Source organism: Pseudophryne corroboree, chromosome 2 (genome assembly GCF_028390025.1).
Source record: "Pseudophryne corroboree isolate aPseCor3 chromosome 2, aPseCor3.hap2, whole genome shotgun sequence".
In the NCBI taxonomy this organism is placed as follows: domain Eukaryota; kingdom Metazoa; phylum Chordata; class Amphibia; order Anura; family Myobatrachidae; genus Pseudophryne; species Pseudophryne corroboree.
The window spans coordinates 196912323-198051831 of record NC_086445.1 but is presented as its reverse complement, the minus strand read 5'-3'; the positions used below and the strand labels follow the sequence as shown (position 1 = coordinate 198051831).

Sequence of the window (1139509 nt, the reverse complement as noted above, 5' to 3'; positions counted from 1 at the left end):
GAGGCTGTCCCCCCCCATCCAATGGGCTGCGGATGGGGGGGCTGATAGCCTTTGTTGTAAATGAAAAGATATTGTTTTTTCCAGTAGTACTACAAGTCCCAGCAAGCCTCCCCCGCAAGCTGGTACTTGGAGAACCACAAGTACCAGCATGCGGGAGAAAAACGGGCCCGCTGGTACCTGTAGTTCTAATGGAAAAAAATACCCAAATAAAAACAGGACACAGACACCGTCAACAGTAAAACTTTATTACACACTGCCGACACACACATACTTACCTATGTTCACACGCCGACATCGGTCCTCTTCTCCATGTAGAATCCAGGGGTACCTGAAAATAAAAGATCAATATACTCACCTCAACCAGGCTCCAGAGATAAATCCACGTACTTGGAGAAAAAAACAAACCGGACAACCGACCACACGGACTGAAAGGGGTCCCATGCTGACACATGAGACCCCTATCCCCGAATGAGACCTGTCAGTGACAGCTGTCACAGAAAGGTCTCTTAAGCCAATCAGGAAGCGCTACTTCCGTGGCGCTCACCTGATTGGCTGTGCGCTGTCTGTGCTGTGACAGCGCATCGCACAGTTTCGTCCATTATATTCAATGGTGGGAACTTTGCGGCTAGCGGTGGGGTCACCCGCCGGTCAGCGGCTGACCGGCGGGTGACCCCACCGCTAGCCGCAAAGTTCCCACCATTGAAAGTAATGGAGCGGCTTTGCGATGCGCTGTCTGACAGCTCAGACAGTGCACAGCCAATCAGGTGAGCGCCACGGAAGTAGCGCTTCCTGATTGGCTGAAGGGACTTCAGTGACAGGAGTCACGTGATGTCCCGGCATTCGGGGAGAGGGGTCTCATGTGTCAGCATGGGACCCCTTTCGGTCCGCAGGTCCGGGTGTTCGTTTTCTTTTTTTGCCAAGTCCGTGGATTTATCTCTGGACCATGGCTGAGGTGAGTATATTGAACTTTTATTTTCAGGTACCCCTGGATTCTACATGAAGAAGAGGACCGATGTCGGCGTGTGAACATAGGTAAGTATGTGTGTGTCGGCAGTGTGTAATAAAGTTTTACTGTCGACGGTGTCTGTGTCCTGTTTTTATTTGGGTATTTTTTTTCCATTAGAACTACAGGTACCAGCGGGCCCGTTTTTCTCCCGCATGCTGGTACTTGTGGTTCTCCAAGTACCAGCTTGCGGGGGAGGCTTGCTGGGACTTGTAGTACTACTGGAAAAAACAATATCTTTTCATTTACAACAAAGGCTATCAGCCCCCCCATCCGCAGCCCATTGGATGGGGGGGGACAGCCTCGGGCTTCACCCCTGGCCCTTGGGTGGCTGGGGGGGGGGACCCCTTGATTGAAGGGGTCCCCACTCCCCCAGGGTACCCCGGCCAGGGGTGACTAGTTGGATATTTAATGCCACGGCCGCAGGGCACGGCATAAAAGTGACCCCCGGCTGTGGCATTATCTGTCCAGCTAGTGGAGCCCGATGCTGGTGTGAAAAATACGGGGGACCCCTACTCGTTTTGTCCCCCGTATTTTTTGCACCAGCACCAGGCGCAGAGCCCGGTGCTGGTTTTAAAAATACGGGGGATCCCCTGTCAATTTTTCCCCCGCATTTTTAGAACCAGGACCAGCTCGAAGAGCCCGAGGCTGGTTATGCTTTGGAGGGGGGACCCCACGCCATTTTTTTCCTGTATTTAACCATTCCATCTAAAAAAAATAATAATAATTTTAAAAAATATATATAAATAATACTTGTGCCTCCAAAAAAGACAAACCAAGTACCTAATCCCATCTAATAAAAATAGATATGCTTCAAGCTGCTGGGTTCCATCGTACGACTATCCAAATTATTAATAATGAATTCATTAGTGATTAATAATAATGTGTGGGCCAGAAAAGTCCATTTATAATGACAACCACTGTTTTCTATGGGTGAAACGGGTTCAGTGTGAAAGGTACCAAAACGGGAATGAAATGGTAATTTACTGGTTACAACATGAGATGTGAAAGGGGTTTAACTGCTCAGACCCGTTTTAATAACCGTTTCAAATACCATTTCAAAAGCAGGTTTTGCGATGTGAAAGCAGCATTGGAGAACTCTCCCTGTGCACCTGCTGGGTGACCTGGAACATGTGACCTGCTAGGTGGTGTGGAAACTGTGACAGTTATTTGCAGCCATCCACTAAGCAGGGTTTTGCCAAAATTTGACTCCTAAAGGGATGAAAATGGGTAAAATGTTCCACCCAGCAAACCTTTGCTCGGTTGCAACCTGGGCACATCAGCTAGATTTTCCTAAATTCAACTGATCTTTTTTTTTTTTTTTTTTTTCAAAACAAAACATCGGTGGCATAACTATACAAATACAGTAGCAGCATACTTGACTACTGTCTGGGAACATCAGGGAGGCTCACGAATCTCTGGTGGAGCCCCACACGCCCAGAAGAGTGGGTATGTCTCTTGGAGGCCACCCGCCAGCCGCATACTTCCCAGAGTCCTGCACCGACGTCACCGGCGCTGTTAAAACTCAGCGAAAATGGCGCAGTGGCCATTTTCATGGAGTTCTGTGCATTTGCAGTAGAAAAATCACTGGGAAAATGGCCGCCGCTCCATTTTCCTGGAGATCTGCGCATGCGTAATAGAGTCTGAGCCCTCTAGTGCTCAGACTCTACAGCGCACCTGCAGAGAGGAGGGAGCCCGTATGGAAGAGGAAGCACACGAGCCTCCTCCTCTCTTAAAGCACCCCTGGGTTAGAGGTTTAATAAGAATGCTTTATATTGTTGAGTTTATCTCAGGTAAATGTACCCACTTTGTTAAACTGAACTAATTATGCCTTCCTTTATTTCTCAATAACAAGACCATCTGTTTTCACCACTTTTATATTCAAGTATGCTTGAATGGTTGGTAGGCATGTAGTAATCTTATTCTGTCCAATTTCTATTTCCCACTGTAATGATCTCAATACCTATAAAAGGAAGTGCTTTGTCAGATGTGCACCGACATAGGTGGCTCGCCCAGCATTCACACACAATGGTCAGGATTCTGCTCCTTACAACTGACTAATGATGGTGACAGTATTAGTAGGAGGGTTAATTGGAGCAGCTGTTCTACAGTATTAGTCAGTCTCTTGTTCTTTAAAGACTTCATTGAGATAGTTTCAGAGTCAGCTTAAATGAAAGGAATTTTTGTCTTATTTTGCTTCACATGGTTGTATGAGGGCAGAAATCAATGATCAGATCAATGTTTACTTTAAAATGTTCATTTACTGCTCTTCCCTGTTATCTTTTATAGTTTCTCTCCCACCTCATTCTCTTCTCGCTCCCAAATGGGTTCTTTAGCTCAGCCCTATAACACATTTGATTGAGCACTGCCGCACAAATCAATCTTTCTATCTATCTATCTATCTATCTATCTATCTATCTATCTATCTATCTATCTATCTATCTATCTATCTATCTATTATTTTTATTATTATCCATTAATTAAATGGCACCGCAGTGTGTTCGCAGCACATGTAGGCAGTGAGGATGAGATGATGATATAAATGAGGCAATAAAAAAGTGTGTGTGTGTGTGTGTGTGTTTACAGATAAATATATAGATACAAAACACAACTTTCTGTGTCATAGCTTATCATAATTATAAGATGTATAATAGTTCTAAGAAATGTTATAGCAGCCACTCCTGGATGATCCAAGCTAGCCAAAAGATTTATAGGAAGACCCAAAAGCAGATGTTCTCAAATACGGTCCTCAAGGCACCCCAATGGTTCAGGTTTTAGGTATATCCATGGATCAGGACAAATGGTTAAATTAAATTGACTGAGGTGCTAATTAAGTCACCTGTGGCCAAGCATGGATATATTTAAAACCTGGACCGTTAGGGTGCCTTGAGGACCGCGTTTGAGAACCTCTGCCCAAAAGACAACAGACCAGGAAAGCACATATAGGGGGGGATGTAATAGAGTGTGAGAATCAGAAAGTGAGAGATTTTGGGAGATTTCTCCTGGTTTTTTTAAAGTGACAATCATTTAGATGGCAAAACCAGGTTGATTTTACCATGTAAATGATTGCCACTTTAAAAAAACCCAGGAGAAATCTCCTAAAGCAGAGGTTCTCAAACTCGGTCCTCGGGGGCCCACACAGTGCATGTTTTGCAGGTAACCCAGCAGGTGCACAGGTGTATTAATTACTCACTGACACATTTTAAAAGGTCCACAGGTGGAGCTAATTATTTCACTTGCGATTCTGTGAGGAGACCTGCAAAACATGCACTGCGTGGGCCCCCGAGGACCGAGTTTGAGAACCTCTGTCCTAAAGTCTCTCACTTTCTGATTCTCATTCTCTATTACATTCCCCCCATAGTGTAGTATCTTATCAAAGGGATCTGCTGCAATCCCTCCATTTTCATTCAGAAAAGCAGCCTCCATAGGGGGGAACTATGAAAAGCTACACTTTCATGGCATCAGCCATTGCGTATTTTTTTGAGGGGGATCTGAAGGCTAATATTACTACTAATCAAAACAATGATATGGAAACAAATGCAGGGCGGGAGTTACGAAGCATCGTTCCCGCAATGCTGTACATCTCGCCACTTACCGCGTCTATACTAATCGCATATATAATTACATGTGCAAATATCGCAAAGGACAGCTCCATGTATAAGAGCTGCCCCTTGCTATGTTGGGCTTTTGGCCCCGCGGCTGTGGAGGATGCTAGGAGGGATCCCATTAGATCCCTGTCAGGAGAAAATGCGGAAAGAAGCCCATAGGCTTCTATTGGGTAACGCCAGCAAAAGCTGGCGTTGCCCACTGCATCCAAGCCCCAGAATGCATCAAATTCCGGTGCTTAGTACATACGGGAAATGCAGGCAATGTCCAAAAACAGCAGTTTTGGGGGGTTTGATTGCATTTTCCCTTTAGTACATCCCACCCACATTGCTTTGTATAGTTCAAAATTGCTGAAAAGCCACAATCTGACTTTTTTGCAGTATAAGAACAGAGATAATCTAGGCATTCAGTAAAATCCCAAATAAATTATTATTAATTAATGATACATCTGATAAATTTCAAGAAAGTAATAGAATCTTCAATTAGTAATGAGACCTACTCAGTTAATCTTTGGCTGATGAGAGTAATAAATTGGTATTTTCAGAATCTCATATTAAAAAGTACATTAGAAAATGACATAGTGAATATTAGGAATCATCTGTAATTTGGACATGAAGCCATTAATCAGCTACTCAGTAGGATGGATTTCTCAGATAATATCAGGACAGAAAAAATCTTATATGTTTGTAAACGTCATTAGTATAGAAATGGGTGGTTTTGATAGAATAAACCATTATTGAAAGATCACTTCACAGAGTTTATACTTCTTAGTTTGTACAATAAGGGACTGTGGGGGTTATTCAGAGATGAACGCAGATCTTGCTACCGCAGCAAGATCTGCATCCATCTCCTCACATCACATGCTGGGGGCCGCCCAGCACCAGGGCGAGTATGCACAGCATGTGTATGGTGCCACCCCACGATGCGATTTGAGGTCGACCCCTGCCTGTGCAGCCTGGCTGCGCTGGCAGGTGGTCCGGCACCATTTTGTTTCTCGGAGCGGCTGCATGTGACTCACACAGCCTCCTGGGAAACAGTCCAGACATGCCTGCATTGTCCAGACCACGGCCATGAAACGCTGCATCGACGATTCACCCGGCCCCCCTCCCCCCAGCCCCGGTCTACAGACACCGATGTCCATCACCTTGCATTCTTCGGAGATGCGACCGCACGGTGAAGGGTCACACACGCGCACTATGGCCAGTGTGCATTCGCAGACTCAATGGGTGTGGCCACTGCACGCAATCGCATCGGCTGAATAACCCTCCGAGTCCATTACCTGTGTACTTTCCCCGTCATATACTAGGTTCAACAGATATGCTGGGATCTTAATGTAATGTAGGTGAGCGTGTGGGCTAAAATTAAATTGTAAGGTGAGGGTGGGGATTACTCATTTAATGGTGGAGAAGTCATTTGTGGGTGGGATTATTTATTTCATGATGGGTTATTTAATAGGGAAGTAATTTCTTTCCAATAAATATGAATACTGTAAATTTAAGATTGGGGAGGTTTGAGGGAGTGAGGATGAATCGGTCTATTTATTAAATTGCATGTGCCTTTTTTCCAAACAAGGCCCCAACATTTCCGGATCCATACAAACAGCAACTGGGTTTAAGGCATGAGTAGCAACAGGTAGTCAAAGCTGCAAGGTAGGAGGTAGGACAACCTGCCAAATGTCCTGATTCTGGTGGGGCCGTCACTATTATGGTAGACTGTCCAGCTTAAGGGCCCTACACACTTAAAGATTATCTGTCCAATCTGCCTGATTGGAAAGAAAATCTGGAAATGTCTGGGAGCAAATGACAATTGACTATTTGCTCTCAAACCCTGGAAAACAGACAAAAATGGACTTACAGACAAATTGGTTAAGTTTGTTTCATTAAACAGATTTATCAGAACAACCATTTGTCCATTTTCTTGATTTTGGGAGTAAATGGTTGATTGTCATTTGCTCCCAGACATTGCCAGATTTTCTTTCCAATCAGCCAGATTGGACAGATAATCTTTAAGTGTGTAGGGCCCTTTAGTCAGGACTTTGGGCCCGACTCAGCATGGATCGCTATTGTGATGAAACCCCTATTTGACAGGACATGGCATGCGGGGCGGACTTGCCCTGTGCTGGGCGTCCCCCCGCATGTTAGTGTAAAGAGTTGTACTTGTGCAATTTTTCGCACACCTACAACTCATGATGAATTATGCCGTTTGTCCAGACTGCAGGACCGGTCAGAGGTATAGCCTGCTCCATACTGCCCTGCTTGTGAAGGGTGATCTGTGTGTACCTAAGAATGGCCTATTACTGACTTATATTGTAACCATGCCTCTTGCATGATGGCATGAACACTTTGGTGGTGTTTCCAGGACATTCTCCCCAAGAAATCCCACATTTTGTCCCAGAAGTGGGTCCTAGACTTAGAAAATACTTAAAATACTTATATCTCTAGGTACCCCTCTGTCTGGCCACAATTACATTCAGCTGCTACTGATCATATAATAAATGCATGGCACTAACGAAATGTGTTCATTGTTCTTCCTATCTTGTTGGATAACTATAAATCCTAATCACTGCATATTGCAGCAATTAGAAATTAATTATACAGGGAATGCATTAAGGTCCATACACACGGAGCGATATAGCTGAGCGATTTTGACTATGTGGTCAAAATCGCTCAGAAAGTTAGTGCATATCGCTCTGTGTGTACACAGCCAGCAATGCGCGTCCCCGCCAGATCGCTATCGCTGCTAAAAATAGACTGTGCAGGCAAGTCAATTTTGGCTAGGTCGCTGGAAAAGAAAAAGCATTTCCTTGCTTAAATGAGTTAGCCAAAATCACCCATAGCCAAAATCGCTTGCACACTTATGCAAAATTGCTGGAAAAGTTAGTCAAAATCTGCTACTGCCAGTTCAAGGGAAAACGCTCAGTCAAAATCTCTCTCAGTTAAAATCTCTCCATGTGTATGGACCTTAAGTTGCACATCCAGGTGATCGCCAGGTGACTAAAAGTGATTGCTAGTGCATGCGCCCATTAATGGGCTTAATCACCCATTAAAGTGAACACTAGTGCATACGCCCATAAAGTGATCGCTAGTACAGTACATATGCCCATAAAGTGATTGCTAGTGCATGTGCCAAAAAAGTGATCACTAGTGCTTGTGCACATAAAGTGATCACTAGTGCATGCACCCATAAAGTGATCACTAGTGCAGTACATATGCCATAAAGTGATTTCTAGTGCATGCGCCCATAAAGTGATCCCAGGTGCATGTGCCCATAAAGTGATCACTAGTGCATGCGCCCATAAAGTGATCGCTAGTGCAGTACATATGCCCATAAAGTGATCGCTAGTGCATGTGCCCATAAAGTGATCGCTAGTGTATGTGCCAATAAAGTGATCACTAGTGCATGTGCCCATAAAGTGATCGCTAGTGCAGTACATATGCCCATAAAGTGATTGCTAGTGCATGTGCCAAAAAAGTGATCACTAGTGCATGTGCACATAAAGTGATCACTAGTGCATGCGCCCATAAAGTGATCGCTAGTGCAGTACATATGCCATAAAGTGATTTCTAGTGCATGCGCCCATAAAGTGATCCCAGGTGCATGTGCCCATAAAGTGATCACTAGTGCATGCACCCATAAAGTGATCGCTAGTGCAGTACATATGCCCATAAAGTGATCACTAGTGCATGTGCCCATAAAGTGATCGCTAGTGCATGTGCCAATAAAGTGATCACTAGTGCATGCGCCCATAAAGTGATCGCAGGTGCATACGCCCATAAAGTGATCGCTAGTGCATGCGCCCATGAAGTGATCGCAGGTGCATGCGCCAATACAGTGATCGCAGGTGCATGCACCCATAAAGTGATCGCAGGTGCATGCGCCCATAAAGTGATCGCAGGTGCATGCACCCATAAAGTGATCGCAGGTGCATGCGCACATAAAGTGATCGCAGCTGCATGCGCCCATAAAGTGATCACAGGTGCATGCGCCTATAAAGTGATGGCAGGTGCATGCGCCCATAAAGTGATGGCAGGTGCATGCGCCCATAAAGTGATGGCAGGTCCATGAACCCATAAAGTGATGGCAGGTGCATGCGCCCATAAAGTGATGGCAGGTGCATGCACCCATAAAGTGATGGCAGGTGCATGCACCCATAAAGTGATGGCAGGTGCATGCACCTATAAAGTGATGGCAGGTGCATGCGCCCATAAAGTGAACGCCGGTGCATGCACCCATAAAGTGATCGCAGGTGCATGTGCCCATAAAGCGATCGCAGGTGCATGCACCCATAAAGTGATCACAGGTGCATGCACCCATAAAGTGATCACAGGTGCATGCGCCCATAAAGTGATCACAGGTGCATGCACCCATAAAGTGATCGCAGGTGCATGCGCCCATAAAGTCATCACAGGTGCATGCGCCCATAAAGTAATCGCAGGTGCATGCGCCCATAAAGTGATCGCAGGTGCATGCACCCATAAAGTGATCGCAGGTGCATGCGCCCATAAAGTGATCGCAGGTGCATGCGCCCATAAAGTGATCGCAGGTGCATGCGCCCATAAAGTGATCGCAGGTGCATGCGCCCATAAAGTGATCGCAGGTGCATGCACCCATAAAGTGATCGCAGGTGCATGCACCCATAAAGTGATCGCAGGTGCATGCGCCCATAAAGTGATCGCAGGTGCATGCACCCATAAAGTGATCGCAGGTGCATGCGCCCATAAAGTGATCACAGGTGCATGCACCCATAAAGTGATGGCAGGTGCATGCGCCCATAAAGTCACCGCAGGTGCATGCACCCATAAAGTGATCGCAGGTGCAGGCGTCCATAAAGTGATCGCAGGTGCATGCGCCCATAAAGTGATCGCAGGTGCATGCGCCCATAAAGTGATCGCAGGTGCATGTACCCATAAAGTGATCGCAGGTGCATGCGCCCATAAAGTGATCGCAGGTGCATGCGCCCATAAAGTGATCGCAGGTGCATGCGCCCATAAAGTGATCTCAGGTGCATGCGCCATAAAGTGATCGCAGGTGCATGCGCCCATAAAGTCACCGCATGTGCATGCGCCCATAAAGTGATCGCAGGTGCATGCGCCCATAAAGTGATCTCAGGTGCATGCGCCCATAAAGTGAACGCAGGTGCATGCGCCCATAAAGTGAACACAGGTGCATGCGCCCATAAAGTGATCGCAGGTGCATGCGCCCATAAAGTGATCGCAGGTGCATGCGCCCATAAAGTGATCCCAGGTGCATGCGCCCATAAAGTGATCCCAGGTGCATGCGCCCATAAAGTGATGGCAGGTGCATGCGCCCATAAAGTGATGGCAGGTGCATGAACTCATAAAGTGATGGCAGGTGCATGCGCCCATAAAGTGATGGCAGGTGCATGCGCCCATAAAGTGATGGCAGGTGCATGCGCCCATAAAGTGATGGCAGGTGCATGCACCCATAAAGTGATCGCAGGTGCATGCGCCCTTAAAGTGATAACCGGTGCATGCACCCATAAAGTGATCGCAGGTGCATGCACCCATAAAGTGATCGCAGGTGCATGTGCCCATAAAGTGATCGCAGGTGCATGCGCCCATAAAGTGATCGCAGGTGCATGCGCCCATAAAGTCATCACAGGTGCATGCACCCATAAAGTGATGGCAGGTGCATGCGCCCATAAAGTCATCACAGGTGCATGCGCCCATAAAGTGATCGCAGGTGCATGCACCCATAAAGTGATCACAGGTGCATGCGCCCATAAAGTGATCGCAGGTGCATGCACACATAAAGTGATCGCAGGTGCATGCGCCCATAAAGTGATCGCAGGTGCATGCGCCCATAAAGTGATCGCAGGTGCATGCGCCCATAAAGTGATCGCAGGTGCATGCACCCATAAAGTGATCGCAGGTGCATGCGCCCATAAAGTGATCGCAGGTGCATGCGCCCATAAAGTGATCGCAGGTGCATGCGCCCATAAAGTGATATCAGGTGCATGCGCCCATAAAGTGAACGCAGGTGCATGCGCACATAAAAGTGAACGCAAGAGCATGCGCCCATAAAGTGATCCCAGGTGCATGCGCCCATAAAGTGATCCCAGGTGCATGCACCCATAAAGTGATGGCAGGTGCATGCGCCCATAAAGTGATCACAGGTGCATGTGCCCATGAAGTAATCACAGGTGCATGCGCCCATAAAGTGATCACAGGTGCATGCACCCATAAAGTGATGGCAGGTGCATGCGCCCATAAAGTGATCGCAGGTGTATGCACCCATAAAGTGATTGCTAGTGCATGCGCCCATAAAGTGATGGCAGGTGCATGCGCCCATAAAGTGATCGCAGGTGCATGCACCCATAAAGTGATCGCAGGTGCATGCGCCCATAAAGTGATCGCAGGTGCATGCGCCCATAAAGTGATCGCAGGTGCATGCGCCCATAAAGTGATCTCAGGTGCATGCGCCCATAAAGTGAACGCAGGTGCATGCGCCCATAAAGTGAACGCAGGTGCATGCACCCATAAAGTGATCGCAGGTGCATGCGCCCATAAAGTGATCCCAGGTGCATGCGCCCATAAAGTGATCCCAGGTGCATGCACCCATAAAGTGATGGCAGGTGCATGCGCCCATAAAGTGATCACAGGTGCATGTGCCCATGAAGTAATCACAGGTGCATGCGCCCATAAAGTGATCACAGGTGCATGCACCCATAAAGTGATGGCAGGTGCATGCGCCCATAAAGTGATCGCAGGTGTATGCACCCATAAAGTGATTGCTAGTGCATGCGCCCATAAAGTGATGGCAGGTGCATGCGCCCATAAAGTGATCGCAGGTGCATGCACCCATAAAGTGATTGCTAGTGCATGCGCCCATAAAGTGATCCCAGGTGCATGCACCCATAAAGTGATGGCAGGTGCATGCGCCCATAAAGTCATCACAGGTGCATGCTCCCATAAAGTCATCGCAGGTGCATGCGCCCATAAAGTGATCACAGGTGCATGCGCCCTTAAAGTGATCGCAGGTACATGCGCCCATAAAGTGATCGCTGGTGCATGCGCCCATAAAGTCATCACAGGTGCATGCGCCCATAAAGTAATCGCAGGTGCATGCGCCCATAAAGTGATCGCAGGTGCATGCACCCATAAAGTGATGGCAGGTGCATGCGCCCATAAAGTGATCGCAGGTGCATGCACCCATAAAGTGATTGCTAGTGCATGCGCCCATAAAGTGATCGCAGGTGCATGCGCCAATAAAGTGATTGCAGGTGCATGCACCCATAAAGTGATTGCTAGTGCATGCACATTAACGGTCAAAAGTACAAAGCCTGAAATCAAATGCTTTGTGAAGATGTTGAGAATAACTATGATTAGCTAAATGTTCAACATGCCTGTTGGATAAATTCCTCTTTTATTTCCAGTTTTCGGTCAGACAATAGATCCGTTTATACTCATTAATCATGCTGTTATACTGGCTACAGTTGTCTCTTTATAAAAAAAAAAAGCTTCTTATACACTTTCCTCCCATTATGGATTTTCAAATATAATCTCCAGATCAAGGACTCTCGTTCCGTTTCTCACTCATAATGAAGAAATTGCATAATACCATTTATATCGTAATTAGAGGTTCTCAGGTCTCGCTAACAGCATACATTTTCATTAGGTTTTCTTTACATGAGAAATTGTGAAACAACCATTAGATGACTATGGGCTAGATGCGTCATCGCTTGGAAAATGATAAAATGAAGAGTAAAAAAGTGCCAGCCAATCAGCTCCTAATTGCCATGTTACAGGCTGTGTTTGAAAAATGACAGTTAGGAGCTGATTGGCTGATGCTTTTTCACTCTTCATTTTATCACTCTCCATGCGATGATGCATCTGGCCCTCCATATGTGATTACAGTTGTAAAGCCAGGTACACACTGTGCAACGTCAGCTAGTTAGCAATCAGCACTATATCGCTGATTGCTAATTAGGGGAGATCGCCAGTGCATACACACTGAACGATATCGATGTACGATATCGTTCAGTGACGTCATCCCCGCACTCCCCGAACATGCAGCTGAAAGATATTGTTAACATTGAACTGCACGTTTGGTAGATGATGGATGAACAAGAACTACTCGCGGGTGCGCGCATCGTTTATCGTTCATCCACACACCCTGGCCGATATGAATGATATATCGATCACATAGTATCATTGTCGTTTATATTGTTAGTTCATATCGGCCAGTGTGTATGCGGCTTAATTCTTTGCGGATCAGGACTTATTTAGCAAGTTGATGGTTAGCCTAATTGCTGTATGTTGTCAGAATTCCCATATAGCTACATGTACAGGAAATAGACCACAAGCCTTGTACTTGTAGAAAGGTTATTCCAGTCTGCTTGGGCAGTGCAGAGGTTACACACAATTACAGACCAACTGACAGGGCTACACATGGCAGAGCATAGACATGCAACAAGAACAACCTTGCATGCCCTGTATTGTCTCTCTCCCTTTCTCTGGCGTCTCTGCAGTGTGGATTTACTAGGATACTTTATAGCAATTTCTGCAAACTTAAATTAAATCTTAATTATACAGTAGGAAAAGCAGCATGAGAGTAACATGTTATCCGGCTACAGTTCCAGCTTATACTTACTCCTTTTTTCCTGCATCAGAGAAACATACTCGCCTAAAAAAAAATGAAAGCATATGGGAATTGACCTGACAGTATACAATATTGTCAAAAATACATGTGAGATCCTTAGGGATGATCACCTTGCACCTGTAACTCTGGTATCCATTAACAAATGGAGCAGGATTTTTATTGAGATTTAATGATCATGACTAATTGCTGTGGCTAATTACAGGAAGTGAGACAATCAAACCAGGCTGTCATCTTTGCCGCACCTGGCCTGTCCGTAGAAGCAGGCAGGCATTCCCGTTCACAAGCTCTTAAGAGGCAAAGTAATCCTGTTACTAATGTCGCCTATGTTTTAATAAAGAACTTTTTTTTCCTTGCTGGACTCACATACAGTAGATTTACACATATTCTGTATAGATGGGATGGAGATAAAAAATACTTAATTTATAATGATATCAAAATAGCTTAATCACAACCACTGGTTAAGATTCCGCAGTTCCTCTAGTCTAGAGGTTTGGTATGCGTGTCCTGACCGCTGTTCAATCCCGGCTAGCAGATGGCCGTGGGGGGGTGCGAGCAGAATGAAGCCCCTTTGCGAGCACGCTTCGCTCGCCACGCTGTCGTGAACACCCATGAGTGGGAATAGTCCCTGTTAGTCGGCATGCTGACTGTCGGGACTGTAAGGGGGGCGGGATTCCGGCGTCAGTATTGTGAGCGGCGGTCTCCTGACTGCCTCCCTCCTCTAGATACACTTTAGGTCATAGGGGTTCAGAGTCATTTTTAGTTCTAGTACTGGTGAGTACTGGCTATGTTTTTCAGAGTACTGGTACCCTTTTTCTTAGAAAACAATTACCGAGTATAACAAAGTAACACAAAGGAAAACATATTTTGTTTCAAACAAATGTTCATGGAACCCTGTTTGCCATTGTTATTTGCTTGTACACCTCTAGAGACAGCACCTTATGGTACAGCTGCCAACATGGTAAAATAATTCTCCTAGCGCTCTGCAATGAACCAGCAAAAGAGATTTACGTCCTACATGATAATAAAAATGCAGAGATCTTAGTTACAGTTTATCAGGGCTGTAACAGGGCAGTCCTGGAGGTGCTTTGCACATAGCGCATATACTGTGCGGGCAAATAACCTCCAGCAGCACCCGCAGGGCCGCGCCACACTATTGTCCACCTGCCATCGCCGCTAGCTAGCTGCAATGGGGAGCACCCAGCTCTTTCTCTCACTGCTAATGCATGCAAATAGCTTGGCAGCGCTGCAGCTGCTCACCAGCACGCTCTGCCCCCTATATGGCCTTGAGTGCCATCTGAGTCCCGCGATTCGCAGGTTAATGGAGAGGGAGCGGGACCAACATGACAGGATCCATTAGAAAAACGTTATTTTGTCCCCTGCAGCGTCTGTGAATTAAGTCACAGACACTGCAGGAAGGTGTCAAAAAGATGTGGTCCCAGCCTGGGTAATAACAGGACACACATGGGAGCGCCTAGGTAGTTCAACCCACCAGTTTCATCCCCAGCGCGGTGTGGTTTCCTTGGGTGTCTCTAGTTTCTTGAGAGGCTAGGTGCATCTGTTTACCGGGAGATGCCATGGACACCTAACTGTGTCAACACAGGTGAGTCTTGTTACCAATTTGTGTTGATTGTTGGGTATTATAGGCTTGCTATAATACCCACATGGAATACATGGAAACACCCTCCACCTCCTCTTCCCCTCTAAAAATCCTGCGCTTGTCCCTGATAGTGGCCTGCGCCGCAAGGATTTGCAATGTTTGGGTGAGAGGGAGAGTAGAGAACTGCCCTGGAAATGGACAAGTCCAGCAGGCAGCAGCCAGCAGGTGCATGTGCACCTGACATACAGAGATTGTGACTGCCATACAGAGATTGGGGGACAGGGGCTCTACCTTTCCTAGTTTGTATAAGGGGCTCTGCCTGCTTAATGTGTGTAAGGGTCTCTACCTAGTGTAATGTGTGTAAGGGGCTCTACCGTGGTGTAATGTGTGTAAGTGGCTCTACTGTGGGGTAACGTGTGTAAGGGTTACTGCTGTGCAGTGTGGTGTGAATAATGGACACTTCTGTGTGGTGTAATGGGAATAACAGACACTACTGTGTGGTGTAATGTGGATTGGTACTATCACAGGTGAATGCAAGGGAGGGGTTAGTCCATACAAGAGATAAACAAAACAAATTCCCCAGCACACTGCAAATAGACCAGCAAAATACATATACATCCTACATAATAATAAATATGCAAATATCTCAGTTACATAAATTTGCAAACATATCATAAGTCACTAGACACGCCTTTGCTTCACTGCTTCGGTGGTCCTACAATACAGAATAGTAGTTTTTTCTTTTCTAGATTAACCCCTCCCTTACATGCACCTGTAATAGTACAATAAATTGAGCAACTACCATTCCGTGTATCACTGGTAAAATAATTTTCTAGAAACTTGCAGTATGTGACCTGGCATTGTGTATCTAAGAACCAGGGTGGTAATTTTTGGGATTAGTGTGGATAGTTTATCATCAAGGATCATCATTTGTTGAAACGCGTCCCCTTGTCCGGGCACGGTGTCTCGCTTCGCTCGCCACAAGGTTATTAAAGGTTATGATTTGTGACATGGATTGTCAACGATGGAAAAAGTCCAAAAACATGGATAAAGCCCCAAAAACATGTTTACCACATGTGTGTCAACCATTGTCATGTTGACCATATGATGCTGTCGACATTTTGAATGTGTCGACCATTTCTAGTGTTGGCCTTTAGTCCATGTCGACTTTTTGTCACTGTCAACCTTTTGTCTGTCGACCATACGGGATCAACCTAATGCACCCATTGTTGACCCATAGTCCGGATTCCGCCCAGTTGTAGAGGACTGCTGTGGTACCCAGTGTTGTAGTTATTCAAAATAAAGTCCGTAAGCATTTTCTATTGGAAACAGTGCATTGTAAATGTTCCTCCTCTGTTCCTTCCATTCCTATGCAATGGTTTAGATAGGAAGAGTATAAGGAAGGGGTAGCAATCAATTTGCCGACTTTCGGGATCCCGGCGGTCAGAATACCGATGCCGAAATCCCGACAGCCGATCATACCAACAGCCTGAAATACCAGCACACAGGGGATATTCCCACTCGTTGGTGTGTATGACACCCAAACAGTGGGAATAGAAAGTGTGGCAAGTGCAGCGAGCCACTGAGCCCTCAAGACAGTATCGGTCTTTTGATGCATGGCATTCTGGCGCCCGGGATGTTGCTGTCGGGATACTGACAGCCGGCATCCCGTCTGCCGGGATTATATATGTATTCATAAGGAAGAGCAGAGGCATTCCACTATCTATAGTATTTTTGTTGATTTTACTGTTCTGTTCGCCTCAGTCTGACTCTGTATATAATTTATTTATTTATTTATTTATTTATTAACAGTTTTTTTATATAGCGCAGCATATTCTGTTGCGCTTTACAATTAGAACAACAGTAATAGAACAAAACTGGGTAAAAACAGACAGACATAGAGGTTGGAAGGCCCTGCTCGCAAGCTTACAATCTATAGGGAAATAGGCATAGATACACAAGGATAGATGCTATCTATTGCATAATGGTTCACCAGATTGCTAGGTTCTTAATGGGTTGTATGATGATACCCCGCAATGTTGGCCAAGTGTCAGGAGGGTGTGAGACTAAAGAAAGACAAGATATGTGAGGTTATATGTACTGTACAGAGAGGATGTAATTAGATAGGGAAGCATTGAAGGTTATGTGTGTGGGTCTGGAATTTGATAGGCTTGTCTGAAGAGGTGAGTTTTCAGGGAACATTTAAAGGTTTGGAGACTAGAGGCGAGTTTTACTGTGCATGGGAGGGCTTTCCACAGAGTGGGTGAAGCCCTGATAAAGTCCTGTAATTTTGAGTGTGAACAAGTAATGCGTGTGGATGAGAGACGTAGATCTTGTGCAGAGCGGAGAGGTCGGGTAGGGAGATATTTTGAGATGAGTGAAGAGATGTATGTTGGTGCAGTTTGGTTAATAATTGACTAGCACTAGGCCTTACTATTGTTTATTTTCTTATGTACAGTATGCTTCACGTGTGTAATGCTTAGTTGTGCTTTGTCCATCTATCAATGTCATTTACCTGCTTTCCCTTCTTTCCCCGTTTATTTTCTGTTGTCCCTATTTGTTTGTGTTAAACTTCAATAAAAATATTGTTAAAAAAAAAAAAAAAGAATGATAGTCTACAGTTATCGCTAATGAAAATTAGGAACATTTTCATGACAAATTCTTTAAACGCTGTTCATAAGCATTATGCTGCTTTCACATCGCAAATGCCGGATCCTACCCGGTAAGAGAAACGTGTACTTACCGGGTGGGATCCGGCATTTGCGCTCCGTTGCTGGCTTTCCGACCCGGCAATATACCAGGTCGGTTGCCATAGCAGCGGAGGGCGCAGCAGCAGCAGGGGCGGGGCTGGAGGCGTCGTCGAGAGATGAGCTCATCTCCTGCGCCGCCTCTGCCTATACTGTGAATGGGAGCCGTGTCGCATCGGAACGGCTCCCATTCACACTGCGCCTGACCCGGTAATCAACCCGGTAATAACCCTTCTTTTTTACCGGGTTGAATTACCGGGTCAGACGACCCGCTAATTCACCAAAGGACCTTTCACATCGCACACGGACCCGTTTCGACACGGCAATATGCCGTGTCGATACCGGGTTTTTAGTGCGATGTGAAAGGGGTATTAGGGTCTTTGGCAACTATGGAGTATATTAACTAAAGAGCGATTTCAATAATTTTTTCAAAATAGATTTTCATTTGAAATAGATAAAAATCGATCTAGATCGATGTAGTGTTTCAGGGGCTATATAGACAATTTTTATATTGATTTTTAAATCTTAGTAAATGTGTGTTTCAGCCCCTGAAACACAACATCGATTTAGAATTTTCTTTTTTTTTTTAACTAGTTTCAAATTGCAAAAAATCTACAAAATTTACCCTTAGTAAATATAACCCTACGGGCCTGATTCACAGTTGTATACTTTTCCGATGATATGACGACTGCACATATGTCTAATGGGATCAGTATGAGATCCTGGTGGTCAGGAGACCGACGCCGGGATCCCGGTGGCGAGCGCAGCATGTCCTCTCGCAGGCTCACTGCGCTTGCCACGCTTCGGGCCCGGTAGGGTTCTATTCTCCCTCGGGTGGTGGTGTGGACCACCGGTATTTCAGCTGGTGTCCAGATTCTGGCGTCGGTATTCTGACCGGTGGGATCCCGACCGGCGGTTAATTGTCTGCTTCCCTTTCTAATAGGCCTTACACACTGGACGGTTAGTGCGATTTGAACGATGACCGATATGAATGATGATCGATATTGTCCAAATTGGCATGCACTGAAAAACGATGAAAAACCAAAGATGAATGACCGTGGGGACGCGCATCGTTCATCGTTGGTGCCTCCACACTAAACGATAAGAACGATATATCATTAATTTCTGAACGATATCATTCATATCGGTCTTAGATATTCTCCAGTGTGTAGGGCCCATTAGTCACACTGAACACACATCAAAGTCTGTTACCATTGTCACTGGCAGTGAGGCTCATTCCCAAAGTAAAGTGATTGACAAGGAAGAGACCATTTGGGGATATCAACCAGGAGTGGTGGCAAAAATGCCAGGTGTGATCCGGCCGTTTTTGGTGTGTGTCGCTGCTCGAATCTGTGATCCAGTATGTGTCAAATATGGCTCTTGTGCCTCAGTACACACGGCCATTCTGTATGACCATAGGTTAATCAGAGGGCCATTTATTGAAGTATCTGCGACCATGCTGCGTCCTGCCAGCTGAGACATTCGCATATTGTTGCGCAGTATCTGAGTAGGCGATGACAATGCTAAATTCCTTTGTCGTATAAACAACCCTTTATGAAGCTAAGAACACTGTACGCTGTTTACTTAAGAAGTACCGTAATGGTACGCTAGTTGCGTAACGATCGCTCAGCCGTAGGCGAGACGCTCAAGCGTCACGTTCGCTCACGGCCCAGGGATCACAGGACACGTTATTGGTTATGTCTAGGGTAATGATTCGCTATGGCGTAGCTTACGCTCGAGACCACGAGGAGGTCACCAGCGATGCAGACGCTCACAACACTATACCTTTATGATAAAACCTTATACCAATGAAATACACTGAATACCTTAATGTGAGTACAGGGTGTAAGTGCAACCTTGTGTAACCTGACTAACTACAAAGCTGCTTGAGCGTCACCGACGCTCAAGTGAACACTTAACACTATAGAAAATACACAGATACTGGTTTAGGTTCCAAGGCCTATTAACTGTATTATATCTAATATACTTGTAAAAGGGGATAACAGTACAAATGATACACTACAATATAACAGAGACTTCCTAACCACAGAACTAAACAATAAATACAAAAAGACAATACTACACTGACCTAAATGCAATACAATACAATACTATCTAATACAATACAATACTAGCCTAGTCTAGGGGAGATATGAGAGAACAGAACAGAGAGAGAGAGAGAGAGATGAGATGAGAGAAATTGGCTCACAGAAAGACAATGATAACGGAGAGAAACTTACGCACAAAGGGTATGATCGCCTGCGCCTCGATATCCAGCTCCCGGCTATCAGCAGATAACCGTTGATGAGAGAGTGAGAGCTGGATGTGGTCGGCCTGCCTATTTATGCCCCACACACAATGTAATCTCCTGGTCCTACAATCCCATTGTCCATTGGCCGAAGGAATTCGGCCCTGCATCATAACAAAAGGTCATAGGGTGATTCATACAGGTGGGCTGTGACGATTTCCAACAGCTCAGGTGGGTGGGAAACTGGGTTTCCCGCCGCATACCTGAGTATGTGTAAATAATAGAAATGGACATAAACTTCTTATGTCCATAACTATTCGCACGAGCGATTAATACGCTCCAAACCAACACCGGAATATTGCTAATTAAATACTCTTCCGATGGGTACCAAACACTGCTGTAGGATTCCTGTTAGACCCTTTGTACGATATAAAGAGGGATTCCTCAGCTCTGGGACATTGTATTTTAACCAAACTTTCAGAATCTATCAAAGGGACCATGATCTATAAACTACATTAATTGTGAACATTTGTAACGAATGAGTCGCACGCTACGACTACATAAACTCTACCGTAAATACGCATACCGCGCCTGCGAGTGCACGTTATTGCGGGTATGCGAATCCACGGGAGAGCGCATGCACGCGCAGCGCGGACCAGTGTGCGGTGCAAATATGGCAACGTGCATTGAGACATTTTTCTGACTTTGACAGTCCACCCTTTGGCAGTCAATAATAACTGCCACAAAACATTTAAGGAGAAAAATGTAAGTCAGGGGTTAATTGATTTCCATGGTTGGGTAGGGGAGGAGAGAGGAGAAGGTGTGAAGAGGGTATGACCTAGTGAGATAGCAGAAGCATGTGTGTATGAATCCATGTTTGGGGGGGGTCATGTATCATCGTGCCGTACGTGTTGTAAATCAAGCTTCGAGGTATTGCGAAGTATACATTTGAATTCCTTCTTATCCTGTGGTACAGGTCTGTGGATGGGCTGTCAAACTTTACCGAGCTCTTTTCGGCTGTGGTTGTAACAAAATGGGGATGCACATTTTAGTTGATGATACATGAATGGGGGAGGTATGTGGTTGCTGATATCTGTGCCTGTATTCCCTATCGTCTATGTGTGTCGTTACCTGAGGGTTGTAGAGATGAAGATAAAGAACACTTACGAAAAATGCAATGATATTCTATGTCAGGGAAATGTACATCTGTCGTCGAAGTTGTGTTCGGTATCTGTTGAGAGTCGTCTTCTTTGCGCTGTTTTGCTCCTTAGGCATGAGCAACAAGCTTTGTCAGTGCCATCAGATTTACAAAAATGTTGGGCTAGCGTGAGTTTAAAAATACTAGGGAAACTGGGGATCCATGGCAAAGTTCATCAAGTGTCCATATTTAAAGTTGTCAAATCTTCTTCTTTGGTCAATCCGTTGTCTGTATACATCTCGTCTCGTCAGCTTCCTCGTCCAAGGGGGTCTTTGTATCTTGGAGAAAAGCAGAAAAACAGGTGAAAGAAACGGACCGTATAATCGCATTTTCATCACATTCTGGTTTCTATCATTGGGTCATAAATCAAATCCAGGTTAATTACAGTTTCCTCACTCCTCAAGCTCATCACTTTTGTACTTTGTTTGCACCTCATTAAAGCCTGCCCGCATCTAAATATCAATCCAATCGATATAACGACACCCAAGATACATAGTAGAAACTTTCCAACATCCATTATGACTCCTTGAGCCCAGTCTCCTAAACCGGAGAACCAATTTCGCGGGTTCAACCATGACACCCAACCAGTCAGCTCATTACCTACAGCAGCAAGGGTGAGATTGTGTTTTCGACGAAATTCCCACTTCAATTGGAGAATATCGTCCATCTTTTGGTCTATGACCTCTACCGGATCCTCGGTGCTATTTGTGATATACGTGCAACACTTTATGCCGTACTGTGTTGCCAATGTAACACAATATCCGCCTGTTACTGCTGTAAGATAATTAAGAACCATCCTATGCTGAACTAGTTCTGTTTTGTAAGCTTGAAGTTCTCTTCCAGTGTATCTAAACGTGTCATCATACATTTCAGTGATATTATCTAACAAATTGGCGAGTGCGGAAATGTATCTATAATTCATCACTCCCCGAGCGGTACGAGTGAAATCTAACGCTACCAGAACCTGAATCCCGGTGGATTCATGGATAAGATCAGAGGCCGGATGCTCTAACCTTTCTGACAGTTGTCTTTTAACTCGGTGCTCGTAATGAGTGTGAGTATAAGGAGCTTGGGCACCACGGTGTATGTCCTTCATTTTGTCATGTGTAACAGTCATCACTTCAGGCAATACTTTTCCAATATAACACAATCCTTCAGAGTTTGGGGCAAGCCACTTGTACGCCTTTCTCCCGCATATGAAATATGCATCATCGGGGAGAACATATGGGACGGAGAAGGACATGACCATGTTACAAACCTTCCAGGTGAAATCTCCTGACCCTAATTCTTCCAACTGCTTAATGCACGTATCGGTTTGTACGATATGTGCACAGTATCCTGGTGATACCTCTCCAACTCTAGTAATCCTATTTCCTAAGGTATATCGATACCGGAAAGATTTTCCTCTACTGGCTATGTGGCGTACGAGCTCTGTATCTGTAGGCATTCTATCTGCTCTGTGTGAAAAGGTCATGGTAAGGTTGCTCCATGACACTTCCCAATTTCCCGGTTTTCTAGGATTGGAGATGTTAAAACATAAGAGGGACCTATCCACATGGTATTGGTGGAGCTTCAAACTAGGAGGGCTGGAGATGTTAAACCTCCGGTCCACCGGTCTCCCACCACTTAGCTCAAGTACCTCCCCTAACGTTAAAGGAAATGGTACTAGCCCTGATTTGCTGTGACCCTGAGGTACTTGAGAGCATACCCAACAATCTGTTTGGTTTAACACGTTACCCACTAAGGAGTGATAGTCACTCAATGGATGCCGGTCTATATGGATATTAAAACTAGATTGGCATTTCTTTATGCATCCATCTTCAACCAGATTATCACAGAGCCTACAGATACAATTTTCTTCAGCTAACAATCCATCACAATTTCTTCTATCGGATCGTTTTCTGATACTCGCCTTTGCTTGTTGGTTTGGTTGATCTTGGAAAACTACGCCTCCATCATCATAATCGGAACCCATTCCAGAACCTCTTTCGACCTCTATGGTACTCTCGCCGGAACAGACTGCTCTGGTCAACATCATGGTTAACATCAAAATCCGGATCACAGTCTCTTGGGGCAAGTCCATCTTTGAGGAGGAAATAGAGAAGAATGAGGAGGGGGAAAAAGAAATTTTAAGGGAGAGGGGCTGGGAAGTGGAGAAAAACAATAAAAGGGAGAAGGGAGTCGACAACTGCTTTCGGTCTTCAAGGCTCAGGTGCCGCCTCAATCCTCCTGGAACAGACACTCCAGTGATACAACCTCTACCGTCTGTTCCTTATCGCGGGACTTCTCTGGATCAGCAACCTTTTTGCAGTGGGATGAATGGACCCAAGTCTCTCTCTCAGCAACCTTCAATGCTGTGGTGCTAGTCAATAAGACCTGGTATGGTCCTTCCCATCTATCAATAAGACAACCTGAGCGTAGAAAATTTCGTATCATTACATAATCCCCAGGTTCAATGTCATGACAATTACTATCTGGTAAATCAGGAATCACCAACTTCAGATTATCATTTTGATTCCTCAACTGTTTACTCATGTTAATCAAGTACTTTACAGTTACTTCATTGTTACATTTCAAATCATCCTGAGGGTTAATCATGACATGCGGTTGTCGACCAAACAAGATTTCAAAAGGAGACAGATTAAGAGGGGACCTGGGAGTGGTTCTGATGCTATACAAAACAATGGGTAAAGCTTCTGGCCACGTCAATCCTGTCTCTGCCATTACTTTACTCAATTTATTTTTAATAGTGCTGTTCACTCTTTCGACCTTCGCACTCGCCTGTGGACGGTACGGAGTGTGCAGCTTGCTATCAATACCCATCAATTTACACATTCCTTGAAAGACATCACCTGTAAAATGGGTACCCCTATCACTTTCAATGATTCTAGGGATACCATATCTACATACAAATTCCTGCACAATTTTCTTAGCTGTAAACATAGCGGTATTTGTAGCTGCTGGAAAAGCCTCGACCCAATTCGAGAAAACATCTATACAGACAAGTACATATTTCAAATTTCGACATGGGGGTAATTGAATGAAGTCAATTTGTATTACCTGGAAAGGGCCGCCGGCAGGTGGGATATGGGATGGTTCTGTAGGTATTGCTTTTCCAATATTCTTTCTCAGACAGGTAAGGCATGACATTGCTCTTTTACTCGCATGAGAGGAGAATCCTGGGGCGCACCAGTATGCTCTTACCAATTTGCACATCCCCTCCTTGCCTAGATGAGTCAGCCCGTGAGCTGCTTCAGCCAGACATGGAAGGTATGCCCTGGGGGCCACTGGTTTACCATGTCCATCCGTCCAGAGCCCTGAGGACTCCTGGCCATATCCCTTTGCCTTCCAGACTGCTCTTTCCTGTGTGGAACACAGATTCTGCATCTCACACAACTTCTGTGTGTTGATGGTATTAAATATCATCAACTGTGTGGTGTCTGTCCGTGTGGGGGTAGCAGCTGCAAGCTTTGCGGCTTCGTCTGCTCGGCTGTTACCAAGGGATACTGGGTCTTGGCTATATGTATGTGCTTTACATTTGATAACAGCCACTCTGTCGGGTTCCTGTATCGCTGTTAGAAGCCTTTTTATGTGAGCTGCATGCGCTATCGGTGTACCAGCTGCCGTCATGAAATTTCTGAGCCGCCATAGCGCTCCGAAATCATGGACTACCCCGAACGCGTATCTGGAATCGGTGTAGATATTGGCTGACTTACCCTTAGCCAATTCACATGCTCTGGTTAGGGCGACCAGTTCAGCAACCTGGGCTGAGTGAGGTGGGCCTAGCGGTTCCGCTTCTATGGTGTCTTGGTCATCTACGACTGCGTATCCAGTACACAAGTCTCCCGAGTCTGACTGTCTGTGACAACTACCATCCGTGTAGAACGTGAGTTCTGCATCTTCCAGTGGATTGTCATTGATGTCAGGCCTTGCGGTAAAATTTTGGGTCAAATATTCCATACAATCATGTGTATCTTCCTTTGCATTAAATCCTCCTTCCCCATCACTCTCACCTTCCACCCTTTGTGTCTGACCAGGCACACCTGGGAGAAATGTTGCAGGATTTAATGCGCTGCATCTCCTTATGGTGATGTTTACGGGGGCCATTAATGCCAATTCCCATCTTGTAAACCTTGCAGATGAGACGTGTCTGGTTTGGGCAGAATTCAATAAGGCAGATACCGCATGCGGTGTATGGATTGTGAGGTTGTGGCCTAGCACGACATCTTCGCTTTTTGTCACTAGCAATGCTATCGCCGCAACGCTACGCAAGCATGTGGGGAGGGATCGCGCTACCGTATCTAGCTGGGCGCTGTAGTATGCAATTGGCCTGCTGGCATCACCGTGTTTTTGTGTTAGTACACCTGCTGCGCACCCAGCACTTTCTGTTCCGTATAGTTCAAAGGGTTTCCCATAGTCTGGCATACCTAGTGCTGGTGCCTGCGTTAGGCACTGTTTGAGTCTCTCAAATGCTGTTTCAGATTCGTCTGTATGCGAAATCCGATCAGGTTTGTTTGAAGAGACCATTTCCTGCAAAGGTAGCACCAATATGGAAAACCCTGGGATCCAATTACGGCAATACCCACACATTCCTAAAAACGTCCTGATCTGTTGCTGGGTTTGTGGCAGTGTCATGTCTCTAATGGCTTGGATTCTATCAGCGGTCAGGTGTCTCAGTCCTTGTGTTAGACAGTGTCCCAAATATTTTACCTTAGCTTGGCATAATTGCAACTTGTCTTTGGAAACCTTGTGACCTGTGTCTGAAAGATGAAACAGGAGCTGTTTCGTATCCTTCAGAGATGCTTCCAGTGAATCTGAACACAGTAATAAATCGTCCACATACTGTATCAATACTGATCCACTGTCTGGTTGGAAAGACTGTAAACAATCATGCAAAGCCTGAGAAAATATACTTGGACTATCTATGAAACCTTGGGGTAACCGAGTCCACGTGTATTGGACTCCTCTGTATGTGAATGCAAACAAATATTGGCTGTCAGGGTGCAGAGGTACCGAAAAGAAAGCGGAGCAGAGGTCAATAACAGTGAAAAATTTTGCAGTGGGAGGAATTTGCATTAGGATGACAGCTGGATTAGGCACTACGGGGAACTGACTCTCAACTATTTTGTTAATCCCCCTTAGGGGTTACAGGCACTAGCCTGTAACCCCTCCCCCCACTCTTTTTAACAGGGAAGATGGGACTATTTGCGGTGCTGGACGTTCTTACTAGAATGCCCTGTTGTAGCAAGCGCTCTATTACGGGAAAAACTCCTAGCTCCACCTCTGGCTTCAGAGGATACTGTGGGATTTTTGGAGCTATCCTACCATCTTTTACTTGCACAACTACTGGAGCTACGTTTGCCATTAATCCAGTGTCCTGTCCATCTTTTGTCCAAAGTGACTCTGGTATCTGAGATATCATCTTTTCTACTTGGGATGGATTCCTATTTGTCATAATGGAATGTGACATTAATTTTGATGGGGAGTCTAACATGTCTCGTACTTCCTGAGCGTGATTCTCAGGGATGTCCAAGAATACACCTTCAGGAGTACAATAAATGACGCAACCCATTTTACATAGTAAGTCTCTTCCCAGGAGATTAGTTGGTGCAGATGCAGCCAGCAAAAAGGAATGCTTGGTATGCAAAGGCCCTATTGTAATCTCGGCTGGTTTGCTAACAGGGTAGTGCTGGACTACTCCTGTTACTCCCATGGCTGGAATTGTCCTACCAGTGGTTCTCATGCCCACTGTCGAATTTATCACTGACTTGGCCGCCCCTGTGTCTACAAGAAAGTTTAAAGTTTTACCAGCTACATTGATTGCAATTTCTGGTTCGCTTCCAAGACTGGCAATCAACTTAACTGGCTGCAGATTACAGGTATGGCCACACCCCTATTGGGTATGCTGACCTCCCAGAATCCCGCTGGCAGCAACTACTTGTGAGGGAGTTAGCTGGGAACTACCAGAGGCATGCCAATCTCTGTTCGGGGGATATCTTTTTGTTTCCCCTGTATGTGGCTCAAAACTCCGCCTCTGTGGACCCTGCTCCCAATGTCGTGTGTTGTGTTGTTGTCTAGGGGGTTTAAAAGATCTTTGTACATTCTTTGTTCTACATTCTCGTGCAAAGTGTCCCGGTCTGTTACAAGAAAAACATGTTATTACACTTGCCTTACCCACAGGATTCGGTGGTACATACGCAGGCTGCCTTGTGGTCAGCGCCTGTATACTTACGGACATCAACTTATCACTTTGCGACTCCCTGTGCCTAGTGATGTTTCTGTCATGATCAATAGCAGCCTCTCTCAAGCCGGACACTGACAGACCTCGCCAGCACGGTTGCGTGGTCTGAACCCTAGTCTTTAATGTTTCCTTTAAACCATCCATCAGTACAGATACTGCTACTTCCCGATGGTTTGGGTTGGTCTTAATGTCTTCTATACCAGTGTACTTTGCCATTTCTAATAGTGCCCGGTGAAAATATTCTGTTGCCGTTTCGGACTCCTTTTGCTTAATGGAAAATATTTTATTCCATTTAACAACGGCTGGGAAATACTCCTTTAGCTGTAAATTTATCCTCTTTACATTATCCTTGTTGTACACGTCTGTAAGCGGTACATCTTTATCCAATGCACAATCAGCTAAAAACTGAGTTGCATCAACATTGGAAGGTAAACAAGCTCTTAGCAGTATCTGCCAATCCTTGTTGTTGGGTTCTACAGTGTTACCTAGATCCCTGATGTATTTTTGGCTAGCAACTAAATCCTTCCTGGGGTCAGGAAATTCGGACACTATTGTTCTTAATTCCATTCTGGAAAATGGAGTGTACATGGCAATGTTCCTTATGGGAGTGGCTCCAGACACATCTGTTTTTCCATTGGGAACTGCTATTACCCTTACAGGAGCAATTCTAACAGCCTCTTCCTGTGTAGATTCTACAGCTTGTTGTGGTACAATTGTTTCAGTGTAGTGCATGGTGCCGTACTTACCCGTTGACACGACCTCACCTATCCCTCCGCTAGGGGCTTTCACTAATCTCGTGGGTGTCGCTGTGCCTACTGTGGTCTCTGCTATGGTGGCTGCAAGAGAGAGAGCTGAAATTGTTGCTGAATCGTCTTCTTGATCACACTCCTGAGGAAGGTTCAAAACAGGGTACATCTTGCACGGGTTAATACTTGCATGAGTTATTTGGTTAACATCATTAACATTTACAGGGTTACTAAGAGTTTGTGTTTTACAACCCAGTGCGTTTCTCTCCGCAATCAACTTCTCTCCTGCAATGTATGGTGGAGGAGGAGCTGTGGCAATCAACTTCCTGACTGCCCCAGATCCTGCCGCCAGAGCCAAACCTCTCTGTATCTCACCTTCCTGGTGCCATAACTGTAAACAATCATGATGTTGAATTCGTCTCTTTGTTGATTTTACGAGACATATCCTCCTCCTTAAATTTTGTAACACTTCTGGACTAAAGCTACCTATTCTTGGGAACTTGTCCCTGTCTTGTACAGTCATTCTCTCCCATTCATCACATAAAGATTCGGTGTGAATTCCATATTTTTCACACATTACATATCGTGCCGACCCAACTGGTCGGTTCACAGAATCAACCTGAACCAGGGTTGATCGCCCCCTACCTGAACAAATGGCCCCCATAATCTGCAGGCGTTGCTTATTCCTCCTTGAATATCAAGGCTTTCAGCGAACCCTTACAAACAAACCAAGATGTCCTTGGGCAGGCCGGCGGTGGTGGTTTATCAAGTACCCCACTTACTTCTCGCCCACGTTGGCCTGTGCTGCAATCACTGTAGCCAGAGCTGCTGGACCCAACCTAGGGCCCCTGTGAACCTTTAGTTTACTGGAACATATGAGGGTTACCCGCAGGACACTTACTCTTTCCAGTAAAGTTGGGGTTGTTAGATAGTTCCTGAGTGACCAGCGAACTTCCCTTCCAAAAATAAAAAATTACACAAATCACGTCAGAATGTACAGATAGCGTTTGTGACCACTTTACTCTAATGGTATTAGGTCAGATTACTAACCACTGCACACAATAACGTGCGGTCCAATCGTTCAGTATACGAGCACTACTTGTCATGTACTGAAAGATCAATGGAATCTATGTTTCCGGCTGCGATTCCTTCAGCCAGAGCTTGTATGGCCTATATGGGTTCTGCACCAACACCCCAGGCGTTGTGCCACTGGACTTTTATAGCGGACCTTTTACCTTACGACCTCCTGGTCTTGTTACCTTATGACCTCCTGGTCTTGTTACCTTATGACCTCCTGGTCTTGTTACCTTATGGTCCGCTATACTCTAATGCTCAAATATTATTTAACCAGGGATGCCTCCCTGGCCACCGTATATGTCACTTACACGTATGTCCCTTGACGAGTACCCGGCTTTCCTTTTGGTTCCACCTTAAAGTTATATAAACTTTTGTATACAAAACACACTCACTCAACACATGTACACTTTTGTTTCTATATCTATTTCTGCGCAGAAATTGTCTTTAGGCCAAAAGTGTTACCAATTAGGAGCAGGATCTGTTAAACTAAATTTCCGATTTTCCAAAAATAGATTTGCGTTATTTACCGCTTCGCGTTATCTACCGCTGTGCGTTACTTATCGCCTTGCGCTAATTATCGCTTTGCGCTAATTCAACTTTTTCGTGACTTGAGCTACGTGAGCGTAACCGGACGCTACGTTGCGTAATGAACGCTGCGTGCGTCTGCCTTTTGGATTGCGTACGCTAGTCTTTGTTAGCGACACGTGTACGCAATGCAAAGGATCCACCGTAACACAATATATTTTTATCAATGTAAATGATCCCTGATCATCTACCGCAATCCACACTGACTGCCTTGTATCTCAGACAAACCGTGTGTTGTTCTATACTTTAACTATTACCTCTACTATTAAATAACAGCAAATCTCCTTTTAGCACTTTCTATCAACTATAAAATTTGGCAAACAGGAATAGTGATATACGAAAAATGAAATACACAAGTGAAAAGAAATGCAGGTATGTATGCGTACGCAAGACAAAAGAAAAATAAACAGTTTTAAAAAGACACAAGCGTTTTGTTCTTACTTCCGGTTACCGGGTTCCTTCAGCACTCTTTATCTAAGCGAAGCAGACGCTTATCCCGTCAGCACTGTGAGACACTCCCACCCTTTGCTGGAGGGATAATGTCTGCTGATCTACCTAGTGCAGATATGAGAAGTATAGGACGAGCCCGCAATTGACAATGCTAAATTCCTTTGTCGTATAAACAACCCTTTATGAAGCTAAGAACACTGTACGCTGTTTACTTAAGAAGTACCGTAATGGTACGCTAGTTGCGTAACGATCGCTCAGCCGTAGGCGAGACGCTCAAGCGTCACGTTCGCTCACGGCCCAGGGATCACAGGACACGTTATTGGTTATGTCTAGGGTAATGATTCGCTATGGCGTAGCTTACGCTCGAGACCACGAGGAGGTCACCAGCGATGCAGACGCTCACAACACTATACCTTTATGATAAAACCTTATACCAATGAAATACACTGAATACCTTAATGTGAGTACAGGGTGTAAGTGCAACCTTGTGTAACCTGACTAACTACAAAGCTGCTTGAGCGTCACCGACGCTCAAGTGAACACTTAACACTATAGAAAATACACAGATACTGGTTTAGGTTCCAAGGCCTATTAACTGTATTATATCTAATATACTTGTAAAAGGGGATAACAGTACAAATGATACACTACAATATAACAGAGACTTCCTAACCACAGAACTAAACAATAAATACAAAAAGACAATACTACACTGACCTAAATGCAATACAATACAATACTATCTAATACAATACAATACTAGCCTAGTCTAGGGGAGATATGAGAGAACAGAACAGAGAGAGAGAGAGAGAGATGAGATGAGAGAAATTGGCTCACAGAAAGACAATGATAACGGAGAGAAACTTACGCACAAAGGGTATGATCGCCTGCGCCTCGATATCCAGCTCCCGGCTATCAGCAGATAACCGTTGATGAGAGAGTGAGAGCTGGATGTGGTCGGCCTGCCTATTTATGCCCCACACACAATGTAATCTCCTGGTCCTACAATCCCATTGTCCATTGGCCGAAGGAATTCGGCCCTGCATCATAACAAAAGGTCATAGGGTGATTCATACAGGTGGGCTGTGACGATTTCCAACAGCTCAGGTGGGTGGGAAACTGGGTTTCCCGCCGCATACCTGAGTATGTGTAAATAATAGAAATGGACATAAACTTCTTATGTCCATAACTATTCGCACGAGCGATTAATACGCTCCAAACCAACACCGGAATATTGCTAATTAAATACTCTTCCGATGGGTACCAAACACTGCTGTAGGATTCCTGTTAGACCCTTTGTACGATATAAAGAGGGATTCCTCAGCTCTGGGACATTGTATTTTAACCAAACTTTCAGAATCTATCAAAGGGACCATGATCTATAAACTACATTAATTGTGAACATTTGTAACGAATGAGTCGCACGCTACGACTACATAAACTCTACCGTAAATACGCATACCGCGCCTGCGAGTGCACGTTATTGCGGGTATGCGAATCCACGGGAGAGCGCATGCACGCGCAGCGCGGACCAGTGTGCGGTGCAAATATGGCAACGTGCATTGAGACATTTTTCTGACTTTGACAGCGATCATACAACTACAAATTTGAATCAGCCCTATTGTAAGGGCGAAGACTGGAATAGATTACTTTGGTTTTCCGTCAGTTTTGCAGAACTGCTGTTCTCTCCGATAGCCTGTCTCTAGGTTGACAGTGTCTAGGTCGACCACTATTGGTCGACAGTAACTAGGTTGACAGGGTCTCTAGGTTGACATTTTCTTGGTCATCAGGTCAAAAGGTCGAAATGAAAATTTTTTTTTTTTTTTCCTTTTTTTCCCCCTTTACCATACTTTACGATCCACGTGGACTACGATTGGGAACGGTAACCTGCCCGAAGCATGACGAGCCATGCGAGGGACACGGTGCACTAATTGGGGTTCCCGGTCACTGTATGGCGAAAACGACACCAAAAAGATTAAAAAACTCATGTTGACCTTTTGACCTGTGGACCTAGACCATGTCGACCTGGGGACCCTGTCGTCCTAGAATCCCTGTCGACCTAGTTACTGTCGACCAATAGTGGTCGACCTAGACACTGTCGACCTAAGTGTGGTCGACCTTCAATACCACACCCGTTCTCTCCCTATGGAGCCTTGACAAGCTAGTTTCTGACCCTTACATCATTAATTTGTTTGTGTCTGAAAATAAGTTTCTATCTTATGCCCTGTTTCTTTGATGACAAATATATATTTCATATTAGAATGTTGTCACTGTAGAATAATAATCACTCCTTGCTGTATAAAGGTAGCTGTAGTACATGTCCCCTGTAACCTGCACATCACTCTGATCCCTCTGACAGACTGATGTACCCCTCATTCTTGATGCCTGTGTTGTGATGGGCATGAGATACTTGGCATCTTACGATTACAGATGGAGCTTTGTATTCAGTGAACAGTGGGATTTCTCCTATAAAGGGATTAAACTAATCATGGTCTGAGATCCCTTAGATCAAGCTCACACCAACTGCTCCGGGACTGTTTGTCTTATTGTGGGAGATATTCCAGTACAATGGACTTCTCCCAGTATGCACAGCAATACTCCAATGAGGCATTATTCTAACCACATCTTAGGAATTATTTACAGCAGAGAAAACAAGATAAACAAAGTATTTTATTTCTGTCCTAATACAGCACAAAAAGTGGCAAGTAGATTTTTCTTCAAAATAGAGTAAATCTCATTTTGTAGTTGCGGACTGTGATAGGCATTTAAATATACTTATCAGCCAGTGGCGGCTCCAGAGCTGGGGCTGCAGCACAGTCCAAAATCCAAATAGGGAAACCACACCAACTGCCACCCTAAATGCTGTCAAACATCGGTGTCCAGGACTCACTGGTAGTTGGTGTGGCTCCCCTGTTTGGATTTTGGACTGCGCTGCAGCCTCACCTCTGCAGCTGCCACTGCTTTCAGCAGTCACCATTTTTGGGGAGAGTGTGCCACTTTGTTGTCACCATAAGGCACTGGAATTACATTTTTGATATGTACAGTACGTGCATATTAGTATGTATGTCCCAAATATCCAGATTTACAGTGCACAATCCCAATATGAGGTACAGTATCTATCCAGCCATCCTACCTGTGGCCATTTTATTCCTGCAGTGGAAAAGGTGATACATTTCTCCCGTTCACCACAATGTACATCAGTAGCATCAAAGAATGAATGTTTGCAAGAAATATGAGGTGGCTAAGTGGCAGCCAGGTACTTCACTGGCATACCTCCCAACTGCCCCGATTTTCGCGGGACAGGCCCCTTTGTTTAGGGACTGCCCCAACCGCGGGCCGCAGTTCCAGCGGTGGTGAGGGGGGGGGGCAGTTGGGAGGCTCCTGTCACTGCTGCTCTGCTCAGCGGTAAATAGACGCTGTGCAATAGAGGGAGAGGGGGCATACCAGCAGCTCACAGGGCAAAAGAGTGCGTAACTCACGATTGTGGCTCTGCCGCGAGGCCACCACCCTTTCACAGGCCACACCTCCTTTTTGAGCGGCCCCCGCGCGACAAGGTCCCGCTTTCTGCTCTTATGAAGTTGGGAGGTATGCACTGGTGCTAAACGCGTCATCGGGGATGGGGACGTGTCCATGCTTCCTGTCTTGTTTCCTGGATCTAGAATATTGTGGGGGTATATATTTGGCTGGTATGTATTGGGTGGGTGACAGCTGAATTCTTTAAATTAACTTTAAAAAAGACTTAATAAACCTGTACTGGCCTGGTTCACAGATCTCTCTTCCAAGAGATGAAGAGGGGGAGGTATGAAGAGAAGAGGTAGGAGTGGCTTAAAGATGCCACTTGCATATTAAGTGGATGATGTGACAAGGTGTACGATGCTAAATTCGTCATCACTGCCTTGTCCAATCAGATCAGTTGCATGTTTAGAGGCAGAAACATTTGCTCCCCAATTGTACATAGGAAGGGACATTGTTAAAGAAGAGTATTTATGTGCATATGATCATTTGGATGCATCTCAAGATTTTTCAAGCTTCAGAACAGTAGCATTTGCGGCAGGCACATTACAGGTGTACACATGTAAATACCTGTTGCCCAAGTTCACATAAAAAAGTGACTTGATAGTGTAAGGTTGGCCAACCGTCCCGTTGACCAATCTACTAATTTGGTAGGCTATGCACACTTACCAATTGGCCGCTCAATATCTCTGGCCAGACACCATAACTGGCCGGGCATTTAAATTTGCATGCCCAGTTGTGGTGTTATTGTCGGCGGATCGTGTGGCCAGCATAACGGGCCGGTCTCCCCAGGGCCAGTGCTAGGATTCTCTGCATCCTAGGCAAATCATTTGCATATTGCCCCAGCTCCCCCGGAAGGTCCAGGAGAGTAGGTAAATATTATTTGAATATGTAAATTTGTTGATTTGTATGTAGGGGAATAATGGGTACATGTAATTATATCTGCCCTTGTGTATACCCCCTGACTGGGGTTATTTGTACATTGGCATTATTCCAGCGTTCTTAGCATTCATATACTGTACATGTGCTCACTGTGAACACATTGAAGTGACTGGAGAACACTACTTCCCTGTCATAGGGGGAAAATAGAGCTCTCAAAACGCATTATGCCGGTGTGGAACGTTCCACCATTTACTAAATGGGGCTATGAATGAGGTGAAATGCTTCAATTCGCTCTTTCACCATATACTCACTAACTGGACATTTATTTTAAATTTTAAATTGCAATGATTTGTGCAAATTTATTTTACTTAATTACTTGTATTTATTTCACCAACAGAAATAGATGAAGAACGTATCCCAAATAATTTGCAAAAGGTATGTTTTTAAATGTAAGATAGTGTCAGTAGACTGTAGGGTGATATTAACCCCTGAGGTCTATTCCTCAGTCACATGATCTTCTGTCAGATGAAACACTGCATGCTGTAACACTCTGGAAGCCTGATATCTCTCTCTCCTGTGTAGAAGAGCATGTTACTTTACGACTGTGCCCTAGAGAAAAGAAAAGCCTGGAGGGATTCGTGGGCTGCACAGGATAAAATTACAGCTTACTGATTTACTTACTTCTCAGTTTTAGGATTTGACATTAGAGAAGTGCTCATAAGAATTAGTCTTCCTTAAGCTGGAAAAATATAAATATCTTGATATATCAGCATGTGCATGTCTTCCAGCAGTCTTCCAGTGGTCAAGAAATGAGTATAATTAACATGCTTCAGAAATAACAGTGGAGTGGAATAGATGTAACAATTTCTGTAGGTAATGAAGGGCAGATTCTGAGTTGCATGCAGAAGCGAACGCAGCAGCGTGTATTGATGCTCGTCCATCTGTGAGTTTATGCAAATAGCATGCGGCCAAATGTGCAAGGACTGAGATGCCCACTTTTAGTGTCAGTGCACACTATAACAGGGGCGGGCGGAGTGGGACAGCGGGTAAGTTTGTACCAAGCCAGTCCCATTCTCCTCCTCTGCCGGTCCGGCTTACCCTGCTTGCCGGGCCGGCCCACCCTGCCAACCAGTCCGAGCTGATTCTTGTGTCTGCCTTGCCGGCTGCTGCACTTGCGGGATTTCTGTTCCACACTGTGGAATGCATACTGGAAGTTGTCATTGGCTCCGGCTAGCGGGTAATTCCGGGTACCATTAGCTGGGAACAGCGGCATAGTGTTGGTGCTGCTACTCCCTTATTAATAGCACCATCCTTGCAATGCTTATATTGCCAATGCCTGAAAGCCAGTGTGCGGTTGGAGTGTTATACACTACCTTCCCCTCTGCCTCAGGGACATACACTCCCCACCCTACCTCCCGGCCCCCTAGATACAGTGCACCCCCAACCCAGAGACATATACTGTACTCTCTTTCACATCTCCCACCCAGAAGACAGGGACATACGCTGAATGCTCTACCCCACCAGCCCCAGGGAAATACATTGCCCGCTCAACCCACCCAGACCAAACCTGGAGACATACACTACCCTCACCACCACCCTCCCAATGTCCCCAGGGACGTACACTCCCTGCCCCCTAGACACAGTGCCCCCAGCCCAGGGATATACACTCCCCACTCTACCTCCTGCCCCCCCTGGAAAAAATTAGCCCCGCCAAACCAGGGACTTACATTATACACCCTACCATCACCACCCCCCTCCTCAGCCCCAGGGACGTACACTGCCTGTTCTAACCCCTCAACCCCAGAGAATCCACATACACTGACTGACCTAACCCACCTCCTGGCCGAAGGGACATACACTGCCTGCTTGACCCCTCAAACCCACCTTGCCCCCCAATCCTGACCCCAGTGACAAATACCCCATCCTACTCCCTAGACCCCGAGACATACAGTACACCCCCCGGCACATACATTAACCACACTGCCCCCCTGCCTCTGGTACATATACTACCCACCCGAAGGGGCATACACTACATGTTTCCCCAGCCCAAGGGAAATAAATCACCCACCTTGCCCCCCAACCCCCGGATGCTGCCTGCAAGTCAGTTGGGTCCAGCTAATTCTTCTTGCAGAGCCTGTGTTGGTACTGTTGCCATTCTGGTCACCTCAGTGATCACAATAAACTACAGTTTTCAACGGCTGTTGTGCCAGGAGCTAAACTGCCAAATACACATCACTTTTGGGGAAAGAGACAAGCATGTCAGCCATTACTGCCGAAACATCTTCTGTGAGGGACTGGGGCAATTATGTATGGTTAACTTTATTCCTGTGGGGGCCAATGTGTTTTATTTTATGTGGGAGCCAATGTGTTTTATTTTCTGTGGGGGTCATTGTGTTTGTTTGTTTTTTTGTGAGTGCAAATGTGTATGTTTTTTTCCTGTGGTAACCAATGTGTTTTAGATTTTTTCTTGTGAGGTCCAATGTGTTTTAGTTTTTTTCTTGTGAGGTCCAATATGTTTTAGTTTTTTCTTGTGGGGACAAATGTATTTTGTTTTTGTTTTTTACTGTGGGGGCCAATGTGTTCTTCTTTTTGTCAGTAGGGACCAATGATTTAGTTTTTTTTCCTGTGGGGGGCAATGTGTCTGTGTTTCATTTTCCTGTGGGGGCCATTGTGGATTTTTTTTCTTGTTGGGACCATTGTGTTTTATTTTTTCCTATCTGGGCTATTGTGTTTTACTTTTTTCCTGTTGGGAGGCCATTGTGCTTTATGTTCTTGCTATTGAGGCCAATGTATTTTATTTTTTCCTACTGATGCCATTGTGCTTTATTGTTTTCCTGTGGCCATGTTTTTTATTTTATTCTTGTGCTATGTTTCTCATTTGCGCTTGCGTCTAAGTTGCTTTGTGCATGCATTCCCAGTGGTGTTCGTACAGAGTTGCAGCACAGATTCAGATCCACGCACCAAGAACTGTATTAGAAATGTGTTGGGCAGTCACAGGGGGTTGGCTGATCAGACTCAGATGTAACGTAGTGTGGGCGTGTAGCTGAAAGTGTTTGCATATATAGATGCTGAATTGCTCACACTGGAAGCCATACTCAGATGACTGATCTGCACCTAGCACAGGGCTGGTGACATTTTCAATGGTGCAACTGATGGTGATGTGCAAAGATGCACAAAGCATGATTGCAGCGTCTGTAGGCACTGACCGTGGACAGATGTACACCAGGGAAGGGCATTGTAGCGGCATTAGCATAAAGTTGCAGTCACAACTGCAGCAAAAAAATGCAAGGAAGGCAGCAACAGCTTGTAACTCAGAATCAGGCCCTATGAGGAGGGATTCCGCCCCCCTCTACAGATCCTGCGTACGTTAGGGCTGCTTCCATAAATTTACTGGGCTGGTTTTCCATCTCAATCCTCTCCTGCACTGTAATGCAGATATATACATCCTTACTGTATATGCCACCATCAGTCACATCATTAAAAATTGTACTATCCCTATGGTAAGTATAATCTCTCCGTCTGACCACGGCCTCCTATGCTGCAGCTGTGTGCCTGGGAACTGATACGCCCATGACACTCACGCCCACTGCATGGACTATTTTTGCATATACTACTAACCACCTCCTAGTCACCGCTAAGGAACAACCATTACTTTTCCGCCATCTTTCTGATACCATCTGAATCGATTGCGACAGTACTGGTAAGGCCTGCACTATAGGGTTTTTTAGAATTCTTTGCATATGTGCAGTTGCAAATAATCGCTAAAACTGCGCAAATATCGGCATTGCGTGCAACTCAGAATCAGGCCTGGATCTCTTTATTTCCCAACGAACATGTTATTTTAGTCTGGTACAGATACTAGCGAATGGCACCCATTGTTTGTGCGGTAGTATGAGAAACAGCAGAGCTAACATTATTGTATAAATGTATGCCATACTATTGATAGATCTCCAGAGGTTTTAAGATGACTGTTGAGTTTATGAGGGCTCCAACCACAACCTCTATCCCAGTGGTTCTCAAACTCGGTCCTCAGGACCCCACACGGTTCATGTTTTCCATGTCACCCAGCAGACGCACTGTGTATCACCAACTGCCACATTTTAAAAATCTACAGGTGACCTGCAAAACATGAACCGTGTGGGGTCCTGAGGACCGAGTTTGAGAACCTGTGCCTATCCTGTATGTCATCACTGTGGATAGTTATGTGTTTATTTAGGCAACCTTTGAATTTCAAAATTCCTTGTTTATGGCATCCATTACTTTACCCAGGCGAATTGTTTAAGATCTGTTTTTGATGGTGTACTTGTATTTATGAACTGACAAATAGCTACGTTTACTTATTTTGGGTCATAGTTGAGCCTCTTAAAGTGTTTGTCATGTTTTGGGCAACGCACTCTCTAATTGTGTCCTCCACATACAAATGTAGCCATGTTCATCTTACCTGCGATGAGGCATATAGCATCACGGCATGCTAGGCTGCGACTGTTCGCAGTCGGCGATTGCTTCATTCATTCCTTTAGGAATGAATGAACCGATTGACGGCTGCGAATAGTCGCAGCTTGGCACGCCATGTAGCAAGACATGTTGCAGCATGCTGCATCGCAGTAAGACAAGCATGGCTACATCTGTAGTATCTGAGCCGTTAACTGATTGCAGATCTAGTCTTCTACTTTGCCTCCTCATCCTAGAAATCCTAGCCCCAGACAGGATCCACTGGATTTCAAGGGAAGCTACAGACTCTGTCAGTGTACCAGTCCGAGGTCATAATAGTCATTTTTTCATTGTTATAGTATAATGTATATTGAATATTCATATATACACGTAGGTTCCTCTAAATGTACCTACATTGCAAATGTTACTGTATTTTAGTTGAAAAAGTTTAAAATTAATAAAAAGACCAGTAGAAAACCGGAGAATTACAGAGCTAGAGATAACATCATCGTTAGTATAAGATAAGTTCCTATTGATTACATTGCTTGCTAATTACAACTGCTTCCGTTCTAAAAATGACTTAATGATTAATTCCTGCATCACATTTACTAAGAATGTTAAACTGATGTCTGATAGCGTGGTTACCTTTTTGTCTCTTACAGTCTACACTGTCTATGTCCCCACATCAAAGGAAAAAAGTAACTCGCACAACACCTACTATGAAAGGTACTAAGTTACTTACTGTCAGCTAAAGACTTCTGTATGCCGGCGTGTGTGTGTCTGTGTACGTGTCTGTGTGTGTGTCTGTGTGTGTATACATGTGTGTGTTTTTCATTTTTTTTGTGCTCATTATCGGAATGAAATTCCTATGGACACAACTGCATGAATCTATCTGTTGTACAATAACATTAATACGGTCTTCCATAGAAAAGGGTATTCGGATGACAGGAAGACAAGCAATAGGTCGACACCAAAGGCTAATCATGCATGTGGTCGACATGGTCAAAAAGTCAACAGGTTGAAATGGTCGACACTGCATATGGTCCACATGAGTTTTGAGAATTTTTTATCACTAGTTGGACTTTTTTTTATATTTTACCATCCACGTGGACTACAATTGTAACCTGTGCCAAGTGAGCGAGGCACCTTGCCCAAAACATGGCGAGCGATGCACTCTTTGGGGGACTATGTGCTGGAAGGGAAATTTTTACACAATTTAAAAAACTACAACCTCATGTCGACCATTTAAGCGTCAATCTGCCGACCTTTTGACCATGTCGTCCTTGTGCACGCCGACCATTTGGTGTCAACCTTCTGACTGTCGACCAGTTGATCCATAACCATAGAAAAGGCAGTTGTCAATCTTACAAACCAGAGAAACCTTCACTCTCTGTGAATGTCTCTGGAAATGTGAGCAATTATTTTCAATTGGAGACAAATAAAACATATTGTAAACCATGTAACTTAACCATCTCTATTTCTTTGTGATATGGGGTGGTTTATATAGAAAAAATGGTACTGTGATGTGAGAGATATAATGGAATATCAGCCAGTTACAGCTCAGACTGTCAGTCTATAGGATAGATTTCTCAAAGGGAGAAAAGCCCTTTCTCAAGCTAAACAGGTGTTGTTGCCGGATATAGGGCTTCTACTTATCTGTCACGGTTTTACTGCTCGCTATTCCTGGAGAGAGGATTTGTCTATTTAAAGGTTTATTTTGGTACAAGTATCACTGCAATTCTCTTGTTATTGATATTTTAGGATGGCTATAACAGGAAATAATAGATGGAAATATGATTTATTTAACTAAATATTCTGTTTACTCTTTTAGTTCAATTTGAATTTTTGTTTACTTTTTATTTTTTTACAAAAATGTTTCTACTAAGTGGTACTAGAAGCCCAAGTCTGAGGTTCTAATCGGTTCATGCATGTGCAGATGCCCTCATACTACCCTGATTAAGTGGTAAATTAATACTTACTGCTGCCATCCAATATTAATGAGGTAGGTAAGTTATACTGATAAATTAAAGTAAAAGGGATATTTCTACAATCAGTTATAGAAAACCTGTCCTACTGCTGAATATTAATAAATAGACACATGGGGGGAATTCGATTGTTATTGCCACCCGATCTCCCATCTAAAGTGACGTTGCACACTGTAGGCGCATTGCAAGCTGAAATGCAGGTGCGGGTAGCTGGTGACGGCTGACAGAAACAACACTTGAGTAGCTCCGTCGGGCCGCTGGAGAGACAGCTGCCGGCGCTAACAATTGCATTCCATCCATACTGTATATGTGTGTATTCTTATAGCATATGCTTTTTACTGAAAGAGAGAATTTAGCGTCAGATAGAAACCTATGTGCCCGTGTAGTCTGCCCCTTTTTCTTTTCTCCTTTTGGTAACTTCAATCTTATTTGTTCTAGATCTTTGTAAGCATATTTTTATGCCTATTCCAAGTGTGTTTAAATTGTTCTACTGTCTTAGCCTCTACCACCTCTGCTGGGAGGCTATTACACTTATCCACTACCCTTTCTATGAAGTCATTTTTCCTCATACTGTATTTCCCCTGAAAATACCTCCCTCAGCATGTCTCCGTGTTCTAATACTTCTCTACCATTGAAGAATATCTCCCTCTTGAACCTTGTTAAAAACATATACATATTAAGATCTCTTTGGCTTGCCAGGTAAGTTTTGTGCTATAGGTCATGCACCATTTTATTTGCCCTTCTTTGTACGGTCTCTAATGCACACCATTCTAGACGAGGCTGTATCAATGACCTACTGTATACCGTAGCATTATAACTTCTATCTTTCTGCTACTGATTCCTCTCCCTATGCAACCAAGCATCTGACTAGCCTTTCTCATTGCTTTGTTACATTGCACCTGCCTACAAGTCATCTGAAATGAAGACTCCTAAATCCCTTTCCTCCTCTGTAGTTTCCATTACAGTACCATTCATACTATATTCATACTTGCCTACTTTGCTGCCCCCTCCTCCGGGAGGTGGCAGCATGGTAGGCGCTTGGGGGCATGGCCGACGTCAAGGTGGGCTGTCCGGGTGCGTGGCTGGTGGAAAGATAGGCTGTGCAGGGCGTGGCTGGCATGGAGGTGGGCGGTCAGGGGGCGTAGCACCATCGTGACTCCGCCCCCACTCTGCAGTGCAGAGAAAACAGGCACTGTAGAGCAGTGGGTGGAGTTCAGTGCGAATCGTGTCATCAAATGCAGGCTATTCCCACTCAGTTGGTGGGTACACGCCACCAACCAAGTGGGAATAAAACAAGTGATGAGTGAAGCGAGCCACCGGACCAGATGCCTGGTAGCAGCGATCCTGCGAGTGGACTCGCTGCTTCGCCGCTGTGATTTTGGCAGACGGGATGCCACTGTCGTTATACTGACAGCCGGCATCCCGTCTACCGGTAAAACATACTGAACCCGTGTTTGACCCACACTTGGGTTATTGGGTTAGGTAAAGTGAAGATAAATCTGATTTATCAATCCACATTCCAGTAAATAACATAAGATTTTAACAACATACAACACGTGGTTAAGGGGTACATTTACTAAGCAGTGATAAGAATGGAGAAGTGAGCCAGTGGAGAAATTTCCCCATCAACCAATCAGCATCTCTGTATAATTTTATAGTATGCAAATTATAGATGTTACTTAAGTGCTGATTGTTTGCCATGGGCACTTCTCCAATGGCTCACTTCTCCGCTCTTATCACTGCTTAGTAAATGTCCCCCTTAGAGCAGTAAATGCCTGTTAGCGGTGTATGCTTTTTTAATTACAATATTATGTGCTGAGGTTAAATTGTGTAATATATCCAACAACGCGCCATTCAGAAGGCAGTATTGGTAAAATTGTTTCTAAGCAAGTTTGTAGGTTCTGAAGAGGCAACGGAGGGAGGAAAAACCATTCCTTACTCACTATGGTAAACAGTCTGAAAATAAGATCTGCAGAGTACACAGGGCTTGAAGCAATTTTGCAATTTTCAAATGCACATCTGACTTTTCAAGTCCATTAGACAGCGGATGAGTCACATCTTGTGCAATGGAAAGCAATCTCCATTGTATAAAGGCAAAATAGAATAATATATGACACCAGGTGCTGAGGGTAAGTCTCCGTAAGCAGAAGAGCTGTAACAGCTTAAAAAATAGATGATGGCTGTGCCCCTGCTGGCTAGAACATTGTACATCCTATACTTTATTGTGTCCGTGGTGGTTTTTAAGATATTCATAAAGATACCCACGGTGAGAGCTTTTCCATCAATACCCGATATATTTCTACACGTTTTCATAAGTAATTTTTTCTGTGTTTTTCTAATAAATGCATTTACAGATTCTCTGTAGTTTTACTGTCTAATGTATTTATTTCATATATTTCAATATTAATTACAACCACATTATCAATGACAAGAAATGGTTGAGTGCAATGAACCACGTTTATTAGGCAGCATTATACGGTTAAAGACCTGTCGGAGAAGCAGTTGAAAGGCGTTATGTATCCACTCCCACATAGGCGAGGTTAGAGACTAAAGTTTACACACGTGGCTAAAGTCCCCATAACACCAGAACTATTGCGCATGATATCGATATATCAGATCGTTATATCTTTAGTGAAAGTGCAAATCGTTTGTATTTCACTAACGATATGCGGTCCCGCGGGTCGTTTGATGTATCTTTAGATCTTCCCTGCTGCAGGGAAGATCTTGAGCTCTTGTTAGTGACAGCATGCTCCTGGATGTGGCCACTCCTCAGATCTTAAGATCTACCTTAAGCTCTACCTTTATGTGTATGCACACAGGGGAGCCGCCGGGAAGTTTAGGTAAATCTTAAAGACTTGCATCTTTTACAAATCTTTCTAGTGTGTGGACACCTTAACACTATTGTGTACCGTCTGTTTATTTTATTATGCCAGTATGGGGGTGAAGTTCCCCTTTTACAATAAAATTGCTCTGTTAGACGGTCCCTAAATTCAGAATGAGTGGGTAAATGCGCAGATGCTAACTAGGGCACAGACATCCCCACTGAGGACAAAGTAAAGGGTGTAGATTTCACCATAAGGGAAAGCTAACGTTACCATAAAACCATATCAGATAGTGGATATACCTGGAAGCAGTGACTCCACACATATAACTGCCTATTGACTCTCAGTGTATGTTTCAATTTGTCGTAGCATTTTGATAGCCGGGTAATATTATTTGATTGGTTATACTGGCAAGGGAAGGCATGGTGGCACAATACTTCATACCTGCTTCTTTGTGGGAGATAATGGAGGAGAGGTCCAGGGGACTCAGACCAGTCCGTGGCACTGCCTGGTCTGAGTCCCATTATTGCCAATGTATGAAGCACCACAAATATGATAAATATGGTGCCGCATGTCACACAGACCCTCCAACATTTTACACAGGATAATCGGTGCAAATTAGGAAAGGGGGCATGGCCACGGGTAAAGTGGATGTGGCCACACCCCTTTTCCTATACTTTCAATGGAAGTTTGAAGAGCCAAAAATCGGTACAGACCATAAAAAAAAGGTACTGTACCTGGTAAAAAGGTACAGTTGGAGGGTATGATGTCACAGTGTTGGATACATAGTGGGCAGCATTGGGCACGTGTGCACTGCATGCCCCGCCCATTATAGATACACTACTGACATACAGTTGTGCTCATAAGTTTACATACCCTAGCAGAATTTGTGATTTTCTGGCCATTTGTCAGAGAATATGAATGATAACTCACAAACTTTTCTTTCACTCATCGTTAGTTGTTGGGTGAAGGCATTTATTGTAAAACAACTGTGTTTACTCTTTTTAAATCATAATAACAACAGAAACTACCCAAATGACCCTGATCAAACGTTTACATACGCTGGAGATTTTGGCCTGATAACATGCACACAAGTTGACACAAACGGGTTTGAATGGCTACTAAAGGTAACCATCCTCACCTGTGATCTGTTTGCTTGTAATCAGTGTGTGTGTGTGTGTGTGTGTGTGTGTGTGTGTGTGTGTGTGTGTGTGTGTATAAAAGGTCAGTGAGTTTCTGGACTCCTGAAAGACCCTTGCATCTTTCATCCAGTGCTGCACTGACGTGTCTTGATTCTGAGTCATGGGGAAAGCAAAAGAATTGTCAAAGGATCTGCGGGAAAAGGTAATTGAACTGTATAAAACAGGAAAGGGATATAAAAAGATATCCAAGCTATTGAGAATGCCAATCAGCAGTGTTCAAACTCTAATTAAGAAGTGGAAAATGAGGGATTCTGTGGAAACCAAATTACGGTCAGGTAGACCAACAATAATTTCAGCCACAACTGCCAGATAAATTGTTCGGGATGCAAAGAAAAATCCACAAATAACTTCAGCTGAAATACAGGACTCTCTGAAAAAAAGTGGTGTGGTTGTTTCAAGATGCACAATAAGGAGGCATTTGAAGAAAAATGGGCTGCATGGTCGAGTCGCCAGAAGAAAGCCATTACTACACAAATGCCACAAAGCATCACGCTTACAATACTCAAAACAGCACAGAGACAAGCCTGAAAACTTCTGGAACAAAGTCATTTGGAGTGATGAGACCAAAATTGAACTTTTTGGCCATAACCATAAACGTTACATTTGGCTAGGAGTCAACAAGGCCTACCATTCCTACTGTGAAACACAGAGGTGGATCGCTGATGTTTTGGGGATGCGTGAGCTACAAAGGCACTGGAAACTTGGCCAAAATTGATGGCAAGATGAATGCAGCATGTTATCAGAAAATACTGGAGGAAAATTTGCACTCATCAGCCCGGAAGCTGCGCATTGGATGTACTTGGACGTTCCAACATGACAATGATCCAAAACACAAGGCCAAGTCGACCTGTCATTGGCTACAGCAGAATAAAGTAAAGGTTCTGGAGTGGCCATCTCAGTCTCCTGACCTCAATATCATTGATATAGATTGGTAAATGCTCAATTAGCTTAGTGATATCATTCAGGTGCTCGAAAGGAAGGGGTATTTCTGAGCAAGAAAAAAAGCAATTGTTTCCCCAGCACACTGAATGGATAACAGTAACCAGATATAAATCCCACATGATAATAGAATTCAGAGATCTTCGTTACACATATTTGCGCAAATGTGTGGTTAAGCCCCAAAGCCGCATCAAGGCCTCTCTGTATATTTGGGGTCCCTAGCGCTATATCTAGGTGCAGGGTGTGGCACCCCAAAACACCAGAATGAGCCAGAAAGCACAGCGTGACATACCAGTGTAAAAAACTATAGTGTTAATAAATTAGTATTTAGGAAGCCGAAGCTATAGAGGGGGTGATACAAACGTGAAATGTAATTAAAATAGAGAAATAGTGTTAGAAAATTAATAAGTGAAAAGTGTTAATAGAATGTAAAGGTATGCCACACTAAAGCCATCCAGCTCAGCCAGTCCAGAGGCACCACACCTCACACCTCCATTACCCCAATCTGGGTCTAATATTAACCAGCAAGGAGTCACATGATAATGGCTCCTTACTAAAATATGTCTAAGCTAAGAGCTACTTACCTTGGAGCAACCCCATAATGCTCCATGTGGCATGTCAGGGCCTGCACCTCCTCCTAATGCAGAAACCTCTCTGCCTCTCACAACATACATATAGATTGGTAAATGCTCAATTAGCTTAGTGATATCATTCAGGTGCTCGAAAGGAAGGGGTATTTCTGAGCAAGAAAAAAAGCAATTGTTTCCCCAGCACACTGAATGGATAACAGTAACCAGATATAAATCCCACATGATAATAGAATTCAGAGATCTTCGTTAGACATATTTGCGCAAATGTGTGGTTAAGCCCCAAAGCCGCATCAAGGCCTCTCTGTATATTTGGGGTCCCTAGCGCTATATCTAGGTGCAGGGTGTGGCACCCCAAAACACCAGAATGAGCCAGAAAGCACAGCGTGACATACCAGTGTAAAAAACTATAGTGTTAATAAATTAGTATTTAGGAAGCCGAAGCTATAGAGGGGGTGATACAAACGTGAAATGTAATTAAAATAGAGAAATAGTGTTAGAAAATTAATAAGTGAAAAGTGTTAATAGAATGTAAAGGTATGCCACACTAAAGCCATCCAGCTCAGCCAGTCCAGAGGCACCACACCTCACACCTCCATTACCCCAATCTGGGTCTAATATTAACCAGCAAGGAGTCACATGATAATGGCTCCTTACTAAAATATGTCTAAGCTAAGAGCTACTTACCTTGGAGCAACCCCATAATGCTCCATGTGGCATGTCAGGGCCTGCACCTCCTCCTAATGCAGAAACCTCTCTGCCTCTCACAACATACATATAGATTGGTAAATGCTCAATTAGCTTAGTGATATCATTCAGGTGCTCGAAAGGAAGGGGTATTTCTGAGCAAGAAAAAAAGCAATTGTTTCCCCAGCACACTGAATGGATAACAGTAACCAGAGAGGTTTCTGCATTAGGAGGAGGTGCAGGCCCTGACATGCCACATGGAGCATTATGGGGTTGCTCCAAGGTAAGTAGCTCTTAGCTTAGACATATTTTAGTAAGGAGCCATTATCATGTGACTCCTTGCTGGTTAATATTAGACCCAGATTGGGGTAATGGAGGTGTGAGGTGTGGTGCCTCTGGACTGGCTGAGCTGGATGGCTTTAGTGTGGCATACCTTTACATTCTATTAACACTTTTCACTTATTAATTTTCTAACACTATTTCTCTATTTTAATTACATTTCACGTTTGTATCACCCCCTCTATAGCTTCGGCTTCCTAAATACTAATTTATTAACACTATAGTTTTTTACACTGGTATGTCACGCTGTGCTTTCTGGCTCATTCTGGTGTTTTGGGGTGCCACACCCTGCACCTAGATATAGCGCTAGGGACCCCAAATATACAGAGAGGCCTTGATGCGGCTTTGGGGCTTAACCACACATTTGCGCAAATATGTGTAACGAAGATCTCTGAATTCTATTATCATGTGGGATTTATATCTGGTTACTGTTATCCATTCAGTGTGCTGGGGAAACAATTGCTTTTTTTCTTGCTCAGAAATACCCCTTCCTTTCGAGCACCTGAATGATATCACTAAGCTAATTGAGCATTTACCAATCTATATGTATGTTGTGAGAGGCAGAGAGGTTTCTGCATTAGGAGGAGGTGCAGGCCCTGACATGCCACATGGAGCATTATGGGGTTGCTCCAAGGTAAGTAGCTCTTAGCTTAGACATATTTTAGTAAGGAGCCATTATCATGTGACTCCTTGCTGGTTAATATTAGACCCAGATTGGGGTAATGGAGGTGTGAGGTGTGGTGCCTCTGGACTGGCTGAGCTGGATGGCTTTAGTGTGGCATACCTTTACATTCTATTAACACTTTTCACTTATTAATTTTCTAACACTATTTCTCTATTTTAATTACATTTCACGTTTGTATCACCCCCTCTATAGCTTCGGCTTCCTAAATACTAATTTATTAACACTATAGTTTTTTACACTGGTATGTCACGCTGTGCTTTCTGGCTCATTCTGGTGTTTTGGGGTGCCACACCCTGCACCTAGATATAGCGCTAGGGACCCCAAATATACAGAGAGGCCTTGATGCGGCTTTGGGGCTTAACCACACATTTGCGCAAATATGTGTAACGAAGATCTCTGAATTCTATTATCATGTGGGATTTATATCTGGTTACTGTTATCCATTCAGTGTGCTGGGGAAACAATTGCTTTTTTTCTTGCTCAGAAATACCCCTTCCTTTCGAGCACCTGAATGATATCACTAAGCTAATTGAGCATTTACCAATCTATATGTATGTTGTGAGAGGCAGAGAGGTTTCTGCATTAGGAGGAGGTGCAGGCCCTGACATGCCACATGGAGCATTATGGGGTTGCTCCAAGGTAAGTAGCTCTTAGCTTAGACATATTTTAGTAAGGAGCCATTATCATGTGACTCCTTGCTGGTTAATATTAGACCCAGATTGGGGTAATGGAGGTGTGAGGTGTGGTGCCTCTGGACTGGCTGAGCTGGATGGCTTTAGTGTGGCATACCTTTACATTCTATTAACACTTTTCACTTATTAATTTTCTAACACTATTTCTCTATTTTAATTACATTTCACGTTTGTATCACCCCCTCTATAGCTTCGGCTTCCTAAATACTAATTTATTAACACTATAGTTTTTTACACTGGTATGTCACGCTGTGCTTTCTGGCTCATTCTGGTGTTTTGGGGTGCCACACCCTGCACCTAGATATAGCGCTAGGGACCCCAAATATACAGAGAGGCCTTGATGCGGCTTTGGGGCTTAACCACACATTTGCGCAAATATGTGTAACGAAGATCTCTGAATTCTATTATCATGTGGGATTTATATCTGGTTACTGTTATCCATTCAGTGTGCTGGGGAAACAATTGCTTTTTTTCTTGCTCAGAAATACCCCTTCCTTTCGAGCACCTGAATGATATCACTAAGCTAATTGAGCATTTACCAATCTATATGTATGTTGTGAGAGGCAGAGAGGTTTCTGCATTAGGAGGAGGTGCAGGCCCTGACATGCCACATGGAGCATTATGGGGTTGCTCCAAGGTAAGTAGCTCTTAGCTTAGACATATTTTAGTAAGGAGCCATTATCATGTGACTCCTTGCTGGTTAATATTAGACCCAGATTGGGGTAATGGAGGTGTGAGGTGTGGTGCCTCTGGACTGGCTGAGCTGGATGGCTTTAGTGTGGCATACCTTTACATTCTATTAACACTTTTCACTTATTAATTTTCTAACACTATTTCTCTATTTTAATTACATTTCACGTTTGTATCACCCCCTCTATAGCTTCGGCTTCCTAAATACTAATTTATTAACACTATAGTTTTTACACTGGTATGTCACGCTGTGCTTTCTGGCTCATTCTGGTGTTTTGGGGTGCCACACCCTGCACCTAGATATAGCGCTAGGGACCCCAAATATACAGAGAGGCCTTGATGCGGCTTTGGGGCTTAACCACACATTTGCGCAAATATGTGTAACGAAGATCTCTGAATTCTATTATCATGTGGGATTTATATCTGGTTACTGTTATCCATTCAGTGTGCTGGGGAAACAATTGCTTTTTTTCTTGCTCAGAAATACCCCTTCCTTTCGAGCACCTGAATGATATCACTAAGCTAATTGAGCATTTACCAATCTATATGTATGTTGTGAGAGGCAGAGAGGTTTCTGCATTAGGAGGAGGTGCAGGCCCTGACATGCCACATGGAGCATTATGGGGTTGCTCCAAGGTAAGTAGCTCTTAGCTTAGACATATTTTAGTAAGGAGCCATTATCATGTGACTCCTTGCTGGTTAATATTAGACCCAGATTGGGGTAATGGAGGTGTGAGGTGTGGTGCCTCTGGACTGGCTGAGCTGGATGGCTTTAGTGTGGCATACCTTTACATTCTATTAACACTTTTCACTTATTAATTTTCTAACACTATTTCTCTATTTTAATTACATTTCACGTTTGTATCACCCCCTCTATAGCTTCGGCTTCCTAAATACTAATTTATTAACACTATAGTTTTTTACACTGGTATGTCACGCTGTGCTTTCTGGCTCATTCTGGTGTTTTGGGGTGCCACACCCTGCACCTAGATATAGCGCTAGGGACCCCAAATATACAGAGAGGCCTTGATGCGGCTTTGGGGCTTAACCACACATTTGCGCAAATATGTGTAACGAAGATCTCTGAATTCTATTATCATGTGGGATTTATATCTGGTTACTGTTATCCATTCAGTGTGCTGGGGAAACAATTGCTTTTTTTCTTGCTCAATATCATTGAGCCACTATGGGGAGATCTCAAACGTGCAGTTCATGCAAGACAGCCCAAGAATTTACAGGAACTGGAGGCTTTTTGCCAAGAAGAATGGGCAGCTTTACCATCTGAGAAAATAAAGAGCCCCATCCACAACTACCACAAAAGACTTCAAGCTGTCATTGATGTTAAAGGGGGCAATGGTGGTCATTCCGAGTTGTCCGCTCGGTAATTTTCTTCGCATCGCAGCGATTTTCTGCTAATTGCGCATGCGCAATGTTCGCACTGCGACTGCGCCAAGTACATTTGCTATGAAGATTGGTATTTTACTCACGGCATTACGAGGTTTTTTCTTCGTTCTGGAGATCGGAGTGTGATTGACAGGAAGTGGGTGTTTCTGTGCGGAAACTGGCCGTTTTATGGGAGTGATTGAAAAAACGCTACCGTTTCTGGGAAAAACGCGGGAGTGGCTGGAGAAACGGGGGAGTGTCTGGGCGAACGCTGGGTGTGTTTGTGACGTCAAACCAGGAACGACAAGCACTGAACTGATCGCACTGGAAGAGTAAGTCTCGAGCTACTCAGAAACTGCACAGAGAAGTCTTTTCGCAATATTGCGAATCTTTCATTCGCAATTTTGATAAGCTAAGATTCACTCCCAGTAGGCGGCGGCTTAGCGTGTGCAAAGCTGCTAAAAGCAGCTTGCGAGCGAACAACTCGGAATGACCACCAATACACGGTATTAAGAACTAGGGTATGTAAACTTTTGATCAGGATCATTTGGGTAGTTTCTGTTGTCATTATGATTTAAAAAGAGTAAACACAGTTGTTTTACAATAAATGCCTTCACCCAACCACTAACTATGAATGAAAGAAAAGTTTGTGAGTTATCATTCATATTCTCTGACAAATGGCCAGAAAATCACAAATTCTGCTAGGGTATGCAAACTTATGAGCACAACTGTACACTTTTCAATGCAATTGTCTCTCAGTATCTACCACAAACCTATGGGTCCTGCTAACCTGCATAGACTTCCCCAAACACAGGGTATTAAGCTGGGCACATCTAGCGTGCTGCATATATCTGGTCTGAGGCCTTTCAGAACCTCCCATCTCCTCATCAAGCCCCTGTCCAGCGAGTGGATACAGGATAGTGGACTACTCCTGTGGGACGCAGGGAGTGTATACGGGAGCCTTAAGCTGGATACACACCCGCAGATATATCTACAGATCAACTGATCTGCTGCTATATCTACAGATGGATAAGGGCATTGTGCTGTGCATACACACTGACCTATCCGTCTTGACTGATGTCACAAACAAGGCAGGCAGGTACTTGCGCTGTTAATCACCGTTGGCTGACCGCCCATACACACACACTGATGTAGAAATATATCTGTAGATATATCAGTCATCTTGTGTGCTGCAGGGCCAACGCGATATGTCTGTGAACGACGGCGTTCACAGACATATCGTTGGTACACACTGGCTGACGGACCAGAGATATATCGGCCAGTGTGTACCCAGCATTACACACATTCCAGTAGGCACGTATTGTTTAGGGACATCATCATGGGGGTAATTCTGAGTTGATCGCAGCAGGAAATTTGTTAGCAGTTGGGCAAAACCATGTGCACTGCAGGGGAGGCAGATTTAACATGTGCAGAGAGAGTTAGATTTGGGTGGGGTGTGTTCAATCTGCAATCTAAATTGCAGTGTAAAAATAAATCAGCCAGTATTTACCCTGCACAGAAACAAAATAACCCACCCAAATCTTACTCTCTCTGCACATGTTATATCTGTCTCCCCTGCAGTGCACATGGTTTTGCCCAACTGCTAACAAAGTTACTGCTGCGATCAACTCGGAATTACCTCCCATATCTGCAGATATTTAACAATGCTAGAAATGTAGCAATACATAGTAACATAGGGGGTAATTCCAAGTTGATCGCAGCAGGATTTTTGATAGCAACTGGGCAAAACCATGTGCACTGCAGGGGAGGCAGATATAACATGTGCAGAAAGGGTTAGATTTGGGTGGGTTATTTTATTTTTGTGCAGGGTAAATACTGACTGCTTTATTTTTACACTGCAAATTAGATTGCAGATTCACCACACCCAAATCTAACTCTCTCTGCACATATTATATCTGCCTCCCCTGCAGTGCACATCGTTTTGCACAGTTGCTATCAAAAATCCTGCTGCGATCAACTTGGAATTACCCCCATAGTAACATAGTATCTGAGGTTGAAAAAAGACAATTGTCCATCGAGTTCAACCTATTTGTGGTCTCCTATGCATGATGATTTGACTAAAATTTCTGACTGATGCTGCTGTCATCCGTTGCATTTTATCCCTATTTATAGTAACTATAATGCATGACTATGCACCATATCCCTGGATATCCTTATACATTAGGAATTTATCTAACCCATTCTTAAAGGTGTTGACAGATTCCGCCATTACAACTCCCTCAGGCAGGGAATTCCAAACACGTATTGTCCTTACCGTGAAAAAGCCTTTACGCCGTATTGTGCGGAATCTCTTCTCCTCTAACCTGAGCTAGTGTCCACGAGTCCTCTGTGTTGATCTATTTGGATTCTATTTGTGTGCAATACAGAGAAAGAGTAAGACAACATATTTAAGTGACACTAATAAAAGTATAATACACGTCAGAAGTATGTTAGTGTATCTATCTGCAATTGCAATACTGTTGCGGCTTTCTTGCATAACAGTGTATATTGAATGGGCTACCACCCAAATAACATCCAGCCAGTGACTGTTTTTTCAGTTTACCAGAGCAAAAAAAATTGTACTGTGTTGTGGGTGTGGTTTTGCAGACAATGGCCCCAACACTGTGTTCCATTGCTTCCAGAGGAAAACGCAAAGCCGACGCTGAAGTAGGTTAAAAAGTAGGGGGAAAGAGGAAGTAACTAAGAAGTAACTTTATAAGTAACTTATAAAGGTGTATAACAGCCTAAATGTACTTTGGGGGTCATTCCAACCTAATTGCATGCTACCTTTTTTCGCTGCGATCAGGTCTGAACAGCGCATGCGTATGCACCACAATGCGCAGGCGATTGGTATTGGTGCAAAGCGAATCGATGCTGAGCGATGGATTTTACGAAGAATACAGCCGATCGCAAGGAGATTGTCAAGAAGAAGGCGTTTGTGGGTGTCAACTGATCGTTTTCTGGGAGTGGTTGGAAAAACGCAGGCGTGTCCTAGCGTTTGCAGGGCGGGTGTCTGACGTCAATTCCAGGCAAGAACAGGCTGAAGTGATCGCAGCGGCTGATTAAGTTCTGAGCTACTCAGAAACTGCACAAAACTTTTTTGTACCGCTCGGCAGCACATGCGATCGCACACTTGCAAAGCTAAAATACACTCCCCTATAGGCGGCGACTATCTGTTCACAGCGCTGCAAAAAATAGCTAGCGAGCGATCAACTTGGACTGACCCCCTTTGTGTATGGGTATATGATTGCACTTATGGAGGAGTTGAAGACTGCATGGGAAGAGGGTAGGAGTTGGGTGGAGTGAAGTAATTTGCACTGAATTACTCTGCATCTTCCTCGATATCTAGCGTGTGTTCCCCCTGTTGTAGTGAAAGATTTCCCCAAGGTAATGCTGGCCTGGTTTCCTAGTGAGCTGGGATGAGATGGAATGAGCTACAGTAGTTGAAGTAATGTAGATATTATAAGGGAATTTACAATACTTATGGGATACATGAACCATCATTTCTGTGCTGCACTTTGAACACTTTGTTGAGCACTTTTCCCACCACATTTGCTGCCCCATAACTTTTGTATACTGTTATACTTGCTTGAAAAGCGGAAACTCCAAGTTTGGGCACTTTACTTGCCTTTAGTACTAGGAACTCCTGAAGACATTTAGTTCAGTGTAATAGAATGGCACATCTCGTCAGTCCACATTGCAGTTTTCCCACACACCCCATAGTGGTGCGCAGGGAAATTTGTAATGTTGAGCGCACTGTAACTGATTGATATATGCACAGCCGAGCATTGCAGCGATTCTCAGCGGCACATCACTAGTAATTGAAGTCTCCTCTAATAGTTTAATATTATATTTTAAAGGAATTGTCATTTATTTGTTATAAATTGTACAAAATTCACTATTCGGGGTCCATCATTCATTAGATAAGGGACAGGATTCTGGTACATCTAGCAGATGCAAGTCCAAATGCAGCCAATACCTCACCGTAGGGATGGCCATCGACCATTGATGATTCAAAATCATCGATGGTCTATGATCGTTGTCAAATACTTTAGCCATATGGTAGAAAACCAGATGGTTTCCTGCCATCGATGGTAAAGACCAACCAAATATTATTTTTTCCCCCCTTCACAATGTGTCTGGACACGGAGCATAGCTACGGCCCCTGACACCCGTGCAGCCCCACCCCCAGTCACCGATTGGCCCGCAGTCCACTTCATTTTAAAGCAGGGATAACCATCAATGGGTGAAACCATAGATTTCTTCCTAGCAGCTAGGTTTATACCATCGATGGTCACCCCTGCTTTCACAAAGCATCTTTGTCCCACAATGACAAAGATGGAAGGCGTGGCTTGCAACAGCAGCATTCCCGCAAAGCCATGCCCCCTTTTGAAGTGTCCATTCCCCCTTTTCAGGCAGGCATGCACGCGAGTACATGTTGTACTTTCTTGCAAAGTTTGTTCCCGCGATGCGCTATGCCGCGGGAGGTTGCAATCCATTTATTGTGCAGATTTCCCATATAAGCGAAAGGTTATGTATAGAGATGTGCGGGTTCGGTTTTACTCGGATTTACTCGGGGCTCGAAACGGCATCTTATTGGATCACGGATGTCATGCGTTTTGGATAGCCAATAAGCAAAACCCGAAATACCCAAGTAAATCCGAGTAAAACCGAACCCGCTCATCTCTAGTTATGTATGCTTTCATCCATGAATCTCAGGATCCGGCAGTGGCACTGCGTATACTACACAGATGTGTCCTGTAAGACTGTTACAGGACACATCTGTACATACAGATGGAGCTGCGCTCATCTGAGGCGGCTCCATAGCAAACGAGCACTCCCGGCGTGGCTAGGCGATCCGTATGCAGACGGACGGAGACGCTCTCCATACAAGTGAATGGGGCACGCCTCCATCACTGGCACGCGCGCCCAGGCGGGCGGGGACACTCTCTGCAATAGGCGATACAGATGGAGCCACGACTAACATGGCTCCATCTGTATGTATTACACATGAATGCTGGGGTCCATATTAGTACCATGGGGTATAGACAGGTCCACCAGGAGCCATGGGCACTTTAAGGCTTTGATAGTGTGGGTTGGCTCCTCCCTCTATGCCCCTCCTACCAAACTCAGTTTAGAAAATGTGCCCGGAGGAGCTGGTCACAGCTAGGAAAGCTCTTAGAGCTTTTCTGGGTTTATTGTTTTTTTTAAGATGTTAGGCACAGGGAGGCTGCTGGCAACAGCCTCCCTGCTTTGTGGGACTTTGGGGGAGAAGTAGTGTCCAACACTCAGAGGTTAATGACCACTATCTCAGCTGACAGGACATTAAGCTCCTGAGGGTGATGATCGTTAGCCCTCGAGGCGACCGCTCACTCCCGCAGCTTGCCGCCACCCCCTAACATAGCCAGAAGATTGCGGTGGTGAGTGTGTCCCCGGTGACCCGACAAGCGGAGAGCCGGGGTGAATGGCAGCATCAGGGTGGGAGCGCAGTACTGACACTGCGCTCAAGAGGCTCAGCGGTACATATGGTGCAGCGCTGTGAGGGGCGCCCTGGGCCAGCGCATATACCCTAAAAAAACTGGTCACTAAACATATCAGGCACGTTGTTCTGCTGCTAGTATAAATTACCTCAGGCCAGTATAATCCTGTAAGTGCGGTAAGCCGCGCCATGTTTTGGGGCGGAGCTTCTCCTCAGAGCGGACACAGCAGCTCACAGCGCCATTTTCTTCCTGCAGGTCATCACTGAGAGGCGCTGACAGGGAGCGCTGACCCTCCACACCACTCCAGCTATCCTGTGCGGTACCATGGGGTTGTAGAAGAAGGGGAGGCTGTAATTTCACTGTGCAATCTATTAAGGTACACAGTCAGCGCCAGGCAGTTACTCTGTCACTGCTTACTGGGGCACTGTGTGCGCTGGCTCCAATCTCTGTGTTTCTCTGAAGGTACTTGGGGGAAACTGTGTCTGACATTTTCTTGTGTGTGTGTATGCTGATTATCACATAGCCATGTCCAGGGACTCTTGTGTCTTGTGCAGCAGAATATGTATCTTCTCCAGAGGAATCCATTCCTTGTACCCGGGAATGTAATATTTTGTCTCAGCCTTCCGAATCCGATCCCCAGTGGGTGGCTTCTATTAAGGGAATGATATCCCAGATTTCTACAAAGATTGCACATACTGAGGCTGAATCACAGATTTTAAAATAATCTGTGGAGGTTTTGTCTGGTTCAGTCTTCACTACCTCAAAATCACCTGGTGTATCCAAGAAACGTGCGCTTGTATGGAGGTCGACACGGACACCGACTGACGCGGCAGAGGGTGATGCGGATTTGCGGGGGGGGGGGGGGGGGGAGTGAGGCTTCCCTGGCAAGAGGGGTGCAACTCATGATTGAGGCTATTAGGGATGTGTTACACCTTACTTACAAACCACCTGAACAGGTAGAGGAGGCTTACTTTACAGACAATAAGAAGGCCTCGCTGACCTTCCCTGCGTCTAAGGAATTAAACGCATTATTTGAAAAATCCTGGGAAAATCCTGAGAAAAAATTCCAAATCCCAAAGAGGGTTCTTGTGGCTTTTCCTTTCCCTGAGGATGATAGGAAAAAGTGGGAAAACCCACCTATAGTAGACACCTCTGTATCTAGACTGTCTAAAAAGGTGGTGTTACCTGTCCCGGGGTCTACTGCTTTGAAAGAACCGGCAGACCGCAAGATTGAAACTACGCTCAAATCCATATACACTGCTTCAGGAGCGGCGTTAAGGCCCACTATTGCCTGTGCATGGATTTCTAAAGCCATAGTAAAGTGGTCAGGCACATTACTAAAGGACTTAGATTCTATGGATTGAAGTGACATTGAATTGTTTTACGTAACATACAGGATTCTGCGGGTTTCATGGTGGAGGTTATGAAGGACCTGGGTAATCTGACTGCAAGGACGTCGTCCACGGCTGTCTCAGCACGCAGGGGACTCTGGCTACGCCAGTGGTCTGCAGACGCGGAAACCAGTAGATGTGTGGAGAACCTACCCTTCACAGGTAAGGCTCTATTTGGGGAAGCATTGGATGCAAGTATCTCCACGGCGACTGCTGGTAAGTCAACCTTTCTTCCCTCTGCCTCTCAGATGACGAAGAAACCCTTTTCTACGTCCTCGGTACAGTCCTTTTGGTCTGCAAAAGCTAAAAAGTATAAGACTCCTACCACTTTCTTCAGGGGTGGCCGAGCTAAATCCAAAAGACCAGCACCTGTAGGTTCCTAAGACCAGAAACCTGCCTCTGTGTCCTCAAAATCCTCAGCATGACGGTGGACCTACCTGTCTGGAGAACAGGGAGGCTCAGACGTTTCAGTCACATCTGGGTGTCGTCCGGCCTGGATCCCTGGGTACAGGATATTGTGTCCCAGGGGTACAAACTGGAGTTTCAAGAGCTCCCAGGTTCTTCAAATCAGGTCTGCCAGCTTTACAGTCAGACAGGGCTATCCTTCAGGAAGCCATTCACAAATTGGAAAGGGCAGATGTAATTGTTCCAGTTCCACCTCCTCTGGTAAACCAGGGTTACTATTCAAACCTGTTTGTGGTACCGAAACCGGATGGTTCGGTCAGGCCAATTTTGTACCTGAAGTCGCTAAACCCTTATTTAAGGAAATTCAAGTTCAAAATGGAGTCTCTGAGAGCGGTGATCTCAGTGCTGGCGGAGGGAGAGTTTCTGGTATCCTTGGACATCAAGGATGCATTCCTCCACATTCCGATTCAGCCACCACACCAGGCTTATCTCAGATTTGCACTGTTGGACTGACACTATCCGTTCCAGGCACTGCCGTTCGACCTCTCCACAGCACCAAGGGTGTTCACCAAGATAATGGCATAGAGGATGATCCTCCGCAGGCAGGGGGTGAATAAAACCCCTTTCTGGACGATCTGCTGATAAAGGCATCTTCCAGGGAGAGGTTGTTGCAGTCCATTGCTCTTACGACTCGACTGCTCAGGGACCATAGATTGATCCTGAATCTTCCAAAATCACATTTGGAGTCGACAAGGAGATTGTCTTTCCTGGGGATGATCCTTGACACAGAAGTGCAGAGGGTATTTCTACTGGTGGAAAAGACGTTGGTGATCCAAAGTATGGTCCGGGATGGGATGTCTTGAAACCTACCCGGGTACCGGTTCATCAATGCATTCGCCTTCTGGGGAAGATGGTTGCCTCCTACGAGGCTCTTCAGTACGGAAGATTTCATGCACGGTCCTTCCAACTGGACCTCCTGGACAAGTGGTCGGGATCTCATCTGCACATGCACCAGAGGATACGTCTGTCGCCGAAAGCCAGGATTTCACTCCTGTGGTGGCTACAATTGCCTCGCCTTCTAGAAGGCCGCAGGTTCGGGATTCAGGACTGGATACTTCTAACCACGGATGCAAGTCTCAGAGGTTTCGGCGCAGTCACCCAAGGGGAAACCTTCCAAGGAAGGTGGTCGGGTCTGGAATCCAGTCTTCCAATCAACATTCTGGAACTAAGGGCCGTATACAACGGTCTTCTACAAGCGCGCATCTTCTACAAGATCGGGCCATTCAAGTGCAGTCGGACAATGTAACGATGGTGGCCTACATAAACCGACAGGGCAGAACGAAGAGCAGAGCTGCAATGTCAGAGGTAACAAGAGTCATCCTCTGGGCAGAAAGGTACGTGATGGCGCTGTCAGCAATCTTCATTCCGGGAGTGGACAACTGGGAAGCGGACTTCCTCAGCAGACACGATCTCCATCCAGGAGAGTGGGGCCTCTATCCGGAGGTGTTCACAGAGGTGACAAATCTTTGGGTTGTACCCCAAATAGACATGATGGCCTACCGTCTCAACAAGAAACTTCGGAGGTACTGTTCTAGGTCAAGAGACCCACAAGCACCACTTCCACTCATTCCAAGGATTGTAAAGCTCATAAAGAGAACAAGAGTTCAGGCGATCCTCATTGCTCCGGACTGGCCAAGAAGGGCTTGGTACGCGGATCTTCTGGATGTACTGTTGGAAGATCCGAGGCTTCTTCCTCTTCGGGAGGACCTGCTGCAACAGGGGCCGTTCACTTATCAAGACTTACCGTGGCAGCATGGAGGTTGAACACCAGATCCTAGCTCGGAAGGGCATTCCGAACAAGGTTATTCCTACCCTGATACAGGCTAGGAAAGGAGTAACGACTAAACATTACCATCTCATTTGGAAAAAGTATGTATCTTGGTGTGAATCCAAGAAGTTTCCTACTGTGGAGTTTCAACTGGGATGGTTTCTCTTTTTGCAAGCAGGTGTGGATATGGACCTGAAGTTGGGATCCGTAAAGGTCCAGATTTCGGCTTTATCCATTTTCTTCCAGAAACAACTGGCTTCCCTCCCTGAAGTTCAGACTTTCTTGAAAGGGGTTCTGCACATCCAGCCTCCCTTTGGGCCTCCTACGGCACCCTGGGATCTTAACGTGGTGTTACAGTTCCTCCAATCGGATTGGTTCAAGCCTCTACAGGAGGTTGAGGTCAAGTTTCTCACGTGGAAGGCTGTCACTTTGTTGGCCTTAGCTTCTGCTAGACGTGTGTCGGAGTTGGGGGCTTTGTCTTGTAAAAGCCCCTACTTGATCTTCCATGAAGATAGAGCTGAGCTACGGACACGTCAGCAATTCCTTCCAAAGGTTGTGTCGGCTTTTCATATCAACCAACCTATTGTGGTGCAAGTTGCTACTGACTCCTCAATTCCGTTAAAGTCCTTGGATGTTGTAAGGGCTCTGAAAATCTATGTGAAGAGCACTGCTCGTCACAGGAAATCGGACTCTCTGTTTGTCCAGTATGATCCCAAGAAAATTGGGTGTCCTGTTTCTAAGCAGACGATCTCTCGCTGGATCAGGGTCACTATCCAGCATGCATATTCTACGGCAGGATTGCTGTGTCCAAAATCTGTTAAGGCCCACTCTACTTGTAGGGTGGGTTCTTCCTGGGCGGCTGCCTGGGGTGTCTCGGCTTTAAGGCTTTGCCGAGCAGCTACTTGGTTTGGGTCGAACACGTTTGCTAAGTTCTACAAGTTCGATACTTTTGCCACTGAGGACCTAAAGTTTGGTCAATCAGTTTTGCAGGAGCCTCCACGCTCTCCCTCCCGTTCTGGGAGCTTTGGTACATCCCCATGGTACTAATGGACCCCAGCATCCTCTAGGACGTAAGAGAAAATAGGATTTTAATTACCTACCGGTAAATCCTTTTCTCGTAGTCCGTAGAGGATGCTGGGCGCCCGCCTAACGCTTCATGATCCTGCAGTGGTTTCTTTGGCCCTCATTCCGAGTTGTTCGCTCGCTAGCCGCTTTTTGCAGCAGTGCACACGCTAAGCCGCCGCCCTCTGGGAGTGAATCTTAGCTTAGCTGAATTGCGAACGAAGTATTCGCAATATTGCGAAAAGACTTTTCTTTGCAGTTTCTGAGTAGCTCGAGACTTACTCTTCCAGTGCGATCAGTTCAGTGCTTGTCGTTCCTGGTTTGACGTCACAAACACACCCAGCGTTCGCACAGACACTCCCCCGTTTCTCCAGCCACTCCCGTGTTTTTCCCAGAAACGGCAGCGTTTTTTCACACACACCCATAAAACGGTCAGTTTCCGCCCAGAAACACCCACTTCCTGTCAATCACACTCCGATCACCAGAACGAAGAAAAAACCTCGTAATGCCGTGAGTAAAATACCAAACTTCTTAACAAATTTACTTGACGAAGCCGCAGTGCGAACATTGCGCATGCGCAGTTAGCGTAAAATCGCACCGATGCGAAGAAAAATAACGAGCGAACAACTCGGAATGAGGGCCCTATTTCAGTACTGCATTGTTCTTGGTTAAGTACTGTTTTTTCTTACTTGGTTAGGTAATATTGGCCCTCATTCCGAGTTGTTCGCTCGCTAGCCGCTTTTCGCAGCAGTGCACACGCTAAGCCGCCGCCCTCTGGGAGTGAATCTTAGCTTAGCTGAATTGCGAACGAAGTATTCACAATATTGCGAAAAAGACTTTTCTTTGCAGTTTCTGAGTAGCTCGAGACTTACTCTTCCAGTGCGATCAGTTCAGTGCTTGTCGTTCCTGGTTTGACGTCACAAACACACCCAGCGTTCGCCCAGACACTCCCCCGTTTCTCCAGCCACTCCCGTGTTTTTCCCAAAAACGGCAGCGTTTTTTCACACACACCCATAAAACGATCAGTTTCCGCCCAGGAACACCCACTTCCTGTCAATCACATTACGATCACCAGAACGAAGAAAAAACCTCGTAATGCCGTGAGTAAAATACCAAACTTCTTAGCAAATTTACTTGACGCAGCCGCAGTGCGAACATTGCGCATGCGCAGTTAGCGGAAAATCGCACCGATGCGAAGAAAAATAACGAGCGAACAACTCGGAATGAGGTCCATTGTTCAGCCGTTGCTGAGTTTTCAAGCTGGTTAGCTTGGTTTGCCTTTTATGTGTGAGCTGGTGTGAATCTCGCCACTATCTCTGTAAAATCCGGTAGGAGGGGCATAGAGGGAGGAGCCAGTCCATACTATCAAACTCTTAAAGTGCCCATGGCTCCTGGTGGACCCGTCTATACCCCATGGTACTAATATGGACCCCAGCATCCTCTACGGACTACGAGAAAAGGATTTACCGGTAGGTAATTAAAATCCTATTATTCCAGATGTTTCCACAGTAAATTTATATAGTTTCAATTTAAGTAAAAGAATTACTTTTTTTTAGGTTCTAACAGTCAAAATAGGTTATTTTAGGTTTTAACACCCAGATTAGGTCATTTTAGGTCCTGCAGAAATTAAATATGTTATTCTCTGGCACATAAAACATAAAAGGAAACTAAAATTGTCGGTGTAATGGGAAAGGATTAGAATAGGTTAGAACCTGAGAAACATGGGCTTAGAGATAACACATGGGATCGGGGACTTGAGTCCCATGAGTTTTCATGCGATCACGGGTATAATTTCAGCCAATCAAAACAGTCTCTAATTGGATACCACGATGATGACCATCGGTCATTAATTGCGATGTCCGCCTTTTTTGATCAGCCGAAGTGACATGGGGGCTAATAGGATACCGCCGTTTAAAATATTTTATTCCATACAGCGGGGGTCATTCCGAGTTGACCGCTCGCTGACGTTTTTTGCAGCGCAGCGAACAGGTTACTACTGTGCATGCGTATGCACCGCAGTGCACAGGCGCGTCGTACGGGTACAAAGCGGATCGTTGCTGGGCGATGGATTTAACGAAGAATCCATTCGCACAGCCGATCGCAAGGAGATTGACAGGAAGAGGGCGATTGTGGGTGTCAACTGACCGTTTTCAGGGAGTGTTTGGAAAAACGCAGGCGTGTCCAAGCGTTTGCAGGGTGGGTGTCTGACGTCAATTCCGGGACCAAAAAGACTGAAGTGATCGCAAGGGCTGAGTAAGTCCAGAGCTACTCAGAAACTGCAAAAAACGTTTTCGTCCCGCTCAGCTGCACACGCTCTCGCACACTCCCAAAGCGAAAATGTTCTCCCCCATGGGCGGCGACTATGCGTTTGCACGGCTGCTAGAAGTAGCTAGCGAGCGATCAACTCGGAATGACCCCCGATGTACATTTAAGTAGAGAGCAAACAAAACTGGCATTGATACGTTATTTATCAAGCACATTATTTTTCAGGTATACAAAAGTGTGCAAAAGATTAGTGTGCACATGTTTTCCCTGTTAGATATCTGTGACAGATATACAGTACATGCATGCATTGTTTTTTCCTAGTTAATTATATACAGCTGACAGAATGTGAGCCACATTACACCTATAGCTCCATACCACCACCCACTCAGAAACAAAACGTTGCTGTGTCTGATTTATGACACTACCACCCACAGAAAGGCATCAGGTCTACGCATTTACAGCAGCACAATTCTCACATCATGGAAGAACGTCACACGGCATCTTCGGCAGCAACTAGCTTAATGAGCCATTGCGATGCTAATGTATATCATAGTAATTATTTAGACAAAGCTGCTTTAAGTTAGGCCTTTCACCTACTATGCAATGCTTCGCTGATCACATTATATCGTAAAAATGCAATTAATTTACATAATCCTATTTATTATACGGTTTATTTATATAGAGTAGCACATGTGACATTCATTAAACTTCTATTTAATTCTGAATTTTATGCTAGCAATTTTACCCTCATGCTCACAAAGTCAATTATGGGTCTCAAAATTATGAAGGTTAAGGATTCCTGTACCTTAGGTTTGCGACCTCAGTTACATTTACTTATGTCTGATAAATACAGCTAACAATAACATGCTTAGTAATAAAACATATTACACTAATCAATAACTTCGGCATAGGGTTTGTAAAGATCTGAGGCCATTTTGCCTGCACATGGGAAAACGAGGGGTATATTTATTAAATGTGGGTTTTTAGAAGTGATGTTGACCATAGCAACCAGTCAGATTCTAGCTATTATCTTCTAGAAGGTGCTAGATAAATGATAAGTAGAATCTGATTGGAGTGCTATGGGCAACATCAACACTACTAAAACCTGCGCCTTAGTAAATTTGTGTATCCACTAGTTCAGTAGTCAAGCCTATTACTTGGATTGCAAGAAAGCTGTAAATGCATGCTGTGCATCATGGGAGATGATGTCATGCTGAGGTGACTCACTTCCAGTTTGTCTCCTGTTACTTCCACTTGGTGTCTGACTCATGCTGAGTAAAGACCTGTATTACACTGATGCTGCAAGTGTCGTCCTGATTTTGTTGTTACACATCTATATGGTGTCAGAACTGGGATGCCATGACACAAGGTCTGAGGAGAATAGATCCGCTGATATTTGATGAAAACATGGCTGGCAACTGGCTGAGGTTTAAAAGGGAATGGCATGTATACTCCATAGCAGGCCTTTCAGACAAATCAAAAAAAGTCCAGGCGTACACGCTGCTGAACCTCGCAGGCACCGATGCTGTGGACAAATCAGATGCTTTTGTATACGCTGACGGAGAAGACAGAGAGGATCCTGACATCCTAATTGCAAAGTTTGAAGAGATCTGCATGCCAGTAAAGAATGTAATTATGGACAGGCATGTTTTCAACAGCACAAACCAAAAGGGTGATGACACTATACAGTCCTACGTCTCCACGCTAAAGCTGCCTGCAAAGAAGTGCAATTTTGGTATCCTCACAGAGGAGCTCATCCGTGACAGAATCGTATGCGGCATATGCAGCGACAAGGTACGTTCACAGCTGCTGCGGGAGAAGGGCCTCACATCAGAAACTGCCATGAATATCTGTATGTTAAATGAGCAGTCTGAAAAGGGCACAAGGGAACTGAGAAAGGACTCTAAGGTGTGTGTCATGGCGGCCGTTCCGCACTGATCCTCCACGTGTGGGAACTGCGCGGCACAGCACCCTCCTGACAAACAAAGCTGCCACGCATATGATAAATGATGTAATGCATGTGGCAAATGGAATCATTTTGCAAGGTGCTGCCGCTCCAAAGATCAAGCTTCCATAAAGCGACAGTCTGAGTCGCGCTATAGCCGCTCACCCTGGCAGATTAACCAGGTTGAAATGGAGCCAGGGTGTGAATCGGTTCGTATGACAGTTTGTGATAGTGTAGACCACTTGGATGAAAAGGGCAAAATATTTATCAAACTGAGAACAAAGCATACAAACAAGGTGGCCATAGTCAAAATAGGCTCAGGAGCGAAGTGCAATGTCATATCCTACAAACAACTACGTGAAATAGATCCAACTGCACAGATAAACCCACGAGACAAGATCAACTTGATGGTTGCCAAATCATCACCACACTGGGTACCACAAAGCAAGTTTACCTGTGCTGATTTGCTATTCCACATTGTGGATCAAAAGGTTAAACCATTGCCAGGCCTCCCTGACAGTATGAAGCTAGGCCTTCTCAAATTGGGGCCTAAGGTACACGCAATACAGATGACCGTTCCAGAGATAAAAGACTTTCAGGATTTATTTGATTGCAGTACACTTGGCAAGCTTCCTGTTGTGTACCATATGAGGCTGGATGACTCCATTGTACCTACTGTCTGTGCCCCCCGGAGGGTTCCTATCGCAATGAAAGACAAAATCATTAAAGAGATCAACAGAATGACTCAATTGGGTGTCATTGCACTCATAGAGGAAGCAACACAGTGGGTGTCCGCCATGGTGGCCGCATCAAAAGAAGATGGGACTGTACGTCTTTGTATTGATCCAGTACACTTGAACAAAGCACTGCGGTGTCCATATCACCCTCTCCGCACCATCGAGCAAGTGATTGCTGACATGCCAGGTGCCACAGTTTTCAGGACCCTGGATGCAAAGTGCGAATTCTGGCAAATCCCTTTGGACAGAGCATCGTCCCTGCTCACCGCTTTCATGACCCCGATAGGGCGGTATGTCTTCCTTCGAATGCCCTATGGAATCACTACACGCAGTGAGGTCTTCCGGCATTGCATGGAGCAACTGTTTGCAGGCTATCCCTGGGAAATCATCGTCGATGACATCCTGGTGTGGGGCCGCACCAAGGAAGAATACGACCAGCAACTGCACCAGGTACTTGAACGGGCCCGTGCTTTGAACCTTAAGCTCAACCCAGACAAATGCAAGTTTAGAGTTACAGAAGTGGCATATGTGGGCCTGGTGCTCACTAGTCAAGGCGTCAAACCATATCCAAATAAAATCACTACCATACAGCAAATGCCGCTTCCAGCTGACCAACAGGCACTGCAGCGCTTCCTGGGGATGACAAACTACTTGTCTAAATTTGTTCCGCAATACAGTGAAACTACGGCACCTTTGCGGCAGCTACTCCACCAGGACTCAGAATGGTGCTGGCTAGACGCACACACAGCTGCTGTTGATCGATTGAAGACCATGCTGACAAATCCACCGGTCCTGCAATACTTCAATGTGCATGATCCGGTAGTCCTCTCTGCTGACGCTTCACTGAGTGGTCTAGGGGCCGTGTGCCTTGAACACCGCAGACCGGTGGCTTTTGCTTCCAGGGCTGTCACTGACACTGAAACAAGGTATGCACAAATTGAGAAAGAACTGTTGGCACTGGTGTTCGCCTGCAACCGTTTCCATGACTTCATCTATGGCCATCCTGTCACGGTGGAAACCAAACATCAGCCTCTCATCACCATACTGAAGAAGCCCATCCACTCTGCTTCTTCCCGTATTCAAGGCATTATGCTCAAGTTGCAGCGGTACAACCTTGATGTCATATATAAGCGAGGCAAAGAAATGTACGTTGCTGATACTCTGTCTCGAGCCTTCCTTTCGACTACTGACATGAACGCTGCTGAGGATGACTATGAGGTCATGGCTGTGGAGGTGCTCCCTACCAAGCGGCTGGAAGAGCTGCGTGCTGCTACACTTGTGGATGATCTTTGCCAGCGTCTCTCTGCTGTAATTCTCAATGGCTGGCCATCTTCTTCCAAGGAACTGCCGCACTGCCTTCACTCCTTCTACTGTATGAGAGATGAGCTCACCGTGTCTGATGGTGTCATCCTGCGGGGTCATCGCTTCGTGATTCCGGCTGCCCTTCAGACGTTCTACACCCAGCAGATGCACCAGGGCCATCCCGGCCTCGAGGCTACTAAGCGTAGGACCCGTGAAACCACGTTCTGGCCTTCCATGTACAGTGACATTGACCGTGCTGTCTCGTTTTGTGCACCCTGCAATGCCTTGCGTCCACATCTGCCACGGAAGCCCTTGCTGTTCCATGACATTCCTGATCTTCCGTGGTCCATTCTTGCGGCTGATCTATTAGAATGGAGGGGGAAGGAGTACCTGGTACTAGTTGACGCCTATTCAGGATGGTTCGAGATAAACTACTTGCCCAGCACCACAAGTCATTGCAAAGCTGAAGTGACACTTTGCAGCACATGGCACCCCACAGAAGCTTATCACTGATAATGCCATGCAATTCAAGAGTAGAGAGTTCAAGGACTTTGCAAATACATGGGAATTCCAGCACATCACTAGTAGTCCACACTACCCACAGTGAAATGGATTGACAGAGTGTGCAGTCCGCTCTGCAAAGCACCTAATGGAGAATTGTGCACAAGATGGATCGGACATATACTTGGCACTGTTAAACTTGAGAAACACGCCCCGAGATGGACTTCCAACCCCTGCACAGTGCCTATTAGCACGGCGCACCCGCACAGGCATCCCAATGGCAAAGCAGCTCCTGCAACCCAGAGTAGAACCAGAGGTACGGGAGAACATCAGCAAGCGCAGAATGGCTGCCAAAGCTTCTTATAACAGATCAGCATACCGCCTGCCACCACTGTCTCCAGGACAGACTGTCCGCATTAAAACTGAGCAAGGATTTGACAGAATGGCAGTGGTTCAGCATCCTGCAGGTCGTCCAAATAGCTAGGTGGTACAGTCTGATAATGCCCTCTATGAACGCAACCGCTGCCATCTGTTAAGTGTACCTGAAGAAAGCTCTACACAGCCTGACTCATCAGTTTCTACTACAGCAGCAACCAATGTCAGTGATGATTCGCATTGCATGGACAGTCCTTCCTCAGAGACCACTTCTGAAGTAATAGAGCCCTCTGGTGTCACAGCGGACATGCCTATAGGTTCCCAGTGTACCATTACCAGATCGGGTCGTGTGTCCAAACCTAACCCAAAGTTCCAAGACTTTATTGTATGTCTTTTCATTTGCTCACGCCTAACATTGTCACATTGTTGCATTTGTTTCATCTATGTTCTGCATCCTTCCAGTTTGAAAGGGGGTATGTGAATGCATGCTGTGCATCATGGTAGATGATGTCATGCCGAGGTGACTCACGTCCTGTTTGTCTCCTGTTACTTCGACTTGGTGTCTGGCTCATGCTGAGTAAAGACCTGTATTACACTGATGCTGCAAGTGTCGTCCTGATTTTGTTGTTAAACATCTACAAAAGCCTTGACTAATAACCTTGTAAACACATTGATCTTGGACTTGATCAATCAAACTCATAACAATGTAATTGGACAGTTTCTCTAATTGTTGGGTACACATTCCACATTAAAAATGCGCTTGTTTAGGCCTATAGGGGGTTTGCTAACAACCCTCTTGTCTATTGTATTATTCTTTGTTTGGCAGGAAGCTAATCTAGGATATGGGGCTGCTGAGCATTAGTAGTGTAGTTTTGAACGGGATGGGTTGAAATGTGATGTTGTGATCTTTGGCGGCGGACTGAGTGGCAGCCAGAAGTGCAGAGGGAGAGAGCAAGCAGAGCTTTATTGACAACGCCGTTGCACTGGTATAGTGGTCCATGACTGGCAGCCTGTATGTGTGTAAGTTCTGACTGTAGAAAATACTCCAGTCTGACTGCTGCACTTTCTGCTCAGTTTAATTGAAGTCAGGCACTCTGGACTTCAGTGTCCAGCTTTAACCCACTGTAGCCGGGGCACAGAGAATATTTTTTAAAAATAGGACATTCTTGAGGGTTTTTTAGGGGTTTTTTTTTTAGTGAATGCCAATTTAAAAAATTAGAACTTCCACCAATACCCATGAAGCACATTACACATTAAGGCTAAATGTAATAACCTGCGAGCTGCTGGAGGTGCCGGACTTTGTGCGAGTCTGCCCCTTTGCCCCTTTTTTTTTAAAGCAGCAATCCTTTACAAGGCAAAACTAACCTGGTTTTGCTTTGTTAATGATTGCTGCTTTAAAAAAAATATGGGCTGACTCACAGAAAGTCACGCACCCCCGGCAGCTCGCAGGATGTTACATTTAGCCCCACATCTTTAGCGGAAATGACACTATTTATTGTAGATGTCACCAGCAGTTCCGTAACTAGGCATTTTAGCACTGTGTGCAAGAAACGGCATTGGCGCCGCCCCCTGTGTAAAACATGGGCAGTGCGCGCCGCAGGCGTGTGCAATTTTTAGGGGCGTGGCTTCATAAGGAAGGGGTGTGGCCACAAAATAATACCAATTCATACTACGGTGCACAGTAGTCTCCATTATTAAAATTACGCTGCACAGTAGCGCCACTACACCAGGTAGAGCCCCTTTTACACATTATGGCAGACAGCGCCCTCTTTTTACACATTACGGCAGACAGCGTCCTCTTTTTACACATTACGGCAGACAGCTGGAGGTGAGGCCAACAATCAGCGTGTGCGTGGGGGGGGATGGGTGCCTGCCAGGACAGTGCTGCTGGAGGTGAGGCCAACACTGGCAGGCACACTGTCAGTGACGTCTTAGTGTGGTTACTGATTCATTCACTGATTCATTCACCATTCACCCCCCCTCCCCGCTACCTGGAAGGCACACACCACAGGGTCAGGCTCTGCCTGTTTGGATCGACGCCTCTCCTCTCTGTGTAGCCGCTGGGGAGCTGGCTGGAAGTGAAATCCAGTCCACACCACTATACGCGCTTAGCCTGTCCCGCAGCTGCGCAGCCCGCTCCGTCTCCCGGCCAGAGCCGGCCTTAGGCAAACTAGGCAAATGCCTAGGGCATTTGGTATGCTTAGGGGCACCAGCAGCTTCTGCTGATTAAAATGATATGCGGCATGCCTATATTCTGTGCGTGACTGCGGCTGTATCTGCATACGAAATGCTACGTTGCAGTGTATTCCTGGAAATCAGTGTAATGTAGCATTTTGTATGCAGATATAGCCGCAGTCGCACACAGAATATAAGCATGCTGCATATCATTTTAACCAGCAGAAGCTGCGTCTGTGTCCTAGCCCCATAGTAATGCAAATAAGATGCATTTTCATAAACAAAAGGCGCCCGACGTTGCTGCCAGCTGACTCATGTCTGGCATCTCCTGCAGAACTAGCGGCGGTGCTAGGGGGCACCAGCCAAAATCTTGCCTAGGGCATCATATTGGTTAGCGCCGGCTCTGCTCCCGGCCTCCGTGCGCTGCTGCCTGCTGGTCACATGCACACTGCAGGAGGAGGGAGGGGGGGCTACTCTAGGTGTGAGCAGGCTCTGGTCCCAGCGGCAGCTGTCAAATCAGCGTGCGCTGACAGCCTGCTGGGGCCGGGCCAGCACAAATTAAAAAATATATATATCCTCTGCCGCTAAGTGTGTGACACAGCGCACTATGCGCTCCCACCGCAAGTGCGCTGTGTGCAAGGCACACTTAGCACACACCAAGTTACGGCTCTGGTCACCAGTTCCCATACGTAGCAGAAACACACACTGTGGAATACATTTCTTTTAGTGTTAGCAAAGATGGAAGCAGGCGTACACTAGAAAAAGTTATAGACGGACAATTCTGCGCACTTGCACTTAACTATCAGCAGTTGAAACTAGCAGAAAATGTGTCTAAACCAGTGAAGATGTAACACTGAAATAAATTAAAATAATTAAACAAACTCATTAATAAAACATCATCCCATCAATTAGAACATTTCACCCTCAGTTGCTACTGGATTTCAGTCATGCATTGTCATTAATGTTTTGGTAGTCTCTGTTTTATTATTTTTTTGCTATATAAATCGTTAAAAATCACAGAGGAAAGATTTATTTCTCTATCGTCCTAAGTGGATGCTGGGGTTCCTGAAAGGATATTTTTACACAAGCAATAAGTCGAAATATTTGCAAGTAATTATGTCATTTGATAAGATTGCAACTAATTAACATTCACCATTAATTCCATCCAGAGTAATACTGATAAACATTTATTTGACGGACAACTACATAATTATAATTAAGAAATGTTTTACTGTATCATGCTGGTTCATTCTAGATAGGGATCATGATAGACTGCTGGTTATTAAAGTGAAAAGCTGTTTCCTGATTCAGGGTTTGTTTATGTGAATTAATGAAATTAATAAAACCACAATATTGCAGATTTATGGACACATGCTGTACTGTGGGAATACTGGGCTTGTTTCTCACCATTAAAATTGCTTAATTCAATTGAAAGAATGTCTTGTTATGGATCTTAAAATACACCTGCAAAAAAAAAAGATAAATTCGCCAAAAATGTAATATTCTAGGATGAGTGAATCTTGGACCTCAAAGGTTTCTTATTTGTAACTATCTGACGGGCTCCCCAACATTATGTGTACCCCTTAAGAATGCCAAATTGATTTCTCACAAATATTTAGAATGCCCGCTCTAATATATATTGTAAACGCCTGCACCTCTTATGACCATATCCCATGAATGTGCGCTATACATCGCAAAACACTGCATCCCATAAGAGAAAACAATACACCCACACATTATCTGAGTTCCAAAGCTCATTGATGTATATATTTGTTATTAAAAAGGATATGGATTCAATATATATTACAAAGTACAGTGTACCTATAGTTACATGATTACAACTCACACAGTAAGCAGATTTAACTTACAGTTACATACAGTTACTTGCCAGCGATACAATACCATTATCCTTAAGTTATATAAATTTGTCTTTCCATATCACTCTCTCTCTCTCTCTCTGTAATGTAATGCTGGGACTCCATCTTCCTCTGAGACCTTACAGCAACTCTGAGACCAAAACAGGAAATACCTTCCTGTGTGATCAGCAAAATGTGTTAACTAGTTTCTGGGGGAGGGGACTCTCTCTCATTCATGATGAGTCACTAGTTTCTTTGTATATGCTGAACAGGTTCAGCCTTGGGGACGTCCAAAGGGGCTGGCCTGAGTTTCCTGTTCATTGCCTGTTTGGAATATCTATTGTTCTAATAAAAGTGATTTTAGCTTATATACATTTAATCATAATTCCGTGTTGCAATGTCCTATAACTTAATAACAAGTATCAAATGAATCCACACATTAATCTGGTCGTTTCAATAGTAAACATGACAGGTCTATCTTGTTTCGTTCAAATAATACACATTCATGACATTAATTCATTAGATAATTTTAAATTATCATGATGTTTGGCGCTTGATATTATTATAATTATGTACTGTATGAGATAAGTGTCGAATCCATCTCTGTGGCATGTCCGTGTAAATGCGTGTGTTACCATATATTGCTGTGCTCGCTGCGCGTATTTGCAAGTATAGCGACTTATATGTGTGTAGAGTTTGTATGTTCTCTTTATGTAATATTTTTGACTTCGACAGTCCACCCTTTGGCAGTAAACAATAACTGCCATCAATTATTAACATAAGAAAAAATATTTCATACCATAATCGGTGACCTAGACACAAGTATGTATGCATTTCGCAAATAAGACACTTGACTATATTTGGGGAAGACAGGGAGGAGGAGGATGAGACATCCTCTATATGCACTCGGCGGTCACGGGACCACTGGTTGGGTGTGGGACAACATTCAACCTATAGAGTATGCTGGGACAGTGCTTTGGCCTATAATGTCTGATTTGCGACAAACATTTCACACATACATGTACCTACGTCCTTGTACACTGATGTTTGCATTCGATTGAGGTTCTGCTGGGTAGATGAAGAAGACACAAACAAATTGTGAAAGTGACATATAAAATGTTCATGATCTATATATTCCTATCATTTTCTGAACATTGTTTCCATTTCTGGAACGTATGCTAGGTTTGTTTAATCATTGAACAAGGGTTATAAGTAGTGTCTTTCCTAAATAACTTAAACCTTTGGAGTTCGGGGAGAGCCACTCATAAACCTTTCTTCCACATATATTAATGAGCTCTTTATCTGCAATGTGTGAATAGTCATTGTCTGATTGTTCCTGATTACCTCTGAACTCCATAACTACTAGAACTTTGATTTTTCTCTGACTTTAACAAACTGATCGGCTAATCCTGGGATCCTATAAGGAAATCACTCCTTCCTACAGAACCAGTTCCAGTCCCACACTCGACTCCTCATAAAAAAAACCTCGCAAAAATAGAATATCCTGAAAGAAAATGTTTGTCAGCGGGCAAGAGAGAAAAGAGAAATAGAACAAAACAACTCTTGTTCATAACAAATCAATTACAATGACTGGTCTTTCTGCAATCCTTTAGTACGCTCAGGTAGTGTTCAACAGTGTCGCCTCTCAGTCTTCACGGAACAGAGTCTCTGGTGATACGAGGTTCTCTTTGCCTTGCTCTTTGGACACACAGTTCACTTGGAACACACAGTTCACTTTGCTTTCTACCTTGCTCTTTGAACACACATTTCACTTGGAACACACAGTTCACTTTGCTCTCAACCTTGCTCTTTGAACACACAAACTCGATGAATGTGAGCAATAAACTACTTTGTCATGAGTTCTCTCCGGGTCAGCGACCTTCTTGCAGTGGGACGAGTGGACCCAAGTCTCTCTTTCGGCGACCTTTAGTGCTGTCAACAAATCTTGGTATGGTCCTTCCCACCTGTCTATTAGGCAACCTGAGCGTAAGAACAATCACACAGTCTCTTGGTTCACAATCAAGACAGTTAGCACTTGGTTGGCATACCAGCAATCAACAGTTTCAAGTTCTTTGTCAAGTTCTCATATGCTGGCTCATCTCAACAAGGTACTGTACTGTCACCTCATTGGTGTATTTCTGATCATTGTGCGGATCAATCATGACATGAGGTTGTCTTCCAAAAACAACCCAAAAAAACACAAATACCAAAACAAAAACAACAAATTTCGAAGAGGGTGATCGTCGAGTGAAGATCTAGGAGTGGTTCCGAAGCTACATAATACTAGTGGCAGTATCTATGATCACAATAGTACAATTTCAAGCTTTGCTCCTACTTCTAGGGGTACCATTATCTACACACAAATTTCTGCACAATTTTCCTTTGCAGTAAACACAGCAGCATCGGTGGCGGCAGGAAATGCCTCTACCCAGTTTGAGAAAACATCAGTGCACACCAATACATAACAATAATTCCTAAAGGGTGTTAACTGTACAAAGTCGATTTGTATTTCCTGAAAATATCCGTCTGCAGGAGGGATATGGGATGGCTTTGTTGGTATTGCTTTTCCAATATTCTTCCTCAAGCAAGTAAGACAGGTCATTGCTCTCTTACCTGCATGAGAATAGAATCCTGGCGCACACCAGTAGGCTCTCATCAGCCTGCACCTACCCTCTTTGCCTAGATGAGTCAGACCGTGTGCCACCTCAGCTAGACTTGGAAGGTATGCTCTGGGGGCTACTGGCTTACCGTGTCCACCTGCCCACAGTCCTGAGGACTCCTGGCCATACCCCTTTGTCCTCCAGACTGCCTTTTCCTGTAAGGGAACACAATTTTTTTGTATCTTAATTTTCTATCGTGTGTTTGCAATGTAGAGTACCATGAGCACAACTCAAAAAAAAAAAAGAAACATCTCTAGAGGAGAGAAAGAAGAAGAAAATGAAAAAGAAAATGTCAGGTTTGCCATTCACCAACAGGCATATCAGTGTCTATACAAAATTTCCCTTCACCAGTATTCCCATTCTCCACCCTTTGTGCATGACAAGGCACACTGCAGTAATACTGGTGTCATCGTGCTGTTGAGATATACTGGGTTCGGGCAGAACTCTGAAGGACCTAGGCATGTGGAGTTTGAACTGTACTTGGGTCCATGTATTGTACCACCCTGTGTGAACGCAAAAGATGAAGAGGAAAACTGTAGAGAAACAGAATAGAGGTTGGTGACAGATGAGTTTGTAGAGGTGGAGAAGATTTTATCAAAATTTTACAACTGGATTGGGCACTACGGGGAAGTGATTCTCTACTTGGTTTACTCCTTAAAAAAATTTCTGTGTGTCTTATCTCTAACTGGGACTATCCCAGCCATCAATCCAGTGTCCTGTCCATCCTAAGTTCATAGGGAACCCGGTATCTGTGAGATAATTTCCTCTACCTGTGATGGACATGCAGCTAGAACAGTGAAATGTAACATTAGTAAGTTGCATTTATTTTGTTCTTCCCATTAGCCGAATCTGTGTTTTCTATATGGCTTATGATTCCTTACTATATGTCCCTTGGTCCCGTCTATGTGTTTAATAATGTTGCTTGTGTTTTCTGTCTAGGGGATCTATATTGACTATGGGGGACATTTACTAAGCAGTGATAAGAGCGGAGAAGTGAGCCAGTGGAGAAGTTGCCCATGGCAACCAATCAGCACTAAAGTAACATCTATAAGTTGCATACTATAAAATTATACAGAGCTGCTGATTGGTTGATGGGGCAACTTCTCCACTGGCTCACTTCTCCGCTCTCATCACTGCTTAGTAAATGTTCCCCTATGTGTCTTACTACTCCTACAATCTCTGGCAAAATGCCCTTCCTTCCTACAAGTGTAACATATTATTGACCATTAGGGATCTGGGGTTTGGACTGATGGGTCTTTCCTGTATGTGCCAGTATACTTACCGTCCTCAACCTCTCCACCTGTTGTTCTCTGCGCCTAACACTATTCTTGTGATGTTTAATAGCACACTATCTAAGATTAGCTACTGTGACCTTTCCAATTTTGCAAGGAAGTCTGCACCCTGACACTCAATGCCTTATTGAGCCCATCCATTTGCACAGAGACAGCCACCTCCCATTTGCCGAATTAGTGTTTACCAGTGGTCTTATCCAGATGGAGAGTTTTCTATTACTGCAAGAGACAAAAACAAAAAAAAAAGTTTAACAAGCTACTAGGTCATGCGAAGTATTTCATTCAATCCTTCTCATCCCGTATTAAGGGTCTGTACATGGTCCAACAAACATTTCCAAGCTCATCTTTACTAGGGGCATTACTAGGAATGAATACTTCTTATATGGTAACTGAAAGAAATACCCTGGGGTTACCTTGTCTCTGCCCGCTTTCTTACTGGCAAATACTAAATGTGCAGACAGGTTTTGTTTTTTTTTTCATTTCTGACGTTACTTTCTTGATTTTTATTTTTTTTATTTTTGGGTTTTACTATATATGTACACGAATGATACCATACTTACCTGTTCCACTGGTCTCAGCCACTTCCCCCACAGGCTACTGCTCTTCTTTTACTGGTTGGATACTCCTCTGGGTGCATGAGAAATGGCTGAAAACGATCAGGTCACCTTCTCCTCCTAAATAAAACTTCAACATTCATTAGTACATATATAGGTTACAGTCATATTTTTCATATTTTTATTATTTTCTATAGTTTGTGTGCTGGCCGTAACTGCTTCCACATCTACATAAGGTGGTGTACTTGCTTTCTCTTTTTCTTTTTTTTTCTACTTATTGTTGCTACAAGTTCAGACAGTTCTTATATTTCCATTCTTGTCTTATATGACTTTGGTTAAACATACCACCTGCAATACCTTAGGATCAAACTCACCACCCCTCTTGCTGTCACAGGTTTAAACACTTTGTATGTCTGACCCTTTGTTTTCGGTATTTTATCAGACATATTCTTATCCTTAAGTTCTGCAATACCTCTGGTTCAAAGCTGCCCACTTTAGAGAATGGTACCCTATCTTTGTCAGTCATATGTACCCATTCAGACAAAAAGTCTTCCGTGTGTGAACCATATTTTCCACACATAACAAACCTCGCTGACCCCTTGGGCCGCGGCTCTTCAACCTGAACCCTGGTTACAAAACGTCCACCGCGTGTGCAATTGGATCCCATCAAAGACTTTCCTTTTACGCAATCCCCAATGCACAAAACGAATAGACGGTGAAAGTTCTCACAGCGCTTTCACCCACTCACGCCCACGTTGGCCAGTACTACCATACACTGTCGATAGCGAAGTCAATGTACCCAACCTAGGGCCCTATCTGACCTATATTTACTGGAAGTTTTTAGGAATAACTTACCCTTTCCAGTAAAGTATCGGTCGTTGGAGATTTTCTTGAGAGAGACCAGCGAAAACTCCCTATGCACTTTATTATACACAAATCACGCTTGCGTATGCTCTATATAGCGCTAATGATACCGCGATTTTACGCAAAAGCTCGTAAAAGGATATCATGTTGCGCTATGTATCGCACCCACAAACGCGCTGTCCTATCGCACAGCGTATAGGTACTTGTTACTTATCTGCCGTTCGACCACGGGTCGTTGTACAAACTGGGACCCTCAGTCCGGAGCGTAATACCAAAAAAAACCTTTTTACTTCAATACTTCGCAATACAATCCCAAACGACGGGATCCCGAATTCCGGGGTTCGAATTTCACTCACTCCTACGTTCGCTCACTCAGGTATACTTTGTATTTCTGTACAGAAAATTTTAATTCATTCAGATAAGCAGCTTTTCCCCCAGAGGCAATACAGTTTAAACAAAAAGTTTTATACTAATCTTTGGAAACCGAGCAGTTTTGTGCTATTGTAGTGTGGCTACTGTCCCACCTTTAAACTAAACGACACTATTGTGTGGTTTTATTATGCGCACACAACCCTACGCAAGCTTGCGCCACGTGCACGTTTTTGTACGCTGTCCTCACATTCCTTATCACGTGTACCAATGTGCGTACGCAATAAAACAACTCACACAACTTCGATAAATGTGAGCAATAAAAACTACTATTGCCCACTAAACACAACACACACTTGTTCCGTTTTAACCCTATTACGACTGGGTCAGAACTGCGTTTTGTGTCTTTATACTTACTTCCTTAAACATTTATTTTAGTTTTAACTATATAGCAACAAATGTATTCGGTTTCACAGATCTATAATGAATCTAGCAATAATCAATAATTTAAATGATATGATTCAGATTGGATAGCTATCTTGCAGAACATACACTGATATAAATATACACACAATTATTATAATAATATTATATATATGTACCATTCACTGGTCTCCTATGAGACTCATTTACCCATTCAGTGCTTCTAATTTGCATATCAACAGAGGTTCATATGCCTGTTCAAGAGGGTAGTGGGACAGGTTAATTAACATTTCAATGGCTATCCTAAACTAGCAAGCAGATTTTAGCTAAATCCTAGAGGTAAAAGAAAAAAAAACTTTTTTTTATCTGTGTGTAATTCTTACATCAAGTATTCATCTCTTAACTCTCACTAGGCCCAGGTGAAACTATTTGTAATTGACTATGGCATGGGTTAAATAAATGCATTGTTAACTCATAAATGGTGTTTGATGTGACCAATGAAAGCTGATTATTCTGAGCAGTGAAAAATCAGCCATTTAGAAAAATGACCTTCCCAAAATGGCTGCTGCTCCTCCCACTTCCACATCCATGAGGGTTACACAAAATGGTGGACAGGCCATGTGGTTAGTCCAAAATGGAGGACAGACCATGCGGCTTCCTTTGTCACAAAGAAATCACACATCATACAAGCACCAGAAGTTATTTTAGGCCTGAGTTAAAAATAAAAACTATATCAAGGCTATGCAGCAACTTTTAAATGTACTTTTAACCCTACTTAACAGATAAGCAATCCAATCTGAATCAAACACAATATGACTTATTTGAACTTTGTTTTGCAACAATAAAAATACATTTTAGCATCTTAAATATTATCAGAAACGCATTGTCCCTTGAATTTCATATCAGCGTCTTACTAATAACACAAAAATACACATGGATATGATTTTCTCAGCTTTTATGATGCGTCCATCACAAGCTGATCGACCACAGCGTCGCGTTTATAATGTACAGTGCATCATTAAGAACGTGATATCGCGGACCAGCCCCCATCTAAGAATGCCAAATTGATTTCTCACAAATATTTAAAATGCCCGCTCTAATATATATTGTAAATGCCTGCACCTCTTATTACCATATCCCATGAATGTGCGCTATACATCACAAAACACTGCATCCCATAAGAGAAAACAATACACCCACACATTATCTGAGTTCCAAACCTCATTGATGTATATATTTGTTATTAAAAAGGATATGGATTCAATATATATTACAAAGTACAGTATACCTATAGTTACATGATTACAACTCACACAGTAAGCAGATTTAATTTACAGTTATACAGTTACATACAGTTACATGCCAGCGATACAATACCATTATCCTTAAGTTATATAAATTCGTCTTTCCATATCACTCTCTCTCTCTGTAATGTAATGCTCGGACTCAATCTTCCTCTGAGACCTTACAGCAACTCTGAGACCAAAACAGGAAATACCTTCCTGTGTGATCAGCAAAATGTGTTAACTAGTTTCTGGGGGAGGGGACTCTCTCTCATTCATGATGAGTCACTAGTTTCTTTGTATATGCTGAACAGGTTCAGCCTTGGGGACGTCCAAAGGGGCTGGCATAAGTTTCCTGTTCATTACCTGTTTGGAATATCTATTGTTCTAATAAAAGTGATTTTAGCTTTTATACATTTAATCATAATTCCATGTTGCAATGTCTTACAACTTAATAACAAGTATCAAATGAATCCACACATTAATCTGGTCGTTTCAATAGTAAACATGACAGGTCTATCTTGTTTCGTTCAAATAATACACATTCATGACATTAATTCATTAGATAATTTTAAATTATCATGATGTCTGGCGCTTGATATTATTATAATTGTGTACTGTATGAGATAAGTGTCGAATCCATCTCTGTGGCATGTCCGTGTAAATGCGTGTGTTACCATATATTGCTGTGCTCGCTGCGCGTATTTGCAAGTATAGCGACTTATATGTGTATAGAGTTTGTATGTTCACTTTATGTAATATTTTTGACTTTCGACACCCTGCTCTATGCTTCCCAACTTGAAAAGCAATAGACTCCCTGACCTGGCGCGCCCGAGCCCAAAAAGGGATGGAACCTCTGATAAAGTGGTGGGGCTTTAAACAAAGAGGGCTGGGCCTTGCTTCACAACCTCCTGTTATCTCAGCTGGGGGCAGCCCCTGTCTCACCCTCCCCACACACACACTGTTAGATGCCAAGCATATGCGCACGGCATCTATTCAGTGATCACCGCTGCTTTGCGGAGCAGAACAGCGGGGATCACAGGCTCTCCCAACGTGATCCCCCGCCCGTGGGACACTGCGGACCCCGGGTGGGACAGCGGGACAGTGTTCGAATAGCGGGACTGTCCGGCTGGAATCAGGACAGTTGAGAGATTTGCTGCTCTGCTTAGTCCTGTTTGCTGTCACAAGACGTTATCTTCCCTGACTGATAAAGAGGAAGATTGATAAAGTGGAGAGATAAGGTCAATATACTAAGCCTTGGAGAGAGATAAAGTGGATGGAGATAAACAACCAACCAGCACCTGTAATTTTTCAAACCCAGCCTGTAACATGGCAGTTAGGAGCTGATTGGCTGGTACTTTATCTCTGTCCACTTTATCTCCATCCAAAGCTTATTAAATAGACCCCTATATTTCTATTTTCCTCACAACATGTTGCAAGTGTTAGACTTTTACACATATAGGGATATATTGTGAAAGATAGTGTAGGGACGTGTGGTGAGGTAAATGGCTGGTGAGGCACTGGCTAATACCAGAGCCAGATTTACACACAATATATGAGCCCAAGGGTTCATGTGGGCATTATACACAGGTGCAGCAGTATATACATGTAGGCATTATACACAGGTGCAGCAGTATGTACATGTAGGCATTATACACAGTTGCAGCAGTATATACATGTAGGTATTATACACAGGTGCATCAGTATATACATGTAGCCATTATAAACAGGTGCAGCTGTATACACATGTAGGCATTATACACATGTGTAGCAGTCAGAGGCGGATTGGCCATAGGGTCTACAGGGAAGAATCCCGGTGGGCCGGCGCACCCGCGGGGCCTGTTTTGTTTGAGGACATGTGGTCCTATTTATAGACATAATCAATAAGATGCCAAACAATTTGCATACTGTATATAATATATTGTTTGTATTTTTCATATACTTTATATAGTCAAAACTCTGGTGTATACATTAGTATGACAGGAACGGCTCTGCCTCACCCCACCCACATCACCTCTGGTCAGATATCCTCTGCTTGTCATAATTGGCCCTTGAACAGTTTCAGCACCTGGCCCATGTTGCTCTTAATCTAGCTGTAGCTGATGGCTCCCTGTGAGGAACCTGACAGCCTGACGTAAGTTTAGCAAATGCCTTTCTTTACTATTGAGCAGTTTAGTTTGGAAGTGTTCCTGTGAAGAAACGATAAATGACTCTCTCAGCATTCAACTATGGTAGTGCCTCCAATCCGCATAAAGCCACATCCCAATTCACCATGTACTGCTTATTCCCACAAGTCCTTGCACCTTTACTGAAAGTCACTTCCTTTTTCATGGTCGGGAATTAGTATTGCCTTAGTAGAATGATGACATTTTTCAGGTATTTATTTACTTGTGTGAATTTCCATTAGCATTTGTGCTTGCACTGTAATTAGAGTTAGTGCCTTCTTAATAATATGAAGGTACAGTGGTGCAACAGTATCTGCTGGGTCTTCTCTATCCCCATTTCTCTCTCTGTTACCACCAGTCACAGTTGCCAGCTTGCATCACAATCCGGCCCACAAATACTTTTTAAGTGGGTTGTAGGGAAGTCCTATTATATCCAGAAGCCAGGAGACGGTTTACAGAGTAGTTCACAGCTGTGAAGGACTTAATCCACCCAGTCATTTACAGGTGAATTCCTTACAGCACTGTTAAATTGGATCAGAAAGATTTTAGTAATCTACTTTGAGCCGCAATTTGCTGCAGTGAATATAAGTAAACTGCAGGGATCAGTTATGGACCAACCCTTATCAACCTAGGGGCAGATGTATTAAGCCTGGAGAAGTGATAAAGAAGTGATAAGTGGAAGGTGATAACGCTTCAGCCAATCGGCTCCTAACTGTCCTTTTTCAAACCTGTAATGATTGGCTGGTACATAATCACCTTCCACTTATCACTGGTTTATCACTTCTCCAGGCTTAATACATCTGCCCCATAGTCCCAGTGAAGATAATATAATTTTAGTGTGTCAGAAATGGTCACTGAGCTTATCAGACCTGTTGTAGCAGAAACTCAGTGCTGTATGCAGGATAATGTATTGCACTAATAATGACCTCCATTAGGCTAAGGTACAGTACGTGTGCACACATAGGGCCTGACTCATGTTTGTAAGAAAAGCAAGTAACTGGGCAAAACCATGTTTCACTGCAGGTGGAGCAGATGTAACATGTGCAGAGAGATTTAGATTTCGGTGGGTTATATTTTTTTTCTGTGCAGGGTAATTACTGGCTGATTTTACATGTAGGCCAAAAATACTAGACAGCTTTATTTTTACACTACAATTTAGATTTCAGCTTGAACCATACTTGCCTACTCTCCCGAAATGGCCGGGAGGCTCCCGAAAATCGGGTGGCGCTCCCGGCCCCGCGGAAGAGTGGGCAAGTTTCCCGGCCCACCACCCGCAAACCCCCCCCCCCCCCCCCCCCCCGCATCCCCTAGCAAACCCCCGGCGGCGCAGTTCAAAGTAGGCGGTCTGGGGGTCAGATGATGCAATTCGCGTCATCCTGGTCCCGCCCCCTGCCTTGCAATGCCAATATTATTGACATTGCTAGACAGGGGGTGGGGCCACGATGATGCGATCGTGCAGCCATGCCCCCAACCCTGCCCCTAAATGTCATCCTGCATCATCGTCACGCCCCTGCTGCTCCGACCTGGCTGCCTCCTCCCGGAGGGGGCAGCCAGATTGTCGGGAAGTATGGTTTGAACACACTCCACCCTAATCTAAATCTCTCTGCACATGTATTACATTTGCCCCAACTACAGTTGCTTTCTTTTGTGCTTGACTTACAAACATGAATCAGGCCACTGCAAATCCTGCCATATTGCTCTGCAAACACAAATACTTCATAGGCAACACTTGGAGGTTTCCAGTCGCTTAGAAACTCCCCACACTGACCCATCCAGCAGCTCAAATCCTGTCCATAATGGTAGTAGTATATAATATGACTTTACTGGAGGTGAGGCCACAACATGCAGTATAAGGGTCAGAAAGGAGATGCTGTGTAGGCCTAGCAGCAGCAGCAGCTTCTCCTATGAAGTCTGCTGTGTGTAGATCTGGGCACTCAGTGCGCTGGAAATAGAGAGACCAGAGAGCATGGTTGATTCTATTTCGGAGTGGGAGAAGGGACCTTCTGACGTATCTAGGGGAGGAGACACGTCACCAGGGGGAGGAGCTACGGGCGAACAGGGTACCCGAAAAGTACCCTCGCAGGCTTGCTTCGCTCGCCACGCTTCGGGCTCGGTGGCTCGCTCCACTCCGCTTCGCTCGCCACCTGATTACTAAAGGTAATAGTTGGTGGCGTGTATAGTATAGGGAACTATCCCGCTGGCCTTGCTCCTCCCCCTTGTGTTGTGACTCCTCCCCCAGACGGAAAAGGTCCCTTAGCCCACTTGATTCTAGCATCTACCCAGAGAGCATCTGCCAGCAAGAAGAGACAGGTGATCCGTTTTTTTTATTGATACACGTATACACTTATACCATTAGGTGCTACTTTACATACAACTTACTAATTACTATAACTGGTTACTAGTAAAAATATAGTTTCACAGTCCCAGCACCTGTTTATTCCCCTTTCTTTACACATCCCCCAATTTTATCCACACCTACCCAACCCAAGCCCACACAACCAGCAATTCTTTATATACAACCACACCAAATAAACCTCTTACCTCACCCCGACACCATACCCACCCAAATTTCACACTCCCAACATTTTATGACATATAACACCTCCCCCGTTCTCTTACTTATCCCTAGGACTACTGAATCTGGGGTGGCTACTGCTGCTGCAGTTGCCTACCAGCACGCTCAGAGCAGATGCTTTATGACACTGACCTAATGGAAGCCACTGGATGGATGACACTCTTGGCCAGTATGTGGCATCAGGCTGACAACAGCATTTTGATGCTGTTCGATGTAGTTAGTGGAGAGCAGGAAATCACTCCGCCTCTGCCAGATGCACCTTGTATTCACTCAGTGGAGCGGGGTGGTTTTGGGAGGGGGGTTAGAGAGCTGGAAATAAGTCTGTCCATCCCTTGCTCTGCTAATTGGCTGGAGTCTGCAGCATGTACTTTCACAGTACCCGGCTGCCATATAATGTGACAGTGGGCACTAATGAGGCGCATTCTGCGCAACACACTTGGCATTAACTCGTGACGCACTAATGTGTTGAGACACACACATTTCGAGAACTGCTGACCTCTAGTATAGACCAGTGTTTTCCAACACTCTGTGTACTAAGCCTTGGAGAGATATAAAATGAGCCGAGATAAAATACCAGCCAATTAGCTCCTACCTGTCATTTTTCAAGCACAGCCTGTAACATGCCAGTTAGGAGTTGATTGGCTGGTACGTTATCTCCATCCACTTTATCTCTGTTCAGGCTTAGTACATAGAAAGTGCATGCATGCTTTACAGATCTTGTCAGTGTCACAATTAGCTATTTTAAAATGTATCAGTCAGTAATGAATACACCCGTGCACCAGCTGGGAGATCTAGAAAACATGTAAGTTCTACCGTAGTACCCCCTGAGTACTCAGTTTGGGTATCACTGCTATAAATCATCTACAATGTTAATTGTTAATACTGTATTACGGGGGTCATTCCGAGTTGATCGCTAGCTGCCGTTGTTAGCAGCGCAGCAATCAGGCTAAAAATCGGCATTTCTGCGCATGCGTATGGGCCGCAGTGCGCACGCGCGACGTACTTTCACAAAAACTATGCAGTTTTACACAAGGCTGAGCGACTCTTTTCCGTCGCTCTGTTGATCGGTGAGTGATTGACAGGAAGTGGGTGTTTCTGGGTGGTAACTGACCGTTTTCCAGGAGTGTGCTAAAAAACGCAGGCGTGTCAGGTAAAAACGCAGGCGTGCCTGGGGAAACGGGGGAGTGGCTGGCCGAACGCAGGGCGTGTTTGTGACGTCAAAGCAGGAACTAAACAGACTGAAGTGATCGCAAGGAAGGAGTAGGTCTGCAGCTACTCTGAAACTGCTTGAAAAAATTTCACCACTATTCTGCTAACCTTTCGGTCCCACTTCTGCTAAGCTTAGATACACTCCCAGAGGGCGGCGGCTTAGCGTTTGCACTGCTGCTAAAAGCAGCAAGCGAGCGATCAACTCGGAATGAGGGCCTACATGTGTTATTTATATATGTTCAAGGCAAGTGCTAGTTTCTTCTGTCACTCACCAAGACTTGAGGGTGCAAATGTATCTATCCTTTGAGGGAGATAAAGTGAAGAGGCTGCTCATAGGAACCAATCAGCTACTGTAATTTCATATATTGTGCAAGATAAATAATAACTAGAATCTAATAGGTTGCTATGAGCAACTTCTTCACTTTATTTCTGTTGAAGGATGTTCCGCAGATCAGGGGAATTGGATTATGAAATGGTGCCCACATTGGCTTAGGTGGGCTGGCAGTACTGCCACGCCTAACGACTTACCATGATTGGTGGCCCTGTATACTGCCACATCTAACAGCTTACCATGATTGGTGGCCCTGTATACTGCCACATCTAACGGCTTACCATGATTGGTGGCCCTGTATACTGCCACATCTAACGGCTTACCATGATTGGTAGCCCTGTATACTGCCACATCTAACGATTTACTATGATTGGGGGCCCTGTATATGTCTGATGTATTATATACACTGCACCTAGTATGAGGTAGAGTAAAGCTTGTTATGAGCCTCCTACATGGGCTGCCCACACATGGTCTAAAAGCAAGCATTTGGAAACAGTCACCTCTAGATATTCCTTGTTTGCGACTGCACTTTGGTAGTGCACCTGAGCAAATGGAGAGACATCAAAGCCGTTTCCAGCTTTGTACAGTGTATAAAGCCCATTGTAGTCACAGGTAGTCATTTTTAAACTAAAAATTATAGTTGTGAGCAATATTTATAAGTAACAGTTTAAGTTACGTTGAAAAGGCACCTGGGTGGTTAAGTCTGGAAGTGATTCTTGCTCCTTATCTGTTTTTTTCCTTTTAAGATGTATCAATTTCATTATTTTATGAGCTTTGTATAAACTTGAGTGTGTCTTTCTATAGGAAACATTTGGCATTATCTCAGAAGACCAAGTATTGGTGATCATTCCGAGTTGATCGCTCGTTATTTTTTTTCCGCAACGGAGCGATTAGTCGCTAATGTGCATGCGAAATGTCCGCAGTGCGACTGCGCCAAGTAAATTTGCTATTAAGTTAGGTATTTTACTCACGGCATTACAAGGTGTTTTCTTCGTTCTGGTGATCGTAGTGTGATTGACAGGAAGTGGGTGTTTCTGGGCGGAAACTGGCCGTTTTATGGGTGTGTGCGAAAAAACGCTGCCGTTTCTGGGGAAAACGCGGGAGTGGCTGGAGAAACGGGGGAGTGTCTGGGTGAAGCTGGGTGTGTTTGTGACGTCAAACCAGGAACGAAACTGACTGAACTGATCGCAGTGGCAGAGTAAGTCTCGAGCTACTCAGAAACTGCTAAGAATTGTCTATTCGCAAATCTGCTAATCTTTCGTTCGCAAATCTACTATGCTAACATTCACTCCCAGTAGGCGGCGGCTTAGCGTGTGCAAAGCTGCTAAAAGCAGCTTGCGAGCGAACAACTCGGAATGACCACCATTGTTTTTATATTTGGGTCAACTGCATATTTAATGCTGTGTACTTGTAACACATAAGCATACTGACACCTAGTGGGCATGTGAAGACTGCATCAGGACATATTTCATACATGGGAGTTTTTACATTTTTGTCTGAATCTGACTTTTACTCTTTCTTGCAGAACTCCAGCTATTAGCAGAGCATCATTTCTGCAAACAGGGCTCAGAAGATGAAGGTACCCCACAGAGTCAGAACAGTGTGGATAACAGACCCGGCTTGGGATGCTGTTGCCATGGTAACACACCTCCAATTCAAGCCTCTCAGCAGATGAGCTCATGTAGCTGCTATACGCAGGACGGACAACAGGAGAATAACTCACTGGGGAGGAAACAAGATAGTCAGTTAGACTCTTCAGAAGGTACAGTCAGCAGGCTGATCTCACCAGTGCACGTTTTGCTGATGCTCACATACATCGTTGTCAGTTTATTATAAATATTAACCATGTATAGTTTTTACTTGGTTAAGGAGGCAGCACTGTAAACCATATGAAACAGAACTTCCCCAAAGACACAGCTAATTAACATGAATGTTTAGATCTCCATGCAGGTTGAAGGATGATGCTGTGCCTATTATGCCATACGTACAGTGATAAAGCCTCCTGTGCACTTAATTAGATTTATATTGTGTGCTGCAGCTCTTTATTTTATGTGTTTCCAATAATGGTCTGATTCTAGACAATACAATTACATGGTGATGATTTAGCAGTACGGGCTATAGTACTGCAATATGCAGCTACAGTCAGTGTATTGTGTATTGTAGACAGCCCAAGATGTAAGCTACAATTCACATCTATATCTGAATACTGATAATGTATATAGGTTGAGTATCCCATATCCAAATATCCCGAAATACGGAATATTCCGAAATACGGAATTTTTTGAGTAGGACTGAGATAGTCAAACCTTTGTTTTATGATGGCTCATTGTACACAATTTTTGTTTAAATACACAAAGTTATTAAAAATATTGTATTTAATGACCTTCAGGCTGTGTGTTTAAGGTGTATTTGAAACATAAATGAATTGTGTGTATGTACACAAACTTTGTTTAATACACAATGGCCCTCATTCCGAGTTGATCGGTCGCAAGGCGAATTTAGCAGAGTTACACACGCTAAGCCGCCGCCTACTGGGAGTGAATCTTAGCTTCTTAAAATTGCGACCGATGTATTCGCAATATTGCGATTACTAACTACTTAGCAGTTTCAGAGTAGCTTCAGACTTACTCTGCCTGTGCGATCAGTTCAGTGCTTGTCGTTCCTGTTTGACGTCACAAACACACCCAGCGTTCGCCCAGGCACTCCCACCGTTTCTCCGGCCACTCCTGCGTTTTTTCCGGAAACGGTAGCGTTTTCAGCCACACGCCCCTGAAACGCCGTGTTTCCGCCCAGTAACACCCATTTCCTGTCAATCACATTACGATCGCCGGAGCGATGAAAAAGCCGTGAGTAAAATTACTTTCTACATAGCAAAGTTACTTGGCGCAGTCGCAGTGCGAACATTGCGCATGCGTACTAAGCGGATTTTCATTGCGATGCGATGAAAAATACCGAGCGAACAACTCGGAATGAGGGCCAAAGTTATTAAAAATATTGGCTAAAATGACCTTCAGGCTGTGTGTATAAGGTGTATATGAGACATAAATGCATTCTGTACTTAGACTTGGGTCCCATCGCCATGATATCTCATTATGGTATGCAATTATTCCAAAATACGGAAAAATCCCATATCCAAAATACTTCTGGTCCCCAGCATTTTGGATATGGGATACTCAACCTGTATAAGGTAATTAGGTAGTCCACATCATGTAGCCCCTCAATGCAGATGCCTCGCATCACTCCTGGAGTTATCTTATGCACATAGTCCTTGTCCCTGGGCCCCTAATCCTTGGCACCTTAGATCTCCTAACTGTAGCGCCAGCTTCTCCTTAACTGCACCGTGACATAGATCAACTGTATAAACATGGAGTGTACACACCTGTTTCCAGCTTATCAGTCCAGTTGACAACTCCCAATCATGATATTATTATGCCACAAAAGTAGAGATGAGCGCCTGAAATTTTTCGGGTTTTGTGTTTTGGTTTTGGGTTCGGTTCCGCGGCCGTGTTTTGGGTTCGACCGCGTTTTGGCAAAACCTCACCGAATTTTTTTTGTCGGATTCGGGTGTGTTTTGGATTCGGGTGTTTTTTTTAAAAAACACTAAAAAACAGCTTAAATCATAGAATTTGGGGGTCATTTTGATCCCATATTATTATTAACCTCAAAAACCATAATTTCCACTCATTTTCAGTCTATTCTGAATACCTCACACCTCACAATATTATTTTTAGTCCTAAAATTTGCACCAAGGTCGCTGGATGACTAAGCTAAGCGACACTAGTGGCCGACACAAACACCTGGCCCATCTAGGAGTGGCACTGCAGTGTCACGCAGGATGTCCCTTCCAAAAAACCCTCCCCAATCAGCACATGACGCAAAGAAAAAAAGAGGCGCAATGAGGTAGCTGACTGTGTGAGTAAGATAAGCGACCCTAGTGGCCGACACAAACACCGGGCCCATTTAGGAGTGGCACTGCAGTGTCACGCAGGATGTCCCTTCCAAAAAACCCTCCCCAATCAGCACATGACGCAAAGAAAAAAAGAGGCGCAATGAGGTAGCTGACTGTGTGAGTAAGATTAGCGACCCTAGTGGCCGACACAAACACCGGGCCCATTTAGGAGTGGCACTGCAGTGTCACGCAGGATGTCCCTTCCAAAAAACCCTCCCCAATCAGCACATGACGCAAAGAAAAAAAGAGGCGCAATGAGGTAGCTGACTGTGTGAGTAAGATTAGCGACCCTAGTGGCCGACACAAACACCGGGCCCATTTAGGAGTGGCACTGCAGTGTCACGCAGGATGTCCCTTCCAAAAAACCCTCCCCAATCAGCACATGACGCAAAGAAAAAAAGAGGCGCAATGAGGTAGCTGACTGTGTGAGTAAGATTAGCGACCCTAGTGGCCGACACAAACACCGGGCCCATTTAGGAGTGGCACTGCAGTGTCACGCAGGATGTCCCTTCCAAAAAACCCTCCCCAATCAGCACATGACGCAAAGAAAAAAAGAGGCGCAATGAGGTAGCTGACTGTGTGAGTAAGATTAGCGACCCTAGTGGCCGACACAAACACCGGGCCCATTTAGGAGTGGCACTGCAGTGTCACGCAGGATGTCCCTTCCAAAAAACCCTCCCCAAACAGCACATGACGCAAAGAAAAATAAAAGAAAAAAGAGGTGCAAGATGGAATTGTCCTTGGGCCCTCCCACCCACCCTTATGTTGTATAAACAAAACAGGACATGCACACTTTAACCAACCCATCATTTCAGTGACAGGGTCTGCCACACGACTGTGACTGATATGACGGGTTGGTTTGGACCCCCCCCCAAAAAAGAAGCAATTAATCTCTCCTTGCACAAACTGGCTCTACAGAGGCAAGATGTCCACCTCATCATCACCCTCCGATATATCACCGTGTACATCCCCCTCCTCACAGATTATCAATTCGTCCCCACTGGAATCCACCATCTCAGCTCCCTGTGTACTTTGTGGAGGCAATTGCTGCTGGTCAATGTCTCCGCGGAGGAATTGATTATAATTCATTTTAATGAACATCATCTTCTCCACATTTTCTGGATGTAACCTCGTACGCCGATTGCTGACAAGGTGAGCGGCGGCACTAAACACTCTTTCGGAGTACACACTTGTGGGAGGGCAACTTAGGTAGACTAAAGCCAGTTTGTGCAATGGCCTCCAAATTGCCTCTTTTTCCTGCCAGTATAAGTATGGACTGTGTGACGTGCCTACTTGGATGCGGTCACTCATATAATCCTCCACCATTCTTTCAATGGTGAGAGAATCATATGCAGTGACAGTAGACGACATGTCCGTAATCGTTGTCAGGTCCTTCAGTCCGGACCAGATGTCAGCATCAGCAGTCGCTCCAGACTGCCCTGCATCACCGCCAGCGGGTGGGCTCGGAATTCTGAGCCTTTTCCTCGCACCCCCAGTTGCGGGAGAATGTGAAGGAGGAGATGTTGACAGGTCGCGTTCCGCTTGACTTGACAATTTTCTCACCAGCAGGTCTTTCAACCCCAGCAGACTTGTGTCTGCCGGAAAGAGAGATCCAAGGTAGGCTTTAAATCTAGGATCGAGCACGGTGGCCAAAATGTAGTGCTCTGATTTCAACAGATTGACCACCCGTGAATCCTTGTTAAGCGAATTAAGGGCTCCATCCACAAGTCCCACATGCCTAGCGGAATCGCTCCGTGTTAGCTCCTCCTTCAATGTCTCCAGCTTCTTCTGCAAAAGCCTGATGAGGGGAATGACCTGACTCAGGCTGGCAGTGTCTGAACTGACTTCACGTGTGGCAAGTTCAAAGGGCATCAGAACCTTGCACAACGTTGAAATCATTCTCCACTGCGCTTGAGACAGGTGCATTCCACCTCCTATATCGTGCTCAATTGTATAGGCTTGAATGGCCTTTTGCTGCTCCTCCAACCTCTGAAGCATATAGAGGGTTGAATTCCACCTCGTTACCACTTCTTGCTTCAGATGATGGCAGGGCAGGTTCAGTAGTTTTTGGTGGTGCTCCAGTCTTCTGTACGTGGTGCCTGTACGCCGAAAGTGTCCCGCAATTTTTCTGGCCACCGACAGCATCTCTTGCATGCCCCTGTCGTTTTTTAAATAATTCTGCACCACCAAATTCAAGGTATGTGCAAAACATGGGACGTGCTGGAATTTGCCCATATTTAATGCACACACAATATTGCTGGCGTTGTCCGATGCCACAAATCCACAGTAGAGTCCAATTGGGGTAAGCCATTCCGCGATGATCTTCCTCAGTTGCCGTAAGAGGTTTTCAGCTGTGTGCGTATTCTGGAAACCGGTGATACAAAGCGTAGCCTGCCTAGGAAAGAGTTGGCGTTTGCGAGATGCTGCTACTGGTGCCGCCGCTGCTGTTCTTGCGGCGGGAGTCCATACATCTACCCAGTGGGCTGTCACAGTCATATAGTCCTGACCCTGCCCTGCTCCACTTGTCCACATGTCCGTGGTTAAGTGGACATTGGGTACAGCTGCATTTTTTAGGACACTGGTGACTCTTTTTCTGAGGTCTGTGTAAATTTTCGGTATCGCCTGCCTAGAGAAATGGAACCTAGATGGTATTTGGTACCGGGGACACAGTACCTCCAACAAGTCTCTAGTTGGCTCTGCAGTAATGATGGATACCGGAACCACGGTTCTCACCACCCAGGATGCCAAGGCCTCAGTTATCCGCTTTGCAGTAGGATGACTGCTGTGATATTTCATCTTCCTCGCAAAGGACTGTTGGACAGTCAATTGCTTGGTGGAAGTAGTAAAAGTGGTCTTACGACTTCCCCTCTGGGATGACCATCGACTCCCAGCAGCAACAACAGCAGCGCCAGCAGCAGTAGGCGTTACACGCAAGGATGCATCGGAGGAATCCCAGGCAGGAGAGGAATCGTCAGAATTGCCAGTGACATGGCCTGCAGGACTATTGGCATTCCTGGGGAAGGAGGAAATTGACACTGAGGGAGTTGGTGGGGTGGTTTGCGTGAGCTTGGTTACAAGAGGAAGGGATTTACTGGTCAGTGGACTGCTTCCGCTGTCACCCAAAGTTTTTGAACTTGTCACTGTCTTATTATGAATGCGCTGCAGGTGACGTATAAGGGAGGATGTTCCGAGGTGGTTAACGTCCTTACCCCTACTTATTACAGCTTGACAAAGGGAACACACGGCTTGACACCTGTTGTCCGCATTTCTGTTGAAATACCTCCACACCGAAGAGCTGATTTTTTTGGTATTTTCACCTGGCATGTCAACGGCCATATTCCTCCCACCGACAACAGGTGTCTCCCCGGGTGCCTGACTTAAACAAACCACCTCACCATCAGAATCCTCCTGGTCAATTTCCTCCCCAGCGCCAGCAACACCCATATCCTCCTCATCCTGGTGTACTTCAACACTGACATCTTCAATCTGACTATCAGGAACTGGACTGCGGGTGCTCCTTCCAGCACTTGCAGGGGGCGTGCAAATGGTGGAAGGCGCATGCTCTTCACGTCCAGTGTTGGGAAGGTCAGGCATCGCAACCGACACAATTGGACTCTCCTTGTGGATTTGGGATTTCGAAGAATGCACAGTTCTTTGCGGTGCTTTTGCCAGCTTGAGTCTTTTCATTTTTCTAGCGAGAGGCTGAGTGCTTCCATCCTCATGTGAAGCTGAACCACTAGCCATGAACATAGGCCAGGGCCTCAGCCGTTCCTTGCCACTCCGTGTGGTAAATGGCATATTGGCAAGTTTACGCTTCTCCTCCGACAATTTTATTTTAGGTTTTGGAGTCCTTTTTTTACTGATATTTGGTGTTTTGGATTTGACATGCTCTGTACTATGACATTGGGCATCGGCCTTGGCAGACGACGTTGCTGGCATTTCATCGTCTCGGCCATGACTAGTGGCAGCAGCTTCAGCACGAGGTGGAAGTGGATCTTGATCTTTCCCTAATTTTGGAACCTCAACATTTTTGTTCTCCATATTTTAATAGGCACAACTAAAAGGCACCTCAGGTAAACAATGGAGATGGATGGATACTAGTATACAATTATGGACGGACTGCCGAGTGCCGACACAGAGGTAGCCACAGCCGTGAACTACCGTACTGTACTGTGTCTGCTGCTAATATAGACTGGTTGATAAAGAGATGTCGTAGTATGTATGTATGAAGAAGAAAGAAAAAAAAACCACGGGTAGGTGGTATACAATTATGGACGTACTGCCGAGTGCCGACACAGAGGTAGCCACAGCCGTGAACTACCGTACTGTACTGTGTCTGCTGCTAATATAGACTGGTTGATAAAGAGATGTCGTAGTATGTATGTATAAAGAAGAAAGAAAAAAAAACACGGTTAGGTGGTATACAATTATGGACGGACTGCCGAGTGCCGACACAGAGGTAGCCACAGCCGTGAACTACCGTACTGTACTGTGTCTGCTGCTAATATAGACTGGTTGATAAAGAGATGTAGTAGTATGTATGTATAAAGAAGAAAGGAAAAAAAACCACGGGTAGGTGGTATACAATTATGGACGGACTGCCGAGTGCCGACACAGAGGTAGCCACAGCCGTGAACTACCGTACTGTACTGTGTCTGCTGCTAATATAGACTGGTTGATAAAGAGATGTCGTAGTATGTATGTATAAAGAAGAAAGAAAAAAAAACCACGGTTAGGTGGTATACAATTATGGACGGACTGCCGAGTGCCGACACAGAGGTAGCCACAGCCGTGAACTACCGTACTGTACTGTGTCTGCTGCTAATATAGACTGGTTGATAAAGAGATGTCGTAGTATGTATGTATGAAGAAGAAAGAAAAAAAAACCACGGTTAGGTGGTATACAATTATGGACGGACTGCCGAGTGCCGACACAGAGGTAGCCACAGCCGTGAACTACCGTACTGTACTGTGTCTGCTGCTAATATAGACTGGTTGATAAAGAGATGTCGTAGTATGTATGTATAAAGAAGAAAGAAAAAAAAACCACGGTTAGGTGGTATACAATTATGGACGGACTGCCGAGTGCCGACACAGAGGTAGCCACAGCCGTGAACTACCGTACTGTACTGTGTCTGCTGCTAATATAGACTGGTTGATAAAGAGATGTAGTAGTATGTATGTATAAAGAAGAAAGAAAAAAAAACCACGGGTAGGTGGTATACAATTATGGATGGACTGCCGAGTGCCGACACAGAGGTAGCTACAGCCGTGAACTACCGTACTGTGTCTGCTGCGACTGGATGATAAATAATGATATAAAAAATATATATATATCACTACTGCAGCCGGACAGGTATATATATTATATAATGACGGACCTGCTGGACACTGTCTGTCAGCAGAATGAGTTTTTTATAGAATAAAAAAAAAAACACCACACAAGTGAAGTCACACGACGAGTGTTTAACTTTTTCAGGCAATCACAATATAGTATACTACTAACTATACTGGTGGTCAGTGTGGTCAGGTCACTGGTCAGTCACACTGGCAGTGGCACTCCTGCAGCAAAAGTGTGCACTGTTTAATTTTAATATAATATGTACTCCTGGCTCCTGCTATTACCTATAACTGGCACTGCAGTGCTCCCCAGTCTCCCCCACAATTATAAGCTGTGTGAGCTGAGCACAGTCAGATATATAATATATACATAGATGATGCAGCACACTGGGCTGAGCAGTGCACATAGATATGGTATGTGACTGTCTTGTACTCCTGGCTCCTGCTATAACCTATAACTGGCACTGCAGTGCTCCCCAGTCTCCCCCACAATTATAAGCTGTGTGAGCTGAGCACAGTCAGATATATAATATATACATAGATGATGCAGGCATGCAGCACACTGGGCTGAGCAGTGCACACAGATATGGTATGTGACTGAGTCACTGTGTGTACCGTTTTTTTCAGGCAGAGAACGGATATATTAAATAAAACAACTGCACTGCTGGTGGTCACTGTGGTCAGTCACTAAACTCTGCACTCTCTTCTACAGTATCAGCCTCAGGTCAATCTCTCTCTCTCTCCTAATCTAAATGGAGAGGACGCCAGCCACGTCCTCTCCCTATCAATCTCAATGCACGTGTGAAAATGGCGGCGACGCGCGGCTCCTTATATAGAATCCGAGTCTCGCGAGAATCCGACAGCATCATGATGACGTTCGGGCGCTCTCGGGTTAACCGAGCAAGGCGGGAAGATCCGAGTCGCTCGGACCCGTGAAAAAAAACATGAAGTTCGTGCGGGTTCGGATTCAGAGAAACCGAACCCGCTCATCTCTACACAAAAGACACATCTAGCATCTGGTAAAAAGTCTAGTATGTCCTATATCGGTTCTCCTACAGCTTCTAGATCACAGCTTGTTACATTAAGATGAGAGAGGCTGTACTCTTGATAAGAGCATACTTGCCTACTTATGAAACAGCATATCTGGGAGATAGTGAAAGCTACACCTACTGTATAAGTACAGACATGTACTGTACCTCTGAGAGGCGTTTCATAAGAATGACTTGCATCCAAATGTGAGTGAGCCCCAAAGCAGTGAGTAAGAGCTACTTGTTGATGAAAAGACACTGTTACTTTTAGGGCTTGTTCATATATTGTGTTTTACAAGTGGTTCATATGGGTTGGGTTCCGCTGACCAATGGACGGGATCGCAGCGGTCAGCTTACCGAAGCCAGGATCCCAGCCGCCAGATTGCTGGTGGGGGAAGGCGAGCGCAACGAAGCCCCTTGCACAGGGCCGGTGCAAGGTTTCTCGACCCTAGGCAAAACTTCAGCCTGCTGCCCCCCCATATCATTATTATTATTACATATTCTTTATATGGCGTTACAAGTGTTTTGCAACACCATACATACGGCACACCCCAGAACAATACAGGGTTCACAGAACTTAACATTACAGTAACTAAAAGGTAACAAATAGCACCACAATTCTCAGCACACAATATTATTTTCTCTAGTAACAGTTTCTTACATAGCGCAGTAAAATCCATTATTCTTTATAATTGGAAACAACACTAATAAAACAAAACTGATTAATAACAGAGGGGTAGGGAAGCCCTGCTTGCAAGCTTACAATCTACAGCTGCGATACCAGGAAGCAGGGGAGCAATCGGCGCACCACTACAGGCAGGCAGCCACTGGAAGAGATGAATGATGAACTGATGACACCACCACCACAAATCCATTCAGAGCCTCCCAAACTCTGCCATTACAGTCCAGGCCCACAGGATATCCATGCTTGAGTCCAGATAGCTAAATCAAAGTGAGGTACTAAGTCACCTGTGCTCAAGCATGGCCATCCCCAAACTCGGACTGGATGGCGGAGTATGCAAAATTCTGTCTCACATTAAAAAAACCTGATCCAAAAACAAAAAATACAATAAAAATGCCAGACCCATAAGCAAATTCAAAAAAGCCAGATCCACATAAATATACACGGAAAAAAAACAAATCCACATACTACATTGAAAAAAGCCAGATCCACTAAAAATACATAAAAAGCCAGATCCACGTAAAAATATATTGAAAATGACAGATTCACACTAACCACATTGAAACAAGCTAGATCCATATACAAATACATCTAAAAAAAATCCAGTTTTACATACATCAAAAATGTCTGATCCACATAAAGACATGTTGAAAAAAGCCAGATCCCCGAAGCCAGATCCACACAATAGACCAAAACAGTCAGATCTACCAAAAACACATAAAGCCAGATCCACAAAAATACACCGAAAAAATCAAAATCCACTGAAAATTCACAAACAAATAAAAAGAATCGCACAAAACCACACCAAAAATGCCTGTGGACAGATGGTGTGAGCGGGTGGCAGACTGTGCGAGGCGACAGCCCGTGAGCATGGGCAGGAGGTGTGTGGGTACAGGCTGCGACCGTGAGGCAGAAGTCCCAGGGAGATGGGCTGTGACCGAGGGACAGGGGCGTAGGGAGGGTGGTTCCGGTGGAGCTCGAGCTCCAGGTGCCCAAAACAGTACAGGGCGCCGCAGCTCGACTCCACCGGGACCTCCGCCTGGCCACACGGAGCTCGCAGCTGTCAGTCACTGACAGCTGCGAGCCTGAGCAGCTTCAGCTCTCTACCTCCCTCCCCTGCTCCGTGCTTCATGATGCACGGGCGGCTGACGTCATGACGTCAGACGCCAGACGGGTGGAGACGTGCCTCAGCCAGACTGGACAGGACTGCAGAGACGGAGCAGCAGCAATGTCAAGCAGGAGCTTGGCAGGTGAGTATTGTTTTTGTTGTTGTTTTTCTTTGTGTGTGTAAGCGGCGCTACCAGGGGGCACAACTACTGTGGGCAAATATACAGGGGGCACTACTACTGTGGGCAAATCTACAGGGAGCACAACTACTGGCAAATCTACAGGGGGCACAACTACTGGGGGCAAATCTACAGGGGGCACAGCTACAGGGGGCAAATCTACAGGGGCACAACTACTGGGGAAAATCTACAGGGGGCACAGCTACTGGGGGCACAACTACTGAGGGCACAACTACTGGGGGCACAGCTACAGGGGCACAACTACTGGGGCAAATCTACAAGGGGCACAAGTACGGGGGGCACATCTACAGGGGGCACAACTACTGAGGGCACTACTACAGGGGGCAAATCTACAGGGGGCACAAGTACGGGGGGCACAGCTACAGGGGGCACAACTACTGGGGGCAAATCTACAGGGGTCTCAGCTACAGGGGCACAACTACTGGGGGCAAATCTACAGGGGCACAGCTACAGGGGGAAAAACTACAGGTCGCAAATCTACTGAGGGCACAACTACAGGGGGCAAATCTACAGCTGGCACAGCTACAGGGGGCACAACTACTCCGGGCACAGCTACAGGGGGCACAATTACTGGATCTATAACTACAGGTGGCATAACTGTGGTGATGCCCCTTCCCTATGAAGCCATGCTCCTTTTTTTTGCCGCGCGCCTTCGCACTATGTTTCGCCTGCAGTTGTATGTGTGTGGGGAGGGGGCGCCAAAGGAAACTTTCACTCTGAGTGCCACAAGGTCTAGAAATGGCCCAGGTGGCCACGACCCCAATTCAGTACAGGGGAGGGGGGCACCGAAACATACCTTGCTCCAGGCACCATGACACCTTGCTATACCTCTGCCGAGGGACAGAGGTGAGCACATTCCTGATCACGGGTGTCGAGCAGGCTTTGGGCTGATGGGCCCTGACTGGGGAGGCAAAGGGTGTGGGGTGATGGACTGTGACTGGCTGTGACCAGGGGACAGAGGAACCGGTTGATACCGACTGGGAGACAGGGACATGGGACATGAGTAGGGAGAGCTAGGGCAGGAAAAAAAATACAACAAGAATGCCAATTTAACCCCTCCCACAGATCAAAAACACACTCATCCCTGCAGTGGGTACAGGGCGATACACACAGAGGCAGAGGGTGCACAGTGTCTCCCACAAGGAGGAGGGGTAGGGGGCATATGGCGCCATACACATAGAGGTGCAGGGGGTGCAAAGTGCGTCACAGATAGGGGGTGGCAGGAAAGGGTGTCAAACACACACAGGGGCAGGGGATGTACAGTGCGCCATACATGGGAGAGGGGGGCACAGTGTGTCACACACATAGGGGCAGAGGGCACACAGTGCGCCACATGAGGGGGCAGGGGAAAACAGCGGTAGGGGGCGCGTCCATGCAGCCCCATTGGGATGCAGCCGGAGGAGTCAAGGAACTGTGCCCGGTGGCTGCTGGAAGTGGGAGGTGCCAAGACCACTGGGGAGTAGGGTGGCTCAGAGCTCCGACACTGACCACCGTGACCAAGTGCAGCGCGGAGGAGGGGGGGGGGGGGGCATGTGCATGTTCAGCAGGCATGTTTGAGGGGGGTGCCGGTCGTTGGGGGGTGCCAGTACACATCAGCCCCCCCGTGCGCTCGCCTATGGCTGTGCAGAGCGCAGACTGCAGAGCAAGAGGGGGGGACTGAGGAAGGGGGCAGGGTGAGAGGACATCATGCATTGCCTGCAGGGGAGGACGGGACAGCGCGGCACCTGGCCAGTAGAAGCAGGGGGTGGAGATCCGGAGGGCAGATTACATACCCCTGTCGCCGGACCACTATATTTCTTTTTTTCACGCTAAGGGACAGAATGATCAAGTACAGTGAGGAGCAGGGGAGGGAAGTGGAGTAATTGTGCTGCCCCTACTCTTCTCCAACCAGACCGCCTCCTCCTTTTTCTTTAGGGCTCATGACCTATACTGTAATGAGTCAGTGTGACTTTAGTACTGCTGTAGGCAGCTGCCTAATGGAAGCGCCGGCCCTGCCCTTGTGGGCTCGGTGGCTCACTGCGCCCGCCACAGGTTCTATTCCCACTCTATGGGTGTCATGGACACCCACGAGTGTGAATAGTCCCTGTTAGTGGGCATGCTGACTCTCGGGATCTCCAGCATCAGTATCCTGATAATTACATCCCGTTCATGTAAATGGCCACAAGAAATAATCCCAATTGAATATTTATCTATATATTAATAGCAAAAAGATGACTTATGAGTGACATATTTCTATGATGCTGTTGTCTGAGCAGGGCACGTCATATAGCAAATTCATTTGTCGATTTCCGCACTTTGGGTCATGCGTGCACATTGTTGTGCGCATGTTCGAGGACTTAAATTGCGATTGCAATCTAAGCGCCGGTGGGGGGTGGTGACAAGATGTCGTTGCTGCGTTTTGTGGTCTTCGATGTAGTGTTGGGGGGTGCAGTCCTGACAACGGAGGCGTGTCCGGACCGTTTGCGGTTGTCACACGCAGCCACTCCAACCCAAAACATGGCGGCCCGGCGACTGCCTTCATAGCTAGGCGGCAAAATCAGGAGGCTACCCTAAAAATGCGAGCACTTCGCTGTTTAGCAAAGAGCTCACATTTTAGCAGGGGCAAGGAACCTAGCATGCGGGGTGGCCTTGTCTTGTGCTAGGAGGCCCTCCACATGCTAGCTGAAGAAGTTTGTGTTTTGCAAAATTTTCACAAAACTACAACTCATGCTGAATTAGGCCCTTGGCCCGCACATTTGCAGAAAAATATTGGCATTGTAATTGGTTGCTTTGTTTCAGAGTTATGTGGCAAAACGTCCGCCTGCCATTTACAATACATAACCATTGTGCTCTGGAAAATGTGACAGTTGGTGAACTCTCCCTGTGCACCTGCTGGGTGGTCTGGAACATGTGACCTGCTGGGTGGTCTGGAAACCGTGACAGTTATTTGCAGCCACCTACTAAGCAGGGATTTTTCGAAATTCGACTCCTAAGGGGGTGAAAGGAGGTCAAATGTTCTGCCCAGCAAATCTTTAGCTGGTTGAAACCGGGCACATCAGCTAGTACAGTATCTCTGATTTCTTTTTTTCGCCTATGTGTATAACAGCTAAATATTGTGAGTAAGGTGCAATCAGGGAGATCGCTAGACTCTTCAGTGAGTCAGGGAGATTGCTACTGACAATCAGGGAGAGTTGGCAAGTATGTGTTAGTGCATGTTTTCCATTTGTTTAAAAAATTAAGTTATACAGATTCCACTATGTTACAGAAAGTCACATCCACTCCTCCCCCTACCAGAAATCATATGAGTTAACTGGGAGACCAGAAATAATCTCATGATTGTGAAGTAAGTAAAGGCTTTTGGTCATTAACTGTGAAAGTTCTGTATTTCATGTACGCTTGATATACTTTTTCCACAATGAAACCGGTCCAGACGTTATACATTTTCATCCTCTTTATTGTAGGAATGTGTGATAGACAAACACACACAGACACCAAGGAGACAAAGGAAAAAGAACAGCACAGCAGCCACATACCAATTGCACAAGACAAATAGGTCTCCAAGCAACAAGTGAGTATTTCCTAGCACAAATAAATACTGATTGTTATGGCAAATGGGTTGTTCATCTCATTCCTCAAACTGCTGATCCCAATTTTTAACAGCAGCTGATTAGCTGCTATGAGCAACTTCTCCACTTTATCTCTCTCTCTATGGTTTGATACATATCCCAATTGGTCTGTAACATGCTTGAAAATGGGACTATGGCATTCCGGGCTGGAGAGGGCAACATTTGATTAATTGTCTGAGTAGTACCATAACGAGTGGGCCAGGAGCCCACGCAAAGTGAAGGACTTGACTAGCTAACATTTATACTCCGCTGCATTGCAACATCTTGGCGTTGCGTGCTGCAGTTTTGGGCCACAATATCATGAAGGCTGCATGACGGAGCCCAGAGTCAGGAGCCCTGACCAAAAGGAAAGGTTGGGATAGTTTGCACAGAGCCTTCCCTGACATAAGGTGTCAGTGGGCCTCCCTTGGGTTAATATTTGCTTGTGACTTAGCCAGGCAGGACCTTCCATCCGACTGTGCCCCTTGGTAAGTACCGTTCTGGCATACTGTTAATTATGTTCCTGATTCTGATAGCCCATCATTGATGGTCATAGATCGCAACCAGTCATTCTGTGCCCTCTCCAACCAAGAACCTCCTTAACCTTAAGCCACCATGTGGGAGATGTACAGTATGAAGCAGTGAAGAGGGGAGAAGTGAGCCAGTGGAGATGTGCCCATGGCAACCAATAAACTGCTATGTATAATTTTACAGAATGCACTTGATAAATGTTACTTCAAAGCTGATTGGTTGCCATAGGCAACTTCTCCACTGGCTCACTTCTCCACTCTTTTCACTGCTTCATACATCAAAAGCAGAAATGAGCAGTCAACGCAATGGAGCTATATAACCCATTAAATAAAGCTGTCAACTGTAATGAAATCTGAGTAAACATTGGCCAGGTATAGTAGCTCCAGAATAATGGTATCACAATGTCCATTGTTAGTGTTCATAGAAATGCATTGACTTCCTAATGTGTACAGGGTAAACCTCATGTAAAGGTAATCAATTATCAAATTATATGAAAATATTTTTATCCTTCATTGCTTTACAATAACGTTTTATGGTTTTTTTGTTTTATGCTTAGAAATTATTACATATTAAAGCATTTTTTTTGTTATTGGTTTGTGATAATTTACCTTGCAACATACTCTGTCCATCTCAAAGTGCTTAACCGATGGGTCGGAACCCCAAAATTGGTCACAGAGTGCTGGTCATGCCCCTCAATGATGGAAAATAGGGTGTGGCCTATAAAGGGGGCATGGCCTCGCGGCAGTGCCACACTCATGAGCCACACCCCCGTTTTCGGTAGTGTGTGTGAGTCCCGTTCTGCACTTTTTATATGCTGGGAGGTGTGCAATTGTTCTGGGAGTCAATAGTTATTGCGCTTTTCGATCCAAATTACACAGGGTTTAGCCACATATATCTGCTAAACCTATCTAAAGTCCTGGGGGCTAATTCAGACCTGATCGGTGCTGTGCGTTTTTGCACAGCAGCGATCAGGTCTGAACTGCGCATGCGCTAGTGCTGTCGTAGTCCAGCGATCGCCTCTGCCTGATTGACAGGCAGAGGCGGTCGCTGGGCGGGCCGCCGGCGTTTAGCCGCCATTAAGGGGGCGCGGTCCGGGCAACATAGGTGTGCCTGGACCTTTTGGGGGCGGGCCGCGTCAGCTGTGTGACGTCACACGCAGCCGCTGCGATCCGGGCAGCGACGAGTAGCTCCCTGCCAGCGCACAGGAGCTGTGCTGGCTGGGAGCTACTCCTGAAGTACAAAAGCATCGCTGCTGTGCGATGCTTTTGTACTTGTGCGACGGGGCAGGGATTGACATGCGGGGCGGCCATGCCCTGTGCTGGCCATCCCCGCACATGTCAGTGTGACTGACCGTAGATGTGCTAAATTTAGCACATCTACAATCAAGTCTGAATTAGCCCCCTAGTTAGGGCACGCAAACAGCCCTTGGGGTGGTCAAACCACAAACTTTATGCACATTTCTTCTCACCACTTCAGTAGGCTGCAAGAAGTGTGCCGCTGATGGAAAACAATTGAATGGCCCCTAACGAGTTAAGTATCAGGAGTGTCGGTATCCACTCAGTCAAGTGCAAGTTGTTTCCCATACTAACTGCAAGGTAATTGGCTTTTAGTGAGGGGGCAGTCCAATGGACTCTGCTTTGAGCATACATTTAATTATCCCCACTGAAATGAATGGGCAGTTAAAATGAATCTGGAAAAATACAGCACATCTGAGGCACATTTACAGTTCGCAGGAACATCTAGAGCAGTGGTTCTCAAACTCGGTCCTCAGGACCCCACACAGTGCATGTTTTGCAGGTAACCCAGCAAGTGCACAGGTGTATTCATTATTCACTGACACATTTTAAAAGGTCCTGCAAAACATGCACTGTGTGGGGTCCTGAGGACTGAGTTTGAGAACCTGTGATCTAGAGAGAATAAATAGTAGATGTGCACATTAAAATGCATTTTGCGGTGTATATTTGGTACATTTACCTCCCAATTAGTTATTGGTTTGTCATATTGTGAAGACTCCACTAGTCATAGATTAGCTTGCTCTTTTGCCTGCTGAAGTTTCACAGACTGTGTACTGCTAACCTAGTTTGCTTTTGTACATTTTTCAGTTCAACAAGTGTGTCTGGAGCCAGGAAAGGAAGTTACCCTCTTCAATGCGGGTGGAACTAGACATACAGGATCTGGAAAAGTCTTTTTTTTTTTTTTGGGGGGGGGGGGGAATAATACTTAATGATACATCTCTGCTGCTGGGAAGCCTGATTCTGCACTGAGGCTAGAGCAATAAGTTGGAGGCCACCTCAAAGCACAGAATACCCAGCATTATACCGGACACACATTACGTATGTCTGTCTTACTCCATTATGATTTTATGCATAGAAATTTGAAAATGGTGCTAGGCCAACAAATTGACGTTTGTATCTATTTTATAAAAACAAATCATCAATAAGTAAATATTTGGGCCTAAAGTTATTCTCTGTTTAGATTTGTCTAAGGATCTCATTGAATGTGCTCGATTGACATGTTAACCCAATGAAAAGGCGCAATATCAGAACACCTGCGGGTGATTAACTTCCACCTTCAGACAATTCTGTCAGATAATTTGTTTATATCTGTTACCCTTGGATACAACAGATAAGCTCAAGTCTGTGCAGTGGTACTGCACAATACATCTGTTGTCATAACTCGGAGAACAAAACTAAAAAAATACACAACTCTGCCTGGAGGGATAATTATTTGAAGATGGAGATCTCCATTAATCCCCTGGTAACAAAACACTAATGAATTCACAATGACACAATATTCTACGAATACAGCAGACATTCACTTATACACTTCATCTACTCTGCCTGCTGGGGATTTGTTGATGGGAGCACCTAGTTAGATTTTTCCTGTTTGTCATATAACAGTATACCATTAATGCCAATTTATTCATGGTGATAAAATAAAAAATGCTTCAACTGGTTTTAATTGATTGTCACGGAGTCTTTATTGTCACACAACCTTTTAATAAAATGAACAATGCACTGCATACAATACATTTACGGTGCCATGCGCCCTCTTGTGTTGTCAAGCTGGTAATGCAAGGATGTAGTAACTTAAGTAATAGGTATCATGGGTATCCGTTTGGATGGTCGACCATGTTATGGTCGACATTCATTAGGTCAACCACTATTAGTCGACACATGAAAGGTCGACACATGAAAAGGTCGACCTGCCTTTTTCACTTTTTTTTTTTTCTTTTGGGGAACTTTTCCATACTTTACGATCCACGTGGACTACGATTGGGAACGGTAATCTGTGCCAAGCGCAGCGGTATCATGTATGGGTAGCCACTTATTGTCATACTGGAACTTTGCATTTCCCCACATTTTAAAAGTGACCCCATTCATATAATTTTGTAGGAACTGAGTGACCCGCAAAAAATGAGTGGCTACATATTTCACAACCAGGAGTCACAACTGGAGCTCAACATTAGAAATGTCTGATTTAATATTATTTACAGTCTGTAGAGGTCACCTGCCAGTTATCATGAAGGACTACTTAACAGCAAAACTTAGTTTCAGATATGAACTATGAAGTTAAAATACAGACTGCAGCTCTGTTGAAAGGTACAATATTGGGGGCAATTCAGATCTGATCGTAGCAGCAAATCTGTTAGCAGTTGGGCAAAACCATGTGCACTGCAGGGGGGGCAGATATAACATGTGCAGAGAGAGTTAGATTTGGGTGGGTTATTTTGTGCAGGGTAAATACTGGCTGCTTTATTTTTACACTGCAATTTAGATTTCAGATTGAACACACCCCATCCAAATCTAACTCTCTCTCTCTGCACATGTTATATCTGCCACACCTGCAGTGCACATGGGGGGTAATTCCAAGTTGATCGCAGCAGGATTTTTGTTAGCAATTGGGCAAAACCATGTGCACTGCAGGAGAGGTAGATATAACATGTGCAGAGAGAGTTAGATTTGGGTGTGGTGAGTTCAATCTGCAATCTAATTTGCAGTGTAAAAATAAAGCAGCCAGTATTTACCCTGCACAGAAACAAAATAACCCACCAAAATCTAACTCTTTCTGCACATGTTATATCTGCCCCCCCTGCAGTGCACATGGTTTTGCCCAATTGCTATCAAAAATCCTGCTGCGATCAACTTGGAATTACCCCCCATGGTTTTGCCCAACTGCTAACACATTTGCTGCTGCGATCAGGTCTGAATTAGGCCCATTACAGACAGCTGAAGCTCCTCCATCTCCTGGGAAGGAATCTGATGCAGGTAAAGAAACTGAGAATGCATGTATTTGAGTTGTGGTGACATCACCCCACTCTGTATATAAAACAGTCAACCCATACAGTGCATAAACAGGTGCAGGACCTCCAATTTGTGCAGACATTTCACACATTTTTTACATTTGTGGTCCATAATAAGAATATCAGTGTCAGCAAAATAACAGTAGGGAAATGCCAAAGTTTTGCCCAATATTATTATTAGACAATCCCATTAATTAATGAATTTCTCTCCTAAATATTTGTCATTGGAGCCACATTCAGGACAGTTTATACATTGGAGCTGGGGTTTTTTTTTTTTCATGTATGCTCTTCCCAGTACAGAATATACATAGAGGAGACAAAAGCCATGCACAAACACATATCTAATGGTGGGGTAGTAGCAGTAACTAGAGATTTTGGCACCCTGTGCAAGAAAGTGCATTGATGCCTCCTACCTCCCAATATTTAAAAAAAGGACAGAGCCAGAAAAAGGGAGTGGTTTTGTGGGGAAAGGGCGTGGCCACACAATAGTAATTATCCTGTGTCAGTGATATAACATGATGTGAATGAATTGCTGTATGTGCAAAACACTAATATTAAAGTGAACTGACCGGACTGACTCCCAGCAGCAAACTCTGCTACTTTGGGGCTTGTTGTGCGTGTCCTCCTTCAGGGAGTGTCGTGTCCAGGGAGTGCATGTGACAGCTGTCACCAGGAAGATGGGGAGGGAGAGATTATAGCTTCCCTATATGGTCCAGACGGTTACGTTATTTTCCTCATCCCCGGATCACACAGGGAGGCTGTAATCTTTCCTTCCCCTTCTCCCTGCTGACAACTGTCACAGACACCCACCTCCCGGACGGGGACGCGCGATGCAAGCTCCAGAGTGGCAGAGGTTGTTGCATGTAGCTGGTCAAATTGAGCATTCTGGGGTCTGGACCGATCTTGTTTTTACCCAATCTGCCCGGCATATTCCAGCTACTGGTATTAATGCAGAGTCTGGGTGTGGGGAGCAGAATCCTGCAGTAGAGAACGTGTTAATGGGAGACATTTTGTAATATTTTTTATTACCAGTCCACAGACACGTTCTCCAGCTCCTCCCGCACTTTGATCGCCACTGTACATGGCTTGCAGATTGATATGCAGTGACCTACAGTGCATCCGGAAAGCATTCACAGCACTTCACTTTATTCACATTTCTCTAACGTCCTAGAGGATGCTGGGACTCCGTAAGGACCATGGGGATAGACGGGCTCCGCAGGAGACATGGGCACTTTAAGAAAGACTTTGACTCTGGGTGTGCACTGGCTCCTCCCTCTATGCCCCTCCTCCAGACCTCAGTTTGATACGGTGCCCAGTGGAGACTGGGTGCATTTCAGGAGCTCTCCTGAGTTTCCTGTAAGAAAGCATTTTTGAGGAGAGAGAAACAGACCCACTTCTCTGAGTTCAGGGCTCTGTTTCTTAGGCTACTGGACACCATTAGCTCCAGAGGGATCGGTACGCAGGTCTCACCCTCGCCGTCCGTCCCAGAGCCGCGCCGCCGTCCTCCTCGCAGAGCCGGAAGAAAGAAGCCGGGTGAGTATGTGAAGAAAAGACCCATCTGAGGCGGCAGAAGACACTTGGATCTTCACTGAGGTAACGCACAGCACTGCAGCTGTGCGCCATTGCTCCCCTTCACCTCACACACTCCGGTCACTGTAAGGGTGCAGGGCGCGGGGGGGGGCGCCCTGGGCAGCAATATAAACCTCTCTTATGGCACAGATGTATATATACATGTACAGCTGGGCACTGTACATGTATAAAAAGAGCCCCCGCCATGTATTGAAAAAATTGAGCGGGACAGAAGCCCGCCGCCGAGGGGGCGGGGCTTCTCCCTCCGCACTCACCAGCGCCATTTTTTCTCCACAGCACCGCTGAGAGGAAGCTCCCCGGACTCTCCCCTGCTTGACACACGGTGACAGAGGGTTTTAAAGTAGAGGGGGGCACATAATTGGCGCAGATACATAAAACAGCGCTGCTGGGTAAACATTAACTTACTGTGTTATTCCTGAGTCATATAGCGCTGGGGTGTGTGCTAGCATACTCTCTCTCTGTCTCTCCAAAGGGCCTGGTGGGGAACCTGTCTTCAGAAAAGAGCTTCCCTGTGTATGTGTGGTGTGTCGGTACGTGTGTGTCGACATGTCTGAGGCTGAGGGCTCACCTAAGGTGGAGGGGGAGTTTATGAATGTTAGGTCTCCGTCTGCGGTGCCGACGCCGGACTGGATGGATATGTGGAATGTTTTAAGTGCAAATGTTCATTTATTGCACAAAAGGCTAGACAAAACCGAAGCTGGGGCACAGTCAGGGAGTCAACCCATGCCTGTCCCTATGTCGCCGGGACCTTCGGGGTCTCAGAAGCGCCCACTATCCCAAATAGTTGACACAGATACCGACACGGATTCAGACTCCAGTGTCGATTACGATGATACAAAATTACAGCCAAAGGTGGCTAAAGGTATTCGATATATGATTATCGCAATAAAAGATGTTGCATATCACTGAGGAACCCCCTGTCCCTGACACGAGGGTACACATGTATAAAGGAAAGAAACCTGAGGTCTCCTTTCCCTCCTCACATGAGCTGAACGAAGTGTGGGAAAGAGCGTGGGAAACTCCAGACAAAAAACTGCAGATTCCCAAAAGGATCCTAACAGCGTATCCTTTCCCGTCGCAGGACAGGATACGGTGGGAATCCTCCCCTAGGGTGGACAAGGCCTTGACGCGCTTATCAAAAAAGATAGCGCTTCCATCCCAAGATACGGCTACCCTCAAGGATCCTGCTGACCGCAAGCAGGAGGTTACCCTGAAGTCCATTTACACACACTCTGGTACGTTACTCAGACCGGCTATTGCGTCGGCCTGGGTTTGTAGTGCTGTAGCAGCATGGACAGATTCCTTATCAACGGATATTGAGACTCTTAATAAGGATACTATTTTATTGACCCTAGGGCATATAAAAGATGCGATCTTGTATATGAGGGATGCTCAAAGAGACATTAGTTTACTGGGTTCCAGGATAAACGCTATGTCTATTTCTGCTAGGCATGTCTTATGGACCCAACAGTGGACTGGTGATGCCGACTCCCAAGAGACATATGGAGTTGTTGCCTTACAAGGGTGAGGAATTGTTTGGAGAGGGACTCTCGGACCTCGTCTCCACGGCTACGGCAGGTAAATCAAATTTTTTGCCATATATTCCCTCACAATCTAAGAAAGCGCCTCATTATCAAATGCAGTCCTTTCGTTCCAATAAAAGCAAGAGAGCACGTGGATCGTCCTTTCTTGCCAGAGGTAAGGGCAGAGGGAAAAAGCTGCATAACACAGCTAGTTCCCAGGAACAGAAGTCCTCCCCGGCCTCTGCAAAATCCACCGCATGACGCTGGGGCTCCCCTGAGGGAGTCAGCTCCTGTGGGGGCACGTCTTCGACTGTTCAGCCACGTCTGGGTCCACTCACAGGTGGATCCATGGGCAATAGAAATAGTTTCCCAGGGTTACAAGCTGGAATTCGAAGAAGTGCCTCCTCGCCGGTTTTTCAAATCGGCCCTACCGAAACAACCCCTGGAAAGGGAGATAGTGTTACATGTGATTCACAAATTGTGTCTTCAACAAGTGGTGGTAGAGGTTCCCCTGCTTCAAAGAGGGCAGGGGTACTACTCAACTCTTTGTGGTTCCGAAACCGGACGGTTCGGTCAGACTCATTTTAAATTTAAAATCCCTGAACCTTTACTTAAAATGGTTCAAGTTCAAAATGGAATCGCTCAGGGCGGTCATAGCCAGCCTAGAAGGGGGAGATTTTTTGGTATCTCTGGACATAAAGGATGCATACCTGCATGTCCCCATATATCCTCCTCATCAGGCGTACCTGAGATTTGCGGTACAGGATTGTCATTACCAATTTCAGACGTTGCCGTTTGGGCTTTCCACGGCCCCGAGAATTTTCACCAAGGTAATGGCGGAAATGATGGCGCTCCTGCGCAAGCAGGGTGTCACAATTATCCCGTACTTGGACGATCTCCTCATAAAAGCGAGATCACGAGAGAAGTTGCTGAACAGAGTATCACTTTCACTGAATGTGTTACAGCGACACGGCTGGATTCTCAATATTCCAAAGTCGCAGCTGAATCCTACAACTCGTCTGCTCTTCTTGGGCATGATTCTGGACACAGACCAGAAAAAGGTTTTTCTTCCGACGGAAAAAGCGCAGGAACTCATGACTCTAGTCATGAACCTGTTGAAACCAAAACAAGTGTCAGTACATCATTGCACTCAAGTTCTGGGAAAGATGGTGGCAACATACGAAGCCATTCCATACGGCAGATTCCATGCAAGGACTTTCCAATGGGGTGTATTGGACAAATGGTCCGGGTCGCATCTGCAATTGCATCAGCGGATCACCCTGTCCCCCAGGGCCAGAGTATCTCTCCTGTGGTGGCTAAACAGTGCACACCTTCTAGAGGGCCGCAGGTTCGGCATTCAGGACTGGATCCTGGTGACCACGGACGCGAGCCTCCGAGGTTGGGGAGCAGTCACACAGGGAAGAAATTTCCAAGGACTTTGGTCAAGTCAAGAGACTTGTCTTCACATCAACATCCTGGAACTAAGGGCCATATACAACGCCCTACGTCAAGCGGAGATCTTACTTCGCAATCGACCAGTTCTGATCCAGTCAGACAACATCACTGCAGTAGCTCATGTTAAGGAGCAGAGTGGCAATGGCGGAAGCCAACAGAATTCTTCGCTGGGCGGAGAATCATGTAAGCGCTCAGTCAGCAGTGTTCATTCCGGGAGTGGACAACTGGGAAGAGGACTTCCTCAGCAGACACGATCTGCATCCGGGAGAGTGGGGACTTCATCAGGAAGTCTTCGCGCAGATTGCAAGTCGGTGGGGACTACCCCAAATAGACATGATGGCATCCCGTCTCAACAAAAAACTACAAAGGTATTGCGCCAGGTCAAGAGACCCTCAGGCAGTAGCTGTGGACGCCCTAGTGACACCGTGGGTGTTCCAGTCGGTATATGTGTTTCCTCCTCTTCCTCTCATACCCAAGGTGCTGAGGATAATAAGAAAAAGAGGAGTGAGAACAATTCTCATTGTTCCAGATTGGCCACGAAGGACCTGGTATCCAGATCTGCAAGAAATGCTCGCAGAAGATCTGTGGCCTCTTCCTCTAAGGCAGGACCTGTTACTACAAGGTCCCTGTCTGTTCCAAGACTTACCGCGGCTGCGTTTGACGGCATGGCAGTTGAACGCCGGATCCTAGTGGAAAAAGGTATTCCGGATGAGGTCATTCCTACGCTAATAAAGGCTAGGAAGGACGTGACGTCTAAACATTATCACCGAATATGGCGAAAATATGTTTCTTGGTGTGAGGCCAGGAATGCTCCTACGGAAGAATTCCATCTAGGCCGTTTTTCTACACTTCCTACAAACTGGAGTGAATTTGGGCCTAAAATTAGGCTCCATTAAAGTTCAGATTTCGGCCTTATCCATTTTCTTTCAAAAGGAATTGGCCTCTTTACCTGAAGTACAGACTTTTGTGAAGGGAGTACTGCATATTCAGCCTCCTTTTGTACCTCTGGTGGCGCCTTGGGACCTTAATGTGGTGTTAAGTTTCCTTAAGTCACATTGGTTTGAACCACTTAAAACAGTGGAGTTGAAATATCTCACTTGGAAGGTGGTCATGTTAACAGAAATTTGGTTTGGTTCCGCACAGGAAAAATGTGGTAATGATGAACATAGATTAATACACAGATTGTAGAAAACTGTTCAGGGAATGACCAACGATACTAAGTTTAAATTTAAAGATTCTTAATGAAGACATCTAAATAATTATTTGAGTTGGTGGTGCTCCCAGAGTCAGTAATGGTTAAGCAAAGAGAAGAAAAAAGAAAGACTCTGTGTTGGGGCACGCTTAGAAATTTGAAATAAGTTTATTAAAACTTAACATTTAATTAATAACGAATAAAAGTAATGAGGAGTTTGATACAAAAAAATTGTTCAAGAACACAAAGTAAACATATATATTGACAGAAATCAGGATAAGCCTGATACAAAATTATGGGCACCTGTGGTGAAAAATATACTGAAAAACATAAAAAATTACAAAAAATTAATATTATTAAGGTGCCTGAGTTAATCAAAATTCAAAATTGGAGTAGAGGTAAATGATATGTACATATAATCACCGCAGTGATAATTGTAGGTAAGCACCTAGTCTAAAACCTCATGAGAATAGATGAGAGGCACAAAGGTTCATAATTGAAATGTCAAATGACTGAGGGTAATCACCTGGTAGAGATTCTGTTTGCTAAAAGGCTAGATCCTTATAGATAACAAAGCATTTAAGATAAAAGTATGATTATTAAAGATACAAAAGAGCATTGATAAATAAGCCTAAAGGCAAAGCCAATTGTAGATAAATAGAAGGTTTGTGGGAAAGTTGGATAAGGAATAGGTAAGTTTCAGAAGTTGCTCTAACACTTCTGCTGTTTGTGATCAGAGGTCACAATCTTACTGCACCTGATATTCCCAAGGGGTCACCCTACTAGGTACTGATCAGGCTTATCAGCGCTTAGCTTCCAAGGTCGGATGAGATTGAGCGTTGCTGCTGAAATATGGCAGTAATAAACACTAGGACACAAATGAGAGAGTGTAATGAGTAGTGAGCAACAAGGTACTTCTGCTGTCCAGTTTCTAGCGCAGATTCTCTGTTGCTGTGAGCATTGCAGAGAGTGGTCTCGCATCTGGATGAGAGGGTACTAAAAATAGAAGTGAGATATGCTCAGAATAGGGAGGAAACCCTGCCTTCTGCTGTCCACTGTCTTATATAGATATATAGCGGACAGTGGATGAGAGAGGTGGGTTAGGCTTACCTATTGAAAAAAAGGGTGGTGGGAAAATTAGAAGAAGGAGAAGAAATGGTAATGTGGTGAGATCACAAATTAACAAAAAATTAAGTAAATTATGAAATAAAACAATCATGAAATCAACGATTAATTGGAAAAAGGAAAGTAAACACAGGCTGCATGGTAAAGGCTTACCAAAATGGGTATAAGACCCTGTTTATGCAGAAAGGATTCTGCAAAAAAGTATTACATTTAAAAGGAAATACCAAAAAATGGTTTAGAACAATAATTAAGGATCAAAATTAGCAAACATGGAAAAAAAGGTGGTCATGTTGTTAGCCTTGGCTTCGGCTAGGCGAGTTTTGGAATTGGCGGCTTTATCACATAAAAGCCCCTATCTGGTTTTCCATATGGATAGAGCGGAGTTGCGGACCTGTGATGCCTCGCATCTGCCCCGGCCCCTCGTAACTACCACTGCAGCTGCTACCCGGTTGCTAGGCAACCAACAGGGTCCCAAATACTTGGAGGACACTAGGACCCAGGAGAAAAGAGTTTGGAGGCTCAAGAGGATTGGCAGCCCGAAGAGCGGGAGAATAGGAGGCGGGACTGGCGCCAAGCAGAGAGAAGAGAGGCGGACGAAGAGCAGGAGAGACGGTGTGCCCCACCGCTGAGCAGAGGAGACGGAGTGCGGCGCTGCTGCAAGAGACGGACGGGGAAGGACGAACGCGCTCGTGGCTGCCGCTGACCGCATCGAGGGAGAAGAGAGGAGTAGCCGAACACGCTGCCGCTGACCGCATCGAGGGAGAAGAGAGGAGTAGCCGAACACGCCGCCGCTGATCACCGCGGTCACGCTGGCAGGAGCGAGCGGGGAGAAGCCTACAGGGACGACGGGTCCGCGCCGTGTGCTACAGTCCCGGGGGAGAGTGCTAAACTTGTGACTATGTCTACTAGCTAAGCTTGGCTTGCCCTGTGTATGGAGCCCTATTCCCTCGTATTACTCCTGTACGCTACTTTGAAACAGCTATCCTTGCACTCCTGCTGAATAAGGGACACACTGCCTATACACAACCTTGCCGTGTACACTGCTTCACAATAAAGCCCAAGTGAACAATATTTCCCCGTCATTATAGGCGCAGTCACCAACGGAAGCTAGGAAAACCGCAAAACGGCAACAACCATATCTCTATATCCCTTGTGCATTGAACACTCACCAGACGTTGGGTTCCGTGCTATTGGCAAGGACACACACTGAACTTCCCTGGATTATATGTAGGGGTATTGGGCTAGGAACCCCCCTATTTATTGAGTTCATAGCGCCACCTGGTGGCATATTCAACGTACTGCCTCTGTTTTCAGAAACCTGTTTTGTTTGAATACCCTCTTGGAAATGTTGAAGTTCTGAGAAGCATTTGTGCCATATTGTATGCCATGTTTATGTGACTGTTGGGAACCATATGTGTGAAAAGTAATGATTCTAACTAAACATGTACCAGGTTTATTAATCCCAAGTCCGGTTTCCCTTTTTCAATAAATCTTTGCTACCGTGTCCCACCGTAGTGGTCCTTTCACATTTGGGGTGTTGTCCGTACTGGGGTATCTCCGTCCTTTCTGCCCAGGTGCCTCCCGCAGATTCCAACAGACTTGGCACAAGCAAGAACGGGACGATCGGACCCGCCGAGACGGGAGAGAGAAGTGAGATTCCAGGTACGCTTTATATAACCTTATCACATTTGGCGTCCGCGAACAGGATACGAACAAGATGACGGATCCACAGGTTCCTGCTGCTCCCATGCTACCACCGTCACCCGCACAGGGAAACACGACCACCATGGCGGCATCACCGTTGACTATGCCATACTATTTTGGAGCGCCATGGTTACCAACGTTTGCAGGAAAACAAGTGCCGGGTTCAAGTACGTTTAAAGAATTCAAAGATAAGATGTACTCCATGTTCCGCCTGTACTCGCTAACTGAGGAACAGAAAATAGAGATCGTGATGGGTCAATTGACGGATTCGGCGCTCCGGGAAGTGAAAGCATGGGAAGACAGCGAAAAGAAGACCGTCGAATGCATCTTCAAGAAGCTAGTCACCATATTCGACTGCCAGACCATAGCGGAATTAAAGAGCCGCCTTTATGCGAGGAAACAAAGACCCGATGAATCATTGCGCGATTTTGCGCTGGCCCTACAAGAAGCTGCAAAGACTATACGGGCTCTAGATGAACGAGAGGTTGAAGGGATAGACAAAACATTAACAGACCTGTTTGTGGAAGGGGCAAGAGGAGAGACGATTCGTTCCCAAATGCGCATGGAGAGACGACGACCAGGGCCGGATTAACAATGGGGCGGATGGAGCTGCAGCTCCAGGCCCCCCATCAAAATAGGCCCAAAGCATCGACTGTGTGTGCTGCTGCTGTAGACAGGTAAACATTTTTTCCTGCTACAGCAGCCTTCCACAGGGTGTCCGAGGACCCGCCCCCCGGCCGCGACCCCCCATCACCTCCTCCTGCGGCACTGGATTGGCGGCATAAATGCCTGTTCATAACGGCGGCGGCGCAATAAAGGGCTCACTTCTCTAGCCCTGGCCTCCCTGCAGTGCACCGCTAACACAGAGACAGTGATGTCAGCACATGTGACATCAGAGAAGCGCCGCCCCGGCACCGCCGCACACTTTAAACTGGAGGAATCCCTAGCCTACACTTTGAAGCAACAGCACAGTGTCGGGATCTACAGTAAGCAGGCTGCTCCGTGGAGGTGGCCTGATGATTCTCATGAGGTGAGGTGTGAGGTGCTGGATGGCTGCTACACTGTTGGTAGTATTACTATGACACTGGCTTTGCTATATGGATATATATATATATATATATATATATATATATATATATATATATATATATAAATATACACAATATATATATATATATATATATATATATATATATATATATATATATATATATATACATATTAGGGAAGAAGTCCAGCACTCCAGCTACTAATGGTAATTATGTCCAGTTGCCTTCTGCAACAGCAAACTTACAACACCATGAAATAACAGCGGCACTCAGGGTCTTTCAGTCTTTCAGAGTGGTAAAAATCTATTTGAAAAATTCACATATCAATCGGCAACGTTTTGGGGTTATTAGCCCCTTTGTCAAAGGGGCTAATAACCCCGAAACGTTGGCGATTGACATGTGACTTTTTCAAATAGTTATTTCATGGTGTTGTAAGTTTGCTGTTGCAGAAGGCAACTGGACATAATTACCATAACGTAGACACTGACTAATATATAGCGCTATATATATATATATACACACATACTGTAGATCTATATACAAATGTATATAAAAATATATATATATACTGTGCATATACGTATATATGTATACTACACACACATAGTATATATATATATATATATACACATGTAACATGTATATGTTTATACTGTATATATCTACATATGTGTATGTAGTGTATATACGTACTGTGTGTGTGTGTGTGTGTGTGTGTGTGTGTGTGTGTGTGTGTGTGTATATATATATATATATATATATATATATATATATATATATATATTAGAGATGAGCGCCTGAAATTTTTCGGGTTTTGTGTTTTGGTTTTGGGTTCGGTTCCGCGGCCGTGTTTTGGGTTCGAACGCGTTTTGGCAAAACCTCACCGAATTTTTTTTGTCGGATTCGGGTGTGTTTTGGATTCGGGTGTTTTTTTCAAAAAACACTAAAAAACAGCTTAAATCATAGAATTTGGGGGTCATTTTGATCCCAAAGTATTATTAACCTCAAAAACCATAATTTACACTCATTTTCAGTCTATTCTGAATACCTCACACCTCACAATATTATTTTTAGTCCTAAAATTTGCACCGAGGTCGCTGTGTGAGTAAGATAAGCGACCCTAGTGGCCGACACAAACACCGGGCCCATCTAGGAGTGGCACTGCAGTGTCACGCAGGATGTCCCTTCCAAAAAACCCTCCCCAAACAGCACATGACGCAAAGAAAAAAAGAGGCGCAATGAGGTAGCTGTGTGAGTAAGATTAGCGACCCTAGTGGCCGACACAAACACCGGGCCCATCTAGGAGTGGCACTGCAGTGTCACGCAGGATGGCCCTTCCAAAAAACCCTCCCCAAACAGCACATGACGCAAAGAAAAAAAGAGGCGCAATGAGGTAGCTGTGTGAGTAAGATTAGCGACCCTAGTGGCCGACACAAACACCGGGCCCATCTAGGAGTGGCACTGCAGTGTCACGCAGGATGTCCCTTCCAAAAAACCCTCCCCAAACAGCACATGACGCAAAGAAAAAAAGAGGCGCAATGAGGTAGCTGTGTGAGTAAGATTAGCGACCCTAGTGGCCGACACAAACACCGGGCCCATCTAGGAGTGGCACTGCAGTGTCACGCAGGATGTCCCTTCCAAAAAACCCTCCCCAAACAGCACATGACGCAAAGAAAAAAAGAGGCGCAATGAGGTAGCTGACTGTGTGAGTAAGATTAGCGACCCTAGTGGCCGACACAAACACCGGGCCCATTTAGGAGTGGCACTGCAGTGTCACGCAGGATGTCCCTTCCAAAAAACCCTCCCCAATCAGCACATGATGCAAAGAAAAAGAAAAGAAAAAAGAGGTGCAAGATGGAATTGTCCTTGGGCCCTCCCACCCACCCTTATGTTGTATAAACAAAACAGGACATGCACACTTTAACCAACCCATCATTTCAGTGACAGGGTCTGCCACACGACTGTGACTGATATGACGGGTTGGTTTGGACCCCCCCAAAAAAGAAGCAATTAATCTCTCCTTGCACAAACTGGCTCTACAGAGGCAAGATGTCCACCTCATCATCACCCTCCGATATATCACCGTGTACATCCCCCTCCTCACAGATTATCAATTCGTCCCCACTGGAATCCACCATCTCAGCTCCCTGTGTACTTTGTGGAGGCAATTGCTGCTGGTCAATGTCTCCGCGGAGGAATTGATTATAATTCATTTTAATGAACATCATCTTCTCCACATTTTCTGGATGTAACCTCGTACGCCGATTGCTGACAAGGTGAGCGGCGGCACTAAACACTCTTTCGAAGTACACACTTGTGGGAGGGCAACTTAGGTAGAATAAAGCCAGTTTGTGCAAGGGCCTCCAAATTGCCTCTTTTTCCTGCCAGTATAAGTACGGACTGTGTGACGTGCCTACTTGGATGCGGTCACTCATATAATCCTCCACCATTCTATCAATGTTGAGAGAATCATATGCAGTGACAGTAGACGACATGTCCGTAATCGTTGTCAGGTCCTTCAGTCCGGACCAGATGTCAGCATCAGCAGTCGCTCCAGACTGCCCTGCATCACCGCCAGCGGGTGGGCTCGGAATTCTGAGCCTTTTGCACCCCCAGTTGCGGGAGAATGTGAAGGAGGAGATGTTGACAGGTCGCGTTCCGCTTGACTTGACAATTTTGTCACCAGCAGGTCTTTCAACCCCAGCAGACTTGTGTCTGCCGGAAAGAGAGATCCAAGGTAGGCTTTAAATCTAGGATCGAGCACGGTGGCCAAAATGTAGTGCTCTGATTTCAACAGATTGACCACCCGTGAATCCTTGTTAAGCGAATTAAGGGCTCCATCCACAAGTCCCACATGCCTAGCGGAATCGCTCCGTGTTAGCTCCTCCTTCAATGTCTCCAGCTTCTTCTGCAAAAGCCTGATGAGGGGAATGACCTGACTCAGGCTGGCAGTGTCTGAACTGACTTCACGTGTGGCAAGTTCAAAGGGCATCAGAACCTTGCACAACGTTGAAATCATTCTCCACTGCGCTTGAGACAGGTGCATTCCACCTACTATATCGTGCTCAATTGTATAGGCTTGAATGGCCTTTTGCTGCTCCTCCAACCTCTGAAGCATATAGAGGGTTGAATTCCACCTCGTTACCACTTCTTGCTTCAGATGATGGCAGGGCAGGTTCAGTAGTTTTTGGTGGTGCTCCAGTCTTCTGTACGTGGTGCCTGTACGCCGAAAGTGTCCCGCAATTCTTCTGGCCACCGACAGCATCTCTTGCACGCCCCTGTCGTTTTTAAAAAAATTCTGCACCACCAAATTCAAGGTATGTGCAAAACATGGGACGTGCTGGAATTTGCCCATATTTAATGCACACACAATATTGCTGGCGTTGTCCGATGCCACAAATCCACAGGAGAGTCCAATTGGGGTAAGCCATTCCGCGATGATCTTCCTCAGTTGCCGTAAGAGGTTTTCAGCTGTGTGCGTATTCTGGAAAGCGGTGATACAAAGCGTAGCCTGCCTAGGAAAGAGTTGGCGTTTGCGAGATGCTGCTACTGGTGCCGCCGCTGCTGTTCTTGCGGCGGGAGTCCATACATCTACCCAGTGGGCTGTCACAGTCATATAGTCCTGACCCTGCCCTGCTCCACTTGTCCACATGTCCGTGGTTAAGTGGACATTGGGTACAACTGCATTTTTTAGGACACTGGTGAGTCTTTTTCTGACGTCCGTGTACATTCTCGGTATCGCCTGCCTAGAGAAGTGGAACCTAGATGGTATTTGGTAACGGGGGCACACTGCCTCAATAAATTGTCTAGTTCCCTGTGAACTAACGGCGGATGCGGACGCACGTCTAACACCAACATAGTTGTCAAGGCCTCAGTTATCCGCTTTGCAGTAGGATGACTGCTGTGATATTTCATCTTCCTCGCAAAGGACTGTTGAACAGTCAATTGCTTACTGGAAGTAGTACAAGTGGGCTTACGACTTCCCCTCTGGGATGACCATCGACTCCCAGCGGCAACAACAGCAGCGCCAGCAGCAGTAGGCGTTACACGCACGGATGCATCGGAGGAATCCCAGGCAGGAGAGGACTCGTCAGAATTGCCAGTGACATGGCCTGCAGGACTATTGGCATTCCTGGGGAAGGAGGAAATTGACACTGAGGGAGTTGGTGGGGTGGTTTGCGTGAGCTTGGTTACAAGAGGAAGGGATTTACTGGTCAGTGGACTGCTTCCGCTGTCACCCAAAGTTTTTGAACTTGTCACTGACTTATTATGAATGCGCTGCAGGTGACGTATAAGGGAGGATGTTCCGAGGTGGTTAACGTCCTTACCCCTACTTATTACAGCTTGACAAAGGGAACACACGGCTTGACACCTGTTGTCCGCATTTCTGGTGAAATACCTCCACACCGAAGAGCTGATTTTTTTGGTATTTTCACCTGGCATGTCAACGGCCATATTCCTCCCACGGACAACAGGTGTCTCCCCGGGTGCCTGACTTAAACAAACCACCTCACCATCAGAATCCTCCTGGTCAATTTCCTCCCCAGCGCCAGCAACACCCATATCCTCCTCATCCTGGTGTACTTTAACACTGACATCTTCAATCTGACTATCAGGAACTGGACTGCGGGTGCTCCTTCCAGCACTTGCAGGGGGCGTGCAAATGGTGGAAGGCGCATGCTCTTCACGTCCAGTGTTGGGAAGGTCAGGCATCGCAACCGACACAATTGGACTCTCCTTGTGGATTTGGGATTTCGAAGAATGCACAGTTCTTTGCTGTGCTGCTTTTGCCAGCTTGAGTCTTTTCATTTTTCTAGCGAGAGGCTGAGTGCTTCCATCCTCATGTGAAGCTGAACCACTAGCCATGAACATAGGCCAGGGCCTCAGCCGTTCCTTGCCACTCTGTGTCGTAAATGGCATATTGGCAAGTTTACGCTTCTCCTCCGACAATTTTATTTTAGGTTTTGGAGTCCTTTTTTTTTCTGATATTTGGTGTTTTGGATTTGACATGCTCTGTACTATGACATTGGGCATCGGCCTTGGCAGACGACGTTGCTGGCATTTCATCGTCTCGGCCATGACTAGTGGCAGCAGCTTCAGCACGAGGTGGAAGTGGATCTTGATCTTTCCCTAATTTTGGAACCTCAACATTTTTGTTCTCCATATTTTAATAGGCACAACTAAAAGGCACCTCAGGTAAACAATGGAGATGGATACTAGTATACAATTATGGACTGCCTGCCGAGTGCAGACACAGAGGTAGCCACAGCCGTGAACTACCGTACTGTACTGTGTCTGCTGCTAATATAGACTGGTTGATAAAGAGATAGTATACTCGTAACTAGTATGTATGTATGTATAAAGAAAGAAAGAAAAACCACGGTTAGGTGGTATATACAATTATGGACGGGCTGCCGAGTGCCGACACAGAGGTAGCCACAGCCGTGAACTACCGCACTGTACTGTGTCTGCTGCTAATATATAGACTGGTTGATAAAGAGATAGTATACTCGTAACTAGTATGTATGTATAAAGAAAGAAAGAAAAACCACGGTTAGGTGGTATATACAATTATGGACGGGCTGCCGAGTGCCGACACAGAGGTAGCCACAGCCGTGAACTACCGCACTGTACTGTGTCTGCTGCTAATATATAGACTGGTTGATAAAGAGATAGTATACTCGTAACTAGTATGTATGTATAAAGAAAGAAAAAAAAACCACGGTTAGGTGGTATATACAATTATGGACGGGCTGCCGAGTGCCGACACAGAGGTAGCCACAGCCGTGAACTACCGCACTGTACTGTGTCTGCTGCTAATATAGACTGGTTGATAAAGAGATAGTATACTCGTAACTAGTATGTATGTATAAAGAAAGAAAAAAAAACCACGGTTAGGTGGTATATACAATTATGGACGGGCTGCCGAGTGCCGACACAGAGGTAGCCACAGCCGTGAACTACCGCACTGTACTGTGTCTGCTGCTAATATATAGACTGGTTGATAAAGAGATAGTATACTCGTAACTAGTATGTATGTATAAAGAAAGAAAAAAAAACCACGGTTAGGTGGTATATACAATTATGGATGGGCTGCCGAGTGCCGACACAGAGGTAGCCACAGCCGTGAACTACCGCACTGTACTGTGTCTGCTGCTAATATATAGACTGGTTGATAAAGAGATAGTATACTCGTAACTAGTATGTATGTATAAAGAAAGAAAGAAAAACCACGGTTAGGTGGTATATACAATTATGGACGGGCTGCCGAGTGCCGACACAGAGGTAGCCACAGCCGTGAACTACCGTACTGTACTGTGTCTGCTGCTAATATAGACTGGTTGATAAAGAGATAGTATACTCGTAACTAGTATGTATGTATAAAGAAAGAAAGAAAAACCACGGTTAGGTGGTATATACAATTATGGACGGGCTGCCGAGTGCCGACACAGAGGTAGCCACAGCCGTGAACTACCGCACTGTACTGTGTCTGCTGCTAATATAGACTGGTTGATAAAGAGATAGTATACTCGTAACTAGTATGTATGTATAAAGAAAGAAAAAAAAACCACGGTTAGGTGGTATATACAATTATGGACGGGCTGCCGAGTGCCGACACAGAAGTAGCCACAGCCGTGAACTACCGCACTGTACTGTGTCTGCTGCTAATATAGACTGGTTGATAAAGAGATAGTATACTCGTAACTAGTATGACTATAAAGAAAGAAAAAAAAACCACGGTTAGGTGGTATATACAATTATGGACGGGCTGCCGAGTGCCGACACAGAGGTAGCCACAGCCGTGAACTACCGCACTGTACTGTGTCTGCTGCTAATATAGACTGGTTGATAAAGAGATAGTATACTACTAATATTATATATACTGGTGGTCAGGTCACTGGTCACTAGTCACACTGGCAGTGGCACTCCTGCAGCAAAAGTGTGCACTGTTTAATTTTAATATAATATTATGTACTCCTGGCTCCTGCTATAACCTATAACTGGCACTGCAGTGCTCCCCAGTCTCCCCCACAATTATAAGCTGTGTGAGCTGAGCACAGTCAGATATATATATACATTGATGCAGCACACTGGGCTGAGCAGTGCACACAGATATGGTATGTGACTGAGTCACTGTGTGTATCGTTTTTTTCAGGCAGAGAACGGATATATTAAATAAAACAAACAACTGCACTGTCTGGTGGTCACTGTGGTCGTCAGTCACTAAACTCTGCACTCTCTTCTACAGTATCACAGCCTCAGGTCAATCTCTCTCTCTCTCTCTCTCTCAACCCTAATCTAAATGGAGAGGACGCCAGCCACGTCCTCTCCCTATCAATCTCAATGCACGTGTGAAAATGGCGGCGACGCGCGGCTCCTTATATAGAATCCGAGTCTCGCGAGAATCCGACAGCGTCATGATGACGTTCGGGCGCGCTCGGGTTAACCGAGCAAGGCGGGAGGATCCGAGTCTGCTCGGACCCGTGAAAAAAACATGAAGTTCGTGCGGGTTCGGATTCAGAGAAACCGAACCCGCTCATCTCTAATATATATATTTCTCTGACGTCCTAAGTGGATGCTGGGACTCCGTAAGGACCATGGGGATTAGCGGCTCCGCAGGAGACTGGGCACAACTAAAGAAAGCTTTAGGACTACCTGGTGTGTACTGGCTCCTCCCACTAAGACCCTCCTCCAGACCTCAGTTAAATTCTTGTGCCCGGCTGAGCTGGATGCACACTAGGGGCTCTCCTGAGCTCCTAGAAAGAAAGTATATTTTAGGTTTTTTATTTTACAGTGAGATCTGCTGGCAACAGACTCACTGCAGCGAGAGACTAAGGGGAGAAGAAGCGAACCTACCTAACTGGTGGTAGCTTGGGCTTCTTAGGCTATTGGACACCATTAGCTCCAGAGGGATCGACCGCATGGAACCGGCCATTGATGTTCGGTCCCGGAGCCGCGCCGCCGGCCCCCTTACAGAGCCAGAAGTGTTCCGGAAAATCGGCGGCAGAAGACTTCAGTCTTCACCAAGGTAGCGCACAGCGCTGCAGCTGTGCGCCATTGCTCCTCATGCACACCTCACACTCCGGTCACTGATGGGTGCAGGGCGCTGGGGGGGGGGGGGGCGCCCTGAGCAGCAATATAAACACCTTGCCTGGCAAAATCATCACAATATATAGCCCCAGAGGCTATATATGTGATAAATACCCCTGCCAGAATCCATAAAAAAGCGGGAGAAAAGTCAGCGAAAAAGGGGCGGAGCTATCTCCCTCAGCACACTGGCGCCATTTTCTCTTCACAGTGCAGCTGGAAGACAGCTCCCCAGGCTCTCCCCTGTAGTTTTCAGGCTCAAAGGGTTAAAAAGAGAGGGGGGGGCACTAAATTTAGGCGCAATATTGTTTATACAAGCAGCTATTGGGGGGAAAAATCACTCAGTTATAGTGTTAATCCCTGCATTATATAGCGCTCTGGTGTGTGCTGGCATACTCTCTCTCTGTCTCCCCAAAGGACTTTGTGGGGTCCTGTCCTCAGTCAGAGCATTCCCTGTGTGTGTGCTGTGTGTCGGTACGGCTGTGTCGACATGTGGGATGAGGAAGGTTACGTGGAGGTGGAGCAGAGGCCGATAAATGGGATGTCGCTCCCTGTGGGGCCGACACCAGAGTGGATGGATAGGTGGAAGGTATTAACCGACAATGTCAACTCCTTACATAGAAGGCTGGATGACGTAAAACAGCTGTGGGATAGCCGGCTTCTCAGCCCGCGCCTGCCCAGGAGTCTCAAAGGCCATCAGGGGCTCAAAAAAGTGCCCGTTACCTCAGATGGCAGACACAGATGTCGACACGGAGTCTGACTCCAGTGTCGACGAGGTTGAGACATATACACAATCCACTAGGAACATCCGTTACATGATCTCGGCAATGAAAAATGTGTTACGCATTTCTGACATGAACCCAAGTACCACATAAAAGGGGTTTTATTTTTGGGGAGAAAAAGCAGCCAGTGTTTTGTTCCCCCATCAGATGAATGAATGAAGCGTGTAAAGTAGCGTGGGTTCCCCCGATAAGAAACTGGTAATTTCTAAAAAGTTACTGATGGCGTACCCTTTCCCGCCAGAGGATAGGTCACGTTAGGAGATATCCCTTAGGGTGGATAAGGCGCTCACACGTTTGTCAAAAAAGGTGGCACTGCCGTCTTAGGATACGGCCACCTTGAAGGAGCCTGCTGATAAAAAGCAGGAGGCTATCCTGAAGTCTGTATATACACACTCAGGTTATATACAGAGACCTGCAATTGCCTCAGCATAAATAGTGCTGCTGCAGCGTGGTCTGATACCCAGTCAGATAATATTAATACTCTAAGACAGGGATAATAGTTTGCTAACATAGAGCATATTAAAGACGTCGTCTTAGATATAAAGGATGCACAGAGGGATATTTGCCGGCTGGCATCCAGAATTAATGCAATGTCCATTCTGCCAGGAGGGTATTAGAAACCCGGCAGTGGACAGGTGATGCTGTCTATAAAAGGCACATGGAGATTCTGCCTTATAAGGGTGAGGAATTGTTTGGGGATGGTCTCTGGGACCTCGTATCCACAGCAACAGCTGGGAAGAAAAATTTTTACCTCAGGTTTCCTCACAGCCTAAGAAAGCACTGTATTTTCAGGTACAGTCCTTTCAACTTCAGAAAAGCAAGCGGGTCAAAGGCGGTTCCTTTCTGCACAGAGACAAGGGAAGAAGGAAAAAGCTGCACCAGCAGCCAGTTCCCAGGATCATAAATCGTCCCCCGCTTCCTCTGAGTCCACCGCATGACGTTGGGGCTCCACAGGTGGAGACAGGTGCGGTAGGGGCGCGTCTCGGGAACTTCAGGGACCAGTGGGCTTGCCCACAGGTGGATCCCTAGGTTCTGCAAATAGTATCACAGAGATACAGGCTGGAGTTCGAGGCGACTCCCCCTCGCCGTTACCTCACATCAGCCTTGCCTGCTGCCCTCGGAGAAAGGTAGTACTGGCGGCAATTCACAAGCTGTACTTCCAGCAGGTGAAATCAAGGTACCCCTCCTTCAACAAGGCCGGGGTTACTATTCCAAAATGTTGTGGTACCGAAACCAGACGGTTCGGTGAGACCCATTCTAAAATTGAAAGCCTTGAACACTTATATACGAAGGTTCAAGTTCAAAATGGAATCGCTCAGGGCGATTATTGCAAGCCTGGAGAATTTCATGGTATCACTGGACATCAAGGATGCTTACCTGCATGTCCCTATTTACCCTCTTCACCAGGAGTACCTCAAAATTGTGGTATAGGATTGTCATTACCAATTCCAGACGTTGCCGTTGGTCTGTCCCCGGCACCGAGGTATTTACCAAGGTAATGGCCGAAATAATTATCCCTTACTTGGACGATCTCCTTATAAAGGCGAGGTCCAGGGAGCAGTTGTTCGGCGGAGTAGCACTATCTCGGGAAGTGCTACAACAGCACGGCTGGATTCTGAATATTCCAAAGTCGCAGCTGGTTCCTACGACGCGTCTACTGTTCCTGGGTATGGTTCTGGACACAGAACAGGATAAAAAGGGTTTCTCCCGGAGGAGAAGTCCAAGGAGTTGTCGTCTCTAGACAGAGACCTCCTAATACGTATACAGGTGTCGGTGCATCAATGCACGCGAGCCCTGGGAAGGATGGTAGCTTCTTACGAAGAAATTCCATTCGCCAGGTCCCATGCAAGGATTTTCCAGTGGGATCTGTTGGACAAGTGGTCCGGGTCGCATCTTCAGATGCATCGGCGGATAACCCTGTCTCCAAGGGCCAGGGTGTCGCTGTTGTGGTGGCTGCAGAGTGCTCATCTTCTAGGGGGCCGCAGATTCGGCATACAGGACTGGGTCCTGGTGACCACGGATGCCAGCCTTCGAGGCTGGGGGGCAGTCACACAGGGAAGAAACTTCCAAGGCTATGGAAAAGTCAGGAAACTTCCCTACACATAAATATTCTGGAACTAAGGGCCATTTACAATGCCCTAAGTCAGGCTAGACCCCTGCTTCAACACCGGCCGGTGCTGATCCAGTCAGACAACATCACGGCGGTCGCTCATGTAAACCGACAGGGCGGCACAAGAAGCAGGATGGCGATGGCAGAAGCCACAAGAATTTTCCGATGGGCGGAAAATCATGTGCTAGCACTGTCAGCAGTGTTCATTCCCGGAGTGGACAACTGAGAAGCAGACTTTCTCAGAAGACACGACCTCCACCCGGGAGAGTGGGGACTTCATCCAGAAGTTTTCCAAATGATTGTACACCGTTGGGAAAGGCCACAGGTGGACATGATGGTGTCCCGCCTCAACAAAAAGCTACAAAGATATTGCGCCAGGTCAAGGGACCCTCAGGCGATAGCTGTGGACGCTCTGGTAACACCGTGGGTGTTTCAGTCGGTGTATGTGTTCCCTTCTCTGCCTCTCTTACCCAGGGTAATGAGAATAATAAGAAGGAGAGGAGTAAGAACTATACTCATTGTTCCGGGTTGGCCAAGAAGAGCTTGGTAACCAGAACTCCAAGAAATGATCTCAGAGGACCCATGGCCTCTGCCGCTCAGACAGGACCTGCTACAGCAGGGGGCCTGTCTGTTCCAAGACGTACCGAGCTTGCGTTTGACGGCATGGCGGTTGAACGCCGGATCCTGAAGGAAAAGGGCATTCCAGAGGAAGTTATCCCTACGCTATTTAAAGCTAGGAAAGAAATGAACGCAAACCATTATCACCGCATATGGTGGAAATATGTTGCGTGCTGTGAGGCCAGGAAGGCCCCAAAGGAGAAATTTCAGCTAGGTCGATTTCTGCACTTCCTACAGTCAGAGGTGACTATGGGCCTAAAATTGGGTTCCATGAAGGTCCAGATTTCGGCTCTATCAATTTTCTTCCAAAATAGAACTGGCTTCACTGCCTGAAGTTCGGACTTTTGTTAAGGGAGTGCTGCATAGTCAGCCCCCGTTTGTGCCTCAAGTGGCACCGTGGGATCTCAACGTGGTGTTGGATTTCCTGAAGTCGCATTGGGTTGAGCCACTTAAATCTGTGGAGCTACAATACCTCACGTGGAAAGTGGTCATGCTGTGGGCCGTGGCGTCGGCCAGGCGTGTATCAGAATTGGCGGCTTTGTCATACAAAAGCCCTTATCTGTATTTTATATGGATAAGGCGGAATTGAGGACTCGTTCCCAATTCCTTCCTAAGGTGGTATCAGTTTTTCATGTGAACCAACCTATTGTGGTGCCTGCGGCTACTTGGGACTTGGAGGATTCCAAGTTACTGGACGTAGTCAGGGCCCTGAAAAGTATATGTTTCCAGGACGGCTGGAGTCAGGAAAACTGACTCGCTATTTATTCTGTATGCACCCAACAAGCTGGGTGCTCCTGCTTCTAAGCAGACTATTGCTCGCTGGATCTGTAGCACGATTCAACTTGCACATGCTGCGGCTGGACTGCCGCACCCTAAATCTGTAAAAGCCCATTCCACGAGGAAAGTGGGCTCTTCTTGGGCGGCTGCCCGAGGGGTCTCGGCTTTACAACTTTGCCGAGCTGTTACTTGGTCGGGTTCAAACATTTTTGCAACAGTCTACAAGTTTGATACCCTGGCCGAGGAGGACCTAGAGTTTGCTCATTCGGTGCTGCAGAGTCATCCGCACTCTCCCGCCCGTTTGGGAGCTTTGGTATAATCCCCGTGGTCCTTACGGAGTCCCAGCATCCACTTAGGACGTCAGAGAAAATAAGATTTTACTCACCGGTAAATCTATTTCTCGTAGTCCGTAGTGGATGCTGGGCGCCCATCCCAAGTGCGGATTGTCTGCAATACTTGTTTATAGTTATTGCCTAACTAAAGGGTTATTGTTGAGCCATCTGTTGAGAGGCTCAGTTATATTTCATACTGTTAACTGGGTATAGTATCACGAGTTATACGGTGTGATTGGTGTGGCTGGTATGAGTCTTACCCAGGATTCAAAATCCTTCCTATTTGTGTCAGCTCTTCCGGGCACAGTATCCTAACTGAGGTCTGGAGGAGGGTCTTAGTGGGAGGAGCCAGTGCACACCAGGTAGTCCTAAAGCTTTCTTTAGTTGTGCCCAGTCTCCTGCGGAGCCGCTAATCCCCATGGTCCTTACGGAGTCCCAGCATCCACTACGGACTACGAGAAATAGATTTACCGGTGAGTAAAATCTTATTATACATACATATATTTTTATATATCTGTGTATAAATGGCAAATCTTGGCACCCAGGACAACAAGCACAGCTGAAGGATGCCTTCCTATTGCTCATTTTCCATGAATCCCCTGTGTAACCTTACAGCTCTACCGGAGAAAGAATAGGTGGCACTCCTGACGTTGTTTCAAGTGATATATTATTTAATCAAAATTCTATCGACTGTATTTATGGCTTTTGATTGAATAATATATCACCTGTTCGTTACACAGGGGATTTGTGGAATCTATCTATCTATCTATCTATCTATCTATCTATCTATCTATCTATCTATCTATCTATCTATCTAATATTATATACATTGAGTTTTCTAGCATTGTATGCCTAGGTACAGTATTATGTTCTCCCGTTGGAGCCATACTGACATGAAGTAAAGGGATGTTCAGAATTTTTCCTATAATTTAGCTAGTCGTTCAAAACGTTGGATCAGTGCTTATGATATGGTCCTTACTGGTCCTTGCATGTGCACTAGTGTTGCTGGGTAACTGGTAGCTGCATTAGAAGTTGTTTGCGTTCTGCGGACATCCAGTTTTGTGTACCAGTGTGAGACGCACAGTTCGGGCACATCAGTACCACATGGCGTTCACGTAGTAACCTGAGGTTACCGGCAGAGCGCTACAACTCTGCCAGACCAATTGCATAACTTATACCCCTTTCACATCGCACAAATAACCCGGTATCGACACGGCAAAAGCCAGCAAAGGAGCGCAAATGCCGGATCCCACCCGGTAAGGACACGTTTCTCTTACCGGCTGGGATCCGGCATTTGCGATCTGAAAGCAGCATTAAGTGTTCAACGGTGTAATGGTAATAAATATGTTTTTTGTTGTGCTTGGAACTTTGGGACCTTATGTTAAATTGGGCCTAATTCAGACCTGATCGCTGTTGTGCAAATTCGCAAGGCGTCTGAGTATCGATTGACAGCACATGTGTATGGATCGTAATGCGCAGGCGCGAGACCAAACTGCGAAAGAAATCAGCGTCTTTTTTGATCTCTAGGTGAACGCAGGTTGATTGACAGGAAGCGGGCGTTTGGGGATGGTAACTGCCCGTTTTCTGGGAATGTCAGGAAAAACTCAGGCGTTCCTAAGCGTTTTCAGGGAGGGTATGTGACGTCAGCTCCGGCCCCGATCAGCCTCTTCAATTCGCACTGTAGCAGTAGGTCCTAGACTACGCACAGACTGGAGAAATCATTAGCTGGTGAGTGAGTTGTGACTGGATATGCAGCTGGCCGGCATTTGCAAAGCTTTTTGCATGGCGTACGCAGACTTGCACGGGGCTGATTTTCACTCTTTCTGGGCGGCGATTATCCGATTGCAAACCTCTGTAAATTCGGAGAGAAGCGTTCAGGTCTGAATTAGGACCATTATTGCTACAGTATAGGAAGTGATATAACTTCCGGGGAGAACATGCATTCCAAGTTGGACCATATGTAGTTTGGAGCCTTTTTGCACATGGTTCTGGTGGTATAAATAGAAAGGCCTGTGAGACAGTGCTGTAATCTCTGCCTCATCTGCTGAACTTGTGCTTTGATGCTGTCCTATTTGCAAATGTTCTGAGGAACCAAAATGCAGATTCTGACTTTTTGGTATGAGTTTTGGTCAATAAACATTTGATAAAGTCCAGTGATCCCCATTTCCTCCATGTAATGGAATAAGGAGGAAATCGCTAAACGCTGGTACAGCGCATGTCTTACACTGTACACACAAAGGCGCTGTTGTAGTTGTGATGCATGGCATCAGAAATGTCTTGAAATGTGCTGAGTGAGTAGTGATTGGGAGTTTGCTATAAGTGCACACAAAAATGATCTGTCTTACGTGCTTGTTATGGGAGTGTCACGGGTGCCACGTGACACTAAAGTGTTTTCCTGCACAGACTCTTCATCATTCACATGGGAGGCAATACTCAGATGAACAATCTGCAACTGCCATAGGGCTTGTGGAGGTTTCCATGATGTGACAGATGGTGGCTGCTACAGCTGGGCATACATGTTACGATTATTTGTCCGATCAGCCCTACATTGGCAGATCGCCCAGATAATTGTAGCATGTATGCGACTGACCGATCCGAAAATATTGATCAGTCGGGCATGCCAGATTGTACAGCATGTCCGCCCAATACGATAAGTGTCAAGTTGGCTGCATCGGACAATGTATGCCCTACCGTGGCCAACCCATGGACATTTCCCTTGTTATTTCACATGGGAAGGAATGGGGGAATGTTTCCTCCCCACGGGCGGAGCGCCAATATCGTGTCTAATACACTGTGGCCCTCATTCCGAGTTGTTCGCTCGCTAGCTGCTTTTAGCGGCATTGCACACGCTAAGCTGCCGCCTACTGGGAGTGAATCTTAGCAAAATTGCGAACAAAAGATTCTCAAAATTGCGAATAGAAATTTCTAAGCAGTTTCTGAGTAGCTCGACACTTACTCTGCCACTGCGATCAGTTCAGTCAGTTTCGTTCCTGGTTTGACGTCACAAACACACCCAGCGTTCGCCCAGACACTCCCCCGTTTCTCCAGCCACTCCCGCGTTTTTCCCAGAAACGGCAGCGTTTTTTCACACACTCCCATAAAACGGCCAGTTTCCGCCCAGAAACACCCACTTCCTGTCAATCACACAACGATCACCAGAACGAAGAAAAAACCTTGTAATGCCGTGAGTAAAATACCAAACTTCTTAGCAAATTTACTTGGCGCAGTCGCAGTGCGAACATTGCGCATGCGCAGTTTGCGGAAAATCGCTGCGATGCGATGAAAAAGAACGAGCGAACAACTCGGAATGAGGGCCTGTGAGAGATCTCACAGTGCATGTCCCTGCTATCTGCAATGTCCGCAGCTGCCAGATAAAATACTTGTCGGTCTGATAGGCATTTATCAGTACATGTATGCCCAGCATTAGGACTGTGTGTATAGATGGTGAAAGTTGGCATGTCAGTCGTTGCACATTTGGACGCACCATTAGACACAAGGGAAGGGCTCTGTAACGGCATACTCTATGTATAAAGCCGCAGATGTGCGACTGCCAAAATACGCAGCCGTGACTACTGAATACACTTCCATGTGTGCTCTCCTGTTTGTTGTACCAGGGAGATAGATTTTCTGAGTAAGTTTTTGTTTGTTTCAGTAATTGATTTGTTGGAGATGATTGGGCATTTAAGTGCTGAGAGTTTTCTATTTTTCAAACACATGCAAACATACTGTACACACATACACACACACACACACACACACACACACACACACACACACACACACACACACACACACTATATATACATCACACTCCCACATCAGAGGCCACACACCCACTGGTCACACCCCCTGCAGTGGCACATAATAGGCCCTTCAGAAATTTCAGCTCCAGGCCCATGAGGACCTTAATCTGGCACTGACGACGACAACCAGAAAGCTCCTTCTCCGAATTCAAAGAGACGATGCTGCAGATCCTGGGGAAGAATCAGAGTAATAATGTAGAGAAAGACGCGTCTTTGGAGTGGAGTGAAGAGGATAGCTATAGGGAAACCACACCGCTTAGGAAATCTGACGGACCAACCCAAGGAGGAACGGTCCTCCAACAAGCACAAGCCTCACCAAGTCCAGATTCTATGGAAACGCTCAACCAAAAGCTGGCGGAGATGACGGCGACTCTCTCCCGAATGAACCGAAGGATGGACGAGTTCGACAGGGACCAAGAGAGGAATAGGCGCCAAGAATGGCGTCAAGAACGAAGTGGGCGGAGTCGTCCTCGCTGGGATGTGGTAAAGGAATATGGCCGAAGACCCACCGACCAGTTCGACTCGCAGGGGAGCCCGATATGCAGAAGGTGTCGACAAAGTGGCCATATCGAAAGGAACTGTCCTGTGGTTGCTTTAAACGAGGAACTCCCGAGGCAGCGGACCGACCTTCGGGAGAGGAACCAGTAAGTGGGCCACTGCCCCAAGAATGGTCCAGATACGTCGGGGAGTGCCCACACCTGAAGATCTGTATCGATGGAATTGAAATTCCAGCTCTGTTGGATACTGGGTCACAAGTCTCCACCATCCGGATCACCGAGTTCCTTCAGTACTGGGACGAAGTCGCCATTGTGTCCCCACCAACCACCTGGCTTCATCTGCTGGCCAGCAATGGACAACCCATAACGTATCAGGGTTACTGGGAAGCAGACACAAAAATTGGAAACGCGACGTTACCCCGGCAAGGGTATCTTATCACCACGGCTCCTAACACCCACCTACCTCCCGTCATCCTGGGGATGAACGTCTTGAAAAACTGCCCGGACGAGCTAGTAGAAGCCCTTCGACAAGAGATGCGGATAGCCGCCCCAGTGGAGCGGAGAGCCTTGCAGCAGACGGTGCACCTGCTGGAGAAGGAGAAGAAATTTGCCAACCATCAAGGGGAGGTGGGGAAGGCCAGAATCGCCGACCAACGGGCCACCCTCTTGAGGCCGAACTCTGAACATGTAGTTTGGTGTAGAGCAAGAATCGGTCCAGGAGGAAGAGACTATGAAGCCTTGGTGGAACCCTGTGACTCGGAGGGCCAACAACCCTTCGCGGTGGCAAGAACGCTAGCAAAGGTGAAACACGGAAGAGTGCCAGTACGCATATTGAACCCGCACCCCTATGCTATCAGACTACACAAGCGCTGCCTGGTGGCAAAAATAAGCTCAATCGACTTCCAAGACGTCGTAGGCCAAGAGATAATCACAGCGGCCCAAGAGACGGCGACCGAGGGGCCGTCAACGACTGGTCAAGAGCCCCCGTGGTGGGCGGATATTCAGATCGGCAACTCAGATACCCCCAATGAACAGAAAGCGGGAGTGTTACAAGTGGTGCGGCGGAATGCAGCAGCTTTTAGCCAACACCCTTCTGACTTCGGCAGAGCCGACAAGGTGTATCACCACATCTCCACAGGGACGACTCCTCCTATTAAAGAAAGACACCGACCCCTTCCTCCAGCCTTGTACCAGCCCGTGAGGAAAATGATAGCAGAAATGAAAGACGCAGGAGTTATCAAAGAAAGTCACAGTCCATGGGCAGCTCCGCTAGTGATCGTTAAGAAGAAGGACGGCAGCCTACGCTTCTGCGTTGATTACCGCAAGCTCAATGCGGTTACCCATTAGGACGCCTATCCGCTCCCCCGGATTGAAGAGTCCCTGACGGCCCTGAAGACTGCTGCCTACTTTTCAACCCTCGACCTCACCAGTGGATACTGGCAGATTCAGATGGCCCCGGAAGACATAGAAAAGACAGCCTTCACAACGCCAATGGGTCTGTTTGAATTCGAAAGGATGCCTTTTGGACTTTGTAACGCGCCCGCCACATTCCAGCGCGTCATGGAACACGGTCTTGGACAACACAACTTTGAGATGGCCTTGCTGTACCTCGATGACGTAATAATCTTCTCGAAAAGTTATGAAGACCACTTGCAGCATCTAGAAGAAGTGTTCCAACAACTGACAAAATGTGGTCTGAAACTTAAACCCACGAAATGCCACCTACTCAAACCCAAGGTTCAGCATTTAGGCCATGTCGTCAGCGCAGAAGGCGTGATGCCCGACCCCGAGAAGGTCCGAGTGGTTCAGGACTGGCCAGTGCCAAAGACCGTGAAAGATGTCCGAAGCTACCTCGGGTTCGTGGGCTACTACAGGCGTTTTGTGGAACACTTTGCCAAGGTGGCAGCTCCATTGCATGAACTGCTGAGAGGTCAGTCTGGCCGTGAAAGGAGGGGATCGTCACCAGTGCAGTGGGGCAAAGAACAACAGCAGGCCTTCCACCAGTTGAAGACTTCCTTGACGGAAGCCCCGCTATTGGCTTACCCCGATTACGAGCAGCCGTTCCAAGTCTGCACAGACGCCAGTCATCATGGATTAGGAGCCGTATTGTCTCAGGTGCAGAATGGGCGCGAGAGGGTCATCGCATATGCCAGTAGAGGATTACGCAAGACAGAACGGAATTGCGAAAATTACAGTGCTTTCAAGCTGGAACTGCTCGCCCTAGTCTGGGCTGTCACGGAAAAATTCAAACACTATCTCGCTGCGACGCCATTTGTCGTCATGACAGACAACAATCCCTTGGCGCACCTGTCCTCGGCCCGACTCGGCGCCCTTGAACAGCGATGGGTATCACGGCTCGCCAACTTCCAGTATACTGTGTCCTACAGGAGTGGGAAGTCCAACGGCAACGCCGACGCTCTGTCCCGGTTACCCACCACCGATGTAGCGGAAGAAGAAAGGGATGTTGCTGAAGAAATAGAAACCCCTGTCTTCAAAGCCTCGAAGAAAAGATGGACGGTCACCTCAGACCCATTAGCCGTCGCAGACCAACGACGGTCGGAATTGTCCGAAGCCCCTGCTGTGGATTGGGAATCGATCCAGCGACAGAACCCAGTACTGAAGGAACTTACAGCCCTCCTCAGAAGTAACCATCAACTGACCCGAGCACAACGTGCCGAAGCAGACCCGGAGCTGGTAAAGCTATTGCAACATCGGAGACAATTTCACCTGAAACAGGGCATCTTGGTATGCACCAGCATTGACCCCGGTACTCACCAGACAGTGAACCAAGTGGTCGTCCCCCGGAAACAGGCAAATATCCTACTTACCGCCTACCACGACAAGTCGGGGCATTTCGGTACACAAAAGACGGAAGCTATCTTACGTACCAGGTACTTTTGGATAGGTCTGCATGAAGACGTAGAACGATGGTGTCGAGACTGTATTCCCTGCAACCTGAAAAGATGCCCGGATGCACACCAGAAAGACTATTTGCACCCCATCAAGAGTCACCGTCCGCTGCAAATAGTCGCTCTCGATCACGTGAAACTAGAGCCCAGCACCAGTGGACACAACTATGCCTTAACAATGACCGACCACTATAGCAAACTCCTAGTGGCGGTCCCTGCGAAAGACCTGACTGCTAAGACTACAGCCGAACTATTCCTGAACCACTTCGCCAGACCCTACGGGTACCCCGAGTGCATACTAACCGACCAAGGGCCCGCCTTTGAGTCGCAGCTATTCTATGAACTGTGCTCCTATTATGGCTGCCAGAAAGCAAGAACGACAGCATACCACCCCCAGGGGAATGGTTTGTGCGAGAGAGCTAACCAGACCCTCATTGGAATGCTCAGAAGCCTACCAGCTGGAGACCGCGCCCGTTGGCCGACCTTGCTGCCCGAATTCGTCTATCTCTACAATAATGCGGAACATTCCTCCACCGGTTTTACACCATACTATCTTATGTTCGGTCGACAAGGTAAACTGCCTCAAGACCTGGAGCTTGCCCCCAGGTTAACATCGTCTGCCACTCCACAAACCGACTGGGTCCGTGAGCATCAGCGGAGAATGGAGGCAGCCAGAGAACTGGTGGAAATGCGGATGGGAACCGTCCGACACCGACAAGAGAAGAATTACAATGCAACCATCCGTCCTATGCCTCTGTATGTGGGCGACCTCGTCTGGAAGAAACGGAACCACCGCACCAGTAAGTTGGACACTATGTGGGAAAACGTACCCTATGTTGTCGCCAGCATCCCGGAGGGAGAACGGTTCACCTATAAGATCCGCCGAGGTCAAGATGGGCCCATCAGTGTTGTGTCCAGAGAGCAAGTCAAGCCTTACACCTCCGAAGTATCACCAGGAGTAGCAAACTCACCTGCGGCAGAAGGGCGGGGGTCCCCGGGCGACATACCCTTACTTGACCCCATGGAGCTCTTACTCTTTATGTGCGGTCCACCCGCATCGAGCTCAGCGACTCATGACACCCTCACCCCCGTGATTAATGAGCCCACGGAGGGTCAAAGTCATCCCAATCCCGTAACCACCCGTGGTGGAAACAGAGCCCCCAGTATAGAAATTAGGAGGTCGGACCGTAGCACAAAAGGCGTCCCACCCCCTAGGTACAGTGAATAAACTAATAGTTGACCTGTAAATATGTTGTTCAGAAATTTATAGGTGTGTTGGTACCCAACTTGATTGTATTCACCCATTTACTATTATTCGCATCTTGAAAGACTGGGACATCAACTTTTGGCATGTTGCTTGTTGCGTGAGGACACGCAATCTTCCAGAGGGGGAAAATGTGATGCCTCGCATCTGCCCCGGCCCCTCGTAACTACCACTGCAGCTGCTACCCGGTTGCTAGGCAACCAACAGGGTCCCAAATACTTGGAGGACACTAGGACCCAGGAGAAAAGAGTCTGGAGGCTCAAGGGGATTGGCAGCCCGAAGAGCGGGAGAATAGGAGGCGGGACTGGTGCCAAGCAGAGAGAAGAGAGGCGGACGAAGAGCAGGAGAGACGGTGTGCCCCACCGCTGAGCAGAGGAGACGGAGTGCGGCGCGGCTGCAAGAGACGGACGGGGAAGGACGAACGCGCTCGTGGCTGCCGCTGACCGCATCGAGGGAGAAGAGAGGAGTAGCCGAACACGCTGCCGTTGACCGCATCGAGGGAGAAGAGAGGAGTAGCCGAACACGCCGCCGCTGATCACCGCGGTCACGCTGGCAGGAGCGAGCGGGGAGAAGCCTACAGGGACGACAGGTCCGCGCCGTGTGCGGCTGCCAGTACCCCAGAAACCCCCACCGGAGCGGGAGCCGGCACTACTGGAGACAGGTACTCCCACAGACAGATAGACATTCCAGTCCGTGCCCTCAGACACAGACCCTCCCCAGAGTCCCTGACCTAAGTGAGGAAAGACTAGTGAGGGCAGAGAGCTCCCTACGTTCAATGCTACAGTCCTGGGGGAGAGTGCTAAACTTGTGTCTATGTCTACTAGCTAAGCTTGGCTTGCCCTGTGTATGGAGCCCTATTCCCTCGTATTACTCCTGTACGCTACTGGGAAACAGCTATCCTTGCACTCCTGCTGAATAAGGGACACACTGCCTATACACAACCTTGCCGTGTACACTGCTTCACAATAAAGCCCAAGTGAACAATATTTCCCCGTCATTATAGGCGCAGTCACCAACGGAAGCTAGGAAAACCGCAAAACGGCAACAACCATTTCTCTATATCCCTTGTGCATTGAACACTCACCAGACATTGGGTTCCGTGCTATTGGCAAGGACACACACTGAACTTCCCTGGATTATATGTAGGGGTATTGGGCCAGGAACCCCCCTATTTATTGAGTTCATAGCGCCACCTGGTGGCATATTCAACGTACTGCCTCAGTTTTCAGAAACCTGTTTTGTTTGAATACCCTCTTGGAAATGTTGAAGTTCTGAGAAGCATTTGTGCCATATTGTGTGCCATGTTTATGTGACTGTTGGGAACCATATGTGTGAAAAGTAATGATTCTAACCAAACATGTGCCAGATTTATTAATCCCAAGTCCGGTTTCCCTTTTTCAATAAATCTTTGCTACCGTGTCCCACCGTAGTGGTCCTTTCACATTTGGGGTGTTGTCCGTACTGGGGTATCTCCGTCCTTTCTGCCCAGGTGCCTCCCGCAGATTCCAACAGACTTGGCACAAGCAAGAACGGGACGATCGGACCCGCCGAGACGGGAGAGAGAAGTGAGATTCCAGGTACGCTTTATATGACCTTATCACAGACCCGTCCTCAATTCCTACCTAAGGTGGTCTCATCCTTTCATATGAACCAACCTATTGTCGTGCCTGTGGCTACACGTGACTTGGAGGATTCCGAGTCCCTTGATGTGGTCAGGGCTTTGAAAATTTACGTGGCCAGAATGGCTAGGATCAGAAAAAGAGAAGCACTGTTTGTCCTGTATGCAGCCAACAAGGTTGGCGGCCCTGCTTCAAAGCAGACTATTGCTCGCTGGATCTGTAACACGATTCAGCAGGCGCATTCTACGGCAGGATTGCCATTACCGAAATCGGTTAAGGCCCATTCCACTAGGAAGGTGGGCTCGTCTTGGGCGGCTGCCCGAGGGGTCTCGGCACTACAGCTGTGCCGAGCTGCTACTTGGTCGGGGTCAAACACCTTTGCAAAGTTCTATAAGTTTGATACCCTGGCTGAGGAGGACCTCCTGTTTGCTCAATCGGTGTTGCAGAGTCATCCGCACTCTCTCGCCCGTTTGGGAGCTTTGGTATAATCCCCATGGTCCTTACTGAGTCTCAGCATCCTCTAGGACGTTAGAGAAAATAAGATTTTAAACTTACCGGTAAATCTTTTTCTCGTAGTCCGTAGAGGATGCTGGGCGCCCGTCCCAAGTGCGGACTACTTCTGCAAGACTTGTATATAGTTATTGCTTACATAAGGGTTATGTTAAAGTTTCATCGGGTTTGGGCCGATGATATGTTGTTCTTCATACTGTTAACTAGATAGTTTATCACAAGTTATACGGTGTGATTGATGTGGCTGGTAAGAATCTTGCCCTTGGATTACAAAAATCCTTTCCTTGTACTGTCCGTCTCCTCTGGGCACAGTTTCTCTAACTGAGGTCTGGAGGAGGGGCATAGAGGGAGGAGCCAGTGCACACCCAGAGTCAAAGTTTTTCTTAAAGTGCCCATGTCTCCTGCGGAGCCCGTCTATTCCCATGGTCCTTACGGAGTCCCAGCATCCTCTACGGACTACGAGAAAAGATTTACCGGTAGGTTTAAAATCTTATTTTTGTTATGTTACAGCCTTATTCCAATATGGAATAAATTCATTTTTCCCTCAAAATTCTACACACAATACCCCGTAATGACAACGTGAAAAAAAAATATTTTTGTTTTGATTTTTGCTCATTTATTAAAAATAAAAAACTAAGAAATCACATGTACATAAGTATTCCCAGCCTTTGCCATGAAGCTCAAAATTGAGCTCAGGTGCATCCTGTTTCCACTGATCATCCTTGAGATGTTCCTACAGCTTAATTGGAGTCCACCTATGGTAAATTCAGTTGATTAGACATAATTTGGAAAGGCACACACCTGTCTATATAAGGTCCCACACTTGACAGTGCATGTCTGAGCACAAACCAAACATGAAGTCAAAGGAATTGTCTGTAGACCTCCAAGACAGGATTGTCTCGAGGCACAAATCTGGGGAAAAAACAGAAGACTGCTTCTACAGCGCCTCAATTGCAGGAGGCTAATAATCAAATTACCCTGATACATGCGCGGCTGAAAAACACTATGTGGGTGTTTGGTTGGAGAATATAGAAACAGACAAAATCAGCTGCGCAAAGTATCAGGGAAAGGACAGTACAATTTTAGGAGAACCGATGTATGTATATAAATTGATTTATTAATGAAAAAGCATAAAATAGCAGTAAAAGATGACATAAATTTGTTGGATATAAAAAGGCACACCTTGACTAAGTTTATCCGTTTAAACAGACACCAAATTGTGTCGGTTCTCTATATGGAAGTCCACAAAAGGAAATAAAGTCCAGCTGTTTGTTGGAAAGCAATAGATGGTAATAGCCGTAATGTTAATACTGGAAGTGAATGATCAGTGCAGTAGACATCCCATAATAATAAATTGGGGGAGTGATCCAGTGTTATTTATTGTTCAATTACCTCTCCTTAGGTGGGCTGGTCCAAAGCCGAGCGTCCTCGGCGATGTGTCCTGCAATGCCCACTGTGCGAATGCCGCAGGGGAGAGGGAGCCGTGGATTCACTGTAAAGTGTATGCCGTGTGCTGGTTTATCCGGCTGACGGGGAGCCGTATGTTGATACGGGCGGCTCGAGAATTCAGATCTGCGGCTATTCTGGGATCTCTGTGGAGATGAAGGATGGCTTGCGGGGAGAACAAACCCGCTAATGCTTTCAAATCGGATACCTCGGCAGGTGTGCAGACAGGTGTATGGTAAATTCAGTTGATTAGACATAATTTGGAAAGGCACACACCTGTCTATATAAGGTCCCACACTTGACAGTGCATGTCTGAGCACAAACCAAACATGAAGTCAAAGGAATTGTCTGTAGACCTCCAAGACAGGATTGTCTCGAGGCACAAATCTGGGGAAGGGTACAGAAAAATATCTGCTGCTTTGAAGATCCCAATAAGCACAGTGGCCACCATCATCCGTAAATGGAAGAAGTTCAGAACCACAAGGACTCTTCCTAGAGCTGACAGTCCGTCTAAACTGAGCGTTCGCGAAAGAAGAGCCCTAGTCAGGGAGGTGACCAAGAACCTGATGGTCACTCTATCAGAGCTACAGCATTCCTCTGTGGAGAGAGGAGAACCTTCCAGAAAGACAACCATCCCTGCAGCAATCCACCAATCAAGCCTGTATGGTAGAGTGGCCAGACGGAAGCCACTCCTTAGTGAAAAGAACATGGCAGCACCCCTGTAGTTTGACAAAATGCACCTGAAGGACTCTCAGACCATGAGAAACAAAATTCTCTGGTCTGATGAGTCAAAGATTGAACACTTTGGCGTGAATGCCAGGTGTCATGTTTGGAGGAAACCAGGCAAAGCTCATTACCAGGCCAATACCATCCCTACAGTGAAGCATGGTGGTGGCAGCATCATGCTATGGGGATGTTTACCAGTGGCAGGAACTGGGAGACTGACTAGTCAGGGTAGATGGAAAGATGAATGCAGCAATGTACAGAGATATCCTGGATGAAAACCTGCTCTAGAGCGCTCTTAACCTCTGACTGGGGCGATGGTTCATCTTTCAGTAGGACAACGACCCTAGGCACACAGCCAAAATATCACAGGAGTAGCTTCAGGACAACTCTATGAATGTCCTTGAGTGGCCCAGCCAGAGCCCAGACTTGAATCCGATTGAACATCTTTGGAGAGGTCTGAAAATGGCTGTGCTTGAGAGGTGCTGCAAAGAAGAATAGGCGAAACTGGCCAAAGATAGTAGTGCCAAGCTTGTGGCATCATATTCAAAAAGACTTGTGGCTGTAATTGCTGCCAAAGGTGCATCAACAAAGTATTGCGCAAAGGCTATGAATACTTATGTACATGTGATTTCTTTGTTTTTTTATTTTTAATAAATTTGCAAAAATCTCAAAAACACATTTTTCACATTGTCATTATGGGGTATTGTGCGTAGAATTTTGAGGGAAATTTTTTTTTAATTCCATTTTAGAATAAGGGTGTAACACAACAAAAAATGGAAAAAGTGAAGCGCTGTGAATACTGTTTGGATACACTGTATATCCCTGGGAGTCAGAACGTCACAACATACTGATGAGAGACAGCACAGCAGGCAAGTGCTGGAGCCGGCACCCAGCAGCTGTCAGCCTGCCGAGATTATTGAGCCAGCCCAGGGATCGGCCATTTTCAGCAGAGCTGCTGACTGTCCACACTGTGGGAGCAGATGTGGATCATCAAATCGACAGTGTCTAGGTCGACAATGTTTAGGTCGACAGTCACTAGGTCGACAGGGTTGGAAGGTCGACAGGGTTTCTAGGTCGACATGTGCTAGGTCGACATGATTTTTTGTTTTCTTTTTGGTGTAGTTTTCTGCGTACAGTGACCGGGAAGCCGAATTAGTGTACCGTGTCCCCTCGCATGGCTTCGCTCGCTTCGGGCATGCAGATTACCGTTCCAATCGTAGTCCACGTGGATCGTTATGTATGAAAAAGTTCTGAAAAACATTGTCGACCTAGACAGTGTCGATCTTCAGACCAATCCCGCGGGAGCTGGGGTAGGCTTGAGGGGGTGGAGCACATGGGTGGGCAGCTGCAGTAGTTCCCACTGTAATGTATGCTACATACATTACAGCGGGCAGCACTGCAGCTGCGTACGGCGGCATGTGGATGCGGACGGTTCTCTGCCCACAGGGCAGTGGTGGAAAAACCAGAGGCAATGGAGTCAGTTGCCGCCGGACGCCAGTTCTGAAGTGGACACCCAGCTAACTTCGTCTATTGCCTCTGGTGTGCTAGCCACTTATATGAAAAAAGCAGCACAGTGGCAGCGTGACTTGCCCTGCTCATGGAGGTCTGGTAAAGCGTGCGTGCCGGACTGTGCCCTGCTGTCAACATTGGCCGCAGCCACCAGTTTATTAAAACCAGCCACAGCCGCACTGTCAGTGAGGGCAGCCGGAGGATACCAGCCACAGCCGCACTGAGTGAGGGGCAGACAGCAGCTGCAGCCCAGATGAACTAATACACCCAGCACACCCAGAATCATCTACAGTGCTGCCAGGGTCAAGTATTAAAAGAACCACATGTATGAACCGCTTACCCCTCTCCCTGCACTCCCCTTCCCCTTGTCTTATGTAGTAACCCTGTCTCCGTCTCTACCCCCACACACCTCTGCCTGTCAATTAGGCAGAGGTGTTCGTATCCCTGCGATCCAATTGCAGGACCCATTCTGCACATGCTCAGTTTCCCATACATCAATTGCGATCCAACCTGAATTTGGCCCTATGTCCTATATGGAATTATTATTATTATTATTATTATTATTATTATTATTATGCTTTATTTATATGGCGCCACAAGGGATCTGCAGCGTCCAGTTACAGAATACATAAACAAAATAATCAAAACAGGGAAATAGTTACTTACCACAGGGTTAGGTGCCGTGGAAGAAAGTTTAAGTAAGAGAAGGATAAGCACATGAGGGCTGAGGGCCCTGCTCGTGAGGGCTTACATTCTAATGGGGAGGGGCAGGCAGACAGGGGTGACACAGATGGGATAGAATGGATGAATACTGAGCTGGATGAGAGAAGAATCAAGACAGTACTACTTCTAATATCTAAAGCACTTTGGAGTTTGGCAACATTGTAAAATGCATGTAAAAAATAAAAATTTTCACATCGCAATTTGGGACATAGAGCCTAATTCAGTAAGGATTGCAATTACAAAGCGCCAATGCAATCTTTTGCAATTCAAATACAGGAGTTGGTGCATACCACCTCCTTCCTGCATTTGCAATGCCATTGCATCTGTGATGATCATTTGCGACGTCAGGCTGAGTAAGCCTGAGCTTACGCGGACTTGCCATCTCAGTGCGAGTTGCGAGGCCAAGGAAACTGCGTATGTGACGCAGTTCTTGACCTTGCCACTCCTGGAAAATGGAGGCAACAGGCCTCCATTTTCCACAACGGCGTCTGCCGCCACCCCCATACTTCCCTCCTAATGACTCTGCCTGTCAACCTGGCAGAGGCGTTTGTATACCTGCGATGTGATCTCAGAACCCATTTTGCACATGTGCAGTTTTCCTGGCCATCGGAAAACTCCAGTATGGATGTCATAAGCGATCCTTACTGGATTAGGCCCAATGAGAGAACAGAAAGTAAGTTCATGAATTTAAACTGGAAAGCATAATTGACTTCTTAAGAGATATTTTTCTTTCTGGACATCATAAAAAATTGTTATACGTTTTGTCTATTATTATGAGCACTCAGAGTAAAAGAGGGGGTGAGATCAGGCAGAGAGTCACACGGTCCTTACATGGGTATTTCTCACATCTTCAGACAGCAGCTATGCTTAAAGCAGTGAGTTTAAAGAGTATCTGAGAAAGCATGTGTTACAGTAGCTGTGAGACTGCAAGGCCCAGGAGAACATGCTATGATGTATGTTAGCTGGTCTTGAATAGTCTACTATTTAAGAAGTGAGCAGGAGATAGTGAAAGAGAATAACTGTCCTGGGATCATTGTAACGCTTCTACTAATATTGGCCCTCATTCCGAGTTGATCGCAAAGTTTTTCGGACGCACAACATATTCGCAAAGTTGCGTTAATTTAGTAAATTTGCGAACCTCCGCCCTCAACGTATTTTTGCAAATTCGCACGCAGTATTACACAAAGTGGGCGTACGCCAAATGACATCGCAGTAATGCGAAACCATCGCAGCATTGCGAAATCATCGCAATAACACATACTTAATCGTAAAAATACTAAGTTTGAGTATATTTACAAAGTTTTGCGTAAAAATGCACACTTTTAAGGTAAAACGCACAAAAATGTTTTTTTGGCCTATTAAGTGCAATGACACCTTTCCTTTTAAAGACCACAAGCCCTTTTCAATTACGAACCCAATTAGTGTAATGATTGATAATGTTCCAAAACAATTAAGTCTGAGAATAAAAAAAAATTAACACTTTGTTGCCATAATTGGCCATCAACATGTCAAAGTGTAATTTTTTTTTTTTTTTATTTCACTTTTTTAATTTTTAAAGGTGTTGTTTGTGAATGAAGGTGTTTACATGTTTCTTAACACAATAATCTCCTTTTTTTTTTGGTAAAAATGTAACGTTAGATGTGTGTAATTTTTTGTACAAAACAAATTCTGCCTGCCAATCTGCTGATCCTTTTTTGCATTAATAAACACAACACCCGGTTAACTTTAATCAACTTTTTTATTTTTGTATTTGTTAATTTTTTTTTTTTTTTTTAAATCAAAGAATAAAAGTCATGCAAATTTTTGCAAATGGTCCACACAATCCATCATTCCTTGCAGGTGTTGGCGCATGGTGTAAAGTATCCCTGAAAAACTTGTGGGATCTCCAACTGCAACATCTGAAATTAAGATGCAACACAAACATTAATAACTTAATTACATTACTTATTAGCCAAGCAAGGCGCAAAGCACACTTAAATGCTGGCATGTCCAAACTGCTGGACTCCAGCTGTTGTGAAACTACATATACCAGCATGCCTTTACACAGTTTTGTGGTCAGGGAATGGCAAAGCTGTGTCAGGGCATGCTGGGATGTGTAGTTTCTCAACAGTTGGAGTGCCGCAGTTTGGACAGGCCTGCTTTAATGTCAAAGTTACTACATCCTGCCTGTTTTATGGTACAATCATTAGCAGAACACACAAGCCTGCTCAGCCTTTTAATCAGATTTTAAAGTGTTCCAGACCATGTGTTACATTTACTACTATGTGAGTTATATTTAAGATGGAACGTTGCCCATAGCAATCAAGCAAAAATATGATTATTATATTGTAGAAGTGGATCCCAATTTTTTAAGTATAATCTTATTGGTTGCTATGTCCGACATCCCATGTTAAAGATAACTACCATCTTCGTCAATGTGACACCATGTTGGCATTCATTCCCATTTGTTGTTTTATTTGTTTTTTATTTTTAGTGGGTTGGTCCTGCATCATCACACTGCATATCCACATCTTCAGAAGGCCAACATATCATAGCATTCCCACACTCCATGAAAGCTGCCCTTACTAAATAAGTGCAAACATGTTTGACTCGAACACTTATTAATTTTGAGAATGTAACTTTCACACAAAAAAACAGTGTGTCATTAGGCTGCATAACAAAGTGAAGCATGTGATTTTTAAGTGTAAATATTCAGACTACACAGGCCCAAGTGTAAAAGGCAAACATACTAAACTCCACTCAGGTCTAACTGTTTCCCAGAAAAAGTAACACATATAAACCCTGTTCTCCTGGCAACCCTGGCTACCTAATGAGTGTCAACCTAGAGTGGACACACAAAACATTGCACACATACACACTGTACATATAATGACACTCACAAATATGTAAAGGCAACATGTACACCATGATGAAATGTTAAAATATTTTTCCAGGGTCCAAGAATTCAAACAGTACAACACTGCATGTTTTGGCATTGTAAGTGTAAGTGGGTAATCTTATTGTATAAAATTTAAATAAACTTACTTTCCTCGGAAACATCCAGACTCCCGGAATGTTCTGCAGGGGCTTCCTCTGCCCATTCACTTGGTGGGGATGTTGCCTGGATGGGGGAAGGCGGCTGGATGGGGGAAGGATGAGGGATTGGGGAAGGAGGAGGGATTGGGGAAGGAGGAGGGATTGGGGCAGGAGGCTGGATGGGGGAAGGAGGCTGGATTAGTGCCGCAATTTCAGAGGGGGGGTCTGATTGAGAGGGCGAGGGGGGCGGAGAGAAATTTAAAGCAATAGAGGGTGAGGGGGGTTCAGATGGGGATGTCGAAGTGGAAGGAGAAGGGGTATGGGAAGGAGGAGAAGGGGTCCCAGAAAGAGATGGCGAGGTGTGGTGAGAAGGGGAATGGAAAGTGGAGTGGGCCAGGGAAGCTGAGGGGGACTGGGAAGCTGAGGGGGACTGTGAAGATGAGGGGGACTGGAAAGCTGAGGGGGAGTGTGAAGGGGAGGGGGAGTGAGAAGGGGAGGGGGAGTGAGAAGGGGAGGGGGAGTGAGAAGGGGAGGGGGAGTGGGAAGGGGAAGGGGGTGGGGAGTTGTGCCGTTGTTGTTGTCCTAGAATGAAAATATTGTCCACATTTTTTAATCATGCAAAATTACATAGTATTGATTTTTAAATATAAATGTTATGTTACATTTTTTTTTTTTTTTAATTTAAAATAGAAAATCAAACATGTTAAGATCCTCTTCATGTTGGCCATAGCAAACAAAATGAAGCCAAACTTTAACTTTGAAGCTCATTCCTTAATCTAGTCCATTGAGTCATAGTGATTTGTCTAGGCAACATCACCAGATTACTATTCAAGGGCCCTTATTATATAGCCAGCACTTATCAAGTATTTTGGACCAGTTTCCTGGCTGCTTCTTATTTCTTGGAAACATGCACTTGTTTCGTGTCACTTTACTACAGTCAGTACTGTTTCCCCTAACCACACACACTGACCTAATTTCCTAAAAAGGAGACTGAAGGTTGCAATTAGCCTACCACTTACTGTAAAATGTAGGTAATTCAAAGGGGATTACAGCTGGAATGTAGTTTGCAATTGTCCAAAAGCATGTGCTCTGCAGGGGTTGCATATATAACATGTGCAGAGAGAGTTAGATTTGGTGGACTTTTTCAATTATGGCCATGGAAAATACAGGCTGTTTAATTTTAACACAGCAAATTATTGAGATGCTTTAACACACCCCACCCAAATCTGACTCACTCTGCACATGTTACATATGCTTCCCCTGCAGTGCACATGGTTTTGCACAATGGTTTACAAAAAACCTTTTGCTAAAAATTGGGAAGATGAAGCATTATCACATTTTAAGCAAAAAATCTTATGTAATGTAACTTACTTCGGGTATGGAGAGCACGGATTTGCTGGCGGATCTCCGCCAACAAATCTGGAGTCCGCCTGCGGAGATCACTCCATCGCCTCTCGAGCTGGATGATTGTCCGCCTGCTGCGGACGCGAGTCCGCAGCAGGCGGCGGACCTCCGCGTAGGCCTCGCGCTTCACCCGATTGGGGATGAAGCGCCCAACGCGGCCTACGCGGCGGTCCATCACCGCTACCAGCACGCGGAGCTCCCGCCTGGAGAACGGTGCTGCACGCATCATGGCAATGGCGTTTTCCTTATTTGGGCATATATTTATAGTGTCTGTTAGCATGTGATTGGCCAAAAATATGTCATTTCTAATAACTTTATTGATCTTTGCAATGCTGTGAAGAGCAGAGTGTTATTTTGCACGAGCGGAAATTCGCATTAGCATAAGCAAAAATGTTTGTTAGAAACTATTAGAATAAACACACAGAGACACAGACTTTACTGAAAATTACTAAACATATCTGTGTACTCACCACAGGTCGTGTGATCATTCAGCTGGACAGTCACAAAGTGTCAAACATTGAGGATCATTTGTTTGTGTGTTTGTTTACATAATCAGTATTTGAGGATATAAAATAAATAAGGACACTATTTATTATCATTACAGTATTTAAATTATTACATAAACATTGTCAGCTTAACGTGTTTTTGTTTTTTGTGTTTAAAAAGAAAAAACCATTCAAACACAACAACAGCATTACCCAATCACTTTACAAGAACATACTAAATGCAATCATGTTTAAAAATACATAAGCATACTGGGTTGTATTATTTGTGCAAATATAAATGTTAAAAACACTATACCTGAAATGTTCTGCTACAATTCTTGCCCTCACTTGGCTCCCCCTCCGTGTCACACTCCCCCCACCGAAGCGTGGCACAACCCCTGGCTCCTCATCAGGCAATTCCTCTGCCTGAGGAAGCTCGACACTACTCCTTACCGCGATATTATGGAGTATTGCGCACAGGACCACTATTTTACTTGCCATCTCCGGCGAATACATGATGTCGCCACCCGTGCGGTGGAGCACACGAAAGCGCCCTTTCAGGACACCAATTGTGCGCTCCACCAGCTGCCTAGTGGCAGTAAGCGCGGAGTTAAATGCCATCTGTGGTCCTGGCCTGGGATTACGGTAAGGAGTCATGAGCCAGGGGGTGCAAGGATATCCACGGTCTCCTGTTGGAATAAAAGCAAAATTTTAGTTCACAATTTTCATATATTTTTGTAAGTTTGTAACTAAAATATTTGAGCAACAACTCACCCAATAACCACATGTCTGGTCGTTGACTTGATCTTAATCTCTGCCATATCCCTGATTGTCTAATGACATACGCATCATGGGAACTTCCTGTAAACTTTGCGTTCAGGGAAAGGATCTGGAGGGATGGCCCACAAACAACCATTACATTCAGAGAATGAAACAGTTTCCTGTTTCTATAAATTTCTTCATTATGTCTTGGTGGCTGAATAGCAACATGTGTGCCATCCACAACCCCAATAACATGTGGGAAGCGACTACCACCTTCCGCAAATTGCCGCTTCACCACATCTAGGGCACCAACATCCAAAGGCATAGCAATAAATTGCTTAACACGCTTGATGAAAGCCTGGCAGACACGTCGCAGGACCTTACTGAACTGGCCCTGCGACATGCCAACCAGGTCTCCAACAACATGCTGGAATGATCCTGTGGCCAAAAAATGTAACACTGCAAGGAATTGTGTCAATGGTGGTATTGCTGTAGGATACCGAATTTCAGACTCCAGATCACTCTCTATTATGGAGAGAGTGTCTAGGATTAGATGTGGTGGCAGCCGGTATCTACGCACCACCACATCATCTGGCATCCCAAAAAGTATGACACGGGTTCTGAAAATTGGTGGCCTAGCACGCCTCCGTTGCCTTGGTTGATGAGGAGCCGGCTGTGGTTGTGGGGCTGGCGGTTGGGGTGGGAGTGCTGGCGTGGGTTGGGGAGGTAGGGCTTCTGCCGCAATATGTATTGACATCACACACTTTTTGGAGAGAATGTTAAGAAATGTCAATTAAAAAAAAAACAAAGTTTTCCAAAATTTTACACAATAACTGTTTTTACAATTGTGGTGTCAACTTACTGCAGGAGCGTACATTTTTTCTGTGTTGAATTCATGTCAAAAATGCAAAAATAAAAAGCAAATAAAACTAAATTTAATATTTGGATATAAAAAACATATATTAATGCAAAAAATCTTTAGAAAAAAAATAAAAAAAAATAATAAGAAATTTAGTACCTAGTCCAGGAAAGACAAACACTACTTTGCAGATCAATCCTGGAAACCCCAAACACTTTGTTTAGCAAACTTTACACAAAAAATAAAAAAAATAAAAAAACACAAACAAGCACCAACACAGGCCAACGACACTTACCTGCTCCTAAAGAAATAAAGTCTTGTTTTTGTGGACCACACCCAAAAATAAAGACAAAATTGGTTTTTCTCACCAAAAAAAAAAAACCTACAAGAGAACACAAATGACAGTCAAAAACAGCATACAGACACTTCCAACAAACAAACTCCAACACAGGCCAACGACACTTACCTGCTCCTAAAGAAATAAAGTCTTGTTTTTGTGGACCACACCCAAAAATGAAGTCAAAATTGGTTTTGCTCACCAAAAAGTAGATTCCTACAAGAGAACACTAATGACAGTCAAAACAAAGAAGCACGGGAATATTTTCACAAATGGACTTGCAAAATATATATGTGTTATAAAAATTAAAACATTAAAATGTATTACAAAAACTTGCAAACACAAAAAATTTAAAAAAAAAACAGAATACTCACAAACGAAAATACACACAAAAAATGACTGTCTATATTCAAAACGCAAAGAAAAGGACAAAGGTATGCTTGACAATTACTCACTCTGCCAATTCCACTATCACCTTCCCGCACAAGCCAACAACTCAAACGCCAAACTACCAACACTTACAGCATGCACAGTAGGCCCTTAAATAAGCAGTGCAATCATTCAACAGAATAAGTGTACACCTGTGTGAATTAACGAGTCGCACGTAGGTATATAAGCGCACACACCTCGGCGTACACACGTCATCACAAACATGGCTTCTCGTGAGCAAATCGCAGCAGAGATAGACCGCATTGCAGAGCAGCAGATGGCATTGCAGAAACAACGGATAGAGTGTCAAAGGCGCTTGTTAGAATACGCCTCTGCGGAGGTTAATGCAGGACCTAGTACTCTGCAAATTTCTGCTTCTGAACCTCAAGAATTGAGTGTGGATACCCTGCCACACACACATAGTGAGCAAACTGAGGGAGAATTGACTTTAGCCACACAAACACAGCAGACAGAAGCTGCTAGTGAGGAGGAAGATGGAGATGACCAACCTGAAGAAACCTCACAGGCTACCTCCAGACGGAAAAAAAGACAGCCTGCATTCACTAAGAGGGAGTTGCGTGTCTTGGTCACGCAGGCCATGTCCAAAATACATAGGGGCCCCAAAAACATGGGGGCTGCTTCCAAAGAACGCATCTGGAGAGACATCACAAAATCTGTGAATGAAGTTGGCTCTGTCGTCAGAACATCACAGGAAGTGAGACGACGGTAAGTGCATCTTGACAATCCTTTTTCTGTGCTAAGTTGCCTAAAAAATGTAGTTACATGTCATGTTATGTCTAGCAAACACAAGCAGAACATGTGTGCTAGATATTTACTTTGAACAATAAGAAGACTCAACTTTTTCCCTCTTTCACAATATTTATGTAGGTGGGCCGACTTCAAATCCCGCCTGAAGGCAAAGAGGGCTGCGGAGTGGAATGCCTCAAGGGCAACAGGGGGGGGACCACCTGTCGCTGTGGAGTATACTGACTTGGAGGAGATGGCGATGGCCTGTGTGAGTTATGAGGAGGGCCAAGGGGTGTCTCATATGGACACGGACCTGCCTGAGATTGTGACGGGACATGACTTGGAAGGTAAGTTTACACATGTATTTGTCTGAAATTTGAACTGTATTAATAATCTTAAACTAATTTTGACTCCAACTTTTCCCCCACACATTCTTCTATTTGCTTGCCACAAAACACAGCACAGGGGGGTGAACAGTTTGAGTCACAGGCCGGTTATGTGGTTGAGGCTGAGGTGGAGGGACCTAGTGGGTCTGCCAGTGTGGGCCAACAAAACCCACCTATGCAGGTTCCTACTGGCCCCCCCACCCAACCCTCTGCTATCCCGGAGATCCTGCTTGAAATTGCTAGGTATGGTGAGAGCCTAAACACATTTCAAGACGGGGTCATCCGGGAGGTAAGCCAGATAACTGTCCGGCTCACTGAGATCCGAACCTGTGTTGAGCAAGGTGTTGCTCAACTCTGCCAAAGTCTGGCAGAGATCAGGCAGGCCCAAGAACAACTGGCCTCCTCAAACCAAAGCCTTGCAACTAACATCTTGCAAGGGCTCCAGGCCATCGCTGTCTCCCTTGCCCACAGTGGCAGAGAGCCAACCACATCGGCTCCCTCCCCTGCCCCTGCCCAGGAAGAACAGGACACTGGGCAGGCCCAACGAAGGTCACTCCGCAGACCAAGCAAAGAAGATCAGCCTCAGGCGGGGCCAAAAAGAAGAAAGTGATGTCTCTCCAGATGGGCAGCACCCATGTTTTTGTAGTTGCCTCTATGTTATTTTGGACTTGGCTTGTGTGGCCAGAATGGATCACTCCCTCTTAGTGAAATGTCTTTTTTTCTGTTTGGAGGAATTGTAGCCTGTGAGTTTCTTTTAAAAAACAACAGAGCCATCTTCCTCTCACTAGTGTGCTGTGTATTGTTGTGTTTGTGTGGTGGATACTAATTATTTCTCAGTTTGTGTCACATTTTTGTGTGGCAGGGTGTGAAATATGTTGAATTTATGAATTTATAAGATACTTTTGTCAGAAGCAGAAATTTGCAGAGTACTGAGTTCTGCAATATAATTTTTGTCAGTGCCATCTGCTTGGTGCTTGGTCTATCTCTGCCTGTGAGACTCATGTGGAGCCATGTTTAAATGTTGGATCATATTATTTCAGAAATAAAAAATATAATTTCAAAATGTGTGCAATTTCTTGAAGGTAATGCATTAGCAAAATCTTACTTACAAAAATATTATGTCAACATATAGACACTTGGTGACCAATCTGCTAATTCTCCTTCAAATTTTTTTTTAATAAAAAAAAAAGGTATGTTTTGCACCACACTTTAATGTCCATATTAATAAAACAGACACGACAACTTGATAAAATATCTTTGGACAACATGACATCATTGAAAACATTGACAGATGTTAAAAACCTATATTATTGTGACTTTGAAAAATAAATCATAGTGTATGCGGCATTATGTGGGTGTTGGTTAATTGATCAGAATGTTGCAGAATTATCTAACTTTAAATAAAAATGTAACTTGTTTGTATTTAGTAGTCTAACACACATTCAAACATTTCTGCACAATGCTTACACACCAAGTTAAACACAAATAACAACCTTATTTAACAGTGTGTGAGATTAATATGTGAGTAGAATAAACATGTAATGTGTGTTCAGTCAATTGCTGGTTGGTAACTTTCATGGGCTCAGTAATTAACAAGTAATTGAACATCAGATGAATGTGCTCTCCAATTAACTGCTAATTACTGCATACACACTTGTACCAGTACTTCGCAAATGTAGAGTAACTGCAGACCTACTCTGCTGCTGCGTGAATGTTGCTACGGTTTCCTATGTTAGTTTTAACAGCGACAAAGTTTATGTGCGAAAAACACGCCCATTGCAAGTTGCATACTCCCACACAGTACGCCCACTTTCACGCCCATGTCGGAGCATTGCGAAGTCTCGCCTCCGCCACGCCCACGCCACTCCTTGTTTTCGTTTGGCAGTTACGGCTTTTTTTGTCCAAAGTAATTTTGCACAGTTGTCGTACGTATGTCTTCGCGCATGCGTAATCACGCATTTGCGCATGCGCAGATACTTACATTTCGGACATTTGCGATGCGATGACTCTTAGCGATCAACTCGGAATGAGGGCCCTTGTGCTGGAGTCAGATAGTAGACTGTATTATGGCCATCATTCCGAGTTGTTCGCTCGCAAGCTGCTTTTAGCAGCTTTGCACACGCTAAGCCGCCGCCTACTGGGAGTGAATCTTAGCTTAGCAAAATTGCGAACGAAAGATTCGCAATATTGCGAAAAGACTGCTCTGTGCAGTTTCTGAGTAGCTCGAGACTTACTCTGCCAGTGCGATCAGTTCAGTGCTTGTCGTTCCTGGTTTGACGTCACAAACACACCCAGCGTTCGCCCAGACACTCCTCCGTTTCTCCAGCCACTCCCGCGTTTTTCCCAGAAACGGTAGCGTTTTTTCGCACACTCCCATAAAACGGCCAGTTTCCGTCCAGAAACACCCACTTCCTGTCAATCACATTACGATCACCAGAACGAAGAAAAAACCTCGTAATGCCGTGAGTAAAATACCTAACTGCATAGCAAATTTACTTGGCGCAGTCGCAGTGCGAACATTGCGCATGCGTAGTTAGCGGAAAATCGCTGCGATGCGAAGAAAATTACCGAGCGAACAACTCGGAATGACCACCTATATCAAGCTGTGTCAGTTAATCGCCATTGCTGACATTAAGCCACCGTACAGAAGGAACAAAGATAATGCACTGTTCTTTTTGTCACCACTACTAAGCTAAAGTGATGGGTGAAGTAGGAGTGTGTATAATAAAGTTCATTTGTTTTGAAAGAGAGATGGTCTTGTGTCCCAAGTCACATCTGTCGCATTGCACTACATACTGTATTTGCACCACAAGACCTGCACGATATCCCTCTGATTACATATTCCAACATCCAGGAGCTAGCCAGGGGAAATCAGACCATAAAGAAGCTGGTACATCACTGTCCTAAGGAACCCAATGGCACACAAGGTGACAGCTACAATGGAGTAAACCAATCATAATATTCATAGCAACTACTAATGCAATATTGTCTGGTTTTCTTCAGTTTGGGGTTTTTTTTAGCATGAAAAGGGTTTTGCTTTGCAGTATTCAGAGCTATAGCAAGGTACAAGGGTGCGCTGTATTGGCACCAGAGCAGCAGCGGAGGAGGAAGATTAACACTGGGAGAATACAAAACCAAATACATCAAAAAGACATTGGGGGTAATTCCAAGTTGATCGCAGCAGGAAATTTTTTAGCAGTTGGGCAAAACCATGTGCACTGCAGGGGGGGCTGATATAACATGTGCAGAGAGAGTTAGATTTGGGTGGGTTATTTTGTTTCTGTGCAGGGTAAACTGGCTGATTTATTTTTACACTGCAATTTAGATTGCAGATTGAACACACCACACCAGTGCCTCCCCTGTCATTAATGATTAAGATAATACAAAGAAGATGCATATGACATATATTCTGTGTCATATGTATCTTCTTAATATTATTCTTAGGATTGCTCCCCTCTGTATGTGTTTGGGAGGCACCGATCGTGGTGGGGAGCGGGGGGCGGGCACGGGCGGGGACTAGCCTTGGGCTGTAAAAGCCCATTGAAAATATATGGAAAAGCGGCACCATTAGTGGTGCCGCTTTCATACAGGGACGTGCTTTCAACCTATGAAAGCACGTCCCTGTCAGTGAGGCCACAATGATTGGCCAGCGGATCCGTCACTGGATCCGCTGTCAATCACTGTGTGGGCGACGCTGGCGGAGGAGGTGCGGGCGGCTGGATGCGGCGATGATGCGGCGGTGGTGCGGGCGGCGGCGGTGCGGGTTGCGGCGGCGGAAATGTACCTTTATCCAGCAGAGTTTGGCAGCGGAGCGGTTCCAGTTTCAAAAATGGCGCCTCAGCGTCATTTTTGAAATTCAAGATGGCCGTCGCGAGCCAATCACGGCTCGCCGCGTCATCGCCCCGCCCCCTCCGGCTGACTTATATAAGTCAGCGCAAGGCGGAGGAGAATCAGTCCGACGGCGGAGGAGGAGCTGTGAAGAGCTCCTGAAGAAAGAAGACGCCGCAAGTCCTGGCTGGGCGGCGGCTATGCAAAAGAGCTTAGCAGCCGCCGCCCACCAGGTGAAGACGCTGGAAGCCCTGGGGAGGTGGCGCCACCCCCAGGTGAAGACGCCGGAAGCCCTGGGAAGGCGGCGGCCACGCAAAAGAGCTTAAAGGCCGCCGCCCCCAGGTGAAGGTCCGGTTTAATAAAGCTTATTTTCAAGACGTGTGGTGTTTTTATTTTAATATTTTCTTTACAGGTGGACTACAGGTGCCAGCGGGCCCTTTATGTCCGGGCATGCTGGCACTTGTGGTTCTCCAAGTGCCAGCATGCTGGGACCTGTAGGCTACCTGTAAAGAACAATATTACTATTCTTTGCAGGTGGACTACAGGTGCCAGCAGGCCCTTTATGTCCGGGCATGCTGGCACTTGTGGTTCTCCAAGTGCCAGCATGCTGGGGCAGGCTTGCTGGGACCTGTAGGCCACCTGTAAAGAACAATATTAACACAATGAACCCCGCACCCACCGCCACCAGGGGTGCGGGGCATAGCACTGGGCTATCAGCCCAGTGCTGGTTATTGCTCGGGAGGGGGGACCCCATTTTTATTTTTTAGGGTTCCCACTTTCCGAGGAATTCCAACCCTGGGCTGACTGGCTGGGGGAGATGATTAATGTTATGGCAGGGGGACCCCACACTGAGTGTCTCCCCTGCTATGGCATTACTCCCCCTGGCTGGTTCTGCCTAGTGCTGGTTTTACTGATGTGTCGGGGGACCACACTTTTTTTTTTTTTTTTTTCGGGGGGGGGGGGGGGGGGGGCTTGTTAGCTGCCAGTGCCTCCCCAACCAGTGACCTCACCGCACGTCACTGCACCACACCCAAATCTAACTCTCTCTGCACATGTTATATCTGCCTCACCTGCACTGCACATGGTTTTGCCCAACTGCTAAAATATTTCCTGCTGCGATCAACTTGGAATTACCCCCATTATGTTTTGGGAAGCAGTCATGTTCACTCTTCTCCTCTGTATAGTTCTGCCTTGTATATAAAGGAAAATAGAAAAATTAGTATGAGCGCAGACGTGGGAGTGAATGATATCAAAATTGAATATAAAATATCTATAAAATTACAAAGACACCTTCTATGTTTTTCTATTGTCACATTGTTTTGACCCAACATCCCATTTTTTAACAGAGCAGTGTGGGACTGGTTTCTCTATTAGATTGCAAATAAGGGCATCATAATCACTTGCAAAAGGTGTCTGTAAGGGACATGGGCCAAATGTATTAAGTCTTAAAAAGTGATAAAGAGAGACAGATGACCAGCCAATCAGCTACAACAAACTGTCATTTTTTAAACATATCCTGAACATGGCGGTTAGGAAGCTGATTGGCTGGCACTTTGTCACTCTTATCCATCTCCACTTTATCACTTTTTAAAGCTTAATACATTTAGACCATGAATAGAAATGTGTGGGTATCAGAGAAAAGTTATGAAGTGGCCCATCCACTTCCTTTCCCTCACTATACCTGCTAGTTTGGCCACTGGCCTCGGTTCCCTTGACCTCTGAGCAGAATTTCATTTTAGAGTACTAGAATGCTGGCCTATGTGTACAGCAGTCGTGGATACACAGCCGGGAGATCATTAGGTTCTGCCATACTGTACTTGTCTACTCTCTGGAATTTCCTGGAGACTCCCACATTTTGGGGAGTTCTCTTGGACTCCCAGGAAAGAAGACAACCTTGCGGAGTCCTTCCCACTGCGCTAAGAATTATAAAATCATTGCCTTACCGCCTACAGCGATATTTTCCAATTAATAGCATTATGTCATGGGGGTTCATGGCACCACAGCCTCCACAGCTCCCACCTGGACCCAGAGATTTAGACTCATGGGACCCAGTGGCGTCACAAGGCGGGTGCAGGGGGTGCGGCCCGCGCTCGGGTGTGACGCCTAGAAGGGGTGACACCAATCTGTGGGCTCTTCCGCAGTGACAGGAGCCAGGTGCTGCAGTGTGAAATTCTGCTATAGCTCCCGGCTCCTGCCATAACAGAGGAGCCGACTGCGTTGCAGACAGTCTCTGGGGGCAGCCCAGCATCTCCAGGTGTCACCACACCCGATGACGCCTCTGATGGGGCCCTAAGCATTTTAGGGATGTGCGGTGAGCTAAATGGCTCAGGAGGCACTGGCTAGCACCAAATCCAGATTTACACGCAATATATGAGCCAAAGGGTACATCTGAGCATTATACACAGGTACAGAGGTATAAACTCCTGGAAATCTGGTGAGTTTTGACCAGAGATGTGCAGAAAAGATAGGCAGGGGCGGCACTGCCTCACCTGCCATAGTCTTTTTACGCCAGAGTTTTGCCTATAAAAATGACTAGAATATTGCAAAGAAGATATTTCAAACATATTCTTTGTATTTTTCATATACTTTATACAGTCAAAACTCTTGCACAAATGTTAGTATGAGAGGAAAGGCTCTGCCTCACCTGCCTCACCCCACTGCACGTCACTGACTGGTCGGTAAGCAAGACACCAATTGTGGGGCTCCCTACCTCAAACAATCCATAACACTATGGACTATATTCAAATGATTATCACTACGATCTCCCATTTAAAGTGACGGAAGATCGCGGGAGCTATATTCAATTATTTCTGGTTTTCGCCAGAAGTACCATTTGGGCACCCAAATGGGTCACTTTGGTGATTGCCCAGGGATTAATAAAATAATATATTTAAGTATAAAGACATGTGCGCACTTAAGGCGTGTGTCAAAAAAATAAAGGTGTGGCTTCATGTAGTGTCCTTTAGTCACATTACACTGCACAGTAGCGTCCATTACACATACACCGCACAGTAGCGTCCGTTAGTCTCATTTCACCGCACAGTAGCATCCATTATTCCCATTACACCGCACAGCAGTATCCATTAGTCACATTACACTGCACAATAGCCTCCATTAGTCACATTACACCGCACAAAAGCCTTCGTTAGTCACATTACACTGCAAACTAGCATTTGTTAGTCACATTACGCAGCACAAGAGCATCCGTTATTCCCATTACACAGCACAGTAGCGTCCGTTAGTCACATTACACCACACAATAGTGCACATTAGTCACATTACACTGCACACACAGCGTCCATTACACACATTAAACAGCACAGTAGCGTCCGTTAGTCACATTTCACCACACAGTAGCGCCCATTAGTCACATTACACAGCACAGTAGCATTCATTATTCACATTAAACCGCACAGTAGCGTCCGTTATTCCCATTACACAGCACAGTAGCGTCCATTATTCACATTATACCGCACAGTAGCGTCCGTTATTCACATTACACTGCACAATAGAATTCATTAGTCACATTACACCACACAGTAGCGTCCATTAGTCACATTACACAGCACAGTAGTGTTCATTATTCACATTACACAGCACAATAGCCTCCATTAGTCACATTACACAGCACAGTAGTGTCCGTTAGTCACATTACACCGCAAAATAGCATCTGTTAGTCACATTACACCGCACAGTAGCATCCGTTATTCACATTACACTGCACACTCCAGTTTAGTTTTTTTAAGTCTGGGAGAGTTGCATTGGTTCTCTACCTGCTTCTGTGAAATTACAGCTTAAATGTTGTTTTCGAGACACCCGCTGGTACGGATCTAGGGTGTTTTTAAATTATATAATGTACAGTACCAAGTGTGTTGAGCTGTTGTCTCTATTTCAGAGATTTTTCTCTTCTTTCCGTCTGGTCCCGAACCCTACAACTGATTCCATTGAGGATATTTAATCCTCTGCCTTTAATTTAGTTTATTACTCCCCCTTCTTTCTTATAGTGTTGTTTGTTGTCTTTTGTTTAATCAGTCTACTCATTAATTACCACATTATTTTATGATGTTATTAGTTCAAGATTACATGCATATATGCTTGTATGAATTCCATGGTTCTCTGGTGCTCTCCAATTTGTCTTTAAATCGAAATCCCCTAGCACATACAGTAGTAATTAGAATTGTAGAAGTCGGACAGTGGATGTGCAATGGATATGAGTCAACATGAATATGCACTCTGTACCCTGGCAGCACCCTGCCCTCCCCCCCCCCACCCAGGACAAAAGCAGAATTCATAAGGGAGTCGGCGCGGGGGGGGGGGGGGTAGGTTCCGTGTGTGTGTGTGTGTGTATATATATATATATATATATATATATATGTACACAGTATATATATATACATATACATGTGTGTGTGTGTGTGTGTGTGTGTGTGTGTGTATATATATATATATATATTTATTGGTGTTGTCCGCAACTCTAACGCTGTCAATAAAAAAATTGCCTGGTGCCTTTCTAAATTTTTAAATGTAGGTATACAGCAGTAGCGGCAGCACTCACGGACATTCAAACGGACATATTGAATTTTCTATGTTTCAGTTGTATTCACAAAACCATCGTCAGGAATACAAATGCTTAAAAAGTCTTACCTCAAATATAGATTTAAGGTAAGACTTTTTAAGCATTTGTATTCCTGAAGACGGTTTTGTGAATAAAACTGAAACATAGAAAATCCAATATGTCCATTTGCATGTCCGTGAGTGCTGCCGCTACTGCCGTGTGTGTGTGTGTGTGTGTGTATATATATATATAGATACACACAGCGCCGGCACTCGGACTGCCCCTCGGGCTAGCTTGCTCCGGTGCCCTCCTCTAGGGTGTCACCCCCATATCCAGAACGCAATGAAAGAGGCGGCACTCGGAGACTTTTAAATCCAAAAAGTGACTTTAGTGCATAAAGTGCTACATCAACGTTTCGGGGTACTGGACCCCTTCATCAGGATAGTGTACAATGCAAAAACAAACACAATATATAGAAGCACTCACCCCCTGTGTCTGAGTCCCACTGGCCACGCCGTGCCCGGCCCTGCCGTCCGGCCATCCGGAATGACCACTTCCGCCGGAAGTGACGTCGCGTGATGCCATCGCGGGATCCCGGTCACGGTTGCCATGGTGACCCTGTAAAAACAAACATAGAATTCATATGCATACCTGCCGCTGGTCCTGAATTAAAAAAACATACAAACCACATTTAATAGTGCAGCTGGTTAAAAACTTGATAGGAGAGCAATGCTCATGGTGTGTGGCGTTGAACAATAATAATACACAAGCAGTGCAAAAACCCTAAACCACAAATACCAGAGACCTCAGCGGCCACTGATCACTTTAACATGTGTGAAAAATACAAATTTAAAAATTTAAAAACATCCACTAATTCGTTGCTGTGTGTACTTATGCAGAGTACATGGTACATCTGCCATCCTAGACCATATCAGGGTGTATATCAATCACCTCTATGGAAACATCTAATCTGTGACCAGCGACATGTAATGCAGTAAACTGAACCCTATGTCTGTGCCTAAAAAACATCATATTTCTACAATACCGTATATACTCATAACCCCAAAACATGTACAGCCATACATGTCAATGACCCCTAAATCAACATGTGTAGTAAGACCCCCATACATAAACCAAATAAAGCATCTCTAGAGCACGTATAAACTCAACACAGATGAAATCAGCATAGAAAAGTATTATATACCACTGTACCCCAGTTATGCTATACATTAAAGTACTTTTTCTTAATGCAAACCCTCCGGTGTGGCTCCCTTTATGGCAGTTTCTAGAACATTGCAAACAATTACAGAAAATTGCTTAGACCCAGTGTTTCATTGAGCCCCTTTGGTCGTAGGGTGTCAAGCCTAAAAATCCAACGGGACTCAAGTTGAAGCAATTTAAGGGGTCTATTCCCCCCTCGAATCGTCTCTGGAACTTGATCGATAACACGATATTTCAAGGTCGCCATACTATGTTTAGAATTTAAAAAGTGGCGTGCCACTGGTTGATCGCTGGATCCAGTTTTAATGGCTGCTCTGTTGGCCTGTCTATGTTGTGCCATCCTTATTTTAAACTGACACTCTGTCTTGCCAATATAATAAAGTCCACATGGGCAGATAATGGCATAAATGACAAATTTAGAATGACAAGACAGAGGCCAGTTTATGGTGAATTTTTTGCCAAAATAAGGATGTGTAATTCCATCGCCAGGGGACATGTAGCTGCAAGTTGTGCAGCCAATGCACTTATAGCAGCCATTAGGTCGACTTAAGAAATGTTGGGGGGGCCTATTTTTTCAATTTGCTTAAATCTGTTTTGACCACTAGGTCTTTGATATTCTTCCCTCTTCTGTAACTCGGCATAATCCTAGTGTGTTTTAATGATTTCAGATCAGGATCAGAGGTGATCATAGACCATAATGATTTGGCCCTTTTTGTTTGTATGATGGCTATTGGTGTCAAACGTATTGACCCATGGGAGTCTGTCTTTGGACTTTTGTAAAGTTTCTCTTAACAGCAAACTACTTCTCTTTTGGGCAACTGCCTTGGCACGTGCCTGCTTTAACAAGGATCTTGGATAGCCTCTCTGCAGGAATTTGCCTTCCATTACATCAAGTTGTTTATCACGTTCAGAAACTGAACTGGAGATCCTGCATACACGTAAAAACTGGGAGTAAGGTAAACCTTGAACTGTGGGAACGGGATGGAAACTGTTATATTCGAGAATGGTGTTCCTATCTGTTGGTTTGGTGTATAAGTTAGTGCTGATCTTTCCTTCTTGAAGATTAATCGAAATATCCAAGAATTCTATCTGTGTGTAACTGCTCTTCAAGGTAAGTTTTATGGGACTGGAGGAATTATTCTGTGTCCTGATTAATTCACAGAGCATCTGTTCACTACCGGTCCAAAAGACCAGCAGATCATCGATGTATCTATAATATAGGAACACTTCCTTTGTGATGGCCCCACATGTAGGTGTTGGCAAACACCTACATGTGGGAGGTGGAGAAAGGCATGTTTTATGAGAATCCGGCCATCACGAAGGAAGTGTTCCTTTATTATAGATACATCGATGATCTGCTGGTCTTTTGGACCGGTAGTGAACAGATGCTCTGTGAATTAATCAGGACACAGAATAATTCCTCCAGTCCCATCAAACTTACCTTGAAGAGCAGTTACACACAGATAGAATTCTTGGATATTTCGATTAATCTTCAAGAAGGAAAGATCAGCACTAACTTATACACCAAACCAACAGATAGGAACACCATTCTCGAATATAACAGTTTCCATCCCGTTCCCACAGTTCAAGGTTTACCTTACTCCCAGTTTTTACGTGTATGCAGGATCTCCAGTTCAGTTTCTGAACGTGATAAACAACTTGATGTAATGGAAGGCAAATTCCTGCAGAGAGGCTATCCAAGATCCTTGTTAAAGCAGGCACGTGCCAAGGCAGTTGCTCAAAAGAGAAGTAGTTTGCTGTTAAGAGAAACTTTACAAAAGTCCAAAGACAGGCTCCCATGGGTCAATACGTTTGACACCAATAGCCATCATACAAACAAAAGGGCCAAATCATTATGGTCTATGATCACCTCTGATCCTGATCTGAAATCATTAAAACACACTAGGATTATGCCGAGTTACAGAAGAGGGAAGAATATCAAAGACCTAGTGGTCAAAACAGATTTAAGCAAATTCAAAAAACAGGCCCCCCAACATTTCTTAAGTCGACCTAATGGCTGCTATAAGTGCATTGGCTGCACAACTTGCAGCTACATGTCCCCTGGCGATGGAATTACACATCCTTATTCTGGCAAAAAAATTCACCATAAACTGGCCTCTGTCTTGTCATTCTAAATTTGTCATTTATGCCATTATCTGTCCATGTGGACTTTATTATATTGGCAAGACAGAGTGCCAGTTTAAAATAAGGATGGCACAACATAGACAGGCCATCAGAGCAGCCATTAAAACTGGATCCAGCGATCAACCAGTGGCACGCCACTTTTTAAATTCTAAACATAGTATGGCGACCTTGAAATATCGTGTTATCGATCAAGTTCCAGAGACGATTCGAGGGGGCAATAGACCCCTTAAATTGCTTCAACTTGAGTCCCGTTGGATTTTTAGGCTTGACACCCTACGACCAAAGGGGCTCAATGAAACGCTGGGTCTAAGCAATTTTCTGTAATTGTTTGTAATGTTCTATAAACTGCCAAAAAGGGAGCCACACCGGAGGGTTTGCATTAAGAAAAAGTACTTTAATGTATAGCATAACTGGGGTACAGTGGTATATAATATTTTTCTATGCTGATTTCATCTGTGTTGAGTTTATACGTGCTGTAGAGATGCTTTATTTGGTTTATGTATGGGGGTCTTACTACACATGTTGACTTAGGGGTCATTGACATGTATGGCTGTACATGTTTTGGGGTTATGAGTATATACGGTATTGTAGAAATATGATGTTTTTTAGGCACAGACATAGGGTTCAGTTTACTGCATTACATGTCGCTGGTCACAGATTAGATGTTTCCATAGAGGTGATTGATATACACCCTGATATGGTCTAGGATGGCAGATGTACCATGTACTCTGCATAAGTACACACAGCAACGAATTAGTGGATGTTTTTAAATTTGTATTTTTCACACATGTTAAAGTGATCAGTGGCCGCTGAGGTCTCTGGTATTTGTGGTTTAGGGTTTTTGCACTGCTTGTGTATTATTATTGTTCAACGCCACACACCATGAGCATTGCTCTCCTATCAAGTTTTTAACCAGTTGCACTATTAAATGTGGTTTGTATGTTTTTTTAATTCAGGACCAGCGGCAGGTATGCATATGAATTCTATGTTTGTTTTTACAGGGTCACCATGGCAACCGTGACCGGGATCCCGCGACGGCATCACGCGACGTCACTTCCGGCGGAAGTGGTCATTCCGGATGGCCGGACGGCGGACCGGGCACGGCGTGGCCAGTGGGACTCAGACACGGGGAGTGTTCAGGGGGTGAGTGCTTCTATATATTGTGTTTGTTTTTGCACTGTACACTATCCTGATGAAGGGGTCCAGTACCCCGAAACGTTGATGTAGCACTTTATGCACTAAAGTCACTTTTTGGATTTAAAAGTCTCAGAGTGCCGCCTCTTTCATTGCGTTCTATATATATATATATATATATATATATATACACTGCTCAAAAAAATAAAGGGAACACTAAAATAACACATCCTAGATCTGAATGAGTGAAATATTCTTATTAAATACTTTGTTCTTTACATAGTTGAATGTGCTGACAACAAAATCACACAAAAATTATCAATGGAAATCAAATTTATTAACCCATGGAGGTCTGGATTTGGAGTCACACTCAAAATTAAAGTGGAAAAACACACTACAGGCTCATCCAACTTTGATGTAATGTCCTTATAACAAGTCAAAATGAGGCTCAGTAGTGTGCGTGGCCTCCACGTGCCTGTATGACCTCCCTACAATGCCTGGGCACGATCCTGAAGAGGTGGCGAATGGTCTCCTGAGGGATCTCCTCCCAGACCTGGACTAAAGCATCCGCCAACTTCTGGACAGTCTGTGGTGCAACGTGGCATTGGTGGATGGAGCGAGACATGATGTCCCAGATGTGCTCAATTGGATTCAGATCTGGGGAACAGGCGGGCCAGTCCATAGCATCAATGCCTTCGTCTTGCAGGAACTGCTGACACACTCCAGCCACATGAGGTCTAGCATTGTCTTGCATTACGAGGAACCCAGGGCCAACCGCACCAGCATATGGTCTCACAAGGGGTCTGAGGATCTCATCTCGGTACCTAATTGCAGTCAGGCTACCTCTGGCGAGCACATGGAGGTCTGTGCGGCCCCCCAAAGAAATGCTACCCCACACCATTACTGACCCACTACCAAACCCGTCATGCTGGAGGATGTTGCAGGCAGCAGAACGTTCTCCTTGGCGTCTCCAGACTCTGTCACGTCTGTCACATGTGCTCAGTGAGAACCTGCTTTCATCTGTGAAGAGCACAGGGCGCCAGTGGCGAATTTGCCAATCTTGGTGTTCTCTGGCAAATGCTAAACGTCCTGCACGGTGTTGGGCTGTAAGCACAACCCCCACCTGTGGGCATCGGGCCCTCATACTACCCTCATGGAGTCTGTTTCTGACCATTTGAGTAGACACATGCACATTTGTAGCTTGCTGGAGGTCATTTTGCAGGGCTCTAGCAGTGCTCCTCCTTGCACAGAGGCGGAGGTAGCGGTCCTGCTGCTGGGTTGTTGGCCTCCTCCACGTCTCCTGATGTACTGGCCTGTCTCCTGGTGGCGCCTCCATGCTCTGGACACTACGCTGTCATCCTGGATGAGCTGCACTACCTGAGCCACTTGTGTGGGTTGTAGGGAGGTCATACAGGCACGTGGAGGCCACACACACTACTGAGCCTCATTTTGACTTGTCTTAAAGACATTACATCAAAGTTGGATCAGTCTGTAGTGTGTTTTTCCACTTTAATTTTGAGGGTGACTCCAAATCCAGACCTCCATGGGTTAATAAATTTGATTTCCATTGATAATTTTTGTGTGATTTTGTTGTCAGCACATTCAACTATGTAGAGAACAAAGTATTTAATAAGAATATTTCATTCATTCAGATCTAGGATGTGTTATTTTAGTGTTCCCTTTATTTTTTTGAGCAGTGTATATATATATATATATATATATATATATATATATAATATTATATTTGTATATTGAACAAGGGTTCGGCACTCCAACTTAACCAAAATATAGCTGCAGCTGGTGCCCTCACTAAGTAATAAAACAAAGGGACAAAGGGCTCAATATATATATGCACACATACACACACACACACACACACACACACACACACACACATCACGTATACATACAGGGCACATACACACATAAATATACAATTAGAACACATACGTACATATACGCACACAAGCACACATACATAGCCACAGAAACACTCACATAGAATATATACATACACCCAAACCCACATCCGGAACACATACACGCACATAGAACACATACATATACACACAGACCACACAAACACACAACACAGTTACAATTACTTACCCTTACTAGGAGCAGGAGGATGTTGATGTTGCAGGATCACACTTTTTTGTAAGGCCCCGCCCCCATAATGCCGCAATTCACGGGTCAGTGGGAGGAGCCAATATGATGTCTATGAGACTCACATCATATTGGCGCCACCCCTATCCACAGACCCACAAATTGCGGCATAGAGCCATGAGGGGGCGGTGCTACATCACGGGACGCAAAACAAAAACCATTTGGTTCATCAGGGGGTGTTTCTAAAAACCCCTCGTGTGCTACCACCCCCCCATTCCTTCCTCAGCCGACACCTCCCCCCCCCCCACCCCCCACCAATTATGGAGCGCTATTGCTCCTCACAGAGTCTATGATGGCTTCTTCGGCAGCACGTACTTCAGTCCTCTGGACTCCTCTCTCCCACGCTCCATGCTTGTTGTCACGTGCACTGTGTTAGTACCTAGAGTAAACTGTGGTCGTACAGTCCACCATGGCCGGTTTCCAGTGGCAGCTGTCCAATCATTGGGACAGATGTATTAACCTGGAGAAGGCATAAGGAAGTGATAAACCAGTGATAAATGCAAGGTGATAAACGCAGTAGCAAATCAGCTCAATATGTAAATTAACAGTTAGGATCTGATTGGATGGTGCGTTGTCACCTTGCATTTATCAAAGGTCTATCACTTCCTTATGTCGTCTGCAGGTTAATACATCTGCCCCAGTGTGCGTTGACAGCTGCTGCGGCTGTCTTTCTCACATGTATTTTGAAAAAGTCGGGCAGATGAATTAACCTGGAGAAGGCATAAGGAAGTGATAAACCAGTGATATGTGCAAGGTGATAACGCACCAGCCAATCAGATCCTAACTGTTAATTTACATATTGGAGCTGATTGGCTGGTGCCTTTATCACCTTGCACATATCACTGGTTTATCACTTCCTTATGCCTTCTTCAGGTTAATACATCTGCCTCAGTGTTTGGTGCAGCTCTGCTCCATCACCATCGGGGACTCGGTACCTGTGTCCGGACCGGGTCCCTGGGACACGCCGGGCCCTAAGCGCATGCCTACGTTGCCTAGTGGTAAATACTCCTCTGCCTGGACCTCCCTCTTCCCCTGATCTCCCAGAGGTTGTCTTAAAAAATTGGTAAGTTGGCCTTCTACTCTGAGGGAGTAATTCAGAGTTGATCGCAGCAGCAAATTTGTTAGCAGTTGGGCAAAACCATGTGCATTGCAGATGTGGCAGATATAACATTTGTAGAGAGAGTTAGATTTGGATGGGTTATTTTGTTTCTGTGCAGGGTAAATACTAGAGATGTGCGGCTGGCACTTTTCATGTTTTGGTTTTGGATCTGGATGATTTTTGAAAAAAACATAAAAACAGCTAAAATCACAGAATTTGGGGGTAATTTTGATCCTACGGTATTATTAAGTTCAATAACATTCATTTCCACTCATTTCCAGTCTATTCTGAACACCTTACAATAATGTTTTTAGGCCAAAGGGTTGCACCGAGGTGGCTGTATGACTAAGCTAAGTGACACAAGTGGGTGGCACAAACACCTGTCCCATCTAGGAGTGGCACTGCAGTGTCAGACAGGATGGCAGATTTAAAAAATAGGCCCCAAACAGCTCATGATGCAAAGAAGAAATAGAGGCGCAATGAGGTAGCTGTATGACTAAGCTAAGTGACACAAGTGTGCGGGACAAACACCTGTCCCATCTAGGAGTGGCACTGCAGTGTCAGACAGGATGGGAGAGGGTTGACAGGAAGAGGGGGAGAGGGTGACTGCAGTCGGTGGCAGCTGTGGGCAACGGGGAGAGGGTGACAAGGAGAGGTTGACGCCAGGTAGAGGGGGACAGTGAAAGGGTAGAGCAGTGTGTGCCAGCTGTGGGTAACGACAGGGAGAGGGTGACAGCAGTCAGTGCCAGCTGCGGGTGACGGGAAGAGAGTGACGCCAGGGTGAGGATGGCAGGGAGATAGTGACAGCAGTCGGGGCCAGCTGTGGCTGATGGGGAGAGGGTGACAGCAGTCAGTGCCAGCTGTGGGTGATGTCGAGAGGGTGAAGCCAGGGAGAGGGTGACAGTGAGAGGGTACCAGCAGTCGGTGCCAGCTGTGGGTTACAGCAGTCGGTGACAGTGAGAGGGTGACAGGAAGAGGGTGACGCCAGGGAGAGGGTGACAGTGAGAGGGTACCAGCAGTTGGTGCCAGCTGTGGGTTACAGCAGTCGGTGACAGTGAGAGGGTGACAGGAAGAGGGTGACGCCAGGGAGAGCACATTACTGTCCCATCTACCAGCAGTATAGAATACAACATAAGGAGTACAGCCCTGAGCCTTGGGTCCCTGATAAAGCATGGGTGAGCTCAGCCCATTACAAACTAAAGTACCCGTCACTCTCCCCCGCCACAGGCCCCGCTGCACATAGGCGTGCGCAGCACATTTTATTAGGGGGTGCACCGTCATAGAGGCGTGTCTAGTACCACCTACCTACTGGGCATGTCTAGCAACACCTATCGGGTGTGTCTAGCACCGCCTACTGGGTGTGTCTAGCACCACCTATTGGCATTCTTTTCTATTCAATATGCACCTTACCTGTATGGTGGTTTCTCATAACGGGGAACCTCTGAAGAAATGTATCCTTCCTGGGCAGACAGCGTCTTCAGTCGGTAATCACTATTCATGTAGGAGATCACATGATCCGGAAGATGCCTGTTTGTGTAGGAATATAAGCAATGTCATCATCATACAACAGAGGTTCAACCAGACTCGTGTCACCTCCTTCCCTCTGCATCTATCAGCCACACCATTACCCCTTCTCTGCATCTCTCAGCCACACCATCATCTTCGCCCTGCGTCGTCTCTCAGCCACACCATCATCTCCTCCCTGCGTCGTCTCTCAGCCACGCCATCATCTCCCATCTGAATCTCTCGCAATACCCCTCACTTTGTCTCTCATTCTCCCCACTTCACTCTGTGGCTCTGAGCCTCCCACCCTTCTGTCTGTGCCTCTCAGTTGCCCGCCCTTCACTGTCTCTCAGCCTCATCAGTGGAGTTGGTGGGCCCAGCAGGAGAACACAGGCAGGTGGGCGGCCGTTCGCGTGGTGTGACATCATCGGGTCACATCGCACAGTACATTGAGGTGGAGGAGTAGTGTGGGGCAGCGGGCAGGATGGGAGTAGTGGTGCATAGCAGGGGGGCAGGATGGGAGCAGTGGTGCATAGCAGGGGGATAGGATGGGAGTAGTGGTGTGGAGCAGGGGGGCAGGATAGGAGCATTGGTGCAGAGCGGGGGGCAGGATAGGAGCAGTGGTGCTGAGTTGGGGGGAGAGCAGGGGGAGTAGTGGTGCAGAGCAGGGGGGGCAGGATGGGAGTAGTGGTGCATAGCTGGGGGGCAGGATGGGAGTAGTGGTGCATAGCAGGGGGCAGGATGGGAGTAGTGGTGCAGAGTAGGGGGGTAGGATGGGAGTAGTGGTGCATAGCAGGGGGACAGGATGGGAGTAGTGGTGCAGAGCAAAGGGGCAGGATGGGAGTAGTGGTGCATAGCAGAGGGGCAGGATGGGAGTAGTGGTGCATAGCTGGGGGGCAGGATGGGAGTAGTGGTGCATAGCTGGGGGTAGGATGGGAGTAGTGGTGCATAGCTGGGGGGTAGGATGGGAGTAGTGGTGCATAGCTGGGGGGTAGGATGGGAGTAGTGGTGCATAGTGGGGGGGGCAGGATGGTAGTAGTGGTGAATAGCAGGGGGGTAGGATGGGAGTAGTGGTGCATAGCTGGGGGTAGGATGGGAGTAGTGGTGTGGAGCAGTAGGGGCAGGATGGGAGTAACGGTGCTGAGTTGGAGGGGGGGGGGGGGGGTTGGGCAGGATGGAAGCAGTTCTGGGAAGGAGCGGCCAGTTAAGCATGTCACCTCACCTGTAGCTCCCGGCCGCGATCTCTCCCTCCGTCCTATTTACAAGCTGCTCCCCTCTGCTCTGGCTGCCTCACACCAGGCAGACGAGGAGTCCGTGCGCCGGGCGGGCAGAGGAATCCGTGTGTCGGGAGGGCGGAGGAGTCCGTGCGCCGTGTGGTTGGGCGGCCGGGCGGAGGAGTCCGTGCGCTGGGCGGGCGGCCGCGGGAGTCCGTGCGCCGGGTGGGCGGGCAGGCAGGTAGGCCAGCGGACGGGCGAGGTATGTTCCAGTGTAAAGGGTATCGCGGCTCCTATCTCCCCTCTGCCTCTGGCTGGACTGCATTACCAGGGGGGGAGCTAATAGGCCGCCGCACATGTAGAAGACAAGTATTAATAAATACATGCTGTGTTTCGTCCCCCCCTCCATTCCCGCAACTGGCCAATGACATCAGTGTTAGTGACAGGAGGCGTGCTTTCATTTAGGCTGAAAGCACGCCTCCTGTCAAAGAGGCACTTATAGTAAGTGCCGATTCGGATGATTTTTTTAATGGGCTTTCACTGCCCAAAGCTTAGCCCCGCCCCCTGCTTTCGGCCATTTCCCATTGATAGCGGGAGGCACTGGCAGCAGTGCCTCCGAAACACACTGAAGACAGTTTTTACACAAGTAAAAAAGATTAAAATAATGTAAATGCTAAAGCAGATAGTTATGACACAGAATATGTGTCATAAGTATCTTCTTTACATTATTTTAATCATTAATGACAGGGGAGGCACTGCCTCCCCTCCCCTGCATCCTCCTCACAAAGTATTAATTCGTCCTCACTGGAATCCACCATCACAGGTCCCTATGTACTTTCTGGAGGCAATTGCTGGGAAAGGTATTCCCGGAGGAATTTATAATTCATTTTGATGAACATCATCTTCTCCACATTTAGTGGAAGTAACCTCTTACGCCGATCGCTGACAAGGTTACCGGCTGCACTAAACACTCTTTCGGAGTACACACTGGAGGGGGGGGCAACTTAGGTAAAATAAAGCTAGTTTGTGCAAAGGCCTCCAAATTGCCTCTATTTCCTGCCAGTACAGACTGTCTGACATGCCTACTTCAGGGCCGAAACTAGGTTTTACAGCACCCGGGGCAAGGCAGTAGCTTAGCCCCCCCACAGAAAAAATTAAAAATATAGATAAAAATAAATAAAAATTATAAAAATTATAATAAAATAAATAACTAAAAATACAGACTATGCCAAACGGTAGTGGACCCTTAATCACTTTACACTGCACAATAGTATCCCACATTAACATATCTATCTAGCTATCTATCTATCTAGTCCATCATACGAGGTGCGGCACTCAAGGGTTTTAAGTAGAATGCAGCAGGTTTTCCTGGCTTGTCAACGTTTCATTTATTCATATAAATGTCGTTGTATCCTGACTAAATTTATGTGAGTAAATGAAATGTTGACAAGCCAGGAAAACCTGCTGTATTCTGCTTGCATTAGAACCTGTGAGTGCCGCACCTTGTATGATGGACTATGGCCCTCATTCCGAGTTGTTCGCTCGCTAGCTGCTTTTAGCTGCATTGCACACGCTAAGCCGCCGCCCTCTGGGAGTGTATCTTAGCTTAGCAGAATTGCGAATGAAAAATTAGCAGAATTGCGAATAGAAATTTCTTAGCAGTTTCTGAGTAGCTCCAGACTTACTCCTACATTGCGATCAGTTCAGTCAGTTTCGTTCCTGGTTTGACGTCACAAACACACCCAGCGTTCGCCCAGACATTCCCCCGTTTCTTCAGACACTCCCACGTTTTTCCCAGAAACGCCAGCATTTTTTCGCACACTCCCAGAAAACGGCCAGTTTCCGCCCAGAAACACCCACTTCTGGTCAATCACACTACGATCACCAGATCGATGAAAAAGCTTTGTTATGCCGTGAGTAAAATACCTTACTTTTGTGTAAAATAACTAAGCGCATGCGCTCTGCGAACCTTGCGCATGCGCAGTAAGCGACTAATCGCAGTATAGCGAAAATCGGCAACGAGCGAACAACTCGGAATGACCCCCTATATGCACTATACTTGATGGCAACCGGGCACACTTCAAGTTTAACAACAGTGAGTGCCGGCTCTCCATGCACATTATATATGGAGGTTCTCAATGATAGAAAACATGCACTGCAGAGTTGTTTAGAAATGAATATTTTACTTCACGATAATTACAAAATTTTAGGATTGCACACCCAGTCTTCAGGAAGCATACATTCGTGCAATCCCAGAAACATCGTAATTAGCATGAAGTAAAATATTCCTTTCTAAACAGATCTGCAGTGCAGTGCATGTTTTCTATTATTGAGAACCTCCGGAGTATATTCACAGCTGCACTGACACTCAAGAGGTTAACTGCTAAGAGGAGAGTGCTGGACTTATTTGAAGATATATATATATATATATATATATATAAAACCGACCAAAATGCCCGGCTCTCCCAGTAATGCAGCCGAGTACCTCCATAAACGTAAACACATACTCTCCTGGGATGCGGCACTCCTGGCGGCTTCAAATAAGAAACTTCAAACAGGCATGCCTGTTTGAAGTTTCTTATTTGAAATCGCCAGGAGTACAGCATCCCAGGAGAGTATGTGCATATATATATATATATATATATATATGCAGATACATAATCCTGACGAAGGGGGAAACCCCGAAACGTTGACCTGCACCATTACACGTTTTGCTGCTGTATAAGACTCCGAGTGCCGCCTCATTATTCTTTTCTGGTTCTATGCAAAGGGTTTGTACCCCCGGAGGGAAGGCACCTGAGAAAGCCAGCCCCATAGCAGGGGCAGTGCCGAGTGCCGGAGCACAAATTGCGTATATATATATATATATATATATATGACAAACAATATCTGGCACTCCAATGAATCAACAAAGCACAATGCCGGGTGCCCTCCTCTTGTTAATGGGAAATATCTCAGAATTACAGGCGGCACTCACGGACTCACTCACGAAACGACTGGGAACCCCAAGTCTGCTTACAACGTTTCGGAATTTTATTTCCTTCGTCAGGTAACAATACATACAATATACAAAAAGCTTACCTTTATACCAAACAGTTAGCGTGCATGTGCAAGTGTGAGCGGTGCCCGGCTCCCCCCCTGTACTTCCGCTGACGTCATCACTGTCAGACGGCGCCAGGCGGAAGGCAGGGAAATGTGTAACACAGAGTCCGTCACCATGGAAACTATATACAAAGGACGTCACAGTAGTTAACATACCCAGAACATCAGGGATAAAAGACATTTTGTAATGTACAATGGCATGGTATCACAGCACATACAAAGCCATCATCATAAAAAACAATTCAAGGACAACATCTCATTCAGACCTTTAGGGGCAATCGTATCTAAGAGATGAATCCACCTTGCCTCACATTGCAAGAGCGCTCTGGCCCTATCACCACCTCTCCTGTCCTCGATGACATGATCAAGTATTTTATATCGCAAGGAAGATAGTGAGTGTCCCCTAGCCTTAAAGTGTTTAGCGACCGGCTGGTCAACATTCTTGCCCTCCAGAGATTGTTTGATGGCACTGCGGTGCTGCGCCATGCGTTCCTTAAACTGGATATTGTTTGTCATATATATGAGGTTGGACTGCCATACCCACACCATTATCAAGGCACCCTGAGGTTTTCATTGGAACAGTGTGTCAGTGTTTCGAATCTGCACTTTTTTTTTGCACTTCTTCACTTTATTTCACGGTTTTCCACAATGGAGTCTATTAGTGAGGACAACAGTGGTTGCAGACTCACAACACTACCAGAAGGGGAAATATTATCATTATCCGATGCTGATGCCAAACGTATTCTCATTACTGACAGGCTCGTTACTGCAGCAGGGCAGAACACCAATGATCAATATTTCACTGATCTCTTAAGACTGAAAAATAGAGAGACTGACTTTTATTTGCATGGTGTCTGTTTATCTGAGTACTATAGGGAGAAAAAAATCCCACGGGGCTTTCGTATCAAGAATTTACCCACGATTGGGCGGCATAATGCTGACTTTTGTCGCAAATGGGTGGCGGTCATTAACAAGGCTTCTTTTGACCTAATTCTTCTGGTCATAGAGGAGGCTACCCGTGAGCTCCAAGTCACCAGAGAGAAAATCAACATACTGGAACAAACTTGCATCAAGAGTCTGTCCATTGACACATCCACTGACTGGTTATCCAAACTCAAAGGTGAGATTGAGAAGTACAAAACCGAATTAATTAAATTTAAAACCAAGAAATTAGCGACAGTTACCAAAGATTATGCTGAAAATAGGGTTTACTTCTGGGTGAATCAGCAAGGTGGGGGACGGAGACCTTATAAGAAACGAAATAATAAGGTCAACATGAGAGGAGACCGCTCTGCTATGGATACAGAGACCTCTAGTGGGGCGTCTTGCAGTGAGACTGAGCCATCAAGCTCCAAATACCCTAAATCCAGGGGTCGCTCCCCTTTAGGGGTAATGACGAGGGCACGCATAGAAAGCCCAGGAGATCTAGAACCCGCAGAGGCCGACAGTGCGAAAGGCAAGGGAAAGCGAGCGGCAAAATCAAAGAAATGATTTTCAATCTGTCCTCCCGCACTCTGAAACAGGATGAAATCTCAGTGTTAAAGAGGGGGTTGAGTTTTATTCTTACAAATCCCCATAACTGTCTTAAAAGTAAGGTAGATCTACATCGGTTAAACCGACAGTTACGTCTGAAGGAATTCTTTGGAAAGAATCAAGATGTGGAACAGTTGAACAGACGGCTGATATGACATGCCCTTTTAGGGTGAGATCCAACTTTGAGCACATCTCAAGCAATATTTCAATTAAAACCTTCACCAGGACTGTGTCAAATTGCATTGAGTGTTGTGATAAAGAAAATAGGCTTGTCACCAAAAATGTATCCACCAATGAATGGAGAGCAGTGCGGGATCTGTCCAGTTATAGAGACATTACCATACGCCCTGCTGACAAGGATGGGGGAATTGTGGTGCAGGACGTGGAGGCGTATAAGTCTAAAGCTTATCGGCAACTACGGGATGAATCTGTCTACACGCTCTTAGAGAAGAACCCGACTGATGAGTTTTTCGTGGAATTAAGGGACACTTTACAACTGGCACTGGATGAGGGAACCATCACTGAATCAGTGATGAATGCCCTCTTGAAGGACTGTCCACGGGTTCCGATTTTTAATATGTTGCCCAAAATTCATAAAGATGCATGCAATCCGCCAGGGAGACCCATTGTCTCTGCAAGAGATTCCTTATTCTTTCAGGTCTCTAAATTTTTGGACTTTTATTTACAGCCTGTGGTGCAGAATAGATCCACGTATCTCAAGGACACTGCCATGTTTTTGCAGAAACTCAGGGATTTTGACTTGGTTCCTGACAATTGTTGGTTATGTACAGCCGATGTGGTGAGCTTATACACCAACATTCCCCATAACAGGGGCATAGAAGCGGTGCGGCAGCTCATAACCAACAATCCCTTGTACAAGGGCCCTGATATTGATTTCTTCTTGAAATTGCTTGGTTTGGTGCTTGAAAGAAATTATTTTATTTTTAATGATGAATTTTTCTTAGAGGCAAGGGTGTGCGATGGGTGCGTGTGTCGCACCGACGTACGCCAATGCATTTATGTTTACTGTGGAAGACAAATTGTTCTTTTACAAGAACTATGTTGATTTCATTCCCCTATATACCAGATTCATAGATGACGTTTTGTTTCTGTGGACAGGAACTCAGGATATGCTTCACAATATGATGAAGGGTATCAATTCCTCAGATCAAAATATTAAATTCACTTATGACATACAGAAAGAGGAAATACATTTTCTGGATGTAGAAGTGAGGATTAGGGATTCCAGATTTGTAACCACAATTTACCAGAAGCCTACTGATTGCAACAATTTATTGCAAGCAGCCAGTCATCACCCTGACTCTCTTAAGAGGGGGCTCCCCATATTCCCAGTACCTTCGGGTGCACCGCATTTGCAGTGATACTGCTGATGAGGCTGTGAAAATGGAAGCCATGACTAAAAAATTCTTAGAGAGGGGTTACCATAATAAAGACCTACAATTAGCTAGATCCAAAGCACTAGCGACCCCCAAATTTACCACTGATATGCGAACAACTGAGAACAAAATAGACACCTCAATTGTCTGGGTGAATAATTATACAGTTGCCACTAAAAAACTGGTTTCAACAGCTAAGGGAATTTGGCCGATTATCCAATCAGATCCTGACTTACCAGATCTATCTAGACGTAAGCTACTCCCTTGTTATACCAGAGGTAAGAATATTAGGGATTATGTGGTTCATGCTGATATATCAGATGGATCCAAGAAAGGCACTGAGCACTTTATGATGAGAAAACAAGGTAATTACAAGTGTCTAGGATGCACAACTTGCTCCTATCTGGAGACAGGGGACTATATTGTACACCCCCACACAGGCAGGAGAATCAAATTAAGACATGTACAGACCTGCTCCAGTAAATACGTTGTATACTGTATAAAATGCCCCTGCAGTTTATATTATGTAGGGAAGACGATTTGCCAGTTTAAGGACCGCATGGCGCAGCACCGCAGTGCCATCTAACAATCTCTGGAGGGCAAGAATGTTGACCAGCCGGTCGCTAAACACTTTAAGGCTAGGGGACACTCACTATCTTCCTTGCGATATAAAATACTTGATCATGTCATCGAGGACAGGAGAGGTGGTGATAGGGCCAGAGCGCTCTTGCAATGTGAGGCAAGGTGGATTCATCTCTTAGATACGATTGCCCCTAAAGGTCTGAATGAGATGTTGTCCTTGAATTGTTTTTTATGATGATGGCTTTGTATGTGCTGTGATGCCATGCCATTGTACATTACGAAATGTCTTTTATCCCTGATGTTCTGGGTATGTTAACTACTGTGACGTCCTTTGTATATAGTTTCCATGGTGACGGACTCTGTGTTACACATTTCCCTGCCTTCCGCCTGGCGCCGTCTGACAGTGATGACGTCAGCGGAAGTACAGGGGGGGATCCGGGCACCGCTCACACTTGCACATGCACGCTAACTGTTTGGTATAAAGGTAAGCTTTTTGTATATTGTATGTTTTGTTACCTGACGAAGGAAATAAAATTCCGAAACGTTGTAAGCAGACTTGGGGTTCCCAGTCGTTTCCTGAGTGAGTCCGTGAGTGCCGCCTGTAATTCTGAGATATATATATATATATAGACATATTGATATATAAAAAGAATAAATCACTACAGTATATATATATATATATATATATACACATATATATACCACACACACACATATATATATATATATATATATATAATCTCTCTCCACTCACCGCTGTAGATCAATCCTTAGCCGCGGTGCATTGAGTGAGGCCAGTGTCTGGGGCTTGCAGCAGGTGCCGGAGGTCAGAGGGGCGGCAGGTGACGGTGCGCGCACAGCCGTGTCTCCGTCCACCGGAAACAGCGGCCGCCAGGCGGTAAAGATGCGGGCAGGGGGGGGGCTTACAGGAGGCGCACTCGGTGGGCGGGCAGAGGGAAACTGGAGACGCAGCCGCGGTGGGTCCATGACGGCGCCATTCGCGGCTGCGGGTGACAATCGCGGGGGGTGAGGCAGCAGCTGTCAGGGAGCCAGGCAGAGTTCCCCGCGCCCCCTCGACTCCCGCGCCAGGGGCACGTGACCCCTTAGCCCCCCCCCCCTAGTTGCGGCTCTGCCTACTTGGATGCTGTCACTCATATAATCCTCCACCATTTTTTCAATGGTGACAGAATCATATGCAGTGACAGTAGATATGTCAGTAATCATTGGCAGGTCCTTCAGTCCGGACCAGATGTCAGCTTTCGCTCCTGACTGCCCTGCATCACCGCCAGTGGGTGGGCTGGGAAATCTTATCCTTTTCCTTGCAGCCCCAGTGGCGGGAGAAATTGAAGGACGAGCTGCTGATGGGTCACGTTCCGCTTGAATTGACAATTTACTCACCAGCAGGTCTTTGCACCTTTGCAGACTTGTGTCTGCCGGAAAGAGAGATACAACGTAGGCTTTAAACCTAGTATTGACTCGAGCACGGTGGCCAAAATGTAGTGCTCTGATTTCAACAAATTGACCACCCTTGAATCCTGGCAAAGCGAATGAAGGGCTCCATCCACAAGTCCCAAATACTTTGCGCAATCGCTCCAGCTTAGCTCCTCATTCAATTTCTCCAGCTGTTTCTGCAAAAGCCTGATGAGGGGAATGACCTGACTCAAGCTGGCAGTGTCTGAACTGACTTCATGTGTTTTTTCCACTATATTTGTGTATATATTGTACACTGGAAGGCAAGGCTTCCTTCCTCTGGATTGGCACTCCTCCCATTCACCCTCAGGTGTTTTAATTAGCTGGGTTCCTGCATTTCAGATCACACATTGATAAGGCCCTATTTAGAGGTAAGTCCTGTATAAATTTATAGAATGTGATAGTATTAGGGATGTTAGGGACCCATGTGATGAAGTCACCTGGCCGCGGTACATGGGCCCGCATATTTGCGCAAATGTGTGCTAAGAACTTCAATTATACTCCATGTTAATTGTGAGGGTTTATTTAAATTATTTTTATTATCAGTGTTCTTAGTGCTAAGAGTGTGCATCTGCATCTCTCTTCCCCCAGCATAGTATTAGAAGCCTCAGCATGATAGCACCTCTTGATATCTTTAGTAATAGGATGTGCAATCCAGGTTCTACCCTTTTTCCACTATATTTGTGTATATATTGTACACTGGAAGGCAAGGTTTCCTTCCTCTGGATTGGCACTCCTCCCATTCACCCTCAGGTGTTTTAATTAGCTGGGTTCCTGCATTTCAGATCACACATTGATAAGGCCCTATTTAGAGGTAAGTCCTGTATAAATTTATAGAATGTGATAGTATTAGGGATGTTAGGGACCCATGTGATGAAGTCACCTGGCCGCGGTACATGGGCCCGCATATTTGCGCAAATGTGTGCTAAGAACTTCAATTATACTCCATGTTAATTGTGAGGGTTTATTTAAATTATTTTTATTATCAGTGTTCTTAGTGCTAAGAGTGTGCATCTGCATCTCTCTTCCCCCAGCATAGTATTAGAAGCCTCAGCATGATAGCACCTCTTGATATCTTTAGTAATAGGATGTGCAATCCAGGTTCTACCCTTTTTCCACTATATTTGTGTATATATTGTACACTGGAAGGCAAGGCTTCCTTCCTCTGGATTGGCACTCCTCCCATTCACCCTCAGGTGTTTTAATTAGCTGGGTTCCTGCATTTCAGATCACACATTGATAAGGCCCTATTTAGAGGTAAGTCCTGTATAAATTTATAGAATGTGATAGTATTAGGGATGTTAGGGACCCATGTGATGAAGTCACCTGGCCGCGGTACATGGGCCCGCATATTTGCGCAAATGTGTGCTAAGAACTTCAATTATACTCCATGTTAATTGTGAGGGTTTATTTAAATTATTTTTATTATCAGTGTTCTTAGTGCTAAGAGTGTGCATCTGCATCTCTCTTCCCCTGACTTCATGTGTGGCAAGTTCGAAGGGTTGGAGAGCCTTGCACAAGACGGAAATCATTCTCCACTACGCTTGAGTCAGGTGCATTACCCCTCTTTTGCCTATATAGTAGGTGGATGTATAGGCTTGAATGGCCTTTTGCTGCTCCTCCAACCTCTGAAGCATATAGAGTATTGAATTCCACCTTGTTACCACCTCTTGCTTCAGCTGATGGCAGGGCAGGTTCAGGCGTGTTTGCTGGCGCTCCAGTTTTCGGCACGCGGTGGCTGAGTGCCGAAAGTGGCCCTGCAATTTTGCAGGCCACCGACAGCATCTCCTGCACACACCTGTCATTTTAAAAAAAAATTCTGCACCACCAAATTAATTGTATGTGCAAAACATGGGACGTGCTGGAATTTGCCCAGATGTAATTGCACGCACAATATTGGTGGCATTGTGCGATATCACAAATCCCCAGGAGAGTCCAATTGGGGTAAGCCATTCTGCAATGCTGTTCCTCAGTTTCCGAAAGAGGTTGTCAGCTGTGTGCCTCTTACGGAAAGCGGTGATACATAGCGTAGCCTGCCTAGGAAAGAGTTGGCGTTTGCGAGATGCTGCTACTGGTGCCGCTGCTGTTGTTGCTGCAGGAGGCAATACATCTAGCCAGTGGGCTGTTACAGTCATATAGTCCTTAGTCTGCCCTGTTCCACTTGTCCACATGTCCATGGATAAGTGGACACTGGATGCAAACGCATTTTGTAGGACAATGGTGACTCTTTTTCTGATGTCTGTGTACAGTCTCGGTATCGCCTGCCTAGAGAAGTGGAACCTAGATGGGATTTGATACCGGGGACACAGTACCTCAACAATTCTGTAAGTCCCACTGAACTAATGGCGGATACCGGACGCACGTCTAACACCAACATAGCTGTCAAGGTCCCAGTTATCCGCTTTGCAAAAGGATGACTGCTGTCATATTTCATCTTCCTCACAAAGGACTGTTGGACAGTCAATTGCTTACTGGAAGTAGTACAAGTGGTCTTCCGACTTCCCCTCTGGGATGATGATCGACTCCCAGCATCAACAACAGCAGGCGTACCACTCAAGGATCCACCGGAGGAATCCCGGTTATGAGAGGACTCGTCAGTCTTGACAGTGACATGGCCTGCAGGACTACTGACGTTCCTGACTGAGGAGGAAGTTGACGTTGAGGGAGTTGAAGGTGTGGCTTACAGGAGCTTGGGTACAGGAGGAAGAAGGGATTTAGGTGTCAGTGGACTGCTTACGCTCTTACCCAAAGTTTCACAACTTGACACTAACTTCTAATGAATGCGCAGCAGGTGACGTATAAGGAAGGATGTTCCTAGGTGGTTAACATCCTTACCCCTACTTATTACAGATTGACAGAGGCAACAAATGGCTTGACACCTGATGTCCGGATTTGTGGAGAAATAATTCCACACTGAAGAGGTGACTTTTTTGGTAGTTTGCCCAGGCATCACAATGGGCTTCTTCATCCCATGGACAACAGGTGTCTCCCCCGGTGCCTGACTTAAACAAACCACATCACAATCAGAATCCTCATCATCAACTTCCTCCTCAGCGCCAGCAACACCCATATCCTCATCCTGATGTACTTCAACAGTGACATCTTCAATTTCAATATCAGGAACTGGACTGTGGGTGCTCCTTTCAGCACTTGCAGGGGGTGTGCAAATGGTGGAAGGAGCCACCTCTTCCCGTCCAGTGTTCGGAAGGTCAGGCATCGTAACCGCCGACACACTTGGACTCTCCTTGGGGATTTGTGATACCATCTCAGAATGCACAGCTCTTTTCTGTGCTCTTTCCAGCTTAACTCTTTTAATTTTTCTAGCGGGAGGATGAGGGCTTTCATCGTCATTTGAAGCTGAACCACTAGTCATGAATATAGGCCAGGGCCTTAGCCGTTCCTTGCCACTCCGTGTCGTAAATGGCATATTGGTAAGTTTACGCTTCTCCTCAGACCATTTAAATTTCTTTTTTTGTGTCTTTTTACTGAACTTTGGCTTTTTGGATATTACATGCCCTCTACTATCACATTGGGCATCGGCCTTGGCAGACGACGTTGATGGCATTTCATCGTCTTTGTCATGGCTAGTAACAGCAGCTTCAGCACTAGGAGGAAGTGGTTCTTGATCTTTACCTATTTTATCCTCCAAATTTGATGCAACACAACAACACTGTAAGAGACTTGTGGTTTTTATAATTATTATAATATTGTACTTATAGCAGCAGCGTATACCACTGTGACTGCCTCGTCACTTGAATGACTGATGGACAGGAAACTACCACTAGTCTGATACAGCACAACACAACAACACTGTAAGGGACTTGGGGTTGTTGTTATAATTATTATACGGCAACAGTGGACATATAGAAGCAGCGTATATCGTCACTTGAATGACTGATGAACAGGACACTACCACTGGTCTGATGCAGCGCAACACAACAACACTGTAAGGGACTTGTGGTTGTTGTTATTATTATTATTATAATACTGTAGCAGTGGACATATAGCAGCAGCGTATATCGTCACTGGAATGACTGATGGACAGGACACTACCACTGGTCTGATGCAGCACAACACAGCACCACTTTATACAGCTACACTAGATATATGACAGCAGAGGACACCAACACTGTGACTGGCTGGACTGATGCAGCACAATATACTGACTACACTGGACAGCACAACACAGCACAAGACTCGCCACCCCACTTTCCCGCCCCCACAAAGACACTGAACACTGAGGACACCTCCTCTCAATACACTCTCCGATACTGGAGTGAAAATGGCCGCGACGCTCGGCTCCTTATATGGAATCCAAATCCCGCGAGAATCCGACAGTGGGCTGATGACGTTTTGCAGCATTTGGGTTTCCAAGTCAGGCGGGAAAACCCGAGCCGGGCTCGGAACTGAACTCGGAAGGCAAAGTCCGGTAGGGTTCGGTTCTCCGAGAACCGAACCCGCTCATCTCTAGTAAATACTGGCTGCTTTATTGTTGCACTGCAATTTAGATTGCAGTTTGAACTTTGAACACACCCCACCCAAATCTAACACTCCCTGCACGTTATATCTGCCACACCTGCAGTGCACATGGGCCCTCATTCCAAGTTAATCGCACGCTGCCGATTTTCGCAGCGATCGGGTTACTACTGCGCATGCGTATGCACTACGCATGCGCGTCGTATGGGTACAAACAGCATTGTTGCTGTGCAATGCTTCTAGCGACGATGCCATTCGCACAGCCGTTTGCAAGGAGATTGACAGAAAGAGGGCATTTATGGGTGTCAACTGACCGTTTTCTGGGAGTGGTTGGAAAAAACGCAGGCGTGTCCAGGCGTTTGCAGGACGGGTGTCTGACGTCAATTCCGGGACCGGACAGGCTGAAGTGATCGCAAGGGCTGAGTAAATTCAGACCTACTCAGAAACTGCAAAAAACATTTTCGTCACGCTCGGCTGCACACTTGCAAAATGAAAAAACACTCCCCCGTGGGCGGCGACTATTCGTTTGCACGGCTGCAAAAAGTAGCTAGTGAGCGATCAACTCGGAATGAGGGCCATGGTTTTGCCCAACTGCTAACAAATTTGCTGCTGCGAGCAACTCTGAATTAGGCCCTGAGATAAGAGATGTGAGCAGGACCTGAAGTAGCAGTAACTTTGTGACTGGGTGTTTTGGGGCATAGCCATTTGGTGTAGTAGGGTGGATCAGGGGCTTAGACATTTTTGTCCAGGTTTTTTTTTTTTTTTTAAATAGAATTCAATTGAATGTAAGCCATTTACTATTTTATCATTTCACATAATTTTATAATTTCACATTCCCCACCACGTCAGCTACACTAATGAACTGTGAACAGCATATCTCCCAACACTGGAGGGTAGCAGAACGGTTGGATGTGGTCACTGCACAGAAGCTGCCTATCTGCGTTACGGAGGAGGCAAGGTCTAGCACTGAAAATCTGCCTATTGTCTACCTCCAGTCCTCCTCATACCACTGTCTATCTGTCGCGTATACTTACCACGGCTATGTAGACCAATGTGTGGCTTTCCATGCTAGTGCAATTAGCCCTGCCTGTTCCTACAGTAGGTGCCACTTTAGTTGGGGGATCCTAGGCAGTTTGACCCCATTAATTGCCGCAGGCAGCCCAGGCTATGAGCGCTAGTGATACATGTATTAGGGGTGCAAGCTTCTTCTTTTATTACTTACAGAAAAATATTTATTTAAAGCTTTTTTAACAGTAAAATGTAACAGTAAAATGCCAATTTATCATCATCAAGATGATGAAGCGTAATGGTGTCTCCAGTATGCCACCACCGCCGCATGACGCGCTGTGAAAAGATTTCTAGTGGATGCATTTACATTTCACTTGTGATTTGCATGTATCATAAATGTATCTTAGTTCTGTTGGAAATTCTGAGTGGCCATAGGACTTCTCAAACGGTCAATAGTGCGACCGATGTGCATCCGATGGTGCTACTGAACCTCAGTACAAACCCCGGCGGCTGCTGCACATCTGCTGCAACGAAGATGTCATAGCATTGCGATTAGCATCAGGGCAGAAGAGAGCCTGGATAGGCCCAGGGCTGAGGAGAAGAGCAGCAGCTGCTGCTGCCAGGTAAGGGGGCTGGGCCAGGGTAATTTGTACCCTCCCCCCATCTCTCGGGACCACTGATTAGCATCCACCTGTGAATTAGGTTTACAGTGCAATGTGCTGCGTATTCTGGTCCTCATTGAAACTATAACACTGTGGGGGTCATTCCGAGTTGTTCGCTCAGTAATTTTTTTCGCATCGCAGCGATTTTCCGCTTAGTGTGCATGCGCTATGTCCGCAGTGCGACTGCGCCAAGTAAATTTGCTATGCAGGTAGGAATTTTACTCACGGCTTTTTCATCGTTCTGGTGATCGTAGTGTGATTGACAGGAAGTGGGTGTTACTGGGCGGAAACTGGCCGTTTTATGGGTGTGTGCGGAAAAACGCTACCGTTTCTGGGAAAAACGCGGGGGTGGCTGGAGAAACGGAGGAGTGTCTGGGCGAACGCTGGGTGTGTTTGTGACGTCAAACCAGGAACGACAAGCACTGAACTGATCGCAGATGCCGAGTAAGTCTGGAGCTACTCAGAAACTGCTACGAGGTGTGTAATCGCAATATTGCGAATACGTCGTTCGCAATTTTAAGAAGCTAAGATTCACTCCCAGTAGGCGGCGGCTTAGCGTGAGTAAATCTGCTAAAAGCAGCTTGCGAGCGAACAACTCGGAATGAGGGCCAGTATGCGGAATGCGTCATGTTGCAAAGCATGTAATATAGAAGCAATGTGTAATTATTTCTTTGTAATAAATCATGAAATCGCACCAAGCAGTATAAAGAAGAGACCACAGGCTATATTTGAGAGATGCTTTATTAATATTATTATTATCATAAGGAATTAAAGACAGATGTACATTCTAAGGAGCTATAGTCCCCTTTTGTTGTATTATTTTACATGCGCATAGTTTAAATCTGGCAATGTGTATTTGTGGGGGGGTTGCATCAGTAATAGCAGTGCAAAGGTTTTCAGCATGACAAGAAATAAACTGAACTTAGAAAACGTTGGAAAATCTGTGAAACAATTCATGCACACTTGACATTTTGGGTAACATGACCTGTTCTGCATTATCAGGCTCTGTTACGTTTGAGACAGCTGTATGACTCACCGCAGTCAGTGAAAGCACCAGCATCTCCTTTGATAATCAGATTGACAAACCAATATGAGCAATATGTGGCAACTTGCATGCAGTGACAGGTGGACAGGCATCCTAAGCAGGAACCCCAGCTAATGGTCATGCATTTAACTGTTAGAACAGGTTCTAATATCAGGGCCCCGATTCTGTTTTTCTTTCTAATGTCAAATAATACGATGCAAAATAGAAAAAAAGAGGTAGTTGTATGGTGCACTTACTGTATCAGTCATGGCAATCTAAAAGGTGCAGTGCATTTTTCACAGTTATATTGTATATAAGTATAGTAACTTGGGATACATATGATATACCGGCAGACTGGATGCCGGCTGTCACTATACCGACAGTGGCATCCTGTCTGCCGGAATCCTGGCAGTGAGTCCCCTCGCCACGCATCAGGGCAAGTTCCATTCCCACTCGGTTTGTGGCGTGGGCCCACCAACCAAGTGTGAATACCGTGTGTTTGTCAGGATTCTGGGCGTCCAGATTTCACCGGGTGTTGAGATTCTGGCGTTGGTCTCCTGACCATCGGAATCCTGACAGCAGGTATATTGACTGCATCCCCAATAACTTTAATCAATAGCAAAATATTTAAAAAAAAGAAAGAATAATTAAGAAAATAAGCAATAATTAAAATAAATATTTTGCTACCAATTGAAGTTAGTGTGCCTATATTTTATTTATAACTGTAAACAATTATGTATTACATTTCCATGACTGATAAGTGCATCATACAAGTGCTTCTTTTTTCTATTTTGAGTCATCTGAATATGTAAATATGTAGTTGGTGGCACCTCACCACTGGAATGTTAGCCTGTAAGGGGATCTTTGACTGGTTGCTAACCGTACAGTACCTATTCTACTGTCAAATAAGACAATGTCCACAATGGCTACTAAAATTTACCAAAGAATCCCCCAGTATGACAATCTGCACCATACAGTACATTTATAATCAGATACTGAGAAAGGACTTTTTACCCTCTGATATCGCATGGTCATTAAACCATTATCTACTTCTTGTATACTCCTATCTGGGGGATGCAGAGGTGAGGTGGGAGAACAGGAGGTGGGCAGGGCAATTCATATCAGCATGTGGGTGGGGAAAAATGTCACCAAGCCCCAACCCAGTAAAAACTGAACGGCAGCAGTTAGATGACTTCCATTGACTCTCAATGATTATTTCAATGGGCGGGGATTTGTGATGCAAGTAATGGCATGTCCTTAACCACTTACTCCCAATTTTGAGTCTCAGGGAGTAAGCCACTATGCACTAAACAAATAACCATATTATAGATTGATGATGTAATAATAGTAAAAATGATTATTACGGAAACATCACAAAACAAAGTATAATTTTACCGCAATATGTTTAGTATCTTAGCAAATTATATTGGAAAATTTAAAAAATGGTTGTTGGTGGAGTTCGATGCAATGTGTACTTTCCACAATCTGTCATACCTACTAGGGTCTCCTTGTGCTCTAAAGCTCCCAGGAGTGAAACAAGCTGAGTGGGTGTCAATGCCCCTCCCCCATGAGCTACCCATCCAGGTCTGTTCTCATCTTCTTAGTCAATGACACAGTTTTAGCAGGTGTTGATGTGCCCTCATCCCTTAAGGAGAAGGGAATTAAACTCATATTGGGGCAGATGTATTAACCTGGAGAAGGCATAAGGAAGTGATAAAACAGTGATATGCGCAAGGTGATAAACGCACCAACCAATCAATTCCTAACTGTTAATATACATATTGAAGCTGATTGGCTAGTGCGTTTATCAAACAGATTCAGCAGGAGAAATAGCGTTGGGTGCACTGTGAGCTAAATAACCATCCGTTGTTTATTTCATCTTAGAAAACCCTTATCCACAATAGTATCTAAAACCACACAATTTGACGATGATCACTAAGGGACAAAAATTCCTAAAGGTTTAAAGCAGAGATCTATGATCGTGATGGAAAAGAAAATTTCTGATTTTCGTCACAATTTTTCTAGTTGCTTAGAAAATGGAAGTAACCACCATTTGGGTAGGTCTCATGGGTTACAAGAAAAAGTCCTAGACACAAACATATCTTTATTAGACCAAAACTAAGACAAAAATAACAGAGAAATATATGTAGGATTTGTTCAATTTGACTTTTTTTTCACTTTAATAAAGCTAAATAAAATCTGTTAAATTTGATAAATAGACCCAAAATTTAATGCCAAATTATAGGGATCTGCATGAGATATTTACCATGAGGGTCAGGGACCGTGACTCTCCAAGAGCTTGATAATACACAAGACATATGGGGCCAGTTGTAGTGCGAGTACTACCACAGTTTGCATAGTATATGTTGCGTGAAATCTTACTCCACATGCCTAGAAAGTGGATGCACACATATGTTCGTATGTGATTCTGGCACTTATGCCGTTTGCTCCTGGAGAGGTAAAGGGCATTCTAGAGTAGAGGACAATATTTGCAAAGAGATGTAGGCAGGACATAGACCGAGAAGGGTGGTCAGGGGCAGGTGAAGATATCTGCTGATAACGATGACTGCACAAGTGAACTGCCTGTGATTGGCTGTGTGCGAATGTATTGTCATCTGATGCTATCTTAGTTGGCCGGCATATATTATTCATTTGTGTGTGTTATTTAGCAACATTTGTGGACTATCTGTTTTTGCTGTGTTAGAGAGATTTTCAAAGTTTTATCGGTGCCCAATAGTAATTGCTATTTATTAGACAAAATTTGGTTAAAAACATGAGGGTTACATGTCTGGGGTAAAACAGACTCATATACAGCCATTGACAACTGGAGGGCATCTTGAGTACATGGGCTGATATACACTATTTTTTCATGTTTTTTTTTTCCTTTTAATACGTTAGTACTACCATTTTGCATTAAACTCTGCATCCGCCCCAGAGTAACCACTAAAGTGGGGGCAAATCATTTTGGGCCCCATGCGATTGTTGTAATGCTTTCTTTACTGGTCAAACCAAATATACTTAACAATCGTCTTGATATTTGTTATTTACTTATAGTTTGTAATACATATATTATTTTGCAATGGTACATTTTCTAAGTGGACCTTTATTCTCCAACTCAACAACATTACATGGAACATCACTTAGGGGAAGAAATGTTATTACCCATAGCAACATGTCAGACATATCTAAATTGTATATGAAACTGGCAGCTAGATACTTGTTGGTTGCTATGTATCTATGTATGTGGTAGTTATGAGTCTTTTTGCTATAAGGGAAATATATCAAGCCTGTGTTAGATTAATGATAGCTAGATAAATAATTAGTTGCTTTGGGCAACGTCTCCACTTTATCTCTCTCCAAAGCTTGATACCTCTTTCCCTGCACAACATTTTATAAGTATAAAGGATACTTAGTATGGTCAATCTTAATCTACAGCAGTGTGGATTCTAAGCAAATATTTTTCTGGATGGCCCAGCCAACACAATCTGAATGTACCCTTACTGTAAGTAGAATATACAATATTTATACAATACAGAACACTCTAGATTGCAAGTCCCATTTCTGTGCAGATGTCAAGTAGCTGGTGCCAAGCAGACAGTCATTCTGTATTACTGTTCGGTTATCACAGCACTGAACGCTGAACTGCCTTTCACTGATATCATCATCTCTTTCTTGATGAAAATATTTGCACTGCCGATAAGCATAGCATATGAAGCATTACAAAATAAGATCTGAAATAAATACAAGAATGTACCACTGACGGGTACATCAGAAGCAAGATATTTACAAATCTACCTAGAAACTTTAACCCTCCTGTTGCTTGTAGGCCCTGTGGTATCCTGTTATTGAAATACATATTTACTAAAAGAATACCAAGTTCGGGGACCTATTAGACTTAATAAAAAAAAAAAAAAAGCAGAGGATGTTTCCATTGACAAAGCAATGTTAAAACGGTATTGTATTAATCAATTTCAAATATACAGAGTTTAAAAAATATAACAATTCTAAATGTTATAGATAGCTATAATTCATCTTCATTTTGTATAATCTGTACCTGTCCGCCATATCACAGCATCTTTATTGTATCTGGACTTAAGGGGTAAGTCAATCATGCACTTAGTAAAACCAAAGTAGTAGTTAAATACAAATAGTGTGTAAACTATAAATATTATTCCGATTGTTTCTGTAACAATAAAATAAGAAGTAATTAAACATAAGTTGAAAAAAGTAAATATGTTACAAACACCTAGGACCGATAGCCTTTTTCTCTTGTGTTGTCTACATATCCTATATATATGTACCGTCCGGGATGCGGTCAAGATGCCACTGTACCACGTTCACATTGTTGCTCAGGTGAGGTCACCTGGCACCTGATGGTAGAAAGATGTTTTTGTCCTTTAACTTCTAAATCCACATTTTAATCCAAAATTCACTACTCTCAAATAAACAAAAATAAAATAAAAAATTCTAATCAAAGATATCGCATGGTGTTTGTACTAGTCCACATTAAGAAAGTCTTTTACAAATCACCCCCTGCAGTTACTCATACCTAAACATTCCATAAACAGTGTATGGAATACATCATAATGTTATGCGCATAATGAAGAACATTTTCTGGATGAGTATTCCTCTCCCCACAATAAGTAGAAAGAAAGTTACACTAAGAGTATGATGAGTGGTCACAAGGAGAGAACAACAAATTGGAATGAAAATACGAAGGAAGACATAATTGTACTGTGCTGGCTGAGCATGTTATAGGGCAGTGGTACGTAACTAGTTTTAGTTAAGCTTCACTTACCATGTCTAGGGGAAGGTTTGCTCTCTGAGGACTCAGAGGTTATCCAGGAGCAGAGTGCACCCACATGTTCTCAGGCTGTTCTCGTACAATCCTACAAGTAAGATCCGAAGCGCAGAACTACATCTGGGCAGAGGTCTGCAGAGCAGCACAATTACAGCTTGGCTAGCTGTAGGTGTGCTTGGCACATTTTATTAGGGAGCATTCAAAGATTTTTTTAATTAAAGGTGATTACTCATCATCATTCAACCTCCATTATTCATCATTAACCCATCACTCTATAAGAATCATTAATCCCTTACTATATATAATTAACTCTCCATCGTTAGTCCCTCATCCTCCATCTTTGGCCTCCTTTCTTCATCATTCTTCATGAAACCCCTCCCATCATCCTCCTCCATTAATCCCCCATAATGTCATAACACTAAGGGGGATTAATGCTCATTGAGCTTGGTTAAATTTGGCATCTTTGAATGCCAGCCTGCAATGCCCTATATTCTATGGCATTCATTAAATGTCAACACAGAGAAGTCATTAAGGAACCCTCTGCTCCATAGATCCATAGATCAGTGGTGAGCCAGCAGAGGAGCAGGGAACAGACAGCTGATGGCAGTGGGTCTGGAATGCAACTGAACAGCACTTTTATAGGGTAAAGATGCAGAGAATCTGACACATTGAAGGGTCCACGTGTATTGTAAAGTGCTAAGTTAATAGCATATATTATGAATATATTATTTGAATATATATTATTCTCATTTTCTCAATAAAAATATAAATATACTTACCACAATTTTGATGTACCTAAACATCCGTAATACTAGGGTCCCATGTTATCCAGCTAGGTAGCACTCGCAGGGTACATACAAGGTTAGTATTACAAGAACGAAAGCTAGGACCACGGTCATTTCAGCTACTAGACACTAAACAGCAGGTCACATTTAATTTAACAGCAAACAGCGTTTCACTGTGGCAGCATCCAGCCCTTTCATTAGAGTATGAAACACATTTCGCACTGTTATGTTTCTATACAGCTGATGGCTACAATCCACCTACCCTAAAGCAAACACCAAGGTTATGCAATGGACAGAGTATTTGCTAAAGTTAATGTGTGTCAAAGTTCTAGTCCTACCAAACTTCAGTGACAGAACAGAGAGGTGGAAGATACATTTATCTGTGACTTTATATATGGTATGTATTATAAGAGCCTCTGTATATTAAATATTTTATCAATATGAGGTTCACTTTATATCTAGTTGGTATTTGCCGCCACTTGGGCTGGGTACACACCATGCGACGATGAGACCCAACGCTGTGATGTAACAAAACATATTGCATCCGCCGTACACTGTAAACAATCCGCTATGTGACGGTGGAATGCATCGTTTCATGATGCATGCAACAACACCGCATTGGCCGTGAAATTGTCCCATTGGATTATTAATCTTCCAATAGGATTATTCAACGAACAGTTGCCGGGAATGACAGGCAAACACTATATACTGTATATGATATATCACTCTGATCAGCGTCAGAACGATATATCGCATGATACATCTTACCGTGTATACCCAGCTTAACTGGTATGCATTGGTTACTGTATTGGTATCCGGTCTCTAGGTCGACCATACTTAGGTCGACAGTCATTAGGTTGACCGCTATTGGTCAACATGCATTAGGTCGACTTGGTTTCTAGGTCGACATGGACATTAGGTCAACGTGTACTAGGTCGACGTGAAAAAAGGTCGACATGAGTTTTTCACAATTTTTTCCATTTTTTTTTTACTTTTTCATACTTTACGATCCACGTGGACTACGTTTGGGAATGGTAACCTGTGCCGAGCGTAGTGGTAGCGGAGCGAGGCACCTTGCCCGAAGTGCAAGCCATGTGAGGTGACACGGTGCACTAATTGGGGTTCCCAGTCACTCTATGAAGAAAACTACACCATTTAAAAAACAAAATACTCATGTCTACCTTTTGTCATGTTGACCTAATGCTTGTGTTGACCTATTTTGGGTGTCGACTTAGTCACTGTCGACCAATAGTGGTCAACCTAGACGCTGTCGACCTAAGTGTAGTCACCCCTATGAACCACACCCACTGTATTATAGAACACTTTTAGACTGACAGCATGACAACAGTGGGTGGAGCTTATTTCTTGAGTGTATACAGGTAGATGGATTGGATGAATACAGTTTCCTCTAACCCAACACAAAACAGCAAAAGCAAAGCCGTAAAACAAAACATATTGAAATTCATGGGAGGTTGGGGGTTGCAGAAAACTATAGAGCATATTGAATTGGTTTCCTTCTAGTTTTGGTTTTCGTATAACATGTGCTTTTCTCCATATTCTCAGAACCTTTAGAGCAAAGACGTAATGCCTACCTGATTTACTTTTTTATTTGTTTAAATCATTCTCTATTGAAGAATGAATAAGTAATTTATTTCCACTTTCATCTAGTATCTCATATTGCTATCTGTTGTATCTCTGCAGCTCTCCACACACTGCAAAACAGATTCTGGTGTCAAGCCGGTCTAATGAAGATGTTGTGGGAATAATCTGATATTATTGATAAAACGGCACATTAGGGGCAGGAACGGATAATTATGTATCTGATAAATGACAGTAGCTAATATGTCTACTACTAACTACAGTATATACTATAATGAAAGTCACTTTCGATGCTATTGAGGCATGTAATGCTATGGTATCATGTTAATGGACATATCATAAAACTATACCATCAATCTGCCTTTAAGACAGCCATGCTGCATCTTGATGCAGCAAAGTCCGCAAAACATTTATTTGGGACTAGACTACCTGAAAATCTTTAACCTGAGATGTGATGATTAAACACAAACTCAAACTATTAGCCAAAAACATTTTGTCGTTAGGTAAGAGGGAAGGACATGCAATCACCAAGTAAGCAGGTGACTGAGCCACACCACATTCTATAAATGAATTGAAAGATTTCTATGTCCGTATATAGGAATCATGAAGGTTAATGAGTAGACAGTTGTTTCAGATAGAGTATGTACAACACACTACAAAACAATTCACAAAAACAGTACGTCCAACACAGACAGTCAGGACAGAACAGACCGGCGACAGGGAATGGAATACATACAATGGTCTACAGGTGCCTGGCATAGAAAATCATTCGAGGAAATCTTTAACAGTGCAATGCTCTGCAGGCTCTCAGAAGGACAGGGCGTGCACAGGATTGCCTGATTCTGGTGTCCTGCTCAGCGAATCTTAGAGGAAGAAACAGGATTTTGTTTTGCACGTCACACTTAGCTGGAAATAATATGAATACCAGTGTTTATCTAATACACTGAGCTGGGTATTATGTGTTAAGCAGCAATACGTAGTCAAAAAATCCAATACATAAGCATTCTTCTAATTAAGCTACAGTAAATAGTAACATGCTTTGGTCCCTTTGAATTACTAGATTACAATAAAGCGAAAGGGATGATTTTATGATTTGATTGTATCAACCAGGTCCATCATAAAACCTGTCAGACCCTGGTCATTTTGAGGGTGTGGATAAGGTGTGGTCACACCCAGTTGTAATCTTGGATTACAGGAGGGGGTATGGCCACACTACCATGGCAGTGCCTCCTTTGCAGGTCTCTCTCCCCGGACAGGCCTGGGCCCGAGTAGTTTGAGCCCGCTCCTCAGATTCTCAGTGCTCCTGGTATCAACCAGTTACTTTCCACACAACTAAACTCTATTTTTTCCACGTGCTCAATTCTCAGAACCAGTGACCCTCAAACCATCCACAGACTGGACGTTGTTTTCTTATTGGCCGATTTCCTTGTCAACATACTGGTGGCAACACATTTACTATAGCTTAATAGTTGTCCCTGGGGACTGGTTTGAGGACCACTGTTCTGAAAGAGTCCTGAGTACTATCTATATGTAACCTTTTGGTGGTTTGTTCATAGTTTCATAATATTGCATTTTATTACGTTACAAAATGTTATTTATTCCCAGGCCCTCTTCTTTGGACCTTCTTGAGATGAGATGAAGGGACATAGTTCCATACTTGTTTCTTCATGTCACTGTGCATATGTGAAGTGTTTTTTGCATCACTCTGGAAAAATAAGAACTAAATCATGCAGAGCCTTGAAAGATTTGTGAGAGGCAATATATATATATATATGTATAAAATGTAGGTGATTGTACATTGCTGACTGTGAGTACAGCAAAATAAAGTAGTGTTCCAATCTAAAAGACACACAAAAGAAAAATTCGGCTGTTTGACAGAGCAAAGGCAGTTCCGTATGGTAGTATCTAAACCATCCACAAAAAGAGAGATAGACCCACAAAGCAGAGACAGGTGGACAGAGAGAAAGAGCTGTGCAATGATCTGTGGGTCGCCAACACAGTGTCACAGACGGAGGGATTCCTGGGTTTGTCAAGTTCCCTGAATGCCAGATGTTCTGTGCGTGCCAAGTGAACTGCGGCTTCAGATCCATTCTCTTTATTCCCAGTGTCCTAGTCCTTCTGTACTGCCGGGAGGAGATCTGGACCTCTATGCGGATGGAGAAGTGCCTAATAAAGAAAAAGCTGCACATCAGATAGGTAACGGAGGTATGTAGCCATGTAAAGAGACAATGAAGCTGACACAGTGCAGTTTGCTTGTATAAGGAAACATATCTATGCCACACTGTCACCGACTATAGTTTTCTTCTATAAAAAAGGTGCTAATAACATTCACAAATACACTGCTCAAAAATATAAAGGGAACACTAAAATAACACATCCTAGATCTGAATGAATGAAATATTCTTATTAAATACTTTGTTCTTTACATAGTTGAATGTGCTGACAACAAAATCACACAAAAAATATCAATGGAAATCAAATTTATTAACCCATGGAGGTCTGGATTTGGAGTCACCCTCAAAATTAAAGTGGAAAAACACACTACAGGCTGATCCAACGTTGATGTAATGTCCTTAAAACAAGTCAAAATGAGGCTCAGTAGTGTGTGTGGCCTCCACGTGCCTTTATGACCTCCCTATAACCCACACAAGTGGCTCAAGTAGTGCAGCTCATCCAGGATGGCACATCAATGCGAGCTGTGGCAAGAAGGTTTGCTGTGTCTGTCAGCGTAGTGTTCAGAGCATGGAGGCACTACCAGGAGACAGGCCAGTACATAAGGAGACGTGGAGGAGGCCGTAGGAGGGCAACAACCCAGCAGCAGGACCGCTACCTCCGCCTTTGTGCAAGGAGGAACAGGAGGAGCACTGCCAGAGCCCTGCAAAATGACCTCCAGCAAGCCACAAATGTGCATGTGTCTACTCAAATGATCAGAAACAGACTCCATGAGGGTGGTATGAGGGCCAGACGTCCACAGGTGGGGGTTGTGCTTACAGCCCAACACCGTGCAGGACGTTTGGCATTTGCCAGAGAACACCAAGATTGGCAAATTCGCCACTGGCGCCCTGTGCTCTTCACAGATGAAAGCAGGTTCTCACTGAGCACATGTGACAGACGTGACAGAGTCTGGAGACGCCAAGGAGAATGTTCTGCTGCCTGCAACATCCTCCAGCATGACCGGTTTGGCAGTGGGTCAGTAATGGTGTGGGGTGGCATTTCTTTGGGGAGCAGCACAGCCCTCCATGTGCTCGCCAGAGGTAGCCTGACTGCCATTAGGTACCGAGATGAGATCCTCAGACCCCTTGTGAGACCATATGCTGGTGCAGTTGGCCCTGGGTTCCTCTTAATGCAAGACAATGCTAGACCTCATGTGGCTGGAGTGTGTCAGCAGTTCCTGCAAGACGAAGGCATTGATGCTATGGACTGGCCCACCTATTCCCCAGATCTGAATCCAATTGAGCACATCTGGGACATCATGTCTCGCTCCATCTACCAACGCTACGTTGCACCACAGACTGTCCAGGTCTGGGAGGAGATCCCTCAGGAGACCATCAGCCACCTCATCAGGAGCATGCCTAGGCATTGTAGGGAGGTCATTCAGGCACGTGGAGGCCACACACACTACTGAGACTCATTTTGACTTGTTTTAAGGACATTACATCAAAGTTGGATCAGCCTGTAGTGTGTTTTTCCACTTTAATTTTGAGGGTGACTCCAAATCCAGACCTCCATGGGTTTATAAATTTGATTTCCATTGATAATTTTTGTGTGATTTTGTTATCAGCACATTCAACTATGTAAAGAACAAATTATTTAATAAGTATATTTCATTCATTCAGATCTAGGATGTGTTATTTTAGTGTTCCCTTTATTTTTTTGATCAGTGTATATATGTAACAATTTCAGGAGCTGATAATATTGACAATGTTGTCCCTGTTCACAGCTAACTTCCCTCCTGTATATCTATTGCCTGAAACTGCAACACACATAAAATAAATTGCGTTAGACAATTTGCACACTATGCAAAGCTGCAGGTGTCTTAAGATGCCGGGCGGATTACACATTATTTAAATTGTGTATTTTACCAAATTCCTGGGGATTCCCCATGGCCTGACCTCATACTGTCGGAAATCCAGAGCATACATACTGTACAAGTGCCCCTTCATTGGGGCACTGTACATGAGGAGCAAATACTCCTTGTTTAATAACAGCCTTTCTGTTTTAACCCATGGATACCTGCATGAAACTAAGAGCTCCCCCAAGGATGCCAGCGATCACATCCTTGGGGGAGCTCTTAGTTCCATCGCTGGCATCCTTGGGGGAGCTCTTAGTTCCATGCAGGTATCCATGGGTTAAAGAAAGGCTGTTATTAAACAAGTGAGTAATAAAGTGGTGAACAAGGTTTTGGATGTGGTTGTTTCTTATTTAAAATATTGCTTTTAACTTTGGTGTGTATTTTTCAATTTCTTTAAGGCATACCACAGGTCCCAGCGGACCCAAATGCTCTGGCAGCCATGTTTATACTGAAGCTTCTAGTACTATAAGCGTAAGCATGCCCAGCTACTTAATGGCAGCCTGGACATGCTGGAACCAGTAGTGCACCAAAGAAAATGATTATTAAAACATTTAATGCAATGTATTGTCAGTAGTACAATCAACAGGCTGTAATCAATACACCAGCTGTTGGGATCCCATCGTTCAGGAGACCGATGCCAGAGTACCGTCACTCTGTGAAATCCCGATGCCCAGAATCCCAACAAATGTTCGGTATTCCCACTCGGTTGGGGGGTTCACGCCTCCAGCTGAGTGGGAATAGAACCTGTGGGGAGCGCAGCTGGCCATACACCTAAAGATTTATTGTCAGATCTGGCTGGTTGGAATGAAAATCTGGTAATGGATGAGAGAAAATGACAATTGAAAATTTGCTCCTAAACGCCGTAAAACTGACAAAAACAGTCGTTCAGACAAATTGGTTAAATCTAATGGATTTAACCAATTTGTCGGATTGAATCATTTTGCCTGTTTTCCAGTGTTTGGGAGCAAATGGTAATTGTCATTTTCTCTCATCCATTACCAGATTTTCATACAATAAATCTTTAGGTGTATGGCCAGCTGTACTCAAACATTTTAAAGATCAATATGCAAATATTTTTACAAATCAGGCCCCAGTTACAACATTATTACGTATGCTACGTATAGGACATTGGGTCTATATGTATACTAACACATTTATGTATGAATAGCATTTTGTTGTGCACAAATGTATGTCATATTAATAGGACAATGGGTCTTAACAGCTTTCTCATAGCCTGATTTATAGATGAATGGTATTGCCCAGCAGCAATGAAGCGACCATGCAGTACCGTACAACCAATATTGTAATGCAGCATGAGGCGCCTGGTGTAAATAGACGCCCGTGCCGGCTTCTGTAATCCACTGCTGCGTCCTCAGGTGCATCGCATAACTCTTTGTGAACATCGGTCATATGAGTAACCCTCAGGCAACCAGGATGACCAGGAAATTCCCACTGCTCAAGCCAGTGAAGCTGCATTCAAGGAGGCAGCCGCTGGCTTCAGCACGCCCAGAAAACAGGAATATCACGCCCCCTTTTTCTGGAATGTTGCACGCAACTGTTGCCAAGCACCGCCAGCGTGTCAGGTATGCTGTATGCTGTAGTGTTTGGGGTACTATGAGCGACATCACAGCAGCGGGTGCACATGCTCAGATATACAAACATCGGAGATGTACATACAGGTCTGCCATATACTGTATCTCTGAATTAGGCCCTTTCTACATATATTATGTATTTGTGAATGTTATTAATAGCTCCATAATGTAACAGCATGTTTAGTGGTCCTCTACAATTCTACAAAACGTATACTTTTTTTATACATATACCGAATAATTTTTCATCATGATAGCTGAGCATTGATTTAAATATGCTGCTTGTTTATTCCAGACGTGAGATCAGAGGCGTAACTTGGGTAGGGCGAGCAGGGCACGTGCCCTGGGCACCGTGACGGGCACAGCTAAGGGGGGCGCCCGCACCGCCGTCCAGGGCATTGCTCTCGCCCATGCACCCACAGCCGCCACCGCCTGACCGCCCGCAGCCGTTGCCTGCAGCTTCCGCCACTGCCAGCGCACCTGTACGCCGCCGAGCAAGAACCGCTGTGGTGCTCGGCGGCGTTACTGCTGCTGCCGGGAGCGTGACCGCGATGCCAGCGTCACGCTCCCTTAACTTCCACCTGCCGCTGAGTGCTGAGGAGGGACAGCCTGCTGTTGCGGGGACGGGGCGACGGGCCTGCTGTTGCCGGCGGCACCCACAGACGATGGCGGAGGAGAGGCCACTGCCGGGTGTGAGGAGGACAGCGATGAGGCGGAGGAGGCAGAAGACGCTGCAGAGGTCCCGGTGCGGCCGGTGATGGAGGCCCCTGGGGAGTCGGAGGAGGATGAAGGGGAAGAGGCCGAACTTCTGCCTGCCGCTGAGAGGTGAGGAGGGAGAAGGGGGGGTAACACTAGACAGCGACACACAAAGAGACTAACCCCCCCCTCTCCCCCTCTTCTATGCCTCTCTATGTTTATATTATTATAGTATACCCCTCTCCCCCATTCTATGCCTCTCTTTGTTTATAGTATACCCCCCCCCCCCTTTCCCCTATGCCTAAGAGAGGCATAGAATAGGGGTAGAGGGGTATACTATAATACTATAAACAAAGAGAGGCATGGAATAGGGGGAGAGGGGGGGGGGTTTACTATACACAAAGAGGCATAGAATAGGGGGGGGTATACTATACACGAAGAGAGGCATAGAATGGGGGGAGGTACACAGAAAGAGAAACATAGAATAGGGGGGGGGGGGTATACACAGAGCAGAGGCAAGTCGCCCCCGCTACTATTGTTGTAGTAAAACTGTATTTATATCCGAGTGCCGCCACAATTGTGAGTGTGTGTATATATATATATATATATATATATATATATATATATATAATATGTGAATTTTGGCTCATTCAGTGTGCTTTAATGTGAATTTCGGGTCATCCCGTGTGCTATAATGTGAATTTCGGGTCATCCTGTGTGCTACAATATGAATTTCTCTGACGTCCTAGTGGATTCTGGGAACTCCGTAAGGTCCATGGGGAATAGACGGGCTCCGCAGGAGACTGGGCACTCTAAAAGAAAGATTAGGTACTATCTGGTGTGCACTGGCTCCTCCCTCTATGCCCCTCCTCCAGACCTCAGTTAGAATCTGTGCCCGGCCAGAGCTGGGTGCTCCTAGTGGGCTCTCCTGAGCTTGCTAGAAGGAAAGTATTTGTTAGGTTTTTTATTTTCAGTGAGATCTGCTGGCAACAGACTCACTGCTACGTGGGACTGAGGGGAGAGAAGCAAACCTACCTGCGTGCAGCTAGCTTGTGCTTCTTAGGCTACTGGACACCATTAGCTCCAGAGGGTTCGAACACAGGGCCTGACCTCGATCGTCCGTTCCCGGAGCCGCGCCGCCGTCCCCCTTGCAGAGCCAGAAGACAGAAGAAGGAGATGAAATCGGCGGCAGAAGACTCCGGTCTTCATTAAGGTAGCGCACAGCACTGCAGCTGTGCGCCATTGCTCCCACTGCACACCACACACTCCAGTCACTGTAGGGTGCAGGGCGCTGGGGGGGGGGGGGGGCGCCCTGGGCAGCAATAAGACTACCTTTTGGCACTATATACACATAATACAGTCTGGAAAACTGTATATGTGTAAAAAACCCCGCCATTAAGCTATACAAAACGCGGGAGAAGCCCGCCGCTGAGGGGGCGGGGCCTTCTTCCTCAGCACACCAGCGCCATTTTCTCTTCACAGCTCCGCTGGAAGGATGCTCCCCAGGCTCTCCCCTGCAGTATCCTGTAATGGAAGGGTAAAAAAAGAGAGGGGGGGCACATAAATTTAGGCGCAAATTAGGATAATAAGCAGCTATTGGGAAAAATCACTCATTATAGTGTAAATCCCTGTGTTATATAGCGCTGTGGTGTGTGCTGGCATACTCTCTCTCTGTCTCCCCAAAGGACTTTGTGGGGTCCTGTCCTCAGTCAGAGCATTCCCTGTGTGTGTGCGGTGTGTCGGTACGGCTGTGTCGACATGTTTGATGAGGAGGGTTACGTGGAGGCGGAGCAAGGGCAGATAAGTGTGGTGTCGCCCCCGACGGGGCCGACACCGGATTGGATGGATATGTGGAAGGTCTTAACAGACAGTGTCAACTCCTTACATAAAAGGTTCAATGACGCAGCAGCCTTGGGACAGCCGGGATCTCAGCCCGCGCCTGCCCAGGCGTCTCAGAGGCCATCAGGGGCTCATAAACGCCCGCTAGCTCAGATGGTAGACACAGATGTCGACACGGAGTCTGACTCCAGTGTAGATGAGACAAATGCACAGTCTACAAAAGCCATCCGATGCATGATTACTGCAATGAAAAATGTATTGCACATTTCTGATGTTAACCCGGTTACTACCAAGAAGGGTATTATGTTTGGGGAGAAAAAGCAGCCAGTGACTTTTCCCCCATCTGATGAATTAAATGAATTGTGTGAGGAAGCGTGGAGTTCCCCCGATAAGAAACTAGTGATTTCTAAGAGGTTACTGATGGCGTACCCTTTCCCGCCAACGGACAGGTTACGTTGGGAAACATCCCCTAGGGTGGACAAGGCGCTCACACGCTTATCAAAAAGGGTGGCACTGCCGTCTCAGGATACGGCCGCCCTAAAGGAGCCTGCGGATAGAAAGCAGGAGGCTATCCTGAAGTCTGTGTATACGCACTCGGGTACTATACTGAGACCTGCTATTGCTTCAGCATGGAGGTGTAGTGCTGCAGCAGCATGGTCTGATACCCTGTCAGACAACATTGATTCCCTCGACAGGGATACTATTTTGCTAACCATAGAACATATAAAATACGTCGTCTTATATATGCGGGATGCACAGAGGGACATTTGCCTGCTGGCATCTAGAATTAATGCAATGTCCATTTCTGCCAGGAGAGTATTATGGACTCGGCAGTAGACAGGTGATGCTGATTCTAAAAGATACATGGAGGCTTTGCCTTATAAGGGTGAGGAATTGTTTGGGGACGGTCTCTCGGACCTCGTATCCACGGCAACAGCTGGGAAGTCAACTTTTTTACCTCAGGTTCCCTCACAGCCTAAGAAAGCACCGTATTATCATGTACAGTCCTTTCGGCCTCAGAAAGGCAAGCGGATCAGAGAAACCAGACGGTTCGGTGAGACCCATTCTGAATTTAAAATCCTTGAACACTTATATAAGGAAGTTCAAGTTCAAAATGGAATCGCTCAGGGCGGTTATTGCAAGCCTGGAAGAGGGGGATTTTATGGTGTCGCTGGACATCAAGGATGCTTACTTGCATGTCCCCATTTACCCACCTCACCAGGAGTACCTCAGGTTTGTGGTACAGGATTGTCATTACCAATTCCAGACGTTGCCGTTTGGTCTGTCCACGGCACCGAGAATATTTACCAAGGTAATGGCCGAAATAATGATACTCCTTCGGAAGAAGGGAGTTATAATTATCCCGTACTTGGACGATCTCCTTATAAAGGCGAGGTCCAGAGAGCAGTTGTTAGTCAGCGTAGCACTCTCTCGGGAAGTGTTGCAACAGCACGGCTGGATTCTGAATATCCCAAAGTCGCAGCTGATTCCTGCGACGCGTCTGCTTTTCCTGGGCATGATTCTGGACACAGAACAGAAGAAGGTGTTTCTCCCGGTGGAGAAGGCCCAGGAATTGTCATCTCTGGTCAGGGACCTCCTGAAACCAAAACAGGTGTCGGTGCATCACTGCACGCGAGTCCTGGGAAAGATGGTGGCTTCTTAGCGAAGCAATTCCCTTCGGCAGGTTCCATGCAAGGATCTTTCAGTGGGATCTGTTAGACAAATGGTCCGGATTGCATCTTCAGATGCATCGGTTGATCACCCTGTCCCCAAGGGCCAGGGTGTCTCTGCTGTGGTGGCTGCAGAGTGCTCATCTTCTCGAGGGCCGCAGATTCGGGATACAGGACTGGGTCCTGGTGACCACGGATGCAAGCCTCCGAGGATGGGGGGCAGTCACTCAGGGAAGGAACTTCCAAGAACAGTGGTCAAGTCAGGAGACTTCACTACACATAAATATACTGGAACTAAGGGCCATTTACAACGCCCTGAGTCAAGCAGAGCCCCTGCTTCAAAACCAACCAGTGCTGATTCAATCAGACAACATCACGGTGGTCGCCCATGTAAACCGCCAGGGCGGCACAAGAAGCAGGATGGCGATGGCAGAAGCCACAAGGATTCTCCGATGGGCTGAGAATCACGTGCTAGCGCTATCAGCAGTGTTCATTCCGGGAGTGGACAACTGGGAAGCAGATTTCCTCAGCAGGCACGACCTCCACCCGGGAGAGTGGGGACTTCATCCAGAAGTCTTCACGCAGATTGTAAACCGTTGGGAACGGCCACAGGTGGACATGATGGCGTCCCGCCTCAACAAAAATCTAAAAAAATATTGCGCCAGGTCAAGGGACCCTCAGGCGATAGCTGTGGACGCACTAGTGACACCGTGGGTGTACCAGTCGGTTTATGTGTTCCCTCCTCTTCCTCTCATACCCAAGGTACTGAGGATAGTAAGAAAGAGAGGAGTAAGAACTATACTCATCGTTCCGGATTGGCCAAGAAGAACTTGGTACCTAGAACTACAACAAATGATCTCAGAGGACCCATGGCCTCTGCCTCTCAGACAGGACCTGTTACAGCAGGGGCCCTGTCTGTTCCAAGACTTACCGCGGCTGCGTTTGACGGCATGGCGGTTGAACGCCGGATCCTAACGGAAAAGGGCATTCCAGATGAAGTGATTCCTACGCTGATAAAAGCTAGGAAGGATGTGACAGCAAATCATTATCACCGCATATAGCGGAAATATGTTGCCTGGTGTGAGGCCAGGAAGGCCCCAACAGAGGAATTCCAGCTGGGGCGATTTCTGCACTTCCTACAGTCAGGAGTGACTATGGGCCTAAAATTGGGGTCCATAAAGGTCCAGATTTCGGCCCTATCTATTTTCTTTCAAAAAGAACTGGCTTCACTGCCTGAAGTTCAGACGTTTGTTAAGGGAGTGCTGCATATTCAACCCCCTTTTGTGCCTCCAGTGGCACCTTGGGATCTTAACGTTGTGTTGGATTTCCTGAAATCCCACTGGTTTGAGCCACTTAAGACCGTGGAGCTAAAATATCTCACGTGGAAAGTGGTCAAGCTATTGGCCTTAGCTTCGGCTAGGCGTGTGTCAGAATTGGCGGCTTTGTCATGTAAAAGCCCTTATCTGATCTTCCATATGGACAGGGCAGAATTGAGGACTCGTCCCCAATTGCTCCCTAAGGTGGTATCAGCGTTTCATTTGAACCAACCTATTGTGGTGCCTGCGGCTACTCGGGACTTGGAGGATTCCAAGTTACTGGATGTAGTCAGGGCTTTGAAAATCTATGTAGCCAGGACAGCTGGAGTCAGGAAAACTGACTCGCTGTTTATCCTGCATGCACCCAACAAGCTGGGTGCTCCTGCTTCAAAGCAAACTATTGCGCGCTGGATCTGTAACACGATTCAGCAAGCTCATTCTGCGGCAGGGTTACCGCATCCTAAATCGGTAAAAGCCCATTCCACAAGGAAGGTGGGCTCTTCTTGGGCGGCTGCCCGAGGGGTCTCGGCTTTACAGCTTTGCCGAGCTGCTACTTGGTCGGGTTCAAACACATTTGCTAAGTTCTACAAGTTTGATACCCTGGCTGAGGAGGACCTTGCTTTTGCTCATTCGGTGCTGCAGAGTCATCCGCACTCTCCCGCCCGTTTGGGAGCTTTGGTATAATCCCCATGGTCCTTACGGAGTTCCCAGCATCCACTAGGACGTCAGAGAAAATAAGAATTTACTCACCGGTAATTCTATTTCTCGTAGTCCGTAGTGGATGCTGGGCGCCCGTCCCAAGTGCGGACTCTCTGCAATACATGTATATAGTTATTGCTTAACTAAAAGGTTATTGTTATGAGCCATCTGTTACTGAGGCTCAGTTGTTGTTCATACTGTTAACTGGGTATGGTTATCACAAGTTGTACAGTGTGATTGGTGTTGCTGGTATGAGTCTTACCCTGGATTCCAAATCCTTTCTTTGTTGTGTCAGCTCTTCCGGGCACAGTTTCCTTAACTGAGGTCTGGAGAAGGGGCATAGAGGGAGGAGCCAGTGCACACCAGATAGTACCTAATCTTTCTTTTAGAGTGCCCAGTCTCCTGCGGAGCCCGTCTATTCCCCATGGTCCTTACGGAGTTCCCAGCATCCACTACGGACTACGAGAAATAGAATTACCGGTGAGTAAATTCTTATTTTCGGCTCATCCTGTGTGCTATAATGTGAATTTCGGCTCATCCTGTGTGCTTTAATGAGAATTTCGGCTCATCCTGTGTGCTATAATGTGAATTTCGACTCATCCTGTGTGCTATCATGTGAATTTCGGCTCATTCAGTGTGCTTTAATGTGAATTTCGGGTCATCCTGTGTGCTATAATGTGAATTTCGGGTCATCCTGTGTGCTATAATATGAATTTCGGCTCATTCAGTGTGATTTAATGTTAATTTTCGGGTCATCCTGTGTGCTATAATGTGAATTTCGGCTCATCCTGTGTGCTATCATGTGAATTTCGGCTCATTCAGTGTGCTTTAATGTGAATTTCGGGTCATCCTGTGTGCTATAATGTGAATTTCGACTCATCCTGTGTGCTATCATGTGAATTTCGGCTCATTCAGTGTGCTTTAATGTGAATTTCGGGTCATCCTGTGTGCTATAATGTGAATTTCTGGTCATCCTGTGTGCTATAATGTGAATTTCGGGTCATCCTGTGTGCTTTAATGTGAATTTTGGGTCATTCACTGTGCTATAATGTGAATTTCGGGTCATCCTGTGTGCTATAATATGAATTTCGGCTCATCCTGTGTGCTATAATATGAATTTCGGCTCATTCAGTGTGCTTTAATGTTAATTTTCGGGTCATCCTGTGTGCTATCATGTGAATTTCGGCTCATCCTGTGTGCTATCATGTTAATTTCGGCTCATTCAGTGTGCTTTAATGTGAATTTCGGGTCATCCTGTGTGCTATAATGTGAATTTCGGGTCATCCTGTGTACTATAATGTGAATTTCGGGTCATCCTGTGTGCTTTAATGTGAATTTTGGGTCATTCAGTGTGCTATAATGTGAATTTCGGGTCATCCTGTGTGCTATAATATGAATTTCGGCTCATCCTGTGTGCTATAATATGAATTTCGGCTCATTCAGTGTGCTTTAATGTTAATTTTCGGGTCATCCTGTGTGCTATCATGTGAATTTCGGCTCATCCTGTGTGCTATCATGTTAATTTCGGCTCATTCAGTGTGCTTTAATGTGAATTTCAGGTCATCCTGTGTGTTATAATGTGAATTTCGGGTCATCCTGTGTTCTATAATGTGAATTTCGGCTCATTCAGTGTGCTATAATGTGAATTTCGGGTCATCCTGTGTGCTATAATGTGAAAGGTCTAGTATTAAATAGTATAAGAATAGTATAAGGTCTAGTACTAGTATAACCAGTACTAGATAGTATAAGGGCACACCCCCTTTTGAGTGGCCACGCCCCCTTTTCCGGAGAGTGCGCGCCAAAGGCGCGCGCATAATTACACCCTTCACTTTTCCATACCCTTACTTCAAAACTTCCAGTTCAACCACTGCACCTACATCTATACATACACATCCAGACATCTTTATACACAGTGACACCTATTTGTGTATGAGATGATGATGGTAAGGTTCATGTGGAATTATAAAGAATGTTCCCAGTATGACATGAAACAGCTGGCGTGTCATGTTGGCACATCCTATTTTCAGTGTCCACGCCCTCCTCATGGCCATTTTTTTCAGAGTGCGCCAGTGGCGTGCGCACATACTTTCCTTTTGTATTTTTTTTTTTTTTGGGGGGGGGGCGCCATTATTGATCTTGCCCTGGGCTCCAAAAACCCTAGTTACGCCTCTGCGTGAGATCCTTCTCTTAGCTGCTCGCTGTAATAAACCCATACTTTATTAGATTGTCATGTCCACTGAGCACAACACAGACTGCAATGTGCTTCTCTGCCAACTTACATTCTACATAAGATGATTACACTCCAGGATACTACAAGCTAATGACAAATGTAAAATCTCATTGTTTTTCCCAACAACATAGATCAAGGATATGCAACAATAAGCCTCAAGTGCCAGCAGCAGAACAAGGGCCTGTCATTGTGATGTATTAAGCAAGGATGTAGCTACCATAGGTGCAGGGAGTGTAGCTGCAATGGGCACTGTAATGTGGCACAATATGAAGTGGAGGCACTATAGTGTGGCATAATACAATCTGGGGCAGCACTGTAATGTGGCATAATATTAACTGGGGACACTGTATGTTATAATGTGAACTAGGGGTACTGTGTTGCATAATGTGCACTGGCAGCCCTACAATGTGACACAACGTGAACTAGGGCACTACTATGAGGCATAAAATAAACTAGGGCACTACTATGAGGCATAAAATAAACTAGGGCACTACTAAAGGCCATTACTCACTACTTATTCTTCTAGATCTATCTGCTGCATTTGACACTGTAGACCACTCTCTTCTCATACAAACACTACAATCCCTAGGTCTTAAAGACACAGCCCTTTCTTGGTTCCTATACTACCTATCTAATCGCTCCTTCAGTGTTCGCTTCTCTGAATCTACCTCCTCTTCGCTACCTCTTTCAGTTGGAGTACCACAAGGCTCGGTCTTGGGTCCTCTGCTTTTCTCTATCTATACCTCATCTCTTGGTAAACTAATCAGCTCTTTTGGTTTTCAGTATCATCTGTACGCAGATGATACTCAAATCTACCTATCCTCCCCTGACTTGTCCCTATCTGTACTGGACCGTGTCACTGAACGCCTTTCTGCCATTTCATCCTGGATGACATCTCGCCACCTCAAACTGAATATTTCAAAGACAGAGTTAATTATATTTCCACCGGCCAATAGTAGGTACCAACCTGATATCTCTATCACTGTTGAAAACTCGACTATCTACCCTACCCCACAAGTTCGCTGCCTTGGTGTCATCCTTGACTCTGATCTGTCCTTTGTTCCCCACATTCAATCTGTCTCAAGATCATGTTAAATGCATCTAAAAAACATATCCAAAATACGACCATACCTTACACAAGACACTGCTAAAACTCTAATCCACGCTCTCATTATCTCCCGCATTGATTATTGCAATAGTCTCCTAATTGGTCTTCCCAAAACGAGACTCTCACCACTACAATCCATTCTGAATGCAGCGGCAAGGCTTATCTTCCTTGCTAGACGTTCATCGTCTACAGATCCACTCTGTCAGTTCCTCCATTGGTTACCTGTACTCTACGGCATTCAATATAAAATACTTTTACTCACACACAAGGCCATTCACCAAACTACACCAACGTACATCACTTCGCTTATCTCAAAATATCTCCCAACCCGACCTCTTCGCTCTTCACAAGACCTGTGTCTCTCATCCACACTCATTACTCGCTCCCACTCACGATTGCAGGACTTTCATCGGGCTGCACCCACTCTGTGGAATGCCCTACCACGCACAATAATACTCTCCTCTAGTCTCCAAACCTTCAAGTGTTCCCTGAGGCAAGCATACCAAATTCCAGAACCGCCCACATAACTTTCATAAACCTTCCTATCAAATTGCATCCACTCTGTACAGTCCACACATATCCTCACATGTCTTCTCATTCTATGCAATAGATAGCACCTTTCCTTATGTACACATGCCTATTTCCCTATAGATTGTAAACTTGCGAGCAGGGCCTTCCTACCTCTATGACTGTTTGTTATCACCCATTTTGTTATTGTTATTTCAAATTGTAAAGCGCAACGGAATTTGCTGCGCTATATAAGAAATTGTTAATAAATAAATAAATAAATAAATAAAAATAATACTATGGGGCATAAAATGAACAATTGCTGCAGAGAGGTGTCTGCCTAGAAGCTATGGGCCATGGGCACCATAAAAATGTTGCTATAGGGCCCACAAAGTTCTGGCTACGCCCCTGGTCTTAAATATCAACTTATTTATTAATGGGGCTTTATTACTGGAGCTTTAATGTTCTGCTTTATTACTCAATTAGGAGGAGAATTTAGAATATAATCATTATACTAAAGCAAACTGCAAAAGTCAAAAGATATCCCATGCTGTAGACACACTCCTCCCCAAACACACACACCAAACACAACAGCTCAATTCCATAGACACATAATACCTGCCTAAGACTTGCTACTACTATGCTTTTCCTCAGTGCTATTGCCATGTCTCCCCACTATAGTGCTCACTCCTCATATCTCAACCCTTCCATTCCCTACTTTTACACACTGCCGCCAACTTACACCATGACTTGGTCTTACTTGCACTGGAGACTCACTCTACAGCCCAAATTGTACCTTGCTATAAATGTATATGGTATTTTATTGCTAATGTATGTTTGGGCCTATTTGTGGGGGTGTCGGGTATAACCAAGGTGTGAACTACACTGGCTGCAGGCCTCATGCATTAGAGGGGAGTTTGTTTTTTGAGACATTGGGCGGGATGTACTAAACATCCATGGTACATCCCGCCACACATGGCATTGTTACTTATTGCATATGTACTAACATATGAGATTATTACCGCAACGGACAGCTCTCCTGATAAGAGCTGTCCTTTGTGATCAACGCCGGTCACTGCATGCGCAGAGTGATGCGGGCGCTGCGGGAGGCGCTGGGAGGGATCCGATCGGATCCACCTCAGGAAGGTTGCGGAAAGAAGCCCATAGGCTTCAATAGGGTAATGCCTACAAGAGCTGGTGTCCGCATCGAAGACCCGGCATCCAGGGCTTAGTACATATGGAAATGGGGTTTTTACCGCATTTTGCCTTTAGTACATCCCATGCATTGGGAGAGATGTATCAAACCTGTGGGTGAGGAACAATACAAAAAGTGACTAGGCACTGTGCCAAAATGGAGCTGACAAGCTAAAGACTTCTATATGCCTGTTCAATAGACAGATCACATTTGCTACTTAAATACTATTGAACGCCTTGAATACTACTGGAGAGAAGTGCTATATAAATAAAATAATTATTCATTATTATTAAAATATATTGCTGATTTATTACTGACTATATACAGGGCAATCCTGCTACCAAGAGAATTCAGCCATAATAGTCATATTCTAATAGTCTGTGGACATCATTTACCAACATGCCATTGGTAATATGATTGATTATACATTGTGGACATTTTTTATGCTTACAGCGGCGGCATTACCATACTGAGGCCAGTGTAAGGCTGTGCACTCACATCTGCTCCTCTGTCTAAACTCTGTTGCATTTATACGGTAGAGGAATACTGTCTAAATATAATATTTTCTGAATGACCCCCTATTAGTATAATTGCAGGGGTGATACACATTGGCTATTCCAACTGCTTGCACTGGCAAACATTCAATGTCCTGAGTGCTTTCAAATCACTATCATTAAACTGTAAGCTTTCACCACTTTCCACTTCCCTTTCTATAGAGACATATGCCCTCACGTCCCACCGCTTATATGCCATGCACAATATCCTGCTGTATCCCAATCACAATATCCTGCTTTATCCCAATCACAATATCCTGCTTTATCCCAATCACAATAGCCTGCTTTATCCCTCATGCTTGTTTTTGGTTTGTCCTGTCAGCCAGTGTTCGTTGCTCTACCTCGCTTCACCTCCGTCATATCTGCACTCAGCCATGTAACTCGTTCTCTATTTCCCCTGTACTGTTGTATCATGTCATGTTTCCTTATACCCTATGTATGGACGTACTTCACAGGGAGTGTGCATAACGGCTTCAGGTATACTGAAACAGTACTTGGGCAGTAGAGTAAGCACCATGAACATAAGGCCTAAAGTTACTACCTAGCCTGGATCCCCTCTCTGTCTCTCTCTGCTTCCCTACCTGGTCTCCATGGAAACTGTGCACTAGTCCAGGTTACCATTTTCCTCTGTGCTATGTTCTTCCTCGCAGGGTGAAAGTTCATCCACAGACGTCTGGTTCGTGATTCCTGGAAACGGAAAAAACATATTTTATAACAAGGTCTTGCTCTCTGTAAATAACATTACTTTCCTCATAATCATTTGAAATGCTCGTTTTGTAATCATTATCCTATAAAATATTATTGTTGCATAGATAAAAGAGTACATTGTCATGCTATACTGTAAACTGAAGCTTTTAATTCTTATTTATGCATGAGTGTGCTCCAGCAGATACTTTGGGCCTGATTCTCATTCAGACGCAATCACAGCCTTCCTTACGTCTTGTGTCGCAGTTGCATCTTCTCTGGTGTACAGTCAAATGTGCTGAGATGCTCACTGTCAGTGTCCTTAGAGGCAATATAGTACTTGGTGCATTTTTACATGCACCATTGGTCGCACCATAGAAAACTAGCATCTGCTCACCGTCTGAGTATGGCCTCCTGTATGAGCATCTCTGTAAGCAACCACTTTCAGCGGCACTCCTTGCGACACTCCCAAAAGACACAGCATCTCTGTTTAGCTGCCCCCGTTAGCTCCCAGTCACTGCCCAGTAATCACCAATATATTCAGAGACTGTGCTTCCAAATCTATACTCCGTCTCTGTACGAACACCATCGGGACATATGCACAGTGCTATAGCCAGGGTACTCCATGCTCTTAGCATCCTTGGAATAATGGAAACCAGCTAAGGCTTTACAGTTTGCACCATAGTCAGGGAAGCCAGGCACATGGTCTCACTGTTACAGTGGCCATCAGCATGGCATACCTCCCAACATGACCCTCTCCAGGAGGGACAGAATGCTCTGTTCCTGGACTTCCCTCTTAATTTATGATTGCCCTCACCTGTGCTGAAACACCTTTCTTATCCATTAACCTGTTCAACACAGGTGCCAGCAATCATACTTTAAGAGAAAAGTCCAGGAGCAGAGCATTGTGTCCCTCCATGTTGGGAGGTATGGCATGGGAAGATTGGGCAAATGAGCGTACTGCCCATTTATATTTAACTGTAACACCTAGTAGAACATTTGTGGTTTGATTGGAGTAAACAAGCAATTATTTGCAATGCTCTGCAACTCGGGCTTGTGTGACTTTTCTGCAAGTGACTCATAAGACGACAGCTGCTCCTGATTCAATAATTACATTGTGGTGGTGAAACAAATACATTTATACATGCAACAGAGTGCACATGTGCCGAATAATTTTCCTTCCTATGACGTGCAGTACGGTCAGTGTTTTTATCTCTACATTTCATTTTTACTGGTCAAAATTCCCTGCCAAAATTTGCTCTTTGAATTCTGTGGTACATCAACAGTGCTGTATAACATGCAAGCTAGCAAAACTACAGTAAGTGCGAAAATCAGAAAAACTAAGGTGATTTAACCAATTTCAAAGGATTTTAAGGAGCAAAATTCCCTGTATCCATGAGAAAAAAAATGAACAAAGTGTAAACTATGGGGCAGATGTATTAAACCTGGAGAAGTGATAAAGCAGTGATAAGTGGAAGGTGATAACGCCAGAGCCAATCAGCTCCTAACTGTCATTTTTCAAAACTGTAATGAGTGGTGCGTTACCACTTTCCACGTATCACTCCAGGCTTAATACATCTGCACCATATTCCTAATCATAGTTAAATATCCTTGTAAACAGGAAATAACTTGTAAGTGGAAACACTGAGTACGGTGCTCTTGAAGACATCTAGTGGCAGAAAAATGTATTACAGGGAATACTAAACTGTTTTTCCATCCAGAGTCAGCATATGCGATATAAACAACATCACCCAGCATTAGATGACAACTTTACTCCTACTGCATCTAACCACAATTAGGATAGATTTCCCCATTAGTTTTAGACAGCAGATGAAAAACGTGGCAACACATACAGTACATACGGAGAGATGTACTAAGCAGTGATAAAAGTTTAGAAGTGAGCCTGTGGAGTGAGCCAGTAGAAGTGAGCCAGTTGCCCATGGCAGAACTTACGTAACATTTATAATTTCCATACTATAAAAGAATACAGAGCAGCTGATTGTTGCCATCGGCAACTTCTACACGGACTCTTCTCCACTTTTATCACTGCTTAGTACATCCTCCCAAGTCACAAGAAGTTAAAGGGGCCTTTTTTTTTTATCATTGGCGGTGAAGTGGAAGCATTAAGTATTGCTATATATGGTGTCACTCTATAACGCAGTTGTGTCTGAATTTATTATTTGAGGATGAAAGACGTTTTCTCCCCCTTTTCATCAACCTAATGGTGCCAGCAAAGGGCTCAAGTATAATGTGCTTTTGGAGAAAGAGCGCTATATAAAAGATATTATTATTATTATTATTATTATTATTTTTATTATTATGCATTCATTTGACCGAAAGGGGATCCAACAAAACTCTTTGGCTTTGTTCCCCATTGCCAGATATAGATATCGCCATCTCAAGGCAGCAATAGCTAGTGGCAGAAAGCAGTGATTTCTCTGCGGTATCCCTGCTGTTAAACAGAATCTGCCAAATAAAGGAATTATCATAGCTTGATACATAGACTCCCTAATTACATATGTACCTTGAAGTGGTTATGTAATAAGCTGTCTGGGATTCCTAATATAATACTGCTTTTATTTCACACATTTCTAGATTCCTCACCGCTTGCTGCTCTCTCTTTCCACTTCTGCTTGTTCTCCTGGATGTATTTGGTCCACGTTGTCCGAAAGCTGTTCAGGTCAGCATTGATGTCTCCGAGCTCAGCCTGTTCATCGATTGATGGCTGTCTCCACTGAGAGCTACAGAGAGCAAAATGCAAAGTTTTAAAGAACAATGGTGTAACCATTAGCAATTATATCTCCAAGCACAATTAGTGTCATTGTTAGCATTACTGCCTCACAGTACTGAGGTCTTGGGTTCCATACCCACTACAGCCTTAGGGCCTAATTCAGACCTGATCGCTCCTCTGTGAATTTACAGAGGTCTTTGACCGGATAGTTGCCACCCAGCCAGACTGAATAACTGCCCCGTGCAAGTCTGAGTACACCATGCGAAAAACTTTGTCAGCTGCAAATCCATTCGCAGCTCACTCACAATCGAATGATTTTTCCAGTCTGTGCTGTCTGTGCATAGCCCAGGACCTACTCCTACAACAGTGTGATAGAAACAGGCTGATCGGGGCTGGAGCTGACGTCACCCCCCCTTTCCTTGCCTGAAAACGCTTGGGAGAAAGCCTACGTTTTCTCCGACACCCCCAAACGCCCACTTCCTGTCAATCAGACAGCGTTTGTCTAGCGATCAAAACAGACATAGGGTTTGGCCTCGCGACTGCGCATTACGATCCGTAACTGCACTATGATGCTTGCTACAAGTCATAGGCTCATAGGCCCAAATGTATTAAGCTTTAACAACAGATAAAATGGAGACGGATAAAGAATGATAAATGATAAATGACCAGAAAATCAGCTTCCTAACTGCCATGTCACAGGCTCTGGGGCAGATGTATTAAGCCTGGAGAAGGCATAAAGAAGTGATAAAGCGGTGATAAGGGCAAGGTGATAACGCACCAGCCAATCATCTCCAATATGTAAATTGACAGTTATGAGCTGATTGGCTGGTGAGTTATCACCTTGCACTTATCACCGCTTTATCACTTCTTTATGCCCTCTCCAGGCTTAATACATCTGCCACTCTGTTTGAAAAATGACAGTTAACAGCTGGTTGGCTGGTCATTTATCATTCGTCCCCACTTTATCTCTTGTTGAAGCTTAATACATTTAGTCCATAAGCAGAAACTATGAAACAACCTGAAGCGCAGTTATGGTACTTTATATGAGACCTCCGGAGTGTATAAATGATGGAGACATTTAAATAATCCAACAAATACAATATTCTTGGTTCTTTCTACACAAGAATATATAAAGCTCTTATAATAGGTAACTCAAATCATATTAGGTACAATGTGAGCAGACCTAGACTGGTTGACAGCCGCAGCTTGTTTGGATTTGCTGCCCTCTTCTACTAATGGAAGTACAATCTTTTCAGCCACATCGGTTAGCACCGAGAATGTTGGATCAACAATAAACTCGATGAAGCCTGTGGACAGGAAATGACACATTATTACAGTACGACAGTGATAGGAGTTATACAGTAGGGCTTCCAATTACAGTCACAAAATCATTCCTGTGGTGGGGGGTTAATGTACCCGTTTTCAAGTGTGGAAAACCTGAGAAATGATGAATTACCTATCTGAGACTGAGCAACCAGTGTGGCCTTGCGGTCACATAGCGGAGAGAAAGGCAGCCCCAGTTCTGCTTCCTTGTCACCCTGCAGGAAACATAAAAAGATGACTGTGAAGTACGTACTGTACTATATGTACCAGTTATGCATGGTGTATTAAGGTAACGAGCTACAGGATCCATCATATTCACCTTAGTCTCTCAGATTTAGAGACTAAAAAAGTGTTCTTATACAGCAAACTATGAAATAAATGAAGAATTATTGCAGAAATTACATTCAATCGTGCATTTTTACAGGTATATTTACAGGTATTGGGGTATATTTACTAAGGTGTTAATTTTTTTAGAAGTGGAGATTTTGCCCATAGCAACCAATCAGATTCCACTTAACATTTATCTAGCTGCTTCTAGAAGATAATAGCTAGAATCTTATTGGTTGCTATGGGCAACATCTCCACTTCTACAAAAAAACCTCACACTATAGTAAATATAACCCAACATGCCTAAAAATAACACTGGCACCATGCACCTCTATACTGTGGGATTCTGTGGATACATGTATAATTGATAGGGCTAAATGTAATAGCCTCCGAGTTGCTAGAGGTGCCGGACTTTCTGCAAGTCTGCCCGTTTCTTTAAAGCAGCAATCCTTTACAAGGCAAAAATGACCTGGCTATTACATTTACATTACAACTAGAGATGAGCGCCTGAAATTTTTCGGGTTTTGTGTTTTGGTTTTGGGTTCGGTTCCGCGGCCGTGTTTTGGGTTCGAACGCGTTTTGGCAAAACCTCACCGAATTTTTTTTGTCGGATTCGGGTGTGTTTTGGATTCGGGTGTTTTTTCCAAAAACACTAAAAAACAGCTTAAATCATAGAATTTGGGGGTCATTTTGATCCCAAAGTATTATTAACCTCAAAAACCATAATTTACACTCATTTTCAGTCTATTCTGAATACCTCACACCTCACAATATTATTTTTAGTCCTAAAATTTGCACCGAGGTCGCTGTGTGAGTAAGATAAGCGACCCTAGTGGCCGACACAAACACCGGGCCCATCTAGGAGTGGCACTGCAGTGTCACGCAGGATGTCCCTTCCAAAAAACCCTCCCCAAACAGCACATGACGCAAAGAAAAAAAGAGGCGCAATGAGGTAGCTGTGTGAGTAAGATTAGCGACCCTAGTGGCCGACAAAAACACCGGGCCCATCTAGGAGTGGCACTGCAGTGTCACGCAGGATGGCCCTTCCAAAAAACCCTCCCCAAACAGCACATGACGCAAAGAAAAAAAGAGGCGCAATGAGGTAGCTGTGTGAGTAAGATTAGCGACCCTAGTGGCCGACACAAACACCGGGCACATCTAGGAGTGGCACTGCAGTGTCACGCAGGATGTCCCTTCCAAAAAACCCTCCCCAAACAGCACATGACGCAAAGAAAAAAAGAGGCGCAATGAGGTAGCTGACTGTGTGAGTAAGATTAGCGACCCTAGTGGCCGACACAAACACCGGGCCCATCTAGGAGTGGCACTGCAGTGTCACGCAGGATGTCCCTTCCAAAAAACCCTCCCCAAACAGCACATGACGCAAAGAAAAAAAGAGGCGCAATGAGGTAGCTGACTGTGTGAGTAAGATTAGCGACCCTAGTGGCCGACACAAACACCGGGCCCATCTAGGAGTGGCACTGCAGTGTCACGCAGGATGTCCCTTCCAAAAAACCCTCCCCAAACAGCACATGACGCAAAGAAAAAAAGAGGCGCAATGAGGTAGCTGACTGTGTGAGTAAGATTAGCGACCCTAGTGGCCGACACAAACACCGGGCCCATCTAGGAGTGGCACTGCAGTGTCACGCAGGATGTCCCTTCCAAAAAACCCTCCCCAATCAGCACATGATGCAAAGAAAAAGAAAAGAAAAAAGAGGTGCAAGATGGAATTGTCCTTGGGCCCTCCCACCCACCCTTATGTTGTATAAACAAAACAGGACATGCACACTTTAACCAACCCATCATTTCAGTGACAGGGTCTGCTACACGACTGTGACTGATATGACGGGTTGGTTTGGACCCCCCCCAAAAAAGAAGCAATTAATCTCTCCTTGCACAAACTGGCTCTACAGAGGCAAGATGTCCACCTCATCTTCACCCTCCGATATATCACCGTGTACATCCCCCTCCTCACAGATTATCAATTCGTCCCCACTGGAATCCACCATCTCAGCTCCCTGTGTACTTTGTGGAGGCAATTGCTGCTGGTCAATGTCTCCGCGGAGGAATTGATTATAATTCATTTTAATGAACATCATCTTCTCCACATTTTCTGGATGTAACCTCGTACGCCGATTGCTGACAAGGTGAGCGGCGGCACTAAACACTCTTTCGGAGTACACACTTGTGGGAGGGCAACTTAGGTAGAATAAAGCCAGTTTGTGCAAGGGCCTCCAAATTGCCTCTTTTTCCTGCCAGTATAAGTACGGACTGTGTGACGTGCCTACTTGGATGCGGTCACTCATATAATCCTCCACCATTCTATCAATGTTGAGAGAATCATATGCAGTGACAGTAGACGACATGTCCGTAATCGTTGTCAGGTCCTTCAGTCCGGACCAGATGTCAGCATCAGCAGTCGCTCCAGACTGCCCTGCATCACCGCCAGCGGGTGGGCTCGGAATTCTGAGCCTTTTCCTCGCACCCCCAGTTGCGGGAGAATGTGAAGGAGGAGATGTTGACAGGTCGCGTTCCGCTTGACTTGACAATTTTGTCACCAGCAGGTCTTTCAACCCCAGCAGACCTGTGTCTGCCGGAAAGAGAGATCCAAGGTAGGCTTTAAATCTAGGATCGAGCACGGTGGCCAAAATGTAGTGCTCTGATTTCAACAGATTGACCACCCGTGAATCCTTGTTAAGCGAATTAAGGGCTGCATCCACAAGTCCCACATGCCTAGCGGAATCGCTCCCTTTTAGCTCCTTCTTCAATGCCTCCAGCTTCTTCTGCAAAAGCCTGATGAGGGGAATGACCTGACTCAGGCTGGCAGTGTCTGAACTGACTTCACGTGTGGCAAGTTCAAAGGGCATCAGAACCTTGCACAACGTTGAAATCATTCTCCACTGCACTTGAGACAGGTGCATTCCACCTACTATATCGTGCTCAATTGTATAGGCTTGAATGGCCTTTTGCTGCTCCTCCAACCTCTGAAGCATATAGAGGGTTGAATTCCACCTCGTTACCACTTCTTGCTTCAGATGATGGCAGGGCAGGTTCAGTAGTTTTTGGTGGTGCTCCAGTCTTCTGTACGTGGTGCCTGTACGCCGAAAGTGTCCCGCAATTTTTCTGGCCACCGACAGCATCTCTTGCACGCCCCTGTCGTTTTTTAAAAAATTCTGCACCACCAAATTCAAGGTATGTGCAAAACATGGGACGTGCTGGAATTTGCCCATATTTAATGCACACACAATATTGCTGGCGTTGTCCGATGCCACAAATCCACAGGAGAGTCCAATTGGGGTAAGCCATTCCGCGATGATCTTCCTCAGTTGCCGTAAGAGGTTTTCAGCTGTGTGCGTATTCTGGAAAGCGGTGATACAAAGCGTAGCCTGCCTAGGAAAGAGTTGGCGTTTGCGAGATGCTGCTACTGGTGCCGCCGCTGCTGTTCTTGCGGCGGGAGTCCATACATCTACCCAGTGGGCTGTCACAGTCATATAGTCCTGACCCTGCCCTGCTCCACTTGTCCACATGTCCGTGGTTAAGTGGACATTGGGTACAGCTGCATTTTTTAGGACACTGGTGACTCTTTTTCTGAGGTCTGTGTACATTTTCGGTATCGCCTGCCTAGAGAAATGGAACCTAGATGGTATTTGGTACCGGGGACACAGTACCTCCAACAAGTCTCTAGTTGGCTCTGCAGTAATGATGGATACCGGAACCACGTTTCTCACCACCCAGGATGCCAAGGCCTCAGTTATCCGCTTTGCAGTAGGATGACTGCTGTGATATTTCATCTTCCTCGCAAAGGACTGTTGAACAGTCAATTGCTTACTGGAAGTAGTACAAGTGGGCTTACGACTTCCCCTCTGGGATGACCATCGACTCCCAGCGGCAACAACAGCAGCGCCAGCAGCAGTAGGCGTTACACGCAAGGATGCATCGGAGGAATCCCAGGCAGGAGAGGACTCGTCAGAATTGCCAGTGACATGGCCTGCAGGACTATTGGCATTCCTGGGGAAGGAGGAAATTGACACTGAGGGAGTTGGTGGGGTGGTTTGCGTGAGCTTGGTTACAAGAGGAAGGGATTTACTGGTCAGTGGACTGCTTCCGCTGTCACCCAAAGTTTTTGAACTTGTCACTGACTTATTATGAATGCGCTGCAGGTGACGTATAAGGGAGGATGTTCCGAGGTGGTTAACGTCCTTACCCCTACTTATTACAGCTTGACAAAGGGAACACACGGCTTGACACCTGTTGTCCGCATTTCTGGTGAAATACCTCCACACCGAAGAGCTGATTTTTTTGGTATTTTCACCTGGCATGTCAACGGCCATATTCCTCCCACGGACAACAGGTGTCTCCCCGGGTGCCTGACTTAAACAAACCACCTCACCATCAGAATCCTCCTGGTCAATTTCCTCCCCAGCGCCAGCAACACCCATATCCTCCTCATCCTGGTGTACTTCAACACTGACATCTTCAATCTGACTATCAGGAACTGGACTGCGGGTGCTCCTTCCAGCACTTGCAGGGGGCGTGCAAATGGTGGAAGGCGCATGCTCTTCACGTCCAGTGTTGGGAAGGTCAGGCATCGCAACCGACACAATTGGACTCTCCTTGTGGATTTGGGATTTCAAAGAACGCACAGTTCTTTGCGGTGCTTTTGCCAGCTTGAGTCTTTTCAGTTTTCTAGCGAGAGGCTGAGTGCTTCCATCCTCATGTGAAGCTGAACCACTAGCCATGAACATAGGCCAGGGCCTCAGCCGTTCCTTGCCACTCCGTGTGGTAAATGGCATATTGGCAAGTTTACGCTTCTCCTCCGACAATTTTATTTTAGGTTTTGGAGTCCTTTTTTTACTGATATTTGGTGTTTTGGTTTTGACATGCTCTGTACTATGCCATTGGGCATCGGCCTTGGCAGACGACGTTGCTGGCATTTCATCGTCTCGGCCATGACTAGTGGCAGCAGCTTCAGCACGAGGTGGAAGTGGATCTTGATCTTTCCCTAATTTTGGAACCTCAACATTTTTGTTCTCCATATTTTAATAGGCACAACTAAAAGGCACCTCAGGTAAACAATGGAGATGGATGGATTGGATACTAGTATACAATTATGGACGGGCTGCCGAGTGCCGACACAGAGGTAGCCACAGCCGTGAACTACCGCACTGTACTGTGTCTGCTGCTAATATATAGACTGGTTGATAAAGAGATAGTATACTCGTAACTAGTATGTATGTATAAAGAAAGAAAAAAAACCACGGTTAGGTGGTATATACAATTATGGACGGGCTGCCGAGTGCCGACACAGAGGTAGCCACAGCCGTGAACTACCGCACTGTACTGTGTCTGCTGCTAATATATAGACTGGTTGATAAAGAGATAGTATACTCGTAACTAGTATGTATGTATAAAGAAAGAAAAAAAAACCACGGTTAGGTGGTATATACAATTATGGACGGGCTGCCGAGTGCCGACACAGAGGTAGCCACAGCCGTGAACTACTGTACTGTGTCTGCTGCTAATATATAGACTGGTTGATAAAGAGATAGTATACTCGTAACTAGTATGTATGTATAAAGAAAGAAAAAAAAACCACGGTTAGGTGGTATATACAATTATGGACGGGCTGCCGAGTGCCGACACAGAGGTAGCCACATCCGTGAACTACCGCACTGTACTGTGTCTGCTGCTAATATATAGACTGGTTGATAAAGAGATAGTATACTCGTAACTAGTATGTATGTATAAAGAAAGAAAAAAAAACCACGGTTAGGTGGTATATACAATTATGGACGGGCTGCCGAGTGCCGACACAGAGGTAGCCACAGCCGTGAACTACCGCACTGTACTGTGTCTGCTGCTAATATATAGACTGGTTGATAAAGAGATAGTATACTCGTAACTAGTATGTATGTATAAAGAAAGAAAAAAAAACCACGGTTAGGTGGTATATACAATTATGGACGGGCTGCCGAGTGCCGACACAGAGGTAGCCACAGCCGTGAACTACTGTACTGTGTCTGCTGCTAATATATAGACTGGTTGATAAAGAGATAGTATACTCGTAACTAGTATGTATGTATAAAGAAAGAAAAAAAAACCACGGTTAGGTGGTATATACAATTATGGACGGGCTGCCGAGTGCCGACACAGAGGTAGCCACAGCCGTGAACTACCGCACTGTACTGTGTCTGCTGCTAATATATAGACTGGTTGATAAAGAGATAGTATACTCGTAACTAGTATGTATGTATAAAGAAAGAAAAAAAAACCACGGTTAGGTCACTGGTATATACAATTATGGACGGGCTGCCGAGTGCCGACACAGAGGTAGCCACAGCCGTGAACTACCGCACTGTACTGTGTCTGCTGCTAATATAGACTGGTTGATAAAGAGATAGTATACTACTAATATTATATACTGGTGGTCAGGTCACTGGTCACTAGTCACACTGGCAGTGGCACTCCTGCAGCAAAAGTGTGCACTGTTTAATTTTAATATAATATTATGTACTCCTGGCTCCTGCTATAACCTATAACTGGCACTGCAGTAGTGCTCCCCAGTCTCCCCCACAATTATAAGCTGTGTGAGCTGAGCAGTCAGACAGATATATAATATATATAGATGATGCAGCACACTGGCCTGAGCCTGAGCAGTGCACACAGATATGGTATGTGACTGACTGAGTCACTGTGTGTATCGCTTTTTTCAGGCAGAGAACGGATATATTAAATAAACTGCACTGTGTGTCTGGTGGTCACTCACTATATAATATATTATGTACTCCTGGCTCCTGCTATAACCTATAACTGGCACTGCAGTAGTGCTCCCCAGTCTCCCCCACAATTATAAGCTGTGTGAGCTGAGCAGTCAGACAGATATATATAATATTATATATAGATAATAGATGATGCAGCACACTGGCCTGAGCCTGAGCAGTGCACACAGATATGGTATGTGACTGAGTCACTGTGTGCTGTGTATCGCTTTTTTCAGGCAGAGAACGGATTATATTATGTACTCCTGGCTCCTGCTATAACCTATAACTGGCACTGCAGTAGTGCTCCCCAGTCTCCCCCACAATTATAAGCTGTGTGAGCTGAGCAGTCAGACAGATATATATAATATTATATATAGATAATAGATGATGCAGCACACTGGCCTGAGCCTGAGCAGTGCACACAGATATGGTATGTGACTGAGTCACTGTGTGCTGTGTATCGCTTTTTTCAGGCAGAGAACGGATTATAAATAAAAGTGGTGGTCACTGGTCACTATCAGCAAAACTCTGCACTGTACACTACTGAGTACTCCTAATGCTCCCCAAAATTAGTAAATCAAGTGTCTCTCTAATCTATTCTAATTCTAAACGGAGAGGACGCCAGCCACGTCCTCTCCCTATCAATCTCAATGCACGTGTGAAAATGGCGGCGACGCGCGGCTCCTTATATAGAATCCGAGTCTCGCGATAGAATCCGAGCCTCGCGAGAATCCGACAGCGTCATGATGACGTTCGGGCGCGCTCGGGTTAACCGAGCAAGGCGGGAAGATCCGAGTCGCTCGGACCCGTGAAAAAAAACATGAAGTTCTGGCGGGTTCGGATTCAGAGAAACCGAACCCGCTCATCTCTAATTACAACCAACGGGGGGCTATTACATTTAGCCAGTGGCGTAACTACTGCCCCCGCAGCCCTCGCTGTGGCTTGGGGGCGAGGGGCTGCGGGGGTGCCGCCACTGATTTAGCGCAGATTGACATGCGGTTGTGGTATGTGGTATGTGGTATAATGTCTCAGGGTCAATGCAGTGTGTGTCATAATGTGTCACAGGCATTGTATGTGCTATAATGTATCAGGGGCATTGCAGTGTGTGGCATAATGTATCACGGACATTGCGGTGTGTGTCATAATGTGTCACAGACATTGTATGTGCTATAATGTATCAGGGGCATTGCAGTGTGTAGCATAATGTATAACGGGCATTGCGATTCCTGTCATAATGTGTCACAGGCATTACGGTGTGTGGCATAATGTGTCGGGGGCATTACGGTGTGTATATATTGTGTCATGTGCTTTATTGTGTGTGGCATAATGTCTTAGGGCCATTGCAGTATGTGGCATAATGTATACTGGGCATTACTATAAGGAGGAAAAATGACAAATAATGTAAGGGGCATGAATCAGGATTATTTTTCTTTCCTGTGGTGGCTAACGTCTGGGCATGCAGGTTGCAAAACTGGGGTATAAGGTAGTCTTTTCCTGCAAGGTCACGCCCATTTATGCGAAGACACACCCATTTCAACGAAGCCACGCCCCCTTTTTGCGTCGCGCGCATGTTTGTCCCTTTAATAGTGCCAATTATGGGGGATGGCGGAGGGGGGGAGGCGCCGAAGAATTTTTTGGCTTGGGGGAGAAAAATTTCTAGTTACGCCACTGCATTTAGATCATTGTAATTTACTTGGCACAAATTCTGCAGTACCACTTGTGGCCACTAGTTGTAATAAGTATGACTTTCTCAGACCCTTTTAGTATAATGTTGTTTTAAATCAAAGATAATGTACTGTAAACTTTGTTAGAAATATGTGTGTACAGGTTTAATGACGTGGCAGAGTTTCTGTACACACCAGCAGATGCCCTGCGACAACAAAAAGCCCAGTTGTTTAACCAGTGGAGTGGTTTTATTGTAGGTAAAACAGGTACAGACGTACTCACTGTTGTACACACTGGCAGATGGAGCGGAGCTTGAGCAGAGCAGGGTGTCATACAGCTCATCAGCAGGTGAGTGTATGCGGAACCGGATAGCGGAGCAGGAATGTAGATAATCATGTATAAAGGTAATATATCTTGTAGGTCTCACTTTAGCCAAGTGGAAGATAGCCGTCTCCCACTGTGGCACTCTAACACAGAGACAACAGGGTGCCACGCATGCGCAATACTAAGCGGGCATATTTATACAGGGAATGCAGAATTCCTGGGGTCTGCGCAGTAGTGCTCTCCACCTTCAACAAACTATGGGGCAGAAGTATGAACCTGGAGAAGGCATAAGGAAGTGATAAACCAGTGATATGTGCAACTGCAAAGTGATAAATGCACCAGCCAATCAGCTCCTAACTGTTAATTTACATATTGGAGCTGATTGGCTGGTTCGTTTATCACCTTGCACATATCACTGGTTTATCACTTCCTTATGCCTTCTCCAGGTTAATACATCTGCCCCAAAATGTTTTGGTATTTATTTGTGCATTTATATCATTCTGTGCTGTGTGCTGAGAAATGTATTAATTGAGAGAAACACAGAAGCTGCTATTGGATTGTACATAGGAAACAGTATTGCTCCCTTCTGCCAGGTATAAGATAATAGTCAGTGTTATGACATTAGCTGTGCTACAACAGTGACACATTCCTTAGTTTGTTTTTTAATTGCTGCACTTTCAGATTTATATTTTTAATTTAAATGTAAAATTCTGGAACAAAAGTTTAATTTGTTTTCATAATCACAATGAGACTCACAATGTGTATATTATTAGACTCATAAAGTGAATTGATATGTTCTAATTATTCCTAAGGTTATACCATATAATAGAAACCTGTGGAGGGAATAACTAAGACAAAAAGCATAAAAGCTGCAAAACAGATTGGTATATAAAGCAACTTACAAATTAATTGCTGTTTGACAATAATCTCGTCTAGTAATTATATCATACAAAACACATTGGCCCTCATTCCGAGTTGTTCGCTCGCTAGCTACTTTTAGCAGCATTGCACACGCTAGGCCGCCGCCCTCTGGGAGTGTATCTTAGCATAGCAGAATTGCTAACGAAAATAAGATTTTAAACCTACCGGTACATCTATTTCTCCTAGTCAGTAGAGGATGCTGGGGACTCCGTAAGGACCATGGGGTATAGAAGGGCTCCGCAGGAGATAGGGCACCTAAAAATAACTTTTACTATGGGTGTGCACTGGCTCCTCCCTCTATGCCCCTCCTCCAGACCTCAGTTAGAGAACTGTGCCCAGAGGAGATGGACAATACAAGGCAGGATTTAGAAATCCAAGGGCAAGATTCATACCAGCCCACACCAATCATACCATGTAACCTGGATCATACATAACCAGTTAACCGTATGAACAATACCAGTAACGGTCCAAGACCGATTCCAACTGTAACAGAACACTTATGTAAGCAACAACTATATACAAGTCTTGCAGAGTTTCCGCACTGGGACGGGCGCCCAGCATCCTCTACGGACTAGGAGAAATAGATTTACCAGTAAGTTTAAAATCTTATTTTCTCTTACGTCCTAGAGGATGCTGGGGACTCCGTAAGGACCATGGGGTTTATACCAAAGCATCCAATCGGGCGGGAGAGTGCGTATGACTCTGCAGCACCGACTGAGCAAACGCTAGGTCCTCATCAGCCAGGGTATCAAACTTGTAGAATTTAGCAAAAGTGTTTGACCCCGACCAAGTCGCCACTCGGCAAAGCTGTAATGCCGAGACGCCTCGGGCAGCCGCCCAAGAAGAGCCCACCTTCCTAGTGGAATGGGCCTTAACCGAATTTGGTACCGGCAATCCAGCCATAGAATGAGCCTGCTGAATCGTATTACAGATCCAGCGAGCAATAGTCTGCTTCGAAGCAGGTGCGCCAATCTTATTAGCAGCATACAGGACAAACAGAGCCTCTGTTTTCCTAATTCTAGCCGTCCTGGCTAGATAAATCTTTAAAGGCCCTGACTACGTCCAGGGATCTGGAATCCTCCAGGTCACTTGTAGCCACAGGCACCACAATAGGTTGATTCATATGGAATGAAGAAACCACTTTAAGCAAAAATTGCGGACGTGTCCTTAATTCAGCTCGATCCACATGAAAAATCAAGTAGGGGCTCTTCTGTGACAAAGCCGTCAATTCTGACACTCGCCTTGCTGATGCTAAGGCCAACAACATGACCACCTTCCAGGTAAGAAATTTCAACTCAACCTTGTTAAGCGGTTCAAACCAGTGTGATTTTAGGAACTGCAACACCACGTTCAGGTCACCTGGTGCCATTGGAGGCACAAAAGGGGGCTGGATGTGCAACACTCCCTTTACAAACGTCTGGACTTCTGGAAGAGAAGCCAATTCCTTCTGAAAGAAAATCGAGAGGGCCAAAATCTGTACCTTAACAGAGCCTAATTTCAGGCCCATATCCACTCCTGTCTGTAGGAAGTGGAGAAAACGACCCAGATGAAAATCTTCCGTAGGTGCATTCTTGGTCTCACACCAAGACACATACTTTCGCCAGATACGGTGATAATGTTTTACCGTCACCTCTTTCCTAGCCTTTATTAAAGTAGGGATGACCTCTTCCGGAATCCCCTTTTCCGCTAGGATTCGGCGTTCAACCGCCATGCCGTCAAACGTAACCGCGGTAAGACTTAAAATACACAGGGCCCCTGTTGCAACAGGTCTTCCCTCAGAGGAAGAAGCCAGGGATCTCCTGTGAGCATCTCTTGTAGATCCGAGTACCAGGCCCTTCGAGGCCAGTCTGGGACAACGAGTATCGTCTGTACTCTTCTTCGTCTTATGATCCTCAACACTTTTGTGATGAGAGGAAGAGGAGGAAACACGTAGACCGATTTGAACACCCACGGTGTTACCAGAGCGTCTACTGCTACTGCCTGAGGGTCCCGAGACCTGGCACAATACCTCCGAAGCTTTTTGTTAAGGCGTGACGCCATCATGTCTATTTGAGGAGTTCCCCAAAGACGCGTTACGTCTGCAAAGACTTCTTGATGAAGTCCCCACTCTCCTGGATGGAGATCGTGTCTGCTGAGGAAGTCTGCTTCCCAGTTGTCCACTCCCGGAATGAAGACAGCCGACAGAGCGCTTACGTGATTTTCTGCCCAGCGAAGAATCCTGGTGGCTTCCGCCATCGCGACTCTGCTTCTTGTCCCGCCTTGGCGGTTCACATGAGCCACTGCTGTGACATTGTCTGATTGAATCAGAACTGGTAGGTTTCGAAGAAGACTCTCCGCTTGTCGAAGGCCGTTGTAAATGGCCCTGAGTTCCAACACATTGATGTGTAGACAGGACTCCTGGTCTGACCACAGTCCCTGAAAATTTCTTCCTTGTGTGACTGCTCCCCATCCTCGGAGGCTCGCGTCCGTGGTAACCAGGATCCAATCCTGAATTCCGAACCTGCGACCCTCCAGCAGGTGAGTACTTTGCAACCACCACAGGAGAGACACCCTGGCCCCTGGGGACAGAGTTATTTTCCGATGTAAGTGCAGATGGGACCCGGACCACTTGTCCAGAAGGTCCCATTGAAAAGTCCTTGCATGGAACCTTCCGAAGGGAATGGCCTCGTAGGCCGCCACCATTTTTCCCAGAACTCGACTGCATTGGTGAACTGACACCCTTTTCGTTTTTAGCAGGTCTCTGACCATGTTCTAGATGTCCTGGGCTTTCTCCAGTGGGAGAAAGACCCCTTCATTTGTTCCGTATCAAGTATCATACCTAGGAACGTTAGCCGAGTTGTCGGAATCAACTGGGACTTCGGTAGATTTAGAATCCAACCGTGTTGCTGGAGCACTCTCAGAGAGAGCGCCACGCTGCTCAGCAATTTCTCTCTGGATCTCGCTTTTATTAGGAGATCATCCAAGTATGGGATAATTGTGACTCCATGCTTGCGCAGGACCACCATCATTTCCGCCATTATCTTGGTGAAAATCCTCGGGGCCGTGGAAAGCCCAAACGGCAACGTCTGAAATTGGTAATGACAATCCTGTACAGCGAATCTCAGGTATTCCTGATGGGGGGAATATATGGGGACATGAAGGTACGCATCCTTTATGTCCAGAGACACCATAAACTCCCCCTCCTCCATATTGGCTATTATCGCTCTGAGTGATTCCATTTTGAATTTGAATCTTTTTATGTACAGGTTTAGGGACTTCAGATTCAAAATAGGTCTGACCGAACCGTCTGGTTTCAGGACCACAAATAGGGTTGAGTAGTAACCTCTTCCCTGCTGGTTCAGGGGAACCCTGATTATTACTTGCTGTAGACACAGCGTTTGAATTGCAGCTAAGACTACATCCCGTTCCGATGTGGAAGCTGGTAGGAACGATTTGAAAAATCGGCGCGGAGGCACCTCCTCGAATTCCAGTTTGTAACCCTGGGAAACTATTTCCAACACCCAAGGATTCAGGCCTGAGCTGACCCAAGCCTGGCTGAAAAGTTGAAGACGTGCCCCCACCGGTGCGGACTCCCTCAGGGGAGCCCCAGCGTCATGCTGTGGGCTTTGGAGTAGCCGGGAAGGACTTTTGTTCCTGGGCACCTGCCGAAGCAGGTGCTCTTTTGCCTCTGCCCTTACCTCTGGCGAGGAAGGAGGATCCCCGATCTCTTCTGGACTTGTGCGACCGAAAGGACTGCATCTGATAGGGTGGTACTTTCTTTTGCTGTTGGGGAATAAATGGTAAAAAGTTTGATTTACCTGCTGTAGCTGTGGAAACCAGGTCCATCAGCCCATCCCCAAACAATACATCTCCCTTATAGGGTAGAACTTCCATATGTTTTTTGGAATCTGCATCACCCGTCCATTGGCGAGTCCATAAGGATCTTCTCGCAGAGATAGACATGGCATTGGCCCTAGAAGCCAGCAAACCAATGTCCCTTTGAGCATCCCTCATAAATAAGACTGCGTCTTTAATATGGGCTAGAGTTAAGAATATAGTATCCTTATCCATCTTATCAAAATCAGCTGTCAGCTCATCTGTCCAAGCTGAAATCGTGCTACACACCCATGCCGACGCAATTGTCGGTCTAAGGACTGCTCCAGTATGAGAATAAATACACTTTAAGGTAGTCTCTTGCCTGCGATCTGCAGGGTCCCTAAGGGCAGCTGTGTCAGGAGACGGTAGCGCCACTTTCTTGGACAAGTGCGTCAGGGCCTTGTCCACAGTGGGAGGTGATTCCCAATGCTCCCTGTCCTGTTTAGGGAAGGGGTATGCCATATAAATTCTTTTGGGTATCTGCGGTCTCTTTTCCGGAGTCTCCCAAGCTTTTTCAAAGAAATCATTTAGTTCATGAGATGTGGGAAAATGTATAATCTGTTTCTTTCCCTTAAACATGTGCACCCTTGTGTCGGGGACCGAGGGTTCATCCGCAATATGCAACACATCCCTTATTGCCACAATCATACACTGAATGCTTTTTGTCACCCTAGGGTGCAATTTCACTACGTCATAGTCGACACTGGAATCACAGTCCGTGTCGGTAGTAGTGTCTTGTGTTAAGGGACGCTTTTGAGACCCCGACGGGCCCTGTGAGTCTGTCCAATCCGAGGATTGACCCCCTGATGTCCCCCCTAATTCAGCCTTATCAAGACTCTTATGTAAGGATGCCACACTTGCATTCAACATATGCCACATGTCCATCCATTCTTGAGTCGGCACAACCGACGGGGACACACCACTCATTTGCTCCACCTCCTCCTTGGAAAAGCCTTCCGCTTCAGACATGTCGACACCACGTACCGACACTCCACACACACAGGGATTAACCTATAAGGGGACAAAACCCCAAACAGGCCCTTGGGAGAGACAGAGAGAGTGTATGCCAGCACATACCCAGCGCTTAATAACACTGGAAAGATATGACCAGATAGCGCTTTTATATATATATAAAATGACCAGATTCCCACTCACTGCGCTCAAAATGCCCCCCTCCTCTTTTTTCCAGCCTGAATGTTCAGCAGGGGAGAGACCAGGGAGCCAGCGTTTTCCTCATGCAGCTTCTGTGGAGAAAATGGCGCTGGTTAGTGCTGGGGATCAAGCTCCGCCCACCCGACGGCAAGCTTCGGTCCCGGTGATTTTTTCATAGAAAATGGCGGGGGATCGTAGAACTACTGCCCAGCAGCCTAATCTACCTTGTCAGTGCCCAAATGTGAGGATTATTGCTGCCCAGGGCGCCCCCCCCCCTGCGCCCTGCACCCTTCATTGCTGCTCTGTGTGTGTGAATGGGAGCAATGGTACCTCATGAAGATCTGATGTCTTCTGCCGCCTATAATGTCTTCTGCCTTCTCATACTCACCCGGCTTCTATCTTCGGCATCTGTGAGGAGGACGGCGGCGCGGCTCCGGGACGAACCCCAGGTGAGACCTGTGTTCCGACTCCCTCTGGAGCTAATGGTGTCCAGTAGCCTTAGAAACAGAGCCCAACCGTTAAGCCAGCCCTGCTTCTCTCCCCTCAGTCGCACGATGCAGGGAGCCTGTTGCCAACAGGACTCCCTGAAAATAAAAAAACTAACAAAATTATTTTTCAACAGAAAACTCTGGAGAGCTCTCTGCAGTGCACCCATTCTCCTCTGGGCACAAGATCTAACTGAGGTCTGGAGGAGGGGCATAGAGGGAGGAGCCAGTGCACACCCATAGTAAAAGTTCTTTTTAGGTGCCCTATCTCCTGCGGAGCCCGTCTATACCCCATGGTCCTTACGGAGTCCCCAGCATCCTCTAGGACCTAAGAGAAAGATTAGCTATTCTGCTATTATTAGTAGAATTGCTAACGAAAGCAATTTCCTTGCAGTTTCTGAGTAGCTCCAGACCTTCTCCTAGATTGTGATCACCTCAGTCCGTTTAGTTCCTGGTTTGACGTCACAAACACGTCCTGCATTCGGCCAGCCACTCCTCCATTTCTCCAGCCACTCCTGCGTTTTTACCTGGCACGCCTGTGTTTTTTAGCACACTCCCTGAAAACGGCCAGTTTCCGCCCAGAAACACCCACTTCCTGTCAATCACACTACGATTAGCAGAGCGATTGAAAAGCTTTGTTCGCCCGTGAGTAAAATAGCATAGTTTTGTGTAAAATTGCTTAGCGCGTGCGCCCTGCTGTGCATACGCATGCGCAGAACTGCCAGATTTTAGCCTATTAGCAACTCTGCTAAAATTAGCAGCGAGCGAACAACTCGGAATGAGGGTCATTATAAAGAAAATATTGGGCAATATGTGACCCAGAGCCTTTTCTTCCTGTAGAGAACTTTGATGAGAACTCTCAATGGCCCTCATTCCGAGTTGTTCGCTCGCTATCTACTTTTAGCAGAAATGCAAACGCAAAGCCGCCGCCCTCTGGGAGTGTATCTTAGCATAGCAGAATTGCTAACGAAAGATTAGCAGTTCTGCTATTAAGTATTTCCTTGCAGTTTCTGAGTAGCTCCAGACCTACTCCTAGATTGCGATCACCTCAGTCCGTTTAGTTCCTGGTTTGACGTCACAAACACGCCCAGCGTCCGGCCAGCCACTCCCCCCGTTTCTCCAGACACTCCTGCGTTTTTACCTGGCACGCCTGCGTTTTTAGCATACCCCCTGAAAACGGCCAATTTCCGCCCAAAAACACCCACTTCCTGTCAATCACACTACGATCAGCAGAGCGATTGAAAAGCTTTGTTCGCCCGTGAGTAAAATAGCATCGTTTTGTGTAAAATTGCTTAGCGCGTGCGCCCTGCTGTGCATACGCATGCGCAGAATGGCCGGATTTTAGCCTATTAGCAATTCTGCTAAAAATAGCAGCGAGCGAACAACTCGGAATGACCACCAATGATCTGATAAATACTTCTATGTCCCATCCAATATAGGATTTCCATCAATGGCTAAAAAACACATTTTCCCCATATAACCCTTTTACACTGACGCAATAACCTGGGTTATTGCTGGGTCTACCCAGGTCATAACTTGGTGTAAAAGCGTCCTTAAAAAATAACACAGATTAATCACACCCCTTTCACACCGCACAAATAAGCCGGTATCGACCCGGCAACGACACGGGTCAGCGTGCGGTGTGAAAGCACCATGTTGGAAATCCTGGGTCGCCTGACCCGGCAATTCAACCCAGGAATAAAGCAGTGTTATACCCGGGTTTATTACCGGGTCAATGGCAGCGTAAACAGGCTCCCGGGTTGATGCGACCTGGGACCCGTTTACCACAACAGGGAGAGGCGGCGCGGAGATGATCTCATCTCCCAGCGCCGCCTCCGCCCCCGCTGCTATGGCAACCCGCCCACCATGTTGTCAGGTCGGGGAAGCCAGCAGCAGCGTCCAATGCCGGATCCCACCCGGGAAGGACCCATTTCCAATTCCCGGGTGGGATCCGGCATTGGCGGTGTGAAAGGGGTATCAGTGACCATGGAATCCGACCCTAGTAGTAACTAGGGTTGGTCCCAGGTAACAGTGCAGTGTAAACAGCTCGACCTGGGTTATCCAACCCAGGTTATGCTTAAAAGCTGCTGATTGGCTGTGTATTCAAGGTCTGCCTCAAGGGCGTGTCTGTGAGTGACATGCAGGGCAGACCCAGGTTCAGTGTTATACCCCTTTCTCATACGTCCTAGAGGATGCTGGGGTCCACTTCATGACCATGGGGTATAGACGGGATCCGCAGGAGACATGGGCACTCTAAAGACTTTTCATTGGGTGTGAACTGGCTCCTCCCTCTATGCCCCTCCTCCAGACCTCAGTTGTAGAAATGTGCCCAGGTCGACTGGATGCACTCTGAGGAGCTCTACTGAGTTTCTCTGAAAAGACTTATGTTAGGTTTTTTATTTTCAGGGAGATCTGCTGACATCAGACTCCCTGCTTCGTGGGACTGAGGAGGCAGAAGTAGGAACCAACTTCCTAAAGAGTTTCATGGCTCTGCTTCTGGCTGACAGGACACCATTAGCTCCTGAAGGGAACTGAATGCTAGCCGTGCCTAGATGCTCACTCCCACAGCACGCCGTCACCCCCCTCACAGAGCCAGAAGTCAGAAGACAGGTGAGTGTTAGAAGACAGATCTTCAATCAAGAAAGTGATGGCTAAAGGTACCGCGCGGCTGGCGGGAGCGCAGCACGCCATGTTGCCCACACATACACAGGCACTGCAGGGTGCAGGGCGCGGGGGGGCGCCCTGGGCAGCATGAAACCTATGGAAACTGGCATAAATAAGGGGCATAAGTTGCTGAGGCACAGTCCTACTCCCGCCAGTATATAAAAAATTACCTCATAAAAGCTGAGGAGAAACACACCATTGAAGAGTGGAGCTTCCTCCTCAGTCAGCCAGCACACTGCTCAGCGCCATTTTCTCTCTCTCCTCAGGCTACTGACAGGGGGGGCCACAGTGAATATAGTGCTATATAATTGTGTGATTAACATTACCACAAGGAGTGGGTTTACTTTAGTAAAGAAGTAATGTCATTTTCCCTCCACCTCAGGTCTGATTTAACCTGAAAAGAAATTTCAGATTCCCAAAAGGAATTCAGGCAGCTTACCTTTTTCCAAAAAAGGTGGGAGTCACCCCGCATTTTAGACAGGGCCCTGTCATAAAAGAGAAAAGGTGTTTCTCCCTGTGCCTGGAATGGCTTCACTTAAGGAGCCGACAGACCGCAAGTGAGTGAGGTGATTTATTGATGTGGCCAATGGGACACTACTCAGGCCTACCATTGTCTGTGAGTGGGTGAGTAGTGCTATTGAAAAGTGGTCAGAAAACTTGTCATTAGACATTGACACAATAGATGGAGACGAGATACTCCTAACGTTAGGTCATATCAAAGACGCTGCTGCGTACGTACTAGAATCCATGAAATATATTGGTTTCTTGGGATCAAGCAGTATTGGCTTGGAGGGCGTTGTGGATTCGCCAGTGGAATGCTGATGTAGATTCCAAAATAAAATATGGAGGCTCTCCCGTATAAAGGTGAGGCCTTTTTTGGTGATGGGCTGGATGCGTTAGTCTCGGCGGCTACCGCAGGTAAGTCGACATTCTTGCCCTATGCTCCTACACCGGCGAAAAAGACACATCACTCTCACATACAGTCCTTTCGGCCCAACAAATACAAAAAGGCCAAAGGTCTCCCCTTTTTTTGCAGGTAGGGGAAGGGGAAAAGGAAAGAAATCCGCAGCGTCTCCCGGAAAGCAGGAGCAGAAGTCCACCCCTGCTTCTGCCAAATCTGCAGCATAACGCTGGGGCTCCCTTGCGGGAGTCCACTCGGGTGGGAGCACGTCTGAAACTTTTCAGCCAAATCTGGATTCAATCTGGCCTGGACCAATGGGTCTTACAAATAGTGTCCGATGGGTACAAACTAGAGTTTCAAGATGTCCCCCCATGCCGATTTTTCAAATCGACCGTACCAGCTTCTCTTCCGGGAAGAGAGGCAGGAACAACGGCAATTCAAAAATTATCTCAGGATCAGGTCATTGTCCTGGTACCCTTGGCACAGTAAGGAGAAGGTTTTTTTATTCAAGCCTCTTCGTAGTTCCGAAGCCGGATGGCTAGGTCAGACCGATTTTAAACCTGAAAAATCTGAATCTCTATCTGAAAAGGTTCAAGTTCAAGATGGAATCCCTGTGGGTAGTGATTTCCAGTCTGGAAGAGGGGGACTTCATGGTGTCAGTAGACATAAAAGATGCTTACTTGCATGTTCCCATTTATCCTCCTCACCAAGCTTATCTGAGATTCGCAGTACAGGATTGCCATTACCAGTTTCAGACATTGCCGTTCGTACTCTCCACGGCACCAAGGATATTCACCAAGGTGATGGCGGAGATGATGGTCCTCCTTCGTTAAAAAAGGAGTCAATATAATTCCTTATCTGGACGATCTCCTGATAAAAGCGAGATCCAGGGAACAGTTGGTGCAGAACATCGCACTCTCCCTGTCAATACTCCAACAACACGGTTGGATCATGAATTTTCCAAAGTCGCAGTTGGAACCGACGACAAGATGGTCCTTTTTAGGGATGATTCTGGACACACAAGTACGGAGAGTATTTCTTCCAGTGGAAAAGGCTGTGGAAATCCAGAAAATTTGTCAAACAAATATTGAAATCAACAAGCGTGTCGATCCATCAAAGCATTCGGTTGTTGGGGAAAATGGTAGCGGCAGTTTGGCCGATTTCATGCCAGAGTATTCCAGTGGTACCTGTTGGACAAGTGGTCCGGATGCCACCTACACATACACCGGAAAATAATCCTGTCCCCCAAAGCCAGGATTTCGCTCCTGTGGTGGCTACACAGTTCTCACCTACTAGAGGGACGCAGGTTTGGGATTCACGACTGGGTCCTAATAACCACGGATGCAAGTCTCCGAGGCTGGAGAGCTGTCACACAGGGGGAAAGCTTCCAAGGAAAATGGTCAAGTCAGGAAGCCTACCGTCACATAAACGTTCTGGAATTGAGAGACATTTACAACGGCCTTCTACAAGCGGTACATCTTCTTCAAGATCCCATGCAGATCCAGTCGGACAATGTAACAGCAGTCGCGTACATAAGCAGGCTAGGTGGGATGAAAAGCAGAGCGGCAATGGCAGAGGTGACAAGGATTCTCCTCTGGGCAGAAAGACATGTTAGAGCTTTGTCAGCAATTTTCATTCCGGGAGTGGACAACTGGGAAGAAGACTTCCTCAGCAGACACGATCTCCATCCAGGAGAGTGGGGCCTCCACCAAGAAGTCTTTGCAGAGGTGACGAGTCTTTGGGGAGTTCCTCAAGTAGACATGATGGCATCTCGTCTAACCAAGAAGCTTTAGAGATATTGTTCCAGGTCGAGAGACCCTCATGCAATAGCAGTGGATACACTGGTACCCAGTGGGTGTTTCGGTCGGTATATGTTTTCCCTCCACTTCCACTGATTCCAAAAGTTCTCAAAATAATAATAAGAACAAGAGTTTGAGCTATCTTCATTGCCCCAGACTGGCCAAGGAGGGCATGGTATCCAGATCTTCAGGAGTTGCTCATAGAAGATCCTCGGCCTCTTCCTCCTCGAGAGGACCTACTACAGCAGGGGCCGTGTGTGTATCAAGACTTACCGCGGCTACGTTTGACGGCATGGCTGTTGAGCGTCGGATCCTAGCGCAAAAGGGTATTCCCAAGGAAGTCATCCCCACTCTTATTCAGGCCAGGAAAGAAGTAACGTCTAAACATTACCACCGTATTTGGAGAAAATATGTGTCTTGGTGTGAATCCAAGAAGGCTCCTACGGAAGAGTTTCAGTTGGGACGTTTTCTCCATTTTCTGCAGGCTGGTGTGGATGCGGGCCTTAGCTTGGGGTCAATCAAGGTCCAGATTTCGGCCTTATAAGTTTTCTTTCAAAAACAATAGGCCTCCTTTCCAGACGTTCAGACGTTCGTGAAAGGGGTTCTGCATATCCAGACTCCATTTGTGCCTCCAGTTGCACCATGGGACCTTAATGTGGTGTTGCAGTTCCTTCAATCGGGTTGGTTTGAGCCTCTACAAGAAATAGAGTTGAAGTTTCTCACTTGGAAAGTGGTGATGCTTTTGGCGTTGGCATCCGCAAGGCGGGTGTCGGAATTGGGGGCCTTGTCCCACAAGAGCCCTTACCTGATCTTCGTTGAAGATAGGGCAGAGTTGAGAACTCGTCAATATTTTCTTCCAAAGGTGGTTTCCTCTTTCCACATAAACCAACCTATTGTGGTGCCAGTTGCTACTGACACGTTCGCTGAGTCAAAGTCTCTAGATGTGGTTAGAGCTTTGAAGATTGATGTCGCTAGAACAGCTCGAATACGGAAAACAGAGGTTTTGTTTGTCCTGTATGCTCCCAACAAGATTGGGTGTCCTGCTTCCAAGCAGACTATTGCGCGCTGGATCAGAGGTACGATTCAGCAAGCTCATTCTACGGCTGGATTGCCGTTACCGATGTCGGTGAAGGCCCATTCTACTAGGAAGGTGGGCTCCTCCTGGGCGGCTGCCCGGGGGTTCCCGGCATTACAACTTTGCGGAGCAGCTACTTGGTCAGGGTCAAACACATTTGCAAAATTGTACAAGTTTGACACCTTGGCCGATGAGGACCTCAAGTTCGGTCAATCGGTGCTGCAGGGTCATCCGCACTCTCCCGCCCGTACTGGAGCTTTGGTATAAACTCCATGGTCATGAAGTGGACCCCAGCATCCTCTAGGACATATGAGAAAATAGGATTTTGATAACCTACCGGTAAATCCTTTTCTCCTAGTCCGTAGAGGATGCTGGGCGCCTGTCCCAGTGCGTACTTTACCTGCAGTTTAGTTATTACAGTTACACAAGCTGTGTTATCTTGGTTCAGCATGTTGCTGCAATTAGTTCATGCCTGTTGGCGTGTGTTATGTTGAATGCCATGTATGCGGCATGGTTGAGGGTGTGAGTTGGTAGATATCTCACCACTAGTTAAGTAATTCCTTTCCTCGAAATGTCAGTCTCCCTGGGCACAGTTCCTACAACTGAGGTCTGGAGGAGGGGCATAGAGGGAGGAGCCAGTTCACACCCAATGAAAAGTCTTTAGAGTGCCCATGTCTCCTGCGGATCCCGTCTATACCCCATGGTCATGAAGTGGACCCCAGCATCCTCTACGGACTAGGAGAAAAGGATTTACTGGTAGGTTATCAAAATCCTATTTTCACACTGCCAATGCCGGATCCCACCCGGGAATTGGAAACGGGAACTTCCCGGGTGGGATCCAGCATTGGCCGCTGCTGCAGGCTTTCACGACCCGGCAATATGCCGGGAGGGATGCCATAGCAGCGGGGGGTGGAGCTAGCGGTGGGGGCGGAGGCATCGCTAGGAGATGAGACCATCTCCGCGCCGCCTCTCCCTGCTGTAGTAAACGGGTCCCGGGACGCATCGACCCTGGAGCCCGTTTACGCAGCCACTGATTCAACACGGCTATAACACTGCTTTATTCCCGGGTTGAATTGCCGGGTTAGGCGACCCGCGATTTCGGCTATGCCCCTTTCACACCGCACGCCGACCAGTGTCGACCCGGCAAAATACCTGCCAATTAGCTCCTAATTGCTATTTTTTTTAAACACAGCCTGTAACATGGCAGATAGGAGCTGATTCGCTGGTGCTTTATCTCCATCGACTTTATCTCCATCCAAGACTTAGTAACTAGACCCCTATGTCCTGAAACCTGGGTCAGACCTGAGTTTTTGGTGTAAAAGTGGTATTACTCATCTTTCCCCTCGCCTACAATGAGGACAGATGGTGCAATGGTTAGCATTACTGCCTTACATACAGAACTGAGGTCTGGGGTTCGATTCTCACCATGGCCCTAACTGTGTAGAGTTTGTATATTCTCCCTGTGCTTGCGTGGGTTTCCTTTGGGTACTCCAGTTTCATCCAACATACCACAAAAATATATTGGTAGGTTAATTGGCTCCCAACAAAAAATTGTATAGATTGTAAACTCGACTGGGGCAGGGACTGATGTGAATGACCAAGTGATATTCTCTGTAAAATGCTGCGGAATGTGTGTGCACCATATAAATAACTGGTAATAAATAAATTATGATGGCAAAAATAATTGGATTGGTTTATTTCATTTAAGTTATAACAAACGTGACATAAAAGAGAAAATATCCTGGTCCACATGCTGGTGCAGCACAAAAAAAGTTGGTTATGCACTATAATTAGACTTGCCATAATATCTCTATTATCCGGAACACCAATGATTTACACAGGTTATATGGCTAACTACATTTAAGCCTACATTCTACCTGGTTTTAATCAGCCACAGAACCTTTCTAAATCATAGGTGTCCTGAATTATAGGGATAAATTGTCAAGACTAGCATACTGTACTGTAGCATATATAAAATACACTTACATATGGCATATATGCATCCTCCTCTAGTATAGTATGAAAGTACACTGTACAATAAACATGATTTGAATGGAAAGATCCTACCTAACAATTGCATAAATGGGCCAGGTGTTACTGTGTACTGCTAAATCACAGTGTTTCTAGCTAATTGCAGCAATCTGCATTTTTAACAAACTAGCTGAATACCCGTGCTTCGCTATGGAATTTCAAGATCAGCTGGCGGAAAGCGAGTAGCGGAGCGGAGGGAGTTTGTTAAACGTGTAGAGTCTGGACCGGGTGGATCTGTGTGGGAGTGTGTTGATGTGGGTAAGTGTGGAAGCAGCAGCAGCAGGGCTGCCCCATCCCCCACCCCCTGCATACACTGCCGACTGCTGTCATTGTTTTATCACCCGTGCCGGGTGTAGTCTATGCGGCAGCTGTTCCCCCAGGGATCACTGTGTAATAGGCTTCTGGGCTATATACTTGTCAGTTTGATGCTTATAGCGCCAGCATAATTTGACACTAATGTCGGTCATTTTGGACATTTTATGTTTCACCCCTTCTCACCCCCCATGCTGCTGGCGGCTGAACTTGGACTTAAACGGCATAGGGAGTGTCACTATTCATCTCAGCGACCCCGAAAACTATGGATTTTTACATGTCACCCTCATCCCACCCCCACCCCTAGGGGTGCTAGGGGTGTCTTACTTTTTTTTTCCAGATTGTAAGTCATATGTGTACCAAGTTTGGTGTAAATAACTAGAGTTATGCTGGAACATACACACATATACACATACATACATCCATTTTTATATATATAGATATGGTTAATTGTTGTGAGATCAGTAGCTTCATGAGATTTTTGCCTGATTCCTGTCTCATATTAAATCTCACTGTGACCCACATGCAGTTTACATAATAAGAGCCCATGAGGTTATGTGTTACCTGTCTGAAAAACTCCTCCATCAGAGCTTTGGTCCACCGTCCATGCACTTTCCACTGTTTGGTGGGGTGGCTGATGTCAGCGGCATGCAGTAGTAGAGACAGCGCCTTTGATTTGTCTATGCTGAAAGCACATGTAGGGGGAAATGAGCGCAATGGTTTTGTAGGTTTAGCATATTACAATGGTACATTAAAGCATTAAGTTGTCTTTGTTTGGCACATGCATTTATCATTTCTTAAACATTAACGAGGTCCAACAAAACAGTAAGCATTAGATCTTGAATTCAAAATGGATTAAAATGTCTAAAAAATTATTATTCATTTTTAAAGTAAAGTTCTCATGTTAATGAACACAGTACAAACAGAATAAACAGTTTTTTTTTCTTACAAAGAATATACTCAAATCTCACAAGTTGAGTGGAATGCCCTCCCACGCACAATAAGACTCACCTCTAGTCTCAAAACCTTCAAGTGTTCCCTGAAAACTCACCTCTTCAGGCAAGCTTATCAAATTCTGAACCCACCCACATAACCTTCAACGCCTCCCTATCTAATGACATTCTTTCTGTACAGTCCACACATAACCTCACATATTTTGTCTTTCTTCACTTTCACACTCTCCTGACCCTTTGCCAACATGGGTGACCATATCATACAGCCCATTAAGAACCTTTGCAATCTGGAAGCACCATTATGCAATAGGTAGTACCTATCCTTGTGTATCAATGCCTATTTCCCTATAGATTGTAAGCTTGTGAGCAGGGCCCTCCTACCTCTATGTCTGTCTGTTTTTACCCATCTTTGTTATATTACTGTTGTTCTAATTGTACAGTGCAACGGAATATGCTGCGCTATATAAGAAACTGTTAATAAATAATAAATAAAAAAATCACTGCATTCACGTATACAATAAATTATACCTTAATGACAGTCTAGGTTCCAGAGGATAAGGATAGTGCATATGGACAATATAGTTTGGACAGGTTAAGGGGCCAGCGTTACACTCTGAGATGTTCTCCAATATACTGTGCATGCACAATACAAAATCACATTTTGTGCTTCCATTTTGGTCATACATTGTACTCTACATGAGCAGTCAAAAGTGTCTTACGGATTAGTATTCTAATGAGTCATGGGGTTGATCAAATTTGGCAAGTTCAATGGCCTCAGGCCTGTAGTCAAACTTGTAATCATTACCATTGTGCGTTGGGTTCGCAGTGAAATGTGAAGTAAAAAGTTCATGTTTCAGTTTTACCTTTGAATTCACAGCTCGCAGTATATAAGGGTTCACTACGATATGCCGGCGGTCGGGCTCCCGGCGACCAGCATACCGGCGCCGGGAGCCCGACCGCCGGCTTACCGACAGTGTGGTGAGCGCAAATGAGCCCCTTGCGGGCTCGATGCGCTCGCCACGCTACGGGCACGGTGGCGCGCTAAGCGCGCCACGCTATTTTATTCTCCCTCCAAGGGGGTCATGGACCCACACGAGGGAGAATAAGTGTCGGTATGCCGGCTGTCGGGATCCCGGCGCCGGTATACTGTGCGCCGGGATCCCGTCAGTCGGCATACTGAAGACCACCCGTATATAAACACATTAAAATTAGAGATGTGCGGTTCCGGATTTACCTGGATCTCAAAACAGCCTATTATTGGCTCTCAGTCACATGTTTTGGATAGCCAATAAGAAATGTCCAGATAAATCTAAAGTCGTGTGAATTTTGGCATTAAGAACCGAGTAAATCCATAGAATGGGACCTGCGTATCCACATTGGCGCTGGCTAAAGTAAATTGTGGTCGCATCACGATAGCGATGAGACCTGAATGAAGCCCCCTATATTATTTTTTATTTCTCTTACGTCCTAGAGGATGCTGGGGACTCCGTAAGGACCATGGGGTATAGACGGGCTCCGCAGGAGATAGGGCACCTAAAAAGAACTTTGACTATGGGTGTGCACTGGCTCCTCCCTTTATGCCCCTCCTCCAGACCTCAGTTAGATCTTGTGCCCAGAGGAGAATGGGTGCACTGCAGAGAGCTCTCCAGAGTTTTCTGTTGAAGAAGAATTTTGTTAGGTTTTTTATTTTCAGGGAGTCCTGTTGGCAACAGGCTCCCTGCATCGTGGGACCAAGGAGAGAGAAGCAGAGCTGGCTTGTCAAGTTGGGCACTGCTTCTAAGGCTACTGGACACCTTTAGCTCCAGAGGGAGTCGGAACACAGGTCTCACCTGGGGTTCGTCCCGGAGCCGCGCCGCCGTCCTCCTCACAGATGCCGAAGATAGAAGCCGGATAGAGAAGGCACAAGACATCTTAGGCGGCAGAAGACATCAGATCTTCATGAGGTAAGGCGCGCAGCGGTAAGCTGCGCGCCATTGCTCCCAGTCACACACAGAGCAGCACTGAAGGGTGCAGGGCGCAGGGGGGTGCCCTGGGCAGCAATAAACCTCACATTTGGGCAAATACAGATTGATTAGGCTGCGGAGGCAGTAAATCAATGATCCCCCGCCATTTTTATTGAAAAATCACTGGGACCGAAGCCCGCCGTCGGGTGGGCGGGGCTTGATCCTCAGCACTAACCAGCGCCATTTTCTCCACAGAAGCTGCATGAGGAAAACGCTGGCTCCCTGGTCTCTCCCCTGCTGAACTTCACAGGCTGGAAAAAAGAGGAGGGGGGCACATTAGTGACGCAGTGAGTGGGAATTGGCATATTATATATAGAAAAGCGCTATCTGGACATAATTTTTCAAGTGTTTTTAAGCACTGGTTTGTGCTGGCATACTCCCTCTCTGTCTCTCCTTAGGGCCTGGTTGGGGTTTTGTCCCCTTATAGGTTAATCCCTGTGTGTGTGGGGTGTCGGTACGTGTGTGTCGACATGTCTGAGGCGGAAGGCTTCTCCAAGGAGGAGGTGGAGCAAATGAGTGGTGTGTCCCCGTTGGTTGTGCCGACTCCAGATTGGATGGACATGTGGCATATGTTGAATGCAAGTTTTACATAAAAGGCTTGATAAGGCTGATTTAGGGGGGACATCAGGGGGTCAATCCTCGGATTGGACCGACTCACAGGGCCCGTCGGGGTCTCAAAAGCGTCCCTTAACACAAGACACTACTACCAACACGGATTCTGATTCCAGTGTCGACTATGACGAAGTAAAATTGCACCCTAGGGTGACTAAAACCATTCAGTGTATGATTGTGGCAATAAGGGATGTATTGCATATTGTGGATGAACCCTCGGTCCCCGACACAAGGGTACACATGTTTAAGGAAAAGAAACAGATTATTAACTTTCCCACATCTCATGAATTGAATGATTTCTTTGGAAAAGCTTGGGAGACTCCGGATAAGAGACCGCAGATCCCCAAAAGAATTTATATGGCATACCCCTTCCCTAAGCAGGACAGGGAGATTTGGGAATCACCCCCTACTGTGGACAAGGCCCTGACGCGCTTGTCCAAGAAAGTGGCGCTACCGTCTCCTGACACAGCAGCCCTTAAGGACCCTGCAGATCGCAGGCAAGAAACTACCTTAAAGTGTATTTATTCTCATACGGGTGCTGTGCTAAGACGGACAATTGCGTCGGCATGGGTGTGTAGCGCAATTGCAGCTTGGACAGATGAGCTGACAGATCAATTTGATAATATGGATAAGGATACTATATTCCTAACTCTAGCCCATATTAAAGACGCAGTCTTATTTATGAGGGATGCTCAAAGGGACATTGGATTGCTAGCTTCTAGGGCCAATGCCATGTCTATCTCAGCGAGAAGATCCTTATGGACTCGCCAATGGACGGGTGATGCGGATTCCAAAAAACATATGGAAGTACTACCCTATAAGGGTGATGTATTGTTTGGGGATGGGCTGACGGACCTGGTTTCCACAGCTACAGCAGGTAAATCAAATTTTTTACCATATATTCCCCAACAGCAAAAGAAAGTAACACCTTATCAGATGCAGTCCTTTCGGTCGCACAAGTCCAAAAGAGGTCGGGGATCCTCTTTCCTCGCCAGAGGTAAGGGCAGAGGCAAGAGAGCACCTGCTTCGGCAGGTGCCCAGGAACAAAAGTCCTCCCCGGCTGCTCCAAAACCCACAGCATGACGCTGGGGCTCCCCTGAGGGAGTCTGCACTGGTGGGGGCACATCTTCGACTTTTCAGTCAGGCCTGGGTCAGTTCGGACCTGAATCCGTGGGTGTTGAAAATAGTTTCCCAGGGTTACAAATTGGAATTCGAGGAGGTGCCCCCGCGCCGATTTTTCAAATCGGCCCTACAAGCTTCCACATCGGTAAGGGATATAGTGTTAGCTGCAATTCAAACGCTGTGTATACAGCAAGTGATAATCAAGGTTCCACTGCACCAGCAGGGAAGAGTTTACTACTCAACCCTATTTGTGGTCCCGAAACCGGCGGTTCGGTCAGACCTATTTTGAATCTGAAATCCCTAAACCTGTACATAAAAAGATTCAAATTCAAAATGGAATCTCTCAGAGCGATAATAGCCAACATGGAGGAGGGGGAGTTTATGGTGTCTCTGGACATAAAGGATGCGTACCTTCATGTCCCCATATATGCCCCCCATCAGGAGTAGCTGAGATTCGCTGTACAGGATTGTCATTACCAATTTCAGACGTTGCCGTTTGGACTCTCCACGGCCCCGAGGATTTTCACCAAGATAATGGCGGAAATGATGGTGGTCCTGCGCAAGCATGGAGTCACAATTATTCCATACTTGGATGATCTCCTGAGCCTCCGAGGATGGGGAGCGGTCACACAGGGAAAAAAATTTCAGGGTCTTTGGTCAGACCAGGAGTCCTGTCTACACATCAATGTGTTGGAACTCAGGGCCATTTACAACGGCCTTCGACAAGCGGAGAGTTTTCTTCGAAACCTACCGGTTCTGATTCAATCAGACAATGTCACAGCAGTGGCTCATGTGAACCGCCAAGGCGGGACAAGAAGCAGAGTCGGGATGGCGGAAGCCACAAGGATCCTTCGCTGGGCGGAAAATCATGTAAGCGCTCTGTCGGCTGTCTTCATTCCGGGAGTGGACAACTGGGAAGCAGACTTCCTCAGCAGACACGATCTCCATCCAGGAGAGTGGGGACTTCATCAAGAAGTCTTTGCAGACGTAACACGTCTTTGGGGAACTCCTCAAATAGACATGATGGCGTCACGCCTCAACAAAAAACTTCGGAGGTATTGCGCCAGGTCTCGGGACCCTCAGGCAGTAGCAGTAGACGCTCTGGTAACACCGTGGGTGTTCAAATCGGTCTACGTGTTTCCTCCTCTTCCTCTCATCACAAAAGTGTTGAGGATCATAAGACGAAGAAGAGTACAGACGATACTCGTTGTCCCAGACTGGCCTCGAAGGGCCTGGTACTCGGATCTACAAGAGATGCTCACAGGAGATCCCTGGCCTCTTCCTCTGAGGGAAGACCTGTTGCAGCAGGGGCCCTGTGTATTTCAAGACTTACCGCGGTTACGTTTGACGGCATGGCGGTTGAACGCCGAATCCTAGCAAAAAAGGGGATTCCGGAAGAGGTCATCCCTACTCTAATAAAGGCTAGGAAGGAGGTGACGGTAAAACATTATCACCGTATCTGGCGAATGTATGTGTCTTGGTGTGAAACCAAGAATGCACCTACGGAAGATTTTCCTCTGGGTCGTCTTCTCCACTTCCTACAGACAGGAGTGGATATGGGCCTGAAATTAGGCTCTGTTAAGGTATAGATTTCGGCCCTCTCGATTTTCTTTCAGAAGGAATTGGCTTCTCTTCCAGAAGTCCAGACGTTTGTAAAGGGAGTGCTGCACATCCAGCCCCCTTTTGTGCCTCCAGTGGCACCGTGGGACCTGAACGTGGTGTTGCAGTTCCTAAAATCACACTGGTTTGAACCGCTTAACAAGGTTGAGTTGAAATTTCTTACCTGGAAGGTGGATATGTTGTTGGCCTTAGCATCAGCAAGGCGAATGTCAGAATTGGCGGCTTTGTCACACAAGAGCCCCTACTTGATTTTTTCATGTGGATCGAGCTGAATTGAGGACACGTCCGCAATTTTTGCCTAAAGTGGTTTCTTCGTTCCGGTTCCATATGAATCAACCTATTGTGGTGCCTGTGGCTACAAGTGACCTGGAGGATTCCAGATCCCTGGACGTAGTCAGGGCCTTAAAAATGTATGTAGCCAGGACGGCTAGAATTAGGAAAACAGAGGCTCTGTTTGTCCTGTATGCGGCCAATAAGATTGGCGCTCCTGCTTCGAAGCAGACTATTGCTCGCTGGATCTGTAATACGATTCAGCAGGCTCACTCTACGGCTGGATTGCTGGTACCAAATTCGATTAAGGCCCATTCCACTAGGAAGGTGGGCTCTTCTTGGGCGGCTGCCCGAGGCGTCTCGGCATTACAACTTTGCCGAGCGGCGACTTGGTCGGGGTCAAACACTTTTGCTAAATTCTACAAGTTTGATATCCTGGCTGATGAGGACCTAGCGTTTGCTCAGTCGGTGCTGCAGAGTCATACGCACTCTCCCGCCCGATTGGATGCTTTGGTATAAACCCCATGGTCCTTACGGAGTCCCCAGCATCCTCTAGGACGTAAGAGAAAATAAGATTTTAAACCTACCGGTAAATCTATTTCTCCTAGTCCGTAGAGGATGCTTGGCGCCCGTCCCAGTGCGGAAACTCTGCAAGACTTGTATATAGTTGTTGCTTACATAAGGGTTATGTTACAGTTGACATCGGTCTTGGACCGTTACTGTCGTTTGTTCATACTGTTAACTGGTTATGTATGTTCCAGGTTACATGGTATGATTGGTGTGGGCTGGTATGAATCTTGCCCTTGGATTGCTAAATCCTGCCTTGTATTGTCCATCTCCTCTGGGCACAGTTCTCTAACTGAGGTCTGGAGGAGGTGCATATAGGGAGGAGCCAGTGCACACCCATAGTCAAAGTTCTTTTTAGGTGCCCTATCTCCTGCGGAGCCCGTCTATACCCCATGGTCCTTACGGAGTCCCCAGCATCCTCTACGGACTAGGAGAAATAGATTTACCGGTAGGTTTAAAATCTTATTTTCGTTTGCACAGTTCAGTCAGGATCACCTTGCTTTTGTTAGGTAATTTTTTATTTATCTAGCTGCAGTTTTTTTAATTATATGAGATGAATTGGTTCCACAATCACTTTGAGCGTCTCTACACTGGATTACCAAGGTAAATGGCCAAATGACTTTGAAATGCCAGTAATTTGATCATTTACCATGGTACTTTTTCGGAAAGGAGGAAACCACAGCAAATGTACAAGGAAAGCACATCAGACACGGCATGGTAGATCAATTTTAAATAGTTAACTCTATCTGCTATGCAGATTACACAATATGAGATTGCAGAAGCATCAGGAAATACAAGAGCATGTAAATGCAATCCTAAACATTTCAGAACAGCTGAAAGTAATCAGAGAGGACTTCAAAGATAGTTTCACTCCTGTGCAGCCTTCATGAATCATATGGAGCTCTAATTAATGCCATTAAAGTTAGACCCAAGTCTGAGCTCCCTTTGGAGTTTGGCAAAGGAAAATTAATTGATGATGGCAACGGCAGGAAGTAAAATAAAAAGAAAGGAGATTGTGGTCGTGATTCACATTGGATATACAGTACGGTATACCCATTTTAATTTTTAACCATGTAAATACATGACTTGCGTAAAATGAATCACAACAACTAACCCTCAGATTTTTAGCTCAGTGCCCAATTTTTTTATAACTGCCCCCATTGCACTTAGAAAGTCTGGTCAGAGGAGCTCACATGTAAGTTCTGTACAGTAGGGACATGGGGTCTATTCATGAAGCAGTGAAAAGTGTGTAGAAGTGTGCCAGTGGAGAAGTTGCCCATGGCAACCAATCAGCATTGAAGTAACATTTATAATTTGCATATTATAAAATTGTACGGAGCAGCTGATTTGTTGCCATGGGCAACTTCTCCACAGGCTCACTTCTCCACTCTTTTCACTGCTTCATGAATAGACCACAGAGAGAGGCTAATTAGCTCTTTCCTTACAGATTACAATAGGTCTGGCTTGTGTCCGAGCTGAGGATGGTGATGGTGGCTGCATTTCACCACCAGGGACAGGATGCAATAAAGTGGTCTATTCATGAAGCAGTGAAAAGGGTGGAGAAGTGAGCCAGTAGAGAAGTTGCCCATGGCAACCAATCAGCATTAAAGTAATATTTATAATTTGCATACTATACAATAGAGATGAGCGCCTGAAATTTTTCGGGTTTTGTGTTTTGGTTTTGGGTTCGGTTCCGCGGCCGTGTTTTGGGTTCGAACGCGTTTTGGCAAAACCTCACCGAATTATTTTTGTCGGATTCGGGTGTGTTTTGGATTCGGGTGTTTTTTTCCAAAAACACTAAAAAACAGCTTAAATCATAGAATTTGGGGGTCATTTTGATCCCAAAGTATTATTAACCTCAAAAACCATAATTTACACTCATTTTCAGTCTATTCTGAATACCTCACACCTCACAATATTATTTTTAGTCCTAAAATTTGCACCGAGGTCGCTGTGTGAGTAAGATAAGCGACCCTAGTGGCCGACACAAACACCGGGCCCATCTAGGAGTGGCACTGCAGTGTCACGCAGGATGTCCCTTCCAAAAAACCCTCCCCAAACAGCACATGACGCAAAGAAAAAAAGAGGCGCAATGAGGTAGCTGTGTGAGTAAGATTAGCGACCCTAGTGGCCGACACAAACACCGGGCCCATCTAGGAGTGGCACTGCAGTGTCACGCAGGATGGCCCTTCCAAAAAACCCTCCCCAAACAGCACATGACGCAAAGAAAAAAAGAGGCGCAATGAGGTAGCTGACTGTGTGAGTAAGATTAGCGACCCTAGTGGCCGACACAAACACCGGGCACATCTAGGAGTGGCACTGCAGTGTCACGCAGGATGTCCCTTCCAAAAAACCCTCCCCAAACAGCACATGACGCAAAGAAAAAAAGAGGCGCAATGAGGTAGCTGTGTGAGTAAGATTAGCGACCCTAGTGGCCGACACAAACACCGGACCCATCTAGGAGTGGCACTGCAGTGTCACGCAGGATGTCCCTTCCAAAAAACCCTCCCCAATCAGCACATGATGCAAAGAAAAAGAAAAGAAAAAAGAGGTGCAAGATGGAATTATCCTTGGGCCCTCCCACCCACCCTTATGTTGTATAAACAAAACAGGACATGCACACTTTAACCAACCCATCATTTCAGTGACAGGGTCTGCCACACGACTGTGACTGATATGACGGGTTGGTTTGGACCCCCCCCAAAAAAGAAGCAATTAATCTCTCCTTGCACAAACTGGCTCTACAGAGGCAAGATGTCCACCTCATCTTCACCCTCCGATATATCACCGTGTACATCCCCCTCCTCACAGATTATCAATTCGTCCCCACTGGAATCCACCATCTCAGCTCCCTGTGTACTTTGTGGAGGCAATTGCTGCTGGTCAATGTCTCCGCGGAGGAATTGATTATAATTCATTTTAATGAACATCATCTTCTCCACATTTTCTGGATGTAACCTCGTACGCCGATTGCTGACAAGGTGAGCGGCGGCACTAAACACTCTTTCGGAGTACACACTTGTGGGAGGGCAACTTAGGTAGAATAAAGCCAGTTTGTGCAAGGGCCTCCAAATTGCCTCTTTTTCCTGCCAGTATAAGTACGGACTGTGTGACGTGCCTACTTGGATGCGGTCACTCATATAATCCTCCACCATTCTATCAATGTTGAGAGAATCATATGCAGTGACAGTAGACGACATGTCCGTAATCGTTGTCAGGTCCTTCAGTCCGGACCAGATGTCAGCATCAGCAGTCGCTCCAGACTGCCCTGCATCACCGCCAGCGGGTGGGCTCGGAATTCTGAGCCTTTTCCTCGCACCCCCAGTTGCGGGAGAATGTGAAGGAGGAGATGTTGACAGGTCGCGTTCCGCTTGACTTGACAATTTTGTCACCAGCAGGTCTTTCAACCCCAGCAGACCTGTGTCTGCCGGAAAGAGAGATCCAAGGTAGGCTTTAAATCTAGGATCGAGCACGGTGGCCAAAATGTAGTGCTCTGATTTCAACAGATTGACCACCCGTGAATCCTTGTTAAGCGAATTAAGGGCTGCATCCACAAGTCCCACATGCCTAGCGGAATCGCTCCGTGTTAGCTCCTCCTTCAATGCCTCCAGCTTCTTCTGCAAAAGCCTGATGAGGGGAATGACCTGACTCAGGCTGGCAGTGTCTGAACTGACTTCACGTGTGGCAAGTTCAAAGGGCATCAGAACCTTGCACAACGTTGAAATCATTCTCCACTGCACTTGAGACAGGTGCATTCCACCTACTATATCGTGCTCAATTGTATAGGCTTGAATGGCCTTTTGCTGCTCCTCCAACCTCTGAAGCATATAGAGGGTTGAATTCCACCTCGTTACCACTTCTTGCTTCAGATGATGGCAGGGCAGGTTCAGTAGTTTTTGGTGGTGCTCCAGTTTTCTGTACGTGGTGCCTGTACGCCGAAAGTGTCCCGCAATTCTTCTGGCCACCGACAGCATCTCTTGCACGCCCCTGTCGTTTTTTAAAAAATTCTGCACCACCAAATTCAAGGTATGTGCAAAACATGGGACGTGCTGGAATTGGCCCAGATTTAATGCACACACAATATTGCTGGCGTTGTCCGATGCCACAAATCCACAGGAGAGTCCAATTGGGGTAAGCCATTCCGCGATGATCTTCCTCAGTTGCCGTAAGAGGTTTTCAGCTGTGTGCGTATTCTGGAAAGCGGTGATACAAAGCGTAGCCTGCCTAGGAAAGAGTTGGCGTTTGCGAGATGCTGCTACTGGTGCCGCCGCTGCTGTTCTTGCGGCGGGAGTCCATACATCTACCCAGTGGGCTGTCACAGTCATATAGTCCTGACCCTGCCCTGCTCCACTTGTCCACATGTCCGTGGTTAAGTGGACATTGGGTACAGCTGCATTTTTTAGGACACTGGTGACTCTTTTTCTGAGGTCTGTGTACATTTTCGGTATCGCCTGCCTAGAGAAATGGAACCTAGATGGTATTTGGTACCGGGGACACAGTACCTCCAACAAGTCTCTAGTTGGCTCTGCAGTAATGATGGATACCGGAACCACGTTTCTCACCACCCAGGATGCCAAGGCCTCAGTTATCCGCTTTGCAGTAGGATGACTGCTGTGATATTTCATCTTCCTCGCAAAGGACTGTTGAACAGTCAATTGCTTACTGGAAGTAGTACAAGTGGGCTTACGACTTCCCCTCTGGGATGACCATCGACTCCCAGCGGCAACAACAGCAGCGCCAGCAGCAGTAGGCGTTACACGCAGGGATGCATCGGAGGAATCCCAGGCAGGAGAGGACTCGTCAGACTTGCCAGTGACATGGCCTGCAGGACTATTGGCATTCCTGGGGAAGGAGGAAATTGACACTGAGGGAGTTGGTGGGGTGGTTTGCGTGAGCTTGGTTACAAGAGGAAGGGATTTACTGGTCAGTGGACTGCTTCCGCTGTCACCCAAAGTTTTTGAACTTGTCACTGACTTATTATGAATGCGCTGCAGGTGACGTATAAGGGAGGATGTTCCGAGGTGGTTAACGTCCTTACCCCTACTTATTACAGCTTGACAAAGGGAACACACGGCTTGACACCTGTTGTCCGCATTTCTGGTGAAATACCTCCACACCGAAGAGCTGATTTTTTTGGTATTTTCACCTGGCATGTCAACGGCCATATTCCTCCCACGGACAACAGGTGTCTCCCCGGGTGCCTGACTTAAACAAACCACCTCACCATCAGAATCCTTCTGGTCAATTTCCTCCCCAGCGCCAGCAACACCCATATCCTCCTCATCCTGGTGTACTTCAACACTGACATCTTCAATCTGACTATCAGGAACTGGACTGCGGGTGCTCCTTCCAGCACTTGCAGGGGGCATGCAAATAGTGGAAGGCGCATGCTCTTCACGTCCAGTGTTGGGAAGGTCAGGCATCGCAAACGACACAATTGGACTCTCCTTGTGGATTTGGGATTTCAAAGAACGCACAGTTCTTTGCGGTGCTTTTGCCAGCTTGAGTCTTTTCAGTTTTCTAGCGAGAGGCTGAGTGCTTCCATCCTCATGTGAAGCTGAACCACTAGCCATGAACATAGGCCAGGGCCTCAGCCGTTCCTTGCCACTCTGTGTGGTAAATGGCATATTGGCAAGTTTACGCTTCTCCTCCGACAATTTTATTTTAGGTTTTGGAGTCCTTTTTTTTCTGATATTTGGTGTTTTGGATTTGACATGCTCTGTACTATGACATTGGGCATCGGCCTTGGCAGACGACGTTGCTGGCATTTCATCGTCTCGGCCATGACTAGTGGCAGCAGCTTCAGCACGAGGTGGAAGTGGATCTTGATCTTTCCCTAATTTTGGAACCTCAACTTTTTTGTTCTCCATATTTTATAGGCAGAACTAAAAGGCACCTCAGGTAAACAATGGAGATGGATGGATTGGATACTAGTATACAATTATGGACGGACTGCCACGGTTAGGTGGTATAAAAAAACCACGGTTAGGTGGTATATATTGTAATACAATTATGGATGGACGGACTGCCTGCCGAGTGCCGACACAGAGGTAGCCACAGCCGTGAACTACCGCACTGTACACTGGTTGATAAAGAGATAGTAGTATACTCGTAACAACTAGTATGACTGACTATGACGGTATAAAGAATGAAAAAAAAACCACGGTTAGGTGGTATATATTATAATACAATTATGGATGGACGGACTGCCTGCCGACTGCCGACACAGAGGTAGCCACAGCCGTGAACTACCGCACTGTACACTGGTTGATAAAGAGATAGTAGTATACTCGTAACAACTAGTATGACTGACTATGACGGTATAAAGAATGAAAAAAAAACCACGGTTAGGTGGTATATATTATAATAATACAATTATGGATGGACGGACTGCCTGCCGAGTTCCGACACAGAGGTAGCCACAGCCGTGAACTACCGCACTGTACACTGGTTGATAAAGAGATAGTAGTATACTCGTAACAACTAGTATGACTGACTATGACGGTATAAAGAATGAAAAAAAAACCACGGTTAGGTGGTATATATTGTAATACAATTATGGATGGACGGACTGCCTGCCGAGTTCCGACACAGAGGTAGCCACAGCCGTGAACTACCGCACTGTACACTGGTTGATAAAGAGATAGTAGTATACTCGTAACAACTAGTATGACTGACTATGACGGTATAAAGAATGAAAAAAAAACCACGGTTAGGTGGTATATATTATAATAAGAATTTACTTACCGATAATTCTATTTCTCGGAGTCCGTAGTGGATGCTGGGGTTCCTGAAAGGACCATGGGGAATAGCGGCTCCGCAGGAGACAGGGCACAAAAAAGTAAAGCTTTACTAGGTCAGGTGGTGTGCACTGGCTCCTCCCCCTATGACCCTCCTCCAGACTCCAGTTAGGTACTGTGCCCGGACGAGCATACACAATAAGGGAGGCATTTTGAATCCCGGGTAAGACTCATACCAGCCACACCAATCACACCGTACAACTTGTGATCTAAACCCAGTTAACAGTATGACAACAGAAAGGGCCTCTTAGAGATGGCTCCTTAACAATAACCCGAATTAGTTAACAATAACTATGTACAAGTATTGCAGATAATCCGCACTTGGGATGGGCGCCCAGCATCCACTACGGACTCCGAGAAATAGAATTATCGGTAAGTAAATTCTTATTTTCTCTATCGTCCTAAGTGGATGCTGGGGTTCCTGAAAGGACCATGGGGATTATACCAAAGCTCCCAAACGGGCGGGAGAGTGCGGATGACTCTGCAGCACCGAATGAGAGAACTCCAGGTCCTCCTTTGCCAGGGTATCAAATTTGTAAAATTTTACAAACGTGTTCTCCCCCGACCACGTAGCTGCTCGGCAGAGTTGTAATGCCGAGACCCCTCGGGCAGCCGCCCAAGATGAGCCCACCTTCCTTGTGGAGTGGGCTTTTACAGTTTTAGGCTGTGGCAGGCCTGCCACAGAATGTGCAAGTTGAATTGTGTTACAAATCCAACGAGCAATCGACTGCTTAGAAGCAGGTGCGCCCAACTTGTTGGGTGCATACAATATAAACAGCGAGTCAGATTTTCTGACTCCAGCCGTCCTTGCAATGTATATTTTTAAGGCTCTGACAACGTCCAACAACTTGGAGTCCTCCAAGTCGCTAGTGGCCGCAGGCACCACAATAGGTTGGTTCAGATGAAATGCTGATACCACTTTAGGGAGAAAATGCGGACGAGTCCGCAGTTCTGCCCTATCCGAATGGAAGATTAGATAAGGACTTTTATAAGATAAAGCCGCCAATTCAGATACTCTCCTGGCAGAGGCCAGGGCTAGTAACATAGTCACTTTCAATGTGAGATATTTCAAATCCACCTTTTTCAATGGTTCAAACCAATGGGATTTGAGGAAATCTAAAACTACATTTAGATCCCACGGTGCCACCGGAGGCACCACAGGAGGCTGTATATGCAGTACTCCCTTGACAAAAGTCTGGACCTCAGGGACAGAGGCCAATTCTTTTTGGAAGAATATTGACAGGGCCGAAATTTGAACCTTAATGGATCCCAATTTGAGACCCATAGATAATCCTGATTGCATGAAATGTAGGAAACGACCCAGTTGGAATTCCTCCGTCGGAACCCTCCGATCCTCGCACCACGCTACATATTTTCGCCAAATGCGGTGATAATGTTTCACGGTGACTTCCTTCCGTGCCTTAATCAAGGTAGGAATGACTTCTTCTGGAATGCCTTTCCCTTTTAGGATCTGGCGTTCAACCGCCATGCCGTCAAACGCAGCCGCGGTAAGTCTTGAAAAAGACAGGGACCCTGCTGTAGCAGGTCCCTTCTCAGAGGTAGAGGCCACGGTTCGTCCGTGAGCATCTCTTGAAGTTCCGGATACCAAGTCCTTCTCGGCCAATCCGGAACCACTAGTATTGTTCTTACTCTTCTTTGCCGTATGATCTTCAATACCTTTGGTATGAGCGGCAGAGGAGGAAACACATACACTGACTGGTACACCCAAGGAGTTACCAGTGCGTCCACAGCTATTGCCTGTGGATCTCTTGACCTGGCGCAATATTTGTCCAGTTTCTTGTTGAGGCGAGACGCCATCATGTCTACAATTGGTCTTTCCCAACGGTCTATTAACATGTTGAAGACTTCTGGATGTAGACCCCACTCTCCCGGATGAAGATCGTGTCTGCTGAGGAAGTCTGCTTCCCAGTTGTCCACGCCCGGGATGAACACTGCTGACAGTGCTATCACGTGATTCTCCGCCCAGCGAAGAATCTTGGCAGCTTCTGCCATTGCACTCCTGCTTCTTGTGCCGCCCTGCCTGTTTACATGGGCGACCGCCGTGATGTTGTCCGACTGAATCAACACCGGCTTTCCTTGCAGGAGAAGTTCCGCCTGGCTTAGAGCATTGTAGATTGCTCTTAGTTCCAGAATGTTTATGTGAAGAGACTTTTCCAGACTCGTCCATACTCCCTGGAAGTTTCTTCCTTGTGTGACTGCTCCCCAGCCTCTCAGGCTGGCGTCCGTGGTCACCAGGATCCAATCCTGAATGCCGAATCTGCGGCCTTCTAATAGGTGAGCCTTCTGCAACCACCACAGAAGTGACACCCTTGTCTTTGGTGACAGGGTTATTCGCAGGTGCATCTGCAGATGCGACCCTGACCATTTGTCCAACAGATCCCTTTGGAATATTCTTGCATGGAATCTGCCGAATGGAATTGCTTCGTAAGAAGCCACCATTTTTCCCAGGACTCTTGTGCATTGATGTACTGACACTTTTCCTGGTTTTAGGAGGTTCCTGACCAGATCGGATAACTCCTTGGCTTTTTCCTCTGGAAGGAAAACCTTTTTCTGAACCGTGTCCAGAATCATTCCTAGGAACAGCAGACGAGTTGTCGGGATTAAATGGGATTTTGGAATATTCAGAATCCACCCGTGTTGTCTTAGCACCTCTTGAGATAGTGCTAAAGCTGTCTCCAGCTGTTCTCTGGACCTTGCCCTTATTAGGAGATCGTCCAAGTATGGGATAACTAATACGCCTTTTCTTCGAAGAAGAATCATCATCTCGGCCATTACCTTGGTAAAGACCCGAGGCGCCGTGGACAATCCGAACGGCAGCGTCTGAAACTGATAGTGACAGTTTTGAACAATGAACCTGAGGTACCCCTGGTGTGCGGGGTAAATCGGAACGTGTAGATACGCATCCTTGATGTCCAAGGATACCATAAAGTCCCCTTCTTCCAGGTTCGCTATCACTGCTCTGAGTGACTCCATCTTGAACTTGAACTTTTTTATGTAGAGGTTCAAGGACTTCAGATTTAGAATAGGCCTTACCGAGCCATCCGGCTTCGGTACCACAAATAGAGTGGAATAATACCCCTTTCCTTGTTGTAATAGGGGTACTTTGACTATCACCTGCTGAGCGTACAGCTTGTGAATGGCTTCCAACACCCTCTCCCTTTCGGAAGAGACGGTTGGTAAGGCAGACTTCAGGAAACGATGAGGAGGATCCGTCTCTAATTCCAACCTGTACCCCTGAGATATTATCTGCAGGATCCAGGGGTCTACCTGCGAGTGAGCCCACTGCGCGCTGTAATTTTTGAGACGGCCCCCCACTGTCCCCGAGTCCGCTTGAGAGGCCCCAGCGTCATGCTGAGGTTTTTGCAGGAGCCGGGGAGGGCTTCTGTTCCTGGGAAGGAGCTGCCTGTTGGTGTCTCTTCCCTCTTCCTCTGCCTCGTGGCAGGTACGACAAGCCCTTTGCTCTCTTATTTTTGTAGGAGCGAAAAGGCTGCGGTTGAAAGGTCGGTGCCTTTCTCTGTTGGGGAGTGACTTGAGGTAAAAAAGTGGATTTCCCGGCAGTAGCCGTGGCCACCAAGTCTGATAGACCAACTCCAAATAACTCCTCCCCTTTATACGGCAAAACCTCCATGTGACGTTTTGAATCCGCATCGCCTGTCCACTGTCGTGTCCATAAGGCTCTTCTGGCTGAAATGGACATAGCACTCACCCGAGATGCCAGTGTGCAAATATCCCTCTGTGCATCACGCATATAGATAAATGCATCCTTTATTTGTTCTAACGACAGTAAAACATTGTCCCTATCTAGGGTATCAATATTTTCAATCAGGGATTCTGACCAAACTACTCCAGCACTGCACATCCAGGCAGTTGCTATAGCTGGTCGTAGTATAACACCTGCATGTGTGTATATATTCTTTTGAATAACTTCCATCTTTCTATCTGATGGATCCTTAAGTGCGGCCGTCTCAGGAGAGGGTAACGCCACTTGTTTGGATAAGCGTGTGAGCGCCTTGTCCACCTTAGGGGGTGTTTCCCAGCGCGCCCTAACCTCTGGCGGGAAAGGGTATAATGCCAATAACTTTTTTGAAATTATCAACTTTTTATCAGGAGCAACCCACGCTTCATCACACACGTCATTTAATTCTTCTGATTCAGGAAAAACTGTTTGTAGTTTTTTCACACCATACATAATACCCTGTTTTACGGTATCTGTAGTATCAGCTAAATGTAACGTCTCCTTCATTGCCAAAATCATATAACGTGTGGCCCTACTGGAAAATACGTTTGAATTTCTACCGTCGTCACTGGAATCAGTGCCCGTGTCTGGGTCTGTGTCGACCGACTGAGGCAAAGGGCGTTTTACAGCCCCTGACGGTGTTTGAGGCGCCTGGACAGGCATTAATTGATTGTCCGGCCGCCTCATGTCCTCAACTGACTGTTTAAGGGAAGATAAACCATCACGTAATTCCACAAATAAAGGCATCCATTCTGGTGTCGACCCCCTGGGGGGTGACATCTGCATATTTGGCAATTGCTCCGCCTCCACACCAATATCGTCCTCATACATGTCGACACCACGTACCGACACACACCGCAAACTCACAGGGAATGCTCTAATGAAGACAGGACCCACTAGCCCTTTTGGGGAGACAGAGGGAGAGTCTGCCAGCACACACCACAAAGCGCTATATATACAAGGGATATCCTTATATTAAGTGCTCCCTTATAGCTGCTTTAATATATATATATATAGCCATTAATGTGCCCCCCCTCTCTGTTTTACCCTGTTTCTGTAGTGCAGTGCAGGGGAGAGACCTGGGAGCCGTTCTGACCAGCGGAGCTGTGACAGAAAATGGCGCCGTGTGCTGAGGAGATAGGCCCCGCCCCTTTTTCGGCGGGTTCTTCTCCCGCTATTTTTCCAGTCAGGCAGGGGTTAAATATCTCCATATAGCCCCTATGGGCTATATGTGAGGTATTTTTAGCCTTGTATAAGGTTTATATTTGCCTCTCAGAGCGCCCCCCCCCAGCGCTCTGCACCCTCAGTGACTGCCCAGTGAAGTGTGCTGAGAGGAAAATGGCGCACAGCTGCAGTGCTGTGCGCTACCTTATGAAGACTGAGGAGTCTTCAGCCGCCGGTTTCCGGACCTCTTCACGCTTCAGCATCTGCAAGGGGGTCGGCGGCGCGGCTCCGGGACCGGACTCCACGGCTGGGCCTGTGTTCGATCCCTCTGGAGCTAATGGTGTCCAGTAGCCAAGCAGCAAATCCACTCTGCATGCAGGTGAGTTTACTACTTTCCCCCTAAGTCCCACGTTGCAGTGATCCTGTTGCCAGCAGGACTCACTGTAAAGAAAAAAAAAAAAAAAACCTAAACTAAACTTTCTCTAAGCAGCTCTTTAGGAGAGCCACCTAGATTGCACCCTTCTCGTTCGGGCACAAAATCTAACTGGAGTCTGGAGGAGGGTCATAGGGGGAGGAGCCAGTGCACACCACCTGACCTAGTAAAGCTTTACTTTTTTGTGCCCTGTCTCCTGCGGAGCCGCTATTCCCCATGGTCCTTTCAGGAACCCCAGCATCCACTTAGGACGATAGAGAAAATACAATTATGGATGGACGGACTGCCTGCCGACTGCCGACACAGAGGTAGCCACAGCCGTGAACTACCGCACTGTACACTGGTTGATAAAGAGATAGTAGTATACTCGTAACAACTAGTATGACACTATGACGGTATAAAGAATGAAAAAAAAACCACGGTTAGGTGGTATATATTATAATAATACAATTATGGATGGACGGACTGCCTGCCGAGTTCCGACACAGAGGTAGCCACAGCCGTGAACTACCGCACTGTACACTGGTTGATAAAGAGATAGTAGTATACTCGTAACAACTAGTATGACTGACTATGACGGTATAAAGAATGAAAAAAAAACCACGGTTAGGTGGTATATATTGTAATACAATTATGGATGGACGGACTGCCTGCCGAGTTCCGACACAGAGGTAGCCACAGCCGTGAACTACCGCACTGTACACTGGTTGATAAAGAGATAGTAGTATACTCGTAACAACTAGTATGACTGACTATGACGGTATAAAGAATGAAAAAAAAACCACGGTTAGGTGGTATATATTGTAATACAATTATGGATGGACGGACTGCCTGCCGAGTTCCGACGCAGAGGTAGCCACAGCCGTGAACTACCGCACTGTACACTGGTTGATAAAGAGATAGTAGTATACTCGTAACAACTAGTATGACTGACTATGACGGTATAAAGAATGAAAAAAAAACCACGGTTAGGTGGTATATATTATAATACAATTATGGATGGACGGACTGCCTGCCGACTGCCGACACAGAGGTAGCCACAGCCGTGAACTACCGCACTGTACACTGGTTGATAAAGAGATAGTAGTATACTCGTAACAACTAGTATGACACTATGACGGTATAAAGAATGAAAAAAAAACCACGGTTAGGTGGTATATATTATAATACAATTATGGATGGACGGACTGCCTGCCGACTGCCGACACAGAGGTAGCCACAGCCGTGAACTACCGCACTGTACACTGGTTGATAAAGAGATAGTAGTATACTCGTAACAACTAGTATGACACTATGACGGTATAAAGAATGAAAAAAAAACCACGGTTAGGTGGTATATATTATAATAATACAATTATGGATGGACGGACTGCCTGCCGACTGCCGACACAGAGGTAGCCACAGCCGTGAACTACCGCACTGTACACTGGTTGATAAAGAGATAGTAGTATACTCGTAACAACTAGTATGACTATGACGACGGTATAAAGAAAGAAAAAAAAATACCACGGTTAGGTGGTATATAATTATACAATTATGGATGGACGGACTGCCTGCCGAGTGCCGACTGCCGACACAGAGGTAGCCACAGCCGTGAACTACCGCACTGTACTGTGTCTGCTGCTAATATAGACTGGTTGATAAAGAGATAGTATACAACAATATACTACTATACTGGTGGTCAGGCACTGGTCACCACTAGTCACACTGGCAGTGGCACTCCTGCAGCAAAAGTGTGCACTGTTTAATTTTAAATTAATATAATATTATGTACTCCTGGCTCCTGCTATAACAACCTGCAGTGCTCCCCAGTCTCCCCCACAATTATTATAAGCTTTTATACATTGATGTGCAGCACACTGGGCTGAGCTGAGTGCACACAGACTGAGTCACACTGTGTGACTGCTGTGTATCGTTTTTTTCAGGCAGAGAACGGATATAGCAGAGAACGGATATATTAAATAAAAGTTAACTTAACAACAACTGCACTGGTCACTGTGGTAAACTCTGTCTGCACAATCTCTCTCTCTCTCTCTCTCTTCTAATCTATTCTAATGGAGAGGACGCCAGCCACGTCCTCTCCCTATCAATCTCAATGCACGTGTGAAAATGGCGGCGACGCGCGGCTCCTTATATAGAATCCGAGTCTCGCGAGAATCCGACAGCGTCATGATGACGTTCGGGCGCGCTCGGGTTAACCGAGCAAGGCGGGAAGATCCGAGTCGCTCGGACCCGTGAAAAAAAAAGTGAAGTTCGTGCGGGTTCGGATTCAAAGAAACCGAACCCGCTCATCTCTACTATACAATAGTACGGAGCAGCTGATTAGTTGCCATGGGCAACTTCTCCACTGGCTCACTTCTCCACTCTTTTCACTGCTTCATGAATAGAACCCAAAGTCAGAGTTCGGCGGCCGGAATGCTAGATTAAAATGAATGCCAGGTTAATAACAGGATGCCCCCACAAATCTGTTTAAAGTGCAGCTTTGCATTTTACAGTTTATGCAAGAGTCACAATTTTACATTTAACTCTGTGAGACAAACCAAAGATATTATGAGTTCAAAAGCAGAATGTAGAGTGTGTTTCCATTGGTAGAAAGCAGTTTAGATATTCAGTAGGATGCAATATTAAACTTATTCAAAAGAGAACAATCAAATAGGTCAACAGGGACAAATGTTTATTTGACAAAATTGAAAATGATTATTGGCTTTCTGAGCAAAGTCACAAATTCTGGACAAAATGCCCACATTCCTGTGAAAGATGCACTGTATGTTCCACATTTATCAGGGACACTACTCTCTGTGAGATGCTTAACCAATATGGGTTAATCATTTCAAAGTAAAAAGTATACAAAATTGGCCTTATTGGCCAATGGACACCAGTGTAATCGCAAAATGTGACCTAACCTAAATTGGGTATAAACTATACTTTCCTGGGCAAAGTGGGCAGGATTAGGAGATTATACTGAAAACCTAGGCACACTAAGAAGGGAGTGGGGCTAAGTGACGTAAAACTGAGCCATTTAGCCCAGCCCCCTGCCCATGGATCCACGAATCGGTGCATTTTGTCATGATGGGGCGGCACTTAGTGATGTGACTTCCCTGCCCTGGCCCCCAAGTGGCCAGCAGCGTCTCCTCTCCTGGCTTCTCCTGCAGAGGAAACCTTAAAAGTAGGAATGGCGTAAACGCAAGTTAGCAGCTGCAGCTCCCTTGCCTTGTATGTACCAAGATCAGATGCACCAGAAATGCTGCAGGAAGTGTGGCTTCACTCTGGGTACAAACAATGCTAAAACCCCCAGTTCACACTGCATACACAGTATAGTTAATGTCCATAAAGTGCATGTAGGAAGTACCCAAATTGCTTGGATAATGTGAAATGCTAACAGCACAAGGCGCAAATATAATTTATTTATTGTTAATGTCAACACACATAAATATGGGCATTTTCCCCTTTACAGAGTAGGAAGCATACATGATACTTTATTTATATAAAATGAGTATTCAAAGCAAGTGTATTTGACTTTTTAAACACAGTTGCAGCAGCTTAACCACTTGCCTGGCATGGTAGCATCAGATGCCTGCAAGTGTTTTATCTGACCTGTACGCACAGGATACGAGCAGTCAGATAAGCAGTGTTAGCAGCGGCAGGGAAGGGAAATTTCCGTCCGCTGCTGCTGTTAGAGGGACGCCTTCCAACACCCAGTCCCCAGTGTTACCGTGCTGCCGATCATTGCTGATCGGTCAGCACGGCAGGATCCCCCACCCTGAGCAGCTGCAGACAATAGCAGCCGCTGGTAAATGTAAATCATCGCCCCCAAGCAGGCAGATGAGAACATTAACCACATCTGGAAACAAGTATTTGGTGTCTTCCACAGAAAACTACTCTAGATACACGAAAACATCTAATTGGGATGCTGAGAACATAGCAGCACCAGGTAATCAGTTCCAGAGCAAGTCTGCAATAATATGATATGATAATGGAGCAGAGCGAATCAGTATATTTTAGATAGCAGGACAATAAATAGCAAACAGCGGCCTCTTACACTCCAAAGGGTAAGAATTATGCTGACAGTGCAAATCTTCCACAGTCTGGGGAGCAGAACTAACATCTGCACACGTGTCCATTTCTGCTAGGAGTCAGTAAGTTTTTGGACCGTGGATAGAAACCAGAGTGCACAGAAGAAACCCACGCAAACACATGGAATATACAAACTCCACACATACAGGGCCTGGTCGTATACAGTAACACTATCGCTATGAGGTGACAATGCAAACCACTAAGGTATGTGTGATCGGCGGACGGGATGCCGGCAGTCACAATACCGACGCCAGCATACCGATCTTTAAAATTGTGTGAGGTAAGTATGTTATTCCCTCTCACCTACCCCATAACCCTAACCTTCCCATCCCGCAGCCTAACCTCCCCCTTAGTGCCTAACTATAACCTCACCCGGTGGTGCCTAAGCCTAACACCCCCCCCCCCCCCTCCATGCATGCCTAACCAAAACCCTTCCCACCTTAGTGCCTAAACCTAACCATCCCCAGTGGTGCCTAACCCTAACCCCCCCTCCCCCCCAGCCTAAGCCTATCCCCCCCCTTCCCCCCTACAGCCTAACCCCAACCCCTTTGGATGGCGCCTAAACCTAACCACCCCCAGGCCCTAACATTAACTTGCCCGCTATAGTTACGGTCGGGATGCCGGATGTCAGGATTCCAGCGTCGGTCTCCTGACCCTATCGGGATTCTGGTGTCGGCATTCTGACTGGTGTCAGGGTTCTGGCGTCTGTATTCCGACTGCTGGGACCCCAACAGCTGAAATCTTAACCTGTAACTATTCGCCATCAAGGGTTATACGCATCTCCCAGGTGAAAAGAGCTTCAAATTAGGAGACCGTGAACCATAACCTGTAACTATTCGCCATCAAGGGTTATACGCATCTCCCAGGTGAAAAGAGCTTCAAATTAGGAGACCGTGAACCAGAAGGTGTTGGGCTAATATGCTGTGAAAAATGCTAAACAGTCTTCATCATGAAGATTTAGGATTCAGCAAAGGAATACAAGTATAACACCTTTCTGTAAGAACTGCATTTCTGTATTATGATACTGGTAACGATCAGTAGAGCAGCCAAGAACCACCAATTCAATGGAAAAATAAAAACAAAATTGAGGAATGAATTACATGTTCTGGAATGGAAGAGGCTAAGAGAAGGAATATCTCCCATGTGGACACTGTCACCATATAACCATCAACATTGAAAGGTCACTGGCAAATGTAGTGTTCATATCTACAGTAACAAGAAGTCATTGCTGTGGCAGTAGGAACACTGTACATAAAAGGGGATCCGGTCTGAAGATCGACACTGTCTAGGTCGACAATGTTTAGGTCGACCACTATAGGTCGACAGTCACTAGGTCGACAGGTCAAAAGATCGACAAGACTTTTTTTTTTAAATGAACTTTTTCATACTTAACGATCCACGTGGACTACGATTGGAATGGTAATCTGTGCCGAGCAAAGCGAGGCACCTTGCCCGAAGTATGGCGAGCGAAGCGAGCCATGCGAGGGGACACGGTGCACTAATTGGGGTTCCCGGTTACTCTACGAAGAAAACGACACAAAAAAACCCCTTATGTCGAGCTTTTGACCCGTCGACCTAGCACATGTCGACCTAGGAACCCTGTCGACTTTCCAACCCTGTCGACCTATAGTGGTCGACCTAGACACTGTCGATCTAATGATCCACACCCACATAAAAGTGTTATCTCCGTGTGACTGGAAGGCTGTAAAATGTGTCATAAAATATCTGTAATTACCTATCAATAAGAAATGAAATTACCAGCAACACTTGTGTCTGTCCACAGTAGATGCATGTAGACGCAGACTAGGTGGAAGACACAAAAGACACAAGAACAAGACTTTTCTATTAACTTGTGACTTTAGAATGGTAATATAAGCTGGAGAAAACAAACAACAGAAGCACTTTAATCAACAGAAGCCCAATGTATTGCTGCAGCTTGTTTGTCAAGAACAAATCTGGTTAGATCAAGCCCTGATGAGTTTAGAGACGGATATGCCCAAACCAATTCCCATCATGGAAGGTAATCAAGTATGCTAAAAGTTGTCACCAACAGAGAAAATAAGCCCACGTACTAAACACATTGATGTCTTGAGGGATTTACAAGGCGACGGCATTATTGAACTGAAATCCTGCCCAACTAGTGCTACAGATGCATTGCCACTGAGAGTGAACTGAAGATCACAGTGAGTCTTGTGATATAATCTTTATACTGTTGAGAGTGGAATATTAATGCTACACCAGACATATTATTACACATCAGCTGAAGTGTTAATAGTTACATATAACTGATCAATGTCAGGGGCACTGAGAGAGGGGGTTGTCGGGTGATAATTACCCTGACTCAAGCTTGTTGGAGGGGCACAGTGGAGGACCAGCCCTGGTCAGCTAATAAGGGGGACACTGTCCCTCTGTGAAGACGCCAGTGCCCCCTGTACAGCCCATACCCAGCCCTTGCAGTTCACATGGACCTGCTAACACTTATGGGGAGAGAAGTCCCCCGCTCTCACATCTCGTCATCTCACCATCCTGTGGGTGCAGCAGCTTGGTGAAGCATGGAGGCAGTGGAGAGCAAAGTGTGTGAGACAGAGGACTCCACCAGCGCAGCCAAACTGCGGTGCCCGACCTTCATCAAGCTGAGCATCCAGGGCTCATACTTCTGCTCACAGATACCTAGCATACTGAAGAACCCATACTCAGGGGTGCATAGAAGGGGGAATGGAGTGGGTACTACTACCTGGGTCAGCTGCTAAGGGGGATATTGTCCCCCTGTGCAGTGCCCCTGTTCAATTTCCGGTGCTCCCTGTACAGCATAAACATGCCCACTAAGTACCAGGGCCCATGGGAGCTCTCTAAGGCCCTGATTACTGAGGTGACAAAAAATGTCTGCTAAGCGGTATGAGTTTACATGTTAATTGTGATCCTGTGTTTACTCCTTCCTGTTTCCGCTTGTTCATTTATTTGACGGTGCTACTGACAAGTCCTGCTGATATCATGTACTATGTACACTTTACACAGCTGAGTTCTTGATTCTTAAGTGTGAACATTTCTCCTCATTATCAAAGATCCTGACGTTACAAAACAGTAATGTAACGTGAGTTTCAGATTTCCAGCATAACTAGCTAGGTACAGATGCGTCCTCACAACCTCTCCCCTTACCATCATGTGGTACAAGAAGTCTGGCACGGTTTCCACACTGTGTACATTATCCTACATTTTGCTACTTTTTCCTTCATTGTGCTACTTGTTCCTCAGTTTTGCATCTTATTTCCCAAATAGTGTTCTAGGTACTTAGGATCAGTGTTCTGGGGCAGCTAAGTACAGTAGATAAGACCAGGACATGATGAATGGGGCTGTCTGGCATCCGTTGAGTATAGGTACATGTGCAATAATCCGTCCAATCAGTCGATTCTCTTTGGTCAGTCCAATTACGGCACAGTGTGTACCCAAGACCCACGGGCTCATAAAAACCAGTCAAACAGTTTCCAATATCAGGAATTCTGTACAATGTTTTTAGTCCCAATGAGTTTATATAATGGGCCGAATGTAATAAGGCCCTAGATTGCTGGAAGTGCGAGATACCGTTTTTTTTTAAAGGGGCAATCACAGACAAGGCAAAACCATACCTGGTAAGTGATTGCCTCTTTAAAAAAACGTCCAAGATCAGCATCTCGGACCTCCAGGGATCTCGGGCATCATTACATCCGGCCCCATGTTGGGAATTTTGCGTGTAAAGAACATGATTGGGCTGACAAAATGCATTGACAGCACCTCAACGATCCGTGGGGACTTTAATTGTTCAGACAGGAATGATAATTGAGTATGTGCACTAGAAATCAGATGCTCTAGATATTATTTATCTTGTGGCGGGATGTACTGCAAAAGCTTAGTACATCCCGCCCATCGCATTGATACTAATTGCATATGTACTAACATATGCAATTAGAATAGCAAATTAAAGCTCTTCCGATAACAGCTGTTCTTTGTAATGCCGGGACTTCTGGGTTTTCGGCCCCGGGAGTTCCTCTGCGAATGTCCAGAGTGACGTGGCGGACGCAGGAGGTGCAGGGAGGGATCCGTCCATCTCCTCACATGCTGTGCTGCCTTGCCCTGCGCTGGGCACCCCCCAGCCTGTGAGGAGATGGACACAGATCTGGCTGCGTATGCAGCGAATTATGTCCATCTCTGAATCAGCCCCAAAGTCAGAAAACAGACTTTTGGCCAAATTTTCCGTTTGGTACATCCCGCTCTCGATATGAAGGTAAACAAGCATTGTAGTCACCCAGTAGGTGAGCCAGTATAATACTTGGTTGTATAGGAAGAGATATTGGTAGTAGGAGGTTTATACTGTATACTGTAGCCATTTTAGCGGTCATGGTAAGACGTCAAAAATGACATTAATAAAATTCAGCGAGGTGCCTCTAAAGTGGTGAAGACCTATCAGTTGTATAACAAGGCTTAAGCATTGAAGATATAGGAGAGAAGAGACAGAAGTGATAAAAATAAGTAGAAAGTGTTAACAGAGCTCAGAACGCCAATGAGATAGATCCTCTGCCACCAGTTGTGATGGAAAGCCATATACACACACTGTACTTTATAAAGCTATTTATACTTAGTGACACTCTGCTCATATAGAAGCTGCTCCCTCCTGACATACGTCTGCCTGGTACACATCTCTCTTACAGTATGAGCTCTTCAGACATTTATATTGTGCATGTGCGGAGTGTTTCTCTCCGGTATACTCACTTCTCCAGTGACTGCAGGGCAGATTTCATGGTTTTGACTTGCTGGAAGTGACAAGACATGTCTGTGGCCAGGACCATCTCGATGACAAGAGACCTTAATTCCCTGTATAATCAGAATAGAAAAGAGTTACTAGGGTTGTGGAGTATTAGGAGAAGCATGTTTATATGGACCACTATGTACTCTATTATAGAATATGAAGATATAAAAAGTCACTGACTATTTAAGGTCATGGAATTTCATCACCGCTCTCCTACATATCGTACTCTCTCTACTTTTATTTGCTTCTGGGATACCATACAATACGGGATGTAGTTATGTGACCGACGCTGGGATCCTGACCGATTGACAGCCCAACAGTCGGCATGCCAACTAAAAGGGACTATTCACACTCGAGGGTGTCCACGACACCCATAGAGTGGGAAAGCATATTATTATGCTATACAGGTTGAGTATCCCATATCCAAATGTTCCGAAATACGGAATATTCCGAAATACGGATTTTTTTGAGTGAGAGTGAGAGAGTGAAACCTTTATTTTTTGATGGCTCAATGTACACAAACTTTGTTTAATACACAAAGTTATTAAAAATATTGTATTAAATGACCTTCAGGTTGTGTGTATAAGGTGTATATGAAACATAAATGAATTGTGTGAATGTACACACACTTTGTTTAATGCACAAAGTTATAAAAAATATTGGCTAAAATGACCTTCAGGCTGTGTGTATAAGGTGTATAGGTAACATAAATGCATTATGTGCTTAGATTTAGGTCCCATTACCATGAAATCTCATTATGGTATGCAATTATTCCAAAATACGGAAAAATCTGATATCCAAAATACCTCTGGTCCCAAGCATTTTGGATAAGGGATACTCAACCTGTATAATGGTTTACTTTTGTTTGTTCTCTTTGATAGTGGTGTCTTTTAGGAAGAATGAAATATGCTATCACTATTAATAAGATATGTTGATAGTATACGCGATATTACCAAACACTGTATGTACCATGCTGCTGTATTTCCTCCCCCCTCCCATTTTTTATTCTGTACCCCCAATTTTCCTTCCCTTCCTACTATAACTGTTAAAATCTCAATAAAAATTTAATTTCTAAAAAAAAAAGATATGTTGATACGAGTAGAGTTTATATTCTGGTCCCACAAATGAGACAGCAGACAGGCATACAATATACATGGCTTTCCGTACACTGTGGTTGTTAGGGTGATCCCCTGTGACACACTCTTACTCTGGCACTGAGAACATTGTATATAATCAGTGTTGTTTTTCTATGTACATATGTATTATACAAGATTTGATCTTTTCCTGGGCTGCATTGTGTCAATATAATAGGGACTACATATGAGTAGTGTGCAAAATAAAAGTTAAAAGAAATGATTCCACAGAGCCAAAGTGGTTTCCTGACCACTAAGGTAACAAATAGTTTAATACTGTAGATTAAATAAAATGCATTTAGTCAAGTACACTATAAGGGGTTTATTTACTAGAGTGCGGGTTTATAGAAGTGGAGATGTTGCCCATAGCAACCAATTAGATTCTGCTTATCATTTATCTAACACCTTCTAGAACACTGGTTCTCAGGACCCCACACAGTTCATGTTTTCCAGGTCACCCGCAGGTATACTGAGAAACTACTGTCCCATTTTAAAAATCCACAGGTACCCTGGAAAAATAAGATTTTACTTACCGGTAAATCTATTTCTCGTAGTCCGTAGTGGATGCTGGGGACTCCGTAAGGACCATGGGGAATAGACGGGCTCCGCAGGAGACATGGGCACTTTAAGAAATAATTTGGATTCTGGTGTGCTCTGGCTCCTCCCTCTATGTCCCTCCTCCAGACCTCAGTTAAAGAAACTGTGCCCGGAAGAGCTAACAGTACAAGGAAAGGATTTTGGGAATCCAGGGTAAGACTCATACCAGCCACACCAATCACACCGTATAACTTGCGATAACTTTACCCAGTTAACAGTATGAACAATAACAGAGCATCAGATAAACCCTGATGCAACCATAACATAACCCTTATTTAAGCAATAACTATATACAAGTATTGCAGAAGAAGTCCGCACTTGGGATGGGCGCCCAGCATCCACTACGGACTACGAGAAATAGATTTACCGGTAAGTAAAATCTTATTTTCTCTAACGTCCTAGTGGATGCTGGGGACTACGTAAGGACCATGGGGATTATACCAAAGCTCCCAAACGGGCGGGAGAGTGCGGATGACTCTGCAGCACCGATTGAGCAAACGATAGGTCCTCCTCAGCCAGGGTATCAAATTTGTAGAACTTTGCAAACGTATTTGAACCTGACCAAGTAGCAGCTCGGCATAGCTGTAATGCCGAGACCCCTCGGGCAGCCGCCCAAGAAGAGCCCACCTTCCTAGTGGAATGGGCTTTCACTGACCTTGGCTGCGGCAATCCAGCCACAGAATGAGCCTGCTGGATCATGTTACAAATCCAGCGAGCAATAGTCTGCTTTGAAGCAGGAGCACCAAGCTTGTTGGATGCATACAGGATAAACAGTGACTCCGTTTTCCTGACTCTAGCCGTTCTGGCTACATAAACTTTTAAAGCCCTGACTACATCTAGTAACTCGGAATCCTCCAAGTCACGAGTAGCCACAGGCACCACAATAGGTTGGTTCATATGAAAGGATGAGACCACTTTTGGCAGAAATTGTGGACGTGTCCTCAATTCCGCTCTATCCATATGGAAAACCAGATATGGGCTTTTATGAGACAAAGCCGCTAATTCTGACACGCGTTTAGCCGAAGCCAAGGCTAATAGCATGACCACCTTCCACGTGAGATATTTCAACTCCACTGTTTTAAGTGGTTCAAACCAGTGTGATTTCAGGAAACTCAACACCACGTTAAGATCCCAAGGTGCCACTGGAGGCACAAAAGGAGGCTGTATATGCAGCACTCCTTTCACAAACGTCTGAACTTCTGGCAGAGAAGCCAACTCCTTTTGAAAGAAAATGGAAAGGGCCGAAATCTGGACCTTAATTGAGCCTAACTTCAGGCCCAAATCCACTCCTGACTGAAGGAAGTGAAGGAAACGGCCCAGCTGAAACTCCTCTGTAGGAGCATTGCTGGCCTCACACCAAGAAACATATTTTTGCCATATCCGGTGATAATGTTTAGCTGTTACGTCCTTCCTAGCCTTTATCAGCGTAGGAATGACCTCCTCTGGAATACCCTTTTCTGCTAGGATCCGGCGTTCAACCGCAATGCCGTCAAACGCAGCCGCGGTAAGTCTTGGAAGAGACAGGGTCCCTGTTGCTACAGGTCCTGTCTTACAGGAAGAGGCCATGGATCCTCTGTGAGCAATTCTTGCAGATCTGGATACCAAGTCCTTCGTGGCCAATCTGGAACAATGAGAATTGTTCTTACTCCTCTTTTTCTTATTATCCTCAGTACCTTGGGTATGAGAGGAAGAGGAGGAAATACATAGACCGACTGGAACACCCATGGTGTCACCAGGGCGTCTACAGCTACCGCCTGAGGGTCCCTTGACCTGGCGCAATAGTTCTGTAGCTTCTTTTGAGGCGTGACGCCATCATGTCTATCTGTGGTAGTTCCCACCGACTTGTAATCTGTGTGAAGACTTCTTGATGAAGTCCCCACTCTCTCGGGTGGAGGTCGTGCCTGCTGAGGAAGTCTGCTTCCCAGTTGTCCACTCCCGGGATGAACACTACTGACAGTGCGCTTACGTGATTCTCCGCCCAGCGAAGAATCCTGGTGGCTTCCGCCATCGCCACTCTGCTCCTTGTGCCGCCTTGGCGGTTTACATGAGCCACTGCGGTTATGTTGTCTGACTGAATCAGAACCGGTTGGTCGCGAAGTAGGGACTCCGCTTGACGTAGGGCGTTGTATATGGCCCTTATTTCCAGGATGTTGATGTGAAGGCAAGTCTCCTGACTTGACCACAGGCCTTGGAAATTTCTTCCCTGTGTGACTGCCCCCCACCTCCGGAGGCTGCATCCGTGGTCACCAGGACCCAGTCCTGAATGCCGAATCTGCGGCCCTCCAGAAGGTGAGCACTCTGCAGCCACCACAGGAGAGACACCCTGGCCCTGGGGGATAGGGTGAGTAACCGATGCATCTGAAGATGTGATCCGGACCATTTGTCCAGGAGATCCCATTGAAAGGTCCTCGCATGGAACCTGCCGAAGGGAATGGCCTCGTATGATGCCACCATCTTTCCCAGGACTCGTGTGCAGTGATGCACCGACACCTTTTTTGGTTTTAATAGGTCTCTGACCAGTGTCATGAGTTCCTGAGCCTTCTCCGTCGGGAGATAAACCCTCTTCTGGTCTGTGTCCAGAATCATGCCCAGGAAGGGCAGACGAGTCGTAGGAATCAACTGCGACTTTGGAATATTCAGAATCCAGCCGTGCTGTCCTAACACTTCCAGAGAGCGTGCAACGCTGATCAGTAACTGCTCTCTTGACCTCGCTTTTATGAGGAGATCGTCCAAGTATGGGATAATTGTGACCCCTTGCTTCCGCAGGAGTACCATCATTTCTGCCATAACCTTGGTAAATATTCTCGGTGCCGTGGAGAGACCAAACGGCAACGTCTGAAATTGGTAATGACAATCCTGTACCACAAATCTGAGGTACGCCTGATGAGGTGGATAAATGGGGACATGAAGGTATGCATCCTTTATGTCCAGAGACACCATAAACTCCCCCTCTTCCAGGCTTGCAACGACCGCTCTGAGCGATTCCATCTTGAACTTGAACCTTTTCAGGTATATGTTCAGAGATTTTAAATTCAATATGGGTCTGTCCGAACCGTCCGGTTTTGGTACCACAAACATGGTCGAATAATAACCCTTCCCTTGTTGAAGGAGGGGAACCTTGACCACCACCTGCTGAAGATACAATTTGTGAATTGCAGCTAACACTATTTCCCTCTCTAATGGGGAAGCTGGCAGGGCCGATTTGAGGTATCGGTGAGGGGGCATCTCTTCGAATTCCAGCATGTATCCCTGAGACACAATCTCTATTGCCCAGGGATCCACCTGGGAGTGAACCCACTTGTGGCTGAAATTTCGGAGACGCGCCCCCACCGGGCCTAGCTCCGCCTGTGGAGCCCCAGCGTCATGCGGTGGATTTAGTGGAAGCCGGGGAGGACTTCTGTTCCTGGGAACTAGCTGTGTTGTGCAGCTTCTTTCCTCTGCCCCTGCCTCTGGCAAGAAAGGACGCACCTCGGACTTTCTTGCCTTTTTGTGATCGAAAGGACTGCATTTGGTAATACGGTGCTTTCTTAGGTTGTGAGGGAACATATGGCAAAAAATTTGACTTTCCAGCAGTAGCTGTGGAGACCAGGTCCGAGAGACCCTCCCCAAACAATTCCTCACCCTTGTAAGGTAAAACCTCCATGTGCCTTTTTGAGTCGGCATCGCCTGTCCATTGCCGAGTCCACAGGACCCTTCTGGCAGAAATCGACATTGCATTTATTCTAGAGCCCAGTAGGCTAAATGTCTCTTTGAGCATCTCTCATATATAGGACAGCGTCTTTTATATGCCCCAGGGTCATTAATATAGTATCCTTGTCTAAGGTATCAAGTTCCTCAGATAAGGTATCCGTCCATGCTGCTACAGTACTACACACCCAGGCCGACGCAATTGCCGGCCTTAGTAAGGTACCTGAATGTGTATAAATGGACTTCAGGGTACCCTCTTGCTTTCTATCCGCAGCATCTTTTAGGGTGGCCGTATCCTGTGACGGCAGGGCTATCCTCTTAGATAAGCATGTTAGAGCTTTGTCCACCCTAGGGGAGGATTCCCAGCGTAACCTGTCCGTTGGCAGGAAGGGATAAGCCATAAGCATCCTCTTGGAAATCTGCAGTTTTTTATCTGGAGATTCCCAAGCCTTTTCACATAACTCATTTAGCTCATGTGAAGGGGGAAAGGTCACCTCCTGCCTTTTTTCCCCATACATATGAACCCTCTTGTCAGGGACTGGGGTTTCCTCTGTGATGTGCAACACATCCTTCATTGCTATAATCATATAACGGATGGCTTTAGCCAATTTAGGCTGTAACTTTGCATCATCATAATCGACACTGGAGTCAGAATCCATGTCGGTATCTGTGTCAACAATTTGGGATAGTGGGCGCTTCTGAGACGCTGACGGCCTCTGCGACATCGGATCAGGCATGGGCTGAGACCCTGACTGTCCTAAGGTTTCAGCTTTATCCAACATTTTATGCAAGGAATTAACATTATCATTTAAAACCTTCCACATATCCATCCAATCAGGTGTCGGCGCCGTCGGCGGAGACACCACATTCATTTGCTCCCGCTCTGCTTCCACATAGCCTTCCTCATCAAACATGTCGACACAGGCGTACCGACACACCCCACACACAGGGGATGCTCTTTTTTGAAGACAGTTCCCCCCACAAGGTCCTTTGGAAAGACAGAGAGAGAGTATGCCAGCACACACCCCAGCGCTATATGTCCCAGGAATCACACAGTAACTTAGTGTTAACCCAGTAGCTGCTGTATATTATGTTTTTGCGCCTAATTTATGTGCCCCCCCTCTCTTTTTACCCTCTTCTACCGTGAATCTGCAGGGGAGAGCCTGGGGAGCTTCCTCTCAGCGGAGCTGTGGAGAGAAAATGGCGCTGGTGAGTGCTGAGGAAGAAGCCCCGCCCCCTCAGCGGCGGGCTTCTGTCCCGCGTTTCTGTACACTATTATGGCGGGGGCTCATACATATATACAGTGCCCAACTGTATATATGTCTAACTTTTGCCAAGAGGTCCTAATTGCTGCCCAGGGCGCCCCCCCCCCCCCTGCTCCCTGCACCCTACAGTGACCGGAGTATGTGGGTGTAGTGTGGGAGCAATGGCACACAGCTGCAGTGCTGTGCGCTACCTCAGTGAAGACTGGAGTCTTCTGCCGCCGATTTCGAAGTCTTCTTGCTTCTTTCACCCGGCTTCTGTCTTCTGGCTCTGCGAGGGGGGCGGCGGCGCGGCTCCGGGATCGGACGACAAAGGGTGAGATCCTGTGTACGATCCCTCTGGAGCTAATGGTGTCCAGTAGCCTAAGAAGCAGGACCTATCTTCAGAGAGTAGGGCTGCTTCTCTCCCCTCAGTCCCACGATGCAGGGAGCCTGTTGCCAGCAGATCTCCCTGAAAATAAAAAACCTAACAAAATACTTTCTTATAGCAAGCTCAGGAGAGCTCACTAAGTAGCACCCAGCTCGTCCGGGCACAGATTCATACTGAGGTCTGGAGGAGGGACATAGAGGGAGGAGCCAGAGCACACCAGAATCCAAATTCTTTCTTAAAGTGCCCATGTCTCCTGCGGAGCCCGTCTATTCCCCATGGTCCTTACGGAGTCCCCAGCATCCACTAGGACATTAGAGAAACATAGACTGTGTTGGGTACTAAGGACTGAGTATGAGAACCTGTGTTCTAGAAAATAGCAGCTAAAATCTGATTGGTTGCTATGGACACCATCTCCACTTCTATAAACCTGCATTTTAGTAAATATACCCCTAAGGAACTGTGAATAGATAAGAATATATGAGGAGTTCTGTAACAACCATAGCATGATGGAACTCACAGGGTACCCTCAATAAGTATGACGGAATAAACATCAATGTACATGTAATGTATACGCACCTAGCTACATGCCCAATGGAAGGGTCAGCTGTGAATTTAGATATAGGTGGCCTGTGCCTTGCTAAGTCTATATCCTGAGTTCTGCTAGTTGAGGCTGTGTTTTCCAACTCTGCAGTTTAAACAGAAATGTGCTGTTAATGCTGCAGCAGATTAGTAATGGTGCAGACAACGCAACTTTGCATTATGTTCATCTTTATAAAACCCCATTATGGTGAGTCTTATGACCCTGCAATATGGGAGCTGGGATTGTGAGGCTGTGTCTACAAAATACTAAAAGTATTAGTGCAACCTGGATAAGAGACAGGTGTTCCAAATAAATACTGATCCCATACCTCCCAACTGTCCCGATTTTTGTGGGACAGTCCCATTTTTGTTGGGACTGTCTCACCTGTGGGTCGCAGTGTCCCGTGGTGGTGGCGGTGGTGGTGGTGGTGGTGGTGGGGGGTTTGGGGGTGCAGTTGGAGGACCCTGCTTAGTTGTGCGAGGGTGTCCCTAACAGCATTGTAAAAGATGTTGGGAGGTCTATGATCCAATGGCATCGACATTAAGTATAGATTATAACTTGTTAGGAAAAAAGTAAGCAAATAAATATGTTAATTAAATATGTTTATAGATATTATCTGAAATAATATAATTACAGGAGATTTTGTTTATTTTTTATTTTACTAGAGCATAATTATAGTCGCAGCATTTCATGAGACTATGGACCTGATTCAGATGTGGTTGGAGTTACTATCACTACTGCTTCCTTGGAAGCAGCAGTAATAGCTCTGTATGGTAATGTAGAAGGAGACGTCTATTACAAGCAGACGCCTACTGCTGCAGTTGTCATCCGACCTGTGTATTGGAACGCAGCAACAGATCACTCACTCACCATTGGACTGCTTGCGTCACCTATGGTGATATGCAAGCCGCTCATCGCAGAGGCCAAGAAATCTCTGTATAACAGCGGAGATCCCAGGTCTCTTCCTCCACCTAATTGGTGGCAATACGCCTCTGTTTGGAGAAACTGAGGCTGATGCCGCTTCTTCCCTGCCCCAAGCAGTATCAGACTGTCAATCACTGACACTCTGATGCCGGACTGTGTGCTACGCAAAGTACCGCTAAACCTAAATTGTGATGTACAGTGTACCTCCAACCACATCTGTATAACCCCCTACATGTGGATTGCAGCTCATGGTTCCCTCTCCCAGGAGAAAAATGTGCCTTAAAGTATCAGCGTAATATGATTTCATAACAAATGTGTCCATGCAGTTGTAGGATTTAACAACAAATGTGACATATCACTAGTGCAGTTAGTCCTCTACTGGGTATTGGCTAGGGATGGAGCAGACATCATAATGGGCCTATCATGTGACATAAAATGTTGCTACGGGACTCTGAAATTCCTAGTTACTCCCTTTGGTTCCTTACTATGTGGATGCGGATACCAGGAACAGTGGTCGCTTCCATCCTCCATCACAACCACTATCCCACTGGGTCTGTGGACCAGCCAGTAGAAAACTGAGAAAAAGGAAGTAATGCTGCAACATTGCCGAAGGGAAGTTGTCATGCTACACTATAGACAAATATAAGAACAACACAACAACAAGAGTTGCAAGACATATGGCTTATGTAAAGCAGAGTATATTTGTACTGTACATGCAGCTTTTTATGAGCAAAAGGCAGAAATACATGTTTGTGGGCGGGATGTACTAATGAAGAATTGTGGTAAACTCCCGTTTACTGGGTTTTTTACTGCATTTCCAAATGTACTAAGACCCAGCCGTCCGCTTTTCGATGCAGAGGGTATTGCCACCTTTTTATGATGATACCCTATAGAAGCCTATGGGCTTCTTACCGCATCCTGTCGCACCCACTGCCAGCGCCGCTAACGCCGCCCTCCCCCATGCGTGCATGAAGACAGCTCCCGTCGCAGTCCGGGATCCAAGTCTCCTCCTCCCCCAGGAACACAGCCATCTGTACTTCCGGCTGCAGGGAGGAGGAGCCCAGGACTGACAGCAGACGTCACCTCCCGGTGTTGGGAGGTGACGGAGACACCCGGAAGTCCCTGCACACGCTCTCCTCAGGACCACCAGGGATCGTAGGGGGCCCCTGGCATCGCATTGTGATACTAATCGTATATGTTAGTACATATGCGATTAGCATTATTGCGATGACCAGCGTTGGCCCGCGATCACTATTAGTACATCCCGCCTGTGTGTCTATAAGGCTGATATTGAGCCTCTCTACAGTATTGTCAAAGTGGACACAGCCTTAGGCTGGCATAAGGGACGATCAATGGGTCGGCCTAACACACACTACTGTATCTGCAAGATATATCGGCATTGGCTAAGCTGCAGGGCCAACTTGATACAGTATATATGTGAATGACGTCATTCAAAAAAATATTGGGTGTACACACCTGCTGATGAACTACTGATAAAATGTTGCGCTAACAAATAAATCTTTCAAATGCGTACTCAGCCTAAAGGATTGACTCAGGATTAATAGGTCCCAGCAAGGACTTGTCAGGCTTGGTAAGATAATCATCAATTATTTTTAAAGGGGCTAATATCTACTAGAGGTCATATAGTACAAAAACAGTATATATGCCACTTGTGTAATATAGATATATAAACAAAGACCAATAATCATATTTAACGCTGCTCAAACTCAGTATATGTAATGTCAGTAAATGGAGCTCATGGTACTGTATGTCAGGAACTTGAGATCTGTAAATAATAAAGTATAACAGAGGAATAAACCCGCCATCTGTGTAGTCTCCTCCAGAGCAGGCCATGGCAATTCATTAATATCAGAGATAATAAAATTATATAGCTATAAATTGCTAATTATTGTAATACTGTTGTGTCCCAATAAGAACTGTCATGAGAATTACTGATTTATGCTGGAAATTTGAGAGAAAGATTTAATAAAAATGGAGGAATGAAATAGAGAAATAAGGATCCTGAAACAGATCATGGATATACTATGTAACACATACATACTATATTTTTGTTGTTGTTTGTCCTTGTGTTTGAAATTATATTTCCTAATAGCCTATTCAATTAGGGGCGTATGTTCGCCTAGGCGAAAAAAAATGCACTTTTTGCTTTTTTTTTTATTTCATGCTGTTTATTTTCTGCTGTTTATTCAATAGAAGGGCAGTTTTTTTCGGCTAGGTGAAAAATTCAGCAATAGCGAAAAACATGTGGAACGGCGAATCCACGTGTTTTTGCACCTGCACCAGCGAAAATACGGGCCATCGCTGATTTTTTGCCTACCTTTTCACACACAAAAAAGAAGTGAAAAGGTATTGGCGAAAATGGCCCGCAATTGAATACGCAGAGGGGTGAATTTGATAGCTCTGATATTGCCAGAGCTAATTGAATACCTCCCTATGTCCCATGAGTATAGAAAATGACAGTTTCTTCCCACCAACGTTCTATTGTGACCTGGACAGAGATATTTTAAAATTTTATTTTCAAAGATATCTCTGATACTTCGGTGCAGATGCAACACAGGGGGCTGAAGAGCAGTCCAACTCTGTCAGAGGAAACCCCAGTAACGCTGATGGTACCTCCAAATGTTGCTTCATATAACCGGGAGTCTGTGGGAATGTAAGCTCACCAGGAGATCAGCTGGGTGCATATCACAGCCGCCGCCAGGACAGAGCATTCAGCCGCATCCCTGCTGTATCTGTGCCCCCTCCCTCCCCCAACTCATGTCCCACTGTTTCTAATTTTAAAATATTCTTTTGCGGTATGGTAAGGAGGAGAAAAAGGTTCACTACCCCTAGAATTTGGAGAGAAACCACTGATCACTGAAACAACTGTTAATACTGCATGGTGGACCCTTCCAGACATTAGATTGGCAAGAATGCACATGCTATCATCGTCCACTGCCCCTGTGCCACACTACCCAGAGCTCCATATGCCCACACCTTGGCAGAGAGAGCAGCCATCTTCACAAGAGAGCAGTTTACAGAACGACTTAGACGTTGCAGATACAGAGTTTACAACTGAGGACAGAAACCCATAATATCCAAACAAAAATGACCTCAACTACTTGATCAGAAATCTTGGTTTAACCAAGTTAAATACAGAGCTTTTGACATCAAGGTTGAAGCAGTGGAACTTGCTGGATGCAAATGCGCAAGTCACAAATCAGATGAAGTGTCACCAAGGTTTTTCCTGCTTTTTTGACCGTCAACTTGGCCTCCGTTTCTGCCACAATGTGATAGGTCTGTTCAATACAATCAGAATCGCCTAGCACCCAAGCAAGTGGCAACTCCTCACTGACAGCCTATCAAAGAGCCTCAAAGCTGCGCTGCTTCATAATGGTAACAAGTACCCTTCTCTTCCTCTGGCTCAATCGGTGCACTGCAAAGAGGATTATAGCAACTTCAAGACCTTGCTAGAAGCCTTGAAATATGAGTACGCCTGGGAGGTCATTGAAGACTTCAAAATGGTAGGATACCTAATGAGCCTCCAAGGTTGTTTTACCAAGTTTCCCTGCTTTCTTTATCGTTGGGACAGTAGGGACACCACTGATGGATTCCAGGTAGGTGATGATGCCTCCAATACACATCAAGTTGGGCCTTATGAAACTATTTGTTAGAGCTCTAGATCATGATGCGGCAGCCTTCAAGTCTTCTCCCCTAAACTGTATGAGGGTCAAAGGTCAAAGCCTGTGTATTTGTGCTACTACTGATTACAAAGATCCTGCAGTGCAAGAAATTCCCAAAGATGCTTGCTCGGAAGCTGCTTGTACCAGTGGTTCAGGGCTTTCTGGGCAATTACAAGGCAGAAAAACTGCGTGCAGTTGGTTGAGACTTTGGTGAAGAACACAATTCGGTGCAGGATGTCCCTCAAAGTCCATATTCTTGATGCTCATCAAGAAATTCAAGGAGAAGGGTGTTCGTTAATGCTATGCTCTCAACACATTTTCATATTACAAATGGAACCCGCCAGGTTTGTCCCCTATCCCCTCTGTTCTTCGCTCTCGCAATTGAACCCCTAGCAGAAAAAATTCGGACCTGTGATGGGATTAAGGGTCCGGAATTATATGGGAATGTATATAAGGTTTGCCTTGTTGTAGACGATGTATTGCTCACTCTAGTGGACCCGCAAACATCACAACACTATCTTCATTTGGTCTTGGATTACTTTTCTAAAGTATCATTCTATAAATTGAATAGTAATAAAACAGAAGCACTGCCTGTCAATGTCCCGAAGACTCTTGTGTATTCATTGAAAGAGCTCTATCTCTTTGACTGGAAGGATAGGAGCCTCAAATATTAAGGTGTCCAGATTACCCCTAAAGTGTCAGATTTAATTATTGCAAGTTATCTTCCTTTGCTACGAAAGATCACTCAACTCACTTCAGATTGGATGATGTATCACATGTCATGGTTTGGACGAATAGCGGCGTTGAAAATGACAGTCCTTTCTAAGCTTTTATATTTGTTCAGGACAGTTCCCATTGCTCTTCCCGGTTACTTATTAGCCAAATGTAATTCTGTCTTTACAAAGTATGTTTGGCAGCATAAGAAGCCAAGATTAGCAAAGAAGATGATGAGTCTTCCAAAATCTGAAGGAGGTTTAGCTGGGTATGGGTCGTTGGGTCGACAGTCATTAGGTTGACAGTCATTAGGTCGACCACTATTGGTCGACAAGCATTAGGTCAACAGGGTCATTAGGTCAACATGGTCATTAGGTCGACATGTACTAGGTCAACAGGTTAAGGGGTATATGCAATTGCGGTCGAATTCCCCGAAAATGTCGAAAAACGGGGCATTTTCGACACAAAAAAAAAAATCGACAATGCAATACAGTACTTTTCGACAAAAAAAATGACTTTTCAGATTCGACTTTTTGCAATTCGACATTTTGAAAATTCGACATGTCTGCAGTGGTAAAAATGCGGCATTCGACAAAAGTATATTCAATTGAAGAATGTCGATTCAACTTTAGTGCTTTTCTACAGTAATATCGTCAATTTCCTTCCGCCTCACTTTGCTGGCGGAATCTAATAAAAAAAACTTAAAACATGTTTTTTTTTGTTTGTTTTTTATTGCTAATAGCATATCTATTTATATTAGAAGGGATTATGTACTTGGTTTGTCTATTAGAGGGACACAAGTATTATTTATATATTTTTTAAAAGGATATTTTTTTTTAACTGACTAAAATAGAGAGAGCATGGTTTTTAGTGGGAAGGGGTGGGAATGGGTTAAAATCAAGAAAAAAAATGCGTGGGGTCCCCCCTCCTAAGCATAACCAGCCTCGGGCTCTTCGAGCTGGTCCTGGTTGTAAAAATACGGGGGGAAAACGGACAGGGGATCCCCCGTATTTTTAGAACCAGCACCGGGCTCTGCGTCCGGTCCTGGTGCAAAAAATACGGGGGACAAAAAGCGTAGGGGTCCCCCGTATTTTTTGTACCAGCACCGGGCTCCACTAGCTGGGGAGATAATGCCACAGCCGGGGGACACTTTTATACCGGTCCCTGCGGCCGTGGCATTAAAACCCCAACTAGTCACCCCTGGCCGGGGTACCCTGGAGGAGTGGGGACCCCTTAAAAAAAAACGCATACCCGATCCACACGAACTGAAAGGGGTCCCATGTTTACACATGGTACCCCTTTCCCCGAATGCTGTGACCCCCAGTGACTCCTGTCACTGAGGGTCCCTTCAGGCAATCACGGAGCGCTACATCGTGGCACTCTCCTGATTGCCTATGCGCGTCTGAGCTGGCAGACAGCGCATCGCACAGCCCCTCCATTATATTCAATGGTGGGAACTTTGCGGTCAGCGGTGAGGTTACCGCATGGCAAGCGAAAGTGCCTCGCTCCACTACCGCTGTGCTCGGCACAGGTTACCGTTCCCAGCTGTAGTCCACGTGGATCGTAAAGTATGAAAAAGTCCAAAAATTGGGAAAAAAAATTGAAAAACTCATGTCGACCTTTTGAACTGTCGACCTAGTACATGTTGACCTAATGACCATGTCGACCTATTGACCCTGTCGACCTAATGCATGTCGACCAATAGTGGTCAACCTAACTGGTGTCGACCTAATGACCGTATACCGTTTAGCCTGCCCGGATCTATATCTGTACCAAACTGCATGTATTCTAGCCAAATTAAGTGACTGGTTTGCTCCTGATAATGCTAAACTGTGGGTGTGCTTAGAAAGATGCATGGTTCATCTGCTCCCTTTAACCAACTTGTTCTGGCTGCCGATAAATGAAGGCAAATTATTTGCCAAAAACTCTTTTGTACAGGCTGCTCGTAAAATGTGGTTGGAGTTGGTTCATAAATCAGATTCTATGGGAGACATTTACTAAGCAGTGATAAGAGCGGAGAAGTGAGCCAGTGGAGAAGTTGCCCATGGCAACCAATCAGCACTCAAGTAACATCTATAATTTGCATACTATAAAATTATACAGAGCTGCTGATTGGTTGATGGGGCAACTTCTCCACTGGCTCACTTCTCCGCTCTTATCACTGCTTAGTAAATGTCCCCCTTAGTCCCTTCCCTCTACAGATTTATCTCCATTGGGCCTAATCTCTCTCATCCCTGACTTGAGGTATAGTGACACTCACCAAGGTCACAGAGACGGGCTTCCCTTTCCCTTTTAATAAAATTCAATCTCAATTTCTAATAGGGATTTTTTACAAATAAGACATTGGTGGATGCACCCCCACGTCATCTGAGACTGAGGAAGCCGCTGAGGGTGTGTTAAGGCGGAGAAACGCGTTTCCAGGGACCGTGTGAGAGACGATCACCTGCTTGACCGGTATTGTGCTGTGGATAGGATCCGTCCAGTGTGTATGCAATACGGGCTGATACCAGCAGAGGGAGCCTGAACACTGTGACAATACATCAGGACACTTGAAAGAAATCCACTCTACCTGTAAATATAGGTATACTATCAATAGAGGGAGCCTGATGATCAATATTAAGCACTTTAATACCTTGGAGGTGAAATGATTTCAACAATATGTGAAAATTATTAACTTTATATTTTAATTTCTCTTCTTCAAGAAAAATGTGTGCACACATATAAACTCAGCACTCTGAGTAGTTCGGGACTTTATTGTCATATTCAATGATCAAGCCTCTAGATACATAAATTACACACATTTTGGAAGCAGCCATATACGTGAGGATTAAGCTAATAGAACCCACAAAATCCAGCGAGAAAAATATATATATGTGGGATTGGACATTCCCGATGGATTAATGCTTATTTGAAAAGAAAAATATTGAGTATTGGGGAATTGAATTGTATGGAATATGTGATATTCATTTTATTGATATTTTTTAATATATGCTGCAGTATTTATTACATTTATATGTTTATGATAAAAATAAAAACAAGAAAGTGTTTTAAATTTTAAGAATCCAGTGTATAGTGTGATATATAAATTGTGTTCGGTAACTGATAGACACAGCGCTCCTGGTTTTTTGCAGGGGTTTTTCCCTTGCAAAGTGTTTTTTCTGGTAAATTAGGTAAGGAACGCAATTATCCTTACAACTAGGAGCAGCAGTGCCTATTGGTGTTCTAGTTAAGAATCTCCCTTCTTTCGGCACTTGCTGGCGCCCGATCGCATGCACGGGGGATTCCACGATATAATAAGTGGGATAACCTGTGGATGCAATTTGTATTATTCCCAAATACCCCTGAGAATTATTATCTAGAAAAGAAAGTAGAGAGGGTATTACCAGATGGTATAATTATTTGTCCACACCCCAAATCCAGCAGAAATTCCTGTTTCAGGTTAAATGGGAAGGAGCCCTCGGCTGTGCCATATCGGATGAAGACTGGACAGCTGTCTTACAATCTTGTTTCCAAATCTCAAGATGTGTTTCTCATATAGAAGCATTTTATAAACTTTTACACCGATTATATTTTACCCCAACTCGCCTTCATTCCATGAAACCTGAAGTGTCTAGTCACTGTTGGCGTGAATGTGGCAGTGTGGGAACCCTAATACATGTTTTCTGGATGTGCCCTGCTATTACGAACATTTGGATGTCTGTGTTTTCTCTCCTTTCTAAAGTCTTGGGATATTCTGCAACTCCCCACCCAAAATTGGCCCTATGTCATATATGTTGTGGAGATATGGCCTACAATGATAGGTATATCATGAATCATATTCTTATCTCCACAAAAATTTTAATAGCTCGTCATTGGCGCACGCCTAAACTCCCAACAATGGAGGCAATTGAAAATGTAGTACATTCTCATTACGAGTTCGAAACGGCAGGGGCTGCATATTATTCCTCAGCTTCCTGCCCTCATCTTCATTGGTTTTCCTGCAATAATTACAGATATCTTAATAGATCTACGGTCATTACCTCTTCTTGAATAATTGACACCTAGTATACTGTCTATCAGGTCTAGTTACTTTTACTACTTCAAGGCTCTTCATTCCCTTGTACCCATGTCAGTTATCTATGTGAAATACATCTCTCTGCAACTTAACTTGTCAAAGTGTTCTGCTGCGACCCACAATGTTGTACTTTGTATTATGGAATAATGTGTTTGTAATTTTAAGGGTATGTTTTAGGTGATTCCCGACAAATGGCCCCAAAACATAACTGTAGCATGTTAGTGACTTTATGTAGAAGACAAAAAGACAGGATCCACTCATAGCTCATACCCTGGCTGAGACATTGCAGAGTAATGACATTTTACAGGTTACATTTTCAGCTGAACTCGGTTGGGAATGGGTGGAGGTCAGGGGGAGCCACAAGGGAATGGGGTGGGAGGACAAAAGGGAACTGAGGGGGAAGAGGTGAGGAACATATGAAGTGGGAGGTGAGAAGGGCACAAGGCTGGTCCCAGAGGAGGGCCAGCCCACAATAACAAGCCATACACTGTAAGGATTGGAGCTGGATGCAAGGGGGAGTAGGGCCCTTGAAGCAAGCGGAGAAGGGCTGTGGGGAGGGCGGAGGTGGAGTAACCAGAAAGGGGACTATCTCCGTCCAGACACTGCCCGTAGTAACTGTAGGTGACGACTGGTATGCACCCCGCGACCCGGTACTTTGACTGGTGCCGCTCAAATATCAGGATGGGGGGGAACTAGCCACCCCCCTTGGTCCCTTGTTCCTGCGCCTATGTTTAATTCTCTAAATCAGTCATTCCCATAACAGAACAGACAAGATTATACTTCCAGCCAAGGCTAATTTTTTATGGATTTGCAAATGTAACCAATTCTCTCACCACCCCTCAGCACTGTGTGGTCCAAACTTAATAAATAAACAGTAAAAGTACAAAAACAAACTCACGAGAACTCATCCTTGGTGAGATTCACAAATATGTTCATTTCATCATCTTGCATGATCCGATAAACTGCGCTGACATGGTGGTTCTCCAGCACTGACCGGTCATTATAGAGGATAGCACAGTCTGATCTGTGGAGATAAGTGTGATAATGAGAGAAACATAAGCAATTTAGGCGTCACAGACATTCCAAAAGAACACTTTGCAGCGATACTTAACAAATGGTTCCAGATATAACTATCTGATACCTAAGTAACGCCATTTGGTGTACTGTAACTGTGACTCCATCAGTATGCACAAAATATCCAGGGTCGTTTTACTGAGACCCATTTGCAAAACATGAAAACAACTTGCAAGTGTATCCCAAATTTATATTAAATTACATTTTCTGAACAAATCAGTAACAAAATAATATTCTAGATTATGTTGGATAACGGTTATGTGCATTGGTAAAATTTTGGAGAGCAAAATCAGATTCCACTATTTATAAGAATCTCGGATACCAGAGGTCTAAGACAGAAACTTTTTTATGACCACTTTAATATAGATGGGCCCAGGAGCGTAGCCACAACTTTGTGGGTTCCATAGCAACATTTTAAATGGGCCGCTGTCCTAATACTTCTAGAGACACCTCTCTGCAGCAGCTGTTAATTTTATGCTCCATAATAGTGCCCGGCAGATTTGTCCTTATACAACCTTACTCTGGTAGGCTGCATATTATCAAGGCGTTGCTGCGATGCAGCCTCTTGCAGCTATACTGTAGCTTTCTTTTGTCCAGCTGCTGTTTGCGGAAGCGTGCACACACATGCTCAAGTGACCGCCACCAAGAAAAACTACTGCTTACTACAGATAGCGGGAGCCTAGCTCCCCTCTACTCGTTCTTACAAACTCCCGCCTGCTCTCCCTTGTTATTTGGAGCAGCGGGAGCATCATTTCCCCGCTACCTGCGGCTGCATACATTGTTTTCCCTTACTGTGTAGCGGAATACACAGCATGCGATGCGCAAAGACTTACGAGGACACATCTGTAGTTCATTTTCTGAACCATTGTTGTGCCTTAGTTTATGTTATGCCTCATAGTAGTGCTGTAGTTCATTTTCTGAGCCATAGTAGTGTACTTATTCACATTATGTCTCATTGTAGGGCTGCCAGTACACATTATGCATCACAGTACCGACACAGTGTCCCCAGTTTTTATTATGCCACATTACAGTGCCCCCAGTTCATATTATGCCACACCTTGTAGTGCACCATTTCATATTTTGCCACACCTCGTAGTGCACCACTGCATACTGTGCCTCCAGTTAATGTGTATAATGAGCAGGTCCCAGGGCATACCTAGATATATTGCAGGCCCTGAGGCAAAATTTTGTTAGAGCTTCCTATGTGCCACCCAATGGTGAAAAATGTATATGACGCATGTAACTGACAGCAGAGGTGGGCCCCTCTCAGCTCTGGGCCCCATAGTAGCTGCACTCTCTGCACCTATGGTAGCTATGCCCTTGGATGGGCCCTCAATCCTGTTGGGTTAAGGCAATTGCCTCCTTTGTCCATTCATTAAAATGGATCTAAATTGTAATTTCAAAAAGAAATACCCCATTAAGTACTGTGGAACAACAAATACACACTTTCACACCTATTATTAGACTATCCACCAACCTCCCTTACAACTATACTTGCCTACTCTCCCATAAATGCCGGAAGGCTCATGTTTTTTCGAGCAGTTCCCTGTACCCAAGAAAGAGTGGCCAGGTCTACTGCATCCCACCCGCTTCCTAGTGACACATGCAGAATGAGGAGATCATGCAGGGAATTACGGTTCCGTATGGAGGGTGCGGGGCTAAATTATGCAAATTCGCGTCACTGATGTTCAATCCGGTACCGCCCACTGCAATGGTAAGCAGCATCTCCACTCCGGGCTTGTAGGCAAGTATGTTTAAAACTCATCTGTTCATTTGGTCTCCTAAATTCCCCAGCCTTCCTTCTAAATCCCCTCCCACTGGCCCACCCTCCTTACAGCACAATCCTCACTCCATGTCAGCCCTATCATGAGCAGGGTCCTCCTTCCTCTTTCCATTCCGAAACATGCATCCTGGTTTTACCATGGTGTCCTCTTACATCTTTGCGACTCGGTATAACCAAGCGTCTTTTTTTGCGATTTTTTTTCTGGGAAATTGGGTCTTAGACACAATGTAATGCGATAGGATGCACATGCTTCTGCTGATTAAAATGATATGCAGCATGCCTATATTCTGTGTGTGACTACTACTGAATTTGCATACAAAATTTTTCCTGGAAAACACGAACATGGCATTTAGGATGCAGATACTGCCGCAATTACACACAAAATATAGGAGGTAATTCTGAGTTGATCGCAGCAGAAAGTTTGTTAGCAATTGGGCAAAACCATGTGCACTGCAGGGGGGGGGGGGGGCAGATATAACATTTGCAGAGAGAGTTAGATTTGGGTGGGTTAGTTTGTTTCTGTGCAGGGTAAATGCTGGCTGCTGTATTGTTACACTGCAATTTAGATTTCAGTTTGAATACACCCCACCCAAATCTAACTCTCTCTGCACATGTTATATCTGCCCCCCCTGCAGGGCACATGGGTTTGCTCAACTGCTAACAAAATTGCTGCTGCGATCAACTCAGAATTAGGCCCATAGGCATGATGCATATAAATTTAATCAGCAGAAGCAACTCATGCGTCCTATTGCACTACAATGACACAAATTACAGAAAAAAACACAAAAAGACGTTTGCAGCTACCGAGTCCCGCCACGTCATGGCGCAACTTGAAGGGCTCTTTAGCGTGACTGCAGCAAGGATGTAAGAGGGCACATTTGCACTCTTATTTTACCCCCAGATTTGTGCTGCCTTTTCCTGTCTTGACGCCAGTACTTCATTGTCCTTGATATGTAATATTTATTATGTGTTCTCCTCTCCCCATTGTATATAAATATACAATACTAATAATAGTGATGCAGAGAAGAACCGTATTGTGAGTTCTTTCTTAGGACTACTACAGAGAATATAATCAACACCATAATTATTATTAATGATTAACAGTCCTTGTTTCTGTATGCAGAATAGGCAGGTACGATAAGAGAGGCTGCTCTAAGCTCTGGGTCCTTTGTTTCTACCAATAAGTTGTTGTTTTTAAGAAATTAAAATAAAATACATATGTGGGATGTACTAACATACACCGCCGCCCATCGCCTATCATCGCAGTGATGCTAATCGCATATGTACTAACATATGCGATTAGCATCACAATGCGATGACAGAGGCCCCCTGGGATACCTGTGAGAGGGTTGGCAAGGGGTCTCTGTGTGGTCCGTCACCTCCCACCTGCACACAGGTGATGTGTGCAGGAAGTCCCTGGGCTCCTCCTCCTCCCAACAGCTGGAAGGTGAAATGTCTGCGTTGTGGGGGAGGAGGTGTTTGGGGGATCGTGGAGCCGAACCAAGAGGGGGGGGGGGGGGGGCGTGAGTGGTGTGGGGCGGCGGGATGCGGTAAGAAGCTCATAGGCTTCTATAGTGTATCACCTAAAAAGATGGAGTTACTCTACGCATCAATACGCAGGCGGCCGGAGGTTAGTACATTTGAAAATGCTGTAAAACTCCAGGGATTTTATTGCATTTTTCATTTAGTATATCCCGCTTTATGTGTCAATTGACCCAACACCCAGATTATCCTGTTGAAATGTCGCAGTGTTTTATTATTTGTCAGCCTTGTAACAGCTAAAACCGACCTTTCATATATTTTTTGGCTTCAAAAGAAGAATACTAAATACAGGATTTTGCTACATGCATTTTTCAAACATTCACATAAGTCTAACAAACAACTGGTGTAGCCATAGCAACCAAACAGACATACAGTATGCTTTCCCTGTATAATTGGAACTCGCTTAATCAAGTTAGTTACTGATTGGTTGCTAGGAGTTATTCGTGCCCACACAGGGCCTTAACTAGGTGTGTGCAGATGGTTCTTTGCCCACAATGCATTTTCCCTGTGGGTGCACCTGCCACAGACACCCGCTCTGCTGAAGGCCGCTCCTCCCACTCCCCTAGTATAATGCCTGCAGCACAGGCCCAAGCTCCCACTCTCTCAAGGCGGGAGCAGCAGCAGCCACTGCCCAATTAGATTAGAGTTTTTTAATTTTAAAGAATCCTGTAAGCTTTATTTTCGTTTAAGACCGACTTCCTCGGGTACTGAATCTCAGCGGGTCGGGATTATTATTTCTTTGCTCCAGGGGGATCCTCAGACCTGGGCATTTGGTTTAAGAGCAGAGGATCCGGCATTGTTGTCAGTTGACGCTTTTTTTGAGTCTTTAGGGCTCTTGTATGATGACCCTGATAGAGAGGCGTCCGCTGAAAGTCAGTTGCGCGCTCTCAGACAGGGTAGAAATCCTGCGGAGGTTTATTGTACGGAGTTTCGCCGTTGGTCGAACGACTGTGGCTGGAATGACCCAGCCCTGCGCAGTCAGTTTCGCCTCGGCTTATCAGAGTCTATAAAAGACAGTCTCCTTCAGTACCCCGCTCCTGAGACTCTCGATAAACTCATGGAGCTTTCTATTAAGATTGATCGTCGTCTCAGAGAGCGGAGGGCTGAAAAAGGAGCACCTGTAAGGTCAAGTCCGTGTGTATATTCCATTCCTGAAGACGTAGAGGAGCCCATGCAGATGGGTCTCTCCCGGCTGTCTCCTGAAGAAAGACCAAAAGGCAAAATTCTGGTCTTTGTCTGTACTGTGGGGGTAAGGGACATTTTGCTCGTAATTGTCCGAACAAGTCGGGAAACGCTTTGACCAGGTGAATTGTGAGGGGGTTCACCTAGGTCTGCAGCTTATCTCCTCGAATAACTCCCTTTTAGTCCCAGTTAAAGTTTCCTTTGGCAGCCTCAGTTCTTCGGTGTCGGCTTTTGTTGACAGTGGAGCTGCAGGAAACTTTATGGATTTAACTTGGGCTAAGGCCTTAGGCATTCCTCAGTTACCTTTGGGTAGGTGTGTCACCATGCATGGCTTAGATGGGAGTCCGCTGTCTAATGGGATTATTTCTCTCCATACACCCCCTGTACTACTTACAGTAGGAGCTCTACATTCCGAGAAAATCGAGTTCTTTCTTACACATTGCCCAGCAGTTCCAGTTGTTCTGGGTCACCCTTGGCTGGCCTTTCATAATCCCACCATTGATTGGCGGTCGGGGGAGATTGCACAATGGGGTACTTTTTGTGATAAGGAATGTATCACGTTTCCAGTCAGAGTAGCAGCTATCATTCCAGAACTCATTCCGGTGGAATACCAGGAGTTTGCTGATGTTTTCTCCAAAGGCAATGCGGACATTCTGCCTCCCCATCGGCCTTATGATTGTGCTATTGAGTTAATTCCTGGTGCCGCATTGCCAAAGGGAAGATTATATGCATTATCCGGGCCAGAAACTGCGGCTATGAATGATTATGTAAAGGAGAGCCTTGCGAAAGGATTTATTAGACCATCAAAATCTCCTTTAAGTGCAGGCTTCTTCTTTGTGGAGAAAAAGGATGGCTCGCTTAGACCTTGCATTGATTTTAGAGCCCTGAATAAGATCTCAGTTAAAAACACCTATCCTTTGCCGTTGATTTCTGTACTCTTTGATCAGTTACGTTCGGCTGTGATTTTTTCTAAAATTGACCTTAGAGGAGCGTACAACCTCATCCGAATTAAATCTGGAGATGAGTGGAAAACGGCCTTCAGTACTCAGTCGGGTCACTACGAATACCTGGTGATGCCGTTCGGCCTGTCCAATGCTCCGGCAGTTTTTCAAGACCTCATTAACGATGTGCTCCGTGACTTCCTAGGGAAATTCGTGGTCGTTTACTTAGACGACATCCTGATTTTTTCTGAATCAATGGAACAACATGTTACCCAGGTGCGTCTGGTTCTTCAAAAGTTACGCGAGAATCATTTATATGCCAAGCTGGAGAAGTGTGAGTTTCATGTCACGGAAGTATCTTTTTTAGGGTACATAATTTCCCCTCAGGGATTTTCCATGGAACCAAAGAAACTCCAGGCCATCCTTAGTTGGGCGCAACCCACCAATTTAAAAGCAATTCAGCGCTTTTAGGGTTTGCGAATTATTATAGGAGGTTCATTCATTCTTTTTCTGACCTGGTTGCTCCCATTGTAGCTCTGATAAAGAAAGGAGCGGATCCTACCAACTGGTCGCGTGAAGCTGAGTTGTCCTTCCGGGCCTTGAAACAAGCCTTTGTCTCGGCTCCAGTCCTCAGACATCCTAATCCGGAATTGCCCTTTGTGGTGGAGGTTGATGCCTCGGAGGTTGGAGTGGGGGCTGTCCTTTCTCAAAAGGATCCGGAGTCTCTGGAGTTACATCCTTGTGCCTTTATGTCCAGGAAATTCTCCTCCGCTGAATCCAACTATGACGTTGGTAATCGGGAGTTACTGGCGGTAAAGTGGTCTTTCGAGGAGTGGAGGCATTGGCTGGAGGGAGCAAAACATACTATTTCGGTATTGACTGACCATAAGAACCTGCAATACATTGAATCGGCTAAGCGGCTTAATGCCCGGCAGGCACGTTGGGCATTATTTTTTACGCGTTTCAAATTTATAATCACTTTCAGGCCTGGTTCCAAGAATACTAAGGCTGATGCCCTGTCACGTAGCTTTCTTCCGGTTCACAATAACAATCCTGTTACCCCCATACTTCCATCTTCGGTCATCTGGGCGGGCCTCACACAAGATTTATTTACCCAGTTAAAACAGCTTCAACACCAAGCTCCTAGAATTACTCCTGCTGGTCGTCTTTACGTCCCTGAGTTTTTGAGAGCTACTGTTTTAACGGAATTCCACGATAACAAAGTTTCAGGGCATCCAGGAGTCTCTAAGACATTGGAGTTAGTCTCTCGCTCAGTATGGTGGCCTGGTCTTTCTAAAGACGTCAAGGAATTTGTTTATTCATGTCAGGTTTGTGCACAGCATAAGGTTCCCCGTTCCTTGCCCATCGGGCAACTTATGCCTTTAAATGTTCCTCTCAGGCCGTGGTCTCATATTTCCATGGATTTTGTGGTAGACCTTCCCCTTTCAGCCGGATTCCGAGTCATATGGGTGGTAGTGGACCGTTTTAGTAAAATGGCTCATTTTATTGCTCTTCCCCGATTGCCTTCTGCCCAAGGGTTGGCAGTTTTGTTTCTCCGCCATGTATTCAGGCTTCATGGGTTGCCTACTGATATTGTTTCTGATCGGGGTCCACAATTCATCGCACAATTCTGGAAATGTTTTTGTGCCTCATTGAAGATGAAATTGTCGTTAACATCCGGTTACCACCCACAATCCAACGGGCAAACCGAACGAGTTAACCAATCATTGAAACAATATTTGCGCTTGTATTCAGCCAAACTCCAGAATGATTGGTCCGAGTTTCTTCCGTTGGCTGAATTTGCTTACAATAATTCTTGTCATTCCTCCACTAAAGAGTCTCCATTCTTTTCAGTTTTTGGTTTTCACCCCAGAGCTAATTCTTTTTTTCATCATTCCTCAGTCTCCTCGCTAACCTTAACCTCCCATCTCAGAGCCATTTGGAAAAAGGTGCACCTTGCTCTCAGAAAAGCGGCCTTTCGAGAGAAGAAATTTTCTGACAGGCTCCGACGTCCTTGCACTTTTAAGGTGGGAGATAGGGTGTGGTTGTCGACTCGCAACATCAGGCTTTGACAATCCTCGGCTAGACTGGGACCCAAATTTATTGGGCCATTTCTTATGATTAAAAGAGTCAACCCAGTTGCCTTTTGGTTACGTTTACCAAGATCTCTCAGGATTGGAAATACGTTTCATTGTTCCCTGTTGAAACAATACGTTTCTTCCAGTAGATTTCCTCGGAAGATCTCTCAGGGTAGATCTCCAGTGGATGTACAGGGACAACAGGAGTTCTTGGTAGAGAAGGTTCTCGATTCCAAATTGTCCCGGGGTCGGCTGTATTTTCTAGTTCACTGGAAAGGCTATGGTCCGGAGGAAAGGTCTTGGGTCCTGGATAAGGATCTTCATGCCCCGAGGCTCAAGAGGGCATTTTTTCGGGAATTTCCTCAGAAACCTGGCTTTAGGGGTTCCTTGACCCCTCCTCAAGGGGGGGGTACTGTTAGGCGCCGGGGTCCGCTTGTCTGCGCGGCCCGGTGCCTAGCAACTAGAGACGCCGTGCGCGTACAGCCGCCGGCTCCCTAGCAACGCTAGACGCCGGGCGCGCTGAGCCGCACGGACCCTAGCAACGGGGACGCCACTGGCGGACCGCGTTCCCCGTTGCTAGGCTTTAGGAAATTAAGATATTCACCTGCTCTCTGGCCGTGCAGCAAGGCAGCTGCACGGCATTTATTCTAATCAGCCTTTAGCAGCTGATTGGAGGACTCCTTGTTAAATACACTCCCAGGGCTTCTCACAGATGCCGGTAATAGCTTCCTGCATGCTCCTTTGTTTGCTGAGAGTCTGTTTCCAGTCCTGCTGTATCCGGTCATTCCAGTCCTCAGAAGTCCGGTATTCGGGAGTTGTCATCTCATCCCAAGAGGTCGTTTGGTTCCCTGGAGTCCTGACTGATCACCGTTTTATATCCAGTGGTGTTCGTGAGTTGCGGCTCTGCCGTGTGTTGTGGCTCAGCCGCTTTACCTTTTATATTTTGTGTTTGGAGCATTTGCGGAGGGTTCCGCTTCCACAAGTCCTCTCTGGTACTCGGCGGTGCCGGGTAGGAGAATTGGACAAGTGGATATTTTGGTTGTCCTTTTCCCTGGCGGTTTCTCCGCACATATTATAGTTTTGAGTTTGCTTAGCCCCTGGCCTGGTTGTTTAGTTAGAGGGCCTCTTGTTATCACCCTGTCTCGGGTTTCCCTTTGTCTCTCATTAAGACCGGGGGGCATCGAAGTTGGGCAGACATAATCCGCCCTTCAAACGCGGCTGCCAAGGGCTCAAGAAACCATAGTCTCGCAGGGGATTTCTGACAACACGGGTGAGACAACAGAGTTAGGGCGCCAGGGGCTATTTTCCTGTCCTGCTCCGTTCCCCAGCATTCCGTTCCAGTCCTCCGGTCCTTGCCATAAGATCTCCTCTGACCAGAGTGCTGGAATCATAACAATAAACGTTACTCCTCACAGTAGAGCCCCTTATTCACATTACATCACACTGAATTGCTCCTTATTCACATTACACCACACCACACCCTATTGCTCTTTATTCACATTAGACGACACAGTAGAGCCCCTTCTATACGTAACGCCACATAGTAGAGCACCTTATACACATAATGCCACAGAGTAATGCCCGTTACACATGAGACACATTATTAATGTCCTTATAAACATAATGTGCCTTACACATTATGACAACCTTTATTAATGCCCTTTTACACATAATGTCCCTTACACATATGCCGAACATTATTAATGCCCTTATACACATAATGACACACATAGTGCCCCCTACACATTGCTGCACATTATTAGTGCCCTTATACACATGATGACACACATACAGTAGTACCCTGTTACACATATGCCGCACATTATTAATGCCCTTATACACATAATGACACACATAGTGTCCCCTACACATTTGCTGCACATTATTACTGCCCATATACACATAATGACACACATACAGTAGTATCCTGTTGCACATATGCCGAACATTATTAATGCCCTTATACACATAATGACACACATAGTGCCCCTTACAAATATGTTGCACATTTTGAATGCATTTTTACAAGACACACATAATGCTCCTTACACATATTCCGAACACTACTGCACAACCAACCCACTGACATGCACACAGCACTCACACTGCCACTAACATTGTGACCTCTGCCTCTGCTTGGATACAGATGTGTCCTCATAAATCTTGCCTCAATGCTAACGTCGGGCACCTTTTTTTATGAAAATGCAGCTTATTTGCATTGCTATGTGGCTAGGATGCACAAGCAGCTTCTGCTGATTAAAATGATATGCAGCATGCCTATATACTGTGTGAGACTGTGGCTGTATCTGCATATGAAATGCTACACACAGAATATAGGCATGCTGCATATCATTTTAATCAGCAGAAGCTGCTGATGCCCCTAGGTATATCAAATGCCCTAGGCAATTGCCTAGTTTGCCTATGCCTATGGCCGGCTCTGCCAAGGGGCATTAAAAGCAGATACGGTAAAAAGTGACAGGACCATTTTTGTAGTTTATGAAATTCTACACACTGGAGGTGCAATCCAAATTTTGATCCGATTGTCCATTTGGGCATTATCGTTCACGCAACGCAAGCCACACATCGGTAATGACGTCATTATGTCAACCCCCTTTGCTTTCCCTTACGGGAGGTTTATTAAAATTCTAATTACGTAGTTTTCCTATTTCCCACCTGAAGAATACCTATGTTACATTTCAGCTTCCTAACATGTCAGGAAGTAAGAAAATTAGTGATGAGTCAGTAAGTGAGTGAGTGAGTGAGTGAGTGAGTGAGTGAGTGAGGGATTTCACATGTATATATATATATGTGTATATATATATATATATATATATATATAGAGAGAGAGAGAGAGAGAGAGAGAGATCGTATACCCTTAATATATTTTTTGGGGTGAAGTATTACAGAAAATTTTTAAAGAAATAAAGTCATAGAAGAAAAATAAAATATTTGTTCTTTACATTTTGCCTTTTATACTTTGCTCCAAAAAAAAACCTAGTAAAGGGTATATACGATATAGAGATATACGGTACAGCAAAGTTTAAGATGAGGGTAATAATTAATGCAATATATGTGGATTATCAAGGTTTTAACATTAAGAAGGGACTGAGTTCATCCCAGCGGAAAATGAAACAGTTTTTCTTATAAGTTTACTGTATACATACTTGAATCAGTTGTTTTATCGCCGCCTTAGCAATGTTAATATCTGTTTTGTCAGTTCTGGGTGGATGACTATGTTCCCCATGCGTGTTCACTTAATGCTGCCCGCCGACAATTGTGGTCTTGGCAAAGCAAGGACAATAGCCGGTCTTTCGCAATGCAAATAAACTACATCACCACGTTGCTTGTTTGTCACTAGGAGGTATCCATTCACGTTTAATTGTATTCCTCGCTGAGGAGGAACCAAAGTCAGGGCCGTAACTAGGGGTCGGTAAGGGGGCATGTGCCCCGGGTGCAGGATTTGAGGGGGTGCCAAGGAGTTACAGAGGAACAGGGTTTTTTTCTTCTTCTACCGGCAGTGCTGTGCTGCTCCAGTGAGGCACCAGACAGCACCCTTGGCAATGTCTCTGACCCACCTGTCTGCCCACAGCTGGCTCCAATGCTGTGCAGGTGAGCTCCAGTACCTGGGATCTATTCTATGCAGGCTACTGTCTTAAACTCTCTTCTTTGCCACGCAGTGCTGCGAATAGCGTGCAGTGCACTGTACAAGCTATAGAAGCGCACTGTGCTCTCAGCAGTATCAAGCTCCGATTTGCCTCCCAGATGGGGGGATTTGGTGTAGCTTATAGAGGGATGTAGTGTAGTGATGTAGTGTACCATACAGGGTATGTAGTGTAGTAATGTATTGCAGTAAATAGGGGCATGTAGTACACTGATGTGGTGTAGCATATAAGGGGATGTAGTGTAGTGATGTAGTGTACCATATAGGGTATGTAGTGTAGTAATGTATTGCAGTATATAGGGGCATGTAGTGCACTGATGTGGTGTAGCATATAAGGGGATGTAGTGTAGTGATGTAGTGTAGTATATAGGGTATGTAGTGCAGAGCATAGGGGCATGTAGCGTAGTGATGTAGTTCAGCATGTAGGGGATGTAGTATAGTGATGCAGTGCAGTGGATAGGAGAATGTAGTGCAGTGACGAAGTGTTATGATATAGTGCAATGTATGGGGACACACAGTGGAGCATGTAGTTGAACACGCTGGCAGGGCATGTGACGCATACTGTAGGGCATATGATGCACATAGGGGAATATTGTCCAATAGTATTTCCTTTTTTCTAATTTCCCAGTAATCTGATATTTTAGTCTGACAGTTTGTTTTACTGTTGTTGTTTTTTTTTTTTGGGGGGGGGCGCAAACTTTTGCCTTGCCCCGGGTGACGAAAATCCTAGTTTCGGCCCTGCCAAAGTACAGGCTCCATCTGCCATTGTAGAATACATTTCACTAGTATAAACCATGGAAAACTTAATCCAAATTCTAACGTCAATTCCGGGACCGGACAGGCTGAAGAGATCGCAAGGCTAAGTAAGTTCAGACCTACTCAGAAATTGCAAAAAACATTTTCGTTCTGCTCGGCTGCACATGCGATCGCACACTTGCTAAGTGAAAATACACTCCCCCGTGGGCGGCGACTATCTGATCGCTGCTCTGCAAAAAATAGCTAGCGAGCGATCAACTCGGAATGAGGGCCCTTGTTCGTAAATAACCTCTATAGGGGTGTTATGCCATTTATCATGGTTTTATGACACAAAATGAGTTGTCTTACTTTGTCTGGATGTGGAAGCTGTTTGTAGTTCCTGTGTGTTCAAAGTCATGGATGGCAGCAGCAAAAATAATAGCCAGGATCTCAATCTCATTTAGGCAATGCTGTGTAAGAGAAGACAGGCAATGAGGAGACAGCAGTAATGCAATGAGCAGCCAGCAGAGGGGGTATGAGGACAGTTAAACTGCACAAGAATTTAAGGGAAATAGAAAATGTAATAACTTACCGCTTAATATAACTGAAGATTTATGTGCAATGCTTTAAGTGTGCTTAAAATATTGAAATATAATGAGGCTACAGAGCATAAAAAGAACAAAATCTGTCTTCAAAGGCAATTCTCTCCTCCACGATATAGTACTCAGCCAGCAAAGGAGATCTGGAGTCTTCATGTGGTGTTTAAATATTTACATATTCAATATTAGCTCTTCCTTCAGTATTATAAAACAACAAGCTATTTCATTAGCACTCTATTCCATTATGTTATTATCACTGTTACCAGATTGTGCCTGACAAAGAGAGGATATGTCATTGTAGTTCCTAGAGATTCTGCCTCTCCTGCCTTCAAAGACACTTCTTCTTGGTTCACAGATTAACAATGAAATGGATGGGACTACAACTCCAAGCCTCCACATTAAAATAGGCTCATCATTATAAAAGCTTGATGATGGCCAGCCACCAGTCAGCTACAGAGTCGGCCATAAATCACAAGTATTAATATTGTATTTCTATTTTCTCCATACAATGATTCTTTTTGTACTTTAACTTATTTAGGTCGTCATTGGGACTGATAGTGTAGGGTTGTACATATCCACACTGTCACTGGCCACACCCACACCTCACTGGTCACACCGACAAAGCTCTGGTCATGCTTCCACGCTCATTATAGGCCCTTGAACATTTTCATCCTCAGGCCCATGTGACTCCTAATACGACCCTGAAAGTTCATCTGCGTGCCAGACACGTTATTTTATGCTCTATGTGAAGCCTTTGCTTATGATAATAAAACCCAGATTTAAATAAGTGAATTCAGCGCGGATTGGGAACGAAAAGTGGCCTTCGAAAAAATTGTAGAAGTGGCTTCATATGGGCAGTACCAGGGGTGTAAGGTGTGGCGTGTAGCCATGGCTATAGCAACGCCCCCCCCCCCCCCCCCTCCTCCTCCCTTAAAACTTGCCAGAGAGTGGGCATATCTAGCATCAAGGAGGAAGTTAAAAGGAAATAAAATTAAACATTAGGGGCACATTATAGTATGCACTTCAAGAATTATGGAAACTATATAATTCTTTAGAAAAATATATTACACCAACCACATGCCAACACATTTTCATATATGCAAATTATTTAGCATTTATTCATTATGGCTATAAATGGGGCCACATGTCATTAAACTAAACAGGCCCCACTGCATGTTGGCCCACCGGGGATCTTCCCTGGGAGTGCTATGGGAAATCCACCCCTGGGTGTATTAATCAAATATTATGAAAATATTTTTAGAACTGGTATGCACACCTTCAAAACATTTTAAAATGGCTGTTTGTAGACAATATAATGTAACCAATGTAAATGTTTTATTGTGAAAGCCTCGTTGCCAGTAGTGGGTCCAGCTGGTGGTTCTATCCCCCTGGGTACTAATCTATAGGGGGGCTGATTTATATAGGTGGCACTAAGAAGAACCTGCCCAGAAGTGGCAAAATATAATAAACTGGCCACAAAAAGATGAAACGCGTTGTCCAATGTCATCATTTACTAACGCTATGGACAAACATTCCAGGGGATCTCTTTAAGATTGTCCTTAATATTTATCTGTTTTATTGTATTACAGGTATTACAAATTGTGTAAATTATTATCTCTTGTAATGTAGTAGATATATTAAATCATATTTTAATCTATTTGGGCTAATTTACTTTGCGGGGAAAAAACCCACACTTCTATGCTAGTATTACTCCTAGGGAGCAGCAGATCGACTCACAGAACCAGAAAGCTCTAAGGACCCCTCCGGATAAGTAACGTTTATCTTAACAAAACGCCTGCATACCTAGTGTCTGTGAAATTCCAGATACTGCTTATTTATTGTTTGAGGTAAAATTGAGGGGCACGGAGTTGAGAGGTGACCGGAATAAGAGGAGGATAGCTAATTGTACAGACTGCTTGCAATTAAGGAGCATCTCAAGCGAACACATTGACTTTGACTCCACGAATGTCTGCTGGACACATGTAGTTTTCGTTTCAAGTTGGTTATTGGTATGAGACTGTAAGACCTACCTACTAACGATTCAAGCTATAGCAGAACTTTTTTAAGATAAACTCTTGCCGAACCTACAAATGATGTGGTATTATGTTTAATGTGTGGTAAGGAAGGGTCACCTCATATCTGGGAGTGTAATACTATTGTACGGAACCTTCACATAAACAGGTCCTGCCCCATTGATTCTCCAGCTACCAGTGCTTAGAAACGGATGATTGGTGTGGGTAAAATCTAATTTTACGTCTTAAATCTAAGATTGTTGCTATTTTTACCTAGACCAGAGGTTCTCAAACATGGGCTTCAAGGCATCCCAACGGTCCAGGTTTTAAGTATATCCATGCTTGGCCACAGGTAACTTAATTAGCACCTCAGCCAATTTGATTTAACCATTTGTGCTGAGCCATGGATATACCTAAAACCTGTACCGTTGGGGTGCCTTGAGGACTACGTTTGAGAACCTCTGACCTAGACGGTTTCACAGAAAAATTAACCCTTTCAGTGTCAGACTCAAGCTTCTAAACACACATGTCCCAGGTTATATTAAAATTAGGGTCAGGTACTTTAACTGAAATACCCATTTGTAACAAGGCACATTTGTAACTATTTTAATAATGTATATAGCTACCTCCTCTATTACCCAAAGCAACATTTATTACTGTAAATGAGGGTGCACAGCTGCTGGCACAGTACAAATTAAACTATTTGTTATTCTCGTTCTAATTAAGTAATAAAAAAGGGTCGGATTTTCAAATTGATGCAATTTCACGATCACTTAAAGAAAGTTACAGACTCTTAAATCTGCTACAGAAAATTGCTATTCACTGCTGATTATGTGTTCAGTTTATTATTATGTCTGGGTTTTGTGATGATGCTTTTGACCTTGATAACTGCAATTAGGGACAGAAAAGCTTGTATTTTCTCACTCCACAGGAAACAAATACTAAATATTAGTGGAGATTGACTATTCTTACGTGTATTTGCCACATGCAGACCAATCCCGTCACTTGCTGAGTCACACTGCACATTTAGCCAGCATTACACCAATGTCAGACACAGTAATATTTCCACCAATCTGTTGATCAGATCACTTTCAGGCATAACCAAAATTTCCCGATTTGTCCAATTTGGCCAGTATTTGTGTTTGAGTACAGATATAGGTATAACCTATAGGGAGAGGTGTGCGAGCATTGCTGTTGCCCAGGGCATAGGGCCCTGGAGGGACACTGCGCCTGATTCAGAGAAGTACATTGTAGTCTAGAGCTCGCAGCTGACGTCAGACACACGCCCCGAAAATGACCATGACATAACTGCGTTTTTACGACCACGCCCCGCTAACACCATGTTAATACTCCTAAGCGGTCACTTCCTGTTAATCACTTTGCGATGGAATCATCATTGAGTGCGGGATCACAGCGCCACCTTGATGCATGTGCAATGCGAACGTAGTACGTGTGCAGACTGCTGATAGTTGCTCCACTGTGTGGTACATCGGCTTTACGTACTTCTCTGAATTAGGCCCACTGCTGCTGCCCCATGGCCCCTGCATCTGGCTAGGAGGGTGACTGGAACAGTACCCTCCAGCCGGCAGTGCTGCACAGTCACCCTGCAGTCTCTTTGCTCTCAACTTTGAATCAGTCACATAATCTGAATCCACATCTAGATGCATCATCGCTTGGAGAGTGATAAAATGAAAAAGAAAATGAGAAAGAAAAAGTGCCAGCCAATCAGCTTCTAACTGCCATGTCACAGGCTGTGTTTGAAAAATGGCAGTTAGGACCTGATTGGCTGCTACTTTTTCACTCTCCATTTTATCACTTTCCAAGCGATGATGCATCTGGCACCTTATATCTTAACACTTCTGTAAAATGAATTCTGTTATACCAGTATATTCATTACAGTTAGGGTAATGCAGGACTAAATAATGGTTATATCATGTAGCACGCACACACACAAACAGACACGGGAAGTAATAGAATGGGAATGGGCTTACCACCATGCCTGTCCGCAGTAGAAAGCAGTGCACTGTCTGTGTTACATCTGCTGCATGGATCTGGTTATGGTAAGGATTCTTATACTTCCCGTAGCCGCTCTCCAGGGAATCCAGAAAGCTCATTAGAAACGCAACAGGAATCTATGTGAACACAGCAAGGACGTGTATGTAAGGTGGTTGTTCTTGAGACACAATCCAGCAAATTTGTTAACAATAAATGCACAAAGCAGACGAGAACACATACAGTTGGAAATACAATGGTCACGGTACCTCTCCATGCTACTCAGATTGACAAACTACTGATACTGTACTTACTGCACAAACTCAGCTGGTAGTAGTCAGAATGATCCATTGTGCTGAAGACATGCTGTGAGGAGGCAATGGCCTATTCTAAGGGTAACAAATGAGTAAGGGGTATATTTAACACAACTATTTTGTGTAAATCCCTATTTTCAGAGGATACCCACAACAATGATTTATCCTTTACAATGGCAAACGCAGGGGAATTTACAAATGCAATCCACAATCTCCCACTCTGCGGAACATTGGAGCAAGTGCGGGAGTCTGGGGGAACAGTAGAAGACCCTAGTAATGACCCTGGACTTTATTGTAAACTATGGTATTTTTATACACTGGATACTGTATGGAATACTGTATTACTATTTAACACTATAGATGGTCTATAGTATAGGCTGCATCAAACATTTAAATAACATAAATACTGTAAGTGGTCAGGAAAAGGTTAAACATACCATAATAAATAAATAAATACACAAACACAATAGAACCAGTACTGCACTTTCTAAGCACACATTCTCCCACCTCATGATAAGGCTCCTGTCTCTTCTTCCTGGTAGCTACTCTCTGGACCAGGGCACTGATTGAGGACTCAGATACACACACACAGCAAACCTGGTAGAAAAAGCTGCTACCACTGAGCATGTGCAGCAGCTTTGCTCTGTCCCTTAAACTGAATGATGTGGAGGCAGCTGTAGTAATCATATTATATACCATTGCTATTGTTGTTATAAATTAATCCACTGGCCAAGAGGAGGGGGATTTCCGTGCAACTCTGTATTTGCCTATGCCTTAAAAGCAGTGATGTGCGATCAGGGTAGGCAAAGGAGGCAGAGCCTCACCTGTCATACTCCAGTACACTCCAGAGTTTTGACTATAAAATTATTAGAATAATACAAAGATGATATTTAGAACTTATAAATATCTGCTGCGGTCTCTCTGCTTCCATCAGAAAAGCAGCTCCCATAGGTTTCTATAGGCTACTATGATATGAAATGTACCAAACACTGGAAAGCGTAGCATTGTGGAGATTGGCCCAATAGCTAATGCCATTTTTTGATGGTATTAGCCATTGTAGCCTAGGGCTACATTACCGCACATGTATTGGGAAAAGGTAATGTCTGCTTGCCTATGGCCAGTAGTTCTGCTGGGTCCAAGCCTGGAAGGTAAGTGATCACCAAAGTCATCACTAAGCTTAGCATGTGTATTTGATACATTACCCCTACACTAAGCAGTGAAAAGAGTGGAGGAGTGAGCCAGTGGAGAAGTTGCCCATGGAAACCAATCAGCATTTAAGTAACATTTATAATTTGCATACTATTAAATTATACAGAGCAGCTGATTGGTTGCCATGTGCAACTTCTCCACTAGCTCACTTCTCCACTGTTTTCACTGCTTTGTACATCTACCCCATAATTAACTATTGCTGCTATATGCCTAGAACAGCGGCAATGTCTTATTGCCACTATATCTGATTTCACCTATAACCATTATTTTATTGGCAACAAACGCATTCAATATTAGGCATTAATTAAATGTAAGTAGTTAAATAAAAATATACATAGAGCTAGGAGGACAACGTTCAATTCATTCTGCTCTCTGGTGTGGCGAGGAACAAATATGATTTCTGTACTGAAATCTGCAAGAAACACTCAAAGCTATACAGCTGCCGGGCAAATATACAAAGATCTGGGCACAAATGTGGACTGAATATTCCATGGAACAAGTCTGAAAATTGTGCTCTTCTCTAATGTATAGATATAACCTATAGGGAGCAGTGCCATTCCCCAGGACGTATGGCCCTGGTCAATACTGTTGCTGCCCCAAGGCCCCTGCATCTGGCTAGAAAGGTGCCTGAAACATTCTCCAGCCAACAGCACTGCACATTCACTCTGCAGTGTGTAAAGCTCTCCAGAGTGTCAGGGCAGCTCTACACTATCCTCTGCGGGTGGACCTGCCCCCTCTCGTGATGTCATGGGTTCAGGGGCGTTGCCGGCATACAGCGGCAGGAAGTCCTGCTGCGCTGCTGGGTATAATGGTTCTTAGCACAAAACTAACAGATCCCTACCATTTACCAATATAATCAGCTGTAATTTAACTGGCACAAATATACCTCCACTGTGGCATGGTGCTTTTTCTGATGAATTTCAAATCTCATTTTGAAATTGTTTTCTAACTGGTTTCTAATACCAATTGTACGATTAAATCTGGGCATGTTTTCCACAGCTATACATTACTCTGAAGGTCTTCTTCGGAAAATGCAATTCTTCTGAAAGCTGTTAAAAGATTTACAATGAAACCATTCCCAAATTTTTAGTCTGAAGGAAAGCATGAGCTCATCCAATATCTATGCATCCATTAAAATAAAAATATACAGTGTCTCAGAATTTGCCTGCCTAAGCCACGTCTGTGTCTGCATAGTAATCCACTCTTCTACTGTGTGTCATTTTGTGTGAACTACAGTACTCTTCTCCTACTGTGTGTCATTTTATGTGAACTACAGTACTCTTCTACTGTGTGTAATTTTTTGTGAACTACTCTTCTACTGTAATTTTGCATGTAAGCTCTTCTGACAAATAACAAAACACTATGGGGCATATACTGAGTAAGCACACATTTGCAAAATGCATTTGCTAAAACAATTGCATGCACAACTGGACAACATGTGAGATACATGCAATACAGCACCAGTAGCATCTGTGCCATATTTACATCATACACACATTAAATGTGGGAGGTACAATTGGGAGCTAAAATATGGGAGGTATAACTGGGAGCTATAATATGGGAGGTATAACTGGGAGCGAGCCATAATATGGGAGGTATAACTGGGCGCTAGAATATGGGAGGTATAACTGGGACGAGCCATAATATGGGAGTTATAACTGGGAGCTAGAATATAGGGGGGGGGGGGGGGGTACCTGTGAGCTAGAATATGGGAGGTGTAACTGGGAGCTATAATATAGAATGTATAACTGGGAGCTATAATATGGGATCTATAACTGGGAGCTATAATATGGGAGGTATGACTGGAAGCGGTAATGTGGGAGGTATTACTGGGAGCTATAATGTGGGAGTTATAACTGGGAGTTATTTTATGGGAGGTATAACTGTGAACTATAATATAGAAGGTATATCTGGTAGCTATTATTGTGGGAGTAATAACTGGTAGCTATAATATGGGAGGTATAACTGGGAACTATAATATGGGAGGTATAACTGGGAGCTATAATATGGGAGGTATAACTGGGAGCTATAATATGGGAGGTATAACTGGGAACTATAATATGGGAGGTATAACTGGGAGCTATAATATGGGAGGTATAACTGGGAGCTATAATATGGGAGGTATACCTGGGAGCTATAATATGGGAGGTATTACTGTGAGCTATAATATGGGAGGTATAACTGGGAGCTATAATATGGGAGGTATACCTGAGGAGCCATAATATGGGAGGTATAACTGGGCGCTATTATGTGTGAGGGATAACTGGGAGTTGTAATATGGGAGGTATAACTGTCTTTTTTACTGACATTTTTTTCTAAACACTTCACAACTATATAAATACATCATATATCAGCTTCCTGTGGTGAAACCGTAATCACCAAATCAGAACCAGCAAACTGGTCCTGATGACCGACATCATCATTTTCAGAATGTTATTTGCGCCAGTCCTCAGGCACCCGCAATAGATATTTGTCAAGGGGAATAGTGTGGATCTGCAATTGCTCACAATTAAGCAAATATGTTCTTACTATAGTAGGCCAAAATAAGACCACCACTTGTCCTGCCTCGGGTTGTCAAGACATACGGTGGAACCGGGTTTTACTGGGTAGGGTGGGAAAATACGGGATGTGGGGCCATACTACCTCCAAAAATATCAGTGACATTACTTTGCATTTGTCTTCTTCAACAGCTGGCCTGAACTTCCACTGGGCCCAATGAAAAAGCCTGTTTCCATGTAACTAGTACCCTCTCAGCAGCCATGGTCGCAAGCTGGCAAAGGTGTCAGATGAGAGAAAATCTGCATATACACATATGCATGCAGTCTGTTTTGTGGGCATGTGCAAAACCAATCTGCATATTTACAATGCTCAAACTAGCATACTTCCAAACCAGGCACTAGGCTGTTTGGCACCTGCAATTATAAATTTGCACTCTCCCACAGGTATATAGGACAGCACATCCTGCAAAAAGGGGTGTGGTCTCACAAGGAACGGGCATGGCCAGTCAATAGTACCCCCAATTCAAATTATGCCACACAGTAGCACAATCTTATTCACATTAAACCACACGTAATGCCCCTGATTCATATTACACCACATAGTGCCCCTTATTCAAGTTATGCTACACAGTAGTACTCCTTATACACAATGCCCACAGTAGTGCCCCTTTCACATAATGCCCACAGAAGTAATGCCACATATAATTCCAACTGTAGTATTGCCCCTTACACATAACGCCCACAGTAGTGCCACACATAATGCCAACAGTAGTAGTGCCTCTTACCCATACTGCCCACTGTAGTAGTGCCACACATAATGCCCACAGTAGTAGTGCCCCTTACACATTACATCTACCATAGTAGTGCCACAGATAGTAGGCACTGTAATAGTGTCACACATAACACCCATAGTAGAAGTGTCCCTTACACATAACGCCCACAGTAGTAGTGCCACACATGATGCCCACAGTAATAGTGCCCCTTACACAAAATGCCCACAGTAGTAGTACCACCACACATAACACTCACAGTAGTAGTGCCGGGTGTTATACGGGATCCCAGCAATCAGCATGCCGGCTTTCTGAATACGGAATGTAAACCTAACCCTTACCCTCCCCATAACCCTCCCTTCATGCAGCCTAACCCTCCCCTCCCACAGCCTAACCCAAACTCCCCCCTCCTGCAGCCTAACCCTAACCTCCTCCTGACACGTTCAGGATGACAGCTGTCGGGAATCCGCCGTTGGTATTCTGACTGGTGTCAGGATTCCGATGCCGGTCTTCTGTCCGCTGGCATCCTGAATGTCGGGATGCTAACTACATCCCCAACTGCCAGTGTGTGCCATGGACAAGACCAGATTCTGAGAATGTACAGCTGTAGATAGTAATTGTCTGCTAGATAGCATTACATTCATTCTCACATCACAACTGTCTTTACAGAGAGGGCAACAAGTAATTGATCGATTACATTTTGCCATACATTTATCAGGAGAATATTCATGTAGGCACATAGGGTGAAGACAGCTTAAAGTATATTTTTATAGATAGCAAAAGCAATGATGCAAGCTATACAATTTTGTGCATATTGGACTTTATTCAGAGTTGAACGTGCATGTAACTTTTTATGTACATTTCTTTTTTGTACTCGTTAATGGTTGTGTAATAAATCATTTATTTTACAAATTACCTTAAAACGACTGTTCAGGTTGTGTCTGGTCAGAAGTTCAAAAACAATAGTTTTCAAGGCATGATCTTCACTCACTCTATTCAACACAAACACATCAAAGTCCCAGAGGTCCAAGTGCTAGAGAAAATGGAATGAGACAGGAAAGAGTCATTGTTACTATAAAATGATAACAGCATTATAAAAAGCCTTCCTACTGCACATTTCCAACATGTCCATGTATTTTCTCATATATTATACACCTTCTTCTAAAATAAACTGATTTGTTCTAGTCACACTGAAGTTACTGATTTGAGTCTTGCATGATTACAAGTTTGGTCATGACAATGTGTTAGATACTTACAGTATGTGCTGATTGGCCTTATATCTATCGCATGGAACAATTCAGAAAATTGTGCTCATCTCTAATGTATACATCAGAGGTTCTCAAACACGGTCCTCAAGGCACCCCAACAGTCCGTGTATTAGGTATATCCATGGCTCAGCACAGATGGTTAAATCAAATTGACTGAGGAGCTAATTAAGTCACAGGTGTTCAAGCATGGATAAACTTAAATCATGGACCGTTGGGGTGCCTTGAGGATCGCGTTTGAGAACCTCTGGTATAGATATATGTAGGCTTACCAGAATGCGGTCAGGATGCCGGTGGTCGGGATGCCATTAGTCAGAATCCCGCCACGCGAATCCTGACACGCGGGCAGCATGCCAGCCCTGGAACTCTGACAACAGATGAAATGATGACGCCAGAATCCCAACACCTGGCATCCTGATAATACGTATGCAGCCGCCTAGTACTGTTAGCACGCAGGGAGAGGAGGTTAGGTTTAGGCTGTGGGGGGAGGGTTTGGGTTAGGCTGCAGGGAAAGGCTAGTTAGGGTTAGGCTGCGGGGAGGGCGGTTAGGTTGAGGCACCCCTGGAGAGGTTAGAGTTAGGCTGCCGGGTGGGGAAGGGATAGGATTAGGCTGTGGGATGGAAGGTTTAGGATTAGTCTGCAGGATGGAAGGTTTAGGGTTAGTGGGGTATTGGGGGAGGGTAAGTATACTTACCTACCCCCTGTCGGGATTCTCACCATCGGGATGCTGTGGACCTGTGTATTTCATGAGAGTGTCCCAGTTAAAGGGATAGGGGTGAATTCAATTAGCATTGGTCGTGGTAATTTACAGTGGCTAATTGATCCTCTGGGGTTATCTAATTAGCCCCGAAATACGGCACTATCAGGGATTTTTTTCACCTGCCCAGAGGCAGGAGACAAAATATCAGCAATAACCATTTGCACATCCGCGATTGCAAAAACACATGGATCTGGGAACTTATGACCCTTGCAAGAAAACTGTTTTGTTTTTTTCAGCTGAAATTTTTTCTGGCACAATTAAATTCCCCCCATAGTATGGTTAGCCTAGATATAGGTATAACTTAAATGGAGGGGTGTGCAAGCAGTGCCATTGCCCAGGAAATCTTAAATTCATATTCAGGGTTGCTATCAGCAAATTTACTACAAGTCAATAAAAATGAAATTACATATTCATCTGTCAGCAAAAAAAACAAAAAAGAAGGCTGTAAAACGTCACTGTGTCCTGATGACACAACTATGCTACAGAAAGAAGCCAATGATTACGAAACACTGCAAGACTGAAAACCTTTTTTTATCTTCCATGTTTCTGTATGTATTTTTGATGGAGCTATGGGCCTACTTCAGAGTTGATCACAGCAGCAAATTTGTTAGAAGTTGGGCAAAACCATGGGGGTCATTCTGACCCGTTCGCATGCTGCTTTTTTTTTTGCAGCGGTGCGAACGGGTAAGTTCTGTGCATGAGCGGCGGCCACAATGCGCAGGCGCGTCGTTGACCAACAACAAGAAGAACGAAGAAAGCAATCGCTGCCGCGATCGCAGGAAGATTGACAAGAGGAAGGCGTTCCGGGGCGTCAACTGACCGTTTTCTGGGAGTGGTGCGGCGAATGCAGGCATGTCCAGGTGTTTGGAAGGCGGATGTCGGACGTCAATTCCGGGACCTGCAACGCTGGATTCATCGCACAGGGTAAGTAACTCTTACCCTGGTCTTGTTCTGCACAAAACTTTTTTTGCATAACAGGGCTGCACAAGCGATGGCAGCCTTGCTATTTAAAAAAAACTCCACCATTGGCTGATGATTTTGGTAGTGACCGTGGGCACACGCATATTGTGCATACACACTGCCCGATATGCGCCGAATTAAGCAATATGTCGGTCCGATCCGCCATATTGCTCAGTGTGTACCCAGTTTAAATCAGACACCTGGGCTAATTCTGAGTTGGAAGTATATCAAATAAAGCAAGTACATTTATTTATTTTGAATGCAGGGTAATTGCAGGCTGTTTTGCATATACTGTAGTCAAGGCTGCCGTCAGGGCAGGGGCGGATCTAGACTTATCTTTAACGGGTGCGGTTTAAGAATTAATACTGACTCCTCCCCCTCATACATATTACACCGCACCATGGGGGTCATTCCGAGTTGTTCGTTCGTTATTTTTTTCTCGCAACGGAGCGATTAGTCGCTAATGCGCATGCGCAATGTCCGCAGTGCGACTGCGCCAAGTAAATTTGCTATGCAGTTAGGTATTTTACTCACGGCATTACGAAGTTTTTTCTTCGTTCTGGTGATCGTTGTGTGATTGACAGGAAGTGGGTGTTTCTGGGCGGAAACTGGCCGTTTTATGGGAGTGTGTGAAAAAACGCTACCGTTTCTGGGAAAAACGCGGGAGTGGCTGGAGAAACGGAGGAGTGTCTGGCCGAACGCTGGGTGTGTTTGTGACGTCAAACCAGGAACGACAAGCACTGAACTGATCGCACTGGAAGAGTAAGTCTCGAGCTACTCAGAAACTGCACAGAGAAGTCTTTTCGCAATATTGCAAATCTTTTGTTCGCAATTTTGATAAGCTAAGATTCACTCCCAGTAGGCGGCGGCTTAGCGTGTGCAAAGCTGCTAAAAGCAGCTTGCGAGCGAACAACTCGGAATGACCCCCCATATCACTTCTTATACACATTACCAAGCACTGTATCGCTCCTTATTCACATTACCAAGCACCGTATCACTCCTTATTCACATTACACCACGCCGTATCGCTCCTTATTCACATTACCAAGCACCATATCGCTCCTTATTTACATTACACCACGCCGTATCGCTCCTTATTCACATTACACCACGCCGTATCGCTCCTTATTCACAATACACCACGCCGTATCGCTCCTAATTCACATTACACCACGACGTATCACTCATTATACACATTACACCCCACCATGTTGCTCTTATCGGGAGAGCTGCCCTTTGTGATACTAATCACTTTAGCACATATGAAATAGTCTCTATGCGATGTGTGGCGGAATGTACCGCACAAGGTTGGTACATCCCGCCCACAGTATTTCAAATACAGTAAGCGCCACTCAGCAACTTAACCTGTAGTTAGTTGAGTAAATAGAATAGCCATATCACCAGCAGCATGAAAATGCAGTCAGGACAGAAAAGAATTTAAAGAATTCACCAAATCACTCACTCAAAAAAACATATACTAATGTCTGAATCAAAAAGTAAAAATATCAAAATACAAATAAAAAGATAAAACAATGAAAAATATTAAAGAAAACAAGAAGTACAGACATGTGACAGCCCTACTCCACAAATTACACCTCCCATATAAACAGACCCCCTCCCCTATATTCCCCCATATCCCCCAATACACACACGTGTATCACTTCACCACCAGTCACCATCACTTCACCACCACCCTCCATCACTTCACCACCAGTATACACAGAAACCCTCCCCCATATCCCTCCCCCCAAGTACACACATGTGACAGTGTCCCCATAGTACCTGACTTTGTTGCTTTAGTTAAAACTGCAGGGTGCCGGGACGGTCAGAATGCTCTGAGAGGAGGGAGCAGCACATGCAGAGACCAAAGAGCAGGAAGAGGAGGGGCTGATCCGTGCAGCCCACTCTGCATCTGGTGACAGGTTGGCAGGTCCCTGTGAAGCCACTGTGATGCCCTGGCTACCGATCTGCTTCAGTGTACACAGGCGGCACAGCTGTCAGCTGACCAGCTGCCCCGCCGGCATTCCCCTGCAATGAGCTTCTGCACATGCGCAGAGGCTCTGAATGCTGCCTGAACGGAGCTGAGCTCCGATTGCTGACAGGCGGCAGATATGCATTGGGCGGTCAGCCAGCGGGGAATATACTGGTAGCCCAATCTGCCCCTGCTTCCCCCCGTGAGAGGAGCCAAAGCACCAACTGCTGAGAGGTGATGCTGCCACCGGCGCCTCTGCTGTATAATTGTGCTGCGGAGGTGAGTGCTGTGCAGGTCACCGCCGGCCTCTGCTCTGCACAAGTCTACACAGCTGCCTGTAGAATCAGTAGGTGGGCGGGTGCTGGAGTTATGTGTTACGGGGGGCGTTCGCCCTTATCGCCCCCTGCTGGATCCGCCAGTGCATTAGGGGAGGACTGCCAGGACTGCATGGCAACAGTGTGCATTGGATTGCAACGCGGGCTACCAAAGAGAGACAGCGCGGACGGCATTTTGAATATGCAGTGACAGCTCCTGATTGGCTGCTGATCTGTGAGCTCAAATTGGCCCATGGCCTGCTCAAATTTGAAATCCCGCCTGTGCTGTCCTTCTAAGGCTGCCTGCAACAGACTCCTTCCCTGTGCTGCTGCTGTGCTCCTGGTCCGCTGCAGTTGTGACTAGGGGCACCACTCGGTATTCGGCAACCTTGTCTCGGGAACTGCAACCAGAACCTAGAGTGGTAAGTTGTGGGGGATGCAGGGGAAACGGCATGTGAGGGAGTTCCGGGCCCCACAATTTCTGATGGCAGTCCTGACTGTAGTCCACAAATACTGGGCAGCTTTACTTTTACACTGCATTTTAGATTTGAATTTGTACACGTCACTCTCACATCTAAATCTCTCTGCACCTTCTAAATCTGCTCCACCTGCAGTGCAACATGGTTTTGCCAAGTTGTGCAAATAGCTATTTCTTTTGATCTTTTTTGTATTTGCTCCTAGCTGTATGTAAACCCTTTTATGTTTCTGTCCCTGGTATGTATAGATTTCTGTGCAAGTGGAAACAAATCAATTTTTGGGGGGAACCAGTGAATTTGCGGTCACAATGTGAGCATCACCGAAAATTACAGTATAGGCCACATTTCTGGTGATGTTGGTGGACGCAAGAGGTCAATCATAAAATAGTCATAACCTTACGTCTCAGTGTAAGAGATGTACAATTGTAGGACGTGTAATGTGTACTACACCTTTAAGCTATTAACGACAGCTGCGGAGTAATTTGGGCCAACTGCTGTGTACGTCCTTCGAAACATTCTGGAAAGAAAACAAAGAATTATATTGTGACATATATTTTCTACTTTTGGCTACAAAAGTAATCCATAGAAACTGCACAAATCTGCACAGAAATACTACTTTATAAAACACTTTAACATTTTACAGAACTTTATATTTGCAATTATTTTATGGTTTAGTTTCACTGACATTTTGCAACATCAATAACATTCTCTGGTTCATGAGAAATTCAACAATACGTGGCAGCGTCACAGGGACCTTGTGTTATAACCATAATTGGTAAGCAACATGGAGAAACTAATGAAACAATATTTTGCATTGTCACATCCCCAAAAAAGCCCATACAGTACATGAGTTTACAGTTGAAAGGGAAATTCTCTTGATTGTTTTCTAAGTCGCTAAAAGCAGAAATACTGCTTCTTTTTTCACATTAACATACAGTAATTTGCATATATGTAAGTTTGCATATTAGTGAGGTACTTGTTAGAAAGCAACCAATTGTTAGTCTGTGTGCCTCTATCAAGCAACAGTGTACAGCCAAAACTCCCAGGTAACAGGAGTACTCTATACAAGCTGCTGATTGGTAGATTCATATAAAAAAGTTGCACTGTATGCAGGGCTTTGCAATTTAACTTTTGGTCTTGTATCCAATTCTATTTTTCATTGCTACTTAGGTTCCTTATACATGGCAGTGGAAACGCTATTTTATGTTCAAAATCTGTATGTATGTAAACAATGGTGATAAATGTTATCAGATCTGTTTGTAAGTTGTTTTATACCATGTTCTTTTTTTGTATTTGTAAGTTAATTCTTATTGGACTATTATTATTATTATTATTATTATTATTGTCATCATCATCATTGATCTGTAAGGCGACACAGTGCACAGCACTGCCGGACAGTGTGAAAAACGAGTCATACACAGGGCTGTCTTAACAGCAGTGTAGGCCCCTGGGCACAACAATGCACTGGGCCCCCTACCCATCCTCCAGCGGAAGGGGTGGGGGGTGCTATCAGCGTAGTTTTGATGTCCCGTGGGCGGTAAAGGGTGTACTATCTTCCGCTCAGCGTGTAGAACCTGGAACAGTAATTTCTGCTAATTACTCTTTTACTGCACAGATGGAGATAAACTGTAGAAGGGGGCATTGGGCTGAATGAAGAAGCCCTGGTACATGATTCCAGGGTGGTAGGGGGTGTTTAATACGTTGGGGAGGGGTGGATAGTGGAGTGGGCTTAATATTTATAATTTTCCGGTGGGAGGGCAGCTTGCTTGACTGCAGATATCTCAGGTTCCTGAAAATATATTTCTTAGCTTTGAATGGGATAAAAAACTAGAGAGTCCCACCTTTCAGATGGTTCTGGGGACTTGGGGATCAGAGTTCAGGAGCCAAAGCAATTCACCAATGAAAATCTAAAACTACATATTAGGCGTGTGGAGCTGGAGCAGGGACCAGTTGCTTGAAGGCTGATATCTCTGGTTCTGGGCATAGTAGAGACAAACTGCCAGTGTCCACTAAAAGGGGAGAGTCACAGCTTTTGGCTTATACCCTCAGAAATACTTTAAGTCAGACAAAATCCTAGATATCAGGCTGGGAAGAACAATTAACAGGCTTGGTTGGGGACCACTGCTTTCAAGTCAGATATCTCCGGTTCCACAGGGCCGATTTTAAAAAATCAGATACCCCTGGAAAGAGGGGACCCTCAGCTATCAGCCTAGGGCCCTTATACTCCTGGGGCCCTTGGACAAGAGCCCATTGAGCCCATACGAAAAGACGGCCCTGGTCATACATACAGTAAAATAATGACATACAAGGTAGCATAAATAAAGGCAAGCATGAAAACAGAGGGTAGGGAGAACCCTGCTCATGAGGGAGCTACAGTCTAATCAGAAGAATTTACAGCTGAAACAGTAGTAAATGATTGCGGTTCCGAGTAAATAGGATGAGATGTGAGGATATAGTACTGTGGGAAGTATAGGTGTAAGCAGATTAAGCTCCAAGAAAGAGATGAGTTCTCAGAGAGCTTTTAAAGATTTGAAGTGGGAGAGTCTGATCAGGCATGGTAGAGAATTTCATAAGTGGACTGCAGCATGAGAGAAGTCTCATAGGTAGGAGTGAGGAGCAGGTCAAAGGTAGATCAGGTGAAAGGCAGAACATTTTGACATGAAATGTCATTTGTATGAAGAAATGGTGTTGTTGATGGCTTTGTAGATAAATGTGAATACTATAATATGAGTTAGAGTCTGATTCTGGGAGCCACCGTATGGATTTGCAAAGTGGTCTGGCAAATGAAGAAAATTAGACTGGCTGCAGCATTATGATGCATTGAAGTGGGGTTAGATGGGTGATGTGAATTCCAGATAAGATGATGATGGTCATTGGCATATATATAATGGGTGCAGAGTGTGCGGTGAACATAGGCTCCTGGTTCAAGGGGGACCCACAGCACACATCTTTTACCCATATAATTATACTTATCTCTCCAGAGTCCCGTGTCGGCCAGCACTCGGACAGAAATCACTGGGAAAAGTGCAGTGTCCATTTTCCAGGAGATTTGCGCATGTGCAGTAGAGAAGACTCTGGAAGCATAGCGCAAGCTCCATGTTCCGGGAAACAGGAACATGCAAAGTACACTCTGGCACAAAGCTACTGCATCTACTGCGCTGCCAGAGAGGAGAGGATCTCGCATAGAGCCTGCACACTGGCTTCTCCTCTCTTAAACAAGCCCTGAAATGGATAACAGGTTTTGTAGCATATTAGGTATTAAGAGGGCATATTCTGATTATTTGCAAGTTGGAGGTGACAATACAGGCTATAGGAGGAGTACAGCAGTTGGCAGAGTCAGGTATGACTCAGCCAAGGCAGTGAGCTTGGGAGACTGAATGGTGGTGTTATTGACAGTGAGGGAGATTTGCGAGGAGGGAAGATCAAAAGCTCTTTTTGGACATGTTGAGCTTTAAGTAGCAGTGGGACATCCGTTTGGAGATAGTAGAGACATTAAGTTTACACAAAATAGTATAAAAGGGGAGAAGTCAGAGGAGAAGTATAGATAAAAATCAGATTAGTTGCCCAAGAGAAGTAGTGTACTGTGAGCAGGAAAGGCCAAAATCAGAGCTGAGTGGGACCCAACTGATAATGAGAGCAGAAGGTGGCCACCAGTTTTGATAGGAGCAGAGAGGTCAAGGAGTATGGAGAAGTGACCCTTAAGGTGCATACACACAAGGCGATTCGCTTCGGGAGTGACATGGCCTAGTGTGTCCCCTCCCTGGCCAGGCCGCCCGACGTGGTCATACACACTGTGCGATATCGCTAGCGATATCACACAGTGACGTCATGCCGTGGCCGGCCTGAACATGCAGCATCTAACAATATCATCAGATTGAGCTGCATGCACAAACGACGGAGGGGGTCGCTAATGACCTCTGTGACAGCGCAACGGCTGTCGTCTGCAGCATACACATTGGGCGATATAGTAAGTGAAATCGCTCAGGAGGGTAAAAATGAGCAATATCCTTACTAAATCGCCTTGTGTGTATGGGACTTTAGACTTAACTACAAGTAGATCCTTTTGTATAAACAACCTGTCTGTAACGCTGAACCCAATTGCAGAGGGTTAAGAATAGAGTGAGAAGGGAGAACGTAAGATAAGCAGCTTTACATAAGTTATTCAAGTAACTTAAGTCAAAAAGGATGAGAGAAATAGGGCAGCAGTTGGAGATATAAGATGGATCAAAATATGGTTTCTTTGGTGCGATATGTGTATGTCTAAAAAAAGATGGGGGAAAAAATGTCAAAAAAGGATAGACATGTGCCATTGGAGTGATACCGCTTAAAGAGAAGAGCAAGAGGCGGGCATGAATTGAGGGAGAGTGACAAGAGAAGTTGGGAGGGACTAGTGTTGAGAGGCCTGGCTGTAGGATGAGATAATAAGATGAATGCAAGCGACTGAAATTAGGCTAGGTTGGGAAGTGTCAGAGAAGGTGCATTATATGCAGGATTTTGCTTGATGAAAATAGCTCATCTAGTCAAATAGTGTTGGATTTTTGCAGTAGGTGGCAAACTCATGGGCTTTGAAGACGGTGAGGTGGGGTATGTTAGCAGAGAAATACGCTGAAGATGGTAAAGAGGCAATTATGGTTAGAAGACTGGGTAGATACAAAAAAATGTGAAGTGTCTTTACTTGGCAACTGAATGGGAGTATTACATTTTATGTTGGTGTTGGGAGGCATCATATTTGTACAGTACAGAGAGTGAAGCATGAACTGTGCCTTAATACAATTGACAAAAGCAAAGAGTCTGCGGTACTCAGATATTAAAAAATATAGGTATCTTAGAGGACCATGACTTTTTTGACAATTAAACTTTTAAAAGAGATGATACTACCTTTCCACGAAGATCCCTGCTTGTACAGCATGTACAATGCTACGGAATCTGGGCTTCTCCTCAGACCGCCGACCAGTTGACCGCGTCTGCTGTGTAAATGTGGAGGCCAACCAATCCCTGACCTCAGAGGGAACAGCATCTGAACGGATTTCTGGCAATTCATCTTCTGTGTCTAGAATCTGCCTGCAAATAAAGAATACAGGAATCATTGCTGTGGGAAAAAAGCAACAAATAACAACTCAAAGGAAATTAAAAATTCCCTGTTCACTAAATGTACTAAAATATGAAATTCTCAGCAAGTTATATATTTTTTTGCATGACTAAACAAAGTGCTAAATATTAAGTATTGTTTTACTTTTGTTTTTTTTGTGTTGGTTTTTAGGTCACAACTGGAATTCATGTTTTTTGTTGTATTTTTTTTAATTGTCCAATTATTGGAAGGTTCATGGTCTGACTATATATTATATTTATTCATTAAGATGCAAAATGAAGTTGAATTCCAACAGCTGACTGCTCTATTGACTCAAAAACAATAATTTGTCATTTAGATGTTGGGATTGGTCAAAAAATGTATATACAGAAGTGTCCTCATACTGTACACCTAGCCTCAAAATAGACATCTGGAGCAAGTCACCCAAATTTGTATATTTATCGTATATGTGATGCTACAAAACAGCTTCCCGAGACTGCACTGATTAATTTGATATGTGACACTTGTATATCTGTGTGCGGCTGATTCTGAATCTGTATATGACTTGGGGTGAAATAAAGCCACGGCTATTGCATCTTAGTACTTCCTATACAGATTCAGAGTCATTTGCAGACAGATATACAAGTGTCATTTATCAGATTAATCAGTGCAGTCACATTAAGTGGATTTGTTTCATCTAAAATGCAAATTTGGGGGGAAAAAGAAGCTTGGTGCAAGCCGAGTCGCACAGGATCTTGTTCGCCAAGAAGGGCTGTGATTGCAGCAACAGTTTATGAGGACACATCTATACTAGTAATCTGCTGCATTGTCAGGAAAAACAAACACATTGTAACTGGAAAAAAATCCACTGGTCACTTGTCACAGACACGGACATTACTTCTGATTCTGAAGAGAGAGAAGACTGATGCTTTAAGAAAATTGTACAGTAAATGGCCCACCATCCTCTCCCGGAGATACTGTTTACTGTCTATATCAAGCAGTGACATGTGCAAGTGATTAATGTGGAAGTCTCACCTTGTCTCGTCAATATATACTGCTTCCAGCAACGAGGCTGTGTACTCCAAGTTCTTTTTCAGTTCCACAATGTTGACCTCTCCATTCTCTAGTTGTTTCACCATGTACTTCAGGCTGTAGATAAAGCAGAGACATGAAAGGTAATTATAATGTCTGAAAACCTAATTGGTATATATGAGCACTAGCAGATTTGACTTGCAAATCATTTGTCCGTAAAGGACAAATACAAGAAAATGTTCACCTTGTACAAATCTGCACATACACTTATCACATAAAATCTATGGCATGTACTTAGATCAAATTAATCCTTAGTGTTCTGGGCCTAATCACCGCACACCATGACATACAGCGTTACTTAGACAGCTCAATACCATCTATACTCTGGCTGCTTTGGAAGGAAAGTGTGTTTAAATTAAACTTTTACTTTTATTTCTTACTTGGGGCGGGATGTGCTAAGCATCTCATCCGCGATGCGTCACATCCCACCACTTACCGCAGACATACTAATCGCATATTTACTAAGATATTAGTGTTCCCGCTGGGACACAGGCAGGGTGCAGAGGGGCAGGGCCGGATTAAGGTCTGTGGGGGCCCTGGACAACAAACTTGTGGGGGCCCCCATAAATTAAAAAAAGATATATATACATATAACGCATATGTAATAGAGGCGGCACTCACCGGGGTGGCTGTCAGACGTATGGGAGAGTGCCGGACCTTTTGGATACATACATATATGCATATACATGCAGTTGTCGGAATGGACCCGACAACCCCTATTCAAAGAGCGGCCAAATTGGCGCTCTTTGAATAGGGGTTGTCGGGTCCCGGTGTCTTGTCCTGCCGCTGCGGGTTTCCCGATTTGTCGGAATAAACGGGGTCCTAATGAATAGGTCGGAACCCCTTCCGACCTAAAACTGTCGGAAGCTGCCGTCTTACCGACAAGACGGCAGCTTCCGACAGTTATTGAATATACCCCATAGTATACAAACACAACATACTCACCCCACCTGCAGCACAGCAGTCAGACACAGTGCTGTATTTATATACTATAGTGTGTGTGTGTGTGTGTGTGTGTGTGTGTGTGTGTGTGTGTGTGTGTGTGTGTATATATATATATATATATATATATATATATACATACATACAGGTTGAGTATCCCTTATCCAAAATGCTCGGGACCAGAAGTTTTTTGGATATCGGATTTTTACGTATTTTGGAATAATTGCATACCATAATGAGATATCATGGCGATGGGACCTATGTCTAAACACAGTATGCATTCATGGTTCATACACACCTTATACACACAGCCTGAAGGTTATTTTAGCCAATATTTTTTATAACTTTGTGCATTAAACAAAGTGTGTGTACATTCACACAATTCATTTATGTTGCATGTACACCTTATACACACAGCCTGAAGGTTATTTTAGCCAATATTTTTTATAACTTTGTGCATTAAACAAAGTGTGTGTACATTCACACAATTCATTTATGTTGCATATACACCTTATACACACAGCCTGAAGGTCATTTAATACAATATTTTTAGTAACTTTGTGTATTAAACAAAGTTTGTGTAAATTGAGCCATCAGAAAACAAAGGTTTCACTATTTCACTCTCACTCAAAAAATTCCGTATTTCGGAATATTTGGATATGGGATACTCAACCTGTATAAAATATAATGTGAGAGTGACAAGAAATACTAATAAAACCATTAGTACTCAGGTCCAGCCCCAGGCACCTCAATGCTAAAGCTGCTTCACCACAGGGGGTAGCCGTATGGTGGTCCAGCACCACACAACACACAACCAGTCACAAACACACTACCGGCGCCGCTGACAAAGGAGCTGAGAGTAAAATGTCGCTGCCTCACTCTCAGCTCCTGGACATCACACACATGCCAGCGGCCGCGGCGGTGAGTATGAAATCCTGCAGTCTGATTGCAGTCTGTAGCAGCACCATGGCGGGCGGCACTGGCTGCGGTCGTGTACTGGGGAAATCGGAGACACAGCAGAATCATGTTGTGCTCCGATTTCAGTGCTGGCGGCGTGCGCAAATCAGGGGGAGAGTGTGGGGGCCCCTAATGTGTGGGGGCCCCTGGACGACCGCCGCTGTCGCCCCTGCCTGGATCTGACCATTCAGAGGTGCAATAAGCCCTTTGCAATGTCAGGACTTCCGGGTTTATGACCAGGGAGTCCCTTTGCACACATGCAGTGTGATGCGGCCACACAAAGAGGGTGCTGGGAGGCATCCAACTGGGATCCGGAATGCATCGCATTCTGGAGCTTGATACATATGGACATTTTTACAACATTTTAGGTTTTAGAACATCCTGCCCTTCATAAAATAAGCATGCAACCGCCTAACGTATTCCTACTGCTGAAAAGTGGATGACAAGGAATCATTCAGAGAGCATGTAGCTCAGCCCAGAAGCACAGGAACTGTTTTTAACTGTAATGTACAGCTGATGTTATTTGTTAGCACAGTACATACTGTAAGAACTACAGAGTAAGGGGGGGCTGTATCAAACCTTCTAAAGTGGAGCGGATGCCCATAACAACCAATTATCTTCTAGCTGTCATTTCACTAGTACATTCTATAAAATTATAGATATTGTAGAAGCTGCTTGGTTACCATGGGCAACTTCTCTACTTGTACGCTTATACCTTTACAGCTGATTTAGCATTCCAGTAACTTGTGCTCTATCTTTAGGTCTCTGTGCAAATTAAATTACTAACAGATTTTTTTTATTTCCACCGACTAATAGTAGTTACCAACCTGATATCTCTACCAACAATCAATTCTACCCCACAAGCTCGCTGCCTTGGTGTGATCCTTTACTCTGAACTGTTCTTGTTTCCCACATTCAATCTGTCTCAAAATCATGTTACATACATCTAAAACATATCCAAAATATGACCATATCTTACACAAGACACTGCAAAAACTTTAATCCATGCTCTCATTATCTCCCATATTGATTAATGCAATAGACTTCTTACTGGTCTTACCAAGAAGAGACTCTCATCACTACAATCCAGTCTGAATGCAGCTGCAAGGCTGATCTTCCTCGCTAGACATTCATCGTCTGCAGATCCACTCTGTCAGTCCCTCTATTGGTTACCGGTATTCTACCGTATTCAATATCAAATACTTTTACTCACACACAAGGCTATTAACCAAACTAAACCAATGTACATCTCCTCGCTTATCTCAAAATATCTCCCAACCCAACCTCTCCGCTCTTCACAAGAGCTAAGTTTCTCATCCACACTCATTATCCCATTCATGATTGCAGGGCTTTCTTTGGGCTGCACATACTCTGTGGAATGCCCTCCCGCACACAATAAGACTCTCCTCTAGTCTCCAAACATTCAGACATTCCCTGAAAACTCACCTCAAATTCCAGAACTGCCCACATAACCTTCATAAACTTTTATACCCAATTACATCCCCTCTGTACATTCCACACATATCCTCACATATTCTCTCTCTTCACTTTTCCATCCTCTTGACCCCTGGCCAAGGGCGTAGCTACCATAGGTGCAAGCAATGCAGCTGCTATGGGCTCAGTGCTGAGAGCAGCCCACCTTCCCTGTCAATGTTACATGTGTTATATACATTTTTCACCATTGGGTGGTACGTAGGGGTGCTTTCAAACTTTTCCTTGGGGCCTGCAATATATCTAGTTATACCTCTGAACCTGCTCATTGTAGTATGGTATACAATGAATTGGAGGGCATTTTAATATTATATAATATGAACCGAGGCACTGTAATGCTCCACAATATGAACGGGGAGCACTATATATCATAATGTGAATTGGGGGTACTGTGCGGCATAATGTGTACTAACAGCTCTGAAATGTAACATAGGGTGAACTTAAGCACTACTGCGATTCATAAAAGAAACTAGGGCACTACTATGGGGCTTAACATTAAATAAGGCTCTACTAGGGTTCAGAAAATTAACTAGGGCACTATTATAGGGCATAAAATTAACAACTGCTGCAGAGATGTGTCTCTCTAGAAGCATTGGGATGGGGTCCCCTTCAAAATGTTGCTATGGGGCCCACAAAGTTCTGGCTACGCCCATGCCCCTGGCCAACATTTGCTGTGTGACCATAAATGTGGAGGCGCATTATGCAATAGATAACACCTATCCTTGTGCATAAATGAATATTTCAGTACAGATTGTAAGCTTGCGAGCAGGGCCTTCCTACCTCTATGACTGTCTGTTATTGACCAGTTTTGGTTTATCACCGTTGTTTCCTATTGTAAAGTGCAACGGAATTTGGTGCGCTATATAAGAAACTATTAATAAATAATGATAAATAAATAAATATAAAAATATAAAGCATATAGAAGTGAATGAGGGGAGAAGTTACCCATAGTAACCAATCAGCTTGTAGCTAGTATTGATTATGTATATTCTATAGAATGATAGAAAGTAGTAGTTTGGTTACAGGCAACTTTTCCACTATTTAGAAGGCTTGACACATCTTCCATCAATACGGCTATTTACAATATTTTTAATTTTTATTTGTTTTATTATATTTGTATATTACACAAGAAAATAACCATTATTTTTTAAAATAAGAGGTTCTTAATTTTTTTATAATTTAATGCATTTTTCTTTTGGGTACTCTAGCTTCCTCCCATGATGGCACTTACGTAAAGTGGTGATTTATATTTTTTAAGGCAGGACCAGGTTGGTTGTTTAGTCATAAACCAATTCTTTTGGACGGTTTGTACAAATGGGTGATCTATACATGCAGCATCTTGGTTGTATTTGAACTGAAGGCCGCATCAGTAACCACTATGCAGCCTTTAAGGTGAGAGGAGACGGAATCACTTACTATGGTTCTGCACCCAAACAACTAACCAGTGACCTGTTACAAATCACTCTAAATAAACCTGTGCGGGCAAATACTTTAGACATACTGTAAATCAGTCATTTAAATAGAAAGCAATATGTACATTTGCCACTCGCTATCGTTATCATGAATCCACAGAAATTCACAACAAAGGAATTAGTCCACTCATCTCCCTGGTGTTTTGCATAAAACAGCACTAATGTCCCATCTGTCCTCTTTCCTCAGTAGATGAATGGTTACTTACGGAGATGGGAATCTACCAGCTCTGCATCATGAAAATTAATTAGAGACTCTGCAACCTACAGCGACGCTTTGGATGAGGTAGTTAGCCCACCCGCTCTTCCCTTAAGGCTTTTACAGTCAAGACGAAAAGATGTTCCACTTTACCTGAGTTTATTTTCCAACCTAAGACATCCTGGGGCATAAAAGAGACCAGTGAAGGAGAAAATGAAATGCGAAAATTAACTCTCAGTAGGGGAAGAGACCTGGAATTAATTCATTTTGCTGTGAAAGGAGATGGTGGATGACATCATTTAAAATGGAAAAAAAACATGTTTTTTTTTGTCTATAAATGTTGTGAAAGTTAGGAATGAAACAACAGGTGAAACAACAGGTTCCTCACCTATACACAGGCCAGTATGTGTTTTATCCTGCAGATAACATTAAGGAGATCAGTTGATGCTGATCAATCTGCAGGAGCCTGCTATCATCGGGAGTCTAACTGGCTAAATGCTGGTAGGTCTCGCGGATGTCTGGAAACTGCCCATGCACTGTAGAAAAGGATTGCTGACTACGCATGCACCACTCCATGTATAGATTACGCACACAGAGATTGTTGAGTGTGGACACACTGATCTGTCCGTTTCTGGACCACTCTTTCCTTAAAACGGACGTTTTTGGACAGTGATTGGGCAGCGATCATGCGATTGCATGGAACACATTCATTTTATGAGAGTGTCATGGGTGTGTATACTGTGTTATTTTGTAAGGTGTGGATAAAGCATGGAGTGGGTGCCAATAATAACAGCTGTCCAGTGGCGTCACTACGGGGGTGAGGGCCACACCCTGGTGTCACCAGCCGAGGGGTGACACCAAAATGGCGGCTTCTCCTCAGTGATAAGAACCGGGTGCTGCACTGTAATATTACATTCAGCACTCGGCTCCAGTCAAAGTGTAGGAACTGGCACTGCAGACAGACCCCCGGAGTGATGAAAACAGGTGGTCGGGCAGTGAGACCACAACCCTTCCCACAAGGCCATGTGGGCCATGCTTTTAAGTGGCCCCGCAAGACCACATACCTTTTGTCACCAAGTTTAGTGACGCCACAGCAGCTGTGGGATACTAGCATACAGGCGTTGGGTATGGGATACCGGTGGATGGGATCCCATCGGTCAGCATACTGATGCTGGGATCCTGGCCGCTAGAATATCAGCGGGGGGGTGAGCACAACTAAGCCCTTTGCGGGCTCGCTGCACTCGACACAGGTTCAATTCCATCTCTAAAGGTGTCATGGACACCCACAATTGGGAATTGCCCGTTAGCTGGCAGGCGGCATTCTCAGTGGTTGGGACTCCGGTGTCGGTATCCTGACCGCCGGGATCCCGACTGCCGGCAATGTAACTACATCCCACATACAGTATATGGGTGGATTCTTGCATTAACATAAGGTAGTAAGCAGGCTGCAGCACCCATAAGGAATATCAGCCGCAGATAAATCATATTCAGAATCAGCCACTAGGTGCTCATGGGTGCCATCATTACACCACCATACAAAGAGAAACAAGAATTTATTTTTTTGTGCTCTTTATTTAGCAAATACGGCAATTAAAAGACTGAGACATGTAACACCAAAAAAAAGAGAAAATGGAAATTTTGCATTTATAGTATTTTAACTAAACAATACAACAGCTTAATTATAATTAACTACCATTATTGCTAACATAATATTAGTGTGAGAGATGTAAGGGGAGGGTAAGGAGGGTGGGGAGAACGCACAACATGAATGCTGATCGTTTCTTCTTGAATTAACATTGGTACGGGAGTTCAGAAACGTCACTGTTGCATAGCAGGCTTGTGTCAACAGTATGTTCATGCAAATAACATGGGAGGCCAGGTCAAAGCTATTTTAATAGGAAGCTAAGGGGTTGGGGTATTTGTAAGCTTCATCTCCCTTAAAGCAGCCAAGGGGACCACACTTGTGGCAAAGTTATTATTCTTATTGTGAAGCTGGTAGGGGACCTTTTCCATGCATACAATAAACCAGATGAAACATTTTAATCTAGGGATTGGAAGTCTTGTGGCATGGCACTAACTGCGTAATAAACATTACACTGCAGATAGTATATGGTTAGTGTAACAGATTGTTTATCAGTAACTTGGAATGGATGACAGTAAAAAAAAACACAAGGTTATCTGTAGACCATCCAAGGGAGAATGAGTTAAGGTGTTTATGTACCTTATCTCAAAAGGACATTTTTGGGGGGCATGTCCGCCAAAACTGTAATAATGTGCCGTTTTGGTCAAATTGTCTACAACAATTTTAATTGGTGGTTTTTTACATCTCTAATTTAATTGGTGTCTAATGCCATCTGAAATATATTTCATATATTTATTCTTGGATTATGGTTGAAACAGGACTAGTATTTCCTCTAATACTTTTAACAATAATCTTCTTCTCTATGGGGAAGGTGGGAGGATTCTTCTACCAATCACTTGCATATCTGTTCTGATACCCAAGGACCAATTCCAGCAAGATACCATAAAGAAACAGAAGAGATAATTCCTTTTTGCAAGGGTGATAAAATGGAGAGCCATTCACTGTATGCTGTTTCCCAAATGACCTCATATATGGAGGTGACCATAGCAAGTGATAATTTGTATCTAGTCAAATAATCTACTGTAAAGTGTGATGTAGGGTCATTCATTGGTACCAGATAAATGTACTAAAAAATAGGGGTCATAGACAGATTTTATTCCAGATTCAATTCAGGATCTGGAAAATATGGAAAAGGCTCCCGGGGAAAATTTACAATTTCCCCACAGTGGAACTACAGAAGAGTAAGAAGTCTGAGATGAAAATACTGGAGGTTTACGAAATCTTGATGGAAAACTACTAGGTGGAAAAGATCTGGTAAGATCCAGTATGTCTAGGAAGGCCCCAAAGGCAAATTAGGTTGTTCATGTTGAGATACCTGGACTCCACATTTTTGGATTTAAAAAAATTCTGAATATGGGATCTTAATTTGCAATGTGTAATAACAATAATAACAGAACATTTTCTTTGAAATATTAATCTCATAATGATCTTGTGTAGGTATAATTTGATAATGTGAAAAAAGTATGTTTTTCCTGTTTAATGAATCAAAAGAATGTGTCATAATTATTATTAATTACAGTAAGTAAAATTAAGCCTTTAAATGCTGCAACATATTTAATAATATGCCTTCTGATTTAGTAGACTTTTGGGCATACTTAACAACAGCTGTATATAAAATACAGTTGTGGTAAGAAAGTTTTGCCCCACCTCACAATGTGGTCATGAAAATTAGCTTTTACATTTGTCAAAGTTGGGGCGCTGGTATAGAGCTTCCCAAAAAGCTCTGTCCTGAAGTAAAGTGATAGATACTGATATCAATTTGCTTCCGAGCTCAATATAGTCGTAGTCTATTATTGACTAACACCATCTTTAGAACGGAACTTGGTAAATCCTACTTGAGTAGTGCCCCCATGGAAACCTACGGTCTCTCCATGTTACATTACATATAAGAGATACTTAGACTAGGAATAAGTATGTCTATGGAAGCTGAGTGACGCTGTTAAATGTTCTATTACCAGGGCAAATATAATGGTCAACAAAAACCTCCCTTGACTAGTTACATTTCTTATGTTTGACGCGTCTGAGAGAACACACCACTGACCATAACTCCCTCTAGAGAGCTTGAATTCCCACTATGAAATTTTCAGATATCATTAAATGTTTTTTATGTTTGAATCATAAACTGCTAAGAGATTCTACAATAGGCTTTTTCTGTGTCTGAAAATAATATTATTGCTGGATAATTCCTAGAATTGATCATGTGAATGAGGTCAACAGCTTTCTTTGTGTTATCCTTAGCTTTTCTTTCTGAGATGAAATTTGCTTGGTCATAGTGAAACAAGATTGGAAATACAGCAGTACATTTATTTGCCTTTTTTTGTAGCACCTAACATCATTGTTCAGTAGAGATATTGGGCAAAACAAATGCAGTTATGGAAGTTCAGACCTTACTTATATTTTATTGTAATCCCTCTAGGGATTCCTTGATGAAGAGATCTCTTTGTAGGAGTGAGCTGCTGAGGAGGACAAATATCTAGCTTCCTGATGCAGCACTTGGGATTTTTGATTTTTTTTCCCCGGAGGGGGTGTGGCCACACCTCCTGGATTTGGTTACGCCCCTTTCAGTGCCCGGGCCACAGGGCTATCTCAACAGCCCTGTCAGTCGTATGGAAAGTTAGTTTTAGCCAAATAATTACTCTTGATTTTGACATGGAAAAATAAAAATCAACATGTGTATTAGCTGGGGGTCAATTCTCACTAACTTTAGAATTCTTAATTGCCAATAGGTTATTTCTTTGATAGTTTTGTGAAACAAGAAACTGAAATGATTGCCTGTTTATGGGGAAGCTGTCTGGCTAGTGGGGGGCTGCAAAGCATTTTTCTCTTTACGGATCTGGTAAGAGGTCTGAGAGCTAAGAGTATTTTTTTCCAGAAGACTGAAGTGTATTATATTATAAGAAGCCTGAGCCAGATCTTGAAAGAAGTGATAGATCTAAATCCCTCGATCCTCAGCTAGACAATACTAATATCTCTTAATGTATGTTGAACTGTATAGGGGGGTACACACGGAGAGATCCGTGCTTAAAATCTAAGCAATCTTGCTAGATTGCTTAGATTTTAAGCACGGATCTGCCGTGTGTATGCCCTCCAGCGATAGCGATGCGCGGCCCCGCGCATCGCTATCGCCGATGCTAGATTGAGCTGCATGCAGGCTCAATCTAGCGGGTCGCTCACTTCACCGAAGTGAGCGGCCCCCAGTCGGCTTTCCCCCTCGCTCAGCACATCGCGCTGTGCTGAGCGGGGTGAGAGATGTATGCTGAGCGGTCTGTGTTAAGATCGCTCAGCACACATCTCTCCCGTGAGTACCCCCCTTATGTGCTGCAAGCAGGTAACCATGATGAGGCCTTTCCTACTGACCCTTAGAAATGGAATTTAAAAAAAACTCTAATGGTACTTAAGGCTGTCACTTGCATCGTGCAGGTGCAGCTACTATTCAAGTCTAAATGTCCACTTTGAAAATACCTGAAAGCCACAACCTCAATTAAAACACAGTAAAGGCAGGTTTGTAATGTCCTGAGGTCCCCTATGGTTACCAGGGATTCAGGTAGAAACTACCATCTGCCTTATCACCTAGTAAATGCAAATAGTCTGACAGGTACTGCAATGACATGTGTCTGTGCTTGGTGGTCTAGTCATAATATGATTAGACTCATCTCTAAGCTGTATAGTTGACTTAGTAAATCTGCTCATGTGACGCAAATTAAAAGTAAATAAAAAAACATCATCTGTAATGACGCAGGACAAAGCAATTGTCAAGCTGAGCAGACTGGAAAATAATCTTCGGAGATGCCTTCTTTCTTTATTTCTGTGACACTATTTTTCAAGGAAAAGATATTTTATGTGTGACATAAAGCGGAGATGGCAGATAATAAATACTCATCATAGAGAACAAACAGTCTGAGGGTATGGGCAGCCCCTCAGAACAGTTACTGGGCTTATGAACATGCTGCGCAGCTTCATATGTTTTCCCTGCACGTTGTCTCCTTCACTGTGTCCTTGCCCTGAGCCACCAGCCGTTCAGAAATTGATTTTCCCTTTTACGCTTTCAGCTTGCAACTAATTGAATAGATGGTACCTGTGATTATGACATGGCTGCTATATCAGCCAGGGGACAGGCTCGCTGTGCCAAGCAAAGAAATATTCCATCACAATAAATAAAGTTATGTAATTTTACCCTCATGCATACATTATATCTACAAAGGTGGTACTGCCCAGAGGGCAATAGCTGAGAGTTGTGTGGAGTACTATGCCAGTGTCTCTGACACTTATTGTAACCAAAATGTTCTATTTACCACATGCATTTGTCGACAGTGTCTGCCAACAGCAATAAGCACATATACATCATAGACCAGCATGAAGGGTATGTATATGACAGCTATGGGACCTGTTCCAACAATGAGTGGCATTTAACACATAATGATCAACCACTCATGCACAAAGCCATTATTGAGAAATCAACAATAACATGATGTCCCTTCCTCTCTATGTCATAAACGCCTTGGAAATGCTTTAAATTATCTGTCGATTAGGACAGAGGCTCGTATGACAATGAAATCATGTGATCAGTTAGGGCACTGTGCTAGAACTTGTCAGGTTAATGATGTAACTGGATAATTATCAGAAGCCTGTTCCTGCCAGTACAAGGGCTGTTCTCTATATCATGTCTTGTGTGATGGCCATTACCAGCTGCAGACAGCCAAATTGCTGCCCTAGGCAAGATTTTTCTTGGTGCCCTGGCACCAGCTAAATTGCTGCTCTAGCAGGAATTTAGCTGGTGCACCTTAAATAGTGTAGGGAAGGGCAACTGTGTCTGATGGGCACTACTGTGGAGCGACAGTGCCCTAGACATTCGTCTTTATGGCCTATGCCCAGGACCGACTCTGCATACCTAGTGGTGCCTACAACATAAGCATGCTCCTAACAAACATCATGGGCCTTACCTCATGCCTATTTGGCCTTCCATGTTAGCAATAACTACACGTTATAGAGAGGGGGAGCTTACTGTATATATTATACTGCTTTCAGACCAAAATCCCAGGTCCAACCAGGTATTTTGAACACGATATCAAGCTGGGTTTCAAGCTGTGGTCAGATGTACTGTAGTATACACCACAGGATTGACCTGAGTTATTTCTGCACTGTCGCCTTTCACACTGGACCCGTGTGTACCAGTGCATCATCTAAAATGGATGCTTGGAGAGGACATCATCTCCAAGTGCTCCTGAGACGTCAATCAGCTCATTTTATGCAGGATATGGGTCATACTTTTAACACCGCAGCCGAGCCGGATTGGACCCGGGAAGAACAAACTCGGGTTTGTTCTTTCACATGAAGGCAAGACCAGGGTTGCCCCGGCAAAATCCTGGGTCAGAGGCTTGGGATTCTATTTACTAAGCCTTGGATAGCGGTAAAGGGGATGGAGATAAGGCACCAGCCAACCAGCTCCTAACTCATTTTTCAAACCCAAGCTGTGACATGACAGTTAGCAGCTGATTTATCTCCAGCCAAGATTTAGTCAATAAGGTTGGGTTCGAAATACCGGCATTGCAGCGGTCAGAATAATGACAGCTGCATCCCGACAGTGAGAAACATAACAGGGGGAAGGGTAGTCCCCCCTCCCCACAGCCTAACCCCAACCCTCCCTGTCAAAGTCAGAAAAATATCTCTATGCACACTACCATATTTGCACCTCACACAGGTCCGTGCTGCGCATGCGTACGCTCTCCCGTACGTGCGCATACTCACAGTCGCGGGCACCCGCAGGCGCACGGTATGCGTATTTACGGTAGAGTTTATGTGATCGTAGCGTGCGACTCAATCATTACATATTTTCAGTAATAATGTATTTTGTAGATCATGGTCCCTTTGATAGATTCTGAAAGTTTGGTTAATATAGAATGTTCATGAACAGAGAAATCCCTCTTTGTTTGATACGAAGGGTCAGACAGGAGTAATACAGTGGTGTTTAGTATCCATCGGAAGAATATTTAATTAGAAATATTCCGGTGTTGGTTTGAAGCAGATCAATCGCTCGTGCGAATAGTTATGGACATAAGAAGTTTATGAACATTTACTTTATTTGCACTTTATTACCCATGCGGCGGGAAACCCAGTTTCCCTCCCACCTGAGCTGTTGGAAATAGTCACAGCCCACCTGTATGAATCAACCTATGACCTTTTGTTATAATGCGAAGCCGAATTCCTGTGTCCAATGAACAATGAGATTGTAGGGACCATTGAATTGCATTGTGTGTGGGGCATAAATAGAAAGGCCGATCACATCCAGCTCTCACTCTTCAACGGTTATCATTGCTGAAAATCGGGAGCTGGATGTCCAGAGGCGCATGCGATCGTTTCCTTTGTGCGTAAGTTTTTCTCCGTAATCATACTGTTTCTCTCTTGTTATTATGGGCCATATCTTTCGCTCTCTTCTCTTTCTCTCATTTTTCTCTTAAACTTAATTGTATTGTATTTACTGTGTAGTTACCTGGTTAGTTAGTCTATGTTATATTGTAGTGTATGATTTGTATTTGTATTAATTCTTTTGCAAGTATATCATTCAAAATATATATATATTAGGCGTTGGACCCTAAGCCTAGGTATCTGTGTATTTCTTATAGAGTTAAGTATTCTCAGAGCGTCGGTGACGCTCAAACTGCTTTTAAGCTAGTAAGGTTATACTGTGTTGCATTTACACCATATCACTACACAAAGGGTTTACTGCATAATACACTGTTTATGGTTTAGATATAAAGGTTTTACATTGTGAGCGTATGCGCCGCTGGTGATCTCCTCGTGGTCTCGAGCGGTCGCATCGCTGTAGCGAATCATTACGGTATTCGGCAGCCAATAGCGTGCCTGCCAGTGATCTCTTGGCCGTGAGCGAACGTAACGCTTGAGCGTCTCGACCACGGCTAAGCGATTGTTACGCAACGTGCGTACCCTTACGGTACTTCATAAGTAGTTAGCGTACAGTGTTCTTAGACCTCATAAAGGGTATTATATACGATAAATATTTAGCTTTATCAATTGCGGGCTCGTCCTGTCCTTCACATATCTACACTAGGTAATTTCAGCAGACATTATCCAGCAGCAAAGGGCGGGAGATCATATTCCTCGTAGTGCTGTTTGGATAAACGTCTGCTTCTCTTAGTAAAGGGTGCTGAAGGAATCCGGGAACCGGAGGTAAGAACAAAACAATAGTGTCTTTTTAAAACTGTTTATTTTTCTGTCTTGCGTACACACGCACGCACACATATATATCTGCATTTCCTTTTCATTAGTGTATTTTCGTATGTCACTCTCCTGTTTGCCAGTTCTATAGTTGATAAACGTGCTTAGAGAGATTTGTCACTATTTTATAGTTTAAGAGTAAAGGTAACATAGTTAAAGTATAGACAAACACACAGTTTTGCCTGGGAGATAAGGCGAAGTCAGTGTGGTGTGCGGTAGATGATCAAGGATCATCTACATTGATAAACGTATAAATTGTGTTACGGTGGATCTTTGCTTTGCGTACACGTGTCTCTAACAAAAGACTGAGACTTGCGTACGCAATCCAAGGGCCGACGCACGCAGCGTATATTACGCAACGGAGCGTACGGGTACGCCCACGTAACTCAAATCACAAGTTTTTTTTCTCTCCTCTCAACGCGATAAGTAGCGCCACGCGGTAAATAACGCAAGGCGATAAATCGCACAAATTTATTTTAAATTCGAAATTTAAATTAATAGATCCTTCTCCTAATTTGTAACACATCTGGTCTAAAGAGAAATTTCTGCGCAGAAATAGAAATGTGTACATGTGGTGAGTGAGTGTGGTGTATACAATTTTACAGGTTGAACCACAAGAAAAGTCGAGTTCTCGTGAGGTACATGCGTGTAAGTGACGTACATGGTGGCTAGGGAGGCATCCCTGGTTAAAACATACAATTTGAGCATTAGAGTGTAGCAGACCAGGAGGTCATACTGTAACAGACCAGGAGGTCATAGCAGACCAGCAGGTTCAGGTACAGCAGACAAGGAAGTCCGCTATACAGTCCACAGGCACAACACCAAGAAAGGGTTGGTGCAACACCCATATAGGCCATACAAGCTCTGGCTGAAGGAATTCGCAGCCGCAATTTTCGATTCCACTGGTCGCTCCGTACATAAGATTAGTTGCTTATGTGCTGAACGATTGTACCGCACGTAATTGTGTACATTAGTAAACCTGACCGGTACTATTTGTGTACGAAGGTCATAAACGCTAATTGTACATTCTAACGTGATTTGTGTAATTTTTTTTATTTTAAGGGAAGTTCGCTGCTCACTCAGGAACTATCCAGCAACCAATAGTTACTGGAAAGAGTAAGTGTTCTTCGGATCACCCTCACAGGTTCCAGTAAATAGAGGTTCAGGTCGCAGGGGCCCTAGGTCGAGTACGCCAGCACCATATCGGTGTGATCAGGTCGTATTGGTCGGCGTGGGCGAGTGAGTGGGGTACTCGGTAAACCGCCACCGTCAGCCTATTTTGGACATTTGGTTTGCGTAAGGGTTGGCTGGATAAAGCAACACTTTCGAACTATGGGGGCCACTTGTTCAGGTAGGGGGCGATCAACCTCGGTTCGGGTTGATTCAGTGAACCGACCAATTGGGTCGGCAAGGTATGTAATGTGTGAGAAATACGGAAGTCACACAGAAGCTTTATGTGATGAATGGGAGAGAATGACAGTACATGACGGGGAGAAATTCCCAAGAGTAGGTAGCTTCAGCTCAGAAGTGTTAACGAATTTAAGGAGAAGGATATGTCTCATTAAATCAGCAAAGAGACGAATCAAGCATTATGATTATTTGCAGTTGTGGCAACAGGAGGGTGACATACAGAGAGGATTGGCTCAGGCGGCGGGATCTGGCTCAATCAGAAAACTGATAGCCACGGCCCCACCGCCACCATACATATCAGGAGAGAAATTGGTTGCGGAGAATGACGCACTAAGGTGTAACACACAAACACTTAGCAACTGTGTAAATGTTAAAGATAATGTTAACCAATTAACCAATGCAAGTATTAACCCGTGCAAGTTGTACCCTGTTTTGAACTTTCCTCAGGAGTGTGATCAAGAAGACGAATCGGCAACAATTTCAGCGCTCTCTCTAGCAGCCACCATAGCAGAGACCACAGTAGGCACAGCTCCACCCACGAGATTAGTAACAAGGGCCCCTAGCGGAGGGATAGGTGAGGTCGTATCTACAGGTAAGTACGGCACCATACACTATGCTGAAGCCATTTCACCACAGGCTATAGAACCCACACAGAGTGATGTTGTTAGAGTTACTCCTGTTAGGGTAATAGCTGTTCCAAATGGGAAAACTGACACATCAGGAGTCACCCCTGTGAGGAACATTGCCATGTATAGCCCATTTTCCAGAATGGAATTAAGGACCATAGTGTCTGAATTCCCTGACCCTAGAAAAGACTTAGTTGCCAGTCAAAAATACATCAGAGACTTAGGTAACACTGTAGAGCCCAACAATAAAGACTGGCAGATATTGCTGAGAGCATGTTTACCCTCCAATGTTGACGCAACTCAATTTTTAGCTGATTGCGGATTAGATCAGGATGTACCTCTTACAGATGTGTACAACAAAGATAATGTAAAAAGAATAAGCTTACAGTTAAAAGAGTATTTCCCAGCGGTAGTCAGATGGAACAAGATATTCTCCATTAAACAGAAGGAGACAGAGACAGCTGCAGAGTATTTTCACAGAGCATTATCAGAAATGGCAAAATACACAGGCATAGAGGACATTAAAACAAACATAAACCATCGAGAAGTAGCAGTATCGGTACTGATGGATGGTTTAAAAGAATCATTAAAGACTAGGGTACAGACCACACAACCATGTTGGCGAGGTCTGTCTGTGGCTACTTTGAGAGAGGCTGCTATTGATCACGATAGGAACATCACCAGACACAGGGAACAACAAAGTGATAAGTTAATGGCAGTAAGTATACAGGCCCTGACCACAAAACAGCCTGTGTTAACATCACCAAACCCTGTGGGTAAGTCAAATGTGGTAACATGTTATTTTTGTCACAGACAGGGACACTTTGCCCGAGACTGTAGATCGAGAAATGTACAAAAATCTTATCAACCCCCTAGACAACGACACGACACACGACATTGGGAGCAGGGTCCGCAGAAACGGAGTTATGAGCCACATGCAGGGGAAACAAAAAGATACCCCCCAAACAGAGATTGGCAAGCCTCTGGTAGTTCCCAGCTAACTCCCTCACAAGTAGTTGCTGCCAGCGGGATTCAGGTAGGTCACCATACCCAATAGGGGTGTGGCCATACCTGTAATCTGCAGCCAGTAAAATTGATTGCAAGCCTTGGAAGTGAACCAGAAATTGCAATCAATGTAGCTGGTAAATCATTAAACTTTCTTGTAGACACAGGGGCGGCCAAATCAGTGATAAATTCGACAGTGGGCATGAGAACCACTGGTAAGACAATTCCAGCCATAGGGGTAACGGGAGTAGTCCAGCACTACCCTGTTAGCAAACCAGCCGAGATTACAGTAGGGCCGTTACATACCAAGCATTCCTTTTTGCTGGCTGCATCGGCACCGACTAATCTCCTGGGAAGAGACTTACTGTGTAAAATGGGGTGCGTCATTTATTGTACTCCTGAAGGTGTATTCTTGGACATACCTGAGAATCACGCTCAGGAAGTACGAGACATGTTAGACTCCCCGTCAAAATTAATGTCACATACCATTATGACAAATAGGACTCCCTCCCAAGTAGAAGAAATGACATCTCAGATACCAGAGTCACTTTGGACAAAAGATGGACAGGACACTGGATTAGTGGCAAACGTAGCTCCGGTAGTTGTACAAGTAAAAGATGGTAGGATAGCTCCAAAAATCCCACAGTACCCTCTGAAGCCAGAGGTGGAGTTAGGAGTTTACCCAGTAATAGAGCGCTTGCTACAACAGGGCATTCTGGTAAGAACGTCCAGCACTGCTAATAGTCCCATCTTCCCTGTGAAAAAGAGTGGGGGGAGAGGTTACAGGCTAGTGCAGGATCTAAGGGGGATTAACAAAATAGTTGAGAGCCAGTTCCCCGTAGTGCCAAATCCAGCTGTCATCCTAATGCAAATCCCTCCCACTGCGAAATTTTTCACTGTTATTGACCTCTGCTCCGCTTTCTTTTCGGTACCTCTGCACCCTGACAGTCAATATTTGTTTGCATTCACATACAGAGGAGTCCAATACACATGGACTCGATTACCACAAGGATTCATAGATAGTCCAAGTATATTTTCTCAGGCTTTGCATGATTGTTTACAGTCTTTCCAACCAGTGAGTGGATCAGTATTAATACAGTACGTGGATGATCTACTACTGTGTTCTGATTCATTGGAAGCATCCCTGAAGGATACGAAACAGCTCCTGTTTCATCTTTCAGACACAGGACACAAGGTTTCCAAAGACAAGTTGCAATTATGCCAAACTAAGGTAAAATATTTGGGACACTGTTTAACACAAGGACTGAGACACCTGACCGCTGATAGAATTCAAGCAATTAGAGACATGACTCTGCCACAAACCCAGCAACAGATCAGAACATTTTTAGGAATGTGTGGGTATTGCCGTAATTGGATCCCAGGGTTTTCCATTTTAGCGTTACCTTTGCAGGAGATGGTCTCCTCAAACAAACCTGATCGGATTTCGCATACAGACGAGTCTGAGGCAGCATTTGAGAGACTTAAACAGTGCCTAACACAGGCACCAGCATTAGGTATGCCGGACTATGGGAAACCCTTTGAACTATACGGAACAGAAAGTGCTGGTTGCGCGGCAGGCGTACTAACCCAAAAGCACGGTGATGCCAGCAGGCCAGTAGCATATTACAGCGCTCAGCTAGATACGGTAGCGCGATCCCTCCCCACATGCTTGCGAAGCGTTGCTGCGATAGCATTGCTAGTAACGAAAAGCGAAGACGTCGTGCTAGGTCACAACCTCACAATTCATACACCACATGCAGTGTCAGCCTTGTTAAATTCTGCCCAAACCAGGCACGTCTCATCAGCGCGGTTTACAAGATGGGAATTGGCACTAATGGCCCCCGTAAACATCACCATAAGGAGATGCAGTGCATTAAATCCTGCAACATATCTCCCAGGTGTGCCTGGGCAGGCACAAAGGGTGGAGGATGAGAGTGGTGGGGAAGGAGGATTTAATACAAAGGAAGACACTCATGATTGTATGGAATATTTGACCCAAAATTTTACCGCAAGGCCTGACATCAGTGACAACCCACTGGAAGATGTAGAACTTACGTTCTACACGGACGGTAGTTGTCATAGACAGTCAGACTCGGGAGACTTGTGTACTGGATACGCAGTCGTAGATGACCAAGGCACCATAGAAGCGGAACCGCTAGGCCCACCTCACTCAGCCCAGGTTGCTGAACTGGTCGCCCTAACCAGAGCATGTGAATTGGCTAAGGGCAAATCAGCCAATATCTACACCGATTCTAGATACGCATTCGGGGTAGTCCATGATTTCGGAGCCCTATGGCGCCTCAGAAATTTCATGACGGCAGCTGGTACACCGGTAGCGCATGCAGCTCACATAAAAAGGCTTCTAACAGCGATACAGGAACCCGACAGAGTGGCTGTTATCAAATGTAAAGCACATACATATAGCCAAGACCCAGTATCACTTGGTAACAGCCGAGCAGACGAAGCGGCTAAATTAGCAGCTGGTACCCCCAGACAGACAGACACCACACAATTGATGGTATTTAATACCATCAACACACAGAAGTTGTGTGAAATGCAAAATTTGTGTTCCACACAGGAAAAGGCAGTCTGGAAGGCAAAGGGATATGGCCAGGAGTCCTCAGGACTCTGGACGGATGGACATGGTAAACCAGTGGCCCCCAGAGCATATCTTCCGTGTTTGGCTGAAGCAGCTCACGGGCTGACTCATCTAGGCAAGGAAGGGATGTGCAAGTTGGTAAGAGCATATTGGTGCGCCCCAGGATTCTCCTCTCATGCGAGTAAAAGAGCCATGTCATGCCTTACCTGTTTGAGAAAGAATATTGGAAAGGCAATACCTACAGAACCATCCCATATCCCACCTGCCGGCGGCCCTTTCCAGGTAATACAGATTGACTTCATTCAATTACCCCCTTGTCGAAATTTGAAATATGTACTTGTTTGTATAGATGTTTTCTCAAATTGGGTCGAAGCATTTCCGGCGGCCACAAATACCGCTATGTTTACTGCTAAGACAATTGTGCAGGAATTTGTATGTAGATATGGTATCCCTAGAATTATCGAAAGTGATAGGGGTACCCATTTTACAGGTGATGTCTTTCAAGGAATGTGTAAATTGATGGGAATTGATAGCAAGCTGCACACTCCATACCGTCCACAGGCGAGTGCGAAAGTGGAAAGAGTGAACAGCACTATTAAAAATAAACTGAGTAAAGTGATGGCAGAGACAGGATTGACATGGCCAGAAGCTTTACCCATTGTACTGTACAGCATCAGAACCACTCCCAAGTCCCCTCTTAATCTGTCTCCCTTTGAAATCTTGTTTGGTCGACAACCGCATGTCATGATTAACCCTCAGGATGATTTGAAGTGTAACAATGAAGTGACTGTAAAATACTTGATTAACATGAGTAAACAGTTAAGGAATCAAAATGATAATCTGAAGTTAGTGATTCCTGATTTACCAGATAGTAATTGTCATGACATTGAACCTGGGGATTATGTAATGATACGGAATTTTCTACGCTCAGGTTGCCTTATTGACAGATGGGAAGGACCATACCAGGTCTTATTGACTAGCACTACAGCATTGAAGGTTGCTGAGAGAGAGACTTGGGTTCATTCATCCCACTGTAAGAAGGTCGTTGATCCAGAGAAGTCCTGTGATAAGGAACAGACGGTAGAGGTTGTATCACTAGAGTGTCTGTTCCAGGAGGACTAAGGCGGCACCTGAGCATCGAGAACCACAAGATCAAAAGCAGTTGTCGATCCTCTGTTCCCTTTTATTGTTTTTCTCCACTTCCCATCCCCTCTCCCTCAAATTATTTTTCCCCCTTCTCATTCTTCTTCGTCTCCTCCTAAGATGGACTTGCCTCAAGAGACTGTGATCCGGATTTTCCTGTTGACCATGATGTTGACCAGAGCAGTCTGTTCCGGCGAGAGTACCATGGAGTTCGAGAGAGGTTCTGGAATGGGTTCTGATGACAGAAATGGAGGCGTAGTTTTCCAAGAACAACTTAACCAACAAGTAAAGGCGAGTATCAGAAAACGATCCGATAGCATTGACCATAGAAGGAATTGTGAAGGATTGTTAGCTGAAGAAAACTGTATCTGTCGGCTCTGTAACAATGTCATTGAGGATGGGTGCATAAAGAAATGCCAATCCAGTTTTAATATCCATATGGACCGGCATCCATTGAGTGACTAACACTCCTTAGTGGGTAGTGTGTTAAATAAAACAGATTGTTGGGTATGCTCTCAAGTACCTCAAGGTCATAGCAAATCAGGGCTAGTACCATTTCCTTTAACGTTAGGGGAGGTACTTGAGTTAAGTGGTGGGAGACCGGTGGACAGGAGGTTTAATATCTCCAGCCCTCCTAGTTTGAAGCTCCACCAATACCATGTGGATAGGTCCCTATTATGTTTTAACATCTCCAATCCCCGAAAGCCGGGAAATTGGGAAGTGTCATGGAGTAATCAAACCATGACCTTTTCACACAGAGCAGATAGAATGCCTACAGATACAGAGCTTATACGCCACATAGCCAGTAGAGGAAAATCTTTCCGGTATAGGTATACCTTAGGAAATAGGATTACTAGAGTTGGAGAGGTATCACCAGGATACTGTGCACATATCGTACAACCTGATACGTGTACTAAGCAGATGGAAGAATTAGGGTTAGGAGATTTCACATGGAAGGTGTGTAATATGGTTATGTCCTACTCCGTCCCATATGTTCTCCCCGATGATGCATATTTCATATGCGGGAGAAAGGCGTACAAGTGGCTTGCCCCAAACTCTGAAGGATTGTGTTATATTGGAAAAGTACTGCCTGAAGTAATGACTGTATCACATGACAAAATGAAAGACATACATCGTGGTGCCCAAGCTCCTTATACTCACACCCATTACGAGCACGTTGTTAAAAGGCACCTGATAGAGAAAACAGAGCATCCGGCCTCTGATCTGATAAGTGAATCCACCGGGATTCAATTCTTAATCGCGTTAGATTTCACCTGCACCGCTAGAGGAGTGCTGAATTATAAATACATATCGGCGCTCGCAAATTTGTTAGATAATATCACTGAAATGTATGATGACACATTTAGGTATACTGGAAGGGAACTTCAAGCTTACAAAACAGAACTGGTACAGCATAGAATGGTTCTCAATTACCTCACAGCAGTAACAGGCGGATATTGTGTCACACTGGCAACACAATACGGCGTGAAATGTTGCACATATATTACGAATAGCACCGAGGACCCGGTCGAGGTCATAGACCAAAAGATGGACGATATTCTCCAACTGAAGTGGGAATTTCGCAGGAGACACAATCTCACTCTTGCTGCTGTAGGTAATGAGCTGACTGGTTGGGTGTCATGGTTGAACCCGCGAAATTGGTTTTCTGGTTTAGGAGAATGGGCTCAAGGAGTCATAATGGATGTTGGGAAGTTTCTCCTATGTATCTTGGGTGTTGTCATATCGATTGGATTGATATTTAGATGCGGTCAGGCTTTAATGAAGTGCAAACATCGTACAAGGGTAATGAGTTTAAGGAGTGAGGAAAATGTAATTCCAATGGACTTGATTTATGACCCAAATGTAGAAACAATGATGTGATGAAAATGCGATTTCTACGGTCCGTTTCTTTCACCTGTTTTTCCGTTTTCTCCAAGGTAACAAGACCCACTTGGACGAGGAATTTGATGAGCCGATATACAGACAACAGAGGGATTAAAGAAGAAGTTTTTACAACCTGATACACAGATTTTTGATGAACTATGCCATGGATCCCCAGTTTCCCTAGAAATTTTAAAATTACGCTAGCCCAACACTTTTGTAAATCTATGGACATTGACAGCTTTGCTCGCACCTTATGAGCAAAAGCACAAAGAAGACTGCATTCAACAGACACCAAACAAGACCTCAATCGACGAATGTACATTTACCTGACATAGAATACCACCGCATTTACCGTAATTATGTCTTTTCTTCATTTCTACAACCCTCAGGTAATGACACACATAGTCGATAGGGAATACAGGCACAGATATCAGCAATCACATATCTCCCCCATTCATGTATCATCAACTAAAATGTGCTCCCCCATTTTGTTACAACCAAAGCCGAAAAGAGCTCGGTAAAGTTTGACAGCCCATCCACAGACCCGTACCACGGGATAAGAAGGAATTCAAATGTATACTTCGCAATACCTCGAAGCTTGATTTAAAACACGTACGGCACGATGATACATGACCCCCAAGCACGGATTCATACACACATGCTTCTGCTATCTCACTAGGTCATACCCTTTTCCTACCATCACCTCTCCTCCCTTACCCAACCATGTAAATGTATTAACCCCTAACATATATTTTTCTCTTTTTGAAATGTTTTCAGGAAGTGGCAGTTATTGTTGACTGCCAAAGGGTGGACTGTCAAAGTCAGAAAAATATCTCTATGCACACTACCATATTTGCACCTCACACAGGTCCGTGCTGCGCATGCGTACGCTCTCCCGTACGTGCGCATACTCACAGTCGCGGGCACCCGCAGGCGCACGGTATGCGTATTTACGGTAGAGTTTATGTGATCGTAGCGTGCGACTCAATCATTACATATTTTCAGTAATAATGTATTTTGTAGATCATGGTCCCTTTGATAGATTCTGAAAGTTTGGTTAATATAGAATGTTCATGAACAGAGAAATACCTCTTTGTTTGATACGAAGGGTCAGACAGGAGTAATACAGTGGTGTTTAGTATCCATCGGAAGAATATTTAATTAGAAATATTCCGGTGTTGGTTTGAAGCAGATCAATCGCTCGTGCGAATAGTTATGGACATAAGAAGTTTATGAACATTTACTTTATTTGCACTTTATTACCCATGCGGCGGGAAACCCAGTTTCCCTCCCACCTGAGCTGTTGGAAATAGTCACAGCCCACCTGTATGAATCAACCTATGACCTTTTGTTATAATGCGAAGCCGAATTCCTGTGTCCAATGAACAATGAGATTGTAGGGACCATTGAATTGCATTGTGTGTGGGGCATAAATAGAAAGGCCGATCACATCCAGCTCTCACTCTTCAACGGTTATCATTGCTGAAAATCGGGAGCTGGATGTCCAGAGGCGCATGCGATCGTTTCCTTTGTGCGTAAGTTTTTCTCCGTAATCATACTGTTTCTCTCTTGTTATTATGGGCCATATCTTTCTCTCTCTTCTCTTTCTCTCATTTTTCTCTTAAACTTAATTGTATTGTATTTACTGTGTAGTTACCTGGTTAGTTAGTGTTAGGCGCCGGGGTCCGCTCGGCCGTGCAGCCCGGCGCCTAGCAACCAGGGACGCCGTGCGCGTTCAGCCGCCGGCTCCCTGGCAACGCTAAGACGCCGGGCGCACGGAGCCGCTCTGACCTTAGCAACGGGGACGCCACGTTCAGCCGCGTTCCCCGTTGCTGGGTCTATTCTCATTACCCTGATTATGTGCTGGCCGTGCAGCATGCAAGCTGCACGGCATTTCTATTTGATTGTCCTGTCTGGATCTTGATTGGAGGGTGCCTGAATAAAGGCACCCTCAGGACTTCTTACAGACGCCGGTGATAGCTTCCTGTTTGCTTGTGTCTGCTGCAGAGAGTTCCCAGTCCCGGTCCTTTTGGTTATTCCTGTCCTCAGAGATCCTGTACTCGGAAGTTACCATCTGTTCCTGGAGTCTGACCGAGCACCTTTAACATCTGGTGGTGTCGTGAGTCGCGGCGCAGCCGTGTGTTGCGGCTTGTCCGCTTCTGTTTATTATTTTGTTTAATTGTGTTCTGGAGCTTTGCGGAGGATTCCGCTTCCACAGATCCACTCTGGTGTCCGGCGGTGCCGGATAGGAGTGTCGGATCAGTGGACCTTTGGTTGTCCTTTTTCCTGGCGGCTAGTCCGCACATACCTTTTGATTTAGTTAGTTAGCTTGTAACCCCTGGCCTGGTTGCTTAGTCAGAGGGCCCCTTGTTATCACCCTGTCTTGGACTTCCCCTTGTCTCCCTTTAAGACCTGCGGGGGCATCGGGGTTGGGCAGACATAATCCGCCCTTCGAACGCGGCTGCCATGGGCTCAAGCAACCATAGTCTCGCAGGGGATTTCTGATTACACGGGCGAGACAACGGAGTTAGGGCGCCAGGGGTTACTAGGCTATCCAGCTCCCACAACCAGCTTGTTTTCCTGTACTCAGATCCCTGCCATAAGATCTCCTCCGGTCTGGAGTACAGGAATCATAACATTATCACCGGCCAACAAAAGAAAAGATTAAACTTACAGTAAATTTTTTCACTTTTTAGTTGGGAGATTTTTTGTCGGCCTTATGAATCCCACCGGTGTTGGGCCAAACCCTGGCCAGCTTCTTGTTAGTCAGATTCAGGAACTTACTCAAATGGTTCAGGATCTGTCCCTCCGGGTGAGGTCACAGGAAGATCTGTTACGGACTTCCCCGAGGGTCATCCCTGAACCAAAAATGCATCTGCCTGACCGTTTTTCTGGGGATAGAAAACAGTTTTTTAATTTTAAAGAATCTTGCAAACTGTATTTTCGTTTAAGACCAGTTACCTCAGGTACAGAGGCTCAGCGGGTTGGGATTATTATTTCTCTACTTCAGGGGGATCCTCAGACCTGGGCTTTTGGTTTAAAGACAGACGATCCGGCCTTATCGTCTGTAGACGCCTTTTTAAAATCTTTAGGGCTATTGTATGACGACCCTGATAGAGAGGCGTCCGCAGAAAGTCAGTTGCGTGCTCTTAGACAGGGTAGGAATCCCGCAGAGAATTATTGTACGGAGTTTCGCCGTTGGTCGAACAACTGTGGCTGGAATGACCCAGCCCTGCGCAGTCAGTTTCGCCTCGGCTTATCTGAATCTATAAAAGACAGTCTCCTCCAGTATCCCGCTCCTGAGACCCTCGATAACCTCATGGAGCTATCTATTAAAATAGATCGTCGGCTCAGAGAGCGGAGGGCTGAAAAAGGGGCATCTGTCGGGTCCTCTCCCTGGGTTCCTTCCATTCCTGTAGACATAGAGGAGCCTATGCAGATTGGTCTCTCCAAATTGTCTCCGGAAGAAAGAACCAGGAGGCAAAATTATGGTCTGTGTTTATACTGCGGAGGTAAGGGACATTTTGCCCGTAGTTGTCCAAACAAGTTGGGAAACTTCCTGACCAAGTGAGTTGTGAGGGGGTTCACTTTGGTCTGCAGCTCATCTCCTCAAATAATTCACTGTTGGTTCCTGCTAAAGTTTCCTATGGCAGCCTCTGTTCCTCGGTCTCTGCTTTTGTGGACAGTGGAGCTGCAGGAAACTTTATGGATTTAACATGGGCCAAGGCCTTAGGTATTCCTCAGCTAACCTTGGGTAGGTGTATCACCATGCATGGTTTAGATGGGAGTCCTTTATTCAATGGGGTTATTTCTCTATGTACACCTCCTGTTTTGCTCTCGGTGGGAGCTCTGCATTCTGAAAAAATTGAGTTTTTCCTTACCCATTGTCCAGCAGTTCCTGTGGTTCTGGGTCATCCTTGGCTGGCCTTTCATAATCCCATCATTAATTGGCAGTCTGGGGAGATCCTACAATGGGGTACCATCTGTGATAAAGAATGTATTACGCTTCCTATCCGAGTAGCTGCCGCCAGTTCCGCACATATTCCTGGGGAATACCAGGATTTTGTTGATGTGTTTTCCAAGGGCAATGCGGATATTTTGCCTCCCCATAGGCCTTATGATTGTGCCATTGAGTTAATTCCTGGTGCCACGTTGCCTAAAGGAAGGTTATATGCATTGTCTGGTCCTGAAACGGTGGCCATGAATGAGTATGTGAAAGAAAGCCTTGGGAAAGGGTTTATCAGGCCATCTAAATCCCCTTTAAGTGCAGGTTTCTTCTTCGTAGAGAAGAAGGATGGTTCACTCAGACCCTGCATTGACTTTAGAGCTTTGAATAAGATCTCAGTAAAGAATACTTACCCTCTGCCGCTGATCTCTGTCCTCTTTGATCAGCTACGTTCGGCTGTTATTTTTTCTAAGATTGATCTTAGAGGAGCATATAACCTCATCAGAATCAGGTCAGGGGATGAGTGGAAAACGGCATTTAGTACTCAGTCGGGCCACTATGAGTATCTGGTCATGCCATTCGGCCTATCTAACGCTCCGGCAGTTTTCCAGGATCTCATTAATGATGTGCTCCGTGAGTTTCTGGGAAGATTCGTCGTGGTCTATTTAGACGATATTTTGATATATTCTGACTCCGTGGAACAACATGTTACCCAGGTGCGTCAGGTGCTAAAGAGATTACGTGAAAATCACTTATATGCCAAGCTGGAGAAGTGTGAATTTCATGTCACGGAAGTATCCTTTTTAGGGTACATTATTTCCCCTCGGGGATTCCGAATGGAACCAAAAAAGCTCCAAGCCATCCTTAGTTGGGCGCAACCCACCAATTTAAAAGCAATTCAGCGCTTTTTAGGGTTTGCAAACTACTATAGAAGATTTATTCACTCTTTCTCTGACCTAGTTGCTCCCATTGTGGCACTTACTAAGAAGGGAGCAGATCCTACCAATTGGTCATGTGAAGCGGAGTTATCTTTTCAGGCCTTGAAACAAGCCTTTGTCTCAGCCCCTGTCCTTAGACATCCCAACCCAGAATTACCTTTCATTGTTGAGGTGGATGCCTCGGAGGTTGGAGTAGGGGCTATCCTTTCTCAGAAGGATCCAGATTCCCTTGAGTTACATCCTTGTGCCTTTATGTCCAGGAAATTCTCATCTGCAGAATCCAACTACGATGTTGGTAACCGGGAATTGCTGGCTATTAAATGGGCTTTCGAGGAGTGGAGACATTGGCTTGAAGGAGCTACCCACACCATTTCAGTTTTGACTGATCACAAAAATCTTCAATACATTGAATCGGCTAAACGACTGAATGCCCGACAGGCTCGTTGGGCTTTATTTTTTACTCGTTTCAAATTCATTATCACCTTCAGACCAGGTTCCAAGAATACCAAGGCAGATGCCCTGTCACGCAGTTTCCTTCCGGTTCAAGACAACAGTCCTGTTACTCCCATACTTCCGCCTTCAGTCATTCAGGCAGGTCTCACACAGGATGTATTTTCCCAATTAAAACTGCTTCAACATCAAGCTCCGGGAAATACTCCTGCTAGTCGTCTTTTTGTTCCTGAGTTTTTGAGAGCAACTGTTTTGGCGGAATTTCATGATAGCAAAGTTGCAGGGCATCCGGGAATCGCTAAGACTTTGGAATTAGTATCCCGCTCAGTATGGTGGCCTGGTCTTTCCAAAGACATTAAAGAGTTTGTTTTTTCGTGTCAGGTCTGTGCACAGCATAAAGTTCCCCGTTCTTTGCCTATTGGTCAACTTATGCCCTTGAAAGTTCCTCTTAGGCCATGGTCGCATATCTCCATGGATTTTGTGGTGGATCTCCCTCTGTCAGCCGGATGCCGAGTCATATGGGTGGTAGTGGACCGTTTTAGCAAGATGGCCCATTTTATTGCTCTTCCCCGATTGCCATCTGCCCAGGGATTGGCAGTCTTGTTCCTCCGTCATGTTTTCAGACTCCATGGGTTACCCACTGATATTGTTTCTGACAGGGGTCCACAATTCATTGCGCAATTTTGGAGGTCTTTTTGTGCTTCGTTAAAAATGAAATTATCTTTAACCTCCGGCTATCATCCACAATCCAATGGACAGACTGAGCGAGTTAACCAATCTCTAAAACAATATTTGCGTTTGTACTCGGCCAAACTCCAAAATGACTGGTCTGAGTTTCTTCCATTGGTGGAGTTTGCTTATAATAATGCCTGTCATTCCTCCACCAATGTGTCTCCATTTTTTGCAGTTTTTGGTTTCCACCCCAGAGCTAATTCATTTTTTCAACATTCCTCTGTCTCCTCTCTGGCCCTGACCTCTCATCTTAAACTTATTTGGAAAAAAGTGCACCTGGCTCTCAGAAAAGCAGCTTTCCGGGAAAAAAAAATTTCTGACAGGCTCCGGCGGCCGTGCACTTTTAAAGTAGGAGACATGGTGTGGTTGTCGACTCGCAACATCAAACTTCGACAAACCTCAGCCAGATTGGGTCCTAGATTTATTGGACCATTTCTCATTATCAAAAAAGTCAATCCAGTTGCTTTCCGGTTACGTTTACCAAAAACTTTACGGATCGGAAATACCTTCCATTGCTCATTGCTTAAACCATATGTTTCGTCCAGCAGATTTCCTCGTAAAAAATCTCAGGGGAGATCACCAGTTAATGTACAGGGTCAGCAAGAGTTCTTGGTTGAGAAGGTTCTCGATTCCAAGTTGTCCCGGGGTCGGCTTTATTTTTTGGTGCATTGGAGAGGTTATGGGCCAGAGGAAAGGTCGTGGGTCCTGGATGAAGACCTTCATGCCCCAAAGCTCAAAAAAGCATTTTTTCGTGAATTTCCTCGGAAACCTGGCTTTAGGGGTTCCTTGACCCCTTCTCAAGGGGGGGGTACTGTTAGGCGCCGGGGTCCGCTCGGCCGTGCAGCCCGGCGCCTAGCAACCAGGGACGCCGTGCGCGTTCAGCCGCCGGCTCCCTGGCAACGCTAAGACGCCGGGCGCACGGAGCCGCTCTGACCTTAGCAACGGGGACGCCACGTTCAGCCGCGTTCCCCGTTGCTGGGTCTATTCTCATTACCCTGATTATGTGCTGGCCGTGCAGCATGCAAGCTGCACGGCATTTCTATTTGATTGTCCTGTCTGGATCTTGATTGGAGGGTGCCTGAATAAAGGCACCCTCAGGACTTCTTACAGACACCGGTGATAGCTTCCTGTTTGCTTGTGTCTGCTGCAGAGAGTTCCCAGTCCCGGTCCTTTTGGTTATTCCTGTCCTCAGAGATCCTGTACTCGGAAGTTACCATCTGTTCCTGGAGTCTGACCGAGCACCTTTAACATCTGGTGGTGTCGTGAGTCGCGGCGCAGCCGTGTGTTGCGGCTTGTCCGCTTCTGTTTATTATTTTGTTTAATTGTGTTCTGGAGCTTTGCGGAGGATTCCGCTTCCACAGATCCACTCTGGTGTCCGGCGGTGCCGGATAGGAGTGTCGGATCAGTGGATCTTTGGTTGTCCTTTTTCCTGGCGGCTAGTCCGCACATACCTTTTGATTTAGTTAGTTAGCTTGTAACCCCTGGCCTGGTTGCTTAGTCAGAGGGCCCCTTGTTATCACCCTGTCTCGGACTTCCCCTTGTCTCCCTTTAAGACCTGCGGGGGCATCGGGGTTGGGCAGACATAATCCGCCCTTCGAACGCGGCTGCCATGGGCTCAAGCAACCATAGTCTCGCAGGGGATTTCTGATTACACGGGCGAGACAACGGAGTTAGGGCGCCAGGGGTTACTAGGCTATCCAGCTCCCACAACCAGCTTGTTTTCCTGTACTCAGATCCCTGCCATAAGATCTCCTCCGGTCTGGAGTACAGGAATCATAACAGTTAGTCTATGTTATATTGTAGTGTATGATTTGTATTTGTATTAATTCTTTTGCAAGTATATCATTCAAAATATATATATATTAGGCGTTGGACCCTAAGCCTAGGTATCTGTGTATTTCTTATAGAGTTAAGTATTCTCAGAGCGTCGGTGACGCTCAAACTGCTTTTAAGCTAGTAAGGTTATACTGTGTTGCATTTACACCATATCACTACACAAAGGGTTTACTGCATAATACACTGTTTATGGTTTAGATATAAAGGTTTTACATTGTGAGCGTATGCGCCGCTGGTGATCTCCTCGTGGTCTCGAGCGGTCGCATCGCTGTAGCGAATCATTACGGTATTCGGCAGCCAATAGCGTGCCTGCCAGTGATCTCTTGGCCGTGAGCGAACGTAACGCTTGAGCGTCTCGACCACGGCTAAGCGATTGTTACGCAACGTGCGTACCCTTACGGTACTTCATAAGTAGTTAGCGTACAGTGTTCTTAGACCTCATAAAGGGTATTATATACGATAAATATTTAGCTTTATCATCCCCTACACCTACCCCCCCTTCCCGCAGCCTAAACCTAACCCTCCACCCCCCACAGCCTAACACCAACCATCCCTGGGTTGCCTAAACATAACACCCCCCCCTCCATGCAGCCTAACCCTAACCCGTCCCCCGCAGCCTAAACCTAACCTCCCCCCCCCCCTCCGGCGGCCCTGCAATGTCTTATTCAGGATCCCGGGTGTCAGGATGCCAGCACCGGCATTACGAGCTGTGTTGGGATTTCTGCATCGGTATCCTCACTGTATCCTAGTAGCTGGACCCATTGGTCTGAAAGGGGTATTACAGTGCATTGAAGAACTGTGAACACGCCATGGTTTTGAAAATCCCCTTTATGTATTTTTCACCGTCCTACAGTATATGCTACTTTATATAGTGTTTGTGACATATCTTCTCTCAGGCAAATAAATGTAAAACACGGTATCTACCTACACTGCAAACACATCTTCTGTAAAATGGGAATTAAAGGCTTTCAAGGCATTCACAAATACATGTTTAAAAGATCACCTTTTCTAGAAGGGAAACCACGTCAGGAAGCAAATCCACACCAGCTGAACTAAACGTTATTTAAATATCTACACAGTGTAGTTACCTGAATAAAAGTGTCACGCCATTAGCCAGAGCCGGCCCTAGGTATAGGCAAACTAGGCAATTGCCTAGGGCATCTGGTATGCCTAGGGGCACAAGCAGCTACTGCTGATTAAAATGATATGCAGCATGCCTATATTCTGTGTGTAGCATTTCGTATGCAGATACAGCCACAGTCGCACACAGTATATAGGCATGCCACATATCATTTTAATCAGCAGAAGCTGCTTGTGCATCCTAGCCACATAGCAATGCAAATAAGATGCATTTTCATAAAAAATAGGCACCCGACATTAGCAGAGCTGCCAGTTGACTCACGCCAGGAAATATATGTGTCATTATTTGTAGAAGGGCACTAATAATGTGCGGCATATGTGTAAGGGACATTATGTGTGTCATTATGTGTATAAGGGCATTAACAATGTGCAGCATATGTGTAAGGGAAATTATGTGTATAAGGGCATTAATAAAGGTTAGCATAATGTGTAAGGCGCATTATGTTTATAAGGACATTAATAATGGGTGTCATGTGTAAGGGGCATTACTGTGTGGTATTGTGTATAAATGCATTACCAATTTGTGGCATTATGTGTTTAAGGTGTTCTACTGTGGCGTAACGTATAGAAAGGGCACTACTGTGTGGTCTAATGTGAATAATAATAGCAATATGGTGTGGTGTAATGTGAATAAGGAGCAATATGATGTGGTGTAATGAGAATAAAGAGCAATATGGTGTGGTGTAATGTGAATAAGTAGCAATATGGTGTGGTGTAATGTGAATAAGGAGCAATTCAGTATGATGTTATGTGAATGAGGGGCACTACTGTGAGGAGTAACGTATATAAGGTAAAGTGGTACTACTGTGTGATGTAATGTGAATAAGGGACACTATCGCATGATAAATTGTGAATAAAGTTGCACTACTGTGAGGCATAATTTGAATTGGTGGTACTATTGTGTGGCCATGCCCCTTGCCAGCAAAAACACATACCTTTATGTGCTGTGAGCAGAAATGTGCACACTGTTCTTATTTAAATTACAGGGGGTAGGAAAACAAAAAAAGGACTACTACGGGTGGGGGTGATGGTGCTGGGAAAGGGGTGTAGGGTCAGAGGCGGAACTAGCGGTGGTGCTAGGGGGCACCAGCCAAAATCTTGCCTAGGGCATCATATTGGTTAGGGCCGGCTCTGCCATTAGCACAATTGTACTAGTAAATAGAACATACCCACAACTCACTGCAGAACTGACATCACAAAACTGTAATGTAATATCAAACAGCAGTAATACATTTATTGTGAGGACATAGTTCTAATACACATAGAAACATCTAATGTAAAAGCCTAAAGCAGCCATGAATACATGAAACAGCGCATACGGTATACATTGACCGTTACCGAGAATGTCAATATCAATGCAAGTATAAATATAAGGTTACAAAACTGCAGACTCCTTGTAAATAATACAGCAAATACCATTGGATAGTTTTATAGCTACATGAAAACAATAAATTATACAAATCCGTAAAACAACAAACTGAAGCACTGAATAATACACATTATAGCAAATGTCTACATATGGACAAATCTTCCTGATCTCCCTATAGCAAATAGTGGAGGGTTTCCTCCCCTGGGACAACTGTTACAAAAAGCCAGTGCACACAGATTATTTGAAGGCAGCCACCGCAGATTACATGGCAGGAGGACTCAACCAATCTAGAACAGCCTGTTCTACTGTATGTGTTCTATTAATTCAGATATTATTGCTCCGTGTTTCAAAACAACCATGTAAGGGCAATGAAAGAAAACTGCTGGCTGCATTGCACTGTTCATTGCGATTACTGAGGACTCAATAGGAGTGGGTCGTAAAGGCGGTAGAAGGCATCAACCAGCTAGGCCTCTGAGACCTTTGTCCACCTTTGTGCGCAAGCTCTTCCTGCAAATGTATTATATTAGTTCTAATGTATACCAAAGTGAAATATATAGTTGCATTATAAATGAAAGACTGTAATAGTCATAAAAGTTGGTCCACCTCACAATGTCTGCATTAAAATAAAATAGTTACACATGTGCTAAAACCAGCTATACATTGAGCATGGACTTTTACATTTAAAGCACCTTAGAGACCATGGGGGACATGTTTTAAACCTTGGAGAGAGAGAAAGTATCAACCAATCAACTTCTAACAGTCATTTTGCAAATTCAGCCTGCTATACTTACGGTCGGGATTCCAGCGTCGGTCTCCTGGCCTTTTCAGGATTCCGGCATCGCCATTCTGATGGGATTCCGGCTTCGGTATTCCAACTGCTGGGATCCCGACAACTGGCATCTTAACCACTTCCCTGTCTATATACCTAGGTATTTCCACATATCAATCTATACTGTATATACCCAACATACATCTAATAAAATGGATTTTGCTCCATTATTTGCATTCACAATAAGATGAGCATAAAAACAAGCAAAGTACAGCACAGGACTGATTGGTCTAGGTCAGCTCTGATCTGTTACAGATTACTTACTGCTGGATCTCTTCTCTAAATGAGTAAGAAGCAGAGAATTTGACTCCAGATAAGAACCACTTGGCCCTTCTTGTTTACCCCATTTTTAACCTTCTGATAATCTCAAACCCTACTTGATCCTTAGTTCTTTGCAAGGATATATGCTTATGTCTATTCCAAGCATGTTTGAATTGCTCTACCACCTCTGATAGCAGGCTATTCCACCTATCCACTACCCTTTCTGTAAAGTAAAGTTTCTTCAAATTTCCTTTGTACCTGCTTTAATCCAGTTTCAACGTACATGTATGTCCTCGTGTTCTAATACTTCTCTTCCTGTTTCCCTTCTGAACCTTGTTAAAACCCTTGATATATACAGTATGAACGTTTCTATCATGTCCCACCTTCCCCTTCTCTGCTCCAAACTATACATGTTAAGATCGTTTAGTTTGTCTGGGTAAGTTTTGTGATGTAGGCCATGAAACATTTTAGCTGTTCTTCTTTGTAGAGTCTCTAATATATTATTATCCTTTTGGAGATTTGACCTCCAGAATTGAACACAGTATTCTAGACGAGTCCGTACCAATGACTTAGGGGGTCAGTCAGATTTGATCGCTGCTGGCGATCAGGTCATAACAGAGCATGCGTATGCACCGCAATGCGCACACGCGTCGGACAACAACAACGGGTATCGCCGGTGAGCAATGGGATGGTGCAAATAACCCGTTCGCAGGGTGATTGACAGGAGGAAGCAGTTTGTGGGTGGTAACTGACTGGTTTCTGGGAGTGTCAGGGAAAACACAGGCATTCCGAAGAGTTTTCAGGAACGGTATCTGACGTCAGCTCCGGCCCCGATCAGCCTGTTCTCATCGCACTGTAGAAGTAACTCCTGGGCTGCGCAGAGACTACACAAAGTGGATTTTTGCTGCTCTGCGTACACATGGAATCGCACACTTGCATGGCGAATTTACACTCCCCCTGGAGGCGGCGACTATCTGAACGCAGGACAGCAAAAAACGCAGCCCAGCGATCAGATCTGAATGACCTCCTTATACAGTGGCATTATTACCTCTTTCTTTCTGCTACTGATTTCTCTCCCTACAGCCAAGCATCTGACTTGCCTTCCTCACTGATTTATCCCTTGATCTGTTACTTTTGTCAGCCAGTCAAAAAAGTCAATAAGATTTGTTTGACATCATCTCACCCCAGTAAATCGATTCTGTTTGGGATCCTGTAAATTGCTGAATTTGAGATACTCTTTATTTTAAGAGTGTTTCCATCAATTTTCCTACTACTGATGTAACACTCACTGGTTGGTATACTGCACTGAGCAAGGGAGCTTGCTGCAGTGACAGGAGTGCTACCTGTTCAACAGCAGAAGGAGGGAATCCAGATTCTAGATGAGAAAAGGTAGCCCGGAGACCTTGTTTAGGATCTCCAATTAAATCAATGTGCCTATCTTATATGGATATATGGTAAAACTCCAACTTGCCTTAAATTGCAGATATATATTTATACTATATTTATACTAGCTGTTCTACCCGTCCTTCGCACGAGAGTTTCTGATTTTCATGGTTGTAGATATAAATGAATGTTAAAAATTTGGTAAATCTATAGAGATGTAAATCTGAGACGTCTTAATGTAAGTAAATATTAATCCATGGTTCTTGGCACTACCCGAGGAGCACCTGTAGCAGATATGGTTAAAAAAGTGACAGGACCATTTTTGCAGTTTGTTAAATTCTACACACTGGGGGTGCAGTCCAAATTTTGATCTGATTGTCCATTTGGGCATTATTGCTCATGCAACACAAGCCACGCATTGGTAATGACGTCATTAAGTTCATCCTCTTAGGGGAGTTTTTTTTTAAATTCTAATTACGTCGTTTTCCTATTTCCCACCTGAAGAATACCTATGTTAAATTTCTGCTTGCTAACATATCGGGAAGTAAGAGAATTAGTGATGAGTGAGTGAGTGAGTGAGTGAGTGAGTGAGTGAGTAAGTGAGTGAATGAATGAGTGAAGGCTTTCGCATCTATACAGTATATAAAGATTTAATGTCTACACTGGACATTTGATATATTTCATTTGGAATAATACATTTGTTTCGTTTTGCACTATATTTCCATCTGTTTTGTCTCCATACAGTATGTGACATATTATATGTACATATGCTGGATGATTGAAGGAAATATCTGAGGAGTGCAGAGATCATTTAAGGGAAGTCATGTTTTTCTAGTCCTTAATGTGTATCCTCATTTACCACTTTCAGGTGTCATAACTACAGCACACCGTTTGGCTATATTCCTCGTATTTTGCTCTAGCGCACCTATATGATCTAGGATGTAAGTGCTATTATTATTTATTTAAATTTTATTTCAAGGCTCTCTGTGCCCAGTGGTTCAGCAAAGCTTCAGGGACACTTTGAGATACATTAATGAATAAGCTCTGAGCACTTTGTAGCCGCGCTTTGAGTGCTCTGCTGAAGCGAGAAGAAATGACCACTCTTTTGGTATCATTTATTTTGCTTTGTTTTTCCAAGTCCATGTGGACAATTTTTATTATACAAAGTGAGAATACATAGAGTAAACTGCATTAGCAATGTAGCCAAAATTTACATACAAGTTTCAGGAACATTGGGGCTAATTCAGACCTGATCGCTGCTGTGCGTTTTCGCACAGCAGCGTTCAGGTTTGGACTGCTCATGCGCAGCGCCGCAGTGTGCCAGCGCATGCCAGGCAGCCGACAGCTATCTTAGCCCTGTGATCGCCTCTGCCTGATTGACAGGCAGAGGCGGTCGCTGGGCGGGAGGGGGCGCGGTCTGGCCAACGCAGACGTGCCCGGACCGTTGGGGGGGGGGGGGGGCGGCGGCTGCGTGACATCACACTCCGCCACTGCGACCCGGGCAGCGATGAGTAGCTCCCTGCCAGCGCACAGGAGCTGCGCTGGCTGGGAGCTACTCTTCAAGTACAAAAGCATCGCTGATATGTGATGCTTTTGTACCTGTGCGGCGGGTTAGGGCCTAACATGCGGGGCGGACTAGCCCTGTGCTGGGTGTCCCCCCGCATGTCAGGGAGGCTGATTGTAGATGTGCTTAATTTAGCACATCTACGATCAGGTCTGAATCCTCCCCATTGTTGGATACAGTGCAGTCCAAGTAGCCCCCTATGTTCCCATAATGATGTTCACTGAGTATGACCATCAGACCATAAACTTGTATTCACCATAATGAGCATTTTTCTTACTTTGGAGGCCACAAATGGGACAACTGTAGTATTTGACACAACAACAGATATGCTGGGAAGATACAATTTCATATGTTGCTCAAATACTGTAGGTATAAGAAACTATTAGGAGGCAGATTTATCAAAGTGCATTGTCCACTGCAGTAAAAATGTTTATTTGTTTTATCTAATACAACAAAGGGTTACCATTGCTATCATGAGAGAGTACTCAGCATACAGTAAGGCCAGCTATACATTAGAACATCCAGCAACCGGGCCGTTGGTTGTGGCGATTTCCCTTCACCATACCAGGTTGCCGGTACATACCAGGAAGATGTAATTGATGATGGAATAATCACTGTTCCACCCTTCATTACACTGCAATGGGTCACATGCGATATCTTCATGTTGGCTGTGCAGCAAGACCCACTGGAAAGATGTTGCATGCAACCCGCTGAGGTGCTTAACAGTGTGTGGTGATATGAACGATTTGTCATGCCAATACAGCAGATTGTGCCAATATCGCTCTGGTGTGTGGTGGGAATTTATATTTTACATTTATGGCAGCAGTAGTTGTTGAATAAAGCATTTTTTGTGAACAAAGGGTTTTTGAAAGAAAACTAAGTATATATTAGGATTTATTTTTTTTTGCTCCGAACCATTAAAACTTAAATTTGAGCTTTTAGTTCCATTCACACAAGTTGACTTTTTGCTTCTCCCCTCCAGAAAAATCTTTGAGGGAAGCTGCAACTTACAAAAGCGTGTGGTTGGATGCTTTGACCCACTGAGTTTGTATTGGCCCATTGGATCATACAGGCCCCGCCACATGGACCCATGTTTTGTGGCACTCTGCTCCCTGTCCCATCCCTTTCATTAGGAAGCGGATGGGATGTAGGAGGGCCAACCGAGAGTCCTGAGGACTCCTTGAAAATTCCTGCAAGAGCACAGAAAAACCAGTCTAACAAAGGGGGTCATTCCGAGTTGATCGCTAGCTGCTTTCATTTTGCTGTGCAGCGATCAGGCAAAAAATCGGCACTTCTGCGCATGCGTATGTGGCGCAATGCGCACGCGCGTCATAATATTACAACGAACGATGTAGTTTCACACAAGGTCTAACGAAGCTTTTCAGTCGCACTGCTGGCCGCTGATTGACAGGAAGTGGCCGTTTCTGGGTGTCAACTGACCGTTTTCAGGGAGTGTTCGGAAAAACACAGGCGTACCAGGAAAAATGCAGGCGTGGCTGGGCAAACGCAGGGAGTGTTCGTGACATCAAAACAGGAACGGAATAGTCTGAAGCGATCGCAAGCGCTGAGTAGGTCTGAAGCTACTCTGATACTGCAAAAAATTATTTTGTAGCCGCTCTGCGATCCTTTCGTTCGCACTTCTGCTAAGCTAACATACACTCCCAGTGGGAGGCGGCATAGCGTTTGCACGGCTGCTAAAAACAGCTAGCGAGCGATCAACTCGGAATGACCCCCAAAGTATTAACTCTTACTACATTAACTTATTTATTAAATTGCAATGATAACTGTTTAGTAAATGTTCCAATAAGCAGAACTAAAAATTCTGGCTTATCATTATAGCTAAGACTCTACAGATATACAGTATGGCCGCTTAGTGCTATAACATTACTGCAATTCTAGAACATTTCTGCTGTATAAAAATACTGATGGGAAACTAAACAATAGACAGCAGCCCTTTATGAAATAGATGTCGGGATTGTTCTTTTCTCTCTGCAATTTACAAGGCAATGTGAAAACACAGCATAGCCCCGAAGGCAAGAATTCCAGCAGGCGTGTACACATCAGCAGTCTACCAGCGGTCCGGAAAACAGCCGCCTTCTGCTTAACAGCGGTAGCCGTGTCGGAGAACATTATCTTATTAAATAGGGAGATGTAGCACAATCAGTCTCTGCTATGAGGACTGGCCCGAAAGTGTTTTGGAAAATAACAGTGCAGATTACAAAACAACAAAGAGATACAAAAATCAGCAATTGCTGCTCACTTCCAAACAGCTTTGTGCTTGATGGCTAGAGTGATGGCTAATGGTTCTCACCTGCAAATGTTTTCATAGAAAACTATGGCCAGCATAGACAAATGCGCAGGGAAGAGGGGGGGGGGGGTACAGTTTGCTGGAATCCCCCCTTCCCCACAGCCTGGCCTGCAGCTACTACATTTGGAACCCCCCTCCAGAAATCCTGTGTTTGTCCCTGGTCTGGCATGTAAGTGCTTAAAAAGGAATGGAAACAACATTTTTACACAGGGCAAATAGCACTGCATCAACTCTCCTGAGGCGTCATGGAGGACAAGATGCTCTTCATAAGGCATCTATTCAATTATTGTGCTTAACATTAACTATACCCTTTAAGCTAGCTTATCAACTAAAAATAACGACACGGACACAACTGCGTTGGATTAAATGGTCATTGAATTTATTAATTGGAATGACCTCACTCGTAGTGGGTGGCCAGGAAAACGCTACCACTAACCAGCTCTAGTCACGATCTTACAAAATGGCGGCGACTAAACGCCCCAACTGTCATGGGTGCGACTGAAACGCCCCATCTATATATATCAGCATAACCTGTGTTGCGAAGGTCTCACCACCCCTTCCTATAGCAGAGTGAGGACGCTCCCCAAGGAGGCGCCCTTCGCCCCCCCACAAGGGCAGGACACACTCGCCGTCCTTCAAAAGGGGTAAGTGCCCCACAACACCACTTATGCTACAAGTGACCGCTGGCCAGTAGCGCCTTCCCGCCCACTAAGTCTGAAAGAAAGATAATCGTAAGCCAAATTGAAAAGGGGCAAATTAGTGAGCCAATAGGGTGGGTGGGTGGGTGGGCTTCCAGACGACAAGAGGAAGCACTCTGGAAGTTTCTACCCTACATGAACTAAACACCTCCCCTACACTCACCGATAGGCTGGCCCTACCCAATTATCACTCACCCAAAACTCTGATCTGCCTAGCAACAATTTGACCTTCTTTAACCAATCACAAAATTGCCAGACTCTTATACAGATATCGTGCCCAGTCAGGCACTCTCCTTATCTTATTGCCACCGTTTTTGTACCCTCAGTTTTTAGTTTTACCAAATGAAAGAAGCATATCTACATTTGAAATATATACTTTAATTAAGCAGTCAATCATGGAGTTGCCATAGATAATATAACATCAGTTTTTATTGTTTATTTTCATTGTTACAAAGCTATTTGTGTTCTAAGAAAAGGGCTCAATTACAAATGAAGCCTACATTATTAGGTTTGTTCACTTATTTCCCTGTCTGCTTATTTAAAAGAAAGCTCACAAAGACATAATTCTGTGTGTATTTTATACTAGACTAAGTGGAAACATTCACCTATTAAGCTTCCTTCATCTGCCTGTACAGCTAAAGTCTGGTACTGTATGTTTACATAACCTCCGTATACATGCACCTACACAACATCTACATAAGCATCTAGAATGACACCACCTATGCAGTGGCGTAAGTACATCCCAGTCGCCCAGAGGCAAGTTGGAGTTCAATGCACAAAAAAAAATATTTTTTTTATATATATATATGTATATGGATAGATAGATAGATAGCTAGATCGACAGACACACACACTTATATATGTCTATACAGTATATATACCGTATATACACATACACACACACATACATGACTTACAGAATTATATATATATATATATATATATAGCACTCTCAGCCAGTCTGCAGGGACCGTAGCACGCAGTGAATTGACATGGCTACAGCTGCGCTGTGTGGCAACGGCCAGTGGGTCAGGGTCAGACTCACAATATTCAGTTGTCTGCATCATGCAGAATCAGCTGTCACCGGTGGGTCCCAACTCACAGTCCAGCAGTGGCAGTGGGTGCACCATTGCTTGCTGCTGTGCAAGCTGAGCAGTACCAGACGGGTACAGATTTTGAAGTTGTTAGCAGGGCTCCTGGAAAAGAGCCAATTAACTCTGCAGCAGCAGCGGGTGCCCCACAGAGCTCTGTTGGAAGAGCAGCGGTCACACTTGCATCCCGCTGTGAATCACACAGGTGCTGCTGTACGTGCAGGTGCCCCTTCAGTGTTTGGAGCCCGGAGGCATGCGTCTCCGTTGCCTCTGGGAGTTGTGTCCCTGTACCAAGTACTCTGAGAGGAATAACAGGACTTATTGTGGTCATATTTTCCTATTATAAATTAACACGCAACCAATATTCAGGTGGAACGTTTACCTTTATTGGACATCTGAACATACCAATTGTGCCTAAATTGGGACTACAAATGTTCCTCTATTGTGTGTAACAAACCTGGACACACTTTGGCTATTCAGTGGTTACCTAATAGTGCGGTTTTGTTCTAATATATGTACTATTGTGAATAGAATCATTGATTTTATATGTAATAAACTGTATACTTTTTAGTGTAAACGCGCTCTCTTTATCTCTATATTATAGATAATATTGGTTTATATAGGGTTATCAGAATACCCTATGGGAGCAGCTATTAATAACAATTAATTTTATTGCAGTATTATGGTTATATAACAATTGAGCACCTGATCTGATTCTATTTATTAAGGGTCATTTATATTAAAACTATGTGAAGATACTGATCTTACCACTTGTATGAACAGACACCACATACATAAACATCATACTTGCCAACTTTCCAGGTTGGCACAAAAGGGGACTAGCATCAGCATAAGCAGGCGGTGTGGGGGGCGTGGAGGCGCAAACGTGTCATTGCGGCCCCATCCCCTGCTATCCAATGCCTAGATTACAGGCATTATAGGGCTACGATGACACAGTGTCATCGCCATGCTTACTTTCGCTCAGTACGCAGGCGGCTGTGGGGGGAAGCGGGTGGATGGAGCCTATCTCAGTCTGGGCTTGCTCACTTTTCCTGGGGTGGCTCAGAGTGCAAACGATTTTTCAGGAGCCTCCTGGCCATTTGGGGAGAGTAGGCAAGTATGAATCACTTCATGTGCTGGGAATGTGTGTGCAGTTTTGCAATAAGCAAAGTACTGTACACACCAGCAGTAATAATGCAGGCAATGACCAGTCGGGATGCTGTTAAAATGCCGCCAGAAGGAATCCCAACAGCCGAAATACCGACCGACGGCATAAGCCCTGCGTCAGAATACCAGCGGGGGTCAGGATCCCGGCGTCAAAATACCGACTGCCGGAATCCTGATCATTGTTCCAGTGCTCGCTTCATGCCACCGGGGGAATGGGGGGGGGGGGGGGTAGATTTAGGCACTAGTAGGGGGGTTAGGGTTAGGGGGAAGAGTTAGGTTTAGGCACTTAGAGGGGAATGTTAGGGTTAGGCACAAAGGGGGGAGGGTTAGGTTTAGGCAGCGGGAATGGAAGGGTTAGGGGTAGGCACCACTGGGGAGGGTTAGGGTAGGGGACAGGGGAGAGTTAGGGTACTTTTGGAGGGGCTGTCAGGATTCTGATGACCGGGATGCCGCTGTCGGTATTCTGACCGCCGGCATTCCGTCCATCGGGAGTTCATACTGAACCTGACCAGTCTAGTAACTCATGAGAATAATCGGTAAACACTTATGCTCCACACAACAAAAGGCTGCTGGAACTAATTGTGTTTTTCACCTATCATAAATATCATAGACAATAATAAACAATAATTCCTGCGTACAAAGGTACATGCAAACCAATCATTAAAAATTAGCAATGATAAAAGACAATACCAAACTGGAAGTAGTAAGTGGTTCAAATGGTAAGACCCCTTTGGATTAGGGATATACATGGCTTAATCCGTGCGGGGCCCTTCCTGGTAAACTCCAAATCCCGGCTGCCGGTTCCGCGGACATTTAGGGGTGGGGCCTAATTCCGTGACGTGCCCGTCCCCATCAAATACCTTTGCTGTGTTCAGGAGGGACAGGTAATATATCTCCTGCTTGTCGTCCCCCTCTGAATCTTTCTCCCATGCTACTCTCTCTTTTTCTCTCTCCCTGACACATTCTCACTCTCTCTCTGAGACTGTCTCTACCTGATACTGCCCCTCTCTCTCTCTCTCCCTAACACTGTCGCTCTCTCCCTCTCTCTCATTGACAGTCTCTCTCTCTGACACTATCTCCCCCCTCTCTCTCTCTCTCTCTCTCTCTGACACCCTCTCTCTATGCTCCTGTCTCTCTTTTTCTCATTCCTTTTTTTCCATAAACCTCTCTCTCCCTGTCCTCCCGCTCTTTCTCGTTCCTCTCTCTTTCTCTCTCTCTCTCTCTCTCTTCCCCGACACTGTGTGTGTGTGTGTGTGTGTGTGTGTGTGTGTGTGTGTGTGTGTGTGTGTGTGTGTCTCTCCTGCTCCCATAAGAGGCATTGTAGTGACAATAGTAGGGGGATCCTTTCAAGAATTTGCCATGGGGTCCCCAAAGTCCTAGTTACACCCCTGCATGCAAACAAAGCGTTAATAGTCACTTTTTCTCGGTAATGTGCAATACTCATATATATATATATATATATATATACTCATGCTTTTTAAACACTTTAAAAAAAATTATAAATTTCAATTAACTCTGCATTCACTTTGGTTTAATCTCTATCAATGACTATTTAATTCTCAATCTAGTTGGAACACACATTTCTAGCAAGATAGAACATTTATCACTTTGTATAGATTAGAAATATAAAGAATACATGATTTCCTACCAGCTCTTTGTGAGCCAACATGCTACAGCATGTGTCTAATGAACGGGCAATCACTATGTTCCAGTTAATATAGAACAGCACTTTCTTTCAGAATCTAAATTAATTTAGGTTGTAATAGTCTGTATTCCAGTCTTGCGCCAGACTGTGTAGTAAAATAATCTATTGTTTCTTCTCCTATGGTAAACACTAAGTGATTTAAAGTATGTATAAATTACTTTTACTATCTGAATAAAGCTATCACTTTACTGTTCATTAGGAAAACTCGTGGATAATAAGGTATAAAGCGCCCCCCACTGTAATTCCAGAATAGGAGGAATATTTAATAACGAGTGATATTCTTGTTAACATTCGTTACTCCTAATTGTAATTTTTCAAACACATGACAATGATTCGTAGCGAATGATAAGAATATCACTTGTTGCTAAATCTTCCCCTAGCATGTTGGACCCACCATTGGCCAGGTTGCTAGGTATTGTGCATTTTTCTTCCCCTAGCCTTCTCATATTCTTCCAGTCTCCCGAATTCTCATGTCTCCACCTCACTTCCCTCCCCATGTACTTCCCCCTTTGCTATTTCACCTTGTTTTTCCCCTGTTCCTCCCGTGTTTTGTTTTCCCCCCTTGCCTTCCATCTACTCCTGTTCTTTCCGTTTTCTTTCCATCTATCCCATGTATTAAGACTTTCCTCATGGCTCACCATGCTCTTCCCGTTTCCTCCCATCACCCCATTTCTTCCCGCTCCGCCTTATTACATCAGCTCCACTCACAGTGCCGGGCTCAGCTTGGAGCTATTTGCCACTCCCGATATGCAACACCTCTGGTGGGGAAGGTGGGTGTCAGGCAGGGTATACAGTCTATAGAACGACTACACTTAGGTCGACAATGTCTAGGTTTCTAGGTCAACAGGGTCTCTAGGTCCACATGTTCTTCTAGGTTGACAGGTCAAAGGGCGGACATGAGTTTTTCACAATTTTTTTCTTTTTTGGAACTTTTTCATACTTAACGATCCACGTGGACTATGACTGGGAATAGTAACCTGTGCCGAACGCAGCAGTAGCGGAGCAACGCACCTTCCCCGAAGTTTGCTCGCCATGTGAGGGGACATGGTGCACTAATTGGGGTTCCCAGTCACTGTACGGAGAAAACAACACCAAAAAAAATAAAACTCATGTCGACCTTTTGACCTGTCGACCTAGAACATGTCGAGCTAGAAACCCTGTTGACTCAGAATCCCTGTCGACCTAGTCACTGTCGACCTAAGTGTGGTCGACCCTCCATACCACACCCGTCAGGCAGGGAGGTTTGAAAGGTTGCAATTAATGGAACCTCAAGTGGGGGCAAGGGGGTTTGTGTGTGGATAGCTGGGGCAGATGAGAGGTCTTTATGACAGCTGGGAGGGAAGGGAGGGGTTGGACCCGGGCCCCTCGGTGCAGCTGCTAAACACATGCCTAGCAGCACTATATGATAGATACTAGCAGTCACCTCACATTAGTATGACCTGTATAAAAGCACTCATAATTCAGTCTGGTCTTTTTATATGGTTGCAATCTCCTTGTGACTTCTAATATCCCTCAGATATAAAGTTGTGCATTATGACACATTGTAAGCTTGCAAGCAGGGCCATCTTACCTTTTGAACGTTTGTTAGTGTTTTATTACGGTATTTGTACCTAACTGTATAGTGCTGTGGCGTATGCTTGCACTATATAAATAAATGTTTGTAAATAAATTCAAAAAACATATTAAGTATGCCTTGTCCTGCAGTATTTCTCAAACCTTTTAATACAGTGACACTGAATCATCAGAATATATAGAGTTTTAAAAAGCTTCATTCTTTGCTCCGTCCTCAATAAAAAAAATATAATAACAGAAAAAAGCTTCATTCCTAATCTTCCCCATTTGCTCATACTAAACAATCCTTCATGCTTCACAGGAACCATCTGATTTTCTATTTTTATAATAAAGCTCACAATGTGAAGTCCAAATGACCTGTTACAAAAATTAGTTTCGGATGGACTGACTGTGTGTATCTCACTGAGAACAGGAACTTTTCTAAAGAAAAACTTGTGATTATATTCACCCAGTCAGTGCTTTTTCTAGCGGCGGGCAAGCCGTGCAATCGCAGATTTGCAGAGTGACGCGGTTGCGTCGTGATGTCACCCCTTGGCAACGAGCATTACCCTTAACAATAGCATTACCCTTGGCAACGAGCATTACCCTTGGCAACGAGCATGGATCCCAGAGCATGAGACCCCTGGCAGCGAGCATGACAACTAGTGCATGAAACCCATGGCAACGAGCATGACACCCAGCACATGAAACCCCTGGTAATGAGCAGGTAATTTAAAAGTAATTAGAAGCTTTACTGTAGGACATATGGTGCAGGGGGGCATAATATGGTGTAAGGGGCATTACTGTGTGTGTCTTAATATAGTGGAACTTTTATTTATAACTGGTGGCCGAGGTCTGCACCCAGTACAGTATTTATGTAGAGCTTGGCCTCTTAACATAGTGTAATAACAGTTATTTGCTTATATTTTAACCAGTGGATGACCCACTATACTGTAAGCAAAAATGTATCTTCTGCAAATGGAGGAAAAAAACACCTCATCTGCCTCTCAGACCACATTTACTCACACAATCTAAACTTAAATGTATATTGTAGCATCACTTATTGTTAAATACTTGGATAGTGGAATGTGCACTAGTTGCTAAAAGCAGAACACACCTAAATTAGATGACTCTTATTATTACATTGTATTGTATACTGGAATTGTATATGTCCTCTTCATAGGACCCTCGCAGGTCTGATGAAAGGAACAAAGGTCGGCATTGGGGAAATATGATGTTTGGTTAGAGATCTTATTTAAGATTGGGGCAACCTGCCGTGTGAGGAACACTTTTACAGGATTGCTGGCACTTCCCACTATTATACAGATCTCTATGGGCATGCAGTATGGCTACAGAATCAATATACTGTAACCTGCCATGCCATTCAGTTTTAATGTTCGGATCTGACCTCTCTGATGCATCATTTTCATTTAGCTTTCTTTTCCTCATCAGTCTAGTCTCTAAAGTTTGGATGGGGCACATGCACACTTTACATAAAAGCCACATTACCAGAGCTATTTCTGTAGAAATGTCCTAGATTCCAACAAACAAACAGCCTAATTATCTCACTGCAACACATGATAATTGCATTTTTTAATTAGTTTAGGTGGCAGCCGTAACAAACAGCGAGGAAAGCAGGTCTAAGTTTATCACAGTGTCTCCACTTGAGAACCTGAGCACAGGCTGGAATAGCCAGCATGCACAGCAAAGCTTCCCTTCCACATGGCGAGAGGCAATTTGCACATTTTCTTGATGTACTTTTAGTATTTGGGAAACACTACATTCTAGAACTACACTAGGATTTAAGGTTTAATAAAGAAAGGCAGTGAACATTTACGGGTTCCCAAACTAGAACAACATTGGGGACTACAGAAGGGTGGATCAAATGGAAATAAATAATTGTCATGTACAACAATTTAACAGTAAGTGGAAAATACTGACCGAAAAATAACCTTACTGACCAATAGGATGTCAGGTGAGAACGCTATCTGGACGACGTCGCAGTAAGACAAAAGAAAAAGGGATATAATATTTCCCAGCTGACTGAATAATTTGGTCAGTATGAAAAGAAACTGCTGTCTTTACTCTTCACTGCCTTTTGTTCTCCTGGTGAGCGTGTTTTCATCACACTGTGTGAATAAAGGAAATCTGATCTCAGTGAGGATTAATTTAATGGACTGTCTATAAGCATTGTTGCTCTTGTGACTACAGATACAAGGCAAATCTTAAAACAAACAACGACAAAGAGAATTGTTTCCATTCAATGGATTGCAGGCTCTTTTCAGCAGGGATCCTGTTACTTATTATTCAATATCTCAAAATGCCAGCATTCAAGTCCTATGCGTTCACTGCATATTATTGAGCAGGATAGAATGTGTTACTACCTCCTACCAGTAACCCATACAGTGCAGTAAATCAAAAAGCTCCATGATGTAACATGCACTGTATGTTACCTTATAAGAATAATCTACAAAAGCCCAAAACGGTGGGGAGTCACATGTAACGCCGTTGGCCTCTTTTTGCTTTAATGCCCCCATTTTACATGAATAAGATAGGTTTGTCGACAGTAATGCAAAATTTAGCATCTTCTGATGGGGGAGCTAGGAGTAAACGTTTCTCGCTGGGAATAAATACTCTTAGTTATGCACTCACATAAAAAAAAAAAAACCATAATTTATGAAAGGGAGAAATGCACTTCCTCCAGTGAAAATGGATTTTCTGGTTATGGGGAAGTGTATTCAACAAGAATTACGGCAAAACATGTATCACCGGAAACCATCCTTTCACTATTGCCACCTCAGGTTGGCTGTAGCAGAAAATATTGCTTGAAATACTGTAATGCTATATTTAATTAAAGTTTCTTTTTTTTTTTTTAATCCAGAAAAGCTGAAAGAGAATTACAGTTTATTATATTTTGTATATATATCTTAGCCTTTTTTTCTTTTTCTCTTAATTCTTAGTAAATGGAACTGGAAGCCCAAGTCAGGACTATACATGCTTGATCCTGGAAGCAGAGTGAAACATGTGCACAGGACCGTAGCAGGGTGATAATGCACCCAGTGATGTTGACTGCCCTGTCCCCCGAACAAGTGACTATATGACATCACAATGGGGGAAGGGACCATCGGTACCAGTGAGAGGCAGAAATCCTTTAACATCATACGGACACTACAGGTGGCCCTGAATGAGTTTGCCGGTAGGGCTAGGGAGAAGCTGATTGCCCAGAGTTTCCTAAGGACACTCCTGCAGCGGCTTTCAAGCCTGCAGATGCTCCACAGGGTACCAGCTGCGCAGGGCCCTGCTCCCCCATCTCTAGTTAGGGATCTCCAGGTGGGGATCCGGTCTGAAGATCGACAGTATCTAGGTCGACAATGTTTAGGTCGACCACTATAGGTCGACAGTCACTAGGTCGACATGGATGGAAGGTCGACAGGGTTTCTAGGTCGACATGTGCTAGGTCGACAGGTCTAAAGGTCGACATGAGTTTTTCACATTTTTTTTCTTTTTTTGAATTTTTTCATACTAAACGATCAACGTGGACTACGATTGGAACGGTAAAGTGTGCCGAGCGAAGCGGTAGCGGAGCGAAGGCACCATGCCCAAAGCATGGCGAGCGAACGCGGTGCACTAATTTGGGATCCCGGTCACTCTACGAAGAAAACAACACAAAAAAAAATAAAAAAATCCTCATGTCGACCTTTAGACCTGTCGACCTAGCACATGTCGACCTAGAAACCCTGTCGACCTTCCATCCATGTCGACCTAGTGACTGTCGACCTAAATATTGTCGACCTAGATACTGTCGATTTGATGAACCACACCCCTCCAGGTGCAGATGTAGCAAGACTGGCAGAGAAAGCGGTAGTGCTTCTCTTACGACTGCCAGACAGTATCACTATATAAATTGCAGAAATAACTAACTTCCGCTGCAGTAAACAGCAATATAAAGTCTTTGAATATAGGCGCATTCGTTTTGTGGGATAAGATTATTTAAATGAGACTGAAGAAGGTAACAGGCATAAATAATGGCAAATCATTTTTCTCTTTGCAGAAGGACTTGATTATTTTGGACGCTCAGAGCTGGAGGAATGCACTTTTGTCCGCCACACGTTATATGGAAAAGAACAATTCTAAGCACATTTTGCTCAATGTAATAAATGTAATAAAATATTCAAATGCACAAAAGTAACAAATGTGATCAGGACAGTCCTAATATTTTCTAACTGTGATTATTGCCTGTGATTCAGTGCTGGAGACATGAGTGTACACATAATGGACACTGGATACCAATAATGCTATTATTATACAATGTAAAAAATATATATATTTAAAAAATGCACATTTCCCCTGTAATATTGAATACATTGTAGAAAGCTGTATGCCAAAAGTGTATATCGTGTCATATCTATGTATGTGGCTGTGAACATTTTAACCATTACTAGATAAGCAATAAATTACTTCAACCTAATTACTTTTTGAAAAATGAACAGCAAATAAATGAGACGGGTTTTTGCAGGTGTTTCAAGGTAAAGGGGGTTCTAGTGTGTAAGTTAATTACCAAAGATAAGGATAGAGCTTTGTGTAAATGTAACAAAGGCCGCTTTTGAACTGCGCTATTCTCTCCTCTACGCTGTATTCCAGCTCTGCAGGTTTATATTTATAGCTGTTAAAATACATGAAGGCCATGACATGGAACTGGAGGACACATGCCATGGAACAAAGCTGAATTTAATTGCACCACACAGGTAAGTAATGTGTAAGGAGAGACAACTGTCTATTCCAAAAAAAGTCTGTGTATATTCTATTGTCACCTTGTGGATTATTAGTAATATCACCTCTAACAATGATTTTAAAGTGCACCTGTTGATTACCTACACACAGCCATTTTGTGGCCAGTATTCATGAGACTGTAGCCTGTCACTTGATCAATGACTGTAGAAATTTGGGAACTAGTTTTACTTTAACTAAATAGGGGTAGATGTATGTACTAAGCCTTGGAGAGTGATAACTCCTTAACTCCCTAAGAGGTCTATTCCTGAAGCAGTGAAAAGACTGGAGAAGTGAGCCAGTGGAGAAGTTGCCCATGGTAACCAATCAGCATTGAAGTAACATTTTTAATTTGCATACTATAAAATTATATGGAGCAGCTGATTGGTTGCCATGGGCAACTTCTCCACAGGCTCACTTCTCCACCCTTTTCACTGCTTCATGAATAAACCCCTAAATACTATAGCTATCCCTTTGGCTTACCTTATAGAGTGTGCTGCTCTAGATCAGTGGTGGAAAAATCTACTGCCTCCTTCTATGGCTACAGTACTGGCAAGCACACTTTCATTTTCATATGGGGGCTGCTGACGTTCCCTTCCTGACCTCAGCTAGTTCTCCTATAGTTAAATTGTTTCCTTGGCATGAGTTCAGTACAGGCGGTGAAGGCTCATGTAGGAATCCTCCCAGACTGATCAGTTCATCCCCTCCTGTATAATCTTAATGAAGCCCCAGGTGATTGAAATATGTGTTGCTGTTTTCTATATATTGTGACATTCTGACTTTATCCATTGTTTTGATTCCATTTACCTTCCCTATCTTCTTTCTGTATCCGCCTATTTGTTTGTAAACTGTCTCTTTAAATATTATTGGTGAAATAATTTTTTTTCTTATTTGATTGAGCATATAAGGCAAAATAATTGCCTCCAAAATGTAGTAACTGTGTTTTCAAACAAGTATGAATATATTACTTACAGACATATATGTTCTAAGACTGGATACACTAATACCCCTTTCACATCGCACTAAAAACCCGGTATCGACACGGCATATTGCCGTGTCGAAACGGGTCCGTGTGCGATGTGAAAGGTCCTTTGGTGAATTAGCGGGTCGCCTGACCCGGTAATTCAACCCGGTAAAAAAGAAGGGTTATTACCGGGTTGATTACCGGGTCAGGCGCAGTGTGAATGGGAGCCATTCCGATGCGACACGGCTCCCATTCACAGCATAGGCAGAGGCGGCGCTGGAGATGAGCTCATCTCCCGGCGCCGCCTCCACCCCCGCCCCTGCTGCGCCCTCCGCTGCTATGGCAACCGACCCGGTATATTGCCGGGTCGGAAAGCCAGCAACGGAGCGCAAATGCCGGATCCCACCTGGTAAGTACACGTTTTTGTTACCGGGTAGGATCCGGCATTTGCGATCTGAATGCAGCATAAGCCATTGGATCGGCCGACCGGCTGGTCAGTCGACCTATCAGATGATGAAGTACATACACATTTACCAATCATCGGCCCAATGTGTTGTGCCTGACATCACAACTGGGTGGGCATTCTCATGTGCCCGCCCAGTTGTGATGTCAATCACCCTCAGTCTCCACATCAAGTGTATGGGCAGTCTGCAGACCGTCCGTACACACAGATGCTCCGATATATCTGCATATATATCTGCCATTGGCTGCGCTGCAGGGCCGATGCAATATGTCTGTGAACTACAGTATGCCGTTCACAGACATATTGGGGGTACACACCACCGATATATTGGTCATTCAATTGAGCACTCGATATATCGGCCTGTGTGTACTCAGCATAACATAACAGGAGATGGAATACAGCGACAGATATATGCCAGGGAACACCTATCCCAGGGCCGCCGTCTGAGGGGTGCTGGGGTGGCAGTCCCCGACACAGCAGTCACAGGCCCTGCCTCTCTGACAGAGAAGTGATGGCCTGGGCTGCTAGTACCGCCATCCACCCGCTGCAGTCGTCCCTGTCCGTTTGCCTGCCACCGTCCGCAGCGCTATTGAAAATGTATCTTCCAAAATGGCCACCACCTCATAGGAGACAGTTATTAAAGATACTAGAGGAGGCGCCTCTAGTATCTTAATAACTGTCTCCTTTGATACAGTGGCCATTTTGGAATGGACATTTTCAATAGAATTAATTTTAAGCAGGCAGGCAGACAGGCAGGCGCGAACAGTGGGAGTGGGGAGGGGGGGGGGTAGGCGGGGAATCCCCTGACAATGAGCAGAACCCCTGACAGTGAGCAGGTACTGTTATAATTACTGTGTGGGGCATACTATGATGACAAGGGCATTAATGTGGGGACATAATATGGTGGCAGAGACATTACTGTGTGGTGCATAATATGGTGACAGGAACAACTGGGTGGGCATAATATGGTGTCAGGGGCATTACTGTGGGAACTTAATATGGTACAAGGGGCATAATATGGTGGTGCTTCGTACATGCATAGGAATGTAATTGAAATTTTGTGAAATATATATTTATTGCTTCTTACTTGGACATCTGGGTCTTGACAAAGGGCCAAACTGACATGTGTCTTAAGACATGATGTGAGCTATTAAAAATTATCTTGAATCTTATTCACAAAGAAGACTGCTGAGTGCTCTCTTTATACTTGTATATATATACATATACACACACATATATAACAAAAACACAGGCACTCCTGTTGACTGACTCACGCTTCCTTGCTCCTGTGCCTTCCCTTGGGGTGCAATCCCAGACAAACAGTGTAAAATAAACAAGGCAGCACTCGGAGACTTGAAAAACCACAAAAAAGTTAATTGAAATAGATTGACGCTTCCTCAGAACAAACATAACAGTGCAAAGAGTGAACAATATATACCCACTTACCCCCTGGTCCTCCCCCGCCAGCATAGTGAACAATATATATATATATATATAAATTTTACATTTCTTTTTTAACGGGAAAGGGGAAGGGGGGGGGGGGGGTTTGCCTATTTTGTCAGTTTCGGGCCCCACAATTCCTGATGGCAGCCCTGACCCACCCACTCCTCTTTGCTTTCATTCTTCTACCATATGTCCAGTTTACAGTTTATTACTATTAATATGATATATTCACATATTACCTTTAAGCATAGTATAAGGCGAGTTATCAGAATTGTAATAAAGAAACAATTTCCAGTTTGTTACATGCTGCCGGGGCTGTGATGCTGCAGTGCTACAGACAGGGGGCAGAAGAGCACAGGCATACTGCAGCTAATACTGGATCCGAACAGCAATACACAGAGGTCAACCAAGCATTAAAATTCTGGCTGTCTCGATTTTCTGACTTATCAAATGAAACTAACTGAGCATTAAAATGTCATTAGTAGTTTGAAATGAGTGCGCATACTTATATTTGCTATGCAAGGAAATACACAAAAACAACCAAGAGTTCTAACCCTCAGCTAATAAAAGTAACCTGTTACACCAAACATCTTGATACAAAAGGACAGAATAACTATAGAAAACTTATTATAGCCCATACAGTTAGACATTTTTATTAAAGATGTGCGCGGAACCCGTATTTTGGTTTGGGTTCATAGTCATCATTGTGTTTTGGTTTTGGTAGTTGTGTTGTCCTTATATTTGTCTATAGCCTAGCATGATGACTTACCCTTAGCAATGTTGCAGCATTAGGGTCTAATTCAGCATGGATCGCTATTGCTACTGAAAATGCCATTTTTATCAAACTCAATCACAAAGAATGGCACAGGTAGTTGCTGCCCAGAAATGGAAAAAGATGCCCACTGCAGTGTTTGCGATGCATATGCAATTCATACGCGAAATCGGGTAAATTCAATCTGTGCCAAGCCAGAGTATCCACAAATCTGCACATGCTGTTGCATGCAAGTGATCGCAGATGACATCAGAGACCCACCTGCCAAACGGCCATGACACGCCTTCGTTTTTGCCACCACTCCCACAAAACGCCATGTTACCACACCTAAACACTCACTTCTTGTCAAGCACCGTGCGATCGCTTCATTTTAATATTGTGAACGCATTATGATCACAACGCGGCTCTGGCGCATGAGCATTGCATATGCAGCGCATGCGCAGTCTTTCCATAATCGGCAAAATTGAAAAAATCGCAATTGCGATACATGCTGAATTACAGTAGGCCCTTATTTCCATTTTCTGAATTTTCTAATGACTAGTCTACAGAACCTGTGGGATAAAACTAGAGATACGCACGGACCCCCATTTTTTTGTTTTGTTTCTAATTCATCATCATGTTTGGTTTTGTCAAGTGTTTTGGTTTGGATTCGGTTTTTGATTTGGTTAAAAATCGATTAAAAAAAATGATAATTATTGATTACATTTTTTTTTGCTAAAAACAGCTAAAATCATGTAATTTTTGCAATCCAAAACCCAACATTTGCATTTAAAACAGCGGGAAGACGACTTTTATCTTCATCATTTTTGACCGTTATATTTAAAATATGGTCTGTATTGGACTTACATGCCCTGATTTTCATCTGTTTTTACTCTGACCATGATAAATAAAGAATTATAAAAAAAAACAGTGGGAAGATCAGAACTGGCGCTCGGTTTGGATCGGATCAAAAAGTGAACAAGTGTTTATTATAAATGCCAGGTAGGGGGAAATGCCATATACTGTACAGGCCATACTGTGGGGCTGATTCACACTCTACTGTGACTATTTTATCGCCTTTTGCCATTGTGGCATCCAGTGGCGGCTGCAGCTCCTGCGCTGGTGCACCAACCACATAGTGCGGTGGGGGGGAGACCACTTAGCACATATAAAGATACATGTTATGATGTATGTAATAGATGTGATGGCTGGTTCCCCAGGGATCGGCAGCGCTGTGTCTATAAGGGGCTGTGCGGCACCCGGGACTCGGCATAAGGCTTCACACTTCTAAGCCCGCCCCCAGACTACCATTGGCTAGTTTCACTGGCTTAGAAGGACTGTGAAGCCTAATACTCCCGGGCGCCGCACAGCACCTGATAGACACTGCGCTGCCGATCCCCAGGGGAACCAGCCAGCACATATATTACATACATTAAAACATGTATGAATATTTGTGTTAAGTGGTTCCCCCTGCACTATGTGGTCGGCACTGCAGCCGCAGCTGGTGGCATCTGCAATGTTATGCTAATGCTAGTTTCAGCCCTTCCCCTGGAGTAGAAGCATATGCCTAAATATGCAAGGACTGTGACATCCACTTTGAGCATCTTTTGATGCTGAAATCCCATTTGGTGTGTCTTTAGATGCAATCATCAATCGCACCATCGAAACTTGCACCTGCCCCATGCTACAGTAGGTGCAGATTCTACATCAGAGTCAGGCCTCCAATGTGAGTAAACAAGCACCTGAGGTTGCAACCAGTTCAGTGACACACCTGAGACATGCCCATAAGACAGTGCGTCTCCATGTGTCTGAATAGCTACCTCCCAGTCACCACCCAGGAACATCCAATACCTTTCCAATACATTTCACATACCTCTGACTACTCATCTCCCTTTCTGGGCAAGTCTGATGGCCCATGCAGGACTCTTGACTTTTCTCTGACTTCTGTGTGACATTTGTTTAACCATTCACATCCCTCGATCTTCACTCTCACCACCACCAAGTGCCCCTTACCCACGGGTTAAAGTGAGCCGGAACGGGGCGGAACTGCGTTCCGTCAGTTCCACTTGGAGACAGAACGCAGTTCCGCCTCCTCCGGCTCACCTCACCCCATGTGTCCACGGCGCCGCACAGATAGATGACAGACGCCCGCTGAGATTGTGTTACCAGCGGGCGCCCGTCTCCCTGCACAGCGGCAGCCGGAGGCAGGAGCTCAGTACTGAGCTCCGGCTTCCGGCTTTGTCAGTGCGTGCTATGAGAGAGACGTCATGACGTCTCTCCCATAGTGCCGAGGAGCGGGCGCACAGAAGACTGCAGCGGCCAGACACGGAGCGGGGCTTGGTAAGTATGGTGTGTTGAGTTTGTTTTTGGTTTTTTATTTGTGTAGCGGCGCATCTACTGGGGGGCAAACTACTGGGGGAGGGGGCATTACTACTGGGGGGCAAACTACTGGGGGGCAAACATCTGAGGGGCATTACTACTGGGGGGGGTAAACTACTGAGGGGCATCTACTAGGGGGCCAACAACTGGGGGGGCATTACTACTGGGGGGCAGTACTACTGGGGGGCAAACTACTGAGGGGCATCTACTGGGGGGCATTACTACTGGGGGGCATCTGCTGGGGGGCAAACTACTGGGGGACATTACTACTGGGGGCAAACTACAGGAGGGCATTACTACTGGGGGGCAAACTACTGTGGGGCATCTACTGGGGGCAAACTACTGGGGGCATTACTTCTGGGGCAAACTACCGGGGGACATTACTCGGGGCAAACAACTGGGGGGGCATTACTACTGGGGGCAAACTACTGGAGGCATTACTACTGGGGGGCATCTACTGGGCGACATTACTACTGGGGGCAAACTACAGGAGGGCATTACTACTGGGGGGCAAACTACTGAGGGGCATCTACTGGGGGCAAACTACTGGGGGACATTACTGGGGGGGCATTACTACTGGGGGGCATCTACTGGGGCAAACTACTGGGGGGGCATTACTACTGGGGGCAAACTACTGAGGGGCATCTACTGGGGGCATTACTACTGGGGGGCATATTACTGGGGGACAGTACTACTGGGGGCAAACTACAGGAGGGCATTGCTACTGGGGGCAAACTACTGCGGGGCATCTACTGGGGCAAACTACTGGGGGGCATTACTACTGGGGGCAAACTACTGGGGGACATTACTACTGGGGGGCAAACTACTAGGGGACAAGCTACTTGGGGCAAACTACAAGGGGGCTAACTACTGGGGCAAACTACAGGAGGGCATTACTACTGGGGGCATAACTACAGTGGCATTACTACTGGGGGCGTAACTGCAGGGGCTAAACTACTGGGGGCATTACTACTTGGAGGCATTACTACTGGGGGCTAAACTACAAGGGGGCATTACTACAGTGGCTAAACGACTGGGGGCATTACTACAGGCAACATTACTACTGTGGGCAATATTACACAGGGGCATTACCATTAAGGGCACTACTAATGAGGGCATTGTAAAGGGGGCACTTCATAAGGGGCATCACTCCTGGGGACATAAGGGGCACTGCTATTGCGGGCATTGCATAAGGGGCACCACTACTATGGGCTCTATATAAGGGACACTACCACTGTGGGCATTGTGTAAGAGGCGTTACTGCTGTGGGCATTATGTGTATTATGGGGTGCTACTACTGTGGGCATCATTACTATTGTGTAACTCGCCCCTTTTTTGAGATCACGGTCCCTTTTTGCGGCGCACACCTACGGCACGGGCAATACCTTTGTTGCATTGGCGCCGTGGGGAGGGGGGTGAGTTCCACCACCTCTCTAGAACCACTTTAATCACTGCCCTTACCCCTTTTGCAATCTACAGTAATTTCTTGTTCATTTAAGCAAGATATCCAATTGAATTGCCCAGGCTGCCAGGTAAAAAAAAAAAAAAAGTAATTCTTAGCAGACATTTCCTTTACATATCTTGAGAAGCCCCACAGAGACGTTGCATACATGGTAATGAAGTAATGTCTAGAATTACAATATATTACTTGGTTGAGCAGTTCCACTTGATTTGTTATAGAGTATGTATACAACACAAAATTGTCCTTATATGGCTTTTGTCTATTCTGCAATGTAACAACAAACGTAGAATATATTCCCACCATTAAGTTACATTTCCTGGAAATTAAGTCAGCACATCACATTTGAAGTATACAAGCAATTAAGAAATATTTATGTACCAGGAATAGTATTATAAAGGGACACATTTGCAGGCCTTCTCAGAAGTTCAGCCACAAGATCTATCATGTCTTCTAAAAACATTCTAGCTATCATTTTAGAGATTGCAAAAGATAATTGATACCTAAAAGCTGATTGGTGCTATGCAGTGGTGCACACATGGGAAGGAGGGGGGAGGGTTCCGAGTACCTGGAACCCCCCCCCCCCCCCCCCCCTCCCGATGGCCCGAATATTTCATGTTCATGATGGAGACATGCAGCTGTGTCTCCATCTCAGAAAAAGCCGCGATTGCGATCGCAGAGCTGCAGTGGCAACAGAGAGCTCTGTACCTCTCTGCATACACAATGTCCGGGGGTAGCTGCTGGCTGTGCATGCTCAACCACAGGAGCTCCCTCCATCCTCACAGTGCTGCTGCCAGTCTGTCCTCAGCCCCGGGTATGTGAGCAGTGTACTGTTTACATATCTAAGTTTGTATGTGTGTGTTGGTATCGATATGCAGGTGCACAGGATCCCGGTGGTGATGTCATCCCGATGTTCGGATCCTGGTGACTATTTTAACCCTAACCCACCCCTCACGCAGCCTAACCCTAGCAGTCCCTTCCTGCAGCCTAACCAACTGTGGCCCCCGCAGCCTATCGTTACCACCACCCTCTCCGCAGCATAACCCTCCCCATAGTGCCTAACCCTAAACCTAACCCCAGTCCTTATCGTCGGGATCCACTGAGATTCCGACCATTGGTAACCTGAGCGCCGGAATATTAACTACGTCCACATTTAGCGGGTAAATTAAAGATACTTATGTCTTATGACGACATGCACCAGAAATGACATCAGCTTACGATTTTCCCTGATCTCTCCGGAGTCCCAGACAAACAATATGGGCCCGCATTCCGAGTTGTTCGCTCGCTAGCCGCTTTTCGCAGCAGTACACACGCTAAGCCGCCGCCCTCTGGGAGTGAATCTTAGCTTAGCAGAATTGCGAACGAAAGATTCTCAAAATTGCGAATAGACATTTCTCAGCAGTTTCCGAGTAGCTCGACACTTACTCTGCCACTGCGATCAGTTCAGTCAGTTTCGTTCCTGGTTTGACGTCACAAACACACCCAGCATTCGCTCAGACACTCCCCCGTTTCTCCAGCCACTCCCACGTTTTTCCCAGAAACGGCAGCGTTTTTTCACACACACCCATAAAACGGTCAGTTTCCGCCCAGAAACACCCACTTCCTGTCAATCACACTCCGATCACCAGAACGAAGAAAATTCCTCGTAATAACGTGAGTAAAATACCTAACTGTTGAGTAAAATAACTAAGCGCATGCTCTCTGCGAACATTGCGCATGCGCAGTAAGCGACTAATCGCAATAGAGAAAATCGGCAACGAGCGAACAACTCGGAATGAGGGCCATTGTGCGTACACACTGAGCTATTTTACAAACGACCAAACGTTATACATGAGTCGTACGATACTCCCAAATTGTGCTTTCAGCCTAACTTAACATGTCGTTCGTCGTTGGTAGTGTACACACTGCATGATATGACCCTATTCTTTAGCGACATTGTCGAAATTGTATTGTATGTACTAACGAAAGGGATGGCCGCTAGCGACCCACAGGAGCGCGCATCGCTATCAATATAGTGCATACAAACTGAACGATATTACGAAATTATCGGAACAACCGGTCGTTATCGCCAATTTCGTTAAAATATCGTCTAGTATGTACCCAGCTTTACAAGTATTTAGCAAGGCATTAGAAAAATAGAACATACACTGTTTTTTTTCTGAATAATGTGATTATAGTCGTTTGGATATTGAAACTGTCTAATATAATTCTATATATCCAGCTTTAGTACTACACTTTGGTTCTAATGAACTGGTGGAACAAAGCTCCATATTCTTCAATGTATTCTTTCCGTTGCATGCTGTGGAGCTTCGCCACACTGCAGCACACATCTATTAAGCGAGCAGAGCTTATCTGTTTTATTAGCTGAAGACAGCATGCATTGTCTTATCTCCGCTAATGCCTGACTTAGACAGGAACTACTGATGCTTTGACACCTAAACTAGAGGTGAGCTCTGGAGCTTCTACAGATTCCAGACACGGTAATGGGAGTAAGTGTTGCATGACACCTCATGACTGAGGACAGCATCATGAAAATCTCCAAGCTACTGCAAATTGTGAAGAAGCATCTTGCTTATATCTTTTTGCTTTATTAATCTTTATTTATATACATATATATTTTGTAGCACTTTATAATTGAGAACAAATATAGTAATAAAACGAGAATGAGTAATAAACAGAGGTAAGAGTGCCCTGCTTATAAGCTTGCAATCTATTAGATAATGCCATTCTTCTATTACCAATATGGACCTCATTCTGAGTAGGATACAAATGCAAATGCAGACGGTTCTCACGGATACCAAACTGCACATGTGCAGCAATCGCACACTGTGCCAAAGCATGCAAATGCATACGGATAGAGATTAGTGGAGCAGATTACTTCACCAGACCCCTGAGGGAACACTGTTCCCGTGAAATAGTGCATTTATGAGTGGCAAACATATGATTGCACATAATCCTCTTGTGGGGAGTGTCATGGGTTTGATGGGACACCTATTTCAAACGGTAACAAATAAAGTGGAAAAGTGACCACACCAGCGCTGATAAGGAGAAGCAGCTGTTTAAATGGAAGCTGTTAGTCTCCAACACAGTGGCGTAACTCCCGGGGACAGTGGAAGAACTGACGTCCAGGCTCCAGCTGTCAGTGGGCCACCAAGGAGGAAAGACCGAGGGGGCTGCTGAATTAGAACGGTCCCTCTACACTAATTTTATGGAGATTTTCTACAATCATTGCTAACTGCTGTCCTTGCTCACAAGCCCCCTTTGTAGCCCCCTTGAGCTGAAGAGTCCTAGAATGTGATAGCAGCAGCAGGGTGGGACACATCAAAGTGTGTATATAGTGAGCTACAACTCTGCTGTTGTGTCTTAAATGATGAAATAAAGGAGTGAAGAAGTTGATTTAAGGATGTGCACTAATTGTTAAATTAAAACTTTAAGGGGGTTATTTATCAAGGCTTGGATATAGATACAATTGTGAGAGATAAAGTGCCAACCAATCAGCTCCTAACTTTATTTTTTTTAAACACAGCCCGTAAAGTGTAAGGCAGAAGCTGATTGGCTGGTACTTTATCTCTCTCCGAACTTTGATTAAAAAAAATCCCTCAAGGTTCTATTTATTATCATTTGCAGCCAGTACCCGAAAAATAAAGATTCCTTATCACCACAATTAGGAACCTTTATTCTTCTAGATGCACCAGTGGCAAGTCGTAGTGACAGAGGCTTCAATAGGAGCCAATTCTGGTGACCACTGAGAAGTGATAACAGCGCTACTATGGTGGTATATACTGTATATAAACATATGATATATGTATAAAACAGTATTGGTTGACTATAAATTTAAAAAATGTTTCATGCTAGGAAAAACTAATACATATCAATAATACTTAAAATTCACTATGAATTAGCTTTGCTAACATAGAAAATAAACGTATGTTTGTTGCTCAACCACAGACAAACCTTTCAATCGATTGACTTGACAATTGGCATAAGAATAGTTTAGACTAGAGGTTAGAACGTAGGCTATGTGTTTTCCCATAGCTCCCACTCACATTCCCATTTTTTAGGTACTAGTGTACCAACTCCATGAACATGCGTGGTTCGGAACCTGGGGATCAGTAGTGCAGTTAGTTTGTATCAGAGAGATAATAAGGTCAAGTAAAAATATCAGAGAGATAATAGGCCCAAGTGGAAAATATATACAAAACAAATACACAGGTTTCAGGCAATGTGCTGCACAGCAGTAAGTCTGAAATTGCTTACCACAGAACTCCGGAATGGAGTAGCTGCACGTTGTAAAATCCACAATGTTTGTAACTCATAGTATGTTGGCGTCTTCGGTCACAATGTTTAGGAGTCTGCTACAATAAGCATGCCATGTCAACTGATTGCTGTTAATTATAGTTAGTCTGCAGCCATAAATTAACGTTGAGTTACTGGGCTAAAGGTAAAAGCCTCCAAGCTGCCAATGATGCAGGCCTTTGTGCGAATCTGTCTGTATTTTTAAAGTAGCAGCCATTTACTAGACAAAACCAACCTGGAAGGAGCTTCTTATTGGAAGAGATGTCCTTTGTGTAATATTCACAATTATTCATGCATAAGATACGTGTTAATAAAGTTGTGAGATGTGTTACATACAATATGTGATGCATGATACATGCCGCCTTCTGTCTTTACAGTCTTACTCAATGGGTTAATTTAAACATCCAACATGACTCTCACCACTCTTCAAGTTCAAACTCTGCTTGCTGTATCTCTTGACATCACCTCTTTCTCCTTACTCTGTCTCTGCTATCAGTCAATGTTTCAGCATATCCTTGACAGATTGGCTTGAACTTGATGCTGACACTACTCAGCTTCCCTATAGCTTGGTTAGGGTAACATGTTAATCTGTTTAAACTTCCATCTGTATCTCCATCTGCAAAGTTCATATACTCAAGTCTCAACCCATCATTTGCCAGTAAAACAGTGCAAAGTGCTATTTCTTTCTTTTTCACCACCATATGGGACCCCAGTCTAAATTCCCTACTACAGAAAAGGACACACACTAAGTCCCCATTGTTGTCAGAATGTTTTAGAACTGTGGGTGGAAACTGGGGCATCCAAAGGAAATCCACTAAAGTAAAGCTGGATAAATAAAGAAGCTGGTCTAAATGGATGTAGAAAAATGGGTCACAAATTTTGGACATACCAGCATTTACCTACAGATGTTACTTTACATCCTGCATGTACCGCCAGCCCACACTGTGAGCTCTTTTTGCTAACAGAGACTGTACAGACTCAACCATCTTTCACCAAAGCGGGTAATCTCAACATAACTGCTACATATTTATCCAGACTCATTCATTTGTACACGCTTTCATACTGCTTAATATGGTCCATAGTGATGGAGCTGTTTGAACAATTACTAATAAGGACGAGTGTGTCGGGATTATCCCATGGCATCCTGTCTTCATCTTATTTGAATCTGTTATAGACTAGCTGTAGAACCCGGCGTTGCCAGGGCAAGTTTGTGACCAAATGTCATTAGAATGAAATTGAATGGGGAATTTGTATATGAACATTTGAGTGATGTTTAGTAGTGAAGATCACTTTTTTACTGTGAAGATTTGAATGAAGTAAAAAGGGTTATGCCTAAACTGGTGTGTGTCTTCACTATACGTGCGCTTGTGAATTGGCGCGCGTCTGTCAGCACTACAGATCTTCTCATTATGTGCTCTGCGCAGATGGGTACGAGCCAGGCATTTGCATTGGATTTGGTATGCCAGTACCTCCAAAAGTGAATAAGAACAGCAGCTAACCAGGATGGCGGAATAGTGTGTGCCTGCCGCTGCAAGTAATCTCCCAGATGACAGTGCTGAGGAGCCCAAAGTACCAGAACTGTGTCAACTGTTTTTCTAAAACAGATCCCAACATCTCCTAAGAATTTCCTTGTAATTTTGAGTTGCTTTCAAGTTATCTGCATTGTGAGGTCTGGCATTCTGAGGTTTGACCGCATTTCACTATTAGTACACCCCGCTCAGATAGCCTGAGAATAGGGCAGATATACAGATTTTTTTAATTGCTTAAATACATTCATTTTAATGTAAACAGAAAGAAGAACTCAACTTTTGAACCTGGAACACAAAAGTGCACAATACACATTGAATGCAAGCAACTGAAATCACTGCTGACAATTGTACAATGTACATGGCCATAAAACAGGTTAAACCTTATAGTTTACAACCAGTTAGACACTACTAGCCTTTAGCAAGATTTGCTTTTGTCACTTGAGGTGTACTGAGGTGTTCTGTGGACATGTAGACAGGGAATCAGTACGAGGTCCCGGCGGTCGGGATCCCGGCGGTCAGGAGACAGACCCCGGGATCCCAACAGCCGGGATCCCAGCGGTGAGCGCAGCGTGTTCCCTCGTGGGCTCACTGCGCTGGTCACGCTTCGGGCCCGGTGGTGACCTTCGGTCGACAGATTTCTATTCCCCTCCGGGTGGTGGGGTGGAACACCACCCAAGAGGGGTAACCAGCTGGTGTCGAGAGTCCGGCGTCGGTATCCTGACCGCTGGGATCCCGACAGGAGAGCAATTGACTGCCTCCCCTAGACAGAATTAGGGGCTATTCAGAAATCTGGCTTTCAGCCCAATCTCTTGCACCAAGGATAGGGCTAGTGCATGTGCATACCAATAGTGATGAAAGCTACTCTAACAAGAGGATTAAATGATGCTGTGGATGCAGCCATATCCGAATGCAGGTGAAGACCCATAGTTATTTCTAAGTATTACCCCTTTCACATAGCAATGCCAGGCCCCACCCGGGAATTGGAAACGGGTCCTTCCTGAGTGGAACCCGGCATTGGACCCTTCCACACTGCCCTACCAACCCGGCAATATGCCGGGTTGGGTTGATATCGCGGACGGGGGCGGAGCCGCATTCTGGGTGGAGGCGGCGCTGGGAGATGACATCTCTACGACGCTTCTCTCTATGCAGTGAACGGGTCCCGGGTCGCATCGACCTGGCAAACCGTTCACACTACACCTGACACGGTATTTAACCCGGTAATAATACTGCTTTATTCCTGGGTTGAATTACCGGGTCAGGCAACCCGGGCATTCGACCATGGCCCCTTTCACACCGCACACCGACCCGGCAATATACCAGGTCGATACCGGGTTATTTTTGCGGTGTGAAAGGGGTATGAGTGATACCCCTTTCACACCGCACAAATAATCCAGTATCAACCCTGCATATTGCCGGGTCGACACGGGTCAACGTGTGGTGTGAAAGCGCCATAGCCAAAATCCCGGGTCGCCTGACCTGGCAATTCGACCAAGGAATAAAGCAGTGTTATTCCCGGGTTGATGCGACCCGGGACCCGTTCACTACAACAAGGAGATGCTGCACGGAGATGATCTCATCTCCCAGTGCTGCCTCCGCTGCAGCTCCGCCCCCTGCCGCTATGGCAACCTGCCCGGCATATTGCCGGGTCGGGGAAGCCAGCAACAGCGTCCAATGCCAGATCCCACCCGGGAAGAACCCGTTTCCAATTCCTTGGTGGGATCCGGCATTTGCGATGAGAAAGGGGTATAATGCAGCTGCACATACTGAATCAGACCATACTGTAAGTGTCATAATAAATACAATGTGCTGCAGACTTCTACTTTCCCATGTGCAGAAAACCACATTAGCTTAAAGTACAAAGGAATTCGCAGCAGTTTCTGACTGACTGCACGTCCAAAAGAAATAAAATCACATGTATTTTCTCTACTTGAAGTAACAAATTTTCCATTTATAATACCACCCTGCAATTCACTGTCAGCTTGTCAGATAGTCAAACTGTTAAATATCTTGTTAGTTTGAGTTATGCAAATGGCCTGACCCTTCAGATATGAATGGAAGAAGTAATTTTGAGCTCTCACAGGACAGCTAGGGCAATCACCACAGGTAAATTTATCATCACAAAGGAGAAAGAAAAGTCGCCTTAGGAATCTGTTGAGCAGTCGCAGGAAGAAGACTTTCTTCATGTTGCTTGGATACAGAGATAGTTTTCACCGCAGTGGCACGTGTCATTGTAGGAAAGTGGCGACTGTGACATTCCAGCCTTCAGCTCTACCTCAGAGAGGCCGGAAGGGTTCAGAAACACTTCATGTTTATCCTCGTAAATCACTGCTTCATGTCAACTCATCCGCAAAGACAATTTCAAATGTGTTATGTAACGAAGCTGATTTATCAATTCCGTTCAATACAAGACGATTTACATATAGCGTGCTTATACTGAAAGTGTCGCTGTCTGCTAGTTCACCTTCGTTTCTCCTTATTCATGTGGAATCTATCTATCTATCTATCTATCTTTATGTCTGTCTTTCTGTCTATCTAATTAAATGAAATAGTCCTTCAGTGCTGTATGACCCTGATCAAATGGGCAAAGTCCTAACAGTCCCTCACCATAATTACCAATCACAAACTGCTACCTCTTATTTCATCAAATAGGCTGTACTCTTGTTGATGCCCCTCTCCTGCCCCATTTTTAAATTGTCACTTTCCATTTATGTAAAAAAAGGAGAGTTATGGTAGACCTACCATTGTTAACTCTCTTTCTGCAAGGTATTTATTTATTATTTATTTATTAACAGTTTCTTATATAGTGCAGCATATTCCGTTGCGCTTTACAATTAGAACAACAGTAATAGAACAAAACTGGGTAAAAACAGACAGACATAGAGGTAGGAAGGCCCTGCTCGCAAGCTCACAATCTATAGGGAAATAGGCATAGATACACAAGGATAGATGCTATCTATTGCATAATGGTCCACCAGATTGCTAGGTTCTTAATGGGTTGTATGATGATACCCCGCAATGTTGGCCAAGTGTCAGGAGGGTGTGAGAGTAAAGAAAGACAAGATATGTGATGTCATGTGTACTGTACAGAGAGGATGTAATTAGATAGGGAAGCACTGAAGGTTATGTGGGTGGGTCTGGAATTTGATAGGCTTGTCTGAAGAGGTGAGTTTTCAGGTAATGTTTAAAGGTTTGGAGACTAGGGGCAAATCTTATTGTGCATGGGAGGGCATTCCACAGAGTGGGTGAAGCCCGGATAAAGTCCTGTAATTTTGAGTGTGAACAAGTAATGCGTGTGGATGAGAGACGCAGATCTTGTGCAGAGCGGATGAGAGACGCAGATCTTGTGCAGAGCGGAGAGGTCGGTTAGGGTGATATTTTGAGATGAGTGAAGAGATGTATGTTGGTGCAGTTTGGTTAATAGCATTGTATGTAAGTAAAAGTATTTTATATTTAAAACGGAAGTATACTGGTAACCAATGGAGGGACTGACAGAGCGGATCTGCACACGATGAACGTCTAGTGAGGAAGATTAGCCTCGCAGCTGCATTCAAAATGGATTGTAGTAGTGAGAGCCTATGTTTGGGAAGACCGGTCAGGAGACTATTACAATAATTAATGCAGGAGATAATGAGAGCATGGATTAGAGTTTTTGCTGTGTCTTGTGTAAGATATGGGGGTATATGCAATTGCGGTCGAATTCCCGAAAATGTCGAAAAACTGGACTTTTTCGCCCCCCCCAAAAAAAACTACAATGCAATACGGTACTTTTCGTCAAAAAAACAGACTTTTCAAATATTTTTTTTTGCAGAAGAACTACAGGTACCAGCGGGCCCGTTTCCCCCCCGCATGCTGGTACTTGTGGTTCTCCAAAACCACAAGTACCTTGCGGGGGAGGCTTGCTGGGACTTGTAGTTCTGCAAAAAACAATATTCGTTCATTTTTACACATGGCTATCAGCCCCCCATCCGCAGCCCTTGGATGGGGGGGACAGTCTCGGGCTTCACCCCTGGCCCTTGGGTGCCTGGGGGGGACCCCTTGATTGAAGGGGTCCCCACTCCTCCAGGGTACCCCGGCCAGGGGTGACTAGTTGGGTATTTAATGCCATGGCAGCAGGGAGCGGTATAAAAGTGTCCCCCAGCTGTGGCATTATCTGTCCAGCTAGTGGAGCCCGATGCTGGTACAAAAAATACGGGGGACCCCTACTCTTTTTGTCCCCAGTATTTTTTGCACCAGGACCAGGCGCAACGCCCGGTGCTGGTTGTTAAAATACGGGGGATCCCCTGTCATTTTTCCCCCCGTATTTTGGCAACCAGGACTGGCTCAAAGAGTCCGAGGCTGGTTATGCTTAGGAGGGGGGACCCCACGCAATTTTTTTCTGGGTTTTTTACCGTCTTTTGTACCATCTGAAAAGTCGATTCAAAATCCGTCAATTGGTTCGTTTTTCGACAGCGGGACTGTCGAATCCGTTTTTTATTGAATATGTCGAATTCCGGCACCCGCCGGCCGGAATTCGACGGTCGAATTGTGTCGAATTTAAAAACGGGCGAAAAATTGCCGCAATTCGCCCAGAATTGCATATACCCCATGGTCGTATTTTGGATGTTTCTTAGATGTATGTAATGTGATCTTGAGACAGAGTGAATGTGGGGAACAAAGGACCATTCAGAGTCAAGAATGACCCCTAGGCAGCGAGCTTGTGGGGTAGGGATGATTGCCGAGTTCTCAACAGTGATAGAGATATCAGGTTGGTAGCTACTATTGGCCGGTGGAAATATAATTAATTCTGTTTTGGAAATATTAAGTTCGAGGTGGCGAGATGTCAGCCAAGATGAAATGGCAGACAGGCATTCAGTGACACGGCCCAATACAGATGGTGACAAATCTGGGGAGGATAGGTAGATTTGAGTATCATCCGCATACAGATGGTACTGAAATCCGAAAGAGTTGATTAGTTTGCCAAGAGATGTGGTATAGATAGAGAAAAGCAGAGGACCTAAGACTGAGCCTTGCGGTACTCCAACTGAGAGAGGTAGCGAAGAGGTGGTGGAATCAGAGAAACGAACACTGAAGGAGCGATTAGATAGGTAGGATGAGAACCAAGAAAGGGCTGTGTCCTGGATACCTAGGGATTGTAGTGTTTGCATGAGAAGAGAGTGGTCAACAGTGTCAAAAGCAGCAGAGAGATCAAGGAGAATAAGTAGTGAGTAATAGATTTAGCAGTGACCAAATCATTCACTACCTTTGTCAGTGCTGTCTCTGTGGAGTGTTGGGCACAAAATCCTGACTGAAGTGGGTCCAGTAGGCTGTGTGAGTTAAGAAAGTATGTGAGGCGAGTGTATGCAAGTCTCTCAAGTAGCTTGGAGGGGCATGGGAGCTGAGAGATGGGACGGTAGTTTGAGAGACATTAGGGTCAGAGTTTTGTTTTTTTCAGAATGGGAGTAATCACTGCATCCTTGTACAGAGAAGGAAAGATACCAATAGACAGAGAGAGATTACAGATTTTAGTTAAGGTTGGGATGAGCACAGAAGACAGAGCTTTACTAATTTGTGACGGTATAGAGTCAAGGGGAGAGGTAGCAGAGTAGGGAGATAAAAAGAGTGCAGATACTTCATCTTCGTTTGTAGGATCAAATGAAGAGAAGGTGTTAAGAGGGTTCAGGCAGGGAATTGAGCAGGTCGCTTGCTGTGGAAGAGCATACCATTTAATTTCGGATCTTATCAATCTTGTCCTTGAAATAGGAAGCAAGATCTTGCGCACTGACAGTGGCTGGTGGGTTGGGTGAGGGAGGGACAAGAAGTGATTTAAATGTATTAAAAAGTCGCTTGGGGTTAGAGGCTTGAGCAGAGATGAGAGATTGAAAATATGTTTGTTTGGCAGTGTCCAGAGCAATAAGAGTGGTACACGGTCTTATATGTGAGAAAGTCACTTGAGCTACGAGATTTATGCCACTGGTGTTCTACTTTACGTCAGAGTTTTTGTAGGTGTCTAGTGTATTTAGAGTGCCACGGTTGACATCTTAGTCTACGTGGAGTGTGATGGGTAGCTGGAGCCACTTCATCAAGTGCTGTTTCTAGAGTTTGGTTAAGGTATGACACAGCAATCTCAGGAGAGGTGAATGTAGAAATTGGTGAGAGCAGTGGTTGCAGTAAGGTAGATAGTTGCTGAAAATTAATAGTGTTAATATTTCTGTGGGTTAGAGGCAGCTTGGTAGACTTCAGGGACATTAAGTTTGAAGTAATGGTGGAGAGCATGCAGGTGATAAGGTTGTGATCTGAGAGGGAAAGGAGTGTTAGTGAGTTCAGAAACAGAGCATAGTCTGGTGAATACAAGATCAAGGCAGTGGCCCTCCTGATGAGTAGGGGAGTCAGTCCATTGGGAGAGGCCAAGAGAGGAGGTTAGAGAGAGTAGTGTAGAGGCATGGGGAGATTGTGGACTGTCAATAGAGATATTGAAATCACCCATAAAGATGGTGGAGATGTCAGAGGATAGAAAGTGAGGGAGCCAAGTGGAGAAGTCTTCCAGAAACTTCTTGGGTTGCCCAGGTGGGTGATAGATAACTGCACCATGCAGAAAGGGGTGAAAATCCTAATAGAGTGTACTTCAAATGATGGAAATGCAAATGAGGAAACAGGTGGTAAAATGATGTGTGTGTAAGATTTGGACAGTAATATTCCAACCCCACCTCCTTTACTGTAACCAGGCCTGGGGGGAGGTGTGAAGTGGAGGCCCCCATGTGACAGTGCTGCAGGGGAGGCAGTGTTTGATTGTGTGAGCCATGTTTCTGTTATAGCTAGCTTATTGAGGTTTTTTTTGCTATGAAAAGGTCATGAATAGATGTTATTTTGTTGCAAACAGAGCGTGCATTCCATAAAGCACATTTTAGTGACTTGGAGGGAGATGGGAGACATGTGATGTTGATAAGATTTGTTGGATTTATATTCCGTTGTGAATCAGCTGAATGTGAGTGTGGTATGTGGATGGGACCTGGATTTGTGGATATGTCACCAGCTAGTAGAAGCAGTAGAAGAGAGAGATATGTATAGCTGGGGGAGGTGCGTGATAGTTTCTTATGCTGACAGGTTGAGGATGTGACAGTTAGTGTACATAGATAGGTTAAAAGCTCTTGAGTGTTAATAAGAGGGGAATGGATTAATGAGGATGCAATGTGTATAGAGCTATGAATAACAGGAATAGTGAAGGACGACGTCATTTTTAGAGGATACCGTGAAGAGCTATTAGGGAAAACAGTTTGTGGAACATGGTGTTTTTAAAGGTAAAAGTATAGTTAGGTAAGTGCTTAAGGAAAATGTAAGTTAAATGGTGAAATTACCTGGTTTCCAATGTTTTTCAATGTTTGTTCCACTGTTGGTTTAACTGTTCTTTAAAAAATTTCTTAAATAACTTAAGTAATTTCCAAACTTTATATATTACCTAACTCAGACAACTGCCCCCTCAGACAACAAGTACATTGGGTTCAACAGGGAAACATCGGGGGTGTAGAGTGGATCTTGAGCCAGAGGCACCAACAGGATAAAGCTTTAGGCTGTCCAAAGGATGCATTGGGGCCTCCTCTATAACCACACCTCCACAGCACTGTGAGCTCAGTTTCGTTAACCAGTCCAATGCAGGAGCAGGTAAGAGAGAAGGTAGATGTTAGTCACATAGAACCACATTCTCACGACAGGAGAAGGGACCAGCAGCTAATGCCATACAAACCCATGGAAGCTAGGTGCGTCAGGGTGGGCGCCCTGTGGAACCCAATGTACCTCGCAGAAAGAGAGTTAACAATGGTAAGTCTACCATAACTCTCCTTTTCTGCAGCAGGGTACATTGATTTCCAAAGGGAAACATCAGGGATGTCCTAAAGCAGTTCCTCAAGGGAGGGGACGCGCCTTAATGGGTATGAGAACCCGGCATCCAATGGAAGCATCCTGGGAGGCGGAAGTATCAAAGACATAGAATTTAATGAACGTGTTCACAGAGAACCACGTAGCCGTCTTGCACAATTGTTCTGCAGACGCGCCGCGTCGAGCCGCGAAAGAGGGTCCAACAGACCGAGTAGAATGGGCATTAATAGCAGCAGGAGCTGGGAGACCAGCGTGCGCATAAGCTTGTGCAATCACCATTCTAATCCATATGGCAAAGGTTTGCTTATTTGCAGGCCATCCACGTTTGTGAAAACCAAACAAGACAAAAAGGGAGTCTGACCTCCTGATAGAGGTAGTCCTATCCACATATATACGGAGAGCCCGTACCACATCTAAAGGCCGCACATCAAAATCAGAAGAGATAAAGGCCGGAACCACAATTACTTGGTTAAGGTAAAAAGATGACACCACCTTAGGTAAAAAACCTGGGCGAGTTCTAAGAACTGCCCGGTCACTATGGAATAATAGAAAGGGTGGATGACAGGACAATGCGCCTAAGTCCGACACCCTACTAGCCGAGGCACTGGTCACTATGAAATAATAGAAAGGGTGGATGACAGGACAATGCGCCTAAGTCCGACACCCTACTAGCCGAGGCACTAGCCAGTAAAAACAAGACCTTGGCCGTGAGCCATTTAAGGTCCATCGTCTCAAGAGGTTCAAATGGAGACTCTTGCAGGGCATTCAGGACAACAGCCAGATCCCATGGAGCCAGAGGAGAGACATAGGGAGGCTGAAACCTTAAGACACCCGGAGTGAATGTATGAACATCAGGTATAAACACAATTTTTCTCTACAACCATACTGACAAGGCAGATATGTGAACCTTGAGGGAGGCCAGATGAAGGCCTACGTCCAGGCCTCTTTGCAGAAAAGCCAGAAATGTGGAATTTCTGAATCTTTATGCATCATAATTCTTATCAGCGCACCAGGTGAAATAAGAATTCCAGACCCTGTAATAAATCCGAGCTGAAGCTGGCTTTTAACATAGTTTGGATGACCACCTCAGAGAATCCTTTGGCTCTCAGGAGTGATGCTTCCAGAGCCACGCCATCAAAGCCAGCCTGGCTAGTTTCAGATAAAGACAAGGGCCCTGTACGAGGAGGTCTGGGCGCTGAGGAAGTAGAAGAGGACGCTCTGTCGATAGACCCTGCAGGTCTCAGAACCAATGCCGGCTGGGCCACGTTGGAACGACTAGAAGTAGAAATCCTCCTTCTTGTTTAAACTTCCGCAGGACCCTGGGCAGGAGTGACACTGGAGGAAACACGTAGGGCAGCCGAAAGTTCCATGGAATTGCCAGTGTGTCCACGAACGCTGCTTGAGGATCCCTGGTCCTTGATCCGAAGACCAGAACCTTGTGATTGTGTCGAGACGCCATCAGGTGTACGTCTAGTGGGCCCCACTAGTGCACTAGGAATTTAAAGAATTCTGGATGAAGACTCCACCCTCCGGCGTGCACGTCCTGGTGACTGAGGAAGTCCGCTTCCAAGTTTAGGACACCCGGAATGAACACTGCCGATATTGCTGGCAGATGGCGCTCCGTCCAACAAAGGATTTTTGACACTTCCATCATAGCCATGCGGCTTCGAGTACCACCTTGATGGTTTATGTATGCCACTGTAGTAGCATTGTCTGGCCGTACTTGAACCGTCCTGTTCTGTATCAGAAGCAGTGTAAGAGTCAATGCATTGAACACCACTCGCAACTCCAGAATGTTTATTGGGAGGAGTGACTCCTCCTTGGTCCAGTGACCCTGAAAAGAGTGTTTCTCCAACACCGCACCACATCCCCTCAGACTGGCGTCCGTTGTCAGCAGGACCCAGTCAGGGATCCAGCAGGGATGGCCCCTGCTCAATTGCTGGTCCTGTAGCCATCAGGTCAGCGACAGATGAACCTCCGGAGTCACAGTAATCATGTGACATCTAATCCAATGAGGTAGGCCATCCCACTTGGAAAGGATTAACCTCTGCAGAGGGCGAAAATGAGATTGAGCATACTCTACCATGTCGAATGTCGACACCATCAGGCCGAGTGTATCGACACTCTGGGGCAACAAAGGAAACATCTTATCCTGTCTTGAAGTCTCAGGACTTTTTCTGGAGACAGAAACAGTCATTGACTGTGTGTGTGTCCAGGAGTGCCCCCAGGTGCAACGTGCTCTGAGCTGGGACTAGCGAGGATTTCTTCCAATTGATGAGCCACCAGTGGGCTTGTAGGAAGCTAACTGTCAGTTGCAGATGACTGAGGAGGACATCGTAGGAGTTTGACAGAATCAGCAAGTCGTCAAGATACAGCAGGATCCTGACTCCCTGGCGACGGAGATGGGCCGTCATTACGGCGATGACCTTGGTGAAGATCCAAGGAGCCGTAGCCAGTACAAATGGTAGAGCCTGGAACTGATAGTGGAGGTTGCCAATAGCAAATTGCAGATACTGCTGATGTGACACGGCAATAGGTATATGCAGGTTCGCATCCTGTATATCCAGGGATACCATATAGTCTGGTTCCATAGCCAGTACAACTGAGCGCGGTGTATCCATACGGAATTTGGACACAAACTTGTTCAGTGATTTGAGGTTGAGTATAGGCCGGAAAGACCCATTGGGTTTCGGAACTAGAAACAGAGTCGAGTAGTAACCTCTGCCTCTCTGGGCCAGGGGAACCGGCACTACCACTCCTGTATTCAGGAGGAACCCACAACCTTTTGTAGAGCTTGCGCCTTTAACGGATCCGAAGGGATAACTGTGGTGCAAAACTGGCAAGGGCGACGTCTCTTGAAGGAGACTGCGTACCCGAGAGAGACAACTTCCCGCACCCATGCATCTGTAGTGGTCTTTAACCAGACCTGGGTGAACTGCAGAAGTCGGCCTCCCACCCTGGGGTCATGCGGCAGGATTGTCTTGTTTAGAAGCAGGCTGATGGATTGCCCATCACTGGGCTTAGTGGTTTTGGGAGCATGATATTGTCTCGTTTATGCCTGACCTTTTGCTTTCCCTTAAGGCTGAAAGGAATGAAAAGTGGTACCTTTAGCCTTCTATGCAGAAGGATTAGTATTTGGGAAAAAGGCAGTCTTAGCCGCAGCCCATTCCGGCAAAAGTTTATTTAGGTCTTCCCCAAACAAAATGTCCCCCTGGAGTACCTACAAGGTCTTTTTGGAGTCTAGGTCCACCTTCCATGACCTCAACCACAGAATACGGCGAGCCAGGACAGATGTACTCGACGCCTTGGCTGTAAAAACACCATACAAAGCTTCCCCTTTGGTAAATCTTTTGAGCATGCTCTGCATGATGCAGGAGCATCCACAGACTTACTACCCTTCTTGTTAGACACTGTACAAAAATGCAACAGAGCGACTTAATACGATAAAGCCAGACATACCTGCGAATAAATCCGTTAGTATGTGACTGTAGACACAGTACACAACACTAGCGATTAAATCCGGTATTATGAGTACACAGTAGAATAAACGTAATGGGTAAATACTGTGACACACTATATATATGATCCTGACGCACCTAGTCCCTTAGGGTACAGAATATAGTGATAGACATATCTGGGAAACACTGAAAGTGAACCACACAGCAGACACAGGCACACACAGTCACATGCAATGCAGATAATTATTATGACAATAAAACTGCACTGAACTAGTATATGTACAGATATAGATATAAAACACAGCACAGTCCTAGACCGGTGGTATATATCAGAATACTCGTACAATATATCCTGTAATAGGTACACTTTTTCTTAACTAACGCTGTCTGTATAAAGCCATGTAGAATACTCAAGTGTTTGTAAAGTCACAGCGCTGTATACAGGTGGCTTTGCAAGGGAGACCTTGCCCTGCAGGCTTAGAGACTAGCCGCAACTATGCTTAGAAAATGGCGCCCAGCGTCTCAGTTAGGGAGTGAGGGAGAGTGTGAGGCAGCTCCAGGGCGGGAAAATCTGCAGTAGATGTCGCCCTGGGCCGGGGCGTTAAATAAGGCGTTAGTACACCTGACCTATGCTCTATTGTCTAGGTGGTCTAGTGGGGTCCTTGTTCGGTGACAGTGTCCACGCCAGCGCCGCGACCCATCTCCCTAGGTCGCGAACGGAACGCAATCTAATGGCAGGTCCTGCCTGGGGGACCCTCTTACCTCCTCCCCGTAGCAGCCAGGTGAACCAGGAGAACGACTGCGACTGTGTGCCTATAGCTGGAGCATCTCCGCCGCAAGTACCCGGCAACAGGCCGCGGGAGTATGCAACGCTGCTTAGGAGGTGATGGAGCTGCAGAGCCATGACATACAGCGCTGACAGCCCAGTTTTTGAAGACATTTTCTGTCAGAAAAAGCTTTTTCAGGGCTGCCCAGTGCAGCCTTCCTGTTAAGTCACCTGCTGCCACAAACACCAAATGAAACTGAGCTCACAGTGCCTGGGGGCGGGGTGATAGAGGAGGCCCCAATGCATCCTGGGACAGCCTAAAGCTTTAGCCTGTTGGTGCCTCTGGATCAAGATCCACTCTACATCCCCAATGTTTCCCTGTGGAAACCAATGTAACCTGCTGCAGAAAAAAATATTTTGGGGGGGAGGCGAAGCACCAACAACACACATGTTAAGAGGGAATTCAATGATGGAAGGATCAGGTTGAATTTATGCTCCAGTCACCAGGGCCAGCCAGGGGTTGCTGTCTGGGGTGCATATTTTTACCCTTCCCAGTTGTTAATAGACTGGCAGCAAAGGAACTAGCCCTAGTACTTCCTTTTCAGATTACTCCCTGCTGATGTGACTGCTGCAGTCGCTTTGATTGTACACTGCCTGGAAGCTGCTGCTGTTCCAGGCCCTGTGTAGCTGATAGCACTACAGGAAATAAGGAAACAAAAGTAATGTGGGGACAAATCTGGTGTGCACGTGGAAGCATGTTGGTGTGCATGTGGGGCATTTTAGCATGTAGGGTTGGGGAAAGTGTATGCATGGGGCATGTTGGCGTGCAGGCGGGTATATGTGCATGGGGCATGTTAGGTGCATGGAACTTATTTGCGTGCAGGAAGCAAAATGTGCAAGAGGGCAGGTGTGCAGGGGGGAATATGTGCATGGGGGTAATATTTGCTGGTCCTACTGTATGTAGCAGTGAGAAAACAAGCATGCAGTGGCTTTGTATGTTAGTCAAAAGCTGGTAAGCAGGGGGGCATGTTTTTTAAAACATTCAGAACTAAAGAATAAATGCAGCAGTCACTGTCACCTTGATATAGAGGGTCTAAAATTAAGTTGTTCCCTGATTCTACAAATGTGTCATTGTCTGCAAATATGCAAACTGTATCTAGGCAGGTAATATATGGTAATTAAAAAACTGTGATTGAACAGTTGTGGTACCTCCGTAAAACCTGTGGAACTACAGGTGCCAGCATGCCTCTGCTGCCAGAAAGGCTGAGATATGCTGCACACAGCTCTTACTACAGAAACTACAGAAACTGCAGGAACAAAAGGGGTTAATGCACCCAAGGAACAATACATTGTTGTCAGCCACAGGTCTTCTTGCTCTCACCTAATTGGATGTCAAAAGAGCGGGAATCCCAGGCATGGAATGTTGCCCTGGGAAGCCAGAGAGGTTAAATATGCCATGCATCTGGTAGGAGCTGTACAGTGTCTGCGTTGGAGTGTTCTCTGCAGTGTGTCCAGCTGTCGGTAGTGTGAGAGGGGTGGGTGTTGCAGCAGCCCCAGACAGAGTGCACCCTATCCATTGGAAATGAGCAGAACAGAGTGCAAGTAGTGGTGGAAGCTGTAAACCTTCACCAGGCAGAAGTTAGCAAAGCCCTGGAGCCAAAGACTTGTTGGCAGTACTGATACAAGCTGCATCCAGTTGACAGCAGAGGGAGATATGTCCTTGGAAGCTGTGTGTGGTGTGTCTGAATTCACTAGTATTGCACACTATTCACAGACACTGCCCTTATTGAATTTTTTCAGACCATATCAACCTCCTTAAAGTGTACCTCACCCTGTGATGAGTGAGTCCTCAGCCAGTGCCACAGTTAAGCACTAATGCCTGCTGCATATAGAGACTGAGAGACTTTTGGTTAGACAGAAAAGGGGAGCACCAAGCAGCTATTAGCAGCATATAACCTGCCTCCCCCTCCCAGTATGATACAAACTGTAAGACAAGTGCATACCCTGCCACAGCCAGGATGGTGTGAGGGATTATTCAAGCCACCATACATTGAATGTGCAAATAAATGGATAGCATTATCATAACTTCAGGATTACAAGACTGCAATACACTTTGTCCCTCTCTAAAGCCACATCATATACCTCTACTGTCTGTAGCTGAGTTCAATTCCCTGTAAATCAGAGGGTTGTGGACAGTACCTCAGCTTGCACCATGTAAAGTGTTCACTAGCAGATCCCTGATCAAAAGAGCACCCTTCAGATCTGCAACACTGTTCACTGTTACATTGATTCTTGCAACAAACGTGGATTATGGATTATATTCCGACGAGTAGTGAATACTTGTAAATCGCTCTACCATCTAGTGGCTAAAACCAAGCTTAGACCTTTTCTGGGTTTTATATATATATATATATATATGCATATATCCCGATTCAAATTGCTATTGACATCATACTGGGATCTCTTATCTCACCCTGAACTCACGTGTGCCGGGACTATATTCCAGGGACATTTGTATGTTGTACTGTCATAGTGATATGGTATATATGGTTATTGATAATGTACTAAGATATTACTGTAATATTTGAAAAGTCATTCATATTATTTGATATGCTGATTGATTGTGACAATTTGTAATGAAAGTGCTTAATATTTACATGACAAGTTTTCAGATTGCATTCATCGGATTCTATGCTCTATTATTGCATTTATGTTATTTAAATAAAACGCTTCATATGGCCTTAAACGCCATATTCCAGACTGGCCTTGTGCTTCTCATCTATATCTCCGAAACCAATAGCGAATCTGTAGTGGAGACTGTAACCTGACGACTTGGCCGAAGAACTGAGAGAACCAGATTAGGTCAGTGAATTTGCCTCCACACCTCTCACTGCACACGGCAGGATATCACACAGTTACGTATTACTACAATGGTTAGTAAAATCAAACCTACAGTATATATATATATATATATATATATAGAGAGAGAGAGAGAGAGAGAGAGAGAGAGAAGTTGCTAAGGCGATGTGCTATGTGACACCACTAAGAGTGACTGCTGGGCACATATATTTGCTATGGCCTCCCCCACTTCTGTTATAATAAAGAAGTGTGGGAGGTCAAATGAGTTAAAGGGGAATGATAGGGTTAATTTCTTATGCTGCATCACTACACCTACTACATGGGATGGCCATGGCTCTGCTGGTGGCACATCAATTTCTTTACCCAAGGGGACTTTTAAACAAAGAAAAGGTAGGTATAGCATATCTGCAGATGGGTTCCTCTCTTCATATTTTATATGAAAAAGTAAGTAATATTTTATTATGTCCCCTTCAAAAGAGTACTATCATCCAAGGCAGCCCTCAGACCAAAAAAGGTTGAGCACCCCTGATATACATAACTACAAATATGTGTAAATTAATAAAGCCTTCATCACCTGAACTCTTATATATAAATACAGATAGCAGAAATACAGATTTTTTTGGGAGCAAAAGGAATCATTCAACATAACAAAATCACAAAGCAAAAATGTAATTTAGCCATTGGATGCCTCTTATGTCTGCGCTTAAACTTAATTTGCTGGGTTAAACATAAAGAGAATTGGATTGGGAAATTGATGTCAAGCAGAAAAAGAAAGGCCGATATACTCCATTAAATGCATTAGAACAATTGCCCATCTCACACAGTAGAGCGGAAACGATAAGAATCACAAATGAATAGCAGTGAGTTTTACCACTATATCCTGAGCAATTTTTCCAAATACAACGTTTCCTCCAGTAATGGCAAACGGTAACCATAAATATAAAACACTTCAGTTGGATAGATTGTTTCAAAGATCTGCTGAGAGAGTGATTAAAGGTATTAATCAGAGTACAGAATGAGAAGATGCATATGCAATTCTCCATCAATCTCTGAAAACTACCTCATGCATCGCAGTGGAATAGTGACTGAAGTGACAGTGGATTTTTTCAAGGTCATAAGGTTACTGGGCCACATATTCTTTATTGGATACCTGATGCGTGCCCATGAACTAGGGCCATGCCATATGACCTGTAAGTCAACCTTCATTGCTGCTAGGGCTCGTTGAAGCTGTCTAGCTATACAACCAGCGGACAGTGCAGGCAACCTAGGTCGTCTAGCTGGGGATCAGCACTATGGGGATTACTGAGATTGGTGGAGCTGAATGGAGTGAGCTGGATTGCTCAGCGTTCCACTGTCTTCCCTTTGACCATATGCACTGTGCTATGGATGAACAATTAATTCCTATTACTCCCTTTCCTTTTCATTTGCTCTCCATCCTTTTTCACTCCACTTTCTTTAGGGATAGGTAAGTGTTTTAGTGGAGTGTATTTGTTTTACCTGTGGAGGGATGTATATTAATATAATTATCTGGAAGGCTGTATTCATGATAGGTGGGAGTGGAGTAATATTACGCAGATCCTGGTGACAAATACGAGAATACATTTTAGGATTAAAAACCTTCTGGTGTATTGCTTATATACATTTTCTCTGATAGACACCCTAATACTGTAGTACATTTTTAGTAATTCTCCTAATAATGGACTATTTCTCCTGGAACAGAGAGACTCCCATGAAGATTTATGTGGTTCTGGGTTCTGCTGGTCAGGACTTTGTAGCCAGATTTGAATGATATGATATAGACATTTATAATATAGTGAATGTGCTTTGTCCTGGAATGGGGCAAAGTGTCCTAGAATACAGTATGATGGAAATGGTTTGATGGTTCTCATAATCATGGTGTAGATACTTTTCAAATTGGTCTCATTGTGATTCTATAGTCTCTGCCTAGGGATGTTTTCAATTATTATATATTTTGCATCTATTTATAGACCATTGAGTTTTGTTAGATATTTAGATAATGCTGCTTGGTATGTGTTATTGTTATGTATTCAAACTGTATGCCTCCAGCAGGTCCGTCTCCATGGTAGTGCTGGGGTGCCTTGGAAAGCACGATGCCGGCCAGGTGGAACTGATATATGCATCTTCCGAGTGACGCCATTGGCGGAACCAGAAGTGTATTGGCATGCGCATTCCCGGAGAGAGGACGCTAGGAAGAAGATGGGATTCGGCAGGTTACTGGTGGGGTATGTATTGTACACTATTTTACCACTATGCTTGTATGATCAAGATGAAGGCGTGGATGCTGTTGATACCTTAGTACAGGATGGTATTATCTATGTTCTGAGGGACATTCTTTTCTGAAATATAGGGCTCTCCAAATGAAAGACTATGGAAATGAACCAAACCCAAGTGGAACTTACAGACATGTGAAAAATACTCCATTCCCTATGGTAATTCCAACATTTCAGTTTACCAAAACGTTTACGTTTTTATCAACTGAAACATTGGAACTGCCAGCGGGCTTGGTGCATTTTTTCTCTTTATAGGTCTGTGAGAGATGCCAGGTACCAGTTTAGTACTGTATATTTCAGATGCAGCATTGTGATTTTTGGATTGATTCTCTTAAATACTTCATGTCTCCAGAATCAATCCAAAAAACGAGATGCATCGGGCATGAAAATATATTTTTTTAAAAGGCCGAAGATCAATGCCCATTCCTACTAACCCTTTGTTCTCAAGCTCTGTGATAGTGACTAGATGGAGATTTGCTTTGTAATAGTAATAGCACTGCCTAATTTGTCCTGGGAAGCACAGAAACAGCAATCTCTTATTAATGTTGCCCACAGTCTAGTAAAGATAATTGTTATTGTCGTCCGACATATGTATCACGGTTTTAAGTTCCATTTCTACTTAACCAACGAATGAAACGCTAACCAATGTTATATACACTAATACAGATTATTTCTGTTTTCTGTATGTGATCACCCAGTGACCTTACTATGTTTATCTTAGCCTGAAGCGTCTGCAAACCAGTACTATAAATAACAGGGGCAGATATAGGTGTCAGCTTGCCCCTAAGCACAACAGTAATGGCCACCCTTTAAATAATAGACCTTTAATAACAATTAATAGATCTTTATAACTCAATCAATCAATTAATCAGAACTGAGGTCAATTCCCCAAAGAGGTTACAGTTTTTCACATAACACTGTAAGAAACGCTAGGAAATACATTTACAATACGTATCTCAAAATGTTCCGAGTGCTGAAAACAAATTGTAATTACTGAATCCGCATCCTTGCCATTTGTTACAGTAAGGTAAAGGCACACAAATGATGTTTGATGGCACATTAAATAAAACTGCGAGCAGTTGTAGGCTGCTCCTAGGAGAGGACTGTTGCCATTTATTAGGGAGATTAACATTTTACAGTTCTATCAACACATCTGACAGAATAATATACTTGTGGTTTGCATAGAGGATCAGCGTTCCACAGATATCTCTCACACCTCATTGCTCCAGAGCAATGAACAGGAAGATTACTGAGACATCCCGTGCTAATGGGTGTATGCTTGTAAAAAGCCTTTAATACATCACTTTCGTTTGGCATCACATGCTGGATCAGTCTGGGATTATGGCCTCAAGCATCACATCATACATATGGCAAACCATGGCACGAACAGAGCATGCAGTTTGTTGCTGGCAGTCCGCCATTTTCTAGTAGCTCATACAGTACACAGAGCAATGTTTAACTGTTAAGTGGACTAGTGAGGAAAGTGCACAGCGCCTTATTTGCAGCTGATGTATAAACTTTTTTTTTTTAGTTAGTGCAGTTTATGTAAGTGGGAGAAGGATAGTAGGTGTAGACCCTACACCTCTCTACAAAACTTCAAACGGGCACTCAATACTAATTTCTTCATCAAAACCAGCCATCTCTCATCCTTTATACTCACTGTCTACTCCATCTGTGTCACCCGTCTGTCTGCCCCCTCCCCTTTAGAATGTAAACTCACATGAGCAGGGCCCTCTCCCCTCATGTGCTTTTCCCTCTCTTAGACTATCTTCTACTCCATACTCCCTACAATGGCACCTAACCTTCAGTTTCTGACAATACGAGGATTATTTCAGTGCACTGTTCCCTGATGCAGAAATGTTTATATACCATGTACTTGTCCTACATTGTCTTGTACTGTAAGTTGCTGTTTTCTTGTTTTGCTCATTTGTTTATGTACTTTGTTAGGCGCTGCGGAACCCTTGTTGCACCATATAAATAAATAATAATAATAAATGGGGTGACATTATGCTAGTAGGAGTTTATGTTTAGCTTAGTGCTTGGTGGGCAACATATTTTCCTTCTTGATATTATATTGGGTTTTCACAATACACATTGGGGGAGATGTATCAAACCAAAGAGGACAAGTGGAGAAGTTGTCGATAGCTACCAATCAGATTCTACCGATCATTTATAAAGAACATTCTGTGACATGATAGGTAGAATGCTATGCTATGGGTAATTTCTCCACATGTTAGATGGTTTGATACATCTCTCTCTTTGTCTTACATTCTGGCAATATGTACAAATGGCTGCATCAATGTCCTCTGGGAAGCAGCTGTCCATACCGATCTCTGCGTGAGACTATAACACCATTCAATGAACCATTCACCTGACACTTTGTGCTGCAGTGTTAATGACACATAGCAATTATATAGTTTAGTATGGTGGTAATTGTGCTAGTGTTCCTTCCATGTCCAGGTGGTACGGATTATGCAGAAGATTTACACTACTTTAGACTATGGATGTAAAAAAAAGACAAACGTGTCTGTACAACTACTTATAAAGCTGACATACAACATATTCCCATGTCTTTATGTGTTTCTTACTCACCCACACTTCTTTAACTAGTGACATTGATGGAAAAATACAAATGCTCATTGTCATTTTTGTTCCATAAATGACTAACGGTGGTTTTGAACATCTGTCAACTATTTATTTTTATTTTTTTGGTCAGTGGATAAGTTGTCAGATTTATGCATTAGAAAGATTGTAAAAATAATTTTAGAAAATGTTAAATGACAGCAATAAATCATTAAACTATCTGAATACTCATGGGTATCAAAGGACAAAAGTATGAGGGGAGTGGGCATGCGAAGAGTGCCAGCACCTCACGTCAGTGGGCCTTCTGTTGTGCGTTTGTGACCTGTTATGTGTACAAGGTGCCACATAGTCATAGTCTCAGATTTTTTTCTTTTATGAGGTTTTATATACATACAGTATATTTATATACTTGGTTGTCTACATTTCATAAATGCAATTTTCTTAGAACTTTGTAGAACCTGCCTTGGTGTCTGTTCCTTCTGTTTTTACTACCACATCTGGCACAAAGCTCTGCTGTCTTTAATAATGTATACTTAACTTTTTTGAACTGTTCCTTTACTCAATGTATAAATTACCAGTCTATCAGATATGCACATAAATTATTTCTCAATTGTCTAAAGACAAACATTCCAAAATTCAACAGCTCTGTTTTAGCGTGATTCCGATTTCCTTCTACCTGTCTGGTCACTAGGCCCCATGTTCTCTCCTACAGACACATTTGGTACTACAGGTGTGAGCAGTAATTCTAGGATTGCTGCCTTCTGTTTTGAATCCCTAACTACAGTACTTGAGAGATGTTCTATGCAAGCAAACCAGAATGTATCATTGCAGAATGATATTTGATAGCATTTAGCATGTTCTAGGTCACGCCACATGACACTGAAATCGCCCATAAATCTCACCTTTCATTGACTTCTCAGTGTTTATCAATAATAATAACAATAATCATCATCATCATCATTATCGTTATCATCTCTGCAATTACTCATGCCATCCTGATTGTCTGTAAATTGTTCCTGTTCAAAAAATCTCTCTCAATCAGTTTCTATAGTTATTGTAAGATTTCCAGTCCTATCTGCTGCAACCTATATTAAAGTTGCTTAAAATATTTCCAGTCCTTTCTGCTGTGACCTGTTTTAAAGTTTTACCTAATTGCTTACACATAAAGCAACTGTAGCTCCCATTACCTTGCATTTTTTTAAAGATGGTATAGCCGGGAAGTACTATGTCTCACTCCTGGCATCATTGTATCATTGATGCCAGCAGTCCCAAATGTACAGTACAGTGTTTTATCCTCTAAACCTACAGTATCTTGTCATAACTAACAAAGTCAAACCCATCCTCCTTACACCGTTTCTTCCTCTCTTCCTCTACCTTATGGAAGGGCATAACGTACAGTAAGAGATTACCATAATTATATTTTTTGTAGATGTAGCAATTAAGAATGTGTACACCATTAGCAGGAGCGCAGAGATCGGGGCTACTAATTACCCAGGTGCAGGGTTATCGGAGGGGCCTGGCGAAGCCCCGGGTTGGGAAATGGTTCCCGGTTGCAGCACTGCTGATGGGGACAAATTTTCAACAATGCGTCTGTCAGCACCCCTTCAGTAACCAGTAGTGCTCCCTGTGCTGTAGGGATGGCCATCCACCATCAATTGTTCAAACTATCAATGGACTATGCTTGATGTTGAATACTTTTGCCCTCAATAGGGAAGAACCAGATGCTGTCCCACCATCAATGGTATTGAACCAACTGCGCACCCCGGTACACCCACAAAGCCCCACCCCCATGCTCTGATTCAAGTCAGTGAATATTAAAGTAGGGATGACCATCAGTGGCTAAAACCATCAATGGTTCCCTTGCAGATGATTTTATACCAATGAGGTTAACCAACAATAGAACCACTGATGGCCATCCCTACTGTGCAGCTGCCAGGAAAACTATTTTTTATATTTGGTCACCCCTGCCCTCCCAGTACCCGGTACTAAGGCTGTTGGGGTACACTTAAAAAGCAGTTCAGGCTTGTCTCTAGTCATAACTGCTTTACAAATGACATAGTACAAATGCTCAAACATACTAAATTTAAAAGGGGGTTTATGATCTACAGGTAAAGCACCAAGATGTATGCCACAGGCAGCAGTGTGCACTATTAAACACATATCTGACACTTGAATAAGCATAATTATTTCAAATATGGGACAGGATGTAATGATGCCCGAGTTCGGCGGCCGTGCGGGATGCCGACCAAACTCGTACGTTTTTTTAAAAGGGGAAATCACTTACAAGGCCAAACCATGCCTTGTAAGTGATTGCCCCCTTAAAAGTCATGAATTTGTCCGGCATCCCGCAGAGCTGCAAACTTGGGCGTCATTACATCCGGAACATGGTATTTTAAATATTACAGACCAGGGTTTTGGCATAATCAGCCTTTAGGCATTGACATAGCATTGCAGCAAGTCAGTCTATCTTCTAAAGAGTAACTTCTGAGCAACAAAATGCCCTGTGTTTTGTTAGAATCCAAATATATGTGTCTACAACTGAAACTGCTGTACTATAATATGATAGCAGGTTGCTAGGGACACTATTCCAATACATTATCATGCCATTAAGAACTGCCAATGGGGAGATGGATTACTCATAATATCCCTTAACAACACGTATGATATTTAGAGGACACAAATAGAAGGGCCATGATTTCCCATGCTGGCTCACAGTTGTTATGGGAATAAGAAGAGAGATGGCATTTGATTATATGAAGTGGGAGTCATGATTTGGGAAATTACTTAAAGCAATTAAAACATTTACCGTTCATTACCTGTCAGCATTTAAAGCACAATGGAAAATTGGAAACACTAGAGTGCTGAGTTTATTTAGATGTATATTTTATCCAACAGAGACTCGTAACTAGTAAATTGAAATGACTGTACATATTGGGACATGCAGCATGTTTTTATGTATGGTCATCATACTGTTTATTTCCCTTTTACAGCGCTGCTATATTGTGAAACAGTTCCTGTTAACAATCTGCTTGCTTTGTAGAGATCGTCTAATTGAATAAGAACATGGACAGTCCACCAATACACATATACATATACAGTACATATATACATATTTGGTTATTCTCGGGGAGATGCATTCAGGCTTCTAAAGAGTGGAAAAGTTGTCAAGTTGAGAAGTTGCCCATAGCGTTTTGTTAGTGTTTATCAAATAAAATATATGAAATGATAGGTAGAAGCTGAAAGGTTGCTGTCGACACCTTCTCCATTTGTGCACTCTTTAGAAAGGATTCAGTATGATTTACAGGTGAGAGGGATGCCGGCAGAATGCTGGCAGCGGGTGGCTGCAAAGAGTCCCCTTGCGGACACCCACGAGTGAGAATAGTCCTGTTGCACTGAAATTTCTACTGGCTGTCGGGATTCCGGCATCGGTATCCTGACCACCGGGATCCTGACAGCTGGCAAATTAAACGCATCCCTTCAGAAGGATTGGTACATCTCCCTCTATGTTTCCACCAGTTTTTAGTTTGACAGATGAACAGAGAGGAGACAGATTGTCTATGGAGAGTCACCAGTAAAGTTCGTAGGTGAACCTATAACATGCTGTACTTTCTAGATCACCAAGCGATCTCTAACCCTACTGTGACAACCATGTACACACTGGTGTATCTATAATGGATGCAGGGTGTGGGCCTGTGCAGTGCACACAGGCCCCTAGGTTCAGAGGGGCCACACACCACGCACACCCTGCCCCTGATTAATTATACTTACTGTTCCATAGGCCCAGCACTGGCTGCAGAGCTGCAGAAATCACTGGGAAAATGGCCGCCATGATTTGCACATGTGTAGATGACCCAGGAACAAGGCGCAGGACCTACACATGTGCAGTACACACTGCACCGGTGGAGAGGAGGGTGCACGCATGGAGTCTGCACACAGGTTACCTCTCTTAAACCGCCCCTGCATGCACAATAAACTGTAGACTTTATGTAGATCAAAGACAGCTATGCAACATTCCATCTGCCCACTGCCCTCACAATCCTCACTATGGGCAGATGTACAATTAAAGTGGAGAGAGATAAAGTACCAACCAACCAGCTAATAACTGTCATTTTTCAACCACGGCCTGTAACATTGCAGTTAGGAGCTGATTGGCTGGTACTTAATCACTCTCCAAGGCTTAGAACATCTGCCCCTATCTGCTAAAAGAGAAACAGAGCTATTGAGTAAGAGAGAAAAGGGTTAAACCTCAAGTCTGGGGGCTGTCTTGTGAGACACCATGTGATTAGTTTGCCCAATGATGTGTGTGTTTAATGTGATATGTGAGGCTTTGTGGGCTGATACACAGTGAAAAATTCAATTACTGGCTAAGGATGCAAATTGCCGTTGTAGCAACCTTTAAACGCAGACAACACCCTATCTCACACCCTTCACCTGGTCGTTCAAATGCCAAATTCGCACAGAATTGCTCCCTACCCTATAGGTCAGCAAACAGTTTTGTGTGAGAACGGGCTGCCATACAGCATGGCTATTGTCGCATTGATCCGGCTGGGCAAAGGGATTAGCTGGCAAATGAATTCCCCCCAAAGCCTCTTTGTTCCTGTTTTCCCACCCTCTCTCAAATTGTTTGTTGTTTTTTGTTGGTGATTTTGTTGCTATGGCAGGAGAGAATGACAGGTCACCGATTCAGGTGTAAATTTGGTTGAGTCAATTTATTTTATGGTTTTGGTTGCGCTACCCTTCGTTGATTTGTATGTTCGAAGGTTGAGTGGATACCTATTGTGGGTTTTTGTTGAGATTTTGGTTGGTGTGCACCTTTGGCGGTACCAGTCGACATTGCATGTTGTTAGTTGTGTAGTGCATTGTTGGAGTGGGCTGATTATGGCCGTCCTTTCTTTGCCACCATACTTTAGTTTATTTAAACATATTTGAATATTCTTACTATGTCTTAAATAAATAGCTAATAAATGTTATTCTGCCAAATTTATGTCTATATTTATATTATTGTGACTGTGTTATGTATATGTTATGTTATATGTTATATGTATATGTTATGCTATGTGTACACGGGACAGCCCCTCAGATGTCTGAAGGTTTACAATATGAAGTGGAGACAGAATGAAACTGGCCCATACTCTTAGCACTACCTGATCAGATTTTATGCCTAGGTAAATAAAGGAGGTAACTTTAAACAATTTGCATGATTGTTTGGTCAGTAGCATCAATAGCGGTACTATTGGAGTCTATTACTTATATTTAATGTAGCCTTGTACAGCAAACCCGTGTTATATCACCCACTAACAATAAATAACATTCTCTCTGTAGAATGGCTTAGGCCCATCTGTTGAGCAATTATACAAAATTAAATAAAAAAATAAATATAACTTAAATAGGATACATTTAGTTTAAAATTGATTATTGTGTGTACATGTATGGTCTAATTACTGTATTTTGCACAGCATGATAACAACACAATAATGAGACTAAATGTACTATGTCATGATGATTTAGTGTAAAGTAACTCTGGAGAGGACCATTAGTAGATGTCTTAGTGTAGCTACATTTGTCTCACTCAACTGTGAGAGTACAGCTCATCCTAAGAATAAGAATCTCATACAGAGCAACGAGACGGGAGCTTCTCTCATTGCATTCAAACATGTCCACCTTGACCAAACTGATATCAATTACCCAAAGCAATACAATAACATTTACAGTTAGATACAATTAAAATGTATCTGTCATTGCACTGAATCTGCTGGACCTGTCCCGTTGTCTTGTTCCCTATAGTATTATACTATATGAATGAATGTAGAAGCTTCCTAGTGCCCTAAAGGGCATATTAAATTAATCCTAAGGGTTTTGGTAGATGGAAAAGCATGGGAACTGGGGTAGTGTGACCTGAATACTGTTCAGGGACCATGTGTATTGATCTACCACTGCCATCCCCTTGGCATCAACAGAATGTATCAGAGCACTATACTCGTACTGTATCATTGTTAAAAACATGCAAGAGATCATTGTGATTAAATATCTGACAGCGGGCCGCTCAAAGATCCTATTACTAATATGAGACTAAAGGATAATAATCATTCTTTACTTAGTACCTTCCTCCCAATAGTATTCACTGTATTGTTAAGACACACACAGACACACACTTGTCAGACGTAATTTAACCTACAAGTAACTTTTTTTGGAAGGTTTGGTTAAATCATAATATCGAGATGAGTAAGTCAACATGGCTATAATGTTGACATATAGCATATAGTCATTGACCATGTCGACATTAATTAGGTCGATACTGATAAAATGGTGACATAATTAGAATGTTGACAAAACAGTATGTCCCATTGCAGCTCTCACTTACCTGGCAACTATCATAAAGCAGTTCCAACGGTAACCCCTAGTCCTAATCCTAACCCCTACTGCAGCCTAACCCTCTTCATAGTGCCTAACGTTAACCATACCCCTAGTGCCTAACTGTAACCCTACCCCTAGTGCCTAGCTCTAACCATACCCCTAGTGCCTAACTGTAACCCTACCCCTAACTCTATCCCTACCCCTAGTGCCTAACTCTAACCCTACCCCTAGTGCCTAGCTATAACCATACCCCTAGTGCCTAACTGTAACCCTACCCCTAACTCTATCCCTACCCCTAGTGCCTAACTCTAACCCTACCCCTAGTGCCTAGCTCTAACCATACCCCTAGTGTCTAACTGTAACCCTACCCCTAATGCCTAACTCTATCCCTACCCCTAGTGCCTAACTGTAACCCTACCCCTAGTACCTAGCTTTAACCCTACCCCTAGTGCCTAACTCTAACCCTACCCCTGGTGCATAGCTTTAAGCCTACCCCTAGTGCCTAACTCTAACACTACCTCTAGTGCCTAGCTTTAACCTTATCCCTAGTGCCTAACTGTAACCCTACCCCTAGTGTCTAACACTAACCCTACCCCTAGTTCTAACTCTAAGCTTATCCCTAGCATATACCTAGTTAGTTAAGCACTAGCCTACACCTAGTGCCTAACCAACCCTCCCACTAAAAATGAAACCTACCCCAAGTGCCTAACTCTAGCCCTACTCTTAGTGCCTACCTAACCCTTCCCCTAGTGCCTAACCCTTCCCCTAGTGCCTACCCCTAACCCTTCCCCTAGTGCCTAACCCTTCCCCTAGTGCCTATCCCTAACCCTTCCCCTAGTGCCTAACCCTCTCCCTAGTTCCTAACCCTGGTGCCTAACAATACCCATCCCCCTAGTGCCTAACCTACCCCTAATGCCTACCCCTACCCCTAGTGCCTACCCCTTGTGCCTAAGACGAACCCTACTCCTAGTGCCTAACTCTAACCCTCCCACTAGTGACTAATCCCAGCCTTCCTATCCTGTAGCCTAACCCTAACCCTGACTCTGTACAGAATGTCAACAAACTGTACAGCAATTTAAACATGCTTGGGATAGGCATATGAATATCCTTACAAAGAATTAAGGTTCAAAAAGGGTTGAGATTACCTAAAGGATAAAAAAAAAGGGGCAGACTAGATGGGCCAAGTGGTTCTTATCTGCCGTCAAATTCTATGTTTCTATGTTTATCTCAAATGTTATCATTTCCCACACTGACACTGTGAACATATCGACATTCTACGGATGACGATATATTCTATGTCTACATTTCAACAATGTCGGAATCATAACATTGTGGTGTCGACATTATATGTGTTGGCATTTAGAATGTCACATAGGGGGTCATTCCGAGTTGTTCGCTCGCAAGCTGCTTTTAGCAGCTTTGCACACGCTAAGCCGCCGCCTACTGGGAGTGAATCTTAGCTTATCAAAATTGCGAACGAAAGATTAGCAGAATTGCGAATAGACACTTCTTAGCAGTTTCTGAGTAGCTCCAGACTTACTCGGCATCTGCGATCAGTTCAGTCAGTGTCGTTCCTGGTTTGACGTCACAAACACACCCAGCGTTCGCCCAGACACTCCTCCGTTTCTCCAGCCACTCACGCGTTTTTCCCAGAAACGGTAGCGTTTTTTCACACACACCCATAAAACGGCCAGTTTCCGCCCAGAAACACCCACATCCTGTCAATCACACTACGATCACCAGAACGAAGTAAAAACCTCGTAATGCCGTGAGTAAAATACCTAACTGCATAGCAAATTTACTTGGCGCAGTCGCACTGCGGACATTGCGCATGCGCATTAGCGACTAATCGCTCCGTTGCGAGAAAAAAAGAATGAGCGAACAACTCGGAATGACCCCCATAGTCGCTACATCCCATTTTTAACTTACACAAAAAAAAAAGGATTTTTATGGTTTTGTTTTTACAGCATTTAGAAAATTATTAGTATTAAACATAATGGGTGGAATTCAATTGTTTGAAAAGTCGGTTGGGTGTCTGTTTTTCCTGTCTGTTAGATAGGGGGGGGGGGGAAGACACCCAACTGACTTTACAAACAATTGAATACCCCCCATTAAAATGTCAAATTATCCCCATGGATCACACATTATGCTTCAATGTACATAATGTAACTCTCCATTTAGTTTAATTTAGGTTAGTTCACCAAGATTCCCATAATCATTTTTGAAAACTGTGTGTTTTAAGTTAACATGAGGGGCCAGATGTAATGGCTTGCGAGACGGCCGGAGCTCCGAGACTCTGTACGAACTCATATGTTTTTTTAAAACAGCAAACATTTACAAGGCAAAACCTGGTAGGTTTTGCCTTGTAAACGTTTGCTGCTTTAAAAAAACGTCAGTTCAGCCGGAGTCTCATAGTTCTGGCTGTCTCGCAAGCCATTACATCTGGCCCGTGGAAGCTTATGTAACAGCCTGTGAAATGCAGGGTCTGGTGAGATTCCAGCGAGTCTACCCATATTTCTAATTGCCAATCATATAAAAGGCAACACCTCGTGGTTAGGTAGATTGACAGCGTACAAAATGTAATTCTGCCAAAACGAATGTATTCATTTCGTGTGATCCCTTATTTAGTACCCCAGAGGTTCATTAGCCAAATACATTCAATGATAGTTCAATATATTTGGAAAAATAAACCTCCCCGAATAGCATACAGCCGTCTAACAGGAGTTAGAAGATTTAAAGAGATACCAATTTGCCTGCCTGGCGACCCAGATTAGTGATTGTCATTACCTACTGGCACAAAACAACGCGTTGTACCCTCATTTCTCTTTATTAGATTTATTGTGGACTCCCATCCAGCAGAGGCCTTCAACACAGAATACCTCTCATGTTATTTTAGACTCCCTGAAAGCTTGGGATGATACTGTGATTGCTTCTAAAACAATCTCTTTACCCTCCCGCAGGCTCTCTCTGGGGTCTATTCATGAAGCAGTGAAAAGAGTGGAGAAGCGAGCCTGTGGAGAAGTTGCCCATGGCAACCAATCAGCTGCTCAGTACAATTATATAATATACGAAAGATGTTACTTCAATGCAATCTCTGGAATAATTCCGTACTTGAACCTCTCTAAATGGTTATCTTGTGGTATTGCCACCATTGCTGATTTAGTAGATGGATCTCCCCTATAGAGAATTATTTACATATAATCACATCATTCATTGGATTTTGTCCATATTAAGATCTTCTGGACCTCTGCACTTACCACCTTCCAATATATTAGCGAAGGTTTCATCTGGTAACTCCAGAGGTTCTATAGATTCTGTTATGTTACAGCTCAAGGTATGGAGATGCACAATTAAAATGGGAAACGGATTTGAACTGTATTTTTTCATAACAACAATGGGAGTCGATTTACCTTCCATCACATAGATTATCTAAATGTAATAACCACCTGGAAATGCACTTTCAAATGTTAAATAGACTTTATTTCACGCCAGCAAAACATAAAATTTGGCCTACCCAATCGAAATTTTTGCAGATAGGAGATATCTTTCAGATTTTTTGGACATGTCCTAGTAAATTTATTCGACAGCTCTGGAGTGACGTCTTTGCTCTGTCATCTAAAATTCTTCATTTTCCCCTCCAAGAGTCACCTTCCTTAGCATTATTTCATCTCTACCCAAAGGATTTATCCAATGCAGATCGTTATGTGTTAGGCCATATTTTCATCGCCACTAGAGCAGCTATAGCTCAAGACTGGAAAAATCCATTCCCGCCATAACTTCTAAAAATTGTTCGTAAAATACACAATGCTTTTCAGATGGAGACTCTGGGCCTAACTTATTCATTTACTGCTACCTCGCCTTTAGTTAAATGGTTTAGATAGCACAAGTACTCGACAATAGGAGAGGGTGCTAAGATTTTAGTTGAAGCGGATTGATTATCCAAACTTAGTAGTTACATTTTTATTGTCTTAGCCCTAACTGTCATATGTTTTTTTCCCCATTCTACCAGTAACTAATATCAGTGATGTGTATGTTATATATTTATTGACTGCATGCATTGCTGATTTAGTGATGCATTATTGGACTCCCAGAAACCCCCCCACGCACACCTTTCCTTGTGTGTTTTTTTCTGTACCCTTATCTCCTTCCGACAATAATAAATGTATATATAAATAAAATGCAGATAAGTTGGTACTCAGGTAATGAAACAGGCACAGCGGGTGTATTATAACATTTCAATGTACTTTATTCCAGCCTCATCCCGCTAATTGAATAGTCTGAAGCTGTGAGAAAGCCTTTTATTACTGATAAAGGCCTTTTCACATCTTTTTAAATTGAGTCATTTGTTTTAATGCTTGAAAATGTCAGAATTGCAATATAATATCTAATCACTGCAGTTGGTGCCCTGAAATAACGATCTTAGATCTCAGAGCCGCTATTCTGTTGACAATAGGAAATGAAGTGTCTTTATTTGGCTGACTAGTATTGCAGACTGACCCAAACTGATAATAGTCATAGAGCTTTGGTTCCCAAACTTTCTCAGTTCACAGCGCCTTAATTACCCTCAGCAATTGTTTTACTGCACCCCTAAGGTCAATGGGGAGATTCAGTTAGCTGCAAAGCTTGTGCGCTGATATAGTGTGGCTCATCCGACAGGAACACCTTATTTTTTCTCACACCAGAGAGGTGCGATTATCAATTAGCTAGGTTTTTATATCTTAGTTGTTAGATAATGGTGCACTCTGTACCTGTTTCCTCATGCATAGGATCTCACGGGCGCATCCTCTTGTGTTTGTCCCTAGTGTCTGTGTCTCAGGGAGTCGGAGCCCAACACTGAGCTCCTCCATCTTAGAGAGCTGAGTGAGAGAGAGACTTCAGCGATCCACCGTGTGCTACATGTACCGCACTGCCAGAGCTAAAGACAGAGCCGGGCGGTGCATTCCTTCTTCACAGCGGGAATCAGACTGCGTGGACGTGCAGTCCTCCATCCCTTACCACCGGAGCCATACCCCGCAGTCATACCACAGTCACATATGCTATACTGATAAGTACCGCTAATACACTGTGTTACACTGTCTGCTATAATGGGCCAATTGCCTACTATTACAACATATCTAAGTCACCTGTGTGTACCTCAAATAAACCTGTTTGCTGTTAACTCTTTAAGTGTGTGGACTAACGTAAATACATCAGACACCGCAATACTCTGCCAACATTAGTAAGCTGCTATGTCCGCAGACAGATCTTTGCTCTTAAAGTGGGTACACACTAGGTGACACTGCCTAGTGTTTCCCCTCCAGGGCCGGTCGGTGGCCAGGCATACACACTAAGCGATATGACGTTCATATCGCTCAGTGATCTCATGCAGCAGCTGGGCCGTGCAGGCAGCTCTTGGACGACAGTCCAAATGGAGCTGCCTACATGGCCAACAGCGAGGGTCATTGACGACTCATGAGGCTGCACATCGCTGGTCGGCTGCGGCATACACACTTGCCGAGAATGAGCGACATCACTCAGGAAGGGTGAAAATGAGTGACGTCGTTCATTTTCTCGCCAAGTGTGTATTGCACCTGTAATTGAAACTCAACCCCCTTTTTAAAACACAGCCTGTGACATAGCAGTTAGGAGCTGCTTTGTTGGTACTTTATCTCAGTTCATTTTATCTCTGTCCAAACATTGATAACTCTCTCCCTAGGTGTCTCCAATGTAAGTATTTTGTTGTGAACCCTTCATTGAGGAGTATCACTGTGGTTCTGATTCTGAGTGGAACGCATCTGTGGCTGCTGTTCCATATAGCCATTGCAGCCTACTTACTTCCTTATGTTAATGTGAGAGTCAGCTCATGTATGCCGAATATCCGCGCAGCTGTATGTGGATTGTGGAATTCAATCCCGCCCACTGTTAGTAGATGTCATTGTCATTAGTGTTGGGACTTACACCCACCTCATGCTGGCTGCAAAAGATCCATCATAAACAGGTGTCCCTTCTGCTTCTGCCAGCTATGAACAAGCACGGAAGTCAGCTTACATGTCCATGCCACTACCACGAGACGGGTCAGTTCCATGTAGAGTCGCTGCTCAGAAAGGCCCACTCAACTGAAAGAGTGCTCTGCACACCTAGTCTTATGCCACATGTGCAATATGCAGATATATATAAGATCCGTTTGCATTTTCACTTGTATACGACCCTGTGTATTCATTGTAATGAGATAATAAGGCTCAAAAACTGTAACACGGAAAGCTACAGTATACTTTGCCAGTGACATCAGGGCATTCAATTATCTACAGCTCTATTAGGGACTAACAAATCCACATCAAGATACTGCTGGGACACGTTGTGTAATAGCCAGTGCTTTTTTCTCCACTGAGATTACTCAGAAACAAAGTTCCAGTACTCAGCGCTGAAGTTGATAGATTATTTATTGGAGCTTCAATACTCCGGACAAGTATTCAGACGTAGATTTTATTAAATTCTTTCATTGTGTTCCTGGAACTACCTATAAGAACTAAAAATAAAGATGCTGGTACTTCTTAGCCTTGATTGTCATCCAAAAATACCTGTAGTAAAATCTGTACCACTTGCTAAGTAAATTTCCTATGGCCATTGTTGGTTCCACATCCATGCCAGAAAAACTATGGAGATACAAGAATATAATAAGGGACCAGTCAGCATTAAGAGCATACTTTGTAACCAAGGAAACCAAAGAAAGTTATCTTTCACCATAATGTGGGTCATACATGAGCGGGGTAATTCCCCGATGTTGATCCATTGATGATCGGCGATCCATCAGGGAATCTGCCAATGGACAGGCATCAAGAGATTGGAGAATTATCATAATCAATTGTAGATGTATGTGCCTCTTAGCCACATAACTACACACAGGTATGACCATGCACATTTAGTGCCAGGTGGGAAAGAAAAAAAAAAGTGTGTTATATGAGGTAACTTTTGCTTTGTAAGATGAATTCACTTAAATGCGTTAAATTCTTTGGGGATGCATTAGGCCTTGTTCCCGCTAGTGTTATTCTTTTGCATTTAACACACGTTCTCAAAGCTTCATAAATATGCTTTAATGGTAACAGTCCAAAAATTGATGTAAGTGAATGGACCTGTACACGCAGATACTTTTAGACTAACGTGATTTGACGTTCCCTGCAGCTTTCTTAAGCTCTGTATTAAATACAACAGAGTTTACGGAAAAGTACATAGTACACTGCTGCTGGGAATCTTTAGTATACATAAAACATACTTACCTACTTTCTGGCAGCCCTCTCCGGGAGAGAGCTGCCAGGTTGGCTCAGTGGAGGGGCTGTCCGGGACAATGACGAGAGGAGGGGGCGGGGAGGAGGCGGAATGGTGTGTGGTGGAGGCGGGTCGGAGGCGGTATGAGGGCGGGGTTACATTGACACCACATTTAAGCCACGCCCCCGCTCTGTAATGCCGCTATAACTGGCATTTTACAGCAGGGGGCGTGACTACGATGACGCGATTCTTGTTGAATCGCGTCATCAAGTGTCCGGACCGCCCACTTTACTCTCAAAGTGGGCGGCCGGGCAGGTGGTAAGTGAAAAGTCGGGAGACTTGTCTGCTCTTCCGGGGGGCCGGGAGGGTCACCCGATTTTCGTGAGCCTCCCGGCCATTCCGGGAGAGTAGGCAAGTATGACATAAAAGGATAACAATAATAAAAATAAGATTTTAAACCTACCGGTATATCTTTTTCTCCTAGTCCGTAGAGGATGCTGGGGACTCCATAAGGACCATGGGGTATAGACGGGCTCCGCAGGAGACATGGGCACTATAAAGAACTTTAGAATGGGTGTGCACTGGCTCCTCCCTCTATGCCCCTCCTCCAGACCTCAGTTAGAGAACTGTGCCCAGAGGAGACGGACAGTTCGAGGAAAGGATTTTGGTAATCCAAGGGCAAGATTCATACCAGCCCACACCATCCACACCGTATAACATGGAACATACGCAACCAGTTAACAGTATGCAACAAACAGTATCAGGCAAAGACTGATTTCAAGTGTAACACAACCCTTATGTAAGCAACAACTATATACAAGCCTTGCAGAAAATAGTCCGCACTGGGACGGGCGCCCAGCATCCTCTACGGACTAGGAGAAAAATATTTACCGGTAGGTTTAAAATCGTATTTTCTCTTACGTCCTAGAGGATGCTGGGGACTCCGTAAGGACCATGGGGTATAGACGGGCCCCGCAGGAGACATGGGCACTATAAAGAACTTTAGAATGGGTGTGCACTGGCTCCTCCCTCTATGCCCCTCCTCCAGACCTCAGTTAGTTCCTGTGCCCAGAGGAGACTGGATGCATTACAGGGAGCTCTCCTGAGTTTCTCTGAAAAAAGAATTTTGTTAGGTTTTTTTATTATCAGGGAGCACTGCTGGCAACAGGCTCCCTGCATCGTGGGACTGAGGAGAGAGAAGCAGACCTACTTAACTGATAGGCTCTGCTTCTTAGGCTACTGGACACCATTAGCTCCAGAGGGAGTCAGAACGCAGGTCTCCCCTTGCCGTTCGTCCCGGAGCCGCGCCGCCGTCCTCCTCACAGAGCCGGAAGACAGAAGCCGGGTGAGTATAAGAAGAAAGAAGACTTCACAGGCGGCAGAAGACTTCAGATCTTCCCTGAGGTAAGCGCGCAGCGGTAATGCTGCGCGCCATTGCTCCCACACACAACACACACGGCAGGTACTGATGGGTGCAGGGCGCAGGGGGGGCACCCTGTGCAGCAATATAAACCTCTAGGACTGGCAAATACATATATATGGGCTGCGGAGGCAGTAGATGAAAATATCCCCCGCCAGTATTATAAAATTGAGCGGGACCGAAGCCCGCCGCTGGAGGGGGCGGAGCTTGAGTCCACAGCACTAACCAGCGCCATTTTCTCCACAGAGCACTGCAGAGAAGCTGGCTCCCCGGACTCTCCCCTGCTGAACACGGTGACACAGGGCAGAAAAGAGGGGGGGGGGGGGCATTTTTAAGGCGCAGTGAGTGTATTATACAGATAATTATATATATATATAAAAGCGCTATATTTTATATATATATATATATATATAAAAGCGCTATATAAAAGTACATAGTACACTGCTGCTGGGAATCTTTAGTATACATAAAAGGATATAGGACCCCTGGCGCACAATATTCATAGATGCTAATTAGTACTATTTGGTACTAAATGATAGGACCAACATGTGCAAATTTTGAATACACAAAAAACTCAATATTTTATTAAAACACAATCCCAGACTGGGTATGGTACATAATATACGATAAAAACAAAAGTGCCTGTTGGGGTGAGGTAGATGGGAGCCAGGTGACATAGTAAAAGTGCTTTTAGTGCTTTGAGTCCTCCTTAAATGGAAAACAATCTCTCACCATAGTCCGTAGCTGCGGTGGGCTAGCTTAAGAAGGTAGCTGGGGTCCTAGGCTGAATGGCCCAGCACCACCGCACTGTGCATATCAGCTTAAAGTCTCCTGTCCCGAGATACACCCCTCACTGTTCCTCGTCCATTTAAGGAGGACTCAAAGCACTAAAAGCACTTTTACTAAGTCACCTGGTTCCCATCTACCTCACCCCAACTTGCACTTTTGTTTTTATCGTATATTATGTACCATACCCAGTCTGGGATTGTGTTTTAATAAAATATTGAGTTTTTTGTGTATTCAAAATTTGCACATGTTGGTCCTATCATTTAGTACCAAAAAGTACTAATTAGCATCTAATAATATTGTGCGCCAGGTGTCCTATATTACCTCTTTTCTGTTTGCACCTTTTGGAGATTAGTGTTTATCTCCTCTATATTGGACCCAGGCAGCACCATTTTCAGTACTGCGCTCACCTGAAAGTACTCCATTCGCTTGTTCATATACATAAAAGGATAACAATAATAAAAAAAAGGGTTAATTCATAATCATGCCGTTAAAGTTCTATTTAGAGTCAAGGAGACAAACTTCCAGCGTGTTCTTTGTTATATCAAGCGCTGTTTTCAGCACCAAATACATACCCTTACAGAAACAGTTAACAAAGGTCTTTGCTGTTGGTTACGGGCAATGGGAAAAGTAGAGAGGTTTTCAGAATTGGAAACCCCCGCTGATCCCGGCTTCCTGCCAAATCAAAAGAGAGATGGAAATTCACATAAGAAAATGTTTCAATTCTTTCCCACTTGTATTTCTTCAACAGCCACTTAGAGGTTCTTTTGCTATAGCAAACAGAGCAAGATCAATTGTATAAAATGCTGAAGTGCCCAGGTCAGTTAGACACCCTCTCTTCTCACCCAACATCAGTATGTGTGAACAGGCATGATAAAACAGAGGAATCCATTGGTACCGATTGTAGTTTTGAAGAATGAGATGTTCACAGAGCATGTACTGTATGAACATAGCATGAACTGTAGTCAAATTAAATATCATGAGCGTATTGGCCATAGGGCTCACCAAGAAGATTCCTGGTGGGCTGACATGTCGGTGGGGCCTGTTTTGTGTGTTGTCATGTGGACCCACTCCCCACATGATAGGAAGCCCACCGCACTCAGTACACTACAATGTCCTCATTCATTACATTATTCCATCTCTGCAGTACAGCAACTCTGCCATCCAGTGATGCTGCCATGGCTACACGGTATACTATACAGCTTGTGCTGCCCATGTCAGACCACTTCTACAAAATTTTACAGGGCCACTTTTAGTTCCCAATCCATCCCTGGTCTCAGACACAACTGCAGCAAAAGACGCAAGGATGGCCCTAAGTAAAGGGATCCCGCCCCCCCACAACAGGTCCCACCTCCTAATCAGACCACACTGCTTCCATAAATTTCCCGGGCTGGTTTTCTGTCCCAATCTGACCCTGGGAACATTTATGATTTTTTTTCTTAGAGGGATCAAATGAAAAACAGTTATAACATGACAATTTCCTAAATATCTCTAGAAAAGTTAGTGAACTGTTTACCTGAAAAATATTAGTAAAAATTAGCACTAAACATAGAGAAGGACTATGGGTTTCTGGATGGTGCAAGAAATGGTTCTGTATGTTCTAATACGGTTACAAACATCTGCTTGTAACTGTGATCCTCCTAACCCTAATAACAAATATATTTGTTTAATGTATGCAGTGGTCATGGCTTCAGCACACAGGTGGTGTGTCCACACCCCTGCGTAACTGCTACATGCAGTGGAGATGCCTGCTTTCAATTACTCCTTTCCAGGGCCGAAACTAGGATTTCTGTCACCCGGGGCAAGGTAGTCATTTGACACCCCCCCCCCCCCGCAAAAAATAAATAAATATATTTTACAATAAATAAATAAAAATAATAAAAAAAAATAAAAAAAATAAAAAATAAATGAATAAAAATATTATATATATATATATATATATATATATATATCTCTTTCAGAACTTTTTTACCTGAAAAACTGCCTTTTCTAACATAAATTTCATATCCAGGAAAAAGTGTCCCCATTTTACACAGTACGACAGGCAAGTGTCCCCATTCCCCATTTTACACATTGCGGCAGACAGGTGTCCCCATTTTACACATTGCGGCAGGAAAAAGTGTCCCCATTTTACACATTGCGGCAGGAAAAAGTGTCCCCATTTTACACATTGCGGCAGGAAAAAGTGTCCCCATTTTACACATTGCGGCAGGCACAGGACCCATTTTACACAGTACGCTGGCAAGTGTCCCCATTTTACACATAGCGGCAGGCACAGGTCCCCATTTTACACAGTACGCTGGCAAGTGTCCCCATTTTACACATAGCGGCAGGCACAGGTCCCCATTTTACACAGTACGCTGGCAAGTGTCCCCATTTTACACATAGCGGCAGGCACAGGTCCCCATTTTACACAGTACGCTGGCAAGTGTCCCCATTTTACACATAGCGGCAGGCACAGGTCCCCATTTTACACAGTACGCTGACAAGTGTCCCCATTTTACACATTGCGGCAGGCACAGGTCCCCATTTTACACAGTACGCTGGCAAGTGTCCCCATTTTACACATAGCGGCAGGCACAGGTCCCCATTTTACACAGTACGCTGGCAAGTGTCCCCATTTTACACATTGCGGCAGGCACAGGTCCCCATTTTACACATTGCGGCAGGTGGTGGAGGGAGAGAGAGAGAGAGGAAGGGAGAAGGGCTGACTTACATTTGAAGCGGTTCTCGCCGCTCTTCAGACGCCTCTCCCTCCTCGTCTGCGCGGCTCCGGGCTCCCCCTTCTCCCTCCTCCGGCGGGGTTTTGTGGAATGACGCGTTTGCGCCGTGACGTCACGACGCAATCGCGTCATTCCGCGAAACCCCGCCCCCCGAGCTGGGCACTCGGGAGAAGGGGGTTTAAAAGTAAGTGCCGCGGCGGGTGCGTGTTAGGGGGTCTCGGCGCCCCCTCCAATCTGGCGCCCAGGTCGCCTGCCCCCCTAGCCCCCTCCTAGTTTCGGCCCTGTCCTTTCACACAGTAAAAAGCTGGGTAAACCTGTGTTGGTGTGCAGGGGTGTATCTAGGGGTCTGAGCGCCCCTGGCAAAGTAAGTAACTGGTGCCCCCCACCTCCCCCACCCAGGGAAGGGGGTTACAGATAGGCTGAGGTCAGGGACACTGAGGGAGAATTACAGGGAGGGTGTGGGTAGGGACAATGAGGTGGAGGGCTTACAGGGAGGCTGAGGTCAGGGACACTGAGGAGCAATTACAGGGAGGGTGTGGGCAGGGACACTGAGGGGGAATTACAGGAGTGTGCGGGCAGGGACACTGAGGGGGAATTATGGGGAGGGTACGGGCAGGGACACTGAGGTGGAATTACAGGAGGGCGTGTGCAGGGACACTGAGGGGGGAGTCACAGGGAGGCTGAGGTCAGGGACACTAAAGGGGATTTACAGGGAGGGTTTGGTCAAGGACACCGATGGGCAATTACAGGGAGGGTGCGGGAAGGGACACTGAGAGGGAATTACAGGAGTGTGAGGGGAGGGACACTGAGGGGGGAGTCACAGGGAGGCTGAGGTCAGGAACACTGAGGGAGAATTACAGGGAGGGTGCAGGCAGGGACACTGAGGAGGAATTACAGGGAGGGTGCAGACAGGGACACTGAGGAGGAATTACAGGGAGGGTGCAGACAGGGACACTGAGGAGGAATTACAGGGAGGGTGCAGGCAGGGACACTGAGATGGCATTATGGGGAGGGTGCAGGCAGGGACACTGAGGAGGAATTACAGGGAGGGTGCAGGCAGGGACACTGAGGAGGAATTACAGGGAGGGTGCAGGCAGGGACACCGAGGAGGAATTACGAGGAGAGTGCGGGCAGGGACACTGAGATGGCATTATGGGGAGGGTGCAGGCAGGGACACTGAGGAGGAATTACAGGGAGGGTGCAGGCAGGGACACTGAGGAGGAATTACAGGGAGGGTGCAGGCAGGGAGACTGAGGGGGAATTATGAGGAGTGTGCAGGCAGGGACACTGAGGGGGAATTACGGTTAGGGTGCGGGAAGGGACACTGAGAGGGAATTACGGAGAGGGTGCGGGCAGGGATACTGAGGGGGAATTACAGGAGTGTATGGGCAGGGTCACTGAGGGGGCAGTTACAGGGATTTTGCGGGCAGGGACTCTGAGGGGGAATTACAAGGAGGGTGCAAACAGGGACACCAAGGGGATATATGCACACAATACACATACAGTTAAAAACCCCTACAGTTAAAAAAAAACCCTCTAGGTACGATGGCACTACATGTCCCAGCAAATCCAGTTGACAAGGTGTGCTGGGACTTGTAGTCTCAACACAGCTCAACAGGCAGTCACTGGTCTAGATACCTCTCCATGCAGAGCTCTTTGTAACCTGTGATCCAGACTGCCAGGATAGACCATGCAGTGCAGCTACGGTACCACAGAAAATGTACAGGTATGCTCATGCTGCACTGCTGACTGGTGCTGATTGTAGTGGCTGGTGTTTGGTGACAGACGGTGTGGGACCAATGAGAAGGGGAGCGGTTGAGGAAGAGGAGGTGCCTCGCCCCTCCCCATACTTGGAAGTGCCTCACTCCCTGGCTATATTCACCATCATTGTGACTGTAGTCACAGAGAGTGTCAGAGTGCAATACGCTTCTGAGAGTCTGACAGTGGATGAGCACTGCATAGGGATGTACTTGGTGAGAACTACTATGTCATTCTACCCCCTGGCGCAGGTGGCACTGCCGGGCGGTGCCCCCCACCCCCCTTCCTGGCTGGCGCCCCTGGCAAGTGCCATCCTGGCCAATAGGAAGATACACCCCTGTTGGTGTGAAAGGGTCTACAAGGGTTATATGTGCTGGGTCTGCAACACTATTCATTCAGTAGAGGTTGCATCTAAATCTGCATCCATTATATATGGGGTCAGCACAGCAAAGTGTCCTAGAGGGGAAAATAAACAAATTCTATGGCTGCCAAAAAAAGACATGAAAACTTTAGAGATCTTTACGTCCACCTTTTCCTCTTATCAGATCCATGTACTTTCTTATGTAAGAAAAAAACCCAGAGACGCCCACCCACTTGTATCACATCGCTCAAAGATTTCAGCAAAAAGATTTCTATGCTGATATCCACTGACAATGAAGGCACAACACCTGAAATATGAGGCTCACCTCATACAAGCTACTTGCGGATGAGCTGCATGGACACATTTTCAGCTAGTAAAGAAAATGATTCCCATTCATCACACTCTGCCTCCCTGTTTTAAGCAATACATTGAGTCAACAGGGAAACCCGCTGCAGTGTGGTCGCTCTTCACAATTATTTCATTCAATTACGTTTTGTGCTCAGTGCAGTTAAAAGGTCGGTGTCAGTGGAGATTAGAAAGAATAGCGCAATCTAGGCTTCTGACCCGCAGCGCCCCCTGCTATTTTATTTCTTGACTAGTCATCACTATCATGTACCTGTAACAAGTATAAACACAAATCAGGGGTCTATTTACAAAAGGAAGAAGAGTCTTATTGCTGGTATCACATTGTCCTGTACATCAAATATTCAATGGCGTTAAGTTTCCTTTTGCTTGGGCTCTCGTGCCATTACTATACCTGTTCTGTTACACAAAGACATTATATAAAATGTCTTACAATTCAAAAAAAGTATAATTCATTATTAAAATAATCTACATTAGCATTTGCCCGTGAGCAATAACAGACATCCACGCGAAGCCACAGGCAGTATAAGTTTGGTAGAAAAACAGTATATGGTTTGTAATATATATTTTATGTATTTGTTTTAGTACTTCATTTTAATATATATATATATATATATATATATATATATATATAGAAACTGAAAGCACAGAGCTGGGCTTTTTTTGTTCCACTATGTATCTGTGGGAGAGCAGCTTGCCTCATATATAAGCACAACTATGAATACTGGCCGGTAAAGCATCAACCTTCTTATACCCCTTACAGACCACCAGCTATGAACATGGGTTATTGGCTCATGAACGCGCATAACCCATGTTCATATGCATTCTGAAAGGTGCCTGGGTTGAAATACCGGGTCGACACGGTATTCCAGCACAGATAGCAAGCAGGGTTGAACACATGTTTAACCATGCTCTCTGTGCAGTGTGAACGGGAGTCGGGTCGATGTGACCCGCTACCCGTTCACTGTGTGTGGAGGGGCGGCGCTTGGTGGGACGCCTGAGGAGGGTAGCATCCTGGGAGTTCCCGTTTCAGGCTCCCGGGTGCGGCCCGCCTCAGGCGGTGTGAAAGGGGTATTACTGATCCAGGTCATTTCCGCCATTACCACAGAGGCCGCTGAGGAACCCTAAATGTGGGTGACAAGTAATCACCATGATGGGGAACCAATAATTTCTAGCCCTCTAAGTAACATGGTTATGGTAAGAAATTCATATTCTTTATTCCATACACTTAATGGGACATAAGTGCTACAGCATTACAATACTGCAATAGTTACGTTGATATTGGATGGTGGAAGACAAGTACATTTTATCATATGCTAAATGCAAGAACTATGAAAAGACCTATAGCAACCAAGTCAGTGGCAGAGGATCATACCAGCCGCCCAAAGGCGAAAGAGATGGTGGTAACCGCCCCTTCTCCCACCCCGGTTCAAGGATGATGATTCAAGTTACAGCAGCGAATGGTGTGATAGCAGCATATACAAAAACGCAAAAACAATTAAAGAGCAAGAGTGTCTAATAATATGTGTGTACATATATATATATATATATATATAAAGTCTGAGTATTCTAATCAAAGGATGAAGTGGCACTCCATAGACTTCATAATAATATGAACGTTGTATTAGCAGAAGCCAAAGTTTTAAGACCACATCAGACTTTACCTCATGATTTGAGGAAAAGACTGTTGTGGTTTTGAAACTTTGGCTTCCACTAATACAGCGTTTATATATTTATGTAGTCCACAGAGTGACACCCCATCCTTTCATTAGGATACCCAGATGATGTGACTCCAGCAGGAGGTGACCCCGGCATGTTGACTGCTTTATCCAGAGTGCCAAACAACACAGAATATATGTGTTTGTTTACAATATATATATATATATATATATATATATATATATATAGTTCGTCCCTGCTCCAGCTCCACAAGCCTGGTGTGCAGTTTTATATTTTTTTATTGGTGGATTACACTGGCTCCTGAACTCTGATCCCCAGTACCTCCTGAAAGTTTTTCCCAGGAACTGGAGATATCTGGAGTCAAGCAAGCTGCCCTCCCACAGTAAATGATGAATACTAAGCCCACTCCACTATCCACCCCTCCCCCGCATATTAAACACTCCTTACCACCCTGGAAGTCATATATCGGGGCCCCTTCATTCAGCTCAATGTCCCCTTCTACAGTTTAGTGTTCTCCCTCCGCCCCATCTCCCACCATCTGTGCAGTAAAGGAGTAACTAGCAGAAGTTATTGCTCCAGGTCTTACATGTTGAGCGCAAGATAAAACACCCCCTACCGCCTGCGGGACATCAAAGCTGCTGCTGATAGCAACCCCCACCCCTACTGCTGGAGGATGGGTGGGGGCCCCAGTGCATTGCTTTGCCCAGGGGCCTACACTGCTGTTAAGACAGCCCTGGTACTTAGTACACTATTAACAAATTACAATGCAACATTTGGCAAAAAGTACCCAAGTACAGCAATCACTACCCATGGTGGATCATCTAGGTTGCACCATATGTCTGGTGCAAAATGAATAGATGTATGAGGACACATCTGTACTAATTAGTAAGACTGAACATACTGGCGTCAAAAGTCCAGTTTGACAGTTGATAATTTAGCTTCACAGGAGAAATAAATATGAACACATTCCCTGGTTCAATTTTTACCATAATGTTCTCTACTAAGAGGAACAGAAGGCTTTGCTATATGCCTGACGTGTATTGAACATGACGTGTATGTTCACGCTGGTTTAGCAGGGGTTAATGTATTTGTTATGTTTGCTAGTGTTATGGCCAGTTGGTAGTTAGCCAATCAGTGGTTAGTAGGTGTGTTTGTGGGAGGAGTTAGGTCATTTTTCGAGTAGTTTCTGTATTGGGAAGATCTTTCCGTTTAGGACATTCCTGGCCCCCCATCCCATTAGGGTGTTTTAGTTGCTGGCTTTATTGCAGGAAAGAACAGCAGCAGTGGTTGTCTCGCTGGTAGATCTAGAGGTGCTCTCCCTGTCAATACACGTTAGGCTGATTCTACCCTACTGGGGTCAACGGCATCACTGGTCCTGGTGGTCTTTCTTTGTGTCATTGGGAGGGGAATTTAGATACCTTAAGTGTGTATGATGGGCTGGCAGAAGGCCCCCCATCTAGGCCTGACTGTGTAGTGAGCAGATATTATTTTAAATAAAGATGACCCTTTTCCCCACCAATAAGCCTCCGTACCTTTATTCATGTTTATCCACGTTGTGTGGTTCGAGTATATAATTGACACATGAGAAGAGGTATGGACATTCATCAGACGATAGGTAGTTTATTAAAGCAACAAGTACCAATTCTTCCAATGAAAGCATCCAATCCATATTTAAATTTTGTTTTAGAATTTGCCATCACCAACTCACACATAGGATTTTCTCTTTCTTTATTACCCTTACACAAAATAGTGCCCCCCCAACCTCTGTATAGATCTAAAGTATCAATACGAAACAAAAACACCATATGTTTCTTTCACGAAAGTTATTGCTGTGGAACAGAGAAAGAAAATTTCAGCTAATGTATGCTACGGAATGAAAAGGATAGAATGGTGAGGAAACAATCCTACAGCAACAGATGGCTAATATAAAATACAGTATACAAACACAGCAAGTCATGAGGGAGTCATTATGCTGGAGAATAGAGCACAAAGGATGACAGTTTGAGGGCACAGGATAAGAACCTTGGCATAGGAGAGAACAGCCATGGGTTACAAGCTAGGTTACAAGCATGACTGCACACACTGAAAACCACATCTCGGTGGCTGGCATCACACCCATTATAACCAACAATAATCAAAATCAATAAAAAAAGGGCAAAAACACTGACATAGAAGATGTCAGCAGCAAAAGTTGTTATTCTTCAAATTTTTAAATGTATCATGATAAAGCACAGGCCGCATGAAACACGGCATTCAAAGTGATTTATTTAACTTCAGTCTTTCAAAAGGGATACTGAGCTATCAGAATATTTTACCAAAACATTTTCAGAAATAATATTATTCAAAAATATTCAGCATCAACCGGAGCCATCTTGGTTTTCTGTCCCCTGCAGGCTCCCCAGGCTTTGGGCTCAGCAGTCAATAGCAACGGGACACAACTGCTCAGCTAGAAAGTTATTATGGTTGTACATTCTATTAAATGCGCGGAACTCGTGCTTATTTAGATCTGATTAGCATCATACAGTCATGCTAGTTTCGCACGGAATCTGAAATTCAGATCTGTGGTTGGGAAAAATCCAAGAATATGTCAGACCCCCCCAAAGCTAAAGTACAAGACAGACATACAAAAGAAACCAGTGGCCAGTTGTAGACCAGTTGTAAACCAGCGGCCAGTTGTACTGGGGTTTTATGTAATGGTATATTCAGATATAGGAGGAGATGTACTAAGCAGTGAAAAGAGTGGAGAAGTAAGCCAGTGGAGAAGTTGCCCATGGCAACCAATCAGATGATCTGTATAATTTTATAGTATGCAAATTATAAATGTTACTTCAGTGCTGATTGGTTGCCATGGTCTTTAACTTCTCCATTTGTTTCACTGTTTAGTACATCGCCCCCATAATCCTGTATTTGCTTGCTTAATAATGCAGCTGGTGCAATGTGTGCCAGATATAGCCCATCTGGGCATTTTTTTAATGACTATGGTGGTGGTGGGGGGGGGGGGGTTATTTATGAAAGCTCAGAGAGAGATAAAATAGTGAGATGTAAAGTACTAACCAATCAACCTCTGTCTTACATTTTACAGGCGGTGTTTGAAAAATTACAGTTATGAGCCGATTGGTTGCTACTTTAATGATCCTCTCACAATTTTTTCTCTCTCCAAGCTTTGATAAATACCCGCCCACCAAGAGTTATCTTTGGAACCTCCATTGAAATGTAACATTTCAGACACAGGTATTTAAAATATATAAATGAAAAACATGGACAGCTCTGGATTAGAGAAGAACACTGAAACACTTCATCATCTAATTAGCAGAATCACTATGATTTCACCCTAGGAAACCTCATCTTTCAATAGATAAAGCGCAGAGCCTCCTCTCTGCCCTCACTGCCTCAGTTAGTTATATTCTTCAGCTGAATTTTCAATAAGTGAACTTGAAGGCAAGTTCTCCATTGAAGCTGACTGAATGCAGTCAGTTGCGAGACAGGGTCGTTTCGGTAAACAGTTCATCCTGGCTACAGTTCACCTTTGGATGCAAGTTCTTTGCAATGTTCCAATATATAACACAGCAAAAAGTTGCTTTTGTAATGGAAAAAAGTGAACCTTAGAATATGAAGACTCTAATTCAATCAGGAGCTACACAGCTCTACTAAAACCTTGTGACTTTGGTATCTATTCATGAAGCAGTGAAAAGAGTGGAGAAGTGAGCCAGTGGAGAAGTTGCCCATGGTAACCAATCAGCTGCTCCGTACAATATGCAAATTATAAATGTTACTTCAATGCTGATTGGTTGCCATAGGCAACTTCTCCATTGGCTCACTTCTCCACACTTTTCACTGCTTCATGAATAATCCCCTTAGCTATAAAACAAGTAAGAAAAAAAAAAATACTGGGGCTTAGTACACGCATTCCATGTGCAACCAGCATCAAGAGAGATAAACAAGTGTCACTGCCAAACATGCTGAGCTTATTCACTAGGCATGCAGTGACTCTCAACACTTCCTGTGGCATGACTTAAAATATGATGCATTTGAGGGAGGACAGCTCTTATACACAAAATATTCACAGTTATATGCAAGCCAAAGAAGGAAACAAGAAAACTGAAGTATAAACACACTCCCTAAGGCAGAGTACTGTAAAAATAATACAATAAAAAAAATCTAAAAATAGCATTCTTCATGCTGATCGTTGAAAATACACAGTATCTTAGCCTGCGCTCAGAAACACATTCAGCGCTGGGTTCCTTCATGACGGAACATCCTGAATTCATTACAGTGATGTGATTAATGCGTAAAGACTAGGTAACGTTTTTATACACGCACAGGCGGAAAGTTTAAAACACATCATAAAAAGTGGCTGTAAACTGTAGACATTATAAAATGCTAAAGATAAATTTGAATGTTATATTTAAATATCAGGATACTCGATTAATTGAAATATAAATGATTGTTGAATTGTTAAATCACAAAGCACATCTACAAGTAACTTTATAGTAGGTTAGTAAATAGGATGAGATGATCTTCTTATATTCATTGTACAGTAGCTGATCTTCTCCCTACCTGAAAACAGGGATCTGCAGATGTTTCCGCCGGACTTGGATAACCTTTTCTTCAGAGCCACTTATAGCCGCCTTTCCTTGCAGACATGACTTTATCTGTGCGGCTAATTTAGCGTCTCCCGCTGGTAAGGACAACATATCTCGGGATCTTGCTAGCTGCCCATGTTGATAGCATGTGTGGGGTGAGAGTTGCATGAATGTCAGGGATGTACAGTATGTACAAGAGGCTACAGAACCAAACCAGATGTTTGTTTCGGCTGGGAGGAGAAAACGTGGGGGACGGATACAAATTTAGACGTAACTTCTGAGAAAGTTTTTTTTATTTATTTAATTATTTAAAAGCTACAATAAGCAAAATAGGAGATGACATGAGGAAGTACCATGTTCTTGATTAACCTTTTCAGAAATAGAACTGCGCAGCCTAGCACCGTACTGTACCTAGTATACTAAGCTGACCATCACAGGAGCATGTATAGTGCAAACTACAGAGTGAATTCTTCTATCTTAAAATGGTAGAAATAGTTTCAATGTTCCACAATGCCATTTTTAGCATAGCAAGTTTACAATAGGCAGTATATTAAAATAAGCAGTAGGATGGAAGTGACAATTATACTCTCTGCACCATATGTCATTCTAGACAGACAAGTAAGGGTTCACATCATGTTTTTTTAAAAGGGTAGGACAGAGATGTAAGTGTATTTGCATGCATATAAACTGCAGAGCGAGATATTTTGTACATACTCAATAACTTTCTTAAGTGGATCTGAAAAAAGGACAAAAAGCTCAAACTGCAAGGATTACTATGTCAGTTACAGTTACGCCATTGGCTATGCCTTTGTGTATGAACTATACTTGCCTAATCTCCCGGATCCTGCGGGAGACACACAATTTTTTGGGTAGTCCCCATGCCCTCGGAAGAGTGGGCACCCCTCACGCATTCCGCCCACTTCCTAGTGAAGTGGGCAGAATAGGGAGATAAATACCGTTAATTCGCAGACACTCGGGTGTAAGGATGGACATCGGAAGCAAACCATCATATGATGGCTATGCTTCCACCATTGAAACATTCGATGCAATGGTTAGTAACCATCGCATCATAAGTATTCAATGGTGAAAACTATTTATATGACTTGCGCATGCGCTAAAACCCTGCAGCGCGGCTGGCAGGAGGTGGGATTGGGGGCGGGATCAGGGGTGGGGCCAGTACTCCTCTACACTCATCTATGGGGAAAAACTGCTCAGTGATACTAGCCTACAATGCAGGCTGCATGTGGTATATATATATATATATATACATACACACATACACTGTTCCAGCACTGGGAGAACCCTCTGTAACCACTACTTCATCACTGAGCATTGTGTGTGTATAGTATACATATAATGTACGCACACAGTGCCCAGTGTTGAAGTAGTAAATACAGAGGGTACTCCCAGTGCTGATGGAGCAGTGTGCATGTGTATATATATATATATATATATATAGTTGTAGCAACACTGGGAGTGCACACATATGGGGTCATTCCAAACTGATAGTACGCTGCCGTTCATCGCAGCGCAGCGATCAGGTCAGAAATGCACATGCACCAGCGCCGCAGGGCATGGCTGTCGTTGCCTAGCAGAGGCGTTCGCCGGGCAGGAGGGGGCGTCACGGTGGCGTATGGCCACCATTTTGCGGGGAGCAGGTCGCAGCGGCTGCGTGATGTCACACACATCTGCTGCGACCCGGACAGCGATGAGTAGCTCCTGGCCAGCACTCAAAAACTGCGCTGGCCGGGAGCTACTCCTGAAGTGCAAAAGCATTGCCGCTGTGCCATGCTTTTGTACGTCTGCGGAACGGGGGGCAGGCCTGACATACGGGGCGGACTAGCCCTGTGCTGGGCGTCCCTCCGCATGTCAGTGTGATTGATCGTAGGCCTGCAAAATTTTGCAGGGCTACGATCAGGTCTGAATTAGGCCCAGTGTGTGTTATCAGTCACACTGCATGTTCTGTGCTCCGTGTATCAGACTGTGTAGCAATTGCTGCGTGTGTGTGTTAGTGACTGGCTGCTGCAGCAGGGTGAGGGCTCCGATTGGCTCTCTGAGTCAGTGAGAGCCAATCAGAGCTAACAATGTGCACTGTTGCCTAGCAGCAACCTAGAGAGCGGAGGGAGTAAGAGGACTGAGCTAGGAGTCAGCCTCCAACGAGCCCAGGAAGATTCCCTGATGAGAATACAGCAACCAGGGGAGGTATAATACTAGGAATAAAAAAAAAAAAGCTACCATCGGAACACCATTGAATGATCACCATTTGATGGTGGCAAACATTGGAAAGTCACCATAGAATGGGAAAAACACTACCATCGAAAGTAAAACAATCGATGTTTCTGAAACATCGACCATCGATGTCCATTCCTACTCGGGTGAGGATGGGGCCTAGCTGCACAATTCTATTGCAATTCTATCACGGAGCCTGATTACACGACTAGTCCAGCCCCGTCCCCATTACTGCCGACCTTCTAATCTTCTTGAGCTTCTCCCGAAAAGGAAACTGTCAGTGTCGGTAAGTATGGTATGAATGCACCGAACAATACATGGAAGTTCTGCAGAGTAAAACAACCAAGCCTGTAATTTAAAATTATGGAAGATATAGGCATATCTTCCATTTAGCATGGAAACCTGCAAGAAAGGGATAATACAAAGTGCAGTAGACACATTTTGATGTCTAAACACTAACGTAGCATATAGTTTTAGAAATATTGTGGTATTTTTATACAGTATATATATATATATATATATATAGTATTAGTGCCGGGAAAGATAAACATAGGATTTTAATTACCTACCGGTAAATCCTTTTCTCATAGTCCGTAGAGGATACTGGGGTTCCATTTAGTACCATGGGGTACAGATGGGTCCACTAGGAGCCATGGGCACTTTAAGAATCTGATAGTGTGAGCTGGCTCCTCCCTCTATGCCTCTCCTACCAAACTCAGTCTAGGAAACTGTGCCAGAGGAGACGGACATACTTTGAGAGAAGGATAGATAAGGATAGTGGTGAGATTCTGAACCAGCACACACAACAAAAAGAAAGCCAAGCTAACCAAACTTGAAACAGGAACAGCAACGGCTGAACCAACATTACTTAAATAAGGAACAGTGCAGGAAAAACGAAGCACCGGGCGGGCGCCCAGTATCCTCTACGGACCGCGAGTAAAGGATTTACCGGTAGGTAATTAAAATCCTATTTACTCTTACGACCTAGAGGATACTGGGGTTCCATTTAGTACCATGGGGATGTACCAAAGCTCCCAAACCGGGTGGGAGATTGCTGAGGTTCCTGCAGAACAGATTGACCAAACTGAAGGTCCTCAGAGGCCAAAGTATCGAACTTATAGAACTTAGCAAACGTGTTCGAACCTGACCAAGTAGCTGCTCGGCAGAGCTGTAAAGCCTAGACACCCTGGGCAGCCTCCCAGGAAGAACCCACTGACCTAGTAGAGTGGGCCTGTACAGATTTTGGACATGGCAAACCTGCCGTAGAATAAGCATGCTGAATAGTAAGCCTGATCCAGCGTGCAATTGTCTGCTTTGAAGCAGGACACCCAATTGTATTGGGATCATAAAGAACAAGCAGCGTGTCCGATTTTCTGTGACGAGCTGTTCGCTTTACATACACCTTCAAAGCTCTCACAACATCCAAAGACTTTGAAGTAGCAGAGGTGTCGGTAACAACTGGAATTACAATAGATTGGATTGATTGATGTGAAACGCAGACACCACCTTAGGAAGAAATTGCTGATGAGTTCTCAGTTCAGCTCTGTCCTCATGGAAAATTAAATAGGGACTTTTGTGAGACAAAGCCCCCAGCTCCGACACATGTCTTGCTGAAGCCAAGGCCAACAGTGTGACGGTCTTCCACGTAAGATATTTTACGTCCACCTCCTGTAACGGTTCAAACCAGTCTGACTGGAGGAACTGCAGCACCGCATTGAGATCCCAAGGTGCCATGGGAGGCACAAAGGAAGGTTGGATGTGCAGAACACCTTTCAAGAAAGTCTGGACCTCAGGGAGAGAAGCCAATTGAAAGAAAATGGACAAGGCCGAAATCTGGACTTTTATGGAGCCCAGACGTAGGCCCACATCTACACCTGACTGCAGAAAAAGCAGGAAACGTCCTAGATGAAATTCCACCGCAGAATAATTTCTGCTCTCACACTAAGAGACGTATTTCTTCCAAATACGATGGTAATGCTTAGATGTTACCCCCTTCCTGGCTTGGATCATAGTTGGGATAACCTTGTTAGGGATCCCTTTCCTGGCTAGAATCAGCCGCTCAACTTCCATGCCATCAAACGTAGCCGCGGTAAATCCTGATAGACGAACGGGCCCTGTTGTAGAAAATCCTCGCAAAGAGGTAGAGGTTACGGATCTTCGAGGAGCAACTCCAGAAGGTCCGCATACCAGGCTCTTCTTGGCCAGTCCGGAGCAATGAGTATTGCTTGAACCTTTTCCCTTTTTATTCGCTTTAGAATTCTTGGATTCAGAGGAAGTGGAGGATAAACATACAGCATCTGATAGACCCATGGAATCGTCAGGGCATCTACCGCCACTGCCTGTGGGTCTCTCGATCTGGAACAATAACGCCTGAGCTTCTTGTTGAGACGAGAGGCCATCATGTCGATCTGTGGATATCCCCATCGACGTGTCAAGCACCTGAACACTTCCGGGTGAAGGCCCCACTGCGCCGCGTGCAGGTCGTGTCTGCTGAGGAAGTCTGGTTCCCAGTTGTCTACTCCCGGGATGAAGACCGCTGAAAATGCCACAGCATTTTTTTCTGCCCAGAGGAGAATTCTTGACATCTCCGACATTGTTGCTCTGCTTTTCGTTCCGCCTTGTCGGTTTATGTACGTCACCGCCGTCACATTGTCCGACTGGACCAGAATGGCTCGATCTTGAAGAAGATGAAGGGCGTTGTATATGGCCCTGAGTTCCAGAATGTTGATTGGAAGCATGACTTCCTGACTTGACCATCTGCCTTGAAACTGCTCCCCAACCTCTGAGGCTTGTATCTGTGGTTAACAGAATCCAGTTCTGAATTCCGAACATGCAACCCTCGACGAGGTGAGAAGTCTGTAGACACCACAGAAGGAGATCCTGGCTTTTGGCGACCAAGATGCGATCCGGACCATTTGTCCAACAGATCGAGCTGGAAGGGTCTTGCGTAAAACCTTCCGTATTGAAGCGCCTCGTAAGGGGCCATCATTTTCCCCAGAAGGCGAATGCATAGATGCACCGATATCCGGGTTGGCTTCAGGACATCTCAAACCATTGACTGGATTACCAATGCCTTTTCCAACGGAAGGAACACTTTGTGCGACTCTGTGTCCAGAATCATTCCCAGGAATGGAAGCCTCCGTGTTGGCTCCAGGTGAGATTTCAGAAGATTCAGAATACACCCGTGCTCCTGTAAAAGGCACTGGTAATCCAGTCAATGGTTCGGGATGTCCTGAAGCCAATATCGGTGCATCTATGCATTGAGAGACCAATGATGTCCAGCAACCTTTCCCTGGACGGTGCTTTTATCAGGAGATCGTCAAAGTACGGAATTATGTTCACTCCCTGTTTGTGGAGTAGAAACATCATCACTGCCATCACCTTGGTGAACACCCTCGGTGCCGTGGAGAGACCAAATGGCAGGGCCTGGAACTGGTAGTGACAGTCCTGCAGTGCAAACCGTAGGTGAGCCTGATGAGGCGGCCAGATCGGAATGTAAAGGTATGCATCCTTGATATCCAGAGACACTGGGAATTCCCCCTCCTCCGGACCTGAGATTACAGCTCTCAGAGACTTCATCTTGAATTTGAACACTCGTCAGTACGGGTTCAACGACTTGAGGTTCAGAATCAGCCTTACTGATCCGTCCGGCTTCGGTACTACAAACAATTTGGAATAGTACCCCTTGTTTTGCAGATGAGGTGGAACTGGAACAATGACATGAGTCTGTACCAGTTTTTGGATGGCATGCTGTAAAGTTATACTTGCCTCCTGTGAAACTGGTAAGCCTGATTTGAAGAATCTGTGAGGTGGGAGCTCTTGGAACTCCAGTCTGTAGCCCTGGGAAATAAGATCCATGACCCAGGGATCCTGGCACGAACTTGACTAGATCTGACTGAAGAATCGTAGTTGGGCTCCCACCTGACAGGCATTGCGGTCCACCGTCATGCTAAAGTCTTTGAGGAGGCAGAGCCTGTGCTCTGTTACTAAGTGTCTGCAGTTGCTGGTTTGCGTGGTTTACCTCTTGCACCGCTGGAGGACGTAGAAGCAGCTCTGGATTTGCCCTTGAACTTGGCCGTCCGAAAGGACTGCAACTTAGAAGCTGAATAAGTTTTCTTGGTTGGGGGGGCTGCGGAACGAAGATACGTAGACTTACCCACAGTAGCTTTGGAGATCCATTTGTCTAGTTCATCTCCAAACAAGGCCCCTGCTGTGAATGGTAGGCCTTCCACGCCTTTCCTGGAGTACGCGTCAGCAGTCCACTGGCGTACCCACAAGCCTCTGCGTGCCGACATTGGCATAGCGGTGGTGTGTGCGTTAAGCAAGCCTATCTCTTTTATGGCCTCCACCATAAAGTTCGCAGAGTCCTGTATATGTTGCAGGAGTAAAACAACATCCCCTCTAGGCAAGGAATCTAACCCCTCAATTAGGTTATCTGTCCATTTAGCAATGGCTTTTGTGATCCACGCACAAGCAATAGTGGGTCTTTGGGCCACCCCAGCAGCTGCGTACAATGATTTGAGTGTAGTCTCAATCTTACGATCAGCCGTGTCTTTTAGGGAGGCTGCACCAGGAACAGGCAATACAATCTTTCGTGACAGCCTAGAGACTGATGCGTCCACTATCCGTGGATTTTCCCATTTTTTCCTATCTTCCAAAGGAAAAGGAAAAGATTAGAGCAACCTGTTAGGGATTTGAATTTTTTTTATCAGGATTAACCCATGGTTCTTCAAACAGGATATTCAATTCGCAGGAAAAGTGACTGAGGACTTCTTTTATACATTAAAATAAGATTCCTCCCTCTGCTCTGACACCTTATCAGGAATATGCAGAACATCTCTGATAGCCTCGATAAGAGCCTCTATTCCTTGTGAAAGAGCTGCATCCCCCCTCTGAGTCCACCTCCCCCTCGTCCATGTCTGACCTGTCAGCGTCAGAGTCAGAATGCAGGATATGGGACAGAGATCGCTTTTGCAGACAAATGGGAGGGGATTGAGACGCTGTTTTGAGTCCCTGTACATAAACTCATCCACCATCTGTTTTAAGTATTGCGTCTCTTTCTCATTGCGGGACAATTTTGTAAAAAAGAGTGGAGATCATTTCTTTAAGAGAATTAACCCATTCCGGTTCAGCCCGCTATACTGGGAAGTTGCACTGCCCTGAATACCCAGTAGTGAGCCCCCTGGTAAGGAAATACACTCCGCTGTACATGAAACACACTCTTTGCCTGACATAATGTAAACGTGACAGCACACACACACACACACACACACACACACACACACACACACACACACACACACACACACACACAGGAAAAGATTAAGCACTAATTAACCCACAAAGAGCCCTTCAGGGAGACACAGAGATGTTGGAGACAGCCCCCACTGCACCATCACTGCTTATGTAAGCTTAGCTAGGTCTATTAGAACACTAATAGACGCTCCCCCCTGATATGACCCTCTGGTACCGCTGAGGTAATTTGGAATCACACTGGAGGAGCTGCGCATCCCTGTCAGTCAGCGTCTGTGTCCCTTGCAGAGGGAAAATGATGCTGGTGAGCTGCTGGATCCTCTCATAGTGAAGCCCCGCCCCTTCAATGGCGTGCAGTCTTCCCGCTTTTTTTTATACTGGCTGAGATAATTTTTATGCTTAAAATGGAGCAGAACCGTTTTAAGGCTGTGTTTGCCAGTCTGGGTACTGTGTACAGTGTACAGAGATGCAGTTGTGTACTGTGTCCGTAGACACAGTGCGCCCCATTGAGAGGCCGTGCGTCTCCGTACCCTCGCGCCATCATAATGGCCGACGCCCCGCTAACTGGGATGCTCGCTCAGTACTCACCACTCTTCATTCTTCTGGCTCTGTTAGGGGTGGCGGCGTGCTGCGGGAAAGTACACTCGCCGTGGTGGGGCTTGCGTCTAGTTCCCTCAGGAGCTCAGTGTCCTGTCTGTGGGGAACGGGACCATTAACCCTTCAAAAGGTTGGGCCGTTCCGTCCCCGAAGTCCCACAAAGCAGGCAGGCTGGTGCCCTGCCTGAAAATAACAAACATATACAGTAAAATAAATGCAAAAAACACTTCAGGAGCTTCCTTCAGAGTGACCAGCTCCTCCGGGCACATTTTCTAAACTGAGTCTGGTAGGAGGGGCATAAAGGGAGGAGCCAGTCCACACTATCAAATTCTTAAAGTGCCCATGGCTCCTAGTGGACCCGTCTATACCCCATGGTACTAAATGGAACCCTAATATTCTCTAGGATGTAAGAGAAAGGTGTAATTAACATCATGCACCGTGCCCTCCCCCCTGTGGCTCACCTCATGTGACGTCGCACGCCGATCCAATTCCTCTATGTTACTGTACATTAGTTGATATATCAGTGTTGCGGACAGTCTGGAACTGACAGCAAACAGTTGTCAGGTCATCTCTGCTCTCTCCCACCTACAACACCATCAAGACTTGGCATTACGTTTTGGAGAAAACGTAAATAGAGTACATGATCAGCCCCCATTGTGATTTATCAGTAAGAGAAACAGGAAGAAAACTCTTTAAAATCAGCATTTTCACTGCAGTTTTCACTTATATAACAAAAAAATGGGAATTTTTTTTATGTTTACTAAATAATGTCCTCATTGTTGCTAATCCAATTTAAAATATTTCCGCCGATAAGATCAATTTTGTTGCTTATATCAGGTTATGGATCATTTTATTTTGTTTACAGAACTGAAATAGATTTTGACCACACAATGGGCCACAGGACCGCAGTCATTCGGCAATCATGGAACAATCAGAGCTGGCAGTGGGAGGGCAGTATAAGCTTTAACTGATACAGTATACTGTAGTATAGCCAGTTATAAAAGACAAGACGAGGGCTGCCTAGTGTAGTCTAGAAAAAACTAAAGTATGCATACAAATCATGGAATGGTTTCACAAACGTAATAAAAACGTCTGAGAACTTTGGCACAACAACAAATGTGACCCTGGAAAAAAACCATGAAGCAGATCATAGAAAGTCTCAGGCAAACGGTAAGGAACAAAGGAAAAACGGAACAGAGGAGTAGGTCTGGAATAAAAGAGCTTTATAGTCTTTGAAGATTCAAAACCCCTAAAATAAACATAAAAAAATATAATCCTGTTCCTTTAAGTGTTATGGATAAAAATAAGCAGCAAGTGACACGGGAAGCAGTTTTCTTGTGCCTGCAGCAGCAGCCGCTCCATCTCCTTCACAGAGGCAATCAGAGATTATCCAGTCAGGGAGTGGGAGACAATATAACTTAATGCATGATTCAAAACATGACTGCTAATGAAGTTTACTTTCAGAAAAGGGTGAAGCTGGAGGCTGGCAAGAGATGTCTGCCAACTGAAGTGGTTTAGAAAGAGATTCCTCTTCATAGGGTACGTTGTACTTGTTGATAAGTTACTTGACCCATACTGTTCTATCTCTTACATGATTTTCACATGATCTAACTTGGCAGCGCATTCCTTTTCCATTGGAAATAATATATTCTGGCAGCTGCAGTGAACATGTGAATGCTACAAGGCTGAGTTACCATCTTGCTATACTATAATTGCTTCTACCCAGCAATGCCAGCATTCACTTCAAAAATAAAATAAAATATACACTCAGATACATACAGAAAGAAGAATGATATCTATGGGGCTGAGGCGAAGATGAACATAGGTCCGGTTTGCGGAGCGTATATTGCATGTTATAATGTTATATCTAACATTGGGCCTAATTTAAGGTTGATTGCAAAACAACATTTTCCTCTAATGGGCTAAACCATGTGCACTGCAGGTGGAGCAAATATAACATGTGCAGAGAGAGTTAGGGTGTGTACACACAGTGAGATAAATCTGTGAGATTTTGACTATATAGTCAAAATCTTATGAAAAGTTAGTGCATATCTCATGGTGCTAGGCAGCTTGCGATACAGATTCGATCCCGATGCGCGCTCCCGTGGGGTCGGTATCGTAAGGTTAGATAGACTGTGCAGGCAAGTCAATCTTGACTATCTAGTGTACAATCTAGTGCAGAGGTTCTCAAACTCGGTCCTCGGGAGCCCACACAGTGCATGTTTTGCAGGTAACCCAGCAGGTGCACAGGTGTATTAATTACTCACTGACACATTTTAAAAGGTCCACAGGTGGAGCTAATTATTTCACTTGCGATTCTGTGAGGAGACCTGCAAAACATGCACTGTGTGGGCCCCCGAGGACCGAGTTTGAGAACCTCTGATCTAGTACAAAGTATAGTCAAAATTGGCACTTAGTCAAAATCGTACATAGACAAAATCTCAAGTATAGATAGTCAAAATCTGTACAATCTGTGCTATCTGGGCTCTGGGGGAGTTCAAGGGAAATCGAATAGTCAAAATCGAACATAGCAGGGATCTCACCGTGTGTACACACCCTTAGATTTGGGTGGGGTGTGTTCAAACTGAAATCTAAATTGCAGTGTAAAAATAAAGCAGCCAGTATTTACCCTGCACAGAAACAAAATAACCCACCCAAATCTAACATGTTATATCTGGCCCACCTGCACTGTTTTAAGAAAAAAGAGGAAGAAGGGATTCTGTATTGTCGACGCACAGGAAAAAACTAATTCTAAAATATAGCCTTTATTAGATATGTATTAAAATATGAATATGGTTAATTCATTCCCAACTACAGTGAAACATAGAATTAAAATCACAGACAAACAAGTAAGTGAATCTAGACAAAAGATTGAAAATTTGTGAATAAAGATTTTAAAAAGCGTGTCCACGTGTGTTTGTGAGTATGTTTTAGTATTCGGGGTTGCTATATTGGTGTAAATACCATCAATGTTTCTACATCCATCCAATATTATTCGACTACTATCAACATCAATAGTGTCGGTACATACATATAATGTCGACCACTATTAGAATCTATGATGTCTATATCAAATATTCTGAGTTCAAACACTTAGGGATCGTATATAATGTGAAACTTCAGGTTACTCAATTTTATTGATTTATGGTGACTATAAATCATCTGTAGATATACTCACAGATCTGATTCCCTTTAAATCTATTTCTCATATATTGAGAGCCTCTCACACTGGCTGTCAATATTATTGGAGTATCAGTTTATGCAAGGAAACACGTTGCTTCAGAGGGTATAGTGTTCCCTGCTTACATAGAAAGCAACTGTCTTATACAGTGATGTTGTTTATATATATGATGTCCAACTGTATTGCACAGATTTCAAAGATACTGCTTATATTAGGGGTATTGCAGCCCCAATTATACTTCCAAAGCAGACCGTTTATCAATACGGTTTATTCCTTATAAATCAAATATTAGCCATGATGTCCAACTGTATTGCACAGATTTCAAAGATACTGCTTATATTAGGGGTATTGCAGCCCCAATTATACTTCCAAAGCAGACCGTTTATCAATACAGTTTATTCCTTATACATCAAATATTAGCCATACCATTAGTTGCCATAGTTTATCTCCTATCTATGGCAACAGAATAGGTTCATCTATGCCATATACTTCCTATATAACATAGGCCTATATATATCGTGATAAATTGCTTATTTGGTTGGCTAATGATGTTATTTATACTGTGTAATGATCTCCGTTTTTAAACGAGGTGATTCTCATGCATAGTACTCTCAATTAACAGTGAGGGATAGATCCTATTTACTTATGTGAGTCAAGGAGTGATCAGAAATTATCAGAAAATAGTCAGAAAATATAGTAACCAATATACATGTTCATTAAATCCAAATTTATTAGACTCAGAATAGTGTGTGTTTTGTTACAGATATTTATTGATGTTTATTATTGGATAGAGTTTTGGGTTTACACTGTTCCCCAAATTCTAAGGTGTCTATTGTTGTTGGTAGTTATTGCATCACAATATGTTTAATATGTATTGATAGGATTTGTGAGCTTCTCATACACTGCTTTTAACAGTAGTCACTTCAGGTTACTGAGTCTGTCTATTGATATGACAGACTTTTTTTGCTACAATGTGTGGCACTTAATATATCTTATTCAGAGCATGCAGCTGCTATGCTCCTGAATGTTGCCAATTGTTGCAATGTAATACTTTGTAACATAGACTGCTTTACCAGTACTTGCTTCAAGTTGCTATTAGAGCCTGTATTTTGAAGTGGCTGACTTCTTTGCTGCAACATATAATCTTTGATATATCTTAATCAGAGCATGTAGTTACTACACTGCTAAATGTTATCAGTTGTTGCAGTATAGTACTTATTGCTATTTCTATTACAGCCGCACTATTATTTATATAGATTGCAGTGGTGTGAAAGCGCTTTAGTATTCACAGAGTTTTACAGCTACATATATACATTCTATCCTATAGCTCTGACTGTCTTTAATCATAACAGTCTATGTAAGCAAGTCTGGATGTGGCATGCAAATATGAGTATGTGTCACTATACTTAATACAGATGGCTACAATCTATTGTGCCTAATTTTCTTTATCACTAAACTACCAGCTAACGTCTCATATTGATTTTGTATAATTGCATCATAGCTTCAAACACTGAAAACGCGTGGACACGCACTGCACATAGGGGGTAATTCAGAGTTGATCACAGCAGCAAATTTGTTAGCAGTTGGGCAAAACCACGTGCACTGCAGGTGTGGCAGATATAACATTTGCAGAGAGAGTTAGATTTGAATGCTCACTTCTCCACACTTTCCACTGCTTCATGAATAGACCCCCAATTGCCTTCACCTCATCCTAGTGCCACTCAAGGGGCCAAGCCGCTGAGGGAGGGAAACTCCCAAGGTGGGGAGAGGGAGAACACACAGGGAGCTTCAACTGGCCATGTCCTGATTCAGGATTATTACATACCTCCCAACATGACCCTCTCCAGGAGGGACAGACTACTCTGATCCTGGACTTCCCTCTTAATGTATGATTGCCATCACCTGTGCTGAAACACCTTTCTTCTGCATTAACCTTTTCAACACAGGTGCTGGCAATCATAAATTAAGAGGAAAGTGCAGAAGCAGAACATTGTGTCCCTCCTGGGGAGGGTCATGTTGGGAGGTATGTTATTACTGTTTCTTTATATAACGCCAGACTGGTGTACAGAGAATAATTATAATTCATACTAGTCCCTGACACAATAGAGTCCATTTTTGTCAGCAACATATTCCTCTACCAGTATTCTTTGGACTGTGGAGGGAAACAGGAGAAACTCACAAAAACACAGGAGTACATACAAACTACACAAATAAGCCCCTACTTGTAATCAAACTCCTCTGCGGTACGGCAATGCTAACCACTGTGCCAAAATGCAGCATTCCAAAAAAAATATAAATATTGTCCCTAGTAATTGTAAGAAATTAGGTGGAGGATAGGCATTAAATTCACAGACGTGATGCAATGTCATATGCCTCTTAAGCTAATAGCAGTGCCATAAAGGATATTGGGGCAGACGTATTAAGCCTGGAGAAGGGATAAAGAAGTGATAAAGCAGTGATAAGTGGAGGGAGATAACGCACCAGTGAATCAGCTTCTGTCATTTTTCAAATCCATAATGATTCACTGGTGTGTTATTATCACCTTGCACTTATCACTGCTTTATCACTTCTTTACCCCTTCTCCTCGTTAATACATATGCCCCAGTGTGCTAAATAGACCTACAGCATAATTACCTAATGTGAAGATACCGGGTTCCAAATCACTCAGGGATGGTGGTAGATGAAAAACCAACAGTGGTTTATTGAACATGAATTCCACACGACAATTCCCACCACAAACTCCTGACAGAACATTACTTCTTAGTCTTGGAGCAGAGAATCTCTCTCAGCAACACAGAGTCCCAGATAAATCCAATATAATGGGTTTCACAGCAGATCCCTGCAGAACATTACTTCTTAGCCTAAGGTCAAAGAATCTCTCTTCGGCTCTCTGGGTAGCTCTACTTATACCTCCAGAAGCTTCATATTGCAGGGGTGTGTGTGACCTCTTTGTTTTAGGATCTAACAGCATTGGAATACAATACATATTTCTGGCTCACACAATCAGACACAGCCTCCCCTGCAGCACTGTCACATGGTGGTCTCCACTTTACACACACCTCCAGGCCTGGTAACCATAAAGGAGGAGGAGTTGAACTATTACTTTCCCAATCTTTTGCACACACTGTTCTACCACAGGTTCCATAACTCACATTTACATCATTTGAAGTACATTCCATCAGGGTTTACTCTCCTTTCTCTCTGCGTGTTGCTGCTATCTATCTCCCACCTGGGCATCCCAAACAATATCTGGAGGATTTTTCTGCCTGGCTCCCTCACTTCCTATCCTCTGACATCTCCACCATCATCATGAGTGATTTCAATATTGCTATTGATTGTCCAAAATCTGCTGCTCTCACCTCCAAACTACACTCTCTAACCTCCTCTCTCGGCCTCTCCCAATGGACTGACTCCTCTACTCATCAGGAGGGCCACTGCCTTGATCTAGTATTCACCAGACAATGCTCCATTTCTGAACTCACTAACACTCCTTTCCCCCTCTCAGATCACAACCTTATCACCTGCATGCTCTCCTCCATTAATTCAAACTGTGTGTTGCTGAAGTCCTCCAATCCTCCTCAAACCCGCAGAAATATTAACACAATTAATCTTCAAGAACTTTCCACCTCACTCCAACAACTGCTTTCACCTATTTCTGCAATCACCTTTCCTGAGATGGTTGTATCACACCTGAACGAGACTCCAGAACTAGCCCTTGATGAAGTGGTTCCAGCTACCCATCACACTCCACGTAGGCCTAGATGTCAACCACGGCACTCTAAATTAACAAGACAACTACAAAAACTCACACGTAAACTTGAACGTCAGTGGCGTAAATCTCGTATTTCAAGTGACTTCCTCACATATAAGACTGTCTACCACTCTTATAGAAATGCCCTGGACACTGCCAAACAAACATATGTCCAAACTCTTATCTCTGCTCAAGCCTCTAACCCCAAATTACTCTTTAATACATTTAAATCACTTCTGAATCCTCCCTCACCTACCCCACCAGCCACTATCAATGCACCAGATCTTGCATCCTACTTCAAGGAGAAGATTGATAAGATCCGAGAGGAAATTGTATGCTCATCGGCAGACAGTGATCTGCTCAGTTCTTTACCTGAACCCTCTGGCACTCTCTTTTCATTTGATCCCACAAATGAAGATGAAGTATCATCACTCTTCTCATCCTGCTTCTCTACTACCTCTCCCCTTGACCCTTTACCCTCACAAGTAAGTAAAGCTCTGTCTCCGGTGCTCATCCCTACCTTAACTAACATCTGTAATCTCTCTCTCTCTCTACTGGTATTTTTCCTTCACTCTTCAAGCATGCAGTGATTACACCCATTTTGAAAAAAAAAATTCTGACCCTAACTCTCTCTCAAACTACCGCCCTATCTCTCAGCTCCCTTGTCTCTCTAAGCTACTTGAGAGACTTGCCTACACACACTTTCTTAACTCACACAATTAATTGTATCCACTTCAGTCAGGCTTCCGTTCCCAACACTCCACAGAGACAGCACTGACTAAAGTGGTTAATGATTTGGTCACTACGAAGTCTAAAGGTCATTACTCACTACTTATTTTTCTAGATCGATCTGCTGCCTTTGACACTGTGGACCACTCTCTTCTCATACAAACACTACAATCCATAGATCTTAATGACACAGCCCTTTCTTGGTTCCTATCCTACCTATCTAATTGCTCCATCAGTGTTCGCTTCTTTGAATCTACCTCCTCTTCGCTACCTCTTTCAGTTGGAGTACCACAAGGCTCAGTCTTGGGTCCTCTGCTTTTCTCTATCTATGCCTCATCTCATGGTAAACTAATCAGCTCTTTTGGATTTCAGTATCATCTGTACGCAGATGATACTCAAATCTACCTTTCCTTCCCTGATTTGTCCCTATCTGTACTGGGCCATGTCACTGAATGCCTTTCTGCCATTTCATCTTGGATGACATTTCGCCACCTCAAACTTAATATTTCAAAAACAGAGTTAATTATATTTCCACCGGCCAATAGTAGGTACCAACCTGAAATCTCTATCACTCTTGAAAACTCAACAATCTACCCTACCCTACAAGCTCGCTGCCTAGGTATCATCCCTGACTCTGATCTGTCCTTTGTTCACCACATTCAATCTGTCTCAAAATCATGTTACATGCATCTAAAAAACATATCCAAACTACAACCATACCTTACACAAGACATTGCTAAAACTCTAATCCATGCTCTCATCATCTCCCGCATTGATTATTGCAATAGTCTCCTAACTGGTCTTCCCAAAACAAGACTCTCACCATTACAATCCATTTTGAATGCAGCTGCGAGGCTAATCTTCCTCGCTAGATGTTCATCGTCTGCAGATCCACTCTGTCAGTCCATCCATTGGTTACCTGTATTCTACCGTATTCAATATAAAATACTTTTACTTACACACAAGGCCATTAACCAAACTACACCAATGTACATCTCTTCGATCATCTCAAAATATCTCCCAACCCGACCTCTTCGCTCTTCACAAGATCTGCGTCTCTCATCCACACTCATTACTTGCTCCCTCTCACGATTGCAGGACTTTCATCGGGCTGCACCCACTCTATGGAATGCCCTACCACGCACAATAACACTCTACTCTAGTCTCCAAACCTTCAAGCGTTCCCTGAAAACTCACCTCTTCAGGAAAGTGTATCAAATTCCAGAACCGCCCACATAACTTTCATAAACCTCCCTATCAAATTGCATCCACTCTGCACAGTTCACACATATCCTCACATGTCTTCTCACCCTTCCTTCCGACCCCGGTTCATCATTGCTGTGTGACCATATCATACAGCCCACCAATAACCTTTGCAATCTGGTGAACAACTATGCAATAGATAACACCTATCCCTGTGTATCAATGCCTATTTCCCTATAGATTGTAAGCTTGCGAGTAGGGCCCTCCTACCTCTATGACTGTTTGTTATTACCCAGTTTTGTTATCTCATTGTTATTTCCAATTGTAAAACACAATGGAATTTGCTGCACTATATAAGAAACTGTTAATAAATAATAAATATTCTAATCAAGGTGATTACATCAGCCAGAGAGCCACTCTGTCTGGACAGCTCACTTTTGGACAATAGGGAGTAAACAAAAAGGGACAATGGTACTTTATATGACTCAACCTTTGAGTGTCCACTGTGGTGTATAAAAACAATAGGAAACTAGGTCTAACATAAATACATTATCTAAAGGGTAACAGATAACATAATACAATTGCATATATTAACAATATTAAGGTTGATTTAAACACAGTATTGGGTGAGCAGCAATTGACATGTTATGGAGAATAAACAAACAGACGAATTGGATGTATATAGATATGGGTATAAAAAGTACATATTTGACACAGGAAATGAGGCATAGTTATATTTATTGTCACAGACCTCATTTCCTCACACCTACCCTCCCAGAGTTATGGGTTTGATATGCCGCAGTCGGGATGCTGGCAGTCAGAATAACAGCATTCCGATGGTGAGTATCCCAATAGGGCGAAGGTAAGTATACTTACCTTTCCCCAATGCCCCCGTAACTCTCCCTTCTCGCAGACTAAACCTAGTCCTCCCCTCCACCACACAGCCTAACCATTATCCCTCCCCAGTGGTGACTAAACCTAAAAGCCTAAAGTCTCCCTACAGCCTAAACTTAACCCCTCTCCCTGCAGCCTAACCCTCACCCTGCAGCCTAAACACACACAACCTCCACCCCCTCCCCATGAAAGGTAGATAAGTATGACCTACAGCAGGGGTGTATCTAGGGGTCTGAGCGCCCCTGGCAAAGTAAGTAACTGGTGCCCCCCACCTCCCCCACCCAGGGAAGGGGGTTACAGATAGGCTGAGGTCAGGGACACTGAGGGAGAATTACAGGGAGGGTGTGGGCAGGGACACTAAGGGGGAATTACAGGAGTGTGCGGGCAGGGACACTGAGGGGGAATTATGGGGAGGGTACGGGCAGGGACACTGAGGTGGAATTACAGGAGGGCGTGGGCAGGGACACTGAGGGGGGAGTCACAGGGAGGCTGAGGTCAGGGACACTAAAGGGGATTTACAGGGAGGGTGTGGGCAGGGACACTGAGGGGGAATTACAGGAGTGTGCGGGCAGGGACACTGAGGGGGAATTATGGGGAGGGTACGGGCAGGGACACTGAGGTGGAATTACAGGAGGGCGCGGGGGGAGTCACAGGGAGGCTGAGGTCAGGGACACTAAAGGGGATTTACAGGGAGGGTTTGGTCAAGGACACTGAGGGGCAATTACAGGGAGGGTGCGGGAAGGGACACTGAGAGGGAATTACAGGAGTGTGAGGGCAGGGACACTGAGGGGGGAGTCACAGGGAGGCTGAGGTCAGGAACACTGAGGGAGAATTACAGGGAGGGTGCAGGCAGGGACACTGAGGAGGAATTACAGGGAGGGTGCAGGCAGGGACACTGAGGGAGAATTACAGGAAAGGTGCAGGCAGGGACACTGAGGAGGAATTACAGGGAGGGTGCAGGCAGGGACACTGAGGAGGAATTACAGGGAGGGTGCAGGCAGGGACACTGAGGAGGAATTACGGGGAGGGTGCAGACAGGGACACTGAGATGGCATTATGGGGAGGGTGCAGGCAGGGAGACTGAGGGGGAATTATGAGGAGTGTGCAGGCAGGGACACTGAGGGGGAATTACGGTTAGGGTGCGGGAAGGGACACTGAGAGGGAATTACGGAGAGGGTGCGGGCAGGGATACTGAGGGGGAATTACAGGAGTGTATGGGCAGGGTCACTGAGGGGGAATTACAAGGAGGGTGCAGACAGGGACACCAAGGGGATATATGCACACAATACACATACAGTTAAAACCCCTACAGTTAAAAAAAAACATCTAGGTACGATGGCACTACATGTCCCAGCAAATCCAGTTAACAAGGTGTGCTGGGACTTGTAGTCTCAACACAGCTCAACAGGCAGTCACTGGTCTAGATACCTCTCCATACAGAGCTCTTTGTAAGCTGTGATCCAGACTGCCAGGATAGACCATGCAGTGCAGCTACGGTACCACAGAAAATGTACAGGTATGCTCATGCTGCACTGCTGACTGGTGCTGATTGTAGTGGCTGGTGTTTGGTGACAGACTGTGTGGGACCAATGAGAAGGGGAGCGGTTGAGGAAGAGGAGGTGCCTCGCCCCTCCCCATACTTGGAAGTGCCTCACTCCCTGGCTATATTCACCATCATTGTGACTGTAGTAACAGAGAGTGTCAGAGTGCAATACGCTTCTGAGAGTCTGACAGTGGATGAGCACTGCATAGGGATGTACTTGGTGAGAACTACTATGTCATTCTACCCCCTGGCGCAGGTGGCACTGCCGGGCGGTGCCCCCCACCCCCCTTCCTGGCTGGCGCCCCTGGCAAGTGCCATCCTGGCCAATAGGAAGATACACCCCTGACCTACAGTACTTATTAAGTTTTCATGTGCAGAATTTCTCCGTCCCCTGCAATATCTAGGAGTCCTCTCAACCTGCAGGAGAGTGGGGGTGGGCGGTGGGGGTGATGCCCTGATCACATCTCAGACATCAAAAGCATGTATTCTGCTCATGTGACTTTATCATAGCAATGTATTACCGTATCTTATATGAAATCATTTTGATGGTTCCCTTTTAAGCAAACTTTTTGGCAATAATTCACTACCCAGTATAATCTTAGCCTCCAGAATCTTATTACTGTTACATTAAACAGTGGAATAATTAAGACGTTCTTTGCTAAGTCACAGATTCTTAAAGCAATTTCAACTTAACACTATGCAAGGCAGAATTGTGGCATTATCTATTTTTGGTTATGGGGAAAAAAACCATAAACCATTTAAAGTCGGAAGCAAGTAGGGATCCTTATAAATAAAAAAATGAGAATGTTAAAATCCCTATTTTACAATATGTAATAAATGGTTAATCACCCGTACTGTATTTCCACTGCAAATTCATCTGAAAGCTAAGATGTTAAAGCTATTTAACTTTCAATTCTGTGCCAATTATGGCCTCGAGAGAAGGGATTAACCATTAATTTAGAGGTTGGTGAAAGTGATTGTCTGCCACTGAGAAGGATTTGCTACTTTTAAACTGCCCTTGGCCAGCTGCTAGGCTTAAATAAAACACATCTTTCTGCTTCCCTTTCCATTTCCTTGAGTCTTGGGGGTGAGCATTTAGTTTCGTAAATGTGCCTCCTTGATGAAAGATAACACACTGTGTCATTTTTCTGGGTGTTTGTGTTCTTTTTGCAGCATTTTCATTTATCAAGACACTAACATTTAAAAAAAAAGCATTTTGCTATACACTTCTGGGTACAATCTCCGTAACCGCTTTGCTGAATATTTGTAACGCTTTTGTTTCTAAAGGCAAAGTAAATATGAAAACAAACTGCATTAATAATCAGGGCATCAGAATCCTTCCGTACCAGGGGCTGGATGTAATGGCTTGCGAGACGGCCAGAGCTCCGAGACTCTGGCCAAACTCGTACATTTTTTTTAAAGCAGCAAATGTTGACAAGGCAAAACCAACCAGGTTTTGCCTTGTAAACGTTTGCTGCTTTAAACAAACGTACGAGTTCGGCCAGAGTCTCAGACCTCGGGCCGTCTTACAAGCCATTATATCCGGTCACATAACTTTGCTTTTAATATACAATGAATATGTGGACCCGCTAATCACAGCAATTTGCCGCTATGGGGGTGGGCCTAATAATGTGATAGCCTGGCACCCATAAACCCCCCTCCCCCAGCCCCGCCCCCGAGCTTGCCTGCATCGTCTCCTCTCTATCTTCTCTTCTTATGTTAAGAAAATCTTGCAAATCTTAATTTCTTATTACTGTGAATAGTGGCGATAAGAAATTATAATTAATAAATAATTAATATTTAATAAATAAGCCTCTTTAACTTATTACCCTGTTCATGCTGCAACTTTTACTAAGTACACTGTTTTATTATCAGACTTTCTTCAGAGGTGTCTTTATATCATCAGGCAGAAGTGTTGACTTTCCGTACACATGCATAGAAGGCAATGCTGATTTGCAGTTGTATCCAATGTAGAGCTGCCATGAGAACCACTTAGTATTATATGGATATAAAATAAAGAAGACGAAATACTAAAACAATGCATTCTGTACGAGGGCATGTACAAATCCATAAACTAAAGTTGTCCAATGAAAAATTCCTTTGAAACAAAAATTAGGAAATTGGGATTTAAAATGTGTGCTTATGTTAACATGACTGCTCTGTTTCACACATTGGCCCTCATTTCGAGTTGATCGCTCGCAAGGCGAATTTAGCAGAGTTGCTCACGCTAAGCCTACGCCTACTGGGAGTGTATCTTAGCTTCTTAAAATTGCGACCGATGTATTCGCAATATTGCGATTACAAACTACTTAGCAGTTTCAGAGTAGCTTCAGACTTACTCGGCATCTGCGATCAGTTCAGTGCTTGTCGTTCCTGGTTTGACGTCATAAACACACCCAGCGTTTGCCCAGACACTCCCCTGTTTCTCCGGCCACTCCTGCGTTTTTTCCGGAAACGGTAGCGTTTTTATCCACACGCCCCTAAAACGCCGTGTTTCCGCCCAGTAACACCCATTTCCTGTCAATCACACTACGATCGCCGGAGCGAAGAAAAAGCCGTGAGTAAAAATACTATCTTCATTGTAAAATTACTTGGCGCAGTCGCAGTGCGATTATTGCGCATGCGTACTAAGCGGAATTTCACTGCGATGCGATGAAAATTACCGAGCGAACGACTCGGAATGAGGGCCATTGTTAAATAGTGTTGTGCACATTACAAGGGTTTATTGTGTTATACTGTACTTTACATTCTTTATAATCCTTTTCAGTGTTTTGCTATTTCTTAGAAAATCTGCCTATCCCTAAGTACTACAGGGTTAATGTCCCTGCCAGGCACCAATGATAAATGATGAGTCTGACTTAACAAATAATTTAAACAAATATTGTATGCACAAATATAATTGTATATTAGTCCACACATATTGCGATATTGTCTTGGTTTGTTAAACTGGAAATAAATTGCTGTGTGCAAAACAATCTCTTTTCTGTCTAATCATAAAAGGACAAGAAAACACTGCAACAATTCAGATGAAATTGTTTTGTCCACCTCCCAAACAATGGGATCTGTTTTCAATATGTCCATCTAAATGTGTGAATCAAGCTGGAAAAGATGTGACTCTGAGGGCATTGTGCTGATGACTGTATATAAGGACATAGAATGCTTTAAGCAATTAGGCTGTATGCTGTCATGGGCATGGCCCTCTTCCTTTATTCTCTTCACTTGGCACTACCCCTGTCACAAGAGCGCATCTTTCTACCTATGTACATTTTTCCGACTGGTGATTCTCAACCTGTCTGGGTTCAGGCTTATTGTGTTGTTCCATATCTGCTCCTTCCCACTTCCCCATGCAACCCATCATTGGTTGCTTCTACAAGCCATAGTGAGTTTCTAGCCTAGCCAATATGATGTCTTTGGTTTTATCAATGTTCTTTTCACTGTAAGGCGCTGGGGACACCTTGTGAGGGCCTAGAAAGAATAGTTAAGATTAATAATAATTAGCAACACCTTGGAGTTATGTGACCAAAGGTTGCACACCATAACCTGGGCATTATTCTCCCCAAATAGTATAACCTAAATAGTAGAACCTTGGAGGTGCAACTAAATATGTGTCAGCCCCATAACAAACTCTTAGTAGAAGTCCATGTACCATTCAAAGTTGAAAAAGCACAGACACACATCGGGTTTTCACAGGAGAGTGGGCCATCTTGCCATCTTTACCCTCATGTTCAATGGTATTTCCACCTTTGTATGGGAGTTCTATGTACGGGAACCTTTATAGTTTGGCAGATATATGCCCTTGTCTATCTCTCAGCTTCCATGATTCTTTAGGGGTAGCGATAAAACTAGGGAAACTTGGCTTAAGTGTTTAGGTGAATGAGTGTCATGTCACTTATTTCGTGTTTTTATTGTTACTGTGGCGCCTACTTTCTCTCTCTCTTCTCTGGTTGCTGACATGGATGTCATGGATGGAGCTCTAGAGCTGGCGGCTCCTCCATGTTGGTAATGAGCTAGGAGGCAGTCTATCATGTAACAGCCTTGCACTAACATTCGTAAAAGGAGAACATGCTGCTGTGCTCCATAATAATGTAGGGAACTTATAGATTGCAAGCTTGCAACAGGGTCACTGGCGTTTTTATAATGGGTGCAAGCTGTACGGTGCACACAGGCTCTTGGGTCCAGGGAGGGCACACACCCATTTAATTATACTCACTTCTCCATCTCCCCAGCTCTGGCAGCACAACGGCAAATATCACTCAGTAAATGGACACTGTGGAAAATTTCAGAGTGATTCGTGCACACAATAGAAATGTCCTCAGGAATGTGCCATGTTCACGGAGACCTGCGCATGCACACTAGACTCTGGCCAGGGCCGGTTCTACACCTTGTGGAGCCCAGTGCGAAAGTTTCCACTGGCGCCCCCCCCCCTCCGCGGCAAAACAGTTTGTGCGCGCAAAATAAATAGGGCGTGGCCTCATAGGAGAGGGACGTGGCCACAGTTATGCTCCCAGTAGCTGTGCCCCCAGATTTGCCCCAAGTAGTTGTGCCCCCCAGTTGATTTGCCCCCAGTAGCTGTACCCCCTGTCGCTGTACCTTCTGTTGCTTTGCCCCCAGTAGTTGTGCCCCTTGCGGCTTTGCCCCCAGTAGTAGTGCCTTCTCTTTCTTTGCCCCGTTTCTTTGCCCCCAGTAGTTGTGCCCCCTCTTTCTTTGCCCCCAGTAGTTGTGCCCCGTTTCTTTGCCCCCAGTAGTTGTGCCCCCTCTTTCTTTGCCCCCAGTAGTTGTGCCCCGTTTCTTTGCCCCCAGCAGTTGTGCCCCCTCTTTCTTTGCCCCCAGTAGTTGTGCCCCGTTTCTTTGCCCCCAGCAGTTGTGCCCCCTCTTTCTTTGTCCCCAGTAGTTGTGCCCCGTTTCTTTGCCCCCAGCAGTTGTGCCCCCTCTTTCTTTGTCCCCAGTAGTTGTGCCCCATTTCTTTGCCCCCAGTAGTTGTACCCCGTTTCTTTGCCCCCAGTAGTTGTGCGCACACACACACACACACACACACACAAAAATAAACAATACTTACCACTGCCCCGCTCCTGCTTCCCGATCGCTGCTGCTGCTCCGTCTGGCCGCTGGCTCCTCTCTATGGGAGAGACGTCATGACGTCTCTCCTATAGCAGCGCCGCACAGACACTAGAGGTCAATACTGACCTCTAGTGTCTATCCCTGGAGCCGGCTGCAGCGGACGCTCACACAGCCCACGGCGTCTGCTGCAGCCGTGGAGCGGGTAGCAGGCAGGCGGCGGTGCCTGCGGGGTGACTGCGGCCGCGCCCCCCCATTCCGCCGCGCCCCGGGCGAAGGCACTGCTTGCACGCACCAAGATCCGCTCCAGACTCTGGCACAATAGCATACCAGAGTCTGCTGCATTGCCAGGGAGAAGGGCATCCAAACGGAGACTGATCACGGGCCCCCTCCTCTCTTAAAGTGCCTCTGATCAGGGATCTCTTTTTGTCTGTCTGTTATTACCCAGTCTTATTTTACTACGGTTTTGTTCCCAATAGAATACGCTGGCACTATATAAGTAACTGTTAAAAAAAATATAACCCCAAAATGCCTTGATATTCTCATCTGCAGCCAGGGTATGGTAACGAATAATACTGTAATTCAATTTAATAACTATTTATAAAGTTATCTTACAGGAGTGTATTACTAAATGAACCAATAAGATGCATATTTTATAAACAAGTCCCTTATAATTTATATATAGTACCCAGCTTAGTTTAAAAGTCAGCTCTGTAATTGAATCAATTCATATTGACTTCCTTTCACATCCAGTGTTAAAACAAAATAACAATTACATGCCACAGAGACAGGAATCAGAGACTACTCTAATATCATATTAAAAAAAAAAACCATTATATAGTAAAGCCCCATCTGTTTGTTCCAATGACATATCCCATTGGTAATATACAGTTAAAAATCATTTAAAAAGTCTTACGAATATAATTATTTCTATACTGTAGATCACTCTAAGCCGAAAAGGGATTTGCAATGTCATTATTTAGTATTTATCAGTATGGGATTATTCCACTGGGTATTGTAATAGTAACCTTGTTGCTCTTCCTACATCTACATGCAATTTATTGAAGGAAGGACCCCCAAATCCCATACAGAACCCAGCTTGCACATGTCTTGAAGGCAGGAGCGGTCCTTGGTGTGGGCAAGCAGTGCTTGCTCCTGGGGCGCTGCGGCCTGGGGGCGCGGCCGCAGGCACTGCCGCTTGCCCGCACCCCGCTCCCCCGGCTGCAGCGGACGCCGTGGGCTGTGTGGGAGTCCGCTGCAGCCGGCTCCAGCGACAGACACTAGAGGTCAGTATTGACCTCTAGTGTCTGTGACGTCTCTCCCATAGAGAGAAGCCGGCGGCCAGACGGAGCAGCAGCAGCGATCGTGAAGCAGGAGCGGGGCAGTGGTAAGTATTGTTTTTTTCTCTAACGTCCTTGAGGATGCTGGGACTCCGTAAGGACCATGGGGAATAGAGGGGCTCCGCAGGAGATAGGGCACTTTAAGAAAGCTTTGGATTCTGGGTGTGCACTGGCTCCTCCCTCTATGCCCCTCCTCCAGACCTCAGTTTTACACTGTGCCCAGAGCGAGATGGGTGCACTGCAGGGAGCTCCCTGAGTTCTCTGTCTAGAAAGCATTTTTGTTTGGATTTTTTCTACATTTTTACAGGGAGCACTGCTGGCAACAGGCTCCCTGCATCGAGGGACTGAGGAGAGAGGGGCAGACCTTCTTGTCTAAGATAGGCTCTGCTTCCTCGGGTACTGGACACCATTAGCTCCAGAGGGGGTGATCACAGGTTCTTACTGGGCGTCCACCCCCAGAGCCGCGCCACCGTTCTCCTCACAGAGCCAGAAGAAACGAAGTCAGAAGACGTCTCAGGCGGCAGAAGCCTTCAGAGCTTAACTGAGGTAACGCACAGCACCGCAGCTGTGCGTCATTGCTCCCATACACCTCACACACTCCGGTCACTGTAAGGGTGCAGGGCGCAGGGGGGGCGCCCTGGGCAGCAATATAACACCTCTCTTATGGCAAAAAGTATATATACATGTACAGGTGGGCACTGTACATATATATATAAAAGAGCCCCCGCCATATTTTAGTAAGTTTGAGCGGGACAGAAGCCCGCCGCCGAGGGGGCAGGGCTTCTCCCTCAGCACTCATCAGCGCCATTTTCTCTCCACAGCACTGCTGAGAGGAAGCTCCCCGGACTCTCCCCTGCTTGACACACGGTGAAGAGGGTTTTAAAGTAGAGGGGGGCACATATTTGGCGATTATACATTACAGCAGCGCTACTGGGTAAACATTCTGTGTTTTTTCCTGGGTCATATAGCGCTGGGGTGTGTGCTGGCATTCTCTCTCTCTCTGTCTCTCCAAAGGGCCTAGGGGGGAACCTGTCTTCAGATAAGAGATTCCCTGTGTGTGTGGAGTGTGTCGGTACGTGTGTGTCGACATGTCTGCGGTAAAAGGCTCTCCTAAGGAAGAGATGGAGCATATCTGTGTGGGTGCGTGGTGTCTCCGTCGACAACGCCGACACCTGATTGGATATGTGAAATTAAGTGCTAAGATGAACTTATTACAAAAGATTAGAGAACAGACAGGGAATCTACCCATGTCTGTCCCTATGTCACAGAGACCTTCAGAGTCTCACAACGCTCACTATCCAAAATAATAGACACTGTTATCGACACGGAGTCAGACTCCAGTGTCGACTACGTTAATGCAAAGTACAGCCAAGACTGGCAGAACAGTATTCAATATATGGTTATTGTAATAAAAGATGTTTTGCATATCACTGATTACTCATCTGTCCCCGACACGAGGGTACACATGTTTAAGGGGAAGAAAGCTGAGGTAAATTTCCCTCCTCTCATGAAGGAAAAGAGCGGGAATCTCCAGACAAGAAGCTGCAGCTTCCCAAAAAGAATTCTCAGGGAGTATCCTTTCCCTAATTGGGCCAGGATACGATGGGAATCTTCCCCTAGGGTGTACAAGGCATTGACACGTTTACCCAAAAAGGTAGCGCTGACTTTACAGCTATCCTCAGGTATCCTGCAGATAGCATGCAGTAAAAGTACTTTGAAGTCCATTTACACACATTCTGGTACACTACTCAGACCGGCGATTGTGTCGCTGTAGCAGCGTAGACAGATACCTTATCAGCGGAGATTGAAACCCTAGATAAGGATGCCATGTTATTGTCCCTAGTATATATATATATATATATATATTTATATGTAAAAGATGTTGTCATATATATATATATATATATATATATATAAGACATGCCCAATGAGACATAGTCTACTGGGTTCTAGAGTCAACGCTATGTCGATTTCTGCTAGACTTGTCCTGTGGAACATGCAATGGACAGGTGATGCCGACTAAAAGAGGCATATGGAGGGTTTACCTCACAAGGCTGAGGAATTGTGTGGAGAAGGGCTCACGGACCTGGTCTCCAAAGCTATAGCTGGTAATTCTGATCTTTTGCCTTATATTCCCTCACAGACTAAGAAAGCACGACATTATCAAATGCAGTCCTTTCAGTCGCAGAATAACAAGAAAGTATGAGGAGCGTCCTTTCTTACCAGAGGTAGGGCACGGGGCACAGCTAGTTCCCAGGAACAGAAGTCCTCCCCGGCCTCTACTACATCCACCGCAGGATGCGGGAGCTCCTCTAAGGGAGTCCGTCCCAGGGGGAGCACGTCTTCGACTCTTCAGCCACATCTGAGTTCACTCACAGGTGGATCCCGGGGCAATAAAAATTGTTCTCAGGGTTACAAAGGAATAAGAAAGGTGCCTCCTCGCCGGTTTTCCTTATCAGACCTACCGGCTTCTCCCACAGAAGGGGAGTTATATTAAATACAATTCACACATTGTATCTCCAACAGGTGGTGCTCAAGGTTCTCCTCCTGCAACAAGGAAGGGGCTATTACTCAACCTTGGCTGTAGTCCCGAATACGTACGGTCCGGTCAGACCTATTTAAAATTAAAACCTCTGAACCTATACTAGAAAAGGTTCAAAATTAAAGTGGAATCGCTCAGAGCGATCATGGCCAGCCTGGAAAGGGGGGATTTGATGGTGTATCTAGACATAAAGGCTGCATACCTTCATGTTCCCATTTATCCACCTCATCAGGCGTACCTGAGAATTGCGGTACAGTATTGTCATTACCAATTTCAGGATAATTGGCGGAAATGATGGTGCTCCTACGCAAGCAAGGAGTCACAGTTATCCCATACTTGGACGATCTCCTATAAGGCGAGATCAAAAGAGCAGTTGTTGAACAGCGTGTCACTTTCGCTGAAGGTGTCACAGCAATACTGCTAGTTTCTCAATATCCCGAAGTCACAGTTGGTTCCTATGACTAGTCTGCCCTTCTTGGGTATGATTCTGGATACGGACCAGAAAGGGGTTTACCTTCAGATAGAGAAGGCCCAGGAACTCATGACTCTGGTCAGGAACTTATTGAAACCAAGACAGGTGTCGGCATCGCTGCACTCGAGTCCGGGGAAAATCATTCCCTTCGGCAGGTTCCATGCGAGGTCTTTCAAATGGGACCTACTGGACAAGTGGTCCGGGTCACATCTACAGATTCATGAGTTGATCACCCTCTCCCCCAGGGCCAGGGTATCTCTCCTGTGGTGGCTGCAGGATTCTCACCTTCTATAGGGCCGCAGGTTCGGCATTCAGGACTGGATCCTGGTGACCACGGACGCGAGCCTCCGAGGTTGGGGAGCAGTCACACAGGGAAAAATAAAATGTCCAAGGTCTTTGGTCAAGTCAAGAGACTTGTCTTCACTTCTTGGAACTAAGGGCCATATACAACGCCCTACGTCAGGCGGAGACCCTACTTCGCGACCAACCGGTTCTGATCCAGTCAGACAACGTCACCGCAGTAGCTCATGTAAACCGCCAAGGCGGCACAAGGAGCAGAGTGGCGATGGCGGAAGCCACCAGAATTCTTCGCTGGGCGGAGAATCATGTAAGCGCACTGTCAGCAGTGTTCATTCCGGGAGTGGACGACTGGGAAGCAGACTTCCTCAGCGGACACGACCTACGTCCTGGAGAGTGGGGATTTCATCAGGAAGTCTTGGCACGGATTGCAATTCGGTGGAGACTGCCACTGATAGACATGATGGCGTCCCGCCTCAACACAAAGCCGCAGAGTTATTGCGCCAGGTCAGGAGACCCTCAGGCAGTAAGCTGTGGACGCCCTAGTGACATCGTGGGTGTTCTGGTCGGTCTCTGTGTTTACTCCTCTTCCTGTCATACCCATGGTGTTGAGGATAATAAGAAAAAGAGGAGTGAGACCAATTCTCATTGTTCCAGATTGGACACGGAGGACCTGGTATCCAGATCTGCAGGAAATTCTCACAGAGAATCCGTGGCCTCTTCCTCTAAGACAGGACCTGCTGCAGCAGGGGCCCTGTCTGTTCCCAGACTTACCGCGGCTGCGTTTGACGGCATGGCGGTTCAACGCAGGATCCTAGCGGTAATGGGTATTCCGGAGGAGGTCATTCCTACCCTAATTAAGGCTAGGAAGGAAGTGACATTGAAACATTATCACCGAATATGGCGAAAATATGTTTCCTGATGTGAGGCCAGGAATGCTCCTACGGAGGAATTCCTTTTGGGCCGTCTGCTTTATTTCCTTCAAACTGGAGTGAACTTGGGCCTGAAATTAGGATCGATAAAGGTTAAAATTTCGGCCTTATCCATTTTCTTCCAAAAAAGAATTGGCTTCTCTTCCTGAAGTACAAACGTTTGTGTAAGGAGTACTGCATTTTTTAGCCTCCTTTTGTACCGCCGGTGGCGCCTTGGGACCTTAACGTGGTGTTACGGTTCCTTAAGTCTCATTGGTTTGAACCACTTAAGTCAGTGGTGTTGAAATATTTCACCTGGAAGGTGGTCATGTTGTTAGCCTTGGCTTCGGCTAGGCGAGTTTCGGAATTGGAGGCTTTTATCACTAAAAGCCCTATCTGATTGTCCATATGGATAGAGCGAAATTGCGGACCCGTCCTCAATTTCTGCCAAAGGTGGTCTCATCCTTTCATATGAACCAACCTATTGTCGTGCCTGTGGCTACGCGTGACTTGGAGGATTCCGAGTCCCTTGATGTGGTCAGGGCTTTGAAAATTTACGTGGCCAGAACGGCTAAGATCTGCAAAACAGAAGCACTGTTTGTCCTGTATACAGCCAACAAGGTTGGCGGCCCTGCTTCAAAGCAGACTATTGCTCGCTGGATCTGTAACACGATTCAGCTGGCGCATTCTACGGCAGGATTGCCGTTACCTAAATCGGTTTAGGCCCATTCCACTAGAAAGGTGGGCTCTTCTTGGGCGGCTGCCGGAGGGGTCTCGGCACTACAGCTGTGCCGATCTGCTACTTGGTCGGGGTCAAATACCTTTGCAAAGTTCTGTAAGTTTGATACCCTGGCTGAGGAGGACCTCCTGTTTGCTCAATTCGGTGCTGCAGAGTCATCCGCACTCTGCCGCCCGTTTGGGAGCTTTGGTATAATCCCCATGGTCCTTACGGAGTCCCAGCATCCTCAAGGACGTTAGAGAAAATAAGATTTTACTTACCGGTAAATCTATTTCTCGTAGTCCGTAGAGGATGCTGGGCGCCCGTCCCAAGTGCGGACTTCTTCTGCAAGACTTGTATATAGTTATTGCTTACATAAGGGTTATGTTATAGTTTATCGGTTGAACCGAGGCTATGTTGTTGTTCATACTGTTAACTGGGTAGTTTATCACAAGTTATACGGTGTGATTGGTGTGGCTGGTATGGATCTTGCCCTTAGATTTACAAAAATCCTTCCTCGTTCTGTCCATCTTCTCTGGGCACAGTTTCCCTAACTGAGGTCTGGAGGAGGGGCATAGAGGGAGGAGCCAGTGCACACCCAGAATCCAAAGCTTTCTTAAAGTGCCCTATCTCCTGCGAAGCCCGTCTATTCCCCATGGTCCTTACGGAGTCCCAGCATCCTCTACGGACTACGAGAAATAGATTTACCGGTAAGTAAAATCTTATTTTTATTTTTGTGTGTGCACAACTACTGGGGGCAAAGAAACGGGGCACAACTATTGGGGCAAAGAAACGGGGAACAACTAATGGGGGCAAAGAAAGAGGGGGCACAACTACTGGGGGCAAAGAAAGAGGGGGCACAGCTGCTGGGGGCAAAGAAACGGGGCACAACTACTGGGGGCAAAGAAAGAGGGGGCACAACTACTGGGGGCAAAGAAAGAGGAGGCACAACTACTGGGGGCAAAGAAAGAGGGGGAACAGCTGCTGGGGCAAAGAAACGGGGCACAACTACTGGGGGCAAAGAAAGAGGGGGCACAACTGCTGGGGGCAAAGAAACGGGGCACAACTGCTGGGGGCAAAGAAAGAGGGGGCACAACTACTGGGGGCAAAGAAACGGGGCACAACTACTGGGGGCAAAGAAAGAGGAAGCACAACTACTGGGGGTAAAGAAAGAGGGGGCACAACTGCCGGCACAAAGCAACAGGGGGCACAACTACTGGGGACAAAGCAACAGGGGGCACAACTACTGGGGGCAAAGCAACAGGGGGCACAACTACTGGGGGGCACAACTACTTGGGGCAAATCTGGGGGCACAGCTACTGGGAGCATAACTGTGACCACGCCCCTCCTCTATGAGGCCACGCCCCTATTTCTTTTGCGCGCACAAACTGTTTTGCCGTTGGGGGGAGGGACTTTCTCACTGGGCGCTACAAGGTGTAGAACCGGCCCTGCTTGCAGGTCCCAGTAATAATCTGACAAGTGCAACATCTTGGTAGAGCAACTTTAACCATACTTGTGTTGCCTTCAAAGCCCTGAGGAGTAGGGAATGGCCATTGCAAGATGACTGGCAAGAGACAGAGGAGAGATGCTTTAGTTTGTACTGACTGATAAAGAAAAGAGGTCAATGAGAAAATTGAGAACCCTGGACAGCAGGATAAAACAATTAGAGGAGTTTAGCAAGGAGCAGATGCAAGAGGACATTAACACCATTGTGGAACAATCACATTCTATCACTCCAAGGTATTGTTATCTCTCTGGAGTATATTGATCTAATGTAGAGTTGGACAAAAATCAAGTATAAGTGATGCCGCACTGCATACACAGATAAAATGCATATATTCACCCATATGCAGGATTGTAGGCATCTTGTAGTATGCCTTCCCTCTATTTGTACACCTGGTTTGTAAGTAGTCATTACTTTTAGCAAAACTACAACTCATGTTGAATTGGGCCCTGTATCATTAGTCCCAGCCCACTTCACTAGGGAGGTTGCCAGGATACGGGAGGCAGGCTTGCTTATACACAAGAACTCTCCAAAACTTCAGGGTCTTTGAGACATTGGGTAGGATGTACTAAGCCTTCAAAAGTGATAATTTTACTGTGATAAAGTACCAGCCAATCACCTCCTGTCATTTTTCAAACCCAGCCTGTGACATGGCAGTAAGGAGCTGATTGACAGGCCCATTGAGTTTTTGGGTTTAGTTTAGACCGAGTAACTGTCATGTTCTTGACAGTCAATGGGATAAACAGTTGTGAAGTATATTTTTCCATAAATCTATACAATAATTTGCAATCATATATCCTAAAAGGGCTGCCTTCAGCATCCTGGCTGTTGGGGTGACGAAAGATGAGTATCGGGGTTCAGCCCCAGGGTTAGGGCCTTGGGGGTGGGGAGGGTTAGGCACTAGGGGGGTTAGAGTTAGGCAAGGGGGAGTTAGCCCTTGCCGCCATCCCCCCGAGGGTTAGCCGTAGCTGACCCCCCCCCCCCTGGAGGGTTAGCTCTAGCTGCCACCCCCTGAGGGTAAAGGTAGGAGAAAGAGGGGGTGGTTAGAAATACTTACCCCCTCAGATGTCAGCATATTCAGTGTCGGGATGCTGCGGTCAGTCATGTGACTGCCGCCATCCCAACTGCCGGGATATCGTATGTGTTCCCCTGAGAGGGATGTGCGCAGTAGTAGAGGGGCTTTCACTGCTGCGACAGTGACTGGACAGGCCAGAAGAGGAGAGCAGCGCTGACAGGTGTAAATATAATATTTTTATAGGTGGGAGTGTAAAGACCTGAGGCCTGCGGCATGCCGCTTCCATATTACTATCATAAAAATATATTAGTTTAAAATCTCTGCAGTCAATTTTCCTTTTTAAGTATATTTTTATATTTGCCTCATTTACTTTAAACTATATATTTTCTTTGCTGCACGGATCTTAGACAGATAGTAGTACATCAGTCCGCTAACCTCAACTTAAAGAAATTGTATTATTACATAAAATAAAACTAAATGAATGATGGTATTTCGGAAACATTTAAAACTGTTCATGTGCAGGCGAAGGAAAAGTATGTCAGCCTATAGAACTAGCATTTCTCATCCCACGAAATGGCCATTTTATATAATAAACTGATTTCATGTATTTATTATAATTACAGGCATGTTTGCAGCCATTTTTTTGTTTGGTCATATTAGTGGCAATCCATAGTTATTATTATTATTATTATTATTATTATTTAACGTAACAATATAAAAAAGCAAATTGCAGTTTAAAAAGTTTATTCACGCTGTCTGCAATCCAGTGGTAGAAACTTTAGTAATAATGATTATAGAAATACAGTAAGAAGCAACTTCTCAGAACTAGCTGAAATATGGGATGACGAAGTGGATGGAAAGTAAGGACACTCAGGATAGTATAGGATATTGAATTCTAGGTGACCACTAGTGTTCCTGTATTGTACGTTAAAGTGTTAATTGCTCCCATTATCACACTCTGCGCGTCCTGCACCGCTAATACATTAGTAAATGAATACAGCTTTATTAGAGGGAGAAAAATCCGCAGCATGGCTGATTAGAAAAAAAAAACAATCATTAAATGAGAAAGATTCTCCGAGATGGGGTGAGCGAGAAGCTCAGATGGCATCATTGATTTTCAAGCGGATTAACACAATTGAAATTGATGTTTTTTTTTTTTTTTTGGGTGGGGGTGGGGTGAAAAGAAAAGAATTGATTTAGGTTTATTGCTTTGCGGACAGAGCAGAAGGGTTGGTCTTTCCTCCAGCCCTGGGTTTGGATTTTAATTTGTTTTTGAAATGGAAAATGCTGTATTAACCTCATTGGAGATATGCAGAGAGATCAGCAGTGTATTTATTGCACTAATGAACAGCCCTTGTAGTGAAATGACATTTTTAAAAAATACTGGCCATCTCTTCACTATTACAATATTGGGGGGGGGGGGGGGGGGGGGAGGGGGGGCTTCAATTGTTTTTGGGCGCCCGTAAGTAATGGGAGCTTGATGGGAGCTATTCAGTTGTCTTGCCGATAGGTGCAAGTGCCACGGATGCTCATTACTTCTGCTCATATCCTCCTGAGGTGGCGAGTAGAAATCTGCCCAAACTCATGCTTTGGGCACCCAAACTTCCACTTTACAGGTTCAATAACTAATAGGCGCCAACGGCAGAACAATTAAATACCACCCATCAGGTGGCCATTACTTTCACTTTCTGAATTCTCCCCTTGGTGCCACAAAATGAGTGTGGTTAACTGGAAACATTATTAGTTAGGGAATACTCTGTAGCCCCAGCGATTACCAAGGTTCAGCAAGAGAACTTGTAGATAAAATCTTAAGTAGCCAATGGACCATCATCCTTCATCACACTCAAATATGACATTTGATTTTTTTTTCAAAAATAAGAGGGATATCCAATTAGCCCTGGTAATTTACTGGGGCTAATTGTCCCACCGGAGGATATCTAACCAGCACCGATAAGCCGACGTGAGACGCGGCTTATCATGGATTTTGTTTTGCCTGCCTGAGGAAACAACCTGCCTCCGGAAACAGTGCCCTTTTCATACGAAGATGGGGCTGTTTCTACCGAAAACACACAGGTTTCACTGAACCTGTGTGTTTTCGGGGGATAATATATTTTTTTACAGGCGACCAAATTGGATGCCCTGTAAAAAATATTGGTGAAACATCTTAAAAAAGTGTGAAAAACATATTGTTTCTCCGCTAATTTGATATCCCCCTAAATCTTAATATTCTATTTATATGAATTATGTAATTTGTATCATGTTATACTGTTTACACAGAAAGTTCATTATATATTGACGGCATATCTACCATATATACTAAAGTTAACGCATGAACTAACAGAAATAGAAATACTGGGGAGGAATAGTTGTAAAAGTGGTCATCATTTTGTGTATTAAGGATATAATAAAGAACATGCGTTCCATCTTCCACTGTTATACAGTAATTGAAATAAGTTTCAAACTTGTTGATTACTCAAAGGCCAGTAGGTTAGTCTGTTCTAGTTTAACCTATTGGTCTCAAAAGTTGTGACACTCAAGCCGTGGTGGGCCAGTGTCTTCCCCTATTTTATCCCATCTCTCTCTTTTGCCTCTCAATTATTCTCCCATCCCGTCTGTTTCCCTGTGTCTCTTTCTTTCTTCCATCTCTTTGACCCCAATTCTCTCTGTCACCCACCCTCTTTCCCATCTCTCTTTATCCCTTCTGTTGACTGTCTCTTTCAGTCTTTTTTGGCATTTATGGACTTCATGGTACAGAATCTACATGGTTTACTATTAATTTATGTGCGGATGTAGACTAAATCAGTGTCAGCAATCCCTGTGGCAGGGGTGTAGCGAGGGTGGCTCCAGTGGAGCACAAGCTCAGGGAGACAAAAAAAATAAGGTGCACTGCCACCCGCCACTCCCCTTACGGCGGGTCACTGTACTGGCAGCCATAGAGCAGGAGGAGGAGAAGCAGAGGGGTGCACACTGACTCAGGCTCGGAGACTACGTAGAGAAAAGGACAGGCCAAAGGCGACAGCAGAAGACACTGACAGCCGGAACTCTGCCCTCCCTCTTTATATGTCTTACTGTCTGCGTGTAGTTGTGTAGGAGGGTTACTTCTGTCCTGCAGCACCACTCTCTGCCCCACCTGCTGCAGCACTTCTCTCTACATTGATACTGCAGCACCTCAATTCGATGCGATGTATAGCTGGGAAAAGTAGCAATTCATTAATACTCACCTCTCCGGCGAAGAGCTGCAGTGTCCAGGGCTTCAGCGGTCCTTTCCTGCAATGTCTGGAGTCAGCCGGTGGGTACCTCTGGACATGCGCCGCCTGTTGACCTTCCACCAGACTGCAGTGGCTGCTGGGAGGTCAGGGGGGCAGAGCTAGCAGAGTGCTGGGCAGACAGCAGGGAAGCATTGAGCTTCCCTGTAGCTACCGCACTGCAGTTTAGGGTGCGCAATACTGAGATGGTGAACCTGCACTCAGGGCCGATTCTAGACCTTGTGGTGCCCAGGGCGAAAATTTCCTTTGGAGCCCTCCCCCTCTCGACAGGTAAAACAGAGTTAGAGTGCGTGCCCAAAAATAGGGGTGTGGCCTCATAGGGAAGGGTGTGGCCACCGTTATGCCCCAGTATTTGTGCCCCCAGTAGATTTATCCCCAGTAGATTTGCCCCCAGTAGTTGTGCCCCTAGTAGTTATGCCCCCCGTAGCTGTGCCCCACAGTAGCACCGCTTACAAACACAGATTAAATAAAAAACAATACTCACCAGCCCTGCTCCTGCTCCATTTCTGGCTGCCCGCCGTCTCTCCCATAGCGCCGCACAGAAACTAGAGGTCAACAACGGCGCCGGCTGCAGCGGGCGCCCACACAGCCCCATACTCTCCAACATTTGACACACAAAAAACGGTACAAAATAGAAAAGGGGGCGTGGCTACGGGTAAGGGGGCGTGGCCTCGTCCCTTTTCCTATACTTTCAATGGAAGTTTAGAGAGCCAAAAATCGGTACAGACCATTAAAAAAAAGGTACTGTACCTATTAAAAAGGTACAGTTGGAGGGTATGCAGCCCATGGAGCCTGCTGCAGCTGGGGAGCGGGATGCGGGGTGCGGGTGGGCGCCTGCAGCCAGCGCCCCGGGCGCCCGCCCTGCTTGCCTGTGCCTAGAACCGCTCCTGCCTGAACTCCATGGAGAAGCGGAAAGCTGAGCTTTCTGCTCCTTCATAAATCACACTCACCATACAAAAGTGTGGTGATGAGAGTCAGGCACGGAACGGGGGTGCTGCTGGAAAATTCAGGGACTTCTCCATGGTAACCTGCTCCGTGAATAGCCGCAAGTAGAGAAAAGCCCTGTTTAACGCAAAACAGGGCTTTTCTCTGCTATATGAATAGACCCCTTAGGGCTAAAACACACTACCCGGCTTTTGCCGGCCGGGAAAAAGCCGTCCGGCTTTTTCCCGTGCCAGCATTGTAGGTAACAGTGTGAGGGGTAGGGTCCCTTCACACTGCACGGCCCCGGCCCGGCTGCCGGGTTGCAGCCGGGTCTCACCACTGGAAGGTCCGGCTGCTGGGCGGCCGCCGGGCCGTCTTTGCAGCCAGTAAACCGTGTGTGTGAAGGGGAGCTTTCACACACAACGCTTTTTTCTGAAGCCGTGTCTGATGCTGCGCATGCGCACAGCATCACACACGGCTCAAAGCCGTCCTGTGTGACAGACACTGCCGGTTTCTCCCGGATGGCAAAAAGCCGGACAATGTTTGTCCGGCTTTTTGCCATCCGGGAAAAACCGGAGTGTGTGTTACAGCCCTTAGACTTAAAATATTTAAATTTCTGCAGGAAATTATTCTGAAATACAGTATTAGTAGAACTAGTGACAACAATCATCTCACATTTCAATGTATTCCTGTATTCATGTATTATACAGTATGTAATCCATCAGGATAAGCAGTCACATTTGTTTTACACTGCACATATGTTAGTGTTAAACAGTATATAATAATAATAATAATAATAATAATAATATTTAATCCTGAAGGGAGTCCTCTAGTGTTCTAAACACTGTACTGTCATAAAGAAAACCTGGAGGGATCGCCATGTGCTGATGCTGCCATAGAACAGACAATCCAGAGGGCGACAGGGTTATATAACAATGGGCAGCAGCCTGCACCCGTTCCCATACTGCTCTACTGGGCAATGTTTTCCTGACCTTTATGCCAGATCTGATTAAATAAAGTGCATGCTAAATTACTATACAGTATCCTACAGGCATTTTCTACTTTGCAAGGCTTACATGCAGCATTAATTGCACCATTCATATGGACCTAGTGTGAGTTGGCTCTCAATGTACATATATTTTACATGTGTGATTATCACGCCCCACCTGTGTACAACATGGTTTTGCCCATTAGTGTGATTTTTTTGTTTGCTAACAAACCTGAATCAGGCCCATGTAACTTTTTTCCCTGCTTTGTTGATAAAAAGTCCTTTTGCTCTTTGATGAGTAGGTCCCTAAATTAAAAATATATTTTAAATAACAGGGATTGCGATCTTCTGCAGCGTTCTCTTATGAGATGTCCTGCACATGGGGGGTAATTCCAAGTTGATCGCAGCAGGAAATTTTTTAGCAGTTGGCCAAAACCATGGCCCTCATTCCGAGTTGTTCGCTCGTTCTTTTTCATCGCATCGCAGTGAAAATCCGCTTAGTACGCATGCGCAAAGTTCGCACTGCGACTGCGCCAAGTAACTTTACTATGAAGAAAGTATTTTTACTCACGGCTTTTTCTTCGCTCCGGCGATCGTAATGTGATTGACAGGAAATGGGTGTTACTGGGCGGAAACACGGCGTTTCAGGGGCGTGTGGCTGAAAACGCTACCGTTTCCGGAAAAAACGCAGGAGTGGCCGGGGAAACGGTGGGAGTGCCTGGGCGAACGCTGGGTGTGTTTGTGACGTCAACCAGAAACGACAAGCACTGAAATGATCGCACAGGCAGAGTAAGTCTGGAGCTACTCAGAAACTGCTAAGTAGTTAGTAATCGCAATATTGCGAATACATCGGTCGCAATTTTAAGAAGCTAAGATTCACTCCCAGTAGGCGGCGGCTTAGCGTGTGTAACTCTGCTAAATTCGCCTTGCGACCGATCAACTCGGAATGAGGGCCCATGTGCACTGCAGGGCGGGCAGATATAACATGTGCAGAGAGAGTTAGATTTGGGTGGGTTATTTTGTTTCTGTGCAGGGTAAATACTGGTTGCTTTATTTTTACACTGCAATTTATATTGCAGATTGAACTCACCACACCCAAATCTCTCTCTCTCTGCAAATGTTATATCTGCCTCTCCTGCAGTGCACATGGTTTTGCCCAACTGCTAAAAAATTTCCTGCTGCGATCAACTTGGAATTACCCCCTTGGTAAGCACATATAGGGGCTTATTATGAGTTAGATGCAACCACACCCGTGTCTGTTGAATCTCTGCGACTTTAAGCAGATGCCGCTACAAAGCCCGTTCCTGGTGTACAACCGTGTGTCTGAATGTGCAGGGATGGAGATGCTACCTTCAGCATCTGATACGACCCTATGGCAGGTGCAAATTTTCAGTCTGATTATAGCCTCCTGTGTGAGCTATTAGGCGTATGTGTGTGCAAACATGCCTGTGGCACCCCCATACCACACCCATAAGACAGGCCATCTCCATGTGTCTGACTAGCCACCTCCCAGTCACACCCAATACATTTTTAATACTTTTCTGTATGTGCGTCTGAAATTGCTTCTGTGACACTATACAAACACAATCATGATGCATGTGCAGTGCAACTTAAGGCACACGCGCATTATAGGAATGACACAACTACGTCCGACATCAACATAGTGTGTGACTATCAAGCCCATAGAGTTTTAACTGAAACAAAGTTATGTTGATCCGTCATACTGGAAATATATAGTTATACTGAACAGCATAATCACTTTTAGGACGGGGACTAATATTAATAAAGGACTTCATAATCATGTTTGGATGAAAGGCTCGATACGAATCCAAATTATTATAATTACAGAGCGCAGAGACAGCGTGAAGACATGCCAAATTGAATCCATTGTGTTCGCATCAAATGAAAGGATTGCTGATTCAATGTCTTATCAAGTGTAATTGCAGTTGTTTGGGGCATTTTACTTTACTTTAACCCGTTTAGGACAGAATAGAGGAACAATTAATTCTCACGGACAGGTAGAATCTATTGATATAGCTAAATTCAGCATATAAACAGAAGCCTTATACTGGCTGTGAAGAGCACAATTGCAAATGTCAGGGACGCCGCATGTCACATAGGCAGATCTGGAGCCGGAATATTATCTAGCTTAAACGCTACAACCTCTTTGTACTTCCAGGAATCCCTTGGGCTTACTTTATATTTAAGAGTGTAAGTGTGTGGTTAAATGATGATCCAATGAGTGACACCACTCATAACACAACATTGCAGTCATCAAATTAGGTTAACCCCCATAAAGAATAAGGTCAACCTTCTTTTGTTACATAGGAAGTAGAAGTAATGAAACCAGCGCTAGAATATACAATTAATATATGATGGAAGTAAATGGTGAAGATAATGCACATTTATTTAAAAACCACAACAAAAATAAAATCACAAGGTATAAAAAGCAACCACTAGCTAGGCCACAGGCTGGGGCGGATTGGGAACAAAAAGCAGCCCTGGAAAAATTTGTACTAGTGGCCCCACATGGGCAGCACCAGAGGTGTAAGGTCTAGCTATGGGCCATGGCAGCAGCACCCTCCCCCCAAGACTTTCCAGATAGTGGGTATGTCTAGCATCATGGGGGAAGTTAAAAAGAAATAAAATTAAATATTATGAGCACATTATATGATACACCTTCAGAATTTAGGAAACTATATAATTCTTTAGAAATTCTTTAGAAAGATACACTAGATCATCTGCAATCACAGGCTAAGTGGCAAAGTCATTTTCATATATGCAAATTATTTTGCATCTTATTCATTATTTCTATAAAAAGGACCACATGTCCTCAAACAAAACAGGCCCGCGGGTGCGTCGGCCCACCGGGAATCTTCCCTGTAAACCCTATGGCCAATCCGCCTCTGGCCACAGGTGTATTGGTATCTTAAGATCATGCAATATCAGACTGGCTCCTGTATTAATCAGTTTACATTCGCACTTTCTCCTTTGCAAATAAGGGATCCAATTTTAGCAGCAAGGTATTAAAGGAATGGAATGTTCATGTCACGATTGTACTTGCTGGGGCTGATAATTCCGGACTGGGGGGCTAATTCAGACCTGATCGGTGCTGTGCGTTTTCGCACAACAGCAACCAGGCATGAACTGTGCAAGCACCGGCGTATGGCAGACAGGTGACAGCTGTCTTAGCCCTGTGATCGCCTCTGCCTGATTGACAGGCAAAGGCGGTCGCTGGGTGGGAGGGGGCGGACCGGTGGCATTTAGCCGACGTTTAGGGGGCACTGTCTGGGCAACGCAGTCATGCCCAGACCGTTGGGGGAGCGGGCCGTGGTGACTGCGTGACATCACACACAGCCGCTGCGACCCGGGCTGCGACGAGTAGCTCCCTGCCAGAGCGCAGTAGCTGCGCTGGCTGGGAGCTAGTCTTCCAGTACAAAAGCGGCGATGCTTTTGTACTTGTGCGGGTGGGGGGGTCAACCCTCACATGCGGGGCAGACTAGCCCTGTGCTGGGCATCCAACCACATGTCAGGGAAGCTGATCGTACATGTGCTAAATTTAGCACATCTACGATCAGGTCTGAATCACCCCCTGGGTTCGGTTTGAGTGGTGGACTCTCTGGGAAGGAAGCGGGCTGGTCGGATAAAGTTCCTTCGCATGTAGCAAACTGTACTTTGGATTGAAGAGATTCACAATTGAAGGGTAAGAAGATAACCCTTGAGACATGAGCTAGGCCTCACCGGGCCGGCGTAGGTGTGGGAGCTGGTAGACCATGATCCATGGTGGTGAGCCGGTGATGGGTGACTCGCAGGCTGGCACGGGTGGCTGAGACGGTTAGACTGGACTGCGGCAAGACAGTGACGACAGCTGGAGGTACACGGTATTAGCTGCTGGTCTTGGGGTGCGTTTGCACACAGGTGGACTCTTGATGCCGTGCTTCGAGATATGAGACAGGGAGCGGGTTCTAAGCACTAGACTCAGGAAATTGGGAGCACAGGGCACAAACATGCAGATTAGCAACTGCAGACGTTGCACTGGCGTCTGTATGCAACAGACATGACCTAGATAACCCCTGCTCCCCCTTGGGATTGTCTACCCTGAGATTGCCTGGAACCCTGCCTCCCAATTGGCTCCACTGGTCATGTGACCAGAAGTAAGATGGCGGCGCCCTGCTCCCGCCACCGCCGGAGCCACAACCCGCACATACAGTCCCTCCCTGCTGCCCGCTGCTCTCCTACTGACCGCCGGGACTACCGCTACCGCCAACCGGCCGCCCGCATCAGCCACCCGCTTATATGTCACGAAAAATCTCATTAACAAAATGTTGAAAGACAGCAGAAGCATTGCTGAGTCTGAATGGCATAACTAAGTATTCATAGTGTCAATCTGTGGTGTTAAATGCCGTCTTCCATTTGTCCCCAGCACGGATCCGGATCAAGTTGTAAGCCCCTCTCAGATCTGGTTTGGTAAAGATGGAGGATCCTTTCACTCTGTCCAAGAGTTCCGTAATCTGGGGTAGTGGGAAATGGTTCTTAATGATAATCTTATTGAGACCTTTATAGTCTATGCAAGGCCGCAGACCCCAATCTTTTTTTTATACAAAAAAGAAACCGTCTCCAGCTGGTGAAGTGGAAGGACGAATAAACCCTTTACTGATATTTTCTTGAATATATTTGGACATGAACTTGGTCTCCGGAGTGGACAAAGGGTAAGTTTGTCCTTGAGGTGGAATGTTCCCAGGCATTAACTTAATCGGACAGTCCCATGGCCTTTGGGGCAGCAGACTGTCAGCACTCTGTTTACTGAAGACATCATTAAATGCTGAATACTGGATGGGTAAAGGGTCTGGGGAATCACAGCTGATATTACGAAGGGGCCGGCCACTAGATAGGCAGGACGAAACAGGATTTGCCCCAAGAGAGAATTTCTGACTCAGAATTTGTTCGAGAATAAGAAATCACTCCTAACCTGGCTTCTCCTTGACTGATTAGGAGCAGGAGTTTTCCGGCTTCCGTGGACAGGAAGCTATGAGATGATCAGAATCTCCACAGTACATACACAGATTTTCACGGCGACCCTTCAAGCGTTCCTCTGGTGACAAGCGGGCCCGGTTAATTTGCATGGGTTCTTCTGTGGAATCTGGAACTGGGGACATGGGAAGTGGCGGTGGAGTAACCCGAGATCTGAAACGCTCACTCCGACTTTTCTCAACCTGGCGTTTCTGGAGACTCAGTTCTACCTTGTTGCATAAGGAGATCAATTCATCCAACTTAGTAGATAGGTCTTGGAACACCAGATCATCTTTGAGACGCTCTGACTGCCCATTCCAGAAAGCAGAGATCAGGGCCTCCGCATTCCACCGGAGCTTCGAGGCAAGTTTCTGAAGCTGGATGACGTATTGCCCCCACAGTTCTGTTTCCCTGATGGAGACGTAATCTCGGTGGAGGCAGAGGAGATCCGACCAAGTTCGTCAAAGATTTTTTTGGAATGTGGCAATGAATTTAGCATGGTCATTCAGAATAAGATCCTCCCTCTCCCATAGGGGTGAAACCCATAGCAAGGCTGGCCCGGTTAGCAGGGAAACTATGTAGGCCACCTTAGTTTTTGAAGAAGGGAAGTTGGCTGGCTGTAGCGTGAAATGCACATCGCATTGATTTAAAGAGCCACGACACCACTTGGGATTTCCATTGAATTTGTTGGGGGTAAGCAGCCGCAAGTGTGTCGGTGAAGAAACCACAGAAGAGGTGACAACTTGGTTGACGGACGGTTCAGTCCGAACTGAGGGATGTACTCTATCCAACTATGACTGGGAACATGGAAAGAGTCTTGGCGCAAGGACATCTCTTGTAAGCACTGTATTAGCTGTCGCTGAGTCAATTCCAGCCCCTCAAGATGGGAGGCAATGGTTTGCAAGAGGTCCTGAGCTCCAGTCGGATCCATTTGGCCAGTGCAAACTGTCACGATTGTACTAGCTGGGGCTGATAACTCCGGGCTGGGTTCGGTTTGAGTGGTGGAATCACCGGGATGGAAGCGGGCTGGTTGGATAAAGTTTCTTCACATGTAGTGAACAGTACTTTGGATTGAAGAGATTCACAATTGAATGATAAGAAGATAACCCTTGAGACATGAGCTAGGCCTCACCGGGCCGGGGTAGGTGTGGGAGCCGGTAGACCATGATCCGTGACAGTGACGGGTGCCTCACAGGCTGGCACGGGTGGCTGAGACGGATAGACCGGACTTCGGCAGAACGGTGACGACAGCTGGAGGGACACGGTATTAGCTGCGGGTCTTGGGGTGCGTTTACACACAGGTGGACTCTTGAAGCGGAGCTTCGGGATACGAGACAGGGACCAGGTTCTAAGCACTAGACTCAGGAAACTGGTAGCACAGGGCACAAACATGCAGATTAGCAACTGCAGATGTTGCACTGGCGTCTGTATGTACCAGACATGACTTAGATAACCCCTGCTCCCCCTTGGGATTGTCTACCCTGGGATTGCCTGGAACCCTGCCTCCCAATTGGCTCCACTGGTCATGTGACCAGAAGTAAGATGGCGGTGCCCTGTTCCCGCCACCGCCGGAGCCACTGCCTGCACATGCATTCCCTCCCTGCTGCTCCCCTACTGACCACCGGGACTCCCGCTGCCGCCCGCCCGCACCAGCCGCCCACCATCCGCTGCAGCAGTGCCGGAGTGGACCCATCCACAGCACACGGACGGGTAAGTCCCAGCTCCTGTCGGCCCTGCCACTCGTGACAGTTCAAAGGATCTCTTGAGGAAGCTGGGTGACCATAGCCCTGGGAAACACGCTATACTTATATCTGGACTCCTGTTACTACACTGGACTTCTGCTTGGACTTTATGGATACTTTTCAGCCCATTCATCTGCAAGTTCGGTTGCTAAAGGGACTGTTTGGACATACAAGATTCACGTACTGGTAATACCTTGCTGCTAAATTACACTGATCAATGTGATATACGGCATTTGTGTGTCTGTAAGGGACTGAGTTTAAAAAAGTCTCTGATGTGAACAGCCGCAACTTTTATATGTATGTAAAACAAAATCCTGTGCAGTTAATGTCTTTGCCTGGCATCTCTAGTACACTATGAGTGGCTTTTTGCGGATTCTGAGAGGCATATAAGATGCAAAATTTAAATAAAATACAGTACACTGCTCCTCTCTGATTGTCTCTGTCGCACCATGCATATAGATGAAGACACCTATGTACATAACTTTTTTGTTGTTGTTGTACATGGTTCCCTGAAATGTTCAAGCATTCTGAACATGGGCAAGCTGACAGGGCTAAGGCCTGGAGCACTGTAGTCTGGAAGAGCATAGCCGTAGTCAGCCCCTAAATAACCGCATCGCTATGCCTCCTCTCCTGCTCTGCCTCTCCTCTGCTCCATGCCACCCTTTGGTCTTCCCCACAGCAACGCCTCCCCTCCTGGACTGTGCAAAAGCTACTGCTCACTGGTTAGCCCTATTGCCTAGAACCCTGGGCCCTTCTCTATAGGGGCCAAATAAGCCCAGCTAACTGCTGTACAGCTGCCAACAGCCACAACAGTGATGCAGTGTTATCAGGATATAACGCTATAACAGTATAGAGGAGTCAGTAATGTAGTGTAGGATATAAAGGGGTCATTGATGTAGTGGTGGGTATAGAGTGGTCATGGATATAGTGTAGGGCAGTGGATCCCAAACTTTTTTGAATGACGGCACGCTAGAGTGTTAGAATTTTTTTCACGGCACCCCTAGGCCAAAAGTTTCTTATTGAAAAATTTAGAAAGAAATATTAAATGAAGTAAATTGTGTTTATATGTCATCCTTACTGTATGTTCGATTTTGTAGTGAAGGACAGGATTTGCTGCTGTTTGTCTACATATTTTATGATTGACAGCCACCAGCACTGGTTTTGTCTATTACAGTACATTGACCATATATCATTTGAATAGTTCATGGACCACTAACCCAGGGCATCCCTGCAAGTAGAGTATAAGGGGGTCCACAAAACACAGGTGATAATCAGCTACACCTGTCACGTATCACCAAAATTGGTGGAAGTGCAACCAGGTAATGTAAACATCAATGGCAATACACTGGTAAAATAAGACAGTCACACATTTTTTTAACTACCAAAAAATGGTGGGAGGACAAATCCACCAGGTAAGGATCCACTCAGGGAATTGCAGAAAATTGCGAGTTAGTAATGCACAGCAATTGGCAATATTGTGACAATAAATTGAAGCAGAAAACCAGAGCGTCAGTGAGGTGGTGTGAAGGTTATCTACAGTACGGCACATGTAGGATGGCTGCGGTCTGGCATGTGGCTAACCAGTGAATGGCAGATGAGTGCATCATTGGTAGTGCCCTGTAATAATGAAGAGAAGTGGCATCTGCTGTCAGAGACTCTCTAGACTTAGGATCTAATAGTGAGTAGAGCAGACCCTAATGTGTTCAGAGAGAAACAAATGAAAGTGCCAACAAAAGAGAAAAAGAGGGGAAGAAAAAGGAGACCAGACAGGAGGTGAGAGAGAGGATGTGGGGAAGGAGCAGAGAGACAGGGAAAGAGAGAGGAAGGAGACAGATGAGAGGAGAGGGAAATGAGGTGTGGATGGTGTTAGACGGGGTGCTACTACCCTCTGTTGGGGTCTATAATATAGTGCAGGGTATAGAGGAGTCAGTGATGTAGTGCACAGCATAGAGGGGTGATGTAGTGCAGTTTATAGAGGGGTCATTGATGTAGTGTAGGATATATAGGAGGATCAGTAATGTAATGTAGGGTATAGGAGGATCAGTAAGGTAGTGTAGGGTATAGAGGTGTTGGTAATATAGTGTAGGGTATAGAGAAGTCAGTAAAGTAGTATACAGTATAGAAGGGTCAGTGATGTAGTGTAGGGTATAGAGGGCTCAGTGATATAGTGTAGGGTATAGGAGGATCAGTAACGTAGTATCGGGTATAGGAGGATCAGTAAGGTAGTGTAGGGTATAGAGGTATCGGTAATATACTGTATTTTATAAAGGGGTTAGTAAAGTAGTGTACAGTACAGAAGGGTCAGTTCTGTAGTGTAGGTTATAGAAGGGTCAGTGATGAAGTACAGGGTATAGAGGGTTCAGTGATGCAGTGTAGGGTATAGAGGGGTCAGTGATGTAGTGTAGGTTATAGAAGGGTCAGTGATGTAGTACAGGGTATAGAGGTGTCAGTGATGTAGTGTAGGGTATAGAGGGGTCAGTGATGTAGTGTAGGGTATAGAGGGGTCAGTGATGTAGTGTAGGGTATAGAGGGGTCAGTGATGTAAGTTATAGAAGAGTCAGCGATTTAGTGCAGGGCATATAGGGGTCAGTGATGTAGTGTAGGTTATAGAAGGGTCAGTGATGTAGTGTAGAGTATAGAGGGGTCAGTGATGTAGTGCAGGGTGTAGAGGGGCCAGTGATGCAGTGTAGGGTATAGAGGGGTCAGTGATGTACTGTAGGGTATAGAGGGGTCAGTGATGCAGTGTAGAGTATAGAGGGGTCAGTGATGTAGTGAAGGGTATAGAGGGGTCAGTGATGCAGTGTAGGGTATAGAGGAGTCAGTGATGCAGTGTAGGGTATAAGAGGATCAGTACGGTAGTGTAGGGTGGTATCCGTTCACATAGTCGACCATGTTATGGTCGACAGTCATTAGGTCGACCACTATTGGTCGACATTGACATGGTCGACATAGACACATGGTCGACACGTGAAAATGGTCGACATGAGTTTTTTAACTTGTTTTTCTTTAGGGGAACTTTTCCATACTTTACGATCCACATGGACTACGATTGGAACGGTAAAGTGTGCAGAGCGAAGCGGTAGCGGAGCGAAGGCACCATGCCCGAAGCATGGCGAGCGAAGCGAGCCATGCGAGGGGACGCGGTACACTAATTGGGGTTCCCAGTCACTTTACGCAAAAAACGACACCAAAAAAAGTAAAAAAACTCATGTCGACCTTTCATGTGTCGACCATTTTCATGTGCCGACCATTTTCATGTGTCGTCCATGTCGACCATGTCAATGTCGACCAATAGTGGTCGACCTAATGACTGTCGACCATAACATGGTCGACCATTCATACCGGAACTGTGTAGGGTATAGAGGTGACAGTAATATAGTGTAGGGTATAGAAGGTTCAGTGGAGTATTTTAGGGTATAGAGGGGTCAGTAAAAAATACTAACCCAAAGTACTTAGTACACAATTATTGTTTTTTTTAATTCATTTTATACAATTATTGAATTATTTAAATATGCTATCTGTAATAATAAGAATTTACTTACCGATAATTCTATTTCTCGTAGTCCGTAGTGGATGCTGGGAACTCCGTAAGGACCATGGGGAATAGCGGCTCCGCAGGAGACTGGGCACAAAAGTAAAAGCTTTAGGACTACCTGGTGTGCACTGGCTCCTCCCCCTATGACCCTCCTCCAAGCCTCAGTTAGGATACTGTGCCCGGACGAGCGTACACAATAAGGAAGGATTTTGAATCCCGGGTAAGACTCATACCAGCCACACCAATCACACCGTACAACCTGTGATCTGAACCCAGTTAACAGCATGATAACAGAGGAGCCTCTGAAATGGCTCACAACAATAATAACCCGATTTTTGTAACAATAACTATGTACAAGTATTGCAGACAATCCGCACTTGGGATGGGCGCCCAGCATCCACTACGGACTACGAGAAATAGAATTATCGGTAAGTAAATTCTTATTTTCTCTGACGTCCTAGTGGATGCTGGGAACTCCGTAAGGACCATGGGGATTATACCAAAGCTCCCAAACGGGCGGGAGAGTGCGGATGACTCTGCAGCACCGAATGAGAGAACTCCAGGTCCTCCTCAGCCAGGGTATCAAATTTGTAGAATTTAGCAAACGTGTTTGCCCCTGACCAAGTAGCTGCTCGGCAAAGTTGTAAAGCCGAGACCCCTCGGGCAGCCGCCCAAGATGAGCCCACTTTCCTTGTGGAATGGGCTTTTACAGATTTTGGCTGTGGCATGCCTGCCACAGAATGTGCAAGCTGAATTGTACTACAAATCCAACGAGCAATAGTCTGCTTAGAAGCAGGAGCACCCAGCTTGTTGGGTGCATACAGGATAAACAGCGAGTCAGATTTTCTGACTCCAGCCGTCCTGGAAACATATATTTTCAGGGCCCTGACTACGTCCAGCAACTTGGAGTCCTCCAAGTCCCTAGTAGCCGCAGGTACCACAATAGGCTGGTTCAAGTGAAACGCTGAAACCACCTTAGGGAGAAATTGAGGACGAGTCCTCAATTCTGCCCTGTCCGTATGAAAAATTAGGTAAGGGCTTTTATAGGATAAAGCCGCCAATTCTGAGACACGCCTGGCTGAAGCCAGGGCTAACAGCATTACCACTTTCCATGTGAGATATTTTAAGTCCACAGTGGTGAGTGGTTCAAACCAATGTGATTTTAGGAACCCCAAAACTACATTGAGATCCCAAGGTGCCACTGGAGGCACAAAAGGAGGCTGTATATGCAGTACCCCCTTGACAAACGTCTGAACTTCAGGAACTGAAGTCAGTTCTTTCTGGAAGAAAATCGACAGGGCCGAAATTTGAACCTTAATGGACTCTAATTTTAGGCCCATAGACAGTTCTGTTTGCAGGAAATGCAGGAAACGACCCAGTTGAAATTCCTCTGTAGGGGCCTTCCTGGCCTCACACCACGCAACATATTTACGCCAAATACGGTGATAATGTTGCACGGTTACATCCTTCCTGGCTTTAATCAGGGTAGGGATGACTTCATCCGGAATGCCTTTTTCCTTCAGGATCCGGCGTTCAACCGCCATGCCGTCAAACGCAGCCGCGGTAAGTCTTGGAACAGACAGGGTCCTGCTGGAGCAGGTCCTTTCTTAGAGGTAGAGGCCACGGGTCCTCCGTGAGCATCTCTTGAAGTTCCGGGTACCAAGTCCTTCTTGGCCAATCCGGAGCCACGAGTATAGTCCTTACTCCTCTCCTCTTATGATTCTCAGTACCTTGGGTATGAGAGGCAGAGGAGGGAACACATACACTGACTGGTACACCCACGGTGTTACCAGAGCGTCCACAGCTATTGCCTGAGGGTCCCTTGACCTGGCGCAATATCTGTCTAGTTTTTTGTTGAGGCGGGACGCCATCATGTCCACCTTTGGTTTTTCCCAACGGTTCACAATCATGTGGAAGACTTCTGGGTGAAGTCCCCACTCCCCCGGGTGGAGGTCGTATCTGCTGAGGAAGTCTGCTTCCCAGTTGTCCACTCCCGGAATGAACACTGCTGACAGTGCTATCACATGATTTTCCGCCCAGCGAAGAATCCTTGCAACTTCTGCCATTGCCCTCCTGCTTCTTGTGCCGCCCTGTCTGTTTACGTGGGCGACTGCCGTGATGTTGTCCGACTGGATCAACACCGGCTGACCCTGAAGCAGAGGCCTTGCTTGACTTAGGGCATTGTAAATGGCCCTTAGTTCCAGGATATTTATGTGAAATGACGTTTCAATGCTTGACCACAAGCCCTGGAAATTTTTTCCCAGTGTGACTGCTCCCCAGCCTCTCAGGCTGGCATCCGTGGTCACCAGGACCCAGTCCTGAATGCCGAATCTGCGGCCCTCTAGAAGATGAGCACTCTGCAACCACCACAGGAGAGACACCCTTGTCCTTGGAGACAGGGTTATCCGCTGATGCATCTGAAGATGCGATCCGGACCATTTGTCCAGCAGATCCCACTGAAAAGTTCTTGCGTGGAATCTGCCGAATGGAATCGCTTCGTAAGAAGCCACCATTTTTCCCAGGACCCTTGTGCATTGATGCACTGACACTTGGCCTGGTTTTAGGAGGTTCCTGACTAGCTCGGATAACTCCCTGGCTTTCTCCTCCGGGAGAAACACCTTTTTCTGGACTGTGTCCAGAATCATCCCTAGGAACAGCAGACGTGTCGTCGGAATCAGCTGCGATTTTGGAATATTTAGAATCCACCCGTGCTGTCGTAGTACTACTTGAGATAGTGCTACTCCGACCTCTAACTGTTCCCTGGACCTTGCCCTTATCAGGAGATCGTCCAAGTAAGGGATAATTAAGACGCCTTTTCTTCGAAGAAATTGGGACATGGAGGTAAGCATCCTTGATGTCCAGAGACACCATATAGTCCCCTTCTTCCAGGTTCGCTATCACTGCTCTGAGTGACTCCATCTTGAATTTGAACCTTTGTATGTAAGTGTTCAAGGATTTCAGATTTAAAATAGGTCTCACCGAGCCGTCCGGCTTCGGTACCACAAACAGCGTGGAATAATACCCCTTTCCCTGTTGTAGGAGGGGTACCTTGATTATCACCTGCTGGGAATACAGCTTGTGAATGGCTTCCAATACCGCCTCCCTGTCGGAGGGAGACGTTGGTAAAGCAGACTTCAGGAACCGGCGAGGGGGAGACGTCTCAAATTCCAATTTGTACCCCTGAGATACTACCTGCAGGATCCAGGGGTCCACTTGCGAGTGAGCCCACTGCGCGCTGAAAATTCTTGAGACGACCCCCCACCGTACCTGAGTCCGCTTGTAAGGCCCCAGCGTCATGCTGAGGACTTGGCAGAAGCGGGGGAGGGCTTCTGTTCCTGGGAAGAGGCTGCCTGCTGCAGTCTTTTTCCCCTTCCTCTGCCCCGGGGCAGATATGAGTGGCCTTTTGCCCGCTTGCCCTTATGGGGACGAAAGGACTGAGCCTGAAAAGACGGTGTCTTTTTCTGCTGAGAGGTCACCTGGGGTAAAAAGGTGGATTTCCCAGCCGTTGCCGTGGCCACCAGGTCCGATAGACCGACCCCAAATAACTCCTCCCCTTTATACGGCAATACTTCCATATGCCGTTTGGAATCCGCATCACCTGACCACTGTCGCGTCCATAACCCTCTTCTGGCAGAAATGGACATCGCACTTACTCTTGATGCCAGAGTGCAAATATCCCTCTGTGCATCTCGCATATATAGAAATGCATCCTTTAAATGCTCTATAGTCAATAATATACTGTCCCTGTCCAGGGTATCAATATTTTCAGTCAGGGAATCCGACCAAGCCACCCCAGCACTGCACATCCAGGCTGAGGCGATTGCTGGTCGCAGTATAACACCAGTATGTGTGTATATACTTTTTAGGATATTTTCCAGCTTCCTATCAGCTGGCTCCTTGAGGGCGGCCGTATCAGGAGACGGTAACGCCACTTGTTTTGATAAGCGTGTGAGCGCCTTATCTACCCTAGGGGGTGTTTCCCAACGCGCCCTAACCTCTGGTGGGAAAGGGTATAATGCCAATAATTTTTTAGAAATTAGCAGTTTTTTATCGGGGGAAACCCACGCTTCATCACACACCTCATATAATTCATCTGATTCAGGAAAAACTACGGGTAGTTTTTTCACAACCCACATAATACCCTTTTTTGTGGTACTTGTAGTATCAGAAATGTTCAAAACCTCCTTCATTGCCGTGATCATGTAACGTGTGGCCCTACTGGAAAACACGTTTGTTTCCTCACCGTCGACACTGGAGTCAGTGTCCGTGTCTGGATCTGTGTCGACCATCTGAGGTAACGGGCGCTTTAGAGCCCCTGACGGTGTTTGAGACGCCTGGACAGGTACTAACTGATTTGCCGGCTGTCTCATGTCGTCAACAGTCTTTTGTAAAGTGCTGACGCTATCACGTACTTCCTTCCATAAGACCATCCAGTCAGGTGTCGACTCCCTAGGGGGTGACATCACTATTACAGGCAATTGCTCCGCCTCCATACCATTTTCCTCCTCATACATGTCGACACAACGTACCGACACACAGCACACACACAGGGAATGCTCTGATAGAGGACAGGACCCCACTAGCCCTTTGGGGAGACAGAGGGAGAGTTTGCCAGCACACACCAGAGCGCTATATATATACAGGGATAACCTTATATAAGTGTTTTTCCCTTATATAGCTGCTGTATTTATTAATCTGCCAAATTAGTGCCCCCCCTCTCTTGTTTTACCCTGTTTCTGTAGTGCAGGACTGCAGGGGAGAGTCAGGGAGACGTCCTTCCAGCGGAGCTGTGAGGGAAAATGGCGCTTGTGTGCTGAGGAGATAGGCTCCGCCCCCTTCTCGGCGGCCTTTCTCCCACTTTTTTAAGGAAAAACTGGCAGGGGTTAAATGCATCCATATAGCCCAGGAGCTATATGTGATGTATTTTTCGCCATCTAAGGTGTTTTTATTGCGTCTCGGGGCGCCCCCCCCCCAGCGCCCTGCACCCTCAGTGACCGGAGTGTGAAGTGTGCTGAGAGCAATGGCGCACAGCTGCGGTGCTGTGCGCTACCTTATTGAAGACAGGACGTCTTCTGCCGCCGATTTCCCGGACCTCTTCTGTCTTCTGGCTCTGTAAGAGGGCCGGCGGCGCGGCTCTGGGACCCATCCATGGCTGGGCCTGTGATCGTCCCTCTGGAGCTAATGTCCAGTAGCCTAAGAAGCCCAATCCACTCTGCACGCAGGTGAGTTCGCTTCTTCTCCCCTTAGTCCCTCGGTGCAGTGAACCTGTTGCCAGCAGGACTCACTGAAAATAAAAAACCTATACTTAAACTTTTTCACTAAGCAGCTCAGGAGAGCCACCTAGTGTGCACCCTTCTCGTTCGGGCACAAAAATCTAACTGAGGCTTGGAGGAGGGTCATAGGGGAAGGAGCCAGTGCACACCAGGTAGTCCTAAAGCTTTTACTTTTGTGCCCAGTCTCCTGCGGAGCCGCTATTCCCCATGGTCCTTACGGAGTTCCCAGCATCCACTAGGACGTCAGAGAAATATCTGTAATATAATAAAAAGGCAGATGTCTGATACTAGTACCCAGCGCCACCGCCTTGCAGCACGTATCATTAAGCTTAAAGTGAGATATGTAAATTTTTTGTATGGGGAAGGGGGTCCGTAAAATGCAATTTTCGCCCAGGACTCTGCCTAGTGCACAACTGGCCCTGGTCTAGCCCATCTCATATACTTTAACAATAATAATAATATAGTTAAAAAATAAAAAAGTAATTTTTGTAACAACTCCAAGTACATGAATGAGGGTGAAGAGTGAAACAGTAGCTGTGGGCAAGCATTCATCTTCTGACTGTTCATCTGTGGCACGATCATCCCTTGTGCTCATTAATAAACTTGACATAATAATAACTGCAGACTCCAAGGGGTATATGCAATTGCCGGCGAATCGCGGCAATTTTTCGCCCGTTTTTTAATTCGACACAATTCGACCATCGAATTCCGGCAGGTGGGTGCCGGAATTCAACATATTCAATAAAAAAACGGATTTGACAGTCCCGCTGTCGAAAAACGGCCGATTTGACGGATTTTGATTAGATTTTAAAAAATGTAAAAAAAACGGGGGAAAACGGTAAAAAACGGTAAAAAACCCGTGGGGTCCCCCCTCCTAAGCATAACCAGCCTCGGGCTCTTCGAGCCGGTCCTGGTTCTAAAAATCCGGGGGAAAAACTGACAGGGGATCCCCCGTATTTTTAAAACCAGCACCGGGCTCTGCGCCTGGTGCTGGTGCAAAAAATACGGGGGACAAAAAGAGTAGGGGTCCCCCGTATTTTTTACACCAGCATCGGGCTCCACTAGCTGGGTAGATAATGCCACAGCCGGTGGGTCACTTTTATACAGCGCCCTGCGGCCGTGGCATTAAATACGCAACTAGTCACCCCTGGCCGGGGTACCCTGGAGGAGTGGGGACCCCTTCAATCAAGGGGTCCCCCCCTCCAGCCACCCAAGGGCCAGGGGTGAAGCCCGAGTTTATTTCATACATGCCGACACACACATACTTACATATGTTGACCCGCCGACTGCCACGTCTCCAATGGCGCCGACGATCCGGGGTACCTGTGAATAAAATTATACTCACCTGATCCAGTGTCCTGTGGTCTTTACTACCTATGTTCACACGCCGACCTCTGTCCACTTGTCCAAGTAGAATCCACGGTGTACCTGAAAATAAAATTATACTCACCTGATCCGGTGTCCTGTGGTCTTTAATTATAATCCACGTACTTGGCAAAAAAAAAAACACGAAACACCCGGACCAGGCGGACTGAAAGGGGTCCCATATTTACACATGGGACCCCTTTCCCCGAATGCAGAGAGACCCCGTGTGACTCCTGTCACAGAAAGGTCCCTTCAGCCAATCAGCAAGCGCATTGCACAGCCCCCTCTATTACTTTCAAGTACCAGCTTGCGGGGGAGGCTTGCTGGGACTTGTAGTACTACTGGAAAAAACAATATTCTTTCATTTTTTCAAAAGGCTATCAGCCCCCCATCCGCAGCCCTTGGATGGGGGGGACAGCCTCGGGCTTCACCCCTGGCCCTTGGGTGGCTGGAGGGAGGGACCCCTTGATTGAAGGGGTCCCCACTCCTCCAGGGTACCCCGGCCAGGGGTGACTAGTTGCGTATTTAATGCCACGGCCGCAGGGCGCTGTATAAAAGTGACCCCCAGCTGTGGCATTATCTACCCAGCTAGTAGAGCCCGATGCTGGTGTAAAAAATACGGGGGACCCCTACGCTTTTTGTCCCCCGTATTTTTTGCACCAGCACCAGGCGCAGAGCCCGGTGCTGGTTTTAAAAATACGGGGGATCCCATGTCAGTTTTTCCCCCGGATTTTTAGAGCCAGGACCGGCTCGAAGAGCCCGAGGCTGGTTATGCTTAGGAGGGGGGACCCCACGCATTTTTTTTTCTTCTGATTTTTACCATTCCATTAAAAAAATAATAATAATAATAATAATATTTTTAAAAATATATAAATAATACTTGTGCCTCCAAAATAGACAAACCAAGTACCTAATCCCTTCTAATATAAATAGATATGCTATTACCAATTAAAAAAACACACAAAAAACATGTTTTTAAATTCTTTTATTAGATTCTGCCAGCAAAGTGTGGCGGATTGGAAATGACGAATTTACTGTCTAAAAGCACTGTTGTCGAATTTACAATCTTCAATTGAATATACTTTTGTCGAATTGCCGCATTTGTACCATTGCAGAAATGTCGAATTTGACAAATGTCGAATTTCAAAAAGTCGAATTTGGAAAGTCCGTTTTTTTGGCGAAAAGTACTGAATTGCATTGTCGAATTATTTTTTTTGGCGAAAATGTCCCGTTTTTCGACATTTTCAGGGAAATCGACCGCAATTGCATATACCCCCATGTGTATAGAACCTGCATTTGAAATCCGTCCATGAGGCTGCTAAGATAATACTGTTATCAAGTACAAACAAATGTATTGCTTGGAAAATCAAGAAAATAATATTATGGGGTAATTATAGTACAACACATCACTTGCTTGACATGATCCCCATATCCAAGTGAGTTATGCCCTGAATTTAAGTTATATATTTCATTATTCATCAAGATTTATTTCTATAACAGTGACATCATTACTCTCCAAAGATAACGGATGACATCACCATATAAAAGTCACCAGTGACAAACGGTGATGTTTGTGGAGACTGGCCAGCACAGGAGACGGGACTGCTATCTGCTCCATTGCACATTGTTTCTCTCCTATTCTCTGATACACTCTGACACATCTGTGTTTGTATTGCACGGTCACAGCAGGTGCATTAATACCTGTCATCTCATTAGCAGAAGGGAAAGAAAAATCTATACAAATATTTTCAAAACATCCTCCTCTCACATTATTACATTTGCAGGAAGAGAATGCTATCTCCATGATTCAGCCAGCAGGAGTATAACAATGCACCCTGCAGCTAGCATTATCTTCACAGCTCACTCAGTACTGTGAAGGGCACTGGAGAAAGTAGTTGCTGTAAATAAGGGAGGATGCAGACCCAACAGAAGTGAAAGGGTTTAAAAAAGTCTGCAAGTTATGATGTGGACGAGGGAAATGGGCAATGTGCTTTTTATGGCCTGTGACAAAATGTTTCAGAGGAAACATCAGAGATGTAGTTACAAAAATGACAAATGTTTAAAGGCTTTATTGTGACATGGGCCCTCATTCCGAGTTGTTCGCTCGGTATTTTTCATCGCATCGCAGTGAGAATTCTCTTAGTGCGCATGCGTAATGTTCGCACTGCGCATGCGTCAAGTAACTTTACTAAGAAGAAAGTAATTTTACTCACGGCTTTTTCGTCGCTCCGGAGAACGCATTGTGATTGACAGGAAATGGGTGTTACTGGGCGGATGTACGGCGTTTTAGGGGCGTGTGGCAGGAAACGCTACCGTTTCCGGAAAAAACGCAGGCGTGTCTGGAGAAACGGTGGGAGTGCTTGGGCGAACGCTGGGTGTGTTTATGACGTCAGCCGGGACCGAAAAGCACTGAATTGATCGCACAGGCAGAGTAAGTCTGGAGTTACTCAGAAACTGCTAACTCGGTTTTGATCGCAATATTGCGAATACATCGGTCGCACATTTAAGATGTTTAGATTCACTCCCAGTAGGCGGCGGCTTAGCGTGTGTAACTCTGCTATAATCGCCTTGCGAGCGAACAACTCGGAATGAGGGCCCTGATGCATAAAGAAACCTCATTAAACTCAGCTGTCCATAACTATATATATAACTATCATCCAATAGCTTGGAGCAGTTTTAGAATATTTAAGTATTGTATTTGACAGCACATTATATGTAATATATGCCTGGCTGTGCCTACAGTATGTACAGAAGGAAATAATGCCTCCACTGTAGATTATTACAGTTTATGTGGTTACCGTAAAGTTAGGGGATATTTTAGAGTTAAGCTTCTGAGCAATGGCAGATTAATTAACTAGCCCAGTGGGGTATTTCATGTTACCACTTTAAATGTCACCTAACAACTATGGGGGTAATTCAGAGTTGATCGCAGCAGCAAATTTGTTAGCAGTTGGGCAAAACCACATGCACTGCAGGGGGGGCAGATATAACATTTGCAGAGAGAGTTAGATTTGGGTGGGTTATATTTTTTTTGTGCAGGGTAAATAATGGCTGCTTTATTTTTACACTGCAATTTATATTTCAGTTTGAACACACCCCACCCAAATCTAACTCTCTCTGCTCATGTTACATCTGCCCCCCCCTGCAGTGCACATGGTTTTGCCCAACTGCTAGCAAATTTGCTGCTGCAATCAACACTGAATTAGGCCCTGTATACAGTATATATACTATATATATATATATATATATATATATCTATCTATCATACCTCCCAACTTCTCATCTGTCTAAAGTGGGACACACGCGCTCTCCAGAAAAAGGGGTGTGGCCTAATACAAGGGGCATGGCTTTGTGGCAGAACCAGCGGTCGCACGCCACGACCCCCGTTTTTGTCACTATGGGGGCATGCCCAGCGCTCTGTGAGCTGCTGGCATGCCCCCTCTCCCTCTGACTCCAGTGAATAGACGCAGTGCATACCTCCCAACTGTCCCGCGAAAATCGGGACAGTTGCGAGGTATGATATATATATATCTGAACGACTAAGAATATAAATACAGACAACAATGCTGTTGTTTAAAATTTTTGTCAAATATATTATTGACAAAGTATACTTATACATTTATTTTTAAATGGTGGTGGCACGGACAGGACAACCCAACATGTCAACACAGAAAACAATTGTTGGTGTTCAGCTCTCCATTACACAACCCACCCGTTCAGGTGGTGTAACCAGTTCCCAACCAGGACAATTGGTTTATTCCATACCCCACTGCAAGGAGGACGCACCCACTAAGCCTAAAACTTAACAAACTAACTACCATTCATTGGGGTCTATTCATAAAGCAGAGAAAAGCCCTGTTTTGTATTAAACGGGGCTTTTCCCTGCTTACCGCAATTCACAGAGCAGGTTACCGCGGAGAAGTCCCTGACTTCTCCTGCGGCACCCCTGCTCTGTGCGCTAGCACCGCCCCCTGACCTCCCAGCAGCCACTGCGGCCTACTGGTAGGTCAGCCGGCGGCGCATGTGCAGACGGTCCCTCCAGCTGACTTCAAGACCGCAGAGGAGCACCGCTGGATAAGAGAGCGTTGCTGGAGCCCTGGACATCGCAGTGCATCGCTGGAGAGGTGAGTATACGTGAATTGCTACTTATCCCAGCTATACATCGCATCAAACCGATGCAATGTATATTGATAAGTAACAATTTGCTTATCATTTTCTTTTTGAATAGACCCATCTGTCTTTACCGCCACACACACTCACACACGCACTGATAAACCATACACAAAAAGCAGTGGATGGGTGAAAACTGGAGCAAAGAGGCAGTTCCTCTGACTCACACCACTGTTAAAGACAAAAACTCCTCCCCACTTAACTACTATTGGCTGTTAAAAATGAATCTGACTGCCTTAAAGGGGAAACTAACAGCACATTATTAAAGAGGGCAACATTCAAACTCCTCGTGGTTTAATGTCCCTCAGGGCTTATACAGCCTTCGGTGGAACAACTCCTCAGTAATTTATAACAAGAATTGGACACATACTGTATGCGACTGGAGGCCATTATAATCTATCTATACCCACATTAATAATCCAAATAAAATATACCCATTTACCCTTTTCATTTGGTGTCGCAAATGTCTGAATTATAGCATTAATTGCTTACACAAATCTCAAGACAATGGGCCTTTTTCAGGTCCCAACGGACCTGCAACGCATAGTGCACAGTAACAATATTCAGAACTTTGCACATGCGCCGGACCCGTACTGCACATGTGCAGTATGAGTCTGCGTCGACAGACTGACAGTGATTGACAGTCTGATGCCGTTTTGTGGCAAGAGGGGGCCGCCTCGGCTTCCGTTTCTCAAATTGGAGGCGTGTTGTCACCGTTGTTGCAGCGTCCAGCTTGCAGAACCACGCAGCCAGCCAATGGGGTTGCAGATGACCTGATACTGAGTCCTTGGACACAGCTCGGATCAGTAATGCATGCAGGAGATGTGACGCTGCTGCATTAACATATTAATGCTATTGCCGCTGCTTTTATGTAAGAAGCAGCTATAGCAACTCCAACCACAGTAAATCAGGCTCAATGTGCCCAGGAAAACAGAGCTAGTGGGGTTGTAGTTAATCACGAATTCCTTGAAGTACAATAAAAGTTCCTCAAATGCATGAAGACTGCACAATTTTTTTCCTTCAGTGCCAAATGAAGTCTACTTCACATGTCTTACAATATTGGCGGTGAGCAAATTGAAACTGGGGGTGTGGCTATTCCACAGATGGGGTGTCCCTGCAGCAGTCTGTGCCCCTACTTCCCCCTCCGTGTCCCTACAGCAGTCTGCCACCCGCTACCGGTATCACTGCAGCTGCATGTGTCTCTCTCCCCTATATTTCTGCAGCAGCAGCAGCCTGTGTTTGTGTTACCCCTCCCCCCACCACCACTTACCTGGATCTTCTCCTTGCTCCGCCTTAAGGCAACAGAGGCAGCAGGCTCCTCACACACTGTTCTTCAGCGCACGTGACGTCATGATGTCAGTCATGGGGGTGTGATTAGCACTTTTCAGGATTGTCCTTTACCTGCCTCCAGTCCCTATCCTCTCACCTTGTAACTGAAAACCAGCAGTGAACGTGCCAGCCGACTGCTCTGTAATCAGGATTGTCATGTTGATATATGGGAGGTACGTGGACTGGATGATAACGCAAGAGAGCGGGATATATAGCGGATAAACAACTATTCATGATAGAATAGGTATGTCCTCTATATTTTACAAAACATATAAAAATGCAGCAAATATTATTAAATAATTTAAATGATACGAATAAGATGAGTTTTTACACTGCATTGAAAATTATAGACAGGTTTTAGTCGCTCTCACTTTAGTATTATAAGTGGGAAATACAGAAAGAAAAAAATTATAAGTTCTTCTACCTGAATGGACCAGATGCCCCTGAGCTCTCAAATGTGAACATGTTTTTGTTAACAGACAAAAATTGAAAATGCAAATATAGACTGATGGTTTCATGGATGTGGAATATTTTAACAATATTGCTTAAAATCTTCTGAGTACAAATAGTGCAAACTTTCAGAATCAGAGTCCTGAGGATTATTTTTTCACCTAAGAAGAAGCAATTCACTAAATGAAACAGCCATTCAATCCATGCATATGTTTAAATAAAACCTGTGACTCAAGCAAAAGCCCAAAAGTGTTTGTTGTGTTCTGGAAGACTTCCTATTGGAAAAAAAAAACACACATAAAAAATAATAATAATAATTGTCTCTTACCCTTTGTAAATATGAGGATGGTCACCAAGTGTAGCTCTTCTGTATGGGTACACACTAGATTATATTGTGTACAGTGTGCCCGATTCAGACACATCGTTCACAATATTGGGGGTCATTCCGAGTTGTTCGCTCGTTATTTTTTTCTCGCAACGGAGCGAATAGTCGCTAATGCGCATGCGCAATGTCCGCAGTGCGACTGCGCCAAGTAAATTTGCTAAGCAGTTAGGTATTTTACTCACGGCATTGCGAGGTTTTTTCTTCGTTCTGGTGATCGGAGTGTGATTGACAGGAAGTGGGTGTTTCTGGGCGGAAACTGGCCGTTTTATGGGTGTGTGTGAAAAAACGCTACCGTTTCTGGGATAAACGCGGGAGTGGCTGGAGAAACGGAGGAGTGTCTGGGCGAACGCTGGGTGTGTTTGTGACGTCAAACCAGGAACGAAACTGACTGAACTGATCGCAGATGCCGAGTAAGTCTGGAACTACTCAGAAACTGCTAAGAAGTGCATATTTGCAATTCTGCTAATCTTTCGTTCGCAATTTTGCTAAGCTAAGATTCACTCCCAGTAGGCGGCGGCTTAGCGTGTGCAAAGCTGCTAAAAGCAGCTTGCGAGCGAACAACTCGGAATGACCCCCATTGTCCAGTGTGTATGCACTATGGGGGTAATTCTGAGTTGATTGCAGCAGGAACTTTGTTAGCAGTTGGGCAAAACCATGTGCACTGCAAGGGAGGCAGATATAACATGTGCAGAGAGAGTTAGATTTGGTTGTGTTCAATCTGCAATCTAAATTGCAGTGTAAAAATAAAGCAGCCAGTATTTACCCTGCACAGAGACAAAATAACTCACCCAAATCTAACTCTCTCTGCACATGTTATATCTGCCTCCCCTGCAGTGCACATGGTTTTTACCCCCTATGTCGCTGACAATGCGAGTGTCTTCGAGTTGTCAGCGACATCCTCTATCGGACATCACCAACAAATGTAGAATGGCCACAGCACCCTTCCCCCTCCCCATCATTAGTCGCAGACGGTATCGGCAAGTGTGTATGCACTTGCCAATGCTGGCACCCCCGCTGTGTCCCGTCCTGGATGACATTGCATCTTAGCGAGTTGTGCTAGTGTGTACATAGCCTAACTTCCTGGTAATCATATCCTGAACAACGTACACACAGATACAGATTGACCCATTGCTTAGTGGAAAATTACGGAAACTTGGTTGATCACTACTGTATATGACCTTTAATTAGGCTCCCTAAGCCTCTGGGCACGCATACACTCATTATAGCTATGTTCAAGTTGTAGTTGAATGTCCTTTGCTTATTTTGACAATTGTACACAATTGATTTGCACCAATCTTACAGTCATAAGGGGTAATTCAGCGTTGATCGCAGCAGCAAATTTGTTAGCAGTTGGGCAAAACCATGTGCACTGCAGATGGGGCAGATATAACATTTGCAGTGAGAGTTAGATTTGGGTGGGTTATTTTGTTTCTTTGCAGGGTAAATACTGGCTGCTGTATTTTTACACTGCAATTTAGATTTCAGTTTGAACACACCTCACCCATATCTAACTCTCTCTGCACGTTATATCTGCCCCCCCCCCCCTGCAGTGCACATGGTTTTGCCCAACTGCTAACAAATTTGCTGCTGTGATCAACTCTGAATTAGGCCCATAGTCCATAAACTATCACTAACACCTTTCTAATCCATTAACCTGTTCAACACAGGTGCTGGCAATCACAAATTAAGAAGAAAGGCCCTCATTCCGAGTTGTTCGCTCGCTAGCTGCTTTTAGCAGCATTGCACACGCTAAGCCGCCGCCCTCTGGGAGTGTATCTTAGCTTAGCAGAATTGCGAACGAAAGATTAGCAGAATTGCGAATAGAAAATTCTTAGCAGTTTCTGAGTAGCTCCAGACTTACTCAGCCATTGCGATCAGTTCAGTCAGTTTCGTTCCTGGTTTGACGTCACAAACACACCCAGCGTTCGCCCAGACACTCCCCCGTTTCTTCAGACACTGCCGCGTTTTTCCCACAAACGCCAGCGTTTTTTTGCACACGCCCAGAAAACGGCAAGTTTCCGCCCAGAAACACCCACTTCCTGTCAATCACAGTACGATCACCAGAACGATGAAAAATCCTCGTTATGCCGTGAGTAAAATACCTAACTTTTGTGTAAAATAACTAAGCGCATGCGCAGTAAGCGACTAATCGCAATATAGCGTAAATCGGCAATGAGCGAACAACTCGGAATGACCCCCAAAGTCCAGAAGCAGAGCATTGTGCCCCTCCTGGAGAGGGTCATGTTGGGAGGTATGCCATTACAATAAGGTTATATTAGAACCACACATTTACTAAGAAAAGTACTACCTAGTGCGCAGTATTAGTAGATGGTTTTAAAACATTGGACATAACCCATCAATAGCATGTGTACTCAGTTTTTTATATTGGGGCATATGCTATTTTCCACATTATACATGACTGAAGCCACACACAGGCACTGGCATATTTATAATGAGTGTAGTGTGTGCCCCCACCGCACACCCTGAACCCATAAATAGAATTACTTACCCTCCGGAGTTCCACGGCGCAGCAGACGCGCTGCCGAAATCACTGGGAGCATGGAGCAGCGCCATTTTCCTGGTGTTTCGCACATGCGCAGTAGGTAAATCACTGGGAAAATAGCCAATGTGCCATTTTCCCAGAGATCTGCGCATGCGCTGTAGACTCTGGTAGAGCGCTAGGGTCCCCTAGGGACCCTAGTGCCCAGAGTCTACTCAGCGCTGCCAGCTAGAGAGGAGGGGGCCCAGCCGGAGCCTGCATGCGGGCCACCTCCTCTACAGAAATGCCTCTGCACACAAGTGTCCCATTTAAAGTAGCGTTAGAGTATTGGCACCTACAGAGGAAAAAATAGGTAATTGGGCTCCGCAACCCACTAGTAATTGAACAATGCTCCCAATATGTACACTTTCCAGACCTTGCAGCTAATTAACATTTCTAGTGCAGCAACACAATGCGCTCTCTTCAGTACAGGCTAATCCATTGAATTTGTCCAGTTATTTCAGTTTGGATGTCTAAAGCTGGGTACACACTGGCTGATATATCTGTCTGTGAATGCCGCCTCAGTCCTTGCATATTCAGCCACAGGGATGTGCATCAGGGAAGGAGTTTGTTGCATCCAGGGCTGGCTCTATGGTGGCCAATCCCGGGATCGGGACTGCTGGGATCCCGGCCTAAAATTGGCAGGGATTCAATTCTGGGATTGGAGCTTCCAATCCTGGGGATTTCGGGATTGGCCACCACCTTAGTTATTTTTCTGCCGGGCAGTGTTGAGCGTCCTCATGAGGCTCAGACGCTGCCCGGCTCCCCCTCATCCGGGCGGTACAAGCTGTGCAGTGTGACGTAAAGTCAGAGGTCACACTGCGCAGCCAGCTGCCCGCCTGCTGGACCTCACCGCCTCCCTGCACCTCCAGCAAGTGATCCACCCTCCCTCCCATCCTGTTTAGGGTTAATTATGTGGGATGGCCAGGGAAGGAAGTACTGTATCATAAAATAAAGGGTAACTCTGAAATATGCTCAGTCCACCGACAATCCAAATTGAGCTGACTGCAAGGTCGACAGTGATTCAAATTACGCTGCACAGTAGCGCCACTACACCAAGTAGAGCCCTTTTTACACATTACGGCAGACAGAGTCCACCTTTTACACATTACGGCAGAGTCCCCTTTTTTACACATTATGGCAGACAGTCCCCCTTTTTTACATGTTACGGCACCTGTTTTGCGTAGAGGGGCGCTGATGGCGTTTCTTGCACATATCGCTAAAATGTCTAGTTACGGCACTGTTGCTAGGTATCCATTTCCCTAGCCCTGAGCAGGTCACCCTCACCAGATCCTCTCCAGCACAATGTCCCAATTGCATCCAAATAATCACCCCCCTCTCCACATCCTAAATCTAGGACACAGCCACATCCTAAACCTGAATGGATCCCATCTGTATGTGTATCTCTACCCTGTTATGTCATACTGTACTTTGCATCCCTGAGTGCGGCTGAATATTGTGTATATATATATATATATATATATATATATATATATGTGCGCACCGCTCGCTAGTTCCGCAACTGCTGCCATCATTACCCGTTAGAGCAGAGATTTTCAACCTTTTACAACTTGCGGCACACTGAGCAAGATTTAAATATTGCCAAGGCACATTCAAATATAATGGCGATGCATGGTTCAGCTGCGTGTCCTAGGATGTCATGTCGCAGCTCCTCCATAGGTAATGCCTGAGCCACATCTGAGAAAGCTTGAAGAGCCCAACACTGCCCGGGCCCAAAATTAGAACTGTCTCTGCAACCACTAAACCCACCAGTATTGATGGTTCCAGGTCCTCAGTAGCGGCAAAACGCTGACAGGCCTGGCTGTGCTTCTATGGGGGCACCTTGGAGACTGCTCAGGGCACAATAGTGCACCACGGCACAGTGGTTGAAAAACACTGCATTAGAGTATATGCTTTCTGCAGAAACATGCATATTGGAATAAACATAGGTGCATGACATCACAAAACCACATCTAGCTCTTCAGCTGTGCCAAAAACGCATAGCAGGGCAGTGGTGACGGTGCCGATTTTCTACAGTATATTGTAGCTTGTCAAAGCAGCGACTGTAATAAAGGTGAAACCAGGCTGTTTTAGCTTTTATTTCTGCATTTCAAAGCTGCTGGTCAAAGCCGCAGATCGTCAGTGTCTTTTGAAAAATCCTTATTTAGTAAATCTGCCCCATGGGGGTAGATTTGCTATCCATCAGAAAGCCATCTACTGAGTTAGGTCTAGGTTTCTCCCAGGCTAGCCCCCAGGAAAGCTTCCAGACTTGCCTAGCTTTTATTTCTGTTGCTTTTTTTAAATCCAAAGCTCAAAACCGCTGATTATCTGTGGCTCTGACGAACCGGAGAATGGTAAATCTAGCCCCTAATCTTCTTAAGGGAAGGGCAACTGTATTATACAGCCTTTTTATATTAGCTTTGGCTGCACCCAAGTGAGTCACTTATCCAATAGTTACTACCATGTGATGTTTACTTTTCAGTATTCTTTTTGCTGCTTTTTAAATTACGTTACTCCCCAAAGAAATACACAAATTAATTGGATGTGACCTAGAAACTCAGAATATCAGTCAAATTATTAAAATAAAAGAATTGTTTTGCTCATATTTACCCTCAAACGACATCCCGGGAAGCGTACACATGCTCACACATAAATGCATTAATATACATTGCGGGGATAAATATAGATAGGGTTTCCGAAGCAGGCAAACTTCCTTTGTATAAAGCAATATTTAATGTCTTTGCCTGTTCTTCCATCATCTTTCTGCACCCTTGGGGTCAGGCATGATTCTCTCTTATGGCTGCCTATAGCTGAACTCCAGGCATAAACTGACAAGCGAAATAAATGATTTTGTTGTGAAAGTGACTGCCTTCCGTACATCCGAAGTCTGCAGTGATTGATGCGGCTTCAATAGTCCTAGTAACATACAAAACCAAACTGTGCTGTTCTCTCCTTGAAATCCAGCATTTTTCTGCTCATAAATTGGCAGTTGCAGCACTTAGAATCTTCGCATAAGGTTTATTCTTTGGTAATTGAGCAGAGTTCTGTTCTATAACAGAAGGCTATAAAACCATTAAATGAATTGCTTGTGTCTCTGAGAAATATATTCTAACCATCAGCAATCTACATTTCTGCAGGAGATGGATCAGAGATGTACAAACTGTGCAGCAAGAATGAATAAATGGAACAAGCGATATAATAAGCCTTGTGATAACCTCCCTTTACCTCCATCTATCCTCATCATGTATTTGTACAAAACACAGGCTCCAGCTGTGCACTTAGCTGTAAGCTCTGAGTTCAGAATCTGCTGGGTAACTCCGCCATTCAGTAGGTAACAATAACAGGTGACACAGAACATTGTAGATAACACAGATTCATGGTTAGGTGAATGTGCTTCTTATGCAGCTTCCTCTATATGAAGTACCAACGATTCTATTTTATAATGACTGCAGCCCAGGGGGATGTTAAAGCTTTAAACGCCAGATGGTTTTGTGGCTGTATCCTGTGTGTTTTTGCTCTGCACATGCTATGGAGCAGAGAGCACAGAGGTACGCAGAATTTAACTTTTTTCTCCACTTGCGGCTAAAGGTGACTGAGTGGTAATGGGGGATTTGCATGTAGGCTAAGTTCAGTGAGGGCATCTCAACGGAACTGCAGGCTAGGCTGGGTTGTGTGTGAGCGTGAATACGCCTGTTTTCAGACAGACATTTTGCACCAGTCCGATTTATGCAGGCCAGTCCCAATTGGTGGGTCATAAAGGGGGCAGAGTTTCGTAAATAGTGGGTGTGTGTGGATGAATTGGGGAGTGGCTTAGGTAGATCAGGGCTGGGCCCGATTTGTCACGATTTTGCATTTGTAAATGTTGAGATGTATGTGATGGATATGTAACCAGGAATATGGATAGGGGCAGCCCAACTCTGAGATGCATACATATAGCGCTTATATACCCATTTAGGGCCTGAGTCAGATCCCGACAGATCTGTGACATGAGATGCAAAGTACAGATGTGTAGTACAGGTCCTGTGTCGTCGGACACACTACGGCTGCAGACGTCACATGATTGTCAGTCTGCAGCCATTTGGGGTGGGGGCAATGATGGCCTCTATTTCCTAAAATGGAGGTGTGACGCCTCCATTATGGGAGAGTGCCATGGCCAATATCTCCGTGGTAAAATAGAGATATCACAAATGCATGCAGAAGGCATCTACTAGTACTTATACCAGACGCCTCCGGTTTCATTACCATATCTGTGCATTACTGCTGCTTCTAAGTAAGCAGCAGCAGCAGCAGCAGCGATGCTCACTCCAACCACATGAGAATCAGGCCCTTAGTTTTGGCCACACTATGGGGTAAATTTACTAAAGCTTCTAAAACAGAGAATTGGTGATGTTGCCAATAACAACCAATCAGATGCTGTCTATCATTTCTCTATTGCCTTTTAGAAAATTATAGCATCTGATTGGTTGCTATGAGCAACATCACCAATTCTCTGTTTTAGAAGCTTTAGTAAATTTAACCCTATGTGAGCATTCAACTCCGCACCAGCACTCAGATGAGAAAAATGACTATGAAACTCTGCCTGAATCCAGTTTGGAAGCAGAGCAGGCTGTCCTACAGAGCGGCTGAGTTAAAGTGGTACAATCTTTGTTGTTCCATGGATAGCCATTCTGTGCTGTGTTTGTACATTTGGAGATTTTATAGTCTCTGAATAGATCTGGTGGGTCGACTGTCATCTCATTCTGCTGTGTTGTGTGGTCGAGCTGGAAGCACCTTTGACCAGATTCCACTGGCAAAAATGTTCAGAATCTAAAGGTGGGTACACACTGGAAAGATATATCTGCAGATCAATTGATCTGCAGATATATCTATGGACGGATCGGGCAGTGTGCTGTGCATACACACTGCCCGATCCGTCGGGGACTGACGCCATGAACTGTCAGCTGTCAATCACTGCCGGCCGCCCCAGCATGTGTACGGGCGGTCGGCCGACCGCCGTACACACACAGCGACGCGCCAATATATCGTTAGATATATTGGCTGTCGGCTGTGCTGCGGGGCCGACGCGATACGTCTGTTAACAACGGAGTTCACAGACGTATCGGCCGTACACACTGGCCGACGGACCCGCGATATATCGGCCGTTCAAGAGAACGGCCGATATATCGGCCAGTGTGTACGAGCCTTTAGACTATAAGTCACTGAGCGGTTTTGGAAATGTATCTAATCTCCAATAAAGAACAATGTCAAAGAACTCAAGTACTGCTGTAAAATTAGGTCCCCAAGCTGTATAGGTTTATAATGTTACGAAATCCTAGACATATCCATCTGTTGTGAAACCCTGCGTTTCTGGATGGAATGACTGATATCCTTTTCACATTTTGGAGGTGAGGCAGGGGGATACTCATGAGCTACCCTGGTAGATGATCAGACTCATAAGCCAGTCTCCTCTTCAGAGGTGCGTCAGAAATTTGCTACATACAGGCATATCCTCTTTTTACAGTCCCAACATAATATTAGCTTGGCCAATCGGACGTTCTCTGAGGCTGACTGGTGTAACCACCTAGGTCGCTTCTTTGCCCAGCCCTTCCACCATAAACAAGTAATCTCCCACCATTATTCCTTTCTTAGAGAGGCACTGGATCACTGAGTGGTTAGCATAGGGATGGTCTGTTTGTACTGTAGTGCCACTTTCCTTCCTTTACTGTATGTAGCACTATTAGAGCATTTCAGACTAACTGTAGAATGTTCAGAGTGAGTTCTTATTTTGAACTGTTCCTTAATATTCTTCACCAAACCTACTTATTAAGATGTCTTATGGGCCTATCTTCCAAGGCCAGTTGTCTAAAATGTAATAGCGATGCCAACATATTTAATTGTCTGTTGTCTTACCCCCTTCACGGCAATTTGTAGATATAAGTTAAAAGAAATGCGGAAGGAAGTTAATTTGTTAACTTATACTCCATTCACCCCTGAGTGGGCTGTGTTGGGCATTCTTCTCAGAGACCAGTGGATGACTAGGGGTTGTGGAACATTGGTGTTGGTCATTTGGTCATTAGTTCTACGACCAAGCAGACCATCCTCAATAAATGGATACAACTTTCGTTCCCTGTCTTACACCTATTTAAGAAAAAGTTATTTTATTTTTTCCATATGGAATTGATTGATACTTTGTGGGGAATTAAATTGCCTGCAAAGGGTATGACTTGCTGTTGCTGCGGCATTTAAACGCCGGCAATGGTACCCCATCTCGCACCCTTTTCCTGGCCAGCCGAATGGCAGATTCACACAAAAGAGCTGGATACCCTATGGTGCAGCGAACACTTTCTGCAAGATTGGGCTCTCGTACAGCGCAGCTATTGTCATGCTATTTTGGCGGGAAAAGGACTCGCACAGAATTTAACACTCCCCCCCCCCCCCCTTTATTCCGAGCAGGAAAAAAGACAATAATTATTCGAGCGCTAGATATACTCCGCCTATGTCACTTTGTTCACAACTTCATAATACTTTTGAAATCACTACCTGGTATGCCCTCTGCTGTTTTGGGTGGAGACTGTCCTTTCATCACCAGGATGATGGTCATCTTGGCTGTGTTAATGTTTTCCTTTTCCTTTATTGTATATGCTGTATACTGTATTCACATCACATGGACTTCACAATGGCAAATTATTATTATTGTTGCCGTTGTTTTTTTTTTTACATTGGTTATACTTTAAACATTTTTGCATGATGTTATTGTTTCTATATTGCTGCTGTTTTACCTGTTATATTTCATATTTGGCTGTAACGTGCTTATTTTCAAAATCCAAGATTCTAATGTAATTTGATGTTATTTTACTGGTGCTGACAAATAATATTTTAAAAAAACAACAACAAAAAAAACATTACTAGACATTATTAAGGGAAGCTGTATTTACCTTGTGCTGCTTTCTGTATAGGGATAACAAAAAACCTCTCACACACAAATTTGAGGCAGATGTACTAAAGTGGAGAGAGATAAACTACCAACCAGTCAGCTCCTAACTCACTTTTCAAACATGCCTGTAACATGGCAGTTAGGAGCTGATTGGCTGGTAATTTATCCCTCTCTACTTTATTGCTCTCCAAGGATTAATACATCTGCTGCCCCTTTTTCATTAACAATCTAATCACTGATAGATTTGTATACAAAAGAAATTATAAAAATCTGACGCACATCAAATACTGACAATGTGCAGAATAGAGATCCCTTGTAATTATCTGTCTATGCAGAAAACGTATAGTGATTGAGTGGGTTTTACTGGCCCTACATTTGTTAGATTTGATGAACACCTTTTGCTGGAAGTGGAGGGTTGCTGTGTGGGGGAGGGGGTTGTAATCGGAAAGAACATGTGTTTGTAGACTTATTTATTCAGTATAAGCCAGGACGCCAGTCCCCTAGGACGCTGCAGTGCCTAGTATATGAAGTGGCTAGTTATAAAGTGGCAGCTTAAATCAATAGCAGTGTTATACCTGTGTTAAACCGAAGGAAAACAGAAGGCAAATAAACCAACAAGATAACAGAAAGACTGTGTTACAACCACAAAACTCAGGATCAGGAGCCCTCCCCTCACGTCTACCATGACAACTCCAGGACCAGGCTTACCACCTCTCTGCTTGAGAACATCAAGTCTGCCCCTGGGCCTAAAGCTAAAAATGAGCAGGGAGCTGTGGGGGGAGAGCACCAGGACCAGGCTCAGCGGGGACATCTCCATTGTTCCTGAGGGTGCTATCCACATTCTCATACCCAGCCGTACTATGATCTTATCAAAATAATGTTATCCCAATTTTCCTTCTGACACTGGTTACCTGCGATTGTTCTTTATCTCCCCTTTTGTTGTGTATGTACGTATATGTATGTATATATGTATGTATATTCGTGTGTATGTATGTATGTATGTATGTATGTATATATATATTTTTTTTTTCACTCCCACCCCACTGTGTGCTTTTCCTGCAATGTTTACCGCCACTGATTGCACACCCTGCCATTGCGCCCTACATACAGGGTACATCATACTACTACACAAGTGTCAGTTAATGCACTGGGCCCTTGTATGGCTCACCTCCCACGGAGTAACCTTCGAAGTGCGCCCAACATGGCTGCCTCATCTGGTACGCTTGTGGATGGGATGAAAAATACATGGAGCTGGTAGTTTTGTCGGAACCCTACTCTGAACTTTAGGACTCTGAAATCACTCCCATTTTGTGTCATCTCTTCTAGGGGTGGACTATTCCACCCTGGGTAATCCTATGCTGAACGCCCAAGATGGCTGCCGCACTTGGTACCTTGTGAGGGTGAAATACACAACCCTTGGAAGTTATTACCCAAAATGCCTACACCAATCCTGCATTATGCTTTCTGTGTGCTTAAGGTTTTCTTTTATTATGTCTGTGTGGCTTATCTATTGCTGTATTACTTAAATATTCTGTATTATGTGCATTGTTTTTGATGTCTGTAAAGCTCCTTGAGTCCTGTTTGAGAAAGAGCGCTATATAAATAAAATTATTATTATTATTATTATTATCTTTCAGTACCTTTACAATCCAACACTAATATACTGTGGTCACTACTAGGCAATCAGAACTGTCCTACTGCGGAACAATCTTTTCAAATAGAAGTTTCTCATTAAGATCGCACGTGTAGCAATAATATTAAGATTGTTGTCAAATATAATCACATTGTGGGGAAACCATTTTGTGAGTGGGCACTAGTAAGTACATAATTTCTACTACTGTGTTGGTTATGGGAGACTGGTGTTTGGGATCGCGGAGGTCACCATACTGACCCTGTGGTCCTAATCTCCAGAATGCCGGAGGGGGGCGAGCGTAACAGAGCCCCTTGCGGGCTCGCTGCGCTTGCCATAGGATCTGTTTTCTCTCTATGGGTATCGTGGACCCCCACGAGTGGGAATAGTCCCTGTTAGTCGGCATGCAGACTGTCGGGCTGTCCAACACGTCAGTATAGTGACTGGCGGTCGGGACATGACTACATCCCCTACTACTAGACATTACTTACATTCATGTCTAAAAGCCAGTACATGGACTGACCACGCTGACATGTCTTACAACCTCTACTACTTACTGTATAAGTTATTTCTCAGTAGCTCCCTTCTGTGTGTTTCAGCCGTATCTTTATACTGTAGGCACAATTGTTTATTTTCATTGTCCTGGGATACAACCCAAAACTGATACAACTGAAAACAAGGGACATAGCACAGCTATTTCATTATCCTGATGTATCCTACGGTAATGAAATAAAAAAGTATACCTAAATACACAGCTGAAAGGCACAGACTGAAACAAAAAACAGGAAGCCATGCATTTGGTGAAAGTGGCATAATGACATGTAACAGCCGATAATATGTAGGCGCTCACATTTCTGGCCAGGTTCAGTTGATGACAATTCCCACAACATTATAAAGTCTGCTTTTTTCCTTCTCCCAGACCAATTGGCTTAATCCATACCAGGGAACCATAACTGGTAGTTAATTCAGAATTTAAGACAACTATATTGCTGTTTATCTAAGATACTATACTATTTCTATTACCATACCACAGCAACTGGGTGACCTTACATAAATGATAGTTGATAAATTAACTTACAACTATACTAACTTTAGCCATTAGCAATAGATCGCTTATAATATTTAAAAATAAATTATTGAGCGTCAAGTATCATGTTATGTCATGAAATTCATCTGAGAGTCAATATTGTACAGGTTGAGTATCCCATATCCAAATATTCCGAAATACGGAATATTCCGAAATACGGACTTTTTTGAGTGAGAGTGAGATAGTGAAACCTTTGTTTTCTGATGGCTCAATGTACACAAACTTTGTTTTATACACAAAGTTATTAAAAATATTGTATTAAATGACCTTCAGGCTGTGTGTATAAGGTGTATATGAAACATAAATGAATTGTGTGACTGTAGACACACTTTGTTTAATGCACAAAGTTATAAAAAATATTAGCTAAAATGACCTTCAGGCTGTGTGTATAAGGTGTATATGTAACATAAATGCATTCTGTGCTTAGATTTAGGTCCCATTACCATGATATCTCATTATGGTATGCAATTATTCCAAAATACGGAAAAATCCGATATCCAAAATACCTCTGGTCCCAAGCATTTTGGATAAGGGATACTCAACCTGTATTACATTTATATTGTCAAAGCTTAATGATAAAATGTCACACACAAGCTTAGGAAGGTTATCAGGGAAGATGAGGATAACTGTAACCGCTGGAAGGCAACATTTAGCCCAATAATCATAAAAACTGGGCTTACCAAAACCCTCAAGCGTGCCTCTGGCTATGTCCATAACTGCAGCCCAATAATACATACATCTTAAAGCGCCAATATCCATCTATAACTTCTATACTTTAATCAGGCTTAGCAAAAATGCAGCTTTGTAGCTCTTGAAAAAGAACAGTCTGTCTGCCATTCCCGATTCTTTTTAGATGACAGTAAATAATAGATTGACTACTACGTAATATAATGACCTTTATTCAATATATTCACCTTTAGTCAGGATAGCCCAAATGTGCACAATTGAAGTACCAAATCTAAGCAGTATCCGGACTCCAGGTCGACAGCACTTAGGTCGACACCCATTAGGTCGATGCCTATTGGTCTACAGTGACTAGGTCGACACCAGAAATAAGTCGACATGGCCATTAGATCATTATGGACAAGGTCGACATGGAAAAACGTCGACATGAGTTTTTCACATTTAATTTTTTTTTTTTTACTTTTTCATACTTTACGATCCACGTGGACTACAATTGGGAAAGGTAACCTTCCCGAGCCATGCAAAGGGACACGGTGCACTAATTGGGGTTCCCGGTCACTTTACGAAGAAAACGACACTTTTTTTAAAAAACTCATGTCGACCTTTTTCCATGTCGACCGAATAGCAGTGTCAACCTATTTCTGGTGTCAACCTAGTCACTGTCGACCAATAGGCATCGACCTAATGTCTGTCATCCTAGACACTGTCGACCCTAAGTCCCATACCCATCTAAGCATATTTGTGCATTTTAGCCAATAAGAACATGGTTATTTCCTTTTTCAATCAGTAAGGCTGTTTGCACCATATGCTGATGGTATACAATTTGACACAAAGCTATGTGAGTATAATAGACAGAACTCGACAAGAATATTGAAATTAATTTTTTTTGTATTTTCATGAGTGTGCTACCTACTCAGCTCATATCTGCTGAGAAGTGTTCCTATTTAATGCGTCCTGCTGCTAGAAAACAGGATCCCCACCACAAGTGGGCATAAATAATATATACCATTATTAAAAATGCACCAAGAGGTTAATTAGAGGCAATATATTATGAATTTGAGTCAGGAGTCTTATTAGGGAAGTTTTTTCTTCCCATTAGTTGTGGTGATATCGTTTTTTGTTTCTACTTACTAATCACTTGAAATTGATGGGTCACTGACTCATCCTCTAAACACAGGAAGGTTTAAATCAGGCTTAAGTCAGGTATAACTATATACATATTTTTGAAGAAAGAATCTGACATACTGTTAGAGATGAGCGGGTTCGGTTTCTTTGAATCCGAACCCGCACGAACTTCACTTTTTTTTCCACGGGTCCGAGCGACTCGGATCTTCCCGCCTTGCTCGGTTAACCCGAGCGCGCCCGAACGTCATCATGACGCTGTCGGATTCTCGCGAGGCTCGGATTCTATCGCGAGACTCGGATTCTATATAAGGAGCCGCGCGTCGCCGCCATTTTCACTCGTGCATTGAGATTGATAGGGAGAGGACGTGTCTGGCGTCCTCTCCATTAGAATAGAGATAGATAGATTAGATAGAGAGAGATTGTGCAGAGTCGCAGACAGAGTTAGTTTACCACAGTCAGTGACCAGTGCAGTTGCTAGTTAACTTTTATTTAATATAATATATCCGTTCACTTCTCTCTGCTATATCCGTTCTCTGCCTGAAAAAAAAAACGATACACAGCACAGTCAGTCACACAGTGTGACTCAGTCTGTGTGCACTCAGCTCAGCCCAGTGTGCTGCACAGTCATCAATGTATAAATTAAAAGCTTATAATTAATTGTGGGGGAGACTGGGGAGCACTGCAGGTTGTTAGCAGGAGCCAGGAGTACAATTATATTAATTAACAGTGCACACTTTTGCTGCAGGAGTGGTGACCAGTGCCTGACCACCAGTATAGTATTGTTGTATACTACTAATATCTCTTTAAATATCAACCAGTCTATATTAGCAGCAGACACAGTACAGTGCGGTAGTTCACGGCTGTGGCTACCTCTGTGTCGGCACACGGCAGGCAGTCCGTCCGACCAGAATTGTATTATTTATTATTATATACCTACCACCTAACCGTGGTTTTTTTTTCATTCTTTATACCGTCATAGTGTCATCCTAATTGTTACGAGTATACTACTATCTCTTTATCAACCAGTGTACAGTGCGGTAGTTCACGGCTGTGGCTACCTCTGTGTCGGCACACGGCAGGCAGTCCGTCCGACCAGAATTGTATTATTTATTATTATATACCTACCACCTAACCGTGGTTTTTTTTTCATTCTTTATACCGTCATAGTGTCATCCTAATTGTTACGAGTATACTACTATCTCTTTATCAACCAGTGTACAGTGCGGTAGTTCACGGCTGTGGCTACCTCTGTGTCGGCACACGGCAGGCAGTCCGTCCGACCAGAATTGTATTATTTATTATTATATACCTACCACCTAACCGTGGTTTTTTTTTCATTCTTTATACCGTCATAGTGTCATCCTAATTGTTACGAGTATACTACTATCTCTTTATCAACCAGTGTACAGTGCGGTAGTTCACGGCTGTGGCTACCTCTGTGTCGGCACACGGCAGGCAGTCCGTCCGACCAGAATTGTATTATTTATTATTATATACCTACCACCTAACCGTGGTTTTTTTTTCATTCTTTATACCGTCATAGTGTCATCCTAATTGTTACGAGTATACTACTATCTCTTTATCAACCAGTGTACAGTGCGGTAGTTCACGGCTGTGGCTACCTCTGTGTCGGCACACGGCAGGCAGTCCGTCCGACCAGAATTGTATTATTTATTATTATATACCTACCACCTAACCGTGGTTTTTTTTTCATTCTTTATACCGTCATAGTGTCATCCTAATTGTTACGAGTATACTACTATCTCTTTATCAACCAGTGTACAGTGCGGTAGTTCACGGCTGTGGCTACCTCTGTGTCGGCACACGGCAGGCAGTCCGTCCGACCAGAATTGTATTATTTATTATTATATACCTACCACCTAACCGTGGTTTTTTTTTCATTCTTTATACCGTCATAGTGTCATCCTAATTGTTACGAGTATACTACTATCTCTTTATCAACCAGTGTACAGTGCGGTAGTTCACGGCTGTGGCTACCTCTGTGTCGGCAGTCGGCAGGCAGTCCGTCCATCCATAATTGTATTATTATTATAATATATACCACCTAACTGTGGTTTTTTTTGCATTCTTTATACCGTCGTCATAGTGTCATACTAGTTGTTACGAGTATACTACTATCTCTTTATCAACCAGTGTACAGTGCGGTAGTTCACGGCTGTGGCTACCTCTGTGTCGGCAGTCGGCAGGCAGTCCGTCCATCCATAATTGTATTATTATTATAATATATACCACCTAACCGTGGTTTTTTTTTCATTCTTTATACCGTCGTCATAGTGTCATACTAGTTGTTACGAGTATACTACTATCTCTTTATCAACCAGTGTACAGTGCGGTAGTTCACGGCTGTGGCTACCTCTGTGTCGGCAGTCGGCAGGCAGTCCGTCCATCCATAATTGTATTATTATTATAATATATACCACCTAGCCGTGGTTTTTTTATACCACCTAACCGTGGCAGTCCGTCCATAATTGTATACTAGTATCCAATCCATCCATCTCCATTGTTTACCTGAGGTGCCTTTTAGTTCTGCCTATAAAATATGGAGAACAAAAAAGTTGAGGTTCCAAAATTAGGGAAAGATCAAGATCCACTTCCACCTCGTGCTGAAGCTGCTGCCACTAGTCATGGCCGAGACGATGAAATGCCAGCAACGTCGTCTGCCAAGGCCGATGCCCAATGTCATAGTACAGAGCATGTCAAATCCAAAACACCAAATATCAGTAAAAAGCCTCTTTTTTTCTTTGCGTCATGTGCTGTTTGGGGAGGGTTTTTTGGAAGGGACATCCTGCGTGACACTGCAGTGCCACTCCTAGATGGGCCCGGTGTTTGTGTCGGCCACTAGGGTCGCTAATCTTACTCACACAGCTACCTCATTGCGCCTCTTTTTTTCTTTGCGTCATGTGCTGTTTGGGGAGGGTTTTTTGGAAGGGACATCCTGCGTGACACTGCAGTGCCACTCCTAGATGGGCCCGGTGTTTGTGTCGGCCACTAGGGTCGCTTATCTTACTCACACAGCGACCTCGGTGCAAATTTTAGGACTAAAAATAATATTGTGAGGTGTGATGTGTTCAGAATAGGCTGAAAATGAGTGTAAATTATGTTTTTTGAGGTTAATAATACTTTGGGATCAAAATTACCCCCAAATTCTATGATTTAAGCTGTTTTTTAGGGTTTTTTGAAAAAAACACCCGAATCCAAAACACACCCGAATCCGACAAAAAAAATTCGGTGAGGTTTTGCCAAAACGCGGTCGAACCCAAAACACGGCCGCGGAACCGAACCCAAAACCAAAACACAAAACCCGAAAAATTTCCGGCGCTCATCTCTACATACTGTACATGTATAAACCTTACCAGTTAAGGACATAAATATAAATGTTTATAAATAAAATAATGACGTTTCCCCTGCCACTTTCCAGAAAGCTGGCATATTTCCTGAAACTGTCTGCTCTATGTTTAAGTGAAGGTCTTACCTCCTGCCTTAAGTCAACCAACATAAAAGGACAGCACATAGGAACAATACTAGTGATGCTAGCTATGAAGTAAATTAAACAGCCTGCAAGTTGGCATTTTTTGAGGTGAGAGTAATCTCTCTGCGTCCACTTTTTTTGCCCGCATTTGACTGCTTATGCTCTTCGGCAATAGCTGTCTCAGGCCCATGAGAATTGTAATAGTGCAGACAAAGATTAAGTGTTTGGCTCGTACTGACACTTTCCACCACTCTTTTTTTTTCAATTCAATAGTTTTTATTGAGTTTTAAAGTTTATACAAAATGTAACAATTCAAAACAACATAAACATTAACCATCACCAGTATCTGTTTGTGTGTAGGCTCATTATTTAGACATAGAACATTGAGTTGTGGTAACAAGTAGATCTCTGCAGAATGCCCCTTCACAACACATATCAAATATTAATGACTACTCAATAATAGTGTTAAGATCAGGAAAGGCAAAGTATACTGAGATTTATAAACCACAATTGCAACCAGGAAATATATATGGCTGCAACAATTATATATATGGCTGACCACGGGCAGTCAAGTATCTCCAAAAAATAAAAATAAGAAAAAACATCATATATAGTAAAGCTATATTTGATAGATACTTTATGCATCCACATTTGAATATTATATATCATTAAATACTATAATCTCTATTTTGTCGGCTTGCCGAGTAAGGAGACTGTAACCATTTACCCCATATACTGAAGTACTTTTTTTCAGCCTTCCTAGCTACAGTAGATATACAAATTTCTCATTTGCTGACGTTTCGTTAACTAGGGATATCCAGAACTGTAATACCGGGTTTCCACCACTCTCATTCGTGTTTGGATGGGATTGGATCCCCATCTGCCACCATCATAGGCACCACTGGCGATCCTGCAAGGGTTTTTCAGTGACCTGCTAATTTACATACAGTAAGAAATAGTAATACAAAATATCTTAATGTGCCTGTTGTATTATTTTGAAATAAATAAGAATCCTCTTTAATTATCAGTTCTGGATTTCTCACTACGCACGTACCTAGGGACAACACTTTCTGGGGGCAATACAGCAGTTCCCCTGCCTCAGAGTTTCTTATGCTGGCCATACAGTAGGACAAACAGCATCCGATTCGATTCTTGTCACGATTTCCATTCAATTCCCCTGGGAGCTCTGGACAAACGATTTCAGGTTTTTTGGTCACACGATGTGCATACGATGTGCATACAATGTGCATACGATGAAGCATATGATCTACCAAGCAATCGAATGCCTCACAAAAAGCATGTGATCACCTTGAAAAAAATGCTACTCAAAATGATGCTAATCAAACAAACCATCGAACGATGCATCATATGTGATAAAACTAGGTACGATGGGTATATGATTACGATGGGTAATATGGTCTGCACTTAAGATCATTTGATGCGTCATTCGATCTGCGGGGCCGTGCATTGCATCATAATTGTACCAAAAGCATGCACGATGTGCACACGATGAACTGAACGATGCATCGAAATCGTAGATTCGTACACGATATCGTCCTAGTGTATGGCTAGCATACGTGTCCCAACTGAGCCACGGCTATTTGTATACAAAAAAAAAGGCTACATCCTATGCTGCAACAGGGGGATTCTCAGGAGCAGGCTAATGTGCAGTCCAGGAGCCCAGAATGTTAGGTTAGTATCATGGGGAGTTTCAGGAGCGTTTGCATGTGCAATCCGGAAACCTGGAAAAGGAGGTTCTTAGCCTATGTTAGAAGCCAGTGAAAGGCCAAAACACCCCCCACAAAAACTAATAAAACATACAAACAAACAGGTAGCTGGAGGAAGATTGGTCTCGCCATAAGCCCTCTGTGGGTGGGGGGTTCTTGGGGGAAAGGGGGGTGGGGGTGGGGGTACAGGGGAGTGGGCGCCCAGTAATGTTATGCCTAGGAGCAGGCTGACCCCTATATCTACCCTTGTAAATTACATAACAAACATATATGATCATAAACAGAATAAGGAACATTTTATCTACTGAAGACTGTAAGGATATTAGATGTCATCAAGTTATATCTAAAGAAAAGTGGTTGCACAGAAATTTGAAGTGACTTGTATATTTGTAATCTTTTATTATAGGTGGTATATTATTCTTTATAATACACAAGTTTTACATCATGAAAAGGCACACAAAATAGAATAGAGACTTACACTAACAAAACAAACAAAAAAAACAACAAATACAATACCAAAAGCACATAAGCACAGATACTCATGATCACATATGTACACTGTCACGTACACTCGTATACACAGGATTGATAAATGTATTGGGTTGGTTTATACATTTACTATTTCTGTCCCTTTAACATCATTGTAATAAAGCGCATTAGGTGCATAACAGTCCCAAGACCTGAATGAAAGCCATTCATGATCATCCATTCCCCACTCTGAGTAAAAGCGCTAGATTTCAGCCATTTTTCACTCACACTGGATGCAGCACAGCCAATCATGTAACTTTGGGAGCTATTTACTAAGCCTTTAGATGGAGATAAAGTGGACAGAGATAATAAGAATTTACTTACCGATAATTCTATTTCTCGTAGTCCGTAGTGGATGCTGGGGACTCCGTCAGGACCATGGGGAATAGCGGCTCCGCAGGAGACAGGGCACAAAAATAAAGCTTTAGGATTAGGTGGTGTGTACTGGCTCCTCCCCCTATGACCCTCCTCCAAGCCTCAGTTAGGATACTGTGCCCGGACGAGCGTACACAATAAGGAAGGATATTGAATCCCGGGTAAGACTCATACCAGCCACACCAATCACACCGTATAACTTGTGATCTGAACCCAGTTAACAGTATGACAAACGTAGGAGCCTCTGAACAGACGGCTCACAACAATAACAACCCGAATTTGTTTGTAACAATAACTATGTACAAGTATTGCAGACAATCCGCACTTGGGATGGGCGCCCAGCATCCACTACGGACTACGAGAAATAGAATTATCGGTAAGTAAATTCTTATTTTCTCTAACGTCCTAAGTGGATGCTGGGGACTCCGTCAGGACCATGGGGATTATACCAAAGCTCCCAAACGGGCGGGAGAGTGCGGATGACTCTGCAGCACCGAATGAGAGAACTCAAGGTCCTCCTCAGCCAGGGTATCAAATTTGTAGAATTTTGCAAACGTGTTTGCCCCTGACCAAGTAGCAGCTCGGCAGAGTTGTAATGCCGAGACCCCCCGGGCAGCCGCCCAGGATGAGCCCACTTTCCTTGTGGAATGGGCCTTGACAGATTTAGGTTGTGGCAAGCCTGCCACAGAATGTGCAAGTTGAATTGTGCTACAAATCCAACGAGCAATCGTCTGCTTAGAAGCAGGAGCACCCATCTTGTTGGGTGCATACAATATAAACAGTGAGTCAGACTTTCTGACTCCCGCCGTTCTTGAAATATATATTTTCAATGCCCGGACCACGTCCAACAACTTGGAATCCTCCAAATCGTTAGTAGCCGCAGGCACAACAATAGGCTGGTTCAGGTGAAACGCTGACACCACCTTAGGCAGAAAATGAGGACGCGTCCGCAGTTCTGCCCTGTCCGTATGGAAAATCAGATATGGGCTCTTATATGATAAAGCCGCCAATTCTGATACTCTCCTGGCTGAAGCCAGGGCCAGTAGCATGGTTACTTTCCATGTAAGATACTTCAACTCCACCGATTTGAGCGGCTCAAACCAATGGGATTTGAGAAAATCCAAGACTACATTAAGATCCCACGGTGCCACTGGGGGCACAACCGGGGGCTGTATATGTAGTACTCCTTTTACAAAAATCTGGACTTCAGGAACTGAAGCCAATTCTTTCTGGAAGAAAATCGACAGGGCCGAAATTTGAACCTTAATGGACCCCAATTTGAGGCCCATAGACAATCCTGTTTGCAGGAAATGTAGGAATCGACCCAGTTGAAATTCCTCCGTGGGGGCCTTCCTGGCCTCACACCACGCAACATATTTTCTCCAAATGCGGTGATAATGTTGTGCAGTCACCTCCTTCCTGGCTTTTACCAGTGTAGGAATGACCTCTTCCGGAATGCCCTTTTCCCTTAGAATTCTGCGTTCAACCGCCATGCCGTCAAACGCAGCCGCGGTAAGTCTTGGAATAGACACGGTCCCTGCTGAAGCAGGTCCCGTCTTAGAGGTAGAGGCCACGGATCCTCCGTGAGCATCTCTTGAAGTTCCGGGTACCAAGTTCTTCTTGGCCAATCCGGAGCCACTAGTATCGTTCTTACTCCCTTTTGCCGTATAATTCTCAGTACTTTTGGTATGAGAGGCAGAGGAGGGAACACATACACTGACTGGAACACCCACGGTGTTACCAGAGCGTCCACAGCTATTGCCTGAGGGTCTCTTGACCTGGCGCAATACCTGTCCAGTTTTTTGTTGAGGCGGGACGCCATCATATCCACCATTGGTTTTTCCCAATGGTTCACAATCATGTGGAAGACTTCTGGATGAAGTCCCCACTCTCCCGGGTGTAGATCGTGTCTGCTGAGGAAGTCTGCTTCCCAGTTGTCCACTCCCGGAATGAATACTGCTGACAGTGCTATCACATGATCTTCCGCCCAGCGAAGAATCCTTGCAGCTTCTGCCATTGCTGTCCTGCTTCTTGTGCCGCCCTGTCTGTTTACGTGGGCGACTGCCGTGATGTTGTCCAACTGGATCAACACCGGCTGACCCTGAAGCAGGGGTTTTGCCAGACTTAGAGCATTGTAAATCGCTCTTAGCTCCAGTATATTTATGTGAAGAGACATCTCCAGGCTTGACCATACTCCCTGGAAGTTTCTTCCCTGTGTGACCGCTCCCCAGCCTCTCAGACTGGTATCCGTGGTCACCAGGACCCAGTCCTGTATGCCGAATCTGCGGCCCTCTAACAGATGAGCACTCTGCAACCACCACAGAAGAGACACCCTTGTCCGTGGCGATAAGGTTATCCGCTGATGCATCTGCAGATGTGATCCGGACCATTTGTCCAGCAGATCCCACTGAAAAGTTTGTGCGTGGAATCTGCCGAATGGAATCGCTTCGTAAGAAGCCACCATCTTTCCCAGGACTCTTGTGCATTGATGCACAGACACTTTCCCTGGTTTTAGGAGGTTCCTGACAAGTTCGGATAACTCCCTGGCTTTCTCCTCCGGAAGAAACACCTTTTTCTGAACCGTGTCCAGAATCATTCCCAGGAACAGCAGACGTGTCGTCGGGGTCAACTGAGATTTTGGAAAATTCAGAATCCACCCGTGTTGTTACAGCACTAGTCGGGTTAGTGCTACTCCGTCCTCCAGCTGTTCTCTGGACCTTGCCCTTATCAGGAGATCGTCCAAGTAAGGGATAATTAATACGCCTCTTCTTCGCAGAAGAATCATCATTTCGGCCATTACCTTGGTAAAGACCCGAGGTGCCGTGGACAATCCAAACGGCAGCGTCTGAAACTGATAATGACAGTTTTGCACCACGAACCTGAGGTACCCTTGATGTGAAGGGCAAATTGGGACATGCAGGTAAGCATCCTTTATGTCCAGGGACACCATAAAGTCCCCTTCTTCCAGATTCGCTATCACTGCTCTGAGTGACTCCATCTTGAACTTGAATTTTTGTATGTACAGGTTCAAAGATTTCAGATTTAGAATAGGTCTTACCGAGCCGTCCGGCTTCGGTACCACAAATAGCGTGGAGTAATACCCCTTTCCCTGTTGTAGGAGGGGTACCTTGACTATCACCTGCTGAGAAAACAGCTTGTGAATGGCTTCCAATACCGTCGCCCTGTCTGAGGGAGACGTTGGCAAAGCAGACTTTAGGAACCTGCGAGGGGGAGACTTCTCGAATTCCAACCTGTAACCCTGAGATACTACCTGCAGGATCCAGGGGTCCACCTGTGAGCAAGCCCACTGTGCGCTGAAATTCTTGAGTCGACCCCCCACCGCTCCTGAGTCCGCTTGTAAGGCCCCAGCGTCATGCTGAGGGCTTTGCAGAACCCTGAGAGGGCTTCTGTTCCTGGGCAGGGGCTGCTTGCTGCCCTCTCTTACCCCTTCCTCTGCCCCGAGGCAGATATGACTGTCCTTTTGTCCGCTTGTTCTTATAGGACCGAAAGGACTGCGGCTGAAAAGACGGTGTCTTTTTCTGTTGGGAGGGGGTCTGAGGTAAAAAGGTGGATTTTCCGGCCGTTGCCGTGGCCACCAGATCCGATAGACCGACGCCAAATAATTCCTCCCCTTTATACGGCAATACTTCCATATGTCGTTTGGAATCCGCATCACCTGACCACTGTCGCGTCCATAAACTCCTTCTGGCAGATATGGACATCGCATTTACTCTCGATGCCAGAGTGCAAATATCTCTCTGAGCATCTCGCATATAAAGGAAAGCATCCTTTAATTGCTCTATAGTCAATAAAATACTGTCCCTATCCAGGGTATCAATATTTTCAGTCAGGGAATCCAACCAGACGACCCCAGCACTGCACATCCAGGCTGAGGCGATGGCTGGTCGCAGTATAACACCAGTATGTGTGTATATACTTTTTAGGGTAGTTTCCAGTCTCCTATCAGCTGGATCCCTGAGGGCGGCCGTATCAGGAGACGGTAACGCCACTTGTTTTGATAAGCGTGTGAGCGCCTTATCCACCCTAGGGGGTGTTTCCCAGCGCGCCCTAACCTCTGGCGGGAAAGGGTATAATGCTAATAACTTTTTTTAAATTAGCACTTTTCTATCTGGGTTAACCCACGCTTCATCACATACATCATTTAATTCCTCTGATTCAGGAAAAACTACAGGTAGTTTTTTTACCCCCCACATAATACCCTTTTTTGTGGTACTTGCAGTATCAGAGATATGCAAAGCCTCCTTCATTGCCGTGATCATATAACGTGTGGCCCTACTTGAAAATACGTTTGTTTCATCACCGTCGACACTAGATTCAGTGTCTGTGTCTGGGTCTGTGTCGACCGACTGAGGTAAAGGGCGCTTTACAGCCCCTGACGGTGTCTGAGACGCCTGGGCAGGTACTAACTGGTTTGCCGGCCGTCTCATGTCGTCAACTGATTTTTGTAATGTGCTGACATTATCACGTAATTCCATAAACAAAGCCATCCATTCCGGTGTCGACTCCCTGGGGGGTGACATCACCATTATCGGCAATTGCTCTGCCTCCACACCAACATCGTCCTCATACATGTCGACACACACGTACCGACACACAGCAGACACACAGGGAATGCTCTTATCGAAGACAGGACCCCACTAGCCCTTTGGGGAGACAGAGGGAGAGTTTGCCAGCACACACCCAAGCGCTATAATATATATGGGAACAACCTTATATAAGTGTTGTTCCTTATAGCAGCTTAAATATATCAAAATATCGCCAAAAAATGCCCCCCCTCTCTGTTTTACCCTGTTTCTGTAGTGCAGTGCAGGGGAGAGTCCTGGGAGCCTTCCTCACAGCGGAGCTGAGCAGGAAAATGGCGCTGTGTGCTGAGGAGAATAAGCCCCACCCCCTATTTCGGCGGGCTTTTCTCCCGGAGTTTTAGATATCTGGCATGGGTTAAATACATACATATAGCCTCAATGGCTATATGTGATGTATTCTTTTGCCATAAAGGTATTAAATATTGCTGCCCAGGGCGCCCCCAGCAGCGCCCTGCACCCTCCGTGACCGCTTGGTGTGAAGTGTGTGACAACAATGGCGCACAGCTGCAGTGCTGTGCGCTACCTTCATGAAGACTGAAGAGCCTTCTGCCGCCTGTTTCCGGACCTTCAATCTTCAGCATCTGTAAGGGGGGTCGGCGGCGCGGCTCCGGGACGAACCCCAGGGTGAGACCTGTGTTCCGACTCCCTCTGGAGCTAATGGTGTCCAGTAGCCTAAGAATCCAATCCATCCTGCACGCAAGTGAGTTGAAATTCTCTCCCCTAAGTCCCTCGATGCAGTGAGCCTGTTGCCAGCAGGACTCACTGAAAATAAAAAACCTAAAAACTTTTTCTAAGCAGCTCTTTAGGAGAGCCACCTAGATTGCACCCTGCTCGGACGGGCACAAAAACCTAACTGAGGCTTGGAGGAGGGTCATAGGGGGAGGAGCCAGTACACACCACCTAATCCTAAAGCTTTATTTTTGTGCCCTGTCTCCTGCGGAGCCGCTATTCCCCATGGTCCTGACGGAGTCCCCAGCATCCACTTAGGACGTTAGAGAAATAACATTTACTAAGCAGTGATAAAAGTGGAGAAGTGAGCCAGTGGAGAAGTTGCCCATGGCAACCAATTAGCATTGACGTAACATTTATAATTTGCATACTATAACAGTATACAGAGCAGCTGATTGGTTGACATGGGCAACTTCTCCACTGGCTCACTTCTCCACTTTTATCACCGTTTAGTACATGTCTCCCAAAGTGCCAGCAAACCAGCTCCTAATTGTCATTTTTCAAACCCAGCCTGTGACATGGTAGTTAGGAGATGATTGGCTGGCATTTTATCTCCGTCCACTTTATCTCCGTTCAAGGCATAGTAAATAGACCCCATATCGCAAATTATACATTGGTTGGTTAACTGGACCTGTGTGTTTGTGTGATAGAGAACAAACGGTCTACTCAAATAACAATGCAAAAAGCGGCAAAAAAACTGCTTTTCGCTTTGTAATTTTTGCCGTATTTATATGTGTTGAAGTGCTGGGACAGCCCAGACGGGAAAGGGCTGTCCTGGCGAGGAGATTTCAAACATCTTTCAATCTGAGGGAGAATGTGGGGGAGAGATTGCCTCTTCCCTGCTTTTCTCCATTTTGCAGGTAAGAAGACACATAACACCATCTAGACATGTTTCTCTCATCTATATGAATACCATTCCTGCACAGCTCTCATTATATCCAAAGGGGGCTACAGGAATGTGGCAGGAGAAAGGAAAAGGCGGAGAAATCTCCACACTTTTCATGTAATTAAATAGAGAGAACACAATAGTATGTCTTTTTCCAGCTAAAATGCTGGAGAAAAGCCATATTTTTGTTTATTAAATAGACCCCTGAGGCTGTAAGCGCCAGTGCAGCAGAGATTGATGTAAATCATTGAGATATTCTCTGTAAATGCTGCGTAATATGATGGCACTGAGTACCTACACATTATCAATAATAATAGCAGCAGCAGTCCCACTAAGGGGTACATTCATTTGATGTCGGATCCTTTCCGACGGAAAGGATCCAACATTTCAGTATTCAATTTGCGGTCAAATACGACAGGATTTGGACGTTCCCGAAAATGCCAATCCGACTTTTTTTAAAGTCGGATTGACATTGTCGGAAACAGGGCTAAAACCTGTCGGATTTGGCCGCGAATCTGACAGAACACGTGGATCTGTGGCTAATCCGCCAATCCATGTGCTTTCCGACAAGTCAGATTTTCTGACTTGTCGGATAAACAGGAGTTAGATTGAATAGGTCGAATCTGAATTCGACCTTAAACTCCCGTTTTTCCGACAAGTCGGGAAATCCGACTTGAATTGAATACACCCCTAAAGTGCCAAATTGCTGTGGCTGCAATTAATACTCTGCCCTCTTGAATACTAACTTTGGAGCAAACACCATGCTGGTATGACATTATGGTAGTGCATAGAGGGACCCATCATATTTTTGCTATGGGGCGCCGACATTTTAGTTACTCCCCTACCCAAATACTAGTTACTCCCCTACCCAGAGCTATTAGAGAAACACTCAATGGGAGAGATCAAATGTTTGAAAAGTAGATTGGGTGTCTGTTTTTTCCTGTCTATTAGATAGGAAAAAACAGACTCCCAACTGACTTTTCAAACATCTGAATCTCCCCCATAGAGCTCAAGGGTGTGAGAAAAGCAAGAAAATAGAGGAGACCTAACATTGGCAGCGAGGGTGACAGGACTGGTAGCAATGGCCACCGTACCAATAGGTGTGTGCATTCTGCTGTAAGTATGTGTCATTTTTACAGAGAATAGCTATATAGCAGATATATATAGCAGAATGGGAAGCAGTTAGTTTCCCGGCTGTCGGGATCCCGAAGTCGATATCGTGACAGCAAAGGGGAATCCCGGTGGACGGAATCAACAAGTGTGGGTGAATAGTGTGGCGAGCTATGCTTGCCACCGGGCCTGAAGCATGGCGAGCGCAGCGAGCCAATGATGGGACACACTGCGCTCGCCGTCAGGATTCCGGCTTCGGTCCTATCACCGCCGGGATCCCGATCGTCGGGATCCCATACTGAATCCTAGCATAAATATTAGCATGTCTGACCCACCGACTGCCTGTACACGGGCTGCAGGGACTGACAACACAGCTGGGTGGCCTAGCCAGTTATGAAGTCTGCACAGACATATTGAGCGTCCAATTGGTAAGTGTGTATGCTTACCGACTGAGCTGCTATGTTGTTCAATCCACCAGTTGGCAGATACATTGGCATAGTGAGCATTAGGTGTATAGATAGTGCTGGTCCACTATATATGATACCCCATCCTTAATCAAAATCAAACGCTCTATGCACCAGCATACTTAACGTAATGGTCAGGCTAGCCTGATGCCAGTGATAATGTCCAACAAGAATAAGATCCCCAGCAGTAGCAGTATTACTGTATGACATGCTCAGCAACAGTAATCTCCATTGGTATACATTATCATACCCACCAGAAAGTGTAACGTGAAAGCAGATGTCAATTAGTATTAGTAATGTCTGTTATGCTGCTAATCAGTAACAACAAAGTCCAATAACATTTCTAAAAATATACTATATGGACAAAAGTATTTGGCCGCACCTGTTAATTATTGAATTCAAGTGTTTCAATCAGACCCGTTGCCACAGGTGTATAAAATCAAGCAACTTGCAGTCTCCATTTGCAAACATTAGTGATACAAAATGTGTTGTTCTGAATAGAGATGAGCGCCTGAAATTTTTCGGGTTTTGTGTTTTGGTTTTGGGTTCGGTTCCGCGGCCGTGTTTTGGGTTCGAACGCGTTTTGGCAAAACCTCACCGAATTATTTTTGTCGGATTCGGGTGTGTTTTGGATTCGGGTGTTTTTTTCAAAAAACACTAAAAAACAGCTTAAATCATAGAATTTGGGGGTCATTTTGATCCCAAAGTATTATTAACCTCAAAAACCATAATTTACACTCATTTTCAGTCTATTCTGAATACCTCACACCTCACAATATTATTTTTAGTCCTAAAATTTGCACCGAGGTCGCTGTGTGAGTAAGATAAGCGACCCTAGTGGCCGACACAAACACCGGGCCCATCTAGGAGTGGCACTGCAGTGTCACGCAGGATGTCCCTTCCAAAAAACCCTCCCCAAACAGCACATGACGCAAAGAAAAAAAGAGGCGCAATGAGGTAGCTGTGTGAGTAAGATTAGCGACCCTAGTGGCCGACACAAACACCGGGCCCATCTAGGAGTGGCACTGCAGTGTCACGCAGGATGGCCCTTCCAAAAAACCCTCCCCAAACAGCACATGACGCAAAGAAAAAAAGAGGCGCAATGAGGTAGCTGACTGTGTGAGTAAGATTAGCGACCCTAGTGGCCGACACAAACACCGGGCACATCTAGGAGTGGCACTGCAGTGTCACGCAGGATGTCCCTTCCAAAAAACCCTCCCCAAACAGCACATGACGCAAAGAAAAAAAGAGGCGCAATGAGGTAGCTGTGTGAGTAAGATTAGCGACCCTAGTGGCCGACACAAACACCGGGCCCATCTAGGAGTGGCACTGCAGTGTCACGCAGGGTGTCCCTTCCAAAAAACCCACCCCAATCAGCACATGATGCAAAGAAAAAGAAAAGAAAAAAGAGGTGCAAGATGGAATTATCCTTGGGCCCTCCCACCCACCCTTATGTTGTATAAACAAAACAGGACATGCACACTTTAACCAACCCATCATTTCAGTGACAGGGTCTGCCACACGACTGTGACTGATATGACGGGTTGGTTTGGACCCCCCCCAAAAAAGAAGCAATTAATCTCTCCTTGCACAAACTGGCTCTACAGAGGCAAGATGTCCACCTCATCTTCACCCTCCGATATATCACCGTGTACATCCCCCTCCTCACAGATTATCAATTCGTCCCCACTGGAATCCACCATCTCAGCTCCCTGTGTACTTTGTGGAGGCAATTGCTGCTGGTCAATGTCTCCGCGGAGGAATTGATTATAATTCATTTTAATGAACATCATCTTCTCCACATTTTCTGGATGTAACCTCGTACGCCGATTGCTGACAAGGTGAGCGGCGGCACTAAACACTCTTTCGGAGTACACACTTGTGGGAGGGCAACTTAGGTAGAATAAAGCCAGTTTGTGCAAGGGCCTCCAAATTGCCTCTTTTTCCTGCCAGTATAAGTACGGACTGTGTGACGTGCCTACTTGGATGCGGTCACTCATATAATCCTCCACCATTCTATCAATGTTGAGAGAATCATATGCAGTGACAGTAGACGACATGTCCGTAATCGTTGTCAGGTCCTTCAGTCCGGACCAGATGTCAGCATCAGCAGTCGCTCCAGACTGCCCTGCATCACCGCCAGCGGGTGGGCTCGGAATTCTGAGCCTTTTCCTCGCACCCCCAGTTGCGGGAGAATGTGAAGGAGGAGATGTTGACAGGTCGCGTTCCGCTTGACTTGACAATTTTGTCACCAGCAGGTCTTTCAACCCCAGCAGACCTGTGTCTGCGGAAAGAGAGATCCAAGGTAGGCTTTAAATCTAGGATCGAGCACGGTGGCCAAAATGTAGTGCTCTGATTTCAACAGATTGACCACCCGTGAATCCTTGTTAAGCGAATTAAGGGCTGCATCCACAAGTCCCACATGCCTAGCGGAATCGCTCCGTGTTAGCTCCTCCTTCAATGCCTCCAGCTTCTTCTGCAAAAGCCTGATGAGGGGAATGACCTGACTCAGGCTGGCAGTGTCTGAACTGACTTCACGTGTGGCAAGTTCAAAGGGCATCAGAACCTTGCACAACGTTGAAATCATTCTCCACTGCACTTGAGACAGGTGCATTCCACCTACTATATGCTCAATTGTATAGGCTTGAATGGCCTTTTGCTGCTCCTCCAACCTCTGAAGCATATAGAGGGTTGAATTCCACCTCGTTACCACTTCTTGCTTCAGATGATGGCAGGGCAGGTTCAGTAGTTTTTGGTGGTGCTCCAGTTTTCTGTACGTGGTGCCTGTACGCCGAAAGTGTCCCGCAATTCTTCTGGCCACCGACAGCATCTCTTGCACGCCCCTGTCGTTTTTTAAAAAATTCTGCACCACCAAATTCAAGGTATGTGCAAAACATGGGACGTGCTGGAATTGGCCCAGATTTAATGCACACACAATATTGCTGGCGTTGTCCGATGCCACAAATCCACAGGAGAGTCCAATTGGGGTAAGCCATTCCGCGATGATCTTCCTCAGTTGCCGTAAGAGGTTTTCAGCTGTGTGCGTATTCTGGAAAGCGGTGATACAAAGCGTAGCCTGCCTAGGAAAGAGTTGGCGTTTGCGAGATGCTGCTACTGGTGCCGCCGCTGCTGTTCTTGCGGCGGGAGTCCATACATCTACCCAGTGGGCTGTCACAGTCATATAGTCCTGACCCTGCCCTGCTCCACTTGTCCACATGTCCGTGGTTAAGTGGACATTGGGTACAGCTGCATTTTTTAGGACACTGGTGACTCTTTTTCTGAGGTCTGTGTACATTTTCGGTATCGCCTGCCTAGAGAAATGGAACCTAGATGGTATTTGGTACCGGGGACACAGTACCTCCAACAAGTCTCTAGTTGGCTCTGCAGTAATGATGGATACCGGAACCACGTTTCTCACCACCCAGGATGCCAAGGCCTCAGTTATCCGCTTTGCAGTAGGATGACTGCTGTGATATTTCATCTTCCTCGCAAAGGACTGTTGAACAGTCAATTGCTTACTGGAAGTAGTACAAGTGGGCTTACGACTTCCCCTCTGGGATGACCATCGACTCCCAGCGGCAACAACAGCAGCGCCAGCAGCAGTAGGCGTTACACGCAAGGATGCATCGGAGGAATCCCAGGCAGGAGAGGACTCGTCAGACTTGCCAGTGACATGGCCTGCAGGACTATTGGCATTCCTGGGGAAGGAGGAAATTGACACTGAGGGAGTTGGTGGGGTGGTTTGCGTGAGCTTGGTTACAAGAGGAAGGGATTTACTGGTCAGTGGACTGCTTCCGCTGTCACCCAAAGTTTTTGAACTTGTCACTGACTTATTATGAATGCGCTGCAGGTGACGTATAAGGGAGGATGTTCCGAGGTGGTTAACGTCCTTACCCCTACTTATTACAGCTTGACAAAGGGAACACACGGCTTGACACCTGTTGTCCGCATTTCTGGTGAAATACCTCCACACCGAAGAGCTGATTTTTTTGGTATTTTCACCTGGCATGTCAACGGCCATATTCCTCCCACGGACAACAGGTGTCTCCCCGGGTGCCTGACTTAAACAAACCACCTCACCATCAGAATCCTCCTGGTCAATTTCCTCCCCAGCGCCAGCAACACCCATATCCTCCTCATCCTGGTGTACTTCAACACTGACATCTTCAATCTGACTATCAGGAACTGGACTGCGGGTGCTCCTTCCAGCACTTGCAGGGGGCATGCAAATAGTGGAAGGCGCATGCTCTTCACGTCCAGTGTTGGGAAGGTCAGGCATCGCAAACGACACAATTGGACTCTCCTTGTGGATTTGGGATTTCAAAGAACGCACAGTTCTTTGCGGTGCTTTTGCCAGCTTGAGTCTTTTCAGTTTTCTAGCGAGAGGCTGAGTGCTTCCATCCTCATGTGAAGCTGAACCACTAGCCATGAACATAGGCCAGGGCCTCAGCCGTTCCTTGCCACTCCGTGTGGTAAATGGCATATTGGCAAGTTTACGCTTCTCCTCCGACAATTTTATTTTAGGTTTTGGAGTCCTTTTTTTTCTGATATTTGGTGTTTTGGATTTGACATGCTCTGTACTATGACATTGGGCATCGGCCTTGGCAGACGACGTTGCTGGCATTTCATCGTCTCGGCCATGACTAGTGGCAGCAGCTTCAGCACGAGGTGGAAGTGGATCTTGATCTTTCCCTAATTTTGGAACCTCAACTTTTTTGTTCTCCATATTTTATAGGCAGAACTAAAACGCACCTCAGGTAAACAATGGAGATGGATGGATTGGATACTAGTATACAATTATGGACGGACTGCCACGGTTAGGTGGTATAAAAAAACCACGGTTAGGTGGTATATATTATAATAATAATACAATTATGGATGGACGGACTGCCTGCCGACTGCCGACACAGAGGTAGCCACAGCCGTGAACTACCGCACTGTACACTGGTTGATAAAGAGATAGTAGTATACTCGTAACAATTAGGATGACACTATGACGGTATAAAGAATGAAAAAAAAACCACGGTTAGGTGGTAGGTATATAATAATAAATAATACAATTCTGGTCGGACGGACTGCCTGCCGTGTGCCGACACAGAGGTAGCCACAGCCGTGAACTACCGCACTGTACACTGGTTGATAAAGAGATAGTAGTATACTCGTAACAATTAGGATGACACTATGACGGTATAAAGAATGAAAAAAAAAACCACGGTTAGGTGGTAGGTATATAATAATAAATAATACAATTCTGGTCGGACGGACTGCCTGCCGTGTGCCGACACAGAGGTAGCCACAGCCGTGAACTACCGCACTGTACACTGGTTGATAAAGAGATAGTAGTATACTCGTAACAATTAGGATGACACTATGACGGTATAAAGAATGAAAAAAAAACCACGGTTAGGTGGTAGGTATATAATAATAAATAATACAATTCTGGTCGGACGGACTGCCTGCCGTGTGCCGACACAGAGGTAGCCACAGCCGTGAACTACCGCACTGTACACTGGTTGATAAAGAGATAGTAGTATACTCGTAACAATTAGGATGACACTATGACGGTATAAAGAATGAAAAAAAAACCACGGTTAGGTGGTAGGTATATAATAATAAATAATACAATTCTGGTCGGACGGACTGCCTGCCGTGTGCCGACACAGAGGTAGCCACAGCCGTGAACTACCGCACTGTACACTGGTTGATAAAGAGATAGTAGTATACTCGTAACAATTAGGATGACACTATGACGGTATAAAGAATGAAAAAAAAACCACGGTTAGGTGGTAGGTATATAATAATAAATAATACAATTCTGGTCGGACGGACTGCCTGCCGTGTGCCGACACAGAGGTAGCCACAGCCGTGAACTACCGCACTGTACACTGGTTGATAAAGAGATAGTAGTATACTCGTAACAATTAGGATGACACTATGACGGTATAAAGAATGAAAAAAAAAACCACGGTTAGGTGGTAGGTATATAATAATAAATAATACAATTCTGGTCGGACGGACTGCCTGCCGTGTGCCGACACAGAGGTCGCCACAGCCGTGAACTACCGCACTGTACACTGGTTGATAAAGAGATAGTAGTATACTCGTAACAATTAGGATGACACTATGACGGTATAAAGAATGAAAAAAAAACCACGGTTAGGTGGTAGGTATATAATAATAAATAATACAATTCTGGTCGGACGGACTGCCTGCCGTGTGCCGACACAGAGGTAGCCACAGCCGTGAACTACCGCACTGTACACTGGTTGATAAAGAGATAGTAGTATACTCGTAACAATTAGGATGACACTATGACGGTATAAAGAATGAAAAAAAAACCACGGTTAGGTGGTAGGTATATAATAATAAATAATACAATTCTGGTCGGACGGACTGCCTGCCGTGTGCCGACACAGAGGTAGCCACAGCCGTGAACTACCGCACTGTACACTGGTTGATAAAGAGATAGTAGTATACTCGTAACAATTAGGATGACACTATGACGGTATAAAGAATGAAAAAAAAACCACGGTTAGGTGGTAGGTATATAATAATAAATAATACAATTCTGGTCGGACGGACTGCCTGCCGTGTGCCGACACAGAGGTAGCCACAGCCGTGAACTACCGCACTGTACTGTGTCTGCTGCTAATATAGACTGGTTGATATTTAAAGAGATATTAGTAGTATACAACAATACTATACTGGTGGTCAGGCACTGGTCACCACTCCTGCAGCAAAAGTGTGCACTGTTAATTAATATAATTGTACTCCTGGCTCCTGCTAACAACCTGCAGTGCTCCCCAGTCTCCCCCACAATTAATTATAAGCTTTTAATTTATACATTGATGACTGTGCAGCACACTGGGCTGAGCTGAGTGCACACAGACTGAGTCACACTGTGTGACTGACTGTGCTGTGTATCGTTTTTTTTTTCAGGCAGAGAACGGATATAGCAGAGAGAAGTGAACGGATATATTATATTAAATAAAAGTTAACTAGCAACTGCACTGGTCACTGACTGTGGTAAACTAACTCTGTCTGCGACTCTGCACAATCTCTCTCTCTCTATCTAATCTATCTCTATTCTAATGGAGAGGACGCCAGACACGTCCTCTCCCTATCAATCTCAATGCACGAGTGAAAATGGCGGCGACGCGCGGCTCCTTATATAGAATCCGAGTCTCGCGATAGAATCCGAGCCTCGCGAGAATCCGACAGCGTCATGATGACGTTCGGGCGCGCTCGGGTTAACCGAGCAAGGCGGGAAGATCCGAGTCGCTCGGACCCGTGAAAAAAAACATGAAGTTCGGGCGGGTTCGGATTCCGAGGAACCGAACCCGCTCATCTCTAGTTCTGAAGAGCTCAGTGACTTCAAGCATGGTACTATGATACCACTTTGCAATAAGACAGTTAGTGAAATTTCATCCCTGCTGGATATTCCACAGCCAACTTAAGTGATATTATTAGAAAGTGGAAGTGTTTAGGAACAACAGCAAATTAGGCATGAAGCGGAAGACCACGTAAAATCATAGAGCGGGGCCAACGAATGCTAAGGCGCATGGTGCGTAAAAGTCACCAATGCTCTGATTCCATATCTGAAGAGTTCAGAACTTCCACTGGCATTAATGTAAGTCCAAAACTGTGCGGCAGGAGCGTAATAGAATGGGTTTCCATGGCCGAGCAGCTGCATGCAATTCTCACACCAACAAGTACAATGCCAAGCGTCGGGTGCAGTGGTGTAAAGCACACCAACACTGGACTGTGGAGCAGTGGAAATGGGTTATGTGGAGTGACGAATCACGCTTCTCTGTTTGGCAGTCAGATGGGCAAGTCTGGGTTTGGCAGATGCCGGGTGAACGTTACTTGCCTGACTGCATTGTGCCTACTTTGAAGTTTGGTGGAGGAAGGATAATGATATGGGGTTGTTTCTCAGGGCTTGGGCTAGGCCCTTTATTTCCAGTGAAGGGCAATCTTAATACGTCAGCATACCAAGACATTTTGAACAATGCTATGCTTCCAACTTTGTGGCCCCTTTCTATTCCAACATGACTGTGCCCCAGTGCACAAAGCAAGGTCTATAAAGAAAGACATGGTTTGATGGGTTTGGTATGAAAGAATTTGACCAGCCCACAGAGAGCCCTGACCTCAACCACATCGAGCACCCATGGGATGAACTGGAACGGAGATTGCGAGCCAGGCCTTCTCATCCAACATCAGTGACTGACCTCATAAATGCTCTACAGAGTCATTGGGCACAAATTCCCACAGAAGCACTGGAAAATCTTGTGGAAAGCCTTCCAAGCAGAGTGGAAGCTGGAAAAGGGGGACCAACTCCATATTAAAGTATATGTATTTGAATACAATGTCATTACAGTCCCTGTTGGTGTGATGATCAAGCATCCAAATATTTTTGTCCATATAGTGTATGTTAAGTCCAATATAGTGTATGTTAAGACAATTTAAAGAGTAGCAAATGATGGTGTTTATAAATGACTAATGGCAGTTTAGGACTAAGCATGTATTGTTCCTGATTTTTAGATTATTTAATTCCATATGCTCTATCTCATTTATACTAATAGCAATCTGGAAAACAAAATATTGTGGGGCTCAACCAAACCAAAAACAATGTGGAAAAAAACATAAAAAAAGGATAGGAAACCTATTGCTATGACGAAAACGCTTTATTACCTGATATGTTATACTGTACATTTACCAAGACTGCTTCCTTTCTGTATCCTTTCCACTTTGCTTCATAAAGATTTGTTCGCAGTCATCGTTGCCGCGAGCGAGGCACATGGACGTACTAGTGTGCAACCCGTTTTGTGGGGGTGTGTCGCATCATGGGTCAAGGGTTCTTGTGCAGTGCACCTTCACAGGCACGCTAGCCACGGCAAATGACCCACGATCACCACGGCTAGCATCAAGGGTAATGGTGGACCTATCTGTATCTATTAGAAAATCTATTATAATATGCATGGAAAATGAGAGTTATTGTGTTTTAACAGAATTTGAATGTTTTACATAATTAGATCAGCCTGAAAAACATAACCCTGGACTTCAAGCTGAGCACATACTTGACTGTAGAGAAATTATAAACCGAAATTAAGAATTTGGTAGATTATTTATCAATGAGCAAAAAGCCCAAAAATATTGTTCAGCAGTTCTGGAATTGTTGTCAAATTGCAGCAATGCATGAAGTCATTGTTTGACCTTAATATTCCTTTAACCCCTCAGCAGAGGGTAGACCTGTGAGGCGGCAGTAGCTTTTCCAGCAGTAACTGTCTAGTATCTACCAATGACTGAGACTATTTGGAGACTTTTCCGTATTTGCTAATTTTTTACTCATGCCCACTGAGATGCCACTGGGGAGCAGGTAGCATACCTCCCAACATTCAGGGAGCAGGACCCTGCACGCGCCGAAGGTGCGCCCACGATGGGGGTGGAGCCTTGGATAAAGGGGCAGTGTTTCACTTCACCCCCGTTCCTGTCACTGTGGGGGTGTGCCTAGCATGCTCAGAGATGCTGGGCTGCCTTAGACTCCCCATACCCTGTGAATAGGGACCATGCGCATGTGCACAGCATCTATTCTCCTGCAGCGGCGTGTGTACTACTCTCCCCAACTGCCCACCCCCACCGTGGGACACTGCTGCCTGCGGGTGGAACAGCAGCATAGTCAAAGAAAAACGGGACTGGCCCGCATGGGAAGTATAGGTAGGTGGCGTGTCGCTGTGACTGGTATCATTGCAGCTCCACCCTTGCTGTAAAATGCCCGGATTTGCAATACTGTGCAGCTAGTGACTGGCCACAATGATGCACTTCCCTTCGAATTGTGTTACCAAGCACCAGAACTGCCCACTTCTCTGGGGAAGAGGGCAGATCTGGCAGGCTGGCCTATTCTCTTGCGAATCTGGGAGAACGCCCTGAAATCCAGACACACGATAGAGTAGGCACTTATGCACTTGCCCCACCTGCCAATGGTGTGCATGGCAATGCAGGCATACATCTAGTGAAAGTAAAGGGGATTTATGGTTGCTCTGGCACTTTAGAAGCTCTTGGCACGACTTAAAGGGATGGCATGACTAAAGATGATGTAACCTCCATAAATGCCTCATTTTTAACGGTTCAGTGGATCTTTAAGTTATAACCATATTCATATTGTGCCCCTATATCCAGGGCCGGTGCAAGGTCTCAATGCACCCTAGGCAAACATGCAGACATGTAGTCAGGTGCTGCTTGCTGCTGGAGAGCCGGGATCCAGGGGCCTGGAGGAGATGCATCAGGGCTATGAGAAGCGGCCGTGAAGGCGCCCCTCAGTAGCCATAGATACATCCGCCTCCATTGTGCCTTAACATGACTTAATGTTACATGTGTCTGCACGGAGGAGGCGCTATGTGGTACAGCATGATAGCGGCGGCTGCACCAGATTAGACCCACAGCAGTGGTCAGCTCCGTGTAAAAGGAGGAGGTTGCATAGAAAGACATCCTTCATTTTTTTGCTAGATAAATTCAGAGGTGCCCTCCAGGGGCCGGCGCCCCTAGGCAGCTGCCTAAAGCTGCCTAATGGTAGAGCCGGCCCTTCCTATATCGGGGTACAATAAGCCCTCCACCCCAACCATGCCAATTTTGTGAAAGCCCCACCATTATTTAGGTCTGCTATTCACCAAAATCAGAAGACTTAGGAGGTATGTGTGTGATTTATATGATGCCCAAGCACAGAAAACTGAGTATGATCTCCAAGGAGACATGTTTTATCCTTGCAGAAGTTAATGAGTTTGACGTGGATTTCTTGCAGATGTTTTTACAACATTATTTTCTATTCTCTATGGGAGAAATGTGAAAAATGAAGTCTCTGCATCACAAATATTTTATGATAAGTCTGTCTTTACAAGTGGCAATGATCTCTGCATCTCAAATGTGTTAAAGAACCATTGCATTCCTTTTAATCATTGCAGCATTCAAAAATAATAACAGGCGGAAAAAAAACCTCTTGCAAAAATAAAAAAAATAAGAATTTACTTACCGATAATTCTATTTCTCGTAGTCCGTAGTGGATGCTGGGAACTCCGTAAGGACCATGGGGAATAGCGGCTCCGCAGGAGTCTGGGCACATCTAAAGAAAGCTTTAGGATCACCTGGTGTGCACTGGCTCCTCCCCCTATGACCCTCCTCCAAGCCTCAGTTAGGATACTGTGCCCGGACGAGCGTACACAATAAGGAAGGATTTTGAATCCCGGGTAAGACTCATACCAGCCACACCAATCACACTGTACAACTTGTGATCTGAACCCAGTTAACAGCATGATAATAGAGGAGCCTCTAGAAAAGATGGCTCACTACAGCAATAACCCAAATTTTTTGGTAACAATAATTATGTACCAGTATTGCAGACAATCCGCACTTGGGATGGGCGCCCAGCATCCACTACGGACTACGAGAAATAGAATTATCGGTAAGTAAATTCTTATTTTCTCTGACGTCCTAGTGGATGCTGGGAACTCCGTAAGGACCATGGGGATTATACCAAAGCTCCCAAAACGGGCGGGAGAGTGCGGATGACTCTGCAGCACCCAATGAGAGAACTCCCGGTCCTCCTCAGCCAGGGTATCAAATTTGTAGAAGTTTACAAACGTATTTGCTCCTGACCAAGTAACTGCTCGGCAAAGTTGTAAAGCCGAGACCCCTTGGCAGCTGCCCAAGATGAGCCCACCTTCCTTGTGGAGTGGGCATTTACAGATTTTTGGCTGTGGCAGGCCTGCCACAGAATGTGCAAGCTGAATTGTACTACAAATCCAACGAGCAATAGTCTGCTTAGAAGCAGGAGCACCCAGATAGTTGGGTGCATACAGGATAAACAGCAAGTCAGATTTCCTGACTCCAGCCGTCCTGGAAACATATATTTTCCGGGTCCTGACAACGTCTAGCAACTTGGAGTCCCCCAAGTCCCTAGTAGCCGCAGGCACCACAATAGGTTTGGTTCAGGTGAACGCTGAAACCACCTTAGGGAGAAACTGAGGACGAGTCCTCAATTCCGCCCTGTCCGAATGGAAACTCAGATAAGGGCTTTTACAGGATAAAGCCACCAATTCTGACACGCGCCTGGCCCAGGCCATAGCCAACAGCATGACCACTTTTTCTGTGAGATATTTTAACTCCACAGATTTAAGTGGGTCAAACCAATGTGACTTTTGGAACCCAAAAACCACCTTGAGATCCCAAAGTGCCACTGAAGGCACAAAAGGAGTCTGTATATGCAGTACCCCTTTAACAAACGTCTGAACTTCAGGGACTGAAGCTAGTTCTTTTTTGGAAGAAAATCGACAGAGCCGAAATTTGAACCTTAATGGACCCCAATTTCAGGCCCATAGATACTCCTGTTTGCAGGAAATGTAGGAATCGACCCAGTTGAATTTCCTCCGTCGAGCCTTACTGGCCTCGCACCACGCAACATATTTTCGCCAAATGCGGTGATAATGTTTTTCGGTTACATCCTTCCCGGCCTTGATCAGGATAGGGATGACTTCATCCGGAATGCCTTTTTTCTTCAGGATCCGGCGTTCAACCGCCATGCCGTCAACGCAGCCGCGGCAAGTCTTGGAACAGACAAGGTCCCCGCTGAAGCAGGTCCCTTCTTAGAGGTAGAGGCCACGGATCCTCCGTGAGCATCTCTTGAAGTTCCGGTTACCAAGTCCTTCTTGGCCAATCCGGAGCCACTAATATAGTGCTTACTCCTCTCCATCTTATCTTGGGTATGAGAGGCAGAGGAGGGAACCCATACACTGATTGGTACACCCACGGTGTTACCAGAGCATCTACAGCTATTGCCTGAGGGTCCCTTGACCTGGCGCAATACCTGTCGAGTTTTTCCCAACGGTTTATAATCATGTGGAAGACTTCTGGGTGAAGTCCCTACTCTCCCGGGTGGAGGTCGTGCTGAGGAAATCTGCTTCCCAGTTGTCCACTCCCGGAATGAAAACTGCTGACAGTGCTATCACATGGTTTTTCGCCCAGCGAAGAATCCTTGCAGCTTCTGCCATTGCCCTCCTGCTTCTTGTGGCACCCTGTCTGTTTACGTGGGTGACTGCCGTAATGTTGTCCGACTGGAACAACACCGGCTGACCTTGAAGCAGAGGTCTTGCTAAGCTTAGAGCATTGTAAATGGCCCTTAGCTTCAGGATATTTATGTGAAGTGATGTCTCCAGGCTTGACCATAAGCCCTGGATATTCCTTCCCTGTGTGACTGCTCCCCAGCCTCGCAGGCTGGCATCCGTGGTCACCAGGATCCAGTCCTGAATGCCGAATCTGCGGCCCTCTAGAAGATGAGCACTCTGCAACCACCACAGGAGGGATACCCTTGTCCCTGGTGACAGGGTTATCCGCTGATGCATCTGAAGATGCGACCCGGACCATTTGTCCAGTAGGTTCCACTGGAAAGTCTTGCGTGGAATCTGCCGAATGGGATTGCTTCGTAGGAAGCCACCATTTTTACCCAGAACCCTTGTGCATTGATGCACTGAGACTTGGTTTGGTTTTAGGAGGTTCCTGACTAGCTCGGATAACTCCCTGGCTTTTTCCTCCGGGAGAAACACCTTCTTTCTGGACTGTGTCCAGGATCATCCCTAGGAACAGAAGACAAGTCGTCGGAACCAGCTGCGAATCTGGAATATTGAGAATCCAATCGTGCTGCCGCAACACTACCTGAGATAGTGCTACACCGATCTCCAACTGTTCCCTGGATCTTACCCTTATCAGGGAATCGTCCAAGTAAAGGATAACTAAAAATTCCCTTCCTTTGAAGGAATATCATCATTTCGGTCATTACTTCAGTAAAGACCCAGGGTGCCGTGGATCCTCCCTACGGCAGCGTCTGAACTGATAGTGACAGTTCTGTACCATAACCTGAGATACCCTTGGTGAGAAGGGTAAATTTTGACATGAAGGTAAGCATCCTTGATGTCCCGAGACATCATGTAGTCCCCTTCTTCCAGGTTTGCAATCACTGCTCTGAGTGACTCAATTTTGAATTTGAACCTCTGTATGTAAGTGTTCAAAGATTTTAGATTTTAAAATCGGTCTCACCGAGCCGTCTGGCTTCGGTACCACAATAGTGTGGAATAATACCCCGTTCCCTGTTGCAGGAGGGGTACCTTAATTATCACCTGCTGGGAATACAGCTTGTGAATGGCTTCCAAAACTGCCTCCCTGTCAGCGGGAGACGTCGGTAAAACAGACTTTTTGGAAACGGCGAGGGGAATACGTCTCGAATTCCAATTTTGTACCCCTGAGATAACACCTGAAGGATCCCGGGGTCTACTTGCGAGTGAGCCCACTGCGCACTGAAATTCACTGAGAACGGGCCCCCACCGTGCCTGAACTTGTAAAGCCCTAGCGTCATACTGAGGGCTTGGCAGAGGCGGAAAAGGGTTTCTGTTCGTGGGAACTGGCTGATCTCTGCAGCCATTTTCCTCTCCCTCTGTCACGAGCAGAAAAGAGGAACCCTTTTGTCCGCTTGCCAACCAGGACTGCGCCTGATAATACGGCGTCTTATTTTGAGAGGCGACCTAGGGTACATCCCCTTTTTTTAAGGCAATACTTCCAAATGCCGTTTGGAATCCCTGACCACTTTACTGGTAGAATACAACGCACTTATACTTGATGCCAGTCGGCAAATATTCCGCTGTGCATCATGCATATATAGAAATGCATCTTTTAATTGCTCTATAGGCAATAATATACTGTCCTTATCTAGGATATCAATATTTCCAGTCAGGGAATCCGACCATGCCAACCCAGCACTGCACATCCAGGCTGAGGCGATTGCTGGTCGCAGTATAACACTAGTATGTGTGTAAATACATTTTAGGATACCCTCCTGCTTTTTATCAGCAGGATCCTTAAGGGCGGCCATCTCAAGAGAGGGTAGAGCCCTTGTTCTTACAAGCGTGTGAGCGCCTTATCCCCTGTAGGGGGTGTTTCCCAACGCACCCTAACCTCTGGCGGGAAAAGGTATACTGCCAATAACTTTTTAGAATTATCAATTGTTATCGGGGGGAAACCCACGCATCATCACACACCTCATTTTATTTTTCAGATTTAGGAAAACTACAGGAAGTTTTTCCTCACCAAACATAATACCCCTTTTTTTGGTGGTATTCATATTATCAGAAAAGTGTAAACATTTTCCATTGCATCAATCATGCAATGAGTGGCCCTATTGGAAATCACGGTTGTCTCTTCACCGTCGACACAGGAGTCAGTATCTGTGTCGGCGTCTGTATCTGAGGTAACGGGCGCTTTAGAGCCCCTGTATGAGACGTCTGGACATGCACAAGCTGAGTAGCCGGCTGTCTCATGTCAACCACTGTCTTTTATACAAAGCTGACACTGTCACGCAATTTCAACAGTACATCCACTCAGGTGTCGACCCCCTAGGGGGTGATAACACTATTACAGACACTCTACTCCGTCTCCACATCATTTTTCTCCTCATACATGTCGACACAAACGTACCGACACACAGCACACACACAGGGAATGCTCTGATAGAGGACAGGACCCACTAGCCCTTTGGGGAGACAGAAGGAGAGTTTGCCAGCACACACCAGAGCGCTATATATATATAGGGATAACCTTATATAAGTGTTTTTCCCTTTATAGCTGCTGTATTGTTTATACTGCGCCTAATTTGTGCCCCCCTCTCTTTTTTAACCCCTTTCTGTAGTGTAGTGACTGCAGGGGAGAGCCAGGGAGCTTCCCTCCAACTGAGCTGTGAGGGAAAATGGCGCCAGTGTGCTGAGGAGATAGGCTCCGCCCCTTTCTCGGCGTCCTTATCATCCGTTTTTCTGTATGTTTTGGCAGGGGTTAAATGCATCCATATAGCCCAGGAGTTATATGTGATGCATTTATTTTAGCCATATAAGGTTTTTATCGATTTATTGCGTCTCAGGGCGCTGCCCCCCCAGCGCCCTGCACCCTCAGTGACCGGAGTGTGAAGTGTGCTGAGAGCAATGGCGCACAGCTGCGGTGCTGTGCGCTACCTTATCTGAAGACAGGATCGTCTTCTGCCGCCGATTTCACCGGACCTCTTCGCTCTTCTGGCTCTGTAAGGGGGCCGGCGGCGCGGCTCCGGGACCCATCCAGGCTGAACCTGTGATCGTCCCTCTGGAGCTAATGTCCAGTAGCCTAAGAAACCCGATCCACTCTGCACGCAGGTGAGTCCGTTTCTTCTCCCCTTAGTCCCACGATGCAGTGAGCCTGTTGCCAGCAGGTCTCACTGAAAATAATAAACCTAAACTAAAACTTTCACAAAGAGCTCAGGAGAGCCCCTAGTGTGCACCCTTCTCGTCGGGCACAGAAATCTAACTGAGGCTTGGAGGAGGGTCATAGGGGGAGGAGCCAGTGCACACCAGGTGATCCTAAAGCTTTCTTTAGATGTGCCCAGACTCCTGCGGAGCCGCTATTCCCCATGGTCCTTACGGAGTTCCCAGCATCCACTAGGACGTCAGAGAAATTAAATTAATTCTGCCCATAAAAACCAACATACACAGAATACCAATCCAAAAGTACTATAACACAATAGATAAGTACTATTCAGTGACACTTACAGTATGTGTCAGATATATCAAATTGGCTGTATTTATCTGACAAGAATATATTCAGTGCTCCAATAAAATAATTGTTAATGTCTCAATGAGCAAGCACATAGGCCACAGAATCAATACTTACGATGCTTCAAGCCTTTTTATTTTTGCCAAGTACTAAATCAGCCAGGGTTTATCCAGAAGTATCTCTGCCATTTATATCCCAAAAGAAATAAATGAAACTAAAAACAAGGCAAGTCAGCCCATTTTGCGAAAATGTCCGTTTGTAACCTAACACTTTAAAAAAATATATATATAAATCTGTACTCTATATACTTAAACATATGTCAAAAGCCTTTCTTAAGGTGTGTACACACGGTGAGATATATCCTTTAGATTTTGACTATATAGTCAAAATCGCAAGGAAAGTTAGTGGAAATCGCAAGGTGTTAGGCAGCATGCAATACCAATTTGATCCTGATGCGCGCTACCGCAGGGTCGTTATCGCAAGGCTAGATAGACTGTGCAGGCAAGTCAATCTTGACTATCTAGTCACTGGCGTATCTATAATGGGTGCAGTGTGTGCGGTCCAGAGGGGGCCCACACCGCACACACTGCACCCATTTCTTCTGTTCTTACCTTTCCGGCGTCCATCGGCGACTGTGTGTGGGCCTCCTTCTCTCCCGTAGACGTCACCGCTGCTGCTAGCACACTGAGCGCTAGAGACTCTGGCACAGTGCCAAAGTTTTCCGGGCATGCGCAAGACTCATTTTTCGGAGTCCTACGCATGCGCTGTAGACTCTGGCACTGTGCCAGAGTCTCAACGCTGAGAGCGCTAGCAGCAGTGGTGACGGCTGCAGGAGAGGAGGGGGCCCACAAACGGAGTCTGCACATGGGTCCACTCCTCTCTAGAAACGCTGCTGTATCTAGTGTACTATCTAGCACAAAGTATAGTCAAAATCGTACATAGTCAAAATCGAAAGTACAGATAGTCAAAATCTGTGCTATCTGGGCTCTGGGGGAGTTCAAGGGAAATCGAATAGTTGAAATCGGGCATAGCAAGGATCTCACCATGTGTATGCACCTTTAAAGACCTCCTTTGTCTAATATGGTTTAGTAACGACACCTGCAGCGCACATACTGTAGGTATAACATTTCAGATGTGCCCTGACTGCATTGCACTTGTCCTACGATGCTATGTGTCACAGTAACAAAAATACTCCAGAAGTTGGCAGGGTATCACTAAAGAATATGAAGTCTTCCTGGCTTAACTGCTGACCAGACCTACGAAATGGCATGGTAGAGAGACCACAGCTGTGGGGGTAAGCATAGCCATACTATGGGTTACTTTACTTTTTCTGATCACAAACGTCCCTTACTATGTTTATGAGCTTAAGAACATTTTTTTATATACTGTAAATAAACAGCAAATAATACTGTAAATAAACTAACAGAGGGGGTTATTCAGAGATGTTAGCAAACCAAAAAAGTTAGCAGTTGGGCAAAACCATGCTGCACTGCAGGTGGGGCAGATATAACATTTGCAGAGAGAGTTAGATTTGTGTGCATTATATTGTTTCTGTGCAGGGTAAATACTGTCTGCTTTATTTTTACACTGCAATTTAGATTTAGTTTGAACACACCCCACCCAAATGTAATCTCTCTGCACATGTTATATCTGCCCCACCTGCAGTGTAACATGGTTTTGCCCAATTGCTTACTTTTTTGGTTTGCTAACAACTTTGAATAACCCCCACAGTTGTACGAATATTCAGACCATGACTGTAGGGCCTGAGTCGCAAGTAAATAGGTTGCAATTCCAGCTGCTTCCAGGGTCCGTAAATCCATGTAAATATCCCTATCTCTGTGACTGCACCATCCCCGCGCCTTGCTTGTGAGAGCAGCAGTCAGCATTACTATTATTTGAATTCTTGCCAGTAGCATCCTTAGTCCAGGAGATGGGACTGAAATCGCACTCATCTTCGCATGTGTTGACCACTGAACAAATTGGAACAGCAGCACTGTCCTAGCAAAATCAGTACGGCTGGGAGGTATGACTTATTGGAGAATATAAGAGTGTACAAATCTCAGTCACTTCTCATTTGTGGTTTAATGGGGGACACTGGGTGGCAACAGGGCATCAACAGAGAGTTTACAAAATTTTCTTTTCATCATTGAAAACCTGTTGAGCATACAGTACATCTACTTCCGTAACAAGACCATTGAACATACACTAACGTGCTCTGCGTATCCATTTACAGCAAGATGGTATATTGTATTCGTCAACTGATATTTTGTGCTTTTCATGATGGGAAGGTAATGAGGTACAGTAAGAGTTAAGGTCTGGCTGATTGCCTTATGCATACCCATATTATACACAATAAACGGGGAGGAAACCCATTGCAGAGCTTTCCCAGTGCAAAAAAGGCTCTGATTGTAACGTCAAACTGGAAGTGGCATTATGAGCTGCTTCCAAATAATTGGATGTGCAAAGATTTGTCATGTCCAGAATCCAGTACATAGTACGTCACAAGGTGCAGTGAGTGTGCAAAGTCATCTGATCAGCTAGTGTAATGCACATCTACTGAATCATAAGGAAAAAGGTGCAACTGGGCAATCCCATGTGCAAGAGTATAATGCAGTGATCCGTGTCATTTCCACATAGAAGATTCTACATTTTACAATTTGCACATAAAAATGGCAACATTGGGGGTCATTCCGAGTTGTTCGCTCGTTGCCGATCTTTGCAACGGAGCGATTAAGGTGAAAATGCGCATGGTACGCATTGCGCATGCGCTAAGTATTTTAGCTCAAAACTTAGTAGATTTACTCACGTCCGAACGAAGAATTTCCATTGTTGAAGTGATCGGAGTGTGATTGACAGGAAGTGGGTGTTTCTGGGCGGAAACTGGCCGTTTTCTGGGAGTGTGCGGAAAAACGCAGGCGTGCCAGGATAAAACGCGGGAGTGTCTGGAGAAACGGGGGAGTGGCTGGCCGAACGCAGGGCGTGTTTGTGACGTCAAACCAGGAACGAAAAGGACTGAGCTGATCGCAGTGTAGGAGTAAGTCTGGAGCTACTCAGAAACTGCTATGAATTTTCTATTCGCAATTCTGCTAATCTTTCGTTCGCAATTCTGCTAAGCTAGGATACACTCCCAGAGGGCGGTGGCCTAGCGTGTGCAATGCTGCTAAAATCTGCTAGCGAGTGAACAACTCGGAATGACCCCCATTACGCAATCTAATTTCCAAACAATGTTGTAAAAACTAAATTTGATTTCCAAACGTGCGGTTTGTTCATTTGTTGTTCACCTTGAAGGTTACCGGCCTGAATAAGAGGTCCATGCAATGTTGATGTTGGATGGCGATGAGCGCTTTTTTTTGCCACTGCGCAGAATGCTTTTATGTCGCGCATATGCCATGATGGTCTCACGCAGTCGCAGAGTGGATTTCTTTGCAAAGTGATAAACAGAAAGGGACTGTTTGTGAGAGGTAATGGGGGAGTGGTGATTTAAACACAGGAAGATTGCAATTGTTTTGGGGGCGTGTCACAGTTTGCGACTGTAATCAGTTACAATAGCTCCGCCATCTTACTTCCAGCAGACATGTTGCACGACGTTAGTGTTACTGAGTACGTAAGGGTGGTTTCAGAGACCCCTTCAGTGGACGTCTATAAAAATAGATGTGACATTAGCATCATTACGTAAAGCCGCTGTGTACAAATTCGTCACTGTATCAGGCCCTACGTGCAGAATACTGTACTTCCTCCTTTATTCAACTCATATCACCAATAAGCCTGCACAATTTAAATATAGAAATATCATTTCTGATTATTTCAGCTAGAAGCCACAAATATTTTTAGACTTGTTACCTAATGTGACCCACTTCTCAAAATGTGTTCCTGAATCCTTTACCAGGAGTTGCCTCTGTCAGAGTTGCTAAGGCATAATTTGATTATAGCGCCAGCTGCTATGTTAACTTACAAGACCTGAGGATGTTGCCGAATGCACTGGTTTGGCTTATTATAGAGGAGATTCTATTAAAACTGACACCAATAATTCCTTTTAAAACCGACACAAGGTGCTTATTATTAAAATCTGTCAAATTGTTTAAATCAGATAATATCCGAACTACATAGTACTATCAGTATATACACATACATGATCAAAGTTACTAAATGATAATGTTCTACTATAAATGCTTGTCAGATCAAATCAAAATATTTACAACACAATGTATATCATTGAAAATATGATTTTACAATTCACATATAGGGAGGTCGATGACAGCAGGTAATTGTATCACCGGAGGTTATCCTATTAGCCCTGATGCGGCGGGCTCCCCCATTAGCCCCGATGTGGTGGACTTATCCCCGATCCCATGTGTTTTTTTGCGCGATTGTGAGTCTTTTTTCCGCCGTTGAAAATGTACCCTAACTGGGTACTGTGATAATGACCATCAGTCATTAATCGTGATATCTGTCCATTTACACCCACCGAAATTGAATCGGATCTAATTGGATACTCCCCGTAATATTAACCTAGTACTAAGAGAAGTTAAAAGTGATAAGAAATATGGAGACTGACCTTAAAATATAGGCTACTTAGAAAATATTAAGTCCACCTTGAAACCCTAGTGCAAAGTAGCTTTACTTAATTAAACTTTATTTCATACTCATAACTCCACTGCAAGAAGATAACTAAGCCCTAGGGGTATATTTACTAAAGTGCGGGTTTTAGAACTGGAGATGGTGCCCATAGCGTCCAATTAAATTCTAGCTATTATATTCTAGAAGGTGCTAGATAAATGATAAGTGGCATCTGACTGGATGCTATGGGCAACATCACTTCTAAAAATGTGTACTTTAGTAAATATATACCCTAGAGTTCATACATTGGATGAGTGATTGACTTCTTTCAATCCATCCATCTATACCATATGCACAAAGGTTTTATTAATAATGCTGGCACTCTTATTGTAGTGTTTGGGAAAATTGGTTATATTCCTTAGCTACTATTTCTCCAAAAGTATTTAACCATCCCTGGTTTGGACCAATATACTGCTTGAGCCCAGAAATTTGTGCCCTTATGACCCTTATCACAAATAATTATATGGCAACTTGTTGTTTGTGGAAAATGCCCTGGTACAGATGTTGCTATGCTCACCTTACTGCAATGCAGCATGCTACATCGCAGAAAAGATGAACATGGCTACATCTGGATGTGCACCAATGACAAAAATGCAATCAAACGTCCGAAAATGCTGTTTTTGGAGGTTTGTCTGCATTGCCCATATGCACCTACTGAAGGAAAATGATAGTGATAGTGAAGCCTATGGGTTTCTCTTAACAATGTTCTCCCGAAAGGGATCCAATAGGATCCCTCCCAGTGTTCCCAGAGGTACAAAGTGCCCTCACCACAAAGGATAGCTCTTATACGGAAAGCTGTTTTTTCTTAAATCTTCATGCATATAGGGGGTTATTCAGAGATGAACGCAGATCGCTGCATACGCAGCCAGATCTGTGTTCATCTTTGCACATGCTGGGGGCCGCCCAGCATGTGTGGGCCCGCCTCCCGATGCGTCCGCAATCTAAAAGCGAACACATTGTATCTAGGGTTGACCCCTGGTATCAGGTGGTCAGAGGCCATTTTTTTGGAGCGGCTGCGTGTGACGTCCAAACATGCCCCCGTTCAGTATGCCCCCCCCCCCCAATGCCCCTACGACGGCTGCCGCTGTCTATCACACTGAGGCCGCATCCTTCCTGGATGTGTAATGTGTAAGGTCGCGCATGAGCACTGCGGTCAGTGCGTGTGCGCAGATCAAATGTGTGCAGCCGCTGCGAGCGACCGTGCGGCTGCGTCTATCTCTGAATTACCCTCACAGTACGGTGTTAATAAATGTTGCTATGCATGCGATCAGTGGCGGAATGCATCGAATATGTGATACATACAGCATTCCTTGTTGCTTCATTTGTGTTTACACCTTTATTGTTCATGCTGTTAACATAACAATCTATGATGTACGCTGGAGGTACAATATCCTGTTTGGTGTGTCCGGCAAAGCTGGGTGCAAATGTAAAAATAAACTGTTCTTTGCTGAATGAATAAAAATGGAATAGTGTTTTTTTCGTTTTTTTTTGTATAAATAGCCCTACACCATGAAAGTAACCAAAAAAAAAAAAATGCTGTGTTTTCTTTGGAAAATAACTAAGCGCACTTAATATAGTGGACAGCTCCTGGCAGTAAATTGCCAGCAGCAAAACACTTTGTTGAATGACTTTCAACATTCAAAAATTATGTTTTTTCATTTTATTACATGTTGGAATCTTCTCCCAAGTGGACAAAGAGCAAAACTCTGAATTTGTTTAAAAAAAATACATTTGGTTCCGGTGTGTGGACCCTGCACTGGCCGCTTTTTATCAGAGCTCTCCGTCCCCTGCTCTATGGGGTGCTGCTTACAGGGGTGAATATCGAGCCCCAAGCCCCGAGTTTGCATCAGAGACCAGCGGAGATAGTGGTGGGCAAGAGGAGACCACCTCCCCGGCTCCCCACCGCCTCCTTCCCCGGAATCCGAGCGCCAACTGTGGCGTCTGCTGCCCGCGGCCGCCATATTGGAAGTGGCCGGGCACCCTACACTTCACCCTCTCTGCCTTGTTTTGCACCCGGGAGGGACATCGCTGGAGGCCCCGCTCGGCTCCCTGCTCCCCCGTGCTTCGTGCCGCCGATGCTGGCGGTGAAAAGTGTTACCGGAGGACGGCGCGTGTGCCCGCCTGCGGAGGAGACGCTCTCTGGAGACGGGTGAGTGTGCCGTGCCGGCCCCCCCTGCTACCTCCCTTGACCTCTTGCTGGGCCCTCACGCACCCCGTTGTACTCCGACTGACCGGAGACCAGCTGCTACTGGCAATAACACAGAGCCCCTCTCCGTCTGTTAGTCCGCCTAGCCCGGCGCCACTGAGACACCTGGGGGTCGTGGGCTCCTGTACACGTGACCGCGGCCGCCTCATCCCGCCTCTGCACCCCGGACAAAGTCTGACTCTGCTTTCCTGGCCCCTGCAATCCTGGAGCCTGTGACTCCTGCGCTCCACAACTGCAGAGAACGCAGATCATTTCTCACATATCCTAATGGCTCCACAGTACAGAAGGTCAGGAACTGTGCCGCCGACCCCACTCTAACAACCCTCTTTTTATTTCACTGATTGGGACTGTTTACGTGATCTTGGCAAAGAGACCGCTGAATCTCAGATTACAGGCTGTCTTCTATAAGCTCGGCTGTATGTTGACACTGCCTGAACACAGTTTGTGGTGATCTACTATATCATTTGCAGTGGCTGCACACTTTTATATCAACGGGCTCACTACTCCCTGCAGGGCAGGATATTTGACACTACCTACTTCTTCACTGTGACGCGACACTTCTACGCTTACATGGATAAATACGTGGCTAAGTCCCAAAGAGGGGGACGCGGGTCTGCACCGGCAAAAACTAAAGACACCAGAGCATCTGCCGCGCTTTTGCTAATTCTCCGCCTTCATCGCCTACCGCCAACGTCTTAAATGGCATGTCAGATCCTTCGAGATACACTATGGACGCGTGGCCAGAGCACAGGAAATCTCTGATATACTCTCACCGCTACTAGACAAGAAACTGGCGGGACTAAAGGACGTCATTGACTCCACCATGACGCATTTAAAAGAACATAGCACACGGCTAGACGAGGTCGAACAACGGGTCTCAAACCTAGAGGATGATCTAACCACCGCCCGCTCCATCATCGATATTCAGGCGTCTTCCATTTCTGCTATGCAGGAGAAGCTAGAAGATTTAGAAAATCGTAATCGTCTAAATAATCTTCGCATGATTGGCTTACCGGAATCCGTCAGGCCTAAAGAGTTGTTCTCCCTGGTCTCCTCCTGGTTTACCGACTGAGTTGGGCTGCTTGGTGGACGGAGAATCCATGGTAATTGAGCGGGCGCACTGTATTGGTCCTGACTTTCAGACAGATCGCCGTAGGCCTAGACCTGTCATATTTAAATTCCTCAACTACACAGACAAAGTCAAGGTGATGGAGGCATACCGCAAGGCTCAGGGACTCTTCTATCGTGGAGACAAGCTACTTTTGTTTCAGGATTTCTCATATAGTGTGGCCATGAAGAGAAGGAAATTCTCCCCTGCCTGCAAGATCTTGTTCGACGAAGGAATACGATTCGCCCTGCTCTATCCTGCGAAGCTCCATGCTCAACATAATGGCAAGACGTAATTGTTTGACACGTCTTCAGAGGCTAAAACTTTTGCAGACTCACTACGACACTCCTCCTCGCCTGCTTCCAGAGACGGGGACTAATGTTGCAATTTGTCATAAACTCAGCGTATATATCATCTCCCTTATGGATGCCATGTTTGGTAATGTATGGCTGATCACTAATACTCTTCATGTTCTGATTATTGCAGTACTATTTGTTCTTGACCTTGGTAATTACTGGGCCCTCTGGCCTCTCTTCTTTTCCCATTCTTTTTTCTTCTTCTCCCCCTTCTTTTTCCCACCCCTCTTTTTCTTCCCCCCTCCTCCTTTGTCTGATTGGAGTTACGTTACTAGTTTATAGTGAGTCACTTGGACCACTGTTATGGGTTCTAAAAAATTTGGAAAATGGACATGCTGTCTCAAAATGTTTACAAAAGTTTTTACTGTTGATCACATGGTATAGGCTTATTATTTCTATCAATAGTTGGGTTTCCCTACTCGCTGGGATATGGGGAACCCCACAGTTTGTTTTATTACTGTTTTATGTGTCCGATAGGATAGGTATCGGTTAGGTCTAAGTTCCTCATGGCCGCCTCTTTAGAGATGAAGACATGTCTAAAATTCCTCACATGGAACGTAGAGGGCCTAAATACTCCGATTAAACGTAGGAAGATATTGCAACATCTCAAATGCCTACGGCCAGACATAGCGATGTTGCAGGAGACTCATTGGAAATTGGGGGACCCTAACGTGATTAGGGACAGTTGGATTCAAGGCTATAAGTCAGCATCCTTCACCTCTAAGAAACGGGGGGTGGTAATTATATTCCGTAAGTCCCTTAGTTATGCTATACTAGGTTCTTACGAAGATATTGAGGGTCGGTTCTTATTCATAAAATTGCAACTGGAAGGGGAGCTTTATACTCTAGTGACCATTTATGCACCGAATTTGGAACATAACGCTTTCTTCTCTGACGTTTACGTCCGACTTCAGGATTGGGCCGAGAGTAGTCTGATCATTGGGGGTGATTTTAATTCCACACTACACCCGACTCTGGACAGATCAGGCACTTCCAGTGGAAAGACTTATTCCATACTGGCATCACTGCGACTTTTATTGTCCTCATTTAATTTAATAGACCCATGGCGACACCAACATCCTATCAGTCGAGAATACACCTTTTATTCACACCCACACGCCACATCTACTAGAATTGATTATTGGTTGCTCCCTGCTGGACTGCTCCCTAGGCTATGTGACTCAAAGGTGGAAAATATAGCCATTTCCAATCACGCGCCTACATGGTTCACACTTGAGCTGAATTATCCTAAGACAACCTCATTTAATTGGAGGTTTCCCTCCTACTTGTACAACTCCCCTGACTTTAAATCATACTTAGAGACTAATTTCCTAAACTATGCCAATGATAAAGCACAACACGTAGACGATATAAATCTTTTCTGGTCTGCCTCCAAGCCGGTGGTATGGGGTTATATCATTGCATATGTTGCTAATAAGCGTAAACGCCTCAATCAACGGTTTTGTGACCTGGGCCTGGTGCTCACAAATTCATACGCAACGTTGCTGGTCTTCCCGACGGACGACAATCGCAGAATTTATACAGAAACGAAACACCTTTATGACACCCTTTGCACAGAAAGAGCCCAATATGCTTTGGACTTTCAAAAGCACAAGTATTTCAAATGGGGAAATAAAGCCGGCAAACTCCTGGCAAATGTGGTTTGCAGCCAACGCCCTACTTCACACATCCTGTCCCTTCATACTAGCACTCACTTATCCTCCGACCTGACTGCCATTGCTGATTCCTTCTTAACTTACTATAAGGAGTTGTACATGGCTCCACCAGACGACCCGGGTGGAGGTATGAACTTCCTTCGATTGGCAGGGTCCCCCACACTGATGGAGGAGGAGGAAATTCACTTATGGAACCAATTACTGAATTGGAACTATTGACAGTAAACAATTAGCTAATGGTAAATCCCCAGGCCCAGATGGACTAAGCGCAGAGTACTATAAATTGCTATTGCCCCACATCACGCCCCATCTCCTGACCTTACTTAATTCTATTTTAGCTGGGAACGCTGCCCCCCCTCCTCCTTTAATCAGGCTCGTGTGATAGTATTGCCGAAACTTGGGAAAGACCCTACCTTAGTTCAATCGTATCGCCCGATCTCGCTCTTGAACCAAGATTTTAAAATCTTAACTGCTCTTATGGCTAACAGGCTGCAGGCAGTGTTGCCTACATTACTACACCCATCCCAAACTGGTTTTGTGAAGGGGAGAACTTCGGTACATAACATAAGACAATTGGTCGCTGCTTTGACTATATCGACCCCATGCCGGGTGGGAAATCCATGCTGGTGAGCTGTGACGCGGATAAAGCGTTTGACCGTGTGTCATGGTCCCACCTGCTGAGGTGCGTCACTGGCAAAGATTTGGAGCTGGTTTTGTCAGATTCTTCCATACCATATATGACTCACCGGCCGCATTCCTCACAGTGAATGGACTGAACACGGACACATTCACGCTACACAGAGGCACGAGACAGGGGTGCCCCCTATCCCCGCTTCTCTTTGATCTTGCGTTAGACCCGCTCATCAGACATTGTTATTTAAATTCCGATTGGCTCGGGATTAAAGTTGGTAGTCATGATCTCAAAGTCACGGCTTATGCTGATGATTTATTGTTGTATTTTTCCAATCCCCAAGAAGCGTTTCCTAGTTTGCTATCACTACTGACAACCTTTGAACCAATCTCTGGGTTTAAGGTGAATAAGTCCAAAACGGAGGCCTTGGCCTTACATCCTAATTCTACTCATAACTGGAATATTCAGTTCCCCTTTCGTTGGGCAAGCCAAACAATTACATACTTAGGACTCCAAATACCTATTAATCCGTCAGATTTATACAGACATAATTTTCCAAGAGTCATCGCACGTACTCTAACCGACTTTCAGGCATGGAAACATTTGCCCCTCTCTTATCTAGGACGATGCCAGTTAATCAAAATGATCTCCTTCCCGAGATTATTGTATCCTATTCAAATGCTGCCTCTGTTGCTATCAGATGCAGATTTAAAGACTCTAAATAGGGCCTTTAGTGAATTTATCTGTGCACATAAAAAACCCAGGATTTCATTATTTAAATTGAGCCAATCGCAGAAATTAGGTGGCGTTAATCTACCTTGCATCAGAAGCTATATGTTGGCTGCGAACTACCGCTACGTTGTTGACTGGATACATGAGACGGAGGCCTTCGCTAATACCGGCTTGGAGCAGGCCTTCTGCCCTGAGTTTTCACTTGCCAGCTTATTACATATGCGCCCATCGGCCTTTCCCCATCAGGTCAAAAGCAACATATTACTGACTTCGACCTGCACGGCATGGAGGCAGACACGCTCCAGGATGGGTATCTCTAGTTATAACACGACTTTCCTTCCCCTGGCCCATAACCCGGACTTTCGTGGAACCGTTGTACGATCCACACTGACTGCCCTAGCGACCCAGGGTATCAGGTTGATATACCAGTTGGTATGTAGAGACACCGGCCAGGTTCGCACATACTCAAACCTTTGTGACAGATTCCCTCAATTCAAAATCCCATTATTTATATATTTTCAAATTCGTATGGTTACATCAACAAATCGATGGCCACAATGACTACTGATGATAGGACTAATGCCCTAGACGCTACTCTGCAATCGACACCTAGAGTACATCACTCCACAGCATTGCTCTACATGTTTATTAAAAAATCTATTGCCTGGGAGACCACTCAAACGGGAACTATCAAATTTTACATCGTTCCTACATCACACCGAAATTACGGTTCCAAATGGGGGTAGCTTCTGATTCCAAATGTTTTAAGTGTAACGCGATCGATGCCGACATTTACCACTGTTTGTGGAGCTGTCCAGAAATCTGCAAATTTTGGGGCTTAATACAAACCTTTGTCGAAGAAAAATTGCATATAATGATAGAAGTCTCCCCGGAATGGGTTATCTGGGACATTAACTGTACATTACGTACCCCCAAGCTACCTATTGGCCAACACATGTTGTTCACTAAAATAGCGGCAGCTGGTAAGAAAACTATCCTATCACAATGGATAGCTACTGACTCCTTATCCCTAGCCTTATTTCTACCGAGACTATCGTATTTATTTCATATGGAGTGGCTTGAAATGTTAATTGATAAAGAGAATAAAATAGCGAGGTTCTTTGACATATGGCTACCCTACGTGAAGATGCTGGATGACCCTGTTAAAGCCCCCCTACGTCAAGCCATATCTCACACTACATGGTATAATCTTGAAGTACTTGATCTAGAACATCCACCCTTTTAGAAACAATTACTGAGGGATGTTTACTAACCTTTGTCTAACCTGAGATATTTTCTTCTTTCTGTACCATGTTGAATATACCGGCCGATTGTTGGCCGGCATGCCATTAGGTTCTTTTATCGTATGCTGATATATGTAAATGTTATACAGCTGTCCAATAAAGTATATTTAAAAAAAAAATACATTTGATAAAAACCATAAACCTTTTATGCGCCTGTCAGTCACTGCACACCTCGCTTTTTCCTGGAGAGACAAATCTGCATAATTTGGGAGCACTGAATTTACCAATGTCACACTCCTAATGGGTAAGCTACAAGCCTTTTGAGCCCAAAAATTAGGACTGTCTTGTGAATCCAGGCTGGGGTCTTCTGAACCATGGTGCAATTTAGCCTGATGTCCTCACTGTACTGCTAGTTGTGGAGTGGTTTAAAATTACATTTAAGTACATTACATTTGCAACTTAAGCAAGAAATGTAATACAAAACGATGTGCTGGCAGTAATTGCCCAGTTGCGCATGGGGAACGTGGCAAAACTTTCATTTTCCATTCCTGAGCAGCAAATAGCCCCCATCACTGTGAATTGAATTCCACCTAAGCCCATAACTATGAACTGAATTCCACCTAAGTATTTCTAGAGTCTTAAATACTTTTTGTTTATCTACTTTTACTAACTTTTACTTTTACTAACCTCTAGATAGTTATATCTGCTTTGCATTATTTTCTAAAGCAGTGAACGTGGATATAGGATTTGCATGAACACAGTAAGAAAATAATTATTTTTTCATTAATGGAGCATTCATATGTAAATTAGTAAAAGTGCTAATTATAATAACACCATCAATGTTCAGAGATTGACTTTGGAACAAGGGCATTAGATCTGGAGATAAAAAGGCTCCAGTGGGTTTTTGAGAGTGTGAGCATTTTCCGTAACATCAAAAAGTAGCAGAGAACAGTAGATTTATATTCCTGGATTTAATCCCAGTAGTTTACTGCTGCTAGCAACGGCCATTACATTTCCTGTATGCCTCTTGTACTGAACAGGTGCTGTTTACGCTCACAGGACCAATTTAAAAAGTCATTGTAAAAATAAAATGTAGAATAAGTGACTATTTTATGTAAACTGCAATAGTTACTTACACTTCTCTAGGAGAGAGTTTCAGAATGGTCTAAAGCAATTATCTTCTCACAGGAATACCATAGAACTATTACATATATTAATTAGCCATATAGCTGCCATGCTGTGCAATATATTGTACAGGTATCTGTCTGCAAGAGATGCCTGAGGGCATCCACAACTGCTGGATAAGCAGGCCTGGGCTCACTGTGTGTGATTCATAACATCAGACGGGGGCTTAAATGTGCTGCAAACACCTCTAATATTGTGAGTGTTATTTATAATACTCATAGGAGTTTTTTTGTACTGTAGCTAAGATGTCAAAGAATATTTTGGGTCATGTGTACCACATACCATACATTTTTCATGGGTCAAACCCCATTTCAATATAAAAAATAATAACAATGTAGCCTTGATCTTCCCAGAGATGCCGGGAGCATCTCAAGTACCTGGAGCCTCTAAAGCAGAGGTTTTCAAACTCGGTCCTCGGGGGCCCACACAGTGCATGTTTTGCAGGTCTCCTCACAGAATCGCAAGTGAAATAATTAGCTCCACCTGTGGACCTTTTAAAATGTGTCAGTGAGTAATTAATACACCTGTGCACCTGCTGGGTTACCTGCAAAACATGCAATGTGTGGGCTCCCGAGGACCGAGTTTGAGAACCTCTGCTCTAAAGTACCCTAAAAAATAATAATAATCACATTTGGCTCACAACCAGGCATACTGTCCTATATAAAATTATGCACTATAGTAACAGTTCCTAAACTCAGTCCTCAAGCCAGGGCTGCCAAGAGAAATCCTGGGCCCCGGTACAACAACTTTCTGGGACCCCGCCCACCTGGATGGGGGTGTGACCACAGCATGTGGGGGGCATGCCACACCTCTTTGGGGGCGTGTCAAGCACATGAGAAGCACCCACTCACAGAAGCATGGCATGCCTCCCAGCCAGGACAGTAGAGAGCCTGGCTGTGCCCAGGTATTTTTCAGGGGGCATGGCCTAATTAAAGGAGGCGTGGGCCTGGGCCCAGGTAATCTGTACCCTCTCCCCCCCTCTCTCGGCACCACTGCCTCAAGTCACGTTAACAGCCCAGGTTTTAAGGATATACATGTTTGAGCACAGATGACTAGTCTGAAATGGTTCATACCGCATAAATATTGTCATATTTATAATTTTGATGGAGGCCGGGGGGTATAATTATAGAGCCCTGACCTTATTCTGTGTCTTCTGTGCATTTATAAAGTACATTTTCCAGGAAAACATGTAACCTTTGTCACAGCATTAAATGGTCCAGTATACACTCCACATACTGTCCATCATAGTAACATAGTTTCTGAGGTTGAAAAAAGACAATATGTCCATCGAGTTCAACCTGTTAGTGATCTCCTATACGGAACTAATTTACACTGTGGTGAGTGTTTAGCCATTAACTAAAATACTCTGTTTTTTATTTATTACTACAGTACATGATTAAGTAACATAGTATCTAAGGTTAAAAAAAGACAATTGTCCATCGAGTTCAACCTATTTGTGGTCTCCTATGCAGGATTATTTGGTCTAAAATTTTGACTGATGCTAATGTCTGCCATTACGATTTAATCCTCTTTTTATAATAACTATAGTGCGTGACTATGCACCATAACCCTGGATATCCTTATCCATTAGGAATTTATCTAAACCTTTCTTTTTTTTTTTTTTTCCAACATAAAGTTTTTATTTATGTTATAGAAGCAAAACAAGAATACAGAAAAGACAAAAGAGAATAGAAGAACAATGGGGCAAAAACAATAATATAGGAGGAGAGACAGGACATCCGAAGGCGGTACATAGAACACAAAAATATACATAAATCATGAATTTTCTGCAGATAGAGGGCTGTCCGAGTCACAGGGAGGGCTCTGTATGGCGGGGGATGAAGGAAAGACCACCTTATTCTTGGAAGTATATGTGTGCCATGGAAGCCACTTCATAGTAGGGGAGGAGGGGGATGTAGAGTATGCAACATCCCTGGTTTCCATCTCAAAATGGAAGTGGGTCTTAGAGATAACTTTGCAAAGGGAGGGGGGGGGGGATTTCCAGTTTTGAGCAATTGTAGCTCTGGCTGCAATTAGGACGTGACCAAGGACATAGCGAGTTGACTTGGGGACAGCGTCAGGTATCTAACCCTTTCTTAAAGGTGTTGACTGAGTCCGCCATTACAACTCCCTCAGGCAGGGAATTCCAAACACGTATTGTCCTTACCGTGAAAAAGCCTTTACGCCGTATTGTGCGGAATCTCCTCTCCTCTAACCTGAGTTAGTGAGTGTCCACAAGTCCTCTGTGTTGATCTAACCAAAAACAGGTCCTGCGCAAGATCTGTGTATTGTCCACTTATATATTTGTAGATGTTGATCATGTCCCCTCTTAGTCTCCTCTTTTCCAGTGTAAACATGCCTAGTCTTTAAACCACCATAACCCTGTATATCCTTATGCATTAGGAATTTATCAAGACCATTTTTAAAAGTAGTGACCGAGTCCGCCATCACTACTCTCTCAGGCAGGGAATTCCATATACAGATGGAGCCGCGCAGAGGTACACAAGGTACTGCCCCAAACCATTCTGAAAGGGACTTAGGGGTCTATTTACTAAGCCCTGGATGGAGATAAAGTCGCTGGAGATAAAGTAACAGCCAATCGGCTCCTAACTGCTATGCCACAAGCTGTGTTTGAAAAATGACAGAAGCCGATTGGCTGGCACTTTATCTCCAGCGACTTTATCTCCATCCAAGGCTTAGTAAATAGACCCCTTAATAATAATAATAATAATAATAATAATAATTTTATTTATATAGCGCTCTTTCTCCAATAGGACTCAAGGCGCTTAACAGATACATAGCATAATATAGTACAGAAAATAATGAAGTACATTTTCATAAAATACAGAAGCATGAAGATACTAAAAGGGACATTATGGAAATGCTTGAGTAAACAGAAAAGTCTTGAGTCTACTTTTGAAGGATTCTATAGTTGGGGCCTCTCGCACTGTGCGGGCAAGTGAGTTCCATAGAGTCGGAGCCGCATGACTAAAAGCTCGACCCCCAGATGAATTACGGGAGATTCTAGGTACTGCTAAAAGTCCTTCATCTACAGATCGCAGTAATCAAGTGGGGCAGTATGGGGTCAGAAGCTGTTTCAGGTACCTTGGGCCTTGGTCATGTAATGCCTTGAAACTCAGTAAGCCAATCTTGAAGATCCACCATCTTACAGGCAGCCAGTGAAGGGAGTAGAGGATGGGTGTTATGTGGCTAGAACGGGGCTGGTTGGTTAATAGCCTGACAGCTGTGTTTTGCACCAGCTGTAAGCGTTGCAATTCTTTTGCTGGTAGACCAAGGTAGAGGGCATTACAGTAGTCTAATCGAGATGATACAAATGCATGTATGACTTTTGGCATATCATCTGAGGGAATTAAGTGCTTGATTCTTGCTATGTTCCTCAGGTGAAAGAATGAGGATTTGATTGTGGCTGATGTCTGATGTTTAAGTGTCAAGCCACCATCCAGGACAACGCCAAGATTCCGCACACGATCACTGGTCTGTAATTCTGAATCCCAGAGTGTAAGTCCAGTTGGTTGGCTATGCTGCAGTCTTGTCCTTTGATGTTGCGGTCGTATCATAAGGACCTCTGTTTTATCCGGGTTCAGTCGCAGCCAACTGGCGCTCATCCACTCCTGTAGTTCAGCTAGACAGCCATTTAGGGTTGCTATTGGGTTATCAGTGCCCGGAGCAAAGGACAAGAACAGTTGTGTATCATCTGCATAGCAGTGGTAGACCAGGCCATGGCGCCTGATTATTTCGCCCAATGGGAGCATGTATACTGCAAAAAGCATGGGGGATACTATAGAACCTTGTGGGACACCACATGGCAATGGCACTGGTGGTGATGAGTATAATCCAGATGATACTCTCTGTGACCTGCCTGTGAGAAATGATTTGAACCAGTTTAGGACTGTGCCATCCAGACCACAGAAATGTATCAGTCGCTCAATCAGATGCCCATGGTCCACGGTATCAAATGCTGCCAAGAGATCCAGAAGGATTAATATTGAACAGTCACCTCTGTCTTTTGCCATCAGAAGATCATTTAACACACACACCAGGGCTGTTTCAGTGCTATGTCTTCTCCTGAATCCTGATTGAAATGGATCATAAATATCATGGGTTGTCAAGCGGTTTTCCAGTTGATTTGCAACGACTTTCTTAATAACCTTTCCTAGGAAAGGAAGGTTTGATACCGGTCTGTAGTTGGTCATGCAGTCGGGATCTAAATTAGATTTTTTAAGAAGCGGTCTAACAATTGCTTCCTTTAGGGGTCCAGGAAAAATGCCTGTCTGCAAAGAGCATTGAACAATTTTTGTAAAGACAGGACCAATTATATCCATACAACCTATTAGAAGCTTGGTTGAGGCTGGGTCCAGATCACAGGTGGTGGGACGCAAAATCCGAGCAGTTTCAGCAGTGTCCTTTACATCCACTGGGTCAAAGCTGGTCCATGAAGGCAGGTAGCTTATATTGGCAGGCTTTGTAGTTTGGCACTCCTTTAATGGCACTGTGGAGATTCCAGCCCGGATTAATGCTCATTGCAGAGAACTGAATCTACCACAATATTTTCTTACCACACATAGGCAGTATTAATTTTGTTACCGAAAAGTTTTGACTAAAAGTATTCATCGACTACAGTTTATTTCAAGACTAAAGTTAGACTAAAATGAAAACAGAGATCCACTGACTAAATCTTAACTAATAGAAAGCAAAAACAAGTGACTTATTGGGACATGTACTAAGCAGTGATAAAAGTGGAGAAGTGAGCCAGTGGAGAAGTTGCTCATGGCATCCAATCAGCTGCTCTGTATACTTTTATAGTTCGCAAATTATAAAGTTACGTCAATGCTGATTGGTTGCCATGGGCAACTTCTCCACTGGCTCACTTCTCCACTTTTATCACTGCTTAGTACATGTCCCCCTAAGACTAAAACAAAATTTTAAATCCTTGTCAAATAAACACTGCGTTTTAAATTTTGAAAGAACAATTATGTGTTCTAGATACTGTATTTGCAGAAAATAAACATGAGCTGCTGTGAAGGAAATAAGATTGTGTATTGCACTTGTTTGCTCTAACAAACTTAAGGCATTCATTTGTATATGATATATGGGAGCACTAGGGTAAGTCAGACATTCTCAGCCTACTGCGCCTAAATTACTAAAGACATAGTAAAAGGTATGCAAACTTTCCTAAGGGAATTTTAGAGAAATGTTCTTACGGTATAATTAAACTGTTTGCAAAAGTTATGACTACAACATTGACTAAAATTAGACTAAAATGAAAGTAGAGATCCATTGACTAAATCTTGACTAAAACAAAGCAAAAGAAAAAGACTAAAATGTGATTATATAAAACAACTCCAATTTTAAGTAAGTGATGAAGACTAAAACTAAATTTAAAATCCTTGTCAAAATTAACACTGCAAAACAGCCATGTTTCGATTATATACCAAGCTCCAGGGGCTTGGTTGCGGTTAGTAACACCAGCTTTTGCTGGCATTACCCTATAGAAGCAAGAGTTGAGTCTGCACAGACTTTTACACATCTAATCAAAACATACATTATTGACCAACATGATTGCTATGTATCCTCTAAAATAGTTATAGCGTTTGGTGGGTGGTGCTTCCTGAATTAAGTAAAAGTAACAGCATACCTCCCAACTTTGGTGTGAGTCGAGGAGAGACACAACCGTGCGCCTACTGAATTTAGGGGGCGTGGCCTAATGGAAATGGAGCGTGGCCTCGCGGATCGCAAGCCACGCCCCTGTTTTTGTCATTATGGGGGCATGGACAGCGCTGAGAGAGCTGCTGGCCATGCCCCCTGTCCCTCTCTGCAAGGAAAAGATGCTGTGCGCATGACAGGGGGGTATCTCCCAACTGCCCCCCCACCCGCGGGACACTGCAACCTGCAGGTGGGACAGCGGGACAGACCGTGAAAAACGGGACTGTCCCGCCAAAACCGGGACAGTTCGGAGGTATGTAAACAGGTCACTTAAATTGCATAGGTGCAGAAGACAATAATTCTTTGTGGGGCACGCTTTATATGATGATTACTATAATGCTCTAAAACATAACTTTTATTATCATACCTCTAAAATTAGTGCACCAATTGTGTCAAATGTATTATATATTTTCATTATCATGTTTGCATTCAAAATGCGAAGGAATGTGTTTTTTTCCATCATAAATTACATTAATTCTTAATAAAAAACTGGCTAAATATATATTGTCCTTCAAAATTTCAAATATTCGATCTTGCTAAATAGCAATGGTTTAGAAGGACAGTTAGCTGGTCTCCTACGGACATCAGCTGTGTGCAACTATATACTATGAATCTTACAGGTACCATCTTAATAATCATAGTTGTTACCATCAGTGATAGCTGAGGATCCTTGTACTACTACAATATGTATCAACATATACGAGCTTGGTACATATGAAAAATATGGCCAAAGTCCAAAGGTACATTTCTGAGTGTAGTACATCCCACCCATACACACTTTATGAACCATTTCTGTCAGCAGTCAGATAACCTATTAGTATTTTGTGGGATTGTGTCATGAAACCTTCAAAGCTAGCTATACCAGAGTGCTGTACAATGAGGATAACAGAGGTTCACAGCACTGTATGCAATAGGGAAGCCAACCCATCCATGTTAGTTAAATGGCTTGGAGGGGATTTGTGCTTCTTGTTAGGAAACTCCAGAACTATTTGTGTAAGACCTTAGAACTGGTTAGAGGGTTTTCTGCCAATAACAGCCCCACGCTGTTCTCTTAGTGCACAACACGCACACTGGTATATAGGGGGGCCATCTGGGCTTAAACCTTTAACAGTAGGGGCTCACACTATAGGCTTATACCTCCCAACATGACCCTCTCCAGGAGGGACACAATGCTCTGCTTCTGGATTTTTCTCTTAATTTTTGATTGCCGGCACCTGTATTGAACAGGTAATGGATAAGAAAGGTGTTTCACTACAGGTGATGACAATCATACAGTAAGAAGGAAGTCCAGGAGCAGAGCATTCTGTCCCTCCTGGAGAGGGTCATGTTGGGAGTTATGTAGGCTAGAGAACACAAAGTAATTAACCTGGAGAGTAGCAGCTGGCAAGGCAAGGGTTAGTTGCAGACAAACTAGATGCAGTATGACTTGGCAAGGCTGAGGTTAATAGCAAACAGACTTTGTCTAGGTTATGCCGACAAGGCTGGTAAAACTTAAGACAGCAGGACTTGATGAAAATGAGATACACAGCAATGCAGGACATAATTGCAGGTTGGGTAAGAAGGATATGCTGGCTGAAGACTTCTGAAATAAGAGTGTACAGGATTAACAGAAGGCCAATGGTAACTGAAGCAATGAGGTGTGAGTTGTAGAAAACTTAGCCAGGTGGTGGTTAACTGTTGGAACTATCAGGTGCTTAATGTGTACTAATTGAATGCAGAGTGCTGCCAGTATGGACAAAGTTGCAGAGAAACTTGCTAGATGAACTGTGTCCAGGCTGCAGATTGCAATAACACACAGAGGCTAATATGTCGCTTGATTACTGGATATGCTGCAGGCTTGTGACTTACAGGTACGACTGGAGTGAATATACTTTATTGTAGAAGGCATCCACAGACACACAGGCTGGATGTGCATGGAACTAGGACTGGAAGGATATATTCACAAAGACTTGAGATGAGCCTGATCATGAATCAGGAACCAACACAAGAGTAACTGGAAAGCCACAGCAAGACAAAGCCACAGAGCAGCAATAGACACTACATGGCAGGTACAGGGCAGGATCTAACTGGGCACGGGTGTAGGTCTGGCAGGGACAGCACACTAAGGACTGAGGCAGGATACAAAGATGAAGGACTCGGACAGACAGACTAGGGCACAGGGACAGACAGACTGGGAACTGTACAGCGTACAGTGACCAATTGGTAGTCTTCACTTGGAAACAGGAATTAGGGAATAACACTAGCAACAGGAACTGGCTAGAATCCCTAATGAAAAGGAGCCAGATCAATCACAAGAGACATCAGGCTAGAGTCAGGTAACAAGGCATTCCAAACAGGTGTGCTGCTGCACGTAACATCCAACATCCTAGTTGCTAGGAGACAGCCAGAGTAGATACAGGAATGAGTAGCAGTGGTGACTAATACTTCTACAACTGACACCTTGGTCCTTTTGCTATAGTCAGACAAGATACTGTATACTAGCTGACACTTGTAGGTAATACCAGCCAGTAACTCATAACATGTACCCATGGCTAATTATTATGATGAAAATTATGAAAATCGTCCATCATATTCATTGCTGTGTTTAACTTTTACATTAACACACTAGATTAAGAGTAATCAGCAGAATTAACCTTACAAATCATATACATCCATATGACTAGGATACTGCAGATAAGTGGTCTACATTAGCAATAGTAAGGTATTATCAAGTTGTGCTGATTACTTGGAGCCTTTGACCTTTATTTAAGTCTTTTCACTTCCCAAATGCATTAACACAATTTTTGAGTAACAAGCAAACACAATGATAAGTGCAGGGACTTAACAAGAACTTTGTAGGCCCCTTAGCAACATACTGAAAGGGCCCCTGTTCCAATGATTCTTGAGAGAGACCTCTCCACAGCAGTTATTATTTGTATGCCCCATAATAGTCCCCAAGTTCATTTTCTGAACCATAGTAGTGTCTTAGATAATGTTATACCCCATAATAGTGCCCTAGTTTATTTTATGAACCATCGTAGTTCCCAAGATTACATTATATCACAATTGTAGGGCTTCCAGTATGCATTATGCCACACGATACCACCAATTCACAGTATGGCATACAATGTCCCCAGTTCATATTATGCCACATATTATACTATAGTGCCCCCTGTTCATACTGTGCCACATTAGAGTGCCCTACAGTTCAAATTATGCCACATTACAGTGGCCATTTACCATTATATCATCAACTACACCCTCCTCTCAGTGAAAACTGAATGTGACACAATTGAGGCTGGGCAATGGATCAGAACCAATTGCTAAGCAGGCAAATCTGGGAAAATGGTATGCAACTTTATAATTGGGTCCAGGCCTCCCAAAGGCACTGGACTCCATACCAGTGGCACCCCTTGTACCCACTATAGTTACGGCCATGGATAAGTAAAATATAACAGTTCATTAAAATCGTAAAATTAAACAGAATCTGCAACATCAGCACAGATGAGAACCATGTGCATATAAAAGTCAGACAAGAATATGCAAAAATATATATTTTTTATTTAGTAACCGTAAAATTGAATTACCTGCAATAAACTGCACTTCCCCAAAATTGCAACACATGCATTTGTAAACATCCTCTAATAACATTAACTTCAATTTGGAATCCACCTCCTTTTCCTTCGCCTCTATGAAGTTCTACCCAAATCTTTGCGGAATATATGATTGTTCCTAATTTAATATATCTCCCTTAAGTGTTGTTAGTACCAGACTTGAATTTGCAATATTTAGACACAGCGAAACTCCTGTTTCAGCCTGCTTCCATACTAATCTTCCACTTGATTTTTTAAGTGGAGAACCCAGGGGACTCATTTCTTGCTTGAAGTGATGGCATCAGTGGAACCTTTTGCCTCCTCACAGGCGTGGATAACATTGCAATGAAACATCTGTCACAAGCAGCTATCTTTCCCTCTCCTTTTATCTTGACTTTAGTTTCAGGACTCGTCAAAGGTCGATTTTCTTTCAGCAATTCCTTTGCCAATTTTTTATTTTTTTTTGCACCTCCATCTGTACACACGTCTTTTATGTGGTGATCATGCGTTGGCTACATTATCTGATGGCTGTAATGTGATGGGGACAAGCAATTTATGACTTGTGTCATGTTTTCAAGCTATTTCTGCCTTCGCTAGTGGGAGCTCAAGAGACTGGATAACTAACAGGTTTATATTGTCTCTTGTTATAGCGTGAACTATTTAAAGTGGGACAAACAGGACATAACTAAAACACGGATATACAAGGCAGACACACTGTAATAAATGCAAAAGTAAAATCAAAGAATTAAGATATCATATTACCTTGTATCATGCTTGCCTACCCTTCTGGAAGTTGCAGGAGACTCACAATTTTTTGGGTAGTCCCCTGCACCCCCAGTAGAACTGACAGACTTCCTGCATCCTGCCCGCAACCTAGTAAAGCAGGCAGAATGGAAAAATAATTGTTAATGGAGGGTCTGCGGCAGAGCTGGATTAAGGCTTCGGGGGGCCTGGGGTACTTAAGACAGGGGGGTCCTAAGATTTAAAATCAAAATCATGTGGGTTCCTACTAGCAGGTGCTGCTGACAAATGTACCCTCTACCGCCCCTGCAGCGGCATGTCTGTCGCCGGGCCTGCTGACCGAGCATAGAGGGCGAGTGTAGAGAGGGAAGGGTCGGGCGTAGCAAGCGGCCGTAGGTAGCGGGATGTCTCTGCGCGCAGGAAGTCTGTGCGGGCGGACGGCCGTAGAGAGCGGGCTGTCGGGCGTACAGTGTAGTCACAGTCAGGAATAGAACTGCACGCTCGGCAATGAGTCAGCTACAGTCGTGTGTGAGGGGGGTGCTGGACATTAGGGGGTGCCTGTGTGCACCCCCCCCCCGTGCGCACGCCTATGATAAATATGTCTATAATACATATATATATATATATATATTTATATTTATATATATATATATATATACACACAACAAACATATATATTCATATATATATATATATATATATACTGGTATCAACAGCCCGGCACTCTCTAGTATAAAAAGATATAGAATGCCCCGGTGCCCTCAGGATCAAATGCACACAACTTGAAGAAAAGGACTGCGGCACTCGGGGACGTTTTGAAAAATCACTGTATTAAGTGCAATACATCGTACATCGACGTTTCGGGGATTTTAACCCCTTCCTCAAGATGTGGTAGAGACACACACGCGTGTGTGTGTGTGTGTGTGTGTGTGTGTGTATGTGTATATATATATATTATATATACACACACATATTTATATATATATATATATATATATATATATATATAAAACCCAGAACATATTGTAATGCAGGCTTACGTTTTTTTATGTGCTTTTGCAGAGGTACAGGTAGCCAAGGAGTCCCCTGAGCGGGCTGAGAATGGGTGCTGGGCTTGCTGCTGCCTCCACGGAGTCCACGGGCGGCTGTCCGACTCCTCCCTCCTCCTTCCCTGCAGCCTGCGCGCCCAGCCAATGACTGAGCCGCAGGCTGATGTTCCTCACACTATTGGACAGCTGAGCCGTCGCTCAGCTGTCCTTCTATCACAGGCAGTGGAGCCGCCGCCGGGAGCCAGAGGCGCCAGGGACGGCTATCGCTGAGCTGCCCTGTCGCTGCGTGTGGCGCCGGCTCCCGGGAGCGCAGGGCAATACCGCAGATCGGATCTCTGTTCCGATCTGCGGTGGCGACGGGGGGCCCTTTGAAAAAAGGGGGCCCGGAGTACTTATCCCCGGGACCCCTTTCTTAATCCGGCTCTGGTCTGGGGGAGAGGTAAAATGAGACTGATTGCATCCTTTTAGCCCCACCCCCTCCCCATAGATCTGCGCATTGCGGCATTTAGCAGAAGTGGCGGCAGGGCTTTATGACATCAGCGCCTGCCCCTGCCCCCCAGAAGTGCCCAGCAGCGTCTCCTCTCCAGGAGAAAATCAGGTACTCTAAGTTTGCCTTGTGTAGGTTTATTTGAAGTTTTAAACTTTTTATTTACATTTTCATTGTAACAAAGCAAATGATTACCCATTACTGTGTGCTTTCTTCACCCCTTGCAGCTCACCTTAATACGCAGATAAAAGCAAATGTTGTTTTGGAGACTTAGGAGTGCAGACACATACATACAGTAATTCTGGCTAGCTAGTTTTGCTAAAGGACTTCATACCCTCCAAAATTTTACACATAAAAATCGGTACAAATTCGAAAAGTGCCGTGGCCATGGGTAAAGGGGGCGTGGTCACGCCCCTTTTCCTATACTTTTAATGGAAGTTTGGATAGCCAAAAATCGGCACAGACAATAAAAAAGGTACTGTACCTGGCAAAAAGGTACAGTTGGAGGGTATGCAGAGGCGGAACTACCATTGATGCAGCAGGTGCATTGCACCGGGGCCCCTGAGGACTAAGGGGCCCACTGCTAACCATACCAGCAATGAGTTATCCCCTGACACCCTTGCAGACCGTTTTGAGCAGTGTTGGATGAATCGACCGATGCAGAGAGCAGAATGGGTCCCACTGCCTGGGAGATCTGCCCCTTACCTTAGGTAGGCGGGGCTGACCTTGTATGTGCCGGACTGATAAAGGAGTCCTGCAACCTATAAGCGCTGACGATCTCAGCAGCATACTGCCTTTAATTAACCGAAAGCTGTACAAGTACCATGAAGTATACATCAGTTCTGATGCAAAAGGGTATGTTTGGAGAATTAGGGGTAATGCTGAGTTGGTCCAGATTACCTAGCATTGGTTCTAAGTATGCCAGGAAATAGCTGCATGAATCTGGTATTTCCAACCACTTATGTTAGGAGGAGGGAAACGGAGGTCTAACATAGGCTGAGGACAGCAAGGACGCATTTGCATTATCACAAACAGATGCAGATATACCTGTCAAAGCCATGTCAATTGTGGTGCTTTAGAGCTGGTGATTGACAGCTTAAACTAATAGACATTTCTTTCATTGTTTTTGCATATATTATGTGCAAGGCTGTAAATAGGGGTGTGGGAGGATACAAGACCAATGAGGTGGCATCATGCCCATGCCGCTCAGCCTGGAGATCCACGAGAAAGCTGCTTATTGTGGTCTCAGAATGCACCATGTAATGAGCTGCCTGGTCCCAGCCCTCTCTTCGTGACATCTTGACATGACGTGTGTGGTGGTGGTGGGGTGGGGGGGGAGGGGGGGGGGGCTTGGCGGAGGGGTTGGCCTACAGTAAAATGGTGCCTGCCTATATGATTTTGTAAACCCTTTTTTTCAGCAAGATCAATTTTCATACATGGGGAGGAGAGGTACAGTGTACCTGCTTTATTAAAGTGTTTTTTTTAATAATATTATGCAAATGTAGTAGCAAATGCACATTTCTCAGTCAATACAAATGTTTTAAAAACTTAGCTATAAGTGCATTTGATACGGCTGATATAAATGTGGAGCATATGCTACTGGCGCAAACCTGCAGACATCTTACAATTTTTGCAACTTTATCAAATTGCACAAAAACAGGTTCAGACACAACATTGGCCACTAAAGTCTGTGTACACATCAGCTTTCTTTGCTTCAGATGGACTGTGTTAGGCAGAGCCTGGGAGTCCATGTACTATACCTTTGGTGGCTTAATTAAGGTGAGATTAGTAAAATTCCGCAGAGAGGTCTGACGGGAGCTTAATGTTAAATGTTTCAAAGGAGAATCCTGATGCTGTAACATTAGCTACTTCACAGGAATAACCTGCCAGCAGAATAACCCAAAATACTGCAGACTGAAGAACTGAATCCCCCGAGCCCTAGAAAAGACAGAATAGCTGTCTAACACTGAGAAGCAAATAAATAATATAAGCAGACAAAGTGGTCCAAACCTGACATGCAGTTTTATTCTTTTGATGTTACTGGTAGGCAGCGGGTCTGCACTTACTGCAGCTCTCACAAAGAGAAAGCAGCAAATAATACCTAATCCACTTCTCGCAGGATTACTAGGTCTCTGCATTTCTCTAGTGTCACCCTCTTTTATCTCCAACTGAGGGTTGCAAGATTTTGTCTCCCTATATTTGGAACTTTTTGAGAAAGGATGTCAAATATCTCTGACTGCTGCTGCTTGCCAAGTAATAACAAACAGAAAGTACAGAGCAAACACAGCATAGGCTGCTCATAAATCGGAGGCCTTGCTTGTTGCTAGCGGTGCTAAAGGATTAACCAGCAAGTGTAATGACAGCCTCCTGCGGTTGCATAAGAACTGGAAAATAGTCTTGGCTGCCACTAGTGCTAATAAACAGTTGGACAGCCATTGACTGTTGTTACACTGGGGTCTATGTACAAGCCTTGGCGAGCGATAAAGTGGACGGAGATGATGCTTCATCGCTTGGAGAGTGATAAAATGGAGAGTGAAAAACCAGCCAATCAGCTTCTGTCATTTTTCAAACACAGCCTGTCACATGGCAGTTAGGAGCTGATTGGCTGCCACTTTTTCACTCTCCATGTTATCACTCTCCAAGCGATGATGCATCTAGCCAAAAGTACAAGCCAATCAGCTCCTAACTGCCATGTTACAGGCTGTGTTTGAAAAATTGTTGTTAGGAGCTGGTTGGTTGGTTGGTACTTTACCTCTCTCCAAGGCTTAGTAAATAAACCCCACTGGTTGTTAAGACTTCCTTAGCCACCCTATAGTGTGCACTATGCTGGAGTTTTGAACCAGTGCTGGAACAGTGGTCAGTACCCAAATTGTCAATGTAAGAATTTGTGGTAGCACTCAGGCTTATGATCGTTGTAACCACCAGAGAACTGGGTACTGGATTGTGTTACGCTGGGTACATACTGATATATTGGCCGTATGCTCGAACAACCGATATATTGGAGCAGGACAGCAGGCATATACAAATTATATGTCTGTAAACAACGTTGTTCACAGACACATTGCATCGCCTCTACTGCACAGCCGATGTCCGACATATCTGTAGATATATCGGTGCATCTGGCTGTGTACATAGGTTTGCTGCAAGCTGGCAGGGCATATTCAAATGCCCACCCAGCTCGATATCAGGATCGACATATGATGACTGAGAAACGTATATGCTTACCTGAAGTGTATATGCTCAGTCGGTATGAAGGCAGGCCGGCCGTCATGTTAGCGCAGTGTATACCCAGCAATAGAAAAAGGAGATCTGGGGCAATATGTAATAGCCTGCGATGTGCATGCTGTGCGTGAAGTTCTGCTAGTCTGTCCATATTTTTAAAGCGGCAATCATTTACACAGCTAAACCAAGTCGGTTTTGCCTTGTAAACTATAACCGCTTTAAAAATAGGGGCATGCTCTCAGAACAGCCTGCACATCACAGGTTATTACATATTGCCCCTGAAGGGTGAATTGTGATATTTACCAGAGGTCTGTGATCTTGTTTGTAGTAGATAACAGTGATCTGCAATGTGGATTTTCCTAGCCACAGGGGATTGGGCTGTTCATTATAGCTCTCTTCTTAATTATACGATAGCCGCCAGTGAAGGTTATCGCCGGTTATCGCCAGCAATCACAAGCAATAGAAACCACTGAAAGCATTCTGAAATGCTTCTACCTGGATGGGATGTAATGGAGTCCGAGTTCGCCCGACAAGCGGGATACCGGCCAAACTCGGACGTCTTTTTAAAGGGGCAGTCATTTACAAGACATGTAAGGAAAGGGAACCGGCTGCGCTGGATTTCAGAAAGATTAATTAATAATGGAGAGAGCCAATATGTCAATATAAAAAAGACAACCAATTTATTAAAACATGATAGACATTAAAAGTGTTTAAACTAAATAAAACAGATAGTTTTGCATAAGTAGTAACACTGTCCGGTGTCTCACAGTATCAGCACTGTGTGAACTTATGTAAAATTACAGCTGTAATATATATTGTGCTGAAGTCCATATTCCGTTCAAAGTGCTCAGTGATGATGCATAAAAATGCAAGGTGTAGAATTTCAATAGTAGATGATATAAAAGAGCCAGTGGGTCCGTTAATAATATATTATTACCTCTCCAGTGGGTTGGTCCATATACCGGGCGTCCCCGGACAGGGATCCTGCGTTACCCACACACGGCACTGTAGCGGAGAGGAGAGAAGGTGCTGTTCGGGAATCACCCGGCTTGAGCAGTGTGGTTGGCGACGGCTATTTGAAAGCTTTGGAGCCACTCGGAATCGGGGCGTCTGAAGGCACTGAGCTGGTATCACATGTGAGACACCTGAGCAAGGTGTACGGGAGGCGGGTCCTAGCGCGTTTCGTCACGCTCCACGTGACTTTTTCAAAGGTGATTTCCTTCCTCCAAGTTCCCCAGTATTTAACCGTAATAGGTCCGGGGGAGACAGCTGTCTTCACTTAATCTCCATTTAAAAACGAAAATTAATTGTAACCATATGGCTCTCTCCTAACAATACATGAAACATGTATCTATTTCGGACTTGACTTGCAAATACAGATACATAAAAAAATACATAAAAAATATATATATATATAAAAAATGAACAGCGATATTCGTTAAGGTATATATAAAATAACTAATAACGTGGTTGAAGGATAATATAATGCCAGGTCACAGGTGATGATTGACCAGGCATGGATCACTTCAATCTCATGTGTAGACTGAAGAAATTAACCCCTTGTGTGGGGCTTAGAACGCTACCAGAAAAAATATAATATAATATAACTTGCGTATTATATCTCAAATAGATATATGTCTCTAAATCCATATATCTAGCCTCTAAAGGGGGTACATTAATGCCCCTTAGAAATAGTAAAGAGGGGAGACATTTGTCTATATGGATAACATATAAAATACCAGCGGAATCATAGATTCAAAATAACTGTTATCAGCTAACGGACTGAAGTCGGAATTGAACTAGGTATCGTACGTTCTTACAATGGGTGAACATCACTCAACCCTATGCGCCACTGAGTGCGCACAGAATATATTGAGATGTCAGACGGTATCTATCAACTCTGTGTCTAAGAACCGAGTTATATCGGATCCATCAGTATATGCATAAACCAACATTAGACCATTGTTTTAACAGAAAAAAAAATATATATATATATAAAGTAAACAAATAAAAAAATAATAATAAATAAACTAATGAAAAACCAAAAATAAAAAATAAAAAATAATAAATAAATAATGAATAAGAAAAAAAACTAATACACTCCATATGCAGGAAATATGTATATGTATATGTACATTAACCAGTTTAATATGGTATGTCGTTACATGAAGTGTCTCCCACCTGAGATACTGTATTTTAATAATTTGAATGTATACTAAACATAAATAAAAATTGGAAACGGTGCAACTTTTGTCACTATTATTTATCATGATTGAGTAGTATCATTATACTGAGTCAAATTTTTCCACATATAGACCAGTAACGAGATACATATATATCATTTAAGATTGCACATCGCCAGAGTGTTATTGGACCGGAATATAAACCTAATACCTCAACATTAAGATGTTAAATCAAGATAATGATAATGAAAAAACAGTGACCAGTTAGATATAATGTGATTTAACGAATGGTGAAGTATAAATTATTAAACCCAGGTAGTGATGGAGTAAATTAATCAGAAAAAAGGAGAGGGACCGAACGATTTAAGGACAAAACTATGTCTAGATTAAGTGAGGTCAAATTCGATAGCTTCATTCAGTCCATCAGGGGTGAGTGTTCTCAGTCTATGGATCCAGTAGTTCTCCCTAAGGCATAACTTTCTGTATCTGTCTCCACCCCTTACTGTCGGTTTGATATACTCAATACCTATGAGCTGAATACCTTCTGGGTTTTTCTGATGTTTATCTGAGAAATGTCGGGAGACACTATGGAACACAAAGCCCTTCTGAATATTGCGTCTGTGCTCAAGAAATCTAATCCTTAGTTTACGTGTTGTCCTTCCAACATAAATTAAATTACATTTACAGATAAGTATATATATTACAAAAGAACTATTGCAGTTAATGTGTGAACAAATATCAAATTGACATAAATCTGAGGAAGAAAAGGTCTTAGAATTGTTCTGAATATAGGAGCATGTGAGGCATTGACTTGCGCCACATTTGAAACAACCTACTACTCTGGGTAACCATTGGGTATTATTCACAGAAGTTTTGGAATCCCCCAAATTTCTTTTATCTACGAATAAACTAGGGGCAAGAGATTGTTGAAGATTAGTAGATTTCTTAAATATAACTGACGGTATTTCTTTCAACTCAGATCTAAGTACCTGATCTGTGAGGAGAATAGGATAGTTTTTGCAAATGATGTTCCTAATTTTGGATGAGGAACAGTTAAATTGTGATAAAAAATGAGGTTGGTCTGATTGAAACTTTGGAGAATGATGTCTAGATAACAGTAGATCTTTTCTGTTAAGAGCATCAACTCTTTCACGTGCGGTTCTGATAATCCCCGCTGGATAGCCCCGATTCAAGAGTGAAGAGGAGAGTTCATCCGCTTGTGAGTGATAATCTACATCCTCACTACAGTTTCGTTTCATGCGTCTCAGTTGTCCAAATGGAATGTTGTTAAGCCATGGATTATAATGTGCACTGTTATAATGAATATAGTTGAGAGTATCAACATCCTTACGGAACGTTTTGGTTAAAATTCTCCCATCTACTATATTGAGTGAAATGTCGAGGAAGGAAATAGACGATTGGTGCGCAGTGCCAGTGAACCGTAAATTAAACTCATTATCATTTAGTAAATCAAGAAAAAGAGAAGAGAGGGAAATATCACCATCAAAAATAAAAAACAAGTCATCTATGTACCGGCCATAGTAGACGAGGTCCGCGCCAAAGCTCCGCCCCCAAACATGGATGAGCTCAAAGGCCCCCATGTATAGGTTGGCGAAGCTCGGCGCGAACCTCGTCCCCATGGCCGTCCCAAGCTTTTGTAAATAATAAGATTTATTGAAAATAAAGTAATTATGTGAAAGTATAAAGGCTATTGCATCAAGTATAAATTTCTGTAATTCATGGTCAATCGAATGTGTTTTCAAAAGGAAATCAGCAATCACAGATATGCCTTTGTGATGTGGGATGTTGGAATATAGTGCCTGTACGTCACAGGTCATAAAAAAGAATGTGTTTTTCCAATTAATGTTGGTCATAGCATTCAGAAAAAAAGTGGTGTCCTTAATATGTGAACGTAAAGAAGTGGCAAGTGGCTGTAAAAAATAATCAACAAAATGTGATAAATTAGAAGTGAGGGAACCCACACCAGAAATAATGGGACGACCAGGAGGTGCCGTGAGTGACTTATGGATCTTAGGTAAGTGATAATACGTGGGAGTGATAGGGTGAGAGGGAACTAAATATCTAAGTTCCTCCTTCGTGATAGTACCCTTCTCTAAGGCCTCCCTGACCATATTGGTTAATAGTCTATGAAAGTCCTGTGTGGGATTATCAGGTAACTTTACATAAGTGGTCCCATCATTCAACTGACGGTAAGCTTCAGTTAAATAGTCTTCGGTGTTCTGGATGACAATACCCCCCCCCTTGTCTGCGGGCTTGATGACAAGGGAGGGGTCACCGGCAAGTTTCTGCAAGGCTGTTCTCTCCTGGACAGAAAGATTATGTCTGTACTTAAATTTCTTTCGTTCACGCTGGCACAGGTTATTAAAATCGTCCAGTGTCTTTCTGTAAAAAATATCAATAGGGGGACTCTTATAATGCTGGGGAAAGAATTGAGATTTGTTCCTAAATTTAAGGAAACGATCATTGGCACGTTCATGATTATAAATCTGTATCGTGGGTGTAGAAGAATTATTCTCAAGAAGTAAGGATTCTAACATATCGAGGCTGGTTCTATCCTGATCATCTAATATAATCGGTAAACCATCCTGGTTGTGTTTCTTAAGGTTCTTTGTGGCAAAGTATCTTTTGCGTGTTAATGTACGCACATATGAATTGAGTTCCACAAATAAGTTAAAGAAGGCTGGTGGTTTGGAAGGGGCATACATGGTTATACCTTGTAAATGACTGCCCCTTTAAAAAAAAAGTCAGAGTTTGGCCGACATTTTGCACGATGGCCGAACTCAGACTCCATTACATCTCGCCCCATCTGTGGATGTCCACAGGAGAAAAATACTATGTTATTCAAATAATGGGTTCTTTTATTATTTGTTATTTTTTTATCATGTTAAAAACTTTATTTTGAAATTGTTCTCAAATCTGTAACTGGAAGCCTGAGTGTGGACTTCAATCCTGGTGTGCCTGCGGGAGATGCTGAGCCGATAAGCATGAGCTCCCTGATAGCTAACTGGCCAGTGTCATTGGGTTTACGTAAAGAAGATTTGGCGTACTGTAGCTAGATGATAGAAAATCTCCTTTTCAGGGGGATCTCAATAATTGTTGCCTATTGACATTAATATATGCCAGTCTTTTGCTACATTAGGGGGACAAGACATAACCTAGGCAGGGGTATCCAAAGTCGACAACTCCTAAAACACATCTTAGTAACTGCGCTAATTAAGGGGTAAATTTGCGAAGATGGAAGTTCTATTTAAGATGGGATGTTGCCCATAGCAACCAATCAGACTCTAGTTCCCATTTTTCTAGCACCTTCTAGAAGATAATACCTGGAATCTGATTGGTTGCTAAGGACAACATCCTAATTTAAATAGAACTCCCATCTTAGTAAATTTACCCCTTAGAATATTAAAGAATGTTCCACTACTTGTTATAATGGTTGCAAAATATTCTCAGACAGAAAAAGAGGCCACCATACCACTATAGAGGTTGTTTATTCATGCGCCTAAAAGCAAAAGGTAATGTGCAACTTAAAATTCCATCCCTGTCATCAAGACGACATGCCAGGACCACTAGAGGACCATTATCCAAGGGAGCAATGTCAATATGCTTACTCAGACTTATGTTTTAGTCTTTCTGCTTGAAGGGCAAACACCAACCTCAGCTGTCTCTTCATTCGCAATAAACATCACATTTACACATGGACAAACTGAGTGCAAATGTGCCCAATCAATAATACAGAGCAATCCACAATTCCAGCTTTCTACGCAGGATTTCATGTTTTAGTTGTCACCTTTGTTCAAGACAATAAACACACATTTACATAAATCTATAATGATCACTTTCCATTTACTAAGCTGCCTTGATGTATAATCTGAAAATACAGATGACAGTAAAAATGTCACAACAACATGGGCAGAGCTGTATTCAAGATGCAGAGAAATGATCTCCATCTACTACAGTATAAACGCCACACAATAGGGTCTAATAGGCATTAGGCCTGGGTTTCTCTCACCACTTAAGGTGCCTAAACACGAAGCGACTTGTACAGTCGATTCGACGGAGCGTCAGAGGGCTGATATATCGGGCGGTCCTCACACACGTGGCGATCCGGTGCCTGACTACGCTTAGCACTGCATGGGATTGTCCGCCTGCATCGCTGATCATTTGAACATGCTGAAAGATCAGAGATGCAGGTGGACGACCCCACAGGTGCGTGCAATGGACGACACACTGAACGATATGGCAGCTACATTGTTCAAATTCGTCGGATCGGCAGCTATATCGCGCCGTGTGGGGGCACCCTTACAGTAGTCCTACTGCTATGACTTATCAATAATATGTCACCATGGAGCTGTGTCAGCAATATATGCCAGCAGGGTAAAATCACAAAAAGCCAAAATCGCAAGCACACACAGACAATATCGCATAGTCCATATCGCATAGTCAAAATCGCACATAAGTCAATAACTCACTGTGTGTATGCACTTTTAGAGGTAACACATTGCCAGGCCAGTCTCTAGGCACATGCCATAAGTGATCAGGCATCCGGAGAGGGTGCAAACATAAGAAGGGTTTTTTGTTAAATAGGTGGTTTTGCTAAGGAGAGGGCTACTGCCAGCCATAGCCTCTGAGCCTCTTGGCTTTAACTCATACTTACCTACTTTGAATGTCTCCTCTCTGGGAGAAGCCCGGAGAGGAGATGCTGCAGGAGACTTCAGGGGGCGGGCTGTGACATCATCAAGCCCCGCCCCCCACATCAAGAAAATGCAGTGATTCGCGGATTCGTGGGAAGGGGGTGGGGCTAAAATGATGGGATTCGCGTCATTTTAACCCTTTCCCCACTCCACCGACCTGCGAACTAAGGAGAGTATCTCTCCATCCTGCCCACATCACTAGGGTACGAGCAGGATGCGGGAGACTTGCCTACTCTTCCGGGGGTGCTGGGGGCTACCCAAAAAAACGGGAGCCTCCCGCAGCTTCTGGGAGAGTAGGTAAGTATGCTTTAACTTCACATGTAGAGAAATGTAGCCATACTATAAGGAAATTCCTTCTCTTATCGTTTCAGGGGGGTAATTGAGACCTGATCGCAGCAGCAAATTTGTTAGCAGTTGGGCACTGCAGGGGGGGGGGGGGGGCAGAAATAACATGTGCAGAGAGAATTAGATTTGGGTTGGGTGTGTTCAAACAAATCTAAATTGCAGTGTAAAAATAAAGCAGGCAGTATTTATTCTGCATAGAAACCAAAATAATCCACCCAAATCTAACTCTCTGCAAATGTTATATCTGCCACGCCTGCAGTGCACATGGTTTTGCCCAACTGCTAACAAATTTGCTGCTACAATCAGGTCTGAAGTACCCCCAAGGTCCATTTACCCTACAGTGTAACAAAAAGGAGATTTATGGTAAGAACTTACCTTTGTTAAATCTCTTTCTGCGAGGTACACTGGATTCCACAGGGAATAACATCGGGGTGTAGAGTTGGATCTTGATCCGAGGCACCAACAGGCTAAAAGCTTTGACTGTTACCAGGATGCATAGCGCAACCTCCTCTATATCTCCGCCTCCACACACTGGAGCTCAGTTTTGTTAACCAGTCCAATGCAGTAGCAGCTAAGAGAGACGACAACCGTTAGTAGCCACATACACTTACATTCTCACGACAGGAGAAGGTACCAGCGGCTAATGCCATATAAACCCAAAGAAGCTAAGTGCGTCAGGGTGGGTGCCCTGTGGAATCCAGTGTACCTCACAGAAAGAGATTTAACAAAGGTAAGCTCTTACCATAAATCTCCTTTTCTGCAGTGGGGTACACTGGTATTCCACAGGGAATAACATCGGGGATGTCCTAAAGCAGTTCCTCATGGGAGGGGACGCACTGTAGCGGGCACAAGAACCCAGCGTCTAAAGGAGGTATCCTGGGAGGCGGAAGTATCGAAGGCATAGAAACTTATGAACGTGTTCACTGAGGACCACGTAGCCGCCTTGCACAATTTTTCAAGGGTCGCACCACGGTGGGCCGCCCAAGAAGGTCCAACAGACCGAGTAGAATGGGCTTTAATGGTAGCAAGAGCTGGAAGTCCAGCCTGTACATAAGCATGTGCAATCACCATTGTAATCCATCTGGCCAAGGTCTGATTATTAGCAGGCCAGCCATGTTTGTGAAAACCAAACAGAACAAAGAGAGAATCAGATCTCCCAAGCGAAGCTGTTCTCTTCACATAAATATGGAGAGCCCGTACCACATCCAAAGACCTCTCTTTGGAGGATAAACCTGGAAAGGTAAAGGCCGAAACCACAATCTCTTGGTTAAGGTGGAAAGATGACACCACCTTAGGCAGATAACCAGGGTGTGTTCTAAGACCTGCCCGGTCACGGTGAAAAATCAGAAAAGATGACCGACAGGATAAAGCACCCAAGTCTGAAACCCGTCTAGCAGAAGCAATAGCCAGCAAAAACAAGACTTTAAGAGTAAGCCACTTAATGTCCACAGTCTCAAGAGGTTCGAAAGGAGACTCTTGGAGGGCATCCAGGACAACCGGCAAATCCCAAGGAGCCACAGGGGGAACATAGGGAGGTTGAATCCGTAAAACACCCTGGGGTAAATTTACTAACATTCGTAATTTTCGGAAAAGGGTCAAAGTTCAATCACGAATGACATCGAAAGTGTAAAACTGCAACTTTTTGAATTTATTACGCCTAATTTACTAAGCTGTCGTATTCGGATTTTTCATTTGTTCCGATGTCGATGTCATTCGTGTTTTTTTCCCATTTTTTACGGCAGTGATTAGCAAAACACTGCCGACTTTATCACAATGAATCTCGGCCGGATCTGTGTGATCCGTGCTGGGGTTCATTTTTTTTTTTTTTTTAAATAAACACTGTAAAACTTAAAAAAAAATTGCGTGGGGTCCCCCCTCCTAAGCATAACCAGCCTCGGGCTCTTTGAGCCGATCCTGGTTGCAGAAATATGGGAAAAAAAATGACAGGGGTTCCCCCATATTTAAGCAACCAGCATCGGGCTCTGCGCCTGGTCCTGGTTCCAAAAATACGGGGGACAAAAAGAGTAGGGGTCCCCCGTATTTTTAAAACCAGCACCGGGCTCCACTAGCTGGACAGATAATGCCACAGCCGGGGGTCACTTTTATATAGTGCCCTGCGGCCGTGGCATCAAAAATCCAACTAGTCACCCCTGGCCGGGGTACCCTGGGGGAGTGGGGACCCCTTCAATCAAGGGGTCCCCCCCCAGCCACCCAAGGGCCAGGGGTGAAGCCCGAGGCTGTCCCCCCCCATCCAATGGGCTGCGGATGGGGAGGCTGATAGCCTTTTGTGATAATGAAAAGATATTGTTTTTAGTAGCAGTACTACAAGGCCCAGCAAGCCTCCCCCGCATGCTGGTACTTGGAGAACCACAAGTACCAGCATGCGGCGGAAAAACGGGCCCGCTGGTACCTGTAGTACTATTACTAAAAAAATACCCAAAAAAAGACAAGACACACACACCGTGAAAGTAAAGATTTATTACATACATCCACACAAACATACATACATACTTACCTTATGTTCACACGAGGGTCTGTCCTCTTCTCCAGTAGAATCCAAGGGGTACCTGTTGAATAAATTCTACTCACCAGATCCCGGGTCCCAGGGTCCTCGGGGCAACCATTTGTAATCCAGGTACTTCCTTTCCCCGAATGCCAGAAACCCACTCTGACTTCTGTCTAAGTGGGTTTCTTCAGCCAATCAGGGAGCGCCACGTTGTAGCACTCTCCTGATCGGCTGTGTGCTCTTGTACTGAGTGACAGGCGGCACACGGCAGTGTTACAATGTAGCGCCTATGCGCTCCATTGTAACCAATGGTGGGAACTTTCTGCTCAGCGGTGACGTCACTTTAGGTCAACCGCAGGGCAGAAAGTTCCCACCATTGGTTACAATGGAGCGCATAGGCGCTACATTGTAACACTGCCGTGTGCCGCCTGTCATACAGTACAGGAGCACACAGCCGATCAGGAGGGTGCTACAACGTAGCGCTCCCTGATTGGCTGAAGAAACCCACTTAGACATCAGTCAGAGTGGGTTTCTGGCATTCGGGGAAAGGAGTCCCATGTGAAAACATGGGGCCCCTTTCAGTGCGTGGCTCGGCTCTCCGTTTTGTTATTTTATTCAAGTACCTGGATTACAAATGGTTGCCCCGCGGACCCTGGGACCCTGGATCTGGTGAGTAGAATTTATTCAACAGGTACCCCTTGGATTCTACTGGAGAAGAGGACCGACCTGCGTGTGAACATAAGGTAAGTATGTATGTATGTTTGTGTGCATGTATGTAATAAATCTTTACTTTCACGGTGTGTGTGTCTTGTCTTTTTTTGGGTATTTTTTTAGTAATAGTACTACAGGTACCAGCGGGCCAGTTTTTTCGCCGCATGCTGGTACTTGTGGTTCTCCAAGTACCAGCATGCGGGGGAGGCTTGCTGGGCCTTGTAGTACTGCTACTAAAAACAATATCTTTTCATTATCACAAAAGGCTATCAGCCCCCCCATCCGCAGCCCATTGGATGGGGGGGGACAGCCTCGGGCTTCACCCCTGGCCCTTGGGTGGCTGGGGGGGGGGACCCCTTGATTGAAGGGGTCCCCACTCCCCCAGGGTACCCCGGCCAGGGGTGACTAGTTGGATATTTGATGCCACGGCCGCAGGGCACTATATAAAAGTGACCCCCGGCTGTGGCATTATCTGTCCAGCTAGTGGAGCCCGGTGCTGGTTTTAAAAATACGGGGGACCCCTACTCTTTTTGTCCCCCGTATTTTTGGAACCAGGACCAGGCGCAGAGCCCGATGCTGGTTGCTTAAATATGGGGGAACCCCTGTCAATTTTTTTCCCATATTTCTGCAACCAGGATCGGCTCAAAGAGCCTGAGGCTGGTTATGCTTAGGAGGGGGGACCCCACGCAATTTTTTTTGAGAAAATAATCACTTTCCCACCCCTTCCCACTGATATACATGCACGGATCTCATGGATCCGTGCATGCCTATCCAATCACGAATAAAAAACGCAGGTCTGTTTTTTTTAAGCACTTTTTTACGAGTTGTAATTTTTCACGGCAGTGTTTTTTTTTTTTTTGCTTTGCACTTCTTAGTAAATGACCGAGATTCATACTTAAACAGCCGCGTTTTGACCGATGGTGTATTCATTCGTGATTTTTTTCCTAGGACTTCCAAATATTACGAATGCCCTCATCACTGCCGTGATTTGAGTTTAGTAAATTACCGAGATGACACTTTGATGAAAAAACAGCATCTCGGTCAAAATCGGGACCTTAGTAAATTTACCCCCCTGAGTGAATGTATGCACATCAGGCAGAGTTGCAATTTTTCTCTGAAACCATATCGACAAGGCATAAATATGAACCTTGAGGGAGGCTAGACGAAGGCCTAAGTCCAGGCCCTGTTGCAGAAAAGCCAAAAGTTTGGCGGTACTGAACTTGAATGCATCATAATTCTTAGCAGCACACCATGTGAAGTAGGAATTCCAGACCCTATAATAAATCCGAGCAGAAGCCGGTTTACGGGCCTTCAACATAGTTTGAATGACCCCCTCAGAAAACCCTTTGGCCCTCAGTACTGAAGCTTCAAGAGCCACGCCATCAAAGCCAGCCGGGCCAGATCCTGATAGACACAAGGGCCCTGAATGAGGAGGTCTGAGCGCTGCGGAAGTAGAAGAGGACGTTCTATCGAGAGACCCTGCAGGTCTGAGAACCATTGCCATCTGGGTCACGCCGGAGCGATTAGAAGTAATATTCCTCTTTCTTGCTTGAACTTCCTTATTACCCTGGGCAGTAGTGACACCGAAGGGAAAGCGTACAGCAGCCAAAAGTTCCATGGAATTGCCAATGCGTCCACAAACACTGCTTGAGGATCCCTTGTCCTTGCTCCGAAGACCGGAACTTTGTGATTGTGTCAAGATGCCATCAGGTCTACATCTGGTAGGCCCCACTTGTCCACTAGGAGTTGAAAGACTTTTGGATGAAGGCCCCACTCTCCGGCGTGTACGTCCTGACAACTGAGGAAGTCCGCTTCCCAGTTGAGGACTCCCGGAATGAACACTGCCGATATGGCTGGTAGATGGCGTTCCGCCCACTGAATTATCCTTGACACTGCCCTCATTGCCATGCGGCTTCAAGTGCCGCCTTGATGATTTATGTATGCCACTATGGTGGCGTTGTCTGACTGTACTTGAACAGGCCTGTTCTGTACCAGAGGCAGGGCTAGCGTCAATGCATTGAACACTGCCCACAATTCCAGCATGTTTATCGGGAGGAGAGATTCCTCCTTGGTCCACCGACCCTGAAGAGAGTGTTGCTCCAACACCGCGCCCCAACCCACAGACTGGCATCCGTTGTCAGAATGACCCAGTTGGAGATCCAGAAGGGACGACCCCTGCTCAATTGTTGGTCCTGTAGCCACCAGGTCAGTGACAGACGAACCTCCGGAGTTAAGGAAATCATGTGAGTCCTGATCCAGTGAGGCAGACCATCCCATTTGGTAAGAATTAACCTCTGGAGAGGGCGGAAGTGAAATTGAGCGTACTCTACCATGTCAAAAGCCGACACCATGAGGCCCAGTACTTGCATCGCCGAGTGTATCGACACACGTGGGCGGAATAAGAAGTGTCTTATTTTGTCCTGAAGTTTCAGGACCTTCTCTGGAGACAAAAACAACCGCTGGTTGTATGTGTCCAACAATGCCCCCAGGTGCACCATGCTCTGAGCAGGGACCAAGGAGGATTTCTTCCAGTTGATGAGCCACCCGTGGGCTTGCAGGAATTGTACCGTCAGTTCTAGATGACTAAGGAGAACCTCTGGTGAGGTCACCAGGATCAACAAGTCATCCAGATACGGCAGGATCCTGATACCCTGACGGTGGAGGAGAGCCATCATGACCGCCATGACCTTGGTGAAAATTCGTGGAGCCGTGGTCAGACCAAAAGACAAGGACTGAAAGTGAAAATGTAGGTTGCCAATAGCAAACCTCAGGTATTGCTGATGCGACACAGCAATAGGAATATGCAGGTAAGCATCCTGTAAGTCCAGGGATACCATATAGTCCTTGGGCTTGAACGCCAGAACAATAGAGCGAAGCATTTCCATACGGAATTTGGAAACTTTCACAAATTTGTTCAAAGACTTGAGGTTGAGAATGGGCCGAGAGGACCCATTCAGTTTCGGGACCAGGAACAGCGTTGAATAGTACCCCCTGCTTCTCTGAGCCAGAGGAACCGGCACTATCCAGGAGAGACTGTACCACCAAATGGAGAGTTTTTGCTTTTACCTGATCCGAAGGGATGCTTGTTGAGCAAAACTGGTGAGGGGGACGTTTCTTGAACGAGAAGGCGTAGCTGAAGAATCAGCCTGATAGCATCCAAAAGGTCAGGAACATCCACTTGTGTCAGAGATTCCCCATCAGAAGCATCTGCATCAGTGTCTGAAGGGTCAGTGTAAGCGCCATCTTCATCGGATGAATTATCCGAAACATGTGTGGATTGTGAGGAAGTAATGTCCCGTTTAGATGACCCCTTGGTCTTAGGCGGGCAAGGGTTAGGATTTTCCTTAGTCAGCGACTGATTTAATTGCTGTAACTGAGAGGACAGAGTATCCTCCCATGGTGGATTAACTGCAGGGACAATATGTGGCTGTAATGGCACAGGAGGTCCCATAGGGGGCGCAAGTCTAGTTACTAGCGTAGTCCGTAAATTAGAGAAAGCAGCTCAAGGTGGGCCTTGATTTGCCCCCGTTGCTGCAGACTGACTGTGGGGTATAGAACCCCCAGTACCTGAACCCTCAGCTGCTATGTTATCCTCTGGGTAATCCGTGGCGTCAGCACTGCACGGAGCAGGATCAGCCATGGAGCTACCACCCTGTTTAGCAGACATTATTTGTAAGCATAACCTTAGGGCAGGCATTCCCAACCACGGTCCTCAAGGCACACCAACAGTGCAGGTTTTAGTGATATCCAGGCTCCAGCACAGGTGACTTAATTAGTAGCTCAGTTATTTTGATTTAACCATCTGTGCTGCAGCCTGGATATCACTAAAACCTGCACTGTTGGTGTGCCTTGAGGACCGCGGTTGAAAATGCCTGCCTTAGGGTGTAATAGTACAATTTGAGCAGACAAATTACCTGACAACAGAAAAACCCTGTATAGTGTGACTGCAAGCAGAGCACAAACAGACGATTTAAAAGGTATGTGGTGACTGTAAAACACAGAGAAAAATAGCAAATAAGTATATCCTGTGAAACACTATATTATATGAGAAGCCTGATGCGCTTAACCCCTTCAGGGTACAGAATATAGTGATAGCAATATGTGTGCGATACACGGAATAGAGATCACGCAACAGCTATAGGCACACACACAGTCACATGTACAATGATGCAGAAATTATTACAAACAACAATAAAACTGTACTGGACTAGCAATACTAAGTACTGTACTACCAAGTAAAGCTATTTAGGCATATAGATATGACAATGCACAGTAAAGACTGGATGTATATCACAGGGTACTTGTACTAAATAACCCTGTAGCAATGCACTTGTTCTTAACTAACACTGTCTAAATGACATGTAGAATACTTAAGTGTCCTGTAAATGCACAACGCTGATGATGCAGGCAGCATTACAGAGGAGACATTGCCAAGCAGTCCCAGAATCAGCTTAGCATGTGTGTAATGGTGCCCAAACGCTGACAGGGAGTGAGGGAGACAGAGAGATGCAGCTCCAGGGCGGGAACATTTGCAGTAAATGGCGCCTGGGGCTGGGGGAGGGGCTATCCCCTTGCTGGACTTCACCACCGGTTACTGCAGGGCTTATTGAAATGGATTTTTATGGAATCCAACCTGTGCCCCTTGCCCTGGTGGTCTAGTGGGGTCCCTGTACGGCCACAGTGTCCACGCCAGCGCGCCTGGCCCATCTCCTAGAGACCGCGCCGGATCACGGTTGTCAGCGTGTCCCGCCTGGGGGACCCTCTAACCTCCTCCCTATGATGCGGTCACGCAATCCTGGAGAGCAGTGGCAAGTGTGTGTGTGCCCTGAAGAAAACCGGAGCCCTCCGGAGAGCAGTGGCAAGTGTGTGTGTGCCCTGAAGAAAACCGGAGCCCTCCGCTGTAAGTACCCGGCAACCAGGGCGTGGGAGTATACAGCGCCACTGGGGGAGGTGAGGGCGGCCTTTGAAGTCTTCAATCTTCTGAAAAGCTCTTTTCAGGGCTGCCTAGCGCAGCCCTCCCTGTTAGCTGCCTGCACTGCAGGCACCAACTTACAAACTGAGCTCCAGTGCCTGGAGGCGGAGATATAGAGGAGGCGGCGGTATGCATCCTGGGAACAGTCAAAGCTTTTAGCCTGTTGGTGCCTCGGATCAAGATTCAACTCTACACCCCGATGTTATTCCCTGTGGAATACCAGTGTACCCCACTGCAGAAATCTCACTTTTATTAAATTCAGAGTTGCTTACTCTCCCAGAATCCCCAGGAGACCTACCTGATACAAGGTGGGTGAAAACTGAAAATATGACATAAATGCATAATCAAGCCTTGCTCACCTCAGATAATAGAGTGGCAGGGTCATGTGATGTAACCTGCGTTATCACAACGCTGTCACTCAGGCTTTGCTGAAGTAGATGGAAAAATATGGCCAACCCACTTGAATATGTGAATTTCATTCAGGACAAGGGGTGTACAACTGGTGTCGCCATCCTGGGCGCAAGGCCAGCGGGGCAGCATGGTAGCTAACTTTGACGGCAGCCTTTTACAGCTTGCGTTGTGCCTGAAGAGCCTGTCTGATGTTCTCTCTAGTGATCAGTCTATGGCTGCTGCTATAGTAGTACCAATAGGATGCAGCCTATGGTTAGCTAATATGACTCAGCCACGGACTAATCACTTTAGTGAGCTATAGGGAGTTAGAAGAGTGCAGACCAGAGAAGTCTAGCCCAGATCTTGGAAAATTACAACTTTGCTTAAAATGCGCCTGTCACCTGCACACAGTGTAGCGAGCCATTCGTGGACTCAGCCAGTGTTCACGAAAACTCAGCTCATCCAGCACATACCAGTCCTTCTTGAGTATTTGACAAAATACCTCAGAAGTTACAGGTATCCTGTGAATGTATGCTTTGTACTCTTATAAACACTGGTTGAGCCCACAAAATGACTGTGTGTAGGTGACATATGCATTATACATGAAAACTGTCAAAATTATTACAATTCAACTCGGCAGGTATATTAACTTTCTATGGGCAGCTTTATGTGGTAAAACGTGCAATGTATATTTTTCTCTGTGGAGTACTCAGTTGTTATTTTAATATACAATTATTCTTTGCTCTTTTTCTTTTTCATGACTGTATCTTTCTTTTCATTCTAGTGCCAAAACTGTTTCCAATACTAGTCCTTGGTAAGCAGCCCATATCTTAGATATCTCTATTAGTACAAATAGCTTGGTGAAAATAACAATCAGACACACCCACGTTTCTGCTCCAATATGTGCTGTTTGCGGTTAGCAAGAAGCATAGGGGGTCATTCCGAGATGATCATAGCTGTGCTAAATTTAGCACAGCTTCGATCATTCACACTGACATGCGGGGGGACGCCCAGCACAGGGCTATCTCGCCCCGCATGTCAGTGCCCCCACCCACCCCCGGCAGAAGTGCAAAGGCATCGCACAGCGGCGATGCCTTTGCACTTCAATAGTAGCTCCCGACAAGCGCAGCTTTAGCGTGCTGGCTGGGAGCTACTCATCGCTCCCCAGCCCGCAGCGGCTGCGTGTGACGTCGCGCAGCCGCTGCGGCCCGCCCCCCCCCCTTCGGTCCGGCCACGCCTGCGTTGGCCGGACCGCGCCCACAACACGGCGGCCAAACGGCGCCGTTCCGCCACACACACCCCACACCCCGCCCAGCGACCGCCTCTGCCTGTCAATCAGGCAGAGGCGATCGTAGCGGCCCGAAGGCCTTCGGCCGTCTGGCATGCGTCGGCGCCTGATCGCACCGATGCGATAAACTGCAGTGTGCGATCGGGTCAGAATGACCCCCATAGCCTGCACGTCTTCAGCTCTGCAACATGTTCCGATTCGTGACGATGGTACCGCTGTACCAGCAATTATATACCGTTGGACGGAAATTATGCAACAGCAATTAGGCATCCCTATGATCAGGTTAGCTTCTGCCCATATTCGCATATACAGGCTGAGTATCCCATATCCAAATATTCAGAAATACAGAATATTCTGAAATACTGAATTTTTTGAGTGAGACTGAATTGTCGACCATTCATACCGGAACCATGGGACCCAAGTCTAAGCACAGAATGCATTTATGTTTCATATACAGTACACACAGCCTGAAGGTCATTTAATACAGTATTTTTAATAACTTTGTGTATTAAACAAAGTTTGTGTACATTGAGCCACCAGAAAACAAAGGTTTCATTATCTCACTCTCACTCAAAAAATTCTGTATTTCAGAATAGTCCGTATTTCTGAATATTTGGATATGGGATACTCAACCTGTGGTTCCGGTATGAATGGTCGACAATGTTAAGGTCAACAGTCATTAGGTCGACCACTATTGGTCAATAGTGACATGGTCGACATGGACAAATGGTCGACACATGAAAATGGTCAACACATGAAAAGGTCGACATGGATTTTTGAACTGTTTTTGGTGTCATTTTTTCTGTAACATGAATAGGAACCCCAATTAGCGTACCGCGTCCCCTTGCGAGCGGGGAAGGTGCCTTGCTCCGTTACCGCTGGCTCGGCATAGGTTATTATTCCCAATCGTAGTCCACATGGATGGTATGAAAAAGTTAAAAATAGTTTTTTTTTTAAAAGCCATGTCGACCTTTCCACGTGTCGACCATTTCCATGCGTCGACCATTTGTCCATGTCGACTATGTTACTGTCGACCAATAGTGGTCGACCTAATGAGTGTCGACCTTAACATTGCTGACCATGTGAACGGATACCATTTTCGAATGGCGTCTCAGTGACACTGGATCTCGGGTCTCCAGCCTGTTTTGTATGCTGTGCCACTTCTAACTTGAAATCTGCTTCCTTCTTACAGTGTCTTATTTGAAATAGTTGAAGAAGCTTTAAGTAGGCTGAACTGCTGCCAGCTGCTCACTGAATGAGAACACTCGGTCATGTTGCCATACAACATAAACTGGTCAATAAATGCCATTTGTGACGGTGTGGCTCTGTGTGTCTACTGGTAGGATTCTGTTTTCCACAAAGTGATGCACTGTAGGGCAGGTAATTCGGTAATTCAGTGCGTGCATTTCTCAGTCTGCCTTGCTTTGTGCAGTAGCTTATGACATAGTGCTCGGGAGGCTTGTCTCATCGTCCTGCCGGGAGATTCAGCTATGAAGCTTACCGTTTGATTTAAGCATGCTGACTAGAAGCGCTGCTTGCTGATTTCAGACATTTTAGCTTGGGGAGGAATCTGACAGGGTCATTCCACAGAAATGCATGAATTAAGCCCTTCTAAACTGAACAGCTTTCATCGCCCTGTTGGATATAATATGTTATTCCATGTGTCTTTGATTTTGTTTCTGTAAATACATAGTAGTATTTGCAGAATATCAGCACATACATGTCTTGCATAAATTAGAGGTTATTTACTAACATGGTTGCAATGTTAAACAGTACATTAACCAAATAGATATTATTCAGACATTTGCTCTCATTAGTCTGTCACTAATCTTATATATACTATACTGATGGAGCTATAATAATTGCAGATTGGTTTGCAATAAGTTATTGTCGTAGTCCCAAACTTTCTTAAATCATGGCCCAAACTTTCTTAAATGACCATCATAGTCTGCATGCTTTAACTTTCTTAAATACCCTACAGTATCAGAATTCTTTTCACGGCACACCTAGGCCAAAAGTTTCTTATTGAGAAATTCTGAAAAAAATATTAAATTAAATAAATTGAGCCTACCTGTCACCCGTCGGTTAGTTATGTGAGTGTGGACTGGGTGCGCTTCTGTTTGTCCAAATATTTTATGATTGGCAGCCACCAGCACTGGTTTTGCCTAGCACAGGAGTTGGGAATCTGCGGATCTCCAGATGTTGTTGAAGTACACATCCTAGCATGCCCTGCAACAGTTTTAGCATGACCAAAGAGCAAAACTGTAGCAGGGCATGCTGGTATGTGTAGTTCATTAACAGCTGGAGGGCCAAAGGTTCCCCACCCCTCGCATAACGCATGAGCCATAAATAAATCGATTTGGTCCTGGACTACCAACTCGTGGCACTCCTACTAGTGCCCCACAGTGCCCACTTTGGGAATCACTGAGTTACTGATTGCACTTATGTTAGTAAATAACTCACAATTTTTATAAAGACGGCAACACAAGGGTCAATCCAACTGGCCTGTTCGTGAACAAGGTCATTGTCCAGATAGGCAACCGCAGTTTGACCACTTTGGCCGAGCAACTGGATCCTGTTAATCCAGTTAGAAGGTGACCACAAACATCGGTTGATAGCCATCATCATTCAACAGGATTGACCCCCAATTATGCAAGATAATGAGCTGACTAATCCCTACCGGACAATTAGCAAGCATCCTGATCATATTGGGGCAATGCACTGTGATATCAAGCTATCTGGCCCAAGCAAAGCATCATGCATGGTAGTGTATCTTTAGCAAAACTTGAGATACTGTCTTGCAAAAAAAATAAAACAAAGATACAAAGTATTTGACTCAACAAGTAGATGCAAACACTATTAGACTTGATCATACAGTACATGGTTTACAGGGGTGCTATTAGTGCCACCACACCGGGCCCTCCCATAGGCCTTTTTTGTTTTCATAAACACTGAAATCACAGTATCAGCAAGACTGAACTGGCAGCAAGTACTGTGATTATGATGTTCATCTCCTGCCAGACAGCCAGAGGTACAAATCACACAACTACAAACTGCACATAAAAGCTACAGGAGAAGATATGAGGCAGGCGTGACCCAGAGGCTAGAGAGGGTACTACTCATCAGAGCATACAGTATAGAGGCTCCAGTGGCGGTTCTTGCCACGGGCAAGCAGGACTTTTGCCCGGGGCGCCGCCTTCCGGAGGGCGCTGGCGCCATCCGGAGGGCGCCGCACCGTGGCAAGATCCGCCACTGCTGCCCGCTGTGTCCCCCGTCCGCCTCCGCTGCCCGCTGCCGTCCCCGTCCTCGGCGCCTCCTGTGAAGGGAACTAGACGCTATGCGTCTAGTTTCCCTTCGTGGAGAGTAACTGCTGAGCGGTGCGCGATGACGTCATCGCGCACCGCACAGCAAAGGTCCTCTCCACGAAGGGAACTAGACGCATAGCATCTAGTTTCTCTTCGTGGAGAGGACCTTTTGCTGTGCGGTGCGCGATGACGTCATCGCGCACCGCTCAGCATTCAAGCGGCGCTTTCAATGTACAGGGGGCGTGACTCACCACGCCCCCTGTATTAGGCCACACCCCTTTCCTGCCCGGGGCGCTCTGCGCCCTTGAACCGGCCCTGAGAGGCTCTTTCAGGTGTGGTTGGAGTTTCTACCACTGTATGGTGCTGTAGCTCTGTATGGTAATGCAGCAGGAGGCGTCTATTACAAGCAGATGCCTCCTGCTGCAACAGTGATCCAACCTTCACCCTAGGACACAGCTTAGGATCACTCACTCACCCACCATCTGGTGGCTTACCGCACCTACGGTGCCATGCAAGCAACCCGTTGCAAAGGACAGGAAATCTCTGACCAATGACGGAGATCCCAACCTCTTCGCAACCCCGAAATGGCCCTCCCCGTCTCTCAAACAGCAGCAGACTGTCAATCACTGACAGTCTGCAGCCCTCCTGCTTCCGACGTCGCAGGACCCGTTCGCGCACGTGCAGAATGGGTCCTGCGCATGGGCAAAGTAAAGTACTTTGCACCTGAATGACACCCATAGTCTGCATGCTTCTACTGATGTACTTAGAATTTTATATAAAATAGAAGAAGTAATTTTCCTATTCCACTTAGCGCATGCTTTAATATAATAGTATTCTCAAGGGGCAATATATAAGATTCTCAGTGGGGGTTGAATCAAAGTGTTTTTTTTTTGTTCATGTCAACCATTAACAGCAGCAAAGAAATTAGGATTTAATGTTATGCCCCTTGTTGGCTAACTCAGTGGTTTACAAACGTTTTTGAGTCACGATGCTCTAGAGCAGGGGTGTCAAACACAAGGCCCGCGGGCCAAATCCGGCCCGCCAGACCTCGTCTGATGGCCCGCGGTGCCGCCGCCAGCCTTGCAGCCTCCCCTTTTTTTTTTCAATGACTTTACTCCGTGCCTGCACGGAGTAAATTCATTTTAAAAATGGCTCAAGTTAAAAAAAATAAATAAAATTTACTTACCTTCCGGGACCTGGCCCGACTTCTTCCTACCCCGCACTGCTCCCTGGGTGTCGGACGTGACGTCATCACGTGACGTCCGCCCGACATCTCCAGGGATCAGAGGAGCGCGCGGACGCCGCGGAGAGGAGCAAGAAGAAAGAAGTAAAAGAAAGAAAGAAGTAAAAGGTAAGTAAAGTAAATGGAGGGGGCAGATGGCTGGGCACTATAAAAGGGGGCAGATGGCTGGGCACTATAAAAGGGGGCAGATGGCTGGGCACTATAAAAGGGGGCACATGGCTGGGCACTATAAAAGGGGGCAGATGGCTGGGCACTATAAAAGGGGGCAGATGGCTGGGCACTATAAAAGGGGGCAGATGGCTGGGCACTATAAAAGGGGGCAGATGGCTGGGCACTATAAAAGGGGGCACATGGCCTTGTGTTTTCCATATGTTTAATAAACAGTGTTTGGCAATATTTGTATGTTTAAAAAAAAATTAATGTTTGTTACCAAAAAACATTTTTCAATACATTGTACAATAATTGTACATTTGAATATCTACTTGTCATTATTCTGACTATGTTTCTGCTTTCAGAGCTAGTTATTACTTACATTATTACAAAAAATAAGAATTTACTTACCGATAATTCTATTTCTCGGAGTCCGTAGTGGATGCTGGGGTTCCTGAAAGGACCATGGGGAATAGCGGCTCCGCAGGAGACAGGGCACAAAAAGTAAAGCTTTAGGATCAGGTGGTGTGCACTGGCTCCTCCCCCTATGACCCTCCTCCAAGCCTCAGTTAGGATACTGTGCCCGGACGAGCGTACACAATAAGGAAGGATTTTGAATCCCGGGTAAGACTCATACCAGCCACACCAATCACACTGTACAACCTGTGATCTGAACCCAGTTAACAGTATGATAACAGCGGAGCCTCTGAAAAGATGGCTCACAACAATAATAACCCGATTTTTGTAACTATGTACAAGTATTGCAGATAATCCGCACTTGGGATGGGCGCCCAGCATCCACTACGGACTCCGAGAAATAGAATTATCGGTAAGTAAATTCTTATTTTCTCTATCGTCCTAGTGGATGCTGGGGTTCCTGAAAGGACCATGGGGATAATACCAAAGCTCCCAAACGGGCGGGAGAGTGCGGATGACTCTGCAGCACCGAATGAGAGAACTCCAGGTCCTCCTTAGCCAGGGTATCAAATTTGTAGGATTTTACCAACGTGTTTGCCCCTGACTAAATAGCCGCTCGGCAAAGTTGTAAAGCCGAGACCCCTCGGGCAGCCGCCCAAGATAAGCCCACCTTCCTTGTGGAATGGGCATTTACATATTTTGGCTGTGGCAGGCCTGCCACAGAATGTGCAAGCTGAATTGTATTACACATCCAACTAGCAATAGTCTGCTTAGAAGCAAGAGCACCCAGTTTGTTGGGTGCATACAGGATAACAGCAAGTCAGTTTTCCCGACTCCAGCCGTCCTGGAACCTATATTTACAGGGCCCTGACAACATCTAGCAACCTGGAGTCCTCCAAGTCCCTAGTAGGCGCAAGGCACCAAAATAAGCTGGTTCAGGTGAAACACTGACACCACCTTAGGGAGAGAACTGGGGACGAGTCCGCAGCTCTGCCCTGTCCAAATGGACAACCAGATATGGGCTTTTTTGAGAAAAAAACCACCAATTTGACACTCGCCTGGTCCAGGCCAGGGCCAAGAGCATGGTCACTTTTCATGTGAGATGCTTCAAATCCACAGATTTGACTGGTTTTAAACCAATGTGATTTGAGGAATCCCAGAACTACGTTGAGATCCCACAGTGCCACTGGAGGCACAAAAGGGGGTTGTATATGCAATACTCCCTTGACAAACTTCTGGACTTCAGGAACTGAAGCCACTTCTTTCTGGAAGAAAATCGACAGGGCCGAAATTTGAACCTTAATGGACCCCAATTTGAGGCCCATAGACACTCCTGTTTGCAGGAAATGCAGGAATCGACCGAGTTGAAATTTCTTCGTGGGGCCTTTCTGGCCTCACACCACGCAACATATTTTTGCCACATGTGGTGATAATGTTGTGCGGTCACCTCCTTTCTGGCTTTGACCAGGGTAGGAATGACCTCTTCCGGAATGCCTTTTTCCCTTAGGATCCGGCGTTCCACCGCCATGCCGTCAAACGCAGCTGCGGTAAGTCTTGGAACAGACATGGTACTTGCTGAAACAAGTCCCTTCTTAGCGGCAGAGGCCATAAGTCCTCTGTGAGCATCTCTTGAAGTTCCGGGTACCAAGTCCTTCTTGGCCAATCCGGAGCCATGAGTATAGTTCTTACTCCTCTACGTCTTATAAGTCTCAGTACCTTAGGTATGAGAAGCAGAGGATGGAACACATACACCGACTGGTACATCCATGGTGTTACCAGAACGTCCACAGCTATTGCCTGAGGGTCTCTTAACCTGGCGCAATACCTGTCCCGTTTTTTGTTCAGACGGGACGCCATCATGTCCACCTTTGGTATTTCCCAACGGTTTACAATCATGTGGAAAACTTCCCGATGAAGTTTCCACTCTGCCGGGTGGAGGTCGTGCCTGCTGAGGAAGTCTGCTTCCCAGTTTCCATTCCCGGAATGAAACACTGCTGACAGTGCTATCACATGGTTTTCCGCCCAGCGAAAAGTCCTTGCAGTTTTTGCCATTGCCCTCCTGCTTCTTGTGCCGCCCTGTCTATTTACGTGGGCGACTGCCGTGATGTTTTTCCCACTGGATCAATACCGGCTGACCTTGAAGCAGAGGTCTTGCTAAGCTTAGAGTATTATAAATTTACCCTTAGCTCCAGTATATTTATGTGGAGAAAAGTCTCCAGACTTGATCACACTCCCTGGAAATTTTTTCCTTGTGTGACTGCTCCCCAGCCTCTCGGGCTGGCCTCCGTGGTCACCAGCATCCAATCCTGAATGCCGAATCTGCGGCCCTCTAGAAGATGAGCACTCTGTAACCACCACAGGAGAGACACCCTTGTCCTTGGATATAGGGTTATCCGCTGATGCATCTGAAGATGCGATCCGGACCATTTGTCCAGCAGATCCCACTGAAAAATTCTTGCGTGAAATCTGCCGAATGGAATTGCTTCGTAGGAAGTCACCATCTTTACCAGGACCCTTGTGCAATGATGCACTGATTTTAGGAGGTTCCTGACTAGCTCGGATAACTCCCTGGCTTTCTCTTCCGGGAGAAACACCTTTTTCTGGACTGTGTCCAGAATCATCCCTAGGCACAGCAGACTTGTCGTCGGGATCAGCTGCGATTTTGGAATATTTAGAATCCACCCGTGCTGTTGTAGCAGTATCCGAGATAGTGCTACTCCGACCTCCAACTGTTCCCTGGACTTTGCCCTTATCAGGAGATCGTCCAAGTAAGGGATAATTAAGACGCCTTTTCTTCGAAGAAGAATCATCATTTCGGCCATTACCTTGGTAAAGACCCGGGGTGCCGTGGACAATCCAAACGGCAGCGTCTGAAACTGATAGTGACAGTTCTGTACCACGAACCTGAGGTACCCTTAGTGAGAAGGGCAAATTTTGGACATGGAGGTAAGCATCCCTGATGTCTCGGGACACTATATAGTCCCCTTCTTCCTGGTTCGTTATCACTGCTCTGAGTGACTCCATCTTGATTTGAACCTTTGTAAGTGTTCAAATTTTTTTAGATTTAGAATAGGTCTCACCTAGCCTTCTGGCTTCAGTACCACAATATAATGTGGAATAATACCCCTTTTCTTGTTGTAGGAGGGGTAATTTGATTATCACCTGCTGGGAATACAGCTTGTGAATTGTTTCCCATACTGCCTCCTTGTCGGAGGGAGACCTTGGTAAACCAGACTTCAGGAGCCTGCGAAGGGGAAACGTCTCGACATTCCAATCTGTACCCCTGGGATACTACATGTAGGATCCAGGGGTCCTGTACGGTCCCAGCATCATGCTGAGAGCTTGGTAGAAGCGGTGGAACGCTTCTGTTCCTGGGAATGGGCTGCCTGCTGCAGTCTTCTTCCCTTTCCTCTATCCCTGGGCAGATATGACTCTTATAGGGACGAAAGGACTGAGGCTGAAAAGACGGTGTCTTTTTCTGCAGAGATGTGACTTAGGGTAAAAACGGTGGATTTTCCAGCAGTTGCCGTGGCCACCAGGTCCGATGGACCGACCCCAAATAACTCCTCTTCCTTTATACGGCAATACACCTTTGTGCCGTTTGGAATCTGCATCACCTGACCACTGTCGTGTCCATAAACATCTTCTGGCAGATATGAACATCGCACTTACTCTTGATGCCAGAGTGCAAATATCCCTCTGTGCATCTCGCATATATAGAAAATGCATCCTTTAAATGCTCTATAGTCAATAAAATACTGTCCCTGTCAAGGGTATCAATATTTTTAGTCAGGGAATCCGACCAAGCCACCCCAGCTCTGCACATCCAGGCTGAGGCGATCGCTGGTCGCAGTATAACACCAGTATGTGTGTATATACTTTTTATGATATTTTCCAGCCTCCTGTCAGCTGGCTCCTTGAGGACGGCCCTATCTATAGACGGTACCGCCACTTGTTTTGATAAGCGTGTGAGCGCCTTATCCACCCTAAGGGGTGTTTCCCAACGCGCCCTAACTTCTGGCGGGAAAGGGTATACCGCCCATAATTTTCTATCGGGGGGAACCCACGCATCATCACACACTTCATTTAATTTATCTGATTCAGGAAAAACTACGGTAGTTTTTTCACATCCCACATAATACCCTCTTTTGTGGTACTTGTAGTATCAGAAATATGTAACACCTCCTTCATTGCCCTTAACGTGTGGCCCTAATAAGGAATACGTTTGTTTATTCACCGTCGACACTGGATTCAGTGTCCGTGTCTGTGTCTGTGTCGACCGACTAAAGTAAACGGGCGTTTTAAAACCCCTGACGGTGTTTCTGAGACGTCTGGACCGGTACTAATTGTTTGTCGGCCGTCTCATGTCGTCAACCGACCTTGCAGCGTGTTGACATTATCACGTAATTCCCTAAATAAGCCATCCATTCCGGTGTCGACTCCCTAGAGAGTGACATCACCATTACAGGCAATTGCTCCGCCTCCTCACCAACATCGTCCTCATACATGTCGACACACACGTACCGACACACAGCACACACACAGGGAATGCTCTGATAGAGGACAGGACCCACTAGCCCTTTGGAGAGACAGAGGGAGAGTTTGCCAGCACACACCAAAAACGCTATAATTATATAGGGACAACCTTATATAAGTGTTTTCCCTTATAGCATCTTTTATATATTTCTAACGCCAAATTAGTGCCCCCCCTCTCTGTTTTAACCCTGTTTCTGTAGTGCAGTGCAGGGGAGGGCCTGGGAGCCTTCCCTCCAGCCTTTCTGTGAGGGAAAATGGCGCTGTGTGCTGAGGAGATAGGCCCCGCCCCTTTTTCGGCGGGCTCGTCTCCCGCTCTTTAATGGATTCTGGCAGGGGTTAAATATCTCCATATAGCCCCCGGAGGCTATATGTGAGGTATTTTTAGCCAAAAAAGGTTTTCATTTGCCTCCCAGGGCGCCCCCCTCCCAGCGCCCTGCACCCTCAGTGACTGCCGTGTGAAGTGTGCTGAGAGGAAATGGCGCACAGCTGCAGTGCTGTGCGCTACCTTAAGAAGACTGAGGAGTCTTCTGCCGCCGATTCTGGACCTCTTCTCGTTTCAGCATCTGCAAGGGGGCCGGCGGCGAGGCTCCGGTGACCATCCAGGCTGTACCTGTGATCGTCCCTCTGGAGCTAATGTCCAGTAGCCAAAGAAGCCAATCCATCCTGCACGCAGGTGAGTTCACTTCTTCTCCCCTAAGTCCCTCGTTGCAGTGATCCTGTTGCCAGCAGGACTCACTGTAAAATAAAAAACCTAAGCTAAACTTTTCTAAGCAGCTCTTTAGGAGAGCCACCTAGATTGCACCCTTCTCGGCCGGGCACAAAAATCTAACTGAGGCTTGGAGGAGGGTCATAGGGGGAGGAGCCAGTGCACACCACCTGATCCTAAAGCTTTACTTTTTGTGCCCTGTCTCCTGCGGAGCCGCTATTCCCCATGGTCCTTTCAGGAACCCCAGCATCCACTAGGACGATAGAGAAAACAGTAATAATTGAATGCAGTGACATTAATTTATGATAATAAAGAGTGGACACATAGACCTACAGATACAACCGGCCCTTTGATGGGGACCAAACTGCTGATGCGGCCCCCGATGAATTTGAGTTTGACACCCCTGCTCTAGAGTATCAGAATTTTTTTCACAACCTCCCTAGGCCAAAAGTTTCTTATTGAGAAATGTAAATAATATATTAAATTTACTAAATGGTGTTTATATGTCATCCTTAGGTTCAGTTATGTGGTAAGGGACATCACTCACATCTGTTTGTCCATACAGTTAATAATTGGAAGCCAAAAGCACTGGTTTTGTCTACTAGTTTACAAAAACAATGGAAGGTGAGGGTCAACTGCGCCCACAGATGGCTGCAGTGAGGGCGTACAGGGAGAAGTCACTCTATCTCCACCACAACAATGACAAAACAAATACAAGGGTCCGCCTTCTGCTGCGCTATCCACAAGTCCTTAAATAGAAATGGTACTTTCTGAAAGTGAAAGTCCCAAACTTCAGAACCCGGAGGAGAAACGTAGAGATGAGCGCCTGAAATTTTTCGGGTTTTGTGTTTTGGTTTTGGGTTCGGTTCCGCGGCCGTGTTTTGGGTTCGACCGCGTTTTGGCAAAACCTCACCGAATTTTTTTTGTCGGATTCGGGTGTGTTTTGGATTCGGGTGTTTTTTTCCAAAAACACTAAAAAACAGCTTAAATCATAGAATTTGGGGGTCATTTTGATCCCAAAGTATTATTAACCTCAAAAACCATAATTTACACTCATTTTCAGTCTATTCTGAATACCTCACACCTCACAATATTATTTTTAGTCCTAAAATTTGCACCGAGGTCGCTGTGTGAGTAAGATAAGCGACCCTAGTGGCCGACACAAACACCGGGCCCATCTAGGAGTGGCACTGCAGTGTCACGCAGGATGTCCCTTCCAAAAAACCCTCCCCAAACAGCACATGACGCAAAGAAAAAAAGAGGCGCAATGAGGTAGCTGTGTGAGTAAGATTAGCGACCCTAGTGGCCGACACAAACACCGGGCCCATCTAGGAGTGGCACTGCAGTGTCACGCAGGATGTCCCTTCCAAAAAACCCTCCCCAAACAGCACATGACGCAAAGAAAAAAAGAGGCGCAATGAGGTAGCTGACTGTGTGAGTAAGATTAGCGACCCTAGTGGCCGACACAAACACCGGGCCCATCTAGGAGTGGCACTGCAGTGTCACGCAGGATGTCCCTTCCAAAAAACCCTCCCCAATCAGCACATGATGCAAAGAAAAAGAAAAGAAAAAAGAGGTGCAAGATGGAATTGTCCTTGGGCCCTCCCACCCACCCTTATGTTGTATAAACAAAACAGGACATGCACACTTTAACCAACCCATCATTTCAGTGACAGGGTCTGCCACACGACTGTGACTGATATGACGGGTTGGTTTGGACCCCCCCCAAAAAAGAAGCAATTAATCTCTCCTTGCACAAACTGGCTCTACAGAGGCAAGATGTCCACCTCATCTTCACCCTCCGATATATCACCGTGTACATCCCCCTCCTCACAGATTATCAATTCGTCCCCACTGGAATCCACCATCTCAGCTCCCTGTGTACTTTGTGGAGGCAATTGCTGCTGGTCAATGTCTCCGCGGAGGAATTGATTATAATTCATTTTAATGAACATCATCTTCTCCACATTTTCTGGATGTAACCTCGTACGCCGATTGCTGACAAGGTGAGCGGCGGCACTAAACACTCTTTCGGAGTACACACTTGTGGGAGGGCAACTTAGGTAGAATAAAGCCAGTTTGTGCAAGGGCCTCCAAATTGCCTCTTTTTCCTGCCAGTATAAGTACGGACTGTGTGACGTGCCTACTTGGATGCGGTCACTCATATAATCCTCCACCATTCTATCAATGTTGAGAGAATCATATGCAGTGACAGTAGACGACATGTCCGTAATCGTTGTCAGGTCCTTCAGTCCGGACCAGATGTCAGCATCAGCAGTCGCTCCAGACTGCCCTGCATCACCGCCAGCGGGTGGGCTCGGAATTCTGAGCCTTTTCCTCGCACCCCCAGTTGCGGGAGAATGTGAAGGAGGAGATGTTGACAGGTCGCGTTCCGCTTGACTTGACAATTTTGTCACCAGCAGGTCTTTCAACCCCAGCAGACCTGTGTCTGCCGGAAAGAGAGATCCAAGGTAGGCTTTAAATCTAGGATCGAGCACGGTGGCCAAAATGTAGTGCTCTGATTTCAACAGATTGACCACCCGTGAATCCTTGTTAAGCGAATTAAGGGCTGCATCCACAAGTCCCACATGCCTAGCGGAATCGCTCCGTGTTAGCTCCTCCTTCAATGCCTCCAGCTTCTTCTGCAAAAGCCTGATGAGGGGAATGACCTGACTCAGGCTGGCAGTGTCTGAACTGACTTCACGTGTGGCAAGTTCAAAGGGCATCAGAACCTTGCACAACGTTGAAATCATTCTCCACTGCACTTGAGACAGGTGCATTCCACCTACTATATCGTGCTCAATTGTATAGGCTTGAATGGCCTTTTGCTGCTCCTCCAACCTCTGAAGCATATAGAGGGTTGAATTCCACCTCGTTACCACTTCTTGCTTCAGATGATGGCAGGGCAGGTTCAGTAGTTTTTGGTGGTGCTCCAGTTTTCTGTACGTGGTGCCTGTACGCCGAAAGTGTCCCGCAATTCTTCTGGCCACCGACAGCATCTCTTGCACGCCCCTGTCGTTTTTTAAAAAATTCTGCACCACCAAATTCAAGGTATGTGCAAAACATGGGACGTGCTGGAATTGGCCCAGATTTAATGCACACACAATATTGCTGGCGTTGTCCGATGCCACAAATCCACAGGAGAGTCCAATTGGGGTAAGCCATTCCGCGATGATCTTCCTCAGTTGCCGTAAGAGGTTTTCAGCTGTGTGCGTATTCTGGAAAGCGGTGATACAAAGCGTAGCCTGCCTAGGAAAGAGTTGGCGTTTGCGAGATGCTGCTACTGGTGCCGCCGCTGCTGTTCTTGCGGCGGGAGTCCATACATCTACCCAGTGGGCTGTCACAGTCATATAGTCCTGACCCTGCCCTGCTCCACTTGTCCACATGTCCGTGGTTAAGTGGACATTGGGTACAGCTGCATTTTTTAGGACACTGGTGACTCTTTTTCTGAGGTCTGTGTACATTTTCGGTATCGCCTGCCTAGAGAAATGGAACCTAGATGGTATTTGGTACCGGGGACACAGTACCTCCAACAAGTCTCTAGTTGGCTCTGCAGTAATGATGGATACCGGAACCACGTTTCTCACCACCCAGGATGCCAAGGCCTCAGTTATCCGCTTTGCAGTAGGATGACTGCTGTGATATTTCATCTTCCTCGCAAAGGACTGTTGAACAGTCAATTGCTTACTGGAAGTAGTACAAGTGGGCTTACGACTTCCCCTCTGGGATGACCATCGACTCCCAGCGGCAACAACAGCAGCGCCAGCAGCAGTAGGCGTTACACGCAAGGATGCATCGGAGGAATCCCAGGCAGGAGAGGACTCGTCAGAATTGCCAGTGACATGGCCTGCAGGACTATTGGCATTCCTGGGGAAGGAGGAAATTGACACTGAGGGAGTTGGTGGGGTGGTTTGCGTGAGCTTGGTTACAAGAGGAAGGGATTTACTGGTCAGTGGACTGCTTCCGCTGTCACCCAAAGTTTTTGAACTTGTCACTGACTTATTATGAATGCGCTGCAGGTGACGTATAAGGGAGGATGTTCCGAGGTGGTTAACGTCCTTACCCCTACTTATTACAGCTTGACAAAGGGAACACACGGCTTGACACCTGTTGTCCGCATTTCTGGTGAAATACCTCCACACCGAAGAGCTGATTTTTTTGGTATTTTCACCTGGCATGTCAACGGCCATATTCCTCCCACGGACAACAGGTGTCTCCCCGGGTGCCTGACTTAAACAAACCACCTCACCATCAGAATCCTCCTGGTCAATTTCCTCCCCAGCGCCAGCAACACCCATATCCTCCTCATCCTGGTGTACTTCAACACTGACATCTTCAATCTGACTATCAGGAACTGGACTGCGGGTGCTCCTTCCAGCACTTGCAGGGGGCGTGCAAATGGTGGAAGGCGCATGCTCTTCACGTCCAGTGTTGGGAAGGTCAGGCATCGCAACCGACACAATTGGACTCTCCTTGTGGATTTGGGATTTCAAAGAACGCACAGTTCTTTGCGGTGCTTTTGCCAGCTTGAGTCTTTTCAGTTTTCTAGCGAGAGGCTGAGTGCTTCCATCCTCATGTGAAGCTGAACCACTAGCCATGAACATAGGCCAGGGCCTCAGCCGTTCCTTGCCACTCCGTGTGGTAAATGGCATATTGGCAAGTTTACGCTTCTCCTCCGACAATTTTATTTTAGGTTTTGGAGTCCTTTTTTTACTGATATTTGGTGTTTTGGTTTTGACATGCTCTGTACTATGCCATTGGGCATCGGCCTTGGCAGACGACGTTGCTGGCATTTCATCGTCTCGGCCATGACTAGTGGCAGCAGCTTCAGCACGAGGTGGAAGTGGATCTTGATCTTTCCCTAATTTTGGAACCTCAACATTTTTGTTCTCCATATTTTAATAGGCACAACTAAAAGGCACCTCAGGTAAACAATGGAGATGGATGGATTGGATACTAGTATACAATTATGGACGGGCTGCCGAGTGCCGACACAGAGGTAGCCACAGCCGTGAACTACTGCACTGTACTGTGTCTGCTGCTAATATATAGACTGGTTGATAAAGAGATAGTATACTCGTAACTAGTATGTATGTATAAAGAAAGAAAAAAAAACCACGGTTAGGTGGTATATACAATTATGGACAGGCTGCCGAGTGCCGACACAGAGGTAGCCACAGCCGTGAACTACCACACTGTACTGTGTCTGCTGCTAATATATAGACTGGTTGATAAAGAGATAGTATACTCGTAACTAATATGTATGTATAAAGAAAGAAAAAAAAACCACGGTTAGGTGGTATATACAATTATGGACGGGCTGCCGAGTGCCGACACAGAGGTAGCCACAGCCGTGAACTACCGCACTGTACTGTGTCTGCTGCTAATATATAGACTGGTTGATAAAGAGATAGTATACTCGTAACTAGTATGTATGTATAAAGAAAGAAAAAAAAACCACGGTTAGGTGGTATATACAATTATGGACGGGCTGCCGAGTGCCGACACAGAGGTAGCCACAGCCGTGAACTACCGCACTGTACTGTGTCTGCTGCTAATATATAGACTGGTTGATAAAGAGATAGTATACTCGTAACTAGTATGTATGTATAAAGAAAGAAAAAAAAACCACGGTTAGGTGGTATATACAATTATGGACGGGCTGCCGAGTGCCGACACAGAGGTAGCCACAGCCGTGAACTACCGCACTGTACTGTGTCTGCTGCTAATATATAGACTGGTTGATAAAGAGATAGTATACTCGTAACTAGTATGTATGTATAAAGAAAGAAAAAAAAACCACGGTTAGGTGGTATATACAATTATGGACGGGCTGCCGAGTGCCGACACAGAGGTAGCCACAGCCGTGAACTACCGCACTGTACTGTGTCTGCTGCTAATATATAGACTGGTTGATAAAGAGATAGTATACTCGTAACTAGTATGTATGTATAAAGAAAGAAAAAAAAACCACGGTTAGGTGGTGTATACAATTATGGACGGGCTGCCGAGTGCCGACACAGAGGTAGCCACAGCCGTGAACTACCGCACTGTACTGTGTCTGCTGCTAATATATAGACTGGTTGATAAAGAGATAGTATACTCGTAACTAGTATGTATGTATAAAGAAAGAAAAAAAAACCACGGTTAGGTGGTATATACAATTATGGACGGGCTGCCGAGTGCCGACACAGAGGTAGCCACAGCCGTGAACTACCGCACTGTACTGTGTCTGCTGCTAATATATAGACTGGTTGATAAAGAGATAGTATACTCGTAACTAGTATGTATGTATAAAGAAAGAAAAAAAAACCACGGTTAGGTGGTATATACAATTATGGACGGGCTGCCGAGTGCCGACACAGAGGTAGCCACAGCCGTGAACTACCGCACTGTACTGTGTCTGCTGCTAATATATAGACTGGTTGATAAAGAGATAGTATACTCGTAACTAGTATGTATGTATAAAGAAAGAAAAAAAAACCACGGTTAGGTGGTATATACAATTATGGACAGGCTGCCGAGTGCCGACACAGAGGTAGCCACAGCCGTGAACTACCGCACTGTACTGTGTCTGCTGCTAATATATAGACTGGTTGATAAAGAGATAGTATACTCGTAACTAGTATGTATGTATAAAGAAAGAAAAAAAAACCACGGTTAGGTGGTATATACAATTATGGACGGGCTGCCGAGTGCCGACACAGAGGTAGCCACAGCCGTGAACTACCGCACTGTACTGTGTCTGCTGCTAATATATAGACTGGTTGATAAAGAGATAGTATACTCGTAACTAGTATGTATGTATAAAGAAAGAAAAAAAAACCACGGTTAGGTGGTATATACAATTATGGACGGGCTGCCGAGTGCCGACACAGAGGTAGCCACAGCCGTGAACTACCGCACTGTACTGTGTCTGCTGCTAATATAGACTGGTTGATAAAGAGATAGTATACTACTAATATTATATACTGGTGGTCAGGTCACTGGTCACTAGTCACACTGGCAGTGGCACTCCTGCAGCAAAAGTGTGCACTGTTTAATTTTAATATAATATTATGTACTCCTGGCTCCTGCTATAACCTATAACTGGCACTGCAGTAGTGCTCCCCAGTCTCCCCCACAATTATAAGCTGTGTGAGCTGAGCAGTCAGACAGATATATAATATATATAGATGATGCAGCACACTGGCCTGAGCCTGAGCAGTGCACACAGATATGGTATGTGACTGACTGAGTCACTGTGTGTATCGCTTTTTTCAGGCAGAGAACGGATATATTAAATAAACTGCACTGTGTGTCTGGTGGTCACTCACTATATAATATATTATGTACTCCTGGCTCCTGCTATAACCTATAACTGGCACTACAGTAGTGCTCCCCAGTCTCCCCCACAATTATAAGCTGTGTGAGCTGAGCAGTCAGACAGATATATATAATATTATATATAGATAATAGATGATGCAGCACACTGGCCTGAGCCTGAGCAGTGCACACAGATATGGTATGTGACTGAGTCACTGTGTGCTGTGTATCGCTTTTTTCAGGCAGAGAACGGATTATATTATGTACTCCTGGCTCCTGCTATAACCTATAACTGGCACTGCAGTAGTGCTCCCCAGTCTCCCCCACAATTATAAGCTGTGTGAGCTGAGCAGTCAGACAGATATATATAATATTATATATAGATAATAGATGATGCAGCACACTGGCCTGAGCCTGAGCAGTGCACACAGATATGGTATGTGACTGAGTCACTGTGTGCTGTGTATCGCTTTTTTCAGGCAGAGAACGGATTATAAATAAAAGTGGTGGTCACTGGTCACTATCAGCAAAACTCTGCACTGTACACTACTGAGTACTCCTAATGCTCCCCAAAATTAGTAAATCAAGTGTCTCTCTAATCTATTCTAATTCTAAACGGAGAGGACGCCAGCCACGTCCTCTCCCTATCAATCTCAATGCACGTGTGAAAATGGCGGCGACGCACGGCTCCTTATATAGAATCCGAGTCTCGCGATAGAATCCGAGCCTCGCGAGAATCCGACAGCGTCATGATGACGTTCGGGCGCGCTCGGGTTAACCGAGCAAGGCGGGAAGATCCGAGTCGCTCGGACCCGTGAAAAAAAACATGAAGTTCGGGCGGGTTCGGATTCAGAGAAACCGAACCCGCTCATCTCTAGGAGAAAGCCACAAACAGTCTGGATAGTTCAGGGTAAACGGTGTAGGATATCTCAAATGAAAGTAGTTAACCGATGTGTATCATGAGGAGATGACAAGAAAACTTCTAGCAGGTACGCACCGTACTCTCATGTATAGTGTGTGCAAAATGTCCATAAAGGTATCTTTTTCCTCCTTAACTGCAGTGGGTTCTAATGTTCTTCTTTCCTTTTAGTCATCCCTCATAAAACAAAGAGTAACAGACAGGGGTGGAAACCCCAATGGTGTAATACAGAGGTTCTCAAACTCGGTCCTCTGGGGCCCACACAGTGCATGTTTTGCAGGTCTCCTCACAGAATCGCAAGTGAAGTAATTAGCTCCACCTGTGGACCTTTTAAAATGTGTCAGTGAGTAATTAATACACCTGTGCACCTGCTGGGTTACCTGCAAAACATGCACTGTGTGGGCTCCCGAGGACCGAGTTTGAGAACCTCTGGTGTAATACGTTCGATATACTGACGTGAAACAGATTCAGAAAAAAAGGTGATGTAAATCCTATTTCAAGTAGAGATGAGCGGGTTCGGTTTCTCTGAATCCGAACCCGCCAGAACTTCATGGTTTTTTTCACGGGTCCGAGCAGACTCGGATCTTCCCGCCTTGCTCGGTTAACCCGAGCGCGCCCGAACGTCATCATGACGCTGTCGGATTCTCGCGAGGCTCGGATTCTATCGCGAGACTCGGATTCTATATAAGGAGCCGCGCGTCGCCGCCATTTTCACACGTGCATTGAGATTGATAGGGAGAGGACGTGGCTGGCGTCCTCTCCATTTAGATTATAAGAGACTGAGAGAGATTTACTGGAGCTGACTAGGAGGAGTACTGTTACTGTAGAAGTGTAGAGACTGAGTGGAGAGAGTTTACTAGTGAGGACAGTGCAGTTTACTTTATAATCCGTTCTCTGCCTGAAAAAAGCGATACACAGCACACAGTGACTCAGTCACATACCATATCTGTGTGCACTGCTCAGGCTCAGGCCAGTGTGCTGCATCATCTATTATCTATATATAATATTATATATATCTGTCTGACTGCTCAGCTCACACAGCTTATAATTGTGGGGGAGACTGGGGAGCACTACTGCAGTGCCAGTTATAGGTTATAGCAGGAGCCAGGAGTACATAATATATTATATAGTGAGTGACCACCAGACACACAGTGCAGTTTATTTAATATATCCGTTCTCTGCCTGAAAAAAGCGATACATACAGTGACTCAGTCAGTCACATACCATATCTGTGTGCACTGCTCAGGCTCAGGCCAGTGTGCTGCATCATCTATTATCTATATATAATATTATATATATCTGTCTGACTGCTCAGCTCACACAGCTTATAATTGTGGGGGAGACTGGGGAGCACTACTGCAGTGCCAGTTATAGGTTATAGCAGGAGCCAGGAGTACATAATATATTATATAGTGAGTGACCACCAGACACACAGTGCAGTTTATTTAATATATCCGTTCTCTGCCTGAAAAAAGCGATACACACAGTGACTCAGTCAGTCACATACCATATCTGTGTGCACTGCTCAGGCTCAGGCCAGTGTGCTGCATCATCTATTATCTATATATAATATTATATATATCTGTCTGACTGCTCAGCTCACACAGCTTATAATTGTGGGGGAGACTGGGGAGCACTACTGCAGTGCCAGTTATAGGTTATAGCAGGAGCCAGGAGTACATAATATATTATATAGTGAGTGACCACCAGACACACAGTGCAGTTTATTTAATATATCTGTTCTCTGCCTGAAAAAAGCGATACACACAGTGACTCAGTCAGTCACATACCATATCTGTGTGCACTGCTCAGGCTCAGGCCAGTGTGCTGCATCATCTATATATATTATATATCTGTCTGACTGCTCAGCTCACACAGCTTATAATTGTGGGGGAGACTGGGGAGCACTACTGCAGTGCCAGTTATAGGTTATAGCAGGAGCCAGGAGTACATATTATATTAAAATTAAACAGTGCACACTTTTGCTGCAGGAGTGCCACTGCCAGTGTGACTGACCAGTGACCTGACCACACTGACCACCAGTATAGTTAGTAGTATACTTATATTGTGATTGCCTGAAAAAGTTAAACACTCGTCGTGTGACTTCACTTGTGTGTTTTTTTTTTTTTTATTCTATAAAAATAAAACTCATTCTGCTGACAGACAGTGTCCAGCAGGTCCGTCATTATATAATATATAATATATACCTGTCCGGCTGCAGTAGTGATATATATATATTTTTTATATCATTTATCATCCAGTCGCAGCAGACACAGTACGGTAGTTCACGGCTGTGGCTACCTCTGTGTCTCTGCACTCGGCAGGCAGTCCGTCCATAATTGTAATACCACCTAACCGTGGATTTTTTTCATTCTTCTTTATACATACATAGTTACATAGACATCTTCTCTTTATCAACCAGTCTATATTAGCTGCAGACACAGTACAGTACGGTAGTTCACGGCTGTGGCTACCTCTGTGTCTGCACTCGGCAGGCAGTCCGTCCATAATTGTATACCACCTAACCGTGGTTTTTTTTCATTCTTCTTTATACATACATAGTTACATAGACATCTTCTCTTTATCAACCAGTCTATATTAGCTGCAGACACAGTACAGTACGGTAGTTCACGGCTGTGGCTACCTCTGTGTCTGCACTCGGCAGGCAGTCCGTCCATAATTGTATACCACCTAACCGTGGATTTTTTTCAGTCTTCTTTATACATACATAGTTACATAGACATCTTCTCTTTATCAACCAGTCTATATTAGCTGCAGACACAGTACAGTACGGTAGTTCATGGCTGTGGCTACCTCTGTGTCTGCAGTCGGCAGGCAGTCCATAATTGTATACTAGTATCCATCTCCATTGTTTACCTGAGGTGCCTTTTAGTTGTGCCTATTAAAATATGGAGAACAAAAATGTTGAGGTTCCAAAATTAGGGAAAGATCAAGATCCACTTCCACCTCGTGCTGAAGCTGCTGCCACTAGTCATGGCCGAGACGATGAAATGCCAGCAACGTCGTCTGCCAAGGCCGATGCCCAATGTCATAGTACAGAGCATGTCAAATCCAAAACACCAAATATCAGAAAAAAAAGGACTCCAAAACCTAAAATAAAATTGTCGGAGGAGAAGCGTAAACTTGCCAATATGCCATTTACCACACGGAGTGGCAAGGAACGGCTGAGGCCCTGGCCTATGTTCATGGCTAGTGGTTCAGCTTCACATGAGGATGGAAGCACTCAGCCTCTCGCTAGAAAAATGAAAAGACTCAAGCTGGCAAAAGCAGCACAGCAAAGAACTGTGCATTCTTCGAAATCCCAAATCCACAAGGAGAGTCCAATTGTGTCGGTTGCGATGCCTGACCTTCCCAACACTGGACGTGAAGAGCATGCGCCTTCCACCATTTGCACGCCCCCTGCAAGTGCTGGAAGGAGCACCCGCAGTCCAGTTCCTGATAGTCAGATTGAAGATGTCAGTGTTGAAGTACACCAGGATGAGGAGGATATGGGTGTTGCTGGCGCTGGGGAGGAAATTGACCAGGAGGATTCTGATGGTGAGGTGGTTTGTTTAAGTCAGGCACCCGGGGAGACACCTGTTGTCCGTGGGAGGAATATGGCCGTTGACATGCCAGGTGAAAATACCAAAAAAATCAGCTCTTCGGTGTGGAGGTATTTCACCAGAAATGCGGACAACAGGTGTCAAGCCGTGTGTTCCCTTTGTCAAGCTGTAATAAGTAGGGGTAAGGACGTTAACCACCTCGGAACATCCTCCCTTATACGTCACCTGCAGCGCATTCATAATAAGTCAGTGACAAGTTCAAAAACTTTGGGTGACAGCGGAAGCAGTCCACTGACCAGTAAATCCCTTCCTCTTGTAACCAAGCTCACGCAAACCACCCCACCAACTCCCTCAGTGTCAATTTCCTCCTTCCCCAGGAATGCCAATAGTCCTGCAGGCCATGTCACTGGCAATTCTGACGAGTCCTCTCCTGCCTGGGATTCCTCCGATGCATCCTTGCGTGTAACGCCTACTGCTGCTGGCGCTGCTGTTGTTGCCGCTGGGAGTCGATGGTCATCCCAGAGGGGAAGTCGTAAGCCCACTTGTACTACTTCCAGTAAGCAATTGACTGTTCAACAGTCCTTTGCGAGGAAGATGAAATATCACAGCAGTCATCCTACTGCAAAGCGGATAACTGAGGCCTTGACAACTATGTTGGTGTTAGACGTGCGTCCGGTATCCGCCGTTAGTTCACAGGGAACTAGACAATTTATTGAGGCAGTGTGCCCCCGTTACCAAATACCATCTAGGTTCCACTTCTCTAGGCAGGCGATACCGAGAATGTACACGGACGTCAGAAAAAGACTCACCAGTGTCCTAAAAAATGCAGTTGTACCCAATGTCCACTTAACCACGGACATGTGGACAAGTGGAGCAGGGCAGGGTCAGGACTATATGACTGTGACAGCCCACTGGGTAGATGTATGGACTCCCGCCGCAAGAACAGCAGCGGCGGCACCAGTAGCAGCATCTCGCAAATGCCAACTCTTTCCTAGGCAGGCTACGCTTTGTACCACCGCTTTCCAGAATACGCACACAGCTGAAAACCTCTTACGGCAACTGAGGAAGATCATCGCGGAATGGCTTACCCCAATTGGACTCTCCTGTGGATTTGTGGCATCGGACAACGCCAGCAATATTGTGTGTGCATTAAATATGGGCAAATTCCAGCACGTCCCATGTTTTGCACATACCTTGAATTTGGTGGTGCAGAATTTTTTAAAAAACGACAGGGGCGTGCAAGAGATGCTGTCGGTGGCCAGAAGAATTGCGGGACACTTTCGGCGTACAGGCACCACGTACAGAAGACTGGAGCACCACCAAAAACTACTGAACCTGCCCTGCCATCATCTGAAGCAAGAAGTGGTAACGAGGTGGAATTCAACCCTCTATATGCTTCAGAGGTTGGAGGAGCAGCAAAAGGCCATTCAAGCCTATACAATTGAGCACGATATAGTAGGTGGAATGCACCTGTCTCAAGCGCAGTGGAGAATGATTTCAACGTTGTGCAAGGTTCTGATGCCCTTTGAACTTGCCACACGTGAAGTCAGTTCAGACACTGCCAGCCTGAGTCAGGTCATTCCCCTCATCAGGCTTTTGCAGAAGAAGCTGGAGACATTGAAGGAGGAGCTAACACGGAGCAATTCCGCTAGGCATGTGGGACTTGTGGATGGAGCCCTTAATTCGCTTAACAAGGATTCACGGGTGGTCAATCTGTTGAAATCAGAGCACTACATTTTGGCCACCGTGCTCGATCCTAGATTTAAAGCCTACCTTGGATCTCTCTTTCCGGCAGACACAAGTCTGCTGGGGTTGAAAGACCTGCTGGTGACAAAATTGTCAAGTCAAGCGGAACGCGACCTGTCAACATCTCCTCCTTCACATTCTCCCGCAACTGGGGGTGCGAGGAAAAGGCTCAGAATTCCGAGCCCACCCGCTGGCGGTGATGCAGGGCAGTCTGGAGCGACTGCTGATGCTGACATCTGGTCCGGACTGAAGGACCTGACAACGATTACGGACATGTCGTCTACTGTCACTGCATATGATTCTCTCAACATTGATAGAATGGTGGAGGATTATATGAGTGACCGCATCCAAGTAGGCACGTCACACAGTCCGTACTTATACTGGCAGGAAAAAGAGGCAATTTGGAGGCCCTTGCACAAACTGGCTTTATTCTACCTAAGTTGCCCTCCCACAAGTGTGTACTCCGAAAGAGTGTTTAGTGCCGCCGCTCACCTTGTCAGCAATCGGCGTACGAGGTTACATCCAGAAAATGTGGAGAAGATGATGTTCATTAAAATGAATTATAATCAATTCCTCCGCGGAGACATTGACCAGCAGCAATTGCCTCCACAAAGTACACAGGGAGCTGAGATGGTGGATTCCAGTGGGGACGAATTGATAATCTGTGAGGAGGGGGATGTACACGGTGATATATCGGAGGGTGAAGATGAGGTGGACATCTTGCCTCTGTAGAGCCAGTTTGTGCAAGGAGAGATTAATTGCTTCTTTTTTGGGGGGGGTCCAAACCAACCCGTCATATCAGTCACAGTCGTGTGGCAGACCCTGTCACTGAAATGATGGGTTGGTTAAAGTGTGCATGTCCTGTTTTGTTTATACAACATAAGGGTGGGTGGGAGGGCCCAAGGACAATTCCATCTTGCACCTCTTTTTTCTTTTCTTTTTCTTTGCATCATGTGCTGATTGGGGAGGGTTTTTTGGAAGGGACATCCTGCGTGACACTGCAGTGCCACTCCTAGATGGGCCCGGTGTTTGTGTCGGCCACTAGGGTCGCTAATCTTACTCACACAGTCAGCTACCTCATTGCGCCTCTTTTTTTCTTTGCGTCATGTGCTGTTTGGGGAGGGTTTTTTGGAAGGGACATCCTGCGTGACACTGCAGTGCCACTCCTAGATGGGCCCGGTGTTTGTGTCGGCCACTAGGGTCGCTAATCTTACTCACACAGCTACCTCATTGCGCCTCTTTTTTTCTTTGCGTCATGTGCTGTTTGGGGAGGGTTTTTTGGAAGGGACATCCTGCGTGACACTGCAGTGCCACTCCTAGATGGGCCCGGTGTTTGTGTCGGCCACTAGGGTCGCTAATCTTACTCACACAGCTACCTCATTGCGCCTCTTTTTTTCTTTGCGTCATGTGCTGTTTGGGGAGGGTTTTTTGGAAGGGCCATCCTGCGTGACACTGCAGTGCCACTCCTAGATGGGCCCGGTGTTTGTGTCGGCCACTAGGGTCGCTAATCTTACTCACACAGCTACCTCATTGCGCCTCTTTTTTTCTTTGCGTCATGTGCTGTTTGGGGAGGGTTTTTTGGAAGGGACATCCTGCGTGACACTGCAGTGCCACTCCTAGATGGGCCCGGTGTTTGTGTCGGCCACTAGGGTCGCTTATCTTACTCACACAGCGACCTCGGTGCAAATTTTAGGACTAAAAATAATATTGTGAGGTGTGAGGTATTCAGAATAGACTGAAAATGAGTGTAAATTATGGTTTTTGAGGTTAATAATACTTTGGGATCAAAATGACCCCCAAATTCTATGATTTAAGCTGTTTTTTAGTGTTTTTTGAAAAAAACACCCGAATCCAAAACACACCCGAATCCGACAAAAAAAATTCGGTGAGGTTTTGCCAAAACGCGTTCGAACCCAAAACACGGCCGCGGAACCGAACCCAAAACCAAAACACAAAACCCGAAAAATTTCAGGCGCTCATCTCTAATTTCAAGTAGGGAACGTACCGTACTTACATGAAAACAAATAAAATACTCCTATAAAGGTATCTTTCAAAGGTCCAAATAACAAGAAGGTGAGGCGTAACCCAGACTCACGTTCTGTAGATGTTGTAAAGGCACATCAGGGTTTCTTTGGAGGGTGACTTCCTGCTTCTTCTTTATGCAGTTCTCATCGAAACCATGAGATACATAAAACCCACAAAAGAGATGGTTTTATGATAATGTGTCCATTTATTTACAAAAAAATGTCATAAAATTTGTAAAAACTTTTCAGACATGGGTCACCATGCATAAACAATGGAGGGAAACATCCCAATACTGAGAGATAGTTATCAAAAAAACACAGACCTGGGGTGCGGTAAATCCGGACTCCCACACTCCTAGGAACTGATCTCTTGGGTATCGGGGTGAACCTCCTTAACCACCAACGCGTTTCGACTGAGAAGTCTTTATCAAGTCATGTTTTCTATGTGCATTTTAAGGTTGATTAAGTTGTCTTTGTTCCACTAAAAGAAAACTTTAAAAAGTAGTTGTCTCTCAATTAGTTGGAGCTATAAAGAGTACCCAGGCATTATTAAACTATAAGCAGTGCTCGAAGTGGGCCGTTATACACCAGTATGGCATACCACCACTTCAAGCACAGACTGAGACCCCCGCTGCCGCAGTATTTAAAATTCAGAGCTATTGAACCGGCAGCCAATCAGGAGTGGCTGCGCAGTCGCTCCTGATTGGCTGCCATTCGTGGCAGATTTGATATAGCGGCATAGGCAGACCAGAGCCGTGCCAAAGGCCACCGCTGCTGCCCGCTGTCTCCTTCACACCCACAGCCTCCTGCTCCGCACCACCACCTCCGATGTGCTGCCGCCCACAGCCTCCTGCACCCACAGCCTCTTGCACCCACAGCCTCCTGCTCTGCACCGCTGCCTCCTCCGCATCACCACCCACAGCCTCCTCATCCATCGCCGCCGACCACAGCCAACTCTGCATCGCTGCTGCCCACAACCTCATCCTCCACACCGGCAGTCACAGCCTCCTCCACACCGCCGCTGCTGATTAGGTAATTTTACACTGCTGACTTTCTCTCTCCCTTCTATATGTCATTGCTGTCCCTCTCTCTGTCACTGACCCTCTCCCTATGTCCCTGCTGTCACTCTCCCTGTCCCTATGTTCCTGCTGTCACTCTCCCTGTCCCTATGTCCCTGCTGACACTCTTCCTGTCCCTATGTCCCTGCTGTCATTCTCCATATCCCTATGTCCCGCTGTCACTCTACCTGTCCCTATGTCCCTGTCACTCTCCCTGTCCCTACTGTCACTCTCCCTGTCCCTATGTCCCTCCTGTCACTCTCCCTGTCCCTCCTGTCACTCTCCCTGTCCCTCTGTCACTCTCCCTGTCCCTGAATTGCTGCTCATACTGAGTGGCATAATGTGAATTTTGGCTCGTTCCATGTGGCATAATGTGAATTTTCACTCATTCTATGTGGCATAATGAGAATTTTGGCTCATTCTGTGTGAATTTTGGCTCATGTGGCATAGGGGCAGGGCCGGCTCCAGGCCTACTAGCACCCTGAGCGAGAAAATTTAAAAGCGCCCCCCCCCCCCCATGCGCGCGCCTTCGGCGCGCGCGCTCCCGGAAAAGTGGGTGTGGCCTCTGTAAAAGTGGGCGTGGCCTCGTAACTTCATATCATCAAACTATAAACATATTTTCACACAATTAGCAGCCTTACACATAGCCACAGTAGTGTTCCTTACACACAATGTCTCCAGTATAGTGCCAGATACACATAATGTGCAGTGCCAGATAGACATGACATGCCCCCCAGCAGTGCCAGCTACACATGACATGCCCCGCAGCAGTGCCAGCTACACATGACATGCCCCGCAGCAGTGCCAGCTACACATGACATGCCCCGCAGCAGTGCCAGCTACACATGACATGCCCCCCAGCAGTGCCAGCTACACATGATAGTGTTCACTTTTTAGGGCATAGTGCTGATCACAGGGAGGGCGCATTTTTAAGTTAGGAGGGCAAAATGATGTACATACTGCTTGTTGTTCCCATACCTATATGTTAAAGCATGGACAGTGCGCGCCGAAGGCGCGTCGCAAAAATTAAGGGGAGTTACTTCGTGGGGAAGGTACGTGGCCACATAATAGTGGCAATTTGCATTACACCACACAGTAGTGCAGCTAATACACACTGCACCAGGTAGAACCTCCTATACACTTTGCGCCAGGCACAGCACTGAGACACATTGCACCAGGGAGATAACTGAGACACATTGCCTAGCCACAGACGCCTAGCGGGAATACTACATAACATGCTCCCCAGCAGTGCCAGCTACACGTGACATGCCCCCCAGCAGTGCCAGCTACACGTGACATGCCCCCCAGCAGTGCCAGCTACACGCGACATGCCCCCCAGCAGTGCCAGCTACACGCGACATGCCCCCCAGCAGTGCCAGCTACACGCGACATGCTCCCCAGCAGTGCCAGCTACACGCGACATGCCCCCCCCCCAGCAGTGCCAGCTACACGCGACATGCCCCCCAGCAGTGCCAGCTACACGCGACATGCCCCCCAGCAGTGCCAGCTACACGCGACATGCTCCCCAGCAGTACCAGCTACACGCGACATGCCCCCCCCAGCAGTGCCAGCTACACGTGACATGCCCCCCCCAGCAGTGCCAGCTACATAAATGGCCACACAGTGCCAGATATGCCCCCACAGTGCCAGATACATTAATGCCCCCACAGTGCAGATATACCCCCACAGCGCCAGATACATAAATGCCCCCACAGTGCAGATATGCCCCCACAGTGCAGATATGCCCCCACAGTGCCAGATACATCAATGCCCCCACAGTGCAGATATACCCCCACAGTGCCAGATACAGTTTGGGAACCACTGCACTATTGCATTAATATGACTGCACAGATATTGATCAGCAGATCTGTCAAGGAATTGACATGTAAGCTGGAGATAAACATTCAGTAAGGTTGGCATAAGATTGCTGCTAGCGCAAGCAGGGATGGAGGGAGTTTCAAAGGCAAGGATTGGGAAGGAAGAAAGATTTCCGACGAGATACATCAGGACAGTGAAGATAAATGGCGTAGGACGGAGTTTGCTCTGAGCAAGAATATATGGGGAGAAATATGCTGCAATAGAGATGATGACTCAGGTGATATGAATATAGTTAACGAGAAAGTGAGGAAAAATAGTTAATTATTAAATTAAGATTGATGATCTATATTGATGATGTGTATATACAGTACAATCTATATTATCTTGTTAATAATGAACAAAGTCTCCTGATGGCACAATTTTCCATGTACTACTACAGATGTCTATAGTATATTACCAGTAATTGCTGGTTTATTATTGAATTGTCATTTGAGGATGCTGGTGTTATTTTGGTTTACTGGATTGGTATCCACTATTTTCCTTCTTCCAGTTGCATGCTTCCAAATCCGGCTCTCGGCACGCCCACTGCGGCAGCTCAGGGAGCAGGCAATGCACTCACTGAAATACCAGCCTGGCATTTTGAAATATAGTGATTAGGGTTAAAGTCGGTGACCAACTCTGGAATAGTGTACATATCAAGCCTGTGTTCACTATTTAGAACAGGAATCATGCCACTTTATTCTGAATAAAGGAATGTCAAACATTAATTAAATGCCTGTACACCTATCATACCTGTTGACTGTGTTAAGTGTAAAATGTCAATTGTAATCTACACAGCTGCAAAGTGATAATATATCTGCAGGATTATAGCAGATACAAATGATTCTAGAGCAGTATCAGTAAAATATTCAGAGCAGCACCTAACACAAAGATCTGACACCGTGATCATTTCATATCGTTCCCACTATTATCACCAAACATGCTGTGTGCGGTAGAAGAGAATACTGCTAGAGAACAATGTTAAGGCCTAATGACCAGATGTTCTATTAATCAAAATATATGGCCATGCAGAATGATAATGCAAGCGCAGTTTATATGAATTTGTACAGCTCTTCAGGGAAGAACTTATAGACCTTTTTAATAAGACATGTCACACTTACTTACACCAAAAGAGACCCATCGTGTTGTGAATGCAGAAATCAATAAAGAAAAGATCTGTTCACGCACATGGGGGGCTGCCTAATTCACTCTCAATTCCCCAGTGAGTCAGAGTAACTGAAGGAAGCCTCCTGGGTATGAGGTTACAGCAATGTGATGTGCAGGACCACTCTCAAGCCATGTCAAAACATTTGCATTCTACATAATAAATATTCTCAAGAGACAGGACACTAGCAGAAATTTCCACACAAAGGCTCGAGGCAGTTAGGCGTACGGCTATGTTTCTGTCTGCAAATATCACGGTTATGAGCCTAGAACATGGTAATACAGCTATTGTCTAGAACATTGTTCGGTAATATAGCTGTGAGATTGATACATACTAAGGGCCTAATTCAGCATGGAACGCTGCTCCGACAGCCTTTGCATGCTGAAGCCCTGCGCAAATGTCTCTGCCTGATTAACAGGAAGAGGCTTTCACGGGACGGGAGGGGGCATCGCGTCGTCATTTCAGGTGCGGCGTTGGGAGGGGGCACGGGCCGGACAAATGCAGGTGTGTCTGGACCGTTTGCATGGTGGGCCGCAGTGGCTGCAACCCGGAACATGGTGGGTAGCCGTTTGCCTTAGCAGCTAGCTTGCGTAGGCAGAGGGCAACCCTAAACATATACTGTAAGAGAATTGCCGTCTTGCGATGTGCTCGCATGTTTAGGGAGGGGGAGGACACGGCATGTGGGGCGGACTTTCCCTGTGCTCGGTGTCCTGCCGCATGTCAGAGTAAAGGGTTGTGAGTGTGCAATTTTTCACACATCTACAACCCATGCTGAATTAGGACCTAAGTTCTAATTCTTGTGTTTGAGATATTGGTTCTGCAGTAATAAATCCTATCAGGGTTGCTGCTGCTGCTGTGTTTTCTTATATCCAGTAGTGCCATAGTCATAGACGCTGCTGATTGCTAGCAGGTAATTATATCCATCTGTGCTGAGGCTTTGTAGGCCTACCCCTTCCGTCACTCAGGTGATTGTACACTCTCCACTAGCACTGATGTTTCCTAGTGATTGTGCTGCTGTGTCCTAGTGAGTCCTGCTGCTTGCATCCTGTTTGATTCCAATGCATGACCATTTGCCTGTGACCAGGATTTCTCTGCCTCCTGTCAGCCATGACTTCAGCTTGTGGTTTGCATTCCATGGAGAGGAATTCAATTAGCCATGGTAATTTACAGTAGGCTAGGGCTATTCAAATTAGTCCCGAAGGCAGGCAGCAGTTAACAAGGATTTTTCAAAAAGAAATCTGTTTAGTAACGTGTTTGTGGGTGCCGTGACCGTGTTAACCCATAGGTCTGGGAATTTATCCTGGATTCTATGGGTTAACGTGTGTTATCGTGGTAATTTACCACATAAGAAAAAAAGGCTCTATGTGAATAGCCCCAGGTGTTAAAGGCAGAGGCTCCCACCCTTTTTCACTTGCAGTCAATTACCGCTGCTAATTGAATTCCTCCCTATTCGGGGGGGCAATCCCGGGATCAGGATCAGCGGAGTCCCGTGATTTCGTCCCAAATTTGCAGGAATTTCAATTCTGGGATTGGAACCTCAGGATTTATTTGTGCATGTGCCATTGATAGGCAGTGCTGAGCACCAGCAGCACCCAGCTCAGATGCTTCCTGGCTGTATTTCCCTACAGGGGTGATGTATCAAGTCGTGCAGAGCGGAAAAGTGGAAATGTTGCCTACAGCAACCACTCAGCAGACCCTCCAACATGACCTATTCCTTCATGTACAAAATGCTCCACTCCTGGACTTCTCTCTTAATTTATGATTGCCGTCACCTGGGTTGAAACGCCTGTCTAATAAATTAACTAGTTCAACACAGGTGATGAGTTATGAGATAAGCATTTTGTGCCTGATGAAAGAGTTCTGCATTTATCTAGCACAGTCTTTGAAATGACAGGATGGTGTAAATTTACTAAAGGTCAATTTTGATCAATTTTGAAATTAAAATCGATCCCAATCAATATTGGGCTTCCAGGGCTAAAACACACATGTACTAACATGTAAAAATGAATAGAAAAACATCATCTGTTAGTACAGGAGGAATTCAGTTTGCCGGCTGTCAGGAGACCAATACCGAAATACCAGCGGTCGGAATCCCCACTTGGGTGGTGGTCCATGCCACCACATGAGGGGGAATATAACCCTGTGGTGACTGAAGGTCGCCACCGGGTCCGAAATGCGGTGAGCGCAGGGAGCCCGCGAAGAGACACGCTGCGCTCGGTGCCGGTATTCCAGCTGTCGGCATCCCAGCGTCGGTCTCCTGACCGCCGGGGTATCATACTGAATCAGTTAGTACATGTGTGTTTTAGCCCAGGAAGCCCAACATCGCTTAAGATTTTAATCAATCTGAAATATATTTAAATCAATGAAAATCTACCCTTAGTAAATATAACCCTTAGAACATGATTTGTTGCTTTGGACAACTACAAATGTAGCCATGCTCATCGTTGCGCGCAGCAAGTGTGCCCGCACACTCACCCATTAAAACCTATGGTGCGAACGCCCACTGCGGCCAGTTGCAGTGTGGCGTGTTCACATAATGCCGCGATGCATGCGCACGGGCATATGCATCGCGGCATAGATGAGTGTGGCTACATCTGTACACCACCTCTCCGTGTCTTGATATATCTCCCCTACAGCATCATAACACTACAGAACCTCACAGCAGCTTACAGTGTGAGAGAGGGTTGTATATATGAAAGGGATCGCACACATTCTTCTATACATAAGAGGGATTACAGCTGATGAAACATCATCATCCATGATGGTGACTTATTAGGGTTAGTAAGGCTTCTCTTAAACAGACATGATGCTTAAATCATTAGGAAACCATCGTCTCATTTCTTAGATACATAACCTTGAAGTCAATCCTAATCAGTTCAAATACCAGTATATATGGTTCCTCTTATATCTAAATATATTGTGTCGTGTTCATGCTATCCACAACAAACAAGATAGAAGACAATAAAAGTAATTATAGTCCTATTAATGTTACATGAACCAGGAGAATCTATTGATTGCATGTTACAATGGTAATAATCACAGAAGGGAATGTGGCTAAATAGAGCAGCAGACCACAAATGTCTTGCACCATACTGCAGCACTGCTGGCTTAAATCCTATATAGCTGCCTACCATGTAATCCAACTGCTAGGCTCCCACAACTGCTCTGTCATAGCTGAAGGGCTCATCTGTCCCAATCACACTGATTGAGAACCGAGATGTGTTCCTGAATGAATATTGCAGAGTCTCACGGAGGGGAGCCCTGGGAATACCCCACAAAATCATGGCACTTTCCACCCTCCCACTCCTTCTTTCTGCCTCCCTCACATCTAGACGTTCCTATTCCATTTTAGCTGTTACAGATCTAGTAAAGGCTTATGGTGAAGGGGGAGGGGAAGGGCTGGGGGAGGGGGTAAAGGAAAGACACCTTTTTTTTCTTTCTTGTCGATTGTGAACACTTTTGAAGTGGCATTCTAAACAGCCTTGAATAGTGAGAGTACTGAGAATAGCCCAGAGGAGCGGCTGTCCCTGTCTGTACACTTTTCAAGAAAAACTCAATTATGAATGCTGACAGCATTATAGATATAAATGTATATTTATATAAAGCACACTGCACGTCCTAGCAGAAGAAAACGCAATGAAAAATGCATGCACCAAAGAGCATTCAATCTTTTTCAATGAATGACTGTTGGAGGTAGGAATGACCTTGTACAAGGTTATTTGCATTATTAGGTTCTACTTAAATAGACAGGATTGTTCTTTCATTTAGAGACAGTGCAGAACATGTTGTGTATTTCGCACAAACATAAACACAGAACAAAATTGCTGTATGAATAAGTAATGTAGTGCTTTGTTCACTATTGTCTAGTGTACCCAGCATAACAGATGAGGTTAATACAGTACATAACATGTTCTTAAAATCTCTGAAACACACATACTGTTCTAGTACTGATGCTACATTTAAATCTGTCAAAATTGAAATTGCAACTTGGGTGTTGGATGAAGGTTATCCCACATAGTTGCCTAGAGATGATCTTTACAACCTCAACAATGTCAAATATTAAATTGTTTCACACAATTTTTTTTCTATCACTGGAATCACTAACCGATAGGCTTTAGTTTCATAAGATCAAGATTAAATGCAAGAGTGACCATTGTGGGATTGAAGCCTGTACAGCTTGCCAACTCTTCTTTGCCAAATCAATTTTTTTTTATTACATAGGGATAATCGTTTACAATTATTATATTTCTCCGCAGTAGAAATCAATCTCAATGACGTTCTGCCACCTGCAGGCAGCCTCTCAGATTTAGACAGTGTATAATCCTTTCTGTTTATCAAGTATCCAGCAATGTACTGCAAATGTTCCAAATGAACTACTACTTTGCAAAAAACAACAACTATAAAATGTACTTTGAGCAGCTAAATGCACAAATTAAATGTTTGCAAAAAATAAAATAAAAACAAATGCATGAATCATAAAATGCAGAGAAACAAATAGCTCATTGTGTTGACTCTGCTGTAAGCGGAGACCTGATAAATATTTATAAGCTTTCGAAATGATGTGAGCAAAGTTACTTCACTAATTCATGGTATTTTATCATCTGAAAACAGAGAACTGTGGCATTCGTGTCACCTGACATTTGCTCAGTTACTGAATGAATCTTGTTTTGCATGACCATACTGTCAGTCAATCCAAAGAAAGCTCTTTCTATTAATTATTTTACTCTGGGGACTGCTAATGCTGAATTTTAGAAAAAATACATGTTTAATTCTAAAGATTCTCAGTACAGGTTGAGTATCCCTTATCCAAAATGCTTGGGACCAGAGGTATTTTGGATATCGGATTTTTCCGTATTTTGGAATAATTGCATACCATAATGATATATCATGGGGATGGGACCTAAATCTAAGCACAGAATGCATTTATGTGACATATTCACCTTATACACACAGCCTGAAGGTCATTTTAGCCAATATTTTTTATAACTTTGTACATTAAACAAAGTGTGTGTACATTCACACAATTCATTTATGTTTCTTATACACCTTATACACACAGCTTGAAGGTCATTTAATACAATATTTTTAATAACTTTGTATTAAACAAAGTTTGTGTACATTGAGTCATCAAAAAACAAAGGTTTCACTATCTCACTCTCACTCAAAAAAGTCCGTATTTCGGAATATTCCGTATTTCGGAATATTTGGATATGGGATACTCAACATGTATTAAAAACTCGCATTATCCTAGGAAAGCTGGAACACATCAGTATGATTCAAACAATGAGCTGGACAAAAGATTTGACTCTCAAATACACTACAAACCCAATAATCTCTCATTAATGCCATTAGGGTATATTTGTTAAAGGGAGATAAGCCTTAAATCCATCAAAAATGGGTGTTTTCGTTGGACATACTGTAAGTAAACCCTTGGCGGTTGTAAGCTATCGCTGGATATTGCCGGCCTTGTGCCGCTATCTCCTTTGGCAGCTTCCTAATGCTTTGCCTACTTAATGACGGCAGCAGTACTTTTACCAGCAACTTTCTCCTATTGCTGTCTCAATCTCAGGAGGATTTCAGGAGGATACGAAAATTAAACATTTTTCCATAGAATAAATACATTCTTTATATTTTTTTTTATTTTTTTTACCAATTTATAATTTTTTTTTATGAAACTGCAGTCTGGGTTTCCAGTGCACTATGAATGTGTGAGCTGTCAAAGCCTTACTGCTGCCAGACCGTATTGCTGGAGAGCTGAATATTACTCAGTTGCTCTAGAGAACTTACTATATAATTAGGACCATAACTAGGTGTGTGCAGAGGGAGCACCGCACATAGCGCTACAGGATAGGGGGACGCTATTGGTGGAACTTGTCAATTATCTGTTTTAATTACTTTCACTTACAGTTTCCCTCCTTTATTTTAGAGCCAAGCATCTCCTGACCGCCCCTGCCTCCTACCTTGATATCTTCTGTCACTAATACCTATACAACTTTCATGAACTCAACTTGATATTTATTTGTTATTCAGACACACTGTCCTTAATTACATTTCAAGATTATTGAATTTATTTTTTTATTTATTTATTACCAGTTATTTATGTAGCGCACACATATTCCGCAGCGCTTTCCAGAGAATATTTGGCCATTCACATCAATCCCTGCCCCAGTGGAGCTTACAATCTATACTGCCTACCACATGTACACACATTCACGCTAGGGTTAATTTTTGTTGGGATTCAATTAACCTACCAGTATATTTTTGGATTGTGGGAGGAAACCGGAGTACCCGTAGGAAACCCACGCAAGTACGGGAGAATGTACAAACTCCACACAGTTGGGCCATGGTGGGAATCGAACCCATGACCTCAGTGCTGTGAGGTAGTAATGCTAACCATTACACCATCCGTACTGCCCACTAATGCTGACATACCCTGGGATTCTAACCCATTGCCTGTGGCACTGCAGTCAGACAATCTATTCATTGAGCTATAGTATCTGCCCTTGCATAGAAAGGCAGATAATTCTAAGACAGAGAATTTTAACTATTTGAAGCTTACTATTACTTTGTGAAAAAAATTATCAGCTTTGCGGCTGAGCAGATCTATGTACAGTAGTGTGTGGCTGCAAGAGATTGGATGTGTGGCTGCACACTGCATAGATCTGCTCAATTGCAATGCTGATTATGTTTTTACAAAGTACCAGTAGCTTCATATAGTGTTCAGAGTTTTTATGCAGGATCAAATATCTCAATGAGTAGGGTTTTTGATTAGAATTATAGAATGAAACCTATGGTTATAGGTATGAATCTGAATAACAATGAGCTCTCAATGAATGAATGTGGTATAAAGTGGAGGTATAAAGAGGATTTGTGTCCAAATCCATTTTCTTGCAGAAGTCTATAAATGTGTGTTTATTATACTTCCCTACGAGGAATGTTCCTTATGTAACGATTGGAAAAATGGGAGGAGGGGGCGCCAATTCTCTCTCTGGCACAGGGCACCAAAAAGTCTAGTTACGGCTCTATATGCATCATGCCTATATTCTGTGTGTGACTTGAGACTGTATTTACATACAAAATGCTATGCTAATGTGGCATTTTCCTGGAAAACATTGTAACGTGGCATTTTGGATGCAGATACAGCCACAATTACACACAGAATATGGGGGGTGATTCCGACTTGATCGTAGCTGTGCTAAATTTAGCACAGCTACGATCAGGAACACAGGCATGCGGGGAGACGCCCAGCACAGGGCTAGTCTGCCCCACATGTCAGTCCCTGCCCCGTCGCAGAAGTGCAAAAGCATCGCACAGCTTTGGTTTGCTGGCCGGGAGCTACTCGTCACTGCCCGGCTCGCAGCGGCTGCGTGTGAAATCATGCCCGCCCCCCGCACGGACCAGCCACGGCTGCGTTGGTTGGACCACGCCCAAAAAACAGCGGCCAAACGCCATTGTGCCACCCCCTCCCGCCCAGCGACCGCCTATGCCTGTCAATCAGGCAGAGGCGATCGCTAAGCAACGACAGCCGTCGGCTGTCAGCCATGCGCCGGCATACTGCGGCGCCGGAGCATGCGCAATTCTGACCTGATCGTTGCGCTGTGAAGAACTGCAGCGAGCGATCAGGTCAGAATGACCCCCATAGTGATGATGCATATCATGTTACTCAGCAGGCCCTATGCAGATTCATAAATAGGTCCCATAGTTTATATTAAGAGAATCTAGCTCAAACTATGAGGATGTTGAAAAGGAGTAGGGTTCAGCAAAAGCAATATAAACTATAAGGTAAGCTAAACCAGAAAAACTAGAATCTACAGATGTTCCCTCATACACCTAGCATCTATACACCCACGTGAGACACCTAAAGCGACAGAGACACTACAAGAGGAGTAGTACAGTATACTGTATTTTTATTCAAATTTAGCAAATGATACGCATTGCAGAATCAGCTAAAAGCTGCTGGCACTATAATAGAGACTTTAGGCTGAAATTTAACCACACACGAATTGGTTTTACACATGTCCTCTTAAATTGTTTCTGTGGGAGGCAGTGTGTCGCGGCACTGTTACGATATATCACAGCGCAGCATGACCTCCTGCAGATAGCAGTATCTGTAATGAGCTTCCCTAGTAAATGTTACAAGTAGTGGGAGCATAGGCTCCCACTACCCACGCTGAAAGATCTCCGCTGGCTCCTGTGTACAAGTGCGTAGTACCCCCGCCAGCTCCCACCCACTAATTACTGTATTGGTAGCAGGAGCATGCGCTCCCTGCTACCATATACTGAGCCACGGCATGCAAAGATGTTTGTGGACACATCTGTACAAAGTCACAGATTAAGCACAACGGAACCTGGCGTGAAGAAAAACCGCGACCGCTCACATCACAGCCTTTCTTACACAGATTCCGACTCAGTCGCACACAGATGTACAAAACTGCTCAGTGTAATCTAGCAAAGTCATTTTGTTGCTCTCAGTTGTTTTATTTATGCAAATAAGATGCACAATTTAAGCAAAAAAGACGCTTGACACAACCAAGCTGTCTGGGACCAGACGCACTGAGAGGGGTTATTTGTCACGGTTGAAGCCACAATCTAAAAGGGCACATCAGTATGTAGATGGCTGTTTTTGTCTTTATGTTAAAAATCATCCGGATATTTTCTTTTGATAATAATGTTTTCTAGTACTTACCCACACCGGTATGTAGCATAGCTGCATAGAACTACCAGGCTCATCATAAATCATTATAGACACAGCACTTCACGGATGCTGGACGTGGAGAATATACCACTATAAATTCTGTCAGAGGGATTTTTGAGCACTTGAGTTATTGACACATCAATTATAAGTGCAGTCATATATAGGATATTATGGGGTCCGGATTATGTTTGCAAGGCTCTCTTTAGAAGCAGGACAAGAATAATACTGGTGTTATCCCTAATACTGCCTATAACAGTAAATGGGAGCAATCACTGTATATGGAAGCGGGAAGTTCTCTATATAAGTGGAGGTATGTGCCACCATCACAAACATTATTACCAGTAAGAAACAGTCCCTGGGCTGGATCCATCAAGTGTAGCAGTTTGCATACGATGCATCCAGCCACTGATCCCAAGCATAGCAGCGTCTAATAACACTGTATGATTGAACGAATGTGAGTGAAATTGTTAAGGACAGCTTTCCTGATTATAGCTGTTCTTTATTATATAAGGACTTCGGGGTTTATGACCCGGGAGTCTTCATGCACATGCGCGGCCATCGCCCAGTGCATGCACAATCTGCATGATACACTGGGAGAGATCTGATTGGATCACTCTCAGGGAAACATTGCACAGAGAAGTCCATAGGCTTCTATTAGGCAACACCATCTATAGATGGTGTTGCCTATTGGGTCCAAACTATATATCAGGTGCTAGGGGGGATGCCATGGGGGAAAAAGCACCGCCCCCCATCCCCCCTGTCTGCTGTTTGTCTGTGACCCCTCAGCCTTTCTAGCACCTGATATAATTATCTCCAGGAATGACCAAGCAACTGCCACTGTTTGTCTGCTTGTGTGAGAAAGGCATTGAATGGGAGCAGTATTTGGAAGGCATGCTGTTCCTTGTACTGCTAATGGGAGATCCTGGGGGTGGCTCCTGGGTAAGTTAGCTCTCTGTCTGGATGTGTTTTAGTATGAGCCTTTATCATGAGGCCTACTGTGACAAATCACATGGCCCTATGTGGTCATTGCTATTATGTAGTGTTAGGACTGCTGATATCAGAGAAGCCTTGGCGCGGCTCAGCAGCTAAACATGTCTTCGCAAACACGTGTGACTAATTCTCTGAAATTCTATTACCATATTGGTTCAGGTATGGTTACAGGTAAGTTTATAGTGTACTGGGGGATACCGGGGGGAGGGGGGGGGGAAAGCACCCCCCCCTCTCTGTCTGCAAAATGCACCCATAACATGAGGTGTTGCTGCTGTGACTAGGCATCCTGAATTCAGTATCCAACTGATGTCTATAAACTACAACAGTGATCCCTGGTGAAGACCAGTGCCGTAACTAGACATTGTAGCGCTGTGTGCAAGAAACAGCATTGGCGCCCCCCTCATACAGAAAACAGGACCGGTGCGCGCCATAGGCGCGCGCCAAAAATAATGGGACATGGCTTCATGAGGAAGGGGCGTGGCCACAGAGCTCCCTTTTACACATTAAGCAGGCAGAGTCACCTTTTTACACATTAAGCAGGCAGAGTCCCCCTTTTTTACGCATTACAACAGCAGAGTCCCCCTTTTTACACATTAAGCAGGCAGAGTCCCCCCTTTTACACATTAGGCAGGCAGAGTCCCCCTTTTTACAAGAGAAAGAGAGAGAGAAAAAGTTTTATATTTACCCATGACCAGCTGGCAAGCATCTCCTCCTCTCCTTCCACACGAGTCCTCCCCCAGCTAGCAGCTCCTCAGGGCACAGGGCAGAGACTAGAAAGCTACCGTGAGACGTCTGATCCGGCATCCAGGACCAGTGGCAAATGCAGAATTTTCAGGTATGGAACCCATGAATATCGATTAGAGAGAAGGCGGCACTCTGGAGTCCTTAGTGTGTAGTTAGACATGTCATACACTTGATTCCTGACGATGGGCCATTGCCCGAAACATGTCGAATAAATAACTACCTGTATAACTGCACACTAAGGACACCAGAGTGCCGCCTTCTCTCTAATCTAATATATATATATATATATTATATCCAGGGTCTGGCACTCCCAATTCAAGTCCACTACTTTGTCGATGCCTTCACTATAAAATAGAATGCAACAAACAGAGGTGCAGCACTCAGACTTTTCTTCAATAAAGCACAGCAGCCGAGATTATATTATCATTTACAATGATAATCTCTAATCTCGGCTGCTGTGCTTTATTGAAGAAAAGTCTGAGTGCCGCACCTCTGTTTGTTGTGTGTGTGTGTGTGTGTGTGTGTGTGTGTGTGTGTGTGTGTAGCACTCAGTGTACATCCTCCATACGGCAGCACTCCATGCATAATAAAAGCTCAGCAAACCAATAAGCAATAAGCCTTGGTTTGCTGAGCTTTTATTATGCATGGAGTGCCGCCACATGGAGGATATATATATAAATATAATCACGCCACTTCAGGATTTAAGTGTAGACTTTACTTACTCAATATTTTGGAGTCAACTGTGCCCCATCATCAAGATAAATTTACAAAGCTATTTTGGTTTCTATATTTAGCCTGACAATGGGGCATGTTGACCCTGTAATGTTAAGAAAGTACAGCCTGTACTATATATACTCACACATCCACATAACACATACACACACACACCTCCACTGAGTCTCTCGGATATATGAGGCACCTGGATGCTACAGTGTCCATGGGAGCCCTGGAGACAGTCACTGCTTTTCCCCTTCACCGATTCCTTCCCTGCACTGGCTCATCTGGCTCCCTCAGTGCGGGAACTGCTTGAGAGGAGCTCAGCTGCGCGCTGCTACTGCAGCTCCCTCTACAGACAGCCAGTGGTCAGCCGCTCCCTGTCACTGACACTAACTCAGCAGAGACCTGGGAGCTGGCGGCTGTGTCAGCGCTCCCGAGTCACTTGTATAGGCGGCGGCAGCGGGAGACAGGCGGCGGCACCTGCGGAACTCGGGAGTGACTGCCTGAGACAGCAACCGGGCAGGGGGAATGCAGCGCTCCCGAGTACCTTGCAGAGGCGGCGCGGGAGTCAGGCGGCGGTGGGAGACAGGCTACAGCACTGGCGGGACACACAGTGCGTATGGCCAGGTGGGGGGATGGGGGGGGTGCTGCCGATGGTGCGCCCCCGATGCATTTGCGCTGTGGGCAAGGCACCATCGGCACAAACATAGTTACAGCCCTGGTGAAGACGATGGTAATGTTAAAGTATAATCCCGCGTGACTGTGACAGTGCTGCAGACGATCTTTATGTAACATTAACATTGCTGTGATTAAGAACCCTGCTAGTGGACTAAGATGATCTTTAATAAAGAGCAAATAGCTGTTTAAGTATTGTGCTGGAGTGATTAGGCATTAATATGTGCTGGAAACTTACGGTTTTCTACTGGTGGAGAATGGTATTAGAATGTAAATATGACTTGTTGTTATACTGTATGATTAAGATTCATGCTTTGGAAATGTGCACATAAAAAGTTGTTACAATATTTCTGCACAAGAGTTAGTCTGTACAACAACTACACCGCACAACATGTCAACATCCAGATCCACTCCCTACAAATCTGTGTGCTAACCACCCATGTATGTCAGGTCTGTTCCACCCATGACCTAGCCGAGACCCAGCTGCCTAAATCCCCCATTGAGTTCACACATTGCTTTCCTATATTTATAATAATAATTATTATTACTAGTAGCAGTAGTAGTAGTAGTAGTAGAAGTAGCAGTAGTAGCAGCAGTAGTAGTAGTAGTAGAAGTAGTAGTAGAGTAGTAGTACTGTAGTAGTAGTAGTAGCAACATTGACTGTATTTACATAGTGGGATCATATTCCAAAATATTTCACAAATGGTAAAAACAAGATTGGGTAGTAAAAGACAGATAAAGAGGTAAGATTGCCCCATTTAGAAAATACTAGCTATATTGCCCAAAGGGACCCTACAGATATGGCAATGTGCCGCCGAGGTGACCGACGGCCGATACGGGTAAGCGACGGGGGTAGGTGAAGTTTCTTCACTCCCCCGTCACCCGGCTCCATAGCAGTGCATGCTAATATGGACGAGATTGTCCATATTGGCCTGCATGCATAAGCGACAGTGCGCCAACGATGAAAGAGCGCGGGACCGCGCATCGTTCATCGTTGCTGCCTCCACATTGAATGATATGAACGGTTCTCGTTCATTAATGAACAAGAACGTTCATATCGTTCAGTGAAATCTGCAAGTGTGTAGGGCCCATTAGTGTAAGCAGGGCTGGTAGCCAGTGTTCGGGAAACCTCAAACAATGAATGTGACATAATGTTGCTCATTCAGTGTCTGTATTTCTACCATGATGCCCCCTCACTATGTGCATTATGCTGACAAGGAGGGGCAGCAGCTGGCAGCTTCATAGCTGTTGCTCCTCCATGTTGGCAATGGGCTTGAGTGCCACACCAAGCTATGATGTCACATTATGGTGCCACACACCCAAAAGGAGAACATGCCACCCTAGCCCAGAGTGAAAAGTTTGCTCAGTTAACCAAAGATCTATAATCACCATCATAATCTGAGAATGACCTTGAGCAGAGGGGTGAGGCAATAGGCACTTACTCTAATGTGTTGGGAAAGTACAGAAAACAAGCCTAAAGGGGGGTACTCACGGAGCGATAATCTAAGCAATCTGACTAGATTGCTTAGATTTTAAGCATGATCTTTCCATGTGTACCCCACACAGCAATAGCAATGTGCAGCCTCGCGCGTAGCTATCGCTGGTGCTAGATAGGCATGCAGGCTCAATTTAGGCATGCAGGCTCAATCTAGCACATCGCTCATTTCACCCGCTGGGTGAAATGAGCAGCCCCCCGTCATTGTCTCCCGCAAGCTCAGCACACATCGCGCTCTGCTGAGCAGGGGAGAGATGTGTGCTGAGTGGTTCGCTCAGCACACATCTCCCTCCACATCTGCCCGTGGATACGGGCCTTAACTGTACAGTCAGGTATTTTTGGTTGACTGTAAAAAATAATCTTGATAACATCCGATATTCTGTACAATGAAGCTTGGAATATGAGGTTTATATTCAAGCCATAATGCATGGTCCACGTTTTAGCCTTATTTCTAAAGTGTAGATTGAAGCTTTAAAAGTAATCACCCACTTTATACTCTTTTTGTGTTTTCAAATTTCAGTGGCGTATCCACAGTTTTGTATCTCCAGGGCCAGGATTTAGATTGGTAAAGTGTTCTGTGACTGATGTTGTTGCTCTATTGTTCATTGTGACAGATCATGCAGAGAACAAGAAAAATCAGAACCACTACCAGCAAAATCCAATAAATCTCTTTCTATGTAATACAGACCTAAAATTTCCAAAAGTGATATTAAAGCAACGGAATTACCGTTTTCACCTCTCTTCCCATGGCTTATAAATACAATGATTCAGTGTTTTTCAACACAGGTTATACTCAGTGCTTAAAGTGGTCCTGGAGAGGTGGTGGAACTCATTTACCATGCCCCCTTTCCCCCCCTCATCCCCCCACCCATCATATTAAGCGGAGCCAGGGCCAGTGCTAGTGATTTTGGCACCCCGCTGCAAACTATCAGTTAGTGCCCTACTTCCCATACTTTATAAAGGGACATTGCTCTCACAAAGAGGTAGCGTGGTCACAAAATAATACCCCCAATTCAAATTACACCACACAATAACAGAATCTTATTCACATTACACCTCATGTAGTGCCCATGATTCATCTTACACCACATAGTTAGGTCCCGTATTCAGTTTACATCACTCAGTAGTGCCCTTTATTCATGTTGTACTACATAATGGTACCTTTTATACATGTTATGCCACACAGTAGTGCCCCTTATATACAATGCCTGCAGTAGTGCCCTTATACACAGTTCCCACAGTAGTAGTGCCCCTTCACATAAAGCCCACATTCATAGTGCCGCTTACATATAATGACCACAGTAGTGCCGTTTATACACATAGAGGGAAATTCAAATGTTTGAAAAGTTGGTTGGGTGTCTGTTTATTCCTGTCTATTAGATAGGATAAAGCAGACACCCAACTGACTTTTCAAACATTTGAATTCCCCCCATAATGTGCACAGAAGTGCTGCTTACCTGTATACACAAAATGCCTACAGTAGTAGTGCCGCTTATATACAGAATGCCCACAGTAGTAGTGGCCCTTACACATAATGCCCACAATAGTAGTGCCCCTTACACATAATGACCTTGGCAGTGCTGCTAATACACATAATGCCACAGTAGTGCTCCTTATACACATCTCTGCCTCAGTCACTCCAGCAGCTTACCATCTGTGTCCCTACAGCAGCTCCATGCCCTGTATAACTCCAGCACCTTGCCCACCTCTCTTGTCCCTCAAGCCACCTCTCATCTTGTCTTCAAGATGCACAGAGCCTGCTCCTCTTCATGGCTCTTCTTCACTTCAGCAGCGGTGACAGCATGACATCACATACGCCGTGCCAGAAAAGGAAGCCACTGGGACCTGAGGGGGAGATGAATGCTGTCCAACAGACACAGCACGTGTGAGCACCAGGAGGGGTGAGCTGTAGATGGAGGAGGACCATGGAGCCACCAGGACCTGAGAATGGGGGAGGTGGCTGCAGTTTATCAGTAATACTTGCGCCACCTGCATCATCTATTGACATAGGTGATAGGGTGGGCTTTTCTATTTTAATTACTGTGCAGGGCAAAAGAGGTGGAAATAGTTTCCCCTACCATTACAGGTGGTGGAACTCAGTTCCACCTCATTCCCCCCCCGCCACCCCCACACACTTTAACCCCTGGTTATACTATAACATAAGTGCAAGCTTGCACAGTCCAGTAACTAATAGGGTTCTAATAGGTTAGAAAAGAAGATGAAGACTCTGTTGGGGAGCACTCAAGATCAGAGGAACTATAAAATGTTCACATTACAGCTAAGAGCATAAAGATTTTATTAGGTTATAAATAAAATAAGGGAGTCCCAAAATATCCTACAGTATCTATATGGCTAACAGTTAGGCGAAAATATAGATAAAGTAAACAATTGGTAGCTACGAGCTGTAGTAATAAAGCCAGATCAAAATATATGGTAGGCACTGACAAGCCACAGTAATGCCAATATTTTATAAAATGACCATCATATATCCCGCATGGCGTCCCATTTGGGAAAGATTGCGGTGAATTGAATCATAGTTCAGTGGCCAAATTTGTTGAATATGCTGACTCGCTCGGTGAGGTCCCCTACTGGTGATAGAAAAGTGTGGCAGACAATCATGCAGTATCAGAGTGTTCCAAGGTGGTCTTCAATCCAAGTACTTGCCTGGCCCTCCACTGCTTGGCTTCCAAGATCAGATCAGATTGGGCATCTCCAGTGGGGTATGTCCATAGTTTTAACGCTTGCCCTTAAGTCACAGTATACATATGGGTGATTTTCACTTTTTAGAGAGCAGTACGAATTCTGAGAAATATCAAAAAGAGTTTTGCACCTTAATCTAGCAAAAGCGTATTGGCAAACACATATGGCAATATAATTAATTCATAAAAGTAGTGGTACTGGATTATGCGTTATGTATCACACATGAGCTTCAAAATGAATACCGCCAAATCATAGATTACAATAAAATGCCACTCATATATTTCTTAGTAAAGAGTACCAGTTAGTCCAATATAATTTGATAGTAGGCAGAGAATAAGTGTAAAAATTTGTATGTGCACACAGAGTTTTGTAGAACAAGTCCCTGTTTGTACTGGTGGCTACTCACTTCTGCTTTTCTTCCATCTTGCCCTGAGGTATAGGATGGAGAATGAGAGAGTGAGAGCCGACAAAACAGGTTAGAAGCAGATAAGATAGAGCTGTCAAGCATGTGGTGATCGGTACCAATGGTCCTGTTACTTGTGTACTTGTAGTCCAGTAACTGAAAGCAACAGAGCAATCTACTGTAATCTTGCTACTGACTGCTATAAATTGCCATACCTTATCAGTTTGCACTGAATGCAATTGTATTATTGCCGTAATAGTAGCGTGAGACCCTCTTCAGTCATATAAACCCAGCAGAACACTTCTCTTATTGCCCTTTTCGGGGGGCGGCTGCATTATGTCACTTGCAGCTGCTCCGATTAAAGAAATGGCGGTAGACTGTCTGATAGCACAACCCTGCTGCGCTGCCAGGGATCAACCTTAATTCGATGCATCCGTAATCCGCTTTGCCAGTCTGGAAGGGGTCTCAACCAGGTCGAACTTGGAAGGACCCATGTACAAATCTCAGAAGCGACCCAGCAAATTCAGTCTGAAAGGGGTATAACACTACAAATGGTGCAAACCATATAACAATTAATCGCATTTCCTATATCAGTTGGAAGTTAGACCATGACACAACTCTAAATATCAATATTGTGATATGTTGATATTTGATGTCCAGTATTAAACCCCCATTTATATCATTCACGATCCATGTCCGTCTACAGCTTCACCTCAAACAACCTGTAAACCACACATCACACGCTTGCCATACCTTATGCTGCAGCAGCAACATCCAGACCCCATCCCCCACGTCCCCCCAAAAATGGTGGGACAGGACCCCTATCTCGCCAACCTACCACCTCCTCTCCTTGGACCTACTGGACCGAGGCTAGCAAAAGTTGGCAGACATGCCCTGGATGTAGTGCCAGCTCTTGTCTCCTTATTTTCCTGTTTAAATGGAAGTTTTATAAATTGGAATCTGATAGCCAATATACTGTAGTACTGCCACATACTCAGACTTACTCAAACATTTAATTGTAATTGCATATAATATAATTGCAAGAACATGTTATACTGTGCCTCTTATCATGTACTGCATTGGTTTCAAGACAACATTATTCATTTAAGCATGTATAGCATATAAATAAAACTATCATATGCCTTAAAACAAATACGCAACTGGCTCCTAACCCTGGTTCATCATTGCTGCGATGTGATATCATGCAGCCCACCAAGAACCTTTGCAATCTGATGGACACCTATGCAATAGACAACACCTATCCTTGTGTATCAATGCCTATTTCCCCATAGATTGTAAGCTTGCGAGCAGGGCCCTCCTCCCTCTATGACTGTTTGTTTTTACCCAGTTTTGTCTTCTAATTGTGTCCAGTTGTAAAGTGCAACGGAATTTGCTGCGCTACATAAGAAACTGTTAATAAATAAATAATAACTGGCTGCAAAACTCCAGACAACCTCTCTTGTACCGGTTCTCACTGCTTCGCCCAATGGATTACGCTAATTACTTCATGAGAAAGTAACAAATTGCATCAAACAAACAAACAAACAAACCCGTGCTTCACAAAACAGCCCAACCAGCATTACACAACATAAGGAAAATCGTGATTTCAGTCTTCTGGGCTTAATTCAGATCTGATCGCAGCAGTAAATTTGTTAGCTAATGGGCAAAACCATGTGCACTGCAGGTGGGGCAGATATAACATGTGCAGAAAGAGTTAGATTTGGGTGGGCGTGTTCAAACTGAAATCTAAATTGCAGTGTAAAAATAAAGCAGCCAGCATTTACCCTGCACAGAATCAATATGACCCACCCAAATCTAACTCTCTCTGCACATGTTATATCTGCCCCCCCTGCAGTGCACACATGGGGGGTAATTCTAAGTTGATCGCAGCAGGATTTTTGTTAGCAATTGGGCAAAACCATGTGCACTGCAGGGGAGACAGATATAACATGTGCAGAGAGAGTTAGATTTGGGTGGGGTGTGTTCAATCTGCAATCTAATTTGCAGTGTAAAAATAAAGCAGCCAGAATTTACCCTGCACAGAAACAAAATAACCCACCCAAATCTAACTCTTTCTGCACATGTTATATCTGCCTCCCCTGCAGTGCACATGGGCCCTCATTCCGAGTTGTTCGCTCGCAAGGCGAATGTAGCAGAGTTACACACGCTAAGCCGCCGCCTACTGGGAGTGAATCTTAGCTTCTTAAAATTGCGACCGACGTACGCGCAATATTGCGATTACAAACGAGTTAGCAGTTTCTGAGTAGCTCCAGACTTACTCTGCCTGTGCGATCATTTCAGTGCTTGTCGTTCCTGGTTGACGTCACAAACACACCCAGCGTTCGCCCAGGCACTCCCACCGTTTCACCGGCCACTCCTGCGTTTTTTCCGGAAACGGTAGCGTTTTCAGCCACACGCCCCTGAAACGCCGTGTTTCCGCCCAGTAACACCCATTTCCTGTCAATCACATTACGATCGCCGGAGCGAAGAAAAAGCCGTGAGTAAAAATACTTTCATCATAGTAAAGTTACTTGGCGCAGTCGCAGTGCGAACATTGCGCATGCGTACTAAGCGGATTATCACTGCGATGCGATGAAAAATACAGAGCGAACAACTCGGAATGAGGGCCATGGTTTTGCCCAATTGCTAAAAAAAATCCTGCTGCGATCAATTTGGAATTACCCCCATGGTTTTGTCCATTAGCTAACAAATTTGCTGCTGCGCTTAGATCTGAATTACAGCCTCTGTTTGGACAGGTAATCACCACCGCCAGCTAATTCACTGAAACATTACAGTTTTCTACAGCACTGGCCATAAAATGATGCTCCAGCAATTTTATTGGTGGCCAAGTTAGAGCAGAGTAGGGAATACCTCAAAGTATGCTTTATTATTAGAGGTAGGGCTGCTGATTCGTTACCAAATGTATTTAATGAATTATATAGCCATGTTTTGATCTTTACCCATTAAAACCACTTTCTTTCTCTATTATTGCATTGACTGCTGAGGGAATAATTCCATCACCCCATCACCCCAGACAGAAGTCCTTCTCCACCCGGAGTTTAATTATTATCATGCTAATTAGAATCCTGTCCTTTGTACTGGAAAGTCACAGTCATCAGGGACAAAAATCTATTTTGACCAAGCTCTCATGTTCAAACTGCTGACTTCATGATACCAAATGTATGTTCTCTTAAAGTGAAACACACCTTACCATCTATTTAATCCTCAATTTTATATGCTATGTGAAAGTATGAAAGCAAGCTGAACAGATAACCCTATAGCTTGTTAATTCCAGACCTACAGTATGCAAGAGTCATGTTAAATATTTGATATATTAATTCTCATCTCTTCATCTAGCTGAGGAATCTCGCTTACACTGCCCTCCGACCCTGAGACGTGCATCCCAGATCACTGCATTTTGGATTGTGCCCTCCTGGCTTTTTACATCACTTGCTAGGTGGAATGCTGTAACTGTAGGGGTAATGTCACCTTCTGCCCTCTAACTTACCTGCCAGCCGAGCACATCGCAGCACAGACTGTTTGGTACGCATAATTCTGAGGCTTGCTGCTAAACTGGCAGTAAAATTAGAAAGTACAGGGACGCCATGCCTAGCTACAATGCACTGGGTAGAAAAACAGATAAAACATCACACTCATAGTTATTACAGTTTTCTAAATTATAATTTATGATTCATTTGTTTAATATTCATTTTTGATATACAGTGTATATTGTTTGATATATACTCTAGGAGGCGCAGGACCACTGAAGTTTCAACTCCTAAGCATCCGAGATTAAGAGGTATATTTGAATGGGAAAACAGCCTAGTCACATATACAATGCACCCGAAAAGTATTCACAGCACCACAAGCTGTAGGAACATCTCAAGGATGATCAGTGGAAACAGGATGCACCTGAGCACAGTTTTGAGCTTCATGGCAAAGGCTGTGAATACTAATGTACATGTGATTTCTTAGTTTTTTATTTTTAATAAATTTGTAAAAATCTCAAAAAAATATTTTTCACGTTGTCATTATGGGGTATTGTGTGTAGAATTTTGAGGGAAAATTTATTTATTTATTCCATTTTAGAATAAGGCTGTAACATAACGAAATGTGTAAAAAGTGAAGCGCTGTTAATACTTTCCGGATGCACTGTACTGTATACCGAGACTGAGCTGGTCAAGTGGTAATTTAAGCCTCACAACTCCAGATTAGTGTTGCCGCGGCGCTGACGAGATTTTATGCGTAAATTGTGACAATGACAGATTTTTTTCATTTGGTAGCATTTAAAAATCATCACTATAAACCATTGTTTATAAACAGGTGCCTAAGATTTATGATGGGGGTGTTAGAATGACAGCGACCCTCCTCGTTATAGCAGCCGGCAATTAGTGACAGTTGCCAGGACTTTACACACTGACAATTTCTGTTCCAGCTGCAGCGGAGATTGTCAAATAAACTCTCAGAGCTGCCAATTTCTCACCAAGTGCAGTATGTATGGGTGGATAGCTTTCATGCTGGGTCACCTGTTGGTGATAGTTCCTGCTTCCTTCTAGTGACCTGTGCTGCTGAGATCTACCTCATTGTTGCTGAAAATAGCTCTGTATATTGCTTTGTTGTTACTGACTTTTGCTATCCCTTTGACTATGCTTAGACCCCATCCATCCACAAGTGTGCCTCTGCTCTCCCATGTCTCGCCAAGTATGCCTCTGCTCCCATTCCTCCCCAAATGTGCCTCTGCTCTCCCATCCCTCCCTAAGTGTGCGTCTCTTCCCATCCCTTACTAAGTGTGCCTCTGCACCCAACCCACCCCAAGTGTGCCTCTGCTCTCCCAACCCTCCCTAAGTATGCCTCTGCTCCCATCCCTCCCCAAATGTGCCTCTGCTCTCCCATCCCTCCCTAAGTGTGCGTCTCTTCCCATCCCTTACTAAGTGTGCCTCTGCACCCAACCCTCCCCAAGTGTGCCTCTGCTCTCCCATCCCTCCCTAAGTGTGCCTCTGCTCCCAACCCTCCCCAAGTGTGCCTCTGCTCCCAACCCTCCCCAAGTATGCCTCTGCTCCCATTACTCCCCAAGTGTGCCTCTGCTCTCCCATCTCTCCCTAAGTGTGCCTCTACTCCCATCCCTCCCTAAGTGTGCCTCTGCTCCCCATCCTCCCCAAGTGTGCCTCTCCTTCCATCCCTCCTTAAGTGTGCCTCTGCTCCCCATCCTCCCCAAGTGTGCCTCTCCTACCATCCCTTCCTAAGTGTGCCTCTGCTCCACATCCTCCCCAAGTGTGCCTCTGCTCCCATCCCTCCCTAAGTGTGCCTCTCCTACCATCCCTTCTTAAGTGTGCCTCTGCTCCACATCCTCCCCAAGTGTGCCTCTGCTCTCCCATTCCTCCCCAACTGTGCCTCTGCTCTCCCATCCCTCCCTAAGTGTGCCTCTTTTCCCATCCCTCCCTAAGTGTGCCTCTCCTCCCATCCCTCCCTAAGTGTGCCTCTCCTCCCATCCCTCCCTAAGTGTGCCTCTGCTCCCAACCCTCCCCAAGTGTGCCTCTGCTCTCCCATCCCTCCCTAAGTGTGGCTCTCCTACCATCCCTTCCTAAGTGTGCCTCTGCTCCCCATCCTCCCCAAGTGTGCCTCTGCTCTCCCATCCCTCCTTAAGTGTGCCTCTCCTCCCATCCCTCCCTAAGTGTGCCTTTTCTCACATCCCTCCCTAAGTGTGACTCGCCTCCCATCCATCCCGAAGTGTGCCTCTTCTCCCATCCCTCCCTAAGTGTGCCTCTGTTCTCCCATCCCCACTTAAGGGCACGTCCGTGCCCATCCCACGCTATGTGTTCCTCTGTGCCCCCCCAGCCTCTTCTACCTAGAGCTGCAGTACTGGAGGTAAGTGTGCTCACTGGGAACACACTTACTGCGACACTGGGAATAATAGCAATCTTGTGTTGAGAAACTGTGAAGTCCCTGAAAATATGGCTGCATGGAGCAGCCCCCAGGGCTCTGGCTAGGGGAAGAGAGGGCACATTAGAAAATAATCTAATCAATCTGAAGTTTCAACTGCAAAAGTAGTGATTTTGGGCCACCTGGTTATCATTTACATTTGTGTACCACTTTTAATGACTAACATGCTGGTGCTGGTTCCTGTAGTTCAAAATGAGCAGAATAAAGCACGTGGGGGTATATTTACCAAAAGTCAATTTGGGTCGATGTTGATTGATTTAAAAAAAAAAATAATTTTGTCTATGTTTGGTAAATTTTTTATCGATTTTGTGTTTCAGGGTGTAAAATCACACATAATAACAGATTAATTTTTACATCCTTTTAAAAAAATATATGTCAAAAATCATCTGTTAGTAAATGTGGGATTTCGGGGGATATTTACTAAAGATCGATCTGGGATGATGTTTGATCAGTGTTTGGTCGATTTTGTATTTCAGGGTCTAAATCCCACATTTACTAACAGGTGATATTTTACATATTTTTTTAAATGATGTCAAAAATCATTTTAGTAAATGTGTGATTTATACCCTGAAACAAAAAATCGATCAAAATCGACCCAAATTGACGTTTAGTAAATGTACCCCATGGTGTCTGAGCCTATTGTACATAGTAAAAGAAGATGCTATCTAACCTGCATGCCATATGTTCTGCTGAATCAAAACTTTTTTTAATTATGTATATTTAATACACAAAAAGAAGCCTGCCTTTACTGTGTATCCATCACATGAGTGACCACAGCTGAAGTGCTAGTTCATACATAGTGCCAGTTCATACATAATGTACATTTTAAGTACACATTTGTTGCATATGAAATGTAGTGCTCCGCTTGCAGGCTTTGCTTTCTTCACAACGTGATTTAAAATATTCAACAAAAAAAGAACACCAGGGTTAAATTTACTAAGGTGGGAGATTTTTAGAACTGGTGATGTTGCCCATGGCAACCAATCAGATTCTACTTACCATTTATCTAGCTGCTTCTAGCAGATAATAGATATAATCTGATTGGTTGCTATGGGCAACATCACTAGTTCTAAAAATCTCCCACCTTAGTAAATTTACCCCCTAGAGTGGGAGGAGGGGGGTTAGGTTTAGGCACACTCCGGAGGAGTTAGGGTTAGGCTGCGGGGTGGAGGAGGTTAAGGTTAGGCTAAAGATAGGGAAGAGGAGGGGGGGGGGGGTAGGGATAGGCACCACCGGGGGAGTGTTAGGGTTAGGAACTAAGGTGGAGGGTTAGGTTTAGGCTGTGGGAAAGGGGGGGTGGGGTAGGTTTAGGCACCAATAGGGCAGGTTAGGGTTAGGCTGCAGACAGTGAGGGTTAGAGTTAGGGGGTAGGTAAGAGTGGTTATGGTACCCTGCACACCCTTGTCAGTATTGCCGCGATCTTGATGCCGACGTCGGTATACTGACCGTCAGCATCCCGACTGCCGGCTTTTCGTACTGAATCCCTAAGTGACAGATGAGCACAGATTGGGTGTTCTCTATGAGTTTTCAGAAAATTGCATGCGACTGTAAAAAGGATGCACCATTCTAGTTTAACGATGGATAAATTCACAATGTTCATCAGATCATTGCCTGCAAGTCCCCATTCCAAATACTATTGAATCTAGAGAAAGGTGAAATATTTAATTTAAAGATTATGGTACAATCATGATTTATAGCCATACAGTAAATGTGCAGTAGTGTGAGTTTATTTAATATGTCAAGCAACATGTTCAATTTCTAGATTTGTAGGCACACGCTGTTGACTTTTTTCAATTTACTAAGTGTACCTATAAAGTTTCAGCATTGTGCTCCATTATTTCCTTACTTTCCATCTGCCAGAGCTCTGTAAGCTGCTCTGATATGCTCAAGTGTGCACTGCAATTACCCAGGTCTGAATGGCATTTCACCGAGCAGCCCCTGTAGCCAATAAACATTGTTGGGATAACACATGGGATAATCTCTCAAATGAAAATCAATCTAAAATGCTTGGGCAAACCAATTCATCTGCTTCCTAATCTCTCACAGTATTCAGTACAAGGGACAGAGCTATTGTCACACGGGCCTATTTGTCATGATATGCCTAGTTTTCTATTGTCACATATTGCAGCGATAGAGACCGAATATTACCAGAATTTACCACTAAAGCATCATCAAGGTGACACTCAGCTGCCACAACAACACTGGCCGGCAGTGGTAAGAGTAAATTTACAACTTTGCCAGGTCAGCCTTGAGGCATCTGCGCATGCATTACCCGGCTAACTGGTCCACGCTTGTATCCACTTAGTGAGTACAGTACCAAAAGTGAATAAAAACAAAATGGTGAATGTCAACTTGCTGTACATGTCAACATGGTCGCTGTTGGCCTAATTTGCCAAACCTGAAATAATGTCCTGTTACTTAGGGAACATAGGGCGGGAGGTCTCCTAATAATATGGGAGTCTCCCAAGCATTCAGGGAAAGTAGGGCAAGTGTGAGCTAGAGTTATCACAGCATATCCCACATATGGCCTAATTCAGAGGTGGATGAATATGCAGTAGTGTCTGCGAAATTGTGCTAACGCTGCAGCTAATGGGTATCCTACAGAGATGCTCACCAACTGCCGCTCTAGTCTGTCGCACAATCACTCGGACAATGGCCACACCACCAGACTTATGGGCAACATTTTGGTTGCTCAGAATGTCCGTTAGTAGATGGCCAACAGTGTCAGTTGAATATTGCCACATTCCCTGACATTGACATGACAACACACCCACCACGATGAATGACGGTGAATGCAATTCAGTGGCAGCCTCATCAGTAATTATGAAGGAGAAGCAGTTCAGGCTGAGTCTCCTGAGGAAAGGAAATCCCCACTACGAGCAGAGAAAAGGCTAGGGAAGTCTGTCATATGTTCGGCAGACTTCTTTGAACTTGGCCTAGTTAGACGTGATCCCCACCAGAAAATGCCCTCTCTTACTTGCCGGGATTTTCCTCAGGAAGGCCAGCCCACCAAAACCCAACAGGCCGCTGTACTTGAAGTTCTTTTAAGGGAAAATGATTTTAAATCAAATTAAATATGCAAGCCTTTTAAATAATTTAAATATTTCAAACTGTGTTTGTCAGAATTGTGCCTTAATGCATTGTTTTACTATTGTGTTATCGCTGTCTGTCAATGCAGTTACACTCTCTTCTGTCAGATTGTGCTTACATGGGTACACTAAAAATCTACAGTACTGCGCTCTACTTCAGTCTGATTGCACTGTATCGTGGTGCTCTGCAATGGAGTTAAGACTGTTTTCATTGAGTGAACATTGATAGTTTAAAGAGCCATAATGTGAAGTACTAGATCACAAATCAAAAATTATTTTGTCCTATTTGAATAATAGAGCACTTCAACTGATTAATAACACCAACACCCTGTACCTGTGTTGACTTTTATGCTTTAGGCTCTATGTCAATATTTGCATGGAATTGTCCCTGAACAAACTCTACAATTCACTATCATATAAACTGTACACATAAATCCTTATCCAGCCCTCCCCTGGAGTGATGGGGAGGCACATGCCTTTGAGGTGATGAGGGTGAGCATTAATATGAGTGACCAGGGTCATAAGAAGGGCGGTGGGGCTGATGCCGTCACACAAGAAGGTATGCCCTGGGGGAACAATCCTGCCATGCCCACCCGCATCCATAACCATCACTTCCCTGCCACTCAGGTCAAGCACTGTGCAGGGACAGACGACATGACCTCTCCAACAGATCCGTTTGTGGAGCTGTGGAACCTATGCAGTTCTCAGGATGCTCCAGCCGATGCTCCAGCCAGTGCCATGCTTACTGTTACAGGGATGCAGGTGACCCCTTCTTTGTAAATGGTTAGGTATGAAGAGAGGAGCAAATGCACCTAAAGCATCCTTTCGGTAGCATGTGGATTTATCAAACCATAAAAGACTTGAGTATCTCCTGGGCATGGAAGACAGCAGCGCTGGCCCCAATGTGATCCAGCTGTAAGGTGCCATTAGGCCATCTGTTTGTATAGCTTTGATGGACCACAAACCTGTTATTTGCTCCTCTGGACAAATGACAGATATGGCCCATGTGGAGAGAAGGTCAACGATTCCACCATAGACATATCTAATAAAGGTTGTTTTATTCGTTTTTTTAATCATCTCCATGATGGCGTCGTGGATCCACTCTTAACAGCCATTCCTGTCACTGGGCTCAAGCACCAAGCAAAATAATTCCTTTCCAACTTGGCCAAATACACAAGAACCCACTTTGTACCTCATGCATCAGTGCCTGGCTCCTTGTCAATTGATAAGTTCAGTATTTGTTAATCTCACAATGGCTGCTTCCACTGTGTGATGTAATAGATCTACTTTAAAGTAGATATACATGTAGAGAACTCTGTTTTGATAGTATACTTCTAAAGGCTTCCTGGCAATAAACAAAAAATAAAACAGAATTGTCTCAGAGGATACATACCTATAATCTTAGAGGGGTTTTTTTATCTGAAGAAAAGCGTACAATAACTCTAAAATCTTTTTCTCTGAAAATCCCTGTTCCCAAATTGCTGTATTTACTTGCAGCCTCCTGTAGACAGGAAGCATTAAATTCTCCAGAGCGATATTTTTTGGACAATTAGGTGCACAGGTTCTTCTGAAAACTCAATTATCTAGCATTCCCTTTAAACACCCTCTGACAAAGCTGATTTGTTCTCAAGGGCAATGAGTGGAGAAACACTCTTAAAATGATATTTTGCTTTTTGTTTTGTTTTTTTCCTCATTTCTCTGATCTAACAGATTGTCTAGGCGTCACCGGAGAGCTTAAATGGAGATGGCTAGATGTTCAATGCTTAAAGACATCAGTTAATCATTCCTAGGTGCAAGGACACTGCCACATTGTAGGCATATATAGTAATGGATGCAAAGCAGCTGTGCACTTTGCAGCCCATTCACTAAATGGACTGTGACTATGACAACCTGCTGTCTGCATAGGTATGAATGAAATGACATCTAATCATACAGGTATACATTACTCAATGTATTCATCAACATAAATGGAAAACAACATAATAACGAGGTAAAAATAAGTGTGTATGTATATATATATATATATATATATATATATATAAAACTCAAACAAAATACATTTATCTTGTGCTAAATTATAAGCAGCACCCTGCTAGCGGAAACCAAAACAATACAAACATAAATAAAATTCCAGGGTAAATGTTATTAACAAAACACTTAAAAGTCCATGTAAAAAAATTTTTTTTTTTAAACCATTACCCACTCTCCAGTTTTGTGAGGATCAGGGCTGGCTCCTACCTTGTTGCAGGAGGAGGGCTGCCACTGGCGATGCTCCAGGTCTCCGCTGCCTTGTCTATGCTGCCACCGCCCAGGTCCCGGCACCTGCACTATGTAGTTCACAGACGCCGGAACCCGGTGCATGCGCAGTAGTGGTGACGGTACTGTGCATGCGCAAAACCACAGCTTCTATGGACTGCAGCCCATAATATAGACGGTATAGACGGTATAGACAGGGGTATAGACGGGATCCGCAGGAGACATGGGCACTTTAAGGCTTTGAATGGGTGTGAACTGGCTCCTCCCTCCATGCCCCTCCTCCAGACTCCAGTTTAATTAACTGTGCCCAGGGAGACGGACATATCGAGGAAAGAATTTATTGTTAAACCACGGTGAGCATCTTACCAGCTCACACCTCCAGTATGCCGCAGAACGTGGCATTCAATAGAACACCAGCCGACGGCATGAAGAATATGCAGCAATACGCTGACATAAAGCGTAACACAACCTGTGTGTAAAGTAAACACAACCAATAACAGCATAACGCATGCCATGGCATGAATATCGTCAGCAACAGGCTGACTTAAACGCAACACACCATGTGTGTACACATACCCAATAACTGCAGATACAGTACGCACTGGGACGGGCGCCCAGCATCCTCTATGGACTAAGAGAAAAGGATTTACCGGTAGGTATAAAAATCCTATTTTCTCATACGTCCTAGAGGATGCTGGGGATGCTTCAAGAACCATGGGGTTTATACCAAAGCTCTAGAACGGGCGGGAGAGTGCGGATGACTCTGCAGCACCGATTGACCAAACAAGAAGTCCTCAATAGCCAGGGTATCAAACTTGTAACAAAGGTGTTTGAACCCGACCTAGTAACTGCTCGGCAAAGCCGTAATGCCGAGAACCCTCATACAGCCGCCCAGGATGAGCCCACCATTCTGGTAGAATGGGCCTTCACCGATTTCGGTAACGGCAATCCAGCCGTAGAATGAGCTTGCCGAATCGTATTACAGATCCAGCGTGCAATAGTCTGCTTGGAAGCAGGAGTCCCAATCTTGTTGGGATCATACAGGACGACAGAGCCTCCATTGTCCTCAGCTGAGCCGTTCTGGCTACACAAATTTTCAAAGCTCTGAGCTCCGACTGAATTAAGACGGGCAGATCGCGAAGAAGATGTTCCGCTTGCAGAAGGCCGTTGTAAATAGCCCTTAATTCCAGAAGTTTATGTGCAGACAAGCTTCCTGGCTTGACCATTTTCCCTGGACATTTTTTCCCCTGAATGACTGCTCCCCGGCCTTGGAGACTTGCATCCATGGACACCAGGATCCAATCCTGGATCCCGAACCTTCGTCCCTCTAGGAGGTGAGAACTGTGCAGCCACCACAGGAGAGAGATTCTGGTCCTGGAAGATAGGATTATTTTCCGGTGCATGTGCAGGTGAGACCCGGAAGACATGTCCAACTGGTCCCGCTAAAACCACTCTGGCATTTAACCTGCTCACTGAATGGCCTCGTAGGCCGCAACCATCTTTTTCATCAACGGAACGTATTGATGGATTGACACTGTTGCAGATCTGACCCGACTCTGGATCCTCAGAGCTTTTTCCACTGGAAAAAACAAACTCTCAACAGTTCTGTATCTAACATTATTCCCAACGCCGACTCCGTAGGAGCCTCCTTGGTGTCACACGCCAGGGGCAGCGGCCGCCGCGTTTACCCCTATGCGGCTGCTGGTCCGTTTGGCGGTCCCCACCTCCGGCGGTCCTTGGGTCCCGGCGTCTGGCTGGCGCGGCTCCCGGCGGTTCCCTGGAAGCGTGGGCGCCGCCATGACAGCCTGCGTCACGTGGGCGGGGAGCGGGCGACGTCACTAACCCGCTTCACCAATCCAGTAGAGGCGGGAGATTCAAAACCAGACGCCGGGCAGAGCCTCGGCGCCTGAGTATTGTCTCTTTTCTGAAGTGGATGCCAGAGCTCCTGTACGCAGTGTGTTCCCCAGCAGCTATACTCCAGTGCTTCCAGCATTCAGGGTGCCTTCCTGCAGCACAGTCTCTAGTGATCCTAGCAACTAGTGTGTTCCTCTGCAGTGCAGTTGACAGCGCTCCCTGGATTCAGCATGACCTGCGGGCTGAACCAACTTTAGTGTTTCCAGCGTTCAGTGTCTTTCATTATCGCTCACAAGTTCTTCATTCACCAGTGTCTTTCACCATCGCTCACAAGTTCTTCATTCATCAGTGTCTTTAAACATCGCTCACAAATTCTTCAGTGTCTTTCATCATCGCTCACAAGTTCTTCATTCATCAGTGTCTTTAAACATCGCACACAAATTCTTCAGTGTCTTTCACCATCGCTCACAAGTTCTTCATTCATCAGTGTCTTTAAACATCGCTCACCAATTCTTCAGTGTCTTTCATCATCGCTCACAAGTTCTTCATTCATCAGTGTCTTTAAACATTGCACACAAATTCTTCAGTGTCTTTCACCATCGCTCACAAGTTCTTCATTCATCAGTGTCTTTAAACATTGCTCACAAATTCTTTAGTGTTTTTCATCATCGCTCACAAGTTCTTCATTCATCAGTGTCTTTAAACATTGCTCACAAATTCTTCAGTGTCTTTCACCATCGCTCACAAGTTCTTCATTCATCAGTGCCTTTAAACATTGCTCACAAATTCTCCAGTAGCCTTTGACATTGCCCACAAGTTCTCTTTCTTTCATGTGTCGCTGTATTGCTCCCTTCCCATAATAAAGTTCCTCAGCATTTTTCACCAATCCTAACTATCCGAGTCTTATATGAGGAAAACCTATATCCGACCATCCCTGCTCCGACCCAGCTGTGGTTCCTCTTCCAGACCATCGGAAGAACCCCCGAGTTCACAACATCCCCAACCCAGGTTAGTGACAGTATACTCAGGCCCCATGGACCCGGGGGATCGGAACCCAGAGGCAAGCGCCATCCAGGACCTGGTTTCCCAAGTTCAAAGTCAGGAGGCGGCACAGAGCCAGGTGATGCAGTATCTCCAGGAGTTATCCGGCCGGCTGGATCAAATTCAGGCTTCTCTGGCTTCAGAAGTTCCGGCTCCAGCTCCAGTACCTGCTCTTGTGGTTGTCCCTAGTAATGTTCAATCCCTGTCTGGAACCAGGTCACGCCTTCAGCTTCCCACTCCTTCTCGCTATAATGGGAATCCAAAGAATTGCCATGGTTTTCACAACCAATGCGAGGTACATTTTGAACTTCTCTCACACAACTTCCCCACAGATCGGTCCAAGGTGGCGTACATTATTTCCTTGCTTGAAGGTTCAGCATTGGATTGGGTGTCTCCGTTATGGGAGCGGTCTGACCCTTTGGTTTCCAGTTACACCAATTTCATCACGTCATTCCGAAGGATCTTCGATGAGCCCGGCAGAACGACCGCTGCTTCTTCGGACTTGCTCCGAGTCCGACAAGGCTCCCGTTCAGTGGGACAGTATGTGATTAATTTCCAAACCATAGCCTCAGAACTGCGCTGGAATAATCATGCTCTCCGGGCCGCTTTTTGGAATGGGCTCTCCGACCGTCTAAACGACGAACTGATCACTAGGGATCTGCCAGATTCCTTAGAACAGTTGATCTCACTCTGTGTAAAGGTGGATCTTCGTATGCAGGAACGAGGTGGCGAACGTAGTCGGTCAGAACGATACAGATTCCGGTCTCTCCCGTCTAAGCAAACGGTTTCCCCAAGTCCAGACGAACCTATGCAAATTAATCGATCTCGGCTGTCCCCGGAAGAATATAGGCATGCTGCATATTATTTTAATCAACAGAAGCTCGTGATATTACATTACTCTATGTAAGACGCATTTTCGCAGGAAAAAAAAGCAAAAAGAAACGTTTGGCGCTACCGAGTCACACGGCACTCACGCGATATGTGTAACGTGACTTGTAGTGCACAGAGCAAAGATGTAAGAAGAGACATCTCTATATATATATATATATATATATATATATATACAGTGGTCGAAGTGGAAATTTTGAAGTGGGGGTATGGAAAGTCAAGGATGCAATTATGCTTCAGAAAAGGGGGCGTGGCCACTCAAAAGGGGGCATGTCCAGTGTAGTAGAACCCCTTATACTATCTAGTACTGTGCCCCTTTCACCTTATAGCACACAGTACGAGACGAAATTCACATTATAGCACTCGGTACAAGCCGAAATTCACATTATAGCACACGATACGAGCCGAAATTCACATTATAGCACTCGGTACGAGCCGAAATTCACATTATAGCACACGGTACGAGTCAAAATTCACATTATAGCACACTGAATGAGCCGAAATTCACATTATAGCACACTGTATGAGCCGAAATTCACATTATAGCACACTAAATGAGCTGAAATTCACATTATAGCACACGGTACGAGCCGAAATTCACATTATAGCACACTGAATAAGCCGAAATTCACATTATAGCACACTGAATGAGCTGAAATTCAGGGACAGGGACAGACAGAGTGACAGCCAGAGTGACAGCAGGGACAGCCAGAGTGACAGAAGGACAGGGAGAGAGAGAGTGACAGCAGGGACAGTAACGACAGGGAGAGAGAGTGACAGTAGGGAGAGAGAGACAGCAGGGACAGAGAGAGTGACAGCAGGGAAGCAGGGGAACATTAACTGAACTGTGGTCGGCGGAGGCACCCATTGGCAGCGGCGGTGATAAGGAGGCCTTTGGTGCGGTGAGGTCCCTCTGACAGCCATTTGTTGTGGGCGGCTGTGAGCGGGTGACAGGGCCGGCCCAAGGTAAAAAAATTTGGTAAGCGAATATACATTTTGGTGCCCCTTGTTGGGATAAGTTTTATGAAAGGGGTGACAGGGACAAGGTGGGTGACTGGGGAGGCAGGGGTGACAGGGAGATAGTGGGTGATGTTAAAGAGACATCTTAAAAATAGACAGAACACAAAAAATAAATAGATAGATAGATAGATAGATAGATAGATAGATAGATAGACGGATGGCCGGACAACAAAGGCTGTGCAGCAGGATGGCCACTTCCCTCGCCTCCTGCTGCACACTCTTTCATGTAATAAAATAAAAATAAAAACTTCCGCGTCAGTGGAAGAAGTGGCGGTATATCATACCGCCCCACTTCGACCACTGTATATATATATATATATATATATATATATACTAGGTGATTCATCGCGCCCTACGGGCGCTGTTCACACCATCGTAAGGGGCTATGCCCCCTTAACCCTTGCACACTCTTGTGGCATGCAATAGTTGCATTATATAGAGTATTACCTCCAATCATATTTGTGAGTGGTTAAATAGTGTGATGGTTAAGGGGTCGTAGCCCCTTGCAACGGCGTGAACAGCACACGCAGGGCCTGATGAATCACCTAGTAGGTCCTGTGGTTGGGGGAGTGGTGGGTGCTGGGGAGATGCGGATGAGGGAGGGTGGCCGGGGGTGCCGCAGGTGGGGGAAGGGTGGTTACGGGGGTGGTGCGGGTGGGGGAGGGGCTGGTGTGGTGGTGGGGGAGGGGCGGGTGCCGCGGATGGGGGTCCAGAGCCACTGTGTGTGGGGGAGGGGTGGGTGCAGGGGTGCTGCGGGTGGGGGAGGGGATCCGAAGCCACCGTGGGTGGTGGAGGGGGGGGGTGCGGGTGCCGCGGAGGGGTACCGGAGGTACTGCGAGTGGGGGAGGGGCGGGTAATGCTTCTCCTGTTTCTCCTCCTGGAAGCAGCTAGGCTGCTGTCCTCCCTTTGGCAGTGGCTCTCCTGGAGACTCGCACAGCAACCAATCACTATTGTTAGCGCCGGAGTCCCAACGCACCGCATTACAGGGAAAAAGATGCACTCAATAAACTATAGCTCCCAGCAGCCCTTAGCGCCTGAATGCTTCGGCGCTAAGAGTTGCTGGGAGCTGTAATTTATTTAGTGCGTATACTTCCCTGTAATGTGGCACGTTGGGACACCGGCGCTAACAATAGTGACTGGCTGGCAGAACTGACTGACTCGCTGAATCAATGTAAAAGGTGAGAGTGCTGTGCACTGTCAGTGTCCAGACATTACCCTCCGCAATATCACCCACTCTATCCGTTACAATAGCCATCTCGGGGCATCCAGGCCGGCTGGCCAGGTGCTGTGTGGCGGAGTCAGGGCCTCTGGGGATCGGAGCACGGCTGTGGCGGGGAGGCACTTCTGTGACATCACGCGCAGAGGAGGCTCCGGGGCTCAGAGAGTATGAGGCGCTGGGAGGGCTATGAAAGCATTCCGCTGCACCGCTTTCATACACATGTATGCCGGTGGCCGCAGCAGCTTTTGTGCCACGTGCGCTGCAGTTATGGAGTGGGGATTGTTGATGCCGGAGGGGGCAGGCGGATTGGCAGCAGGACATAGGGGGTCATTCCGACCTGATCGTAGCTGTGCTAAATTTAGCACAGCTACGATCACTCACACTGACATGCGGGGAGATGCTCAGCACAGGGCTAGTCCACCCTGCATGTCAGGCCGCCCCCCTCCCCCCGCACAAGTACAAAAGCATCGCACAGCGTCAATGCTTTTGTACTTGAAGAGTAACTCCCAGCCAGCGCAGCTCCTGTGGCTGGCCGGGAGATACTCGTTGCTGGCCGGGGTGCAGCGGCTGCGCGTGACGTCACATAGCCGCTGCGGCCCGCCCACCTCATGGTCCGGCCACGCCTGCTTTGTCCAGACCGCGGCCACAAAACGGCGGCAAAACGCCACCGTGCTGCCTCCTCCCGCCCAGCACGACCACCTCTGCCTGTCAATCAGGCAGAGGTGATCGCTAGGCAACGACAGCTGTCAGCTGAAAGCCATGCGCCGGCGCACTGCGGCGCCGGCGCATGTGCAGTTCTGACCTGATCGCTGCACTGCGATGAACTGCACCAAGCGATCAGGACAGAATGACCCCCATAGGACGCTGCAGTAAAAGGTTTTTTTTTTCCTATCTACAGCGCAGAGGCTTGCTGAAGATGCAGTGGCATACCCTCCAGCTGGACCTTTTTGGTAGGTACAGGACCTTTTTTTATAGTCTGTACCGATTTTTGGCTCTCCAAACTTCCATTGAAAATATAGGAAAAGCTGCGTGGCCACACCACTGTACCCGTGGCCACGCCCCCTTTTCGAATTTGTAGCAATTTTTATGTGTAAATTGTTGGAGGGTGTGTTGCTGCAGATGCAGTGGGCCTATTTTGGGGTGTGGGCTGGAGCTGCTGCTCCATCAGCCTCATTGTTAATCCTGCTCTGGGAACACACAGCAGCCAAAGGACAGAGCCTCCCACTGAACAATTCAAGGGGGTGCCCTTATAGAAACTACAGATGCCTGTCTCACATGTGGGGGAAAAAAGCCATCAATGGTAATAACAACAGTCCATAACCTTTTCTATAATTAATTTCTTATATGTAAAAGACAGTCAGTTTTCCAGAGTATAGTGTTGATGGATATTTCAGGATCTGTAATTATATCCTCACACCAAATAAGCACCCAACTGTGACAAAATGAGTCAATTAGATACTTATATTTGTTTTAGACATTTATTTAAAAAAATCCATGAACTAGTTTTTAATTAAATATTTTTCACAATTAGTGTTTACATACACTATTAACTGGGGATCTGCTCTCACTGTAACAGCTGGATGGAAATTTGTCACTACGTTTTGTCCTATTAATAGGGCGTGAACTCCCAACAGAGGTCGACTTCACCTGGGGTAGTACAGTAGTAAACAATAAAATACAAATTCCAGCTCTTATAGAAACAAAACAACATAAAGCAAATGGTGAGTAGTAAGATCAACTTCCATCTCTCTCTCTCTCTCTCTCTCTCTCTCTCTCTCTCTCTCTCTCTCTCAGAGGTGTTTATAAGTAAAACAGCAGGACTAACTCCAATGTGTGCAGTCCAATAGATCAGCATAAACAATAAAAACTGGACAACTGTAAAGTCCCTAACACACAGGAAGAGATGTGTGCTGAGCGATCTATTAATGACCACTCAGCACACATCTCTCAGGACAGGGGGGCACTTATTTCACTCAGCGGTGAAATGAGCGACCTGTTAAGATTGTGACTGCATGCAGGCCAATCTAGCACCGGCGATAGCAACGTGCGGGGCTGCGTATCCTTATCGTTGTGGGGCATACACACAGAGAGATCCATGCTTAACTTCTAAGCAATCTAGTCAGATTGCTTAGAATTTAAGCACGGATCTCTCCATGTGTATCCCCCTTTACTGTTACAATTGCTGTTGTAATTGCTTGAACTTAAAACTATTCTAGTGGTAACTGGACCTCCCATCAGCTAAATGTTTGTACAGTTTCACGTTTACCTTATTAATCCATATCCAATCCACTCATCTTTTGCTTCCTTTGTTACTGTCAGGTGTGTGCCTAACAATTCATTCAGTAATGTGTATTAGTAATTCAGCCATGCACACATCAGATTCTACATGCTACATTTTTAATCTAATTGGCAAAAAAAAAAAAAAACGAACGTGTGTGTGTGTATGTAGCGTTCCCGTTAGACTGTTTCAGCAGGCAACGCGCCCTGCCCGGTTTTAAAATGCCCCTTGCCCTTATGGAAGAGCCCTGGTGAAAAAAGCCTACTAGGTGCTGCCCCACTGCAGGCCGCAGTGTGGAGAAAGGTTGCGGTTTAACACTCACCAACGGGGGAAGAGATACCGTGTGCATGCACACGCCATCTATTCACAGTGCTGGGAGGGCTTGAGGATAGCCCAGCATGTCCGTAAGTGCTGGCCACGCCCCCTAGAGTGATGAACAGGGAGCAAGTCATGAGGCCACACCACCACCTCCCAGAGTGAACACTCCCCCTTTTTAGGCGTATGCAGAAGTGCCCTTTATCCCATCTCGCATTACTTCGAATATGCATGGTATATGGGCTATTTTAGGAGCCGCATTTCAGGGCTTACAAAGTTGCTTAAGCTGAAAAATCAAACACATGGAAAAACAATTTAGTTTATGTGTCTTGGTGTTTTCTATAGTTACAATATTTTGCCAAAAATTACCAAAATGTTGTGCCAAGAATTTATTGGAAATGTAACAATTTACAAAGAGAAACATGTATCACAATCCTTGGCGCCTTTATGGTACAATATTATACACAGCATGCAAATATGGCCCTGCCAATATAATTATAAATTATTCTAAAGAGGATTAAGCCACCTGTACTTTTTATGCTATTGTCAGAATTGTCCAAGACTAGTCACCCTTGGAAAAATATATTACTTTAAGAGCACAACAAAGTTAACATATATAGGTTTTTTTATTACATAAATTGGCACAATGAAGGGTTTTGGATGGAAGTAAAAACTAAACACACATGCAATTATGCAGGCAAAAACACTTCCATACTGTATTATGTTAGTCAAATACACACCGCACATATACAATAAAAAATGGATGGCTATGATCGTGTCTTCTTTTCTCCTGCCTTGTCTATATAGGATCCAGTGAAGATCCTGGTGGACGGGATCCCAGCAGCTGCAATACTGATGCCAGGATACCAACGCTACTTGGAATGCTGACAACGGCATCCCGAATAGGGTCACAAGGCTGGCACCGGAATCCCGATCGCTGGGATCCCGAACGAGTGTGTGCCGGCCACCAGGAGAGGTGGGGGAAGGTTAGGTTTAGGCTGCGGGGGAAGGTTAGGTTTAGGCTGCGGGGGTAGGGTTAGGCTGCGGACCAGGGGTGGTTAGGTTAAGGTTGCAGAGAGGGAGGGTTAGGCACCCCCGGAGTAGGGAGGGCTAGGTTTGGCTGCAGGAAGGGGAGGGTCCGTTTAAGGCGCCACCTGGGAGGGTTAGAGTTAGGCTGCATGTTGAAGGTTTAGGTTCAGGTTGTGGGGAGGGAGGGTTAGGGAGACATTGGGGGAAAACATGCCGACCGCCGGCATATTCTACCCAATCCATCTATATATGAAAACTTGCATTTTGTCTCCTCTACTGTATGTTATTTTATGATATTTATTATATATCTTGCCTATTACTTCTTAAGTGCAGTTTTATGCTTATTGAATGTCCTATAATTCTTTTTATACTGGGCTAACCTTCAGTACGGTGTTGCTGATTTTTGTAGTGCATTATAAAGAAACAATAATAATATATGATTTTTACAGCATGTTGTTTTGATCTCATAAAATATCAAGATACCTACTGTAGTTCTTTTAGGAGAAATGTTAAGAAAAATCTTCACATAAAACTACTGTATATGAGGATCAGGGCCGGTTCTAGACCAGGGTGAATGTTTCCTCCCTACCTCCCCCTGGTGAAAACAGGGTTATTATCAGGGGCATGGCTTCACATGGAAGGGGTGTGGCCACAGAATAGTACCAATTCACATTACACTGTACAGTAGTGTTCAACAGTCACAATACACCACACAGTAGCACCCCTTATACACATTACGCCAGGTAGAGCTGGTTATATAACATTGGAAAAACAACATCACAGGAAAATACAACCTGATTCATGCCCTTTACATTTTTAGTCTTTTTTCCTCCTTATAGTAATGCACCTTACACATTATGCCACACACCATAATGCCCATTACAAATTATTCCACACACCGTAATGTCCATTACGCATTATGCCACACATCGTAATGTCCATTACACATAATGCCACACATCGTAATGTCTATTACAACTTATGCCACCCACCATAATGCCCATTACACGTTATGCCACACACCGTAATGCCATTACACATTATGCCACACACCATAGCGCCCATTACACGTTATCCCACACATCATAATGCCCATTACCCATGATGCCACACACTGTAATGCCCATTTCATGTTATGCCACACACCATATTGCCCATTACACATATATGACATACACTGTAATGCCCATTACACCTTACGCCACATACAGTTATGCCCCTTACACCATTTTATGCTCCACACACAATAATGTTCCTTACAAATTATGCCCAACAGTAAGGCTTCTAATTACTTTTAAATTACCTGCTTGTTGCCAGGGGTCTAATGCTCGTTGTCAGGGGTCTTATGCTCACTGCTAAGGGTTTCCTGCTCTGGGTTCCATGCTCATTGCCAGGGATGTAATGCTCATTGCCAGGGATGTAATGCTCATTGCCAGGGATGTAATGCTCATTTCCAGGGGTCTCACGCTCTTTGCCAAGGATTTCCTGCTCTGGGTTCCATGCTTGTTGCCAGGGGTTTGTTGCGCGTTGCCAGGGGTCTCATGCTCATTGCCAAGGGTTTCATGCTCGTTGTCAGGGGTTTCATGCTCTGGGTTCCATGCTTGTTGCCAGGGGTTTGCTGCTCATTGCCAGGGGTTTAATGCTTGTTGCCAGGGGTTTCCTGCCCGTTGACACGGGGTTAATGTTAATTGCCACGGGGTTTACATGGGAGAAGATGCATTTTCCACTGTTATCTGCACACTGACTGCACCCCGCAAACCGGCTGCAGCAGGCGCTGTGGGCTGCGTGGGTGTCCGCTGCCGACGACACCATTGAGGGAGACAGTTAGACGCTAGAGGTCCCACTTGACCTCTAGCGTCTGCAGAGCAGGGAGACAGATGCTAAAGGTCAAGTGGGACCTCTAGTGCCTGACTGTTTCCCTCAATGGTGACGTCTGCAGTGGGAGCCCATGCAGCCTGCTGCAGCTGGTGCGCGGGATGCGGGTGGGTGGCGGCTGCCTGCGGGGTGACTACGGCCACGAACTCAGGCCACAGTGCCACAGGTGGCCGACCTGCTTGCCCGCACCTAAAACCGCTCCTGATTTTATTATTTCTTTCTTTATTTATTAACAGTTTCTTATATAGCGCAGCATATTCCGTTGCGCTTTACAATTAGAACAACAGTAAGAGAACAAAACTGGGTAAAAACAGATAGACATAGAGGTAGGAAGGCCCTGCTCTCAAGCTTACAATCTATAGGGAAATAGGCATTGATACACAAGGATAGGTGCTACCTGATCAGGATTCATGTTCTATTACAGTGGTGGACAACCAACCATCTAGGACTCTACAGGGCCTCTAAGAAGTCTTATACAATTTCCAGACCAGAGTAATTTCCATATTTATAGTTCCTCTTCTAGTATTTATTACATCACACAGTGTGTCCAGTGCATTCACACCGTCTATATAATACGCAAAATCCATTTCAGTATGGTGATGTCCTTTCATTAGTTTGACTAGCCAGCCACAGGAAGGACCTATCTATGGTCTCATTGAGAGATATAATGCTTCTCAAAGGTAGTATGTAGCCCCCTTATGGTGCCAAGAGCCACTTTTAATGTCCTGAAACCCTTTTGGAAGAATTCAGTTAGGGTGATGTTCTCTCCCCAGCGAGTAAGTGCAGCTATATATCGCACTTATGGTACCGCCGGACATGCTGATTTTTGTTCGCAGCCCCATAGAGCTGCATAAAAAAATGTGTGAGTTCTGCGCAAGTTCAAGCTGTGGTCAAGTACTGATGCCGCTGTTTACACGCTGTCCCAACAGCAAATCCACACACACACACACACACACACACACACACACACACACACACACACACACACACACACACACACACACACACACACACACTCGTGAGGCCTTTATTCAGTTTTCTGCAACCTTTTCTGTCTTGTTTGAAGGTTATATGAAAACTTAATGCATATCTCCCAACATGACCCTCTGCAGGAGGGACAGAATGCTCTGCTCCTGGACTTCCCTCTTAATTTATGATTGCCATCACCTGTGCTGAAACACCTTTCTTATCCAGTAACCCAGGCACGTCCAAACTGCGGCCCTCCAGCTGTTGAGAAACTACACATCCCAGCATGCCGTGACACAGCTTTAGCATCCTCTGACAGCAAAACTGTGTCAGGGCATGCTGGGATACGTAGTTTCACAACAGCTGGAGGGCGCAGTTTGGACATGCCTGCAGTAACCTGTTCAAAGCAGGTGTCAGCAATCATAGATTAAGAAGAAAGTCCAGAAGCTGGGCATTTTGTCCCTCCTGGAGAGGGTCATGTTGGGAGGCATGCTTAATGTAAACAAAAATGTAATGTCATCACTATACAGGTGCCTCTCACACTCCATTAACCACAAAATCACGAATTCTGTAGTGTCTGCTTGTTCTAGTGAAAAATGACTCACAAGGTAATCCTGCCATACATCTTCCTTTATCAGCACTAACAAAAACAGCCTTTTTCACTTTACAAGAGCTGCCTAATGATGTACGTCTTATGGACTCATGATTTAAATTAAGAGCAGTGGTAAAGCTACGACTCCTGGTTTCTGATGCACTATGTCTGTGCAGGTAAAGGACAATAATCTATTAACCCTCTGGAATGAATGCGTAATATATAATTTAATGAAATATACTAAGGGTGGCTAGTCTACACACGGCACGATGCGTACTGACGATGTGACCGAGGATCCGAGGCAGTGCCTACACATGGGGCGATCCAGTACCTGACCACCCGCAATACCAGCCCCCCCTCCCCGCATAGAGCTGCATGGGATCGGCAAACGCATCGCTAATCATTAGAACATGCAGAAAAATCAGGCGAAGAGACGGACGACCCCACGGGAGTGCGAAATGAACCATATCCTGCCCAGAAACTGAACGATACAGCTGCTTTATCGTTGCAATGCGCCGGATCGTCAACTATATCGTACCGTGTGTCGGGCCTAAGGGAAAGATTGGAGATCTATCAAACTTTCTAAATATAGGCTTATTATACTATCCCTTTAATCTGGGACACCTATGATTTGCACAGGTTCTGTGGCTGGCTAAACTCTAGTCTGAATTTCACCTGGTTTTAGACAGCCACAGAACCTGTGTAAATCATAGGTGTCCCAGATTAAAGGATATTATGGTCACCCTATAGAATGTAAATGACAAATGATTACAATAAGCTGATTGGTAGCTATGGGTAACTTCTCCACTTATCCTCTAAAGGGCCCCATACACTAGAATAATAAGGCCCGATTTCATCCAATTCCGGGCATTCGGGCTGATATATCGGGTGAAATCGGGCATTTTGGATGTGCTTCCGATCTGATGCGTGTTCCCGTGAGGGTCGGATCGGCTCCCCTAGATCGTTAGTGCTGCACTCGTGATATGTCGGTTCCCGCAGGCATGGCTGGGATCGCATACGATATATCGCATGCAAAATGTACCAAATCATATGGAATCGTATGGAACCGGAAGCTCCCAGGAGAGTTCAAGGGAAATCGCCCCCGACTTCAGCCATATTGCTGTAGTGTATGGGGCCCTTAAAAGAGGTAAAATTATACCCCAGACAGTTCAGTCAATTTACCCATCTGTATAGCCTTAAAACCTGAACAGTAATGGTGGGGATTGGAAACTCTGGACTAATTCATAGTGATCAGTGAGAAAAACCACAAACTAGTTAAGGGGCTTGTGGTTCAATAAAATCATCATCTGGCACAAGTGTGAGGTGAAAATAGTTTTCAGGCAATAGCAGCCAGGACTGAGGGAGAGCCAGGAGGTTTTACTACTGTATCACAGAAGCATCGAAGCTGCATCATTTGTCATGTTTTGAGAAGAATGATGGTCTCTATATACAAGTAGATTCATGTTCAGTCTTGGCACTGTCAAAGTCAGAAAAATGTCTCTATGCACGTTGCCATATTTGCACCGCACACTGGTCCGCGCTGCGCATGCGTACGCTCTCCCGTGAAGGCGCATACCCGCGATAGCGTGCACTCGCAGGCGCGGTATGCGTATTTACGGTAGAGTTTATGTAGTCGTAGCGTGCGACTCATTTGTTACAAATGTTCACAATTAATGTAGTTTGTAGATCATGGTCCCCTTGATAGATTCTGAAAGTTTGGTTAAAATAGAAGGTCCCTGTTTAAAGGAATCCCTCTTTATATTGTACGAAGGGTCTGACAGGAATCATACAGCAGTGTTTGGTACCCATCGGAAGAGTATTTAATTAGTAATATTCCGGTGTTGGTTTGGAGCGTATTAATCGCTCGTGCGAATAGTTATGGACATAAGAAGTTTATGTCCATTTCTATTATTTACACATACTCAGGTATGCGGCGGGAAACCCAGTTTCCCACCCACCTGAGCTGTTGGAAATCGTCACAGCCCACCTGTATGAATCACCCTATGACCTTTTGTTATGATGCAGGGCCGAATTCCTTCGGCCAATGGACAATGGGATTGTAGGACCATGAGATTGCATTGTGTGTGGGGCATAAATAGGCAGGCCGACCATATCCAACTCTCACTCTCTCATCAACGGTTATCTGCTGATAGCCGGGAGCTGGATATCGAGGCGCAGGTGATCATACCCTTTGTGCGTAAGTTTCTCTCCGTAATCATTGTCTTTCTGTGAGCCAATTTCTCTCATCTCTCCCCGTCTCTCTCTCTCTCCTCTTTTCTCTTATATCTCTCATAGTATTATAGTATTGTATTGTATTGCATTTAGGTCAGTGTAGTATTGTCTTTTTGTATTTATTGTTTAGTTCTGTGGTTAGGAAGTCTCTGTTATATTGTAGTGTATCATTTGTACTGTTATCCCCTTTTTACAAGTATATTAGATATAATACAGTTAATAGGCTTTGGACCCTAAACCAGTATCTGTGTATTTTCTATAGTATTAAGTGTTCACTTGAGCGTCGGTGACGCTCAAGCAGCCTTGTAGTTAGTCAGGTTACACAAGGTTGCACTTACACCCTGTACTCACATAAAGGTATAGCGCTGTGAGCGTCTGCATCGCTGGTGACCTCCTCGTGGTCTCGAGCGTACGCTACGCTACCGCGAATCATTACTCTAGTGATAACCAATAACGTGTCCTGTGATCACTGGGCCGTGAGCGAACGTGACGCTTGAGCGTCTCGCTTACTGCTGAGCGATCGTTACGCAAATAGCGTACCATTACGGTACTTCTTAAGTAAACAGCGTACAGTGTTCTTAGACTTCATAAAGGGTTATAATTACGACAAAAGGAATTTAGCATTGTCAATTGGGGACTCGTCCGATCCTTCTCATATCTGCACTAGGTAGATCAGCAGACATTATCCCTCCAGCAAAGGGTGGGAGGTTGTCTCGCAGTGCTGACGGGATAAGCGTCTGCTTCGCTTAGAAAAAGAGTGCTGAAGGAATCCGGGAACCGGAAGTAAGAACAAAACGCTTGTGTCTTTTAAAACTGTTTTATTTCTCTTCTGTCTTGCGTATACACGCACGCATACATTTATCTGCATTTCTTTTTTTCAATTTCGTATATCACTATTCCTGTTTGCCAATTTTTATAGTTGATAGAAAGTGCTAAAAGAGATTTGCTGTTATTTCATAGTAGAGGTAATAGTTAAAGTATAGAACAACACACGATTTGTCTGAGATACAAGGCAGTCAGTGTGGATTGCGGTAGATGATCAGGGATCATTTACATTGATAAAAGTATATATTGTGTTACGGTGGATCTTTGCATTGCGTACACGTGTCGCTAACAAAGACTAGCGTACGCAATCCAAAGGCAGACGCACGCAGCGTTCACTACGCAACGTAGCGTCCGGTTACGCCCACGTAGCTCAAGTCACGAAAAGTTGAATTAGCGCAAAGCAATAATTAGCGCAAAGCGATAAGTAACGCACAGCGGTAGATAACGCGAAGCGGTAAATAACGCAAATCTATTTTTGGAAAAAATCTGAAATTTAGTTTAACAGATCCTGCTCCTAATTGGTAACACTGTTGGACTGAAGACAATTTCTGCGCAGAAATAGATATAGAAACAAAGTGTACATGTGTTGAGTGAGTGTGGTTTTGTATACATAAGTTTATACAACTTTAAGGTGGAACCAAAAGGAAAGCCGGGTACTCGTCAAGGGACATACGTGTAAGTGACATATACGGTGGCTAGGGAGGCATCCCTGGTTAAATAATATTTGAGCATTAGAGTATAGCGGACCATAAGGTAACAAGACCAGGAGGTCATAAGGTAACAAGACCAGGAGGTCGTAAGGTAAAAGGTCCGCTATAAAAGTCCAGTGGCACAACCCCTGGGGGCGTTGGTGCAGAACCCATATAGGCCATACAAGCTCTTGCTGAAGGAATCGCGGCCGGAAACATCGATTCCATTGATCTTTCAGTACATAACAAGTAGTGCTTGTGTACTGAACGATTGGACCACACGTAATTGTGTGCAGTAGTTAGTAATCTGACCTAATACCATTAGAGTAAAGTGGTCACAAACGCTATTTGTACATTCTGACGTGATTTGTGTAATTTTTTATTTTTGGAAGGGAAGTTCGCTGGTCACTCAGGAACTATCTAACAACCCCAACTTTACTGGAAAGAGTAAGTGTCCTGCGGGTAACCCTCATATGTTCCAGTAAACTGAAGGTTCCATAGGGGCCCTGTATCGAGTACGCCAGCACCACGTCGGTGTGATCAGGTCGTATTGGTCGAGGTGGGCGAGTGAGTGGGGTACTCGGTAAACCGCCACCGCCGGCCTACTGTGGAGTAATTTGGTTGTCTGAAAAGGCTTGCTGAAAACCTTGATACAGAGATCCAAGGAGGACTAAGCAACACCTGCAGACTATGGGGGCCAGTTGCTCAGGTAGGGGGCGATCAACCCTGGTTCAGGTTGATTCTGTGAACCGACCAGTTGGGTCGGCACGATATGTAATGTGTGAAAAATATGGAAGTCACACCGAATCTTTATGTGATGAATGGGAGAGAATGACTGTACAAGACAGGGACAAATTCCCAAGAATAGGTAGCTTTAGTCCAGAAGTGTTACAAAATTTAAGGAGGAGGATATGTCTCGTAAAATCAGCAAAGAGACGAATTCAGCATCATGATTATTTACAGTTATGGCACCAGGAAGGTGAGATACAGAGAGGTTTGGCTCTGGCGGCAGGATCTGGGGCAGTCAGGAAACTGATAGCCACAGCTCCTCCTCCACCATACATTGCAGGAGAGAAGTTGATTACGGAGAGAAACGCACTGGGTTATAAAACAAAAACTCTTAGTAACCTTGTAAATGTTAATGATGTTAACCAAATAACTCATGCAAGTATTAACCCGTGCAAGATGTACCCTGTTTTGAACCTTCCTCAGGAGTGTGATCAAGAAGACGATTCAGCAACAATTTCAGCTCTCTCTCTTGCAGCCACCATAGCAGAGACCACAGTAGGCACAGCGACACCCACGAGATTAGTGAAAGCCCCTAGCGGAGGGATAGGTGAGGTCGTGTCAACGGGTAAGTACGGCACCATGCACTACACTGAAACAATTGTACCACAACAAGCTGTAGAATCTACACAGGAAGAGGCTGTTAGAATTGCTCCTGTAAGGGTAATAGCAGTTCCCAATGGAAAAACAGATGTGTCTGGAGCCACTCCCATAAGGAACATTGCCATGTACACTCCATTTTCCAGAATGGAATTAAGAACAATAGTGTCCGAATTTCCTGACCCCAGGAAGGATTTAGTTGCTAGCCAAAAATACATCAGGGATCTAGGTAACACTGTAGAACCCAACAACAAGGATTGGCAGATACTGCTAAGAGCTTGTTTACCTTCCAATGTTGACGCAACTCAATTTTTAGGTGACTGTGCATTGGATAAAGATGTACCGCTTACAGACGTGTACAACAAGGATAATGTAAAAAGGATAAATTTACAGCTAAATGAGTATTTCCCAGCCGTTGTTAAATGGAATAAAATATTTTCCATTAAGCAAAAGGAGTCCGAAACGGCAACAGAATATTTTCACCGGGCACTATTAGAAATGGCAAAGTACACTGGTATAGAAGACATTAAGACCAACCCAAACCATCGAGAAGTAGCAGTATCTGTACTGATGGATGGTTTGAAAGAAACATTAAAAGCTAGGGTACAGACCACGCAACCATGCTGGCGAGGTCTGTCAGTGTCCACATTGAGAGAGGCTGCTATTGATCACGACAGAAATATCACTAGGCACAGGGAGTCGCAAAGTGATAAGTTGATGTCAGTAAGTATACAGGCGCTGACCACAAGGCAGCCTGCGTATGTACCACCGAATCCTGTGGGTAAGGCAAGTGTAATAACATGTTTTTCTTGTAACAGACCGGGACACTTTGCACGAGAATGTAGAACAAAGAATGTACAAAGATCTTTTCAACCCCCTAGACAACAACACAACACACGACATTGGGAGCAGGGTCCACAGAGGCGGAGTTTTGAGCCACATACAGGGGAAACAAAAAGATACCCCCCGAACAGAGATTGGCATGCCTCTGGTAGTTCCCAGCTAACTCCCTCACAAGTAGTTGCTGCCAGCGGGATTCAGGGAGGTCAGCATACCCAATAGGGGTGTGGCCATACCTGTAATCTGCAGCCAGTTAAGTTGATTGCCAGCCTTGGAAGTGAACCAGAGATTGCAATCAATGTAGCTGGAAAAACTTTAAACTTTCTTGTAGACACAGGGGCGGCCAAGTCAGTGATAAATTCGACAGTGGGCATGAGAACCACTGGTAGGACAATTCCAGCCATGGGAGTAACAGGAGTAGTCCAGCACTACCCTGTTAGCAAACCAGCCGAGATTACAATAGGGCCTTTGCATACCAAGCATTCCTTTTTGCTGGCTGCATCGGCACCAACTAATCTCCTGGGAAGAGACTTACTATGTAAAATGGGTTGCGTCATTTATTGTACTCCTGAAGGTGTATTCTTGGACATCCCTGAGAATCACGCTCAGGAAGTACGAGACATGTTAGACTCCCCATCAAAATTAATGTCACATTCCATTATGACAAATAGGAATCCATCCCAAGTAGAAGAGATGACATCTCAGATACCAGAGTCACTTTGGACAAAAGATGGACAGGACACTGGATTAATGGCAAATGTAGCTCCAGTAGTTGTACAAGTAAAAGATGGTAGGATAGCTCCAAAAATCCCACAGTATCCTCTGAAGCCAGAGGTGGAGTTAGGAGTTTTTCCCGTAATAGAGCGCTTGCTACAACAGGGCATTCTAGTAAGAACGTCCAGCACAGCAAATAGTCCCATCTTCCCTGTTAAAAAGAGTGGGGGGAGGGGTTACAGGCTAGTGCAAGATCTAAGGGGGATTAACAAAATAGTTGAGAGTCAGTTCCCCGTAGTGCCTAATCCAGCTGTCATCCTAATGCAAATTCCTCCCACTGCCAAATTTTTCACTGTTATTGACCTCTGCTCCGCATTCTTTTCGGTACCTCTGCACCCTGACAGCCAATATTTGTTTGCATTCACATACAGAGGAGTCCAATACACGTGGACTCGGTTACCCCAAGGTTTCATAGATAGTCCAAGTATATTTTCCCAGGCTTTGCATGATTGTTTACAGTCTTTCCAACCGGAGAGTGGATCAGTGTTGATACAGTACGTGGATGATCTACTACTGTGTTCTGATTCATTGGAAGCTTCTCTGAAAGATACGAAACAGCTCCTGTTTCATCTTTCAGACACAGGTCACAAGGTTTCCAAAGACAAGTTGCAATTATGCCAAACTAAGGTAAAATATTTGGGACACTGTCTAACACAAGGACTGAGACACCTGACCGCTGATAGAATCCAAGCCATTAGAGACATGACACTGCCACAAACCCAGCAACAGATCAGGACGTTTCTAGGAATGTGTGGGTATTGCCGTAATTGGATCCCAGGGTTTTCCATATTGGCGCTACCTTTGCAGGAAATGGTCTCTTCAAACAAACCTGATCGGATTTCGCATACAGACGAATCTGAAACAGCATTTGAGAGACTCAAGCAATGCCTAACGCAGGCACCAGCACTAGGTATGCCAGACTATGGGAAACCCTTTGAACTATACGGAACAGAAAGTGCTGGGTGCGCAGCAGGTGTACTAACACAAAAACACGGTGATGCCAGCAGGCCAGTTGCATATTACAGCGCTCAGCTAGATACGGTAGCGCGATCCCTCCCCACATGCTTGCGTAGCGTTGCGGCGATAGCATTGCTAGTGACAAAAAGCGAAGATGTCGTGCTAGGCCACAACCTCACAATCCATACACCGCATGCGGTATCTGCCTTATTGAATTCTGCCCAAACCAGACACGTCTCATCAGCAAGGTTTACGAGATGGGAATTGGCATTAATGGCCCCAGTAAACATCACCATAAGGAGATGCAGCGCATTAAACCCTGCAACATTTCTCCCAGGTGTGCCTGGTCAGGCACAAAGGGTGGGAGGTGAGAGTGATGGGGAAGGAGGATTTAATGCAAAGGAAGATACACATGATTGTATGGAATATTTGACCCAAAATTTTACCGCAAGGCCTGACATCAGTGACAATCCACTGGAAGATGCAGAACTCACGTTCTACACGGACGGTAGTTGTCATAGACAGTCAGACTCGGGAGACTTGTGTACTGGATACGCAGTCGTAGATGACCAAGACACCATAGAAGCGGAACCGCTAGGCCCACCTCACTCAGCCCAGGTTGCTGAACTGGTCGCCCTAACCAGAGCATGTGAATTGGCTAAGGGTAAGTCTGCCAATATCTACACCGATTCCAGATACGCGTTCGGGGTAGTCCATGATTTCGGAGCCCTATGGCGGCTCAGAAATTTCATGACGGCAGCTGGCACACCGATAGCGCATGCAGCTCATATAAAAAGGCTTCTAACAGCGATACAGGAACCCGACAGAGTGGCTGTTATCAAATGTAAAGCACATACATATAGCCAAGACCCAGTATCCCTTGGTAACAGCCGAGCAGACGAAGCCGCAAAGCTTGCAGCTGCTACCCCCATACAGACAGACACCACACAACTGATGGTATTTAATACCATCAACACACAGAAGTTGTGTGAGATGCAGAATTTGTGTTCCACACAGGAAAGAGCAGTCTGGAAGGCAAAGGGATATGGCCAGGAGTCCTCAGGGCTCTGGACGGATGGACATGGTAAACCGGTGGCCCCCAGGGCATACCTTCCATGTCTGGCTGAAGCAGCTCACGGGCTGACTCATCTAGGCAAGGAGGGGATGTGCAAATTGGTAAGAGCATACTGGTGCGCCCCAGGATTCTCCTCTCATGCGGGTAAAAGAGCAATGTCATGCCTTACCTGTCTGAGAAAGAATATTGGAAAAGCAATACCTACAGAACCATCCCATATCCCACCTGCCGGCGGCCCTTTCCAGGTAATACAAATTGACTTCATTCAATTACCCCCATGTCGAAATTTGAAATATGTACTTGTCTGTATAGATGTTTTCTCGAATTGGGTCGAAGCATTTCCAGCAGCTACAAATACTGCCATGTTTACAGCTAAGAAAATTGTGCAGGAATTTGTATGTAGATATGGTATCCCTAGAATCATCGAAAGTGATAGGGGTACCCATTTTACAGGTGATGTCTTTCAAGGAATGTGTAAATTAATGGGTATTGATAGCAAGCTGCACACTCCGTACCGTCCACAGGCGAGTGCGAAGGTCGAAAGAGTGAACAGCACTATTAAAAATAAATTGAGTAAAGTAATGACAGAGACAGGATTGACGTGGCCAGAAGCTTTACCCATTGTTTTGTATAGCATCAGAACCACTCCCAGGTCCCCTCTTAATCTGTCTCCTTTTGAAATCTTGTTTGGTCGACAACCGCATGTCATGATTAACCCTCAGGATGATTTGAAATGTAACAATGAAGTAACTGTAAAATACTTAATTAACATGAGTAAACAGTTGAGGAATCAAAATGATAATCTGAAGTTGGTGATTCCTGATTTACCAGATAGTAATTGTCATGACATTGAACCTGGGAATTATGTAATGATACGAAATTTTCTACGCTCAGGTTGTCTTATTGATAGATGGGAAGGACCATACCAGGTCTTATTGACTAGCACCACAGCATTGAAGGTTGCTGAGAGAGAGACTTGGGTCCATTCATCCCACTGCAAAAAGGTTGCTGATCCAGAGAAGTCCCGTGATAAGGAACAGACGGTAGAGGTTGTATCACTAGAGTGTCTGTTCCAGGAGGACTGAGGCGGCACCTGAGCCTTGAAGACCGGAAGCAGTTGTCGACTCCCCTCTCCCTTTTATTGTTTTTCTCCACTTCCCAGCCCCTCTCCCTTAAAATTTCTTTTTCCCCCTTCTCATTCTTCTCTATTTCCTCCTCAAAGATGGACTTGCCCCAAGAGACTGTGATCCGGATTTTGATGTTAACCATGATGTTGACCAGAGCAGTCTGTTCCGGCGAGAGTACCATAGAGGTCGAGAGAGGTTCTGGAATGGGTTCCGATTATGATGATGGAGGCGTAGTTTTCCAAGATCAACCAAACCAACAAGCAAAGGCGAGTATCAGAAAACGATCCGATAGAAGAAATTGTGATGGATTGTTAGCTGAAGAAAATTGTATCTGTAGGCTCTGTGATAATCTGGTTGAAGATGGATGCATAAAGAAATGCCAATCTAGTTTTAATATCCATATGGACCGGCATCCATTGAGTGACTATCACTCCTTAGTGGGTAACGTGTTAAACCAAACAGATTGTTGGGTATGCTCTCAAGTACCTCAGGGTCACAGCAAATCAGGGCTAGTACCATTTCCTTTAACGTTAGGGGAGGTACTTGAGCTAAGTGGTGGGAGACCGGTGGATCGGAGGTTTAACATCTCCAGCCCTCCTAGTTTGAAGCTCCACCAATACCATGTGGATAGGTCCCTCTTATGTTTTAATATCTCCAATCCCAGAAAACCGGGAAATTGGGAAGTGTCATGGAGCAACCTTACCATGACCTTTTCACACAGAGCAGATAGAATGCCTACAGATACAGAGCTCGTACGCCACATAGCCAGTAGAGGAAAATCTTTCAGGTATCGATATACCTTAGGAAATAGGATTACTAAAGTTGGAGAGGTATCACCAGGATACTGTGCACATATCGTACAAACTGATACGTGCATTAAGCAGATGGAAGAATTAGGGTCAGGAGATTTCACCTGGAAGGTTTGTAACATGGTCATGTCCTTCTCCGTCCCTTATGTTCTCCCCGATGATGCATATTTCATATGCGGGAGAAAGGCGTACAAATGGCTTGCCCCAAACTCTGAAGGATTGTGTTATATTGGAAAAGTATTGCCTGAAGTGATGACTGTTACACATGACAAAATGAAGGACATACACCGTGGTGCCCAAGCTCCTTATACTCACACTCATTACGAGCACCGAGTTAAACGACAACTGTCAGAAAGGTTAGAGCATCCGGCCTCTGATCTTATCCATGAATCCACCGGGATTCAGGTTCTGGTAGCGTTAGATTTCACTCGCACCGCTCGAGGTGTGATGAATTATAGATACATTTCCGCACTCGCCAATTTGTTAGATAATATCACTGAAATGTATGATGACACGTTTAGATACACTGGAAGAGAACTTCAAGCCTACAAAACAGAACTAGTTCAGCATAGGATGGTTCTTAATTATCTTACAGCAGTAACAGGCGGATATTGTGTTACATTGGCAACACAGTACGGCATAAAGTGTTGCACGTACATCACAAATAGCACCGAGGACCCGGTAGAGGTCATAGACCAAAAGATGGACGATATTCTCCAATTGAAGTGGGAATTTCGTCGAAAACACAATCTCACCCTTGCTGCTGTAGGTAATGAGCTGACTGGTTGGGTGTCATGGTTGAACCCGCGAAATTGGGTCTCCGGTTTAGGAGACTGGGCTCAAGGAGTCATAATGGATGTTGGAAAGTTTCTACTATGTATCTTGGGTGTCGTTATATCGATTGGATTGATATTTAGATGCGGGCAGGCTTTAATGAGGTGCAAACAAAGTACAAAAGTGATGAGCTTGAGGAGTGAGGAAACCGTAATTAACCTGGATTTGATTTATGACCCAATGATAGAAACCAGAATGTGATGAAAATGCGATTATACGGTCCGTTTCTTTCACCGGTTTTTCTGCTTTTCTCCCAGATACAAAGACCCCCTTGGACGAGGAAGCTGACGAGACGAGATGTATACAGACAACGGATTGACCAAAGAAGAAGATTTGACAACTTTAAATATGGACACTTGATGAACTTTGCCATGGATCCCCAGTTTCCCTAGTACTTTTAAACTCACGCTAGCCCAACATTTTTTGTAAATCTGATGGCTCAGACAAAGCTATTTGCTCATGCCCAAGGAGCAATACAGCGCAAAGAAGACGACTCTCAACAGATACCGAACACAACTTCAACAACAGATGTACATTTCCCTGACATAGAATATCATTGCATTTTTCGTAAGTGTTCTTTATCTTCATCCCTACAACCCTCAGGTAACGACACACATAGACGATAGGGAATACAGGCACAGATATCAGCAACCACATACCTCCCCCATTCATGTATCATCAACTAAAATGTGCATCCCCATTTTGTTACAACCATAGCCGAAATGAGCTCGGTAGAGTTTGACAGCCCATCCACAGACCTGTACCACAGGATAAGAAGGAATTCAAATGTATACTTCGCAATACCTCGAAGCTTGATTTACCACACGTACGGCACGATGATACATGACCCTCCAAACATGGACTCATACACACATGCTTCTACTTTCTCACTAGGTCATACCCTTTCCACACCTACTCCTCTCTTCTTCCTTACCCCACCATGGAAATCAATTAACCCCTGATTTACATTTTTCTCCTTAAATATTTTAGAAGGTGGCAGTTATTATTGACTGCCAAAGGGTGGACTGTCAAAGTCAGAAAAATGTCTCTATGCACGTTGCCATATTTGCACCGCACACTGGTCCGCGCTGCGCATGCGTACGCTCTCCCGTGAAGGCGCATACCCGCGATAGCGTGCACTCGCAGGCGCGGTATGCGTATTTACGGTAGAGTTTATGTAGTCGTAGCGTGCGACTCATTTATTACAAATGTTCACAATTAATGTAGTTTGTAGATCATGGTCCCCTTGATAGATTCTGAAAGTTTGGTTAAAATAGAAGGTCCCTGTTTAAAGGAATCCCTCTTTATATTGTACGAAGGGTCTGACAGGAATCATACAGCAGTGTTTGGTACCCATCGGAAGAGTATTTAATTAGTAATATTCCGGTGTTGGTTTGGAGCGTATTAATCGCTCGTGCGAATAGTTATGGACATAAGAAGTTTATGTCCATTTCTATTATTTACACATACTCAGGTATGCGGCGGGAAACCCAGTTTCCCACCCACCTGAGCTGTTGGAAATCGTCACAGCCCACCTGTATGAATCACCCTATGACCTTTTGTTATGATGCAGGGCCGAATTCCTTCGGCCAATGGACAATGGGATTGTAGGACCATGAGATTGCATTGTGTGTGGGGCATAAATAGGCAGGCCGACCATATCCAACTCTCACTCTCTCATCAACGGTTATCTGCTGATAGCCGGGAGCTGGATATCGAGGCGCAGGCGATCATACCCTTTGTGCGTAAGTTTCTCTCCGTAATCATTGTCTTTCTGTGAGCCAATTTCTCTCATCTCTCCCCGTCTCTCTCTCTCTCCTCTTTTCTCTTATATCTCTCATAGTATTATAGTATTGTATTGTATTGCATTTAGGTCAGTGTAGTATTGTCTTTTTGTATTTATTGTTTAGTTCTGTGGTTAGGAAGTCTCTGTTATATTGTAGTGTATCATTTGTACTGTTATCCCCTTTTTACAAGTATATTAGATATAATACAGTTAATAGGCTTTGGACCCTAAACCAGTATCTGTGTATTTTCTATAGTATTAAGTGTTCACTTGAGCGTCGGTGACGCTCAAGCAGCCTTGTAGTTAGTCAGGTTACACAAGGTTGCACTTACACCCTGTACTCACATAAAGGTATAGCGCTGTGAGCGTCTGCATCGCTGGTGACCTCCTCGTGGTCTCGAGCGTACGCTACGCTACCGCGAATCATTACTCTAGTGATAACCAATAACGTGTCCTGTGATCACTGGGCCGTGAGCGAACGTGACGCTTGAGCGTCTCGCTTACTGCTGAGCGATCGTTACGCAAATAGCGTACCATTACGGTACTTCTTAAGTAAACAGCGTACAGTGTTCTTAGACTTCATAAAGGGTTATAATTACGACAAAAGGAATTTAGCATTGTCAATACACATGCTGCAATCATATATTTTGAACAACAAACTTTACAAAACACAAACTTCAGCACATTATGGGCCTAATTCATAATTCGTATCACAGTTTGTCGTACATTCGGAACTGCGCACGTGCAGCAGCCGTCTCTCGCCTGCGTGGTCATTCACATTGCTGGCGCATCCCCTAGGGATACATTCACAACATGATTGACAGTGGCGGGCGTTGGGTGGGCGGCAATGCTGTGTTTCGTAAGCGTAGTGGGCCAAACTGGGGCGTAAACATTTTCCGGATGGCTGCGTGACGTCACATGCAGCTGCTCCAATGAAAAAAATGGCGGCAGAACGATTGGCAGCGCAGTCTGGCAGGGGTCAACCTTAATTTGCTACGTCTGCAATTTAATTGTGAACGCATCATGAGGCGGTACCTCATATGCTGGGCGGCCTTATCCTGTGCTGGGCAGCCCCCAGCATGTGAGGAGATGGACGCAGATCTTGATGCATATGCAGCAATCTGCGTTCATCTCTGAATAACTCCCTATATACTGTACTCACCTCAGGTTAAACTTTTCCTCCATTTCCTATTGTATTATTGGTCAATTCAAACATCTGGATCTGATTGGATTTTACCTATATTGTAATTTTCACTTTTTTTACAATGTATGTATCAAAATCGAATTATAATTACAGTACATGGCCAGTATGTGAAGCAGATGCTGTGGCAATCCTGAGTCTACCCAGGAAATGAAGCAGTAACAGATGATGCTAATGCAGACACCATGTGAATCCATTTCCATGTCTCTCTCTTTTCTCAGACACTTCTATGGTTTGTATCTCCCCTTCTGCTCTGGGAGCCCCTGAGCTTTCATTAACTAATACCGCTTTTATACTAAAATGACGGGTCGCATCCAAGAGCCATACACAGGTGCTTCACGGGTGCGACCAGTCAAGAGACCCCTCCAGACAGCAGCCGACCCGGCCTATTGTTGGGTTGGTGATGTCACTGCCAACATGTGCTGAGGCAGCGTTTGGAGATGAAATGATCTACAAGCGCCCTTCTCTATGCACTGAGCGGGTCTCGGGTCGCAGCGACCCTGCTAACCTGTTTACGCTGCACCGCGTCCCGGGTCCTTCCAGGGACTTGTGTCCAGAGCAAAGCTCATGGTTCATTTATTAAAATGGCCTTGGCAACCATAGTCATTTAAATTCTGAATGTGCCAGGCATTACAATGGCAGCCTGCTGCTGCTGATAAATCAGAGAAAATGTAGATGTATTCAGTCATTGTAATTAGTATCACAGTAGCAGGAGAAGACTACACTTTTTAGAACGTAATAAATCTTAATAGCTATTAAACTTTACAGCGCTGTTTACGTGAACTGTATAATAACATTTATGGACAGTAGACAAGGTGGTTCTTTAAATAAACCTCCAAATTATCAACAGGAAAGAGCATGATGCTATACGTGCAAGACCTTGAGGTACCAGAGTGGAAAATTCTCAGTTCTACACCCTACATGGGTAGATGCTTAAGTACCACATGAATAGTGAAAAGGGATTCTATTTCCATAGAGCAGATTCAGACTCAGCTCATGCACACCGTGCACAGACAATGTAGACTAAAAGTCAGCGACCTGCAGATCTACAGTAACTGTAAAGCTATAAAATCCAGTATATCAGGTAAAATGTCCCAAAACAGATAGAGAACTATAGGAATCTACCTTTAGGGTTAAAACCACTAAGAATAGTACTGTGTCCACCTGATTCCAAGTGCAGTGTTCCTGCAGTCTGTTATGCAGAATTAGGTGAGCCAAGATGTGCATCACCTCACATCAAACCACCCACTGTCTTTCTAGACCTCTCCTCTAGATCGCTTAGAACCCCAGAGTACAAAGTCAGTGAGTATGGTCTACTCCAGTGATACTCAATTACTTTGAGCTAGAACCTAACAAGAATTGTGTAACTCATACACACCATAAAGGTAAACTAAAGGAACTGTACCTTACTGACAAAAGTATTTTTATGCAGTAGGCAACTGATCTATGAGTAGTAGTCTGGCCATGACTGGGGTGGGGTGAGTGAACAACTGATGGTGGGAGTAGTGAACCCTTTTTCCCTTCTCTACAGATAAAAAATATTATGAATTTCCTATACAAGAGAGCAGTAATACACTAAAATAGGCCCAATTCATGTAGGGTACACTTGTCTTCAAGATTAAAATGGAAATTAGATGTAAAGTGGTTCCAAGCCTTGACAAGATAGTTTCACAACATGGTAAGTAGTAGCATAGTCAAGTGTTACAAATTTGCATGATTGTCAGGCATTTTTCCATAATCATCACTGAATATTGCAAGACAGAATTGCAAGGCAGTTTATGAGCGTCCATGTATGCTACGGTTCTGTGTTTACATATGTAGTATAGCCTGGTCTTGTCTGCAGAAGATTGACAGCCCTGTGAATATTAATATGGATTCTTATGACCAATTCATTATAGTAGGTGCTCTCTAAATGGTATCTTCCCTTATGTATCCATCTGGATCCCTTTGGTTAAACGTCTAGCAACCAGGCAGCTGTGAAGTCCTCAGCAACACCCTTGTGGAGGTAAGCAGTCATAGTAAAAGGCCAGACCAGTAACAGATTTACAATACAAAATCAGGTGGCACAGGCAAAAGGTTAGGATGGGCTGCCGATCGGGGCATGGCCACTGAGACATTGGGGCAGAGGTATTAAGCCTGGAGAAGTGATAAAGCAGTGATAAATGCAAGGTGATAACGCACCAGTCAATCAGCTCCTACCTGTAAATTTACATATTGGAGCTGATTGGCTGGTGCGTTATCACATTGCATTTATCACTGGTTTATCACGTATCCAGGCTTAATATATCTGCCCCAATGTGTTGGCCTGGGTACTGAATAGTGTGGCCACTATAGAGGGTGCCGCTATGCCGCGTCATGCTGAATATTGTGCACCAGGGGTGTGGTGGCAGCATGTTTGGGGATCACCCCTGTAACTCCTACAGAGGCACTGGCGTATTTATAATGGGTGCAGTGTGTGCAGTGCAAACAGGCCCCCAGCGTCCAGGGGGGTCCACACCGCACACCCTGCACCCATTATTTTTAATACTTACCCTCCAGAGTCCCACGGCGTAGCAGCAGCGCTGCAGAAATCACTGGGAAAATGGCCCAACACAAATAACAAATCTTCATGTGAGATCTTTTCAATTTGTAAACCCAGGGAATTCTTGTAATCCGTGTGAAAATCTTCTAGTAATTAGCTGGAAAATATATTTGTTTTTTAATCTGGACAGCGTGAACTGTTCTGCTGGGTGTCCTGTATGTTCACAATGCACTACCATGATGATGAATGGACTATTGTAAGTACAATGGCACACCTTGAACACATTGAGATGAAGGAATCACAAGTCAAAAGACTATGGGGCGGCATCAGCTACATAATACCACAAATATGTTAAACCTTGCAAAAATAGACCAGCTGAATTCTAAGCACACGTCAGACTTTTCACACATTTTAGGAGACAATCAATTTACCAATTGAGACTAACAATTGGGAAGTAAAACAAGGGGTTAGGTAAGAAAAGATAATAACTATATAGATCTACAGTATTTTAACTCAAAGGAAATGTCTTGTGTTAAGACAGAAGTTGTGGCAGAACTCACATTACTTTTAGACCTTTTCTGTAGGGTTCATAGACTAGAACAGCCAATTAAATAAATGTTAAAGAAATGTAACTTTGCCTCTTGATTTATCTCTGCAGACATCAGTGCACAGGTTGGTAGTGTTTATGCAGAGGTAGATAGTGTTTATGCAGACGGTATTGCTGTAATGCACTTTGACCAGTATACAGTACTGTAGGTCACACTTGCCAACTTTAAAATATTCCTCTCAAGGTAAGTTCCTGTAGGGAAGATGAAGGTGATCATTGAGGGGAGCGGGGTCAGGTGCTCTCAGCATTAGGCCCCACCCTCTCATCATAATGCATCAAAAGGGGGGAATGAATGGGGACACGCTTAATGGTCAGGGTGTGGGAACTGCGGCAAACTGACCAATCAGCACATCTCCATTCCTTCCTATGGAGACGCGGCTCCGGAAGTAGCAGTAGCTTGTTCTTCTTGCCAAGAATGGGAGATGGTACATGGAATGAGAAGGACATGAACCCTGACATTTAGTGAGTAATAAATGAGCACATGAGGGTTGTGTAGGCCTGTAGGGGTGTTTGTTATTATTATTATTATTATTATTATTATTATTATTATTATTATTATTATTGTTATTATTTTATGTCCATGTCCTGCCTTTTAATATTTTTTTACAGATGGAGTACAGGAGCCAGCAGGCCCTTAATGTCTGGGCATGCTGGCACTTTTGGTTCGATAACTGTAAAAATAAAATAAAAAAATTAACAATTATTATTATTTAAACATTGAATTACAATATTACCTCCCAAATCCTTGGGAGTGTGGAGATGGCAGTTGTCCTTGTGGGACTCCAGGGATTCTAGCCCTGGGCTGACCATCCTGGAGCTGGTTGCCTTTATGGCGGGGTGCTCTGCGCCATTTAAAAAAAAATAAACAAAAACTTTTGAACCCAATTAATAAAACAAAGTCTACACAGATCATAATCATCTGTGCAGTGCTACACATAAATTCGCCTGCCGGAGGCATCACTATTATTTTAGCAGGTTTGTAAACCCGCCGCATAGTGAATCTGGTGTAACTAGTACACAGGTTCTCAAACTCGGTCCTCGGGACCCCAAACAGTTCATGTTTTCCAGGTCTCCTCACAGAACTGCACATGAAATAATCAGCACCACCTGTGGATCTTTTAAAGTGTATCAGTAAGTAATGAATGCACCTGTGCACCTACTACGTGATCTGGAAAATGTGAACTGTGTGGGGTCCTGAGGACCGAGTTTGAGAACCACTGTTCTAGCGAGTTCTAATGTTGGTCATTTGGTCGGTTTCTCGTTGGTTGGCCTTTAGTAAAAGTGTGTACTGCAAAACCCGCGGGGAAAAAAATGGCCAAAAAGGCAAATCCGACCTTTAGTAAATAAGCCCAGTAAAGTCTTCTACCACATAAAAAACACAGAGCATGACAGTTTACCATATCATGCTTGCGGCCTGGCAACTTTGTGACATGATTTGCATTGCCAGTCTGACCCCCTCCACATACACACACTTTAAAAATGCTGGGACTCGCCTCTATGGCAGAATTAGGATGCCAAGCCACCCCATCCGTACCTGACTGCCCCTCCAGTGAAGGGGGGTTGGGACTTGGAGGGCAGCTCAAATATTACCTGGTATGTTTACAAAGCATGAAAGAAAAATCCCAATCCCGCTTATGATCAGAAGAATCAATTTTTTTCAAATAGTCACTGTAGTCTATAGATCATTTTATCTTCATGTCTTTAACAGCCTATTCCAGTTAACATTTTTGAAGCTAGCAGATTATCTGTGTACATGAAAAACAAAATAATGCAGACATGAAACAGCCACTTCCACTCTGATCTGGCGCAGATCAAGTTTTGTCCTTGCAAATGTCATATCCTAGAAACTCCTAGCAGTCTGGAACAATACTTTTCATTACATAAAATCAGCAGTTTAGTACTAAAACACTTCTCGCTTTAACCTGATCTATGGTTTTAATTAAGCAAAGATTGTATGTGTTATATGTGGCACTTTTGATGTGATGCACTCCCCATGTAGACACTGACAATGCCAAAATTCATAGGGTCTACATTCATGATTAAAATTACGACTTCATATATGTCAGCATTGTGCACCGGACATTTTTCGGGTTTTGTGTTTTGGTTTTGGATTCGGTCCGCGGCCGTGTTTTGGATTCGGACGCGTTTTGGCAAAACCTCCCTGAAATTTTTTTGTCGGATTCAGGTGTGTTTTGGATTCGGGTGTTTTTTTATAAAAAACCCTCAAAAACAGCTTAAATCATAGAATTTGGGGGTCATTTTGATCCCATAGTATTATTAACCTCAATAACCATAATTTACACTCATTTTCAGTCTATTCTGAACACCTCACAATATTATTTTTAGTCCTAAAAATTGCACCGAGGTCGCTGGATGGCTAAGCTAAGCGACCCAAGTGGCCAACACAAAAACCTGGCCCATCTAGGAGTGTCACTGCAGTGTCAGACAGGATGGCACTTCAAAAAAATAGTCCCCAAACAGCACATGATGCAAAGAAAAAAAGAGGCGCACCAAGGTCGCTGTGTGACTAAGCTAAGCGACACAAGTGGCCGACACAAACACCTAGCCCATCTAGGAGTGGCACTGCAGTGTCAGGCAGGATGGCACTTCAAAAAAATAGTCCCCAAACAGCACATGATGCAAAGAAAAAAAGAGGCGCACCAAGGTCGCTGTGTGACTAAGCTAAGCGACACAAGTGGTCGACACAAACACCTGGCCCATCTAGGAGTGGCACTGCAGTGTCAGGCAGGATGGCACTTCAAAAAAATAGTCCCCAAAAAGCACATGATGCAAAGAAAAATTAAAGAAAAAAGAGGTGCAAGATGGAATTGTCCTTGGGCCCTCCCACCCACCCTCATGTTGTATAAACAGGACATGCACACTTTAACGAACCCATCAATTCAGCGACAGGGTCTGCCACACGACTGTGACTGAAATGACTGGTTGGTTTGGGCCCCCACCAAAAAAGAAGCAATCAATCTCTCCTTGCACAAACTGGCTCTACAGAGGCAAGATGTCCACCTTATCATCATCCTCCGATTCCTCACCCCTTTCACTGTGTACATCCCCCTCCTCACAGATTATTAATTCGTCCCCACTGGAATCCACCATCTCAGGTCCCTGTGTACTTTCTGGAGGCAATTGCTGGTGAATGTCTCCACGGAGGAATTGATTATAATTCATTTTGATGAACATCATCTTCTCCACATTTTCTGGAAGTAACCTCGTACGCCGATTGCTGACAAGGTGAGCGGCTGCACTAAACACTCTTTCGGAGTACACACTGGAGGGAGGGCAACTTAGATAGAATAAAGCCAGTTTGTGCAAGGGCCTCCAAATTGCCTCTTTTTCCTGCCAGTATACGTACGGACTGTCTGACGTGCCTACTTGGATGCGGTCACTCATATAATCCTCCACCATTCTTTCAATGGTGAGAGAATAATATGCAGTGACAGTAAACGACATGTCAGTAATCGTTGGCAGGTCCTTCAGTCCGGACCAGATGTCAGCACTCGCTCCAGACTGCCCTGCATCACCGCCAGCGGGTGGGCTCGGAATTCGTAGCCTTTTCCTCGCACCCCCAGTTGCGGGAGAATGTGAAGGAGGAGATGTTGACGGGTCACGTTCCGCTTGACTTGACAATTTTCTCACCAGCAGGTCTTTGAACCTCTGCAGACTTGTGTCTGCCGGAAAGAGAGATACAACGTAGGTTTTAAATCTAGGATCGAGCACGGTGACCGAAATGTAGTGCTCTGATTTCAACAGATTGACCACCCGTGAATCCTGGTTAAGCGAATTAAGGGCTCCATCCACAAGTCCCACATGCCTAGCGGAATCGCTCTGTTTTAGCTCCTCCTTCAATGTCTCCAGCTTCTTCTGCAAAAGCCTGATGAGGGGAATGACCTGACTCAGGCTGGCAGTGTCTGAACTGACTTCACGTGTGGCAAGTTCAAAGGGTTGCAGAACCTTGCACAACGTTGAAATCATTCTCCACTGCGCTTGAGTCAGGTTCATTCCCCCTCCTTTGCCTATATCGTGGGCAGATGTATAGGCTTGAATGGCCTTTTGCTGCTCCTCCATCCTCTGAAGCATATAGAGGGTTGAATTCCACCTCGTTACCACCTCTTGCTTCAGATGACGGCAGGGCAGGTTCAGGAATGTTTGGTGGTGCTCCAGTCTTCGGCACGCGGTGGCTGAATGCCGAAAGTGGCCAGCAATTATTCGGGCCACCAACAGCATCTCTTGCACGCCCCTGTCGTTTTTTAAATAATTCTGCACCACCAAATTCAATGTATGTGCAAAACATGGGACGTGCTGGAATTTGCCCAGATGTAATGCACGCACAATATTGGTGGCGTTGTCCGATGTCACAAATCCCGAGGAGAGTCCAGTTGGGGTAAGCTATTCTGCGATGATGTTCCTCAGTTTCCGTAAGAGGTTGTCAGCTGTGTGCCTCTTATGGAAAGCGGTGATACAAAGCGTAGCCTGCCCAGGAACGAGTTGGCGTTTGCGAAATGCTGCTACTGGTGCCGCTGCTGCTGTTCTTGCTGCGGGAGGCAATACATCTACCCAGTGGGCTGTCACAGTCATATAGTCCTGAGTCTGCCCTGCTCCACTTGTCCACGTGTCCGTGGTTAAGTGGACATTGGGTACAACTGCATTTTTTAAGACACTGGTGACTCTTTTTCTGAGGTCTGTGTACATTTTCGGTATCGCCTGCCTAGAGAAATGGAACCTAGATGGTATTTGGTACCGGGGACACAGTACCTCAATCAAATCTCTAGTTGCCTCTGAATTAACGGTGGATACCGGAACCACGTTTCTCACCGCCCAGGCTGCCAAGGCCTGAGTTATCCGCTTTGCAGCAGGATGACTGCTGTGATATTTCATCTTCCTCGCAAAGGACTGTTGGACAGTCAATTGCTTACTGGAAGTAGTACAAGTGGTCTTCCGACTTCCCCTCTGGGATGACGATCGACTCCCAGCAGCAACAACAGCAGCTCCAGCAGCAGTAGGCGTTACACTCAAGGATGCATCTGAGGAATCCCAGGCAGGAGTCAGACTTGCCAGTGACATGGCCTGCAGGACTATTGGCTTTCCTGGGTAAGGTGGAAATTGACACTGAGGGAGTTGGTGGTGTGGTTTGCAGGAGCTTGGTTACAACAAGAGGAAGGGATTTAGTGGTTAGTGGACTGCTTCCGCTGTCATGCAAAGTTTTTGAACTTGTCACTGACTTATGATGAATGCGCTGCAGGTGACGTATAAGGGAGGATGTTCCGAGGTGGTTAACGTCCTTACCCCTACTTATTACAGCTTGACAAAGGCAACACACGGCTTGACACCTGTTGTCCGCATTTGTGTTGAAATAATTCCACACCGAAGAGCTGATTTTTTTTGTATTTTGACCAGGCATGTCAATGGCCATATTCGTCCCACGGACAACAGGTGTCTCCCCGGGTGCCTGACTTAAACAAACCACCTCACCATCAGAATCCTCCTTGTCAATTTCCTCCCCAGCGCCAGCAACACCCATATCCTCATCCTGGTGTACTTCAACAGTGACATCTTCAATTTGACTATCAGGAACTGGACTGCGGGTGCTCCTTCCAGCACTTGCAGGGGGCGTGCAAATGGTGGAAGGCGCAAGCTCTTCCCGTCCAGTGTTGGGAAGGTCAGGAATCGCAACCGACACAATTGGACTCTCCTTGGGGATTTGTGATTTAGAAGAACGCACAGTTCTTTGCTGTGCTTTTGCCAGCTTAAGTCTTTTCATTTTTCTAGCGAGAGGATGAGTGCTTCCATCCTCATGTGAATCTGAACCACTAGCCATGAACATAGGCCAGGGCCTCAGCCGTTCCTTGCCACTCCGTGTCGTAAATGGCATATTGGCAAATTTACGCTTCTCATCAGACGCTTTCAATTTTGATTTTTGGGTCATTTTACTGAACTTTTGTTTTTTGGATTTTACATGCTCTCTACTATGACATTGGCATCGGCCTTGGCAGACGACGTTGATGGCATTTCATCGTCTCAGCCATGACTAGTGGCAGCAGCTTCAGTACGAGGTGGAAGTGGATCTTGATCTTTCCCTATTTTAACCTCCACATTTTTGTTCTCCATTTTTTAATGTGTGGAATTATATGCCAGTATCAATAGCAATGGCCTAATACTACTATATATACTGCGCACAACTGAAATGCACCACAGGTATGGATGGATAGTATACTTGACGACACAGAGGTAGGTACAGCAGTGGCCTACTGTACCGTAATGCTATATATTATATACTGGTGGTCAGCAAACTGTGCAAAACTGAAATGCACCACAGGTATGGATGGATAGTATACTTGACGACACAGAGGTAGGTACAGCAGTGGCCTACTGTACCGTAATGCTATATATTATATACTGGTGGTCAGCAAACTGTGCAAAACTGAAATGCACCACAGGTATGGATGGATAGTATACTTGACGACACAGAGGTAGGTACAGCAGTGGCCTACTGTACCGTAATGCTATATATTATATACTGGTGGTCAGCAAACTGTGCAAAACTGAAATGCACCACAGGTATGGATGGATAGTATACTTGACAACACAGAGGTAGGTACAGCAGTGGCCTACTGTACCGTAATGCTATATATTATATACTGGTGGTCAGCAAACTGTGCAAAACTGAAATGCACCACAGGTATGGATGGATAGTATACTTGACGACACAGAGGTAGGTACAGCAGTGGCCTTCTGTACTGTACTCCTATATATTATATACTGGTGGTCAGCAAAATTATGCACTGTACTCCTACTATATACTACAATGCAGCACAGATATGGAGTGTTTTTCAGGCAGACAACGTATACTGGTGGTCACTGGTCAGCAAAACTCTGCACTGTACTCCTCCTATATAATACTGCTGGTCCCCAGTCCCCACAATAAAGCAGTGTGAGCACAGATATATGCAGCACACTGAGCACAGATATGGAGTGTTTTTCAGGCAGACAACGTATACTGGTGGTCACTGTCAGCAAAACTCTGCACTGTACTCCTCCTATATAATATACTGGTGGTCCCCAGTCCCCACAATAAAGCAGTGTGAGCACAGATATATGCAGCACACTGAGCACAGATATGGAGTGTTTTTCAGGCAGACAACGTATACTGGTGGTCACTGTCAGCAAAACTCTGCACTGTACTCCTCCTATATAATACAGCTGCTCCCCAGTCCCCACAATTAAGCAGTGTGAGCACAGATATATGCAGCACACTGAGCACAGATAAGGAGCATTTTTTTCAGGCAGAGAACGGATAACACTGGTGGTCACTGATCAGCAAAACTCTGCACTGTACTCCTCCTATATTAATAATACAGCTGCTCCCCAGTCCCCACAATTAAGATATAAGCAAGCACAAATATTTGCATTAACAATGAATAAACGGAGAGGACGCCAGCCACGTCCTCTCCCTAACATTTCCAATGCACGAGTGAAAATGGCGGCGACGCGCAGCTGCTTATACAGAATCCGAATCTCGCGAGAATCCGACAGCGAGATGATGATGTTCGGGCGCGCTCGGGATAACCGAGCCATACGGGAGAATCCAAGTATGCCTCGGACCCGTGTAAAATGGGTGAAGTTCGGGGGGGTTCGGTTTCCGAGGAACCGAACCCGCTCATCACTAGTCAGCATGTGTATTGTCAACATAATGGCCATGTCCACCTTATGAATATGGACATGATGAATGTCAATAAAATATACTGAACCCTTTTTGTGTGTTTGAAGATTGTTGTGTAACAGTGGGGAAGTGCACCTAGACTTCTCAGCGGTAGAGCATTCCCATTAGAATCATAGGACAAGACTTGATTTCCGCCAGCTCAGCAAATGGCTATGTGGCCTTCTGCACGGAAGGTAACACAGCAAGTAGCACTATTATACATTTTTACAAAGCTCTGAAAAAGTAGAATTGCTCTGTTCTAGACAAGGAATGATCTCCTTCTGTCCAATTCCTCATCTCTGAAAAGCACAACTGTCTTGCACGGCAAAGCCATGTGCATTAGCAGAAGCCTTGGGCCACATGTGCAAACTGAGTTGCACAGTATTTCCAATGAGTGGTTTTCGTTGCACTATGGAAATGTTTTGTTTCGTAAGTGAGACCTATTCATGATTAATTTGGCTTTATATCATAATAACATTATCATTGGTCACACTCAAAGCAAGCATTTACTTTTATTCTGATGTAACTATGTCACTAGGACAGCCTTATGCAAGCCATGACTCTCCAGCTTTTCAATATTTTCTTTATCTACAAGGCTGAAGGTTGGCATGGTATGCATGGATGTACATCCTATATTTGCTCTAGGCCCTTACATGGAAAGTAGCACAAATTATTCATCCAAAAATATCACTGCAAGGCTGGCATGGTATGCTGGGATGTACATATTCTCTTTGCTCTAGGCTCTTACATGGAAAGTAGCACAAATTATTCACCCAAAAATATCAGTACAGGTAATTGTGTGAAAATAGCATGTCATTGCACCATTTACATTCATAATTACTCATATCCCAACATTTGGGACCTGGGTGTTGGGATGTAGTGCACATGTTCAAAAATGGGACATAGCTTCCTTGGGGGTTTGATGGGCAATCAAGCCGCAGGTGCTCCTTTGGCTGGGGTGTGCCCAACACTTTCAGAGCTGTTGGGCTGACCCCTTCCTCTCCCATTAGTGTTTGGAAGCATCACAAAATTCCATTCACTGTTGCTCTGCTGGAGCATAGGGATGGGTATCGAATGGTTACCCATTAATGGAGCTATCAGTGTTTTACATCAGTGGCATGAAGCCAATGATTGGAATCTATCAATGGTTTGCAGTTGCACCATTGATGAGCATTCCTGCTTGTGCTATATGACAGTCCAAGCAGGGAATGGGGGGCAGAAGCTACACAGAGCACGAGGAGGCAGAGCTATGCACCATGGCTAATGCTCTGGCAGAAAAAAGCTCACCATCACCACATTCTTTGTCATCAATAGTGGAGAACCTTTGGATCTATGCCATCAATAGCAAGACCATCGACCATCATTGGAAAATGGTTAATGGCCATTATGACTTCTACCGCACCATCTTCTCCCAATTAACACCTCTGCAGCTCCAAGGACTGAGAGGTCCTTTTCCCTCGCCAAGTGGATGAACTGCAGGCACCATCAATCTCATATCCAGACCCCGCGGCCCTGCCTGCTGATACCCTCCGGCCACTTCCACTCCTTCCCTACATTTCACACGGAACAGGAACCTGCACCTCCTCACCCTCGGAGACCTGCCCTGCTCTCCTAGCCCCTGAGCACCAAAGATCTGCTCCCTCACTTTTCTGGCTATCTGAAAGTGCTGTGGATGTGGAGCAGCATTCTGCCTCCATCTTGGTGGGGGTCCCCGCATCTGCTTCCTCCAGGATGAGTGCTGCCTGAGACCACCCAGCTCTCTCTCTCTCTATTCTCTCTCTCTCTCCATACCACAGCTCTATATACTTTATATCTCCAGGTCTTCCTTCCTTCCTTCCTTCCTTCCTTCCTTCCTTCCTTCCTTCCTTCCTTCCTTCCTTCCTTCCTTCCTTCCTTCCTTCCTTCCTTCCTCCCTCCCTCCCTCCCTCCCTCCCTCCCTCCCTCCCTTTCTTTCTTTCTTTCTTTCTTTCTTTCTTTCTTTCTTTCTTTCTTTCTTTCTTTCTTTCTTTCTTTCTTTCTTTCTTTCTTTCTTTCTTCATAAGTCTATCATTATGTCCTGTGTTCCCCTGCACTACAGCTTGCCTTGGGGTCATCGCAAATGTTGGCCAGTGTTTCTTAAAAATTTTAGGGGATGGTGGTTTCTCTACTTCACAGCGGCGTCTATGGATCTTTTAAGGTTCCACCTCCACACTTTCACCTGAGGGTCAGGAAAGTGGGTAATGGTGGTGGAGTAGTAGGCAGAAGATTTGCCTAGGATGCCGTCCAGTTGCTTCCTACTGTTCTGCATTGTCACCCATTTCCCCTGACTGCATAACACTAACTTTTGCCAAATCTGCACAGCTGTCCTGGGAGGGAGTATATGGTCACAATAACTAGGCTGCACACACCGGAACAGCTCTTTTTCCTTCCTTTTTAAGCTTGCAGTGCATAACACTGTGATGGTCAACCTGACACACCCCAAAGCCACTCAGACTTCCACACATGCCTCCAGTGCCACTCAGATCTCCTCACATGTCCCCCATGCCACAGTCCTCCTCACATGTCCCCCATTGTCAATCAGACCTCCTTACATGTCCCCATATGCCACTCAGTCCTCCTTATATGTCACCCTATGGCACTCAGACCTCCTCACATGTCCCTCTATGGCACTCAGATCTCCTCAAGTTTCCCATGTCACTAAGACCTCCTTATATGTCCCCCTATAGCATTCAGGCCTCCTCACATGCCCCCCTATGGCTATCAGACCTCCACACATGCCTCTCATGCCACTCAGACCTCCTCACATGTCCCACTTTGACACTCAGATCTGCTCACATTTCCCCCATGGCACTCGGACTTCTCCACATGTTCCCTATGTCACTCAGACCTCCTTACATGTCTGTGGCACTGACACTTCCTCACATGCCACCCTATGGCTCTCAGACCTCAAAACATGTCCCCCAGTTCCGCTCAGACCTCCTCTCATGTCCCTCTATGCCACTTTGATCTCCTCACACGCCCCCCCCCCCCCCCCCCCCATGTCACTAAGACTCCTTACATGTCCCCCTATGGCACTCAGACCTCCTCACATTTTCTCTATGGCACTGAGACCTCCTCACAAGTCCCCCTTTTCACTAAGACCTCCTTACATGTATCCCAGTGGCACTCAGACACCCACACATGTCTCCCATGCCACTCAGACCTCCTCACATGTCCCCCTATGTTATTCAGACCTCCCCACATGTCTCCCAATGCCACTCAGACCTCCTCACATGTCCCCCTATGTTATTCAGAGCTCCCCACATGTCTGCCAATGTCACTCAGACCTCCTCACATGTCCCCTTATGCCACTCAGATCTCCTCACATGTCCCCATATGCCATTCAGACCTCCTAACATGCCCCCAATTGCCACTCAGACCTCCTCACATGTTACCCCGTGGCATTCAGCTCTTCTCACATGCTCCCTTATGCCACGCAGACCTCTACACATAACTGCCATGCCACTCAGAACTCCTCACATGCCCCCACATGCCACTCAGACCAAACCAGGTGCCACATAGATTACCCCACATGCCACTCAGACCGCACCACATTTAGTAATAACTTCTATGAAGGCTAAAATGCAGCTCTGCATGTAGCAATACTGCAACATTATCAAATACAGATATGGGGGTAGTGTCGCTACTACTATTACAGAGGCTTCTGGTACGTTTCCCAGTACTCCTGACTACACAGGAAGCGGTAGGGGGAATGGGCGAATCAGCAACCAGACACAGAGAACCTCAAGAACCAAACCATTGATGGTTACAATGTCCAGTTATACTATTCCCATCCCTACTGTTTAGACATTCTCATGTACAACAAATCACGTTTGGTATGGAGCGGAGAAGAGCACAGAACAAAGTCTTAGGCCTGTTGCTCACCGCTAACATACTGTAATACTCTGCATCTCTGACTGAAGAAATAACATATAAATCCCATTATGCTGCCCCCTTATCGCATTTCCACTGCAATCTGGGTACAATATTAGGCCCCAAAATTGCATTGCCGTATACAATTATACAGTACCACCAAAATGTATTACTGTTCACTCGCAGGGACAGAGGCTCCGAAAAGGAGTTTGTCCCTGCAATGAGGCGTGAGGAGACCACATCAGGATCTCTTCACTCCTCTAACTGGACTCCTGCGAATGCGAAGTCTACTGACCACGCATGTGCGGGAGTCCTTGCTGGAGAGGGTTCCAGGAGAGCTCTGATGGTTAATTTTGTGAAGTGTAGTCCACAGACTACAGCAGTACAACGACATCTTCAGATGGCGTTAGCTATGGGGCCAAGCTTGGTAAATCAGACAGCATCGCATCCCCCATGGAAACCTATGGGAACTGCAGCTGGTGTCGTAATTGAAGGAACCATTCAGAAATACAGTAGGACGCCATCTGATCCAGCTTACTGAATGCTGCATATTACAGTTCTGCCCTAATTCAAGCCATGTTCTTGGAGTAATGTAGTAACCTCTCAAACTAAAGTATTAATGGAAAGTAAATATACAGAAGCTATACAGTACATGTACAGTATTTAGTAACGCATCTCACTGTGTGAACCAAACTTTAAGTGAACTGAACCTTAATTAATCAATTTGGCAATTGAGATAAAGCTTTACACAAAAAAATAGTTAATGACTAATGCACAGATGTCATTATACACAATAAAATGAAAAGGAGTTTTCTCCAGAATAGCTGACAATGGTAATCAACATACATATTATTATTATTATTATTATTATTATTATTATTCTTATTAACAGTTTTGTATATAGCGCAGCATATTCCATTGCGCTTTACAATTGAAACAACTGTAATTGAACAAAACTGGGTAAAAACAGACAGACACAGAGGTAGGAAGGCCCTGCTCACAAGCTTATAATCTATGGGGAAATAGGCATAGATACACAAGGATAGATGCTACCTATTGCATAATGGTCCAGCCAGATTGTAAAGGTTCTTAATCGGTTGTATGATATGGTCACCCAGCAACGTTGGCCAAGGATCAGGAGGATGTGAAAGTGAAGACAAGATATGTGAGGTTATGTGTGGACTGTACAGAGGGGATGTAATTAGATAGGAAGGCACAGAAGATTATGTGGGTGGGTCTGGAATTTGATAAGCTTGTTTTCTGTAGAGGTGAGTTTTCAGGGAACGCTTGAAGGTTTGGAGACTAGCGGCATTGGCGTTTCTATAATGGGTGCAATATGTGTGGTGCACACGGGCACAGGGGGGTGGCCCGCACCGCATACACTGCACCCATATTTTAACACTCACTTTTCCTGTGTCAGGTGCTGCTCTCGCGGTGAAAATCGCAGCCAAAATGGCCACCACACATGCGCAGTAGCCAAATGGGTCTCAGAAGACTACTGCGCCGTGCAAAGGAGGGGGCCCACCCAGAGGTGCACACAGGCCCCTCCTCTGTTATAGCACCCCTGAGTAGAGGTGAATTTTATTGTGCATGGGAGGGCATTCCACAGAGTGGGTACAGCCCGGATAACGTCTTGCAGTAGTGAGTAATGAGTGTGGATGAGAGATGCAGATCTTGTGCAGAGCGGAGAGGTTGGGTAGGGAGATATTTTGAGATGAGAGAAGAGATGTACATTGGTGTAGTATGGTTAACAGCCTTGTATGTAAGTAAAAGTATTTATATAGAATACGGTAGAATACCGGTAACCAATGGAGGGACTGACAGAGTGGATCAGAAGACGATGAACGTCTAGCTAGGAAGATTAACCTCTCATCTGCATTTAGAATGGAGTGTAGTGGTGAGAGCCTATTTTTGGGAAGAACAGTAAGGAGACTATTGCAGTAATCAATGCCGGAGATAATGAGAGTATGGATTAGAGATTTTGCTGGGTCTTGTGTAAGGTATGGTCGTATTTTGTATATGTTTCTTAGATATATGTAACATTATTTTGAGACAGATTGGATGTGGTGAACAATGGACAGTTCAAAGTCATATAATTGCCACAACTACAGATGCCAGAATCGTGCGTCATACAGTGTGTACACCAGGCATTCCTGGGCAGTGAGTGGGAGTTGGCTAAAGAGAGACATGGACATGGACATGGACTAATTATGGAGTGTCGTGGATGTGTCGGGGAAAGTGGTGGTACACTGACACTCAACTGTTCGCATAACAGGCCACACTCAGATGGAGAAACTGAACCTACCACAGGGCTTGTGCAAGAATCCAAGGAGCGATAATAACACACCAATCGGAATTTCAGCACCTATGGACGCTGACAGTGGGCATCTGAGTTCTTGCACATTCCGACACGTATGTACATCAGGGAAGGGCTTTTTTGTGGCATTTGTATAAAGTCCCAGGTGGGCGACTGACAGTAGACACAGCCGCACACCTCTGAATCAGGCCCATTAAATCCATTTAATCTCCTTTCCAGCATCTAACAGTAAAACAGAGTAGAGATTTATACTGCCCCATATGGAGAGCACACAGGTACTATACAATAAATGATACAGATCAGGAAGAGAGAAAAACAGGAACATGTTCTATTTCCATCATCTGTCTCTGTAAACCCGTGTTCGCTGTCAGTCCATCTTTCCATTCACAAAAATGTTCATTTCGTACAATACTATAAAGGTTAAAAGTCTATGAGGTATACGTAACAGGGTATGATTCCTGTGAACCAGTGTAATTGCGACGTCTAAGCGAGTAGGTTCTAAGCGAGTAGGTAAGCGAGTAGGTTTTAAAACTGCATAATTTAAAAGGCTAAACCAGGTTGCTTTTGCCTTTTACATTATTGTAGCTTTAAATCTACCAGCTTAATCGTCAGAATAACGCCAGCTCACTTAAATCCCACTCTATTATATATATCCCTGTAAAACATCATGTGTAGTTTTAGTAGCAGATATAAAACCTGTCTATTTTAATAAAGAAAATGAATCAATAACTTTGCACTTATGTATTAACTAATATTTCTCTAAAATAGTAATATAAAAAAGGCATTATTTTAATTATTTGAATGCTAAGGGAGATATTCAATTAGTGCCAAATTTTCCAACAGTTGGTAAATCAGCACTAATTCGACCTATGTGTATTCAATAGCAGGACTTTTGGATTCATTTTCGCCCATGCCTATTTGTTTTTGTTTGCCCCAAAATTTGACAAAACGTGTGTATCGGCGGCAAATTCGTCAATCCACGTGGTTTTCGCCCGTGCCTGATTTTTCGACCAGTGGAAAAAACGGCACGGACATTGAATAGGTTGAATGTAAATTTGACCTAAAAAACGGGTGAAGAGTGCAGTTTTTTCAACTGGTTGAAAAAACGGCACTAATTGAATACCCCCTTAGTGTTAAAAACAGCATCATCTTGTAATCATACTCACTCATTATCATAACCCCTTAAATCCCATGTTGCCCACTTCCACATGTCTGTATAATGCTTTGACTTCAAATCAGAGGTGACCTTGGCATTTTATATAAAATGTTGGCAACTACTGTCACACAAAGACCTAGAACACCTAGGTGACTCATCGCGCCCTACGGGCGCTCTACAGCTGCGGTTGCAGGGGTGCTGCGGGTGGGGGAAGGGCGTGTGCGGGGGTGCCGTGGGTGTGTGTGGATAGGTGCGAATTAGATGCCCTGTGGGGGGCCTCCCCCAGCCACCGGGCACCGCCATTGTGCACAGCAGAATGGCTCCAAATATGGAGGTGGCTACATAGAAGGTGTGACCCTCCCTGCATCCAGTGTTGCAATGCCTGCCCTGAGCAGCGAGGGTAGGACATCCTCAGCCCCCAGACAGCCTGGCAGTAAGCCGCAGCATCCCCCTCTCTTTCTGGCAGGGGGGGTGCTGGGTGACTGGTGGGCAGGGGGTGGCACCAGAGAGGGGACAGGGCGAGCCCTGTGTGACACCTTCCACTCCTCTGCTGCTGTTTTTTCCTCACACCACAACCCTCCCCCCTTTGCGGATGTATGAGTGGGAGGACCTGACTGGGAACCTGCTGCACCAGGAGAAGCCGTGGATGGGCTTTGCGAGGGTCAGGGGCCACAGCCTCCCTTCTGTGAATATAATGGCAGCAGGCGTGTGGGAGCCGGGGCCTCTATGCGCACACAATGTTTCCGGACCAGCACGGCAGGGGCAGGGAGGGGAGCTGCTGCAGTGCATTGCTCTCTGCTGTGTAGCACGCTGAGCAGGCGGCGGAGCGCTGCGATTGTGCTGCAACTGTCACGCTCACGCAGCACCGCCATTGTTGCTGCTGTCCCCGTCCCGGGGGTCCCCACATGCACGGCCACCGCTCCGAGGACGGAAAGAGACGGACGACAAACGGACAGCTGCCGCCCCCTCCCTGCGCCGCTGGATCGCCGCTCCCCCTTCCTCGCACGCCTGGATCCTACATTGCACCATCTCTCACTCCCATATGTAGCCTTATTCTCCTGATCTACTACAGCCGGCAATCCCGGGTATGGGTCCTATATATTAGCCCAGATCTGTGACTCATGACTCAGACTCCGCCCAGCGTTAGAAAATGAGTCACAGAGTCACAGATCTGGGCTACTATATAGGAGATAACCAGGATACACTGGACCCTGGATCGTGTCTGAAAATCTTCTGGAAATCAATGGATGGCAACAGAACACAGGAAAATATATTCTTTTTCCACATTAAGAGGCTCATGCAGAACTTTCTTGTTTAGCATATTGGGGGTCATTCCAAGATGATCGTAGCTGTGCTAAATTTAGCACAGCTACGATCATTCACACTGACATGCGGGGGGATGCTCAGCACAGGGCTATCCCGCCCCGCACGTCAGTGCCGCCCCCCCCCGCAGAAGTCCAAAAGCCTCGCACAGCGGCGATGCCTTTGCACTTCAAGAGTAGCTCCCGACCAGCGCAGCTTTAGTGTGCTGGCCGGGAGTTACTCATCGCTCCCTGGCCCGCAGCGGCTGCATGTGACGTGACGCAGCCGCTGCAGCCCGCACCCTGTTCGGTCCGGCCATGCCTGCATTGGCCGGACGGCGCCCAAGAAACGGCAGCCAAACGCCGTTTCTGCCCCCCCCCCCCGCGACGGGCATGCGCCGGCGCACTGCGGCGCATGCACAGTTCTGACCCGATCGCACCGCTGCGATAAACTGCAGCGTGCGATCGGGTCATAATGACCCCCATTGTACAGTGCATGCTCACAAAAAAAGTGTGCTTCTGCGTTCACATGCAGATCTAAGACACTTGGAGAAGCAGAAGGGAGTGGGGAAGGGTCGCTCAAACACAGTCTGGGTATAGTAAGGGCATGTTTGTGTAACTGTGAGTAAGGCAGACCTGTGTGAATACACAGGTGCGCCTGTCAGTATCCACTTGCAGCTGCTTGGTTGCTGATGCAGATAGAAACTGATGAGATATCCACTTCTGATTGGCTGTTTGCGGTCTTACCTCAGAAGCTGGTAGTGCTTTCTCCTATATTACAGGATTTTGTCGTCATGGTCTTTCAACCAAAAATGAAAAGGAAGATTACACCTGCTGCATTACAGAGGGTTTCCTGTTCATATCATGCCTGACAAAAAACTGGTGCGTATGATGCTGGTGTTGAATTTTGAGATGCTGTTTTTCTGAGCCTGATTTTTGGTCAATTCTGGGGGTTCAGTATGAAAAACCGGCGGCCGGGATCCCGGCCACCAGTATGCTGACCACGGGGTGAGTGCTAGAAAGCCCGCTGTACTCGCCACAGGTTATATTCTCCCTCTATGAGTGTCATGAACATCCACAGGGGAGAAAAGTTAAATCTAAATCTCTCTGCACATGTTACATCTGCTCCACCTGCAGTACAACATGGTTTTGCCCAGTTGCTAACTTTTTTGGTTTGCTAACAACTCTGAATAAGCCCCTTATTCTCTCTGCACATGTTACATCTGCCCCACCTGCAGTGCAACATGAAACAAACCTGAAAACCCCTCTGAGAGTGGTCATGTGCTGACCAATTACCAACATGCCCATAATATGTACATACATACATGCATGATCCATTCATATCTCTACTATATACTAGGCATACATATTCATCCTACTACAATAATCACATACTGATGTGACCAGTACATATAATCAAGTTTAGTAACTCTCTATCCTAATAGCAAAACGAAAAAAATCAGATGTACTAGTAGCTTACACTCAGCGGATGCCACCATTTTGTAGGCTGGTCGCATATGTGGACTATCAATTCATTGAGAGCTAGTGATATAATTGAAGGATGAGGCATAAGGGTAGATTTACTCATACTTACCCACTTTTATGTCCCCTCCTCCGGGAGGGGGCAGCCTGGTCAACGCATAGGGGGCGTGGCCAACAGGAAGGCGTGCTGTTGGGGGGGTGGCACAATCACGTAATCATGGCTCCGCCCCCTACTATACAGTGCCGACAAAACAGGCCGTGTATTGCGGGGGTGGGGCTATGATGATGCGATTCAACATGAGTCGAATCATCAGTTCCCCCTCAAACCGCCCACTTGTGCTCTATTATGGGCGGCCGAGAGGAGTGCCAGGAACAGTCAGCGGATGCAAGAGACTTGCCCACCTTTCCAGGGGGCCGGGAAAGCCACCCGATTTTTGGCAGCCTCCTGGCCATTCGGGGAGGGTAGGCAAATACTAAAGCTTATAGTAACCAACCAAATAGATGGTAGCAATCATTCTATAATATACTAGGTAAATAATAGCTAAAATCTTGTTGGTTAATATGGGCACACCTCCACATTTCCTTTTTATAAGCTTTAATAAATCTACCCCATAGAGGTAAAGGTAGCAGTCTGCAAGCTGCAGACAGTCACAGGATTCTGTCGATTTCGCTCCTAGATTTCAAGTGGTAGTAATTTTAAATACAAATTCAGGTTGTATTCGCTTTTTTTTTTTTAAATATTGCTGCTTTAAAGCTAGGCAAAGTCAACAAAATCTAGCACCTGCCTACAACTTGCAGGCTAGTACATTTAACCCAGAATGTGACATGTTAAGGCCTGTATTCACGGGCCGATGTGGGAGAGATGTGTGCTGAGCGAAGCGCTCAGCACACATCCCTCCCCCCGCTCAGCACAGCGCGATGTGTGCTGAGCGTGCGGGGGGAGACGAGGGGGGCGATCATTTCACCCAGCAGGTGAAATGAGCGACCTGCTAGATTGGCCTGCATGGCAGGTCAATCTAGCACCAGCGATAGCAATGCGCAGGGATGCGCATCGCTATCGCTGTGGGGGGTACACACGGAGCGATCATGCTTAAAATCTAAGCAATCTAGTCAGATTGCTTAGATTTTAAGCAGCGATCGCTCCGTGAGTACCCCCCTTTAGGTTCCGGCATCATGAATTACACAATTGCTGCTGCCACTGTGTATAAGCAATGGGTACACTTTCACTATTTATACTGAGATAAGGAGAAGAAAACACATATAGAGACTACTGTATGTGTATATTCGCAAAGACAGCTCTGTGATACTGGAGTCAGAGAACAATTGTGGTGCTGCTGTAAATGTAATTGGTTCTATTATAATCCATCAAGTGCTAGGCCGTGCAATACATTTCTCAGCAGTAATAGAGGATTTGCTTTTTATCTGTTCTGTGGATGAATTAGGAGTGAATTGCAATAGACAGTTTTGCTGACTCCTCTATGGATATCATTTTAATAGTGTATTAATATAGGCATGATGGCTCAGTTTTGTTGCAATTTCCCCATTCATACATAATGTAGACGTATTGACAAAAGTAATATTCTTGGTTACTCAGTAATGAAAGCACACTTATACCGCTTTCAGATCGCTAATGCCGGTTCGACCCAGCATTGGACTCTGAGAGCTGGCTTCCCGACCAGGCATATTGCCGAGTCAGGTTGCCATCAGGGGCGGAGACCACGGCGTCATCAGGGGCGGCGCTAGGAGATGAGGCACCGCCTCTCCCTATGCCGTGAACGGGTACCGGGTCGTATCGACCCGGGAAACCCGTTCCCAATGCGCCTGACCCTTCTTTATTCCCAAGTCGTCATAGGACTTCGTCAGGGGGTGTGTTATGACGAAATGCATTGGGTGTGGCCAGCGGGACCTGTGACGTATTGACTGAATTTGTCTCATGTCCGTGGTTTGTTCCTGGTCCGAGCCACTGTAAGAGATTTCAGCGGCATCTGGTGATCCACAGCTGCGGCGACTGCCGTTGGTCAGCTTTCCAGAGGCTGTACACAGTTTAACATTGAGCTGTTCACCGTAAACTGAAATGTATGTGAGCTGATATTTGTAGTAAAGCACTTGAATTTTATACTCACCTTTGCGCACTCCATTTTTTATCTTTATATATATATATATATATATATATATATATAGCCCCATGCTTATCTTACTGCGATGAGGCATGCTGCATGGCGTGCCAGGCTGCGACAATTCGCAGACAGCGATCGCTTCATTAATTCCTTTAGGAGGGCACCAGGGCAAGTGTGATCCCGTTAGTACGGATTGCCAGAGTGCTGGATTTATGCTGTATATATATATATATATATATATATATATACAGATGGAGCCGCACTCATCTAGTGCGGCTCCATCGCATAGAAGCTCTCCCGGCGTGGCTAGGCGATCCGTCCGCCTAGCCACGTTGGGAGCGCACAGAGAAACTCCCAGGCACAGACGGAGTCACGATTAGCATGGCTCCATCTGTACAAACACACATATATATATATATATAGGCACTACTGTGTGGCATAATGTGTGTAAGGGGCTCCAGTGTGTGGCGTAATGTATATAAGAAGTACTACTGTGTATCGTAATGTGAATAACGGACATTACTGTGCGGTGTAATGTGACTAAGAGACACTACTGGCTAGTGTAATATGAATTGGGGATACTATTGTGTGGCCATGCCCTTTTTTGGGCACACGCGTCTTCCGTATTTCAAATAACGGTTTAAGGGGGGAAAGGGGTGACGGTGCCTGTCCCTTATTTTGCTAGGGCCGCTTGGACCCCTAGATACAACCCTGACAAAGAGCAACATGTTCCTTTAATTTATTCACACAGGTTCTGTTCCTAACTGAAGGTTTTTTTTCTCCCTTACTTGGTTTTAAGTTATTACATTGTCTTTAACAAACATCCAGAATCTCACGGTCCTAAAGAATACACCTACGATGAAGCTCTCTAATTCCATGTTTTATTCATACTAAGCTTAGCAGTAAAAACAGCGTATAGTTTTAGTCAAGCCCAGATTTCACACTAGGCTCAGCAGGTGTGTGCTTAGGGCTATGGATGCTGAAATAAACCTTTTATCTGCTAAATTAATACATCATTCCATTTTAAGAAAAATGTAGCTAGCAAATGAGACCAAGAAACTGTTTTGATTTTAAGCAATAACCTTACTGGGATGGTGGACCAGATGACGCTTCATGGTCTATTTATCAAGTGGTGATAACCTTATAACCTTATCTCTGGCTATTTTACAGAATAAAGAGGCTTTCATCACTTTGTGTAACCTACGAACAAAGATTTATCATGCAGTCCCTTTAAATTCATAAAATATTTGGTCCCCAGCCCCCCATAGTCTCTTATGGGGACTGCGATTATCCAAAAATGTATCATTACTCTCTAAGTTTTGTAGAAACATATCATCTTTCTTTCTTTCTTTCTTTCTTTCTTTGTTTCTTTCTTTTCTCATTTTAACTCCTCCCATTGAGAGTACTTAATTATTGTGTCTGCTATATTATATGAATTATATCTAAAAATCATCTATCCACATGACTTAATTCATAGTTCTATTTGGACTGCAGCAGAAAATAAATGACTACATTGTACTGCATTTATTAATAACACTGTCTAAATACTGTCCTTTTTATGTATATGACATGTCACTAGATTATTATATTGTATACACACAGGATCCAGTTAGCATACAGTTGTTCGGAATGCCGGCAGACAGAATACCGGAGCCGGAATCCGCATACTGGTCAGAATCCCGGCAGCGATCACAATGCCAGGGCCGGAATTTCCGACTGTTGCCATTCCGATTATATGTATGCCGGGGAGGGTTTGGGTTAGGCTGCGTGAAGAGGGTGGGGGTTAGGTTCGGGCACTAGAGGAAGGGTTAGGGTTAGGCTGTGGTGGGGGAGGGGGTAGTGTTAGGCTGAGAGGAAGGAGGGTTAGGCACTGAAAAGGGAATGTTGGGGTTAAGCACTAAGGAGGGAGGAGTAGGGTCAGGGATAGGGGGGAGGGTTAGGGATAGGTTGCGGACGGGGGAGGATTAGGGTTAGGGGGTAGAGGGAGCAGGTGTCGGGATTCTGTTTTTCAGGATGCCGCTGTTGGTCTTCTGACTGCCAGCATCCCAAGCACCGGGATCTCATTACCATCCCATACAGATAGGTTAATGCATTTAGGGCGGGATGTACTAAACGGAAAATGCGGTAAACTCTGTTTACCACATTTTCCGAATGTACTATATCCCCCAGCCGCCAGGTCAGCGCTGCGGCGGGGTTTGCCAGCTTTTGCTGGAGATACCCCATAGAAGTCTATGGGCTTCTCTCCGCAGCGCTGTGTGAGGTATCCGATCAGAACCCCTCCTAGCATGCCTCACGATCGCCCCCGTCACCCTGAGCATGCGCAGACTGACTCCCGGGGCCGAATCCCGGAAGTCAGGCTGCCGCTGCGCATCGCGGAGTACAGCTCTTATCAGAAGAGCTGTCCTCCGTAATGCTGATCGCAAATGTAAGTACATATGCGATCAGCATCGTGGCGATGGGTGGCGATTTGCATTAGTACATTCCCCCCTTAGTGCTAACACTCTCACAGCTATAAACTCACTATCCCTTCCCTTTCTCTGTGCTACCATAAGGCTAAGTATAGACACTTGTTTCTCCTGAGGTGTATATACTACTGTATATATTACTGATGTGCACATAAATGCATTTAAAAATTAAAAAAAAGCATAAAAGAGCAAGAAAACAATAAGGTGTACTGTAATTAAGTTAGTAGTCTTCATGTGAGAGTAGGAAGTAATTCAATGTTGCTAACATGAGTAGTATAGTAAGAATGCTAGCCTGCAAAATGAGAAAATGTTGGAATAAATGAATATGAATTCAGAAGGGTAGAGTAGACCTTTGTATGTAGACACCAGATACGCAGACACATTTGCACAAAAAGGAATGTGCTGCACATTTTTTAATTTATAAATGACCCCCATTGTCTTACTTGCCCTAGTTCAGTGACAGGCAACAGCTGACTCTGCGAGACCTCACCTGCGGCCCCCAGCTGTACGTACCCGCTCTGACTTATTCTCTTATGTCAGAGAGCCGAGTATAAGACTGGAAGTGAAGAGAGCAACTGGCTTCAACATCACCCAGCTTTCCCTGCACAACTTAGTAATATCATACAGTACATGTAATCAGAGGAGGAGGAGGTTTAGTCTGCACCATGCCTCCCTCTTTCCTCTGCAGGTAATGAATTGACTGTAAACAATTTTGAGGCTGACAGTAATAAACTGAATATATATAATAATGTAATTATAATTAGTGACTAATTAATTAGGTTACTGAGTTAGCAGTTGGAGGTCCTGTTTACTCCCTGCTAATGGGACCATGTGGGGTGGTCTGAGTGCTATGCAGAGGTAAACTGTGGATTATATGACATGCAGAGAAGTCTGAAGGGTGTTTTGGCATACGTGTGGTATCTGAGGGCATGTGGGGCACTTGTGGTGGGGGGCAAATACAATGTGTAGGCAATTAATGGAAAACGAGAGGTCTGAATGGAATGTGAGAACATGTGGCTTCATTTTGTGGCAAGTGGGGGAACTAAATCTTTCTTTGCTGACAAACAAAACAGATTGATATATTAATTTTGCAGAGAAATGTTGCTTTCAGCATCAGTGGCCCCTAGATACACACCTGTGAGTCTAGTGTGAAATCAGGGCTTGACTAGGACTAGAACATGTTTTATTGGTGAGCTGGGTATGGATAAACATAGCATTAGAGTGCGTCATCATAAGGATATTCTTTAGGTTGCTTAGATCGTGGATGATTGCTCCAGACAATTAAATATCTGCTAACTGCAGATGGCACTTTTTTTATTAGGAACACGTAAGACCTCAAGGACAGGAAAGAGGTAGAGGTAGAAACCCTTTAGTAACTGACATCTATATTATATAGGCTATGTGACACATTAAATCCGGGTAAGAAACAAAATGAGCCCACTCATGCACAGAAGCTGTATAATTAACGTACAGGAAAATGCTGCTATCCCTGCTGGTAGTACAACAGTAATGAGGGTAAACTGAACATGGCCAAAAAACATACTGTATGTTAACTTGTGATGGGCATGTCTGCAGTTTTGGAATACGTAGTATCTGAGGGTATGAGGGGCATTTTGGGGCAAGTGGGGTACAGACTGTGAGGGCATGTTGCAGGAAGTGGAAGGTCTGAATGGTACGTGGTGGCCTAAGGACACGTAGGGGCATTTTGTGGAAAGTGGTAGTTTGTGGCTATGTGAGGACGTAATTGGGAGGTCTTAGGGGCATTTGAGTATCACTGATGTGGTGTTGCAGAGGTAATTTGAGGCTCAGTTTTTGATTCTTGGGATTAAGGGGTATATTTACACAGTGATGGTTTTTAGAAGATTTAGCACGGCAATAGAATTAAATGTAAAACAAGACTATATATACTATACTATATATATTATTGCCCATCTTTGTTCTTTTGAATTTTGTTAGTAATTAAAAAACAGGATGAATCTTGTATACTATAAAGTCTATCTTTTGTGACTATATTTGACATCTTCTAAAAGGAGGATTGATAGTTTTGTTTTACTGGTTAGTTTGTGGTCTGTACCCACAGGTGACCAAAGGTATAAGATGAAGCAATATTCTATTTTTCACAAAACACATCAGCAGAATAATCTTAAACATATACAACAACATGGGATAGTTTACAGAATGTTAGCAGTCATACATAATTATAATATAGAAAAAGCAAATAGATAAAACCCAAACCATTATTCGCTTGTTACAGTATCTCCTACATGTCACACTTTGGGCTCAATTCAACCAGGCGGCGATATGTGAACTTATTTGCAGCTCCGGACTGGATATTTTTTGCAGTCCAACAGGGCTGCATACAAAAAACAGCGAGTCCATGGCGAGATCGGGAAGGGGGGGGGGGGTCCCATTGACACTGCCAGTGTGTTTCCACGCCGTGGCCAGCGCTTCTACTCTGTTGCACCGGCAATTGCCCCCTTCGCCCCTAATTGAGTTAACTCCTTTAAATTAAAAGTATACAAAATAGAAATTTCTGTATCTTATCCAAGATAATTCTTTGTTAAGAATTGAATTAAACAGTATCCTATCAATCCATGATCTATATAAATTAGCATAACAATGCTACAAATTTGCAAATGCTAAGAAATGACATATTATTTACAACTGCATTTGACATAGGATGCACATAGAGCAAAGCATGAAATGTCTAAATCGTATCTACTAAAGAGGGGTGCAGATTTTGCTTAAGGTGTTAATCGGAATCTTATACCGGAGGTTGCCATGGTAACGTTAGCATTTGTGCCCTGCCATTGCTGTTTCCACTTATCTTTCAAATGCATGGAAAAATAATTCTGCTCAATGCAGCAGACTGCTGTAACATTACGGGTGAGTACACCCTTGTATGTGTCTCGTTAAATCATTTTTGTTATGTGATGGTTTATTCAGAATGGTTTCGTTTTGCATGCGAGGAGGAAAACAGTTTCTCGGCAAAGATGGGATTCCTAAGGGTGGTCTGCGCATGTTGGGAGGGGAAGTCCCTTAACCCTTCAGATGCTAGTTACTCACAGAGCCCGCAGTTTGACCCACATCTTCTTGCTGGGGGCTGACTTCAGCTCGAGTGGAGAGGTGCATGCCTCCAGCAGATCTTTGTCGACGCTGGGCGACTCCATCATTCCTGCACAAAAGCAGAAAACATGTCAGTGACATTATTATAAGGATGTGTCTGACGTTCTACAGTCTGGTGGAAACTTAACAGGGAAACGTAGTGTTAAACAATGCTCCATTTGACAACCTCTTCAGCTACAGGATGAGGTGATCGACTGTATCTGTAATCGTTTGCGGAACGTATCTGTTCAATAGAGGCTGCTACACCACTTAGCTGATATTAAACACGTCTGACCAATACACTGAACAAGGGCAAGAGGCAAAAGGATGCATTAGGGACAGTGCATAGTTCCTATAAGCCTCCCAGCGATAAACAATGATGCACAAACGGTACCCAAATCACAGACTCTGAAACATACCATAACATGTATAGCAGGATCAACCTTTTACTACCAGGACGGCTATGAGAGCTGTGCCAGCAAGCAAGGGGTTCATGCAAATGATTTCCTCTCACATGTTCTGTGGTCTCCCTTGTGTCCTTCAGGGAAATCAGTCCATTCTCCTTGCGCTGTGATGGATAAATGTGGGCAGCAGGGAGGGGGACTAATAGCAGCAGCAATGGCATGAAGCAGGACGCCAGCCCCTTCTGCAGTGGGATCTGAACGCGTGTAAGTGAACGAGATAGAGTATGTTATACCTCTAATCCACACCAGAACCTCCCCCCGGTTACTCTAACAGGTTATCAGAGTCTGCACATACTATTCCCACCTGCCCATAAGGATTTATATGTGACCTGTAACGAGAGTCCTGCCCTCCCGCGATGCCACATGTGGCTGTCATGGCAATAGGACATAAACAACAGATTATATAATGGTCACCATAAACCTGCAATGCACCAAGGGCATAGAACTCAGCAATGAGCAGAATGTGTCGTATTATATCCAAAATTATTGGGTCATGTATAAGTTCTTAGCATATAACAACATGTGTAACCTAACCAGTCTATGAAATATTTTACAGCAGTCAATAAAGAGGTGCTACTGTGGCTTTACTGGTAATCCACTCATGAAGCATAACACACACATTTATAGAAACAAGTACATGACCTGTAGCTGCACTACAGATATATAGATATGGAGCTTGCAGCATTCAAAACATGTACTATATATATATATATATATATATATATATATATATAAAAAATAGGATTTTAATTACCTACAGGTAAATCCTTTACTTGTAGTCCATAGAGGATACTGGGGTCCACTTAGTACCATGGGGTATAGACGGGTCCACTAGGAGCCATGGGCACTTTAAGAATTTGATAGTATGGGCTGGCTCCTCCCTCTATGCCCCTCCCACCAGACTCTGTCTAGGAAACTGTGCCCGAGGAGACGGACATTCTTTGAGAGAAGGATAGATAAGGATAGTGGTGAGATTCCGAACCAGCACATACAAGAGGAAAGCCATGCTAACCAAACTTGAAACAGGAACAGCAACGGCTGAACCAACATTACTTAACCAAGTAACAGTGCAGGAAGAACGAAGCACTGGGTGAGCGCCCAGTATCCTCTACGGACTACGAGAAAAGGATTTACCGGTAGGTAATTAAAATCCTATTTTCTCTTACGTCCTAGAGGATACTGGGGTCCATTTAGAACCATGGGGATGTACCAAAGCTCCCAAACCAGGTGGGAGAGTGCTGAGGTTCCTGCAGAACTGATTGACCAAACTGAAGGTCCTCAGAGGCCAAAGTATCGAACTTGTAGAACCCCAGGCAGTCGCCCAGAAAGAACCCACCAACCTAGTAGAGTGGGCCTGTACAGATTTTGAAGCAGGTCACACAATGTTATTGGGATCATAAAGAACAAACAGCGAGTCCGTTTTTCTGTGACGAGGTGTTCTTTTCACATACACCTTCAAAGCCCTCACAACATCCAAAGACTTAGAAGAAGTAGCAGAGGTGTCGGTGACAACCGATACCACAATAGGTTGGTTGATGTGAAATGCGGACACCACTTTAGGAAGAAATAGCTGACGAGATCTGTGTTCAGCTCTGTACTCATGAAAAGTTAAAAAGGGACTTTTGTGAGACAAAGCCCCCAGCTCCGACACACGTCTTGCTGAAGCCAAGGCCAACAGTGTGGCGGTCTTCCACGTAAGATATTTTACGTCCACCTCCTGTAACGGTTCAAACCAGTCCGACTGGAGGAACTGCAGCACCACATTAAGATCCCAATGTGCCGTGGGAGGCACAAAGGGAGGTTGGATGTGCAGAACACCTTTCAAGAAAGTCTGGCTTCAGGGAGAGAAGCCAATTGTTTCTGAAAGAAAATGGACAAGGCCGAAATCTGGACTTTTATGGAGCCCAGACGCATGCCGACATCCACGCTTGCCTGCAGAAAAAGCAGGAAACGTCCTAGATGAAATTCCACCGCAGAATAATTTCTGCTCTCACACCAAGAGACGTATTTCTTCCAAATACGATGGTAATACTTAGACGTTACCCCCATCCTGGCTTGGATAATAGGGGGTCATTCCGAGTTGATCGCAGCTGTGCTAAATTCAGGCACTCAGACATGCGGGGGGACGCCCAGCACAGAGCTAGTCCACACCGCATGTCAGTGCCGCCACCCCCCTCCCCCTACAGAAGTGCAAAAGCATCGCACAGCGGCAATGCTTTGCATTTCAGGAGTACCTCCCGGCCAGCGCAGCTCCTGCGGCTGGCTGGGAGAACCTCTTCACTGCCCGGATTGCAGCAGCTGCGTGTGTCGTCACGCAGCCGCCGCAAACCGCCCCCTCAACAGTCCGGCCATGCCTGCATTGGCCGGACCGCGCCCCCTAAACGGCCCCCTCCCGCCAGTGACTGCCTCTGCCTGTGAATCAGGCAGAGGCGATCGCTAGGCAACGACGGCCTTCGGCCGTCTGGCATGCACCGGCGCACTGCGGCGCAGGCGCAGTACTGACACGATCGCACCACTGCGATAAACTGCAGCGTGCAATCGGGTCGGAATGACCCCTATGGTCGGGATAACCTTTTTAGGGATCCCACTGCTGGCTAGAATTAGCCGGTCAACTTCCATGCCGTCAAACGTAGCCGCGGTAAGTCCTTATAGACAAACGGGCCCTGTTGCAGAAGATCCTCGCGAAGAGGTAGAGGCCACGGATCTTCAAGGAGCATCTCCAGAAGTTCCGCGTACCAGGCCCTTCTTGGCCAGTCTGGAGCAATGAGTATTGCTTGAACCTTTTCCCTTTTTATCTGCTTTAGAATTCTTGGGATCAGAGGAATGGGAGGAAACACGTACACCATCTGATAGACCCATGGAGTTGTCAGGGCGTCTATCGCCACCACCTGTGGGTCTCTCGACCTGGAACAATACCGCCTGAGCTTCTTGTTGAGATGAGAGGCCATCATGTTGATCTGTGGATATCTCAATCGACTTGTCAAGCACCTGAACACTTCTGGGTGAAGGCCCCACTCCCCTGGGTGCAGGTCGTATCTGCTGAGGAAGTCCACTTCCAAGTTGTCTACTCCCAGAATGAAGACCACTGACAACGCCACAGCGTTTCTTTCTGCCCAGAGGAGAATTCTTGACACCTCTGACATTGCTGCTCTGCTTTTCATTCGGTTTATGTACATTACTGCCGTCACATTGTCCGACTGGACCTGAATTGCCCGATCTTGAAGAAGATGTGATGCCTGCAGAAGGGCGTTGTTCGACTGGATTACCAATGCCTTTTCCAACGGAAGGAACACCTTTTGTGACTCTGTGTCCAGTATCATTCCCAGGAATGGGAGCCTCCTTGTTGGCTCTAGGTGAGATTTCGGAAGGTTCAGAATCCACCCGTGATCCTGGAGGAGTTTGGTTGAGAGACCAATGCTGTCTAGCAACCTCTCCCTAGATGGCGCTTTTATCAGGAGATCGTCCAGGTACGGAATTATGTTCACTCCCTGTTTGCGGAATAGAAACATCATCTCTGCCATCACCTTGGTGAACACCCTCGGGCCGTGGAAAGACCAAATGGCAGGACCTGGAACTGGTAGTGACAGTCCTGCAGTGCAAACCATGGATAAGCCTGATGAGGCGACCAGATCGGAATATGAAGGTACGCATCGTTGATATCCAGAGACACTAGGAATTGACCCTCCTCCAGACCTGAGATCACCGCACTCAGAGACTGCATCTTGAATTTGAACACTGGTAAGTACGGGTTCAAAGACTTGAGGTTCCGAATCGGTCTTACAGAACCGTCCGGCTTCGGTACTACGAACAAGTTGGAATAGTACCCCTTGCTTAGAAGATGAGGTGGAATTGGAACAATGACCTGAGTCTGTACCAGCTTTTGGATGGCATGCTGTAAAGTTATACTTGCCTCTTGTGAAACTGGCAAGCCTGATTTGAAGAATCTGTGAGGTGGGAGCTCTTGGAACTCCAGTCTGTAGCCCTGGGAAATAAGATCTTTGAACCAGGGATCCTGGCACGAATTTGACCAGATCTGACTGAAGAATTGTAGTCGGGCTCCCACCTGACAGCCTTCAAGGCACTGCGGTTCACAGTCATGCTGAAGTCTTTGAGGAAGCAGAGCCTGAGCTCTGTTCCTGAGGACCTGCAGTTGCTGGTTTGCGTGGTTTACCTCTTGCGCCACTGGAGGACGTAGAAGCACCTCTGGATTTGCCCTTGAACTTGGCCCTTCCAAAAGGACTGCAACTTAGAAGCTGAATAAGTCTTCTTGGTCGGGGGGCTGCGGAAGGAAGATACGTAGACTTACCCGCAGTTGCTGTGGGGATCTATTTGTCTAGTTCATTTTCAAACAAGGCCTCTCCTGTGAATGGTAGGCCTTCCACACCTTTCCTGGAGCCTGCGTCAGTAGTCCACAGGCGTAGCCACAAGCCCCTATTTCCTTTATGGCTTCCACCATAAAGTTCGCAGAGTCCTGTATATGCTGCAAGAGTAAGACAACATCCCCCCCTAGATAAGGAATCTAACCCCTCAATTAGGTTACCTGACCATTTCGCAATGGTTTAAGTGATGCACGCACATGCAATAGTGAGTCTTTGGGCCACCCCAGCAGCTGTGCACAATGATTTGAGTGTAGTCTCAATTTTACGATTAGCCGTGTCTTTTAGGGAATAGACAATACAATTTTACGTGACAGCCTAGAGACTGATGCGTCCACTATTGGTGGATTTTCCCATTTTTTCCTATCCTCCAGAGGAAAAGGAAAAGATGAGAGCAACCTTTTAGGGATCTGAAACTTCTTATCAGGATATTCAATTCCTTTGACACAGGAAAAGTAACTGAAGACTTCTTCTTTACATTAAAATAAGATTCCTCACTCTCCTCTGACACCTTATCAGGATAATGCAGGACATTTCAGATAGCCTCTACATGAGCCTCTATTCCCTGTGACATAGCCGCCCCCCCTCCCCCACCTCCAAGTCTACCCCACCCTCCACAAAGTTTGACCCATCAGCGTCTGAGTCAGGTTGCAGGATATGGGACAGAGCTCACTTTTGCGGACAAATGGGAGGGGACTGAGACGCTTTTTTGGGGACTGAGTCTCTGTTCATAAACTGATCTACAGTTTGTTTTAAGTATTACGTCTCTCTCATTGCGGGACAATTTTGTAGAAAGAGTGGAAATCATTCCTTTGAGAGAATTAACCCACTCCGGTTTAGCCCCGCTAGCTTGTGAACCCTGAGTACCCAGTAGTGAGCCCCTGGTGAAGAGGAACACATCGCTGTACAAGAAACACACTCTTTGCCTGACATAATGTAAATGTGACAGCACATACACACAGGAAAAGGTTAAGCACAATTAAACCATAAAGAGCCCTTCAGGTAGACACAGAGTTGTTTGGAGCCAGCCCTCACCGCGCCCTTATCGCTAATGTCAAGCTTAGCCTAATCGCAGACTAAGTACCCTGATAGGGGACTTAGTACACTAATAGTCGCTCCCCCCCTGCTATGACCCCCTGAGACCGCTGAGGTAATCTGAAGTCACACCGGAGGAGCTGCGCGTCCCTGTCCTGTCAGCGTCTGCATCCACTGCAGAGGGAAAATGGTGCTGGTGAGCTGCTGGATCCTCTCATAGTGAAGCCCCGCCCCTTCAATGGTGCACGCTCTTCCCGCTTTTTTTTAAACTGGTGCTTAAGATGGAGAGAAACCATTTTAAGGCTGTGTTGCCAGTCTGGGTACTGTGTACAGTGTACGGAGACGCAGTTGTGTACTGTGTCTGGAGATGCATTCTGCCCCGTTTAGAAGCCGTGCGTCTCCGTACCCTCGTGCCACCATACTCACCACTCTTCTTTCTTCTGGCTCTGTTAGGGGTGGCGGCGTGCTGCGGGAATGTATGCTCGCCGTGGTGGGGCTTGCGAATAGTTCCCTCAGAAGCTCAGTGTCCTGTCAGCGGGGAACGGGACCATTAACCCTTCAAGAGATTGGCCCGTCATCCCCCCTAAGTCCCATGAAGCAGGTAGGCTGGTGCCAATCAGCCCTGCCTGAAAACAACAAACAGAAAATAAATGCAGAAAACTATTCAGGAGCATCCTTCAGTGTGACCGGCTCCTCCGGGCACATTTTCTAAACTGAGTCTAGAAGGAGGGGCATAGAGGGAGGAGCCAGCCCACTCTATCAAATTCTTAACGTGCCCATGGCTCCGAGTGGACCCGTCTATTCCCCATGGTACTAAGTGGACCCCAGTATCCTCTAGGACGTAAGATATATATATATATATATATATAGAGAGAGAGAGAGAGAGAGAGAGAGAGTTGCCACAATATATCTCTAATCTGGGACACAAATTCTGTAGCTGGCTAAATTTAAGTCTGCATTCCACCCGGTTTTCATCAGCCATATAACCATACTTGCCTACTCTCCCGAAATGGCCGGTTGGCTCCCGAAAATCGGGTGACCCTCCCGGCCCCACGGAAGAGCAGACAAGTCTCCCTGTTTTTCAGTTTCCCCCTGCCCGGCCGCCCACTTTGAGAGTAAAGTGGGCGGTCCGGACAGTACATGACACGATTCTTGTTGAATCGCGTCATCATAGTCACGCCCCCTGCTGTAAAATGCCGGTTATAGCGGCATTGCAGAGCGGGGGGCGTGATTTAGACAATGTGACACTATAACCCCGCCCTCGTTCCACCTCTGCCCTCCTCCACCACGCCCCGTTCCGCCTCCTCCACGCATCATTGTCCAGCCCAGCCCCTCCACTGAGCCGTGCTGGCAGCTCTCTCCCGGAGAGAGCTGCCAGAAAGTAGGAAGGTATGCATATAACCTGTGCAAATCATAGGTGTCCTGGATTAAAGGTGGCAACCCTCTCTCTCCCGCTCTCTCTCTCTGAGATATATATAAATATATATATATATATATATACACTCTACATACATATACTGTACAGTATATATATATATATATATATATATTTGTCCCCAAATCGCAGCTATCAATGTGACTTCCCGTAGGTTGCTAAGCAACACCATGCAAACACATGTTCACACATTTAGGAGCAGGCCATGTTATATACTTTTCATTCTGCTGTAAAAGTATACTTGTGCCTGACATGCTAGTGGAACGATGCATACCGATATCAGGCACACAATATTTAGGTTATAAGTAACAGTATGTACATGGGTCATGGGAATAACATTTACACAGTGACTGAAGAAATCTGCCTCCTTAGATATAAGTGAACAAAGTAGTGACAAATTAGAAATGGCAGTACAGCAACACAAAGTACTGTACCTGTTCATTTACAATTTACAACTCCTTTACAAACTGACAAAATATAACAAATTTTGGCAAATATAGTAACACAATTGTATGTAAAGGGATTGAACTATCCTTACATAACTAATGTTGTTGATGATGACACCTTCTCTGGCCAGGAACCATTGCTGCTTTACTATTTTCCACCCAGTAGCATTACATCATACAATCAGCCAGAGGGATACATCCCAAACTCTTTAAAGGTGACAACAACCACTACACAGAAAACCTATGTATACTAGTCACAGCTTAGTGCTGTCAACATACGGTACCTGCCGATCCTGTCACTTGGCCCAAACACTGAGGTCTGTTTTAAATTTAGCCTCACGCGTAGGTGGGTGAATTGGATCAGGCAGATCACATGTGGGCCTGTTAAGGGGGGTACTCACGGGAGAGGTGTGTGCTGAGCGATCTTAACACAGACCGCTAAGCACACATCTCTCACCCCGCTCAGCACAGCGCGATGTGCTGAGCGAGGGGGAAAGCCGACGGGGGGGCGCTCACTTCACACAACGGTGAAGTGAGTGACTCGCTAGATTGAGCCTGCATGCAGGCTCAATCTAGCATCGGCGATAGCGATGTGCGGGGCCGCGCATCGCTATCGCTGGAGGGCATACACACGGCAGATCCGTGCTTAAAATCTAAGCAATCTAGCAAGATTGCTTAGATTTTAAGCACGGATCTCTCCGTGTGTACCCCCCTTTAGTGTGTATGATGGTATGCCCTTTAACACTGTTGGGGTACACACGGAGAGATCCGTGCTTAAAATCTAAGCAATCTTGCTAGATTGCTTAGATTTTAAGCACGGATCTGCCGTGTGTATGCCCTCCAGCGATAGCGATGCGCGGCCCCGCGCATCGCTATCGCCGATGCTAGATTGAGCCTGCATGCAGGCTCAATCTAGCGGGTCGCTCACTTCACCGTTGTGTGAAGTGAGCGGCCCCCCCGTCGGCTTTTCCCCTCGCTCAGCACATCGCGCTGTGCTGAGCGGGGAGAGAGATGTGTGCTTAGCGGTCTGTGTTAAGATCGCTCAGCACACATCTCTCCCGTGAGTACCCCCCTGTAGTTGAAAATACAATCCTAGTGATTGGCAGAATACACACTCACTTTCTAACAAACGTTGATTTTGCTTAGCACCAATTTCAGCATTGCCTTCAGCACTGATGAGAACTAAAGCTTTGTACTCTATAATGGACTTCTATGGAAGCTCTCAAGAGGACACGCTTTGAATGTTCTGTTAAGACATGTTACAAGTATTTATTTAAAGAAAAAATACACTATTAGGTTTGCTATGAATGCTTTGTTTTCAACACCCATGTGTATAGTGCCCAAGGCTTACACCGCAACCCAGAATATCAGTTCTGAAATCATTAGTTGTACCTAGCTATGTCGTTTAGTAGAGGGATTATCCTGTTACTGCAAACCCACAAATGGAGTGAATCCTCCATATATGCCATAGATGTCAACTTATTCCTATGTTTTTTGCTGCTATACATATAATTTTAATATATGTCTAAACTTTTTTAACTGATTTTATATGACATGTATAGTGGCAAAAAACGTGCATTAAAAAGCATGAAACAATGGCATGAAATAGTCACCCCTTAGTATATGAGGAATCCACGTCAATATTATAATGTAAGTTGTCTGGTGTGTCCTGATCCTTGAATACGACCTTAAATGTGAGTCCAATCACGAGTTTTGGATGATGGGTCCTGACTGTGTATTGCAGTTCCAGCTTAAGTAGTGGGCTTCTTAAAATGGAACTACAATATACAGTCAGGACCCATCATGCCATTGTTTCATGCTTTTTAATTCACTTTTTTGCTGCTGTACATATCATTGTAATATATGTCTAAACTTTTTTAACTGATTTTATATGACAACAGTCATTCTGTTGTTAATAAATTACGGGATTGACTATCCTTGTGTTTCACACAGCAGCTTTGTGAATAGAGGCCATTCTAGCGCCGGTCCTTGAAATATCAGTTTATTTCTTTCTTTTGTCTACATGAGGCACGTGCCTATGGGTGGCACAGCAGTCCCCCCCCCCCCCCACCTCAAACCAGATGAGCAGCACAGCAGTTCTTCCCCCTGCGCGTGGCGTTTCTAAGTATGGCGGGGCTAGCAGGGCGGGTAGTCACCCCGCCAGCGATATTTCCACTGCCCGCATCCCCCCCGCCAGCCTCCCGCTGCTCGTATCCCTCCCCCCGTCCACCTGCTTCTCGCTGGCCGCAACCCCCTGCAGCTACTCACTTGTTGTAGGAAGAGCCGGGAGCCGAGGGACAGGAGCCGGGCCGGATGGTGGTGAGTGACACACACACACACACACACACACACACACACACACACACACACACACACCTACACTCTTTCTCACCTGGTGCAATGTGTATAAGGGGCTCTACCTGGCGTAGTGTGTATAAGGTGCTCTACCTGCTGTAATGTGTATAAGAGGCTCTACATAACGCAGTGTGGGGTGCCTCGGGACACTTGCAGGGTGCCCTGGGTTGATGACAGAGGACCTTTGGGGCATACTGTCCCTGTTTTCAGTGGGGAAGGGGGGGGCACCAAAGAAAATGTTTGCCCTGGGCTACAAGATCTACAACCGGCCCTGCCCCTTCCCCATCAGTGAAGAGGCACAGCACCCTCCCCCCCCCTCCACCATATCAGTGGAGCAGCATGGCATTTCCTCCCCAATATTAGAGGAGTGGCAAGACAGTTCCCCCCACCCACATCAGAACAGCGGAACAGCAGTCCCCGCCCCCCACTGCAGCAGCAGATGGAGGGCGGACGGACAGGCGGGTCGGGAGGAATGATGGGGGGGGGGGTTGGATGTTTGATATCATTGTGCTTGGGGGGGGGGGGCAATATCATTGTGCCTAGAGGCGGCCTAACCCCAATTCCGGCTCTGGATGCTGGTCAGATCAATACTGCAGCTGGAGGCGTATGCTGTAATAGATAACTCCTGTTGCATCACGATACATTGCCATCGCTGTTGCTTCTGTGCATGTGCAGTACGAGTCCTGCGTGAACTCCTGCAGTTACACCTCAGCGTTTGAGGAGCGGCGACCAGGACTGTAGGCGTGCAGAGTCCAGGCAGAGGGATTCCCACAGCCTGTCTGAGTAAGCTTTGGCCTACACAATGGCCAAGTGCTTGCAACCATTGCTACCAATGGTCACAATGGTGATCCGATACTGCATCTTCGAACAGAGTATTCGGATAGCAGATGCTGGTAGGAAGTGTCTTTTTCCTACAGACACCTCCTGCAGAATTAGAATATTAGTTGCACGGTATTGCACAGCCCCAAAAGCATCTCAGGGCTGCGATCGCCTCTGCCTGATTGACAGGCAGAGGTGGTCGCGAGGCGGGAATGGACATGCCAACGGCGTTAAAACGCCGTTGGCGGGGCGTGGTCCGGACAACGCAGGCGTGTCCGGACCATTGCGGGGCCGGGCCACAGCATGATGTCAAACGCAGCCGCTGCAACCCTGTACACAGCGGGTAGTCGCCTGCCAGCGCAGCTAGGTTGCGCAGGTAGGGAGCTACTCGCCAGGTGCAAAAGCATCGCCGCTGTGCGATGCTTTTGCACCCATGCAGGGGGGCAGAGCCACACATGCGGGGCGGACTAGCCCTGTGCTGGGCAACCCCAGCATGTCTGAGAAACTGATCTAAATTTAGCACATCTACGATCAGATCTGAATTACCCCCTAAGTCTGTACCAAGTGCATTAGCACGGGTCATCTGTACCTGGAACATGCGCAGAACAGGTCCTGAACAGAGAAAGCAGAAAGAGAGATGCCTCTGCCCTGCTTTTCTCCACTGCCAGGAGGCATACCGCCAGCCAGAGATATTTTGGTTTTGAGAGAAGGAGCACTTCTCTTAGCTATATAAACAGCATTTGTGTGCAGCCCCCATTGAAACCTATGGGGGCTGCACACAAAAAAAAAAAAAAAAAGGCAGAGAAATCGGTAATTTCTCTGCACTTTTCTCTATTATAAATATAGGGAAACAATACAGTCGAGTCACATTACCACCAGCTAATAGCCAGAATAACCACCATGTGCAGTACGGACAGCAACTAAACGGGCCGAACTGTCGTGTGAGACACACGTCTGGTAGCCCCAAGTTCATTTTTAGAGTGACTTGCTCCACTGTAGTGTGTCGGTCGGACCTCACCCACCTACGTAGTCGACATGCACCTCTCACATCAATGGAATGTGGTGCTCCGCAGTTTCCACGTCAGTTATTGGCAATGGCGCCATTTGTCCAGTCACGATACACCTTCACCACAGCAGCATGCGAATAGTTCTCAAACTGCGCTGTTTCATGTATACTGCCACCCTTGGCCCGAAAGCCGATACTCATCCCTTTATTTGCAACTCATATAAATCGCCCCTTTTACCCATGACAGCAAGGAGTGAAATGTGTGCAGACTGCCTATCACACACCTTATATACCAACCAAGCCAGCGCAAGATACGTGGAGTAGTACATAGGCTACGCGGTGCCAACGTGAAATGTAAGAGGTAGTCATAGTAATATGACTCGACCGTGTATTTCTCTATAATTTCGTTTTCTCCTGCTAAAATGCTAATAAAAAGCCTTTCTTAAGTTGACCCTTAAGTCACTGTAGCGTTCTATGAAAAACCCAAAGGTAACAGTATTAGGTTCAATAGAAAGAAGCCGTTCTGTTACATATCACATTAGGGGGCATATATATCAGCTTTTAGACACAATAATTATATTTCATACTGCCATTATACGCGTATTCGATTAATTAAAAACCACATGCAGGAATAGGGGCTCCGAAAGGAGCCTGTCCCTGTGATGTGTGAGAAGTGATCACTAATGTGATCATTCCACTTCATATCGGGACCCGCAGGGCCACAGCGCATACCCGGGTTGCTGACCATATGTTCTGCGCCCACTGCTGGAACCCTCTCCCAGTAATTTCTGCAGAATGCAGTCCATAGGCTACAGCAGCTAACCCCATCACGAACCTATGAGGGCTGCTGTCGAAAGTGGAGGAACTGCAGCAGATATAGAAGATACATTATGGTTAGCCTTAATATTTGAGGGGGGATATGCCGCAAATATTGAATGATAAATAGGCCATTATATGTTTAATCTGATACAAATGTTCAACTGATTTTGATTTTATACCTCGATTGTCTATTTACCATTTTTAACCTGCAAGTTTATTATATCAAATGCATATACCGGTATAGCGGGTGGATTCAGGCAACCACTGGAGACAGAAGTACTGCAAAACAAATAGGCTTGTATCCAAGCAGAATTAACCAGCCAGTACAATAACTTCTTACACAGTAGTACAAACAGCAAACTCAGGAACATAGCAACGTAGCTTCACGAGAACACAGCAGTATGGTAAGTCAGGGTATGCAACATTCAGTACAGAGGGTTGCTAAAGGTGCACACTATCCTATCTCTCCCAATGAATGACCAACACATGCAGGTTTATATACTGTACCTTAGCTTCTCTTGACTGATGAAAGGGTGTCATTTCCTGACCAACAAAAAGTGAGCCCTTTTTTAAATGTGAGAGATTTCCACTCTGCCATATATCTATTAAAGGTTGATTTTGAATTGCCCTTTGCGAATTCCTGACTCCCCAGCCATGTTCGGGATAAAAAGTCCACATTTACATGCAGGTGTCCCAGGCGGTGATGCCTCTCATTGATTACCTGCTCTCATTTCCTCATTGAAAGCCTATAGGGCCTTTGCTGCACCACTGCCCCTGGTGGTTAACTCAGGCCAACTAAATCAACCCCTATATTCTTAAAGGGGACCTCTACAATTGGAAGGGGAATCGATAGAAAAGTAGATAGCAATTTCACCATTGTCTCTCTGAGCAGACGGTACAAAAGTAAGCAATCTCAGTATATACTGGGCTAAAAGAATCAGGTGGTTTTCCTTTCCACCATCTTATCATGGCATAAACGGCCACCCCAGGGAACTGAATAAGCTAAAAACACAACCTGATTTGTAAAGGGTGCTGGCACCACTTAGTGTCATACCACCTTCCCCGTTGGTTTGTGCTTGTTTATGTTTAGGGGATACAAAATCTCTTTGGAACTGCACAAAACAGTGACATAATTAATTAATTCAGTTATATGGGGCAACACGACACCATCTACTGAAAGAACATTTTTAAAGCCCCTTTTTAGAGCAGAGTCATCCCATTGGATATTTCTTTAATTAATCAGCCTGAGGTGCAAGGGGAAGTGTTAACACCTCTTCTTTGATCACTTATCTGCACCTCAGTCAACACTATCAACACTATCATCACTACTCCAGCTTTCGCAGGTAATAGTCTGACCATGGACACCCACATGGCTTTTAGACACATTAGAATTCCTAAGCATCTCGCCATCAATAGATCCATTATCATGGTTAGACAGATCAGCATTAGAAGGCACAGTAACATTGCTAGGGATATCCACATTAACACAGTATCATGGTTAGGAAAATAAGTATTCATGGGCACCTTATAATGGTGAGATAAATCATTATTCATAGGCTCATTAGCATGGACAGGAACATCATCATTTATATGCACAACACAAGCAGTAGGGTTACATGGAGCCAGCTTTTGTCCAACCAGAATGTCATGAGGAAGCCAGTCTATGTGACCCCTCCTCTCTTGTCTCTTGGGTTTAGGGGACTTTACCTGATACAGAAACACATCCGGGGAGAAGACAAATGGCTCTCAAAGGGAAACTTCAGACACCTGGCAAGGCACCTGTTCCTCAAGCAAGACAAGAGCTTAAAAGTAAGACCAGTCACAACCTATTAACGCTGGACTGGTATCCATAGACACAGACCCACGCATAATTTGGCAGTCTTTACCCTGATTGTCAAAGGTACTGTACCACAGTGACAGGATAGGCCCGAACATTCCCATGCACAATGTATACCAGTTCATGGGGTAAAACCCACTCTGCGGAAAACAAGTTCCTCTGTATCAGGGCAGTAGCAAAGCCAGAGTGCACCAAATCTTTGACTAGTTTGTTTCCCACTTGTACACATGCCTGTATCAGAGGTGGGACTAGTCAAGTTTAAGTGGTCGTAAAGTGCCCTTTCATCTGCACAACCTTGCAATACTGATAAACATACCTCAGGTGGATGTATCAAGAAACTATCATACACCGGATCACTGACTTCTGGGAAGAGCGTGGCCATCACATTTCCCTGTAGAATAACTTCCAGAATGAAAAGCCTCTTGACATAAAGAGAAATGCGGAGCCACGGATCTGGATTTTCACTGGGATGCCTTCTGGTGAGGGAACTTGAGTCTGTCCAAATCTAGGCCTGGTGACAACTAGTGCACAAGGGGAGTTTTACTGCGGAGACCGTTAGGGAGACTCTGGGCTGGTTAAGCAAGAGAAGTCCTCCATGCTTTCACTTGTCAGCAAAGCATTTTCCACTAGGCGGACAACAGACTCTAAATTCTCAGCTTGATGCACTCGGATCCACCATGCAATATTGGCAGGAAGCAATCCAGTGAACTGGTCCAAAAACACTAGCCCTAAGAACTGGGCAGAGGTTTGCTGTTCAAGTTGCAGCTGCTTAACTGTGAGGTTGGACTCAAGGTCTGACAGCATGGTTGTATAGTATAGACAGACCTAAACATCCGACAGTAAGCCTCCGGATAGAGAGCAAAGCAGTCTGAGATGGCAGCCTTCACTTGTAAATAAACCTTTGCATCCTCCTTGGAGAGGGCCACATATTCCTCCTGGGAATCTTTGATCCAGGTTTGAACATTTGAACAGTAGCACCCCGGCACGTGCATACCTGTATTTTGGGAAGTATTGAAGCTGTTGCCACTACTTCAGTAGCAATTCTCCCCTGATCAATTTTCTTACAGAGGGCAAATCTATCTTCCTGAAAAAAACTGTTGTTATTTCTGCAAAAAGTCCAAAAATTGTTGCATGATAGCTTCTGTGGCAGTTTGTTTAGGACCATTGGAACAGGAACCACCTGATCCCACTTCGAACACCAATTTGTAGCAGTAGATTCAGGCAACCACTGGAGACTTGAATACTTTAAAACAAATAGGCTTTTATTCCATCAGAAAGGTACAGTACAGCCACTGTAGTATCTTCTTATACAAGAGTATAAACAGAAAACTCAGGAACACAATAATATAGCTTCAAAAGAACACAGAAATATGGGAAGTCAGGTTATGCAGCATCCAGTACTTAGAGGGTTGATAAAAGTGCACAACCTCCTATCTCTCCCCATGACTGACCCACACAAGCAGGTTTATATACCTTATCCCATCTTTATTGTTGAAAGGGTGTGGTTTCCTGAACCACGGTAGGTTAACCCTTTCTTTAAATGTGAGATATTTCCACCCTGCCAAAGCAGGCTTTAGCGATTGTTTACAAAAGAGTACTTGATGCAATTTGCAAACCAGTTTATGCACTGATGATCCTGGATAATTTACACAGTGCTCTTTAACATTCACACCATCACCCAGTGCTGGGGCGCGGAGAAGCGGAAAAATCTGAAGAGATCACTAGCAAAACAGTAAATGTTACATCACAGTCCAACCTTCTATAAGCGTAGATTATTCATAAGGGTGAGGGTACACAGGGGTTGCTCTATTACATATATGCCAATTTTATTTACCGTATGCATGAGCAAGAGTTTGATTACATTGCTTGGAGTGGGCCTGGAAGCGTAACAGTAAGGCACTAAACAGTTTCACTTAACAGTCTCCGTTAAAAGTACAGGACAAGAGGAAAAGGTTGATAGCACTGAATGAGTGCAAAATTCAAGACCCAAAAGGTCATACCACCATTCCATACCTCCCAACTTTTGATAGGAACATTGAGCAAGCGACAACTACAGCGTCCACTACCAGTTTCTGTCACCCAGTGCGGTCTGTACCACACGCATCCCCCTAGTGATAAATTCCATTTTACGTCAAAAAGCTGAGACTGTAGTGATTTAAAATATCTGCACATGCTAATTCCAAACATAATTAGAGGTGCTATCATGCTGAGACTTTTAGCTCCATACAGTAGAAAACAATTGCAGATGCACACTCTAGAATACTAAGCACTGCTAATTTTGCAGAAAAATTCTAATAAACTCTGTAATGTAACACAGAGCAAAATGGAGGCTCTAAGGCTAATTTTTAACCAAAAAATAATTTTTGCCCAACGACCAGGTGAAATAATCTGATGGGTCCCTAACACTAAGGTTTAATTCCAGGGCACAAGACCCCCACTTCCCCCAAGTCAACATAGTGGTACATGGGTGAAGGGTAATAATTAGTATTAATTAGTATTAGTATTTAGGTAGTCAAATAATTAGGTGCTAAAAAAAAGTGTTGAATTAAGTATTGCAATGTGATGCCCTAAAGCAGCTAGACCACACAAATCCAGTGGGCCCCACATCTCGAACTCATACCCGAATCTGAAAGATTGGATACATTTATTTAGGACTTACCATCATAGTGCCTTTCCCAATATGCAGTCTGTAAATGTTAGAGATCAATGCTGATTAAAAACGCCCTTGGGTATGTGGGTGGGGTGCTAATCCAAGTTGAAGGAGTCTACGCCTTCAAGTGTACACATGCACAATATAGATACATATACTGTAGCACTTTGTTAGCACCTAATTATTTTACTACCTCTGTAAAACTTTTTAACATACTACTATCTCTCACCCATGTAACACTATGACACCTTTAATGCTTCTTACTTATTAATACTTATTAACACTTTAATCTCTCGCTAGTGTGGTGCCTTGGGGCGGTTGCCCTGTGCTGACTTGGGGGGTTTTATGCCCTGGACTTGAACCTTAGTGTTAGAGACCCACCAGATGAGGTCACCTGGACCTTGGTTGGTAGACCCATATTTTTGGGCAAAAATTATGCTAAGAACATCCATTTTGCCCTTTGTCAGATTACAGTTTATTACAATTACAGTGCTTAGTATTATAGAGTGTGCATCTGCAATTGTTTTTATCATATAGTCAATCAATAAGTCAATAGTAGAGATATGTCACTCTTTAATATTCCCAATGATCAGGGGGAAGTGGTAATTTTAGTGGCTCGGAATTTACTGGTCCTATTCCTGTATATGATTCAACTAATAAAACCATTGGAGCTAACCTACCACACGCACAGCAGTTGAGGTGCAGAATCAACAATAACCGATTTGTGCAAGTACGCCTAAATAAGATAAGTCACACAGAAAGTTCACTGCAAAGTACAAAATAGCTGCACACAGTTTTGTAGAACAATACAATAATGAGATCTCACTTGCATAATGATCATAATGAAACAATATTAAGGAAGTATGTAAGAGAAAAGCGGAAAAGTTAAATTCATTGGCTGGTTTTACAGAGGTGGAAGTTTGGACTTGATATGTTGTTTACTGTTTTGCACAAGTGCACCTCTTTAAATGTTTCTGCCTCTCCACACACCTACAGTATGTGTTCTTCAAGGTTGTGGATGTGACTTGGAGATTAGGTTATCAGATGGGCAGTCTATAAAGGCACATAGTGTGAAACCAATGTGTTCTGCAGTGTGCACAGAGTATGCTTCATGCATGAGGCTCACTGTATTTCTGCAAAGGAACGTTAAAAACATGTCACTTCAATTGTGATAAAATACTTGATTTATTTTAATGGTTTGAAACTCAATTAAATTTGGCTGGCATGCGGGCATCAAATCATTTGTGGTACACTCTGGATTTTCTGCACTAGTTAAGCTGTCACTGCTACCCTGCCCTCAAACAGCAATACTTCAATTTGATTTTGTGACTCAAAGAATAATTTACAGCTAGAAGACATTAAAATAAACTATAAATGTCGTCTGTTCTAATTTTCAAGGTTACATCAAATACATTTCTTTATTTTTTTTTTAAATACTGACTATTGCTACTTTGAGCTCACCATTTGTATGTAAAACCACTGACAAATCTATGCAACATTGCCAAATTAGGCTCAAATGAACTCAAAAATATTTGAACTAGCCTGAGCATGGTCAAACCTGTTCGTTACGCTTGACTTTAGTCCAAAATTTTTGGTCTATCTAAAGTTGAAGAATTTATTGTCAATTTCGAAGTTTAGAGAATCATCAACGTATCCAGTTCGAGATTCAATTTGAAAAAATGTGGGCATCTCTACCTGTATGTCTGTTCTGTCAGTGAAACAACTCCCTTACCCTACTGAGGAGGAGTGAGGCATGTATAAATATTACAGTTATTGTGACTAGGTATTACTCAACGCAGTAATCCTATCATTTGATATCTGTTCTTTAACATTAAATAGTGTGCATAAGAATATGTTATGTTTTCTATGTATTTTTTTATGTGATATTCGACTAAAACTTTTCATGACCTGATGATATTTTAGAAATTAAGCTGTCTCCAGTCCCAATTTTACAGTGGGGATATTAATACAAGATTATGATGTTATATCACTGCCTAAAGGTTCCCTTATTACTTTGTTTTTCCCACCTGTTTGTTATTTGAATGGTTCTACTAGATATCGCTGTGTGACCAAGGGATGAGAGAGAGACAGAGAGTGAGAGAGCAACAGCGAGAGAGAGTGATAGAGAGGGAGGGAGAGAGAGAATGAGAGAGACAAGACTGTAGTGGTGACAGTAAAATCTACAAGATATGCAGAATGTTGCTAATCATTTAGTTTGCATATCTGAAACTCCAGCAGAATCAAAATCAATGTTTTGTTGTAACTAAAAATCAATTAACAGCTTTAAATAACTGGTTGGACTTGATCTACCCCCTCATGAGTACCCTGAATAATATTACAAGGCAATCTACTCTCACTAGAATTTGAATCTGATTTTTTTGGACTTGCACAATGATGTTACATGGTTTCTTTATACAGGCAGAGAGAAAGATAGAGCAGAGCTGGACAAATCCCAGGAGCCTTGTAGCTAATACGCCTGAAAAATGACTGCTCCTGCCTACATTTTCTGAGTAATTTCTATTGATGTGAACAGATGCATATCTTGCCTTCAGTAGATCTAACAAAGATCCTGTGGCTTCCATGATTTGAATGACTGGCTCTTAAATTTTTCATTATTTTGTTGATCCCATATCTATGGTATGTATTGGAGGTTGCTAACTAAGCATATGCTTCTGGGATATTATAAGATATGCCCTAGTCTTACAACCCATGCTTTACTTATTTATGTAAAAGAAATACAGGCAACATATCTTCTTATCGGCTCTGTAAATAGTTTTGAGAGAAGTTTAATCCTTGGTTGCTGCGGATAGGGAGGTTCAGCTGTGAATAACAATACATGATGACTTCATTGGTAAGCGTGCTTGCTGCAGATTCTAGGGCAGCCAACATGTTTACAAGCGCAGTGCTGTATACCTATGGCGAATTCAAAACCCGAAGCATTCATCAATTAATAAGCACTGACAGTTGGTTTAGGTTGGTGCCAACAGCAAAGAGATTGCATTGCCTGTCTACATTGCAACACTAGTGTTTCATTTGGAGAAACAGCATAGTGACTGCAGGTACTTCCCATTTATCCAGCATACTGTATGCCTGGACTGGTTGCACGTTCAGCATTGAATTCAGCATTTGGGGCAATACCATAAACTGGTAATCCTCAGCATCTTGATACTCTTAGCATACCAGCTATAATAAATAATACTTATACCATATACACTGCATAAAAAAAAAGCAATGTATTTTTAAATGAGTGAACTGTAGAACATACAACACTAACTGGAATATTCATTCAAATGACACATGTGCACTGATATTACTAATGATCTGTAAAGCTGGGTACACACTTGAGCAAAGGGCATTCGTTCTGATGCCACTAGCGACCGCAGGCATCCACATATTGGGCATACACACTGCCCGATATGCGCCGATGTGAGTGATATGGCAGTCCGATCCGCTGGATGGGACGACATATCGTTCAGTGTGTACTCATCTTAAATCTAAGGAGAGTTAAACCACGGCATTCAGCGTGATACAGTAATGTCCACTCTGCCCTAGTGGCACAAGCAATTTGTCACATTGATGTTTGCTACATTATTTAACTTAAACAAAGTCTGTGTTTAATGTATTTAACTTTGCTTTAGTTGTGTAAATGTCTATTAGGTCAACAGACATTCCTGACACACAGCAGAAATGTTTTTCCCCATTAAATCAGTCTTGTAAACTGTTTTCCTTTCTGGATCTAAATTTAGAAATACAGCAAGTCTGTACTTTCCTATTTTATAAACTATGGCTTCATAACAAATGTTTTACATATAGAAAGAATTCTGCAATGGAGTCACAGCATCAAAGAATTTGTTTTCAAGTGTACCTAGGGTCACGATCACAGACTGATTAGTTTTACATGACATTTCTTTTTCTATGTATGATGAGATGTCTTGTGTTTTAGGAGTCAGCAGTTTCACCTATGGCTGTTTATGAATGCAGAAAGCGCTATATTTGAAGAGTGCCAGAAATACTCAGTGTGTCTTATGAAGAAGCTGGAATCCCATACAGAAACAGGTTGGCGTCGTGCTTGTTTGCATTGTGTCTAACACATTGCTAGCTCCAGATAGTGCGGACACTTCCATGTTTACTATCATTATGGTATCATTCATAACACTACCCATATTGACAGCATTTTACACATTGTTTGAGCTTGAAAATTACATTTATGGCATAATAATAATAATAATAATAATAATAATAATAATAATAATAATAATAGAAAATGTAGATGTTACACATTAGTGTGGGGTATCAATGTTGTTACTGACACCCAGCATTGTTTATATAGGAAACTTTATTCCTCCATATCCTGTTGTTCTCCCTGGTGGGAGACTAAAATATCATTGATTACAGTTTGGAACATAAGATCTACAAGTTTATGCTCCCAGAATCATTACACACATTATAGGAAGTACTGTTCAAATATACAGTACACTGTACCTTAATACACAACTTTCCATGCTGCATAGGGATTTATAATAAAAAGAAAAACCTTAACTATTTTTGCACATTATCAAATCATCTAGTGTATGAGTGCTGCATGCTGTAGGTATAGGTGGCCCATGCATAACGCCAGATGCAGTGTAATTAATAATTCCACCTTCCCAGCAGCAGCAGACACATGCCGGTGCATACAGATGTGAGTGCGCAGTGTAACAGGTCCGGTACCTGGATGGAGCATCAGGGGAGCTCCGCGCTGCAGCCGCCTTGCCGCTGGCTGGGACATAGTCGCACCGTCGCCTCCACTCACACTTAAGGAAAGTCCCGGGGGAAGATACTGATTGCGCTGTCAGACAGCGATGACCACCGCGCTCCCTGGTGACCTGGAGGAGCCCGTCTGCTGTTCGGTAGCCCCAGCCTGAACGCTGCCTCCTACCCCGGTGCTGCTGCTGCCTTGTCGCCGTGTGACCTGCTCATCCGGCCGGGCACTGTCTCTGTCTGCAGCGGGGAGCAGTGAGCATCGGCGGAGAGAGGTGGGGGGGGGGGGGGGGGGGGGGGGGGAGAGAGTGAGAGGAGGGGGAGCAGATCGGGGAGATGAGAGGAGGGAGTCACTCACAGACAATAGGCGATAACAGGGGAGAAAGGGGCAAAGCTGAGAAATAGACATTTGTAATACAGATCTGCATTAAAATATGAGATATTGTCCAGCAATACATTGGCCAATATATCAAACAGCCACACACTGTAAGTTATTTTGATGAGAGCATACCCACTTATTAAGCATACGCTACTATATAGCATATTATTCAGTTCCTGCCAATGTTCAGTTTATATACTCACTGTATACCAATACTGTAAAACACATGCAGGAAAGTATAAGGCATTTACTTGGATTTGGCCTATTAAGCAAGTAATAGCACATTTGTAGATCAAGTGCTCACCCAGGGGGCCTATTTATCAAAACACAGTGATAAATGCCACGAGAACTATCAATCTTTATCACCGTTACAGTGATTTCGGGACTGGCTGTTAGGTCAGTTTATCATTCTGGTAAGCAGCTGTCCTTTCGATCCCCCAAACCAGTACATTCATTCCAGCTGTGTTACTTTAGTGGGCTCAGGGAGACGGGAGAGGAGGGGGGAAGGAACCAAATGATACCCTCCTAATACTTTGGACCCAGCTTCCAATAGGTAAGAGTGGGCTAACACTATCTTAAGATGGTTTTAGCTTCTGCCATCAAGCTCTGTAAACTTTTATTGAAAGATGTATCAAACCATTGAGAGAAATTAAGTGGTAGGGATGGCCAACGGTGGGTCAATCATCAATGGTTTTTCCTACAGATGGTCATCCCTGATCCCACAGTAAACAGGTTCTCCTAGCTTTGTAATTAAAAAGGTCACAAGACTTGTTTCCTTGCCCAAGCAAGGGGCCCATGGAATATAGGCAGTAAAGGAAATCTTCTTTAGAGGACTTCTGCTAAATTTTAGGTGCAAATTCAAATAAAGTTTTTTTTAGTTGTGCAACGAACTGAAAAGTTTATTTATTTATTTATCTACTAACATGTTATATAGCATCAGCATATTCCAACACACTTTACATTTTGTAAACATGATAATAAAAAGAGGCTTTGTTTTAACAGTACATTGGCCTCTCTGACACCATCCTTTCTTGGTTCATCTACTACCTCTTCAACAGCTTCTTTTCTTTTTCTACCTCTGGTTCACTCCCCCACCCCCAACTATCCATCCTTCCCATGGGCTTCCCCCTGGGTTCTGTACTTTGCCCTCTGCTCTTTTCTCCCTATGCCTCCTCCCTGGGTGAACTCAGCAGTTCCTTTAGCCTGCAGTATCAACTCTATGCCACCAACACTGACCTCTACCTTTCCTCTTCTTACCTCTCCCCTTCTATCTTTTCTTGAGTGTCCAGTTGTCTCATTGTCTTCCCTCCATCTAGGATCTCCTCCCCTCCCAACCCCTCTATAGACAACACTATCTACTCTGTTCCCCAACTCCGCTACCTGGGTGTCATTCTTGACTCTTCCCCCTCTTTTGCCCCCCACATTCAATCTCTTGCCGGTTCTTGTTGGTTCCAGCTCACATCAGGCCCTTCCTCTTCCGGGATGCCACCAAAACCATTGTCTACTCACTGATCATCTCCCACCTTAACTACTGCAACAGTCTTCTCACTGGCATCCCCTGCTCCTTTGCTACTCTTTATTCTGTACTCAACACTGTAGCTAGATTAACCTTCCTCTCCCACTGCTCCACATCTGCCTCCACTCTCTGCCAATCCCTTCACTGGTTCCCTTTCACCTACAGAATCATCTTCAAACTCCATACCATCAAGTACAAGGCCCTCTCCAACTTCTCTGCTCCCTACATCTACAACTTCCTCTTCATACACACTCCCTCCCACCCTCTCCGGTCTACAAATGACCACCACCTTTCCTCCCCTCTGGTTACATCTCATTCAGGAATCTAAGATTTCTCCCCTGCTTCCCCCTACCATTGGAAAGATCTCCCTCATTCTATCAGACTATCCCCCAGCAAGCATTACATCAAGCGTGTGCTGAAACTCCATCTGTTCAGCAAAGCATATCATTCCCCCACTTAATCATGTCACTGTGTAGGCTACCAACTGGATCTCTCCCAGTGAGACATATCATCATATGGCGCACGTCATCAGAAGTAAGCGCAAAAGGACTCCTGGGTCATAGACCTAGAAGTCCTTGTATCGCAAAGGACAGCTCTGCCATCAGATTCCACTCCTTCATTGTTTTCCTTTCTTCAGTCAACCTAGATGTTATCTGCACCATCATTATTAGGTACAGGTTTCAGCTAACACAGAATATTTCTATTGCACCCTTTGAATCAGCTGCTGTGTTAAGAGTTGTAATGCTATATGTTACTTCTCTCTGTACTGTCTGTGCTGTAGCGAGCTCTACCGGGCCTCAGTAAAATTTGGGGGCGTGGTTCTTTAACTGATGCATTCTTAATTAACATAACTTACCACATGATCTTTATATATTGCTGGTTTATTTGCTCCCCCCTTCTCTGTCCAGGATGTGTTCACTGATCTGTTTCATGAAATGCTTCAATAAAAGATTGTATTAAAGAAACCGTGGCTTAATCATGAGAGGTGTGGTCATGTCCTCATTACAACGAGGAGAAGAAGTCTGAACCCCTCAGCCAGGGGCAAATCCAGGAGGTCACTACCCTCCACACCCGCACAGGCAGAACCTGTTGCAGCATCCTTACTGCAGCCTAGTACCCTGCAGCTGGACTGTTGAGAGAGGCTGTTAATGCTTCAGATAAGTGGTGGCAACAGCGGACCTAGGCTCCTCCAACAAGCTGGGCCTGGATAAACAGTTCCCTTCTCCTTTGTCCATGAGCTGCATCTCAAGAAAATGTGGGTCAAGTAGCAACACAATGACCAAAGAATGGTTAAAGAGAATATATTTAAAGTTTTGGAATGGCCAAGTCAAGGTCCTGACCTTAATCTAGAACTTTGGTGGAGAGGGGTGTGTGGGGATGCCGCGGATGGTGCCCGGAGGTACTGCGAGTGGGGGAGGGGTGGTAATGCTTCTCCTGCTTCTCCTCCTGAAAGCAGCTAAGCTCCCTTTGGCAGTGGCTCTCCCGAAGACTCGCACAGCAGCCAAGCAGCCAGTCACTATTGTTAGCGCCGGTGTACAAACGCGCCGCATTACAGGGAAGAAGATGCACTCAATAAACTACAGCTTCCAGCAGGCGCTAAGGGCTTCTGGGAGCTGTAGTTTATTTAGTGCATCTACTTCCCTGTAATGTGGCGCGTTGGGACACCGGTGCTAACAATAGTGACTGGCTGGCAGAACTGACTGACTTGCTGAATCAATGTAAAAGGTGAGAGTTGTCAATGTCGAAAAATATTGCAGTACACACATCACGTACGAACTACACACAGATGGCCTCCGCGTGTGTACTTGTTCTGCTGTGCGTGCACATATTCGCAATTTGCGTATGGTCGCTCCCGCGGTCGTGCGCATCAGTGCGTGGTATGGGTATTTACGTTAGAGTTTGTGAACGCATGGAGAGCTATCAAAACACATTACATATTTAATCCAAATAGTGCACAATGTACACATAGTCCCCCTGCACCACATCAGAAAGTAACAGCAGTTTAAATGGTTTCAGAACAAGGGGATTCACCTTTACAGAATAGGAGGGGACAGACTAAGGTTATAAGGTGGTGTTTGGTATCTAGCTGTAGGGTATTTTAAGGGTAACATTCTGGTGTTGGTTTGAGGAAGATCACATGTTCCTGCGGATAGTTATGTGCAGAAGCAGAATATAGATATAAACTGCATTTACTGTACATTATGTATGCGGCGGGAATCCAGAGGAGACCACCCACAAGAGCAGTTAGAACAGACATCGCCCACCAATTCAAATCGACCTATGACCTCTCCTGTACTGTAAAAGTGCATTCCTGTGTCCAATGGACAAAGGGATTACAGTATCCATTGTATTGCTTTTGGAAGAATTGTATAAATAAAGCCTGCTGCAGCCTGGTCTGGCACAAGACTGACAATGTTATCTATTAGATTATGGAGGACCGGAATGGGAAGCGCACGCGAATATACTCACGTATGTACCATTGACTGTAGCCATTATTCTGTTATATTGTCTTAGATTGTATTGTATATACATGGCTGTTTCTAGCCAATTTGGCTCCCAGTGCAAGATTTAAAAATGCGCCTTCCCCCCATTGACATAAAAAAAAAAAATTTGCCCCCCCCCAAAGATATAAAAAGAAAAAGCATGCGCGCGCCATAGTCGCGCGCGCTCCCATCAAGGGTGTGTGGCCTCATTAAAATGGGTGTGGTCTCATTAAAATGGGTGTGGCCTCATCTGATCTCATCATCACGCCCACCTCAGGAAAAAAAAAGTCCCCATTTTACACAGTACGGCAGGCAAGAGTCCCCATTTTACACATTGCAGCAGGCAAGTGTCCCCATTTTACACATTAAGGCAGGCACGTGTCCCCATTTTACACATTACGGCAGGCACGTGACCCCATTTTACACATTACGGCACGCAAGAGTCCCCATTTTACACATTACGGCAGGCACATGTCCCCATTTTACACATTGCGGCAGGCACGTGTCCCCATTTTACACATCGCGGCAGGCACGTGTCCCGATTTTACACATTGCAGCAGGGACGTGTCCCCATTTTACACAGTATTGCAGGCAAGTGTACCCATTTTACACAGTACGGCAGGCAAGAGTCCCCATTTTACACAGTACGGCAGGCAATAGTCCCCATTTTACACAATACGGCAGGCACGTGTGCCCATTTTACACATTGCGGCAGGCACGTGTCCCCATTTTACACATTGTGGCAGGCAAGTGTCCCCATTTTACACAGTATTGCAGGCACGTGTCCCCATTTTACAAATTGCGGCAGGCACATGTCTCCATTTTACACATCGCGGCAGGCACGTGTCCCCATTTTACACATTGCGGCAGGCATGTGTCCCCATTTTACACATTGCGGCAGGCACTTGTGCCCATTTTACACATTGCGGCAGGCACGTGTCCCCATTTTATACATTGCGGCAGGCAAGTGTCCCCATTTTACACAGTATTGCAGGCAAGTGTCCCCATTTTACACAGTACGGCAGGCAATAGTCCCCATTTTACACATTGCGGCAGGCACGTTTCCCCATTTTACACAGTATTGCAGGCAAGAGTCCTAATTTTATACAGTACGGCAGGCAAGTGTCAAGTTGGGGGAGAGGAAGGGAGGGGGGGGGGGGAGAGAGAGAAAAAAGCGCCCCCCCCTCATTGACATAAAAAAGTTGCGCCCCCCATAGATATAAAAAGAAAAAGCATGCACGCGCCATAGTCGCGCGCGCTCCCATCAAGGGTGTGTGGCCTCATTAAAATGGGCGTGGTCTCATTAAAATGGGCGTGGCCTCATCTGATCTCATCATCACGCCCACGTCAGGAAAAAAAATGTCCCCATTTTACACAGTACGGCAGGCAAGAGTCCCCATTTTACACATTGCAGCAGGCAAGTGTCCCCATTTTACACATTACGGCAGGCACGTGTCCCCATTTTACACATTACGGCAGGCACGTGACCCCATTTTACACATTACGGCACGCAAGAGTCCCCATTTTACACATTATGGCACGCAAGAGTCCCCATTTTACACATTACGGCAGGCACGTGTCCCCATTTTACACATCGCGGCAGGCACGTGTCCCCATTTTACACATTGCAGCAGGGACGTGTCCCCATTTTTCACAGTATTGCAGGCAAGTGTACCCATTTTACACAGTACGGCAGGCAAGAGTCCCCATTTTACACAGTACGGCAGGCAATAGTCCCCATTTTACACAATACGGCAGGCACGTGTGCCCATTTTACACATTGCGGCAGGCACGTGTCGCCATTTTACACATTGCGACAGGCAAGTGTCCCCATTTTACACAGTATTGCAGGCACGTATCCCCATTTTACAAATTGCGGCAGGCACATGTCCCCATTTTACACATCGCGGCAGGCACGTGTCCCCATTTTACACATTGCGGCAGGCATGTGTCCCCATTTTACACATTGCGGCAGGCACATGTCCCCATTTTACATATTGCAGCAGGGATGTGTCCCCATTTTACACAGTACGGCAGGCAAGAGTCCCCATTTTACACAGTACGGCAGGCAATAGTCCCCATTTTTAGTGATGTGCACCGGAAATTTTTCGGGTTTTGTGTTTTGGTTTTGAGTTCGGTTCCGCGGCCGTGTTTTGGGTTCGAACGCGTTTTGGCAAAACCTCACCGAATTTTTTTTGTCGGATTCGGGTGTGTTTTGGATTCGGGTGTTTTTTTCAAAAAACCCTAAAAAACAGCTTAAATCATAGAATTTGGGGGTCATTTTGATCCCATAGTATTATTAACCTCAATAACCATAATTTCCACTCATTTCCAGTCTATTCTGAACACCTCACACCTCACAATATTATTTTTAGTCCTAAAATTTGCACCGAGGTCGCTGGATGGCTAAGCTAAGCGACACAAGTGGCCGACACAAACACCTGGCCCATCTCGGAGTGGCACTGCAGTGTCAGGCAGGATGGCCCTTCAAAAAAATACTCCCCAAAACAGCACATGACGCAAAGAAAAAAAGAGGTGCAATGAGGTAGCTGTGTGACTAAGCTCAGCGACCCAAGTGGCCGACACAAACACCTGGCCCATCTAGGAGTGGCACTGCAGTGTCAGACAGGATGGCCCTTCAAAAAAATACTCCCCAAACAGCACATGACGCAAAGAAAAAAAGAGGCGCAATGAGGTAGCTGTGTGACTAAGCTAAGCGACCCTAGTGGCCGACACAAACACCTGGCCCATCTAGGAGTGGCACTGCAGTGTCACGCAGGATGGCCCTTCAAAAAAATACTCCCCAAACAGCACATGACGCAAAGAAAAAAAGAGGCGCAATGAGGTAGCTGTGTGACTAAGCTAAGCGACCCTAGTAGCCGACACAAACACCTGGCCCATCTAGGAGTGGCACTGCAGTGTCACGCAGGATGGCCCTTCAAAAAAATACTCCCCAAACAGCACATGATGCAAAGAAAAAAAGAGGCGCAATGAGGTAGCTGTGTGACTAAGCTAAGCGACCCTAGAGGCCGACACAAACACCTGGCCCATCTAGGAGTGGCACTGCAGTGTCACGCAGGATGGCCCTTCAAAAAAATACTCCCCAAACAGCACATGACGCAAAGAAAAAAAGAGGCGCAATGAGGTAGCTGTGTGACTAAGCTAAGCGACCCTAGTGGCCGACACAAACACCTGGCCCATCTAGGAGTGGCACTGCAGTGTCACGCAGGATGGCCCTTCAAAAAAATACTCCCCAAACAGCACATGACGCAAAGAAAAAAAGAGGCGCAATGAGGTAGCTGTGTGACTAAGCTAAGCGACCCTAGTGGCCGACACAAACACCTGGCCCATCTAGGAGTGGCGCTGCAGTGTCACGCAGGATGGCCCTTCAAAAAAATACTCCCCAAACAGCACATGATGCAAAGAAAAAAAGAGGCGCAATAAGGTAGCTGTATGACTAAGCTAAGCGACCCTAGTGGCCGACACAAACACCTGGCCCATCTAGGAGTGGCACTGCAGTGTCACGCAGGATGGCCCTTCAAAAAATACTCCCCAAACAGCACATGACGCAAAGAAAAATGAAAGAAAAAAGAGGTGCAAGATGGAATTGTCCTTGGGCCCTCCCACCCACCCTTATGTTGTATAAACAGGACATGCACACTTTAACGAACCCATCATTTCAGCGACAGGGTCTGCCACACGACTGTGACTGAAATGACTGGTTGGTTTGGGCCCCCACCAAAAAAGAAGCAATCAATCTCTCCTTGCACAAACTGGCTCTACAGAGGCAAGATGTCCACCTCATCATCATCGTCCGATTAATCACCCCTTTCACTGTGTACATCCCCCTCCTCACAGATTATTAATTCGTCCCCACTGGAATCCACCATCTCAGGTCCCCGTGTACTTTCTGGAGGCAATTGCTGCTGGTGAATGTCTCCATGGAGGAATTGATTATAATTCATTTTAATGAACATCATCTTCTCCACATTTTCTGGAAGTAACCTCGTACGCCGATTGCTGACAAGGTGAGCGGCGGCACTAAACACTCTTTCGGAGTACACACTGGAGGGAGGGCAACTTAGGTAGAATAAAGCCAGTTTCTGCAAGGGCCTCCAAATTGCCTCTTTTTCCTGCCAGTATACGTACGGACTGTCTGACGAGCCTACTTGGATGCGGTCACTCATATAATCCTCCACCATTCTTTCAATGGTGAGAGAATCATATGCAGTGACAGTAGACGACATGTCAGTAATCGTTGGCAGGTCCTTCAGTCTGGACCAGATGTCAGCATCAGCAGTCGCTCCAGACTGCCCTGCATCACCGCCAGCGGGTGGGCTCGGAATTCGTAGCCTTTTCCTCGCACCCCCAGTTGCGGGAGAATGTGAAGGAGGAGATGTTGACGGGTCGCGTTCCGCTTGACTTGACAATTTTCTCACCAGCAGTTCTTTGAACCTCTGCAGACTTGTGTCTGCTGGAAAGAGAGATCCAACGTAGCTTTTAAATCTAGGATCGAGCACGGTGGCCAAAATGTAGTGCTCTGATTTCAACAGATTGACCACCCGTGAATCCTGGTTAAGCGAATGAAGGGCTCCATCCACAAGTCCCACATGCCTAGCGGAATCGCTCTGTTTTAGCTCCTCCTTCAATGCCTCCAGCTTCTTCTGCAAAAGCCTGATGAGGGGAATGACCTGACTCAGGCTGGCAGTGTCTGAACTGACTTCACGTGTGGCAAGTTCAAAAGGTTGCAGAACCTTGCACAACGTTGAAATCATTCTCCACTGCGCTTGAGACCGGTGCATTCCACCTCCTTTGCCTATATCGTGGGCAGATGTATAGGCTTGAATGGCCTTTTGCTGCTCCTCCATCCTCTGAAGCATATAGAGGGTTGAATTCCACCTCGTTACCACCTCTTGCTTCAGATGATGGCAGGGCAGGTTCAGGTGTTTTTGGTGGTGCTCCAGTCTTCTGTACGCGGTGCCTGTACGCCGAAAGTGGCCCGCAATTCTTCTGGCCACCGACAGCATCTCTTGCACGCCCCTGTCGTTTTTTAAATAATTCTGCACCACCAAATTCAAGGTATGTGCAAAACATGGGACGTGCTGGAATTTGCCCAGATGTAATGCACGCACAATATTGCTGGCGTTGTCCGATGCCACAAATCCCCAGGAGAGTCCATTTGGGGTAAGCCATTCTGCGATGATCTTCCTCAGTTGCCGTAAGAGGTTTTCAGCTGTGTGCGTATTCTGGAAAGCGGTGATACAAAGCGTAGCCTGCCTAGGAACGAGTTGGCATTTGCGAGATGCTGCTACTGGTGCCGCCGCTGCTGTTCTTGCAGCGGGAGGCAATACATCTACCCAGTGGGCTGTCACAGTCATATAGTCCTGAGTCTGCCCTGCTCCACTTGTCCACATGTCCGTGGTTAAGTGGACATTGGGTACAACTGCATTTTTTAGGACACTGGTGACTCTTTTTCTGACGTCCGTGTACATTCTCGGTATTGCCTGCCTAGAGAAGTGGAACCTAGATGGTATTTGGTAATGGGGGCACACTACCTCAAGAAATTGTCTAGTTCCCTGTGAACTAACGGCGGATACCGGATGCACGTCTAACACCAACATAGTTGTCAAGGCCTCAGTTATCCGCTTTGCAACAGGATGACTGCTGTGATATTTCATCTTCCTCGCAAAGGACTGTTGGACAGTCAATTGCTTACTGGAAGTAGTACAAGTGGTCTTCCGACTTCCCCTCTGGGATGACGATCGACTCCCAGCAGCAACAACAGCAGCGCCAGCAGCAGTAGGCGTTACACTCAAGGATGCATCGGAGGACTCGTCAGACTTGCCAGTGTCATGGCCTGTAGGACTATTGGCTTTCCTGGGTAAGGAGGAAATTGACACTGAGGGAGTTGGTGGTGTGGTTTGCGGGAGCTTGGTTACAAGAGGAAGGGATTTACTGGTCAGTGGACTGCTTCCGCTGTCGCCCAAAGTTTTTGAACTTGTCACTGACTTATTATGAATGCGCTGCAGGTGACGTATAAGGGAGGATGTTCCGAGGTGGTTAACGTCCTTACCCCTACTTATTACAGCTTGACAAAGGCAACACACGGCTTGACACCAGTTGTCCGCATTTCTGTTGAAATAATTCCACACTGAAGAGCTGATTTTTTTTGTATTTTGACCAGGCATGTCAATGGCCATATTCCTCCCACGGACAACAGGTGTCTCCCCGGGTGCCTGACTTAAACAAACCACCTCACCATCAGAATCCTCCTTGTCAATTTCCTCCCCAGCGCCAGCAACACCCATATCCTCATCCTGGTGTACTTCAACACTGACATCTTCAATTTGACTATCAGGAACTGGACTGCGGGTGCTCCTTCCAGCACTTGCAGGGGGCGTGCAAATGGTGGAAGGCGCAAGCTCTTCCTGTCCAGTGTTGGGAAGGTCAGGCATCGCAACCGACACAATTGGACTCTCCTTGGGGATTTGTGATTTCGAAGAACGCACAGTTCTTTGCTGTGCTTTTGCCAGCTTAAGTCTTTTCTTTTTTCTAGCGAGAGGATGAGTGCTTCCATCCTCATGTGAAGCTGAACCACTAGCCATGAACATAGGCCAGGGCCTCAGCCGTTCCTTGCCACTCCGTGTCATAAATGGCATATTGGCAAGTTTACGCTTCTCCTCAGACGCTTTTAATTTTGATTTTTGGGTCATTTTACTGATCTTTTGTGTTTTGGATTTTACATGCTCTGTACTATGACATTGGGCATCGGCCTTGGCAGACGACGTTGATGGCATTTCATCGTCTCGGCCATGACTAGTGGCAGCAGCTTCAGCACGAGGTGGAAGTGGATCTTGATCTTTCCCTATTTTTTTAACCTCCACATTTTTGTTCTCCATATTTTAATGCGCACAACTAAAAGCCACCACAGGTATACAATGTAGATGGATGGATACTATAGTATTATATTACTTATGGACGACGAGTGCACTGACGACACAGAGGTAGGTACAGCCGTGGCCTACCGTACTGCTATATATATATATATATATAATATACTGTATAATAATAATAATAACGGACCTGGTGGACACTGCCAGCAGACTGCTAAACTAGTATGAAGAAAAAAAAACCCACCACAGGTATACAATGTAGATGGATGGATAGTATAGTATTATATTACTTATGGACGACGAGTGCACTGACGACACAGAGGTAGGTACAGCCGTGGCCTACCGTACTGCTATATATATATATATATATATATATATAATATACTGTATAATAATAATAACAACGGACTTGGTGGACACTGTCAGCAGACTGCTAAACTAGTATGAAGAAAAAAAAACCCACCACAGGTATACAATGTAGATGGATGGATAGTATAGTATTATATTACTTATGGACGACGAGTGCACTGACGACACAGAGGTAGGTACAGCCGTGGCCTACCGTACTGCTATATATATATAATATACTGTATAATAATAACGGACCTGGTGGACACTGTCAGCAGACTGCTAAACTAGTATGAAGAAAAAAAAACCACCACAGGTATACAATGTAGATGGATGGATAGTATAGTATTATATTACTTATGGACGACGAGTGCACTGACGACACATAGGTAGATACAGCCGTGGCCTACCGTACTGCTATATATATATATATATATATATATATATATAATATACTGTATAATAATAATAACGGACCTGGTGGACACTGTCAGCAGACTGCTAAACTAGTATGAAGAAAAAAAAAGCCACCACAGGTATACAATGTAGATGGATGGATACTATAGTATAGTATTATATTACTTATGGACGACGAGTGCACTGACGACACAGAGGTAGGTACAGCCGTGGCCTACCATACTGCTATATATATATATATATATATATATATATATATATATAATATACTGTATAATACTAACGGACCTGGTGGACACTGTCAGCAGACTGCTAAACTAGTATGAAGGGAAAAAAAGCCACCACAGGAGTGTTTTTCAGGCAGACAAACGTATACTGGACTGGTGGTCACTGTCAGCAAAACTGTGCACTGAACTCCTGCTATAACTGCTCCCCAGTCCCCACAATTAGGCAGTGTGAGCAGTGCACTCAGCACAGATATATGCAGCAGTGCAGCACACTGAGTGAGCACAGATATGGTGGAGCGTTTTTTTTCAGGCAGAGAAACAACGGATTAAACTCACTGGTGGTATAATCAAAACCCTGCACTGTACTCCCTAACAGCTGCTCCCCGTCCCCAATCCTCCCCACAATTATAACTAAGTCACTCAGTCTTTTCTACTATAACGGAGAGGACGCCAGCCACGTCCTCTCCCTATCAATCTCAATGCACGTGTGAAAATGGCGGCGACGCGCGGCTCCTTATATAGAATCCGAATCTCGCGAGAATCCGACAGCGGGATGATGACGTTCGGGCGCGCTCAGGTTAACCGAGCAAGGTGGGAGGATGCGAGTCGCTCGGACCCGTGAAAAAAAAGGTGAAGTTCGGGCGGGTTCGGATCCCGAGGATCCGAACCCGCTCATCACTACGGCCATTTTACACAATACGGCAGGCACTTGTGCCCATTTTACACATTGCGGCAGGCACGTGTCCCCATTTTATACATTGCGGCAGGCAAGTGTCCCCATTTTACACAGTATTGCAGGCAAGTGTCCCCATTTTACACAGTACGGCAGGCAATAGTCCCCATTTTACACATTGCGGCAGGCACGTTTCCCCATTTTACACAGTATTGCAGGCAAGAGTCCTAATTTTATACAGTACGGCAGGCAAGTGTCAAGTTGGGGGAGAGGAAGGGAGGGGGGGGAGAGAGAGAGAGAATACTTACATACAGTATGAAGTAGCTCTTCCCGCTCTTCGGCCCGCGCCGGCCGCCTCCTCCTTCCAGCTGGCTCCCCCTCTTCTTGTCATCTGTACTCCTGTTCGGGGGGCGGAGTTTCGTGGAATGACGCGATTGCGTCGTGACGTTACGACGCAACCGCGTCAATCCGCGAAACTCCGCCCCCCCAAACAGGAGTACTCTGGAAGGGGGAGGAGGGGAAAAAGGACCTGCAAAGTGCCGCGGCGGGCGCCCCGTGCGGTTGCATGGCTCGCCCGCCGCTAGAAACGGCACTGTGTATATATTGTAACCCCCTTTCAGCAATATTACGCTGTGGTGTCGGAACCCAGTGATTTAACTACAAATCGGTGTTGTGTCTTCCTTTCCCCGCTATGGTTTAAAAGTGTATTAGTAACGCATTGCATTGCTGTATAAGGTTTAAAGCGTATTCATTGGGTGTGTACGCGCTGTGGGTGCATTGTACCGTCAGCGCGGCGTTTGTACACAGAGTCTGTACATCGTACGGGACTCTGTACGCTAATAGAGTAAAAAGTACGTAGCGTGTGTACCAAGTATAGCGGCCGCAGCAGCTAAAGGTTTAAAGTGTGTTTAGAGTGTATAGAAGGTATAGCTTTTCATTCCTGTATATAAATCGACATTATCAGAGTGCTGTGCAGTGTCAGTGACACTGCACACCCACTGCACTGCACAGTACTGTCACCTTTTACATTGATTCAGCGTCCAGACATTACCCTCCGCGATATCACCCACTGTATCCGTTACATTAGCCATCTCGGGCTTCCATGCTGGCAGGCCAGGTGCAGTGTAGTGGAGTCAGGGCCTCTGGGGATCTTGGCGCGGCTGTGGCGGGGAGGCACTTCTGTGACATCACGGGCAGAGGAGGCTCCGGGGCTCAGAGAGTATGCGGCGCAGGGAGGGCTATGAAAGCCTTCCGCTGTGCCGCCTTAATAGAGATCTATGACAATGGCCGCAGCAGCTTTTGTTCCACCTGTGGCGCGGCTAGGAAGTGGGGATTGTTGATGCCGGAGGAGGCAGGCGGACTGGCAGCAGGACATAGGACGCTGCAGTAAAAGGATTTTTTCCCCCTATCTACAGCGCAGAGACTTGCTACCAGAGCCGGCCCTAACCAGTATGATGCCCTAGGCAAGATTTTGGCTGGTGCCCCCTAACACCACCGCTGGTTCCACCTCTGACCTTGTACCCCCTATATTTTAAATAGGAACAGTTCGCACATTTGGCGCACAGCCCAAAAAGGGGTGTGTTTTTGCTGGCAAGGGGCATGGCCACACAATAACCCCAATTCTCAATTACTCCACACAGTACTGCAACTTTATTCACATATGATCATGCGATAGTGTCCATAATTCATATTACATCCCACAGTAGTATCACTTTACCTTATAAACGTTACTCCTCACAGTAGAGCCCCTTATTCACATTACATCACACTGAATTGCTCCTTATTCACATTATACCACACCCTATTGCTCTTTATTCATATTAGATGACACAGTAGTGCCCTTTCTATACGCAACGCCACCTAGTAGAGCACCTTATACACATAATGCCACACATTAGTAATGCATTTACACAGATCCCACACAGTAATGCACCTTACACATGAGACACCTTATTAACGTCCTTATAAACATAATGCGCCTTACACATTATGACAACCTTTATTAATGCCCTTTTACACATAATGGCCCTCATTCCGAGTTGTTCGCTCGTTCTTTTTCCTCGCATCGCAGCGATTTTCCGCAAACTGCGCATGCGCAATGTTCGCACTGCGACTGCGCCAAGTAAATTTGCTAAGAGGTTTGGTATTTTACTCACGGCATTACAAGGTTTTTTCTTCGTTCTGGTGATCGTTGTGTGATTGACAGGAAGTGGGTGTTTCTGGGCCGAAACTGGCCGTTTTATGGGAGTGTGTGAAAAAACGCTGCCGTTTCTGGGAAAAACGCGGGAGTGGCTGGAGAAACGGGGGAGTGTCTGGGCGAACGCTGGGTGTGTTTGTGACGTCAAACCAGGAACGAAACTGACTGAACTGATCGCAGTGGCAGAGTAAGTGTCGAGCTACTCAGAAACTGCTTAGAAATTTCTATTCGCAATTTTGAGAATCTTTCGTTCGCAATTTTGCTAAGCTAAGATTCACTCCCAGTAGGCGGCGGCTTAGCGTGTGCAATGCTGCTAAAAGCAGCTTGCGAGCGAACAACTCGGAATGAGGGCCAATGTCCCTTACACATATGCCACACATTATTAATGCCCTTATACACATAATGACACATATAGTGCCTCCTACACATTTGCTGCACATTATTAGTGCCCCTATACACATAATGACACACATACAGTAGTACCCTGTTACACATATGCCACACATTATTAATGCCCTTATACACATAATGACACACATAGTGCCCCTTACACATATGTTGCACATTATTAATGCATTTTTACATGACACACATAATCATACTTGCCTACCTGACCCTCTCCATGAGGGAGAAAATGCTCTGTTCCTGGACTTTCCTGGTAATGTATGATTGCCATCACCTGTGGTGAAACATCTTTCTTATCAATTACCTAGCTCACCACAGGTGATGGCAATCATACATTACCAGGAAAGTCCAGGAACAGAGCATTTTCTCCCTCATGTAGAGGGTCAGGTAGGCAAGTATGCACATAATGCTCCTTACACATACTCCGAACACAGCACTCACACTGCCACTAACACTGTAACCTCTGCCTATGCTTGGATACAGATGTGTCCTTATAAATATTGCCTCAATGCTAACATCGGGCACACCTTTTTTTTTTAATGAAAATGCCTCTTATTTGCATTGCTATGGGGCTAGGATGCACAAGCAGCTTCTACTGATTTAAATGATATGCAGCATGCCTATATACTGTGTGAGACTGTGGCTGTATCTACATATGAAATGCTACACACAGAATATAGGCATGCCGCATATCATTTTAATCAGCAGAAGCTGCTGATGCCCCTAGGCATATCAAATGCCCTAGGCAATTGCCTAGTTTGCCTATGCCTATGGCCGGCTCTGCTTGCTACAGATGCAGTGGCATACCCTCCAGCTGTACCTTTTTGGCAGGTACAGTACCTTTTTTTATGGTGTGTACCGATTTTTGGCTCTCCAAACTTCCATTGAAAATATAGGAAAGTGGGCGTGGCCACATCACTTTACCCGTGGTCACGCCCCCTTTTCAAATTTGTACCGATTTTTATGTGTAACTTGTATGTTGCTGCAGATGCAGTGGGCCTATTTTCGGGTGTGGACCTGGAGCTGCAGCTCCATCAGCCCCATTGCTAATCCTGCTCTGGGTGGGAATAGTTGAATGCAAAGAAGAAAGAGGGGAGGGGGGAGAAATGTCTCAAAGGTGGTGCACTCAATTATAAAATATAACTTTTATTAGTACATAGGTGGTCATTCCGAGTTGATCGTAGCTGTGCAAAATTTTGCACAGCTATGATCAACTTTCCTGACATGCAGGGGGACACCCAGCCCGGGGCTAGTCTGCCCCGCATGTCAGTGCCGCCCCCCCCCCCCCCCGCAGAAGTGCAAAGGCATCGCACAGCGGCAATGCCTTTGCACTTCAGGAGTAACTCCCGGCCAGCGCAGCTTTAGCGTGCTGGCCAGGAGCTACTCCTCGCTCCCTGGCCCGCAGCGGCTGCGTATGACGTCACGCAGCCGCTGCAGCCCGCCCCCGTTCGGTCCTGCCACGCCTGCGTTGGCTGGACCACGGATACGAAACGGCGGCTAAACGCCGCCGTTTCGCCCCTTCCCGCCCATCGATCGCCTCTGCCTGTCAATCAGGCAGAGGCGATTGCTGTCCTGCTACGACCGTCGGCCGTCCCGTATGCGCAGGAGCACAAAGGTGCCGGCGCATGCGCAGTAGGGACCCGTTTGCTCTGCTGCGTGAAAATGCAGCGAGCGAACGGGTTGGATGACCCCCATAGTCTAAGAAATGAGTTAAAAAGCGAAAATAAGGTTAAAAATTTTAAAGTGAGATTGCAAAGAGTGGAAAGTGTTTAAATGAAGAGTATCCAATCTTTTGCACCAATGGAGATATCACAGAGGGATAACTATATATACATGGTATATTACCTATTCTTGTGTTCACCTGCTGATCTATATCTGTGAATAAACCTCTTATGTGTTGCCAATAAAGGTTTATTGTTATATTGTCTCACTTCACAATCATTTATGAAGTTAACATAGATAGGCGAGGATGTATTTCTATTAAGATTTTGCGTTATCCAAACTCCTGCCTTACAAATGTGTGTAACTGATCCTAAGTGGTGTTATTCCACTGCAATAGCCATCCTTATACGAGGACATGGATGAATTATTCCTCATACAGTAAATTCACATCTGTTTTTTACACATAATCACTGCTGTATATTCATTAGGAGATCCCTGTTCTGGTTGCGAGACTGATCCTGTGGTCCTTTAACTTTATTATAAGGAGGATCAGTTATACTCATATGACTCAATTAATGAGTGTCTTTAATTGTTCAGTATTAAGAAGAAAGGTTATTAGAAATAATCTCTAATTATATTTAAATAGACAATGAGTGTCAGCAGAGCATTCTGGGCCCTTGAATGTCTAATGAATTCCCATTCAGGGCTTATTGTTGCAACATATAAAGGGGGGTACTGACGGGAGAGATGTGTACTGAGCGAACTTAACACAGACCGCTCAGCACACATCTCTCCCCCCGCTCAGCACAGAGCAATGTGCTGAGCGAGGGGACAGACGGACGGGGGGCTGCTCACTTATTTATTTATTTATTTATTTATTAACAGTTTCTTATATAGCGCAGCAAATTCCGTTGCGCTTTACAATTGGAAATAACAATGATATAACAAACTGGGTGATAACAAACAGTGATAGAGGTAGGAAGGCCCTGCTCGAGAGCTTACAATCTATAGGGAAATAGGCATGTATACACAAGGAAAGGTACTATCTATTGCATAGTTGTTCGCCAGATTGCAAAGGTTCTTGGTGGGCTGTATGATATGGTCACACAGCAATGATGAACCATGTTCAAGTGGAAGGGAAAGTGAAGAATGTGAAAGTAATAGGAATGTTAGGGACCCATGTGATGAAGTCACCTGGCCGCGGTACATGGGCCCGCATATTTGCGCAAATGTGTGCTAAGAACTTCAATTATACTCCATGTTAATTGTGAGGGTTTATATAAATTATTTTTACTATCAGTGTTCTTAGTGCTAAGAGTGTTCATCTGCATCTCTCTTCCTCCAGCATTGTTCGCCAGATTGCAACGGTTCTTGGTGGGCTGTATGATATGGTCATACAGCAATGATGAACCGTGTTCAAGTGGAAGGGAAAGTGAAGAATGAGAAGACGTGAGGATATGTGTGGACTGTACAGAGTGGATGCAATTTGATTGGAAGGTTTATGAAAGTTATGTGGGCGGTTCTGGAATTTGATATGCTTGCCTGAAGAGGTGAGTTTTCAGGGAACGCTTGAAGGTTTGGAGACTATAGGAAAGTCTTATTGTGCATGTTAGGGCATTCCACAGATTGGGTGCAGCCCGTTGAAAGTCCTGCAATCGTGAGTGGGAGCGAGTAATGAGTGTGGATGAGAGACGCAGGTCTTGTGAAGAGCGAAGAGGTCGGGTTGGGAGATATTTTGAGATAAGCGAAGTGATGTACGTTGGTGCAGTTTGGTTAATGGCCTTGTGTGTGAGTAAAAGTATTTTATATTGAATGCGGTAGAATACAGGTAACCAATGGAGGGACTGACAAAGTGGATCTGCAGACGATGAACGTCTAGAGAGGAAGATTAGCCTCGCCGCTGCATTCAGAATGGATTGTAGTGGTGAGAGTCTCGTTTTGGGAAGACCAGTTAGAAGACTATTGCAATAATCAATGCAGGAGATAATGAGAGCGTGGATTAAAGTTTTAGCAGTGTCTTGTGTAAGGTATGGTCGTATTTTGGATATTTTTTTAGATGAATGTAACATGATCTTGAGACAGATTGAATGTAGGGAACAAAGGACAGATCAAAGTCAAGGATGACACCTAGGCAGCGAGCTTGTGGGGTAGGGTAGATAGTCGAGTTTTCAACAGTGAGGGCGGGATGTACTAAATGAAAAATGCAGTAAAACCCCCGAAAACGGGGGTTTTACAGCATTTTCAAATGTACTAAGACCCTACCGCCGGTTTTTCGCCGTCCAGGGTATCACCATCTCTGGATGGCAATTCCCTATAGAAGCCTACGGGCTTCTTATTGCCGACCGCCGCAACCCGCTGCCTCCGCCGCAGACGCCGGCTCCCCTCTCCGCCGGCATACCTTCCTCCAGGTAGCCCTGATACCGGAAGGTAATCTCCTCCTCCCCCTAGCAACGCAGCCGGAGGTCCTTCCGGCTGCAGGGGGGAGGAGGATGCGCCGGGGGCTGCCTGCTGCTGCTTCCCAGCGTCTAGGCAGTGTGAAGATCCCGGGGAGGTGACGGAGACCCCCCAAAGACCACCTCACAGGTATCGCGGGGGGCCTCCGTCACTGCATTGCGATATTGATTGCATATGTTAGTACATATGCGACAAACATCGCTGCGATAAGCGGCGAGGGGCGGCAATGTATTTTAATACATCCCGCCCTGATAGAGATATCAGGTTGGTACCTACTATTGGCCGGTGGAAATATAATTAACTCTGTCTTTGAAATATTAAGTTTGAGGTGGCAACATGTCATCTAGGATGAAATAGCAGAAAGGCATTCAGTGACACGGTCCAGTACAGATAGGGTCAAGTCAGGGGAGGATAGGTAGATTTGAGTATCATCTGCGTACAGATGATACTGAAATCCAAAAGAGCTGATTAGTTTACCAAGAGATGAGGTATAGATAGAGAAAAGCAGAGGACCCAAGACTGAGCCTTGCGGTACTCCAACTGAAAGAGGTAGCGAAGAGGAGGTAGATTCAGAGAAGCGAACACTGATGGACCGATTAGATAGGTAGGATAGGAACCAAGAAAGGGCTGTGTCTTTAAGACCTAGGGATTGTAGCGTCTGTATGAGAAGAGAGAGGTCTACAGTGTCAAATGCAGCAGATAGATCTAGAAGAATAAGCAGTGAGTAATGGCCTTTAGACTTCGTAGTGACCAAATCATTAACCACTTTAGTCAGTGCTGTCTCTGTGGAATGTTGGGAACGGAAGCCTGACTGAAGTGGGTCCAATAAAGTGTATGAGTTAAGAAAGTGTGTGAGTCAAGTGTAGGCAAGCCTCTCAAGTAGCTTAGAGAGGCAAGGGAGCTGAGAGATAGGGCGGTAGTTTGAGAGAGCATTAGGGTCAGAATTTTGTTTTTTTAATATGGGAGTAATGACTGCATGCTTGAAGAGTGAAGGAAAAATACCAGTAGAGAGAGATTACAGATGTTAGCTAAGGTAGGGATGAGCACAAGAGACAGAGCTTTACATATTTGTGAGGGTAAAGGATCAAGAGGAGAGGTAGTAGAGAAGCAGGATGAGAAGAGTGATAATACTTCATCTTCATTTGTGGGATCAAATGAAGAGAGAGTGCCAGCGGGTTCAGGTAAAGAATGGAGCAGGTCACTGGCTGCCGAAGAGCATACTATTTCATCTCGGATCTTATCAATCTTCTCCTTGAAGTAGGAAGCCAGCTCCTGTGCCTTGAAAGTGGCTGGTGGGGTAGGTGAGGGAGGATTCAGAAGTGATTTAAATGTATTAAAGAGTCGTTTGGGGTTAGAGGCTTGAGCAGAGATAAGAGTTTGGAAATATGTGTGTTTGGCAGTGTCCAGGGCATTTCTATAAGAGTGGTAGACACAGAGCCGGCCCTAACCAATATGATGCCCTAGGCAAGATTTTGGCTGGTGCCCCCTAGCAACACCGCTAGTTCCACCTCTGACCTTGCAGCCCTTTCCCAGCACCATCACCCCCCACCCATAGCAGTCCTTTTTTTTTTCTCCCTACCTCCTGTAATTTAAATAAGAACAGTGTGCACATTCGGCGCACAGCCCAAAAAGGTATGTGTTTTTGCTGGCAAGGGGCATGGCCACACAATAGTACCCCCAATTCAACTTATGCCTCACAGTAGTGCAACTTTATTCACAATTTATAATGCGATAGTGTCCCTTATTCACATTATATCACACAGTAGTACCACTTTACCTTATATACGTTACTCCTCACAGTAGTGCCCCTCATTCACAAAACATCATACTGAATTGCTCCTTATTCACATTACACCACACCATATTGCTCATTATTCTCATTACACTACACCATATTACTCCTTATTCACATTACACCACACCATATTGCTCTTTATTCACATTACACCACACCATATTGCTCTTTATTCATATTACACCACACAGTAGAGCACCTTATACACATAATGCCACACATTGGTAATGCATTTATACACATAATACCACACAGTAATGCCCCTTACACATATGACACACATTATTAATGTCCTTAAAAACATTATGCGCTTACACATTATGTCGACCCTTATTAATGCCCTTTTACACATCATTTCCCTCACACATTTCCCCCACACATTGTTAATGCCCTTATACACGTAATGACACACATAAAGTCCCTTACACATACGCCGCACATTATTAGTGCCCTTATACACATAATGACACACATAGTGCCCCTTACACATATGTTACACATTATTAATGCCCTTATACACATAATTACACATATAGTTCCTGGTGTGAGTCTGCTGGCAGCTCTGCTAACATCGAGTTTCTATTTTTTATGAAAATGCATCTTATTTGCAGTGCTATGTGGCTAGGATGCACAAGCAGCTTCTGCTGATTAAAGTGATATGTGGCATGCCTATATACTGTGTGCAACTGTGGCTGTATCTGCGTACAAAATGCTACACACAGAATATAGGCATGCCACATATCATTTTAATCAGCAGAAGCTGCTTGTGCCCCTAGGCATACCAGATGCCCTAGGCAATTGCCTAGTTTGCCTATGCCTAGGGCCGGCTCTGGGTAGACAGTCTTATATGTGAGGAAGTCACTTAAAATACGAGATTTACGCCACTGACGTTCAAGTTTTCGTGTGACTTTTTGTAGTTGTCTTGTTAATTTGGAGTGCCATGGTTGACATCTAGGCCTACGTGGAGTATGATGGGCAGCTGGAGCCACTTCATCAAGGGCTAGTTCTAGAGTCTCTTTCAGGTGTGATACAGCCATCTCAGGAGAGGTGAATACAGAAATAGGTGAAAGCAGTTGTTAGAGTGAAGTGGAAAGTTCTTGAAGATTAATTGTGTTAATATTTCTGCGGGTTTGAGGAAGATTGGAAGACTTCAGCAACACAGGGTTTGAATTAACGGAGGAGAGCATGCAGGTGATAAGGTTGCAAACTGAGAGGGGGAAAGGAGTGTTAGTGAGTTCAGAGACGGAGCATAGTCTGGTGAATAATAGATCAAGGCAGTGACCCTCCTGATGAGTAGAGGAGTCAGTCCATTGGGAGAGGCCAAGAGAGGAGGTTAGAGAGAGTAGTTTTGAAGCGTGAGCAGCAGATTTTGGACAATCAATAGCAATATTGAAATCACCCATGATAATGGTGGAGATGTCAGAGGATAGGAAGTGAGGGAGCCAGGCAGAAAGATCTTCCAGAAATTGTTTGGGATGCCCAGGTGGGCGGTTGATAGCTGCAACACGCAGAGAGAAAGGAGAGTAAACCCTAATGGATTGTACTTCAAATGATGTAAATGTGAGTTATGGAACCTGTGGTAGAACAGTGTATGCGACAGATTGAGAAAGTAAAAGTCCAACTCCTCCTCCTTTATGGTTACCAGGCCTGGAGGTGTGTGTAAAGTGGATACCACCATGTGCCAGTGCTGCAGGGGAGGCTGTGTCAGATTGTGTGAGCCAGGTTTCTGTTATAGCCAGCAGATTGATGTTGTTGGATATGAAGAGGTCATGGATGGATGTTAATTTGTTACAAACAGAGTGTGCATTCCATAAGGCACATTTTAGTGAACTTCACACAACGGTGAAGTGAGCGACCCGATAGATTGTGCCTGCATGCAGGCTCAATCTAGCACCGGCGATAGCGATGCGCGGGGTCGCACATCGCTATCGCTTTGGGGCATACATATGGCAGTTCCGTGCTCAAAATCTAAGCAATCTAGTCAGATTGCTTAGATTTTAAACACGGATCTCTCCGTGTGCACCCCCCTTTAGTGTAAAACACACATGCCCTGAAGGCTTATCGGTACATACACGAAATTAGCATATCACATAGGTTTGTATTTCACATATCAAAAAGTTAGTGACAAATAGAGCACATATTAAGCACACCAGTGCATACACCAACGCAGCGTTTCGCTAAAGCTTTGTCAAGGCGAGAGAGAATATGCGGCGCAGGGAGGGCTATGAAAGCCTTCCGCTGCGCTGCTTTCATATAGATCTATGACAATGGCCGCAGCAGCTTTTGTTCCACCTGAGGCGCGGCTAGGAAGTGGGGATTGTTGATGCCGGAGGGGGCAGGCGGACTGGCAGCAGGACATAGGATGCTGCAGTAAAAGGATTTTTTCCCCCTATCTACAGCGCAGAGACTTGCTACAGATGCAGTGGCATACCCTCCAACTGTACCTTTTTGGCAGGTACAGTACCTTTTTTATGGTGTGTACCGATTTTTGGCTCTCCAAACTTCCATTGAAAGTATAAGAAAGGGGGTGTGGTCACGTCACTTTACCCGTGGTCACTCCCCCTTTTCAAATTTGTACCGATTTTTATGTGTAACTTGTTGTATGTTGCTGCAGAAGCAGTGGGCCTATTTTGGGGTGTGGACCTGGAGCTGCAGCTCCATCAGCCCCATTGTTAATCCTGCTCTGGGTGGGAATACACAGCAGCCAAAGGGCAAATCCTCCCATTGGATGTAACCTGTGTTGGAGGGCGTTTCTTGCCCAATCAGCTGTGGACTGGGTGTGATAGACCTGCCGCTAACCCACTGAGAGCTCCTAGCCACGCCCAGCATTATACACACAGTCACAGCGTCACAGATCTGGGCTATTATATAGGAGATTCTTTTTTATTTTGTAAGCTATTTCAAAAATAATAATGCAGCTTTATGTTGCCTATTTGTACACAAACACTACTGTAATAATAGTCTGTGGTATTATACTGGGTGCATACATTTTAGATATAGTAGCCTCATAGTAAGCAAAATGCAGTCAGTACAGTCGCGTCTTTTGGCGGTTACGCATCTGAAACTATGTAAATACCGCTACAGAGCCTGTCCCTTGTGTACATCTGTGCTTATGAATAAACACTACATCTACAGTATAGATGCTTTAATACCATCGGTACATATTTAGACCCCACCATTGAAACCTGCACTGGCCTTATGGCAGGTGCAGGCTCTCAGTCAGAGTATGGCCTACTATGTTAGCGTCTGTGTACTCACCGATCTCAGTGACAAGACTGTGACAGTCTCATACCACTCCCAAGAGATGGACCATTTTGCAGTAATAGCCACCTCCTAGTCACCGCCCAGAAATGCCCTTCACTTTTCCAAAACATTTCTGATATCAACTTTGTGCATACACGCTGTGTATCCCATGCACCATACATGTTCCTAGGGATTTTTGTGCACGCTCATCTCATACTTGCCTACTTTTGAATTTCAGGGAGATTGTGAAAGTAACACCTATCAGTGCAAACGTGTACTGCACATCTAAAAATGACATATCCAAATGTAAATGAGCCCCAAAGAGATCTACTTGTAGAAGAAAAGACACTGATATTTTTTAGGACATGTTCGTGTTTTGTCTTTTACAAGAGGTTCCATATAGTATAAGTGGCCAAGAGAAACCTTATTTAAAATGCATGTAGCCATAGGAATCATTGTGCCTTATAACCAGTGCAGGGAAATGGCATTTATGATCCCGTTTGAATGTATGTATCTCTGATCCCCCCCCCCCCCCCAAGAATGTAACAGATGCATAATAGGGATAAGGTGCAATCAGGGAGATTGCCCTATTCAGGGACTCCCTGAATAGACCAGCAATCTCCCTGATTGTACCTTATCCCCATTATGCAGCTGTTACATTCTTGGGGAAGTCTATTTCAGGGAGCCTCCTGTAGAATGAGGGAGGGTAGGCAACTATGGCTCATCTCCATGAACATCAGCATTACCTTTAACTCAGGCCCAGTATATATTCCATGATTGGTAATGTCACCCATTGCAATGCATCTCCTCCCTATTTGTCTGCATATTAGCATTTTAGATTGCTAGTACAGTAAGCAGGATTACTTACCCACTGGGACAGCTCATCTCATAGACTTCTAGGTTTATGGCCCAGGAGTCCAATTGCACATTGGCCTGCACATGTTCAAGCCCCAAGAAACAGAAACTTTGGTTGCCTCTCTGAGAAATGTTGTGATAAGAAGCCCATTAGCTTTTACAGCCAACAGCATCTAATGACGGCATTGCCTAGTGGGTACAAGCTGTGTAATGTTGCTCTCCAGAGGGGATCCGGTCTGAAGATCGACAGTGTCTAGGTCGACAATGTTTAGGTCCACCACTATAGGTCGACAGTCACTACGTCGACATGGATGGAAGGTCGACAGGGTTTCTAGGTCGACATGTGCTAGGTCGACAGGTCTAAAGGTCGACATGAGTTTTTCAAATTTTTTTTCTTTTTTTGAATTTTTTCATACTTAACGATCCACGTGGACTACGATTGGAACGGTAAAGTGTGCAGAGCGAAGCGGTAGCGGAGCGAAGGCACCATGCCCGAAGCATGGCGAGCGTAGCGAGCCATGCGAGGGGACGCGGTGCACTAATTTGGGATCCCGGTCACTCTACAAAGAAAACGACACCCAAAAAAAAAAATCCTTATGTCGACCTTTAGACCTGTCGACCTAGCACATGTCGACCTAGAAACCCTGTCGACCTTCCATCCATGTCGACCTAGTGACTGTCGACCTATAGTGGTCGACCTAAACATTGTCGACCTAGACACTGTCGATTTGATGAACCACACCCCTCCAGAGTGTGCTGCATGCAGGCACGTCGCACCGCAATAGAATCCTATTGGGACTGCTGTGTTGTGGAACTGTGGTAGATATCTCTGGTACCTGCTGCAAACCTTTTTAATACATATTGGTATCCATTATAGCATTTTTACATTTGATGCCTTGGTGTTTTGTGCTCTGTATGCATTACACTATTGGTCTGGACACAGAGTTAGATGTACACGTTTGTGTAAGTGTGGGCGATGCAAAATCATACACATTTTGGTTGCACCTACAGCTGTATATACACTACAGATTATCTGTCAAAATCTTTCTGATTGGAACGAAAATCTGGTAACATATGGGAGCAAATGACAATTGACCGTTTGCTCCCAAACACTGGAAAACAAACAAAAATGGTCATTCAAATTGGTTAAATGCATTTGATGAAACCAGTTTATCTGAACATTTTTCATGTGCTCCCATATGTTATCAGATTTTCATTCCAACCAACGACCAAAGTTATTGTATAGTGTGTACGAACGATTGTTGGGAAAATCTTGCCCACACACACGAACAATCGATTTTCTGGTCTATCGTCCCAAAACAAAAAAATCTGCTACAATCTCCAGATATTGAGCAGTGTGTGTGCGTTCTCAATAATCTGCCCATATTTCCTATGTTTTCCTCTCACTACATCATCCTCCTTGTGGGCGGACATATGCAAATGCAGTGTGATTGGTAACTTTAAAAAATAATTCTTTTAGTGTGTAGCTCAGATATCGGTGCCTACAATTTCCCGAAAAATTGTCCGATTGTCGGGCCAACCAAAAAATATCTGACAGTGTGTACCTAACTTAACAGAGCATTCTCACACTGACAAAGTTCAGTGAGGACACTTAGGGCTTAGCAGACCTAATGTACAGTAGACATAAGCGGAATATGCCTGTTTGCAGAGTATAGGGCAAATGTAAGTGCTCACTTACAATAATTAGTACTAATTAATTACACAGTCCCAGTTGACTCTTAAGATGCATCTTTAAATATGGGTCAATGTATCCATTATTTACGTGCTTCTTTTGCAGAAAAGATGTCCAATTTACTTTAAACTCTACATCAGGCCCATTGTGCTTTGAGGTAACAGATTGTTAAAAGGAGCTTGGGTTGATCTATACATGTCATCACCAATAGAGGTAGATGTGTGGCCCATAAAGCATAATCTGCGAAAATTAGGCAATACATTGAAATATTACCTGTGCGGCACTTGATATACAGTGGGAGCTGAGGCAGGTAAGTAAGTGGCTGATAAGTTGGCTTAGGAAAAAGGGTTTGGGGTTTTGGAGAACTGGGACCATTTTTTGTCTCGACTACACTGCAAGTTCCACTGTAGGCAGTTAGTTAGGGGGCTGGAGATTGGGGCTAAGGCCATTTAAGCTGTGAAGTGTAGCGAGGGTGTTTAGAGTCGTCGACATTTGAAACAAGAGTTAGTCGATGAAAATGGAAGGAAGGGTGAATGAGGAGTTAGACATGGCAGCAAAAACTATCAACTGTGGAAACAAAAGTTAAGAATCTTCCAAAAAGTATACTAAAAATAATGAGGTTGGAATATAATTATGATAGAATGGACATAATTGAATGATTAGTGCATTGAACTTATTTATATATTTATTTATTTATTTATTTATTTATTTATTACCAGTTATTTATATAGAGCACACAAACATAAAACTGGACAGTGACTTTGGAAGAATACAGAATGTTTAGGAATTATGGATTCCCAATGGGGCCTATTTCAGAAAAGATATTTGTGGCTATTTCCCCCAAAATACCCATTTACTGGGGTTTAACCACACATATTTAGTTTCACCTGAATGTAGGAGTGACTGCAGCAGATATCTCCGATACCTGCTGCAATCCCTCCATTCCCGCCAGCAGCCGCATCCCCATAGATTTCTACGGGGAATGCGTGCTGCCAGATTTATCAGTTTCCAGAATGTGAAGCATTTCAGAGATTGACTATGATTTCATAGTGTGAGATCCACAATGTCTACTCAGTTATAATGTTATGACTGTACCTCAAAAGGAGTGATAAGACCTATATGAGATCTTCACCTATTGCAGCCATCTTTCCCTTAAAACTAAACAAGCTCACTGGTACTTAGGTACAAGGCTTCTACTTCAAGGTGTAGAGGCTTATCACCAATTAGGTATTAATGTAGTTTATAGATGGACAGGACCGGTGGAGTATGAGCAGAGTCAGACAAATTATTATACCATTTGAACCGCTCAGATATAATAATATCTAGTAAATAAGACTGGTATTTAGCTATGCGGTGGTCAAGGTTAACCACAGATAAATTAAACAGTAATGGACTCCCAAGAGCATATGCTGGGTACTAGCAGCTAAAAAAACCCTCAGATAAACAGTCGTACTGTTATATTCCAAAGCCTGGATGCAAATAGTAAGGTCAAGGCCTGGAGACAGAATAATGTTAAGATTTCGGGGGTCAGGGCTGGCAGCAAACAAATCATGATCACATAAGGCCAGGTTAATAAAGAACAGCAAAAATGATATACACAAGGAGTACAGCACAAGAACACAGTTTGATACAATGAAGCAAGAACTATCATGGGAATTGTGAATCAACAGGCAAGTCATTTAAAGCTAAAACAATAGACTCAGCACTTATAATTCCTCCCAGCACCACTAGTCTTGGGGGAAAAATGGTTGCCTTTATAAGAGGAGTCTTTTGGGTTCAAACAACATGCTACCTGTCAGTGGTAGCAATTCCAAAAACCTAATACACGTGAGGGCTTGGTGAGTCCTGAATGGATCACAACAGTCTGTGAACACACTATCGCATTTGTATCTGTGTAAATAGCTGGATAACCTGGACAGGCAGTAGCAGACTCCAGACACTGGTGGATTGAGTGAGGAGACTGCATGCAGACTTGATAGCAGACTGGAACAAGCACAGGAAGACTGCAGAATGCAGACAGCACACTGGTGTTAAGAGCCAGCGCTTATCACAGTAGGAGCAGATGGTGAAGTCCAGCTGAGAGTGGAGAGCACTGATGCAGACTGAACCTCAAGGAAGGAGCACACACAGATAAAAAATGGAGGGAACTGTTTCAGATGCTGGAGCTCAGGAAATGGTAATCGATTCTGTCTCAGGGGACCAAGAGTCCTAGGAGACTTATTGTACTGGCAAGGTACATGTGGCCAGAAGCAGATTAAATAGGGAGCTTAAGTACATTAGTTGTGTGAAGTGAGTTTAGGAATGCTGTGTATTGCTGGAATAACTCCGCTGACTTTAGGCAAGATGGCAGCGCCTTTGCTGCACTGGACTGCAGCTATAGGTGAATTATGATATAACTGGCCAGGTAACTTCCATAAACAAGTGAATCGGCAGTGCCGGGTAGGGTAAACATATTTAAGTAGCCGCTTTGTGACTTAGTTTTACAACTGGGAAAGAAATTTCATCAGTATGTACTAGAGATGAGCGCCTGAAATTTTTCGGGTTTTGTGTTTTGGTTTTGGGTTCGGTTCCGCGGCCGTGTTTTGGGTTCGACCGCGTTTTGGCAAAACCTCACCGAATTTTTTTTGTCGGATTCGGGTGTGTTTTGGATTCGGGTGTTTTTTTAAAAAAACACTAAAAAACAGCTTAAATCATAGAATTTGGGGGTCATTTTGATCCCATATTATTATTAACCTCAAAAACCATAATTTTCACTCATTTTCAGTCTATTCTGAATACCTCGCACCTCACAATATTATTTTTAGTCCTAAAATTTGCACCAAGGTCGCTGGATGACTAAGCTAAGCGACACTAGTGGCCGACACAAACACCTGGCCCATCTAGGAGTGGCACTGCAGTGTCACGCAGGATGTCCCTGTTATGCACACCAGTGCCTGCAAGAAAGTACTGGTGTCAGAACTGTTATGCACTCCAGTGTCTGCAGGAATGTACTGGTGTTTGAACTGTTATGCAAAACAAATGGACTCACAGACAAACTGGGGAATATGACATAACGTACACAGAAGGTGATAGGGTAACAAAATACACACAAAGTGAACAGAGAAGCCCAGAGGCTAAGGAACTGGGTATCTCCCTTGTATTAGAACTGCTCAGATGGAAATAGCAAGATGTTGTGTTTTAATACGTAGAGAACCCGAAATGCTGTTGCTAAGGGCAACAGCAAAACCCTAAAGGGTTACCAACGGGTGTGGCAGTAAACTCCTTGGTCAGAGATGGAATGATAGACACAAGGAGAGACTCCACAATCCTGATTCTCACTTGCAGTGCACAGGTTTTAGCTTACTGCCACTAAACTGACCCCTGACACCTAGCACAGTGAGACAGGATTAGACAGGCAAGTCTTAGAATACAGCCGCAAACTTGCTAAGTTCACAGAGTAGTAACAGAACCCCAGCAAGCTAAACGACTGACTCCAGTCTTACTGCTAGGTCTGGATTGGCAGAGTGTAATACCAAATCCCCAGGCCTATTTGCAGTAAGCAACAAACAAATACAAAGCTACACAGTACTGGCTAACTTTCATGAACTGACTAACCAACAAAGATTCAGCAGCATCTGCTTACCCTGAAAAGAGGCCTTATAAAGCAGGTGCTGTCCACGCCCCACTCAGACCTCACAGACTGTGAGCACAAAAACCATCACCGGATCCCCTGCCGTGCACATAGCCTATAACCACTGCACAGCAAAAGACCCGAACCGGAGTATCAGCTGCGCTCAGGTTACTCCACTAGCACTTGTCTCCCGGTTGCCATGATGACGTGGCAGCACAGGGCAGGAGACCCTAACAGTACCCCCCCTCTGACGAGGGGTCAAAGAACCCCTACCACCGGGTTTATCGGGGAACTGCGAGAAGAAAGAGCGTATCAGTCTGGGGGCATGAAGATCACAACTGCGCACCCACGACCGCTCCTCCGGGCCATACCCCTTCCAGTGCACCAAAAATGACAGCCGACCCCGAACCACCTTGGAGTCAAGAATCCTTTCAACAACAAACTCCCTCTGGCCACGTATCAGAAGAGGGGAAGGTCTTCCACTGGAAGAAGGATTACTAATCGCCCGTTTTAAAAGGGAACAATGAAATGTTTTATTGATACCCAAAGAACGGGGCAGATCTAACTGAAATGCCACCGGATTGATAACCCTGGTGATCTTATAAGGGCCGATGAACCGGGGGCCTAACTTATGAGATGGCTGTCTCAACTTCAAATTCTTGTTTGACAACCAGACGAAGTCTCCTAATTTGAAGCTGCAGGGTCTTTTCCGCTTATCAAAAACCCTTTTGGTCACTAATGACACAGACACAAGGGCTTTCTTCACTTTCCGCCAAATACCTCTAAGGACCGAAACCACAGAGGAACCACCAGGCGTGGAGTCCAGGGGGTCAAAAGAATTGGCCTTAGGATGATGCCCATACACACAAAGGAAGGGAGAGATCCCTGTAGCAGAGTGAGCCGCGTTGTTATAGGCAAACTCCGCCATGGACAGATGAGCAACCCAGTCAGTCTGACACTTGGAGACATAACACCTGAGGAACTGCTCCAAGGACTGGTTCACCCTTTCAGTCTGCCCATTAGACTGCGGATGGTAGCCTGACGACAAGCTGACAGAAATCTGGAGATCGGAACAAAATGCCCTCCAGAATTTGGCCACAAACTGGGATCCGCGGTCAGAGACCACATCAAGTGGCAACCCGTGGAGACGCACAACATGCAGCATAAATAATTCAGACAGGCGTCTGGCTGATGGCAGCCCAACCAGTGGAACGAAGTGCGCCATCTTCGAAAACCTGTCAACGACAACCCAGATGGCTGTCATCCCCGAGGATTTGGGCAAGTCCACCACAAAATCCATTGAAATGTGGGTCCATGGCTTAGATGGGATAGAGAGTGGATGTAATGGGCCAACAGGAACCCCTCTAGGAGTCTTATTTCGGGCACAGATGTCACATGCCCGAACCCACTGATCCACATCCTTAGCCACCGAGGGCCACCACACCGCCCTAGATAGCAACTCCCGAGTTCTGGCAATACCCGGGTGACCTGCCGACTTCTTGGCATGGAATTCCAGGAACACTCGCTGTCTTAACCTAGGAGGCACAAACAAAAGACCTACCGGAAGGTCTGGAGGAGCCTGCTCCTGTGCTCTAAGGACTAATGATAAGAGGTCCTGGGTAATGCCCACTTTAATACATGATGGGGAAACAATGGGCAACGGCTCCTCGGTGGTCTCCTGGATTGGAGCAAAACTCTGCGAGAGCGCATCAGCCTTGATGTTTTTTGACCCAGGGCGATATGTTATCAAAAAATTAAAGCGAGCAAAAAACAAAGCCCATCGTGCCTGCCTGGCATTGAGACGCTTCGCTGACTCTAAATATGCCAGATTCTTATGGTCAGTGAGAATTGAGACCACAAACTTAGCCCCCTCAAGCCAGAGTCTCCACTCCTCGAGTGCATCCTTAATAGCCAACAATTCCCGGTTACCCACGTCATAATTCATCTCGGCAGGCGAAAATTTACGGGAAAAGTAAGCACAGGGATGAAGGCGATTATCAGACACTCCCATCTGAGAAAGCACTGCCCCAATACCCATCTCAGAGGCATCCACCTCCACCACAAAAGGACGCTCTGGATCTGGGTGTCGCAGCACCTTGGCCGAAACAAATGCCCTTTTGAGACGGGCAAAAGCCGCTTTAGCCTCACAAGACCAGTGAGCAACATCCGCCCCTTTCTTAGTGAGTGCCACCAAGGGCGCCACTATAGACGAAAATCCAGCGATAAATCGTCTATAAAAATTTGCAAAGCCCAGGAAACGCTGAAGCGCCTTCAAACTAGTGGGCTGCACCCAATCCAGGACTGCCTGTACCTTGGAACCCTCCATTTGGAAACCTTCTGGGGAGATAATATATCCTAGAAATGCGATTTGCTGAACTTCAAATTCGCACTTCTCCAGCTTCGCCCCAAGCCGGTGGTCTCTGAGTTTCTGGAGGACTAAGCGTACATGCTTCCGATGTTCCTCCAGGGAATGGGAGAAGATTAGGATGTCATCTAAGTATACAACTAAGAATCTATCCAAATATTCCCTGAGCACATCATTCATGAAATCCTGGAAGACTGCCGGGGCATTACAGAGCCCAAAAGGCATCACCAAATATTCATAATGCCCTGAGTGGGTATTAAAGGCAGTCTTCCATTCATCCCCCTCTCTTATTCGGATTAGATTGTACGCACCGCGTAGGTCAATCTTAGAAAAAATGGTGGCAGTACGAAGCTGGTCAAACAAGACCGAAATGAGAGGCAGTGGGTATGAGTTTTTAATCGTGATACGGTTCAATTCCCTGAAGTCGATGCAGGGTCGCAACGAACCGTCCTTTTTACCCACGAAGAAGAACCCCGACCCAACTGGAGACTGTGAAGGTCTGATAAATCCCTTAGCCAAGTTCTCCTGAATGTACTCTGCCATAGCCTGAGTCTCAGGACGTGACAGGGAGTACAACCTGCTCTTGGGAAGCTTAGCATTTGGCAACAAATCAATGGCACAGTCATAGGGGCGATGGGGAGGTAGTACCTCTGCAACTTTTTTGGAGAACACGTCCGCAAAATCTGCATAACACCCTGGCAATCCTGGCAAACTTAGCTGCGAGAGCCTGACTGGAAGGCTCAAGCAACTCCTGAAACAATCAGTACCCCAACTAAGAATCTCCCCAGAGACCCAGTCAAATTGAGGATTGTGGGCCCTTAACCAGGGTAACCCCAACACCAATGGGGCAAAAGTACAGACAGTCACATAAAAGGACAATTTTTCAGAGTGTGTGGCTCCAATAAACAAAGAAATCTGGCTAGTGCAAGAGGTAATTTTACCTTGGGATAATGGTTCCCCGTTTAACCCACAAATCTCAATTTCCGATGCCAAGGGTACTAAGGGAACAGAGTGTTTCAGGGCGAATTGGCGGTCCATAAAAACCCCGTCGGCCCCACTGTCCACAAAGGCCTCAGTCTTGACAGTTTGACCGAGGATCTTCAAGGTCACCGGAATGATAAAAGTCTTCTTGGGAAATTCTGACTTCTGGCCTGACAGGATATTTCCCATCACCCTCAGGCCCTGAAGTTTTCCGGCTTTTCTGGGCATGATACTACCACATGACCTTTATTCCCACAGTACAAACACAAGCCCTGCTGTCTCCTCCGCGTCTTCTCACGCGAGGAGAGGCGGGTAGCCCCAATCTGCATAGGCTCCTCAGAAAATTCCTCAGAGTCTGAGGTTCCCTTGGGAAGGAAGGAAATCTCAGTCTCCCTTTCAAGCCTACGCTCTCTCAGCCGTCTATCCACCCGGATGGATAACTGCATGAGCTGATCCAAGCTATCAGGCAAGGGATATTGTACCAGTTGGTCCTTTATCTGGTTAGAAAGACCTCTTCGGTACTGGTGTCTCAGGGCTGGGTCATTCCACTGGGTATCATGGGCCAACCTCCGAAACTCCGTACAGTAAACCTCAACTGGCCTTCGCCCTTGCTTAAGGATCGAAATCTGAGCCTCGGCTGAGGCCGTCTTGTCAGGGTCATCATACAACATGCCCAGTGCCGTAAAAAAAGCATCAACACTTTTAAGCGACGGACAGTCAGGCTGCAACCCATATGCCCAGACCTGTGGGTCTCCTTGTAGCAAGGAAATCACTATGCCCACCCGCTGAATCTCCGACCCAGAAGACTGAGGCCTAAGCCGGAAGTATAGCTTGCAGCTCTCCTTGAAACAAAAGAACTGCGAGCGATCTCCAGAAAAACGATCCGGGAGATTTACTTTCGGCTCCTTAACCCCTGCAGGTGCTGCTGCTGCGGGAGCTCCGCCAGCAGCCTGGGAGGTGTGCATTTTAATGGACAAATCATTAAATTGTCGAGTCAGGACCTGCACCTGATCGACCACCTGTTGCAACGTATTTTGAGGGGTATGCTCCATATTCCCACAAAATTTCAACAGGAGTATTAGGCTGCTGAATATGTTATGCACACCAGTGCCTGCAAGAAAGTACTGGTGTCAGAACTGTTATGCACTCCAGTGTCTGCAGGAATGTACTGGTGTTTGAACTGTTATGCAAAACAAATGGACTCACAGACAAACTGGGGAATATGACATAACGTACACAGAAGGTGATAGGGTAACAAAATACACACAAAGTGAACAGAGAAGCCCAGAGGCTAAGGAACTGGGTATCTCCCTTGTATTAGAACTGCTCAGATGGAAATAGCAAGATGTTGTGTTTTAATACGTAGAGAACCCGAAATGCTGTTGCTAAGGGCAACAGCAAAACCCTAAAGGGTTACCAACGGGTGTGGCAGTAAACTCCTTGGTCAGAGATGGAATGATAGACACAAGGAGAGACTCCACAATCCTGATTCTCACTTGCAGTGCACAGGTTTTAGCTTACTGCCACTAAACTGACCCCTGACACCTAGCACAGTGAGACAGGATTAGACAGGCAAGTCTTAGAATACAGCCGCAAACTTGCTAAGTTCACAGAGTAGTAACAGAACCCCAGCAAGCTAAACGACTGACTCCAGTCTTACTGCTAGGTCTGGATTGGCAGAGTGTAATACCAAATCCCCAGGCCTATTTGCAGTAAGCAACAAACAAATACAAAGCTACACAGTACTGGCTAACTTTCATGAACTGACTAACCAACAAAGATTCAGCAGCATCTGCTTACCCTGAAAAGAGGCCTTATAAAGCAGGTGCTGTCCACGCCCCACTCAGACCTCACAGACTGTGAGCACAAAAACCAGCACCGGATCCCCTGCCGTGCACAGAGCCTATAACCACTGCACAGCAAAAGACCCGAACCGGAGTATCAGCTGCGCTCAGGTTACTCCACTAGCACTTGTCTCCCGGTTGCCATGACGACGTGGCAGCACAGGGCAGGAGACCCTAACAGTCCCTTCCAAAAAACCCTCCCCAATCAGCACATGACGCAAAGAAAAAAAGAGGCGCAATGAGGTAGCTGACTGTGTGAGTAAGATAAGCGACCCTAGTGGCCGACACAAACACCGGGCCCATTTAGGAGTGGCACTGCAGTGTCACGCAGGATGTCCCTTCCAAAAAACCCTCCCCAATCAGCACATGACGCAAAGAAAAAAAGAGGCGCAATGAGGTAGCTGACTGTGTGAGTAAGATTAGCGACCCTAGTGGCCGACACAAACACCGGGCCCATTTAGGAGTGGCACTGCAGTGTCACGCAGGATGTCCCTTCCAAAAAACCCTCCCCAATCAGCACATGACGCAAAGAAAAAAAGAGGCGCAATGAGGTAGCTGACTGTGTGAGTAAGATTAGCGACCCTAGTGGCCGACACAAACACCGGGCCCATTTAGGAGTGGCACTGCAGTGTCACGCAGGATGTCCCTTCCAAAAAACCCTCCCCAAACAGCACATGACGCAAAGAAAAATAAAAGAAAAAAGAGGTGCAAGATGGAATTGTCCTTGGGCCCTCCCACCCACCCTTATGTTGTATAAACAAAACAGGACATGCACACTTTAACCAACCCATCATTTCAGTGACAGGGTCTGCCACACGACTGTGACTGATATGACGGGTTGGTTTGGACCCCCCCCAAAAAAGAAGCAATTAATCTCTCCTTGCACAAACTGGCTCTACAGAGGCAAGATGTCCACCTCATCATCACCCTCCGATATATCACCGTGTACATCCCCCTCCTCACAGATTATCAATTCGTCCCCACTGGAATCCACCATCTCAGCTCCCTGTGTACTTTGTGGAGGCAATTGCTGCTGGTCAATGTCTCCGCGGAGGAATTGATTATAATTCATTTTAATGAACATCATCTTCTCCACATTTTCTGGATGTAACCTCGTACGCCGATTGCTGACAAGGTGAGCGGCGGCACTAAACACTCTTTCGGAGTACACACTTGTGGGAGGGCAACTTAGGTAGAATAAAGCCAGTTTGTGCAATGGCCTCCAAATTGCCTCTTTTTCCTGCCAGTATAAGTATGGACTGTGTGACGTGCCTACTTGGATGCGGTCACTCATATAATCCTCCACCATTCTTTCAATGGTGAGAGAATTATATGCAGTGACAGTAGACGACATGTCCGTAATCGTTGTCAGGTCCTTCAGTCCGGACCAGATGTCAGCATCAGCAGTCGCTCCAGACTGCCCTGCATCACCGCCAGCGGGTGGGCTCGGAATTCTGAGCCTTTTCCTCACACCCCCAGTTGCGGGAGAATGTGAAGGAGGAGATGTTGACAGGTCGCGTTCCGCTTGACTTGACAATTTTCTCACCAGCAGGTCTTTCAACCCCAGCAGACTTGTGTCTGCCGGAAAGAGAGATCCAAGGTAGGCTTTAAATCTAGGATCGAGCACGGTGGCCAAAATGTAGTGCTCTGATTTCAACAGATTGACCACCCGTGAATCCTTGTTAAGCGAATTAAGGGCTCCATCCACAAGTCCCACATGCCTAGCGGAATCGCTCCGTGTTAGCTCCTCCTTCAATGTCTCCAGCTTCTTCTGCAAAAGCCTGATGAGGGGAATGACCTGACTCAGGCTGGCAGTGTCTGAACTGACTTCACGTGTGGCAAGTTCAAAGGGCATCATAACCTTGCACAACGTTGAAATCATTCTCCACTGCGCTTGAGACAGGTGCATTCCACCTCCTATATCGTGCTCAATTGTATAGGCTTGAATGGCCTTTTGCTGCTCCTCCAACCTCTGAAGCATATAGAGGGTTGAATTCCACCTCGTTACCACTTCTTGCTTCAGATGATGGCAGGGCAGGTTCAGTAGTTTTTGGTGGTGCTCCAGTCTTCTGTACGTGGTGCCTGTACGCCGAAAGTGTCCCGCAATTTTTCTGGCCACCGACAGCATCTCTTGCACGCCCCTGTCGTTTTTTAAATAATTCTGCACCACCAAATTAATTCAAGGTATGTGCAAAACATGGGACGTGCTGGAATTTGCCCATATTTAATGCACACACAATATTGCTGGCGTTGTCCGATGCCACAAATCCACAGGAGAGTCCAATTGGGGTAAGCCATTCCGCGATGATCTTCCTCAGTTGCCGTAAGAGGTTTTCAGCTGTGTGCGTATTCTGGAAACCGGTGATACAAAGCGTAGCCTGCCTAGGAAAGAGTTGGCGTTTGCGAGATGCTGCTACTGGTGCCGCCGCTGCTGTTCTTGCGGCGGGAGTCCATACATCTACCCAGTGGGCTGTCACAGTCATATAGTCCTGACCCTGCCCTGCTCCACTTGTCCACATGTCCGTGGTTAAATGGACATTGGGTACAACTGCATTTTTTAGGACACTGGTGAGTCTTTTTCTGACGTCCGTGTACATTCTCGGTATCGCCTGCCTAGAGAAGTGGAACCTAGATGGTATTTGGTAACGGGGGCACACTGCCTCAATAAATTGTCTAGTTCCCTGTGAACTAACGGCGGATACCGGACGCACGTCTAACACCAACATAGTTGTCAAGGCCTCAGTTATCCGCTTTGCAGCAGGATGACTGCTGTGATATTTCATCTTCCTCGCAAAGGACTGTTGAACAGTCAATTGCTTACTGGAAGTAGTACAAGTGGGCTTACGACTTCCCCTCTGGGATGACCATCGACTCCCAGCAGCAACAACAGCAGCGCCAGCAGCAGTAGGCGTTACACGCAAGGATGCATCGGAGGAATCCCAGGCAGGAGAGGACTCGTCAGAATTGCCAGTGACATTGCCTGCAGGACTATTGGCATTCCTGGGGAAGGAGGAAATTGACACTGAGGGAGTTGGTGGGGTGGTTTGCGTGAGCTTGGTTACAAGAGGAAGGGATTTACTGGTCAGTGGACTGCTTCCGCTGTCACCCAAAGTTTTTGAACTTGTCACTGACTTATTATGAATGCGCTGCAGGTGACGTATAAGGGAGGATGTTCCGAGGTGGTTAACGTCCTTACCCCTACTTATTACAGCTTGACAAAGGGAACACACGGCTTGACACCTGTTGTCCGCATTTCTGTTGAAATAGTTCCACACCGAAGAGCTGATTTTTTTGGTATTTTCACCAGGCATGTCAACGGCCATATTCCTCCCACGGACAACAGGTGTCTCCCCGGGTGCCTGACTTAAACAAACCACCTCACCATCAGAATCCTCCTGGTCAATTTCCTCCCCAGCGCCAGCAACACCCATATCCTCCTCATCCTGGTGTACTTCAACACTGACATCTTCAATCTGACTATCAGGAACTGGACTGCGGGTGCTCCTTCCAGCACTTGCAGGGGGCGTGCAAATGGTGGAAGGCGCATGCTCTTCACGTCCAGTGTTGGGAAGGTCAGGCATCGCAACCGACACAATTGGACTCTCCTTGTGGATTTGGGATTTCGAAGAACGCACAGTTCTTTGCGGTGCTACTGCTTTTGCCAGCTTGAGTCTTTTCATTTTTCTAGCGAGAGGCTGAGTGCCTCCATCCTCATGTGAAGCTCAGGTAAACAATGGAGATGGATGGATACTAGTATACAATTATGGACGGACTGCCGAGTGCCGACACAGAGGTAGCTACAGCCGTGAACTACCATACTGTGTCTGCTGCTAATATAGACTGGTTGATAAAGAGATGTCGTAGTATGTATGTATGAAGAAGAAAGAAAAAAAAACCACGGTTAGGTGGTATACAATTATGGACGGACTGCCGAGTGCCGACACAGAGGTAGCCACAGCCGTGAACTACCGTACTGTACTGTGTCTGCTGCTAATATAGACTGGTTGATAAAGAGATGTCGTAGTATGTATGTATGAAGAAGAAAGAAAAAAAAACCACGGTTAGGTGGTATACAATTATGGACGGACTGCCGAGTGCCGACACAGAGGTAGCCACAGCCGTGAACTACCGTACTGTACTGTGTCTGCTGCTAATATAGACTGGTTGATAAAGAGATGTCGTAGTATGTATGTATAAAGAAGAAAGAAAAAAAAACCACGGTTAGGTGGTATACAATTATGGACGGACTGCCGAGTGCCGACACAGAGGTAGCCACAGCCGTGAACTACCGTACTGTACGGTGTCTGCTGCTAATATAGACTGGTTGATAAAGAGATGTCGTAGTATGTATGTATGAAGAAGAAAGAAAAAAAAACCACGGTTAGGTGGTATACAATTATGGACGGACTGCCGAGTGCCGACACAGAGGTAGCCACAGCCGTGAACTACCGTACTGTACTGTGTCTGCTGCTAATATAGACTGGTTGATAAAGAGATGTCGTAGTATGTATGTATAAAGAAGAAAGAAAAAAAAACCACGGTTAGGTGGTATACAATTATGGACGGACTGCCGAGTGCCGACACAGAGGTAGCCACAGCCGTGAACTACCGTACTGTACTGTGTCTGCTGCTAATATAGACTGGTTGATAAAGAGATGTAGTAGTATGTATGTATAAAGAAGAAAGAAAAAAAAAACCACGGGTAGGTGGTATACAATTATGGATGGACTGCTGAGTGCCGACACAGAGGTAGCTACAGCCGTGAACTACCGTACTGTGTCTGCTGCGACTGGATGATAAATAATGATATAAAAAATATATATATATCACTACTGCAGCCGGACAGGTATATATATTATATAATGACGGACCTGCTGGACACTGTCTGTCAGCAGAATGAGTTTTTTATAGAATAAAAAAAAAAACACCACACAAGTGAAGTCACACGACGAGTGTTTAACTTTTTCAGGCAATCACAATATAGTATACTACTAACTATACTGGTGGTCAGTGTGGTCAGGTCACTGGTCAGTCACACTGGCAGTGGCACTCCTGCAGCAAAAGTGTGCACTGTTTAATTTTAATATAATATGTACTCCTGGCTCCTGCTATAACCTATAACTGGCACTGCAGTGCTCCCCAGTCTCCCCCACAATTATAAGCTGTGTGAGCTGAGCACAGTCAGATATATAATATATATACATAGATGATGCAGCACACTGGGCTGAGCAGTGCACACAGATATGGTATGTGACTGTCTTGTACTCCTGGCTCCTGCTATAACCTATAACTGGCACTGCAGTGCTCCCCAGTCTCCCCCACAATTATAAGCTGTGTGAGCTGAGCACAGTCAGATATATAATATATACATAGATGATGCAGGCATGCAGCACACTGGGCTGAGCAGTGCACACAGATATGGTATGTGACTGAGTCACTGTGTGTACCGTTTTTTTCAGGCAGAGAACGGATATATTAAATAAAACAACTGCACTGCTGGTGGTCACTGTGGTCAGTCACTAAACTCTGCACTCTCTTCTACAGTATCAGCCTCAGGTCAATCTCTCTCTCTCTCCTAATCTAAATGGAGAGGACGCCAGCCACGTCCTCTCCCTATCAATCTCAATGCACGTGTGAAAATGGCGGCGACGCGCGGCTCCTTATATAGAATCCGAGTCTCGCGAGAATCCGACAGCGTCATGATGACGTTCGGGCGCGCTCGGGTTAACCGAGCAAGGCGGGAAGATCCGAGTCGCTCGGACCCGTGAAAAAAAACATGAAGTTCGTGCGGGTTCGGATTCAGAGAAACCGAACCCGCTCATCTCTAGTATGTACTGTAATGTACTTTATCTGTTGCCAAGTGCTGACTACTGGTGATACCCAATGCCACATCTACTGTAAAATTTACTTTATTTAAGGTCACCTGTTTACAGATGAAAGTGACTATCAGCCTATCACAGTCCTGCAGAATCCAAATGGCCTCTTCCCACATAAAGAGGATGATGTATAAACAGAATATGATTTTAAAGCATGGCAAAGGTCTGTATATATTAGAGATGTGCCCTGGACACTTTTAGGGTTTTGTGTTTTGGTGTTGGATCTGGATCTCCATTCATGTTTTGTTTCTGTAATGGTGTTGCCAAAACCACCCTTTTGGGGTTTTGGATCTGAATTTTTTTGAAAACACAAACAAACAAACAAACAAACAAACAAACAAACAAACAAACATAAAAACAGCTAAAATCACAGAAAATGTTTTTATCCTATAGTATTATTAACCTCAATAACATTAATTTCAACTCACACCTCACAATATTGTTTTTAGGCCAAAAGGTGGCACTGAGGTAGCTGGATGACTAAGCTAAGCGACACAAGTGGGCAGCACAAACACGTGTCCTATCTAGGAGTGGCACTGCAGTGGCAGACAGGATGCCAGTTTTAAAAACTAGGCCCCAAAGAGCACATAATGCAAATAAAAAAAAGAGTTGCAAGATGGAATTGTCCTTGTGTCCTCCCACCCACCCTTATGTTGTATAAACAGAACATGCACAATCATTTCAGAGACACGGTTGCCACACGACTGTGGCTGAAATGATTGGTTTGTTTGGGCCCCCACCAAAAAAGAAGCAATTTAGCTCTCCTTGCACAAACTGGCTCTACAGAGGCAAGATGTCGACCTCATCCTCATCATCCGATTCCTCACCCCTTTCAGTGTTTACATCCTCATCCTCACCGAGTATTAATTCATACCCACAGGAATCCACCATCACAGGTCCCTGTGTACTGTCTGGAGGCAATTGCTGGTAAAGGTCTTCCTGGAGGAATTTATAATTCATTTTGATGAACATAATCTTCTCCACATTTTCTGGAAGTAACCTCCTACGCCAATCGCTGACAAGGTTACCAGCTGCACTAAACACTCTTTCGGAGTACACACTGGAGGGGGGAAGCAACTTAGGTAGAATAAAGCCAGTTTGTGCAAGGGCATCCAAATTGCCTCTTTTTCCTGCCAGTATACATACGGACTGTCTGACATGCCTACTTGGATGCTGTCACTGATATAATCTTCCACCATTCTTTCAATGGTGACAGCATCATATGCAGTGACAGTAGACATGTCAGTAATTGTTGGCAGGTCCTTCAGTCCAGACCAGATGTCAACACTTGCTCCTGACTGCCCTGCATCACCTCCAGCAGGTTGGCTATGAAATCTTATTCTTTTCCTCGCAGCCCCAGTTGCGGGATAAAATGAAGGAGGAGCTGTTGACGGGTCAAGTTTCGCTTGAGCTGACAATTTTCTCACCTGCAGACTTGTGTCCGCTGGAAAGAGAGATACAACGTAGGCTTTAAACAATAGGATCAAGCATGGTGGCCAAAATGTAGTGATCTGATTTCAAAAGATTGACCACCCTTGAATCCTGGCAAAGCGAATGAAGGGCTCCATACACAAGTCCCACATACTTAGCGGAATTGCTCCGTCTTAGCTACTCCTTTAATTTCTCTAGCTGCTTCTACAAAAGCCTGATGAGGGGAATGACCTGACTCAAGCTGGCAGTGTCTGAACTGACTTCACGTGTGGCAAGTTCGAAGGGTTGGAGAACCTTGCACAACATGGAAATCATTCTCTTCACTTCGCTTGAGTCAGGTGCATGGGAATCGCTTGCCTAGTGAAGTGGAATCTAGGCGGGATTTGGTTCCAGGGATACAGTATGTCCATCAACTGTCTAAATCCCACTGTACTAATGGCGGATACCGGATGCACGTCTAACACCTGCATAGTTGTTATGGCCTCAGTAATCCGCTTTGCAACAGGGCGACTGCTGTCATATTTCATCTTCCTTGCAAAGGACTGTTGGACAGTCAATTGCTTAGTTAAAGTAGTAAAGGTGGTCTCCCGACTTCCTCTCTGAGATGACGATGGACTCCCAGGAGCAACAACAGTAGCGGCAGCAGTAGACGTACCACTCAAGGATCCTTCGGAGGAATCCCAGATAGGAGAGGACTCGTCAGTCATGCCAGTGACATGGCCTGCAGGGCTACTTTTGTTCCTGATTGCAGAGGAAATTGACGTTGAGGGAGTTGGTGGTGTGGACTGCAAGAGCTTAGATACAACAAGAAAAGAGGATTTAGGTGTCTGTGGACTGCTTACGCTATTACCCAAAGTTTCTGAACTAGACAATTGTATAAGGGAGGCTGTTCCTAGGTGGTTAACGTCCTTACCTCTACTTATGATGGATTGACAAAGGCAACACATGGCTTGACACCTTTTGTCTGGACTTGTGGAGAAATAATTCCACACCGAAGAGGTGACTTTTTTAGTATTTTGCCCAGGCATGACAATGGGCTTTTTCATCCCATGGACAACAACTGTTTCCACTGGTGCCTTATTCAAACAAACCACATCACCATCAGAATCCTCATGATCAACTTCCTCTTCAGCGCCAGCTACACCAATTTCCTCCTTATCCTGATGTACTTCTTCAGTGACATTTTCAATCTCAATATCAGCAATACTGGCGGTGCTCCTCCCAGCACTTGCAGAGGGCGTGCAAACAGTGGTAGGAGCATCCTCTTCCCATACAGTCTTGGGAAGGTCAGGCCTAGACATTGCAACCGTGGACACACTTGGACTCTCCTTGGGTATTTGTGATATCTCTGAGTCTGAACACACAGTTGTTATTTCCTGTGCTTTAACAAGCTTTATTTATTTTTTTCCAGAGGGAGGAGAGCTTCCATCTTCATGAGAAGCTAAACGATGAGTCATGAACATAAGCCAAGACCTTATCCTTTCCTTGCTACTTCATATCGTGAATGGCATATTGAAAAGATAAAGAGAAGTTGTCTCTTGGTGGTATGCCGATTCCACCCTCCCGGCGCTAATTAAAGATATCTCACAGGTGAATAAGTAAAGAGAAGAATTCCACACACTGCAGCGTATGTTTTTAAGACTTAGTTAGAGTCTTAGGCATACAAGTACATACATGCAGGGCCGGTTCTATGTTTTGTGGCGCCCCGGGCAAAATATGGGGGGCGTGGCTTCAATTGGGGGCGTGGTCAACGCTCTGAAAGAAAAAAGAAAAAGAAATAAAAAGTATACTTACCATCCCCGTTCCTGATCCAGACCCCCTCCGCCGGCGGCGCCGCTCTTCTGCTCTCCTCTTCGATCTATGGGAGAGACGTTATTACGTCTCTCCCATAGAACAGCATAGACACTAGAGGTCAATTATGACCCCTAGTGTCTGTGCCACTGTGCTAGACGAAGGGAAACTAGACCGTAGCGTCTAGTTTCCCTTCATGGAGAGGACCTTTGCTGTGCGGTGCGCGATGACGTCATCGCGCACCACACAACTAAGGTCCTCTCAATGAAGGGAAACTAGACGCTACGCGTCTGGTTCCCTTCCAAGCGGGGGGCACAGCAGGGCACTGCGGGGGGCACAGCAGGGCACTGCGGGGGGCACAGTGGCGGTTCTTGCCCTGGTGCGGCGCCCTCCGGATGGCGCCAGCGCCCTCCGGAAGGCGGCGCCCCGGGCAAAAGTACCGCTTGCCCGTGGCAAGAACCGCCACTGCATACATGGATAGATATTTAAAACATCGCGCTGTGTGTTACTGATTTTTTTGTTTTCCTAAATATAGGCAATGTTGAATTATATATATATATATATATATATATAAATAAAATAAAAAAATATATATATATGTACTGTAGGAGTGGCTCTGTATATATCAGTGAAGAGATTGGGAGACGTCCGCAAATATCTCAAATAACATTTATTACGTATACATACACAAAAACATACATCTAAAATCTAAAACAATAATCACCTATCAAATATGCATATGGCCAGTTTGAACAAGGGAATATCCCTAATTAGCAAAAAATGTGTGAGGTTGATTAAATAACTGTCTTAGTGACACTTTATATAGTTATATGCTGAAGTCCTGAATAAACAGTGTATAACACTGTAATAGGCAGTCTCTTAATACTGGGTCCACACACGGAGTTGTTACTTTATATGCCGGCGTCCCGGCTGTAATGGAAACAGTTCAGTGTGAAACTGAAAGCAGTATAAATAGTTACCACTGGTTCTCCTTGCTGGGCTGACGTATCCGTCCCTTTTCTTCACTCGGTGGTGAGGCCGTCACCGCCCCGTGTGATGTGCGCCGGGATGGGATATCCTTATAGGTGGAACTGCAGGCTCTCAGCCAGGATATGCTCACTACAGGCTCTGATTTTTGCTGATCGGCCAGATAGCTGTAACGCTGGATTGCCTGTGGCTGCAGAAATTCACCACCTCTCCCGGATGAATGTATTGGCTGGGTGAATAGTGGACGATAATCAATGCTCCCAGCTTCCCGTGGTGGTATACCAGTATAAATTTTCAGGAGTGCAGTATCAACGTGTTTCGTCCCACAATGCCTTGGGACTTCCTCAATATCGTGAATGGCATATTGCCAAGTTTATTTTCTCGTCAGATAATTTTTTTTTTTTTTTGGTTATTAATTTTTGCTTCTTTGATTTTACATGCCCTCTATGACATTGGGCATTGGCCTTAGCAGACGACGTTGATGGAATTGCATCGTCAATGTCATGACTGGTGGCAGCAGCAGCTTCAGCATTAATACTAGGAACTGGAAGTGGTTCCTGATCTTTCAGTATTTTTTCCTCTAAATGTTTATTCTCCATTTCACAGGACAACGCCCCTTTATTTTTACAGCAAACAAAACAGTGCCTCTTTACATTTACAGCACCCCAGTATTTTTACAGCATACAGGACAGGGCCAGTGTACCTTTAGTTTAACAACACCCCTTTATTTACAACATGCTGGACAGGACCAGCACCCCTGTATTTTAACAACACCTCTGTAATTTTACAGCATACAAGACAGGGCCAGTGTACCTTTATTTATACAACACACTTGTATTTTTTACAGCATACAGGACAGAACCAGCACCCCTGTATTTTTACAGCATACAGGACAGTGCCAGCACCCCTGTATTTTTTACAACAACACCCCTGTATTTTTACAGCACACAGGACAGGGCTAGCATCCCTGTATTTTAACAACAACCCAGTAATTTTACAGCATACAAAACAGGACCAGTGTACCTATATTTATACAACACCTCTGTATTTTTTACAGCATACAGAAAAGAACAAGCACTCCTGTATTTTCACAGCACCCCTGTATTTTTACATCATACAGGGCATGGTCAGTGTACCTTTATTTTAACAACACCCCTGTATTTATAGCATGTAGGACAAGATTAGCACCCCTGTATTTTAACAACAACACCACTGTATTTTTCCAGCATACAGGACAGGGCCAGAACCCCTGTATTTTTCCAGCATACAGGACAGAACCAGCACCCCTGTATTTTCAAAGCACCAATGTATATTTACAGCATACAGTACAGGTCCTGTGTACCTTTATTTTAACAGCTCCCCTGTATTTTTACAGCATACAGGGCAGGGTCAGTGTACCTTTATTTTCACAGCACCCCTGTATTTTTACAGCATACAGGACAGGGCCAGTGTACCTTTATTTTAACAACACCCCTCTATTTTTACAACATACAGCACAGGGCGACTGTAACTTTATTTTCACAGCAGCCCTGTATTTTTACAGCATACAGGACTGGGCCAGTGTACCTTTATTTTAGCAGCACTCTTGTATTTTTACAGCATACAGGACTGGACCAGCTCCCTTGTATTTTCACAGCACCCCTGTATTTTTACTGCATACAGGACAGGACCAGCACCCCTGTATATTAACAACAACACCCCTGTATTTTTACAGCATACAGGACAGGGCCAGCACCCCTGTATTTTAACAACACCCCTGTAATTTTACAGCATACAAGACAGGGCCAGTGTACCTTTATTTATACAACACCCCTTTATTTTTACAGCATACATGACAGGGCCAGCACCCTTGTATTTTAACAACACCCCAGTAATTTTACAGCATACAGGACAGGGCCAGCGTACCTTTATTTATACAACACCCCTATACTTTTAACAGCATAGAGGACAGTGACCCTGTACAGCACAGTAACAGAACTGCAACACCCCTAACAGCACATGACACCACAGGACAGTACCCCTAACAGCACACAGGACAACACCCCTAAAGAGCACACACTGACCCCACCTGATGCCACCATCCACAGAGAGACAGAGGTCTGCCTCCCTCACTCCCCAAGACCGGAGTGAAAATGGCGGCGATGCGCGGCTCCTTATATGGAATCCAAAACCCGCGAGAATCCGACAGCGGGATGAGGACGTTTTGCCTCGTTTTGGGATCCGAGTCTGGTGGGAAGTCCCGAGCCGGGATTGTGAAGTTCGGGCGGGTTTAGATCTCTGTGATCCGAACCCGCTCATCTCTAGTATATATATACAGTTGTGCTCATAAGTTTACATACCATAGCAGAATTTGTGATTTTCTGGCCATTTGTCAGAGAATATGAATGATAACTCACAAACTTTTCTTTCACTAATGGTTAGTGGCTGGGTGAAGCCATTTATTGTCAAAAAACTGTGTTTACTCTTTTTAAATCATAATGACAACAGAAACTACCCAAATGACCCTGATCAAAAGTTTACATACCCCAGTTCTTAATACCGTGTATTGCCTCCTTTAACATCAATGACAGCTTGAAGTCTTTTGAGGTAGTTGTGGATGAGGCTCTTTATTGTCTCAGATGGTAAAGCTGCCCATTCTTCTTGGCAAAAAGCCTCCAGTTCCTCTAAATTCTTGGGCTGTCTTGCATGAACTGCACGTTTGAGATCTCCCCAGAGTGGCTCAATGATATTGAGGTCAGGAGACTGAGATGGCCACTCCAGAACCATCACTTTATTCTACTGTAGCTAATGACAGGTCAAAATACAGGGGTGCTGTGAAAATAAAGGTACACTGACCCTGTCCTGTATGCTGTAAAAATACAGGGGAGCTGTTAAAATAAAGGTACACAGGACCTGTACTGTATGCTGTAAATATACATTGGTGCTTTGAAAATACAGGGGTGCTGGTTCTGTCCTGTATGCTGGAAAAATACAGGGGTTCTGGCCCTGTCCTGTATGCTGGAAAAATACAGTGGTGTTGTTGTTAAAATACAGGGGTGCTAATCTTGTCCTACATGCTATAAATACAGGGGTGTTGTTAAAATAAAGGTACACTGACCATGCCCTGTATGATGTAAAAATACAGGGGTGCTGTGAAAATACAGGAGTGCTTGTTCTTTTCTGTATGCTGTAAAAAATACAGAGGTGTTGTATAAATATAGGTACACTGGCCCTGTTTTGTATGCTGTAAAATTACTGGGTTGTTGTTAAAATACAGGGATGCTGGCCCTGTCCTGTGTGCTGTAAAAATACAGGGGTGTTGTTGTAAAAAATACAGGGGTGCTCCAGGGTATGTAAACTTTTGATCAGGGTCATTTGGGTAGTTTCTGTTGTCATTATGATTTAAAAAGAGTAAACACAGTTGTTTGACAATAAATGGCTTCACCCAACCACTAACCATGAGTGAAAGAAAAGTTTGTGAGTTATCATTCATATTCTCTGACAAATGGCCAGAAAATCACAAATTCTGCTAGGGTATGAAAACTTATGAGCACAACTGTATATACTTTCAGGTCCTGAGCGTCTATTATTTTTTGCCCAAAAATGTGACTGTCACATTGTGATGCAACTAGAACGCACCAGAAGACTGTGCTAATTAATTCAGTATGAGACACTTGTATATCTGTGTGTGTGTGTGTGTGTGTGTGTGTGTGACTGAGTCTCTGAATCATTATACAAAATGCTACAATGCATTGGCAGCGTTTTTTTTCCATACCAAATTCCATTAAACTTCATATACAGACTCAATATCACACAGATATACAAGTGTTGCATATCAGCAGTCTCCTGGTGCATCCTAGTCACATCAAGTTAAGACTGAGATGCAATTTTGGGCAATAAAAATGCTCATTGGTGCAAGCAGAGTCGCATGAGACGTGTTCTCTCACTCCCGCCAGGCATCTTGTGAGACATGGGGCGGGATGTACTAAATGACATCGCCACCCATCGCCGCTATTCGTCACAGTGCTAAGCACATATGTACGTACATCAGGGACGTGCAGTCAGGGGAGGCAGGGGAGGCAGTGCCTCCTTTGTCATTAATGAGTAAAATAATACAAAGAAGATACTTATGACACATAAGTATCTTCTTTATTATTTTACTCATCATTAAAGTGTGCATAATTCGTTTGGGAGGCACCGATCGTGGTGCCTCCCGTAGTGATTGAGAAAAGATATGGGAGCGGGGGGCAGGCACGGGCGGGCCCTAGCAATGGGCAGGATAAGCCCATTGAAATTGCATGGGAAAGCGGCACCATTAGAGGTGCCGCTTTCCTACAGGGACGTGCTTTCAACCTATGAAAGCACGCCCCTGTGAGTGAGGCCACAGTGATTGGAGAGCGGATCCGTCACTGGATCCGCTGTCAATCTCTGTGTGGGCGTCGGTGGCGGCGGAGGTGCGGGATGCGGTGGGCCGGGCGGCGGAGGTGCTGGCGGTGGAGATGCGGGCGGCAGTAGCGGCGGCGGGACGCGGCAGTACGGACAGTTCTGCAGAGTTTGGCAGCGGAAGCGGTACCCATTTCAAAAATGGCGCCTCTGCGTCATTTTTGAAATTCAAGATGGCCGCCGCGAGCCAATCATGGCTTGCCGCGTCATCGCCCCGACTTATATAAGTCATCGCCCCGACTTATATAAGTCAGTGCGAGGCAGCGGCTGTCAGTCCGACGGCGGAGGAGGAGCTGAGAAGAGCTCCTGAAGACCGAAGACGCCGTGGAAGTCCTGGATGGGCGGCGGCTATGCAAAAGCGCTTAGCAGCCGCCGCCCACCAGGTGAAGACGCTGGAAGTCCTGGGAAGGCGGCGGCCATGCAAAAGAGCTTAAAGGCCGCCGCCTCCCAGGAGAAGACGCCGGAGGAAGACGCCAGAAGCCCTGGGGAGGTGGCGCCCCCCCAGGTGAAGACGCCAGAAGCCCTGGGAAGGCGGCTGCCACGCAAAAGAGCTTAAAGGCCGCCGCCCCCAGGTGAAGACCCTGTTTAATAAAGGTTTTTTTAAAGTACGTGTAGTGTGTTTTTTTAAATATTTTCTTTACAGGTGGACTACAGGTGCCAGCGGGCCCTTTATGTTCAGGCATGCTGGCACTTGTGGTTCTCCAAGTGCCAGCATGCTGGGGCAGGCTTGCTGGCACCTGTAGGCCACCTGTAAAGAACAATATTACTATTCTTTACAGGTGGACTACAGGTGCCAGTGGGCCATTTATTAGAGATGAGCGCCTGAAATTTTTCGGGTTTTGTGTTTTGGTTTTGGGTTCGGTTCCGCGGCCGTGTTTTGGGTTCGAACGCGTTTTGGCAAAACCTCACCGAATTTTTTTTGTCGGATTCGGGTGTGTTTTGGATTCGGGTGTTTTTTTCAAAAAACACTAAAAAACAGCTTAAATCATAGAATTTGGGGGTCATTTTGATCCCAAAGTATTATTAACCTCAAAAACCATAATTTACACTCATTTTCAGTCTATTCTGAATACCTCACACCTCACAATATTATTTTTAGTCCTAAAATTTGCACCGAGGTCGCTGTGTGAGTAAGATAAGCGACCCTAGTGGCCGACACAAACACCGGGCCCATCTAGGAGTGGCACTGCAGTGTCACGCAGGATGTCCCTTCCAAAAAACCCTCCCCAATCAGCACATGATGCAAAGAAAAAGAAAAGAAAAAAGAGGTGCAAGATGGAATTGTCCTTGGGCCCTCCCACCCACCCTTATGTTGTATAAACAAAACAGGACATGCACACTTTAACCAACCCATCATTTCAGTGACAGGGTCTGCCACACGACTGTGACTGATATGACGGGTTGGTTTGGACCCCCCCCAAAAAAGAAGCAATTAATCTCTCCTTGCACAAACTGGCTCTACAGAGGCAAGATGTCCACCTCATCTTCACCCTCCGATATATCACCGTGTACATCCCCCTCCTCACAGATTATCAATTCGTCCCCACTGGAATCCACCATCTCAGCTCCCTGTGTACTTTGTGGAGGCAATTGCTGCTGGTCAATGTCTCCGCGGAGGAATTGATTATAATTCATTTTAATGAACATCATCTTCTCCACATTTTCTGGATGTAACCTCGTACGCCGATTGCTGACAAGGTGAGCGGCAGCACTAAACACTCTTTCGGAGTACACACTTGTGGGAGGGCAACTTAGGTAGAATAAAGCCAGTTTGTGCAAGGGCCTCCAAATTGCCTCTTTTTCCTGCCAGTATAAGTACGGACTGTGTGACGTGCCTACTTGGATGCGGTCACTCATATAATCCTCCACCATTCTATCAATGTTGAGAGAATCATATGCAGTGACAGTAGACGACATGTCCGTAATCGTTGTCAGGTCCTTCAGTCCGGACCAGATGTCAGCATCAGCAGTCGCTCCAGACTGCCCTGCATCACCGCCAGCGGGTGGGCTCGGAATTCTGAGCCTTTTCCTCGCACCCCCAGTTGCGGGAGAATGTGAAGGAGGAGATGTTGACAGGTCGCGTTCCGCTTGACTTGACAATTTTGTCACCAGCAGGTCTTTCAGCCCCAGCAGACCTGTGTCTGCCGGAAAGAGAGATCCAAGGTAGGCTTTAAATCTAGGATCGAGCACGGTGGCCAAAATGTAGTGCTCTGATTTCAACAGATTGACCACCCGTGAATCCTTGTTAAGCGAATTAAGGGCTGCATCCACAAGTCCCACATGCCTAGCGGAATCGCTCCCTTTTAGCTCCTTCTTCAATGCCTCCAGCTTCTTCTGCAAAAGCCTGATGAGGGGAATGACCTGACTCAGGCTGGCAGTGTCTGAACTGACTTCACGTGTGGCAAGTTCAAAGGGCATCAGAACCTTGCACAACGTTGAAATCATTCTCCACTGCACTTGAGACAGGTGCATTCCACCTACTATATCGTGCTCAATTGTATAGGCTTGAATGGCCTTTTGCTGCTCCTCCAACCTCTGAAGCATATAGAGGGTTGAATTCCACCTCGTTACCACTTCTTGCTTCAGATGATGGCAGGGCAGGTTCAGTAGTTTTTGGTGGTGCTCCAGTCTTCTGTACGTGGTGCCTGTACGCCGAAAGTGTCCCGCAATTTTTCTGGCCACCGACAGCATCTCTTGCACGCCCCTGTCGTTTTTTAAAAAATTCTGCACCACCAAATTCAAGGTATGTGCAAAACATGGGACGTGCTGGAATTTGCCCATATTTAATGCACACACAATATTGCTGGCGTTGTCCGATGCCACAAATCCACAGGAGAGTCCAATTGGGGTAAGCCATTCCGCGATGATCTTCCTCAGTTGCCGTAAGAGGTTTTCAGCTGTGTGCGTATTCTGGAAAGCGGTGATACAAAGCGTAGCCTGCCTAGGAAAGAGTTGGCGTTTGCGAGATGCTGCTACTGGTGCCGCCGCTGCTGTTCTTGCGGCGGGAGTCCATACATCTACCCAGTGGGCTGTCACAGTCATATAGTCCTGACCCTGCCCTGCTCCACTTGTCCACATGTCCGTGGTTAAGTGGACATTGGGTACAACTGCATTTTTTAGGACACTGGTGAGTCTTTTTCTGACGTCCGTGTACATTCTCGGTATCGCCTGCTTAGAGAAGTGGAACCTAGATGGTATTTGGTAACGGGGGCACACTGCCTCAATAAATTGTCTAGTTCCCTGTGAACTAACGGCGGATACCGGACGCACGTCTAACACCAACATAGTTGTCAAGGACTCAGTTATCCGCTTTGCAGTAGGATGACTGCTGTGATATTTCATCTTCCTCGCAAAGGACTGTTGAACAGTCAATTGCTTACTGGAAGTAGTACAAGTGGGCTTACGACTTCCCCTCTGGGATGACCATCGACTCCCAGCGGCAACAACAGCAGCGCCAGCAGCAGTAGGCGTTACACGCAAGGATGCATCGGAGGAATCCCAGGCAGGAGAGGACTCGTCAGAATTGCCAGTGACATGGCCTGCAGGACTATTGGCATTCCTGGGGAAGGAGGAAATTGACACTGAGGGAGTTGGTGGGGTGGTTTGCGTGAGCTTGGTTACAAGAGGAAGGGATTTACTGGTCAGTGGACTGCTTCCGCTGTCACCCAAAGTTTTTGAACTTGTCACTGACTTATTATGAATGCGCTGCAGGTGACGTATAAGGGAGGATGTTCCGAGGTGGTTAACGTCCTTACCCCTACTTATTACAGCTTGACAAAGGGAACACACGGCTTGACACCTGTTGTCCGCATTTCTGGTGAAATACCTCCACACCGAAGAGCTGATTTTTTTGGTATTTTCACCTGGCATGTCAACGGCCATATTCCTCCCACGGACAACAGGTGTCTCCCCGGGTGCCTGACTTAAACAAACCACCTCACCATCAGAATCCTCCTGGTCAATTTCCTCCCCAGCGCCAGCAACACCCATATCCTCCTCATCCTGGTGTACTTCAACACTGACATCTTCAATCTGACTATCAGGAACTGGACTGCGGGTGCTCCTTCCAGCACTTGCAGGGGGCGTGCAAATGGTGGAAGGCGCATGCTCTTCACGTCCAGTGTTGGGAAGGTCAGGCATCGCAACCGACACAATTGGACTCTCCTTGTGGATTTGGGATTTCAAAGAACGCACAGTTCTTTGCGGTGCTGCTTTTGCCAGCTTGAGTCTTTTCAGTTTTCTAGCGAGAGGCTGAGTGCTTCCATCCTCATGTGAAGCTGAACCACTAGCCATGAACATAGGCCAGGGCCTCAGCCGTTCCTTGCCACTCCGTGTGGTAAATGGCATATTGGCAAGTTTACGCTTCTCCTCCGACAATTTTATTTTAGGTTTTGGAGTCCTTTTTTTACTGATATTTGGTGTTTTGGTTTTGACATGCTCTGTACTATGCCATTGGGCATCGGCCTTGGCAGACGACGTTGCTGGCATTTCATCGTCTCGGCCATGACTAGTGGCAGCAGCTTCAGCACGAGGTGGAAGTGGATCTTGATCTTTCCCTAATTTTGGAACCTCAACATTTTTGTTCTCCATATTTTAATAGGCACAACTAAAAGGCACCTCAGGTAAACAATGGAGATGGATGGATTGGATACTAGTATACAATTATGGACGGGCTGCCGAGTGCCGACACAGAGGTAGCCACAGCCGTGAACTACCGCACTGTACTGTGTCTGCTGCTAATATATAGACTGGTTGATAAAGAGATAGTATACTCGTAACTAGTATGTATGTATAAAGAAAGAAAAAAAAACCACGGTTAGGTGGTATATACAATTATGGACGGGCTGCCGAGTGCCGACACAGAGGTAGCCACAGCCGTGAACTACCGCACTGTACTGTGTCTGCTGCTAATATATAGACTGGTTGATAAAGAGATAGTATACTCGTAACTAGTATGTATGTATAAAGAAAGAAAAAAAAAACACGGTTAGGTGGTATATACAATTATGGACGGGCTGCCGAGTGCCGACACAGAGGTAGCCACAGCCGTGAACTACCGCACTGTACTGTGTCTGCTGCTAATATATAGACTGGTTGATAAAGAGATAGTATACTCGTAACTAGTATGTATGTATAAAGAAAGAAAATAAAACCACGGTTAGGTGGTATATACAATTATGGACGGGCTGCCGAGTGCCGACACAGAGGTAGCCACAGCCGTGAACTACCGCACTGTACTGTGTCTGCTGCTAATATATAGACTGGTTGATAAAGAGATAGTATACTCGTAACTAGTATGTATGTATAAAGAAAGAAAAAAAAACCACGGTTAGGTGGTATATACAATTATGGACGGGCTGCCGAGTGCCGACACAGAGGTAGCCACAGCCGTGAACTACCGCACTGTACTGTGTCTGCTGCTAATATATAGACTGGTTGATAAAGAGATAGTATACTCGTAACTAGTATGTATGTATAAAGAAAGAAAAAAAAACCACGGTTAGGTGGTATATACAATTATGGACGGGCTGCCGAGTGCCGACACAGAGGTAGCCACAGCCGTGAACTACCGCACTGTACTGTGTCTGCTGCTAATATATAGACTGGTTGATAAAGAGATAGTATACTCGTAACTAGTATGTATGTATAAAGAAAGAAAAAAAAAACACGGTTAGGTGGTATATACAATTATGGACGGGCTGCCGAGTGCCGACACAGAGGTAGCCACAGCCGTGAACTACCGCACTGTACTGTGTCTGCTGCTAATATATAGACTGGTTGATAAAGAGATAGTATACTCGTAACTAGTATGTATGTATAAAGAAAGAAAAAAAAACCACGGTTAGGTGGTATATACAATTATGGACGGGCTGCCGAGTGCCGACACAGAGGTAGCCACAGCCGTGAACTACCGCACTGTACTGTGTCTGCTGCTAATATAGACTGGTTGATAAAGAGATAGTATACTCGTAACTAGTATGTATGTATAAAGAAAGAAAAAAAAAACCACGGTTAGGTGGTATATACAATTATGGACGGGCTGCCGAGTGCCGACACAGAGGTAGCCACAGCCGTGAACTACCGCACTGTACTGTGTCTGCTGCTAATATATAGACTGGTTGATAAAGAGATAGTATACTCGTAACTAGTATGTATGTATAAAGAAAGAAAAAAAAACCACGGTTAGGTGGTATATACAATTATGGACGGGCTGCCGAGTGCCGACACAGAGGTAGCCACAGCCGTGAACTACCGCACTGTACTGTGTCTGCTGCTAATATATAGACTGGTTGATAAAGAGATAGTATACTCGTAACTAGTATGTATGTATAAAGAAAGAAAAAAAAACCACGGTTAGGTGGTATATACAATTATGGACGGGCTGCCGAGTGCCGACACAGAGGTAGCCACAGCCGTGAACTACCGCACTGTACTGTGTCTGCTGCTAATATAGACTGGTTGATAAAGAGATAGTATACTACTACTAATATTATATATACTGGTGGTCAGGTCACTGGTCACTAGTCACACTGGCAGTGGCACTCCTGCAGCAAAAGTGTGCACTGTTTTAATATAATATTATGTACTCCTGGCTCCTGCTATAACCTATAACTGGCACTGCAGTAGTGCTCCCCAGTCTCCCCCACAATTATAAGCTGTGTGAGCTGAGCAGTCAGACAGATATATAATATATATAGATGATGCAGCACACTGGCCTGAGCCTGAGCAGTGCACACAGATATGGTATGTGACTGACTGAGTCACTGTGTGTATCGCTTTTTTCAGGCAGAGAACGGATATATTAAATAAACTGCACTGTGTGTCTGGTGGTCACTCACTATATAATATATTATGTACTCCTGGCTCCTGCTATAACCTATAACTGGCACTGCAGTAGTGCTCCCCAGTCTCCCCCACAATTATAAGCTGTGTGAGCTGAGCAGTCAGACAGATATATATAATATTATATATAGATAATAGATGATGCAGCACACTGGCCTGAGCCTGAGCAGTGCACACAGATATGGTATGTGACTGAGTCACTGTGTGCTGTGTATCGCTTTTTTCAGGCAGAGAACGGATTATAAATAAAACTGGTGGTCACTATCAGCAAAACTCTGCACTGTACTGAGTACTCCTAATGCTCCCCAAAATTAGTAAATCAAGTGTCTCTCTAATCTATTCTAAACGGAGAGGACGCCAGCCACGTCCTCTCCCTATCAATCTCAATGCACGTGTGAAAATGGCGGCGACGCGCGGCTCCTTATATAGAATCCGAGTCTCGCGATAGAATCCGAGCCTCGCGAGAATCCGACAGCGTCATGATGACGTTCGGGCGCGCTCGGGTTAACCGAGCAAGGCGGGAAGATCCGAGTCGCTCGGACCCGTGAAAAAAAACATGAAGTTCTGGCGGGTTCGGATTCAGAGAAACCGAACCCGCTCATCTCTACCATTTATGTCCGGGCATGCTGGCACTTGTGGTTCTCCAAGTGTCAGCATGCTGGGGCAGGCTTGCTGGGACCTGTAGGCCACCTGTAAAGAACAGTATTAGCATAAAATGAACCCCGCACCCACCGCCACCAGGGGTGCGGGGCATAGCACTGAGCTATCAGCCCAGTGCTGGTTATTGCTCGGGAGGGGGGACCCCATTTTCATTTTTTGGGGGCCCCACTTTCCGAGGAATTCCAGCCCTGGGCTGACTGGTTTGGGGGGTGTTTAATGGCATGGCAGGGGGACCCCACACTGAGTGTCTCCCCTGCTATGGCATTACCCCCCCCCCCCGCCCCCCCCCCCCCGCCCCCCCCCCCCCCCCCCCAGCTGGTTCTGCCTGGTGCTGGTTTTAGCGGTGTGGGGGGACTGCACTTTTTTTTTCCGGGGGGGGGACCCCTGACCTCACCGCACGTCACTGACGTACATATGCACTTAGCATTGTGAGGGAGAGATCTTCCGATAAGACATCTCCTTGACTTCCGGGATTCGGCTTGCTGTGTCATTCTGCGCATGTGCAGAATGACGGGGCTGTCCGCGGGGCATGCTGGGAGGGATCTGATCGGATCCCTCACACAGCACTGCGGAGAGAAGCCCATAGGCTTCTATGGGGTTTTGCCAGCAAAAGCTGGTGAACCCCTCCGCGGCGCTGACCCGGCAGCTGGGTGTTAGTACATTCTGAAAATGCGGTAACCGGGAGTTTACCACATTCTCTGTTTAGTACATACCGCCCATGGTGTATTGAGGTTAGATGTATAAGGAGGACACATCTGTAGCTTTTGCTTTGTCCTGTGTGCACGTATCCTTTACAGCAGTGTTTCCCAAATCCAGTCCATAATGTACCAGATTAATAACAGGAATACACCATAGAGAATATACTATAGTCCTGTGCAGTATATGATTAAATATGTATAGTGTATAATTCAAGTGCAGAGTCTGGAACCGTATCCCTAGAGGAGGAGGAGGTGGGCCCCTGAGCAGTGGGGCCCACCGGGAGATTCCCCTGAGGGTCGATCCAACCCTGGGTGTCTCTTATTCCTCCTCAGCTACTAACCCATTAATGAAATAGTTTGTGTGGAAGACATAGAAACTGCGTCTGCTATAGGGCTGGAGCAAGTGTTGAGGGTGCGCCGATAGAATCACGTGAGGAATCACCAGCGGTGCTATAGCGTGTACAGATGCTGAAAGTAGGTCCCTCAGTTCTTGCTCATTTGGACACAGGCATCTACGCTAGGAATAAGGTCTGAAACTAGCATTTGCATATTGTCGCAGCTGCAATTCCAGCAACAGATGCAAGAGCGGATGCAGCAGTGTCCGAACGCAGTGTCGAGGCCACACACAGTTGACCAATGTTTTAAGACTGTGCATGGTTCTGAGGAGCACTGCACACACCTCCTGATTGCTAGCGCTCAGAGACACTAAAACATAATGGACACACAGTCTGTGGAATTCAGTGGGTGATCCTGGGAGGTAACAGATGTGTAGCTAAGCAGTTGTGGGCATGCATAGGCCGTGTCGCTGCAAGCGGCTGCTTTCAAAGACACACAAGTGCCTACGCAGGAGAATATACCTGGACAGAGAAACTACATCTGTTACAGTGCTATCAGAGGTGTGTCCGATGGAACCGATGGAACACAGTGCTGGTGCATCTAAAGACACAGCGAGTAAGAACTAGCGAATCAGCCCCTAAAGTAGCAAGTGCCTGTGAATTCTATAAATGTCCATTTATTCAATAGCCACACACTCACCCCAAACTCACTAATTACTCCATATGTAACCAATTGAATTGCATGTCTATTGGTTTTTGTGCATAGTTCTTGTTTTATATAACTCTGGAGATCAGTCGACAGTATGTTCACACAGAGCCGGCCATAGGCATAGGCAAACTAGGCAATTGCCTAGGGCATTTGATATGCCTAGGGGCATCAGCAGCTTCTGCTGATTAAAATGATATGCGGCATGCCTATATTCTGTGTGTAGCATTTCATATGCAGATACAGCCACAGTCTCACACAGTATATAGGCATGCTGCATATAATTTTAATCAGCAGAAGCTGCTTGTGCATCCTAGCCACATAGCAATGCAAATAAGATGCATTTTCATCAAAAAAAGGTGCCAGATGTTAGCATTGAGGCAAGATTTATAAGGACACATCTGTATCTGTATCCAAGCAGAGGCAGAGGTCACAGTGTTAGAGGCAGTGTGAGTGCTGTGTGCGTGTGTGTGTGTGTGTGTGTGTGTGTGTGTGTGTGTGTGTGTGTGTGTGTGTGGGTTGGTTGTGCAGTAGTGTTCGGAATATGTGTAAGGAGCATTATGTGTGTCATGTAAAAATGCATTAATAATGTGCAACATATGTGTAAGGGACACTATGTGTCATTATGTGTATAAGGGCATTACTAATGTGTAGCATTATGTGTATAAGGTGCTCTACTATGTGGCGTTGCGTATAGAAAGGGCACTACTGTGTCATCTAATGTGAATAAAGAGCAATATGGTGTGGTGTAATGTGAATAAGGAGCAATTCAGTGTGATGTAATGTGAATAAGGGGCTCTACTGTGAGGAGTAACGTTTATAAGGTAAAGTGATACTACTGTGGGATGTAATATGAATTATGGACACTTTCGCATTATCAAATGTGAATAAAGTTGCACTACTGTGTGGCGTAATTGGAATTGGGGGTACTATTGTGTGGCCATGCCCCTTCCCAGCAAAAACACACCCCTTTTTGGGCTGTGCGGCAAATGTGTGAACTGTTCCTATTTAAAATATAGGGGGTACAAACACCAAAATGAGGACTGCTATGGGTGAGGGGTGATGGTGCTGGGAAAGAGGTGCAGGGTCAGAGGCGGAACCAGCGGTGGTGCTAGGGGGCACCAGCCAAAATCTTGCCTAGGGCATCATATTGGCTAGGGCCGGCTCTGTGTTCACATGTATCTTGCACTGAAAATGTGTGCTAGTTTTCCTGATGTATATCGAATAAGTACTTTTTGTATTAAACTCTGCAGATTACTCTCTTGTGAAATTAAAATGTGTCCTGTTATATTGCTGAGAGGAATGTATTGTTTTTTTTTTTTCAGAATAACAACTGTTCTGAGATGGTTCTCGTGAATGTAATAATATTTCTCTGCCCTCATGCATTTCAAATAAGTCTCATTTACATGTTTATGTGAACAATTTATATTCTACAGGAGGTAACTAAAATGAAATATTGAGTGATATTGAGTGATCCATAGGTATAGTGTAGTAATGTGTACTTGACTAAAATACTATGGGGTATATGCAATTGCGGTCGAATTGACGCGAAAGTCGGAAAACTGGACATTTTCGACAAAAAAAACATGTCGAATTGGATTCGTCAATGCAATACAGTACTTTTTGCCAAAATATCTTCCGTTTCAGATTCGACTTTTTGCAAATCGACATTTTCAAAATTCGACATGTCTGCAATGGTCAAAATGCGGCTTTTCGACAAAAGTATATTCAATTGAAGAATGACGATTCGACAACAGTGCTTTTCGACAGCAAATTCGTCATTTTGAGTCCGCCTCACTTTGCTGGCGGGATCTAATAAAAAAAAAAATTAAAATGTTTTTTTTTTTTGCTTTTTGGATTGCTAATAGCATATCTCTTTATATTTGAAGGGATTATCTACTTGGTTTGTCTTTTTTTGACTCACAAGTATTATTTAATTTATTTTTTAAAAGAATATTTTTTTCTTCACTCTGCTGAGGGAAATGTACCCATGATTCCACAGTTTTACCCAGGATACACTTCTGCAAAGCCCCTCCTATCTCCTCACTCCCGTTTTTTTGAGAGAAGGAGCCATTACAGTCAGCTCTCTTGTGGAATCGTTTTTTTAGGACAATCCCTGCGTTTTAACTCATTTATATCCTATTTTTGTACTGACTACAATAATGGAGCCTTTATCTGACCAGATTGTGATGTTCATGCTGGCTGCAAGCATGGAGGAAGAAAGGGTTGGTGGACATCAGGATCAAGGTCAGCAAATGTCTGCATTGGGTGAGCCAGTATTGCGGGTTTCATTTCCACGTCCATGCCAGTATCACACTAGGCGTGAACTGGAGGATCTCAGCGAGTTCGAGGTGATTCAAAATTATCGCTTATCGACTCGCGACATATATTCGCTGTACGCTCTGTTGGAGGCCAACCTGGAACCTCGGCATGGACCAATCGCGCAGTCAGCGGTTTCCAGAAACTGCTGGCTACGTTACATTTTTTGGCATCAGGCACATTCCAGCCTACACTGTCTCAAACATGCGGTTTTTCACAGTCGACACTGTCGCGCTGTATAACCCAGGTCACTAGGGCTTTCCGCAAATTGACGATCCAGTTCATCACATTTCCAGAGACGGACAGCGGATGTCGTGAGATCAAATTAGGCTTTTTTACCAAATACAATTTTCCCAATGTTCTGGGCGCGATTGACTGTACCCACGTGCAGATCAGTCCGCCACGGAATTCGGAAGAATGTTTTCGGAACCGAATACATTTCCATTGCATGAATGTACAGGCGGTCTGTGATATCAACATGAAATTTTTGAATATTTTTGTGGGATTTCCTGGATCGTCTCACGACTCCTTCATCCTAAGTCAGTCATCGCTGTTTGAGAAGTTCGAAACAGGAAACATGCCGGGTGGCTGGCTGTTAGGTATTTATTTTAATTGTTTTTATTTTTTTATTATTATTTTAATTTTTTTATTTATTTATTTATTTATTTTTATATTACCCACCATTTTTTTCTTTTCCATAGGCGATGCGGGTTATCCCAACAAATCGTGGCTCTTGACCCCATTGTCTAATCCTGTTTGTAGAGCAGAAAAACGTTACCAAGAGACACACAAAGCATCGAGGCAAATAATTGAACGTGCCTTCGGTGTACTTAAAAGCCGGTTTCGATGTTTAGACACTTCCGGTGGTGCTCTTTTGTATTCACCGGGAAAGGTTTGCGGCATGGTAAATGCATGTTGTATTATACACAACATATGTGTCGCAAACCGTTTGCCGGTGACTCTTCGTCGCAGTGCTTTCCGACGCGGGAACCGTTCTTCTGCTCTACCGGTGGGTATGGACGAAGGAGATGATTCCCGACGGACATTGATCCAAAGCTTTTTTTCCACTGCCTGTGAGTATACTTGTAACATTTGTATTATCGTGTAAACTGAGATTGTAATATTCTAAAAAAACATCTTTATTTATGTATTTCAGAGTTTTACGTCATGTTGACGCACCTTCCCCGGCCTGTTTTCCAAGTTTCGTCCTATTGACGACCTGTTACCCCCTGTTTTCTCCTGTTGTTGGGTTGCCGCAAATATTGGACCCGTTATCCAAATGTTCCATGGGCGACCTACTTGTGATGTGGACCCGAACCTCCGCCATGTAGCAGACAACCCCCGTCAGGTGAGATGTATTGCCCAAAACTCCCTCTTGTCCAAGTCACCCCAGCATGTCCAAAGTGCAGCCCTCCGGCATTTGCAAAACTGCACATCCAATCATGCCCTGACAGCAATGCTTACTCTAGGTCAGGGAATGTTTGGATGCGTAGTTACGCAAGTGCCGGAGGGTTGCATTTGGGGCCGCTGTAACCTGCTTGTGTCGTGTTGCTTGTACCTTTTCCTTTTCCATACCAGGGGTACACTATTACCAATAGCTGGAACCTCATACTATTCTCTTCCACAGGTCTTGCGGAGTATCCTTCCCAAGTGGCGTGGATGTGAAGAGACATGACATTTCCCCTGATGTTCCATTGGCGACCTACTTGTGATGTGTACCTGACCCTCCGCCATGTAGCAGACAACCCCCCTCAGGTGAGATGTATTGCCCAAAACTCCCTCTTGTCCAAAGTCACCCCAGCATGTCCAAAGTGCAGCCCTCCGGCATTTGCAAAACTGCACATCCAATCATGCCCTGACAGCAATGCTTACGCTAGGTCAGGGAATGTTTGGATGTGTAGTTACGCAAGTGCCGGAGGGTTGCATTTGGGGCCGCTGTAACCTGCTTGTGTCGTGTTGCTTGTACCTTTTCCTTTTCCATACCAGGGGTACACTATTACCAATAGCTGGAACCTCATACTATTCTCTTCCACAGGTCTTGCGGAGTATCCTTCCCAAGTGGCGTGGATGTGAAGAGACATGACATTTCCCCTGATGTTCCATGGGCGACCTACTTGTGATGTGTACCTGACCCTCCGCCATGTAGCAGACAACCCCCCTCAGGTGAGATGTATTGCCCAAAACTCCCTCTTGTCCAAAGTCACCCCAGCATGTCCAAAGTGCAGCCCTCTGGCATTTGCAAAACTGCACATCCAATCATGCCCTGACAGCAATGCTTACGCTAGGTCAGGGAATGTTTGGATGTGTAGTTACGCAAGTGCCGGAGGGTTGCATTTGGGGCCGCTGTAACCTGCTTGTGTCGTGTTGCTTGTACCTTTTCCTTTTCCATACCAGGGGTACACTATTACCAATAGCTGGAACCTCATACTATTCTCTTCCACAGGTCTTGCGGAGTATCCTTCCCAAGTGGCTTGAATCCTCATGGATGAAAAGGGACACGACAGTTCCCCTGCTGTACCATGGGCGACCTAACACAATACCACTGCATCTCATATTTAACATTGTATTTACTAATAATTTAAATAAAAACCACAGAAAACTTCTCATTTTAAAAATTTATTGAAGAAATATATAAAATTGTATTTTATTTTTGAAATAAAAAATGAAATGTAATAAAACAAAAAAGTAGTTTGTTCTTCTTTACATTCTTTTCTTGTGTAGATATCTGTGGGGGAAAAAAAACATATTAAGTAAAGACACTAATGATGTCATGTTCATTCCTTTCCCAAGAACATTTGTGGAACCACACAGCCCAGCATGACCCATTGCTGGGCTGTGTGGTTCCACAAAGGCAGGCGGTCCAAAGTGGAATAGTGGTGTCAGTGGTCAGCACTTTGACACGCCTGCACTTGTGGAACCACACAGCCCGGCATGACCCATTGCTGGGCTGTGTGGTTCCACAAAGGCAGGCGGTCCAAAGTGGAATAGTGGTGTCAGTGGTCAGCACTTTGACACGCCTGCACTTGTGGAACCACACAGCCCGGCATGACCCATTGCTGGGCTGTGTGGTTCCACAAAGGCAGGCGGTCCAAAGTGGAATAATGGTGTCAGTGGTCAGCACTTTGACACGCCTACACTTGTGGAACCACACAGCCCGGCATGACCCATTGCTGGGCTGTGTGGTTCCACAAAGGCAGGCGGTCCAAAGTGGAATAGTGGTGTCAGTGGTCAGCACTTTGACACGCCTGCACTTGTGGAACCACACAGCCCGGCATGACCCATTGCTGGGCTGTGTGGTTCCACAAAGGCAGGCGGTCCAAAAGTGAAATAGTGGTGTCAGTAGTCAGCACTTTGACACGCCTGCACTTGTGGAACCACACAGCCCGGCATGACCCATTGCTGGGCTGTGAGGTTCCACAAAGGCAGGCGGTCCAAAGTGGAATAGTGGTGTCAGTGGTCAGCACTTTGACACGCCTGCACTTGTGGAACCACACAGCCCGGCATGACCCATTGCTGGGCTGTGTGGTTCCACAAAGGCAGGCGGTCCAAAGTGGAATAGTGGTGTCAGTGGTCAGCACTTTGACACGCCTGCACTTGTGGAACCACACAGCCCGGCATGACCCATTGCTGGGCTGTGTGGTTCTACAAAGGCAGGCGGTCCAAAGTGGAATAGTGGTGTCAGTGGTCAGCACTTTGACACGCCTGCACTTGTGGAACCACACAGCCCAGCATGACCCATTGCTGGGCTGTGTGGTTCCACAAAGGCAGGCGGTCCAAAGTGGAATAGTGGTGTCAGTGGTCAGCACTTTGACACGCCTGCACTTGTGGAACCACACAGCCCAGCATGACCCATTGCTGGGCTGTGTGGTTCCACAAAGGCAGGCGGTCCAAAGTGGAATAGTGGTGTCAGTGGTCAGCACTTTGACACGCCTGCCCTTGTGGAACCACACAGCCCAGCATGACCCATTGCTGGGCTGTGTGGTTCCACAAGGGCAGGCGGTCCAAAGTTTCTTGAATATATACATTGAAACATGGCTTTACTCACCTTGGTACGCACAACACGAACTATGCTGTCCACTTCAATTTTCCACCCAATCCTATGAATAAGCCAAAAACAAACACTAGTGAATAGTAAATTCACACAACAGTGAAAGCCTATTGTACACCAATCCAAAAAGGATTTTTTTGGTAAAAAAAAAAGTGGTATCAGAATAGCTCTTTGGCCCATCATACATGTAGCCACAAGGAGCTTTCATACGTTACCACACGCGCCCGCATACATGCCCGCGCATGTATGCCTAGACATAAAGCTCCTTGGTAGTACCCGGTCATGGGTGGGGGAGCCCAACACATATAAAACAATAGTAAGAAAAAAAAAAACTAATGGGAGGGGGAGAAAGGGATACATGAAAAACATAACAGTAAATAAAACAATACGACCGGGCTTATGGTGGTTGTCCGTCCGGATCCTCGTCTTCCTCCTGATGGGGCGTCGATGCCCTGGGCAGCTGGGGAGTGTATTGACTTGGCCTCGGTGCCCGTGCGGGTGTAGATGTTGCGGCCGGTGTTGGTGGTGGAGGCATCTGGTGGGTGGGGTACATCCCTGTATATCCTTGGTACAGCTGTGACCGTCTATACCAGGATGGTGGTGGAGGAAGGGAAGGAGGCGTCCATGTGGCTTGTGATGACGGAAGTGGTGGATCACCAGCGTGTTGATGAGCTGGCTCTGGGAGCTTATCGTACATCATCTGCAGTGTGGTTGCGATGATCTGTTGGCTGGATGCCGAATGTCGATGGCTCTCCGACATGTTGTCAACACTGTGTGCCAGGCATGATGTGTTGTCCACCAGCTTGGTCATGGATGTGGCCAGAACGTGAAGGATGTCCATAGTCTCCCTGTGATCTTCTCGTCTGGTCTTTTGAATTTCGGCCGTGCTGTCGGCATGAGCCTTCTGCATTTCAACCAGACCGTTTGCCATCTTCTCCATTGTCCTCTCAATGGAGTCTAGTCTGGTTCCAACGACATTCGTGTAAGTATCCTGGCGGGAAGTAATCTGGGATGCCAGGGTGTGTACCCTCTGAACATTTGAGGGATCCTGCCCTTCCTGTACGTCTGCCACCAATTGCATTTGTGCAGCTGAAAAGAAAATTAGAAATTATTATACACATTCATACATTTGTTTGAAGGCTCACAATTCGATATTTACTTACATAGGGATGTAGAAACAGCAGGCTGCTGCACTTCCACCTCGTCATCTTCTGACGAATCCTGTAAGAGATCCGGCCTGTAGAAGGGACCTATTCCTGACGCAAGTCCTCTGCTGGTCCGTGGCACCTCTGTTTGCAATAGAAAAAAAAATTAAAGTTAATAAACTATACAAAACTGGTGCACCCCCCCACCATCCCCCCCCCCCAAAAGTAAATACAAACCTTCTCCATCCTGAGGTGCCGCTGCTCCAGGAGCTTCGCTTGTCCTCAATTCTGGAGACTGTTCAAGGGTCTGGCTGGAGATGTAGTTTGGTGCCCATCTGGTGGTGTGGTCGCCGACGGTGTCTGGCGCACAGGTGACGTTCTGCGCGCTGATGTCTGGCGCGCAGGTGATGCTCTGCGCGCTGACGACATCTGGCGCGCAGGTGACTTTCTGCGTGATGACGATGTGTGGCGCGCAGGTGATGATCTGCGCGCTCCCGTTGCTTGCTGCGCAGGTGATGGTCCGCGTGCTGCTGTCGATGCCTGCTGCGCAGGTGATGGTCCGCGCGCTGGCGATGTCCTGCGCGCAGGTGATGTCCTCTGGGCAGGCGTGTCTGTGGAAAAAAAAAACACATTAGCAAATACAAAAAAAAAAGATTTAGTACAGCTCATCTGAATGTATTCTTACCATCAGGCCTCCTTTTGGACTGCTTGTCTCCCGCCGTCTTCCGTCTTCTGGGCGGTTCTTCCTCCTCGGGAAAGCCAGCAGGACGGCTAGAGTCCACACCTCCGCAAACTCCTTCGACCATGGCAGGGTTCATGCGGCGCTGAATCCCTATCTTCTTCTTGGTCTGTCTGCGGCAATCACTGTACCGCTTCATGCAGTTTCTGGTGCTCCGGCGGTTTCCAGATACTGCAGTGACTTGTCTCGCGATGGCATCCCAGATGTTTCGCTTTGTCTTAGCTGCTGTATTCTGTGCCCTTGGTCCATACAGAACGTCGTAGGACCTGTCGACACCATCCACTAGGGCACAGTTTTCCGCCTCAGTGTATCTGGGTCCACGCGGCTTCTTCGGTCCTGCATCTTCACCAGAGGCTTCCTCCTCCGACTGCTCCTCTGGCTGGCTTCTTGCCTTTAGGGATAAAAACAAACAAACATGCATTTACTAAGATCGGTATATACCTGTGAGTGTCAGTATCCCTGGCAGTGCGCAAAGATACCTGTAGGTGTTCATGGCAGTGCGCAAACAGAGCCGGCCCTAACCAATATGATGCCCTAGGCAAGATTTTGGCTGGTGCCCCCTAGCACCGCCACTAATTCTGCAGGAGATTCCTGCCATGAGTCAGCTGGCAGCTCTGCTAACGTCGGGCGCCTTTTGTTTATGAAAATGCATCATATTATTTGCATTACTATGTGGCTAGGATGCACAAGCAGCTTCTGTTGAATAAAATGATATGCAGCATGCCTATATTCTGAGTGCGACTGTGGCTGTATCTGCATATGAAATGCTACATTACAGTGATTTCCAGGAATACACTGCAACGTAGCATTTTGTATGCAGATACAGCCGCAGTCACACACAGAATATAGGCATGCCGCATATCATTTTAATCAGCAGAAGCTGCTGGTGCCCCTAAGCATACCAAATGCCCTAGGCATTTGCCTAGTTTGCCTATGCCTTTTCCTGGCTCTGCCTGTCGCTAAGACTGACATGTTTGGGCAGATTCGTGGGGGGCGGTGAGCACCAAGGCATGTAACACCCCCCGTCGTGTAGGACTTTATTTGTAATTATTTTTATTTACATATGCAGCCGCCCACTATCCCCTGCCCCGCCCATCCTCCAGTAATGTTAAAGCAGTCCGACCAGCGGGGAAAGAGGAGCCGCAATCCACACCACGTACGTTACCTACAGCTCCACTAGGGTGAGGTGACCGCAGGAGCAAGCCAGATGTTGGAGCAGCGGTCAGGAACCAGTTCGGGGGCGTGGCCTAATCACGGACCCGTCGCCACGCCCCTTTGAGGGAAAAAACCCATGTCGGTCAGGCATCCAGCTACACAGTGGTGCACTCAGTGGCAAACGCAGGATTTGCATGGGGGGGTTTCCAGAACTGGGCGGAGCCAATCACGGGGGTGGGGACTGAGGTGACCCAGTATATGCTGGGTCCGTAAAACTAGTGTGTCTGTGTGTGTGTGTATATATATATCTACACATATATATATATATATATATATATACATATATCTACACACACACACACATATATATATATATATATATATATACATACACACACACATACATATACACGGGTGGTCTTCAGTATGCCGGCGGTTGGGCTCCCGGCGACCAGCATACCGGCGCCGGGAGCCTGACCGCCGGCATACCGACACTTATTCTCCCTCGTGGGGGTCCACGACCCCCCTGGAGGGAGAATAGAATAGTGTGGCGCGCGTAGCGTAGCGAGCGCAGCGAGCCTGCAAGGGGCTCATTTGCGCTCGCCACACTGTTGGTAAGCCGGCGGCCGGCCTCCCGGCACCGGTATGCTGGTCGCCGGGAGGCCGGCCGCCGGGAGATCGTAGTGAACCCATATACACAACATATTAAACATGCATACATATATATATATATATATATATATATACACACATACAGTACACATATATATATACACATGTATATATATATCATGTGTGTGTGTGTGTGTGTGTGTGTGTGTGTGTTTATATGTATGTATGTATGTATGTATGTATGTATATACATGTGTATATATGTAGGCACATGGATATATATGTACTATAATTAAAATAAAGTAAACTTTTATTGCACTTGCAAGTAGAGATGAGCGCCTGAAATTTTTCGGGTTTTGTGTTTTGGTTTTGGGTTCGGTTCCGCGGCCGTGTTTTGGGTTCGAACGCGTTTTGGCAAAACCTCACCGAATTTTTTTTGTCGGATTCGGGTGTGTTTTGGATTCGGGTGTTTTTTTCCAAAAACACTAAAAAACAGCTTAAATCATAGAATTTGGGGGTCATTTTGATCCCAAAGTATTATTAACCTCAAAAACCATAATTTACACTCATTTTCAGTCTATTCTGAATACCTCACACCTCACAATATTATTTTTAGTCCTAAAATTTGCACCGAGGTCGCTGTGTGAGTAAGATAAGCGACCCTAGTGGCCGACACAAACACCGGGCCCATCTAGGAGTGGCACTGCAGTGTCACGCAGGATGTCCCTTCCAAAAAACCCTCCCCAAACAGCACATGACGCAAAGAAAAAAAGAGGCGCAATGAGGTAGCTGTGTGAGTAAGATTAGCGACCCTAGTGGCCGACACAAACACCGGGCCCATCTAGGAGTGGCACTGCAGTGTCACGCAGGATGGCCCTTCCAAAAAACCCTCCCCAAACAGCACATGACGCAAAGAAAAAAAGAGGCGCAATGAGGTAGCTGTGTGAGTAAGATTAGCGACCCTAGTGGCCGACACAAACACCGGGCCCATCTAGGAGTGGCACTGCAGTGTCACGCAGGATGGCCCTTCCAAAAAACCCTCCCCAAACAGCACATGACGCAAAGAAAAAAAGAGGCGCAATGAGGTAGCTGTGTGAGTAAGATTAGCGACCCTAGTGGCCGACACAAACACCGGGCCCATCTAGGAGTGGCACTGCAGTGTCACGCAGGATGTCCCTTTCAAAAAACCCTCCCCAAACAGCACATGACGCAAAGAAAAAAAGAGGCTTTTTACTGATATTTGGTGTTTTGGATTTGACATGCTCTGTACTATGACATTGGGCATCGGCCTTGGCAGACGACGTTGCTGGCATTTCATCGTCTCGGCCATGACTAGTGGCAGCAGCTTCAGCACGAGGTGGAAGTGGATCTTGATCTTTCCCTAATTTTGGAACCTCAACATTTTTGTTCTCCATATTTTAATAGGCACAACTAAAAGGCACCTCAGGTAAACAATGGAGATGGATGGATTGGATACTAGTATACAATTATGGACGGGCTGCCGAGTGCCGACACAGAGGTAGCCACAGCCGTGAACTACCGCACTGTACTGTGTCTGCTGCTAATATATAGACTGGTTGATAAAGAGATAGTATACTCGTAACTAGTATGTATGTATAAAGAAAGAAAAAAAAACCACGGTTAGGTGGTATATACAATTATGGACGGGCTGCCGAGTGCCGACACAGAGGTAGCCACAGCCGTGAACTACCGCACTGTACTGTGTCTGCTGCTAATATATAGACTGGTTGATAAAGAGATAGTATACTCGTAACTAGTATGTATGTATAAAGAAAGAAAAAAAAACCACGGTTAGGTGGTATATACAATTATGGACGGGCTGCCGAGTGCCGACACAGAGGTAGCCACAGCCGTGAACTACCGCACTGTACTGTGTCTGCTGCTAATATATAGACTGGTTGATAAAGAGATAGTATACTCGTAACTAGTATGTATGTATAAAGAAAGAAAAAAAAAACACGGTTAGGTGGTATATACAATTATGGACGGGCTGCCGAGTGCCGACACAGAGGTAGCCACAGCCGTGAACTACCGCACTGTACTGTGTCTGCTGCTAATATATAGACTGGTTGATAAAGAGATAGTATACTCGTAACTAGTATGTATGTATAAAGAAAGAAAAAAAAACCACGGTTAGGTGGTATATACAATTATGGACGGGCTGCCGAGTGCCGACACAGAGGTAGCCACAGCCGTGAACTACCGCACTGTACTGTGTCTGCTGCTAATATAGACTGGTTGATAAAGAGATAGTATACTCGTAACTAGTATGTATGTATGTATAAAGAAAGAAAAAAAAACCACGGTTAGGTGGTATATACAATTATGGACGGGCTGCCGAGTGCCGACACAGAGGTAGCCACAGCCGTGAACTACCGCACTGTACTGTGTCTGCTGCTAATATATAGACTGGTTGATAAAGAGATAGTATACTCGTAACTAGTATGTATGTATAAAGAAAGAAAAAAAAACCACGGTTAGGTGGTATATACAATTATGGACGGGCTGCCGAGTGCCGACACAGAGGTAGCCACAGCCGGGAACTACCGCACTGTACTGTGTCTGCTGCTAATATATAGACTGGTTGATAAAGAGATAGTATACTCGTAACTAGTATGTATGTATAAAGAAAGAAAAAAAAACCACGGTTAGGTGGTATATACAATTATGGACGGGCTGCCGAGTGCCGACACAGAGGTAGCCACAGCCGTGAACTACCGCACTGTACTGTGTCTGCTGCTAATATAGACTGGTTGATAAAGAGATAGTATACTACTAATATTATATACTGGTGGTCAGGTCACTGGTCACTAGTCACACTGGCAGTGGCACTCCTGCAGCAAAAGTGTGCACTGTTTAATTTTAATATAATATTATGTACTCCTGGCTCCTGCTATAACCTATAACTGGCACTGCAGTAGTGCTCCCCAGTCTCCCCCACAATTATAAGCTGTGTGAGCTGAGCAGTCAGACAGATATATAATATATATAGATGATGCAGCACACTGGCCTGAGCCTGAGCAGTGCACACAGATATGGTATGTGACTGAGTCACTGTGTGCTGTGTATCGCTTTTTTCAGGCAGAGAACGGATTATATTATGTACTCCTGGCTCCTGCTATAACCTATAACTGGCACTGCAGTAGTGCTCCCCAGTCTCCCCCACAATTATAAGCTGTGTGAGCTGAGCAGTCAGACAGATATATATAATATTATATATAGATAATAGATGATGCAGCACACTGGCCTGAGCCTGAGCAGTGCACACAGATATGGTATGTGACTGAGTCACTGTGTGCTGTGTATCGCTTTTTTCAGGCAGAGAACGGATTATAAATAAAAGTGGTGGTCACTGGTCACTATCAGCAAAACTCTGCACTGTACACTACTGAGTACTCCTAATGCTCCCCAAAATTAGTAAATCAAGTGTCTCTCTAATCTATTCTAATTCTAAACGGAGAGGACGCCAGCCACGTCCTCTCCCTATCAATCTCAATGCACGTGTGAAAATGGCGGCGACGCGCGGCTCCTTATATAGAATCCGAGTCTCGCGATAGAATCCGAGCCTCGCGAGAATCCGACAGCGTCATGATGACGTTCGGGCGCGCTCGGGTTAACCGAGCAAGGCGGGAAGATCCGAGTCGCTCGGACCCGTGAAAAAAAACATGAAGTTCTGGCGGGTTCGGATTCAGAGAAACCGAACCCGCTCATCTCTACTTGCAAGTGCCACCAGGAAGACAGCAGGCTGCAGAGGACGCTAGACAGTCATTAATAATACTCATGCAGCTTTAAAAAAAAAAAAAAAAAAAATTTTTTTTTTTTTAGTGGAGGGGGGTTTCTGGGTACTCGGAAACCCCCCCTGGGTGCGCCACTGGCACTGACCAGCCTGCGCAGCCCTATACACGGCAAGCGGGCTACAAAGTGCAGAAGAGGATGAGCAGCCCTGCCACATCCAACAGGTTTGCTAATTCCTCAGTTACCCGTGGGGGCAGTACGAAGGGGGGGCGGGGTGGGGGCCTCAGGGCTGTACTGTTGTATGCTATACCTCCAGCAGAGTGGATCTCCCTCCTATCACCCCCTCCCTGTCACCCTCTCACTGTCATCCGCTCCCTGTCATCCGCTCCCTGTCACCCTCACCCTGTCAGCCTCTCCCTGTCACCAGCTCCCTGTCATCACCCTCACCCTGTCACCCTCTCCCTGTCACCCTCTACCTGTCACCCTCTCCATGTCATCCACTCCCTGTCACCCTCACCCTGTCAGCCTCTCCCTGTCATTTGCTCCCTGTCACCCTCACCCTGTCAGCCTCTCCCTGTCACCAGCTCCTTGGCATCACCCTCACCCTGTCACCCTCTCCCTGTCATCCGCTCCCTGTCACCCTCTCCCTGTCATTTGCTCCCTGTCACCAGCTCCCTGTCACCCTCACCCTGTCAGCCTCTCCCTGTCACCAGCTCCTTGGCATCACCCTCACCCTGTCACCCTCTCCCTGTCATCCGCTCCCTGTCACCCTCTCCCTGTCATTTGCTCCCTGTCACCAGCTCCCTGTCACCCTCACCCTGTCAGCCTCTCCCTGTCACCAGCTCCTTGGCATCACCCTCACCCTGTCACCCTCTCCCTGTCACCCTCTCCCTGTCATCCACTCCCTGTCACCCTCACCCTGTCAGCCTCTCCCTGTCATTTGCTCCCTGTCATCACCCTCACCCTGTCACCCTCTCCCTGTCACCCTCTCCCTGTCATCCGCTCCCTGTCACCCTCACCCTGTCAGCCTCTCCCTGTCATCCGCTCCCTGGCATCACCCTCACCCTGTCACCCTCTCCCTGTCACCCTCTCCCTGTCATCCGCTCCCTGTCACCCTCACCCTGTCAGCCTCTCCCTGTCATCCGCTCCCTGTCACCCGCTCCCTGGCATCAACCTCTCCCTGTCATCCTCTCCCTGGCATCACCCTATCACCCTCTCCCGGTCACCAGCTCCCTGTCACCAGCTCCCTGTCACCCGCTCCCTGTCACCTGCTCCCTGGCATAACCCTCTCCCCGTCACCCGCTCCCCGTCACCCGCTCCCTGTCACCCTCTCCCTGGCATCACGCTCTCCCTGGCATCACCCTATCACCCTCTCCCGGTCACCCGCTCCCTGTCACCCGCTTCCTGGCATCACCATCACCCTGTCACTTGCTCCCTGGCATCACCCTCACCCTGTCACCCGCTCCCTGGCATCACCCTCACCCTGTCACCCTCTCCCGGTCACCAGCTCCCTGTCATCCGCTCCCTGTCACCAGCTCCCTGTCACCCGCTCCCTGGCATCACCCTCACCCTGTCACCCACTCCCTGGCATAACCCTCTCCCCGTCACCCGCTCCCTGGCATAACACTCTCCCCATCACCCGCTCCCTGTCACCCTCTCCCTGGTGTCACCCTCTTCCTGTCACCCTCTTTTTGGTGTCACCATCTCCCTGTCACCCACAACTGGCACTGACTGTTGTCACCTTCTCCCTCTCACCTTCTTCCTGGCATCACCCTCTCCCTAGCATTACCCACAGCTGTCAACTCCCTGTCAACCATGCTGTTACCTTCTCTCTTTCAACCACTGCTGTCATCCTCTCCCTGTCACTCACTGCTGTCATCCTCACCCTGATGTTAACCTCTCCCTGTGACCCACTGCTATCACCCACTCACTGGCGTCACCCTCTCCCTGACATCCTCTCCATGACATCACCGCCAGCGTCTCCCTGGCATTTCTCCATCACCCACTGCCTCTCTCCATCACCCTCTCCTTAGTACCACCCTCTCCCTGATGTCACCCACTGCTGTCACCCTCTCCCTGGTATTACCACCTTCCTGTCACCCACTGCTGTCATCCTCTCCCTATCTCCCACTGCCTCTCTCCATCACCCTTTACCTGTCACCCTCTCCCTGTCACCCACTGCCTTTCTCCGACACTCTCTCCCTGTCTCCTACTGCATCTCACCTGCTTCACCGTCTCCCCATCACCAGATCTCCCTTGTCACCATTTGCCTTTCCAAGGACTCACCCTCTCCTTCACAAATGACCACGACCCTTGTGAGTCTACACCCTCATTTCGAGACCACACTCACTTTTCCGGGAGCACGTGTACCAACAGCGGTAGCAGGCATTGGCTTGGGGGTGGTAGCGGGTATCAGCAGAACACGGTGGACATTATGGCTACAGTGCCTCACCAGCCACTGACCTCACCGCACGCCACTGGTAGTGATGTCTTTGTATGGACTCCTTTTCTTGTCCTTCACTTCTTATGTGGACGCCCTCATCAGAGATTAGTGCGATCACGTGGGCAGAGAAAAAAGGTTTGTGTCAACCGAGTTGCTCTGCTTATCATAAAGTGACCAGTGACTTATGTGCAATTTTGCAAAAAATAGGGTGCAATGAAAAAAAGTGCTACGTGCAATTGTGTTTTAAAAGCCACTATAAAAGATAGTGGGGGTAATTCCAAGTTGATCGCAGCAGGAATTTTTTTAGCAGTTGGGCAAAACCATGTGCACTGCAGGGGGGGCAGATATAACATTTGCAGAGAGAGTCCTTAGCAGTGAGCAATACCTTAGAATAAAAAATAGTTTTTCTCCCATTGAAGGGAAAAAAAGGGAACTGATAGTGTGATATAGTTTTTAACAATTTTAATCACATTCACACACATATGGGAGGTAATTCCAAGTTGATCGCAGCAGGAAATTTTTTAGCAGTTGGGCAAAACCATGGCCCTCATTCCGAGTTGTTCGCTCGCAAGCTGCTTTTAGCAGCTTTACACACGCTAAGCCGCCGCCTACTGGGAGTGAATCTTAGCTTCTTAAAATTGCGAACGAAAGATTCTCAAAATTGCGACCACACACCTCTTAGCAGTTTCTGAGTAGCTCCAGACTTACTCGGCATCTGCGATCAGTTCAGTGCTTGTCGTTCCTGGTTTGACGTCACAAACACACCCAGCGTTCGCCCAGACACTCCTCCGTTTCTTCAGCCACTCCCGCGTTTTTCCCAGAAACGGTAGCGTTTTTTCGCACACACCCATAAAACGGCCTGTTTCCGCCCAGAAACACCCACTTCCTGTCAATCACATTACGATCACCAGAACGAAGAAAAAACCGTGAGTAAAATTCCTAACTGCATAGCAAATTTACTTGGCGCAGTCGCAGTGCGGACATTGCGCATGCGCACTAAGCGGAAAATCGCTGCGATGCGAAAAAATTTACCGAGCGAACAACTCGGAATGACCCCCCATGTGCACTGCAGGGGAGGCAGATATAACATGTGCAGAGAGAGTTAGATTTGGGTGTGGTGAGTTCAATCTGCAATCTATATTGCAGTGTAAAAATAAAGCAGCCAGTATTTACCCTGCACAGAAACAAAATAACCCATCCAAATCTAACTCTCTCTGCAAATGTTATATCTGCTCCCCCTGCAGTGCACATGGTTTTGCCCAACTGCTAAAAAATGTCCTGCTGCGATCAACTTGGAATTACCCCCATAGATGGATTCATACAATATAAAAACGATAACAAGCTTATCTGATAGATTTGTCGTTGGAGAGGTAGTGGAAGCTGGTCCAACGCGTTTTCGTCCCTTTATTCAGCCTTTATGGGACTTCCTCAGGAAGTCCTGTGACGCCCCTGGTCAGCGGCGTCACAGGGCGGGTGCGGGGGGTGCGGCCCGCACCCGGGTGTGACACCTGGAGGTGGTGACACCAAATGTCAGCTCCTCCGCAGTGACAGGAGCCAGGTGCTGCAGTGAGAAAGTCTCCTACAGCACCCGGCTCCTGTTATAGAAGAGGAGCCAACAGTGCACTGAGACTGTCTCTGGGGGGAGCCCAGCATCTCCGGAGATGCTGGGCACGCCCCCAGAGTGACGATTCCAGGATCCCCACGAGACCACGCCCCCTAAGCATAAGACCACGCGGCAGGAGATCAGGGGTGCGCACCGGGTGTCGCCACACCCGGTGACTCCTCTGCCCCTGGTACTCTACTTTCATTGATGTTCATTGATGTTATGAGGTGAGAGAGAGACGGTTAGGGTTAGACTGTGGGAGGGTACACCTATGGTTTGGGAGGGGTGCATTAGGGTTACAGTTAAAATACTTACCAAAATCCAGTGGGATTTTGAATGTCAGTTTGCAACTGTTGGCATTCTGACCATTGGGATCCTGTGCTCCGGGATAACGATACCAATCCTTATAATCTTATTTGTATAAGATAAAGAGACAAGTGGAAAACTGCTTTCAACAACAGGGATAGACACTAGGAGACCCTTGTGTGCATTTTGTTTTAAGTTTTCCAAAACGTTGTGATTATGTTATTAGGTGATGTTATTTTCCAATTTGTCCCGATGTATCTATCCTAGGGCCTAATTCAGACCTGGTCGCTGCAGCGGAAGCATATGCAGGCTGAAGCCCAGTGAAGTGTGCGCAATACAAGTGTACTCACTTGTGCGATCGCCTCTGGCTGATTGACAGGCAAAGACAGTCGCGAGGCATGTCGGTAACATTGCAGCGGCGTTTGGGGGTTGCGGTCTGGACAACGCAGGCATGTAAGGCATTCAAGTTTGCAGTCATCATTAACCAATCGGACGTCACCCTTGCATATTTTATTGGAAGTCCTGTCATCATATGAACCCCATCTATCACCAGTCAGACCAGTGTCTATTCTAAAGCTGGGTACACACTAGACGATATGTCTCCAGCGCAACAGTGATGCACGGGCTGTTTTGGGGCACAGCAGAGATGTGAAAATAAGTCATGACCAATGTTATCTGTGATGGGGAGAACCAGGTGGAAGTGAAGTTATTTGCATCTTCCACACCGTGGGGCTGATTCTGAGTGGGACGCTGCAGCGTCTGTGTCTTGCAGGTATTTGTACTGTGATTACTGTATATTCAAATGCCACTACAAACCCTTTCCTGGTGTACAGCTGTGCGTCTGCATGTGCAAGGACTGATTCGCCCTCTCTGAGGGGGAGATGTACTCAGGGGGATATTTATTATTTATTTATTACCAGTTCTTTATATAGCGCACACATATTCCGCAGCACTTTACAGAGAAAACTTGGCCATTCACATCAGTCCCTGCCCCAGTAGAGCTTACACTCTATATTACCTTCTACATGTACACACACAGATTCACGCTAGGGTTAATTTTGTAGGGAGCCAGTTAACCTACCAGTATATTTTTGGATTGTGGGAAGAAACCAGAGTACCTGGAGGAAACCCACCCAAATGCAACATAGCCTGTGTAGGGGATATTGGGGGTCATTCCGAGTTGATCGCTAGCTGTTTTCATTCGTAGCGCCACAATTAGGTAAAAAAGCGGCACTTCATGCGTATGGGATGCAATGCGCACGCGCGACGTACTTTCACAAAAGCCGATGCAGTTTCACACAAGGTCTAGCCAAGCTTTTCAATCGCACTGCTGGCCGCAGAGTGATTGACAGGAAGTGGGTGTTTCTGGGTGGTAACTGACCGTTTTCGGGGAGTGTGTGTAAAAACGCAGGCATGTCAGATTAAAACGCGGGCGTGCCTGGGGAAACGCAGGCGTGGCTGGCCGAACGCAGGGCATGTTCGTGACGTCAAAACAGGAACTAAATAGTCTGAAATGATCGCAAGCTAGGAGTAGGTCTCGAGCTGCTCAGAAACTGCACAATCTTTTTTTGTAGCAGCGCTGCGATCCTTTCGTTCGCACTTCTGCTAAGCTAAAATACACTCCCAGAGGGCGGCGGCTTAGCATTTGCACGGCTGCTAAAAGCAGCTAGCAAGCGAACAACTCGGAATGAGGGCCATTGGCAGTACTGAGGACACACAGGAAGGGCTGAAACACAGACTCACTGACAGGACAGACACAGCCACAAGCAGGACTGAGGCAATCAGGTGAGCTGCAGTATCTATTGTGCAGCCATGTTGCCATGGCAAATAGCGGCCCGGCTATATTGGTGGGGGGGCATCGCCACTGCACTCACAGCTGCGCATCCCTGGCAGTAGATGCAGGTGGGCATGTATGCCCTGTGTTTCAAAGTGCCGCAGGGGGGAGTGAGTAGCCCGAGCAAACTGTCACGGGGGAATGCAGTCGGCGGCCGGGACACATGTAAGTTGCCAGCAGAGTTGTGGGGGCAGCAGTGAGACACAGGTGTTGGCGGTGGGGGGAGCGGTCATAGCCGGGACACATGCAAGTTGCTGGTGGGGTATGGGGGGCGGCCGGGGGGGCACAAGTAGGGTGGTGCCGGCAGCAAGGGGTGCTGAGGGCTGCAGCTATATGGGGGAAAGTTATCACTTTCTGAGAAACTGACTTCGCAAAAAGCCCAGTTTTTCTTAAGTGATCATTTTCTCATGGGGGCATAATGAATAGTGAAACAATTGTGTGAGAATACAATAAGAATTGAAAACTTAAAATTCTCATTGCACAATTTTTCATGATGAATATGCCCCTTGGTGTTAAACTAAACTTTTCCAACCGCAATGCAGTGAAAGGATAACTCAAGACCTAGAAGCAGTGACTTGACCTAAAGCGGACAAGTGGAGAAATTGCCCATTTCAACCAGTTTCCAGAATTTCATGTATCAAGTACATTCTATAAAATGATAACTAGAAGCTTATTGGTTGCTATGAGCAACTTCTCCACTTGTCCTCCTTAGAAGGTTTGACACTGTATATCTTCCCTAGAAAGGTATCTCGGTTGAACATGACAATAGGATAGACCTACTACTGTGGACAGAATTTGGCCATAATAATGACCTGATTTCTAAGTCTTCCTTCTTCATCATATTTAGGTTACACATTGGGTTTCCTGCATTTACTTCAGAATTTCATGGTTACATTAATTCTGACATTTAAAATAAACTTAATCCAAGTTGTAGCTTGCTAAAAATCATCAGCCGACAGAAGGAGAAATGTGACTCCCAGGTTAGTTTCAGGAGACGGGGTGCGATTATTTGCAGTACCTGGAACCTCCATGTTTATATGCTGAATGTGAAGTGTGCACCATGATATATTGGCCCCTTTAAGATTCTACAGAAGGCTATTCCATTGGTCTTTAATTTAGAATTGTCATCTTTATTACTGGTGCCTAATGCATTCAACCAATTAATCGCACAATCCTCTTCCTTCCATCTTTGTAATACAAGATCATATACATTTCGGATTTTTGTGCTTCCAGAAACACATACTAGAAGGGGTACGGACCCGAGGAGCATTGCTGGGTTATAGTCACCACTAGTCACGTTCCATTCCTTCTTAAGAGGTCCTGCAGAGATCATCCAGAGAGCCTTTTGGTTTATCAAGAGACCAAACAGATACTGCTGTGCAGCGTGGGACTCTTGCCTCCCATTTCTGTTGCAAGCTTTTTTCATAATGACAGCTAATGCACTATAGGAAAAGCATGTGAGTCTACCGGCAACTTAAAGGCGTAACCACTTGACCACTCACTGTATAAGTCTGTCTGCATTATTGTGTCCAGTGTATCTGACGCAGCCTGTTAATGACATTTATCTTGTCTGCTTTTTTGGTTACTGACTATGCCCTATTTTATCTTGACACTTTCTTCTGGTGATCAATTTGGCTTACTCACAGTCTGCCTGCACCAGTCCTGGCTTTGTTGACCAAGTCATCTTACCCATTATCAGCACGTAATATCTGGAGGCACAGCAGAGGGAAACAAAATGGGGCCTGCCAGCCACTAAGCAGAAAGTATAATACTGTATAGGGTTGCTGCCATTTTTCTTTGTGGGATAAAACATTTTTATCACTGAAATTAGATAATTTCAGCATAATTGGTGATACATATGTAGCACATTTGACATGTTTTTGCTGTGTCCTAAACCTAAAAGTTACATAGATCTTACATTACCTGTCATACACCTATGACATTAATTCTATTACATTTGTGGACTACTTGCTCTGTTTCAATGTCCATCATGTAGCTAAAAAAAAAAGAAAGGAAAACAGCGCTGTCTGTAAATATTGAGAATTGGTTCATAGTTGAAAATCATTTAACAGTTTTTCCATCTGTGCTAGGTCTATACTAGGCAGCAGTGTGAAAATACAATGTACGCAGTATTAATGCTCTGACCCACAATTCCCCTCATTAACATTAACTGCTGTGCTGGACCAGTTCATGCAGAACAATTCATAGCATGTGCTTTAGGGCAGTATGCCATCTAGCAGCTCATTGACAGCCTTGTTAGCAATCAGATCTTTTCCTGGTATTTACTATTTTCCTATTCAAGAAAATGAATGGGCTACTCTAAAAATACATAGTAATTAGATATGCAAAATAGTTTCAACTCTAATACATACAAATATACTGTTTACACATTTGCAGCTCATATATAGCAAACAGAAACTGTACATCTAAATTAAATTAGTCAGTAGTCTATTTAGGAAACGGTTTATAGGGGTAAATTTACTAAAGCTTCTAAAACAGAGAATTGGCGATGTTGCCAATAGCAACCAATCAGATGCTGTCTATCAATTCTCTATTGCCTTTTAGAAAATGATAGACAACATTTAATTGGTTGCTGTGGGTAAAATCACCAATTCTTTGTTTTAGAAGCTTTAGTAAATTAACCCCTCAGTGTCTACACATGTTGGGTGCAATGTAGCGAAGTTCGAATTCGGCGGCCGTGTGGGATGCAGGCCGAACTCTGAAGTTTTTTAAAAGGGACAATCATGTACAAGGCATGGTTTAGCCTCGTACATGATAAAAAAATGTCCGAGTTCAGCCCGCATCCCGCACGGACACCGAACTCGGACTTCATTACATCCCGACCCTTCAGTGAGAATACTATACAGCTATCAATCCAGTAGTCATGGGTTGAAAACATTTAAGTTAAAGGGGGAGATGTATCAATCCTTTGAATGAGATAAAATGAAGAAGTTGCCCATAGCAACCAAGCATATTTTAAATGTAATTTCATAGACTCAGTGTAGATAAATGACATAAGCTGATGGCTGCTTTGGGCAACTTCTCCACATTATCACTTTCCAAGGCTTGATACTCCTCCCCCTTAAATATCCGGAGTTACCCTATTTATGTAGTATAGGTTGAGTATCCCTTATCCAAAATGCTTGGGACCGGAAGTATTTTGGATATCGGATTTTTCTGTATTTTGGAATAATTGCATACCACAATGAGATATTATGGTGATGGGACCTAAGTCTAAGAACAGAATGCATTTATGTTTCATATACACCAGAGGTTCTCAAACTCGGTCCTCGGGGGCCCACACAGTGCATGTTTTGCAGGTAACCCAGCAGGTGCACAGGTGTATTAATTACTCACTGACACATTTTAAAAGGTCCACAGGTGGAGCTAATTATTTCACTTGCGATTCTGTGAGGAGACCTGCAAAACATGCACTGTGTGGGCCCCCGAGGACCGAGTTTGAGAACCTCTGATATACACCTTATACACACAGCCTGAAGGTCATTTTAGCCAATATTTTTAATAACTTTGTGCATTAAACAAGTTTGTGTACATTCTCACAATTCATTTATGTTTCATATACACCTTATACACAGCCTGAAGGTCTTATAATACAATATTTTTAATAACTGTGCATTAAACAAAGTTTGTGTACATTGAGCAGTGGCGTGCGGTGAGGTCAGTGGCTGGTGAGGTACTACAGTGATAATGTCCGCCGAATCCTGCCGATGACCCTTACCGCCGCCGAGCCAATCGCCGCTACTGCCCCTGAGCCAATGCCCGCTGCCACCGCCAATGGTTTACAAACTTGCACACCATCAACTGACCCAGCCCTCCGCCACTAATTTGCATCTCAGTCTGATGCCGCCAATGCCCGCTGCCTGCTTGCTCATCATACTTGTGATATATTGTACATTTGTATAGAAAAATAAATAAAAATTAGTTTTTGGGACTGGGAAGGGAGTGGGAGGAGGACATGAATGCAATTTTGTTGTCCAGGGCTTCCATTAACTTAATGGAAAAGGGTCTGAATGGGTTAAAAAAAAGTAAAAAAAAAACGTGAGGTCCCCCCTCCTAAGTATAACCAGCCTCGGGCTCTGTGAGCCGGTACTGGTTGTTTAAATACTGGGAAAAAAATTGGACAGGGGTTCCCCGTATTTAGACAACCAGCAACGGGCTCTTAGTCCAGTACTGGTTCCAAAAATATGGGAGACAAAAGATGTAGGGGTCCCCCGTATTTTTAAAACCAGCACCGGGCTCCACTAGCCAGGGACATAATGCCACAGCCGGGGGACACATTTATGTAGCTCTCTGCGGCCGTGGCATTACCCCCCCAACTAGTCACCCCTGGCTGGGGTTCCCTGGAGGAGTGGGGACCCCATTATATCAAGGGGTCCCCCCCTTCAGGCACCCAAGGGCCAGGGGTGAAGCCCGAGGCTGTCCCCAGTACCCCTGGGCGGTGGGTGCCAGGCTGATAGCCATAAGTGTGTTAAAAAAAACAGAATATTGTTTTTTTTTTGTGGAACTACAAGTCCCAGCAAGCCTCCTCCGCTTGCTGGTACTTGGAGAACCTCAAGTACCAGCATGCGTGGAAATAACGGGCCTGCTGGTACCTGTAGTTCTACAACAACTAAAAATACCCAAATAAAAACACAACACACACACCTTGAAAGTAAAAATGTATTAAAACACACACACACACACACACACACACACACACACACACACACACACACATCCTTACCTACATCCTACGCCGATCACGTCCACTTGTCCAGTAGAATCCAATAGGGGTACCTGTAAAAATGAGAAAGATTACTTACCTACATCCCACGCCGATCACGTCCACTTGTCCATGTAGAATCCAATAGGGGTACCTGTAAAAATGAAACTTTTAAACATTGTCTCTGCAGTAATCCACTGGAGGGGGCAAGGGGAGAGAGAGAGAGAGAGAGAGAGAGAGAACACACCTCGGAGAAAGCTGCAGAAATCGACCTACAGCTGCTCCTTCTCTTGCCGGAGGGAGCAGGTCTGCCAGCGTCTCTTCTGAGCATCGGCGCGGGGAGCGGACCACACAAGAGGAGGAAAATGCGTCAGGTCTGGGTGACCAGGAACCGGCCGCTTCGGGTACGGGGTTACAACGCCGGGATAAGAGGGAGGTGAGCACTCATGTAGCAGCGTCTGGTTGATTGGACCAGCGCAGTGGTGTAACTACTGCCCCCGCAGTCCTCGCGGTGGCTTGGGAGCGAGGGGCTGCGGGGGCGCCACTGACTTAGAACAGATTGACATGCGGACGAGCGTCCGCATGTCAATCTGCGGTCTCCTCTCCCTCCCTGCTGTGTTGGAGGGACACGGAACGCACATCGCGCGTCTCTCCTGTGTCCCTCCCTGGCTCTCCCCCGGCCGGTCTAAGGAAGTGCCGTTCGTGAGCTCTGATTGGCTCACGAACCGGCACTTCTTTTATTAGACTAGCCGGGGGGAGAGCCAGGAGGGACGCAGGAGAGACGCGCGATGCGCTCCGTGTCCCTCCAACACGGGGGGGGGGAAAGCAGGGAGCAGGCACTTGGGGCATATACCTGGCACTGGGGGCATATACCTGGCACTGTGGGGGGAAGATCTGGCACTTGGGGCATATACCTGGCACTGTGGGGGGCAGATCTGGCACTGGGGGCATATACCTGGCACTGTGGGGGGAAGATCTGGCACTTGGGGCATATACCTGGCACTGTGGGGGGCAGATCTGGCACTGGGGGCATATACCTGGCACTGTGGGGGGCAGATCTGGCACTTGGGGCATATACCTGGCACTGTGGGGGGCAGATCTGGCACTGGGGGCATATACCTGGCACTGTGGGGGGAAGATCTGGCACTTGGGGCATATACCTGGCACTGGGGGCATATACCTGGCACTGTGGGGGGAAGATCTGGCACTTGGGGCATATACCTGGCACTGTGGGGGGCAGATCTGGCACTGGGGGCATATACCTGGCACTGTGGGGGGGAGATCTGGCACTTGGGGCATATACCTGGCACTGTGGGGGGCAGATCTGGCACTGGGGGCATATACCTGGCACTGTGGGGGGCAGATCTGGCACTGGGGGCATATACCTGGCACTGTGGGGGGGGGAGATCTGGCACTGGGGGCATATACCTGGCACTGTGGGGGGAAGATCTGGCACTGGGGGCATATACCTGGCACTGTGGGGGGGAAGATCTGGCACTGGGGGCATATACCTGGCACTGTGGGGGGAAGATCTGGCACTGGGGGCATATACCTGGCACTGTGGGGGCAGATCTGGCACTGGGGACATATACCTGGCACTGTGGGGGCAGATCTGGCACTGGGGGCATATACCTGGCACTGTGGGGGCAGATCTGGCACTGGGGGCATATACCTGGCACTGTGGGGGGAAGATCTGGCACTGTGGGGGCAGATCTGGCACTGGGGGCATATACCTGGCACTGTGGGGGCAGATCTGGCACTGGGGGCATATACCTGGCAATGTGGGGGGAAGATCTGGCACTGGAGGCATATACCTGGCACTGTGGGGGCAGATCTGGCACAGGGGGCATATACCTGGCACTGTGGGGGCAGATCTGGCACTGGGGGCATATACCTGGCACTGTGGGGGCAGATCTGGCACTGGGGGCATATACCTGGCACTGTGGGGGGAAGATCTGGCACTGGAGGCATATACCTGGCACTGTGGGGGAATATCTGGCACTGGGGGCATATACCTGGCACTGTGGGGGAATATTTGGCACTGGGGGGAGCAGGCACTGAGGGGGCATATGTGGCACTGTGGGGGAATATTTGGCACTGGGGGGAGCAGGCACTGAGGGGGCATATGTGGCACTGGGGGGGTATATGTGGCACTGGGGGCATGTACCTGGCACTGTGGGGGAATATCTGGCACTAGGGGCATATACCTGGCACTGTGGGGGAATATCTGGCACTGGGGGCATATGTGGCACTAGGAGCATGGCCCTAGCAACAAGCACTACCCCCTAGCAACGACCATGACACCCAGTGCATGAAACCCCTGGCAACGAGCATGACACCCTGAGCATGAAAACCCCTGGCACCGTGCATGGAACCAAGAGCATGAAACCCCTGGCAACGAGCAGGTAATTTAAAAGTAATTAGAAGCCTTACTGTAGAACTTAATGTGTAATGGGCATTACGGTGTGTGTCATAATGTATCAGGCATTACGGTGTGTTGTATACTATATCACGGGCATTGTGGTATGTGGTATAATGTCTCAGGGTCATTGTGGTGTGTGTCATACTGTGTCACAGACATTGTATGTGCTATAATGTATCAGGGGCATTGCAGTGTGTAGCATAATGTATAACGGGCATTGCGATTCCTGTCATAATGTGTCACAGGCATTACGGTGTGTGGCATAATGTGTCGGGGGCATTACAGTGTGTGCATATTGTGTCATGTGCATTATTGTGTGTGGAATAATGTGTAAGGGCCATTGCAGTATGTGGAATAATGTATACTGGGCATTACTATAAGGAGGAAAAATGACAAATAATGTAAGGGGCATGAATCAGGATTATTTTTCTTTCCTGTGGTGGCCAACGTCTGGGCGTGCAGGTTGCAAAACTGGGGTATAAGGTAGTATTTTCCTGCAATGCCACACCCTCCACGCAAAGCCACGCCCATTTCGACACAGCCACACACCCTTTTTGCGGGCGCGCGCCGCAGGCGCGCGCATTTTTCTACCTTTGCTAGTGCCAATTACGGGGGGTATGGGGGGGGGGGGGGGGGGGGCGCCGAAGGATTTTTTGGCTTGGGGGAGAAAAATTTCTAGTTACACCACTGGACCAGCGGATCCAGCCCTGGATCCGCTGTCCAATTACATCTGGCCCTATCGACGAGGCACTTATACCGCTTTCTCGTCGATTTTCAATGGGCTTCTACAGCACACTCCTTGCCCCCCCCCCCCCCCCCCACTTTCTCTCAATTCCATTCACAACTGGAGGCACTCTTATCAGTGCCTCCTAAACTACTTTCCGGTCTAAAACTAATATAGTAATATAACGAAGATACTTATGACACAGAATATGTGTCATAAGTATCTTCCTTGTATTATTTTCATCATTAATCACATGGGAGGCACTTCCTCCCCTGACTACACATCCCTGACATTGAGCCATCAGAAAACAAAGGTTCCTCTATCTCACTCAAAAAATTCTGTATTTCGGAATATTCCGTATTTTGGAATATTTGTATATGGGATACTCAACCTGTAGTGAATTTTATATTACTTAATTGATGGAATAGTTTTCTTCCCTGTTTAAGGCGTGTAAAATAGATCTTTATTAAAAAAAGAAAAAAAGCAGTACTAGCTTGTACTTACGCAACAATCGTAAAATGTAATAATTGTAATTTATTGTAAATACTGAAACTTTTGATTATTATAATAGCAAATATTTAATTATTAATTACTAGTATAGGGTATATGGAGAGGGGGCCTGGACTGCACACCCTAGCTTCTTATAATGGGATGTGCTACCTTGCTGGGACCTAGTACTACAATACTACAATATAGGAACAAAGGTGCAGGTGCACCATACACCATTAAAATTATTACAGCCATAATATAATATTCGAGGTTCTTGGCATATATTGGCCAGTATATGAGCCTGCCCACCTACTTCATGGTGACTTCATCGGACAGGTCCCTAACACTATAAGGGTTCACCCCCAGACTACCCCAGCCACACAACCCCAGGGCACCACACAGAAAAAGCATAGGAGTGAAAGATCAGTGTTAAGCAAATGAAAGAGGCTGCTGAATGTAAAAGAAAAAAAAAAAAAGGACAGCAGTAAGGTGTCAGAGTGTTAGAAAGTGAGGTTTAGCTGAGCAGTGTTACAAGCATACTTGCCTACCCTCCCGGAATGGCCGGGAGGCTCCCGAAAATCGGGTGACCCTCCAGGCCCCCCGGAAGAGCAGGCAAGTCTCCCGATTACAGGGGTCCCCGGCTGCCCGGCTGCCCACTTAGCGAGTGAAGTGGGCGGTCCGGACAGGCGATGACGCGATTCTTGTTGAATCGCGTCATGCAAGCCACACACCCCACTGTATAATGCCGGTACTTGCGGCATTATACAGTGGGGGGCGTGGCTTGCATGACGCGATCCAGCAGCCACGCCCCTGTCCCTCCTCTGGCCCGCTTCCGCCCCGCCTCCGGCCCGCCCCCTCCTCACATCAGCTCACTGCCCGCCCCCCTGCTGAGCCGACTGGCTGCTCTCTCCCGGAGAGAGCAGCCCAAAAGTCGGCAACTATGGTTACAAGTGTATAAGATATGTGAAAAATTATACATAAATATAAAACAAACACAATGTGATATAAGTGTTAAAAGTAAATGTAAGGTGGTGATGCCCCAAAGTGGCCCAGCCAGAGCAATACAGGGAGCACCATGCCCCAAACGTTCACCCCCAAACTGACATTGTATATAATTGAAAGGATCTTACCTATGTCTTTTGTACAGTAAGCACAAAAGTCATAGGTAAGATCCTTTCAATTATATACAAAGTAGTGATGAGCGGGTTCGGTTCCTCGGAATCCGAACCCCCCCCCCGAACTTCACCCATTTTACACGGTTCCGAGGCGGAATCGAATCTTCCCGCCTTGCTCGGTTAACCCGAGTGCGCCCGAACATCATCATCCCGCTGTCGGATTCTCGCGAGATTCGCATTCTATATAAGGAGCTGCGCGTCGCCGCCATTTTCACTCGTGCATTGGAGATGACAGGGAGAGGACGTGTGCAGCATTCTCTCAGTTGTGTTCAGTGCGCTGCAAATATCTGTGCTCAGTGTGCTGAAAATATCTGTGCTCAGTGTGCTTGCAAATATCTGTGCTCAGTGTGCTGAAAATATCTACGTTCTCTGCCTGAAAAACGCTCCATATCTGTGCTGCATAGTAGTATATACTGTAGTAGGAGGACAGTGCAGAATTTTGCTGACCAGTGACCACCAGTATTATATCAGTACGGTACAGTAGGCCACTGCTCTACCTACCTCTGTGTCGTCAAGTATACTATCCATCCATACCTGTGGTGCATTTAAGTTTTGCGCAGTATATATAGTAGGAGGACAGTGCATAATTTTGCTGACCACCAGTATATAATATATAGCAGTACGGTACAGTAGTCCACTGCTCTACCTACCTCTGTGTCGTCAAGTATACTATCCATCTATACCTGTGGTGCATTTAAGTATTGCGCAGTATATATAGTAGGAGGACAGTGCATAATTTTGCTGACCACCAGTATATAATATATAGCAGTACGGTACAGTAGGCCACTGCTCTACCTACCTCTGTATCGTCAAGTATACTATCCATCCATACCTGTGGTGCATTTTAGTTGTTGTGCGCAGTAGTAGGAGGACAGTGCATAATTTTGCTGACCACCAGTATATAATATATAGCAGTACGGTACAGTAGGCCATTGCTATTGATATATTACTGGCATATAATTCCACACATTAAAAAATGGAGAACAAAAATGTGGAGGGTAAAATAGGGAAAGATCAAGATCCACTTCCACCTCGTGCTGAAGCTGCTGCCACTAGTCATGGCCGAAACGATGAAATGCCATCAACGTCGTCTGCCAAGGCCGATGCCCAATGTCATAGTAGAGAGCATGTAAAATAAAAAAAATAAAAAAGTTCAGTAAAATGACCCAAAAATCTAAATTAAAAGCGTCTGAGGAGAAGCGTAAATTTGCCAATATGCCATTTACGACACGGAGTGGCAAGGAACGGCTGAGGCCCTCTCCTATGTTCCTCATGACTAGTGGGTCAGCTTCACATGAGGATGGAAGCACTCATCCTCCCACTAGAAAAATGAAAAGACTTAAGCTGGCAAAAGCACACCAAAGAACTGTGCGTTCTTCTAAATCACAAATCCCCAAGGAGAGTCCAATTGTGTCGGTTGCAATGCCTGACATTCCCAACACTGGACGGGAAGAGGTGGCGCCTTCCACCATTTGCACGCCCCCTGCAAGTGCTGGAAGGAGCACCCGCAGTCCAGTTCCTGATAGTCAAATTGAAGATGTCACTGTTGAAGTACACCAGGATGAGGATGTGGGTGTTGCTGGCGCTGAGGAGGAAATTGACAAGGAGGATTCTGATGGTGAGGTGGTTTGTTTAAGTCAGGCACCCGGGGAGACACCTGTTGTCCATGAGACGAATATGGCCATTGACATGCCTGGTCAAAATACAAAAAAAATCACCTCTTCGGTGTCAAGCCGTGTGTTGCCTTTGTCAAGCTGTAATAAGTAGGGGTAAGGATGTTAACCACCTAGGAACATCCTCCCTTATACGTCACCTGGAGCGCATTCATCAGAAGTCATTGACAAGTTCAAAAACTTTGGGTGACAGCGGAAGCAGTCCACTGACAACTAAATCCCTTCCTCTTGTAACCAAGCTCCTGAAACCACACCACCATCTCCCTCAGTGTCAATTTCCTCCTTAGACAGGAAAGACAATAGTCCTGCAGGCCATGTCACTGGCAAGTCTGACGAGTCCTCTCCTGCCTGGGATTCCTCCGATGCATCCTTGAGTGTAACGCCTACTGCTGCTGGCGCTGCTGTTGTTGCTGCTGGGAGTTGATCGTCATCCCAGAGGGGAAGTCGGAAGACCACTTGTACTACTTCCAGTAAGCAATTGACTGTCCAACAGTCCTTTGCGAGGAAGATGAAATATCACAGCAGTCATTCTGCTGCAAAGCGGATAACTCAGGTCTTGGCAGCCTGGGTGGTGTTAAATGTGTTTCCGGTATCCACCGTTAATTCACAGGAAACTAGAGAATTGCTTGAGGTAGTGTATCCCCGGTACCATATACCATCTAGGTTCCATTTCTCTAGGCAGGCGATACCGAGAATGTACACAGACCTCAGAAAAAGAGTCATCAGTGTCCTAAAAAATGCAGTTGTACCCAATGTCCACTTAACCACGGACATGTGGACAAGTGGAGCAGGGCAGACTAAGGACTATATGACTGTGACAGCCCACTGGGTAGATGTATTGCCTCCCGCAGCAAGAACAGCAGCGGCGGCTCCAGTAGCAGCATCTCGCAAATGCCAACTTGTTCCTAGGCAGGCTACGCTTTGTATCTCCGCTTTCCATAAGAGGCACACAGCTGACAACCTCTTACGGAAACTGAGGAACATCATCGCAGAATGGCTTACCCCAATTGGACTCTCCTGGGGATTTGTGACATCGGACAACACCACCAATATTGTGCGTGCATTACATGTGGACAAATTCCAGCACGTCCCATGTTTTGCACATACATTGAATTTGGTGGTGCAGAATTATTTAAAAAATGACAGGGGCATGCAAGAGATGCTGTCGGTTGCCCGAAGAATTGCGGGCCACTTTCGGCATTCAGCCACCACGTGCCGAAGACTGGAGCACCAGCAAACACTCCTGAACCTGCCCCGCCATCATCTTAAGCAAGAGGTGGTAACAAGGTGGAATTCAACCCTCTATATGCTTCAGAGGATAGAGGAGCAGCAAAAGGCCATTCAAGCCTATACAGCTACCTACGATATAGGCAAAGGAGGGGGAATGCACCTGACTCAAGCGCAGTGGAGAATGATTTCAACGTTGTGCAAGGTTCTGCAACCCTTTGAACATGCCACACGTGAAGTCAGTTCAGACACTGCCAGCCTGAGTCAAGTCATTCCCGTCATCAGGCTTTTGCAGAAGAAGCTGGAGAGATTGAAGGAGGAGCTAAAACGGAGTGATTCCGCTAGGCATGTGGGACTTGTGGAAGGAGCCCTTAATTTGCTTAACCAGGATTCACGGGTGGTCAATCTGTTGAAATCAGAGCACTACATTTTGGCCACCGTGCTCGATCCTAGATTTAAAACCTACGTTGGATCTCTCTTTCCGGCAGACACAAGTCTGCAGAGGTTCAAAGACCTGCTGGTAAGACACTTGTCAAGTCAAGCGGAACGTGACCCGCCAATAGCTCCTCCTTCATTTTCTCCCGCCACTGGAGCTGCCAGGAAAAGGATCAGATTTCCAAAACCACCCGCTGGCGGTGATGCAGGGCAGTCAGGAGCAAGTGCTGACATCTGGTCCGTACTGAAGGACCTGCCAACGATTACTGACATGTCGTCTGCTGTCACTGCATATGATTCTGTCACTATTGAAAGAATGGTGGAGGATTATATGAGTGACAGCATCCAAGTAGGCACGTCAGACAGTCCGTACGTATAATGGCAGGAAAAAGAGGCAATTTGGAGTAGAGATGAGCGGGTTCGGTTTCTCTGAATCCGAACCCGCCAGAACTTCATGTTTTTTTTCACGGGTCCGAGCGACTCGGATCTTCCCGCCTTGCTCGGTTAACCCGAGCGCGCCCGAACGTCATCATGACGCTGTCGGATTCTCGCGAGGCTCGGATTCTATCGCGAGACTCGGATTCTATATAAGGAGCCGCGCGTCGCCGCCATTTTCACACGTGCATTGAGATTGATAGGGAGAGGACGTGGCTGGCGTCCTCTCCGTTTAGAATTAGAATAGATTAGAGAGACACTTGATTTACTAATTTTGGGGAGCATTAGGAGTACTCAGTAGTGTACAGTGCAGAGTTTTGCTGATAGTGACCAGTGACCACCACTTTTATTTATAATCCGTTCTCTGCCTGAAAAAAGCGATACACAGCACACAGTGACTCAGTCACATACCATATCTGTGTGCACTGCTCAGGCTCAGGCCAGTGTGCTGCATCATCTATTATCTATATATAATATTATATATATCTGTCTGACTGCTCAGCTCACACAGCTTATAATTGTGGGGGAGACTGGGGAGCACTATTGCAGTGCCAGTTATAGGTTATAGCAGGAGCCAGGAGTACATAATATAATCCGTTCTCTGCCTGAAAAAAGCGATACACAGCACACAGTGACTCAGTCACATACCATATCTGTGTGCACTGCTCAGGCTCAGGCCAGTGTGCTGCATCATCTATTATCTATATATAATATTATATATATCTGTCTGACTGCTCAGCTCACACAGCTTATAATTGTGGGGGAGACTGGGGAGCACTACTGCAGTGCCAGTTATAGGTTATAGCAGGAGCCAGGAGTACATAATATATTATATAGTGAGTGACCACCAGACACACAGTGCAGTTTATTTAATATATCCGTTCTCTGCCTGAAAAAAGCGATACACACAGTGACTCAGTCAGTCACATACCATATCTGTGTGCACTGCTCAGGCTCAGGCCAGTGTGCTGCATCATCTATATATATTATATATCTGTCTGACTGCTCAGCTCACACAGCTTATAATTGTGGGGGAGACTGGGGAGCACTACTGCAGTGCCAGTTATAGGTTATAGCAGGAGCCAGGAGTACATAATATTATATTAAAATTAAACAGTGCACACTTTTGCTGCAGGAGTGCCACTGCCAGTGTGACTAGTGACCAGTGACCTGACCACCAGTATATAATATTAGTAGTATACTATCTCTTTATCAACCAGTCTATATTAGCAGCAGACACAGTACAGTGCGGTAGTTCACGGCTGTGGCTACCTCTGTGTCGGCACTCGGCAGCCCGTCCATAATTGTATATACCACCTAACCGTGGTTTTTTTTTCTTTCTTTATACATACATACTAGTTACGAGTATACTATCTCTTTATCAACCAGTCTATATATTAGCAGCAGACACAGTACAGTGCGGTAGTTCACGGCTGTGGCTACCTCTGTGTCGGCACTCGGCAGCCCGTCCATAATTGTATATACCACCTAACCGTGGTTTTTTTTTCTTTCTTTATACATACATACTAGTTACGAGTATACTATCTCTTTATCAACCAGTCTATATATTAGCAGCAGACACAGTACAGTGCGGTAGTTCACGGCTGTGGCTACCTCTGTGTCGGCACTCGGCAGCCCGTCCATAATTGTATATACCACCTAACCGTGGTTTTTTTTTCTTTCTTTATACATACATACTAGTTACGAGTATACTATCTCTTTATCAACCAGTCTATATTAGCAGCAGACACAGTACAGTGCGGTAGTTCACGGCTGTGGCTACCTCTGTGTCGGCACTCGGCAGCCCGTCCATAATTGTATATACCACCTAACCGTGGTTTTTTTTTCTTTCTTTATACATACATACTAGTTACGAGTATACTATCTCTTTATCAACCAGTCTATATATTAGCAGCAGACACAGTACAGTGCGGTAGTTCACGGCTGTGGCTACCTCTGTGTCGGCACTCGGCAGCCCGTCCATAATTGTATATACCACCTAACCGTGGTTTTTTTTCCTTTCTTTATACATACATACTAGTTACGAGTATACTATCTCTTTATCAACCAGTCTATATATTAGCAGCAGACACAGTACAGTGCGGTAGTTCACGGCTGTGGCTACCTCTGTGTCGGCACTCGGCAGCCCGTCCATAATTGTATATACCACCTAACCGTGGTTTTTTTTTCTTTCTTTATACATACATACTAGTTACGAGTATACTATCTCTTTATCAACCAGTCTATATATTAGCAGCAGACACAGTACAGTGCGGTAGTTCACGGCTGTGGCTACCTCTGTGTCGGCACTCGGCAGCCCGTCCATAATTGTATATACCACCTAACCGTGGTTTTTTTTTCTTTCTTTATACATACATACTAGTTACGAGTATACTATCTCTTTATCAACCAGTCTATATTAGCAGCAGACACAGTACAGTGCGGTAGTTCACGGCTGTGGCTACCTCTGTGTCGGCACTCGGCAGCCCGTCCATAATTGTATATACCACCTAACCGTGGTTTTTTTTTCTTTCTTTATACATACATACTAGTTACGAGTATACTATCTCTTTATCAACCAGTCTATATATTAGCAGCAGACACAGTACAGTGCGGTAGTTCACGGCTGTGGCTACCTCTGTGTCGGCACTCGGCAGCCCGTCCATAATTGTATATACCACCTAACCGTGGTTTTTTTTTCTTTCTTTATACATACATACTAGTTACGAGTATACTATCTCTTTATCAACCAGTCTATATATTAGCAGCAGACACAGTACAGTGCGGTAGTTCACGGCTGTGGCTACCTCTGTGTCGGCACTCGGCAGCCCGTCCATAATTGTATATACCACCTAACCGTGGTTTTTTTTTCTTTCTTTATACATACATACTAGTTACGAGTATACTATCTCTTTATCAACCAGTCTATATTAGCAGCAGACACAGTACAGTGCGGTAGTTCACGGCTGTGGCTACCTCAGTGTCGGCACTCGGCAGCCCGTCCATAATTGTATACTAGTATCCAATCCATCCATCTCCATTGTTTACCTGAGGTGCCTTTTAGTTGTGCCTATTAAAATATGGAGAACAAAAATGTTGAGGTTCCAAAATTAGGGAAAGATCAAGATCCACTTCCACCTCGTGCTGAAGCTGCTGCCACTAGTCATGGCCGAGACGATGAAATGCCAGCAACGTCGTCTGCCAAGGCCGATGCCCAATGTCATAGTACAGAGCATGTCAAATCCAAAACACCAAATATCAGTAAAAAAAGGACTCCAAAACCTAAAATAAAATTGTCGGAGGAGAAGCGTAAACTTGCCAATATGCCATTTACCACACGGAGTGGCAAGGAACGGCTGAGGCCCTGGCCTATGTTCATGGCTAGTGGTTCAGCTTCACATGAGGATGGAAGCACTCAGCCTCTCGCTAGAAAAATGAAAAGACTCAAGCTGGCAAAAGCAGCACAGCAAAGAACTGTGCATTCTTCGAAATCCCAAATCCACAAGGAGAGTCCAATTGTGTCGGTTGCGATGCCTGACCTTCCCAACACTGGACGTGAAGAGCATGCGCCTTCCACCATTTGCACGCCCCCTGCAAGTGCTGGAAGGAGCACCCGCAGTCCAGTTCCTGATAGTCAGATTGAAGATGTCAGTGTTGAAGTACACCAGGATGAGGAGGATATGGGTGTTGCTGGCGCTGGGGAGGAAATTGACCAGGAGGATTCTGATGGTGAGGTGGTTTGTTTAAGTCAGGCACCCGGGGAGACACCTGTTGTCCGTGGGAGGAATATGGCCGTTGACATGCCAGGTGAAAATACCAAAAAAATCAGCTCTTCGGTGTGGAGGTATTTCACCAGAAATGCGGACAACAGGTGTCAAGCCGTGTGTTCCCTTTGTCAAGCTGTAATAAGTAGGGGTAAGGACGTTAACCACCTCGGAACATCCTCCCTTATACGTCACCTGCAGCGCATTCATAATAAGTCAGTGACAAGTTCAAAAACTTTGGGTGACAGCGGAAGCAGTCCACTGACCAGTAAATCCCTTCCTCTTGTAACCAAGCTCACGCAAACCACCCCACCAACTCCCTCAGTGTCAATTTCCTCCTTCCCCAGGAATGCCAATAGTCCTGCAGGCCATGTCACTGGCAATTCTGACGAGTCCTCTCCTGCCTGGGATTCCTCCTTGCGTGTAACGCCTACTGCTGCTGGCGCTGCTGTTGTTGCCGCTGGGAGTCGATGGTCATCCCAGAGGGGAAGTCGTGAGCCCACTTGTACTACTTCCAGTAAGCAATTGACTGTTCAACAGTCCTTTGCGAGGAAGATGAAATATCACAGCAGTCATCCTACTGCAAAGCGGATAACTGAGGCCTTGACAACTATGTTGGTGTTAGACGTGCGTCCGGTATCCGCCGTTAGTTCACAGGGAACTAGACAATTTATTGAGGCAGTGTGCCCCCGTTACCAAATACCATCTAGGTTCCACTTCTCTAGGCAGGCGATACCGAGAATGTACACGGACGTCAGAAAAAGACTCACCAGTGTCCTAAAAAATGCAGTTGTACCCAATGTCCACTTAACCACGGACATGTGGACAAGTGGAGCAGGGCAGGGTCAGGACTATATGACTGTGACAGCCCACTGGGTAGATGTATGGACTCCCGCCGCAAGAACAGCAGCAGCGGCACCAGTAGCAGCATCTCGCAAACGCCAACTCTTTCCTAGGCAGGCTACGCTTTGTATCACCGCTTTCCAGAATACGCACACAGCTGAAAACCTCTTACGGCAACTGAGGAAGATCATCGCGGAATGGCTTACCCCAATTGGACTCTCCTGTGGATTTGTGGCATCGGACAACGCCAGCAATATTGTGTGTGCATTAAATCTGGGCCAATTCCAGCACGTCCCATGTTTTGCACATACCTTGAATTTGGTGGTGCAGAATTTTTTAAAAAACGACAGGGGCGTGCAAGAGATGCTGTCGGTGGCCAGAAGAATTGCGGGACACTTTCGGCGTACAGGCACCACGTACAGAAAACTGGAGCACCACCAAAAACTACTGAACCTGCCCTGCCATCATCTGAAGCAAGAAGTGGTAACGAGGTGGAATTCAACCCTCTATATGCTTCAGAGGTTGGAGGAGCAGCAAAAGGCCATTCAAGCCTATACAATTGAGCACGATATAGGAGGTGGAATGCACCTGTCTCAAGTGCAGTGGAGAATGATTTCAACGTTGTGCAAGGTTCTGATGCCCTTTGAACTTGCCACACGTGAAGTCAGTTCAGACACTGCCAGCCTGAGTCAGGTCATTCCCCTCATCAGGCTTTTGCAGAAGAAGCTGGAGGCATTGAAGGAGGAGCTAACACGGAGCGATTCCGCTAGGCATGTGGGACTTGTGGATGCAGCCCTTAATTCGCTTAACAAGGATTCACGGGTGGTCAATCTGTTGAAATCAGAGCACTACATTTTGGCCACCGTGCTCGATCCTAGATTTAAAGCCTACCTTGGATCTCTCTTTCCGGCAGACACAGGTCTGCTGGGGTTGAAAGACCTGCTGGTGACAAAATTGTCAAGTCAAGCGGAACGCGACCTGTCAACATCTCCTCCTTCACATTCTCCCGCAACTGGGGGTGCGAGGAAAAGGCTCAGAATTCCGAGCCCACCCGCTGGCGGTGATGCAGGGCAGTCTGGAGCGACTGCTGATGCTGACATCTGGTCCGGACTGAAGGACCTGACAACGATTACGGACATGTCGTCTACTGTCACTGCATATGATTCTCTCAACATTGATAGAATGGTGGAGGATTATATGAGTGACCGCATCCAAGTAGGCACGTCACACAGTCCGTACTTATACTGGCAGGAAAAAGAGGCAATTTGGAGGCCCTTGCACAAACTGGCTTTATTCTACCTAAGTTGCCCTCCCACAAGTGTGTACTCCGAAAGAGTGTTTAGTGCCGCCGCTCACCTTGTCAGCAATCGGCGTACGAGGTTACATCCAGAAAATGTGGAGAAGATGATGTTCATTAAAATGAATTATAATCAATTCCTCCGCGGAGACATTGACCAGCAGCAATTGCCTCCACAAAGTACACAGGGAGCTGAGATGGTGGATTCCAGTGGGGACGAATTGATAATCTGTGAGGAGGGGGATGTACACGGTGATATATCGGAGGGTGAAGATGAGGTGGACATCTTGCCTCTGTAGAGCCAGTTTGTGCAAGGAGAGATTAATTGCTTCTTTTTTGGGGGGGGTCCAAACCAACCCGTCATATCAGTCACAGTCGTGTGGCAGACCCTGTCACTGAAATGATGGGTTGGTTAAAGTGTGCATGTCCTGTTTTGTTTATACAACATAAGGGTGGGTGGGAGGGCCCAAGGACAATTCCATCTTGCACCTCTTTTTTCTTTTCTTTTTCTTTGCATCATGTGCTGATTGGGGAGGGTTTTTTGGAAGGGACATCCTGCGTGACACTGCAGTGCCACTCCTAGATGGGCCCGGTGTTTGTGTCGGCCACTAGGGTCGCTAATCTTACTCACACAGTCAGCTACCTCATTGCGCCTCTTTTTTTCTTTGCGTCATGTGCTGTTTGGGGAGGGTTTTTTGGAAGGGACATCCTGCGTAACACTGCAGTGCCACTCCTAGATGGGCCCGGTGTTTGTGTCGGCCACTAGGGTCGCTAATCTTACTCACACAGCTACCTCATTGCGCCTCTTTTTTTCTTTGCGTCATGTGCTGTTTGGGGAGGGTTTTTTGGAAGGGACATCCTGCGTGACACTGCAGTGCCACTCCTAGATGGGCCCGGTGTTTGTGTCGGCCACTAGGGTCGCTAATCTTACTCACACAGCTACCTCATTGCGCCTCTTTTTTTCTTTGCGTCATGTGCTGTTTGGGGAGGGTTTTTTGGAAGGGACATCCTGCGTGACACTGCAGTGCCACTCCTAGATGGGCCCGGTGTTTGTGTCGGCCACTAGGGTCGCTAATCTTACTCACAGAGTCAGCTACCTCATTGCGCCTCTTTTTTTCTTTGCGTCATGTGCTGTTTGGGGAGGGTTTTTTGGAAGGGCCATCCTGCGTGACACTGCAGTGCCACTCCTAGATGGGCCCGGTGTTTGTGTCGGCCACTAGGGTCGCTAATCTTACTCACACAGCTACCTCATTGCGCCTCTTTTTTTCTTTGCGTCATGTGCTGTTTGGGGAGGGTTTTTTGGAAGGGCCATCCTGCGTGACACTGCAGTGCCACTCCTAGATGGGCCCGGTGTTTGTGTCGGCCACTAGGGTCGCTAATCTTACTCACACAGCTACCTCATTGCGCCTCTTTTTTTCTTTGCGTCATGTGCTGTTTGGGGAGGGTTTTTTGGATGGGACATCCTGCGTGACACTGCAGTGCCACTCCTAGATGGGCCCGGTGTTTGTGTCGGCCACTAGGGTCGCTTATCTTACTCACACAGCGACCTCGGTGCAAATTTTAGGACTAAAAATAATATTGTGAGGTGTGAGGTATTCAGAATAGACTGAAAATGAGTGTAAATTATGGTTTTTGAGGTTAATAATACTTTGGGATCAAAATGACCCCCAAATTCTATGATTTAAGCTGTTTTTTAGTGTTTTTGGAAAAAAACACCCGAATCCAAAACACACCCGAATCCGACAAAAAAAATTCGGTGAGGTTTTGCCAAAACGCGTTCGAACCCAAAACACGGCCGCGGAACCGAACCCAAAACCAAAACACAAAACCCGAAAAATTTCAGGCGCTCATCTCTAATTTGGAGGCCCTTGCACAAACTGGCTTTATTTTACCTTAGTTGCCCCCCTCCAGTGTGTACTCCGAAAGAGTGTTTAGTGCAGCCGCTCACCTTGTCAGCAATCGGCGTACAAGGTTACTTCCAGAAAATGTGGAGAAGATGATGCTCATCAAAATGAATTATAATCAATTCCTCCGTGGAGACATTCACCAGCAATTGCCTCCAGAAAGTACACAGGGACCTGAGATGGTGGATTCCAGTGGGGACGAATTAATAATCTGTGAGGAGGGGGATGTACACAGTGAAAGGGGTGAGGAATCGGACGATGAGGAGGAGGTGGACATCTTGCCTCTGTAGAGCCAGTTTGTGCAAGGAGAGATTGATTGCTTCTTTTTTTGGTGGGGGCCCAAACCAACCAGTAATTTCAGTCACAGTCGTGTGGCAGACCCTGTCGCTGAAATGATGGGTTTGTTAAAGTGTGCATGTCCTGTCTATACAACATAAGGGTGGGTGGGAGGGCCCAAGGTCAATTCCATCATGCACCTCTTTTTTTCTTTAATTTATCTTTGCATCATGTGCTGTTTGGGGGCTATTTTTTGTCTGACTGACACTGCAGTGCCACTCCTAGATGGGCCAGGTGTTTGTGTCGTCTACTTGGGTCGCTTAGCTTAATCATCCAGCGACCTCGGTGCAAATTTTAGGACTTAAAATAATATTGTGAGGTGTGAGGTGTTCAGAATAGACTGGAAATGAGTGGAAATTATGGTTATTGAGGTTAATAATACTATGGGATCAAAATGACCCCCAAATTCTATGATTTAAGCTGTTTTTGAGGGTTTTTTGTAAAAAAACACCCGAATCCAAAATACACCTGAATCCGACAAAAAATTTTCACGGAGGTTTTGCCAAAACGCGTCCGAATCCAAAACACGTCCGCGGAACCGAATCCAAAACCAAAACACAAAACCCGAAAAATGTCCGGTGCACATCACTAATACAAAGTCAGTTCATCCACTCTTCCGAGTCCAGCTGTGTTGCAGGCATTTCCGGGACATGGCAGAAGCTCCGCTGGTCAGGATTCCTGTGCCCTGTGTCGGCCTCTTCTGGTGGGGTGTGAGTGCTGTATGGTACCTGCTATGCGGTGTGAAGATCTGGATACTGGGGAGTGCAGTGCAGGTGAAGGGAAACAGGGCTTTGGTATGGGGTGGGGAAGTTGTGAATGCAGCATGGACTGATTGAGAGAGACAGACTTTGGGGTGTGTGGGAGGAAGGAGAGAGGCATGTGTGTGTGTGTGTGTGGGGGGGGGGGGAACAGAGATATACATATTTATATATATGCATAAATAATTATATATTTATTTATTATTATTTTTTTATATAGCGCAGCAAATTTAAAATTCAGTATATATATATATATATATATAGAAAGAGGGGGTACCTTATGGCGCTTAGTGGAAAAGGACTGAGCTGCAACTTAGAAGAACCTCCTGTTAGCCTGTTAGATTAGGCTCAATGGGATACAATATGCAAACGGATCTAAGTGCTTATAGCCAATGCTCTGAGAGGACCACTACAAGCATTGGCTCTAAGTACTGAATCGACCATCCTGCTTCCAAATAATACTGGGAATCTAAAATACCATAGATTTTGTATTCTGTTTCTATATGCACATATTTGCTCCCACATAATAACACTGGGAATTTAAATTGTTAAAGAACTTGTATTTATGTACTCATTTATTTTAAATGTTAAAAATGGCTTTCTGGTTATATGCCATTAAGGCATACATATTGATTCTTTGGGAAAGCTATACACTAGGTGACTTCATCGCCTATAATATATTATGAAATGAATTTTGAGACTATAAGACTTTCAATTAGAAATTATTTTCGAGTTGTTTAAAAATTATCCATAAATCATTGTAGGTCTACACACTGCTGAGCGGCTTGTTTTTGCGGATTGGTATATAGAGTCAGGGATAGACTTTAAACTACACCCTTGTTTGGTATGTATAAGCATCTGGTCCTGGTTTGTTAATATATTAAATGTTATTTCACCCCATATGGCCCTGACCGACTAAGTCCTGGACTTGTTCTTCCCTATGTAGGTCACCTGGTTGACCACACTATGCTTTTTGGATTCCACGTGACTGTGGGTTTTTATTATTGAATGTTATACCCAAGTTATATTGGTATGTATCATTCTCATCCTCCCTCACTCCACCCTATGTTCCCATATATGTTTCTGAGACCAAAACATTAAGTCTTACATACATCATTCCTTTTTCATTTAACAGGTTTTACACCTGCTTTTATTGATACACTTAGTGAGCTTTATATTAGAGATGAGCGGGTTCGAATTCTCTGAATCCGAACCCGCCAGAACTTCATGTTTTTTTTCACGGGTCCGAGCGACTCGGATCTTCCCGCCTTGCTCGGTTAACCCGAGCGCGCCCGAACGTCATCATGACGCTGTCGGATTCTCGCGAGGCTCGGATTCTATCGCGAGACTCGGATTCTATATAAGGAGCCGCGCGTCGCCGCCATTTTCACACGTGCATTGAGATTGATAGGGAGAGGACGTGGCTGGCGTCCTCTCCATTTAGATTATAAGAGACTGAGAGAGATTTACTGGAGCTGACTAGGAGGAGTACTGTTACTGTAGAAGTGTAGAGACTGAGTGGAGAGAGTTTACTAGTGAGGACAGTGCAGTTTACTTTATAATCCGTTCTCTGCCTGAAAAAAGCGATACACAGCACACAGTGACTCAGTCACATACCATATCTGTGTGCACTGCTCAGGCTCAGGCCAGTGTGCTGCATCATCTATTATCTATATATAATATTATATATATCTGTCTGACTGCTCAGCTCACACAGCTTATAATTGTGGGGGAGACTGGGGAGCACTACTGCAGTGCCAGTTATAGGTTATAGCAGGAGCCAGGAGTACATAATATATTATATAGTGAGTGACCACCAGACACACAGTGCAGTTTATTTAATATATCCGTTCTCTGCCTGAAAAAAGCGATACACACAGTGACTCAGTCAGTCACATACCATATCTGTGTGCACTGCTCAGGCTCAGGCCAGTGTGCTGCATCATCTATTATCTATATATAATATTATATATATCTGTCTGACTGCTCAGCTCACACAGCTTATAATTGTGGGGGAGACTGGGGAGCACTACTGCAGTGCCAGTTATAGGTTATAGCAGGAGCCAGGAGTACATAATATATTATATAGTGAGTGACCACCAGACACACAGTGCAGTTTATTTAATATATCCGTTCTCTGCCTGAAAAAAGCGATACACACAGTGACTCAGTCAGTCACATACCATATCTGTGTGCACTGCTCAGGCTCAGGCCAGTGTGCTGCATCATCTATTATCTATATATAATATTATATATATCTGTCTGACTGCTCAGCTCACACAGCTTATAATTGTGGGGGAGACTGGGGAGCACTACTGCAGTGCCAGTTATAGGTTATAGCAGGAGCCAGGAGTACATAATATATTATATAGTGAGTGACCACCAGACACACAGTGCAGTTTATTTAATATATCCGTTCTCTGCCTAAAAAAAGCGATACACACAGTGACTCAGTCAGTCACATACCATATCTGTGTGCACTGCTCAGGCTCAGGCCAGTGTGCTGCATCATCTATTATCTATATATAATATATATATATCTGTCTGACTGCTCAGCTCACACAGCTTATAATTGTGGGGGAGACTGGGGAGCACTACTGCAGTGCCAGTTATAGGTTATAGCAGGAGCCAGGAGTACATAATATATTATATAGTGAGTGACCACCAGACACACAGTGCAGTTTATTTAATATATCCGTTCTCTGCCTGAAAAAAGCGATACACACAGTGACTCAGTCAGTCACATACCATATCTGTGTGCACTGCTCAGGCTCAGGCCAGTGTGCTGCATCATCTATTATCTATATATAATATTATATATATCTGTCTGACTGCTCAGCTCACACAGCTTATAATTGTGGGGGAGACTGGGGAGCACTACTGCAGTGCCAGTTATAGGTTATAGCAGGAGACAGGAGTACATAATATATTATATAGTGAGTGACCACCAGACACACAGTGCAGTTTATTTAATATATCCGTTCTCTGCCTGAAAAAAGCGATACACACAGTGACTCAGTCAGTCACATACCATATCTGTGTGCACTGCTCAGGCTCAGGCCAGTGTGCTGCATCATCTATATATATTATATATCTGTCTGACTGCTCAGCTCACACAGCTTATAATTGTGGGGGAGACTGGGGAGCACTACTGCAGTGCCAGTTATAGGTTATAGCAGGAGCCAGGAGTACATATTATATTAAAATTAAACAGTGCACACTTTTGCTGCAGGAGTGCCACTGCCAGTGTGACTGACCAGTGACCTGACCACACTGACCACCAGTATAGTTAGTAGTATACTTATATTGTGATTGCCTGAAAAAGTTAAACACTCGTCGTGTGACTTCACTTGTGTGTTTTTTTTTTTTTTTATTCTATAAAAATAAAACTCATTCTGCTGACAGACAGTGTCCAGCAGGTCCGTCATTATATAATATATAATATATACCTGTCCGGCTGCAGTAGTGATATATATATATTTTTTATATCATTTATCATCCAGTCGCAGCAGACACAGTACGGTAGTTCACGGCTGTGGCTACCTCTGTGTCTCTGCACTCGGCAGGCAGTCCGTCCATAATTGTAATACCACCTAACCGTGGATTTTTTTCATTCTTCTTTATACATACATAGTTACATAGACATCTTCTCTTTATCAACCAGTCTATATTAGCTGCAGACACAGTACAGTACGGTAGTTCACGGCTGTGGCTACCTCTGTGTCTGCACTCGGCAGGCAGTCCGTCCATAATTGTATACCACCTAACCGTGGATTTTTTTCAGTCTTCTTTATACATACATAGTTACATAGACATCTTCTCTTTATCAACCAGTCTATATTAGCTGCAGACACAGTACAGTACGGTAGTTCACGGCTGTGGCTACCTCTGTGTCTGCAGTCGGCAGGCAGTCCATAATTGTATACTAGTATCCATCTCCATTGTTTACCTGAGGTGCCTTTTAGTTGTGCCTATTAAAATATGGAGAACAAAAATGTTGAGGTTCCAAAATTAGGGAAAGATCAAGATCCACTTCCACCTCGTGCTGAAGCTGCTGCCACTAGTCATGGCCGAGACGATGAAATGCCAGCAACGTCGTCTGCCAAGGCCGATGCCCAATGTCATAGTACAGAGCATGTCAAATCCAAAACACCAAATATCAGTAAAAAAAGGACTCCAAAACCTAAAATAAAATTGTCGGAGGAGAAGCGTAAACTTGCCAATATGCCATTTACCACACGGAGTGGCAAGGAACGGCTGAGGCCCTGGCCTATGTTCATGGCTAGTGGTTCAGCTTCACATGAGGATGGAAGCACTCAGCCTCTCGCTAGAAAAATGAAAAGACTCAAGCTGGCAAAAGCAGCACAGCAAAGAACTGTGCATTCTTCGAAATCCCAAATCCACAAGGAGAGTCCAATTGTGTCGGTTGCGATGCCTGACCTTCCCAACACTGGACGTGAAGAGCATGCGCCTTCCACCATTTGCACGCCCCCTGCAAGTGCTGGAAGGAGCACCCGCAGTCCAGTTCCTGATAGTCAGATTGAAGATGTCAGTGTTGAAGTACACCAGGATGAGGAGGATATGGGTGTTGCTGGCGCTGGGGAGGAAATTGACCAGGAGGATTCTGATGGTGAGGTGGTTTGTTTAAGTCAGGCACCCGGGGAGACACCTGTTGTCCGTGGGAGGAATATGGCCGTTGACATGCCAGGTGAAAATACCAAAAAAATCAGCTCTTCGGTGTGGAGGTATTTCACCAGAAATGCGGACAACAGGTGTCAAGCCGTGTGTTCCCTTTGTCAAGCTGTAATAAGTAGGGGTAAGGACGTTAACCACCTCGGAACATCCTCCCTTATACGTCACCTGCAGCGCATTCATAATAAGTCAGTGACAAGTTCAAAAACTTTGGGTGACAGCGGAAGCAGTCCACTGACCAGTAAATCCCTTCCTCTTGTAACCAAGCTCATGCAAACCACCCCACCAACTCCCTCAGTGTCAATTTCCTCCTTCCCCAGGAATGCCAATAGTCCTGCAGGCCATGTCACTGGCAATTCTGACGAGTCCTCTCCTGCCTGGGATTCCTCCGATGCATCCTTGCGTGTAACGCCTACTGCTGCTGGCGCTGCTGTTGTTGCCGCTGGGAGTCGATGGTCATCCCAGAGGGGAAGTCGTAAGCCCACTTGTACTACTTCCAGTAAGCAATTGACTGTTCAACAGTCCTTTGCGAGGAAGATGAAATATCACAGCAGTCATCCTACTGCAAAGCGGATAACTGAGGCCTTGACAACTATGTTGGTGTTAGACGTGCGTCCGGTATCCGCTGTTAGTTCACAGGGAACTAGACAATTTATTGAGGCAGTGTGCCCCCGTTACCAAATACCATCTAGGTTCCACTTCTCTAGGCAGGCGATACCGAGAATGTACACGGACGTCAGAAAAAGACTCACCAGTGTCCTATAAAATGCAGTTGTACCCAATGTCCACTTAACCACGGACATGTGGACAAGTGGAGCAGGGCAGGGTCAGGACTATATGACTGTGACAGCCCACTGGGTAGATGTATGGACTCCCGCCGCAAGAACAGCAGCGGCGGCACCAGTAGCAGCATCTCGCAAACGCCAACTCTTTCCTAGGCAGGCTACGCTTTGTATCACCGCTTTCCAGAATACGCACACAGCTGAAAACCTCTTACGGCAACTGAGGAAGATCATCGCGGAATGGCTTACCCCAATTGGACTCTCCTGTGGATTTGTGGCATCGGACAACGCCAGCAATATTGTGTGTGCATTAAATATGGGCAAATTCCAGCACGTCCCATGTTTTGCACATACCTTGAATTTGGTGGTGCAGAATTTTTTAAAAAACGACAGGGGCGTGCAAGAGATGCTGTCGGTGGCCAGAAAAATTGCGGGACACTTTCGGCGTACAGGCACCACGTACAGAAGACTGGAGCACCACCAAAAACTACTGAACCTGCCCTGCCATCATCTGAAGCAAGAAGTGGTAACGAGGTGGAATTCAACCCTCTATATGCTTCAGAGGTTGGAGGAGCAGCAAAAGGCCATTCAAGCCTATACAATTGAGCACGATATAGGAGGTGGAATGCACCTGTCTCAAGTGCAGTGGAGAATGATTTCAACGTTGTGCAAGGTTCTGATGCCCTTTGAACTTGCCACACGTGAAGTCAGTTCAGACACTGCCAGCCTGAGTCAGGTCATTCCCCTCATCAGGCTTTTGCAGAAGAAGCTGGAGGCATTGAAGAAGGAGCTAAAAGGGAGCGATTCCGCTAGGCATGTGGGACTTGTGGATGCAGCCCTTAATTCGCTTAACAAGGATTCACGGGTGGTCAATCTGTTGAAATCAGAGCACTACATTTTGGCCACCGTGCTCGTTCCTAGATTTAAAGCCTACCTTGGATCTCTCTTTCCGGCAGACACAGGTCTGCTGGGGTTGAAAGACCTGCTGGTGACAAAATTGTCAAGTCAAGCGGAACGCGACCTGTCAACATCTCCTCCTTCACATTCTCCCGCAACTGGGGGTGCGAGGAAAAGGCTCAGAATTCCGAGCCCACCCGCTGGCGGTGATGCAGGGCAGTCTGGAGCGACTGCTGATGCTGACATCTGGTCCGGACTGAAGGACCTGACAACGATTACGGACATGTCGTCTACTGTCACTGCATATGATTCTCTCAACATTGATAGAATGGTGGAGGATTATATGAGTGACCGCATCCAAGTAGGCACGTCACACAGTCCGTACTTATACTGGCAGGAAAAAGAGGCAATTTGGAGGCCCTTGCACAAACTGGCTTTATTCTACCTAAGTTGCCCTCCCACAAGTGTGTACTCCGAAAGAGTGTTTAGTGCCGCCGCTCACCTTGTCAGCAATCGGCGTACGAGGTTACATCCAGAAAATGTGGAGAAGATGATGTTCATTAAAATGAATTATAATCAATTCCTCCGCGGAGACATTGACCAGCAGCAATTGCCTCCACAAAGTACACAGGGAGCTGAGATGGTGGATTCCAGTGGGGACGAATTGATAAACTGTGAGGAGGGGGATGTACACGGTGATATATCGGAGGGTGAAGATGAGGTGGATATCTTGCCTCTGTAGAGCCAGTTTGTGCAAGGAGAGATTAATTGCTTCTTTTTTGGGGGGGGTCCAAACCAACCCGTCATATCAGTCACAGTCGTGTGGCAGACCCTGTCACTGAAATGATGGGTTGGTTAAAGTGTGCATGTCCTGTTTTGTTTATACAACATAAGGGTGGGTGGGAGGGCCCAAGGACAATTCCATCTTGCACCTCTTTTTTCTTTTCTTTTTCTTTGCATCATGTGCTGATTGGGGAGGGTTTTTTGGAAGGGACATCCTGCGTGACACTGCAGTGCCACTCCTAGATGGGCCCGGTGTTTGTGTCGGCCACTAGGGTCGCTAATCTTACTCACACAGTCAGCTACCTCATTGCGCCTCTTTTTTTCTTTGCGTCATGTGCTGTTTGGGGAGGGTTTTTTGGAAGGGACATCCTGCGTGACACTGCAGTGCCACTCCTAGATGGGCCCGGTGTTTGTGTCGGCCACTAGGGTCGCTAATCTTACTCACACAGCTACCTCATTGCGCCTCTTTTTTTCTTTGCGTCATGTGCTGTTTGGGGAGGGTTTTTTGGAAGGGACATCCTGCGTGACACTGCAGTGCCACTCCTAGATGGGCCCGGTGTTTGTGTCGGCCACTAGGGTCGCTAATCTTACTCACACAGCTACCTCATTGCGCCTCTTTTTTTCTTTGCGTCATGTGCTGTTTGGGGAGGGTTTTTTGGAAGGGCCATCCTGCGTGACACTGCAGTGCCACTCCTAGATGGGCCCGGTGTTTGTGTCGGCCACTAGGGTCGCTAATCTTACTCACACAGCTACCTCATTGCGCCTCTTTTTTTCTTTGCGTCATGTGCTGTTTGGGGAGGTTTTTTGGAAGGGACATCCTGCGTGACACTGCAGTGCCACTCCTAGATGGGCCCGGTGTTTGTGTCGGCCACTAGGGTCGCTAATCTTACTCACACAGCTACCTCATTGCGCCTCTTTTTTTCTTTGCGTCATGTGCTGTTTGGGGAGGGTTTTTTGGAAGGGCCATCCTGCGTGACACTGCAGTGCCACTCCTAGATGGGCCCGGTGTTTGTGTCGGCCACTAGGGTCGCTAATCTTACTCACACAGCTACCTCATTGCGCCTCTTTTTTTCTTTGCGTCATGTGCTGTTTGGGGAGGGTTTTTTGGAAGGGACATCCTGCGTGACACTGCAGTGCCACTCCTAGATGGGCCCGGTGTTTGTGTCGGCCACTAGGGTCGCTTATCTTACTCACACAGCGACCTCGGTGCAAATTTTAGGACTAAAAATAATATTGTGAGGTGTGAGGTATTCAGAATAGACTGAAAATGAGTGTAAATTATGGTTTTTGAGGTTAATAATACTTTGGGATCAAAATGACCCCCAAATTCTATGATTTAAGCTGTTTTTTTAGTGTTTTTTGAAAAAAACACCCGAATCCAAAACACACCCGAATCCGACAAAAAAAATTCGGTGAGGTTTTGCCAAAACGCGTTCGAACCCAAAACACGGCCGCGGAACCGAACCCAAAACCAAAACACAAAACCCGAAAAATTTCAGGCGCTCATCTCTACTTTATATATTCTTGGATTATCTGTAAAACATCTGGCACCTGGTATGTATAGTCATGTTAAAGACTGACTTTTTGATTAACCTCAATAAATGCGATTGAGTGACTATATTCTGTTATTTAGAGATTACCCCTGAGGAAGACCCAGAAAGGGACGAAACGCGTTGGGTTGTGTTCAAGTACTGTTATCCATCTGTGCCGAATGCTGTTAAGGAAGAATTGTCATGAGTTATAAGTCACATCAGGACTTTCCATTTGACACAAACTATCTGTAAATACTGATCATGTATTCTGTAATATGCTGTTATGCTCACTGACATATTATGTGATCGTGACATTTTTATGTATTAAACACTAAAGTTGAATTTTTAATTCATTGTGTATATACTTAATTGATGTGATACACAGTACCATTGTTAAGCGCACTTAGATCTGCATTGTATATATATATATATATATATATATATGCCGTTGTTGTGTGTTTTATTCCTGAGTGCCGCCGATGAAACTTGTTTATATATACTGTGTATATATAAAATCTAAGCGGGCTCCAGAGATATCACTGCACCAGGCCCCAAGATTTCTGTTGCCGGCCCAGGTTGCAATTACCTCTCTATATGTCCCTACTGCCTCTCTATCTGTCCCTAGGTCCCTGCTGCCTCTCTGTCTGTCCCTAGGTCCCTGCTGCCTCTCTATCTGTCCCTACGTTCCCGCTGCCTCTTTATCTACTAGAAGTACTCCTACTGGATTTATTACTACTAGAAGCACTCCTACTGAATTTATTACTACTAGAAGCACTCCTACTGGATTAATTACTACTAGAAGCACTCCTACTGGAATTATTACTACTAGAAGCACTCCGTACTGAATTTATTACTACTAGAAGCACTCCTACTGGATTTATTACTACTAGAAGCACTCCTACTGGAATTATTACTACTAGAAGCACTCCTACTGGATTTATTACTACTAGAAGCACTCCTATTGGATTACTACTACTAGAAGCGCTCCTACTGGAATGTTAATACTAGGAGCACTCCTACTGGATTTATTACTACTAGAAGCTCTCCTACTGAATTGCCACTACTAGAAGCACTCCTACTAGATTTATTACTACTAGAAGCACTCCTACTAGATTTATTATTACCAGTAGCACTCCTACTGGCTTGCTACTACTAGAAGCACTCCTATTGGATTTATTACTACAAGAAGCACTCCTACTGGATTTATTACTACTAGAAACACTCCTACTGGATTTATTACTACTAGAAGCACTCCTACTGGATGTATTACTATTAGAAGCACTCCTACTGGAATTATTATTACTAGAAGCACTCTTACTGGATTTATTACTACTAGAAGCACTCCTACTGGATTTATTACTACTAGAAGCACTCCTACTGGAGTTATTACTACTAGAAGCACTCCTACTGGATTTATTACTAGTAGAAGCACTCCTACTGGATTTATTACTACTAGAGGTACTCTTACTGGATTTATTACTACTAGAAGCACTCCTACTGGATTGCTACTACTTGAAGCACTCCTACTGGATTTATTACTACTAGAAGCACTCTTACTGGATTTATTACTACTAGAAGCACTCCTACTGGATTTATTACTACTAGAAGCACTCCTATTGGATTGCTACTACTAGAAGCACTCCTACTGGATTGTTACTACTAGAAGCACTTCTATTGGATTTATTACTACTAGAAGCACTCCTACTGGATTGCTACTACTAGAAGCACTCCTACTGGATTTATTACTACCAGAAGCACTCCTACTGGATTTATTACTACTAGAAGCACTCCTACTGGATTTCTACTACTAGAAGCACTCCTACTGGATTGTTACTAGTAGAAGCACTCCTACTGGATTGTTACTACTAGAAGCACTTCTACTGGATGTATTACTACTAGAAGCACTCCTACTGGCGTGGCCTGACGTCGTCGGAGAGCAGTCGCAGCTCCCTGCAGCTCCTGCTCCTATATCACCTTCCATCCCTCCTAACCTGCTCAAAAGCCCGTTTCCCACTTCATCCTTTCCCCCCACACTCCCCCCTGCTGCTGAACACTTGAAGCCGCGGTGTCAGGGAGCGGCGTGCCGGCTTCTGAGGACTGCGGCCTTCACTGTGACCTGAAGCCGGGGCCTCGATTTGATCTTCGGCCCGCCGGACTTCCGAGCACCCCGTGGCAAGAGCGTCCTGGCCTATTCCTCCCCTCCTGGCGCTCCCGGAACCAGCAACCAGCGGCACAACACCTCACCTGGCTCCCGACCGCTGCTCCTGCGGGAAAACACGGCTGGCGGTGCCGCGATCCGTCCCCCTGCTGTGGCGACGGGACCCGGAGGCTATTTCCTTCCTGCTGCTGCGGCCTGCTCAGACGGGCGGAAATCAGGGGAGAGGACACCAATGCTTCACTGCCAGCTGCACCACTGGTAAGGTGTCCTCACCTGTGCTGCTCCCTGCTACTGTTCATTGCTGGCCAGCCACTGGAGATTTCATAGCTGGGACACATCCTGCTGCCCCCCCTGCCATCTGTGGGGATCAAGACATAACTACCACCATTGGCGCGCAACGTGGACCGTTGGCCGCCGTGTCTATAAGCTGCCCAGGGGTTTAGTGACGGTGGGAGACGGGAGCCGCACCGCCGATGTCGTGATATATTGGTGGTGTGGTGAGGAACTCCCCCCCCTCCCCCCTTTTTTTCTCCACGACTGGGACACTGCCTGCCTGCCTCAGCCTGATACCCTCCTCACTGCATGCCGCTCATCATCTGCTCGGCTTTATCCGTGATACCTTCTGTAGGCATATTATAATTGATTCATTCTGCCCTCCATATGGGCTGGCCCCCACCCTGGCTGTCTCCTGCATTGAGCCTACTGTGATGTGACACCGTACCAGCCTGGCACTTCGCATGTGAGACCCGATCCACTCTCGACATATCTTACTCTCTGCGCACCTCCGCAGCGTTTACTATTCTACGACTGCATGGAAAAATTCCTAATTCCTACTTCAATGACTTCTGCGGGGGCTTCACTGCCTTCTTGTGACGCAACTCCTGGCGGCAATTCCTCCGATTCTGACCGCTCAACCTCACACTCTGCATCCCAGCACACACGTAGATCCAGACCGCCCGTTAAGCAGCCAAAAATTAAGCACAATGATCTAATGGCTGTCCTGGGCCCCCTGCTGGACGAAAAATTGGCTGGCATTAAGGAAGCCATTGAATCCACGCTAACCCAACTCAATCAACACTCTACTCATTTGGACGAAGCGGAACAGCGGATATCCACGCTGGAAGATGACTTGTCCACAGCCCAGAGAACCATACAAGCCAATCAATCCGAGATTGCCGACCTATCAGAGAAGATTGACGATCTTGAAAACCGCAGCAGGCATAGCAACTTGAGGGTCATTGGCATCCCGGAATCAGTCAAGGGTCACGAACTTATGGATCTCCTCTCATCTGACATCCCGGAACAGCTGGCTATGGACCTCAAAGGAGTCCCACTCATAATTGAGAGAGCTCATCGGCTCGGTCCGGAGCGGAGGAACCCCGCTGGACGCCCCCGTCCCGTCATAATGAGAATCTTGAATTATGCCGACAAGATGAAACTTCTTGACCATTATCGTAAAACGGCCTCCTTATTTTACAACGGAGATCGCCTCCTCATCTTTCAAGATTTCTCAGCACTCGTGGCTGCCAAGCGCAGAGAGTTTGCCCCCATCTGTAAGCACCTTTTCGACACCAAAGTCAAGTTCTCCCTCCTCTACCCAGCCCGCCTCAGGATCTTTGAGAATGGCAAACCACTGTTCTTTGACGACCCAGGAGAGGCGAAGCTACATTTCTCCTTGCCCGATACTTGACTGTGACTGTTACCTGTTAGCTTATTGCTCATCACTACCCCGCTTTTACGCTTTGGGTCTCGTATGTGGAGTGCCATGTATGTGAGACATGAATGCTCCTAGTTTAGTCATTGTCTGTTTAATGTTCTTACTGTTCATATTAATGTTTTTATATGTTCTGGTTTGTTCTGTCTGCCTGACCCGGGGATTCATCCCCCTCCTGGGTTGCCCTCCCCCCGCTCGCTGGGACGGGGTAAGGCCCTATCTTACCTTTCACACATTCATTATGTTAATTCCGAGTGTAGGTGTGGGCTAATATGGCTTATGTAGCCTCCCCACATCCTCTTGATACTGGAGTCTCTCGCAATTCTCCGTTGCACATAATCTCCTGGAATGTAGAGGGACTTAACCATCCCGTTAAAAAGAAGAAAGTAGTCTCACACTTGAAACGTATGGCCCCTCAAGTCATATTTCTTCAGGAAATGCATTGGCTAGACGACCCTCGGAATTGCCTGCGAGCCCCTTGGATAGGGGAATGCGTTTCGGCCCCATATCACACTAAGTCCCGGGGGGTGGCCATCATCTTTCATGCCGGCTTGCAGTACTCAATTAGTAGGAAACTGATAGACACTGAAGGCAGGTTCGTCTTACTTGACGCACTGATTGATAATACGATGTATACCTTTCTTAATGTCTATGCCCCCAATGCCTTCCCTGGTTCTTTTTTTGCAGCTCTCTTACTGACACTCCTACAATGGGGTGGCCAAAATTTGGTTGTGGGTGAAGATTTCAATCTGGTGTTCGACCCATCCATGGACAGGTCTCGGGTGAGTACTTCCACCTCTATTTCCACCTCTCAACTACTATCCTCTTTTTGTACACAACTCGACCTACTCGACCCTTGGCGCATCTTTCACCTGACCCAGAAAGACTTTTCCTTTTACTCTCATCCCCACTCATCTCACTCCCGTATTGACTATATCTTCACTTCCACATCGCTCTTTCCCAAGGTCACGCACACCTCTATTACAGACATTATCATTTCCGACCATACCCCCATATCAATAGATATCCAAATGACTTTGTCTTCTCGTGGCCCCCCATGCTGGCGCTTTCCTGCGTACCTCCATCACTCTACTGACTTTCTTCTCCACCTCAAACAATCCTGGCTCAATTACACTCTGGACAATAGCGACCAAATGCTAGATTCCCCTATATTTTGGGGCGCTGCTAAGGCGGTCCTTAGGGGACACGTCATGTCCTATACTTACTCCAAAAGGAAAAAAATGTATTCGCAGCTGCAGACTCTGAGTGCATCATTAACCTCCTCATATCGTAGATACAAGCAACTTGACACCCCAGCCCACAAAGAAGCTTATCTTTCAGCAAAGCTCATATACGACACTTTCCTCACTGAACTACCAAAGGAATAAGTTTCACAGGTGGGGCAATAAGTCAGCAGACTTTTAGCTAATTTGATTAGGGGACCTAAATCCCGTACTTGGATTAACGCCATTGATATCTCTGGTAAATTGGTTTCAGACCCTGACTCTATTTGCACTGAATTTATGCGCTTTTACCGTTCTCTATACACCAAAGGCCCTGATGACCCTGCTGCCAATCATTCCTTTCTTCAATCAGATGATCTCCCGATCCTCTCTCAGGAAGAAAGGGAACTATTAGAAAGCCCACTTACCATTGAGGAGATTATGGACACCATTAAGAGCTTACCAAATAACAAGCGCTCCGGCCCTGATGGCTTTAGCGCAGAATTTTACAAAATGATGCGTGAGGATTTGGCCCCTACTCTTGCATCCCTTTATAACCATATTCTCTCTACCAAACAAACCCCGATCCGGTTCAATGAAGCTAAAATAATTGTCATTGCGAAGCCTGGCAAAGACCCCTCCCTTTCTGCCTCCTACAGACCAATATCCCTCTTAAATCAAGACTTCAAAATTTTGACCAAACTAATGGCCACTCGCCTACAATCCTGCTTATCTCGTATCAAATCACCAGCCCAGTAAGGCTTCCTTAGGAATAGACAATCGGTGAAGGGCATTAGGGCGGCTTTAGCCGCCATCACTTACTCTCGCTCCCACAATCTAGTTAATAATATTTTGATTAATCTTGACGCGGAAAAGGCTTTTGACAAGATTGCCTGGCCTCACCTTGATTGGGTCTTACGTCACCAACATTTCGGGGAGAGGTTTTGTGGTCTTGTTGACTCCCTTTATACTAATCCTACGGCACAAGTGATGGTTAACAATATCTCTTCCGCTCCTTTTACTCTCGAAAGAGGAACCAGACAGGGATGCCCCCTCTCTCCCCTCCTTTTCAATTTAGCCTTGGAACCCTTTATACTCCACATTATTAGTTTACCTAGTTTAGGAGGCATTCGGATTGGCACTCAAGAATTGAAAATTATAGCGTTCGCGGATGATATCCTCCTCCTCACTTCGAATCCGAAATAGTCAATCCCGGCACTACAGGAAGCTATAACTTGTCTCTCTTCCTTTGCAGGCTTCTCGATTAATTATGACAAATCGGAAGCCCTAGCCATCTTTCGACAAGCCACTATAGGCTGGGACCCTCCCTTCCCGTTCCGATGGGCACCCACCCACCTCACTTATCTGGGGATTCTACTACCCGCAGACCCCTCCCTTCTTTACTCCTATAATATCCAACCTATCCTCACTAAAATCCAGACGGAGCTTGGCCTCTGGCAAAATTTTCCTCTAAACCTCCTGGGACGATGCAACCTTGTCAAACTGGCGTGCTTTCCCAAATTACTCTACGTGCTCCAGATGGTCCCTATATTGCTCACAAAATCGGACTTGTCCCTACTTAACTCACATATATCAAAGTTTATATGGGCCAATAAACGGTCTTGGATAAGTTTTTTCAAGCTGTCCCAATCAGTTCAGAACAGGGGACTTAATTTGCCTGACATAGAGCAGTATAACAGGGCCTGCCTTCTCCGCATAGCCATGGACTGGCTCAGCGCCACAAGTGTTTTCACCAACTCGCTATTGGACTCTCAACTATGCACCCCCTTATCCCTTAGCTACATCTTACACGCCAGTAACGCTACTCTGAAGACACCTCACTTAGACAATACTCTTCTGACCTCTACTATCCTAGCATGGAAAATGTCTAGGAAATCATTAGATATACACAGCCTTCATTCTCCGTTTCAACCTTTTTTGGGGAACCTAGACTTTCACAATGGACATGCTTCCTTCCCTTTTACTAGCTGGCACACGGCGGGAATCACTCATGTTCGCAATCTCCTCAACTCCTCACATGAACCACTCACTTTTACTGAGGCCATGGACAAATATAATATTAGTCCTAACCACGAATTCTATTATTTCCAGGCCTCTCATTACGTACGTTCAGTTTTGACACGACTTGATAAAAGTGATTTTCTCAATCCCCTAGATACGCTTATACACTCCGGTGCATACTCCATTTCAACTATTTACGCCCGAATCCGCACGGACATTATCCCCTCTTCCGATCTTTTGCAACTTGAAAAATGGTCATCTCAGATCCCCTCTTTATCCCCGGAGGCAGTGTTGGACTGCTTTAATGTGTCTTTGAAGCTTATTCCGGCGAGTGTCTATCAGGAAATGTCGTATAAGATCTTGCATAGAGCTTACATTTCTCCGAAATGAAGTCACAGGTTGGGCCTCTCAGAGTCTGCGGCATGCGTCAAATGCTTAGCACCAGTGGCTGACATCATGCATTGCTTCTGGCATTGCCCTCACATACAAACGTATTGGGGTGGGTTGCAGACGTACAGCTCCTCCACACTAGGTATTGATTTCCAATGTACCGCCTCATGGGCCCTTTTTGGATACCTCCTTGACCAGCCAAATATTCCCTCTCCTGATAGGAAACTAGTGACTCTCTTATCAGCGGTGGGGAGGAAAGCTATTCTCCAACAGTGGATACACGCTGCTCCCCCTTCCCTACCCATGGCTACCTCCAGACTGCTCTTCCTATTTACCATGGATTGGTTGGAGACCTCTCTTGATAAAGAGACACTTACCCCTGCACTATTTCATTGCTGGGGAAAATTTATACGTACACTGCCCACATCCACCAAACTTGCCATTCAACAAAGCTTCCACTGCACCACATGGTACTGTCACCAACTTCTAGACCACAGACCCCCTATTTCTCTTCCATAAGTCTGCACTACTGATGTCTTCTCTCTACCCTCCACCCTCCTTGTCTAACCCTTTTCTTACCCTCTTCTCCCCCTTCTCATGCCAATCTTCTTCCAATTTCTCTTAGACCTCCAGTATTCGTATTTCTCCTTTTTCTTACTCTGATGTTCTCTCCATGGATGGGTTGATGGCCCCCTGGCCTTGGCAGACAATGTTTCTTGTTTTTTGTTGTTTTTGTTTTTTTTGTATGTTTTTGATTTTTGTTATGCGTCCTCCATGTTGTAGGACGCCTCGATATAATTACTGTTCTAGTATTATTTTAGACCTGTTACGATTATGTAGAAGTATATTTCTACTCCTTGTTATACTACTCTTTCGTGCTATGTCCTGGTCATCCTTCTAATATGTGTGTTATATGTTTGAAAATAGAAAATGCGAGGTATGCTTGGGTTCATACAGTTGCCACCCTATGTCTCTCTATTTTCATGCTCTCAGTCATGTATATTAGGCTCTGTACCTATTATTTGTATTGTTCATTCTGGTTTGTACTTATACCTCAATAAAAATATATTTTGGGGGAAAAAAGAAGCACTCTTACTGGATGTATTACTACTAGAAGCACTCCTACTGGATGTATTACTACTAGAAGCACTCCTACTGGATGTATTACTACTAGAAGCACTCCTACTGGATTTATTACTAGTAGAAGCACTCCTACTGGATGTATTACTAGAAGCTCTCCTACTGAATTGCCACTACTAGAAGCACTCCTACTGGATTGCTACTACTAGAAGCACTCCTACTGGATTTATTACTACTAGAAGCACTCCTAGTGGATTGTTGCTACTAGAAGCACTCCTACTGGATTTATTATTACTAGAAGCTCTCCTACTAGATTACTACTACTAGAAGCACTCTTACTGGATTTATTATTATTAGAAGCACTCCTACTGGATTTATTACTACTAGAAGCACTCCTACTGGATTGCTACTACTAGAAGCACTCCTACTGGATTTATTACTACTAGGAGCACTCCTACTGGATGTATTACTACTACTAGAAGCACTCCTATTGGATTTATTACTACTTGAAGCACTCCTACTGGATTGTTACTACTAGAAGCACTCCTACTGGATTTATTACTACTAGAAGCTCTCCTACTGGATTGCTACTACTAGAAGCACTGCTACTGGATTTATTACTACTAGAAGCACTCCTACTGGATTTATTACTACTAGAAGCCACTGGCGTGCACAGCACATTTGATTAGGGGGTGCACCGTCGGAGGGGTGTGTCTAGCACCGCCTTTTGGGCATGTCTAGCACCATCTATTGATGGTCAACGCATATAAAATATCCACCCTTGTACCAATCCTAATAAAGCAGATACATTGTCATATGTTGTGGTGTGCACCAAACAAACACCCCTGATGGCACTCACTGCAATTACACTGCTCCTCCTCAGCCTGGTCTGGCTCCCCCTCTCTTTCCCCTGCAAGCTGCAGTCACTCACTGACACTGACAGTCGCAGACTAGTTACTGCTGCTGCTGGAAAAACGAGTGACGTGTCAATGCTGCTGCTGACCGCCTGCCAGTATTGAACTTGTCTTCCTCACATAACATCACACTGTTTTTGTACGTGGAGGTGGAGCTGGGAATTTGAAAGCCGGTGGCAGTGGCACCCTTGATTAACCCAGGCGTCCGGTCAGTAATGCAGTCCTGACAGGGTGCAGCGCAGAGGGGACAGTAATCTGCCTGCTCGGCGATTGCGGCATCAGGCATGTGAGATTGGGGTGCCGGACATTAGGGGGTGCCTGTGCGCACCAGGCACCCCCCCTGCGCACACCTATGCTAGAAGCACTCTTACTGGATTTATTACTACTAGAAGCACTCTTACTGGATTTATTACTACTAGAAGCACTCCTACTGGATTGCTACTACTAGAAGCACTCCTACTGGATTTATTACTAGTAGAAGCACTCCTACTGGATTTATTACTACTAGAAGTACTCTTACTGGATTTATTACTACTAGAAGCACTCTTATTGGATTTATTACTACTAGGAGCACTACTACTGGATTTATTACTACTAGAAGCACTATTGCTGGATTTATTTCTCTGAGTGGACTACTATTGCATTATGAGTGCAATAATAATTTCATTATGATGGGGGCAATAGTTATTTCATGATGATGGCAACATTTTTTGTGAACACTTGTGCCCATTTGCACGCTCACACTCATTGGGCCTGATTCGGATTTGGTAGCAAGGCAGAAATAGCACGTAACTTTGTGTCTGGAACGAACCATGTTGCAATGTAAGGGGAGGAAATACATTTATATTGTTTCTGTGCAGGATACATATAGTCTGCTTTTGCATGTAGCCCATAAATGTTAGACAGCTTTACACTGCAATTTAGAATGCTGTTTGGACACACCCCACCCAAATCTAACTTACTCTGCACGTGTTACATCTGCCCCACCTGCAGGGCAACATGAGTTTGCCGAGTTGTTTGCTTGTTGGTTTTGCTTCCACATCTGAATAACCCCCCCACTGTTCCATAAGGGGTTCCCCACTACTTTTTATATATTTATAGTTGGGTGTGAAGGAAATAACATAGGAGAGGGCATGGATGGATGAGGGTGGAGGCAAATGGCTAATTTTAGAAACCCAACAAATTCACACAAGAAGAAAGAAGAAGCTTAGTAGGTGCGTGAAACATAAACCACACATTAACCATACCTCCCAACATGATCCTCTCCAGGAGGGACACAATGCTCTGCTTCTGGACTTTTCTCTTAATGTATGATTGCTGGCACCTGTGTTAAACAGGTAAATGTATAAGAAAGGTGTTTCACCACAGGTGAGGGCAATCATACATTAAGAGGGAAGTCCAGGAGCAGAGCGTGCTGTCCCTCCTGGAGAGGATCATGTTGGGAGGTATGCATTAACTACAGTACCATACATTGTCTGAAAGGACACTACTGCAGGGCTTTTGTAGCATTTAGGTAATGTAGTGATATTTACCCATAGTTGCCTGTTGCTGTTGTTTTACTTTGTCATTTTATTTCAATTTGAATTATGTTGTAAATGAAGATATCCAAGGTCATGCAGTCAGTCAATAGCTGTCAGGACCTCCTGAGTACTGTGGTTCCACAAACTTACCATTGCCATGTTATCCACCACCCAAGAGGTGCCTGTAGGATACTGATTTGCCCTGGGGAGGGTCCACATTGATTTTACATGTCCAATTTTCCATCAAAACTCCTTTCAATGCTGACTAGACTGGTGCTGGTAACACATTGTAACAGGTGGACCCCATTTGGGGATTTGGGTGCCATGCTCCCACAGAGTTTCATAAAGTGTTGATGTGAAATCAGTGCAGTGACATCTTGTGGTTAAAAATGGTACTGAATGCAAAAAAAAATAATGGAGACTGAATAGTTTGGGAAGCTTCTGCAAAACAATGAAATATTTTTTTTTTTTAGATCACCACGCTTTACACGAATGGCACCATGTGTCAGTTCAACACTTGCTATATCTGTATCAGCTTTACACTTGTGTAACCTTACTGAGGGCCTGAATCCGACCGAGATGGGTGGATGCAGCTGCTGTACAAAAATATGCAAAAGCAACAGGAGGTATCTAAAGTAAATAGACGCCTCCTGCACGCTTGTGTGATCTGCTGCTGTGTCCGACTCAAAATCAGTCGCACATTGTGCTACATGCATATTAATATCTGTTTCCCCCAAAACTTCCCTTAATCCCTTGTGATGAATGTCAGTAAAAAAAAAGTACCCTCTTCTATATACCTTTAACTGAATTCAGAAGGGTGTAGTATCATAAATATGTGACTAAAGTGAAACAACATAGGTTTGCAAATAAATGATCAACCTTAGCAGATAGCTGAGCTGTCACAGACCCCACATCTGATGGAACGACAATGCATGCAGTTTATACATTTCACCTACCAGAGGCATCTCTTGCTTGGTTATCTGAGAACTTGCAGCTTTTTACATTCAACTATATGTAATTGAAGAAATCGGGATAGCACGTTGCTGCGAATAATTAATGAAAAATCACGTTTGTGGCGATTTTGCCTTTAATATAGTGGTCCGGTTGTAATTCACTCCCCAAAATCACAGAAAAAGTGCGATTTGAGCATAGGCGTGTGCAGAAGCCAACACGGGGGTGCTGCTCCGGGACTCCCCCCTGCCACCAGAGCCGGCCCTAACCAATATGATGCCCTAGGCAAGATTTTGGCTGGTGCCCCCTAGCACCACTGCTGGTTCCGCCTCTGACCTTGCACCTCTTTCCCATCACCATCACCCCTCACCCATAGCAGTCCTTATTTTGGTGTTTGTACCCCCTATATTTTAAAAAGGAACAGTTCGCACATTTGGTGCTGAGCCCAAAAAGGGGTGTGTTTTTGCTGGCAAGGGGCATGGCCACACAATAGTAACCCCAATTCAAATTGCCAAAAAGGGGGCGTGGCTTCGTTGGAATGGGCGTGGCTTTGCATAAAGGGGCGTGGTAGTGCAGGAAAAGACTTCCTTATACCCCAGTTTTGCAACCTGCACGCCCAGACGTTAGCCACCACTGGAAAGAAAAATAATCCTGATTCATGCCCCTTACATTATTTGTCATTTTTCCTCCTTATAGTAATGCCCAGTATACATTATGCCACATACTGCAATGGCCCTTAGACATTATTCCACGCACAATAATGCACATGACACAATATGCACACACCATAATGCCCCCGACACATTATGCCACACACCGTAATGCCTGTGACACATTATGCCACACACCGTAATGCCTGTGACACATTATGCCACACACCGTAATGCCTGTGACACATGACGACAGGAATCGCAAAGCCCGTTATACATTATGCTACACACTGCAATGCCCCTGATACATTATAGCACATACAATGCCTGTGACACATTATGACACACACTGCAATGACCCCGAGACATTATACAACATACCACAATGCCCGTGATATAGTATACAACACACAGTAATGCCCGACACATTATGACACATACCGCAATGTCCGTGATACATTATGCCACACACTGCAATGACCCTGAGACATTATACCACATATCACAATGCCCGTGATATAGTATACCATACACCATAATACCTGTGACACATACCGCAATGCCCATTATACATTATGCCACACTGCAATGCCCCTGAGACATTATACCACATACCACAATGCACGTAATATAGTATGCCACACACCGTAATGCCTGTGACACATTAATACACACACCGCAATGTCCGTGATACATTATGCCACACACCGTAATGCCCATTACACATTAAGTCCTACAGTAAGGCTTCTAATTACTTTTAAATTACCTGCTCGTTGCCAGGGGTTTCATGCTCTTGGTTCCATGCACGGTGCCAGGGGTTTTCATGCTCAGGGTGTCATGCTCGTTGCCAGGTGTTTCATGCACTGGGTGTCATGCTCGTTGCCAGGAGTTTCATGCACTGGGTGTCATGCTCGTTGCTAGGGGGTAGTGCTTGTTGCTAGGGCTGTGCTCCCAGTGCCACATATGTCCCCAGTGCCACATATTCCCCCACGGTGCCAGGTACTCACATGTCCCCAGTGCCAAATATAGCCCCCCCCCCCCCCCCCTCCCCCAGTGCCACATATGCCCCCAGTGCCAGATATTCCCCCACAGTGCCAGGTGCCCCCAGTGCCAAATATAGCCCCCCCATGTGCCAGGTACACATGCAGTGCCATATATCCCCCTCAGTACCCCCCCAGTGCCATATATGCCCCCTCAGTGCCATATATGCCCCCACACTTCCCCCCCAGTGCCATATATACCCCCTCAGTGCCCCCCCAGTGCCACATATGCCCCCTCAGTGCCCCCTGTGCCATACATGCCCCCTCAGTGCCATATATGCCCCCTCAGTGCCCCTGTGCCATACATGCCCCCTAAGTGCCATATATGCCCCCACACTTCCCCCCCAGTGCCATATATGCCCCCTCAGTGCCCCCTCAGTGCCATACATGCCCCCTCAGTGCCATATATGCCCCCTCAGTGCCCCTGTGCCATACATGCCCCCTCAGTGCCATATATGCCCCCTCAGTGCCCCCTGTGCCATACATGCCCCCTCAGTGCCATATATTCCCCCTGTGCCATACATGCCCCCTCAGTGCCATATATGCCCTCAGTGCCATATATGCCCCCTGTGCCATACATGCCCCCTCAGTGCCATATATGCCCCCTCAGTGTCCCTTGTGCCATACATGCCCCCTCAGTGCCATATATGCCCCCTGTGCCATACATGCCCCCTCAGTGCCATATATGCCCTCAGTGCCACATATGCTCCCTGTGCCATACATGCCCCCTCAGTGCCATACATGCCCCCTCAGTGCCCCCCCCCCTCGCTGCTGTGAAGGAGGGACAAGAAGGGCACAGCGTGCGCCTCTCTCATGTCCCTCCTGCATCTCCGTCTCTCTGGTCTAATAAAGGAAGTGCCGGTTCGTGAGCCAATCAGAGCTCACGAACGGCACTTCTATTATTAGACCAGACGGACGGAGACGCAGGATGGACACTGGAGAGGCGCGCGCGGCGCGCTGTGCCCTCCGTGTCCCGTTACAGCAGGGGGGGAGAGGAGACAGCAGATTGACATGCGGACGCTCATCCGCATGTCAATCTGCTCTAAATCAGTGGCGGCGCCCCCGCAGCCCCTCGCCCCCAAGCCACCGCGAGGGCTGCGGGGGCAGTAGTTACGCCACTGTTTCTAGCTGCCCCCAGTGCCAAATATAGCCCCCCCCCCTCCCCCAGTGCCACATATGCCCCCAGTGCCAGATATTCCCCCACAGTGCCAGGTGCCCCCAGTGCCAAATATAGCCCCCCCATGTGCCAGGTACACATGCAGTGCCATATATCCCCCTCAGTACCCCCCCAGTGCCATATATGCCCCCTCAGTGCCATATATGCCCCCACACTTCCCCCCCAGTGCCATATATACCCCCTCAGTGCCCCCCCAGTGCCATATATGCCCCCTCAGTGCCCCCTGTGCCATACATGCCCCCTAAGTGCCATATATGCCCCCACACTTCCCCCCCAGTGCCATATATGCCCCCTCAGTGCCCCCTGTGCCATACATGCCCCCTCAGTGCCATATATGCCCCCTCAGTGCCCCTGTGCCATACATGCCCCCTCAGTGCCATATATGCCCCCTCAGTGTCCCTTGTGCCATACATGCCCCCTCAGTGCCATATATGCCCCCTGTGCCATACATGCCCCCTCAGTGCCATATATGCCCTCAGTGCCATATATGCTCCCTGTGCCATACATGCCCCCTCAGTGCCATACATGCCCCCTCAGTGCCCCCCCCCCCTCGCTGCTGTGAAGGAGGGACAAGAAGGGCACAGCGTGCGCCTCTCTCATGTCCCTCCTGCATCTCCGTCTCTCTGGTCTAATAAAGGAAGTGCCGGTTCGTGAGCCAATCAGAGCTCACGAACGGCACTTCTATTATTAGACCAGACGGACGGAGACGCAGGATGGACACTGGAGAGGCGCGCGCGGCGCGCTGTGCCCTCCGTGTCCCGTTACAGCAGGGGGGGAGAGGAGACAGCAGATTGACATGCGGACGCTCATCCGCATGTCAATCTGCTCTAAATCAGTGGCGGCGCCCCCGCAGCCCCTCGCCCCCAAGCCACCGCGAGGGCTGCGGGGGCAGTAGTTACGCCACTGTTTCTAGCTGTCCCCATACTCACACATACATAGTACACCATACACACTGCACACACACATATACATAGCACACTATACACATTGCACACACAGCATGCCACACACATAAACAGCACACTATACACATTGCACAGACATATACATAGCACACTCTACATATACACAGTACACCACACACATACATACATACATACATACATACATACATACACCACACATATACATTGCACAAAGCATACAACACACACATGCATAACACACCATACACACATGCACACTGGACACACTCATATACAAAGCACACCACACACACATTGCACACCACACACTCAAACACACTGCACACACATATAAATAGCACAGCACACACATATGCTCACCATGCATATTGTACACACACACAGTACACCATATACACATTGCACACACACAAAATTAATCTAGTAGGCATAATTTTTTGAAAATCACCTTCCCCCCTCCCCCCGCCCCCGGGAGCGCGCTGAGAAACACACCTGTCTATCAGCCTGCGGCCCGGGAAACACCACCAGCGACTCCCGGCTGCAGCTCCCTCTACAGTCAGCCAGCCTCCCTGTTGGTGCGGTGAACAGGCAACTGTTGCGATACTGACAGAGCTGCCTGCGCTCCTAACCATCTCTCCCCACACCACGAAATGAAACTTAAAAGGAAATAGCAGGTGTGCTGTGCCATGGATCTGCAGGCAGGGGGGGTTTCCAGGTACTCGGAAACCCCCCCTGCGTGCGCGTATGAGTACTGCAACTTTATTCACATTTGATCATGCGATAGTGTCCATAATTCATATTACATCCCACAGTAGTATGACTTTACCTTATAAACATTACTCCTCACAGTAGAGCCCCTTGTTCACATTACATCACACTGAATTGCTCCTTATTCACATTAAACCACACCCTATTGCTCTTTATTCACATTAGACAACACAGTAGTGCCCTTTCTATACACAACGCAACATAGTAGAGCACCTTATGCACATAATGCCACAGAGTAATGCCCCTTACACATATGAGACACATTATTAATGTCCTTAGAAACATAATGCGCCTTACACATTATGACAACCTTTATTAATGCCCTTTTACACATAATGTCCCTTACACATATGCCGCACATTATTAATGCCCTTATACACATAATGACACACATAGTGCCCCCTACACATTTGCTGCACATTATTAGTGCCCCATACACATAATGACACACATACAGTAGTACCCTGTTACACATAATGACACACATTATTAATGCCCTTATACACATAATGACACACATAATGCCCCTTACACATATGTTGCACATTATTAATGCATTTTTACATGACACACATAATGCTCCTTACACATATTCCGAACACTACTGCACAACCAACCCACTCACATGCACACAGCACTCACACTGCCACTAACACTGTGACCTCTGCCTCTGCTTGGATACAGATTTGTCCTCACAAATCTTGCCTCAATGCTAACGTCGGGCACCTTTTTTATGAAAATGCAGCTTATTTGCATTGCTATGTGGCTAGGATGCACAAGCAGCTTCTGCTGATTAAAATGATATGTAGCATGCCTATATACTGTGTGAGACTGTGGCTGTATCTGCATATGAAATGCTACACACAGAATATAGGCATGCTGCATATCATTTTAAGCAGCAGAAGCTGCTGATGCCCCTAGGCATATCAAATGCCCTAGGCAATTGCCTAGTTTGCCTATCCCTATGGCCGGCTCTGCCTGCCACCAGGTAATGGACTACATCCTCCACCTTTTGCTCTGGGATATAGACTGCTCACCTGGGCCACCCAAGTAAGCAGTCTAAAGGGGGGTACTCACGGAGCGATCGCTGCTTAAAATCTAAGCAATCTGACTAGATTGCTTAGATTTTAAGCACGATCGCTCCGTGTGTAGCCCCCTCAGCGATAGCGATGCGCAGCCCCGCGCATCGCTATCGCTGCTGCTAGATTGGCCTGCATGCAGGCCAATCTAGCGGGTCGCTCACTTCACCCGCTGGGTGAAGTGAGCGGCCCCCCCCGTCTCCCCCCGCGCGCTCAGCACAGATCGCGCTGTGCTGAGCGCCGGGAGAGATGTGTGCTGAGCGGTTCGCTCAGCACACATCTCTCTGCCATCGGCCAGTGAGTACTGGCCTTAAGTCATGGACGGGGGAAACAGGGGGGGGGAATACCATAATGCGTGGAGGGAGGATGTCCTGGAGCGGCAACCCTGTGTCGTCTTCTGCACACGCCTATGGATTTGAGCACTCCATCACATTTTCCCCTACCTAACATGATATGATGTCACAGATTTGAAATACCCATCAATCAGCCTTTACCCATGTAATACATTAAGGCCTCCATTTATCAAGCCTTTGAGAGTGATATATAGCACAGTGATAAAGTACAAACTAATCAGCTCCTAACTTCCATGTCACAGGCTGTGTTTGAAAAAATGACAGTTAGGAGCTGGTTGGCTGGTACTATATCTCTGTGCTATTTATCACTCTCCAAGGTTTTATAAATCTGGGCCTACGTTAGAAGCATTCAAACTACAGTTGTAGCTGTCAATGTGTCATCCAGGCATCTACTCACAATACTATATTTTCACGGTGAAAGGGTGTTTGATAAAATACGGGCCCATTTATGTTACTCAACATTAAATAATTCTTACTTAATCTGTAGATGAATGTAACAAGTGGCAACATTTTATATCCATTATAAGTACTCCCAATTACATTAATAATGACGAAAAAATACCACTACAGCCGATTAGCCTATATAATAAACGGCTAATGGTGCTCCTCACCTCTATGGGGGAATTCAAGTGTTTTGCACGCTGGCGGCCACTAGATGGTGCCAAACGGAGCAATTGCATTTTTGCTTTGTTCGGGCGTGCACAGCCGCCGGCGCTGACATTACTGTTATGTTGTTCTGTCATTTTGACGGGCTGGTAACTAATCTGTAATAATAAGCAACTCAAAACTAGCCTCATTATTCTCCAAAATAAATAAACAGAAGGTAAAATCTTTCCAGATGTAACTTTAAATAGTCAAGTGGGTATTTGTCATAATATAACAATCTACACAAAAAAGTCAATAAGACATATTTTACCCAGGGCCGGTGCAAGGTTTCTCAGCACCCTAGGCAAATAGTCAGCCCCCCCCTGCCAAAATACAGAGCCCTCTGGTAAAATTTAGAGATAGGATATTAGGGTTGTTTTAGCAGTTTGTGTTAAGGCAGAGGATCCCAAACGTGGTGCTCAAGGCACCCCAACAGTCCAGGTTTTAGACATATCCATGGCACAGCACAGATGGTTAAATCAAATTGACTAAGGTGCTATACTGGTGCCCCTTTCACATTATACCACACACTTTGAGCCAAAAATCACATTATAGAACACAGTATGAGCCGAAAATCACATTATACCACACAGTATGAGCCGAAAATCACATTGTAGCACACTGTATGAGCTGAAATTCACATTATAGCACACGGTATGAGACGAAAATCACATTATAGCACACTGTATGAGCCGAAAATCACATTATAGCACACGGTATGAGCCGAAAATCACATTATAGCACACTGTATGAGACGAAAATCACATTATAGCACACTGTATGAGCCGAAATTCACATTATAGCACACCGTATGAGCCGAAATTCACATTATAACACACGTATGAGCCGAAATTCACATTATAGCACACTATATGAGACGAAAATCACATTATAGCACACTGTATGAGCCGAAATTCACATTACAGCACACTGTATGAGACGAAAATCACATTATAGCACACGGTATGAGCCGAAAATCACATTATAGCACACGGTATGAGCCGAAAATCACATTATAGCACACTGTATGAGGCGAAATTCACATTATAGCACACTGTATGAGCCGAAATTCACATTATAGCACACTGTATGAGCCGAAATTCACATTATAGCACATGGTTTGAGGCGAAATTCACATTATAGCACATGTTTGAGGCGAAATTCACATTATAGCACATAGAATGAGCCGATATTCACACTATAGCGCATGGAATGAGCCAAAATTCACATTATACCACACAGCATGAGCTGAAAATCACATTAGAGCACACAGTATGAGCCGAAATTCACATTATGCCACATACATAGCCACATATCTACATACTCACAGCCACATACAGTATACACACACGCATATATAATATATTTACACACACAGCCACATTTACACACATACACTGTCCCTACCCTGACACTCTCCTCCATCAGTTACCCTCTGCTCACCAGTTGCCGGGTAGCCGGGGCCGGGAGTCCAATTGCGGGGGAGGGGGGGGAGATGAGGGGGCAAGGTGCAGGAGGTGAGGGGGGGAAGGGGCAGCGGGAGCTGAATATAACTGTGGGGCCGGGGGAGCTGGGGAGCGGTTCACAAGAGGCCAGTCGCGGGAATGAATGGAGGGAGGGGGAGCGCAGATGACAAGCTGCAGCCTGCGGCTGCAGGCGAACGTAGTGGGGAGGCGGCGCCGGAGCACTCAGTAACAGTGCGGGAGCGGACCAGGCCAGCGGCCGCGGCCCGCGAGTCACTCTTTCACGATGTGGCCAAATGCAGGGGTGGTGGGGGTGGCGGGGGACGCCGGGCACGGGGCATGACGCGGGCGGCCGGAGACCATCGGGGAGCTGCGGTCGGACCTGAGGCTGCGGTGAGAGACGTGAGAGCTCATATGTGATAAATAACGGTATGGACCCCACCCCGGACCCCGGACAGGATCACAACATGCGGCAGACAGGCGGCAGCCTGAACACAATTCAAACACATCCCACACACACTGACACTGTCGCAGAGAGGTGTGGGGGGGCAGGTTTGCTGAATCAATCAGGGACTATCACACATAGTAAACTCACTCTTTGAGCTGGTGGGCGCACACAAGCTGCTCCTCTGTCTTTTAAAGAAAAGGAGGAGTTTTGCTTGGCTGAGGCTAAGCAGTGCCGCCCTCCAGTGGTCGCCGCCCATAGGCAGCTGCCTAAAGCTGCATAGTGGTAGCGCCGGCCCTAATTTTACCTCAGTATACCAACACAAGTTCTAGAAAGATGTTTTCATCTGAGTTAGGGCTTTTCCTCGTCTACTAATGGGTTACCTGGCTGGTGAAACTGGTCAGGTCAGGTCAGAGTCTTTACTTGTCATGAGCACAGGACTGGTACAAACTGGAGGCTTGGATATGATACTAAGGGGGATATGTACTAAGCAGTGATAAAAGTGGAGAAGTGAGCCAGTGGAGAAGTTGCCCACGGCAACCAATCAGCATTGACGTAACATTTATAATTTGCATACTTTAAAAATATACAGAGCAGCTGATTGGTTAGCATGGGCAACTTCTCCACTAGCTCACTTCTCAGCTTTTATTACTGCTTAGTACATGTCCCATTATATAAGAAGGAGAACAGAGTAATACTAGGCTAAAGGACAGGTGTGCTACCTGAGTGTGGCAGCTACACAACGGAAGCCTAGAAGTTTAGAGGATGATAGGTGCTTGATGGTTGTGTTAGGAACACTATGGAATAGTACAATATATGATACCATAGTAGGGCTGTGTGCCCTCTGTGGGTGAGATTCAGAATGAATTGCTAGAATCCTGTTGACAGAAATAGGTACTTGCAAGGATATCCGGACTCTAGGTCGACACCAATTAGGTCGACACCCATTGGTCGACAGTGGATAGGTTGACACTAGAAATAGGTCGACACGGCCATTAGGTCGACATGAACAAGGTCAACATGAAAAAAGGTCGTCATGAGTTTTTCACAATTTTATGGGACTTTTTCATACTTTACAATCCATGTGGACTACGATTGGGAATGGTAACCTGCAAAAGCAAAGCGAGCCATGCAAGGGGATGCGGTGCACTAATTGGGGTTCCCTGTCACTTGACGGAGAAAATGACACCCAAAAAACCCATGTTGACCTTTTTTCATGTCGACCTTGTTCATGTGGACCTAATGGTCGAGGCAACCTATTTTTAGTGTCGACCTACCCACTGTCAACCAATGGGTGTCAACCTAAGGGGTGTCGGCCTAATTGGTGTCGACCCTGAGTCTCATACCCCTTGCAAGATGATACTATACAGACTTGTAGACTGTATATAGGAATACACAAGTTGACTGAGACTGCGCAATGAGCAGCAAAGATGAAGTGCATGCAGAAATATATTGATGGAGACTGCTCACACATGTACAGGTAAGTCTGCAGGTTGGTATGTAGGCTGAGGCAAACAAGCACACTAATGTAATCAGGGAAGACTGGGTACCATCCCAGTAGCAGGAATATCATGAGAGCACTAGCACAGTGCTTGGAGATAGACACACTGCCTGTAGCAGAGGGGTAGGCATAGGTGTTTCTATAATGGGTGCAGTGTGTGCTGTGCACATGGGGGGTCATTCCGAGTTGTTCGCTCGCAAGCTGCTTTTAGCAGCTTTGCACACGCTAAGCCTCCGCCTACTGGGAGTGAATCTTAGCATATTAAAATTGCGAACAAAAGATTAGCAGAATTGCGAATAGACACTTCTTAGCAGTTTCTGAGTAGCTCCAGACTTACTCGGCATCTGCGATCAGTTCAGTGCTTGTCGTTCCTGGTTTGACGTCACAAACACACCCAGCGTTCGGCCAGACACTCCTCCGTTTCTCCAGCCACTCCCGCGTTTTTCCCAGAAACGGTAGCGTTTTTTCGCACACACCCATAAAATGGCCTGTTTCCGCCCAGAAACACCCACTTCCTGTCAATCACATTACGATCACCAGAACGAAGAAAAAACCTCGTAATGCCGTGAGTAAAATTCCTAACTGCATAGCAAATTTACTTGGCGCAGTCGCACTGCGGACATTGCGCATGCGCATTAGCGACTAATCGCTCCGTTGCGACAAAAAAAATAACGAGCGAACAACTCGGAATGACCCCTATGGTCCCCTGGGTCCAGGGGGCCCCCACCGCACACCCAAAAATTATACTTATACCGCCGTAGTCCCTCGATGGTGATCCTTCTGTGCGGGCCCAAATCACTTGGAAAATGGCCGCCGCAGCCATTTCAGAGTGATTTGCGCATGTGCACTGAAGGTGTCCTCGGGAACAAGGCGCGGGCGCTATGTTCCCGGAGACCTGTGCATGTGCAGTGGACTCTGGCATTATGCCAGACTCTACTGCTGCTGGAGAGGAGGGGGCCCACAACTGAGACTGCACACGGGTCCCCTCCTCTCTTAAAACGCTCCTGGGGGTAGGTGTATTATGTGCTGATATGGGGGAGAAGGGATATCAGCACACGCATGCTGATACCTCTTATCGTACATGTATGAAGGAGGAGATGTGTGCTGCATAACTATGGGGCTGTCCATATTGGCTCTGCTATCCAGAGCCGGTGACGGGGGGGGATCAAAGGAGACATCTGTACCGAGCCCCAAGGATCAGAGGAGCCCCAAGGAGACGCAGCTTAGTGCCAGGAAGGGATATAAGCCATCTTGTCCAACTAAGGCAGCGAGCTGTAGGCAGTGTGGGTGCGGTCTCAGAGTGACAGGAGCCTCTCACACACTGTGCAGTAAGAGTGCATCCACTCTTCCGAGTCCAGCTGTGTTGCGGGCATTTACGGGACATGGCAGAAGCTCCGCTGGCCAGGATTCCTGTGCTCTGCGTCAGCCTCTTCTGGTGGGGTGTGAGCGCTGTATGGCACCTGCTATGCGGTGTGAAGATTTGAATACTTGGGAGTGCAGCGCAGGTGAAGGAATACAGGGCTTTGGTATGGCGTGGGGAAGTTGTGAATGCAGCATGGAGTGATTGAGAGAGACAGACTTTGGGGTGTGTGGGAGGAAGGAGAGAGGGAGACAGACTATGGTGTGTGTGGGGGAGGAAGCAGAGATATACATATTTATATACAGTATGTGTATAAATAAATATATATTTATTTATTAAGTTTCTTATATCGCGCAGCAAATTTAGAATTCAGTGTATATATATATATATATATATATATGCCCTGACGAAAAATGCTGCTGCATTGAAACGTTGGCTGAAAGTGGCTGTCGTTGTGTGTTTTATTCCTGAGTGCCGCCGATGAAACTTGTTTATATTTACTGTGTATATATAAAATCTAAGGGGGCTCCAGAGATATCACTGTACCAGGCCCTAAGATTTCTGTTGCCGGCCAAGGTTGCAATTACCTCTCTATCTGTCCCTAGGTCCCTGCTGCCTCTCTATCTGTCCCTAGGTCCCTGCTGCCTCTCTATCTGCCCCTACGTCCCTGCTGCCTCTCTATCTGCCCCTACGTCCCTGCTGCCTCTCTATCTGTCCCTATGTTTCTGCTGCCTCTCTCTCTCTGTTTCTATGCCCCTGCTTTTTTTGTCCAGAAGTCCCTGCTGCCTATCTCTGTCCTTATGTCTTTGCCGGCACTCTCTGTGTGTGACCCTGCTGCCACTCTCTCTGTCTCTGTGTTCCTGCTGCCTCTATTTGTTTCTACATCCCTGCTGCCTCTCTCTTTGTCCCAACTGCATCTCCCTAAGTCCCTGCTGACCCTCTATCTCTCTCTATGTCCCTGCTGCCTCTCTATCTGTCCCTACATTCCTGCTGCCTCTCTGTTTCTATGCCCCTGCTGCCTATTTCTGTCCCTATGTCTTTGCCGGCACTCTGTCTCTGTGTCCCTGTCCCCAGTCTCTCTATTCCCTGCTGCCATTCTCTCTCCGGAGACCTGAGTTGGGGGTCCCCTTAAAAATGTTGCTATGGGACCCACAAAGTTCTAATTATGCCCCTGCCTTTATATAAATATGGGACTGATTCAGAGGTGGACACTAACGGCACCTCTGCAGTTGTGCAGAATTATGCAAAAGCTGCATGAGGTGTATTAAGTAAAAAAGTAGCCCAGGATTCTGTGATGCGCTGCTGCATCTGAAGGGCGCTGCTGCTTCTGAAGGGGCAGCATGGGATCATTTGCGTGCACATAGGATATCTAGTAACCCTGAGGTTACTCAGGATGTCGTGGGACCAGATCTGTGCATGTGCGGTGCCTGCTCATGTGCAGATCATTAGACATCAGAGATTTATGAAAATCTCAGAATCAGGCTCTATGGGGGTAATTCCAAGTTGATCGCAACAGGAAATTTTTTAGCAGTTGGGCAAAACATGTGCACTGCAGGGGGGGGCAGATATAACATGTGCAGAGAGAGTTAGATTTGGGTGGGTTATTTTGTTTCTGTGCAGGGTAAATACTGGCTGCTTTATTTTTACACTGCAATTTAGATTGCAGATTGAACTAACCACACCCAAATCTCTCTCTCTCTGCACATGTTATATCTGCCTCCCCTGCAGTGCACATAGGCCCTCATTCCGAGTTGTTCGCTCGCAAGCTGCTTTTAGCAGCATTGCACACGCTAAGCCGCCGCCTACTGGGAGTGAATCTTAGCTTATCAAAATTGCGAACGAAAGGTTCTCAAAATTGCGAATAGAAATTTCTTTGCAGTTTCTGAGTAGCTCGAGACTTACACTTCCAGTGCGATCAGTTCAGTGCTTGTCATTCCTGGTTTGACGTCACAAACACACCCAGCGTTCGCCCAGACACTCCTCCGTTTCTCCGGCCACTCCCGCGTTTTTCCCAGAAACGGTAGCGTTTTTTCACACACTCCCATAAAACGGCCTGTTTCCGCCCAGAAACACCCACTTCCTGTCAATCACATTACGATCACCAGAACGAAGAAAAAACCTCATAATGCCGTGAGTAAAATACCTAACTGCATAGAAAATTTACTTGGCGCAGTCGCACTGCGGACATTGCACATGCGCATTAGCGACTAATCGCTCCGTTGCGGAAAAAAATAACGAGCGAACAACTCGGAATGACCCCCATGGTTTTGCCCAACTGCTAAAAAAATTTCCTGCTGCGATCAACTTGGAATTACCCCCTATATGTGTAACCAAATATCTCCCTCTATTAGCTAATAACACTCTTCTGTAACATGACTTTTTTATTTTATCTTTGGCCCAATCTGGGCCATGCCAGTTCAGGAGCTCCAACGGCATATCGTGTCCTACCGGCATTACAACATGGAGATGCGAGAGAAAACCTGAGATTTGGGCACTACCATAAGTGCCCGATATGTGCTCAGCTTGGCAAGGGAGAGATGTAGCAAACCTTCTAAAGAGTTTGTTGTCCATTTCAACCAATGAGCTTCTAGCTATCAATTATTAAATATATTCTATAAAATGACAGCTAGAACCTGGTTGGTTGCTATGGGAATTGTATGGGGGTCACTGGGATGCTCCTTGTATTGAATATCTCTCACTGGAATGGTAGGCAGAGGCATTGTGATTTAATTTTTCTTTTACACCACAAGGAAAAATATGAGACCAGTGGGTGTTTAACAATTGATGAGACCCCAGTAAGAATGATCTATTTTATAGTGATCTTTTACCAAGTCGGTGCTAATCTGTTGGATTATGTGGTAATAATCATTTAATGTGTGTACTTGTCACCCTGGTGTGCTGACTCTGCCTACCAGTACAATACTGGTGTGATCACCTACTGTGACACAATCTTTCTGCTGAGGTCACTACATGAGGACACTTTTCATATTTTTCCAGGGCCACTTTAAGGGGGTTAATCAGATCTGATCGCTACTGTGCGTTTTTGCACCACGTGCGATCAGATCTGAACTGCGCATGCATCTGAGCCGCATTGTGCCGGCGTGACGGACGACTGCTAAGGGGATCAGCGCCCTGCGATGTAATTGTGTGAAGGATCCAGTCGCACGGGCATTTGCAAGGATATTGACAGGAAGAGGCCATTTGTGGGTGGCAACTGACCGTTTTCTGTGAGTGTCTGGAAAAACGTAGGTGGGCTCAGGCATTTTGAGGGAGGGTGTCTGACATCAGCTCCGGCCCCGATCAGGAGGATTCAATCGCAGCAGCTGAGTATGTCCTGGGCTGCGCAGAGACTGCACAAACTGATTTTTGTGCAGCTCTGCTAACGAGGCGATCGCACACTTGCACAGGCTTTTCCCCTCCCCTCTGTAAGCGGCGACTATCTGATCGCAGGGCAGCAAAAACTCAGCCCACCGATCAGATCTGAATTAGGCCCTAAGTTCCCAAACCTCCTTTGTCTGGCATAGAAGAAACGTGAATGATGGAAATCCTTTTTAACATTATCTTATAATGTGAATTTATTACCCTGTTTCCATGACAAAGACATTGTCAATTATTAAGTTAACTTGTTAATTCAGTGAAATGGAGACATGATATTTTCCGGGAGATGTATCAAGCCACGGAGAGAGATAAAGTTGTGTATTTGCCCAAAGCAAATGATGCTTCTAGGGATGAGCGGGTTCGGTTCCTCTGAATCCGAACCCGCCCGAACTTCAGCTTTTTTCCACGGGTCCGAGCAGGCTCGGATCCTCCCGCCTTGCTCGGTTAACCCGAGCACGCCCGAACGTCATCATCCCGCTGTCGGATTCTCGCGAGACTCGGATTCTATATAAGGAGCCGCGCGTCGCCGCCATTTTCACACGTGCATTGAGAGTCATAGGGAGAGGACGTGGCTGGCGTCCTCTCCGTTTAGAGAAGAGAGAGACACAGTATTTTGGGGAGCATTATTAGGAGGAGTACTACTATACTGTATACTACTATACTACTTGCTGAAGTGATATTTATAGAGTCATAGGGAGAGGACGTGGCTGGCGTCCTCTCCGTTTAGAGAAGAGAGAGACACAGTATACTATTTTGGGGAGCATTATTAGGAGGAGTACTACTATACTGTATACTACTATACTACTTGCTGAAGTGATATTTATAGAGTCATAGGGAGAGGACGTGGCTGGCGTCCTCTCCGTTTAGAGAAGAGAGAGACACAGTATTTTGGGGAGCATTATTAGGAGGAGTACTACTATACTGTATACTACTCAGACACAGTATTTTGGGGAGCATTATTAGGAGGAGTACTACTATACTGTATACTACTCTACTACTTGCTGAAGTGATATTTATAGAGTCATAGGGAGAGGACGTGGCTGGCGTCCTCTCCGTTTAGAGAAGAGAGAGACACAGTATTTTGGGGAGCATTATTAGGAGGAGTACTACTATACTGTATACTACTCTACTACTTGCTGAAGTGATATTTATAGAGTCATAGGGAGAGGACGTGGCTGGCGTCCTCTCCGTTTAGAGAAGAGAGAGACACAGTATTTTGGGGAGCATTATTAGGAGGAGTACTACTATACTGTATACTACTCTACTACTTGCTGAAGTGATATTTATAGAGTCATAGGGAGAGGACGTGGCTGGCGTCCTCTCCGTTTAGAGAAGAGAGAGACACAGTATTTTGGGGAGCATTATTAGGAGGAGTACTACTATACTGTATACTACTATACTACTTGCTGAAGTGATATTTATAGAGTCATAGGGAGAGGACGTGGCTGGCGTCCTCTCCGTTTAGAGAAGAGAGAGACACAGTATACTATTTTGGGGAGCATTATTAGGAGGAGTACTACTATACTGTATACTACTCTACTACTTGCTGAAGTGATATTTATAGAGTCATAGGGAGAGGACGTGGCTGGCGTCCTCTCCGTTTAGAGAAGAGAGAGACACAGTATTTTGGGGAGCATTATTAGGAGGAGTACTACTATACTGTATACTACTATACTACTTGCTGAAGTGATATTATAGAGTCATAGGGGGAGAGGACGTGGCTGGCGTCCTCTCCGTTTAGAGAAGAGAGAGACACAGTATTTTGGGGAGCATTATTAGGAGGAGTACTACTATACTGTATACTACTCAGACACAGTATTTTGGGGAGCATTATTAGGAGGAGTACTACTATACTGTATACTACTCTACTACTTGCTGAAGTGATATTTATAGAGTCATAGGGAGAGGACGTGGCTGGCGTCCTCTCCGTTTAGAGAAGAGAGAGACACAGTATTTTGGGGAGCATTATTAGGAGGAGTACTACTATACTGTATACTACTCTACTACTTGCTGAAGTGATATTTATAGAGTCATAGGGAGAGGACGTGGCTGGCGTCCTCTCCGTTTAGAGAAGAGAGAGACACAGTATTTTGGGGAGCATTATTAGGAGGAGTACTACTATACTGTATACTACTATACTACTTGCTGAAGTGATATTATAGAGTCATAGGGGGAGAGGACGTGGCTGGCGTCCTCTCCGTTTAGAGAAGAGAGAGACACAGTATTTTGGGGAGCATTATTAGGAGGAGTACTACTATACTGTATACTACTCAGACACAGTATTTTGGGGAGCATTATTAGGAGGAGTACTACTATACTGTATACTACTCTACTACTTGCTGAAGTGATATTTATAGAGTCATAGGGAGAGGACGTGGCTGGCGTCCTCTCCGTTTAGAGAAGAGAGAGACACAGTATTTTGGGGAGCATTATTAGGAGGAGTACTACTATACTGTATACTACTCTACTACTTGCTGAAGTGATATTTATAGAGTCATAGGGAGAGGACGTGGCTGGCGTCCTCTCCGTTTAGAGAAGAGAGAGACACAGTATTTTGGGGAGCATTATTAGGAGGAGTACTACTATACTGTATACTACTATACTACTTGCTGAAGTGATATTTATAGATTAGATAGTGTGACTGTAAGTGTATTATCTGACTTGTGGGGGAGACACTGACAGTGGGGAGCAGTTAGAGTCTGAGAGCAGGACTCAGGAGTACATATAACGTACAGTGCACACTTTTGCTGCCAGAGTCAGTGCCACACTGCCATTGTTGTGACCACACTGACCACCAGTATAATAATATATTTTGTGATTGTCTGCTTAGGACTCGGAGTACTAGTTGCAAGTTGCAACGTGACCTGACCACCAGTTTAATAATCAATCACCACCAGTTTAATATATATATAATTGTATATAATATATATATATATATATATATATATATATAATATTGTATACCACCTACCCGTGGTTTTTTTTTTTCTTTCTTCTTTGTACATACTACTATAGTATAGTAGCTTACTGTAGCAGTCTGCGGTGCTGCTGAGCTGACAGTGTCCAGCAGGTCCGTCATCAGTCATCATTACCAATACCTAATAAATATATTATCTACCTGTCCGGCTGCAGTACTAGTGATATTATATATACATACATATATATATTGATTTCATCTCATTATCAATCATCCAGTCTATATTAGCAGCAGACACAGTACGGTAGTCCACGGCTGTAGCTACCTCTGTGTCGGCACTCGGCAGTCCATCCATAATTGTATACTAGTATCCATCCATCTCCATTGTTTACCTGAGGTGCCTTTTAGTTGTGCCTATTAAAATATGGAGAACAAAAATGTTGAGGTTCCAAAATTAGGGAAAGATCAAGATCCACTTCCACCTCGTGCTGAAGCTGCTGCCACTAGTCATGGCCGAGACGATGAAATGCCAGCAACGTCGTCTGCCAAGGCCGATGCCCAATGGCATAGTACAGAGCATGTCAAATCCAAAACACCAAATATCAGTAAAAAAAGGACTCCAAAACCAAAAATAAAATTGTCGGAGGAGAAGCGTAAACTTGCCAATATGCCATTTACCACACGGAGTGGCAAGGAACGGCTGAGGCCCTGGCCTATGTTCATGGCTAGTGGTTCAGCTTCACAGGAGGATGGAAGCACTCAGCCTCTCGCTAGAAAACTGAAAAGACTCAAGCTGGCAAAAGCACCGCAAAGAACTGTGCGTTCTTCGAAATCCCAAATCCACAAGGAGAGTCCAATTGTGTCGGTTGCGATGCCTGACCTTCCCAACACTGGACGTGAAGAGCATGCGCCTTCCACCATTTGCACGCCCCCTGCAAGTGCTGGAAGGAGCACCCGCAGTCCAGTTCCTGATAGTCAGATTGAAAATGTCAGTGTTGAAGTACACCAGGATGAGGAGGATATGGGTGTTGCTGGCGCTGGGGAGGAAATTGACAAGGAGGATTCTGATGGTGAGGTGGTTTGTTTAAGTCAGGCACCCGGGGAGACACCTGTTGTCCGTGGGAGGAATAGGGCCGTTGACATGCCTGGTGAAAATACCAAAAAAATCAGCTCTTCGGTGTGGAAGTATTTCACCAGAAATGCGGACAACATTTGTCAAGCCGTGTGTTGCCTTTGTCAAGCTGTAATAAGTAGGGGTAAGGACGTTAACCACCTCGGAACATCCTCCCTTATACGTCACCTGCTGCGCATTCATAATAAGTCAGTGACAAGTTCAAAAACTTTGGGTGACAGCGGAAGCAGTCCACTGACCAGTAAATCCCTTCCTCTTGTAACCAAGCTCACGCAAACCACCCCACCACCAACTCCCTCAGTGTCAATTTCCTCCTTCCCCAGGAATGCCAATAGTCCTGCAGACCATGTCACTGGCAATTCTGACGAGTCCTCCCCTGCCTGGGATTCCTCCGATGCATCCTTGCGTGTAACGCCTACTGCTGCTGGCGCTGCTGTTGTTGCTGCTGGGAGTCGATGGTCATCCCAGAGGGGAAGTCGGAAGACCACTTGTACTACTTCCAGTAAGCAATTGACTGTCCAACAGTCCTTTGCGAGGAAGATGAAATATCACAGCAGTCATCCTGCTGCAAAGCGGATAACTGAGGCCTTGGCATCCTGGGTGGTGAGAAACGTGGTTCCAGTATCCATCATTACTGCAGAGCCAACTAGAGACTTGTTGGAGGTACTGTGTCCCCGGTACCAAATACCATCTAGGTTCCATTTCTCTAGGCAGGCGATACCGAAAATGTACACAGACCTCAGAAAAAGAGTCACCAGTGTCCTTAAAAATGCAGCTGTACCCAATGTCCACTTAACCACGGACATGTGGACAAGTGGAGCAGGGCAGGGTCAGGACTATATGACTGTGACAGCCCACTGGGTAGATGTATGGACTCCCGCCGCAAGAACAGCAGCGGCGGCACCAGTAGCAGCATCTCGCAAACGACAACTCTTTCCTAGGCAGGCTACGCTTTGTATCACCGGTTTCCAGAATACGCACACAGCTGAAAACCTCTTACGGCAACTGAGGAAGATCATCGCGGAATGGCTTACCCCAATTGGACTCTCCTGTGGATTTGTGGCATTGGACAACGCCAGCAATATTGTGTGTGCATTAAATATGGGCAAATTCCAGCACGTCCCATGTTTTGCACATACCTTGAATTTGGTGGTGCAGAATTTTTTAAAAAACGACAGGGGCGTGCAAGAGATGCTGTCGGTGGCCAGAAGAATTGCGGGACACTTTCGGCGTACAGGCACCACGTACAGAAGACTGGAGCACCACCAAAAACTACTGAACCTGCCCTGCCATCATCTGAAGCAAGAAGTGGTAACGAGGTGGAATTCAACCCTCTATATGCTTCAGAGGTTGGAGGAGCAGCAAAAGGCCATTCAAGCCTATACAATTGAGCACGATATAGGAGGTGGAATGCACCTGTCTCAAGCGCAGTGGAGAATGATTTCAACGTTGTGCAAGGTTCTGATGCCCTTTGAACTTGCCACACGTGAAGTCAGTTCAGACACTGCCAGCCTGAGTCAGGTCATTCCCCTCATCAGGCTTTTGCAGAAGAAGCTGGAGACATTGAAGGAGGAGCTAACACGGAGCGATTCCGCTAGGCATGTGGGACTTGTGGATGGAGCCCTTAATTCGCTTAACAAGGATTCACGGGTGGTCAATCTGTTGAAATCAGAGCACTACATTTTGGCCACCGTGCTCGATCCTAGATTTAAAGCCTACCTTGGATCTTTCTTTCCGGCAGACACAAGTCTGCTGGGGTTGAAAGACCTGCTGGTGAGAAAATTGTCAAGTCAAGCGGAACGCGACCTGTCAACATCTCCTCCTTCACATTCTCCCGCAACTGGGGGTGCGAGGAAAAGGCTCAGAATTCCGAGCCCACCCGCTGGCGGTGATGCAGGGCAGTCTGGAGCGACTGCTGATGCTGACATCTGGTCCGGACTGAAGGACCTGACAACGATTACGGACATGTCGTCTACTGTCACTGCATATGATTCTCTCACCATTGAAAGAATGGTGGAGGATTATATGAGTGACCGCATCCAAGTAGGCACGTCACACAGTCCGTACTTATACTGGCAGGAAAAAGAGGCAATTTGGAGGCCCTTGCACAAACTGGCTTTATTCTACCTAAGTTGCCCTCCCACAAGTGTGTACTCCGAAAGAGTGTTTAGTGCCGCCGCTCACCTTGTCAGCAATCGGCGTACGAGGTTACATCCAGAAAATGTGGAGAAGATGATGTTCATTAAAATGAATTATAATCAATTCCTCCGTGGAGACATTGACCAGCAGCAATTGCCTCCACAAAGTACACAGGGAGCTGAGATGGTGGATTCCAGTGGGGACGAATTGATAATCTGTGAGGAGGGGGATGTACACGGTGATATATCGGAGGATGATGATGAGGTGGACATCTTGCCTCTGTAGAGCCAGTTTGTGCAAGGAGAGATTAATTGCTTCTTTTTTGGTGGGGGTCCAAACCAACCCGTCATTTCAGTCACAGTCGTGTGGCAGACCCTGTCACTGAAATGATGGGTTGGTTAAAGTGTGCATGTCCTGTTTATACAACATAAGGGTGGGTGGGAGGGCCCAAGGACAATTCCATCTTGCACCTCTTTTTTCTTTAATTTTTCTTTGCGTCATGTGCTGTTTGGGGAGGGTTTTTTGGAAGGGACATCCTGCGTGACACTGCAGTGCCACTCCTAGATGGGCCCGGTGTTTGTGTCGGCCACTAGGGTCGCTTATCTTACTCACACAGCTACCTCATTGCGCCTCTTTTTTTCTTTGCGTCATGTGCTGTTTGGGGAGGGTTTTTTGGAAGGGACATCCTGCGTGACACTGCAGTGCCACTCCTAGATGGGCCCGGTGTTTGTGTCGGCCACTAGGGTCGCTTATCTTACTCACACAGCTACCTCATTGCGCCTCTTTTTTTCTTTGCGTCATGTGCTGTTTGGGGAGGGTTTTTTGGAAGGGACATCCTGCGTGACACTGCAGTGACACTCCTAAATGGGCCCGGTGTTTGTGTCGGCCACTAGGGTCGCTTATCTTACTCACACAGCTACCTCATTGCGCCTCTTTTTTTCTTTGCGTCATGTGCTGTTTGGGGAGGGTTTTTTGGAAGGGACATCCTGCGTGACACAGCAGTGACACTCCTAGATGGGCCCGGTGTTTGTGTCGGCCACTAGGGTCGCTTATCTTACTCACACAGCTACCTCATTGCGCCTCTTTTTTTCTTTGCGTCATGTGCTGTTTGGGGAGGGTTTTTTGGAAGGGACATCCTGCGTGACACTGCAGTGACACTCCTAGATGGGCCCGGTGTTTGTGTCGGCCACTAGGGTCGCTTATCTTACTCACACAGCTACCTCATTGCGCCTCTTTTTTTCTTTGCGTCATGTGCTGTTTGGGGAGTGTTTTTTGGAAGGGCCATCCTGCGTGACACTGCAGTGACACTCCTAGATGGGCCCGGTGTTTGTGTCGGCCACTAGGGTCGCTTAGCTTAGTCATCCAGCGACCTAGGTGCAAATTTTAGGACTAAAAATAATATTGTGAGGTGTGAGGTATTCAGAATAGACTGAAAATGAGTGTAAATTATGGTTTTTGAGGTTAATAATACTTTGGGATCAAAATGACCCCCAAATTCTATGATTTAAGCTGTTTTTTAGTGTTTTTTGAAAAAAACACCCGAATCCAAAACACACTCGAATCCGACAAAAAAAATTCGGTGAGGTTTTGCCAAAACGCGGTCGAACCCAAAACACGGCCGCGGAACCGAACCCAAAACCAAAACACAAAACCCGAAAAATTTCCGGCGCTCATCTCTACTTCTAACTACAGGTATAATTTCATGCACAGAAGATGATTGGGTGCTTTGGACATTTTCACTTTCCCTCTCTCCACGCCGCGGCTTGAAACATCTCCCTAAGAGTGCTATATATAAAATATATGTCTAGCTGCTATACAGCAGGGGAGGAGCACCAGCAGGACAGTAGAGTAACAGTCATATCAGTAATAATTTGCGGACCCTGTGAAATTAGCATGCAATAATAAGATTTTACTCACCGGTAAATCTATTTCTCGTAGTCCGTAGTGGATGCTGGGACTCCGTAAGGACCATGGGGAATAGCGGCTCCGCAGGAGACTGGGCACAACTAAAGAAAGCTTTAGGACTACCTGGTGTGCACTGGCTCCTCCCTCTATGACCCTCCTCCAGACCTCAGTTAGGATACTGTGCCCGGAAGAGCTGACACAATAAGGAAGGATTTTGAATCCCGGGTAAGACTCATACCAGCCACACCAATCACACCGTATAACTCGTGATACTATACCCAGTTAACAGTATGAAATATAACTGAGCCTCTCAACGGATGGCTCAACAATAACCCTTTAGTTAACAATAACTATATACAAGTATTGCAGACAATCCGCACTTGGGATGGGCGCCCAGCATCCACTACGGACTACGAGAAATAGATTTACCGGTGAGTAAAATCTTATTTTCTCTGACGTCCTAAGTGGATGCTGGGACTCCGTAAGGACCATGGGGATTATACCAAAGCTCCCAAACGTGCGGGAGAGTGCGGATGACTCTGCAGCACCGAATGAGCAAACTCTAGGTCCTCCTCAGCCAGGGTATCAAACTTGTAAAATATAGCAATGTGTTTGACCCCGACCAAGTAGCTGCTCGGCAAAGTTGTAAAGCCTAGACCCCTCGGGTAGCCGCCCAAGAAGAGCCCACCTTCCTCGTGGAATGGGATTTCACTGATCTAGAATGCGGCAGTCCAGCCGCAGAATGTGCAAGCTGAACCGTACTACAAAACCAGCGAGCAATAGTCTGCTTTGAAGCAGGAGCACCCAGCTTGTTGGGTGCATACAGGATAAATAGCGAGTCAGTTTACCTGACACTAGCTGTCCTGGAAACATAAATTTTCAGGGCCCTGACTACGTCCAACAACTTGGAATCCTCCAAGTCCTTAGTAGCCGCAGGCACTACATAGGTTGGTTCAAATGAAAAGCTGATACCACCTTAGGGATAAACTGGGGAGGAGTCCTCAATTCTGCCCTATCCATATGGAAAATCAGATAAGGCTTTTATATGACAAAGCCGCCAATTCTGACACACGCCTGGCCGAAGCCAAGGCCAACAGCATGACCACTTTCCACGTGAGATAATTCAAATCCACGGTGTTTAGTGGCTCAAACCAATGCGACTTCAGGAAATCCAACACCACGTTGAGATCCCACGGTGCCACTAGAGGCACAAACGGGGCTGAATATGCAGCACTCCCTTAACAAAAGTCTGAACTTCAGGCAGTGAAGCCAGTTCTTTTTGGAAGAAAATGTACAGAGCCGAAATCTGGACCTTAATGGAACCCAATTTTAGGCCCGTAGTCACTCCTGACTGTAGGAAGTGCAGAAATCGACCCAGTTGAAATTCCTCCGTTGGGGCCTTCCTGGCCTCACACCAAGCAACATATTTTTGCCATATGCGGTGATAATATTTTGCGATCACATCTTTCCTAGCCTTAATCAGCGTAGGAATGACTTCCTCCGGAATGCCTTTTTCCTTTAGGATCCGGTGTTCAACCGCCATGCCGTCAAACACAGCCGTGGTAAGTCTTGGAACAGGCAGGGCCCCTGCTGCAGCAGGTCCTGTCTGAGCGGCAGAGGCAATGGGTCCTCTGAGATCATTTCTTGAAGTTCTGGGTACCAAGCTCTTCTTGGCCAATCCGGAACCACGAGTATAGTTCTTACTCCTCTCCTTCTTAGTATTCTCAGTACCTTGGGTATGAGAGGCAAAGGAAGGAACACATACACCGACTGGTACACCCACGGTGTTACCAGAGCGTCCACAGCTATCGCCTGAGGGTCCCTTGACCTGGCGCAATATCTTTTTAGCTTTTTGTTGAGGCGGGATGCCATCATGTCCACCTGTGGCCTTTCCCAATGGTGTACAATCAATTTGAAGACTTCTGGATGAAGTCCCCACTCTCCCGGGTGGAGGTCGTGCCTGCTGAGAAAGTCTGCTTCCCAGTTGTCCACTCCGGGAATGAACACTGCTGACAGTGCTAACACATGATTTTCCGCCCATCGGAAAATCCTTGTGGCTTCTGCCATCGCCATCCTGCTTCTTGTGCCGCCCTGCTGGTTTACATGGGCGACCGCCGTGATGTTGTCTGACTGGATCAGCACCGGCTGGTGTTGAAGCAGGGGTCTAGCCTAACTTAGGGCATTGTGAATGGCCTTTAGTCCAAGAATATTTATGTGTAGGGAAGTCTCCTGACTTGACCATAGTCCTTGGAAGTTTCTTCCCTGTGTGACTGCCCCCCAGCCTCGAAGGCTGGCATCCGTGGTCACCAGGACCCAGTCCTGTATGCCGAATCTGCGGCCCTCTAGAAGATGAGCACTCTGCAGCCACCACAACAGCGACACCCTGGCCCTCGGAGACAGGGTTATCAGCCGATGCATCTGAAGATGCGACCCGGACCACTTGTCCAACAGATCCCACTGGAAGATCCTTGCATGGAACCTGCCGAATGGAATTTCTTCGTAAGAAGCTACCATCTTTCCCAGAACTCGCGTGCATTGATGCACCGACACCTGTATTTGTATTAGGAGGTCTCTGACTAGAGATGACAACTCCTTGGCCTTCTCCTCCGGGAGAAACCCTTTTTCCTGTTCTGTGTCCAGAACCATACCCAGGAACAGTAGACGCGTAGGAACCAGCTGCGACTTTGGACTATTCAGAATCCAGCCGTGCTGTTGTAGCACTTCCCGAGATAGTGCTACTCCGACGAACAACTGCTCCCTGGACCTCGCCTTTATAAGGAGATCGTCCAAGTACGGGATAATTATAACTCCCTTTTTTCGAATGAATATCATCATTTCGGCCATTACCTTGGTAAATACCCTCGGTGCCGGGGACAGACCAACGGCAACGTCTGGAATTGGTAATGACAGTCCTGTACCACAATTTTGAGGTACTCCTGGTGAGGAGGGTAAATGGGGACATGCAGGTAAGCATCCTTGATGTCCAGTGATACCATGTAATCCCCTTCGTCCAGGCTTGCAGTAACCGCCCTGAGCGATTCCATTTTGAACTTGAACCTTCGTATATAAGTGTTCAAGGATTTCAATTTTAGAATGGGTCTCACCGAACCGTCTGGTTTCGGTACCACAAACATTGTGGAATAGTAACCCCGTCCTTGTTGAAGGAGGGGTACCTTGATTATCACCTGCTGGAAGTACAGCTTGTGAATTGCCGCCAGTACTACCTCTCCTCGAGGGCAGCAGGCAAGGCTCATTTGAGGTAACGGCGAGGGGGAGTCGCCTCGAACTCCAGCTTGTATCCCTGTGATACTACTTGCAGAACCCAGGGATCCACCTGTGAGCGAGCCCACTGGTCGCTGAAGATCCCGAGACGCGCCCCCACCGCACCTGGCTCCACTTGTGGAGCCCCAGCGTCATGCGGTGGACTCAGAGGAAGCGGGGGAAGATTTTTGATCCTGGGAACTGGCTGTCTGGTGCAGCATTTTCCCTCTTCCCTTGTCTCTGTGCAGAAAGGAAGCGCCTTTGACCCGCTTGCTTTTCTGAAGCCGAAAGGACTGTACCTTATAATAAGGTGCTTTCTCAGGCTGTGAGGAAACTTGGGGTAAATATTTTCCTTCCCAGCTGTTGCTGTGGATACGAGGTCCCAGAGACCATTCCCAAACAAGTCCTCACCCTTATAAGGCAGAATCTTTATGTGCCTTCTAAAGTCAGCATCGCCTGTCCACTGCCGGGTCCCTAATACCCTCCTGGCAGAATGGACATTGCATTAATTTTGGATGCCAGCCGGCAAATATCCCTCTGTGCATCCCTCATATATAAGACGACGTCTTTAATATGCTCTATGGTTAGCAAATAGTATCCCTGTCCTGACAGGGTAATAGACCACGCTGCAGCAGCACTATCCATGCTGAAGGCAATTGCAGGTTTCAGTATAGTACCTGAGTGTGTATATACAGACTTCAGGATAGCCTCCTGCTTTTTATCAGCAGGCTCTTTCAAAGTGGCCGTATTCTAAGACGGCAGTGCCACCTTTTTGACAAACGTGTGAGGGCCTTATCCACCCTAGGGGATATCTCCCAACGTGACCTATCCTCTGGCGGGAAAGGGTACGCCATCAGTAACTTTTTAGAAATTACCAGTTTCTTATCGGGGGAACCCACGCTTCTTCACACACTTCATTCACTCATCTGATGGGGGAACAAAACACTGTCTGCTTTTTCTCCCCAAACATAAAACCCCTTTTTATGTGGTACCTGGGTTAATGTCAGAAATGTGTAACACATTTTTCATTGCAGAGATCATGCAACGGATGTTCCTAATGGATTGTGTATATGTCTCAACCTCGTCGACACTGGAGTCAGACTCCGTGTCGACATCTGTGTCTGCCATCTGAGGTAGCGGGCGTTTTTGAGCCCCTGATGGCCTTTGAGACGCCTGGGCAGGCGCGGGCTGAGAAGCCGGCTGTCCCACAGCTGTTACGTCATCCAGCCTTTTATGTAAGGAGTTGACACTGTCGGTTAATACCTTCCACCTATCCATCCACTCTGGGGTCGGCCCCACAGGGGGCGACATCACATTTATCGGCATCTGCTCCGCCTCCACATAAGCCTCCTTATCAACCATGTCGACACAGCCGTACTGACACACCGCACACACACAGGGAATGCTCTGACTGAGGACAGGACCCCACAAAGTCCTTTGAGGAGACAGAGAGAGAGTATGCCAGCACACACCAAGGCGCTATATAATGCAGGGATTCACACTACCCACAGTGATTTTTCCCTTATAGCTGCTATAATACACAGATTTGCGCCTATATTTAGTGCCCCCCCTCTCTTTTTAACCCTTTGAGCCTGAAAACTACAGGGGAGAGCCTGGGGAGCTGTCTTCCAGCTGCACTGTGAAGAGAAAATGGCGCCAGTGTGCTGAGGGAGATAGCCCAGCCCCTTTTTTGGCGGACTTTCTCCCGCTTTTTTATGGATCCTGGCAGGGGTATTTTACACATATATAGCCTCTAGGACTATATATTGTGATTATTTTGCCAGACAAGGTGTTAATATTGCTGCTCAGGGCGCCCCCCCCCCCCAGCGCCCTGCACCCATCAGTGACCAGAGTGTGAGGTGTGCATGAGGAGCAATGGCGCACAGCTGCAGTGCTGTGCGCTACCTTGTTGAAGACCGAAGTCTTCTGCCGCCGATTTTCAGGACCATCTTCTTGCTTCTGGCTCTGTAAGGGGGACGGCGGCGCGGCTCCGGGACCGGACGATCGAGGTCGGGCCCTGTGTTCGATCCCTCTGGAGCTAATGGTGTCCAGTAGCCTAAGAAGCCCAAGCTAGCTGCAAGCAGGTAGGTTCGCTTCTTCTCCCTTTAGTCCCTCGTAGCAGTGAGTCTGTTGCCAGCAGATCTCACTGAAAATAAAAAACCTAAAATAAACTTTCTTTTTCTAGGAGCTCAGGAGAGCCCCTAGTGTGCATTCAGCTCAGCCAGGCACAAGATTCTAACTGAGGTCTGGAGGAGGGTCATAGAGGGAGGAGCCAGTGCACACCAGGTAGTCCTAAAGCTTTCTTTAGTTGTGCCCAGTCTCCTGCGGAGCCGCTATTCCCCATGGTCCTTACGGAGTCCCAGCATCCACTTAAGACGTCAGAGAAAAAGAACGGAGACTCAGTCAATGAATACATAAAACATTTTTAGTTTATGCTAAAATACTAAAAATGTATTATGAAGAATATTTAACAAATAATATTTGCGAGACATCTCAGAAAACAGTCATTTTGGAGGCTGCCCACAAATATTAAACAGCCCCTGAATGTATGTATTGGGGACTGCAATAGATATTGAAGATATCTGCTGCATTCCTCCTATTGTGATTACAAAAGCAGCTACCAACAGTTTCTACGGCAGTTGGTAAACTGCAAAACTCACCAAACTCCAGAATGTGAAGCATGTCTAAGTTTGGCCCGGCAGCTAATGCCATTTCTAAATGGTGTTTGTAGCCCGTGGGCTACATTATGTAATTCTTCTCAGGAGAAGGATCCTTGGGATCCCTCTGCATTACTGTCTGCTCTCACATACGCAGTCTGACGAATATACATGTGAAGTAGCGCAGCCGAGGTCTAAACCCAGAAGTGAAGTGATCGCATTAGCGATTATTTTACTTCTTATACATTGCAGGACGGGCATGAGATTGGTACTCATTATGGCATAACAGCTACACCTCTGGACTCACAAAGAGTCATACTTCAGTGCTCAGGAGAGGAAAAACCCAGTTGGGGGGAAACCTCTGGGGAACCATGGCCTCAGGATCGCCCTTCCCTCTGGACATTAAGAGGTGTACTAATAGGGGGATCAGTATGATATCCCGGCGTATGGGATCCTATTGGTTGTAATACCGACACTGTGATCCCACTGCAAAAAAAGGCAGACAGGGGTGAGTAAGGAGTGTTTCCCCTCTTCCCACCCCCTTAAACCCTCCTGTCCGCAGCCTAACACTGACCTCCCCTTTGTACCTAACTCTAACCCTCCCGCGGAGGTGCCTAATCCTAACCTCTGTCCCCACTGCCTTAACCTTCCCCTCCTTCCCCCGCAGCCTAACCACCCCCGGAAGTGCCTAATCCTAACCCACCCTACCCGCAGCCTAACCCTTCTTCACTTCTTGTGTTCTTTGACCCTCCTCCTTCCTCCTCCCGAGTGCCGATCTCGGGGGGCGGAGTTTCGCAGAATGACGCGAGTGCGTCGTGACGTCACTACGCACTCGCGTCATTTTGCGAAGCTCTGCCCCCCGAGCTGGGTACTCGGGAGGAGGCCAGGAGGGGGAGCCAAGCGCCGCGAAGACGAGGGAGAGGCTGCAGAAGAGCGGGAAGAACCGCTTCAAACGTAAGTCAGCCTCTCCCTCTCTCTCTCTCTCCCCCCCCCCCACCCTGCCTGCCATCATGTGTAAAATGGGGACTCTTGCCTTGCGTATTGTGTAACATGGGGACACGTGCCTGTCGTATTGTGTAAAATGGGGACACTTGCCTGCTGTAATGTGTAAAATGGGGACACTTGCTTGCCGTAATGTGTAAAATGGGGACACTTGCCTGCCGTAATGTGTAAAATGGGGACACTTGCCTGCCATAATGTATAAAATGGGGACACGTGCCTGCCGCACTGTGTAAAATGGGGACACTTGCCTGCCGTACTGTGTAAAATGGGGACACTTGCCTGCCGTACTGTGTAAAATGGGGACACGTGCCTGCCGTACTGTGTAAAATGGGGACACTTGCCTGCTGTAATGTGTAAAATGGGGACTCTGGCCTGCCGTAATGTGTAAAATGGGGATTTTTTTTCCTGTGCTCGCCGTGATGTGTTGGTGCAAGGTCAAAAACTGGGGTGTAAGGTAGTCTTTTCAGCCGAGGCCACGCCCATTTTACAGAGACCACACCCATTTTATTGAGGCCACGCCCCTTTCCCAAACTGTTTCTTTTTATATCTATTGGGAGAGCGCATTTTTTGTTATGTCAATGAAGGGGGGGGGGGGGGGCGCATTTTTAAATCTCGCACTGTGACCAAATTGGCTAGAAACAGCCCTGGCCTAACCCTAACCACTCCCCGCCAGCAGCCTAAATCTAACCCCCTGAGAGCTATGAGTAATGGGAGGGGTACAATACTTACCTATACCTGCCTATACTTGCCAAAGGTCAACTGCAGTGTAGACTAGGAGGAAAAGAGGAAAAAACATTGTTAGTGGATGAACAAGCAGAGAGACAAACCGCAAACAGTGGTGTGGTTGTGTAGAGAGAAAAATCTCTCTATGTAAATATGTTACTCTAACTATTGAGGACACGGATAATGCCTAAAATAAGGACAATTAACCCAAAGAGCCAATTGTTTTTATATAGTAAACACATTAGGGTGGGGGGATAAGATCTTTCTTATAGTAATAAGTGGGTTCCTTCAGAAAATAAATTTGACCAGTAAATAATAAAAGCTATAAAATTGCTAACATTTAGGGGCCAATCCAATTAGGTACAAGTTGCCATTGCTGCGATGTTTCAAGTTCGGCAAAGGCACCCAAACTTGCACCCTTTGTGGCCAGATAGGGCTGCGGGTACTTTTGAGCGAGTTTGGGCTGCCAGAAAGTGTGGCTGTTGTAAGACAAACTCGCACATAATTAAATTGACCCCTTTGTTGTTAAATGTGACAAAATACAAAAATATAATGATATAATTGTGAGCCTGATTCAGTTGTGGTTGTTAAAAGCGAACGTTGCTGCAATCTTTTGCCGTTCATAATTTAATGGCAGTCCACCCTGAGTGAGTCTGAGCAGTCATAGGCTGTGCAAATCTCCTAGACACAGAGGGCTCTCCAGCAGCAACAAAGGTTGCAATGGGTAATTTATACACGCGCACGGAAAGGTGTTTGAACAGAACTGACACGCCTGTGTACAGTTAGCCACCCCCATTACCACCCCAAATGCTGACTTCCTGTCAGGCACTTTGCAAAAGGAAAAAACAGAGACAACCAACCTAGGTTGGGAAGGGGCGTTGTGGGTGTAACTCCAATTTTATGTGTTTGAGCAGCTACCTGAAATAGGTTAGTCACACCTATATTAGAAGTACATATAAAACAACAATAAGGCTGTTATGCACACCAGTGCCTGCAGGAATGTACTGGTGTTTGAACTGTTATGCACACCAGTGCCTGCAGGAATGTACTGGTGTCTGAACAGAGAGGGATGCAAAACAAATGAACTCATAGACAGACTGGGAAATATGACATTACGTACACAGAAGGTGATAGGGTAACAAAACCAACACAAAGTGAACAGAGAAGCCCAGAGGCTAAGAAACTGGGTGTCTCCCTAGTATTAGAAATGCTCAGATGGAAAAAGCAAGATGTTGTGTTTTAATACGTAGAGAACCTGAAATGCTGTTGCTAAGGGCAACAGCAAAACCCTAAAGGGTTACCAACGGGTGTGGCAGTAAACTCCTTGGTCAGAGATAGAATAATAGACACAAGGAGAGTCTCCACAATCCTAATTCTCACTTGCAGGGCCCAGGTTCAGTTTACTGCCACTAAACTGACACATGGACGCCCTGTACAGTGAGAGAGGATTAAGCAGGCAGATCTGAAAGTACAGCCACAAACCTGCTGGGTTCACAGAATAGCAAAAGAACCCCAGCAGGCTAAACGACTGACTCCAGTCTTACTGCTAGGTCTGGATTGGCAGAGTGTAGTACCAAATCCCCAGGCCTATTTGCAGTAAGCAACAACAAATACAAAGCTACACAGTACTGGCTAACTTTCAGGAACTAACTAACCAACAAAGATTCAGCAGCATCTGCTTAACCTGAGAAGAGGCCTTATAAAGCAGGTGCTGTCCACGCCCCCCTCAGACCTCACAGACTGTGAGCACAAAAACCAGCACCGGATCCCCTGCCTGTAACCACTGCACAGCAAAAGACCCGAACCGGAGTATCAGCTGCGCTCAGGTTACTCCGCTAGCACTTGTCTCCCGGTTGCCATGACGACGTGGCAGCACAGGGCAGGAGACCCTAACAGTACCCCCCCTCTGACGAGGGGTCAAAGAACCCCTACCACCGGGTTTATCGGGGAACTGCGAGAAGAAAGAGCGTATCAGTCTGGGGGCATGAAGATCACAACTGCGCACCCACGACCGCTCCTCCGGGCCATACCCCTTCCAGTGCACCAAAAATGACAGCCGACCCCGAACCATCTTGGAGTCAAGAATCCTTTCAACAACAAACTCCCTCTGGCCACGTATCAGAAGAGGGGAAGGTCTTCCTCTGGAAGAAGGATTACTAATCGCCCGTTTTAAAAGGGAACAAAGAAATGTTTTATTGATACCCAAAGAACGGGGCAGATCTAACTGAAATGCCACCGGATTGATAACCCTGGTGATCTTATAAGGGCCGATGAACCGGGGGCCTAACTTATGAGATGGCTGTCTCAACTTCAAATTCTTGGTAGACAACCAGACGAAGTCTCCTAATTTGAAGCTGCAGGGTCTTTTCCGCTTATCAAAAACCCTTTTGGTCACTAATGACACAGACACAAGGGCTTTCTTCACTTTCCTCCAAATACCTCTAAGGACCGAAACGACAGAGGAACCACCAGGCGTGGAGTCCAGGGGGTCAAAAGAATTGGCCTTAGGATGATGCCCATACACACAAAGGAAGGGAGAGATCCCTGTAGCAGAGTGAGCCGCGTTGTTATAGGCAAACTCCGCCATTGACAGATGAGCAACCCAGTCAGTCTGACACTAGGAGACATAACACCTGAGGAACTGCTCCAAGGACTGGTTCACCCTTTCAGTCTGCCCATTAGACTGCGGATGGTAGCCTGACGACAAGCTGACAGAAATCTGGAGATCGGAACAAAATGCCCTCCAGAATTTGGCCACAAACTGGGATCCGCGGTCAGAGACCACATCAAGTGGCAACCCGTGGAGACGCACAACATGCAGCATAAATAATTCAGACAGGCGTCTGGCCGATGGCAGCCCAACCAGTGGAACGAAGTGCGCCATCTTCGAAAACCTGTCAACGACAACCCAGATGGCTGTCATCCCCGAGGATTTGGGCAAGTCCACAACAAAATCCATTAAAATGTGGGTCCATGGCTTAAATGGAATAGAGAGTGGATGTAATGGGCCAACAGGAACCCCTCTAGGAGTCTTATTTCGGGCACAGATGTCACATGCCCGAACCCACTGATCCACATCCTTAGCCACCGAGGGCCACCACACCGCCCTAGATAGCAGCTCCCGAGTTCTGGCAATACCCGGGTGACCTGCCGACTTCTTGGCATGGAATTCCAGGAACACTCGCTGTCTTAACCTAGGAGGCACAAACAAAAGACCTACGGGAAGGTCTGGAGGAGCCTGCTCCTGTGCTCTAAGGACTAATGACAAGAGGTCCTGGGTAATGCCCACTTTAATACATGATGGGGACACAATGGGCAACGGCTCCTCGGTGGTCTCCTGGATTGGAGCAAAACTCCGCCAGAGCGCATCAGCCTTGATGTTTTTGACCCAGGGCGATATGTTATCAAAAAATTAAAGCGAGCAAAAAACAAAGCCCATCGTGCCTGCCTGGCATTGAGACGCTTCGCTGACTCTAAATATGCCAAATTCTTATGGTCGGTGAGAATTGAGACCACAAACTTAGCCCCCTCAAGCCAGTGTCTCCACTCCTCGAGTGCATCCTTAATAGCCAACAATTCCCGGTTACCCACGTATCTCAATTTCCGACGCCAAGGGTACTAAGGAAACAGAGTGTTTCAGGGCGAATTGGCGGTCCATAAAAACCCCGTCGGCCCCACTGACCACAAAGGCCTCAGTCTTGACAGTTTGACCGAGGATCTTCAAGGTCACCGGAATGATAAAAGTCTTCTTGGGAAATTCTGGCTTCTGGCCTGACAGGATATTTCCCATCACCCTCAGGCCCTGAAGTTTTCCGGCTTTTCTGGGCATGATACTACCACATGACCCTTATTCCCACAGTACAAACACAACCCCTGCTGTCTCCTCCGCGTCTTCTCACGCGAGGAGAGGCGGGTAGCCCCAATCTGCATAGGCTCCTCGGAAAATTCCTCAGAGTCTGAGGTTCCCTTGGGAAAGAAGGAAACCTCGGTCTCCCTTTCAAGCCTACGCTCTCTCAGCCGTCTATCCACCCGGATGGATAACTGCATGAGCTGATCCAAGCTATCAGGCAAGGGATATTGTACCAGTTGGTCTTTTATGTGGTTAGAAAGACCTCTTCGGTACTGGTGTCTCAGGGCTGGGTCATTCCACTGGGTATCATGGGCCAACCTCCGAAACTCCGTACAGTAAACCTCAACTGGCCTTCGCCCTTGCTTAAGGATCGAAATCTGAGCCTCGGCTGAGGCCGTCTTGTCAGGGTCATCATACAACATGCCCAGTGCCTTAAAAAAAGCATCAACACTTTTAAGCGACGGACAGTCAGGCTGCAACCCATATGCCCAGACCTGTGGGTCTCCTTGTAGCAAGGAAATCACTATGCCCACCCGCTGAATCTCTGACCCAGAAGACTGAGGCCTAAGCTGGAAATATAACTTGCAGCTCTCCTTGAAACAAAAGAACTGCGAGCGATCTCCAGAAAAACGATCCGGAAGATTTACTTTCGGCTCCTTAACCCCTGAAGGTGCTGCTGCTGCGGGAACTCCGCCAGCGGCCTGGGAGGTGTGCATTTTAATGGACAAATCATTAAATTGACGAGTCAGGACCTGCACCTGATCGACCACCTGTTGCAACGTATTTTGAGGGGTATGCTCCATATTCCCACAAAATTTCAACAGGAGTATTGGGCTGCTGAATATGTTATGCACACCAGTGCCTGCAGGAATGTACTGGTGTTTGAACTGTTATGCACACCAGTGCCTGCAGGAATGTACTGGTGTCTGAACAGAGAGGGATGCAAAACAAATGAACTCACAGACAGACTGGGAAATATGACATTACGTACACAGAAGGTGATAGGGTAACAAAACCAACACAAAGTGAACAGAGAAGCCCAGAGGCTAAGAAACTGGGTGTCTCCCTAGTATTAGAAATGCTCAGATGGAAAAAGCAAGATGTTGTGTTTTAATACGTAGAGAACCCGAAATGCTGTTGCTAAGGGCAACAGCAAAACCCTAAAGGGTTACCAACGGGTGTGGCAGTAAACTCCTTGGTCAGAGATGGAATAATAGACACAAGGAGAGTCTCCACAATCCTAATTCTCACTTGCAGGGCCCAGGTTCAGTTTACTGCCACTAAACTGACACATGGACGCCCTGCACAGTGAGAGAGGATTAAGCAGGCAGATCTGAAATTACAGCCACAAACCTGCTGGGTTCACAGAATAGCAAAAGAACCTCAGCAGGCTAAACGACTGACTCCAGTCTTACTGCTAGGTCTGGATTGGCAGAGTGTAGTACCAAATCCCCAGGCCTATTTGCAGTAAGCAACAACAAATACAAAGCTACACAGTACTGGCTAACTTTCAGGAACTAACTAACCAACAAAGATTCAGCAGCATCTGCTTAACCTGAGAAGAGGCCTTATAAAGCAGGTGCTGTCCACGCCCCCCTCAGACCTCACAAAAACCAGCACCGGATCCCCTGCCTGTAACCACTGCACAGCAAAAGACCCGAACCGGAGTATCAGCTGCGCTCAGGTTACTCCGCTAGCACTTGTCTCCCGGTTGCCATGACGACGTAGCAGCACAGGGCAGGAGACCCTAACAAAGTCAGCGCTGACTGAGATGGATTGTCTGGTTATCAATTTAATAAAAACTTATAAACATAGCAACAATAAATAAAATCAATTTAAAATTGACTAGTGATTGTCACACTGCAACCTATAGCCTCTGATCACCATACATATATACCACTTGTCGCTTGTTCCAAAGTGGGGCACCACTACAATGGGCAACACTACTACTGTGGGCATTTTTTTAGGGCATTACTACTGTGAGCATTATGTGTATAATGGGCACTACTGCTGTACACATTATGTGTAAGGGGCACTACTACTGTGGATTTTATGTGTATAAGTGGCACTACTAATGTGTGCATTATGCGTATAAATGGCACAATACTACTGTGTGCATCATGTGTATAAGGGGCATTACTACTGTTGACATTATGCATATAAGGGTCACTACTGTGGGCATAATGTGTATAATCAGCACTACTGTGGACATTTTTTGTAAGGGTATAATGGGCACTACTGTATAGCATAATCTGACTAGGGGGCTCTACTGTGTGATATACTGTGAATAAGGGACATTACTATGTGGCGTACCACATATCAGGGGCACTATGTGCGGTGTAATGTGAATAAGATTGTGCTATTGTGTGGCGGAATTTTAATTGGGAGTACTATTGTGTGGCCACGCCCCTTCCTTGTGGGACCACACCCTTTTTTCAGGCAGCTTGCTGTGACTTTACAAAGTATGGGAGAGCTCAAAATTATAGTTTGCAAGGGGGCGCTAAACACCCTACCACCGCCCCTGTCCCTACACCGTCTGTATGTCCTATACTGAGCTGCCTCCTTCTGCATGTTTTGCAGACCTATTGTAGCAGCAAATTTGTTAGCAGTTGGGCAAAACCATGTGCACTGCAGGAGGGGCAGATATAACAGGTGCAGAGAGAGTTAGATTTGGGTGGGGTGTGTTCAAACTGAAATCTAAATTGCAGTGTAAATATAAAGCAGCCAGTATTTACCCTGAACAGAAACAAAATAGCCCACCCAAATCTAACTCTCTCTGCAAATGTTATATCTGCCACACCTGCAGTGCACACGGCTTTGCCCAACTGCTTAGAAATTTGCTGTTACGATCAGGTCTGAATTATCCCCTCTGTTTTGTACTGTGCTCCCAATACCCCCCACCACACACACAATTACAGAAGTTTGGTAACTTACCCATGGCCAGCAACAGAAAACTTGGTGCCTGGTACACCAATATCTCTGGGGCCCCCGCAACCTCCCCTTGACTTGGCAGAGAGTGGCTTTAAAAGAATAGTACATATAGATCAGGGCCGTAACTAGGTGTGTGCGGAGTGTGCTCCGCACATAGCGCTGCAGGGTAGGGGGCGCTGTTGGCAGTACATGTCTGTTATGAATTATCTAATTACTTTCACTTGCAGCTTCCCCCCTTTCTTGAAGCCCGGCATCTCCTGACCACCCCTGTCTCCTACCCCCACCTATTTTGTCGCTAATACCTATACAGCATTCATGGATTTGAGAGCTCCTTGTTATTCATTCGCACTGTCCTTTATTACATTTCAGGATGCTGATGTGCCCAGGAATCAAACCCGTAAAGCTAGAGAATTCCAAGCTGGAGAGTTTTAACTATTCAAAGCTTACCTTGCACCTTGTGAAGGGGTGATCAGCATTGCAGAGGAGCAGATCTATGTAGTGTGTGGCTGCAAGGGATTGGACAAGTAGCTGCACACTGCATGGCTCTGCTCGATTATATATATTATATCTATCTATATGTGTGTATGTGTGTGCGTGTGTGTATGTGTGGGAAGGGTCATCATAGCATGGGCTTTCTCTGGGGTCAATTTTGTCATGCCTCTACCCCCCGAGGCATGCACCATATGACCTTATTGGAAAAATGTGGGGGGAGGGGAGGTGGGCGCCAATTCTTTTTCTTGCACAGGGCACCAAAAAGTCTAGTTATGGCACTGATATAGATATATATATATATATATCTCTATCTATGTATTGGATAAGGGATACTCAACCTGTGTATGTATGTGTATAATTTATATATATATATATATATATATAACAGGTTTGGTTGGTGTGTGATAATCTTCATACAACACGGCACTGCAGCTCAAATGACAAAACAGCTTATTCCTGCTTCAACGTTTCGAGGTCATCACCTTGTCATCGGCCTGCCCTTTAGGGTTAAGGCATTAGGTTTAGTTTAGGGGTCCGACTTAGGGTCAGGGCCAGCAAAAGAAATCTTGGGGCCTAGTACACTGATATCTCTGGGGCCCCCACAACCCCCCTTAACTTGGCAGGGGGGGTTTAAAAAAAAAAAAAGGTTTATACAGTCAGGTCCATAAATATTGGGACATCGACACAATTCTCATATTTTTGGCTCTATACACCACCACAATGGATTTGAAATGAAACAAACAAGATGTGCTTTAACTACAGACTTTCCGCTTTAATTTGAGGGTATTTACATCCAAATCAGGTGAACGGTGTAGGAATTACAATGGTTTCTATATGTGCCTCCCACTTTTTAAGGGACCAAATGCAATGGGACAAACTAAACAATCCTAAATCAAACTTTCACTTTTTAATACTTTGTTGCAAAACCTTTGCAGTCAATTACAGCCTGAAGTCTGGAACGCATAGACATCACCAGACGCTGGGTTTCATCCCTGGTGATGCTCTGCCACGCCTCTACTGCAAATGTCTTCAGTTCCTTCTTGTTCTTGGTGCATTTTCCATTCAGTTTTCTCATCATCAAGTGAAATGCATGCTCAATCGGATTCAGGTCAGGTGATTGACTTGGTCATTGCATAACTTTCCACTTATTTGCCTTAAAAAACGCTTTGATTGCTTTTGCAGTATGCTTCGGGTCATTGTCCATCTGCACTATGAAGCGTCGTTCAATGAATTCTGAAGCATTTGACTGAATATGAGCAGATAATATTGCCCGAAACACTTCAGAATTCATCCTCCTGCTTTTGTCAGCAGTCACATTATCAATAAATACAAGGGAACCAGTTCCATTGGCAGCCATACATGCCCACGCCATGACACTACCACCACCATGTTGATGAGGTTGTATGTTTTGGATCATGAGCAGTTCCTTTACTTCTCCATACTCTTCTCTTCCCAACACTCTAGTACAAGTTGATCTTTGTCTCATCTGTTCCAGAACTGTAAAGGCTTTTTTAGATGTTGTTTGGCAAACTCTAATCTGGACTTCCTGTTTTTGTGGCTCACCAATGGTTTACATCTTGTGGTGAACCCTCTATATTCACTCTTGTGAAGTCTTCTCTTGATTGTTGACTTTGACACATATACACCTACCTCTGTCATCCACCACAGTTGTTCTCCGTGGTCTTCAGGGTCTTTTGGTGTTGCTGAGCTCTCCGGTGCGTTCTTTCTTTTTAAGACTGTTCCAAACAGTTGATTTGGCCACACCTAATGTTTTTGCTATCTCCCTGATGGGTTTGTTTTGATTTTTCAGCCTAATGATGGCTTGGTTCACTTATAGTGGCAGCTCTTTGGATCTCATATTGAGAGTCGACAGCAACAGATTCCAAATGCAAATGTCACACCTGGAATCTACTCCAGATCTTTTACCTGCTTAATTGATGATGAAATAGCGAGGGAATAGCCCACTCCTGTCCATGAAATAGCTTTTGAGTCGATTGTCCCATTACATTTGGTCCCTTAAAAAGTGGGAGGCACATATAGAAACCGTTATAATTCCTACACCGTTCACCTGATTTGGATGTAAATACCCTCAAATTAAAGCGGAAAGTCTGCAGTTAAAGCACATCTTGTTTGTTTCATTTCAAATCCATTGTGGTGGTGTATAGAGCATTAGAGCCCAAAATATGAGAATTGTGTCGATGTCCCAATATTTATTGACCTGACTGTATGTGTATATATATATATATATATATATTCAACACAAAGCCTGGCACTCCCCAAGCATACTTCCAACTGCAGCCGGTGCCCTCATAGAAATGTAAACATATATAGCAAAGATGCGGCACTCCAGGCTTAAATGATTCACCACAAGCAAGTAAATACTTTTCCAGCAACGTTTCAGTAGTCGCACCTACTGTCGTCAGGCTTTATTCCTGACGACAGTAGGTGCGACTACTGAAACGTTGCTGGAAAAGTATTTACTTGCTTGTGGTGAATCATTTAAGCCTGGAGTGCCGCATCTTTGCTATATATATATATATATATATATAAAATCGTTAGGTGGGGGACAGGATTTGCTTCTGTTTGTGCACATATTTTATGACTGGAAGCCATCAGCACTGGTTTTGCCTATAATATTGACTATAAATAATTTGAACTGGTCCTGGATCACCAATTCAAAGCACCCCTGCAAGTGTCCTGAGGCACCCCAGGGTGCCACGGCACACAGTTTGAGAACCACTGGACTAGTGTGTACCCAGCTTAATTACTGCAGCTGGTCTGTGGGTCACAGGATCCGGTCTCTATTCAACAGTAACTAGGTCGACAATGTTTAGGTCGACCACTAATGGTTGACAGTAACTAGGTCGACAGGGTTTCAAGGTCCACAGGGTCTCTAGGACGACATGTTCTAGGTCGACAGGTCAAAAGGTCGACATGAGTTTTTGATATTTGTAAAAAAATTTTGCACTTTTTCATACTTAACGATCCACGCGGACTACAATTGGGAATAGTAACCTGTGCCGAGCGCAGCAGTAGCGGAGCAAGGCACCTTGCCCGAAGCATGGTGAGCGAAGCGAGCTATGCGAGGGGACACGTTGCACTAATTGGGGTTCCCGGTCACTGTACAAAGAAAACGACACAAAAAAAACATTAAAAACGCATGTCGACCTTTTGACCTGTCGACCTAGATGACGTCGACCTAGATACCCTGTCGACCTAGCATCCCTGTCGACCTAGTTACTGTTGAGCTGTAGTGGTTGACCCAAACGTGGTCGGGTAGACACTGTCGACCCTATGAACCACACCCGTGGGTTACAGCTCCCAGCTCCACTTCTGCAAAAACAATGCAACAATGTAATCTGAGTGACAAGGTGCAGATATTAACCCTTTCTGTGCACAGGGATCACACAACCTCTATTCATAGGGCTGAATTCAATTATGGGAAAAGTTCTCGCCACGCGAGTAAGTGCGGGTATATACCCCACTTACGGTACCGTTGGATTCGCAGATATTTTCTTGCAATACGCTATGGGGGTAATGCAGACCTGATCGTAGCAGCAAATTTGTTAGCAGCTGGGCAAAACCATGGGGGTCATTCCGAGTTGTTCGCTCGCAAGCTGCTTTTAGCAGCTTTGCACACGCTATGCCGCCGCCTACTGGGAGTGAATCTTAGCTTATCAAAATTGCGAACGAAAGATTAGCAGAATTGCGAATAGACACTTCTTAGCAGTTTCTGAGTAGCTCCAGACTTACTCGGCATCTGCGATCAGTTCAGTGCTTGTCGTTCCTGGTTTGACGTCACAAACACACCCAGCGTTCGCCCAGACACTCCTCCGTTTCTCCAGCCACTCCCGCGTTTTTCCCAGAAACGGTAGCGTTTTTTCACACACACCCATAAAACGGCCTGTTTCCGCCCAGAAACATCCACTTCCTGTCAATCACATTACGATCACCAGAACGAAGAAAAAACCTCGTAATGCCGTGAGTAAAATACCTAACTGCATAGCAAATTTACTTGGCGCAGTCGCACTGCGGACATTGCGCATGCGCATTAGCGACTAATCGCTCCGTTGCGAGAGAAAAATAACGAGCGAACAACTCGGAATGACCTCCCATGTGCCTGCAGGTGTAGCAGATATAACATTTGCAGAGAGAGTTAGATTTGGGTGGGTTATTTTGTTTCTGTGCAGGGTAAACACTGGCTGCTTTATTTTTACACTGCAATTTAGATTTCGGTTTGAACACACCCCACCGAAATCTAACTTTCTCTACCAGGGACGTGCAGTCAGGGGAGGCAGGGGAGGCAGTGCCTCCCCTGTCATTAATGATTAAAATAGGATTTTAATACCCACCGGTAAATCCTTTTCTTTTAGTCCGTAGAGGATGCTGGGGACTCCAAAAGGACCATGGGGTATAGACGGGATCTGCAGGAGACATGGGCACACTATAAGACTTTGAATGGGTGTGAACTGACTCCTCCCTCTATGCCCCTCCTCCAGACCTCAGTTATAGGAACTGTGCCCAGAGGAGACGAACATTTCGAGGAAAAGGATTTTGTTAAACTAAGGGTGAGATTGTCAAAGTCAGAAAAATATCTCTATACACACTGCCATATTTGCACCTCATTCTGGTCCCTGCTGCGCATGCGTGCGCTCTCCCGTGCGTGCGCATACTCGCTGTTGCGGGCACCCGCAGGCGCACGGTATGCGCATTTACGGTAGAGATTGTATGCGTCTAGCGGGCGACTCTTACGTTACATATTTTCAGTAATAATGTATTTTGTAGATCATGGTCCCTTTGATAGATTCTGAAAGTTTAGTTAACATAGCATGTTCCTGAACAGAGAGATCCCTCTTTGTATTGTACGAAGGGTCTAACAGGGGTCATACAGTGGTGTTTGGTACCCATCGGAAGAGTATTTAAATAGCAATATTCCGGTGTTGGTTTGGAGCGGATTAATCGCTCGTGCGAATAGTTATGGACATAAGAAGTTTATGTCCATTTACTATTATTTGTTCTTATTTAGTCATGCGGCGGGAAACTCAGTATCCCACCCACCTGAACAGTTGGAAGCAGTCACAGCCCACCTGTATGAATCAACCTATGACCTTTTGTTATAATGCGAAGCCGAATTCCTGTGTCCAATGAACAATGAGATTGTAGGGACCATTGAATTGTATTGTGTGTGGGGCATAAATAGGCAGGCCGACCATATCCAGTTCACTCTCTTCAACGGTTCTCATTGCTGATAATCGGGAGCTGGATATCGAGGCGCATGCGATCGTTTCCCCTTGTGCGTAAGTGTTTCTCCGCAACTATATTGATCTTCTTGTTATTGTGGGCCAATCTCTCTCAATTTCTCTCTCTCTCTCCTTCTCTTTCTCACTCATTTTCCCTTAAATTGTATTGTATTGTATTTCCTGTGTAGTTATCTGGTTAGGTAGTCTATGTTATATTGTAGTGTATGACTTGTATTGTGTTTAACTCTTTTGCAAGTATAGCATTCATAATATATATATTAGGCGTTGGACCCTGAGCACGGTATCTGTGTGTTTCTTATAGTATTAAGTATTCTCAGAGCGTCGGTGACGCTCAAACAGCTTTTAAGGTAATAAGGTTATACTGTGTTGCATTTACACTCTAACATTACACTAAGGTTTTACTGCACAATACACTGTTTATGGTTTAGATACAAAGGTTTAATATAGTGAGCGTCAGCGCCGCTGGTGATCTCCTCGTGGTCCCGAGCGTCCGCTACGTTATAGCGAATCATTACGTTAGTTAACAGCCAATAACGTGCCTGCCTGTGATCTCTTGGCCGTGAGTGATCTTGACGCTTGAGCGTCTCGATCACGGCAAAGCGATTGTTACGCAACTAGCGTACCCTTACGGTACTTCATACGTAGATAGCGTACAGTGTTCTTAGACCTCATAAAGGGTATCATATACGATAAATATTTAGCTTTATCAATTGTCGGCTCGCCCGTCCTTCACATATCTACACTAGGTAATTTCAGCAGACATTATCCAGCAGCAAAGGGCGGGAGATCATATTCCTCGTAGTGCTGTTTGGATAAGCGTCTGCTTCTCTTAGTAAAGGGTGCTGAAGGAATCCGGGAACCGGAGGTAAGAACAAAACAATAGTGTCTTTTTAAAACTGTTTATTTTTCTGTCTTGCGTACACACGCACGCACACATATATATCTGCATTTCCTTTTCATTGGTGTATTTTCGTATGTCACTCTCCTGTTTGCCAGTTCTATAGTTGATAAACGTATAAATTGTGTTATGGTGGATCTTTGCTTTGCGTACGCGTGTCTCTAACAAAAGACTGAGACTTGCGTACGCAATCCAAGGGCCGACGCACGCAGCGTATATTACGCAACGGAGCGTACGGGTACGCCCACGTAACTCAAATCACAAGTTTTTTTTCTCTCCTCTCAACGCGATAAGTAGCGCCACGCGGTAAATAACGCCAGGCGATAAATCGCGCAAATTTTTTTTTTTAATTCCAAATTTAAATTAATAGATCCTTCTCCTAATTTGTAACACATCTGGTCTAAAGAGAAATTTCTGCGCAGAAATAGAAATAGAAACAAAAGTGTACAGGTGGTGAGTGAGTGTGTTGTATACAATTTTACAGGTTGAACCACAAGAAAAGTCGAGTTCTCGTGAGGTACATGCGTGTAAGTGACGTACATGGTGGCTAGGGAGGCATCCCTGGTTAAATATACAATTTGAGCATTAGAGTGTAGCAGACCAGGAGGTCATACTGTAACAGACCAGGAGGTCATAGCAGACCAACAGGTTCAGGTACAGCAGACAAGGAAGTCCGCTATACAGTCCACAGGCACAACACCAAGAAAGGGTTGGTGCAACACCCATATAGGCCATATAAGCTCTGGCTGAAGGAATTCGCAGCCGAAATTTTCGATTCCACTGGTCGCTCAGTACATAAGATTAGTTGCTTGTGTACTAAATGATTGTACCGCACGTAATTGTGTGCATTAGTAAACCTGACCGGTACTATTTGTGTACGAAGGTCATAAACGCTATTTGTACATTCTAACGTGATTTGTGTAACTTTTTTTATTTTAAGGGAAGTTCGCTGCTCACTCAGGAACTATCCAGCAACCAATAGTTACTGGAAAGAGTAAGTGTTCTTCGGAGCACCCTCACAGGTTCCAGTAAATAGAGGTTCAGGTCGCAGGGGCCCTAGGTCGAGTACGCCAGCACCACATCGGTGTGATCAGGTCGTATTGGTCGGCGTGGGCGAGTGAGTGGGGTACTCGGTAAACCGCCACCGTCAGCCTATTTTGGACATTTGGTTTGCGTAAGGGTTGGTTGAATAAAGCAACACCTTCGAACTATGGGGGCCACTTGTTCAGGTAGGGGGCGATCAACCTCGGTTCGGGTTGATTCAGTGAACCGACCAATTGGGTCGGCAAGGTATGTAATGTGTGAGAAATACGGAAGTCACACAGAAGCTTTATGTGATGAATGGGAGAGAATGACAGTACATGACGGGGAGAAATTCCCAAGAGTAGGTAGCTTCAGCACAGAAGTGTTAACGAATTTAAGGAGAAGGATATGTCTCATTAAATCAACAAAGAGACGAATCAAACATTACGATTATTTGCAGTTGTGGCAACAGGAAGGTGACATACAGAGAGGATTGGCTCAGGCGGCGGGATCTGGCTCAATCAGAAAACTGATAGCCACGGCCCCACCGCCACCATACATATCAGGAGAGAAATTGGTTGCGGAGAATGACGCACTAAGGTGTAACACACAAACACTTAGCAACTGTATAAATGTTAAAGATAATGTTAACCAATTAACCAATGCAAGTATTAACCCGTGCAAGTTGTACCCTGTTTTGAACTTTCCTCAGGAGTGTGATCAAGAAGACGAATCGGCAACAATTTCAGCGCTCTCTCTAGCAGCCACCATAGCAGAGACCACAGTAGGCACAGCTCCACCCACGAGATTAGTAACAAAGGCCCCTAGCGGAGGGATAGGTGAGGTCGTATCTACAGGTAAGTACGGCACCATACACTATGCTGAAGCCATTTCACCACAGGCTGTAGAACCCACACAGAGTGATGTTGTTAGAGTTACTCCTGTTAGGGTAATAGCTGTTCCAAATGGGAAAACTGACACATCAGGGGTCACCCCTGTGAGGAACATTGCCATGTATAGCCCATTTTCCAGAATGGAATTAAGGACCATAGTGTCTGAATTCCCTGACCCTAGAAAAGATTTAGTTGCCAGTCAAAAATACATCAGAGACTTAGGTAACACTGTAGAGCCCAACAATAAAGACTGGCAGATATTGCTGAGAGCATGTTTACCCTCCAATGTTGACGCAACTCAATTTTTAGCTGATTGCGGATTAGATCAGGATGTACCTCTTACAGATGTGTACAACAAAGACAATGTAAAAAGAATAAACTTACAGTTAAAAGAGTATTTCCCAGCGGTAGTCAGATGGAACAAGATATTCTCCATTAAACAGAAGGAGTCAGAGACAGCTGCAGAGTATTTTCACAGAGCATTATCAGAAATGGCAAAATACACAGGCATAGAGGACATTAAAACAAACATAAACCATCGAGAAGTAGCAGTATCGGTACTGATGGATGGTTTAAAAGAATCATTAAAGACTAGGGTACAGACCACACAACCATGTTGGCGAGGTCTGTCTGTGGCTGCTTTGAGAGAGGCTGCTATTGATCACGATAGGAACATCACCAGACACAGGGAACAACAAAGTGATAAGTTAATGGCCGTAAGTATACAGGCCCTGACCACAAGGCAGCCTTTGTTTGTATCACCAAACCCTGTGGGTAAGTCAAGTGTGGTTACTTGTTATTCTTGTCATAAACAGGGACACATGGCACGAGATTGTAGAGTAAAGAATGTACGAAACTCATACCAACCCCCTAGACAACGACACGACACACGACATTGGGAGCAGGGTCCGCAGAAACGGAGTTATGAGCCACATGCAGGGGAAACAAAAAGATACCCCCCAAACAGAGATTGGCAAACCTCTGGTAGTTCCCAGCTAACTCCCTCACAAGTAGTTGCTGCCAGCGGGATTCAGGGAGGTCACCATACCCAATAGGGGTGTGGCCATACCTGTAATCTGCAGCCAGTAAAATTGATTGCAAGTCTTGGAAGTGAACCAGAAATTGCAATCAATGTAGCTGGTAAATCATTAAACTTTCTTGTAGACACAGGGGCGGCCAAATCAGTGATAAATTCGACAGTGGGCATGAGGACCACTGGTAGGACAATTCCAGCCGTGGGAGTAACAGGAGTAGTCCAGCATTACCCTGTTAGCAAACCAGCAGAGATTACAATAGGGCCTTTACATACCAAGCATTCCTTTTTGCTGGCTGCATCGGCACCGACCAATCTCCTGGGAAGAGACTTACTGTGTAAAATGGGATGCGTCATTTATTGTACTCCTGAAGGTGTATTCTTGGACATACCTGAGAATCACGCTCAGGAAGTACGAGACATGTTAGACTCCCCGTCAAAATTAATGTCGCATACCACTATGACAAATAGGACTCCTTCCCAAGTAGAAGAAATGACATCTCAGATACCAGAGTCACCTTGGACTAAAGATGGACAGGACACTGGATTAATGGCAAACGTAGCTCCGGTAGTTGTACAAGTAAAAGATGGTAGGATAGCTCCAAAAATCCCGCAGTACCCTCTGAAGCCAGAGGTGGAGTTAGGAGTTTACCCAGTAATAGAGCGCTTGCTACAACAGGGCATTCTGGTAAGAACGTCCAGCACTGCTAATAGTCCCATCTTCCCTGTGAAAAAGAGTGGGGGGGAGGGGTTACCGGCTAGTGCAGGATCTAAGGGGGATTAACAAAATAGTTGAGAGTCAGTTCCCCGTAGTGCCAAATCCAGCTGTCATCCTAATGCAAATCCCTCCCACTGCAAAATTTTTCACTGTTATTGACCTCTGCTCCGCTTTCTTTTCGGTACCTCTGCACCCTGACAGTCAATATTTGTTTGCATTTACATACAGAGGAGTCCAATACACATGGACTCGATTACCACAAGGATTCATAGATAGCCCAAGTATATTTTCTCAGGCTTTGCATGATTGTTTACAGTCTTTCCAACCAGTGAGTGGATCAGTATTAATACAGTACGTGGATGATCTACTACTGTGTTCTGATTCATTGGAGGCATCCCTGAAGGATACGAAACAGCTCCTGTTTCATCTTTCAGACACAGGACACAAGGTTTCCAAAGACAAGTTGCAATTATGCCAAACTAAGGTAAAATATTTGGGACACTGTTTAACACAAGGACTGAGACACCTGACCGCTGATAGAATTCAAGCAATTAGAGACATGACTCTGCCACAAACCCAGCAACAGATCAGAACATTTTTAGGAATGTGTGGGTATTGCCGTAATTGGATCCCAGGGTTTTCCATTTTAGCGTTACCTTTGCAGGAAATGGTCTCCTCAAACAAACCTGATCGGATTTCGCATACAGACGAGTCTGAGGCAGCATTTGAGAGACTTAAACAGTGCCTAACGCAGGCACCAGCATTAGGTATGCCGGACTATGGGAAACCCTTTGAACTATACGGAACAGAAAGTGCGGGTTGCGCGGCAGGCGTACTAACCCAAAAGCACGGTGATGCCAGCAGGCCAGTAGCATATTACAGCGCTCAGCTAGACACGGTAGCGCGATCCCTCCCCACATGCTTGCGAAGCGTTGCTGCGATAGCATTACTAGTAACGAAAAGCGAAGACGTCGTGCTAGGTCACAACCTCACAATTCATACACCACATGCAGTGTCAGCCTTGTTAAATTCTGCCCAAACCAGGCACGTCTCATCAGCGCGGTTTACAAGATGGGAATTGGCACTAATGGCCCCCGTAAACATCACCATAAGGAGATGCAGTGCATTAAATCCTGCAACATATCTCCCAGGTGTGCCTGGACAGGCACAAAGGGTGGAGGATGAGAGTACTGGGGAAGGAGGATTTAATACAAAGGAAGACACTCATGATTGTATGGAATATTTGACCCAAAATTTTACCGCAAGGCCTGACATCAGTGACAACCCACTGGAAGATGCAGAACTTACGTTCTACACGGACGGTAGTTGTCATAGACAGACAGACTCGGGAGACTTGTGTACTGGATACGCAGTCGTAGATGACCAAGGCACCATAGAAGCGGAACCGCTAGGCCCACCTCACTCAGCCCAGGTTGCTGAACTGGTCGCCCTAACCAGAGCATGTGAATTGGCTAAGGGCAAATCAGCCAATATCTACACCGATTCTAGATACGCATTCGGGGTAGTCCATGATTTCGGAGCCCTATGGCGCCTCAGAAATTTCATGACGGCAGCTGGTACACCGGTAGCGCATGCAGCTCACATAAAAAGGCTTCTAACAGCGATACAGGAACCCGACAGAGTGGCTGTTATCAAATGTAAAGCACATACATATAGCCAAGACCCAGTATCGCTTGGTAACAGCCGAGCAGACGAAGCAGCTAAGTTAGCAGCTGCTACCCCCAGACAGACAGACACCACACAACTGATGGTATTTAATACCATCAACACACAGAAGTTGTGTGAGATGCAAAATTTGTGTTCCACACAGGAAAAGGCAGTCTGGAGGGCAAAGGGATATGGCCAGGAGTCCTCAGGACTCTGGACGGATGGACAAGGTAAACCGGTGGCCCCCAGAGCATACCTTCCATGTTTGGCTGAGGCAGCTCACGGGCTGACTCATCTAGGCAAGGAAGGGATGTGCAAGTTGGTAAGAGCATATTGGTGCGCCCCAGGATTCTCCTCTCATGCGAGTAAAAGAGCCATGTCATGCCTTACCTGTTTGAGAAAGAATATTGGAAAGGCAATACCTACAGAACCATCCCATATCCCACCTGCCGGCGGCCCTTTCCAGGTAATACAGATTGATTTCATTCAATTACCCCCTTGTCGAAATTTGAAATATGTACTTGTTTGTATAGATGTTTTTTCAAATTGGGTCGAAGCATTTCCGGTGGCCACAAATACCGCTATGTTTACTGCTAAGAAAATTGTGCAGGAATTTGTATGTAGATATGGTATCCCTAGAATTATCGAAAGTGATAGGGGTACCCATTTTACAGGTGATGTCTTTCAAGGAATGTGTAAATTGATGGGAATTGATAGCAAGCTGCACACTCCATACCGTCCACAGGCGAGTGCGAAAGTGGAAAGAGTGAACAGCACTATTAAAAATAAACTGAGTAAAGTGATGGCAGAGACAGGATTGACATGGCCAGAAGCTTTACCCATTGTACTGTACAGCATCAGAACCACTCCCAGGTCCCCTCTTAATCTGTCTCCCTTTGAAATCTTGTTTGGTCGACAACCGCATGTTATGATTAACCCTCAGGATGATTTGAAGTGTAACAATGAAGTGACTGTAAAATACTTGATTAACATGAGTAAACAGTTAAGGAATCAAAATGATAATCTGAAGTTAGTGATTCCTGATTTACCAGATAGTAATTGTCATGACATTGAACCTGGGGATTATGTAATGATACGGAATTTTCTACGCTCAGGTTGCCTTATTGACAGATGGGAAGGACCATACCAGGTCTTATTGACTAGCACTACAGCATTGAAGGTTGCTGAGAGAGAGACTTGGGTTCATTCGTCCCACTGTAAGAAGGTCGTTGATCCAGAGAAGTCCTGTGATAAGGAACAGACGGTAGAGGTTGTATCACTAGAGTGTCTGTTCCAGGAGGACTAAAGCGGCACCTGAGCATCGAGAACCACGAGATCAAAAGCAGTTGTCGATCCCCTGTTCCCTTTTATTGTTTTTCTCCAACTTCCCATCCCATCTCCCTCAATTATTTTTTTTTCCCCCTCTCATTCTTCTTCGTCTCCTCCTATAAGATGGACTTGCCCCAAGAGACTGTGATCCGGATTTTCCTGTTGACCATGATGTTGACCAGAGCAGTCTGTTCCGGCGAGAGTACCATGGAGGTCGAGAGAGGTTCTGGAATGGGTTCTGATGATAAAGATGGAGGCGTAGTTTTCCAAGAACAACTTAACCAACAAGTAAAGGCGAGTATCAGAAAACGATCCGATAGCATTGACCATAGAAGGAATTGTGAAGGATTGTTAGCTGAAGAAAACTGTATCTGTAGGCTCTGTAACAATGTCATTGAGGATGGGTGCATTAAGAAATGCCAATCCAGTTTTAATATCCATATGGACCGGCATCCATTGAGTGACTATCACTCCTTAGTGGGTAACGTGTTAAACAAAACAGATTGTTGGGTATGCTCTCAAGTACCTCAGGGTCATAGCAAATCAGGGCTAGTACCATTTCCTTTAACGATAGAGGAGGTACTTGAGTTAAATGGTGGGAGACCGGTGGACCGGAGGTTTAATATCTCCAGCCCTCCTAGTTTGAAGCTCCACCAATACCATGTGGATAGGTCCCTATTATGTTTCAACATCTCCAATCCCCGAAAGCTGGGAAATTGGGAAGTGTCATGGAGTAACCACACCATGACCTTTTCGCATAGAGCAGATAGAATGCCTACAGATACAGAGCTTGTACGCCACATAGCCAGTAGAGGAAAATCTTTCCGGTATAGGTATACCTTAGGAAATAGGATTACTAAAGTTGGAGAGGTATCACCAGGATACTGTGCACATATCGTACAACCTGATACGTGTACTAAGCAGATGGAAGAATTAGGGTTAGGAGATTTCACATGGAAGGTGTGTAATATGGTTATGTCCTACTCCGTCCCATATGTTCTCCCCGATGATGCATATTTCATATGCGGGAGAAAGGCGTACAAGTGGCTTGTCCCAAACTCTGAAGGATTGTGTTATATTGGAAAAGTACTGCCTGAAGTAATGACTGTATCACATGACAAAATGAAAGACATACACCGTGGTGCCCAAGCTCCTTATACTCACACCCATTACGAGCACGTTGTTAAAAGGCACCTGATAGAGAAGACAGAGCATCCGGCCTCTGATCTGATAAGTGAATCCACCGGGATTCAATTCTTAATCGCGTTAGATTTCACCCGCACCGCTAGAGGAGTGCTGAATTATAAATACATTTCTGCGCTCGCCAATTTGTTAGATAATATCACTGAAATGTATGATGACACGTTTAGGTATACTGGAAGAGAACTTCAGGCTTACAAAACAGAACTGGTACAGCATAGAATGGTTCTCAATTACCTCACAGCAGTGACAGGCGGATATTGTGTCACACTGGCAACACAATACGGCGTGAAATGTTGCACATATATTACGAATAGCACCGAGGATCCGGTCGAGGTCATAGACCAAAAGATGGACGATATTCTCCAATTGAAGTGGGAATTTCGCAGGAGACACAATCTCACTCTTGCTGCTGTAGGTAATGAGCTGACTGGTTGGGTGTCATGGTTGAACCCGCGAAATTGGTTTTCTGGTTTAGGAGACTGGGCTCAAGGAGTCATAATGGATGTTGGGAAGTTTCTCCTATGTATCTTAGGTGTTGTCATATCGATTGGATTGATATTTAGATGCGGTCAGGCTTTAATGAAGTGCAATCATCGTACTAGGGTAATGAGTTTAAGGAGTGAGGAAACTGTAATTCCAATGGACTTGATTTACGACCCAAATGTAGAAACAATGATGTGATGAAAATGCGATTTCTACGGTCCGTTTCTTTCACCTGTTTTTCCGTTTTCTCCAAGGTAACAAGACCCACTTGGACGAGGAATTTGATGAGCCGATATACAGACAACAGAGGGATTAAAGAAGAAGTTTGACAACCTGATACACAGATTTTTGATGAACTATGCCATGGATCCCCAGTTTCCCTAGAAATTTTAAAATTACGCTAGCCCAACACTTTTGTAAATCTATGGACATTGACAGCTTTTGCTCGCACCTTATGGGCAAAAGCACAAAGAAGACTGCATTCAACAGACACCAAACAAGACCTCAAGCGACGACTGTACATTTACCTGACATAGAATACCACCGCATTTACCGTAATTATGTCTTTTCTTCATTTCTACAACCCTCAGGTAATGACACACATAGTCGATAGGGAATACAGGCACAGATATCAGCAATCACATATCTCCCCCATTCATGTATCATCAACTAAAATGTGCTCCCCCATTTTGTTACAACCAAAGCCGAAAAGAGCTCGGTAAAGTTTGACAGCCCATCCACAGACCCGTACCACGGGATAAGAAGGAATTCACATGTATACTTCGCAATACCTCGAAGCTTGATTTAAAACACGTACGGCACGATGATACATGACCCCCAAGCACGGATTCATACACACATGCTTCTGCTATCTCACTAGGTCATACCCTTTTCCTACCTTCTCCTCTCCTCCCCTACCCAACCATGTAAATGTATTAACCCCTGACATATATTTTTCTCTTTTGAAATGTTTTAGAAGGTGGCAGTTATTATTGACTGCCAAAGGGTGGACTGTCAAAGTCAGAAAAATATCTCTATACACACTGCCATATTTGCACCTCATTCTGGTCCCTGCTGCGCATGCGTGCGCTCTCCCGTGCGTGCGCATACTCGCTGTTGCGGGCACCCGCAGGCGCACGGTATGCGCATTTACGGTAGAGATTGTATGCGTCTAGCGGGCGACTCTTACGTTACATATTTTCAGTAATAATGTATTTTGTAGATCATGGTCCCTTTGATAGATTCTGAAAGTTTAGTTAACATAGCATGTTCCTGAACAGAGAGATCCCTCTTTGTATTGTACGAAGGGTCTAACAGGGGTCATACAGTGGTGTTTGGTACCCATCGGAAGAGTATTTAAATAGCAATATTCCGGTGTTGGTTTGGAGCGGATTAATCGCTCGTGCGAATAGTTATGGACATAAGAAGTTTATGTCCATTTACTATTATTTGTTCTTATTTAGTCATGCGGCGGGAAACTCAGTATCCCACCCACCTGAACAGTTGGAAGCAGTCACAGCCCACCTGTATGAATCAACCTATGACCTTTTGTTATAATGCGAAGCCGAATTCCTGTGTCCAATGAACAATGAGATTGTAGGGACCATTGAATTGTATTGTGTGTGGGGCATAAATAGGCAGGCCGACCATATCCAGTTCACTCTCTTCAACGGTTCTCATTGCTGATAATCGGGAGCTGGATATCGAGGCGCATGCGATCGTTTCCCCTTGTGCGTAAGTGTTTCTCCGCAACTATATTGATCTTCTTGTTATTGTGGGCCAATCTCTCTCAATTTCTCTCTCTCTCTCCTTCTCTTTCTCACTCATTTTCCCTTAAATTGTATTGTATTGTATTTCCTGTGTAGTTATCTGGTTAGGTAGTCTATGTTATATTGTAGTGTATGACTTGTATTGTGTTTAACTCTTTTGCAAGTATAGCATTCATAATATATATATTAGGCGTTGGACCCTGAGCACGGTATCTGTGTGTTTCTTATAGTATTAAGTATTCTCAGAGCGTCGGTGACGCTCAAACAGCTTTTAAGGTAATAAGGTTATACTGTGTTGCATTTACACTCTAACATTACACTAAGGTTTTACTGCACAATACACTGTTTATGGTTTAGATACAAAGGTTTAATATAGTGAGCGTCAGCGCCGCTGGTGATCTCCTCGTGGTCCCGAGCGTCCGCTACGCTATAGCGAATCATTACGTTAGTTAACAGCCAATAACGTGCCTGCCTGTGATCTCTTGGCCGTGAGTGATCTTGACGCTTGAGCGTCTCGATCACGGCAAAGCGATTGTTACGCAACTAGCGTACCCTTCTGGTACTTCATACGTAGATAGCGTACAGTGTTCTTAGACCTCATAAAGGGTATCATATACGATAAATATTTAGCTTTATCAGATACATACCAGCTCACACCACACCGTACAACATGGCAGTAAATTAAACCCAGTTAACAGTGTGAACAAAAAATAGATCAGCAACAGCCTGACCCTTACCAAATACAACAGTTGTGTAACTTAAGCAATAACTATACACAAGTACTGCAGATAGAGTCCGCACTGGGACGGGCGCCCAGCATCCTCTACGGACTAAGAGAAAAGGATTTACCGGTAGGTATTAAAATCCTATTTTCTCCTTCGTCCTAGTGGATGCTGGGGACTCCAAAAGGACCATGGGGTTTATACCAAAGCTCCAGACCGGGTGGGAGAGTGCGGATAACTCTGCAGCACCGATTGAGCAAACATGAGGTCCTCATCAGCCAGGGTATCAAACTTGTAGAACTTTGCAAAAGTGTTTGAACCCGACCAAGTAGCTGCTCGGCAAAGCTGTAATGCCGAGACGCCTCGGGCAGCCGCCCAAGATGCGCCCACCTTCCTAGTCGAATGGGCTTTTACCGATTTCGGTAACGGCAATCCAGCTGTAGAATGAGCCTGCTGAATCGTATTACAGATCCAGCGTGCAATAGTCTGCTTAGAAGCAGGAGCGCCAACCTTGTTGGCGGCATATAGGACAAACAGCGCCTCTGTTTTTCTCACCCGAGCCGTTCTGGCTACATAAATTTTCAAAGCTCTGACCACATCAAGATGCTTTGAATCAGCCAAGGCTTCAGTAGCCACAGGCACCACATTAGTTGGTTCATATGAAATGAAAAAACCACCTTCGGTAGAAAATGTTGACGAGTTCTCAACTCCGCTCTATCCTCATGGAAGATTAGACAGGGGCTTTTGTAAGACAGAGCCGCCAATTCGGACACCCGCCTTGTGGACGCCAAGGCCAGTAGCATGACCACTTTCCAAGTGAGAAATTTAAACTCAACCGTTTGTAAACGTTCAATCCAATGTGACGTAAGAAACTGCAACACCACGTTAAGGTCCCATGGAGCCACTGGGGGCACAAATGGAGGTTGTATGTGCAGTACGCCTTTCACAAACGTCTGAACTTCAGGAAGCGAGGCCAATTCCCTTTGAAAGAAAATTGATAAGGCCCAAACCTGCACTTTAATGGAGCCTAACATCAGGCCCGCATCCACACCTGCTTGCAAAAAATGGAGAAACCGCCCCAGGTGAAACTCTTCCATAGGAGCCTTCTTGGATTCACACCAAGACACATATTTTCTCCAGATACGGTGATCAGCAGGGTGGGGATGACTTCCCCGGGAATACCCTACCTAGCTAGGATTTGGCGTTCAACCGCCATGCCGTCAAACGCAATCACGGTAAGTCCTGGAACACGCACGGCCCTTGCTGTAACAGATCCTCTCTTAGAGGAAGAGGCCAAGGATCTCCTGTGAGTAATTCCTGAAGATTCGGATACCAGGCCCTCCTTGGCCAATCTGGAACAACGAGTATCGCCTGAACCCTTGTTCTTCTCACGATCCTTATCACCTTTGGGATGAGTTGAAGTGGAGGGAACACATAGACCGACTGAAACACCCACGGTGTCACCAGTGCGTCCACTGCTACTGCTTGAGGGTCCCTCGACCTGGAACAATATGTCTGAAGATACTTGTTGATGCGAGACGCCATCATGTCTATTTGAGGCATTCCCCAACGACTTGTCACTTCTGCAAAGACCTCTTGATGAAGACCCCACTCTCCTGGGTGGAGATCGTGTCTGCTGAGGAATTCTGCTTCCCAGTTGTCCACGCCTGGAATGAAGACCGCTGACAGGGCGCTTGCATGTTTTTCTGCCCAGCGAAGGATCTTGGTGGCCTCCGCCATCGCCGCTCTGCTCTTTGTTCCGCCCTGGCAGTTTATGTGCGCCACGGCTGTTATGTTGTCTGACTGAATCAGGCCGGGCCGGTCGCGAAGAAGATGGTCCGCTTGTAGCAGGCCATTGTAGATGGCCCTCAATTCCAGAATGTTTATGTGCAGACAAGCTTTCTGGCTTGACCATTTTCCCTGGAAATTTTGTCCCTGTGTAACTGCTCCCCAACCTCGGAGACTCGCGTCCGTGGTCACCAGAATCCAATCTTGGATGCCGAACCTGCGACCCTCTAGAAGGTGAGAACTTTGGAGCCACCACAGGAGAGAAATCCTGGTCCTGGGGGACAGAGTTATTTTTCAGTGCATCTGCAGATGGGACCCTGACCACTTGTCCAGTAGGTCACACTGAAACGTTCTCGCATGGAACCTGCCAAACGGAATGGCCTCGTAGGCTGCCACCATTTTCCCCAGCACTCGAGTGCTTTGATGAATCGACACTCTTGGCGGTTTCAGAAGTTCCTTGACCATGTTCCGGATTTCCTGAGCTTTTTCCAACAGGAGAAAAATCCTCGCAGGTCCGTGTCCAGAATCATGCCCAAAGACGACAACCGAATTGTCGAAATCAACTGCGACTTTGGCAAATTCAGGAGCCAGCCATGTTGTTGCAGCACCCGCAGTGAGAGCGCAACGTTTTTTTAGTAACAGCTCCTGTGATCTCGCCTTTATCAGGAGATCGTCCAAGTACGGGATAATTGTGACCCCTTGCTTGCGCAGGAGCACCATCATTTCCGCCATTACCTTTGTGAAAATCATCGGGGCCGTAGAAAGACCAAACGGCAACGTCTGAAATTGGTAGTGACAATCCTGAACAGCGAACCTCAGGTACGCCTGATGAGGAGGATAAATGGGGACATGTAGGTAAGCATCCTTTATGCCGACTGACACCATAAAATCCCCCCCCCCTCCAGACTGGAGATCACCGCTCGGAGAGATTTCATCTTGAATTTGAAACTTTTCAAATACACATTGAGGGATTTTAAATTTAGAATCGGTCTGACCGAGCCGTCCGGCTTCGGGACCACGAACAGGCTTGAATAAAACCCTTCTCCCCGCTGTGATGGGGGAACTTCGACAATAACTCGCTGCTGACACAGCTTTTGTATCGCCGTACACACTACCTCTCTTTCTGGAAGAGAAGCTGGCAATGCCGATTTGAAAAATTGGCGTGGAGGCACGTCTTGAAACTCCAGCTTGTATCCTTGGGTCACAATTTCCAGCACCCAAGGATCCAGGCCCGAGAGAACCCAGACCTGACTGAAGAGTTGAAGACGCGCTCCCACCGGTGCGGACTCCCGCAGGAGAGCACCAGCGTCATGCGGTGGATTTGGTAGAAGCCGGGGAGGACTTCTGCTCCTGGGAGCCTGCCACAGCCGACCATCTTTTTCCTCTACCCTTACCTCTTGCCGCAAGGAAAGATGACCCATGTCCTTTCCGGAATCTCTGTGACCGAAAGGACTGCATCTGATATGCTGGCGTTTTCTTTTGCTGTGGAGGAACAAAAGGCAGAAAAGAGGACTTACCCGCGGTAGCTGTAGAAACCAGGTCCGCGAGGCCGTCACCAAACAAAACTCCACCCTTGTAGGGGAAAGCCTCCATAGCCTTTTTAGAATCAGCATCACCATTCCACTGATGAGTCCACAACGCCCTTCTAGCCGAGACCGCCATGGCATTGGCCCTTGATCCCAAAAGGCCAATATCTCTCGCCGTCTCTTTTAGATAGACTGCAGCGTCCCTGATATGACCCAGTGTCAAAAGCACGCTATCCCGATCCAGGGTGTCTATATCCGATGACAAGTTATCTGCCCACTTTTCAATCGCGTTACTCACCCACGCCGAAGCCACAACCGGCCTGAGCAGAGTACCTGTCGTGACATAAATAGATTTCAAGGTAGCTTCCTACCTCCGATCAGCAGGATCTTTAAGGGTCGCCATTTCAGGAGACGGTAGCGCCACTTTCTTGGACAATCGCGCCACAGCTTTGTCTACCGTGGGTGTTGCCTCCCACCCAACCCTATCCTGAGAAGGAAACGGGTATGCCATAGCAATTCTCCTGGGAATGTGCCACCTTTTGTCTGGCGTTTCCCAGGCTTTTTCAAAAAGGGCATTCAGTTCATGAGAGGGAGGAAACGTTACCTCCGGTTTCTTGCCCTTATACATACAGACCCTTGTCTCAGGGATAGCGGGGTCTTCCGTAATAGGCAACATGTCTTTTATAGCCACAATCATGTACTGAATACTCTTAGCCACCTTAGGATGCAACTTTTCATCATTATAGTCGACACTGGAGTCAGACTCCGTGTCGGTATCTGTGTCTGCTACCTGGGTAAATGAACGTTTTTGGGACCCCGAGGGGGCCGGAGAGTGTGGCACCACGTCTCCCATGGATTGCCTCCATGCTTGGTTCTGTGACTCAGATTTGTCTTATGTAACAAAGTCACACTGGTATTCAACACATTCCACATGTCAACCCAATCAGCAGTCGGCGGTGCCGACAGAGCCACACCTTCATTCTGCTTGGCTCTCACACTAACCTCCTCCTGGGAAGAGCATTCAGTTTCTGCCATGTCGACACACACGTACCGACACCCCCAAACACACTGGGCTAAAGGGGATAGACCCACAGCAAGGCCTTTCAGAGAGACAGAGAAGGAGTTTGCCAGCTCACACCCAGCGCCACACCTGTCTGAAAAGCACAATGCCCCAGACCTTTCAGCGCTTGTAATATAATACCACCAACATCAAAATTAAGTGCCCCCCCCCTTTGTTATCAACACCCTGTTACTTGTGACAGCAGTGGAAGGGCCAGGAGCAGCATCTCTGCAGCAAGCTGTGGAGAGAAAATGGCGCTGGTCAGAGCTGAGGAGGAAGCCCCGCCCCCTAAAAGACGCGCTTCGGTCCCGCTGAGATTATACTCGCGGGGGTCACAAATAATGCCTAGGCACCGTAAAATAGCCAGATAGTGTATAAAAGAGGTTTTTATTGCAGCCCAGGCCCCCCCCCCCCGCCGCCCTGCACCCATGCAGTGCCTGTGTGAGCGGGGGTTGTAAATGCACACATAGTAAAAATTAAAACATAACTTTCATTATTCCATCTTAAAAAGAGTAAAGTTCCCTAAAATACTTAGACATACCAAACATTTAATTAATTCAAACGTAAAAGTGACCTTTAATGTATACACAATCCGTTGATCGCATAATCCTATAATCACTACTCTAGTCATAAAGGACAATGGGGGTCATTCCGAGTTGATCGCTAGCTGCCGTTGTTCGCTGCGTAGCGATCAGTGAAAAAAAGGCTAATCTGCGCATGCGTATGCACCGCAATGCACACGCACGTCGTACGGGTACAGTCCATTGTAGTTTAGCACTGGTTCTAGCAACGATTCCAATCGCACAGCTGAACGCAAGGAGATTGACAAAAAGAGGGCGTTCATGGGTGTCAACTGACCGTTTTCTGGGAGTGTTTGGAAAAACGCAGGCATGGCTGGGCATTTGCTGGGCGGGTATCTGACATCATTACCGTGTCCCTCGTCGCAGCAATCATCGCACAGGATTAGTAACTACAGGGCTGGTCTTGTTTTGCACAAAATATGTTTGCAGGCGCTCTGCTGCACAGGCGTTCGCACTCCTGCAAAGTGAAAATACACTCCCCCGTGGGCGGCGACTATGCGTTTGCACGGCTGCTAAAAACTGCTAGCGAGCGATCAACTCGGAATGACCCCTAATACCAATTAATGTTATACACCAAAAAGATCAGAAATGTTTACAAATGACTGAAATTGCACATGTAATATAGGAGCAATTCCAACTGCGTATCTCGGGGGTCATTCCGAGTTGATCGCTCGCTAGCAGTTTCACTTCAGCCTGTCAGGTCCCGGAATTGACGTCAGACACCCGCCCTGCAAACACCTGGACACACATGCGTTTTCCACGGCACTCCCAGAAAACGGTCAGTTGCCACCCAGAAACGCTTTCTTCCTGTCAATCTCCTTGCGTTCGGCTGTGCGAATAGATTCTTGGTTAAATCCATTTGCACAGCAATGATCCGCTTTGTACCCATACGATGTGCCTGCGCATTGTGGTGCATACGCACTCGCAGTAGTGACCTGATCGCTGCACTGCGAAAAACGGCAGCGTGTGATCAGGTCGGAATGACCCCTATGGTTCTGCCCAACTGCTAACAGATTTGCTGCTACGATCAGGTCTGAATTACCCCCTATATACTAAACATAGAATGTAACTGCAGATAAGAACCACATGGACCATCCAGGCTGCCCTTTCGTGTTAAGGCATTAGGGGTCTGGGTTAGGGTGCCAGCAACAGAAATCTTGGGGCCAGGTACACTGCTATCTGTGGCTTCCCGCAACCCCCCTTACTTGGTAGAGGGGGGCTTTAAAAAAAATTGTATACTGTATATATATCATATAGGTATATATATATAAATATATATATATAAAAATAAAATTGACACATATACACACACATATATAAATATACATGGGTTGTGTATGGGATGACAGCGGTATATACAGTATGAAAAGGGGTTCACCTCCCTCTTGTCTGTAGGGAGTGGCATTGGACAGCGGTGGGGCTGTGGGGGCTTCTGTGTGGAGCCCTTGACTCAGACCAAACCTAGCCAACCTGTGGCTCTCCAGCTGTCGTGAAAATACAAGTCCCAGTATGCTCTGCCACAGTTTTGCTATTAGGGAATGCTAAAACTGTGGCAGAGCATGCTGGGACTTGTAGTTTCATAATATCTGGAGAGCCACAGGTTGGCCAGGCCTGACTCAGACTGTCAGTGAGCATGTCATGTGGTTTTTTGGATGGGCTACCCTGCTCTTTGGTGGCAGGGGCATACAGGAAAGCGTCAGCACAGCGACATGTGTAATGATGGCAATACAGCATGGACCACAGGGACTAGATAAAGTGATGGGGTAAAAGGATGGGGAAGGGTTCAGGGGGCCTGTTAATTATATTCCTGCTTAAATTGAACAGTTGGAACATACACTTTAAAAAGCAATATTGGCACTGTGGCCGCGTTTTTTGTGTCCCTGATTCTTGGGGCCCCCTGAATCTCGGGGCCCTGTACAAGTGTACACTTTGTACCCCCCTGTTGCCAGGTCTGAACTTACCTCTTGCATGTTATCCCCCAGTCCTTGCTGCCTTTGCGACCCCTCCCGTCATCTTCAACTGACACTTTGCAGATCTTTTTGCCGGTCACCCGACACTCTGCAAATTTCTTTGCCAGAACTATGCCAGATGATGATCTTCTAAAAACACAAAAGACTATCCTTAAGCATAGTACTACTTTAAGTACAATAAAATGTCCATGAGTCAACTTTTCCAATTTTCCTTAAACCAAACAATATACTTTCAAATTTATCAATTTGCAATGTATCTATTCTGTTTACTTTTTCATCCCAAAGCAAGATCCTGCCTGATAGACTTATCTGCATCCACTGTCCTCTTTATTTCTCAAACGCTACATTTTTATTCCTAAACATGTAACTCCTTCCTGCGCTTCTTGTAATGTGTGCTTGTACCTATATTCCCTGTTCTGTCTATCTTGTCTTACCTTTCAGCTGACTATACTGCGCTCTGTCTTCCTTACACCCAGGGCCGGATTAACAATGGGGCGGATGGAGCTGCAGCTCCAGGCCCCCCACTGAAAATAGGCCCACAGGATCAGCAGTGTAGCCAGCCAGTGATGACAGAAATACTTTTCTCCTGTCATCACTCATCAACAGCATTCGCCTCCCAGTCCCTCCCACCCGCGCCGACCAAGGGTCCGCCCCCATGCCCTCTTGTTACCTGAAGCTCTGCCTCAGACCCAGGGTCGTGCCAAGCTCTGCCCCCTGGGTGGCCTGCAGGATCATGTGCTGTCTCAGACTCTCGAAGCTCCGCGCTTACATGTGTACCAAGGCTCTGTCCCCGATCATAATAAGCTCCGCCCCCGGATCATAGTAAGCTCCGCCCCCTGCCTCACTTCTTCCACACTGATCCTGAAGCCACCTTCCTTTCCTCCCGAGAAGCCTGCAGATCCACCCACAGGTAGGATTAGCTCCACCCCCTGGACAGTGAACTGAGTCAGCAGCACAGCTTTCTCCCCTCACGTCGCGTGAAATCCAGCCAATTCAGCTGCTGTCAGTACTGTCGTTCCAGCGATTTAAATATTCCTGCAAACAGTATTTGGAGCTGAATTAAGGGCCTTGAGCACTTACACAAGGGAGCTCCTATCACTTTAAAAAAATTAAAAAATAAAATAAAATATATATATATATATATATATATATATATATATATATATATATATGTATGCAGGGCTGTAACTAGCAGGGTGTCTGGGGGTGGAACTGGCAGCCTCTGCCACAATGTCAATTTTACAACAAAAGGGAGAGAAGAAGACTCTTTTGTGGGTGCACTCTTGTATGTTTAAGAGGTCTCAGAAGAGACAATAAGTAAAAATTATAAATGAATTTTTAAATATAACTATTTATTAACAACAATTGATAAAATAGTAGAGTTTACTGTCAAAAATTGGAGGTAGGGGTGGGGGGAAGGGTAGGGGGGAGTTGGGGAAAAGAATGGGGGGAACACAGAACAAATTAATTACAGTGTAAATACTGAATATTGTTCTGGAATGCCTGGGTGCGATAATAACAGCTGGAGACCCTGAAAATTGAAGCGTTTTTATTCTCTCATGAGCGATGATGAGGAGACAGATGGGATGATTAAAGATGGAATGAGCAAGATGAATCTGCTGTCAGTGTTAGACGCTGAGCAAAACCGTCCAGGAATTTCTACTAAACTGAGTATTCCTCGAGAGTCTCCCACTCGAGTACTGACCCAGCCCTACACTGTTTAGCTTCCAAGATCGGAAGGATTCGGGCGTTACCAGTGTGGTATGATAGTAGAAAAAATATTTGATATCGAGGGCTCGAGAATCACTGATGAGAGTTCACGAAAATGGAGAAATAAGAGAAAAGAAAAGACAAGAGAATGGGTGGAGGAGGAAAATAGGGGATCTGCTGCCACCGTTAGACCGGGATAATTACCCCTGAATCAGTGGTGAGAGTCCTGAAGATAGTATAAAGTGAGGAAAAAGAAACGATACTGATAGGTAAAAAATTTTTTTTTGAGATTGGTTGATAGACAATGGGCTGCTTGATTGCAGGATGCTGATAGTACCTATGATAAAGGTACTGGGTGTGATAAAGAGCAATTTGTACACAATTAGCAGTCAAATAAATTGATTAGACCCATACATCACCATCAATTTGCTACTATCAGATTATTACAATTATACCAAAATGGTATCAGGTGGAAAAAGAAGGAGAAAATGAACAACAATTTCTTATTTGTGTTCCGCTGTATGCAGAGCTGCAGAAATACTATATAATATGATTGCAAGATGCTGATAGTACCTATGATAAAGGTACTTGGTGTGATAAAGAGCAATTTGTACACAATTAGCAGATAATTAAGTTGATTGGAACCATGCATCACCATCAATTTGATGCTGACAGATTATTGCACATTGTACCAAAATGGTATCAGGTGAAAAGAGAAAGAGATAATGAACAACAGTTGATTATACAGAGCTGCAGCAATGCTATATAATACGCAGTATAGAGGATAGTGATAAATTGCTCAGCCAAATGATTAGATCAATATTAATGACTGAAAATAAAGGTTTAAACAGTATCCTATGTGGTATTAAGCCGCTAAATGCCGACTATCTGTAAAACGGGTACTTGCAAAAAAAACAGCTTGATGAATGCTATTATCAAATATAAATATGCAAAAAGATGCTGAGATTGAGCAGATATTACCCGGAATTGTATGGAACGATCAGTCACTAATATGAGCAGGATACTTTCTGAGTACGGAATGTCCGTGTCAAAGTCCAGGCAAATTGAAGATGCAGGATACACTGGTTCCCAGGAGCTGAGCAGTTCGTTTATAGCCGCACTGCCGATCAAAGTACCTGATGTATTGTGGAGACGTGGTCAGGTTGGCTGAGGAGAAGAGAGACACAATGTTCCTGGTCCCATCGCGGCAGTATCTAGCGGCGGCGGGTTGATGCAGCGGCTGCTGGGGAAAGAGCGGCTCGTGGTTCAGGATGTCCGGAATCAGCTGTCACACCCAGGCAGTGGGGGTAGGGAACGGAAAACTAGTTTCACCCGTTCACCGGGCTTGATCACTTCCTGTTCCCAGGCTTTATCCTGTGCAGGCTTTATCTTGCAAGGGAGCTGGTCGTTGTCCAATCAAAAGGGAGGCGTGTCCTGCGTTTGTAAATTGCTGCACAGGTGGAACGGTTGTTCTGTTTAGTATTGGTTCCCTATTATGCTTGCAATTAGTGGCCCATTGCACAAAAGGAAAAAACAGAGAATATGTGTGAGAAATATACAAGGTTATTAGATAAAAAATGAGCATCTTGCTTATTATATAAGTGGACATAGTGAAAAAATGGAAATAAAAATAAAAATAAATATAAAAATAAAAATAAAATGGGGAAAATTAGCAAAAAAGAATAAATGAATGAAAATAATAATAAAATTGAAATTGAAGCTTTCACAAATTGTTTATGAAATATTTAGATGATAAGAATAGATTAAATTTAAGTATAATAAATGATAATTGCTGGAAAAATATGTTAGGACAGCATATCTTGTCTGGAGTTATAAACAAACACGTTGTAAACATTGCATGAGGATATTCTTAAATATGTTAATTTGGATTAATAATGCAAGTGACGTCGATGGAAGTGGTGGGAATGATTGTGAGAAAGGATGGTATGGAAAGGGGTGGGGAGTGAGGTGGAAAGGAATGGGGGGGATGGAGTGGGGGGGGGGGGAAAGGGGGGGGAGAGAGGGGGAAGGGGGGAGGGGGTTTAAGATTGTGGGGTGTTGGGGTGTTGTGGTTTGCAGTGTGGTGGGAATGTGTGTGTGGTGTCGAAGGTGATGATCCTGTGTGGGCGAGAAGTATAATGATGAGGAAGGGGGGTAGAGATGTAAGGGATAGGAGTGGGTTGACAATGGGAGTGCTGTGTGGAAACGTGTTAGTAGGTTGTGAAATATGTCGGAATTTGCTGGGTCTCTGTAATGGGATGGATGTGAGGTGCATGTGAATGGACTGCGGATGTGATGGTGCTGAGTATGTGGTGGAGGTGGGCGTGAAAGTGCTGATGAAAGAAGGGTGAATGTGATGTGTTATGAATGGGGGTGTACTGGATGTGAGTGTACTGAGGGGTGTAAGGGAAGGAAGCGAGGACACTTGGTGGGTGCTATATAGAAAGTAGGTTACAGAAATGCACTGTAATTGATGTATTCATTCAGACCCAATGGTTTGAGACAACCTAACCTGAAAGTCCATTCACTTTCCTTCTTAATAAGTTCTTTGCTTAAGTCACCACCGCGTATGCCTAGATGGACCCTATCTAGGCCAAAGGCGCGCATATCACTTGGTGAGTCATGATGTGCAGCATGGTAGTGTCTGGCTACTGATGTTAGTTTTTTGCCTTTTTGAAGATCTGACGATGAGTTGCGAATGGAGCCCATATGTTCTAAAATCCTAGTTTTGAATTTTCTAGTCGTCATGCCTACATATCGTTGATTGCAAGGACAGGTTAGACAATAGACTACTCCTTGTGTGTCGCAGTTGAAGAAGTGTTGTATGGAAATATCCTTGCCATGTCTGTCCTTGACACAGTCAGTTATCTGTATCTGTGGGCAAGCCTTACATTGCCCACATGGAAAGGATCCCTTAGGGAGTTTGGATTTGGTCATTTCACGTGAAAAATGGCTCTGAACCAACGTATCTTTGATGTTCTTAGATCTCCTCCAACTGATTTGTAAAGTGGGATCCAATAAAGGTGATAACTCTGGATCCAGATGTAGGACAGGTAGATGTTTCTGAATGGCCTTTTTTAGTAGACGCCATTCGGGACAGAAGGTCCCTACAAATCGAATCTTGGTGTCAGCCTTTTGTTCTTGGGGTTTGTCCTGGAAGATCAGGGATTCCCTGTAGGTTTTTGAAATAGATTGTTGAGCTCTCTTCAGAGAGCGTTTACTGTATCCCCGAGCTTGTAACCTGGTCATAAGTTCTCTGCTTTTCTGTTTGAACACCTTCTCCTCTGTGCAGTTGCGTCTAAGACGAAGAAATTCCCCTTTTGGGATGTTTTCAATAGTAGGTGGGAAATGTGAGCTTGTTTGGTGCAATATACTGTTTGTGGCTGTATCCTTACGAAAGAGTTCTGTAGCCAAAGTCCCACTTGTTGTCTTGTAGATATTCAAGTCCAAAAAAGATATCTTGTCTCTACTGATTGAGTGAGTGAGAAAAATGTTCAAATCGTTTACATTGAGGATGTTAATGAAGTCCAACAGGAGTTTCTCATCTCCTTCCCAGATCACAAAGATATCATCAATATATCTCAGCCAATTGATGATATGTTTTGTGTAGATATGATTATCATCGTTGAAGACTATTGTTTGTTCCCACCAGCCGAGGAACAGGTTGGCGTATGTGGGTGCAATCAGTAGAGACAAGATATCTTTTTTGGACTTGAATATCTACAAGACAACAAGTGGGACTTTGGCTACAGAACTCTTTCGTAAGGATACAGCCACAAACAGTATATTGCACCAAACAAGCTCACATTTCCCACCTACTATTGAAAACATCCCAAAAGGGGAATTTCTTCGTCTTAGACGCAACTGCACAGAGGAGAAGGTGTTCAAACAGAAAAGCAGAGAACTTATGACCAGGTTACAAGCTCGGGGATACAGTAAACGCTCTCTGAAGAGAGCTCAACAATCTATTTCAAAAACCTACAGGGAATCCCTGATCTTCCAGGACAAACCCCAAGAACAAAAGGCTGACACCAAGATTCGATTTGTAGGGACCTTCTGTCCCGAATGGCGTCTACTAAAAAAGGCCATTCAGAAACATCTACCTGTCCTACATCTGGATCCAGAGTTATCACCTTTATTGGATCCCACTTTACAAATCAGTTGGAGGAGATCTAAGAACATCAAAGATACGTTGGTTCAGAGCCATTTTTCACGTGAAATGACCAAATCCAAACTCCCTAAGGGATCCTTTCCATGTGGGCAATGTAAGGCTTGCCCACAGATACAGATAACTGACTGTGTCAAGGACAGACATGGCAAGGATATTTCCATACAACACTTCTTCAACTGCGACACACAAGGAGTAGTCTATTGTCTAACCTGTCCTTGCAATCAACGATATGTAGGCATGACGACTAGAAAATTCAAAACTAGGATTTTAGAACATATGGGCTCCATTCGCAACTCATCGTCAGATCTTCAAAAAGGCAAAAAACTAACATCAGTAGCCAGACACTACCATGCTGCACATCATGACTCACCAAGTGATATGCGCGCCTTTGGCCTAGATAGGGTCCATCTAGGCATACGCGGTGGTGACTTAAGCAAAGAACTTATTAAGAAGGAAAGTGAATGGACTTTCAGGTTAGGTTGTCTCAAACCATTGGGTCTGAATGAATACATCAATTACAGTGCATTTCTGTAACCTACTTTCTATATAGCACCCACCAAGTGTCCTCGCTTCCTTCCCTTACACCCCTCAGTACACTCACATCCAGTACACCCCCATTCATAACACATCACATTCACCCTTCTTTCATCAGCACTTTCACGCCCACCTCCACCACATACTCAGCACCATCACATCCGCAGTCCATTCACATGCACCTCACATCCATCCCATTACAGAGACCCAGCAAATTCCGACATATTTCACAACCTACTAACACGTTTCCACACAGCACTCCCATTGTCAACCCACTCCTATCCCTTACATCTCTACCCCCCTTCCTCATCATTATACTTCTCGCCCACACAGGATCATCACCTTCGACACCACACACACATTCCCACCACACTGCAAACCACAACACCCCAACACCCCACAATCTTAAACCCCCTCCCCCCTTCCCCCTCTCTCCCCCCCCTTTCCCCCCCCCCCCACTCCATCCCCCCCATTCCTTTCCACCTCACTCCCCACCCCTTTCCATACCATCCTTTCTCACAATCATTCCCACCACTTCCATCGACGTCACTTGCATTATTAATCCAAATTAACATATTTAAGAATATCCTCATGCAATGTTTACAACGTGTTTGTTTATAACTCCAGACAAGATATGCTGTCCTAACATATTTTTCCAGCAATTATCATTTATTATACTTAAATTTAATCTATTCTTATCATCTAAATATTTCATAAACAATTTGTGAAAGCTTCAATTTCAATTTTATTATTATTTTCATTCATTTATTCTTTTTTGCTAATTTTCCCCATTTTATTTTTATTTTTATATTTATTTTTATTTTTATTTCCATTTTTTCACTATGTCCACTTATATAATAAGCAAGATGCTCATTTTTTATCTAATAACCTTGTATATTTCTCACACATATTCTCTGTTTTTTCCTTTTGTGCAATGGGCCACTAATTGCAAGCATAATAGGGAACCAATACTAAACAGAACAACCGTTCCACCTGTGCAGCAATTTACAAACGCAGGACACGCCTCCCTTTTGATTGGACAACGACCAGCTCCCTTGCAAGATAAAGCCTGCACTATCCCCTCTGGGAACAGGAAGTGATCAAGCCCGGTGAACGGGTGAAACTAGTTTTCCGTTCCCTACCCCCACTGCCTGGGTGTGACAGCTGATTCCGGACATCCTGAACCACGAGCCGCTCTTTCCCCAGCAGCCGCTGCATCAACCCGCCGCCGCTAGATACTGCCGCGATGGGACCAGGAACATTGTGTCTCTCTTCTCCTCAGCCAACCTGACCACGTCTCCACAATACATCAGGTACTTTGATCGGCAGTGCGGCTATAAACGAACTGCTCAGCTCCTGGGAACCAGTGTATCCTGCATCTTCAATTTGCCTGGACTTTGACACGGACATTCCGTACTCAGAAAGTATCCTGCTCATATTAGTGACTGATCGTTCCATACAATTCCGGGTAATATCTGCTCAATCTCAGCATCTTTTTGCATATTTATATTTGATAATAGCATTCATCAAGCTGTTTTTTTTGCAAGTACCCGTTTTACAGATAGTCGGCATTTAGCGGCTTAATACCACATAGGATACTGTTTAAACCTTTATTTTCAGTCATTAATATTGATCTAATCATTTGGCTGAGCAATTTATCACTATCCTCTATACTGCGTATTATATAGCATTGCTGCAGCTCTGTATAATCAACTGTTGTTCATTATCTCTTTCTCTTTTCACCTGATACCATTTTGGTACAATGTGCAATAATCTGTCAGCATCAAATTGATGGTGATGCATGGTTCCAATCAACTTAATTATCTGCTAATTGTGTACAAATTGCTCTTTATCACACCAAGTACCTTTATCATAGGTACTATCAGCATCTTGCAATCATATTATATAGTATTTCTGCAGCTCTGCATACAGCGGAACACAAATAAGAAATTGTTGTTCATTTTCTCCTTCTTTTTCCACCTGATACCATTTTGGTATAATTGTAATAATCTGATAGTAGCAAATTGATGGTGATGTATGGGTCTAATCAATTTATTTGACTGCTAATTGTGTACAAATTGCTCTTTATCACACCCAGTACCTTTATCATAGGTACTATCAGCATCGTGCAATCAAGCAGCCCATTGTCTATCAACCAATCTCAAAAAATTTTTTTTTACCTATCAGTATCGTTTCTTTTTCCTCACTTTATACTATCTTCAGGACTCTCACCACTGATTCAGGGGTAATTATCCCGGTCTAACGGTGGCAGCAGATCCCCTATTTTCCTCCTCCACCCATTCTCTTGTCTTTTCTTTTCTCTTATTTCTCCATTTCGTGAACTCTCATCAGTGATTCTCGAGCCCTCGATATCAAATATTTTTTCTACTATCATACCACACTGGTAACGCCCGAATCCTTCCGATCTTGGAAGCTAAACAGTGTAGGGCTGGGTCAGTACTCGAGTGGGAGACTCTCGAGGAATACTCAGTTTAGTAGAAATTCCTGGACGGTTTTGCTCAGCGTCTAACACTGACAGCAGATTCATCTTGCTCATTCCATCTTTAATCATCCCATCTGTCTCCTCATCATCGCTCATGAGAGAATAAAAACGCTTCAATTTTCAGGGTCTCCAGCTGTTATTATCGCACCCAGGCATTCCAGAACAATATTCAGTATTTACACTGTAATTAATTCGTTCTGTGTTCCCCCCATTCTTTTCCCCAACTCCCCCCTACCCTTCCCCCCACCCCTACCTCCAATTTTTGACAGTAAACTCTACTATTTTATCAATTGTTGTTAATAAATAGTTATATTTAAAAATTCATTTATAATTTTTACTTATTGTCTCTTCTGAGACCTCTTAAACATACAAGAGTGCACCCACAAAAGAGTCTTCTTCTCTCCCTTTTGTTGTATGTCTTACCACTGACTCAGGGTGCACCACCAAACTCAAGATAACATTAGAAAACTCAGATTTTCTCGTTGTATTATGTATTTTGGTTCTAACAATATCTATTAGATACCTTACCATTCTCCAGTGCGGTATACCCCCAATACATACAATGTCAATTTTGCTGGGCCCACAAACAGGGAGTGGGGAGCAGCACAGCATCTCCATGCACTCCTGATGTCCATTGGGACCCACGAAGCAGGAGTGACAGTAGTGCAGTTACTACTGCACTGGGAGCGGGCAGCACCAGAGTCTGCCCGCTGGCTCCAGGCAGCGCTGCTTGCAGAAAGCTTTCCTGTATTGAGCAGCATTTCCAACTCTGAACCCCACAAGGGGGCCTCATAAATTAACCAGACCAGGGATAAACTATACAGAAGTCAGGAGAATCTGCTACTGTCCCACATCAGCTGCTGTTCCCATCACTACTGCCCCCTTCATCCCCTCCTGCCTCCTGCGCAGCTGACCCCCATCTCCTACTGTTCCCATCACTACTGCCCCCTACATCCACTCCTATCCCCTGCACTACTACCCCCATCTCCTGCTGTTCCCATCACTACTGCCCCCTTCATCCCCTCCTGCCCCCTGCACAGCTGACCCCCCATCTCCTACTGTTCCCATCACTACTGCCCCCTACATCCACTCCTATCCCCTGCACTACTACCCCCATCTCCTGCTGTTCCCATCACTACTGCCCCCTTCATCCCCTCCTGCCCCCTGCGCAGCTGACCCCCCATCTCCTACTGTTTCCATCACTACTGCCCCCTACATCCACTCCTATCCCCTACACTACTACCCCCATCTCCTGCTGTTCCCATCACTACTGCCCCCTTCATCCCCTCCTGCCCACTGCGCAGCTGACCCCACCCATCTCCTACTGTTCCCATCACTACTGCCCCCTACATCCCCTCCTATCCCCTGTACTACTACCCCCATCTCCTGCTGTTCCCATCACTACTGCCCCCTTCATTCCCTCCTGCCCCCTGCGCAGCTGTCCCCACCCATCTCCTACTGTTCCCATCACTTCTGCCCCTTACATCCCCTCCTATCCCCTGCACTACTACCCCATCTCCTGCTGTTCCCATCACTACTGCCCCCTTCATCCCCTCCTGCCCCCTACACAGCTGACCCCACCCATCTCCTACTGTTCCCATCACTACTGCCCCCTACATCCCCTCCTATCCCCTGCACTACTACCCCCATCTCCTGCTGTTCCCATCACTACTGCCCCCTTCATCCCCTCCTGCCCACTGCGCAGCTGACCCCACCCATCTCCTACTGTTCCCATCACTACTGCCCCCTACATCCACTCCTATCCCCTGCACTACTACCCCCATCTCCTGCTGTTCCCATCACTACTGCCCCCTTCATTCCCTCCTGCCCCCTGCGCAGCTGTCCCCACCCATCTCCTACTGTTCCCATCACTACTGCCCCCTACATCCACTCCTATCCCCTGCACTACTACCCCCATCTCCTGCTGTTCCCATCACTACTGCCCCCTTCATCCCCTCCTGCCCACTGCGCAGCTGACCCCACCCATCTCCTACTGTTCCCATCACTACTGCCCCCTACATCCCCTCCTATCCCCTGCACTACTACCCCCATCTCCTGCTGTTCCCATCACTACTGCCCCCTTCATTCCCTCCTGCCCCCTGCGCAGCTGTCCCCACCCATCTCCTACTGTTCCCATCACTACTGCCCCTTACATCCCCTCCTATCCCCTGCACTACTACCCCCATCTCCTGCTGTTCCCATCACTACTGCCCCCTTCATCCCCTCCTGCCCACTGCGCAGCTGACCCCACCCATCTCCTACTGTTCCCATCACTACTGCCCCCTACATCCACTCCTATCCCCTGCACTACTACCCCCATCTCCTGCTGTTCCCATCACTACTGCCCCCTTCATCCCCTCCTGCCCACTGCGCAGCTGACCCCACCCATCTCCTACTGTTCCCATCACTACTGCCCCCTACATCCCCTCCTATCCCCTGCACTACTACCCCCATCTCCTGCTGTTCCCATCACTACTGCCCCCTTCATTCCCTCCTGCCCCCTGCGCAGCTGTCCCCACCCATCTCCTACTGTTCCCATCACTACTGCCCCTTACATCCCCTCCTATCCCCTGCACTACTACCCCCATCTCCTGCTGTTCCCATCACTACTGCCCCCTTCATTCCCTCCTGCCCCCTGTGCAGCTGTACCCACCCATCTCCTACTGTTCCCATCACTACTGCCCCTTACATCCCCTCCTATCCCCTGCACTACTACCCCCATCTCCTGCTGTTCCCATCACTACTGCCCCCTACATCCCCTCCTGCCCCCTGCGCAGCTGACCCCCCATCTCCTACTGTTCCCATCACTACTGCCCCCTACATCCACTCCTATCCCCTGCACTACTACCCCCATCTCCTGCTGTTCCCATCACTACTGCCCCCTTCATCCCCTCCTGCCCACTGCGCAGCTGTCCCCACCCATCTCCTACTGTTCCCATCACTACTGCCCCCTACATCCCCTCCTATCCCCTGCACTACTACCCCCATCTCCTACTGTTCCCATCACTACTGCCCCCTACATCCACTCCTGTCCCCTGCACTACTACCCCATCTCCTACTGTTCCCATCACTACTGCCCCCTACATCCACTCCTATCCTCTGCACTACTACCCCGTCTCCTGCTGTTCCCATCACTACTGCCCCCTTCATCCATTGCACTACTGACCCCCATCTCCTGATTTTCCCATCACTGCTGTCCCCTTTATTTCCTGCTGTTCCCTTCATTACTGTCTCCTTAATCTCCTCCTATCCCCTGCACTAGTGCCCCCCATCTCCTGCTGTTCCCATCACTACTGCCCCCTTCATCCATTGCACTACTGACCCCCATCTCCTGATTTTCCCATCACTGCTGTCCCCTTTATTTCCTGCTGCTCCCTTCATTACTGTCTCCTTAATCTCCTCCTATCCCCTGCACTACTACCCCCATCTCCTGCTGTTCCCTATCACTACTGCCCCCACATCCCCTGCTGTGTGTTTCTTTATACTGTGCCCGCCGCCTACATCCATCTCTCTCTACCAATTCATCATTGTTGTGTGGCACAATGTGTACAAAGGGTACTACTATGTGGTGTGTAATGTTTATAAGGGTCTCTACTGTGCAGTGGAATGTGAATAAGGTTGCACTGTTGTGTTTATTATTACTATTGTGTGACCACACCCCTTTTTGGGTAGACGTGCACTGTCCCTAGTCATGTGAGGGGCATCAGTGCTCCTTCTGGCACAGAACGACAAAATTTCTAGTTTGGGCTCTGTGGGATGTTATCGGGATCTTGGTGGTTAGGATGCCGGCTGTCAGAATACAGACAGTGACATCCCAACGCACAGAATCCCGCCACTTGCTAGGTTCTAACCCTCACCCTCTACCCCCTAAACTCTCCCTCCCCGCAGCCTAACCCTCACTCCCTACAACCTAATCCTAACCCCCTCCTGCAGCCTAACTCTCCCCCCTTAGTGCCTAACCCTAACCCTTCCACCCCACAGCCTAACCCTTACCCACCCTGTAGTGCCTAAACCTAACCCCCCCACAGCCTAACCCTCCCTGGCATACAATCGGGATTCCGGCAGTCAGGATTCCAGTGCCGGCATTGTGATCGATGTTGGGATCCTGGTGTTGGTCTTCTGACCAGTGTCGGGATTCCAACTGTCAGCTTCCCGAATGCTGGTATGCTGACCAAATTATATATTTGGTCAACTGTCAGCATATTACAACAGTGCCCATGGAATTAATTGCACTAGATTTAGCCTACCCGAAAATGCAGCTCATGCAGTAAACTGTGGGGGCGCATAGCAACTCCGGGTGCTGTCTCTGAGCTCCCATGTGTGACTGTGATGGGCGTAACACAGCAAGCAGTGCTGCTCTCCCCCTCCTCTGAATGGTACACATTGCAGCCATCAGTGCTTTTATTTAAAAAAATAAAAATAAAAAAAATATTGTAGCACACTACTAAGCTGGGCAGGCTCCTGGACATTTGTTTCCCTCCATGGGCCACGGCGGCCATGTAAACATGGCCGTGTAGGGCTGAAACAGACTGTGCTATGAGCTGGGTGTTGCCTAGGGAGGAGGGCCAAGGAGGGGGCCGATTCTCATTAGCAACTATAGTTACTCCCGTGGGTGCGGTACCCTTCAGCGTCTATCTAAACTCCAGTGCTTTTTTTCCATTTAATTATAAAACAAACATGCTGCATTGCTGTATAAAAGCAGTTGGTGGTGGACGACAGGGGCATGGGGAGGCCCTGTGATAGAGGAGCCTGGGGGAATGTACCCCCTGTGTCCACCCTTAATCCAGCTCTGGTGGTGTGAACTTTGTGAAGTGTTTTGCAGTTGCTGTCAATGGTTGCTGTGGCCTAGGCCCTAGAAAGAGGTGCCTGATGTATTGTCAACATCTAGTAGTACTATTGAGGCACTGTTAGAGGGGAGCAGAACATTAGGACAGGAAAGATATTTCTTTTATGGGCCACACTTATGGAATGCAGTGGAGTGCACAACTATAACAGGCACATCTGGGAAAAAGTTATGTGTAGTTGTGCACATCTTTTGTGGGTCATAAATTACGCAAATAAAGTTAGTACAGTATCTAGAGGTCTCTGTGTGTTACAGTTAACACTGCTACTTGATATCTCTTTATATATATATATATAGATCAGGATGCAATCAATTTGACGGCTGACGGGACCTCAGTGATCAGGATACCAACGCTGGAATCCGACAGCCGGAATCCCAACAGCTGGAAAACACTGGGGCACAGGAGCTATTCCCACTCGTGGGTGTCCACGACACCCTTAGAGTGAGAACAGAACCTGCACGAGCCACCAAGCCCGCAGCGTGATGAGTGCAGTGAGCCCGCAAGGGGACTAATTGTGTTCGTTCTGCTGCCGGCATTATGGCGGGCGGGATGCCACTGTCAGGATCTTGACAGCTGGCATCCCAACCGCTGGTAAATAGTATGTAACCTTATAGCTCTGCCTGCAGCTTGCTATCTGATTTATCCCAATCAAGGGGCCATACATAGTTTCTTGCTGTGATGACCTGCGTTTTTTGTGGTGATCGTTGGAGTTCTTTGTATCATATGTTCTCTGTATTATATGGCACTCACTGTGATGCACTCTGTATTATATGGAGGTCACTGATATTTTTTGTAATTTATAGCTGACCAAACATTACAGGTTTCACAGGAGTTGGGGAGGGGGGGTTAAACAGAGAGTAAAGCCAAATCCTTTACTAGCCGAGTCTTGGGTATCGAACAGCGGCTATGAGACACGCTGAACTGCCAATCCCTAGGGGAACCATCCAGCACATATATTACATACACCATAAAATGGATGTTTATATGTGTTTAATTAAAAAGTAAAACTGAGAGCCCAAACCAGCTCACGCATGCACATCTGAAATGCAGGAAGTTAAACCTTACTGCACTTGTCCAGTATTTCCAATGCAGCTCTTTATTTTTCTAAAAAGACAGCAGCTAAGAAGGCAGCTAACTTATTAATTTAATACAGTGACTATAAAGCTCTGCAATAAAGTAGTTGAAGGTGTGCACCAGCTATGCCCTCCATAGAGATAGCCACACCCACAGCACAGACCACATCTTCTGTAGACCACACACCCCCAGTACTGGTCACACTCCCACATCAGTAATTTCGCCGCAGCAATTGTCCCACCCCCTGTAGCGGCATACAATAGGCCCTTCATAAATTTCAGCTCCAGGCCCATGTCAACATTAATCTGGCACTGCTTACACCCCCTCCCCTCTATCATACCCTGCTATGTAGAACTCACCTTCTCCTACCTGTCCTCCTGCATGGTAACTGGAAACTTCGGCAGCTGTGGATAGAATGTTACAGGAAGAAGCATTGTGATGTCACAGGCTACGTGTGATGTCACAGTAACCAGGAGCAATGCTACTAAGTTGCAGCTTAGTCAATTTTAACTGGATTTACATGAATTTCTAGTTTAAAAAAAATTAGACTAGTGTAGAAAATTAACTATGAGGCAATGTTGGTCAGAGTGCCTCAATATATAGGTAAAGGGAAAACAGAATTTAGGACCCAGGAGTCCTTCTGCTCATGTACTGAATGCTACTCACACTGCAGGGGACACTGGGAGGGATCCATTTAGATCCCTCTCAGGAATCAATAAGAAGCCCATAGGCCTCTAATAGGCAAGGCTACCTACAGATGGCATTGCCTACCAGGTCCAAGCTCTGTAAAGTATCTCTTTTTAGAGCTTGGTACATATGGGAATCACTTTAGTACATCCCGTTCAAAGTCCTTTATGGGTTGTAGCAATCACACATTATGATGTATTTATTATATTGTCCTAATTCGGATAAGTACATGATTCTGATTCTGAGTGGGGCACTAAAGAGGCAGACGATGGGTTGTCTACTGAGACGCCCACCAGCTACGGCTTGTCGAAGTCAAAAATATTACATAGAAAGAACATACAGACTCCACACATATAAGTCGCTATACTTGCAAATACACGCAGCAAGCACAGCAATATATGGTAACATACACATTTACACGGACATGCCACAGAGATGAATTCGACACTTATTTCATACAGCACATAATTATAATAATATCAAGCGCCAGACATCATGATGATTTAAAATTATATAATGGATTAATGTCATGTATGTGTATTATTTGAATGAAGCAAGATAGACCTGTCATATTTGGTATTAAAGCAAGCAGATTAATGTGTAGATTCATTTGATACTTGTTATTAAGTTGTAGGACATTGCAACAAATAGTTATGATTAAATGTATGAAAGCTAAAATCACTCTTATTAGGACAATATACATTTACAGAAACAGGTGGTGGACAGGAAACTCAGGCCAGCCCTTTGGATGTCTTCAAGGCTGAACCTGTTTAGCATATGAACAGACCAGTGACTCATCATGAATGAGAAAGTTCCCTCCCTTAAACTAGATAACACATTACAGAGACACACAGTTGCTAGTTGCTGTTTTGTCCCAGCCGTTGGTGGAGATGCTGCCAGTCCGGTTCCTGCATGATTTTACAGAGAGAGAGAGAGAGTGATATGGAGGGATGAATTTATATGAGAAAGATATGTTAATTGTATCGCTGGCCTGTAACTGTATGTATTAACTGCTTACTGTATGAATTGTAACCATGTAACTATATGTATACTGTACATTGTGATATATTGAATACATATCCTTTTAATAACAAATATATACATCAATGAGCTTTGGAACTCAGATAATGTGTGGGTGTATTGTTTTCTCTTATGGGATGCAGTGTTTTGCGATGTATAGCGCACATTCATGGCACATGGTAATAAGATGTGCAGGCGTTTACAATATATATTAGATCGGACATTTTAAATAGTTGTTAGAAAGCAATTTGGTATTTACAGATGAGGGCTCGTCCACGAGATCATGGTCTTAATGATGCACTGTACATTACAAATGCGACGCTGTGGTCGATCAGCTTGTGTGGACGCATCATGACGCTGAGAATATCATATCCGTGTGTTCTGTTGTGTTATCAGTAAGCCGATGATATGAAAATTTCAAGGCACAATGTGTTTCTCATAATATTTAAAATGCTAAAATTTATTTTTATTGTTGCAAAACAAAGTTCAAATAAGTCATATTGTGTTTGATTCAGATTGGATTGTTTATCTGTTAAGTAGATTTAAAAGTACATTTAAAAGTTGCTGCATAGCCTTGATATAGTTTTTTTTTAAAACTCAGGCCTAAAATAACTTCTGTATGATTAGTGATTTCTTTGTGACAAAAGGAAACCGCATGGTCTGTCCTCCATTTTGGACTAACCACATGGCCTGTCCACCATCTTGTGTAAACCTCATGGATGTGGAAGGGGGAGGAGCAGTGGCCATTTTAGGAAGGTCATTTTCTAAATAGCTGATTTTCAGTCTGCTCAGAACAATTAGTTTCCTTTGTCACATCAAGCACCATTTATGAGTTACCAAAGCATTTATTTAACCCATGCCATAGTCAATTACAAATAGTTTCAATTGGGCCTAGTGAGAGTAAATGATGAGATAAATGCTTGGCTTGGTGTTAGAAATTGCACACAGAAAAAAAGAAAAAAATACTTTTTTTTTCTTCTTCTTCTTTCCCAGGATTTAGTTAACTCTCTGTTTGCTATAAGATAGGCATTGAAATGTTAATTAACTGGTTCAACCACTAGTACAGGCAGGCAAAACATCTTTGATATGCAAAATAGAAGCACTGAATGGGTGAAGGTGTCTCATAGAAGGCCAGTGAATGATACATTTATATAATATTATTATAATTATGTGTATATTTATATCAGTGTATGTTCTGCAAGATAGCTATCCAATCTGAATCATATCATTTAATTTATAGATTATTGCAGTCATTATAGATCTGTGTTAAATCGGATACATTTGTTTGCTATACAGATACATTTTAAATAAATGTATTTAAGGGAGTAATTATAGACATGAAATGCAGTTCTGACCTGGTTGTTAAGAAAAAAAACTAAAAACTGGGTGTTGTGTTAAGTGAGTGATTATAGTTAGTATTGCTCACATTTATAGAGTTGTGTGATTTGTTTTATTGTGTACACACATTGGTACACGTGGTACGGAACGTGAGGACAGCGTACAAAAACGTGCACGTGGTGCAAGGCCGCACACGTGGCATAGGGGTACGCTGGGTTGCGTAATTACGCAAGCTTGCGTAGGGTTGTGTGCGCATAATAAAACCACATGATATTTGTTTAATTAAGGTGGGATAGTAGACATTTAATACAATAGCACATAACTATCCGATTTCAAAAGCAGGTTACTCTAAATATAGTTTAAAAACTGTATTGCCTCTGGGGGTAAAGCTGCTGATCACAACGAGTGAAAATTTTCTGTACAGAAAAAAAAACAAAGCGTATTTGAGTGAGTGAAAGCGGAGCGTGTGGAGCTGAACCCAGGAACTGAAGTGGTCTAAGTGGCTGGAGTGGTAACACTGGGTTAGTAGAGGCCCGGTGGCGTAGGGTTCGCTACCTTGCGTGATTAGAACTAAGTGGTCTAAGTGATCTGAAATGGTCTAAGTGTCCCATACAACTAGGTGATCTGGAGTGGTCTAGGCTAGGTGGTCTACAGCAATCGTAGGGCATATAGATAACTAGTATCTATAGGCTGTGCTATTGCATCGCATGTCCGTTTGTTCTACACAGCACAACGTGATACCATTGTGTCATATGGCTGTGGAAAAGCATACACAGACGTGATTGTATAGACAAAGGGGTTTTTCTTTGATAACGTCGGGAAATCTCCCTGGTGGGCTTCCACTGGAAAGGGTGAAGGATAGTTATCTAATTTCTCTGTTTTTCACCCTACAAGCAATTCCAGTTGAAAGATACCGAAAAGGAATTTTTTGCTGCCTCTCTCAGGAAAATATTCCAACAGAACCTCCACCGAAAGAAATTACGGTGCTATAAGGTCTGATAGGAGCCCTAAGTTGGGTACATCGCCTGTGCTATCGACAGTGTATGGTAGTACCGGCCAACGTGGGCGAGAGTGGGTGGAAGCGCTCAGAGAACTTTCACCGTTGCCTTATATTGAGTATTTTGGTATTTGTGGGAATAGCCGAGAAGGCAAGACCCACAAATTATGGGAGCCAGTTGCTCAACTAAGGGACGTATGGTAGCCAGGGTTCAGGCAGAAGAGTTGGGATCGAGAAGGTCAGACTCGGGACTGAGAAGGTCAGAATTGCGGCCGAGAGGGTCAGCAAGGTTTATCATGTGTGAAAAATATGGTTCACACATGGAAGTTTTTTGCAATGAGTGGGTATGTATGACTGACAAAGATAGGGCATCATTCCCTAGCGTGGGAGATAGGGCATCATTCCCTAGCGTGGGCAGCTTTGAGCCAGAGGTACTGCAGAACGTAAAAATTAAAATATGTCTGATAAAATCAAGAAAACAAAGGGTCAGACATACAAATTGTTTAAACCTGTGGCAGCAAGAGGGGTTGGTGAGTTTGGTTAGACATACCACCTGCAATACCTTAGGATCAAAGTCATATAAGACAAGAATGGAAATATAAGAACTGTTTGAACTTGTAGCAACAATAAACAAGTAGGAAGAAAAAGAGAATGCAAGTACACCGCCATATGTAGATGTGGAAGCAGTTACGGCCAGCATACAAACTATAGAAAATAATAAAAATATGAAAAATATGACTGTAACCTATATATGTACTAATGAATGTTGAAGTTTTATTTAGGAGGAGAAGGTGAACTGATTGTTTTCAGCCATTTCTCATGCACTCAGAGGAGTATCCAACCGGTAAAAGAAGAGCAGTAGCCTGCGGGGGTAGTGGCTGAGACCAGTGGAACTGGTAAGTATGGTATCATTCGTGTACATATATAGTAAAACCCAAAAATAAAACAAAAATCAAGAAAGTAACGTCAGAAATGGAGAAAAAAACCTGTCCGCACATTAGTATTTGCCAGTAGGAAAGCGGACAGAGACAGGATAACCCCCGGGTATTTCTTTCAGTTACCATATAAAAAGTATTCATTCCTAGTAATACCCCTAGTCAAGATGAGCTCGGAAATGTTTGTTGGACCATGTACAGACCCTTAATACGGGATTATAAGGATTGAATGAATACTTTGCATGATCTAGAAGCTTGTTAAAATTTTTTTTTTGTCTTTTGCAGTAATAGAAAATTCTCCATCTGGATAAGATCACAGGTAAACACTAATTCGGCAAATGGGAGGTGGCTGTCTCTGCGCAAATGGATGGGCTCAATAAGGCATTGAGTGCAGACTTCTTTGCAAAATTGGAAAGGGGTCACAGTAGCTAATCTTAGAAAGTGTGCTATTGAACATCACAAGAATAGTGCTAGGCGCAGAGAACAACAGGTGGAGAGGTTGAGGACGGTACGTATACAGGCACATACAGGAAAGACCCATCAGTCCAAACCCCAGATCCCTAATGGTCAATAATATGTTACACTTGTAGGAAGGAAGGGCATTTTGCCAGAGATTGTAGGAGTAGTAGAACACATAGTCAATATAGACCCCCCCTAGACAGAAAACACAAGACACATTATTAAACACATAGACGGGACTAAGGGACATATAGTAAGGAATCACGAGCCATATAGAAAACACAGATTCGGTTAATGGGAAGAACGGAATAAATGCAACTTTACCCTTTTGACAAAACTTGCTGGGTTTAAGATGGGGCCTCTAAACTTTTTCTTCTTTTTCCTAGCAGAAATGGCCCCTGATTAACTTAACAGGAATTTTGTAAGATATGGTATACATATAGCGTGCTCCCGCCCAGGAAGTACAAAGTATGTTAGACACCCACGAAGACTAATGTTACATTTCACTGTTATAGATGCATGTCCATCACAGGTGGAGGAAATTAATTCACAGATACCGGGTTCCCTATGAACTTAGGATGGACAGGACACTGGATTGATGGCTGGGATAGTCCCAATAGCGATACGATAAACACAGAATTTTTTTTAAGGGGAGTAGACCAAGTAGAGAATCACTTCCCCGTAGTGCCCAATCCAGTTGTTAAATTTTTATAAAATCTTCTCCACCTCTACAAACTCATCTGTCACCAACCTCTATTCTGTTTCTCTACAGTTTCCTCTTCATCTTTTGCGTTCACACAGGGTGGTACAATACATGGACCCAATTACAGTTCAAACTCCATATGCCTAGGTCTTTCAGAGTTCTGCCCAAACCCAGTATATCTCAACAGCACGATAACACCAGTATTACTGCAGTGTGCCTTGTCATGCACAAAGGGTGGAGAAAGGATGAGAATACTGGTGAAGGCAAATTTTGTATAGACACTGATATGCCTGTTGGTGAATGGCAAACCTGACATTTTATTTTTCATTTTCTTCTTCTTTCTCTCCTCTAGAGATGTTTCTTTTTTCTTTTTTTTTGAGTTATGCTCATGGTACTCTACATTGCAAACACACAATGACTTCGTACAGTTAACACCCTTTAGGAATTATTGTTATGTATTGGTGTGCACTGATGTTTTCTCAAACTGGGTAGAGGCATTTCCTGCCGCCACGGATGCTACTGTGTTTACCGCAAAGTAAAATTGCGCAGAAATTTGTGTGTAGATAATGGTACCCCTAGAGGTAGGAGCAAAGCTTGAAATTGTACTATTATGATCATAGATACTGCCACTAGTATTATGTAGCATCGGAACCACTCCCAGATCTTCACTTAACGAATCACCCTCTTCGAAATTTGTTTTTGTTTTGGTATTTGTGTTTTTTTTTTTTTTTGAAGACAACCTCATGTCATGATTGATCCGCACAATGATCAGAAATACACCAATGAGGTGACAGTACAGTACTTTATCGAGATGAGCCAGCATTTGAGAACTTGACAAAAGAACTTGAAACTGTTGATTGCTGGTATGCCAAATACTAACTGTCTTGATTGTGAACCAAGAGAATGTGTGATTGTTCTTACGTTCAGGTTGCCTAATAGGTTGGAAGGACCATACCAAGTCTTGTTAACCAGCACGACAGCACTAAAGGTCGCCGAAAGAGAGACTTGGGTCCACGATTCCCATTGCAGGAAAGTCGGTAGTCCGGAAGGAACTCGTAAATGGAGTGAGATCGCAAAAGTATCACCAGAGACTCTGTTCCATGAAGACTAAGAGGTGGCACTGTTGAACACTACCTGAGCGTACTAAAGGATTGCAGAAAGACCAGTCATTGTAATTGATTTGTTATGAACAAGAGCTGTTTTGTTCTATTTCTCTTTTCTCTCTTTCCCGCTGACAAACATTTTTTTTCAGGACATTCTATTTTTGCAAGGTTTTTTTATGAGGAGTCGAGTGTGGGACTGGAACTGGTTCTGGAGGAAGGAGTGATTTCCTTATAGGATCCCAGTATTAGCCGATCAGTTTGTTAAAGCCAGAGAAAAATCGAAGGTCTAGTAATTATGGAGTTCGGAGGTAATCAGAAAAAATCAGACAATGGCTATTCACACATTGCAGATAAAGAGCTCATTAATATATGTGGAAGAAAGGTTTATGAGTGGCTCTCCCCGAACTCCGAAGGTTTATGTTATTTAGGAAGGACACTACTTATAACCCTTGTTCAATTAATAAACAGACCTAGCATACGTTCCAGAAATGGAAACAATGATCAGAAAAGGAAAGGAATATGTAGATCATGAAAATTTTATATGTCACTTTCACGATTTGTTTGTGTCTTCTTCATCTACCCAGTAGAACCTCAATCGAATCCAAACATAAGTGTACAAAGACGTAGGTACATGTATGTGTGAAATGTTCATCGCAAATCAGACATTATAGGCCAAAGCACTGTCCCAGCATACTCTATAGGTTGAATGTTGTCCCACACCCAACCAGTGGTTCCGTGACCGCCGAGTGCATATAGAGGATGTCTCGTCCTCCTCCCTGTCTTCCCCAAATATAGTCAAGTGTCTGATTTGCGATATGAATACATTCTTGTGTGTAGGTCACCGATTATAGTCTGAAATATTTTTTTTCTTATGTTAATAATTGATGGCAGTTATTGTTTACTCCCAAAGGGTGGACTGTCAAAGTAAAAAATATTAAATAGAAAGAACATACAGACTCCACACATATAAGTTGCTATACTTGCAAATACGCACAGCAAGCACAGCAATATATGGTAACACGCATTTACACGGACATGCCACAGAGATGGATTCGACACTTATTTCATACAGCACATAATTATAATAATATCAAGCGCCAGACATCATGATGATTTAAAATTATATAATGGAGTAATGTCATGTATGTGTATTATTTGAATGAAGCAAGATAGACCTGTCATATTTGGTATTAAAGCAAGCAGATTAATGTGTAGCTTAATTTGATACTTGTTATTAAGTTGTAGGACATTGCAACAAATAGTTATGATTAAATGTATGAAAGCTAAAATCACTCTTATTACGACAATAGACATTTACAGAAACAGGTGGTGGACAGGAAACTCAGGCCAGCCCTTTGGATGTCTTCAAGGCTGAACCTGTTTAGCATATGAACAGACCAGTGACTCATCATGAATGAGAAAGTTCCCTCCCTTAAACTAGATAACACATTACAGAGACACACAGTTGCTAGTTGCTGTTTTGTCCCAGCCGTTGGTGGAGATGCTGCCAGTCCGGTTCCTGCATGATTTTACAGAGAGAGAGAGAGAGAGTGATATGGAGGGACGAATTTATATGAGAAAGATATGGTAATTGTATCGCTGGCCTGTAACTGTATGTATTAACTGCTTACTGTATGAATTGTAACCATGTAACTATATGTATACTGTACATTGTGATATATTGAATACATATCCTTTTAATAACAAATATATACATCAATGAGCTTTGGAACTCAGATAATGTGTGGGTGTATTGTTTTCTCTTATGGGATGCAGTGTTTTGCGATGTATAGCGCACATTCATGGCACATAGTAATAAGATGTGCAGGCGTTTACAATATGTATTAGAGCGGGCATTTTAAATATTTGTTAGAAAGCAATTTGGTATTTACAGGCTGTAACCCACTGTGCTGTGCAAAAAGTTACACCATCTGACTTCAAGTAACCCCATAGGGTCAAACCACTTCCCCTCTGTGGGGAGAATGAGAAAAAGTCCAGCACTCCACTTTTCCAATTACTGTACTTGCCCTGGTGCCCTCCGAGATGTCCAAGCATCAGTAATTACACAATATGGAACAGCACTACTCATGGTCACACGCAGAATATATAACTAAAAGGCGGCCTCTGTCTTTTATGTAGCCCACAGGTGATAGAAGGGTATATAGGGAGAAGCAGATGGCTGAATATTTGATCCTGCTCCAGTTATCAGGGCCGGCAAAAGGAAGGGAGGGGGGGGGAGGGATGAAAGGGGACACCTGTACTGGGGCCCAAGGATCAGAAGGGCCCCAAGGATACAACACTTATTGCCCGGAAAGGATGTGAGCCATCTTGTCCAAATAGGGCAGTGAGCTGTAGGCAGTGTGGGGGCAGCCTCAGAGTGACAGGAGCCTCTCACACTGTGCAGCACAAGTGTGTGCCTGCTCTTCTGGGTCCAGCTCTGTTGCAGGCAGTTACAGGACATCGCAGCAGCTCTCCTGGCCAGGATTCCTGTGCTCTGCGCTGGCCTCTTCTGGGCACAGCAGTAGTGGCACAGGTGCCATGGTTTTGCAAGTATGAGCACACAGCTGAGGGCAGATACATGCTCGGATACACCTGCGTTTTGTCAGTCACTCTCCGTAAGCTCCCAGGTGACACCTCCAAATGTTCACTTCCTGTCAGTCACTTTGTGAAGTAATCATCTCTGCGAGCAAGATCGTGGTGGCACCTTCGCGAATGCACATTGACAGTCTGACGATAATTGCTCCATTGTGTGATAATCGCCCACTGCTTACAAGTATGAATTAGGCCCAATGTGCACAGCGGAGTGTCAATATATCAGTAGTAGTATCACAGAAATATTTTTTGATTTGTAAAGATTGTAAAAGGAAAAGTGCCCATTATTGTAGTATGTTTTTTACATACAAATGAATAACACGTTGGGTCGTTGTTGTTTTTGTGGAACTTTTTCATTTTTTGTCGAATTGAGATGGTCGAAAAGGGGGCCAAACATTTTTCGACACAAGCACGCAGATCGGCAGCTATTTCGCCGATCCACGTGCTTTTTTAGGTCGGAAAGGGTACCGACCTATTCAGTCAAACCCCAAATTATTCGACAAGTCGAGGAATTCGACTTGTCGAATAATTTGTGGTTTGACTGAATAAGTCTGAACACCTTCTGACCTAAAAAAGTCGAAAACTGCCGTCTTTTCTACAGACGGCAGCTTTCGACTTCAATTGAATATACCCCTATGTATACAGTACAGGTGGTTTTTACTGTACAGTGCAATACTGAGCAACTTACTGCAATGTCTCTAGCAGCTGTATAGCAAGCCCTGCCCTAACAGTGCATGCCATAAAGCAGCTGTATAACGAATAAGCCTGTGTCTGAGAGTAAGTGGCAGAACATTCTGTAGGATACAGGTTACTGGAGCAGGGGGAGAGCTGCTGCCGTCTCCCTATCACTCACCACCACCTAGTGCACAGACCTGGTGGGCACATGCACCGTCTATGGCACACCTCCCCCCAGCCCAGGGCCTAAACTAGGATTTTTGTCACCCGGGGCAAGGCAGTAATTTAACCCCCCCCCCCCCCACGTGCGTATGTGCAGTGCGGTGAGCAAAATAGCTCAGGAGGTACTGACTAGCACCAGAGCCAGATTTACATGCAATATATGATCCAAAGCGTACATCTGGGCATTATACACAGGTGCAACAGTATCAACTCCTGGATATTTGGTACGTTTTGATCAGAGCTGTGCGGAAAAGTTAGCCAGGTGAGGCACTGCCATAGACTTTTTCCTCCAAAGATTTGGCTAGAAAAATGATTAGAATATTGCAAAGAAGATATTTCAAACATATTATTTGTATTTTTGATATACTTTATACAGTAAAAACTCTGGCACAAACGTTAGTATGACAGGAAAGGCTCTGCCTCACCTGCCTCACCCCACCGCACGTCACTGAGTTTTATATATTTATATATATATATATATATATATATATATATAGGATGCGGTTACGTGGCCGGTGCACGGGATCCCGTCAGTCAGCATACAGACGCCGGGATCCCGAACACTGACAATGCCACCAGCCAGAATACTGGCTAACAGGGGCTATTCCCACTTGTGGGTGTCCACCCATAGAACGGGAATAGAACCTGTAGCGAGCACGCCGAGCCACAGAGCCCACAAGGGGCTTTGTTGCGCTTGCCATTCTGGCAGCCAGGATCCCAGCGTCGGTATGCTGACCGCCGGAATCTCATTGCGCCGGCCACATAACCCCAACCTATATATATATATACACTTTCTGTTTTGCTCACCTTGATAAAGGGGCGGTTGCGCCCCGAAACGTTGGTATGCAGACTTTCTTATGATTTATTAAAGCATTTTTTTATGCCACTACAAGCCTCTGAGTGCCGCTGAATGGAACTGGTTAGTATATATATAGTGTATATATATAGATGCTGTAAAGCTTCTTTTCTAGACATTTCGCTGAACTTAGCTAGACGTTTGGGCTACAGAGGAAGTAAAAAAGCAAATAATACCCCATACATTGGTACATACGTAAATTCACACACCTATACACATACATACTGTCACACATCTAAACACATAAATGCACGCATACATTCACTCACTCACATACATACTGTAACACTGTAAGGGTGCAAGGTGCCGTTTCCTGGGGTATATGGCAGCACGCAGCAGCTGAGGAACAACACAAGTCCAGGTTCTGGTACAACTGGCCCCAGCCAGTTTTATTGTACAGAAAATAAAACAAACACCAAAAGAAAATACCTTGCCTGTCCGGCACTAACTAAACACAAGATGTTCCTAACTATCACTAAAACAAAAACACAGAGTTCTCCAGTACACTGTATAGCTCACTTGTATCAGGAAGCGTGTTTCTCTCACAGAGATCCTGCAGTCTTCCCAGGCAGTCTGCACACCCTAATCAGGCCAGCAGCTCTATAACACTCTTACACAGCTGAAAGCCTGATTAGCCTTCTGTGAGGCCAAAGACCCGAACTGGGCCCAATGTCTGGAACTTGCCCCATCTCTCTTTCAGGGCCCTTACCCAGCTTTTCCAACAAACTGAAAAGGTTCTAACAAAACAAAACATATTCCTAGAAGTTTTCATTTTTCTAATACATGTAAGACAAGAACCTGGGACAAACATACCTGCCCTCAAACACTATCCCAGTGTTCTTGTCACAATACATATAGTCACACATGTGTATTGGGAAGGCTCTCGATATACCGGCTGTCGGGATCCCGGCGCTCAGTATACTGGCGTCGGAATCCCTACTGCCGGGATACCGACAACTATTCTCCTTCTTGGGGTGTCCACAACACCCCTGGAGGGAGAATAAATACAGTGCCCGCAGTGTCGCTAGCGCAGCGAGCCTGCAAGGGGCTCTTTTACGCTAGCCCCGCTGCTGGCATTCTGGCGGTTGGGATCCCGGTGCCGGTATCCTGACAGCCGGCCAATCGTAGTACGCCCCTGTACTGTATACATACATAGTTACACATATATACATACAGTGACACACCAGCACACATCATACTTGCCTACCTGACCCTCTCCATGAGGGAGAAAATGCTCTGTTCCTGGACTTTCCTGGTAATGTATGATTGCCATCACCTGTGGTGAGCTAGGTAATTGATAAGAAAGGTGTTTCACCACAGGTGATGGCAATCATACATTACCAGGAAAGTCCAGGAACAGAGCATTTTCTCCCTCATGGAGAGGGTCAGGTAGGCAAGTATGGCACACATACAGATATAGTCACACACCTATTCACATACAGTCACACACATGCACACATTCATACACACATATACAGTAGTCACACACACATAAAGTGACCCTTCACTGTGTCACACTCACTATGTAATCTGTGCTGCTGCTCTTCTCCCCTCCTCTCTCCTATGCTGCTGGCTGGCCTGGAACTGTGTACAGGAGTACAGTGCCATGTAACTCTGCCCCCTTTTTCATACCTCCCAACTTTCTAAATACTTAAAGAGGGACACACGCGCAGAAAAGGGTTGTGGCTTATTGAAAAGGGGCATGGCTTCGTGGGAGGACCTGCAATCGTGAGCCACGCCCCCATTTTCATCACTGAGGGGGCATGCCCAGTGCTCTGTGAGCTGCTGGCATGCCCCCTCTCCTTCTGTCTCCAGTGAATAGACGCTGTGCACACACACACAACGTCTATTTACCGCTGCTTTGCTAAGCCGGGCAGCGATGCAGGAGCCTCCCGACTGCCCCCCCCCCACCGCGGGACACTGCGGCCCGCGGGTGGGACAGCGGGACAGTACCAAAAAAACAGGACTGTCCCGCGAAAATTGGGACAGTTGGGAGGTATGCCTTTTCGGACCTCCAGCTGCCGCTTCTTTTCCAGCTCAGCAGTGCACTATAGTAGTGCACTACTGCGGTGATTAAAGGCAGCAGGGCGGAGGCTGGGGTAACTTGTTCCCTGTTCCCCCTCTTTGGGCACAACACACAACTGCATAGAAGAAAGTGAAAGTAAACTACAGCTCCGGCATCAGAGGCTTCTGGGAGCTGTAGTTTATTTTCAGTTTCATCTCAGCAATGATGCAGCTAGTAGAGCCTGGACTCGCTGTGCTCCGACGGCTCTAAGGGAACACTGCGCATAGGGAGGGGGTGTTAGGCTTATTAAACTGACCGTTGTGGCGCACCCTCCAATCCTGCGCCCAGGTCACATGCCCCCCTAGCCCCTCCTTAGTTGCGGCCTTGCCCCAGCCGCCCAAGATATGAGATGAGAATGAATTAGGGAGGAAAACCCGCCAGAGTTCTCCCCTTCACATCCCAAACTGCAGCTTCACCCTCACCTCCGAGTCTGCCATAGTGCACCGGCAAGGTACACTTCTGGCTTCTCTGGTTCCTTCCTGTGTAGGTCAGACTTCACACAGGCTAGAGGGTGGCACAGTCAGATTGGCAGAGGGGAAGCTGGCAGTAGAGGTGCACAGCTGTGGGAGGATAGACACACGCAGTGGTTATATAGAGCCCTGTGTGCCACCCCTCAAATTTTGTGCGGGGGCACATGCCCCCCTAGCCACCCCCCTAGTTGTGGCCATGCTCATACTCAGTGCAGACCTTAACTGTCCATCTGCTGGTCATCGCCATCTGATTCACAACTAAGGAACGAATTCAGTTACCCTTGCTAATTTACCATGTAGGGAAAAGGGTGGTAGCCTCAGGCTTTTATACATGAGGCTATTCAATTACAACACCTGCTGTAAAATTGTGGCTAAAATATGCGTTAACCCATATGTTCTGGGATAAGTACCTGGAGCTATGGGTTAACATGGATGTGGAAACTGCGTTAAGGGCACTTACTGCAGATTACTGTTCGAGCCTTCCCTGAAACTTGAACATACATCGTTTAGTGCAGCCTGAAGGCTGTAATTGAATAGCCCGCCTCAAGCTTAATTACCACAGCTAATTGAATCGTGCCTTAAGTGCCCAAAATCTCCCATGTACAAAGTGTTTGGACCAGAAGTATTTAGAATATCGGATTTTTCCATATTTTGGAATATTTGCTTACCATAATGAAATACTTTGGAGATGCGGCCCAGGTCTAACACAGAATACATTTATGTTTCATATACACCTTATACACACAGCATGAAGGTTATTTTTTACAATATTGTTAATAATTTTGTGTAGGAAACCAAGTTTGTGTACAATGAACCACCAGAAAGCTGATGTGTCACTATCTCAGTCTTGTATAAAAAAAAATCTGTATTTTAGAATTTGGGGTATGAGAGACTCAAACTGTACTGCTCCTAATTCCCTATATCCCTGTATCATTGTACCTGAAATTGCCTCACAATCAATACATTTTATGACCAGGTAAAATCTTATTCTGTAGCTTCATTATTCAATTTTGTCACCAGAATGTGTAATCCCGATATACCCACTTCAGTGGCTATATTCACAAACAGTAGCATATAGAGCCTTCCAAGAATCTTCTACAAGAATGGATATCCCGCTTTTGTTGTCGCTGTCTACAGGAAAATATTTTTGATGTTTACAACATAGAGATATTTCATAAAGAACAATGGGGTCTATTCATGAAGCAGTGAAAAGTGTGTGGAGAAGTGAGCCAGTGGAGAAGTTGCCCATGGCAACCAATCAGCATTGAAGTAACATTTACAATTTGCATACAATACAATTGTACGGAGCAGCTGATTGGCTGCCATGGGCAACTTCTCCACAGGCTCACTTCTCCAACCTTTTCACTACTTCATGAATAGACCCCAATGAGTTTAGTGTATCCCTGATGGAATACATATGTATTCCCGGCGGATGGGATGCCGGCTGTCAGTATCCTGATAGCGGCATCCCACCCGCCAGAATGCCGAGCCGGTATTCTGGCTGTCGGCATTGTCGGCTGTTGGGATTCCGGCGTCGGTATCCCAACCGCCGGGATCCCAACAGCCGGCAAATTGATTGCCTCCCTCCCTTATATTTGGGAGAGATTCACAAATACCTTTCCTATCAAACTACAAATTAAAACCATGGCGGGATGAGACCTGACTACTGTTTCATGATACACTAGCTCTGATGGGAAGTTAACACTTGCTTTTTTATTGATGTGAAGAGGCCATGGTGGAAGTCCAGGCTTGAGAATCCTATTCTTCATTGTTTACTATAGCCTTACTGAAAGTAGTGGTCACATAGAAAATAATGGTTTGCTCTTAAGCCTCATTTGATCCAAAAAGCATACTAAACAAATGGAAAGTAATAGAAGCACTATGCCGCACTTGGGTAAAAGCACATTTTTTTAGGCCATGCATTTTATTGTGACCCAGAGCACCAATTTAATAGCTGCTGTTTGATAACTGCTGGCTGCAGTGTAAAATCCCCAGATCACTCTGCATTATACGGCAACATAAAAGCTGCAGTGTTTCTCCATTATTAGTAACCTCTATATAACAACAGCATGACCTGGCTTCTCATTTACACGGACTTGTCATGTTTGCCTATTGATACGGTACAATTCACCCATTTATAGGTTTAATCACAATTTTCTATTCAACAGATGTTACAATTTTGTTACTTACTCCTTTGGGACAAAAAAGGGTATTTGTGAGATCTTCGTCTGAGAGCCAATTACTAACAATGACAAGGAAACACACCAGTGATTGTAATACATATTTCCAGGCTTGGGTGCTTTACCAGAAAGGCATTTTGCTACCGACATTTTCTGATATGAAAAATGCATATCTGCAAATCCATGGTGGTTCAATCAGTAATGAGACGGATTGTTAGAGAGTTAGAGATCGAGAACGCCTTTATTCAGTAATGACAAAATAATAATACAATTCAGCATTAGGGGTTAGACATTTGGAAAGGTCCTGACAATTCCTACTTTATGTACTATATACATCACCATGGGGGCCTTGGCAAGTAATTTCATCACTTTGTGCCCGAGGCTTATACAGTAAATCTGAGGTCTCACGATAAAAGTGCCAGTATGTGCAGCATTTTCCTTTACGCTATAAACACTGAGCTCTACTTAACACCTTCTAAGCCAGATAAACTAATAAATATAAAGAGATATGGTGATCAATGAAACAACATCGTGGCCGCAACCGGATCAAAGGGGGTGCTGACAGAACTGCCACAAGTGACAGCATGCACTGCTGAACAGCGCCGGATCAAAGCGGGTGTTGACAGTGCTGCCGCGAGTGGCACCAGCGCCATCCCCGCTCCGCCAGCGACAGGTGATCTGCATCTGCCTGACAGGCAGGAGGCTCCCAGCTGCTCTGATTGCAATTATATGTCACTGCCTCCTCATTATGGGGGTAATTCCAAGTTGATCGCAGCAGGATTTTTTTTTAGCAGTTGGGCAAAACCATGTGCACTGCAGGGGAGGCAGATATAACATGTGCAGAGAGAGTTAGATTTGGGTGGGTTATTTGATTTCTGTGCAGGGTAAATACTGGCTGCTTTATTTTTACACTGCAATTTAGATTGCAGATTGAACACACCACACCCAAATCTAACTCTCTCTGCACATGTTATATCTGCCCCCCTGCAGTGCACATGGTTTTGCCCAACTGCTAAAAAAAATCCTGCTGCGATCAACTTGGAATTGCCCCCTATGTTTCCCACCATCACTGTCATAGCCACGATACAGCATGTAGTGCAGGGGCGGCCAGACTTTTGGAGTCGGCGATCTACTTTGAAAGCTAAAAAGCTTTTGTGATCTACCTAGGAGGAATAATAGTGCGCACCGCAGGCGTGCGCGCAAAAAAGGGGCGTGGTATAACAAAAAAGTGGGCGTGGTATAACAAAAAGTGGGCGTGGTATAACAAAAAAAAGGGACGTAGCCTTGCTGCACAGAGTGTAATGACTGTCTCGCATGAAATAACTCATTGGCCCCCACAGGTAAAAACCTCAAACACATATGCCCCCACAGTGCCAGATACACATATGCCCCCACAGTGCCATGTGCCCACAGTGCCAGATATGCTCCCACAGTGCCAGATGCAGATATGCCCCCACAGTGCCATGTGCCCACACTGCTAGATATGCCCCCACAGTGCCAGATTACAGATATGCCCCCACAGTGCCATGTGCCCGCAGTGCCAGATATGCCCCCATAGTACCAGATATGCCCCCACAGTGCCAGATATGCCCCCACAGTGCCAGATTACAGATATACCCCCACAGTGCCATGTGGCCGCAGTTCCAGATATGCCCCCACAGTGCCAGATATGCCCCCACAGTGCCAGATATGCCCCCACAGTGCCAGATACAGATATGCCCCCACAGTGCCATGTGCCCACACTGCTAGATATGCCCCCACAGTGCCAGATTACAGATATGCCCCCACAGTGCCATGTGCCCGCAGTGCCAGATATGCCCCCATAGTGCCAGATATGCCCCCACAGTGCCAGATTACAGATATACCCCCACAGTGCCATGTGGCCACAGTGCCAGATATGCCCCCACAGTGCCAGATTTGCCCCCACAGTGCCAGATTACAGATATGCCCCCACAGTGCCATGTGCCCGCAGTGCCAGATATGCCCCCACAGTGCCAGATATGCCCCCACAGTGCCAGATATGCCCTCACAGTGCCATATTAGATATACCCCCACAGTGCCATGTGGCCGCAGTTCCAGATATGCCCTCAGTGCCATATATGCCCCCACAGTGCCAGATATGCCCCCACAGTGTCAGATACAGATATGCCCCCACAGTGCCATGTGCCCACACTGCTAGATATGCCCCCACAGTGGCAGATTACAGATATACCCCCACAGTGCCATGTGGCCGCAGTTCCAGATATGCCCCCAGTGCCAGATATGCCCCCACAGTGCCAGATATGCCCCCACAGTGCCAGATACAGATATGCCCCCACAGTGCCATGTGCCCACACTGCTAGATATGCCCCCACAGTGCCAGATTACAGATATGCCCCCACAGTGCCATGTGCCCGCAGTGCCAGATATGCCCCCATAGTGCCAGATATGCCCCCGCAGTGCCAGATTACAGATATACCCCCACAGTGCCATGTGGCCACAGTTCCAGATATGCCCACAGTGCCAGATATGCCCCCACAGTGCCAGATTACAGATATGCCCCCACAGTGCAATGTGCCCGCAGTGCCAGATATGCCTCCACAGTGCCAGATTACAGATATGCCCCCTCAGTGCCATGTGCCCGCAGTGCCAGATATGCCCCCACAGTGCCAGATATGACCCCACAGTGCCACATATGCCGCCACTGTGCCATGTGCCCGCAGTGCCAGATATGCCCCACATTGCCAGATATGCCCCCATAGTGCTCACCGTGCTGTGTGGAGAGCGCAGCGCGCGCTTCTCCTGCCTGCCGTCCTGCCCCTCAGTCTGGTCTCCGGCGGTGACGGCAGCGTGTATGGCTGAAATCAGGTGCCGGTTCGCGAGCTCTGATTGGCTAACGAACCGGCGCCTGATTTGAGCTATACACTCCGCCATCACTGCCGGAGACCAGACTGAGGGGCAGGACGGCAGGCAGGAGAGGCGTGGCTTCGGGTGGATGGGCAGCAGATCACGATCGACTGGTCGCATGTCCGCGATCGACCAGTTGATTGCGATCGACTGTTTGGCCACCCCTGATGTAGTGGGTGAAACGAGTGGCTGTGCTACTAAGAAGTCTGCTAGAATGCTGATTGGTGAATAGTACTGGCCATTCACCAATCACAGTGATGAGAGGGCTAGACGCTGATTGGTGGATGGCTAATGTTTTTCACCAATCAGGGGGCAGTAAGATGAAGAGCTCAAGGCAGGCTGCTGGAGAGCTCGTCTGCAGAAAGGGTGAGTTATGTGATTGGGTCGTCCCATAGATCTGAGGTCTGATTAACATTGTGAAAGAATTACATTAAATAGTTTTTGGGGTGTTGATCTGACTATACAGGGCACATCCTTGCTTGGTGGAAATAAATAACTTTGCTTGAGGGTTTAAACAGGGGATCAAAAGGCACAGAGAGAAGTGTGTGTGTTGGAGCCGTTCAGTGTAACCCAGTGTGTGTGCTGGAGCAGTGCAGTATAACCCAGTGTGTGTGCTGGAGCAGTGCGGTATAACCCAGTGTGTGTGCTGGAGCAGTGCAGTATAACCCAGTGTGTGTGCTGGAGCAGTGCAGTGTAAGCCAGTCTGTGTATGTGCTGGAGCAGTGCAGTGTAACCCAGTGTATGTGCTGGAGCAGTGCAGTGTAACCCATTACTACTGTGTGGTATATTGTGAATAAGGGGCTCAATTGTGTAGAAAGGGCACTACTGTGTGGAGTAGCGTGAATAAGGGGCATTTCTGTGTGGTATAATATTTATATGGGGTACTGCATTGTGGTGTAATGTGAACAAGGGTGCACTATTGTGTGGCATAATTTAATTTTTATTTCTGCTGCGGGGTACACTGGGCTCCACAGGGAGTGACATTGGGGTGATGAGTAGGATCTTGATCCGAGGCACCAACAGGCTAAAAGCTTTGACTGTTCTCAGAATGCATAGCGCCTCATCCTCTATAACCCCGCCTCCGTGCACAGGAGCTCAGGTTTGTAGTTGGTGCCATGCAGTGCAGGCATACAACAGGTGGGCTGCTTCAGCAGCCCTCAGAAGAGCTTTTTTAAGTGAAAAATTAAGACTTCAAGGGCTGCAGCAGAGACACTGTGAGTGTTAAATGTCAGTCAGACATCTCCTGCTGCAGCTCCATCACCTCCCCCAGCGGCGCTGTATACTCCCACGCCCTGGTTGCCGGGTACTTACAGCGGAGGCTCCGGTTTTCATCTGTCAGTCACACACCCCACCAGCTCTCCAGGATCGTGTGGCCGCACTCAGGGAGGAGGTAAGTGGGTTCCCCAGGCAGGACCCGCTGGAAATCGTGATCCGGCATGGCCGGTGAGAGGCGGGCTGCGCGCGCTGGCGTAGACACTGTGGTAGTACAGGGACCCCACTAGACCACCAGGGCAAGGGCACAGATCGGTTTTACTAAAAACCGTTTACTATATAGACCGCAGTACCCGGTGGTGAAGTCCAGCAAGGGGATAAGGCTTTGACCTGTAGCCCCTCCCTCAGCCCCAGGGCGCCATTTAGAGTAAATGTTCCCACCCTGGAGCTGCATATCTCTCTCTCCCTCACTCCCTGCCAGCGTTTGGGCGCCATTAGGACAAGCTGAGCTGATCCTGGGACTGTTTGGGCAAATCCTCCTCTGTAAAGCCATAGTTAAACATACAAAAGAGAGGAGCGCTCATGGGTTCATAATAGAAACCTAATAAATGTGTTCAGAGCCGGTAAATAGATTAAAAATGTATTTAATAAAAAATGACACCAATAAATATATCACAAACAATTAATTAATTGCACCCAATATGATGTGATAATTCCTTCCTGGCCAGCAGTTTAAATTGGCAATAATAACTATTAGAACTTCCCTCAGTGAGGAATCAGTGCACTGAAAGAACTGTGCTATTGTACTCTCAGCGTGTAGTAACTTTGTATCAGTCAATGATGGTAACTGTTGCACGCTGAGATTATGGAGGTGTAGCGGCTAATGACAGCGTTTACAAAGTGTCCGATTACCTCCCTTGTAGATGTAGCGGTGTGGTCCTGCCCCCAGTAACCGAGCGTCCTCGGATGTTTGGAATTGTCCACGGGGGTTGCCTTTCGTATCACCGACTGTGACTACAAGTTGCTCCATGGGAGGAGAGTATTAAGCGGACTTGCAATACTGACGCTTGTTCTAGCGAGGATACTTCTGCTCGTAGCGGGATGGACAGATGGCAATGTCCCGTAGCAGCTCCCGCTCTGCTATGCCATGCACCTCCATGTTAGCCAGGAACACTGCTGCAGCTGCACAAAGTGGGCAGAGACTGACGCGTTTCGTCACGGAATCACGTGACTTTTTCAAAGTCTCTGTAAAGCCGCCTGCATGTAAAGCCGACCTCCATTTCGTGTATCTCACTCAGATTGCTATCCCTATATTCTGTAACCTGAGGGGGCTAAGTGCGTCAGGGTTATATTTAATATAGGTGTTTCACAAGATATACTTATTGTGTATTTTTCTCTGTGATTTTTAGTCACCATATACCTCTGGAACTCTTTGTTTGTGCTAATACACTACACGGGGGGTTCTTGTCAGGTGTTGTGCTGCTGATATTTTACTGTGTTGCCTTGAATTGAGCTTTCAGATATGTCAGCTACAAGGGGTGACGGAGCTGGGGCTGATCCCACAGTGCGTGGTGGTGATGCTGCAGACACGTTTAAGGAAAATATAGCAGCAGTGGGTTCAGGTTCTGGGGGTTCCTTACTCCCCAGTGGGACCGTAGCAACGGGGGGTTCAAAAAGATCCACCGTGGGCTACTTTCTCCACGTTATTGAATACACTGGTAACTAGACTTACGCCCCCTATGGGACCTCCTGTGCCGGTACAACCGCTTATGGTCCCTGCGGTTAATCCGCCATGGGCAGATCAAATGTCCACTCAGTTACAGCAATTGAACCAATCACTGACTAAACAGAAATCTCACCCTGGTCCGCCTAAGACCAAGGGGTCCTCTAAGCGGGCCATTACGTCCTCATAATCCACCAACGTCCTAGACACCTCATCTGATGAGGATGGCGTATATACTGACCCCACAGACACTGATTCTGATGCTTCTGATGGGGAATTTTTTTCACAGGTGGATGTTCCTGACTTGTTGGAGGCTATCAGGTTAATCCTTCAAATTACGGATGACCCAGAGCCTGATACTGCCCCTTAAGAAACTGGACAGATTTAAACATCAGAAAGTAGTTAAACAAGTTTTACCTCACTCTGATCATTTAGTTGACATACGTCAGGAATCCTGGGAAAATCCAGGAAAGAAATTCACGCCTCACAAGAAGATGCTGGCTCGCTATCCCCTCGCGCCGGAGCTAAGTAAAATTGGGAGACACCCCCCGCCAGTGGATTTGCAGGTGGCGCGGCTGGTGGTATCCTCAGATCTGCCTGTAACTACTGTCACATCTCTGAAAGAACCAACGGATAAGCGTGTAGAAGGTTGTTTAAAGGCGATTTACACCCTAGCTGGTGCTGCGCATCGGCCCACCATTGCAGCGACTTGGGCTGCAGAGGCTATTGAAGCGTGGGCTCAGGAGTTGGAAGCTGAGCTGCCTTCCAACGTTTCTGATCATGCTAGACAATGTCTGTCTTATATTGTCACAGCTTCTCATTACATTAAGGAGGCGGCTTCTGATGCTGGTATTCTGGTGGCCAAGGCTTCTACTACATCCATTTTGGCTCACCGGATTCTCTGGTTGCGGTCCTGGTTTGTGGATCTGGACTCTAAGAAAACCCTGGAGGTACTCCCTTTTAAGGGAGACATTCATTTTAGAGAAGACCTCAACAAGATAGTGGCTGACTTAGCTTCTGCTAAAACAGCTTGTCTACCTAGTACTGCTCCTTTGGTACAGAATGCTAAGAGTACTTCATTTCGCTCCTTTCGTCCTTCAGGGAAAGCAAAGGGTCAGGCGTACCCAAAACAGGCTCGCACTTCCAAACCCACTAAGCCCAAACCTAAACAGGCCTAGGCTGCCCGTCAGCCTGCTTCCAAAACTGACAAGCCTGCTGCATGACGGGGCGGGTCTCCCTCTGGGGGATCCCAGGGTGGGGGGTGGACTTCTAGGGTTTACCCAGGAATGGTTGAAGACCACTTCAGATGCCTGGGTACGGGTAGTCGTCACTCAAGGTTACGCCGTATCCTTCAAGAATCCTCCCCCTCATTGATTTTGCCTGACAGGCGTCCCTTTGGAACAGGTGAAGGCAAACACTCTTCATTCAGTGGTACAGTCCTTCCTGGACACAGGAGTGGTAGTACAGGTGCCTATGGCTCAGAGAGGCAAGGGGTACTATTCACCACTGTTCCTAGTCCCGAGACCGAATGCGTCCTCTATATATAGAATATAGTAGTACAGTACAGTTGTCCATTGCTGTATCTTGCAGCTCCGTGTCAGACTCAGTTCTATTCTCCGGATCAGTGCTCAATATCTTTGCTGCATTGTGGGGACCAGTATATACTGTATAGTAGTACAGTGCTGCATTGTGGTGACCACCAGTATATAGTAGTACAGTACAGTTGTCCACTGCTGTATCTTGCAGCTGGCATATAATTCCACACATTAAAAAATGGAGAACAAAAATGTGGAGGGTAAAATAGGGAAAGATCAAGATCCACTTCCACCTAGTGCTGAAGCTGCTGCCACTAGTCATGGCAGAGACGATGAAATGCCATCAATGTCGTCTGCCAAGGTTGATGCCCAATGTCATAGTAGAGAGCATGTAAAATCCAAAAAACAAAAGTTCAGTAAAATGACCCAAAAATCTAAATTAAGAGCGTCTGAGGAGAAGCGTAAACGTGCCAATATGCCATTTACGACACGGAGTGGCAAGGAACGGCTATGTTCCTCATGACTAGTGGTTCAGATTCACATGAGGATGGAAGCACTCATCCTCACGCTAAACAAATGAAAAGAGTTAAGCTGGCAAAAGCACAGCAAAGAATTGTGCATTCTTCTAAATCACAAATCCCCAAGGAGAGTCCAATTGTGTCGGTTGCGATGCCTGACCTTCCCAACACTGGACGGGAAGAGGTGGCTCCTTCCACCATTTGCACGCCCCCTGCAAGTGCTGGAAGGAGCACCCACAGTACAGTACCTGATATTCAAATTGAAGATGTCACTGTTGAAGTACACCAGGATGAGGATATGGGTGTTGCTAGTGCTGAGGGGGAAATTGACCAGGAGGATTCTGATGGAGAGGTGGTTTGTTTAAGTCAGGCACCCATGGAGACACCTGTTGTCCATGGGATGAATAAGGCCATTGACATGCCTGGTCAAAATAACAAAAAAAAAATCACCTCTTCGGTGTGGAATTATTTCAACAGAAATGCGGACAACTGGTGTCAAGCCGTGTGTTGCCTTTGTCAAGCTGTATTAAGTAGGAGTAAGGACGTTAACCACCTAGGAACATCCTCCCTTATACGTCACCTGGACCGCATTCATCAGAAGTCAGTGACAAATTCAAAAACTTTGGGTGACAGCGGAAGCAGTCCACTGACGACTAAATCCCTTCTTCCTCTTGTACCCAAGCTCCCAGTGCAAACCACACCACCAACTCCCTCAGTGTCAATTTCCTCCTTAGACAGGAACGCCAATAGTCCTGCAGGCCATGTCACTGGCAAGTAGAGATGAGTGGGTTCGGTTCCTCGAGATCTGAACCCCCCCCGAACTTCACGTGGTTTACACGGGTCCGAGCCAGCCTCGGATCTTCCCGCCTTGCTCGGTTAACACGAACGTCATCATCATCCCACTGTCGTATTCTCGCGAGATTCGTATTGCATATAAAGAGCCATGCATCGCCGCCATTTTCACTCGTGCATTGGAGATGATAGTGAGAGGACGTGACTGCGTTCTCTCAGTTTCTGTGTTCAGTGTGCTGCGAATATCTGTGCTCAGTGTGCTGCAAATATCTGTGCTCAGTGTGCTGCAAATATCTACGTTCTCTGCCTGAAAACGCTCCATATCTGTGCTGCATTGTTGTTGTGCGCAGTATATAGTAGGAGGACAGTGCAGAATTTTGCTGACCACCAGTATATATATAGCAGTACGGTACAGTAGTCCATTGCTCTACCTCTGTGTCGTCAAGTATACTATCCATATCTGTGCTGCATTGTAGTTGTGCGCAGTGTATAGTAGGAGGACAGTGCAGAATTTTGCTGATCACCAGTATATATATCTATATATTATATATATAGCAGTACGGTACGGTAGTCCATTGCTCTACCTCTGTGTCGTCAAGTATACTATCCATATCTGGCTGCATTGTAGTTGTGCGCAGTATATAGTAGGAGGACAGTGCAGAATTTTGCTGACCACCAGTATATATATAGCAGTACGGTACAGTAGTCCATTGCTCTACCTCTGTGTCGTCAAGTATACTATCCATATCTGTGCTGCATTGTAGTTGTGCGCAGCATATAGTAGGAGGACAGTGAAGAATTTTGCTGATCACCAGTATATATATATATATATATATATATATTTATTATATATATAGCAGTACGGTACGGTAAGCCATTGCTCTACCTCTGTGTCATCAAGTATACTATCCATATCTGTGCTGCATTGTAGTTGTGCGCAGTATATAGTAGGAGGACAGTGCAGAATTTTGCTGAACACCAGCATATATATATCTTTTTTGTTTTCACCATGTATCCTTGACAAAAACACCTGCCGCGGTGTTGAAACGTTGGACTCGTCATGCAGTTTGTTTCATAAATTTTTATCTCACATCAAATCCGTGGAGTGCCGCCTGTTTCCGTGGTGAGGGGGTCAGTGGATTGTGGCTTCAGTCATCATGAACACCCACATCGTATATATATATATATATATATATATATATATATGTATATATATATATATATATATATATATATGTATATATATATATATATATATATATATATATATATTAGAGATGAGCGGGTTCGGTTCCTCGGAATCCGAACCCGCCCGAACTTCATATTTTTTTTCACGGGTCCGAGCGACTCGGATCTTCCCGCCTTGCTCGGTTAACCCGAGCGCGCCCGAACGTCATCATCCCGCTGTCGGATTCTCGCGAGGCTCGTATTCTATCGCGAGACTCGGATTCTATATAAGGAGCCGCGCGTCGCCGCCATTTTCACTCGTGCATTGAGATTGATAGGGAGAGGACGTGGCTGGCGTCCTCTCGGTTTAGAGAAGAGAGAGAGAGACACAGTAGAGAGAGAGACACAGTAGAGAGAGACGAGAGAGACACAGTACTAGTAGTAATTTTGGGGAGCATTATTACTTAGGAGGAGTACTACTATACTACTATATATACTACTTGCTGAAGTGATATAGATAAGAAGATTAGATAGTGTGACTGCAGTGTATTGTATTAATTATCTGACTTGTGGGGGAGACACTGACAGTGGGGAGCAGTTAGAGTCTGAGAGCAGGACTCAGGAGTACATATAACGTACAGTGCACAGCACATTTTTGCTGCCAGAGTCAGTGCCACACTGCCATTGTGTGACCACACTGACCACCAGTATAATAATATATTTTTTATTTTGTGATTGTCTGCTTAGGCCTCGGAGTACTAGTTGCAAGTTGCAACGTGACCTGACCACCAGTTTAATAATCAATCACCACCAGTTTAATATATATATATATATATATATATAAAATTGTATATAATATATATATATATATATATATATATAATATTGTATACCACCTACCCGTGGTTTTTTTTTTCATTCTTTATACTATTACATACTACTATAGTAGCTTACTGTAGCAGACTGGCAGTCTGCGGTGCTGTGCTGCTGACCTGACAGTGTCCAGCAGGTCCGTCATCAGTCATTACATAATAAATATATATAGTACCTGTCCGGCTGCAGTACAGTGATATTATATTGATTTCATCTCATCAATAATTTATCATCCAGTCTATACTCTATATTAGCAGCAGACACAGTACGTTAGTCCACGGCTGTAGCTACCTCTGTGTCGGCACTCGGCAGTCCATCCATAATTGTATACCACCTAGTACCTACCCGTGGTTATTTTTTTTCTTTCTTCTTTAAATATACTACATCTCATTATCATCCAGTCTATATTAGCAGCAGACACAGTACGGTAGTCCACGGCTGTAGCTACCTCTGTGTCGGCACTCGGCAGTCCATCCATAATTGTATACCACCTAGTACCTACCCGTGGTTTTTTTTTTTCTTTCTTCTTTATATATACTACATCTCATTATCATCCAGTCTATATTAGCAGCAGACACAGTACGTTAGTCCACGGCTGTAGCTACCTCTGTGTCGGCACTCGGCAGTCCATCCATAATTGTATACCACCTAGTACCTACCCGTGGTTATTTTTTTTCTTTCTTCTTTATATATATACTACATCTCATTATCATCCAGTCTATATTAGCAGCAGACACAGTACGGTAGTCCACGGCTGTAGCTACCTCTGTGTCGGCACTCGGCAGTCCATCCATAATTGTATACCACCTAGTACCTACCCGTGGTTTTTTTTTCTTTCTTCTTTATATATACTACATCTCATTATCATCCAGTCTATATTAGCAGCAGACACAGTACGTTAGTCCACGGCTGTAGCTACCTCTGTGTCGGCACTCGGCAGTCCATCCATAATTGTATACCACCTAGTACTTACCCGTGGTTATTTTTTTTCTTTCTTCTTTATATATACTACATCTCATTATCATCCAGTCTATATTAGCAGCAGACACAGTACGGTAGTCCACGGGTGTAGCTACCTCTGTGTCGGCACTCGGCAGTCCATCCATAATTGTATACCACCTAGTACCTACCCGTGGTTTTTTTTCTTTCTTCTTTATATATACTACATCTCATTATCATCCAGTCTATATTAGCAGCAGACACAGTACGTTAGTCCACGGCTGTAGCTACCTCTGTGTCGGCACTCGGCAGTCCATCCATAATTGTATACCACCTAGTACCTACCCGTGGTTATTTTTTTTCTTTCTTCTTTATATATACTACATCTCATTATCATCCAGTCTATATTAGCAGCAGACACAGTACGGTAGTCCACGGCTGTAGCTACCTCTGTGTCGGCACTCGGCAGTCCATCCATAATTGTATACCACCTAGTACCTACCCGTGGTTTTTTTTTCTTTCTTCTTTATATATACTACATCTCATTATCATCCAGTCTATATTAGCAGCAGACACAGTACGGTAGTCCACGGCTGTAGCTACCTCTGTGTCGGCACTCGGCAGTCCATCCATAATTGTATACCACCTAGTACCTACACGTGGTTTTTTTTTCTTTCTTCTTTATATATACTACATCTCATTATCATCCAGTCTATATTAGCAGCAGACACAGTACGTTAGTCCACGGCTGTAGCTACCTCTGTGTCGGCACTCGGCAGTCCATCCATAATTGTATACCACCTAGTACCTACCCGTGGTTATTTTTTTTCTTCTTTATATATACTACATCTCATTATCATCCAGTCTATATTAGCAGCAGACACAGTACGTTAGTCCACGGCTGTAGCTACCTCTGTGTCGGCACTCGGCAGTCCATCCATAATTGTATACCATCTAGTACCTACCCGTGGTTATTTTCTTTCTTCTTTATATATACTACATCTCATTATCATCCAGTCTATATTAGCAGCAGACACAGTACGGTAGTCCACGGCTGTAGCTACCTCTGTGTCGGCACTCCATCCATAATTGTATACCACCTAGTACCTACCCGTGGTTTTTTTTTCTTTCTTCTTTATATATACTACATCTCATTATCATCCAGTCTATATTAGCAGCAGACACAGTACGGTAGTCCACGGCTGTAGCTACCTCTGTGTCGGCACTCGGCAGTCCATCCATAAGTATACTAGTATCCATCCATCTCCATTGTTTACCTGAGGTGCCTTTTAGTTGTGCCTATTAAAATATGGAGAACAAAAATGTTGAGGTTCCAAAATTAGGGAAAGATCAAGATCCACTTCCACCTCATGCTGAAGCTGCTGCCACTAGTCATGGCCAAGACGATGAAATGCCAGCAACGTCGTCTGCCAAGGCCGATGCCCAATGTCATAGTACAGAGCATGTCAAATCCAAAACACCAAATATCAGTAAAAAAAGGACTCCAAAACCTAAAATAAAATTGTCGGAGGAGAAGCGTAAACTTGCCAATATGCCATTTACCACACGGAGTGGCAAGGAACGTCTGAGGCCCTGGCCTATGTTCATGGCTAGTGGTTCAGCTTCACATGAGGATGGAAGCACTCAGCCTCCCGCTAGAAAAATGAAAAGACTCAAGCTGGCAAAAGCAGTAGCACCGCAAAGAACTGTGCGTTCTTCGAAATCCCAAATCCACAAGGAGAGTCCAATTGTGTCGGTTGCGATGCCTGACCTTCCCAACACTGGACGTGAAGAGCATGCGCCTTCCACCATTTGCACGCCCCCTGCAAGTGCTGGAAGGAGCACCCGCAGTCCAGTTCCTGATAGTCAGATTAAAGATGTCAGTGTTGAAGTACACCAGGATGAGGAGGATATGGGTGTTGCTGGCGCTGGGGAGGAAATTGACCAGGAGGATTCTGATGGTGAGGTGGTTTGTTTAAGTCAGGCACCCGGGGAGACACCTGTTGTCCGTGGGAGGAATATGGCCGTTGACATGCCTGGTGAAAATACCAAAAAAATCAGCTCTTCGGTGTGGAGGTATTTCAACAGAAATGCGGACAACAGGTGTCAAGCCGTGTGTTGCCTTTGTCAAGCTGTAATAAGTAGGGGTAAGGACGTTAACCACCTCGGAACATCCTCCCTTATACGTCACCTGCAGCGCATTCATAATAAGTCAGTGACAAGTTCAAAAACTTTGGGTGACAGCGGAAGCAGTCCACTGACCAGTAAATCCCTTCCTCTTGTAACCAAGCTCACGCAAACCACTCCACCAACTCCCTCAGTGTCAATTTCCTCCTTCCCCAGGAATGCCAATAGTCCTGCAGGCCATGTCACTGGCAATTCTGACGATTCCTCTCCTGCCTGGGATTCCTCCGATGCATCCTTGCGTGTAACACCTACTGCTGCTGGCGCTGCTGTTGTTGCTGCTGGGAGTCGATGGTCATCCCAGAGGGGAAGTCGTAAGCCCACTTGTACTACTTCCAGTAAACAATTGACTGTCCAACAGTCCTTTGCGAGGAAGATGAAATATCACAGCAGTCATCCTGCTGCAAAGCGGATAACTGAGGCCTTGACAACTATGTTGGTGTTAGACGTGCGTCCGGTATCCGCCGTTAGTTCACAGGGAACTAGACAATTTATTGAGGCAGTGTGCCCCCGTTACCAAATACCATCTAGGTTCCACTTCTCTAGGCAGGCGATACCGAGAATGTACACGGACGTCAGAAAAAGACTCACCAGTGTCCTAAAAAATGCAGTTGTACCCAATGTCCACTTAACCACGGACATGTGGACAAGTGGAGCAGGGCAGGGTCAGGACTATATGACTGTGACAGCCCACTGGGTAGATGTATGGACTCCCGCCGCAAGAACAGCAGCGGCGGCACCAGTAGCAGCATCTCGCAAACGCCAACTCTTTCCTAGGCAGGCTACGCTTTGTATCACCGCTTTCCAGAATACGCACACAGCTGAAAACCTCTTACGGCAACTGAGGAAGATCATCGCGGAATGGCTTACCCCAATTGGACTCTCCTGTGGATTTGTGGCATCGGACAACGCCAGCAATATTGTGTGTGCATTAAATATGGGCAAATTCCAGCACGTCCCATGTTTTGCACATACCTTGAATTTGGTGGTGCAGAATTTTTTAAAAAACGACAGGGGCGTGCAAGAGATGCTGTCGGTGGCCAGAAGAATTGCGGGACACTTTCGGCGTACAGGCACCACGTACAGAAGACTGAAGCACCACCAAAAACTACTGAACCTGCCCTGCCATCATCTGAAGCAAGAAGTGGTAACGAGGTGGAATTCAACCCTCTATATGCTTCAGAGGTTGGAGGAGCAGCAAAAGGCCATTCAAGCCTATACAATTGAGCACGATATAGGAGGTGGAATGCACCTGTCTCAAGCGCAGTGGAGAATGATTTCAACGTTGTGCAAGGTTCTGATGCCCTTTGAACTTGCCACACGTGAAGTCAGTTCAGACACTGCCAGCCTGAGTCAGGTCATTCCCCTCATCAGGCTTTTGCAGAAGAAGCTGGAGACATTGAAGGAGGAGCTAACACGGAGCGATTCCGCTAGGCATGTGGGACTTGTGGATGGAGCCCTTAATTCGCTTAACAAGGATTCACGGGTGGTCAATCTGTTGAAATCAGAGCACTACATTTTGGCCACCGTGCTCGATCCTAGATTTAAAGCCTACCTTGGATCTCTCTTTCCGGCAGACACAAGTCTGCTGGGGTTGAAAGACCTGCTGGTGAGAAAATTGTCAAGTCAAGCGGAACGCGACCTGTCAACATCTCCTCCTTCACATTCTCCCGCAACTGGGGGTGCGAGGAAAAGGCTCAGAATTCCGAGCCCACCCGCTGGCGGTGATGCAGGGCAGTCTGGAGCGACTGCTGATGCTGACATCTGGTCCGGACTGAAGGACCTGACAACGATTACGGACATGTCGTCTACTGTCACTGCATATGATTCTCTCAACATTGAAAGAATGGTGGAGGATTATATGAGTGACCGCATCCAAGTAGGCACGTCACACAGTCCGTACTTATACTGGCAGGAAAAAGAGGCAATTTGGAGGTCCTTGCACAAACTGGCTTTATTCTACCTAAGTTGCCCTCCCACAAGTGTGTACTCCGAAAGAGTGTTTAGTGCCGCCGCTCACCTTGTCAGCAATCGGCGTACGAGGTTACATCCAGAAAATGTGGAGAAGATGATGTTCATTAAAATGAATTATAATCAATTCCTCCGCGGAGACATTGACCAGCAGCAATTGCCTCCACAAAGTACACAGGGAGCTGAGATGGTGGATTCCAGTGGGGACGAATTGATAATCTGTGAGGAGGGGGATGTACACGGTGATATATCGGAGGATGATGATGAGGTGGACATCTTGCCTCTGTAGAGCCAGTTTGTGCAAGGAGAGATTAATTGCTTCTTTTTTGGTGGGGGTCCAAACCAACCCGTCATATCAGTCACAGTCGTGTGGCAGACCCTGTCACTGAAATGATGGGTTGGTTAAAGTGTGCATGTCCTGTTTTGTTTATACAACATAAGGGTGGGTGGGAGGGCCCAAGGACAATTCCATCTTGCACCTCTTTTTTCTTTAATTTTTCTTTGCGTCATGTGCTGTTTGGGGAGGGTTTTTTGGAAGGGCCATCCTGCGTGACACTGCAGTGCCACTCCTAGATGGGCCCGGTGTTTGTGTCGGCCACTAGGGTCGCTTATCTTACTCACACAGCTACCTCATTGCGCCTCTTTTTTTCTTTGCGTCATGTGCTGTTTGGGGAGGGTTTTTTGGAAGGGACATCCTGCGTGACACTGCAGTGCCACTCCTAGATGGGCCCGGTGTTTGTGTCGGCCACTAGGGTCGCTTACCTTACTCACACAGCTACCTCATTGCGCCTCTTTTTTTCTTTGCGTCATGTGCTGTTTGGGGAGGGTTTTTTGGAAGGGCCATCCTGCGTGACACTGCAGTGCCACTCCTAGATGGGCCCGGTGTTTGTGTCGGCCACTAGGGTCGCTTATCTTACTCACACAGCTACCTCATTGCGCCTCTTTTTTTCTTTGCGTCATGTGCTGTTTGGGGAGGGTTTTTTGGAAGGGCCATCCTGCGTGACACTGCAGTGCCACTCCTAGATGGGCCAGGTGTTTGTGTCGGCCACTAGGGTCGCTTATCTTACTCACACAGCTACCTCATTGCGCCTCTTTTTTTCTTTGCGTCATGTGCTGTTTGGGGAGGGTTTTTTGGAAGGGCCATCCTGCGTGACACTGCAGTGCCACTCCTAGATGGGCCCGGTGTTTGTGTCGGCTACTAGGGTCGCTTATCTTACTCACACAGCTACCTCATTGCGCCTCTTTTTTTCTTTGCGTCATGTGCTGTTTGGGGAGGGTTTTTTGGAAGGGCCATCCTGCGTGACACTGCAGTGCCACTCCTAGATGGGCCAGGTGTTTGTGTCGGCCACTAGGGTCGCTTATCTTACTCACACAGCTACCTCATTGCGCCTCTTTTTTTCTTTGCGTCATGTGCTGTTTGGGGAGGGTTTTTTGGAAGGGCCATCCTGCGTGACACTGCAGTGCCACTCCTAGATGGGCCCGGTGTTTGTGTCGGCCACTAGGGTCGCTTATCTTACTCACACAGCTACCTCATTGCGCCTCTTTTTTTCTTTGCGTCATGTGCTGTTTGGGGAGGGTTTTTTGGAAGGGCCATCCTGCGTGACACTGCAGTGCCACTCCTAGATGGGCCAGGTGTTTGTGTCGGCCACTAGGGTCGCTTATCTTACTCACACAGCTACCTCATTGCGCCTCTTTTTTTCTTTGCGTCATGTGCTGTTTGGGGAGGGTTTTTTGGAAGGGCCATCCTGCGTGACACTGCAGTGCCACTCCTAGATGGGCCAGGTGTTTGTGTCGGCCACTAGGGTCGCTTATCTTACTCACACAGCTACCTCATTGCGCCTCTTTTTTTCTTTGCGTCATGTGCTGTTTGGGGAGGGTTTTTTGGAAGGGACATCCTGCGTGACACTGCAGTGCCACTCCTAGATGGGCCCGGTGTTTGTGTCGGCCACTAGGGTCGCTTATCTTACTCACACAGCTACCTCATTGCGCCTCTTTTTTTCTTTGCGTCATGTGCTGTTTGGGGAGGGTTTTTTGGAAGGGCCATCCTGCGTGACACTGCAGTGCCACTCCTAGATGGGCCCGGTGTTTGTGTCGGCCACTAGGGTCGCTTATCTTACTCACACAGCTACCTCATTGCGCCTCTTTTTTTCTTTGCGTCATGTGCTGTTTGGGGAGGGTTTTTTGGAAGGGCCATCCTGCGTGACACTGCAGTGCCACTCCTAGATGGGCCAGGTGTTTGTGTCGGCCACTAGGGTCGCTTATCTTACTCACACAGCTACCTCATTGCGCCTCTTTTTTTCTTTGCGTCATGTGCTGTTTGGGGAGGGTTTTTTGGAAGGGCCATCCTGCGTGACACTGCAGTGCCACTCCTAGATGGGCCCGGTGTTTGTGTCGGCCACTAGGGTCGCTTATCTTACTCACACAGCTACCTCATTGCGCCTCTTTTTTTCTTTGCGTCATGTGCTGTTTGGGGAGGGTTTTTTGGAAGGGCCATCCTGCGTGACACTGCAGTGCCACTCCTAGATGGGCCCGGTGTTTGTGTCGGCCACTAGGGTCGCCCAGCTTAGTCATCCAGCGACCTAGGTGCAAATTTTAGGACTAAAAATAATATTGTGAGGTGTGAGGTATTCAGAATAGACTGAAAATGAGTGTAAATTATGGTTTTTGAGGTTAATAATACTTTGGGATCAAAATGACCCCCAAATTCTATGATTTAAGCTGTTTTTTAGTGTTTTTTTAAAAAAACACCCGAATCCAAAACACACCCGAATCCGACAAAAAAAATTCGGTGAGGTTTTGCCAAAACGCGTTCGAACCCAAAACACGGCCGCGGAACCGAACCCAAAACCAAAACACAAAACCCGAAAAATTTCCGGCGCTCATCTCTAATATATATATATCAGTACGGTACAGTAGGCCATTGCTATTGATATATTACTGGCATATAATTCCACACATAAAAAAATGGAGAACAAAAATGTGGAGGGTAAAATAGGGAAAGATCAAGATCCACCTCCACCTCGTGCTGAAGCTGCTGCCACTAGTCATGGCCGAGACGATGAAATGCCATCAACGTCGTCTGCCAAGGCCGATGCTCAATGTCATAGTAGAGAGCATGTAAAATCCAAAAAACAAAAGTTCAGTAAAATGACCCAAAAATCTAAATTTAAAGCGTCTGAGGAGAAGCGTAAACTTGCCAATATGCCATTTACGACACGGAGTGGCAAGGAACGGCTGAGGCCCTGGCCTATGTTCATGGCTAGTGGTTCAGCTTCACATGAGGATGGAAGCACTCATCCTCTCGCTAGAAAAATGAAAAGACTTAAGCTGGCAAAAGCACAGCAAAGAACTGTGCGTTCTTCTAAATCACAAATCCCCAAGGAGAGTCCAATTGTGTCGGTTGCGATGCCTTACCTTGCCAACACTGGACTGGGAGAGGTGGCGCCTTCCACCATTTGCACGCCCCCTGCAAGTGCTGGAAGGAGCACCCACAGTCCAGTTCCTGATATTGAAATTGAAGATGTCACTGTTGAAGTACATCAGGATGAGGATATGGGTGTTGCTGGCGCTGAGGAGGAAATTGACAAGGAGGAATCTGATGGTGAGGTGGTTTGTTTAAGTCAGGCACCCGGGGAGACACCTCTTGTCCGTGGGATAAATATGTCCATTGACATGCCTTGTCAAATTACCAAAAAAATCACCTTTTCGGTGTGGAATTATTTTAACAGAAATGCGGACAACAGGTGTCAAGCCGTGTGTTGCCTTTGTCACGCTGTAATAAGTAGGGGTAAGGACATTAACCACCTAGGAACATCCTCCCTTAAACGTCATCTGGAGCGCATTCATCAGAAGTCATTGATATGTTCAAAAACTTTGGGTGACAGCGGAAGCAGTCCACTGACAACTAAATCCCTTCTTCCTCTTGTACCCAAGCTCCTGCAAACCACACCACCAACTCCCTCAATGTCAATTTCCCCCTTAGACAGGAAAGCCAATAGTCCTGCAGGCCATGTCACTGGAAAGTCTGACGAGTCCTCTCCTGACTGGGATTCCTCTGATGGTTCCTTGAGTGGAACGCCTACTGCTGCTGTTGTTGCTGCTGGCGCTGCTGTTGTTGCTGCTGGGAGTCGATCGTCATTCCAGAGGGGAAGTCGGAAGACCACTTGTACTACTTCCAGTAAGCAATTGACTGTCCAACAGTCCTTTGGGAGGAAGATGAAATATCACAGCAGTCATCCTGTTGCAAAGCGGATAACTCAGGCCTTGGCAGCTGTGTTGGTTTTAGACGTGCCTCCAGTATCCGGCGTTACTTCACAGGGACTTAGAGAATTTCTTGAGGTAGTGTGTCCCCGGTACCAAATACCATCTAGGTTCCACTGCTCTAGGCAGGCGATACCGAGAATGTACACAGACGTCAGAAAAAGACTCCCCAGTGTCCTAAAAAATGCAGTTGTACCCAGTGTCCACTTAACCACGGACATGTGGACAAGTGGAGCAGGGCAGACTAAGGACTATATGACTGTGACAGCCTACTGGGTAGATGTATTGCCTCCCGCAGCAACAGCAGCAGCGGTAGCACCAGAAGCAGCATCTCGCAAACGCCAACTCGTTCCTAGGCAGGCTACGCTTTGTATCACCGCTTTCCATAAGTGGCACACAGCTGACAACCTCTTACGGAAACTGAGGAACATCATCGCAGATTGGCTTAACCCAATTGGACTCTCCTGGGGATTTGTGATATCGGACAACGCCACCAATATCGTGCGTGCATTACATGTGGGCAAATTCCAGCACGTCCCATGTTTTGCACATACAATTAATTTGGTGGTGCAGAATTTTTTAAAAATGACAGGGACGTGCAAGAGATGCTGTCGGTGGCCTGAAGAATTGCGGGCCACTTTCGGTATTCAGCCACCGCGTGCTGAAGACTGGAGCACCAGCAAACACTCCTGAACATTCCCCGCTATCAGCTGAAGCATGAGGTGGTAACGAAGTGGAATTCAACCCTCTATATGCTTCAGATGATGGAGGAGCAGCAAAAGGCCATTCAAGCCTATACATCTGCCTACGATATAGGCAAAGGAGGGGGAATGCACCTGACTCAAGCGCAGTGGAGAATGATTTCAACGTTGTGCAAGGTTCTGCAACCCTTTGAACTTGCCACACGTGAAGTCAATTCAGACACTGTCAGCCTGGGTCAGGTCATTCCCCTCATCAGGCTTTTGCAGAAGCAGCTGGAGAGATTGAAGGAGGAGCTAAAACGGAGTGATTCCGCTAGGCATGTGGGACTTGTCGATGGAGCCCTTCATTCGCTTAACCTGGATTCACGGGTGGTCAATCTGTTGAAATCAGAGCACTGCATTTTGGCCACCGTGCTCGATCCTAGGTTTAAAGCCTACGTTGTATCTCTCTTTCCGGCAGACACAAGTCTGCAGATGTTCAAAGACCTGCTGGTGAGACAATTGTCAAGTCAAGTGGAACGTTACCCGCCAACAGCTCCTCCTTCATTTTCTACCGCCACTGGAGCTGCCAGGAAAAGGATCAAATTTCTAAAACCACCCGCTGGCGGTGATGCAGGGCAGTCAGGAGCAAAAACTGACATCTTGTCCGGACTGAAGGACCTGCCAACGATTACTGACATGTCGTCTGCTGTCACTGCATATGATTCTGTCACCATTGAAAGAATGGTGGAGGATTATATGAGTGACAGCATCCAAGTAGGCACGTCAGACAGTCCGTACGTATAGTGGCAGGAAAAAGAGGCAATTTGGAGGCCCTTGCACAAACTGGCTTTATTTTACCTAAGTTGCCCCCCCTCCAGTGTGTACTCCAAAAGAGTGTTTAGTGCAGCCGGTCACCTTGTCAGTGATCGGCGTAGGAGGTTACTTCCACAAAATGTGGAGAAGATGATGCTCATCAAAATGAATTATAATCAATTCCTACGTGGAGACATTCACCAGCAATTGCCTCCAGAAAGTACACAGGGACCTGAGATGGTGGATTCCAGTGGGGACGAATTAATACTCTGTGAGGAGGGGGGTGTACACAGTGAAAAGGGTGATGAATCGGAGGATGTGGACATCTTGCCTCTGAAGAGCCAGTTTGTGCAAGGAGAGATTGATTGCTTCTTTTTTGGTGGGGGCCCAAACCAACCAGTCATTTCAGCCACAGTCGTGTGGCAGACCCTGTCGCTGAAATGATGGGTTTGTTAAAGTGTGCATGTCCTGTTTATACAACATAAGGGTGGGTGGGAGGGCCCAAGGACAATTCCATCTTGCACCTCTTTTTTTTATTTATCTTTTCATCATGTGATGTTTGGGGCCAATTTTTTTAAGTGCCATCCTGTCTGACACTGCAGTGCCACTCCTAGATGGGCCAGGTGTTTGTGCTGGCCACTTGGGTCGCTTAGCTTAGTCATCCAGCGACCTTGGTGCAAATTTTAGGACTAAAAATAATATTGTGAGGTGTTCAGAATAGACTGGAAATGAGTGGAAATTGTGGTTATTGAGGTTAATAATACTATGGGAGCAAAATTACCCCCAAATTCTATGATTTAAGCTGTTTTTGAGGGTTTTTTGTAAAAAAAACACCCGAATCCAAAACACACCCGAATCCGACAAAAAAATTTCAGGGAGGTTTTGCCAAAACGCGTCCAAATCCAAAACATGGCCGCGGAACCGAATCCAAAACCAAAACACAAAACCCGAAAAATTTCCGGTGCACATCTCTACTGGCAAGTCTGACGAGTCCTCTCCTGACTGGGATTCCTCTGATGGATCCTTGAGTGTAACACCTACTGCTGCTGGCGCTGCTGTTGTTGCTGCTGGGAGTCGATCGTCATCCCAGAGGGGAAGTCGGAAGACCACTTGTACTACTTCCAGTAAGGAACTGACTGTCCAACAGTCCTTTGGGAGGAAGATGAAATATCACAGCAGTCATCCTGTTGCAAAGCGGATAACTCAGGCCTTGGCAGCTGTGTTGGTGTTAGACGTGCGTCCGGTATCCGGCGTTAGTTCACAGGGACTTAGAGAATTTCTTGAGGTAGTGTGTCCCCGGTACCAAATACCATCTAGGTTCCACTTCTCTAGGCAGGCGATACCGAGAATGTACACAGACGTCAGAAAAAGACTCACCAGTGTCCTAAAAAAATGCAGTTGTACCCAGTGTCCACTTAACCACGGACATGTGGACAAGTGGAGCAGGGCAGACTCAGGACTATATGACTGTGACAGCCCACTGGGTAGATGTATTGCCTCCCGCAGCAGCGGTAGCACCAGAAGCAGCATCTCGCAAACGCCAACTCGTTCCTAGGCAGGCTACGCTTTGTATCACCGATTTCCATAAGTGGCACACAGCTGACAACCTCTTACGGAAACTGAGGAACATCATCGCAGATTGGCTTACCCCAATTGGACTCTCCTGGGGATTTGTGATATCGGACAACGCCACCAATATCGTGCGTGCATTACATGTGGGCAAATTCCAGCACGTCCCATGTTTTGCACATAGAATTAATTTGGTGGTGCAGAATTTTTTAAAAACGACAGGGGCGTGCAAGAGATGCTGTCGGTGGCCCGAAGAATTGCGGGCCACTTTCGGTATTCAGCCACCGCGTGCTGAAGACTGGAGCACCAGCAAACACTCCTGAACATTCCCCGCTATCAGCTGAAGCATGAGGTGGTAACGAGGTGGAATTCAACCCTCTATATGCTTCAGAGGATGGAGGAGCAGCAAAAGGCCATTCAAGCCTATACATCTGCCTACGATATAAGCAAAGGAGGGGGAATGCACCTGACTCAAGCGCAGTGGAGAATGATTTCAACGTTGTGCAAGGTTCTGCAACCCTTTGAACTTGCCACACGTGAAGTCAATTCAGACACTGTCAGCCTGGGTCAGGTCATTCCCCTCATCAGGCTTTTGCAGAAGCAGCTGGAGAGATTGAAGGAGGAGCTAAAACGGAGTAATTCCGCTAGGCATGTGGGACTTGTCGATGGAGCCCTTCATTCGCTTAACCAGGATTCACGGGTGGTCAATCTGTTGAAATCAGAGCACTACATTTTGGCCACCGTGCTCGATCCTAGGTTTAAAGCCTACGTTGTATCTCTCTTTCCGGCAGGCACAAGTCTGCAGATGTTCAAAGACCTGCTGGTGAGACAATTGTCAAGTCAAGTGGAATGTTACCCGAAAACAGCTCCTCCTTCATTTTCTACCGCCACTGGAGCTGCCAGGAAAAGGATCAAATTGCTAAAACCACCCGCTTGCGGTGATGCAGGGCAGTCAGGAGCAAAGACTGACATCTTGTCCGGACTGAAGGACCTGCCAATGATTACTGACATGTCGTCTACTGTCACTGCATATGAAAGAATTGTGGAGGATTATATGAGTGACAGCATCCAAGTAGGCACGTTAGACAGTCCGTACGTATAGTGGCAGGAAAAAGAGGCAATTTGGAGGCCCTTGCACAAACTGGCTTTATTTTACCTAAGTTGCCCCCCCCCCCAGCGTGTACTCCAAAAGAGTGTTTAGTGCAGCCGGTCACCTTGTCAGCGATCGGCATACAAGGTTACTTCCACAAAATGTGGAGAAGATGATGTTCATCAAAATGAATTATAATCAATTCCTCCGTGGAGACATTTACCACTAATTGCCTCCAGAAAGTACACAGGGACCTGTGATGGTGGATTCCAGTGGGGACGAATTAATACTCTGTGAGGAGGAGGATGTACACAGGGATGTGCGATGGGGCCCGCTGTGGCCCCGTCGTACGCCAACGCGTATATGTATCAGGTTGAACGGAGAATGTTTTATTTGGATCCAGTTATTATGTCTAAGACAATTTATTTTAGAAGATACATTGATGACTTGATTGTACTTTGGCAGGGGTCAAAGAGAGGACCTAACTACATTGTGGGAGAGCCACAATAGGACACAGCATGCAGTACAATTTACTTACAGTATAGATGGCAATAGTATCAGTTACTTAGACGTGGCCATCACTTGTAAAGATGGGAAACTATCGACTTCTTTATATACTAAGAAGACCGATAGAAATATGCTTCTTGATCATCGTAGCTTTCACCCTAGTTCCCTGCGTAGGGGTCTACCGTATTCGCAGTTTATGCGAGTACGACAGATCACCTCAGATCCTGTTGAAACCAAGGTAGCCATGGATAATATGCTAGTCAAATTCGCTGAAAGGGGATATCCCATTGGTGAATTAGAGAAATCTAAACGTAAGGCCTTGTTGGTGCCACGCAACCAAGCACTGAACCTATCAGTTGGCCAATCTAGGAGCTCTAGCCCTAAACTCCCGTGGGTTAACAGGTATACAGTTGCTACTAGGAGGAGGATACGAAAGGCCAAAGCTTTGTGGCCCATGATACAAACTGATGGAGCCCTATCGTCTTTGACCCAGACCTCCCTTTTTACCTAGCTGTACCAGGGGTCGCAACAACGGGGACCATATAGTTAAACTTGATGTCACTCAGTTGACTAATACACAAGAAACCCATTTTTTAAGAGCCAAATTTGGAAGCTTTAGATGTTTAGGGTGTGCCACTTGTAATACATTAATGACGGGTAGCACTTTTAACCACCCATTAACTGGGAAGAAACTGGCCATCAAACATCGACTTACCTGCACGTCCACCCATGTAGTGTATCTCCTGACCTGCCCGTGTGGTCTTGCCTATGTGGGCAAGACCATACGCCAGTTCCGGGAGCGAATGGCACTACATAGCAGTGCCCTAAAAAAGGCCTTTGAGAAGGGTACTAGTGACCAACCTTTTGCCCGACACGGTTTAGAATTTAAACATGGGGTGGCTAGCATTAGGGCCATCTTGATTGACCATGTCCCTAGGACTCTAAGAGGGGGTGATAGGGATAGGACATTATTACAGCGGGAATCCAGATGGATATATAAGTTGGGAACCTTATCCCCCCGAGGCCTGAACGAGAACCTTGGCCTCCAGAGCTTTTTATAAATCTGTAGATACATGTCTGTAGCCATTAAGTGCTATCTATGTAATGTTAGTTTAGGCTGCCTTTATAGCCAGCGGATTACTGAAGGTCATCAGTTTAATGTGACCTTAATGTATGTAGCCTGGGATATAATGTAATGTATATTTATCTGATAGCCTGCTGATCAAATCATTGTTTAATTCACGCCAATATCTGGTATTTGTTGTGTACAGCTTACTTTGCTTACAGTGATGTGGCGAATTCATGTTTATTGTATATGTTTTATTGTTGTCTTTAAATTCACTTTTTTGTTTCCACAGCTCTAGCGGTTGCTATGGCTTCCGCCCTGCAAAGCGCTGCCGGATGACATCACGGACCGGCAGCGCGAGACCTAGCGTCCAGCAAGTGCATGCTTGGGTGTTACCATGGTGACGAAAGGGCAGCGCTGCTGGATGACGTCAGGGGAGCGCGACGCGGGAACGCTGCTAGGCGTCCGGATGTTCAGACTGGCGCTGTGGAGCAGGTGAGTAGTATTATGTTATGATTGTTTGTCTGGGTTTTTGTATATAGGTATGTTTAGCTGCTCAGTTTGGGTTGTTAAGGCCCTGAGGACGGGGCTAGTCCCCGAAACATGTCGGATTTAATAAACTGACCCACTTACTTTTGCAAAGAAGTCTGACCGAGTGCCGCCTCTACTATTTGTCACTATATATATATATATATATATATATACATACTGTGTGTGTATGTATATGTATATATTGTGTGTATGTATATGAAAGTGAGGAGTATCAAAGAGATATGAAAGATTTGCAATACAAGATTGATAATCTTGAAAAAGATATCATTGTAAGAAAACAAAAAACGTTTCAAAGGGACAAGAAGGATTATGCAAGTGGACAGATATATGATTGTGCCAATGATATACACCTGGTAGAAACACATAAGGGCATCAGGAGGTATCCTCCAAAGGTTGAATACCAACCTATTGGGAGGTTGCACAGACCAGATACCCGTATGGGGGAAGACATAGGAAGGAGATCTCGACATGAATCTCATCGAGATGATTATCAAAGGAAATGGTACCCTAAACCTAGGAAACAATCTTCCCAGTATTGGGATTCTGTACACCATAGAGAGGAACATACGGGGAGATATAATAATCCACGTAGTAGGGCTCCTCCCAATTGGAGATCAGAAAGGTTCACTGAAAGGTTAGAAGTGTTTTGATCTCCCACTCCAGAGTCTATTGTTAGGCGCCATTTTTTAGAGGACAGATTGGGAAGACGCCCCAATATCCCTCCTTGTCAGTGGAAGGAAGAACTTCACACGAGGTTAGACTCCCCCCAGGGCAAAAAAAGAGCATTTTGCACAGACAAGGAACAAGAGGCAGACGACAGGTCCCCCCAAAAAAGGAAAAACATACAGTCACAGGGGTCATCAATAATTCCCAAAAAGAACTATCAACAGCAGAACTCTCGGTTCTAGATAAGGGACTGAAATTTGCCCCAGATGAACATCTCGATAAATTTAATCTCTTTATCGACTTGAATAAATGTATACGTAGTCTCACAGTTCAACGTCATTTTTTGAAAAATCCCAGTGTTGAAACTTCATCTTTGAAAAAAATCAAAACCTGTAGTGGCTTTGCCTTCACGGTTTTAACCCGTAGAATCTCGAGGAAGTCATATTAACATCTTTTATGACTCTGTTAAAGAAGACTTCCGTAACATCAAGTTAATTCCAGGTTTACGGGGAATTTGAATCCACAAGAAAAACAAGCTATAAAACTGTTAAGACAGGATGAAAATACGATCATTAAACAGGCCGACAAAGGGGGCGCTGTAGTCCTGCAGGATGTCAAGACCTATATGGATGAATCCAATAGGATTCTTCTAGATGAAACTACATATGTCAGTCTAAACGGGAATCCCACTGATTAGTTTTCTGAACAATTGTCCCGACTTTTGAATAAAGGTTTAAAAGATGGTTGTATTTGTATGGAGGAGTATAATTATCTGTTGGTTAGATTTCCAATCATCCCCATATTTTACCACATCCCCAAGGTTCACAAGATAAAAAAATAACACCCCCCCCCCCCCGGAATACCCATTGTAGCGGGGGTGAATTCACTGACTGCTAATTTATCACATTACGTTGATTTAAAATTACAGCCTTTAGTTTCATTAAATAAATCATATTTGAAAGATTCATCTCCTGTATTGAACATTGTTAAAAGACCTAATTTGGACCTCGGATATGATGTGGATTACGATTGATGTCCAAGCATTGTATTCTAGCATTCCCCATTCTAAAGGAATGGAAGCGGTACAGAATGCTTTAGTTACAAATTCTGCAGTGTAGGAGAAAGAGGTAGTGTTCCTTTTGAATTGCATAAGGTTTATTTTAGAGCATAATTTCTTCGAATACAACAGGAAGTTCTATCTGCAGACCCAGGGGACGGCGATGGGGACAAAGTTTGCCCCCTCGTACGCCAATATATTCATGGCAGCTTGGGAAATGAGTTACATCTACGGTTCGAAATTTGAGGATAATATAGTTCTATATAAACATTATATAGATGACATCTTGATTATATAGCAAGGGAACCCAGGATTGATTCCTGAGTTCATTCTGTATATCAATGACAATGACAGCAATCTCTGCTCCACTCATTCAGAAGATTCTATTCAGATTGATTATCTGGACCTTGAGTTAAAAGGGATACCAGGAGAATCTATATCATCTAAAATCCATTCTAAGTCAGTAGACGCTAATAGATATATCCCGTTCTCAAGCTGCCACCACCCAATGTGGAAAAAAAGTGTCCCATATTCCCAGTTTTTAAGAGTTAGACGCAATTGCAGTCATCTACATGATTATTGGTCTTAATCACAGGTACTTGCGGATCGTTTCTTACAGAGAGGGTATGATCCCCGTCTCATTGAGGAAGCTAGAGAAAAAGCTTCTATCAGAGAGAGATTGGATCTCCTTGCTCCTAAACCCAAGGCAGAGAAAAAGATGCTGAATAGACCTTTTCTAACACAGTATAATAAAGAGAATTACTTAATAAGAAAGGTCCTTGATCGTCCTTGGGGAATACTTAAGAAAGACCCTATACTTGGTCCCCATCTGCCGGCAAGACCGCAGGTGGTATTTCGGAGATCTACCAATCTTAAAAGTATACTTGCTCCAAGCAGATTTCAAAAAAATAAGACAACTAATTCAGAGAATAAGAACTTTCTGGCTAATATGAAATCAGGCTGTCTACCTTGCCAGAAATGCATTTGTTGCAAATATATGGACCGTGCTAGATTTGAATTTAAACTGGACACTGGGAGACTATACTCTCTTGATGAAGCGGTTACTTTTACTAGCAGTTTTGTAATCTACAAAATATCCTGTAGTTGTGGTTTAATCTACATAGGGAAAACTAAGAGGCAGTTGAAAATAAGAATTCAAGTACACATGCGTAATATCAAAAACAAAGTAAGAACAAACAGTTTACCAAGGCATTATGCTGATAAGCATAAATCTGAAGTCTTAACTACCAATTTCAGCTTCACTGTATTGGAATACATTAAGGAACCTAAAAGAGGGGGGAGTAGGGAGTTGGCTCTTTCCAAACGAGAAAGTTACTGGATATATACTATTAACTCTGTGACCCCCTTTGGTCTAAATGAGGGGATAGATATTGCCTCCTTCATCTAATCCATTTTCTGTATAAATATATAAATGGGTAAATATAGTCTATTTTTGTATATGTATCTTTAAATTGGTGTAATGTTATGTCATTACAAGTGTGTGAATTGTTGTTTGTAAATATGGAGGTATTGAACCTTTGAGTAGAGATTGGAACTTAATAATAAGGGTATATAACCTTAGATTGTATTTAATTTATAAGATGGTAGTTTATATTAATGAGGGGCTCATATGATATGAAGGGTATAGGTTTAGAGTGATATAGACATAGGGTCACATTGATGTACATATTGGTGTTGTGCAGCTGGTGGAGCACTATAATAGGGAGTGTATTCCAACTTTTTTAATATAGGAATCCGGAGGTTATGAATCCCACCTAGTAGTCAGAGCAATATAGGGGTGGAACGTAGGAATAAGCTGTGCGTCATCTAGTTGTCATGGCAACTATTTCGACGAGATGCTATGGCAAATATGATAAGGTAAAGCGCACGATAGGAAGCGCCCTCCTTGTAGCGTCTGATATGCCAGCCTGGTTGTTATCAAGTGCGCCGCTTGGTAGTTATGGCAACCATTAGTACTGGGAGCTATGGCAACCATTAAGACGAGGTGGAGCACGCAAATAGGGAGCGCGCTCTCCCTCCTTCATGGTGCTTGGTGTACGCCCGCCCCCGCTAGCCATGACGATAGCGGAAGTGACGGCGGTAGAACGCACATACCGGAAGTATGCACCCGGTCGTGGAACGCATGTTGAATACATGCGTTTCCACGCGGGTATTATACAAAATATCTCACTGGAATGCATCTGATGTATTATTATATTAAGGGTGATGCTAGGGGTCCGCAATTCCCCATTTAAATGTATGAAGTAGCAGTAAATTAGGTGAGGAGGATTAACCAATCCGAAGTAAGGGGAAATGAAGTCACCAACTAGGAGGTATAAATAGAGGGGGTGTAGTATGGTATGCCTGTGGCCGGGCTCCCAGCGACCAGCATACCGGCGCCGGGAGCCCGACCGCTGGCATACTGACAGCGTGGCGAGCGCAAATGAGCCCCTTGTGGGCACGGTGGTGCGCTATGCGCGCCACGCTATTTATTCTCCCTCCAGGGGGGTCGTGGACCCCCATGAGGAAGAATACCTGTCTGTATGGCGGCTGTTGGGATTCCGGCACCGGTATACTGTGCGCCGGGATCCCGACAGTCGGCAACCTGAAGACCACCCAAATAGAGGATCTAGCTTCACTCTCAGTCATTCACTGGATCTTGAGAGAGATGCCAGCACTAAAGTAAGTTACACTGCTCTATTGGTTCAATACTTCTATATAGCACTAACAAAAAGAATGTATATTGCTTAAATGATTTTTATTTATCTAACTGTGTGAACATATAGAATTGTTAATCCAGCCCATTGGGTTTTTGATACAAGGCAGTAAGATAATATATATTTGGATAATAGGCAAATTATTATGAATTCAAAATGTTTTTAATTTATGAATTTATAATTTTTTAGGCACTCAAACTTCACGATTTGAGGCCAGCTATTTTTTAAATCTATCCAGTGTTGCGTCTAAACATACAGTATATGGGTATGTATTCAAACATTATTTTTTTCATAATGGTGGGTTTAATAATACTTGGTGAGTCTCTTACTCCAATAAAATCTTTCTATTGTAGGTCTATTATAAATTTATAGGCCTATCCTTCTTTTATTGCTATAACATTCACCCTGATATCGGTCTACTTGAGCCCGATCGGTACGTATATCGTTTACTTCTCTATCACATGGGTGAAAATTATCTGGAAGAAAATCCCACTTATAATAAATAATTATTTTCACTATAGGTCCAATATTGGTCTAGGTTTTTCTTGATCTTTTAATAAGGATTCCATCTGGAGATAATAGCCTAAGACACTTATTGGTATGTATATTATGTATTATCATTATTTACGTCACCTGCTCTACCTTCACTTTATAGTCTGTCACCATCAAAATAGCCACTATAAAAATAAGTTTAAAAAAAATGTAGGTAATTATCATTTCAATTACTGTAAAAATTATTGACATTCATTCGTAATACGTTGTATCTAACCAATGGGTCTGGATGGTTATATATAATTGTATTGTGAATATATTAAGTTATTGTACTTTTTGTTCGTTCAGATCTAATACCCCTGATGAAGTCCTAAGGGACGAAATGCGTTGGATTCTGCATCTAATCAAACCTAATTGGTGCATATTGGAATTCATGTATTTCAGATTGAATATCCATCCTGTATGGTGAAAATGTTATTAACACTGCGAAATGAAGAAAGTATTTTGTTTTATGAATACATTTTTACTTAAAATATTTTGATTGTTTGTAAAAGAACAGTAATTGTTAGCGCCCTCAGATTTGTTTTGTATATATATTAGAGATGAGCGGGTTCGGTTTCTCTGAATCCGAACCCGCCAGAACTTCATGTTTTTTTTCACGGGTCCGAGCGACTCGGATCTTCCCGCCTTGCTCGGTTAACCCGAGCGCGCCCGAACGTCATCATGACGCTGTCGGATTCTCGCGAGGCTCGGATTCTATCGCGAGACTCGGATTCTATGTAAGGAGCCGCGCGTCGCCGCCATTTTCACACGTGCATTGAGATTGATAGGGAGAGGACGTGGCTGGCGTCCTCTCCATTTAGATTATAAGAGACTGAGAGAGATTTACTGGAGCTGACTAGGAGGAGTACTGTTACTGTAGAAGTGTAGAGACTGAGTGGAGAGAGTTTACTAGTGAGGACAGTGCAGTTTACTTTATAATCCGTTCTCTGCCTGAAAAAAGCGATACACAGCACACAGTGACTCAGTCACATACCATATCTGTGTGCACTGCTCAGGCTCAGGCCAGTGTGCTGCATCATCTATTATCTATATATAATATTATATATATCTGTCTGACTGCTCAGCTCACACAGCTTATAATTGTGGGGGAGACTGGGGAGCACTACTGCAGTGCCAGTTATAGGTTATAGCAGGAGCCAGGAGTACATAATATATTATATAGTGAGTGACCACCAGACACACAGTGCAGTTTATTTAATATATCCGTTCTCTGCCTGAAAAAAGCGATACACACAGTGACTCAGTCAGTCACATACCATATCTGTGTGCACTGCTCAGGCTCAGGCCAGTGTGCTGCATCATCTATATATATTATATATCTGTCTGACTGCTCAGCTCACACAGCTTATAATTGTGGGGGAGACTGGGGAGCACTACTGCAGTGCCAGTTATAGGTTATAGCAGGAGCCAGGAGTACATAATATTATATTAAAATTAAACAGTGCACACTTTTGCTGCAGGAGTGCCACTGCCAGTGTGACTAGTGACCAGTGACCTGACCACCAGTATATATAATATTAGTAGTATACTATCTCTTTATCAACCAGTCTATATTAGCAGCAGACACAGTACAGTGCGGTAGTTCACGGCTGTGGCTACCTCTGTGTCGGCACTCGGCAGCCCGTCCATAATTGTATATACCACCTAACCGTGGTTTTTTTTTCTTTCTTTATACATACATACTAGTTACGAGTATACTATCTCTTTATCAACCAGTCTATATTAGCAGCAGACACAGTACAGTGCGGTAGTTCACGGCTGTGGCTACCTCTGTGTCGGCACTCGGCAGCCCGTCCATAATTGTATATACCACCTAACCGTGGTTTTTTTTTCTTTCTTTATACATACATACTAGTTACGAGTATACTATCTCTTTATCAACCAGTCTATATATTAGCAGCAGACACAGTACAGTGCGGTAGTTCACGGCGGTGGCTACCTCTGTGTCGGCACTCGGCAGCCCGTCCATAATTGTATATACCACCTAACCGTGGTTTTTTTTTCTTTCTTTATACATACATACATACTAGTTACGACTTACGAGTATACTATCTCTTTATCAACCAGTCTATATTAGCAGCAGACACAGTACAGTGCGGTAGTTCACGGCTGTGGCTACCTCTGTGTCGGCACTCGGCAGCCCGTCCATAATTGTATATACCACCTAACCGTGGTTTTTTTTTCTTTCTTTATACATACATACTAGTTACGAGTATACTATCTCTTTATCAACCAGTCTATATATTAGCAGCAGACACAGTACAGTGCGGTAGTTCACGGCTGTGGCTACCTCTGTGTCGGCACTCGGCAGCCCGTCCATAATTGTATATACCACCTAACCGTGGTTTTTTTTTCTTTCTTTATACATACATACTAGTTACGAGTATACTATCTCTTTATCAACCAGTCTATATTAGCAGCAGACACAGTACAGTGCGGTAGTTCACGGCTGTGGCTACCTCTGTGTCGGCACTCGGCAGCCCGTCCATAATTGTATATACCACCTAACCGTGGTTTTTTTTTTCTTTCTTTATACATACATACTAGTTACGAGTATACTATCTCTTTATCAACCAGTCTATATATTAGCAGCAGACACAGTACAGTGCGGTAGTTCACGGCTGTGGCTACCTCTGTGTCGGCACTCGGCAGCCCGTCCATAATTGTATATACCACCTAACCGTGTTTTTTTTTTCTTTCTTTATACATACATACTAGTTACGAGTATACTATCTCTTTATCAACCAGTCTATATATTAGCAGCAGACACAGTACAGTGCGGTAGTTCACGGCTGTGGCTACCTCTGTGTCGGCACTCGGCAGCCCGTCCATAATTGTATATACCACCTAACCGTGGTTTTTTTTTCTTTCTTTATACATACATACTAGTTACGAGTATACTATCTCTTTATCAACCAGTCTATATATTAGCAGCAGACACAGTACAGTGCGGTAGTTCACGGCTGTGGCTACCTCTGTGTCGGCACTCGGCAGCCCGTCCATAATTGTATACTAGTATCCAATCCATCCATCTCCATTGTTTACCTGAGGTGCCTTTTAGTTGTGCCTATTAAAATATGGAGAACAAAAATGTTGAGGTTCCAAAATTAGGGAAAGATCAAGATCCACTTCCACCTCGTGCTGAAGCTGCTGCCACTAGTCATGGCCGAGACGATGAAATGCCAGCAACGTCGTCTGCCAAGGCCGATGCCCAATGTCATAGTACAGAGCATGTCAAATCCAAAACACCAAATATCAGTAAAAAAAGGACTCCAAAACCTAAAATAAAATTGTCGGAGGAGAAGCGTAAACTTGCCAATATGCCATTTACCACACGGAGTGGCAAGGAACGGCTGAGGCCCTGGCCTATGTTCATGGCTAGTGGTTCAGCTTCACATGAGGATGGAAGCACTCAGCCTCTCGCTAGAAAAATGAAAAGACTCAAGCTGGCAAAAGCAGCACAGCAAAGAACTGTGCATTCTTCGAAATCCCAAATCCACAAGGAGAGTCCAATTGTGTCGGTTGCGATGCCTGACCTTCCCAACACTGGACGTGAAGAGCATGCGCCTTCCACCATTTGCACGCCCCCTGCAAGTGCTGGAAGGAGCACCCGCAGTCCAGTTCCTGATAGTCAGATTGAAGATGTCAGTGTTGAAGTACACCAGGATGAGGAGGATATGGGTGTTGCTGGCGCTGGGGAGGAAATTGACCAGGAGGATTCTGATGGTGAGGTGGTTTGTTTAAGTCAGGCACCCGGGGAGACACCTGTTGTCCGTGGGAGGAATATGGCCGTTGACATGCCAGGTGAAAATACCAAAAAAATCAGCTCTTCGGTGTGGAGGTATTTCACCAGAAATGCGGACAACAGGTGTCAAGCCGTGTGTTCCCTTTGTCAAGCTGTAATAAGTAGGGGTAAGGACGTTAACCACCTCGGAACATCCTCCCTTATACGTCACCTGCAGCGCATTCATAATAAGTCAGTGACAAGTTCAAAAACTTTGGGTGACAGCGGAAGCAGTCCACTGACCAGTAAATCCCTTCCTCTTGTAACCAAGCTCACGCAAACCACCCCACCAACTCCCTCAGTGTCAATTTCCTCCTTCCCCAGGAATGCCAATAGTCCTGCAGGCCATGTCACTGGCAATTCTGACGAGTCCTCTCCTGCCTGGGATTCCTCCGATGCATCCTTGCGTGTAACGCCTACTGCTGCTGGCGCTGCTGTTGTTGCCGCTGGGAGTCGATGGTCATCCCAGAGGGGAAGTCGTAAGCCCACTTGTACTACTTCCAGTAAGCAATTGACTGTTCAACAGTCCTTTGCGAGGAAGATGAAATATCACAGCAGTCATCCTACTGCAAAGCGGATAACTGAGTCCTTGACAACTATGTTGGTGTTAGACGTGCGTCCGGTATCCGCCGTTAGTTCACAGGGAACTAGACAATTTATTGAGGCAGTGTGCCCCCGTTACCAAATACCATCTAGGTTCCACTTCTCTAGGCAGGCGATACCGAGAATGTACACGGACGTCAGAAAAAGACTCACCAGTGTCCTAAAAAATGCAGTTGTACCCAATGTCCACTTAACCACGGACATGTGGACAAGTGGAGCAGGGCAGGGTCAGGACTATATGACTGTGACAGCCCACTGGGTAGATGTATGGACTCCCGCCGCAAGAACAGCAGCGGCGGCACCAGTAGCAGCATCTCGCAAAGCCAACTCTTTCCTAGGCAGGCTACGCTTTGTATCACCGCTTTCCAGAATACGCACACAGCTGAAAACCTCTTACGGCAACTGAGGAAGATCATCGCGGAATGGCTTACCCCAATTGGACTCTCCTGTGGATTTGTGGCATCGGACAACGCCAGCAATATTGTGTGTGCATTAAATATGGGCAAATTCCAGCACGTCCCATGTTTTGCACATACCTTGAATTTGGTGGTGCAGAATTTTTTAAAAAACGACAGGGGCGTGCAAGAGATGCTGTCGGTGGCCAGAAAAATTGCGGGACACTTTCGGCGTACAGGCACCACGTACAGAAGACTGGAGCACCACCAAAAACTACTGAACCTGCCCTGCCATCATCTGAAGCAAGAAGTGGTAACGAGGTGGAATTCAACCCTCTATATGCTTCAGAGGTTGGAGGAGCAGCAAAAGGCCATTCAAGCCTATACAATTGAGCACGATATAGGAGGTGGAATGCACCTGTCTCAAGTGCAGTGGAGAATGATTTCAACGTTGTGCAAGGTTCTGATTAGAGATGAGCGCCTGAAATTTTTCGGGTTTTGTGTTTTTGTTTTGGGTTCGAACGCGTTTTGGCAAAACCTCACCGAATTTTTTTTGTCGGATTCGGGTGTGTTTTGGATTCGGGTGTTTTTTTCAAAAAACACTAAAAAACAGCTTAAATCATAGAATTTGGGGGTCATTTTGATCCCAAAGTATTATTAACCTCAAAAACCATAATTTACACTCATTTTCAGTCTATTCTGAATACCTCACACCTCACAATATTATTTTTAGTCCTAAAATTTGCACCGAGGTCGCTGTGTGAGTAAGATAAGCGACCCTAGTGGCCGACACAAACACCGGGCCCATCTAGGAGTGGCACTGCAGTGTCACGCAGGATGTCCCTTCCAAAAAACCCTCCCCAAACAGCACATGACGCAAAGAAAAAAAGAGGCGCAATGAGGTAGCTGTGTGAGTAAGATTAGCGACCCTAGTGGCCGACACAAACACCGGGCCCATCTAGGAGTGGCACTGCAGTGTCACGCAGGATGTCCCTTCCAAAAAACCCTCCCCAAACAGCACATGACGCAAAGAAAAAAAGAGGCGCAATGAGGTAGCTGACTGTGTGAGTAAGATTAGCGACCCTAGTGGCCGACACAAACACCGGGCCCATCTAGGAGTGGCACTGCAGTGTCACGCAGGATGTCCCTTCCAAAAAACCCTCCCCAATCAGCACATGATGCAAAGAAAAAGAAAAGAAAAAAGAGGTGCAAGATGGAATTGTCCTTGGGCCCTCCCACCCACCCTTATGTTGTATAAACAAAACAGGACATGCACACTTTAACCAACCCATCATTTCAGTGACAGGGTCTGCCACACGACTGTGACTGATATGACGGGTTGGTTTGGACCCCCCCCAAAAAAGAAGCAATTAATCTCTCCTTGCACAAACTGGCTCTACAGAGGCAAGATGTCCACCTCATCTTCACCCTCCGATATATCACCGTGTACATCCCCCTCCTCACAGATTATCAATTCGTCCCCACTGGAATCCACCATCTCAGCTCCCTGTGTACTTTGTGGAGGCAATTGCTGCTGGTCAATGTCTCCGCGGAGGAATTGATTATAATTCATTTTAATGAACATCATCTTCTCCACATTTTCTGGATGTAACCTCGTACGCCGATTGCTGACAAGGTGAGCGGCGGCACTAAACACTCTTTCGGAGTACACACTTGTGGGAGGGCAACTTAGGTAGAATAAGGCCAGTTTGTGCAAGGGCCTCCAAATTGCCTCTTTTTCCTGCCAGTATAAGTACGGACTGTGTGACGTGCCTACTTGGATGCGGTCACTCATATAATCCTCCACCATTCTATCAATGTTGAGAGAATCATATGCAGTGACAGTAGACGACATGTCCGTAATCGTTGTCAGGTCCTTCAGTCCGGACCAGATGTCAGCATCAGCAGTCGCTCCAGACTGCCCTGCATCACCGCCAGCGGGTGGGCTCGGAATTCTGAGCCTTTTCCTCGCACCCCCAGTTGCGGGAGAATGTGAAGGAGGAGATGTTGACAGGTCGCGTTCCGCTTGACTTGACAATTTTGTCACCAGCAGGTCTTTCAACCCCAGCAGACCTGTGTCTGCCGGAAAGAGAGATCCAAGGTAGGCTTTAAATCTAGGATCGAGCACGGTGGCCAAAATGTAGTGCTCTGATTTCAACAGATTGACCACCCGTGAATCCTTGTTAAGCGAATTAAGGGCTGCATCCACAAGTCCCACATGCCTAGCGGAATCGCTCCCTTTTAGCTCCTTCTTCAATGCCTCCAGCTTCTTCTGCAAAAGCCTGATGAGGGGAATGACCTGACTCAGGCTGGCAGTGTCTGAACTGACTTCACGTGTGGCAAGTTCAAAGGGCATCAGAACCTTGCACAACGTTGAAATCATTCTCCACTGCACTTGAGACAGGTGCATTCCACCTACTATATCGTGCTCAATTGTATAGGCTTGAATGGCCTTTTGCTGCTCCTCCAACCTCTGAAGCATATAGAGGGTTGAATTCCACCTCGTTACCACTTCTTGCTTCAGATGATGGCAGGGCAGGTTCAGTAGTTTTTGGTGGTGCTCCAGTCTTCTGTACGTGGTGCCTGTACGCCGAAAGTGTCCCGCAATTTTTCTGGCCACCGACAGCATCTCTTGCACGCCCCTGTCGTTTTTTAAAAAATTCTGCACCACCAAATTCAAGGTATGTGCAAAACATGGGACGTGCTGGAATTTGCCCATATTTAATGCACACACAATATTGCTGGCGTTGTCCGATGCCACAAATCCACAGGAGAGTCCAATTGGGGTAAGCCATTCCGCGATGATCTTCCTCAGTTGCCGTAAGAGGTTTTCAGCTGTGTGCGTATTCTGGAAAGCGGTGATACAAAGCGTAGCCTGCCTAGGAAAGAGTTGGCGTTTGCGAGATGCTGCTACTGGTGCCGCCGCTGCTGTTCTTGCGGCGGGAGTCCATACATCTACCCAGTGGGCTGTCACAGTCATATAGTCCTGACCCTGCCCTGCTCCACTTGTCCACATGTCCGTGGTTAAGTGGACATTGGGTACAACTGCATTTTTTAGGACACTGGTGAGTCTTTTTCTGACGTCCGTGTACATTCTCGGTATCGCCTGCCTAGAGAAGTGGAACCTAGATGGTATTTGGTAACGGGGGCACACTGCCTCAATAAATTGTCTAGTTCCCTGTGAACTAACGGCGGATACCGGACGCACGTCTAACACCAACATAGTTGTCAAGGACTCAGTTATCCGCTTTGCAGTAGGATGACTGCTGTGATATTTCATCTTCCTCGCAAAGGACTGTTGAACAGTCAATTGCTTACTGGAAGTAGTACAAGTGGGCTTACGACTTCCCCTCTGGGATGACCATCGACTCCCAGCGGCAACAACAGCAGCGCCAGCAGCAGTAGGCGTTACACGCAAGGATGCATCGGAGGAATCCCAGGCAGGAGAGGACTCGTCAGAATTGCCAGTGACATGGCCTGCAGGACTATTGGCATTCCTGGGGAAGGAGGAAATTGACACTGAGGGAGTTGGTGGGGTGGTTTGCGTGAGCTTGGTTACAAGAGGAAGGGATTTACTGGTCAGTGGACTGCTTCCGCTGTCACCCAAAGTTTTTGAACTTGTCACTGACTTATTATGAATGCGCTGCAGGTGACGTATAAGGGAGGATGTTCCGAGGTGGTTAACGTCCTTACCCCTACTTATTACAGCTTGACAAAGGGAACACACGGCTTGACACCTGTTGTCCGCATTTCTGGTGAAATACCTCCACACCGAAGAGCTGATTTTTTTGGTATTTTCACCTGGCATGTCAACGGCCATATTCCTCCCACGGACAACAGGTGTCTCCCCGGGTGCCTGACTTAAACAAACCACCTCACCATCAGAATCCTCCTGGTCAATTTCCTCCCCAGCGCCAGCAACACCCATATCCTCCTCATCCTGGTGTACTTCAACACTGACATCTTCAATCTGACTATCAGGAACTGGACTGCGGGTGCTCCTTCCAGCACTTGCAGGGGGCGTGCAAATGGTGGAAGGCGCATGCTCTTCACGTCCAGTGTTGGGAAGGTCAGGCATCGCAACCGACACAATTGGACTCTCCTTGTGGATTTGGGATTTCGAAGAATGCACAGTTCTTTGCTGTGCTGCTTTTGCCAGCTTGAGTCTTTTCATTTTTCTAGCGAGAGGCTGAGTGCTTCCATCCTCATGTGAAGCTGAACCACTAGCCATGAACATAGGCCAGGGCCTCAGCCGTTCCTTGCCACTCCGTGTGGTAAATGGCATATTGGCAAGTTTACGCTTCTCCTCCGACAATTTTATTTTAGGTTTTGGAGTCCTTTTTTTACTGATATTTGGTGTTTTGGATTTGACATGCTCTGTACTATGACATTGGGCATCGGCCTTGGCAGACGACGTTGCTGGCATTTCATCGTCTCGGCCATGACTAGTGGCAGCAGCTTCAGCACGAGGTGGAAGTGGATCTTGATCTTTCCCTAATTTTGGAACCTCAACATTTTTGTTCTCCATATTTTAATAGGCACAACTAAAAGGCACCTCAGGTAAACAATGGAGATGGATGGATTGGATACTAGTATACAATTATGGACGGGCTGCCGAGTGCCGACACAGAGGTAGCCACAGCCGTGAACTACCGCACTGTACTGTGTCTGCTGCTAATATATAGACTGGTTGATAAAGAGATAGTATACTCGTAACTAGTATGTATGTATAAAGAAAGAAAAAAAAACCACGGTTAGGTGGTATATACAATTATGGACGGGCTGCCGAGTGCCGACACAGAGGTAGCCACAGCCGTGAACTACCGCACTGTACTGTGTCTGCTGCTAATATATAGACTGGTTGATAAAGAGATAGTATACTCGTAACTAGTATGTATGTATAAAGAAAGAAAAAAAAAACACGGTTAGGTGGTATATACAATTATGGACGGGCTGCCGAGTGCCGACACAGAGGTAGCCACAGCCGTGAACTACCGCACTGTACTGTGTCTGCTGCTAATATAGACTGGTTGATAAAGAGATAGTATACTCGTAACTAGTATGTATGTATAAAGAAAGAAAAAAAAACCACGGTTAGGTGGTATATACAATTATGGACGGGCTGCCGAGTGCCGACACAGAGGTAGCCACAGCCGTGAACTACCGCACTGTACTGTGTCTGCTGCTAATATAGACTGGTTGATAAAGAGATAGTATACTACTAATATTATATATACTGGTGGTCAGGTCACTGGTCACTAGTCACACTGGCAGTGGCACTCCTGCAGCAAAAGTGTGCACTGTTTAATTTTAATATAATATTATGTACTCCTGGCTCCTGCTATAACCTATAACTGGCACTGCAGTAGTGCTCCCCAGTCTCCCCCACAATTATAAGCTGTGTGAGCTGAGCAGTCAGACAGATATATAATATATATAGATGATGCAGCACACTGGCCTGAGCCTGAGCAGTGCACACAGATATGGTATGTGACTGACTGAGTCACTGTGTGTATCGCTTTTTTCAGGCAGAGAACGGATATATTAAATAAACTGCACTGTGTGTCTGGTGGTCACTCACTATATAATATATTATGTACTCCTGGCTCCTGCTATAACCTATAACTGGCACTGCAGTAGTGCTCCCCAGTCTCCCCCACAATTATAAGCTGTGTGAGCTGAGCAGTCAGACAGATATATATAATATTATATATAGATAATAGATGATGCAGCACACTGGCCTGAGTCTGAGCAGTGCACACAGATATGGTATGTGACTGAGTCACTGTGTGCTGTGTATCGCTTTTTTCAGGCAGAGAACGGATTATAAATAAAACTGGTGGTCACTATCAGCAAAACTCTGCACTGTACTGAGTACTCCTAATGCTCCCCAAAATTAGTAAATCAAGTGTCTCTCTAATCTATTCTAAACGGAGAGGACGCCAGCCACGTCCTCTCCCTATCAATCTCAATGCACGTGTGAAAATGGCGGCGACGCGCGGCTCCTTATATAGAATCCGAGTCTCGCGATAGAATCCGAGCCTCGCGAGAATCCGACAGCGTCATGATGACGTTCGGGCGCGCTCGGGTTAACCGAGCAAGGCGGGAAGATCCGAGTCGCTCGGACCCGTGAAAAAAAACATGAAGTTCTGGCGGGTTCGGATTCAGAGAAACCGAACCCGCTCATCTCTAGTTCTGATGCCCTTTGAACTTGCCACACGTGAAGTCAGTTCAGACACTGCCAGCCTGAGTCAGGTCATTCCCCTCATCAGGCTTTTGCAGAAGAAGCTGGAGGCATTGAAGAAGGAGCTAAAAGGGAGCGATTCCGCTAGGCATGTGGGACTTGTGGATGCAGCCCTTAATTCGCTTAACAAGGATTCACGGGTGGTCAATCTGTTGAAATCAGAGCACTACATTTTGGCCACCGTGCTCGATCCTAGATTTAAAGCCTACCTTGGATCTCTCTTTCCGGCAGACACAGGTCTGCTGGGGTTGAAAGACCTGCTGGTGACAAAATTGTCAAGTCAAGCGGAACGCGACCTGTCAACATCTCCTCCTTCACATTCTCCCGCAACTGGGGGTGCGAGGAAAAGGCTCAGAATTCCGAGCCCACCCGCTGGCGGTGATGCAGGGCAGTCTGGAGCGACTGCTGATGCTGACATATGGTCCGGACTGAAGGACCTGACAACGATTACGGACATGTCGTCTACTGTCACTGCATATGATTCTCTCAACATTGATAGAATGGTGGAGGATTATATGAGTGACCGCATCCAAGTAGGCACGTCACACAGTCCGTACTTATACTGGCAGGAAAAAGAGGCAATTTGGAGGCCCTTGCACAAACTGGCTTTATTCTACCTAAGTTGCCCTCCCACAAGTGTGTACTCCGAAAGAGTGTTTAGTGCCGCCGCTCACCTTGTCAGCAATCGGCGTACGAGGTTACATCCAGAAAATGTGGAGAAGATGATGTTCATTAAAATGAATTATAATCAATTCCTCCGCGGAGACATTGACCAGCAGCAATTGCCTCCACAAAGTACACAGGGAGCTGAGATGGTGGATTCCAGTGGGGACGAATTGATAATCTGTGAGGAGGGGGATGTACACGGTGATATATCGGAGGGTGAAGATGAGGTGGACATCTTGCCTCTGTAGAGCCAGTTTGTGCAAGGAGAGATTAATTGCTTCTTTTTTGGGGGGGGTCCAAACCAACCCGTCATATCAGTCACAGTCGTGTGGCAGACCCTGTCACTGAAATGATGGGTTGGTTAAAGTGTGCATGTCCTGTTTTGTTTATACAACATAAGGGTGGGTGGGAGGGCCCAAGGACAATTCCATCTTGCACCTCTTTTTTCTTTTCTTTTTCTTTGCATCATGTGCTGATTGGGGAGGGTTTTTTGGAAGGGACATCCTGCGTGACACTGCAGTGCCACTCCTAGATGGCCCGGTGTTTGTGTCGGCCACTAGGGTCGCTAATCTTACTCACACAGCTACCTCATTGCGCCTCTTTTTTTCTTTGCGTCATGTGCTGTTTGGGGAGGGTTTTTTGGAAGGGACATCCTGCGTGACACTGCAGTGCCACTCCTAGATGGGCCCGGTGTTTGTGTCGGCCACTAGGGTCGCTAATCTTACTCACACAGCTACCTCATTGCGCCTCTTTTTTTCTTTGCGTCATGTGCTGTTTGGGGAGGGTTTTTTGGAAGGGCCATCCTGCGTGACACTGCAGTGCCACTCCTAGATGGGCCCGGTGTTTGTGTCGGCCACTAGGGTCGCTAATCTTACTCACACAGCTACCTCATTGCGCCTCTTTTTTTCTTTGCGTCATGTGCTGTTTGGGGAGGGTTTTTTGGAAGGGACATCCTGCGTGACACTGCAGTGCCACTCCTAGATGGGCCCGGTGTTTGTGTCGGCCACTAGGGTCGCTTATCTTACTCACACAGCGACCTCGGTGCAAATTTTAGGACTAAAAATAATATTGTGAGGTGTGAGGTATTCAGAATAGACTGAAAATGAGTGTAAATTATGGTTTTTGAGGTTAATAATACTTTGGGATCAAAATGACCCCCAAATTCTATGATTTAAGCAGTTTTTTAGTGTTTTTTGAAAAAAACACCCGAATCCAAAACACACCCGAATCCGACAAAAAAAATTCGGTGAGGTTTTGCCAAAACGCGTTCGAACCCAAAACACGGCCGCGGAACCGAACCCAAAACCAAAACACAAAACCCGAAAAATTTCAGGCGCTCATCTCTAATATATATATAGCAGTGGAAATAAGTGCGGCACTGGGAGTCTTGTAATTGAAGTGAAGCAAAGCCGTGTCTTTATTAGATCATATATATATATATGTATATATATATATATATATATATCTATAATTGGGGGGGGGGGGGGGGGTTTCTGGAGGGGGACCAAAATACAACTTTGCCCCGGGTGCCAAAAATCCTAGTTTCGGCCCTGACAACACACATCAGTAGCCTCACAGCTAGGTGTAGAAATATAATAAAGTTCAGAGGTCATAATCTTGTTGTAATAAGAAAATAAAAATGACAGTAATATACCTTTATATGTAGCGTAATAACAATAGATATCAGGCATCTGAGGTATATTGTAAAGCCAATGTGAGGATTGTGCATGATGATAATGATGAACATAAAGGGAATAACATTAGATATAATAATGAGTACTGCTCGTGTATATGCTAAGGGATCATACGGAAGGATGGAAATGAGAGAAACAAGAAGACTTAGGGGCCTTTTTATCAAATAATATTTGTGGGGCAGTCACTGAAAATACTCGTTCTCAAGGGATTCCCTCAAATATTACATATCCCGAAATGAATGATTGGGGAACCACATCTGATATTGCTGATATGTTCTGCGGTACCTCCATTTCTGACAGCAGACACAGCCTCCATAGGTTTCTATGGGGGCTACAAAGCTGTTAGATTTAGCAAGCATCCCAGAGCTTGACGCCGATAGCATAACGCTATCTCCAGATGCTGTTATCCTATAGTAGCCTATGGGCTACTATTTCCCAAAACATAGGCCCTCATTCCGAGTTGTTCGCTCGGTATTTTTCATCGCATCGCAGTGAAAATCCGCTTAGTACGCATGCGCAATGTTCGCACTGCGACTGCGCCAAGTAACTTTACTATGAAGAAAGTATTTTTACTCACGGCTTTTTCATCGCTCCGGCGATCGTAATGTGATTGACAGGAAATGGGTGTTACTGGGCGGAAACACGGCGTTTCAGGGGCGCGTGGCTGAAAACGCTACCGTTTCCGGAAAAAACGCAGGAGTGGCCGGAGAAACGGTGGGAGTGCCTGGGCGAACGCTGGGTGTGTTTGTGACGTCAACCAGGAACGACAAGCACTGAACTGATCGCACAGGCAGAGTAAGTCTGGAGCTACTCTGAAACTGCTAAGTAGTTAGTAATCGCAATATTGCGAATACATCGGTCGCAATTTTAAGAAGCTAAGATTCACTCCCAGTAGGCGGCGGCTTAGCGTGTGTAACTCTGCTAAATTCGCCTTGCGACCGATCAACTCGGAATGAGGGCCATAGTTCCCCCAGGGATCAGCAGCACTGTTGCATCAGGTGTCATGTGGCACCCTGGACTCAACATAAGGCAACATAAGGCATCACACTTCTTGTAAGCCCGTCAGACTCCTGTCAAACCAGCCAGTGGGAGTCCAGAGGCAGGCTTAAAATGAGTCTTCTGCTGAATCCCGGGTGCCGCATGGCTACTGAAGCACTCAGCGCTGCCGATCCCTGGGGGAACCAGCTAGCACATATATTACATGCTGTACATTAGAAAATGTATGCTTACTGTATATGTGCTAAGTGGTTCCCCCCGCACTATATGGTCAGCGCTGCAGTCCTGGGGCTGCAGCTGCTGCTCTACATAACTGTAGCTGTCCATTGATCCAGGTATTGAGATCCCAATAACAACCCGACCTAAACAGCTGTATAGCTGTACACATGCCCGCCCAGTTCAGCTGTCAATCACCGCCGGCTGCCGCAGCATCTGTACGGGCGGTCGGCCGACCGCCCATACACACACAGCGATGCGCCAATGTATCGGTAGATATATTGTCCATCGGCTGTGCTGTGGGGCCAACGCGATATGTCTGTGAACGACGGAGTTCACAGACATATCGCCCATACACACTGGCCGAGGGACCTGCGATATATCGGCCAGTGTGTACCGACCTTTACACTTGGGGGTTGAGAATTACAAAACACTGATCATGTGCAGATTTTTGGCATTGTCCTGGATGGTGGCTTGACACTCAAACATTAGATAACAGCCACACTCAAATCCTTATTATTTCATTTGAGAAACATATTCAGAATCAAGCATTTAATTCCCTCTGAAGATCTACATTTGTATAATCTCGATTAGACTACTGCAATGCCCACAGCAAAAGAATTGCACCGCTTATAGATGGTACAAAACCCAGCTGCCAGGCTGTTAACCAACCAGCCCCTGTACAGCCGTATAGCACCCATTCTCTACTCCCTCCACTGGCTGCCTGCAAGATGGCGAATCTTTTTCAAGATTGGCTTACTCACTTTCAGAGCCCTACATGACCATGGCCGAAGGTACCTGAAGCAGCTTCTGATTCCATACTGTACTGCCATTACTGCGACTTTAGAAGACGGACTTTTAGCAGTACCCAGAATCTCCCAGAATTCATCTAGGAGTCAAGCTTTTAGCCAAGTGGCTCCAATTCGCTTCCCCACACAGTTCGAGAGGCCTCTACTCTAGAATCCTTCAAAAACAGACTCAAAACTTTGCTGTTTACTCAAGCATTTCCATAATGTCCCTTTAGTGTCTCCATGCTCTCTAAGTAAGCTGGAACGGGGCGGAACTGTGTTCCATCAGTTCCATTTGAAGATACAATCCTCCAGCTTACCTAACCCAGAATGTCAGCCGGTGCGCAGGGAGATGCCGGGTGCACGCTGAGACTTTGTTACCAGCAAGCTCTGGCTCTGGCAGTGTGCGCTAAGGGTGCGACATAATGATGTCTCTACCATAATTTCAACTTCCGAGGAGCGGGCGGCCAGAAGGGCGGCAGCGGTCATACGCTGGAGCGGGGCTTAAGGTGAGTATTGTAGGGTTTTTTTTTGTGTGTGTGTGTGTGTGTGTGTGTAAGCGGCGCTACTACAGGGGGCATAACTACAGGGGGCATAATACAAGGGGCATATCTACATGGGGGCATAACTACATAGGGACATAACTACGGGGGAATTACTACTGGGGGCCTAACTACTAGGGCAATACTACATGGGTCCAAAGTACATGGGGGGATTACTACTGGGGCTATATTAAATGGGGACATTACCACTGGGGGCATTACTACAGGGGACACTACCACTTGGGGCAATACTACACAGGGGCATTACCACTCGGGGCAATACCACACGTGGGCATTACCACTGGGACCATTACTAATTAGGGCATTGCATAGGGGGCTGTTCATAAGAGGCATCGCTCCTGGGGACATTAGGTGCACTACTACTGGGGGCGCTGCATAAGGGGCACCATTACTTTCAGCTCTTTATAAAGGGCACTACCACTACAGTGTGCATTTCATAAGGGGCACTACTACTGTGGGCATTATATAAGGGGCACTATTGCTGTGGGCATTATGTGTATTATGGGTGCTAATACTGTGGGCTTTGTGAATTAGGGGCACTAATATGTGTCATAACATGAATCAGGGACACTATGTGATGTAATGGGAATAAGATTGTGCTACTGTGCCATGTAATTTGAAATGGGGATACTATTGTATGACCATGCCTCTTTCTTTTTGAGACCACACCCCTTTTTCTGCATCATGAGCGATTCCTTTGATTACATAGGCACCAGGGGTGGGGGGTTGGGGTTGTGGGTGAGTTCCACCAACTCTTTAGGACTACTTTAAGCACTGATTATTTCTATCCTACCCCACAAGGACACTGCCTAGGTGTTATTCTTGACTCTGAACTGTCTTTAATTTAGAGACAAACTTTAATTCAATTTAGAGACAATCAATCAATCAATCAATCAATCATTCACTACATTCAATCTGTCTCTAAATAATGTTACATGCATCTAAAAAAAATATCCAAAATACGTCCTTATCTTACACAAGACACTGCAAAAACTCTAATCCATGCTCTTATCATCTCCCACATTGATTATTGCAATAACTTCCTTACTGGTCTACCCAAGAAAAGACTATCACCACTACAATCCAATTTGAATGCAGCTGCAATGCTAATCTTCCTAGCAAGACGTTCATGATCTGCTGATCCTCTCTGTCAGTCCCTCCATTGGTTGACCATATTCTACTGTATTCAATCTAAAATACTTTACTCTCACATAAAGCTATTAACCAAACTATTGTACATTCACAATTGCAGGACTGACTTCGGGCAGCACCCACCTTATGGAATGCCCTACCACGCACAATAAGACTCTCCTCTAGCCTCCAAACTTTCACGCGTTCCCTGAAAACTCACCTCTTCAGACTACCCTATCAAATTCGTGAACCGCCCACATGACCTTCAGAACATAGTCAGATTAAAGGGGGGGGGGGGGATGCAGGGCATACTGTATCCCAGGCCCCCCCTCCCCCCCTCTCCCCCTGGCCAGACCACACTGACATCACTAGCTTTCCCTCTTATGCAGCAGCAAAACCAGACAGCCAGAATACGAGCAGGACAGAATGCAGTGCATGCAGAGACACAGGAGTATCAGAATTTATGAACTATCGATGGGGCTTCCCAACTAGAGGAGAGATAGGAGGGTGGAGAGAGTTATAATTGACACAGGGTGGGATCCCTGTGTCATTTACAGCTCTCTCCACACCTGGGTGTCTGAGTCCTGTGTAACTTGTTATCTAATGAGGGTCTAGAGACACACACACACACACACACACACACACACAATCCTCCTGAGTCCTGTCCCAGTGTGTAAGTAGTACAGAGGCTGCTGCTATTTTTGCATGTGACAAAATAAATTATAGATTTCATTTTTCTATGTGCATTTTAAGGTTGTTTATGTTGTCTTTGTTCCACTGCAAGAACATTTTATAAAATAGCTGTATTTCAAATAGGTGAAACAATACCCAGCCATTATTAAACTATTAGTTTAAATCTAATATACACCATTGGGCTAAATTTAATATACACGAGCCATATCTCTTAACATGATCCATTCCAGGCAGGATACAATGCACTCTACCTGGACTTCCTTCTTAAGTTATGATTGCAATCACCTGTGTTGAAACACCTTTCTTATCAATTAAACAGTTCAACACAGGTTACTGCAATCTCCTATATAATAGCCCTATTCTGTGACCTTGTGATTCATTTGCTAACGCTGGGCGGAGTCACAACAGTGGGCGGAGTTATTCAAATGAGTCACAGAGATCTGGCCAAATCTACAGGAGACTAGGAGCAGAAGCAGATAGCATGGGCATTGGGCATGTCACAGGCAGGGGTGCAGACCTCCCAGCTTTCTGCAGGAGCTTTCTCCAGGCAGAAGGAAGGACACACACTCGGCGAAAAGGGGGCGTGGCTTCACGGGAGGGTCCCCGTTTTCGTCAGTGAGGGAGCATGCCCAGCGCTCTGTGAGCTGCTGGCATGCTCCCAGGGGCTGATTATGAGTCTGGGGGGCCCAGGGCACTTGAGACAGGGGAGCCCTATCTCATTGCTGTGCCTGCTGGGGGTTGGGGGCGTGGCCTAATCGCGGCCCGCGCGGCCACGCCCCCTTATGCAAATTCCGATATATATATTTTTTTATGGGATTTGGCCCCTCAGCTAGGGCTAAATCCAGAGGGGGTGGTCGCTCCCCCTTACACACCCGCACAGGGAGAAGAAAGCAGGGAGACTGCTGCCTCCCTGCAACACCACAGACCTGCCAATATGCAGCAGCGTGTGCTGACTGTAGCACAATGCTGCCGCTGTTGCTGGCAGGACGGGGGGGGGGGGGGCTTCTGAGCTGGGACAGGGCTACTCCAGCCGGGGGGCCCCCTAAAACTGTGGGGCCAACGGTACGTATCCCCTGCCCCCCCCCTTAATCCGGCTCTGCTGCTGGAACCCCCCCATTAATCCGTACCCCCTGATGCCCCCTCTCCCTCTGTCTCCACTATTCACCGCTGCTCTGCTAAGCAGAACAGCGAGTACAGGAGCTTTCCAAATGCCCCCCCCCCCCACCGCCGGACACTGCGACCCGCGGGTGGGACAGCGGGACAGACCCCAAAAAATGGGACTGTCCCGCGAAAATCTTGACATTTGGGAGGTATGGGGTTGTGTGAAGGGTATGTCATACAGACAGACGGGCACCGGCTCACTGTGTGCTTGACCCCCCACATCGGCATACTCAGCAGGGTCTCTCTGGTGCAGAGGAGCGTCACTTTCTGGCACACTCCACGCTTCTTAGCTGCAGTTTTGTGGGGCACCTGCCGCTGTGCAGGTTCCATACTGCCTCTGTTATCTCCAGCCCCGGCACCCCACCGCTAGCTGCAGCGCTGCCACCCGCAGTGGAGTGCGCCCAGCTCATTCACACACTTTAGCTGGCGGGTAGCGCTGCAGAAATCCGAGCTGCTTGCAGGCTCTGACCCACTCCTCCCTCCAGCCGCAGCATCTCCTGGGAGCTAACCAGTCACTCCCAGTCTCCCCTTACCACAGTGCCCGGAAGCCGTGAGGTCCGCGCCACGTGCATGCTATGACCCCCTCCTCCCTCCAGCCGCAGCATCTCCAGGGGGCTAACCAGTCATTTCCAGTCTCACCTTACCACAGTGCCCGGCAGCTGCGCGAGGTCTGCGGTGTGTGACTGAGGAGGGGGGGGAGGGATGCGGATGGGCAGAGAAAGCAGGACTCCAGCCTGAGAGAGTCAGCCATGCCAAGTCTCCAGCAGCAGCAGATCCCAACAGGTTGGAGTGGAACAGCAGCAGCCAGCAGCAGTGACTCCGGTAAGACACATCTGTCTGTCACCACTGTTTTGTCCCTAATACCAATCTCTCCCGTGCCCTGTGTTCTGTCATGTCCCTGTCACCCCTGGCCTTGCCCTGCCACCCTTATCCTGGCCCTTTCACCCTTATCCTGGCCCTGTCACCCTTATGCTAGCTCTGTTACCCCTATCCTGGCCCTGTCACCCCTGTGCTTGCCCTGTCAACCCTATACTGGCCCCGTCACCCCTGTCCTGGTCCTGCCGCCCCTACCCTGGCCCTGTCACCCCTATCCTGTCCCTATCATTTCTGTCCTGGCCCTGTCACCCCTGTCCTGGCCCTGTCACCCCTGTCCTGGCACCGTCACCCCTGTTCTGACCCTGTCACCCCTGTCCTGGCCCTGTTACTGCATACCCTCCAACTACCTTTTATGGCATGTACAGTACCCGCAGCGCCTCCAGACCTCTCCCCAATGCACCACACCTCCGCACCTTCCCCTCCACCACAAGCGGCACTTCACCCCTCCCCCACATGCTGTGCCTCCAGACCCCCTACACCACCCGTGGCTCCCACTCCTCCACCCCTTCACCACCCACAGCACCTCCAGGCCCCTTCCACCATTCACCCCCTTTATATGTCTCCCCCCACACCTGCCCCCCTCCATCCGCAGCATCTGCAGACACCCTCCTCCATCAGCGGTCCCCCCCACACCCACCCCTCCCCCACCAATGGCACCCCCGCACCTGCCCCTCCACCACCTGCAGCACCTCCGGACCTCCTTTCCCATCCGCCGCAACACCCGTACCTGCCCCTACCCATGGTGCCTGCTGTCCCCTACCCAACCCCCGGCACTCCCGTCCCTTCCCATCCCACAGCACCTCCGGATCCCTTCACCCATCCACAACATCCCCACACCTGCCCCTCTCCCACCCGTGGCACCCCTGCCCCTCCCCCACCTGCAGTGCCTCCGGACCCCTCCCCCATCTGCATCCCCCACTCCTCTGCCCCTCCCCCACACGCAGCACCTCCCGAACCTTCCCCATCCAGGCCCCACCCCCACTTCTGCCTCCCCTCCACCCGCAGCATCTACAGACACCATCCGCAGTCCCCCCCGCACCCGCTACATTCTGTACATCGTGCCCTGCAGGTGCTGTTCACGCCGTCGCAAGGGGCTGCGCCTCCTTCACCATCGCACGCCCTTTCATTGTGCAATATTTAACCACTAACAAAGGAATGCAGGTAATACTTTATATAATACAAATATTAAACCCCAGAAAGGCATGCAAGGGTTAAGGGGGCGTAGCCCCTTGCGACGGTGTGAAGAGCGCCCGTAGGGCGCGATGAAGCACCTAGTCATATATTAAGAGGGAAGTCCATGCACAGTCTTATATAGAGCCCCCCCTTTCCATCAGGGCCCCCCTGTCTAAAGTGCCCCGGGCACGCCCAAGGCTTAATCCGGCCCTGCTTCAGAAACATTCATAGCTAATTACTTCCCAACAGGATTGCCATTGTAATGTTTGTTTTATCACTGTTGTTTCCAATTGTAAAGCGCAACGGAATATGCTGCGCTACATAAGAAACTGTAAATAAATAAATAACTATGGGGCAGATTTAACAATAAGTGATATTCTTGTACTCCTGATAGAAGCTGATTGGTTGGAGCATCATTTAACATACAGTACATTAAGAGAGATAACATAATATCACTAGTTGCTAAATCTGCCCCTATACCATTTCATATTGTCTATACTTTGCCAACATGTATTGGAGAATTTGAAATAAAAATACAAAAACAAGACAAAGTGGACAGTATAATGACCACGCTCAGTAAACATTTCATGACTGGGAGGGCCTGATTCTGATTTGGAAGTAAAGCAAAAGAAATTGCAACTAACTTTGTATCTGGAACAAATCATGTTGAAATGCAAGGGGAGCAAAGACATTAATGCCCTTATTTATTAATGAGTGATAAATTTCTCCGTGAGTGATACATTTCACGAGCCAATCCGCTCCTAATTGTCATTTTCCAAACACAGCCTGTGACATGGAAGTTAGGAGCGGATTAGCAGGTGCAATTTATCACTCGCAGTGAAATTTATCACTCATTGATAAATAAGGGCAACAGTCTGTAACATGGCAGGTGGGAAATGATTGGCTGGTGGCTGGTGCAATTTATCACTCACAGTGAAATGTATCACTCATTGATAAATAAGGGCAATAGATTTTTTCTGTGCACGGTAAATACTGGCTGCTTTAGCATGTACTGCATGGTGCATTGCTGGACATCTTTATATTTACCCTGCAATTTAAATTTTAGTTTAGACAGACTCCTCCCAAATCTAAGTTTCTCTGCACATTTTACATCTGACCAACCTGCAGTGCAAAAAAATAATAATAAAAAGGGAAGGGGTGAGCTTGTGGGCTACTTGTAAAATCTAAAAAAAAAAAAAACCATACATCTATTTCTATAGACCTAACTACAGTTAATACTGTAGGATATAAAATAAAAAAACAGGAACGTCAAGTAAAGTCATTATGTACTAAGGGGGTCATTCAGACCTGGTCACACGCAGGCGTTTTTTTGCACTGCTGGGACCAGGTAATCGCCGCCTACAAGGGAGGGGGTAATTGCTGTGCAGGGGTGCGATCGGCGATGCTGACGTCAGGAATCCTTCTCCCGAAAGGCTGGGCACGCCTGCGTTTTTCCGGACACTTCCTGAAAACGCCTTCTTCCTGTCAATCTTCTTGCGAACGCTGGTACGATTGCTTTCTTCGTAAGTTCTGTCGGCCATCCCTGATGCCGGCGGCCGACACGCCTGCGCTGTTCATACCCAATCGCACGGCCGCGAAAAAAGGCAGCGTGCAAACGGGTCTGAATGACCCCATAAGTGTGGATAAAACATAAGTCAAAATGAAGATTAGAAGAGTCGGAGGCCAGTCCCCTGATAATCATAGCTCACATCACAAGTTCCAGTCACAAATAGCATTCAGAGGCATTTTCCCCTGGAATAATCCTGGAAGAAAGAGTGTCACAGCTGCTTTAAGCTTCTTTTATACGGCTTCAGGCAAATGACATTGGTTGATCATTGCTGATTGCCTCTTAACGTTCCATGCACTGTGATCAGCCAGCTCCTGCAGGGTATAAATTATTCAGCACATTTTGGGTGAATCTGGAGCAATTTGTGACTTAATTTATGAATTGTTGAAAATTGGTTAAATCAATTCACTCATCTCTAGTATTCACATGCTCATACTAGAAAATATATTTGCATCACAAAACCCATACGATTTGAACATTAATCCTCAGTTAAGGAATTGTGGAGACAAGAAAATTGCTCCATATAGTAATACAGAATAGTGGTTTAACAGCAAAATTACAGTATAGCTGCATATCTAACTTGCATACAGCACGATCCTATTATTTTAGCTTTTATCCAGTGAAGTCATTGTTCAGTTTTGAGGCAATGCTCAGGTTAAGGAAATATGAAGCAAGCCTATATATAGCAGGGCACAGCGTATGATGTTCAATGTACAAATATTCTTGCCAAATTATATTTGAAGGGTTCCTTTTAGACTAACTCATCCTAACCTCATGGACTTACTAAAGTCCTACAGTGTGTATGTCATGGTACAGACTGCTGTATGCAATATGTATATATGCCTATACAGATCTTGATGAGGAGGTGCCATAATTAGCCATGAGCAGGGTTGCCCCGGTACTGGGAGAGGGCGTGGCTATCTCAGGAAGGTGTGGCTAGCCCTCCTCCTTCTTATTGTAAAAATATACTATGCGTTTCCGCTGCACGGGTGGTGGTGATGGTGGCGGGGTGCCGGTGGCTGGTTAGCAGGACAGATATAGGGGGCCTTGTTGAGTATGATAACTACCCCCTACTGCACATAATGCAGGGAGAGAGAGGATGTGCTGGGCTGTGGAGAAAGGCCGCTACAGCAGTAGTCTCTTCTCTCTCCCTGCCACAAAGTGCTGGTGTAGCTGTTTCGTGATGGGCAGAGGGACAAGGTAGGCCCCCATCTGGTCCAGACAACAGGCTCAGGCCCAGGTAAATAGTACCCCTCCCCCTTTTGGCAGCCCTGGCTATTGGATGGAATATTTGCATGTCTTCATTTACAATTTATTAAGAAGCATATTTATCAAATATTTTTTGCAGGAAATCCCCCAAAAACAAAATGTAAGCATCCCCTGGATGTATGATGGAAGTACCACGGTTACTCCATTTCCGACCGCAATAGTAGCCGCATAGGTTGCGCTACTATGTTGTGAAATTGACCATATTCTGGAGATTGGCACTGGTAGCTAACACCATCTCCTGTCGAAGCCGCTGGCTAGTATAGAATTTTGTATTGCCACTAATATTGGTTATAAGAAATTCAAATTATTGGGCTAAAATCCTGATAATTAATAAACTGGCCCTTTATTGAGTACTGAATCTATTATGGATCATTTACAAACCACAAAATACTGACCAGACATACTTTTCTATATGAGCAGGAGCATCTACTGCACTATAACACATGTCAAGCTACACACTCACTTCCCCTTACACAAAATCATTAAATAACTTGGAATGCCATTGGTAAATTCATTCTTCTACGTGGTGTGATGAGGTTTTACTGGGCACTTTTAAGGCCAATGACAAGCAAACGTTGGCAGCCAAATTTAGGACTTGGCAAATATTCTGCAAAACAATTTAGCAAATGACTCCAATCACTACTGTACATGTATAGTGTCAAACTCTCAATGGTCTCTTAGGAGAGTTTACCACTGGAAAAGGAGTAATACAACATTAAGGTTCTGGTTTTATTTCCTTACGGGGATTACTAACATAACAAAAACAAAATATGAATTAAACTATTTGTAGACATCCCAGAAACAGCTACTAGACTGTATTTATGCTCCACATTGCTTCTCATATGGAACTGACTCAGTAGAAATCCGAGTACATCTTTATATCTATCTTAAATCACATTGGCACATTGCTTTACAGGGAGTGATGATGGGGAAAATCTATACCCATAGATCTGTGGAAAAGAGCTCATTGCTATACATCATGATGGATCTATCTGCCAGCTGGGGCTAATGTTTAGGAATATCACTGTGACAGTGTGGTAGCAGGTTTGAGTATTGGCAGCTCTGCTAAGCCTGCATTTCTTCCAAGAAGTGTCTTATATTAAGACCAACTGCTATTGACTTGCGGTAGGTGTAATGATCTGTTTCATGTCATCTAAGCTGCTACATATTGTTTCTAAACATTCTAATGTTTCAGGATTGTGATGAAAGAGAGTGACAGTTGAAATTTGTTTTTACACTTTATACTGTAATTTACACAAGGAGAACAATTTCTTTAACCCTCACACTGCTGTTTTTCACGCCAGCTGTGCATGTAAGTGAATGTAATGTGCAATGAGCATTTTGAAGACAACATGGGATTGATAATGTTGGCTAAGAATCTTGCATTTGTTCTGATTGCAAGCCAACACTTTAATCTGGCAGATAAAGATAAACCACAAAGTTATTTAGATTAGAAAGGGATTCAAATGTAATGTCAGATTAAAATATCAATTCAATAGAGGGCAATTTGTCTGTGAAATGTACTGAGCATATAAATCACTCTTACTTTTGTGCTACAAACTCATTCGACCTTATAACTCTGATTAATGCCATTTGCAGTGTTTTTTTCCTACCCTGTTTATGTCTGCAAAAGATAAGGAAATGTAGGGCCCTATCATTGCACAATCATGCAGCGTTTAGAATAAATACAATTGTAATATTGGACCAGACTGGCCACAATTGGTAGTCTGTGTGGGTCCAGAGAACTTAAAGCCAGTTATATTGATCATATTTCATTTAGACAAGCTGAACATGTGGTCGGTCGATAACCATAATCCGCCCATTCTGGGTATATACTGTATGAAGTTTTGGGGCTTTATATACGAAGCAGTAGCTTTTGTAAACTGCTGCTTCCTGGGTTAAAGGTTAAAATTCAAAACGGCACTCAAGGCTTTACACTGGCAGTGAGTGCCGCTTTAAATTTTCACCTCCAACCTGCTGGGAAGCAGCGCTTGCAAAAGCCACCACTTCATTAAAAACCTTATAATATTATGTACTGATCACCATCCCCTGGATCTGCCCCCTGGCTGAAGGGGATAAATCTGCCCCTTCCCCGTCCCACCCCCCGCATAGTGCTTCTTATAATTTTTTTGTGGTGAGGAGGCTGGCCATGCCTCGCAAATTGGGATACATTCTCCTATTACCCAGGCTTGTCACTGCTCTCAGTGGCCCTGGGTGTGAGGATGGTATTTAAGTGATATATGGTATCAGTGATGACTGAGGGGTATATTAGTGTTTGAGGGATGGCATCTGTGAGAAGTGTACTGTATACTTTATTGATGGATGGACAAGCAGGTGGTGTATTTGCTGGGGTGAGTAATCTCAGGACAATGTTCAGCACTGACAGGGATTCACATGGTCAGTGTCTAAGTACCCCCTTTTTTTCTGTAAACTTTGAATCCAAACATGCTGGTCAAGCCGTCTCCATAGTCACGCTTCAAGAGTAGTTTGTGTTTGCGTGTGTGTGTGTGGGGGGAGGGGAGTTGGGTCAGAGGGGCCTTGGCTATTAGGGAAACAAAATATGGGGCCACAGCACCTATTGTTACTTTTTAAACTGATTCTGCGTAAACATAGTCACACTGCACAAAAGTGGAAGCAAGGAAGAGGCAAGCAACTACCAACAAGTGAACCTTACATCAGTAGTAGGGAAATTGATGGACACACACTTGAAAGAGTTGTATATTATCTCAAATCCAGCAATTTACAGGATCCCAAACAGCATGGTTTCACTGGGAGGAGATCATATCAAACAAACCTTAGTGACTTTTTTGACTGTGTGACTAAAGTAATAGATAAAGGTGGGGGCATAGATATAGCTTATCTAGATTTTAGTAATGCTTTTGACACTGTCCCACATTGCAGACTGCTAAATAAACTGGTTGAATGGATAAGATTTTGGTTGCAGGATAGACAACAGAGAGTTGTATTAAATGGAGAGCATTCACAGGAGGGAAATGTTACCAGTGGAGTACCCCTGGGATCTGTACTTGTGCTTTTTAATATCTTTATTGGTGACATCGCAAATGGCAGCAAAGGGAAAGTATGCCTTTTTGCAGATGGCACAAAGGTATGCAACTGGATAGACACACCAGGAGGGGTAAAACAAATGATTGATGATCTAGGTAGACTGGAAGAATGGTCAAGAGAGTGTCAATTACAATTTAATGTCAAAAAAATGCAAAATCATGCACTTGGGTCTCAAAAATCCCAAGGCTTAATATAGTATTAATGGCACTATACTGGAAACTACTGAGGAGGAAAGATATCGAGGACTCACTATTTCAGGTGACTTAAAGGCAGGTTAGCAATGTAACAAAGCAATGAGGACGGCTAGTCAGATGCTTGGCTGCATTGGGAGAAGAAAAGAAAGAAAGAAAGAAAGAAAGAAAGAAAGAAAGAAAGAAAGAAAGAAAGAAAGAAAGAAGCCACTGTATAGGTCATTGGTACGGCCTTATCTAGAATACTGTGTTCAATTCTGGAGGCAATATCTTCAAAAGGATATTAATATATTAGAGACTGTACAAAGAAGGGCAACTAAAATGGTGCATGGCGTACAGCACAAAACATACCCAGAAAGATTAAAGAATCTCAATATCTATAGTTTGGAGCAGAGAAGGGAAAGGGGGGACGTGATAGAAAATTTCAAATATATCAAGGGTTTTAACAAAGTCCAGGAGGGAAACATTCTTCAAATGAAGAGAAGTTTTAGAACACGAGGACATGCACTGAAACTGGAGGGAGGTAGGTTCAGGGGAAATTTGAGGTAAAATTACTTCACAGAAAGGGTAGTGGACAAGTGGACTAGCCTTCAATCAGAGGTGGTAGAGGCTAAGACAGTAGAGCAATTTAAACATGCATGGGATAGACAAGGTTATTGTTACAAATAAATAAGGATCAAATACGGTTTGAGGTGAAAATATGGTAAAAAAGGGCACACTAGATGTGCCAAGTGGTTCTTATCTGCCGTCAAATTCTATGTTTTTATGTTTATCTAGATATATGTATGAATGCGCATGTGTATGTGCATGCCTCTTGGGTTTGGTGATACATATATTGGCACATGCAGGGAAGGGATCTTTCGATGATGGGAGGTGGAGGACAAAGGTGGTTGAGTGTGTGTGTGGGCGGGAGGGGGTGCAGAGATGATAGTGTACCAGGTCCCAAGATTTCTGTTGCCGGCAATAATAACATATACTCATTTTCTAAACTGGTCTAGGTCGCTTCAAGAGGAAACTATGGGGGTCATGCAGTATTTAGAAATTGAGCCTAGAGTAGCAAAATAATTTGTGTATTCATTATTATTTTTATTATTATTATTATTATTATTATTATTATTATTATAATTTGTATTATTTTCAAAATATCACAACGTTTCCACAGCATTTTACAGGGAATATATAAAATGGCAGTGAAACAAGGCAAATCAAAGGTACGATAACTGCAAACCGACTTATCTTTCATGCATCAAGAGCAATAAACCAACAGACATATGCAGAGCTGTATGAATGTGATATGCCCACCTCTGTGTGTAACACATATACTGTATGTGTCTGATATTATAGTCATCATCATCATCATCATCATCACAGTTCACCTGCAATATGCTAGGTGCAAAGGACGCGGCTACTAACAGACAATGGCCCTCATTCAGAGTTGATCGTTCGCTAGCTACTTTTAGCAGCCATGCAAACGCATTGTCACCGCCCACGGGGGAGTGTATTTTCACTTTGCAAGTGTGCGATCGCATGTGCAGCCGAGCGGTACAAAAACATTTTGTGCAAAACAAGACCAGCCCTGTAGTTACTTATCCTGTGTGATGATTCTAGCGTCGGAGGTCCCGGAATTGACGTCAGATACCCGCCCTGCAAACGCCTGGTAATGCCTGCGTTTTCCCTACCACTCCCAGAAAACGGTCAGTTGACACCCACAAACGCCCTCTTCCTATCAAATAGGCTGTGCGAATGGATTCGTCGCTAGAAGCATTGCACAGCAACCATGCTGTTTATACCCATACAACGTGCGTGTGCATTGCTGTGCATACGCATGCGCAGTTTTGCCATTTTTTTCCCTGCTCGCTGCGCTGCGAAAATCGTCAGTGTGCGATCAACTCGGAACGACCCCCAATAGTCTGCATGACGGCATTTGTGTGAAAACTCTCACTCAGTTTTCCAATGTTGAATTGCCTCCTTCCATACCCAATTCCACCTCTGCAGTCAGAAGGATCAATCCATCCAAATCTCTTGTGGGCAGGGATCCATGTGTGAATAAAAAGCTGCTGTGCATGGGGTGGCATGTAAGGAGAAAGAAAGAAGTAAATTGGTATTCGGGCTTTAACTTATAAGTGAAACATAAAACCACAGTCATATACAGTGCATCCGGAAAGTATTCACAGCGCTTCACTTTTCCATATTTTGTTATGTAGTAGTGTATGCCAGCATACCGACAGGTGGGCGAGCGCAAATGAGCCCCTTGCGGGGAAACAGTGGCGCGCTACGCGCGCCACGCTATCTATTCTCCCTCCAGGGAGGTCGTGTACCCCCAAGAGGGAGAAAAAGTGTCGGAATGCCGGCTGTCGGGATTCCGGCGCCGGTATACTGTGCGCCGGGATCCCGATAGCCGGCAAACTGAAGACCACCCTTTGTTATGTTACAGCCTTATTCCAAAATGGAATAAATTCATGTTTTTCCCTCAAAATTCTATACACAATACCCCATAATAACAACGTGAAACAACCCTAAGCACACCGCAACCCTAAGCACACAGCGAAGGTATCAAAGGAGTGGCTTCAGGACAACTCTGTGAATGTCCTTGAGTGGCCCAGCCAGAGCCCAGACTTGAATCCGATTGAACATCTGTGGAGAGATCTGAAAATGTCTGACTTTTTTCACGTTGTCATTATGGGGTATTGTGTGTAGAATTTTGAAGGGAAAATAATGAATTTATTCCATTTTGGAATAAGGGTATAACATAACAAAATGTGGAAAAAGTGAAGCGCTGTGAATACTTTCTGGATGCACTGTATGTTAGTTATAGTTAATGTTTCAGTTATTGGGACGTTGCTGGATGTCTATTGAATGCGTCAGGATTTTGTTGTGCTAACTTTCTGGAGTGTCTAATGCGCATTTGCAACATTTTCGTTACGTTCACTTGCAGTACAGAGGAAAATGTAAGAAGTAGTCAAATGCCACAGCCAATTAAACTTGTACAGACACCCACTGGCTGCTTGCATACAAAGACGCATCATCATTTGCACTATTGAACATCCGAGTAACCCTATGCTGCTGAGAATGTCTGTTAGAATTTTGCCGCCAGAGCCATTGTAACCGCATCTTTAGATGAAGTTGCTGGCTGCGATAAGCCCACAAAATAATAGTAACAAACATGTATTTGACCATCCACCCCCAGTTAGTTACCTCCCATAAATGCACACTGTCAATCACTCTGCGTACAAATTATCACTGAGACCGGCATCAGTAAAGTATCACGACACATGCTCAGTGAGACTCAATGCATGCGCAGTATAAAAAACTGCAAACATCGGCATAACATAGAGTACCCATCCTGTATACAGGATCATCCTGTAATTGGCAGGGACATGCTGCGTACCATATTGATTCAATACGGGACGCAGTTTGACCAGTTTTTTGGTCTGGTGTCACTGTCTGCGCTCTGCACTGTCTGCATGGTCTAATAGTGGTGCAGTGCCGGCACCTGGTGATTGGTATGCCTGTGTGTGAGACTTATCTCCAAGTCCCAGACTGACAGTGCTTTGAGCCTCTGCAATACTAAGCCTGATGCTGCTGGCCTGCATGCAGCTTCAGCATGATGTAGTCACATGCTGCATGGCCACCCAGCAGCAGCATGCAGGCCGAGTGCTGGAGGCAGCCAGGATCCTATCCTGAAGGACCACCTTGCATGCTGTGGAGTGCAGATGGTCCTGCTTTACATGGGACCTGCTGCCCTGAGCCATTGTTTCTTTTGTACCTGCTTATCTGAGTTAAAGCAAAGGCGCCTGCACAGTCACCCAATCAGTCCTTTCTCTCATCCTTTCCTGGCCCTGCAGGCTTCAGTAAGTGAGACCTTTTAATATAAGAGCGTGAGACAACAGGATATGGGGCAGGGGGCTGGAGTGGCAGGGCACAGGAGGCTGGAGTAACATGGACAAGATGCTGGACTGACGGTGCAGATGGCTGGAAAGACACAGGGGGGCAGGAAGGCTGGATGGGACACAGGGGCCAGGAAGCTGGAAAGACAGGGAAGCTGGACTGATGGGGCAGATGGCTGGAAAGACACGGGGCAAAAACTTGAGAGACAAGGAGCAGGAGGCTGGATGGAACACAGGGGCCAAGAGGGTGGAAAACAGGGTGCTGGTATGATGGGACAGGAGGATTTAGAGACACAGGAGGAGACAGAATGCTGGAGTGATGGGGAAGGAGGCTGAAGGGTATACAGGGTGCAGGATGTGACACAGAACACGATTGTGGATGAACCTCTGTTGTATGATGGTGGCATTGGCTATATTCCTACACAAATGGCATCTTCCAGACCACAGGACCTTCTGCATCAATAGCAAATACCTACCTATTACAAAGAAATCGTCATATAGGTAAGGTTTCTTTTATTTTTTGGGGACGGAATATGGCCATGCCTCCTGGATTCAACCATGCCCTCCCCCGTCCTGTATTTTGCCATAACAAAGATGGCAACCCCAGTTGGGATGAACAGATGTAGCAAACGCTAGATCCAGGCACTGGACACATGGTGATTAAAGGCAGCCAGTCTTATTCCCATGTCTTCAGAACATTTTATAAACTATGAATATTTAAAAATTAAAAAAATAAATACAAAAGAAAAACACCCAAAATATAACCAAATATAAGCACGACATGATCCAGACTGCTGAAAATTAACTGTGTGTGATGTGCTTACATCCATCTGCCCAAAAGCAGAGGTTCTTAGCATTCTTGGCAACTGAGTGTATTTTGCTAACAGGAGTCCTGCAGGACTATAATTACATATAATTCTCATTTTTCAAATGCAAAATGTCTATTACTGTACTTTCTTATTTCTCTAGGAGCTCAGTCAGCACGGCTGTTAATGGCATTTACACACATAAAGAAGCAAAGACAAGCCCCATTTAGCCAGACACCCCTATTTATCAGTTCCTTAATAAGTGGCTGTATTGAGATTCAGATTAAATGACTTTCTGTAAAATGGGAGCAGAGAGTCCTCTGCATTTATCACTGTTCTCCACCAATGAGGACACCCTTTCCTTCAATGAACACTGCATTGTGCAGTCATGTTATAATGGGCAATTTCAGGGAAATGGTTAAGAACAGCATCTGACTGCTGAAGTAGTGGAGACAGATATTCCCATTGCTTATGCATTATAAAGTTTGATCACACAAGAGCATTTTTATTTTCCGGGCACTGCTGCCACAGATATATGTTAATAGCTACAAAGCCATCTGTTTTCCACTCTGATCAAAGCTTTCCGGGCTCAAACAATAGATGCTTTTCAATAAAATAGGCTTGACCTAAATCACAAACCTATTATAGCAGATGCAAGATATTATTTGCTGTCATCTAATAAAACAAGGCTTTTACCTGGGTGATATCAAATTGGAACATGTTTGAGTAAAATGATGGATGATCAGACTGAGCAATTTTACAGCTTTATTCTGAATGAAAGGGTCACGCGCACAACAATCAAAAAGTTATTTACCCAAAACTTCTATGACAAGATTGAGGAACAGGTGCTGGCAGCTACAAAACAGGCTGTGGACTGTCAGGTGAGCTCAGCTTTCTTGGCACAGATGTACCCACCAGTCAATCATAGCAGCCTAAGCAACACTCTCATTAATTCTAGATACAGTTATCAGCTACCTGCCAGATTTGTTTATAAATGATCGTACCTGCTGATAGAGCACATGATTTTACTATCTTCTCAAATCATGTTCATATATCTGTGAATCTCAAATTGTTATATGTGTAAATATGAAATCATGATAGCATTACTTACTTCACATGCTGAAAATGCACATGAAATGATAAATACTCCCAGCAGCTTCCAAATTTGACAAATTCACGTGGCTGACATCAGTCTACTAAGCCCTGGAGGTATATTTACTAGAGGTCGATTTTCAATCGATCAAAATCAATGTTGTGTTTCAGGGGCTAACTTGCACATTTACTAGCATTAAAAAAAATCAATATAAAAAAACGTCTGTTAGTAAATGTGCATTTAAACCCCTGAAACACACCATCGATTTAGATTGATTTTTTTTTTATCAATTAAAAATCAACCTTTAGTAAATATAATCTCTTAATCACATTTGATTCTTGCTGTCACGCAGTTTCATTCAGCTGACTGCTGAAATCAGGAGGGATCTCTTCTTTGTGATGCTTTGTTGCTGACGTTTCATGGGATCCTGATCCTTTCTGGTTCTTGTCTGTGTTACCCAGATCTCATTTACAGGTTTGTACTGATCTGAGCGGTCCTACAGGTTTTGAGTCTTATTTGGATAATGTCTTTGATTTGAGGCCTTCAGAGATTTGACTTGTTTTTTTCTGACATTCCTTAACTGTATGGCTTTGGAATCCTGGTAGTTTTTTTTTAACCACTAGTCTAGTTATGAGCCCCTGTTTCCCCTTCACCTTCTTGATTCCACCACTTCTCTTCTTAAGTACCGTGGTTTTTGTTTTTTATTTGGGGTTGATTGCGCTATTGTTAATTTTGTCCTAATTTCTTCCTTATCCATTACAGGTGGAGGATTGGATGTAATGTTTTCTTGGATTGTCGGGCTTTAATTTGTTTATTGGGAGACCAAATCTGCAGTAGCCTCTGATTCATCCATTTTTCCAGATGTTGATTGCTTGGGGTTCTGCTGAATATTCTGGGATTCCCTGAAGGGCAATGGGCCATTTTAGGATCCTAAAGGTCTTGTTGATCCATTTAGGCAATAACTACTTAGGTAAAATAACATGGTTGGATTTGCATGTGGCCATTTTCCGGGCGCTGGAATTGATTGGGGGAAGGGGGTGGGGGGAGGGGAGGGAGGGAGGGGCATGTTAGCTTGTTTGGTTGTTTGTTATTCCCAAATGTTCCTGTTACCAAGATGGATTGGTGATTCATCTGGTTAGGAATTATGAAGGATTATTTTAAGTCTGCATGCGACTCAGAATCAGGCCCTACATGAGCTAGATTTCTTTGAGTTTAAGCTTGTGCATTTATTGGATAAAATGAAAGCTTCTTTATTAAAAGGAACTGAATATGTCCCATTATTTATATAGATAGTACATGTCCTTACGTGATCTGTCTGGAGTGCGGTTTTCACCCAACATAAAGAGGGAAGAGACATTGTTGATGTTGATAAGCACAACATATAAACACTATGGGGGTAATTAAGACAGCATTGCAGCAGCAGCAGCAGCAATTGCAGTGTGAATAACTACGCGCATGTGCAGCCAGTGAGATGACAGGCAGAGGCGGTAGTGGGGTGGGAGAACGCCGTTGGAGGGACGTGGTCCAGACAACGGAGGCATGTCTGGACCATTGGGGGAGCGGGCCACGGCGGCTGTGTGACATCACACGCAGCCGCTGTAGCCCGGGACGCGGTGGTTAGCCACTTGTCAGCTACTTGTCAGGTACAAAAGCATCACTGCCGTGAGATGCTTTTGTACCTGTGCGGGGGTGGGTGGGGGAAGGGGGGGCAGGGCCTGACATGCAGGGCGGACTAGCCCTGTGCTGGACGTCCCCCCTCATGTCAGAGAAACTGATCGTGGATGTGCTAATTTTAGCACATCTGTGATCAGATCTGAAATACCCCCCTATGTACGAGGCTATGCATTACATTTTACTGAGAACTTCGCAGACTGTTTAGAAACCTCTGTGTTAAGGTATTAAATGATATTCATATCTTTATTTCAGTACTACAAGTTTCGCCTGTTGTTTCTATGGGGTACATTTACTAAGCAGTGATAAGAGCAGAGAAGTGAGCCAGTGGAGAAGTGCCCATGGCAACCAATCAGCACTGAAGTAACATCTATAATTTGCATACTATAAAACTATACAGAGCTGCTTATTGGTTGATGGAGAAATATCTCCACTGGCTCACTTCTCCGCTCTTATCACTGCTTGGTAAATGTACCCCTATGGGGTATATGCAATTCACGGCGAATCGCGGCAATTTTTCGACGTTTTTTAATTCGACTAAATTCGCCAGGTGAATTCCGGAAGGTGGCTTCCGGAATTCACCATATTCAATGAAAAACGGATTCGCCAGAGTCGCGGGCGAAAATCGGCCGATTTGGCGGATTTTGCCGCGATTTTAAAAAACGGTAAAAAACGGGAAAAACCCGGAAAAAAAATGGCGTGGGGTCCCCCCTCCAAAGCATAACCAGCCTCGGGCTCATCGAGCTGGTCCTGGTTCTAAAAATCCGGGGAAAAATTGGCCAGGGATCCCCCGTATTTTTAAAACCAGCACCGGGCTCTGCGCCTGGTGCTGGTGCCAAAAATACGGGGGACAAAAAGAGTAGGGGTCCCCCGTATTTTTAACACCAGCATCGGGCTCCACTAGCTGGACAGACAATGCCACAGCCGGGGGTCACTTTTATGCCGTGCCCTGCGGCCGTGGCATTAAATATCCAACTAGTCACCCCTGGCCGGGGTACCCTGGGGGAGTGGGGACCCCTTCAATCAAGGGGTTTCCCCCCCCCCAGCCACCCAAGGGCCAGGGGTGAAGCCCGAGGCTGTCCCCCCCATCCAATGGGCTGCGGATGGGGGGCTGATAGCCTTTTGTGATAATAAAAAGATATTTTTCCAGTAGTACTACAAGTCCCAGCAAGCCTCCCCCGCAAGCTGGTACTTGGAGAACCACAAGTACCAGCATGCGGGAGAAAAACGGGCCCGCTGGTACCTGTAGTACTACTGGGGAAAAAAAAACCAAATAAAAACAGGACACAGACAACGTGACAAGTAAAACTTTATTACACACTACCGACGCACACATACTTACCTATGTTGACACGCCGACTGCCACGGTCTCCGACGATCCGAGGGTACCTGTGAAAAAATGATACTCACCTTCCAGCGTCCAGAGATAAATCCACGTCCAGAGAGATAAATCCACGTACTTGTAAAAAAAAAAAAAAACGCAAATACCCGCTCCATACCGGACTAGAAAGGGGTCCAATGCTTTCACATCAGACCCCTTTCTCCCGAATGCCGGGACACCACGTGACTCCTGTCACTGAAGTCCCTTCAGCCAATCAGGAAGCGCTACTTCCGTGGCGCTCACCTGATTGGCTGTGCGCTGTCTGTACTGTGACAGCGCATCGCAAAGCCGCTCCATTACTTTCAATGGTGGGAACTTTGCGGGTAGCGGTGGGGTCACCCGCCGGTCAGCCGCTGACCGGCGGGTGACCTCACCGCTAGCCGCTAAGTTCCCACCATTGAAAGTAATGGAGCGGCTTTGCGATGCGCTGTCACAGTACAGACAGCGCACAGCCAATCAGGTGAGCGCAACGAAGTTGCGCTTCCTGATTGGCTTAGAGACCTTTCTGTGACAGCTGTCACTGACAGGTCTCATTCGTGGAAAGGTGTCCCATGTGTCAGCATGGGACCCCTTTCAGTCCAGTGGTCGGGTATTTGCGTCTTCTTTTTTTGCCAAGTACGTGGATTTATCTCTGGACCATGGCTGAGGTGAGTATATTGAACTTTTCTTTTCAGGTATCCGTGGATTCTACATGGAGAAGAGGACCGATGTCGGCGTGTGAACATAGGTAAGTATGTGTGTGTCGACGTATGAAATAAAGTTTTACTGTCGACGGTGTGTGTGTCCTGTTTTTATTTGGGTATTTTTTTCCCAGTAGTACTACAGGTACCAGCGGGCCCGTTTTTCTCCCGCATGCTGGTACTTGTGGTTCTCCAAGTACCAGCTTGCGGGGGAGGCTTGCTGGGACTTGTAGTACTACTGGAAAAAACAAATCTTTTTATTATCACAAAAGGCTATCAGCCCCCCCATCCGCAGCCCATTGGATGGGGGGGACAGCCTCTGGCTTCACCCCTGGCCCTTGGGTGGCTGGGGGGGGGGACCCCTTGATTGAAGGGGTCCCCACTCCCCCAGGGTACCCCGGCCAGGGGTGACTAGTTGGATATTTAATGCCACGGCCGCAGGGCACGGCATAAAAGTGACCCCCGGCTGTGGCATTATCTGTCCAGCTAGTGGAGCCCGATGCTGGTGTTAAAAATACGGGGGACCCCTACTCGTTTTGTCCCCCGTATTTTTGGCACCAGCACCAGGCGCAGAGCCCGGTGCTGGTTTTAAAAATACGGGGGATCCCCTGTCAATTTTTCCCCCGCATTTTTAGAACCAGGACCAGCTCGAAGAGCCAGAGGCTGGTTATGCTTTGGAGGGGGAACCCCACGCCATTTTTTTTAATGATTTTACCGTTCCAGCATAAAAAAAAAATAAAAAAAATAATAATATTTTAAAAAATATATAAATAATATTTGTGCCTCCAAAAAAAAAAAAAAAAAGTACCTAAACCCTTCTAATATAAATAGATCTGCTATTCCCAAAAAAAAAAACCACAAAAAAAAACATGTTTAAATTTTTTTTATTTGTTTTCACCCTCCAAAGTGTGGCGGATTGAAAATGACGAATTTGCTGTCTAAAAGCACTGCTGTCGAATTTCCAAACTTGAATTGAATATGCTTTGGTCGAATTGCAGCACTTGTATCATTGCAGAAAAGTCGAATTTGCAAAAATTCGAATCTCAAAAAGTCGAATTTTGAAAGTCCGTTTTTTGGTCGGAAAGCACTGAATTGCATAGGCGATTTTTTTTTTTGGTCGAAAATGACCCGAACTTCGACAATTTCGGGAATTCGACCGCAATTGCATATACCCCTATATCTCTAATTCCCTATACACCCTCATTCTCGCTCTCTTATTTTACCCTATTCTTTCTCACCCTATTTTACCCTATTCTCTCATTATATCTCCTCTTATCTAGTTCCACTTGGGATACCTGGACTGGACATGTGACATTAGGTCTATTCCTAGGGAAGTGGCCATTGTGCACCTGTCGCATACTGAACAGGGGTGGCCATTACAGGGAATCCTTCTAGACAGAATCCGCGAGATGATGTAATCGCACCAAGGAAATGAAGAGGCATTTACTCTTTACAGTGAGCTAGGGTTACTATAGTAACCCTGGCTTTGCCCTGTTGGGCATTTTGATAAACCCCCCCCCCCGAGAACGTTATAATGGGGCATTGGCACGAATGGAGACCACCCTACTTTACAGCTTAATGGCAAGTGGCAATGGCAATATATATAGCAAACAAGAGGAAGCGGAACTCAGAGTCTTCATAACCGTGCAAAGGTAGCAATCAAGCTTTAATGTGCAATCAACGTTTCGGGGTTTCCCCCTTTCATCAGGATAACTCACATACAACAAAAAATCAAATAAATATACTACCATAACCAATCAGGATGATCAGGCTCTTCCGCCAACGTCCCGGGACCCGGCAACCACACCCCCATCACGGCAACTGCCGGAAACGGAAGTGATGCGACCACCTCAGTCAGCGCCGGGAGATCACCATGGGAACATAGCACCGCTCTCTATGCAGGACATAACTTGCGTAACCAAGGCTACCTGCAGAGTACACAAAAACACTGACAGGCGCTTACTCACATGATGTTATAAGAAGAGATGTGCACCGGACATTTTTCGGGTTTTGTGTTTTGGTTTTGGATTCAGTTCCGCGGCCGTGTTTTGGATTCGGACGCGTTTTGGCAAAACCTCCCTTAAAAATTTTTGTCGGATTCGGGTGTGTTTTGGATTCGGGTGTTTTTTTTTAAAAACCCCTCAAAAACAGCTTAAATCATAGAATTTGGGGGTAATTTTGATCCTGTAGTATTATTAACCTCAATAACCATAATTTCCACTCATTTCCAGTCTATTCTGAACACCTCACACCTCACAATATTATTATTAGTCCTAAAATTTGCACCGAGGTCGCTGGATGACTAAGCTAAGTGACCCAAGTGGGCGGCACAAACACCTGGCCCATCTAGGAGTGGCACTGCAGTGTCAGACAGGATGGCACTTAAAAAAATAGTCCCCAAACAGCACATGATGCAAAAAAAGAGAAAAAGAGGTGCACTACGGTCGCTGGATGGCTAAGCTAAGCGACACAAACACCTCAATATCACAGGAATTATTCGTTCTAATCAATGGTATTATTGGTCCAAATCACTGGAAGAAAATGACAAAATCACAGAAATTATTCGTTCTAATCAATGGTATTATTGGTCCAAATCACTGGAAGAAAATGACAATATCACTGGAATTAAATGGCAGTAATGTCGGGAATTATATCAAATGGCAGTAACACTGGACATATACGGAACTGTCAGACAGGATGGCACTTAAAAAAATAGTCCCCAAACAGCACATGATGCAAAGAAAAGAGAAAAACAGGTGCACTATGGTCGCTGGATGGCTAAGCTAAGCAACACAAACACCTCAATATCACAGGAATTATTTGCTCTAATCAATGGTATTATTGGTCCAAATCACTGGAAGAAAATGACAAAATCACAGGAATTATTCATTCTAATCAATGGTATTATTGGTCCAAATCACTGGAAGAAAATTACAAAATCACCGGAATTATTTGGCAAAATCACTGTAATTAATAATTATAAATCACTGATATTAATTGGTAAAATCTCGCTATCGCCTGCCTAGTGAAGTGGAATCTAGATGGGATTTTGTACCGGGTACACAATAACTTCATCAATTGTCTAAATCCCAATGCACTAATGGCGGAAAACGGGCGCACATCTAACAGCGCACTGATTATACTGAGAACTGATTATACTGATCACTGATTATACTGAGCACTGATTTTACTGAGCACTGATTATACTGAGCACTGATTTTACTGAGCACTGATTTTACTGAGCACTGATTTTTTTTACTGAGCACTGATTTTACTGAGCACTGATGATACTACGGAGAACTGACACTGAGCAGCGAGGACAGCACTGGACTATTGTCATGTAGTATACTGGTCACCACAATGCAGCACTGACACTGAGCACAGATATTAAGCACTGATCAGGATACTAGAAGTGACACGGAGCTGCAAGATACAGCAATGGCCTACTGTACTGTACTACTACATAATGGTGATCACAACAATGCAGTACTGTACTACTATATACTGCTCACAGCAATGCAGCACAGATTGAGCACTAATCAGGATACTAGAACTAAGTCTGACACGAAGCTGCAAGATACAGCAATGGACTACTGTACTGTACTACTATATACTGGTGGTCACCACAATGCAGCACTGTACTACTATATACTGGTCACAACAATGCAGCACAGATTAAGCACTGATCAGGATACTAGAACTGAGTCTGACATGGAGCTGCAAGATACTGCAATGGCCTACTGTACTGTACTACTATATACTGGTGGTCACCACAATGCAGCACTGTACTACTTTATACTGGTCACAACAATGCAGCACAGATTGAGCACTGATCAGGATACTAGAACTGAGTCTGACACAGAGCTGCAAGATACAGCAATGGCCTACTGTACTGTACGACTATATACTGGTGGTCACCACAATGCAGCACTGTGCTACTATATACTGGTCACAACAATGCAGCACAGATTAAGCACTGATCAGGATACTAGAACTAAGTCTGACACAGAGCTGCAAGATACAGCAATGGCCTACTGTACTGTACTACTATATACTGGTGGTCACCACAAAGCAGCACTGTTCTACTATATACTGGTCACAACAATCCAGGACAGATTGAGCACTGATCAGGATACTAGAACTGAATCTGACATGGAGCTGCAAGATACAGCAATGGCCTACTGTACTGTACTACTATATACTGGTGGTCACCACAATGCAGCACTGTACTACTATATACTGGTAATGTTTTTATTTGAATATTGCAACCTTCTTACATTTTATTTACATATTTACAAATTTGCAACAAATAAATAGAGTAAAAACTGAACAACAAACAAATTTTCCATTTGTTCCTAACACTTTTCCCCATTTTACATATTCCCGTAAAAAAATTTTATTTTTATTATTCCTTAATTCAAACAACTTCCTTAAGAACCCTTCTTTTCCCGAAACTAGTCTCCTCCTCCTCCTCCGTACTCCCCCCTCACCTGTTCTTGAGCCCATGCATACCTCTCTCGCACTTCCTTTCATTCCCCACCACCACCTTTCACTCCACTCTCAACCCACCCACCCACCCACCCACTCACCGTCTATACCATTCACTCTACTTTCATCCTGGACAATCCAACATTTAAATGAGAAGTCAATAACAAATCTAGGCAGCTCTTCCAGTGTATGCAACCATTTAAAAAAAAAACCAAATCTCAATCTCAAAATTCTATTTCAACTAAAAAGTGAGATAGTTATAGAAAACTTTTTACCAGTACCTGGAGGCTAGAAATCTTCCATCACCCACTAAGGGGGCTTCAGCCGTCGCCACAAGTGGGACCAACTGGTGACGTCCAATCTCTCCTCCTCCATTTCCATCATCCGCTTCACCTCGTGCAGTATTAAACCCTCCACCACTTCGCAGGGAAGGACTTTATTTCTTAATGAAACCTGACACCGTGCATTCCATAAGTGATACCTGACAGCTAAACTTATCATAAAAATTGTGCATAAATCAAATTCCTCATACCCTTTGAGTGCCCCATATGCCCATCCCCGGTAATCCAGACCAGAAAGACAAGGTATTCCTAGAGCGCTTGACACTCTTTTGTAAATGTCTATATTAAAAGGACACTGAAGCAAGAAGTGGTCCATACTCTCCTCCTGACCTTGACACTCCTCCCGTGGACAATCACGATCATCAGATCTTCTAAACTTCAGGTTCCCCCTAACGTAGAGCTTCCCTTGGAATGAGAGCCAGGCGATGTCCCTAAATTTCAACGGGATCCTCTGAGAATTTAACAGAGAAATCCCTTCTAAACATACAGTTCCTGGGCAATCCTTCAGGGCCAATGGGACACGGAAGTGAGTTTGCAAGACCCTCTTCCCCAACTCCTTCCTACGGAGATCTCTTAACTCCCCCACTCCCAAACCCCACTGCCCAATCACTCTCAAGCATTGGATCACATAGATCGGGAGGTGGCCTCTTCTAGGCCGAGAATTTCTCAAGTGACCTCCTTCTATCCATACTGTGAGGAAGGGGGATATCCAATCCCTAAAACCGTCTGCCCACCAAGGGGGGGTCTCTGAAAACAGACCCCCAAAATTCATTTTAAAAAAAGCTGTTATAAAAAATACCACCGGGTTGACCATATCCAGCCACCCCTTGGTCCTCGGTTTGCATGCAATGCCTCTCTTGACCATATTCATTTTGTTTCCCCACAACAGCAGGAAAAACAAAGAGCCAATTTTAGACCACAGTGGTTGTGGCAAAAAAACATACATAACTGACATATAAAAACAATGGGATCAGATAGGTTTTACACAAATCAACCCTTTCCCTCAGAGAGAATTTCCATCCTCTCCAGCTTCTTACTTTCCGGGTCGCCTCTTCCAGTTTCCTTTCCCAATTTGCTGTGGCATAATCGCCCTGGTTGAATCTTATTCCTAGAATCTTAATTGGATGGCTGGCCACGGGGAGGCTGTCCGGAAGATTGAATTCTCTACCTTCCTCCCCCATCCAGAAAACTTTACACTTGTCCTGATTTATCATGGAGCCCGAGGCTCCTGAGTATTCGCCTATCAGTTGGTCCACATCACAGGCCTCTGTGTTTGACGACAGAACCACTGTGACATCATCAGCATAGGCAATTACCCTTAGTGGTTCTCCCTGGCCCAGCTGCACCCCTCCCACCATGCTGTCCTCAATCCTCCGAATAAAAGGATCGATTGCAAACACGTAAAGAAGAGGGCTAAGGGGGCAACCCTGACGGACACCAGAGTTCACCACAAAGGCAGGCCCTACCCAACCATTAACAAGCGGGAAGCTCTCGGCCTTGCTCTACAGTATGCGTAGCCAATTGACTAACTTAACTGGAATGCCATACTATATACTGGTCACAACAATGCAGCACAGATTGAGCACTGATCAGGATACTAGAACTGAGTCTGACACGGAGCTGCAAGATACAGCAATGGCCTACTGTACTACTATATACCGGTGGTCACCACAATGCATGCTGTACTACTATATACTGGTCACAACAATGCAGCACAGATTGAGCACTGATCAAGATACTAGAGCTGAGTCTAACATGGAGCTGCAAGATATAGTAATGGCCTAATGTAATATACTACTATATACTGGTGGTCAACACAATGCAGCACTGTACTACTATATACTGGTCACAACAATGCAGCACAGATTGAGCACTGATCAGGATACTAGAACTGAGTCTGACACGGAGCTACAAGATACAGCAATGGCCTACTGTACTGTACTACTATATACTGGTGGTCGCCACAAGGCAGCACTGTACTACTATATACTGGTCACAACAATGCAGCACAGATTGAGCATTGATCAGGATACTAGAACTGAGTCTGACACAGAGCTGCAAGATACAGCAATGGCCTACTATACTGTACTACTATATACTGGTGGTCACCACAATGCAGCACTGTTCTACTATATATTGGTCACAATAATGCTTCACAGATTGAGAACTGACCAAGATACTAGAACTGAGTCTGACACGGAGCTGCAAGTGACAATGCTAAATTCCCTTGTCGTATAAACAACCCTTTATGAAGTCTAAGAACACTGTACGCTGTTTACTTAAGAAGTACCGTACAGGTACGCTAGTTGCGTAACGATCGCTCAGCCGTAGGCGAGACGCTCAAGCGTCACGTTCGCTCACGGCCCAGTGATCACAGGACACGTTATTGGCTATGACTAGAGTAATGATTCGCTATGGCGTAGCATACGCTCGAGACCACGAGGAGGTCACCAGCGGCGCAGACGCTCACAACGCTATACCTTAATGTTTAAACCTTATACCAATGAAATACACAGAATACCTTAATGTGAATACAGGGTGTAAGTGCAACCTTGTGTAACCTGACTAACTACAAGGCTGCTTGAGCGTCACCGACGCTCAAGTGAACACTTAATACTATAGAAAATACACAGATACTGGTTTAGGTTCCAAAGCCTATTAACTGTATTATATCTAATATATTTGAAAAAGGGGATAACAGTACAAATGATACACTACAATATAACAGAGACTTCCTAACCACAGAACTAAACAATAAATACAAAAAGACAATACTACACTGACCTAAATGCAATACAATACAATACTATCTAATACAATTCAATACTAGCCTAGTCTAGGGGAGATATGAGAGAACAGAACAGGGAGAGAGAGAGAGAGAGAGATGAGAGAAATTGGCTCACAGAAAGACAATGATTACGGAGAGAAACTTACGCACAAAGGGTATGTTCGCCTGCGCCTCGATATCCAGCTCCCGGCTATCAGCAGATAACCGTTGATGAGAGAGTGAGAGCTGGATGTGGTCGGCCTGCCTATTTATGCCCCACACACAATGCAATCTCCTGGTCCTACAATCCCATTGTCCATTGGCCGAAGGAATTCGGCCCTGCATCATAACAAAAGGTCATAGGGTGATTCATACAGGTGGGCTGTGACGATTTCCAACAGCTCAGGTGGGTGGGAAACTGGGTTTCCCGCCGCATACCTGAGTATGTGTAAATAATAGAAATGGACATAAACTTCTTATGTCCATAACTATTCGCACGAGCGATTAATACGCTCCAAACCAACACCGGAATATTACTAATTAAATACTCTTCCGATGGGTACCAAACACTGCTGTATGATTCCTGTCAGACCCTTCGTACAATACAAAGAGGGATTCCTTTAAACAGGGACCTTCTATTTTAACCAGACTTTCAGAATCTATCAAGGTGACCATGATCTACAAACTACATTAATTGTGAACATTTGTAACGAATGAGTCGCACGCTACGACTACATAAACTCTACCGTAAATACGCATACCGCGCCTGCGAGTGCACGCTATTGCGGGTATGCGCCTTCACGGGAGAGCGTACGCATGCGCAGCGCGGACCAGTGTGCGGTGCAAATATGGCAACGTGCATAGAGACATTTTTCTGACTTTGACAGTCCACCCTTTGGCAGTCAATAATAACTGCCACCTTCTAAAATATTTAAGGAGAAAAATGTAAGTCAGGGGTTAATTGATTTCCATGGTTGGGTAGGGGAGAAGAGTGGAGTAGGTGTGAAGAGGGTATGACCTAGTGAGAAAGTAGAAGCATGTGTGTATGAGTCCATGTTTGGAGGGTCATGTATCATCGTGCCGTACGTGTGGTAAATCAAGCTTCGAGGTATTGCGAAGTATACATTTGAATTCCTTCTTATCCTGTGGTACAGGTCTGTGGATGGGCTGTCAAACTCTACCGAGCTCATTTCGGCTGTGGTTGTAACAAAATGGGGATGCACATTTTAGTTGATGATACATGAATGGGGGAGGTATGTGGTTGCTGCTATCTGTGCCTGTATTCCCTATCGTCTATGTGTGTCGTTACCTGGGGGTTGTAGAGATGAAGATAAAGAACACCTACGAAAAATGCAATGATATTCTATGTCAGGGAAATGTACATCTGTTGTTGAAGTTGTGTTCGGTATCTGTTGAGAGTCGTCTTCTTTGCGCTGTTTTGCTCCTTAGGCATGAGCAACAAGCTTTGTCAGTGCCATCAGATTTACAAAAATGTTGGGCTAGCGTGAGTTTAAAAATACTAGGGAAACTGGGGATCCATGGCAAAGTTCATCAAGTGTCCATATTTAAAGTTGTCAAATCTTCTTCTTTGGTGCTTGTCTGTTGTCTGTATAGCGTCTCGTCAACTTCCTCGTCCAAGGGGGTCTTTGTATCTTGGAGAAAAGCAGAAAAACAGGTGAAAGAAACGGACCGTATAATCGCATTTTCATCACATTCTGGTTTCTATCATTGGGTCATAAATCAAATCCAGGTTAATTACAGTTTCCTCGCTCCTCAAGCTCATCACTCTTGTACTTTGTTTGCACCTCATTAAAGCCTGCCCGCATCTAAATATCAATCCAATCGATATAACGACACCCAAGATACATAGTAGAAACTTTCCAACATCCATTATGACTCCTTGAGCCCAGTCTCCCAAACCGGAGAACCAATTTCGCGGGTTCAACCATGACACCCAACCAGTCAGCTCATTACTTACAGCAGCAAGGGTGAGATTGTGTTTTCGACGAAATTCCCACTTCAATTGGAGAATATCGTCCATCTTTTGGTCTATGACCTCTACCGGATCCTCGGTGCTATTTGTGATATACGTGCAACACTTTATGCCGTACTGTGTTGCCAATGTAACACAATATCCGCCTGTTACTGCTGTAAGATAATTAAGAACCATCCTATGCTGAACTAGTTCTGTTTTGTAAGCTTGAAGTTCTCTTCCAGTGTATCTAAACGTGTCATCATACATTTCAGTGATATTATCTAACAAATTGGCGAGTGCGGAAATGTATCTATAATTCATCACACCTCGAGCGGTGCGAGTGAAATCTAATGCTACCAGAACCTGAATCCCGGTGGATTCATGGATAAGATCAGAGGCCGGATGCTCTAACCTTTCTGACAGTTGTCTTTTAACTCGGTGCTCGTAATGAGTGTGAGTATAAGGAGCTTGGGCACCACGGTGTATGTCCTTCATTTTGTCATGTGTTACAGTCATCACTTCAGGCAATACTTTTCCAATATAACACAATCCTTCAGAGTTTGGGGCAAGCCACTTGTACGCCTTTCTCCCGCATATGAAATATGCGTCATCGGGGAGAACATAAGGGACGGAGAAGGACATGACCATGTTACAAACCTTCCAGGTGAAATCTCCTGACCCTAATTCTTCCAACTGCTTAATGCACGTATCAGTTTGTACGATATGTGCACAGTATCCTGGTGATACCTCTCCAACTCTAGTAATCCTATTTCCTAAGGTATATCGATACCGGAAAGATTTTCCTCTACTGGCTATGTGGCGTACGAGCTCTGTATCTGTAGGCATTCTATCTGCTCTGTGTGAAAAGGTCATGGTAAGGTTGCTCCATGACACTTCCCAATTTCCCGGTTTTCTGGGATTGGAGATGTTGAAACATAAGAGGGACCTATCCACATGGTATTGGTGGAGCTTCAAACTAGGAGGGCTGGAGATGTTAAACCTCCGATCCACCGGTCTCCCACCACTTAGCTCAAGTACCTCCCCTAACGTTAAAGGAAATGGTACTAGCCCTGATTTGCTGTGACCCTGAGGTACTTGAGAGCATACCCAACAATCTGTTTGGTTTAACACGTTACCCACTAAGGAGTGATAGTCACTCAATGGATGCCGGTCCATATGGATATTAAAACTAGATTGGCATTTCTTTATGCATCCATCTTCAACCAGATTATCACAGAGCCTACAGTTACAATTTTCTTCAGCTAACAATCCATCACAATTTCTTCTATCGGATCGTTTTCTGATACTCGCCTTTGCTTGTTGGTTTGGTTGATCTTGGAAAACTACGCCTCCATCATCATAATCGGAACCCATTCCAGAACCTCTCTCGACCTCTATGGTACTCTCGCCGGAACAGACTGCTCTGGTCAACATCATGGTTAACATCAAAATCCGGATCACAGTCTCTTGGGGCAAGTCCATCTTTGAGGAGGAAATAGAGAAGAATGAGAAGGGGGAAAAAGAAATTTTTAAGGGAGAGGGGCTGGGAAGTGGAGAAAAACAATAAAAGGGAGAGGGGAGTCGACAACTGCTTCCGGTCTTCAAGGCTCAGGTGCCGCCTCAGTCCTCCTGGAACAGACACTCTAGTGATACAACCTCTACCGTCTGTTCCTTATCACGGGACTTCTCTGGATCAGCAACCTTTTTGCAGTGGGATGAATGGACCCAAGTCTCTCTCTCAGCAACCTTCAATGCTGTGGTGCTAGTCAATAAGACCTGGTATGGTCCTTCCCATCTATCAATAAGACAACCTGAGCGTAGAAAATTTCGTATCATTACATAATTCCCAGGTTCAATGTCATGACAATTACTATCTGGTAAATCAGGAATCACCAACTTCAGATTATCATTTTGACTCCTCAACTGCTTACTCATGTTAATCAAGTACTTTACAGTTACTTCATTGTTACATTTCAAATCATCCTGAGGGTTAATCATGACATGCGGTTGTCGACCAAACAAGATTTCAAAAGGAGACAGATTAAGGGGGGACCTGGGAGTGGTTCTGATGCTATACAAAACAATGGGTAAAGCTTCTGGCCACGTCAATCCTGTCTCTGTCATTACTTTACTCAATTTATTTTTAATAGTGCTGTTCACTCTTTCGACCTTCGCACTCGCCTGTGGACGGTACGGAGTGTGCAGCTTGCTATCAATACCCATTAATTTACACATTCCTTGAAAGACATCACCTGTAAAATGGGTACCCCTATCACTTTCAATGATTCTAGGGATACCATATCTACATACAAATTCCTGCACAATTTTCTTAGCTGTAAACATAGCGGTATTTGTAGCTGCTGGAAATGCTTCGACCCAATTCGAGAAAACATCTATACAGACAAGTACATATTTCAAATTTCGACATGGGGGTAATTGAATGAAGTCAATTTGTATTACCTGGAAAGGGCCGCCGGCAGGTGGGATATGGGATGGTTCTGTAGGTATTGCTTTTCCAATATTCTTTCTCAGACAGGTAAGGCATGACATTGCTCTTTTACCCGCATGAGTGGAGAATCCTGGGGCGCACCAGTATGCTCTTACCAATTTGCACATCCCCTCCCTGCCTAGATGAGTCAGCCCGTGAGCTGCTTCAGCCAGACATGGAAGGTATGCCCTGGGGGCCACCGGTTTACCATGTCCATCCGTCCAGAGCCCTGAGGACTCCTGGCCATATCCCTTTGCCTTCCAGACTGCTCTTTCCTGTGTGGAACACAAATTCTGCATCTCACACAACTTTTGTGTGTTGATGGTATTAAATACCATCAGTTGTGTGGTGTCTGTCTGTATGGGGGTAGCAGCTGCAAGCTTTGCGGCTTCGTCTGCTCGGCTGTTACCAAGTGACACTGGGTCTTGACTATATGTATGTGCTTTACATTTGATAACAGCCACTCTGTCGGGTTCCTGTATCGCTGTTAGAAGCCTTTTTATATGAGCTGCATGCGCTATCGGTGTGCCAGCTGCCGTCATGAAATTTCTGAGCCGCCATAGGGCTCCGAAATCATGGACTACCCCGAAGGCGTATCTAGAATCGGTGTAGATATTGGCAGACTTACCCTTAGCCAATTCACATGCTCTGGTTAGGGCGACCAGTTCAGCAACCTGGGCTGAGTGAGGTGGGCCTAGCGGTTCCGCTTCTATGGTGTCTTGGTCATCTACGACTGCGTATCCAGTACACAAGTCTCCCGAGTCTGACTGTCTGTGACAACTACCGTCCGTGTAGAACGTGAGTTCTGCATCTTCCAGTGGATTGTCACTGATGTCAGGCCTTGCGGTAAAATTTTGGGTCAAATATTCCATACAATCATGTGTATCTTCCTTTGCATTAAATCCTCCTTCCCCATCACTCTCACCTTCCACCCTTTGTGCCTGACCAGGCACACCTGGGAGAAATGTTGCAGGATTTAATGCACTGCATCTCCTTATGGTGATGTTTACTGGGGCCATTAATGCCAATTCCCATCTCGTAAACCTTGCTGATGAGACGTGTCTGGTTTGGGCAGAATTCAATAAGGCAGATACCGCATGCGGTGTATGGATTGTGAGGTTGTGGCCTAGCACGACATCTTCGCTTTTTGTCACTAGCAATGCTATCGCCGCAACGCTACGCAAGCATGTGGGGAGGGATCGCGCTACCGTGTCTAGCTGAGCGCTGTAATATGCAACTGGCCTGCTGGCATCACCGTGTTTTTGTGTTTTTTTTTTGTGTTTTTTTGTGTATGGGGGTAGCAGCTGCAAGCTTTGCGGCTTCGTCTGCTCGGCTGTTACCAAGTGACACTGGGTCTTGACTATATGTATGTGCTTTACATTTGATAACAGCCACTCTGTCGGGTTCCTGTATCGCTGTTAGAAGCCTTTTTATATGAGCTGCATGCGCTATCGGTGTGCCAGCTGCCGTCATGAAATTTCTGAGCCGCCATAGGGCTCCGAAATCATGGACTACCCCGAAGGCGTATCTAGAATCGGTGTAGATATTGGCAGACTTACCCTTAGCCAATTCACATGCTCTGGTTAGGGCGACCAGTTCAGCAACCTGGGCTGAGTGAGGTGGGCCTAGCGGTTCCGCTTCTATGGTGTCTTGGTCATCTACGACTGCGTATCCAGTACACAAGTCTCCCGAGTCTGACTGTCTGTGACAACTACCGTCCGTGTAGAACGTGAGTTCTGCATCTTCCAGTGGATTGTCACTGATGTCAGGCCTTGCGGTAAAATTTTGGGTCAAATATTCCATACAATCATGTGTATCTTCCTTTGCATTAAATCCTCCTTCCCCATCACTCTCACCTTCCACCCTTTGTGCCTGACCAGGCACACCTGGGAGAAATGTTGCAGGATTTAATGCACTGCATCTCCTTATGGTGATGTTTACTGGGGCCATTAATGCCAATTCCCATCTCGTAAACCTTGCTGATGAGACGTGTCTGGTTTGGGCAGAATTCAATAAGGCAGATACCGCATGCGGTGTATGGATTGTGAGGTTGTGGCCTAGCACGACATCTTCGCTTTTTGTCACTAGCAATGCTATCGCCGCAACGCTACGCAAGCATGTGGGGAGGGATCGCGCTACCGTGTCTAGCTGAGCGCTGTAATATGCAACTGGCCTGCTGGCATCACCGTGTTTTTGTGTTAGTACACCTGCTGCCGTGTAGAACGTGAGTTCTGCATCTTCCAGTGGATTGTCACTGATGTCAGGCCTTGCGGTAAAATTTTGGGTCAAATATTCCATACAATCATGTGTATCTTCCTTTGCATTAAATCCTCCTTCCCCATCACTCTCACCTTCCACCCTTTGTGCCTGACCAGGCACACCTGGGAGAAATGTTGCAGGATTTAATGCACTGCATCTCCTTATGGTGATGTTTACTGGGGCCATTAATGCCAATTCCCATCTCGTAAACCTTGCTGATGAGACGTGTCTGGTTTGGGCAGAATTCAATAAGGCAGATACCGCATGCGGTGTATGGATTGTGAGGTTGTGGCCTAGCACGACATCTTCGCTTTTTGTCACTAGCAATGCTATCGCCGCAACGCTACGCAAGCATGTGGGGAGGGATCGCGCTACCGTGTCTAGCTGAGCGCTGTAATATGCAACTGGCCTGCTGGCATCACCGTGTTTTTGTGTTAGTACACCTGCTGCGCACCCAGCACTTTCTGTTCCGTATAGTTCAAAGGGTTTCCCATAGTCTGGCATACCTAGTGCTGGTGCCTGCGTTAGGCATTGCTTGAGTCTCTCAAATGCTGTTTCAGATTCGTCTGTATGCGAAATCCGATCAGGTTTGTTTGAAGAGACCATTTCCTGCAGAGGTAGCGCCAATATGGAAAACCCTGGGATCCAATTACGGCAATACCCACACATTCCTAGAAACGTCCTGATCTGTTGCTGGGTTTGTGGCAGTGTCATGTCTCTAATGGCTTGGATTCTATCAGCGGTCAGGTGTCTCAGTCCTTGTGTTAGACAGTGTCCCAAATATTTTACCTTAGTTTGGCATAATTGTAACTTGTCTTTGGAAACCTTGTGACCTGTGTCTGAAAGATGAAACAGGAGCTGTTTCGTATCCTTCAGGGATGCCTCCAATGAATCAGAACACAGTAGTAGATCATCCACGTACTGTATCAACACTGATCCACTCTCCGGTTGGAAAGACTGTAAACAATCATGCAAAGCCTGAGAAAATATACTTGGACTATCTATGAAACCTTGGGGTAACCGAGTCCACGTGTATTGGACTCCTCTGTATGTGAATGCAAACAAATATTGGCTGTCAGGGTGCAGAGGTACCGAAAAGAATGCGGAGCAGAGGTCAATAACAGTGAAAAATTTGGCAGTGGGAGGAATTTGCATTAGGATGACAGCTGGATTAGGCACTACGGGGAACTGACTCTCAACTATTTTGTTAATCCCCCTTAGATCTTGCACTAGCCTGTAACCCCTCCCCCCACTCTTTTTAACAGGGAAGATGGGACTATTTGCTGTGCTGGACGTTCTTACTAGAATGCCCTGTTGTAGCAAGCGCTCTATTACGGGAAAAACTCCTAACTCCACCTCTGGCTTCAGAGGATACTGTGGGATTTTTGGAGCTATCCTACCATCTTTTACTTGTACAACTACTGGAGCTACATTTGCCATTAATCCAGTGTCCTGTCCATCTTTTGTCCAAAGTGACTCTGGTATCTGAGATGTCATCTCTTCTACTTGGGATGGATTCCTATTTGTCATAATGGAATGTGACATTAATTTTGATGGGGAGTCTAACATGTCTCGTACTTCCTGAGCGTGATTCTCAGGGATGTCCAAGAATACACCTTCAGGAGTACAATAAATGACGCAACCCATTTTACATAGTAAGTCTCTACCCAGGAGATTAGTTGGTGCCGATGCAGCCAGCAAAAAGGAATGCTTGGTATGCAAAGGCCCTATTGTAATCTCGGCTGGTTTGCTAACAGGGTAGTGCTGGACTACTCCTGTTACTCCCATGGCTGGAATTGTCCTACCAGTGGTTCTCATGCCCACTGTCGAATTTATCACTGACTTGGCCGCCCCTGTGTCTACAAGAAAGTTTAAAGTTTTACCAGCTACATTGATTGCAATTTCTGGTTCGCTTCCAAGACTAGCAATCAACTTAACTGGGTGCAGATTACAGGTATGGCCACACCCCTATTGGGTATGCTGACCTCCCTGAATCCCGTTGGCCGCAACTACTTGTGAGGGGGTTAGCTGGGAACTACCAGAGGCATGCCAACCTCTGTTCGGGGGGTATCTTTTTGTTTCCCCTGTATGTGGCTCAAAACTCCGCCTCTGTGGACCCTGCTCCCATTGTCGTGTGTTGTGTTGTTGTCTAGGGGGTTGAAAAGATCTTTGTACATTCTTTGTTCTACATTCTCGTGCAAAGTGTCCCGGTCTGTTACAAGAAAAACATGTTATTACACTTGCCTTACCCACAGGATTCGGTGGTACATACGCAGGCTGCTTTGTGGTCAGCGCCTGTATACTTACTGACATCAACTTATCACTTTGCGACTCCCTGTGCCTAGTGATATTTCTGTCGTGATCAATAGCAGCCTCTCTCAATGTGGACACTGACAGACCTCGCCAGCATGGTTGCGTGGTCTGTACCCTAGCTTTTAATGTTTCTTTCAAACCATCCATCAGTACAGATACTGCTACTTCTCGATGGTTTGGGTTGGTCTTAATGTCTTCTATACCAGTGTACTTTGCCATTTCTAATAGTGCCCGGTGAAAATATTCTGTTGCCGTTTCGGACTCCTTTTGCTTAATGGAAAATATCTTGTTCCATTTAACAACGGCTGGGAAATACTCCTTTAGCTGTAAATTTATCCTTTTTACATTATCCTTGTTGTACACGTCTGTAAGCGGTACATCTTTATCCAATGCACAGTCAGCTAAAAATTGAGTTGCGTCAACATTGGAAGGTAAACAAGCTCTTAGCAGTATCTGCCAATCCTTGTTGTTGGGTTCTACAGTGTTACCAAGATCCCTGATGTATTTTTGGCTAGCAACTAAATCCTTCCTGGGGTCAGGAAATTCGGACACTATTGTTCTTAATTCCATTCTGGAAAATGGAGTGTACATGGCAATGTTCCTTATGGGAGTGGCTCCAGACACATCTGTTTTTCCATTGGGAACTGCTATTACCCTTACAGGAGCAATTCTAACAGCCTCTTCCTGTGTAGATTCTACAGCTTGTTGTGGTACAATTGTTTCAGTGTAGTGCATGGTGCCGTACTTACCCGTTGACACGACCTCACCTATCCCTCCGCTAGGGGCTTTCACTAATCTCGTGGGTGTCGCTGTGCCTACTGTGGTCTCTGCTATGGTGGCTGCAAGAGAGAGAGCTGAAATTGTTGCTGAATCGTCTTCTTGATCACACTCCTGAGGAAGGTTCAAAACAGGGTACATCTTGCACGGGTTAATACTTGCATGAGTTATTTGGTTAACATCATTAACATTTACAAGGTTACTAAGAGTTTTTGTTTTATAACCCAGTGCGTTTCTCTCCGTAATCAACTTCTCTCCTGCAATGTATGGTGGAGGAGGAGCTGTGGCTATCAGCTTCCTGACTGCCCCAGATCCTGCCGCCAGAGCCAAACCTCTCTGTATCTCACCTTCCTGGTGCCATAACTGTAAATAATCATGATGCTGAATTCGTCTCTTTGCTGATTTTATGAGACATATCCTCCTCCTTAAATTTTGTAACACTTCTGGACTAAAGCTACCTATTCTTGGGAATTTGTCCCTGTCTTGTACAGTCATTCTCTCCCATTCATCACATAAAGATTCGGTGTGACTTCCATATTTTTCACACATTACATATCGTGCCGACCCAACTGGTCGGTTCACAGAATCAACCTGAACCAGGGTTGATCGCCCCCTACCTGAGCAACTGGCCCCCATAGTCTGCAGGTGTTGCTTAGTCCTCCTTGGATCTCTGTATCAAGGTTTTCAGCAAGCCTTTTCAGACAACCAAATTACTCCACAGTAGGCCGGCGGTGGCGGTTTACCGAGTACCCCACTCACTCGCCCACCTCGACCAATACGACCTGATCACACCGACGTGGTGCTGGCGTACTCGATACAGGGCCCCTATGGAACCTTCAGTTTACTGGAACATATGAGGGTTACCCGCAGGACACTTACTCTTTCCAGTAAAGGTGGGGTTGTTAGATAGTTCCTGAGTGACCAGCGAACTTCCCTTCCAAAAATAAAAAATTACGCAAATCACGTCAGAATGTACAAATAGCGTTTGTGACCACTTTACTCTAATGGTATTAGGTCAGATTACTAACTACTGCACACAATTACGTGCGGTCCAATCGTTCAGTACACAAGCACTACTTGTTATGTACTGAAAGATCAATGGAATCGATGTTTCCGGCCGCGATTCCTTCAGCAAGAGCTTGTATGGCCTATATGGGTTCTGCACCAACACCCCAGGCGTTGTGCCACTGGACTTTTATAGCGGACCTTTTACCTTACGACCTCCTGGTCTTGTTACCTTATGACCTCCTGGTCTTGTTACCTTATGACCTCCTGGTCTTGTTACCTTATGGTCCGCTATACTCTAATGCTCAAATATTATTTAACCAGGGATGCCTCCCTAGCCACCGTATATGTCACTTACACGTATGTCCCTTGACGAGTACCCGGCTTTCCTTTTGGTTCCACCTTAAAGTTGTATAAACTTATGTATACAAAACCACACTCACTCAACACATGTACACTTTGTTTCTATATCTATTTCTGCGCAGAAATTGTCTTCAGTCCAACAGTGTTACCAATTAGGAGTAGGATCTGTTAAACTAAATTTCAGATTTTTTTCAAAAATAGATTTGCGTTATTTACCGCGTCGCGTTATCTACCGCTGTGCGTTACTTATCGCCTTTGCGCTAATTATCGCTTTGCGCTAATTCAACTTTTTCGTGACTTGAGCTACGTGAGCGTAACCGGACGCTACGTTGCGTAGTGAACGCTGCGTGCGTCTGCCTTTGGATTGCGTACGCTAGTCTTTGTTAGCGACACGTGTACGCAATGCAAAGATCCACCGTAACACAATATATACTTTTATCAATGTAAATGATCCCTGATCATCTACCGCAATCCACACTGACTGCCTTGTCTCCTAGACAAATCGTGTGTTGTTCTATACTTTAACTATTACCTTTACTATGAAATAACAGCAAATCTCTTTTTAGCACTTTCTATCAACTATAAAAATTGGCAAACAGGAATAGTGATATACGAAATTGAAAAAGAAATGCAGATAAATGTATGCGTGCGTGTATACGCAAGACAGAAGAGAAATAAAACAGTTTTAAAAGACACAAGCGTTTTGTTCTTACTTCCGGTTCCCGGATTCCTTCAGCACTCTTTATCTAAGCGAAGCAGACGCTTATCCCGTCAGCACTGGGAGACAACCTCCCACCCTTTGCTGGGGGATAATGTCTGCTGATCTACCTAGTGCAGATATGAGAAGGATAGGACGAGTCCCCAATTGACAATGCTAAATTCCCTTGTCGTATAAACAACCCTTTATGAAGTCTAAGAACACTGTACGCTGTTTACTTAAGAAGTACCGTACGGGTACGCTAGTTGCGTAACGATCGCTCAGCCGTAGGCGAGACGCTCAAGCGTCACGTTCGCTCACGGCCCAGTGATCACAGGACACGTTATTGGCTATGACTAGAGTAATGATTCGCTATGGCGTAGCATACGCTCGAGACCACGAGGAGGTCACCAGCGGCGCAGACGCTCACAACGCTATACCTTAATGTTTAAACCTTATACCAATGAAATACACAGAATACCTTAATGTGAATACAGGGTGTAAGTGCAACCTTGTGTAACCTGACTAACTACAAGGCTGCTTGAGCGTCACCGACGCTCAAGTGAACACTTAATACTATAGAAAATACACAGATACTGGTTTAGGTTCCAAAGCCTATTAACTGTATTATATCTAATATATTTGAAAAAGGGGATAACAGTACAAATGATACACTACAATATAACAGAGACTTCCTAACCACAGAACTAAACAATAAATACAAAAAGACAATACTACACTGACCTAAATGCAATACAATACAATACTATCTAATACAATTCAATACTAGCCTAGTCTAGGGGAGATATGAGAGAACAGAACAGGGAGAGAGAGAGAGAGAGAGATGAGAGAAATTGGCTCACAGAAAGACAATGATTACGGAGAGAAACTTACGCACAAAGGGTATGTTCGCCTGCGCCTCGATATCCAGCTCCCGGCTATCAGCAGATAACCGTTGATGAGAGAGTGAGAGCTGGATGTGGTCGGCCTGCCTATTTATGCCCCACACACAATGCAATCTCATGGTCCTACAATCCCATTGTCCATTGGCCGAAGGAATTCGGCCCTGCATCATAACAAAAGGTCATAGGGTGATTCATACAGGTGGGCTGTGACGATTTCCAACAGCTCAGGTGGGTGGGAAACTGGGTTTCCCGCCGCATACCTGAGTATGTGTAAATAATAGAAATGGACATAAACTTCTTATGTCCATAACTATTCGCACGAGCGATTAATACGCTCCAAACCAACACCGGAATATTACTAATTAAATACTCTTCCGATGGGTACCAAACACTGCTGTATGATTCCTGTCAGACCCTTCGTACAATACAAAGAGGGATTCCTTTAAACAGGGACCTTCTATTTTAACCAGACTTTCAGAATCTATCAAGGTGACCATGATCTACAAACTACATTAATTGTGAACATTTGTAACGAATGAGTCGCACGCTACGACTACATAAACTCTACCGTAAATACGCATACCGCGCCTGCGAGTGCACGCTATTGCGGGTATGCGCCTTCACGGGAGAGCGTACGCATGCGCAGCGCGGACCAGTGTGCGGTGCAAATATGGCAACGTGCATAGAGACATTTTTCTGACTTTGACACAAGATACAGCAATGGCCTACTGTACTGTACTACTATATACTGGTGGTCACCACAATGCAGCACTGTACTACTATATACTGGTCACAACAATGCAGCAAGAAAATGTATTTTGGATACATGGCTGTATAAACATATCCAAATAAATCGACACAGGGTCACACAAAGAATCCCTCACAGACACAATGGGTCTGCCGCGCAGTCTCCGTGGGTGCTTGTGGATTTTAGGTATTGTATAAAATACCGGTATTTTGGGAAATTCAGTTTTCAACTTGCTGCAAACCATACTAGAAATAACACCATCTCTAACAGCTTGATCCAAAATCCAATCTAGCTCACTCTTCTATAAATCTGTCGGAACTTGATCCAACAAACAATAAGTATCACTGTCATTGAGGAGTCGTAAACACTCAGTACGGTAATCTTCAGTATCAACCACAACAATAGAGCCCCCCTTGTCAGCACCACGTATAATAATATCCTGCCTAGTTCCTAACGTTTTCAATGCTTTAGTCAAATTAGGGTGGTGCTTACTACAAGTGGGTATACTTGACACAGAGTCTACCATGCGGAAAAACGTCTTTATTGTCGGATTAGTGGTAATAGGTTCAAACTGAATCTAGGTCCCAGCTTGCGTAACTGTTGTGGTAATGCTTCTGACATGTACAGACTCGCCTTTTTCTCATGATATTCCTTGATATTCCATTATTTTGTCTGTGCGGGCTACAATACGTGGGCAAAACCACGTGTCAATTTAAGGAAAGGATGGCACAGCATAGGGCGGCCATCAGGTCGGCACTTTCCACTGGGCAAAGTGAACAACCAGTGGCGCGCCATTTTGCCCTTATGGGACATGGTGTGGCCACTATCCATTATAAAATCATTTATCATGCGCCCGCATTGTTAAGGAGAGGGAACAGACATAGGAGTTTATTACAGCTTGAGGCCCATTGGATATTTTGTCTTGATACGTTGGTTCCAAAGGGTTTAAATGAATCCATGGGTCTTAAAAAAAAATTGTGATTTTGATTTCAGTTTATTCAGTTTTATTAATTCTCTGGATAGGGTGGTATCTGCATTATGGGTGAGGTAATGGCTGTAACAGTGTGATATGTGGTTCATCTGATATTTCACTGCAATGTCATAGTCTATGTTGATACATATCGTGGCTCTGGCTTCATGTATTTAGTCATTAGGTCATGTAGTGATATGGTGAGTAGTATTGACTCTTGGGATATTACTAGAAGATCAAGTTGTATTGCTTCTTGTTAAATGTATCTATTTGTTTAAGGGAATGTTTGCCATCTGATTGTAAAAGCAATATTTTAATATTTTGATACATTTCATATACTTTGTATAAGTTGCTGATTCTTAATGCCAGCATGTGTTTTTAATAATTGTATTTGTGTGAGCTATTGCACTTTTTCTGTTTACTGTATGTAATTGTATTCTGTGTTTGGGGAGATGGCTCCGCTTTTCGTTGTAGACTTTGTATCTCTACCTTTTTTATTTGCCTGTGGATTACTCTTATTTCACTTATAACATCATGTTAGTAAGCTCCTGTCAGTGTTTTTGTGTACTTTGCAGGTAGCCTTGGTTACGCATGTTACGTCCTGCATAGAGAGCGGTGCTATGTTCCCATGGTGATCTCTCGGCGCTGACTGGTGCGGGGCGCGTCACTTCCGTTTCTGGCAGTTGCTGTGATGGTGGTGTGGTGGGCGGGTCTCGGGACGCTGGAGGGAGAGCCTGATCATCCTGATTGGTTATGTTAGTATATTTATTTGATTTTTTTGTTGTATGTGAGTTATCCTGATGAAGGGGGAAACCCCGAAATGTTGATTGCACATTAAAGCTTGATTGCTACTTTTGCACGGTTATGAATGAGTGCCGCTTCCTCTTGTTTGCTACACATGTGGAGGTGCTGACCCCTGTAAGAGGGCACCGGAGCAAGTATCTCTCTTTACCTTTGGAGTGTCGGATCCTTTGCATGGAGATATATATATATATATATATATATATATAGTGATCAAGGGGTGATATTTGGCGCGTAGAAAACCTTCCTCCAATAGTTTATATAGTTTGGAATATATTAGTTATATTTAGGGCACTTCCCCTATATTTTCCAGGGTGGCTGCCTATTTTCCAAACGACCCGCTGTTCAAACAGGTCTTCATAGATTCTAGAAAACAAAAAGTGAAAAAGGCGCCTCCTAGTGCAATATTGCTAGTACAATCAACCTCCACCAATATAAAAACACCCTAAAAGTTGTAGGTGTACCGTAAACAGTGGTCTTATAACCACTCTTTGTGCAGCGTTTTTAGAAATCCGAATCCTCCCCGGTTTTGATAGTTAACTCCCGGATGTAAAGGTCTCTTAGGTGTCCAAAGCAATACTGACAGAGAGTATAGGTGTGTCCTTCCCAAAAATCAGTGAATGAATTCATGACAATGATCCAAAACACAAGGCCAAGTCGACCTGTCATTGGCTACAGCAGAATAAGGTTCTGGAGTGGCCATCTCAGTCTCCTGACCTCAATATCATTCAGCCACTCTGGGGAGATCTCAAACGTGCAGTTCATACAAGACAGCCCAAGAATTTTCAGGAACTGGAGGCTTTTTGCCAAGAAGAATGGGCAGCTTTACCATCTGACAAAATAAAGAGCCTCATCCACAACTACCACAAAAGACTTCAAGCTGACATTGATGTTAAAGGGGGCAATACACGGTATTAAGAACTGGGGTATGTAAACCTTTGATCAGGGTCATTTGGGTAGTTTCTGTTGTCATTATGATTTAAAAAGAGTAAACACAGTTGTTTGACAATAAATGGCTTCACCCAACCACTAACCATGAGTGAAAGAAAAGTTTGTGAGTTATCATTCATATTCTCTGACAAATGGCCAGAAAATCACAAATTCTGCTAGGGTATGTAAACTTATGAGCACAACTGTGTGTATATATACAGTGGTGATTGAAAGTTTGGGCACCCCAGGCAAAAATTCATTTTAATGTGCAAAAAGAAGCCAAGGAAAGATGGAAAAATCTCCAAAAGGCATAAAATTGCAGATTAGACATTCTTATAACATGTCAAAAAAAGTTTGATTTTATTTCCATCATTTACACTTTCAAAAGAACAGAAAACAAAAAATGGCGTCTGCAAAAGTTTGGGCACCCTGCAGAGTTAATACCTTGTACTGCCCCCTTTGGCAAGTATCACAGCTTGTAAACGCTTTTTGTAGCCAGCCAAGAGTCTTTCAATTCTTGTTTGAGGTATCTTTGCCCATTCTTCCTTACAAAAGTCTTCCAGTTCTTTGAGATTCCTGGGCTGTCTGTGACACACTGCTTTTTTAAGGTCTATCCATAGATTTTCAATTATGTTGAGGTCAGGAGATTGTGAAGGCCATGGCAAAACCTTCAGTTTACTCCTCTTGATGTAATCCACCGTGGATTTTGAGGTGTGTTTAGGATCATTATCCATTTGTAGAAGCCAGCCTCTCTTTAACTTCAGCTTTTTCACAGATGGAATCAAGTTAGCGTCCAAAATTTGCTGAAAACTTATTGAATCCATTTTTCCTTCTACTCGTGAAATGTTCCCTGTGCCACTGGCTGCAATACAACCCCAAAGCATGATTGATCCACCCCCATGCTTAACAGTTGGACAGAGGTTCTTTTCATTAAATTCTGTGCCCTTCCTTCTCCAAACGTACCTTTGCTCATTCTGGCCAAAAAGTTCTATTTTAGCCTCATCGGTCCACAGAACTTTATTCCAAAATGCATCAGGCTTGTCTATATGTTCATTTGCAAACTTAAAACGCTAATTTTTGTGGTGAGGACGTAGAAGAGGTTTTCTTCTGATAACTCTTCCATGAAGACCATATTTGTACAAGTATCTCTTTACAGTGGAATAGTGTACCACAACTCCAGAGTCTGCCAGATCTTCCTGGAGGGATCGTGCAGTCAAACGTGGATTTTGACTTGCTTTTCTCACAATCCTGCGAGCTGTGCTGTCTGATATTTTTCTTGGTCTTCCAGATCTTGCTTTAACTTCCACTGTTCCTGATGACTGCCATTTCTTAATTACATTCCGAACAGAGGATATGGGCATCTGATAACGCTTTGCTATCTTCTTATAGCCTTCTCCTGCTTTGTGAGCATCAACTATTCTCAGTTTCAGTGTTCTACACAACTGCTTAGAGGAACCCATGGTGCTGATTGTTGGAGCAAGGTCAGATGAGTCTGGGCTTTTAAAACCTTTGAGATTGACATCACCTGGTCTTTCCAGACGATGATTGAGAACAATCCATGACACTGCCAGATCTCAGCTGTCCAAAGGGGGCAGTACAAGGTATTAACTCTGCAGGGTGCCCAAACTTTTGCAAACACCATTTTTTGTTTTCTGTTATTTTGATAGTGTAAATGATGGAAATAAAATCAAACTTTTTTTGACATGTTATAAGAATGTCTAATCTGTAATTTGATGCCTTTTGTAGATTTTTCCATCTTTCCTTGGATTCTTTTTGCACATTAAAATGAATTTTTTCCTGGGGTGCCCAAACTTTCGATCCCCACTGTATATATATATATATATATATATATGCAGCAGTATAGCCCGGCACTCACTGTGGGTTGGCTGGTACTTGCTGCGGTGCCCTCTGTGGATCATGTGAATGGTCCATTTATATGTAGTGGAAAGAACAGCGGCACCCCACAGACTGATATGCTACAAAGAAGTAACTTTTTTATTTTATCCAAATTATATATATATATATATATATCACCAAACAGTGAATCAGGAGGCGCTAATTTCACTTTCCAGTTATTACCAGCAATTGCATTGACCACATATGATCATAAATAACAATTTATTAAAAGCACATTTACACAAACAGAGATAACCCTTTCATATACACAGTTAAAATTTGTGCCATAAATGAAATGAAGGGTAGTATAAGTCTCTTCAACCCTGACGCGTTTCGTCTACATAGGACTTCTTCAGAGGGATGGTCAAAGAAGCTGGTAAAAAACACATATTTAAATGAATGTATGAATAAACATACATGATTTTCTCAATCAACATTAAATAAGCAAAATTAATCATACAGATAAGGAGAGATGAGGACATTGAGTAACAATACAATATATCAGGAGATGGACATTCATGAATACTAGCAAAAAAGTGTCTTTGAAGTTCCATATTGATGGTATATACAGTGGTACAATGATGATACAAAACCAGAAATATAAGGCAATACATACCTATACAATCAATTCAGATATTGACAATCTGTGAAATGGTCAGGCTCACCACACCATTTAGAATTCAAATTATTCGCACAGTTCTAAAATACAATTTGATGTGATTATTTTACACAAAAAAATATAATGGAAAAAATACCAGTATGAACTATCCATATAACTTACTTATAGATCCACTGGACCTCTATTCCCAATATCTATGGGTCTGTGAAAGATGTAAATCCTATTTGAATACCCTAAATGGAGATAGTATCCATTAATTTATTTTTAGGCAAAAAATTAGTATATCAATAAATAAAAAATAAATAATAAAAATAAAATAAAAATAAAAATAAAATAAAAATAAAAATAAAAATAAATATAAAAATAAAAATAAAAAATAAATAAAAAAATAAGAAGAATATATGTATATAAATATATACATACCTACTATAATAATATTAAATATCCAACCAACGGGAGAATCCACCAAAGAAAGTGGCCTATGATAAATTAAATCAAACTTAACATCAATATCCGATACCCATATCATATTATTAATGTTACAACTCCTACCTAAAGTGAACCTATACTTACACAGTCCTGTGTGTTCATTAGTGATCTCCCAATGTGATAGTGACTAGTGAGTGAAAATGTGGGACTATAAATACCCTGGACTATCATTACCTCACTTCCTGTTTTAATTAACCAATGAAGATTGTAATATGAAATTAGCCTTAATTAACCCCTTAGAAATGATTCAAAACAACCCTTGGTTTATATAATGTTTAGAAACTAGTACAAGTGCTATTTTAATAGAAGTAAGTGTGTTTTTAAACAAAAACGGACCTAATTAAGGACCTATATAATACCGGATATGACATCATCTCCGAACTAAACAGGGCCTAAATGTGTTATAGATGACTAAAAAACTATATAATGGGGCCGATGAAATTTATATTGTGTCACACCACTAACTAGGGCGCCCAGCTTATGCTCCATTTAGCTGTCTAAACCGCGGCAACCAACTACTGTTGGAATCGCGGAGATCGCCCGCGCGTTCCAGCCACGGCAGCGGTGGAACGCACTTCCTGGTAACCAAACAGGAAGTGACGCGTGCGTTCCATCCGCGACCGCGGCGGAACCTTATGCGTACCACCCACACTCGCGATGGAGCGCAAATTTACCCTCGCCCTACGGAAAGCCACTACATTAAGGCAGCCATCCTAAAACTTAGAAAGTGACCCAAACGCAGTCCCCCACAACTGATTGTTAACATATATCATGTGCCCTTACTTCATTATTCCCTTAAGTGACCTCATTAATTAATGAGATGTAATGATGACGTATATCCCTATGAATAATAAAAAAGAAAAAAAGTGATAATAGAAAAAAAAAATAATTAATAAATAAACAAATAAATATATAAATAAATAAAAATAAAACATTAATGAAACTCCATAGATTGTTTAGTAATTTAACAGTTCATACCGGTATCTTTCCCTTACAGAATCTCATTAACATTTTAAATAAATTCAGTATATTCCAATATATATGCATAGATACCAATTACAAGTTATAAGAAAGAGACAATATCTAATCCTTCATTAAGTCCCTTAGGTGATAACGTATTTAGGGTATATATCCAAAATGTTTCTCTCCGTGATAATGCCAAATCCCTATCACCACCTCTGACATGCGGTTTAATGAGCTCCACTATAGTAAATTTCAAGCTCTTTATGTCTGAATTATGTTTCTCAGAGAAATGTCTAGGAAGATTGTGAGTGGTTACTTTGTTCTTAATACTTCTTAAATGTTCCTGTATTCTTAATTTAGCCTGTCTTTTCATTTTTCCTATATAAGACAGGCCACACCCACAGTCTATCTTATAGATCACATACTCAGTAGTGCAGGTGACCCTGTCTTTAAGTTTATACAGGTACCCATTGTCCATTTTGACTTGAAACTGGGATCTAACCATATGTTTACAGCATATACAATGCTGACATGGGTAGCATCCCCCCCGACTTGATGATTTTGTACAAGTATCACTAATCGGCTTCAGCCGACTAGCTGCCAATATATTTTTTAAATTATTGGCTTTCCTATAGACCATGTTCGGTTTCTTTGGTAAACTTGACCCCAAAATAGGGTCTTTGAGAAGTAAGCCCCAATGTCTTTCCATAATTCTTCTAATTGTTCCTACATCACGACAATATTGCGTGATGAAAGGTCTAGTGAATTGTTGGGGACGATCTTCAACTTTCACTTTCTCTATAATAAGTTCATCCCTATTGCGACATGCGGCCCGTTCTCTAGCATCATCTATCAAGCCCGGGCTGTAACCCCGTTCAATAAATCTTTTCCTTAAGACATTTGTTTGCTTCCAATAATCAACTGTTCTACTACAATTTCTCCTTATCCTTAGAAATTGAGAGAACGGTACTCCCTCTTTCCATGCGGGATGATGGCAACTAGACATAGGAATAAAACTATTAGCGTCTACTTCCTTAAAAAAAGTACTGCTGATGACCTTGCCGGATTCAGAACCTTTCAACTCAAGGTCCAAATATTCTATAGAGGACCTACTGAACTTATGTGTAAATTTTAAATTAACATCATTGGTATTTATATGCGAGATGAAATCCATTATACTTGAATCATCCCCCTGCCAAATAAATAAAAGATCATCAATATATCTCCGGTAATATTTTATATGTGCTTTCTCAAATGCCGTTCCATAGATGAACTTGCCCTCCCATTCACTCATGAAAATATTAGCGTAAGAGGGTGCAAATTTGGTACCCATAGCCGTACCTTGTTGTTGTAAATAACAGGAGCCTTCAAATTCAAAAAAATTATGCTCCAAGATAAATTTAATACATTCAATGATAAAGGAGACTTCTTCAGGAGACTTAAGGGGATCTTTACTTAGCACATTAAGAACAGCTTCCATACCCTTTTTGTGGGGGATAGAAGAATACAATGCCTGTACATCTACTGTGATCCAACAATCACCTTCTGTCCATACATAATTATTAAGTGTTCTAAGAACACTAGCAGAATCTTTCAAATATGACTTAGAATTTTTCACATAAGGTTGTAGTTTGATGTCTATACAATGAGAGACATTAGCCGTTAAGGAATCAACCCCTCCAATGATAGGGCGCCCTGGTGGGTGATCCTTATTCTTCTGAACTTTAGGGAGTTGGTAAAAAACAGGAACTACAGGCTGTTTATTATTTAAATATTCAAGTTCTTGCTTACAGATCAAATTCGAGCTATTAGCCTTAAATAATAGCGTCTGTAAAGACTCCTGAAATTCTACCAAAGGACTATGATCTAACTTTACATAGATATCTGTATCATTCAATATCCTATAGGCTTCATCGGTATAGGCTTGGCGATCTTGCAGAACGACCTAGCCCCCCTTATCTGCTGCCTTGATGATTATGTTCTGATTCTTTTTAATATCCTTAATAGCCTTAATTTCATGAGAGCTAAGGTTATGATTATACCTTTTGTCATAAACTTTCAAAGCTCTAAAGTCATCTCTTACTGATTCGTAAAATATTTCCAGGTAATTACCTTTGGATTCGACAGGGTAGAATTTTGAGGGAAGGGAAACAATAGGTTTTTCCTTAGGTATATAGGAAAATTTAGGAACTGGATTCTTTAGAAAATGTCTTTGGACAGTTAATTTTCTAACAAATTTATTCAAATCTATGAACAAATTAAATTTGTTCATAGTTTCTTCTGGGGCGAATTTTAGGCCTTTTTCTAAAACCGAGACCTCGGCTGTAGAAAGTTCCTTCTTTGAAAGGTTAATGATCCCTGTTGTATTTTGTCCTGACCTGGGGGTACTTTCCTTTTTCTTGGGGTCTCAAAGACCCTATTTTGGGGTCAAGTTTACCAAAGAAACCGAACATGGTCTATAGGAAAGCCAATAATTTAAAAAATATATTGGCACCTAGTCGGCTGAAGCCGATTAGTGATACTTGTACAAAATCATCAAGTCGGGGGGGATGCTACCCATGTCAGCATTGTATATGCTGTAAACATATGGTTAGATCCCAGTTTCAAGTCAAAATGGACAATGGGTACCTGTATAAACTTAAAGACAGGGTCACCTGCACTACTGAGTATGTGATCTATAAGATAGACTGTGGGTGTGGCCTGTCTTATATAGGAAAAACGAAAAGACAGGCTAAATTAAGAATACAGGAACATTTAAGAAGTATTAAGAACAAAGTAACCACTCACAATCTTCCTAGACATTTCTCTGAGAAACATAATTCAGACATAAAGAGCTTGAAATTTACTATAGTGGAGCTCATTAAACCGCATGTCAGAGGTGGTGATAGGGATTTGGCATTATCACGGAGAGAAACATTTTGGATATATACCCTAAATACGTTATCACCTAAGGGACTTAATGAAGGATTAGATATTGTCTCTTTCTTATAACTTGTAATTGGTATCTATGCATATATATTGGAATATACTGAATTTATTTAAAATGTTAATGAGATTCTGTAAGGGAAAGATACCGGTATGAACTGTTAAATTACTAAACAATCTATGGAGTTTCATTAATGTTTTATTTTTATTTATTTATATATTTATTTGTTTGTTTATTAAAATTTTTTTTCTATTATCACTTTTTTTCTTTTTTATTATTCATAGGGATATACGTCATCATTACATCTCATTAATTAATGAGGTCACTTAAGGGAATAATGAAGTAAGGGCACATGATATATGTTAACAATCAGTTGTGGGGGACTGCGTTTGGGTCACTTTCTAAGTTTTAGGATGGCTGCCTTAATGTAGTGGCTTTCCGTAGGGCGAGGGTAAATTTGCGCTCCATCGCGAGTGTGGGTGGTACGCATAAGGTTCCGCCACGGTCGCGGATGGAACGCATGCGTCACTTCCTGTTTGGTTACCAGGAAGTGCGTTCCACCGCTGCCGTGGCTGGAACGCACGGGCGATCTCCGCGATTCCAACAGTAGTTGGTTGCCGCGGTTTAGACAGCTAAATGGAGCATAAGCTGGGCGCCCTAGTTAGTGGTGTGACACAATATAAATTTCATCGGCCCCATTATATAGTTTTTTAGTCATCTATAACACATTTAGGCCCTGTTTAGTTCGGAGATGATGTCATATCCGGTATTATATAGGTCCTTAATTAGGTCTGTTTTTGTTTAAAAACACACTTACTTCTATTAAAATAGCACTTGTACTAGTTTCTAAACATTATATAAACCAAGGGTTGTTTTGAATCATTTCTAAGGGGTTAATTAAGGCTAATTTCATATTACAATCTTCATTGGTTAATTAAAACAGGAAGTGAGGTAATGATAGTCCAGGGTATTTATAGTCCCACATTTTCACTCACTAGTCACTATCACATTGGGAGATCACTAATGAACACACAGGACTGTGTAAGTATAGGTTCACTTTAGGTAGGAGTTGTAACATTAATAATATGATAAGGGTATCGGATATTGATGTTAAGTTTGATTTAATTTATCATAGGCCACTTTCTTTGGTGGATTCTCCCGTTGGTTGGATATTTAATATTATTATAGTAGGTATGTATATATTTATATACATATATTCTTCTTCTTTTTTTATTTATTTTTTATTTTTATTTTTATATTTATTTTAAATTTTCACTTTTTATTTTTATTTTTGTTTAAATTATATTTTTATTTTTAATTTTATTTTAATTTTATTTTTATTATTTATTTTTTATTTATTGATATACTAATTTTTTGCCTAAAAATAAATTAATGGATACTATCTCCATTTAGGGTATTCAAATAGGATTTACATCTTTCACAGACCCATAGATATTGGGAATAGAGGTCCAGTGGATCTATAAGTAAGTTATATGGATAGTTCATACTGGTATTTTTTCCATTATATTTGTTTGTGTAAAATAATCACATCAAATTGTATTTTAGAACTGTGCGAATAATTTGAATTCTAAATGGTGTGGTGAGCCTGACCATTTCACAGATTGTCAATATCTGAATTGATTGTATAGGTATGTATTGCCTTATATTTCTGGTTTTGTATCATCATTGTACCACTGTATATACCATCAATATGGAACTTCAAAGACACTTTTTTGCTAGTATTCATGAATGTCCATCTCCTGATATATTGTATTGTTACTCAATGTCCTCATCTCTCCTTATCTGTATGATTAATTTTGCTTATTTAATGTTGATTGAGAAAATCATGTATGTTTATTCATACATTCATTTAAATATGTGTTTTTTACCAGCTTCTTTGACCATCCCTCTGAAGAAGTCCTATGTGGACGAAACGCGTCAGGATTGAAGAGACTTATACTACCCTTCATTTCATTTATGGCACAAATTTTAACTGTGTATATGAAAGGGTTATCTCTGTTTGTGTAAATGTGCTTTTAATAAATTGTTATTTATGATCATATGTGGTCAATGCAATTGCTGGTAATAACTGGAAAGTGAAATTAGCGCCTCCTGATTCACTGTTTGGTGGTGTGTAGTTTTGGTCCTGACTAACAGAAGGATCGAATTAGGAAAGGCAGCAATTTATCAGCGCAGGATAAGGGTATAACTGTTGTATTGTTTTTTGGTTTTGTGCTGTTAGATACCCGTAACTGCTGCGATTCACTTTCTTTTAAGATGCCTATTTTTAAAGATAGAACCAAAAGGTTACAGAACGTTAGACAGATTTTTATTGATGATGAACAGGAAATTATATTTGAGGAGAATGATGAGGATTATTTCGGATATCTAAATTCTATGGAAAGATTGGCTAAAAAAGAGCTAAAAGGATGGTATGATATCACCACCCTAGAGAAATATTTGGAGATGGGGAGGGTCCCTAGAGGACTTAGAATTATTAAAAAGCCCACATTCGGAAATAATGTGGATACCTTTATGTCCAATTGGAATACTATTTTAGATGAATGTTCTGCAAAACTTATGGGTTTAATCATTACTGAGAGAAAAAAGGAACTAATTAAGATTGACGAAGAAATTTCTAGATTAGAGTCAGTCATGAAGAAGTTTGTTGTAAGTGAGGAATTTAAAAGGGATGCTAATGATTTGCAACACAAACTTGATACATTAGAACACGATATCATCAATAGCAAACATAAAAAAATCCTTAGGGACAAGAGTGATTATGTTAATGGTAAGGTAAGAGACTGGTCGAACTTTGAGAGGAAAGTAGATATGACCTATAGGGGCAATGATCCTAAGAGATCTGAGTGGCAAGTAGTGAGAAGTAGACAGTGGAATAGATATAAGGGGGATTCTCCCTATGAAGGAAGGTGGGCGAATCGTCCCATTGGCAATCAGAGGAAGGGCTTTGTTTCTGAGAGAAGGGAAAGATTTCCCTCATATGGAGAGGGACGTGATGAAAGGACATATAGATATAATCGATATGCACCATTGAGATCACCCTCCCCATTTAGGAAACAGGGTCGTTTTTTAGGGGAACGAAGGGAGCTACACCAGTTTGGAAGACCTCACATGGAGGAACAGTATGTGAGGATGAACACCCCCCAAGGTATCAAAGAGGGTTTCAAGAGGGAGAAGAGGAAGGGGAGGCAGAAGATCAAACCCCAAAAAAAGGAAAGTACCCCCAGGTCAGGACAAAATACAACAGGGATCATTAACCTTTCAAAGAAGGAACTTTCTACAGCCGAGGTCTCGGTTTTAGAAAAAGGCCTAAAATTTGCCCCAGAAGAAACTGAGAACAAATTTAATTTGTTCATAGATTTGAATAAATTTGTTAGAAAATTAACTGTCCAAAGACATTTTCTAAAGAATCCAGTTCCTAAATTGTCCTATATAACTAAGGAAAAATCTATTGTTTCCCTTCCCTCAAAATTCTACCCTGTCGAATCCAAAGGTAATTACCTGGAAATATTTTACGAATCAGTAAGAGAGGACTTTAGAGCTATGAAAGTTTATGACAAAAGGTATAATCATAACCTTAGCTCTCATGAAATTAAGGCTATTAAGGATATTAAAAAGAATCAGAACATAATCATCAAGGCAGCAGATAAGGGGGGCTCGGTCGTTCTGCAAGATCGCCAAGCCTATACCGATGAAGCCTATAGGATATTGAATGATACAGATACCTATGTAAAGTTAGATCATAGTCCTTTGGTAGAATTTCAGGAGTCTTTACAGACGCTATTATTTAAGGCTAATAGCTCGAATTTGATCTGTAAGCAAGAACTTGAATATTTAAATAATAAACAGCCTGTAGTTCCTGTTTTTTACCAACTCCCTAAAGTTCATAAGAATAAGGATCACCCACCAGGGCGCCCTATCATTGGAGGGGTTGATTCCTTAACGGCTAATGTCTCTCATTATATAGACATCAAACTACAACCTTATGTGAAAAATTCTAAGTCATATTTGAAAGATTCTGCTAGTGTTCTTAGAACACTTAATAATTATGTATGGACAGAAGGTGATTGTTGGATCACAGTAGATGTACAGGCATTGTATTCTTCTATCCCCCACAAAAAGGGTATGGAAGCTGTTCTTAATGTGCTAAGTAAAGATCCCCTTAAGTCTCCTGAAGAAGTCTCCTTTATCATTGAATGTATTAAATTTATCTTGGAGCATAATTTTTTTGAATTTGAAGGCTCCTGTTATTTACAACAACAAGGTACGGCTATGGGTACCAAATTTGCACCCTCTTACGCTAATATTTTCATGAGTGAATGGGAGGGCAAGTTCATCTATGGAACGGCATTTGAGAAAGCACATATAAAATATTACCGGAGATATATTGATGATCTTTTATTTATTTGGCAGGGGGATGATTCAAGTATAATGGATTTCATCTCGCATATAAATACCAATGATGTTAATTTAAAATTTACACATAAGTTCAGTAGGTCCTCTATAGAATATTTGGACCTTGAGTTGAAAGGTTCTGAATCCGGCAAGGTCATCAGCAGTACTTTTTTTAAGGAAGTAGACGCTAATAGTTTTATTCCTATGTCTAGTTGCCATCATCCCGCATGGAAAGAGGGAGTACCGTTCTCTCAATTTCTAAGGATAAGGAGAAATTGTAGTAGAACAGTTGATTATTGGAAGCAAACAAATGTCTTAAGGAAAAGATTTATTGAACGGGGTTACAGCCCGGGCTTGATAGATGATGCTAGAGAACGGGCCGCATGTCGCAATAGGGATGAACTTATTATAGAGAAAGTGAAAGTTGAAGATCGTCCCCAACAATTCACTAGACCTTTCATCACGCAATATTGTCGTGATGTAGGAACAATTAGAAGAATTATGGAAAGACATTGGGGCTTACTTCTCAAAGACCCTATTTTGGGGTCAAGTTTACCAAAGAAACCGAACATGGTCTATAGGAAAGCCAATAATTTAAAAAATATATTGGCAGCTAGTCGGCTGAAGCCGATTAGTGATACTTGTACAAAATCATCAAGTCGGGGGGGATGCTACCCATGTCAGCATTGTATATGCTGTAAACATATGGTTAGATCCCAGTTTCAAGTCAAAATGGACAATGGGTACCTGTATAAACTTAAAGACAGGGTCACCTGCACTACTGAGTATGTGATCTATAAGATAGACTGTGGGTGTGGCCTGTCTTATATAGGAAAAACGAAAAGACAGGCTAAATTAAGAATACAGGAACATTTAAGAAGTATTAAGAACAAAGTAACCACTCACAATCTTCCTAGACATTTCTCTGAGAAACATAATTCAGACATAAAGAGTTTGAAATTTACTATAGTGGAGCTCATTAAACCGCATGTCAGAGGTGGTGATAGGGATTTGGCATTATCACGGAGAGAAACATTTTGGATATATACCCTAAATACGTTATCACCTAAGGGACTTAATGAAGGATTAGATATTGTCTCTTTCTTATAACTTGTAATTGGTATCTATGCATATATATTGGAATATACTGAATTTATTTAAAATGTTAATGAGATTCTGTAAGGGAAAGATACCGGTATGAACTGTTAAATTACTAAACAATCTATGGAGTTTCATTAATGTTTTATTTTTATTTATTTTATTTATTTATATATTTATTTGTTTATTTATTAATTTTTTCTTCTTCTTTCTATTATCACTTTTTTTCTTTTTTATTATTCATAGGGATATACGTCATCATTACATCTCATTAATTAATGAGGTCACTTAAGGGAATAATGAAGTAAGGGCACATGATATATGTTAACAATCAGTTGTGGGGGACTGCGTTTGGGTCACTTTCTAAGTTTTAGGATGGCTGCCTTAATGTAGTGGCTTTCCGTAGGGCGAGGGTAAATTTGCGCTCCATCGCGAGTGTGGGTGGAACGCATAAGGTTCCGCCGCGGTCGCGGATTGAATGCACGCGTCACTTCCTGTTTGGTTACCAGGAAGTGCGTTCCACCGCTGCCGTGGCTGGAACGCACGGGCGATCTCCGTGATTCGAACAGTAGTTGGTTGCCGCGGTTTAGACAGCTAAATGGAGCATAAGCTGGGCGCCCTAGTTAGTGGTGTGACACAATATAAATTTCATCGGCCCCATTATATAGTTTTTTAGTCATCTATAACACATTTAGGCCCTGTTTAGTTCGGAGATGATGTCATATCCGGTATTATATAGGTCCTTAATTAGGTCCGTTTTTGTTTAAAAACACACTTACTTCTATTAAAATAGCACTTGTACTAGTTTCTAAACATTATATAAACCAAGGGTTGTTTTGAATCATTTCTAAGGGGTTAATTAAGGCTAATTTCATATTACAATCTTCATTGGTTAATTAAAACAGGAAGTGAGGTAATGATAGTCCAGGGTATTTATAGTCCCACATTTTCACTCACTAGTCACTATCACATTGGGAGATCACTAATGAACACACAGGACTGTGTAAGTATAGGTTCACTTTAGGTAGGAGTTGTAACATTAATAATATGATATGGGTATTGGATATTGATGTTAAGTTTGATTTAATTTATCATAGGCCACTTTCTTTGGTGGATTCTCCCGTTGGTTGGATATTTAATATTATTATAGTAGGTATGTATATATTTATATATATATATTCTTCTTCTTTTTTTATTTATTTTTTATTTTTATATTTATTTTTAATTTTCACTTTTTATTTTTATTTTTATTTTATTTTTATTTTTATTTTTAATTTTATTTTTATTTTATTTTTATTATTTATTTTTTATTTATTGATTGATATACTAATGTTTTGCCTAAAAATAAATTAATGGATTTACATCTTTCACAGACCCATAGATATTGGGAATAGAGGTCCAGTGGATCTATAAGTAAGTTATATGGATAGTTCATACTGGTATTTTTTCCATTATATTTTTTTGTGTAAAATAATCACATCAAATTGTATTTTAGAACTGTGCGAATAATTTGAATTCTAAATGGTGTGGTGAGCCTGACCATTTCACAGATTGTCAATATCTGAATTGATTGTATAGGTATGTATTGCCTTATATTTCTGGTTTTGTATCATCATTGTACCACTGTATATACCATCAATATGGAACTTCAAAGACACTTTTTTGCTAGTATTCATGAATGTCCATCTCCTGATATATTGTATTGTTACTCAATGTCCTCATCTCTCCTTATCTGTATGATTAATTTTGCTTATTTAATGTTGATTGAGAAAATCATGTATGTTTATTCATACATTCATTTAAATATGTGTTTTTTACCAGCTTCTTTGACCATCCCTCTGAAGAAGTCCTATGTGGACGAAACGCGTCAGGGTTGAAGAGACTTATACTACCCTTTAGTTCATTTATGGCACAAATTTTAACTGTGTATATGAAAGGGCTATCTCTGTTTGTGTAAATGTGCTTTTAATAAATTGTTATTTATGATCATATGTGGTCAATGCAATTGCTGGTAATAACTGGAAAGTGAAATTAGCGCCTCCTGATTCACTGTTTGGTGGTGTGTAGTTTTGGTCCTGACTAACAGAAGGATCGAATTAGGAAAGGCAGCAATTTATCAGCGCAGGATAAGGGTATAACTGTTGTATAATATATATATATATATATATATATATATATGTAGCACCCGACGCTTATGATAGACAGCAGATGTGAAATTGGACACAGGCCATTTTGTGTTTACAGACTACGGGGTTAATTTACTAAGCCTTCAATGGAGATAAAGGGGACGGAGATAAAGTACTGACCAAGCAGCTCCTGTCATTTTTTCAAACCCAGCCAGTGACGTGGTAGTTGGGAGCTGATTGGCTGGTGCTTTATCTCCAACCACTTTATCTCCATTCAAGACTTAGTAAATAGACTCCTACATCTCCAAGATAGCCTTGGGTTTCAGAGATTGTCCACTAAGTCACGCAGAGGCTGGCGGGGGAAGGACACTCTACTCTGCATGGAGTTGGGGGAAGAAGGGAATGGACTGCTTTTGTCCAGAGCAAGGGGGAGGAGAAGCATCGGCAATAGATGGAGAGGGAAGATGCAGCCATGGGCTGGAGAGTACTAGGAACAGAATCACCAAATCCATGTGTAAATGCATGCTGTGCATCATGGGAGATGATGTCATGCTGAGGTGACTCCCTTCCTGTTTGTCTTCTGTTACTTTCACTTGATGTCTGGCTCATGCTGAGTAAAGACCTGTATTTCACTGATGCTGCAAGTGTCGTCCTGATTTTGTTGTTACACATCCACATGGTGTCAGAACTGGGATGCCATGGCACAAGGTCTCAGGGGAATAGATCCGCTGATATTTTCTGAAAACATGGCTGACAACTGGCTGAGGTTTAAAAGGGAATGGCATGTATACTCCATAGCAGGCCTTTCAGACAAATAAAAAAAAAGTCCAGGCGTACATGCTGCTGAACCTCGCAGGCACCGATGCTGTGGACAAATCAGATGCTTTTGTATACGCTGATGGAGAAGACAGAGAGGATCCTGACATCCTAATTGCAAAGTTTGAAGAGATCTGCATGCCAGTAAAGAATGTAATTATGGACAGGCATGTTTTCAACAGCACAAACCAAAAGGGTGATGACACTATACAGTCCTACGTCTCCACGCTAAAGCTGCCTGCAAAGAAGTGCAATTTTGGTATCCTCACAGAGGAGCTCATCCGTGACAGAATCGTATGCGGCATATGCAGCGACAAGGTACGTGCACAGCTGCTGCGGGAGAAGGGCCTCACATTAGAAACTGCCATGACTATCTGTATGTTAAATGAGCAGTCTGAAAAGGGCACAAGGGAACTAAGAAAGGACTCTAAGGTGTGTGTCATGGTGGCCGTTCCGCACTGATCCTCCACGTGTGGGAACTGCGCGGCACAGCACCCTCCTGACAAACAAAGCTGCCACGCATATGATAAATGATGTAATGCATGTGGCAAATGGAATCATTTTGCAAGGTGCTGCCGCTCCAAAGATCAAGCTTCCATAAAGCGACAGTCTGAGTCGCGCTATAGCCGCTCACCCTGGCAGATTAACCAGGTTGAAATGGAGCCAGGGTGTGAATCGGTTCGTATGACAGTTTGTGATAGTGTAGACCACTTGGATGAAAAGGGCAAAATATTTATCAAACTGAGAACAAAGCATACAAACAAGGTGGCCATAGTCAAAATAGGCTCAGGAGCGAAGTGCAATGTCATATCCTACAAACAACTACGTGAAATAGATCCAACTGCACAGATAAACCCACGAGACAAGATCAACTTGATAGCTTATGGTGGCCAAATCATCACCACACTGGGTACCACAAAGCAAGTTTACCTGTGCTGATTTGCTATTCCACATTGTGGATCAAAAGGTTAAACCATTGCCAGGCCTCCCTGACAGTATGAAGCTAGGCCTTCTCAAATTGGGGCCTAAGGTACACGCAATACAGATGACCGTTCCAGAGATAAAAGACTTTCAGGATTTATTTGATTGCAGTACACTTGGCAAGCTTCCTGTTATGTACCATATGAGGCTGGATGACTCCATTGTACCTACTGTCTGTGCCCCCCGGAGGGTTCCTATCGCAATGAAAGACAAAATCATTAAAGAGATCAACAGAATGACTCAATTGGGTGTCATTGCACTCATAGAGGAAGCAACACAGTGGGTGTCCGCCATGGTGGCCGCATCAAAAGTAGATGGGACTGTACGTCTTTGTATTGATCCAGTACACTTGAACAAAGCACTGCGGTGTCCATATCACCCTCTCCGCACCATCGAGCAAGTGATTGCTGACATGCCAGGTGCCACAGTTTTCAGGACCCTGGATGTAAATTGAGGATTCTGGCAAATCCCTTTGGACAGAGCTTTGTCCCTGTTCAACGCTTTCATGACCCCGATAGGGCGGTATGTCTTCCTTCGCATGCCCTATGGTATCATTACGGGCAGTGAGGTCTTCCAGCATTGCATGGAGCAACTGTTTGCAGGCTATCCCTGTGAAATCATTGTCAATGACATCCTGGTGTGGGGCCGCACCAATGAAGAACACGACCAGTGACTGCACCAGGTACTTGAACGGGCCCGTACGTTGAACCTCAAGCTCATCCCAGTCAAATGCAAGTTTAGAGTTACAGAAGTGTCGTACGTAGGCCACGTGCTCACTAGTCAAGGCATCAAACAAGATCCGAAGAAAATCACTGCCATCCAGCAAATGCCTCTTACGGCTGACCAACAGGCACTGCAGCGCTTCCTGGGGATGACCAACTACCTGTCTAAACAGGGCCATCTTTTTGTATGGGCTCAATGGGCTCTTGCCCAAGGGCCCCAAGAGTATAAGGACCCTAGGCTGATAGCTGAGGGTCCCCTCTTTCCAGGAGTACCAGATTTTTAAAAATCGTCCCTGGGGAACCGGAGATATCCGACTTGAAACCAGTGGTCCCCATCCAAGCCTGTTATTTGCTCTTCCCAGCCAGATATCTCGGGTTCTGTCTGACTTAAAGTTTTTCTGAGGGTATAATCTAAAGCTGTGACTCTCCCCTTTTGGTGAATATTGGCAGCTTGTCTCTTCTATACCCAGAACCAGAGATATCAGTCTTCCAGCACCTGGTCCTTGCTCCAGCCCAACACACCTGGTATGCAGTTTTATATTTTCATCGGTGGATTGCTCTAGCTTCTGAAATCTGATCCCCAAGTCCACAGAAACTTCTGAAAGGTGGTACTTTCTACATTTTTATCCCATTGAATGCTAAGAAATATATCTTCAGGAACTTGAGATATCTGCAGTCAAGCAAACTACCCTCCCACTGGAAAATGATAAATGTTAAGCCCACTCCACTATCCACCCCTACCCTACATATTAAACACCCTCTACCACCCTGGAAGTCATGTACCAGGGCTTCTTCATTCAGCCCAATGCCCCCGTCTACAGTTTAGCCCCATCTGTGCAGTAAAGGAGTAATTAGCAGTAATCACTGCTCCAGGTACTACATGCTGAGCGGAAGATAGAACACCCCCTTCTGCCGACTGGACATCAAAGCTGCAACTGATAGCATCCCCCACCACTACTGATGGAGGATGGGTAGGGGGCCCAGGGCATTGCTGTGCCCAGGGGCCTACACTGCTGTTAAGATGGCCCTGTGTCTAAATTTATTCTGCAATACAGTGAAACCACAGCACCTTTGCGGCAGCTACTCCTCCAGGACTCAGAATGGTGCTGGCTGGACGCACACATGGCTGCTGTTGATCGATTGAGACCATGCTGACAAATCCACCGGTACTGCAATACTTCAACATGCATGATCCGGTAGTCCTCTCTGCCGGCGCTTCACAGGTTGGTCTAGGGGCCGTGTGCTTCCAACACCGCAGACTGGTGGCTTTTGCTTCCAGGGCTCTCACTGACACTGAAACCAGGTATGCACAAATTGAGAAAGAACTGTTGGCACTGGTGTTCGCCTGCAACCGTTTCCATGACTTCATCTATTGCCGTCCTGTCACAGTAGAAACCGACCATCAGCCTCTCATCACAATACTGAAGAAGCCCATCCACTTTGCTTCTTCCCGTATTCAGGGCATGATGCTCAAGCTGCAGCGGTACAACCTGGATGTCATATATAAGCGAGGCAAAGAAATGTACGTTGCTGATGCTCTGTCTCGAGCCTTCCTTTCGACTACTGACATGACCGCTGCTGAGGATGACTATGAGGTCATGGCTGTGGAGGCGCTCCCTACCAAGGGGCTGGAAGAGCTGCATGCTGCTACACTTTCAGATGATGTTTGCCAGCGTCTCTCTGCTGTAATTCTCAATGGCTGGCCATCCTCTTCCAAGGAACTGCCGCACTGCCTTCGCTCCTTCTACTGTATGAGAGATGAGCTTACCGTGTCTGATGGTGTCATCCTGCGGGGTAATCGCTTCGTGATTCCGGCTGCCCTTCAGACGTTCTACACCCAGCAGATGCACCAGGGCCATCCCGGCCTGGAGGCTACCAAGCGTAGGGCCCTCCATGTACGGTGACATTGACCGTGCTGTCTCGTTTTGTGCACCCTGCAATGCCTTGCGTTCACACCTGCCACGGGAGCCCATGCTGCTCCATTACATTCCTGATCTTCCGTGGTCCATTTTTGTGGCTGATCTATTTGAATGGAGGGGGAAGGAGTACCTGGTACTAGTTGACTCCTATTCAGGATGGTTCGAGATAAACTACTTGCCCAGCACCACAAGTCAAATGGTCATTGCAAAACTGAAGTGACACTTTGCAGCACATGGCACCCCACAGCAGCTGATCACTGATAATGCCAGGCAATTCAAGAGTAGAGCGTTCAAGGACTTTGCGAATACATGGGAATTCCAGCACATCACTAGAAGTCCACACTACCCATAGTCAAATGGATTGGCAGTGCGTGCAGTTCGCTCTGCAAAGCACCTAATGGAGAAGTGTGCACAAGATGGATCGGACATATACTTAGCACTGTTAAACTTGAGAAACACGCTCCGAGATGGACTTCCATCCCCTGCACAGTGCCTATTAGCACGGCGAACCCGCACAGGCATCCCAATGGCAAAGCAGCTCCTGCAACCTAGAGTAGAGCCACAAGTACGGGAGAACATCTGTAAGCACAGAATGGCTGCCAAAGCTTCTTCTGACAGATCAGCACACCGCCTGCCACCACTGTATCCAGGCCAGCCTGTCCGCATGCAAACCAAGCACAGATTTGACAGAATGGCAGTGGTTCAGCATCCTGCAGGTCATCCAAATAGCTACGTGGTACAGTCTGATAATGCTCTCTATGAACGCAACCGCTGCCATCTCTTAAGTGTACCTGAAGAAAGCTCTACACAGTCTGACTCATCAGTTTCTACCACAGCTGCAACCAGTGTCAGTGATGATTCGCATTGCATGGACAGTCCTTCCTCAGAGACCACTTCTGAAGTAATAGAGCCCTCTGGTGAAACAGCAGACATGCCTATAGGTTCCATTACCAGATCGGGCCGTGTGTCCAAACCCAACCCAAAGTTCCAAGACTTTATTGTATAATGTCTTTTCTTTTGTTCATGCCTAACATTGTCACATTGTTGCATTTGTTTCATCTATGTTCTGCATCCTTCCAGTTTGAAAGGGGGGATGTAAATGCATGCTGTGCATCATGGGAGATGATGTCATGCCAAGGTGACTCCCTTCCTGTTTGACTCCTGTTACTTCCACTTGGTGTCTGGCTCATGCTGAGTAAAGACCTGTATTACACTGATGCTGCAAGTGTCATCCTGATTTTCTTGTTACACATCTGCACCATATAAAAATTAAAAAAAAATTGGCTGAAGGGTTGACTCCAATTGGAGACTAATGAGGATAAAGCTTTTCAACACTTTATTTTGGACCCACTAAGCGGAGAGTCTGAAGAGGGACACGTTCATACCTGTCAGATAAGTACCCTGTGTTACAACCATTTGCCATGTGGTATTTGATGGTAGACTGAGATCTGTGGCTACAGTTAGTCATACTTGCCTACTTTGCTGCCCCCTCAAATCGCATCATCGGATTCCCTTGGACAGCCCATTTATTCTCTGCTGTGGGCGGCTGAGGGGGATGCGGAGGAGCTGGCAGGGAAAGCGGGAGACTTGCTCACCTTTTCCGGGAGGCCGGAAGGGCCACTCGATTTTCGTGAGCCTCCCGGCTATTCTGGGAGGGTAGGCAAGTTTGCAGTTAGTTAGATAGGGAATTAGTGGGGAGACCCGAAGATATTGCTTTAAAACCCTTTTGCAGGACTGAGTTTAGTTTCAAGGGTAATAGTTCAGGGAGAGATAGACAGGGATTTTGGGACTGAGATACTGTATGAAGAAGAACCAGTGTGTTAAATGCACAGAAGAAGTCTGCAGTGGGAAGTGAAACAAATGTTGCAGGAATGAACAGCCACATGTCCCTACCCCCATTTTGAGACTCTTCTACTGAACTCTGATAGACACACATCAGTCATTTGTTGTTTACCACTACTGGATTGCTCGTTGAAGGCATAGTACAATCCAGTGGAACCACTAAAAGTTCAGTAGTACATTCTACTTTTACACTTCTGGCCCAACATTTAGTTGGTCATTTTATATTATTAGCTCTTTTAAGGACTTCTTTTCATTTGAAGAATTTCTATATGACAGCTCTACTGATTTCCCATGTCTAAAATACTATTTTGTTTCCAGATTCTTTCAAGCTGGCACTCCTAGTGATGTATCCATGCATATCATGTTGTCTTAGAATCTTGATACTGTACCCCTGAGGAAGTTCATTTGGACAAAACGCGTTGGTTGCATTGTCCATTTAATATCTGTATCACAACCTGAGCACTTTTTTTCGACAAAGAAATCTGTCATATCTGACTGGATTAACTTTGTGCCTTTCTGTGAAACCTTATAGATATTGCTTATGTGCTATTCTGTGCTAAATTGTGAATACATTTTATCTGTAGAAATACACTGTTTTTATTTTCACAATTTATCTGTTATATTTTAAACTGCAATTGAGATGGAATAATAATTTACAACACTATTAGTGCCCTCACATTAGCGTTTTATATATATATGTATATATATATGTATATATATAAATAAAAGCAGAAACCTAGGCACTTTAGTACAGATGTGCAGTGGTGGGATGTTATAGATAACACTCCTTAACCCTTTTAAGAGTAACAGCTCATAATACAAAGTTAGTGTATGGTATACACATAGATAAAAATAGGTAGTAGAGAAAATAAGCTCTTATGAGTGTAATAACAATTACAACGGAAATACTCAGGTGGGTAGAATTATGGCCCTGGGCACTTATCTGGTAAGTAAGAACTTTCAGCCGGTGTTCATCATTTAGGATTTACATGTAAAAAGAGAAATGCAACAAACATAGTGTGTACCGTTCATAGATTCAAATGGTGTCATTTGCAATAAAGGGCAATAAATTAGGGAACTTGCTTATTCCCAATAAGATATAATCCGTAGCCCAGACTTCACAAAATAAAATACAAATTTAATATACAAAAAACATACAATGGCTAGACAACACACGTACAAGATTTGAAATGATAAAAAGCTTATCTGTCCATCATAAAAGGAGGGAGATCAGCAGCAAACTGTCCCAAGGACACAAGATAGCCAAAGATTATGCGTAAAGGATTAAAAAGTTCAAACGCTTATCTATCCATCAAGAGGAGTTCAGCAGCAAACAGTCCCAACACGTTTCGTCCGTCAGAGTCTGGACTTCTTCAAGGGGATCAGGCCAGTGAGCACAAACAGCTCTGTTTATACCATCCAAATGGAAGCTGCACACGTCTGTTCTTTCTTACATCACTTCCTGTGTTATTGTGGATGTCAGTTTATTCAGAGACAAAAAAATACTTTTTGGGAATTTGAAGGATTCCTAATTATTAAGAACATAGTGTAATGTAACGTGCGTTCCACCGGTATTCTAGACAGCGGTGCGTTCCAAAATGCGTTCCACCGCCGTCTGCATGTTCTAATCACTTTTTAGTCACTTCTACTATCATTTTACGGTGTAGGTTGGTAAGGTTAGTTACACTACACTATGTTCTTAATAATTAGGAATCCTTTAAATTCCCAAAAAGTCTTTTTTTGTCTCTGAATAAACGGACATCCACAATAACACAGGAAGTGATGTCAGAAAGAACAGACATGTGCAGCTTCCATTTGGATGGTATAAATAGAGCTGTTTGTGCTCACTGGCCTGATCCCCTTGAAGAAGTCCAGACTCTGACGGACGAAACGCGTTGGGACTGTTTGCTGCTGAACTCCTCTTGATGGACAGATAAGCGTTTGAACTTTTTAATCCTTTACGCATAATCTTTGGCTATCTTGTGTCCTTGGGACAGTTTGCTGCTGATCTCCCTCCTTTTATGATGGACAGATAAGCTTTTTATAATTTTAAATCTTGTACGTGTGTTGTCTAGCCATTGTATGTTTTTTGTATATTAAATTTGTATTTTATTTTGTGAAGTCTGGGCTACGGATTATATCTTATTGGGAATAAGCAAGTTCCCTAATTTATTGCCCTTTATTGCAAATGACACCATTTGAATCTATGAACGGTACACACTATGTTTGTTGTATTTCTCTTTTTACATGTAAATCCTAAATGATGAACACCGGCTGGAAGTTCTTACTTACCAGATAAGTGCCCAGGGCCATAATTCTACCCACCTGAGTATTTCCGTTATAATTGTTATTACACTCATAAGCGCTTATTTTCTCTACTACCTATATATATATATATATATATATATATATATATATATATATATATATGTGTACCGGGAGAGCTAGCAGCGCCACAGATGCAGTATTCAAAATATCGACACTAGTACGTGGACAATCCTATAAATTGCTATAATATCTGCCTATACACAGCATTCCCTGTGAGTTCACAGGGCGTTGGCTAGTTACCTCAAGTGTAATAAGGTACTGGTATAAGTACCTACGAAAAGAGTTTATGGACAAAAAATGAGGTATTTAAAAGCGACCACTGGTGCTAAACAATTGTAATAAGGCAAGGTAGTTGTAAAAAATTATACATGGATTTATTATATAGCACTAAAACAAAACTGAGTTAAGATTCCGAGCAAGAAGAGGTAACATGTAGCTAGAAGAGTAAAAACAATGCATAAAAAAAGACATGGGACATAAAATATAAAAAGTTTTTAGAAGAGCTCAAAATATAAAAAATAGGAGTAAGAATATCTTAACTTATTGACAAGTGAGGTAAGACCAAGGCAGCATCCAACGCGTTTCGTCCTATCTGGACACCCCTTGATGAAGTCCAGATAGGACGAAACGCGTTGGGTGCTGCCTTGATCTTACCTCACTTATCAATAAGTTAAGATATTCTTACTCCTATTTTTTATATTTTGAGCTCTTCTAAAAACTTTTTATATTTTATGTCCCATGTCTTTTTTTATGCATTGTTTTTATGTACATGTTTTTACTCTTCTAGCTCATTTTACCTCTTCTTGCTCGGAATCTTAACTCAGTTTTGTTTTAGTGCTATATAATAAATCCATGTATCATTTTTTACAACTACCTTGCCTTATTACAATTGTTTAGCACCAGTGGTCGCTTTTAAATACCTCATTTTTTGTCTATATATATATATATATATGGTAGCGGTGAGACTCGGCACTCAAATATGGGTATGCAAATGTAGCTGGCTGCGGTGCCTTCCGTGGATCTATTGCAGGATCCTATGTAGTCAATGTCATAACAGCCACACTCAGCAGACTGAAGAAATAGTTAAAACGTCTTTAATGCGGTCCTACGCCGTTTCGGGGACACCCCCCGTCTTCAGGGACAAACAGTATATAAACATATAACACATGTGCAAAGTTTATATACCCTCTAAGAAAAACAATCATTGTCAGTGATTGGAATCACCTGTCATTCACCACCTCCCGCGCCGCATCCCGCCCGTTGTGCACTGGGCGCTGCCTTCTGACGTGGGCGCTCTGTGGTTTGCACACAGCAAGCGAGGGGGGACGCGGCACGGGAGGTGGTGCTGGACGGGTGTTGCTAGGTTACTGTTACACCGTCTCAATGATTGGCCCCCGTTCCGGCGCGGTCTACTGATGCTGGCACCCTGCACCCAGTGCACAACGGGCGGGACGCGGCGCGGGAGGTGGTGAATGACAGGTGAGTCCAATCACTGACAATGATTGTTTTTCTTAGAGGGTATATATACTTTGCACATGTGTTATATGTTAATATACTGTTTGTCCCTGTAGACGGGGGGTGTCCCCGAAACGGCGTAGGACCGCATTAAAGATGTTTTAACTATTTCTACAGTCTGCCGAGTGCCGCTGTTATGACATTGACTATATATATATATATATATATATATATACACACACAGTATATAAACTTACAGGAGAAGGTTTCAGCGCCCGCAGTGTTCCAGCACCTCAGCCAATGAAACAGAAGAGGCCTCTCAGGGCACCCCACGCAATAGGAGGGAGATCCCTTTAGGGGTACGAACCCGGGCGATAGTAGCTGGAAGAGAAGTGACCCAACGAGGCGAGGGGGGCAAGTGAGGCGGCAGGCGAGGAGCCAATACAAGCACCAAACCACCAAGGGGGAGACACAACTGATTTTTGATTTGTCTTCTAGTCATATTTCTGACATTGAGTCCAAAGTACTAAGCAGAGGACTTTCATTCATCCCCACTACATCGTTAGACCCGTTCCAACAGAAGATTGAGAATTACAAATTAATTAGATCATTGAAACTCAAGGAATATTTCTCTAAACACAATTCGGTGGATGCAACCACAGGGACGGTCTCACTTCCACCCCAGGTGAGAAAATTGACCAAATCCACATTTGAGCCACATACCTCGAACACTTCTATCAAGACCTTTAGTCGCATGCTTGAGTTACCTGAACAGGGCATTAAGGACAAGTGTTATCCTAATCTGTCCAAGGAGGAGTTTGAGGCTTTGAAAGCCCTCAGTAAGAGAGAAGACATTATAATTCAGCAGGCTGATAAGGGTGGGGGTATTGTGGTACTTGATACAGTTAAATACAAGGCTGAGTGTTTACGTTTATTGTCAGATAGGTCTACATATGCTATGTTACCCAGGGATCCAACCAGTATTTTTAAGAGAGAGTTGGAAGAGTTACTTAAACAGGCAGTTGAAAATGATGTAATTACACCAGCTACCAGTAAGGCATTGTGTGTGGATTGCCCTGTGGTTCCCGTATTCTATGTTATCCCTAAGATTCATAAGAATGCGGTGAATCCCCTGGGCAGACCGATTATCTCTGCCAGGGGCTCGTTGTGTGAAGCTATCTCCATCTACTGTGACAGTTACCTTCAACCGTGCATACAAAACACGCTGACACATTTGAAGGATACGTCCTCCCTGTTGCGTTTGTTTGAAAATATGGGGGTACTATCCTGTGAGGTCATTTTGGCGTCAATCAATGTGACAAGTCTGTACACTTGTGTTCCCCATCAGAATCAGAATCAGCTTTATTGGCCAGGTGTACTCACGTACACTAGGAATTCTTTGTGGTACAATGCATCGCCAAGCAGCAACATGAAGGGGGAATACATAGCATACGAAGGGGGAAGAACATAGCATACATTAAACACATTACACGTATGAGTTGATACTGCACATTGCAACTGTACAATAGACTCAACATATTAGACATATTATACATGTAAGACTAAACACAAAGGCTGCTTGGCAGAGCAGCACCGAGGCAGCCATCCGCGGCGCCAACTAGAACTCAAACAATGCACATAATACAGAAGTTTTAAGTATTACATCAAAAGATAAACCACACAGACAATAAAGACAGAAAGCATAATGCAGGGTTGGTGTAAGCATTTTGGGTAATAACCTCCAGGGGTTGTGCATTCCACCCTCACAAGGTACCAGGTGCGGCAGCCATCTTAGGCGCACTGCGTAGGATTACCCAGGGTGGAATAGTCCACCCCTAGAAGAGAACACAAAACGGGGAGATTGCAGAGTCCTTAGGTTCAGAGTAGGGTTCCAATAAAACCATCAGGTCCATGCATTTTTCATCCCATCCACAAGTTTACCAGATAAGGCAGCCATGTTGGGCGCACTACAAAGGTTACACAGTGGGAGATGAGCCATACAAGGGCCAAATGCATTTATGGGAAAACTGACACGTGTGTAGGAGTATGCTATACCCTGCATGGAAAGATCAAAATGAAGCACACCCTGCCCATGGAGGAACCATCCGAGGCAGCCATGTGAGGCGCACTGTGTAGGTTACTGCTGGCAGGGTGTGCAACCAATGGAGGTACACATTACAGGAATAGCACACAGTGGGGGGAAAGTACCCTGTAAGAAGAAAGAAGAGAAAGACACATTTACAGGAAAACATTAATTTGTGAAAATGATAAATGTCCTGGTCTCATGAGAGCAGTGCGGGTGGGTGTGAGAGTGTGGGGAGCAGTGCGGGTGGGTGTAAGAATGTGGGGAGCACACTAATGTCCAATGGAACTGACCCAGCAAAATCTGGTCCTGATGCGCACGCCCCTCAGTTCCCTGCTCAGCTTGAGGGGTAGTCTTGGGGGCAGTCATGATGTTCTTGGACAGAGAAGTAGTAGGCATTGGTCCTGGTGTTCTCAAGGCAGAGGTGAGGAGAGGCCACATGATGGTCCTGAGTTGCAATGTTTGGGGAAATTGTTTTATATGGGGCAGGGATTCAGGCGGTTGAGCATCTCATTATCAATAACCCCTGTTATACAGGCCCAGACATTAAGTTCTTTTTGTCACTCCTAGAATTTACGTTGACACACAACTATTTCTTGCATGATAATAATTTTTACATACAGTGTACTGGCTGTGCCATGGGGTCGGCTGTAGCATTTGCCATTGCCTTCATGTGGGAGGTTGAAAGGGAGATATTCTTACAGGATAGCGTTATCTCTTCACAACTGTGTCTTTACCAGCGTTACATAGATGACGTGTTGATTTTTTGGGAGGGAGCCAAAACGCAGTTGGTGGATATTATTGAACAGCATAACGCTACATCCAGCCCTATTAAGTTCACCATGGAGGTCAATGACAAACAGATTAATTACTTAGATGTATGTATTACAGTTAATGAAGGTGTCATCAATACAAAACTGTATACTAAGGCTACTGACAGAAATAACTTGTTAAAATTTGATAATTTCCACCCCAAGTCCACCATCCAGGGTTTACCTTATTCCCAGTTTCTACGGGTTTGCCGTATAACCAACTCTGAGGCAGATAGAGACAGACAATTAGAGGCAATGGTAGTCAAATTTAGGGAGAGAGGATACCCGCTAGATTTGTTGGAGCAAGCTAAACAAAAAGCTTAAGGCATAACGCGGCAACAGCTTTTGAAACCCAAGGAACAAAAACAACTTAAGGGGAGGTTCCCATGGGTGACGCAATTTAACACCAGTAGCGCACGCATAGCCAAACGAACCAGACAGTTATGGCCCATAATCGCCTCTGATAGAGAACTGGGAGAGGCCTATCATTCCAGATTGCTTCCTAGTTATTCTAGAGGTCGGAGTATACGGGATTATGTAGTTAGGACTGACATTTCAAAATTTGAAAAAGGACATCCCTCTAAGAATTTCCTGAGACGCAAAAATGGTTGCTATAGGTGTAGTGGCTGCACCACCTGTAGCTACCTTGTCCAGGGGGATACCTTTCAACACCCTCATATAGGGAAGAAATACTCCATAAGGTACCCCTTATCATGCGATTCAAAATTTGTAATTTATTTATTGACTTGCCCATGTGGGCTGACCTATGTCGGCAAAACCGGCTGCGCCTTCAAAACGAGGATGGCGCAGCATCGGTATGCAATATGGGAGGCTATCAAATCGCGTAACAGTGATCAACCTGTGGCTCGCCATTTCATGCTTGCCAAACATGGAATGGCGACTCTACGATATAAAATTATTGCTCATGTCCCGTTCTCATTACGTGGGGGGGACCGGTCTAAAAAATAGCTTCAGGTTGAATCAAAATGGATATATACACTAAATAAACAATTCCCTAGGGGATTGCAGGGGCAAACGCAGGATATGCAGGAGGGGCTTTCCAGAGGGGGGTGGAGCCAAGCACAGGGGTGGAGACTGTGGTGACCCAGTATATGCCAGGTCCATTAAACTAGCATAGATAGATAGGCCTACATGAGATGATAGATAGAAAGACCAAATGTATTTTAGAATAGTCATAAAGCTATTCTAAAAATGTATTCGAAAACCATCACTGTATAGAAACATGACAATGCCAGGTGCTAGACCTTGAAGGGGTTAGCCAGATATGGAAACCAATATGCATATATATATATATATATATATATATATATATATTAGTGATGAGCGGGTTCGGTTTCTCGGAAACCGAACCCCCCCGAACTTCACCCTTTTTACATGGGTCCGAGCCATACTCGGATTCTCCCTTATGGCTCGGTTAACCCGAGTGCTCCCGAACGTCATCATCCCGCTGTCGGATTCTCGCGAGATTCGGATTCTATATAAGCAGCCGCGCGTCGCAGCCATTTTCACTCGTGCATTGGAAATGTTAGGGAGAGGACGTGGCTGGCATCCTCTCCGTTATTGTTGAACTTGATTGTGCACTATTGCTTAATTGTGGGGAGGGCTGGGGAGCAGCTGTATAATATAGGAGGAGTACAGTGCAGAGTTTTGCTGATCAGTGACCACCAGTTATCCGTTCTCTGCCTGAAAAAAACTCTCCATATCTGTGCTCAGTGTGCTGCATATATCTGTGCTCACACTGCTTAATTGTGGGGACTGGGGAGCAGCTGTATTATATAGCAGGAGTACAGTGCAGAGTTTTGCTGACAGTGACCACCAGTATACGTTGTCTGCCTGAAAAACACTCCATATCTGTGCTCAGTGTGCTGCTTTATTGTGGGGACTGGGGACCACCAGTATAATATTATATAGGAGGAGTACAGTGCAGAGTTTTGCTGACCAGTGACCACCAGTATATAATACAGGTTGAGTATCCCATATCCATATATTCCGAAATACGGAATATTCCGAAATACGGACTTTTTTGAGTGAGAGTGAGATAGTGAAACCTTTGTTTTTTGATGGCTCAATGTACACAAACTTTGTTTAATACACAAAGTTATTAATAATATTGTATTAAATGACCTTCAGGCTGTGTATATAAGGTGTATATGAAACATAAATGAATTGTGTGTATGTACACACACTTTGTTTAATGCACAAAGTTATAAAAATATTGGCTAAAATTACCTTCAGGCTGTTTGTATAAGGAGTATATGATACATAAATGCATTCTGTGCTTAGATTTAGGTCCCATCACCATGATATCTCATTATGGTATCTAATTATTCCAAAATACAGAAATATCCGATATCCAAAATACCTCTAGTCCCAAGCATTTTGGATAAGGGATACTCAACCTGTATATAGCATTACGGTACAGTAGGCCACTGCTGTACCTACCTCTGTGTCGTCATTAAGTATACTATCCATCTAGATTCTATACCTGTGGTGCATTTCAGTTGTGCAGTTTGCTGACACAGTGACCACCAGTATATATAGCAGTACGGTACGGAAGGCCACTGCTGTACCTACCTCTGTGTCGTCATTAAGTATACTATCCATCTACATTCTATACCTGTGGTGCATTTTAGTTTTGCAGTTTGCTGACACAGTGACCACCAGTATATATAGCAGTACGGTACGGAAGGCCACTGCTGTACCTACCTCTGTGTCGTCATTAAGTATACTATCCATCTACATTCTATACCTGTGGTGCATTTTAGTTTTGCAGTTTGCTGACACAGTGACCACTAGTATACTATATATAGCAGTACGGTAGTCGTCATTAAGTATACTATCCATCTACATTCTATACCTGTGGTGCATTTTAGTTTTGCAGTTTGCTGACACAGTGACCACCAGTATACTATATATAGCAGTACGGTACGGAAGGCCACTGCTGTACCTACCTCTGTGTCGTCATTAAGTATACTATCCATCCACATTCTATACCTGTGGTGCATTTTAGTTTTGCAGTTTGCTGACACAGTGACCACCAGTATACTATATATAGCAGTACGGAAGGCCACTGCTGTACCTACCTCTGTGTCATCATTAAGTATACTATCCATCTACATTCTATACCTGTGGTGCATTTTAGTTTTGCAGTTTGCTGACACAGTGACCACCAGTATACTATATATAGCAGTACGGTACGGAAGGCCACTGCTGTACCTACCTCTGTGTCGTCATTAAGTATACTATCCATCTACATTCTATACCTGTGGTGCATTTTAGTTTTGCAGTTTGCTGACACAGTGACCACCAGTATACTATATATAGCAGTACGGTACGGAAGGCCACTGCTGTACCTACCTCTGTGTCGTCATTAAGTATACTATCCATCTACATTCTATACCTGTGGTGCATTTTAGTTTTGCAGTTTGCTGACACAGTGACCACCAGTATACTATATATAGCAGTACGGTACGGAAGGCCACTGCTGTACCTACCTCTGTGTCGTCATTAAGTATACTATCCATCTACATTCTATACCTGTGGTGCATTTTAGTTTTGCAGTTTGCTGACACAGTGACCACCAGTATACTATATATAGCAGTACGGTACGGAAGGCCACTGCTGTACCTACCTCTGTGTCGTCATTAAGTATACTATCCATCTACATTCTATACCTGTGGTGCATTTTAGTTTTGCAGTTTGCTGACACAGTGACCACCAGTATACTATATATAGCAGTACGGTACGGAAGGCCACTGCTGTACCTACCTCTGTGTCGTCATTAAGTATACTATCCATCTACATTCTATACCTGTGGTGCATTTTAGTTTTGCAGTTTGCTGACACAGTGACCACCAGTATACTATATATAGCAGTTTGGTACGGAAGGCCACTGCTGTTCCTACCTCTGTGTCGTCATTAAGTATACTATCCATCTACATTCTATACATGTGGTGCATTTTAGTTTTGCAGTTTGCTGACACAGTGACCACCAGTATACTATATATAGCAGTACGGTACGGAAGGCCACTGCTGTACCTACCTCTGTGTCATTAAGTATACTATCCATCTACATTCTATACCTGTGGTGCATTTTAGTTTTGCAGTTTGCTGACACAGTGACCACCAGTATACTATATATAGCAGTACGGTACGGAAGGCCACTGCTGTACCTACCTCTGTGTCGTCATTAAGTATACTATCCATCTACATTCTATACCTGTGGTGCATTTTAGTTTTGCAGATTGCTGACAGTGACCACCAGTATATATAGCAGTACGGTACGGAAGGCCACTGCTCTACCTACCTCTGTGTCGTCAAGTATACTATCCATCCATACCTGTGGTGCATTTCAGTTGTGCGCAGTATATATAGTAGTAGGCCACTGCTATTGATAGTTACTGGCATATAATTCTACACATTAAAAAATGGAGAACAAAAATGTGGAGGTTAAAATAGGGAAAGATCAAGATCCACTTCCACCTCGTGCTGAAGCTGCTGCCACTAGTCATGGCCGAGACGATGAAATGCCATCAACGTCGTCTGCCAAGGCCGATGCCCAATGTCATAGTAGAGAGCATGTAAAATCCAAAAAACAAAAGTTCAGTAAAATGACCCAAAAATCAAAATTAAAAGCGTCTGAGGAGAAGCGTAAACTTGCCAATATGCCATTTACGACACGGAGTGGCAAGGAATGGCTGAGGCCCTGGCCTATGTTCATGGCTAGTGGTTCAGCTTCACATGAGGATGGAAGCACTCATCCTCTCGCTAGAAAAATGAAAAGACTTAAGCTGGCAAAAGCACAGCAAAGAACTGTGCGTTCTTCTAAATCACAAATACCCAAGGAGAGTCCAATTGTGTCGGTTGCGATGCCTGACCTTCCCAACACTGGACGGGAAGAGCTTGCGCCTTCCACCATTTACACGCCCCCTGCAAGTGCTGGAAGGAGCACCCGCAGTCCAGTCCCTGATAGTCAAATTGAAGATGTCACTGTTGAAGTACACCAGGATGAGGATATGGGTGTTGCTGGCGCTGGGGAGGAAATTGACAAGGAGGATTCTGATGGTGAGGTGGTTTGTTTAAGTCAGGCACCCGGGGAGTCACCTGTTGTCTGTGGGACGAATATGGCCATTAACATGCCTGGTCAAAATACAAAAAAAAATCAGCTCTTCGGTGTGGAATTATTTCAACACAAATGCGGACAACTTGTGTCAAGCCGTGTGTTGCCTTTGTCAAGCTGTAATAAGTAGGGGTAAGGACGTTAACCACCTCGGAACATCCTCCCTTATACGTCACCTGCAGCGCATTCATCATAAGTCAGTGACAAGTTCAAAAACTTTGGGTGACAGCGGAAGCAGTCCACTGACCACTAAATCCCTTCCTCTTGTAACCAAGCTCCTACAAACCACACCACCACCTCCCTCAGTGTCAATTTCCTCCTTACCCAGGAAAGCCAATAGTCCTGCAGGCCATGTCACTGTCAAGTCTGACGAGTCCTCTCCTGCCTGGGATTCCTCCGATGCATCCTTGAGTGTAACGCCTACTGCTGCTGGCGCTGCTGTTGTAGCTCCTGGGAGTCGATCGTCATCCCAGAGGGGAAGTCGGAAGACCACTTGTATTACTTCCAGTAAGCAATTGACTGTCCAACAGTCCTTTGCGAGGAAGATGAAATATCACAGCAGTCATCCTGCTGCAAAGCAGATAACTCAGGCCTTGGCAGCCTGGGTGGTGAGAAACGTGGTTCCGGTATCCACCGTTAATTCAGAGGCAACTAGAGACTTGATTGAGGTACTGTGTCCCCAGTACCAAATACCATATAGGTTCCATTTCTCTAGGCAGGCGATACCGAAAATGTACACAGACCTCAGAAAAAGACTCACCAGTGTCCTAAAAAATGCAGTTGTACCCAATGTCCACTTAACCATGGACATGTGGACAAGTGGAGCAGGGCAGACTCAGGACTATATGACTGTGACAGCCCAATGGGTAGATGTATTGCCTCCCGCAGCAAGAACAGCAGCGGCGGCACCAGTAGCAGCATCTCGCAAACGCCAACTCGTTCCTAGGCAGACTACGCTTTGTATCACCGCTTTCCAGAAGAGGCACACAGCTGACAACCTCTTACGGAAACTGAGGAAGATCATTGCAGAATGGCTTACCCCAATTGGACTCTCCTGTGGATTTGTGACATCGGACAACGCCAGCAATATTGTGCGTGCATTACATCTGGGCAAATTCCAGCACGTCCCATGTTTTGCACATACATTGAATTTGGTGGTGCAGAATTATTTAAAAAACGACAGGGGCGTGCAAGAGATGCTGTCGGTGGCCCGAAGAATTGCGGGCCACTTTCGGCATTCAGCCACCGCGTACAGAAGACTGGAGCACCACCAAACATTCCTGAACCTGCCCTGCCATCATCTGATGCAAGAGGTGGTAACGAGGTGGAATTCAACCCTCTATATGCTTCAGAGGATGGAGGAGCAGCAAAAGGCCATTCAAGCCTATACATCTGCCCACGATATAGGCAAAGGAGGGGGAATGCACCTGACTCAAGCGCAGTGGAGAATGATTTCAACGTTGTGCAAGGTTCTGCAACCCTTTGAACTTGTCACACGGGAAGTCAGTTCAGACACTGCCAGCCTGAGTCAGGTCATTCCCCTCATCAGGCTTTTGCAGAAGAAGCTGGAGACATTGAAGGAGCAGCTAAAACAGAGCGATTCTGCTAGGCATGTGGGACTTGTGGATGGAGTCCTTAATTCGCTTAACCAGGATTCACGGGTGGTCAATCTGTTGAAATCAGAGCACTACATTTTGGCCACCGTGCTCGATCCTAGATTTAAAACCTACGTTGGATCTCTCTTTCCGGCAGAGACAAGTCTGCAGAGGTTCAAACTGGGGGTGCGAGGAAAAGGCTAAGAATTCCGAGCCCACCCGCTGGCGGTGATGCAGGGCAGTCTGGAGCGAGTGCTGAAATCTGGTCCGGACTGAAGGACCTGCCAACGATTACTGACATGTCGTCTACTGTCACTTCATATGATTCTATCACCATTGAAAGAATGGTGGAGGATTATATGAGTGACCGCATCCAAGTAGGCACGTCAGAAAGTCTGTACGTATACTGGCAGGAAAAAGAGGCAATTTGGAGGCCCTTGCACAAACTGGCTTTATTCTACCTAAGTTGCCCTCCCTCCGGTGTGTACTCCGAAAGAGTGTTTAGTGCAGCCGCTCACCTTGTCAGCAATCGGCGTACGAGGTTACTTCCAGAAAATGTGGAGAAGATGATGTTCATCAAAATGAATTATAATCAATTCCTCCGTGGAGACATTCACCAGCAGCAATTGCCTCCACAAAGTACACAGGGACCTGAGATGGTGGATTCCAGTGGGGACGAATTAATAATCTGTGAGGAGGGGGATGTACACAGTGAAAGGGGTGAGGAATCGGAGGATGATGATGAGGTGGACATCTTGCCTCTGTAGAGCCAGTTTGTGCAAGGAGAGATTGATTGCTTCTTTTTTTGGTGGGGGCCCAAACCAACCAGTCATTTCAGTCACAGTCGTGTGGCAGACCCTGTCGCTGAAATGATGGGTTCGTTAAAGTGTGCATGTCCTGTTTATACAACATAAGGGTGGGTGGGAGGGCCCAAGGACAACTCCATCTTGCACCTCTTTTTTCTTTAATTTTTCTTTGCATCATGTGCTGTTTGGGGACAATTTTTTTGAAGTGCCATCCTGCCTGACACTGCAGTGCCACTCCTAGATGGGCCAGGTGTTTGTGTCGGCCACTTGTGTCGCTTAGCTTAGTCACACAGCTACCGCATTGCGCCTCTTTTTTTCTTTGCATCATGTGCTGTTTGGGGACTATTTTTTTGAAGTGCCATCCTGCCTGACACTGCAGTGCCACTCCTAGATGGGCCAGGTGTTTGTGTCGGCCACTTGTGTCGCTTAGCTTAGCCATCCAGCGACCTCGGTGCAAATTTTAGGACTAAAAATAATATTGTGAGGTGTGAGGTGCTCAGAATAGACTGGAAATGTGTGGAAATTATGGTTATTGAGGTTAATAAAACTATGGGATCAAAATGACCCTCAAATTCTATGATTTAAGCTTTTTTTTAGGGTTTTTTTGTAAAAAAACACCCGAATCCAAAACACACCCGAATCCGACAAAAAAATTTCGGTGAGGTTTTGCCAAAACGCGTCCGAATCCAAAACACAGCCGCGGAACCGAATCCAAAACCAAAACACAAAACCCGAAAAATGTCCGGTGCACATCACTAATATATATATATATTGTGTAACAAGAAATGATACAGCGCCACTTGTGGGGTAGGGTCTCAGTAAGGGAAGTGAACTAAATACACTTAAAATTCACTTAAATATTAAAAACACACGTAACCTAGTTATAGGTGTCTGCCAACCCTTAATAGTGCAATGCTGGTACAGTACTGCTAAAAAGAGTATAGAATGGGGGGATAAGGGTACCGGCAACTTGTGTTGTTTAAAATATAAGCACTAAAACTTAAAATTTATGAGCCAAAAAATATATAATAATAATACAAACAAGTTTTTAATAATACATAAAAGCGGAATAAAACATAAAAAGTTTTTTAAGCACTGGTAAAAGCATAAAGGTCTTTGTAAAAGGTAAGGAATTCTGACTTAACTTAGAAATAGGCAAGGGGGTCAATGCAGGGAACCCAACGCGTTTCGTCACACCAGACTTCTTCAAAGGGTAGGGACAGAGTGAGATAACATGCCTATTTATACCCCTGGCATACTGGCTCAGTGGTTGTGATGTCATAATTGGTCATGTGACTCATTAAAAAACATTTATTCTAAGAGCAGTCCAAGACACTAAATAAAACATTGCCTCAGGCAGTAAGAATCACTATGAATACATTTGCATTAAAAACGAGTGTTCCATATAGCGCAAACACTGTTTAAATAGTTCAAAACTGGAAAAATATAGTAAAGTGCGGCATTTTCGCCACACTTCCGGCGACGGAGGTAGCGGGTTACGTGTCTCCGGGTACTTCCGCCCCACTTCCGGTTCGCTAGTGCGCATGCGCCGACTGCGCTCCTCGTCCATTGCGCATGTGTCTGCGGCATCTCATAGGAGTCAGCAGTCTATGTTCAGATCACAACGTAGTGAATGTCCTCCCCATTCAGTACTGCGGTAGCCATATTGTTGTGGGGAAAGCTCCATACAGTGTACAGGAATGCGGTGGCCATCAAAGAGGAGTTTTAGGAGACATAGTATGCCGGTATCCATGACAACGGATCCATATAGATAAACGCAAGATATGTATGGTAAAAAACATGTATACCAGTCTTTCACACAGATAAACATGATGGAAACTACAGTATAGGATAAGGGGATAATACAATGGATCATACATAATGATATATAATAAAATTATGAGAATTATATTAACATATATTCAATGCTGAATGTGTACCTAAAAGTGACATAGCTGTGTTTATGCTCAATATAGCAGTGATTAGTAACCTAGCAGGTGACATTGTTAGTGAGGTTTAGCAAAAAGGTTACAAAATAACAATAATAATAGTGAGAGGAAAGAACCAGGCGAAAATCAATAAAAAAGATATGTAAATATAAATATTGGAATTGGTGGTGATATTAAATTTTTATATGTAAAGAAAGATCCCTCTATATTCAAAAGTTATAAGGTGAGCCGCGGATACTGTGAACCTATTAGTACCAAGCGATATCAGATCGGTCACTAGTTGGCTTGACGTCATTTTGTCAGTCCTTACAGTACCTGATCTTCCCAGGCAGTCCCCCTCCCTGGTACTGATCAGGCCCAAAACACTGCTTAGCTTCCAAGATCGGACGAGATTGGCCGTACCAGTGTGGTTTGACTGTACATGAAAGTAGACATCGTAACACCAGGAATCCGATCGCATAATAACACTCGAATCCCGGTGATTTATTACTTTATTATAGTGTGAGACAGACACCAACAAAGAAATAGAAGAATTAAGAGAGTGTGCAAGAACGGATTGTGGCGAAAAACAAGGAAAACCAGGAATGTTGGAGGAAATACCATTTGATAATTGTTTCTTTGTCCTTTTGCCTCTTGGGCTATATTTCTATACTTTTAAACACAGGGAATATAGTCATTTATTATATCCATTCTCACCATAGACACTATTCCAACGGTTAAAAAAAGAAAAATGTCCTTGTCCATAGAGAGATATTTATGTATATTTAATAAAAAAAAATTTTTTGTAGAATAAAATATATGCCTGTTTTGAATTTAAACATAAGATCCTACATAGTGCGATTTCCTTCTCCTAATAGGAATAGTGACTAACTCATAAAAAGAGAGAGACGTGGAGAATGTAGAAATGAAATACATGTTCACTCAGGTTACCATGGGAAACCACTATAGATGTCTGAAGTGATGTTCCATTTAGCAGTCAATGAAATCCCTTTTCATCTATTTTTTATTTTGGGTTTACGTGTCTGTTTATGATGCATTATTATTACTGTGTTTTATATAATCATACAGTTTATCTGTACATATATAATTTTTTATGTAGATGTTAACAACATTACCTGAACCCATTTGTAATATATGTATGTTAAAACTGTTTCCTGAAGTCTTTTGGAGACACAAATTACCTATGATGATTAATACCTCCTGTGTTAAATTACGATGGGGTTTTAAATAGTGTGCTGACGTCTGACAGGCCAGCCTCCTGACGAAGTATCCACGAAACGCGTTGGAGCGGAGCCTGCCAGACGTGTGTGCTTCTTTTCACTCGGCCTTCTTCTCCCTGTGTCCGTTGCGAGTGGCCAGACGGGTCCGGAGTATCGGCGCGGTGCATGGTCCTGGCGTCTGTACACAGAGGTGGAGGTTTGCCTGGTGGATGGTTTTATGCTTTTTAACTGGCCCAAAGTGTGGGTCTTATTTGGTACGGGAACACACTTACCTTTTACTTGCCTGTGTCTAATGATGCATTCATAAAATAAAAAATGAAGTGATCTGCACTATGGGCGCATTCTCCTAAATTCTTTTTCCAGGTATCTTTCTGCTCAAAGGGATTCTGAGCCTGTGGGGAATTGCTGCGGTGCTCATCACACCAGTGCTAACAGCATAAGGTTTCATCACCTGTGAACTGTGAATACTCAATTGAATGAACACCAGCGCACCTGTACATCTTTTCTTTCAGTATATATATATATATATATATATATATATACACAGCATATCTACATATCTCTCTCTCTCTCTCTCTCTATATATATATATATATATATATATATATATATATATATATATATACTGTATATATATATATATTATACACATTATGCACCACAATAGTAGGTCCCCTTATACTATCTAGTACTGGTGCCCCTTTCACATTATGCCACATGGAATGAGCCAAAATTCACATTACGTGACACAGTATGAGCCGAAATTCACTTGACGGTGCATGTCTGAGCACAAACCAAGCATGAAGTCAAAGGAATTGTCTGTAGACCTCCGAGACAAGATTGTCTGACACAAATCTGCGGAAGAGTAAAGAAAAATATCTGCTGCTTTGAACGTCCCAATGAGCACAGTGGTCTCCATCATCCGTAAATGGAGGAAGTTCGAAACCACCAGGACTCTTCCTAGAGCTGGCCGGCCGTCTAAACTGAGCGATCTGGGGAGAAAGGCCCGAGTCAGGGAGGTGACCAAGTACCCGAAGCTACAGCATTCTTCTGTGGAGAGAGAACAACCTTCCAGAAGGACAACCATCTCTGTAGCAATCCACGAATCAGGCCTGTATGGTAGAGTGGCCAGACGGAAGCCACTCCTTAGTAAAAAGCACATGGCAGCCCGCCTGGAGTTTGCCAAAATGCACCTGAAGGACTCTAAGACCACGAGAAACAAAATTATCTATTCTGATGAGACAAAGATTGAACTCTTTGGCATGAATGCCAGGCGTCATGTTTGGAGAAAATCTGGCACCGCTCATCACCAGGCCAATACCATCCCTACAATGAAGCATGGTGGTGGCAGCATCATGCTGTGGGAATGTTTTTCAGTGGCAGGAACTGGGAGACTAGTGAGGACAGAGGGAAAGATGAATGCAGCAATGTACAGAGACATCCTGGATGAAAACCTGCTCCAGAGCGCTCTTGATGTCAGACTATGGCGATGTTTCATCTTTTAGCAGGACAGCGACCCTAAGCACACAGCCAAGATATCAAAGAAGTGGCTTCAGGACAACTCTGGAATGTCTTTGAGTGGCCCAGCCAGAGCCCAGACTTGAATCCGATTGAACATCTCTGGATAGATCTGAAAATGGCTGTGCACCAATGCTTCCCATCCAACATGATGGAGTATGAGAGGTGCTGCAAAGAGGAAGGGGCGAAACTGCCCAAAGATAGGTGTGCCAAGCTTGTGGCATCATATTCAAAAAGACTTGAGGCTGTAATTGCTGCCAAAGGTGCATTAACAAAGTATTGAGCAAAGGCTGTGAATATATTATGGGGTATTTTGTATAGAATTTTGAGGAAAAAATGAATGTATTCCAGTTTGGAATAAGGCTGTAACATAACAAAATGCGGAAAAAGTGAAGCACTGTGAATACTTTCCAGATGCACTGTGTGTGTGTGTGTGTGTGTGTGTGTGTGTGTGTGTGTGTGTGTGTGTGTGTGTGTGTGTGTATGTGTATATGTCTAAATGGTCAGTGTAAGCTGGCTCTTATACACGGAGTCTCCATATAGAAATACACTATGAATGACCCTAATGATAGCAGGAAACTGCGTTGATCAAGCTCTACAAATATAAAGATATTTAAATATTTATAAGGTTATTACAGATGAAATTCTTAAAGCATCATGACATACCTCGTGTGTCAAACACAAACGTGAAATACAGATACGGGTAAGCTGTCCATACAGATTCACACAGGAAAAAACCTAGGGTTCAATTAGATAATAACCAATGATTTTAAGTATGGTAGCAGTACTGAACTACAAACTGTATCACCTGTCCTCTGTGATAGTTTAAAAAATTGTGATATCACAATTTAGACAATTATATTGTGATCCATGTATTAGACGCATGTGTGTTTTCCTAATAGAGGATAATGGTGAGGGGGTGGATATTCAAGCTTTCCCTCCCTCCTCTTTCTTTCTTTTTTCCCTCTCGGTTTTGATTGGATTAGATATACACTAATTAAAATCAATTGATTTGTTAGGTCCATTTTTGGCAGGATCTTGCTGTTTTCACCTTCCTTTTGAAAGTTAGAAACATAGGAAATAGCTGAATTCTGATCAATTGAATATATGAGGTATGTGATGCTTCTACTTTATGAACCATACAATGGTTGATAAATCAATTTTTTTGATAGTAATATGAATCAATTACCTTTTAATTAGACTTGCTTGAAGCTTCGGCAGTCTCCTTTTTGATTTTTTGAAGTTATTCTTTGAAAAATCCTGAGTGTCCACTCTGATTGATCACATTTTGATAAATGTTAATACCAAAAGGTATGTAAAATACCCAATGATAATAGATAATATATATGAGTTTTATGATTACCACCTAACTGAGTTCTCATTTTGTCAATAGCCCAATTATTGTCTCTTCGCTCTGTTTCACCATGTCTCGCACATCCTATTGTTCATTGACTGTTCTTTGTACCATACTATTGTTATTATATGATTTTACTGTAGTGTATAAATACTGATTGGCTGTCTTATAATTTTTAGACATACGCATAAACAAAAGGGAGAAAGAAGAAGGCTCTTGTGTGGGCGCACTCATTAATGGTAGTTAAATAACTAGAATGAATAACACTAGGTTGATTAGTCAGCAGATAAAACAAAATTTATTTGGAAATATTAAGAATATAATTGCCCCTGGTTGAGGAGATGTGAATGATCCCAGATAAAAATGTTCTGATCCTGCCTCAGGAAATGAGATGGAGAGGGGTAGAGACACTGCAAGTCATAAACCCTTTCTCACCCGGCCAGTACAGATGATCTGTATTAATGAGATCAATTAAGTCAATTGATTTTAGATTCTGTCATAATCCTAATGAAGGAATAACAGCTGTTTGGCAATAAGTAATAATAGAAACAAATCAAAGGATATACCAGGGTAAAGAAAGAAAAGGATAGGAACAAATGGTGATGCTGCTGTTGGAGTCACATACCACACATCATATGCAATGATTGATGTTCTACAACACTGAGTATTCCCTGTGAGTCTCCACCTCAGGTACTAACTCAGCCCACACTGTTTCGCTTCCAAGATCGGACGAGATCGGGCATTAGCAGTGTGGTTTGATAGTAGAAGGATTTGGTCAGACGTCCAATGAGAGTGCACCTATATAGGGGGGGATAATTAGCTGGGTCTTATAGATATAGTGTGGATCCGCTTTTTGTGTTAGGCAGGAGACATCAAGTCCCACACCGGTGGTATTGTGTCCCTGGATCACAAATGAGAGTCCACGAAAAAGGAAGATATATGGATTTATGAGAAAAAAACGAAGATATATAGATTTATGAAAAAAAAAAAAAAAAACCCTAAAAAGGATAATGGAGATCAATTAGGCTGTAGTTATTAGGAACGGGTGATAAAAATTACCCGTCCGTATAGATACAAATGGATAAAGAAACACGGATCAAAAAAAAATTTTTTAATATATATGTGTACATTGGTACTGGTGTAAGGAACAGAAAATATGTCAAAGATAATTGTAGATACAAATAAATAGTACTGGTATATGTAATGAAATAATCACTAGTGACATGGGTGTCATTAGAAACACTTTGTGTGAATTGGAGCTGTTATAATCATTAGGATATAGGGAAATAGACATGAAATTCTCATATAACCCATGCGGCAATATGACAACAGGATCTGCAGGAGGAAAGTCAAAGAAGAATGCAGTATTTCTTTCCTATAAAATGCAGTTTTTAATCCTGATGCAATAAACTAAGATGCATAAGCCTGGAAAAAGGCATAAATGAAGCTGCACGGATATAGATACAATTTCTATGACAGCTGGGCAAAAATTAGCCCAAAATGGCAGGATGGAATGATCTGACCTGAGGCTAGGAGTGAATCACTTGCAGTTGGACAAAACAGGACCCATTGGAATGGAAAACATGTTTCACCCCTGTGGGGCTTGCTCACTTCCTGGGTCTGTGTGTGAAAAGCTAGGAGATTTATACCTCCTGATTAGGACTGTATCCAATGAAAAAGGAGGCTGGGTAATTGGTGTGAGTGGATGCTGTGAACAGCTGATATCTGCAGCCAGGGGAAGTGCTGGGACGGAAAGGAAACACTGAGGTCCGCGGCGCCATTTTGGAAGAGGGCAGTTAGCCCTTAGTTGTATGGCCATGGTTCTATAATGATGAAAATATAAATAAAATAAAAATAAATGAACGAAGAACAGACCTGGTGTGCAGTGTGCGATAGGTCTGCGACTGGACTGTATATGAAAATGGACCTGAAAAAAGGAGTCCATTGCTTGCGGCCACGTGATCGCAGCAGTCTGCAGTGACTGACATGGCCTGACATTAATACAGATCATCTGTACTGGCCGGGTGAGAAAGGGTTTATGACTTGCAGTGTCTCTACCCCTCTCCATCTCATTTCCTGAGGCAGGATCAGAACATTTTTATCTGGGATCATTCACATCTCCTCAACCAGGGGCAATTATATTCTTAATATTTCCAAATAAATTTTGTTTTATCTGCTGACTAATCAACCTAGTGTTATTCATTCTAGTTATTTAACTACCATTAATGAGTGCGCCCACACAAGAGCCTTCTTCTTTCTCCATTTTGTTTATGCATATGTCACTGGCTCTGGGCGCACCCCCAAACTGGACATTATATTAAAGATTTTACTTGAAAATTGTCCAAATTTGGTTTTTCTGTAATCAAAAACTATTTTCAGACCGGTGCCGGGTCGCCCCCTTTGTGTAACAGTATTATTCTATGCTGGTGAATACATCAGCCTCTGACCCATAGGCACGGTCCATTATCATTTTCTATTCTCACACTTATTAACCTTTTTTGCCCCGTGATCCCCAAAAATAAAAAACAAAAAATAATTCTCATTCACCCTTGCACTGTGGACATCTACTTACGACAATATCATACTCAATTATGACCACATTTTCCCTAAAAAATGAATTAACAAGACGCCAAAACCTGGACAATTTTGGTGATCCATTTTCTGAGACATCGGAACCAACCTCTTTAAGCAGTGATTGGAAAACAAGTTTTTCCAAATTACAGAAGAACTTACAGAGAAGAGTTCGCCTATCGTGGGATGTAACCACTCTAGAAAATTATGTAAAACATAAAATTGCACCAAGAGGCCTAAGACCCAAGATCTTCCCCTCTTTTCCGCTCGCGACGGACAATTTAAAAACAGAATGGGAAACAGCCCTTCTGAAATGTTCTAACGAATTATTACACATACTAATAAAACACGACACTCTAGTAATTGATCAGGTGGAAAAAGAAATCGCAGATTTGGGAAAGACCCTGGAGACTTGGGAAAAGGATTTGAATTTTCAGACTGCCTTTGAAAAATTCAAAAAAGAGATCGACAACTATGAACGCAACATTGTAGACCGTAAACGAGGAAAGTTTATGCGGGATAAGAGAGACTTTTCCAAAGGAGACGTTTTCAGGTGGAACCCGCCACCCCCTAACAACAGGAACAACAGTAAAAAAACACGGGAGGACCCCACACTATCAGAATTCGAATCCTCAAATAGCGGCGACTCGGCTAGTGAAAACTTTGATCGAGAAGACACTGAAGAATTGTCCCCACGTTTTTTAGAACGAGGCCAGAGAGGGAGAGGCCGCCTCAAATCACGAGGAAGACAAGGCGAGGGGGACAGAAGAGACAACCCAAGAAATTCAGATTGGGATATACCCCGGAACCCGAGATATCCTGTGAGACAGAGAAAGACAACACGGTAGATCTGGCCTCCACAGGCCAATTACAAGTCATCAATTTATCTGACAAAATCTTATCTTCAGATCATATGACCATACTTACCAAGGGACTCTCTTTCTCACCTTCCCGATCTTTTGACCGATTTATGTGGGAAAAAGACCTTCGACTTTATGGTAGAAAACTCCTCCTGAAGAAATTTTTCTCAAAAAAATAGAAATTTTGCCAATACACCTGATCCCGATTTATCCATGGAGGACCTCAACGCCCTTACCATTCTAGAAGATCTCCACATGGAATCAGCAGATAATGAAGCCTCTACCTCTAGACCTACATGTAGACCCAAGTCCTCCTTTTTCCCTCCGGATCAGAACAGCCCCGAAATTCGAGTCTTTCTTAACTTAGTCTCCAAAGAATTTGATAACATATATACCCAGACTAAGAAGAACATACATCGTTTCCCCTCCAATCTCAAATTCCATGAGAGAAGGGCATTACAAGAACTTCAAAGCTGGAGGGACGTTATCATCAAACCATCAGACAAGGGGGGCAATATTGTCATTTGGCCACAGCAAATGTATATCACGGAAGCTCGACGCCAATTAGACAATACCACTTGTTATAAGAAGCTTTTGGGCAATCCCACTTCGGATTTCCTTCAGTCTTATAACCACCTGATTCAGGACACAGCAACAAGAGGTACTATCACACAACAAGAATTCAAATACCTAACAGTTCAAAATCCAAAAACACCCACATTCTATCTATTACCCAAAATACAAAGGACGTAGAACATCCCCCTGGCAGACCAATTATGTCAGGTAACGGAGGACTTTTGGAAAAACCCAGTCGATTCCTTGACCTACATCTCCGAGAATTTGTACTCTCATTACCATCATACTTACAAGACACAGCAGACCTTCTAAGAAAAATTCATGATATACATTTTGAAAATAATTTCTTGCTGGTGACGTGTGATGTGGAGGCCCTATACACGAGCATTAGCCATCACCATGGCCTCACAGCAGTTAAATTTTTTCTTGATCAAGGAGGAGAAAGTGATTTCTCCAACTTTCTCCAACAGTTACTTCACTTTGTTCTTGCCAAAAATTACTTTGTCTTCAAAGATCAATTTTACCTACAAATAAGAGGGACAGCAATGGGCGCAGCTTGTGCGCCCACTTATGCCAACCTTTTCCTTGGATGGTGGGAACATTGTACCGTCTTCAACTCTGCCAATGAAAAATACATCTCACACATCGTCATGTGGCTTCGCTACATTGACGACATTTTCATCATTTGGGATGGTAACAAAGAACTACTAACAGAATTCATCAAATTGCTCAACACTAATGATCTCAATATAGTACTCACATACACCATCAGCTCAGAAACGGTCCCCTTTCTGGATCTCAATATCTACAAATCCAACACAGGTTTTTTGGCAACTGAACTATACCGCAAAGAAACGGCAACCAACAGCCTTCTCCACCAAACTAGTTCACATTTTCCCCCAACAATTGAAAACATTCCCAAGGGGGAGTACCTGCGTCTAAGAAGGAACTGCTCGGAAGACTCGGTATTTCACAAGAAAAGCTGGGAACTAACCAATCGTCTTCTGACCAGAGGCTACAGCAAACGTTCGCTCAAACGTGCCTATTCAGCCACTAAGACGATCAAAAGAGAAGATCTCATTTTCAGAAAAATCAAGGAAAAACCTGTACAAGAAGAAAACATCAGGTTTATTGGCACCTTTTGCCCAGAATGGCGAATGCTTCAAAACGCCATATCCAAGCATCTACCGGTATTACAATTAGATCCGGACCTGGCACCATACGCCAATACTCCAGTTCAAATGAGCTGGCGCAGGTCAAAAAATATCAAGGATCATGTGGTCCGCAGTCACTTCATGACTTCCACCTCCAAAAAACCGCAGACAACTGGTACCTTCCCCTGTGGTCACTGCAAATTATGTCCACATATTCTACGTAACAATGCAGTTACTGATAGATATGGACAATCGGTCAAGATACAACATTTCTTTAACTGCAACTCACAGACAGTAATTTATTGTCTAACCTGCAGCTGTGACCTCAAATATATAGGCATGACCACCAGAAAATTGAAGGAGAGGATTTTAGAACACATGGGAAATATCAGGAATGCTCAACACGATATCACCAGAATGAAACAACTTACTTCAGTCGCCAGACACTTCTACTCCACTCATAAAGGATCAACCAAGGATCTGAAAGTTTTTTGTCTTGATCTTATTAAGTTGGGCATCCGTGGAGGTGATATTACTCAAGAACTATTAAAAAGAGAGAGCGAATGGATTTTCCGTCTGGGCAGCCTAAAACCATTGGGACTCTATGAGAATATCAATTATGGGGCTTTCTTGTAAAATCTACACCCCATCAACACATCTAGTAATCAGTTACCATAATTTGGTATTTTAATATTTTTAACCCGCTTTTATGTTCATTTGTCACAATTTCTAACCACCTCATCCCACTAGCCCCCCGCACTATTCCCCTAACCTCACTTCCCTCTCCTCCCCTTTTTTTCCCCCCCTTTAACACCCTAAATCCCCCCTAATTAATTCCCCTTTCCCCCACACTCCAACCCACCCACCCAGCCCACCATTAATACCCAGCGCCTCCCTCCCACTTTCACTCCCCCACTCCCCAATTCCCCCCCCCTTCTTTTCCCCCCCCATACAAACTTACTTAAAACACCCCCCTACAAAATAAACAAACCCTCCTACCCCCCATAACACACCCCCCTCCCACCCCCTAACCCCTATACCAACCCCCCCCCCCACTTTTCTCCCCCCCTAAACAATAAACCCCCCCCCTACCCCCACCCACCAACCAAAACACAACCCCCCCCCCTTTCCCCCCCCCCATTTCCCTCCCCATATACCTATCCATTTTCCTTCGCTCCACAGCCCATCCCACCTGTCAACTCACTTGCCCCAACCAAATCATGCACACACCATGGCACACATCACCAGTCTATCCGTTCCTTTACTTCACGTCCCAAATCGCAGCCTAAACAATCCCATGTCACTACCATCGCCAATCACAACCGTCCATCTACTTCCTTAGTCACATCCCTTCACATCCCACATCCCCAACATACCCATATATACCACATCTTATGCCATATCCAATCTGCTTATCAATAATATCCTAATAGCATACAAGGGCATAATTGCCCCACTCTAAAATGGTCGATAATGTTTTTTTCCCCCCTAGTCCGCCTACAGCTATCATCTCAGCAGGTGCACTAATCACTTATACACTTTGCCCGGCGGTCGCATTGAACCAGCCCACTAACTGTATCCCATTGGTCGCTCGGCGAAGGCATATCTGCCCCATTCCAAAATGGCGGTTTTTGTTCCGTCCTTTTGGACCTAAAAACACTGCTGACAGCTATTATATCTGAAGGCGCACTAATCGCCTATATGTACGCTGCCCGGTGAATGCTGACAGGGCAGAGGGTCAGGCCATGTCAGTCACTGCAGACTGCTGCGATCACGTGGCCGCAAGCAATGGACTCCTTTTTTCAGGTCCATTTTCATATACAGTCCAGTCGCAGACCTATCGCACACTGCACACCAGGTCTGTTCTTCGTTCATTTATTTTTATTTTATTTATATTTTCATCATTATAGAACCATGGCCATACAACTAAGGGCTAACTGCCCTCTTCCAAAATGGCGCCGCAGACCTCAGTGTTTCCTTTCCGTCCCAGCACTTCCCCTGGCTGCAGATATCAGCTGTTCACAGCATCCACTCACACCAATTACCCAGCCTCCTTTTTCATTGGATACAGTCCTAATCAGGAGGTATAAATCTCCTAGCTTTTCACACACAGACCCAGGAAGTGAGCAAGCCCCACAGGGGTGAAACATGTTTTCCATTCCAATGGGTCCTGTTTTGTCCAACTGCAAGTGATTCACTCCTAGCCTCAGGTCAGATCATTCCATCCTGCCATTTTGGGCTAATTTTTGCCCAGCTGTCATAGAAATTGTATCTATATCCGTGCAGCTTCATTTATGCCTTTTTCCAGGCTTATGCATCTTAGTTTATTGCATCAGGATTAAAAACTGCATTTTATAGGAAAGAAATACTGCATTCTTCTTTGACTTTCCTCCTGCAGATCCTGTTGTCATATTGCCGCATGGGTTATATGAGAATTTCATGTCTATTTCCCTATATCCTAATGATTATAACAGCTCCAATTCACACAAAGTGTTTCTAATGACACCCATGTCACTAGTGATTATTTCATTGCATATACCAGTACTATTTATTTGTATCTACAATTATCTTTGACATATTTTCTGTTCCTTACACCAGTACCAATGTACACATATATATAAAAAATTTTTTTTTGATCCGTGTTTCTTTATCCATTTGTATCTATACGGACGGGTAATTTTTATCACCCGTTCCTAATAACTACAGCCTAATTGATCTCCATTATCCTTTTTAGGGTTTTTTTTTTTTTCATAAATCTATATATCTTCGTTTTTTTCTCATAAATCCATATATCTTCCTTTTTCGTGGACTCTCATTTGTGATCCAGGGACACAATACCACCGGTGTGGGACTTGATGTCTCCTGCCTAACACAAAAAGCGGATCCACACTATATCTATAAGACCGAACTAATTATCCCCCCCTATATAGGTGCACTCTCATTGGACGTCTGACCAAATCCTTCTACTATCAAACCACACTGCTAATGCCCGATCTCGTCCGATCTTGGAAGCGAAACAGTGTGGGCTGAGTTAGTACCTGAGGTGGAGACTCACAGGGAATACTCAGTGTTGTAGAACATCAATCATTGCATATGATGTGTGGTATGTGACTCCAACAGCAGCATCACCATTTGTTCCTATCCTTTTCTTTCTTTACCCTGGTATATCCTTTGATTTGTTTCTATTATTACTTATTGCCAAACAGCTGTTATTCCTTCATTAGGATTATGACAGAATCTAAAATCAATTGACTTAATTGATCTCATTAATACAGATCATCTGTACTGGCCGGGTGAGAAAGGGTTTATGACTTGCAGTGTCTCTACCCCTCTCCATCTCATTTCCTGAGGCAGGATCAGAACATTTTTATCTGGGATCATTCACATCTCCTCAACCAGGGGCAATTATATTCTTAATATTTCCAAATAAATTTTGTTTTATCTGCTGACTAATCAACCTAGTGTTATTCATTCTAGTTATTTAACTACCATTAATGAGTGCGCCCACACAAGAGCCTTCTTCTTTCTCCCTTTTGTTTATGCATATGTCACTGGCTCTGGGCGCACCCCCAAACTGGACATTATATTAAAGATTTTACTTGAAAATTGTCCAAATTTGGTTTTTCTGTAATCAAAAACTATTTTCAGACCGGTGCCGGGTCGCCCCCTTTGTGTAATAATTTTTAGACATACCCCTGATGAAGTCTAGTTACTAGACGAAACGCGTTGGGTTGTTATATTTGATGTTATCTCTGAATAGCATATGAGGAAGATTAAAGATATTGCACTAAGTTGCCGATATTCCTCTATCAACTTCAAAGATGGAGTATTCGAAGAGAAATTACATCATTTTGTCTGTGTAATATGATGGACTTGCTTCATTGCTTCTGTACATTTTAATAAATTTTTTTATGAAAAAACAGTTCATGTTTACGTTTTAAAATCAATGTTAATTGTGAAACCCACTGGGTTTCCTGTATTTATAGGTTAAAATAACCTTTGGGCGCCAATTTCCTTTTTTATATATATATATATATATATATATATATATATATATATATATACAGTGTAGATAGATTGTACATTGCAGAGGATGTAGAGACAACTTAGATGAGCACACTGTATATTTATATTTACCACCGGTAAGAAGCTAACATGAATATTTTCAATGTGACTAATATTATTTAATCGCTCAGTTTAAGGTTTGTGGAGGCCTCACGGCAGCTAATTTGTGGGGTCAATAATGTGCAAATACCTTCAGCACCACAAATCTGGAAAACGCACTGTGGTGGTCATTCCGCGTTGTTCGCTAGCTGCAATCGTTCGCTGTGCAGCGATGAGGCCAAAAAACGGCAGTTCTGCGCATGTGTATGCGGCGCAATGCGCACGCGTGGCGTACTATTACAACGATCGATGTAGTTTTACACAGGGTCTAGCGATGCTTTTCAGTCGCACAGGTAGCCGCAGAGTGATTGATAGGAAGAGGGCGTTTCTGGGTGTCAACTGACCGTTTTCAGGGAGTGTTCGGAAAAATGTAGGCGTGCCAGGAAAAATGCAGGCGTGGCTGAGCGAACGCAGGGCGTGTTTGTGACGTCAAATCAGGAACTGAATGGTCTGAAGTGATCGCAAGCGCTGAGTAGGTTTGAAGCTACTCAGAAACTGCACAAAATTATTTTGTAGCCGCTCTGTGATCCCTTCGTTCGCACTTCAGCTAAGCTAAAATACACTCCCAGTGGGCGGCGGCATAGTGTTTGCACGGCTGCTAAAAACTGCTAGAAAGTGATCAACTCGGAATGACCACCTGTAGTGCCCCAGTTTAATATGTCACACATGGCCTGAAGACTTGCTAGGCCTTTTAGTGCAGGATACACATGAATACTGTAAGTAAAAAAAATAGGAAACAAGATAAACGTTCTTCTTTGCCTCTGTAGACACATACTGAAAATAGAAGGCATAATGTGTGTACATTATACATTACAATGTACATCCCCATACATACAAATGTCTGAAGTAGTAAAGGCCAGGCATGGCCTGAGCAATTGACAGGCCTGTTAACTGCAGAATACACATGAATGATTAAAAAAATACAATAAATAGTGGAAAACTGCTCTAATCAAGCTGGTAACAATCCCCAGGTGCTGCGGGAGGGGGTTACTCTAGACAAGAAATACAAAAGGGATTTTTCCCACGCACTCTGCTGGCTGTTAGTAAGAAGAACTGTATACACTATGTAATAATAGAAAATTTAGAGCTCTTCGTTACATATGTTTTGCAAAAGATATGATAAGCCTCCAGGCCACTTCACGGCTGCTCTATTACTGGAGGTCCCTAACTAAGCATAAGTCCAGGGCTTGGACCCCACAAAGTCGGCTCAGGCCCGACCACCCTAGGGCAGCACACCATTGAAATACTAAAGTGTTAATATGTGTTAAGAAAGAAGCAGAAGCTATGGGTTAGAAAGTGCTACAAAAATAAGGGTGTTAATAAAATACTCAAAAGAGTAATATTAGTGAAAAAATAAGAGTGTTATATAAGTGCTAAATAAATAATATGGCATGCTACCCCAAGGTGGCCCAGCCCCACCAGACCTGGGGGGTACCACTCCCCAAACCCATGCACAGCATAATAATAATAACATCCACTATGGGTCATACAATTGCTTAATGTATGGCCACATGATAATGGCACATACAAAACATATCCAGATTGAGAGCTAGTTTACCTGGAGGCACCCCTGTATCCTCCAAATGGCACCACAGGACCCAGCATGCCCTCCTAATGCTGTCTCCATCTATGCCTCACTGAACTGCAATAAATAGTGGAAAACTGCTCTAATCAAGCTGGTAACAATCCCCAGGTGCTGCGGGAGGGGGTTACTCTAGACAAGAAATACAAAAGGGATTTTTCCCACGCACTCTGCTGGCTGTTTGTAAGAAGAACTGTATACACTATGTAATAATAGAAAATTTAGAGCTCTTCGTTACATATGTTTTGCAAAAGATATGATAAGCCTCCAGGCCACTTCACGGCTGCTCTATTACTGGAGGTCCCTAACTAAGCATAAGTCCAGGGCTTGGACCCCACAAAGTCGGCTCAGGCCCGACCACCCTAGGGCAGCACACCATTGAAATACTAAAGTGTTAATATGTGTTAAGAAAGAAGCAGAAGCTATGGGTTAGAAAGTGCTACAAAAATAAGGGTGTTAATAAAATACTCAAAAGAGTAATATTAGTGAAAAAATAAGAGTGTTATATAAGTGCTAAATAAATAATATGGCATGCTACCCCAAGGTGGCCCAGCCCCACCAGACCTGGGGGGTACCACTCCCCAAACCCATGCACAGCATAATAATAATAACATCCACTATGGGTCATACAATTGCTTAATGTATGGCCACATGATAATGGCACATACAAAACATATCCAGATTGAGAGCTAGTTTACCTGGAGGCACCCATGTATCCTCCAAATGGCACCACAGGACCCAGCATGCCCTCCTAATGCTGGCTCCATCTATGCCTCACTGAACTGCAATAAATAGTGGAAAACTGCTCTAATCAAGCTGGTAACAATCCCCAGGTGCTGCGGGAGGGGGTTACTCTAGACAAGAAATACAAAAGGGATTTTTCCCACGCACTCTGTTGGCTGTTAGTAAGAAGAACTGTATACACTATGTAATATTATGACCCATAGTGGATGTTATTATTATTATGCTGTGCATGGGTTTGGGGAGTGGTACCCCCCAGGTCTGGTGGGGCTGGGCCACCTTGGGGTAGCATGCCATATTATTTATTTAGCACTTATATAACACTCTTATTTTTTCACTAATATTACTCTTTTGAGTATTTTATTAACACCCTTATTTTTGTAGCACTTTCTAACCCATAGCTTCTGCTTCTTTCTTAACACATATTAACACTTTAGTATTTCAATGGTGTGCTGCCCTAGGGTGGTCGGGCCTGAGCCGACTTTGTGGGGTCCAAGCCCTGGACTTATGCTTAGTTAGGGACCTCCAGTAATAGAGCAGCCGTGAAGTGGCCTGGAGGCTTATCATATCTTTTGCAAAACATATGTAACGAAGAGCTCTAAATTTTCTATTATTACATAGTGTATACAGTTCTTCTTACTAACAGCCAGCAGAGTGCGTGGGAAAAATCGCTTTTGTATTTCTTGTCTAGAGTAACCCCCTCCCGCAGCACCTGGGGATTGTTACCAGCTTGATTAGATCAGTTTTCCACTATTTATTGCAGTTCAGTGAGGCATAGATGGAGCCAGCATTAGGAGGGCATGCTGGGTCCTGTGGTGCCATTTGGAGGATACAGGGGTGCCTCCAGGTAAACTAGCTCTCAATCTGGATATGTTTTGTATGTGCCATTATCATGTGGCCATACATTAAGCAATTGTATGACCCATAGTGGATGTTATTATTATTATGCTGTGCATGGGTTTGGGGAGTGGTACCCCCCAGGTCTGGTGGGGCTGGGCCACCTTGGGGTAGCATGCCATATTATTTATTTAGCACTTATATAACACTCTTATTTTTTCACTAATATTACTCTTTTGAGTATTTTATTAACACCCTTATTTTTGTAGCACTTTCTAACCCATAGCTTCTGCTTCTTTCTTAACACATATTAACACTTTAGTATTTCAATGGTGTGCTGCCCTAGGGTGGTCGGGCCTGAGCCGACTTTGTGGGGTCCAAGCCCTGGACTTATGCTTAGTTAGGGACCTCCAGTAATAGAGCAGCCGTGAAGTGGCCTGGAGGCTTATCATATCTTTTGCAAAACATATGTAACGAAGAGCTCTAAATTTTCTATTATTACATAGTGTATACAGTTCTTCTTACTAACAGCCAGCAGAGTGCGTGGGAAAAATCCCTTTTGTATTTCTTGATTAAAAAAATAGGAAGAAACTTCTTAGCCTCTGTATACATAAATAAAATTAATACATAACTGTACTCCAAACTTTAAATAGAAAAACATTAAAGTCCACACCTGTCTGTAGACAGTGCTTCCCATACTGCTAAGCAGGGACGAATTTAGGGGTCAGGCTACCCCTAGGCACATTATTGGTCGCCCCCCCCCTTCATCACGTCATTACCCCATTCATTTTGGGTACCAGTCTGGATGCCTCAAGACCACCAAAGCAGCCCCAACCTCACCCTACTACCAACTCCTGGACCACAATTTGCTGCCCATTGTCTTAACCCCATCGTTTGGTAAATTATATATATATATATATATATATATATATATATATATAAAAACGTTGTAATGACATAAAAAATAAGATTTTACTTACCGGTAAATCTATTTCTCGTAGTCCGTAGTGGATGCTGGGGACTCCGTAAGGACCGTGGGGAATAGACGGGCTCCGCAGGAGACAGGGCACTTTAAGAAAGAATTTGGATACTGGTGTGCTCTGGCTCCTCCCTCTATGTCCCTCCTCCAGACCTCAGTTAGAGAAACTGTGCCCGGAAGAGCTGACAGTACAAGGAAAGGATTTTGGAATCCAGGGCAAGACTCATAACAGTCACACCAATCACACCGTATAACTCGTGATAAACTTACCCAGTTAACAGTATGAACAACAACGGAGCATCAGATCAACCCTGATGCAACCAACATAACCCTTATTTAAGCAATAACTATATACAAGTATTGCAGAAGAAGTCCGCACTTGGGACGGGCGCCCAGCATCCACTACGGACTACGAGAAATAGATTTACCGGTAAGTAAAATCTTATTTTCTCTAACGTCCTAGTGGATGCTGGGGACTCCGTAAGGACCATGGGGATTATACCAAAGCTCCCAAACGGGCAGGAGAGTGCGGATGACTCTGCAACACCGAATGAGCAAACACAAGGTCCTCCTCAGCCAGGGTATCAAACTTGTAAAACTTTGCAAAAGTGTTTGAACCTGACCAAGTAGCCGCTCGGCAAAGCTGTAATGCCGAGACCCCTCGGGCAGCCGCCCAAGAAGAGCCCACCTTCCTTGTGGAGTGGGCTTTTACTGATTTTGGAAGCGGCAATCCAGCCGCAGAATGAGCCTGCTGAATCGTGTTACAGATCCAGCGAGCAATAGTTTGCTTTGAAGCAGGAGCACCCAGCTTGTTGGGTGCATACAGGATAAACAACGACTCAGTTTTCCTGACTCTAGCCGTTCTGGCTATATAAACCTTCAAAGCCCTGACCACATCTAGTAACTCGGAATCCTCCAAGTCACGAGTAGCCACAGGCACCACAATAGGTTGGTTCATATGAAAGGATGACACCACTTTTGGCAGAAATTGTGGACGGGTCCGCAATTCTGCCCTGTTCATATGGAAAACCAGATAGGGGCTTTTATGTGACAAAGCCGCTAATTCTGACACACGCCTAGCTGAAGCCAAGGCTAATAGCATGACCACCTTCCACGTGAGAAATTTTAACTCCACGGTTTTGAGTGGCTCAAACCAGTGTGACTTCAGGAAACTCAACACCACGTTAAGATCCCAAGGTGCCACTGGAGGCACAAAAGGGGGGTGAATCTGCAGCACTCCCTTTACAAACGTCTGAACTTCAGGCAGAGAAGCCAGTTCTTTTTGAAAGAAAATGGATAAGGCCGAAATCTGAACCTTAAGGGAACCCAATTTAAGGCCCACAGTCACTCCCGACTGTAGGAAGTGAAGGAAAAGGCCCAGTTGGAATTCCTCCGTAGGGGCATTCCTGGCCTCACACCAAGCCACATATTTTCGCCAGAAAAAGAGAACTGGCTGTGCTGAATTTCAGAAGGATTCAAATAACAAAGGAGAGAGCCAATGTATCAATATAAAAAGACAGCAAATTTATTTAAAACATAATGTGTTAATTAATAAAAATAATAATAATAAACAGACATGTTGCATTAATGATAACACAGTCCGGTGTCTCACAGTGTCAGCAGTATGTTGGACTTTTACAGAACTGCCTCTGTAGATGTGGTGTGTTAAAGTCCAAAATCCATGCCAGATATTAGGTGCCGTTCATAATGCTCAGTATTGATGCATAAAGAAAAGTGATGTAACTGATTCCAATATGGGATCACATAGGGAGGCCAGTGAGTCCGTAAATGATGAACAATTACCTCTCCAGTGGGTTGGTCCGTCTACCGGGCGTCCCCGGACAGGAATCCTGCGTTACCCACACACAACAGCAGTGTCACGGAGAGGAGAGCGAGCACCGCTCAGGAATCAGCTGGCTGTAGCGGTATGAGACGGCAGCGGCAGCGGCTATTTGGAGATCTCAAAGCCGCCCGGAATAAGATCGTCAGAGGTGCTGGGATGGTAGTACATATGAAACACCTGAACAGGTGTTCAAGAGGCGGGTCCTAACGCGTTTCGTCACGCTCCACGTGACTTTTTCAAAGGTGATTTCCTGCCTCCAGATTCCACAGAATTTAACTGTGGTGAGTCCAGAGAAAACAGCTGTCTGCACTTAATATCCAATTAATAACAGAAATCAATTAAAACCATATGGCTCTCTCCTGACAATGTAGTATACTTATATCTAATGCGGACTTGACTTGCTACTAAGGTACATAAACACTTATATAAAGAAATATACACAAAATAAATCTATAATTAATAATGACAATAAACAATAAAATATATATATAATAACTAATAACATGATGAGAAGGAAAATGAGATACTAAGCCCCATATGATAGTAATCGAGGCATGAATCATTACAATCTCTCTAATATGCAGACTGCAAGATTTAACCCCTTATGTAGGGCTGAAGGCACTGCCACGAGAAATATCATTTAACTTTTATTTTATATCTCCAATTATGGGACTATGACGCCATGTGTCTAACATATAGAGAAGATTCATATATGTCCCCCTAAACAATTTTTTATATAGAGGAGACATTTATATATACAGAAAACGTATAAAGGACATAATAAAAAATAAAGAATATATAAAAAACCAGCAGACTTCTAAATTCAAAATAACTATTGTCAGCTAAGGGACTAAGGTCGGAATCGAACTCGGTATCATTCCTATTTTCAGTGAGTGAACATCACTCAGCTCTATGCGCCACTAGGTACGCACAGTAACTTTAGAGGAACTGGATAGAATATATCATCTTTATCATCTCTATAGCTAAAAATTAGGTAATAGCAGGTCTATCGATGTATACATAGGCTTATGTTGGGCTATTGTTTTAGATGTAAATAAAGACCAAAAAGGATTAATACTAAACAAAAAAAAACAAAAAAAAAAAAAAATTATTTTTTGATTATGTATAAAATTAATAGACTGATCAGAAAATTATTATATGCAAAATTGGTGAAAAAGAAAAGACCTAAAAAAAGAGATGATGATGTATATTATGATAAATACTTACATAAAAATGTCTGTTTTTTTATTTTATTTTTTTATTTTACATATGGAAAATATTACATAAAAAATCCCCCACTTGTTATATGAATATGGTGTTCCTAAACAACAAAAAGCAGTAGTAAATGATATACTATTGAGCCCAGATGATACAGACAATAGATCAAACAGGCTAATATAAAGCCTAAGCCATGTCTAATTTATGTGTGGTCAAATTCAATGGCTTCATTCAGTCCATCAGGGGTGAGTGTTCTCAATCTATGAATCCAGTAATTCTCCCTGAGGCATAGTTTTCTGTATCTATCTCCACCCCTTACTGTTGGTTTGATGTGTTCAATACCTATAAGTTGAATGCCTTCTGGGTTTTTCTGATGTTTGTCTAAAAAATGTCGAGAAACACTATGGAAAACCATGCCCTTCTGGATATTACGTCTGTGCTCTAGAAATCTGATCTTTAGTTTGCGTGTTGTCCTACCAACATAGATTAAATTGCATTTGCATATGAGTATATATATTACAAAGGAGCTATTGCAATTAATATGTGAAGAGATATCAAAGTTACATGAGTCTGAGGAAGAAAAGGTCTTGGAATTATTCTGAATGTAGGAGCATGTGAGGCATTGACTTGCGCCACATTTGAAACAGCCTACTACTCTGGGTAACCACTGGGTATTGTTCACAGAGGTTAAAGAGACCCCCAAGTTTCTTTTATCTATAAATAAACTGGGGGCAAGGGATTGTTGAAGATTGGTGGATTTCTTGAATATAACTGATGGTGTGTTTTCCAATTCAGATCTAAGAGCCTGATCTGTGAGGAGAATAGGATAATTTTTACCAATAATGTTTCTAATTTTTGATGAAGAAAAATTAAATTGTGATAAAAAATGGGGTTGATCTGATTGGAACGTAGGAGGGTGGTGTCTAGGTAGCAATAGATCTTTTCTATCTAGAGCGTCAACTCTTTCACGTGCAGTTCTAATGATCCCCACAGGGTAACCCCGATTCAAAAGTGAGGAGGAGAGTTCATCTGCTTGTGAATGATAATCTACATCCTCACTACAATTGCGTTTCATACGCCTAAGTTGTCCAAATGGAATATTGTTAAGCCATGATTTATGGTGTGCACTATTATAGTGTATAAAGTTGAGGGTATCAACTGCCTTACGGAACGTTTTGGTAGAGATTCTACCTTCTACAATATTAAGTGAAATATCAAGAAAGGAAATAGAAGATTGGTGCGCAGTGCCAGTGAACCGTAAATTAAAATCATTATCATTTAATAAATCAAGAAAGTGAGAAGAAAGAGAAATATCGCCATCAAAAATGAAAAATAAATCATCTATGTATCGGCCATAGTAGACGAGGTCCGCGCCAAAGCTCCGCCCCCAGACATGGATGTGCTCATAGGCTCCCATGTACAAGTTGGCGAAGCTCGGCGCGAACCTCGTCCCCATGGCCGTACCAAGTTTTTGCAAATAATATGATTTATTAAAGATGAAATAATTATGTGAAAGTATAAAGGTAATTGAATCCAGTATGAATTTCTGTAATTCATGATCAATAGAGTGTGTTTTCAGGAGAAAATCAGCAATCACAGATATGCCTTTATGGTGTGGAATGTTGGAATATAATGCCTGTGCATCACAGGTCATAAAGAAAAATGTATCTTTCCAATTAATATTGGACATAGCGTTAAGAAAAAAAGTGGTATCTTTAATGTGTGAACGTAAAGAAGTGGCAAGTGGCTGTAAAGAATAATCAACAAAATGTGATAAATTAGAAGTGAGGGAACCCACACCAGAAATGATGGGACGACCAGGAGGTGCCGTGAGTGACTTGTGGATCTTAGGTAGGTGATAATAGGTAGGAGTGACGGGGTGAGAAGGAATCAAATATCTTAGTTCCTCTTTCGTAATAATACCCTTCTCTAAGGCCTCTCTGACCATGTTTGTTAATAATCTATGAAAGTCCTGTGTGGGATTATCAGGTAACTTTACATAGGTGATCCCATCATTCAATTGACGGTAAGCTTCAGTTAGGTAATCTTCAGTATCCTGGATGACAATACCAGGATACCCTGTGGGGATCATTAGAACTGCACGTGAAAGAGTTGACGCTCTAGATAGAAAAGATCTATTGCTACCTAGACACCACCCTCCTACGTTCCAATCAGATCAACCCCATTTTTTATCACAATTTAATTTTTCTTCATCAAAAATTAGAAACATTATTGGTAAAAATTATCCTATTCTCCTCACAGATCAGGCTCTTAGATCTGAATTGGAAAACACACCATCAGTTATATTCAAGAAATCCACCAATCTTCAACAATCCCTTGCCCCCAGTTTATTTATAGATAAAAGAAACTTGGGGGTCTCTTTAACCTCTGTGAACAATACCCAGTGGTTACCCAGAGTAGTAGGCTGTTTCAAATGTGGCGCAAGTCAATGCCTCACATGCTCCTACATTCAGAATAATTCCAAGACCTTTTCTTCCTCAGACTCATGTAACTTTGATATCTCTTCACATATTAATTGCAATAGCTCCTTTGTAATATATATACTCATATGCAAATGCAATTTAATCTATGTTGGTAGGACAACACGCAAACTAAAGATCAGATTTCTAGAGCACAGACGTAATATCCAGAAGGGCATGGTTTTCCATAGTGTTTCTCGACATTTTTTAGACAAACATCAGAAAAACCCAGAAGGCATTCAACTTATAGGTATTGAACACATCAAACCAACAGTAAGGGGTGGAGATAGATACAGAAAACTATGCCTCAGGGAGAATTACTGGATTCATAGATTGAGAACACTCACCCCTGATGGACTGAATGAAGCCATTGAATTTGACCACACATAAATTAGACATGGCTTAGGCTTTATATTAGCCTGTTTGATCTATTGTCTGTATCATCTGGGCTCAATAGTATATCATTTACTACTGCTTTTTGTTGTTTAGGAACACCATATTCATATAACAAGTGGGGGATTTTTTATGTAATATTTTCCATATGTAAAATAAAAAAATAAAATAAAAAAACAGACATTTTTATGTAAGTATTTATCATAATATACATCATCATCTCTTTTTTTAGGTCTTTTCTTTTTCACCAATTTTGCATATAATAATTTTCTGATCAGTCTATTAATTTTATACATAATCAAAAAATAATTTTTTTTTTTTTTTTTTTTTTGTTTAGTATTAATCCTTTTTGGTCTTTATTTACATCTAAAACAATAGCCCAACATAAGCCTATGTATACATCGATAGACCTGCTATTACCTAATTTTTAGCTATAGAGATGATAAAGATGATATATTCTATCCAGTTCCTCTAAAGTTACTGTGCGTACCTAGTGGCGCATAGAGCTGAGTGATGTTCACTCACTGAAAATAGGAATGATACCGAGTTCGATTCCGACCTTAGTCCCTTAGCTGACAATAGTTATTTTGAATTTAGAAGTCTGCTGGTTTTTTTTTTTTATATATTCTTTATTTTTTATTATGTCCTTTATACGTTTTCTGTATATATAAATGTCTCCTCTATATAAAAAATTGTTTAGGGGGACATATATGAATCTTCTCTATATGTTAGACACATGGCGTCATAGTCCCATAATTGGAGATATAAAATAAAAGTTAAATGATATTTCTCGTGGCAGTGCCTTCAGCCCTACATAAGGGGTTAAATCTTGCAGTCTGCATATTAGAGAGATTGTAATGATTCATGCCTCGATTACTATCATATGGGGCTTAGTATCTCATTTTCCTTCTCATCATGTTATTAGTTATTATATATATATTTTATTGTTTATTGTCATTATTAATTATAGATTTATTTTGTGTATATTTCTTTATATAAGTGTTTATGTACCTTAGTAGCAAGTCAAGTCCGCATTAGATATAAGTATACTACATTGTCAGGAGAGAGCCATATGGTTTTAATTGATTTCTGTTATTAATTGGATATTAAGTGCAGACAGCTGTTTTCTCTGGACTCACCACAGTTAAATTCTGTGGAATCTGGAGGCAGGAAATCACCTTTGAAAAAGTCACGTGGAGCGTGACGAAACGCGTTAGGACCCGCCTCTTGAACACCTGTTCAGGTGTTTCATATGTACTACCATCCCAGCACCTCTGACGATCTTATTCCGGGCGGCTTTGAGATCTCCAAATAGCCGCTGCCGCTGCCGTCTCATACCGCTACAGCCAGCTGATTCCTGAGCGGTGCTCGCTCTCCTCTCCGTGACACTGCTGTTGTGTGTGGGTAACGCAGGATTCCTGTCCGGGGACGCCCGGTAGACGGACCAACCCACTGGAGAGGTAATTGTTCATCATTTACGGACTCACTGGCCTCCCTATGTGATCCCATATTGGAATCAGTTACATCACTTTTCTTTATGCATCAATACTGAGCATTATGAACGGCACCTAATATCTGGCATGGATTTTGGACTTTAACACACCACATCTACAGAGGCAGTTCAGTAAAAGTCCAACATACTGCTGACACTGTGAGACACCGGACTGTGTTATCATTAATGCAACATGTCTGTTTATTATTATTATTTTTATTAATTAACACATTATGTTTTAAATAAATTTGCTGTCTTTTTATATTGATACATTGGCTCTCTCCTTTGTTATTTGAATCCTTCTGAAATTCAGCGCAGCCAGTTCTCTTTTTCAGTCTATTTCTCCCCACTATTACACATATAGTTGCAGGCTGCGCAGTAATTCAGAGGGCTTCTGATATATACGTTTAATTATCATATTGAGGCGCTTTTTTACAGTTAAATCTGTTTGTTTTTGGTCTTTTGCTATTCTTTGTGTTTTTTTCTGTAAGCTGCCATAAATAGATAAAATTGTTCAGATTTTTCGATCTGTACTGAAAGTATTATTTGCTATGGCGGACTTGACTTGCCTATCAGAATGTGCTAAGAGGAGACGGTGTTATGAGGCGAATCTTAATAAAGATCCTGAGACCCACACTGCCCCCATGATTCAGAATGACCAAGAAAGAGAATTTAATACTCTCTTCTATAAACTTGAAGATCTTATGAAAACGGAAACCCGTCACTGGTGGGACATGGTCACCCTACAGAAATATATTAAGAACAGGAAAATTCCTAGAGGTCTCAGGATCTTTAAAACTCTCTCCTTTGTTGATGATCCCACATTAAAATCCAAATGGGAATCAACGTTGGATGATTGTTCATTCGCATTAATGGAATTATTGGTAAATTTTCGTAAAGATAAAACCTTATCACTTGCACAAGAGATTGAGGAAACTAAGATACGTTTGAATAATTACTCAGATCATCCACAATTCCAATATAATGATTCTAAATTGAATCATAAAATAGAAGTATATGAGAAAGAGGTGATTGAGGGTAAAAACAAGAAATATATGAGGGACACTGAGGACTATAATCTGAATAAAGTCCGCAGTTATAATAAGAATTTTCAATCAGTTAACAGAGGGAGATCCAGAAGTACCTCCAATAAGGGATCTTTCAAAAATGGGAGAAATCATAATAGTAGGACGCCCAATAGATATCAGAAGTCTCAATCAGGTGGTGACAACGCCACCATTGTCACATCCGGATATGAGTATAGACAGCCTCTTTCTAACAAAGCCCCCTTAGCTGATCCTTCTGTGAGGCCTAAAACCTCTACTTACACACACTCTCCTCCCAAAACTGGACAAGCAGTGAACAAGTCCAATCATTTTTTAGAAAAGGATCCGAATACTCTGAAATACAGACTTCCGTATCACACACTCAGTCGTTACGACGTTCTAAGAATAGACTCTCCCAAAAGAGGAAGGGAAGAAAGTACAGAGGATGCAGAGGAGGCGTTAGGTGACAAAGAAAAAAAGCGAGACTTGAGACCATAAATCAAACCAATATTTTCAATCTATCCTCCTCACAAATTAGTCAATCAGAAGCCCAATTATTAGCTAAGGGTCTTAAATATGCCCCTTCCAAACCACCAGATTTTTTTAATTTATTTGTGGAACTTAATTCCTATGTGCGCACGTTAACACGTAAGAGATACTTTGCCATCAAAAAACTTAAGAGACAGAAACAGGATGGCTCACCAATTATCTTAGATGATCAGGATAGAACCAGCCTTGATATGTTAGAATCTTTACTCCTAGAAAATAATTCATCAACAATACAGATATACAATCATGAACGTTCCCTTAAATTTAGGAACAAATCACATTTTTTTCCTCATCACTACAAGAGTCCTCCTATTGATATTTTCTACAGAAAGACACTAGATGATTTCAATAACCTGTGTCAACGTGAACGAAAAAGACACAAATACAGACATAATCTCTCCGTTCAAGAGAGAATAGCTCTGCAGAAACTTGCTGGCAACCCCTCCCTTGTCATTAAGCCTGCAGACAAGGGGGGGGGGTATTGTCATCCAGGATACTGAAGATTACCTAACTGAAGCTTACCGTCAATTGAATGATGGGATCACCTATGTAAAGTTACCTGATAATCCCACACAGGACTTTCATAGATTATTAACAAACATGGTCAGAGAGGCCTTAGAGAAGGGTATTATTACGAAAGAGGAACTAAGATATTTGATTCCTTCTCACCCCGTCACTCCTACCTATTATCACCTACCTAAGATCCACAAGTCACTCACGGCACCTCCTGGTCGTCCCATCATTTCTGGTGTGGGTTCCCTCACTTCTAATTTATCACATTTTGTTGATTATTCTTTACAGCCACTTGCCACTTCTTTACGTTCACACATTAAAGATACCACTTTTTTTCTTAACGCTATGTCCAATATTAATTGGAAAGATACATTTTTCTTTATGACCTGTGATGCACAGGCATTATATTCCAACATTCCACACCATAAAGGCATATCTGTGATTGCTGATTTTCTCCTGAAAACACACTCTATTGATCATGAATTACAGAAATTCATACTGGATTCAATTACCTTTATACTTTCACATAATTATTTCATCTTTAATAAATCATATTATTTGCAAAAACTTGGTACGGCCATGGGGACGAGGTTCGCGCCGAGCTTCGCCAACTTGTACATGGGAGCCTATGAGCACATCCATGTCTGGGGGCGGAGCTTTGGCGCGGACCTCGTCTACTATGGCCGATACATAGATGATTTATTTTTCATTTTTGATGGCGATATTTCTCTTTCTTCTCACTTTCTTGATTTATTAAATGATAATGATTTTAATTTACGGTTCACTGGCACTGCGCACCAATCTTCTATTTCCTTTCTTGATATTTCACTTAATATTGTAGAAGGTAGAATCTCTACCAAAACGTTCCGTAAGGCAGTTGATACCCTCAACTTTATACACTATAATAGTGCACACCATAAATCATGGCTTAACAATATTCCATTTGGACAACTTAGGCGTATGAAACGCAATTGTAGTGAGGATGTAGATTATCATTCACAAGCAGATGAACTCTCCTCCTCACTTTTGAATCGGGGTTACCCTGTGGGGATCATTAGAACTGCACGTGAAAGAGTTGACGCTCTAGATAGAAAAGATCTATTGCTACCTAGACACCACCCTCCTACGTTCCAATCAGATCAACCCCATTTTTTATCACAATTTAATTTTTCTTCATCAAAAATTAGAAACATTATTGGTAAAAATTATCCTATTCTCCTCACAGATCAGGCTCTTAGATCTGAATTGGAAAACACACCATCAGTTATATTCAAGAAATCCACCAATCTTCAACAATCCCTTGCCCCCAGTTTATTTATAGATAAAAGAAACTTGGGGGTCTCTTTAACCTCTGTGAACAATACCCAGTGGTTACCCAGAGTAGTAGGCTGTTTCAAATGTGGCGCAAGTCAATGCCTCACATGCTCCTACATTCAGAATAATTCCAAGACCTTTTCTTCCTCAGACTCATGTAACTTTGATATCTCTTCACATATTAATTGCAATAGCTCCTTTGTAATATATATACTCATATGCAAATGCAATTTAATCTATGTTGGTAGGACAACACGCAAACTAAAGATCAGATTTCTAGAGCACAGACGTAATATCCAGAAGGGCATGGTTTTCCATAGTGTTTCTCGACATTTTTTAGACAAACATCAGAAAAACCCAGAAGGCATTCAACTTATAGGTATTGAACACATCAAACCAACAGTAAGGGGTGGAGATAGATACAGAAAACTATGCCTCAGGGAGAATTACTGGATTCATAGATTGAGAACACTCACCCCTGATGGACTGAATGAAGCCATTGAATTTGACCACACATAAATTAGACATGGCTTAGGCTTTATATTAGCCTGTTTGATCTATTGTCTGTATCATCTGGGCTCAATAGTATATCATTTACTACTGCTTTTTGTTGTTTAGGAACACCATATTCATATAACAAGTGGGGGATTTTTTATGTAATATTTTCCATATGTAAAATAAAAAAATAAAATAAAAAAACAGACATTTTTATGTAAGTATTTATCATAATATACATCATCATCTCTTTTTTTAGGTCTTTTCTTTTTCACCAATTTTGCATATAATAATTTTCTGATCAGTCTATTAATTTTATACATAATCAAAAAATAATTTTTTTTTTTTTTTTTTTTTGTTTAGTATTAATCCTTTTTGGTCTTTATTTACATCTAAAACAATAGCCCAACATAAGCCTATGTATACATCGATAGACCTGCTATTACCTAATTTTTAGCTATAGAGATGATAAAGATGATATATTCTATCCAGTTCCTCTAAAGTTACTGTGCGTACCTAGTGGCGCATAGAGCTGAGTGATGTTCACTCACTGAAAATAGGAATGATACCGAGTTCGATTCCGACCTTAGTCCCTTAGCTGACAATAGTTATTTTGAATTTAGAAGTCTGCTGGTTTTTTATATATTCTTTATTTTTTATTATGTCCTTTATACGTTTTCTGTATATATAAATGTCTCCTCTATATAAAAAATTGTTTAGGGGGACATATATGAATCTTCTCTATATGTTAGACACATGGCGTCATAGTCCCATAATTGGAGATATAAAATAAAAGTTAAATGATATTTCTCGTGGCAGTGCCTTCAGCCCTACATAAGGGGTTAAATCTTGCAGTCTGCATATTAGAGAGATTGTAATGATTCATGCCTCGATTACTATCATATGGGGCTTAGTATCTCATTTTCCTTCTCATCATGTTATTAGTTATTATATATATATTTTATTGTTTATTGTCATTATTAATTATAGATTTATTTTGTGTATATTTCTTTATATAAGTGTTTATGTACCTTAGTAGCAAGTCAAGTCCGCATTAGATATAAGTATACTACATTGTCAGGAGAGAGCCATATGGTTTTAATTGATTTCTGTTATTAATTGGATATTAAGTGCAGACAGCTGTTTTCTCTGGACTCACCACAGTTAAATTCTGTGGAATCTGGAGGCAGGAAATCACCTTTGAAAAAGTCACGTGGAGCGTGACGAAACGCGTTAGGACCCGCCTCTTGAACACCTGTTCAGGTGTTTCATATGTACTACCATCCCAGCACCTCTGACGATCTTATTCCGGGCGGCTTTGAGATCTCCAAATAGCCGCTGCCGCTGCCGTCTCATACCGCTACAGCCAGCTGATTCCTGAGCGGTGCTCGCTCTCCTCTCCGTGACACTGCTGTTGTGTGTGGGTAACGCAGGATTCCTGTCCGGGGACGCCCGGTAGACGGACCAACCCACTGGAGAGGTAATTGTTCATCATTTACGGACTCACTGGCCTCCCTATGTGATCCCATATTGGAATCAGTTACATCACTTTTCTTTATGCATCAATACTGAGCATTATGAACGGCACCTAATATCTGGCATGGATTTTGGACTTTAACACACCACATCTACAGAGGCAGTTCTGTAAAAGTCCAACATACTGCTGACACTGTGAGACACCGGACTGTGTTATCATTAATGCAACATGTCTGTTTATTATTATTATTTTTATTAATTAACACATTATGTTTTAAATAAATTTGCTGTCTTTTTATATTGATACATTGGCTCTCTCCTTTGTTATTTGAATCCTTCTGAAATTCAGCGCAGCCAGTTCTCTTTTTCAGTCTATTTCTCCCCACTATTACACATATAGTTGCAGGCTGCGCAGTAATTCAGAGGGCTTCTGATATATACGTTTAATTATCATATTGAGGCGCTTTTTTACAGTTAAATCTGTTTGTTTTTGGTCTTTTGCTATATTTTCGCCATATACGGTGATAATGTTGAGCCGTCACATCCTTCCTAGCCTCTATCAGCGTAGGAATGACCTCATCCAGAATGCCTTTTTCTGCTAGGATCCGGTGTTCAACCGCCATGCCGTCAAACGCAGCCGCGGTAAGTCTTGGAACAGACAGGGCCCCTGTTGCACGAGTCCTGTCCTAGAGGCAGAGGCCACGGGTCCTCTGTGAGCATTTCTTGCAGATCTGGATACCAAGTCCTTCTTGGCCAATCCGGAACAAAGATTATTGTTCTTACTCCTCTTTTCCTTATGATTCTCAGCACCTTGGGTATGAGAGGAAGAGGAGGAAATACATAGACCGACGGGAACACCCACGGTGTCACCAGTGCGTCCACAGCTATCGCCTGAGGGTCTCTTGACCTGGCGCAATATCTCTGCAGCTTTTTGTTGAGGCGGGATGCCATCATGTCCACCTGTGGCAGTTCCCACCGACTTGCAATCTGCATGAAGACTTCTTGATGAAGTCCCCACTCTCCCGGGTGGAGGTCGTGCCTGCTGAGGAAGTCTGCTTCCCAGTTGTCCACTCCCGGAATGAACACTACTGACAGTGCGCTTACGTGATTCTCCGCCCAGCGAAGAATTCTGGTGGCTTCTACCATCGCCACCCTGCTCCTTGTGCCGCCTTGGCGGTTTACATGAGCCACTGCGGTGATATTGTCTGACTGAATCAGAACCGGTTGGTCGCGAAGCAGGGACTCCGCTTGACGTAGGGCGTTGTATATGGCCCTTAGTTCCAGGATGTTGATGTGAAGGCAAGTCTCCTGACTTGACCACAGCCCTTGGAAATTTCTTCCCTATGTGACTGCCCCCCACCCTCGGAGGCTTGCATCCGTGGTCACCAGGACCCAGTCCTGAATGCCGAATCTGCGACCTTCGAGAAGGTGAGCACTCTGCAGCCACCACAGGAGAGACACCCTTGCCCTGGGGGATAGGGTGATTAACCGATGCATCTGAAGATGTGATCCGGACCACTTGTCCAGTAAGTCCCATTGGAAGGTCCTCGCATGGAACCTGCCGAAGGGAATGGCCTCGTATGATGCCACCATCCTTCCCAGGACTCGAGTGCAGTGATGCACTGACACCTGTTTTGGTTTTAATAGATTCCTGACCAGTGTCACGAGCTCCTGAGCTCTCTCTATCGGGAGATAAACCCTTTTCTGGTCTGTGTCTAGCATCATGCCTAGGAGAGGCAGATGAGCTGTAGGAACCAACTGCGACTTTGGAATTTATAGAATCCAGCCGTGTTGCCGTTACACTTCCAGAGAAAGTGATACGCTGTTCAGCCACTGCTCTCTTGATCTCACTTTTATGAGGAGATCGTCCAAGTACGTGATAATAGTGACACCTTGCTTCCGCAGGAGCACCATCATTTCCGCCACTACCTTGGTGAATATTCTCAGGGCCGTGGAGAGACCAAACGGCAACGTCTGAAATTGGTAATGACAATCCCGTACCGCAAATCTGAGGTACGCCTGATGAGGTGGATAAATGAGGACATGAAGGTCTGCATCCTTTATGTCCCGAGTCACCATAAAATCTCCCCCTTTCAGGCTTGCAATGACCGCTCTTAGCGATTCCATCTTGAACTTGAACCTTTTCAGGTATATGTTCAGGGATTTTAAATTCAATATGGGTCTGACCGAACCGTCTGGTTTCGGGACTACAACATGGTCGAATAATAATCCCCTCCTTGTTGAAGGAGGGGAACCTTGACCACCACCTGTTGAAGATACAATTTGTGAATTGCAGTTAACACTGTTTCCCTCTCGTGGGGAGAAGCCGGCAGGGCCGTCGGTGAGGGGGCATCTTCTCAAAGTCCAGCTTGTATCCCTGAGACACAATATCTATTGCCCAGGGATCTAACAGGGAGTGAACCCACTTGTGGCTGAACTTACGTAGGCGTGCCCCCACCGGGCCTAGCTCCGCCTGTGGAGCCCCAGCGACATGCGGTGGATTTTTGTAGAGGCCGGGGAGGACTTCTGTTCCTGGGAACTAGCTGTGTTGTGCAGCTTCTTTCCTCTGCCCCCGCCTCTGGCAAGAAAGGACGCACCTCGGACTTTCTTGTTTCTTTGTTCGAAAGGCTGCATTTGATAATGTCGTGCTTTCCTAGGCTGTGCAGGCATATAAGGCAAAATATCTGAATTACCAGCTATAGCTGTGGAGACCAGGTCCGAGAACCCTTCTCCACACAATCCTCAGCCTTCCATATGCCTCTTAAGTCGGCATCATTTGTCCATTGCATATTCTACAGGACACGTCAAGCAGAAATCGACATAGCTTTGACTCTAGGACCCAGTATACTCATGTCTCTTTGGGCATGTTTATATATATATATATATATATATATATATATATATATATATATATATCTTAAGACAGCATCTTTAATATATATATATATATATATATATATATCTATATATACATATATATATCTATACATACTAGGGTCTCAATCTCTGCTGATAAGGTACCTGTCCACGCTGCCACAGCGCTATAAACCCATGCCGACACAATCACCGGTCTGAGTAGTGTACCAGAATGTGCACGCTATCTGCAGGATCCCTGAGAATAGCTGTTACGTCAGGGCTACCTTTTGGCAAACGTGACACCCTAGGGGAAGATTCCCATCCTATCCTGGCCCTAGTGGGGAAAGGATACTGCCTGAGAATTCTTTGTGGGAAACTGCAGTCTCTTGTCTGGAGATTCCCGCTCTTTTTCATCATGAGAGGAGGGAAATTTACCTCAGCTTTCTTCCCCTTAAACATGTGTACCCTTGTGTCAGGGACAGATGAGTCATCAGTGATATGCAAATTATCTTTTATTACAATAATTATATATTGAATACTTTTCTGCCATTTTGGCTGTAACTTTGCATTATCGTAGTCGACACTGGAGTCAAACTCTGTGTCGATATCAGTGTCTATTATTTTGGATAGTGAGCATGGAGAGACTCTGAAGGTCTCTGCGACATAGGGACAGACATGGGTAGATTTCCTGTCTGTTCTCTAATCTTTTGTGCAATAAATTCACCTTAGCACTTAATTACACATATCCCAACAGGTGTCGGCGTTGTCGACGGAGACACCCTCTCACACACATATTTGCTCTATCTCCTCCTTAGGGGAGCCTTTTACCTCAGACATGTCGACACACACGTACCGACACACCACACACTCAGGGAATGCTCATCTGAAGACAATTCCCCTATAAGGCCCTTTGGAGAGACAGAGAGAGAGTATGCCAGCACACACCCCAGCGCTATTAACCCAGGAATAACACAGTAACTTAATGTTAACCCAGTAGCTGCTGTTTATATTGATTTTTGCGCCTAATTATGTGTCCCCCCTCTCTTTTTACCCTCTTCTACCGTGTAACTGCAGGGGAGAGACTGGGGAGCTTCCTCTCAGCGGTGCTGTGGAGAAAAAACATGGCGCTGGTGAGTGCTGAGGAAGAAGCCCCGCCCCCTCGACGGCGGGCTTCTGTCCCGCTTTCATGTACAATTTTGGCGGGGGCTCATACATATTATATACAGTGCCCAACTGTATATTATGCAAACTTTTGCCAAAGAGGTCTCTAATTGCTGCCCAGGGCGCGCCCCCCCCCCCCCCCCCCTGCGCCCTGCACCCTATAGTGACCGGAGTATGTGGGTTTAATGTGGGAGCAATGGCGCACAGCTGCAGTGCTGTGCGCTACCTCAGTGAAGACTGGAGTCTTCTGCCGCCGATTTCGAAGTCTTCTTGCTTCTTTCAGCTGCTTCTGTCTTCCGGCTCTGCGAGGGGGACGGCGGCGCAGCTCCGGGATCGGACGACAAAGGGTGAGATCCTGTGTACGATCCCTCTGGAGCTAATGGTGTCCAGTAGCCTAAGAAGCAGGACCTATCTTCAGTGAGTAGGGCTGCTTCTCTCCCCTCAGTCCCACGCTGCAGAGAGTCTGTTGCCAGCAGATCTCTCTGAAAATAAAAAAACGTAACAAAATACTTTCTTATAGCAAGCTCAGGAGAGCTCACTAAGTAGCACCCAGCTCATCCGGGCACAGATTCAAACTGAGGTCTGGAGGAGGGACATAGAGGGAGGAGCCACAGCACACCAGTATCCAAATTCTTTCTTAAAGTGCCCTGTCTCCTGCGGAGCCCGTCTATTCCCCATGGTCCTTACGGAGTCCCCAGCATCCACTAGGACGTTAGAGAAAAAAAGAATCATCAGGCCCTTGTCAGCCAGGTGTGCCGCCCCCCAGCAAGTGCCGCCTCTAGGCACGTTCCTCACTATTTTCCCTAGAAATTTGATCAGCATACCCACAAGCTGTGTGACAAAGGAACTTTTTAACTCTCTCTCATTGTCAGCGAAGCGCTGGAGTCGTCCATCCTCCTGTGGCTGTATTTCAGCATCATAATCACAGCTGATTGACCAGGATCCTTGTAATTATGCGCGTTGCTTGCTCCATCTTTGAAGTTTTCTTCCGTTCAGGTACATCAAAGACTAGAAATAGAGGAAAAGAAAAAACAATTTTAAAAATCAAATAGCAGTGATTTCAGTTTATACAGTATGTGCTTGAGGCCTTCTTCCTCCTGCACACTAGCTTCACACCGCAACATATACATTTTGAGTATCGGTCAAGACAAGAGATCATGTGTGACCTGTGGAAGTGCGCAATTGTCCAAACACTGCATGTTATGCAGAATTTGTCCTTGCTAAAGATAATTTGTGCTATTAGCGTGCAGGTGTGTACCCGATTAATTTTGTTGTTAGCAGCATTTGTTAGTAATAAATGGTGCAACAGCTAATGAGGCCTACTGACATTATCCAAAGACATGAGTCAGGAATGGAATGTTTAACACAGTATTTATTATTAGTAATGAGTTATGGGGTATATTCAATTCAAGTCAGATTTCCCGATTTGTCGATTAATGGGAGTTTTAATGTCGATTCAATCCAGATTCAACCTATTCAATCATACTCCCGTTTATCCGACAAGTCAGAAAATCCGACTTGTTGGAAAGTACGTGGATCGGCGGCTCATGTTTTGTTGGATTTGCCAAATCCGACAGGTTTTAGTTCCGTTACCGACAATGTCAATCCGACTTTAAAAAAAGTCGGATTGGCATTGTCGGGAACTGCCAAATCCTGTTGGATTTGCCCGCTAATTGAATACTGAGATGTCGGATCCTTTCTATCAGAAAGCATCCGACATCAATTGAATACACCCCTATAACAACATCATTGTGGATTATTGCCCATACTGTATTACTAGATTTTAAGTACTAAAAAAATTAAGTGTGTATAGTAAAAAAAAATTACTGTTGCTACGCAACGTTGGGGTCTCAGTCTGTGCAGCAGTCGGTGTCCCTAGCCGGTGTCCCAGCACTGCTTCCACTTGCCTTGACCAGATCATCAATGGTAGCGGTGACTGGGTCCCTCAAGGCAGCCATCGTCTTGGTGTCGCTGATCTGTGATATCATCAAAAGGCATTTGTGGCGTCAGTGGGCTGGGTTGGCTGTTCTCCGGGTTAATGCTTCGTGAGGATGCACAACTGGACGATGAAGTGACAATGGGATTAACCAGTGCAGAATTGCCAAATACTTAATTGCACTGCTTGTAGTAAACCCACTCCATTCTAGCAGCACCAATTTTCCTTCAGTTATGGTCGTGAACTTTGCTGTAGTATTATTTTTGGAGAGAATGATAAAAAAACAGTTTATTACATACATTAACAACATATAACACATAAAAATAAACAAAACCACAATGCAGTATTCATATAAAACTGAGGTTCCGGAAACCTCTAATTAGAACAATATTAAAAAATAATTAAATGTACTCAGAAGGCAGTCGCAATACCTAAGTATTTAAGAGATAATTCTCTGATAGCTTTTAGTGGTGTTTAATTACTTGCCCAGATGTAAGAAGCACAAGAATACTTTGGCACAATCGTGCATATAGGTGTCCTCAGAGTATGTATTAAATTCCGATTAGAAAAGAGTTCATCATTTGCCAATTTGAATAGATGTATGAGCGGTGCAAAAATTGAGAATTGGAAAAAAAGCTGTTACTCACAGACTGGACAGTTTTTCCTTTACTGTACCGCAGTAGTGTTGATGTAAGTGGCCGCTTTCTATCACCCTTTGCACGGGTGAGACATCCGTCAGCGGCAGGACTCGTCAGCGGCGTAGTCCGTCTGTAGCATCGGCAGAAAGCCGCTCTCTCCTCCGGCAAACTGTAGGTGCACCGGTGCTGCGTTCTCCACCCCCAGTGCTGGTGGAATAGTGCTCACCAGAGTGGGACACAGGGTGTTCCCGGTACGGTGCAGGGGATTGAGTATAGCAGTCACGCTGGAGAAATAACAAATGCCGGCAATTGTTTGGATGAGCTAGTAGGAGGACACACTTCAATTCTTGTGGGCAATGAGGTATTGGGGCTCCTTCTCTCTGTACCCTCAACGCGTTTCTCCGCACCCCAGGCGGCTTCTCTGCCTCTTGAAGAAGCCGCCTGGGGTGCGGAGAAACGCGTTGAGAGTACAGAGAGAAGGAGCCCCAATACCTCATTGCCCACAAGAATTGAAGTGTGTCCTCCTACTAGCTCATCCAAACAATTGCCGGCATTTGTTATTTCTCCAGCGTGACTGCTATACTCAATCCCCTGCACCGTACCGGGAACACCCTGTGTCCCACTCTGGTGAGCACTATTCCACCAGCACTGGGGGTGGAGAACGCAGCACCGGTGCACCTACAGTTTGCCGGAGGAGAGAGCGGCTTTCTGCCGATGCTACAGACGGACTACGCCGCTGACGAGTCCTGCCGCTGACGGATGTCTCACCCGTGCAAAGGGTGATAGAAAGCGGCCACTTACATCAACACTACTGCGGTACAGTAAAGGAAAAACTGTCCAGTCTGTGAGTAACAGCTTTTTTTCCAATTCTCAATTTTTGCACCGCTCATACATCTATTCAAATTGGCAAATGATGAACTCTTTCCTAATCGGAATTTAATACATACTCTGAGGACACCTATATGCACGATTGTGCCAAAGTATTCTTGTGTTTCCTACATCTGGGCAAGTAATTAAACACACTAAAAGCTATCAGAGAATTATCTCTTAAATACTTAGGTATTGCGACTGCCTTCTGAGTACATTTAATTATTTTTTAATATTGTTCTAATTAGAGGTTTCCGGAACCTCAGTTTTATATGATTACTGCATTGTGGTCTTGTTTATTTTTATGTGTTATATGTTGTTAATATATGTAATAAACTGTTTTTTTATCATTGTGTCCATCAATTGGTATTAAGCGCCCACCTGGTAATTTTTCTTAATTGTTTTGTTCTTGAGGAGGCCGGCTACCTCCTTACCAGGTGGCAGCTAATCCCAGGGTGCACACACACACAGGCCTGCCAGCGCCACCATTACCTCTATTCTTTCTTCTTTTATTTTTGGAGAGCTTTTAATTTATTCACTACCTGCTGCTGGTTCTGCACAATGCCCCTTGAGGTGAGTATCTTAACAATGTTTGTGTACACTGTAGCCTCACTATGTCAGTGATCTGCTCCCGTATCTCCTCCTCTCCTTTGACTGCCAGCAGCTCACAGATCTCCTCCTCCTTCCAATGCATCATGCTGTCTCTTTCTCTCAATTTCTGCAGCACAACTGTGACATCAAATGACAGTTAGTGCCAATAAGCACTGTAAACCGCAACCCATTTTGAAAATCCGGGTCGCACCCTTTCACACGGCTGGCAACATGTGTAAGAGCCGGGAAGAACCCAGGTAAAAACCTGGTCCAAAGTCCCGGGAATTCAGTCCTGGTTTACCCTTTTAGAAGGGAAATAAAACCCAGGTCAACCCTGCTCATGCTGGGAAATTACCGGAAGATTTCTCTGTCTGACAGGGGTATTAGTGACGATTTTATACCTATGAATTGGGAAAATAAGATGGCGCAAGTGAGGTATCTAGCCCAGCCTGCCAGATAAGGAGGATTTTAGACCTGAAGGCTAGGGGCCAGATTAAAATCATATTGCACCCGTTATCTCCTGTGTAAAGTGATGGGAGATAGCGGGGTGATATTCAATTGAACCGTATTATCGTGCTGATCGCACTTATTACAGTCTGATTTAGGCGTGTTAAGCACCTAAACGCGACTAAAGTACTGGGCACGATCGTGAAGAGACCCGTTTGGGACCCCAAACGAGTCTCTTTAAACAAAATTCGGTTCGCTACCTTTGAGGATACCAAGCTGAAATTAAGTTGTTGTGCCCATTGGCAGTAACATTAGAATACTGTCGGCTGGCGCAATCATGGCCAGGAGGGGAACGGAACATTTGAATCCTGCCCTAGATGTCCAAAAATCAGGGTGGGGGGTTTAGAGCAAAAACATAGACCTCACTAGCTTGGTGAAGTCATATGAGAGAGAAAAGTGAAGGAAGCTGGGTTGCCAGTTCAATAAAGACCCACGTCTTGGTTAAAGGTGTCTTAAACTGGGTGGTCTACATCACCTGCTACCTTTTGAAAAAGTGGAAGACCCATTCTGCACCCATTATGGGTTTTTTGACCAGTAGTGTTAGATTTATTTTTAAGGTTTTGTGTGTGCGTGTGTGTGTGTGTGGGGGGGGGGGGGGGTCCCTCTTCCTACTTCTCCTTTCTTCTTCTTTCCTACTCCTTCTGCCTTCCGCCAGGGTCCTAGTTCCTCTTGTTCTCCCTATAGCACTCTCCATGCCACGTGTGCTCTTTGTCTTTTGTCTACAAGTCCATTCAATCACTCTGATTCTGTACGTTCTCCCTTAATGGCTCATTGAGTGCTAAACTGCCTCTCCTCTCTATGACTTACCACTGTTTGCCCTACAAGTTAGTGAGTTGCCCTACCTCCCTCCTTGTCCTACCTTGTGTGTCATTTTATTGCATGTTGTCCTAGATATGCCAAATTACATTATATTTTACTTATATGTCGCTATTACTATTTATATACCTTGTACGGCACTGTGGAAGCTTTGTAGCGCCTTAAAAATAAAGATAATAATAATGATATGGTATAATGTCTTTCTGACTCGCTCATCCCAGTCATCTGAGGCTGAACATCATAGAAGTGACAGAGGAGTATCATGCTTCTATTTGATGAATTCAGTACCAATACTGTAGTTACTGAGGGACTTAAGTGTACAGTAGTACTTTATATCACAAGACACTCCACGCCCCTGGTCTCCAATGTATAGGGTAGGACATAAATACTGGGGCTGCATTGCTTCTTTGGGTGAGTAGCCTATACTAGCCTAGACTAGTTAATGGTGGGAACTTTCCAATGTAATTCCCAGGCTCTTTGTGGTTCAGGATTGCTGTGAATTGTTTCTAGTATCTGAGGTTGCACAATGCTGTCATCTACAGCTCCTGAATCCTCCCATTATGTAAGCCAACTTCTTAAAATCAGAATAATAGAATTCAGTAAATGATATACTGTAGAGTTTGATTGAGATATGCTGAATGTGATTGCACTCACAAGAATTTAGTACAGTAGTTCTCTTATATGAAGAGTCAGGCTGATGCTGTGATTGAATTGTGAGTCTGTGTTATGGATGAGTACCTTGAACTCAGGGGAGTCTGCGACAACTGGTAAGGTCCAGTACTCACAGGTAAAGCTGCAGCTAGAATTGATGTCTGCAGCAACTCGTGCTCTACCCCTGACTCCGTTACCCCTCTTAGTGGTCGGATGGTGCCTGCGGCAGGGACGTGCAGTCAGGGGAGGCAGTGCCTCCCCTGGGATTAATTATTAAAATAATACAAAGAAGATACTTATGACACATATTCTGTGTCATAAGTATTTTATTTATATTATGTTAATAATTTTTCAGTTTAAATAGCTGATGAAATGTATTTGTGCGGCACCGAGAACGGTGCCTCCTGCTCTCCATTGTGATCGGCCGGAAGCAGGGGGCGGGGACAAGCAGAGAGCTGTAAAAGCCCAATGAAAAAACTAATGGAAGCGGCACCTGTCCAAGTGCCGCTGAACAGCAGGGGCGTGCTTTCAGCGTATCTGAAAGCACGCCCATCACTGTGACAGCGGTAATTTTGGTCCCGTCACCACCTACTAGCTCGTAGCTCCTCCCTTCTCCCATGATCTCATCCCCGCTCCACTCCTTACCTGCCCCCGGCTCCCACGGCTCCCAACCGCCAGGCTCCCGCATGAAAAGCCGCAGCTCACAGCGGCCCAGCCACCCGCCACCGCCAGCCCGGCTCCCGTCCCCCGCCCCACTGACAGCTCACAACCGCCCGACTCCTGCATGAAAAGCCGCGGCTCACAGCCGCCCGCCAGCCCGGATCCTGCACCACTGACAGCTCAGTCTGGAACTAATGGAGGAGAGTGTCAGTGTGTGTGTGTGTGTGTGTGTGTGTGTGTGTGTAAATGTGGCTGCGTGTGTGTGACTGAGTATGTAGATATGTGGCTATATATGTGTGGCTATTTGTGTATAAGTGGTATAGTGTGTGTGTCTGTAAATGTGGCTGGGTGTGTATTTTTATATATGTAAGTGTGTGTATGCGTGTATATGTGTCTTTGTGTGTATACCTGAACTGGGCTGAGTGGGGGGGGCAATATGATCTTTTTCGCCTCCGGGCGTCTGGTATTAACTTACGCCCCTGGCCAGCCGCTCACCGCCGCCAGCCGCCCGCCGCTCACTGCCGTCAGCCACCAGCCGCTCAGCCGCAACAAATGGCGGCCAGAAGGACCTCATCGTACCAAAAGACTCCTTATCACCGCCGCTGTCCATGGGTGCCTCCGCCGACCACATTCAGGTAATGTTCCCCTGCCGTCACCCTCTCTCCCTGTCGTTACTGTCCCTACTGTCACTCTCTCTCTCCCTGCTGTCACTGTCGTCACACTCTCTCTCCCTGTCGTCACTCTCTCTCTCTCCCTGCCGTCACTCTCTCTCTCCCTGTCTCTGCTGTCACTCTGGCTGTCCCTGCTGTCACAATTTTAGCTCATTCAGTGTGCTATAATGTGAATTTCGGCTCATTCAGTGTGCTATAATGTGAATGTCGGCTCATTCAGTGTGCTACAATGTGAATTTCGGCTCATTCAGTGTGCTACAATGTGAATGTCGGCTCATTCAGTGTGCTACAAGGTGAATTTCGGCTCATTCAGTGTGCTACAATGTGAATGTCTGCTCATTCAGTGTGCTACAATGTGAATTTCGGCTCATTCAGTGTGCTACAATGTGAATTTCGGCTCATTCAGTGTGCTACAATGTGATTTTCGGCTCATTCAGTGTGCTACAATGTGAATTTCGGCTCATTCAGTGTGCTATGATGTGAATTTCGGCTCATTCAGTGTGCTACAATGTGAATTTCGGCTCATTCAGTGTGCTACAATGTGAATTTCGGCTCATTCAGTGTGCTACAATGTGAATTTCGGCTCATTCAGTGTTCTACAATGTGATTTTCGGCTCATTCAGTGTGCTACAATGTGAATTTCAGGTCATTCAGTGTGCTACAATGTGAATTTCGGCTCAGTCATTGTGCTACAATGTGAATTTCGGCTCATTCAGTGTGCTACAATGTGAATTTCGGCTCGTACCGTGTGCTATAATGTGAATTTCAGCTCGTACCATGTGCTATAAGGTGAAAGGGGCACCAGTACTAGATAGTATAAGGGGTTCTACTACACTGGACACGCCCCTTCTTGGGTGACCACGCCCCCTTTTCTGGAGCGCGAGCGTGCCGAAATAATTGCATCCTTGACTTTTGCATTCCCCCACTTCAAAATTTCCAGTTCGACCACTATATATATATATATATATATATATATATCTCAGTGTCTCCCCAGCCAATCACCTCACCGCACGTCACTGGCCTGCGGTGCTAGTGTTCTTCTGCCCATGGCAGCCGCGTTTGAATGGGCGAATTAGGTCCGTCCAAACTCCGATGCCCCCCGGTCTTATTAAGTGACAAGGCACCATCCGAGACTGCGAGTGAGTAAGGGGGAACCTAACTAACCCTGCAACACCAATGCACGAGTGATAATGAGAACAACAATGGTCTTAGATGTTATAAGGAAATAAACAGTGAGAACAACAATGCTCAGGGATGTTAAAGATATACATATAAACAAAGAACTGTTAGCATGGATACTCCATGAAAACCTGAACAGCGGCTGGCAAGATCTGGCTGGTCAAGAATCGATCAGTCAAAGTCTCCAGATCATAGCACAACACAGGCAGGATCTCCAACGAGCTTACAGGATCACACAGAAGCAGGGCCGGCACTACCATTAGGCAGCTTTAGGCAGCTGCCTAGAGCGCCGGCCGCTGGAGGGCGGCCACTACTGTCTCCCTACAACCCACAGGACCATTATTTTAATTATATATATATTTTTTTTTGCGTGGTACGGAGGGCAGGGGGGATTGGAGATGCAGAAGCTGCCCGCCCCCTCACCAGCAGCAGCCGCCCGCCCCCTCACCAACAGCAGCACCAATCACGCGGTTATGGAGCTGGGGGCAGTAACAAGAGTAGTGCCTCCCCACCAGTAGGAACAGTGCTTACCCAGCGGTTGGCAATGGCGTAACTACCACAGGTGCAGGGGATGCAGCTGCTATGTGGCCCCGGCTAACTCCATGGCCCGCAGCTCCCCTGCACCCAGTCACACAGAGAACAAGAGAGAGGCTGAGGCTGCTCAGGCACACTGTCCGCGGCAGTACTAGCAGAGAAGGGGAGAGCCGTAGGGAGGGGGCGTGGCCATATGCAAAGCATTGCCTATTCACTGGCCAGATACTGTATCTGATGCTCCTCTTTAGTAGCCGCCAAAGCCCCGCCCACCCGCGGCTCCTGGTGCCCCCATTTTGGCTGAAGTCTTCCCATTCACCCTCCAGTAACTGTTGGGAACCCTGGGCAGTGGGCACTGAAATTATGAGAAAAGGGCAGCTGCAGGGGCTGAGCTGCCTACAGGAGTACCAGAAATACCAGGAAGAAAAATGCATGGACACAGGGCAGCTGTCACCATCTGTGAGGTGAACTCTCCATGCAACCTACAGGTCAGTGCAACGCCTGGAGCTGCCTCACACACACACGCTTCAGCATAGCCTGACACACAAATGCTGCCCCATAGCCTCTCACACACACGCTGCCCCATAACCTGACACTCACACGCTGCCCCATAGCCTGTGACACACACACACGCTTCACCATAGCCTGACACACACACACTGCCCCATAGCCTGACATACACACACTGCCCCATAGCCTGACACACACACGCTGCCCCATAGCCTGACACACAGACGCTGCCCCATAGCCTGTGACACACACACACGCTGTCCCATAGCCTGACACACACATGCTTCCCCAAAGCCTGACACACACACACGCTGCCCCAAAGCCTGACACACACACACACGCTGCCCCATAGCCTGACACTCACACGCTGCCCCATAGCCTGACACACACACACGCTGCCCCAAAGCCTGACACACACACACACGCTGCCCCATAGCCTGACACTCACAAGCTGCCCCATAGCCTGACACACACACACGTTGCCCCATAGCCTGACACACACACGCTGCCCCAAAGCCTGACACACACACACACACGCTGCCCCATAGCCTGACACTCACACGCTGCCCCATAGCCTGACACACACACACGCTGCCCCATAGCCTGACACACAGACGTTGCCCCATAGCCTGACACACACACGCTGCCCCAAAGCCTGACACACACACACACGCTGCCCCATAGCCTGACACACACACGCTTCCCCATAGCCTCACACACACACGCTGCCCCATAGCCTGACACACACACACGCTGTCCCATAGCCTGACACACACACGCTTCCCCATAGCCTGACACACACACACGCTGCCCCAAAGCCTGACACACACACACACGCTGCCCCATAGCCTGACACTCACACGCTGCCCCATAGCCTGACACACACACACGCTGCCCCAAAGCCTGACACACACACACACGCTGCCCCATAGCCTGACACTCACACGCTGCCCCATAGCCTGACACACACACACGCTGCCCCATAGCCTGACACACAGACGTTGCCCCATAGCCTGACACACACACGCTGCCCCAAAGCCTGACACACACACACACGCTGCCCCATAGCCTGACACACACACGCTTCCCCATAGCCTCACACACACACGCTGCCCCATAGCCTGACACACACACTGCCCCAAAGCCTGACACACACACGCTGCCCCATAGCTTGACACTAACCTGCTGCCCCATAGCCTGACACACACACGCTTCCCCATAGCCTGACTCACACACGTTGCCCCATAGCCTGACACACACACGCTGCCCCATAGCCTGACACACACACGCTGCCCCATAGCCTGACACACACACACTGCCCCATAGCCTGACACACACACACGCTGCCCCATAGCCTGACACACACACACGCTGCCCCTACCTGACACACACGCTGCCCCATAGCCTGTGACACACACACACGCTGCCACATAGCCTGACACACACACGCTGCCCCATAGCCTGACACTAACACGCTGCCCCATAGCCTGACACACACACGCTTCTCCATAGCCTCACACACACACGCTGCCCCATAGCCTGACTCACACACGTTGCCCCATAGCCTGACTCACACACGTTGCCCCATAGCCTGACACACACACACACGCTGCCCCAAAGCCTGACACACACACGCTGCCCCATAGCCTGACACACACACACGCTGCCCCATAGCCTGACACACACACGCTGCCCCATAGCCTGACACACACACACGCTGCCCCAAAGCCTGACACACACGCACACACACGCTGCCCCATAGCCTGACACACACACGCTGCCCCATAGCCTGTGACACACACACACGCTGTCCCATAGCCTGACACACACACGCTTCCCCATAGCCTGACACACACACACGCTGCCCCAAAGCCTGACACACACACACGCTGCCCCAAAGCCTGACACACACACACGCTGCCCCATAGCCTGACAATCACACGCTGCCCCATAGCCTGACACACACACACGCTGCCCCATAGCCTGACACACAGACGTTGCCCCATAGCCTGACACACACACACGCTGCCCCAAAGCCTGACACACACACACACGATGCCCCACAGCCTGACACACACACGCTTCCCCATAGCCTCACACACACACGCTGCCCCATAGCCTGACACACACACACTGCCCCAAAGCCTGACACACACACGCTGCCCCATAGCCTGACACTAACCTGCTGCCCCATAGCCTGACACACACACGCTTCCCCATAGCCTGACTCACACACGTTGCCCCATAGCCTGACACACACACGCTGCCCCATAGCCTGACACACACACGCTGCCCCATAGCCTGACACACACACGCTGCCCCATAGCCTGACACACACACACGCTGCCCCATAGCCTGACACACACACACGCTGCCCCTACCTGACACACACGCTGCCCCATAGCCTGTGACACACACACACGCTGCCACATAGCCTGACACACACACGCTGCCCCATAGCCTGACACTAACACGCTGCCCCATAGCCTGACACACACACGCTTCCCCATAGCCTCACACACACACGCTGCCCCATAGCCTGACTCACACACGTTGCCCCATAGCCTGACACACACACACACACGCTGCCCCAAAGCCTGACACACACACGCTGCCCCATAGCCTGACACACACACACGCTGCCCCATAGCCTGACACACACACACGCTGCCCCATAGCCTGACACACACACGCTTCCCCATAGCCTGACACACACACGCTTCCCCATAGCCTGACACACACACGCTTCCCCATAGCCTGACACACACACGCTGCCCCATAGCCTGACACACACACGCTGCCCCATAGCCTGACACACACACGCTGCCCCATAGCCTGACACACACACACGCTGCCCCATAGCCTGACACACACACCCTGCCCCATAGCCTGACACACACACGCTGCCCCATAGCCTGACACACACACACGCTGCCCCATAGCCTGACACACACACACGCTGCCCCATAGCCTGACACACACACACGCAGCCCCATAGCCTGACACTCACACGCAGCCCCATAGCCTGACACACACACGCTTCCCCATAGCCTGACACACACACGCTGCCCCATAGCCTGACACACACACACGCTGCCCCATAGCCTGACACACACACACGCTTCCCCATAGCCTCACACACACACGCTGCCCCATAGCCTGACTCACACACGTTGCCCCATAGCCTGACACACACACACGCTGCCCCATAGCCTGACACACACACACGCTGCCCCATAGCCTGACACACACACACACGCTGCCCCATAGCCTCACACACACACGCTTTCCCATAGCCTGACACACACACGCTTCCCCATAGCCTGACACACACACGCTTCCCCATAGCCTGACACACACACGCTGCCCCATAGCCTGACACACACACGCTGCCCCATAGCCTGACACACACACACGCTGCCCCATAGCCTGACACACACACCCTGCCCCATAGCCTGACACACACACACGCTTCCCCATAGCCTGACACACACACGCTGCCCCATAGCCTGACACACACACACGCTGCCCCATAGCCTGACACACACACACGCTGCCCCATAGCCTGACACACACACACGCAGCCCCATAGCCTGACACTCACACGCAGCCCCATAGCCTGACACACACACACGCTTCCCCATAGCCTGACACACACATGCTGCCCCATAGCCTGACACACACGCACACGCTGCCCCATAGCCTGACACACACACACGCTGCCCCATAGCCTGACACACACACCCTGCCCCATAGCCTGACACACACACACGCTTCCCCATAGCTTGACACACACACGCTGCCCCATAGCCTGACACACACACACGCTGCCCCATAGCCTGAAACTCACACGCTGCCCCATAGCCTGACACACACACACGCTGCCCCATAGCCTGACACACACACACGCTGCCCCATAGCCTCACACACACACACGCTGCCCCATAGCCTGACACACACATGCTTCCCCATAGCCTGACACACACACACTGCCCCAAAGCCTGACACACACACGCTGCCCCATAGCCTGACACTAACATGCTGCCCCATAGCCTGACACACACACGCTGCCCCATAGCCTGACACACACACACTTCCCCATAGCCTGACTCACACACGTTGCCCCATAGCCTGACACACACACGCTGCCCCATAGCCTGACACACACACGCTTCCCCATAGCCTCATGTGATAGGTGTGGTCAGATTGTCAGGAGGTGTACAGTATTCAAACCAACAGGATATGGGTCAAAATAACTGAGGTACTAATTGTGAGGGTGATTTAGAGCTGATCGTAGATGTGATAAATTTAGCACATCTACGATCAGATTCTCAGACATGTGGGGGGACGCCCAGCACAGAGCTAGTCCACCCCGCATGTCTGGCCCTATCCCCCCACAAGGGTGCAAAAGCATTGCACAGCGGCGATGCTTTTGTACCTGCTGAGTAGCTCCCTGCCAGCTGTGCTGGCAGGCAGTTACCCGCCACGTCCCGGGTCACAGCGGCTGCGTGTTACGTATGGATGGAGGCAGTGAATGGATGGAGGCAGTGTATGTATGTATGTATGTATGTATGTATGTATGTATAGAAGCAGTGTGTGGACGTATATATGTATATATGAATACGGCAGTGTATGGATGTATGAATGAGGCAGTGTATCTATGTATGTATGATAGAGGCAGTGTGTGTGTGTATGTATGTATGTATGTATGTATGATAGAGGCAGTGTATGTATGTATGTATGTATGTATGTATGTATAGAAGCAGTGTGTGGACGTATATATATATGTATGTATGAATGCGGCAGTGTATGGATGTATGAATGAGGCAGTGTATTTATGTATGTATGTATGTATGTATGATAGAGGCAGTGTGTGTGTGTGTGTGTGTGTGTGTGTATGTATGTATGTATGATAGAGGCAGTGTATGTATGTATGTATGTATGTATGTATAGAAGCAGTGTGTGGACGTATATATGTATGTATGAATGCGGCAGTGTATGGATGTATGAATGAGGCAGTGTATTTATGTATGTATGTATGTATGTATGATAGAGGCAGTGTGTGTATGTATGTATGTATGTATGATAGAGGCAGTGTATGTATGTATGTATAGAAGCAGTGTGTGGACGTATATATGTATGTATGAATGCGGCAGTGTATGGATGTATGAATGAGGCAGTGTATTTATGTATGTATGTATGTATGTATGTATGTATGATAGAGGCAGTGTATGTATGTATGTATGTTTGATAGACGGGGTGTAGTATGAGTTACCGGCGGCCGGGATCCCGATCGCCGGCATACTGACAGCTGGGTGAGCGCTAATGAGCCCCTTGCGGGCTCGCTGCACTCCCCACGCTGCGGGCGCGGTGGTGCGCTATGCTATTTATTCTCCCTCCTTGGGGGTCGTAGACCCCCAAGAGGGAGAATATGTGTCGGCATGCCGGCGGTTGGGATCCTGGCTGGCAGCATACTGAAGACCACCCGAAAGAGGCAGTGTATGGATGTATTTAGAGAGACAGTGGATGCATGTAAGTATGAGAGAGGCAGTGTATGGATGACGTATATATGTATGTATGAGAGAGAGAATGAAATAGAAAGAAATAGGTAGCTGGGTGTGTGCCAGAATCTGGTAAGGGGGTGCCACTGAGTGTACCTGTCAAATAATTAAGGATGTCTTTGAGAGATACATCCTTGTTGAACTCATTGCAGTCAGACAGCTGAGAGATGTATAAGACACCGCCGTACATTGTCTCAAAGCTTCACTTCCTGAGCCAGAAACTAGTACAGTGTTTGTAGTCACCAACTACTGTACCAAGGGTCACAGTGCCAGTAGCTTCCAAATATCCAGAGGCAGAAATGAGCACAGAACGGTACCCGTAATCACCATCCACCCAGCGCCAAGAACGAACATAGTGCCTGTAATCATCAACTACCCAGAATTAGGAACTAACTCAGTACCAGAGCCAGGAGGACCTACACATCCACAACCTGTAGCCATGACGTAGCACAGTCACCAGCTACCCAACATCAGGCACTAGCACATAGAGCCTGACTCAGAGGCACATGCAATACACCGCCTCTGCATTTTCACCTTACTGACTGGGGAAGTGGGTAATTGATGGTGTTGGGGGGCAGTAGGCAGACGTTTTGCCTAGGGTACCAAGTAACCTTGCACCGGCCCTGCACAGAAGTAAGAACTATCCCCAGCGTCTTTGGAGTGACCAGGAAGAGAATATAAATGGTGCTGCACCAATCACAGAAGAAACGGCTTAATAGCAAATATCGTGCAGCTGTCCCGCACCAGACAGACAGTGAAAATATATTAATCACAAACCAATCTGCATAATAGGGGTGCAAAACAGTGCATGCATTGATTTAATCACATTTATTTATCACAGTATTCCAAATTACCCCATTTATTTTATTGAAATATAATAAAGGTTACGTTTTAAATTACTGTAATCATGTCAAATTAAGTAATTCATTTAAAAAAAATGCTCCAAAAAAGCAATCTATTTCTTCTGTTGGTCTTTCCCAACAAAACATTTATTAGGTTCACACAGAAGTAAGAAATATCACCAGCGTCTTTGGAGTGACCAGGAAGAGAAAATAAATGGTGCTGCACCAATCACAGAAGAAACTCCTTAATTGCAAATATCGTGCAGCTGTCCTGCTGCACGTCCTTGTACACAGCTGGGTACTTAGTTACCCAACAAATGGGTTTAGTATCTGCACACTCAATACAATATCCAGATTTTATGGATGTGTGAGAATCACCACCATACATCCATTAAGAAGGAGCCCCTCTTTCCAAATAATAAATAATATCCTATATTTGCAGGGGGTGCTGTCAACTACAGTATATGTTCATTAGGGTTTGGGGAGAAAAAGAAACAGAGGAATCTGTAATGTTGACGCACTAACTAGAAGTATAGTTAAAACATAACCTTTATTAGATATGTATTAAATTGTATTATGAATCATTGATCCAGACTACAGTGAAACATAGAGTTAAAAACTTGACAATACTAACATATATGTGAATTAAAGAGATGAAAAAATGTGAATAAAGATTTTTAAAAAAATGTGTCCACGTGTGTTTAAGTATTAGCTCTTATTTAATAACCGTATGGGCATACTGGTGCCAGAATCTATGATCTTTATTGTCCCAAATGGTCTATCCCCACTGAATCCGTATTCCTAGGTCATAAGTCACTGACCTACTATTAAGGAATATATTGGTTCTATTTTTACACACACATATATATATCAATAGTAAGGATCCTGAAATTGGAATGGTGTTTCTTCACTCTGAGCTGGTGGGAATATGGCAATTCCCGTTTTCAAATTTCGCAGCCCACAATTATAACTGTGCTTGACTAGTATTCAATTATGCTGGGAATATCCGCATTATAGATTGCTTTCCTTAGAGGTATGCCAACCCCAATTATATTGGAAAGCCAGCTATCTATTAGTACAAAACATTACTTACATAGCCCACACTGTTAAAGGAAGTAACCCTTATTTTTTACAGTGTAATTGGGCTGCCCCGTAGGGATATAGTGATCCAACTTCTAAAAATATGTGTGTATATATAGTGATATTGATCTTGGTTCAGTGGTTAATAGTATGGATAGAATCATTCATTGAATGGCAGCGTATGCCCTCCCACTTATATAGATGAGAAAGATTTAATTTAATTTATAATGCCAGGTAATTCAAATCTACACACATTAAATATAAAAGTGTGTGAAGAAATAGATCTAACCTATCAGAAAGGATTTATTATTATGGATGGAAACAGAACACAACACAGGGTCTTCAATTTTAGACTTTGTTGTGACACATAGATTAAACTATGCTGTCTCACTGACAGTAAGTGTAAATTTTTCAGCTGCTAGCTGGCTTGTAAACGTTGCCAGTAAACTTGCTACAATGTGCTGAGTTAAGTATAGCTGTGGGATATGTTGCAATTCTCTTGTTCTCATATATTATCAGTCGTGTTTGTTACAAAGTATGGCATTCCACTTAGAACAGGAAACTGCTCACATCACACTGATTAAATGGTGCAGATATTATGGTTTGCACAGATACTTAAATGGCTGGTGCTGTTCCAGTGTGTTATACCATGTATAGTACTTAACATATATGGCACTTAACAGCTGTCTATCCTGCCATTTGCATATAGCATATTATATCCAAAGCTGTCAGGACATACTTATACACTTATTTATTTATTAAATTAAACTATGCTGTCTCACTGGCAGTTAGTGTAATTTAACAGCTGCTAGCTGGCTTGTAAATGTTGCCAGTGAACTTGCTACAATGTGCTGAGTTAAGTATAGCTGTGGGATATGTTGCAATTCTCTTGTTCTCATATATTATCAGCCGTGTTTGTTACAAAGTATGGCATTCCACTTAGAACAGGAGACTGCTCACATCACACTGATTAAATGGTGCAGATATTATGGTTTGCACAAATACTTAAGTGGCTGGTGCTGTTCCAATGTGTTATACCGTGTATAGTACTTAGCATATATGGCACTTAACAGCTGTCTATCCTGCCATTTGCATATAACATATCCAAAGCTATCAGGGCATACTTATACATTTATTTATTTATTTTATTTTATGATTGATTTTTTAATGTATAGCCTAAAATCCAATCATACTCTGTTAGATCAATCCGGTCTGAGTAGACTCATATAGATATCTCTTCCTCCTGTGTCAGTGGGTATATGATGCTGCTCTCTCCGCTATCCACTGGCACTATTGGCATGCACTAATCATTGTATGCCTTCTCGTGCCTTCACTAATAAAGCCTGGTCTTTCTCATAAGTGGGAACAGTTTTTTAACAATCATATATAACAAACATTCATATACACACGTGGACACACTGTGCCCAACACGAGTGTTTCACTGCGCTATTGCAGCTTCGTCAGGGAGCAACACGCTCGTGTTGCTCCCTGACGAAGCTGCAATAGCGCAGTGAAACACGCGTGTTGGGCACAGTGTGTCCACGTGTGTATATGAATGTTTGTTATATATGATTGTTAAAAAACTGTTCCCACTTATGAGAAAGACCAGGCTTTATTAGTGAAGGCACGAGTAGGCATACAATGATTAGTGCATGCCAATAGTGCCAGTGGATAGCGGAGAGAGCAGCATCATATACCCACTGACACAGGAGGAAGAGATATCTATATGAGTCTACTCAGACCGGATTGATCTAACAGAGTATGATTGGATTTTAGGCTATACATTAAAAAATCAATCATAAAATAAAATAAATAAATAAATGTATAAGTATGCCCTGATAGCTTTGGATATGTTATATGCAAATGGCAGGATAGACAGCTGTTAAGTGCCATATATGCTAAGTACTATACACGGTATAACACATTGGAACAGCACCAGCCACTTAAGTATTTGTGCAAACCATAATATCTGCACCATTTAATCAGTGTGATGTGAGCAGTCTCCTGTTCTACTTTGTAACAAACACGGCTGATAATATATGAGAACAAGAGAATTGCAACATATCCCACAGCTATACTTAACTCAGCACATTGTAGCAAGTTCACTGGCAACATTTACAAGCCAGCTAGCAGCTGTTAAATTACACTAACTGCCAGTGAGACAGCATAGTTTAATTTAATAAATAAATAAGTGTATAAGTATGTCCTGACAGCTTTGGATATAATATGCTATATGCAAATGGCAGGATAGACAGCTGTTAAGTGCCATATATGTTAAGTACTATACATGGTATAACACACTGGAACAGCACCAGCCATTTAAGTATCTGTGCAAACCATAATATCTGCACCATTTAATCAGTGTGATGTGAGCAGTTTCCTGTTCTAAGTGGAATGCCATACTTTGTAACAAACACGACTGATAATATATGAGAACAAGAGAATTGCAACATATCCCACAGCTATACTTAACTCAGCACATTGTAGCAAGTTTACTGGCAACGTTTACAAGCCAGCTAGCAGCTGAAAAATTTACACTTACTGTCAGTGAGACAGCATAGTTTAATCTATGTGTCACAACAAAGTCTAAAATTGAAGACCCTGTGTTGTGTTCTGTTTCCATCCATAATAATAAATCCTTTCTGATAGGTTAGATCTATTTCTTCACACACTTTTATATTTAATGTGTGTAGATTTGAATTACCTGGCATTATAAATTAAATTAAATCTTTCTCATCTATATAAGTGGGAGGGCATACGCTGCCATTCAATGAATGATTCTATCCATACTATTAACCACTGAACCAAGATCAATATCACTATATATACACACATATTTTTAGAAGTTGGATCACTATATCCCTACGGGGCAGCCCAATTACACTGTAAAAAATAAGGGTTACTTCCTTTAACAGTGTGGGCTATGTAAGTAATGTTTTGTACTAATAGATAGCTGGCTTTCCAATATAATTGGGGTTGGCATACCTCTAAGGAAAGCAATCTATAATGCGGATATTCCCAGCATAATTGAATACTAGTCAAGCACAGTTATAATTGTGGGCTGCGAAATTTGAAAACGGGAATTGCCATATTCCCACCAGCTCAGAGTGAAGAAACACCATTCCAATTTCAGGATCCTTACTATTGATATATATATGTGTGTGTAAAAATAGAACCAATATATTCCTTAATAGTAAGTCAGTGACTTATGACCTAGGAATACGGATTCAGTGGGGATAGACCATTTGGGACAATAAAGATCATAGATTCTGGCACCAGTATGCCCATACGGTTATTAAATAAGAGCTAATACTTAAACACACGTGGACACATTTTTTTAAAAATCTTTATTCACATTTTTTCATCTCTTTAATTCACATATATGTTAGTATTGTCAAGTTTTTAACTCTATGTTTCACTGTAGTCTGGATCAATGATTCATAATACAATTTAATACATATCTAATAAAGGTTATGTTTTAACTATACTTCTAGTTAGTGCGTCAACATTACAGATTCCTCTGTTTCTTTTTCTCCCCAAACCCTACTTAGTTACCCAGCAACGGGGAACGCCATCTGCCTCCGGCGTCCCCATTGCTAGGGATCCGATGGCTAACAGCGCCCGGCGTTTGCCTGTTGCTAGGCTCCGGGCGGAGACCAGAAAACCTTGCGCCCTTGTCCGCCTGTTGCTAGGTGCCGGGTGGGGGTCAGCAGGAGGTGCGGTGTCCCGGCTCCACGGCAACGGCCGGGACACACGCCTCCCAGCGCTAACAGTCTGTGCCTGTCTACTGTATTGTGTATGAGTTTTATAAGACAAACCCAAAACAAACATTTGTCAGTACATTTCTATTCAAATACTTTAATAATTTAAGAGTAATTAAATTGTCTTAACAGTGCAGTAAAATAAACACTTAATTTAATGTCATCGGTATTTAAATTCATAAATGCACGCTGGGACTTGTAAGATAGCAGTCTCTATTTACCCATTTAATTGAGTATCTCTACTCTCTCTTCACAGTGTCTACTAGAAAACAGAACATTTCTGTTGCACAATAACTTCTGTACTCTGTGCACACGGGTGTAGTATGGTATGCCGGCGGCCGGGCTCCCGGTGACCAGCATACCGGCGCCGGGAACCCGACCGCCGGCATACCGACAGCGTGGCGAGCGCAAATGAGCCCCTTGCGGGCTCGCTGCGCTCGCCACGCTGCAGGCACGGTGATGCTATTTTATTCTCCCTCCAGGGGGGTCGTGGACCCCTACGAGGGAGAAAAAGTGTCGGTATGCCAGCTGTCGGGATTCCGGTGCCGGTATACTGTGCGCCGGGATCCCGACAGTCGGCATACTGAAGACCACCCGTGCACATTACCTTCCTCTCATGCAATTACAAAGCACCAACAACAAGAGATATCAATGAATCATTTGCTCCTGTGACATTCAGGGCAGGGGGATGCGGTCAACATCCCGCCGGACGGAATCCTGGCGGTCGGAATACTGACACCGGAATCCCGACCGGCACAATCCAGACATTTTCTTCCTCCGTGGGTGTCCACGACACCCATAGAGGGAGAATAAATTAGTGTGCCGAGCATAGCGAGGCACCGTGCCCGCAAGGGGCTGCGTTGCGCTCGCCCCCCTGTCGGGATTGTGCTGGTAGGGATTCCGGTGTGGGTATTCCGACTGCCGGGATTCCGTCCAGCAGGATTTCGTACTGATCCCAGGGCAGGATGTAATGAGGCCTGAGGTGCGGGATGCCGGATGATCTTTGAAATTTTTTCAAAGGCACAATCACTTACAACTTACAAGGCAAAACCATACCTTATAAGTGATTGTCCCTTTAAGAAAACGTCCAATATTGACCAGCATCTCGCACCTCAGGCGATCTCGGGCGTCATTACATCCGGCCCCTTACATTTATGAAGAGTCTCACCATAAAATCCATACATTTGTTTCTTTTTTTTTTTACCTGGGATTTTTGTAAACAAAAAAAGGCAAGCCTCTTATAGTTTTTCTCTGACCCACTATCAGTTATCACCAGTGGCAGAATTAGCGAGTGGTGGGCCCAGGTGCCCCCCCCCCCACAAATTCCCCCCCTCCCACCCCTAAAGGAACAAGAGGTATACGAGACACATAGTAACAAGCAACTATCAGTGCATATAGCAGCCCAATCCCGGGACGTCCCTGCTCGAGGACTGAGGCCCTCTCCCCTGCTACTACTGTGGCTCTGGAAGTGGTCCCTGGAGGGACACTATCACCGCTAGCAGCGCGTGAGGCCACCCGCCCTTGTCAGCATCAGATGCGCAGAGACCATATTAGGAAACCATGCGCAGCCATATTAGGAGCCTCCGTGCCAGACAGGTAACAGGTTAGTAAGGCAGCCATTCTATAGGGCCTTTCCATCCTAAAAGAAAGAAAATAGGGGAAAATTAGAAAAAGAAAAAATAGGATTTTAATTACCTACCTGTAAATCCTTTTCTCGTAGTCTGTAGAGGATACTGGGAATCCATTCAGTACCATGGGTTTAGACGGCTCCACTACGAGCCTTGGGCACTTTAAGAATTTGATAGTGTGCACTAGCTCCTCCCTCTATGCCCCTCCTACCAGACTTAGTCTAGGAAACTGTGCCCGAGGAGACAGACATACTTTGAGAGAAGGCTAGATAAGGAAAGTGGTGAGATTACGAACCAGCACACAGAACAATAGGAAAGCCATGCTAACCAAACTGGAAACATGAACAGCAACAGCTGAACAAACCAGAATACTTAACCAAGTAACAGTGCAGGAAGAACGAAGAACCGGACGGGCGCCCAGTATCCTCTACGGACTACGAGAAAGGGATTTACCGGTAGGTAATTAAAATCCTATTTTCTCTTATGTCCTAGAGGATACTGGGAATCCATTTAGTACCATGGGGAAGTATCAAAGCTCCCAAACCGGGTGGGAGAGTGCTGAGGTTCCTGCAGAACTGATTGACCAAAGTGAAGGTCCTCAGAGGCCAAAGTATCGAACTTGTAAAACTTTGCAAACGTGTTCGAACCTGACCAAGTAGCTGCTCGGCAGAGCTGTAAAGCCGAAACACCCCGGGCAGCCGCCCAAGAAGAAACCACCAACCTAGTAGAGTGGGCCTATACAGATTTTGGAATCAGCAATCCTGCCGTGGAATAAACATGATGGATAGTGAGCCTGATCCAGCATGCAATAGACTGCTTTGAAGCAGGACACCCAATTTTATTGGGATCATAAAGAACAAACAGCGAGTCGGATTTCCTATGACAAGCTGTCCTCTTTACGTACACCTTCAAAGCCCTCACAACATCCAAATACCTTAAAGTAGCAGAGGTGTCTGTAACCACCGGAACCACAATAGGTTGGTTGATATGAAACGCGGACACCACCTTGGGAAGAAATTGCTGACGAGTTCTGAGTTCAGCTCTGTCCTCATGAAAAATTAAGTAGGAGCTCTTGTGAGACAATGCCCCTAACTCCGACACACGTCTTGCTGAAGCCAAGGCCAACAGTGTGACGGTCTTCCATGCAAGGAACTTTACGTCAACCTCCTATAATGGTTCAAACCAATCCGATTGGAGGAACTGCAGCACCAAATAATATCCCAAGGTGCCGTGGTAGGCACAAAGGGAGGCTGGATGTACAGAACACCTTTCAAGAACATCTGGATCTCAGGGAGAGAAGCCAATTGTTTCTGAATATAAATCGACAAGGCCTAAATCTGGACTTTAATGGAGCCTAGGCATAGGCCCACATCCACTCCCAACTGCAGAAAAATCAGGAGATGTCCCAGATGAAATTTCATTCTTCTTCCATATACGGTGGTAATATTTAGACGTTACCCCCTTCCTGGCCTGGATCATAATCGGGATAACCTTGTCAGGAATCCCTCTGCTGGCCAGAATCAGCCGTTCAACTTCCATGCCATTAAACAAAGCTGCGGTAAGAACAGGACCTGTTGCAGAAGATCCTCGCGAAGAGGTGGAGGCCATGGGTCTTCGATCAGCCTCTCGAGAAGATCCGCGTACCAGGCCCTTCGAGTCCAGTCCGGAGCAATGAGGATTGCTTGAACCTTTTCCTTTTTTATTCTCTTTAGAATTCTTGGGATTAGAGGAAGTGGAGGAAACACGTACATCATGTGGTAGACCCATGGAGTCGTCAGAGCGTCTACCACCACTGCCTGTGGGTCTCTCGTCCTGGAACAATACCGTTTAAGCTTCTTGTTGAGACGAGAAGCCATCAAGTCAATTTGTGGATATCCCCACCAACGTGTTAAGCACCTGAACACTTCCGGGTGAAGGCTCCACTCCCCCGGGTGCAGGTCGTGTCTGCTGAAGAAATCTGCTTCCCAGTTGTCTACTCCCAGAATGAAGACCGCCGACAACACCACGGCGTGTTTTTCCGCCTAGAGGAGAATTCTTGACACCTCTGACATTGCTGCTCCACATTTCGATCCGCCCTGTTGGTTTTTGTACGTTACCGCCATTACATTGTCTGACTGGACTTGAATGGCCTGATTCCGAAGTAGAGATGAGGCCTGCAGAAGGGTGTTGTATATTGCCCTGAGCAGGGCCGAAACTAGGATTTTCGTCACCCGGGGCAAGGCAATAGTTTGCGCCCCCTTTCCCCCCAAAAAAACAAAAAATAGCAACAGTAAAACAAACTCTGTCAGACTAAAATATCAGATTACCAGGAAATTTGAAAAAATAAGAATTTACTCACCGGTAATTCTATTTCTCGTAGTCCGTAGTGGATGCTGGGTACTCCGTAAGGACCATGGGGAATAGACGGGCTCCGCAGGAGACTGGGCACTCTTTAAAGAAAGATTAGGTACTACATCTGGTGTGCACTAGCTCCTCCCTCTATGCCCCTCCTCCAGACCTCAGTTAGAATCTGTGCCCGGCCAGAGCTGGATGCACTTAGTGACCTCTCCTGAGTTCACTATAAAGAAAGTATTAGTTAGGTTTTTTATTTTCAGTGAGATCTGCTGGCAACAGACTCACTGCTACGTGGGACTTAGGGGAGAGAAGCAAACCTACCTGCTTGCAGCTAGCTTGTGCTTCTAAGGCTACTGGACACCATTAGCTCCAGAGGGATCGAACACAGGGCCCGACCTCGATCGTCCGTTCCCGGAGCCGCGCCGCCGTCCCCCTTGCAGAGCCAGAAGACGGAAGATTCCGGAGAAAATCGGCGGCTGAAGACTCCGGTCTTCAATAAGGTAGCGCACAGCACTGCAGCTGTGCGCCATTGCTCCCACAGCACACCACACGCTCCGGTCACTGGTGGGTGCAGGGCGCTGGGGGTGGGGGGGCGCCCTGGGCTGCAATTAGTATACCTTAAGTGGCAAAATGCACATAATACAGTTCTAAACTGTATATGTGCCTAATCCCCCGCCATAATTATTATTAAAAAAGCGGGAGAAGCCCACCGCTGAAGGGGCGGGGTTATCTTCCTCAGCACAGCCAGCGCCATTTTCTCTTCACAGCTCCGCTGGAAGGACGCTCCCCAGGCTCTCCCCTGCAGTATACACTACAGAAAGGGTAAAAAAGAGAGGGGGGGCACATAAATTTAGGCGCAAATTGTGATATAAGCAGCTATTGGGGGAAAATTCACTTTGTGTATAGTGTAAATCCCTCTGTTATATAGCGCTCTGGTGTGTGCTGGCATACTCTCTCTCTGTCTCCCCAAAGGACTTTGTGGGGTCCTGTCCTCAGTCAGAGTATTCCCTGTGTGTGTGTGCGGTGTGTCGGTACGGCTGTGTCGACATGTTTGATGAGGACGCTTACGTGGAGGCGGAGCAGGTGCCGATAAGTGTGATGTCGCCCCCTGCGGGGCCGACACCAGAATGGATGGATATGTGGAAGGTATTAACCGACAGTGAGGGTCATTCCGAGTTGTTCGCTCGTTATTTTTTTGTCGCAACGGAGCGAATAGTCGCTAATGCGCATGCGCAATGTCCGTAGTGCGACTGCGCCAAGTAAATTTGCTATGCAGTTAGGAATTTTACTCACGGCATTACAAGGTTTTTTCTTCGTTCTGGTGATCGCAATGTGATTGACAGGAAGTGGGTGTTTCTGGGCCGTTTCTGGGCCGTTTTATGGGTGTGTGTGAAAAAACGCTACCGTTTCTGTGAAAAACGTGGGAGTGGCTGGAGAAAGGGAGGAGTGTCTGGACGAACGCTGGGTGTGTTTGTGACGTCAAACCAGGAACGACAAGCACTGAACTGATCGCAGATGCCGAGTAAGTGTGGAGCTACTCAGAAACTGCTAAGAAGTGTCTATTCGCAATTCTGCTAATCTTTCGTTCGCAATTTTGCTAAGCTAAGATTCACTCCCAGTAAGCAGCGGCTTAGCGTGTGCAAAGCTGCTAAAAGCAGCTTGCGAGCGAACAACTCGGAATGACCCCTAGTGTCAACTCCTTGCATAAAAGGTTCGATGACGCAGCTTTGGGACAGCCGGCATCTCAGCCCGCGCCTGCCCAGGCATCTCAGAGGCCATCAGGGGCTCAAAAACGCCCGCTACCTCAGAAGGCAGACACAGATGTCGACACGGAGTCTGACTCCAGTGTCGACGAGGATAAGGCAAATGTACAATCCACAAGGGCCATCCGATGCATGATTACGGCAATGAAAAATGTGTTGCACATTTCTGACATTAACCCGGTTACCACAAAAAAGGGTATTATGTTTGGGGAGAAAAAGCAGCCAGTGACTTTTCCCCCATCTGATGAGTTCAATGAATTGAGGCGCTCACACGCTTATCAAAAAAGGTGGCACTGCCGTCTCAGGATATGGCCGCCTTAAAGGAGCCTGCAGATAGAAAGCAGGAGGCTATCCTGAAGTCTGTGTATACACACTCAGGTACTATACTGAGACCTGCTATTGCTTCAGCATGGATGTGTAGTGCTGCAGCAGCATGGTCTGATTCCCTGTCTGATAACATTGATTCCCTTGACAGGGACACTATTTTGCTAACCATAGAGCATATTAAAGACGTAGTCTTATATATGAGGGATGCACAGAGGGACATTTGCCGGCTGGCATCTAGAATTAATGCAATGTCCATTTCTGCCAGGAGAGTATTATGGACTCGGCAGTGGACAGGTGATGCTGATTCTAAAAGGCACATGGAGGTTTTGCCTTATAAGGGTGAGGAATTGTTTGGGGACGGTCTCTCGGACCTCGTATCCACAGCAACAGCTGGGAAGTCGACTTTTTTACCTCAGGTTCCCTCACAGCCTAAGAAAGCACCGTATTATCAAGTACAGTCCTTTCGGCCTCAGAAAGGCAAGCGGGTTAGAGGCGCGTCCTTTCTGCCCAGAGGCAGGGGTAGAGGGAAAAAGCTGCACCAGACAGCCAGTTCCCAGGAACAAAAATCCTCCCCTGCTTCCACTAAGTCCACCGCATGACGCTGGGGCTCCACAGGTGGATCCAGGTGCGGTGGGGGCCCGTCTCCGGAACTTCAGCGACCAGTGGGTTCGCTCACAGGTGGATCTCTGGGTTCTACAAGTGGTATCTCAGGGATACAAGCTGGAGTTCGAGACGTCTCCCCCTCGCCGTTACCTCAAATCAGCCTTGCCAGCTACTCCCAAGGACAGGGAGGTAGTACTGGCGGCAATTCACAAGCTGTACCTCCAGCAGGTGATAATCAAAGTTCCTCTCCTTCAACAGGGACGGGGTTACTATTCCACAATGTTTGTGGTACCGAAAACAGACGGTTCGGTGAGACCCATTCTAAATTTGAAATCCTTGAACACTTATATAAGGAAGTTCAAGTTCAAAATGGAATCGCTCAGGGCGGTTATTGCAAGCCTGGAAGAGGGGGATTATATGGTATCACTGGACATCAAGGATGCTTACCTACATGTCCCCATTTACCCACCTCACCAGGAGTACCTCAGATTTGTGGTACAGGACTGCCATTACCAATTCCAGACGTTGCCGTTTGGTCTGTCCACGGCACCGAGGGTATTTACCAAGGTAATGGCCGAAATGATGATACTCCTTCGAAAGAAGGGAGTTATAATTATCCCGTACTTGGACGATCTCCTTATAAAGGCGAGGTCCATGGAGCAGTTGTTGGTCGGAGTAGCACTATCTCGGGAAGTGCTGCAACAGCACGGCTGGATTCTGAATATCCCAAAGTCGCAGCTGGTTCCTACGACGCGTCTGCTGTTCTTGGGTATGATTCTGGACACAGAACAGAAGAAGGTGTTTCTCCCGGAGGAGAAGGCCAAGGAGTTGTCATCTCTGGTCAGAGACCTCCTGAAACCAAAACAGGTGTCGGTGCATCACTGCACGCGAGTCCTGGGAAAGATGGTAGCTTCTTACGAAGCAATTCCCTTCGGCAGGTTCTATGCAAGGATCTGACAGTGGGATCTGTTGGACAAGTGGTCCGGATCGCATCTTCAGATGCATCAGCTGATCACCCTGTCCCCGAGGGCCAGAGTGTCTCTGCTGTGGTGGCTGCAGAGTGCTCATCTTCTCGAGGGCCGCAGATTCGGCATACAGGACTGGGTCCTGGTGACCACGGATGCAAGCCTCCGAGGTTGGGGGGCAGTCACTCAGGGAAGAAACTTCCAAGGACAATGGTCGAGTCAGGAGACTTCCCTACACATAAATATTCTGGAACTAAGGGCCATTTACAATGCCCTAAGTCAAGCAAAACCCCTGCTTCAAAACCAGCCGGTGCTGATTCAGTCAGACAACATCACGGCGGTCGCCCATGTAAACCGACAGGGCGGCACAAGAAGCAGGATGGCAATGGCAGAAGCCACAAGGATTCTCCGATGGGCGGAGAATCACGTGATAGCACTGTCAGCAGTGTTCATTCCGGGAGTGGACAACTGGGAAGCAGACTTCCTTAGCAGGCACGACCTCCACCCGGGAGAGTGGGGACTTCATCCACAAGTCTTCCAGCTGATTGTAAATCGTTGGGAAGGGCCACAGGTGGACATGATGGCGTCCCGCCTCAACAAAAAGCTAAAAAGATATTGCGCCAGGTCAAGGGACCCTCAGGCGATAGCTGTGGACGCTCTAGTGACACCGTGGGTGTACCAGTCGGTTTATGTGTTCCCTCCTCTTCCTCTCATACCAAAGGTACTGAGGATAATAAGAAAGAGAGGAGTAAGAACTATACTCATCGTTCCGGATTGGCCAAGAAGAACTTGGTACCCGGAACTACAAGAAATGATCTCAGAGGACCCTTGGCCTCTGCCGCTCTGACAGGACCTGCTACAGCAGGGGCCCTGTCTGTTCCAAGACTTACCGCGGCTGCGTTTGACGGCATGGCGGTTGAACGCAGGATCCTGATGGAAAAGGGCATTCCGGTTGAAGTCATTCCTACGCTGATAAAAGCTAGGAAGGATGTGACAGCAAAACATTATCACCGCATATGGCGAAAATATGTTGCTTGGTGTGAGGCTATGAAGGCCCCAACAGAGGAATTTCAGCTGGGTCGATTTCTGCACTTCCTACAGTCAGGAGTGACTATGGGCCTAAAATTGGGATCCATAAAAGTCCAGATTTCGGCCCTGTCTATTTTCTTTCAAAAAGAACTGGCTTCACTGCCTGAAGTTCAGACGTTTGTTAAGGGAGTGCTGCATATTCAGCCCCCTGTTGTGCCTCCAGTGGCACCTTGGGATCTCAACGTTGTGTTGGATTTCCTAAAATCACATTGGTTTGAGCCACTTCAGACCGTGGAGTTGAAATATCTCACGTGGAAAGTGGTCATGCTTTTGGCCTTGGCTTCGGCTAGGCGTGTGTCAGAATTGGCGGCTTTGTCATGTAAAAGCCCCTATCTGATCTTCCATATGGACAGGGCAGAATTGAGGACTCGTCCCCAATTTCTCCCTAAGGTGGTATCAGCGTTTCATTTGAACCAACCTATTGTGGTGCCTGCGGCTACTCGGGACTTGGAGGCTTCCAAGTTGCTTGACGTAGTCCGGGCCCTGAAAATCTATGTTTCCAGGACTGCTAGAGTCAGAAAAACTGACTCGCTGTTTATCCTGCATGCACCCAACAAGCTGGGTGCTCCTGCTTCTAAGCAGACTATTGCTCGCTGGATCTGTAGCACGATTCAACTTGCACATTCTGCGGCTGGACTGCCGCATCCTAAATCAGTAAAAGCCCATTCCACGAGGAAGGTGGGCTCTTCTTGGGCGGCTGCCCGAGGGGTCTCGGCTTTACAACTTTGCCGAGCTGCTACCTGGTCGGGATCAAACACGTTTGCAAAATTCTACAAGTTTGATACCCTGGCTGAGGAGGACCTTGAGTTTGCTCATTCGGTGCTGCAGAGTCATCCGCACTCTCCCGCCCGTTTGGGAGCTTTGGTATAATCCCCATGGTCCTTACGGAGTACCCAGCATCTACTAGGACGTCAGAGAAAATAAGAATTTACTCACCGGTAATTCTATTTCTCGTAGTCCGTAGTGGATGCTGGGAGCCCGTCCCAAGTGCGGACTTCTGCAATACTTGTATATAGTTATTGCTTAACTATAGGGTTATTGTTCTGAGCCGTCTGTTTAATGAGGCTCAGCTGTTGTTCATACTGTTAACTGTGTATAGTTATCACAAGTTGTACGGTGTGATTGGTGTGGCTGGTATGAGTCATACCCTGGATTCCAAATCCTTTCCTAGTAATGTCAGCTCTTCCGGGCACAGTTTCCCTAACTGAGGTCTGGAGGAGGGGCATAGAGGGAGGAGCCAGTGCACACCAGATGTAGTACCTAATCTTTCTTTAAAGAGTGCCCAGTCTCCTGCGGAGCCTGTCTATTCCCCATGGTCCTTACGGAGTACCCAGCATCCACTACGGACTACGAGAAATAGAATTACCGGTGAGTAAATTCTTATTTTTGTTATCCCCTCTCCAGGGCTCTCTCTGTAAAGCATACACTGCACAAATACCACTCATAACGTATAAATTCATACTGCTGCATTTTGTAAAGTGGCAGGTCCCGGGGGAGAGGATAGCCATCAGAAAGTGTACTGTACGTTGACCATGGTAATAGACCAGACCAAACCACCTACCAAGCCTTAGAGGGGGGTTTCTGGCCATCACCAGTATAGATTAGATCCTATCATCCCTCTCTGAATCTTCACCTGCACAACAAATGGTTAATTTGTGTTCACCCTATCAATGCAAATTTTGGATAAGTCACCCATATGTTTTATTTATTACACAAACTAGAACCAATAAACCTAGAAATAATGACACAGACAACTGTATAAATTAGAAAAAATGGAGGTCACAGCCAGATTTATTAAATTCTAATCAGAATTGAAAATATTATTCACCGGTGGCGAAAAAGCAGTGTCAACTCGGCCATGGCTTAAAACTTAAATTTTTAAACAAATGGGGCGGAGTTTCCGCCCCTTGCGCAATCCGTCCTGGGTAGAACCATCTCCCCTTAATTAGCACAGTGCTGGTCCCTCCATAAGATGGTGACCTGGTCCTCCCCTGAGGTAGTGACCGACTCGCCTTTTCTCAAAGGGGAAATGCTAGCCAAGCTCTGCTGCGCTAAATTAAGCCGCCGAATAGCACTGCTTTCCGCCAAATTCGGAGGCTCTAGACTACGAAAACCGCCACCACAACCTAAAACCTCAAACCTCCTTTCAACACCTCAATAAGGCTGTGACAAATAACTCCAATCCACTCTCAGATAAATGCACTCCATCCAACCTATATAAATATTCCTACTCGTAACGCAAATCTGGGTGTTTAACAACTTTTCCACCTAAACTAATGACATATCTGGAGGTTGGGCACTGAGTTTCCTTCTTACTTTATCTAAAGCCGCTCCCCCTTGGGTGCCCCTCCAAAAATCTACACGGTACCACTTCTGACCATACCACCTTAACCAAAGGCCAATGCTCTGTGATTATCTGAAAATCCTTTTTTATGGCGTTAATAAGTTCTATACCTTTAAATGTACCCAGATCATTGCCACCTAAATGTATCACCAAACAATCAGGGGCACCCCATTTTTCTTCGAAGTTCCAGAGCACACTTAATAGGTTGTTCCATCTCATTCCCCTTAAACCTATCCACCTCATTTCAAAAGGGAACAACTTGTACATCCTCTGCCTACTGGCCCAATAAATATATGAGTAACACACAATCCACACCCGGCTTGATAATGTCAAACAAAAACCTGTAGAAAAAACAACAAAACAAAGAACATTTTATTCAATATTACTATAATCTTTAACGAAACTGCTAAAGAGAAACAGGGAAGGATAAAAACTTAGTTGTTTAGGCGACCTAGATGGAGGTGAACAACACCAAACCTCAAAAATGTTGTGAGGAAAAAGGTGAAAAGAACTCCAATCCCCCTTTAACGGCGGGTGGCTTATGGCCCTGGGATTCCGAAACAACAAACTCGCAGGACGCCTACCACTAATGCAACTTATCACTCCTAATATATCCCTTATAAACATCCGACTTCCAGCGCCCTAACCTTTTAATATCCTCGCTGGAAGAACCTGTCAATGCTGCGCAAGTTGCTGCACCTATCCTAAAAGAATGGGTCCCATAACTCTCCAGCGGAAGGTCCAACGCTATCAAACACATATTGAAGACACTTGTGCATTGAAATTTGGATAAAGGATTAGGATCCTTATGACCCAACCATTGCTCCCCCCCTTTTGGACGAAACTGACCATAAGCCTCTGCTAATCTTACTGGGCAAATGCTCGGCTCCTTATGCATAGGAAAAGAAATCCATTTACCTCTCCCTAGTTGATCCGTTTTGGAATGGTGTATTTTAATAAGCAGCTTATTATCCTTCAACACTACATTATTTAACAACATGCCTGAATCCACTGAACTTTTGCTTTTTGCCGCTATCTCACCTAATCTAACAGCGCCGCAAAAAAGCTATAGCAAATGCTAAACTTAAAAAGGGCGACCACAAATTCCCCTAATGCAATACCAGAAACCGCGATAATTAACTCTTTCAATAACTCAATGTCGATTGGTCTACGTGCGCCACTTACACCTGCTTGCTCCTTAGCCCAACCCCTCAAAGCCTTTGATAAAATAAAAGATTTAGTTGGGTCTGACAACCCTTCCAAACGCAAAAAATATGAAATTCCTGCTAAAGCACCCAACATCGCTGCTTTATATCGACCCCTCTCATGCCATAACCATACAAATTCTAATATAGCATCGTGGATACTCTTACCCCTACCTCCAGAATTCAAATACGCCTGCCAATCCTACCAAGCTGCAGAATACGATCTCAAAGTTCCTGGGGCCAACGCTTTCAATGCTAAAGCTTTCATGCCGGTTTGATGATCTGCCATACAAATTCGTGACATGATAAACCTTCCATTTTTGCTGCTGGGGCTAATGCTCTAAATCTATCCCATTGAAAACGAGATAAAGCATCCGCTATCCCGTTCTCAACCCCAGGGACATGCCTAGCATTCAAATCTATATTCAACTGTAAAAACCTAACGGTCAAATGCCGTAGCAACCTCAAAGCGTGTGAACACGAAGATTTTTGAATATTAATCGCTTGAACCACCCTTAAATTATCACACCAGAATAAAATCCTCTGATTCCTAAGCCTAAAACCCCATATCTCAAGTGCGACAATTATTGGAAAAAGCTCAAGCAAAAGCATACTGTCAGTAAACTTCCTTGTGCGCCATTCCTCAGGCCAAACTTCGGCGCACCATTCCCCTTCAAAATAAGCACCGAAACCTAACGACTCTGATGCATCTGTGAAAAACTGCAGCTCACGATTACTCATTTCTTCATGCAACCAAATGCGTACACCATTGAACTCACTCAAAAATGTTACTGCAATAAAATTTTCTAACAAGATCCTTAAATTATTCACTTTCTCCGCTGGCAATCTACAAAGACCTGCCTCAGTATCAATTTCTATGCCCAGATAAGATAAACGGGTCACAGGCCCCTCTGTTTTATCTTTAGCTATCGGTACACCCATAACCGAAAAAAGCGCTTGAACTAAAAAAATAATAATTCCTGGCGCACTGAGCTACCCGCAGGACCTGCCAACAAGAAGCCATCCAAATAATGGGTGACTCCCAACTGACCGGTGCCTGCCCGCACACACCACTGTAGAAATGAACTAAAACCTTCAAAATAAGAAACACGAAACTGAACAGCCCATAGGCAACACCTATCTACATAAAATTGACCATCCATCTTGAAACCCATAAACTTAAACGAATCAGGGTGCAGCGGTAACAGTCTAAAGGCTGATTCTATACCCACTTTTGCTAACAACGCTCCCGAACTAAAACCTTTAACCATAGCCACAGCTTCTTCAAAAAGACTGATATTTTACGCTATACAAAGAGGGGTCAAGAGCCTCGTTTATTGAGCCCCCTTCCGGGTAGGAAAGGTACTCAATTATCCTACATCTTCCTGGCTCTTTCTTTGGAACTACCCCCAATGGAGAAACGCAAAATTCAGCTAGAGGTGGACTTTCAAAAGGGCCACACATACGCCCTAAAACAACTTCAGCTGCAATCTTCATTCTTACTATCCCTGGAAAATCTGTAGCTGACTTTAGGTTTCTCTGGCCAAAACTATAACCGGCCTAACTACAGGTAGATTGAAACTGAATTTAAAACCTTGCAATAAAAATGCTGCCTCCTCCATAAGAGGATAGCAGCCTAACCATCGTTCTAAAACTTCTAAATTCACTGGTGACTCCGCTTTATCTAGTACCGGTTCTCTGCTCACCCCTACCCGCTGACTGAACTGCGGGTCTGTTGCAGTCCTTTGCTGGGTGATTTCCTCCACACAGCATACAGACGTGCCTATATCGACACAATGTTACCCTATTACATTGTGCGTTATTAAACGCGTAACATTTTCCTCCTCCTGCCGTGTTAAAACCTGGTCTGACCTGAAAGGGTTGCCTTCTACCCGTCTGTTCCATAGGAAGCCTATTGCTTTGAGTCACTTCTAACCATACCTCCACATCCTTAAACCCCAAACTTAAAATCTTTTGGCCATCCTGCTTTTTCCTAAATAACTCATCATACTGCCTCCAAACATTTTGCCTCGCCGTAAGATACATATTATGTACCAGGTGAAAATACTTCAGAATATTCATGATTTCTGATGGACGAGACTCCATATAGCAAGCCCAAATATATAAATCCCCGCAAGCCAGTTAGGATAATTCCTTCTAGCTTCGTCAGCAGCCGCTCCCCCAGCCTTTGCTGTGCCCAACGCTCTTTTAGCGTCATGCGTAATCGCAAACATATCTACAAATCGGCCTTTCTTTATTCTTTCCCTAACCTTAGACCTAACTCCTCTTAGAATTGCCATATTCGCGCAATGTACGCTATCACCTGTTGCATCAGGAGCCGAGCTGCTCGCTACGCTACACCCTCCCTTTGAACTTTTACGCTTCCCTCTAAGATGCTGAATGAATGTCCGCATAAATTTGCGCGGATTCTCCAGTGAACTAAACGTATCAGATGATTCGTCGGAATGAGAAAAAAATTTGCGCTAAGCTGAACTTTTGAATTTTTCTCACCAGTTCCAGAAGTAGAAGGACCCGCGTCCGCGTCTCCTGCGTCCAGTGGAATCTTGCCTGCTGCTGATGTGTCCAATGAAGCTGTATGAGATGCTAAAACCTGCGGACTCAATAAAACAGCATTACTTCCTGCTTGACCGGCCCCTTCTGACCAGCCGGTCACTACCGACGCCGCTCGTACTTGAGATTGCGCACGTGCAATATTCACCTCCAACTGCCGTGGTGAGGGGGATCCGGCCGGTGGAGGAATTTGGGGCAGGGTCGGCAAACCTATCTGATGAGCGCTCATGAATTGATTAGGTGCAGGCTGCAACCAATGTGCATATTGATTGCCTGCCTACCGGGGGGGGGGGGGGGGGGGGAGGGGGGAGGGGGGAAATTGCACAACTTGAAGTACGGCACAGGGTTGGTAAAACTGACTTAAATGAGGCATTTAAGTATTAAACAAATGCTGCTGCCCTGCCACATGCAGATGCATTATATTCTGTGGAGCCCCTTGGCTGAAATATGGGGACCATGAAACCTGCGGGGGCTGAAAACCCCCCACCCACCTGCATTTGTAATTGAGAGGAAGGAGGGGGAGGGGGGGGGATTCTAAGCAATCCCCTTGCCAAATCTGAGCCTGCCACTGCAGGCCCTAGAGAACTGAAATTCTCCCTTATTATATTTTCCTGCCTAACATTCTGGGCTCCTGATATGGGAGAGGCTAATATACTGCCTCTCCCCTGGAGCCCTGCTGGATAAATAATGATGCCCCCTGCAGCCGTGCTCCCCCCCCCCAGCTCCTGAAGCTGTGGGAGGAGGGCTAATGGCCGCCATGTTATTTGACATGGCGACGGGGGCGGGGCTTTTAGCAGCAGGGGCCGATGCACCTAACCCGCTGCTTGCTATTAATGGAGGCCGGGGTGTGTGCTCGTGGGGCTGGCTGTCATGCCTGACAGCCAGGCCCGCAGCACAGAGGGAGAGAGAGGCGGGTGAGCGCTCACCGCTGCCTCTGGCCGAGCAGCGCGGGCGCTGGGGACTGCCCGCCTGGCTCCCCTCACAGCGTAATGCCGTGCTCCTCTCAGCGCCGGAGAGGCAGCGGCTGCAGTGAGAGGCTTAGATGCCTCAACCAGCCAGCCAGGAGGGGGCGCACTGCGGCGGGGCGAGGTATACTAAGTAAATAGAAGCTAACAAAGTTACCTCAGTACAGGACAAGAAAATTAACAGCCTTGACTAAATTAAACACTTATGAAATTAACTAAATAAAAACCAGCTAAACCACAATAATAACTAATTTAAAGATGAATAACAAAAACCTTAGCTATAATAACAACCTAAGCTATAATAACAACCTAAATAATATTGATAACCCTGCAGAGTGATACCAGTTACATTACCAGTCCTGGGATCACAAAAATGGCAAGAGGAATCAGATTACCTCAGCCCTCACTTAAATAAACTAATAGAACCCGCCTACCTAAACCCTTCTCATTGGATAACTTATTTCATTGACAAACTTCAATGACCTATCAACTAATATCAACACAAAAACCAGATCTATCTAGCTTAGTTACATAAACAAACAGGGTGCTTATATTCACTCTATCCTATGCAGTCTTTCGTTCCTTTTAAGTCACCCATATGTTTTATTTATTACACAAACTAGAACCAATAAACCTAGAAATAATGACACAGACAACTGTATAAATTGGAAAAAATGGAGGTCACAGCCAGATTTATTAAATTCTAATCAGAATTGAAAATATTATTCACCGGTGGCGAAAAAGCAGTGTCAACTCGGCCATGGCTTAAAACTTTAATTTTTAAACAAATGGGGCGGAGTTTCCGCCCCTTGCGCAATCCGTCCTGGGTAGAACCATTTCCCCTTAATTAGCACAGTGCTGGTCCCTCCATAAGATGGTGACCTGGTCCTCCCCTGAGGTAGTGACCGACTCGCCTTTTCTCAAAGGGGAAATGCTAGCCAAGCTCTGCTGCGCTAAATTAAGCCGCCGAATAGCACTGCTTTCCGCCAAATTCGGAGGCTCTAGACTACGAAAACCGCCACCACAACCTAAAACCTCAAACCTCCTTTCAACACCTCAATAAGGCTGTGACAAATAACTCCAAACCACTCTCAGATAAATGCACTCCATCCAACCTATATAAATATTCCTACTCGTAACGCAAATCTGGGTGTTTAACAACTTTTCCACCTAAACTAATGACATATCTGGAGGTTGGGCACTGAGTTTCCTTCTTACTTTATCTAAAGCCGCTCCCCCTTGGGTGCCCCTCCAAAAATCTACACGGCACCACTTCTGACCATACCACCTTAACCAAAGGCCAATGCTCTGTGATTATCTGAAAATCCTTTTTTATGGCGTTAATAAGTTCTATACCTTTAAATGTACCCAGATCATTGCCACCTAAATGTATCACCAAACAATCAGGGGCACCCCATTTTTCTTCGAAGTTCCAGAGCACACTTAATAGGTTGTTCCATCTCATTCCCCTTAAACCTATCCACCTCACTTCATAAGGGAACAACTTGTACATCCTGTGCCTACTGGCCCAATAAATATATGAGTAACACACAATCCACACCCGGCTTGATAATGTCAAACAAAAACCTGTAGAAAAAACAACAAAACAAAGAACATTTTATTCAATATTACTATAATCTTTAACGAAACTGCTAAAGAGAAACAGGGAAGGATAAAAACTTAGTTGTTTAGGCGACCTAGATGGAGGTGAACAACACCAAACCTCAAAAATGTTGTGAGGAAAAAGGTGAAAAGAACTCCAATCCCCCTTTAACGGCGGGTGGCTTATGGCCCTGGGATTCCGAAACAACAAACTCGCAGGACGCCTACCACTAATGCAACTTATCACTCCTAATATATCCCTTATAAACATCCGACTTCCAGCGCCCTAACCTTTTAATATCCTCGCTGGAAGAACCTGTCAATGCTGCGCAAGTTGCTGCACCTATCCTAAAAGAATGGGTCCCATAACTCTCCAGCGGAAGGTCCAACGCTATCAAACACATATTGAAGACACTTGTGCATTGAAATTTGGATAAAGGATTAAGATCCTTATGACCCAACCATTGCTCCCCCCCTTTTGGACGAAACTGACCATAAGCCTCTGCTAATCTTACTGGGCAAATGCTCGGCTCCTTATGCATAGGAAAAGAAATCCATTTACCTCTCCCTAGTTGATCCGTTTTGGAATGGTGTATTTTAATAAGCAGCTTATTATCCTTCAACACTACATTATTTAACAACATGCCTGAATCCACTGAACTTTTGCTTTTTGCCGCTATCTCACCTAATCTAACAGCGCCGCAAAAAAGCTATAGCAAATGCTAAACTAAAAAAGGGCGACCACAAATTCCCCTAATGCAATACCAGAAACCGCGATAATTAACTCTTTCAATAACTCAATGTCGATTGGTCTACGTGCGCCACTTACACCTGCTTGCTCCTTAGCCCAACCCCTCAAAGCCTTTGATAAAATAAAAGATTTAGTTGGGTCTGACAACCCTTCCAAACGCAAAAAATATGAAATCCCTGCTAAAGCACCCAACATCGCTGCTTTATAACGACCCCTCTCATGCCATAACCATACAAATTCTAATATAGCATCGTGGATACTCTTACCCCTACCTCCAGAATTCAAATACGCCTGCCAATCCTACCAAGCTGCAGAATACGATCTCAAAGTTCCCGGGGCCAACGCCTTCAATGCTAAAGCTTTCATGCCGGTTTGATGATCTGCCATACAAATTCGGGACATGATAAACCTTCCATTTTTGCTGCTGGGGCTAATGCTCTAAATCTATCCCATTGAAAACGAGATAAAGCATCCGCTATCCCGTTCTCAACCCCAGGGACATGCCTAGCATTCAAATCTATATTCAACTGTAAAAACCTAACGGTCAAATGCCGTAGCAACCTCAAAGCGTGTGAACACGAAGATTTTTGAATATTAATCGCTTGAACCACCCTTAAATTATCACACCAGAATAAAATCCTCTGATTCCTAAGCCTAAAACCCCATATCTCAATTGCGACAATTATTGGAAAAAGCTCAAGCAAAAGCATACTGTCAGTAAACTTCCTTGTGCGCCATTCCTCAGGCCAAACTTCGGCGCACCATTCCCCTTCAAAATAAGCACCGAAACCTAACGACTCTGATGCATCTGTGAAAAACTGCAGCTCACGATTACTCATTTCTTCATGCAACCAAATGCGTACACCATTGAACTCACTCAAAAATGTTACTGCAATAAAATTTTCTAACAAGATCCTTAAATTATTCACTTTCTCCGCTGGCAATCTACAAAGACCTGCCTCAGTATCAATTTCTATGCCCAGATAAGATAAACGGGTCACAGGCCCCTCTGTTTTATCTTTAGCTATCGGTACACCCATAACCGAAAAAAGCGCTTGAACTAAAAAAATAATAATTCCTGGCGCACTGAGCTACCCGCAGGACCTGCCAACAAGAAGCCATCCAAATAATGGGTGACTTCCAACTGACCGGTGCCTGCCCGCACACACCACTGTAGAAATGAACTAAAACCTTCAAAATAAGAAACACGAAACTGAACAGCCCATAGGCAACACCTATCTACATAAAATTGACCATCCATCTTGAAACCCATAAACTTAAACGAATCAGGGTGCAGCGGTTACAGTCTAAAGGCTGATTCTATACCCACTTTTGCTAACAACGCTCCCGAACTAAAACCTTTAACCATAACCGCAGCTTCTTCAAAAAGACTGATATTTTACGCTATACAAAGAGGGGTCAAGAGCCTCGTTTATTGAGCCCCCTTCCGGGTAGGAAAGGTACTCAATTATCCTGCATCTTCCTGGCTCTTTCTTTGGAACTACCCCCAATGGAGAAACGCAAAATTCAGCTAGAGGTGGACTTTCAAAAGGGCCACACATACGCCCTAAAACAACTTCAGCTGCAATCTTCATTCTTACTATCCCTGGAAAATCTGTAGCTGACTTTAGGTTTCTCTGGCCAAAACTATAACCGGCCTACCTACAGGTAGATTGAAACTGAATTTAAAACCTTGCAATAAAAATGCTGCCTCCTCCCTAAGAGGATAGCAGCCTAACCATCGTTCTAAAACTTCTAAATTCACTGGTGACTCCGCTTTATCTAGGACCGGTTCTCGGCTCACCCCTACCCGCTGACTGAACTGCGGGTCTGTTGCAGTCCTTTGCTGGGTGATTTCCTCCACACAGCATACAGACGTGCCTATATCGACACAATGTTCCCCTATTACATTGTGCGTTATTAAACGCGTAACATTTTCCTCCTCCTGCCGTGTTAAAACCTGGTCTAACCTGAAAGGGTTGCCTTCTACCCGTCTGTTCCATAGGAAGCCTATTGCTTTGAGTCACTTCTAACCATACCTCCACATCCTTAAACCCCAAACTTAAAATCTTTTGGCCATCCTGCTTTTTCCTAAATAACTCATCATACTGCCTCCAAACATTTTGCCTCACCGTAAGATACATATTATGTACCAGGTGAAAATACTTCAGAATATTCATGATTTCTGATGGACGAGACTCCATATAGCAAGCCCAAATATATAAATCCCCGCAAGCCAGTTAGGATAATTCCTTCTAGCTTCTTCAGCAGCCGCTCCCCCAGCCTTTGCTGTGCCCAACGCTCTTTTAGCGTCATGCGTAATCGCAAACATATCTACAAATCGGCCTTTCTTTATTCTTTCCCTAACCTTAGACCTAACTCCTCTTAGAATTGCCATATTCGCGCAATGTACGCTATCACCTGTTGCATCAGGAGCCGAGCTGCTCGCTACGCTACACCCTCCCTTTGAACTTTTACGCTTCCCTCTAAGATGCTGAATGAATGTCCGCATAAATTTGCGCGGATTCTCCAGTGAACTAAACGTATCAGATGATTCGTCGGAATGAGAAAAAAATTTGCGCTAAGCTGAACTTTTGAATTTTTCTCACCAGTTCCAGAAGTAGAAGGACCCGCGTCCGCGTCTCCTGCGTCCAGTGGAATCTTGCCTGCTGCTGATGTGTCCAATGAAGCTGTATGAGATGCTAAAACCTGCGGACTCAATAAAACAGCATTACTTCCTGCTTGACCGGCCCCTTCTGACCAGCCGGTCACTACCGACGCCGCTCGTACTTGAGATTGCGCACGTGCAATATTCACCTCCAACTGCCGTGGTGATGGGGGTCCGGCCGGTGGAGGAATTTGGGGCAGGGTCGGAAAACCTATCTGATGAGCGCTCATGAATTGATTAGGTGCAGGCTGCAACCAATGTGCATATTGATTGCCTGCCTGCCGGGGGGGGGGGAGGGGAGGGGGGAAATTGCACAACTTGAAGTACGGCACAGGGTTGGTAAAACTGACTTAAATGAGGCATTTGAGTATTAAACAAATGCTGCTGCCCTGCCACATGCAGATGCATTATATTTTGTGGAGCTCCTTGGCTGAAATATGGGGACCATGAAACCTGCGGGGACTGAAAACCCCCCACCCACCTGCATTTGTAATTGAGAGGAAGGAGGGGGAGGGGGGGGGGGGATTCTAAGCAATCCCCTTGCCAAATCTGAGCCTGCCACTGCAGGCCCTGGAGAATTGAAATTCTCCCTTATTATATTTTCCTGCCTAACATTCTGGGCTCCTGATATGGGAGAGGCTAATATACTGCCTCTCCCCTGGAGCCCTGCTGGATAAATAATGATGCCCCCTGCAGCCGTGCTCCCCCCCCCCCCCCAGCTCCTGAAGCTGTGGGAGGAGGGCTAATGGCCGCCATGCTATTTGACATGGCGACGGGGGCGGGGCTTTTAGCAGCAGGGGCCGATGCACCTAACCCGCTGCTTGCTATTAATGGAGGCCGGGGTGTGTGCTCGTGGGGCTGGCCGTCATGCCTGACAGCCAGGCCCGCAGCACAGAGGGAGAGAGAGGCGGGTGAGCGCTCACCGCTGCCTCTGGCCGAGCAGCGTGGGCGCTGGGGACTGCCCGCCTGGCTCCCCTCACAGCGTAATGCCGTGCTCCTCTCAGCGCCGGAGAGGCAGCGGCTGCAGTGAGAGGCTTAAATGCCTCAACCAGCCAGCCAGGAGG

The 1139509-nt window shown here is 45.2% G+C and overlaps 2 protein-coding genes, 1 long non-coding RNA gene and 4 pseudogenes across 13 annotated transcripts in view; 2 read left to right on the top strand and 5 right to left on the bottom strand.

Moving 5' to 3' along the window:
- The window catches only part of PPP1R1A (protein phosphatase 1 regulatory inhibitor subunit 1A), a 457483-nt gene extending 352097 nt beyond the window's left edge, over nucleotides 1-105386 (top strand). For 5 of the 6 annotated variants that reach the window (XM_063952211.1, XM_063952212.1, XM_063952214.1 and 2 more), the window contains 5 exons: nucleotides 34913-34950; nucleotides 39609-39672; nucleotides 87530-87766; nucleotides 101751-101857; nucleotides 104528-105386. In XM_063952211.1, coding sequence (XP_063808281.1) covers nucleotides 34913-34950; nucleotides 39609-39672; nucleotides 87530-87766; nucleotides 101751-101842 — 431 coding nt within the window. In that variant the 3' untranslated portion in view covers nucleotides 101843-101857; nucleotides 104528-105386. The remainder of the gene's footprint in view (nucleotides 1-34912; nucleotides 34951-39608; nucleotides 39673-87529; nucleotides 87767-101750; nucleotides 101858-104527) is intronic. The other variant, XM_063952216.1, reaches the window with a different exon arrangement.
- A 7847-nt stretch (nucleotides 105387-113233) lies between these two features.
- Nucleotides 113234-113352, bottom strand: LOC135052685 (5S ribosomal RNA; annotated as a pseudogene).
- Nucleotides 113353-145875: 32523 nt separating this feature from the next.
- LOC135050641 (uncharacterized) lies at nucleotides 145876-149863 on the bottom strand. The gene is made up of 3 exons (XR_010241714.1): nucleotides 148969-149863; nucleotides 147104-147676; nucleotides 145876-145977 (listed from the first exon to the last, which is right to left on the bottom strand). It is a non-coding gene; the product is annotated as an uncharacterized LOC135050641 (long non-coding RNA).
- A 36458-nt stretch (nucleotides 149864-186321) lies between these two features.
- PDE1B (phosphodiesterase 1B) lies at nucleotides 186322-718479 on the bottom strand. Of its 6 annotated transcripts, none has more exons than XM_063952207.1 (16): nucleotides 718202-718479; nucleotides 696211-696319; nucleotides 319689-319802; nucleotides 318464-318646; nucleotides 314036-314102; nucleotides 308755-308871; nucleotides 303047-303187; nucleotides 298814-298914; nucleotides 286347-286472; nucleotides 268408-268509; nucleotides 240854-240974; nucleotides 216154-216235; nucleotides 215881-216004; nucleotides 214571-214707; nucleotides 211864-211969; nucleotides 186322-195973 (listed from the first exon to the last, which is right to left on the bottom strand). In XM_063952207.1, exons 1-15 carry the CDS (start codon nucleotides 718257-718259, stop codon nucleotides 211887-211889), a joined length of 1665 nt encoding a protein of 554 aa, XP_063808277.1. In that variant the 5' UTR covers nucleotides 718260-718479; the 3' UTR covers nucleotides 186322-195973; nucleotides 211864-211886. The 6 variants fall into 6 exon arrangements, with proteins under 6 accessions (XP_063808277.1, XP_063808276.1, XP_063808278.1 ...); XM_063952206.1 differs by having other exon boundaries at nucleotides 211901-211969; XM_063952208.1 differs by lacking the exon at nucleotides 718202-718479 and adding an exon at nucleotides 696669-696916 and having other exon boundaries at nucleotides 211901-211969.
- A 185739-nt stretch (nucleotides 718480-904218) lies between these two features.
- LOC135052045 (5S ribosomal RNA) lies at nucleotides 904219-904337 on the bottom strand (annotated as a pseudogene).
- Nucleotides 904338-911360: 7023 nt separating this feature from the next.
- LOC135052044 (5S ribosomal RNA) lies at nucleotides 911361-911479 on the top strand (annotated as a pseudogene).
- A 151261-nt stretch (nucleotides 911480-1062740) lies between these two features.
- Nucleotides 1062741-1062860, bottom strand: LOC135052614 (5S ribosomal RNA; annotated as a pseudogene).
- Between the last annotated feature and the right edge of the window lie 76649 nt (nucleotides 1062861-1139509).

Excerpts from the sequence above, each read along its gene's own strand:
- PDE1B (XM_063952204.1), bottom strand. The coding sequence starts at position 430,607 with ATGCAACTCTCACCCCACACATGCTATCAACATGGGCAGCTAGCAAGA. Across the intron at positions 216,236-240,853 it reads TGGAGGAGTTTTTCAGACAG|GGTGACAAGGAAGCAGAACT; the intron begins GTAACACATAAC and ends TGTTTCCTGCAG. Across the intron at positions 211,970-214,570 it reads GAAAGAGAGAGCAGCAAGCG|GAATCACGAACCAGACGTCT; the intron begins GTGAGGAATCTA and ends TTCCGTTTCCAG.